General features: G+C 44.5%; 2 protein-coding genes, 2 long non-coding RNA genes and 1 other non-coding gene across 9 annotated transcripts; 3 read left to right on the forward strand and 2 right to left on the reverse strand.

The window, feature by feature from the left end:
• Positions 1 to 3676: 3676 nt before the first annotated feature.
• On the forward strand, positions 3677 to 5607 carry LOC115474159. Its single transcript, XR_003942820.1, has 2 exons — positions 3677 to 3763; positions 4751 to 5607. It is a non-coding gene; the product is annotated as an uncharacterized LOC115474159 (long non-coding RNA).
• Positions 5608 to 51199: 45592 nt separating this feature from the next.
• Positions 51200 to 535610, forward strand: CLASP1 (cytoplasmic linker associated protein 1). 5 transcript variants are annotated; one of them, XM_030210422.1, is made up of 40 exons: positions 51200 to 51305; positions 92733 to 93220; positions 135441 to 135519; positions 137648 to 137751; positions 141987 to 142078; positions 142178 to 142253; positions 161946 to 162043; positions 164845 to 164912; positions 233162 to 233317; positions 241636 to 241712; positions 244948 to 245040; positions 272540 to 272685; positions 285303 to 285438; positions 285631 to 285701; positions 287988 to 288047; positions 290555 to 290632; positions 297641 to 297808; positions 300123 to 300172; positions 302234 to 302404; positions 317440 to 317547; positions 320662 to 320829; positions 329015 to 329122; positions 334205 to 334267; positions 341496 to 341599; positions 347020 to 347043; positions 349568 to 349812; positions 357674 to 357737; positions 358980 to 358982; positions 367038 to 367201; positions 368464 to 368542; positions 377652 to 377795; positions 413262 to 413405; positions 419711 to 419817; positions 475939 to 476089; positions 487568 to 487814; positions 498387 to 498577; positions 501934 to 502062; positions 518811 to 519017; positions 524000 to 524116; positions 531063 to 535610. In XM_030210422.1, the coding sequence occupies exons 2-40, from the start codon at positions 93026 to 93028 to the stop codon at positions 531147 to 531149; spliced, it is 4572 nt and encodes a 1523-aa protein (XP_030066282.1). In that variant the 5' UTR covers positions 51200 to 51305; positions 92733 to 93025; the 3' UTR covers positions 531150 to 535610. The 5 variants fall into 5 exon arrangements, with proteins under 5 accessions (XP_030066282.1, XP_030066278.1, XP_030066280.1 ...); XM_030210418.1 differs by lacking the exons at positions 329015 to 329122; positions 334205 to 334267 and adding an exon at positions 410256 to 410351; XM_030210420.1 differs by lacking the exons at positions 329015 to 329122; positions 334205 to 334267.
• Positions 133464 to 133589, reverse strand: LOC115475184. Its single transcript, XR_003942968.1, has one exon. It is a non-coding gene; the product is annotated as a U4atac minor spliceosomal RNA (small nuclear RNA).
• A 37939-nt stretch (positions 535611 to 573549) lies between the features above and the next one.
• TFCP2L1 (transcription factor CP2 like 1) lies at positions 573550 to 727097 on the forward strand. Its single transcript, XM_030209603.1, has 15 exons — positions 573550 to 573774; positions 591245 to 591396; positions 645806 to 645882; positions 648774 to 648879; positions 649178 to 649284; positions 652799 to 652951; positions 655573 to 655683; positions 682807 to 682898; positions 689984 to 690032; positions 690132 to 690225; positions 695138 to 695228; positions 697104 to 697204; positions 704141 to 704283; positions 714159 to 714210; positions 726379 to 727097. Exons 1-15 carry the CDS (start codon positions 573713 to 573715, stop codon positions 726414 to 726416), a joined length of 1428 nt encoding a protein of 475 aa, XP_030065463.1. The 5' UTR covers positions 573550 to 573712; the 3' UTR covers positions 726417 to 727097.
• Positions 727098 to 1096504: 369407 nt separating this feature from the next.
• On the reverse strand, positions 1096505 to 1099497 carry LOC115474922. Its single transcript, XR_003942937.1, has 3 exons — positions 1099485 to 1099497; positions 1097894 to 1097898; positions 1096505 to 1096587 (listed from the first exon to the last, which is right to left on the reverse strand). It is a non-coding gene; the product is annotated as an uncharacterized LOC115474922 (long non-coding RNA).
• Positions 1099498 to 1129569: the final 30072 nt, after the last annotated feature.

Genomic DNA, 1129569 nt, shown 5'->3' on the forward strand with positions numbered 1-1129569 from the left:
GCCTGCACCCTACCCTAGCCACTCCTCCACTATGCAGATCTCTTTCATGCATGTTCATTGTGGATATCCTGAAAACCTGACTGACAAGGGGTACTCCAGGACCGGACTTGGGAAACACTGGGGTAGAGGGTAAGAGATGGAATAGCCTCCTGGGGGCAAGGGAAGGAAAATGACCAGGGATGGGGCTAGACTGGTGAAGAGATGAGGCAGTGGAGGGTAGGTGAGAGTTGAGAGGATGAGTACCGAGCATGGAAATGGAGTACTAGGGAGTGAGTGAAAGATGGGGGGGGGGGGGGAGATAAGAAATTGGGGAAGGAGAGGGACAGAGGGGGGGCAATGGGAGTACTGTAAAGGGAGATGGGAGGGAGGTGGGAAAAGCTGGTAGGTAGATGAGCTGAAAAGGAGGAGATGAATAAAAGGGTGAGAGAAAGGGAGAATGAGGGTAAAATCAAATAGGCAGATATAAACGCTGAAAGAGGAAATGGAGAAAAATAAAACCCATAAAAAGAAAGTTCAGTGGCAGACAGATGTAAAGAAGACAACAGGAGAGAGAAAAAATGGAAAGGCAAACGTGGAATATTTATAGCACTGTCATTTCATAGGCGGATTAGGGCTTTTATGGTTTGGTAAGTTTGCTATATAGGTTTTGAATGTGTCATTTTGAAAAGTGTATTCGCCCTTTCCTCTTGAACACACCACCCGAACTCTCGTCCACGCTCTCATTACCTCTCGCCTGGACTACTGCACTTACTCTCACCGGCCTCCCACTTAGCCATCTATCCCCCCTTCAATCTGTTCAGAACTCTACTGCACGTCTCATATTCCGCCAGAACCGATATACTCATATCACCCCTCTCCTCAGGTCACTTCACTGGCTTCCGATCAGATACCGCATTCAATTCAAGCTTCTCCTTCTTACTTACAAATGCACTCAGTATTGCCCCTCACTATCTTTCTACCCTCATCTCCCCTTACGTTCCCGCCCGTAACCTCCGTTCACAGGATAAATCCCTCCTCTCAGTACCCTTCTCCACCACCGCCAACTCCAGGCTCCGCTCATTCTGCCTCGCCTCACCCTATGCTTGGAACAAACTTCCTGAGCCCTTACGCCAAGCCCCCTCCCTGCCCGTCTTCAAGTCTTTGCTTAAAGCCCACCTCTTCAATGCTGCGTTCGGCACCTAACCCTTACCGTTCAGTGAATCCAGACTGCCCCAATTTGACTGCCCCTATCGGACCGACCGTTCACTTGTCTATTAGATTGTAAGCTCTTTGAGCAGGGACTGTCTCTCTTTGTTAAATTGTACAGCGCTGCGTAACCCTAGTAGCGCGCTAGAAATGTTAAGTAGTAGTAGTATTTGTAGAAGAAAGGATAGTGGGAAATCGACCATGAACTCAAGAGACTCCGATCAATAAAACCAACTTCAGAAATGTAAGATCATGTCCCTGTCTCTTGAGTTCATGGTCGATATCCCACTGTCCTTTCTCCTTGGGTACCTCTCGTGGGAATTCAGCGTTCTTCCACCTTGGATTTCCTGGCCCTATTTGAAAGTGGGCCCTTGGCTCCAAATAAAAAAATGTGCAAGACTGATGGTCTCCACATCCTGTAGAGTCACCACACAAACAAGCAGTGGAGGGAGCTTCTGAGGTGATGATCACAATCTGAATATGTTTTGTGTAGCGTGATATAAGAGGGATAGCTCCATTGTTGGGGAACATGGAGTTTGTGATACGGAACTGGAGGTGCAGAGTTTATATTGAGTCCTGTAGAGAATCCAGACTTCATGCCACTCAGAATTTATTGAATGATGCTATCAATTATAATGGTCCTTTTACCTGATAGCTGAAACTAGATGAGGTAAAGGGTTTCTTTATGCATAGAAGACTATGGTGGCCTCTTTTGCTATTTTAAAAATGTGGATGGAGGGTGGTGTTATGTGGAGGGCATGATGTACAGAAATGTTGCTTTGGATTGCCCCCCCCTCCATACTTAGCTTGCCCCTCCCGTTGCCACTCTTAAATATTTGTCTTGAGACGCCACTACTCTGAACCAGAAAAATCGGGAGTTCAAATCCTCTCTCACACTCCTTATGAACCAAGACCAGTCTCTTCTTTCTGTGTTACATTAGGTGTAGACCTTCTCTAGGACTTGGAAACATCTATAGTGCTTTAATGTAAATTTTCTTGAGCTTGAATATAGAAAAGTGACTACAATTGGGTATTCCAGAATCAGTGCACTCCTAAATTGTGGCTTCTGGGATGCTCTATACATGCCTGCATTCTTAAAGACTTCTTTAAGCACCTGCTGCTGAATAGACAAACCTTTAGTGTGACCTGGTTTGGGTGTTCCAGTTCTGACATGTTAACCTGCTAAGGGAAATGGGACTTGATATACCACCTTTCTGAGGTTTTTGCAACTACATTCAAAGCGGTTAACATATATTCAGGTACTTATTTTGTACCAGGGGCAATGGAGGGTTAAGTGACTTGGCCAGAGTCACATGGAGCTGCAGTGGGAATTGAACTGAGTTCCCCAGGATAAAAGTCCACTGCACTAACCACTAGGGCTACTCCTCCACTCCTAAGGTTAAAGGATCTGTACATTTAAATACTATTTGTCTCCACAGCATCTTAAGGAAATGAGTTCCCAAATGAAATCCTGTTTTGTGAAGCATTGTTTACTTTAAAGCTTCTATAGTTTTGTTAGATGTCCCTTGAGTCTTATAAGCCCCATGTGATTAATAGATATGGAGAAAGTATACAAAGGGACTTTCAAGGTCTTATACACTGACATCTCACCAGGAGTGCAGTAACCCAGAAAGATGCCCTGAAGTGCTCCCACCCCTTCCACCTTGTCACAGCCAAGCAAGGGAAGTCTATGGATGAGGTGCCTTCCTTGCACCCTGTGCAGCCACACATAGCTCATTACAGCCCTGCATCTCGCCTTGGTTATATCTTCCAAGCTGAAGAGTCTTAGGGGCCATTTTACAGAAGGGCGGTAGGGCTTCCGCTGGCTTAGTCGCATAACTGGCGTAAATATGTTTTTGATACACTTATGCTCTATAAAGTGCTGCATCTGAAGGCTTTACCTTTGGTAGGCTCCAAGGTCTTTCCTGAGCTGTAACAGCCAAACTAGAGCCATACTGCGTATGAGAGGCTTGGATTTAGTTTCACATATATGGGGGAAACAGTGGCAAGCACAGGGGTTAGACCTTTTTAACATCTCTATATAAAAGGCACCACCAATGTTCTAAATGAAGCATCCAGCCGGAAGTGTGAAGGGGGAGAGATATCCGGTTTCCCCATGAGTGTCTGCCCCGCCCTCGCTCTCTCTGTAACACGAACAGTGAAGGGAAACACAGCAAAGCACGAAATCAAATCGCTCTCTCTGTAACAGTGAAGGACTCAGAGGGGGGAGGGGAGGAGGGCAGAAGCCCTCTCTATCTCTGTAACACAAACACAGCACAGCAGGAAACTTAACACTGAAGGACTCAACTCCGAGGGGGGGAGGGGACAGACAGCACAGGGGAAGGGAGAGAGGGCAGGGACACACACACTCCCACATGCACACAGAAGAAAACCTTGCTAGCCCCCGTTTCATTTGCATCACAAACGGGCTTTTTTACTAGTCTGTGAATAATGGGAGAGTAGCACTCCTTATGATTTGGGTCTCCTTTTTCTTAAGGCTGCACAGATAACTGGGAAGAGAAAGAGGAAGAAACATACAGTACCTGCAACAGACCTTAGTGAATCTGTAAACAGTCAGGTAAGGTTACATTGCGCCTTGCAGTTTGCTGGGTTAGACAGTAAGACTGTGTTGCTTAATATGTGTGGGGGGGGGGGGGGCTTTGCTATCCAAGTTGTAGTGTTGTTTGTGACATTTGCATTTAGCTTCTGGTTCTTGGTTACACTGGGACTGTAAATGCTGCTGAGGAATAGTTACAGACCCTCGCTCAATGCAAAGCCCTAGTTCCAATTATGGCCCCTGTGGACCTCTTGTGTGGTCTCCAGTCCCCTGGTTATCATGCTGAAATGCCCTGGTCAGTCCTCTGATTCTGGCCTGGACATGCCCCTGAGCATCCCTCCACCCGCTTCTAAAGGGAGGAGCAAAGTCTGATCACGCCTGTCTCTGGTGCTGTCGTCTTTTTAACATGGCGTTGCCTGACCCTGGCATTGCCTGCTGTTCTGCTTTCATATCTGATTGGCAAGTGAGAAGGTGGAATTCTTTATTTGAAAATACAAAGTAAGCAGGAAAGAAAGCGGAAGGCTTGTTCATGCATGGGGTTTTTGTAATGCTTTTCAACTTTTACCCCATTCAAGATGACCTCTCTTTATTGGGTCAAGGTCATTTTCAGTAGGGTAGATACAAAGCCTATTTTGCACCTTCCCACTCAGTCGTCCAACCCTGGACATACTTAGTGAATTTTATCAGAAATTATTGTGCTGTTGTATAGCTGAATTGTACCATACCTTAAACACCTTTTTTGCACAACTTGAAAAATGCTATTACAATATATAAAAATATAAAAAAAAGCATGAACTAAGGCTGTGTAGATAAGGGATGCTTGATCTTGTATGCCATTTACAACTGTCCATCTTATGTCCTGTAGTCATGATTATTGGGCGTGTTTCTTGTTCACCAGACCCGAGAGACAATTAAATCTCTTGCTATCTTTGTAATTTTCATAATATGTGGGTTATGTGTAAGCATTTGTTGCATTACAGGATGGTCTGACTGTTGCTTTTCCTGTAGGATCCTACCCCTGTCTGCACACCTTCCGTGATTGAACGGCGGAAATCTCTACAGACGGGCAAAGATGATGATGAGGAGGAGGATAAAGAGATAATACTGAAACTTCCAGGAAATGAAGCAGACTCTCTGAAAAAGGCCAAAAAGGCTACACAAGGACAGAAAAGAATCAAATCAAAAACACAGAATGTGCAGGCAGAGTAAATTAGATTCCTAAAGCTACAGTGGGGACAATATGCGAGGTTTGATTTGAAGTCTTCTCAGAATTTCTCTGGGCTAGACTCGTATCTAGAACTTCGGTTGCTCCTTTGACAGCTGTTATCCACATCTCAAGAAAATTTCAGGGTACAGTAGAAAGACAGCCCGGACAATGATGTATCCAACATGTCAAAGCTCTGAAAGAGTGAAACAGCTTGTTTGATAGACAGGCAAGATTGGCTGAAAGATAGATAGATTCAAGTTGTTTTCAGGTGCAGTCTTGGCCACTGGACTGCCATAAAGCAAGAGTTCAGAGTGGGGCTTTCCACCTGCTCTGTGCTAGTTTTGAAAAACCCTGTATGCTCATAGATCTTATCTGTCACTTTGCTGCAAGGCTCCTGAGGGTATACTGTACCCAGGTATTACAACAAATTGTACCATAACCTACCCTGCGTGGAATTAAAACAGTCTTTTCTAAATGTCACTGTTTCAGACATCCACATTTCCAGAAATGTACATGTAATTGTTTTGAGGAAGGTACAGTATTTAATTTTAATGTAATGTCTTACAGTTCCTATTTTGGACTTTGAACTTGTCTGTACCTTCTCCTTTTCCCAGGAGTAGATGGTGGGTGGACCAGCAAATATAACCTCTATATTGGTTGTGGGGTATTATCTCTTGAATATTTTTTTAATACACTCTAACACCCACATCTGTAGGATATATCAAATTATTTCATCATGACACGTTACAGCCTCCCCACCCCACCCCCCATGAAAACAGAAGAGAGTACTGACTTCAAGGTGAGCTTTTGCAGAGATCATCACAGCCACAGTGATCTTGGCTTTACTAGAAAATTCAGGAATTTGTATAGTAGGAGAGTCACTTCAGCTGAGCCAAGGGGCACTTTTACCACAGCTGCAAAAAAATGACCTATTTGTATTAATGGCCATGTGCCAATGTTGCCATTAGTGTGTGGCCAGTTGCAAAAATTTACCTAATGGGCACTTATTCTATCAAACATATAAATGGCAAGAGGCGTACTCACTCGCAAATGCGCAGTAGAGACCCTCTTTGTCCCGCCCCCGCATCAATACGTGATGACGGGGGCGTGACAGAGAGGGAACCTGCGCACCGAGTGAGGGAACCGCCATCGCTTCCCCCCCCCCCACCTGCTCCCACCCACCTGGAGTCGCTGCCGCCACCCACCCTCCACCCGGCCCGGCTACCTGGCTTCACTATTCAAACCGCCGGAACGCAGCACACAGCTCATCTGAGCTGCCGTTGGCCTTCCTTACCTGCCTGTGTCCCGCCCTCGCAGACGTTACGTCACACGAGGGCGGAACACACACAGAGAAGAAGGAAGGCCGACGGCAGCTCAGATGAGCTGTGTGCTGCGTTCTGGCGGTTTGAATAGTGAACCCAGGTACCTGGCCCGGGTGGAGGGGTGGCGAAGGGGATTCCGGGAGGGGAGGGGTGGCGGTGACCTATCCGGGGGGGGGGGGGGGGGGCTTTCAACCCCCCCCCCTTCCTTTACTAGCCCGTTTTTACAGGCTCAACGGCTAGTCCATTGTATAGATGATAATAGCAGTTTGCTAACCAGTTAGCATGTGGCATATAGCTGCACTAACTGATTAGTGCAGAAATGTCAACTCTCCGCCCTATGACATGCCTCCTCCAAAAAAAAAAATTAGCAGACGATTGGCATGCACAGATTTGGCAGTTACTGCAGGATTCAAGATCCTGCTGTACGCCATTTTAAGCTGCATTAGGTATGTGTGTTGGTGCCTAATGCAGCTTAGTAAAAGGGCCCCTAAGACATTATTTTCCAAACTGGAGGGGAATAGGGCTCTTTTGACGCAACTCCCAATCCTGGTCACTATCCTGAGATTAAAAGAACAAAATGTGGTTCTGTCCTCAGCTGCAGAAAAGCTGCAATCCATTGTTCAAGATCTTTGGAAGCAATACAATCAGGGAAATTAAATCACTTGCATTTAACTTTTAATTACTTAGTTTTCCAAAGCCAAGCTCAAGGTGAGCTATATTTCAGATAAAATGAAGTATTTTGCTATAGCAGTGGGATAACAATCTTAAGTAACAGCCACCATATGCTGAAACACATAAATGCACATTATTTACAACAGAAATGTGAGCTTTTGTTTTATTAAGATGCTGTTTTTACTACATTACTGTGCAGAACCACACTTTAATAAGTTTTAAGATAATGGAGAGACAAGACCAGTCCCAAACTGGCACTGGGAGAAGCAGCATTTGAATCCTGGTAACCATGGTACTCAGCCTGCTCTTGTCACTTCCATTTCTTTTGGCAAATGCACTTTTTCTGTGAGACAATGCCTCATCGAGTCCATAGGTTAAACTGTCCCTTGATGGACCATAGGTCAGACTAATGGTGCAGCTTAACCTATGGACTCGATGAGGCATTGGCTGACAGTGCCAGTGATAAAGAGTGACCAACTTCTCAGCCTTTCATGTGACTAGCCCAGCACCTTCCTTGTGCGCCAACCCCTCCCCTCCACCATGACCCACAAGGAATCTCCTGGAATCGCCTCTTTTGGAACCTCAAATCCCTGGTGATCCCCAGTTTCTCTTACTTTGAAAGTGTGTTGCTGATCCCTAGCAGTAGTTTCACAGTACTATCACTAGGGGTTAAAGCTGCCATACAAGGGCTTTTTTCTTCCCTTTTATGGCAGCTTGAACCTGTAGTAGTACTACCTCAAAACTACCGTCGGGGGCCATTTTGAAAAAAAAAAAAAAAAAAACAGCTACTGGGGTAGGAGCGACTAGGGATGGGGTATGCAGGTGGGCTAAGCAGCAGGCTGGCTTTCTGGAAAGAAGCTGTGGGGAACACCAGAAAGTTGGCTTAGGGTTCCACAATCCCTTGCCCCAGCCCCAAGTCCATCAAGTCTGATATGCTGTACCTCGGTTGCCAACCCAGGTCAGTAGCAAATACCTAGCAGATGCTAAGGAGGAAATACCATTTCTTATGCGCCCAGTGTCCTCTGGAGTAATTCCCAAGTCCACCCCAAACCACTAGGCAGCTGTCCTTTGAGGCTACACTCCTTCCAGTCACCTGCCATGTGCTGGGGAAGCTTTGCAGCCCATCTGCCTGTTCCACCATCTGCTGGGGTGATTCCCAGATTCTCCCTGAAACACTAGGGCCTCTGCTTCTACAAGCTGGGTGACACGCCATCATATTTTACCTCCACAGGCTTGTATTTCCCCTTTTGTTTCTATGGCTCCCAACACTTTCTGTTCCTGATGCTTTTTCCAATATTATCACAAATCCACGGGAGAAGAAGATCACCAGTTCCTTGCTAACATACACCACCCCCTATGAACATTTGAGCTAAGTGATCATGTTAGGAATTTTTTCTGGCGTATAAAGGTTTTCAAGGAAGTTGAACAGTTTCATCTATATAATAATTGATATACAGAAAACAACAGTAAGAAAATCACAGAAAAGATAGGAGGTAGGGGTTGGTGCAGTGATGGTGAATTAACAGTGCAGTAAAGGTGATTGCACCTCATGTGGCATGCACTTTATGCTGAGCACCACAAAATTTAAAAATAACATTAATTTTAAAGAGTAGAGACAGCATGAATAGTTTCACACTGGTGATAAGTTAGAAGTATTTAGATTAAATGTTAAACTGCCAGACCCTTGACCATTTTTCTAATGCTTGGATACCCTTTTCATAGTTTCTACTTCCTCCAGGGTATCCACTCTATTGGTTATCGTTATGTCATCCACAAAAAGGCAAACCTTCCCTTCTAACTCTTCAGCAATATCTCTCACAAATATAAAGAGTATCGGCCCCAGCACCGACACCTAAGGCACTCCACTACTCGCCATCCTTTCCTCAGAGTGAATTCTGTTCACCACCACCCTCTGTTCATTTATTTTATTTCTTGGGATTTATTAACCACCTTTATGAAGAGATTCACCCAAGGTGGTGTACAACAGGTACAGTTTAACATAAAACAATTTTGTTAACAGCCTAACAATAGTAAAATAACCAAGAATAAACTAAATACAATAAATGAGATAAACTTGAAAACAGTAAATTGAAACCTAATCATAGAACTACCTTGAAACAGTATCAAAAATATACACATTTAACAGCACGATCGGTCAACCAGTTTCCTAGTCAGTTCACCACTTTGGGTCCTATGTTCATCTCTCTCAGCTTATTCACAAGTCTTCTGTGAAGGACAGTATCAAAGGCTTTGCTGAAATCCAAGTAGATTACATCTAGAACATCCTTCATCCAGTTCTTGGTCACCTAAAGAAGTCAATGAGATTTGTTTGGCAGAATTTTCCTTTGGTAAAGCCGTGTTGCCTTGGATCCTGTAACCCATTGGCTTCTAGAAAGTTAATGATCCTTTCAGCAGCGACTCCATTATTTTTCGTACCACCGACTTGAGACTTACGAGCCTGCAGTTTCCCCACTTCTTCCCTGTCTCTGCTTTTGTGAAGAGGGACCACTTCCGCTCATCTCCAATCTTGCAGAACCTCTTCCATCTCTCTTTAAGAGGTCCCACCAGTACTTCTCTAAGCTCCTCAGTATCCTGGATAGCTTTTGTCTTCCTTCAGAGTCCTCGAGCTGGTTTATAAATGTTTTCCTCCATTGACTACTACTACTTAGCATTTCTATAGCGTGCAGGGTTACGCAGTGCTGTATAACGGCGCAATATCCACTCCATTCTCGGATATTCTTTTAGCAGCCGACCGTGGTCCTCCAGGATTTTCTTCCATGAACAACTGAAGAGAAGTAATTGTTTTTAGCATGTTCGCTTTATCCTCATCACTTTCCACATAGCCATTCTCAGTATCTTTCAGTCTTGCAATTCCATTTCTATCTTTTCTCCTTTCCCAATATATCTGAAAAAGGTCTTGTCCACCAGCCATTTTTTCTTCCACCCGTGCTTTCACTAGTCATATTTCCCTCTTCGCTTTGAGTTTAATTTGATAATCTTTTCTGTGATCCTCTCATGTTCTTCGTATTTCTTGAACAAAGCCTCTTTACCGCAAGGCAAGTAAACAAAAACGAGAAACAGGAAGCCTATATGGTTCTCCAAACAAGTGTCTGAAAAAATAAGGCAAAAGAGGCTTTTCAAGTTCAGTTGCCATATTATAGCAGTTTCAGCTTGGACCACTGATTTTCCACTTCACCTTCATCTACTCATGCCCTCAGTTTCCTTCTTCAGGTATGCCCCCATTTATACCAAAATCAGAACATCTGAAATCCAGTACTTTGAGTTTTATGCATCCACACTCCGCCTTTGCCCTTAGTGTTGTCATAGTCATGACCCTACCAGCTGAATTGCCCATATTTCTTATTTATGGGCAAAATTAAGAATTTTAGATCACTATGCAGCTGGCGTTATTGTCTGGTGGCTGGGCCCAGTTGATGAGCTCACTGTATCCTCAAAGGGCCTGGATGTGAGGGATAACTTCAGGAGTTTGCGGGAGCCAATGTTCCAGAAGGCCCCGAGCTCTACTTCTTCAATGGACTTCCCGGCAGCCCCACCAAAAAGAGATTGGCCTTACGAGACCTATTTTTTAGGTCAATAATTTTTGCCTTCAGTTTAGCAAGTGTAGTTTGCATAGCTTGCTGCTAGTCTCTTGCATGTGCAGGAAGTCCTCCACATTTGATAAATGCTGCTGATAAGTACAAAAGTCCTTATTCCAATCTAGTGTCAACAGACTACTACTAATCATTTCTATAGCACTACTAGATGTACACATTATAAGCAGGTACTTTCTTGTCCCTAGAGGGCTCACATAACGTTTGTACCCGAGGCAATGGAGGATTAACTGATTTGCCCAAGGTCACAAGGAGCTGCAGTGGGAATTGAACCCAGGTCACCAGGATCAAAGCCCACTGCACTAGCCATTAGTCTATTCCTCCACTCCAATTTATCAGCGATTGTCTACAGCTTCTGATCAAAGGAGCTCTCCAAGAGGGCCCACATTTTGAAGGATACCTCTGCCACCCAGGTGGAGCTGGCTGTAGAAAGTCCCACCAAGACCCTGTCTGCCATCTTAGATTCCACCTGCCTGTGGTTCTAATCCTGTCGAAGGGTTTTTGAGGCCATAACAGCGCCTGAAACAAGATCACAAATGGACTGTGCAAAACGCAAGATAAATTCCCCCAGTCGCATGTGCAAAATTTAAGCAAGTATGTAAACTTGGAGGGGAGGGTTAGCTAGAGGGGTGCAGGAGCTCACTCCACCAAACACCCGCTTCCTAGCTTAGCATCAATGGACCCAATCATATTTTTATGATATGATTGTTCTGCTGTGGTGTTAATTGTGCATATTTCTGAACTATATCATGCTTACATTTCTATGATCAATTTGCCTTCTTCAAATTTACCTCACTGATACATTTATGCATATGTTTTATTTTTCCCTATTAAGTTTTAGCCAAGCTGTACCTGCTGTACACTGCCTACGGTGAAACTCTTCATACAAGTGATTAATAAATCCTAATAAATAAATAGATATAGTAGCATAACATAGTAAATGACGGCAGATAGACCTGAACGGTCCATCCAGTCTGCCCAACAGTCACACTCGTTATCAATTCATGATTAAATCAGCAATTAATGTGATATTATACTTTAGCACAAGTCTTTCTTTGGCATTTCTGGGTCATAGACCTAGAAGTCCGCCTGGCTCTGTCATAGGTTTCACCTACTAGAGTTGCCGTCAAAGCTCACTCCAGCCTATCCAAATCCGTCTTGTCATTTGAAAGACCCAGACTATATAAAGTCTGCCCAGCAGTGACCTCAGTTCCAGCTACTGAAGTTGCCATCAAAGCCCTTCCAGACAATCCTAAACTGGATTGCCATATACAGACACAGACCTACAAAGTCTGCCTGGCACCGTAAGTACATAAGTATTGCCATACTGGGAAAGACCAAAGGTCCATCGAGCCCAGCATCCTGTTTCCAACAGTGGCCAATCCAGGTCACAAATACCCAGTAAGATCCCAAAAATGTACAAAACATTTTATATTACTTATTCCAGAAACAGTGGATTTTCCCCAAGTCCATTTAATAATGGTCTATGGACTTTTCTTTTAGGAAGCTGTCCAAACCTTTTTTAAACTCCGCTAAGCTAACCGCCTTTACCATGTTCTCTGGCAACGAATTCCAGAGTTTAATTACACATTGAGTGAAGAAACTTTTTCTCAGATTAGTTTTAAATTTACTACATTGTAGCTTCATCGCATGCCCCCTAGTCCTAGTATTTTTGGGAAAGCGTGAACAGATGCTTCACATCTGTCCATTCAACTCCACTCATTTTATAGACCTCTATCATATGTCCCCTCAGCCGCCTTTTCTCCAAGCTGAAGAGCCCTAGCCGCTTTAGCCTTTCCTCATAGGGAAGTGTCCCATCCCACTTTATCATTTTGTCGCCCTTCTCTGCACCTTTTCTAATTCCACTATATCTTTTTTTGAGATGTGGCGACCAGAATTGAACGCAATATTCAAGGTGTGGTCGAACCATGGAGCGATACAAAGGCATTATAACATCCTCATTTTTGTTTTCCATTCCTTTAATAATAATACCTAACATTCTATTGCTTTCTTAGCCGCAGCAGCACACTGAGCAGAAAGGTTTCAACTTATCAATCAACGACGACACCTAGATCCCTTTCTTGGTCCGTGACTCCTAAAGTGGAACCTTGCATGATGTAGCTATCATTCGGGTCCTCTTTCCCACGTGCATCACTTTGCACTCACATTAAATGTCATCTGCCATTTAGACGTCCAGTCTCCCAGTCTTGTAAGGTCCTTTTGTAATTTTCACAATCCTCCCGCAATTTAACGACTTTGAATAACTTTGTGTCATCAGCAAATTTAATTATCTCACTAGTTACTCCATCTCTAGGTCATTTATAAATATGTTAAAAAGACCATTTAACCCTACTCTCTGTTTTCTATCGTTTAACCAGTTTTTAATCCACAATAGAACACTACCTCCTATTCCATGACTCTCCAATTTTCCTCTGGAGTCTTTCATGAGGTACTTGTCAAACACCTTCTGAAAATCCAGATACACAATATCAACCGGCTCACCTTGTTTGTTCACCCCTTCAAAGAAATGTAGTCGATTGGTGAGGTAAGATTTCCCTTCACTAAATCCATGTTGACTTTGTCGCATTAATCTGTGCTTTTGCATATGCGCTGTAATTTTGTTCTTAATAATAGTCTACCATTTTGCCCAGTACCAACGTCCGACTCACCGGTCTATAATTTCCTGGATCTCCTCTGGAACCTTTTTAAAAAATCAATGTTACATTGGCCACCCTCCAATCTTCTGGTACCACGTTCGATTTTAAGGATAAATTACATATTTCTAACAATAGCTCCGCAAGCTCATTTTTCAGTTCTATCAGTACTCTGGGATGAATACCATCCGGTCCAGGAGATTTGCTACTCTTCAGTTTGTAGAACTGCCCCATTACATCCTCCAGCCTTAGTTCTTCACAGCTGGAGTAGCCGTACAAGTGTCACTCAACCATCCACCCCTGCAGCCATTTAAGGGTTTTGTTTTTAATTTATTTTGTCTTCTACCATCTATTTTCTAAAAAGGGTTCCTCTGTGTTCATCCCATGACTTTTTAAATTCCATCACTGTTTTTGTCTCTACCAACTCCCTCGGGAGGGCATCCAGGCCATCGACCATTCTCTCCGTGAAAAAGAATTTCCTGACAATTACTGCTAAATCTACTACCCCACAACCTCAGCTCATGTTCTTTGGTTTTACCATTTCCCCTTCTCTGGAAGAGATTTGTTTCTATATTAATACCTTTCAAGTATTTAAATGTCTGTATCATATCTCCCCTGTCCCTTCTTTCCTCTAGGCTATACAGATTCAGGTCTTCCAGTCTCTTCCCATATGTCTTATAGCGCAGGCCCCATATAATTTTTGTCGCTTTCCTCTGGACTGCTTCTAGTCTTTTTATATCCTTAGCAAGATACGGCCTCCAAAACAGAACATAATACTTCAGGTGGGGCCTCACCAGCGACTTGTACAGGGTCATTAACACCTCCTGCTGGTTACTCTTCTCTTGATGCAACCTAGCATCCTTTCTGGCTAAGGTCAATGCTTTGTCACAGTTTTGTTTTGTTTCGCTTTAAGGCCCTTGGGCACCATCACCCCAAGGTCCGTCTCCATGTCTGTGCGTATTGTATATTTCTTCCTCTGCTTGGTCTGCAAGCACTCAGATCAGCTGTCATGAGCATAAGTTTAATTTCTCCCTATTGCCTGTACATTGAGTGCATACGTTTTATTTTCCAGTAAGTAGCAAATATTATTGTGCACTTCTGGTAAATCACATGACAAGGAGATACACATGAGGAACTGAAGCTATGCAGCCCATAAATGGCAGACAAAAAAAAAAATTGTATAACCTTAATGGTGAGTGAGACTGAGGACCCTCCAAAAAAGGAGACATTCCTCCACAAATATGTGTTTAGGGAAAAGAAATGTCAGGTGCTTTATTCAACTTGTTTGTTTGCTGTTGCTGTATGGTGGGATCATGCTTTACTGATACGGGATTAGCCAATGAGCACAATGTGTGCATGTGAACAGAAGCAGGAGAGAATAGTAGAATAAAGGAAATGGCCATTTTTGTAAAATGAGAAACCGTAACAGAATATAACCATATATGTATACTGAAAGAAAACAGGAAAATCCTTATATGAACAATAAGTTAGAATAGGAGAAACATCACATGACTTAGAAGAAATTAAATTTATAACAGTATATAAGTGCAGAATGAAAAAGCAAAACTGAGCAGAATTTGCTATTCAGTCTGAGGGTCTGGCTTTCTGGTCCAGAGGGATCAATCACTTTTGTATTGACTTAGAGAAATACCAATAAAGATTTTACTTGGTTGCCCACCTAAACTAAGTCTGACTGTCTGTATTCCAGCCAAGGAGTTTATCTCCGAGGGCTGAAGTGTCTCCCTCCCAAGGGGCCTGGAATTACAATATCAGCCTCTCACCTCCTAGGTCATAATCAGGCTTATTTTCGAAAGAGAAGGACGCCCATCTTTCGACACAAATTGCAAGATGGGTGTCCTCACAGGGTCGCCCAAATCGGTATAATGGAAAGCCGATTTGGGGCGTCCCCGACTGCTTCCCGTCGCGGAGACGACCAAAGTTCCTGAGGGTGTGTCGGAGGCATAGCGAAGGCGGGACTTGGGTGTGCCTAACACATGGGCGTCCTTGACCCATAATGGAAAAAAAAGGGCATCCCTGATGACCACTTGGATGACTACCTGATCCTTTTTTTCTTACGACCAAGCCACAAAAAGGTGCTCGAACTGACCAGATGACCACCAGAGGGAATCGGGGATGACCTCCCCTCCCACCCTAAAAAAAACAAATTTAAAAAATATTTTTTGCCAGCCTCAGATATCATACTCAACTCCATGACAGCAGTAAGCAGGTCCCTGGAGCAGTTTTAGTGGGTGCAGTGCACTTCAGGCAGGCGAACCCAGGCCCATCCCCCCCTACCTGTTACACTTGTGGTGGTAAATGTGAGCCCTTCAAAACCCACCGTACCCACATGTAGGTGCCCCCCTTCACCCATAAGGGCTATGGTAGTGGTGTACAGTTGTGGGGAGTGGGTTTTGGGGGGCTCAGCACACAGGGTAAGGGAGCTATGTACTTGGGAACCTTTTCTGAAGTCCACTGCAGTGCCCCCTAGGATGCCTGGTTGGTGTCCTGGCATGTAGGGAGGACAAGTGCACTATGAATGCTGGCTCCTCCTACTACCAAACGGCTTGCATTTGATTGTTTCTGAGATGGGTGTCCTTAGTTTCCATTATCGCCGAAAATCAGAAACGATCAAATCTAAGGATGACTATCTGTAGGGACGACCTAAATGTTAAGATTTGGGCGTCCTCAACCATATTATCAAAACAAAAGATGGACACCCATCTTGTTTCCATAATACGGGTTTCCCCGCCCCTTCGCCAGGACGTCCTGCGAGGACGTCCTCAGGAAAACTTGGGCGCCCCTTTCGATTATGCCCCTCGTATCCTTTACATCTGTGTGACAAACCGTAAGTACTCATATTGCTTGCACATATAAACCTCATTCTTTTTAAATTTGCTTACTGACATTCTAGAACATCCCCTTTAGGTAATTTCCCACTGTAACATCTCTTGATAGCTACTGTGATGACTTATCCCATGGCTGTTCTCCATATTGGGCCCTGCTAGGATGAGTTCCATTGGATGCTTAGCATTGAATTTTAGGCTTCCAGGATTTTTCTAGCCCTATTAGGGATGATAGTAGTTGTACACCACCTTGGGTGAATCTCTTCATAAAGACAGTTATAAATCCCAATAAATAAATTTTATTTATTTTAGTTACATTTGTACCCCACACTTTCCCACTCATGGCAGGCTCAATGCAGCTTACATGGGGCAATGGAGGGTTAAGTGACTTGCCCAGAGTCACAAGGAGCTGTGCCTGAAGTGGGAATTGAACTCAGTTCCTAAGGACCAGAGTCCACCACCCTAACCACTAGGCCACTCCTTCAGCAGAGTGGCTGACAACCAGGGGAGCCCAGTTCAAATCCCACTACTGCTCCTTGTGATCTTGGGCAAGTTACTTAGGGCTCATTTTACAAATCCGCACTAGCGATTCCTGCACAGCAAATATGGACGAAGCTCATAGGAATTTAATGGGCTTTGTTGCATTTGCCATGCCAGAATCACTAGTGCAGCTTTATAAAAGGAGCCCTTAACCCCGTATTACCTAAGATGCTAAAATTAGATTGTGAGCCCTTAGGGACAGGTAGATACCTAGAGTACCTGACTGTAACTGACCTTGAGTTACTACTGAAAAAGGTGTGAGCAAAATCCAAACATTTAAAAAAAAAGTGTTATTATTATAGAGTTGTTAGCTAAGTTACGTAGGTCAAGACAGGGCACTATGAATCAGGGATGCATGTTCAAATTCTCTCATAATATATTTTCTCCATGGGGCCATAGGCCAGATGACAAGGCGGTGGCCATAGCTAGAAGGTTGTTAGGCTGTATAGAGAGAGGTGTGACCAGCAGAAGAAAGGGGGTGTTGATGCCCCTGTATAAATCGTTGATGAGGCCCCACTTGGAGTATTGTGTTCAGTTTTGGAGGCCGTATCTTGCTAAGGATGTAAAAAGAATTGAAGCAGTGCAAAGAAAAGCTACGACAATGGTATGGGATTTGCGTTACAAGATGTATGAGGAGAGACTTGCTGACCTAAACATGTATACTATGGAGGAAAGGAGAAACGGGTGATATGATACAGGTATTAATCCGCAAACGAACCTTTTCCGGAGATGGGAAGGTGGTAGAACGAGAGGACATGAAATGAGATTGAAGGGGGGCAGACTCAAGAAAAATGTCAGGAAGTATTTTTTCACGGATAGAGTGGTGGATGCTTGGAATGCCCTCCCGCGGGAGGTGGTGGAAATAAAAACGGTAACGGAATTCAAACATGCGTGGGATAAACATAAAGGAATCCTTTTCAGAAAGAATGGATCCTCAGGAGCTTAGCCGAGATTGGGTGCCAGAGCTGGTGGTTAGGAGGCGGGGATAGTGCTGGGCAGACTTATAAGGTCTGTGTCAGAGCCGGTGGTGGGAGGCGGGACTGGTGGTTGGGAGGCGGGGATAGTGCTGGGCAGACTTATACGGTCTGTGCCCTGAAGTGGACAGTACAAATCAAGGTAGGGTATACACAAAAAGTAGCACATAAGAGTATATCTTGTTGGGCAGACTGGATGGACCGTGCAGGTCTTTTTCTGCCGTCATCTACTATGTTACTATTTCAAAACATTTATGACATAACATATAAAAAATAGATATCAAAATATGAATTAATTAATATTCCTTAAGAGCCTACATAAAATAGCTGTTACTTTTGTCTTAAAATTCTAGGAGATTATTTTGTAATCTGATCTCAAAGGGTAGATGATTCCAGATAATTGGCCCAGTTATCAACAGCTTCCTAGTTTGGATTACTGCCCCGTTAACATAATGCAAATCAGGAACAGAGAAACTCTTTTGGTTCCGAGACCTTAATGGTTGAACCACGCAAGTACTAAGGCAAAGAGACAAGTAATGGCAAGGGTCTTTCTGGCCTTAATGATTTAAAGATTAGAATCAAAACTTTGAAGTATAGATAGCCTTCAAATATCAGCCAATGCAATTAATTTAGCACAGGGGGTATATGATTATACAGTGGATTCCAGTTAATTGAGACACATCAGAACTATACTTTGCCCCAAATAAATTAAATTGTAAGGGTATATAGTGCTAAATGAGTACAGTACAAGCAGAAGATAAAAATAAAATTTCTCAATTATTCTGTAACACAGATGAGCAGAAGCAAAAAGTTGCAAACCATAGATAAATTCTCCTTGAAAACACTATTAATAGAGAAATCAATCGAGTATATCCTGAAGAGCTCTGTGCATTAACTGCAGCTGAACAAATTTGGCACAGGATTCTAGAACTGTCTTCATTGCTTCCTGCATGAAATAAAGTTGTAATCCAGAAATAAATTTCCCGGCATCCTGGTTTGTCTCTTGATCACTCGGTAGTATCATCCTCTTTGGTTTCCCGATCTTGTGATGTCTTCTGATGTTTGGCTGAAATTTGCTCAACAATTTCATCCTCCCAACCTTAAATTTCAAAATAAACATTGAAGATTATTGTTGATGCATGAAAATTCTGCATAGTTTCATATGTGGTGCACTTCCAAACAACAACATTTTCACTTCAGCTGTATCCTGGGTATCCTGGATTGGCCACTGTTGGAAACAGGATGCAGGGCTTGATGAACCTTTGGTCTGTTCCAGTATGACAATACTTATGTACAAATGTGGATGTTTAAACCCACAGTGGCAAAACAATGCTGAATGGTTGCAATGCTAATATTTCACCAGTTATTATCAATAAACGGCACTGCTTGTAAAAGATCAATGTTTGTGCTGATCTTCTTTGCTGTTGAAGATGACGTAAGTAGATTTTCTTTGCTTCAAGGATGTAAACTTTGTATCTCAGGTTTTAGGTTTCAACTGTTTTATTGATGACAAAGCATACAAACACAGGCAAACACAAAACAAGTAATAACCAAAGTGGAATACAACAACCAAACAACTGAGCCTCAACAGCAGAAACTAATCATCAATATTTTAACCCCCCCCCCCCCCACTCCTCATAAATCCCAAACATTGGCCACAAATGGGATCTGTGGGCCCGTACTCTTGTAGCCCCAGACCCCTAAGAAACAGAGCATTAAATGAATCCCTGCCCCCCCCCCAAACCTACCCCATCATACCCACAGATACTAATCCCCATCCTTGGCAGTAGTTCCCCCCCCCCCCCCAACCTACACACAGGTAGTAGTGAAATTCCTGTTAGTTACAAATGTCTCAGCAATAAACTATAGTAGACAATAGTAAGAGGATTACCATACAGGACTCCAAGATGTAAGATCACCGAACATATAAAGAGAAATCCAATAAAATTTATATGGAAATATAATGTTTGATTTTAACAAAATATTTCTAAAAAGCAAGGAAAAGACCTCAAAATGCCCGACCACTTACTTTCAGTTTTCAGCGGCTTTAACTGGGGGCGTGGTGTTCATCACTGGTCATAAAAACCTTGCTTGGAAAGAATTATTTTAACTTTTAATTTATTTCCAAATAGATTTTTAACAATTTTGCTCTTTTTACGAGAATTTTTTTTTTTAAATATATTGACAATATCAATGCTAACTTCAAATTTTCTTTGGTTCATGAAAACCTTCACTGATTCTCATGAAGTGCTCTAAAGCAGCTTTACAAAGATAAAGTAAAGTCGAGCACTTATCTGTTGCCCTATATAGTAGATGACGGCAGAAAAAGACCTGCACGGTCCATCCAGTCTGCCCAACAAGATATACTGTGTTGTGCTACTTTTTGTGTATACCCTACCTTGATAAGTGCTCGACTTTACTTTATCTTTGTAAAGCTGCTTTAGAGCACTTCATGAGAATCAGTGAAGGTTTTTATGAACCAAAGAAAATTTGAAGTTAGCATTGATATTGTCAATATATTAAAAAAACATTTCTTGTAAAAACAGCAAAATTGTTAAAATCTATTTGGAAATAACTTAAAAGTTAAAATAATTCTTTCCAAGCAAGGTTTTTATGACCAGTGATGAACACCATGCCCCCAGTTAAAGCCGCTGAAAACTGAAAGTAAGCGGTCGGGCGTTTTGAGGTCTTTTCCTTGCTTTTTAGAAATATTTTGTTAAAATCAAACATTATATTTCCTTATAAATGTTATTGGATTCCTCTTTATATGTTCAGCAATAAACTATGCCCCCCCCCCCCCCCAGGACTCAATGTATGCAGATATGCAGTCCACACCAGGAGAAACAATTTCTTCCACTTCACCAATCCTCTGGCCACTCTCGCCTCCCACATGGCCAATACCATACTAAAGGGGCTTCCACTGAAGTCCAAGATTGAAGAATAAATTTACAGGCAACAAGACTCAACTTCTGAAACAACAAAACTTGGGCCTTGGTCCCCACCCAATAAGCCCCTTTTATGTCCAAGAGTAACTGTTCCATTGAACCAAGAACAACCCCACCTAGACCAGAGACCATGTATGGCACTACAGAGGACCAAAATTGTTGAATCTTAGGACAATCCCCCCCCCCCCCCCCATATACCTCAAAGTACCAGCAGCCCTGCCATATTTCATACAAAGCAGCAACTGAACTCTACCTGTGTGGAACAGCTGCACCTGGGAGAAATAAGCATGGTAGAACACTCTAAAATGACATTCCTGAAGCTAGGCCCCAGATAGCAATTGAGGAATAGCCCCAATAGCCCCCCTCCGTACCTCCCGTAATAGTTACAGAAGACTGAATGAATCCCTTATAACAAGAAGGAAGTTTGGCAGTTGGACAATGCAACAAAGTAAGAAAATCATAAGGAACAAAAAATGCACTTTGTTTTGTTACATTTGTACCCCGCACTTTCCCACTCATGGCAGGCTCAATGCAGCTTACATGGGGCAATGGAGGGTTAAGTGACTTGCCCAGCGTCACAAGGAGCTGCCTGTGCCTGAAGTGGGACTTGAACTCAGTTCCTCAGGTCCAAAGTCCACCACCCTAACCACTAGGCCACTCCAATTTCAAAGGTGTAAAACTGGGCCCTATGAAAAACCAGTCCCCTAAGTGATGGAGTAAGCAAGCCTGACTGTACAATTTGTAAATCGGGTAAACCTAAACCATCCTGACTTCAGTTCCCAACCAAATAATGCCAGCGCTCTTTCGACTTTCTGCCCACCCAACAAAACCTATTGAAAAGGCCATAGAGCTTATGAAGATCCCACTGCAACACCCAGAGCGGCAAAGTCTGTAACAAGTAGAGTCACCTGGGGAAAATGACTATACAGAGCAAACTAATATGCCCCATCAAAGACCAAGGAAGATCCCACCAACCTTCTAACAACTATCGGCCTCCTCAAGCAATGGAGGAACATTAATAGCATGGAGTCATAGGATGCATGGCTAACTGAATTCCCAGATATCGAAACGATTGAGTTGCCCTCTTAGGAAGGTGGAGCCCCAGATCACTTTCAGAACTGCAGAGGAAGGTAACACCTCTGACTTGTGAAAGTTTAACTTAAAAACAGCAAAATTCCCATATTCTGTAAACAAGTTTAAAAGCACCAGGACCAATCAATCACGCTGGGTGATATGCACTAAGATGTCATCAGCAAAGGCCACTGCTTTAAAACACAAGGGACCCATCAGAATACCATGAATGTCCGGAGTCTAATATCTTGCATTAGTGGGTCCAGGGTAAGGATGAAAAATAACTGACAATGGACAGCCCTATCAGGTACCCTGCTGAATCAGGAAGCTAACAGACACTGTACCATTAACCATAACCTGAGCTTGAGGAGACGAATAAAGTGCTTTGACCATAGACAGTAACCTCCCATCAATACCATACTTTAGCAAGATGTCAAAAAGGAAGTCCCAGCAGACACGGTTAAATGCCAAGTTCACTGCTTCAGAGCCACCAAGATGTGCCACAAGTTATTTGCAATTGACCAACCCCATATAAGCCCCACTTGGGCTTTGTGAATTAACAAAGGTAGATACTGAGCAAGCGTATTGGCCATAACCTTAGCCAAAAGTTTAATCTCAAAATTGAGTAAGGAAATAGGTCAATAGGATTCAGGTAGTGTGGGATCCCATCTTGGCTTGGGAAGTACTATAATCTGGCTAGTATTAAGCTCCTGAGGGATGGCCTCCACATACACCATCACACTGAACATTTGGGCAAGAGGCAGCACAAAAGCCTCCCCCATTAACTGCTCTTACCCATCTGGGCCAGGAGCCTTCATCAAAGGACTTTGCCTAATCGCCAACCACACCTCATCCAGACTCAAAGGTTGGTTCAACACGCTTGCTCAGCTGGAGTAAGTTTGGGCACTAGAATGTTATCCAGATACTGAGACACCTGCAGACCCTTTTCAGGGAGGAGGAGGGGGGTGCTGCATAGTGCTTGATAATGTTGCAAGATAATGTCCTGTATAGCTGTATCAGCAGTAACCTGGCTGCACCCCCACATTGAAAGATCAATCACGCCAACAACTGACCATATTTGTTACCCTGAGTATAAGAATTAAACTTATAGTGCACAAGGGATTTCTGTGTTCTCTCCTGCAGGGGCACATTTAAAGCTACCTGGGTTTCCAATAATTGTTGTTTATGGACCGGGACATGGGTACACTCAAAATGCTGCCTATGAAACCACAGCAGGGCTTCCAATTGTAAGATCTCCTGATCCCTCACCTTCTTAACATACCCGTAGTAACTGTTAATCTCAGTGCGAAGTACCACCTTAACTGCTTCCCAATAAAGCATGGGATCTGCCTCATGATTAGCATTATGAGTCTTGTAATCGTTCCATCAGCGGTGAACCCGGTCCCAGAACTCCACATCAGCATATAAGGCCAGTGGAAAAACCCAATGTACCCCACACCCCCAGGAGGCCGCTAGTCAGGCCAGACCCAAGAATGGTTGAAAATAGCATAAGGACCAATCTCCAACTGCTGGGGAGACCAAGAGATAGTCAATGTACAACTGTGTCGAATGGGATCGTGATAAGTGCTTATAATCCTTATCAGTAGGCCGCAGAACCTGTCAGACATCAACCAAATCCAATACAGGACAGAAATTGGGCAATGCCTGAGTAGGGTTTATGGTTTCCGAGCAAGGGTTGTAGAACTTATCCATAGCAGAGTCCCAAGCCATATTTCTCACTCCCCATGACAAGAGACACAGGATGGAAAGGTAACAGCAACTGTGTCAGGTTTTTTTTTTAAAGGTGATTATATAAAATTAGGCTCCAAACTCAGCTCCAAAGGGCACAATGTCCCACTGACAATGCCACACAGCCTGTGTGGCCAGGTCCGACTGGTAGCCCCAGTCCTGGTCCTGCCACACAAAACCAATCAGGTCACTGGAGGGGCTACAGCAGAAAGACACAATCCGAATGTGGAACAACAAAACTGCTCAGGCACCCGCAGTAGGATCTCCACTCCCCAGGTGTCCTCAGCGGCCACTCCCAGGAGATACCACAGCAGTGTCCCCAGATGAGAAAGTCTCCACATAACTCCAGGCAGCTCAACGGTGTCAGACTTGTGTCTATCCATCATGGATAATGCGGAATCTGCCTGGACACAATACAGCAAACTTAATTTTCCGCTCAAACAGTTGCAAGCAAAGGGGTGCAAAGCTGTACCACTTGGCGGACACACCTGGCAAGTACTCCTGGAAGCAAAGGATCTTTATTCCTGAAGGACAGGGTCTTCCCAGCTCGTGGGGCATGCAGTATCACCACCTTGTAAGCATAATTTAACAGTTTAAGAATGACGACCTGGGGTCTGCCATTTGCCAGCTGCTGGAAGCCCAGACAATGTGCTCGCTCAACATGGAGGGGTCCCATTTGATTTGATAATTCCAAGTTCTGTGGGAATCAGCTCTCCAAGAAGTCAAGCAACTCGGGCTCTGTAACAGACTCCTCCAGGCCCACCAGGTGCAGATTACTTTGCATAGAGTGATTCTCTAGGTCTTTTAGCTTGGCCCAACACAATTCCTGTTCTTTCAGTAAGCAGGCATGGTCTAATTACACCATGGTAACTCACATCTCAAGCTCCCCAGTGCATTGATGGCTAGCAGTAAGTTCCCTGCTTAGGTCCTCCAGCTTGTCTTGCAGGCGGCCAAGCTCATATTTCAGGGGCTGAAACCACTTGTCAAGCATCCCTTCCATCAGCGAGGCAACCTTGGCCACCCATGTGGAACTTAAAGATAGGTCCATGGGGGCTGATAGGAGCTGCTATCTTGTCTTTCAGGCAGCGAGCCATGGTTCACTTCCCTCTGGACCCTTTTAGAGGTCATTCATTGCAAGCAAGTGGGTGCTCTGTGGTGTAAACCCAGAAAATCTGGTAAACACTGCTCCAAAGGTCAATTTGGATGAGAGATGGCAGGAGAGCTCACTATCAACGTCTTCTCCTTATTGAGGTATCACGTGACCTTCAGTATCTTAGGTTTTAAATCCAGCCACCCATCGTAATCACCATGAGTGCCTCTACAGCATTCTCAGCCAAGTCAGGGTGCAGAAGACCTGATCCACAAATTGAACTGGGGACTTGCCACATGGTAACTTGCAATGTTGCCACTGAGCTAGCAGGCCAGCCCAGTTGATCAGTGTTGATGATGTGTACTTTAAGAAATGGGTTCTACGTGGTTTGAGGTTCCCTCCTTTCAGGTCTCTATAGCTGCTGGTCTTCCTTTCTGAGCTGTCAGGGAGCATGACATTTTATAACAATACTACTGTAGTTTTCTTCTAAGCTCCTGTTCTAGCTTTGATTACATCAAGTTACACATTTTAACCTTAAATTTTAATGTTCATAATATTTTTAAATTATTTTGGCTGAAGCAGATGTGATCAATTCTATAAACTTTTGTGTTTTTTGTTGTTGTTGAAAGCCTTTAAAACTGGTTCTTTGAGATTAAATCTATGTTTGGGTTCTCTCTCATCACCGTAGACAAGATCTGAACTATGAACTGCAACTGTATTAGCTACAACCCCACACAAAGAATTACAGCTGTACCAAATAGCGTATTCTACTATTCATCCGAATACAAATAATAGGTATTGAGCTTTAACATAAATAATAAAAGAAGCAATGTGAAATCAGTGATCAAATGTTATTTCAGTAGGATTTAACACAGTGGAGCCCCGGATTATTCGTAATCAAATTTAAATCACTATTTGGCCGAATACGAATAATGTATTCTGACCACTATGCGGGACTGAATCGAATACAAATTGTTACAGCCCTACAAAGAATGTACTTCTGTGAAAGTACTGGTGAACTTTATACTGATGACGGATTTACTAACTACTACCAGTGGCGTAGCCACAGGTGGGCCTGGATGGGCCAGGGCCCACCCACTTAGGGCTCAGGCCCACCCAACAGTAGCACACGTTTGGTGGTAGCTGGTGGGGATTCCAAGCTCTGTCAGCTGAAGACTTCCCCTTGATGGTAACGAAAACAGTACTCTCCACAATACCGGCACCTGCTCATGTTCAGTTTTCCGCACATGCCTGCTGCAGCCTGAAAAGGTAGAAATGAGCGTTTTCTCACCTGCTGAGATATTTTTTGGGTGGTGGCGACGGGGGGTGGGGGTGGGGGTGGGAAGAGAGTACTTGGTGCCCACCCACTTCTTGCCCTAGGCCCACCCAAAATCTGTAGTCTGGCTACGCCCCTGACTACTATTCTACTAGACCCAACTTAGCTTAGAAACTTTAACACCAAATATTTCCTAGGGCTGTACTGAATATTCGTATTCGGCCGAATAGTGATTTAAATTCAAATATGAATTATCTGGTGCTCTACTGTGCTAAATTCTACTGAAATAAACACTTGCTCTCTGACTTCACGTTGCTTCTTTCTTATGTTAAAGCTCAATGCCCATTATTTGTATTTGTCCAACTAATATTTTTCATTATTTGTATTCGACTGAATAGTAAAATATGCTATTTCGGTACAGCTCTAATCATTCTGGGAAAAAAATGTAGAACCTCTTATTTCCATAATCTGAAAAAGTATTTGATCCCTAAGCTCCATGCTATCGTACAGTATAAAATGCTTTCTTTTGCTTCTTGTCACAGTGAGAGGCTCTGCACAGAAGGAGGAATGGGGACATTCGATACCTGCCAATAATAGCATCCACACAACAAATGGAAGTGCTGCCCTAGGAAATAAGTTTCTGCCCTTCTAAGGCAGACTTCATGGTGTGATGCACTTGAAGCTGATAAATGTAAAGCACCCTCTTTTCAAATCCGTCAGAAAGCAGCTGTTCTCATTAAGAAGGGCGTTTTATATCCCTGGCTCTATGAAGAGAATTTCCTTGAACCTTTCATCCCAAACAGAGAGAGGGAAGCTAACAGATTTTTGAGACATCTAACCAGGAAGTTGCTATGGTTGTTGCAACTTTTTGTCATTTTGTACTTAAGGATTTAGTCTTTGGGGACCATTTTTTTTGTTACATTTGTACCCCGCGCTTTCCCACTCATGGCAGGCTCAATGCGGCTTACATGGGGCAATGGAGGGTTAAGTGACTTGCCCAGAGTCACAAGGAGCTGCCTGTGCCTGAAGTGGGAATCTAACTCAGTTCCCCAGGACCAAAGTTCACCACCCTAACCACTAGGCCACTCCTCCACTGTTGCTACTATTTGAGATTCTACATGGAATGTTGCTATTCCACTAGCAACATTCCATGTAGAAGTCGGCCCTTGCAGATCACCAATGTGGCCGCGCAGGCTTCTGCTTCTGCGAGTCTGATGTCCTGCACATACGTGCAGGACGTCAGACTCACAGAAACAGAAGCCTACGCAGCCTTCTACATGGAATGTTGCTAGTGGAATAGCAACATTCCATGTAGAATCTCCAATAGTAGCAACATTCCATGTAGAATCTCCAATAGTATCTATTTTATTTTTGTTACATTTGTACCCCGCGCTTTCCCATTCATGGCAGGCTCAATGCGGCTTACATGGGGCAATGGAGGGTTAAGTGACTTGCCCAGAGTCACAAGGAGCTGCCTGTGCCTGAAGTGGGAATCGAACTCAGTTCCTCAGTTCCCCAGGACCAAAGTCCACCACCCTAACCACTAGGCCACTCCTCCCCATTTAACTTATTTTCTCTCTCTTCAGATATATGTATGTACTACTACTACTATTAAACATTTCTATAGCGCTACTAGACTTACGCAGCACTGTACAAATCACCATGAAAAAGACAGTCGTACTGATATTTCTACTTTGACACAAGAGCTGAGAAGATTCCTCCAGCTTCGTTGACAGCCTAGTGGTTAGTACAACAGACCTTGATCCTGGGGAACTGGGTTCGATTCCCACTGCAGGCACAGGCAGCTACTTGTGACTCTGGGCAAGTCATTTAACTCTCCATTGCCACAGGTACAAATAAGTACCTGTATATACTATGTAAACTGCTTTGAATGTAGTTGCAAAAAACACAGAATGGTAGTATATCAAGTCCCATTTCTATTTCCCTGGAAGATCCTACTACTACTACTACTACTTAGCATTTCTATAGCGCTGCCAGGGTTATGCAGCGCTGTACAAGTTTAACATGGGGAAGGGCAGTCCCTGCTCAAAAGAGCTTACAATCTAAAGGTTACAAACTATGTAGTCAGTGTAGGTATCATGACTGGGGAAGGTGGTTAGGTGCCAAAAGCAAGGGAGAAGAGATGGGCTTTGAGTAAGGACTTGAAAATGGGCAGGGAGGGCGCATGGCGTATGGACTCAGGAAGTCTGTTCCAGGCATAAGGTGATGTGAGGCAGAAGGGGTGGAGTCTGGAGTTAGCGGTGGTGGAGAAGGGTACATTAGTCCACAAGATCATTAACGGCGAAGCCCCAGCCTACATGTCCGAGCTGATAGACCTACCACCCAGAAATGCTAAAAGATCAACCCGAACATACCTCAACCTCCACTTCCCTAATTGCAAGGGCGTGAAATACAAGACGCTACACGCGTCAACCTTTTCTCATATGAGCACACAGCTTTGGAATACACTGCCGCGCAACCTAAGAACGATTCACGAACAAGCTTCCTTCCGCAAATCATTGAAGACCCACCTGTTTGAAACAATCTACGGAAAGAGCCAAAACACATAGAGTCCACACTCACTATTCATCAATGTATCACCCCCCTTAATTCCACATCACCCATACATATACTCACAGAAATATGTACACCCAACATATGTCTTTGTGCTTTACTACTGCCCTTAAGCTTCCCATTGTCTCCTTCCAATGTTTCAATGTTGATGTCCCATTGTAATATTCCTAACGATAGTTCGATTCTCGCATAACCTGTACAATGTAACCCATAACCAAGCTGTACAACTGTATTTCCACTATTCATATCTTATTGTAAGCCACACTGAACCCGCAAAGAGGTGGGAAAATGTGGGATACAAATGCAATAAATAAATAAATACAGATAGGAGTGATTTGTCCTGAGAGCGGAGGTTACGGGTGGGAACATACAAGGAGAGGAGGGTAGAGAGGTAATGGGGGGCTGCAGATTGAGTGCACTTGAAGGTCAATAGGAGGAGCTTGAACTGTATACGGTAGCGGACTGGGAGCCAGTGAAGCGGGAGGGGGGTGATATGAGAGTAACGGTTCATGCGGTAGATAAGACGTGCGGCGGAATTTTGGACAGATTGAAGGGGGGATAGATGGCTAAGTGGGAGGCCAGCGAGAAGAAGGTTGCAATAGTCAAGACGAGAGGTGACGAGCGAGTGCACGAGGGTTCGGGTGGTCTGATCAGAGAGGAATGGGCGGATTTTGCTAATATTATAGAGGAAGAAGCGACAGGTCTTAGCTGTCTGCTGGATATGGGCAGAGAAGGAGAGGGAGGAGTCAAAGATGACTCCGAGATTGCGGGCTGAAGAGACGGGGAGGATGAGGGCGTTGTCAACAGAGACGGAAAGTGGGGGAAGAGGAGAAGAGGGTTTGGGTGGAAAGACAAGGAGCTCAGTCTTTGCCATGTTCAGTTTCAGATGCCGGTTGGACATCCAGGCAGCGATGTCTGAAAGGCAGGCCGAAACTTTGGCCTGGGTTTCGACCGTGATGTCAGGAGTGGAGAGATAAAGCTGAGTGTCATCAGCATAGAGATGGTACTGGAAACCATGTGATGAGATCAGCGAGCCCAGGGAAGAGGTGTAGATCGAGAAAAGAAGCGTCCAAGGACAGATCCTTGAGGAACCCCAACAGAGAGTGGGATGGGGGTGGAAGAAGAGCCATTAGAAAATACTCTGAAGGTGCGTTGGGAAAGATACGAAGAGAACCAGGAGAGGACGGAGCCCTGGAACCCGAATGAGGACAGTGTGTCAAGAAGTAAATTATGATTGATGGTGTCAAAGGCGGCAGATAGGTCGAGGAGGATGAGGATGGAATAGTGACCTTTGGATTTGGCAAGGAACAGGTCATTGCAGACTTTAGAGAGTGCAATTTCTGTCGAGTGAAGTGGGTGAAAGCCGGATTGAAGCGGATTGAGGACGGCCTGAGAGGAGAGAAAATCAAGGCAGTGGCTGTGGACGGCGCGTTCAAGTAGTTTGGAGAGGAAGGGTAGAAGAGAGATGGGGCGTTAGTTGGAGGGACAGGTGGGGTCAAGTGATGGTTTTTTGAGAAGTGGTGTGACTACAGCGTGCTTGAAGGTGTCGGGGACAGTAGCAGTGGAGAGAGAGAGGTTGAGGATGTGATAGATTGAGGGGTTAACTGTAGGAGAGATGCTGTTAAGCAGATTGGTGGGAATGGGATCAGAGGAACAGGTCATGCACTTAGAGGAAGAAAGAAGGCGAGCAGTTTCCTCTTCGGTGATCACAGGGAAGGAGAAGAAGGAGGCCAGGTTAGGTTGGTGGAGGGAGTGTGTTAAGAAGTCACTGGGAGGCGAAGGCTTGGAAGTGAATTCAAGGTTTATCTTCTGCACTTTATCGCGGAAGTAGTCAGCTAGTGTTTGAGGAGAGAGTGAGGGGGGAGTGGGAGCGGAGGGCACTTTAAGTAGGGAGTTGAGAGTGGCGAAGAGGCGACGAGGGTTGGAGCCAAGAGAATTGGTTAGTTGAGAATAATATTCCTGTTTGGCAAGGAATAGGGAGGACCGGAAGGAGGATAGCATGAATTTGTAATGGGTGAAGTCTGACAGGGTGTGAGATTTCCTCCAGAGTCGTTCAGCAGATCGGGTGCAGGAGCGAAGTTAACGGATGCAAGGGGTTAACCAGGACTGAGGATTAATGCGCTTAGTGGGGCGAGGGACAGATGGTGCTAGGGTATCCAGAGCAGTGGAGAGAATTTCATTATAGGATCCTAGAAGGTGTTTGATTAGATTTTTATGTTGTAATGAATACATATTCACAGAACAGAGTTAGAGCCTTTGATATTTCAACAAGGATCTGTTCAGCTCAGTTCAGTAGGCCAGAATGATTGCGACCTCACGTGTCGGTGTATCGTAGGACATTAAGGTTGATGTGACCCTGGTTAGTATATTTTCAACTGGATTTCTTTATTTGTATTAACTCAACAGATGCTTGCTTCCCATTTTCCATTGCTTTATTTAGTTGTGAATTAGCAGATCTATTTTGCTAAATGGATTGAATTCTCATATTTATTTCCTAACTCACTGCTTTTCCTGTTTTGACTGAGTCATATTTTGATTGTTATATTTTGGAAAATGTAAATAAATGTACAATTAAACAATACAAACCCCCCCAGCTCTCCTGAGCCATTACCACAGCACTTGCAACCCTATTTTGCGCTGTCACACAATCAGTTATGAACACGATTTTGGCCTGAGGAGTTTTCCATTTTGTGATCAGGAAACCTATGCATGGAACAAAGATATGTTTTTGTGAAAAGCAGCAGATGTTGCTGCCAGTTTTGGATGTAATGGAGACCTTATTCCCCTGTCACTTGTAAGTTGATAAGTAGAGAGCACAGGCTTCTAGAAGCAGCTAGCTGAGATCTTGTCCAGCACCAGGTCTCAATCAGGTGTGCTGTTCTGTGCAACTACAAACCCTCACTTTGATTCAAAAGTTGGACCTAGGGTGGGATTGTGATGGTGCTACTTTCAGTCCCTAGTGCAAATAACAGTTGTTGATATATTTTCAAATGTTTTTTAAAAACAAAGAATTTTTGTCCACTTACTGATTGCAAGGAGTCTTTCTTTCTTTCTTTCCCCTGTGCATATTTACATTGCATGTTTGATAGTGACCATAACAAGGGTTTATTTTACATAGTAGATGAAGGCAGAAAAAGACCTGCACGGTCCATCCAGTCTGCCCAACAAGATAACTCATATTTGCTGCTTTTTGTGTATACCCTACTTTGATTTGTACCTGTGCTCTTCAGGGCACAGACCATATAAGTCTGCCCAGCACTATCCCCGCCTCCCAACCACCTGCCCCTCCTCCCAACCACCGGCTCTGGCACAGACCGTATAAGTCTGCCCAGCACTATCCTCACCTCCCCACCACCAGCCCTGCCTCCCAACCACCAGCCCCACCTCCCAACCACCGGCTCTGGCACAGACCGTATAAGTCTGCCCAGCACTATCCTCACCTCCCCACCACCAGCCCTGCCTCCCAACCACCGGCTCTGGCACAGACCGTATAAGTCTGCCCAGCACTATCCCCGCCTCTGGCACAGACCGTAAATTATAAAACAAATACATACCAACTACAGAACAAAACAGATTGTCATCCATTTTATCTATAAACTAATGCTGTAGTTAAGTGATCAAACCAAATTACTAGATTGTTTTACATTTATTTTTCATTTTACCTCCACTATTACTGAGAAGTCAGGTGTTGTTAATTGTAAGAAGGACACAGTGAGCACAATGAAGAACTTGTAGTTTCAATTAATGTACATTATACATGTACTGGAAAACACCTTCTCCAGAAATCAATGACAACTTTAACATGAGCTGTCAAATATATCACTTTCAATACTTGCAAGTAAAATTCAAAAAGATGAAAAACCGAAAAGTAGAAAAGTGCAAGAAATGAGAACAAGTGAAGAATGAAGAGAGACTAACTAGCAAGGCTACATTTTTACCACCTTAAAAAGTGGTAAAAATCACAAAAAGGCAGATTTTAAAAAGTTACATATATATTAAATTCTTTCTAACAAACTTACTAGAAAGTTACATTTCTTGAAAAGCTCATTTTCTATATTTAGTGCAAAAAAAAATTAAAAAATTGAAGGAATTCAAATGTTTTTGCTTTTAAACCATGGGAAAGCTGCTAGTACCTGAAATTAATTTACTCCAGGCTCTTCATGATATGAATAATACTAGAACAAGATAAGTGAGCAGATTGTTTCCTTGAAATTCTTCCTACTGTCAAGGCAAAAGCAAAGAAACTCACCCAAACAGAAGTGACTAATGAAGGAGAAGGAATACAGAGGCGGTCAAGTGTGATCACGGGATTAATTGCTATTTCACTTCCCAAATGGTAGCTGTGGTGACTCCAGTCTCTCACTGTGGATATCATTTATGTCTCTGCTTTATTATCATAAAGTAATGCCATTATACTAAAATATTTGACTCAGGGGCGTAGCCAGAAACCCAATTTTGGGTGGGCCTGGGCCCAAGATGGGTGGGCAGAAGAACCTCGCCCCGTCCCACAGGTGATTTGGTCTCTCCTCTCGCCTGCATGCCATATGGTCTCTCAAACATCCCCCCTCTCCCGTATACCTTTTAAATAGCAGATTTTCACCAGCAGCAAGCAGCAACTAATACACACTGCTCATGTTGGCCCCACACCCTTCCCTCTGATGCAATTTCCTGTTTCTGCCTAGGCAGAAATACATCAGAGGGAAGGCTGTGGGGCCGGTGCAAGCAGTATGTATGTCACTGCTCACTGCAGGCGAAGATCTGCTACTTACAAGGTATGCAGGAGGGACACTTGTTGGGAGTTTTCGGCTGGTGGGGCTTGGGGATCCCTGCCAGCCACTTCATAGGTATGCTGTTACTGGGTGGGCCACTGATTTGACTCATAAGAACATAAGCATTGCCATACTGAGTCAGACCAAAGGTCCACCAAGCCCAGTATCCTGTTTCCAACAGTGGCCAATCCAGGTCAGAAGTACCTGGCAAGATCCCAAAAGAGTACAAACAGATCTTATGCTGCTTATCCTAGGAATAAAAACTAAGCCAGCACTCTGTCGAGTGTAAAATATCACAAAATATTCAAACAAATATGAATGCAGGTTTTTTGTATATAAAGTGGAGTGAAGTCTCATATATATAACACGAAGAGAGTAATTTTCTCACTCAATGACTGAATGTGTAATTCGTGTATATGATCTAATCATTGACTTGACCTCCACCAACCTTTGCTATTAACCAACTTGTAACTTGTATTAGTACATCTCTCACAATCTAATCATAATCAACAAAATATATGCAGCACTTAACTTAGGCAGCTCCTCCCCTCTCCCCTCTGCTGGCCAATCTGGTGTCACTTTTCCTTCATAGCCTCCCTCTGATCCTTTTCTATTGGCCCAGATGAGTTCATTTCCTTCCTTGCGCCCTATGGCTGTTCTTCCTTCAGCACTTTATCTACAGATCTCTCCTCCTGCACTCTGCTTCTACCTCAGTAGGTGTTTGTTTTGCCCTGTTACTTGCTCTTTATCTGCTTGACTCCTCGTTGCTGAACTCTGCCTGGCTTTCTGACTACTCTTTGTGCCTGCTGCCTGCCTGTTGACCCAGCATGTACTCTGAGTACTGTGAACTCGTAGCGCCCGTGCTTGAGACGCGTCGCGGTTTCCCAGGTACTCTGGATATTTCTCTGTCCCAGGAGGGCTCACAATCTAAGTTTGTACCTGAGGCAATGGAGGGTTAAGTGACTTGCCCAAGATCACAAGGAGCATCAGTGGGATTTGAACCAGCCACCTCTGGATTGCAAGACCAGTGCTGTAACCACTAGGCCACTCCTCCGTTGTGGTTTTGTTAACAATGTCTCAGTAAAGGCTAGTTTTGGACCTTTGGTATCAGTTGTACCACTGAAGTTATATTAAGCAAACCCTCACATTCCGTCAAAAAGGCCAGTCCACTGACTCATTGGCATTGCTGTGCATCACCATGAAGTTAGGTCCTTCAATGCCTTAGGAAAAAGGAAATCAGAGTCATTATGAAACAGCGACAACTCATAGTTGAGCTTAAGACCCACAAATATAGGGTCCCCAAAGAATTCTGTTGCATAGTTCATGGCTGAGGGCTGTAGCTGTGATGGGGTCTACAATAAAAAAATTATAGATATTATGAATGTATATATTGTTGAATAAAGATATGTTTTTTAAAATTTACGTCAAAACAAATTAACTATAGAAACAACAGAACAATAAAACAAATTATAAATGGAAGTGCTCCATGTCAGCAGTTCAAAGAACACACAAGCACATCTTTGACTCCTCTCTCTCCTTCTCTGCGCATATCCAGCAGATAGCCAACACCTGTCGCTTCTTCCTCTTTAACATCAGCAAAATTCACCCTTTCCTCTCTGAACACACCACCCGAACTCTCGTCCACGCTCTCATTACCTCTTACCTGGACTACTGCAACTTACTCCTCACCGGCCTCCCACTTAGCCATCTATCCCCCCTTCAGTCTGTTCAGAACTCTGCTGCACGTCTCATATTCCGCCAGAACCGATATACTCATATCACCCCTCTCCTCAGGTCACTTCACTGGCTTCCGATCAGATACCGCATTCAATTCAAGCTTCTCCTTCTTACCTACAAATGCACTCAGTCTGCTGCCCCTCACTATCTTTCTACCCTCATCTCCCCTTACGTTCCCGCCCGTAACCTCCGTTCACAGGATAAATCCCTCCTTTCAGTACCCTTCTCCACCACCGCCAACTCCAGGCTCCGCTCATTCTGCCTCGCCTCACCCTATGCTTGGAACAACCTTCCTGAGCCCTTACGCCAAGCCCCCTCCCTGCCCGTCTTCAAGTCTTTGCTTAAAGCCCACCTCTTCAATGCTGCGTTCGGCACCTAACCCTTACTGTTCAGTGAATCCAGACTGCCCCAATTTGACCGCCCCTATCGGACCGACCGTTCACTTGTCTATTAGATTGTAAGCTCTTTGAGCAGGGACTGTCTCTCTTTTGTTAAATTGTACAGCGCTGCGTAACCCTAGTAGCGCTCTAGAAATGTTAAGTAGTAGTAGTAGTAGACTGCAAAGGGGCTTAGTATGCCTGCAGCAACATGTAAGTACATTTCACTTTATACACATGACCTGAACATGTATACCCTGGAGGAAAGGAGAAACAGGGGTGATATGATACAGACGTTCAAATATTTGAAAGGTATTAATCCGCAAACAAACCTTTTCCGTAGATGGAAAGGCAGTAGAATGAGAGGACATGAAATGAGATTGAAGGGGGGCAGACTCAAGAAAAATGTCAGGAAGTATTTTTTCATGGAGAGAGTGGTGGATACTTGGAATGCCCTCCCGTGGGAGGTGGTGGAGATGAAAACGGTAATAGAATTAAAAAATGCGTGGGATAAACATAAAGGAATCCTGTTCAGAAGAAATGGATCCTCAGAAGCTTAGCGGAGATTGGGTGGCAGAGCCGGTGGTTGGGAGGCGGGGCTAGTGCTGGGCAGACTTCTACGGTCTGTGCCCTGTAAATGGCAGATACAAATCAAGGTCAGGTATACACATAAAGTAGCACATATGAGTTTATCTTGTTGGGCAGACTGGATGGACTGTACAGGTTTTTCTCTGCCGTCATCTACTATGTTACTATGGGTGAGGGTGGGCTCTTCACTTTCTATGGCAAAAAAGAAAGATATTTAATTATTAAATATACCTTTTTTATCCTAGGCAGTGAAGTGTTTATCCCACCCAGAAGCCCACCACCACCAGCAGCCAGCATTTTGAGTACAAATACAATTGGTACATGACACATTAAAAATAAAAAAAAAATGTATATGTATTTACTACCTGGCTCCTGTAGCTGTATGGGGCCATGGGGGAGTGTTACTGCTGCTACTGTGATCAACTGACTCCCCAAGAGAACTGACTGAAAATCATAGACCCGGCCGGCAGGGCACCATGTACAGGTAGGCACAGTATGGACTTGAAGCTGCACACGCGACATTGTGCCATGTGGGCCCTAGACGGGCCTAGGGGGAGAGACAGCAGTGTGATGGTGTGGTGGCACACGCGTGGCGCGTGCAGCTGAGGTTGCTTGCTGTACATCATGAATAACAGTGGCCGCAACTCCGCGAGACTGTGTTTAGCGCGAGATTACGAGGCCTGGCATCGCAAACTGGCTGAAGAGGAGCTGCCTGTGAGTGCCGACTGATGAGAAAAGCATGTGGGAGGTGGCTGAGCGGGCCGCTGCTGCGAGGGAAGAAACTAAGGTTGTGGCAACAGTGTGGCTGCTCAGCTGCTGTAAAACTGGGTGGGCCTGAGCTGAGATTGGGTGGGCCTGGGCCCACTCGTAGCTACGCCCCTGGAATGGACATGTTTAGCTGCCAGCTCTGTCAATGTCTCTTTAGAGTTTTGCATGTCCTATTCTGCCTGATGGATTGCATACCATTGAAAGTGGATGGACCATTGGGATCAGAGACTATTAGAAGATGGGGGTGGGGGGGGGGGGGAGGGGTTTCTAGCTTGTAGGGTTATGTTGATGGAATGTAAAGAGCCTCCAATCTACATTTTGATGCAGAAGTTGTATTCTTTGGTTTTAGTATTGTATTCTTTGTAGAGATTGGAAATGTTTCTGAGATAATTTGAAAATAATAAAAATATAAAAAAGAAGATTGGGGGGGGGGGGGGGGAGTCAGCTGGTTAAAAATAAAACAAAATGTGATTGCTAGATCTCCTTAACTACTTTCACTGTAAAAGAACGATAAATCTGTTCCATACGTAACATTACAAAGCTGATAATTATTTCTTGGGGTTTTAGTATGCAAAATATGTTTTGTCCCATCACGGTTCCTGTTAGCAAAATAAAGCAGCCTGGCTCATGGTCAATCTGGCTAGGGCAAACTGAGCATTAGAAGCTGTGAACATGGCCAGGCCAGCATTTTCATACCAATTTAATTTTCTCAGAAATGTTATTTTTCTCTCTCTGGCAAAAAGATACAGATGATGATCTTCTGCCCATGAATTACTGTTATTTCTACTGTACATGAATGAGAACTTAAGCTAGCTCATGCTTTTTATTTTTGTCTGGTCTTTCAAACCTATAAAGGTCACGTGTGGGTTCTTTGCATGTTTTATATGTAATCCTACCCCTCCCTGGCACACATACAGAGGGGTTAATTTTTCAAATCCCGGGGTAAATTTTCCACTTATGAGGCCTACAAATGACAAATCCAAAGTGTTCCAAAATAATTTTTTTTTTTATTAAAGTTTCAAATATAACATAAGAAACATTAAAAGGAAGCAGACAAGGTTGGTACATACATCTCTGCTGGTCATATTGCAAAATAGTGTGCCCTTGTGCCTAAATAGTGCACACTTCTGCCAACACAGATAAAACCTTGTATTTGTTTGATTTTTTTTCTTTCGGTCATTTTGAGTTAAAAAAAATGACATGAAACGATCTGGGAAATGTCATTTCAAATGAATGAGCATACGGGTAATGCACAAGGATTGAGATGGGGTCATCCTGCTTCTTCAGATCTGGCTGAAAGATTCCCAGTATTTTCTGATGGCAAATGAAAAAGCTCTGAGAACCTGCTGAGGTATACATATGTGTTGACATTTTAATGTAGCATACTATGCCATACTTTGTATTGTTGTCTGAATATTTTTTCTGCTGTAGTTATCTATTGCTTGTGTACACCGCCTTGAGTGAATTCCTTCAAAAAGTCAGTAAACAAATCCTATATAATAATTCTCACCTCCAACATTCTGAGGCTGCCTTGAACCGTGGATCATGTTGGAGTAGATAATAGTGATGTCACACAACCCACACCAGATTGGCCAGTAGAAGGGAGAGGGGCGGAGCCACGATACAGGGAGCAGTGAATCAGCACAACACCAGTGTTGCCAGGTGGGCGGTTTTCCGCAACCCGCCGCAGGAAATTTTTGCCTGCGGTGGGTTGCAGTTTTTTGGGCTTGTTTTGGGGGTCTTTTGGCGGTTTTTCGGGCCGCGGGGGGGCGGGGCTAGTGACGTTTTGGGCGGGGTTAGTGACGTTCTAGGCGGGGGTGATGACGGGGAGGCGGGGCCAGAAGAGGCGGGGCCGATGACGGCAGAGGTGGGGTTGATGACGGCGGGGGTGGGGTGTCAGGGGCGGGGTTTGACTTTGGGCGGGTTTTGGGCTGGTTTGGGTGGGGAAAAGATTTTCCACCTGGCAACCCTGCACAACACTGGGAATGCACAGCAGCAGGAACAGAAGCCTCTCTCACACAGTCACTCTCTCAAACATACACACTCAGAGGAAAACCTTGCTAGCGCCCGTTTCCTTTCAAACAGAAACGGGCCTTTTTTACTAGTAAATAATAAATAGTTTGTTCTCCTGCATTAAGGTCCTTCCAGCATTTTTAAATGTTAAATGTGCCCAAGTCCACACTAGCTCCTTTTCTTTGCCACCGACTGCTCTCAGTACTCCTACCTATAATTCTGTTTCCTAGGGGCTGAGTTAGCTTGCAATTTTCTCTGTGATTCATGGGGAGGTACTTGGGCTTTTTCAGAGCATGGGTTTTAAGCGGCTATATCGGGCAGTGACATTACTGGACATCTTCATCATCTCTGAATCTGACTACATCGGTGTACCATGATCTCCTGAACCTACTGAGAACCACTGGAATGACCAACCTCGGCCACACAATGCACTGCAATATTCACACTTGGAGTAGTCATGGAGTGAAAGTGGACAGGACTCTGATGGCCATCCACCACCGAGTCAGTGCAACCAAGCCCTATTCTCTCCGCCAACTGAAGAAGTGCGGAACCTTAATGGTCTTCTTTATTGCCATTAAAAACCATGATCAGCTTGCCCCACCTCATCTCAATGAACAAGGCCTTCTTCAAGAATCCCCAATCTCCAGTATCCAAGGAGGGGTGGCTCAGAAAGTCTGGTCTTTAACTGTGCCTACAATGTGATCTGCTCAGAGTGCCTGAATGTGGGACTCTGCCCATCAAAAAAGTGGCTTCCTCTGTCACCTGAAAACTGATCACCCTCCTGTTTGTTTGCTACTGCTATGGCATTGTCGAAAACATCCCAACAGCCTGCTTGGAGACAAAGGGCTGGAAAGCCAGCAGAGCCCTCCAAATTCCCCTTGTCTCTAGTTAATTTATCAACCCCTTGGCCTTAGCTGTCATCTAACATAGTAACATAGTAGATGATGGCAGAAAAAGACCTGCACGGTCCATCCAGTCTGCCCAACAAGATAAACTCATATGTGCTACTTTTTGTGTATACATTACCTTGATTTGTACCTGTCCTTTTCAGGGCACAGACCGTATAAGTCTGCCCAGCACTATCCCCGCCTCCCAACCACCAGTCCTGGCACAGACCGTATAAGTCTGCCCAGCACCATCTCCACCTTCCGCCACCGGTTCTGCCACCCAATCTTGGCTAAGCTCCTTAGGATCCATTCCTTCTGAACAGGATTCCTTTATGTTTATCCCACGCATGTTTGAATTCCGTTACCGTTTTTGTTTCCACCACCTCCCGCGGGAGGGCATTCCAAGCATCCACTACTCTCTCCGTGAAAAAATACTTCCTGACATTTTTCTTGAGTCTGCCCCCCTTTAATCTCATTTCATGTCCTCTCGTTCTACTGCCTTCGCATCTCCGGAAAAGGTTCGTTTGCAGATTAATACCTTTCAAATATTTGAACATCTGTATCATATCACCCCTGTTTCTCCTTTCCTCCAGAGTATACATGTTCAGGTCCGCAAGTCTCTTCTCATACGTCTTGTAACGCAAATCCCATACCATTCTCGTAGCTTTTCTTTGCACCGCTTCAATTCTTTTTACATCCTTAACAAGATACGGCCTCCAAAACTGAACACAATACTCTAGGTGGGGCCTCACCGAGTTATACAGGGGCATCAACACCCCCTTTCTTCTGCTGGTCACACTTCTCTCTATACAGCCTAACAACCTTCTAGCTATGGCCACCGCCTTGTCACACTGTTTCGTCGCCTTCAAATCCTCAGATACTATCACCCCAAGATCCCTCTCTCCATCCGTACCTATCAGAATCTCCCCGCCTAACACATACGTCTCCTGTGGATTTCTACTCCCTAAGTGCATCACTTTGAATTTCTTCGCATTGAATTTTAATTGCCAAACCTTAGACCATTCTTCTAGCTTCCTATCTATTGTCTCTGTGCTGTCTGGTCCTGCCAATGTGCTCTTCAACTGAGAAGGCTGGCATCCACTGTGACTACTACCCACTGCAGCACTTCCAGATCCATGCCTTTTGCCAAGCTGAAGGGACAAGTTACCTTCGGACAGATAATTCTCTGTCCTCAAAGGACTCGCAAGCTAAGTCTGTACCTGAGGCAATGGAGGATTAAGCAACTTATAACTCTTTACACACAGGGGGTGTAGTTTACCAAGTGATAACAACCTAAGAACACAAGGAACCTCAGTGGGATTTGAATCCTGGCTTCCCTACTTCTTATCATGCTGCTCTAACCGTTAGGCTACTTCTGCACTCCAAGTTGCATGAATCCAGCCACCACATTAGCCTAGACCTCAAGTATGGTGGTAGTGGTAATCTGACCTCATACCCCTGCATCAGTGCCACCAGTGTCCCCAGAGACACCTCTGCAATGGCTTCATATGGGATTCGGACCATGGGACTAACTTGAGCATCGCTGCACAGAGCAAAGCACACGAAAATAATGAGGCACCAGAAGGTTTGAGGTGCTGTCACTAGTCCAAATGGAAGCGAATGGAATTGTTAACGCTGTCCCAGAACTCTATAGCTCAGGTATCTCGGATGTTCTTTTCTGAATGGGATATGAAGGTAGGCCTCCTTGAAATCCAAGACTGTGAAGAAACCTCCATGATGAATCACAACAACGAGAGAATGTAGAGTCTCAATCTTCAAGTGAAGAATTCACAAGGCCTTGATTTCCTTCTTCAAATCCAATATTGGGTAGAAAAGATGACCCTCTTTCAGTAGATGGAGGACCTATTTCAATCAACATATAAAAAAGGGAAACAGAATTGATAAATCAATCCCAACAAATAAAAAAGTCTGTAATGTCCCTGCAACTGGTGATTGTAGCTTAGAACAATAAATAACATGGCCTCAAAGTCTGCTTAAGTTCTGCAGGAAGCTTTTTCAAAGGCGTGGCTGGGGGAGGTGTCAGAAGGTGGAGGGGGGTGTAACGGCCTCTGCAGAAGGGTCGGGGGGACTTATGTTTAGGGGGTGAGGCTAGAAGTAGAGGCAGGATTTACACCTAAGGGAGCGGGAGCCTAACAGAGAGTTGGGGAGAGGGTGATTGAGTGCTTATTCTGTGTCGGAGGGCTCAGGGGCAGGCTGATTGCATACTTGTTCTGTGTTGGGGGGGGGGGTCGGGGAAGGGGGGGGATTGGGTTCTTGTTCTGCATCAGGGGCAGGGAATCAGATATGCTGGGGGGGGGGGGGGGATGTGTGTGCTTGGGTGCACCATTGTGGCAAATTAATCTATGACGAGGAAGAATTGGTGTGTAGAGTCTGAGCTCTTTCATTAAAACTTGGGGTCCATGGGTCAATTTTAGCAGAAAATGGAAATGGTGCTGGCAGTAAGTACCCCCTCAAAAAAAGACTTGTGTTATATATATAACAATCTACCAGGACTTTTTTTGAGGGGGTACTTAGTACCGGCACCATTTCCATTGTCTGCTAAAATTGACCCATGGACCCCAAGTTTTAATGAAAGAGCTCAGGCTCTACACACCAATTCTAACTCGTCATAGATTCTGTGACTGGTTGCAGGGGGCCTGGCTATTGTGGGGTGGGTCCCTCAGTGATCCATACCTGAAGGGTGGCCTAGCATTTGAGTACTGGCACCTTTTTTGCTAGAAAAAAACCCCACACTGTATATACATATACATGGTGCCTGATAGCAGCGGCGTAGCGAGGCCGGCTGACACCCGGGGTGGGTTGCTGCTGCGCACCCCCCCTCCCGGTGCAGCGCGGCGCCCCCCTCGGCGCGCACAACCCCCCACTGGAGTGCATCATTACTGCTAGCACTCCGCCCCGCCGAGTGCACGTCGTCTCTGGGAGCTGCGTCGGCTCCGTTGGTTCCCTGCTTTCTCTGCCCCGGAACAGGAAGTAACCTGTTCCGGGGCAGAGAGAGCAGGTAAGCAGCGGCGCCGACACCCCCCCCAGCGCGTGCACCCGGGGCGGACCGCCCCACCGGGGCCCCCCCCCCTTCCTACGCCACTGCCTGATAGCATGAGAAATGTGGTGTCTGTGCTGCACAATAAACGGACAGCAGATGCCAGGCATGCTCCCTGCATTTACCACATAGCTTTTGTGTTAAACACGTGGTAAGTACAAAACTTACTGCAGTTTAGGAAATCACTGAAAGATACGGCTGAGGTGACTATTCATAAAACATAACGTATATAAGAACCTGACAAAGCCACATTTCAGCAACTGTCTGCATCTGATGACTTTGAAATGAGTCACTTAAAAAGTGGATAAAACAACAGTGTCTAACACAGTGTAATCAGGTAACCTGAATCAAAATGATGTTGTCAGTCCCCTGATGCAGGCAGTTGCTGAAACATAGCTGCATCAGGTTCTTGTATATGATATGTTTTATTAATAAAGTCACCTTAGCCATACCGGTGCGTCATCTTTTTGTAGCCTGCTATTCACTATTTTGATCACTCCTGGTGACATCTGCCTCTTTTGTTTTTCCAAAGAGAGATTTTTCAGGCCTGGTGTCCAGAAAATAATCTAGGAGGAGTTAAAATGTCATACTTCTTTGTCAAATGGGAAAAAAAACCCACACCATAAAATAATACATGCTTTCTTTTGCAGCCTCTGAAATGATATAGGCAGAATGGAGGCAAAAGATGGACTTGGGAAAATCCACTGCTTATTTCTAGCATAAGCAGTATAAAATCTGTTTTACTGTTCTGGGATCTTCCCAGGTACTTGTGCCCTGGATTGGCCACTGCTGGAAACAGGATACTGAGCTTGATGGACCTTTGGTCTGTCCCAGTATGGCAACGCTTGTTTTCTTATGCACTTCAGACTTAATCACTCTAATGCACTCTACAGTGGTCTCACCACAAAGAGTTTACAGTTGCACCAACTGATTGAGAATGCAGCAGCAAGACTGATAGGAGGCTATAAGTTACTGGTACAATACAGGGCTAAATTTAAAACTATGTCTAATCTTCAAGGCCCTTAAAGAAAATGGGCCGGAGTACTTGGAAAACCAGGATCTCCCTCTGCGCGCCACCAAGTTCGCTAAGGTCCTCCAAAGGAGTTAACCACACTCTCTTAAAAGTGGGGGCAATGATTGCAAATCTCTCTCATGAATATTCATTGTGGGTACCCTGAAAACCGGAATGACTGGTGTGCCTCCAGGATCAGGTTTGAAAACCACTGGCGCAGTGAGATATTGGGGCTCTAATGGTGTTTCCCCGAGTCCGGTCCTGGAGTACCCCTTTTTCAGTCAGGTTTTCAGGATATCCACAATAAGTATGCATGAAAGAGATTTGCATGTAATGAAGGCAGCGTGTGCAAATCAAGTTCATGAATATTCATTGTGGATATCCTGGCAAGGGGTACTCCAGGACTGTACTTGTGAAACACTGCTCTAATGTATAAGAGAGAAGAAAGATGACATCTTTGTAACAAGATAACATTAATAGGAACATTTGCTAGCATTGGGTGCAAATGCTGTTAATGGATGTTATTTGCGGCAGGTTAACTGTTAGTAAATGATCTCTAAATTGTTTACAAAGAAGCAATGCAGAAAGCTACCGCAGAAGCGAGCCATTAATGACCAGTTTCTGCAATCTCATGGTAGATATAAGTCCACATCATATTAGAATGCATGGTAAAGAGCTGATCAGCTATCCCGCAGAATGTAAGGCTTTGTGCTGATGTCTACCACAAGACCTCAAGACCAGAAACTTACCACCAGATCCGAGGCTGGCGTAGAAACCCTGCCACTGGCATCGGCCCCGTCCCTATCTCGTCTGCCCTACTTCGTCACTGTCCCATCTCCCAATCCAGGGGCAGATGGTCAAAAATCACCGTTCAATACAGTATGTGTTTATAGCCTCGGTTGAAGGTCAAATTATGTATCATACCTGATAATTTTCTTTCCATTAATCATAGCAGATCAATCCATAGACTGGTGGGTTGTGTCCATCTACCAGCAGGTGGAGATAGAGAGCAATCCTTTGCCTCCCTATATGTGGTCATGTGCTGCCAGAGAGGGATGGGCGCCTAAGACGGGAAAACCCGCCGCACTGAAGGAAAAATCGGGGAACTCTCCCGACTCCGAAAAGGGGCCCAAAAAAGGCGACTCTGCCTTCGAACCCCCCGCTTCCCCGCTAGACGCGCGCACGCGGTCCGGGGAGCGTCTTTTCGCGCCCTTGCCCTCCGACGCCATAAGCCACGAGGAGACGGTTCGGGAAACCCCCCTGCCCGCTATAAAAAGTAAAATTACCTGCTGCTCGCTCTGAGCTGCAATGAATTGGTGTCCCAGTGAGCAGCTGAAATAAACGCCCTTTTTGGACGTTTAAAAAAAAGACTTTTTTTTTTTTTACGGAGCCAGCGGGAGGGGGGAGAAAAGGAGGGACCTGGCACCACCAGGTTTGCACTTGCTCAGGAAGAGCCCTCAACCCCAGGTACTCAACAAAACCTAAATGAATAGGCTTGGAGACCTAGCCAGAGCTGCTGCTGTGTGTGACCACCACCTGCTGAGACAGAGAACATACTGGGGAGTTTCCAGCAGCACATGACCACATATAGGGAGGCAAAGGATTGCTCTCTATCTCCACTTGCTGGTAGATGGACACAACCCACCAGTCTATGGATTGATCTGCTTGATGAAATGGAAGTTACTGATTTCCAAACAGCGACTGATGGTCAAAGAAAATCACATGCAAATGAGATACACGTAAATTCTGCAAGCGGCTTGGAAGGGAAAGCACCTAGCACATGCGCATAACAGTCTCTCGCTACGTGTCCATGTTCTGGGGATGCCCGCTCACAGGACTCCTCTCTTACGTTGACTCGCCTCTCACCCAGGTGCACTGGTGCTCACGCTGCGGCTACCTCGGACTGCTGATCACTTCTAGGCACTCTCCTGACATGGCTTAGCTGCTCTGGGTTTGTACTTGCTTTCCCTCAGGCTGCCCTTCCCCCGCCTTTGCCCATGTGCTTGGAATCTCTTTTTATTTTTCTGCCACTTTGAAGCTAAACTCCGCCTCTTCGCTGATGACATAGGCTGACATCATAGGGGCTTTCCCCAGTTGACTGGCTGTTTGCTTTTGTTTCTCTGCCCCTTGTGTGAGAGATTTCTGACATCATAGGGGCTTTCCCCAGCCAAATTTTAGCAAGAGCTGCAGGAAAAAAAAAAAATTCCCATGCACACGGGAGGTGCTCTTGTTTGGGTAATAAACACACTACACTGGTCTTCAGGGAATCCGGGCATGACAGCTTCCACAGTTCAGGGTTTGAAAACTTTCAGGAGTTGGTCTCTGCTCTCCAATACTGGCTGATCAGCTGTTTTGCTCCTCTCTCTATTCCAATGCTACACACATGCAGATACTGTACTATTAAGAAATTAAAGCAGGCTGCTCCTCCAAGAAGTCACCCTCATGCAATCCAGACCTGCCAGAAAATTGTGTACATTAAAACGTAGGTAATTCCTTTCTGTGCATTGCATGGAATGCTCAATTCATTTGCATTAGATTATTGGTAGCTGCTACAGCGAACGGTTAAAGCTACGCAGAACCCCTTTGTGCATTAGATGCTAAATAACATTTGCTTTAGACTGGTTACAACCGGTCTAAAGCAAATGTTGCAACAAGCCCCCAGTTCCCTCCCACATCCCCCCTGCAATATTACAAATAAATTAAAAATTACCCTGTACCCCCCCCCCCCCACATGACTGTCCCCGTCCCAATAAAATCTTTTTCCTTGGTGTCTTGTGGCACATACCTTACCCCCACCCCGGACCAAAGTATTTTTAAGGAGTCAGCTCCTGCCTCTGGGCTGTTATCTCCAAAATGGCTGATGCACCAGGTGGGCCAGTTTGCCATATAAGGGAGAAATTTCCTTATATGGTCCCACCCTATGCATCCCAGGATGCACCACGTGGGGCAGAGGCTGCCATTTTGGAGATTACAACTCAGAGGCATGAGCGAGTGGGCATCGCTCCTGCTGCCTTCAAGTTAATTAGGTCTGGGGGGTGGATGGAAAGTTAGACAGCTTTTTAGGGAAGAGGGAGCTGATTGGTTCGGCTGGGAGGGAGGCTGGTTGGTGGGCTGGAGCAAGTCCTGGTCCTAGTTCCATTAGGGGTGGGAGGGCCACTAGATACCATTATTTAATATTGGGGAGGCAGCCAGGTTGGGGCTGGTGCAGACCGCTGGTACCTGTATTTAATTATTTTTTATGTCATTCTTCCTGTTAGTGCCTGAAATGTGACTGGCTCAGGCACTAACAGGAACAGTGACATTCTGAAATGATCTGCAGATTATTGCTGTGATTTTAATGTGGCAGTAATTTGCATGCTCGTTCACTGATTACTGTATCCTGTGGCAATTTTTTTGCAGGAACCCCATGTGCGGCCAATGTTGCTTTCCTAGTATATGCTGGTCATCTGATGACCAGCATGTATTAGGAAAGTTTCAAGTTGATTTAAACTTGATATACCACATAATGAGAACATCTATGCGGTGTACAATTAAATGTATAATTATAAAGTAGAGAAAGGACCACCATAAATCAGATACAAAATTGGAAGAGATACAATCAGTTTTGCATTCTGCACTGCAGGCCAAGTGTCACTATCAGTCACCTATTTGGTCACATGACCAAAAATAGTTTTTATTCTTTCCAGGGCTGTGGATTTGGTACACCAAAGCTTTGACGCCAACTTCTCTATTTTTCTACTGTCTGACTTCTACCGATATTAGGCTTTAAATATTTTGTCCTGGATTTAAGGTACTGGTAAACATATAACTTACGTTTACTTTAGATCCAGTACAAAGGGATATACATTATCATACATCGTTGTAAGTTATTATTTTGAAGCTGGAGTCTGTATATTTTTATCAACTTCGACTGACTCCACCCACAATTGCTTCTGATTCCATCTCCACAGGCCTGTTTCTTTCCAGCATAACAGAAGTTGGAAAGAATGTCTGTCTGTCCATCTGTCTGGGGACAAAATAACTCTCTGAAAATTAACAAAATGGGATGAAACCTGGCATGAGAGAAAAACAGGAAAAAAAGACACAGTTCAAAGATGGACCAAATCAGACAGGGTGTTCAAAAGATCGGGGCAGGATTAAGGCATAGGCAACTTAGGCACATGACTAGGGCTCAAATGTTTAGGAGGGGGTCCTCTCAGATGTGCTAATTGAATGGCAGGTTTTTGCTTTGGGAAATTAACTGCTGGCAAAAAGAATTGTGCGTTTGTGTGTATGTGTGTGTGGGGAGGTCAGAGCCTTTGCTCCTACCTCTTGTAAAAAATTCTCTTTTCAGCAACAGAAGTTGGCAAACAGTATTCTGTTACTTTTCATCTGCTCACAGAACCACAGGACACCCCATTTGTGGAAGCTTTAAAATGTACTTATATTATGGTGGAGGCCCAATGCATTTGTTTGCCTAGGGCCCACTAAAAGGTTAATCCTGCCCAGAAAAAGATATAGGCCCACCCCCCCACCCCTAAAAAAGAGAGACTCAATGCATTTGTATGAAGAAGGATTTCTAGCTTCTGCAGCATACAGAAATGATCGTAATAGGATGAAACTTGATATGTTGGAAAATAAAAACACTGAGCTTGAAAATTAGCCAAATCAGACCAGAGGTTCTAAATAAACAGGCCCATCAGAATATGGCCCAATGCATTTCTATGGGAAAAGGCGTTCCAGCTCCTGTGGCATAGAAACCTAGATAGAGTGAAAATATAGTGATTAGAGAACAGCATACGGCAATTTAAAAGGTGGAATTCCTTACTCTTCCAAATTTTAAAACTGCCCCACCCCTCCAAAACTTACACCCCTTGCAAATCCCCACTCTCCCAAACTGCCCCTACAGCCCAAAAACTATTCTCCACATCTGCCACACTCCTCTCTCTCTCTCTGAAACTACCACCCTGCAACTGCAACACCACATTATCGCCCCACCAACCCACAAACTGATGCCACCCACAAAAACTACCAGAACAACTAACCCACCACCCTGCAAGCTGCCTACCCCCGAAATTACCCCAATAGTACTGCCCCAAACCCAACTGCTCTTGTCCCTAATAATACCCCTCTGCAACTGTCCCTCCCCTAGAAATTACCCTCGCAACTACCCCACTCCAAAAAATACCCTCTGAAACTTACCCCAAACCCTGCAAACTGATCCTTGCAACTTTACTACTATCCTGCAAATTGCCCCCACTAATGCCATGTCACCTGCAAACTGCCCCCCCACATCAAAAAATTCCCCTACAAAGCCTTATCAACCCAGTGCCCCACACCTCTCGCCCCAAAAAAACCCATGCAACTGCTCTACCCCCAAAACTACCCCCTACAATTACATCACGTCTCAAAAATGCTGCCCTAGTCTTCTAAACCCCCAAACTCCTCCATGAAAACATTAAGAGAAAAATACCCGTAAACATAGAAGCCAGCTTTTCAAAATGATTTTGAGGGCTGGCTCCAATGTCTGCAAATAAATGCAATACAAAATAGGTTAAAATTATGACAAAACACAAGTCTCTCCTAAATGTCCCATCCACTCATAGGAACTAACTACTGGGGGTGCTATCTCGATGAAGATGATCCCTCCCTCGACACTGAGTGTGCTCAAGTACCCCTAGAGCTGGCTCCTATGGCCCCCACACCAAATATTACTCACAACCAACCCCAGCTACCCCAACACAAATACTTAAAATGCACTCACAAGAGATACATTAATGTGCACACGCACATAGAGATGGAAAGAATGAACCATGCCTGAATCAGCATGCTTCCCCCGCTTATTAATTAATGCACACAAATAGTCATTTCCAGGATACATCCTACAAATCAATTAGAGATATAAAGAAAAGGAGGACATAAACATTTCCATTGAGCAACCAGAAACTGATAAGGGACAAGAATTGTAAAAAGAATTGAAGCGGTGCAAAGAAAAGCTACGAGAATGGTATGGGATTTGCATTACAAGACGTATGAGGAGAGACTTGATGACCTGAACATGTATACTCTGGAAGAAAGGAGAAACAGGGGTGATATGATACAGACGTTCAAATATTTGAAAGGTATTAATCTGCAAACGAACCTTTTCCGGAGAGGGGAAGGTGGTAGAACGAGAGGACGTGAAATGAGATTGAAGGGGGGGCAGACTCAAGAAAAATGTCAGGATGTATTTTTTCACGGAGAGAGTAGTGGATGCTTGGAATGCCCTCCTGCGGGAGGTGGTGGAAATGAAAACGGTAACAGAATTCAAACACGCGTGGGATAAACATAAAGGAATCCTGTTCAGAAGGAATGGATCCTAAGGAGCTTAGCCGAGATTGGGTGGCAGAGCCAGCCGGTGGTGGGAGGCGAGGATAGTGCTGGGCAGACTTATACGGTCTGTGCCCTGAAGAGGACAGGTACAAATCAAAGTAGGGTATACACAAAAAGTAGCACATATGAGTTTGTCTTGTTGAGCAGACTGGATGGACCATGCAGGTCTTTTTCTGCCGTCATTTACTACGTTACTATGTAAGGCTCTTTTCAAGTATATCTTATCCCAAGAGCATCACTGCATCCGTATTTAACTGAGAGATTATGGTTTGCTGTGTTATTTACAATTTCAATTAACTGCAAAAGATTTGCAGGCTTGCGCTATACTCACAGGTGGCTTTTGGCCAAGCAGCTTCTCCGACGTGTATGGAAAGGGACCCATTTTTCGATGCATTTTTATATGTCCAACATGCTGTGCAAATGCTTCCGAGTTAATATTTCAAAACATCCTTCAACCCTAACCGTAGATTGTCTCTTTTTTTTAATTTCGTACCCCGCGCTTTCCCACTCAGCAGGTTCAATGCAGCTTACATATTGTATACAGGTACTTATTTGTACCTGGGGCAATTGAGGGTTAAGTGACTTGCCCAGAGTCACAAGGAGCTGCAATGGCAATTGAACTCAGTTCCCCAGGATCAAAGTCCACCACCCTAACCACTAGGCCACTCCTCCACTGTTGCTACTATTTGAGATTCTACATGGAATGTTGCTATTCCACTAGCAACATTCCATGTAGAAGTCGGCCCTTGCAGATCACCAATGTGGCCGCGCAGGCTTCTGAGAGTCTGACGCAGGACGTCAGACTCACAGAAACAGAAGCCTGCGCAGCCTTATACATGGAATGTTGCTAGTGGAATAGCAACATTCCATGTAGAATCTCCAATAGTAGCAACATTCCATGTAGAATCTCCAATAGTATCTATTTTATTTTTGTTAGATTTGTACCCTGCGCTTTCCCACTCATGGCAGGCTCAATGCGGCTTACATGGGGCAATGGAGGGTTAAGTGACTTGCCCAGAGTCACAAGGAGCTGCAGCGGGACCAAAGTCCACCACTCTAACCACTAGTAGGCCACTCCGTGTGAAAAAGCTCATAAAAAGAAGCCTAGTCCGTCAACAAGTGTCCCACAGCCTCCAAAACGCGCTCTTTTCCCTCGCAAGATGGCGTACTGGCGGTTACCCTAGAAACGAGCCTTTCCGTCCCGCTCCCTCCGTCTCTATGGTTGGGACGCAGGAAGCCGAAGGGGGCGTGGAGGGAGAGGCGAGACGAACACTGCGCATGCGCCTTTCACGCAGCCTGAGAAGAGAGCCTCCGGGTTGGAGAGAATTTATATACAGTACTGCCTGGTGGTACGGCAGCAGCAGCAGGAGCGGGGCAGACGGGATTGACTACTAACGCCTCTCGCGCTCACCTGCGTGTCGCGGAGGCCCATCCGCTGTAGCGCTCACTCCTCTGTGTACTGGCGACCGCTGGAGGTAAAAGAAGGGGGGGGGGGGGGGGGGAACTGCGGTGTCGGACGAGCGGGCGCGGCGCCTGGGGGGGGGAGGAGGGAGGGAGGTTGGTTATTGTTCGCTTGCGCTTGGCAGAGCCGGTTGGGAATGTGTAAAGCGGCTTCGTCAGGGCCCTGCTGCTGCTTCTCCTCCTCCCTCCAGGGCCCCTGCTAATGAGGTGTTTATTTTCTCCTGGTACTTTGGGCGCTTCCTGCTCTGCACGCATCTCCCTCAGGTGAGGAGGAGAGAGTTGGAGGGCACCAGCTGCTGGTGTAGTGAAGGCAGTGTGCAGGCGGGGGGAGATGGGCATTGCTGACACAAGCCTCTGGGTACAGATCAGGAGGAACACTGCGATTAATATGATCGTTGTTATTACATTTCTGTTGGTGACTGCATGGCTGAGCTACAGAGTTTTCACATCGCTGTAGAAACTTGGATTTATAAAAAAAAGTATAGCACTGTATTCCTGCTATTTAAAGATCCCGTTCACTAATAACTGTTGGTACACACACAAAAAAAAGGAAGGACAAAGCTACCCTACCAAGGCAGAAAAAGTAGGGATGGATAAATAGCCTTCCAGTGAGAGGCCTACGGAAATTAGTGGGTATATTTTTATTACTGTACTGGTAGCATCAACTGTGTAAGGACTGAATATGCGTCAAAGTATTACCATGGAGAGGATCTTTTCTGAAAAAAGGAAAAAAAAAAAGCCGGAACCTGACCAACATAGGGGCTGGAGACTTCCCCATCCCACACCTGGCCAAGAAGCTTCCCCCCTCAACCCAAACAAGCTACCTGACATACCTCCAGCCCCCTGTACCCCAAGGAGACAGAAGAGGAAGTAGCACTCCCTCCTCCTTCCAATGCTGCCTACAAAATGCTGGTGCCCTACCCTGCCCAGTGCATCCCTATACTCTTCAATACTCTGCAAATCCTAATACTAATTCTGAGTTTGCTGCCCCCCGAGGCAGCAGTTGAACCCTTGTTTGGCGCACTGCCCACTGAGCATTGGGGAGGAATATATAATGCCCGGTTTAGCATACATTTGTATGCTACTTGCTCGCCAACTCTGATCATGGCACAGGAGTAATGCGGGCACTAATAGCCTCTAGCGCCTGTGTTTGCTTCTGATCATCGGGGCCTTTGGCTGCGGAGAACTGTATCTTCATCTTTATAGACCAGTGATTCCTAAACCTGTCCTGGGGGAATGCTCAGCCAGGTTTTCCAGATATCCACAATAAATATTCATGAGAGAGATTCGCATGCAAAAGTTCTCCTGAATATTCATTATGGAGATCTTGAAAACCTGACAGTACAGGTTTGGGAACCACTATTGTAGACAGTGAGTGGGAAAGGGTGAAAAAAAGACAACACTGTTCATTAGGTTTATCACTTTAGTCACTGGGTGTGTTATGCTGAGAGCTGGAAAGCATAACCAAAATGATTGTAGATAGGTAGGTGGGAGTGAGTTTTGCAAGAGGATTAAAAATTAAAATGTTTCATCAATAATGGAACTATTGTGGATTAAAAACTGGTTGAAGGATAGGAAACAGAGAGTGGGGTTAAATGGAATTGTGAATAGAGAAGGGTAGTTAGTGGGGTTCCTCAGGGGTCTGTGCTAGGACCGCTGCTTTTTAATATATTTATAAATGATTTAGAGATGGGAGTAACTAGCGAGGTAATTAAATTTGCTGATGACACAAAGTTATTCAAAGTTGTTAAATCGCGACAGGATTGTGAAAAATTACAAGAGGACCTTACGAGACTGGGAGACTGGGCGGCTAAATGGCAGATGATGTTTAATGTGAGCAAGTGCAAGGTGATGCATGTGGGAAAAAAGAACCCGAATTATAGCTACGTCATGCAAGGTTCCACGTTAGGAGTTATGGACCAAGAAAGGGATCTGGGTGTCGTCGTCGATAACACACTGAAACCTTCTGCTCAGTGTGCTGCTGCGGCTAAGAAAGCGAATAGAATGTTGGGTATTATTAGGAAAGGTATGGAAAACAGGTGTGAGGATGTTATAATGCCGTTGTATCGCTCCATGGTGCGACCGCACCTTGAGTATTGTGTTCAATTCTGGTCGCCGCATCTCAAGAAAGATATAGTAGAATTGGAAAAGGTGCAGCGAAGGGCGACTAAAATGATAGCGGGGATGGGACGACTTCCCTATGAAGAAAGACTAAGGAGGCTAGGGCTATACAGCTTGGAGAAGAGACGGCTCAGGGGAGACATGATAGAGGTATATAAAATGAGTGGAGTGGAACAGGTGGATGTGAAGCGTCTGTTCACGCTTTCCAAAAATACTAGGACTAGGGGGCATGTGATGAAACTACAGTGTAGTAAATTTAAAACAAATCGGAGAAAATTTTTCTTCACCCAACGTGTAATTAAACTCTGGAATTCGTTGCCGGAGAAAGTGGTGAAGGCGGTTAGCTTAGCAGAGTTTAAAAAGGGGTTGGATGGTTTCCTAAAGGACAAGTCCATAAACCGCTACTAAACGGACTTGGAAAAATCCACAATTCCGGGAATAACATGTATAGAATGTTTGTACGTTTGGGAAGCTTGCCAGGTGCCCTTGGCCTGGATTGGCTGCTGTCGTGGACAGGATGCTGTCTTGGTCTTTTCCCAGTATGGCATTACTTATGTACTTATGTAGTTAAGAGAAATCCATCAGCCCTTGGGAGGCCACCATGTACAGGCCTCATAATAGGTCACAAAACAAATGGTATTTACTAACTTAGTAGAATAGCTGCAAGAAAAACTATTTCTTTCACCTTAGTTTTATGGACAGGCTGTAAGTGTTGCTGCAGTAAAGTTAACTTACGTAGGTCCTTTCACTTGGACTGACTTTGGATGTGGAAAACTAGGACAGGATATACAGATGTAAGCAGAGAGGAAGCATTTCATGTACCTTGCTCCATGTTGCCCCACAGACTTGGGCAGTCAGTTGTAGTCTGGAATATTTTTATTATTTATTGCATTTGTATCCCACATTCCCCCACCTACTTGCAGGCTCAATGTGGCTTACATAGATTTGATAACATTGTCATATTAGATACAGTTAGTAATGTGTGGCGATTAGGAAGGAAGGAGAGAGTGAGGTGACTTAGTGAGGTTATAGGTTCTCATTGTAGGCCTTGTTGAAGAAGAATGTTTTCAGAGATTTTCGAAAGATAGTTGTTTCATTGATTGCTTTCAAGTCTGTAGGTAATGCATTCCATAGCTGCGTGCTCATGTAAGAGAAGGTGGTGGCATGCATCAGTTTGTATTTAAGTCCTTTGCAGCTGGGGTAATGCAGGTTGAGAAATTTGCGGGATGATCTTGTGGCGTTTCTGGGAGGTAGGTCCACAAGGTTTAGCATGTAGATTGTACACAAAATCATTCATGCAGACGCCCCAATCGTGCAGATCTTGAACGCAATGCGTTCCTTAAGAGGGAGCCAGTGAAGTTTCTCTCTTAGGGGTTTTGCGCTTTCATATTAAGTTTTTCCAAATATGAGTCTGGCGGCTGTGTTCTGGGCAGTTTGGAGTTTTTTGATTGTCTGTTCTTTGCAACCGGCATATAGTGCATTGCAGTAGTCCAGATGACTTATTACCATTGACTGTACCAGGGTACGGAAGATGTATCTCGGGAAGAAAGGTTTTACTCTTTTAAGTTTCCACATGGTATAGAACATCTTTTTCGTCGTGTTTTTCATGTGGGCGTCAAGAGTGAGGTTTTGATCAATGGTGACTCCAAGAATTTTCAAGTTTTGTGAGATCGGAAGGGAACAGTATGGTTTGATTATGTTGTGAGGTGAGTACAAGACATTGTGCCTTTTCTGCGTTAAGTTTTAGTTGGAATGCATCTGCCCAGGTGTGCATTATTTGGAGGCTTTTGTTGATCTCGTTGGTGATTTCGTTTAGCTCATGTTTGAATGGGATGTAAATTGTGACGTTATCTGCATAAATGTAGGGGTTGAGGTTTTGATTGGCTACTAGTTTGGCTAGAGGTATCATCATTAGGTTGAATAATGTTGGTGAGAGAGGAGATCCCTTGGGGACTCCACACTCAGGTATCCACGGTGGCGATCTGTCCTCGTTCGTTGTTATTTGGTATGATCTTGTGGTCAGGAATCCTTTGACCCATTTGAGAATAGTGCTTCCTATTCCGAAGTATTCTAGTATATATATTAGTATATCATGGTTAACCATGTCAAAGGCACTGGACATGTCGAATTGCAGGAGGAGGATGTTGTTACCAGTCGTAATTGCTTGTTTGAATGAGTTCATTGCGGACACTAGTACAGTTTCGGTGCTGTGATTCGTCCTAAATCCTGATTGGGATTCGTGCAGAATTGAGTGTTTATCTAGGTATTCAGTAAGTTGTTTCGTCACTATGCCTTCCATGAGTGCAATAGATGCTACTGGTCGATAGTTGGTTAGGTCCGTTGTGCTTTTTTTCGCATCTTTCGGTAACGGAGTGAGTAGGATGTTTCCTTTATCCGTGGGAAAGAGTCCATTTTAAAGCCTGTAATTTATGTGGTTCGTGAGGTCTGTTTTGAATTGTTTGGGTGCGGATCTTATTAGACTGTTAGAGCAGATATCTAATTTGCATTGTGATTTGGCGTATTTTCCTAGCCAATATGAGATTTCTTTTGGTGAGAGCGTGTTAAAGTCGGTCCATGATTGATCTGCTGGGCATTTTCCGGGTTTTGGGTCTAGACGATCAAGGATATTTGCGTAGTCCGTTGTGTTCGTGGGTATCATGAGTCGGAGTTTTATGATTTTTTTCATTGAAGTAGTTCGCAAGGTTGGTTGCTGATGGGGTGTCTGCGTTGTTGGAGGTGACCTTAGTAGTATTTAGAAGGTTGTTTACAAGTGAGAAGAGTTTGTGTGTATCCTTGTAGTTTGGTCCTATTTTGGTTTTGTAATAGGTCCTTTTAGTTTGTCTGATCGTGTATTTGTATTTTCTTTGTAGTTGTCATGTCCTTTGTCATGGGTGGGTTGTGTATTTGGCCAGTGGAGTTCCCATAGTTGAAGGAAGTCTTTGCAATCGCGTACATTGCTTGAGTTATTATCTTCGAGGTGAAGATTGATGTCTCTAGCTATGAGGAGGTTCTGGGTGGTAACACAGGTGTTTGATATAAAATCCATAAAGTGCGTTTGTGAGTTTTGCCAATTGCCCGGGGGTCTGTAGAATAAGATTAGGTTTAGGTGATCATGTAGGTTGGAGTGGTTGATTCTGACAGGCTATTTCGAGTTGGGGAAATATAGACTCTGCTGTTGTTGTGTCTGTGAATATCAAACGCTTTAATCTTTCACAGAATATGCTCAGCTAAGGCAGTTCCATTATTTCCTGTAGTTGAAGTAATCTAGGTAAGGCAAATGTCGAGTTGATTTGTTCTTATAATTTGTTTTTCTGTGAAAGATTAAAGCGTTTGATATTGTGACTTTTCCTTTCACCCAAATGAAGTGTGTATGTGTGTGGTGGTGGGGGGTTACATGCAACTGAATTCTTCCACATCCGATCTTTCCTGTAGGATTTTCCCTATCACTCAACTAGTATCCACAGTGTGGACATTCCTCTTAAGGACTCGGGCCCAGATTGCCAAAGGTCCCATTAAATATCTATTATTTCCAAATCGGTAAAAATTTAAAGATTCGGAAACACAGAGGAAATCACAAAGAGAATCGCATGCAGATGAGCTGCTTGTTGCTTTTGTGACCCAGCTCATTTGCATGCGATATAGGGAAAGCCAGTTGGTGAGCTGAGCATGCGTAGAACAGTCAATCGCTATGCGTGGCTGCTCTGCGCATACTACAGACGTTTCTCATACATGAAAGCAGTAGATGTACCCCCCTTTTTATTTTTTTTTGCAAGCACAAAAGCGCTTTTTTTTAGAGGAGCAAACCTGTGTTGGGGCTCCCTGTCTCCCCGCTGCTGGGAAAAAGTGGGAAAAGCCTCTCTGCTGCTCTCGGCTCTCATTTTCTGTGAGGAATCAGCTGGTTCCACCTCCAGCTGTTCCTTCTGTTGGCCGGCTGACATCCTAGAACACCCATCTCCCTAAAGATGGACTCTTGGCTGCTGTCCCAACTCCTCCTCCCTCAGGGCTTCCCTGATGACATCACTCTAGAGCTGTGCACTGATTGGATCCGAACTTCCTGGTGACCCCCTCCAGTAGTGAGTGGGCAGGACATCCCAGGCTGACACTGCCCAATTGGTTTAACCCCTCTGTTGTGCTTCTAGCATGGGGAATGCTGTTTCCCACAGACGCTGTTTGATGGACCCTTGTCTTCCTTGCATTTTTGGTAAGTCACCATTACTTTTATGCTTTACATTTCGGTACTGCCCCCCCCCCCCCCCCCCAATTTCTTGCCAGTAAAATGTCATTTGAAAAAAAAGCATGGCACGGCTTTTGTACACGCAAATAGCTGCGTGTAAGCGGGTGTACTTTTTATTTTTGTACTCCGTCTTCCTTGCCTTGTTTCTCCCCTTCTCCTACTTGTGACAATGAAGAACGACAGGTCCAGACCTCCCGTTAAAATTTCCACGATAAAGGTAGGGACTGATTTTGTGCACAGGGTCGGAAACGGCTGTGCATCGCCTTGCATGCACATTATAACAGTAATTAGCTCATTATAATAGCTTTGCATTCCGTTTGTTAGCTTCTACCGTGACAGGAAAATGACTCTGAGAACCCCTTTTGTGCATGTCTCGTTTTACTACTTGCTTGCTAAACCGGCTAGAACTAGTTTAAAAACCACGTTGCTGGCTTGTTAGGTTTAGTGCATCTGGCCCATAGTAAAAATACCAGGAGTGATCTTTGACAATACCCTTGATAGAGGTCTATAAAATAATGAGTGGAGTTGAACGGGTAGATGTGAAGCGTCTGTTTACGCTTTCCAAAAATACTAGGACTAGGGGGCATGCGATGAAGCTAAAAGTAGTAAATTTAAAACGAATCTGAGAATTTTTCTTCACTCAGCATGTAATTAAACTCTGGAATTCGTTGCCAGAGAATGTGGTAAAGGCGGTTAGCGTAGCGGAGTTTAAAAAAAAAGGTTTGAACTGCTTCCTAAAGGAAAAGTCCATAGACCATTATTAAATGGACTTGGGGGAAAATCTACTATTTCTGGGATAAGCAGTATAAAATGTTTTGTACTTTTTAGGGGTCTTGCCAGGTATTTGTGACCTGGACTGGCCATTGTTGGAAACAGGATACTGGGCTTGATGGAACTTTGGTCTTTCCCATTATGGCAATACTTATGTACATCTTCTTACTGCTCCTTCCCATCACCTTAATCTGGTTTGATGTCTTTAGATTGTGGCTTGTGGCATAACCGAGATATTGCTAAATGACTTCCATAAAATGAAAACAAAAAAACTCTGGGCTGCAGAATGCTGTAGTATCAAGACTCAGCATAAGAGACTCATTTCCTCTTTTGCCTGCCTCTTAGGCTGCAGCCTGGAGGCCTTCCCCGGCTGTCTCCCCCGTTCCTTGTCTGCACACTCACTTTCCTGGGACCTGTGTGACATGGCAGGGGTTCCGCCGTCATCTGCACTCGCTCTGGGCATCCTCCGGTCCACGGGGCTCCTCTCTCTCCTCCCCGGAGCAGTGCTGGGCTGGGAGCTGCTCCTCCAGGTCATCTGGTGTTTGGGCCTGGTAGGCCCCATAGCCTGGGGATTGCCTGATGAATGCTCCCCAGGAACCCCTCTCCGGGCTGGGGAAGGGGCCAGGCCTAGCTCCCTTCCCTCCTGGAACCGACAGAGCCTCTGGCAGCACTTCCTCCTCTGTCAGAGTCTGGTCTGCAACTGAGCTGGAATGCCCTCCCATGGGAGGTGGTGGAGATGAAAACGGTAACGGAATTCAAACATGCGTGGGATATGCATAAAGGAATCCTGTGCAGAAGGAATGGATCCTCAGAAGCTTAGCCGAAATTGGGTGGCGGAGCAGGTGGGGGGAAGAGGGGTTGGTGGTTGGGAGGCGAGGATAGTGGAGGGCAGACTTATACGGTCTGTGCTAGAGCCGGTGATGGGAGGCGGGACTGGTGGTTGGGGGGTGGGAAATACTGCTGGGCAGACTTGTACGGTCTGTGCCCTGAATAAGGCAGGTACAAATCAAGGTAAGGTATACACATATGAGTTTGTCTTGTGGGGCAGACTTGATGGACCGTGGAGGTCTTTTTCTGCTGTCATCTACTACATTACTATGATGCAGGCTTGTGCGCCGAAACATGGCCGTGTCGGGCCATTTTTAAGCTATTCGTATTAAAGACTTCCTGATATCCTTTTTGAGCTGTCCTCACTTTTTTTGTCCATTGCTTTTGTTGTACGTGAGTATTCTTCTCCCTTTTTGTTTTCTTGATGTCCTTTAGACACACCTGTTTTGACTTCATTGTTCCAAAGTGGTGTAGCAATCTTCCATTTTATCTTAAGATAGAACCTTCATTTCAAAAATTCCCTCAAGTTCCATTTTTTTTCCACTCAGGCCTTTGTGACTGGCATAGTCCACAATACAAGTGTCTTGTTTGTAGCAGACGGCACAGCTCCCCTTGTTCTCTCCAGTGCCCCCTGCCCCCTTAACTATTATTGATCTGCAATTTTATTTTTTTGTGTTCTCCCTTTTGTCTTGTTTGTCTGTTTTTGTTTGTATTCCCCCATTGTATTACATTCAGGCATATTTTCAAAGCACTTAGCCTTCCAAAGTTCCATAGAAACCTATGGAACTTTGGAAGGCTAAGTGCTTTGAAAATATGCCTCATTGTAAACTACTGACAGCTTGAAATTACCTTGTAGTATATCAAAATAAAATTGAATGTGAAGAAAAAGGGAAACAATTTAGTAAAAATCTTTAGTAGAGAGCGTTATTGCTGATTCTGATGTTTGCTTGCATTAATTTCCTATTTACTAGAATATAATGCTGTAAATGCAAAACTGTTCAAATAGAGGTTCGATCTTTGCACTTGGTCCTAAGTGTATGTTAGATATGAGTCCAGACACAGGTAAGTGGGGTGTATGAGAGAAGAGTATAAGAAAGAGAATACGCATCCTGAAAATGGCAAGTCAGTAAAGTTCATACCAGATGAATTATCTGTAACTTAAAAACATTTATCCTTGAAAAAAATTATTTTAAGATTACAAGCAGTTCTCTGACTAGATAAGAGAAGCTAAAAATACCACCGCGTTGTCCAGACTTTACTGCTACTGTTTCTTTAGATGGGGAAATAAAAATAGTTCTAAGGGGGATGTGAAGTAAATGACATTTCTACCCCACATTTTCCCAAGAAAGCTCGGGTTCAATGTGGCTTACGTAACAAATTATGAAGAAGCATTACAAGACAATATTAATACAAGAATACAACTAGTAAAAAAATAATGTTCATATTAGCTGAACACATCTATTTAACACAAGAGAAACGTGTGGCTCTCCCTACCCTGCCATAAAGCTTCTGACCAACTGTTAGAACTTCAGAGCATTTCTTAGAAACTAAACAGTGGAGGGACTCTTGCAGCACGTGAATGGTGGCTCTGGAGCCAAGGGAATAAATTAAATACATATGCTTTATGTACTGTATACTGTGCTTGGAAAAAAAAATTAAAGCCCTATCTTTCCATTTGGCTTATCCTGTTGTCCTAAAATAGTACAATACTCTGGTCACTTGAGCTGCAAAAGGTTAGGGTAGCAGCATAAGAGCATGCCATGAGAGGAATAAACATCGTGCAAAGGTTTGTTGGGATGATCGTAGCCTCGGGTGCACTGCTAATGCTCATGTCAGCAGTTGCATTGTTCCAGAGAGAGCTTCCTTCTGGAAATCTGGGATAAGCAGCATGGGAATCCCGTGAGTTACTTGGGACCTGGATTGGGTCCCTGTTGGAAACAGGATACTGGGCTTGAGGGAACTTGGGCTGTCCCAGTATGTTACTTAAGCAGATAGTAGTGTTCAATATATACCCTAGTGTTTTATGTGTTTTATATCTGACTTCTTAAGCTGAATGTCAGCTGATTTAGTTTAAGTTATACCAATTTGAGGTTCCATATTTATAGCAGTTTTCAGCTTGGACCACTGCACTTTCACGTTACCTATACCCATCCATTCCATCAGCTCCTTCTTCAGGTATTCTCCCATTTTACCAAAATCAGTACAGCTGACATCCAGTACTTTGGTGTTTTATGCATCAACACTCTGCTTTTGCTCTTATATCAAACCATATTGTGTGATGATCACTTACTCACACGGACATTGGAAACACTTCCTCCATTTTTGTGAGCACTAGATCCAGTATTGACCCTTGCCTTGTGGGTTCGTTACCATTTGTCTGAGAAAAACACAAACAGGCATCCACCATCTCTCTACTTCTTTCTGATTCTGCTGACGGGACGTTCCAATCCACATCAGGCAAGTTGAAATCTCCCAACAATTGTTTCATACCAAGCTTATGAATATCTTCTAATCAGATCCTTGTCCAGCTTCTTCATTTGTGCTTGGAGGTATGTAGATAACACCCATGCGGATACAGGTTCTATCTTCTCTTTCCAGGACAATCCATATAGTTTCTTCCTTTCCTCAGGTTCCCTGCATTTCAGCTGTTCTAATATTGTTTTTCACATATTGTGCCTCTCCTCCACCTCTTCGGCTTTCCCTGTCCTTCCTAAAAATATTATACCCTGAATGCTTGTATCTTATTCATGGGAATCATTGAACTATGTCTGTGCAAAAGCAACGATATCCAAGTTTTCCTCAAACATCAGGGCTTGCAAATCTTGAACCTTTTTACTTAACTGCAAGCATTTGTGCTCATTGCTTTCCATGTGCTAAGTGAGTTTGGATGGTTGCAAGTGTACAGTGCTTTGTACATCCAGCAGCGCTATAGTAATGATAAGCAATAGTTAGTAGTAGTATGGTTTTCTACATTTACATGATCTTTCCCTCTACCATCATGTTTTTTTTCTGGGGTGACTTTCTGAATTCCCATGTTTCCTTTTGTGACCACCACCTTCTACTTTAAATGACTAGAAACATACTGTCTGAATTTGTCCCTAAGGATCCTTTTTCTTCTCACAAATTCTGCTATGTATTTAAAGCCGCCTTCTTTATACCAAGATTCGAGCCACTTATTGAATTCCTCTGTTTTACATAGTCTTTCCTTTCCATCCCCACATGTAGGAATGACTTCATAAAAAGTTGCAGTCTGAACCAAAGACTTCAGTCCCTCCCAAAGCATCTGGAACGCTTGCTATTGTTGGCCAGGTCATTTGTCCCCAGATGGATTACAACATCAGTATTAGAAACCTTACTCTCCTCTTGGACAAGTTCAGTAGTTGGTTGGTAATTGCACCAGACTGGCCCAGGCGGCAGTGGTACGCCAATCTCAAGGAAAATCCTGCCAAACGATTTATTGACTTCTTTGACTGGGTGACCAAAGAACTGGAAGAAGGACATATGCTAGATGTAATCTACTTCGATTTCAGCAAAGCCTTTGATAATGGTCCCTCACAGAAGACTCATAAATAAGCTGAGAGGACTGAACTTGGGACCCAAAGAGGTGAACTGGATAGGAAACTGGTTGACTGACAGGCAGCAGAGGTGGTGTAAATGGAATCCACTCAAAGGAAAGGAAGCAAGTAGTGGAGTGCCTCAGGGATCGGTGCTTGTACAAATTCTGTTTGTTACATTTGTACCCCACATTTTCTCACCTATTTGCAGGCTCAATGTGGCTTACATAGTACCGTGAGGTGATGGCCACCTCCAGTGGAAAACAAATACAGAGTGATGTTATTGTCAATGAAATAAATATGCACAGACATATCAGGGAATCGTAGAGAGGGAAAAGTTTGCCTTTTTGTGGATGACATGAAGATAGCCAATAGAGTGGATACCCTTGAGGGAGTAGAAACCATAAGAAGGGATCTCCAAATGTTAGAAGAATGGTCGAGGGTCTGGCAGTTTAACACTGAATGCCAAGAAGTGCAGAAATCCAAAAGAGAATGTACCAGATATGAGGGGAGAGATTGGTAAGCTCGGCTCAGGAGAGGGACCTTCGGGTGATGATGTCTGAGGATCTGAAGGTTATGAAACAAGGCTTTGGTCAGAAGGATACTAGGCTGCATAGAGAGGGGTATAACCAGTAGTAGAAAGAAGATGGTGATGCCCCTCTACAAGTCATTGGTGAGGCCCCCTTGAAGTATTGTGTTCAGTTTTGGAGCTTGTAGCTTATTAAAGAAGTAAAAAGACTTGAAGCAGTTCAAAGAAACTGGGATTTGCATTGCAAAACGTACGAGGAGAGACCTACTGACCGGGACATGTATATCCTGGAGGAAACAAGAAACAGGGGTGATAATGATACAGATGTTCAAATATCTGAAAGGTATTAATCCACAAACAAACCTTTTCCAGAGACAGGAAGGTGCAAGAACTAGAGGACATGAATTGAGGTTGAAAGGGGGCAGGCTCAGGAAAAATGTCAGGAAGTATTTTTTTTTTCACTTAGAGGATGGTAGATACCTGGAATGCCCTCCTGAGGGAGGTGGTGGAGATGAAAACAGTAACAATTCAAAAATGTGTGGGATAAACAAAGGAATCCTGTTTAGAAGGAATAGATCTAAAGAAGCTTAGCAGAGATTCAGAAGCAACACTGGTAATTGAGAAGAAAAGCCAGTACTGGTCAAACCTCTGCGTCTGTGCTCAGGTCGTGGCTGGACAGCTTCAGAAGTTGGAGAACAAGGCCAGTGCTGAGCAGACCTCTAAGGTCTGTGCCCTGATCATGGCAGAATAGATTTGGATGGGCTGGAGTGGAGCTTTTCAGGTGCTTTGATGTTCAGAAACTTTAGAACAAGGACCGTGCTTTTTTTACTGTTGGACAATTTTGTGTATTATCCTTTTTACTGACTTCTGCATGTTATGATTCTACAGTTTCGTTGCACAATAAAGACTTCTTGCAAATAAAAAAAAAAGAACAAGGACCGTGCTGGGCAGACATATGTAGTGATTTTGTCTTGTTAGGCAGACTGGATTGACCATACAGAGGTCTTTATCTGCTGCCATCTACAATGTTTTTATGGTAGACTTGCTGTTTCAGCTTCCGGTTCGTCCAGATCTCACTTGGGGAGTTTCTCCCTTTATATGGTAGGGATGCGCAGGGCGCTTGACGAGGAGGGTGTGTGCTACTCCCTTCTGCATCATGGAGGTACAGGGGGAGGGGGCCGGTAGACCAGGACAGGGGGCACTAGTTCACTAGGGTCGAAGCAGTGGTGGGGGTCTGGGGGTCCAGTGGACCCCCAGGACATGGTGGCAGCCCAGGCTGCCTGACGGGGCAGGAACAGAGCCTTAACCGTAACACCAGCTCTGAGCTGGCATAGGGTTAAGGCACTATTCCGCCCCTACGATCAGAGCGCTGTTGGTGCTGTTTGCCCGATGATTATGTGTGCGAAGGTAAACACGGGCACTAGTGGCCTCTAGCACTCGCATTTACCTTTGATCATTGGGCTGCAGGAGCGTTACCATCCTATATGGATGAGTTAAGTTCTGTACTCTATCTCTACTTGCTGGTAGATGGGCATAAGTCATCAGTTTCTGGATTCATCTGCTATGACTAAAAGAAATACAATTATCAGGTAAGACATAATTTTACCTTTGTTATGCTCTTGCTTTAGAAGGAAGTACTGATGAGTATGGGCTCTCCTATTCTGAGTGATACAGTTGATTTATGGGGGGGGGGGGGGGGGGGGGGACGGGCAAGGTGTGCAGCCAAAGGACCATTTCCCTTAGGGAGCCCCATTGGGTGTTTGTGGGTTGATTATTAATAAAACAATACTACTATAATGGTTAAGAGGAACGGAAAACAAAGTATCTCTGGAGGCTCAGCCCTTGTCCGCACACCCATCCCACTCCAGCCCTGATTGACTCATCACTATTGGGAATAGACAGGTGGCTATTAGTTCTGTTTCCTCCAGTGAAGGAACATTGAGACCCTATTTTGGGCCTGTAGTCTCCTATTGGGAGTCATTCTTCTCGAGGCTTCCGCTCTTTGATAACTTTTACATCTCTAGAACAATTTATGGAGATTCTTCTCTGCTAAAGTCATTGCAGAAAGGGGGGTATATTCTGGGAAAGCTGTGAGAGGGAAGGGGGTTACCACTGTACTCCCAAGAAGTTCCTAATCAGCTGTAGCAGTAACCTTACCTGGTTTGTTCCAGCTTTGTAAGTTCTCCATGGGGTTGGGGGGAGTTTATAGCACAGAACAGTATTATTGAAGTTTATAGAGCTGGTGTGCAAGAAATGGAAGCCGCTAATCAAGTTGTTGATGAGGCAGCCTCACAGGATCTTTTATCTCCTGGAACATCTGGCTGAATGTTATTTATTGAAGATTTATACTGAGTTTCTTTTAGTAACCTTATTTTTTATTTTTTGTTACATTTGTACCCCGCACTTTTTCCCACTCATGGCAGGCTCAATGTGGCAGGCAATGGAGGGTTAAGTGACTTGCCCAGAGTCACAAGGAGCTGCCTGTGCCGGGAATCGAACTCAGTTCCTCAGTTCCCCAGGACCAAAGTCCACCACCCTAACCACTAGGCCACTCCTCCTCCACTGTTGCTACTATTTGAGATTCTACATGGAATGTTGCTATTCCAACATTCCATGTAGAAGTCGGCCCTTGCAGATCACCAATGTGGTCGCGCAGGCTTCTGCTTCTGTGAGTCTGACGTGCTGCACGTACGTGCAGGACATCAGACTCACAGAAACAGAAGCCTGCGCAGCCTTCTACATGGAATGTTGCTAGTGGAATAGCAACATTCCATGTAGAATCTCCAATAGTATCTATTTTATTTTTGTTACATTTGTACCCCGCGCTTTTTCCCACTCATGGCAGGCTCAATGCGGCAGGCAATGGAGGGTTAAGTGACTTGCCCAGAGTCACAAGGAGCTGCCTGTGCCGGGAATCGAACTCAGTTCCTCAGTTCCCCAGGACCAAAGTTCACCACCCTAACCACTAGGCCACTCCTCACTCCGTATAAGGTTGCATTTTCTTTCTTTGTCATAAAAATTTCTGTAGATTTTGGGGACTTGTGTATGTGTGTGTCATATTTATGGTGGTTTAATAGTGTAGGAATGATGCCTTTTTCAAATTTTGTGATGTATATTCTTTAATTAAATGTTTCAAACAAAACAGCCAGTGTAGCTCTCTGCACTACAGGATGTCTTTCAGGTACCATGCTGTTGTGCATACCTTTTGGCTTAATTTGGAAGCTGTTCTGTTAACCTCCTGCTTTATACATAAAAAGATTTTAATTCACCTTCTTTGGGGAACTTTTAGCCCCTATTGTTATACTGAAGTATAGAAAGAGAGCATTCATACCTAGAGAGTGACATGGGGACAAAGTTTGTCCCTATAGGCTCTGTCTGATCCCATCCGGTCAAGCCTCAAACAGTTAGGATTTTATATTTAAATCATTGTTTGTTCCGTAACTCCAGACTCCCTTCCTTTTATCTTGCTGCATCATAGGCCTGGAATAGACTTCCTGACCCGGTACGTCAAGCTCCATCTCTGGCTGTTTTCAAATCTAAGCTAAAAGCCCACCTTTTTGATGCTGCTTTTAACTGCTAACCCTTATTCACTTGTTCAGAACCCTTATTTTATCATCCTCACTTTAATATTCCCTTATCTCTTGTTTGTTCTGTTTGTCCTAATTAGATTGTAAGCTCTGTCGAACAGGGACTGTCTCTTCATGTTCAAGTGTACAGCGCTGCAGAAATTATAAGTAGTAGTAGTAAAGTAGAAAAAGAAATTTATAAAATCACAAACAATACAGAACATAAACAAAAGCTCTCTCGCCCCTCCTCCCTCACAAATATCCCCTCCATAATCAAGATTACTGAACAAGCTAAATTACTACAGAATACTACATAGAAAATTAATGCTAACAGAATACCTTGGTCACACACACAGAACACAAATGCTAAATACATAATAGCTGACCAAAAATGATATACATAAACCAAAATTCCAAGAAGCCACACCAAGAAATAGAAAGATGCATTTCTTCCTATACTGTACAAAATTATAAAGATCACACATACCAGGGATGGTGTTAGGGAAGTGCAACTAGGAAAGCTGCCCCCTGGCCAGCGAGAGGCCTAGGCCTGCTGGAACTGAAGAAGGCACGGTCTGGGCTTTGGTGTTCTGCTCCCATATTTCAGGCCTGGCCCCCAGCCATGTCAGGATACACATTTCAAATCGGACGACATCTAATTATAAAATTATTTTTTCAACTTTTCATTGTCTGGCCATGTTATTTTTCAAATCATTAGGGTCCCAGACTCTGGTTTATATTTCCCTGTCTTCTTTTAAATCACTTGCCAGGGCCTCCTACCCATTTGACATTTCTTTTCTCTCTCTCTCTCTTGCGGTCTGGCCCTTTGGCTTCTTCTCCCCCCCTATCATGGTATTTACCTTATGGAGCCAGCAGCCACCAACAGGTTCCCCAGAAGCCTGCTCCTGGGCCTTCCCTCTGCCTGGTCCCACCTTCTGAAGCAACTTCCTGTTTTCACAGGTCTATTGCAGAAAGATTGATTAGTTTTTTTTTTTTTTTTTTTGCAGAGGATACTGATATATGCAACAAAGTTGTCACTGCTCAAATCTTAAATCACTATTCATTTCTACTATGTGAAGTGGTCAAGAGCTTGGCAACTAAGATTTAGATTTAAAAAAAAGTGTAGGGATACAGAAATATCAGAAAACAGGATACGATGGGGCATGAGGTACAGACGTGTGCCAAACAGAAGAGGGATTGCAGGGTGATTGTAGCTGGAGAGGTGAAGGGAAAGAAAAAACAAGATAGAAAAGAAAACCAAAACAAGTAAGTGTGTGTGGGGGGGATGTACACATGACAAAAACCCAAACTAGAGCCAAAACATTTTGGCTGGCATTCAGATTGGTTCTGCAGTGCAGCAGGAATGAACAGAGTAAGTGGTTCTTACCTACTGTCATGTTCTGTGTTTTGTCTTCTCCAAATCTAAGTGCGCACTGAGTAGAATATTACTTGTATTGGGATTAGTATATTAAAGCATCATTGCAATACAGCAATGGTTAGTATATTAAAGCATCATTGCAATACAGCAATGGCATAGCCAGACCTGACATTTTGGTTAGGCACTATGTATATAGGTATGAGTAGTGTTACTTGGAATACTACTAAATAATGCCATAGAGTGCACTTGATGACGGATAAGTAAATAATCTGCCCAATAACCATCCTGCATCAACAGACCCCACACTTACTTTATGGAAGTGCCGACATTTTAAAATATAGTTACCTTATCCCATATCTTAAACTTGACCGGGCGTAAGCTTACTATAATGGCAAACATTTCAACACATCATAGTATCCTTCAAGCTTTGCTTTATAACAGATGTAAATGTCTGATTAAGCTATAGTCATAAAACAGGTAAATACCTTTTGATGTCTTTTCCCTTCTGCTGTAGCTAGCATCAGCCCTTCTCTATCCCCCTCTCCATAGCCAGGTATCAGCCCTGCCATTTCCCAATTTCCCTCCTCCCCCCCTGGGCACTGTAGGGCCACCCTCACCCAGAAACCCATCCTAGAAGTCTGCTGCCCCCCCGGAAGGTACTGCAAATGATACAGAGTGCTGGTGGCTCAAGCTGGCTCCTTGCAGTGCCCATTGTGGGAGTGGGGTCTGATGAACGGTGCTGGAGAAATCTGGGCACTCAACTCCCCAACTTTGCTGCATGTTTCTGAGTCCGGGTGCTAGGAGCACAAGCCTCACACACACTTCGTCTGGTGCAGTAAGGTTATGGCAGAGGAGACCAGAGCTGTGCAGGCCATGTGAGCAGGGCAGGCTAGAGATGCCTGCATGCAATATCAGCAGCAGTCGCAGGGCTACAGATGCAGGAGAGGTATGTCAGTAGCAAGCAGGTTCTCTGAGTCCCAAGCGGAAACAAGACAAGCATGAAGGCAGCGTAACTAAAAAGACTGGCACCAATTGGTGTAGTTTCGCCCCTGCAATGCAGCCAGTTTTAATGTTTGATTTCAACTGATATATAACATTGTGTAATTGGTGGTTTAGATACTAGTTATTACAAAGCATGGTTGGTTAATAAATGTGGGGATTAAAGCGGAGTCCTGTATATGGTGTTTTTCCTCTCTATTTGGAATTATTGCCCAGGCAGAGAATGTTGCACTAAGCTCCAATGCACAGCATTCTAATGTCTGAGCTAAAAATTTAGCTTCATTAAAAAGTGTGATAAGTCAGAAGAAAAGGTACACATCGCTATAATATGCAGACATTTGGTGCTTAGTGAATAAAATGTTTACCTTCCTTTCAGTGTGTGAGCAGAGTTTGGCTCAAGCACTGACCAGAGGGGAGATGGACTTCCTGACTTCAGACCCCTATTCCTACCCTCCAAAATGCCCTGGTGGCCCAGTAGGACTCGGACCATCCCCTGACATTTCAAATACCTTCCCTGAAACTCTCGACCAAACAATTTCTCTGGTGTCCCATAGCCCTTTGCAGACCCTTCCCCCCCTCAAAAAAATTGACTGAGAGCTCAAGACCAACTCCTTCCAGGACCCCTTCCTCACGTACCTTCAACAGCTGGGAGGCAGGAAAGATATTCACTTATTCTGGCCTTTGTGGTGCTATCTTGAATAATGGCAGCACCTGACCCAATGCACTGTGGAGTCTGGCTGCAAAATAAGGCAATTAATTAAAATTTAAAAGAAGACATTTTCCAATTACAAGACATCTAACTTGGCCCAGCATATGTTAGCATCAGAGGCAACAAATAAACATGTTGAATCAAAATCTGTATTTCCAAGCAAGTTTAAAAAGATGAAATACAATTTACAATTAATTGAAAAAAGCAGCACATGTGTATGTATTGTGTGCATTTAGCTCTACAATTTACCTCCATCCAGAGGAACCTACCTTCACTTTTTATAAGAGGAAGGCTCTAAACCCCTGTAAGTAACATACAAAACAAAAACAGTGCTTTATATTATAGCATAGACTAGTACATGAACCAGTATGATGGGCCAAACAAGAAACAAACACTAGTAAGGAAAACATAATAAAGTAACTATAGTGTAAAAAAACTGAAAGGGCAAATAGACTGCTTATAAAACTAGAGGGACTGACCACTCTCTCTTAAATATAATGTAATCGCTGGAAGAGGCTGCTGATAAGATTGTCAAACTGGGGGTCACTCACCTCAGACATATTTGTCAGATGCTGAGAACACTTAGAAATGTGCCAAAGACCTGCACTTTAAATTAGCTGTCAAAGAAGTCTAATGAAACTGAAGCTGATTGACAACAGGTGCTGGCACCAACAAACTGAAACAGACAGTAGAACTTTAGAGGGGAATCTGAGCTGAATAGGTAGGAATTCAGGAACCTGAACAAGGCAATTTCATACAAGAAAGAGTGTAAGAAAACTAGATTTGGTTTGATGAACTGTCAACAAAGTGGCTATCTGAAGGAAGAAACCACACTCTTGCAAACTGGAGGCTGGAAATATATATCTCCTAGACAGGAAACAAGATGACTGCTAGCAGGAAGTGTGGACCACAGAGCTTGGAGGACTAACAGCTAGTCCAAGAGCTCCACAGCAGCCCTTGCTGGCTGGGGTGAGAACTGCCTATCAGGACCTTACACATCCTAGCACGGGGCTTGACAAATTTTCTTTGACTTAGAGCCAGCAAGTAGGACTTCCATTGCCACTCCTTATTTCCCACCCTTGCTGCTTTTGAGGAAGAATGGGATGGGGTGTTTCCTCTGAGGTTTGCTGCAGTTCTTTAGGGCCTATTTTACCAAGGCTGTTTTCTCATTCTCTGTCCTTGTGCACCTGGGAGCCAACTTTTTCAAAATGGTTATGGGTGCACAATTCAGCACACATTCTGTAAGGAACCACCTAGTTTTAGGCAGCAGGAATGTATGTAAAGCACCTTTGCTAGAATACAACTAGCAGAAAATTATGCAGCATGTTTTGATGGCCTGTATTTTCCCAGGTGTTGTGGCATGTGTAGAGCATATAAATATGCATGTAAACAAACTTTTCCGAGGACAAGTAGGCCTTCATATTCTCATAGATTGGTGATGTCATCCGATGGAGCCTGGGTCGGACTCTTGACTAGCGAGACTAAGAACTTTCTAGTAGTGTCCCACTGCACATGTACTGTGTCTTTCTGCCTGCCCCATGAGCGCAGGTCCCTCAGTCTTGTTTTTTCCGCAGAGCAGGGAGGACACGTTTTGTGTTCTCCTTTCAGTGAGTGTATCTCTTTTGCAGTGCCTTATCTTATTTAATTCAGAAGAAATGTGGGTGTTATTTAGCGCCATACTAACGCTGGCGTTTGCTCCCATCCCCTGATCAGAGCCGGCTCTGACTTTGTAGCAAGCAAAAGCATTCTAAACAGGGCATTAACTGTTCCTTCCCAATGCTCAGCAGGCAGCGGGCTAAACAAGGGTGCTGCTGTGGCAAACGCTATGCCAGCTCAGAGCTGGCGTTAGGGTTTGCAGAGGAATGGGGAGCCCTGTCTAGCATGCATCTGCATGCTTGCAGGCCCCCATCCCACCCCAGATACAAGGGGCTGGAGGTCCAGTGGACCTCCAACCCCCCCCCCCCCCGGATAGAGAGGGCTAGAGGTCCGGTGGACCTCCAGCACCCCCTGGTGGTCTAGAGCTCCCTCCAACCCCACCCAGACAGAAACCTTATCCTAGGCTATAAAAGGAGGCCGGAGCAGTAGGTGGAATACAGGATTCACAAATTTTTATTATTATATTTAAGTGTCTGGAAAGTGCTTTGATTTTTGAATGCCATATAAACACTAAAATCATGGCAGGATTTCTATTCAGCTGGTGGACAGGGCTATAAGAGTCCAAGCATTGTGCTGCCCCACAGTTCTACATTGACTGATACTTTGTGGAAGGTATGTGTGTGGGGGTGTTATTTGGGGTATGCTATGCAAGAATTTGGTTTTCTTGTTTGTTCTTGTTCATTATGCATTGTTCTAATACAGTAACACAGATTGGAATATTTAAAAAAAAGCACTAATTTCAACTGAAAGCCTGCCCTAGGTTATTACAAGAGACTTGGCCAGTGAATGATTAAGAATGGCAAAGTGTTTACAGCATACTTAGTGGTCATAGAAAAGTATGTTAAGCATTTCAGTAGTGGTTTTGAGTTTCACCCCTCAAGGCTTTCACTGTAGCGTATTCTTTATTATATGCAGCAATAACAGGTTTATTAATTACTAGTAAAAAAAAGGCCCGTTTCTGACACAAATGAAACGGGCGCTAGCAAGGTTTTCCTCGGAGTGTGTGTGTTTGAGAGAGCGTATGTGAGAGTGACTGTGTGTGAGAGAGAGAGTGAATGTGCGAGTGTGTGTGAGAGAGAGTGAGTCTGGGTGCAAGTGTGTCTGTGAGAGAGAGAGAGTGTGTGTGTGAGAATGAGAGTGTGTGCAAGTGCGTATGTGAGACAGTGTGTGATAGTGTGTTTCACACAGATACAATGTGTGCGAGAGAGAGAGTGTGTGTGAGACACAGACTCTCTGTGAGACTGAGTGTATGAGACCAAGAGAGTGTGTGAGTGACTTTGTGACACAGAGAGAGTGAATGTGATAGTGTGAGACATAGAGTGTGTGAGAGACAGTGTGACTGACTGTGAGAGAGAGTGTGTGTGTGACAGAGATGCCCCCCTCCTTCCCTCTCTCTGGTGTCATGCCCCCCCCCCTCTCTCTCTCTCTGGTGTCTGAGCGTTACTGTGCAGGATGCTGAGCTCTGGCTGTGTTTCAAGGAACTGACCAATCCTATTTAATAGAATGCACCTCCAACATTCTGAAGCCGAGAAACCTCGTGTGGTTGGTTACTTCTGCTTGTGATGAACCCGGAAGTACTCGAGGGCGGAGCTTACAGAGATGGAGCCTGAATTTCAGAAGCTTCAAACCCTTCACTGAAGCCACGGAGTCAGCTTCAGAATTTTGAGGGTGCTTTTTATTATATAGGATAGGATTGTATTGATAGCTTTGACCTGATAAAGGGAGCAGTGCTTTTGAAACCTAGACCTTTTTTTTTTTTTTTTACTGGACTTAGAGGTGATACAAATGCACTAACTTGTTTGACCTTTGTTTGTATATATTGACAGTTTTGGCACTAAAGTGTTCAAATTGGTAGGCAGGGAACATGGTAAGAGATATGAATGACTTCACAATGAGGTTTATTAAGTCAGAGAAAATGTCAGCTTTATCTAGGTCTTCAGTTCTTCCCTCTTTTTAAGCTGCTCCCTCTTTGGGATAAGTTACTTCAGCATCATCACTCTGATCTATAACCCCACATTATCTGTATGCAACAAATTGATTTTTCTGCACTGTTTCTCTTGCATTCTGAAATTGTCAGCACAGTGCACCTGTTTTGTGCTGTTTGGGGAACTTGATGGTATACATTTAAAAATAGGATCAATAGCAAAACCTCACCCGTTTTTTGTCTTGGATAATTGAATCTTATCTTGTAAAATTTCTGCTACGTTATCATTTTATCCGGTTCTGGATTTCTGACAACTGCCTCTTGATGCATTATATGACTCGCAGCACTGATTTCAATAGGTAAAATCAGAGACTACAAATACCAAACAGCTTTGGGAAATAAATTCCAAACCTGGTCTGACTGAAAAGTTCCCTTCAGGAACTAGATAACTTGACTGTTCTGTATAAGTGAAATGCTGTAACCTTTCAAAAGAAATATTTTTGAAAAAGAAAGGTCTTCACAAAGAACATTCAGGGGTCCTTTTACTAAGGCGCACTAAATAAGACACCCATAGGAATATAATGGTTATCTTATCATTTAGTGTGCCTTTAGTAAAAGGACCCCTTAGTTTCTATTTTATTTTTATTATTATTTTTTGGTCGAATAGTTTCCTACAGCTTATTTTCAAGGCTTACAGCTATATCAGCCCTTCCTTCTTAGGGCTAAAACACCCTGAGCCTTTGTCTGCATTTGTGCAGCTTCCCTGATTTCTTTTTTTTCCTGTGCTATTTTAACCTTCTTAACCCACCCCCCTCCTTTTACAAAGCTGCACAGCAGTGCCGACACAACCCATTCACTTTGAATGAGCTGTGTTGGCATTACCGCACCAGCAGCTGCTAGCGTGGCTTTGTAAAGGAGGGGGGGGGGGGTTGCCAAGCTATCAAAGAAACAGTCCTTGGTTGAGCATGGACTACAGCTCTCTTTGGAGCCGTTACAATTTTTCTCTTTTTTTTTTTTTTTTTTTTAAGTTAGAAATTTAGAAATATTATCCTATATAATAATTCTCACCTCCGACGTTCTAAAGTAGCTGCCTGTGTCTGTGGCTCCTGGGGTTGCTGAGCTAGGCTCCGTAGCCAGGCTGACTTCACTCACACCTGATTCCCAGGCAGGGGGAGGAGTAGGGAAACACGCGGAGCAACTTGCTTCGCGTGTTTCCCTACTCCTCCCCATGCCTGGGAATCAGCTGTGAGTGCGCTGCTCAAACACCCCCTCCGCGCATCACCCAAGCCCCCACCCCTGGCACATCAAACACCCCCCCTCCCAAGCACATCAACCCCCTCGCCACCTGCAGCTGCCACTGGTAACGCTGTCCAGCCACTGCTGCTGCTTCTGTTGAGCAGCAGCGGTCGCTACAAAAAGAAAAAAAAGCCACAAATGTTTTTAAACCTGAAACGCGGCACCGTAGACAGCCATCAGGCATTGGCTGTTGGTTCTGCAGCCGCTCCTCCTCTCGCCTCCACGTCACTGCCCCTGGAGTAAGACCCCGGAGGAGCGCAGCGATGTGAGAGGCGAGAGGAGGAGCAGCTGCAGATCCGACAGCCAATGCCTGATGGCTGTCTACGGTGCCGCGTTTCAGGTTTAAAAACATTTATTGCTTTTTTTTTTTTTTTTGTAGCGGCCGCTGCTGCTCAACAGGAGAAGCAGCAGTGGCCGGACAGCGTTACCAGTGGCAGCTGGGGGTGGCGAGGGGGTTTGATAGGCCGGGGGGGGGGGGGGTCGCTGGACATGGGTGGCTGCAGGGGGGGCAGGGGGAGAGGAGGGTCGCTGGACATCGATGGCTGGAGGGGGTCCTGAGACCAGAGAGGTGGGGGTGGGGAGGGGGACCCTGCGAGAGGGGGGTGGGGGCACACACTCTCTCTGATACACTCTCTGTCTATCACACTCTCTCTCTCTGTCACACATACACACAGTCTCTGTCTCTCTTTCATTCTCTCTCTGACACAGACACTCCGTCTCTCACACACACTCTCTCTCAAACATACACACTCCGAGGAAAACCTTGCTAGTGCCCGTTTCATTTGTGTCAGAAACAGGCCTTTTTTACTAGTATTCAATAATACAGAAGCGAGTCTGTTACTCGTTAACTTTTCTGTTACTTGGGAAATATTATATTCCAAATAAAATCAAAAGATAGCAAGAACATAAAAAATGGCAAAGTGCAAAGCATGCTAAGAAAGAAAAAAACATTTAAGGGGCCCTTTTACCAAACTGTGGTAAAAAGTGATCTTAGTGTGTGCTTACAGGGTCATTCCTGCACACTGAGTCCATTTATACTGCATAGGTAAAATGGCCGAGTTTTATATTTTTTGAATTAATGGCCATGAACTAATTTTCCCATTAGTGCGAAAGCACTTATCGACATACGTTTCGTAGGTGGTAAGGGCTTATAAGCTAATCCCGTGCTAATCGGTGAGCATGTGGCTATGTAACTGTGCTAACCACTTAACGCAAAACATGCCAAAATTACTGCGGGACTCAGCGCACCCCACGGTAAGGCACTTTAAGCTGTGATATGCTCTGTTACGCGCAGATAATGAGGAGAGACTAGAGAGCCCTGTCAAATAGAATAGATAAACCCATACCCACATAATTCACTAACAACACCCTCACTATACTGCCCCAAACTGTTTACATGAAGAAAAGCAAATAATAGACCTAGGCTTTTTTTTTTTTACTTGAAGAAACTTCTCTAACTGCACAGGATCTTGAAAAACAGACTGATTTCACTAAAAGCTTATCAAACATAGGGGAATCTCAAGTAAAAAGCGGGGGGGGGGGGGAAGCACCCAAAGCAAGAATCTGGGCTGAAGCTGTGTAGAATGAGCTATGCCAGGAAATATCAGAATTTTCTGCCTGTAAAATTTTCACCTAAAGCAGGAGTTCCCAAACTTTTTTGGTTCGTTGCAGCCCCATCCTCTTACACCAGCACACCTTCCCCAAATCTAGCATCACTCCTACCTTCATTCAGATCCAGGATCCTCCCCTGCCAAATAGATCTCCCTTTTACACCAGCACACCTTCCCCACTACCTTCCTTCCTGCAGGTCCAGGATCGCTGCTGCTTCCTTCTCCTTCCCCACTGCCGCTGCAGTGCTTGCAGCTTACGTTTTCAGGCAGTCCGCAATTCACACACGCACTCCGGTGCCTTCTCAGTCTGCCACGTCTTGCCCTTTCTGATGCAACTTCTTGTTGCGAGGGCTGGACACAGCAGAGGGAAGTTCTTGCAGTGCCTGTGTGACTTGCCAGCACCCGAAAATGTAAGCTACAAGTACTGCAGCGGCGGTGGGGGGGAAAGAAGCAGGAAGTGGCAGATGCCAGACTTGCGGGAGGAGAAAGTAGGGAGCGATGCGCCACGGCACCCCTGAGAGTTCTCTGCAGCGCACCGGTGTGTCGTGGCACACAGTTTGGGAACCGCTGACCTAAAGTAAGACTTTAACCACAAGCAATTTATCTTGCTCAGGAAGAAAAAGAGACCAGGAGGGTAGATCTTTCTGCAGTGTAGTTCTGTGAAGTTTCCAAAAACCCAGGAAGGTCAAAATTTCCAGGATCCTCTGTCAGCCTGACATTAAAGAAAATGTTTAGAGACATGTTTGGAAATCCCAATATCTTTCACACTGGACATGTTAACTATCCTCCCTGTTTACAAAGCCATGCTAGCGGCTGCTGGTGCAGTAATGCTGACACTGAATGGGCTGTGTCAGCATTGTCGTGCGGCTTTGTAAACAGGGGGGATATAATTTTCAATAAGATATCCGGAAAAAGCAGTTGCATTATAGAAAAATGAAGGAAGAACAGACTTTTTTTTTTTTTTTTTGCTCTAGCAGAATTTTCAGTAGCTTCCAATTTTTTATGATGCATCAAAAGATTATCTCTAATTTCTGAAAGCTGTGTAGCTTGCAAAGTACAAGTCTGAGAGTCTAAAAAAAAAAAAAGAATAGCGATTCGGTCGTATCAGTTCTATTGTCCTTTTTCTTCAGGTTTACCTATGTGTGTATAGTGAAGTCACACAGTTGGTCAGTAGAAATCCTTCCCCCCCCCCCCTCCCAAGTAACTCTGCAGTTTTCATAAATCAGTCAAAGAAATGTCTCCAAGGGGTCCATTTACCAAACTCCGGTAAAAAGGGCCCTGCGGTAGCGGCAGGGACCATTTTTGCCACACACCAGGGCCCTTTTTACTGCAGTGGGTAAAAAGGTTGTAAAAAGATACACCATTCAGTACGATTATTCTTACCGTGTGGCCATGCAAGGGGGATTACTTACCGCTACCCATGAGGTGGCGGTAAGGGCTAGAAATAACGGAATTATTTTCCGTAGTGCCGGAAATGGCGAGTGCTCGAGGCGGAACTACTGCCGGCGGCCATGCGGTAGTTCCAGGTTGTTTCATGGCAACCCTTTAGTAAAAGGGCCCCTAAGTTTTTAGCTTGAGGAATATCCATGCTTTCTTGGGGGCGGGAAGGGAGCACAATGAGTAATTAGGATTTTAATACCAACTGAAGCAGAGGTCTCTTGACCAGTTGTTGGCCTCGCTACAGAACCTGCTGGCTCTCTAGAAATATCCACGTCTCTGGTATTAACTGGGGTAACAATAGGTGGAATTAGAGGGGATCTTCTGCTGAACTTGTGGGGCAATCCTAACTCAACTGAGGGAGGATATGATAGTGGTCTATAAAATACTGAGTGGAACGGAACAGGCAAATGCGAATCGATTATACTTTTTGAAACAGTAAACAAAGACTAGGGGACACTCCAACTCCATTGCCCCAGGTACAAATAAGTACCTGTATACAATATGTAAGCCGCATTGAGCCTGCCATGAGTGGGAAAGCGCGGGGTACAAATAAGTTGCATTTAAAACAAATAGGAGAAAATATTTTTTTTCGCTCAGTGAATAGTTAAGCTCTGGAACTTGTTGCTCGAGCAAGTGGTTAAAAATGTTAATGTAGCTGGGTTTAAAAAAGGTGTTTGAACAAATTCCTGGAGGAAAAGTACATAAACCGTTATTAAGGTAGCCTAGGTAGAGCCGCTGCTTATCCCTAGGGTTAAGTAGCATGGAACCTTGATGCTTTTTGGGAGTCTTTTGCTAATATGTGGTATATCAAATGAACTATGAACTACTGGTGACCTGGATTTGCCACTGTTAGGAAAAGGATACTGGTCTAAATAGACCATTGGTCTGACACAGGGCTGATGCACAGAATGCCGGCGCTGTAAGGAACAGTGCTAGAAAAGCACCGGCTGATTAACAAGTCAGAATTACAAAACAATGCTCAACACTAACAGCATGCAAATTATATGCATGCTGTTAGTGTTGTGCATCGGTCGGTAAAGGGGTCTGAGCATGCAGTAAGCACAGCTCTTGTGCATGTGGCCAGTGACTTAGACCCCTCCTGACCTCCCCAAAACAAAAAAAATCCCCAGAGTCCAGTGGACCCCCTCCCAACACCTAAAAACATCTCCAGTGGTCCAGTGGATCCCTTCCCGACCCCCCCCCCCCCCCTTACATACCTTAAAAAGTCCCTGGTGGTCTGGTGGACCTCCTGCCTCCAAAAAAGAAATCACCCGGTGGTCCCCTACCCCCTAGGATCTCCTAGTCACCCCTAAAAGCCCTGGTGGTTTAGTGAAAAGCCCCTCCACCCCCCCCCGACCCCACCTCATACCTTAGCATTGGAGGCAGGAGGGCCGCCTACTCCCTCCTGCCTCTGGGCCCGCCCACTTCAAAATGGCAGTGCCATGCCCCTGCCTGATGCCTTATATGATGCTTAGGCCCCTCCCAGTGCATCCTAGAATGCACTGGGCGGGGACTGGGTGCTGCCATTTTGAAATAGGCAGACCCAGAGGCAGGAGGGAGTAGGCAGTCCTCCTGCCTCTGATGCTAAGGTGTGTGCAGAGGTCTGAGGGTGTGTGGAGGGGAATTCCGCTAGACCACCAGGACTTTGTGATAACTAGGGGGTCCGGCCTGGTCTCACCGGTGGCTGCTTGGTTGGGTTGATAGGCCCACTGGGCCACCAGGTGATTTCTTTTTGGGGGTAGGGGGGTCCACTGGACCACCAGGGATTTTTTAAGGGGTGTGTGTGTGTGTGTGTGGGGGTGGGGGGGGGGGTTGAGAGGGTGTCCACCGGACCACCGGGGATGTTTTTAGGTGTTGGGGGTTGGAAGGGGTCTGCTGATTTCTTTTTGGGGGGCAGGGGGATCCACTGGACCACCAGGGATGTTTTACGGGTATATGTGGGGGGTTGGGAGCGGTCCGCTGGACCACCAGGTTGGATGGGGGAGGCTTAGGCTCAGAAAACCGGCGTATTGCTGACTTTCCTATCAGTGTCTGAGCTAATCAGCACTCAGGCACTAACAGGAAAGCAGTGTTGTGTAGTAGCTAAGTAAATGTAACTAGTTACTACATACTCAAGTAATAATTTTGCCAATCTTTATTACTTTTTACTCAGTTGCATTTGATGCTGGCAGTTAAAAATAAAAGTGGAAGGAAGATGTAAGTGACAATTATTTAGTAAATCAAATGAAATAACAAAACTAGGAACATGATTTTGCTATTGCAAACCCTGTCATGCAAACAGTGAGACCCCGATGCACAAAGCTTACCATGCCAGCAATGTGAATTTTCAACCAGTTCCAGCTGGTCTAGTGAGCAAGATATTTAGCGGGAGATGCACAAAGGGGTACAGTGAGCTGCTTTCTATTCGTGGCAGCATACAGTGAGCATCGTATACTAATGCCAATGAGCCAATTAGTATTGAAATGAGCATTACGATGGATGCATAGCCATTACTAAGTGATGCATAGACTGCCGAGGCAGACCATAGGGCCGAAACACGACCGTGTCGAGTCTTTATTGATGTGTAATAAACTCTCAAGACTATACAGCATTATCGTATCGTCTTCTAGAGTCACCTTTGCTGTTTCCTGAGTGTCTTTATCCCTGTGGAGTTTTGGTTCTTCTGATCTTTAGTCTGCTTCTCTGAAGAACAACAGTGTCCTTCGAACCTTGGGGAAATGTGTTGAGCTTTAATGAAGAAAGTCTCCAAAGACTTTTGCAAGAAACCATTCCTTCGGAAGAAGATGCTGGCAATACAGATAGTTTGGAGGATAAATGGTTTGAAGTTATACAACTTAATAAGAATGTGATACAAAGTGAGTTACATTTTGCTACTATCATACAATATTTACATAACAAACGCATCCCCAGAGGGTTACGCATTATGAAAGAGCCTTGGCTCTTTCAAGATGATGCGGATTTCCTCAACACTTTCTCTGATATAATAAAGACTGTTGGACTCACGTCTCCAGTGGTGAATCGTCTATTAGTCTCTACTTTTGCCTTCTGCAGATTTCCTCAACCAGTCTGTTCCCTCCTCACAACTGTCCATCCATCTGATCCAACAAACACTCATACCCACTCAACCCAACTGACACCTCCCTTTGCCCACCCACCCCTAAAAGGAAGAAAGAGAACTTGTTATGAGCACCCATCTCTGACATGCTGCTTCAAAAACTGCTTCCACAGTGCTACATATCGTTTGGGCCATTGTAGATCTTCCCAGCCTGTTCTGAGTTTTCTTTTGCATGGCAAAACTGTTGCCTTCCCTCCTCTCCTACTCCTTGAATTTCGTTCTCCGCAGTGAATTTTATTTTTTTCTTGGGTTGGGTGGGGGGAGAAGAGAGTTGGGGAATCTCTTCCCGGATCAGCAGTATACCTTTGAGAAACTGATTTACTAAGGCTGTTTTCTTATTCTATATCCCTGGGCAAAGAAACTTTAGTAAATCAGTACCTCAAGGTGCCTTTGCAAGTCGCTGGCAGAGCCAGCAATCTCCCTTTCCAAAGCATGCTGTCAGCTGTGTGACAGCACTTCTTTGATAGGTAAAACAACTGCCTCTTTTTTTCACATATCATCATGGCCTGGGTCCCCATCAATCTCTCACGCCCCTCTCCAGCCTTAACCCAGTCTCTCTTATGCACCCCCCTCCCAACCTTCCCCAGGTCACTCTCTCTCTCACATACCCCTCCTTTCAATCTTACCCTTGCTCAGTCTCTCTCATGCCCCCCCCCCCCAGCCTTCAGCTAGTCACACTCGTGCCCCCTTCCCCCTCTCATAGTCACCAGCATTATCTCCTTATTCGCAGCACTGCCTCTGAAATGGCTTTCCTGGCTCTGCACAGCAATCGGGCTTTCCAAATACTTGAGCCACGCTGTGCAGGAAGTCCAGGAAGTCTTGCAGTTTCAAGTCCCACAAGACTTCCTGATCTTCCTGCCTCTCTCTGTAGTGTCCCGCCTCCTCTGTTTCCAGGCGGGACACTACAGAGAGGCTTGGGCGGGTGAGAGAACATAAGAATAGCCATATTGGGTCGGACCAATGGTCCATCTAACCCAGTATCCTGTTTCCAACAGTGGCCAATCCAGGTCTGTAAGTACCTTACAGAAACCCAATTAATAGCAACATTCCATTCTACCAATCCCAAGGCAAATAGCGGCTTCCCCCATATCCATCTCAATAACTGACTATGGACTTTTCCTCCAGGAACTTGTCCAAACCTTGTTTAAACCCAGATACGGAAACTGCTGTTACCACATCCTTCGGCAGCGAGTTCCAGAGCTGAACTATTCTTTGAGTGAAAAAATATTTCCTCCTATTTGTTTTAAAAGTATTTCCATGTAATTTCATTGAGCATCCCCTGGTCCTCGTACTTTTTGAAAGAGTGAAAAATCAATTCACTTCTATATTTTTATAAAATAATGCGCCAAGTCATTAGTGAACTGGCATTACGTGTGTCAGTAAATAGTAGAGCTGTACCGAATAGCATATTTCACTATTATCTCTTGTTTGTCCTAATTAGATTGTAAGCTCTGTCGAGCAGGGACTGTCTCTTCATGTTCAAGTACAGCGCTGCGTACGTCTAGTAGCGCTATAGAAATGTAGTAGTAGTACCCGTTCTACACCACTCAGGGTTTTATAGACTTCAGTCATATCCTCCTTCAGCTGTCTTTTTTCCTTTTCCAAGCTGAAGATCCCTAACCTCTTTAGTCTTTCCTCATACGAGAGGAGTTCCATCCCCTTTTATCATTTTGGTAGTTCTTCTTTGAACCTTTTCTAATTCCATGCTACCAATCCTGGGGCAAACGGCGGCTTCCCCTGAGAGTGAGAGGATGCAGACTGCAGAGAGAGGGAGGAAGTGTAGACCATTTCTTCTGACCATTTGAGAGCTATAACCGAGGACTTGGGGCCGCATGTTGGAGACCACAGCCCTAGGTGAGCCTTCAGCTGTGCGCGCTCCCCTACTTCCTCCTGTGATGGCCCAAACTTAAAAAAGAGGGCGCGCTTCATGGGCCCTGTAAGTACATTATAGTCAAGAGTCAGAGGACAGGCAGTGGTGTGGTGACATGCAGCAGTAGTAGTAAAAGGGCTGTTAGTACCTGGTTCCTCACTTATTAGCTGGTGGACTTGGAGAACTCTTTCAGCCAGTTTGTTTCAGCTGCCTGTGCATTCGTATGATTGGTTTGTCCTCCGGCACCACTAGTCTCCACGTGTGGAGAAACCAATTACTTAAGGGCTGTTAATAGAAATCAAACAAAATTGATAACCTTAAGAGTGGACTAACACGGCTACCACACTCCTCTACTTAAGGGCTGTTTAAAGGGACTGATACGTGATGTTTAGCACTCGTTCCTAGGTAAAAGCTGTGAATAATACGTCAAGCATTCCTCATCCTGTTTGGCTGAGGATCACAGCAGCAGTGGGGATGTAAATATTAAATGAGTGAATGGTAAGTAAATTCTTACTGTTCAGTCATTTAACTGTTTTGAACATTCTTAGCACTGTTGCGGGCAGCTAGGGTAGAGTCTGCTTTTAGGCAGAGATGCTGTCATCCAGTTCAAGGTTGGAGATTTTGGGACAGTCCTGGCTTTGAACTTACATTTTATTTATTTGTTTATTCATTGTTGTATCCCACTATTATCCAAAAGCAATTTTTTGTTCAAAGTGCCTTATAATTTGCAATTGATTGAATTTATAGCAATGGATGTGGCTTACCATTTACAATTAGGCGATGTTACATAGGTGCGGTATAATTACAAAGTAGTTTAGAACATCAGTATGGCGAATAGTTAACCATAGAATTTCTTGAAGAGGTAGGTCTTTCGTTCTTTCCTGAACTGGAGATAATTTGTAATGCTTCTTGTGACCTTGGGTATTGAGTTCCACCATTTAGATTCCAGATAACTAAATCCAGCCATATAGATGGATTTGTATATTCCATATCATCATGCTGATCAATCCATAGACTGGTGGGTTGTGTCCATCTACCAGCAGGTGGAGATAGAGAGCAATCCTTTTGCCTCCCTATATGTGGTCATGTGCTGCCGGAAACTCCTCAGTATGTTCTCTATCTCAGCAGGTGGTGGTCACACACAGCAGCAGCTCTGGCTAGGCCTCCAAGCCTAATTTTTAGGTTTTGTTGAGTGCCTGGGGTTGAGGGCTCTTCTTGAGCAAGTGCAAACCTGGTGGCGCCAGGTCCCTCCTTTTCTCCCCCCTCCCGCTGGCTCCGTTAAAAAAAAAAAAATTTGAACGTCCTTAAGGGCGTTTATTTCGACGTTTATTGCAGCTACTCACTGGGACACCAGGTCGTTACAGCTCGGAGCGAGAAGCAGGTAATTTTTACCTTTTTATAGCGGGCAGGGGGTTCCCCGATTGATCTCCACGTGGCCTATGGCGTCTGAGGGCGAGGGCGCGAAGAATCGCTCCCCGGACCGCGTGTGCGCTTCTAGCGGGGATGCGGGGGTTTTAAAGTCTGATTCGCCCTTGTTAGGTGTCAGTTTGGAGGCCGGTCAGTGTCCCGGGTCTTCCTCCGGCGCGGCGGTTTTTCCCGCCATAAACGCCCATCCCCCGCTGCTCGCCTCCGCCATCTTGGCCGGCCACTCTGCTCGGACGGCTTCTTCTTGGGCCGCCCTTGAGCTGGGAGACGTTCATGCCATGGCTGCCCTTGATTTGGGCGACGGCAAAAAAGCGGCTAAAGTTAAGCGCCGTTCTTCCCGCGCGGCTCCTTCGTGGAGTGTCGCGCCGGACGCCATCTTGGATGCGCAGCATGGTTCTCCCCCGCTCTTGCGAGCGCCGGTTGAGGGAGCGTCTAGGGCTGTGGCCCAGGCTGCTGAATTGCACAGTTTGGGGGGTTTCTCCCCCGAGTTTATTTTGCTGCTGCATCAGGCCTTCCTTATGCAGAACGCTGCCCTTTCTCCCTTGTCAGATAAAGGGGTTGAGGCCCCCGGAAGTAAATGCCCTCTGGTGGATGCCCAGGCCTTAGAGGACGCTGTTTCCTCTGATGTAGATGAGGGCAGCGTATCTGAGTTCTCCAAACGGTCCTTTGGGGATTCCTTGGAGGAGACGGATTCCCGCTCGGATGGAGCGGATGACCCCTCTGCAGCACGGATCTTTCGCTCAGAGGATTTGCCCAACCTGTTAATGCAGGCCATGAGCATTTTGAAGATTTCCTCTCCGGAGGACGTCTCTCCCTCAGCCCCTGTTGGCTCCGCCATTATGCTGGGGACGAAGCGCCCGCCTAGAACCTTCCACGTGCATGATGCCATGCACACCTTAATTTCGGCTCAATGGGATGTCCCGGAAGCGAGCCTCAAAGTGGCTAGGGCTATGTCCCGCCTCTATCCTTTGCCTGAATGTGAGCGTGAGGCCTTTGTTTGGCCTACCGTGGATTCTTTAATCACTGCGGTGACTAAGAAAACGGCGTTGCCGGTGGAAGGTGGCACGGCACTAAAGGACGCCCAAGACAGAAGATTGGAAGCGGCTTTAAGGTCGTCCTTCGAGGCGGCTGCCTTAAGTTTGCAGGCCTCAGTTTGCGGCTCTTATGTGGCCAGGGCGTGCCTGACGTTGGTGCAGCGGGCTTCCCCCTCGGATCCTTCCTTGAGGGCTGACTGGCCGGCCCTGGAATCGGGCTTGGCTTATTTGGCAGACTTACTGTATGATGTCTTGAGAGCCTCGGCTAAAGGCATGGCTCAGACAGTCTCTGTGCGGTGCTGGCTTTGGCTGAAACATTGGTCTGCGGACCACGCCTCTAAGTCCCGCCTGGCTAAGTTGCCTTTTAAAGGCAAGCTGCTCTTTGGGGTCGAGCTGGACAAAATCGTGACCGATCTCGGCACGTCTAAGGGCAAGAGGTTACCAGAGGTCAGGGCTCGGGCTAGTGCTCGCCCCGGTATCTCCAGAGGACGGTTTCAGGAAGCCCGTCGGTACCGTCCGGGCAAGTCGGGCTCCTCTGCCCCCTCTTCCTTCAAAAGGAACTTCTCCCCCAAGCAGCATTCCTTTCGCAGAGACCGCCGTCCCAGAGGTACGCCCTCCGGTCCTCCCCCAGGGTCTCGTACCCAATGACGGGGTCCTGGTCCATGGCCCAGTGCAGATTGGAGGACGCCTGTCCTCGTTTCTGGGCGAGTGGACCAGAGTAACTTCAGACGCTTGGGTGCTGGAAGTCATCAGAGACGGCTACAAGTTAGAGTTCTGCCGACCCTTAAGAGACGGGTTTGTACTCTCTCCCTGCAAGTCTCCGGTCAAAGCTGTGGCAGTGCAGCAGACCTTGGACAACCTGATACGCCTGGGTGCGGTCATTCCGGTGCCAGAAAATCAGATTGGCAAGGGATGTTACTCCATTTACTTTGTGGTACCAAAGAAAGGAGGTTCTGTCCGGCCTATCATCGACCTCAAAGGGGTCATTCGGGCCTTGAAAGTGCGGCACTTTCGCATGGAGACTCTCCGCTCTGTTATAGCGGCAGTGAAGGCAGGAGAGTTCTTGGCTTCCTTGGACATCAAGGAAGCGTACCTGCATATTCCCATCTGGCCTCCTCATCAACGCTTTCTGCGTTTTGCAGTCCTGGGCCGACACTTCCAGTTCAGAGCCCTCCCTTTCGGGTTGGCTACTGCTCCGCGGACCTTCTCCAAAGTAATGGTGGTCATCGCGGCCTTCCTGCGAAAGGAAGGAGTACAAGTCCATCCTTATCTGGACGACTGGTTGATCCGAGCCCCCTCTTATGCAGAGTGCGGCAAAGCTGTGGACCGGGTAGTTGCTCTTTTGAGCTCCCTGGGGTGGATCATCAACTGGGAGAAGAGCCAGCTGCGCCCGACTCAGTCCCTGGAGTATCTGGGAGTTCGATTCGACACCCAAGTGGGCAGAGTGTTCCTGCCAGACAATCGGATTGTCAAACTTCAGGCTCAGGTGGACCAGTTCCGAGTAGCCTCTCCTCTTTGGGCTTGGGACTATGTGCAGCTGTTGGGCTCTATGACGGCCACGATGGAAGTAGTGCCCTGGGCCAGGGCTCATATGAGACCACTACAACACTCTGTGCTGCAGCGCTGGACTCCGATGTCGGAGGATTATGCTGTGCGCCTTCCCTTGGACCCAGCAGTGCGCAAGGCGCTGAGCTGGTGGATGCAGACAGACAAGTTGTCTGCAGGAATGCCTCTGGTGACCCCGGAGTGGATTGTCGTCACGAAGGACGCCTCTTTGTCGGACTGGGGAGCCCACTGCTTGGGAAGGACAGCGCAGGGGCTCTGGTCTCCTGCAGAGGCAAAGTGGTCTATCAACCTCCTGGAACTCAGAGCCATTCGGTTGGCGCTTTTGGAGTTCATCCCGGTACTGGCGTTGAAGCCAGTACGGGTCCTGTCGGACAATGCCACGGCTGTGGCCTATGTCAACCGCCAGGGAGGTACCAAGAGCGCCCCTCTAGCCAAGGAGGCCATGAATCTATGCCAGTGGGCGGAAGCGAACCTGGAACAGCTGTCAGCAGCCCACATTGCCGGAGTCATGAATGTCAAGGCGGACTTTCTCAGTCGCCATACCTTGGAGCCCGGAGAGTGGCAGCTATCTGCTCAGGCGTTCTTGGACATCACGAAGCGCTGGGGCCAGCCGAGCCTAGATCTGATGGCGTCATCGGCCAATTGCCAAGTGCCGCGCTTTTTCAGCAGAGGACGGGACCCTCGATCCCTGGGAGTAGATGTTCTTCTCCAACAGTGGCCGACACAAGAGCTTCTCTATGTGTTCCCGCCCTGGCCCATGTTGGGCAGGGTGCTAGACCGGGTGGCAAAGCATCCGGGCCGGATAATCCTGGTGGGTCCGGACTGGCCCAGACGTCCCTGGTATGCAGACTTGATCAGGCTCTCAGTCGACGATCCTCTGCGGCTGCCAGTGGAGCAGGGCCTGTTACATCAGGGTCCCGTGGTGATGGAGGATCCCTCCCCCTTTGGTCTTACGGCCTGGTTATTGAGCGGCAGCGTCTGAGATAGAAGGGCTTCTCAGACAAGGTCATCGCCACTATGCTGAGAGCGAGGAAGCGCTCTACTTCTACTGCTTACGCCAGGGTTTGGCGTATCTTTGCAGCGTGGTGTGAAGCAGGCTCACTTTCTCCCTTCACTGCTCCAATTTCTTCAGTGTTGGCGTTCCTGCAAGAAGGTCTGGAGAAAGGCCTGTCGCTCAGTTCCCTTAAAGTCCAGGTAGCGGCTCTGGCTTGCTTCAGGGGCCGCCTGAAGGGTGCTTCCCTGGCTTCGCAGCCAGATGTGGTGCGCTTTCTCAAGGGAGTTAATCACCTGCGCCCTCCTCTGCACTCAGTGGTGCCTGCGTGGAATCTCAACCTGGTGCTAAGAGCCTTGCAGAAGCCGCCTTTTGAACCCTTGTCGAGGGCATCTCTGAAAGACCTGACGTTGAAAGCAGTCTTTTTGGTGGCTATCACTTCAGCCAGAAGAGTTTCCGAGCTCCAGGCGCTCTCATGTAGAGAGCCTTTTCTGCAGTTCACTGAGGCAGGAGTGACTATTCGCACAGTGCCTTCCTTCCTGCCCAAGATTGTTTCTCGCTTCCATGTGAATCAGCAGCTCTGTCTCCCTTCCTTTCGTAGGGAGGACTACCCAGAGGAATACTCTGCTCTCAAATATCTGGATGTGAGACGTGTCATCATCAGATACTTGGAAGTGACCAATGATTTCCGGAAATCGGATCATCTGTTTGTCCTGTTTGCATGTCCTCGTAAGGGTCTGCAGGCTGCTAAGCCTACAGTGGCAAGATGGGTCAAGGAAGCCATTGCAGCGGCTTATGTGGCCACGGGGAAGGTGCCGCCTATCCAGCTGAAGGCTCACTCCACTAGAGCTCAGGCGGCCTTGATAGCAGAGGCCGGGTCCGTCTCCTTGGAAGAGATTTTTGCAAGGCGGCAACTTGGGCATCGGCCCATACCTTCTCCAGGCATTACCGCTTGACTGTGGCTGCTCGGGCGGAGGCCCGGTTTGGAGCTTCAGTGTTGCGGTCAGGGATTTCAATGTCCCGCCCTGGGTGAGTACTGCTTCGGTACATCCCACCAGTCTATGGATTGATCAGCATGATGATATGGAAGGTAAAATTATGTATCATACCTGATAATTTTCTTTCCATTAATCATAGCTGATCAATCCATAGTCCCTCCCAGATATCTGTATTGGTTATATTCTGGTTGCATTTCAGGTTCAAGTTTAGTCTTCAGTTCCTGTTCAGGAGGACTTCGTGTTCAAGTTTTTTCAATGGATTCTTCAAGAGTTGAGACGAATTTGTGTTACAGTGAGCTGCTGCATTCCTCTCCCCTCCGTTTTACGGGGCTGGATTGAGACTTAAATTCTGCCGGCGCTCCCTCCCGCTTCGTGCGGCAGTAGGGCAGCTTTGTACTTCTCCCGCTTCGGCGGTGTTAGGGTCAGTCAGCTCCTCCCGCGGTTGCGGTTGCAGGATAAGCCAGATCCCCCCCGCATCGGCGGGTGTGGTGTCCCTCCCCCGCTCCGCGGGGATGAGCTGGACGGATTCCCCTCCCCCACTTGTGTGGGGATGAGCTGGGTTAATTCCCCTCCCCCGTTTCGGCGGTGGTGAGCTGGGCAGAGTGTCCCTTTGTGGGTGTAATTCTCTAAGTGCTGAGTCCTGCGGATGGAGCTTGGACATCGACATACTGAGGAGTTTCCGGCAGCACATGACCACATATAGGGAGGCAAAAGGATTGCTCTCTATCTCCACCTGCTGGTAGATGGACACAACCCACCAGTCTATGGATTGATCAGCTATGATTAATGGAAAGAAAATTATCAGGTATGATACATAATTTTACCTTATGTAGGATTTGTAGTCTCTGATTTTGCACATTGAAATTTGGTGTTGCAAGTCCCATAATGCACCAGGTGATCAGAAATCCAGGACTATCCCAAAATCTATATCCTTGTGCTGGGTAACTTGGCATCTCTGTGTAGATTCCAGATTTCTTTTTTTTTTTTTGGTGTGCTGTGTGGTGCTTCGCATTGTGGCAAGCTTGGGCCTTTGTCGGTGTGCCTGGAGGCACATCAGATCAAAATGGGAGAATGCGGGTACGTTGGGGGGGGGGGGGGATGTGAGGGCCCTACCTGCAGCTGGCTTTATCTGTATGTATCATTGTATTATTTAAATAGTTAACATTTTAAACAGTAATTACATCCCTGAGATGCAAACAGCCATAGCGCTGACCTTTTCCTCCTACTTTAGTAATGGTAAGTCATTGTGGGGCCCTTTTACTAAACTGTGGTAAAAAGTGACCTTAGTGCGTGCTTACACAGGTTATTTTTGCATGCTACGGCTATTACTGCATGGGTAAAATGGTTGTTTTCTATTTTTTTAATTAATGGCCATGTGCTACTTTCCCATTTTGGCCATGTGTTACCTTCCCATTTTGTAGGCGGTAAGGGCTCACACGCTAACGATTGCTAATCGGTTAGTGTGCGCCGATGTAGCTGCGCTAACCGATTAGAACAGTACATGCCTGCTTCCCCTTGACCAGTGCTAAAAAATAAAATCTATTACCATGAGATGCCTGAGTGCACCCCATGGTAAGGCATTTTAAGCTGCAGTAAACGCATGTCAGTTCTTACTGCGGTTTAGTAAAAGGACACCTGTGTCTTTTTGCCACTGGTGCTGACTCCCGACTTTGATACGTATCACTGGGTAGCTCTTGCAAAGACATTCACGAATCTGAAACATGCGGTGATGTAACTAGCATCTGGAAACCACCTGCATCCGCTGCATGCTAGAAAGCACAGTTACCTGATCGTAGCTCTTGAGCTGAAGCTAGGTGAGTAATTCCATTATTGTAATGTTTGATCTTCATTGTTCATCACAGATGGTTTCCAGGATGTTGTCTAGCTCTTTTTCTGGCTTTTAACTGCATGGTTACATTTAGCTGGTCACAGCTAGGTTCTGGAAGTAGAGGGAAATCGTGACTTGCCTAATTAGCCAAAGAGCTGAGAAATTCCAGAAAATTTTGATTTTTAAAATGTTCCTCATGCAAACTTTTTTTCTTCTCATTTTCATAATTTTTCTCAGACAGTCTTACAATACTAATTTTTCTGAGACCTCAGGCAGATTTGTGACCTGATTTGGCATGTGGAGGAGTGGCCTAGTGGTTAGGGTGGTGAACTTTGGTCCTGGGGAACTGAGTTAGATTCCCACTTCAGGCACAGGCAGCTCCTTGTGACTCTGGGCAAGTCACTTAACCCTCCATTGCCCCATGTAAGCCGCATTGAGCCTGCCATGAGTGGGAAAGCGCGGGGTACAAATGTAACAAAAATAAAATAGATACTATTGGAGATTCTACATGGAATGTTGCTACTATTGGAGATTCTACATGGAATATTGCTATTCCACTAGCAACATTCCATGTAGAAGGCTGCGCAGGCTTCTGCTTCTGTGAGTCTGACGTCCTGCACATACGTGCAGGATGTCAGACTCGCAGAAGCCTGCGCGGCCACATTGGTGATCTGCAAGGGCCGACTTCTAGTGGAATAGCAACATTCCATGTAGAATCTCCAATAGTAGCAACAGTGGAGGAGTGGCCTAGTGGTTAGGGTGGTGGACTTTGGTCCTGAGGAACTGAGTTTGATTCCCACTTCAGGCACAGGCAGCTCCTTGTGACTCTGGGCAAGTCACTTAACCCTCCATTGCCCCACGTAAGCCGCATTGAGCCTGCCATGAGTGGGAAAGCGCAGGGTACAAATGTAACAAAAATAAAATAGATACTATTGGAGATTCTACATGGAATGTTGCTGCTATTGGAGATTCTACATGGAATGTTGCTATTCCACTAGCAACATTCCATGTAGAAGGCTGCGCAGGCTTCTGTTTCTGTGAGTCTGCGTGCAGGACGTCAGACTCATAGAAGCAGAAGCCTGTGCGGCCACATTGGTGATCTGCAAGGGCCGACTTCTAGTGGAATAGCAACATTCCATGTAGAATCTCAAATAGTAGCAACAGTGGAGGAGTGGCCTAGTGGTTAGGGTGGTGGACTTTGGTCCTGGGGAACTGAGTTAGATTCCCACTTCAGGCACAGGCAGCTCCTTGTGACTCTGGGCAAGTCACTTAACCCTCCATTGCCCCATGTAAGCCGCATTGAGCCTGCCATGAGTGGCAAAGCGTGGGGTACAAATGTAACAAAAATAAATGTTACTTGACTTAGGCCTCCTTTTACAAACCTGTGCTAGTGGCTGCCGTGTGAATGAGCTGTGTTGGCATTACCACACCTGCAGCTGCTAGTTTGGCTTTGTAGAAGGAGGTCGTAGGTATCTAACTAAAAATGATCATAGTCCTCCCCACCATATTAATTTTCCAGGTTGCATCTTACATTTTTCAAGTAACCAGGTAATTGTACTGAAATCTTTGATGGAACATGGGCTATTTTACTGTTGACTCTGGTTATTAGTAACTAGGGGCCCTGTTTTCTAAGGTGCGTTATGTTCGTATAGGTGTCTCGAGCAATAGTGCGCCTATAGCGCAGCTTATAAACAGGGCCCTCGATGTCGTTGCATAAAACTGGACCTGTGCTAAAGTAGCATGAGTTGGTAATAAAATAAACATCTTAATGGTAACCCACGTTGATAATTCCTTTCCCTTCAAAGCTTGAAATGGACAAGTTTTGGCTAATATTTTATCTATTTAATTTTATAGACGATTAAAGTATAGGAAGTCTTGTTTGCACATTTGTCTGTAACAGAAAGAAATCTCAAATTTATGTTCTTTTAAAGTTAAATTTTGTTTGTGATGTTCTTAACATGGGATTACATGCTGTTTTCTTCTTTTTTTATTATTTCAGAATGGGCTATTGAATTATGAAGTATTTTGGACCCAGTGATATTGCATTGCAGTGGCATTCAGAACTCCATCCCTTGCTAGTTATTTGAATTTGACTTTTAATATCCTACCAGCTGCTCCTCCCACACACATGGTGAATTGTTGTCATTCCTTGGATTACATCTTGGAAACACAGACTCACCATAACCTTCATCGAACAAAGAGGCAACCTCAAGGATACTTACTTAGTGGGATTGTCAGGCCTCTTGGCCCCTGGCTTTGCTTTTGCCGGTGCTGTATTGTTACTAGAAAACCATGGAGCCTGGCATGGATCACTGGTTAACACAGATACAACAGAAAGATGTTGGAAAGCGGCTTCAGGTTGGCCAAGAACTTATAGATTATGTCTTGGATAAACAGAAGTCTCCAGAACTTGATCATGACCAGACAATACTGGACAAAATGGTGGATGGGCTAGCTACTTCTTGGGTAAACTCTAGCAATTTTAAGGTAACGTCCAGATTTATTTTGGAAGACTCTGTGTGTAAATAGAGTTTGAAATGATTTTGTTCCTAAGTGGTGTATTTTCATGCAGTTTTAAAACAGCAGTACTATCATAGACCTATTTAAACCAGTCAGAAAATCAGATTGATTCAGATTTGGCCATTTAGCACTTTAGCTGTGCAGACAAATGAGAGGAATTGTTCTAAGGACTTGCAAGGTTTATCCATTCTTATTACTATAAATTTTAGGTAATGTATCTGAATTCAGCTGTGCTGTTCACAATATTACATACACAGTAATAAATTGTTCATGAATGACCTTGGGGAAGAAGATTCTTAAGAAAAGGTAACTTCACTATAACTAAAGCAGCCCAGGCTGCTGTCCTTTTTTTTTACCCATTTTTGGGTGTAGATAGCTGATCATAGCCTTTACTCTTCCTTTCTGCAGCAACCAGTCTTCCCTGGTGTCATTCCATCCAGCAACTAGCAAGGCCTGAGCTTGCTTGACTTCTGAGATTTGAAAGCTTGGGCTCTTCCAGGCCATTATTATTGGAAGAGCATAACTGCAATTCTTCATAGGGGGGAACCATTTGCAAATAGTTATGGAGTGCTAATGTTTTTAGTGTGTACGAGCTATTTATTAGTAAATGACACCTAGAATGTACATGCATGAAAAAAAGAAAACATTAGAGGGAAAGTAAAGCTTGGAAGTGGGATGGGAACGGGAGAAGCCTGTTATGCAATTGTTGTTGTTGTTGGTTTTTTTTTTTTTATAAGTATGATGATGATAAATTAACCCCCCCTGTTTACTAAGCTGCACAGCAATGCCAGCACAGCCCATTCAAAGTGAATGAGCTGTGTCAGCAGTAGCACACGGCAGCCGCTAGTGTGGCTTAGTGAACTAAGCCACACTAGCGGCTGCCGTGTGCTACTGCTGACATAGCTCATTCACTTTGAATGGGCTGTGCTGGCATTGCTGTGCAGCTTAGTAAACGGGGTGGGGGTAAATGTGAAAAACAAAGGAAAGTTTGGAGGTAAACCCAACATAAGGGTTAGTCTTAAGATACTAAGGGCCCTGTTTACTAAGCTGCGCTGAGGTGTGGTAGCATTTGTAGCGCATGGTAAAAACACTAGCGCACCTTAAAAAACAGAGCTCTAAGTCTGGCTTGCAGGCAGTATTTTTGGTTTAAAATAACCTTTGTCAGGACTATTCTCAGGTTATGGTTCTTTGTAATTTATTTATTTGGAAGAGATTCACCCAAGGTGGTGGTCATCAAATATAACCTGGATATAGACAATGAATAATTACACATTATAGTATAGTATGTTGCTTGTCAACACAATACACATCTTAATAGAGGGCAAAGGGGACAAGTGAAAGTGGAACAGGAGTTTAGATAAGGGTGACTAACCTTAAGAAAAATTGCAGGAAAATGATGTCAGCTAGATTACTTGTGTAATCAAAGTCCTGCTGCAGTGTATACAACAGATGCTAGTCATTGGGTGCAATGAAGCTGTACTTTTTTTTTTTTTTTTCCTCTGTGCAAGTTATTCTATAGATCTACTCTTCAAATTACAGTGGGAAGTATTTAGTAACTGTTGAGTAATTAAATTTGTGTGTGGCGTTCTCTGAGAATGGAACAGGTAATGTACTTATTTTTGGTTGGATATTGCTAATGGCCTGCCTGTGATGTTAGTTTTACAATGTCGGTGTTTTAGATCACAAAGTGCACCTTTCATAGTTGAAGGGTTGAAGAGAATGGAATTCACGCTTATGGATTTTTACATTCAAGGGTTGTTCACTCTATTTTTACCTGTTTCCTCTTTCCTATTAGATTTGATGGAACTCCTTTCCTTTTTTTTTCTTTTTCCTTTGGTTTATTGTAAACCACCCTGATATCCTTTGAAAGGTGGTATATCAAGTCTCTATTAAACTAAATTAAACTATTTACCCCATTGCTCACATATAGACCTGTACCAGTATGTTCCAGGTTCATTTGCCAGAAAGGTCATTTCTGATTTGTTTGTGAATATTTGATGTCTGGTGACATTAAATAGTCCTGTGGGTTCTTCACTTATTTTCAAATTTTTTTTATTCTGCATTATGTCTACAGTTCTAGGCAAATTACAATTCAACAGTCATAGTTTAAAACATATCAAACAAAAGTTAAAATTAAAATAGGACAAATAACATCCATATCATCTGAAATGAAGCCTTATATAAAGTCTAGGTGGCCTTTATAGTTTGATAACAGCATAGATTCTGCTTGGTTATGTGTCTGTATCTTTACAGCATAAAAATACATCAGCTGAACTCCGTAGGAACAAAAGTCATTGAATGCTTCTCTAGCTCAAGAAGCTAAGCATTGAGACACTAGCTAACACCTGGTGAAATTCAGTAGAGTTCACACTCTCCTTGTCTCTGCTAAATGATAAGGGTAAAGGGTAATGGATTTTATATACTGCCTTTCTGTGGTACAGCCATCATGGTTTACATTTGTTATGTACAGGTACGTTCTCACCAGTCTGATTTCATTCCTTCTGACCTGAACGTTTGACCTCCTGCCCATCCCCTATCCTCAGCAATCCACTATTATTATTACATTACATTTGTACCCCGAGCTTTCCCCACACATAGCAGGTTCAATGCTGTTTACGTAGTAACTAGAATTACAAAGTCTTATAAGGAGAATTTTACAACTGTAGAAAACATAGTAATAAAAAAGGCCTTGATAATATGTAAATTTAGCATGGAAAGGTGTAACAAAGATAGGGTAGGCTGAAGGGAAAGAGATAGGGAGGGGTGTGGTATAGGGAAGAAAGATAAGGGGATAAGCATGAAGGAGATAGGAAGACATGGTTTAGGATATAATTCTTCGCAGGAGAGGAGACATGAGGGTGGGTTTCAATTCAACAATCCTAGTTTAAAACATATAAAACAAAAGACATCTCTTTCAAACCCTTTCCTTCTTTTCCCTAGCATTTGCTGAGGCCGACCCACTGAAAATACTGCCTACTTCACTGAGTAGATGAAGACTGGGCTTTTTTTCTGGAGGGCTGCAAAGCCTCCCTTCTGCATGTCCCATCCGAGACCATGTCTTCTTTCTTTGTGGGTCCTCTGTCATGGGCTGCATATTCCCACAATGCCTCCATCCCATCCTTAGCACCTGCAGCAGATAAATCCAGCACATGGAGGTGAAGAGCACTGAACTTTGCCTTACAGGAACGGTATTCTCCTTGGTCAGTATATCTCTATCTTCAGCAGGCGGTCGACGGTCTGTCGCAAGCTCCTGGTTTCATCTGTGTTGTGGCTCCTGTTCTGGCGTTTTCTTGTTCAGTAGAGCCTGGGGGTGCTTAGGCTAAGCAGTGCTGGCTTTAGGGATTACACCTGGTGGTTCCAGGTCCCTCCCCCACCCCATCCCTATCCAGCCACTTTCTCCTTCCTCACAAGGTTAAAAAAAAAAAGGGGGAGAGGAAAGAGAGGATTACCTCAGCTTAGCCTTCTTATGTGACTACTAGTAAAAAAGGCCCGTTTCTGACACAAATGAAACAGGCGCTAGCAAGGTTTTCCTCGGAGTGTGTATGTTTGGGAGAGTGTATGTGAGAGTGACTGTTTGAGAGTCAGAGTGAAAGTGTGAGTGTGTGTGTGTGAGAGAGAGAGAGTGAGTCTGGGTGCGAGTGTGTTTGTGAGAGAGTGTGTGTGTGAGAATGAGAGTGTGTGCAAGTGTGTATGTGAGACACAGTGTGAGAGAGAGTGTGTGTGTGTGGGCGAGAGAGAGAGTGTGTGTGAGACACAGATTCTCTGTGAGAGTGAGTGTATGAGACCAAGCGAGTGTGTGAGTGACTGTGTGGCACATAGAGAGTGAATGTGATACAGTGTGAGACAGAGTGTGTGAGAGTGAGAGTCAGAAAAACATTGTATATGAGAGAGAGAGTGTGAGCCCTGCCCTCCCAATCCATGGCCATCTGTCCCCTGCCCCCTCCATTCATCCTTTTCCAGCAATTCCCCTCTCTCCCTGAGCCCTGCCCCCTCCATTCATCCCTATCCAGCAATTCCCCTCTCTGCCTGAGCCCTGCCCTGCAATCCATATCCATCCATGCCCATCTGTCCCCTCCATTCATCCCTATCCAGCAATTTCCCTCTCCCTGAGTCCTGCCCTTCCAATCCATGCCCATCCATGCTCCTCTGTCACCTGGCCCCTCCATTCATCCCTATCCAGCAATTCCCCTCTCTCCCTGAGGCCTGCTCTGCAATCCATAGCCATCCATGCCCATCTGTCCCCTCTATTCATCCCTATCCAGCAATTTCCCTCTCTCCCTGAGTCCTGCCCTCCCAATCCATGCTCCTCTGTCCCCTGCCCCCTCCATTCATCCCTTTCCAGCAATTCCCCTCTCTCCCTGAGCCCTGCCCTCCCAATCCATGCCCATCCATGCTCCTCTGTCCCCTGCCGCCTCCATTCATCCTTTTCCAGCAAGTCCCCTCTCTCCCTTCCATGACCCCCCCTCGCATCCATGCTCCTCTCTCTCCCATGTCCCAGCTTGGCCCGCCCTCTTCTCCCCCCCCCCTTCGCATCCATGCCCCCCCCCCCTTCGCATCCATGCTGTCGCATCCATGCATCCCTTTTTGTTTTTTTTCTTCTTTTTAAATTTACCTCCGTGGTGGTTCCGGCAGCGAAGCGTCAGGGAAGGAGGCGGCGCTCCCGACGTCTAGCTTTCCCTTCGCTGTGTTCCGCCTTCTTTTGACGTCATCCTTGACGTCAGAAGAAGGCGGAACACAGCGAAGGGAAGGCTAGACGTCGGGAGCGCCGCCTCCTTCCCTGACGCTTCGCTGCCGGATTTGTTTTTTTTTTTTTTTTTTCCGCCCTCGACGTCATGACGTTTGACGCGAGGGCGGGGCAGAGACGGCTGGCTGGCTTGAAGGCTTCACACCACGAATCCACGAACCCTTCAGCCTGGGAGTGACGTCAGATGGCTTCATGGCTTCAGAACGTTGTCCTCAGAACGTTGAGGGTGCGTTTTATTATATTAGATTTGGATGTTGAATGGGGTTGTCTCTGCTGCTACTAGTCTATCTTGTGCCAGAATGGTGAGTTAGAACTTGTTCCTGGAGATTTGGTGAGTTTCCTTTACATTTTTCTTCCTCTTTGGGTTTACTTGCGGCTTCAGTTTTTCCTTTCAATGGCTGTTCTCGCTATGCTAAGCAGAGAGCAGCGTCGGGGAAATGACGGGGTGTTCTGAGGGCACCAGTGGAGCAGCCTTTTTGGCAGGTGAACCGTTGACTTTCTGCACTGTTCAATCGTGGTCTCTCTCTCCTCATTTGATGTGCTCTGACACGGTTTTTCAGGCTCCCGCTGCCATTTTAAATCAGCATGATTTGTTCCCGCAGTTGTGGTGGAATCCATGCTGTCTCTTCAAGCTGGGCATATTTCTGGATCGTATACATGTGTTGGTAAGGTTTCTGACTGTATTATAACTCCTGGGTCTCTGGTGCATTTTTTCCCAGCATTTGTTTTTTTTCTGTGTATGAAGCCTATATTTTGCTGATTTGGCAGGACTCGACGGAGTGGTGCCCCCCCCCCCCCCCCCCCGAGAGTGTGCTTTCCCATCCAGAGCCTGGCGATTCTCGCGCCATTTTGCGATCGGTCACGGAGCCGGCTCCTGTAGCGGTTTTGGGCAAAGCTTCTTGTCCGCTGGTAGGGGATTCGGGGGGGGGGGGGGGGGCGCCAGGCACTGTGGGCAGTGGTGCAGGTGCCATGGCTGCGACCTCCTCCGTTGCGGGGGAGGGGTTTCGCCAGAGTTTATTTTGCTACTCCATCAGGCGATTTTGTTGAAAAGGTCCTTGCCCCCCCCCCCCCTTCACGTGGCTGCGACAGCTTTGGCCTTTGATTCTCTCAGGGGGCCAAGAGATTTTGTTTTTTTTCCCTAGAGGATTTCTCCTCGCTTACAAAGCCTAGGCTTTCTTTGGGGTCTGAGGAGGGGTCCTGCATACGGTCGCCTGCAGCTTCCTCCGTGGTGGCTCTCTCAGAGCAGACAGGGGTAGAGGAAGTGGAGGATGGTGTCCTCACTGACCAACCGGAGGACTCTTCCACCGTGAGGATTTTCTGTAAGGAGGAGTTGTCCTCCTTTATCTCTCAGGCGCTGGAAGCCCTGAATATAGAGGACCCAGAGGTTGCAGCTTCTCAGGCGGTCAACCCCAAGATGGCTAGTACCAGATGACCTTCTAAGGCCTTTCTGGTACATGAAGCTATTGCATAGTTGATTTTGGCCCAGTGGAAGGATCCGGATGGGGGGCTTAAAGTATCCAGGGCTATGGCCAGGCTGTATCCGGTTTTGCCCTTGGATTAAAGCCACAATGGAACATGCATGTACATTTCTAACCACAGAGTAGTCCCAGAAGGTCTCTGGGTGCATTCAACTAGATTACAAGTGGCTTTCTGGGTGAAAGCCAAGCAGTTTCTCCAGAAGATATTTGAAAGGCAGCAGGATTGATAGGTTGGCACAGAAAGATAGTGCCTTTGGCAGGGTGGTTATGGAGAGGGCTTTGTTTTTCTCATGGCCTGAGGGATAGAGCTTTGGTACATCCCATTAGGCTGGACTGATTTAGCAGGATGATAAAAGAATGATAAATTATTCTTACCTGTTAAGTTCTTTTCCATGAACCCTGCTAGACCAGTCCAGTGCCCCTCCCAGAAAGACTGTGTTTCGTTCTGAGCATTCCTTAGCTCGCTCATCTTGCTGTGTATATAATTGTATATTTAAGAGAGTGGTTCTTGCCAGAGAGTTCCTTGGTGGGTTCCTAGGTTTGACTGTTTGCCTTCTGGTTTCATTTAATTTTGACTTTGACATTGACATACTGAAATGTTTCAGGCCTCAACACTCTGTATATTAGTGATGTCACTGGAATATTTAAATTTCTCTGCCTCCTATTTGCTGGTGTGGTGACACAACCCATTGGTCTGGACTGGTCTTACAGGGCTTAGGGAAAGGAAATTAACAGGTGAGAATAATTTCACCTTGTATAAAAGTTTGATTATTAAATACTATACAGAAACTAATTTGCACAGTGTTTCTTTTTTTTTTTTTTAAATTGACAAGATTTATTGTAGAGAGAGAACATAACAAGCATGTATTAAAGACAGGAACTAAGAGTTAGTTTTTCACTTATCTATTGGTGTCCAGGTTTCTGAAACCTGGTGGATTATGATAATTCTAGTTCTTGCCTCTTCTTTTATTTTCATACTAGCCGTTGAGCCCGTAAAAACGGGCTAGTATAGGACGGGGGTGTGTGTGTGTGTGTGTGTTGAAAGGCCCCCCCCCCCCGCCGCTGCCCCTCCGAGGTCACCGCTACGCCCCCCCCCCCCCGGAGTCGCCGCCACCCCTCCACCCGGGCCGGGCCCTCGCTTCACTATTGAAACAGCGCGGGAACGCAGCACACAGCTCAGATGAGCTGCCGTCCTTCTTCTCTGCCTGTGTCCCGCCCTCGTGGGCGAAGGCGGGACACAGGCAGGGAAGGAAGGCCGACGGCAGCTCAGCTGAGCTGCGTGCTCCGTTCCCGCGCTGTTTCTATAGCGGAGCGAATGCCCGGCCCGGGTGGAGAGTGGGTGGCGGCGGTGACCTTGGGGGGGGGGGGGGGAGAAGCGGTAGCGACAGCGGTTTCGTCCCTCCCCTTGCGCAGTAGAGACCCTCTCTGTCCCGGCCCCGTCATCACGTATTGACGCGGGGGCGGGACAGAGAGGGTCTTTACTGCGCATTTGCGAGTGAGTTCGGTCACTCGCCGTTTATATGTTTGATGATTTCCTTGATTTTGTACTACTTAAATGCTAGTGCTGCCATTACATTTTTTCAGGATTACAAATCCTTGGGAGTGGCACGGAGGCAGCAATCCAGTCATTAAAAAATGCAGCAGCTTTTATCTGATCATATTTAATATTGGCTTCACACTTCATGATTATTAAAGTACAGTATGCTTTGAATGCTTAGAGTACTTTAGAAACAGAGGCTATAAAATGGATCTTAATTGATCTTAATAACTCAGCCTAGCCCAACAGCAAATATCTTATTCCACCCATAAAGCCTTATTTTGAGACACTGGATATAAAAAGTGTTGGTCTGTAATTAGTGGTCCTTCTTTAATTTTTGCAGGGTGATTTCATGCAGGTGTGCCTTTTTCATGGCCGTGTACGTCTTTGTATATAACTGATATAATAAAAAAAAAGATTATATCTTCCATTTCTCTATTTTAGAATGGTTTCTTTCTTTTGTCAGTTTACTATTCAGTGCTTGTACTCTCTTTTCTTCAGTTATTGCCTTTGTTATCGCAGATCCTTCAGCCTTCCGGAATTTTTCTGGAATATATTTTCAGCTTGTAAAGTACTCACTTCCTGTTTGTCTACCCCCTTTTGCTGCCTTTCTGTAAGTGTGCCTTCCTTGACACATTAGCCTGATAGTGGGCCCAATGTAGAAAGCCTCAAGGAAGAGCTGGCTTAGAGCATGGCTTCCATCATGAAATTAGCGACGCAAAAACAGTGCTGAACGCTGTAAGCAATAAGCATTCAAATTACTGCCGTGTTAAAAATGTGGCAGTAATCTGCAGCTCATTGTGAAATGTCATCCCTTCTATCTCCCAGAGTGGCAAGTGGCAGTTTGGCTCAGACACTGACAGAGGTGTCCCCCCCCCTTTTATTTTTGTTTAAATAGTTGCTGGCAGTGTACATGGACCCCGATGTCCCTCCCCCCCTCCTGGCCCGTCTCGGCTCAGCTTGATCTGAATGGCCTTTACTTAAACACTTCCCTAGTGTCTAGCAACATCCCCACTCCCCTGACATGGCTGCCCCTCCCCCTGACCTAAAAAAGAAATCTCTGGTGTCAAGTGGCCCCCACTTAACCTTATCTTGAGTCCCCTCCTGACCCCGTACCTGAGCTCCTTCCTCCAGCGCCGCCCACCATCTTGAAAAATAGTGGCACCAAGCCCTATGTGTTGCTTTACTAGGCATATAAGGGATTTTTTCCCCCTTATTTAGTAGTCTCCACCCAACTACCTAGATTCCGTTAAAGAGGTCTGCTGGGCAGACTTCTACGGTCTGTATCCTGATTGTGGCTGGACAGATGTAGCTTCCATAACTGGAGAACGTGGGCAGTGACTTGCAGACTTCTGCGGTCTGTGCCCTGAAAATGGCAAGGACAAATCAAGACCAAGTATGTGTATCATACCTTATACTATGAGTTTGTCTTGTTCAGACTAGATGGACTGTATAGGTCTTTATGTGCCGTCATCTACTATGTTAGAATACTAGCGTAACCTGGCATTGGTGCGCCTTATTTTTAGGCTCTAGCAGTTAGACTAGCCCTTGAGCTGACATAACATGCATAACCGGGAGCCCTGCCTTTGTCCTGCCTATGCTCTGCCCATGTCTACGCCTCCATTGTATTTTATAGCACTTATGTGCCCTTATAGAATAGCACTTAGGGTGCTTATACACATAAGTGCTACTTTTTTGGCACATATACACATGCAAAGGGACACCTAACTTCAGGCCCCTAGTAATAGCCAGGTGAGGTGACAGATAAAGGTTATTTGTCCTACCTAGTCCGCCCATCCATACCAGCTGCTAATTTCTATTATATCTTCCTCTCCCTTAGGAATCCTTTTTGCTTGTCCTATGTCGCCTTGAGTTCAGATTCTGTTGGACCTCCTTTGAAGCTTGTCTTGTAGACTTGGAAACTTTCTGTACTCACACTGCATTAGTTAGGGAAAAGAGTCTGCAGCAGCATGATCTTTCAAAGGGAACTGCATTGCAGAGCATTTTCACCTGCTGTTTTTGCTACTGCATGTTCCTCTTGTTCTCTTATCTTTAAGTCTTGAAATATATTTGACAACCCCATGAGGCTCATATGGTACCTTCTGTATCTGAGCTGTGTGTGAGGGAGACACGGGATCAAGGACATGCAATAAACCAGGGAAGTGGGTAATTTTACTATTAATATTGCAGGACTTTATCTACAGGGTGAGGCAAAAAAAAAAAAAGTTTTTTTTGCTGTTTTCTCAGCAGGGTGCCTCCAGGTGTCGATGCTGGCACTCCCCGAGGATGCTCAGTATATACAAATTGAGCATGCTTGGGCAGTGCAAGCATTGGTGACTGGAGGCACCCCGTTGTCTTTCTTGCTCCTAAGGCTATATGAGGAGGAAGGGGGTGACTCAGGCAGCAGATTTCTTAGGCTGGCGAGGCTTCAGCTGCCCCACCATCCATTAAAAATGTACTACAGGTTTAGAAGGGGCCTGAGCCCAAAGTGGAGGACCCAGGTCTCCAAGGCCCCCCTCCCCTGTGGTGGCTGTGCCACTGCCACTGATTAAAGGCCCAGTATCTTCCTTTCTCCCGCCTCCAGGTCCAATTCTCTCTCCCTTCCTTCCCTCTACCCCCAGGTCCATTATCTCTATCTGTCTTCCCTCTTTCCGAACCCCAGGTCCATGTTCTTTGTCTGTCTTCCTCTCTCTCCTTCTCTCCCTCAATTGGCATTTCACCCTTCCCCCCCCCACCCCCTGAGGTTCTCAATTCCCTCCCTCTCTTGCTTGTCTGAGGTTCTCGTTCCCCGCCAAGGATTCTCTCTGAATTCCCCACTCCCCTCTAACCCATGGTTCTCTCTCAACTCCTCCCTACCTGCCTCCCACCCAAGGTTCTCTTTCAATTTCCTCCCCATCTCCCGCCAAGGGTTCTCTCTCAATTTCCCTCTCCCCTTCGTGCCTCTTCTTGTATGAGGAAAGGCTTAAGAGGTTAGGGCTCTTCAGCTTAGAAAAGAGATGGCAGAAGGGTGGGTGGGAATATGATAGAGGACTACAAAATCCTGAGTGGAGTAGAACTAGTGAATGTGAATAGATGCTTTACTTTTTCAGAAAGTACAAAGACTAGAGGACACTCCATGAAGTTACATGGTAATACTTTTAAAACAGGACAAATATTTTTTTATTCAACAAATAGTTAAGTTCTGGAACTGATAGTAACAGCAGTTAGTGTATCTGGGTTTAAAAAGGTTTGGACAAATTTTTGGTGGAAAATTCTATCAACTGCTGTTGAGATAGTCATGGGGAAAGTCACTACTTTATCACTGGGATTGGCAGAATTACATTTTGCTACTCTTTGGTATTTTGCCAGATACATTTGACCCACTAGATGGTGGTTGGATGCATGCATTCTAGTGAACAGCATGGATCTGGAGGCTCCCAGGTGGACAGTGCTGATGCCAGTCTAGCCATAGTGAGTTCACTGTCAGGAGCAGGTAGATCAGGGGCATTGGTCAATGATAGAATCATCTTGGTCCATCTACTCTCTGGTTCAGCATAGAACAGTCAGTATTCTGTGACAATGCAACAGTGGTGGCCTATGTCAGCAGACAAGGAAGCCCCGCTTCAGCTCTCCTGGGCCCATCTGTGGTATTGCTGGTGGTCCACATTGTCAGGACTGGAACTGTTTAGGTAACTTTTTGGGCAGGTATTCCAAGGATCCAGGGGAATGGGAGTTCTCTGTGGAGGCCTTCACTCTGATCAGGAGTCATTGGAATGTTAATTAATTTGATGGCTACCAGGAGGAAAGCAAAGGTGCCTTGATTTTTTTTTTCAGCAGGTTGAAGGTGTAGGGATTGGAAGGGATAGATGCTTTTTTTCAGCCTTGGCCCTAGTCTGAGATGCTTTATTCATTTCCACCTTGGCCCTTTCTGGGGCAGATGTTGCAAAGAGTTGCTGTTCATCCTGGTGGTGTGAGATTGCTCAGAAGACCTTGGTGCATGGACTTTGTGTGGTTCTAGGAGGGGGCAAGCTTGTAGCTTGGAACTGGTTCAAATGGAAGACCTGTATCCCTTTGATGGCTTGACCCCTGAGAGGTTGTATCTAAGGCAAAAGGATTATAAGGAAGAAGTTGTTATGATCTTCCTGCAGGCCTGTAAGAAGAGATCTACTTCTTTTGGTGTATACCAGAGTCTGGATGATTTTTGAGTCATGGTGTGTAGAGTGGGCATATTTTCTATTTTGGTCTTCAGTTTCTTACATTCTGTCTTTTTTTGCAAGAAGGGCATGGCTGTAGGATCTTTGAAATTCCAGGTGGTAGCATTAGCATGTTTTAGGGTCCTCACCCATCCAGATGTAGTTCGCTTCTTGAAAGAGGTGTTGCATTTGAAACCTCCAGTTCATGTGGGCTTTCTGGCTTGGAACTTCAATTTAATTTTTAATGCCTTGATTTTCTTGCTGTCATGTGTTACTTAGAGGTAGCAGACACTTTCCAAAACTTAGTTTGTTTGTCCTATTTGGGAAGCAGAAGAATTCTGTTTTGAAGGCTGCCATTGTGCCTTGGCTTAAAGAAATGATTTATTCTCCGAGTTCGGGTACCACCTAAGATCTTCAAAACACATTTGACCAGGGGCATGGCAGCCTCATGGTTGGAGTCCTATGTAGTTTCTTTGGCTGAGATTTATAGAGTAGCAACTTGGTCGTATATTTTCTCTAATAACTATAGGCTTGAAGACTTTTTGTGAGGGAAGACATGGCTTTTGGTGCAGGAGCTTTTAGAGCAGGTGCTTCGCAGTCTCTTCCAGTCTAGGAATTTCTTTTGGCCAGATGGATGATGAGGAAGGAAATATTTGATCTTGCCTACTAATTTTCTTTTCATAAGTCACACCAATCCAGAGTTCTGCCCTTTGTTTGCTGCTGATGGTTTTAGCCAGAGTGCAGAGCAGAGGTAGTTCTGGCAAATCTGCCATAATTCTCTTCAATTTCTGGTTGTTATGGTTAGTTACCATGGTCTTTATTTCTTCCTAAGGGTTAGGGGTTTTGCCTACCTTGCTTTGTTAGAGAAATACCGGTGAGCACTGGCTGCATGGTGGTCAGGGCTCACAAGACATTGTTTTCTGTCTCCATCTGCTGATTGACAGAGAACTCACTAACTTTGGATTGGATTCCAAAAAGAAAGAAAATTAGCAGGTAAGGCCAATTATTTGCTTTTAGATTCGATTAATCATGTTTCATAAGTGCAAGCTTAGTAACATACAGGTACGTTTTGGTATTTTCCTGCCCAATAAGTTTGTAAAAGAAAAGTAATAGGTGGTGGTTATATTCTGTCATTTTGTATACATTTCTATAACTCTGAGCGGTACTTAAACTGAGTATATCAGGTTGTCTGTAACCGCCATCAATCAGTATAAATTGCAAAAGGGATGTATGTGAACGAAGGGACTGGGGCAATCTATTCCATTGTTCCGGGCCTTGCACCAGAAAAATGTGCCTCCTGATATGCTCATGGATAATGTCTTGAAATGAGGGCACCGTAAGGTTATTATGAAAAGGTGAGTGAAGAGTTTGTGGAATAAGGAATCAGCAAATGAAAAAGATGTGGAGGGGCATTTTCTACATGATGTCTAAGTCCGACTTTGGATGTTTTGCAAAAAAAACATCCAAAATCGAATAGGAAAGAAGGTTATTTTCAAAAAAGGAAAAAGTCTATCTTTTTTTTTTTTTTTTTCTTTTCGAAAATACTGTTTTGAACAACATTTTGTGATTTGGACTTTTTGTTTTTTAGTCCATTTAAAAACAAAACCGTCCAAGTGCAAAATGTACAAAATCAAGCCATTAGGATGTAGGAGGAGCCAGCATTTTTAGTAGACTGGTCCCCCTGACATCTCAGGGAACCAATAAGGCACCCTAGGGGCAGTGCAGTGGACTTCATATAAATGCTCCCAGGTACACATCTCACCATTGCTCCCTTACCTTGTCTGCTGAGCCCCCCCCCCCCCCCCCCCCCAAAACCCACTACCCCCAACTGTACACCACTACCATAGCCCTTACGGGTGAAGGGGGCACAAATACGTGGGTACAGTGAGTTTCTGGTGAGTTGTGGAGGGCTCGCAGTTTCCTCCACAAGTGTTACAGGTAGAGGGAGGTAGGGGTTTGGGTCTACCTCCCTGCAGTGCACTGCACTGCACTAACACTAGACTACTCCAGGGACCTGCATGCTATTTTAATGGACCCGAATATAATATCTGAGGCTGGCAAGTAATGTTTTTAATCACATTTTGGTGTGGGGGGGGGGGGGGTAAGAGGGGGTTAGTGACCACTGGGGGAGTAAGGGGAGGTCCTCCCTGATTCCCTCCAGTGGTCATCTGGTCATTTAGGGCACCTTTTTGTGCCTTATTCGTTATAAAAACAGGTCTAGCTCAAAACATCTTCGTTTTAGTCCTGGACGGTTTTGTTTGGTTCCATTATGGCTAAAAAATGTCCAAGTGTTAGGAACGTCCAGATCCCACTCTCGACATGCTCCTGACACACACCCTTGTGATTTGAATGCACTTCTGACGGACTTCATAGAAAAACGGTCTAAAAATTGGTTTTGAAAATAACAATTTGGACATTTTTGAGAGGAAAACATCCAAATGCAGATTCATGCCACTTTTTGGATGTTGTTTCTCCTTTGAAAATGAGCTCCATAGTGGCTCACTTGAAAGACGAACTTAAACACAGGTCGATCTTGTAAATCATACGGTAAGTTAATTCGAGCCAGTGCGCTTCCTTAAAGGGGGTGACGTGATCATATTTCTTTTCCCCTGTAATCAGTTTGATGGCAGTGTTCTGAACTATTTGCAAACGTCGGATGCTAGTTGATCTGAGACCTCGATATAAAGAGTTTCAATAATCAAGTTTGCTGTTGACAAAAGAATGGATGAGAATATTTATAGCAGAAGAATCCAGAAGAGAGGGAATTTGTTGTAATCTGCAAAAACAGCTGAAAGTTGTTGCTGAAAAGTTAGGGAACTATCTAAAATGACTTCCAAAATCTTTCTGGTTTTTGAGTAATAGCAGCAGAGTCAAGAATAATAGGCTGTGTTAGGAAAATTTGTGGCTTTTGTTGAGGAGGGTCCCCAGACCAATATCAGTAATATATACATTTTTTAGGGGATGCGATCCCATGACATTTGGTTTTCAGGGGGCTTGGGAGGAAGATGTAAAATGCCGTTTTTCTGATCAGGAGTGGGAAGTTATTTGTGGGGAGGTGCAGAAAGCCTCGGTATGTGTTTTGGTGCAGGAAAATGCATATAAAGTCTTATCCAGATGGTATTACACACCTGAGAGATTGAAGCGGAGGTACCCTGGTACATCAGACTTTTATGTTGGAGATGTAAATCACAAAGGGGTTCCTTTATACACATATGATGGGCATGACCCAGGGTGGTGCCCTTTTGGCAAGCTGTTATGAAAGCATTAGTAAAGTTGACTGGGTCCTCTTTGGTGTGCAGACCTTTGGTGTGTGTCTTGGGTTTATATAATGAGAGGGACTCTTGGGAGGAGCGGAAATGGTTGCGCTGGGGGTTGGCAGTAGCTAAGTGTCTCATAGCACAGTATTGGAAGAGGGCAGACCCCCCCGACATTGGGTGACTGGACATGTAAATTGGGTCAGTTAATACAAATGGAGTGACTAACGGCATACCGCAGGGAGGGGCCATTGAGATATAAGGGTGGATGGGATCGATTACAACAGCGATTGACAAGTATTTAAGATCGTGGAGTATTATAGGGAGGGGGAGGGATGGGGGGATGGGAAGGGGGAGGGGAAGGGGAGAGAGAGTGTCCCAAAGTACCAGGGGGCACTCTCAAGTTGAGTTGGGGTAGGAGATGGTTAGAGGGTGGGGAAGGGGTATATTAGGGATGTGCAGTTTAGTTGGGAAGCGTATGTTGTTTTATTTATTTATTTATTATTTATTTATTGAATTTGTATCCCACCTCTTTGCAGGCTCAATGTGGCTTACAATAAATCGTTCTTGGTGGTGATAGATTAGAACGTAATCACTTATTGTTACATAGAGATGTTGAATAACGTATTAGAGTTTAAAGCAAGCAGATATTATAAAAATGGATCTGAGTAAAGATGTGGGAGATGTATACATTTATAATTGTTGTTCTATATGGTATGCCTTTTTAAAAAGATGGGTCTTCAGTGATGTTCGAAAGTTTGTTAGTTCGTAGATCCCTCTCAGGTTGTGCGGCAGTGCGTTCCATGTTAAAGGGATTATTTTGATTACATGAATTTGTAACAGTAGATAAGTTAGTGGATAAGTTAGTTCTAGATGTAGTTCAGTATCTATGAGCCCCTGCGTGGGCAAATGTGAGCAGAGTGTGCTCTTTGCGAAACTGCCTGTTGCAGAATTATTATAATAAAAATTTAAAGTGGAAAAAAAAAAGAATAATAGGCTGAGCGAGAGTAGCACCTGAGATATTGGTGAAAAGAACACAATCAGATTTTACATAGTAACTTAGTAAATGACTGCAGATAAAGACCTGTATAGTCCATCCAGTCTGCCCAACAAGATTCTGTTTAATATATTTGTGAGAGATATTGCTGAAGGGTTGGAAGGAAAGGTTTGCCTTTTTGCAGATGACATGAAGGTGGCCAATAGAGTGGATACTGTGGAGGGAGTAGAAACAATGAGAAGGGATCTCCAAAAGTTAGAAGAATGGTCGGGGTCTGGCAGTTAAAAATTAATCAACTATAGAAAAGGAAGGGAGTGTGGAATTAAACCAGTTCAACAAGCCAAATCAAAAAATGTAATCCACAGGTATAGTTATGAAATCACACAAAATAAAAAATGTTTTGGAAGGAAAAGCCTTAAAGTCGTTCAAACGTAGTTAGGTAATACAGAGTGATATTGATCTAAAAAGATCTTGACTTCATCGGCAAAAACCTCCCAGCACTATTGAATTACGTGCACTACAAAACCTAAAGCTTCAAGTGCTCAAAAGAATAAAATATCAAAAGAGCAACTTATCTTGAAAGTAACCGACTTAAACAGCCTGAAAACTACTTCAAATGGGTCAATTGTGATGATAACTTGCCCCCGGGCCAATGATGCCCAGCATTTCGTGGAAACTGCGTCATGGTTCAGTTGGCAAGTATGTTTGACATCAAGATAACAACTACAAGGTCATGCACAGATACTTTATATGTATACCCAAGTTTGATTTTAACATATCACATCCCAATAGGACAAATCAAACTTGGGTTTACATGTAAAGTATCACATATCGTGTAAAATGAGTTTATCTTGTTGCGCATACTGGATGGACCACTCAGGTCTTTGCTGTCATTTACTATGTTACTATGTAAGATAAACTCATTTTACATTGTATGCGATACTTTATATGTATACCAGAGTTTGATTTGTCCTTGCCATTCTCAGGGCACAGACCGTAGAAGTTTGCCCAGCACTGTTCTTGTACTAAACGTTCTGAAACTGGATTAAGAACCAGTCAGTTAACTGCCACAGATCAGAGTTAATACCGGATAATGATTGAGTATCAGTTGGATCTACAGTACATAGTAGTTTAATATTGCCCACATAAACATAAGCGGTGAAGCCCAAAGGGTTGGCCAGGGTCAAGAGCGGTGCCAGAAAGATGTTAAACAACATAGGCGACAAGATGAACTCTGCGATACCCCAGAGGCAAGAGAAAATGGGGCTGACGTGCTATCAACTTCATATGATCAGTTGGAAAGGAATGATGTAAACTAAGCCAAAGCCAGGTTGTGGAGTCCTATATGATAAAGACTATGCAAAAGTAAAGTATGATCAACTAAATCAAATGCTGAAGTGTGTGAGAGGGTAGGTGAAAGGGGATCCGGGAAGGCACGCAGAAGGGGGGGTGCAGGCAGCCGGGGAACCCCAACGGGGCAGACTTCATGTGCACAACACTCACATTCAGAAAGCTGCGCTACCGGAGGCAGAGAGGTTGGCCGGGTTAAGGAAGAAGAGGAGGAACTACCAGTCCCAGAATCCCTCTCTTCCCCACCTGGCTGTGCAAGAATTAGGGGAGGAGATAGAAGATTGGGAAATGGTCTCTGAGGGGGGTGATGAGGGCCAGCTGGAGAGGTTGGGGGCGGGGGAAGTTGAAGAGGAGGATAAAATGGAGGTTACTGAAGGACTAGAGGAGGAACAGATGGAGATTGGAGCTCTGGCTCAAACCCGAAAAGCTGCTGTAAGAGGGTGGCTAGCTGTGCCTTGGAGAGACTGGTGGAAGACCAGAGGAGAGAGACTGAGGCGCTGGGGGAGATCTCTCTTAAAGAGGAAAAAGGTGCAGCCCCTGGGAGAGAAAGAGGGCTGGGCACAATTGAAACCCCAGTCTGAACCAGGTGGGACCAAAGCTGTATAGCTGTGCTGTAAGAAAGACTGTGTAAACTGTTTCATACTGGAAAGGTCTGGGCCTGCAACCTACCAAGCTATGGTGTTTTCTTTCTGATCATGTACTGTTCCCTAAAAGAAGTAATTTTGGCTAAAGTGAAGTTATATGGACTGTTTAAACCCTGAATGAGACTTTGGCAGCAAACCTTAACAATCTGGGAGTAAGGTGTTTTCCTTTTGTGTCTATGCTGAATGGAAGCAAGAAAATAACGTTTTTTTTCTATAAATGTTTTGCCTTGATTGAGTCGCTGTGGAAACAATAGAGAGATGAGGAAGTTTCTGCAAGCTGTCAGGGGGTCTGGCGCTGAGTTCCCAGAACAGGCCAAGGTGGGTGGTACGAGGCAACAGTCGGGTGAAGAAAGAAGCTAAGCAGGGTCGAGCCCGGCTGGGTCCTGAAAGGGGGACCCAGCTACAAGTGAGATCTAATGATAAAAGCAGAACCAAAACTTTATGATCTAAGTGGTGACGTATATATGTAGTGACACCCAGCAACATTGTCTCTGTGCTGTGATATTGTCTAAACCCCGCCTGATTGGGATGCAGTGCACTAGTCTCCACCAAAAAAAAAAACCTGGAGGAGGGAGTGAGTAATAGTCTCCACTATCTTACTAAGAAAAGGTAAAGGTAAATTAGCAGTTGGACGGTAATTAGTGACATCTGAAAAAGAGGTTAGCTTTGAAAAAGTAGGTTTTGCGTTGGTACAGGAAAATTTAATGATCCATTGTACTGTGCTTACAGGATGTCTTCATTCAAAGAACATTTGCAGGCGATGTGGGTTTCTTCCATCGGGTTTTTATCCTAGGTTTCTTCTGGCAGTGTGTGTTGTCATGATTTGGGTTCCATATGAGAGGGGCTCAGAACAGCTGGTGGGTATTTTGTATATATATAGTTTGGTCTTATCAGAGGTACTTTGAGTCCCAGACTGCAGTGAGTTACCACGAATGCTTCGTTGAGCTGTTTGAGGGAAGGCCTGAATGGTTTTTGCCTTAATTTATAACAGGCCTGAACCAGTATGTGCTTCTTTTTATGTTATAAAGTTCCAGGACAGTAGGCTTGGGAATGGCATCAGAAATATTTCTTCACCAAATAGAATGGTGGGATTAATTTTTTTTATTTTTGTTACATTTGTACCCCACGCTTTCCCACTCGTGGCAGGCTCAATGCGGCTTACATGGGGCAATGGAGGGTTAAGTGACTTGCCCAGAGTCACAAGGAGCTGCCTGTGCCTGAAGTGGGAATCGAACTCAGTTCCTCAGTTCCCCAGGACCAAAGTCCACCACACTAACCACTAGGATGGAGATAAAAAAAAATGATAGTAGAATTCAAAAAAAGCATGGGATAAGCACAGAAGATCACTAGTTATAGAGAGAATGGTTAAAGAAACATTGGGTACCTTGCACAGAGTGACAGAATCAGCTTGAGACAACAGCAGCCATAGAATTTACTTGGTAATCTGTTCAGAAAGGCACAAACCAATAGGGGTATGGTAAAACTTTGGCTTTGGGGGTAACCTGGAATGCAACAGAATGGCATTCCAGGATATAAGAAAATGCGAGGTTGGTCCTGATTCTGCTGGCAGAAACCCCACAAATATGGTGTGGAAGGGGGGAAGAAGGGGCCTTGGCTTCTGATTAAATATTGACCTAAAAAATAAAGATGAGGTCTGAAACACCCTGCAAGCAAAAGTTGATAGATGCCTGCCCTTTGGTCCTAATCATGCCCAAAATCAAATGTTGCGAGTAGGTGAAAGATGAGATTGGTTGGGGGAGCTGATGTTGAATTGCATATGGAAATTTGTATGCTCATGTCCCCAAAGTGGGATAATTTCAAGTAGGCAGACTGGATGGACTAATTTGGTGTGTTAATGAATACTATTGCTGGTCACTTCTATAATGCTACTAGATGTACAAATGACTATTTTCCTTATTACCCTTCTAATTGTCACTGAAAGTAGAATCTTTCAACGATTATTGTGGCTATAGAATATTGTAGTTGTCTAACTAAAGATGATTGTTGGGTGATGCAAGTTTCTTTACATTAGAAGTGTCACACTGGAATAACTGGGGAATTCAGAGTTCAGATCCTGCTGATGTTTCTTGTGTGTCCTTGAGCAAGTTGGTTTAACCTTCTGCCTCAGGTACAAACTTTGATTTTAGCTCCCTGGAGTAGGGAACTACCCAGGGGCATAGCTACGTGGGGCTACGGGGGCATGGGCCCTGACAGATTACGCCCTGGCCCCCTCTACATTTGATCCCCCCCCCACCGCTGCCCGCCCCGCTGCCGCATCATCATCATTAGGTACCTTGTTTGCTGGCGGGGGTCCCCAATCCCCACCAGCCGAAGAGTCTTCTTCAGCACCGGTCGACTCCGGCGCCTTCATTTTGTGATCATCTGTTTCTGACGCCTTACGTCCTGCACGGGGCTACATGCACGGTGCAGGATGTAAGGTGTCAGAAACATATGATCAAAAAACGAAGGCGCCAGAGTCGACCGGCGCTGAAGAAGACTCTTCGTCTGGCGGGGATTGGGGACCCCCGCCAGCAAACAAGGTACCTGATGCGGCGGCGGGGGTGGGGTTTGCAGTTGCGGTGGCGGGGAGGGGAGGTCGGCAGCTAAACAGTGCCCCCCCACCTTGGGCTCTGCCCCCCCCCCCTCTCGCCGAGGTCTGGCTACGCCCCTGGAACTACCTTCTTCACTGGAATGTAATTTTCTTTGAACTACCATTAAAAAGGCATAAACTAAATTAAAAATGAATAAATGAGATAAAACAACAACAAAAAAATGTTCTTTTAGTGCTTAAAACCCATATCCATTAATACTGATTTACCCAGATGTATGCATGTGTTATTTGATTCCAGGAACTCTCCGACTGTAATAATAATCTGTGCTTGCTTAAGTTTGGCATAAGTCCATGGTGGAGTGCTGCCAGTCCTGTCTAGCTTCTATTTTTTCTGTGTGGGAGTGATTTTGACACCCTTTCAAAATATTTTTATGCTTTGAGACAGACAGGAAATATTATGGTTCATTATAATATTTAACTTATTCACTGAATTTCTTTGCACTTTTTATTTCTGTTGTTCTCTATTTTTAAAGATTCAGTGGTTTCCTATGCAACAATTGCTTTTGAAGGACCCCTGCAGAGCTTCCAAGTTACCAAATTCCAGGAGGGAGATTTTAGGCCAGTTCTTGTTATCTGACAACTCCATCCTTATTGCATTGGCCTGCAGCACTGTCTTCTATGGAAAAATCAAGGATTTGCAAATACCACACTGCTTTAGGATGTAGGTTTTTAAAACACTGACTAAAAATTCTCCCTCCTGGCACAGAGTAACTTGGTAGCTCAGTCACTGCCACATTACTTGACCAGGTTTGTTTGTTGCATTAGCATTTTACCATAACAGGTGTGTCTATTCTAGACTGATTTTTTTTCTTCTCTTGACATGTGTTCCCCCATCCCCCAGAGACATTCATTCACATCTCTTAACTTGTATTTAGCTTGTGTTATGTGGATACAAACCCATATTTTTGTAGCCGCCTCTCTCAAAACTGCAACAAATACATTAGTATAAATACTTTAGCAAGTTGCAATTTCACTCTCTAAACCAGTGGTTCTCAACCCAGTCATCGGGACACACCTAGCCAGTCAGGTTTTCAGGATATCCGCAATGAATATGTGTTAGATTAAATTTGAATACTGTGGAGGTAGTGTATGCAAATTTATCTCATGCATATTCATTGTGGATCTTTTCGGAAAACCTGACTGACTAGGTGTTTTGCAAGGACAGGCTTGAGAACCTGTGCTCTGTAAGTAGTACCATGAAACAAAGGGCAAGGACAAATTAAAATCAAGTATGCGTATGATGTATCGTATCATACCTTAATGCTATGAGTTTATCTTGTTGTGCAGACTGGATGGACCGTATAGGTTTTTATCTGCCATCATCTACCAAATTACTGTTGAGTGTCTGGTGTACATATACCAGCTACTACCCTCTAGTATCTCTTATTACTGCTGGTATAATGCACACTGATACACTGCAGAGAATTGTGCAAATAAAAATTCAAAATAATGGATAGCATAATATCTCTATATAAGGCACCACCAATGTTCTATGAAGCCTCCAGCCGGAAGTGTGAAGCGCCAGAGATATCCGGTTTCCCCATGAGTGAAGGAAAACAGCACAGCACGAAATCCCTCTCTCTGTAACAGTGAAGGACTCCGAGGGGGGAGGGGAGAGAGATGCCCTCACTCTCTCTGTAACACAAACACAGAACAGCAGGAAACTTAACACTGAAGGACTGGACTGGGAGGGGGGAGGGGGAGGGAGAGAGGGCAGAGGGCAGGGACACACACTCCCACATGCACACTCTGAAGAAAACCTTGCTAGCCCCCGTTTCATTTGCATCAGAAACGGGGCTTTTTTTACTAGTAACATATTAATGCACATACTTTAGCACTTGGCTCCCAGTCAGCCCTTGCTCCCCAGTCCATCATCATCCTTTTTGTCCATGTGAACAGTGGTGTTAGCAGCATTGTACTATAAATCCTGTGCTTGCTGGCATCTATAAAATGATTTTTGTTAGGTACCAAATGGCCATCAGGCTTCAGATCTTCTGGCCTTTGGTTTACTGTTGAGTTACCAAACATGTTTGGAATATTTGCTTATGTATTAACAGTACTTAATGGTTAGACGTTAGAGCAATGAACTAAGAACCAGGGAAGCCAGGGTTCAAATTTTACTAATGCTCCTTGAGATCTTGGGTATGTCAACTAATTCTCCATTGCCTCGGGTACAAACTTGACTGTAAACTCTCCAGGGACAGGAAATTACCTACTGTATCTGAATGTAACTTGCCTTGAGCTACTACTGCAATAGGTATGAGCTAAAGCCAAATCCAAAATCCAGTACCAGGCATAACAAGAAGTAATGCAAAACTCTACAAAATTCACTCACAATACCAGAGAAATAAAAACCGTTCTGTGTTCCCCTGCACTGTGGAAAACAAAAATAGCAGTTATAAATGTCAAAAACTGCCATTTTCCAATCACTATATTAAAAATGAACATCAAGGCCAAAACCAACTTTCTCGAGTCAGCGTAATATAATGCTTTTATGGTATACTTACCTGATCTGAAGAAGGCGGTTTGGGCTTCTTTAAGGTGGTCAAAATGTATTAAAGTTGGTCTAAAATAAAAAAAGGTATCACTGACTTTTTTCCATTTTTTTTGTTTTTATTTATTAATCTTAGAGTGTATTAACATGGCTACCGCACTACTTTATCCTGAATTAAAAATAAGTTTTTTTTTCTGCCTTTGTTGTCTGGCCATTTAATGCTTATGATCATGTTGGTCCCAGTCTCTGGTTTCTTCTTTTTTTTTCTGTCTTCTCTTAACTCTCTTGCCAAGGTTTGTGGTCCATTTGTTATTTTTCTCTTTCCTTCTGTCTTTTTCACTTCCTCCACTTTGTTGCCAACATTGATCTTGTTGCTAACATTCATTCTGGTTTCGGCCTATTTAGGTTTCATTTATTTTTACTATTCAGTCTTCAATTTCATCTTTTTCACTGCACCTACCCTACACTGCATCTTTTTCCCTCATCCCAGCCCTCCCATTCCCCTTCCTTTTATTCCCCAATCTTTCACTAAGTTTATCCTCGCATAAGAACATAAGAATAGCCATACTGGGTCAGATCGATGGTTCATCTAACTCAGTATCCTGCTTCTAACAGTTGCCAATCCAGGACACAAGTACCTGGCAGAAACCCAATTAGAGCTCCATGCTCTCTGTCTCTCTCTCTCTTATTCTTCCTCACTAGCCGTTAAGCCCGTAAAAACGGGTGAGATTTCCAGCTACCCTCCTCGCCGCCACTCCCTCCCCCCTCCGTGCCGGGTCCCCAGCACTGACCTGACAGCGCCTCTCACCTCCGTGTGAAAGCGCCGTAGGCAGCAGCAGATCGCTCTGCTGCTGCTTGCAGCACTTCCACACGGAGGTGAGAGGCGCTGTCAGGTCAGTGCAGGGGGCCCGATGCAGAGGAGGGCGGGAGCGGGGATGGGGGGGAGGGTGGAGGTTGGTGCGCACGATGTTCGTTTCCAAGCGGCAGCGTCCGACAGTGACTCCGACTCCGCTTCCCTCTCTGTTCCGCCCTCTGACGTCATCACTTCTTGACGCGAGTGCAGGACAGAGAGGGAAGTCTCTACAGCGCATTTGCAGGTGAGTCGGTCACTTGCCGTTTATATGTTTGATGTCCACTATCCTCCCTTGCTCACACTACTCTCCCCCTTTTTGCACCCCAAGCCAAGCCATCATAATCTGTTCTTCCTCAGCATCCCCTCCGACTGCTACTCCCCCTTCCCAGAAGCAGCAGCAAAAAAGCAGAAAAGAGGCATATAGCTACTTTTGTATGCGCGTCTCAACTGGCTGCTGCTTTTGCTGGTCTGCCCCCTCAAAAACAGGAAGTCTGTCAGAGGGGTGGGGCCGGCAGAGTCCTCAGCAGCTTGCATACAGGAAGTGGCTCCATGCTGCTTTTCTTTTTGTTTATCACTGCTACAGTTGTATCAGGAAGCGGCAGCAGCGGTAGAGATAGAGTAGGTCATGGTTTGGGCTGGTTCAGCTTAGCCTCCTGAAGCCTCTTATACTGGGTGCCTGTGTACCTGAGGCAGTGCAGGATGAAGTGAACATTAGTAGGAGAAGCATGATTTTGAAATCTGGCTGTCAGCCTGCAGCTCTTACCACTATCCTTCTTAGTGAGGGTTTTGTTTTAAGAATTAATAAGGTGCTCATTTTCCTAATGAATATTCCTCTTGTTTTCAAATGTTTCTTTTTTTTTTTTTTTTTTTTTTTTTTTTTTTTGGAGTCCACGTTTCAATTGGTTGTACTCCATGGTTCAGTTGCATCATTTAATGCATATGTGGCACTTTGATAAGGATCTATATAGCAATACTCCAATTATTGAGATTTATGAAGTTGAAACTTTCCAGAGCTTTATAAAGTTAACATTCATATTTCCTTGGAAATTCAACAAAATTTGAAATGATAAAATGAAGCCACTGATCAGAAAACAGTTTAAAAACAATTATTTAACAAGGTTTTTCTTTATATGGATCTATTTCCATAATACGTACAAACAAAACTTTTTTGCATCATAGTTTATTCAAAGGAAACTTTGACTACTGATTACTAATTTAGCACTTTTTCTGGAAATGTTGGTCGCTGTATCTAAAACAAGAGGTGAAGTGTAATAGGAAGGCTTTTTATATCAGCTCATTTGATGTATGAGTGTGTTGACTACAAGAAAGAATGTTCTTTGTGTTTAATCAGTAACTAGTATTTTTTAATGCAAGTTTCCTGGCCTCCATTAATTAACAGTTTTCCTGTTTGGACCTGTTATTTCCAGAGCCAGACTGAATTGTTCAAAACAGTTCCTGTTCTGAAGCTGATAATATAGTTAATTTTATTTGAAGTTCAAGTTTTCAGACAAAAAGTTCAAAGTATGGTTATGTTTATGGCATGGTGTAAGTGCAGAAACTGGTGTGTATGCTTCTCCCTGGCTAAGAATGAGCTAAAATACTCTCAAAGTTAGATTAGGGGTGAAGTGGATACAGGCAAGACTCTCCATTGGTCCCCTGAGCTTTCCCTCCACTCATCTGCTGGATAGGGAGTAGTTGGAATAGAGAGAATTCACATGTGCATTTCATTTTCATTGTTGTAAATTCTATTGACTAAAATGTATAGCTTTTTTAATGGTTGCTATGTGTACTACAGTTAAGAATTGTTCCTTTCAAATGATCTCTCCCCTTTTCTCTACACTGCTGGTCAAATAAACTTAGAGTGCACACACAGTCTCTCTCTCTCTCTCACACGCACACACACTCACACGCACACACACTCTCATACACTCACACATATACTCACACTCGCACGCACTCACACACACATTCACACTGTCACACACACACTCATACATTCACGCACACACTCATACATTCACACACACACACACACTCACTCACTCTGTGAGGATGCTCCATATGATGCCATACCCCTAATCCTGATGAGTTGCCTCTAAGCCAGTGTTCCTTAATGCAAGGCCTGTGAACTAGTGGCAGCCCTGGAGCCTTCTAAGGCAGCCTCTGTTATCATTCTGTTTTGTTTTTTTTTCTTTCTTGTAATCAGTGCATTCCTTAGTACAGGACAGAGTGCTCTAAACTCCTTTGCGTTGGAGTCTTGGTGGGAGTATCAGCATCACCTAAATGCAATAGCATTGAGCCATTATCTTACCTTTCAGGAAGAAAGGACTTGGGAGGAGTTACATATGAACTGTTAGAAGCTTTAGGTAATCACTCCAAGCCAGCCTGTTTTACAGGTCGTGTGGGCTGCAGAACTCCAGTAAATAATATAGTACACATGGACTCATCTGGACCAGGCCTTGCTGTCCCATTGCTTTCTGGGGGACAGGGCATGGACACTGAGGGACAGATGTGAACTTGGTGTAGTATGAATGTTCCTTGCTCACTCCTTGGGTCATTCCCTTGCTACATAGGAGCTATGCTCTGGGAGTGATTTTCTGCATTGGGCCCAGTATAGGTCTGTAGGCAGATATGGGGGAGACCAATAGTAGGGCCTAGGTATTAGGATGGGAGGGAGATAGTGAGGAGCCATAAATTCAGAGATGGGGTGTTAGTGTGACTAAGGTAAGTAATTATCAAAATACAGTAAAAGTTGGGCTGTTCTTTAGAGTCTGGGCCATACCTTCCTTGACAAAGCAAGTGTTATCCCTTCCTGCCAGCAGATGGAGAGAGGGAGAAACTGATCTTTCCCAGTGACATTACTGGTATAACCTGCTGGAGCTCATTGGAAAACTCCAGCATTTCGCTGTCTTTAGCACATGGTAGAGTGTTCAGGCTGGTGCTCCTAGTCCCTGGCCTAGCTCCCATCAGTGCAGGCTTTTGTCTCACAGCTTGGTTGAGCCTAATGGCTTGCTCCCAGGTTCCCAGATCCAGGGACTGGACCTGGTTGAGCATGGAGCACTGTTCCTTTGCCCTCAGTCTCTCTTTATAGTGACCACTGGCAAAGTGCTCGGCTCGGCTCCACAGGGCCCTGCCAGAAGGGGCGTGGTTCCCCATCCTCTCCTTTTGGTGCCCATTCACCCTGTTTGGGTGCTCTCCCCCGCAGCTCCTAGGTACAAAAGGAAAAAATAGCCTTGCCTGAGTTGGCTTTATTCCCTTGCAGAGGGAATAAATGTAATTGACAAAAAAAAAAAAAAGATTAAACCCACAGAGGGATGGTGGGGATGCTGGAGTCCCAGACTGAGGTTAGCCTGAGCTAACCAGCAGGTCTGTGCACTGGCCACATGGCAGGGCATGCCTGCTGGCCAGCATTGCAGTACCTGCAGGAGCTAAAAGCTGAGCACAGCAGCCATTTTGGATGCCATAGTTTTTTTTTCCTGCTACATCTTGTCTGCAGTAGGTTTCTCAGCCCCATCGGGGCTTGGAGTGGATGGGGATGGTTTCTCCCATTTCACCCCTGCAGGAAGACTTTATGTAATTGGAAGAATGGGCTTCCAAATGGCAGATGAAATTTAATGTAGACAAATGTAAAGTGATGCACATTGGGAGGAATAATCCAAATCATAGTTACCTGATGCTAGGGTCCACCTTGGGGGTCAGCACCCAAGAAAAAGATCTAGGTGTCATTGTAGACATTACTCTGAAATCTTCTGTCCAGTGTGCGGTGGTGGCCAAGAAAGTAAATAGGATGCTAGGAATTATTAGGAAAGGGATAGTAAATAAGACCAAGAATGCTATAATTCCTCTGTATCACTCCATGGTGCGACCTCATCTTGAGTATTGCATTCATTTCTGGTCACCGTATCTCAAAAAAGATATAGCAAACTTGGAGAAAGTTCAAAGAAGAGTGATCATAATGATAAAGGGGATGATGGTACTCCTCTCATGAGGAAAGGCTAAAGAGGTTAGGGCTCTTCAGCTTGGAAAAGAGACAGCTGAAGGGAGATATGATTGAGGTCTACAAAATCCTGTGTAGAATGAGCAGAAGTGAATCAAATTTTTACTCTTTCAAAAAGAACAAGGACTAGGGGACACTCAATGATGTTAGATGAAAATACTTTTAAAAGAAATAGGAGGAAAATGTTTTTTCACTCAACAAATATTTAAGCTCTGGAACTCATTGCTCGAGGATGTGTGTTACGATTGTGGTCGTGACCCCTCCCAAACTTACCTTATTTCTGGTGGTCAGCTTCTTAGCTGGCTTCTGTCTGTTCTTCCTGAGTCAGCTCTGTCTCTGTGTGCTGGATGCTTCCAGCATGGCTCTAATTACTCCACTATACTGCACCTGTGTGTGCTAAGCCTCTCTGTGCTTCAGTATGCTTCCTGCCTGCGTCCAGTAGTTGTGACATCATCAGTCGGGGCCTTGATAAGGAAGTGGTGTTCTTCCATTCAGGGCCTTTGCAAATGCAAAAGGTCCAGGTTAGTGTTGGTGCAGTTTGCACTTCTGCGTTGTCTTGCTTAGCCTTGCTTTATAGTTTATGTTCCTAGTAGGTATTCCTTGTTTGTTTGTCTCCTGATTCTGTTCTGGAATCCAGTTCTGTTGGTTCCCTTTCCTTCCTGTCTGAGAACCCTGAACCCTTGTGCAGTTAGCACTTCAGCCCTGCTTTTGCCTAGGTGCCTGTGGGCACTTCTGAACCCTGTCTGCTTTTGGCTTCCTTTCCCTTCTGTCTGAGAACCTGATTCCCCAGTGCAGTTTGCACTTCAGCCTTGCTTTTGTCTGGGTGCCTGTGGGCACTTCTGTATCCTGGTTCCCTGTTCACCTTGGGCTTCTACCCTACCCTGGTTAGTCAAGCTTGTCTGGAAGTCCTTCTCCCTGTATAGTATCTGTACTTCCTCCGTTCGTGGCTGTCTGTCTTCAGCTTCAGTTCCCCTCCTGCTTGTGTCTGCCCTGCTTGCTTTCAGTTTCCTTCCAGTCTGGTCTGTTTGGGAATCCTGAATCCTGATTCCTATCCTGAACCCTGTTTTGGCCAAGCTTGTTTAGTGTTCCTTCTAGTGTGAGTTTCCTGGTGTTCCAGTACCAGTTTTCCTCCAAGTCCTGCTAGCTGCCTGCACCCAGGGGCTCAACCCCTGAGGAACGGCGGCCAAGTGTAGGTGAAGCCTGGTTCCAGTCCCGTGTGTTCCTGTCCAGTGCGTACCAGTCCGGTGCATTCCAGTCCAGTGTGTTCCTGTCCCATGCATTCCAGTCTGTGTGTTCCGGCTCGCTTGTCTGCGTCTGCAGTCCTTGCCTTTGCCGGTGTGCTAGCCCAGTGTTGGTTGGTGGGTTTTGCCTGTTGCTGCCGCTCCTCGTCAACAGCCCAAGGGCTCACGATTGCTCCAGAGTCCGAACCTGAGAACCTGACAATATGGTAACAGCAGTTAGCATATCTGGTTTTAAAAAAGGTTTGGACAAGTTTATGGAAGAAAAGTTCATAGCCTGTTGAGATAAACATGGGGAAGCCACTGCGTGCCCTGGGATTGGTAGTATGGAATGTTGCTAATATTTGGTTTTCTGCCAGGTACTTGTGACCTGGATTGGCCACTGTTGGAAACAGAATACTGGGCTAGATGGATCATTGGTCTGACCCAGTATGGCTGTTCTTATGTAAGTACTTCATGGTGTTTAATTTATTAGGTCTACCATCTCTGTTGCGCAGCGGAGCCATGGGCTTTCCACCAGCCTGGAAGGAACTGCATATCCCCTCTAGATCCTTAATTACCCCAACCTGGTATCTGCTCATGATCGTGTTACACAGTCAAGGCAGTATAAACCCTTGTAATTAGAAAGGAACCCAGTATCTAGTAGATAAAGAAGTATAGTTTATTAGCATTGGTATCTTACCCAAAGATAATACAAGCAGTTCAGTCACTCATATGGTAGAGCAGCAGTTCAGGATACGTCTGTCACCCGCCTTCCCTGGTAGCCTTCCTTCTCTTTTCTTGTCTGATTTAATACCCCTCAGACTGGTCCTTATATACCATTTTGACTCCATTGGTTCCAGTGGACCCTAATCTTATTTATTTATTGCATTTGTATCCCACATTTTCCCACCTTTTTGTGGGTTCAGTGTGGCTTACAATATGAGATGAATGATGGAAATACAGTTTGTTACAAATTGGTTATGGATTACATTGTGCAGAGTTATGCGAGACAATCGAAGTGTCGTTAAGGAATGTAACAATGGAACACAGACATTGAAACGTTGGAAGGAGACAATGGGAGCTTAAAGGGTGATAATAAGGCATAAAGACATATGGTATGCATATTTCTGTGAGTAAAGGTATGAGTGATGTGAGAGTTCAGAAGTGGGATGTATGATGCATTAATGAACAGTGAGTGTGGACTTACGTGTTTTGGTTCTTTCCGTAGATTTTTTCAAAAAGATGGGTCTTCAATAATTTGCGGAAGGAAGCTTGCTCGTGGATTGTTCTTAAGTTGCGCGGCAGTGTATTCCAAAACTGCGTGCTCATGTGAGAAAAGGTTGACGCGTGTAGCGTCTTGTATTTCAAGCCCTTGCAATTGGGGAAGTGGAGGTTGAGGAAGGTTCGGGATGATCTTTTGGCGTTTCTGGGTGGTAAGTCTATTAACTCAGACATGTAGGCTGGGGCTTCGCCGTGAATGATTTTGTGGACTAATGTGCATACTTTAAAAGTGACGCGTTCTTTGAGTGGAAGCCAGTGCAGTTTCTCTCGTAGTGGTTTTGCACTTTCATATTTTTTTTTTCTTTCTCACCAGGGCTCTTGGCCCTTATCAGTTGATAAGGATGACTTCACAAGTTCTCAAGCTCTAACTATAAACAAGATATGTTCACAGCGCATCTCGTGAGATGACTTGACAGGTCATTTTGCTCTCTTCAGCTCCCCCCTCCCCTTGGGTATGCTGGTCCTACGTACATCTAACCCTCTATCAACTTCTATTAGCCTAAACATCTTTCTCATGACTTCTCACAGGTGCCAGTCCCAGTGATTGTTTACAAGAGCAAATGCCCCCTCCCTTGCCAGCTCTCTGGGAACTCACTTCAGCTTGTGCTGCAGAAACATGTACTTTGTATCAGAGATGACTTTTGATTTCTAAGAGAGGCCTAGCTCCTTAGCCTGAGCCATTGGCCTGTATTTTACTGAGAGCAAGGACTAGCAAGGCTAACATATTTCTTCAATGGATAGCTCAGTCCTGATTCCTACGTTATTTTTGATTAACTGAACCACCTCATTCCAGAAAATTTGGACTCTTCGGCACTCCTACCAAATATGTTGAAAAGTGCCTTGTTGACCACATTCATGCCAACATAATCCTGCATTTGTAGCCGCTATATAGAGGAATAGCCTAATAGTTAATTCTTTATTCTCATTTGCTATACTGTTCAAATCTGACACACAATGCTAAGTGGTGTACAAGCTAAAACATATAATGTAAAGGAACTATAATATCATAGATAAGTTATGCAAACATCCAGATGGAGACTTTAAAGAAACTGGAAGGAAAGTGGTAACAGAAGGGGAGGAAGGAGAGTAAAATGCAAGGAGCATGTCAGACTCAAACCATATCAAAGGAGGGCATCGAAAGCTTGAGAGAAAAGCCAAGTTTTAATGAAGAGCTTAAATCTGGGTAGGGATAAGGTAAGATATGGAGGGTACAAGGATGTTTGGTCTTGAAGTATGGAAGGAAACTCATGTGCTTATTATTCCAGGATCACAGAGATTCAAAAAAAGGAAGATGACAAAAACTGACTTGGATAAGAAGTGCTATCGTATAAGTAGTTAAGTTTCTGCAGCTGGGATATATATTTTAGCAGTGTAGATCAGAATAACTGGGCAGACAGGTCTTTTATCTGCTGTCATCTACTATGTTATGAACATAAGCAAAACAGAATAAATCTTAGCACAGGGAAAACAAGAGCACCATAATTGTCAACGTAGGCGTACTTTTGAGTTCTGCAGCCCACCACTAATCCAACATATTTGCTTGTAAAGCAGTACAAATCTGTCACTTTCTGGGAATGACCTGAAAGGTACTATAAAATGCCAGAGAAGTCATTTTACCTTACCTGGGCATCACCTCTCTCTCATATATAGATATGAAAATTTATTTACATATAATATTGGGGGGCGGGGGATCTGGCAATTTCCTTTAACTCCTGCTGTTTTTCAGTTGACTCGGAGCTAGGTCGTAGTGGCGGAGCCTTCTTTTCTAACTATCTGTGGGGTGTCGTCTATCTTCCAACACCTCTTTCATCTAGTGTAGACATTGCAGTGACAGTCCTTGGCAAGGACCACAGATTGCAGTTCATTCTAGAATCTGGTATGCATGGCTGCTAGATGCTAATGCTATGTGATGCCAAAAGACTTTGTGCCTTCAGGGACCATGAATCTAGTCCAGAGAATAGAATCCAGGTCTGTCAAAGCATTACTAATGATCCACTAGATTACTCTTCAGATTATAAAGAGCCAAAGAAACAACTGAAGTGATTCAATTATTTACTAAGTTTGAGTGCATCCCATATCGTCACTTACAGCATGGATGGGCAACTTTTATACACAGAGGGATGCATGAATCTCAGTACCGTGGCCACACACAGAAAATTGACAAGCCAATAAAACTCAACAGTTGCTAACGAGTCTTGTCCCATTGTTGTGTCCTTCAGTGGTTCCACTGACAACAAAACTCTGCTTAATGATGTTTATGTGGGCTGTTTTCTGTGTATACGTCCAATGGTCTCACGGGCTGCGTAAAATTCAGTGGCAGGCTACAGGTTTCCCACACCTGACTTATGGCCTGTAAAGTCACTTTGTAGAGTGAGTCATAACGTCTGCCAAATGTTCATCCTCGAGGAAAGGTATATAATTAAATGATACACATAGAGGTGTGGATTTTCATGACATACCACCACACCTGGGAGAGTACCATTGTCTTCCTGGGTGTACACCTCCAGATTCTTATTAATAAATTTACTTCACTGTTGATTTTTCACTTGTTCTCTTGCCTTAATAAGACAAATTTAGCAAAGTATTTTTCTTTCTTTTTTGCTGTTAGCAGAGTGGATTTGATTTCAGTTAAATAACTGATTCCTTACCAGTGATTTAAGTTTATTTTGGCATAATTAGACTTTTTTTGTTCTTAATTTTGACTTTCACATCAGATAACACTGAACAAAAAAAGCATCCAATAGATGCCTCTGGATTGAAAACCTGAGTGACTGGATGGATGTTAATTTACAGGTGGCTGCTTTGACTAAATCATCATATTGGAAGATCAGGATCACTCAGCAGCTTTGGCCATATTTGTCAACTACAGATCTGGTAACACTGACTCAAGCCCTTGTACTTTCACTGTTAAATTACTGCAGTTTGGTATACATGAGCTTGCCCTAGAAGACCTTATGCTAGGTGTAACGAATCTAGGGTAGTGACTGTGCCACCCATCCCAATCATGTCATGCCACTCCTCTGCTTGCTTCACTGGCCACTGATTGAGGTTAGGGTATACTCAAGATTGATGGTTGATGGTCTTTAAGATGTTATGGGGTTTCTTCAGGAGAGGTTTCATGAATGTGCCTCAGGCTATACTTTCTACTCTGTGAGGGCTTGTGAGGTTGCCAAGTATGCAGGAAACACATTTAGATATGTGCCGTGCTTTTCTCTGTGGCTGCTCCATTAGGATAGAGTGCTTTACATGAGATGGTTTGCATGTGTACTGATCTGATGTACTTTGTACAAAGTTGAAAACCTGTTTTTTCTTTGGGGGGGTGGGGGGGGGGAGTCTTTCAAAGTTTGGAAGAGTGAAAATGTCTGTTGAAGTAGGTTAACATTAAGATGGAATGGAAGAGGTTCTTATAGGGTTGGTTGAGTGGGTTGCAAGTTTATTGTTGGTTAAATGTATTTTTCCTTATCATCCTGCTAGACCAGCCCAGACTTATGGGTTTTGTCTGCTTACCAGCAGATAGATTTAGAGAATATTGAGGGAGCTCAGAGAGGTTCTGGCGGGTCCTCTTAAAGATTTGTTTAATAAATCCTTGGAGATGGGAGAGGTTCCGAGGGACTGGAGAACAGCAGAGGTGGTCCCTCTTCACAAAAGTGTGATAGGGAAGAAGCTGGAAACTACAGGCCAGTAAGCCTCACTTCGGTTATTGGAAAAGTAATGGAAGCCATGCTGAAGGAAAGGATAGTGAATTTCCTAGAAGCCAATAAGTTGCAAGATCCGAGACCACATGGTTTTACCAGAGGGAAATCGTGCCAAAGGAATCTCATTGAATTCTTTGATTGGGTAACTGGAGAATTGAATCATCGACGTGCTATAGACGTAATCTACTTAGATTTCAGCAAAGCTTTTGACACTGTTCCCCACAGGAGGCTCTTAAATAAACTAGATGGGCTGAAGATAGGTCCCGAAGTGGTGAACTGGATTAGGAACTGGTTGACGGACAGACGACAGAGGGTGGTGGTAAATGGAGTTCGCTCGGAGGAGGGAAAGGTGAGTAGTGGAGTGCCTCAGGGATCGGTGCTGGGGCCGATTCTGTTCAATATATTTGTGAGTGACATTGCCGAAGGGTTAGAAGGTAAAGTTTGCCTATTTGCGGATGATACTAAGATTTGCAACAGAGTGGACACCCGGGAGGGAGTGGAAAGCGTGAAAAGGGATCTGAGGAAGCTAGAAGAATGGTCTAAGGTTTGGCAATTAAAATTCAATGCGAAGAAATGCAAAGTGATGCATTTAGGGAGTAGAAACCCACGAGAGACTTATGTGTTAGGCGGGGAGAGTCTGATAGGTACTGAGGGGGAGAGGGATCTTGGGGTGATAGTATCCGAGGATCTGAAGGCGACGAAACAGTGTGACAAGGCGGTGGCCGTAGCGAGAAGGTTGCTAGGCTGTATAGAGAGAGGTGTGATCAGCAGAAGAAAGGAAGTGTTGATGCCCCTGTACAAGTCGTTGGTGAGGCCCCACCTAGAGTATTGTGTTCAGTTTTGGAGGCCGTACCTTGCGAAGGATGTTAAAAAAAAATGGAAGCGGTGCAAAGAAAAGCTACGAGAATGGTATGGGATTTGCGTTCCAAGACGTGTGAGCAAAGACTTGCTGACCTGAACATGTATACCCTGGAGGAAAGAAGGAACAGGGGCGATATGATACAGACATTCAAATACTTGAAAGGTATTAATCCGCAAAAGAATCTTTTCCGGAGATGGGAAGGTGGTAGAACGAGAGGACATGAAATGAGATTGAAGGGGGGCAGACTCAAAAAAGATGTCAGGAAGTATTTTTTCACGGAGAGGGTGGTGGATGCTTGGAATGCCCTCCCGCGGGAATTCAAACATGTGTGGGATATGCATAAAGGAATCCTGTGCAGTAGGAATGGATCCTCAGAAGCTTAGCCAAAATTGGGTGGCGGAGCCGGTGATGGGAGGCGGGACTGGTGGTTGGGAGGCGGGAAATACTGCTGGGCAGACTTGTATGGTCTGTGCCCTGAAAAAGGCAGGTACAAATCAAGGTAAGGTATACACATATGAGTTTATCTTGTTGGGCAGACTGGATGGACCATGCAGGTCTTTTTCTGCCGTCATCTACTATGTAACTTGAAGATTCTGATAGCACCATCATTATAAAGAGTGGTGCAGCCAGGCATTTTCCAATATTTCTCTGTCTCCAGCAGATGGTGCAAGCAGACTCTTGCAGTAGGATCTTTTATTTATTTGTATTTTTCTGGTAGTCTGGATTCCCAGGCCTTGTGCTACAGCTCTTGGCTGGTGGTTGAGGTTTAGCTGTGGAACCTTCTCCTAGGGTCTTGCCATGGCCAGATTCCTGGTTGAGGTGTACAAGATTTTTTTTTGTCTGTCTTAATCAGTCTGGAGCCTCAACTCATGGGTCTTTGCTCTAGGGGCTGTGCTGCTTCAGTAGCCTAGGAGTAGGAGTAGTTCCTCCTCTCTTTTTTCTCTCCCACCCCCACTTAAAAATGAATAATTTGGTTGAGAGAGAGCCTGCTTTTAGTAGCTTGTGGTCATAGTCATGCAGGCTGAGGCAATACAAGCCTACTCAGCTGTATCCAGGCCAGTGTTAGGCCATTTTTGTCTCTCCCTAAGACTCTTTTCTTCATTTCTAGGGATTGAGGGAGGTTTGCATTGCTGTGGTGCTGCTTGTACTGCAGTGGGATGACAATGTTGTATTGCTGGCTGGCGCAATCTTTTGAGCCCGTTGGCAGTGGCGGCCCTACCAATAGGCCACCTGAGGCGGGAGCCTTGGGTGGTACGCTTCAAGAACGGCACTCTCCCCTCCCTCTTTAGCCTTTATCTTATTTTTTTTTCCTGAAAGGCGGCAGTGACAGCGATTCGCATAGGCTGCCCTGCTGCTGACATTGGCCTCTTCTTCCAAAGTGGCCCGTCTCTTGATGTCACTTCCTGTTTTCTCAGAGGCAGGACACAGTAGCGAAGAGGCCAGTGCCTGCAGCAGGTCAGCCTATGGGAATCGCTGCTGCCATTTTGGAAAACAAATAAGGTAAACGCGGATAAGGGGGTGATGCTAGACTCGGTGAGGGTGGATGGCAGATTGCCTTGGGCCACCACTGCCCATTGGCACAAGTACCGTGGCAGGCCTTGATCAGTTTCTGTTCAGCAGTATATAAAATTTATGAATAAACATATTCTGCCTGGTTTGTGGTGAGGTCTTCCTGTGGATCACAGAAGCTCTCGGAGCAGGTGATCCTGTTCTCCTGAGGTTGGATTTGTTTTCTGTTGAAGTTTCTATTCTCACCACGGCTGAGTGTGTTTCAGCAGGATCAGTGGCCATTTTAGCCTCAGACTGTGTTTTTGACTTGTGGTTTGAGATGGAAGCTTTTCTCCTAACTGGCTTGGAAGAAGGTTCCCCTCCCTGTGATGTAGGTTCATGGGGGAGGGGGGGCAGGTGTGTTGGAGCCACAGCTGCCATCCTTTTCTTTGTCGAAGGGTCTTAAACAGGCACTCTCGAGTTTCCAAGGGGCCAGTCTGTTGCTGTCTGGCCAGGTGGTAGGGTCTCAGGGGATCCTGGGGACTGTTCCAAGTGCCCTTGTTCCTCAGAGACCCCCAGGCCTTCTAAAGTGGCCCTTTACTTTCTCTTGTAGGATCTTGGGGGGGATTGTGAGTGTGCTCACAATGGAGGTGGGTATATCTTCAAAAGGCTTGTCTCTAGAATCGGGTGAGATTTTATCCGATGGACATTGCAAGTTCTCCACACATACGCTTATTTTACTGGGAGGAGCTTCCCTGCCTCATTGATCAGGTTCTGGCAGATCTCTCTTTCCCTTGACAGTTTCTGAGTCATATTTGGAGGCTAATCCTATTTTGGATGGTTTGAGAGCCCCCTAGAGCTCTCCTTCTCCACGCCAGCTCTCTTGTCCTTTCTGAATGGGAAGTCCCAGGCCTCATTCTCTGGGTTCAAGGTTGATGGGAAAGCTCACCCTCTGTTTTACAAAAAAATAAGGCTGTGGAGCACCAATAAATCCCCAAAGCAAAACCCCACTCTGCAGTAAGTACACTTCTTATCAGCAATAAGCAGTCAATTAAACAAGCTCTGCAAAAGACATCTGCACAGAAAAAGAGGAGGAAAAAGTCCCAGATCCCTGCCTAGAGTGGTAATTTGTAGCTCTAACACTAGAAAAGGTATTTACTGCACTGATTGAAAGAACCTCCTACTTCTGCAGAACAATACATCTTGAATTATATTACTTTAAATATGTTTTTTCTAGGATCGCACATTTAACGTGTGAACGTTATTAATGCATTAAATGTTTTAACTTGTGTTAAAAATTTTAACGTAGTGAACGCATTGCTCTCTCCCCCTTCCCGTATCCAGCTTTGTCCCATCTCTTCCCTCCTCCACTTTACTCTACATTGCCCCTTCTTGTCTTCGTGTCCTCTCCTCCTCCCGGTGACTCGCTCATTTTAGGTGATCCACTGCTTCTTTTCACCACAGTTGCGGCAGCAGCAGCAAGCAAAAGACAGACATAGGGACATTCCCCTCTGGGTGCTGCTGCTGGTTCTACAGGGCCCAGAAACAGGAAGTTACATCAGGCTTGGTGTAATCTTGTTTCTGGGTCCGGCAGAGCCAGCGGCAGTGCACAGAGTGGAATGTCCCTTCGCCTGCCTTTTGCTTGCTGCCATAGCCAAGGTGAAGAGAAGCAGCAGACCAGTGCAAGAACTTCAGACCACCTAAAATGAGTGAGCCACTGGGAGGAGGAGAGAACAGGGAGACAAGAAGGGTCAATGCAGAGTACGGGGGAGGTGGGAAGAGATGGGGCAGTGTAGAGTACAGGGGCGGAGGGAAGAGATGAGGTAAAGCTGGATATGGGGGTGGGGAGAGACAGAGTAGTGCAGGCTATGGGGAGGGTAAAAGATGGGGCAATGCAGGATATGGAGGGTGCAAAGAGATGGAGCAGTGTAGAACGTGGGGGGGGGAAGAGATGGGACAATGTAGAATATGGAGGTAGGGAAAGAGAACAATGCATGAGAAGAGAGATGGCAATGCAGAATATGGGGAGTGAGGACAGACAATGCAATCCTTCCTCAGCGTCAGCTCAACCGGTCTGCACGAATGGTTGTTATCCCTTCCTATCAGCAGGTGGAGGTAGAGAAAAGACTGAATTCTACCAGTGACATCACCAGTAATAAGCTGTAGAAAGGCGGTAGAACGAGAGGACGTGAAATGAGATTGAAGGGGGGCAGACTCAAAAAAGATGTCAGGAAGTATTTTTTCATAGAGAGGGTGGTGGATGCTTGGAATGCCCTCCCGTGGGAGGTGGTGGAGATGAAAACAGTAACGGAATTCAAACATGCGTGGGATATGCATAAAGGAATCCTGTGCAGTAGGAATGGATCCTCAGAAGCTTAGCCAAAATTGGGTGGCGGAGCAGGTGGGGGAAGAGAGGTTGGTGGGTGGGAGGCGAGGATAGTGGAGGGCAGACTTATACGGTCTGTGCCAGAGCCGGTGATGGGAGGTGGGACTGGTGGTTGGGAGGCGGGAAATACTGCTGGGCAGACTTGTACGGTCTGTGCCCTGAAAAAGGCAGGTACAAATCAAGGTAAGGTATACACATATGAGTTTATCTTGGATGGACCATGTAGGTCTTTTTCTGCCGTCATCTACTAAGTTACTATGTAGTGCCCCCTGGAAGATTCCAGTATTTTTCTTTGCTTGCAGCAGGCAGTTAGTTGCTGTTCTGTGCCTCTGAGTCTCTGGCCTAGCTCCCTGCTTTGCTGGTCATGGCTGCAAAGTGTGGTTGAGCCAAAGGGCTGCTCCTAAGCTTACAAATTTGTTCCGTGCCTGGTTGAGCATGAAGTTTGGCTCCGCAACCCCCAGTTCACACTTAATAGTGCTTTTGGCTGTGGCTTTGGGCTCGGTCCCCCCACCCCTGCTTTAACTTTCATTTCAGTTTCCCCCCTCCAATACACACAATTAATTTCCCAGATATTCATTTATTCTATCATTTATGACCTTTAATGCATTACCATTTTGTATTTCTTAATCTGTCAATAGCGATCGCCATTACGGCATATTGTAAGCCACATTGAGCCTGCAAATAGGTGGAAAAATGTGGGATAGAAATGCAACAAATAAATAAGATCCTTGAAATATGCATACATACTCTATTGCATGCAATGTGTGTACAGAAGCACCATTCACAGATCTTCCCAACCCCCAAAGCTGGCAACTGGCTCCAGGTCAACCAGGCTGATCCAGTTCTGGTTTTGCAGCATTGATTTCAAGCTGTGATTAAAATAAAATTAATGGGACAATGAGAACTTCAACTCCATATATGCAGTAGGGCAAAACTACCTGTTTTGTTTGGCCCCAATTCAAAAATTCCTCCAGAGAATAATTACAGCCCAACTTTACACACCTTCCAACAACAATTTCTACATTACGTGGCTCCTAACATGCATAATAAAACTATTTAAAGTCTTCTACTGCCATCTAGCTACTAAAAAGAATATAGCAGCAATTCTTATCAAAAACAGTCACTGTTTTTAATACTATATATAGAAGGTTCCAAAAATTGTACCTTTCTAATGCTAATGCACTAGTGGCACTTGTGTGTTGTTCAGGTGTTAGCAGTGCTATTCTCACTATACGTTCATTGAATAACAGCGCAACCCCAAGACAAGGATGGTTGAAAAGAAAGTGTTTTGGAGATCCTTATGGGAAAACAAATCTCCTTCTAGATTGTGGTGACATGCTGGACAAATTATTTGTAGAACAATTGCCAGTGGATTCCAAACATTTGTGAAATATTGTAGGCAATGGAAACTGATTGCAAATACTTTTTCCATTTGGTTATGTTGGTTTTTTGTGTGTTACTCTACAAATACCCATAGTGCTTTGCGCCATCTAGCTGTGGATATTTGCATATGATTTTATACAGTGTAGTTACTCTGTTTATAATCCTGTAGAGACGTTCATCCATCTTCTAGATATATTATTAAATTTAAATTTGTTTTAAATGTCAAACATATAAAAGTGATTTTACAATAGTACATGTATCTCAGTTTGGGAGGGGAAAAAAATCTTGTCTTGTGGATGGGTGGTGTTGGCCATATTCAAGGAGGGATTTTTTTCCCTTAAAATGCACTCAAGACAAGTAACCATAATTATATAAAAATGCAGTTTCAATATAATAAAATAAAATGATGTTCATAGGCTAAGTTTCTGTTTTTCTATAAAATACCTCTCATTTATAGCTAATCTGGTAGACTGGGACAGTACTGTTATATACTTGTCTGTTTCTGATGAAATTCTCTTTATTAAATTTATCATATTTTGGTGTGGCATCTGTTTTCATATTAAAGTGAGCACTGGCCATATTGTGTTTGAGAAAAGAGTAATGCATTTGATGTCAAAGGTATGCAGAGAGTGCTCTGAATCTGAAATAATTTTTGCACACCTCAGGTTATCAATAGAAATCAAACAAAATAAGATGATACCTTTTTTATTGGACATAACTTAATACATTTCTTGATTAGCTTTCGAAGGTTGCCCTTCTTCATCAGATCGGAAATAAGCAAATGTGCTAGCTGACAGTGTATATAAGTGAAAACATTCAAGCATTACTATGACAGTAAAATAGATACCATTGGAGATTCTACATGGAATGTTGCTATTCCACTACTAGCAACATTTCATGTAAAAGGCTGCGAAGGCTTCTGTTTCTGTGAGTCTGTACGTGCAGGACGTCAGACTCACAGAAGCAGAAGCCTGCGCGGCCACATTGGTGATCTACAAGGGCCGACTTCTACATGGAATGTTGCTAGTGGAATAGCAACATTCCATGTAGAATCTATAGAAATCAAACAAAATAAAACATGGAAAAGAAAATAAGATGATACCTTTTTTTATTGGACATAACTTAATACATTTCTTGATTAGCTTTCGAAGGTTGCCCTTCTTCGTCAGATCGGAAATAAGCAAATGTGGTAGCAGATAGTATATATAAGTGAAAACATTCAAGCATTACTATGACAGTCTGACAGGGTGGGAGGATGGGGTGGGTAGGAGGTATGTATGGGGACATCAAAGCATATCATTGATATTCTAACAGGATGGGTGTGGATAGGTGAGGGGAGGGTGATCAACAGAGACATACAGCTTTATGGTTTATAATGGGCTAGGAACCCCAGATCCTTGTTAAGTCCTTTCTGTTGGGTGTTAAAATATTCAATCATTCTGACTTCAAAGGTAAAGTGCACACCTCAGTAAACTGTTTTTGTACTTTGTCCATGATTTGTTTTAAATGTAAGAAACTGTATTACTGCACTTGTGGAAGGGGTTATGCAGCTGAATAATTAGTCTGTTATTTGGCAAGCTGATGCGTTTGGCCCATATATAGAACACAACTGCTTACAGATAGCTGGGAAGCATGCAGAGTCTGTACAGTATATGGGTTTTTGTTGAAATGGGCTGAATGCATAGATTCCTTGCATGCCTTTCTCACTGACTTACAACTGGACTTTTTTTTTTATTTACAGGTGGCTTTGTTAGGAATGGATATACTGTCTGCCTTAGTAACACGTTTACAAGATCATTTTAAACCTCAGATTGGTACAGGTAAGATACTGAATTGCGCTTCTTGATTTTTTTTTTGATTTTTTTTTAAAGAACTTGAGAGATCCTTAGAGGTGCTCCCTCTAGAGTAGAGGTTCTCAACCTGGTCCTTGGAAAACATCTAGCCAGTAAGATTTACAGAATATTTACAATGAATATGCATGAGATAGATTGGCATGCACTACCTCCACTGAAAGTAAATCTATCTCATGCATATTATGGGTCTTCTGCAAACCTGATTAAGTGTGTCCTGAGGAGTGGGTTGAGAACAACTGTTCTAGAGTGACAGCTTGTACCACACCTGTTCTGTAGTTAACTTAAAGATTTTGATCCCATTGTTTTCAGTCAGGTACCTCACAAATGCTAGATTTACTTGACAACCTGCTCCCAAAGCAACCCAACAAAAACCCTCCTGATTTCTGGAATATTACATTCATGCTCTTTCTGTTCAGGAATGGAAGATGCAAGACTCTGGTGCTCACACCTAGTGGTCTTCTCACCTTTGAGGAGACAGTGCTTTCCTTGTTGCATCAGTAGTAAACAATGAGAAGGAAGGAATTTCAGACCTGCCAGGCGCCTTTTGTCTTACTTTTGGTAGTAATTTAAATTAGGCAAGAAAAGAAAGGGAAACTGTGCCACATAAGTCTGGGGGCATTGCATATGTAAGTTCCACTTGTTTGCGTATTTGCACTATGTGCTGTTCTGTAAGCGAATGTATTACTGTTATAGAGCGTACATATGAGCAGCACATGGGTGTGTCTCCAACATACACGTGCAGCCTCTAGAATACTATAAGTTATATGTTTTGGTGCACTTGGGTGTACCTTTTTATGCCTGCCATTCACCTGGTGTAAATGGTTACACCTAAATTTAGGTGCACCAGTTTGGGTTTCTGCTAATATTCTGTAAAGGCATCTTAGTGCACAAATGCTGTTCTAGGATTGGTGCCCAGTGTGTGGCATCAGCGTGCCTAACTGGAAATGCCAAGTTATAGATTTGCCCCTCTTAGATGCAGTTTGATGGGCTTTGTATCTTATTTTCAACTCTGCTTAAACTTGCAGATAACCACTAATCCATTCCTTAAAAGGAGGGCTTCCATAGATAGCAATTATTTTTCACTGCATTTTTCTTCATCTTAAGTAAATAAGCTTTTCTCTTACTTTGAATAACCTGGGTTTTTTTTTTTTTTTTTGAAAATTCACAGCTTGGGTAGCCTAGTGGTTAGTGCAGTGGACTTTGATCCCTGGGGAACTGAGTTCAAGTCCCACTGCAGCTCCTTGTGACTCTGGGCAAGTCACTTAACCCTCCATTGCCCCTGGTACAAAATAAGTACCTGAATATATGTAAACCGCTTTGAATGTAGTTGCAAAAACCTCAGAAAGGCGGTGTATCAAGTCCCATTTCCCTTCCCCTTCCCATCATTTGGTGAGAACGGAGAGGAATTTGCAGAGTTTGCTTTTTTACTGTTTATGTTCATGACTACTTGGGGAATTATGTGCAAGTGCACAACATACATTTTCCATAGAACCTCCCCTGTTCTCCCCTGTATTGTACTAGACTCAAGGGACTGAGACAGAGAACCAGTTGAAGAGTACAGGCACCACATGGCTTAAACTCACTGAGAGCCATATAGTTTTGGAAGGCATTGGGTGTAAAGAATGGGGGTTAGAAGAGACAGTGAGCAGCGTGGCAAGGGGAAAGTGACACTAGCTGCCCAATTAACTGCCATTTGCCACATACGAATCGGCTGTTCCTGCAAAAGGATGAACTGGAACTGCAGCTCTGGTCTTTGGAGCATTTTTTTTTTTTGGCATAGAATTCCCTCTGGAATAATGATGAAGTAATTGCTAGGAAAGTGACAGCTCTGCAAAGAGTGCTTGTGCTGTTGTATAATAGGGGAATGAGTGGCAGGGTGCTGATGGTTTTTGGTAGATGGAGCAGGGAGTTGAGAGGTCTGCAGATCCCAGTTGACCTCTCAAGGTTACACGATGAGTGACACAGAGGCTATTAGCCCTCTCAGTGCTTTGACTTGGATATGAAATTGGTGGCAGCTGTGTGATCGATTTTATACAATTCCAGGTACACACAAATAGTGCTGTTGAAAATAATTAATATTTTCCTTTGTCCCCAGTACTACCAAGCCTACTTGATAGATTGGGAGATTCAAAGGATTCGGTTCGAGAGCAAGATCAGACTCTGCTGCTAAAAATTATGGAACTATCTGCGCCACCTCAGGTATGCAAAAAAGGCTTTTCTTCAGCTCTGCAATGGAATCCACACCTGAAAACTGATTTAATGCAGTAATTAATGAGCATGACAGTGTATGGCCCCCCCTGATTTTCAGTCTGTAGCATATTCTGTAGCAGAACAAGAGTGGAAGAGTGGCCTAGTGGTTAGGGTGGTGGACTTTGGTCCTGGGGAACTGAGGAACGGAGTTCGATTCCCGGCATAGGCAGATCCTTGTGACTCGAAGAAATTGCCGTGCTGCAGTATTTGTCTAGAGTCTAAAGCTTGTAGTGTAATACAAAATATACTGTGACCCTAGACTATAAATTTTACAAAAATGTGCTTAAAAGTGGAGAAAAACCCTCAGAAACCTGGGACAAACTGTCGCAGGTTTGGAGCAGGGTTACTGACAACGCTGGTAACACACGCCCAGATTCTATCATGGGGTATAAAAAACTCCACTATATATTGAATGTGTTTTTGTTTTAGAGTTATATCAAAACGTGTATGCTTGTTCTTTCAAAGTTTTATCAAGCAAAAATATGGTCCTAAATAATTGCACTAATCAGCATTGCTTTGCTTAATAAAGAAAAAGAAAAACACTCTTATCTTTTGTGTTCAACGGGGGCCACTTCCGTTTCACCCTAACATCAAGGCTTCCTCAGGAACAGAGCGTTAAATCGCGATGCTGTAGTTCTGCAGAGATAAAAAGGTATTACTTAAGCAGAAAAGGACCAAACATATAATAAATGCACATAAGCGCAGACACTTGGAACCGCTTACAGCTTGACGGAGTGCCATGCATTTCAAAAATGGCGTCTCAGCGTCATCAGTGTGTCATCTGACGTTTTTATAAAAATCCAGATGGCTTAGATTGACTGAAAAGAAGCTAATAAAAGACATGCCAGTCAATAGAGCTGTTAAGGCCATTAGGCTCTAATGAATCTAAATCAAATATCCACTGAGCTTCACGTCTCTGTAATTTGAGCTTGCGATCTCCACCTCTGCTTGATGCCTCAATTCTGTCAATTGCATAGCATTGAAGATCTTCGAATCTGTGATTTTTCTCAATACAGTGTTCTACCATAGGCTCTTTGATGACTTGTCTGCGAATATTTGATCGATGTTCCAATATTCTTACTTTTAACGTTCTTGTGGTCATTCCCACATATGATTTCTTGCAGGGACAGTTGATTACGTAAACAACATGATCTGACAAGCAATTGGTGAAGTGACGAAAAACATATGATTTATTAGTTTTAGGGATATGTGTTGATTTGACTTGTTTTGTAATGGAGCAAATAGGGCAAAGGCCACATTTAAAGTGGCCACATAATCGTTTTTTGTCATATTTTCTTGCAGTTCTGAGGTCTGCTGGACTGATCATTTCTTTAATGTTGGTGCACCTTGCATATGCAATCCGTAAGTTAACGTTCTTAAAAGCAGGGATCGATTGTATGATTTCCCATCTGGCCAAAGCAGGACTGGCCTCGTTGTATTGCATAACCATAGTGCACATATCTTCATTATCCTTGTCTTTGCTAGTGGTAGTCAAAAGTAATTCCCTATTGTTGAATTTGGCTCTATGGTAGGCTTTTTTAAGTGTAGTTCTAGAATAGCCTCTCTCAGTCAAATCATCAATTAGTTTTTTTGCTTGTTGTTTAAAAGTAGAAAGATCTGTGCAGATGCGTCTTAGTCTCAACATTTGGGATAAAGGTAAACTGTTCTTCAATTGTGTTGGATGGCAGCTAGAGTTATGAAGAAATGTATTTCTATCAGTGCTCTTCTTGTGAACTCTTGTGACAAAGTGATCGCACAAGGATAATGAAGATATGTGCACTATGGTTATGCAATACAACGAGGCCAGTCCTGCTTTGGCCAGACTCATCAAAAATAGATGGGAAATCATACAATCGATCCCTGCTTTTAAGAACGTTAACTTACGGATTGCATATGCAAGGTGCACCAACATTAAAGAAATGATCAGTCCAGCAGACCTCAGAACTGCAAGAAAATATGACAAAAAACGATTATGTGGCCACTTTAAATGTGGCCTTTGCCCTATTTGCTCCATTACAAAACAAGTCAAATCAACACATATCCCTAAAACTAATAAATCATATGTTTTTCGTCACTTCACCAATTGCTTGTCAGATCATGTTGTTTACGTAATCAACTGTCCCTGCAAGAAATCATATGTGGGAATGACCACAAGAACGTTAAAAGTAAGAATATTGGAACATCGATCAAATATTCGCAGACAAGTCATCAAAGAGCCTATGGTAGAACACTGTATTGAGAAAAATCACAGATTCGAAGATCTTCAATGCTATGCAATTGACAGAATTGAGGCATCAAGCAGAGGTGGAGATCGCAAGCTCAAATTACAGAGACGTGAAGCTCAGTGGATATTTGATTTAGATTCATTAGAGCCTAATGGCCTTAACAGCTCTATTGACTGGCATGTCTTTTATTAGCTTCTTTTCAGTCAATCTAAGCCATCTGGATTTTTATAAAAACGTCAGATGACACACTGATGACGCTGAGACGCCATTTTTGAAATGCATGGCACTCCGTCAAGCTGTAAGCGGTTCCAAGTGTCTGCGCTTATGTGCATTTATTATATGTTTGGTCCTTTTCTGCTTAAGTAATACCTTTTTATCTCTGCAGAACTACAGCATCGCGATTTAACGCTCTGTTCCTGAGGAAGCCTTGATGTTAGGGTGAAACGGAAGTGGCCCCCGTTGAACACAAAAGATAAGAGTGTTTTTCTTTTTCTTTATTAAGCAAAGCAATGCTGATTAGTGCAATTATTTAGGACCATATTTTTGCTTGATAAAACTTTGAAAGAACAAGCATACACGTTTTGATATAACTCTAAAACAAAAACACATTCAATATATAGTGGAGTTTTTTATACCCCATGATAGAATCTGGGCGTGTGTTACCAGCGTTGTCAGTAACCCTGCTCCAAACCTGCGACAGTTTGTCCCAGGTTTCTGAGGGTTTTTCTCCACTTTTAAGCACATTTTTGTAAAATTTATAGTCTAGGGTCACAGTATATTTTGTAGATCCTTGTGACTCTGGGCAAGTCGCTTAACCCTCCGTTGCCCCATGTAAGCCGCATTGAGCCTGCCATGAGTGGGAAAGCGCAGGGTACAAATGTAACAAAAATAAAATAGATACTATTGGAGATTCTACATGGAATGTTGCTAGTCCACTAGCAACATTCCATGTAGAAGGCTGCGCAGGCTTCTGTTTCTGTGAGTCTGACTTCCTGCACGTACGTGCAGGACATCAGACTCACAGAAGCACAAGCCTGCGCGGCCACATTGGTGATCTGCAAGGGCCGACTTCTACATGGAATGTTGCTAGTGGAATAGCAACATTCCATGTAGAATCTCAAATAGTAGCAACAGTGGAGGAGTGGCCTAGTGGTTAGGGTGGTGGACTTTGGTCCTGGGGAACTGAGGAATGGAGTTCGATTCCCGGCACAGGCAGCTCCTTGTGACTCTGGGCAAGTCACTTAACCCTCCATTGCCTACCGCATTGAGCCTGCCATGAGTGGGAAAGCGCGGGGTACAAATGTAACAAAAATAAAACAAAAAATAAAAATCCTGCCAGTGGTCTTTTCAGCAGCAGATTAACTGCAACAGCAGTCCTATGGCTAGGTGCTTGCTGGTCATCACAAAAAGTTTGAGACTATGCAGTGAGGGCTGGTCTGACCACTAGGTGGACTATTTACGTGCCTAGGATGGCACAGTTTAGAGGGTGGCACTGGTACAGCATTCAGGGTCTCTAAACAAGACAGTACAGATGGCATAGGGTCTTGATGACTTATGCAGTTCAAGGCCTGCTGTGTCCAGCCCTCTCCAGAACCGGAAGTCTGGTCTTCGTGGAGTTTGAGTTTAAATTTTTTAAATAGATATTTCTGTTTTTAGCATGTGGAAATTGGGCTGCCCCCGGAGAGGGAAGGGAAGGGCTGGGCACCTCAGCGAAGGTAGGGAAGGGGAAAGGTTGGACGCTTTGGGGGGAGGGGGTAATGAAGGGAAGATGATAGACATGAGGGGTGGGGCCTTGACTTGCTCTGAGGGGGTGGTGGAAGGGAGAGGGGAATGCACTGTTGAAGATTTGCCTAGAGTGTCAGATACCCTTAAACTGGCCCTATGTGCAGGGACTGTTAGAAGCTGAAATCCTTATGTATGTTATTGGGCTCAACCCGGTTTTTGTTTTTACTTTTGCAGTATGTGTGGGATAGAATACTAGGAGGATTCAAACACAAAAATTTCCGAACGAGAGAAGGAGTCTGCCTCTGTCTTGTTGCAACTCTCAATATGTAAGTTTTTTTTTTTTTTCCCTAGCATATATTTGTTCTTGAGCTCAGAATGCTGTATTATGCGCCGGGATCTTACCTCATATTTCTTTTCTTTCTCAGACATGGTGCCCATAGTCTAACGCTAAGCAAGATTGTGCCACATATATGTAACCTACTTGGAGATCCAAATAGCCAGGTATGTTATTTCTTTCAGTTAATAAGGATAAATAGAACTTGAATTTTAAAGGATTGTTTCACATTGTTGGAGCTTATTTTTTCCTGGACTGGAAAAGTTGGATGTTAACTATATGCTATTGAAAATAACTGCAAATTGATATTTGTATGTTTATGTTCAAAGGTTTATGTTATGTGTGTATAATACCCCCAGTGCCCTGGCTGACGTGTAGTGCTGTGCACATAGGCAGGACAGTTTTCAAAAGCCATTTATCTGGGAAGTAAAAGCAAACATACTTTTCACCTGGGTAAAAAGCAGACTCACATGGGATTCGGTTGAGACAGAGGCAACAGTGTGCATAGTATTTATTTTAAGCATTTATATACCACCTAGACCTAAGCAGTTTACAATTTCTTACAGGAACTGGCACTGTCCCAGTTTGTTTCTCGAGCAATGGAGGAATAGCTGCACAAAAAACGGGTGCAAATTTGTCTGAGGTGATTTTTTCCAGAAGGAGAGTGTATTCATACCTTTCTGTGGACTTTGCCTGGGCAGGTTTGAAAATTTCCCATGCAGTTCAGAGTGCTCCATTCAGGGCATACTTGGCCCAATATTCAGAAAACAGTTGGCACAGCACTGATAATTTAAGTGCTTTCTTTTCCCTTTCTTTCTTTTTTATGTGCTAGAGCAGAAGACAGATATGGTGCCAGCTATATGTATAGGTGCTGATATGTGTAGCTTAAAAGTTTGGAATGGATACAGAAAACCTAAATATAACCGGGGGTACCTGAGCCAAGTACATAAGCTAATATGTATTGTGCAAAATATCATAGAAACAGAGAAAGATGTAGGTAGATAAAGACCGTATGGCCTATCAGTCTGCCCATCCATGCCATCTGCTTTCCCTATTACTCCCTTAGAGATCCTGAGTACTTGTCCCAAACTCTCTTGAATTCAGATACTGTTTTCCATCTCCACCACTTCCACCGGGAAGGCCGTTCCATGAATTCACCACCCTTTCCATGAAGAAGTATTTCCTCAGGTTACTTCCAAGTCTGTCCCCTTCCACCTTCATCCTATGCCCCCTCGTTCCAGAGCTTCCTTTCAATTGAAAGAGACTCGCCAACTGTGCATTTATGCGGCATAGGTATTTAAACATCTCTGTCATATCTCTCCTCTCCCGCCTTACGTCCAAAGTATACATATTGAGATCTTTAATTTTGTTCCCATACGCTTTATGACGAAGATTACCGTCCATTTTAGTAGCTGCCCTCTGGACCGACTCCATCCTGTGTATATCTTTTTGAAGGTGTGGTCTTCAGAATTGTACACAGTATTCTAAATAGGTCACACCAGAGTCTTATAAGGGAAATCATCGCCTCATTTTTCCTACTGGCTGTTCCTCTCCCTATGCACCCAAGCATCCTTCTATCTTTTTGCTGTCACCTTTTCTATCTGTTTGGCCACCTTAAGATCATCACGTTTGATCACACCCAATTCTCACTTCTCTTTAGTGTATAAAAGTTCTTCTCCCCCTAAACCATTCCCTCAGGTTTTTGCAGCCCAAAAGCATGACCCTGCATTTTTTAGCATTAAATCTTAGCTGACAAATTCCAGGTCCTTCCTCATGTTATCCACACCATCAGGAGTGCCTACCCTATTGCAGATTTTCATAGTATCTGCAAAGAGCAAACCTTACCAGAGAACCCTTTGGCAATATTGCTTACAAAAATGTTAAAAAGAACTAGTCCAAGAACCGAACCTTGCAGAACACCACTGGTAACATCCTTTTCCTCAGAGTGAGCTCCATATACCGCTACCCGCTGTCGCCTTCCTCTCAACCACTTTAGTCACTTTAGAGCCCATACCGAGGGTACTCAGTTTATTTATTAGTTGCTTATGCGGGACTGTGTTGAAGGCTTTGATAAAATGTAAATACACCACATCTGGCACTCTCCCCGATCCAACTTTCTGGTCACCCAGTCAAAGAAATTAACTAGATTTGTCTGACAAGACCTGCCTGTAGTGAAACCATTTTGCAGCAGGTCCTGTAATCCATTGTATTCCAAAAACGTTATTATTCTCTGTTTTAAAAGTGTTTCCATTAGAAATCAGACTTACTGGCCTATATAGTTCTCAGCCTCTTCCTTACTTCCACTTTTGTGGAGAGGGACCACTTCTGCTCTTCTCCAATCCTCCGGGACCTCTCCCGACTCTATAAGCATTGAAAAGGTCAGCCAGCAGAGCTGCTAGAACTTCTCTAAGTTCCTTCATTATCCTTGGATGTATGCCATGCCCCATTTTTTTTTTTACCCACCTTTAGTTTAGCCAGATCCTCATAAAACAGTCCTCTGTTAATAGTTCAGGGACTACTACTCCTCCATTCCTATTTGTGTTTGTCTTCTGTGGACCTGCTCCTGGCCCTTCTGCTGTGAACACAGAACAGAAATATTTGTTAAGCAATTCCACTTTATCAGCTTCTACATATTCCACCCCTTCATCTTTGAGTCTCACAATGCCGCTTTTGCATTTCCTCTGGTCACTAACATATCTTTAAAAAAAATGTCTTGTCCCCCTATTTTACTGTAGTGGCTATTTTTTCTTCCATTTGCATGTTTGCTTTCCTGACTACTCTACCAGCTTCTTTTAGCTTTTCCAGATATTGTCACCTGTCATCCTCTTTCTGCGAGCTCTTTTGGTGTATAAAGGCTAACCTCTTTTTCCTTACCTTTTCAGCTACTACTTTTGAGAACCAAAGTGGCCTTCATTTCTTCTTACTTTTATTTGCTTTCCTTACAAAAAAGGTTTACTGCCCTTAGAATAGCTCCTTTCAGTTTTGCACACAGCTTTCTAACTTCTTCCAGATGTTCCCATCCAGGTAACAACTCCTTGAGGTAATACCCCATCTCCACAAAGTTAGTTTTTATGACGTCCAGAACCTTTACTTTTGAATGAGCCCTGTCCACAGCTATCTTAATATTAAACCACACCGTCTGGTGATCACTGGATGCCAGATGATCACCTACTATAACATTAGAAATGCTCTTTCCATTAGTAAGCATGAAGTCTAGTATGGTCCCTATCCTGCATGGGTTCTACCAACTGCTAGTACATTTCACTCTTTAGAGAATCCCGGTCATCCTGCTTCTAAAAGACCACACAGTAGGGATACCCCTATAAACATCTGGCTTATTAAAGTCACCTATTTGTAGTACTTCCCCTTTCACAGCTATATTTTGAATGGCTTAAATTAAATCTCTGTCCATTCTTCTTTCTGTGAAGGAGGTCTATATATCACACCAATGTAAATACATTTGCCATTCCTTCTTTCCAGATTGACCCACTGTGCCTCTTCCTTAGCCTGTAGGTCCTGCAATGGTGTGGCTTTAGTATTATCTTTAATATATAATGCCACTCCACTTTCCTGTCTTCCCATCTTGTCTTTCCCGAGCAGGTTATAGCCCTGTAAAACTATATCCCAGTTATGGTTCTTTGTGAACCACGTCTATGTGATCGCCACTATATCCCAATCAGCCTCTTCCATTACAGCCTCAAGATCTAAAACCTTATTTCACATACTTCGGGCATTAGTATATACTGCTTTCCAGATGTTGCCCCTTTTCCCATTTGTGTAGCATTATTTAATGCTTCATTTACCCGAGGGCTTATGCTTACTTTGGGGCTTTGATCATTCTGCCTCAATGATTCTAGCTTAAAGCCCTCTTCAGTAGGTTAGCCAGTCTGCTGCTGAAGACACTTCTTCCCTTCTTTGATACATGGACACCATCTCTGCTCAGCAGCTTTTGGCGAGGAAGCCAAAATGCTATTGACGACACCATCTGCGCAATCACATAATCACCTCCAGCAGTCACATATTAATCTCCAGGGTGTGAGCTACTCAGCCTTGACCTTCACCCTGTGATAAACACAGTGACTGCCCTACCCTAAGGAGGCCACCAGAGGGCGCTGTCCTACAGAAAGTCTGGAAAATGCCCTGATCTGGTCACTAGAGGGAGCCAAAAGGGGTACACCAGTGTAATGACCGGAAGGGACAGCTAGGGGGTGCTCATGGTATAGGACCTGCCCTTCCCTGAAGAGACCACCAGGGGGACCTCTCAGGAGATGAAAAGTTGGAGAGAGTTCTGGGCCTGGACCTTTCTGGAACCAGGGGGAGGATAATTAACCACCCTATAAAGAGCACCCTCCAAGACAAGAGAGGGAGATAAGAGGGGGAACCTGAAGCCAGAGGAGGGAGGGGGGAGACCTGTAATAAAGGGAGCCTGAGGTCAGAGTGAGAAAGGGAAGGAAGAGACCTGCTGGAGGAGAACTCCTGGAAGCGGAGAGAGACGGTTCCCTCAAAAACCCAGGAGGTACTTACCTGACTGTGGCCGTGTTATTAATGATACTGTGTATTGTGTGAAGTTGACTAACAGCCGTGGGATAGAGGATAGGACTGTAGAGTAGTGAAGAAAGTCCTATCCAGGGGTGGTGGATGTTTTATACTGAGACCCAGGTCTCCCAAATAAGTGGGCTCAGTGGAGCAGAAACAAGTTGAAGGATAAGCTTGAAAGAACTTGTTCCCCACAAGACTGGAACTAAAAGTGGATTTGCATTCAATGTAGAGTGAATTTGCATATTTGTGAAAGCAGAGGAAGCAGGGCTATATTCCCCAAAGAAGGTGGCAAGGGGCCCTGCTGGAGTACCAGAAGTGTGACCGGTTACCAGAGGGTATAGCAGGGAAGGATTCACAGAAGCGGTGATAACTGGGGGGGGAACAGTCACCCTGAGTGAAGGAGGAGCCCCAGTCCTTGAGGCTAGGTGTACAAGCAGCCATAGAGGAGACCTGTTGGAGTCCTCCTCTGAAAGCCAAGTTCTGGTAAGCTCTGGTGAAGAGTATGTGAGTCTGGACAAGAGCCACTAGAGGGTCTCAGCACACATGAGAGACCCCTGGGGGTTTACAATCCTCAACAGGAAAGATTGACAAGAACACCATCTGTGCACTGTCTGCTTCACTCTCTTTTCTAGAGCAATGAAATCACTTTTGATGTGTTGGGAGGGTACCTAGTAAGTAGAGTCTTGGCAAGCTTTCTGTAACATCTTGACTTTCTGCACCTGGCATGTCTGGTTTGCAGATGGTCAGCTCTGTACCCCTCAGAAGAGAATCACCAATCACCACTACCTTTCACCTGTTAGCGGTTCCTGATCCAGGAGTTTTGTGGATTTCGAGCTCCAATTCCTTCTCTCTCTGGGATGTTCTTACCTCCATTTCCTTCCAGGGCTGCATATTATCGGTTCTTCAGTTTGAGGGCAGGTGGAGTCATGATATTGATCCTGCAGTCTCTTGTGATCTGAGTCCACTTGTCCTCTTTCAGCAAAGCTTCTTCCCTACTGCTTCATGAACATGTCATTGATGTAATTCTCATTTTCACAGATGCTTCTCAACCTTGCCACCTCCTCTCAGCTCTTTCACTTCTTTCATGAGGGATTCAAGCTGATGACATCTTGCACATGAAACTAGCCCCCTCTCCTGGGATCACATTTTATGTTTGTACAGAGGCAGACGCTGTAACTGGGGCAACAGTTTTGGTGACATGATGTTTCCCAGCCCTACAGCAGTTGCAGAAGTATTTGCACTTGTAGAAAGAAAACAGAAAAAAGCCCTAGCAGTGTCCCTAAGTTTTCCTCAGCTGTCCTGTTGGCTAAAAGTAGCAGCTGACTTCTTTTGTGTAAGGTCTAACCCTCAGAAGTGCGGGTACTTCAGAAGAGAGTTAGGTCACCTCTCCTTTTGAAATGAAGAAGATAAAAAAGAAATCCTGGAGCAATCGAGGAAAGAAGCTCCTTAAAGAGAAAATTAAACTAAATCCTATCTAAGTTAGGAAAACTGTTGCTTTTTTTGTTTTTTTTTTATCAATATAAAATTAGAATTTAAATAAACCCTTTCTTAAAATTAGGTACAGCACTTGTTGGGGAAAAAAAAAAGGCTTCTAGGTGTAATTTTTCTCCGAGGACAAGCAGGCTGCTTGTTCTCACATGTGGGTCGATGTCTGTGTTGGCCCAGGAAACGGAGCAAATTTTTGAAGCAAAAATAAAACGTTTTTGCCCAGAGTCTTCTGGCATGTGAATCACGTGCACAACTTCCCACCTGTCGCGTGAGCGTGCCCTTTAGTTTTTCTTTTCTCCGCGTTGAGGTGCGGTAGTTTTTTTTCTACGTTCCTCTCAGGCCCAGGAAAGAGTCTTTGCGACTATTCGCCTTCTTATTATTTTTTCTTTATTTTATTTTATTATAAAAAAAACAATCCCTGTAATGTATGTTTAGTTTTGTCCCTTTTAAAGTTTCCTTTGTTTTTTTCGACGCGGTTGGGTTATTCCCTTATTTTTTTGTGCCCCTTTTTCTTTTAGCAGACACAATCGCGTCTTTTAATTTCGCCAAAGCCGTTTTTCCTTCCATGTCATCAGACACCCAGCAGCTTCAAACGCTGTACTCGGTGCAACCGGACCATCTCAGGTACCGATACCCACGCCTGGTGTATCCAGTGCCTTGGGCCCGACCATAGCCCAGCTGCTTGTAGTTTGTGTCTTCGTATGAAGAAACGGACCCAAGCGTCTCGAGAAGCCCAATGAGAAAAGCTTTTTGGGGCTCAGTCCGGTCCTTTGACATCGACATCGATACTGAGGTAGGCGGTGGCAGCGTCGACATTGAAAGGAGCATCGATGTCGGGAGCAGAGGTAATGGCTGCTGAGAGACCAATTCATGGTAGGAGCAGTGAGGTGTCGAGTGGGTCTCCACCTGCCTCGAGGCCTCCTGTTATGCAGGCCCCCCGGGACCAACCTTTGTCGGACCTGGCCCCGAGGAGACGTGAGGATTCCACGTCCTCTTCGTTGGTACTGACGAGTCTCGATGATGGGTGTCAAGTGAAGGCAAAGAAGCACAGTCATCATTCTCCTTTGACGCACGGTACTGGGAGCTCCGGGGTGTCGAGAGAGTTGGCACCCAAGAATCGTCGGCGCCGAGAGGATTGCTCCCCCTTAATACAGGAGGTGCCGATGAGTCGGTCTCCTAGCAGCTCGATACCTGCTCCTCAGCCTCCATGGATTCTGACACGGCCTGTTCCACCGACCCCACAGCCTTCTCCGATGGTGGCTCTTGACGAGCGCATCCGGGCCTTGTTTCCAAAACTTCTGGAGGGACTGCTACGCCAGTCAGCTTCGGTGTTGAGGGTGCTTGCGCCTTCTGTATCGTCTGCTGCAGCGGTGTCTGGCCCTTCTCCTGCGGTGAGGTCCCTGACTGTGGTGCTGCCTGCCACCCAGGTCGACTCCCCTTCGACATCGGTGGAGGGAGCTTCGCCGCAGTCAGACCGGGCGTCGGCCTCTCAACATCGTGGACATCATTCGGCGTCGAGGCAGGTTCAGTGTCGGAGTACCTTAACAGAGGTCTTATCCGATATTGAGCAGGAGCGTTAGTGGTAGTCTGAGGAAGATCCCAGGTACTTTTCTTCTGATGAGTCCTATGGGATTCCCTCTGAACCTTCCCCTCCACCAGAGAGGAGACTATCTCCACTGGAGAGTCTTTCCTTTCCTTTTCCTCTTTTGTCCGGGAAATGGCTATGGCTATTCCTTTTCCTGTGGAGGTTGAGGATGAGCCCAGGACTGAGATGCTCGAAGTCTTGGACTATTCTTCTCCACCTAAAGAGGCTGTGACAGTCCCTCTGCATAAGGTACTGAAGGAAGTTCTTATGCGAAACTGGTCGGCCCCTCTGTCTGGCCCTGTGGTCTCAAAGAAAGCTGAATCCCAGTATCAGATCCACGGTGAACCTGGATTGATGAGGGCTCAGTTACCCCACAATTCTATGGTGGTGGATTCCGCCCTCAGGAGAGCCAGAAGTACTAGGGACTATGCTTCGTTGCCCTCAGGCAGAGAAGCTAGGACTCTTGATTCTTTTGCCAAGATCCAATCATACCAGCTTTTCATGAGCGTCCACTTGCAGGACTTGATAAGGCAACTGTCTAGCTTGGGTGATGCACTCCCTCTGGAGCAAGCCGAGCCTTTTCGCCAGGTGGTCAGGCAGCAGAAGGCGTTTCGAAAATTCCTGGCCAGGGGTACGTTCAACACTTCTGATGTAGCATCCAGGATCGCTGCTCAAGGTATAGTGATGTTTTAAGAATTATTTCCCAACTGACACATTTTTCATTTTGTTTTGTTTTATTTGTTTTATTTATTCTCTCATACATATCAACATTCTTAATTGTTAAGCATGTATTATTATTATTTTGCTGTTGTTCTGATCATTTGATATATATTTTGCATTTTTATTAATATTCCACATATTATTATAATGTTTTTTCTCCGAGGACAAGCAGGCTGCTTGTTCTCACTGATGGGTGACGTCCACGGCAGCCCCTCCAATCGGAAACTTCACTAGCAAAGTCTTTTGCTAGCCCTCGCGCGCCCGCGCGCACCGCGCATGCGCGGCCGTCTTCCCGCCCGAAACCGGCTCGAGCCGGCCAGTCTTCTTTTGTCCGCACTCGGTACGGTCGTGTTTTCGCCGTGTCGAGCCCCGGAAAGTCGACCTCGCGCGTCCAATTTGTTTTGAACGTGTTTTTTTCCTTCGGGAAAGCTTTGTCCTAGTCGGGAAGTGCTCCGGAAACCCCCCGCCGGGTTTCGTGTAAATCCTCCCCGTACTTCCAGCTTTTTTGCCCCGGTAAGTTTTCTTTCGTCGTCGGGGTAGGCCTCTTTTCGGCCTCGGTCGAGATTTTTTCTCCCTCTAAATTTGGTGCTTCAAATTTCGCCATTTCGGCTTTTGATTTCGCCGGCGTGATTTTTCCGCCCATGACATCGAAGCCTTCCAGCGGCTTCAAGAAGTGCACCCAGTGCGCCCGGGTTATCTCGCTCACTGATCGACACTCGTCGTGTCTTCAGTGTCTGGGGGCCGAGCACCGCCCTCAGAACTGCAGTCTGTGTTCCCTGCTTCAAAGGCGGACTCAGGTAGCGAGACTAGCCCAGTGGAACGTGTTGTTCTCGGGCTCTTCGTCGGCATCGGCACCGGGATCTTCGAGTGCATCGACGTCGTCAGCGTCCAGACCATCTTCCTCGGCCGCCCCTGCATCGAGTGCATCGAGGCATCGGGCCTCTGCATCGGCGCCGAGACATCGGATAGCTGCATCGACGTCGGTGGTACCAGGACCTCGTCTGCTGATGTCGTCGGACGGTGGTGCATCGGGTGGAGTGCAGGTGAGGGCTGTCCATTCCCCTGCTGGTGGCGGTGAGCCCTCGGGTGGGTCTCCGCCTACCCTGAGGGCTCCTGCGGTACAGCCCCCCCGAGATCGACCTTCTTCAGTCTCGGCCCCGAGGAAGCGACGGATGGATTCGACGTCCTCCTCGTCGGTGCCGGGGAGCTCCGGTGACATGCTTCGGAAGAAATCGAAGAAGCATCGACACCGGTCTCCTCCCCGTGTCGGCACCGAGAGCTCTGGGTCGCCGAGGGATTCGGCACCCAGCAGGCATCGGCACCGAGAGGACCGCTCACCCTCTGTTCAGGAGGTGTCGATGCGCTCCGCTCTGGACAGCCCGGAACAGCCTCCACGCCCGGAACAGGTACTGACGTCGACGCCTGCATCGACCTCTCAGCCTTTCTCTGCAGCCGCTCTAAACGAGAGCCTCCGGGCCGTTCTCCCAGAGATTCTGGGAGAGCTGTTGCGCCCTACCCCTCCGGTACCGGCGGTGCTTGCGCCACCGGTACCGTCGAGCGTGGCGCCGGCTGGCCCATCGCCCAGGTTGAGGTCCCCGACGTCGGTACCGCGTGCGGTACCGACCGCGGCCACCTCCCAGGAAGGCTCCCCGACTACGTCGGCGGAGGGAGCTTCGCCGATGCGGGCGAGGGAGTCTACCTCTCGACGCCCCCATCGTGGACGGGGTTCCACGGAGTCGAGCAGGGCGAGGTTGCAGACACAGGTCCGTGAACTTGTGTCTGACACCGAGGGTGAGGCCTCGTGGGAGGAAGAGGAAGATCCCAGATATTTCTCTGACGAGGAGTCTGAGGGTCTTCCGTCTGATCCCACTCCCTCTCCTGAGAGACAGCTTTCTCCTCCCGAGAGTCTGTCTTTTGCCTCCTTTGTCCGGGAGATGTCTACGGCCATCCCCTTCCCGGTGGTTGTGGAGGACGAGCCCAGGGCTGAAATGTTTGAGCTCCTGGACTATCCTTCTCCACCTAAGGAAGCGTCCACTGTTCCCTTGCACCATGTCCTGAAGAAGACATTGCTTGCGAACTGGACCAAGCCATTAACTAATCCCCACATTCCCAAGAAGATCGAGTCCCAGTACCGGATCCATGGGGACCCAGAGCTGATGCGCACTCAGTTGCCTCATGACTCTGGAGTTGTGGATTTGGCCCTAAAGAAGGCTAAGAGTTCTAGGGAACATGCTTCGGCGCCCCCGGGCAAGGACGCTAGAACCTTAGACTCCTTTGGGAGGAAGGCCTACCATTCCTCTATGCTCGTGTCCAAGATCCAGTCTTACCAGCTCTACACGAGCATACACATGCGGAATAATGTGCGGCAGTTGGCGGGCTTGGTTGATGCTCTTCCCCTGAGCAAGCCAAGCCTTTTCAGGAGGTGGTCAGGCAGCTGAAGGCGTGCAGAAAATTCCTGGCCAGAGGAGTTTATGACACTTTTGATGTTGCGTCCAGGGCCGCTGCTCAAGGTGTGGTGATGCGCAGGCTCTCATGGCTGCGTGCCGCCGACCTGGAGAATAGAATCCAGCAGCGGATTACGGACTTGCCTTGCCGTGCGGATAACATTTTTGGCGAAAAAGTCGAGCAGGTGGTAGAGTCTCTCCACCAGCGGGACACCGCATTCGACAAGTTCGCCCGCCGGCAGCCTTCAGCTTCTACCTCTACAGGTAGACGATTTTTCGGGGGAAGGAAGACTGTTCCCTATACTTCTGGCAAGCGTAGGTACAATCCTCCTTCCCGACAGCCTGCGGCCCAGGCTAAGCCCCAGCGCGCTCGCTCTCGTCAGCAGCGTGCGAATCAGCAAGGCCCCGCGGCTCCCCAGCAAAAGCAAGGGGCGAGCTTTTGACTGGCTCCAGCAGAGCATAGCCGACATCCAAGTGTCAGTGCCGGGCGACCTGCCTGTCGGAGGGAGGTTGAAAGCTTTTCACCAAAGGTGGCCTCTTATAACCTCCGATCAGTGGGTTCTCCAAATAGTCCGGCAAGGATACACCCTCAATTTGGCCTCTCAACCTCCAAATTGTCCACCGGGAGCTCAGTCCTACAGCTTCCAGCACAAGCAGGTACTTGCAGAGGAACTCTCCGCCCTTCTCAGCGCCAATGCGGTCGAGCCCGTGCCATCCGGGCAAGAAGGGCTGGGGTTCTATTCCAGGTACTTCCTTGTGGAAAAGAAAACAGGGGGGATGCGTCCCATCCTAGATCTAAGGGCCCTGAACAAATATCTCGTAAAAGAAAAGTTCAGGATGCTTTCCCTGGGCACCCTTCTCCCCATGATTCAGCAAAACGATTGGCTATGCTCTCTGGACTTGAAGGATGCCTACACACACATCCCGATACTGCCAGCTCACAGACAGTATCTGCGATTTCAGCTGGGCGCACGCCACTTCCAGTACTGTGTGCTACCCTTTGGACTCGCCTCTGCGCCCAGGGTGTTCACAAAGTGCCTAGCTGTGGTAGCAGCGGCGCTTCGCAGGCTGGGGGTGCACGTGTTCCCATATCTCGACGATTGGCTGGTGAAGAACACATCCGAGGCAGGAGCCCTGCAGTCCATGCAGATGACTATTCGCCTCCTGGGGCTACTGGGGTTTGTGATAAATTACCCAAAGTCCCATCTTCTCCCAGTGCAGAAACTCGAATTCATCGGAGCCCTGCTGGATTCTCGGACGGCTCGCGCCTATCTCCCAGAGGCGAGGGCCAACAACTTGTTGTCCCTCGTCTCGCGGGTGCGAGCGTCCCAGCAGATCACAGCTCGGCAGATGTTGAGATTGCTGGGCCACATGGCTTCCACAGTTCATGTGACTCCCATGGCCCGCCTTCACATGAGATCTGCTCAATGGACCCTAGCCTCCCAGTGGTATCAGGCCGCCGGGGGTCTAGAGGACGTGATCCACCTGTCCACGAGTTTTCTCGAATCCCTGTATTGGTGGACGATTTGCTCCAATTTGACTCTGGGACGTCCCTTCCAAATTCCTCAGCCTCAAAAAGTGCTGACCACGGATGCGTCTCTCCTGGGATGGGGAGCTCATGTCGATGGGCTTCACACCCAAGGAAGGTGGTCCCTCCAAGAAAGCGATCTACAGATCAATCTTCTGGAGTTGCGAGCGATCTGGAACGCTCTGAAGGCTTTCAGAGATCGGCTGTCCCACCAAATTATCCAAATTCAGACAGACAATCAGGTTGCCATGTACTATGTCAACAAGCAGGGGGCACCGGATCTCGCCCCCTGTGTCAGGAAGCCGTCAGCATGTGGCTCTGGGCTCGCCGTCAAGGCATGGTGCTCCAAGCCACATATCTGGCATGCGTAAACAACAGTCTGGCCGACAGGTTGAGCAGGATTATGCAACCTCACGAGTGGTCGCTCAATTCCCGTGTGGTGCGACAGATCTTCCAGGCGTGGGGCACCCCCCTGGTGGATCTCTTCGCATCTCAAGTGAACCACAAGGTCCCTCAGTTCTGTTCCAGGCTTCAGGCCCACGGCAGACTGGCGTCGGATGCCTTCCTCCTGGATTGGGGGGAAGGTCTGCTGTATGCTTATCCTCCCATTCCTCTGGTGGGGAAGACTTTGTTGAAACTCAAGCAAGACCGAGGCACCATGATTCTGATTGCTCCCTTTTGGCCGCGTCAGATCTGGTTCCCTCTTCTTCTGGAGTTATCCTCCGAAGAACCGTGGAGATTGGAGTGTTTTCCGACCCTCATCACGCAGGACGAAGGGGCTCTGCTGCATCCCAACCTCCAGTCCCTGGCTCTCACGGCCTGGATGTTGAGGGCGTAGACTTTGCCTCTTTGGGTCTGCCAGAGGGTGTCTCCCGCATCTTGCTTGCTTCCAGGAAAGACTCCACTAAGAGAAGTTACTTCTTTCATTGGAGGAGGTTTGCCGTCTGGTGTGACAGCAAGGCCCTAGATCCTCGCTCTTGTCCTACACAGACCCTGCTTGAATACCTTCTCCACTTGTCTGAGTCTGGTCTGAAGACCAACTCCGTAAGGGTTCACCTTAGTGCAATCAGTGCATACCATTACCAAGTGGAAGGTAAGCCGATCTCAGGACAGCCTTTAGTTGTTCGCTTCATGAGAGGTTTGCTTTTGTCAAAGCCCCCTGTCAAGCCTCCTACAGTGTCATGGGATCTCAATGTCGTTCTCACCCAGCTGATGAAACCTCCTTTCGAGCCACTGAATTCCTGCCATCCGAAGTACTTGACCTGGAAGGTCATTTTCTTGGTGGCAGTTACCTCGGCTCGTAGAGTCAGTGAGCTTCAGGCCCTGGTAGCCCAGGCCCCTTACACCAAATTTCATCACAACAGAGTAGTCCTCCGCACTCACCCTAAGTTTCTGCCAAAGGTTGTGTCGGAGTTCCATCTGAACCAGTCAATTGTCTTGCCAACATTCTTTCCCCGTCCTCATTCCTGCCCTGCTGAACGTCAGCTGCACACATTGGACTGCAAGAGAGCATTGGCCTTCTATCTGGAGCGGACACAGCCCCACAGACAGTCCGCCCAATTGTTTGTTTCTTTTGATCCCAACAAGAGGGGAGTGGCTGTAGGGAAACGCACCATATCCAATTGGCTAGCAGATTGCATTTCCTTCACTTACGCCCAGGCTGGGCTGGCTCTTGAGGGTCATGTCACGGCTCATAATGTTAGAGCCATGGCAGCGTCGGTAGCCCACTTGAAGTCAGCCACCATGGAGGAAATTTGCAAAGCTGCGACGTGGTCATCTGTCCACACATTCACATCTCATTACTGCCTGCAGCAGGATACCCGACGTGACAGTCGGTTCGGGCAGTCAGTTCTTCAGAACCTGTTTGGGCTTTAGGATCCAACTCCACCCCCCGAGGGCCCTGTTTGTTCTGTTCCAGGCTACACTCTCAGTTAGTTGGTAAATTTTTTAGGTCAATCTCAGTTATGTCCTCGCCGTTGCGAGGCCCAATTGACCAATGTTGTTGTTTTGAGTGAGCCTGGGGGCTAGGGATACCCCATCAGTGAGAACAAGCAGCCTGCTTGTCCTCGGAGAAAGCGAATGCTACATACCTGTAGAAGGTATTCTCCGAGGACAGCAGGCTGATTGTTCTCACCAACCCGCCCGCCTCCCCTTTGGAGTTGTGTCTTCCCTTGAAGTGTATTGTCTTGCTACATACTGGACTGGCCGGCTCGAGCCGGTTTCGGGCGGGAAGACGGCCGCGCATGCGCGGTGCGCGCGGGCGCGCGAGGGCTAGCAAAGGACTTTGCTAGTGAAGTTTCCGATTGGAGGGGCTGCCGTGGACGTCACCCATCAGTGAGAACAATCAGCCTGCTGTCCTCGGAGAATACCTTCTACAGGTATGTAGCATTCGCTTTATGTTTTATATACATTTTTATGTTATGTTAAATTATTTTTACTGTTTTTATTTGTAGACTCCTGATGCAGGCCTTTTGGCCGAAACACAACGGTTATGTCGAGTCAAATATACTAATTAATAAAATTTGGTTTTAGCTTTATTGTGATCCAGTCTCTGGGACTCCTGGTTTTGTGCCCACTTTTCTGTTTGTTTTACAAAGTATCCATGGGTCTTCTTTGAGTTCTCCACGCTTTGTGGATTCTCTAATTACATTATACCCCATACATTTTACTCTGAATTGACCCACTTTGTAGAGTTTTTTTTTTAAATGTGTTATTGTAAACTGCTTTAAAACTTGTGTGTAAGGCTGTATATCAAATAATTAAATCAAAGTATGAGTTGAAAAGTAAATCATAAGGCAAGCAGATTCATCACCCTGACTGAATTAGCACTTGATATCCAGTAGCAATCCTGCATCAGTGCTAATAACAGGCATGGAAGCAAACCTGGAACTTTATGCTAGGAGGAGGGTTGACATTTATATGAACAGAGGAGGGACTCTTCATGACCTGACAGTGTCAATCATGTTTGCTTGCAATAGTCTGAAAAGGGAAAGGGGGAAAGGACTTGATATACCACCTTTCTGTGGTTACAGTCAAAGTGGTATACATATTATATATAGGTACTTATTTTGTGCCTGGGGCATAGAGGGTTAAGTGACTTGCCCAGAGTCACAAGGAGCTGCAGTGGGAATCAAACCCAGTTCCCCAGGATCAAAGTCCAATGCAGTAACTATTAGGCTACTCCCTAGAGTAGTGAAACTGAGTTCCTTGCAGTCTTCCACCTTGTTTCTGATGCTGACTTCTCAGGTACCACTGTATGCCCTGCCTCCTCTCTGGCAGGTGATTCAGGGAAAAGTTGTTATTCTGGATAGGGCAGAGTGCCACTGTCACATTGGGGAGCTCATTCTTCAGCAGGATCCAGATCCGTTCCTACACTATTACCAAAACAAGGTAAAGCTCATGTATTTGGTAGGAGCAGTTTCAAAGCCAGAGCTTCCAAAAATGTCTTTGAATTGCCAAAGGTATGCTTTTTTTTTTTTTTTTTTAATTTCCAGCAGCTTTAAATTATCACATTACCAGGTTTTCTTTATATATTTTAAAAAATTTTTTGTTTAAAATATTTAAGTTGTACAGGTTTTGTTTATATTTTTTTTTTTAATTTTTTTGTTTAAAATACTGAAGTTGTATTAGATTTATTGTTCCTGTAGGTTATCAATAGAAATCAAACAAAATAAAACATGGAAAAGAAAATAAGATGATACCTTTTTTATTGGACATAACTTAATACATTTCTTGATTAGCTTTCGAAGAAATCAAGAAATGTATTAAGTTATGTCCAATAAAAAAGGTATCATCTTATTTTCTTTTCCATGTTTTATTTTGTTTGATTTCTATTGATAACCTTAAGAGTGGACTAACACGGCTACCACACTCCTCTACTTGTTCCTGTAGAAAACTGAAATCTTAGGGGGCAAGTTATCAACATGGGCTACTGTCAAGTCAGATTATTTTACCACAGGTTTCATTGTATGCAATGAGACCCTGTGCTAAAATAACCCGACTAAATAGTAGCCCACTTTGATAATTTTCCCCCTTGGGTTGCTGTTCCTTTTAAAGATCTAACATGATTAATGTCTGAGTTTATTCTGTTGTTCCTGTGAAAGGCATGACAGCCTCAGAGTCCAGTTTTCTTTTTTGTTTTTTGCTTTTTAATTATTTTTTTAGCTTAACAAACTGAAGTCAACAAGTTAAGGGAAATGCTAGAAGTTTTAATTTTTAGCTGATAATTGTTCCCTTCTTTATTTATATGGTGAGCTAGTTTGTGTTATATAGCAAAGAGAGGGAGCAAAGTACAAACAAAAAGTCCAAACAGCAAAACAAAAAGTACCAGGAGCCTTCAAAAAAGGGGATAAGAATTTTAATCAAATGAATAGATGAAACAATCCTAGAATGGACCCGACACGGTCCGTGTTTCGGCGCACAGTGCCTGCGTCAGGAGTCGCGAAGTGTAGCAGAAAGTGTACGGCTGTGGGCTGGAAGCAATATGCTGTGCCACCGTGTTATCCCTTGAAAAAACATGTCAAAACTTGTCGGGAAAAGTGTGGCTTCCTTCAGCATCCTCAGAGGGATAACACAGTAGCGCAGCATATTGCTTCCAGCCCACAGCCGTACGCTTTCTGCTACACTTCGTGACCCCTGACGCAGGTGCTGTGCGCCGAAACACGGACCGTGTCGGGTCCATTCTAGGATTGTTTCATCTATACATTTGATTAAAATTCTTATCCCCTTTTTTGAAGGCTCCTGGTACTTTTTGTTTTGCTGTTTGAGCTAGTTTGTGTTAAAATACCAGGATTCAAATAGCTAAATATGTCAGAGCCACCTATTGGTGAATTGTAGAAATGCAATGATTAAACTTCGGGTTAGCTTGCTTTGATTGGTAAACCAGTTTTCATAAACAGAGATCTGTAGAGAGAAACTGTAAAGAAAGGTACTAATATTAGAAATAGCTATATGTTATTTTAACTTTGTTTTGCTTTATAAAATTGTGTGTGTGTGGGGGGGGGGGGGGGGGGGGGTTAGTTCCTTCTTTTTTTCTCTCAGTTGGAACCACAGTGCTGGGATTCTGGCTATATATTTTTTTTTTTTGTTACATTTGTACCCCACGCTTTCCCACTCATGGCAGGCTCAATGCGGCTTACATGGGGCAACGGAGGGTTAAGTGATTTGTCCAGAGTCACAAGGAGCTGCCTGAGGTGGGAATTGAACTCAGTTCCTCAGTTCCCCAGGACCAAAGTCCACCACCCTAACCACTAGGCCACTCCATATGAGCCTCCATGCACAATTACTAGGAGAATTTTCTCCTTTTGCAATAGATCCATCCTCCCACAGTTTTATAATGGTATTGTTAATATGAAAAAGTGACATCACCTGCCCAAGTTTGCAGATTATACATAGCAGGGGCATAGCTACAGGGGGGTCTCGGGGTCCTAGGCCCCCTCAGTCGGAAGCACAGGTATACGGCGCGATATCTCTCTCCCTCTACCGTCTCTCCACCTGTCCACAGTCTGGCATATTCCCCTTATCTCCTGCTCCCCCCGGTGCTGCAGTCTTCTGACCTTCCAGCAGCTTTGCAGATCAAGGCAGTCTAATTGGCTGCAGGCCTGGAAGTCTTTCTTCTGTACCACTTCCTATTCCTGCATAGGTGGGATGATGCAGAGGGAAAGCTTCCAGGGCAAGCAGGTGACATGGTTGCCTTGATCTACGAAGCTGCTGGAATTCTTGGAAGACTGCAGCGCCGTGGGAGAGGGAGAGAAGAGGAAGACGCCAGACTGGGGGCGGGTGGAGGGAAGGAAGAAAGATGCCGGGCTGTGTATGTGGGGTGGGTGGGAGGGAAGAGAATGCACCCATAGGGGTTGGGGAGAGAGAGGTCCAATGCACCCATGGAGGAGGGAGAGAGATGGATAATGAACCTGGGGGGGGGGGGGGGGGGAGATTGCAGGGAGTGGGGGTGGGAAGAGAGAGCTGGAATGAGGGCATGGGGAAGAAAGGTGGGGAAAGATGTTGAACCCACAGGGGGGGAGAGAGAGAGAGAGGGAAAGAGAAGATGGACCTGCAGAGGGAGGGGGAGAGAGAGAGATATGGGGAGGGGGTGGGGAGAGATGTAGGATTGCAGAAGACAGAGAAGGGGAATTGTATATAGCCACATGCTTTTTATTTACGTTGACTATATTTCAAATCATTTTACAGAACTGTTTTCATTTGTTCTACCTATTATTTTGCCTATAGCTTCCACCAATCTGCAGTTTCTCTCTCTTGTTACCTTTTGGTAGTTAACAGATTTATTATTAATGTCTGCAATGACTTGGGGCCAGGATTATTCTGCATCTGCTCTGCCCCTAATCATTTGGCTTCCCATCAAAGCTTGCATTTTATGAGTCTGAAACAAAATGATTAAAATCAAAAAGATAAACCCAAGCAAGTTTTTAAAGGGTGAAATACTTCTGTGCATGAAAAAAAAAAAAAAGAGTTGGACCCGGTGGTGATTGTATCCAGTGAGTTTAAGTTGACCAAACAGCAAAATAAGGCCACAAAAAAAAAAAATTTCAGAAGGATGCTTGGATGCATAGAGAGAGGAATGGCCAGCAGGAAATGGAGCTGATAGTGCCTCTGTACGAGGAGACCTTATTTGGGGCCCTTTTTAGTAAGCTGCACTATAGGTGCGCTAACGCTAGAGACACCCATAGGAATATATAGGTGTCTCTAGCGCTTGCGTTCTCTTATTTTTAGTGTGCGCTAAAAATGCTAGTACACCTTAGTAAACAGGGCCCTTGGATTATTGTGTGCAATTCCAGAGGCTTCATCTTTAAAGAGATATAAACAGGATGGAGTTGGTCCAGAGGACAGATACAAAAATAGTCAGTGGTGGTAGTCATAAATTGTATGAGCACAGGCTTAAAAGTCATTTTTGGGGAAAAAGTGAGAGAGGAGGGATATTTAAATACCTTCATGGTATAATTGCACAGAAGGTGGGCTAATTTCAGTGAAATGGAAACTCTGGAATTAGGAGTTATAGAATGAAGATGAAAGGGAGACTCAGGAGTAATCTTAGGAAATATTTCTTTAAGGAAGCAGTTGTGAATGCATGATGCAGCCTTCCAGTGGAGGTGGTAGAGATGAGGGTGGTACCTGAATTTAAGAATGCATGGGACAAAGTACATAAGATCTCTGAGGGAGATGAAGGGATGTAGAGTTAGTAGTTGGTATAAATGGGCGACTGGATAGGTCATGTGAATCTCTGTTTTCTGAGTAATTGGCCTTTAATTCTACTGCTCTGGGAGTAGACATCTTAGCAAGAAAGTCACAAATACCTCACACTCGAATCCGTCTGGTCTGTTGGCCTTAATGTTTCAGATGACATCACACAGCCTATGGAAGTTAATCTTATTATGTTTCATGTGTGATGATACGGGAGAACCCATGGTTGTAAGAATGTCACCAAACATTGAAAGGGGGTGTAGCATTTTAAAACTAAAGATCAGTATCTAGTGGGTACTTTCTTCTACTAGAACCTGGGAAGTGCTGCTGTTTTGAAATAACTGGTTTGTTTTGTACCCAGGTTCGAGACGCAGCAATGAACAGTTTAGTGGACATCTACAGACATGTTGGTGAACGAGTACGGGCGGATCTCAGTAAGAAAGGATTGCCGCAGTCACGGTAGGTGAAAAGCCTGTGCATTTTCCTGGTCTGCCTTTGCTATTTATGGGGCCTGTTTCAACACAAGTACTGATGATTTTGTTTTGCGGAAATTAATTTGGTGATAGTGTTTGCTAGTTGGAATGCACAATTCAGTTTTAGCTCCGGTTTTCCAATGAAAGCATTCCCTACTTGATTAGATTGTAAGCTCTGCCGAGCAGAGACTGTCTCTTCATGTTCAAGTGTGCAGTGCTGTGTATGTCCAGTAGTGCTATAGAAATGATTAGTAATAGTAGTAGTACTTGGTGGCATTAATCATACAGCAGGTTTTGAGAGGGTCAGAAGTGGTTAACTGACTCTTATTATAGTAGTGTTCTACAGATGTCCATGCTAAGTAGTAAAGTACAATCTCCAATCCAATTGTTGTTGTTTTTTCATATTTTACTTCTTTAAATATAAGCTAGATGCTTCAAAATATCAAATTGCCCATGTGTTGACTCTTCTTTTGGTGTTAATTCCTAGACTTTTTTTTTTTTTTTTACCCCGCGCTTTCCCACTCATGGCAGGCTCAATGCGGCTTACGTAACCACTAGGCCACTCCACCACTGTTGCTACTATTTGAGATTCTACATGGAATGTTGCTATTCCAACATTCCATGTAGAAGTCGGCCCTTGCAGATCACCAATGTGGCCGCACAGGCTTCTGCTTCTGCGAGTCTGACGTCCTGTCAGACTCACAGAAACGGAAGCCTGCGCAGCCTTCTACATGGAATGGAATGTTGCTAGTGGAATAGCAACATTCCATGTAGAATCTCCAATAGTAGCAACATTCCATGTAGAATCTCCAATAGTAATTTTATTTTTGTTACATTTGTACCCTGTGCTTTCCCACTCATGGCAGGCTCAATGCGGCTTACATGGGGCAATGGAGGGTTAAGTGACTTGCCCAGAGTCACAAGGAGCTGCTTGTGCCTGAAGTGGGAATCAAACTCAGTTCCTCAGTTCCCCAGGACCAAAGTCCACCACCCTAACCACTAGGCCACTCCTCCTGAGTTAAAAAAAAAGTCGCATTTTTATTATCATAGTAACATAGTAGATGACGGCAAAAAAGACCTGCACGGTCCTTCCAGTCTGCCCAAGAAGATAAATTCATATGTGCTACTTTTTTATTTGTACTGTCCTCTTCAGTGCACAGACCGTATAAGTCTGGCCAGCCCTATCTCCGCCTCCCAACCACCAGTCCCGCCTCCCACCACCAGCTCTGGCACAGACCGTATAAGTCTGCCCAGCACTATCCCCGCCTCCCACCACCAGCTCTGGCACAGACCGTATAAGTCTGCCCAGCACTATCCCCGCCTCCCACCACCGGCTCTGGCACAGACCGTATAAGTCTGCCCAGCACTATCCCCGCCGCCCAACCACCAGCCCCGGCACAGACCGTATAAGTCTGCCCAGCACTAGCCCCGCCTCCCAACCACCAGCTCTGCCACCCATTCTAGGTTAAGCTCCTGAGGATCATATTTGATTTATTTCCCTCTGTATTTTTTTTGTTTAATCTCCTTTATGCTAGTTTTACTTGTAGCTACAGTTTGATGTTTGTACTGTTTTGTACTCTGCTTTGTACATCTTTTGATTGTAAAAGTGGACTGTAAATGATGCAATTAAATGAAACTTTGAAGTCATAAGTGACATCAGACACAATTTGAACTAATTGGCTACTGTTCAGTGTGATGCTATCTGTAACACCTCTATCTTTGAAGAATTCAGGGGAATTGGATTAAAATCAGAGTTAGTAGCTTACTATGGAAAGGGGATGGGACTTGATATACTGCCTTTCTGTAGTTACAAAGTGGTTTACAGTACATATTATATACGGGCACCTTATTCTGTGCCTGGGGCAATAGAGGATCAGGTGACACTTGTCCAGAGTCACAAAGAGCTGCAGTGGGAACTGGACCTCTGGTTCTCAGGTCACTGCACTAACTGTTAGGCGGCTACTCCTCCACTCAACTATGGGTTCGTTTTACTAAGGTGCAGTAATTGATTTAGCACGTGTTAACTGCCACGCAGCCCATTGTATACATGTGGGCTGCATGGCACCTAACACACACTAATTTGTTAGTGTGTGCTAAATCCGTTAGTGCTCCTTAGTGAAAGGACCCCTATGTTCATTAGGGGGTTATTTTACCAAGCTGTGATAAAAGGGGGCCTGCGCTAGTGTCAGCCTGTGTTTTCAATGAGCGCTGAGACCCCCTTTTACCACAGTGAGTAAAAGGTTGTCTGTCTTTTTTTTTAAAAGAAATGGCCTTATGTGGCAAGTGAATCACTTGCCGCGCGGTCATTTTGGGAGGAGCACTTACTGCCACCCATTGAGGTGGCGGCAAGGGTTCCCACTCTAACCCAACGGTAACCAGGCAGCGTGTGGTAGTGCCCGATACCGCCGGGTAAACAAAGGTGCTAGAAAAATGAAAATATTTTTGTAGCGCCGGAAGTGGTGTGCGCTGGGGGTGGGAACTACCGCCGTGCTGCTGCGGTAGTTCCGAATTAGCGAGCGGTAAGCCCACATTGGGTTTACAGCCACTTCGTAAAAGACCCCCTAGATGCAGGGTGTATAGTGCCACGGGTTACATGAGCTGATCACACTTTACTGCCTGGTGATTGAATGACCTTTTTGATTATGCAAACAGTTAAATCATGTCTTGTTATATACAAGGTTACTGTACTGCCAGTTTTGTTTATATCTGATTAATCTACATCAAAATTTGCAGATTTCATTATAAATTGCTTAAGCACTGTACATTGTTTTTTGTACTTTCCAACAGGCTGAATGTAATCTTTACAAAGTTCGATGAAGTTCAGAAATCAGGAACCATGATACAATCTTCAGCTGGTGAGCAGCAGTAATCTTCATATGTCTTTATGAGGTAGTTTGTGCTCTGTGGGGCCCTTTTACTAAGCAGCGGTAAGCCCACTGCGGGTTTACCATGTGCCCGATCTGTAACTACCGCCGGATTTCCGCAGGATCCTAGCGGTAGTTCCCACCCCTAGCGTGTGCCATTTCTGGCATTACAAAAGGTCTTATTTTTGTGGCACCGAAACTTAACTGGCAGTAAGCTGCGCTGCTCAGTTACCACCGGGTTAGCACGGAAGCCCTTACCACCACCTCAGTGGGTGATGGTAAGGGCCCTCTCCCCCTTCGAAATGGTCGCACGGTAAATGTTTCACTTACTGCATGGCCATTTCGTTTTGTCAGAAAAAGACAGCCTTTTACCCGCTGCAGTAAAAAGGGGCCTCAGCATGTGTCAAAAACACACCCTGACGCTAGCGCCCTTTTTTACTACAGCTTAGTGAAAGGACCCCTGAATTTTCTAGATGCTGATGTCTGAGTGCTTGTGACCGTCACTTATGACGTGATCTGCTTTAATGAATCGCTAATTAATGAATTGTTTTATTATGCAATCTAAATCGCAGTAGATATTAGAGCTGCCTATGTATCTCCATTTGCCATTTTTTAACATTCTCAATTATTTTGTGCTGTACTGTCCTTGTGGAAAGACCTGTCTAAAATTGTCCTCCTTGAAAACGTTGTTGTGCCTGTTACTGTTTCTGCCTACATTACATAGGGCTTCTAAAGTTTTTGATGGCTTATTTTTGATTAGCTGAGAGTCTCTATGATTGTGCATTTGGATTATTAGCCTGTATTTGATACTTAATAATTTTATTATGTTATATTATTTATTATGTATTTTTGTTATTTTATTGTGTTTGTACACCATTTTTGGCCCTTTAGGAGGGTAATGTAATTAACGTGTGATAGATTCTTAGTTGGTGCTATTTCATTGCAACTTGGATAATCTTGTATTCACACTGAATAATATTGAAAGTGTTGGGTGTGGGAGGAACTTTTCTGGTTCAGTAGAAAGGTTCCCTCAGGAGTTAGAGATGATCAATTATTTACAATTTTTTAAAGCCCTTAAAAATATAACTTGTTTATGTAATAGGAGGCAGAGTATGGAAATTAAAGGATGGTTGGAAAGTGGATTAGTTCTTTTTTTTTTTCTCCTATAAATTCTTGTAATTTTAATGTTTGTTTTTGTTTTGTTTTATTTGTCATGCATTTGTAATTTCACTTTATGCATTACTATTGAAGCAAAAAGATGGAAAATTACTATCATAATAGAACATGTAACCAATACCTGTAGCTGAGAGAAAGCTGCCAGAGGCAGGGCCACAAGAAAAGGTGTGGGGAGGGGGCAGGATTCCATGGACTTGGCCTCCAAAGGTGGGGGTGTGGCAGGGTGGCACAGGCAAGGTTTCGAGGGAGCAGAAGCTTCTTCCTGCCTGCCTGCTTCCGGGTCTGTCTCTGTCCTGCTCCTGTGTGTCAGGACCCAGATGATTTGCATTAATGCAATAACCTGAATGCTGGCAGACAGGAGCAGGAGATGACAGACCGAGGGAGAAGCAGACACTAGAAGTTAAGGGGGCGGTGGCTTGATTTGGGGGGGGGGGGGGTAGTGCGGCAGTGGCCCAGGTGGTGGTGGGGAACTGTGTGTCTTGGCGGCCCTGGTCAGAGATAAGTTGCCAGTTCCATCTCTTTTGTTAAGCCTGGACAGTAAGTAACAAGCCAAAGCAAAAGGGTTATGTGATGTTTTCAGTTTTATTCAATATTTCCTGTGTTTTTATATTCATTTCATTTTATTTTATTGTAAAATAAAAGACAATATCTGATGACTCGGAAATAGAGCAGGCAATCCTAAACACCACTCCTACCCTATTCAATCACCTTTCTCACCTCATGTGCAACTTTCTGAAATTAGTCCCCTTATTTTCTTACTCCTGTTACTCTATCTTATCTATCTATCCCCCCTGTTTACTAACCCGCATGGCAATGCCGACACAGCCCATTAAAATTGAATGGGCTGTGTCGGCATTAGTACATGGTCGCTTAGTAAACAGGGGGTATGTTCTATCTTTACTTACACCCTATACTGTGTATTAAAATGTTTTATTATGTATTGTGTTGACATTGTAAGTCATGATTTGTACTGTTTGAATATTTTTACTGCTATAATTGTTTTTTGTTTAGTTTTTATTTATTCTTGCTGCTGCCTTGAGTGAATTCCTTCAAAAAGGCAGTAAATAATGTTAATAAAAAAATAAATAAACAATAGTAATAAATCAAGTATACATCATAGAGAAAAATAAAAACACATCAGGAAATCTTCCTAATTAGTTCACTAATAAGGAAAAGAGCCCTAATTCAAATAAGCCATAAGGCCATGGGCGTAGACTTGGGGGGGGCAAACGACGAAGACTGTAACAGTCTGTAAGTAAGGAAGCCATTTCCACTCCCCTGCGCAACTGTCGCCGTTCACAAACACAGCAAGCAAACCTGTGTGAGCTGCTGCTGCTGCTGCATCCACGTTGTCGTTCTTGGGAGATGCTTTGAAGTGGGAGGGAGACGCTGGATAGATTGGGGAGGGGAAGAAAAGGGGATGGAAAGAAACAGGATGGGCAGGGGAGAGAGAAGAATTGTTGGACAACAGGGATTGATGGAGGGGACAGGGGAGAGAGGAAATTTGCTGGAGATGGATGGAAGAGAAGGCAGGGGAGAATGGAAAGTTGCTGGACATGGAGCGGAGGGCAGGGGAAGGAGGAGAATTGCTGGACATGGATGGAGGGGAAAGGGGAGAGAGGAAATTTGCTGGAGATGGATGGATGGAGGAGAGGGCAGCAGGGGAGAATGGAGAGTTGCTGGACGGATGGATGGAGGGAGGGGAGAGAAGTCAGGGAGGAGATGCACTTGGTTGGAGGGGGGGGAAGAGAGGAGAAATGCTGGACATGGATGGAGTGGAGGGCGGGGAAGAAATGAGAAATGTTGGACAAGGATGGAGGGAAGGAAAGACAAATATCAAATGGAAAGAAGACACTGCTTAAAACAGAAGACACTTGGGACCAAAGCGAATAGAAAAACTAAATGATCAGACAACAAAGGTAGAAAAAAGTATTTTATTCAGAATTTATTACCGTATTTTTCGGACTATAAGACGCACTTTTTTCCCCCAAAATTTGGGAGGAAAATGGGGGGTGCGTCTTATAGTCCGAAGGTAGCGTTTTTTGACCTCCGTCCCGTACTTACAGGATTCCATGTTCCCTGGTGGTCTAGTGACGTCGGGGCAGGAAAGAGCCCCCTCTTTCCTGCCCATCGCGCTGCTCTCCGTGCTTCTCAATGCTTTCCGACGGTCTCGGCGAGATTCAAAATGGCCGAGCGGCCATTTTGAATCTCGCCGAGACCGTCGGAAAGCATTGAGAAGCACGGAGAGCAGCGCGATGGGCAGGAAAGAAGGGGCTCTTTCCTGCCCCGACGTCACTAGACCACCAGGGAACACGGAATCCTGTAAGTACGGGACGGAGGTCCAAAACCCGGACAAGACGCACCGGAGCACCTAGGTTTTAGAGGAGGGAAAGAGGAAAATTTTTTTTTTTCCTATTTCCCTCCTCTAAAACCTAGGTGCGTCTTATGGTCCGGTGCGTCTTATAGTCCGAAAAATACGGTAATTGGAATATGTCAGCTTTTTGAAATGTGCATCTGTAATATTTTGCATGCAAGTTTCAATTTTTCTGGTATTGCTGCATGCTGAGTCTGACTTCTTGAGTTAACTTTCCAGTATTTTGCCTTCATATTTTTTGATTTCTAGTTCCTTGTGTCATGTGTTTTTCATGTGTGATATAGGTGCAGTATTCTGCTAGCATGTAGTATTTGCAGCCCTTTTTGTTTTGCTTTGTTTTTTTCACGAGGTAGTGTATTGGTGTTTTAGAGCCTGCCTGGTGTAATTACAGTTCTGCCTTTTCACGCATAAGGTTGCAGCTCGTCCTGTCCTTGGAATTAGTGCTGTTATGGTTTAGTAAGGATATGAGTGTGTTTTTGCACAAGTTTGTGTATTGCATTTTGCAGTGGAGAGATTGTGTGTTGTCCTTACTGAGGTGGCACGAAAACATCAGAAAGGCTGTGGAGCCTAAATCATGACACACTACCTCTTGAAGGATCTACATATAGAGCCTATGCATTTCTAAGGTCAACACTGGCATGGTATGGGAAAGGGGGTGGGGAAATACTACTGGAGAGGAAGAGGGAGTGCTGGGTAAGGAGGAAGGAAGGAAGGGTGAAAGAGCTGGCTTGATATCTCATACATATTCATTATGGTTATTCCCCAAAAAAGCCAGCTCTTTTTCCCTTCCTTCCTTCCTCCATATTAGCATATTCATTCGAAAAAAAAAATATATATGCAAATAAATATGCTAATATGCTCCGCCCCATCCTTTGCCCCCCCCAAATGAAACAGTCAAACTACGCCCATGCATAAGGCATTTTTAAGAATTCATAGAACAACTGAATGGCAAACAACTTCAGCATCGGTATTTGAATTTTATAGTGACTCAATATTAGGTTCCTTTATGATGTTTGGTGGAAGCTCACCAGTAACTAATTTTACTGCTCCAAGAAAACCCCAATCCCCCCCCCCCCCCCCCCCCGATAACCAAGATGATCAAAAAGTATATACCCCCCTGTTTACGCGCAGTAATGCCAACACAGTCCATTCACTTTGAATGGACTGTGTTGGCAGTGTTGCGTGGCAGCTGCTAGTATGGCTTTTTAAACAGGGGGGGGGGAGGGGGTAATATACAGTGCAATCCACTTAAGTGCAAGGGTCTGGGACCAAAGAAATGTATGCAGTTAACCAGAGCGTGCACTTAACCATTGTGATCCAAAGAAGCTTGACATCTGAGAAACGTATGTACAGTACTGTTTATTATTATACGTACAGTATACAGTCTCAGTTAACTGACATTAGGCTTTACTTGAAGTAATCAGTTATAGTCCTCTGTACACTCTTGGTTCTGTGAGTTCCATAGACTATATCTGCCAGATGGTAAAAACAGTCATAGCACGCACGGTGTTGAGACTCTCCAGCGCTCTTGCAAAAGTGACAGGAGGAGGTTGTTGAATTTCATCAGCATGTGCCTCGGTGCTCATTTCTTCATCTGTTCCATCATCAACTGTTGTTGCTGGCGTGTAGGCGCATATCTCGACATTAGTGCTGTCTTCAGCTGTGTGTAGATCATAATCAACAGCTACGTAGCGATGGAACTCCTCGTCAGTAACACCGGCTGGTATGTCAATAACCTCTTCATCTGACACGTTTGCAACAGCTGCATCCCCCTCCACATCCTTAACAAAGCTTTCCCGCTTGTAGCAGTTCACAATGGTTGCCTGTGTAACATGATTCCAGGCTTCTTTCTGCATATGTAGGGAATCCAACAGTGATAGATTACGAGCCAGTTCAGCAGCACGTTTATCCTTGCAAATCTGGTCATCCATAACACTCAAAAGACGACGTAGCACAAGAGCCCGATAATGTTTGAAATGGGCTATTTTGCCCTGATCCATAGGTTGGATCAGAGAGGTAGTGTTTGGTGGCAGGAAGACCAGTTGACGTTAGACAGCCTGACATCATCCCTGTGTGCAGCACAAACATCACAAAGCAACAAAATCTGACGCTTTTGTGCCCGCATTCTAGTGTCTAACTTCTTTAGCCACTGCTTCCAAATTTCCTCCGTCATCCATGAATTTGCGTTAGCCTCATATGACACAGGAAGTCGCTTAACTTTTTTGAAGCAACAGGGGTTGTTTGTTCTTTCCAATGATGAGGGGTTCCAACTTCTCACGCCCATCCATATTGCAGCAAAGGAGGATTGTCAGTTGGTCTTTCGATGTTTTACCTCCAGTAGTTTTGGCATGTTTGAATGCAAGTGTGCCATCGGGAATCACTCGCCAGTAGAGACCATTTTTGTCAGCATTGAAAATGTCACGAGGTGCAAACTCGTTCAAGATGGTAGGAAGAACTGAAACAACCCAATTTTCAGCACCAAAGTCATCAGTGTCTTGTTTCTCACCATGCTGTTTCTTGAATTTTATGCTGTTTCTTTCCTTCCATCTTTCCAACCATCCAACAGTGGCTTTGAATTCAGTTAGTCCAAGACTTTCAGCTAGCTGGTTAGCTTTCTCCATAAGCAGTGGACCACTGACAAGAAACTGTCTGCTCCTGACTCGAGAAAACCACCGAAGAAGAGCATCTTCTTCCTCCTCAGCTTTTCCTGCCCGTTTTTGTTTCCGTTGTGGATTTGTATTGTTTTGCCAGTCTTCCAGAAGCTGGTCTTTCTGCTTCAAGACACGTGAAATTTGACTGGGATTGACACCATATTCTTTAGCAATAGATGCTTGACTTTGTTTTCTAATTTTTTAAGAACTTCTATTCGTTCAGCCAGTGTTAAAGTCTTACAGTTCCGCCACGATGACGACGATGACCCCGGTGCACGCTCCAACAGCATTCTTTCGCTTATTCTGCCTGTGGCAGTTAGAGGCAGTAAATTTGAAATCTTGGTTGTCACACACCAATTGGCTTCCATATGCCATGTGCGCGCTTATGCGGAGTCTTTCCTGCAGAGGAGCGGTCTTGAACCATGCATATAAGCGAATCTTGCACTTATCAGTGGTGCGCTAAACTGAAGTTTGTCCCCATAGAAATTGATGGTGCCAAAACGGGACTGAAGTACAGCATGCAGTTAAACAGCGCAAAGTACGGCATTCGGTTAAACAGAGCATGCGCTTATCCGACGTGCACTTAAATGGAGTGCACTGTACTCGATCAAAAAAGTGTATAATGTACTCTGAAACTTTACAATGCATTTACATGGAAAATAAAGAATAAATGAGGCCTCCATTTGTAATAGGTTAGGTCTCAGAAATAAAAATTACTTTCTTTTGTGTGCTACAGACTACATCTGAAAACATAAAATGTTTAATTTTAGAAAAGTAGACTCTCTAAATATATAAAAAAAATTAGGCAATCAGTTCCTATCAGAATTCAGGGCAAGCTGCAGAGTTAATTTGGCAGATGATACAGCTTCTGAATCAAACTTCTACCAGTTAAATCAAAGGGGATGTGATGACTTCCCTATAAGGAAAAGGCTAAAGCAGCTAGGGCTCTTCAGTTTGGAGAAAAGATGGCTGAGGGGGGATATGATAGAGGTATATAAAATAATGAGTGGAGTGGAACGGGTAGACGTCAATTGCTTGTTTACTCTTTCCAAAAATACTAGGTCTACGGGACATGCAATGAAGCTGTTAAGTAGGAATTTTAAAACAAATTGGAGTAAATATTTCTTCACTCAACGTGTAATTAAACTCTGAATTCGTTGCCAGAGAATGTGTAAAAGTAGTTGTCCAAACTTTTTTAAAACCCCATTAAGCTATCTTCCTAAAATAAAAGCCTATAAGCTATTATTAAGATGGACTTGGGGGAAATCCACTGCTTATTTGTAGGATAAGCAGCATAAAATGTACTATTTTGGGATCTTGCCAGGTATCTATCTGAGGGACAGATACACAAATCTTACCATGCTAGGAACATCCAGTTTTGACTGGTTCTGTCCAGTATAACATGCATGTTATTTAATGAGCAATGCACAAAGGGTTTCATCTTACCCATTGAGGTAGCAGACATCGATAATCCTATGCAAATGTTTTACAGTGAGCTGGCATTCTGAGCAATGCACAGAAAGGAACACCTACCTTTTAACATGCAAAATTTGCATGAGGTCTGGGCTGGAGCTGTCATTGTATGAGGGCAACTTCTGTGAGAAGCATTCTGCTTGCATTTTTCAGTAGCAAAACTTGTCTGAGAGCGGAGAACAGAGGGATGGAGAAACAAACATGGGGGGCTTTCAGCAAAGAGATTTTTTTCAATAGCAAATTGCTCTGATGCTGGCTTTCCCTCAGCCAATTGGCTGTCTGCTTGTTTCTCCGCACCCTCCCAGTTGATATCATAGGGGCAGACAGCCATTCGGCTGGGGAAAGCCTCTATGATTTCACTTAGGGGGGGGGGGGATGGAGAAACAGACAACCATTCAGCTGGGGAAAGCCCTTATGATGTCAGCCGGGGGGGGGGGGGGGGGGGGGTTCAGCAAGGAGGAGATTCCCAAGTGGAAATCTTTGGGGCACCCTGAGGAAAGGCATGTAAGCTGCAGGAGGAAGGTGGAGCCAGAATCAGAGCACTGCAGGGCAAAAGAAACAAGGGGACAGTGGAGCCATCAAGTACTGCAGGGGAAAGGAGAAAGTACAGCAGCAGGATTCCTGTGCATATGCAGAACATGGACTCTTGCTGAGAGACTGTTCTGCGCATGTGCTAGGTGCTTTCTCTAGCTGCTTGCTAAATTTATGTGAATCTCATTTGCATGTGATTTCCTTTGAACATTGCTCGCTCAGGGCTGGTCTTAGGCAGGAGCAACCGATGCGGACGCATAGGGCCTCGCTCTCCAAGGGGCCCCACACTGCCGACTAGAGACCTGCATGGGAACGGGGTTTGTGGATTTTTTTTCCCCCTTTGTTTCTTCTTCCGAGGCAGATCCATCACTGATCCCTTCCCTTCCTTTCCTGTGAGTCCAGTGTCCTCCCCCAGTCCACAAAAACCTGATTTTTCTTTGCTGGTGCTGGCAGTGGTAATGGGAACAAGCTGTATGAGCCGACCCCGGTCCTTCCCTCTTTAGCGTCCCACCTGCACATAATCAGGAAGTTATATCAGAGGGGAGGATCGCTACAGAAAGAAGGACTGGTCAGCCCAGACAGCCTATTTCCGTTGCCCCTGCTGGCACCAGTAAAGAAACCAGGTTTTTGTGGACTGGGGGGGGGGGGGGGTCAAGGCGGTGCAAGACTCAGGTGTGGGGAACAGGGGATAGGTGCTGGATCCACAGCAGGAGCGGAAATGGGTGGAGGTGAAGGGAGAGGGGTCAAGTAAATGCTGGATCATAAGGGAGAAGGGTTGGGAGAAGGGACAGGGAGTTGATGGATCATTGGGGTGGAGGGGAATGGGGAGGGGAGAAGGAGTTGCTGGACCTTAGGAGGGGAAGGGAGAGGGGAGAAAGAATTGCTGGACCTTAGGGATGAAGGAGAGAGGAAAGGAAATTGATGGATCATAGGAACAGAGGGGAAGGGAGAGGGGGCAGGGAGTTGCTGGACCATAGGTGTGGAGGGGAAAGGATAGGGGAGAGGGAATTGCTGAACCTTCAGGGTGAAGGAGAGTGAAGAGGGAATTGTTGGATTATAGGGGAGGGGAAGGGAGCGGGGACAGTAGTTGCTGGACCAATTTGGCGCTGAATATCTGTGCCTAACCAGCTATGTTACGCAATTTCTGCAGTTAGGCGCTTAAGCCTACTGGCTGGTTAAATAGCTATGAATATCGGGGGGTATGAATGCTGCCTGGGTAGCAGACACATATATCCACAATCTCACATGACTTGCATGTTCATTGAGTGATATGATTTTCTATTCCTATAGATGTCCTTGTATTCCCAGTGGGGGGAGGTCTGAGTGCCGTAGAACTAATCCACATTTTTCTGGAGTGCCTGGGAAGTAGTGGGGAAGGTAATATAATGTGAGGTGTTGGTGAGGAAGGTATCAAGGAACTGGGCAAGACATTTGGAGACAGCGAGCTGGGTGAGGCCTTCATTGACTGCTAGAAGTGACTGGAAATTACCAGTGGCTAGAAAGGCAAGGGAGGCAGTGACCTTCAGTTGGACTGGCATGGGATTATTCCTGTGTGTCCTAGACTGGAGAAGGGGCTGTAACTGGTCTCTGACTCTGATCCTCCGGGACCTCCCCTCCAAACTCTCATCCATCTCCAGCAAGGCTTGAGCCACCAAAGCATTCTGCGCATCCATGATTGATGTGCAGATATCCCATCACCACAGGTGCAACCCACTGACCCCAGAGACACCACTGTGCACACCTCCACCTACTGCACTTCATGAGACCCAGACCCGCACCAGCTCACAGTCATGAGACACACACCAGCTGCTCAAAATCTCACTTTCGCCACCAGCAAACAGTCAACACACACACAACCGCAGCAAAGAGCACAGTGAGAAACTGGGAGTGGCAAACAGAGGAACAATGAGAGACAGAGGAAGAGCAGGTAGGGAGGTATAATAGTAGGTGTGGGATTTGTAGACAGTGAGGATTTGTTGAGGGGACCAGATACAGAGGAAGGGATGAGTGTGGCTGGGGGTTTAGCAGGTGTGGGCAAGAAGTTGAGAAGGCAAGGCAGGAAATGTGAGAGTGAAAAGGTTCATGCTGGGGCAAACACACAAAGGTTACAAAGCACTCAGCAACTCTCCACTATTTCTCTCAAAGGACCACTTCATCTTTCCACTCTACAACTCAGCAAAATCACACATGGCTCTAAAGAAAGGCTTAGCCTTACCCTAGATGCTTTTAAAACAGATCTAATTCCAGATGTTTTTCTTTCTACCCAGAGGAAGTCGTTTTTTTCTATCCGTTATTGGCAAAACATGTTCATTACTTAACACTGCCCATGTCACACCCACGAAATGCCCCCTCTGGGAACATCTTCTTTTCGAAGACTATCTGTGTTTTGATTATGCACTTCAGACGTTTTTCTGCAAGAAATCGATTTTGAAAATGGACCCCATTATATTCATGCTTTGAGTAGCTAAATAGAATATTTCAAGAGCAGTACATTTTCCTGTCTCCTTAGGAGTGAGGAAAAGGGAGTACCGATTTTAATTGTCACTTCTGCAATACTGCTTAAATTAATTGGCTTTAAATGTAAAAAGCATATTAATAGGCCTAGTAATTTGATTTGGTTTCAGTTTGATGGTGTGCAGGGATCCAGGTTCACTTCTCAGGCTTGGTTGCTGTTTCCTGGGCCGGCTGTGGCTGGACATGATGCTCTGCAGCACAGTTCACGTGTCTCTGGAGAGCTCAGTAAAAAGATATAAGTCCTAGACATTGGCTGCCTGTTCAGCAAAGGATCATTTACAAGATCCTAATGAGTACTTTTATGGCTCTCAAGTTAGGTTTACCAGTTACCTTGCTGCTCCTACAATTTCATATACATTATCATGTGTTCTTTCTTCCATAAATGATTATTGGTTAGTTCTTTCAGACTCTAAACAAACGTGACATGAAACTACTGTATTGTCCTTTTACTTTTTAGCTTCTTCTACCTGGAATAAATTACCGCTACACATTCATAATATTGCCTCTTTGAAGGAGTTTAAAATAGCTATAAAACCTTGGCTTTATGGCCAAGCATTTGAGTTCGATTCCCGGCACAGGCAGCTCCTTGTGACTCTGGGCAAGTCACTTAACCCTCCATTGCCCCATGTAAGCCGCATTGAGCCTGCCATGAGTGGGAAAGCGCGGGGTACAAATGTAACAAAAATAAAATAGATACTATTGGAGATTCTACATGGAATGTTGCTATTCCACTAGCAACATTCCATGTAGAAGGCTGCGCAGGCTTCTGTTTCTGTGAGTCTGACGTCCTGCACGTATGTGCAGGACGTCAGACTCACAGAAGCAGAAGCCTGCGCGGCCACATTGGTGATCTGCAAGGGCCGACTTCTACATGGAATGTTGCTAGTGGAATAGCAACATTCCATGTAGAATCTCAAATAGTAGCAACAGTGGAGGAGTGACCTAGTGGTTAGGGTGGTGGACTTTGGTCCTGGGGAACTGAGGAACTGAGTTTGATTCCCACTTCAGGCACAGGCAGCTCCTTGTGACTCTGGGCAAGTCACTTAACCCTCCATTGCTCCATGTAAGCCGCATTGAGCCTGCCATGAGTGGGAAAGCGCGGGGTACAAATGTAACAAAAATAAATAAATAAAATATTTGATTTTTTTTTTGTATCAGTTTAGTCTCGCCCTCTGATGTTATATCACTGTCAGATGTTTACTTTTTTTTTTTTTTTTACTAATTACGTTTTTTTTCTTAACATTGGAATGTAATTCTAGTTGATGATTGAGTCTGTCTCCTTATGTGACTGTATCTTGCCCTTTCATGAATTTGTAGTTCTTTTCTGTTTCTAAATTTTAGATCGTACACTGCTCAGTTCTGCGTGTCAGTATGGGCGGTATAGAAAGTTTTAATAAACTGAAAGTGTAAACTCCAAAGACCCTCCTGCTGGGAGACTGAATTTAAATAACTGGGCTAAATGGAGTTGGTTTACAGAGCAGAAGAGGGTGATGGTGACTGAATCTGTAGTAGTTGAGAATGAAGGCTTTTGTGATGCTGTAACCTTACTAGAAACCAGCACTTCTGATCTGGAAACCCCAAGGATCAGAGGAAGCTGCTTGGCCATTTCTGAAACATGGCTTGTTGCTAGGTAACAAGAGGGATTTCCAGCCCCAGAAAAGGGTTGCTGAAGCGGAGTGTGGCATTTCTAGTGATTTCAGTGTTTTTCCTTTCACATGTAATTATTAAACATCTTGAAATAAGAAAAGTAATTTATGCCTTTTGTCAGGCGTTGGAAATATTTTAGCTGTGTGCATATGTTCATTGCTCCTAATTTTGCAGCTGTTAGGATTTTCAGCACTTATTGTACAATCGTGCCTTTTGTTCCCCTGCAATCTCTGCTCATCTTTGATGGTTTCTGATGTGGCTTTTTAGGGTCTGAGTGGGCAGAACAGTCCCTTTCATTTACTCCTTGGACACACGCATGCTTCCACTCTTCTTAAGTGACACAGATTTATCCTACTGCAGATAATCAAATCTGACTGTAATGAATGTTGAACACATGTTAAATCTGTGAAGAATAAGATTGTCTCTAGTTCTCTGGTTTTTAATGGGTGCGTCCCAAAGACTTATTTTGGGGAGTTTCTTTGTTTGCTTAGTGTTTTCAGATTCTGAATAAAAGGTTTTGCTGTTAAATAAAATACCATGTTACATAGCAGTAGTTAACTATGCCAAATCCATTAATCATGTACATAAAAAGTGAGAAATTTGGGGGTAGATTTCTTTTGTACTGTTCATAAAACAGAATAAAGCAACAGAAGAAAGATTGTGGTGAACCTTGCTGCATGCAGTTGGTACAGCTGTCCTTGATGTCACCTCTGAAGATTAGTTTTGCCATCCTCACAGATGGGGACCCCTAGGGTCATTCAGGCAAGTCTGAACATCATAACCCTTGCCTTCTCCAGATTCTGACTCTAGCCTTGGGTACTGGGCTCACTGCATCAAACCTGTTGTATAGTTGTTAAAAATTGATGCTTTTGACTCGTGTACCATGTATGTAATTATAGGCAGGCTGTAGGCATTATGATTGCAGTTAAATTTTCTCTAGTACATTTCTTTTTATCTGGATTAAGCACAATTCAACCAACCATTACTGCTCCACTGTATTTGCCATCGCTGTTAGGAAGAAAATATTGGTTTAGAAGAAGAAATGTAAGCAGTTTCTATTGCCCATCCTCCAGCCTAACATCTAGCCATGTATACCCACTGTCCAAATGTAGTCTGTACTTAGCCTTTACATAAATAAATGTACCTTTGTGTAATGCTTTTAGCATTACCATGTACTTCTCCACTTTTTACTCTCTGCAAGATTTTTTTAAGTTGATGCTCTTTATTTGGCTATTTTCTGCAGTTTAAATTTTTAGGCGCATTGGACTACATTCTTTCTCCGAGGACAAGCAGGCTGCTTGTTCTCACTGATGGGTGACGTCCTCGGCAGCCCCTCCAATCGGAATCTTCCTAGCAAAGACCTTTGCTAGCTCTCGCGCGCACCGCGCATGCGCGGCCGTCTTCCCGCCCGAAACCGGCTCGAGCCAGCCAGTCTTCTTTCGTCCACACTCGGTACGGCTGTGTTTTTTGCCGTGGTGAGCCCCGGAGAGTCGACCTCGCGCGTCCGTTCTTTAATCGACGTGTTTTTTCTTCGGAAAAGTTCTTTTCGTTCGGAAGGTGCTCCGGAAACCCTCCTGGGTTTCGTTTGCCTCTTCCCGTATTTCCAGTTTTTGCCCCGGTAAGTTTTCTTTCGTTGTCGGGGTAGGCCTCTTTTCGGCCTCGGTCGAGATTTTTCTCCCTTAAAGTTTTGGTGCTCCAAATTCGTCATTTCGGATTTTGACTTCGCCGGCGTGATTTTTCCGCCCATGACATCGAAGCCTTCCAGCGGCTTCAAGAAGTGCACCCAGTGTGCCCGGGTAATCTCGCTCACTGATAGGCACTCTTCGTGTCTTCAGTGTCTGGGGGCCGAGCACCGTCCCCAGAACTGTAGTCTGTGTTCCCTCTTACAAAGGCGGACTCAAGTAGCGAGATTGGCCCAGTGGAACGTTTTGTTCTCGGGCTCTTCGTCGGCATCGGCACCGGGGTCATCGTGTGCATCGACGTCATCAGCGTCCAGACCTTCTTCCTTGGCTGCCAGTGCATCGAGTGCATCGAGGCATCGGCCCTCTGCATCGGCGCCGAGACATCGGATAGCTGCATCGACGTCGGTGGTACCGGGACCTCGTCTCCTGATGTCGTCGGACGGCGGTGCATCGTGTGGAGTGCAGGTGAGGGCTGTCCATTCCCCTGCTGGTGGCGGTGAGCCCTCGGGTGGGTCTCCTCCTACCCTGAGGGCTCCTGCGGTACAGCCCCCCCGAGACCGACCTCCTTCGGCCTCGGCCCCGAGGAAGCGACGGCTGGATTCTACGTCCTCCTCGTCGGTGCCGGGGAGCTCCGGTGACATGCTTCGGAAGAAGTCGAAGAAGCATCGACACCGGTCCCCTCCCCGCGTCGGCACCGAGAGCTCTGGGTCGCCGAGGGAGTCGGCACCCAGCGGGCATCGGCACCGAGAGGACCGCTCACCCTCTGTTCAGGAGGTGTCGATGCGCTCCACTCTGGACAGCCCGGAACAGCCTCCACGCCCGGAACAGGTTCTGACGTCGACGCCTGCATCGACCTCCATGCCTTTCTCTGCAGCCGCTCTGAACGAGAGCCTCCGGGCCGTTCTCCCAGAGATTCTGGGAGAGCTGTTGCGCCCCACCCCTCCGGTACCGGCGGTGCTTGCGCCTCCGGTACCGTCGAGCGTGGCGCCGGCTGGCCCATCGCCTGGGGTGAGGTCCCCGAAGTCGGTACCACGTGCGGTGCCGACTGCGGCCACCTCCCAGGAGGGCTCCCCGACTACGTCGGCGGAGGGAGCTTCGCCGATGCGGGCGAGGGAGTCTACCTCTCGACGCCCCCATCGTGGACGTGGCTCCACGGAGTCGAGCCGGGCACGGTTGCAGACGCAGGTCCGTGAACTTGTGTCTGACACCGAGGGTGAGGCCTCGTGGGAGGAAGAAGAATACCCCAGATATTTCTCTGACGAGGAGTCTGAGGGTCTACCTTCTGATCCCACTCCCTCTCCTGAAAGACAGCTTTCTCCTCCCGAGAGTCTGTCTTTTGCTTCCTTTGTCCGGGAGATGTCTACGGCCATCCCCTTCCCGGTGGTTGTGGAGGACGAGCCCAGGGCTGAAATGTTTGAGCTCCTGGACTATCCTTCTCCACCTAAGGAAGCGTCCACTGTTCCCCTGCACCATGTCCTCAAAAAGACATTGCTGGCGAACTGGACCAAGCCTTTAACTTATCCCCTCATCCCCAAGAAGATCGAGTCCCAGTACCGGATCCATGGGGACCCAGAGCTGATGCGCACTCAGTTGCCTCACGACTCTGGAGTTGTGGATCTGGCCCTAAAGAAGGCTAAGAGTTCTAGGGAGCATGCTTCGGCGCCCCCGGGCAAAGACTCTAGAACCTTAGACTCCTTTGGGAGGAAGGCCTACCATTCCTCTATGCTCGTGGCCAAAATTCAGTCTTACCAGCTCTACACGAGCATACACATGCGGAATAATGTGCGACAGTTGGCGGGCTTGGTTGATGCTCTTCCCCCTGAGCAAGCCAAGCCTTTTCAGGAGGTGGTCAGGCAGCTGAAGGCGTGCAGAAAATTCCTGGCCAGAGGAGTTTATGACACTTTTGATGTTGCGTCCAGGGCCGCTGCTCAAGGTGTGGTGATGCGCAGGCTCTCATGGCTGCGTGCCGCCGACCTGGAGAATAGAATCCAGCAGCGGATTGCGGACTCGCCTTGCCGTGCGGACAACATTTTTGGAGAAAAAGTCGAGCAGGTGGTAGAGTCTCTCCACCAGCGGGACACCGCATTCGACAAGTTCTCCCGCCGGCAGCCTTCAGCTTCTACCTCTACAGGTAGACTATTTTTCGGGGGAAGGAAGACTGTTCCTTATACTTCTGGTAAGCGTAGGTACAATCCTCCTTCCCGACAGCCTGCGGCCCAGGCTAAGCCCCAGCGCGCTCGCTCTCGTCAGCAGCGTGCGCCTCAGCAAGGCCCCGCGGCTCCCCAGCAAAAGCAAGGGGCGAGCTTTTGACTGGCTCCAGCAGAGCATAGCCGACATCCAAGTGTCAGTGTCGGGCGACCTGCCAGTCGGAGGGAGGTTGAAAGCTTTTCACCAAAGGTGGCCTCTCATAACCTCCGATCAGTGGGTTCTGCAAATAGTCCGGCAAGGATACACCCTCAATTTGGCCTCCAAACCTCCAAATTGTCCACCGGGAGCTCAGTCTTACAGCTTCCAGCACAAGCAGGTACTTGCAGAGGAACTCTCCGCCCTTCTCAGCGCCAATGCGGTCGAGCCCGTGCCATCCGGGCAAGAAGGGCTGGGATTCTATTCCAGGTACTTCCTTGTGGAAAAGAAAACAGGGGGGATGCGTCCCATCCTAGACCTAAGGGCCCTGAACAAATATCTCGTAAAAGAAAAGTTCAGGATGCTTTCCCTGGGCACCCTTCTCCCCATGATTCAGCAAAACGATTGGCTATGCTCTCTGGACTTGAAGGATGCCTACACACACATCCCGATACTGCCAGCTCACAGACAGTATCTGCGATTTCAGTTGGGCACACGCCACTTCCAGTACTGTGTGCTACCCTTTGGGCTCGCCTCTGCGCCCAGGGTGTTCACAAAGTGCCTAGCTGTGGTAGCAGCGGCGCTTCGCAGGCTGGGGGTGCACGTGTTCCCATATCTCGACGATTGGCTGGTGAAGAACACATCCGAGGCAGGAGCCCTGCAGTCCATGCAGATGACTATTCGCCTCCTGGAGCTACTGGGGTTTGTGATAAATTACCCAAAGTCCCATCTTCTCCCAGTGCAGAAACTCGAATTCATAGGAGCTCTGCTGGATTCTCGGACGGCTCACGCCTATCTCCCAGAGGCGAGAGCCAACAACTTGTTGTCCCTCGTCTCGCGGGTGCGAGCGTCCCAGCAGATCACAGCTCGGCAGATGTTGAGATTGCTGGGCCACATGGCCTCCACAGTTCATGTGACTCCCATGGCCCGTCTTCACATGAGATCTGCTCAATGGACCCTAGCCTCCCAGTGGTATCAGGCTGCTGGGGGTCTAGAAGACGTGATCCACCTGTCCACGAGTTTTCTCGAATCCCTGTATTGGTGGACAATCTGGTCCAATTTGACTCTGGGACGTCCTTTCCAAATTCCTCAGCCACAAAAAGTGCTGACAATGGATGCGTCTCTCCTGGGATGGGGAGCTCATGTCGATGGGCTTCACACCCAAGGAAGCTGGTCCCTCCAGGAACGCGGTCTACAGATCAATCTCCTGGAGTTGCGAGCGATCTGGAACGCTCTGAAGGCTTTCAGAGATCGGCTGTCCCATCAAATTATCCAAATTCAGACAGACAACCAGGTTGCCATGTACTATGTCAACAAGCAGGGGGGCACCGGATCTCGCCCCCTGTGTCAGGAAGCCGTCAGCATGTGGCTTTGGGCTCGCCGTCTCGGCATGGTACTCCAAGCCACATATCTGGCAGGCGTAAACAACAGTCTGGCCGACAGACTGAGCCGGATTATGCAACCGCACGAGTGGTCGCTCAACTCCAGAGTGGTGCGCCAGATCTTCCAAGCGTGGGGCACCCCCTTGGTGGATCTCTTCGCATCTCGAGTGAACCACAAAGTCCCTCAGTTCTGTTCCAGGCTTCAGGCCCCCGGCAGACTAGCATCGGATGCCTTCCTCCTGGATTGGGGGGAGGGCCTGCTGTATGCTTATCCTCCCATTCCTCTGGTGGGGAAGACTTTGTTGAAACTCAAGCAAGACCGAGGCACCATGATTCTGATTGCTCCTTTTTGGCCGCGTCAGATCTGGTTCCCTCTTCTTCTGGAGTTATCCTCCGAAGAACCGTGGAGATTGGAGTGTTTTCCGACCCTCATCACGCAGGACGAAGGGGCTCTTCTGCATCCCAGCCTCCGGTCCCTGGCTCTCACGGCCTGGATGTTGAGAGCGTAGACTTTGCCTCTTTGGGTCTGTCAGAGGGTGTCTCCCGCGTCTTGCTTGCTTCCAGGAAAGATTCCACTAAGAGGAGTTACTTCTTTCTGTGGAGGAGGTTTGTCGTCTGGTGTGACAGCAAGGCCCTAGCTCCTCGCTCTTGTCCTACACAGACCCTGCTTGAATACCTTCTGCACTTGTCTGAGTCTGGTCTCAAGACCAACTCTGTAAGAGTTCACCTTAGCGCAATCAGTGCATACCATTACCATGTGGAAGGTAAGCCGATCTCAGGACAGCCTTTAGTTGTTCGCTTCATGAGAGGTTTGCTTTTGTCAAAGCCCCCTGTCAAGCCTCCTACAGTGTCGTGGGATCTCAATGTCGTTCTCACCCAGCTGATGAAACCTCCTTTTGAGCCACTGAATTCCTGCCATCTGAAGTACTTGACCTGGAAGGTCATTTTCTTGGTGGCAGTTACTTCAGCTCGTAGAGTCAGTGAGCTTCAGGCCCTGGTAGCCCAGGCCCCTTACACCAAATTTCATCATAACAGAGTAGTCCTCCGCACTCACCCTAAGTTCTTGCCAAAGGTCGTGTCGGAGTTCCATCTGAACCAGTCAATTGTCTTGCCAACATTCTTTCCCCGTCCTCATTCCTGCCCTGCTGAACGTCAGCTGCACACATTGGACTGCAAGAGAGCATTGGCCTTCTATCTGGAGCGGACACAGCCCCCACAGACAGTCCGCCCAATTGTTTGTTTCTTTTGACCCCAATAGGAGGGGAGTGGCTGTAGGGAAACGCACCATATCCAATTGGCTAGCAGATTGCATTTCCTTCACTTACGCCCAGGTGGGGCTGGCTCTTGAGGGTCATGTCACGGCTCATAATGTCAGAGCCATGGCTGTGTCGGTAGCCCACTTGAAGTCAGCCTCCATTGAAGAAATTTGCAAAGCTGCGACGTGGTCATCTGTCCACACATTCACATCTCATTACTGCCTGCAGCAGGATACCCGACGCGACAGTCGGTTCGGGCAGTCAGTTCTTCAGAACCTGTTTGGGCTTTAGGATCCAACTCCACCCCCCGAGGGCCCTGTTTGTTCTGTTCCAGGCTGCACTCTCAGTTAGTTGGTAAATTTTTTAGGTCAATCTCAGTTATGTCCTCGCCGTTGCGAGGCCCAATTGACCTTGGTTGTTGTTTTGAGTGAGCCTGGGGGCTAGGGATACCCCATCAGTGAGAACAAGCAGCCTGCTTGTCCTCGGAGAAAGCGAATGCTACATACCTGTAGAAGGTATTCTCCGAGGACAGCAGGCTGATTGTTCTCACAAACCCGCCCGCCTCCCCTTTGGAGTTGTGTCTTCCCTTGAAATGTATTGTCTTGCTACATACTGGACTGGCCGGCTCGAGCCGGTTTCGGGCGGGAAGACGGCCGCGCATGCGCGGTGTGCGCGGGCGCGCGAGAGCTAGCAAAGGTCTTTGCTAGGAAGATTCCGATTGGAGGGGCTGCCGAGGACGTCACCCATCAGTGAGAACAATCAGCCTGCTGTCCTCGGAGAATACCTTCTACAGGTATGTAGCATTCGCTATATTCCGTGCCTGAAAAATCTGCGTGGAAAAAAAAATATGCCTAGGCATCCTATATAATAATTTGCACCTCCGTCTGGATGGCTGGATTCATAACACACTTCCCATTGGTCCGCCCTGGCGATGACGTCAGAGGGCGGATCAGTGAGAGGCAAGGGAAGCCAGCATCAGCCAGCGGAGGTGAGTAGAGAATCGCCCCCCTCTTCTACGAGTTGCAGGCCCCCCTCTCCTAAGAGTTCCAGCTCCTCCCCTCAGAGTTCCATGCTCCCCTACCTCCTTCCCTCCCCTCCGAGTTGCAGGATGCCCCTCCCCCCTTCGAATTGCAGGACGTCCTCCCTCCCCTTCGAGTTGCAGGATGTCCCTCCCTTCCGAGTTCCACGCCCCCCTCTCCTCCGAGTTCCATGGCCCCGCACCTCCCTCCCTCTCTCTGTCTCACTCCTCCGAGTGCAAGCACGACCTGTCCTCCGGCAGCCCCTCGCCTTCCTGCGTGCCGGCTGTAATTTAAAAATTCTTACCTCGGGGTCCGGTGTCTGCAGTGAAGGCAAGCGGTGCTTCAGACTGCCTTCCCATGTGTCTCAGCTCTGCCTCTGGTCCTGCCCTCATTTCCTGTTTCCGGAAGGGCGGGACCAGAGGCAGAGCTGAGACATGTGGGAAGGCAGTCTGAAGCGCCGCTCGCCTTCACTGCAGATGCCGGACCTAGAGGTAAGAATTTTCAAATTACAGCCGGCACGCAGGAAGGCGAGGGGCTGCTGGACCTGTGGAGGACAGGTCGTGCTTGCACTCAGAGGGGACAGAGAGAGAGGGAGGGAGGCGCGGGGGTGTGGAACTCGGAGGGGAGGGAGGGGGGTTTTGGAACTCGAAGGGGAGGGGGGTCCTGGAACTCGTAGGGGAGGGGGCAGGGGGGTCCTGGAACTCGAAGGGGAGGGGTGCCTAGAACTCAGAGGAGAGGGAGGTAGGGGGGCATGGAACTGGGAGGGGAGGGGGGGGCTGGAACTCGGAGGAGAGGGAGGTAGGGGGGCATGGAACTGGGAGGGGAGTGGGGGCTGGAACTCGGAGGAGAGAGAGAAAGGTAGGGAGGGGGGGCGTGGAACCTTGCTAGCACCCGCTTCATTTCTTTCGGAAACGGGCCTCTTTTACTAGTATTCTATAAAGTACACCTAAAGTTAGGCATACTTTATAGAATAGGCCTAAATTTCCATGTGTTTTATAGAATGCACCGAGCGCCTATGCGCGCAACTGAATTTATTCTCATAATTGTTAACAAAAGTATCTGCATGTATTTGCAAGCCAGTTTATGTAAAATTTCTTGTAGCTTTCTCCACTGTCCAAGGAACATTCAAAGCAGTTAGCAATAGTCGGTAAAATAGTGCAGTTCCAAATCTATTGTGTGAAAAATAGTTTTTTTTTTTTTGCATAATTTAGACTTTTTTGGTGTATAATTTTGAATATCTTTGGTACATTTCTTGGGTATGTAAACAGTGCAGGTCTGAAACTCATGAGCAATAGTTTCAAATCAAGACTCAAACTCTGCTTGTGGTCATTCACTCTCTTCACTGATAATGTGGTGCTGTTCCTTTTAATCTATGATTGATATACATTTGATTTCATGGGTCTTGCTAGGAGTTAACTTTGGCTGCATTGTGGGCCGGTCAAAGTACCATCTTAATAGTGCAAAAGAATGGAAGTTGTGTAAAGGGCATTATATATGTTTACAACATGTTGTGCTTTCTGCCAAGTCTGTCCATGTTTTACACCAGATTTCTTTACACTTATTTGCAAGTTGATATAGAGCATTTGTTTTCTTGGTACTCTGTGGTTTTATTATCAACACACAAAACTGCTGCTGTTTCTTATTTTGCTGACTGTGATTGCTCCGTTGCAGACTTTGGGCTCTGACAGCGCAACATCATGCTACTTCTGGGGGAAACTATAGATTTATAAGAGCACTTGCTCTTAATGTCTCCAGTAGTTCATTTATGTCGAGCATTTCTGTTATCTTAATCTGGCATAAGAATGTGTGCTGTTTAACTGTGGTCAGGGCCAGTCTTAGCAATTGCGGGGCCCTTGGCAGACCAGTTTAGTGGGGCCCCTCGCCTGTACCCCCCCCATCCATGCCCCCACCCTGCCACCATAAGCCATAATTTATCAGAGTTTAAAAGGAAGTTTAGAGCTCTCGGAACCCCACCTCACCCTGTACCTTGATGTGCATCCACCATGTTTCAGTAGAGAGTGGCAGACAGTGGCAACGATTTTCATATCCCATCAGTGCCTCCTTGCTGCTACATCCTGCTCTTGCGGAAGCAGAAGTGACATCAAAAGGGGGCGGGACACAGTAGCGAGGAGGCTCTGGGCTCAGCAGCTGAGGGGTTTTGCAAATCGCTGCCGCTGCCTGATGCTCTCTACTGAAATGTGGATGCACATTAAGGTACGGAGCAGGGAGGTGTTCCGAGACAGGAGGACAGACATGCCAGAGATGCGGGGCCCTGTGCGACCGCCCCTGTCGCTCCTGCCTAAGACCAGCCCTGACTGTGGTTTCTTTGGTTGGCAAGAGTATGCACAGTGATTTGACTGGAATTAAATTATTTTTTAAGATAACTTGTGGTGCATCTAAAAAAAAACAACAAACTGTACAGAGGAAGGAGCTGAGTTAGGATCACTGCACCATATGGAGTAGGCTTTTATTTTGGAGGAAGTGACAGCAGTTCCCTATATTGTGTCGCAGGGAGAGAAGTCATTTAAGGGTTAGGGGGAGAAGAACAAGCAAGCAGGGAGTTTAATGATGCTTAAGTTACTGAGGCGTTTGCAGTGCTGCTTCTAGAGCTTCCTGTGTTTATTTGCACATCAGGATCTCTGCAGATTATGACTACTGGCAAAGGTAAGTGTCATTTATATTTATTTTGGAACAGCTGGGATTAAAATCTGTTTCCATTTGACGTATTGTAATCTGCAGTTGCTGCAGATTTCTCCCTTAAATTCTTAACATAATGGGCTAAAAAGCATACCATTTTGACTGGAATTGGGGGGTGGTGGGATAAGATTACTGGAGATCTTGAAATTTAACCTTTAAAATGATTAGTGCTGATAGAGAGAGGAATAAAATGCTTATATTAAGTGGGCAATTATGCATAGATAGTGATGTCGTCATGGTGCCTGCTTTGCTTTCTGTTCAGTGCCTCACGGGTTTGATATGCAGTTTTTATTTCTAAACTTTTCTGTACGGCTAAGGGGTTCACTGTGAAAGTGGATCAAAATTGGGGGTGATCTGCTAAAGACCAATGTTTGCATAGCTTTTAGGTGCTTGCTTCTGTCCAGAAAAGAAAAATACATTTGGTGAGAATAGCCCTTGTTTCTCTATAGCCTTTATTTTTTATGCCTTTTAGTGAGAGAGAGTGAGCAATAATGATAGAATGGTTACTGGGAAAGATGGTGGTGTTATCATGAAAGCATATATTGATTTCTTGTACAGAATTTCCTCCACAGGGTATTATCTTATTACGTTAAACTTCTGCCTGTGTAGACAAAATAAAGATGTCAGAGCTTGAAATACATCTTGACCTAGATTGCAGTATTTTCATCAAATTGTTTTGTGGGATTGGAACACGGTTTTTTTTTTTAAAAGAACAGTAGTGGCATTTTACAGGTAGAACAGTAACATGAATTTATAGATAAGAGTTTACAATGAAAAAGATTAATGCCAAAATTCATCAGTGCTTTGATGCCTTTTCTTATCTGATTTGTTTTTCTTCATCTGCTTCCTTCGTAGTCTTAGACAGAGACATAAAGTAAGCTTTGGACTTTATTCTGTGGCACAAAGAAAATGCTTAAACTCTTGTCATAGAGATATAAATTAACATAATAAAATGTTGTCTCACCCATCTCTATTAACAGATGGCTCAATAATCGCAACTTAAAAGGGTTTCTAACACGCTACACAATTGTAATAATTTTTGTCTCAGCAGTTTGTGTTTATCAGATACCGCATGAAATTGCATCGAGTATAAAAACAGATCAGTATTAAAAAGTATTATCAGCCTGTTTATTAGAGAATACATGGAAACAGATGGCAGCATGCTGTCAAATTCACAGTGCCTTCCTTGAAGAAAATGACAACCTAAAATAATTTACAACAAAGAATATTGCATAATAAATCAAGTAATATATATCATAGTAATAACTAAAATACAACAATACACTAATAAAATACAAAGAATATTAATGTGACAGGTTGTGATTATTATCATTTGCATTTTCTAGACTGCCTTTAACTGACATGCAGGTCAAAGCAGTTTACATCCTAATATAGAACGGTTATTATTCACAATTTACAAATAGTGTATCACAGCCACTGTTGGCTGGTTCCCTTCAGTATGATTTGAGCCCCATCCAGAGGCTTGAAAATCATGAAGGCAGTGCTGCTGTCTGTAGTTGGGCTTTTGTAATTTGTTCCAGTTTTAGACAGTCCAGATTTCTATCGAGTCCTAGTGGTATTACACCTAGTGCCCCAGTGCCAGTATGGTACCACCATTAATTTCTTTTTCCAAATTTTCACAGTTTCTGTTTGCAAATCGTGGCATTTTGTGACCTTTTTGAATTCCTTGTTATTATTATTATTAACATTTGTATAGCGCTACCAGACGCACACAGCGCTGAACACATGACATAGAGAGAGACAGTCCCTGCTCAACAGAGCTTACAATCTAAAAATACATACAGACAAGACAATTAAAGGCGAGGGAAATACTGGGTGAGAAGGAACAAGGGGAGACAATTGAGTAGTAGTTAGGAGCTAAAAGCAGTGGTGAAAAGGTGGGTCTTCCACATTACTGTTTTTCAGAATGGCTATATTAGTAAATCATAGTTCTTTTCAGTGACAGTAATGTCTAGGGTTTTATGTTCTAGGTGTCATTCACTCTGGCGTTTAAGTCCCATAAAGTTTTTGCTTGATTATTTCCAATAACTTTATCCATAATTTCATTCTTACAGTAGTTCTTATGAACTAGGAGTCCATAGTTTTTGCATGAAAACCAATGTAATATTTTGCCCACTTGATCTGTCTGGATTTGTATTCAGTCTGTGCAGTTTTGCTGCATCTAGTTAGTATCTCCCAGATTATATAAACTTGTATGTGCAAATGAAAGCTTAGAGAGTGAATATTTGCATGCAAGTTAGAGAATAAAGATTGTTACATGTGTAGTTCAGTTATTAGATGCTAATTGGCCTTACTAACCAACAATGGGCTAGTGGCAATAATAGTTCCAGTTAGTAGCTATGGGCCTCTTTTATAAAACTGCGCTACTGATTCCCGGTGCGGCAAATGAGAGGAAGCCCATTCAGTTCCTGTGGACTTTCTCATATTTGCTGTGCGGGAATTGCTAGCGCAGCTTTGTAAAAGAAGCCCTATCTGCGTAACTGCCCTTAGTTGGTATTCTGCAAACAGTGCACGGAAAATCTACAGTGCACAACTGTGAAGGGGGCATGGGCGGATCAGGGGTGTGCCCAAGAGTATTGCACGCAGGTTTTAGAATGCTGCCAGTTATGAATATAACTAGCATCAGTTAGGTATGCGCATTTAAACCAGCCATTGAACTGGTGTAAGGGCTTATGTATAAAATTGCACATGTAAATGACGATGTACACTAGTATTCTATAACGGCAAATACGTAATTGCGGTTATACGATAGGTGCTTGATGCACACTACCCCAGTGCCTAACTTTAGGCATCCTTTTGAGAATTACCCTTTGATCAACTGTTTCATCTTTTTGCATAATCATCATTTACTGTAATTGCTGGTCTTTTCTATTTTTGCCTTGATGACATTTGTTTATAGTGCTTGTTATTAGGCAGCAAAAATCAATCCTGTTTCCTTCGTTAGGGAAAAATATCTATGTTAAGTCAGATACAAGTATAATCGGCAAGCCAAATATTACAGAATTGTGCGCCATATATCAAACAACAATAAACTAAACAATATAGAACCCATTTAAATTTGTTGAATGTATTAAATCACTAGCCTACCCTCCTAACCCCATCCCCCAAAGCAAAATTCAATCTCTCCCTCTTGGGAGACTACTCAAGATTCTGTCTCAGTTTCTCAAAAGAATGAGCAATACATGTATCTCCAAATCATTTTACATTGAACGCATTTGCATCAAAAAGGTACTGAAATAAGGATCCCAGAGCTTCAAACCCCCCCCCCCCCCCCCAAAAAACGTTTTTTTGGAATGTACACTTGTCCTGTCCACAGAATGTTTCTCCATGCGTAACAGTTCCTGCATTTGTATATGCCATTGCCATAAAGTTGAGGGGAGAGACCTTTATCCACTGCAACAAAATTCAACGCGTAGCCATTAGGCAGGCTTTATGGAGGAATAAGGAGGACACCTGGACGACCACTACAGCATCATCTGTTATATGTAACAAACTTTGTCGGGTTGAAGCTGCAAAGGCTTGGTCATACATATGACCTAAGTGTAACCGTAAAGCTTCTAAAAGTTTTGGATCATCGAATGTTCCCATATGCAATGTTTCTGGGTGCCCTCCGCTTTCTTACATTTAGGACAGTATCCATCAGTGTGGTACCCCATTTTTTTGCTCTAGAAGGATGGCATTGCCTCTGTGCCTGCTGCTAGCGCTGCTGGTCTGACTCCCTCTAAAATAGGAAGTTTACATTGGAGGGGGTGGGATTGGTAGAGCTAGTAGCATCCCGTACAGAGGCAGCAGCCCCAGATTTTCTTCCCCCCCCCCCTTTTTTTTGTTGTCATTGCTGCTGGTCCTGGGAAGTGGTGGCAGCAGGGGGGAACTGGGGAAGGTTGTAGTTGGGGCCGGAGAGACAGCCTCTCCAAGTCTCCTAGATCAAGTGCCTATGTGTAGCCTGTTAGCTAGTCAAAATGATGAATTTATTTTTTATTTTTTTTAAAGCAGCAATTCAAAAGTAGTCCAGAAAAATGGGCCCAGCAGCTGTAACATATAATACCTTCAGTTCTCACCCCACATTCTAGTCTTCTCTCTCTTTCCCCTCTCCTTATTGTATAGCAGTAGCTTAACCTTGAAACTGTTTCTCAGGCTGCTTGTTGACCAGGCCAAAAATAGTTGCTCTTTCTACCATATAGTCTGACCTCTGTTTTTGGTGCTGAACTTTGGATGCACTTTCAGGGCACAGGGAAGTCACAAGGTATGAATATAAAGCAGTGATGGTTTCAGGACTCTTGGCAGAGAAGGCTTGAAGGAGGTTAGGCTGCATGTATTGGCCCTCATCCCACGGCAGAGAAGGCTTGAAGGAGGTTAGGCTGCATGTATTGGCCCTCATCCCACGGCAGAGAAGGCTTGAAGGAGGTTAGGCTGCATGTATTGGCCCTCATCCCACTGCAGAGAAGGCTTGAAGGAGGTTAGGCTGCATGTATTGGCCCTCATCCCACGGCAGAGAAGGCTTGAAGGAGGTTAGGCTGCATGTATTGGCCCTCATCCCACGGCAGAGAAGGCTTGAAGGAGGTTAGGCTGCATGTATTGGCCCTCATCCCACTGCAGAGAAGGCTTGAAGGAGGTTAGGCTGCATGTATTGGCCCTCATCCCACTGCAGAGAAGGCTTGAAGGAGGTTAGGCTGCATGTATTGGCCCTCATCCCACGGCAGAGAAGGCTTGAAGGAGGTTAGGCTGCATGTATTGGCCCTCATCCCACGGCAGAAGAGGTTAGGCTGCATGTATTGTCCCTCATCCCACGCTTTCAACTTCTGTGCCTCCTGTTTAAGGCTGCTTCCTGAGCAATGGCAAACAGAAAAGGCTCAGACTGGTGACGCAGCAATGCAGTATGCACTGATTGAGCATGGTTCAGTGAGTGGAACTACGTATGCTCAGTATTCCTACAAATCATGCCTGGTTCAAACGTGTCATTGAGCTGCATCAGAAGAGGAAATGCCAGTCATATTCCAGGAAGAAGACCTAGTACTAGATCAGGAAAGAAAGGAGAGGCAAAAGTCTTAGACAGGATTCACTTTAAGCTCAGACCAGCTGTATTTTGTCTGTGGGTTGCATGCCGGATGCTTCTTCCAAAGCCATTTTACAGCCCTCATTAAAATTGCTAGAGTACTTTTATTTGATAGCACAATTCTTCTATATGAAAGTGAAGGGTGGAGTCTATTAATATAAAGCTATATAGAAAGGGACAGTATCTCATTAGAACCCTATACCTCCTAGTTCTGAAAACAAACATTCTGTATCTATATTAGTTAACCCAACAGGGGGTATATAGCTCCCCATAAAGAAGGGAATTTTTAAAATAGAGTACCTTTTATCAAAAAAAAAAGTTGGGACCATAGTTCTGGACTATTGATATTTATAGATAATTGAAGTTTCCACATATTAGAAAAGAAACAGCAAAACAATGACTGTACGGTTTTTATTGAGAGCTGTGTAATAACTTTCAACTTGCACATAATATACAGTATGGTGGTGATATTATGTATTCAGGCATCATCTAAGATAGAAGAAGCTGTTGCATCAGTGGATAGAAGAGAGATTCAGAAATGGTATCTGAAGTGTCAGGATCACTGACAGATGGAATATAAATTTTGGTAGATTGCCCTCTCCATCCTAGCTGGCTGACTGTTTAGGCTGTCATTTATTTGAGCCTGGGACTTGCCAGATTGACTTCAGAGGCAGCAGCAGCAGCCACAGCCACAACCACTGTTTTGTCTTTCTGTGCCTTTAAATCAAACATTTTTCATTCCCCATCATTTGTACCAAGTGTTACACAACATGTGAAGAACATTAGCGTCTTCTTAGTTACTTCACTTCACATACAAATTTCTTATCACTACAAGTGAGAGCATTGTACAAATAGAGAACTATAATAGACGTCTGAACCTTCGAATATTAAATTTCCCTAAAGTTCCTGGGATTTCACCGATTGATATGTTTAAAAGATATCTTCTGGAAAACTTGAAAATTCCCCAAGAAGCATTTCCCCCTATATCCAAGATTTACTATTTGCCTAAAAGACCGATGACTGCGGGAGGTAATGGAGGAGGTCCGGACTTGAATATTGATGTGAATAATATCTCAGACATTTTAGAACAATCGTTAGAAAATTGTTTAGAGAGAACTACTCTTTTGGTGATATTTGTTTTTGAACAGGACCTCAATACAATTTTAAGATTATACTTCAAACAATCAAAAATTCCTTTTGGAGGAAATAGGATCTGGATATATCCAGATGTCACAAAGTCCACTCAAGAGAGGAGGAAAAATTTTTTGATTATGAAAAAGGAGGTTTTGGACTTGGGGGGCACTTTCTTCTTAGCCTATCCGTGTAAATGTTTGATAAGATATTTGGATGTAAAGTACATATTTTATTCACCTGAACAGTTAAGGGCATTTTTGGATTTGAAAAAGTTGTAATTTTGTTGGGTTAAAGATTGATAATACTGGGGAGGGTAATCACATGTAAGCCTTTTGTTGAATTGTTTAGATTATACCTAAATGACTCCTTTTAATCCTGCTGCGTCCCCTCAACATTAGTGGTCTAAGGAAGCTGATCTTTTTTCCTCGTATATGTCAAATATCATTTTGTTTTTCTTTATCTTAAGCTGTGTTTTCTTTCACAAGTGTTTAACTTGTAATAAAATGTTAAATTAAAAAAAAAAAAAAAAGTGAGAGCATTGTGTGGCAAATGCTGATAATCTAGTTTGTCAGCATTGTAGTTTTATTTACCTCTCACCTAGTACTACAGCACTCCAGGCAAGTAACACAGATAACGCAGAACATATAACACATTAACAAACTTATTTTTTTCCTATTCTATCCAATCTAAAATCCTGGGGCCCGATGCTCAAAACTCTGGCACTAGATAGAGGCAAGAGCACATATCCCATAGCACAAGAACAGTGCTGCGCAAGAGGGAGGAATGTGACTGATGCATTTGCACAAGAACTGCGCTTACTGCGAAACTCCTATGCGCATGCACCAGGCAAAACAGGAAGTGCAAGAGCATATTGGTACCCTTCCCTTGCACCATGAAATATAAGCCCCCCCCCCCCCATTTTTGCAGTTTAAATCCCCTAAGATGCTCACCCCAAAGTGCAGGAAAAAAGCCACCAGTGCAAACACTCACCTTCGACTTTGCTTGGACTTAGACTTCTTTCTTTCACTATCAACAATAAAGGCTACAGGGGTTTATTTCTCCTTTTAAAGAAACCAAAACCTGGCAATTTAACGTGAAAAATGCAGAAATCCTCTCCTTAAAACCCGAACTCCATCCCCAGCCTGGTGGTGTGTTATCAGTGTTAAGGCCAGCATTAATTTCTGCGCTGTCTTCTGAGCATTCGGAGTGAATATATCTGATCTGAATTTATTTCAGTGCATTTAAATATAATTTACGCTGATCTTCAGCATATAGATTAGCACGTACACTACAGGGTTTTGTGTAGTACCAGCACTAATTGCTCCTAGCACTGGCATTAGGTTTTAAGCATCTGGGCCGTGGTTAACAATCTAAAACCTGGAGAAGATCTATCCAGAGTAACCCACTGAACCCATGGTAAAAATGACCTGCTTCTTCCTATAATATAAACTGGTTGACCAGTATAAAAAAAACAACAACCCTAAAGCACCCTAAGTACATGATTTGAAAGCATACCAAAACAGCCATTCCATCGATTTCTTATGAGAACTTAATTCTTTGATCTCAGAACCCCTTTTGTCAAAGTTCTGATCTGGTACACATGGTAAAACTGTAGGTGCTCCCTTTAAATAACATAAGAGTAGCCATACTGGGTCAGACCAACAGTCCGTCCAGCCCAGTATCCTGCTTCCAACGGTGGCCAATCCAGATCACAGGTACCTGGCACAAACCCAAATTGTGGTAACATTCCATGCTACAAATCCCAGTGCAAGCGGTTATTTCCCCATGTCTATCTCAATGGCAGACTATGGACGTTTCCTCCAGGAACTTGTTCAAACAATTTTTAAACTCAGATATGTGAACTGCTGTTACCATAACCTTTGGCAAAAAGTTCCAGAGTGAAAAAATATTTCCTTTTATTTTTTTTTTAAGTATTTCCATGTTACTTCCTTGAGTGTCCCCTATACCACTCAGAATTTTGTAACCCTCAATATCATCTCCCCTCATCTGTCTCTTTTCCAAGTTGAAGAAAGGAGTAGACTGTTCCGAAAGAATGGGCCCCAAATTAACCAGGATGGATCCAGGCTGCTGGCCCTAATTTTTAAAAAGGAGATAGAGCAGCTTTTAAACTGGGGGGGGGGGGGGGGGGGGGGGGGAAGCAGACAATCGCCCAGGAGCGCATGGTTCAGTGTTGATATCCCCTTCAACTTCTACAATTTGAAGTGCCTGTATACAAATGCTAGAAGCCTAAAAAAATAAGATGGGAGAGTTAAAATATATAGCACTAAATGATGAAGTAGATATAATAGGCATCTCAGAGACTAGGTAGAAAGAGGACAATCAATGGGACACTGTGTTAACAGGGTACAAATTGTATCGCAATGACAGAGAGGATTAAATTGTTAAATACGAGACTCAAACGTTTGGACCAAAACATATATACACCTCACCTTAATTTAGTTGATTTGAACTTTGTAGCATTTCAAGCGAAAGTTATAACAATTTTGTTCATTGATGTCTAGGTAATTACCAGTATCTTATGCAATGTTGCACTGAGTTCTGTGAGTCAGGAGATGGTCTTCTGAGTCAACACACGTTCATGAATGTGATCAATGTTTGCAACTGTGCAAGAATACGTGGCTGGCCACTACCCTTTGATTTTCTCATAAGAGACATCTGTTTTATAAAGGCAACATGTGTAGCTATGTGCCTTTATATAATAGGTTCACAGAATTAGCCCTAAAAGTCTATAAACGGTTGAGCACACATTCATATCTGCCAAAACAGGTGTAAATGTATTTATATACTGATGTATTTTATAAAATACATATATATATCAACACTCCGCCCTTGCTGTTCCAGGAGTACCTGCATGTTGTGTGCACGCTATCTTGTCAGCATGTTTATTTGGCCACATGGCTTTTACAAAACTCTTTTCTGTTTGTAAAACAGGCTTTACACATAGAAAGTGCTTATAATTTTACCCGCCCCCCCCCCCCCCCCCCCCCCCATATGTTTAGTACCACAATAGCAGCCATGCAAATGATCAGAAAACTAGAAAAGTTACAGCGCAAACAATTTTTCCCAGCACAAAAATTAAATGGTTTCAAAGGTATGTCAGCATGTGATAACACAGTTTTGGCTCATTCTGCACCTAAGCCTGCTAACTGATTGAAAAAAAAAAAAAGACATTTTATGTATGAATTATTTTTGTGTGTGTGTGTGTGTATATGTATACATATACACCACACACAAATAACATTTCTTCAGATATTATGTTTGATGATATGTGCTTTGCAAATTTCTTCCCTTTACTGCAGATTTCTTTCCAGCAAATACAGAATGAAAAAAATGCAATAAAAGTTGAGATTATTTTAATGTCTGGCAACATTATGATGATTGACTCTTCATCTTTTTTATGGAAAACTCCATGTTGCGTAACTTAAAAATACAACGAAATTAAGATTTGAAATATTGAAATTGATGTCCATTCATTCAATACATGGTCATACAATCTAAGGTGTTCCCATGAGGTTCAGTCAATCAAAGACTTGCTAACAGATGTCTCCTTGGCAACTGGGCCTCCTTATTACCACTTAAATAATAAATCAGCAGTTTTAGATTGTAGACTCTGATGAGAATAAATCTGTGTATGAATGAATCGCAGTTTAGTGTCATTACTCGGCAGCAGTGTGTGCTGGAGACCAGGGCTGAGCATCTGATTTGGGAAGGGTAATTTTTTTTTTATTTTTGTTACATTTGTACCCTGTGCTTTCCCACTCATGGCAGGCTCAATGCGGCTTACATGGGGCAATGGAGGGTTAAGTGACTTGCCCAGAGTCACAAGGAGCTGCCTGTGCCGGGAATCAAACTCAGTTCCTCAGGACCAAAGTCCACCACCCTAACCACTAGGCCACTCCTCCACTGTTGCTACTATTTGAGATTCTACATGGAATGTTGCTATTCCACTAGCAACATTCCATGTAGAGGTCGGCCCTTGCAGATCACCAATGTGGCCGCGCAGGCTTCTGCTTCTGTGAGTCTGACGTCCTGCACGTACGTGCAGGACGTCAGACTTACAGAAACAGAAGCCTGCACAGCCTTCTACATGGAATGTTGCTAGTGGAATAGCAACATTCCATGTAGAATCTCCAATAGTAGCAACATTCCATGTAGAATCTCCAATAGTATCTATTTTATTTTTGTTACATTTGTACCCTGCACTTTCCCACTCATGGCAGGCTCAATGCGGCTTACATGGGGCAATGGAGGGTTAAGTGACTTGCCCAGAGTCACAAGGAGCTGCCTGTGCCTGAAGTGAGAATCGAACTCAGTTCCTCAGGACCAAAGTCCACCACCCTAACCACTAGGCCACTCCTCCATAACTGAAGTTATGCTTGAATTTGAACACACAGTAAGTTTCTCTTACCATCTTGGCCATGAAAGGTTTTGATGTTGCCTGGTGGTGGTACATAAATGACAGGCAGCTTTGCATTGAGGGTATCCATAATTTATTTATACCAGTGTACTTCACCAGTGCGTTCTGAAAAATTCCTGTCTTTTTTTTTTTTTTGTGTGTATGATCTAAAAATATTCATAAAAATTTTGAATTAGAGCCCCTTCCTTAGTAATTTCTGCCCCCCTCCCTGTTATTGAGGACTTGGACTGGAAGCTTTTAAGTACTATTTCCTAATAGTGTATTGGTGAATTAACCTGTAATTTTGTGGGGTTTTTTCAAAATGTTGTCTTTTGTTTGCTTCCTTTTTCTGTACAATAGTTTTTCTTTAATTGTTGTTTTTAAATGTGCTATAAATAAAATATAAAAGAAAAAAAAATCTTAAACATACAGTGGTGGAAATAAGTATTTGATCCCTTGCTGATTTTGTAAGTTTGCCCACTGACAAAGACATGAGCAGCCCATAATTGAAGGGTAGGTTATTGGTAACAGTGAGAGATAGCACATCACAAATTAAATCCGGAAAATCACATTGTGGAAAGTATATGAATTTATTTGCATTCTGCAGAGGGAAATAAGTATTTAATCCCTCTGGCAAACAAGACCTAATACTTGGTGGCAAAACCCTTGTTGGCAAGCACAGCGGTCAGACGTCTTCTGTAGTTGATGATGAGGTTTGCACACATGTCAGGAGGAATTTTGGTCCACTCCTCTTTGCAGATCATCTCTAAATCATTAAGAGCTCTGGGCTGTCGCTTGGCAACTCGCAGCTTCAGCTCCCTCCATAAGTTTTCAATGGGATTAAGGTCTGATGACTGGCTAGGCCACTCCATGACCCTAATGTGCTTCTTCCTGAGCCACTCCTTTGTTGCCTTGGCTGTATGTTTTGGGTCATTGTCGTGCTGGAAGACCCAGCCACGACCCATTTTTAAGGCCCTGGCGGAGGGAAGGAGGTTGTCACTCAGAATTGTACGGTACATGGCCCCATCCATTCTCCCATTGATGCGGTGAAGTAGTCCTGTGCCCTTAGCAGAGAAACACCCCCAAAACATAACATTTCCACCTCCATGCTTGACAGTGGGGACGGTGTTCTTTGGGTCATAGGCAGCATTTCTCTTCCTCCAAACACGGCGAGTTGAGTTCATGCCAAAGAGCTCAATTTTTGTCTCATCTGACCACAGCACCTTCTCCCAATCACTCTCGGCATCATCCAGGTGTTCACTGGCAAACTTCAGACGGGCCGTCACATGTGCCTTCCGGAGCAGGGGGACCTTGCGGGCACTGCAGGATTGCAATCCGTTATGTCGTAATGTGTTACCAATGGTTTTCGTGGTGACAGTGGTCCCAGCTGCCTTGAGATCATTGACAAGTTCCCCCCTTGTAGTTGTAGGCTGATTTCTAACCTTCCTCATGATCAAGGATACCCCACGAGGTGAGATTTTGCGTGGAGCCCCAGATCTTTGTCGATTGACAGTCATTTTGTACTTCTTCCATTTTCTTACTATGGCACCAACAGCTGTCTCCTTCTCGCCCAGCGTCTTACTGATGGTTTTGTAGCCCATTCCAGCCTTGTGCAGGTGTATGATCTTGTCCCTGACATCCTTAGACAGCTCCTTGCTCTTGGCCATTTTGTAGAGGTTAGAGTCTGACTGATTCACTGAGTCTGTGGACAGGTGTCTTTCATACAGGTGACCATTGCTGACAGCTGTCTGTCATGCAGGTAACGAGTTGATTTGGAGCATCTACCTGGTCTGTAGGGGCCAGATCTCTTACTGGTTGGTGGGGGATCAAATACTTATTTCCCTCTGCAGAATGCAAATAAATTCATATACTTTCCACAATGTGATTTTCCGGATTTAATTTGTGATGTGCTATCTCTCACTGTTACCAATAACCTACCCTTCAATTATGGGCTGCTCATGTCTTTGTCAGTGGGCAAACTTACAAAATCAGCAAGGGATCAAATACTTATTTCCACCACTGTAGCTCTTACCATTATCTGGAGCCAGTATAATCCAGCCAGGTAAGTTGTGGCTCAATATGCTTTCCTACCCCCCCCAAAATGAACTTTGCTGTCACATTTTGAAGAATCTGCAGTCTACTTGTCTTTCTGAAAGGCCCAGTAATGTAATTTACATTCTCCGAGGACAAGCAGGCTGCTTGTTCTCACTGATGGGTGACGTCCACGGCAGCCCCTCCAATCGGAAACTTCACTAGCAAAGTCCTTTGCTAGCCCTCGCGCGCCCGCGCGCACCGCGCATGCGCGGCCGTCTTCCCGCCCGAAACCGGCTCGAGCCGGCCAGTCTTCTTTTGTCCGCACTCGGTACGGTCGTGTTTCGCCGTGTCGGGCCCCGGAAAGTTGACCTCGCGCGTCCAAATTGTTTTTTGAGCGTGTTTTTTCTTCGGAAAAGCTTTTCTAAAGTCGGGAAGTGCTCCGGAAACCCTCCACCGGGTTTCGTGTCAATCCTCCCCGTACTTCCAGCTTTTTGCCCCGGTAAGTTTTCTTTCGTCGTCGGGGTAGGCCTCTTTTTGGCCTCGGTCGAGATTTTTCTCCCTCTAAATTTTGGTGCTTCAAGTTTCGCCATTTCGGCTTTTGATTTCGCCGGCGTGATTTTTCCGCCCATGACATCGAAGCCTTCCAGCGGCTTCAAGAAGTGCACCCAGTGCGCCCGGGTTATCTCGCTCACTGATCGACACTCGTCGTGTCTTCAGTGTCTGGGGGCCGAGCACCGCCCTCAGAACTGCAGTCTGTGTTCCCTGCTTCAAAGGCGGACTCAGGTAGCGAGACTAGCCCAGTGGAACGTGTTGTTTTCGGGCTCTTCGTCGGCATCGGCACCGGGATCTTCGAGTGCATCGACGTCGTCAGCGTCCAGACCATCTTCCTCGGCCGCCCTTGCATCGAGCGCATCGAGGCATCGGGCCTCTGCATCGGCGCCGAGACATCGGATAGCTGCATCGACGTCGGTGGTACCGGGACCTCGTCTGCTGATGTCGTCGGACGGTGGTGCATCGGGTGGAGTGCAGGTGAGGACTGTCCATTCCCCTGCTGGTGGCGGTGAGCCCTCGGGTGGGTCTCCTCCTACCCTGAGGGCTCCTGCGGTACAGCCCCCCCGAGATCGACCCTCTTCGGTCTCGGCCCCGAGGAAGCGACGGGTGGATTCGACGTCCTCCTCGTCGGTGCCGGGGAGCTCCGGTGACATGCTTCGGAAGAAGTCGAAGAAGCATCGACACCGGTCCCCTCCCCGCGTCGGCACCGAGAGCTCTGGGTCGCCGAGGGAGTCGGCACCCAGCAGGCATCGGCACCGAGAGGACCGCTCACCCTCTGTTCAGGAGGTGTCGATGCGCTCCGCTCTGGACAGCCCGGAACAGCCTCCACGCCCGGAACAGGTACTGACGTCGACGCCTGCATCGACCTCCACGCCTTTCTCTGCAGCCGCTCTGAACGAGAGCCTCCGGGCCATTCTCCCAGAGATTCTGGGGGAGCTGTTGCGCCCTACCCCTCCGGTACCGGCGGTGCTTGCGCCTCCGGTACCGTCGAGCGTGGTGCCGGCTGGCCCATCGCCCGGGGTGAGGTCCCCGACGTCGGTACCGCGTGCGGTGCCGACTGCGGCCACCTCCCAGGAGGGCTCCCCGACTACGTCGGCGGAGGGAGCTTCGCCGATGCGGGCGAGGGAGTCTACCTCTCGACGCCCCCATCGTGGACGTGGCTCCACGGAGTCGAGCCGGGCCCGGTTGCAGACGCAGGTCCGTGAACTTGTGTCTGACACCGAGGGTGAGGCCTCGTGGGAGGAAGAGGAAGACCCCAGATATTTCTCTGACGAGGAGTCTGAGGGTCTACCTTCTGATCCCACTTCCTCTCCTGAAAGGCAGCTTTCTCCTCCCGAGAGTCTGTCTTTTGCTTCCTTTGTCCGGGAGATGTCTACGGCCATCCCCTTCCCGGTGGTTGTGGAGGACGAGCCCAGGGCTGAAATGTTTGAGCTCCTGGACTATCCTTCTCCACCTAAGGAAGCGTCCACTGTTCCCCTGCACCATGTCCTCAAAAAGACATTGCTGGCGAACTGGACCAAGCCTTTAACTAATCCCCACATCCCCAAGAAGATCGAGTCCCAGTACCGGATCCATGGGGACCCAGAGCTGATGCGCACCCAGTTGCCTCACGACTCTGGAGTTGTGGATCTGGCCCTAAAGAAGGCTAAGAGTTCTAGAGAGCATGCTTCGGCGCCCCCGGGCAAAGACTCTAGAACCTTAGACTCCTTTGGGAGGAAGGCCTACCATTCCTCTATGCTCGTGTCCAAGATCCAGTCTTACCAGCTCTACACGAGCATCCACATGAACAATGTGCGGCAGTTGGCGGGCTTGGTTGATGCTCTTCCCCCTGAGCAAGCCAAGCCTTTTCAGGAGGTGGTCAGGCAGCTGAAGGCGTGCAGAAAATTCCTGGCCAGAGGAGTTTATGACACTTTTGATGTTGCGTCCAAGGCCGCTGCTCAAGGTGTGGTGATGCGCAGACTCTCATGGCTGCGTGCCGCCGACCTGGAGAATAGAATCCAGCAGCGGATTGCGGACTCGCCTTGCCGTGCGGATAACATTTTTGGCGAAAAAGTCGAACAGGTGGTAGAGTCTCTCCACCAGCGGGACACCGCATTCGACAAATTCGCCCGCCGGCAGCCTTCAGCCTCTACCTCTACAGGTAGACGATTTTTCGGGGGAAGGAAGACTGTTCCCTACACTTCTGGCAAGCGTAGGTACAATCCTCCTTCCCGACAGCCTGCGGCCCAGGCTAAGCCCCAGCGCGCTCGCTCTCGTCAGCAGCGTGCGCCTCAGCAAGGCCCCGCGGCTCCCCAGCAAAAGCAAGGGGCGAGCTTTTGACTGGCTCCAGCAGAGCATAGCCGACATCCAAGTGTCAGTGCCGGGCGACCTGCCAGTCGGGGGGAGGTTGAAAGCTTTTCACCAAAGGTGGCCTCTCATAACCTCCGATCAGTGGGTTCTCCAAATAGTCCGGCAAGGATACACCCTCAATTTGGCCTCAAAACCTCCAAATTGTCCACCGGGAGCTCAGTCTTACAGCTTCCAGCACAAGCAGGTACTTGCAGAGGAACTCTCCGCCCTTCTCAGCGCCAATGCGGTCGAGCCCGTGCCATCCGGGCAAGAAGGGCTGGGATTCTATTCCAGGTACTTCCTTGTGGAAAAGAAAACAGGGGGGATGCGTCCCATCCTAGACCTAAGGGCCCTGAACAAGTATCTCGTAAACGAAAAGTTCAGGATGCTTTCCCTGGGCACCCTTCTCCCCATGATTCAGCAAAACGATTGGCTATGCTCTCTGGACTTGAAGGATGCCTATACACACATCCCGATACTGCCAGCTCACAGACAGTATCTGCGATTTCAGCTGGGCACACGCCACTTCCAGTACTGTGTGCTACCCTTTGGGCTCGCCTCTGCACCCAGGGTGTTCACAAAGTGCCTAGCTGTGGTAGCAGCGGCGCTTCGCAGGCTGGAGGTGCACGTGTTCCCATATCTCGACGATTGGCTGGTGAAGAACACATCCGAGGCAGGAGCCCTGCAGTCCATGCAGATGACTATTCGCCTCCTGGAGCTACTGGGGTTTGTGATAAATTACCCAAAGTCCCATCTTCTCCCAGTGCAGAAACTCGAATTCATCGGAGCCCTGCTGGATTCTCGGACGGCTCGCGCCTATCTCCCAGAGACGAGAGCCAACAACTTGTTGTCCCTCGTCTCGCGGGTGCGAGCGTCCCAGCAGATCACAGCTCGGCAGATGTTGAGATTGCTGGGCCATATGGCCTCCACAGTTCATGTGACTCCCATGGCCCGCCTTCACATGAGATCTGCTCAATGGACCCTAGCCTCCCAGTGGTATCAGGCCGCTGGAGGTCTAGAGGACGTGATCCACCTGTCCACGAGTTTTCTCGAATCCCTGTATTGGTGGACGATTTGGACCAATTTGACTCTGGGACGTCCCTTCCAAATTCCTCAGCCACAAAAAGTGCTGACCACGGATGCGTCTCTCCTGGGATGGGGAGCTCATGTCGATGGGCTTCACACCCAAGGAAGTTGGTCCCTCCAAGAACGCGATCTACAGATCAATCTTCTGGAGTTGCGAGCGATCTGGAACGCTCTGAAGGCTTTCAGAGATCGGCTGTCCCACCAAATTATCCAAATTCAGACAGACAACCAGGTTGCCATGTACTATGTCAACAAGCAGGGGGGCACCGGATCTCGCCCCCTGTGTCAGGAAGCCGTCAGCATGTGGCTCTGGGCTCGCCGTCAGGGCATGGTGCTCCAAGCCACATATCTGGCAGGCGTAAACAACAGTCTGGCCGACAGGTTGAGCAGGATTATGCAACCTCACGAGTGGTCGCTCAATTCCCGTGTGGTGCGACAGATCTTCCAGGCGTGGGGCACCCCCCTGGTGGATCTCTTCGCATCTCAAGTGAACCACAAGGTCCCTCAGTTCTGTTCCAGGCTTCAGGCCCACGGCAGACTGGCGTCGGATGCCTTCCTCCTGGATTGGGGGGAAGGTCTGCTGTATGCTTATCCTCCCATACCTCTGGTGGGGAAGACTTTGTTGAAACTCAAGCAAGACCGAGGCACCATGATTCTGATTGCTCCCTTTTGGCCGCGTCAGATCTGGTTCCCTCTTCTTCTGGAGTTATCCTCCGAAGAACCGTGGAGATTGGAGTGTTTTCCGACCCTCATCACGCAGGACGACGGGGCTCTTCTGCATCCCAACCTCCAGTCCCTGGCTCTCACGGCCTGGATGTTGAGGGCGTAGACTTTGCCTCTTTGGGTCTGCCAGAGGGTGTCTCCCGCATCTTGCTTGCTTCCAGGAAAGACTCCACTAAGAGAAGTTACTTCTTTCATTGGAGGAGGTTTGCCGTCTGGTGTGACAGCAAGGCCCTAGATCCTCGCTCTTGTCCTACACAGACCCTGCTTGAATACCTTCTGCACTTGTCTGAGTCTGGTCTCAAGACCAACTCCGTAAGGGTTCACCTTAGTGCAATCAGTGCATACCATTACCAAGTGGAAGGTAAGCCGATCTCAGGACAGCCTTTAGTTGTTCGCTTCATGAGAGGTTTGCTTTTGTCAAAGCCCCCTGTCAAGCCTCCTACAGTGTCATGGGATCTCAATGTCGTTCTCACCCAGCTGATGAAACCTCCTTTTGAGCCACTGAATTCCTGCCATCCGAAGTACTTGACCTGGAAGGTCATTTTCTTGGTGGCAGTTACTTCGGCTCGTAGAGTCAGTGAGCTTCAGGCCCTGGTAGCCCAGGCCCCTTACACCAAATTTCATCACAACAGAGTAGTCCTCCGCACTCACCCTAAGTTTCTGCCAAAGGTCGTGTCGGAGTTCCATCTAAACCAGTCAATTGTCTTGCCAACATTCTTTCCCCGTCCTCATTCCTGCCCTGCTGAACGTCAGCTGCACACATTGGACTGCAAAAGAGCATTGGCCTTCTACCTGGAGCGGACACAGCCCACCAGACAGTCCGCCCAATTGTTTGTTTCTTTTGACCCCAATAGGAGGGGAGTGGCTGTAGGGAAACGCACCATATCCAATTGGCTAGCAGATTGCATTTCCTTCACTTACGCCCAGGCGGGGCTGGCTCTTGAGGGTCATGTCACGGCTCATAATGTTAGAGCCATGGCTGCGTCGGTAGCCCACTTGAAGTCAGCCTCCATTGAAGAAATTTGCAAAGCTGCGACGTGGTCTTCTGTCCACACATTCACATCTCATTACTGCCTGCAGCAGGATACCCGACGCGACAGTCGGTTCGGGCAGTCAGTTCTTCAGAACCTGTTTGGGCTTTAGGATCCAACTCCACCCCCCGAGGGCCCTGTTTGTTCTGTTCCAGGCTGCACTCTCAGTTAGTTGGTAAATTTTTTAGGTCAATCTCAGTTATGTCCTCGCCGTTGCGAGGCCCAATTGACCATGGTTGTTGTTTTGAGTGAGCCTGGGGGCTAGGGATACCCCATCAGTGAGAACAAGCAGCCTGCTTGTCCTCGGAGAAAGCGAATGCTACATACCTGTAGAAGGTATTCTCCGAGGACAGCAGGCTGATTGTTCTCACAACCCGCCCGCCTCCCCTTTGGAGTTGTGTCTTCCCTTGAAGTGTATTGTCTTGCTACATACTGGACTGGCCGGCTCGAGCCGGTTTCGGGCGGGAAGACGGCCGCGCATGCGCGGTGCGCGCGGGCGCGCGAGGGCTAGCAAAGGACTTTGCTAGTGAAGTTTCCGATTGGAGGGGCTGCCGTGGACGTCACCCATCAGTGAGAACAATCAGCCTGCTGTCCTCGGAGAATACCTTCTACAGGTATGTAGCATTCGCTATAGTCTAAGGGGCTCTTTTACTAAAGCTTAGCGTGTGCTAACAGAATTAGTGCTTGCTAAATGCTAGGATGCCCATAGGTATAAAATGGGTGTCTTATTTAGCGTGCACTCATTCTGTTAATGCAAGCTAAGCTTTAGTAAAAAGGCCCTTAAATGAGTTAATATAATTGATTGCACTACCAACTGCAGATGTGTAAGCTATTGGGGCCCTGTTTACTAAGCAGTGTTATAGGCGTGTTAACCATGTACGTGCCTACGATATCCCTATAGATGCCTACATGGTTAGCGCTCGTGCTAAGTGTAGGTGCGCTAAAAACACTAATGCACCTTAGTAAACAGAGCCCTAAGTATGGTCTAATATGACAAATTTTAGTTTTAAATTAAAAAAAGAGAAACAAAAAAAAAACCAAAAGAAAAAGAACACCTTGATCAACATACCCCTTGTGGCTTCCGTATCCCATACAGGATGAGTTGGATATTTGTGTATAGATCAGGGCTGTCAAACTTATGCCCCAGTTTTGCCACTGCTGCAGTCAGATCCACTGATTTCTTTTGTTGTCACTGAGTGTGAACTGTGTTGTGTCCAAAGGCCTATGCCATTTTTGGGGCACCATGCAACTACGCTCTCTCTGAGAGCCATTTGGTGCTGGTCTCTTTCTCCTCTGTTTTCCCCAAGTTGAGAAGAAAAATGTACAGTTGCTAAGTACACCATATTGACCAGTGGACCATATGAGAGGGATGGTGTTGGAGGAAGTGGTGGTGGCTGGACTGGAGAAGTATGAGCAGTGCTGCTGGCCAGGTGATATCTACCAACTGTTTAGATTTGTGTGAATGGTGCAGGAAGCAACCATTGGGATCGAAATGTGTGGCAGCCTCTTATTAATATTTATATTCTGCTCTTATCTGGAGAGGAGTACAAAACAGTTGCTGTAGTCATGGGATCTCACACAGTTGTACTTATGAAAAAACACTTTAATTCTTTTCATTTTCGTTCAAAATCAACTCTTTTCTTTGTTTGCTGATTGAAGACCTTAGTATTTGTTCTGGTGCCCATGGCAGTACCTGCAAGGTGAGGGGGGACTTAATCTGTGTTTCATAGGAGGGACTGAGAGACACAGCCAGATCAATACTAACCTGTTGGTAGGATTGAGACTCCTAGATAGGGAAGGGAGATTTAGGACCTATGGAACTGAGTCACTGGGGAAGGATGTGAGAGGGAAAAGAGACCTTAGGTGCATTGGCGAGAATTGGAATTTGGAGATGGTAGGAAGATTAAATGTAGTTGATGGGGTGTAGAGGCTCAGGGAGGTGAAAGCAGAGATTTAGAGTTTGAGTGGAAGAATGGCATCCTGGCGTTGGAGGTAGCAAATGAGAATGGGGAATTGAGTAGAGGAGAGAGACTCTGTAGGTGTTTATGGAAGAATGGATTAATGGATTGAGTGGGCAGAAGTGGGTGGAGGAATTCAGTGGAGAAGTGGAAGAGCATGGATCATGGCATTTAGTGGAGGATATAGGAACTTGTAAAATTGGATGGGAATCCCCAACTCCCCCTTCAGTTAGCATAGCTCAAGTAAAATGTTTCTCCATCCCGGTCCAACATACGTATGAGTTTGCCACCTGTGGTAGGTTTCTGCAGTAGTGGCTCAGAAGTCCAAAGGAGTCATTGATATGTTGCAGTAGGTTTTTGTGATGCATCTAGAGGAGGGCCTAGCCTTTCACAGTGATACTGCTTGGAGCTTAAGCATATTTCTTTATAACACTTCATTGATCATTAAAGATTCTCCTCAGCTGTGTCATGCAGAATAGATTTGTCTCTTTTATTGATCATTATTACCATTTAGACTGCTGCCAGGAATTCAAAGTGGGTAATAAAGATGTATGCTAATGTGAATGCTGAATTAAATATTGTGATGTTAGAACATTTTCTAATTTAGTACTTGCAAGAGATGAATTTTGATACTAGTATTTTAGGGATTTGGAAACCTTACTAAAAGGTATGATTCTTTTTCTTTTCTCTAATCCTGTGCACAGTCTGGTGAAAATCCTTGTGGGATTGATTCACACAATGCTTATGGTTGTTAAACAAGAAATGATTTTGTGTATTTCTTATTAAGGGAACAGTTTTCTTTAAATTCATTAGTTACCATTAATAGTAAACTTTCACAGATTTTATTTTATTTATTTATTTATTGCATTTGTATCCCACATTTTCCCACCTATTTGCGGGCTCAGTGTGGCTTACAATACATTGTAAATGATGGAAATACGATTTGTTACAACTCAGTTATGGATTACATTGTGAGAAGTTATGCAAAGACAAAGTCAAAGTATCGTTAGGGAATAGGACAAAGGAAAAGAACAGTGGAAAGAGACAACGGGAAACTGATAGGGTAATAGAACATTAGCAAGAGAACATTCGGTATAACATTTTTCTGTGAGTAAAGGTATAAATGTGATAAAATTACGGGGGATGAGAATTCAGAAGAGAATGTATTGGTGTATTTCTGAACAGTGAGTGTGGACTTCATGTGTTTTGATCCTTACAGTAAATTTTATCAAAGAGATGAGTCTTCAATAGTTTGCGGGTCTTCAATAGTTTGCGGATGCAGGATGAGTTGTTTTTTTCCTATTTGTCAAAGGAAAAATAAACAAATAAACGATTTTGGAATTTCATATTATGACATGCCCTGTGTTGAATATACAAAACATGAATGCTGGGCGCATCTGTACGCGTCAGACAGGAGCAGCATCTGCTTGTAGTCTAGTGTTTGATTCCTTCTGAGATGATCTGTTTGTTTATTTTTATACATAGGGGCCCTTTACTAAGATTTGTTAAGAAATTGGCTTAGTGCGTTAACAGGAGACTTTCCTGTGTGCTAAACCCATTTCTAACATGTCCCTAAATTAGGATTTTTTTTTCTTTTTACAGAACCTGCTCTAATTTTTTCCATTAGCATCAGGGCCGTGCCGATGCGGTAAGCGAGGTAAGCGCCGCAGGGGGGCGCCCACCTCTGGAGGGCGCCGCCGCGGTGCTTACCCTCACCCCGCGCCGCAAAGGCCTTTAAATATTTCACCTGGGTCGCAGCAGCGTCAGTGAAAGCGCTGCCGACCAGCAAGGGCGGGGCGGTGGGGGCGGTCCGCCCCGAGTGTCATAAAAAAGGGGGGTGCCGCCGCTCCCGCTGCTCTTCTTCCTGGCAGCCCCTCCCCCGCACCAGCCCTTTAAAAATAAATTGCCGACGCGAATAGCGAGCGCAGCACCTCGTGTGCAAGTAAAAGAAGCGGATCCGATCATCTCATTGGGCCTTCCCTCACTGTCCCGCCCTCCTCTGACGCAACTTCCTATTTCCTCTAGGGCGGGACAGTGAAGGAAGGCCCAATGAGATGATCGGATCCTCTTCTTTTACTTGCACACGAGGTTCTGCGCTCCCTATCGCGTCGGCAATTTATTTTTAAAGACCGGGTGGCAGGGAGAAGACGAGGCAGGGTGAGGGTGGGGGACAGATGGGGTGAAGGTGGGGGGGACTCGGACAGCAGAAGGGACTGGGTGGGAGACAGATGGGGTGAGGGGGACTCGGATGGGCAGAAGGGACTGGGTGGGAGACAGATGGGGTGAGGGTGGGGGGCACTTGGATAGCAGAAGGGACTGGGTGGGAGCCAGATGGGGTGAGGGGGACTCGGATGGGCAGAAGGGACTGGGTGGGAGACAGATGGGGTGAGGGTGGGGGGCACTTGGATAGCAGAAGGGACTGGGTGGGAGACAGATGGGGTGAGGGTGGGGGGCACTTGGATAGCAGAAGGGACGGTGGGAGAAAGATGGGGTGAGGGGGACTCGGATGGGCAGAAGGGACTGGGTGGGAGACAGATGGGGTGAGGGTGGGGGGCACTTGGATAGCAGAAGGGACTGGGTGGGAGCCAGATGGGGTGAGGGGGACTCGGATGGGCAGAAGGGACTGGGTGGGAGACAGATGATAGGGTGAGGGTGGGGGGCACTTGGATAGCAGAAGGGACTGGGTGGGACACAGATGGGGTGAGGGGGACTCGGATGGGCAGAAGGGACTGGGTGGGAGACAGATGGGGTGAGAGTGAGGGGCACTTGGATAGCAGAAGGGACTGGGTGGGAGCCAGATGGGGTGAGGGGGACTCGGATGGGCAGAAGGGACTGGGTGGGAGACAGATGGGGTGAGGGTGGGGGGCACTTGGATAGCAGAAGGGACTAGGTGGGAGACAGATGGGGTGAGGGTGGGGGGCACTTGGATAGCAGAAGGGACTGGGTGGGAGCCAGATGGGGTGAGGGGGACTCGGATGGGCAGAAGGGACTGGGTGGGAGACAGATGGGGTGAGGGTGGGGGGCATTTGGATAGCAGAAGGGACTGGGTGGGAGACAGATGAGGTGAGGGGGACTCGGATGGGCAGAAGGGACTGGGTGGGAGACAGGGTGAGGGTGGGGGGCACTTGGATAGCAGAAGGGACTGGGTGGGAGCCAGATGGGGTGAGGGGGACTCGGATGGGCAGAAGGGACTGGGTGGGAGACAGATGGGGTGAGGGTGGGGGTGGGGGTGAGGGTGGGGGGCACATGGATAGCAGAAGGGACTGGGTGGGAGACAGATGGGGTGAGGGGGACTCAGATGGGCAGAAGGGACTGGGTGGGAGACAGATGGGGTGAGGGTGGGGGCACTTGGATAGCAGAAGGGACTGGGTGGGAGACAGATGGGGTGAGGGGGACTTGGATGGGCAGAAGGGACTGGGTGGGAGACAGATGGGAGAAGGGGCATGGATCTGGAACTGGGGTCTGAAAAGTGAGCAGGAGGGAGAATGGGGTCATGCCTGGGGCAGAGGTGGATGGGAGAATCAATGGATCTGGAACTAGGGGCAGCCGCAGGTGGGAACTGGGAGCCGAAAAGAGGGGGCATTGAGAGAGGGGGGATAGATCCTGGATGGAATGGGGAGTGAGAGGGAGGGCAGACCCTGAATGGATGGGAGGGGGAAAGAGAGAGGGCAAATGGTGAATCGAAGGAGCAGAGAGAAAGGGCAGACAGTGGATAGAAGGGAGTGAAAGAGCAGACAGTGGATGGAAGGGGCAGAGATAGAGGGCAAATGCTGGAGGGAAAGGAGAGAGAGAGGGCAGATGGTGGATGGAAGGGGGAGAGAGAGATGGCAGACTGGGGCAGATGGTGGATGGAAGGGGCAGAAATAGAGGGCAGATGTGGATGGAAGGCACATTAGAGAGGGCAGACACTGGATGGCAGAGAGAGAGCGAAGACAGATGCTGGATGGAAGGAAGACGGTGAAAAGAAGATGAGGAAAGCAGAAACCAAAGACAACAAACTGTAAATATATATTTTTATTATTTTGCTTTAGGATATAGTATTTTAGCTGTGTTAATAAATGTTTATAAATAGAACATGTAAATAAGGTAATCTTTTTATTGGACTAATTTTAATACATTTTGACTTAACTTTCAGAGAACAAAACCCCCTTCCTCAGATCAGGATAGGATACTGTAACAGCACTATACTGTATTGACCTGAGGAAGGAGATTTTGGCCTCTGGAAGTTAAATGTATTAGTCCAATAAAATGGTATTATTTTATTTTCTGTATTTGTTTTATTTCTATTTGTTAATTTGTAAAGTGGTGATTGGTATTTGTTAGTTTTTTCAAATTTACATCTGCTGTCTTTATATTTTGCACAGTACTAGGAGACATTTTCTGTTTCTGTGGCGTTGCATTGTATGCAGAGTCTGGCATTGGGGGTTCAGTTTAATTTTTGTCTAAATAGAAAGTTTATGATTACTTATTCTATAGTGGATTAGGGTGTATCTGTGTTTGTGAAAAAGACATGGCTTTCAGTTGGCATTGACTGTGCAGGATCGACGATCTGTACTATTCTGTCGGGTTTCGTTTTACAATAGGTAAATTGATGTTCTAGTGCTCACTGTAGTGCTTAAGATGCTTTCCTTTTCCTTGTGTGACTCATAGAAACGACTGCTTATGGTATGGTAAAATTGCTCTATAGGTCGTGTTTTGTATTCTCGGTATGCCTAGTACTGGATTTGGGGGGGGGGGGGGGGGGTGTTAAAAAAATGACCGGCCCCGGGTGTCAACTACCCTAGCTACGCCACTGCTGCCGACGTCTCCCTTCCCTTGCACTCGTTGGTTCCCTCAGTGTCCCGCCTTCTTCTGACGTCAGAAGAAGGCGGACACTGAGGGAACCAAGAGCGCAAAGGGAAGGGAGATGTCGGCAGCGCTCCGCTTTCACTGACGCTGCTGCGACCAGAAGTAAAAGATTTAAAGGCCCCAGGGCGCGGAGGGAAGGGCAGAGAGGCATGGATGGGAGGGCAGAGAGGCATCGATGGGAGGGCAGGGCCCAGGGAGAGGACAAATTGCTGGAAGGGGAGGGGAGAGAGGATTGCTGGCTATGGATGGAGGAGGAAGGGCAGAGAGGGACAAGGATGGACATGGATGGGAGGGCAGGACCCAGGGAGAGAGGAGAAATTGCTGGAAATGGATATAGAGCAAGAAATGAAGAAGAAAGGAGAAAAGTAAAGAAATAAATGGAAAGGAAGCCCTGGAAATGGAGTTAAGAGGACAGATAGCAGCAGAATCAGATACTGGACCAGCATGATTGAAAAAAGAAAGTCACCAGACAACAAAGGTAGAAAAAAAATCATTTTATTTTCATTTTAGCATTTGGAATATGTCCACTTTGAGAATTTACATCTGCTATCTTATTTTGCAATGTATACCAATTTGTTTCTAAGAATATTGCTGACAATTCCTTTCAGTGTGGCAAGTGGTGAGCGATCATTTTCATGGGGGGGGGGGGCGTGATCATTTTCACGGGGGGGGGGGCGCCAATTGATAGTCTGCAGGGGGGCGCCAGAGACCCTAGGCACGGCCCTGATTAGCATGCAAAAGCTGTATAAATCTACCACTTCCTGTTTAGAAGGTGCTAAATGCTCCCATGTTAACTCCACGTTAACCAGTTAGCATGCACTAATGTGAGCGTGCTAGCTGGAAAATGCTTCCAGCCCATTTACTGTATTACAAACTCCCTCCCAAAATATTAACCGGAAAAAAACAAAAAGCACACAGTGAGCACATGCTGACAGGCCAATTAATACAAAACACTTTAGTGTGTTTTGTATTAATTGGCCTGTCAGCATGTGCTCACTGTGTGCTTTTTGTTTTTTCCGGTTAATATTTTGGGAGGGAGTTTGTAATACAGTAAATGTGTTTTGTGGTAAGCCTTTTCTTGCATGCTGAGCCCGCATTAGGGCATAGCTTACTTTAGTAAAAGAGCTCTTTAATTAGCTAATAAAAAAGCCAAAGACTAAACATAGACTAAGGGTAACAGAAAAAGCAAGAAAATCAGAAACCAAGAACATTACTTAGTCCACGTGAAGTCCACATCACAGGGGAAAGAGAGAGTGGGATTAATAATGAGGAAAGAATGAAAAGGAATCAAGACACAAAGCAACCCACATATTGCTACCTGTTGAAAACAAAACTCACAATCCAAGCTTGTTGGTTTTGAGATAGGGGCACTAGATTCCAAACTTTAGAGCTGTGTTGTTTCTCCAGGACAGAAAATATTTTACTGTTGGAAATTAAAGTCAAACTTTCATTCTTTTGGTCAGATTTTTATGTAGGCAGAATGAACTAGTTTTATTGTTTGACTAGGACTTGTGCTACCACTTTCCAGATTGAAAAATCCTGAGCATAGGACATGGTGTAATCAGTTTGTGATGTGCGTTGTTAGCATTTAGGGCTTCTTTTACAAAGCTACACTAGCAATTCCCATGTGGCAGTTGAGAGGAAGCCCATAGTAATTGAACGGGCTTCCTCTCACTTGCCGCACAAGAGTTGCTACTGTGGCTTTGTAAAAGAAGCCCTTAGTTATCTAGCATTAAGATGAATATTCAAAATTTTAATAAATTCATCTCCAAACAAGTTGCAGAAAAAATAAAGGCGGTGGCATTTATGAAATACAAAAAAAAACACAAGAAAAAGAACATAGAAAAGAATACTGGATAAAACTCAAAAGAAGTGAAGAGAGAAATGTGGCTGGCTAAAGCACAGGCAGAAAAGAGATGACAAAACTTTTTTCAGGTATATTAGTGAAAGATGGAAGGCTAGAAGTAGAAGTGTAAGAGTGAAAGATACTGAGAACCAGTAGGTGGAGAGTGATGAGGAAAAAATGGACTTACTAAACAAAGACTTCTGTGTTCTTGGAAGAAAATTCTAGAGAAGGACCTTGATCGGCTGACAAAGGTACCTGTACTTATGAAATAGGGTAGATATCGCACCATTCATGGAAGAAAGTGTTTCTGAACAACCTGAGTAGAGGAGTGTGGTAGCCGTGTTAGTCCACTCTTAAGGTTATCAATAGAAATCAAACAAAATAAAGCATGGAAAAGAAAATAAGATGATACCTTTTTTATTGGACATAACTTAATACATTTCTTGATTAGCTTTCGAAGGTTGCCCTTCTTCCTCAGATCGGAAATAAGCAAATGTGCTAGCTGACAGTGTATATAAGTGAAAACATTCAAGCATTACTATGACAGTCTGACAGGGTGGGAGGATGGGGGTGGGTAGGAGGTATGCATAGGGACATCAAAGCATATCATTGATATTCTAACAGGCCAGATGCTTAAGACAAGATTCAGTTTACATAGACATCACATGAACAATACTGGTGCCAGTAGGGCTCCCACCCCTGTTGGTCAGCATTTTACAGGACCAGGACACTGTACCAGTGACTTCACAGTGAGAATCCTGAAAGGTAACTTTAAAACCATACAAGAACGTAAGACCTTTGAAGTCAGAATGATTGAATATTTTAACACCCAACAGAAAGGACTTAACAAGGATCTGGGGTTCCTAGCCCATTATAAACCATAAAGCTGTATTTCTCTGTTGATCATCCCACCCCTCACCTATCCACACCCATCCTGTTAGAATATCAATGATATGCTTTGATGTCCCCATGCATACCTCCTACCCACCCCCATCCTCCCACCCTGTCAGACAGTCATAGTAATGTTCGAATGTTTTCACTTATATACACTGTCAGCTAGCACATTTGCTTATTTCCGATCTGACGAAAAAGGGCAACCTTCGAAAGCTAATCAAGAAATGTATTAAGATATGTCCAATAAAAAAGGTATCATCTTATTTTCTTTTCCATGTTTTATTTTGTTTGATTTCTATTGAACAACCTGAAAAACTGAAACTGGACAAAGCCATGGGACCAGATGGGATCCATCCAGGATATTGAGGGAGCTTGGGGAGGTTCTGGCAGGTTTTCTTAAAAATTTATTTAATAGATCCTTGGAGATGGATGATACGTGGGATTGGAGAAAAGTGGATATCATCCCCTCTTTTCAAGAAATGGGAAACTACATCAGTGGTTGGAAAAGTAATGGAAGTGCTGCTGTCATCTTCCTGGAATCCAGTGGGTTACAAGATCCAATGCAACATGGTTTTTACCAAAGAAAAGTCATGTCGAATGAATCTGGTGGATTCCTTTGACTGAGTGACTAGAGAGTTGGATCAAGAACATGTACTAGATGTAGTCTACTTGAATTTCAACAAAGCATTTGACAGTTCCTCATAGGAGGCTCATGAATAAATTCAACAGGCTGAAGTTAGCACCCAAAAGAAAGGTGAGTAGTGATCGGTGTTGGGGCCTATTCTACTCGGTATATTTGTGAGCGACATTGCCAAAGGGTTAGAAGGAAAAGTTTTCTTTTTTGCAGACAACACAAAGATTTGTAACGAGTAGACACTCCGGAGGGAGTGGATAACATGAGAAGTGATCTGCAAAAATTAGAGGAGTGATCTAATGCTCAACAGTTAAATTTTAATGCAAAGAAGTGCAAAGTGTAGAAATCCAAAGGAGCTATATGAACTTAGGACAAGAGGCTGATAGAAACAATATAGGAAGGGACCTTGGGGTGATAGTGACTGATCTCAAGGTGGCAAAACAATATGATAAGGTGGTGACTATATTAAGAAGGATACTAGTCTGCATAGAGAGAGGCAGGAGAGAGATGGTTTTAGTGACCCTGTACAAGTCATTTGTGAGGCCCTGTTGGAGTATTTTATTCAGTTTTGGAAGCTATATCTCAATAAGGATATAAGACTTGAAGAGGTTCAAGGAAGGTGAGAAAAATGGTTTGGAATTTGCAGCAAAAGACATGTAAGAAGAGACATGAAGACCAGAATATTGTGATGAGGCCCCAGACCTTTGGCGCTTAAGGTCAGTTTTGAATCCTGCCTCCCCTTTGATTCAGCCTTCAGCATCAGCAGTCTTTGTTTCCAGCACATAATCCACTCAGGGTGAATTCCTTTCAGCACTCCTGTGGCCTCTCCTGCCAGCAAATACTGCCTCTTCTTAGGGAATAATCACAATCCTGTCCTTAACCCCTGGCTGTTAGTTTCAGTTCAACAAACTTCCAAGTCCATGACTAATAGTCTTAAAGGTACCGTATTTTTCGGACTGTAAGACGCACCGGACCATAAGACACACCTAGGTTTTAGAGGAGGGAAATAGGAAAATTTTTTTTTCCTTTTTCCCTCCTCTAAAACCTAGGTGCTCCGGTGCGTCTTGTCCGAATCCCTCCCTCCGAGTTCGGGATCGCCCTCCCCCCGGCCCTGTCACCACTTCTCCCTACTCACGTCACGCGATCTTCCCTGGTGGTCTAGTGACGTCGGGGCAGGAAAGAGCCCCCTCTTTCCTGCCCAGCGCGCTGCTCTCCATCCTCCTGTATGCAGCCTGACGGTCTCGGCGAGATTCAAAATGGCCGCCGAGACTTCAATTCTCTGCGGCCATTTTGAATCTCGCCGAGACCGTCAGGCTGCATACAGGAGAATGGAGAGCAGCGTGCTGGGCAGGAAAGAGGGGGCTCTTTCCTGCCCCGACGTCACTAGACCACCAGGGAAGATCGCGTGACGTGAGTAGGGAGAAGTGGTGACAGGGCCGGGGGGAGGGCGATCCCGAACTCGGAGGGCGGGCGGCCAGCCAGCCAGCCAAATCTACCTTCGAATTATAAGACGCACCACCCATTTTCCTCCCAAATTTTGGGGGAAAAAAGTGCGTCTTATAGTCCGAAAAATACGATAGGTACCTTTTCCTCTCGTGTACCTCCTGCATCTATTTCCATGCTCTCTTGGTCAGGCTTTCTTTCCTCAGCAGGCTGTGGGTCTCTTTTTGTTTTTTTTGGGGAGAGCTTTTAAAGGGGCCTCAAGGAATTAACCCTTCTCTTCTCCTTAGTGCTTATCCTATCAGAGGGCCAATCTCCTTTCCTTTCCTTCCCCAATTAGGATCTTCTTGGGCTTTTCCCCAGCTTTTCCCAGTATAGGCACTGTTTCCCATGGAGGGTTTGCTTCTCTGCCTTCCCCCACACCCCCACTTTTTGAACACTCCTCCTATTCGGCTTCCAATTAGGCTAGAACTTTCCTAGCTGGCCCTTCCCTTTTTGGGCTCTGGAAATCCCTACTCTAGCCTAGGCTTCCTGGGAGTTAGTTTCCCTTCGTTTAAAGGGAGACTACCATTTCCTTTAACCAGTACTCAGGGAGCAAGAGCTCCTCCCCTGTGGCAACTCTGCAACAGGGCACCACCTATGCCTGTCACAATAACTATACCCTTGAAAAAGGAGGGATAGGGGAGATACAATGCAGATGTTTAAATACTTGAAAGGTGCTCATAAACCAGCAAATCATTTCCAGAGGCGTAGAAGTGGTAGAACTAGAGGACATAAATTTAACTGCAGGATGGTAGACCTAGGAGTAATATCGGGAAATACTTTTTTACAGACAAAGTGATAGATGCCATGAATGCCCTCCTGGTGGAGATGATAGTGACAAATCTCAAAAGTATGTGGGATAAACGCAGAATATCCCTAAATAGAAAGAGGATGGATTCATAGCAAAATTTAAATGACTTTATGGTTGCTGTTGTGTTTTAATGGGCAGGAGTGGTGCTTCGATGGCAACTCCAGTAGTTGGGAAGTAAGGCCAATGCAGGGCAGATTTTTACAGTCTGTCTCCTGAAAATGCCAAAGACAGATAAGGATCAAATATGAATATTTTATATCACATATCATATACCTTGAACGCAGTTGCTGGGTACCTCATTAGGGGAGAGGAAGATGTGTTAAGGTTGAAATTATCAAGTAAAATGTTGTTAGTTAACAATAATGTTGGATTGTTTAATCATATATTGGATAATGAATGTGAATCTGATACAGCCATAACAATAAAACCATTTTTCAGACTATTTGCACGCCGTTCTGGTATTGTGTATATAATTGCCTATATGTGGTTAGCACACTGGTAAATTGCTGACTGTCCTGTTTTGCAATACCAGTGTTTAATTATGAAACATTGTAACCTGCAAGGAGTGGGGGTTGAGGCTCTCTGGCTATCTTGTTGGGCAGACTGGATGGACCATGCAGGTCCTCATCTGGCATCATTTACTATGTTACGATCTGCCAAACAGGTAGCACTGTATAAAATGATAACCATTCAGTTTTGGGTTCCACTTTCCTTCCTGTTCATGGCAGGTCATGAGGTGGAATTTTTATGAGTAGAATATATAAGAACTAGTAAAGAAGGCCCGTTTCTGAGAGCAATGAAACGGGGGCTAGCAAGGTTCCCGGCTCCCTGCCTCCCTCTGCCACGTTGAAGCTGCCTGCCTCCCTCCCTCCGTCGTGCACGCTGCCTGCCTCCGTCCCTACCTCTGTCGTTGAGGCTTGCTCACAGTCTCCCCCATTGTCCCCTTCAGGCTGGCTTGCATCTTCGATTTCAGTCTCCCTCATTGTCCCCTTCAGGCTGGCTTGCATCTTTGATTTCTCCCTAGTGTCACTTTTGTTTTGTGACGTGGGGGCGGGCCGATGTAACTACTCCGGGTGCTGCAGGTTTTTCGCGTTTGCGTTGTTTGTGATGTGATGTTGTTTTGGGCGTCACGATTTGTTGATTGTATTTGCTCCGCCCTTGATGTCATCATGTTGGACACGAGGACGGGGCCAACCGCTCATGGGCAAATTCTGGTTTCACCACCATGCATTAGAACGTTGGGACTTGTGGAGGCTTCATTAGAACGTTGGGGTTGCGAATTATGTGTGGAAGGGGCGTGGCTGAGGGCGGGTCTATGAGTGAGAGTGAGTAGTGCATGAGTGACAGTGAGTGGTAGTGCAGGGCTTCAGTGTTTCCCTGCCACAGAGTGAGCTTCAGAATGTTGGAGGTGAGAATTATTTATATAGATAGTCCTCTCTGATTTGATTCTTCTTGGAGGAGTTCTTGATTGGCATCAGAGGAAATGAGGGCATAGTGATGCATTCTTGCTCATTTGATTCACAGATTTATTTTTTTGCTATTTCTGATTTTGATCCTGAAATGTAAATCAAAGCAGCCACATACCTTTAGCAAAGCCCATACTTATTGCCATGCGTGTTCACATTAAATCTGTAGTGAGGATGTGAGATTGCTGGTTCAATTGTGACCTTAGGAGGTTTTCAGTTTTTTAATAGTCTACCTTTATAATTGAAACTTCTGACTTATTAAAGTGGGTGTTCTTATGAATAAGGGTGAGTTATAAATTAACATGTAAAAATGAGTGATACCTGCTTAAAGCACTTCAGCAAATATTAAAATGGGGACGTGGTAATCTGATACTATTTTCAGCTTGGCTGTAGCAACAAAACAGGGCTGTTAATTCATCCTGCCATGATGTGTCTGCTGATGCTTTTGCCTCATTTTGCTTTTCAAGGATGCAGCATCACATTTAAAACAAATTTCAGCTCTTTTGGTGTGGCAGTTCATGGCCTAGAATCTTTTAAGATTTTAATTGATTCCCCTTCTCCCAACAGCTGAAATGCAACCTATGACTAAATGCATAAAAATACATGATATATGGATAGGTTGATTTAAAAAAAATATGTTCAGATTCTCATTTTACCAGCCCTGACAGCCCCTTTAAATCGTCTGCAGTACTGATAGAGCTACATTTTATACCAAGTGATGACTACATTTATTTGTCATGGAGAAATGATGACAGTTGCCGAGATGCTTCGGTCCTAGCCTCCCTGGGGAACAGGCTAAGGCTGGTTCTTGCTGCTGGCTAAGACAATCAAAGGGCTTGGCTTCTACCTTCAGCGAACATCTGCAGTTCAGTTGCATATTGTGCCAGACAGTTTCTCTACTGTTAAGCAAAGCACATGTCCTGAAGGAAAGAAATACTATTTCCTGGCCAATAAAGTTGCCTGCATTGAATTGAAGAGCAGCCATTCAAATCTAGGTGGATGGACAGCACGCATGAGATCTTTTGGAAAACCCGGGATAGTGACTGAGCATCCTTGGAGCTGAGATCACGGACAAGGTCTGGGAAACACAGGATTTGGCTGTGCCATGGAAATTATGAAGGAATGTTAAGGAAGCTTATTTGCAAAAGGATATGCACTCGTAAGCACCTATTTTTTTCCAGTTTTTTTTTTTTTGAAGAGCTAAAGGTATTGGCTTAGATAAACTGTTTACACTGATTGATTAGATGGCGTAAAAATGTGTCTGGCGTCGCAAGAGTTAGGCATGTCGAATCCTGCTGTACATTAGTTATAAATGAGCTCTGGTGTTAGAGGGAGGCAGGAGGAAGTATCGCTTAAATATTAATCTTCCTCTTTTGAAAACTGAATAATAAAAATGGCTTTTTTGTTTTCTAGAAATGTAACATTTTTTTTTTTTACACAAAAATGCTGGTTTGTCTTCAGATCAGTTTTTCTTTGTTTCATAGTCTTTCTTCCTGCTGAAAATGCACATGAGCCTCAGCATGTGCCGTGTGCAGTCATTAATGCCTTACCTTTTGTGTTTTGACTCCCGTAAATTATTATTTCTGTAGGTTTCAGACTCTTTCAGAAACAAATATCATAGAATAAGCTCTTGCTTTGCCTGTTGGCATGTAAGGGGAAATAAATAACGCATTTGTTGTTCTTTGTTTTCCTTTCCTCAGATGACAGTAATGATTACTTCCCATCTGGCATTGATTCAGCAGGTCTCAAGGTTTTGCACAGCTAGCTGTTCACAGCAGCTCAAATTGAAAAATGTTAGTGAAACCCATGATGCTAAAATTGTATTTTGACCCCCAAAGAAGAAATTGCTTGTGTTACAAACAGGCACATGGCATAATATACTAATTTTTGCTATTCCTGCCTTTTCTCAGTCACTCCACCATAGCAGTGACTGCAGTGTTCTTGGCAAGGGAGTGGGATAGAAAAGGGTAAAGTATTTAAAGGTTGAACCTGTTACAATAACCTTATGTTTCAAATGAGTATCTTCGCTCCATGAACCAGGGACACCAAGTGAGTAAGTTCCTGTCTTGCTAAAACTTGGTGGGCTCATGTTAACAGGTGACACACTGTCTGGGCAGGCATTGGTTCACCTTTGGGGGGGGGTGTTTTTATTTTTTTTTTGCTTTTCTTTGGAAGCATGATGCTAGTGAACATATAGTTCTAAATTGTTTAAATTTAATGAAACTTCTACTGCTTGTGTAGTTTAAAATCTTGTTTCTCTAGTCCTAATACTAGTGACTTTATAATTATTTGAAATGTATGGAATTTTTTTTTTTTTTAAGTGAAATCGCATACAAAAAACTGGGTTGTTTTAGATCTGATATTTCAGTATTTGAATTTATATTGCACTTTACATCGAGACAGATTCTTAACATGTTTTATAACTTAAGGGTTAATTTTATAACAGCCCATATTTAAGTGAAAAGTATACATGTACTTTTCACCTAATGTGTTCTTTTGGATTTTCAAGGCATAGTAGCAGTATTATATTTTCTGAGGTTGAAATAGTTTGTATTTTATACTAGTAACGAAGGCCCGTTTCAAATCGCAATGAAACGGGCGCTAGCAAGGCTCCCCTCCATCCCTTTGTGTCTCCGTGTGTTGCCGGCCCCCCTGCAGCCTCCGTGCGAGAGCTACAGTGCAGTACAACGTTGGAGCTGAGAATGTGCTCCTCCCTCAACGTCATAATGTTTGACGCGAGGGTGGGGCCCACAGACTGTGATTTTTGTGTGGCTTCAGAGCTTCGAACTTACGAACCTGGCTTCAGTGACGTCAGTGGCAAATAGAACGTTGAGGGTGAGTTTTATATATATAGATATTATTTTGTATTAAGAATTAGTATCTTATTTAGGCTTTCTATTTTATTGTAAATATTGTATATAGGACACGAGCATTGAGGCCTGGAACATCTTCCTACCAAAAAGAGTCCAAGGTCCTAGCTTCTCTGTCTGGGGGCACCAAGGCATAGTCTCTAGAACTCCTGGTTGGACGTCTTCATTCATGGTTGTTATTGTTTTGTTGTCAAGTAGGTTGTTTACAAGCTTGTATAGTTTCCTCGTGTCTTTATAATTGTGTCCTATTTGTTCTTTGTAGAATTTTCTTTTTGCTTATTTTATATTTGTACCTCTTTTGTGTTTCCCTCCATGTGGTTATTGTAGATTCATTTTTATTTTTTCTCCATGTTCTCTCTCTTGATTTCTACATTGGCCTCGTTGTACCATTGGATTATGTTGTGTTTTTGTGAAGTTTTGGTTCGCAAGGGTGCAATTTAGTCTAGGATGGAAATACATCTTTTATCCCACTCTTCCTTGTCACTTGCAGCAGATGAATCCAGAAACTAGTGGGTTAAGTCTGCCTACCAGCAGGTGGAGATAGAGAGAAACAAACTAAAGGCAGTGATGCCAGATGGCCAGCTCCTTCCTCAGTTAGTATGTATCTATCTCAGCAGGTGGTGGATGACTTTTTCTCCAGCTCCTGGGCCCAAAGCCTCTGAGGGTGCTCCTGGGCCGGTGGCCAGTTTGAGCCGGGGGTGGCGGACTGGTGGTGCCCCCTTTGGCAGCATACACAGTTGCTGGGTCCCTGCTGCACATCAAATTCCCTCTGAACAGGCTTTTGCTATTCCTTTCCTTCCATGTTTGTTTCTGCCTCCTCACTAAAAAAAAAAAAAAAAAAAAAAAGAGAACCATAGAATTTATTTAAAAGAGAAACAGAGAAGCACAGGGAAGTGTGTTTTTGCTGAGAGCAGGTTTGTGTTACTGCTGTCCGAGTCCTGTTTTCTGTTGCCTTGTCTGAGCCTGCCTCGAAGTGGAGTCGTTAGAGTTTTTTTTTTTTTTCTTTGGCTCAGCTGCCAGTTCCCGTGCTTTCCCGGTCCGGGGTAAGTCCTGCTAGGTTCCTGTTTGGGGACGGGCGATGGCAGCGGAGGCGGTAAAATGCTGTTCCCAATGCGGGAAACGGCGTTCAGCAGCGGACCTTTGCAGAGTGGGGTGTGCTGATTTGGCGGGATTCGACGGAGCAGTGCCTCCCCCCCCCCCCGAGAGCGTGCTTTCCCGCCCAGAGCCTGGTGATTCTCGCGCCATTTTGCGATCGGCCTCTAAGAAACGGCTCATTAAATTGCCTTTCCGAGGGAAATTGCCTTTTGGGGAAGACCTAGAAAAGATTGTTAAAGATTTGGGGGATTCCAAATCCCAGCGTCTTCCGGAGGATAGACCCAAGTCTACTTCCAGGCAGGGAGCCTCGAGGTCACGTTTCTGAGAGACGCGACGGTATCGCCCGGGGCACGGTCCAACGTAGCCTTTCAGCGTCCTCGTTTTGGGCACCGTTCTTCCTTTCGCAATAAGAAGCATCCGGCTGGACCCCCCTCTCATCATGGGGCTCCTTCTCAGGCCTCCCAATGATGGGGCGCAGGTCCACTCGGGAGGAGAGCAGATCGGTGGTCGGCTTTCTCTGTTTCTTCCAGAGTGGGCCAGAATTATTTCAGACCAGTGGGTCCTCGATGTGGTGCGAGAAGGTTACAAGCTAGAATTCTTCTCTCCCGTTACAGACTTTTTTCTGGAGTCCCACTGTGTATCGCGGGCCAAGAGGACAGCGGTTCTGCAGTGTTTGTGAGACCTGCTATGGATAGGGGCTATCGTGCCTGTTCCTCCTCTCGAAAGGCGTACAGGTCGGTACTCCATCTTCTTTGTGGTTTCAAAGAAGGGAGGGACTTTTCGGCCTATTCTCGATCTCAGAAAAGTAAACCAGTTTTTGCGGGTTTGTCAATTCTGGATGGAGACATTAAGGGCAGTTATTGCTGCTGTTGAACCAGGCAAGTTTTTGACGGCTCTCGATTTGAGGGAAGCTTACTTGCACATTCCCATTTGGCAGCCCCATCGGAGATTTCTCAGATTTGCGGTGCTGGGTCAGCACTTCCAGTTTCGAGCCCTTCCTTTCGGAATGGCCACTGCCCCATGCACTTTTTCCAAGGTTATGGTGGTGGTGGCGGCGTTCCTGCGGAAGGAGGGGATTTGAGTGCATCCATATCTCGACGACTGGCTGATTCGGGCGACGACAGCAGAGGAGAGTCGAGTGGTCACCGACCAAGTGATTGCGGTGTTGCAATCCTTAGGTTGGGTGGTCAATATGGACAAGAGTCATCTGGTTTGTACTCGGAGTCTGGAATATCTCGGAGTGCAATTCAATACAAAGCAGGGGAAGGTGTTTCTCCCCGAGGGGCGAAGGATCAAATTGCTTTCTCAGGTACGGACCTTATTGAGTCATCGCACTCCCCGAGTGTGGGACTGTTCAGCTCCTCGGTTCCTTGACGGCGACCTTGGAGGTCATTCCATGGGCAAGGGCTCACATTCGGCCTCTTCAGAATTTCGTTTTGAGCAGATGGTCGCTGATGTCGCTGGATTATCAACGACACCTTCCTTGGTCGAGCCAGGCCAGGGACAGTCTTGTGTTGTGGCTCCGGTCAGCCGATTTGCAGAAGGGTGTGTTTTCTGGCGTCTCCCAATTGGGTGGTAGTCGTGACGGATGCCAGCCTTGCAGGCTGGGGAGCCCATTGTTTTCATCGAGTAGCCCAGGGATCATGGACTTCTCTCGAAGCAACTTTGCCGATAAATCGTCCGGAGTTGCGAGCAGTTGTGAATGCGCTGTGGAGTTTTCAGGACCTTCTGCAGAGGCAGGCAGTTCATTCGAGCACTCTGAGCCACCATTGCGACTTCCGGTGACTCCCGATCTGCTGCATCAAGGGCCAGTTCAGATGGAAAATCCCTCCCACTTTGGTCTTTCGGCCTGGTTATTAAGAGGCGGCAGCTGAGGAAAAAGGGATTTTCAGGACCAGTCATTTCCACTCTTTTGGAGGCACGGAAGCAGTCTGCTTCAGCAGCGTACGGGCGAGTGTGGAAAGCGTTTTCACGTGGTGTGCTTTGCGTTCTGAATCACCTTTTCGGGCGGACATTCCGGTTATTCTGGAGTTCCTTCAGGATGGTCTTCAAAAGGGATTGGCATATAATTCCCTTTGAGTGCAGGTGGCTGCGCTAGCTTGTTTTAGGGGCAAACTGGATGGTTCCTCTTTAGCAGCTCACTCTGTGGTCCGTTTCCTACGCGGGGCTCTTCGACTTTGGCCTCCTCTGCAGCAGCCTTGCCCGGCATGGCATTTGAATGTGGTACTGCAAGCCCTCCAGGCCCCACCGTTTGAACCATTGAATAAGGTTTCTGAGAAGGATCTAACACTTAACAGTGTTTTTGGTAGCCATGGCTTTGGCTAGGAGGATTTCTGAAATTCAGGCTTTGTCTTCCAGAGATCCTTTTTTGCAGTTTTCTGGAGCAGGGGTGTCAATCCGGACGGTGCCGTCGTTTCTACCTAAAGTGGTTTCAGCTTTCCATGTCAATCAGGCGGTTTATCTTCCGTCTTTTCGAAGAGAGGACTATCCGGGGGAGTTTGCCTCACTACATTTCCTGGATGTGCGGAGAGCCTTGTTTTGGTACTTCCAGATCTCTAACGAGTTTCAACGCTCGGATCATCTCTTTGTGCTCTTGTCGGGATCGAAAAGAGGTGAGGTGGCTTCTAAGGCTTCCATTGCTCGCTGGATTAGGAAAGCCATTGGAGCGGTGTATCTGCTACAAGGGCGGGCGTCTCCAGTGGCCCTGAAGGCGCATTCTACTCATGCACAGGCGGCTTCTTGGGCGGAGGCGTCGGCCTTATCTCTGGAAGAGATTTGTCGGTCGGCTACTTGGGCATCCCGTACTTTTGCGAAGCATTACAGGCTAGACGTGTCTGCTCGGGAGGATGCGAGTTTTGGGGCGGGAGTGTTGGCGCAGGGAGCGTCGTCTTCCCACCCTACTTAAGGAATGGTTTGGTACATCCCACTAGTTCCTGGTCATCTGCTGCAAGTGACAAGGAAGGTAAAATTATGTCTTCCCTGATAATTTTCTGTCCTTTAATGCAGCAGATGAATCCAGGATCCCTCCCTAGTTCAGCCGACGTTTTTTTCATTTTCCGCGGTGTGGCTATTTTTTTCTTCCGGGTTCTCTTTTGCAGAGTTCAGACAGATATGGGAACACGGAAAGGATTCCGATTTCTGGATCAAGTTGCAGTTATTTCGAAGTTCTTATTTGGTTCTCTGTTTTTCATAGTGAGGATGGTTTCTGGTTGTTATTGCTTTCATATTTTTGGCCTTGGCAAATGCTTACGAATGACATACTAACTGAGAAAGGAGCTGGCCGTCTGGCATCACTGCCTTTAGTTTGTTTATCTCTATCTCCACCTGCTGGTAGGCGGACTTAACCCACTAGTTCCTGGATTCATCTGCTGCGTTAAAGGAAAGAAAATTATCGGGTAAGACATAATTTTACCTTTGAGGAATTTGGTGGAGTCTGTTGGTGTCGACCATTGATTTTCATATATGGAATGCCAGAATGTTATGCCAACTTTCCCTCTTGTTTGTGGTTCACATTTTGTTTTAAAAGTTCCAAGTTCTTTCCAGTAGAGGGTCATTTCTAGTTTGAAGTGGTCAGACCAAGGTATTTCCTATCATCTCTGGTTTTGGATAGAGAAGTTCTGGTCTGTGGGGAATCTGTATGCTAGGAGGTCTAGTGCTTGGCCTTTTATGTGGGTTGAGTCCACTGGTGGTCATTGGAATTCCCATATTTGAAGAAATTCGATGCACTCTCTACTACTACTACTACTACTTATCATTTCTATAGCGCTACTAGATGTGCGCAGCGCTGTACACTTGAACATGAAGAGACAGTCCCTGCTCGACAGAGCTTACAATCTAATTAGGACAGACAAACGGGACAAACAAGAGATAAGGGAATATTAAGGCGAGGATGATAAAATAAGGGTTCTGAACAAGTGAATAAGGGTTAGGAGTTAAAAGCAGCATCAAAAAGGTGGGCTTTTAGCTTAGATTTGAAGATGGCCAGAGATGGAGCTTGACGTACCGGCTCAGGAAGTCTATTCCAGGCGTATGGTGCAACAAGATAAAAGGAATGGAGTCTGGAGTTAGCGGTGGAGGAGAAGGGTGCAGATAAGCTCTGGTCTTCTAGGTGTAAGTTAATGTCTCCTATTAGTATCACATTTGGTTGAGCTACATATGCGCTTGAGATGAAGTCCATAAGTTTTGTCTGAGCTGCTCTCCAGTTTCCTGGGGGTCTGTAGAATGGGATGCAGCACAGGTGGTTCAACAGGGATTTGTCCTTTATCCTGATGGAGGCGATTTCTAGTTGTGGGGTCATGGATTCAGCTATGGTTTCCGTTTCGAAGAAGGATCTGTATATTAGTGCGATGCCTCCTCCTTTTTTTCCCATTTCTGGTCCAGTGCAAAATTTTATAGCCTGGCATCCGAGATTATAGGATCTTTGGTTGTGGATCCATGTTTCATTGACGAAAACTAGTCTGAGGTCGTCATCCATTATCCAGTCCTTATAGTTTCTGTTTTGTTTACTGCTGATCTAGCATTTATGCATCCCACTGGTATTGGTATGTGGTGCTCCTCTGTTGTCGTGATTTTGGGAATTTTCACTAGTTGTCGCCTGCTTGTTATGTTACACCGATTTGGTCCCTTTTTATTCATCTGTTGTGTTCGGTGCATGGATGAATTTCCTCTTATGTTTGATTGATTTTTATCTTGATGGGAGGTGGTGAGTCTAGTAGGTTGGGGGATGTTAGTATGGGTATGATGTTTTGGTCATCTTGGGTTAAAGCTCCTGTGGTAGTAACTTGTGTTGGGATGTAAAGTGATTATATTAATTCAACTGTGGTTTATTTTTTTTATTTTTTTTTAATATTTAACTGTTTTCTTTTTTTTTCCCAGTTATGGTTGATTAAACCAGGCAGTAGTGTGAACTGTGTGATTCATTTTTCATAGAGAGTGGTGTTATCAGTCGAGTAGATAGATAAATAAATTTCAAAGTGCACTAGATAGGCAGATTATTTTACACAGCTGTTATATACAACTTTGCATACAGTCATCCTTCCAGCACATCAATTTTGCAAGTTAATGTCTAGGAGATTTCTATAATGTATCATACATCATACAGTGCAGTAGATAGATTAATAGTTTTGAAGGTGCCCTGGTTAAGCAAATTAATTTCAGCAGCTATTGTATACAACCTTGCATAAATTTAGCACATTAATGTGTAGGTGATTTCTACAGTTCTATCATACAGTCTGGTAGATAGATTAATAATTTTTAAGGTGTATTGGTTAGTCAGATTAATTTCAGTAGCTGTTACATACACCTTTGTATACAGCTTCCTTCCAGCACATCAATTCAGTAAAGTATTTTCTAAAGTAATTTCTACAACTGTAGTATACAGTGTGCACTAGTTAAGCAAGTTAGTTTCAGCATACAACCTTCCTTCCATTGCATCAGTTTAAAAGAGTAATTTCTTTAAAATAGTTTCTACAATTATAGCATACACACTTACTTGTTAGTCCATTTTGTTCACGCCAAGGTCTGGCCGATGTGGTATATGGAACTGTGTTTTGTCTTTGGGTATCCTGCGGCTGATTCTGCTTGGTTCTGTTCTGGTGGGCTTTGTCTTGGGGCAGTGTTGCATGTCGAAGTAACCTGTTTCCTTGCCCTTCGGTCGACAGAAAGTGATGATTTCACCTGATACCAGTTCAAGGCAAATTCTGGTCTGGACAGCAGCCTGAGGAGATTCAGATCTCCCTCTCCACTCCTTTTTCCCTAGTTGCACCAGGCAGCCAGCTATCTGCATCCGAGGCGACTTGCACTGGGTCTGCAAAGGTCCAGCTGGCCGCACCCATGGGGGCCTGCAGAATAGCAGCGTGCCGTCAGAAGTCCTGCAGCCGACCACGCTGTTCTCCAGTTCACAGGCTTGTGCTTGGGGTTAGTGCTTTGTGGCCATGAACTTCGTCACCCTCTCCATTGCTGTCGGCGCAGGGAGATGCTGCTGCACTGGTTTGGCAGGTTAGTAGGGAATCTTGAGATCGGACTCGTGTATTTGGACGTCCCCCAATTGGTCCCACTGATCCCATACTGACGGGCTGTGTCTGGGGGTAGTGCTGTGTGGCTTTGATATCTGTCTCCCCTGTTTCTGTTACTGGTTCTGGGAGATAAGCACTGCACCGTTACCAGCAGATCGATGGGAGATCTTGGTCAGTAGTGGTAGGTGGCTCCGCCAGTTCTGTTCACTCCTGGGGTCTACTTGTGTGGAGATGCCACTGCTGGTATCCATGTGTGCTGTTCGTTGTTCACTGGCCTATTGTTTGTGCAGGGGGATGATGTTGTACCGTCACTTACAGATCAGGGGGATCTGGGTCAGAAGTGACGAGTGGCGCCGCTGGCTCTACTCGCTCCTAAGGACTTCCAGTGAAGGTGTGCTGTTGTTGGTGACCACATGTGCTGGCCTTTGTTTGCTTTCCTTGTCCGGTTCAGTGAGGCGATATGGGCTGCTGTCTCTTTTCTGGGTTGCCAGTTGGACACCTCCCGCTGGTTCACCATCCATCGGTTGCCCTCGGTCTGGGCACTTGACTGTGGCCGGGGTGCCCAAGACCCACCAGGGATCCAGGAGCTCGATTTGGAGCTGCCTGCTATGTGGCCATCTTAGTTGTATATATCAACACAGGTGGTAATATATACAAATTTTCCGGAAAATTTTAAAAAGTACAAACCTAATTTGGTATGAAAGCACTTAGAACAGTAATCGCTTACCAGTCTAAGAGGAGCATTTTCGATATGACGTCCAAAGCTGATTCTGGATGTTTTGCAAAAAAAGTCCAAAACTCCAGTCCCAAGCATGACCATTTTTGAACCAGAAAAACATCCATCTTTTTGGTTTGAAATTGTCCTATTTTAGATGTTTTTGTGCTCAGTGCCCCTTTCTTTAAGGGCCATTTTCAAACAAAAAAAATAGGGAAAAATGCACAAAAACAAGCCATTGGGATGTCTAGGAGCCAGCAGTCTGATTGGCCACACAGACATCTCAGCAGAGCAGTGGGGCGTCCTAGGGGGCTCTGCAGTGAACTTCACATAAAAGGTTCCAGGTACACATCACATAACCCCCTATTGTATGGTGAGCCCTCCACAAATAGCAAAAAATGCACTCTACCCAGCCGAACACCACTACAATAGCCAATTATGCCTGCAGGTGTCACCTATATGTGGGTTCAGTAGGTATTTTGTGTTTTTTGGGGCACTGATACTTTTCACCACAAGTGTGCCAGTTAGAGTGAGATATGGACCTGAGTCCCCTTCTCTACAGTCTACAGCACTGAACACTAGGCTACTCCAGAGACCTACGTGCTGTTGTAAGATAAATGGCCATTATATCTGCAGCTGTCATAGAGCCTGGTATGTCCTGTCACTTTCACCGCTTAGGAGGGTGGGAGGGGATCAGTGACCACTAGGGGATTAAGGACAGGATCATGCCTTTATCCCTCCAGTGGTCTTCAGGTCAGTTTGGGCACCTTTTTGGCACTTAGTCATTATTTGAATGGGTCTAGCCAAAAACGTTTTTTGCCCTGGACATTTTTACAGTGTTCCATTATTGCAGAAAAGTATCCAAATTGTAAGCCCGCCCTAGGCCTACCCAAAACACACCTCCACCATGCCCCCTTGAGATTTAGGTTAACTGCATAGAAAAATGTCTTAAAAATTAGTTTCAAAAACAATGATTTGGACATTTTTGCAAAAATAACATCCATTTGCACTTTGTGCTGTTTTTTTTTTTTTTTTTGGACATTTTTTCATTTTGAAAGTGAACCCCTTTCTTTATACATCTTTTACAAAAGCTATTAGTTTTAAATCACCATATTCTCAAGTAGTAAAAGCCATACTGATTTCAAAGCTAATGGCCATTGAAGTTATAAAACCTTTCTCTACGACTCAGCACATGTGTGTTAAACCTTATCGAGAGCTTTTAAAATTGAAAATGGCATTCCTTGTTAGTACAGAGATGTGGTTTAAACTGAGAGCTTTTCCAAGCAGTATTTTTGTGCCTTCATCCATTTGCAAAATGCTTTTTTAAGCATTTTTCAAGGTGTTTCAAAAGTGCTTATGCACCGGTTCAATCCATCAGCCCTTGTCTGGAGTCACAGTAACATCTGCAAAACTGCAGTAATCCGGTCCAGACAGTGGGAGAATCTTATATGGTTAGGACTTTGCATTAGTTGGCTATAAATAAAAACATTTAGTGATTACAGATATACTACACTAAAGTTAACAGCCCTGTTTTTGTTGGTCCCTGCTTCTTCCTCAGCTACTCAGGTAATATTTATAATTTGAGTAGCAGAATACGTAGTCATCAAGATTAAATTATCTGTTAGTAGAAGGGCAATGGCACAATGTTAAAACTTAAAACTTTTGCTCACATACTTGTTTTCCTTCAGGGTGGAATGCAAAGGAGCCAAACCAAGGATGGGAGAGATGCTCTTTAAATAATTTTCCGCATTACTTTATCCAAGCATTTTGTTGGTTCAGAGCTCAGGCTATTATTGTATTTTATTTTTAAACTAGTAAGAAATGCCCGTTTCGGAAACAAATGAAACGAGCGCTAGCAAGGTATTTCCACCCCCCTCCGTCCCTCCCTTCCGAGTTCCACACCCCCCTGTCCCTCTCTCCCTCACTTCCTTGTGAGTTTCAGCTGCCGTCCGCGTACCTGATGCGAAGGGGAGCGTGTGAAACGGTGGAGGGCGGCGGAACGGCAGGCGTAATTCTGTACTCCTGCCCCTGCGTGGCTTTTGTTGAACTCGTGCCTTCCCCGGGCCGCCCTCGACGTCATGGCGTTTTGAGACGAGGGCGGAGCTACACTGCAGGCCAGCCAAACCGGATATCTCTGGCGCCTCAAGTTTCCGGCTTGAGGCTTCATTGGAACGTTGGAGGTGCCTTTTATATGTAGAGATGGGTTTAACTTTGATTTATTGTGTTTTGAATGTTTTTTTTTTTTTATTGTGTGCTGCTATTGTTATGCTTTTCTTATACAGTACTTTATGTTCTTATGCTTATAAGCTGCTGTCAGCCTTTGTGAGAAGAGTGGGGTATAAATTGAAAATAGATATAGAAACTATAGAAGAAAATGTAGCTGTAATACTTTTGTGGAACTTGATCTTCCGAAACATAAATAATCCTTGCCTTAATTTACTGTCTCAATTACTGGTTTATTGCCAATGCTTTTTCTCCCACAGATAAAAATTTTGATGATGAAGACTCTGTGGATGGGAACAGGCCTTCATCAGCAAGCTCGTCCACATCTTCTAAGGCCCCACCAAGCTCCCGAAAAGGAATCAACATGGGGACTGCTCGCAGACCAGCAACTACAACACCTGGAACAAAGTTGGCAGGCAAGTTAGCTATTAAAATTTGTGTGATGAGACTGAGAAGGGGCAGCATCAGTTATCTTCACATACCATTTCCATTATAGTAAATTAAGGCTAGGTCAGCTGGTGGAATTGGAGAATATTATTATTAAGAGGACTATTTAGTAAGCCGTGTTAGATGTTAACACGACAGTTTACATACACAAGCAATTAAGGTAACTCTTTAGTAGCATGTGCTGATTTCAGTGTTAACTGCCTAACAAAGAGGGGAAAAGAGAATGCACTTTACAGTTAATGTGCACATAAGAACATAAGTATTGCCGTACTGGGACAGACCGAAGGTCCATCAAGCCCAGCATCCTGTTTCCAGCAGTGACCGATCCAGGTTTACAAGTACCTGGCAAGATCCCAAAAAGTACAATACATTTTATGCTGCTTATCCTAGAAATACCTTCAATTTAGATACAACACGATACTGCACTATCGTCAAAACGTTTCTCAATGATCAATAAAGACTTCTTAAAATAATAAAAAAAAAAGTATAATACTCAAACACCAGTGATAGTCAGGAGTTCACTTTTGTACGTCACAATATTAACATACATTTAGTCTGGCTGGTTGCAGGTTGGTTTGATTAATTTTATTGCCACCATAAGTTATGAACAGAGGAGGAGGGCTTTAAGACAACCCATAGACAAAAAAAAAATTACACGTAAACTTAGAAAAATTGAAACATTTGGTTGGAGGGGGATTAGTCAGTGATTACAAACAGATATCATTGGGCCAATATCCCAATTTATGGGACAAAAAGCCCTTGAGTATTTATGAGACTTACTTTTCCCCTTAAACTAAATGTATGTTAATATTATGACGTACAAAAGTGAACTCCTGACTAACACTGGTGTTTGAGTATCCTAGAAATAAGCAGTGGATTTTCCCCAAGTTCATTTTAATAATGGCTTATGGACTTTTTTTTTAAAAGAAGCTACCCAAACCTTTTTTAAACCCCGCTAAGCTAACTGCTTTACTACGTTATCTACTACTACTACTACTACTACTTAACATTTCTAGAGCGCTACTAGGGTTACGCAGCGCTGTACAAAATAAAATAAACAAAGAAGGACGGTCCCTGCTCAAAGGAGCTTACAATCTAAATAACGAAATGTCAAGTTGGGCAGTCTAGATTTCCTGGGTAGAGGTGTAGAGGTTAGGTGCCAAAGGCGACGTTGAAGAGGTGGGCTTTAAGCAGAGATTTGAAGATGGGCAGGGAGGGGGCCTGGCGTATGGGCTCTGGGAGTTTGTTCCACACGTGGGGTGAGGCGAGGCAGAAAGGGCGGAGCCTGGAGTTGGCGGTGGTGGAGAAGGGTACTGAAAGGAGGGATTTGTCTTGAGAGCGGAGGTTACGGGTAGGAATGTAAGGGGAGATGAGGGTTGAGAGGTAAGGAGGGGCTGCAGATCGAGTACATTTGTAGGTTAGTAGTAGAAGCTTGAATTGAATGCGGTACCTGATCGGAAGCCAATGAAGTGACTTGAGGAGAGGGGTGATATGAGTGTATCGGTTCAGGCGGAAGATAAGACGTGCAGCAGAGTTCTGAATGGACTGAAGGGGGGCTAGGTGGCTAAGTGGGAGAACAGTGAGGAGTATGTTGCAGTAGTCAAGGCGAGAGGCAACGAATATCAGAGTTTAATTACACGTTGAGTAAAGAAATATTTTCTCCAATTCATTTTAAATTTACTGTTTTGTAGCTTCATTGCATGCCCCCTAGTCCTAGAATATTTGGAAAGGGTAAACAAGCGATTCACGTCTACCCGTTCCACTCCACTCATTATTTTATAGACTTCTATCATATCTCCCCTCTTTTCTGCAAGCTGAAGAGCCCTAGTCACTTTAGTTGTCATGTGTTAAGCATTAAAATGGCAGGTAGTATAGCACAGTTTGGGTCACCTAAATAGGTTAACTGGATTGCAAAATGTTGGAAATGCCTGCAGACAGTTAATATTGAGGCATTATTTTTGGGCGTTAACACAAGATAACTGTGAAAACTTACTAATTACTAAGCTATTTGTTTAAATTTGTTAGGGCTGAGCACGGCATATCTACATACGAGTCTGGATTCAGTAAATGGCCCCCAAATTTGGGCACTGAAAAAAATGAGTGCTGAGCGCTATTCTATAAACAGCATTCTGAGTTGAGCGCTATTTATAGAATAACACTTAGTGCCAGGATCTGCACCTACTTTTGGCCACGAGGATTTACACCATCTGAAACCTGGTTTAAATCCTCACTCCTAACTTAGGTGCGGATCCCCTGTATTCTATAATACTGCACATATTTTAAGTGAACACCCCGGACTTGTCCATGCCCCTCCCATGACCATGCCCCTTTTCAGGTGCATACTAGAAAATTTATATGCACATCTTTACAGAATAGTGTCTAGCAAGATCAGTCAGTAATGCTTTCATATTGAAATTGAATTAAAAATTTTTGTAGGAGTAGTGTAGCCTCAAGATTGCCGGTTTAAAAGGTCTTTCAGCTTCCACCAAAAACATAAGGTCATTTGTGGCTGAAACTGAAAACCTGGCCAAAAATTAAAATAACCTTTCGGCCAAAACAGAAACTGGGCAGAACAGGGATTTTGGGCCAGGATTGGCGCCAAAACCAAACTTTGGTTGGCCTCTACATACGAGTAAATTTCTTAATTATATACAATAACAAAAATATAAATAATTTATTAATTTTAATTTTTATTAGAATGAACATCTAAAAGGCACCATCCAAAAAGTGTAAGTGTTAGAATATCTTTATTTATTTATTATCTTACTATATAGAGCATAAGCAATCATAATAGTTGTATTATTTAAAAAACAAACAAACATATAATCAATCAAATCAATGTGTAAATGACATCAATTCTACATATCCAAAATGGTGTGGTAGTTAGGATTTACCACCAAGGTAAAACTGAAAGAATTATGCACCATCAATAATGGATTTTGTCAGTATAACATGTTAAGTACATAAGTATTGCCATACTGGGAAAGACCAAAAGTCCATCAAGCCCAGTATCCTGTTTCCAACAGTGGCCAATCCAGGTCACAAATACCTGGCAAGATCCCCAAAAAGTACAAAACATTTTATACTGCTTATCCCAGAAATAGTGGATTTTCCCCAAGTCCATTTAATAGTAGTCTATGGACCTTTCCTTTAGGAAGCCGTCCAAACCTTTTTTTAAAACCCCGCTAAGCTAACCACCTTTACCACGTTGAGTGAAGAAATATTTTCTTCGATTCGTTTTAAATTTACTACATTGTAGCTTCATCGCGTGCCTCCTAGTCCTAGCATTTTTGGAAAGCGTAAACAGACGCTTCACATCTACCCGTTCAACTCCACTCAGTATTTTATAGACCTCTATCATATCTCCCCTCAGCTGCCAGTACTGGATTAAAACAATAAAAAAAAGTGGGGTGGGGAATAAGAACTCACCAAGGGGCCCTTTTACTGAATTAATGTCTATTGCTTATTTCTAGGATATGCAGCATAAAATCTGTTTTACTCTTTTGGGTTCTTGCCAGGTACTTGGACCTGGATTGGCCACTGTTGGAAACAGGATCGTGGGGTTGATGGACCTTCGATCTGTCCCACTATGGCAGTGCTTATGTTCTTATGAAAAAGGGTCCCCAAGTGATATAGGAGAAGGCAAGCTTTTATGTGTGTAAAGAAGTCATGTGACTTGTTAAAAAATACCGCCTTTTAGTAAGAATTTGTTTCAAACACCTGACTCATAGATTTGTAGATTTAAAAATAATAATAAAACAACATAGCAATTTTGATATTGAAACAAATTAATTGTACCCCATACATTTCTTTTCAATAACCAGTACTGCCTTTGTTAAAAAAAACACTAAAAATGGCAAATGTCAAGTGTGACTTCTTGACACACATAAAAGCTTTCCTATCATCTAAAAATGGCAAGTTATTAAACTCATATCTAAAAACTATTGGAATCAGTCAAGGATGGATCAACTAGCAGAATCGCATTGCATTCAAACCATGAAACAATGCTAAAAAAAACTCAAAGTGCTATGTGCTCAATGATATCTCTTGGCTGGTATAGGCATCCAATAGAAAATCAAGTAATCATCAGCATTTAGGGCCCTGTTTACTAAGGTGTGCTAGGGTTTTTAGGGCACGCTAATGCTAGAGACACCCACAGGAATATTTGGGTGTCTCTAGCACTAGTGTGCGCTACTTTTTAATGCACGCTAAAAACACTAGCGCGCCTATAGCTTGGCTTAGTAAACAGGGCCCTTAATAACTTCTTCAAAACACTCATTTTTGCATAGAAACAAAAATCTTTTATCTAGAGCCCCTTTTAGAAAGCAGTGGAAAGCACCAACCTGGGGTTACTGCTTGTTAAAAAGATTACCACGTGACGTGTGTCCTGCAGTAGTTCAGGGATTGATGTGCGCCAATCCTATGCTAAAATAATATTAAATATTTTTTAGCACAGGGGCATGTTTGGAAGCAGAGAGTAGGCGTGCCCTGTGCTGATTGGGTAGCACTGGTAAATTGCCATGTGCTGCACGATTAGCGTGGGAGCCCTTACCTCCTAGTAAATAAATGGCGCTGAGGGCTCAAATGCTAATGGCCACGTGCTAATTGGGAAATTAGTGTGTGACCATTAATGGAAAAATGGAAATTACGGCCATTTTACGGCGAGCAGGAAATCCGTGCTCTAAAAGTAGTGCAGGCCACGTTTTAGTGCAGCTTTGTCAAAGAGCCCCCCAAAAATGTTCTCAGAATAACTATCCCATTTACACAATACCACTACACAGAAAAATTGTTAACTATGCCATTAAAATATGCCTGTATATGCCCCTATCTCCATCATTCACCTAGATTCTCTCATGTCCCCATCCCCAGCCTTCACCCAGATTCTCTCATGCCCCCTTCCTCAGCCTTCACCTACATAACATAGCACAACATACTTATGTAACATAACATAAGCCATACTGAGTCAGACCAATGGTCCATCTAGCCCAGTATCCTGTTTTCCAAACAGTGGCTAAGCCAGGTCACAAGTACCTGGCAGAAACCCAGATCGTGCCAACACTCCATTCTACAAATGCCAGAGCAAGCAGCTGCTTCCCATGTCTGTCTCAATAGCAGACTATGGACTTTTCCTCCAGGAATTTGTCCAAACCTTTTTTGAACCGAGATACGCTAACTGCTGTTGCCACCAATTATAACAGCCACTTGGGTACCTTGACCCTGAGGGAGAAGATGCAGCAAATCAATTATTCGTGTTATTCAGATGGTTTCTGAAAGCACATTTACAACATAACTTGACCCTTTTTGGAACCTCTATTATGTCTGTAAAGTGTAGAGGTAAAATATAAAAAAAAATGACTTGCCTGTAATTTTCTTCAGGTGGCATTCAGTAATTGAAAAAAATAATAGTCACATTAAAAATGAATTTTTTTTTTACTTTTTTTGGGGGGTGGGGGGTGGGGGAATGGTATCTATTGCCAAATGACTGGGTATATACATGCACATCATAGTGATGTGCCCTTCCCAGTACGGATCAATAAAACCCTTCCCCTGCATAACAGAAGTACGCATTCAAACCCTGGTGTAGATGCTCTTCGTTCCCAGTTCAGATCAATAGTTTTCTCACACATGTGCACATCTTCTAATAAGCCTGCATGTGTGGCCCCTGAGCATTCTGGTCATTTGACTGGCTTGAATATTATGCATGGTAAGTATTAGGCAGCAGACAGAAAGGTAGGATAGTGATGAAGTCAGGCTGAGAAGGGGGCGGGGTGCCAGAGCTGGGGTGTAGGAGAGAGGGACAGAAGGCTTGGGTTTGGTTAGAAGAGGGATCAAGGGCCGAAGTCATGGGGTCATTGAGGAAGAACAAATGAGCAAAGCAGGGAGGGAGGATTTAGAAGAGAGAAACATATATAGGAAAGGAGATGGGACTTCATATAACCGCCTTTCTGTATTTATAATCAAAGCAGTTTCCATGTTAAAACCGAGTATGTCCGTGAGGGAGGGAGAAGCAGGGCAGGCAGCATGGCAGCAAATATTGCCACAAAAAACCTTCTGTTGGCAGGGCTTGGGGATCCCCCCGCCAGCCAAACCAGCAAATTTTGGGGCCTAGGCCCCCAAGAACCCCTGTGACTATGCAGCTGGTCCCTATTCTCCCCCCCATGTTCAGCATCTGCCCTCTCAGTGCCCTCAGCTCCTTCTTTTCCAACATTGCCCATCTCCTCTTTTTCCAGTATTGCCCCTTCCTGTGCCCCCATCTCTTCCTTTTCCAGTATTGTCTTCCTGTGCCCCATCTCCCTGTTTCTATCTTTACACCTCTGTCTTCCACTGTTCCAATCTCCTCCTGGTCCAGCATTGCCATTTTGCATCCCTGTGGTCCTTTCCTACCCAGTATCTCTTCTCTATGTCTGATTCTCTCTGTATTCAGCTTCTCCCTTCTCTTTCTTCCCCCCACCCTATCTCTCAGGCCAATATTTCTCCTTCTGTCTCCCCCCCCCCCCAGTCTGGGGTTTCTCCTCCTACTTCTCCAATCCGCTCTCTCCCCCACCCTTCCACTTCCTCCATGGACCCTGAATCTCTCCCTTGCCCTAACTCTTCCTCCCTCTTTACTACCTCTCTTCCATTGTGGCAACATTGGTGATTAGGACAGGCTGCTTCCGGCTGGTGTCAGAGCTCTCTTTCTACCGGGTCTCACCTACTGTGATGCAGGGGGAGAGGGGGAAGAGTTAGAGAGAGATATCATACTTGAGACTAAATTTACTGGGCAGATGGTCCCTCTTTATGTAGGGGCTTGGGGCAGCTGCAACTTTTGCCCACTGGTGAAAGTGGTCTTGCTTACCCCATCCCCCAGAATAGCACAGATATTTTCTTTTGTCAAATGCTCTCAACCTATGTGACTCTCTCTCTGGGAAAAGGTGTCTAAAATAGCAGATTCAAAATGTTGAATGGCCTTTTTTTTCATGTCATGGGTCCATAAGCAGTCTGCAAAAGTTACATGCTTTAACTTCTGTAACTTTTTTTTATTGTATTCACATAAAAGAATGGAGTTTGGACTGTTACGTTACTAACTGTTTGCCCGTAAGAATTCATTATAACCTCATTTTTTTTGTTTTGTGACTTTAGTCATCTTTTCCCACGGATATTTGCATATTCTTAGTTGGTAAATTTGAAACAGTAAGTTGTATTAATTTCTGCAAACAGTTTCTTCTCATCTGTTTACTGTTAGCATATATATTTATTTATTGATTAATTTACTGGTAAAAATTCAAACTCCTGTACAGATGAGCTTGGCTGTGATTTCAGCAATTACAACAGTCATAAATGTAGTATAAAGATTTAGAGGCCGATATTCAGAGCAATTTAAGTGGGCTGGAGAGGCTCTGGCTTGCTTAAATCGCCTGTCCCCACCTAACTGCCGATATGCAGCGGCATTAAACTGGGCAGTCCTGTTGAATATTGCCTCTGACTGGCCTCCAAAAAAGTAGGCCAGTCAGGGGTGGGCCAGGGGGCATGTTGGGGAGTAGCTGGTGCTTATGCAGGTGCCAGCGATATTCAACTGTGGCCTGCATAAGTTTTCATCCGAGCCCCTGATGCATTGCATCCCTTCTTCTCTTTCTCCCAACCCGTGTCTACAAGCCACTCCCCCCCCCAGAGTCCATGCAGGGTCCCCCGGGCCTACCTTAATCCCTGGTAGTCATTGGGGGCAGGAGCATAGCTCCCTTGCTCCTGCCCCTTGTGATACCTTTGCAAAATGGCTGCTGCTACTGCAAGCTGCCCATGAGAGGTCACGACAGCCATTTTGCAACGGTGCTGCAAGGGGTAGGAGCGAGGGGGCTCTGCTCCTGCCCCCAACGACCACCACTGGACCATCAGGGATTAAGGTAGGCCTGGGGGGACCCTGCATGGACTCTGGGGGGGGGGTGCCATTTGCGGGTGAGGAGGGGCTTGTGATCGCAGATTCGGGGAGGGAGAGGAAGGGATGCAACATGTCGGGGGCTCGGAAGGATTTAATTTAAAAAGAAAAAAATTTAAAAAACTTATGCGGTCTTGGCTGAATATTGGCCAGGCCCACATAAGCTGCAGCAGCCCGCCCGCCCGCCCCAAATTGGCCCCCAATATTTAGTGCCAGTGCTCAGACATAGCCCTGCATTGAATATCGGGGGATAATTTAGCCGGCGATGATTAGTGTTTAAAAAAAAACGCTGACTGCCGCTGGCTGAATATTGGGGGGTTAAATTTTTGTTTTGCTATTGAGTAGAAAATGTTCTAATGAATGTTTTGCTTTGTTAAGGAGGTGCTAAGGAAGGAGCAGGCGCACTTGATGAGGAAGACTTCGTTAAGGCATTTGTTGATGTCCCAGCAGTTCAGGTAAACTGGAATAGCCGAAGAAGGTTATCACTAAATAGGAAAGTCTGATTCATTAAAATGCTCTTACAAGTTGCATTAAGAGCCTGGACATTATAGGTTTGCACTCACGTATTTTGCCTCTGGTTGCATACTACTCAACAAATTAGCTATGACAATTTCTAATTAGGTATCACAGGTGAGTTACAAATAAATTATACTCTTCACCTTAGATTATTTTATCCCACCAACCTCCTGAGAAATATATTTTCTTTTTGAAGAGATTGTGAGATTTTTCTCTGGGTTCAGTTTATCATAGGCTTGTTCTCATTTTGTTACTGTAAAGTAATAAAGCTAATTCCATAGCATCCCACAGATCAATCCAGAGATTTGTGGGTTATGTCCCTTTACCAGCAGATGAAGCTAGAGAACTTCAGAGATAGCTATATATGTTAATTTTTCTCTCTATCTAGCAGGTGGAGGGTCATAACTGTGCAGCTCTGGATTGATCCAGCTCCTAGCCCATCCCACGGACCTTGTTGAGCCTGGGTAGGGGTTGAGGTCCCATCTGGGTATTTTCTAGGGTATACCTGGTGGTGCCAAGTCCCTCCCCCAAGCGGCCCTTCCGTGTTCCTGGGATTCTGTGCCCTGATTGGCTGGCTGCCACTGTTCTCTCCTGCCTTCTACAAAAACAACAATAAAAAAGTTGTCACAGAACGCAAGGTAGGAGCTGCAAGAGCAGTGTTGACAACTGCAAGGAAGGGAACTGGACGGAGGAGTGCCTCGCAGCACGAGTAACTCTGTTGGGGGGGCCATGCTCTGCTTGCCCCGTCTCGTCCTGCTTGGAACGTTCGATGTCGGCATCTGAAGCTGCAAAGCGCTGCTCCCGATTTGGAAACTAGAGAGCGGTGGCCAAGAGAGCACAGCCAGAATCTTGTCGCCTTGCTATGTCTGGAGGCGGTACGTCCCATTCCACCGGAGGAGGTTCATCTTGGTCAGTTTTCCATTTACTGTGTTGTACCCAAGAAGGGTGGAGCTTTCCGTCCGGTGTTGGACCTCAAGGCTGTAAACAAGGCCTTAAGGGTTTCGGCACTTCAGAATGGAAAGCGTGTGCTCAGTCCTTGCAGTAGTGCAACCGGGGGAATTCTTGACAGCCCTCGACCTAAAAGAGGCTTATCTGCACATTCCCATTTGGCCTCCTCATCAGCTTTTCCTGCGGTTTGTGGTGCTCAGTCAGCACTTACAGTTTCAGGCACTTCCCTTCGGGCTCGCAATGGCACCTTGGATGTTTTCTGCTTTCAAAGATTATGGTGGTCATTGCAGCTGCGCTCCGGAAGGAGGGGGATTCAAGTACACCCTGCCTGGACAACTGGCATATTCGGGAACCATCCCATGAAGAGAGCCTGAAGGCAACGGACAGGGTGATCACTCTTCTGCAGTCTTTGGGCTGGGTGATCAATCTTCCAAAATGCCATCTCTCACCGTCACAGTTGCTGGAGTACCTGGGCATAATCAACACATGGGCCGGGACAATGTCACTGTGGCAGCATACAGACTTTGGCTCCAGAGCCAACTGGAGAGCCTCCTGCCACATTGGACATGGTGTTGTGGGCCAGGATTCATATGCACCCACTCCAGTTCTTGCTGCTCAGCCGGTGGTCACTCCTCTCGGGAGACTATCAAGTTAGGATGCCATGGTCGCCACAAGTGCAATCGGCAATGCAGTGGTGGATGTCTCCAGCGAATTTGCAATGGGGCTTCCCCTTGGCATCACCAGACTGGGTGGTAGTTACCATGGATGCCTGTCTGTCCAGTTGGGGAGCTCTCTGCCTCAGTCGGAGGGCCCAGGTGACCTGGTCCTTGGTGGAAGCGCCCTGGTCCATCAACCGGCTGGAACTCCGAGCGATTCGCTTAGTGCTCTGGGAATTTCTGAGCATCCTGTGGGGGTGTCCCGTGCGGGTCCTCTCGGACAATGCTAGAGCGGTCGCTTACGTGAAACAGACAAGAAGGAACAAAAAGTGCGTTCATGGCAAGGGAAGTGGAGCTACTATGCAGTTGGGTGGAAATGCACCTGGCTCTTCTATCAGTGGTGCACATTACAGGGTCGGCAAATGTGCAGGCAGTCTTACCCAGCCGAAACATTCTAAACACAGGTGAACTAGCCACAAGTATTCGAATTGATCACGGACCGCTGGGGGAAGCTAGAGATGGGCTTCATGGTCAGCAGGGCCAACGTAAAGGTCCCCCGCTTCTACAGCAGAGGGCGAGAGTTCGGTTCAGAGGAGATCGATGCCCTGATCCAGCAGTGGCCCTTGGGCCTTCTTTATGTTTTCCCACCATGACCCATGGTGGCATGGGTAGTGGGCCGGATTGCAAGTCATCCCGGGCCAGTGATACTAGTGGCACCGAATTGGTCCTGACACCCGTGGTATGCGTAGCTGATCCGTCTGCTGACAGATCAGCTGCTGTGCCTGGGCAATCCCGTACGGTCTCCTGATTCAGGGTCCTGTTCAAATGGAGGATCCCTCCCCCTTTGGTCTTACGGCCTGGCCCTCTTGTCCCCTTCCCTGCCTCTGCCCAGTCTCTCTTGTGCTCCCTCCTCAGCATTCACCCAGTTTCTCTTATGCCCCTTCTCCAGCCGCTGTTGTGCCTCCTCCTCAGCCTTCACGCAGCCTCTTTCATGCCCCCCTCCTGAACCTTCACCCAGCCTCTTTTATGCCCCCCTCCTGAACCTTCTCCCAGCCTCTTTCATGCCCCCCTCCTGAACCTTCTCCCAGCCTCTTTCATGCCCCCCTCCTGAACCTTCTCCCAGCCTCTTTCATGCCCTCCCTCCCCAGCTTTTACCCAGGCTCTCTCATGCTCCCCTCCAGCTATTGCTCACAGTGCTGCCTCCGACTCCTTCCCCCTGCACAGCGATCAGGCTCTGCAGATTCTTGAGCTGTGCAATATAGAAAGTTGGGGAAGTTGCGCGGTTTCAAGTCCCACGAGACTTCCCGAACCCCCTGCACTGCACAGCTCAAGTATATGCAGAGCCTGATCGTCGTGCAGGGGGAGAAGGAGGAGTTTGAGGTAGTGCTGACTCTGCTGAGGAGTGAGAAAACCCCCAGAGGTATGAAATCCCAGGTGCCAGGATGAAATTTCTAGGCTTTGTCGAGCCCTGATCTAGACACACACACATAATACTGTGCTTGTTAGAGAGTAGTTTGGTTTGATTTGTAAAATATTTTCATGTTAAAATCTCTTTTTAAAATTTTCACAGATTTATTCCAGTCGAGACCTAGAAGAATCCATCAATAAAATTAGAGAAATTTTATCCGATGATAAACATGATTGGGAGCAAAGAATAACTGCTGTAAGTATTTTAACCTGGATAAGAAAAATGTTTAATTTTGAATTGTGGATAGTTTAATCTTTATCAAATATTCCTTGCAGAAAATGAGAGAATACTGGGCCATAAATATTTTGCATACTTCCTGTTCAACTGCTTTTAAGTATATTAAAGTAGTCTGCTGTTTGAACTAGTCATTAGGATTATAGGTTTGTTTTTAACCTAGATTTTATTTCCAAGGGGTCTGATTCAAACACCAAGATTGACTCATGAGATGAACCAGTGGATTAGCTATTTTGAGGTACACGTGTTGGTATGGAAAAATGTATAGACCAATATTTCTGCGATGAACTACATTCAGAAAAACCTTTCATATAAGTTTTTCTTTTACATAGGAACACAGAAAAATAGAAAATGACATTATGATCTATCTAGCCTGACCATCCACACCAACTACTTCAGCCCTACAATTGCTTCTTCTTACTTTCTTGAAATCAGATTCAATCATCATCCTCATCACCTCTACTGGGAGGTGGTTCCATATATCCACCATCCTTTAGATTAAGAAATTTATCTATAGATTACTCCTGAGTCTCTCCCTTTTCATCTTCATCCTGTGCTCCTTCATTCCACAGCTTCTTTTCAGTTGAAAGTGACTTGCCTCCTATGCGTATATGTCACGGAGGTATTTAAATGTCTGTGTCTTCTCCTGTCTTTCTTCCAAAGTATACATTTTGAGAACTTTCAGCCTAGCACCAATAATGCGTTTAAACATGATAAAGTATTTGTGAGCATATAGCTCTCATGGTGCTTAAAGTGAGAACTAGAAAGAGCATGATTCAGTCTTTACGCCTGGTGCATATCCTCTTCATGATGGTTTGCCCTTTTCTGGGATGCAGGGGTTTTGCAAGAAATTTAAGGAACATAATAAATGTATGTAATTCATTTACCAATTAAGAAGCACTTGTAGTCTGATGTTTATTTTGCATTCATGACCTTATGAGGTTTATGCCATATAAACATAACCTTTAGTTTGTGAAGACTTATTAAAGGACTAGTAAAAAAAGGCCCGTTTCTGAGAGCAATGAAACGGGCGCTAGCAAGGTATTTGTTTTGTGCAATGAATGTGTTGAAGAGGATTTTGTGCCAGGGTGGCCCCCCTCCCTCCCTCCCTCCCAGGTGGAAGTGTGTGTTTGTGAGAGAGAGAGAGTGTGTGTGTGTGAATGAGAGTGTGTGGCAGGGTGTCGCTTCTCCCCCCCCTTCCCTCCCTGGTTCCTTGCCTGCCTGCCTGCGCGCGAGTGAAGGGGAGTGATGTCAGTCGTGCTCAGCATGTCATCTGTTGTGTCTGAAGTGGTGGGGGAAGGAGTCCACCTTGTTTACCTTCCGCCGCTGCATTTTGTTCGCTGTCGCCATCGTCGTCCTCTGAGGCGCAGATGAAGGCTGTGGAAGTCCTCTCGCGCCGTCGATGTGTAAACGCGAGGGCGGGGCGGGCGCCAATGGTGTTTGCAGGGGGTTGAATAGCGGCATTCGCGGCGGCATTTGTAGTGTGTGTTATGTTCAGCCGCCCTCGACGTGTTGACGCGAGGGCGGGGTGGGGCGGCGATGGTGTTTGGACGTCATGGGGACGTCACGACGTTCGGATGCGAGGGCGGGCGGACACTTGTGGGGACACATTCCGATCTATGCCGCCTCACATTCCGGAAGTGCAGCTTCACTTAGAACGTTCACCTTGCGAATTATGTGCGGAAGAGGCGTGGCTGGGGGGCGTGACTGGGGGGCGGGTGAGTGACAGTGAGGGGTGAGGGGCAGGGAGTGGTGACAGTGAGGGGTGAGGGGCAGGGAGTGGTGGAGTGACAGTGAGTGGTGCTAAGAATTACTGAGTGAGAATTATTTATATAGGTAATAGATAAGTGCTAGCTTACTTGAGAGAAGATGATTTTTTTTAACTTTTAATTTACCATTTGGATAACCGTATTAATCAAATGGTTTCTTCAGTCCAGTCTAAGTGAGCTAAACAGTGGTGAATATTGAGAACATGAGTCATATAGTACAAAACCAACATAATAGCAATAATACAGAGGAAGGGGAAGTTTTCTTACTTGCTAGCAACTTGTATTTATGCTTATGTTTATTAAAATTTTCTGTTCCGCCTTATTTGAGACACAAGTCAAGGCGGTTCACAGATAAATAAAACTCAGTATGAAAGGAATTCCGTAAGGAAAAAGAACAGATATCAGTCGTTCAGGTAGTAGGTACACATTCATACAATAGTCCTCCAATGCATCATCTCTCTCTCTGTTTCCGTAGTATTCTGGTACTCTTTTGTTAGAAGGATACAGCTTTGCTTGCTGGTTTGACAAAAGCAAGAATGAGTTTCCATGATGCTTAGCCCCTGTATTCCTTTTGCTGTTCCTGCTCTCTCAATCCAAATGCTTTCCAGGCAGTAGTAGAGACATAAGAATACCAAGAAAAGATAAAGAAAGAAGCTAGAATATTGACCTGCCCTCTTCTGTGACAAAGGTGTTTAATGGTCTTATCTGGCTGTGAGCCAAACAGATGTTTGTTTTCAAAGGGTCACCCTATCAAGTGGCACAAATTTGTGGGCGCATAGCCTGGGTGTACTGGACATGGTGTTCTGCAGCATCCATTTTTCTGCATGCGGGATTGGATTGTGCAGTGTATGTTGGCATGTGCCATTCTTTCAAACTCCAGGGGTGTGGCTGCGGTGTTGAATCTTTTGGCGTGTTTTCAGTGGAGGATCTCACATGGGAGTTGTCGCATCTTCTTTGTGTCTTCTGGAGGAACCAACCCACCCTACTCTTTGGTCTGCGTGACAGACTTACAGATCTGAATATGTATACTCTGGAAGAAAGGTGGGAGAGAGAGGATATGATAGAGATGTTTAAATACCTCCATGGCATTAATGTACAGGAGGTAAGCCTTTTTCAATGAAAGAAAACTCTGGTATGAGAGGGCATAGGATGAAGTTAAGAGGGTATAGACTCAGGAGTAATCTAAGAAAATACTTTTTCACAGAAAGGGTGGTGGTTGTGTGGAATAGTCTTCTGATGGAAATAAGGACTGTGAGTTTAAGAAAGTATGGGACAGGCATGTGGGATCTCTTCAGGAAAGGAGGAGATAGTGGTTACTGAGGATGAGCAGACTGGATGGGCCATTTGGCCCTTATCTGCTGTCGTGTTTCTAAATATACTTGTCTTGGGGGAAGCGACAAGTGGTTTAGCTTCTCCATGCTATTGCTTTAGCTGAGGTTACTATAGAATTGTAGACCGTATCTGTAGGAACTTGTTTGCCAGGATTATCGTACCATGGGAGGCATCAGCCCATGCCTGTCTTTCTGCTAGCAGCTGCTGAGTCTGTTTTACAGTTATTCTGGATATATATGTGGAGGACTCTGGAGCCTGTGATATGGTTATGTTAAACTAATCTGTGAGTCCATACTGCTGACAACCTTATGATACTGTTTTGATAAGTTTTGAATTGTAGTATTTTAAAATTGATAATAAACATGCATTATGGAACATGTGGCCTGAGTTTCTTTGGGTAGAATCGGGGACTAAAAATCCCACACTGATTTGGGGAGTAAGTTCAAAACCAGGATTGGACAAAAAGTTTTCCTTCTGGAACTAGGTACCTTGGCATCTTCATTAGAGAGCAGTGGTGTAGCCAGACAGCCAGTTTCGGGTGGGCCTGAGCCTAAAGTGGGTGGGCATAATATTTTCTCTGCTCCGCCTTACCCCCCACATCAAAATACAAATACTTTAGCTAATGAGGATCCCCATGCTCTGTCAGCTGAAGACTTTCTCTGAAGGTGGCCAGAACTCCCTTTTACCAAGCTTGGCAGGCAGCAGCAATGTCACGAAGCCACTAATGCCGCCACCCCATGAGCCACTGACAACCCCATACGTGGTTGTCAGTGGCATATGGATGCTGTCGCTGACTGCAGAGCTTGGTAGAAGAGAGTTCTGGCCGTGTTTGGAGGAGGTCCTCAGCTGGGGATCCCCAGCAGTTATAAAGCAAGGGTCAGGACCAGTGTTAGACATGCTAGGGCCCAGCTCAGAATATAAAAAATAAAGGAGGGCCCCCATCCCCTATCCCCTCTTCTCCATGCCTCCCCTCCAATTTCCCCACCTGCCATTACCGTCACATCGACAGACACTCACCAAATATAGAACAAGGAATCATAAATTAGAAATAAAAATATTTAGACACAAAACAGAAATGCATTTCCATTTCTACTGAACACAATACAAAGACATTTGCTATAGACATTTCCCAAAGCTAACATTTTCCATTTAAAATATTAAAAATAAAGTGCTTTTTTTCTACCTTTGTGGTCTGGACATTCTATTTTTCCATCATGTTGGTTCCAGTTTTCCATTTTTGCTTTCCTGTCTGTTGTCTGCTAGTTCTCTTTCCTGTCTGTTGTCCATTTGTTTGTTTTTTTTTCTCCTCTCTCTTGTCTATTACTTCACTACACCTGCCTCTGATATATTGATGGTTGCTTTTTAGCTCTTTCCTCTCTTTTTGTTTTTTCTTCTCTGCCTGTCAGCTCAAATCTCACCCTCTTTCTCACTCTTCTCCTCCTTTTTACTTTTCAGCTACCTATCAAATTTACATCTTCTTCTCTCACCCACTAGCTGTCCCATTCCACATCTCGCTCCTTCCTCAGCCCTCCATTACCATATTTTTATACTCCGTAAAGACTATCCTCTCATTCATTTCCTTGCTACCCCCCTCCTGGCCTGTCCCACATGGTTCCACCATTCCCAGCGTCATCCTCCATCCAACCTTCTATCCCAGCATCTGCTCCCTATTTCTTCTCTCCTCATCCTAATACCTTCTGCTCTCTCCCCCATGGTCCAGTATTTCTCCCTCCCTTCTTTCACTCTCATTGTGTGGCATCTCTCCATCACTCCCTTCTGCTCCTGGACCCAACAGCTCCCTCTTTCTCCCCTCTCCACCTTGTGTACATCCTCTTCCCCCCCCCCCCCCTCCAGTCCAACATCCTTCCCTCTCCCATTGTCCACCACCTCTCTCTCGCCCTCCTTTGTATCCCGGGTCCAACATCTCTCCCTTCCTCCCCTCCATCATCCTGCCCAATATTTCTCCCTCTCTCCTCCATGCTCTATTCCCCCGGTCCAACATCCTTCTCTCTCTCCCTCCCTCCTTTGTATCCCGGGTCCAACATCTCTCCCTTCCTCCCCTCCACCATCATGTCCAATATTTCTCCCTCTCTCCTCCATGCTCCATCTCTCCCTCCCCCCACCCCTATGTCAGACATTTCTCCCTCTCTTGCCCCTCCCCCTTCATGCAGTATCTCTCCCTCCCTTTCTTGCCCCTCTCCAACCCTTTGCTGCATCTCTCCCTTTCTCTCCTCCTCCCCAAAGCCAACAATTCTCCCCCTCTCACCCCCCCCCCCCCCGTGCATCATCTCTCCTTTGTTCCTTCCCTCACCTCACCTTACAACTCTTCCTCTCTCTTCAACAGGTCCCCAGCAACGTCAGTTATTCCCACATGCTGCCTGCTGCTAATCTGGAATGCCTCTCTTCTGTCGCGTTCCACCCAGGCAGAGAAACAGTTGCAACAGACAGAGGAGGGCAAAACGTGGCAGAGGGGAGGCTTCCAGGTTAGTGGCAGGCAGCCTATAGGAATCGCTGCTGCTGCTCGGAACTCATTGAAGAGAGTGACTTAGGACTGTGGAAGCCCAGCCTGTTCCCTCCACACTGGCGCTGTCAAGGTACACTTGCTACTGGGTGGGCCTGATCCCAAACTGGGTGGGCTTGGGCCCACCTGTCGCTATGTGCCCCTGTCAGAGAGTTTACTAATATAGTTACATAGTAGATGATGGCAGAAAAAGCCATCCATCTGCCCAACATATGCATACTTAGTGTTGAGCTGTCCTTGCCATTTTCAGGGCACAGACCATAGAAGTTTGCCTGGCACTGGCTTAACTTTCAACTACTGGAGTTGCTGTTGAAGCCCACTGCAGCCCAACTAGATCTGTATAACCATAGTTGGGCACAGACGATAGAAATATGCCCATCACTAGGCTTAATTCTCGACTTGATTTCATTCTCTTTCCATTTAGGAATCCTTTGCGCTTAACCCACACATTCTTGAGTTCCATTACCATTTTCACCTCCACCACCTCCCGTGGGAGGGATTCCAGGCATCCATCACCCTCTCCATGAAAAAGTACTTCCTAACATTGCTTCTAAGTTGACTCTCCTGTAACCGCAATTCATGACCTCTAGTTCTTCTGCTAGAGGACATGAAAGGTTTTTTTTTTTTAATTTATATTTTGCTCACACCTTTTTCAGTAGTAGCTCAAGGTGAGTTACATTCAGGTACTCTGGATATTTCTCTGTCCCAGGAGAGCTCACAATCTAAGTTTGTACCTGAGGCAATGGAGGGTTAAGTGACTTGGCCAAGATCACAAGGAGCAGCAGTGGGATTTGAACCGGCCACCTCTGTTTGTTTGCATATTAATATCTTTCAAATATGTAAACATCTGTATCATATCACCCCCTGTCCCTTCTTTCCTCTAGGGCAAGGGTTCTCAACCCAGTCCTCAGGGCACACCTAGCCAGTCAGGTTTTCAGGATATCCACGATAAAAATGCTTGAGAGAAATTTTGTATTAAATGGAGGTAGGGCATGCGGATCTATCTCATGCATATACATTGTGGGTATCCTGGAAACTTGACTGGCTAGGTGTGTCCCGAGGACTGGGTTGATAATCCCTGCTCTAGGGTACACATATTCAGATCCTCAAGTCTCTCCTGGTACTTCTTTTGGCGCAAACCCCGTATCATTTTTGTCGCTCGTCTCTGAATTGCTTCAAGTCTTTTTCATGCCCTTAGCCAGATACGGCCTCCAAAACTGAATATAATACTCCAAAGTGACCTCACTAATGACTTGTACAAGGGGCATCAACACTTCTTCTGCTGGTTAGACCTCTCTCAATGCATCTAGCCTCCTTCTGGCTACAGCTACTTCCTTATCACATTGAATGGCTTCTAGTGATTTCTGGTACACCCACAGGAGTTTCTTACACAAGGGGCCCAGGTGGGCTTTATTGCTGTCTCTTCAAAGGAAAAGCCTTAAGAACCATTTGTGTGTGTGTGTGTGTGTGTTTGTAGTAACGCATATGGGTAATCATTGGGGATTCAAGTTGTGATTAGGGGTTTGGGGTGGTTTGCCACAAGCAGGTTTTTCTTTTGTGTGTGGGCTACAGCTGCAGCTATCTCTTAATTAGCAAAATTGCCCTGAAATAAAAATGTATAAAAACAAAACAAAATGGGAAAAAAAACAGCAAATGACAGAGGAAACTAAACAAAATGACATTTTTTTTGCCTCCACACCCCTAACTCTTGGTTTCTGCTCTGATTTACTGTTTGTGTATGCATCTGACTATGCATATACTGATAACTATGTTCTGCATAGACTAACAATCTGATATAGCCTCAGCAACATGTACCTTTGCTTTATAGGAAACTAGTAAAAAAGCCCCGTTTCTGATGCAAATGAAACGGGGGCTAGCAAGGATTTCTTCAGAGTGTGCATGTGGGAGTGTCCCTGCCCTCTGCCCTCTCTCCCTCCCCCTCCCCCCTCGGAGTCCAGCCCTTCAGTGTTAAGTTTCCTGCTGTGCTGTATTTGTGTTACAGAGAGAGTGAGGACATCTCTCTCTCCTCCCCCCTCTGAGTCCTTCACTGTTACAGAGAGAGGGATTTCATGCTGTGCTGTTTTCCTTCACTCATGGGGAAACCGGATATCTCTGGCGCTTCACACTTCCGGCTGGAGGCTTCATAGAACGTTGGGGTTGCCTTATATATATATATATATATATATATATATATATATATATATAGATGTGCTTAAATTGTCAAGGGATGGGAGGCAGTGTCTAACTGTGGATTGATAACTGGTTAAAAGATAAGAAACAAAAGGAAAGAGGTAAATGTTGGCATGCCACAGGTATCTGTGCTGTGACCTATTGAAGAACAATTATAGAAACATTGAAAAAGTAATTTAAGAATAATTTTGGAATTTGCCAGGTACTTGTAAACTGGATTGACAACTGTTGGAAGCAGGATACATGGCTAGATGAACCATCATTTTGACCCAGTATGAACTATTCTTATGTTCTTAAGTCTTGATTGCATAAGAAAACATTTTTTTCGACAGCAAAATCCTTTTGCATCTCTTGCTTCCCATGTCATTAAAAGATGCACCTGGTTACGCCAGTGCCAATATTCAGGGGGTTTATCCAACGTCCAGTATTGCAAAATGCATTTTTTTGCCACAAACCACAGCTTGCGACATAGCAATATCTCATCTGCCGTAAGGCCTCGGAATACCCCTGGGCAATCTAATAGTAATTGCAGGGAGGTGCCCACTATTTTACGTGATGTGATTGAGTTCATAAAGGCCACTATCTTTCTCCAAAAAGACTGTACCTTTGTACTGTTCAGAATTAAGGGGTCCCCAAGAAGGCTTAAATGACCTTAATCTGACTCCATCTCTAAATAGCCCTAGAACTGGGGCAATCAGGGGGGGTTGTGAAGTTCTAAGAGGAGTTGCCACTGAGAGAGACGTTAGACCTAAGAGACCCGCATTAGTCCGCCTCTCAGCACTGGCAAGGAACAGATACCAGCCTTATGACAAACTGGATTTAGGTTACAAGTTATATAATGCAGCGAGTGATAGCCTGATACAGCAGAAGCATTTATACTTACAGCCTTTCATCATTAAGTTAAGCCCACAAATCATCATTTCGAATAAGGATTTTATTTGCACATCAGACTTTAATCAGGTACATTCAGCAGACAGATTCTGGATACAACCGGACAGAGCTTCGCCGTCTGACGGAAGCGTTGGGGAAAATTCCAAAGCTATGGCAATTTGTCCCCTCTTTTATACACAAACCTCTCCATAGAAGTCAATGGTGAGATACCTAGCTCTCAATTTCTGAGATGATACTTTCCCACGCAGTCTTATCAGCATGTTTTGGGAAGCGTTGAGATAACAGTTCCACATCTGTCTGTGTCGCAATACTTTTCACACCATCTTAAGAACTCTGTATAACCTCTGTAGCCTTCTATACAAAACTAATAGACTCCATTTTGTTCATCTGATTTAAAGTGACAGTTGTACCAGTTTGTGTCAGGACTCATTGTTCAGACCTGCTTTTTGCAGATTCTCAAATATTAAATCACTTTCTTGTTGTTTGGCCTAATCAGTACTTTTTCAGTTGTTTTAGCTATTTAAGGTATGTAAATTGACCCACCACTATTCCAGTGGATGGATCCCAAGCGGGGACACATATTAACTTACAGGAAAAGCAAGTCCTTGCTCAGCCAGTCATAGATTTTTAAACCTAGCTGGTATTTTTACAGCCTGAGTCCTAAAATCTGGCCTTCCACCCTTCCGGTGGATCCAGTGAGGGTCTCTTGCTGTAGTATAATTATACATTCCCCACTTGTCACCCCCTCTGGAGAGGGGTGACACAAAACTCGTCAAGCGTGTCATCATCTATTCCAGAAGGTGGCAAGCTATTAAACGAGAGGGGGAGTTTTGCTCTTATGGGTTGCTAGCAGATATTATGCCAGACAGAAAACTTCATTTTTAGGTGGTATATTTCTGGGCATATGGAATTCCCTTTATATTACCCAACCCCTTGGGCCTTAATCTTGATGTTACCCCTCTTGAGGCGTACTCAAACCTGTAGTGAGAGAGGTTTTATGAATGGGACAAAACCATGAGTTCATCTATACGGGTAATAGCAATTTCAGGTGGATCATACTAATAAATACTTTCAGGTCTTGTTATGACTTAGTACATGGGGAGATAATCTAATGTATCTATCTCAGTGGTTTCGATTAAGCATTGTTATGGGCTCAACAAATATATGGCTAGTATTCAGATTGTAGGCTGTTTAAGGTTTGTAGGTATTCAGAATCCTTAAATAGGTCGGGATTCCTGGACCTTACTAGTACTCATCATTGGCATCCAACCATGAGCACTAATAAGTGGATAGTAAGCATGAGGTTGCCTCATACAGCAAAAAGAGTCAATCCTAGAAAAATTCATATCACCAGAGGTCATGCATGGATCTTGACATATGCATAATGACCTGGAAGTATGGGAAGCAATTTATATATCCATTACCCCACTTGGAGCTTAGTCAAACCTACAGAAAGACATGCAACGTAAGTAAGCCTACACCAGAGTTAAACAATTGCATAGCTGGTTGATATTAACAGAGTTTACATCTACATTATGATATCTTAGCCCGTACTAGGGTTTGATGTTACCCTTGTATCTGAGCAAGATCAACTTCAATTTTAAATTACCTAAACAGAAATAACAGGGAAACTCTTAGAAAAACAATTAGAACAATAAAGGAAATAATAGGAAAATAAAATAAAACCTTTTCAATATCTAGATAGGATTACTGCTAAACTGAAAATAGAACAAAATATGAATTTATAATGTCCATAAATAGCAACAGTAATTCTCAAATTAAGTATCAGTTCTAAATTCTCTTTCATCGATCATGGTTGAGGCGGTGGAAGCGCTGAAGAATCTGGACGGAGATCTGGAAGATCTAACAGGGCTGGGTTTTCAGGCTGGCCTGTTGAAGGAAGTGGTTGGTCTTGAGATGGTTAGGCTGGTAACATCTGGTTCTGCGGCTGAGTAAACACGTATATCTTAATAACAATGGTAAAGTATATGGAACAAAAGAGAAGATTACAAAAAACAATTAAAATTTAGAGATGATGGTAAATGTTCAATTATTGATATATGGAGGGCAATGCGTCGCAATCTATCGCCAATAGATATGGAATCTTCACCTACGATGACTACCATTCACCAAGGGTTGAGCCCTCAGCTGCAGGAGGCCAGCAGGACTTACGAGCTAGATGATTCAGAAGGAAGGGTAGAGGCCAAATTTTCTTGCAACTCCAGTAAGTGCTGTCTCTTTTGCTCATGGACCAATTGATGCATCTGTTGAAACTCACGCTGAATAATGTCTCGTTTCTCACACCAGGTAATGTTGGTGTCTGTGCATCTGTCTTTTAATGTAGCGATTCTTTGCTGCAACATAGCCTTCAGATCAGATACATTATCGGGTATCTCTTGTTTGCTGGCAGTCGTCTCCTTGGTAAGGGACGTCATCTGGGGAAAGGCAAAACGTAAACAGACCAGTAGTGCAATTTATGTGGTTAAATTATTGAAAGAAGTCAGAATACTAGGAGGCGGGTTGTGGGTATAAATGGGGGCCATGAAAGAGGCTTGATAAAAAAACAAAGCATCGAAAATGAAAAATTATAAAAATCCAAAAAAAAAAATGAAATATATAAAAATAAAACAAAATATTATACATCTGAATTGCAGCAAGGCATATTCAGATGGCAATGCAAGAAGAAGGTTTCTTGAAAAAGGCAAATGGAAGGAAAAAAAACATTAAAAAGTGCAGCCACTTGATTGACCTTCACATAGAGTTTAAGTAACCCTTTTCAATCAGTCAAAGAAGCAGGGAGAAGCATATCGCTTTAAGATAAAGCCACCACATGGTAAGAGTTAGTTGAAGCAAGGTGTTAGTTAAATACACAAAGCATAAATTCCAGGACCGCTGCACACAAATAATGTACACTAGTTCTTTTCACAATCACTCAGTGAAAGACAGAGAGCTAAAAAGAGTAATAGTTGCTGTTTTGAATAGAAAGGAATCAGAAAGTGGAGTGTATAATTTACCCAATTTATGTCTGAAAGCTTCACCAATTCTCAGTCCAAGAATATTACAGAATCTATGATCAGCGCAAAATGCTCCCCTAAATGGCCAGTTCAAGGGAATATTTTTCGCATTTATTCCATAGAATGGATAATGGCTATTAAATATTTCTTCTGTCTTAGACAAGGAAATAATGAAAGGCTCTCAGATATCACACATATCATAGAGAGATTTCAAAAATGAAAGCTTTATATTCATGAAAAAACTAAGGAAGTGAATGTCACATCAATTTAAACAGCGTAACAGTTAAAGCAGAAAACATTTTGACAATGAGCAATACACAGTTTTTATTTAAAAGGGATCCCGTATAAAGTAAAATGGCATAAATAAGTCAGTTCAGGCATAAAAAAAACATAAAATGAATCTCTTCTGGGGATCGCTTATCCCTGCAGTTGATAAGAACTCCCCAGGGAAGGTATGCTGAGAAGCAAATAAATAACTTGCTGACTTAGTTAGGTCATTTGTATGGTACCATAAATATACACTTGCAATTAAACTAGGAGACATATAAAATAAAAACATGTTACCTGTAATAGAAACAGAAACATCACACCAATATATATACAGAGAAATGGTTTCTGGATACTAAATGAGGAGCTGAGTATAATGTAGAGGGCAACAAAATCAAATCGGGTAACGTCTAGTCATTATGGGGCGGTTAATATTGATCTCTAGGTCTGTGGTCTGTGGTCAATGCGGACTACGTTGGTCCGGGTTCCACAAAGGGAAGGATTGGCGTTCTGGAGGATTTTGGCGGGCTTGACGGTTTTGACGGCGGATTTGATTCATAAGGGTATTTTGTGGTGGTAGTGGACATTCCCTTGCATAATGACCGTATTGCTGACAACGATAACACAGAACATTTATATAACGATCTGGACTAGGCCGGGAACGATAGCCTCTGGGTTGTCTATTAGTGATGGGTGGGCCTTTTTCAGGGTAATCATTCCTGCAGTCTTGGCGATGTGGGTTATCTAGCGAGGGGAGGTCACTTGGTCGCCTGCGGTCTCTTTGTGGCGATGGGGAATCTGAAGGAGGTTGACGGTATTGACTATGAGGAGAGTGCCGGCATGGACATTCCGTGGCGTAATGTTCTAATTGGAAACAACAGTTGCACTGTACTTCAGCTCGGTGGCTGGGAGTAGGCTGAGAGCGATAGTCCCGGCACCGATGGTTAGTACTAGGACCATTGAATTTATGTGGAATGGGTGAATGGGCTCTTGCAGGGGGCCGTCTACTAGGCTTCGAATTAAGACTGGCCTCACCAGGTATCAATAACGATGTCAGATCGACAGTGTCTGGGATCACATAATCAGTGATAGTCGATACCCATCTACTGAGAATCTGATAGTGGAGATGACGGGTGGAATCGGGTGTGTATGTGTAAATAAAGTTTAATAACCTTTGCAGAGTTTTGGTCTTAAAGGTGCCCTTACGGGGCCACGAGAGTCCAGGCTGAAACTTATTCCAGGAATGCCATATTTGGCAAAACTGTATAAGATGTATGTGGTCTCCTGGGAAGTGATTTATCACTCTCTCAAGAGGCAGCATAATGAATTGGGTACCAGAACTCTGGTATGGTAGAACACCGATATCTGGGTTGTGTCAAATTGTATTAGCAAATCTAGTCTTATAAAACACCTATATCACTACAATCTGTTACTATTATCTCCAAAAAAAATTCGAATATACAATGGCAAGCTTCATAGCAGCACATGCAATAAATGAAAATATACTCACGTGCAATGTAATCTCCAGGGCAGAAAATTAATAGAGAAAGAGGACAATTGGCGGGATCACTACGCCCGTCCGAAATCTCAGTGGCATACCGCAAAATAGAAAGGTTTTGTTTCGGACGGAAAGTCCTTACCAGGGTTCTGAATAGATGTCAGATCACCAGTATTACTATAGGCATGGTGAGCATACACAACAAAAGGGCTAGGCACTTCATGTTGGTAGTTTCCATAGTTAAATGTAAGATCTGGACTGTACCAAAGGCAATTGGCGGTTAATGAAAATGAGTAATAAAAGTAATCCTAGGGTCTTAACCAGAGGTAGTGAACAACATCACCCAATATGTATAATGTGTAATAAGCAAGTGGTCTACAAATAAGCTTCAGACCTGCAATTACCTATAGAGGAAAAAAAAAGAACTAAATTAGTAATATATATATTAACCAGATCTAGAACCCGGTACAAGGTCAGTGGTTCAAAAGGCAGCTTCAGAGACAGTAAGGAGACCTAGAAATGATAATGTCAGTTTACAAAAACATGCAAAAACTCCAACATAGGGACCCAAAATAAAAATTACTAATTAGCGGAAAGCTCAACGCTTTGACCGCAAGTGACATTAGGAGAAAGCAAGACAAAAACTGTAAACAGAAATATGCCTAGAGAGACAGTACAAAAGTAAATAAATACGTAGTGTCAGCTATTATATATTTATACTACTCTATCCCAAATTAATAAATATTACTCCCCAGAGTGTGCTTCTAAAGGCGTAAAGAAACCCGGTTTCCCAGCCTACCAGGAACTATCCCGTATACATGGCAGAGCCCCCAAAAAGGGACATTGCAAACACTCCCAAAAAGGACTCAAGAAACCAGCGAATAAGGTGTCATGAGTCGAAGAGCAGCGGTCCAATGAGTTTCCGCTGATTAGAGAACTTCTCGTGTACGATTGAACTTCTCGTGTGCGACTAATCACCCCAAAGGACCTGTAGTTTGAGAACTTCTCGTGTACAACAACCCACTCAGAAATTTGTGGTTAGGGAACATCGCGTATACAACTAACCATGCTAAAAATTTGAAAAGTTAGGGAACATCCCGTATACGACTAACTATCCAATAATATTGAATGCCCAAGTCAACCTGTATACAATCGCAACGAAAGTCGTTAGACGTCTCTTTATTAACCCCGCGGTCATCTATACAAGTAACTCCTGGGTGGGCAATAATGCCAAATCCGCAGGCCACTCCGAAAATGGAATGGAAGTCTGCTCCTACTAATTTGAGATACCGTCATCCCTCGATGGATGTGAGTCCCAGACATCGGTATCAAAGTTATAGCATGACACTAGTAGAAGGAAATTAAATAAATAAAAAATTAAGAAATAAAGAGAAAAAGGAAAAAGGAAATAAGAAATATGGCGTGTTCCTAGAAAAAACCTCAGAAATCTAATCCAGTGAAAGGAAAAACAAAAGGCAAGAAAGGCATTATAACATGTGTAGTGTGGAGCTATACCCCTAGAATAAATGGAATAAAGTTAAATACATATTAATTGCTTTTGGTTGGAAGTAGCATCTAAACATGAAAATATAAGAGAAGCATATATTATAATAAATTGTGAAACAGGACACAGTGGTGTAAATATGACAAGTTAAATACCCATAAATATGACAAATTAATACTCATACATTCAGAAAAGGAACATAGTAAATAAAATAAACCCGAATGCGATGGCAGGAAGCTTTTGTGTCTAAACAGGTAAAAGGGGAAAAAGAACAAATTAAAACATTTGATTCTTACAAGAACTTCCAATGATACGGCATAGAACATACATACTAGTCAGTGACTGAAATGATATGTCTAAATGATGACAAACAGAACAGCTGCAGCATTAGAAGGAAAGAGAAGGTGGGTTGGGTTATAAAGAACCTAATTCACAATGCTGTCGAGTAAAAACAGAAAACTTATTATAAAGGCTTACACAATTTAATTCTTTATAGGATCATATTATTTAAAAGTGATTGTCATTCTCAGGACGTGGAAACAACATAACTCATTTTTACAAGTGTTTAAAATAAGTCAGGCTGTATGCAGTCGGAGGACGAAAACCACAATGCAAGCGAGGAAGTGCAGTATTTCCTGTAGATAACGTTATAATATAGCAAACAGTACAAAAGCAATCATGCAAGACAAACAAAGCTGAAAAAAAGTCTGTAGAACAGTTTTGGTATACGTAGCTAGACTGAAAATCTAGAGATGGGGAATCATAAATCTCATTGGCGCTAAGGGAAGGACCCTTGCATAAGTCCACCGTCGAGAATATGTTGGAAAAAAGTTCTACCAGTTTCGAGATGAAACCGGAATTGAAAGATATGAAAAAGATATGAGAGGAGTTAGTTAGATGGATTTAGGAGCAATACAGTTGACAGAGGATAGACAGTGAGAGGTTAAAAAGAATACCTGTGCAAATGACTGTTTAACTTGTACCACTTCAGCATAGAACAGGGAAAAAAAACGAATGGAACAGGGAGGGAAAAAAAAGTCACTTTCTGAGCTTTTAAAAGTGAACTGTAGAGCCTCCTCTGCCAAAGCAGTGCTGGACTGATAAGGCAGCTAAAGTGGGCAAGCTTCCCAGATTCTCGTGTCCTTGAGATAGTGAACTACAGCACTTGTTAGAGAAAACCTTTAAAAGCTACAGAAAGAAAAAATGGCAGTTTCGGAAGCCTAGATAAGGATATTAAAAAAATGTGAGAAAAGGGGTTTAGAACTTACACCTCTTCGAGCGAATTTAAATAGATTTACAAAGGCAGAATCGAAGCCCAAGAGGGAGTATATATGAAATATGACAGTTACTAGTAATGTAATAAGCTTTGATCCGGAAAGAGAATCAAACCTCACACCACATGGGACTAAGAAGGAAAAAGAAAAGTTTTCTAGGAAATCAAAAAATAAAAAAAATGATTTCTGGTTTGCACCAGAAGCCAAAAAGGTGTATGTAAGGTGTTAAGTTACCCCAATTGGTATCGTGCGGGCCACATGCTTATAAATTTTAGGAGTCGGCAAAGCATCAGAGAAGAGGGCAGGGAGGATTGATATGGCAGAAAAAGTGGGAGAAGAACAAAATGTTGTGGAGGAGGGAAATCAGATTGGACTTAAGGGAAAAAGAAATGGCTATAGGGGTGGGGTGAGAGTACAGGACTGAGCAGCTGTGAAAAAGAGCAATCAGTTGAACTACGCTGCAAATAATAAAGACCAGGAAATGGGAGCATAAGATAGAAACTATATATCTGTAAGGAGAAACGGAAATCAAAGGTTCTAATGCTGCACTATGAAAGAGAGCCGAGAAAAGTACAGGAAGAAGGGGGGGCCGTGGGCTGTTAGAGGGAAGGCATTGTTCAGAGAACTAAAAGAACTGAATAGGGTCTTATGGGAAGTGTAGTGCACAAAGATTTGGATACGGCTTGCATTTGTTCAAAGTCATGGGAGGCAGAGAAGTTTAGAGATAAGGGGAAAACAGCAGTTGAACAGCGGTAAGCAGCTACAAAGCGGAGCCCCGTAATTAGTGTTTGCAGCTGAAAAGAGAAGAGAGTTGTAGGAAGTAGGAGGGACAGTCCCGAGGCAATAATAAAAAAAAAATCTCGAGGATAACTGTGTCAGCACAAGCAAAAGTATGTGCCGCACACACAGAGTAAAGGCAATAGCAGATGTAGAAAGGTGGGGGCTGTCAGGTATAGGAACAGAGAAACCAGAAGGATTTTAGAAGGGAGCCATCTGAAAACGTGCTGTTCTCCTAGGGTAAAGAAAATTCCCCCGATCCGGGAGTATACAGAGAAGAACGGAGCAGGATTAGACCCAGGGGATTAATAGGAAGAGGTAGGCAGAGGAAGTTAGGATGAAGGAGAGCAGGGAAAGGGATTGGGGGGGGCGACAGAAGAAGAAAGAACAGAATACATAGTAAGAACAGGGGGACAGGGATTTGAAAAGGAGGGATTAAGACAGAACACAGGGTGGGATTGGAAGTAGAAAATGCGCAATCTCTGAGGATTGTTAAGCGAGACTTGCTAGCATAAAGACCAATCCAAAGATTTTGAACATTGAAATAAACTTACAGCAAACTCCAAATCGCAGTCGCCTGGATTCGTTGTTATGCACCATTCACACAACAAGCACAGTCTTGCGCACATCTCGCAAATCAAAGGGATGGACAGGATAGGAGAAAGAAAAGAGGGTGAGAAAAACAGAACAGAATATAGAAAAACAGAAATGAAAGTTTGAACGCAAATAGAGATCAGCATAGACAAGGGCAGAGAACCAGGTGTGTTAGTTCAGCGCAAGGCATGCAGATAGAAGAGTATGTAAGATAGGTGTCAGAAAAAGTGTGCAAGTAGGGAGAAGGAGAAAAACGATAGGTGCAGTGAGAGGAGGACAGAGAATAAAGAAAGACAGAGATGGGGCATCATAGAACCCTTACAGGCAAAAAAAAGGACAGCAATCAATTGGAAGATAAAACAACAGAATTTTAGTCAAGAGCTAGAATCAATCCCCACTTTGACAAAAATTCTAATGGCGTGTTCAAATCGAACGCTGGGTCACCAATGCTCAGAATTAAGGGAAATATGCCCATCACTAGGCTTAATTCTCGACTTGATTTCATTCTCTTTCCATTTAGGAATCCTTTGCGCTTAACCCACACATTCTTGAGTTCCATTACCATTTTCACCTCCACCACCTCCCGTGGGAGGGATTCCAGGCATCCATCACCCTCTCCATGAAAAAGTACTTCCTAACATTGCTTCTAAGTTGACTCTCCTGTAACCGCAATTCATGACCTCTAGTTCTTCTGCTAGAGGACATGAAAGGTTTTTTTTTTTTAATTTATATTTTGCTCACACCTTTTTCAGTAGTAGCTCAAGGTGAGTTACATTCAGGTACTCTGGATATTTCTCTGTCCCAGGAGAGCTCACAATCTAAGTTTGTACCTGAGGCAATGGAGGGTTAAGTGACTTGGCCAAGATCACAAGGAGCAGCAGTGGGATTTGAACCGGCCACCTCTGTTTGTTTGCATATTAATATCTTTCAAATATGTAAACATCTGTATCATATCACCCCCTGTCCCTTCTTTCCTCTAGGGCAAGGGTTCTCAACCCAGTCCTCAGGGCACACCTAGCCAGTCAGGTTTTCAGGATATCCACGATAAAAATGCTTGAGAGAAATTTTGTATTAAATGGAGGTAGGGCATGCGGATCTATCTCATGCATATACATTGTGGGTATCCTGGAAACTTGACTGGCTAGGTGTGTCCCGAGGACTGGGTTGATAATCCCTGCTCTAGGGTACACATATTCAGATCCTCAAGTCTCTCCTGGTACTTCTTTTGGCGCAAACCCCGTATCATTTTTGTCGCTCGTCTCTGAATTGCTTCAAGTCTTTTTCATGCCCTTAGCCAGATACGGCCTCCAAAACTGAATATAATACTCCAAAGTGACCTCACTAATGACTTGTACAAGGGGCATCAACACTTCTTCTGCTGGTTAGACCTCTCTCAATGCATCTAGCCTCCTTCTGGCTACAGCTACTTCCTTATCACATTGAATGGCTTCTAGTGATTTCTGGTACACCCACAGGAGTTTCTTACACAAGGGGCCCAGGTGGGCTTTATTGCTGTCTCTTCAAAGGAAAAGCCTTAAGAACCATTTGTGTGTGTGTGTGTGTGTGTTTGTAGTAACGCATATGGGTAATCATTGGGGATTCAAGTTGTGATTAGGGGTTTGGGGTGGTTTGCCACAAGCAGGTTTTTCTTTTGTGTGTGGGCTACAGCTGCAGCTATCTCTTAATTAGCAAAATTGCCCTGAAATAAAAATGTATAAAAACAAAACAAAATGGGAAAAAAAACAGCAAATGACAGAGGAAACTAAACAAAATGACATTTTTTTTGCCTCCACACCCCTAACTCTTGGTTTCTGCTCTGATTTACTGTTTGTGTATGCATCTGACTATGCATATACTGATAACTATGTTCTGCATAGACTAACAATCTGATATAGCCTCAGCAACATGTACCTTTGCTTTATAGGAAACTAGTAAAAAAGCCCCGTTTCTGATGCAAATGAAACGGGGGCTAGCAAGGATTTCTTCAGAGTGTGCATGTGGGAGTGTCCCTGCCCTCTGCCCTCTCTCCCTCCCCCTCCCCCCTCGGAGTCCAGCCCTTCAGTGTTAAGTTTCCTGCTGTGCTGTATTTGTGTTACAGAGAGAGTGAGGACATCTCTCTCTCCTCCCCCCTCTGAGTCCTTCACTGTTACAGAGAGAGGGATTTCATGCTGTGCTGTTTTCCTTCACTCATGGGGAAACCGGATATCTCTGGCGCTTCACACTTCCGGCTGGAGGCTTCATAGAACGTTGGGGTTGCCTTATATATATATATATATATATATATATATATATATATATATAGATGTGCTTAAATTGTCAAGGGATGGGAGGCAGTGTCTAACTGTGGATTGATAACTGGTTAAAAGATAAGAAACAAAAGGAAAGAGGTAAATGTTGGCATGCCACAGGTATCTGTGCTGTGACCTATTGAAGAACAATTATAGAAACATTGAAAAAGTAATTTAAGAATAATTTTGGAATTTGCCAGGTACTTGTAAACTGGATTGACAACTGTTGGAAGCAGGATACATGGCTAGATGAACCATCATTTTGACCCAGTATGAACTATTCTTATGTTCTTAAGTCTTGATTGCATAAGAAAACATTTTTTTCGACAGCAAAATCCTTTTGCATCTCTTGCTTCCCATGTCATTAAAAGATGCACCTGGTTACGCCAGTGCCAATATTCAGGGGGTTTATCCAACGTCCAGTATTGCAAAATGCATTTTTTTGCCACAAACCACAGCTTGCGACATAGCAATATCTCATCTGCCGTAAGGCCTCGGAATACCCCTGGGCAATCTAATAGTAATTGCAGGGAGGTGCCCACTATTTTACGTGATGTGATTGAGTTCATAAAGGCCACTATCTTTCTCCAAAAAGACTGTACCTTTGTACTGTTCAGAATTAAGGGGTCCCCAAGAAGGCTTAAATGACCTTAATCTGACTCCATCTCTAAATAGCCCTAGAACTGGGGCAATCAGGGGGGGTTGTGAAGTTCTAAGAGGAGTTGCCACTGAGAGAGACGTTAGACCTAAGAGACCCGCATTAGTCCGCCTCTCAGCACTGGCAAGGAACAGATACCAGCCTTATGACAAACTGGATTTAGGTTACAAGTTATATAATGCAGCGAGTGATAGCCTGATACAGCAGAAGCATTTATACTTACAGCCTTTCATCATTAAGTTAAGCCCACAAATCATCATTTCGAATAAGGATTTTATTTGCACATCAGACTTTAATCAGGTACATTCAGCAGACAGATTCTGGATACAACCGGACAGAGCTTCGCCGTCTGACGGAAGCGTTGGGGAAAATTCCAAAGCTATGGCAATTTGTCCCCTCTTTTATACACAAACCTCTCCATAGAAGTCAATGGTGAGATACCTAGCTCTCAATTTCTGAGATGATACTTTCCCACGCAGTCTTATCAGCATGTTTTGGGAAGCGTTGAGATAACAGTTCCACATCTGTCTGTGTCGCAATACTTTTCACACCATCTTAAGAACTCTGTATAACCTCTGTAGCCTTCTATACAAAACTAATAGACTCCATTTTGTTCATCTGATTTAAAGTGACAGTTGTACCAGTTTGTGTCAGGACTCATTGTTCAGACCTGCTTTTTGCAGATTCTCAAATATTAAATCACTTTCTTGTTGTTTGGCCTAATCAGTACTTTTTCAGTTGTTTTAGCTATTTAAGGTATGTAAATTGACCCACCACTATTCCAGTGGATGGATCCCAAGCGGGGACACATATTAACTTACAGGAAAAGCAAGTCCTTGCTCAGCCAGTCATAGATTTTTAAACCTAGCTGGTATTTTTACAGCCTGAGTCCTAAAATCTGGCCTTCCACCCTTCCGGTGGATCCAGTGAGGGTCTCTTGCTGTAGTATAATTATACAGTACATTCCCAAAATGCATGGTAAAATGAGTTTTCCTCCAGCGTGCATTTCAAACAGGTTGGTGTGTTAATCCCTCCCATTCTAAAGAGCTGGTGCTGTGTAAAGTATGCTCTGTGTGCCACCCGAAATGCACATTACTACTACTACTACTACTATTTAGCATTTCTATAGCGCTACAAAGCATACGCAGCGCTGCACAAACATAGAAGAAAGACAGTCCCTGCTCAAAGAGCTTACAATCTAATAGACAAAAAATAAATTACTACTACTTGATTGCATAAATCTGTACACCCTTTGTCATAGCAAACCCAGATTAGCTCTGTGTGTAAAAATTGCCTTAATACAGCTCATAATAAGTTGTTAATTAATCTCATGAAATACTTCTGGATTAATACTCAAGCTGTTTCTGTTGGATGATGTAAATTTGAAGCAAAGATCTAGATATGACAAATACAGAGTTGCTGAAATAACTCTAGGCTAAAGTTATTCAAAGGTACACGTCGGTGAATGGCTGTAAGAAAAATTGTATGTTTTACTATTCTTTGGGCAGTGTTAAGTCCACCTAAAATGTAGAGTGAAAACAGTTTGGCAGTCCCTCTAAAGTCAGAAGCTATGATCTAAGGAAACTGCCAAGGATGTTTGTTCTTTGGCTCGATTACTTTACAGAACTGCAAAAGTCTCTGGCTGAAATTGGGGAATATGTTAACGGTTCTACAATTTTAAGATTACAAAACATGACCTGTGTGGAAGGTTGCAAGAAGGAAGTGCTGTGTAGCACTTGCAAGGAAACCCTTGGGGGACATCATACATGTGGGAAAAGGTTTTGTAGTCTGATGATAAAATGGAACTTTTTGATCTCATTGCTAAGGGATCTGTGTGATAGGAAGCAATTACAGCACATCACAATGCGAGTACCATCCCTTTAATAAAAGATGGTGGTGGTAGCATTATGTCGTGGGCAAATCCAGAGGGAAAACCTGTGTTCCTCTTCCGTAGAACTGAAATTGGGTTCACTTTTCAGCTGGACAGTGATCCCAAGTACAAAGTAAAATCAATGATGGAGTGGCTAAGTGAGAAAATAAAGAATGTTCTCATGTGGCCCACCGAAAGCCCAAACTTCAAACCTGAATCCAATAGAAAATCTGTGGCAAGACTTAAATTCTGCTCTCCACAGATGTCTGCACTCCACAGATGATACCCAGCCAGTCTGAAAGAGCTGGAAGAATACTGGCAAAGAAGAATGGGCAAAAACTGGTAAACACTTATTTAAATGACTCATGATTGTCACTGCTGCATAAGGAGCTTCCACCAAGTATTGAGTCAAGGAGTGTGAAGTTTTATGTAGGAAAGACTAGTTTTTGAATATTTTTATAATTTTTCTTCACATTGAAACTGTAGTATGTGCTGTGTGTATACCAATAAAACAAATTTCTACTTCAATGAATTTTGAATTCTATTTTTTAGAATGCAGAATATGAAAAATATTCAGAATAGTTACAATGCTTCTTATGCCATCTGTCATCTCCTTTTTTGATTGTTTATCAGGGTATACATTCTGTGTTCTATTGATCACGTAGTTGTACTATGTGACATGTCTTGATTTTGATATAGTACACATCAGTTTCCTGATTTTTCAGTTTTCGCGCCATTGGTGACAGAGACGCTGTTCAGGCTAATTGGTTTCTCCACTGTTTTCAGTGATATATCCGGAATCTTTTTGGTTAGCGTACATAAGCCTTGAGTACTTCTTATTAGGACCCCTAAAGAAGGCAATTATTTTGCCGAAACACTGCAGTGTTGGGTCATCTTTATTTAGAAGTACCTATGTACACTACATTTGTGCACTTTTTGGAATATTATATATACAAATTTGATATTGAAGACTTTTTAATAAATTGAGCCATTGTATGACATCCTGACTTGTGGTGTTTGGCTCCTTCTGTTCTTTTTCCTTACTCCTTTTTTCTCGTGTCTATGTTCAGTAAATTGAAACCTATGATTTTTTTCTGAAGTTCTGGTGATGGTTATGCAAAGTTTAGTCCTTTCCCATTTGGACTATTGCAATGCTTTGTATCTTGGTCACCTACAGTTGAGGTTGAGAGCCTTGCAAGTAGTCCAGAACTCTGGCTCTTGTATTATCACTGGTCTTCCTAGACATTTTCATATTACACCACAATTGCATGATTTTACATTGGCTGTCAGTTGCATATCATATGAGTTTCAAATTTTTCATGCTTATTCAGCCGACACTTCAACGTGATGTTCCAATGTTAAAAATTTATTGTCCATGTTCACTTAGGTGTGAAGGGTCATTTCAGTTTTCTGCCTCATCAATAAAAATACATTTTATGGAATTCAGAGAGGCTACATATTCCATTGCAGGACCTATAGAATAGAATAAACTGCCTATGACATTGAGACAGATTAAAGATATTGCAAGAAGCTAAAAACTTAAGGGCTAACTCCTGCGGACAGCGCTAAACCCGGATATTCAATGCTGGGCTGTTTCCGGTGACCGGCATTGAATATCCGGTTTATTTTTGGCTGGTTTGAAGATAACCGGCAAAGTTGATATTCAGGCTTAGCTGCTTCAAACTGGCCAAAGATATCCCATGTATTTACACACCCAAATATAGCCACTAAAGTGGGGCTGAAAATCGGTGGATAGTTGCTAACCAGCGATATTCAGTGGGAGATAGCTGGCTGTCCTCCACTGAATATTGCCAGATAGCCAGTTATAAGGCATTTAACTAGCCAGGTGCCAATTCTGGCCAATTAAATGCTTTTGAATATCGGGTGGGGGGGTTACTTTTTAGTCAAGCATATGGAAGGTAGTGATAATTTTATAAAAGCTTTGTGGGATATGTATTGTCTGTTGTAATATAATTTTAAAGAGTAATGTTTTTTATTCTTTTTGAAATGTTTGTTTTGATTTGTATTTGTGTATTTTTTATGTTTTATATTGCATAGTTTTTTGTGTATATGATTTGTGATCTGCTAGTTTTTAGGTGGAATAGAAATAGCAAACACATTCCACCCATCCATCCTTCCATACAAGGCTACTGAAGAACTGCAGAATGAGTTTACCAGACTGAGAAACTGGAAATCTACCATAAATGGCAAATTAAATTTAGGTGGGTGTTTACTAACAGCATGCTCTAATGCCATTAGTGCACATTGGTGCTCATTTTCAAAGCACATAACTTTGTTAGTCTATATGCTTTGAGAATGAGCCTCATTATTTACTTTAGGGTCTTTTATATGAAATGGGCCTTGTGGTAGATAATGTGCAATAACTGCATTAAATCATGCTGTTAATAAATGATGATGTTAATGGGGAAACAAGTGCAAAATAATATTTTTAGGGAAAATGAGCCAAGCTATAGATGCATAATGCTGGGTTCCAAGTTAGGGGTCATAACTTGAAAAGATCTAGGAATCAGTGTGGCCATTAACATTGAAATCCTCAGTTCATTTTGTGGTAGTGAGCTAGAAAGTAAAGAAAATGGTAGGAATTATTCAGAAACAAATGGACAATTAAACAGAATATTCTAGTGCCTCTATAGATGTGATGTGATGTCATCCCTTGCATATTTTGTTCAATTCTTTTTACCTTATTTCTAAAGAGAGAATGGCAACAAAAATGATAAAAAGGCAGTAGAGGCTTCCTTTATGAAGAAAGGCTAAACCGGTTGTAGCTCTTCAGGTTGGAGAAGAGATGATTGTGGGGGGGAGGGGGGAGGAGGGGATTTGGATTTAGCACACATCCTTTTCGTACTAGCGTAAGACGCATTACATTCAGGTACAGTAGGAATTTTCCTATTCCCAGAGGCTTACACTCTGTCTATACCTATGTAACATAGTAACATACATAGTAGATGACGGCAGAAAAAGACCTGCACGGTCCATCCAGTCTGCCCAACAAGATAACTCATATTTGCTGCTTTTTGTGTATACCCTACTTTGATTTGTACCTGTGCTCTTCAGGGCACAGACCGTATAAGTCTGCCCAGCACTATCCCCGCCTCCCAACCACCCGCCCCTCCTCCCAACCACCGGCTCCGGCACAGACCGCACAAGTCTGCCCAGCACCATCCCCACCTCCCAACCACCAGCCCCGCCTCCCAGCTCCGGCACAGACCGTACAAGTCTGTCCAGCACTATCCCCGCCTCCCAACCACCAGCCCCGCCTCCCGATCCTGACTAAGCTCCTGAGGATCCATTCCTTCGGCACAGGATTCCTTTATGCTTATCCCACGCATGTTTGAATTCCGTTACCGTTTTCATTTCCACCACCTCCCGCGGGAGGGCATTCTATGGCAGCGGAAGATTAAGTGACTTGCTGAAGATCACAAGAAGTTTCATTGGGATTTCGAGCCTCTGCTTTCCTGGTTCTCAGCCCACTACTCTAATCATTAGTTTATGCAAGAGTGATTTATAAAATCATGAGTGGCGTGAAACAAATAAGTAGGTAATGGTAAAACTAGATGCCACTCCATGAAAGTAATAGATTTAAACACAATTGGAGAGAGAATACATTGACTGAAGAAAAATGACCTCACTATGGAATTTACTGCAGGAGGATGTGGTCAAGGCACCTAGTTTAATTAGGTTTAAAAGGGGTTTAGACAAATTCCTGGAGGAAAAGTCCATAAGCAACAATAATATACATAAATAACAAATTCAGAGGCAAAAAAATATGCTCAAGGTGAATACAATTCATTAAGGGGCTCCCTTTATTAAGGTGCGCTAAAAGATAAGCAATTTAATTACTAGGTCAGCTTGGGAAAAGCTATCACTTGTACTTGGGATTGAAGAACTAGAAATAGATCTACTGTTTGGGATCTGCCACGTATTTCCTAGCGACTGGTATTGGCCATCATCTGAGACGGGATGCGCTTCTTATGTTCTTTGGTAAACAGATGCTTACTTGTTTAAAACGGTTGTCTGAAACCTGCCCCCTCCCCTGATCCCTGTGCAAGTAAAAGTAATTGTGCTTGTTATAATGGGTAAAAACGGGCAGATTACGACAAGGGAGAGAAAATCAAATACATACCTGCATTTTCCCTTCAGCCCAAATTTTCAAAGAGAAATGTTGCAGGAAGTTTAAGTTTTGAAAATTAGTGTGCAGTGCAGCAGGTAGTCTCAAAACCGCTTGGTATCAGACTGTTAGATCATAGTAACTTTCCTTTAATAAAGCACATTTTATGTAATCTGTTGCATTTTTATTTATGTTGCATTAATATTTAATAATTGTTTTATTGAAGTTAGTGTTTCATTGATGTGTTTGTTTATATTCATTTATTAGTGTTTATTGTAGTATGCTTTTGTATTCATTGTAACTTGTATTGTGTATTGCTGTGTCCAGTAGAAAGATGTAACCAAAATTCAATGCATTACATTTTATGTGTATCGTTGACATCATTTATCAGGTAAATGTTGCATCATCAAAGCTAAGCAAAAAGCATAACAAAGACCTTCAGAAGCAGGGCAATGGGAGATTCTTTATTATAAGGACCCGACACAGTCCATGTTTCAGTGATTCTTCACCTGCCTCAGGGGTCTGATAAAATAAGAAAATGCTATAATAAATGATAGTGTGTCGGGTCCTTATAATAAAGAATCTCCCATTGTCCTGTTCCTGAAGGTCTTTGTTGTGCTTTTTGCTTCACTTTGTCTTATTGGTGTACTTTGGACCCTCTCATTTCCACTGCAAAGCTACCTAGATGTTTAATGAGTAATCATTATCTTAATATTTTTAAGTAACATTGGTGAAAAATTATGTTTTTATGTTTTTTTTTAATTTGCTTTAAAACCTGTGCATTTTGCTCTGTTGAAAGTACTGTTATTTACTTGGAAAGATTCTGTGTACTGTGCTGCTGTCTTTTATCGTACGTAAACTTATAAATTGTATGTTGCTGACAGCTGAAGAAAATCCGTTCTCTATTGTTGGCTGGAGCTGCTGAGCATGACTCCTTCTTTCAACATCTCCGCCTGCTGGATGGAGCATTTAAGCTATCTGCTAAAGACTTGCGTTCTCAGGTGGTACGAGAGGCGTGTATTACCTTAGGGTAAGGAATCTCGTCATACATTGCTAAATGGCATGCAAAGAAATGTATTTATTTAATTTATGTATTGAGATTTGTTAACCACCTTTATGAAGAGATTCACCCAATGCTGGGATGGAACACAATGGTAGTAAAGCATTTTGCACAATTTCTTTTTTTTTTTTTTGGAGGGGGGGGGGGGCAGTATGTGTCTCAGTGCGCTATAGAGCCCAGTTAATATAGTTACATTTTATCTATAGGACAGAATTAGAAAGTAAAAAGTGGATAGAGTTCATTTGCTGTAGTTTAGGGAAGGGATTAGAAAAACACCATGCCTCCTGAATTTGCATAAACAGATATTGTAAATCAGTCCTTTTTGTAAAACCTTTTATTGTGTTAGATATTTATAATAATATCACAGCCCAAAAATAAAACCTGTGGAATGATATTTTGATGTGAAAATCATCATTTTATGAGACTGCACTATGATCTATATGGGGATTGATTTATAAATACTATATATGACTAGAAGTAATTTTTCAAAGCATTTCAAAGGTAACTCTGAAAATAGGCTTTTGTCAAATAACTCCAAACCCCCCACCCCACACACACATGTGGGTAAAATTATATGCATGTAGCTTGTGCACAATTAAGTTACTTGAACTGAGTTCGGGTGGAAGTATGCATATACTTGTGTTTGGAAAATACATTGAAGCATACACAGGGAAATGTATATGAATAATTTTAGGCTCATTTTGCTTAAACAGTAGTGCCTTTTCAGGACTGTCCATCCATATACATCTATTTGCCATGTGCAACCAGATGTCTACGGCTTCAGTTAAGAATTGCCTGTTAGCTGCAGGTGGCAGGGAGGTAACGCCTTACTGCAGGAAAACGTGAACCAGCAGAAGGAGGAAGCCATGGTAGGTGAGGCCTTGCTGCTAGAAAGAAGAGCTGCAGTGGCAGGGAGGCCAGACCCAGAGGCTAGAAAGAAGCAAGCCAGAATAATGTGAGGAGGAAAGAGCATGTGGGCAGGTTAGAGCCCTCCGCTGCATGAGAAGGAGAGCTGAGCATTTAAAGCAGCAGCATGCTGACTGGACCTGAGCCCCATTGTGGCCACAGAGAGAATAAAAGGAGCAAGGTGAAGAAACGTTGAAGGGGGCATAAGGGAGAGGGAAGAATAAAACAGATGGAGGGAAATTGGGAGAGTTCAGGTTAGTAAGGTGGGGAATTTGTTTCTAAATGATAAATCAGCTTACAGACAATTTTTGTAATGTATAGTGAAATAATTTCTTTTGGGCATTATTTTGGGTTTAGGTGTGTGTGACTTATTGAATCAATATGATATATAAATAGGTGTGTATATACATTTATGTAGGCAATTATATTACAACTATACCCAAAATGAAACCCAGTTTAAATTGAGTTTCTCCGAGGACAAGCAGGCTGCTTGTTCTCACTGATGGGTGACGTCCACGGCAGCCCCTCCAATCGGAAACTTCACTAGCAAAGTCCTTTGCTAGCCCTCGCGCACCGCGCATGCGCGGCCGTCTTCCCGCCCGAAACCGGCTCGAGCCGGCCAGTCTTCTTTTGTCCGCACTCGGTACGGTCGTGTTTTCGCTGTGTCGAGCCCCGGAAAGTCGACCTCGCGCGTCCAATTTGTTTTGAACGTGTTTTTTTCCTTCGGGAAAGCCCGGGATCTTCGAGTGCATCGACGTCGTCAGCGTCCAGACCTTCTTCCTCGGCCGCCCCTGCATCGAGTGCATCGAGGCATCGGGCCTCTGCATCGGCGCCGAGACATCGGATAGCTGCATCGACGTCGGTGGTACCAGGACCTCGTCTGCTGATGTCGTCGGACGGTGGTGCATCGGGTGGAGTGCAGGTGAGGGCTGTCCATTCCCCTGCTGGTGGCGGTGAGCCCTCGGGTGGGTCTCCGCCTACCCTGAGGGCTCCTGCGGTACAGCCCCCCCGAGATCGACCTTCTTCAGTCTCGGCCCCGAGGAAGCGACGGATGGATTCGACGTCCTCCTCGTCGGTGCCGGGGAGCTCCGGTGACATGCTTCGGAAGAAATCGAAGAAGCATCGACACCGGTCTCCTCCCCGTGTCGGCACCGAGAGCTCTGGGTCGCCGAGGGATTCGGCACCCAGCAGGCATCGGCACCGAGAGGACCGCTCACCCTCTGTTCAGGAGGTGTCGATGCGCTCCGCTCTGGACAGCCCGGAACAGCCTCCACGCCCGGAACAGGTACTGACGTCGACGCCTGCATCGACCTCTCAGCCTTTCTCTGCAGCCGCTCTTAACGAGAGCCTCCGGGCCGTTCTCCCAGAGATTCTGGGAGAGCTGTTGCGCCCTACCCCTCCGGTACTGGCGGTGCTTGCGCCACCGGTACCGTCGAGCGTGGCGCCGGCTGGCCCATCGCCCAGGTTGAGGTCCCCGACGTCGGTACCGCGTGCGGTACCGACCGCGGCCACCTCCCAGGAAGGCTCCCCGACTACGTCGGCGGAGGGAGCTTCGCCGATGCGGGCGAGGGAGTCTACCTCTCGACGCCCCCATCGTGGACGGGGTTCCACGGAGTCGAGCAGGGCGAGGTTGCAGACACAGGTCCGTGAACTTGTGTCTGACACCGAGGGTGAGGCCTCGTGGGAGGAAGAGGAAGATCCCAGATATTTCTCTGACGAGGAGTCTGAGGGTCTTCCGTCTGATCCCACTCCCTCTCCTGAGAGACAGCTTTCTCCTCCCGAGAGTCTGTCTTTTGCCTCCTTTGTCCGGGAGATGTCTACGGCCATCCCCTTCCCGGTGGTTGTGGAGGACGAGCCCAGGGCTGAAATGTTTGAGCTCCTGGACTATCCTTCTCCACCTAAGGAAGCGTCCACTGTTCCCTTGCACCATGTCCTGAAGAAGACATTGCTTGCGAACTGGACCAAGCCATTAACTAATCCCCACATTCCCAAGAAGATCGAGTCCCAGTACCGGATCCATGGGGACCCAGAGCTGATGCGCACTCAGTTGCCTCATGACTCTGGAGTTGTGGATTTGGCCCTAAAGAAGGCTAAGAGTTCTAGGGAACATGCTTCGGCGCCCCCGGGCAAGGACGCTAGAACCTTAGACTCCTTTGGGAGGAAGGCCTACCATTCCTCTATGCTCGTGTCCAAGATCCAGTCTTACCAGCTCTACACGAGCATACACATGCGGAATAATGTGCGGCAGTTGGCGGGCTTGGTTGATGCTCTTCCCCCTGAGCAAGCCAAGCCTTTTCAGGAGGTGGTCAGGCAGCTGAAGGCGTGCAGAAAATTCCTGGCCAGAGGAGTTTATGACACTTTTGATGTTGCGTCCAGGGCCGCTGCTCAAGGTGTGGTGATGCGCAGGCTCTCATGGCTGCGTGCCGCCGACCTGGAGAATAGAATCCAGCAGCGGATTGCGGACTCGCCTTGCCGTGCGGATAACATTTTTGGCGAAAAAGTCGAACAGGTGGTAGAGTCTCTCCACCAGCGGGACACCGCATTCGACAAGTTCGCCCGCCGGCAGCCTTCAGCTTCTACCTCTACAGGTAGACGATTTTTCGGGGGAAGGAAGACTGTTCCCTATACTTCTGGCAAGCGTAGGTACAATCCTCCTTCCCGACAGCCTGCGGCCCAGGCTAAGCCCCAGCGCGCTCGCTCTCGTCAGCAGCGTGCGAATCAGCAAGGCCCCGCGGCTCCCCAGCAAAAGCAAGGGGCGAGCTTTTGACTGGCTCCAGCAGAGCATAGCCGACATCCAAGTGTCAGTGCCGGGCGACCTGCCTGTCGGAGGGAGGTTGAAAGCTTTTCACCAAAGGTGGCCTCTCATAACCTCCGATCAGTGGGTTCTCCAAATAGTCCGGCAAGGATACACCCTCAATTTGGCCTCACAACCTCCAAATTGTCCACCGGGAGCTCAGTCCTACAGCTTCCAGCACAAGCAGGTACTTGCAGAGGAACTCTCCGCCCTTCTCAGCGCCAATGCGGTCGAGCCCGTGCCATCCGGGCAAGAAGGGCTGGGGTTCTATTCCAGGTACTTCCTTGTGGAAAAGAAAACAGGGGGGATGCGTCCCATCCTAGACCTAAGGGCCCTGAACAAATATCTCGTAAAAGAAAAGTTCAGGATGCTTTCCCTGGGCACCCTTCTCCCCATGATTCAGCAAAACGATTGGCTATGCTCTCTGGACTTGAAGGATGCCTACACACACATCCCGATACTGCCAGCTCACAGACAGTATCTGCGATTTCAGCTGGGCGCACGCCACTTCCAGTACTGTGTGCTACCCTTTGGGCTCGCCTCTGCGCCCAGGGTGTTCACAAAGTGCCTAGCTGTGGTAGCAGCGGCGCTTCGCAGGCTGGGGGTGCACGTGTTCCCATATCTCGACGATTGGCTGGTGAAGAACACATCCGAGGCAGGAGCCCTGCAGTCCATGCAGATGACTATTCGCCTCCTGGAGCTACTGGGGTTTGTGATAAATTACCCAAAGTCCCATCTTCTCCCAGTGCAGAAACTCGAATTCATCGGAGCCCTGCTGGATTCTCGGACGGCTCGCGCCTATCTCCCAGAGGCGAGGGCCAACAACTTGTTGTCCCTCGTCTCGCGGGTGCGAGCGTCCCAGCAGATCACAGCTCGGCAGATGTTGAGATTGCTGGGCCACATGGCTTCCACAGTTCATGTGACTCCCATGGCCCGCCTTCACATGAGATCTGCTCAATGGACCCTAGCCTCCCAGTGGTATCAGGCCGCCGGGGGTCTAGAGGACGTGATCCACCTGTCCACGAGTTTTCTCGAATCCCTGTATTGGTGGACGATTTGCTCCAATTTGACTCTGGGACGTCCCTTCCAAATTCCTCAGCCTCAAAAAGTGCTGACCACGGATGCGTCTCTCCTGGGATGGGGAGCTCATGTCGATGGGCTTCACACCCAAGGAAGGTGGTCCCTCCAAGAAAGCGATCTACAGATCAATCTTCTGGAGTTGCGAGCGATCTGGAACGCTCTGAAGGCTTTCAGAGATCGGCTGTCCCACCAAATTATCCAAATTCAGACAGACAATCAGGTTGCCATGTACTATGTCAACAAGCAGGGGGGCACCGGATCTCGCCCCCTGTGTCAGGAAGCCGTCAGCATGTGGCTCTGGGCTCGCCGTCAAGGCATGGTGCTCCAAGCCACATATCTGGCAGGCGTAAACAACAGTCTGGCCGACAGGTTGAGCAGGATTATGCAACCTCACGAGTGGTCGCTCAATTCCCGTGTGGTGCGACAGATCTTCCAGGCGTGGGGCACCCCCCTGGTGGATCTCTTCGCATCTCAAGTGAACCACAAGGTCCCTCAGTTCTGTTCCAGGCTTCAGGCCCACGGCAGACTGGCGTCGGATGCCTTCCTCCTGGATTGGGGGGAAGGTCTGCTGTATGCTTATCCTCCCATTCCTCTGGTGGGGAAGACTTTGTTGAAACTCAAGCAAGACCGAGGCACCATGATTCTGATTGCTCCCTTTTGGCCGCGTCAGATCTGGTTCCCTCTTCTTCTGGAGTTATCCTCCGAAGAACCGTGGAGATTGGAGTGTTTTCCGACCCTCATCACGCAGGACGAAGGGGCTCTTCTGCATCCCAACCTCCAGTCCCTGGCTCTCACGGCCTGGATGTTGAGGGCGTAGACTTTGCCTCTTTGGGTCTGCCAGAGGGTGTCTCCCGCATCTTGCTTGCTTCCAGGAAAGACTCCACTAAGAGAAGTTACTTCTTTCATTGGAGGAGGTTTGCCGTCTGGTGTGACAGCAAGGCCCTAGATCCTCGCTCTTGTCCTACACAGACCCTGCTTGAATACCTTCTCCACTTGTCTGAGTCTGGTCTGAAGACCAACTCCGTAAGGGTTCACCTTAGTGCAATCAGTGCATACCATTACCAAGTGGAAGGTAAGCCGATCTCAGGACAGCCTTTAGTTGTTCGCTTCATGAGAGGTTTGCTTTTGTCAAAGCCCCCTGTCAAGCCTCCTACAGTGTCATGGGATCTCAATGTCGTTCTCACCCAGCTGATGAAACCTCCTTTCGAGCCACTGAATTCCTGCCATCCGAAGTACTTGACCTGGAAGGTCATTTTCTTGGTGGCAGTTACCTCGGCTCGTAGAGTCAGTGAGCTTCAGGCCCTGGTAGCCCAGGCCCCTTACACCAAATTTCATCACAACAGAGTAGTCCTCCGCACTCACCCTAAGTTTCTGCCAAAGGTTGTGTCGGAGTTCCATCTGAACCAGTCAATTGTCTTGCCAACATTCTTTCCCCGTCCTCATTCCTGCCCTGCTGAACGTCAGCTGCACACATTGGACTGCAAGAGAGCATTGGCCTTCTATCTGGAGCGGACACAGCCCCACAGACAGTCCGCCCAATTGTTTGTTTCTTTTGATCCCAACAAGAGGGGAGTGGCTGTAGGGAAACGCACCATATCCAATTGGCTAGCAGATTGCATTTCCTTCACTTACGCCCAGGCTGGGCTGGCTCTTGAGGGTCATGTCACGGCTCATAATGTTAGAGCCATGGCAGCGTCGGTAGCCCACTTGAAGTCAGCCACCATGGAGGAAATTTGCAAAGCTGCGACGTGGTCATCTGTCCACACATTCACATCTCATTACTGCCTGCAGCAGGATACCCGACGTGACAGTCGGTTCGGGCAGTCAGTTCTTCAGAACCTGTTTGGGCTTTAGGATCCAACTCCACCCCCCGAGGGCCCTGTTTGTTCTGTTCCAGGCTACACTCTCAGTTAGTTGGTAATTTTTTAGGTCAATCTCAGTTATGTCCTCGCCGTTGCGAGGCCCAATTGACCAATGTTGTTGTTTTGAGTGAGCCTGGGGGCTAGGGATACCCCATCAGTGAGAACAAGCAGCCTGCTTGTCCTCGGAGAAAGCGAATGCTACATACCTGTAGAAGGTATTCTCCGAGGACAGCAGGCTGATTGTTCTCACAAACCCGCCCGCCTCCCCTTTGGAGTTGTGTCTTCCCTTGAAGTGTATTGTCTTGCTACATACTGGACTGGCCGGCTCGAGCCGGTTTCGGGCGGGAAGACGGCCGCGCATGCGCGGTGCGCGCGGGCGCGCGAGGGCTAGCAAAGGACTTTGCTAGTGAAGTTTCCGATTGGAGGGGCTGCCGTGGACGTCACCCATCAGTGAGAACAATCAGCCTGCTGTCCTCGGAGAATACCTTCTACAGGTATGTAGCATTCGCTATACCGTTCATTACATAGTGATGATTTTGTACAAAGTTAACAAGCAATTTAGGTTTGTTAGGTGCTGTCAGTGTTGCTCATAGTTGGAGAAATTTGGTCATGTTTTTTCATCAGTTGGTAAACAAACTGCCCATTAAGCTTCAATATTGAGAAACTAGTAAAAAAGGCCCGTTTCTGGCTGAAATTAAACGGGCGCTAGCAAGGTTTTGCGTGGAGTGTGTATGTTTGTGTGAGTGACTGTGTGAGAGTGAGAATGTGCAAGTGTGTGTGTGTGTGTGTGACAGAGAGTGGGTGTGAGTGTGTCTGTGAGAGAGCGTGTGTGAATGTGAGAATGAGTGTGCGCGAGTGCTTATGTGAGATACTGTATTAAGAAAGTACTGTTATTGGTAGAAGTATTTGCTTAAAAATGAGGATGCAGCTACTTGTATTTCTAATATAAAATGATGATTTCATTGTAGCAAGACCAGTCCAGATGCATGTGTTATGCTCCTCTACAAGCAGATGGAAGAGGAGAATATAAGAACATAAACATTTTTCATACTGGAACAGACCAAAGGTCCATCAAGCCCAGTATCCTGTTTCCAACAGTGGCCAACCCAGGTCACAAGTACCTGGCAAGATCCCAAAACATTTTATGGTGCTTATACTAGAAATAAGCGGTGGATCTTCCCCATGGTCATGTTAATAATGGCTTTTATGGACTTTTCTTTTAAGAAGTTATCCAAACCTTTTTTAATCCCTGCTAAGTTAACTGCTTCTACAACATTCTCTGGCAACAAATTCCAGAGTTTAATTACACATTGAGTGAAGAAATATTTTCTCCTATTTGTTTTAAAATTACTACTTTGTAGCTTCATTGTATGCCTCCTAGTCCTAGTTTTTTTGGAAAGAGTAAACAAGCAATTCACGTCTACCTGTTCCACTCCACTCATTATTTTGTAGACCTCTATCATATCTCACCTCAGCCGTCTTTTCTCCAAGCTGACGAGCCCTAGCCGCTTTAGTCTTTCCTTATAGGGAAGTCGTCCCATCCTCTTTATCATTTTTGTTGCCCTTCTCTGTACCTTTTCTATTCCAATATATCTTTTTTGAGATTCGGTGACCAGAATTGCAGTTTCACTATGGAGCGATATAAAGGCATTATAACATCCTCATTTTTGTTTTCCATTCCTTTCCTAATAATACCTAACATTCTATTTGCTTTCTTAGCCGCCACTACACACTGAGCAGAGGGTTTCAACCTATCATCAACGATGACACCTAGGATCCTTTTCCTGATCAGTGACTCCTAATAGGGAGCCTTGCATCACGTAGCTATAGTTTGGGTTCCTCTTTCCCACATGCATCACTTTGCTCTTGCTCACATTAAATGTCATCTGCCATTTGGATGCCCAATCTCCCAGTGTCGTAAGGTCCTCTTGCAATTTTTCACAATCTTCTGCAATTTAACAACTTTGAATAATTATGTGTGATCAGAAAATTTAATTACCTCACTAGTTATTCCCATCTCTAGATCATTTATAAATATGTTAAAAAGCAATGGTCCTAGTACAGACCCCTGCAGGACCCCACTATCTACCCTTCTCCATTGAGAATACTGAGCATTTAGCCCTACTCTCTGTTTTCTATCTTTTAACCAGTTTTTAATCCATGATAGAACACTACCTCCTATCCCATGACTTTCCAATTTCCTCTGGAGCCTTTCATGAAGTACTTTGTCAAATGCCTTTTGAAAATCCAGATACAAATATCAACTGGCTCACCTTTATCCACATATTTGTTCACCCCTTCAAAGAAATGTAATAGATTGGTGAGGCAAGATTTCCCTTCACTAAATCCATGTTGGCTTTGTCTTATTGATCCATGCTTATGTACATGCTCTGTAATTTTGTTCTTTTTAATAGTCTTACCATTTTGCCCAGCACCAATTTCAGGCTCACTGGTCTATAATTTCTGGGATCGGTGTTATATTGGCCACCCTCCAATCTTCTGGTACCATTCTTGATGTTAAAGATAAATTACATATTATTAACAATAGTTCTGCAAGTTAATTTTTCAATTCTATCAGTACTCTGGAAGTATACCATCCGGTCCAGGTGATTTTCTACTGTTCAGTTTGTCAAATTGCTCCATTACATCTACCAGGTTTACAGAGATTTGATTCAGTTTCTCTGACTTCTCTGCATTGAATACCATTTCTGTCACCGGTATCTCTCCCACATTTTCCTCGGTGAAGACTGAAGCAAAGAATTCATGTAATCTCGTATGCTATGGCCTTGTCTTCCCTGAGTGCCTCTTTTACCCCTCGTTCATCTAGCTGCTCATGGCACACTGTGGACTAGATTCTATATAAGGTGCCTGAAAAATCAGAGCTGAAAATATTTCTGTCTAATTCTGTAAACTGCACCTATATTTAGGCACAGTTTAAAGAATATGCCTAGTGGGTTTATAGAATACAGTGGGGGAAATAAGTATTTGATCCCTTGCTGATTTTGTAAGTTTGCCCACTGACAAAGACATGAGCAGCCCATAATTGAAGGGTAGGTTATTGGTAACAGTGAGAGATAGCACATCACAAATTAAATCCGGAAAATCACATTGTGGAAAGTATATGAATTTATTTGCATTCTGCAGAGGGAAATAAGTATTTGATCCCCCACCAACCAGTAAGAGATCTGGCCCCTACAGACCAGGTAGATGCTCCAAATCAACTCGTTACCTGCATGACAGACAGCTGTCGGCAATGGTCACCTGTATGAAAGACACCTGTCCACAGACTCAGTGAATCAGTCAGACTCTAACCTCTACAAAATGGCCAAGAGCAAGGAGCTGTCTAAGGATGTCAGGGACAAGATCATACACCTGCACAAGGCTGGAATGGGCTACAAAACCATCAGTAAGACGCTGGGCGAGAAGGAGACAACTGTTGGTGCCATAGTAAGAAAATGGAAGAAGTACAAAATGACTGTCAATCGACAAAGATCTGGGGCTCCACGCAAAATCTCACCTCGTGGGGTATCCTTGATCATGAGGAAGGTTAGAAATCAGCCTACAACTACAAGGGGGGAACTTGTCAATGATCTCAAGGCAGCTGGGACCACTGTCACCACGAAAACCATTGGTAACACATTATGACATAACGGATTGCAATCCTGCAGTGCCCGCAAGGTCCCCCTGCTCCGGAAGGCACATGTGACGGCCCGTCTGAAGTTTGCCAGTGAACACCTGGATGATGCCGAGAGTGATTGGGAGAAGGTGCTGTGGTCAGATGAGACAAAAATTGAGCTCTTTGGCATGAACTCAACTCGCCGTGTTTGGAGGAAGAGAAATGCTGCCTATGACCCAAAGAACACCGTCCCCACTGTCAAGCATGGAGGTGGAAATGTTATGTTTTGGGGGTGTTTCTCTGCTAAGGGCACAGGACTACTTCACCGCATCAATGGGAGAATGGATGGGGCCATGTACCGTACAATTCTGAGTGACAACCTCCTTCCCTCCGCCAGGGCCTTAAAAATGGGTCGTGGCTGGGTCTTCCAGCACGACAATGACCCAAAACATACAGCCAAGGCAACAAAGGAGTGGCTCAGGAAGAAGCACATTAGGGTCATGGAGTGGCCTAGCCAGTCACCAGACCTTAATCCCATTGAAAACTTATGGAGGGAGCTGAAGCTGCGAGTTGCCAAGCGACAGCTCAGAACTCTTAATGATTTAGAGATGATCTGCAAAGAGGAGTGGACCAAAATTCCTCCTGACATGTGTGCAAACCTCATCATCAACTACAGAAGACGTCTGACCGCTGTGCTTGCCAACAAGGGTTTTGCCACCAAGTATTAGGTCTTGTTTGCCAGAGGGATTAAATACTTATTTCCCTCTGCAGAATGCAAATAAATTCATATACTTTCCACAATGTGATTTTCCGGATTTAATTTGTGATGTGCTATCTCTCACTGTTACCAATAACCTACCCTTCAATTATGGGCTGCTCATGTCTTTGTCAGTGGGCAAACTTACAAAATCAGCAAGGGATCAAATACTTATTTCCCCCACTGTACATCTAGTGGCCATGCCTGCACCTAGCTCTATGCGCGGCCATTTATGCCAAGTAAGACTTGGTGTAAATACCGGTGCCTAAGTTAGTCATGGAGCAGGAGTATTCTATAGCTTATGCTTTGAATGTGAAAGATTAAGTATGCATACATCTCTCCCTGCTAATTTTGGGGCATAGATTGTAGAAGTCTGCTCTGCACTGGTTCTGTTTGCCAACTACTGAGTTGCTGTCAAAGTCCACTCGAGCCTTGATCTTGATCTGACTTTGCCATTCATGGGCCATGGGGCTGCAGGCCTCTGCAATGGAATCTGTCAGGGAATGAAAACAGAGATCTGGTTATGTTCCTGGTATTTGTTAGCTTTGTGACAAGAATGCTGGAGTTCTGGTTCTGCATGGGTACTATATATGGGGTGACATTAGCACTTTGGTGTTCTCTGCTTCCATTTGATAATAGAGGAGCATAACTCACACATTTGACTGGTATGACTGGACTTGAGGAAAGGCAACTACCAGGTAAGTAATTATTCATTTCCCCTTCTTGACTTTATTAGAAGACAAGACAAACATTTAAGACTATAGGAAATAGCACTTTTTTTTAAACAATCTTATTTTCAAGTAATTGTATAAAGATGGATGATGTTTACTAGTGGCACCCGTTGAATTCTGCAGTAACAGTACAGTGTCTAGTGAAAGTGAGAGATTTTTTACACATAGTAACATATTAACCTAGTAGATGATGGCAGATAAAGCCCTGTATGGTCCATCCAGTCTGCCCAACAAGATAAACTCATAGCAAAAGGTATAATGTGATATTATATATGTATACTTGCTCTTTATCTGTCCTTGCCATTTCAGGGCACAGACTGTAGAAGTCTGTCCGTGACTGGCCTTGTTCTTCAACTACTAAAGTTGTCATAAAAACCCCATTCCAACCCATCTAAATCTGTCGAACCACGATCAGAGCACAGACTGTAGAAGTCTGCCCGGCACTGGCCTTGTTCTCTGGCTACTGAAGCTGAATCTTATATTGTTAAGATCAGGGCTTTTTTTTGAGGGGGTACTTGGGGGTACTGAGTACCGGCACCTTTTCCATTGTCTGCTAAAATTGACCTCTGGTCCCCAAGTTTTAATGAAAAACCTCAGGCTCTACACACCAATTCTGCCTTGTCATAGATTCTGTGAGTGGTTGCAGGGGACCTGGCTATTGTGGGAAGGGTCCCTCAGTGATCACCCCACCTCTGAAGGGTGGCCTGGCATTTGAGTACCAGCACCTTTTTCACTAGATAAAATGCACTGGTTAAGATTAGAAGAGACTGAGTTTTGATCAAACTTATTAACATGCACATACACCTTTAGTTTTATAAGCATTATTTTAATTGTTTTACAGGCATCTCTCATCTGTCTTGGGAAATAAATTTGACCATGGTGCCGAAGCCATTATGCCAACTCTATTCAATCTAGTCCCCAATAGTGCCAAAATCATGGCCACATCTGGTGTTGTAGCCATTAGGTTAATTATTCGAGTAAGTATACCATTTTTTGGATCCCATCAGATTCTGGGTCTTTAAATTGTTTGTAAATGAACATGAAGCTTTCACATTCTATACAGTAATCTTTAATATTGTTTAAAAAGAGTACAAATAAGAGAAGCAAATACTGTAGAGTTGATACAATTCTGCATTTCATTTTCTATTTTGTGTATTATTTCTTTCCAGCATACACATATCCCCAGGCTAATACCCATCATAACTAGTAATTGTACCTCAAAGTCTGTTGCGGTAAGAAGGTAAGCATCTGCTTTTCTGCTTTTGTACAATAATTATGCCTCTGTCCCCACTGATTTCTAGATAGTTTAAATAGTCACATATCCAAAATGTTGCATTGCTTGGATAGTGCAGGTCACTATTATTGAGACAGGGTCACCCTCATACTGAATTTTCTTCATTGGCTGCCACTCAAATTGAGAATTAGTTTAGAGATGCTTGTGCTGGCCAGGGAAGTAGGCCATTCAGTGTTTTGATCGCAGTGGTATGCTCTAAATTGGCAGCTTATGTCCAGTCAGGATGCCTGCCTAAGAATTTCATCAGTGAAGAATAAAAAGCTGATGAGTGCTAAGGATATGTTTTTCTCAGTGCTCCCTAAACTGTGGAATTGAATGTCTCTGAAATAAAGCCTAAAAATTGGGATCTTGATTTATATTTGAATCTTCCTCCTCCTCCCCCTCTCTGTGCTCTTACCTTTTTCTATAGCTGACACTGACGCCAGTGCAATGGCTGTGCCGTTGTGGGGCTTGATCATCTTTGCATGCTCAAGGCCAGCCCGACTCCTGCCCTCAGAGAGTCTCAGCGAAGGCGGGAGCTCCAGGCCTTCATCATGTGTAGATGTTCAAGGCTCCATACTGGCACAGCGCATAGCTGCTTCGCCCATTTCTGTGCATGTTTGCTAATCGCATTTATGTAGCCGCCTCAAAATCCATGGCACCTGCAAGTGCTACAGCACCTCTTGTCCTGCTTCAACTATCCAGACTACCGGCGGATCTGGAGGACAACTCGTGTCTTCTTTTCATTTCCAAGTCCACAGTTTCTGCTCCTCCTCCTGACAGCCCTCTTTCCCTAGCTGCCAGGCACAGACAACAGGGTTCAAACATCTGGGAGCACTACAGGGCTGGTGTTAGACATTCAGGGGCCAAGGGCAGAAACTGTGGAGGGGGCCCAAAAGCTGGTCTTCTGCCTGTGCTTCCTTTAGCTTGAGGCAGGTTTGGCGCCCCATTTGGTATGGGGGCCAGGGGCAATTGCCTTGTTTGTCACCCCCTTATGCCAGCCCGGAAAACATGCACCTCACCTCTCCTGCACTCCACTCAGAGCTTTGTCACCCGTTACAACCCAGCCAGCCTTGGTTAAGTTTTTAAGTTTTGTTTTTCAGTCTCCTATTTCCACTATTCCAGAACCTGTGGGATAGTTGTGTCCATCAACCAGCAGGTAGAGATAGAGAACTGAGAGCTGAGCTGAGATATATCTGTCTTGGCATCCAGTCCAGTTTCTCAGTATTTACTATCTCCAGCAGGTGGATGGACACATTTTTCAGTGGTTTTGAGTGATTTGCTCCTGGTCCAGTTGGTCAACTGGTGGCTTGAGTCTGCAGAATCATATTTGCTGGTCTTCAGATTCCTGTCTGTGGTGCCCTATGAATTTACTTCTTCCTCTTCCCTGCTTCCTGTGGAGCTCTCCTTTTCCAGTACAACAACCTTAAAAAAAAAAAAAAAGGAGAAGGAAAGAGGTTTGCTGGAGAGCATGGGTCAGAGTATCAGTCCTGATCCGTTCTTATTTGGGGTAAGACTTGTGGAGACATTGAGCTTGGGGGAGCAGCCGGCAGAGACTAAAGTTTGACTCAGAATTGCTTGGAGGTCTGCAGGGTCTACTTGGAGCAGGGGAAGGATCTTGACTTGGGACACACTGTGCTGGTGACAGTTGGAGTGAATGGTTACTCCTGCAGAGGCAGTTAAGCGATGTTTCCGATTTGGAATCTGCTGGCTGGTGTTGGGGGTGTTGCAGTGCGTTCAAGCTGGGAATCCTGTGGGACACAGAGGAAATGGTCAGCAGCAGCACAGCTTCTGAATATGCCGGGGTCTTCAGGGCTCTACAGCAGGGCTGCAGTTTGATGCAGGAGAGTATCTACTTTCATTCCGCTTTCTTCCCTTTCCCCATCAGTCCCAGCCTGAGCTTGATTCTGAGCCCCCATCTCCTGTATACCCCTGAAATTGTTCATACAGTTGTACGCAATGCTATTACTGAAAATATGCCAAACAGGTATTTGTTTAAAACTTATATCCTCATCTTCCAATGTTTGTTCCATTGTCTGAAATGATTTTATTAGATCGGTCTTGCTTATCTATATATGATTATACTTTTTTTCAGAGATAATGGATTTTAATTTTTATGAAGAAGTGTAGGATACTGTACCATTTTAGAGGAGTTTGGAAACACTTGTTCTCACCCTCTTGGTACTCCTGTTCAAGCTAACCAAACCAGGTACACATCTGATCTGATCATAATTTTGTTTTCTTCATTTGCAGGCGCTGCTATGAATTTTTAGACTTGCTATTGCTGGAATGGCAGACATACTCCTTGGAAAGGTAGGAACCAAGCTTTCATTTATGCAAAGATTAGTGCCTGAAACGTAATTGCATTTGTGATACATTAAAAAGTGATGTAAGCTCCATAGTTCCTTCTCTATGATCTATTCTCTGATTTTATTCAGGAGCTAAAAAGCATCCCATGCAAGACTTTATATATCTATAGCTATAAGCTGCCCTCTCTTCACCTCTCTAAAGCATTGTCATCAATTGTCTTCATCCTGTTTGGGTCACCTGTACCACATTAGCAGCATTTTTCATGGGACAGTAGCCATGGTGGGAGATTAGTTAGTGCAGGAAGTGGTTAAGAAAGTGAAGTATTCTTTTTTTTTTTTTTTTTCTTGTAATGGATGCTTTGGTGTTTTCTGCAGACCACGAAGGCACCTTTATGCTCCCCTTTGTCCTAAAAAGAGTTCACATCTTTTTCAGATGTGCATATGGAAGTCATGGCCAAAACTATTACTGTGAATTGCTACACAAATATATTTAACAGTTTTTGTCAATATCAGCAGTGGATGTACTGACACCATGAAGAGAGATTTTGCTGCCAAATAGCAAAAAAGCCCCATTCTGATATGGTGACATTGCATCTTGATTTGACACTATCCCCCCTGTTTACTATGCCGTGCGGCAATGCCGACACAGCCCATTCAAAGTGAATAAGTTCATTTGCATGTAGCCAGTGCTTCTTTATCATCCCAGCTGACTATTGTAAACTTCATAAAGATTCTTCTCACCTTTTTATAGCTTGGCATTATTAGAGCCTTTAACACCCTGGTAATGGAAAGTTAATTTCAAAGGCAAAATCACAGGTAGAAAATTAAACCTTTAAAAACTCTGCAGAGAAAACGAGAGCAGGGATGTTTCAGAGCTTGTGTAGCATCTGATTCCCTTTTAAAATCTAAAAGATCTTGGGGCACGTTCTCGAAACAAAAAAAAGGTCCAAAAAAAGTTATTAGGTGGCAGAAGGACGTATTTATCTCAAAACGTCCAAGTTGCGATTTTTGACACCCTGGTTTTAGATGTTTTGCTCCACAGTTCGTCCAAATTTCAAGGGGGCATGTTTTGGGCGGAACGTTGGCGATACCAAAAGATAGACATTTTTCTGCAATAATGGAAGAAAATGAAAATATCTAGGGTCAAAATTAGGATGTTTTTGGCAAGACCTGTTTCAATAACAATTAAGTGATCAAAAGGTGTCCTAAATGACCAGATGACCACTGGAGGGATTAAGGCATAACTTCCTTACTCCCCCAGTTTTCACTGACCTCCTCCCAGCCCCCTATGATGTGACAGTGACAGTACTTGCCAGGCTCTATGACAGCTTCAGATATGATGGCCAGTCTTATTAGAGGCCCAGGAGTAGCCTAGTTTTCATTGCAGAAGGGGACCTAGGCCCATATCCCACTCTAACTGATATACTTGTGGTGGAACATGTGAGCCCTCCGAAAAGCACTAAATACCTACAGTACCTACATATAGATGACACCTGCAGGCATAAGGGCTATTGTAGTGGTGTACATTTGGGTACAGTAGGTTTTTGGTGGGGTTTGGAGGTCTTACCATACAATATAAAGGGGTAACAGTGAGTTTTGTACCTGGAACCTTCTATATGAAGTCCATTGCAGTGCCTCTTAGGGTGTCCCACTGTTCTCTGTATGGCTAGTCTAATAAGTATACTGCCCCCCCCCCCCTTCCCATATATCCCAAGGGCTTGTTTTTGTGCATTTTTTCCCTTGGAATTTTATTTTTTCAAAAATAGTCCAAAAAGATAGACGCACTGAACACAAAAGCATCTAGCAAATGGCCATTTTCGAAGTAAAAATATTGGACGTTTTTCTGGTTTGAAAATGGCCGTGCTATAATTGATTTAGACGTCATATGAAAATGCCCCTCCACATGTATCATCTTTTTCTTATCAAGTTGCAAGCTGTTGGAATGCCTTTCCTCTTAGGATTAGGTCTGAAGTTTGTTATATGAGATTTAGAAAATTACTTAAAGCTTACTTGCTTAAGAAATTCTTTGAGTAATTATTTTTGGCTAATATTTCATTTTTCTGTGTGTTATTTGACTAGATATAGTTAGTCCTCTCGATCGATTGTAATCCACACTGAGCTATTTTTCGTTTGCAGCAGAATATAAGCATTTATTGCATTGTGTTGTATTGTGTCTATGCACAGAAAAGCCATTGGAATAATAGTCACAAGGCTATGTAAGGATACTTTCTGAGAGACTAATTACGTGCAGCACTATAGGTACCATAGAGACAGAGATGACATTGGGAGAATGTCAAAACACAGCCCAAGTCACAAGGTCATTGAGAGAAGAAAGACACCAGGGTTTGAACCACAAAGTAAGAACTGAGAGGAGGAGAACTTGAAGTACGTTTCCTTGTGTTGGCCAGATGAGCAGATCTCTTCTACACTGCAGAACTCTCTCTCTCTTGGCTGCAGAGTCTCTTGTTGCTAATGTTCTTACAAGTTCAAAATATATTCTCCTTATTCCAGGCACATATCAATATTGGCTGAAACGCTAAAGAAGGGCATTCATGACGCAGATTCTGAAGCCAGAATAGAAGCTAGAAAGTAAGTTTTAATACAGAAGTGATGTGGCCTTCTGCAGAACTAACATGTGACTTTTCTGCAAAGATTTAAAATTTCTTTTTAAGAAATGCTTTCTTCGTACTTGAAACTTTCTGTAGTTACTTTTTTTCCCCTTTGTTTAAGCTTTTTATTCAACGAGGCACAGGTACATTTTCAGCAGTATTCGTAGTGGTGGTGTTGCTTTGTTTCAAATTTGAAGTGAATGTTAAAAGCCAGTGCTGTTGATTTATCTCTAACATGCAATTAATGTACAAATGTTAACGGCAATTTAAAAAATAATGCATTAACACATGCAACCGCAGTGTTCAGGTGTTCATTTTTTTTAAAGCGCTAACTGCCACTAGCTGCATTGAGCATCTGCACCTGTAGACCCCTCTACCAAAGAACCCCCAAGTGCATCCATCCCCCTTCTGAAAACCCCCTCAGAAAGAACCCCTCCCAAAGACTCCCCACCCTGAAGAACATCCACCTCCATCCCAAGGATGCCATGGTGGCCTAGGGTAGGGCGGGCAGCAGCATTCCTCAGTTGCTGCTGTCTGTGCTTCGGGTTCAAAATGCTGGCCATGACATTTTAGCAGTAGTATCGTGAGACTATTGTTAGAGTCCTGGCCAACATTTTGAACCCCAGTGTGGATGAACTGACTGTTTCCCACTGCAGCTCCTTTTGACTCTGGGCAAGTCACAACCCTTCATTGCCCCTGGTACAAAATAAGTACCTGAATATATGTAAACTGCTTTGAATGTAGTTGCAAAAACCTCAGAAAGGCGGTATATCAAGTCCCATTTCCTTTTAAAACATGGTTTTCTCATGCTGTGGGTAGATTACCCCTCATGCTCTGTGCAGGTTACCCCTCCCCATCCTGTGCCAGTCTGTTTGCCGCATCAGGCTATATATCAAGCCTTGTATTAAATTAAACATAATACCGCTTTGGTTTTCTTTTAAGAAAGGCGGTATATCGTGCCTTGTATTAAACATTAACTCTTCTCCCTTCTCTATGCCATGTAACTGCCACTGTACGGATAATCAGTATTCTGCAATAGAAATTTTTCAATGGCCCAGGGACTGCCGTATTTGTTGGTTAATGAGTTTCATTTAATGGTTCTTTGTTGGATAAATAGTGCTGTATTGTAGGGCATAATTGTTTTTTCTTCTGCTTGGACAAACTTTGGGGCTTACTAGTAGGATTTAACAATACTGTTTAAATGCCCCCCCTTTTAGACCCCTTCTTGACCCCTCTACACGGAGGGGTAATGAGCGTTAGTTCATCCAAAAGGGTTTGAATTGTTTCCCTGACCTCAAGGGTTACCCAGTCCCATGGGGGTCTGTTCTGGGGAGGCATCAGAAGGCGGAGTTCAAAGCTTATTCCCATGACCACAGCTTTCTGTCTAATAGGGTCTAAGGAGATCTTTGGCCATTTATGTTCCCACATATATTCTATTAAACTTCAACACTAATTTGTGCAGGGAGTGAGTGTCATTTGTATGTGTCTTAGTTTGTAGAATACATGACAAGTAAAGAATAGATAGAAATAAAGACAAACATACTTGTAGAAGAAAAATAATCTTTTATTCTTACCCAAAGACAAGTCTTCAAGTTGGTACATTCATCAGACAGGTTGTAGGTTCAATTACACAGAGCTTCGCCCTTAGAGAAGTTGGAGAAAACTGTGTCCTGTATCTGCCAACTCTCATCCCTTTTATAGGCCGAGATCTTAATACAAGTCAATGACAAGACTGTGTTTTTTTTTTTCTTAATATTTCACAACCTCTGAACATTTTTTTCCCTTTTCCGGCAGGTGTACATCTGTACTATCTGTACCATCTCTTTTCCGGTTCTAGCTATTTCAAAACATTTCCGTTCTTATAAACATGTTTTTCTTGATACCAAAATATCTATTTCAGTTATTGCAAATGATTTTGACACTTCCGTCTTCGTAAACATCTTATTTTTCTCTTTCACAAAAACATCTTAATAATAGCATACCAGTTTCACAACCTTATAGAAAGACAAACTTCATTTTACAAACCATTTTATCCATTATTCAACCATCCTATGTGCCACATTCAATTTGACTGTTGTACCATAAATTGCAGGTTCTCATCCATAAGCCCATTTGTGGGTTATCAGGCCTAGTTAGGGCTTCTCAGCTGCTTAGGGCCATGTAACCTGGCCCACCACCATTCCAGTGGATATGCCTCAAGCTAGAACACATATTAACATTCCCCTCTTCACCCTATCTCATAGGGTGACACCAGGGTTAATATACCATGGTACCATCCATTCCAGAAGGTATTCTATAAGACTATCAGTTTTTGAGAGTCTAAATGTAAACTAACCTGGTACAGTCAGATTTGTTTGGTTTGAGATTACCATGTTGGCACCACTTCAAGTACGTCAATTCTTCTTATCCATATCAGTGGTTTAACAATATGCTATATTAAACTAATAATATTTTTCTACCCATTAATATGCAGGTACAACCTTATTCTTACCTATATACGTATATATTGTTAACAATCATTAGTTCTTTGGTTATATGCTGATTATATCTTGAGTATATATTTGCATAGATTAAATAATCATATTGAATATTGATTGCATTGTTCCATAAAGCATTACGTTATTATATTGTATCCCTGTGTGCTATTACTTGATTATACAGTTGCAGACATTTCTATAGTGTCTCTAGCGTTTGCATAGCGATTGGTCCGTCTCAAAGGGAGATAGTCCAATGTGTTATCTCCAGTGGTGTTGGGAAGGAGATTTTCATACAGGACATATTGTCCTGCTGTTGTCTTTTTTGTTATTGCAGTTTCAATCAAGCGTTCTACTAAGCCTCGAGCACAAGGGATTATGCAGCATCCTACTAGTACAAAAATTGCTACCACTATGATTATGGTAGTGGCTGCAGAAATGATAAATGTCTTCCATTTACCAAAAGCTCTATCCATCCAACCAGTCCAGGATGTGTCGACACCAGAGTTCTCTGCCAATTCTTGTGACAGTGAGGTTAAGCCTTGCAACGCTCTGGTGATCGATCCATCTGGAGCAGTATTATTGGGGATAAAGGTGCAGCACTGTGTACCTATCTTACGGCACACTCCGCCGTCCGCTGCCAAAATCTGGTCAAGCACTAATCTATTTTCTAACGTCATTCTGCTGGTGGCATCTAATTGTGTTGCGATTCCTTGAACCGCGTCTCTAGTGTAGTTCACAAATCTCTGCTGGTTGTAATATATATAGTTGATCCAGTCTAAATTTTTGTTTATAGTAGCCCACCAAAAGAAAACTGATTCGAACCCTGCAGCAATCTGGTTCCTGGCTTTGAACTCATCAGGGACCCCTCTTGGAACTCCAATTGCATCTATATATACCCGATCGTCAAAGGATCCAGGCATTGCATCTCTCTTCACTCGTGAGGAAGAGCTGCTATGAGGAGGGAGCAAGGATGCTATAATGATTGGAATTACCAATTTGACTAGGGCACATCTGCCTGTCCAACTCCTGTGGAGTGTATGGTAGATAGTGTGGGTTCCACAGTACCACCATATATCTGCTCTAGCCTGTGAAAAATCTGTGAGATTTAGATTTCGCAGAGTTCCTTTTTCCAGAGTAGTATTACAATTAGTCAAATTTCCTAGAAACCGTGTATTTCTCACCCCATATCGTTCCAGACATGTATGATATCTGGTGGCAGGATCTGGAATCCTGAATGCGGGTGGAACCCTCATCCGAGGGGGTAAGTAGGGGTGGTGCTCGTCAAGATGTTGACAAGACTGATTGATTTCTTCTTTTACCTGTAATAACTCTAACATACACCAAAACCCATCAGGATCATTGCGGAGATCTAAAGGAAAAGGAACTACTGTTGGTTCTGCCCTTGCATGGGAACAAAAATAACAATTAGAAACATTCAAACTCTTGGTAGTATAATGCGCCCATTCGAGCCATAGGTTTGTCTCTCCAAATCCCGTTTCTAGTGCCACTAAATCTTTGGAATTATTGATTGGTACAATCTAAACTAGAACAGCTTCAGTGTCTGACCAGCCACTTCCCTGAATTAAAGCTGTGTGACTTCAGTAGAAGGACTTGAGTTAGCTAACTTAGGACCTCTTTTATTAAACCGTGCTAGCGATTCCTGGTTCAACAGTGCCTACAAATCCCATTCACATGGGAAATTCTATGTATGGTGCTTTAGAAATTGGTGCCATCAGTGGCGTAGCCAAGGGTGGGCCTGGGTGGGCCCATCCACTTTGGGTTCAGGCCCAGCTAGTAGCAGAACACCTATGATGTGGCTGGCAGAGATTCCCAAGCCCCACCAGCTGAAAACTCCCAACAACTTTCCCTCCTGCATACCTCGAAAAAATAGTGAGCAGTGACTGATACATAGTACTTGCACCGGCCCCATAGCCTTCCCTCTGACGTATTCCCACCTATGCGGAAACAGGAAGTTGTGTCAGTGGGAATGCTGTGGGGCCAACATGAGCAGTGTGTATTAGTTGTTGCATGCTGCTGGTGAAAATCTGCTATTTAAAAGGTATGCGGGAAAGGGGGGATGTTTGAGAGACTGTATGGCATGCAGGTGAGAGGAGAGACCAAATCAGCTGTGGGATGGGGCGGGGTTCTTCTGCCCACCCATCTTGGGCCCAGGCCCACCCAAAATTGGGTGTCTGGCTACGCCCCTGGGTGCCATAAAACCATGTGGTTAGCGTGATTCTATAAAGAATGCCTAAAGTTAGGAGGCGTAATTTATAGAATACGCTCGCATGCCATTCTTGTGCCTAAAATTTAGACACACCCATTTAGTCCACCTGAAACCAGGCCTAAATACCTGCGCCTAAGTTAGGTGCAGATTGGGTGTATTCTATAATAGTGCACATAGATTTTTTGAAATGCCCACAACCTACCCATTCCATATCCATGACCACGCCCCTTTTTCAACTGTGCACATTAGAATTTATGCGCACCGTGTTATACAACAGAAAAAAAACCAGTATTTTATCAATTTTCTTAGTAATTTGGGTATTGAAGTAGGGGAGAACTCTTGATCCAATAATAGTAATAAAAATAATAATCATTTCTTATATTCTGCATTAACCTTGCAGTTCTATGTGGATTACATTTTAAAGAAGCTACTACTACTACTACAAATCATTTCTACAGCGCTGATCATTATCAGGAAATACAACAATAACAGGAAATACAATAATCATAAAAAAGTAATTATGATACACTGAAAGAGAATAAAAATATAATAATCAAAATTAGATAAAAACAGCAGGCCCCTTCCAATGACAACACTATTATCTATCTCCCTAATATACATTTTCTAAATAAATGAGTTTTAATCAAACGTCTAAACTGCATATAAATCATTTGCAGTAGGTAAAAAATTAGTAATAGTTTTATCCAATCCTGGGCAGGTTTACGGTGGTAGTGAGGCATATGATGTATTAGTAAGATCTGGCACAAGGCTTGGATGAATGTGGGGGTGTGAATGTGGGTGTATCTGATTTATTGCCTTTACGGTACTATGTAAGCCACATTGAGCCTGCAAATAGGTGGGAAAATGTGGGATACAAATGTAACAAGTAAATAAAATAAATGTTTTTATGTATTTGATATTTTTGGTGGAAAATGAACAGAGCAGATCGTTAAAAGTCAAACTTAATTTATTGTTAAGAACCAATTAAAAAAAAAAAAAAAAATATATATATATATATACACATAAACAGCCCGACACAGGCCGTGTTTCGCCCAACGTATTATCGAAACGAAAGATGGACGTCCATCTTGTTTCGATAATACGGGTTTCCCCGCCCCTCCACCAGGACGTTTTGCGAGGACGTCCTTACAAAACTTGGGCGTCCCTTTCGATTATGCCCCTCACTGTGTCCTAACCAAACTGACGGCAAAAGCTAGAAGCATGCTTGGGTGCATAGGAAGAGCGAATGGTCAGTAGGAAAAAGGAGGTGATGATGATGACTCTGGTAAGACCTCATTTAGAATATTGTGTACAGTTCTGGAGATCTCACCTTCTAAAAGATATAAACAGGATGGAGTCAGTTCAGAGGGCAGACTTCTATGGTCTGTGCCCTGAAAATGGCAAGTACAAGTCAAGATCAAATATATCACATTGTACTTTCTACTGTGAGTTTATGTTGTTGGGCAGACTGGATGGATCGTTCAGGTCTTTATCTGCCATCATCTACTTTGTTACTAAAATGATCACTGGTCTTTGTCATAAAGCGTATGGGGACAGACTTAAAGATCTCAATATGTATACTTTGGAAGAAAGGTGGGAGAGGGGAGATATGATAGCGAAATTTAAATACCTGTGCGACATAAATGCACAGGAGGCAAGTCTCTTTCAATTGAAAGGAAGCTCTGGAATGAGGGGCCATAGGATGAAAGTGAAAGGGGATAGACTTAGAAATAACTTGAGGAAATGCTTCTTTATGGAAAGGGTGGCGAATTCATGGAATGGTCTCCCAGTGGAAGTGGTGGAGATGAAAACAGTGTCTGAATTCAAGAGTGTTTGGGGCAAGTACATAGGATCTCTAAGGGAGTGATAGAGAGAGGAAGATGGCATGGATGGGCAGGCTGGACAGGCCATATGGTCTTTATCTGCTTACATCTATATAATAAAACTCACCCTCAACGTTCTGAAGACACTGACGTCACTGAAGCCAAGCCACTGACGTCACTTCCTTCATGAAGGGTTCGTGGTGGTGAAGCCAACGAAATCACCAAGTCTCTGGGCCCCGCCCTCACGTCAAAGGTGATGACGTCGAGGGCGGAGCAATGGCGTCAGTGGCTTCACAACGATGAAGGTGCGTTGATGAGGTGCGGAGCAATGGCGTCATTGGCTTCACAACGACGAAGGGGTGGGGGGGGGGGGTTTGGGAGGAAAACCTTGCTAGCGCCCGTTTCATTTGCTCCAGAAACGGGCCTTTTTTACTAGTTTTTCTATATTTCTGTCTTTGCAGGTGTTATTGGGGCTTTCACAGCCACTTTAGCAAAGAAGCAGAACACTTGTACCATAATCTGGAATCATCCTATCAAAAAGCCCTGCAGTCACATCTGAAGAATTCAGACAGCATTATATCTCTACCTCAATCAGACCGTTCCTCCTCCAGCTCTCAGGAAAGCTTGAAGTAGGTTTCTGCACCTTTCCAGAATGATTTCAGTAAAATAAATTCTGTACATGGCATGCAGAGAAGTAATTGTCTGATTTAGTGGCATAAACCTTAGTAAACATGAAATGAAGTTGTGAACTTGCAGATCTAGAGTTCTGTACCTGCTTCCAAGAAATTAAATATTATCAAAGAAATGCAGTCTGCTTTTCCAGTGATATGTAATAAAATGACAAGCTAATGTTCTGGCATCAGTTATCATTTGACCACATTTTTTTCCCAATGTAAATAAATAAATTGAGCTGAATTCTCAGTCTGCCCAATATTCAAAGGACTCTTGCTGGCTCATTTTCAAAGCACTTAGCCTTCCAAAGTTCCATAGAAACCTATGGAACTTTGGAAGGCTAAGTGCTTTGAAAATATGCGCATTCGTCATTTAAATGGCTTGCTTGTGGCTCTGTGGGGATATTCAACGACACTTAACCGGTTAGTGCTGCTGAATATTCCTGCTAACTGGCTAGGTGGGGGGCGAGGCATGGGCAGAGTGCGAATTTAGCCGGTTAGGATTAGATTCTATATATCACACCTAAAAAATTATAGTATAATCCTAAATTTCCATGCGGTTTATGGAATTCGCTGAGCATCCGTCCGTGTGACTAAATTTAGCCGAAGGCAGTTACAGCAAGTGTAAATGCTGACACCTAAATTAGGAGCGGACTGGGTGTATCCTATAACAATTCACATAGATTTTAGAAAAGCCCACGTCCTGCCCATTCCACGCCCCCTTTTCAAACTATGCGACTCAGAATTTACACGCATCGTGTTATAGAATACTCTTAGTTCACGTAAATTCTAATTAATGCCAATTAGTGTCAATAATTGCTTAAGTGGCAATTATGGGCGCTGATTGGCTTGTTAAGTAATTAAGCTGTGTATGCAAATCCAGAATACGACTGGATTTGTGCGCACATCTTAAGTTGCGCTTTGTAGAATCTAGGGGTTAGCAGCTAAGTAACCACATAAAGTTAGGACAGCAAAAGGGCTGTCCTAACTTTATGCGGTGAAGTTAACCCAATGCCGGTCTGAGAACTGGGCAGCACCCGGTTAATTTCCGGGTGACTGCTGAAATCCAGATATTCAGTGCTGGGAACCGCGCATGCCTTGGCGTTGAATATCCAGGGTCAGCTTACTGCTGTGGTTTGAGTATCAGGCAGTGTGTATAAAAGTTTTGACCTAAGTACTCTGTCCACTTCACTTCATTTCTTTCAGGGGTACTTTACTAAGGTGCGCTGAAATCTGGCCTGCGCTGGTGTAGACTCGTGTATTGGGCGCATGCAGGTTCATTTTTCAGCATACCTGCAAAAAAAGGCCTTTCTATTTTTGGCCGAAAATTGGCACGTGTCCATTTTGGGCCTGAGACCTTACTGCCACCCATTAACCTAGCGGTAAGGTCTCGCGCATTAACCAGGTGGTAATCATCAGTGCTCATATAATGCCGATTACCGCTCGGTTAGTGTCGCGCGCCAGAAAAAAAAAAAATTTTCCGGCACACACAGACGTGCGTCAAAAATGAAATTACCGCCCAGGCCACGCGGTAGTTCAGAATTGACACGCGTACATGACTTAGTAAAAGGGCCCCTCAGAGCCCAACACATTCAGGCATTAAAATAGTTCATAAATAAAGCAAACAAATATATTGTTATTTGTCCCTGACTGCTTTTTTCCCCCTTTTTCTTGTCTCAGTAGTTCCCTAGTTTTGTTTTATTTGTTCCATTTCAGTTGGGAAAGGTTTGGAGATTCTTATGCCAAGGATCTTCATTCACAGCTATATGGGGTTCTCTTCCCTGCTGCCACGCACAGTATTTTCATAGAACCCCCCCCCCCCCCCCCCCCCCCCCCCCCCCCCCCGCCACCGCTGTAGTCTGATCATGTCAAGAATGGTCTTGATGCAGGGAGCCATGTATCCTGTATCATGGTCTTTAATTATGACAATTAACTGTTGCTTTTCATGATGACCATGGCTCCCTCTTCCCTTTTTCCCAGCTGGTGCTGTGAATTCTGCTTGTACCCTAGCTGATATGGGCTGCAAAATGCACAGTTTGTGGGTCAAACCAGAGATCACCTTCGTATGGGCCGCTGACATACCTCACTGACCCAGAAATTCCCTGTCATTAAAAAAGTATCACTTCTACCCAGTTTGTTAAATATTAGCTAGATATTGTAACTGGTTGCTGTTCTAAAGCATTTTTTTAGAGGTGTGTGTTATTTTTTGTTTTTTTAATTCCATAAACTTTGAACTTTCAGTGATATGTTTGTTTATGCATTTTCTTTAAAGTCGTCCACTCTCTGCTAAAAGAAGTCCCACTGGAAGCACTGCATCCAGAGGTAGGTACAAAATATATTATTTAGGTCTGTGTGACCTGTGATGATTTGGCTTGGTTTGTGGCAGCTCCTGCACATTCTGCTCAAAATGTGTGGGATTGATATAAGCAAACACCTCTGACTAAATATTCTTGAGAGAGAAATAAAGGATTGAAGAAAAGTCAGAGGAGCCACTGTTGTGAAAAATGGAAAAAAAATCTGTAACGAGGAAAATCAAATATTTGTAGCATGGAAAGTAAAGTTCAATAAGTAGAACTAAAACAATCCTCGCTTTTGCTCAGTGTCAATTTTTAAAAAAATAAACTTTCTTTAATTACCTTCCAGATGCATCACTCTGGGCAAGTCACTTAATTCTCCTTTGCCCCGGGTACAAACTAAGAATCTGTATATTATATGTAAACTGTTTTGACTGTAACCACAGAAAGGCGGTATATCAAATCTCATCCCCCGTCTCTTCCCTGGTAATAACCCTTGATACATTATGCTCTCTGACAAACATACCTTTTCTGTAAGCGAAGTGTGACTCAGGGGGCCAGTTGCACTAAACTTAACAAGCCAGCAACGTGGTTTTTAAACTGGTTCTAGCTAGTTTAGCACGCAAGTAGTAAACCGGGACATGCACAAAAGGGTTCTCCGAGCCATTTTCCTGTTACGGTAGCAGCTAACGAAAACGGAATGCAAATGAGCTAATTACTATTATAATGTGAATGTGATGCGATGCACTACCGTTTCCAACCCCATGCACAAAAGCAGTCCCTACCTTTTACCGTGGAAATTTTAACGGGAGGTGTGGAACTGCCGGTTCTCTATTATCGCAAGTAGGGGAAGGGGCAGGGAAGATGGAGCACACAAAAAAAAAGTATATCAGCTTACACGCAGCTTCTTTTGTGTGAATGAAAGCCGTGCTATATGTTTATTTTTCAAATGACATTTTACTGGAAAGAAATTGGGGAGGGGGGTGCAGTACCGAAATGTAACGCATAAAAGTAATGGTGACTTACCAAAAATGCAAGGAAGACAAGGGTCCATCAAAGAAACAGCGTCTGTGGGAAAGGGGCTTGGTTTCACCCCCAGCTGTTCTTGCTGCTTCCTTCTATTGGCCGGCTGAGATCCTAGAATGCCCATCTCCCTGAAGATGGACTCTCATTGGCTGGCTGCTGTCCCAACTCCTCCTCCCTGCAGGGCTTTCCTGATGACATCACTTTAGAGCTGTGAACTGATTGGATCCGAACTTCCTGGTGTCCCCCTCCACAGAGAGGGGCTAAACCAATTGGACACCATCAGCCTGGGATGTCCCATCCACTCATTACTGGAGGGGGACACCAGGAAGTTCGGATCCAATCAGTTCACAGCTCTAAAGTGATGTTATCAGGGAAGTTCTACAGGGAGGAGGAGTTGGGACAACAGCCAGCCAATGAGAGTCCATATTCAGAGAGATGGGCGTTCTAGGATGTCAGCCAGCCAATAGAAGGTAGCAGCAGGAACAGCTGGGGGTGGAACCAAGCCCTGATGCTGCTGATTGCTCACAGAAGAGCGGAAAGCAGCAGAAAGGTTTTTCTCACTTTTTCCCAGCATTGGGAGGCAGGGAGCTGCAATACGGGTATGCCCATCCAAAAAAAAAAAAAGCGCTTTTGTGTTTGCCAACAACAAAAAAAAAGGGTAAATCTACTGCTATCATACACGCAGCTTGTCTGCGTGTATGAGAGCCGTCTGTAGCATGCGCAGAGCAGCCACGCATAGCGATTGACTGTTCTGTGCATGCTCAGCTCACTGACTTGCTTCCCCCATATTGCATGCAAATGAGCTGGTTCGCAAAAGCAATGAGCAGCTCATTTGCATGCAATTTTCTTTGTGAATCCCTCTGTGTTTCTAAATCGGTACATTTTTACCGATTTGGAAACGCAGACGGATCGGGACCTTTGTGCATCTGGCTCAGGGTTAGTGCCTGCCACATGGAAATGGTTGCATATATTTTCTCTCTGAGAATCTTGGCATAAAGGGATTTTTGGAATGTTTTAACACTGAAACCAAGCAACAGTGTCATTTTTGTTGTCTTATTTTAAGCTTCTACTGTTAGTGCAAAGTCTGTGTCAACCTCGGGGACTCTTCAGCGATCACGCAGTGACATAGATGTGAACGCAGCTGCCAATGCTAAGTCGAAAGCATCAGGTTCTTCAGCCTCTGCTCCCTTCAGCTCTGCTGCAGCCTTACCTCCAGGATCTTACGCTTCACTAGGTAAACCCATTTACTGTCTGAATATTCCTTGGAAGGATGCCATATGTTGAACACATGCCTTTTCATGTATACTGGTCCTTTTTTAGGGTTAGGAGTAATAGTAATTAAAAAAGAAAAGATAATTTCATGTCATTTTGTACTTTTATCCAGCTCTGTTATGTCCTCATGGGGAGAGTAAGAATTTGCTCCACTGTTTGTAAACATGTATGTAGCATGAGGCTGAGTTTTTTTTTTCTACAGCTACATTAAGGGTATGAAGAGTTGTGCAGAAGGAAAAAGAAAAGGCACTTTGCTTTTGTCTGGTGCCCTTGACTTTGGTACACATTATTTTACTATGCTTAAGCCGTTGGCCAAAGAAGAAAATGATTTCCGTTTTCATTTTGTTAGTAGAACATACAGTTTTTACTGAGAGGCTTCCCTCAATAGAAATCCTGATCTCCCACCAGCAGATGCTTCTCATTTACCTGTTTCCAGTCTGTAGCCCTTGAATACTTACATTTTGATGCAGGTCCCATGCTTTTTACTTTGCTTTGCTCAAACCTTTGCTGTTGTATAAATGCAACACTGTGTGTTACAAGTTGGAGCGAGAGCATGTTTTTATATTATTCCTGGAGAAACGTGATGGGATCTATAGAAGCAAGCTGGAGTGTTTTGCCAGTTGAGAAAATGGCTGAACAGGGATTTGTTATGCAGCTGTGAATGTTAAATATGGGCCGGTCTAGTTATATTCAGAATATGAATGAATAAACCAAATCAACATGCTTTTAAGTTTTAATTTGCCTTTAAATCATGTTTTGTTTTTAATGAAATACATAGCTCTGTGCTTTCTGTAGTGTACGAAGCAAGAACCCTCACCTGATGATGTTACTAACTGTTCCCTGTTAATCCCTTCCTTTATTTTTTTTTTAATTTGCTTAAAGATGGTACTGCCACTAAATCTGAGGGTAAGCAGTTTGTTTCTGTCACAAAAATCTGTCTTCAGATGTGCACTCACTCGTGGTCTCTGTGCCCACCAGTTGTCTTTAGAAAGTCCTGTTCCTGGTTTTCATCTGTGTTCTCTGGTCACTTGCATGAATTGTTGCATGGCTGCTGTCATTCCAGTACCTCTGGTTCTCATGTTTGTATAAAAAAATGTTCACTGAGGTTCAGTGGTTTTTAGCAATTATGCTGTTTCATTTTATCCTTGTTTCCCCCCTGGCTGTCACCAGCAGCTCAGGATAACACCACCACCCCAGTGAGTGTTCTTTCTCTTCTCCCCCCCCCCCCCCCCCCCCCCCCCCCCCGCAAGTAAAATGAGTTTAACGTGAATGCACAGACATAGCACAGCTGACCGTGATTTTTACAGGCTTGTGGAGGATGTGAGACTTAGATATACTGCATTACACTCTTGATGTATTCTTTGTTTCCTTACTTGCTTTCACCCTTCAGACTGTTCGTGCCCTGTGTCTTTTGATGGCCAAATGGGCAAACTGTCTCCTCTGTGCATAGTATTGCTCATCAGCATGATATCTTTCTGACACCTGCTGCTGTCCTCTTGTTGTCTTGGAATAGTGGAAGGATGCTATTTTGAGCCTCAGTTGTGAAATGCTCCTCCTTTTAGCTGGTCCAAATTTGTATTTGAAATTAGTTATGGATTCAGACAGTGCTCTGTTGCTCATCCTGTATCCATTACTGATTGTGAACCTTTCAATGGATTCTTCCACCAGAGACAGCCTATATATCTCTCACCCTTGAGGGCTGTGAGCACTGTTTTTATAGTATACGAAAGCTTTTACTGGACTCATAACTTATTCTTGTCCTACTAGTCTAGTTCAGGCAGAAACTTGAAGATCTCAATGATGACATCATTATAAGAGGTGATGCAGCCAGAAACATTACAGTATTTCTCTGCCTCCAGCAGATGGTACAGGTTGACTGGAGCAACAGGATTTCTTCTGAAAATGCCTTTGTCCTCAGTATGCAGTCCACAGCCTGCAGCCCTTGAGGTTCAGCCTTGACCTAGGCATTGCTCCCAGGGACCGGTCCACAGATCTTGCTCTGGTTGAGCACAGAAATATCTTTCCCTGTGGAGCCTTGAGCTCTAGCCCACAGGCTTTGTTTGTGAAGCCAGTCAATGGTGACCCTAAAGAGTCTTGTCCAGTGGGGATTAGTAGTATTCCTCTCCACTCACAGGCTTAAATAAAAAAATAGAATGAAAAAGAGATGAGGAAAACAGAATTCTGGTAATTGGATATTGCTTGTTATTTAAATCAAAAGACAGTTTGTGCTAGGCTCCCAGGCTATTTTTTATGATTTCTTTTCCTCTGTGAGGCTGCTTTGTTAGACATCTGAGGCATTGTTCATGCTAAGAGGCAGACGGTGCAGGTGTGCAGAAGCTGATATGTTAGTAGTGTGTCTGACTCCTACTGCTCTGTATGTGATGGGGGATAGCCAATTTCTTCAACAGGTGCCCCCAAGTCCTCCTGGATGCAGCAGGACTGCTTGTGGAGGTTCAGTAGCAAGCTCCTGTTGTTCCCTTCTGAGGAGACAGTTTTTGAGGCAATAGTGCCTACTTTGTCCCTGAATAACCAGAATCAGGCCTGAGACCTGCAAGGCTCTATTCTCCCCCTGCAGGGTGGGGAGAACTCGGGGGAGGGCATAATATATATATAGAGACCTGGGGCCATATATTAAAGGCCCTGACCAATTATTTTAGAAGGGTTCTAGAGGAGTTTAAGGGTTTTCCTCCATGGCCTCAAGTCCAGCCCGGAATTTGCAAGTGGACCAGGGGACTCAGTGAGGGCTATGATCATAAATGGGGGTTAATCCTGACTCTGTCCTCGATGGAAGATGTGTGGTGTGGTGTGGTGTAGATGACACAGAGGACAGTGGTTCCCATTCCCAGAGTGGAGCTGTTCCCAGAGGAGGATGAGGACTTAAACCAAATTTGAGCAGGTTTCTTCGACTCTCTGCATTTCTGTGTCTGCCTTGGAGGAGATTATGGATGGGGATTCCATTCCTAAAGCTCTTTGCAAAATTTCTAGGGCCTTCCCATTTCATTGTGTCCTCTCCCAGATAGTGTTGGCAGAGTGGGAGTTGCTGGATGGGTTCTCTGGGGCACTAAACTCATGGGCAGGCTCTGTCCCCTTCTGCAGGAGGAACTCGACAGGCTTCTCTGTTTCCCCAAAGTGGATGGTCTGGTGCTGGTGGTCACCAAAAGATTACTAACCTAGTGGAGAGCAGCTCAGCCTTAAAGGATGCTCATGATTGCAAGGTGAGCTGTTTCTCAAGTAAGCCTTTAACATTTTAGCTTTTGCTATATAGGCTTCTGACTGTGGCATTTATGTGGCCAGGGCTCTTCTGTGGTGGATGCATAATTTCACACCTCACTGGTGGCAGCCATATTGGAGTCGGGGGTGGTCTTTCTGGCAGCTAATTTTTATGACCTCATGCATACTTCTTGCCCAGTGGCAGCTGTTATGGTGACTTGTAGATAGCTATGGCTGTGCCATTAGTCAGCAGATACAACCTCCAAGTCTTGCTTGAGTAAGTCAGCCTTCTGAGGTTGCTTGTTTGGTGAGTATTTGATAAGATTGAGGACCTGGGTGAGGCATGCGCACAGTTCCTTCCTGAAGACAGGACCAAGTCTGGATTTAGAGGCCCTGCCTTTTTGGGGCCATTCTAAGAATTGGGCTCAGTATTGGCACAGTAGCAAGGCAGTGCTTCAGCATTCCCTTTTGAGGGGCCTGGAGGGCAAGAGATAGGACCTTCTCCCCATTTCCGCTTCCAGAAGTCCCATTGAGGTTCAGTTGGGGAGTCATCTCAATCTCAACTTGTTCTACCAGGAGTGAGCCTCATCACCTCAGACCAGTAGGTTCTGTAGGTGGTCTGTCTTGTCTGTGGTTCTTCCCTCAAGGCATGAACAGTCGACTCCTCTACATTATGATTGGTCAGTTTGGAGTGATGGAGCCTGTTCCAAGTCAAGACATAGGCAGGGGTCTGTTTATTTCATAGTGCCCATGTAGGGAAGTTTTTTCAGCCTTTGCTTGATTTTGAAGTGTGTTCCACTGTCACAAGGAAACTTTATGATCAATTGTTGCAGTGGTCAGACCAGAAGAGTTCCTGATGTCTCAGGACTTCTCAGAGGCTTACTTCCATATTGTCATTAGAGCCAATCACAAAACAGTGTCTCTATTTTTGTGTTATGGGTCAGCTCTTCCAGTTTTCAGCACTCCCATTTGGGTTGGCAATGGCCCAGGAACCTTTTCCAGGGTCATGGTAGTAATGGCAGCCCACCTACACAAGCAGACTTTCTATCCATACTTGGATGTTAGGTTGATCAGAGCTGATTCTGGATATTTTTTTTCTTTGGCTGATTCTTTTATGCATAAAGAGCAACAATTTTACACACCAGTGCTACAAAAACAAAGTGATTTTTTAAAATTAAAATTTACTTCTTTGAAGACCTGTTCCTTTAAAAGGAGGTCTGGGTTCTATGGGAAATTGTGATGGTGGTGGCATACCTCAACAAGTAAGGCGGGACTAGAAGTGCGGCGGGAGATAGGTTGGATTTGTTCTTGGGTGGCATGCCATCTAGTGGCTGTCTAGACTACTCATATAGTGGGAGTAGACAATGTTCAAGTGGACTTGCAGACTCTTTCTGGATCTGGGGGAGTAGTAGTTGAGCCCCTCAGCTTTTCAGATCCTAGTAGATCACTGAGGCATTCCTCACTTCAACCTCATGGCATCCAGCCAGAATGTGAAGTGTTCATGTATTGATAGCTGCAAGAATCAATAATCTCCTCCTGCTTTGGCCATAGGTAGGGCCTCTTTTTGTATTCCCTCCATGGCTCCTTATGGGGCGAGTTCTTCGGAAAGTGATGAAACATCTTTGTCTGAAGATCATGATAGTTCTGGATTGGCCCTTCCAGCCTCATTTGGTTAACGTTGGGGTCCCCCATTTCTACTTTCAAGGGGACCTGGAGTCCTCATGGAGGATCCATATCCTTTCTGGCTTAAGCTTGGCCCTTCTCTCATAGCGACCTTGCTCTGGGCTCATTGGTTTTCCACTCTGTGGTATGTCCATCTGTGGCAAGCTTTTGAAGTTTGGTGTACAGAGCTGACCTGCAGAAGAGTGTAGTCAGCTAGAAATTTATGTCCCTACAATAATCATGCTCAAGTTGAGTGGTTCCTGATGAAGCCCTGAAGTGGGTGAAACGATTTGGGCCCCGTTGAAAATGAGAATGTGGGGTATCAAGCCAGCTTTGAGAAAGCTAAGTTCATTTACTTAAGCTATGCTGTTGCTTGGAAAGTTTTTTGTACTTAGTAATGTTTTGAGACATAGTGAGGGGCATAATCGAACGAAAACGTCTATCTCCATGGGCGTTTATCTCCAAGAACGGGTCCGTGAAGGGGCGGACCGAACCGTATTTTTGCAAAAAATAGAAGTCCATGTTTTATTCGACAATTTGTGAGCTGGGCGTTTTGGTTTTTCAGCGATAATGGAAAATGAAAGCGCCCAGCTCAAAAACGAATAAATCCAAGGCATTTGTTCGTGGGAGGGGCCAGGATTCGTAGTGCACTGGTCCCCCTCACATGCCAGGACATCAACCGGGCACCCTAGGGGGCACTTTTACAAAAACAAAAAAAAAAGGTAAAAGAGCTCCCAGGTGCATAGCACCCTTCCCTTGTGTGTTGAGCCCCCCAGATCCCCCTCAAAACCCACTGCCCACAAGTCTACACCATTATTATAGCCCTAAGGGGTGAAGGGGGGCACCTACATATGGGTACAGTGGGTTTGGGGGGGTTGGACGACTAATAAGCATTAAGCAGCACAATTGTAACAGGTAGGGGGGGATGGGCCTGGGTCCACCTGCCTGAAGTCCACTGCACCCCCTAACAACTGCTCCAGTGACCTGCATACTGCTGCCAGGGAGGTGGGTATGACATTTGATGGTGAAAATAAAAAGTTGTGAAACATCATTTTTTTTGTGGTGGGAGGGGGTTAATGACCACTGGGGGAGTCAGGGGAGGTCATCCCCGATTCCCTCTGATGGTCATCTGGTCATTTAGAGCACTTTTTTGGGACCTGTTCGTGTGAAAAAAGGGTCCAACAAAAGTGTCCTAAATGTTCGCTAAAAACGCCTTTATTTTTTTCGATTATCGCCCTAACACGTACATCTCTCCTCGGCCGATAACCACGCCCCAGTTCCACCTTCGACACGCCCCCGTCAACTTTGTACGCTTCCGCGATGGAGTGCAGTTGAAAACGTCCAAAATCGGCTTTCCATTATAACGATTTATTCGTTTTTGTGAGATAAACGTCTATCTCCCGATTTGGGTCGAAATCTAGGCGTTTTTCTCTTTCGATTATAAGGTGGATAGTGTTATAAGAGTGACCAGCTATATTTGAAAACTGGGGGAAAGTATACCCTATGAAAGAGACAAGATCACAGGCACAAAAATCTTATATAGATATCAGTGCTTTGATGATCAGACCTTGGTAAAGACCTTGGTTTCTGAGGGTGTTTCCCAATTGCTATTCATTACTGACATTTATCCTTTGCATGACCCTTTGAGATTGTGTTTGGCTGCTTTTCAGTCTTTATAATAGGTAGAGAGTTCCATATTTTGACTCCCAAGTACAAGGAATAGAGAGCTGAAATTCTTCTGATTTCAAATTCTTTTGAAATGGTGATGCTGTCATTAGTTGTTATTTCAGTCTGTTAGACTGAACCAAATATAGCGAAGCGGTCTAAGTCAGCAATTCAGAGGTGAAGCCCTGTAAGATTTGAAAAACTAAACAAGCAGCTTTGAACCTGAGTCTTTCTGCAATGGGAAACCAGTGCAGTTTGTTTAGATGAGGTGAAACACTAGTATAGCTATTCAATTTGTATATTAATCTTGCAGTTGTATTCTGTATGATTGCACTTTTTTTCTGATATTGACACTTAATACCAAGAAATAGAACGTTACAGTAATCCAAGTGAGGTAGGACTAATATTTGGACTAGGAGTACGAACGCTTTTTGGTCAAAGAATGATCTGACTAGACATAGCTGTCTCATTTGAATAGTGTTTTCTTCCATAGCTGATTAATATGGGACGAGAAGGTGAGTGAAGAATCAAGCAAGACCCCTAATACTCTGGTTTCAGATTCGACTATAAAGCTTAGACCATTGGACAAAGATATTGATGATGGGACCTCAACTTCCTGATTTCGGAACCACAGGACCTTGTTTTTTTGCACATTCAGTTTCAGTGTATTGGTCAGGGCCCAGGTGCTAACAGCAGTCATACCATTCGCTACAAACTGAGTTGGATCTTTGTTTGATGCTGTTACTGTTAAGAGAAGCAGGATGTCATCTGTGTAGGATAATAGTAGTTTGTCCCGGGTGTATCAAGGCAAGGGATGATGTAAAGAGGTTGAACAGGATCGGTGAGAGGGAAGATTCCTGCGGGACCCTGCAGTTAGTAGACCGATAGTTGGAAAGTTGGTTGTTTTACTTGGCAGAATAGCTTCGATTTGAAAGGAATTCACTGAACCATTTGAGCACAGTCCCTGTTAGTCCTGTCTGATCCAGGCATTCGAGTTGTAATGTGTGGTTAACCGCATCAAATGCTACCAATATATCGAGTTGGAGAAGAATTACTTGGTCGCCTTTGCATAGGTGTTGTTTGACATATGTATTTAGAACTAGCAGTAATGTTTCCATATTATGTGATGATCTGAAGCCAAATTGTGACCACACCCGAGTAAAATAGAAAAATTTTCCAGATAAAAAGAGAGTTGTTTACTAATGCTTTAGTAAAAAGGAGCATGCTTGCCACTGGACGGTAGTTTGCAGGCAATGTTAGGTCTAGCCCAGATCCCTTCAGTAGTGGAGCGACAACAATTTTTCCCATATCAGGAGGAAGAGAGCCAGTTTTTAACAGCTTATTGAGATCGAATGACCAGTTTACTGTTTCCGTAGGGATGGATTTGAGTAGGTGTTTTGGGCATTGATCCAGGGAGCAGTTGGCTAGGGAGCATTTCAACAGTATTGATCTTATATCCTCAGCTGTTAGTGGTTGAAAAGATTCCCAGTTTTGGTCAGTTTTTGAGTCCTTAGGTTGTAGGATCTCCAGCGATTAAAGCTGAACTACGAGTTCAGCCTTAATCACTGGAGATCCTTTGTAGGAAAACTTTGGAAAATAAATAAGCCCTAAGGTTTTAAACCTCATGAGGGATGCCTCTAAACGTAGAAGAAGAGAGGGAGAATTCCAAAGAGAAGATGCTGCCACAGTAAAACATGAGGTGTGTGCGAGACAAGAACAGATATGGAAGTGAGATGGTATGACAAGTAAATGTTGCTGAGATGGGCGTGAGGTTCTTGATGAGGAATAAGGAATGAAGCAACAATGGCAAAACTGTGACAAACCCAGATGAAGAATTTGAAAAGTGAGGAGAATAATCTTATATTGAATTCAACAGGTAATTGGAAGCCAGTGCTCATTCTCAGGAAGAAGAATAACACTGTGAAATTTAGAGACATCATTAATTTCACCTCGGTATTCTGAACCAATTGAAGACTGAGAATTTGGTACCGGGGAAATCCTAACAAACAGTTACGGTAGTCAGTGCGTGTAAACCCAGAGAGTGAACCAGTAGATGAAGAGAGGTGGTATCAAATAAAGGATGTGCTAAATGAATCTGCCTCAAAGTAAAAAAGGATTTCTTAACTAGTAAGGAGATGTAAGTCACAAAGGTTAAGTGATTGTCAATAGTTACTGCAATAATTTTCCCTCCATCTGTCCACTAGATTAAGTGTCTTTATAAACTTATGAAATTGTTTTCCTCTCCTGCCTCACATAGGACTCTCCATCATGAGTATTATCCAATTTTGGAGTCAAGGTAAGGTTTGTCACCCCCCACAATAAGAGCCCTCTCTTGATGCTGGAGAATATGGGCCAAACAGTGATTGAGAGAGTCCCCTTGACCCATGTTAGAGGCATACATATACACCATGGTTCTCCCATTGATTATCCCTACAAAGACTGGCCTCCATCATCTCTCTGTGCTTATTTAATTTCCATTATAATTGTTTCCCAAATAAAACAGCCACTCCTCTTTTTTTTTTCCTTTCCCTATAATTTGATGCCCAAAGTCGGGTAGGATAAAACGAGTCCACCACAAACTTCTTGCATATATAACAAGTGGATCTCTTCTAAAAAACAGATAGTCCACATCAGTCTTTTTAACTCCTGAAACTTCATTTTCCTCTTTAATGGAAAATTAAGCCCATGCACATTATATGATATAACTTTTATTTTAGGCCGCTGCTTGCCCTGGGATTGGTAGCATAGAATGGTGCTACTATTTGGGTTTCTGCCGGGTACTTGTGACCTGGATTGGCCCCTGCTGGAAGCAGGATACTGGGCTAGATGAACCATTGGTTTGACCCAGTATGGCTATTCTAATGTTCTTATGTTCTTATATGCCTTAACCCCTTTCCAAAAATTTAGTCAGTTTCTTTCATGGGGAAGCTTATTTCACAAAAAATGGTGCAGCCATAGAAAAAGCTGTAATCCTTGCAAATTGCAAGTGAAGCACCTTGATAGATGTTAATAAGGCACTAGCTGAGGAAAAGAGAGTGCGTCCTGGTGTGTAGGGTATTATCAAGTCTCTAAGATACCGCGGTCCCATGTCATTCCTCACCTTGAGTAAGAACATCAAAATGAAATGTTCATTCACTGCAGTCCTAGCCCAATTTAAAACAAAAAAGAAAAAAAAAACACTTTCTATTTGTGCTTCCTTTAGAACCACAAATATGTTTATTTTGCTGCAGGAGGGGAAAAAAAAAACATTGTTTTTCAGTAAGCTTGTAGTTAAGTGAGAGGTGGCAATATGTCATTGCTAAAATCATTGTTCAGCATGAAGCGGACCACCTATACCTATGTGTTAGATTGGGAACTGAAATATTGCATATAATCAGGAATATTGAAGAATGTTCTGTTTGATTTCAAAGTTCTACTGCTGTTGTTTTCCACAGTCTACATTATTATAGCCTGTAATCATGTCTGGTTTGCTTTTAAAAGAAAACTGTTCTCACCTTGTACTGTGTATCTCTCAGATGTTCACCGTCTCATTGCAGAATGCTAGTTCTTGGGCTATCACAAGCTTCAAAACCCCACTATCTTTTCTGATAGAAATTGTTGTACAGACTAAAAATGTCAGGAAGTATTTTTTCACGGAGAGAGTAGTGGATGCTTGGAATGCCCTCCCGTGGGAGGTGGTGTAAATGAAAACGGTAACAGAATTCAAACACGCGTGGGATAAACATAAAGGAATCCTTTTCAGAAGGAATGGATCCTAAGGAGCTTAGCCGAGATTGGCAGAGCCGGCGGTGGCGGGAGGCGGGGATAGTGCTGGGCAGACTTACACGGTCTGTACCCTGAAAAGGACAGGTGCAAATCAAGGTAAGGTATACAGAAAAAGTAGCACATATGAGTTTATCTTGTAGGTCAGACTGGATGGACCATGCAGGTCTTTTTCTGCCGTCATTTACTATGTTAAATGGGTTCTCCAAGTATAAAAAAGGTATTCTATAAGAAAACATAGAGCATTAAACAAGTTTAAAGAATGTGTACATGCAGGATGAAAGTATAATTCTTTAGTCCTTTTATTTTAATGTGAGGGTTGTTAAACTGACACATTCTCCTGAGTGGCATTATCACCATACCTAGCCTTCAAAAGAAAAGTGAATCTGTTCCTGAACTCAAAGAACAATTGAGGGATGATGACAGTAGTGTGCTAAATTATGAAAGATTCATAGTCTTCCACTAGATATGTAAAATCTGCAGATGCTAGCTGCCTGCCAATTAGTTGTATTTTCTGTAATTTTGCAATTAAACTTTTCTGATTGGACAAGCGTCATCTCCATGATGAGTAAAGAGAGTTAGTCTGTTGGCTTGTTTTGCTGACTCACTTAATTTAGTATGGTAATGGGTGTTTATTGAGCATCACAAGAGGGCATATAAAACCAGAACACAGCTTTATGGAGCAGCTGGTGCAGGAGCCGACGAGAGAAGGAAAAATTCTAGACTTGGTCCTTAGTGGAGCGCATGATCTGGTGAGGGACGTTATGGTACTGGGGCCGCTTGATAACAGTGATCATAATATGATCAGTTTTGATATCAACCTTGAAGTAACTATACACAGGAAGTTAAATACGTTAGCGTTTGACTTTAAAAAAAGGAGACTATGATAAAATGAGAAGAACGGTGGAAAAAAAACTTAGGGGGACAACTGAGAGGGTAAAAACTGTACAACAGGCATGGACGCTGTTCAAAAATACCATCGTGGAGGCCCAGGCCAAACATATTCCACTAATTAGAAAAGAAAGATGGAACTCCAAAAGACAGCCAGCCTGGTTGAAAAGTGAGGTGAAGGAAGCTATTAGGGCTATAAGAAATGCCTTCAGAAAATTGAAGAAGGAACCGTCTGAAACTAACAAGAAGCAGCATAAGGAGTGTCAAAGCAAATGCAAGGCACAGATAAAGAAGGCCAAGAGGGATTACGAAAAAAAGATAGCATTAGAGGCAAAAAAACATAGTAAAAGGTTTTTGCGGTATATTAAAAGCAGGAAGCCGGCAAAAGAATCGGTTGGGCCGCTGGATGACCGAGGGGTAAAAGGGGCGATCAAGGAAGACAAAGACGTAGCGGAGAGATTGAATTAATTCTTTGCTTCGGTCTTCACCGAGAAAGATTTGGGTGGGATACTGGTGTCGGAAATGATATTTCAAGCGGACGAGTCGAAGAAACTTACTGACTTCACGGTAAACCTGGAGGACGTAATGGGGCAGTTCGGCAAACTGAAGAGTAGGAAATCTCCTGGACCGGATGGTATTCATCCTAGAGTACTGATAGAACTGAAAAATGAGATTGCGGAGCTACTGCTAGTGATATGCAATTTATCCTTAAAATCAAGCGTGGTACCGGAAGATTTAAGGGTGGCCAATATAACGCCCATTTTTAAAAAAGGTTCCAGGGGAGATCCGGGAAATTATAGACCAGTGAGTCTGACGTCGGTGCCGGGGAAAATGGTAGAGGCTATTATTAAAAACAAAATTACAGAGCACATCCGAGGACATGGATTACTGAGCCCGAGTTAGCACGGCTTTTGTGTGGGGAAATCTTGCCTGACCAATTTACTTCAATTCTTTGAAGGAGTAAACAAACATGGACAAAGGGGAGCCGGTTGATATTGTGTATCTGGATTTTCAAAAGGCGTTTGACAAGGTACCTCATGAAAGGTTACAGAGGAAATTGGAGGGTCATGGGATAGGAGGAAATGTCCTATTGTGGATTAAAAACTGATTGAAGGATAGGAAACAGAGAGTGGGGTTAAATGGGCAGTATTCACAATGGAGAAGGGTAGTTAGTGGGGTTCCTCAGGGGACCGCTGCTTTTTAATATATTTATAAATGATTTAGAGATGGGAGTAACTAGCAAGGTAATTAAATTTGCTGATGACACAAAGTTATTCAAAGTCGTTAACTCGCGACAGGATTGTGAAAAATTACAGAAGGACCTTACAAGACTGGGAGACTGGGCAGCTAAATGGCAGATGACGTTTAATGTGAGCAAGTGCAAGGTGATGCATGTGGGAAAAAAGAACCCGGATTATAGCTACGTCATGCAAGGTTCCGCGTTAGGAGTCACGGACCAAGAAAGGGATCTGGGTGTCGTCGTCAATAATACACTGAAACCTTCTGCTCAGTGTGCTGCTGCGGCTCGGAAAGCGAATAGAATGTTGGGTATCATTAGGAAAGGTATGGAAAACAGGTGTGAGGATGTTATAATGCCGTTATATCGCTCCATGGTGCGACCGCACCTTGAGTATTGTGTTCAATTCTGGTCGCCGCATCTCAAGAAAGATATAGTGGAACTGGAAAAGGTGCAGCAAAGGGTGACTAAAATGATAGTGGGGATGGAACGACTTCCTTATGAAGAAGGACTAAGGAGGCTAGGGCTTTTCAGCTTGGAGAAGAGACAGCTGAGGGGAGACATGATAGAGGTATATAAAATAATGAGTGGCGTGGAACAGGTGGATGTGAAGCGTCTGTTCATGCTTTCCAAAAATACTAGGACTAGGGGGCATGCGATGAAACTACAGTGTAGTAAATTTAAAACAAATCAGAGAAAATGTTTCTTCACCCAACGCGTAATTAAACTCTGCAATTTGTTGCCGGAGAACGTGGTGAAGGTGGTTAGCTTGGCAGAGTTTAAAAAGGGGCTAGACAGTTTCCTAAAGGACAAGTCCATAAACCACTACTAAATGGACTTGGGAAAAATCCACAGTTCCAGGAATAACATGTATAGAATGTTTGTACGTTTGGGAAGCTTGCCATGTGCCCTAGGCCTGGATTGGCCGCCACCCTGGATAGGATGCTGGGCTCGATGGACCCTTGGTCTTTTCCCAGTGTGGCATTACTTATGTACTTACGTACACTTACCTGGGTACTAAAAGGGCAGTTCGGTATAGGACGCCCCTGCAGTTACACAGGTCTGGTTCGTGTAATTGTACAATAAGCATGCACTTCTGCGTAAAGTTCTGTTCTGTAAGATCAAGCATATGTGGCATAGTGCGCAATTGTGAAGGGACATATATGTGGGAAGAGCCTGGATAGGGCATATAGTTGTCAACCATCATCCTTGGCAGATTATAGAATACTGTAGATTGGGCTCTTTGATTGACACATCTAGGCGTGCCCAATTACAACTACCATTGACTTTGCGTAAGCAGGCATACTTTCTTTGTAGCATTTAAGTGGGGGGTTTGCAAGTGTTCTATATTGAAATCAGGGTGCCCTAGAAACATAGAAACATGACAGCAGATAATCCAGTCTTGCCATCCTCAGTAACCACTAACTTTTCCTTTCCTAAGGGATCCCACATGCCTGTCCCACGCTTTCTTAAATTCTGACACAGTCCTCGTCTCCACAACCTCCACCAGGAGGCCGTTCCACACATCCACTACCCTTTTGGTGAAAGAGTATTTTCTTAGATTCCTCCTAAATCTATTTCCTCTTAACTTTATCGTATGCCCCTTCATTCCAGAGTTTTCCTTCATTTGAAAAAGGCTCTCCTCCTGTATATTGACGCCACTGAGATATTTAAACGTCTCTCTCGTGTCCCCCTCTCTCTCTCGCCCTGATGCCATTATAGAATTGTTACTCTCTGTTGCATTGGGTTGCCAAAAAGGAGGTGCAATTTATAGAATTATCCTCTAAGACTTTTCACTGTTTGGAACTAGTCATAATACAAAAAAAAAGTGAACAGATGTCATAATTTAATTTGCCTTGGAGACAGAAATAAGTTGGTTCATGTTTTCTATATTTGACTGTTTCTACTTTATTTTTTTTTTTTTTTACAAACTTGATTATCCATAATTCACACAAAAAACCATCAATTCTAAATCTTTTATATAGCTTCTTTATCTGTAAGCTGCTCTGTTTTAATAATAAAAAAAAAGAGAGAGCACCAGAATAGGGTTGGCAAACAGGGCAATTCCTCTGGGCCGCCATGCTTGCCTCAAGCTGAAGGATGTATAGCCTGCAGGTGGGCTGTGACATACCCCCTTCCCAGTTGCTGCCCTGGTCCCCTGAATGTTTTAACAGCACTGCAGAACTGTTTTATAGGGCCAGAATTTGGAACCCATAGTATATATCAAACGTTTTCCCATTTCTTTACTATGAAGTTTTGCTTAAAATTTACTGTCATGTTAATGGATGTCTCTTTTGAAGGAAATGTTAAAAAAAAAAAAAAAAATGTAAATCAAATTGTGACCTGATATAGAAGACATTCTGCCTCTTTTCCTCAGTCCATTTAATAGAAGATGGAACCTACCCTGAGGTACTTCACCAATAGTAAAACGACATAGCTGGGAGATATAATTTTATTTTCACTTTAGGTGTTCCAATGATAATATGTTTTGTAAAACAATATTACTTTTCTTCATTTTTGCTATGTTTCTCTGTGTACAGGTCATTTAATTTTCTGTTTGTCTCCCACAGGTCGTATTCGCACAAGACGGCAGAGCTCTGGAAGTGCCACCAGTGTGACCTCATCTCCTGTTGATACCCGGGGTCGCAGTCGAGCTAAAGTGGTTTCACAATCCCAACGTGAGACAGTTTCTGCAATTATTTTGTTGGTTCTTTTTTTTTTTTTGCATGTGTTCTAAATCTAATTCTTCTGTGCAATTTATATCTAATGAACATTTTAGAAGTGTTTATTGTTACTCTGTGCTGCATTTTAAATTACTCTTCTGGTGTAACATCTGTTACATGTCTGTATCCTGATGCTGTCCTTTTTGATGTTTTTGGCTCTTACCATGCTATGCATTTCTTTGAGTTTTCATTGTAGGCTAAATACTAACTAGTGTATACAACTGTACAGCACTGCGTAACCCTAGTAGCGCTCTAGAAATGTTAAGTAGTAGTAGTTTTCTTTTAAAAAGTATTTGCTAGTGATTGCAGGCCCTTGCCACCATACCATCTGAGACTAGGATCTCGTAAGTAAAACAGAGTTAGACCAGGGTAGCACTGGGTCGGGGAAGCCTCAGCAAAGGACAGAAGTTAGTGGCTAAAGAGAGCAGACCTCTCTGTCAGTATAGAACTAACACTCGAATATAGTTTAAGGAAGTGGAATTCTGCTGATTTCAAGCTTTTGAGATGAGGTCCTGTTTATTTTGAGAACATTAAGGTTTTCAAAAGATATGCATGTTCAAAAATCACATTCATCTAGTTTCCATACGTTTTTTGGAAGTAGCTTCTTCCAAGTGCTGCAGCTTTCCCAAATCCTATTGTATCTCCTGTGGGAATTTTTGTAACAGTGCAGTTGTAGCTGTTTCAGTGTAGGGAGATGAGGGTTTATTCCAGTCAGGTTAAGATGCAAGCCTCTGAGGATGTCATCACCCTTTCCCCACCCCAAACCCTGATGCTGTTGCATTCCTCAAGATATTGCACTTTGGGTGTTAACACAAAAACTGTGTGTTAACTGTCAAGGTGCTGTGATTTGGCAGTATAAGGGTAAATACAGGTCAGCTACAGTCATGTGAAGACTTACACTAGCAAAATATATGTTGTAGATGATCATTACATTGCATGCTGAGCTGCTTTAATGCATCTTTTAATTCACCTTTTGCCTGTCCTTTGGCTGCTTTCACATTCAAGGATCCAGATCAGCTAATCCTGCTGGTGGTAAGAGACTCCTGTTCCTCATCTATCTTTTTCACTTTTGCACCTGTTTGATAGTGTTTAGTTTTGTGTGATTTTATTTGTGTGTTCTGTGTAACTGTACTGTATCTTATGTCCTAGAATTAATTTAGGAGCATGAGAATATATTACTCATGCAAAGAATATTGTTAAAATAATGTTCTTAGACTTTTTTATTTTTAAACAGATACAGTTTATTCAATTCAAAATTTAAAATTTGTGTTCTGTTTTTAAACAGATTCCTGGTTGCTACAGACTTTAGTCTGGGTTTCTTACTACCACTGAATAATTTTGAGCAACTATTTAAATAAATGCCTTGAAAATATTGTCTAGAAATCTTTAAATACAGCTGTTGGATTGGGATACAGAGTAGCCCATTCAAGCAGTAATGATTAGTCTTGTACGGTCCCGAACCGTATTATCAAAAAGATGGCCGGCCATCTTTCCTTTCGATAATACGGTTGGGGCCAGCCAAATCTCAGAGATGGCCGGCATCAGTTTTCACCGATAATGGAAACCAAGGCCGGCCATCTCAAACCCGGCCAAATCCAAGGCATTTGGTCGTGGGAGGAGCCAGCATTTGTAGTGCACTGGTCTCCCTGACATGCCAGGACACCAACCGGGCACCCTAGGGGGCACTTCTAAAAATAAATAAAATAAAAAAATGGCCCCCAGCTGCATACCTCCCTTACCTTGGGTGCTGAGCCCCCCAAATCCCCTCAAAACCCACTACCTACAATCGTACACCACTTAGGAGTGCAGGGGGGCACCTACATGTGGATACAGTGGGTTTGGGGGGGGGGGGTTTGGAGGGCTCAACACTTACCACCACAAGTGTTAACAGGTAGGGGGGGATGGACCTGGGTCCGCCTGGCTGAAGTGCACTGCACCCACTAAAACTGCTCCAGGGACCTGCATACTGCTGTGATGGAGCTGGGTATGGCATTTGAGACTGGCATAGAGGCTGGCAAAAAAATGTTTTTAATTTGGTTTTTTTTTTTTTTTTTGGGGTGGGAGGGGGGTTGGTGACCACTAGGGGAGTAAGGGGAGGTCATCTGGTCAGTTGGGGCACCTTTTCAAGGCTTGGTCGTGAAACAAAAGGGACCAAGTAAAGTCGGCCAAATGCTCGTCAGGGCCGGCTTTCTTTTTCCATTATCAGGCGAAACCGGCCATCTCTTAAGCACACCTCCGTCCCGCCTTCTGTACCCTGCCGACACACTCCCTTGATGTTTGGCCAGCTCTGCGAAGGACTGCAGTTGAGGCTGGCCAAAATCGGCTTTCAATTATGCCAATTTGGACGGACTTGAGAGATGGCCGGCCATCTCCCGATTTGTGTCGGAAGATGGCCGGCCTTCTCTTTCGAAAATAAGCTGGTTGGGCATCTAAATCAGCTTCAAAATTAATTGGTGATGGTCTAAAAATGTTTCATAGTTAATCACACTAAAGCAGGCTTAAGCAATCACAATAAATTGCGCTACATTTCTAAACTAAATACCACGTTGCCCATGGGGTTTGTTTTCCTTGAGAAAGGAGGTGGCTTTGCTACTCATGATGGTACAAGTGTCCCATGTCACTCAGAATTGATGAGAATAAAGCTTTAGCTTAGCTGTAATTTTCATTCAGTTTTCAGATTTCTTTCTCTCATACATATATGTATATGTGTTTTTAATTTTGTAACATTCATCCCCATTTATGATATTCTCTATTGTTTGATGATAGTTGAGGAAGCCTCTTCCAAATCTTGAATTCTCTAGCTTTCAGGGTTCACCTGCACTTCAAGAAGTGATTAACTCCCCCTTCTTTAACCTAGTGCTCGAATACATCCCATTCATACTTGTCTAGAATGAACTGATTCTGAAATTAGCCTCTCTCCTTGTCTAATATTAGCTGCTTCCAAGCCTAATGCCAGTTCCAACAGCATTTTAAAAATAAAAAGTTTAATCAGAATTAGAATCCACACAATATTTTATTGTAAACATTTTCTAAAATCTCCAGGAGTAATCTTTGAACTCTCTTTTTTAGCCGGCAGTCGATCCAGTTCACCCGGCAAGCTTCTGGGAAGCACATATGGAGGATTGCCAAGTGGGGCTCAGCGAGTCCCACTGGTGGCACAATCTTCAGAAAAACGCAGCAAGATTCCCCGCAGTCAAGGATGCAGTCGTGAGACAAGCCCAAACAGAATAGGACTTGGTAAGATTGCTTTGCAGGGGATTCCTGGAGCTCAGCTGCTTTCACTGGAATGTATGACTTGTTGGAAAAGTATCTCAAACATGTCCTAAAATTTTGACATGGTGCCCACATGGTGACTGACAGTTTGTTGAATTTGAGAAACAGTAAACAAATCTTGTGCAAGTCACTCTTTATTCTGAGCCTTATTATTTCAAAGAAATATAAACCTTTAACTTCCTGATCCGCTATGAGGAAAGAGAAGTTCTCTAAGCCCACTACAGATTTAAATTCTGCATGTCATCTTTAACCAGAAAACACTCTTACCGTCCTTTTAGAGACATCTTGTAAGTTGTTAAATTAGCAACTTGATAATTTGACTTAATTTAATTTAGAAATATCATGGAGTTGTTTGAATGCTGGGTTTCAGTTGAACTACAGCTTTTATTTAACTTGTGTGGAACTACTGTGTGTGGTTAGTGATATAAAGTAGCCATCACCTGTCTTGAAGAATAAAAGTCGATTGGGTAGCCAACTTGATCCTGGGGAAAAAGCCAAAACAAAAAAAAGAAAGATATTGTAGTAATAAGCTTTAGAGACCACTCAGGTCCCTTTTTCAAAGCATCCTACAATAGTGTTGAATAAAAAAGACCAATGTTTTACTATTTTTCACAGTTCAATGTGTTTTTACAGTCTTCATAGTATGTCAGTCTTTTTGATGCAAATGTATTATCTCCCTTCCTCATCCAACTTCATTGTAATCATGCTTCCCATTGCCCCATCTCTTTAGAGCATTCAGAGAGTTTGAGTTTTGGAGACCGTGTTGTTGTACTAATTGTTGACTTTCTTCCAATCATGTGCCTTAGAACATAGTTCAGTCACTGGAACATTAATTCATGCAACAAATTTCCTGAGCCAAGATGTCACCATGCATAGGGAAGAAGTTAAAATGTCCCCCTTATAATTTTACCTGACTTTAATTAAAGTAAGGTTTTGCACTTAAGGCCTCTTCTACAAAGCCGCGCTACCGATTCTTGGTTCAGCAAATAAGAGGAAGCCCATTTAGTTCCTGTGTGCTTCCTCTCATTTGCCACATGGGAATTGCTAGCGTAGCTTTGTAAAAGAAGCCCTTACTGCGTGTTAAGAGCCCAAATTAATTTATGGTAAGTGCAAAAGCTGTATGGTAACTGTTGGGGGGTACGTGTAGCATTTCTCGTGCAGTTTCCACACAGATAAATTCTCTACGACATGTTAATGCCAAGTGTTAATAGCATAGATCAGGGTTGTCCAACCTCGGTCCTTGAGGGCTGCAATCCAGTTGGGTTTTCAGGCCCTTCGCTAGCGGTGACGGCTGTTTTTGCCGTGCCCTGAGGCCTTCTTTACTGAGGTGGCGGTAAGGGCTTCTGCGCTAACCCGGTAGCCAGGTTACCCCCTGTGGTAATATTTTTCTGGAATTTCTGGTAGCGCGAGAAATGCTGCGTACTTGGGGGCAGAACTACCACCGGAGGTCGCGTTAGGCCTACGGTAGTTCCGATTTGCCACGCAGCAGCCCTCTAATAAAAGAGCCACTTAGTGCGTGCTATTTACCAGGTACTAACAGCCCAATCTCCAATCATACTCTGCATAATCCTTGTCCCATCATGTGATAAGCAGGTAGTACAGGATTTTTATCATACTGGCTGTTTTAGTGCATGGTATCAATTAGTTCACCTTAGTAAAAGAGCCTTTTTTATGTACATGGCAAGATGACACTATTTAAACTGTATTAATCCTGACAGCCATTCTGAACAGTGAGCAAAAGATTGACATGCTTTGTGCTCTTTCAGGTTCCTCTTTGAACCTTTTGCTTGCCACTGTTGATACAATGTTAAGCCAGATAGACTTATTGTCCTTTCCTCTTTCCTGTTATTTCCAAATTGTTAAGTTGCATATTTATTGGGCTTCTGATTGAGCATGGTCAAGCTTTTTCTGGAAAGCTCTCCACATGGTGTAGGTCACCTGACCCCCGTGCGTATGACTCAGTTGAGTGTCTTGTCACCAGAGAATGAGCATTGCTGGTTTTCACTTTTTCTTCATGATATTAATAAACTTTTAAGTTATATTTATGCTTGAGTAAAAGTTTAAACTAAGCAACAATTTAGTATATTTGATCTTTTTTTTTTTTTTTTTACCACATTTTAACCTTCTGTCTGTATATGTTAATACTGGTCATTCTGATTGTGAAGTCTGAGTTAAATACGGTTTTAAAAATTGAAATAATACTACCCACTTGACATTACTGGGGAACATTTCAAAGAGAGTGCCTTTGTGGGTAAAAGGAGGGGGATAGAATTAGGGGGGGGGGGGGGGTCCAGTCAAGTATGTGCAAGTATTTTGAGATCCATATATAGTTTGCAATTTCACTGAAGCACTCTTCAGGGAAGTTTCCTTTTGAAAACAACCACCCCATATTTATTTATTGGATTTTATTAACCACCTTTATGAAGAGATTCACCCAAGGTGCGGTGTACAGCAGGTACATCTTGACATAAAACTTACAATTTTGTTAACAACATAACAATAGTAAAATGACCAAATGTAAGCATAAATATAATCAACGAGGTCAACTTGGAGATATTGCATTGAATCCTAGTATCCTAAATATAAATATTTAACAGCACTCTAAAACAAATTTAGGGAATATTCATAGAGAGAGCGAGCTTCCTTTCAATTTTATTCCAGTGCATCTCAAAGATTCATATATCAAAACATGTAATAAACTTACAAAGTAACTGCCGTGTGTCTGTCCATCCAGATCACACAGTGAAAATATCTCAGGCTTATCACCAACATTTTTTCTATAAAATAATATTTTCTAGCATTTTTTCTTTTCAGCAGTACTTGATCTTTTGATTCTTCTATTCCACAATTATTCCAAAGGTTGAATGTGGATGATATAATAAAGAAGTCCTCTAGTCAAAGAGAATAACAACAGTTCATACAAATCAGTAAACAAAATCAGGTTTCAGCTTTAAATAGATTTCAAGGCCTTCCTGAACAGAGACTATGAATCAGTTTGCCTTATTTGAAGAGATAGCCGAAACTGATGTGCCCTGATAGGCTCTAAGAAAAGTTTATGACAAATATTTTTCATTGATGGAAAATTAAGTTTCCTATGATGAGTCAGCCAAGTAGATGTAAAAGGTCTTGGAATATTCAAACTATACACCAGTTTCTCAGAGGCCAGATTGCACATTTGTCTTGCTAAATGGGCTTATGAAGGAGAATCCGATATTCTTACTTTAGACGTTTCCTGGATAAAGCCTGTTATTTCATGTAACCTTGTTTCTCCAAGGACAAGCAGGTCATAGTTTCTCACGTATGGGTGCCGTCATCTACGGAGCCTGTGTGCAGGCACTGCCTAGTGTACTGATCATTCCAGAAGCCTTTGGAAGGCCTGACCGACATGTGCGTGTTATTTCTCGCCCTTCCAACTTGTGCGGGACCCCCAGGTTTTTTTCATCTGTGGTGACATGTTGAGCTGTTCTCTCTGAGAGATTTTTTGTTGTTTGCCTTCTGCTCATTCTTGTGAGTGGTCCAGGACCATTTTCATTTATTTTTTTTCTTCTATTTTTTCTTGTTTGCCTTCCTTGTATTTCTTTATTTTTACATCTGTTTTAAAGTTTTCTTCATTTTTCTGTGGCTCATGACCTCCTTAAGCCTTAGCTCCCAGCCAGGTTTTGTTTTTCAAAAAAAAAAAAAAAAAAACCCCCCAAAACAAAACTGATATTGACAGTTGAGCCATTTGAGTTTGCTACAGCTGGTTTCCCCATCATGTGTCAGAAACTTTGCAGTGGTTTCAAGCAGTGCACAAACTGTTCAAGGACCAGTTCTGTGTCTGACTTAACACCATGTGTGCCTAACTTGTCTGGCCCTGATCATAAGTATTCTTTTTTTCTCTTTGTGCCCAAATGCAGAAGAGAACACAGAAAAATTGAGAGGTTCTGCATGAGAAACTTTTTGGCATATTGAAGTCCAGTCCATTGACATCAGCATTGAAGGCATTGGTCTCCATGGCTTCTGGAGCTACACTGGAAATGTATTGACATCAAGGAGGTCTCCCCCTGCTTTGATGCTGGGCGCATTAGCACCCACTTGGGCTGAGTATCATTGGACTCGACACAGAGGACTCACATAGAATTCCGCATTGTCCTTGCCCTCATCAGTACCGAAGGACTCTGATGCTGGTTATTGAGTGAAGGCAAAGAAACATCAGCACCGGTCCTCTTTGAAGCGCAGTGCCAGTAGCTCCAGCACACCGGCCTTTCTGATACTCGAGAAGCGTTGGTGCTGTGAGGACTGCTCCCCATCTGTGGAAGCAGTCCTGATATGCCAGTCTCCCCGAAGATAGGACTCCACCTCCAATTCAGTACCTTCCCTGTTTTTACCAATGCCTGCCCTCGAGTAACGCTTCCGGGTCATGTTACAGGAGAAGCTGGAGTGCATCCTAGCTTGGTGTGACACCAAGGCATTGAAGGCATTGGCACCAACTATGGTGCTGCACCATCGCATTCTGGAGACTCATGCTCTGCTTGTCTACCCTTCGTTGACACAGGTTGCCTGCCAGGCATTGGAGCTGGCACTGACCAATGTGGTGCTCCTTTTCAGCTCGTTGGGGGAGGAAGCGACCCTGGCATCCAGGAGAGGACCCGTACTTTGGTGCTCTTACCCAGAGCCTGGCCGTGAGCCCAGTAGGCTCATTTTCTGCATCCAGTCTTACCAACTCCATCCAGTCTTACCAAATGCATCCAGTCTTACCAAATGCTTACCAACAAGCATTTACTTAAAGAACTTGGTAGGCACTTGGGAGGGAGGAGTGGCGTAATGGTTAGTGCAGCGGGCTTTGATCTACAAAATTTCTGCCCATTCCATTGATGTATTCAGACCAACAGGTTCTAAAGAATGTAACTTAAATATCCAGCATTGTTCACATCTTAACAGTCTTTTAGCTCTATCTCCCCCACGAACCATGGGAGGGACCATGTTAATCACCTGACAATGAAACTGCTCAAAAGCTTGTTTATATGTTGTACAATGTGCTACCAGCGGTGCCCCTACTTTCATATTGGACATACACGATTGATGTTCATTCATTCTAGTACTCAATCGTCTTGTCGTTTTCCCAACATAGATCCTATTACATGGACATGCCATGACAAAATCTGAACAACATTTTGTTTTCTACCTCAATTTGAAATTATCACCATTGGCAAGATTTGTAAATTCTTGACACTCAGGTCACACGATAGATGCCTTTCTCCTAGATTGGGGGAAAGGCTTCCTGTACGCGTATCTTCCCATTCCTCTGGTCAGGAAGACTTTGTTGAAACTCGAGCAGGACTGAGGCACCGTGATCTTGATAGCGCCTTATTGACTGAGGCAGATATGGTTCCCTTTTCTTATGGCATTTATCTTCTGAAGATCCTTGAAGATTGGAGTGCTCTCTGACGCTCATCGTGCAGAATGAGTCCTCTCTTCTGCACCCTAACCTCCAGTCTCTGACCCTCACAACTTGGATATTGAGAGCATAGAATTTGCATCTCTTTAACTCTCCGTGATGTCTCCAGAATCCTGCTGGCTCCCAGGAAAGATTCCACCAAGTGGTGCTATACTTTTAAGTGGCGGAGGTTTTCCATCTGGTATGAGGGCAGGGCCCTAGATTCACTATCTTGTCTACACAAAAACTGCATGAGTACCTTCTACACCTTTCTGAGTCTTAGTGTGCGTAGTGCTTACCAATCCCATGTAGAAGGTAAGCCCATCTCCGTACAGCCTCTAGTTCGCTTAATGAGAGGGTTGCTTTTGACAAAGCTTCCCGTCAAACCTCCAACTGGGCCATGAGATCTCAATGTCCTCACCCAACTGAAGAAAGCTCCTTTTGAGCCACTTCATTCTTGTCATCTTAAGTACCTGACCTAGAAGGCCTTTTTTTTTTTGGCAGTCACTTCAGCTTGCATAGTCAGTGTGCTTCAGGCCCTAGTAGGTGATCCAACTTACGCAACGTTTCATCATAATAGAGTAGTTCTCCACATGCATCCTAAGTTTCTTCCTAAGGTAGTGTCAACGTTCCACCTTAACCAGTCAATTGTTCTTCCAACATTTTTTCCAAAACCTCATGCCCATCCTGGCAAAAGTGCACTGCACACCTTAGATTGCAAACGAGCCTTAGCCTTCTATTTGGATCAGACTAAAGCCCACAGTCCATCAAGCTTTCTGTTTCTTTAGATCCAAACAGGGTGGGGGCAGCCGTTGGTAAACACACTTTATCTATAACTGGCTAGCAGACTATATCTCTTTCACTTATTTCCAGACTGGGCTGACTTTGCAGGGTCATGTCACAGCTCACAATGTCGAACCATGGCTGTATCAGTGGCCCACTTGCGGTCAGCCTCAGTTGACGAGATTTGCAGAGCTCAGTACACACACTCGCATCTCACTATTGCCTTGACCAGAACACCTGGCATGATAGCCAGCTTGGTCAGACAGTACTGCAGAATTTGTTTGGCATCTAGAATCCAACTCCACCCTCCTAAGTCTATTCTTTTGTGTTCCAGGCTGCACCTTCACAACAGCACTGTTTTTGTTGTTAACGTTATTGGTTCTGGTTGGCCTTGCCGTTGCAAGTCCCTGTTGACTGTTTGTTTTCGGTGGGCCTGGTAGCTAGGGTTTCCCCCATGAGAGAAACTGTCTTGCTTGTCCTTGGAGAAAGGGAAGTTACTCACTTACAGCAGGTGTTCTCTGAGGACATCGGGACAAGTATTCTCACATAACCTCCCATCTCCCCTAGGAGTTGAATTCTTATGCTCTATGCTTTTACCTAACTGCGGATCCCACGCGAGTTGAGTGAGTGGGAAGGCGTGCACATGTGCGGTTGGGCCTGCCAAAGGCTTCTGAAAAGATCAATATGCTGGGCAGTGTCTGCACTGGGGCTCTGTAGATGACAGCACCTACATGTGAGAATACTTGTCCTGCTGTACTCAGAGAACATCTGCTATAAGGTGAATAACTTTGCTTTTCAAATAATGTTTCCGTTTTGTTAACTGTATTCAACTCACAGCTTTCATAAAAGTGATTTTTATATATGGCCTTTCTCTACTTTTTTGGCTATGTGCATATTAGTAGTTTCTTCATTGGGAAAAAATATATTCATCTGAATTAGTAGTTTTCAACCCTGTCCTCAGGACATACCTGGCCACTTGTGTTTTAAGTATAGCTTCATTTGAATATTCATAAGTTTATATTTGCATGCACTGCCTCCAGTGTATGCAAATCTCATGAATATTTATTGAGGATAGCTTGAAAACTCGACTAACTGGATGTGTCCCTAGGAGATCCACTGATCTAGATCATTTGAAAACATTTGTAATACTTCATTTACATCTTTCTTTATATCCTGTAGCTTTCCACCCCACTAATGACAGATCAGGCCATTGTGCGCAGGCCCAGTGACAGGCACCTGTTGGGGGGAAGAGGAGATGGGCTCAGAGTGCAGCTGGAAGGAAAGAGGGTTGAGTGTGGGTGCTGCTTCTGTTAGTTACTATGAAAGAAAAATTTTGAACTGTTTTCTATTTTAAAACATACATTGCAAGGGTGAGATGTAACTTAAGTGAAAATGCTGAGATTGGATAGAACTTCAGTTTTAGTGTAAATTTCTTGTCTTGTCAAATGTTAGTTTAATTTGGATAAACTTAACATACAATGAGCCTGAAGCACAGAATGAGAAAACCCTTAAACATCTGTGCTTCAAAGTGCTAAAGGTGATTAAAATTTTTTGTTTGGAAGTTTTTACTTGAAAATACATGTTATTCATTAGCGTACTCATGTGCTCTGCCTTCTAAATGGTATCTGTAAGAAAGCATTTTATGAAAGGGAAATTTGTACTGTGAAGCTAGAAACTTAATTGCTTTATCTAAAATTTTGATCTGAATATTCTGCTGGAACCAAATACATTTTCCTAGTTAAAATCAAGTTTGCCAAACATGCTTTTTAGATAGATCCTCCAGCTCCTGGCCCTCACCTTCTTTTCTTCTTTGAAAAACCTGAATTGGTTGATGCAAATGAGAACTAACAATGTGATTGATTAAGCTGTCATGTGACTTGCTTGGAAATCTTTCTGTCCTTTTAATAAACTTGTTCGCCTTCTCTGACAATCCTCCATGCTGCATGCTAGCACGGAGCAGCCGTATCCCTCGACCCAGCATGAGTCAGGGGTGCAGTCGCGACACCAGCCGCGAGAGCAGTCGAGATACAAGTCCTGCTCGGGGCTTTCCTCCGCTTGGTGAGTACACACAGGCATCAGAACTTTAACGGTGAGCTTGCCTTTGCCCCTTTCTGATTGCCTGTTCAGGACACAGTGCAAGGTGGAATGATCTTGCTTGCTCCCTTTGCTTTATTTTTTCTTTTCTCCTGTTGGCTCTCCCTCCAAGTCAGTTCTGCTATTGCGCATGTTTCAGCAGTGGGTGAAATATTTATTTTGGTACCGAAACCCTTAAATGTGAAATGTGATGATTCAATTAATTGAACTCTTCCTCTCATTATTTTGATCTCTGATCCTTCAATAGATAATGAAAAAAAATTGGACATGGATGTAAATGATCGTATTTTGAAGATGTACAGTTTATAAACTTTTAACAACATAGCTTAATTAATCATGGATTAATTTTTGGAATGCAGAGGTGACACTGATATTGGTGAAATGTGTGATACAGAAGAATGGCAATTGCTTGGAATCAATCATAGAATAGTTATTTTTAAAATATTAATTTTTATGTCATTGGTCAGTATTAACGAGCAAAGTATTTGATAGTATGCAATATTGCATGTACAGCTCTCCCCGATCTCCTCTCCCACTTCCTCACAGGTCCAGCAGCTCTTCCTGATCTCCTCTCCCACTTCCTCACAGGTCCAGCAGCTCTTCCCAATGTCCTCCTGGGTTCAGCAGCCCTCCCCAATCTCCTCTATTCTCCTGGGTCCAGCATCCTCTTTCCCCTTCCATCTCTCCCTGTATCCAACACATGCACTCACCTCCCTTTCCATCCTGCCATCACAAGAATAGAAAATGGCTGCACAGGGCCTTGGAACCTAAGCATATGCTCAATGTCTTCCAGTCTCAGCCACTCTAACATGATGTAATAACAGCGGTTAGTGTATCTGGGTTTAAAAAAGGTTTGCACAAGTTCCTGTAGAAAAAGTCCATAGTGTGCTATTGAGACAGACATGGGGAAGCAATTGCATGCCCTGGGATTGGTAGCATGGAATGTTGCCATGATTTGGGTTTCTGCCAGGTACTTGTGACCTGGCTTGGCCACTGTTGGAAACAGGATACTGGGCTAGATGGACCATTGGTCTGAACCAGTATGGCTACTCTTATGTTCTTATGATTTCATAGTTCAGAGAAGGCAGGACTGACAGATGGTGAACAGTACATGGGCCACAATGCTCCTCACTGCTGTTTTCATATTGACTCCTCTCTGTCCTTTTGGCTTGGTGGTCTGGTTTTCAACCATTTCAAGTCTCTTAGCACACTGATAAACTCTCCGTGACACGTTGGTGTTCCATGGCACACTGGTTGAGAAGAAGTACTGCTTTAAGTTTCCTCAGAGTATCTTACTAGTCTCGGGAGTTATTTTAGACATTTTTAGAGGAAAACTTGGTTTCCAGACACTGTTTTTCTACCTTTGAATCAGATTTTTTAACTCCCAAGTAGGAAAAGAAGTGTAATACAGCAGTAAGATCGTCAGTCTGGACAGCAACAGAGAAAGAAAGTGTCCCAGGATAGCTTGGACAGAGTGGTATGTTGAACAGTTCTCAAAAGCAAACTGAAGACTAGGAAGACGTTTCCAATTGGGCTACTTTATTGATGTTTTTTGTTTTTGTTCAAGATAAGGAACCATGTATTGCACCCATACTTTAGGAAACAAGGGGGTCTTTTACTAAAGCTTAGCTCGAGTTATCTGCCATAGGGCCCATAGGAATCAAATGGACCCTGCTGCAGATAACTCGAGCTAAGCTTTAGTAAAAGACACCCCCCAGCTGGCTGGTATTCAAAGTGATTTCAGTGGACAGGAGACTACCACTAGGGTCACCATTTTGAGGACAGTGCCGGACTTGGCAGGAGCAACCCGGTATTGCACCTTCCCACAGACTCCTGGACCACCAGTGTTTCATATGGTAGGCCCTGTAGAGGGTCTAGGCCCCTTTGGGGGTGAGGAGTGGGGAGGGGGGTTGGCCCATTTGGAGGGAGGGTGGGAGTGTCCCACCCATCTTCAAATCCTTGCTCAAAGCCCACCTCTTCAAGGTTGCTTTCGGCACCTAACCTTTATACCTATTCAGGAAATCTAGACTGCCCCTATTTGACTGACTGTACATTTGTCCTTTAGATTGTAAGCTCCTTTGAGCAGGGACTGTCCTTCTATGTTAAATTGTACAGCGCTGCGTAACCCTAGTAGCGCTTTAGAAATGTCAAGTAGTAGTAGAGTGGGGAGTCTGGAGCCAGGAGTAGGGAAGGAGGCCTGCTCTGCTGGCCCAGTAGCATCAGACCAATTCTCCTAGGCCACTGGAATAATGCAGCTTGCGAGGTGTCTTGCAAGCAACTTTACCTTTTGTTACCACGGGTTAGCAACCTGTGGGACTGAAATACTGCAGGTTGTTGAATCCTGTGGTAAAAGGTTTCATTTTACTGCACCTTGATAACTCCACCCCCCCCCCCCCCCCCCCAGTTTCATTTGGTGGAGGTATTCCTATGGGGGTCTTTATTTCATGGCAGGTACCATTTTATGCCATGGGACTTAGTTACCACTAATGCACATTAACAGCTTTAACATGCAATAGTAACTCTATGCATTAATTTCTTTGAAAATTCTCCTCCACACAAAACTGAAACAAAGTATATGTGACAGTTTCAAAGAGGAAATTCATGTACTGTCCCTTTGAAATTGAGTATAAAATCAAGATGTAAACATGTATGAATTTTGCACACAAGTGGATGGTTTGACTATTAAAAAAAAATAATAAGATGTAAGAAAAGGGGAATGAAATAATATATTTTGGGGGAATTACATTAACCTGCACTGTAAGGTTTAAGGACATGTGCTCAGAACACAAAGACCAGATATTTAACTTTAAAAAGGTTTATTTACAATACAGGTAATGCAATGATGTTAAAAAGAGAGGCAGTTTTTAGGGATCTTATACAAGGGAAATGTGCTACAAGATTAGAAAGTCTGAATTATAAATTAGGCTGAATTAATGGTAACTCACTTTGATGGAGGCTGCTGGTTGGAGTGATGAAGGAGATCCTTGCTGGAAAAGAAGTCTTTTTGTTGCAGAGTTGTTGCTGGAGCCTGGAGAAAGTCTTATCTTGTATGTGTGTGAAGTCCAGCAAAGCCCAGGGATTCAATGAAGGTGCAGATCAGGAGTAGCAGAGAGGAAAGAGGCAGAGAGAGTGAACTGAAAATGTTCCAGGCTTTTTATATTTTCTTGTTGGACCATAGGCTGAAGTCAGGTGTGGTGTGTTTGATCCAATGAAAACTCAGGGGTAACTGAAAGCTAGTTCCATCTAGTTTTGAGATAGAGCATGCTAACTAGTCATATGTTTAATGATGTCATAAGAGTTTCTGTCTGGACATCTGCTGGTAGATAGACAGGTATCTGACAGGATTAAAAGAGTCATTGTCTGAGAGTAGGTGGACTTCTTTTGTCAGGTTAGGTGAAGTTTCGCTATCTTTTGTTAACTCCAGTCTCTGTTATTGCTGTCAATATGCAGATTTTGTTCTTTGGAGATGTGGTGATTGACTGTAAGTATCCACCCAACTAGCTTTTGTTATCCGTAGTCTCCGGGGGGGGGGGGGGGGGGGGGAAGTGAAAATCAGACCAGTTTATCTGATACTGTTCCAATAGGTCTTTGCAGCTGGATATTTTATATATACATTTGTACCTGATTCCAGCAAAATCAATAATACTGAAAAATCCTTGTATCATGGTAAATGACAATTACTCCCTGAATTTGCATGTTTATTTTGCATTTTATTACTTGATCCAATGTTGATTAACTCATGGAAGCATGCAGCCTGCATCTTGAGCTCACTGCTGAAACAGTAAAAAAACAACAACATATTTTATGTAGGTTTTAAGAAGGATTTTATGGTTTACTGCCCTAAGAAATTCTGGGCCTGATTTATCAACTTTTCAAACATTTATCTGCATAAATAATGCAGGAACAAATGTGAATTAGTTGTGGCCTAATCAAGGGTTTTACACAAATAGCACTAGTGGATCTTTCACTGCTCCCTCTTTGAAATATCACTATCTTATACTGGGGTTAACAGTTGATAAATCAGATGTGTTATGTTTGCAAGCTTGAGTATGCTTTCTGCATGCTAACACATAAAAGATAACCTGTTAATAAAGCCACAGTGTCTAGTATAAAAAGAAATGCATGTGAGTCTATTTTCAAAAGGATTTATTCTGGTACAGCTGCTGGTGTAAGTTTCCCATCTATAAGTTTTCAAGATCTATAAGGCAGAAGCTTAGCCAGGTTGAGGGCGCGGGGAGAGCGGACTGCCGGGGGCGCCAGCGTGTATTTTAAACATGACAGATCACGTAAAAAATAGGCGCTGGTGCCATCGGAAGTCCATTTGGGGAAGTGGCCGCTCCCCTGGCGACCCACCTAGCTACTCAGGGCCAGGACTGGGGCAGGACTAAAATTTATCCAGGTTGCAGCGATATTCAGCCGCTGTCCAGAAAATGGATAATGGTTTAAATAAAGTGAACCATTAGCACTGAAAATTCCACCCCCTCCCCATACTTTTTATATACGGTGTCACCAGATTTGAAATATTGTCTGAAAAGTTTGATTCTATGAAATCCTGAGATGTGAATGTTACTTATTTTTTTTAACTGCTTGTTTGAATCCCAGCTAAGCTGACATTTGTGAAATGAGACAGTGATCTCAGTCAAGCTGCAGGGCAATAGCAGAAGCCTCATTCACTATGAGGCTTCTGCCTGTACCAGCCTCCTTAGAGGACAAAAAGTGCCTTACTTTTCCAGTAATCATGCTAAGTGTTTCAACAATTGCAGTATAACTTGAACTGACATTTTTGAGCTGCACTGAGTGCTTGGAATACTTAAAAACAACTTCCGAAAGTTTCCACACCTCATGTTTTTTCTCGGTGAGAAAAATGTTCTAAGGTTACTGATGGAGTTTGTGCCCTGCTTCCTGTCCATTCATAGTTGGTATATCTGCTCACAGTGTTCCTGCTAGGTCATGTCTGTTTCTTCCATCTACCTTTATGGATCATGGCACTGTTTGCTGGATTTCTGTGTGTTAACCTTGTGGGTGTTGCCATTCCTTTACTTACAGCCTCTCGACGTCATTCCCGGTCCACTAGTGCTCTCTCCACTGCTGAGTCTGTTGGGCAGTCAGGTGAACAAGTGCTTAACTGCATGAATGTGCTTTGAAAGTTCTCATTTTATTACCATTTTAATATTCACTGTTACAATATCAAACAATGGCTAGCATGGCTTTTTTGTTTTTCTTTTTGTACATGCTTTAAGTTAAAGAATTTTTAAAAACCGCATTAACAGTACACATTTACAAACTATGTGGGCAATGCCATTGAAAAAAAAAAAAGCACGTTCTAATTAAATTTTTGAAGAAGTAGGAAAAATAAAATAAGCATTTCAGAGGCTACATTAACTTTTATGCATAGATGTAACTGAATTGTCCACAAGTTAGTAATTTCATATGTGTGCAGAAATGCCACATATGCTTTTTTTTTATTTCTTAAAATTAGCTTTGAATCTTAATTTATTAATATAAAATCATTCTGATTAGATAATCAATCACTGATGGATAGAATGTTAACAGTTAATACACTGACTGGTATATTAACTGACAATATACTTCCTGGGGTGTTATTGATTATTGCTATTATAAACCAAAACTTAAGGATTCTCACACAGATTTATTTCCTCCCTGTTTTTCCCATGGCAATTTTTTTGTCAGTCCTATGCATGAACCTTGAGACATCTGTCTTACAGCAGGTTGTATTTTAAGAATTTCAGGACTGTCCATCTAACATTTTGGGTGGTTTTACAAATTATGTATACGGTAATAAACCAGAGATGTGCACATTAGATTAATAGCCCTGTATTTTCCAATGAAAAAATTTAGTACCCTAACATCTCACAGTACTTGGATAGCTCTGACCTGTGTCTCAGAAGGAGCAAATGATAAAACAACATATGAATTGGAAGTGGATCACCTGGTACCCTTGGAGCCATCTGATCCTGCTGATGAGAGAAGACTTTACATACAAGGTGTTTCATGGGGTTTTACATGACCCATGACAGCTTCCAGTTTGGTGCCATCAGCAGTAGCAAGCATTCTGTTTTGGTTTATAATATACATGTTGTTTTTGTTACATTATTTGCAGAATTGTGGTTTTTTTCTTTTTGTTTGTTTGTTTTTTTTACAGATGTTACTGTATGTTGACTGTTTTGTCACCCATATTTTGGTTGAGGAAGATTGCAATGCCTTTTAAACCCTTTTAGGTTTAATTTGTGTTATACCAATTGTTCACATATAGTCCTAGATGTGTGTTTCTTAAAATATTTACATAACTGGCTCTTACATAAACCCAAATCTTGCCGGATACCTATTTTTGCTGTTGTTTAATTTGACATTTGAAAGGTACATTGATAAGAACATGGGACTAAACTATAATTTGTTACTATTACCATACTCCTGTGATTATCGTAAAATAATATTGAAAGTGTCCCTTGGTGATCAGTTAATTTGTAGAACCTAGGAGTAAGTGGCTTTTCTTCAGCTTCTCTTACCTTTATAGATTGTTTAGTTTCACTGGTTGTAAATACACCTATTTTGCACTTAGGAAAATACAAAACGGGAAGAGAACAAAGTGATAAGACATTTATTTTCTGTGCACCAACTCCACTAGAAAATGGTGTCAAGTCAAAAAGAGCAAAGAGATAGGCATATATTTTGTTTTCTGTGTACCAACTTTATCAGGAAAGAATGACAAGTCAGCAGGAACTGAAGCTGCTTGTAGCTGCTTCGAGTTAGTTGCCTACAAGGAGGAATTGTCTAGGAGGGGACATTAGTTGATGCTAGGGGTATGGATGGCAGACATTTTAGTTTTGTTTAGTTTCCCATGTTGATTTTAGAACTCTTTTTAAATGTTCATTTGGGAGAGGGGAACAACATCTTCAATAGTGCACCCCCCCCCCCCCCGAGGTTTCCTATCATTTTGAGCTAGAAACAACATGAGAAATATACTTTCAAACTAATGCAGTAATGCTTGTAGAGTCATGGTGATTTTAGCCAGGCTGCAGATGAAGTAGGTGTAATGGGGAGGTGTTTTTAAATATGTATTTTATAGTAGGTTTTATGGTATAGACTAGATTAGAGTGGATTAGAAATCAATCACAAAAATCAACCTCCTAAAGAGAGAGTTTGTTTTTTTTTTTTTTTTTCATTAACATGGCTGTATTTACTTTTGGGTATTTTAATATGCATTATTTTTCTGTGTGCTAGTAGGTAAATGAGCATAGGTTTTGCATTAAATTGTTCTAAACTAATTAACACATAAACCAGAGCAGGGTTTCTGGTTTTCAAGATACCCGTAATAAATAAGCATGAGCTAGATTTGCATATCATGAAGGTAGTGCATGGAAATCTGGCTCACGCATATTCACTGAAGATATTCTGAAAACCTGACTCAATAGATGTGTTCCAAGAACTGGGTTCTCTCTATCCTGAAAACCTGACTCGCTAGGTGTGTCCTGAAATCTAGAGTGAGTTCACTGACTGCTCTTTTAACATGTGTTAATGCTTCTGAAAATAGCACACTTTAGTACATCAGGTTATGTCATGTTTTCAACCGAGTGCTCGGGGCACACTCAGATTTTCAGGAAATCCACAATCAATATGCATGAGAGAGACACATGCACTGCCTCCTTGATATAAAGCTCATACTGGACATAACCTCCTTCTTATGATTCCCCAATGTGCCTGTCACACATTAACTTTTACTCTACTACTATATCACCTTCTATTTGTTCTACCAAAACTGGTGATCGCCATTAAGGCACTATGTAGGCCACATTGAGCCTGCAAATAGGTGGGCAAATGTGGGATACAAATGTAACAAATAAATATTCAAACCTTTCTTTTACATATTCATTGTGGATATCCTGAACATCTGACTGGCTTGGGTGTGCCTTGAGGACTGGGTGAAGAACCACTGAGCTAGAATATTCTTGATTGATAAGAAAGGCTAAGAAGGACTTTGAAAGAAAGATAACGGTAGAGGCTAAAACACATAGTAAAACGTTTTTCAGGTATATTAAAAGCAGGAAACTGGCAAAAGAATCGGTTGGGCCACTGGATGACCGGGGAGTAAAATGGGGCACTCAGGGAAGATAAAGAAATAGCAGAAAGACTAAATGAGTTCTTTTCCTCTGTCTTCACCGAGGAAGATTTGGTTGGGATACCGGTGCCGGACAGGGTATTCGAGGCTGACGAGTCGGAGAAACTTAATCAAATCACTGTAAACCTGGAGGATCTAATGGGACAGTTCTGCAAACTAAAGAGTAGCAAATCTCCTGGGCCAGATGGCATTCATCCCAGGGTACTGATGAAACTAAAAAATGAGCTTGCGGAGCTACTGTTGTTGATATGTAATTTATCCTTAAAATCGAGCTTGGTACCGGAAGATTGGAGGGTCGCTAATGTAACACTGATTTTTAAGAAAGGCTCCAGGGGAGATCTGGGGAATTATAGACAGGTGAGTCTGATGGTGCCGGGCAAAATGGTAGAGACTATCATTAAGAACAAAATAACAGAGCACATTCTAAAACATGAACTGAAGAGACAAAGTCAGCATGGATTTAGTGAAGGGAAGTCTTGCCTCACCAATCTACTGCATTTCTTTGAAGGGGTAAACAAACATGTTGACAAAGGCGAGCCAGTGGATATTGTGTAGCTGGATTTTCAGAAAACGTTGACAAAATCCCTCATGAAAGGCTCCAGAGGAAATTGGAGAGTCATGAGATCGGAGGTAGTTTATTGTTATGGATTAAAAACTGGTTGAAAGATAGGAAACAGAGAGTAGGGTTAAATGGTCACTATTCGCAATGGAGAAGGGTAGTTAGTGGGGTCTCTCAGGGATCTGTGCTGGGACCGGTGCTTTTTAACATTTTCATAAATGACCTGGAGGTGGGGGTAACTAGCAAGGTTATCGAATTTGCTGATGACACAAAGTTGTTTAAGGTTGTCAAATCGCGGGAAGATTATGAAAAGTTGTAGGAAGATCTTGTGAGACTAGGAGACTGGGCGTCTAAATGACAAATGACGTTTAATGTGAACAAGTGCAAAGTGATGCATGTGGGAAAGAGGAACCCAAATTATAGCTAAGTCATGCAAGGTTCAGCGTTAGGAGTTATGGAATGAGAAAGGGACCTGGGAGTCATCATTGATGATACGTTGAAATCTTCTGCTCAGTGTGCTGCTGCGGCTAAGAAAGCAAATAGAATGTTAGATATTATTAGGAAAGGGATGGAAAACAAAAATGAGGATATTATAATGCCATTGTATCGGTCCATGGTGTGACCGCACCTAGGATATTGTGTTCAATTCTGGTCGCCGCACCTCAAAAAAGATATAGTGAAATTAGAAAAGGTGCAGAGAAGGGCGACGAAGATGATTAAGGGGATGGGATGACTTTCCTATGAGAGAGGCTAAAGCGGCTGGGGCTCTTCAGCTTGGAGAAAAGGCGGCTGAAGTGTGATATGATAGAGGTATATAAAATAATGAGTGGAGTGGAACAGATAGATGTGGAGCGTCTGTTTACGCTTTCCAAAAATACTAGGACAAGGGGGCATGCGATGAAGCTGGAGTGCAGGAAGTTTAAAACAAGAGGAAAATTTTCTTTACTCAGCATGTAATTCGACTCTGGAATTTGTTGCCGGAGAATATGTTTAAAACGATTAGCTTAGCAGAGTTTAAGAAAGGTTTGGACGGCTTCCTGAAGGAAAAGGCCGTATAATGTTATAAATCGACGTAGGGAAAATCCACTATTCCTGGGACAAGCAGTACAAAGTGCTTTGCTCCATGGATCTTGTCGGGTGATTGTGACCTGGATGGGCCACTGTCGGAGACAGGGTGCTGGGCTAGATGGACCTTTGGTCTGTCCCAGTGTGGCGATCGCTTAAGTCTTATGTCTTAAGTGTCTAGTGGTAGTTGTAGCATGTTTGTGCAGACTTGGAAGTATATTTGTTTCCCTATCTGGACAATTGGCTAATCAAGAGCACATCGCAGGAGGGAGCAACAGAGTCAGTGCACCTAATGGTGTTGGAGCTACTAGGGTTCATTATCACCTACCCCAAGTCCCACCTTCTCCCAGTTTAAATAGGAACTCTGTTTGATACATTTCATTTTTGGGCTCTTCTTTCCCAAGTGAGAGCAGATGCCTTGATAACATTCACCTCACGAGTCCGAAGCAACAAGCTGGTCACAACGTGGCAAATGTTGAGATAAACGACCTCAGTGCATATCACTCCCATGGCACATCTCCATTTGAGAGAGGCCCAGTGGAACTTGTTTCCCAGTGGTCTCAGGCAGCTGGGAATCTAGCGGATGTAATCCAGATTCCTCCAGAGTTGACTCTTCCCCTTCTCTGGTAGACAATTCGATCAAATTTGACTGTGGGACGGCCATTCCAAATTCCACCTTCTCAGAAGGTGTTCACAATGGATGCATCCAACTTTGGGGAGCTCATGTAGATGGGCTTTCCACACAGGATACTTGGTGTACTCAGGAAACAGCTTACCATTTTAACTTCTCAAGCTCAGGACCATTTGGAACACTCTAAAGGCTTTCAGAAATTGGCTACAGAACCAAATTATTCTCATTCAAATGGACCACCAGGTTGAAATGTTCTCTGTGAACAAGCAGGGGTACTGTATCCTACCACTTCTGTCTGGAGGCAGTCGGGATGTGGCAGTGGGTCCCTACTTCATGGAATGGTCCTCTGAGCTATGTACCTACCAGGAAAGGACAACTGCCTGGCGGACAGACTAAGCAGGGTTTTGCAACCGCATGAGTGGTCTCTCAACTTGGGTGTAGCCCACAAGATCTTCCAAGAGTGCAGCACCCCCTTGGTGGATCTTTTTGCCACTCATCTCAACAACAAAGTCCCTCAATTCTGTACCAGGCTCAAATCACACAGCAGACTAGAGTCCATTGCCTTTCTCCTCCACTGGGGGAAAGGTCTTCTGTATGCTTATCTTCCAATACTTCTCATAATGAAGACTTTGCTGAAACTCAAAACCAGGGAGCTATGATCGTAATCTCCCCTTATTGGCTGATGCAGATCTGATGTCCTCTTCTTCTAGAGTTGTCCTTCGAAGATCCATGATTGGAATATTTTTTGACCCTCATCATGCAGAGCTAGGGATCCCTTCTGTATCCCAACCTCCAATCCCTGGCCTCACAGCTTGTATGTTGAGAGCTGGAGGGTGACTCTCACATCTTGCTGGCTTTGAGGAAAGACTCCACTAAGAGGTGCTACTCATTTTAGTGGAGGATGTTTGCCGTGGAGGATGATCCCCTCACTTATCCTACACAAAAACTGCTTGAATACCTCCTGCACTTCTTTGAGTCTGGTTTGAAAACCAACTCTGTAAGAGTTCATCTCTTTGCAATTTGTACTTATCTGCTTGTAGGAGGTAAGCCCATCTCAGTACAGCCTCTAATTGTTTGCTTCATGAGAGATTTGATGTTAGCAAAATAGACTGAAACTTTCTATGATAAGCAGTCATATCTCATCATGTTATGTTGTAGGCCCATTATATTGTGAATTTCAATAACTATTTCAATATGAGTTACCGTAACATATTTTTAACAGTTACTGTCAACAGGCAGTTGTGTCCATTTAAAGAGAAGAACACAGCCAGCTTTTATTTGCTTAAAAACATTATTTCTGATGACTTTATTTCTGTTATTAATTTCTCTTTATTCATACAGATAGATGTGTTGATATTGGTTGATATTTTTTTTGAAGTAGTGTTTTCTACATGGAGAAAGCTTGCTATCCTAAAATTTGGAGTAAATATTTGTCTTCGTTGGGAAACATTTGTTGAGTTTTATGTGAAATGTTTTCTCTTTCTAGTTAGACATAATTAATCTTCAGCTATATGAGAGAGAAGGAAACAAGTATTAACCTTCAATTGATAACTTAGGGCCCTGTATACTGAGGTGCGCTAGCGTTTTTAGCATGCACTAACGCTAGAAACACCCATAGGAATATATGGGTGTCCCTAGCACTAGCGTGCGCTAATTTTTAACACATGCTAAAAATGCTAGCTTGCCTACAGAGCAGCTTAATGAACAGAACCCGTAATATTTAAATTTCCTTTTTAGATGTAAAATAAATGAATATATTATGAGAAGAGTTCTAAGTAAGTTTACTGGGTTGTAGTGTTGGAGAGCATGTGCAAATCTTTATGGGTTTGGTTAAATTATACCAGCGCTGATGGAACTTATTTCTTACTTCTTTAGATTGGCAGTGGGCATTGTTGTTACTGTTCCAACAAAGTATGAATTAATTGATTTCTATCCTTTGCTGTAGACCGCTTTGGGCTGGGGCAGTCTGGCAGAATTCCTGGCTCTGTGAATGCCATGAGGGTCCTCAGTACAAGCACAGACTTGGAAGCTGCTGTGGCCGATGCACTGGTAAGAGGGAATGTCCAATCACTACATGCAGTGCAGCAAGTCATTGATAGGAAGTACTGCACAAAATTGGTTTACTTCCTTGCCATAAATTCTCAGGTGAAAGTTACAGGACTTTTGTTTCAGAAAATGGTGCCTTATACTCTTGAGAAAAGTGGGCTTACTGCCAGTCTGCAGCTTTTCAATCACTACTGAAAAAGTACTTTAAGTGAACTGAAGACCGTGTAGTAAAAACTTCCTGAACTCTCCCATAGTTTTAGTCATCTAGATGAAGTTTGAACAATCTGGAAACTGGTTTGCCTGATGAAAGGTATACAGATCCATGATAACATTATTTTGAATCTTCAGATCTTCAAAATTAGTTTCAAGCTGTTAAGGTCTCTAGTAATTGCTTTTAAAGATTCTACAAAGAATTAAAAGACAGTGGGAACAGTGGGATATCTGTAATCTCTTCGAGGACAAACAGGGCTTATAATTCTCACAAGTGGGTGACGCCGATCCGCAACACCCGGTCCGGAATTTACCAAAGCTAAATGAGAGCTTTGTGGAGTGCGAGACGCGCTCTACAGCGCATGCGAGGGTGTCTTTCTTGCCGCTGCGAGAATGCGGTCTCCTCAGTTCTTCTTTTTTCACGTGAGGTGAGGGTGTATTTTATTACCGTCTCCTCATGTCGCTCGGTCCTTGAGATATTTTTCGCTTATTTTTCACCTTTTATTATGTTCCTGTTGTTGGAACCTTCGTCCTTTAATTTTTAATGATTTTGTCCGGTTTTAAATTTTATTTTTCTGTCGTCATCAGGCTGCTTTTAGCCGTTGACTTCGGTCGGGAGCTTTCCCTTTCTTTTTCCGTTGCCTCACAATTCTATGGTGGTGAAATCCGCTTTCAAAGAGGCAGGAGTTCCAGGGATTATGCCTCGGCACCCCGAGGCAGAGAAACTAGAACTCTGGATTCTTTTGGGAGGAGGATGTACCAGGCTTCAATGCTTATTTCCCATATACAATCTTATCAGCTGTTTATGAACGTCTACTTGTGAAACTCGGTGCGTAAGCTGTCGGACTTGGTTGAGACGGTCCCTCCGGAGCAGACCGAGTCACTTCGCAAGTTGATCAAGCAGCAGAAGGTGTATCGAAAGTTCTTGGCCAGGGGCTCTTTCGACACTTCTGACGTGGCATCCAGGATCTCTGCTCAAAGTATAGCTATGCACAGATTCTCTTGGCTGCATGTTTCTGAATTGGAACATTCTGTTCAGCAGAGGTTGACGGATGCCTTATGCCGGGGGGATAACCTTTTTGGAGAGAAGGTTGAAGAGGTCGCTGACCAAATCAAAGCCATCTCTTCTCTCTCTCACCAGGCGCCTTCTGCATCAACCTCCTCAGCTAGGAGGACTTTTGGCAAACCAAGGAGGAGTTCCTATTACTATCCTAGGCATAGAAGCAACCCTTCGGCTTGCTAGCCTACTCAGGCTCAACCCCAGCACACTCATTCACGTCAGCAGCGTGTAACTAAGGTCCTTGCTGCGCCCCAGGCAAAGCAAGGGATGAGCTTTTGACTGGCTCCAGCAGAGCATAGCTGCAGTAAAAGTGTCCTTCCTGGACGACTTGCCAGTCGTGGGGGGGGGGGGGGGGGGGGAGTGGGAGACTTAAAATGTTTTCACCAAAGGCGATCTCTTCTAACCTCCGACCAGTGGGTTCTTCAAATAGTCCATCTCAGGTAGGCCCTCAGTTGGCATCTCAATCCTCCATATTGCCCACCGAGAGCTCATTTATTCAGCTCTCAGCACAGGCAAGTACTTGCAGAGGAGCTGTCCAACCTTCTGAAGGCCCATGTGGTCGAACCCGTTCCACCAGGGGAAGATGGGCAGAGATTGTATTCCAGGTATTTCCTTGTGCAGAAGAAAATGGGGGATGCATCCCATCCTAGACCTAAGGGCCCTGAACAAATTCCTAGTCCGAGAGAAGTTCAGGATGGTTTCCCTGGGCATCCTTTTCCTAATGATTCAGGAAAATGATTGGCAATGCTCTCTGGACTTAAAGGATGCATATACTCACATCCCAATACTTCCAGCCCACCAGAAGTATCTTCGACTTCGAGTGGGAACATATTACTTTCAGTACCGCGGTTTGCCTTTTGGCCTTGCTTTCCCGCTCCCAGAGTCTTCACCAAGTGTCTAGTGGTAGTTGCAGCATTGCTACGCAGACTGGAAGTCCACATGTTTCCGTATCTCGACAATTGGCTGGTGAAGAGCACCTCGGAGGAGGGTGCTCAGGAATCCATGCAGATGACTATTCGGGTGCTTGAGCTTAATAGGGTTCGTTTTAAACTACCTCAAGTCCCATCTCCATCCTGTCCAGTAATTCCAGTTTATAGGAGCCCTTCTCGACACATGGAAGGATCGAGCCTATCTCCCAGAGACGAGAGCGGACAATTTTGTCTCATTCGCGTCCAAGGTTCGTGCCTCTCAGCAGCTTGGCAGATGTTGAGATTGTTGGGCCACGTCTTCCACAGTGCACATTACACCTATGGCACATCTTCAGATGAGATCAGCTCAATGGACTCTTGCTTCTTAGCTGTATAAACCACAGGGAGTCTAGAGATTGTCATCCAAGTGTCCCCAGAGCTCGTACACTCTCTTCAGTGATGGACAGTTTGATCCAATTTGACTCTGAGACTTCCATTTCAAATTCCTCAGCCACAAAAAGTGGTGACGATGTGCTTATGTACTTATGATGCATCTCTCCTGGGATGGGGAGCTCATGTAGATGGGCTTCACACTCAAGGAGCTTGGTCCTCCCAGGAAACAAATCTTCAGATCAATCTCCTGGAGCTTCGGGCGATCTGGAACGCTCTGAAGGCTTTCACAGTTCGGCTGTCTCACTAAATTGTTCTCATCCAAACATACAAGCAGGTTTCAATATATTACACCAACAAGAAGGGGGCACCGGATCATGCTCTCTTTGTCAGGAGGCCGTCTGGATGTGGCATTAAGCTCGCCAACATGGCCTGCAAGATCTGAGCGTGGGGCACCCCATCTGTGGATCTTTTTTGCCACTCAAATCAACTAAAAGGTCTCTTGGTTCTGTTCCAGGTTTTAGGCTCATGACAGACTAGCATCAGATGCCTTCCCCCTCAATTGGGGGACAGGTCGTCTGTATGTGTATCCTCCCATACCTCTAGTGGGGAAGACTTTGTTGAAACTCGAGCAAGACCGTGGAACCATGATTCTGATCGAACTGTACTGACTGTGGTAGATATGGTTTCCTCTACTTCTGGAGTTATCCTCTGAAGAACCATGGATATTCAAGTGTTTTCTGACCCTCATCACGCAGAATGAGGGGTCTCTTCTACATCCCATCCTTTAGTCTGTGGCTCTCACAGCTTGGATGCTGAGAGTCTAGAATTTGCTTCCTTGGGTATTTGGGAGGGTGTCTCCCGGGTCTTGCTGGCTTCCAGGAAAGATTCCACTAAGAGGTGTTACTCTTTTTAAATGGAGGAGGTTTGCCATCTGGGGTGAGAGTAAGGCCCTAGAACCCCTTACTTGCCCTACACAGACCGTGCTTGAAAACCTTCTATAGTTATCAGAGTCTGGTCTCAAGACCAACTCCGTAGGGGTTCACCTTAGTGCAACTAGTGCTTATCATCAACATGTAGAAAATAAGCCCATGTCTGGACGGCCTCTAGTTGTTCGCTTCATGAGAGGTTTGCTTTTGTCAAAGTCCTCTGTCAAATCTCCACCAGTGTCGTGGGATTTCAACGTCATTCTTACTCCTTTTGAGCCACTGAATTCCTGCCATCTGACGTACTTGACGTGGAAGGTCATTTTCTTGGTGGCTGTTACTTCAGCTTGTAGAGTCAGTGAGCTTCAGGCTTTTAGTAGAGGATGCATCTTATACCAAGTTTCTTCACAACAGAGTAGTTCTCAGCAAGCAGTTCTTACCGAAAGTGGTGTCGGAATTCCATCTGAACCAGTCGATTGTCTTGCCAACATTCTTCCCCTGACCTCATGCCCATCCTGGTGAAAGCAGCTTGCACACCTTGGATTGCAAGAGAGAATTGGCATATTACATGGAGCGGACAAGGCCCCACAGACAGTCCGCCCAGCTTTTTGTTTCTTTTGATTCCAACAGGATGGAGGTCACTATTGGGAAATGCACTATATCCTGTTTGTTGGCAGATTGCATTTCCTTCACTTATGCCCATGCTGGGCTGGCCTTGGAGGGTCATATCATGGCTCATAATGTACACTACTGCCTTGAGCAGGATACCCGACGTGACAGTCGGTTCTAGTAGACAGTGTTACAGAATCTGTTTGGGGTCCATTAACCAACTCCACCCTCTAAGGCCCATTTTATTCTCTTCCAGGCTGCACTCTTATTCAGATTGTATATAGTTTCAGGTTAATCTCTGTTATGTCCTCGCCGTTGCGAGGCCCAGTTGATCAGTGTTTGTTGTTTTTAGTGAGCCTGGATGCTATGGATTCCCTACTTGTGAGAATTATAAGCGTGCTTGTCCTCGGAGAAAGAGCAGGTACTTACTTGTAGCAGGTGTTGTCTGAGGACAGCAGGCTTTATATTCTCACAGTCCCTCCCACCTCCCCTTGGAGTTGTCTCCTTTGTTATTTTTACTTAATTTTTTCTATAGTATTAAACTGAGGAGACCGTGTTCTCATGGTGGGCCGGAAGGCACTCTCGCATGCGCAGTGGAGTGTGTCTCTTGCTCCAGAAAGCTGTCATTTAGCTTTGGTAAATTCTGGACCGGGCGGCGCAGATTGGTGTCACCCATGTGAGAATAAAAGCCTGCTGTCCTCGGAGAACACCTGCTACAGGTAAGTATCTGCGCTGCCCATAAATAGGTTCTTAGGCACACTTTGGGATGCCAGTCAGGCATATTTTCAAAGCACTTTGGGAGGCTAAGTTCCATAGGTTTCTATGGAACTTTGGGAGGCTAAGTGCTTTGAAAATGAGCCTGAGTGTTTTCTTTATCTCTTGATCTAAGATAAACTGACTTATTGTCAGCACAGGTAATTTGGGAAGACATAATATGGCTTGTGATGGGAAGAACTGAAATAATGAAGTAGACAGAACATTATTGCTTGGAATCTGCACGCTTTTGCACATTTGGGTCCTGTATCCGCACAAGTGATTTTTTTCCAGGAGATGACACATTCCGTTAAGTTTGTTCCTGGATATAAGTTTAGCAGAGGAGTTCAGACAGTATAACACTGTGGGAAAGGAGAAAAAATTCTCTTAAAAGACTGCCATTATGCTTTGCTTTATTTAAAGAAAGAGATCTGTTGAAGTCGTTGTCTTCTTTTTTTTTTGTTTTAAGTTGCTGTTTTTCTGTTGTGGGAAAACCCCCCACTTCAGCTTCTGACACCACTCTCTGTGCTTTTTTCCCCCCATCCTTCATTATTTTCCTGACTTCAGCTCTTAGGAGACCCCAGGAGCAAGGTACTGGAGCCTTCTTTACTTTTATTTCTGCTTCTTGCCTTTATTCCTGTTTCAGACTGTTAATTAATTTCTGTGTGTCTAATTTTGTTATGCTGAGGGAAGAACGAAAAAGAATTTAGGATTTCTGAATAGCAACTTTGTTTATAACAGAGCAGCATGTTTGCTAACGTTTAATTTCTGCGCATAAGTACATAAGTACATAAGTACATAAGTAGTGCCATACTGGGAAAGACCAAAGGTCCATCTAGCCTAGCATCCTGTCACCGACAGTGGCCAATCCAGGTCAAGGGCACCTGGCACGCTCCCCAAACGTAAAAACATTCCAGATAAGTTATACCTAAAAATGAGGAATTTTTCCAGTCCATACGTTTTTATAAAATATTTTTATGGAGTAGTCTATAAAAATGTCATTCATTTAACTTTAATCAAACCAATTTTTTTCTGGTTTGGTGGATGTGCTTTAGCATCAGTACTAATTACATCATTCAAAATATCTGTTTGGCTGCTTGCTGGCCTATTGCTGTTTTAAAATTATTTATTTATCTATTGTTTGTTTTTTTTTGCCTTATGCATAAGCCTCCTCCTTTTATTTATTTATGCTTTTTTTTTTGTTTTTTTTTGTTACCTGGTATATTCTTCCTTTCTTTCTTCCTTTTCTTTTTCTTCAGATCACTCATAACCATGAGCTTTCATTTGCAACTACCAGGGGATTTTCTCCTTGTTTTAGTAGACCCCAAAGCCAGACATCATGAACCCTACACCCCAGGCTCTAAATCCATACACCAGAAATAACCCTTACTAGTTATCATGACTTCCTTCCCTCCCTCTTAGGGGCTGTCAGTGCAGCATCCTCACCCTCTGCCAATCTGAGCTACAGAACACCAACTCTGAGAAATAAACTGGGAGGACAGCTTGATGGTTCACAGCACTGTCACTGAGCCACTTAGCTGGTTTCCTCATATTTCATGCATGTTTATATGCATATTGATAAAATCAATAAGAAGAAAAGGTATTTTGCACTCATAAAACTTGCCTAAAAAGCAGAGTGAAAAAAAGTTCCTTCATTATTTTAACTGCAAGTGGAAATATCTGAATATAGTTTTGCTTGCACTACAGCAGCCTACATGAACAGGAATATTTCTCAACATGCATGAACTGTTGTCCTTATTTGTAAAAATGTATACTTCTCAGTTCAGTTGGAGTACCCCAAGCTGTGTACAAATTCGTAGTGTGTATTTCAAGCTGCCTCAAGTTGCCCACTTTGAGGCAAAGTCCACGGGTATGTTCTATCCATGAACTTTACATCATCTTCAAAGAGGAATGTATACATATGGTTTCCTCTTTGAAACTTGTTGTAGATACAAAGTACCTGTGTATTTCTGCACTTGCTTTTTGTGCGGGTACTTTTTTTTTTCATGGATAGTAACGTGCATAAATTTGAAAATGTATTTGATTACGATTGAAACTTTGTGAGACTTAAAAGGAGGCTTCTGTTAGTGGTTCCACTTTTTCTTAAAACAATGGTAGGAAAGGGCAATCCATATGCATTTTTTGCCTCCCCCAAACTAAAATTTCTAGCTCTGTGGATTTTTTATACATTTAATTGTTTTGAGTTTGTAACCATTTTTAATATGAAGATCATTTTTTTTGAAATGCAAATCTGAAAATTGTCTGAAAAAAATAAAATCCCACTGAGTATCCAGTTAAAGATAAGTGGATGCAAATGTAATTGAAAGATGGGGCACTTTTCATTAGCATTTTCCAACTTTGTGGAAATTTGATCCTGAACAACTCCTTTATGACCAGAGGGTCAGTTAAAAAAAAATGTAACATAACAAAATCAGTTTGTTTGTTTCTCATAGTCAATTCATTTAAACAAAAATAAATCTCCTTGCTTCTAGAAATTAAAATCTATCTCTACAATTTTACCCTTTAAGCAGAATAAACACGGCAGACAAGCCAGAAGTATAGCAGGGTGTTGATGGGTAAGACGTAAGTTAGATAAGTAAACATCAGAGTTTATTAAAGTGTGTTTCCTGGGCAATTGATTCTCTTGTGACATTGATAGTTGCTGATCTTTAGCCTTTTGGGCCAGACAGCTGTACAGGCCATCAGTAGCCCACGTTAATAGTATTTTTCAAATTTTAGAAATGTTATAAAAATAAAAAAGGAAATAGTGATGAGTAGATTACTTAGATTCAATGGATGGTAGTGATATGAAGGAAGAATTTAAAAGCATATGGGATAGTCTTCAACTGAATTGTAGAGGTGTACCAGATGAATTGTCTGTGAATTGATGTACTGCTAAAGTTTCTAACATGTACTATTGCATTAGCATGCCCTAGCACAGAAAGTGCATGTTTCTTTCCTGCAGGCCCTATTTTCTGCCATGGAATGTAGTTGCTGATAGTGTGTGTTAACAGTGTTAGTGCGCACATGAGTATCTCCAGCTAATAGCTTTTATATGAAAACTTGTTAAAACTATATTAACAGAATTTGCCAATTGCATTTTTTTTTTCTCCAGAAGAAGCCAGTGAGGAGGAGATACGAACCATATGGAATGTACTCTGATGACGATGCCAACAGTGATGCGTCAAGTGCCTGCTCAGAACGGTCCTACGGTTCTAGAAATGGGAGCATCCCACATTACTTGCGGCAGACTGAAGATGTGGCAGAAGTTCTGAATCACTGTGCTAGTTCAAACTGGTCTGAGCGCAAAGAAGGGCTCATAGGTCTACAGAATTTATTGAAGAGCCAAAGGACACTCAGGTAAATATTATATACATAATCTGTTGGAATATGATTATATATATATATATATATATATATATATATATATACACTAGTAAAAAAGCCCCGTTTCTGATGCAAATGAAACGGGGGCTAGCAAGGTTTTCTTCTGTGTGCATGTGGGAGTGTGTGTGTCCCTGCCCTCTGCCCTCTCTCCCCTCCCCCCTCTGAGTCCTTCACTGTTACAGAGAGAGCGATTTCATTCCGTGCTTTGCTGTGTTTTCCTTCACTGTGTTACAGAGAGAGAGAGGGCGGGGCAGACACTCAAGGGGAAACCGGACATCTCTCCCCCTTCACACTTCCGGCTGGAGGCTTCATTTAGAACGTTGGTGGTGCCTTTTATATATATATATATATATATATATATATACATACTTCAAAATAGCAAACAGGCATAGCAATACACCTCACACAAAAATGTACACATTCAAGCTCATTTTCAAAGCACTTAGCCTCCCAAAGTTCCATAGAAACCTATGGAACTTAGCCTCCCAAAGTGCTTTGAAAATATGCCTCAATGAGTACTAAAAATATAAATCAGCTTAATGAGTTCCAACAATTCTTAAAATTTATTTTTAATTACTTACTGTGTTTATAATACACCTTATATCCAAAATGAAGCACAACAAATACGTACATAAGTTAAAATTCAACATAGACAAAAGAAGACATATAACAGATTAAGGTTCTTGGCAGAAGAGATGATTTTCACAGTAATTTGAAGCCAACTGGCATGGTTAAAAAGTGAGGTGAAGGAAGCTATTAGAGCTAAAAGAAAATCCTTCAGAAAATGGAAGAAGGAACCGACTGAAAAATAATAAGAAACATCATAAGGAATGTCAAGTCAAATACAAAGCACTGATAAGGAAGGCAAAGAGAGACTTTGAAGCATTGGAAGCAAAAACGCATAGTAACATTTTTTTTTTTGCTATATTAAAAGCAAGAAGCCAGTGAAAGAATCGGTTGAACCGCTAGATGACTGAGGGGTAAAAGGGACAATCGGGGAAGACAAAACCATAGCGGAGAGATTAAATGAATTCTTTGCGTTGGTCTTCACCGAGGAAGGTTTGGGAGAGATACCGGTTCCAGAAATAGTACTCAAATCTGACGAGTCAGAGAAGCTGAATGAAATCTCTATAAACTTAGAGGATGTAATGGCATAGTTTGACAAATTGATGCACTGTACAGTCTGTTCCCAGTACAGTGGTGGCCAGATCTTGTTTGCATTGGGCTGAACATGCTTTGGCAACAGAGGACTGTTGATCAGGAGCTGACTGAAATAGAGATGGACTCTTTCTTCCTTTCTTATGCTATGTATGACTTGCTTCGTTCTTTGACCAAGTCCATAGTGCTCAACATAGCAGCCAGAAGGTCCTTGTGGCTTCAAGACTGTTCTGCCAGTGTGGTATCCAAAGCTAAGCTCAGTAGAATTCTCTTTCGTGGATCCTTGTTTGGTGAGGAGCTGGATAAATTGGTGGTGAGTCTCGGTGAGAACAAAGTTCCCAGACTTCCGGAGGAAAAGCCTAAACCGGGAAGTAATTGTTTTTTGGCCAGGGGCTATTTCTGTGAGGTGTGTCACTATAGGCCTGGCAGGTCAGGCTGTGCTTCGCTCCGCTTGGTCATTATTTCCAACAGACCCAATCCTTTCGGAGGAACCGCAGAGGAAGCTGTGTCTCTGGCCTTGCCACGGCAGGGCCTAGTTGTTTACTAATGAAGATGTTTGGGTCCACCCACCGGTTTCAGTAGGAACAAGGTTGCAGTTGCTTTATTGGGGGTGGGTCCAGATTACTTCAGACCAGTGGGTTCTGGAGGTAGTTTGCAACGGTTACACGTTGGAGTTCACTTGACCTTCTGGAATCCCCTCGCCGGGCCCCATGGAAAATAAAAGCAGTCTGGGAGACGCTGCAGAGTTTGCTCAACTTCAGGGTTCCATGTGATGAGATGGGCATGGGCCGCTATTCCATTTATTTTGTAGTTCCCGAGGGCTCCTTTCGCCCCATTTTAGTCCTGAAGGGGGAAAATCTGGCCCTTCGTGTGCCTTCTTTCGCAGTGGAGTTGCTCTTTTGTATTTCAATTTTCTGAATATTAGTCTTGCCGTCATATTTTGGATGGTTTGCAACAATTTTAGTGTAGTTTCCTTGCACCCTACATATGCTGCGTTGCAGTAGTCTAGTTGTGATAGTATTGTCAATTGTACTATTATCTGCAATGATTGTCTGGGAAAATATTGTCTTATCCTCCTTAGTTTCCATAGTGTTTTGAAGCATTTTGATGTTACTGCTGATATTTGACTGTCCAGTGATGTTTATCGAGAATAATTCCTAATATTTTTAGTTGTGCTTTGATTCGGTATGTTTGATGATTTATCGTGAAGTTTTGGTAAGATGTGGAGTTGTGTGGGCTGGTTAGAAGCAGGAATTTGGTTTTGTCTCTATTTAGTTTTAGTTTGAAAGTTGTTGCCCAGTTTTCCAGAAGGTCCATGCCTTTTTTTGATTTTCTCCATTATTTCTGTGATACTGTTATGAAAAGGTATGTAGATGGTGACGTATATGAATGAGTTGAAGCCCATTGATTCTAGTTTTTTTCCAAGTGGCACCATCATTATATTGAACAGTATCTGTGAAATTGGACATTTTTACTATGTAGGATCTGGTCCTTAAGAATCCATTGAACCATGCTGCTACTGCACCGTTGATTCCCATGTTGTTGAGTAGGGTCATTAGTGTTGTGTGATCTACTAGGCCGAACACACTTGACATGTTGAATTGTAATAATAATATGTTTTGTCCTTGGCATATGAAGTATCTGAATTTCGTTATCAAGGTGGTTATGACTGTCTCTGTGCTGTGTTGTGGTCTGAAGCATGATTGGGGAGTTGTTAAGGGTTGAAAATTTTGCCATGTTTTCCGTTAGTTGCTGTGCTACAAGGCCTTCCATCGTTTTTGTTAGTAGTGGTATTGAGGCCACTGGTCTGTAGTTTGTGATGTCGCTGATTTTGGTTTTTGAGTTTTGGGGGATTGGTCTTAGTAGTCTCCTTTATCTGTTGAGAATTGTCCTTTTGCAAACATATATGTGATGTGTTTGGTGAAGCGTTTGATGAACCATTCCGGTGGATATTTCATCATGTAGTTAGGGCATTTGTCTAGCATGCAGTATGCTTGTGCATATGTTGTCAGTAGTTTATTGTGGTTAGCTCAGGTGATCTAAATGTGGACCAGGTTCTGTCTGCTACGGTGTGGATGCCATTTGTATTGCAATCTTGTAGGAAGTCTGTGATGGATGTTTGTGAATTTGCTAGGTTTGATCTTGTGTTTGCTATTTTGTTTTTGAAGTGCTTGGCAAGCTCATCTGCAGTTGGTGGTGTTTTGCTTGAGCCAATAAGTCTTGGTTTTCAGTAGTTTGTTCATGAGTTCGAATTTTTTTCTTTTTTTTGTCTGTTCAAGATTTGCATATGTGCTGTAGTGTTCTGCTGTCACCTTTTTTATGTTATTCGTATACTTTCTTATAGCTTTTCTCCATATGGTTTTATTTCTGTCTGTTTTGTTTTTGGCTCATGTTCTTTCAAGTTTCCTGCACAGTTTTTTCATGAATAGTAACTCATCATTAAACCAGGGGCGTGATTGTTTTTTATTTCTTGTTTTCATTGTGAGTGGTGCTGTTTAGTATATTTTTGCTGGCTTTGTCCCAGTTTCTCATGAAATGTATATCCTTGGGTGTTACGTTTCTGTTTTCCTTTTTCATTGTTGTCCAGAAGGTGTGTGTGTCTACCTTCCTCTGGTTGTGAATGTGTGTGGTGTTATTGGTTCTCAGTAGACCAGTGTGATACATAGTTGGTCAGCTAGTGTTGTGTCAGTGATTTCAAACGGTGAGGATGCATGTTTGCTGACAGGTTCTACTGTGAAAGAGGATTTATATATTGCAACTCCTGCTCCCCTTTTTTTTTTGTTCTATTGATATGAATTGTTTTATATCTTGGTGGACTTGGGTCTAGTAGTGCACGGTCATCTTCGAGGCGTAACCAGTTTTCCGTTATGAGCAGTAATCTGAGTTGTTCTGTTCTATCCAGTCTCTTAGTAGTGCTGACTTATTAACTACCGATCTCGTGTTTATATATCCTATGGGTAGCTGGGTGTATGTTTCATGGTCTGTGTGGCTTGCTTGTTTTCAGATTGTGGTCTTGTTGGCTGTTTTTCAGGTTTGTTTTTATGTTATTGGTTGTTGATTTGGTCTCTGTTTTGTTGTTGGAGTTGTGATAGGTCTCTTCCAGTTGTTGGAGTGAGTGTCATCTCCCCGCGATGCGTACCAGAATTTTGTTCCAGTCTGGGTGTTGCAGCTGGTATTCTCATTTTCCCTATTATCCATATTGTTATTATGTAATAGAGGACCCATGTACTTAGGTTGGCCATTTCGGGAGATGCTTATGGTTCGGGAGAGAGACTCTCTGTTCTTGTTCTTCATCTCTACTTTCTCTTTTTGTGTGTGTGTGAGTTGTGTGTGTTTGAGTTCTGAAGTGTTTCTGTCTGTGTGTGTGGGATTGGATGGTCTTTGTTGTTCTACCTGTACTACAGGTTTACGTTTTCTCTGTCTCCTCGCCCGTGCTGTAGGAATTTGCTTGGTGTTGTGATTGAGTGGCATCTTCGGTTTTCGTTTTGTGGCTCCGGCCTCGGAGACTCTCCTGCCTGCTGTCATCGTCCTGGCTACGTCACTGAGGTCAACTTTTATCTGCTTCACTGATGGGGAGCTGGTTGTCTCACCTGGTTCCTTATATAATCTTGCCTGGTACCCTTTTATCCCTAGGGGTTGTCTTCCTTGGCTATGCCTCAGCTCCAGTTCTTTCCCAGGTAGTGATTCCCCTTCAGAGGAGTGGATGATTGATGTGAGCCATGCTGTGCTGGAGACCTGATCCTCCAGTTCAAATCTTAGTGGTCTGGATTCTGATGTCGGGCCGTGGAGTGCAGCGAGGTGGTGTCGTGCGACCATGGGGTGCAGCAAGGTGGAGTCGTTTGTCCATGTGGGAACTCTCCGCTAGTGGGGATCTGCTCCTTCTTCAAGGTCTCTTTTCTGTGTATCAGCGCTCCAATGCGGGAAGTGCCGTGGAGACTGGGGAACGTAGTTGAAGGGGCCCCGCTGTTGTCTGGGTGCTGACTTTTGCCCACGTGGTGCTCCCTCGGCCTGGAGCGGTCTCAGTGCTCACTCTTACTGGGCTGATGGGGCGTCTTTTCTTGGGAGCTTTGGCTCTAGTTACAGCCCAGTGTCGCTGTCCTCTGGTTTCTTCACGGCCTACACTTTTAGCTCTCTGGGCCTGTGAATGAACCAGATGGGGTAATGGTGCTGAGCTGGGAACTCTGCTTGGCCCTTTTCTGAGGTGAGGCTCCAACAGTAACCCCTTTGCCTTGTTATATTTGATTCTCTCTTACTGGGTTCCTGTTTTGGGTTCATGTCCTCCAGCCTCCCTTATGGGACTTGGGTATCCGAGTGTGGCTAGTGAGTTGCGGTCCCGCATCCTCCAGCCTCCCTTGCAAGCTCAGGTATCTGGTCCTGGCTTGTGAACGGCGGTTCCACATGCCCTCTCGGCTTCTCCACTTACCCTCTTGGGCCTCTGATTCATGTGGGCCTGTCGCGGCTTGTGTTGAAGGGCGCCGCCTTCTCCAACACTTTTCTACAGATCAGTTGCCCTCTTCTCCTCGTAGGTGGCTTGTGGGTGTTGGCGCAGTGTGCGCTTGCAGTTGTGGTCCTGCAGCTTTCTTTTCTGGAGCTGCCAGTTCCACTTGGGCGGTTTCCAGTTTGGGGTGGAAGAGTGCTGTCTCCTCCAGTGCTAACCTCTCGGATTGGTAGTCCTTCGTTTTATTTCCTGTGCTCCATCTTCAATTTGAGCATTTTTGCTGATCTCACTTCCTCCAGACGCGGCATCTGACCCTGGGAATGGGTTGGGACCGGGAGCGCTCTGTGGAACTGCCTCTCTAGTCGGCCATCTTTCCTGGTGGTGTCAGGTTATCTTTTAAAGAAGAGGTCACTTTCTGCATTCCTCAAGGCTCATTCCACAATGGATATAAAGCATCACATACCATATAAAATGAGTTTATCTTGTTGGGCAGACTGGATGGATTGAACAGGTCTTGATCTGCTGTCATTTACTATGTTACTATGCTACTATGTTATGAAGAGGCTGCCTCTTGGGCTGAATACTCCATGGTTCCACCTCAGGATATTTGTAAGGTGGCAGTGTGGTCCTCTTTGCATACCTTTGTGCATCACTATTGATGTACAGGGAAGGGGAAATGGGACTTGATATACCGCCTTTCTGTGGTATTTTGCAACTACATTCAAAGTGGTTTACATATATTCAGGTACTTATTTTGTACCAGGGGCAACGGAGGGTTAAGTGACTTGCCCAGAGTCACAAGGAGCTGCAGTGGGAATCGAACCCAGTTCCCCAGGATCAAAGTCCGCTGCACTAACCACTAGGCTACTCCTCCACCTCAGGATGTGCCCTTTGGGGCGTGTGTGCTGCAGAAGGGACTCGCAAGGTCCCACCCATAATAGTCACTGATTTGGTACTTCTCATTTGTCTGTGCTGGTCTGGAGAGACACTATAGAAATAGATATTAGGTCTTACCTGCTAATTTTCTTTATTTTAGTCTCTCCAGACCAGCACAGAACCCACCCTTTGATGATGAATTCTTCTGTGTTGTCAGTTTTGGACTGAAATATTCTAGGTTGTCTGGAGCTCTCCCCGCAGTTGCGGCTGCAAGGTGTGGATGATGTTTGGTTGTGATGCAAGAACCTTACACAACAACAACAAAAACAATCTTTTTAAAACTATGGGGAGTTCATGTATTTTGGCACATGCAGCAGCATGTGATACCCTGGATATCTGCTTGTTTATTTGAAGACTATCTCTAGAGGGACTGCACAGCCCACTTATAGGTTACTTAGATGTCAGTGGTTCTCAGTCTCTACCTGCTAGTAGAGGTGCATAACCTATTCGTCTGTGCCGGACTGGAGGGACTAAAAGACAGAAAATTAGCAGGTAAGACCTAATTTCTCCTTATTCAAATACCACTGGAGTGACTAACCTGGGATATTAAGGTCTAGTAAAAACCTGATTTCTACTGCACCTTAATAAAAAGACCCTTGAATATGCCACATTGAGGCTGTATGTGTGTGTGTGTGGGGGGGGGGGGGGGGGGGGGGCACAAGTTCAGTCCTCAAGAGCTGCAGACAGGTCAAGTGTTCAGGATATCTCTAAAGAATATGGGTGAGAGAAATCTGCATGTGTACTGCGATCATTGAATGCAATCCTATCTCATGCTTATTCGTTAGGAATATCCTGAAAATCTGACCTGTTTTTGTGGCCCTTGGCCTTTGAACACTGACCACGTGCATCTCTGCTCTATATGCTATAGGTCGACCCTGTGGTGTGAGATGGGTTTTCAGTTACAAGTCACTTTATTCCCCATTTTTGGCAGCTAATAGAATTGTATGAGGCCTGTATGATCCATCCCTAAACTTTTATACCAAAGTATATAGATAATAGGACCTTTTGACTTTAAGAGCAATGTATGTCCTTAGGTTCAGTAGTTCTACTGTGGAACGATTTTAAAAAATGACTCTGGTGCTTCTAGCTCTCTGACTTAATGCAGTTGATTTTAAAAGGTTTGAGAGATTAAAGAAGGTAAATTGACGTAGAAACGTTAATATATTTTTCTTTACAAGCTCTATTTCCCTTTCCTTCCCTTGACTGTTTTCTCACAACTCTAAACATCAGACATAACTTCTGTCTTACCTTGGTAGGCAATCTCCTTCAGGTTACTAATATTCTTTAATATGTGTTTCTTAGTCGAGTTGAATTGAAAAGGCTTTGTGAAATCTTCACCCGGATGTTTGCAGACCCCCACAGCAAGGTGAGCCAATCTGGTGTTTTTCTTCTATTGCACTTTGTTTTGCTGTATGCATGTCATTTTCCTGACTGCATTTAACTAAAATCCACATTCAGAATCTGAGTGGGGAGGTGATGATTAAAAAAAAACAAAAAAAAAAAACCCTACCAGTAAATACTAGCATGCACAGAAATTTCTGAAATAAAGTGGTAGAGTGCTGTGTAAAGCATTCTTATGATCAAGTACTCACAGAAAATGAAAGGTGGTACGTTTTACCTTAAATTCCCTTGTGAATGTATAATAATCTACTAGTCTGCTAAATAAGATTTTTAAAAATATTTTCTTATTTATCTGCTTTTTTTGGCTGCAAGACAAGTTGTTGGACAACACCCCCCCCCCCTCCCCTTAGAGTTGTCGAATAGACAATATGGTATTACGTCTGACCTTTTTTTTTTCTTTAAGGGAGAGAGGGGTTTTTTTTCCCTCCTCTTTTCCTTTCTAGCTCCTAAATTGTATTGGATCCTATTACTTTGTGGACTTCTGTGGATACTTGAAAATTAAAAATTGTTTCATTACCTTCATAATTTCACACATGGATTTTTTTGTTGGTTTTGATTAATGTGGTGTTTATACTGAACACTCTATTCCTTTATTTATCAGCTTTCTGTACAAGTGGTAATTTTGCTTGTTTTTTTTTGTTATTAATAATGCATGTAAATAAAATATTGTAAAAAAGAAATTGAAAGGTGTCATCAAGAGTGAGATATGACGTATTACTTTTTCTTGTGCTTCAGAATGCAGTAATAGAAAAGTAATTCTTCCAAAAAAGAGCTAGGGAAATGCACGTAGCTTGAGGAAAGAGGATGATAGCGATGAGAAAAGAAGAGTATCCTAGATTGAGAGCAGTCAAGGAAGGCAGGGTATTTGATAACCAAAGTACTCTAGTTGAGGGACCAAACATGAAAGGCAACAAGAAGTTAGAGAAATGAGAGATACGAACTGAGAGGCCACAAGAGGCAGCTTGAAAGTCAAGGGGATCCATGGCCAGTCAGTTCAGCAGCATTAGTGCTGAGGGTGTAGTAAATTTTACAAACGTTAAGAAGTTGGAAGGTCTAGGCCTCGTCAAGCTGAGAAGGGTGGGAAAGAAAAGAGAGCATGCTTCCTTTCACTACTGAAAATCTATACTTGTGTGTATCAAGTCACCATAGCTACTAACAAATGGTTTGTTTTGTTGCATGGTCTGCTGTGTGGTGGAATTCTCAACAGAGAGTAAGTGTTTTCGCCTTTTTTCTACCTAATTTGATTTTTACATTATGATATGTACAACACTGAGGGAAAAAAATCTCTGATCAGTGATTGTCCTTATAAGAAGTCTCTAATGTCCTTGACAGTTGATGAATTCATTTTGTTAAAAATTGGACATTTATATAAACTTGATTCCATATCATCAAGCTGATCAATCCATAGACTGGTGGGTTGTGTCCATCTACCAGCAGGTGGAGATAGAGAGCAAACTTTTGCCTCCCTATATGTGGTCATGTGCTGCCGGAAACTCCCCAGTATGTTCTCTATCTCAGCAGGTGGTGGTCACACACAGCAGCAGCTCTGGCTAGGCCTCCAAGCCTAATCCTTAGGTTTTGTTGAGGCCTGGGGTTGAGGGCTCTTTTGAGCAAGTGCAAACCTGGTGGTGCCAGGTCCCTCCTTTTCTCCCCCCTCCCGCTGGCTCCGTTTAAAAAAAAAAAAAAAAAAAAAAAAATTTTAAACGTCTTTAAAGGCGTTTAATTCGACGTTTCTTTAAACGTTCATTGCAGCTACTCACTGGGACACCAGTTCGTTACAGCTCGGAGCGGCAAGCAGGTAATTTTACCTTTTTATAGCGGGCAGGGGGTTCCTCGATTCTTCTCCTCGTGGCAATGGCGTCGGAGGGCGAGGGCGCAAAGGGTCGCTCCCCGGATCGCTGGAGCGCTTCTAGAGGGGATGCGGGGGTTTTACAACCTGATTCGCCCTTGATGGGTGACAGTTTAGTGACCGATGAATGTCCCGGTCGTTCCTCCGGCGTGGCGGTTTTTTCCCGCCATAATCGCCCATCCCCCGCTCCTCGCCTCCGCCATCTTGGCCGGCCACGCGACTCGGACGGCTTCTTCGTGGGCCGCCCTTGAGGTTGGAGACATTAATGCCATGAACGCCCTTAATTTGGGCGACGGCACAAAAGCGGCTAAAGTTAAGCGCCGTTCTTCCCGCGCGGCTCCTTCGCGGAGTTTCGCGCCGGACGCCATTTTGGATGCGCAGCATGTCTCTCCCCCGCTATTGCGAGCGCCGGTTGAGAGTGCGTCTAGGGCTGTTGCCCAGGCTGCGGAAGTGCACAGTCTGGGGGGTTTCTCCCCCGAGTTTGTTTTGCTGCTGCATCAGGCTTTCCTCATGCAAAACGCTGCCCCTGCTCCCTCTTCTGATAAAGAGGTTGAGGTTCCCAGAGGTAAACGCCCTCGGGTTGATTTCCAGGCCTTGGAGGACTTTGTCTCTTCCGATGTAGATGAGGGCAGCGTGTCTGAGGTCTCCCAACGATCCTTTGCGGATTCCTTGGAGGAGATAGATCCCCGCTCGGAGGAGCGGATGACCCCTCTGCAGCGCGGCTTTTTAGCCCAGAGGTTTTGCCCAACCTGTTGTTACAGGCCATGGACACTTTGAAGATTTCCTCTCCGGAGGACGTCTCTCCCTCAGCCCCTGTTGGCTCTGCCATTATGCTGGGGACGAAGCGCCCGCCTAGAACCTTCCACGTGCATGATGCCATGCACACCTTAATTGCGGCTCAATGGGATGTCCCGGAAACGAGCCTTAAAGTGGCTAGGGCTATGTCCCGCCTCTATCCTTTGGCTGTGAGTGAACGTGAGGCCTATCTGTGGCCTACCGTGGATTCTTTAATCACTGCGGTGACTAAGAAACGGCGTTGCCGGTGGAAGGTGGCACGGCCCTAAAGGACGCCCAAGACAGTAGATTGGAGGCGGCCTTAAGGTCGTCCTTTGAGGCAGCTGCTTTAAGTTTGCAGGCCTCAGTTTGCGGCTCCTATGTGGCCAGGGCGTGCCGGACTATGGTGCAGCGGGCTTCCCCCTCGGATCATTCCTTGAGGGCTGATTGGCCGGCCCTGGAATCGGGCTTAGCCTATTTGGCAGACTTGCTGTATGATGTCTGGAGAGCCTCAGCTAAAGGCATGGCTCAGACAGTCTCTGCGCGGCGGTGGCTTTGGCTGAAACATTGGTCTGCTGACCACGCCTCTAATTCCCGCCTGGCTAGATTGCCTTTTAAAGGCAAGCTGCTCTTTGGGGTCGAGCTGGACAAAATCGTGACCGATCTCGGCACGTCTAAGGGCAAGAAATTACCAGAGGTCAGGGCTCGGGTTAGTACTCGTCCCGGTACCTCCAGAGGACGGTTGCAGGAAGCCCGTCGGTACCGCCCGGGCAAGTCGGGTTCCTCTGCCCCCTCTTCCTTCAAGAGGAATTTCTCCCCCAAGCAGCATTCCTTTCGCAGAGACCGCCGTCCCGGAGGTGCTCCCTCCGGTCCTCCCCCAGGGTCTCGTACCCAATGACGGGGCCTTGGTCCACGCCCCAGTGCAGATTGGAGGACGGCTGTCCTCGTTTCTGGGCGAGTGGATCACTATAACTTCAGACGCGTGGGTGCTGGAAGTCATCAGAGACGGCTACAAGCTAGAGTTCTGCCAACCCTTAAGAGACGGGTTTGTACTCTCTCCCTGCAAGTCTCCGGTCAAGCTGTGGTAGTGCAGCAGACCTTGGACAACCTGATCCGCCTGGGTGCGGTCGTTCCGGTGCCAAAAAATCAGATTGGCAAGGGACGTTACTCCATTTACTTTGTGGTTCCAAAGAAAGGAGGTTCTGTCCGGCCTATCCTCGACCTCAAAGGGGTCAATCGGGCCTGGAAAGTGAGGCACTTTCGCATGGAGACTCTCCGCTCTGTTATAGCGGCAGTGAAGGCAGGAGAGTTCTTGGCTTTCTTGGACATCAAGGAAGCGTACCTGCATATTCCCATCTGGCCTCCTCTCCAACGCTTTCTGCGTTTTACAGTCCTGAGACGACACTTCCAGTTCAGAGCCCTCCCTTTCGGGTTGGCTACTGCTCCGCGGACCTTTTCCAAAGTAATGGGGGTCATAGCGGCCTTCCTGCTAAAGGAAGGAGTACAAGTCCATCCTTATCTGGACGACTGGTTGATCCAAGCCCCCTCTTATGCAGAGTGCGGCAAAGCTATGGACCGGGTAGTTGCTCTTTTGAGCTCCCTGGGATGGATCATCAACTGGAAGAAGAGCCAGCTGCGCCCGACTCAGTCCCTGGAGTATCTGGGAGTTCGATTCGACACCCAAGTGGGCAGAGTGTTCCTGCCAGACAATCGGATTGTCAAGCTTCAGGCTCAGGTGGACTAGTTCCTAGTAGCCTCTCCTATTCGGGATTGGGACTACGTGCAGCTGTTGGGCTCTATGACGGCCACGATGGAAGTAGTGCCCTGGGCCAGGGCTCATATGAGACCACTACAGCTTTCTCTGCTGCTGCGCTGGACTCCGATGTCGGAGGATTTTGCTGTGCGCCTTCCCGTGGACCCAGCAGTGCGCAAGGCGCTGAGCTGGTGGACGCAGGCAGACAAGTTGTCGGCAGGATTGCCTCTGGTGACCCCGGAGTGGATTGTCGTCACGACAGACGCCTCTTTGATGGGCTGGGGAGCCCACTGCTTGGGAAGGACAGCGCAGGGGCTCTAGTCTCCTGCAGAGGCAAGTGGTCTATCAACCTCCTGGAACTCAGAGCCATTCGGTTGGTGTTATTGGAGTTCATCCCGGTACTGGTGTTGAAGCCTGTACGGGTCCTGTCGGACAATGCCACGGCTGTGGCCTATATCAACCGCCAGGGAGGTACCAAGAGCGCCCCTCTAGCCAAGGAGGCTATGAGTCTTTGCCAGTGGGCGGAAGCGAACCTGGAGCAGCTTTCAGCGGCCCACATTGCCGGAGTCATGAATGTCAAGGCGGACTTTCTCAGTCGCCATACCTTGGAGCCCGGAGAGTGGCAACTATCTGCTCAGGCGTTCTTGGACATCACGAAGCGCTGGGGCCAGCCGAGCCTAGATCTGATGGCGTCATCGGCCAATTACCAAGTGCCGTGCTTTTTCAGCAGAGGACGGGACCCTCGATCCCTGGGAGTAGATGCTCTTCTCCAACAGTGGCCGACACCACAGCTCCTCTATGTGTTCCCGCCCTGGCCCATGTTGGGCAGGGTGCTAGACCGGGTGGCAAAGCATCCCGGCAGGGTAATCCTGGTGGGTCCGGATTGGCCCAGACGTCCCTGGTATGCGGACTTGATCAGGCTCTCAGTCGACGATCCTCTGCGGCTGTCAGTGGAGCAGGGCCTGTTACATCAGGGTCCCGTGGTGATGGAGGATCCCTCTCCCTTTGGTCTTACGGCCTGGCTATTGAGCGGCAGCGTCTGAGGAAGAAGGGCTTCTCAGACAAGGTCATCGCCACTATGCTGAGAGCGAGGAAGCGCTCTACTTCTACTGCTTACGCCAGGGTTTGGCGTATCTTTGCAGCATGGTGTGAAGCAGGCTCACTTTCTCCCTTCACTGCTCCAATTTCTTCAGTGTTGGCGTTCCTGCAAGAAGGTCTGGAGAAAGGCCTGTCGCTCAGTTCCCTTAAAGTCCAGGTAGCGGCTCTGGCTTGCTTCAGGGGCCGCCTGAAGGGTGCTTCCTTGGCTTCGCAGCCAGATGTGGTGCGCTTTCTCAAGGGAGTTAATCACCTGCGCCCTCCTCTGCACTCAGTGGTGCCTGCGTGGAATCTCAACCTGGTGCTAAGAGCATTGCAGAAGCCGCCTTTGGAACCCTTGTCGAGGGCATCTCTGAAAGACCTGACGTTGAAAGCAGTCTTTTTGGTGGCTATCACTTCAGCCAGAAGAGTTTCCGAGCTCCAGGCGCTCTCATGTCGAGAGCCTTTTCTGCAGTTCACTGAGGCAGGAGTGACTATTCGCACAGTGCCTTCCTTCCTGCCCGAGATTGGTTCTCGCTTCCATGTGAATCAGCAGCTCTGTCTCCCTTCCTTTCGTAGGGAGGACTACCCAGAGGAGTACTCCGCTCTTGAATATCTGGATGTGAGACGAGTCATCATCAGATACTTGGAAGTGACCAATGATTTCCGGAAATCGGATCATCTGTTTGTCCTGTTTGCAGGTCCTCGTAAGGGTCTGCAGGCTGCTAAGCCTACAGTGGCAAGATGGGTCAAGGAAGCCATTGCAGCGGCTTTTGTGGCCGCAAGGAAGGTGCCGCCTATCCAGCTGAAGGCTCACTCCACGAGAGCTCAGGCGGCCTCGAGGGCAGAGGCCGGATCCGTCTCCTTGGAAGAGATATGCAAGGCGGCAACTTGGGCTTCGGCTCATACATTCTCCAAGCATTACCGTTTGACGGTGGCTGCACGGGCGGAGGCCCGGTTTGGAGCTTCAGTGTTGAGGTCAGGGATTTCAATGTCCCGCCCTGGGTGAGTACTGCTTCGGTACATCCCACCAGTCTATGGATTGATCAGCTTGATGATATGGAAGGTAAAATTATGTATAATCATACCTGATAATTTTCTTTCCATTAATCATAGCTGATCAATCCATAGCCCCTCCCAGATATCTGTACTGTTTTTATTCTGGTTGCATTTCAGGTTCAAGTTTAGTCTTCAGTTACTTCAGAAAGACTTCGTGTTCAAGTTTTTTCACTTGGATTCTTCAAGAGTTAAGACGAGTTTGTGTTACAGTGAGCTGCTGCATTCCTCTCCCCTCCGTTTTACGGGGCTGGATTGAGACTTAAAATTCTGCCGGCACTCCCTCCCGCTTCGTGCGGCTGTAGGGCAGTTTTGTACCCCTCCCGCTTCGGCGGGGTTAGGGTCAGTCAGCTCCTCCCGCGGTTGCGGTTGCAGGATAAGCCAGATCCCCCCGCATCGGCGGGTGTGGTGTCCCTCCCCCGCTCCGCGGGGATGAGCTGGACGGATTCCCCTCCCCCACTTGTGTGGGGATGAGCTGGGTTAATTCCCCTCCCCCGTTTCGGCGGTGGTGAGCTGGGCAGAGTGTCCCTTCGTGGGTGTAATTCTCTAAGTGCTGAGTCCTGCGGATGGAGCTTTGATATCGACATACTGAGGAGTTTCCGGCAGCACATGACCACATATAGGGAGGCAAAAGTTTGCTCTCTATCTCCACCTGCTGGTAGATGGACACAACCCACCAGTCTATGGATTGATCAGCTATGATTAATGGAAAGAAAATTATCAGGTATGATTATACATAATTTTACCTTCTTCTTAGGGGGTCCTTTTACTAAACTGCAATAAAAAATGGCCTTAGTGTGCTCTTACGCGGGTTTTTCCTGCGTGCTAAGGCCATTTTTACCACAGCCAGAAAATGGCTGTTTTCTATTTTTTTTTTTTAATTAATGGCCATGTGCTAATGTTGATAATGCTAGATCCAATTTTCAGCAAATCAAAAGGTAAAGTACTAATAATGAGCTGAAAAGTACTTAACTATCGCAGTTAAGCAATTGCCTAACATCACGTGTTGAACATATCATTCTCTAATGGGATAAATATAACCCCCATTTAGAGCCCTTACTTACACGCAAGTGGAGTTTTCAGACCGGTGATAAGAACGGAGTCAATTTTACAGTGCTGCCAAGCCTTGATTACTGAGGTTGTTTTCTCCACTTTAAATAAGAAAAAAGTGTAGTTTATTTCCTGATATCGTATACTTTGAATAAGACTGCGATAGTTAAGTACTTTTCAGCTCATTATTAGCATGTGCTAATGTTGCCATTAGTGCATAGCCATTAAAACAAATTACCACGCGAGCACTTACTGCCGCCTGTTTTGTAGGCAGTAAGGGCGCTCATGCAGTAATCCTACGCTAACCAGTTAGTGCACATTAATGTAGCTGCACTGATTAGCACAGGAGCACTCGCTCTCTGCCCCCGACATGTCCCCTCCAACAAAAACACTTAACAAAGAGAACCCGAGTGTGTCCCAGGGTAAGCCATTTAAACTGAAGCAGGTGCGCTCTAGCACTTTCTGCAGCTTAGTGAAAGGACCCCTTAGTTTGTGATATTTTATTGCACCAGCATAAGAACAGTCCAAAACTCAAATGGAATGTAAGCTTTTGAGATCTTCAAATGTGGCAGCAAAGATCTATGTGGTTTTGAAAGCTCTGATAATATCTCCAGATGATATTCTGTTGACATAAGTTTCTCCAGGATCGACATGATGACTAGAACCCCGCACTCATAAGTACATAAGTAATGCCACACTGGGAAAAGACCAAAGGTCCATCGAGCCCAGCGTCCTGTCCACGACAGCGGCCAATCCAGGCCAAGGGCACCTGGCAAGCTTCCCAAACGTACAAACATTTTATACATGTTATTCCTGGAATTGTGGATTTTTCCCAAGTCCATTTAATAGTGGTTTATGGACTTGTCCTTTAGGAAACCGTCCAACCTCCCTTTTAAACTCTGCTAAGCTAACCGCCTTCACCACTTTCTCCGGCAACAAATTCCAGAGTTTAATTATACGTTGGGTGAAGAAAGGTTTTCTCCGATTTGTTTTAAATTTACTACACTGTAGTTTCATCGCATGCCCCCTAGTCCTAGTATTTTTGGAAAGCACGCTTCACATCCACCTGTTCCACTCCACTCAATATTTTATATACCTCTATCATGTCTAATTGTATTAATTGTATTGGCATATTCACTAGTTGTCTGATAAGGTTTATGGGGCATCAGAATGTAAGAAATATATCAACAGGGTAGTAAACACTGACAAAATCCTATCAGAACTATGTGTAGTGTTTTCTTAGAGCTAACTACTAGTGATTCCTGCACCACTATAAAAAGAAGCCTCATAGCTCCAGGATGTAAGTATATATCACATTTACCATCTTTAGTGGAGTCCCAGTATCATCACAGGTTTCAGCCTGAAAAAAGGAACACTGGAAAAAAACTCCCTGGCTTTAACCCTTTAGTGTCCAATGTTCGCGTAATAAGCTGTATGGGAACAGATTGATGGGAACATTGGACACTAAAGGGTTTTAACATTGCACTTCGAGGGAGAAAACTCATTGTTCGCAGTTAAGTCGATATTCAGAATTTAAGCGGCTGTGGGTTACCGCATAAAGAGTGGTCACACATGTTCACCACTTTACTGATGTTGTAATTTTATGGATCTGTAGAAGCTAGGTTTAGCACTGCTAAAGATAATTAATAAAGGAGCGTGCACTTTAACGTGAAATTAAATAAGCATTTGTTGTTCCACCTTGATTCTAGGTGTTTAGTATGTTCCTGGAAACTCTGGTCGACTTTATCATAATACACAAGGAAGACTTGCAAGATTGGCTCTTTGTGTTACTCACTCAGTTGCTGAAGAAGATGGGAGCAGACTTGCTGGGCTCTGTACAATTAAAAGTCCAAAAGGCTTTGGATGTGACTAGGTATCAGTTAAAGGAAATGATAAAATGGCAGCTTTATAAAATTACACATCCCATCTGTCTGGATGCTTAAATGAATTGTGTTTCAAACTTCAGTGTGTGTTAAATTATTTTCGTTGCGCTCATTAGTTTCAACAGGGACTCGCATAGACTGCTCAGGTCTTATAGTGTCCACTTGTTTCTAATCATCACACATTTTTTTCATTATTTTTATTTATTTATTTACGGTTCATTTCTACCCCACATTTTCCCACAAATGCAGACACAATGTGGCTTCCATGATATTATTAATAATTATCATTATTTATATATGCCCTAAAGTCTCCCGGCTCAAAACCCCATCTATAAATGGTTATACAACATAATATGTTAGCTATGAGACCTCAGCTGTCAACATGACTTGCCTTATTCTCTTGCACCAATTTTCATTTTCTCCCCTCCCCTTCCCCCCCCCCCCCCCCCCCCCGAAAATCAATCTGCTGATAGTACCACCTCTTCCTTGGTTGTAATCTGCAACAACAGCCCATAATTTCACTTTTTTTTGTTTTGTTAACATGTACTGTAAAATAGCGTCCTAACACTTTACCATAGAGCAGAGGTTCTTAACCAGTGCTGCTTGAACCTCCAAGGAGTGTGGTAATAGGTCAAAAGAAGTTCGGAGAAGTGTCTTGAAATCATTTGTGAACAACAACTAAACAAAACACATTCTTGTTTACATGAAAAAAAAGAAAGAAAGTCGTTGTTTACATGAGGACATTATCTTCTTTTGTATACAGGTAGCATTGTAACTTTAAGTGTGACTTCTTTGGTAATATACCACAGATGATGGGACCTGTGTTGTCCAAAATGTTCCACTTTTGACTTGTTTGTCCATGGAACATTATCCCAGCTGTGTACTACTGTGATTTTAGTGACGTGTTAGCAGTTAGCACTTTTAACATCTGTCAGTAACACATGTAGCTGTCAGTAATCATTAGTGGACATGTGGTTTAGGAAGGAGGTGCAAGGATTTCATTGTTAAATGGGTGTGGGAACCAGAAGAGGTTAAGAACTCCTGCATAAGGGACTAGAGCTTTCACTTCGCTTTCATTTCCCATTCTAACATCGAAAGCAATGTGAAAAACAGGGGAATTTACAAAACCCAAGCTTTCTTTTTACTATGAGATTGTACAGGGCCATGTGTTTATTGGGCACCTGCTGAGTTTTTTCGTTAGATCATCAGGCTGCTTTTCTGCTACCAAATAATGTATGTTTACTTTCTCTAGGGATTCCTTTCCATTTGACCAACAGTTTAACATTCTCATGAGGTTTATTGTGGATCAGACACAAACTCCAAATCTAAAGGTCAGTGAAAAAAGATATTATCACAAAAAAACCAAAATCTTGATCATTGCAGGGTTAACCTTTCACAGCCAGGACTTTCAGAATGAATGTTTTTGCTATTTGTAAACATCTACAGCTGTGTGTGTGTGCGTGTGAAATTTTAAGCACAGATATTGCAATGGGAATGCAGGCTTCACAGATACGCAATTATTTCAGTAATTACATTAGTCTCCCCCAATTGTTTTTCTTATTCTTTAATGGTATTTTCTCTATTTAGCTTTGATTTTAGGATTTTTTTCCGAATTCATCTAATATATTCTGCCTTAGTTTTGTTTTTAATTTGTTCATGTAGAGTTTCTTAAGTTTCAAGAATTCCCAAATATTTGTAACTTCCTGCAAGTGGCAGTCTTTTAACAATACTGGCATTTGATAGCTTAGGGCCTCATTCACAAAGGCACGCTAGCGTTTTTAGAGTACGCTAAAAATCAGCACGTGCTAAATGCTAAGACACCCATAGGAATATAATGGCCATCTTAGCATACGCTAATTTTTAGTGCGCGCTAAAAATGCTAGCGCACCTTTACCCATTAAATTTTTCCTTTAATTCTAACCAGGGGAAACAATTTATTGATAATACTAAAAATATGTAAGATTCAAAGGCTGATATGTCCAAAATATCGGGAAGACTGAATGGATTTGACACAGTCCTGCATTTCGCCACGGCAAGTGCCTGCCTCAGGAGTTGTAGATATTCCTACAATACAAACACATGTTCCTTCTATTCTAATTAATTTTCTTGTATTTGTATTTATTTAATGCATTGTAAGCCACTTTGAGCCTGCACAACAGTGGGAAAAACGTGGGGTATAAATGTACAATAAATAAATACAAATATTTAAAAAAGTACATAATAAGATAAAAACCAAGAACACGAGTCTAGTTGACAGTCATGTACTTGATGCTTTCCCTGCTGAGCTGCTTGCTGAAATTGCATGCAGCTCATTGGCATGCGATTTCCTTTCAGCGTCGCTCACTATTTAGAAATCAGTAACTTCTACTGAGGTTCTAAACGCACATGTTTTTTTTACAGGGACTTTTGTACATCGCGCCTTAGACCAAAAACCTAAGAAATTGATAACAATGCGCCATGCCCTCAATCTATGTAGTAAGGTGCATAGGATTTCTTATAGATAAAACAAACCATTGAAGAGGAAAAGAGGGGCCTGCATGAAAAAAAATAAACCCCATAGGCTGTAATTTTTGCAGTGCAAGAACAAGCCATACAAACAAAAATAGATAAGATTAGTGAAAATGCTAAATGCTTGCTCGCTATGCGAAGAAAAAAATGAGAAACAGTGGATCATTTATTTAGTGGTTGTAGTAAAATTGCTCAAAATGAGTTTAGGAAGTGTCATGATGTTGCTTGAATAATACCCTGGCACTTAAGCAAAAAATGTGGCTTTCAAGTCAGGAATTTTTCAAACCCTTGGACTCCACCATGTGGTGTGCCTCAGAGTTCCCCTGTTTCTCCTTTATTGTACAACATTTACGTGATTGCTCTGAGACAGATTTCCTTAAAACCTGAGAAACAACTAATGTCGTATGCTGCTATTTTTCTTTTAATTTCAGTTGCGCAGAATATTGATTCTGTGTCTTCTGCTGTTCATACATGTATTAAGAAAATAGTAGACTGGTCTAGCTCAAATTGAATGCCGAAAAAAAAGAGAGGTTTTACGATCCAGTATGCAGCCTTCTAATATTCCTCACTCTGTTGCTATGGAAGACGGAAGCACTCTGAAAGTGTGAAAAGAGTCCAGGGCCTTGGGTGTGATCCTGGGTTCTTCTCTGTCTTTGGAAACTCAGATAAACAATGTAGTAAGGAAGGCATAGTTCAAACTCAAACAACTTTGTCTGTTGCACTCCTACCTTTTGCAAGAACACTTTAGGGTTATTGTCCACCTGGTTATTCCAGCAGTACTTGATCACAATAACTGTTTATATCTGGGTGTAGCAGGATAGTATGTTGCCAAGCTTCAATTGGTCCAGAACTCCACAGCAAAATTGATCGTTCACAAATCTAAGTATGATGTTTCCCCTTTACTTAAAAGTCTGCATTGGCTGCCAGTTCAGGCAAGAATTTGTTTCAAAGTGTTCTGCTTGGTTTTTAAGTTTTTATTTGGTGTCTGTCCTGAGGACTTATTGCAAAAGCTTAAGATCTTCAATAACTGTTTTACTTCTCAGTCATGTCAACATTTAAGTTTAGCGTTTCCATCTGTTAAGTGTGTTAGATTCAAATCAGTTCTTGCGCATTCTTTCTGTTTCTTAGTTGTTTGTCTCTGGAATAGTCTTCCTGTCCAGATTTGTCGTTTGAAGGACTGTATAATTTTTTGGATGATTTTAAAGACGCATTTGTTCTGTCATCATCATTGCTAGTACTGTCTTTGCAGTTTTCATCTTTTGATGGTATTTGTTTACTATAATTCCTGATGAATGTTCAGCTGTTTTTTAAAATTGTTACCGCACCTTGAACCTCGTATAGGAGAGTTGGCAGGTTATAAATACCTTATAACATAACATAAAAATTATTGGAAAGTCATAGAAAATGAGAGCTTAAAATTCAGACAAACCAGAATGTGGAATATAGTATATCAGATGCAAAATATGTATGGTTTTTAGAGGTGCCTATATCAGAAGACGTGTGCAAGAGAGAGAACTGGAAAAAGTCACAATATATAGGAATCTGCAGATTGAAACTGAAAGGTAATAGAGGAAAAAAATCAAAAGTTACACCAGCTATAATAAGGGCCGTAGAAGCCATACCAAATACATTGAAAAAACAGTTGGAATTACTTAAATTGAAGAGATAACAGCTTGCCGGTTGCAAAAGGCAGCTTTATTTGGAGCTGTATTGATACTTAGGTGCTATTTCTATAATGCCTAAGGCTTTGGGTAGGACTCAGATTGCCAGTGCATAAAACAAAGACTGAAACAAGCAACTCAAACTTTGATGATAAGGATATATATATAAAATGTGTGTGTGTGTACATGTATATTTGTTTATTTATTAATTTACCATCTTTTTGAAGGAATTCACTCAAGGCGGGTGTACAGCAAGAATAGGTCAACATAAGCAATAGATAATTATAGCAGAAAAATATTCAAATAAGAATACAAAGTATGGCATAGTATACTACTTACAATGTAAACACAATATGTAATAAAACATTTTAATAGCATAAGGTATAAGCAAAGATGGAACATATAGATAGATAAGATAGAGTAACATGAGTAAGAAAATAAGGTGATTAATTTAAGAAAGTTGCACAAGAGGTCAGAAAGGTGCTTGAATATTAGCTAGGGTAGGAGTGGATAAACTAGACCCTCGCGTTTGCCTTGATTTCTTTGTAACACCAATTGTACTCTTTACCTTTATAAGGTGATGCCATAACAGGTCTTTGTAAGCCACATTGAGCCTGCAAATAGGTGGGAAAATGTGGGATACAAGTGCAATAAATAAATAAACATGTCTTGCTAGATTATGTGCAGCTGATATCACTTCTTATATGTGTGTGTGACTAGCAAGTTAGTACTATATATATATATATATATATATATAGTACTAACTTGCTAGTCACACACACACATAGAGAGAGAGAGTGTGAAGTGAAACTATAGGTAAGATAAACCCCTTGGTGGAAGAAGACCCTCCTTTCTCAAGAGAAGCGTGGAAATGGCAGGACTGGTACTCCTAGGAAAGGTAAAACTCATTGTACTCACCTTTAGAAGAACCAGGTAGAAAGTAGGATGTTTCTCTGCTAGACAGGTAGAGGCCCAGCTGTCAAGCAGGGAGCCCAAGCTCCAGAGGTAAAAAGGAAGAGGGCATGCTTCCCTGAGGCGGGAGGAAAGAAAGGAAGGGTTTCCCTGAGAAGAAGCTGCAGAGCCCAGCTTTCAAGAATAGAGAGGATTCCCCCCCACAGATGTTTTAAAGGCAGGGAGGTCCTGCATAAGGACAGATCTTGAATAGCTGCAGAGATTCTGGGAGGAAGCAACTCTGCATGGAAATGGAGCCTTATGTTTCTGCTGGGTTACTGCAGTGTGGATCACACCAGACCAAGAAATCAGGTACCAAAGGGCAGAATAGAAATATTTAGTCCCTTTGCTTTGGGTTGTGCAGCAGGTTGAAAGAACTTTTCATTGTCAGCCAGGGCTTTAAGGAAACTGAATAAAGTGGGAATTCAGCAGCTGAGGGGGATAGGAATCAGCCTTAACTCGCAAATATCCTACATATGCGAAGTAAACAAAACCTTGTTAAAGACCTTATAATTCTAGGGTCTCAGCTTGCCAGCATCCTGACTCTTTGATTTGCTGGTAAAGCTTGTCAGCACAGTATGAGACTAGGGGCCCAGCTTGCAAATGCCTTGCCTGTGTGAGGTGCATCAAAAGCTGGGAAAACAGTATGAGGCTATTGCTTACCTGCTTAAGTTGAAGGAAACCCTTCTTTCCATTACGTAGCTTCCCATTATTTCAGAACCTGTGGAATAGTTGTGTCCATCAGCCTGCAGGTAGAGACAGAGAACTGAAAACTGAGCTGAAACATTTCTCTCTTGGCATCCATCCAGTTCAGCTCCTTAGTATTTCTATCTCCAGCAGGTGGATGAACACATTTTTTAGCCTCTGGTTCTGAGTGATTTGCTTCTGGTCCAGTTGGTCATCTAGTCCCCAGTTGAGCTTTGTGGATGGCTTGAGTCTGCTAAGTCATATCTGGAGGTCTTTAAATTCCTGTCTCTGGTGTCCCACAAATTTACTTCTTCCCTCCCTTCATCTCTTCCCCTGTTTCCTGTGGAACTCTCCTTTCCAGCCCAACAACCTTGGAAAGAAAAAAGAGAGATAGGAGAAGAGTATTAATCTTGATTCTGTCTCATCTGTGGTAGGACATGTGGAGAAGTGAGGTTGGGGGGAGCAGCCGGCAGTGATAAGTCGAACTAAAGTTTGACACAAAACTACTTTGAGGGCTGCAAGTTCTTCTTGGGACCGTGTGGTGCGGTGCTTGTGACAGTTGGGATGAATAGCAACTCCTGAGGAGGTAGTTAAGCAGTGTTCTTGCTGTGGGACCTTCTGGCTGGCGTCAGGACATTGCAGTGTGTGCAAGCCATGAATCCCATGGGACACAGAGGAAACAGTTGGCAGTAGCACTTCAGATTTGGCACAGCATCCAAATATGCCAAGACTTCAGGCTGTCTGGCATGGCCAGTGCACAGGTTGATCCAGGAGAGCTTGGGAATGGGTGTCATTTTGTCGGGGCCGACCAGTGAAAAGCAGCCTCTGACCAAAATATGGACCACAGCCACCATTTTACAACCTCAGGGCCCGTCAGAGTATTCAGCTGCAGTAGGATCTTTGTTTTCTCCAGAGTTTATATTGCTCTTACACCAGGCCTATTGACTGAAGCAGTGACAGGTTTAGTTGCTGGAAGATGGTTCAGTTTCTCGCACCACTGCCCCTTCGGTTCCTAAGAGATCTGTTTAGACATGGGCAGGTGAGGCTATCTCTATTTCTCCCTCCTTCGTAGCAAGAGCATGCCTGAATTGGCATCAGTAGTCTGCCACAGAAAACTGGTGCCATAATGCCCAGCTGGAAGTGGAGTTGGCCTACTTGGTGGATACTATTTATGACATGTTAAAGGTTATGACCCGTAGTATGTTTTTAGCTGTCACAAAACAATGGCAGCACTGGTTGCGTCATTGGGCAGCGGGTGCAGCATAAAGTCACTAGTTAGACTTCCCTTCCAGGGCAAGTGATTATTTGGAGAAGATCTTAGTAACTTGGTGAAATAATTGGGGAAAACTAAGTTACAGTGACTGCCGGAGGATAAGCCAAAAAACCTCTGATCATCCATCTTCAGGGGGCTTTCGATTTTGAGACAGCAGATGGAACCGGCCTGGTCATCAGCAATATGGTCAGAAGTCCCGATTTAAGGCATGCATATCTTCCTTTCTTGTAGACAGGAAGTCCTCCTCTCAGCTAGAGCGCCTCAGTGCCTCCTGTGCTTCACAGTGATGCAAGGCTGGTCCACTCTTCTCTTCCTTTGGTGGGAGGACATCTTCAGGAATTTTGGGGACGAGTGGACCAAAATCACATCAGACCAGTGGGTTTGGGATATTCTTACAGAAGATTACAAGTTGGAGCAAAGCGGGACCTGCAGCTGTCCAGTGGTGATGGAGGCAGCCTCCCTTATTTATTTATTTATTTATGGGTTGCTTATATCCCACATTTTCCCACTCATGCAGGCGCAATGTGGCTTACAGAAAGTTATGTAAAAATTACAAAGGTAAAAGCACAGAAAAGCATACAAGATGCAAAAAGGGGGAGGTGAATCTAACAGTATGAGCTAGGCAGGGAAGGGACAAGGGGGTGCATCAATCAACAGTGGAAATTAGGGAGTAAGTCTTGGCAAAGAAGTAGGTCTTCAACAGCTTCTTGAAGAGGGTATGGTCCTCTTGAGTTTTAAGGTGGCGAGGTAGAGCGTTCCAGTGTTTGGGACTCCTGTAGCGGAAAGACGAGGTGAAGATCTTCTTGTACTTGACACCCTTACAGCTCGGGAAGTGGAGGTGGAGATAGGACCGAGCAGCAGAGTTGGCATTTCTAGGCAGAAGATAGATCAAGGGGAGCATGTAATCCGGGGCAGCCCCATAGATGATTTTGTGTGTCAGGGAGCAAAGTTTAAAGGCAATGCGCTCCTGTACTGGCAGCCAGTGGAGTTTAAAGCGCAATGGTTCGGCGTGAGCAAAGCGTCGTTCTCTAAGGATGAGTCTCGCCGCAGTATTTTGAGCTGTTTGGAACTTTTTCAACAAAGAGGTCTGGCCGCCCGCATAAATTCCACTGCAATAATCCAGATGGGAGAGGACGAGCCAGTGAACAAGGGTACGGAACAAATCTCTGGTAAGGAGGTGTCTTATGCGCCGAAGCCTCCACATTGCCTGAAACATTTTTTTTGAGAGGAGAAAATCTTCTCTGCTTGTCTGCAGCTCACATCTCTAGGTCCTTGAATGTGAAAGCAGACTTAGCAGGCACTCCTTGGACCCAGGAGAATGGGTACTACCCTGCCAAGGTTTTCAGCTGATAGCGGACCAATGGGGTTCTCTGCTTCTGCACTCGATGATGACAAAATGTAATACCAAAGTGTCCAAGTTCTTCAGCAGTTGGAAAGAACCGGGCTTGATGGGGATTGGTCCCTACTGCTGCCCTGGCTGGAGACACATCTATTGTATATCTTCCCTCCTTGGCCCATGGTACGCCATGTGTTGAAAAGAATTGCATTGCACCAGGGTCAGCTAATTCTCATAGCCCCAAATTGGCTGTGGAGGGCCATGGTAAGCAGACCTGATTCAACTGCTGGACAAGGATTCTCTCCTTTCACAGGTACATGGCCTACTGAAGCAAGGTCCGGTTGATCCGTGCCCTTTTGGTCTTACGGCTGGGCCATTGAAAGGGCTTGGTTGAGATGAGAAGGTTATTCTGATTCGTTCATTTCTTGCTTCAGGCTTGGAAATGCTCTACATCCATGGCATATGTAAAGATTGGCATTGGGTTCTCTAAAAGTTCAGGTTGCAGCTTTGGTCTGTTTCAGGAGCCAACTACAGAAGACATCTTTTGTGGCTCACCTGGATATTGTTCGATTCTTGCAGGGAGTGGACCACTTCCAGCTTCCCTTTTGCATGCTGTGTCCAGAGCAATCCTTCAGGCTCTGTAGAAGCCTCCTTTTGAGCCACTCTGGAAGGCCTCCTTGAAAAATCATATGCTAAAGACTACATTCTTGGTGGCTGTTGCGTCTGCACATAGGGTTTGGAGTTTCAGGCTCTCTCTTTTCCGGGATCCCTTTCTCTGCTTTTTGGAGGTGGGAGGTCTTCCTGCACACAGTTCCTTCCTTTCTTCCAAAAGTGGTATCAGCATTGCATCTCAACCAATCTGTGGAGTTTTCGTCATTTCGCAGAGAGGACAAAGAGGGTCATTATTCTTCCTTGGAGCTTCTCAATGTACGTTGAGTCCTCATTAGATATCTGGAATCACGAATGAATTTCACAAATCGAACAGAGTGTTTGTGCTTTTTAATAAACAGAGGCTTGGCCTCATGGCTTCCAAGCCCACAATTGCTAGATGGCTAAAGGAGACTATTGCTTCAGCTTATTTGCTTGTGGGGAAGCAGGCTTCTCAGGCCTTGTGGGCTCATTTTATGAGGCATACAGTGACATCCTGAGTGGAGACTGCTTTACTGTCTCCAGTGGATATTTGCACGGCGGTGACATGGTCGACCCTGCATAGCTTTGCCAAGCACTATAGGGTGGATGTTATGGCGTGCTCAGAAGCTAGTTTTGGAGCTTTGGTCGTCAGGGTAGCGGTGCCAGGATCCCACTCACTCTGGGGTTGCTTTTATAAATCCCACAGATTCTGGAATAGTGGGAAACTATGTAATGGAAGGAGAAATTAGGTCTTGCCTGATAATTTTCTTTCCATTAGTCTTTCCCACTATTCCAGAGGCCTGTCAGGATTCTGAGATGTTTAGGCGGTGCGAAGTAATGGGCCAAATAACGACTGTCACCTTGCATGGGTGCTTCCTGCATGTTTCTTGTTCTCTACAAGGTGTGTAGAGATGAGAGGTCCACACATGTTTGCTTGTCTGTCAGGTTAGTGAGGTGTTTAAGGTTGTTGTGTTATTCCATACCTAAATTCTGAGGAGCTAGACTGGATGCAAAAAGAGAGAGCTCAGTTTTCAGTTTTCTTTCTCCATCTGCTGGTTGATCGATACAGCTATCCCACAGGTTCTGGATTAGGGGGAAGGACTCATGGAAAGAAAATGATCAGGTAAGACCTAATTTTTCTATAAAAGAAAATCAAAGGCTACCATGTTTGGCATCATTCCTGAACCGTGATGAATAAAAGACTTTTTGAAGCGCTTTCTGGAAGAATTGTGTTTAATAAATTCTGTATAAAATAGAGTTGGATGTAAAAGGTAGACAGTCCATCACTGCCATGCTTACAATGTATGTGTGTGTACATATGTTCAACTGACTTGAACAGTTTCAAGTTATTTTAGTAGGTGCATCTGAAGTTTTCTAATCCTTCTGACTCTTAGGTAAAAGTTGCAATTCTGAAGTACATAGAATCTCTGGCCAGACAGATGGATCCAACGGACTTTGTAAACTCCAGTGAAACCAGGCTTGCTGTTTCTCGAATAATAACATGGACAACAGAACCAAAGAGCTCTGATGTGAGAAAGGTGAGTTAGCACAGTTGGATAGAACACAGCTAGCATCGTGGAAATGGACTGTGAAAAACCTACTGTAGTCTAACTGTGTCCTAAACTATTTATAAGCTAACTTTGCGCACTTCTAACTGGCAAAAGATGGAAGTAAAATATGGGGGTAGCCTGGTGGAGCAGCAGTTTATTAATCAGATTTCACATGGAGTATCTAACATCTAACAAGGTATTTATCAAGTGAAAATGATCTACGAGTCTTCCTCTTCAAAGCACTCTAGTAGGTCTTTTAAATTTTTTTTTTAATGTGTTGTGTTGTGTTGATGCCTATTTTGTAAACTACTTTGGTTTCTCTTTTTGGGAAAGGTTGCAGTATATCAGTATATAAGCCAAAATAGAACAGGGAAAAATCTCTGCCTTGTCATTAAATTCGAGTGGATTTGAGGACTTTGTACAGAATACACATGTAGGTAGATATATGTCGTACATATTTAACTTGGGAATTACTTAGGGCCAGATTCTATTTATGGTGCCAAAAAAAATGCACATAGCGTGATTCTATCAGGGTTTTGCATCCTTCATAGCATTTTCGTTGCATTTTAAGTTGCTTAGTGGTTCTTTACATTTTCCACCCATGTAGAGGTCTTTTCTACACAAAATTAGATTCTTTTTTTAATCAAATCATTTTTTGTTTTTAACATTCCATTTTTGTTTTAAAAGTTTTAATTTTGAAATTCTTATTGATAAGCAATGAGATTTTTACAATATTGCATTCCCATTGCTTCTTATAAGGCAATTTTAGCCTTTTTTAAAAACCAGATCTGCATAATTACCTTTGACACCTGTGAGTGTGTATTTAAACTTGTTTGTAGCACTAGCATGTTAGATTGCTGCAACGTTGTGTGTGGTGACGATATACTGTCTGGTAGCCCCTGTGCTACGTTGGAGGAGGGAGGTCTCCTAGAAGGAGAGCATCACCCTGGTGAAGTAGGAAGTACTCCTGTAACCAGGACATGCCCACCAGGGGATATACTATCCTCTTGCACCGAGGATATGTCTACAAGTGCTTACTGGGAGGGAAAGGTTAGGACAGCTGTTGTAGATGGTGATTCGATCATTAGGCATATAGATAGCTGGGTGGCTGGTGGACGTCAGGATCCCCTGGTGACTTGCCTGCCTGGTGCGAAGGTGGCGGACCTCACGCGTCACTTAGGATTTTAGATAGTGCTGGGGAGGGGCCAGCTGTCTTGGTACATGTGGGTACCAATGACATAGGAAAATGTGGGAGAGAGGTTCTGGAAGCCAAATTTAGGCTCTTAGGTAGAAAGCTCAAATCCAGATCCTCTAGGGTAGCATTTTCTGAAATGTTACCTGTTCCACGCGCAGGACCCAAGAGACAGGCAGAGCTCCGGAGTCTCAATGCGTGGATGAGACGATGGTGCAGGGAGGAGGGTTTTAGATTTGTTAGGAACTGGGCAACATTCTGGGGAAGGGGGAGCCTATTCCGAAAGGATGGGATTCACCTTAACCAGGATGGGACCAGGCTGCTGGCATTGGCATTTAAAAAGGAGATAGAGCAGCTTTTAAACTAGAAACGGGGGGAAGGCCGACAGTCGTTCAAAAGCGCATGGTTCGGGATAAGGTATTTTTCAAAGATATCACCAAAACAGGGAAGATAGGGTATCCTGATAGTGAGGTTGCAAAAGAGACCGTAGTAGATCAGGTGTCCTTAAATAAAAATAAAAATCAGACAAAAGATTGCAAATTAATACTGTCAAGTACTGAGCATGATGTAAATTGGAACAACAAACATAGTTTGAAATGTCTATATGCGAATGCCAGGAGCCTAAGAAATAAGATGGGAGAGTTAGAATATATTGCACTAATTGAAAAATTAGATATAATAGGCATCTCTGAGACATGGTGGAAGGAGGATAACCAGTGGGACACTGTCATACTGAGGTACAAATTATATCGTAGTGATAGGATGGATCGAATTGGTGGAGGGGTAGCATTGTATATTAACGAGAGCCTTGAATCAAATTCTGCAGGAAACAAAACACTTCTTGGAATCACTGTGGATTGAAATTCCATGTGTAAAGGGGAAAAGGATAGTGATAGGAGTGTACTACCGTCCGCCTGGCCAGGATGAACAGACGGATGCAGAAATGTTAAAGGAAATTAGGGACGCAAACAAACTGGGCAACACGATATTAATGGGTGATTTCAATTACCCTGATATTGACTGGGTAAATGTAACATCGGGTCATGCTAGGGAGGTAAAATTCCTTGATGAAATCAAGGACAGCTTTATGGAGCAGCTGGTACAGGAGCAGATGAGAGAAGTAAAAATTCTAGACCTAGTTCTTAGTGAAGCGCATGATCTGGTGCGGGATGTTATGGTGCTGGGGCCGCTTGATAATAATGATCATAATATGATTAGCTTTGAAGTAAGTTTACATAGGAAATCAAATACATTAGCGTTTAACTTTAAAAAAGGAGACTATGATAAAATGAGAAGAACGGTGAAAAAAAAACTTAGAGGAGTGACTGCGAGGAACAAAATTTTACATCAGGCGTGGATGCTGTTCAAAAACACCATCCTGGAAGCCCAGGCCAAATATATTCCGTGTATTAAAAAAGGAGGATGGAAGACCAAATGACAGCCGGTGTGGTTAAAAGAGTGAAGGAAGCTATTAAAGCTAAAAGAAAATCCTTCAGAAAATGGAAGAAGAAGCTGACTAAAAATAATAAGAAACAGCATAAGGAATGTCAAGTCAAATGCAAAGCGCTGATAAGGAAGGCTAAGAGGGACTTCGAAAAAAAAGATTGCACTGGAGGCAAAAACACATAGTAACATTTTTTTAGGTATATTAAAGCAGGAAGCCGGCAAAAGAATCGGTTGGGACTGCTAGATGACCGAAGAGTAAAAGGGGCGATCAGGGAAGACAAGCCGTAGCAGAGAGATTAAATGAATTCTTTTCTTCGGTCTTTACCGAGGAATATTTGGGCGGGATACCGGTCCTGGAAATGGTATTCGAAGCTGATGAGTCGGAGAAACGTAATGAATTCTCTGTAAACCTGGAGGATGTAACGAGGCAGTTCTACAAACTGAAGCGTAGCAAATCTCCTGGAGCGGATGGTATTCATCCCAGAGTACTGATAGAACTGAAAAATGAGCTTGGTACTGGAAGATTGGAGGGTGGCCAATGTAACGCCGATTTTTTAAAAAAGGTTCCAGAGGACATTTGGGAAATTATAGACCGGTGAGTCTGACGTCGGTGCCGGGCAAAATGGTAGAGACTATTATTAAGAACAAAATTACAGAGCATATTCAAAAGCATGGATTAATGAGACAAAGTCAACATGGATTTAGTGAAGAGAAATCTTGCCTTACTAATCTACTTCATTTCTTTGAAGGGGTGAACAAACATGTGGATAAAGGTGAGCCTGTTGATATTATGTATGTGGATTTTCAGTAGGCGTTTGACAAAGTACCTCATGAAAGACTCCAGAGGAAATTGGAGAGTCATGGGATGGGATATAGTGTTCTATTGTCGATTAAAAACTGGTTAAAAGATAGAAAACAGAGAGTAGGGTTAAATGGTCAGTATTCTCAATGGAGAAGGGTAGTTAGTGGGGTTCCCTGGGGGGTCTGTGCTGGGACCGCTGCTTTTTAACATATTTATAAATGACCTAGAGATGGGAGTAACTAGCGAGGTAATTAAATTTGCTGATGACAAAGTTATTCAAAGTCGTTAAATCGCGGGAGGATTGTGAAAAATTACAAAAGGACCTTACGAGACTGGGAGACTGGGCGTCTAAATGGCAGATGACCTTTAATGTGAGCAAGTGCAAAGTGTTGCATGTGGGAAAGAGGAACCCGAATTATAGCAACATCATGCAAGGTTCCACCTTAGGAGTCACAGACCAAGAAAGGGATCTAGGTGTCGTTGATGATGATACGTTGAAACCTTCTGCTCAATGTGCTCCTGCGGCTAAGAAAGCAAATAGAATGTTAGGTATTGTTAGGAAAGGAATGGAAAACAAAAATGAGAATGTTATAATGCCTTTGTATCGCTCCATGGTGTGGCGGCACCTCGAATATTGTGTTCAATTCTGGTCACCGCATCTCAAAAAAGATATAGTGGAATTATAAACGGTGCAGAGAAGGGCGACGAAAATGATAAAGGGGATGGGACGACTTTCCTATGAGGAAAGGCTAAAGCGGCTAGGGCTCTTCAGCTTGGAGAAAAGGCGGCTGAGGAGAGATATGATAGAAGTCTATAAAATAATGAGTGGAGTTGAACAGGTAGATGTGAAGAGTCTGCGCTTTTCAAAAATACTAGGACTAGGGGCATGCAATGAAGCTACAATGTAGTAAATTTAAAACAAATTGGAGAAACGTTTTCTTCACTCAACGTGTAATTGTCTGGAATTCGTTGCCAGAGTATTGGTAAAGTTAGTTAGCTTAGCGGGGTTTAAAAAAGGTTTGGATGGCTTCCTAAAGGAAAAGTCCATAGACCATTATTAAATGGACTTGGGGAAAATCTACTATTTCTGGGATAAGCTGTATAAAATGTTTTATACTTTTTTGGGATCTCGCCAGGTATTTGTGACCTGGATTGGCCACTGTTGGAAACAGGATGCTGGGCTTGTTGGAACTTTGGTCTGTCCCAGTATGGCAATACTTATGTACTTATATAAAAAGTGGCCTTATAGCCTAATTTATTTTATTGATATTAGTAGTTTGTGTTTTATTCATCAATTATGATTTAATTTAAATAATCTTTCTGGTATTATCATATTAATTTATTATTAGTTCTTATGGTTTGAATAACTCTTGCATTTTATTATTGCTGTTGGAATTATATTTCCTTAAGGTTTGATATCAATGTTTTAATTTTTTTTATTGTTATTTATTTGATAATAAAACCCTTGATGCAGCCTTTAAGAGGACGAAATGTGGCCTCTGTTGGGTAATTGTATTTTTAGCATTCCAAGAGTTGCAGCAAATAAAGACTGGGCTATTTTTATTTTATTTGTACTCCTATTGGTCTGCTTTGTGTCTTCCATCTTCTGGTTTCTTCAGACCTTAGCCTCTCTTTTTGCTTTGTTTGTCAAATCAGCAGGCTCCATAGTCTATACTATCCTGCCAGGCCGGTTCTCCCCTTTACCTGCAGCCCCAAAGTGCACATTTGATTTACATCCGCCTTCCTTTTTGGACATTCTTACAGGAACTAAAAGCTTTTCCTTTGCACATCCCAGACTTCCCCATTATAAACATGATTGACCTGTGCAGCACATTTTCCCCAAAGCTGCATGATGCTATAGCTGCCACATGCCAGCTGGGCCATCACAATTACAGACAATAGGTTCAGTGTGTGTGGCTGCCATGCTCTGTCCTACTTGAGCCATTTCTGTCTTCTTGTCATCATCATTTTCCCCACATTTCTTCTGTGGTGGACTTTGGATTCAGGCAATTTTGGGGAAGGCTTAGCTTCTCCAAACATGTTGTAGAGGCCATGTACGATTATGGACCAGATGTGGTGGATTGTGATAAGAGAATTCTAGGTGAAATGCTTAAAGAATTTCAGAAATAATATATAATTGTTGCCATACTGGGCCAGACCAAAGGCCCATCAAGCCCAGTATCCTAAAAAGTTAGTTCTGATCTATTCAGCATATTTTTCTAGCTATTCACATTTTTAAATGAAGCGTACAGCTTTATTTTCAGTCATTACATGACAAAGGGCTCCTTTTACTAAGCTGCACTAACGGATTTAGCGTATGCTAAATACTGAGAATCCCATTTTACTCCTGTGGGCTTTTTAGCATTTCGTGCACCTTAGTAAAACGACCCCAAAGTAACTCAAAATGTTTTTAAAAAAAATGTTTTAATGTTGCTGAAGATTTTTAAGTGAGGTATTGTTTTTAAAGTAGGTAATAAAAAGTAATGGAAATAGTATCTGGAAAAAAACCCCTAGCAATTTGTTGAAATTAACTTGTCTGCCTTTAGGTGTCGCCTCTGCTGCATTTAAAATATTGACCTGTAAGTCTATGACATTTAGAAATTTGCATCTACACATTGATGTCCCATTGTGCTTCCAAGTCATTGATAAAATAAATTGCCATGCACAAAGTGTTAAGTCTTATGTAATGTATCAATCACACAGATATGTCAGGGACAGATTAGAGAGCCAAGATTTTTGACCTCTTTCTGACCAGTTCTACTTTTAGCATTGTCAGATTTCCTAGAACTTTTCTTTCTAGAGCATAATCTTCTGCCCTGTGTTTGTTTGTTTGTTTCTTTCATTTAGGCTCATAAAGAACACAAATATACAAAAAAAAAATACTAGTAAAACAGTAGCACTGTACTCAGATAAATTTAAGTTAATGCAAGGTGACATAGTAGATGACAGCAGATAAAGACCTGTACGTGCCATCCAGTCTGCCCTGCATACTTGAACTTGATTTGTCCTTGCCATTTTCAGGGCACAGACCGTAGAAGTGTGCCTGACATTGGTCTTGTTCCCCAGCTACTGGAGGTGCCATCAAAAACCTAGTCTAGCCCATCCAGATCTGTTGAGTGATGATCAGAACACAGCTCATAGTAGTCTGCCTGACACTGGCTTTATTTCCTAATTACTGGAGTTATCATCTAAACACTTCTGAGTTTTTTGGTTCCATTCTGTTTCCGTACAAAATTCCTTGTTGTTTATCCCACACATTTTTGAATTCCACTACTGTTTTCATCTGCATCACCTCCTGCAGGAGGGCATTCCAGGTATCTACCATCCTCTCCATGAAAAAGTATTCCTTGACGTCAGACAACATCAACCTAAGGTCCTTTTCCTGAGCTGTGCTTATTGATATTTCACCTCCTATCTTGTAGATCTCATTTGGATTTGGATTTCTGCACCACTCTGCACTTCTTCACATTAAAGTTTAACTGCCAGAACTTTGAGCATTCTAATTTTTGGAGATCTCTTTTCATGGGTTCTACTACATCCTGGGTGTCTACTCTGTTGGTGATCTTTGTGTCATCTACAAAAAGGCGAACTTTTCTTTCTAACCATTCAGCAGTGTCTCTCACAAATATATATTGAACAGAATAGGTCTCAGTATTGATCCCTAAGGCACTCCACTATTCACCTTTCTTTCGTCTGAGCGAATTGTGTTTACCACCACCCTCGTGTCTGTCGGTCAACCAGTTTCCAATCCAGTTCACCACTTTGTGTCGTAAGTTCAGCCCTCTTAGCTTATTCATGAGTCTTCTGTGAGGAACTGTATCAAAGGCTTTGCTGAAATCCAAGTAGATTATATCTAATGCATGTCCTTTAGCCAGTCCTTTGGTCATTCAGTCAAAAAAAAATCAGATTCCTTTGGCAGGATTTTAGTTTGGAAGACATACAGTGAAAACAGGGCCGTGCCTAGGGTCTCTGGCGCCCCCCTGCAGACTATCAGTTGGTCCGCCCAGTCTGCGTGCAATCCACAGCTCCAACCGGTTGAAAACCGGGAAAACAACCAGGTCTCTTTTTTTCCTGGTCTGTGGCAAGTGCATTTCTTTTGGCCAGCTTTACACTCGCAGGGCTACTCCAGCTGGATGTTCCTGACCAGATGGCGACCAGAAGCAACCCTCTTCTCCTGCCCCTCGCTTCTGCCCTGCAGCTGCTTGTAAAAGAAACAAATTTCCTTCTCCTCGTCGTCTTCGTCGGGCCTTGCTTCTCTCACTATGTCCCGCCCTCGCGGAAAGAGGAAGTTACCTCAGAGGAGGGCGGGACATAGTGAGAGAAGCAAGGCCCGACGAAGACGACGAGGAGAAGGAAATTTGTTTCTTTTACAAGCAGCTGCAGGGCAGAAGCGAGGCGCTGCCTGCGACGCTGTTTCACCGATTTTTCTTTAACAGCAGGGTGGTGGCAGGAGACGAGCAGCGGGAGCGGAGCACAGCACCCCCCCCCCCCCCCCCCCAGTGACACCCGGGGCGGACCGCTCCGCCCTTGGTATGCCACTGAAGGCACGGCTGCTGTCGGGGTCCGGAGGTAAACGGCGAGGGTAAGCATGGCACGGCGGCGCCCTCCAGAGGTCGGCGCCCTCCTGCCATGCTTACCTCGCTTACTGGGTTGGCACGGCCCTGAGTGAAAAGAATGTGTGTTTCTCTGAAGATGAACGTGAACCAAAGTTGTGCACACAGTTGATTGTGTACATCATGGGACAAATCTTGTAGAGCTTTCTGGAAATCCCTAAAAGTGTGTTGCTGCCTGTGCATTCTAGTTGTCACATTGCTGTAGCCCTGTATCATCCTTTAGTTCTATCTGCTGAGTCTGGAATGTGCTCTTTCTTCTGCAGACCTTTTTTAATTTTTTTCCTTGAGGCTCTTTTGCTTAAAAAGATTTTGATTGTCCTAGTTATTATTTTTTTCGCTTCTGAATGTTTATTTTTTCTGTGGCAATTTTTTTTTTTTTTTGGTGTGGCCAGACAACCAAGCCACTCAACCAGATTTTCATCTCTTCGGATCATCTCCATGATGAGAAATATTTCTTCATTTGGTTTGAGGTTTCACGATGTGCCCAACAGTGGCAATCACACATTTTGCTACAAGTGTCTGGGGTAAGGCCATAAAAGCTGGGCTGTGGCATCAGTACAAGGTTTCATGTTCTTAATTACGTTTTGAATATTTTTATAATTGTTCTTTATGTTGAAAGTGTGAATGTTGTGCGTGTCGGTGCCTTTAAGAAATGCTATTCAAAATGTGAAAAATGAACAAGGACTGTATATTTTTCATGGCTTCTTTTTGACCAGCACAAATTTGTTTCCGCTTTTTCAAGAACTATCCCTGAGTCAAGTTGGAAATGTCTCCAACTCTAACCACGCTGAATCAAGCAATGTTGCTTCATCCCATGATGCAGTCTAAGCTTGGATGATAAGGTGTAAAACTATGTTATCTTTTAGTTTCTCAGAGGTGTCTAAATTCTTTGATCATTTAGAAAGTCATGTACCAGGAAGTTTGCCCTAGTTCTCTTCCCTTGTTCCATATAAAAACTTTTTGAATACTTCCTGCAACATTCTGTGTATAGCCTAAAAAGCAACTCTGATAGGATTCACCTCAGTGCAATTGGTTCTTATCACAAGAATATAGGAATAAATTCCACTTATATACTGCTTGTAGTTGTCAGATTCGTGCAGGACAGACTTTAGTTGCTATCTAGTGAGTTCACATTGAACCCAAACTTTTTTGGCATATTGCGGCACATAAATGCCATAAATAAATAAATACATGTCCTGGTAGATTGTACTTTTTGGTGGCAGTTACTTCAGCCTTCAGTCACTAAGCTCCTTTGAGGGAGAAAGCAGTCTAATGGTTAGAGCAGCAAACTGAGATCCAGGGAAGCCAGGATGAAATCCTACTATTGCTTCTTGTGATCTTGGCCAAGTCACTTAACCCTCCATTGCCTCAAGTACAAACTTAGAATGTGAGCCTTCTAAGGACAGGAAAATTTCCTACTGTAGATGGATGTAACTCACCTTGAATTACAGCTGAAAAAGGCTGGACTCTTGAATGGCCACGTCTCAATAAATTGGTTAGTTTAGAAGTTGCCATCTGCTTCTGTCAATTTTGTTACAGCAGCAGAATAACATGTCTGCCCCTTTTAGACTGAAAAATGTGTGAGCTAAAGCCAAAATCCTTTCTCTTCCTTCCAGTTCTTAGTGACTTATCTAACCTAGATTTTATAATAAAAGCTGGTACATAAGTACATAAGTAATGCCATACTGGGAAAAGACCAAGGGTCCATCGAGCCCAGCATCCTGTCCACGACAGCGGCCAATCCAGGCCAAGGGCACCTGGCAAGCTTCCCAAACGTACAAACATTCTATACATGTTATTCCTGGAATTTTGGATTTTTCCAAGTCCGTTTAGTAGCGGTTTATGGACTTGTCCTTTAGGAATCCGTCCAACCCCTTTTTAAACTCTGCTAAGCTAACCGCCTTCACCACTTTCTCCGGCAACGAATTCCAGAGTTTAATTACACGTTGGGTGAAGAAAAAGTTTCTCCGATTTGTTTTAAATTTACTACACTGTAGTTTCATCGCTTGCCCCCTAGTCCTAGTATTTTTGGAAAGCGTGAACAGACGCTTCACATCCACCTGTTCCACTCCACTCATTATTTTATATACCTCTATCATGTCTCCCCTCAGCCGTCTCTTCTCCAAGCTGTATAGCCCTAGCCTCCTTAGTCTTTCTTCATAGGGAAGTCGTCCCATCCCCGCTATCATTTTAGTCGCCCTTCGCTGCACCTTTTCCAATTCCACTATATCTTTCTTGAGATGCGCCGACCAGAATTGAACACAATACTCAAGGTGCGGTCGCACCATGGAGCGATACAACGGCATTATAACATCCTCACACCTGTTTTCCATACCTTTCCTAATAATACCCAACATTCTATTCGCTTTCTTAGCCGCAGCAGCACACTGAGCAGAAGGTTTCAGTGTGTTATCGACGACGACACCCAGATCCCTTTCTTGGTCCGTAACTCCTAACGTGGAACCTTGCATGACGTAGCTATAATTCGGGTTCTTTTTTCCCACATGCATCACCTTGCACTTGCTCACATTAAACGTCATCTGCCATTTAGCCGCCCAGTCTCGTAAGGTACTCTTGTAATTTTTCACAATCCTGTCGCGATTTAACGACTTTGAATAACTTTGTGTCATCAGCAAATTTAATTACCTCGCATACATAAGCCAATATTTTGCCTAAGGTGGTGTCTGATGTTCTCCTTAAGTCATTTTGCCAATATTTTTCTCTGGACCACATTTCCATAAAGTTGAAAGGCTTTCCCTGGACTACAGAAGAACTGTTGCCTTTCACCTAAAGCACACTCAAACCCTAGAAAGTCCACCTAATTTTTTAATTTCCAATGACTCTTACAAACCTAGGAGTGTGGTGACAAAGCACACCATTTTAAATTAGAAGGCAGATTGCATTATCTTAAACCTTAAAGCAGTATATTAGGGCTTTGACTGAATGGTTATCCATTTAGGAGGTTTGCAGTGTTATGATGTCAATTTCAGTCCCTATTTTCATCTTGTTACTGTCTAAATATTGTTTCTGGGTGGGATAATAGATTTGAACCATTCATTCTCCCTGGTTTCTTGGAGGGCTAAACCTAATCTCTATTCTTCTACATACCAGTTTATAATTTCAAGTTGCCAGGAGGGGTCTGTGTTGGGACTGTTACTTTTTAACATACTGATATAAATGATACAGAGATGTGAATAACTAGTGAGATAATTAAATTTGCTGATGACACATTTGTTCAAAGTTGTTAAATCGCAAGAGGATTGTAAAAAATTGCAAGAGGACCTTACGAGACCTGGAGACTGGACATCCAAATGGCAGATGACATTTAAATTGAGCAAGTGCAAAGAGATGCATGTGGAAAAGAGGAACCCAAACTATAGCTATGTGATGCAAGATTCCACATTAGGAGTCACCGCCCAGAAAAGGATCTAGGTGTCATTGTTGATGATATGTTGAATCCCTCTGCTCAGTGTGCAGTGACTGCTAAAAAAGCAAATAGAATATTAGGAATTATTAGGAAAGGAATGGAAAGTAAAAATGAGAATGTTATAATGCCTTTGTATCACTCCATAGTGCAACCGCACCTCAAATACTGTGTGCAATTCTGGTCACCACATCTCAAAAAATATATAGCAGAATTGGAAAAAGTACAGAGAAGGGTGATGAAAATGATAAAGGAGATTGGGTGACTTCCCTTTGATGAAAAGCTAAAGCGGCTAGGGCTCTTCAGCTTGGAGAAAAGATGGCTGAGGAGAGATATAATAGAGGTCTCCTAACAGAGACAGATGGAACACTTTTAACCTAATGACAGAGGAGAGCCTTGACAAACTCCTAAGAGACCTTCGACCAACTACCTGCTTCCTTGATCCCTGCCCATCAAAGATAGTGCAGCAGGCAAGTATGGGCCTTATAGAAGGCGCCACAAAAATTGTGAGCACCTCTGTTTATAATGGGCAACTACCAACAGCATTAAAAAGGGCAGTGGTTCGCCCTCTTCTGAAGAAAACAACCTTGACCAGGACAAACTTAAAAGTTGCAGGCCAGTATCCAACATCCCGTTTCTAGGGAAACTTATAGAACAAACAGTCTGTGTTCACTTAATGAATGGCTAGAAAAGAGTAACTGGCTAGATCCATGTCAATCTGGATTCAGACCTGGTTATGGAACAGAAACGTTCCTCGTATTCCTGCTAGATGATCTTCACAGAAACCGAGACAAGGGATTTGCCTTGATGTTAGTACTGCTAGATTTCTCAGCAGCTTTTGACACTGTGGATCATGATATCTTGCTAGCATGACTGACAGAAACAGGTATCAATGGAACAGTACTTGCCTGGTTCAGATCCTATCTATCAGACAGGCAACAATCCATAATGATTGGCAGCAACTTATCACCACCATGGACACTGACCTATGGGGTACCTCAAGGATCGATACTGTCATCTATTCTGTTCAATATCTACCTCAAGCCACTAGCTGAGCTGATTCGGTCAATGGACACTCAGTTCTACATCTATGCGGATGATGTGCAGCTACTCATACCCATTGAACCTGACTTACCTACAGCCTTGAATAAACTGATCACTTGTCTAACATCAATTCAAGAATGGGCTAAACACAACAAACTTTGCCTGAACCCAAGTAAAACCGAGCTTCTCTAGGTCCCTAACACAAGTGGATACATACCTGACATCAAAATCCCTTTTGGGAAGTATGAACTCCCCCTCAAATCACAAGTCAGGAACCTTGGAATACAGTTAGATTCAACACTTACTCTGAGTCCCCAAATCCAAGCAACCCTCAAGAGCTGCTTCTACTATTTGCGACAGCTACGCTGCCTCTCTCCTTACATTGAGAAGGTAAATATTATCTCAGTTGTGCATGCCACAGTAACATCAAGACTGTATTCCTGCAATGCACTATACAATGGTCTGACTACAAAGGGCCTGCACCATCTCCAGTTGATTCAGAATGCAGCAGCAAGAATCATAGAAGGTTGCAAGCAACGTGACCACATCACACCATTTTTGCAAAAACTTCATTGGCTACCTGTACAATACAGGGCTAAATTTAAAATTCTATGTCTGATCTTCAAGGCCCTGAAAGGAAATGGCCCCGAGAATCTGAAGAATATGATGATCCTCCACACACCGCCAAAGACACTAAGGTCCTCCCAAGGACTTTCACTAACTACACCCACTCCAAAAGACATTAGACGATGTGATACCCGCAAGCGAGCCTTCTCTGTAGTAGCCCCCACACTCTGGAATGTATTGCCTGAAAGGCTCCGCTTAACACAAGACTACCTGTACTTCAGGAAGCAGGTGAAAGCTGGGCTCTTCAACCAAGCCTTTAATGGAAGAAGTAACTAACTTGTTTGTCTCACTCACACACACAAAGATTGACTCGGGCTGCACAGACTGCAGCGGGACATGTTTGTCCACTCCTACCCTAGCTGAGATAATATTTAACCATCTCTCTGACCTCACATGCAATTTCTTCAAATCAATCACCTTACTTTCTAATTCTTCCTATTTTCTTACTCATCTATATGTTACAACTTTGCCTTACCCTTCACTACCAATTATAATGTTCTAGTACATATTGTGTTGTCATTGCAAGCAGTATACCATGCCATACTTTGTGTTGTTGTTCGAATATTTTTACTGCGGTAATTGCCTGTTGCTTATGTTTGATCTATTCTTACTGTACACCGCCTTGAGTGAATTCCTTCGAAAAGGCGGTAAATAAATCCAAATAAATAAATAATAGAGGTGTATAAAATAATGAGTGGAGTGGAATGGGTAGACGTGAATCGCTTGTTTACTCTTTCCAAAAATACTAGGACTAGGGGGCACGCAATGAAGCTAAGTAGTAAATTTAAAACAAACCAGAGAAAATATTTCTTCATTCAACGTGTAATTAAACTCTGGAATTTATTGCCAGAGAATCTGGAAAAAGAAGTTAGCAGAAAAGTCTATAAGCCATTATTAAGATGGACTTGGGAAAATCCACTGCTTATTTCTAGGATACACAACCTAAGTCAGACAAAGCACATTTACTGCAACAAGTGTATATTGATTATTGAAGGTGTCTCATAACGTCACAAAGACATATTAATGTCAAATTGCTTTTAAGCTCGCCAGCTAGTGACTTAGTGTAATCATAGACCACCTCCTACCAACCAATAGTGCACATAAACTGCGTCTTGTGCAAACCTAAATATCTACGTGTCCATCTGTATACTCAACAACATATATTTTTTTCAAAAAAGATTTTTGGTGTGCACTACTGTCCAAAAATTAGATATTGTTGCAATAAATTTACTGGTAATGCAAAATCCACTTAACTTGATAGCTCTGGGCATTACTCGCCGTCATCCTGGACTAGAGCTTATCACATAGGGGCTGGAACCTGTCACATTTCCAGAGTCCAATATATCCCATGTACATAGAGTCTCCGGTATCACTGTGTGCCCAAAACGTCAATGGCCCAAACGTCAGGAGCATGTTTTCCTTCTAGTGTCTTGTCTTAAACACAAGATCCATTCATAAAACAGTCCTCTTAGTCAAACTATAGCACGTTTAGGATTTTGTATGTAAGATATGCAGTCTTTAAGATAGTAAAAATAGTCGTTCTGTAAGTCAAGATACCTGCACATAAATATATATGTGGGATTACCTGCAGTTGACATTGTAGCATGTATTTAAATGCATTGATGAGCAATCTTTTGTTTTGTCTCTCTGCTGTTCGCTTTTTATTCTGTGATGTCTACGGCAATTGTCTATTTATTTGTTAAACATTTCTAAACTGCACTATCCAGTTGTCCTAGGTGTTGTACATCTGGAACATACACAGTGAAAGACAGAAACACAAAAAAACATAGCAGAATACACACACCTACAACAAAGAATCACTAACTGAACACATCTTTATTTATTTTTTTTGAAGCATTTCTTATTTAAATCACAAGCAAACTTGCTACAGAAAAGAAGTTTTAGAATATACCATTCATATAAAGAAGAAAAGATTTTGACATTCCTACATTAAATTCTTCTAAAACTATGCACGTTTTGACAGACTTCCGTAAACTACTAAAGACTAAATTGTTCAAAGAGACGTATGTAAAAGATCCTTCATAATGACCAGACATCAAAACCTTACCAATTCAAGTTAACACTGAACTCTTTTTATTTGTTTACTTATTCACATGACTACTGTTGAATGTTTTTACATTTACCCTTGATCTTTAATCCCTGAAGTGAACTGTATATCTACTTCTTATAACTTATCCTATATTTTCTGTACTTAAATGCAACAATACTCTGTATTTCTCATTCCGGAATGGCAATCGCCATTACGGCATAATGTCAGCCACATTGAGCCTGCAAATAGGTGGGAAAATGTGGGATGCAAATGCTGCAAATAAATAAATAAATAAATAAATAAATAAAATAAATAAATAAATTTCACTAGTCCTCAATTAAGGGGAGATCCATTTCACAATTTACAGGACAATTGAATAAAGAAAATGATTATAATCTTAATCAGCAGATCAAATAATACCTGAATACGGTTTACTAGCAACCTAACATTAAGGTAAGTTAGCTGCAGAAATTCCAGCAGGAGAAGCCAACTACTTGCAGCTCCAGAGATTTTGAGGACACTAAAGGCTGACGAATGTTGGGGCTCATAAAAGATATAACGCTTTCCCTGAAATTTAATCTGAGATTTCTCAATTTTCCACGTGTGCCTACAATATCTGCCTTAGATATGTATAAGAAATTTGTGCTAAGTATTTTGAAGGTGCCTGTTGAATCCGTTCCACCAGTTACTAGAGTATATTACTCACCACAGGCGAAGAGACAAGCGGGGGCAGAAATTGCTCCCTCTTTAGAAGCTGACAGTTTGGACATGACGGATTTTTTGCAGAAGTCTGAATCGGACCGTTTGGTATCAACTACTACTACTTCTTATCATTTCTAAAGCGCTACTAGACGTACGCAGGTCTGTACACTTGAACGTGAAGAGACAGTCACTGCTGGACAGAGCTTACAATCTAATTAGGACAGACAAACAGGACAAACAAGAGATATATTATATATCTTATATTTGACTGTTTAATTTTATTATGTCATCCATATTCTTTATGTAACACCATCTTCGAATCTGGAATGGCGAATGCCATAATGGTACATTGTAAGCCACATTGAGCCTGCATATAGGTGGGAAAATGTGGGATACAAATGCAGCAAATAAATAAATAAGGGAATATTAAAGGGAGGATGATAAAATAAGGGTTCTGAACAAGTGAATAAAGGTTAGGAGTTAAAAGCAGCATCAAAAAGGTGGGCTTTTAGCTTAGGTTTGAAGACGGCCAGAGATGGAGCTTGACGTACCGGCTCAGGAAGTCTATTCCAGGCATATGGTGCATCAAGATAAAAGATCTTGACTTTTTCCCACCCAATTTGGGACACGTAAGTGACGAACATGGAGAGAGGTTCCATAAAGACATTTCTACAATGGAGAACAGATATCAAGGCCGTTGGAATCCCAACATGATGGGGGACTACTGCTGGTTTTTGCAACGGGAAAATATGACCGGTCACAAAAGCAAAAGCAGATGCCTGAAGCACTTTTAGCAGTACCGGGCCTTGCTGAAGTAAGATTTTTAAACTGGAATACGAGACGTTTTTGAAATGTTGTTATTCCATTACATTTTCATATACTGTTTACTACGAAAACTTTGATGTAGATCAGGTAATTGTTGGAGTAAAACTCGTTCTGTAAAAAATTATTCGATGCTTTCCAAGTGCTTAATTCATTTGGGCAAACTTATGCATAACAAAATCTCCTGACGTGTTACAACAATTCTGACATCGGATTTGGAATACGCACACTGAATTTAGTATAGGACAAATGGTTTTTGCCCAGTAGCACACGAAAAATTGTTTTTTGTTGTGCTATAGTGGGGCAGTATCACAGCAGAGCAAGAAATATCAGCTTGCAGGTGTTGCCTCTTACTTCAGTTTTTGTCTCTACTGCTATAGACATTTGCAAACAGAAGTGGTGCTACAACACAGGCATGTATTGGGGAGGTGTTTCTGAGATTGAGGTTTTAGGCAGAGTTTGAAATTTCAACCATACACACACACAAGGTTTCACAGAAAAAGTATCCACGTAATAGTAGGTGCAGCAGATTTGTAAATTTTACTATGCGTTTTTACCTCCAACGTAATCTTTTTTTCAACGTCCCTCTTTGCCTTCCTTAGCGCTTTGCATTTGACTTGACATTCCTTATGCTGTTTCTTCTTCTTCTTCTTATTATTATTAATAAGCGTCCTTGCACCTAAGTCTATTTTCCACTCTGTATATATTCCTGGAGTTGGTACTCTCCTCTCCAGAACCTGTAAGCCACATTGAGCCTACTGTTATGCGGGAAAATGTGGGATACAAATGTAATAAATATATTTAAAAATTAATAAAATAAATATGTGTATATTTCCCAACATAACTGATGGAAACTCTGTGGGTAAAAACCACCCACAGACTTTACAGATAGAGAGTAATTCTTTATACATTACCTAAAGTTAGGTGCCAGGATACTGAATGCCAAGCATGAATGCTATATCAGCAATTGCGTCCTTGGTCTACTGATTTGTCCTTATAATATGTTTCCCTGGTCGATCCTCTACTGATTTGTCCATATAAGGCAGTGTTTCCCTTGTAAATCCTGGCGTACTCCCTTTCTAGTCGGGTTTTCAGGATATCCACCATGAATATGCGTGAGATCGAATTGCATATTGGAGGCAGTGTATGCAAATCGATGTCATGCATATTATGGATATCCTGAAAACCCGGCTGGCAAGGAGGTACTGCAGGACCAACTTGGGAGATACTGTAATAAGGCATCAATTTCATGAGATGATTACCACAGACCACACCAGTAAGAGCTTAGAAGTAGTCCACTCGATTAAAGCACAGGAGTCTTGTAGGCAAAATTTGAATTATCTTTCCAAAGGATGTTGACAAGTCAATGCACTTGCCTCCATTGCATCCCTACTCTAAATGTCTGAGCATGGATATTGGAGTCCTGAGGGCTATCATGACGTCCCCCTGTCCAGTCTGTGTTGAGCTTGGGTGCATCCCAATCATCTGGAGTGGTCTGGCATGGGTAATAAAGAAGGTGAAATTGGCCAAATTGGACTTCCTTTCTGGAGTATCAATAAAGGTTTTAACCTTTTTAATATGAAGTCTTCTGCTTCTTGGCTTCGTCTTCACTGTTTTGATGGTGGTTCGGGTAACTAAAGCGGTTTATTAGGACTGCTTGTGTAGCACTGAATTTCGCTGCTAGATACAGGATATAACCTTCTGCAGTCACTGTCCTGCATTTTTGTTTAGCACCTGTGAATATATATATATATATCTAATTCCTTTCTTAGTTTTGTACTTACTAGCAGCTTCAGCCACTCGTTTGATCACGCCACCTCACCACATAATGGCAAATTCTACCCTCTAAAATTGTGTATGACTGTTGTCTAAGACCATGTATGTGACAAGTAGTTAAAACTTTGTATGTGAATATTGTTAACCGCCTTGGATAAAGGCAGGCTACAAATGAAGTAAATAAATAAAATACATTTTTTGAATGCTGCACCATTGATTTAAATGTGGTTAGTAATGTTTTTCTCTGAGGCCAGTGGATTAAGCAGCTGTTTAACCACATAGTTTGAAATAGTTATTGCTGGGAATGGATTGTCACAGCGCATTAGTTTTAAAACCAGATGGATGGGATTGAAAGGTTTATCCTAAAATAGAAGCTAAGGAAATGTTGGGGCAGCACTGGGACACGAAGTCAGCTTGTTGCAGCAACAGTATAAATATGAAAAGGATTTGTAGTACTGTTCTGTGACCTCAGCCCTGAACAAAGGGGAACACTGCAGGTAGGTGAAAGGTGATAACCTCTGTGGTGAGCAGAGATGATCTTTAACAGTAGACAACGCTGATTATTGGTTCTTTTCACCTAGTCATCACCTTTTCCTGAAAAATACCTCGTGTGCTGTGAACTGTGACCTTTGGGGAGTTTTGACTCACTTGCTATGGGAGAGTTGGAAAGTTGCAATCGCTTTTGAAATTGTACAGTTAGCTATCAGAAGTAAGAGTCACACTGATGAGCAGAGGAGTGGCCTAATGGGTTAGAGCACTGGTCTTGAAATCCAGAAGTGGCCGGTTCAAATCCCACCACTGCTCCTTGTGATCTTGGGCAAGTCACTTAACCCTCCATTGCTCCAGAGCCGGTGGTGGGAGGCGGGGATAGTGCTGAGCAGACTTATACGGTCTGTGCCAGAGCCGGTGGTTGGGAGGCGGGGCTGGTGGTTGGGAGGCGGGGATAGTGCTGGGCAGACTTATACAGTCTGTGCCCTGAAGAGCATAGGTACAAATCAAAGTAGGGTATACACAAAAAGTAGCACACATGAGTTGTCTTGTTGGGCAGACTGGATGGACCGTGCAGGTGTTTTTCTGCTGTCATCTACTATGTTACTATGTTACTATGTATGTTACTTAGATTGTGAACCCTCCTGGGACAGAGAAATACCCAGTGTACCTGAACATAACTCACCTTGAGCTACTACTGAAAAAGGTGTGAGCAAAAAAATAAAAAATCTAAATATTATTTGTTGTCGGTCTGTTTCAGAGGAAGTCAGTAACCAGTGTAAACTAAAATGACTAGACCTGGCCGTTCAGAAAGTTCCCTGTTCAATTCCCAGATTAGGTCTTCTGCGTTCAGGTTGGTCAGGGTTGGGAATGCTGCATAGGCAGTGTTCACAGCCCTGGATGTTAAACACGTGATATGCTACCTTTCAATGAATAATCAAACTGGTTTTTACAAATAAGCAAAGGATCAAGATGGAAAGGAACTAATTAAAAGACAGGACAGAAGAAAACAAAGTTGAGGCAGAAAAGGAGGATAGGAGTCATGGCTACCAACAAGAGCGATACAGCATGGCTGGACTTAGAAGACATGGTACATGGTCTATTTAAAGTAGGACGAAATTCCCTGAGTGGTTGCAAATGGAGGTTCATGGCATTAGGATCCCAGCACTGATTCAGACTGAGCTGAGAGAAAAGGAGGAACTACTAAACCTAGCAAATAAACCACTAAACCATGTGTAGTGAAGAATAGCCAACCTGACTTTCATTCACATGGGCATTGAGCTCTTGATGCTGAAAATTAGTAACAATTTGGACTGAGAACATCAGGAGTACAGCATGCGGTTTGGAGAGATATATAAACCCAAAATTGTGTCTCCGCACTGACTGAACGGTTGAAACTTATACTTTTCTGAGACTGAGCTGAAAGCAAAAGGTTTGTTTTGCTGCAAACCAAAATTAAGCTGTCCTCCACTCTGGCCTGTTCTTCGTGCTTCTCACATGTGTGGTCTAGGCCCTCCAGGATTGCAGCAGAAGTTAATGTGTCCTCCAGGGATTTATTTGGCAAGAGGTAAGGATAAAAGGCACAACCTCATAAGATTTTGATGACTCATTTAAGTTACGTGACAGGTGAGTTTTGTTTAATTCTAGTCACATGTCTATGCATGGTGATCCTCTGGTATTCTCTTGCTAAATGAAAGATTAGAAGAAAGTATGCAGAAGGAAGATTCATGGTCTTTAATTCCCTATTTCTGATATTAACTGTTCATTATCAAGCATATTTCCAGACAGGAGTGCTGTAAAGTCCAGCCCAAATACAAAATTACAAAACTTACTGTCTAGAAAAAGATGTTTTTAGGAACATGTTAAGGGCTGCCAAAGGAGGAATCACTTCTAGTTTATAGGATTTCTGCCACAGATCATGCTAAGGCATTTAGAAATCAGTAGCAGATGGCAAAGTCCCCAGTTGTATTGGGAAATGTAACCTCCTGTCTCAGCAGGTTTCCAGGGCTGGTGGTAGCATTATTATGATTCAGAAAACCCTGACTAATCTGCATAATGATAACTTGCTGTCAGAAGATCTGACGAGAGAACAGTAAATTCACCAAAGCCATTGGGTTCAAGGGGGGAGGGAGACTTAAGTCACAAAACGTATTGCCCTGCTACTTTAGGGGTACTTGTTAGATAATTCAAGGTTTGATTTAGAAAGGCTTTACTCCCATACTTGGTCTATAGGACAAAAACTTATTAAACACGTTTTCGAAAGTTCTTCCTCCTGTGTATGTTGATGACTTCACATCAGGGGCTTAAGTTGATACATTTATCGACACTGGGGAAAAGACACGTCTGTGTAAATAATTACATGTTGGTAAGTGCCCTGAACATGGCCTATCTCTGCTGCCTTGAGTTCAGGTTCTGTGAGGCGCTTGTGTCTGAGAAATGGGAACTGTGTGTCAGTGCATAAGTGGGAGAATCTTGACATATTGGGGGGTTAATTTTATAAAGATTTTTTTCACATACCAAACTGGTTTTATGCATAGAAAAGACCAATTATAAAATTCCACGGTCTTTCACATATGCCTACAAGATCGTGTCTACTTTTATATGCTCTGTCAGGAGGTGTTCCAGTTACGTATTTCTGACAGAGTGGAAGCAGAATTGCTGTGCACATGCGTAGTTTAAAAAGTCTTTGGGTATCTACTCTGAACTTGGTGTAAATGTGTACATCAGCATTTGCATGCTATTGGGGCTTGGTTCTGGGAACCTATTTTACCGATATGTAGGTACCCAGAGGCCGATTTTCAGACCAGAAAAGTTACACTGGCTAACCCCCTTGGTTGTCATTAACCTGGATATTCAATGTTGGGCTGTTTCCAGTGGCGTTGAATATCCAATTTATTTTTGGCCAGTTTAAAGATAACTGGCTAAGCTAATATTCAGCACTAGCTGGTTATCTTTAGACCGACCAAAAATATCCCATGTTTTAATGCAGCCAAAAATGATTGCTAAATCTGCTTTAAAAATCAGCGGATAGACGATTATAATGGGAAATATAACCGACTATCTGCTAGCCACAAACTGGCAATATTCAGCAAGAGATCTGGTTATGCCCTGCTAAATATCACCAGATAGCCAGTTTCCTGGCATTTAACTGGCCAGGTGCTGATCTTGGCCAGTCAAATGCCGCTGCATATTTTAGGCAGTAACTAATGTAGACAGGAAGTGCCATTATCAAATAAACAGCTTTTATTTATTTATTTATTGGGCTTTATTAACTACCTTTATGAAGAGATTCAACCAAAGCGGTATACAGCGGGTACATTTTAACATAAAACTTACAATTTTGTTAATAGCATAACAATAGTAAAATAACCAAGAGTAAACATAAATACAATAAATGAGATAAACTTGAAAACAGTAAATTGAAACCTAATAATAGAACTATCGTGAAACAGTATAAAAAAAATATACACATTTAACAACACTGGAATTTTAGTAGCAAATATAATAGTGTTAGCATAATACTAATAATACACCTAATAAGCCTGCATTAGAACATTCAAGTAACAGGTATGATGCTAAACATTTTCTGCAATACAGCTTACCATATAGTTGAGGGATCAAGAGCAGATACAAGATGGGAACAAGATGCGTGGTACAGAGTCAGTTGGGATAATTTTATGGTTAGCTGAACTCAAGGCGCTTTCTTTGTGTAGTTAAGCAAGAGATAAGAAACTTACCTAAGTTAGTGTGTGTAGCAAGTTATTCAGGTGCGGAATGAGTCTGTAGTCAGTCACCCTGTGGACTTAGCATGAGTGCACTTAACCTGTACTCAAGAGGATGCAGTGAGTGCATCTATGCTAATTATGAATGAGCTTTAACCCATGGTAAGGACCTTTTCTAGACATTCCCTCAATGATTCCTACAAAGCCTTTGGGCTTACCATGTTTTAACAGGAAAAATTGATGTCTGATAGTGCAAAACTTACCACACTTTAGGAAACAGTCCCCTTAATGTGCACTTATGCAGGGTTCGAAAGGGAGTTGTGATCTGTTGCCCCTAGTCAAGAACTGTGACTATAAAGACTAAGCTAGCTTTTGAGGGAAAGATTCCAAGGGAAGGAAAAAAACTTAACAAAGCTGCAAATAAAGGCTTATTGGCGCTGTAGCCCACTAGAGCCTAGTTCTGATTTGAGCTGGAAGCCAAAAGAAGTGGAATGTAAATGACAGATCAAAAAGTTGATGGTTAACAAAAAAATGCTACTGGGCTGATTTGTCTCAGTATGGCTCATGGTTCAGTTTACTTTTGATGTACTACTATTACTACTATTTAGCATTTCTATAGCGCTACAAGGATCTCTCTCAATTCAGATATCTCATATATATGTATGTGTGTCTGTCTATCTGTATATGGTACGTTTGATATAAACGTTGCACACTGTTCAGTTCAAAATGATCGAAACTATAAATAAGAAGACATTAGGACAGAAAGTAGAGGAACCTAAGAGTAAGATCATAGAAAAAATAATAGCGCTAACAAGGATGACATTTGGGACTGCCTTGCTGGTTTTGTTCATTTAGTATGACCCAATTGTGTGTTGTAGTGGGTATTATCACTCATTCTAAATATAATAAAATACAGTTCATGTGTAAAAATTTTAGAAACATCTTTTTCAAACTGGTGGCTTGATTGAATTGAGCAGTGTTTATTTGGTTTAATGCCATTAGAACAAAATGATCTTGATGTCCTCAAATTTGTTTCCTAAACAGTTACCATTTGTTTGTTTTGAGATTTGGAAATATAAGACTGAAAGTTTAATAGAAATATTTATAATGTTCTCTGAAAAGTACAGGGAAATATAGGACTCTAGAAGAAGCAGTTTGCCAAGATGGCCATGAGAATGTAATTTGTTTGTTAAAATATTTCTTGTTAATGTGATGCCTCTCTCAATTGCTTACTCTTAATCACAGATATCTTTTGTATACCTTATGTTAAATTCTGCTGCTGGATGTTTGGCATGGGGGGATGAATGCCTGGAGCCGTTAAAATATATTATAACACATTCAAATGCAATAATCTGGAACCAACATGATGGCTCAAATAGCAAATGCCATTCAAAAACACCACAGGAGTTAACCTTAAAAATGATTTGAGCAATTGACTTTGGAGTTAACTGTATAAATCATTCCATGTGAGAATTTGAGGATGCCAGCATCTCAATGTGTGGCCAAAAGTTGAACGAGATGCTGGCATCCTCAAATTCTCACATGGGGAGCGTGCCAACATATTAAGGAGATAGTGCCAGCCTTTAGCCTTTCGGTGATCAACTTGGACAAATAAAATGCTGTCCTAAAAGAGCTGAGTAACTTACCTGGTTTATTTTAGGACCTCATTCAATGGTCCAACTTAATCATATGTTAGTTGAAAATCCTCCTGAAGCTAAACAGGTAGGTCATCCAGGGGTGTAGCCAGACAACAGATTTTGGGTGGACATAGGCAAGAAGTGGGTGGGCACCAAGTGTTCTCCCCCCCCCCCCCCCCCCCAAAAAAAAAAAAAAAACAACCCACCACTAAAAAATATCTCAGCTGGCAGGAAAATGCTTCTTTCCATCTTGGCAGTCTGCAGCAGGCATGCGCTTGAAACTGAGCATGCGCAGGTGCCCGTACCGTGAAGTGTAGTGTCTCCGTTACCATCAGGGGGAAGTCTTCAGCTGGCAGAGCTTGGGATCTCCACCAGCTACTGCTAAACGTGTGCTACTGTTGGGTGGGCCTGAGCCCTAAGTGGGTGGGCCCTGGCCCACCCAGGCCCACCTGTGGCTACGCCACTGAGGTTATCTAGTTGTCTTTAAGCCAGGGGTTCTCAGAATGCATCCAGCCAGTAAGGTTTTCAAGACAGCCACAATGAATATGCATGAGATTAATTTTTGTTTACACTACCATTGTATGCCGATCTCATTCATATACATTATGGGTGGCAGCCACATTTTAAAGTGGTTATAGAGGAGGGCCAAAGAGATACCCATTGAAATTCTATGAGGTCATTCAAAAAATCATTCCTAGTAACAAAAAGAAATTGTAGTTAATTCACATAAAATTCAGTAGAGATGTCACGTCCCAATCGATTAGCCAATGGGCCTATACTATATTTCCATCCTGATGAATTTGACTATAAAATGAAGCTATATCCATGCTCACTAAAATTAAGGATGAGCTCTCACATCTGTTAACATAATTAGTAAGTGAGAAGTATATTGAATGAGTGATCACACAGAAGATGCCCAAATTTGCAGCGAGGTTCAAGAATAGAATCCCTGGCAGAAACAATTGGTCTACCAGGGAGATTGTTAAATCTTTATGAACCTTAGGAAGCAAAGAAATTACTGGTATTATAAGGGGTTTTCATCATCAAAAATTTAGCTCCCTTTTATGTTACCTTTTAACCTAAAATGTTTTCAAACTATTTAGAACCCAGCAGCTCATATTATCTGTCGAGCTTCAAAATATGATAGGGCCACTCTTCTTTTACGACATCTTCACTAGATTCCAATAGATTTCAGAGTGAAATTTAACGTTCTCATTATGACACATAAGTTGCTTTATACTGCAACCCCATCTTATCTTGCAACCCTAACTATTCCGTACACACCGATGTGAACACTACATTCACTAACAGACAATAGATTAGTTATACCCCCACCTTCAAGGGCTAGATGGGAATCGACCCGTACATCAGCATTCTTCTCTACCACAGTCAATTAGATTAGAACAGTTATACTCTGTTTTCCGTATAGCTTTGAAAACTCATTTTTACCAAACAGCCATAAGTACATAAGTAATGCCACACTGGGAAAAGACCAAAGGTCCATCGAGCCCAGCATCCTGTCCACGACAGCGGCCAATCCAGGCCAAGGGCACCTGGCGAGCGTCCCAAGCGTGCAAACATTCTATACATGTTGTTCCTGGAATTGTGGATTTTTCCCAAGTCCATTTAGTAGTGGTTTATGGACTTGTCCTTTAGGAAACCGTCTAACCCCTTTTTAAACTCTGCTAAGCTAACCGCCTTCATCACGTTCTCCAGCAACGAATTCCAGAGTTTAATTATGCGTTGGGTGAAGAAATATTTTCTCCGATTTGTTTTAAATTTACTACACTGTAGTTTCATCGCATGCCCCCTAGTCGTAGTATTTTTGGAAAGCGTGAACAGACGCTTCACATCCACCTGTTCCACTCCACTCATTATTTTATATACCTCTATCATGTCTCCCCTCAGCCGTCTCTTCTCCAAGCTGTATAGCCCTAGCCTCCTTAGTCTTTCTTCATAGGGAAGTCGTCCCATCCCCGCTATCATTTTAGTCGCCCTTCACTGCACCTTTTCCAATTCTACTATATCTTTCTTGAGATGCGGCGACCAGAATTGAACACAGTACTCAAGGTGCGGTGGCACCATGGAGCGATACAACGGCATTATAACATCCTCACACCGTTGCTATTTAACACTACATTTTAGTAGGAAGTCCACACTAGTGCTGTCCAATTCAGTCAAAAAAGTTTCAATTCAGTACGATTCGATTCTTAAAAAAAATTGTTTTTTCGATTCAATTTGATTTAACTTGATTGAAATAGTGAGGCCCACTTGCTAATATTATAACACACAGGGTAAAAAATAACAGGCAGCAGCAATTGAACAAAGGCAAACTTTAGTGTGAGCCATGCGTGCAGTGTTACATCATGTGAAAAGTGAAGTTTGGTCAAGTCCTGCATTTTCCAGTTTTTATTAATAAAAATCATTTTGTCCACTTTGGCTGGCTTCAGCCAACTGCGTCTTGCAGCTATAATTTGTCCAGAAGCAGAACAAATTCCTTCTGAGGGCACAGAGGTGGCTGGTGTACACAGAAACATACAGTTCTTCAGATGCAATTGTTGTGGCTTCCTCAAAAGCCTGCAAAACATAAACGTGTTTTTGGGCAAGATCATAGTCACGTTCGGCAGGTGCACCTTTCTTTGTGATTTTGTTGGTACTGCTCAAAGCTGAACCAGGGGTTGCTTTCCCCTGAAACATGTTCAAAACAAAATAATCCATTTGTGTATCTAAAAGGCAAACTTCTACAAAACAGATGAAGATGTGATTCCATGTGCCCCAATGAAAGGAGAGTTTAATTCTACTTCCATTTAATTTCAGTATATTCCATCATCTTTATAACACCAGGCTTCCCAAGGCAGATTACAACAACAGTTAATATGAACCCATCAGGAAACAGGATCTCCTCACTGAAATCTGGCCATCTGTATTGTATAGAACAGTGCAGAAAAATGAGCACAAACGACAGCGTTTATAATTGCTGCTTCTACCAGCTACAATAATTTTTGAATCTGTTTTAGTGATATTCAATTGTTATTTCTTTTCTCCTCCACCTAAGGCACTGCCTATCCAACTGAAACATCTTTAAGACTTGTTACAGATGTGAACCAACAATAAAGAACGATAACGTGGAAGCAACAGCTCATAGGTTTGCTTGCTTTGTTTTAAGCAATGACGGCTGCGCGGGGGAATGGACACACAGATTAACCAAATTGCCTTACTTGCTTACTGTGGAGTAACATACATAGGTGGCTCACTTCCACTCCTGTCTATTAAACCTCCTTACTTGGCTTGCTTGGCTCAGCTGCCGGTCCCGCCCCCTGGTGTCAGTTCCAGTTCTAGCTGCGTGCCAACAGAAAGACTTTCTTGCCTGCGCTAACAGAGAGACCTTGGGCAGCTGCAGTGGCTTGGATGACAGCGTGAAGGAAAAAGGAATGGAAGCAGCAACAGCAGTTTGGGTGCCAGCATGTGGGAGGGAGGGAGAGAGGTGGGAAATCCCGGATTGGAACTCACAATTTATTTCCAAAACGAATCGATTCATCCAAAACGAATTGACGAATCGATTTGAATCGTGAATTGGACAGCACTAGTCCACACAAGTGCCTAGAGTGCTTTAGACGTCTGCAAGGAGATGTTAAAATTAGGCAATTATGTATGACTGTTACGAGAGTTGAGTGTTTGTTATTATCTTCGGTATGAAAGTTTTGTTCTTTCCTATCATTCAATGGAATTCCCAGTTTAAACTGGTTTGTGTGTTATTGTACAATTTTGCCTTGTAAAGTGCTCTGACTTGCTATGCAATAAGTGACGGTATAGTAAATAAATAAACGATCTGCTGAGAAAATAAAGCTTCAGTAATTTTCTCACAAATTAAAGTACAAAGAGATACAGTAGGATCTCATGAAACAGTTCAGTCTGATATTGTGCTCAAGAGCACACAGTCACACTACCCTTTTCTCAACCCTCTTAACTTAAGTTAGAGTTTTGCTGTAATTGAGTTAAAGCTTGCCTTTGCTGAGAAATCATATTATCCACAAACAGGGATGGCTCGAGGGAATATGGTACTAGAGACTGACTGAAACTGCTTTTTTCAATTTTGGCTGAAACCAAAACTACCACTGCAACTGTCTGAAAGCTTTCGGCTGAAACTGAAACTACAGCCAAAACTTATCACCTGATTTTGGTCAAAACCGAAAACTCAAGTTAATGTGAACCAGTGAGGGCTGACAGGGATTGTCAGGGTTTGCAGTCTGCATCCCTCTGCTAAACCCACAGTATCTAAGCCAGAATATAATTTAAATAATGGAAGACTGTATTTTACCTCCATGCAGAATAGCCTCCACACACATGAACCGCAGCTAATGAAAACTGAAAGTAAAATCCTGAGTGGTGTAGAACAGGTAGAAGTTAATCGATTTTTCATGCTTTCAAAGAGAACAGTTTCAGTGCCATAACTGAAACTGAAAATCGGTCTACGTGGTGCCCTGGGCCAACGTTTGCATTCGCATCCTCCCCTCCCTGCACATTGGTATCTCTCCCTCCACTGCCCCTGCCCCCCCCCCCAGCCTGTGATCCAGTATCTCCCCTTCTCTCTCAAGTGCCCCCCCTCCTGCTGCACCTGGTGAGGCGCGGGTTCAGGGTACTGGTAATAAAGTGTGCCAAAATCTCAGTCCAGCATCTATCCGTTTAGGAGTTTGAAGGTAGACCAAACTGGGATTTTGGTACCCTTTATTACACTGGCGCCCTGAGCCAGTGCCTCACCTGGTCCATAGGTTGAGCTGGCCCTGTCCACAAACTTGGCACAATATTTATTAGCCACCTGAACTGAGGAGTCTTGCAGAGCAAGGCCACAAAGGCAGTCATTTTACAAGCACTCTTCACACTATAAATGTCTCAGCCTCAGCACTTGTAATTTTTGTGGTCAAAACATATAAGCCAGTATTAACAAAAAAGAAAAAAAGGCAGGACAAAACATTTAAGCCACTAAAATGCATAGGACTGGTGGAGGCTTGTCAGGGGGCAGTATGGGAAAGTGTCAAGGGTGGCACTGTATGAGCGATGTCTGCCCCCAATTCTGGATAGTAAGCCGATATACATCCAATTCCAGATGAGCATTGGGACTTCTTGTCCATTGTTTCAAAATACCTAATGTACCTAAATGTAACACACCTTGATCTACTATTGAAAAAGGTATGAGCAAAATATAACTACAAAATTTGGCACACCAGGGTGGTGCAAAACATATTGCACATCAGAGCCCAGTTCAAATCCCATTGCTGCTCTTTGTGATCTCCAGCATGTCACTTAACCCTCCATATTAGATTGTAAGCCCGACGGGTCGAGCTACTGTTGAAAAAGGTGTGATCAAAAAAAATAAATAAAACTTACACTCAAGGCAGTGCTAAATGTTTTGCTCACACTCAATGCCGTAGCGAGGGCTAATGGCACCCGGGGCGGGTCGCCGCTGCGCACCCCCCACGGGTGCAGCACGGTGCGACCCCCCCCCCCCCCTCTGCGGCGCACCCCCCCCCAGACCGCATTATTACCTGCGGGAGGGCCGATCCGCCCCGAGTGCACGTCACTCAGAGCTGCGTCGGCCCCGCTGGTTCCCTGCTCTCTCTGCTCCGGAACAGGAAGTAACCTGTTCCAGAGCAGAGAGAGCAGGGAACCAGCTGGGCCGGCACCCCCCGAGCACGTGCACCCGGGGCGGACTGCCCCTCCCGCCACCCCCTTCCTACGCTACTGCTCACACTATACATTTTGTACTTCTACCACAGACGATGCTAAACATTTTCCCCTGCAGGCACCAAATGGACACCAGGGGTGTGGCAGGTACCTTGCAGATGCTATGTACTTGTACTGTGAGGGCAGGGCATGATGTTGTGAACCCGGGTAGACCATCTTAAAATTTCTGCATACTGAGATTTGGTTTTGAAGTTGTATTATCGATTTAGACACTGGCATTTTATGGGTGCTCAGATATGGATTTTCACTGTCGTATCGAGAGCTACATAAAGAAGAAGAAAGTTTTTGTTGCGTAGACCAAGGGCCCAACAAATAGGGGCCCATTTCCTACTGTCTTTTCCTTGTAGGTGCAACATTTGATTTAATAATTTCAAGTACATATTTTTGAACCGTCACAAATGATTGCATTTTTCAGTGACAAGGCTACTCTTCCTTTTCCTGAGAAGGCACAGACTGGAGTTTCCCCCCTGTTTAGTGGAACCCTGATCCTGCAATATATTGTAGGCTGAAGTTTGTCACCTTAGTATCCTCCTTTTTCCTTTATTTCTCTTGTTTAGAAATTTTTTTCCTTAAAATTGTCTCCATATTTCTGTTCGCCCTCCTTATTGTAGACTTTGTAATTAGTGCAGTGATGTTATTTTCTCTGTACCTTTTTGTGTTTTATATTTTCTTTTTGCACTGATGATTCATTTTTCATTATTAAGCTTGATTTAGTATTGCAAATTGCTTAAAAATAAAAAAAATTAATTTTGAATTTATTCCCACTCTTCATATATGGAAGACACTATTTGACATCAGATGACTAAATGATATATATAAACATTAAACTGAGCTAATTACCTTTTCAGGCTCACTTAGGATAAATTTATCAGTGCATACACAAAATATCTCGTAAGTGAACTTTTACCCCTCGACATTTAAGTAACCTGAATCTATCAGTTTGTTATTGATAAAGATAGTACTAAAATGGAGTCAATCAGGCTCATTTTCAAAGCAGTTAGCCTCCCAAAGTTCCATAGAAACCTATGGAACTTAGCCTCCCAAAGTGCTTTGAAAATATGCCTCATTAATGTCACTTTATTTTTCTTTGTTGTTTTTTGTTATATATATATATATTTTTTTTTAACCTGACAGTTTCCTTTTTTTTCCTTTGGGTTTCCAGCTTATTCAGAATCATAGTTGAAGATCTAATGGGCCTTTATTTGTAACTACACAGAAATATTTTCTTCCTTATTTTGTATCCCTTAACTTATTTTTGTCTGGTCATTGTGGTGATAACTCTCGGCCTGGAATTTTGTTCTGTTCTTACCTGCAGAACTGTGTAATCATGGACTCTGTATCTGGCTTTTAGTTCTTACCATTGCACAATGACTCTTATTTTCTTCCGTCCCTCTTCTCCCACCACTCGGGGGCCCTTTTACAAAGGCGCGCTGAAAAATGGCCTGCGGTAGTGTAGATGTGTTTTGGTCACGTGCAGAATCATTTTTCAGCTGACCTGTTAAAAATGCCTTTTTAAAAACTTTTGCCGAAAATGGATGTGCGGAAAATGAAAATTGCTGCATGTCCATTTTGGGTCCGAGGCCTTACTGCCAGCCATTGACCTAGCGGTAAGGCCTCACGCGCTAACCAGGTGGTAATGGGCTACAAGTGTAAAATGCCGATTACCGCCAGAGCGCCAGAAAATAAAAATGCTTTCCGGCACGTAGCGGACACACGTCAAAATGAAATTTTCGCAAGGACCATGCAGTAACTCAAAATTGACGCGTGTTGGGCGCACATAGGCACCTATGCAGCCTAGTAAAAGGGCCCCCTCAATGACCTGTGAACTCTGTCTCTGTGCTTCTCCAGTTCTGATCAACCAGGAAACTTAATACCTAAAGCGTAGATTGAGCCCCCACATCCTTGTGCGTGGTGATACGCAACATTGCTGCTAGCCTCTGGACCAGCTCTAGTGTGGATTTTAATGGACAAGTACCATGGTTCACTTTTCATGATATGATCCTCTATCCAACATGAAGTACGTAGGAGAAAGACAAAAAGATTGTCCTGGATAAGTAGAATTTTAGGAAGGCAGGCATCCTTTGTGACTGACAGCTGAGAAGTATTCTTAGTAGTAGGGACATCAATAACCGGGTAAACTGGATGGGTCAGATGGACTTTTTACAATGTTCCCATGATAACCTGGTTTATTATACATCACGATAACCCACATTATTTGTGAAGTCCAAGGCTAAGTAAGTGTCTTAGTGCTCCCAGGAAACAAATACTCCACAAATCTCACAGCATGCATCTTTACATTATTCAGTAATAACTGAGCACTGCTCTTATTTAATGCTACCTTTCCTGTTTATCAAAACCAGACTCTGCAAAATTGGGTATGTGATGATTTACCAGCCAGGCCCACTACAACCTCTTCTGGGCCTGGTGAAGGAAACGTGGAGGAAAAATGTAAACAGGTAGATGCCTGAAAGCTGTGTGCACTAATTACAGAGCCCTCTGTTTGCTGTGAAGACTCCTAATTCAGTTTATCTTTGTAAGGAAAGATGGCCTGAGTGCCTGCATAAAATGATTTGTTTGTGTGTGAAAAACAATAGTGTGATCTTTTATTTACTGTGTGCTGTGCTAACCGCTGTCATCTAAACAGTGAACAATAGCTAGCCAAATAACAGAAAGCCTGCTCTCACTGAATGCAGCTTACCAAATCTTTGGAGGTGCGTTTCAAATCTTTTCAGGTCTCTCTTATGGAACGCAGATGTATGCTTTGGAGATTGTTCTAAAGGGTTTTGCTTGCAGACTTATAGGATTTGAATCAGAGTGCCTAAGATAAACAGAAAAATCTAGCTGGTATTCAGCTAGTCGTACGACTGAATATCCAGCTAAATCTACCTGTTCAAGCTGTTTGCACAGCTGGGATTACATGACTAAATTTAGCTGGTAACGCAGAATAACATTGGAATTGGATGAATTTGTGTGCCTCTCCAAAAATACCTCTGACTGAGGCCCCTTTTCTCACCCAGCTTAAATTGTACAACTTGTGATTTTAATGGAGTAAATTTAACTGGCTAAATTTAATCTATGTATCAGGGGCGTAGCCAGACAACAGATTTTGGGCGGGCCTAGGCAAGAATTGGGTGGGCACAAGTGTTCTCCCCCCCCCCCCCCCCCCCCCCCAAAAAAAAATCTCAGCTAATGGGAAAACGCTTCTTTCCACCTTGGCAGCAGGAATGCACTGAAAACTGAGCATGCGCAGGTGCCGGTGTTGTGGAAAGTAGCGTTTTCGTTACCATCAAGGGGAAATCTTCAGCAGGCGGAGCTTGGGATTCCCACCAGTTACCACCAAACATGTGCTACTGTTGGGTGGGCCTGAGCCATAAATGGGTGGGCCCGGCCTACCCCAAGCCCACCTGTGGCTACGCCACTGCTATGTACACTTCAATTTGATCCATGGCCTGAACATCAATCCTTATGTGTTCGTATACAGAAAGACTCTTCTTTCCAGGCAGCTCAGTTCTCTATATCAGGTATATATTGGTTAGGTCTCTTAACTGGTTGTCGTTTGCTGTGCCAAGATATCACTAAGGTTCTCATGTCACTTAATTTTATAGATGCACTGCACAGATTACTCGTTATTGTGTTAGAGTGGAGGAGTGGCCTAGTGGTTAGGGTGGTGGACTTTGGTCCTGGGGAACTGAGGAACTGACTTTGTCCAGGGAGGGGTAACATCTTTTGGGTTAAAGACCCCAATAATTTTGAAAAGTTGGCTCCTTTCACATGCAGAATTGTGGTACATATCATCTTCTTATCCTGCCTTTTGTCAAGAAACATCACTTCAGGCACAGGCAGCTCCTTATGACTCTGGGCAAGTCACATAACCCTCCATTGCCCCGTGTAAGCCGCATTGAGCCTGCCATGAGTGGGAAAGCGCGGGGTACAAATGTAACAAAAATAAAATAGTATTGGAGATTCTACATGGAATGTTGCTACTATTGGAGATTCTACATGGAATGGTGCTATTGCGCTAGCAACATTCCATGTAGAAGGCTGCCTGCACGTACGTGCAGGACGTCAGACTCACAGAAACAGAAGCCTGCGCAGCCTTGTACATGGAATGTTGCTAGTGGAATAGCAACATTCCATGTAGAATCTCCAATAGTATCTATTTTATTTTTGTTACATTTGTACCCTGCGCTTTCCCACTCATGGCAGGCTCAATGCTCTACATGGAATGTTGCTACTATTGGAGATTCTACATGGAATGTTGCTATTCCACTAGCAACATTCCATGTACAAGGCTGCGCAGGCTTCTGTTTCTGTGAGTCTGACGTCCTGCACGTACGTGCAGGCAGCCTTCTACATGGAATGTTGCTATTCCACTAGCAACATTCCATGTAGAAGGCTGCGCAGGCTTCTGTTTCTGTGAGTCTGACGTCCTGCACGTACGTGCAGGCAGCCTTCTACATGGAATGTTGCTATTCCACTAGCAACATTCCATGTAGAAGGCTGCGCAGGCTTCTGTTTCTGTGAGTCTGACGTCCTGCACGTACGTGCAGGACGTCAGACTCACAGAAGCAGAAGCCTGCGCGGCCACATTGGTGATCTGCAAGGGCCGACTTCTACATGGAATGTTGCTAGTGGAATAGCAACATTCCATGTAGAATCTCAAATAGTAGCAACAGTGGAGGAGTGGCCTAGTGGTTATGGTGGTGGGCTTTGGTCCTGAGGAACTGAGTTCGATTCCCGGCACAGGCAGCTCCTTATGACTCTGGGCAAGTCACTTAACCCTCCATTGCCCCATGTAAGCCGCATTGAGCCTGCCATGAGTGGGAAAGCGCAGGGTACAAATGTAACAAAAAAAAAAATGCAGCTTAAAAAGGCTTACAGTGGGATGTGCTCAGACGTCCTGCTGCAAGTTCCTAATCGGTGTGCGCTACCCATGTGCTAAAATATATTTTTAACTTTTGCACAGAGGAGTGCGTGTCTGAGGGTGGAGAGTGGGTGTTTCAGTACTATTCAGTGTGTCCTCATTACTGATTAGCACGGGATTACCACGTGAACTCTTTATCGCCTGCAAAATAAGTATCGGTAAGTGGTCCTGCGGTGATTTTTTTTTTTTATTGGCCATGCACTAACGGCAACTTTAGCATATGGCCATTAATGCAAAAAAAGGGAAAATCAGCCATCTTGACTGCTATGGTAAAAATGACCTTAGCGTGCAGAACCCCCCCCCCCCCCCCCCCCCCCCCACGTAAGATTGTGCTAAGGCCACTTTCTACTGCAGCTTAGTAAAAGAATCCCTTAATGAAATCTGTACCTACCCCTAAGAAAGGAAGCAACTAATTTTTGCATTTGTTTTTTTTTTTTAATAGGCAGCACAGATAGTCCTGATTTCATTGTTTGAACTGAACACGCCTGAGTTTACCATGTTACTTGGTGCCTTGCCAAAAACGTTCCAGGATGGTGCAACTAAACTCCTGCATAACCACCTCAAGAACTCCAGCAACTCTAGTGTGGTAAGTGCAGCTTCACAACTATAATCTCAGCAGTTTCTGTGAGAACTGCAGAGGGAACAGCAGCTGATAGGTGAAGCAACTGTACCTGGCTAGTAATGTGGATGCACTGCTTTATGCCTGTGTACGTTTGTTGAGGGATGATTGACATTCTTATTTACTACAAAATGAGAAGCTGGAATGAGAACCAATTTCTGACAACAGTAAGACTGTACATACAAGCAGGGCCGCCGAGAGACTAGGCGGGGCCCAGGGACAAGGCCGCCCCGCCGCCCCCCCTGTCGTTCCCCCCGCCGCTGCAGTCCGCGGTTTCCCCTGCCTGCCTGCTTCCACGGCTCCGGGCCCCCTTCATTCAACGTGGCAGTCGCAGATCGCGTCTCCTCTGGCCTTCCCTCCCTGTGTCCCGCCCTCATCTGATGTAACTTCTGGTTTCCGCGAGGGCGGGACACAGGGAGGGAAGGCCAGAAGAGAGGCGATCTGCGACTGCCACTTTGAATGCAGGGGGCCCGGAGCCGAGGAGGCAGGCAGGTGAGACCAAGGACTGCAGCGCCGGCAGCCTGACCCTGGCTCGGCCCGGGGAATTTTGCCCCCCCTGCCCCCCCCCCCCTTGGGGGCCCTGCATACAAGTTCTCATAAAGAAAAGTAAGCGTCAAAAAGCAAGGGAGGAAAAAGCCTCAAGAAGCTCCCAGCGATAAAAATCAGCTGGTTGAGCAGGACTTCATCGTTGGCATAAAAAAAACCTCCCGATGCAAAATGTACTTTTATTCAATTTCAGTAGGTAGCAAAACTTAGAAATACTTAGCTGGATTTGGAGACAGACATTTTGCACCTAGGTATTTCCAAGTTTTGCTACTTATTGAAACTGAATAAAAGTGCATTTTGCATCGGGAGGTTTTTTTATGCCAGTGATGAAGTCCTGCTTGACCGGCTTACTGTTTATCACTGGGAGCTTCTTGAGGCTTTTTCCTCCCTTGCTTTTTGACGCTTACTTTTCTTTATGAGAACTTGTATGTATAGTCTTACTGTTGACAATCTTATTCAAGCAGAATAGGACCACCTTCTGCAAAGTAGCAGTTCATCAGTTTTGAGGTTTTTTTTTTTATTTTTAGCAATGTTACACTTTCTGCAAAAGTTTAGATGTGATGTAGTCAGTAGCATGCTAAGGGCAGGGCGGTGGGGGCGGTCCGCCCCAGGTACAGGCAGCAAGGGGGTGCACGAAGCAGGTTCGCGGCTGTCGGCTCTGCCAGTCTCCTACCTCCTCTAACATTACTTCCTGTTCCAGGGCAGGGGACCGACAGAGCTGACAGCCGCACGCCTGCTCTGCACACCCCCTTGCTGGAAGGAAAGGTCTGGTGATGTGCTTTGGGGGGGGGGGGGGGTTACATCCCAGGGGGTTGTGATGTGCTTCTGGAGAGGGTGTGAGTGCCAGGGGGGTGCAGCGGCAACCCTCCCTAGGTGGCGAACAGGCTAAGAACGCCACTGGATGTAGTACCGCATAGGCCAGTTGAGAAAGAGGGAACCTGAAATGTAATATGCAAAGGATGTTAGCAGATCTGCCCTAGATCCATTATGGTGCATTCCAGAAGCTTTAAAGCACACTCCATAGTGGCACTCCATAAGGGCAGTTCTCAGTGTCCTTCTTTCTGACTGAGTACAGCAAAGGGTTGAGAATCAGTTTAGAGCAGAGACCCTCACAAGATTATTGTTGCCTTTTTAAAAATACCTGGCTAAGTTTGAGGGCAGTTTCATAACCCCCACAGGCCTACACGTTGATTTCCAAAGAGAAATTCTTTGCAGATTTTCCTTGAAAACTGTACAACAGGCTGGTGCCATGCAGATTTATTACTCTGCTTACTTTGCAGGGGCAATATACACAGGGTAAAGAGAATGTGGGATTTAAGAATATAATCTTTCCAGTCAATATTCAGCCTTCGGCACGCTGACCACTGCAGGCAGAATTAGCCCCATATATTCAGTGCTGGAGCTTGTCTGGGAACCTGCATTGATTATCCAGGGCTCATTCAGCATATGGCAGACAACGGAGCTTATGCGGGCCCTGGCTGAATATCGGCTGGGACCTACATAAGTACAAGCAGTTTCCCTCATTCGCTGTTTAATTGTAGAGTTCCTGAGGTCTGTTTGTCTGTTTTAGGAGAAATAAAAGAAAACAGGTTGCTTGTATGCACTGATGCAACAATTGCGGCATAATTAACTTAAAAAAAAAAAAGTAATTGGATCTCTTTAAGGGAAATTAGTACTGCCTTTTAGCATTATTGCAGCCATGATAAAACATTCTGTTTAGCTGGTTGTTTGCTTGTGGATGCAGAGATAACTGTTTTAAGTGATCTTTATGAGATCCCATAATGAGACATGTTAAATTTATTTTTTTTGTTATTTCAATAGGTTTTTATTGAAATATTCACCAATACATGGAGTCACTCAATAATACATTGCCCGACTCGCACATCGGATAAGCGACACAAAATAACCACCTCCATAACCATAAGCTTTCAATAAAGCAACACAATCTCGTTTTTAGTTTTTTATCCCTCCCAACCAATACTTCCCCAATCCGAACAATAAGGCTTTAACCCCAAACACATATGCAAAGAAACCGCTCAACAACTTATTCACACCCTTCTGACCAGTTACATTACACCTCACCCCCCTTGCCCTTTAAGCCAAAGAAAACAACTTGCCCTCCAACAGATCAACTTCTATTATGAGAGATATTAGATATATATTCTGAAAATAGAAAATTCCTGTCTATCTTTCCGTATATCCATTATTTAAGTGGAGGAGTAGCCTAACAGTTAGAGCAGCAGCCTGAAAACCAGGGGAGCCAGGTTCAAGTCCCAGTGCAGCTCCTCATGATCTTTGGCAAGTTGCTTAGCTTTCCATTGTCTCAGCTACAAGCTTATATTGTAAACTCTCCAGGGTCAGAAAAATACCTGTTTATCTGCCGTACACCGATTTGGATGAATCGCTTCATAAAGGTGGTTAATAAATCCAATAAATAAATAAAATCTGTTTGTGCTTTCATAAACAGATGTGTATATCATGTTTGCCTGTTGGCAAGGATGTTTCCTGAAACCCTCCCCCCTCCCAAGGAGCCTCTGGTCTCTGATGGGTGACAAGCCAGAAGGGCCCCACCCCTCCTTGTGATAGTCAATGCAGGGCATAGAAATCTGAAATCTGCCTCTTAATATAGTTAATCTAATGGTCTGTCCTAGCCCTGGCCTTCACACCCTCCCCGACCCCCTGACTGACTCCAGTGGATCTGGGGGTAAGGGGGGTATTGGGGTCAGGAGCAATCACCACTTGTCACTGCTCCAGTGACTGTCTCTTCAAAAATGGTGCCAGTGACCCCTAGTGGTACCTTCACAGTGCTACCACTAGGGGTCAGTATGCCAAATAAGGGTTCACATGCTCTTTGTCTGCAGGGAAATGTTGCACTGTGTCACTCTAAAAACAAACTTATTCTGTTTAGCATTCCAGAACTGAGAACTTTTGGAAAATGTTCTTCAGTCTGTGGTGGTTGATGTTATTTTGGAGAAGATGGAATGTTTTATTGTGTTTAATGTAATTTATATGTTTTTGTATTATTTTTGTTTTGGATTTTATATGTTTCTCTATAATCCGCATAGTTATATGAGGAATATAAATGAATAAACTAAACAATAAATATGCATGTTGGAACTTGTTTCTTAGTTTCCTGTACCATAGTGCTTTCAGTTCAGTAGGAACCAAGTTTTACTGGGCTATAGTGCCATGACCCTTCATGTGCAAGTACTTGGGCTTTCGTCCCATTTTATTAGATTCCTTTTTACTCCCTTCCCTCCCCCCCCCCCCCCACCTATTACTACTACTATTTATCATTTCTATAGCGCTACAAGGCATACGCAGCACTGTACACCATACACAAAAAAGGCAGTACCTGCTCAAAGAGCTTACAATCTAGATAAGACAGGTAAACAGAACAATTAAGGGTAAGGGAATAATAGGTGAGGTTGAAGGACAGGGCAAGTGAGTAGTGGTTAGGAGTCAAAAGCAGTGGTAAAGAGATGGGCTTTAAGTTTGGACTTGAAAATCTCCATCTAGCTTTCTTATTGCAGCAACATGTTTCGTTTAGGAGTTTAGTACACATGCATCCTAAGTCTGCATACTAGGTGTCACCATGAGGGATAGCATTCATTGGCACCCTCTTACTTATGGTCTATGAAACACTGTCTCTATAATCATCCTAAGTACCAGCCATCCAGTGAAGCAGAAACCATGTTCAGAAATTGAACCTCTAGCTCCAGCAGGGTGCATTCTTTTTGCTTGATTGTCTTCTAGATTTCACAGTTCTGGCATAAAACAAGTCATTTAAAATCAGGCTTATTGTTCAAAGAGTTCTTATAACCATTAATAGGATATAGATTGTAGAGATGTGAAGAGACGGAACCTGTATTTTAATGAATAGGTAGCTGTTGAAGCAAATGAGCGTATTTGCCTGGTACCCTGACTGCTAGTAAGCTGAACATATTCATGTTGAATGCATTATTTATCTTCGTTTCATTCTGTCCTTTTCTTGTCCTCCTACCTTCCCATCCTCATTACCAGCTGATTTGTGTGAAAGTTTTATATCAAGATTAAATCACAGAAATATAGAAAATGATGATGACAGATAAGGCCCATAATGCCCATTTTTAATGCAGTGCCATAAAGCCTAACTGTTTTTAGGCTTTACTTTCTGATCCTTATTTCTAGGCATGAAGCACACAACCTCTGAGCTCATGCCTATACTCAAGGTATATAGATGGGTTCAGACACCCATATACTTCCTACTTGATAGCTATAGCCTGTAGATCTGTGGTCTGGTAGTCTGCTGAGGGGAGAAAAGCAGTATCAGGGGCAGGGGGGATGGTGGGATGAGAGGGGAAATGCTGTGAGGGGTGAAAGAGGGAAGATGGAAAGATGCTACAGGGAAGGAAAGGAGCAGAGTAGGGAGATTCTGGATGGTGGAAAGTTGATGTACGGCTAGGGAATGAGTCTGGGAAAGGATGATGGAAAGGGAAGGCTGGAAGCAGGATGAGAGAGTGGTGAAGATGCTGAATATTGGAAAGTTGGTGAATAGCTGGGGAATAAGAAAGAGAAAGGAGGCAAAGATGATGAAAGGGAAAGCTTGGGGCAGGGTGAGAGAGTGGGGTAATTGGCTGAGAAGGGGAGAGAAAAAGATGGAAATTTGTAGGCAGGTGCAATAAAAAAATAGAGATTGAGGACTGGATGGTGAGGAGGAAGGATGAAATCTGAGTGGTTAGAAAGGCATAAAAATAGAAAAATGTTGAAATGAAAACATACAGATGTAGGAAAGAAAGTGAAGAAGACAGGAAGAAAGAAAATGGCAAAAGGAGACTTTGGAAACAGAGTAAAGAGAAAATAGAGAAAAGCAGAAGGTAGAAACTGGGACCACACGATTAGAAAAATAAAATGTATAGACCACTAAGATAGAAAAAAGCTTTTTGATTTGAATTCATTAATTGGATAATGGCCAGCTCAGGAGAGGGACCTTGGAGTGATAGGTGTCTGAGGATCACAGAATGTCGCTACCACACTTCTTGAGGGCACATCTACTGAATATACATGCGATATTCCATTCTATGCAAATATCTTATACATATTTAATTAGAGATGACAGTGAGACAACAGACCAGTTTGTGAGACAGGACCAGAGCTGGACTCCCGTGTGAAACAATGAATTTTGTAAACTTGCATCTTATTACTCCTCATTTCTGAACTACAAACACTTGAGACCCTCATAACTTGAAATCCCATATCAGCTCCTGTCAGTTTATGACACAAGCAAAATAAATTGATCTCTAGGTATTCAACTGGCTTATTTTTGTGTAAGAAGAGGATTGGTTGTTTTACTTTGGTTTGCAAATTTTGTATGCTGTACACTTTGAGTAAAATTAGCTAAAAATTAAATATTTTAAACATTTTTATAGTGCATGGTAATTGCCATGCTACGAATTTTATTCTTGGCACAAGACACCAGTTGGTGTTCATTTTCTTAAAAATTTTCAGAGAAGACTATGATGTTGTTAGTCTTTCCCTTCACTTTAGATTTCACATTTTCCATGAGAACAGTGGGTACAAATGGTTATTTGTTATTCTGCTGTGACCCTTTGCTGCTTGGTTAATTGCACAGTACCTGTTGTAACATTCAGTATTTTTCATGTGCAGTGTTGCATAATTGCTTTGTTGGTGTACCATACAAGTTTAAGTTCCCTCAAGCACTTTTATCATCCTGCCTTACATTTTAGGGATCTCCCAGTAATACTATTGGTCGAACTCCCTCCCGACACTCCAGCAGCAGAACCAGCCCTTTAACATCCCCTACCAACTGCTCCCATGGTGGACTGTCTCCAAGGTAAGATTGCTGTTTTATTGACCTGCTAAAATTATAAGCATGATAAATGTCAGGTTTTGTTACAGTGACAGCTCTAACAAAATGATGATTTTTAGATTCATGCTACACTACTGGTTATAGCCTCTGCATTCATAGGTAAATACGGTGGTTGAGTACTTCAGAAAAATAAGTATACTTGGCACATCCATTTTTGCTAATCTGTTAAAAATACGGGTTTCTTTTCAGATGTATATAGTCCAGAAAACATTTCATCTCTAGTCTCTACTATACTTGTGTGAGGTAGTGCTGTAGACAGCAAGTACTAATCATGTTTAACTTGTGTTCTAATTGTTTAGTTTTATACATTTCAAAATCATTTCATTTGTTTTCCTCAAAGTTTGTTAGGAAAATGTGGGTCTTTGTTTCAGTGTAATGAAGTTGGAAAAGCACATTGAGATTATGTTGGTCTAAAGGCTATGTATAAATCTGTGTTATAAATGAGTCCTGAGTTTGTGACAATATGATTCTTATATGTTCCAGCATCTGGTGAATACTAGATGGGAAGTTTTGAAAGGTATTTATTATCAATGGGAACTCTGCTTTTTCTAGTCTATGAATGGGTTTTACTTTACTCCCAGTGGGAAAAAAAACCCTCCAAAAAGTATGTCTTTCTGCGAGATTTAGCTGAGATTAGAGTGGAATTGCAACCATTAATCTTTCTGAGCAGATTTTGTTACCATTGACAAAGAATTTGACCCATAACTTGGACTGTCAATCGTTTATTTTCCAAATTAAGTAAAAATGATCTCTGCCTTAATCCTGGTGGGCAAAATTGTCCCTTGGAAACACTTTTAAGCTTAGGTTTAAGGACTGGGCAAGAAGGCGTTCCAAGATGATGAATGAGTAGGATGTGTATACTAGAGCTCTGTATTTCGATTTATACCTGCCTCAAAGTTGTTTTTTTTTTCCTTTTCTTGTGCCAAGCATTCCAAACCTGAAGGTTTTTCTCCCCCAAAACTGGAGGTTGCTCCTTTCCAGCAAATCAGCATTACCTCCTTTGCACAATATTTACTGTCAGCGGACAGTTCTGCTATGCTTGGGATAGGAAAAAGCCCCAAGATGAAGGGTAAGGCATTACTTAGCCCACAAAACCCTGAGACTCCTCTGGGTCCACAGAGTATGGCCGAGTCTGCACAAGAGGGTGGAGCAGGAGGGCCCGATGCCGGTCTTCCAATGGAGATCGGAGCAACTCTCCAGTCTGGAGACGTTGGTGGAGACCACGAGGAGAACGGGCAAGCTAAAGTAGCCTGTGTCCACAAATGAGGACAAGCTTGTGACGACCTCGGAGCTTGTGCGTTCCTACAGGCCTCTTTAAAGGACCAGGCACAGAAAATTGAATAATTTGAAAACAGATCACGCTGTAACAACCTTTGTAGGTCTACTGGAGTCATTGATGGAGCGGAGTTTGGGGCCTTTTCTGGAGGACTGGCTCAAGAAAGAATTCACTGTCCCAGAAGGCCTTGGTCCAGTATGTCTAGAACATGCGTACGCCCCAGAGTGATAATTGTTAAATTGCATAACTACCGGCATGAAGTGGCTATTCTGTGGCAGTTTCGGAACATGAGAGAGACTTTGGAATATGAGGGGTTCAAAATCAAAATTTTTCAAGACAATTCCCAGGTCCTTATGGAGAAGAGATGTTGCTTTACGCCCCTTTGTGAACAGCTCAATCTTAATGCCTACTTTATCCTGCTAGGTTGAAGATCTATGTTGGAGGGGGGGAATGATGTGTTTATTGTACCCAAACCATGTATTCTTTTTATATAGTAGATAATGCTATTTCTTTGATTGCTTGCAGGTCATTTCTTCTTGTTGATTTTCCCATTGAAATACTGGAAGTGGGAGTGTAGGAGGGCCATGCAGCACAAACATATGTATCCTGCCAACTGACACATTATGTATTGGTTGGCTGTTATAGGGGTATAAGGAGGTTAGGGGATTTTTTGTTGGGAGATTGTAGGGGAAATAGTTGATCCTGGTTTACTCAATGATTCTGTCCAGGTGTCTTGTTTTTGTGGTCGATCCTGGGGCAGAGGCTGGGCATCCTGGGTGCTTTGATAGTATTTTGCCTTCATGCATTTTGGATCTTTTCTAGACACTGTATGGAACCTTTAGGCACAAAAAAGGTGATTTTTTTTTTGTTTGTACCCCGCACTTTCCCACTCATGGCAGGCTCAATGCGGCTTAGGTACTTATTTGTACCTGGGGCAATGGAGGGTTAAGTGACTTGCCCATAGTCACAAGGAGCTGCCTGTGCCTGCAGTGGGAATCGAACCCAGTTCCCCAGGACCAAAGTCCACCACTCTAACCACTAGGCCACTCCTCCACTCTTGGATTGTGTGAGGAATCACATCTCCTGTTAATCATTCAAAAATTTTAGCGGCATTATGCTGCAAGGAAGCTTAGGTGGCATGTCTCCAAGAAACAAGACTTTCGTGGAGCATGAGAAGTTAAAACATTAATGGGTGAATCAGGTTTATTATTTCTCAGCAACTGGACATCAGGGAGAGGTTGCAGTACTTATACATGAAAACCTGCTTCTGATGTTACCCCTCTTTACAAGGATGATCATGGGAGGTTATTGCTACTGAAAATGGTCATTCAGGGAACTGCTTTTGTTTTTTTAGTGGTATATGGCTCTAATTTACATCATTCTGCCTTCTATAGGCAAATTATGAACCTCTTGTTTGCCTTTTGCTGACCAAGCTCTACTTGTGGTTATCCTTGGTGGCCCCAGTAGTTCAGCGGAAGGAAACCCCCTTGCAGAATATCTGTGAAACACTGCAGTTGGTGGATCCCTGGCATCTACTTCACCCCATTGAGGTGAACTACACTCGTGTCTAGGGCACATGACACAATGTCCAGATTGGATTATATTTTGGTGGTTGAGACCATCTTTTCTAGTCCAGTCTGCTGATATTGTTCCCCTAGAGATCTCAGACCATAATACGATCTGGATTTTCTTGGAAACAGACTCTTTTTCTATCAGTGTTCTGGCTGGTGTTTTCCAGCTTATCTGTATAAGGATGTGGCGTTCAAAAAATATTTACAGTCTAAATGGGAAGAGTTTTTACTGTCTAACGGGCAACATTTTTCCTCCCCATCCCTGTTTTGGCCCACAACGAAAGCAGTGTTACAAGGCGATATTATCACCTATACTAATGCCAGGAATAGGCAGATTGCTGAAGAGGTTTAATTGCAAAAGCAGCTATGTAAAGCTAAATCGGTTTATATCAAAACCCCTACCCTTGCCACCCATGACACCTTTTATTCTATGCAAGTGGCCCTTAACATGCTTCTCCATGAGCGCACTACCCACATGCTGGTTTATCGAAAATACTGTTTTCATATTTTTGGTAATAAGCCGGGAAGAATACTTGCAAGAGTGACTAAACTTATGGGTGGTAATAGACATATTCTGACCTTAAAAAAGAGAGATGGCACATTGACAACTAAGGGGGCCGAGATAGCTGAGGTAATGGCTGATCTTTTTACAAACATGTATGTGGGGGGATGATATCCTGCGATCAAGGGAGCCTTCTAAGGTATCTAGAACGCGCTGGAATGCCACGACTCGTAGAAGACCAGGTGGCTGAGGTGAATAAGCCTCTTCTGGCAAAAGAGCTTCAGAGAGTCATCAAAGCCTCACCCCTTTGCAAAGGTCCAGGCCCTAATGGTTATACCAGTGAGTTTTATAAGCTGCTATCCTTACAATTGATGGGCCCTTTACTTGCATACTATAATACTGCGGTAGAGGAGGGTTCTTTTCCTGTTCATGAGAGTACAGCACTTATTAGCCTGTTCCTAAACCAGGAAGGTCCCCCGAACTGCCAGATTCTTACCAGCCTATCTCCTTCATAAATGTTGATCTGAAATACCTCATGAAAGACTCAAGAGGAAATTGGAAAGCCATGGGATAGGAGGTAGTGTTGTATTGTGGATAGCTTTCTAAAAGAAAAGTCCATAAGCCATTATTAAAATGTCTCTGGTTCCCACCTTGCTTACGGACTGCTTTGCCACATCCCACAAGTCTCTGGATTCGCGTGCTGCTGATGACAAGGAAGGAAAAAAGAATGTCTTACCTGATAATTTTCTTTCCTTCAGTCACTGCAGGTGAATCCAGAGTCTCACCCTTTCATGAGGTTGACACTATCAGTTCAGTCTGTTTCTCTGCTTAGGTTTCTTGCTGTGGTTGCCTGTGCATAGTTCTGCTAGTTGACAGATTTATACCTCATTTCTGTGAGGGAAATATTTGCCTTATTAGTCCTTTTGTTTTGTTACGAAAAATACTGTCTGACCAAGGGGCTCATTTTCAGAGCAGTTAGAATTACAAAGTTCCATAGGTTACTATGCAACTTTGTACGTCTTAGTGCTTTGAAAATACACCTCCGTGGAGCATACTGTCCTCTGTGGCACAGTTCAGTTTGGTATTCTCTATCTCCATCTTGCTGGTAGATGGCCATAACCCACAAGTCTCTGAATTTGTCTGCTTTGACTAAAGGGAAGAAAATGATCAGATAAGACATAATTGTTCGTTATAATAGTTTCTACCATAATACAGCTTCTATCAAGGAACTGAAAGCACGACTGGGGTCTCAGGCTTCCAAGAAAGATGTTGGAGCTGGAGAATTCAGTTTCTCAGCTTAAGGGGCACTCAGTCTCAAATTGACAGGATAGACAAGTACTGCATTGGGAAAATGGAAAATCTGGAGTATTCCGTGAGGATTTTGAACTTAAGAATATTGAGTTTTCCATGCTCTAAATCTTTGCCTCCAAGTGATGTGTTTATATATTTTTGAAAGAAGTGCTTAAATATCCAGATACTGGTTCACCTCCATTGCAGGAGCTCTGTTGTACACTCTCGGAAGGCTGGTGATCAGGTGGCAATGGAGGCATCTCTGGATCGCTTTAATCTTTTGGAGATACCTGAAAAAAAGATAACTTCTAGGACAACATTGCTTGTGGTGTTTGTGTTGCTTCAAGGAGACATTATTGCACTTATATTTTAAACTATCTCTTAGTACTTTAATGGGGGAGAAAATTAAATGAGTAAAATCTTCTGTATTTCTCCCATTGACCTCAGGAAAGGAGGAACAACTTTCTAGCGGTGTGTCAAAAAGCCATATCTCTGGGTGTTCATTTCCAACTTCTCTTTCCTTGTAAATGTTTTATTAATTTAACCAAGAAAAAATACCACCTTTTTCATCCGATTCAATTATTTAGTTCTTTTGAATGGTAAGGGTTCTGCTGGGCTTGAACATGTTTTAAGTTCTAGGGGTATTGTAATAATGTAAAGGTTTATTGCTCTACTCTTTCTTTGGAGATTTTGTTCCATTTTTTGGATCCAGCTTCGTCTGCTTGGAGTATCTTGGAACCTTCCTGTGTGTGAACTGTTGTGTCCAAGTTATATCATAAGTGGTTATTTCTCTATTATTTTTGTCTTCATGAATATATGTTCTGAGTAAATGTTCTGTGCAAAGAATTTTTTTCTTTGTGTATTTTGTTTATATGCTATAAAATAAAGAAAAAAAAGATTTGGCAAATAACTTATAGATGCTTTTTGCACGTATTTTAAATTGTGCAATTCTTTTCTCACCAGTCCTAAATTTGATACCACCAAAATATTTGTTGCTCCTGAACTCAATCTTGCCAGATTTCTTGTGATGTTCTGCCTTGTCTTTTAAACTGGGCCTTCATAATGATCCTGATTTTAATATGATTATTTCCCAGATTGGCACACATTGTTTTATCATCAGACTATCCCCTTATATCTAGCTCAAGAGCTTCTTGTTCTGTGGCTATCTCCTTAACAAGATTTTTGACAACGATTCTGGCTCAAGAGCTTAATTTTGTGTCCAATACAGAATTTAAGTGTCACCAGGGTCCAGTTGGAGAATGTATTGTTAGCTTTGATGTGATCTTTTCCTTCTCTGCTTTGAAATAAAAACTACTGGTAAGTGTGGAAAATTGTTTGGCGGAGAAGCCTAGTGGTTATAGCCATGAGCTGAGATATGGGAAAGCCAGAGTTCAAATACCACTGCTGCTGTCTGATCTGGGAGAAGCCACTTAACCCTCCACTGCCTCAAGTAGAAACTTAGAGCCCTGTTTACTAAGTTGTGGTAAGGGCGTGCTAGCATCTTTAGCACACGCTAAACATGCTAGCACGCCTTAAGGGCCCTTAGATTGTGAGCCCTCCAGGGACAGGGAAATACCTAAAGTACCTGAACGTAACTTGTACTCGCGGGAGAATTCTGTACTACTGAACATTTCAGAATTTGCTCAGAATTCCCCTTCTGTGCAGTAGACTGCACTTGCACTCAGAATTCTGGACGGGGACCAAGGAGGCATGATCTGTTATTTGTTTTTTTTACAGGATCCATTCCTCCCCACACTCCCACCAAGTCCAGACTGTTTCAAATACTTTCCTTAGCCCGGAGCCAAATCTTTTAATAGCAGAGCAGGAGAAGGAAAGCAGCTTCATGTCATGCTGCATCCTGCGCGTTCTACAAGTATCAGTTTGTGTTTGAGTATTGCTAACCTGGCCTAATAAAGCTTTGAATATAGGTAGTCAAATATTGACTAACTTATTCCTTCGTAGTCTTGAGTTATGTCAACTCAAAGAGCACTGTTATGCTGTACTTAAGCTACTCTGTAATCATGGACTCTTTCAGTATAAGAAAATTAGGGCCATGTTTACTAAGCAGCGTTATAGGCGCATTAACATTTTTAACTAGTGTTAACCATGTACATGCCTACAATATTTCTATAGGCGCCTACATGGTTAGCATGCACGCTAAGTGTAGGTGAGCTAAAAACACTAACACACTTTAGTAAACAGGGCCCTTAGTTTGTTGTCCTCTGCTCTTATAAATGGCCAGCACGTGTCTAAATTCAGTGCTGAAAATCCATTCAGTTTTCATAAGTAGTAGTAAGCAAAGTGATTATACCACATGGAAAGTTTGCTTATGTAGAAAGCAGTAAGTACATTGAATAGGAACATTTAGCCTTCTGACCACCATTTTCATCCTTTTTTTGGAACTTTAGGGGCAAATGAAATTACCTTGGTCACATTTTTTTTTTATAAAGTCCATATTGACAAGCACCACAGCACTAGCTAGTATAGCACATTCCAGATTTCCAAGTTTATTTAGAGTTTACTACCCCTCCCTATGGCAGCTTTCAGGGTGGTTTATAATCTAACACATAGAACAAATAAATGAATAGTCATAAAACAGACACACAGATTTTAAGGAAGGGAGTAGAACCACAATAATAATAGGAAAGAAACAGAGAGAGACAAAAGGGAAGGGGAGGCTCTGTAAGTTAGGTGGATATCCTGGACAGAATGTAAACATGTCAGGAGAAAGCATCATCAAAAAGATAAGTTTTAAGATCTACCTTGATTGTGGTCTTAAGGAGCCTGGAAGAGCATTCCAGAGTTATGGTCCTAGAACAGAGAAAGTAGAATCCCTGATGTGTTCATGAACTATAACATGATAAGAAGGGATTACAAGCTGGTTTTGTTGAGCTGACCAGAGAGTTCTTGAAGGACTGTACGGAATTAAGTTGTTGGAGAGATACAATGGTTCTCAAGTGGCCAAGATCTTGGGAACTAAAAGAAAGATTTTATAAGTTATACAGTGATTGATCGATAGCCAATGAGCGTTCCACAATGCTAAGCTAATTTTGCCCATAACAGTAATATGGTTAATCTGTAATAGGTTGTTGCAGGTGATCACGAATAATAACAAACCAATAACCATTGTTTTAACATATATATGGAACCTTGGACTGTTCATTTTATGTCATATATTGAACTTACAGACAACTATGAATCAGATAAGGAGTTTGCATGTTGAGAATTTTGCATAGAAGTTATATGAAGACAGTGTAATTATAGTATGCACTTTATTTCTCTGAAGTTCTCTGCATAAGTTCTCTACACGGTTGACCATAATACTCGATACTAATACCGTTGCTTAGTACATGGAAGCTGTTCATTTCATTTTGTCAAGAAATAGGACTCTTACAGGCGGAAGAGGGGAGATGATATGGATGTTTAAATACCTACGTGGCATAAATGCATAGGAAGCGAGTCTCTTTCAGTTGAAAGGAAGCTCTGGAACAAGGGGGCGTAGGATGAAGGTGAAAGGGGATAGACTCAGAAGTAACCTGAGGCTCTAGCGTACCAAGGGCAGGGCAGTGGGTGCAGTCTGTCCCGGGAGCAGGCAGCAAGGAGTACAACGAGCAGTCGTCCGGATATTGGCTCTGCTGATCCCCTGTCCTGGAACAAGAAGTTCACATCAGAGGGGGCAAGGGACTGGCAGAACCATCAGCCGCATGACTGCTCAGCGCACCTCTTTGGATGAGGGTGCTCTGCTCCGGTTGCCAACTACAGTAGGTATGCCAGTGACCTGAGGAAATACTTCTTTACAGAAAAGGTGGTGAATTCGTGGAACGGCCTCCCAGTGGAAGTGGTGGAATAAAAAACAGCATCTGAGTTCAAGACAGCTTGGGATAAGTATATAGGGTATCTAAGGGAATGATAGGGGGAGTAGATGGCATGGATGGGCAGACTGGATAGGCCATATGGTCCTTCACAAATAGTGTTTTGCAAGTCTTCACACCCTTGTACATTTTTCATATTCTAAAAGCAATATGCATTAAAGTAGGAGTTTGTTTCACTGATCTGCACAACATATTTTACACTTTAAACATGAAAGAACAATTATAGAAATATTTTTAAAAAGTAATTGGGGTAAAAAACAAAAGTCTTGATTTGCATTACTAGGCTCAGTGCTTGGTGGAAGTCTCTTTTGGAGCAGTAAGCTCCTTTTGAGTTGTTTCAGATAAGAGTCTACCAACTTTGCACAGCAAGATGGTGGTTTTGCATGTTCTTGGCAGAATAGCTCAAGCTCTTTCAGATTGGCCAGGGATTGATTGTGGAATGTACTTTTCAACTCTTGCCATAGATTGTCTGTTGGATTCGGAGCGGGGCTTTGATTGGATTGTTCAGGGACTTTTCAGTTGCTGGATCACTTCATTGTTGCTTTTGCTTGGTGCTGAGGATCATTGTTGTACTAAAGAGTGAATCTCCTGTACAGTCACAGATCTGTGGTAGATGGTAACAGGTTTTCCTCCAGAATCTGCCTGTCCTCTGCACCATCCTTCTATCGCTCGATCTTCACAAGCCTCTCTGTTCCTGGTACTGCTAAGCATCTCCGCAACATAAAGCCATCACCACCCGTTCTTTACTGTAGGGATGGTGTTAGCAGGGAGATATGCTATCTTTGCTTTATGCCACATATTGCTTGGTGTTGAGACCAGAAAGTCTCACTTTAGATTCATCGGATCAAAAGCATTTATTTATTTATTTATTACATTTGTACCCTGCACTTTCCCATTCATAGCAGGTTCAATGCGGCTTACATAGTAGTAAGATTACAAAGTATAGTGGAGAGAATACAGGCTAAGCTTAACAGAGTAATGGAGATGTATAGAGAGGTAATGTTATAAGGGAGAAGGGTAGAGGAGGTAGGAGGAGGTGCCAGTTTTAGGCTAGATTGAGATAATCTGGGGATAGGGTCTGTGTAAGCATAGGGAAATTGGAGAAGGCGTGGTCTGAGTCATCGTTGTCACAGGATCGGGTGATGAATAGATGGGTTCGTATAGTTAGGTCGTGGTATTTGGATAAGCTTCCTTAATTAGATGGGTTTTCAACGATTTTCTAAAGGGTAGGTAGTCTTTGATAGAGTGAATGGGTCTAGGTAGGGCGTTCCAGAGTTGACTACCTTTGAAGGAGAAGTTGGAATCATACAAGGATTTGTACTTGAGTCCTTTGCAGTTGGGGTAGTGCAGGTTGAGGTAATTTCGAGAGGATTTTGAAGTCTTTCTGGTGGGTAGGTCGATCATTTGGTCTTGTAGCTTGGGGATTCTCCATGGATGATCCTGTGAATCAATGTGTGGACCTTGAAGATTATTCGTTCTCTTATAGGGAGCCAGTGAAGCTTTACACGAAGGGGTGTTGCACTCTCAAATCGTGGTTTACCAAAAATGAGTCTGGCTGCTGTGTTATGGGGCAGTCTGAAGACTTTTCAGGATTTGGACTTTACAGCCTAAGAAAATGCTATTGCAGTAGTCCACGTGGATGAGTACGGTGGATTGTACCAAGTTGCGGAATGCTTTCAGGGGGAGATACTGTTTAACACATTTCAGTATCCACATCTTGTTGAACATTTTCTTCGTAATGGATTTTGCGTGAGTTTCAAATGATAGATGCTTATCTAGTGTCACTCCAAGAATTTTCAGGTTGTTGGATATGGGGATTGTGACATCAGGGGTGTTAATAGTTGTTGGGAGGAATGTGGAGTGTTGGGATGAGAGGATTAGGCATTGCGTTTTCTCTTTGTTAAGTTTCATCATAAAGGCGTTGGCCCAGGAGGTTATGTTCATGCCAGTTGTTATTTTGTTGGAAATTTCTGATAGATTGGATTTGAAGGAGATGAATATGGTGACGTCATCAGCGTAGATGAAAGGGTTGAGACCATGTCTGGATAAGGATTTAGCTAGGGGGATCATCATAAGATTGAAGAGGATTGGGGATAGAGGAGATCCTTGGGATACTCCGCAAACTGATGACCAAGGAGAAGAGATTGTTGACGTTGATTTAACTTGATAAGATCTAGTTGTAATAAAGCCTTTTACCTATTTGATGATATCTCCGCCAATACCTATTTTATGTAGTAGTTTTGTTAGAATGTGATGATTTACCATATCAAATGCACTGGATAGGTCAAATTGTAGAAGAAAAATGTTATTTCCAAATGATATTGCTTTTTTGAATATAGATATTAAAGTGAGTAGCACAGTTTCTGTGCTATGGGCAGGACGGAATCCTGATTGCGACTTATGCAGAGTGGAGAGTTTATTTATGTAGTCATTGATCCTCCAGCACACATACGGTGTCCCCTAAATGTTTCTTTGCATGGGCTATAGAGCACATCATATAGCTTTTCTTCAGCAGTGGCTTCCTTCCATACAGGTTATGTAGGTGGAATAATCTTGAACAGTTAATATTTCCCCCAATCTTAACCAGAGACTTTTTTAGTTCCTTTAGAGTAATTATAGGCTTCCTCATGACCTTCCTTGGTAGTGTCTTTAAGTCATAGCTGCTGAATGCGGAGGGACGGCCTGATTGAGGTAGTGTCTTGGTGGTGCCAAACTGTCAAGTGATGAACCTAAAAGTGCCCCAGGGCTTTTTGAAATGCACTGAAATTTTCTTGGTCTTCCTGCAATCTGTACTTCTGAATTATCCTGGAGTTATTTTGGCAGCTCTATGCATGGCATGCTGGATTATTTAACCAGGAGTATTTAGATCAGCTCAATTATTGTAATTGAATACAGGTGATCTCTATTTAAATTGTTATGGGCCTTTTTAAGGCAGTTTTGGGAGCAGAACTAATTTGGATTTGCTGTAATGAAGGGTGTGAAGACTTACACAATGGAAGACTTTTTGATTTCCTTAATTTTTTTTTTTTTTAATATTTCTATAATTCTTCTTTCACTTTAAAAGTATAGAGTAGGTTGTGTAAATCAGTGAAACAAACTCCTACTTAAATGCATTTAGATTTGTATTTTTTAGAGAGCAGAATATGAAAAATGTGCAAGCGTGTGAAGACTTTTGCAAGGAACTGTACAAGTCTCAGGGTGAGTTCAAGGCTAGCTTCATTTTCTTCTCCCCTTACCTCCCCACACAAACATGTGACCTTTGCCAAACCACTTATCTCCCTCTTCCTCTCGTGTTCCCAAAACAGTTATTTTGAAGCATATTGGAATTCCTTTTGTAGATGAAAGATAACTATATAAATAAACTATAGTGTTTGAACGTAATCTGTTAGATGTCACATTGAGAAACAAGTGGGTAAAACATGCAAAGCATGGCTTATACAATTCTTTCCAAACTCTCTGCGTGAAGATACATTTGGGGGGGGGGGGGGGGGGGGGGGACACACTAGGAACTAGGGAACTTGCAGATAAAGGTTTTAAACTCTGAAAAATGTACAGACAAATTCCCCATCCTTCTCTCTTGTAAAATTCTTCTGAAGCCAGACTGTTGGCAATCCTAACCTCCTGAGTCCAGAGCACATCTTACAGGGTCTCCCTAAACATGTGGACACAAAGTATGTGCAGAGTTTGCCAGTGGCTTAATTTGACCTTGCCCATGGCAAACATGGTATTTGGCAATACACATAGCATCCAATAAGAAAACTGAAGAGAATGAAAATTATAGGAAATTTTCATTCCCTGTTTGCTTATCTGTGAGGTCTGTATGTGTTTGTGTGTGTATATATCTGTTTTGTGTTGTGTGTATGCTGGGCATGTGTTTTGTCTGTGAGAGAAGGAGCAGGAGGTGGGGGTACTTGCTGGGTGGCAAGTTTTACAGGTTGGGGCAGTTTGGATCATGCAGAAGTAGTCGTGGGGGATTATTTTTTGTTGTGGGGCAGTTGCAGGGGGAGGTAGATTTTGGGGTTGGGGCAGTGTTTGAGATGTCTCAGCTGCAGGTAGGGTAATTTGCGGGGGTTAGTTTTGAGGGGCTGGATCAGTTTGCAGAGTGGGGCAGGTGGAAGGTTGTTTTATGGGTTGGTCAATATGGGAGTGGTGTGGCACTTTGGGGGGCTATTTTTAAACTGCTTTATCTTATTCTCTTACTGCTACATTTCACTCTTAAGTTTCTATGCCACAGAAGTTGGAAAAACTTCTCCCATAGAAATGCATGGAGCAGTTTTTTTTTTTTTTTTTTTTGGGGGGGGGGGCGTTATTTCTCTGGATCCCCCATTCTGATTTGGCCAATTCTCAAACTAATCGTGACTTTCTACCATTTTCCCCCTTATGCCAAGTTTCATCCCATTCCATTAAATTTGCAGAGAGTTATTTTGATCCCAGATAGATAGACAGGCGGATTGGAAAGATTTAAAAAGAGGCAAAAGACAGATTGAGCAAAAAAGAGCAGAATTTGGCTTAACTGTGTCCAGGCAATGTAAAACATACCAGGAGACCCCATCGGGTGATTTTCTACAAGCATTCAAGGCTGTACATATTCTTTTTTTTTTTTTTTTTTTCTTTGTTTCCTTGGTGTTTTTTTTTTTTTTTTTTTTTTTTTTAATTTTAGGATTAGCAACCAGCTACAGCCAGAAAAGTATAAATGCTTACACAAATGTGATGGGCTTCCTGAAGTTTCATTGGCTGCTTGCAGTCCTTGCTTGCATAGGCTGCAGTAATAAGGCTCTGACCTGGTTTCCATGACCTGTCTACAGACACAATGTTGTGCAAGAACCAAGACCATTGATAAGTGGCACAGAGCACTCCCACCCTCCCCAAGCCGCAGCTATAAATATTTCTTTGGAAGAAGTTTCCAATCTTTAAATCAAACAGCAGTTTCCTTTGCTCTCTTGAGAACAGCATCTAACCACTGTAACTTTCAAGAGCTGCAAAAGTTCCAATTCCCTAAGGAAATGAATTATGGGAATAAATATCCTTATTACAAATACTCCTAAATTGAGTCTCTAGTGCAGTAATCTCCTAGGTTATGGTATTAGAAGAACACTACAAGTTAGAGCTTAAACAGAAATAATACAGGATAGGAATGGAACTGATATGACATTTCATATTTCAAAGAGAAAAAAAAGCCCTTGGTGTTCTCTCTTTTCTTTTTTTTTTTTATTTCTTTATTTATACATTTCACATATACAGTACCAAGAACACCTCTTGTACAATTTAGGAGAACTGTAAGTACATCTTTACACAGGAAATCTCTACCCCCCAACACACTCTCCCGCCTCCCCTGTTAGTCCACAACTGAAGCCAGTGACCAAGCCACTATTCTGGGAAAAATTGAAACTAGAACAATCCAACTCAAAAAAGAGACACTGAAGGGAGACGTGGAAGGCAATTATAACTGAGGTGGAGATGCATTCGCCGCCCCAGGTGCCAGAGAAGGAGCCCCCCTGTCCCCCCAGGAATCCAGGAATGCTTTCAACTGCACAGGGTCAAAAAACACATACTTTACAGCATTCAACTTCACCACACATTTGCAGGGATAATTGAGCCAGAAAAGGCCCCCCAACTGAAACACAGTGGGGCGCAACTTAAGAAAAGCTTGTCGCCTCCTCTGCGTTACCTTGGTCACATCAGGATACATCCGTACTTGTACATTCAAAAATTTTTCTTTCCGAAATTTAAAGAATAACTTCAAAATCCTATCTCTATCTAACTGTGAAACAAATGTCACTATAAGAGTAGCTCGCTCCCGCCGCTCCTCTTCACCCTCCAACTCCCGAATAAAGTCCAAAGTGTCAAACCGCCCAGCAGACTCCTCACTAGCAGCCTGCTCGCCCTGAGCCCCTCGCTTAAAAGGTTGCAAATAATAAATCTGCGAGATAGGCGGGCACGCCGGCTCAGACACCTTTAACACTTCAAAGAGATATTTTTTAAAAGTCAATATCGGTGCAGTCAGCTGTTGTTTAGGAAAATTTATCACTCGCAGAGTATTAGCCCTCTGCCGATTTTCAAGCGCCTCAATCTTCCTATGCAACCATTTATTTTCAGTAATCATGGTTGTTTGTACCGCCTGAACCGATTTAATGGCCAAATCATGGGCCTCAGCTCTTTCTCCCACTGTCGTTATTTGCAGTCCCAATTGGGTAACAGTCTCAGTTGGAAGCTGAGAGGCCTGCGACAGTAATAACATTTTCTTGGACAATGAAGTTTCCAAAGTAAGCAAAGCATCCCAGATAGTTTCCAAGGTAAAGTTTGGAGGTTTAGGCAAAAGTGAAGACTTACTCAAAACTTCAGCACTCCTCTTGGATCCCAAAGAGAAACCGGCCCCCTCCTCCAGATGGTGTCCCCCTGGAGCACCGCCGCCCTGCACGCTGAAAATCCCCCCTTCCGGAGTATGCTGCGCGCTCCTGCCCGAAGCAGGTCCTGGCACAGGGCCGCCCGCCCCCTCCTCGGAAGCCAGGAAGCCCTGTCCGCTCTCAGCTCGCACCGACGCAGGCATGGGAGGCGGTTCCCTCACCTCCTGGCTGAGCTCCGTCTCAGGCAGCAGGGACGCTTCACCTCTCTCCGCCCCTCCCGACAGCAAGACTCCCGAACTCAGCTGGCTGCCTCCCACCACAACAAAGCGGTCCATCGTGCCCGAAGCGGGTCCCGCGAGTGCCCCAGGACCAGGCACCCGCTTACCCTTCCGCTTCGGCATTCTGCAGGTAAACGGGACTCAGGAAAACAAACACCACCGAGCAACCTCGCCGCACTCCCTTCAGGCCGCCATCTTGGTCCCGCCGCCATCTTGGTCCCTCTCTTTTCAGTATGTTTCATTACACTAGGATTTCTTCAAGACTGAGGAGAGTGCTGCAGAGACCATGCCTGGAAACATTTCTAAAGTAACTTGCTTATCACTAATGGAGTAGAGAGGGTGGTCAGGGAGAAAGGGTAGGAGAATGACAAAAGGAACCAGTAGGCAAAGGGGGGGGGGGGGGGGGCTACAGTCAGTGGAGGAGTGGCCTAGTGGTTAGGGTGGTGGACTTTGGTCCTGGGGAACTGAGGAACTGAGTTCGAGTCCCACTTCAGGCACAGGCAGCTCCTTGTGACTCTGGGCAAGTCACTTAACCCTCCATTGCCCCATGTAAGCCGCATTGAGCCTGCCATGAGTGGGAAAGCGCAGGGTACAAATGTATCAAAAATAAAATAGATACTATTGGAGATTCTACATGGAATGTTGCTACTATTGGACATTCTACATGGAATGTTGCTATTCCACTAGCAACATTCCATGTAGAAGGCTGCGCAGGCTTCTGTTTCTGTGAGTCTGACGTCCTGCACGTACGTGCAGGACGTCAGACTCACAGAAGCAGAAGCCTGCGCAGCCACATTGGTGATCTGCAAGGGCCGACTTCTACATGGAATGTTGCTAGTGGGACTCTGGGCAAGTCGCTTAACCCTCCATTGCCCCATGTAAGCCGGATTGAGCCTGCCATGAGTGGGAAAGCACGGGGTACAAATGTAACAAAAAAAAAAAAAAATGGGATCCTGGTGTGTGTGTGTGTATATATATATATATATATATATATATATATATATATATATATATATATATATATGGCTTAAACAATCCTGGGAAGAGAGGGGGCTCTTTAATGAGCTTCAAAGGAATCAGTGGAGGATCACTATGCTTCAGGAAACACATTTGAGATGGAAGGATGAACATTTTCTGAAGCATAGGATCTACAATCAAATATTTTGCAGCTCTAAGGAAGGGGGTTCTAAAACAGCAGGCGTAGCTATCATAGTGCATAAGGATGTCAATTTTTCTGTGCTAAGGGAATATAGGGATAGAGAAGGTAGGGGGTCCTTTTACTAAGGTGCGCTGAACAATGGGCTGCGCGGGTCGTGCGCAGATCCATTTTTTAGCGCACCTGTAAAAAAGGCCTTTTAAATTTTTGCCAAAAATGGACGTGCGGCAAAATAAAAATTGGTGAGTGTCCATTTTGGGTCTGAGACCTTACTGCCAGCCATTGACTTAGCAGTGTGGCCTACGCACGTCAAGTCGGAGTTACCGCCCGATTTTCACCACACGCCAGAAAAAAATATATTTTCTGGTGCGCGTAGCGGATGTGCGTCAAGAATGAAATTACCACACGGGCCATGCGGTAGCCGGGCGGTAACTCCAAATTGACGCACATTGGGCATGCGTTGGCACCTACATGGCTTAGTAAAAGGGCCCTTAGGTGTCAGGATCAGATTGTAACATTTATTAATATCTATGCACCAAATCAGGGACAGGATGAACCTTACAAATCACTAGAAAAAAAACTCCGTTTTTATTTGTAGAAGGAATGGTAATAATGGGGGATAATTTCAGTTTGGCGATGGATGCATCATTCGGCAGGAGGGAAAGATAGGAGTCATTCTTGTAGGATCCATATATACCAGAGGTTTTCAACCCAGTCCTCGGGGCACACGAAACCAGTCGAGGTTTCAGGATATCCCCATTGAATTCAATGGGGATATCCTGAAAACCCCGACTGGCTGGGTGTGTCCAGAGGACTGAGTTGTACTGAGTTGAAAACCCCTGACCTACACCAACTAATGAAGGGACTGAATTTGGTGGATATTTGGAGACTAGATCATGCAGTACAGATGAACTATACCCACTACTCGCCCAACATCCCAGTGCCAGGATAGTCATAAATTGGGGCAGTAGGAGTCGTTTTAAATGTGTGGAGGAGTCAGAATTGAACCAAATTTATCTATCTGATCATGAACCAGGCTGGGACACTTTTAGTAAACTGAGGGGAAACCAAGGGGTTGTGTGTCTGAAATTACAGGATAATTTGCTTCAGTATGTAGAGGCAGACTTGGAAGTTGAGAGACACAGTGAAAATGATATATGGAACATGTTAAAAGCAGTGTTATGGGGAGTTTCTTAGTGTGAGGGGGGGGGGGGGTGCAAAAACGGTCACAAGATAGGGCTGGAATTGAAGGAACATAAAGGGCACAAACAATCCAAAGAATAAAAATGAAGGGTGACAAAATGGTATGTACTGATAAAGAAATGAATAATATAGATTTATAAACAATGAAGCCTCAAAAATGAAATAGAAAACGAAGTGTTGGAGTTTGACAGTAGAATTATTATTTCCTATTTCTTCTCCAGTCACCTATTTATTTGTGTGAATGTAAAGAGATATGTTCTCTGTCAGAAAAGGGTAGGAAGATGTTAATGGTGGTACAGTGAGCTTGTTACAACACGCTGAAAAACAAAGGGGCCTTTTTACTAAGCCGAGTAAGCGTCTACAAGTGCCCAATGCGCGCCAAAATGGAGTTACCGCCAGAATCTTGCGGTTATTTAATTTTTGGCGCACATCCGATACGCATGTCTGAAAAATATTACTGCCCAGTTACCACGTGAGTCTTTACTGCCAGGTCAATGGCTGGCGGTAAGGTCTCAGACCCAAAATGAACGTGCGGCAATTTTCATTTTGCTGCACGTCCGTTTTCAGCAAAAAAAAAAATAGGGTCTTTTTTACAGGCGCGCTAAAAAATGGATTGGCACATGGCCAAAACCCACGCCTACACTACCGCAAGCCATTTTTCAGGGCACCTTAGTAAAAGGACCTCAAAATGCAGCAGGAGCCTGAAATGGGACTTGAAGCAGTGAGTAGTTTTTCTATAGAAAAGATCAGTAAGAAAAATAATTAGGCATACAGAAGGGCCATAAAAGAGGACATTTGTTCCCCTCTTGCTTTGAACCCCTAAAACACAGACACCGAGTGACCTTACAATAAATTGCAGTCTCTAAATTAAGGATGTTGTATATTTGAACAAATACAATGTGAATTTTGTTGAAGGATTATACCATTAGTCTTTACTGAAATGCTCTTTAATTGAGGTTAAAGGGATGATAGTTTTAAAAATGTTGGAACAATCTTTCGCTTATCAGGCATTGTCCACCTGGAACTATCTTCCTTATGAAATTAGGTTTCAAACCAATTATCTTTCTTTTCACATAAAAATAGACATCTGTTTTGGAAATTTTTGGGTAGTGAATAATAATTTTATTTTTAATATTATGTTATATATTTGACAACTGTATATCCTAGTAATATCTAGTTTAACTCTTTTGTAATCCCCATTACATGTAGGGGTAACTTGCAAAATATAAATTTGATTTGTATTTTATTTTATTTGTCTCAAGCAGGTATAATTTGCAAGTACAATGCAAGTTACTGCAAAGCCGCAATTGGGTCTTTCTGGATTTATAGGTTGTAAAATTACAAACATTAATGAGCCATAGAGTTAGTTGACCCTTTGATTCATTTATTTATTTTGACGTTTCTACCCCACATTATCCCGAAGATACTCGGGTTCAATGTGGGTTACAATAAATAAAACAACAAGTAAGGTTTACAATGCCATAAACAAAATATCAAGTAAGACAGAGTAGCACAAATAAGAACTAAACAATAAATAATTGATGGTCAGTTACACTCTAACACTCTCTATCAGTGGGAATCCCTGAAAACATTCCTCTTCAACAAGGCCTACAATGAACACCTATAACCTCACTAAGTCACCTCACCAACCCACTCATTCATGAAAGATCACCTTTTACAACTATCCTAAGTACTCTCTTCCTTCTTCCCTCTTCCCTTCCTTGATCGATACACATTACTAACTGTAACAGATATCCTGATATGACAATGTCAATAAATTTATGTAAGCCACATTGAGCCTGCAAATAGGTGGGGGAATGTGGGATACAAATGCAATAAATAAAATAAAAATAAATAAACCTGTCAAACAGGAAGGTTTTCAGATGAAAACTACACATGTGGACTGGGATATGTTGCACTTCTCAGTATTCAGCCTGTTTTCCAGGTTTCATGAATCTGAATGCACTTTCTTCTGAAATCTAGAACGTAAGTGCCATGCTGGGTCAGACCAAAGGTCTGTCGAGTCCAGCATCCAGTCTCCGATAGTGGCCAATTCAAGTCACAAGTAGATCCATCCCACTAATTTAAATATATAGCACTTGCATTTGGGATAACTGAACACCTATAAAGCTCAGTTATCATTTGCAGACCTCTCATTGCCAGGCTATTTACCATCTACTTTCACAGTGACATCATTCATCTCTGTATACTTCAGTGACATCATCCTCTGGAGTATCATAATCACAGAAATCTGTCAGCACCTCAGAGATATGTTACTGCCTCCATTCTTATGTCGTACTGTTATACTCTAGTGGTCTGTTAATAAACTCATGCACGGTCCTTTTCTGTTGCTTGAGCACCGTTGTGCCTGAAGGTTTGAAGATTCCACCTTGTTTCAGCAACTGAAAGATTTTATATATAAAGATAAGTTTTTACTGATGAATCTCCATTAGTCTGTAAAGAGCCAGCTGGTATGTCTTAACACCTAATATCTTGTGCACGGATGCTTATTTATCAAAAGCTCTATTTGGGTGGTAATAATTCATTTTGCTCTTAATTTGGTAAATGTATTAGCATAGCTTTTGCATTTAACACATGCTCTATATAGTACCATTTTTTTTAACCTTTAGTACTAGTTCTGTCACACAGTATATTTTTTACTTGCTTATCTGAAGAAGAGGGGTTAATTTACTTTTATGAATGTTCATGTTAACCTGTGGATCACTGAGGTGTTTGAGAATTTGGAGGAAGTCTAAATATTGAATAATTGTTTGATCTGTGCCTGTAGTGGCCCTTAATTTAACAGTTGCCTTTTATTTACTTTTATTGTTCGCAACTTAAACACTTAAAAAAACAGAATTCATCATGGCTAAGTCTGGTGTGAAATTTCTAGCCAACAGTGCAAAAATAATTTAATTATACTGATGCTTAATTCCTAGGGTGTAAGTTCTTCTCAACTGTAGGTTTTAGAGTACAATTAAGTAGAGAGAAACTTTATAAAGAAAATCAACTGGAAATCATTACTAGTTCCTTGAGTCTCCACTTTTGTAGTGTTTTTTGCCCCTTCCCCTACACATGCAGAGGACCAATGAGAAAAAGGAGATCACGAAGGGCAGGATCATTGACTCCTGAAAGTGAGGAGGCTTTCAGAGAGCAACTATGGACATATGGTGACATCTGGTTATAGTAGAGCTCATAAGTGCTAACAACAATAAAAATCTATAATTTGCAAATTCAGATTATTTGTATTGAATATATTTGTTTTAAAGGTACTTAACTTATTATTAATCTGTAACATTTTAGGACCAGGAGGATATTCATAACACAACTTGCTAAGTAGTGTCTACCTGCTGATGCTGTACGTCAAATGTTGAATTGTTGACAAAATGAAATGACATGTTGTTGCCTAATTTTATTGAAATTATCTTCTTACAACATATTCCAAGAAAACATGGAAACACTACCACTCCGATTATAGAATTTGTTTCTCTCTTTTCTTCTTTCTCTTGTTTTTTTTTCCTTTACTTAACCACTGCAGTCGGTACTGGGGTTGGAGTGCAGATGGGCTGTCGAAGCACCCTCCTCCTTTTTCTCAGTCTCACTCCATCCCCAACGCTCCTTCCCACAAGGCTTTCAGGCGCTCTTACTCTCCCAGGTAACAAAGCTACCTGTTCAACTTGTTTGAGGTGTCACAATATTATTACTACTTCTGCAATTACATTTCAAAAGACAGTGAATTAATTGTGAGGTAATAGATACCTTGTTTAGATTTGGCATACAGCTTCTTAATTTTTTTGGGGGAGGGGGAGAAGGAAAAGCTCTAGATATTTTGGTAGTTTGATAACAATTCCTACCTTTGAGGGTTCAGGCAAGTCTGTTTTTCAGGATATCAGCCATAAATATCCGTGAAGTCCATCAGCCTCCTATAAAAGTTAACTTGGAGATCCAGACCTTCAGGGGCCAGTGTCGAACATCTTATCTATAGTTGTAGGGGCACGAACTCACTGCTTTAACATTTTTTTTTTTTGCAATGCATAAAGGAATTTTTCATTAATGTATATAAATTTAGGGCCCCTTTTACAAAGCGGCAGTAAGCCCAACGCAGGCTTACCACTCGCTAAATAGGAGGTACTGTCGGGCTATCGCAACAGCCCTGCAGTGGTTCCCACTCCCAGTGCGTCGTCATATCTGGCGCTACAGAAAATATTTATTTTTGTAGTGCTGAGGTGTACCCAGCGGTAATCGGGCAGTGCCGCGCTTAGCCCAGTTACCGCCAGGTTAGCATGAGAGCCCTTACAGCCACCTCGAATGGGTGGCAGTAAGGGCTCTCCCCCCCCCCCCCCCCGAAATGGATTTGCGGGAAGTGCTTTACTTGCCGCAAGGCCATTTCCTGCAGAAAAGAAAGACTACCCTTTTACCAACTGCAGTAAAAGGGGGGCCTTGGCGTGTGTCAAAAACGCGCCAATGCCAGCGCAGGTCCCCTTTTGCCGCAGCTTGGTAAAAGGGGCCCTTAGTTCTGAAAGAGTAGTTGAGACTATATAGAAATACAAGCAATGCATCGTCCCTTTCATTTTCTAATCTTACAGTAGGAGAACATTTTTATGCTCAAATATATTCAAAAACATAAACTATACATCAGTATACCAGCTTATGGTTGTTTGTTCCACTTACCAGCCCTTAGTCTGGATGCAGTATGCTAAAAAGATTTAACCTTTAAACATTCCTCCTAAATCTTTAACTCCCCCATGCTTCAACCCAGTATAGCTGCACACTAAACACCTACACTTGACTCCCTAATTCCAGACATCAGTCAACCCCACTTGCCTGCTAGGCTGTAAAAATGGATATTTGGTATTTAAATGGCTGCCGTTTCTTACAAAGATCCAAACACTGATCTTCTCACTTCTCCTTGCCCTTCTGACTTCCTCTGGTGCTTATTTTTAATTTTCTCTGTAGTCTTCCAAAATTCTAGAATTTTTGGCTACCATACATCTAGAGTAAATAAATTTGGATTTGGAGATTAAATATAATTCCTCGTCTTTGCAAATCTGAGCTCTGAGCGTACTACATTCAGATGCAGTAGATGTTTCCCTGACCCCAGAGGACTTACATTCTAAGGGCAAAATTTACTATTGTGCATTAATGTGATTTATTCTCATTATTTGTAAACTGGCCCCGTTGCCTCAATGCTACCTGTTTGCATTACCAAGGTGGAATAATGCGCATTAGTAAACATAGCCCTAAATTTTTACCTGAGGTACTAGAGGGTGACGTGATTTGTCCAAGGTCACGGGGAGCATGAATAGGAGAAATGGAATTTGAACTCTGGCTTTGCTGGTTCAAAGACTGCTGCTCTAGTCAGTCATCTTTTTAAAGCAAGAATACTGCCTGGGAGCTTTTGATTTAGGTGCTGCAGAGTGGCATCCTTCTAGCCCTCTGTCACCACTGGCACAAGCAGTTTGTATTTTTCAAAAAAGGACACCATTATATTGTACATTAACATTTTTTAAAAATATTTTATTGATAATACAACAATATACAAACATAACAAGATAATATCAGATATCGTCAACCTGTGTCTATTCTATAGTCCCGCTCCCTCCCTCTCTCAGTCAGTGGTGTTGATTCCCGCTCTTGAAATTGTTCATATGCTGACCAGATGTTCGTGAAAGTTCTCATGGTGCCTTTCCTCTTGGCGGTCAATTTCGACATCTGGTATAGAAAGTCTACTTTATGAGTTATCATTTGCAATGTAGGTGTTTCTGCTTGTTTCCAGGCTCGAGCTAAGGCTATCTTAGCCGCTACAAAATATTGAGTAGCCAATCTGTGTTGTCCACTGGAGAATGAGCGGGGCCGGAAATGGAGGAGGCAGTGTTCTGCCCTCTTTGGGTATGATTGGAGCAGCACTGTGTTTACCAACTTCATCACTTCCTCCCAAAACAATTCTACTTTCGGACATGTCCACCAAATATGGTAAAATGTGCCCTGAAGGCCACATCCCCGTCAACATTGTCCCGAGGTTCCCGGATATATCTTTTGCAATTTATCTGGGGTGTAATACCACCAGTATAGTAGTTTATGCCCATTTTCATTGATAGATTGTGCTGGGGATGCTTTGAGTAAGTATTTATAACTGCTCATCCATGTTGTTCTAGGGTGAGCGAATTGCAACACCCTCTCCCACCTCTTATGATAGTTAGCTTGAGGGTCTGTCCTACCCAATAATGCAAGATATATCCGGGATATACTACCTCTGCCCCCTCCCCTGCGCATTGCTAGTTCGAGGGTTGTTTCTTCTAAATCTAACTCATCTTGCGCTTGTCTTCTAATAAAGTTACGTAAACAGCAATAGTAAACAAGGTCTCTCTCCGTCAATCCATATTCTTCCTGAAGTTCCCTAAAACTAATCCTATTTCCCTCTGACCATACTTGCCCTAGTGTGTATAGGCCTGCTTTAGCCCAAGTGTCAAATATCTTATACATTAACATTTTTGAATGAGTCCCCCAACAGAATTCCAGAAAGAATCTTTAGCACAGCACTGAGAGAAAAGGACTATCCATAACTAGCTAGACCATCTGTCAGGTTGGTTATATAGTAAGTTCAGAAGAGCGTAGAGTTTTCAAAAGAGCATCTTGCAGTAATTCTTTAGGATTTTTATTAGTTGCTATTCACTATAGGCGGCTTTAAACTAATATGTAATTGTTTTCTGACTGAACTTTCACATCTGTTACTCATTAGAGAAATAGTGATCTTTCCCTGTGGTTAGTTTCATAGAAAAATATTTTATTCCTTAGATGAATATTTTTCATTCTGCTTCCCAAAATAGCGTTGCATATTTTATGGTTATATCTGTTTAACTCCACTTCAAATAATTGTATGTTAAGGAGGTGCATATGGATGTGTAAGGGCCTACTTTCAAACATTTCTCTGGCAAAAAAAAAAAGAATAACATTTGCTATACATTTTACCGACACAGCACTTTTTTCCTTAGAAGTTAAAATAGGCTTGACATGGCATCCTGTATTTTCATATCCAAATGCAACAATTGCCACTGTGGCTGAAACAGTTGTTTGTTTCTACTCAGTACTGTGTGGCTATCAAACTGAGCCACATGATGCCTGAATACCCATGCTGCTCTTTCAGACTCATGGCAGTTTGTGTATTGTGGAGCTCAAACTCGTTGAGAGCTTCGTGATAGCCATCTGAAGGGAACAGGTGTTGTAACTAGAAAGTGGTGAGGAGGGTTAACTAGCTAGAGACTGAGGATACTGCTGGGGAGAGGGCGACTACCGCTGAGTAGTTGAAGTGGAGGGGTAGATAGCTGGCTGGAAAGGGGAATGGTGCCTTGGTGGATGGGAAACAGTTGACTGCTGAGTTGAAGGAGAAGGAGGGTCGTAGGAGCCAACTTTTCAAAATGATTGTGGTTGCTAAACCCAATGAAAATTACTCTTCCATGGACACAGTTAAGAGTTACTTAGAAACATAGAAAAATGTAGGCAGATAAAGACCATATGGCTTATCCAATCCACCCATCTACTCTCCCTATCATTCCCTTAGAGATTCTATGTACTTGTCCCATGCTGTCTTGAATTCAGACACTGTTTTCATCTCCATCACTTCCATCAGGAGGCCGTTCCATGAATTCACCTCCTTTTCCTTGAGGAAGTATTTCCTTAGGTTACTTTTGAGTCTCTCTACTTTCACCTTCATCCTATGGCCCCTCATTCCAGACCTTCCTTTCAGTTGTAAGAGATTCGCCTCCTGTGCATTCATGCTTCGTAGGTATTTAAATGTCTCTGTCATATCTCCCCTCTCCTGTCTTTCTTCCAAAGTATACATAATAAGATATTTAAGTCTGTTCCTATACGTTTTATGATGAAGACCAATGACCATTTAGTAGTCTCCCTCTGGACCGACTCTATCCTGTTTATATATGAGGTCTCACCAGTCTTATACAGGGGCATCATCACCTCCTTTTTCTACTAGCCATTCCTCTCCCTATGCACCCAAGCATCCTTCTAGCTTTCACCATCACCTTTTCTCCCTGTTTGGCCATCTTAAGATCATCGCTTACGATCACATCCAAGTTCCGATCCTCTTTAATTCTCAAAAGTTCTTCACCACCTAAACTGTACCGTTCCCTCAGGTTTTTACAGCCCAAATGCATGACCCTGCATTTTTTAGCATTAAATCTTAGCTGTCAAATTCCAGACCATTCCTCTAGCTTCGATAAGTCCTTTCTTACATTATCCACACCATCATGGGTGTCTATCCTGTTGCAGATTTTGGTATCATCTGGAAAGAGGTAAACTTTACCAGAGAGCCCTTCAGCAATATCGCTTACAAAAATGTTAAAAAGAACCAGCCCAAGAACCGAACCTTGTGGCATACCACTTGTAACATTCTTATCCTCAGAATGAGCTCCATTTACTACTACCCTCTGTCGCCCTCTCCAATTGGTTCAAAACTCTGCTGCCCGTCTTGTCTTCCGCCAGGGTCGCTTTACTCATACTACCCCTCTCCTCAAGTCGTTTCACTGGCTCCCTATCCGTTTTCGCATCCTGTTCAAACTTCTTCTACTAACCTATAAATGTACTCACTCTGCTGCTCCCCAGTATCTCTCCACACCCGTCCTTCCCTACACCCCTTCCCGTGCACTCCCCTCCATGGATAAATCCTTCTTATCTGTTCCCTTCTCCACTACTGCCAACTCCAGACTTCGAGCCTTCTGTCTCGCTGCACCCTATGCCTGGAATAAACTTCCTGAGCCCCTGCGTCATGCCCCATCCTTGGCCACCTTTAAATCTAGACTGAAAGCCCACCTCTTTAACATTGCTTTTGACTCGTAACCACTCGCCTCCACCTACTCTCCTCTCCTCCTTCCTGTACACATTAATTGATTTGATTTGCTTACTTTATTTTTTGTCTATTAGATTGTAATTTCTTTGAGCAGGGACTGTCTTTCTTCTATGTTTGTGCAGTTCTGCGTACGCCTTGTAGCGCTATAGAAATGCTAAATAGTAGTAGTAGTAGTAGCCTTCCACTCAACCAGTTCCCAACCCAGTCAGTCACTTTAGGGCTCATAACTGAGGGCACTCATTTTATTTATTAGTCTTCTGTGGAACTGTGTCAGAAGTTTAGCAAAAATCTAAATACACCACATCTAGCTCTCTCCTTCAATCCAGCTCTCTGGTTACCCAGTCAAATAAATTAATCAGATTTGTCTGACAAGACCTGCCTCTAGTGGAACCATGTTGCCTCTTGTCCTGTAATCCATTGGATTCTAAAAACTGTACTATTCTCTGTTTTAAAAGCGTTTCCATTAATTTTCTTACCACAGAAGTCAGACTTACTGGCCTGTAGTTCCCAACCTCTTCCTTCCGCTTTTGTGGAGAGGGAACACATCTGGCTCTTCTCCAGTCTAGAGAAGCATTGAAAAGGTCTGCCAGTGGAGCCACTAGAACTTCCCTAAGTTCCTTCAGTACCATTGGATGTACTGATATTGCTTGATATTGTGGGTGCTCAAGCACCCACAGAGCTGGCTCCTATGAGGGAGGTTGCTAGCTGGAGAGGGATTAGGTAGGGATATCTGGGAGGAAGAGTAGCTGGCAGGAGAGAATAGAGGAAAATGCAGATGGCTAGCTGAGAGATAAGGATAGGGGATGGGGTTAGAGAGAGGGATACTGCTAGTGGTGGGAGGGGGGACTGAGAGAGAATGAGACTTGAGAAGGGGATGTTAAGAGCGGAGGAAACTGGTGGAAGCCAAGGGATTGAGAGAGATTGGTGGGATCAAGGGAGATGAGAAAAAGAGCAAAACTGGCGACCTACATTACTGGCCTGAAATAGTAGACTTTTTTTTCCGATACACATATAGGGGGGATACTTTTATAAGTGGATTGAGCATATAGAACTTGCTCAAGTAAGTGCTTATAAAATTGTCCAATGTCTACGTATGTAAAAAGTTGGCTGTGATAAGTTATAGTGCCTACTTTTGCATGATATACCTGTAAGTGTTTGGAGGAGTGGGGTAGAGAATGGGCAGACTAGGGGCAGGATTGACGTGTGTATTTATAAAATATGCCCATTCTTACCAGCACATACCAGCTTCAGAGTAGATGTAAATATGTGCCCCTCCGTTCCCTAGAGCAATTTTATAAAGGTGCTTATGTTGCCTTTTTAAATGAGGCTGAAAATGAAAATTCAGACCTTAGGTAAGCTGTGGCAGACCTCGAAGGCGATAACACTTCCCCTTTTTTTTCCACTCCAAGCTGCTGGCTCCAGACCTTTTGGGGTGTCTCCTAGATTGAATGAAAGCTTGTCACAGCCTGATTTAATGCCTCTTTGTAGGAGATGCGAGTTCAAGGCTGTATTCATGAAAATACCTTGCTCTTCAGGGAAGATATTATTTCCTTCTGATCTTCCAACTATCAAGGTTCAAGGTTATGTTTATTTGATGAATCGCCTAAGGTAATGCCATCAAAACGATTCACATATGATAAAAGCATTATCACATTGTATAATACATTGAGGGGCATAATCGAACGGGGTGCCCAAGTTTTCCTGAGGGCGTCCTCGCAGGACGTCCTCAGGAAGGGGCAGGGAAACCCGTATTATCGAAACAAGATGGGCGTCCATCTTTCATTTCGATAATACGGTCGGGGACGCCCAAATCTTAACATTTAGGTCGACCTTAGAGATGGTCGACTTTAGAGATGGTCGTCCCCGGTTTTCAGCGATAGAAACCGAGGACGCCCAATCTCAGAAACGACCAAATCCAAGCCATTTGGTCGTGGGAGGAGCCAGCATTCGTAGTGCACTGGTCCCCCTGACATACCAGGACACCAACCGGGCACCCTAGAGGGCACTGCAGTGGGCTTCATAAATTGCTCCCAGTTGCATAGCTCCCTTACCTTGGGTGCTGAGCCCCCCAAACCCCCCCCCAACCCACTACCTACAATTATACAACACTACCTTAGCCCTAAGGGGTGAAAGGAGGCACCTACATGTGGGTACAGTGGGTTTGTGGTGGGTTTTGAAGGTCTCACATTTACCACCACAAGTGTAACAGGTAGGGGGGGATGTGCCTGGATCCGCCTGTCTGAAGTGCGCTACACCCACTAAAACTGCTCCAGGGACCTGCATACTGCTGTCAGGGAGCTGGGTATGTCATTTAAGACTGGCAAAAAATATTTTTAAAGTTTTTTTTTTTTAGGGTGGGAGGGGGTTAGTGACCACTGGGGGAGTAAGGGGATGTCATCCCCGATTCCCTCCGGTGATCATCTGGTCAGTTTGGGCACCTTTTTGAGGCTTGGTCGCAAGAAAAAATGGACCAAGTAAAGTCGGCCAAGTGCTCTTCAGGGACGCTCTTCTTTTTTCCATTATCGGCTGAGGACGCCCATCTGTTAAGCACGCCCCAGTCCCGCCTTCGCTATGCTTCCGACACCCCCCCCCCCCCCCCCCGTGAACTCTGGTCGTTCCCGTGACGGAAAGCAGTTGAGGATGCCCAAAATCGGCTTTTGGTTATGCCAATTTGGACGACCCTGGGAGAAGAACGCCCATCTCCCGATTTGTGTCAAAAGATGGGCGCCCTTCTCTTTCAAAAATAAGCCTGATTATGTCTTACAATTTTACAGTAGAAGCAAATAAGCAGAAAACAATAAGAATAGAACAATAAAAGGAATAGACAGCATGACTAAACAGAGCTCAAACAAGCACTGCTTCTGGAAAAAAAAGAGGGGGGGTTGGGCCGGGAAAGAGACGTGTGGCAAAATGCAGGTAGCCCTGTATGAAAAATTTTGAACACCAAAAGCAAGTCGAAAGGCACTGAGCCAGTAATTCCATTCTTCTATCTTTTGTTCCATCTGCGTTGACCAAAAGGGCCTGCATGTTAATAAACTAAACTTGTGCTATATTATTACTACAGTACAGTCTTCATTATGTGACCTTCAGTAATCCAACCATCTGGCATATCCAACAGGACCCCCCCTCCCCATGACATCATCTCTGCTTAGCATTCTTTCCCGTTTGCTCTGTCCCTTCTTCACCCTCTTATTCTGGCACTGGTTATTTCACATCTGTACTGTAATTGCCTCTATGCTGGTCTTCTCCTTCACTCTTTAAGACGTCTTCAGCTTGTTCAATCAACAGCTGTAAAACTACTTCACAATGCTCGTCCGTTTGATCATGTAACCCCACTACCCTGTATAGAATACTGGCTCCCAGTCTCATCACGCATTACATTCAAAATTCTTGTGTTAGTCTACAAATCCAGATTCCCCTCGGCTCCTGCCTACCTCAACAATCTCCTGATTCCCTACACTCTTCTTCATTTCCTGTGCTCTGCAGATCAGAATCTCCTCGCTCTCCCTGTTTCATCCTGCATTTGACTGTTCTCCACCTGTGAATCTGCTTTCTGTTACCTTGGTCTTAAACTACGGAATGAATTACCACGTTCCATCAGAAACCAGCCCTCTCTTCCCAAATTCAAACAAACCCTCAAAACCCATCTTTTTCCCATTTCTTTTCCTGCTTCTAACTAGTATTTTTTCTGTTGCTTCTTCTCTATTATGTTAGATTTTGAACACTGTATTTTATTCCGAAACCACATGAAAGCCCACTTCTTCAGAAAAGTTTTCTCCGACAGAACCTGAACAAAGGCAGTATCTATTCCAAACAGAAGTGTAACAAATCGAACCAAATTAATTGTAAGCCACATTGAACCAACAATGTGATTGGAAAATGTGGGGTACAAATGCAGAAATAAAAAAAAATAAAAATAAATTGTATATTTCTTTTGTCTTTTAAAAAAATGTTATTGTAAACCACTTTTTGCCTATATCCCAGGCCTTAGCGGTATATCAAGCTTGTGTAAATAAATAAAATTAAAAATTGTGTTTATCTCTATTTAAAAATCTTTGTTTTTGAAAATCAGGAACTCAATGCCTTTGTTTATTAATTGTTTGAGGGGTTTATGCAGTGTTTTTCGTATTATCCAACTTTTCAGTTCCATATCATCAAGCTGATCAATCCATAGACTGGTGGGTTGTGTCCATCTACCAGCAGGTGGAGATAGAGAGCAAACTTTTGCCTCCCTATATGTGGTCATGTGCTGCCGGAAACTCCTCAGTATGTTCTCTATCTCAGCAGGTGGTGGTCACACACAGCAGCAGCTCTGGCTAGGCCTCCAAGCCTAATCCTTAGGTTTTGTTGAGGCCTGGGGTTGAGGGCTCTTTTGAGCAAGTGCAAACCTGGTGGTGCCAGGTCCCTCCTTTTCTCCCCCCTCCCGCTGGCTCCGTTTAAAAAAAAAAAAAAAAAAAAAATTTTAAACGTCTTTAAAGGCGTTTATTTTGGCGTTTATTTAAACGTTCATTGCAGCTACTCACTGGGACACCAGTTCGTTACAGCTCGGAGCGGCAAGCAGGTAATTTTACCTTTTTATAGCGGGCAGGGGGTTCCCCGATTCTTCTCCTCGTGGCATATGGCGTCGGAGGGCGAGGGCGCAAAGGGTCGCTCCCCGGATCACTGGAGCGCTTCTAGAGGGGATGCGGGGGTTTTACAGCCTGGTTCGCCCTTGATGGGTGACAGTTTAGTGACCGATGAATGTCCCGGTCCTTCCTCCGGTGTGGCGGTTTTTCCCGCCATAAATGCTCATCCCCCGCTCCTCGCCTCCGCCATCTTGGCCGGCCACGCGGCTCGGACGGCTTCTTCGGGGGCCGCCCTTGAGGTTGGAGACATTAATGCCATGAACGCCCTTAATTTGGGCGACGGCACAAAACCGGCTAATGTTAAGAGCCGTTCTTCCCGCGCGGCTCCTTCGCGGAGTTTCGCGCCGGACGCCATTTTGGATGCGCAGCATGTCTCTCCCCCGCTATTTCGAGCGCCGGTTGAGAGTGCGTCTAGGGCTGTTGCCCAGGCTGCGGAAGTGCACAGTCTGGGGGGTTTCTCCCCCGAGTTTGTTTTGCTGCTGCATCAGGCCTTCCTCATGCACAACGCTGCCCCTGCTCCCTCGTCTGGTAAAGAGGTTGAGGTTCCCAGAGGCAAACGCCCTCGGGTTGATTCCCAGGCCTTGGAGGAATTTGTCTCCTCCGATGTAGATGAGGGCAGCGTGTCTGAGGTCTCCCAACGGTCCTTTGCGGATTCCTTGGAGGAGACGGATCCCCGCTCGGTTGGAGCGGATGACCCCTCTGCAGCGCGGCTTTTTAGCCCAGAGGATTTGCCCAACCTGTTGTTACAGGCCATGGACACTTTGAAGATTTCCTCTCCGGAGGACGTCTCTCCCTCAGCCCCTGTTGGCTCTGCCATTATGCTGGGGACGAAGCGCCCGCCTAGAACCTTCCACGTGCATGATGCCATGCACACCTTAATTTCGGCTCAATGGGATGCCCTAGAAGCGAGCCTTAAAGTGGCTAGGGCTATGTCCCGCCTCTATCCTTTGGCTGTGAGTGAGCGTGAGGCCTATCTGTGGCCTACCGTGGATTCTTTAATCACTGCGGTGACTAAGAAAACGGCGTAGCCGGTGGAAGGTGGCACGGCCCTAAAGGACGCCCAAGACAGAAGATTGGAGGCGGCCTTAAGGTCGTCCTTTGAGGCGGCTGCTTTAAGTTTGCAGGCCTCAGTTTGCGGCTCCTATGTGGCCAGGGCGTGCCTGACTATGGTGCAGCGGGCTTCCCCCTCGGATCTTTCCTTGAGGGCTGATTGGCCGGCCCTGGAATCGGGCTTAGCCTATTTGGCAGACTTGCTGTATGATGTCTTGAGAGCCTCAGCTAAAGGCATGGCTCAGACAGTCTCTGCGCGGCGGTGGCTTTGGCTGAAACATTGGTCTGCTGACCACGCCTCTAAATCCCGCCTGGCTAGATTGCCTTTTAAAGGCAAGCTGCTCTTTGGGGTCGAGCTGGACAAAATCGTGACCGATCTCGGCACGTCTAAGGGCAAGAAGTTACCAGAGGTCAGGGCTCGGGCTAGTGCTCGTCCCGGTACCTGCAGAGGACGGTTTCAGGAAGCCCGTCGGTACCGCCCGGGCAGGTCGGGTTCTTCTGCCCCCTCTTCCTTTAAGAGGAATTTCTCCCCCAAGCAGCATTCCTTTCGCAGAGACCGCCGTCCCGGAGGTGCTCCCTCCGGTCCTCCCCCAGGGTCTCGTACCCAATGACGGGGTCTTGGTCCACGCCCCAGTGCAGATTGGAGGACGGCTGTCCTCGTTTCTGGGCGAGTGGACCACAATAACTTCAGACGCTTGGGTGCTGGAAGTCATCAGAGACGGCTACAAGCTAGAGTTCTGCCGACCCTTAAGAGACGGGTTTGTACTCTCTCCCTGCAAGTCTCCGGTCAAAGCTGTGGCAGTGCAGCAGACTTTGGACAATCTGATCCGCCTGGGTGCGGTCGTTCCGGTGCCAGAAAGTCAGCTTGGCAAGGGGCGTTACTCCATTTACTTTGTGGTACCAAAGAAAGGAGGTTCTGTCCGGCCTATCCTCGACCTCAAAGGGGTCAATCGGGCCTTGAAAGTGCGGCACTTTCGCATGGAGACTCTCCGCTCTGTTATAGCGGCAGTGAAGGCAGGGGAGTACCTGGCATCCTTGGACATCAAGGAAGCATACTTGCATATTCCCATCTGGCCTCCTCATCAACGCTTTCTGCGTTTTGCAGTCCTGGGCCGACACTTCCAGTTCAGAGCCCTCCCGTTCGGGTTGGCTACTGCTCCGCGGACCTTTTCCAAAGTAATGGTGGTCATAGCGGCCTTCCTGCGAAAGGAAGGAGTACAAGTCCATCCTTATCTGGATGACTGGTTGATCCGAGCCCCCTCTTATGCAGAGTGCGGCAAAGCTGTGGACCGGGTAGTTGCTCTTTTGAGCTCCCTGGGATGGATCATCAACTGGGAGAAGAGCCAGCTGCGCCCGACTCAGTCCCTGGAGTATCTGGGAGTTCGATTCGACACCCAAGTGGGCAGAGTGTTCCTGCCAGACAATCGGATTGTCAAACTTCAGGCTCAGGTGGACCAGTTCCTAGTAGCCTCTCCTCTTCGGGCTTGGGACTATGTGCAGCTGTTGGGCTCTGTGACGGCCACGATGGAAGTAGTGCCCTGGGCCAGGGCTCATATGAGACCACTTCAACACTCTCTGCTGCAGCGCTGGGCTCCGATGTCGGAGGATTATGCTGTGCGCCTTCCCTTGGATCCAGCAGTGCGCAAGGCGCTGAGCTGGTGGATGCAGACAGACAAGTTGTCTGCGGGAATGCCTCTGGTGACCCCAGAGTGGATTGTCGTCACGACGGACGCCTCTTTGTCGGGCTGGGGAGCCCACTGTTTGGGAAGGACAGCGCAGGGGCTCTGGTCTCCTGCAGAGGCAAAGTGGTCTATCAACCTCCTGGAACTCAGAGCCATTCGGTTGGCGCTTTTGGAGTTCATCCCGGTACTGGTGTTGAAGCCTGTACGGGTCCTGTCGGACAATGCCACGGCTGTGGCCTATGTCAACCGCCAGGGAGGTACCAAGAGCGCCCCTCTAGCCAAGGAGGCTATGAGTCTATGCCAGTGGGCAGAAGCGAACCTGGAACAGCTGTCAGCGGCCCACATTGCCGGAGTCATGAATGTCAAGGCGGACTTTCTCAGTCGCCATACCTTGGAGCCCGGAGAGTGGCAGCTATCTGCTCAGGCTTTCTTGGACATCACGAAGCGCTGGGGCCAGCCGAGCCTAGATCTGATGGCGTCATCGGCCAATTGCCAAGTGCCGCGCTTTTTCAGCAGAGGACGGGACCCTCGATCCCTGGGAGTAGATGCTCTTCTCCAACAGTGGCCGACACAAGAGCTTCTCTATGTGTTCCCGCCCTGGCCCATGTTGGGCAGGGTGCTAGACCGGGTGGCAAAGCATCCCGGCAGGGTAATCCTGGTGGGTCCGGATTGGCCCAGACGTCCCTGGTATGCTGACTTGATCAGGCTCTCAGTCGACGATCCTCTGCGGCTGCCAGTGGAGCAGGGCCTGTTACATCAGGGTCCCGTGGTGATGGAGGATCCCTCCCCCTTTGGTCTTACGGCCTGGCTATTGAGCGGCAGCGTCTGAGGAAGAAGGGCTTCTCAGACAAGGTCATCGCCACTATGCTGAGAGCGAGGAAGCGCTCTACTTCTACTGCTTACGCCAGGGTTTGGCGTATCTTTGCAGCGTGGTGTGAAGCAGGCTCACTTTCTCCTTTCACTGCTCCAATTTCTTCAGTGTTGGCGTTCCTGCAAGAAGGTCTGGACAAAGGCCTGTCGCTCAGTTCCCTTAAAGTCCAGGTAGCGGCTCTGGCTTGCTTCAGGGGCCGCCTGAAGGGTGCTTCCCTGGCTTCGCAGCCAGATGTGGTGCGCTTTCTCAAGGGAGTTAATCACCTGCGCCCTCCTCTGCACTCAGTGGTGCCTGCGTGGAATCTCAACCTGGTGCTAAGAGCATTGCAGAAGCCGCCGTTTGAACCCTTGTCAAGGGCATCTCTGAAAGACCTGACGTTGAAAGCAGTCTTTTTGGTGGCTATCACTTCAGCCAGAAGAGTTTCCGAGCTCCAGGCGCTCTCATGTCGAGAGCCTTTTCTGCAGTTCACTGAGGCAGGAGTGACTATTCGCACAGTGCCTTCCTTTCTGCCCAAGATTGTTTCTCGCTTCCATGTGAATCAGCAGCTCTGTCTCCCTTCCTTTCGTAGGGAGGACTACCCAGAGGAGTACTCTGCTCTTAAATATCTGGATGTGAGACGAGTCATCATCAGATACTTGGAAGTGACCAATGATTTCCGGAAATCGGATCATCTGTTTGTCCTGTATGCAGGTCCTCGTAGGGGTCTGCAGGCTGCTAAGCCTACAGTGGCAAGATGGGTCAAGGAAGCCATTGCAGCGGCTTATGTGGCCGCGGGGAAGGTGCCGCCTATCCAGCTGAAGGCTCACTCCACAAGAGCTCAGGCGGCCTCGATGGCAGAGGCCGGTTCCGTCTCCTTGGAAGAGATATGCAAGGCGGCAACTTGGGCTTCGGCCCATACATTCTCCAAGCATTACCGCTTGACTGTGGCTGCTCGGGCGGAGGCCCGGTTTGGAGCTTCAGTGTTGCGGTCAGGGATTTCTATGTCCCGCCCTGGGTGAGTACTGCTTCGGTACATCCCACCAGTCTATGGATTGATCAGCTTGATGATATGGAAGGTAAAATTATGTATAATCATACCTGATAATTTTCTTTCCATTAATCATAGCTGATCAATCCATAGCCCCTCCCAGATATCTGTACTGTTTTTATTCTGGTTGCATTTCAGGTTCAAGTTCAGTCTTCAGTTACTTCAGAAAGACTTCGTGTTCAAGTTTTTTCACTTGGATTCTTCAAGAGTTAAGACGAGTTTGTGTTACAGTGAGCTGCTGCATTCCTCTCCCCTCCGTTTTACGGGGCTGGATTGAGACTTAAAATTCTGCCGGCACTCCCTCCCGCTTCGTGCGGCTGTAGGGCAGTTTTGTACCCCTCCCGCTTCGGCGGTGTTAGGGTCAGTCAGCTCCTCCCGCGGTTGCGGTTGCAGGATAAGCCAGATCCCCCCGCATCGGCGGGTGTGGTGTCCCTCCCCCGCTCCGCGGGGATGAGCTGGACGGATTCCCCTCCCCCACTTGTGTGGGGATGAGCTGGGTTAATTCCCCTCCCCCGTTTCGGCGGTGGTGAGCTGGGCAGAGTGTCCCTTCGGGGGTGTAATTCTCTAAGTGCTGAGTCCTGCGGATGGAGCTTTGATATCGACATACTGAGGAGTTTCCGGCAGCACATGACCACATATAGGGAGGCAAAAGTTTGCTCTCTATCTCCACCTGCTGGTAGATGGACACAACCCACCAGTCTATGGATTGATCAGCTATGATTAATGGAAAGAAAATTATCAGGTATGATTATACATAATTTTACCTTATCCGACAACAGGTCAGTCCCATTTAGGTTGGATAATCAAAACTGTACTGTATTATATTTAAAAGAAGCATTACTTTCTTGAACATTCAGAGTAGCTAAATTTTGCAAATGGGATGTTTTCAAGGAAAAGAAGCCAGTGGTCCAATCTCGATGTTTTGGAACATATATTTTTAAGTGAGAATCATAAATGGGAGCATTAGATTGAGTAGGCCTTTCCAGTCTTTCCTCCCTTGCCACTAAAAAAGCAGTTTTTTTATTTATAATTGCATTGTTTTATTTTGATTTACCTTTTCATATTTATTCCATATCTTTTCACCGCCCTCACTCTGGTGGCTGTCTTTTATGCTGTCTTTCTGGTTTTCTTCCTCGCATGTTACATTTTTTTATTTCTGTCCTTGCTTTCTCTCACAACTCGGGCATTCGGCACACACTCAGACGTATCAACCCCCGCCCCCTTCAATACCACACTACAAGCCGTATCTTCGATAGAATTGGATTTATTTTGGCCGCAGCCAGGAACATCAAAATTGTTACAACTTAAACAAATTACATTACATCTTCTACTAATCATTATGCCAGCATGCATTTCTACCCGGGTACACAGCTTCTACACGTAGTTGCATATTCTGGGCCACAGGCCAAGCCGTATCAAGCCCCTGTGGCCCCCTGTGCTGTTTTCCAAGCACCCGATGTCACTTGGTGTCTCCCGTTGAAGGAGGCACCTACCACATTTACAAAATGACGTTCTAGGCCTCCCGGCCGCCCAAGCCAGGAGACAAGCTGTATGCACGTTGTTTCCCGTTGAAGGAGGCACCTACCACATTTACAAAATGACGTTCTAGGCCTCCCGGCCGCCCAAGCCAGGAGACAAGCTGTATACACGTTGTTTCCTTATAACAAGGCTGCTCACATGCAAGCCTACCATTTGCATCAACTTGATAATTTTCCACACAACTCTTTCTGCAGCAGTAGTTACCCCAAACTTGTAACTGTTATGTGTCAAGCTGCTGTGTACCCATTGCTGGCTGTGCGTAAACATTGTAGTCTAACGCCACAGGCCACGGCAACGACACCTCGTTTGCCGTGGTCCCCCACCCCTCCTGGCTGCGGTAATGCCCTAACGCTATGGCTTGTATCTATTCGCAAGTCATGTGGGATCGTATGACTTTTAATGCACACAAGAATGCCTGAAGCCTCCCTCCCTTACCTATACCCTGTTATGGCTACTCTATCGCCCTGGCTCCTCTATCGCTCTGACAATCCAGGCTCTCACTGTTCAGTCTCACTGCTGCCCTTCTATGCGCCCACCGCCTTTCCCTGTGCCCAATGTACATACAAGTGATGAGTGACCGCATATCCAAATCCGCTGCAGCTCATTCTGGATATGGATACCTGTAACAGAATATAATCGGAAGCAACATGTTAGCACAGTGCAAGCAACCATTATCACTTTGCTGTGGATGCCTTAATGGGTCCAATGTACCGCTTGTATACACTAGATGGGTCTGATGTAGCGCTTATATACATTAGGTCGCCATCGGCCCAGTCTTTTGATGGCCTCTATGGACACTCCTAGCGCTGCCACTGCCGTAGCTGCCCTAATCCTAAATGAGTGGGTACTGTACATAGTGTATGAATCAGCAGGCTGGTCTTTGGTCTTTGTTTTAAGTCGGCTTAAAGGTTCAGGACAGGGCATGTCCGTTCCGATCCATTTTGATTTGTGAATAAGTAGGTCAGTTGCCGCGGCTGTAATGGCCGCGTCACGTATTAAGAGGGACATGCCATGGTGGGCATGCTTGTACGTAGCCACCAACTCACTGACTCGCAGAGCACCATGCAAAGCTAATGAGAATGCGCATTTGACTCGACGGCCCTCAAACTCAGTGTCACTTATCTCCTCTAATGATGCAAAGAGACGGCCCATTTCCCTGCCGGTACTGGGTTTTCTTTTACCTGGGTAGGGTACTCCCGGCCTGCCCCATCCTTTCATCAGTCTCGTGACAACAAATGACCTAGATGGATTTTGGACAGCCACCACCGCTTTGGCGAGAAAACTGATGGCTGCGAACATGATTGAGACCTGGTTTCTGCTAATTCCCTTCATACATGCCGGGGGCCGGGAATATATCAGTACCACCCTTCTCTTCTAAGTGTTGACTATATGTGCGGTTGTGTATCTTGTCCGCGAGATATCTGTTAACTATCGCAGCATCGGGTCCCATTTCCGGGTCTGCGCTCTAAAAACGAGAAAGAGCATCCACTATAACCATTCTCCCTGCCTGGTATATGTTTAGCTGTAATCACTGCGGAACTATCTGTCTGCACACATAACTTGTGGGAAGTGCATGGCGGACAACTACTGCCATATTGTCTGAGGGAATTACAATTAACTTGTGAGATATGCCAGGTCCCCCCAGGAAACATGATATCCTACGTGGTCCCTGCTGAAACCCGAGCTTGCTGCGCACCACGCTCCCTGGAAGTAAATCTGCCGCATCTGTAAAGAAAATGCAGGGTTTCCGTGAGAGTGGGTGAATCGTGCCAAAATGAAATCCCATGGGCCAAGAACCTGCTAAATCTCGCTTGATGTCCTGTGTACGTCTGAGATGAAAATGCGCTTTGTTTGTTCCCGATGTTGCTAAAGCTATTGGGAATCACCCTTATTGCGAAGCCTACTGGACCCAGGAGTTCCTGTACCTGCTTCAGCCTTGCTTTTTTACAGTGCCACCTCGTATTCGCCGCTCTGGCAAGCTTATCAATTTTGTCAGCCGGCAGTCTGGAACATCTAGTTCCAATTCAATACCTATAATGTAAGGATTCGCCGTGGGTCTACTGTTTTTTCAACGGCTAATGGGATGTCCAATTTCTGTGCCAAGTGGATAAAGACCTGTAACACATCCGTCCACTCTTGTGATTCCCGGTCTTTGAACAGGAAGTCCTCCAGATGAGGACCAGAGACCTAGCGGGGGCTAGTTGCTCCACTACCCCGTGCACAAACATGCTAAGCTCTTTGAAGTATGCGCACTAGATGTGGCCACACATGGGGACATATTTATCGCAATAAAACCTCTCCTGGAACCTGACACCTAACAAGGGAAAGGGCTGTGGGTGTAAAGGCAAGGTGCGAAAAGCCGAATCTCCGTCCACCTTAGCCCAATGTGCCTAGTTGCCTTGCCGCCAAATTATTTGAATGGCATTGTCTACAGATGCATATTGTACTGTACAGCTGCTATGGTCAATGTAGTCATTTACTGATGTTCCTATGTGGCGGGACAAATTACGACTGGGCCTACCTTTCCCCAGCTCCTTCCTTGGTATTATGCCTAGCGGAGACACTGTTGTTGCCTTGAAGGGCGGGTCCTCAAACAGCCCCGCTATGCAGCCTAGCAATAGTTCTTTGGTAATCTTGCCTGCAGCTATCTGTCGATGCATGTGAATCGAGGATGCATTGTTGGGGTAGTGTTGTCACTGTGGTGTTGTCCTCTAATATGGAATCATGCAACCTGATTGGAAACCTGTGGTGATGCACCCGTTCTGTCAGGGTAACGGGCTAACCTTGAAGCTTGATGGCTTCCGGACCCTGTCCTGAGTTAATAGGTTGCTTTCTCCTGTCTCATAAGCTTGATGGGGGGAGCGCTAGCTCCCTCAGTACCCTGTCCCGTGTTACTAGATTGCTGTTCCCTGTCTCTGGGGAGCCTGCCTTGCCCTGCAGCATGCCTGCCCGCACGGGCGTGTCAGGTGCTAGGTGCAATGTCCGCTGCCTCCGTCCTGCCTTTGTCCTGACGGCATTGCCTGACAGGACTACCACTGGTGCTGACCCGATATGAATGGATTGTCTGCACTGCTTTCTTGTAAATTTAATATCTTAGTTAAGCCATGCCCGTCCCCTAAATATCTCATGCGCTTTTAAAAGTATATTCCATATCCCACACCAAGTCCGGGCCCCTTTCCGTTTCCTTCACTATAGTGAGTGTCCTGAGTATGTGAACAGCTGAGTGTCCTAAGTATGTGAACAGCCTCCGACCAGCCCATGAAGGACCCAAATATCTTGGGCTTCTTATCTGTTACGCTATCCCTGCCTACGGTACCCTCCTCATGCAACTCCCACACAAGGAGGGAGAAGATATCGATCCACCTGTATTGTGAGAACGGTACCTAATGCATCGCTCCTGTGATTAAGTACTCCCACATCCTGACTGGTCCCCTGTGCACCGACCGGTGCCACAACCGCATTCTGTCCTGCCATATTGGGCTCCGTTACCCGTTCTTATCGTCCCATACTGCATATCTAGTTATGTCATGCGTCTGCGCTGGAAGGAGTGTGGTGCTGTCATTAGACTTACCCCTTGCCGGTACTGGCGGTAGCCCCGCAACTATGGAGGTGGAATCTGCGGTGCTGCTACCTCCCTTGCAGGCCCCCGCACCGTCTGTGCTTGTGGTGTAGGTCCACTGTGACTTCTAAGGTCTGGGGCCACAGCACTCCGCGTCTTAGCTGGCGGAGTTTTGGTGGGCCGCTTGGCTGGCCTTGCTGGTGCATATGTCTCCTTCGCACACTACAATGACATTACTGCAATGGAGAGACTAAAAGTATAGACAATTTAAAGCAAAATGACCTCATAATAACTGATTGTGGTGACGCCGGCTTCCTCAATCGCTGCATGCATCCTATGGTGCCTGTGTAAACTGTACCCTCCTTGCTCACAGCTACATATCTGACTGCGTGCTGTCTGCGCAGTGCGCCCTTCCTTAAATGGCTGGCCTAAAGCCCCACGGGCGATGGCTGTTACATTCAAATTTGGCCTGGTAGTCAAAACGGCTGCCGTATGCAAAATGGGCCGCTAAAATTAAAATGGCCAGGCCCCTGTAAATCCGGCAGATAAATCAGTAAGACTGGTGGTCCTTCTATCAAAATGGCCACCTTTTCAAATTAGCTGCTTTAGTCCACGTGGCCGCTCTAGTAAAAATGGCCGCTAAGTGCACATGGCCCTCTAGGACTAACACTGTTGTACCAACCCTTCCCCCCGTGGACATGGTCCTAACGGCAGCTGAGAGTAGCATACTGTAACCGATATGTTTGTCTGATGCCCCTAAGTACTGTGTCCCGCTATGCTGGCACCAAACGGTATGATATCAATTGTTCCAGCCTATGCCGTGTGTCAAAGACACAAATGCGTGCGGTATCCAAGGTGGCCGCTGCGGTTAAATTTGTATTTGGAATGTCCATTCTAGTGAATTTTAGCGCCATAAAACTGGCTGCCTTTTCCAAATTTTACTGCTAGTCAGAATGGGCGGTGTATTGAAAGTGGCCACCGTTTTTACAATCGGCACTCATGCAAATGGCCACCCTATCGAAATTCACCGCTGCCGTACGTGCCTCTGTAGGTTAATGGCCGACTGTATGGGCGGGCAATTACAACGCGTAGCGAAGCGCATGTCCTGCCAATTTGGGACTCCCCCTAAGTGGCCCGCAAGAGAAGACCCTGACTAGCGAGGATCGCAATGTGGACGTTTCTGCAAAAACCCGCATCTCAAATATCGCATGGCAGACCAATCATACAGACATGGCGCCGGTAAGTAACGTTTAGGATGAAGCGTAGTCGACCGAGTAGAAAACACAGCATGGCCGTAGTGCTGCGTGACATGGGCAGCTTATACAACATGGGCAACTTATACCGCACTAAATTTTACCGAATTAGATAACACGGCGTGGCAGACCACAATGGGGCTTGTATAGCTCTGCGTGGCCTGGGCGGCTTATACAGCATGAGCGATTTATACTGCACTCATTTTTGCCGCATTACATCGAAAATCTGGTGTGGCCGGCCATAACGGGGCTTAAGGTCCGTCGCCGTAATGGCATGGACGGCTTATACCGCATTTATTTTTCAAATTAGATAACACGGCATGGCCAGCCACAACGGGGCTCGAAGGTCCGTTGCTGTATAGTGCGTAACTTTCGGCCAATTATTAGTGGCCGGCCATCACCGCATCTTAACGTGCGGTGTGCCGCTGAGGCAGGAGAAGAGCAAAAATGACGTACCATTAAAGGTGTTTTCGTCTCCCTGAGATAGTTTGCGCCTCGGTTCAGTACTGTGCACAAGGTCTTCCTAGTCGTGCCTCAGTGCCGTGCTATGCACTGCAGATTGTGAGCACTGCATGGCCGGCCAAAAATGGCAACCGCGCTGTGGCAAACCCATCTGCCATGCGCCATGGGCAGCGTATGTGGGACTCTAGCCTAGTGCACGTCATGCCGTGAGATAGGCAGCTAACCCGAGATGGCCGGCCATCCTGGAAAAACTAAATGGGGGTCGGCAGGAGAAAGCTAAAATGCCTTGCACAAAGTTTTAAATGTCTACATACCATAAAATTTGTTCTCAATTTGCTGGAATATCGTGCTCTGCTGTAAGAGCTTCTTTGGCTGTACTCTGCACAAGCTCTGCCCAGGGCAGACACAAAACATGTGCCTGTAAAAATTTCAGGAGCTGCTGCCCAGGGTTGCTCTTCTCCTGCTTCCAAATTCAAAAGGACTTCCTGTGCAGTTCAAATTCCTCTCTCCTCCTCCCTTGCTCCTCCCCTTTTTTCCTGCCCCCTCCCCTTGCTACCCCTTGTTTCCCTCCCACTACTACCTCTGCTCTCTAGCTGGGCCCTCCCTGTACCCTCCCCCACACTTCTGTCTTTGCTGGCCTTCAGCCCGGTTGTGGTCGGCCCCCCTTTAATGGGTGTGCCTGGTTCTTTCACCCCATTTTCTCTCACGGTAACTTCTCTTTATGATTGCCCCTTTTTCTCAATGTTTTCCTGTTTCTCTTTCCCAGCACGCCATCATTTTTCCATAACCTTATGGTCTGTTTGTTTCCTGGCTGTGTATCATCCAGTTGTCCCTTAGAATGGACATGGAGGGGGAAGTTTTATAAGGGGGTCTTTTACAAAGGCACGCTAGTGTTTTTAGTCTGTGCTAAACGCTAAGACACTCATAGGAATATAGTGGGCTTCTTAGCGTTTAGCACGCGCTAAAAACGCTAGCGTGCCTTTGTAAAAGGGGACTTAACCCTTTTTTATGTAAAAGTGTTTCCCAAGCATAAATAGATGTTTATAAAATTGTGCAGGGGTGCACATGTAAAAGTATGTACTACCAATGCAGTGTGTACTTCTATTCCACATGGTACATACATAGGTCTTCCCAGGAGCAGAGACTTGGGGACTTGCGAGATATGTGCGTATTTAATAAAAAGAAAATGTGGGTAATTTCATAAGGCATTTTCTGCGTGTAAAGCATATTCTATACGTGGAAAATGTCTTATTTAAAAATTTTGTGGCTGAATATGCACAAATTAGTATGTATGCCAACAAGAGTTCATGTACTTACATTGTCTGCTCATAGGTGTTACCAGTATGACGTTATGACGTACACATATAATTTAAAAAATAATTGCATACATGCACATAGATGTGCCTGCCCTGGAGCAGGTGTAAATCTGTGTGCTACTGGGGATTATTGTAGGATAAATGATAAATTTGGGCCCCTCAAACTGCTCAGGTGGAGAACTTGGCATTCAACCCTTTTATCTGAGTCAAACCCAGAGAGCCTATTTAAAATGCTCTATTTAAAATGTATAGTTTACAACAGCCAGAATTTACTGCTTTGAGTAAAAGCTTGGGCGGATGGCATCTAATCTTATAAAACTAATTATTGCTACTGGTTGTAATTGTATAGCAATTTATTTAAATGTTGGCGCTGAAGAAATACAATTTTAAAACAAATACTTTACACAGGCTTCAGGTCTGCTTCCCACTTTTCAATGTGAAATGCTGTTTGTGTAGCGTTTGCTTTCTAAACGTTCAAAACAATTTTTAGTCCGTGTCAGTTGAGCTTTTCTGCTCTATGAAAAAAGGAGTGTCTACTGTAGTAGAATTCTGTTTAGTAGAAATGCTCGGTGAGCCATTTTTGTCATTGTTTTTCAGTTAGGATTAGATTTTATCCTTGGTTTTCACATAGCTGTTATAGGTAGGTTTTCTCTGATCAGTCTCTTGACAGCTAGATGATCTGTGTCAGTGTTGTGTTCTGTCTAGATTGCAGATTTTGGAGCTGCACAACTGTGAGGGCCTTTTGCTTCTAAGCTGGTGGAAAGAACTAGCATGAACTTAAAAATGGAGGTGCTGCAAAAACCGTATATGCATGGATACTGGAATGCGGAGTTCCTCAAGGATCCCCCCTCTCACCAACTATCTTCAACCTAATGATGATACCATTAGCCAAACTCCTAGCCAACCAAAACCTTAACCCCTACATATATGCCGATGACGTTACGATCCATATCCCGTTCAAAAGTGACTTAAACGAAATAACCAACGAGATCAACCAGAGCTTCCAGATCATGCACTCTTGGGCGGACTCATTCAAGTTAAAACTCAATGCAGAAAAAACTTAATGTCTAGTTCTCACCTCCCAATACAACACAAACAACTACCCTACTATAACCACACCCTACTGCACACTTCCTATCTCAGAAAACCTGAAAATTCTTGGAGTCACCATTGATCGAAACCTCACTCTCGACACCCACGCGAAGAACACAACGAAAAAAATGTTCCAATCAATGTGGAAACTCAAAAGAATAAAACCTTTTTTCCCAAGAAACATCTTCCGCACCCTAGTACAGTCATTAGTAATAAGCCACTTGGACTACTATAACGCTCTGTATGCAGGCTGTAAAGAACAGACCATCAAAAAAACCCAAACAGCCCAGAACACCGCAGCCAGACTCATTTTTGGAACACCTAAATACGAAAGTGCGAAACCCCTAAGAGAGAAACTGCACTGGCTCCCGCTCAAGGAACGAATTGAGTTCAAGATCTGCACGACTGTACACAAAATCATTCACGCAGATGCCCCACTCTATATGTTAAACCTAGTGGACTTTCCGCCCAGAAATGCCAAAAGATCGGCCCGCAAATTCCTCAATCTGAACTTCCCCAGCTGTAAAGGAATGAAATACAAACAGGCTTATGCTACTACCTTTGCGTACACAGTCTTGGAACGCACTACCCATGGCCCTGAAAACCATGACCAATCTAACCAGCTTTTGCAAAGCTTTGAAAACACATCTCTTCAACAAAGCCTACAAAAGTCACCCTCAATGAAACAAATCATTTCTTAAACCACCCAAGTACACCAAAAAACACCTCTCACACGACCTTACCTAACACCTTCCATCTAAATCCTCTTTCACCTCTGCTTATGATCGACTGTTTTTAAATCATGTAACGACGTTATCATATCTATACTCTGTAAGCCACATTGAGCCTGCAAAAAGGTGGGAAAATGTGGGGTACAAATACAATAAGTAAAAATTTATAAGTCCAAGGCAACCTCTGCAGTAAGAGGTAATTCTCAAACTCCCCATGGTGTTTGTTTCTATGAAGTTTCCCTTTCAGAATTCAGGGACGCACATATTTGCGCACCTCACTTTTTGGCATAGATAAAAGTTAGGGCTAATACATTGATTAAAACTTTTAATTGTGCAATTATCGCATAGAGCGGCCCCCTCACATTTCCTCCTATACTGTACAATATATTTATTTGTAACATTTATATCCCATATTTTCCCACCCATTAGCAGGCTCAATGTGGCTTACATAATACCGTAAAGGCAATCGCCAAGTCCGGTAGATGTTAAATACAATTTAAAATAAGGGTTAGATAAGGTTAGAGTAAACAGGTGCAAAAAGGAGCAAGGAAATAAAGGAATATATAATGTCCAATGCGATGTAAGGAATTGATGCATTGCAGAGTTGAGGCATTTAAGTAGGGCCGGTAGGGTAGGCCTTGCAAAACAGATAGGTATTTAATGATCGCCTAAAGTTTTGATGGTCGTGAATCGCTTTCACACTCTTTGGTAATACGGTGTACTTAAGTAAGAAAAATTGGATGCATAGGTTGATTTGTATCTGAGTCCAATGCAGCTTGGATAGTGGAGGTTCAAATAAGTACGTGACGCTCTGGTTCTGTTTCTGGTCGGAAGATCTGTCAAGTCAATCATATATCCTGGGGCATCATCGTAGACAGTCTTGTGGACCAAAGAGCAGATTTTGAAGGTAATGCGTTCCTTGATTGGGAGCCAGTGCAGTTTTAATCGGAGAGGTTTAGTGCTATCGAATCGTGTTTTATCGAATATCAGCGCCTAAATCTATGCGCATCCATTTACACCAACAATAACGTGGCATAAATCCTAGCATGTAGATTTAGGCGCACTGGGCCATATTCTATAACTAGGTGCGTAAATTTTGGAACGCCCATGAAATGCCCATTTCCCTGCCTATTATTATTACTAGCATTTGTATAGCGCTACCAGACGCACGCAGCACTGAACACCTGACACAAAGAGACAGTCCCTGCTCAAAAGAGCTGCGTATAACCACACCCCTTTTTGCCTGCGTGCATTAGAAGTTTGGCGCACATCGTTACAGAATATGCTTAGAGAGTCGTGTGCCTAAATTCTAATCGGTGCCAATTAGTGCTCATTATTGCTTGTTAAGTGTTATCAGCGTTCATTAGCTTTTTAAGCTTGTTAAATTACGCACATTGTTATAGAATCCGTGCTGATTTCAGCGATGATCTCTAGGAGCACTATATAGAATCTGGGGGCATGTGCGTAAGTCTGCCACTGAATATCTCCAGTTAAGTAATGCACATAACTTTATCTGCCTAACTTGAGTACAGCTATTCAGACTTAGTTACATAACTGTATCTGCCATTGCGGAAGATTAGTGTTGAATACATAAAGTTTAACTACACCTCAGGAGTGCCTCCAGCCTCTTCTCTTTTAATATGCTAACTTTTTTGTGTACACAGTGAATTAGGAGCCCAAATTTTACTCAATGAGCAGGGGAAAGGGGATTTTCAACTCCAAAGATTTATCTAACCAACTTCTAAAGTTAACTGGACAGATCTTCAACCCCTGTGTGTTTAAAGTGAGAGATTTAAACCTGGTAACTCAAGAGAGGCAAAATTGAAATGCCTTTTTAAATTACTGTTTTCACGGGCCAGTCCATCTAGGTCAGCTGTCTGGGTCAGGAACTCAGCAATGTCTTTCCTCTTTTTAGGGTCTGGCATTTTTGACAATGAAGCCTATTTGCATCCAACTATGTTTCTGGTATCTGTTTTCCTGCTTCTGCAAACAACCTACAGCAGCTTTCCCTGGAGCCAGGTGCTCGGCTACCTTCACTTATTTTCTGAACCCCTGCTGCTTCCTCACTGCTCCCAAATTGCTCTTCTCCAGTAAATGTTTACTACCTGCTAGTTCAGAATCCTCAAGCACTACATTTCCCAGGACCCCTATGAGCCTTCTGTATTTTGGAGCTCTCACAAGCTCTCTTGAACTCCCTATGTCAGGCTGCCCAGTGCATCATGCTACTTGCTGTTCCTGTTCCTCTTCCTCCAGTTATGAGTTATCAAATTGCCTTTTTAGAGAGTATTTGATCATACCTTGGTTAATTAAATGGAGAGAAGGAGACAGCACTTGGTTTAAAGGTCTTCTTTCATAAAACAGTTGTTTTTTTTTAAATATTTTGGGGTCCTTTTACCAAGGTGCGCTGAAAAATGGCTTGCGGTAGTGTAGGCACATGTTTTGGGCGCCCGCAGAATCATTTTTCAGCGCACCTGTAAAAAATGCTTTTTTTAAAAAAAATTTGTGCTGAAAATGGACGTGCGGCAAAATGAAAATTGCCATGCGTCCGTTTTGGGTCGGAGACCATTAACCTATGGCAGGGGTAGGCAACGCCGGTCCTCGAGAGCCGCAGGCAGGTCAGGTTTTCAGGATATCCACAATGAATATGCAGGAGATAGATTTGCATACCATGGAGGCAGTGTATGCAAATCAAGTTCATGCATATTCACTGTGGATATCCTGAAAACCTGACCTGCCTGCGGCTCTTGAGGACCGGAGTTGCCTACCCCTGACCTATGGTAAAGTCTCACGTGGTAACTGGGTGGTAATGACCTATGAGCGTCAAATGCCACTTGGTGCGTGTCCGATCCATGCGTCTGAAAATAAAAATTATTTTTTGGACGTGTGTATTGCACGCACGCCAAAATGAAATTACCACAAGAGCCACACAGTAGCCGAGCGGTAACTCCATTTTGGCACGCATTGGGCGCGCGTAGACGCTTACGCGGCTTAGTAAAAGGGCCCTTTTGTAATTCAGAGGTTGAGTAGGCATGGCAATTCATATCAGAATCTTTTTTGGTTTCGTACTTGCTGCAGTTTGGGTTTTGCAGTAAGTATATTCAATTTTAGTTTTTAAAATAATGGAAAAAGTTGAAAAGATGTTAATTATTGCACTCACAAAAAATTCTAAATAGCTGTCAAAGTTCAGGAAAGATAAATCAAGGGACAAAAGCTAGTGTGACACGCACAATCTTTGTGTCTATTTTTAAAGAAATGTGATTTTGAGCAAAAACTGCATGAAGTTTGTTGCAGTTATGTTTTTTTTTTTTTTAAAGAAAATAATATTGTGACATCACTTTAAAGCCACTCATCTCGTCAGCTCTCCTGGGTCATCCAATGCCGTTCCGGTTTTTTGCATGTATTATTTTGTCTTGCGAATGACATTTTGTAATATCATTTTTTCTTCACCTTGTATATACAATACACATAGAAAGCTGTGCATAGGTATGTGTATTGACCATCATTGTCATCTCAACATTTCTGATAATCTGCTTCTCATGCGTTGTATAAATTTACCGTTTGACTCTGTAATCAAGGCAACTGCTGGTGCCTACAAATACAGTCCCCCAGGTTCTGTATAGGTTGCCCAAAGTTGGGCACCAAAATTTGGGTGTGGAGCCCAGATGTGTGCACAAACTAATTAGACAATTGGGTGCTAACAACCAATTATTGGCATTAATTAAAGTTAATTAGCATCTAATTGGCACTAATGTGCATTTACACATGCATTTGCCTACGCGCTAGTCTGTAATGCTGTGTGCCCAAAGTATTTCGCACCCAACTTAAAAGGGGGCAGGCCATGGGAGAGGCATTCCAAATCTTTAGGTGCAATGCTATAGAATACTAGGGTTGTGCATCCAACTTGCAAGCCAGGATTTGCACCAGGTTTCAGCAAGCTAAGTCCTCGCACCATGTGCTATTTTATAAAAGGCACTCAGCCCAGAGTGTTTTTTATAGACTAGTGGTTGGCAAGGATTTTTCCTAGTACCTATTTCTGAGCACCATTTATAGCACCTGTATATTTAAAAGAGAAAGCACAAGTATGTAGGCCTTGGAGTGCTCAGCCCCCATTAATTAAACTGCTGTAGTCAGCGATCCAGCTTACCATAAAGGATGTTGGATGTGATGGTCCCAAATCACTCCTAAAATTGAGACAGCAGTAGAAACAACATTCAAAGAAGGACAATTCATACTTGTATAGCTCATTCACACTGTATCTCTACCCAGCATAAACACCAGAGAACAGAAAAGAAAAGGTCCAGCAACAAAATTACTTCCTTTGCCTCACACCGAAAAGAAGTTTCTTTTCAGAAAAAGTTCAAATAGCTTGTTATGGTTCAAACAGACAGTTAAACAACTAAATACAAAAAAGCAGTTAAAAGTTGTCCATATCACAACTTTGTAAAAGTGAAAACGTGCTTTCTCTGATGACAAGCAGGCCATTAGTATTCTCAGATCTGTGTGATGTCATCTGACGGAGCTCGGTGCGGACGCTGCCTAGCATATACTGCAAGTAAAAAATTCTAGCAGCGTACTAACGCACATAGGCAGGTACCTTCCCACCCCACGCCTTGGGTGGGGTGAGCTCATGTTCCTCAGTCTGTTTTTTCCCACAGAGCTGAGAGATCGCTGCTTCGTGGTCTCTCTTCAGCACACACTAACATATTTTTTCAGTGCCTTCCCATGTGGGTTTTTCCTTCATTTCTCTCATTTTCTTCATAGTTTTTATTTTCAGTACCTTTTCCTTTATTTTATTAGATTTTCCGCTTTTCAAGTTTTCTTTCTTTTTCACATGGCTCTTTAGGCTCCTTAGGCTCCTTTTAGGCCTGATCACCAACCTCAGTTTGAGCCTTGCCTTTTTTGATGCTCAAGATTGAGGAATTTAATTTAGCTGCAATTCTTTTCTTGATGACTAAGAAGACCCCCAGTGGCTTCAAAAGGGTTGCCTAATGTAATCGGGTGGTTTCTGCCACGGATTTACATAGTTGGTACATTGGGTGTCTTGGGCCTGACCACCACCATGATTCTTGTTCTCTCTATTTACAAATGCATCTGAGGACACAGAAGGCACATCAGGTCTAGCAGAAAAAATGTTTTGACTCGGCCGGTCCATCAGCTTGGGCACCAGAAGCATCGACCTGGATGGCTGCCCAGACTTCATGTACCACTGGGAGTGCACTGGCATCAAGGAGGTCTCACCCTTCCTGGACATTGGGCGTTGATAGTAGACCCTGGGACCAGAGGATGCTTATGGGTTCGATGTCCTCATCGGCACCGAGAGACCATGATGCTGAGTGTTGAGGGAAGCCAAAGAAGCACAAGCATTGATCTTCTTTGAAGCACAGTACCAGGGCATTGGCATCACTGGTACCCAAGAAGTGCCAGCACCGAGAGAATAGCTTCCCCTCCTTGGTGGAGGTACCAGTGCTGGTATGCCAGTCTTTGAGCAGTGTTAGCGCCTCCTACAACACCAGCCAGGTTCTCGCTTCCGGTTCGACACCAGCTCTTTCTCAAGTTGTCTCTGAACCAGTTCCCCAGCCTTTGCTGATGACTGCCCTTGATGAGCAGTACTGGGCCATGCTCAGAAAGGAGCTGGCACAGATGTTTCAGCTACATGCTTTTCAGACATCATGGATGCTTGCGCCAGCTGCAGCTCATTTTCAACTCCCTAGTCTGCCCATAGAGCGGTCTTCGACACCAATGCCTCAACATCGACCCATTGGGGGAAGAAGCTTCCCCAGAGTCTGAGAGCAAGGCTATACCTCTGTGCCCTTCAGGGTTTGGACATGATTCCACTGAGCTGGGGTGGGCAAAGACTCACTCTGCCCATCTGGAGTAGATGAGGAGTTGGACTTGGACTGCTCATGGGAGTCAGAAAAAGATCCACATTACTTCTCAGAGGAGGAGTCATATAGAGTTTCTTCTGACCCCCTCCCCTCCCTCCTCAAGAGAGGCATAAATCTCCACCTTAGAGTGTCTCATTCACAGTTTATTTTTTTTGAAGGAAATGATTTCAGCCATTCCATTTAAGTTGCAGACAGAGAAAGAGCCTAGAGCAGAGATTTTATCTGTCCTGGACTATGAATCTCCTCCTAAGGAAGGGGTCACAGTTCTGTTACACCCTATCCTTAAAGATATACTGACGAAAAATTAAAAAATCTTCCCTCTCAGTGCATGTTGTACTGAAGAAGGTGGATACTCAGTATTGTATCAAGAAGGCTCCCAGATTTTTTTTTTTTTTGGGGGGGGGGGGGGGGATGCAAATTGCCTCACCACTCTCTGGTGATAGAATCCTCTTTCAAATGAGCCAGAAGTTCTGGGACTCATGCCTTGGCTGCCCCCAAGTAGAGAGGCTCAGACTCTGGATTTGTTTGGGAGAAAGGTTTTTTAGGCCTCGATGCTCATTAACCACATCCAGTCCTACCAGCTCTACATGAGCATATACTTGAAGTCTTTGGTGCGCAGTGTGCTCAATCTTGACAACTCGCTCCCTGAGGAGCAGGTTGCAGAACTTCACTAGTTGAACAGCAAACAACTGGAGTACAGGAAATATCTGGTCAGGAGCACTTATGACACCTTTGATATTACATCCAGACTCTCTGCTATGGGAGTGGGGATATGCAGGCTCTCATGGCTGAGTGTCTCTGACCTGGAACCAATAGTTCAGGAAAGGTCAGTGGATGTACTGTGCCAAGGAGATAATCTTTTTGGGGACAAGGTGGAGGAGGTTGCAGATCTCATTAAGAAACATACTGACACCAGTCAATGCCTCTCTCAGTAGCCTCCAGCTTTGTCCTCCTCTAATAGGAGGTTTTCGACTGGACCTAAGCAGCAGACCTATTACTGTCAAAGGTGTTAGGTTTCCACCACCTTCCCGCTGTACCCGGCAGCTCCAGCCCCAATGCTCCCGACCACATCAGTCTCCCGTCCACAGAAGACCCGGCCAGCTCCCCAGTTAAAGCAAGGGACAAGTTTTTGACTGACTCTAGAATAGCATAGCCACCATCCAGTAGCCACCCCAGACGACCTACCGGTGGGAGGGAGGCTGAATTTTTACCATCAAAGGTGGCCCCTTATAACCATCGACCAGTGGGTTCTTCAAATTGTCTGCCTCGGTTATGCACTTATCTATGTCAGAAACCACTAAATTGCCCAACAAGAGCATCATACTCATCTCGCAGCACAAGCAGGTACTTGTAGAGGAAATCTCTGCCCTTTCTGCAGGCCAGTGAGGTTGAACCCATGCCACTCAGGGAAGAAGAGAAGGGATTCTTTTCCAGGTACTTTCTTTTGGACAAAAAGACTGGGGAATTTGGTCCCATCATAGACCTAGGGTCCCTGAAAAAATTTCTGGTTAAAGAAAAGTTCAGGATGATTTCTCTACATGATTCAGGAACAAGATTGACTATGTTCTCTTGTCTTGAAGGATATCTATATCCACATTTTGATACTTCCAAGCACAGAAAGTATCTCGGACTTTGAGTAGGGAAACACCACTATCAATATTGCGCTCTGCCTTTTTGCCTTACGTCAGCTTCCAGGGTCTTCACCAAATGTTTAGCAGTAGTTGCAGCATCGCTATGCATACTGGAAGTTGATGTGTTTCCTTACCTTGATGATTGGTTGGTCAAGAACACATCGCAGGAAGGAGCGCAAGAGTCAGTGTGGAGAACTATTCAGGTGCAGGTGTAGTTCGTCATAAATTATCCCAAGTCCCACCTTCTCCCAACTCAGCGACTGGAATACATAGGAGCCCTGCTTGATTCAGTGCAAGCTCGGTCTTTTCTGCCTCTGGCGAGGAGCAGATACCTTGATGGTGCTCGCCTCGCAGGTTTGGAACAGGAAGTAGGTCACTGCTTGGCAGATGTTGAGATTGTTAGACCATATGGCCTCCACAGTGCATGTCATTCCCATGGCTCGCCTTCATTTGAGGGGTCCTCATGGATTCTGGCTTCCCAGTGGTCTCAAGTCACTGAGAACGTAATGGATGTCATCCGAGTTCCTCCAGAGCTTGTTCAAATCCTCCTCTGGTGGACAATTCGGTCCAATTTGACTGTGGGACTCAACTTCCAAATTCCACTTTCCCAAAGGTGTTGACAACGGATGCATTCAACTTGGGATGGGGGGGGGGGTTCATGTGGACAGGTTCACACCCAGGGAGTGTGGTCTGCTCAAGAGACAGATCTCCACATCAACCTCCTGGAGCTAAGTGCTATTTGGAATGCTCTAAAGGCTTTCAGAGATCAGCTACAGAACCAAATTGTTCTCATCCAAACCTACAATCAGGGTGCAATGCATCATGTGAACAAGCAGAGGGGTATTGGATCTTACCCCTTGTGTCAGAAGGTGGTACAGATGTGGCCGTTGGTTCTACTTCACAGGATGGTACTATGAGCAATGTGCCTGGCTGACAAGGGCAACAGCCTGGCAGACAGACTGAGCAGGGTGATGCAACCTCACGAGCGGTCTCTTAATATGGATTTTTCCAACATTCATGTCAACAACAAGGTCCCTCAGATCACATGGGAGACTAGCATCAGATATCTTTCTGCTTCGATGGAGAGAGGGTCTTTTGTATGCATATCGCAGAATCAGTGAGCTTCAGGCCCTAGTAGCTGATCCACCTTACATGAAGTTTCATAACAACAGGGTAGTTCTTTGCACACACTCTAAGTTCCTTTCTAAGGTAGTGTAGGAGTTCCATCTTAACCAGTCAATTGTTCTGGCAACATTTTTCCCAAAGTCGCATGTCCATCCTGGCAAATGTGTACTGCATACCTTGGATTACAAGCGAGCCTTAGTCTTTTGTCTGGAGCGGACCAAAACCCAATGACTGTCCACCCTGCTTTTTGTTTCTTTTGACCCATCGTCAAACACACTATTTCCAATTGGCTAGCAGATTGCATCTCCTTCATTTATGCCCAGGCTGGGCTGACTCTAGAGAGTTTTGTCAAGGCTGATAATGTTAGAGCCATGGTTACATTAGCCCACTTGAGGTCAGCCTCCATTGAGGAGATTTGCAAGTCTGCAACGTGGTCCACACATTCACATCTTACTACTGCCTTGAGCAGGATACCCGACGTGACAGCTGGTTCAGTCAGACAGTTCTGCAGAATTTGTTTAGGGTTTAGAATTCAACTCCACCCTCCTAGTCCAAGTTCTGTTCTGTCTCAGGCTGCATCTTCCCAGCTAGATTGTATATAGTTTAAGGTTGATTGACTTCAAGGCCTTGACGTTTTGAGTCCCTATTGTCCTAGCAGTGTTGATTTTGGTGAGCCTGGTAGCTAGGGATTCCCAGATGTGAGAATACTAATGGCCTGCTTGACCTTGGAGAAAGTGAAGTTAGTGTAGCAGGTGTTCTCTGAGCACAGCAGGCCAAGCATTCTCATATACCTGCCCACCTTCCCTAGGAATTGTATTCCTTCATCTATATTATTCTACTGAGGAACCTGTGCTCACACGTCTGGCACATTTTGCAGTGTGAAGCAATGGAAGTCTGATTGTAATGTATATGCAGATTTTTGGAATTATGAATAAATAGTGCAGGACCAACTTGAAAAAGGGGCACTTGACTGCTCATGTTTGTGCTGTCAGATTCTGGGGCACCATTAACAAACGCCACAAGCCAAGGTGTCCCTCCCATCATGCAAAAATGATGTCTGCTGGCTAGTTGAAGATCACACATAACATGGAGCATTGACAGGAGCCACAGATTGTGCCTCTCTGCCAGAGACTGGGCTAGATAGTGGGAAAAGAGAGCATGAAAATGGGGATGAACCCCAGGTAACTGTTAATGAATGCTTAGAGTGCCATACCTCAAGTTAGCCCAGGTTGTGCTTCACCTGGAAATCCAAAGGAAGAAGTGGAGACTGCCCAGAAAAACACCTAGATCATCAGTGAAACATTTGCGGTTTTGGTTAATAATTGCATTAAATCACTAGTTGTTCTAATTTTTGGTTATCATTGTCTTCATTTCACTATGCTGTTATACCTTTATTTGAAGTACCACTGGCTCCATCATTGTTTCTAGCTATAAGATTCACAGTGCTTGAAAACCTGTGTACAAAGAAGGAATGATTTGATTACATTCAGATCTGGCTAAATCGTTGTAAAATGAATTTTTCTCAGCTTGTGTAAAAAAAAAAAAACAACTCAAAAAACAACCATGAAATTACAAATGCTATTTCTACACTGGAAAATGGTTTAGCCATTTGTGTTTTCATCTGTATGAGAGGTGTACACACCCCTACAGTAGAAATACCAATTATGAATTATCCAGTTCTGACTGTATCTTGGAATATAACCAAACCAAGTTTGCTTGGATACCATCTGTGTTTATTACAGCTTTAATCATGAATACAAGTGGAAAATTTCTGCTTTCTGCACCTTTGTAATATAACTGTGCATGAATCATGGTTTAAAACTCTGCTCTGCATTAGAACATGCTTGTGCTCTATGTATTCTTTAACCTACACTTTGGTCTTTAGCATGCTGGACTACGATACAGAGAACCTGAATTCAGATGAAATCTACAGCTCTCTTCGTGGAGTCACAGAAGCCATTGAGAAGTTTAGTTTCCGTAGCCAAGAAGATCTCAATGAACCAATTAAGCGTGATGGCAAGAAGGACTGCGATATTGTAAGTATCTGAACTGGATCTGTTGCTTGATTGCTGTCTATTTTGAAGCAACATTTCAAAATAACCAGTTTCACAGTTGATGAATCTCTGCCTCTGGTATATATTGATGAATCATAGTGCTTACATTACTTACAGTTGTAGTTGTAGGCTGGTCACATTAGCCACTTTCATGTTTCTTGCCCTAACTTAACCTGGGATGATAAGGGTGATGTGGCATATTGGTACACATGAAGGACTATTTTGCACAGAATGTTGAGATTGAAATTCATGCAAATAACAAAGATGGAAAACAATTGCACTACAGTTCTAACCATAGTAACATAGTAAATGATGGCAGATAAAGACCTGAGGTCCATCTAGCCTGCCCAACAGTCAAACTCATTATCAGGTCATGATTAAACCAAAAATGAATGTGATAGAAAATACTTGATCATTGTCTCTCTTTGGCATTTGTGGGACATAGACTGTTGAAGTCCGCCTGCCTTGTCCTTAGTTTCCAACTACTGAACTTGCTGTTGAAGCCCACTCCAGCCTATCCAAATCAGTCTCATCGATTCCGGGACACAGATCGTAAAAGTCTGCCCAGCACTGTCCTCACGTTCCAAATTACTGGAGTTAGTCGAAGCCCTCTGCAACCCATCCTAAACCAGACTGCCATATACAGGACTCAGACCGTATAAGCCTGCCCAGCTCCGGCCTTAGTTCGTCACAGCCAGAGTCGCCATCTAAAGTGCCACTCAACATGCAAACACACATGCAACCATTTGAGGTTTTTTTTTTGTTTTTTTTATACAATTCATTTTCTAATTAGAGATCCTGTGTGTTCATCTCATGCCTTTTTTTCTCCACCATCTCCCTTGGGAGAGCATTTCAGGCATCACCCACCCTCCAGGGGCATAGCCACAGGTGGGCCCAGGCCCACCTACCTTTGCCCGAGGCCTACCCAGAGGTGGTGCACCCCAGCCACCCTCAATCCACCATCACTCACTGCCTTCTCTCCTGCAGATCCGGGACTGCCACCGCTCCCCCCCCCCCCCCCCCCTGTCACTGCCGCTGCAGTGCTCGCAGCCCGCACCCTTAGGCAATCTGCAACATACACAGGCACCAATATATATGGAATAAATAGAAACCTTATGATATCTATAAGATAGGAGAAAAGGACCTCATATGGCTGAGCGCATTGACTTACGTAGCCAAAACAGCGTCAATCAAGTCTGCATATAGTCTTCTTTATAATCACAGGTGATCATAAGGAGGCCTATATTCAGACTTTATTAAAGCTGTTTTGGCTATTCATGTCAACACACTTGGCCATATGAGGTCCTTTTCTTCTATCTTATAGTTATCTTCAGATTGGAATTCAGGTATCTAGGTGCTCAATTCTGGCAATATTTTTTAAAAGATTGCTGAACCTAGAAGGATATGCAGGAATACATGTGTATTTGCCAGCATGCACAGCTGGAGCAACCAATAGACGTGTGGAAAAAATAAGCATCACAAATTTGGAAGCCTCCACAGTTTTGTAATTTCCATGTGTAATTGTTGCCACTTCAGTGTGTAGCTTTATTTAGTTTATTCATGCATTTGCTATACTGCCCTTTGTCTAGGAACTTCAGAGCAGTTCACAGATATACATTTATTTATTTAAAATACTTATTATCCACACTATCTTTCCATTCTAGGTGGGGTACAAAGTTAAAACATACATAATATCAAATAGACACAACAAACAGTCAAAAAGAAACATACAAGCTGTGAAGAAACAGTGTGTTTTAAATCTGTGAAGTGTATTGGATATTTTCCTGCTTGGATTATGTTCTGAAGTGTATTTCTCCTATTTGGCCAGCAGGTGGTATTTCTTTGCTTTAAAGCTGTTACAGAGAGCCGAGGGGCCCTTATACCAAGCTGTGGCAAAAGGGGACCGGCGCTGGCATCGACGTGTGTTTTACAAGCACGCCGAGGCCCTCTTTTACCGCAGCTGATAAAAGGGAATGTCTCGCTTTCCTTCAGGAAATGGCCGGACGGCTAATAAAGCACTTGCTGCGTGGCCATTTTGGGGGGAGCCCTTACCGCCACCCATTTAGGTAGCGGTAAGGGCTCCCGCGGTAACCTTTGCATGAACAGCTTGCCTCAATAATTTTCCCACAACATTTCTGTAAGATTTAAGCAGGGATTTTGACTTGACCAATCCAAAAAATGAAATCTCTTCTTCAGCTATTTTGTAGTAGATTTATGAAGAACGAAAGAGTCCTGATATCGTATGCAGTTTGAAATTTTCCAATCTCTCCAAAGATATCAAAACACTACTACTACTACTACTACTTAACACTTCTAAAGTGCTACCAGGGTTACGCAGCGCTGTACAGTTTAACAAAGGACAGTCCCTGCTCATAGGAGCTTACAATCTAATGGACAAAATGTGCATACAATCAAATTGGGGCAGTCTAGATTCCCTGAATAGAGGTATAATGGTTAGGTGCCGAAGGCGACATTGAAGAGGTGGGCTTTGAGCAAGGATTTGAAGATGGACAGGTAGGGTTCTTGGCGTATGGGCTCAGGAAGTTTATTCCAAACATAGGGAGAGGCGAGGCAGAAAGGGCGGAGCCTGGAATTGGCGGTGGTGGAGAAGGGTACAGAGAGGAGGGATTTGTCCTGTGAGCGGAGGTTACGGGTAGGAGTGTAAGGGGAGATAAGGGTAGCGAGGTAATGAGGGGCTGCAGATTGAGTGCATTTGTAGGTTAGTAGGAGAAGCTTGAACTGAATGTGGTACCTGATCGGAAGCCAGTGAAGTGACTTGAGGAGAGGGGTGATATGAGCATAACAGTCGAGGCGGAAGATAAGACGTGCAGCAAACACTGGCACATCCTTGAGGGACACCACTGCTTTCGGAACAAATGGTTTACTGTGGCTAACATGCGTAGCAAAAATGTTAAAGAAATTATAGCCCCTTCGGCACTCCCTGTCACACCATCTATAGCACCTTCATTCACTGGACATAAACCGTATGGTTCCTGCTCTGTATGTCCATCCTCTATGACCATTTCAGTGTTTACTCACCTGCAAACAGGGAAGGAATACCCTCTCAAACACTCCTCTAATTGTAATATGGAAGGGGTGGTTTACCTGATTCTTTGCCCCTGTGATCATCTATGTGGGCAAAACTATCAGAAAAATGAAGACAAGAATAATCGAGCACAGAAGCAACATCAGGAAGAACAATGTAACAGCACCTTTACTTCAACATTGTATCGACTGCTCACATAATTTCTCTGACCTTCGCTATTTAGTGTTTAAGATTATCAAGCCTTCTTCAAGAGGAAGTAACACGGATAGGATACTTCCGCAACAGGAACAAAGATCCATTTTTGAATTAAACACTGTCTCCACTGCTGGTCGTAACACGGAGATAGATCTTTCTGTGTTTTTATAAACACCATCCCTCATGAGTATGATACATATTTGTAGATCATCCCTCAATGAATATGATGCATGATTTTACTTATGCTGCCTTCCATAAAGCTCCCACAGTGCTTATTCAGTTTTATTAATTATCTCTTATCATGTTATTATGTTTTACACTTTTCTATTTATGTAAGTATATGATTTTACAAAGGATCATAAGTTCTTATCATTTACTTATTTATGTTTTATCAGGTTATGTTGTTCAATACTTTCAAGTGTTTATGTGAGCATAAGATTGTACAAGGGATTATTACAAGCTCTTTTCACTACTCATCTGGTATTACCAAAAATGTCTTAGGAACACTTGAATATAGGATCATTAATGATCAAGCTATTATTGTTCTATCGTCACTTTATTTGTTGACAAAGCTCATATGCTTATCCTGTTTCTCTCTTGTATACAGAAATTTAGCATTGATTCGATATTGAATCTTTGCACTGAATTTAAGAAACTGTCTGGATCGTTTTATTGTAACCTTTATATTATAGAGACCTAGTTCAGCCCTTAGTCAGCAAACAGGACCTTGGTATGCAGCTCACAGGACCTTGAAGGTACGATCATGACGCGGTCTTTCCACCTTCTTATCTCAATATAAGCACATAGCGCATGCCCCATTGTTTGGCAGTTTTCACACCAACAGCGTCTGGTTCAACTACACAAACATTTAGCAGGCTCTGGGTAAGTTTGCTTGATATTATGTCTTAGATATATTAAGCGATGCCCCGATCGGATTTTGAGAATGCCGATACCAGCCGTTGTAGTTGTAAATGTTTGGGTTCGTTAACAGGAGTCAATATACTTTAAATATAAACAAACGACTGTATTTTATGGACGTCCGTATTCGGATTGATCTGGCCACATATTGTAGTGTAAAAATGAAACGCGAGGTCTTGTACACAAGATAATAGTGCGTATGGCTCACGGATAGGGAGTAAAGTCTCACTTTGATGCAGATAGGTGGTATTATGCAACTGTCATATCTAGTGATTTTAAAGATTTTTTTTTCCTTAACTGTGGATCTGTTATCATGATGTGAACCTCACTAAGTTGTAACATATGGTGATTTTTCAAGGAGTTTTTTCAGACATTGTAAGATGTTGCCTTGCTTCAGTAGCATACATACAATTAGAAATGCTGTCTGTCATTTTAAGACCACTCAAATATGTTCACAATGTAAATAGCATTGTTGCTAATATCGGGGTATTAAAGGTGTTGTTTCTACCTCTTCAAATAATATTAAAATTCACCTTCCCTGCTTTAAATTAGGTAATATACCTGAACTGCTTGAATATCTTCATCTATGTAGATTTTGAATAATCATTCTGGTAAGCCCTCCCCATTTTTTTACAGAGAGATATACAGTGCACTCCATTTAAGTGCACGTTAGATAAGCGCATGCTCTGTTTAACTGCATGCCGTACTTCGGTCCCGTTTTTGGCTCCATCAATTTCTATGGGGACAAACTTTGGTTTAGCACACCACTGATAAGTGCAAGATTCGCTTATAGGCATGGTTTAAGCCCGCTCCTCTGCAGGAAAGACTCCGCATAAGTGTGCGCACGGAATATGGAAGCCGATTGGCGCATGACAACCAACGAGATTTCAAATTAACTTCCACAGGCAAAATAAGTGAAAGAATGTTGTTAGAGTGTACACTGTGTCACAGTTGTGACTGTGCCTACACTCACCTCACCTCTGGGTGACCAGGCCCTATGACTGCTGTGGACTGTCTTCTTCTTGTTTCCCAGACATGTTCCAGAGTTCATTCGAGTCCTGGTGTTCCAGCACTCCAGACTTGCCCTGGTGTTCCTGCTGCCAAGCCTCACCTGTGACCTCATCTGTAATTGCCTTTATTGAGCACCTGGGAACTTTCAGGCTTGCCTTTGCAACAGAGGTCTTCCAATGAGCTTTCGTCTGTGTGTGCGTGTGTGTTGCAGTTCCAGTCCTGCTAGTTCTTGTCTTGTTTTCTTCAGCCTCAGTTCCCTTCCTGCTTGTGTCTGCCCTGCCAGCCTTCAGTTTTAGTTCTGACCCTGCTTATATCCTGTTTGGGAATCCAGAATCCTGTTCTAGCCAAGCTTGTGTGAGAATCCTGAATCCTGTTTGTTTGAGAATCCTGAATCCTGTTCCAGCCAAGCTTGTAATCCTGAATCCTGTTCCAGCCAAGCTTGTGTGAGAATCCTGTTTGTTTGAGGATCCTGTCGTGCCAAGCTTGTAATCCTGAGTCCTGTTCCAGCCAAGCTTGTGTGAGAATCCTGAATCCTGTTTGTTTGAGAATCCTGAATCCTGTTCCAGACAAGCTTGTTTGAGAATCATGAACCCTGCTTGAGAATCCAACATCTGGTTAGAGCCAAGCCAAATCCATTCCAGCATCCGGATCCAGCCAAGCCTGTTTGAGAATCATGAATCCTATTCCAGTCCTGCTTATTCCAGCCCTGCCTACCAACAGCTTCAGTTCCATTCTTGCTAGTTCCGGTCCTCCTTGTACCAGTCTGTCTGTGTTCAGCCTCGCTCCCTGTTTGGGTGGTTCACCTGCTGCTGCCGGTCACTGGCAGTGGTCCAAGGGCTCACTACTCCGGACTTCCTGACAGTTGTGACACACTGGAGTCGTCGTCGTCATCGCGCAACTGTAAGACTTTAACACTGGCTGAACGAATAGAAGTTCTTAAAAAATTAGAAAACAAACAAAGTCAAACATCTATTGCTAATGAATATGGTGTCAATCCCAGTCAAATTTCACGTATCTTGAAGTAGAAAGACCAGCTTCTGGAAGACTGGCAAAACAATACAAATCCACACTGGAAACGAAAATGGGCGGGAAAAGCTGAGGAGGTAAAAGATGCCGTTCTTCGGTGGTTTTCTCAAGTCAGGAGCAGACAGTTTCCTGTCAGTGGTCCACTGCTTTTGGAGAAAGCTAATCAGCTAGCTTGAAAGTCTTGGACTAACTGAATTCAAAGCCACTGTTGGATGGTTAGAAAGATGGAAGGAGAGGAACATAAAATTCAAGAAACAGCATGGTGAAAAACAAGACGCTGATGACTTTGGTGATGAAAATTGGGTTGTTTTTCTTCCTACCATCTTGAATGAATTTGCACCTCGTGACATTTTCAATGCTGACGAAAACGGTATCTACTGGTGAGCGATTCCTGATGGAACACTTGCATTCAAACAAGCCGAAACTACAGGAGGTAAAATGTCGAAGGACTGACTGACGATATGTACCTACACGCAGGCAACGGCTGATGATGAAACAGATGATGAAATAAGCAGTGAGGCACATACTGAAAAAATTCAACAACCTCCTGTCACTTTTGCAAGAGCGCTGGAGAGTCTCAACACCGTGCGGGCCTATCTGGAGGCCACTGGATGCCAGTGCTTTGACAGTTTTTACTGTCTGGCAGACGTAGTCTATGGAACACACAGACACAAGAGTGTACAGATGACTATGACTGATTACTTCAAGTAAGCCTAACGTCAGTTAACGCAGACTGTATATTGTACGTATAATAAACAGTACTGTACATATGTTTATCAGATGCCAAGCTTCTTTGGGTCACAACGGTTAAGTGCACGCTCTGGTTAACTGCATGTATTTCTTTGGTCCCAGACCCTTGCACTTAAGTGGGTTGCACTTTATATACATTACAATTTTTAAACATAATATTTTGATATATCATAATACTGATGACACTGTAAATTTTTTTATATAGAAATTTAACATAATATATATTTTTTATATTCTTATATGGCAGCTATTAATATTTCTATAATTGTATAGAAATATTAATAATATATTGATTTTTATGGCAGTTGTTCGCTGGTTTTGTTTCACTATGATCTCTTTGTGATGATGAAGGTGGCATTCTCGTATCATGTTTGGTCCTCATTGGCTCAGTTTTTATTTTTCATTTTTATTTTTTAATCTTTAACTTCCAGTATTTGTTTTTAACAACTATTTTGTATTAAAGTTTTGTGCATTTATATTTTAATTGTCATTTTTATTGCTCACACTTTTATTGTTATAATTTGTTTAACTGGATGATGTTTTCAAACTATTTAAAGTATGTGAATTTTTGAAATATATGTGTAGTGTTTATTTATGATTATATTTTTGTTTTTATGTCAGACCCCTGAGGCAGGCGTTTGTACGCCGAAACACAGCCCGTGTCGGGTCATTTTCACATTAAAGGACGACTTTTATCTCAATCCTGAAGGCCCAGTGTTGCTTTTTTGTTTCTGTTCAATATTAAGACACATGATGAGAGGGCTTATTCACGATTGAAGGTTCTAGAGTTCAAAAGAACTGACTTTACCAAGATGGGGGAATATCTCAAGGAAGAGTTAGTTGAATGGGAACAGCTGAAGGAAGTAGAACAGCAGTGGGCAAAACTAAAAGAAGCTCTTTTAAGGCGACAAACCATGTTAGAAAAGTAAGAGGAAAAGACAGCCGTTTTGGCTCTCAAATGTAGTAGCTGAAAAGATAAGAGAAAAAAGGTTAGTCTTCATAAGTTACAAGATGACGCAGAAAGAGGAAGACAGGCAAAAATGCCTAGAAAAGCTTAAGAGAAGCTAGAGAAGCTGTCAGGAAAGATACAAATGGAAGAAAAGATAGCCAGTACGGTAAAACTGGGGGACAAGACATTTTTTAGATATGTAAGCAATAGGCAGAAGGTCCAAAATGGCATAGTAATGCTCAAGGGTGAAGCTGATAAGGATAAAGCTGAACTACTTAATAGTTATTTCTGTCCACGGATGAAAGACTGGGACAGGCCCGCAGAAAACAGTTGCTAATGGAAATGGATGTTTGGTAGACCGGGACTGATCTTCAGAAGACTCTGTTAGGGAGGAGCTCTTTTCCGGGCTAATTACCCTGTTCTCCTTAAGGAATTGGTTCAGGATTTGGAGCAGTAGACACCTATGGAGTTTTCTTGGTTTAGTAGAATTGTTATCATTAAAATGAATACTGTTCCGCATTTGATATACTTATTTCATGTGCTCCTGTTGTGTATCCCACGTACCTTTTTGTCTGGTTTGCAGAATCGCCTTACTCGCTCTGTGTGGCATAAGCGTCCCCTGCTTCCTCAGACCTTTTGACATTAAGTAGTATGCCATACTTTTTATTGTTATTTGAATATTTTTACTGCTGTAATTGCCTATTGCACATGTTTAATCTATTCTTACTGTACACCGCCTTGAGTGAATTCCTTCAAAAAGGCGTTAAATAAATCCTAATAAATTAATAAAATAGGGGTAAGCGTCTCAGGGGGGCTGGGTGTACTTAATCTGTTTTGCTACTATCGGGCAGCAAAGGCCTACACTGCGATTGAGTGGTTTTAAGCTTCCCCTTCCAAGCTGTGGGTTCATCTTGAACAGACTACGGTGGGGTCTTGCCTGTTGAAACACCTTATTTGGCTCCCTCACAAGTTCAGACACCTGCCAGTGGAATTGTGTCCCACAATTTTAGCCACTTTTTATGCCTGGGGGCAATTATTTCACGATGACAAGTTTGTTTCCTTTGCATCCTTCTCTGCAGCCTATCAGCTCCGCCCTCGGATAATTATGCATATATACAACTGAAATATTTCTTGACTACTCCCTCTGTTAAGAATTGTATTGTACGGAAAAATTCCTATTTGGAGGAGTTGTGTGAAGACTCCAGGGGTACTATGAGGCTTATTACATGTTTGTGTTCCCATATATTTCATCAGGTCAATTGGGAGAGGGAGTTGGGTGTCTATCTCAGAGGATGACTGACTTGTTATGGAAAAGGCTCTATTGAAGTCCTCTACAGCAGTGTCAAAGAAAGAAAATGTTGTTAAGGTCATGTACTGCTGGTATCTTACGCCTGTTCGACTGCACCATATATTTCCAGGAATGTCTTCCTATTGTTGGTGGGGGGTGTCCTGAGCCGGGCACATTGGGTTATATCTGGTGGTCATATCCCAAGGCCAAAGCCTACTGGAGGGCAGTGCAGGCTTGGTTGCAAACCTGGATTGGCCGCTCTGTGTAGTGGCATCTTGCAATATTTCTTTTTGGCAAAAACCTCAGGGACTTACCAACAATCTTTGTAGGCATGCCACGCCTTTCATGCTACTCATCTTAACCTGGCATGGCATTGGAAGCACAGAGCAGTACTGTCCTGGGTGCAATGGATCATCAAATTGTGGTCTATTTGTGACATGGAGCTTCTGGTTGCAGTCAGGCGGCAGACTCTTCCGGTGGGAGGGTATTTGGGCCCCATTTTTGAGAACTTCTTCTGTTTGAGGGTTGTAGGGGGTTTTGCTCATGTTTTGAACCTGTTTCTGTTCCTGGGCCTCTGAGGAGCTAAGATATGATCGTGTGGTATATTCGGATTCGTGTTACTGCAGGGTGCGTTATATCAGGGTTCCACTGTACTAATATTCTTTCTCTCTTTGCCCCACTGTTTAGGTGCCAGAAATTTAGTGTTAGGCAATGTGCCCAGGGGTGGCTATGGGGCTCATTTTCAAAGCACTTAGATTTACAAACATGTATAGGTTTCTGTGGAACTTTGTAAGTCTAAAGTGCTTTGACAATACACCTCTAAGTGTATTAAAACTGTGAAGTTTGTTGGACAAAAGGTACTGCACAAGTCCAAATTATTATTTTGTTTAAAGGCTATGAGTACATAATTTCTTTATTGTAATTTTTTTTAGATGTACACTGCTTTGGACTGTCATTTTACAGTAGATGTTTAGTCAGTAAAATAAAATGAAATATCTTCTGTCAATCATTGTGTGAAGTAGGAGTGGAGGAATAGCTTAGGGGCCCTTTTACTAAGTTGCGGTAAGTACTAAAAACCACTACTGTGGGGCAGGGGCGTATCTGGACTCTGGCGGTAGGGGGGGCCAGAGCCAGAGGGAGGGGGCACATTTTAGCCCCCCCCCCCGCCATTTCCGGACCCCCCCCCTCGCCACCAATGACACTCTCCACCCCCTCCCGCCGCCGCCAACCCTCCCCCGCTGCTGTCACCTTTGCTGGCGGGGGACCCCAACCCCCCCGCCAGCCGAGGTCCTCTCTTCCATGCAGGCTGCAAGTTGCAATGCTTCCTGTTCGTCAGACTCAGAAGAACCGGAAGCGTTGCAACTTGCATCCTGCACGGAAGAGAGGACTTCGGCTGGCGGGGGCTTGGGGTCCCCCGCCAGCAAAGATCGGCGACGGGTTGGTGGCGGGCGGGAGGGGGAGGTGGAGAGGGTCTGTGGTAGGGGAGTCCAGGGCGAAATCTGCGGGGGCCCAGGCCCCTGTGGCCCCACGCAGATATGCCCCTGCTGTGGGGAGCGCTCTGGCGTCCTGAGGTAATTTTGGGATGGCATGCATTTCCCATGTGCTAAAAATAGATTTTATTTTTTTAGCGCTGGGGCATGTCTCGGGAGGAGGGGGAGAGTAGGCATGTACTGTGCTGATCAGTTAGCGCAGTTAATATCGCTGTATGCTAACCAATTAGCATGTGGTTAGCACAAGAGCCCTTACTGCCTAGAAAATAGCGGTCAGTAAGTGCTCACACGCTAATGGCCATGCATTAGCACATGCCCATTAATAGGAATTATGGAAAATCAGTCATTTTACTGCTGTGCTAAAAGTGGCCTGGGGATAGTGTAGACCACTTTTTAGCGCAGCTTAGTAAAAGGGCCCCTTAGTGTTCAGAGCAGGGAGCCAACAACCAGGGAAACACGGTTCAAATCCCAAGGCTGCTTCTTGTAATCTTGGGCAAGCTACTTAACCTTCCGTTGTCCCAGGTTCAAACTTAGATTGTAAGTCCTCTGGGGACAGGAAATTCCTAGTGTACCTGAATGTAACTCACCTTGAGCTACTACTGAAAAAGGTGTGACTATATGCAAATAAATAAAATAGTCGTCTTTGCAGTAAAATAGCAGCCAGTATTATTTGAAATTGTAACAATATACTGCATATGGTAAAATCTAAGATAGTACAACTTTGTTCTATGAATTCTAAGATGATAGCCCACATTACAATTCTAATGCAGTTTTGTCTGTTATCTAGGTTTCTCGAGATGGTGGTATTGCTGCACCTACAACTGATATTCGTGGTGGAAGTGACGTTGTGGAAGGAGGAAGAATGGCTTTAGATAACAAGACATCTTTGTTGAACACCCAGCCTCCGCGTCCTTTCTCAGGGCCACGAACACGCGAGTACAATCCCTTTCCTTATTCAGACACTATCAGTGCATACGACAAGACTGCCCTGAAGGAGGCTGTGTTCGATGATGATATGGATCAGCTTCGGGAAGGTTGGTAACTTCTGTTCTAGTCTGTGTAAGGTCACAAAGCTTCAACAGCCTGCTAAAGCATTCCCAAGCAAAAACTTTACCAGTAGTCTCTCAATTCTTACTCAACACCCTCACTTATCACCCCTACCACTGCAATTTCCCCACCCCTAGCTGTCTGTTCGTCTGTCCAATTTAGATTGTAAGCTCTGTTGAGCAAGGACTGTCTTTTCATGTTCATTTGTACAGCGCTGCGTAAGTCTAGTAGCGCTATAGAAATATTTAATAGTAGTAGTAGTAGTAATTCTTAATCCAACTCTTCTTTAATGTAGCAATCATAGCAAACAAAGAAAATCAACTTACAGTTCAGTTGTTTGGAAGAATTGTTGCTTTCTGCAAAACAGAGTCTGTGTCCATCCACTTCAGAGGCAAGGAGATGGCCAGAAACTTAACCTAGCTGAGAGGAAAGGCTGTAATATTCAAAGGGGAAAGTGTGGGAATCAATTGGGGGAAAATGCCTTGGGAATATGGTGAAAAGGTTTGATGGAATCATAGTAGATTCATGAGGGATCATACCCTAGAACAGCTGCTGATCACAAAGGCATGCTAGGAAGACTGACACAATCTTACACAGCCGCAAAAACTACAAACTATAAGGGGGGGGGGGGAGCCCCAGGACATAGTGCTATCTATTACACAGACAGTGCAATTGAATACAAATAATACTTATACTAAATATACTTAACATTGGACTCTGCCTTTATGAATATGGAGGTGGACACTCCCTGCCTGGTATCAGTAGATACCACTATTTAACTTCTTGAACTATAAACATGCACAAGTCCATTTATATCTGGATCTTAAAACTTGACAAAGACTGCTTGTCTCTGGTTCACTATTGCTCTAGCAACTTCTCTCTTGCAGGCTCGCAGGAGCTGAAACAAGAGACAGACAGCACAAACAACACAAAAAAGAGAGAAGTCTTTGAATCTTTGACATGGACAACAGTCCATGATGTCCTCATCTCTAAGTGGTATGAATCAGTGGCTCAGTGATGGCTTTGCTGAAGATGTTCCTTGTCTTCCAGGGAAGTCTTGTGTCGAAGTTCCTAGGTGGTGCCAAATTGTCATTGATGATCTTTAGTTCTGCATCTGTAATGGCACTTTGGTGGTACGTGTCTGGTCTTTCATCAACTGGTTGATGAGATTAAGATGCAATCTCTTTGTGACAGGCAGTACTGTGCAGAAATGTAAGTGCATGGGATGTGCAGTTAGGAATCTCAAAGAATCTTTCCATTTCTCCCATTCTTGTCACATTTCTGGGGTAGTGGAACATCTCACTTATCAGCACTTTGGGAAAGCTCCCTCAGTAGGGATCTTCCTTGAATGGTGACTGGAGCCACAAACCCCAGTGGATCGTACACATTATTGACTATGGACAAGACACCTTTGCGTGTATATGGCTTCTCCCGGGTGGAGACTTGAAAGGTAAAAATGTCTCTCTTTAAATCCCAATGTAATCTAAGGCTTCTCTGAAGTAGAGGGGTGTCAACTCTTAGATCCAGATTCTTTAAATCTTTGTTGTGATCCTATGCAGGAAATGCTCTCATTACTTCTGGAGGCGATTTTATGAAGTCTCAGATTGGCCTCTGTCAGCGTTGCTTGTATTCTCTTTAGCAAGTAAGCGACTTCTCCTACGGTAGCTAAGGACTTCAACATAAATGTTTCTCTCAATGAAGCATCTGTGCCATATTCTCTTTCACCTTCTTGGGCTGTCCTTCTAAGCCTGTAGGTTGCTACTGCAGGTGAAGAACTGTTACCAAAGACATGACCTGTCATTCTGTATTCCACAGTGTCCTGGTTGATGTCATTGTCAAGGTACTGCAGGAATCTCAGGTAGTTTCTGTAGTCTGGGCATACAACAAAGCAATAGAACATTTGCTGAATATCTGATTTTATGGTGATGGGTTCCTTTCTGAAGCGAATCAAGACTCCTAGTAGGCTGTTGATCATGTCAGGCCCAGAAAACAGCACATTGAGTGGGATTCCGTGAAATTGAGCACTGAAATAGAACCTGATCTGGCCTGGGTTTTGTGGGTGATATAACTCAAAGGTAGGTAAGTACTAACATTCTTCATTTTCTTTTAATGGTGGAGCTGGCTCTGCATGGCTATTATCCAGCATGCTCTGCATGAATGTTGTTGCTGTTTTGTATCTCATTTCCTTCTTAGAGTCTTTTGCAATGAATTGAGATGAGAAAGAGCTTGCTCTCTGTTGTTAGGGAGTCATGTTCTGAGAGTCTGGAATGCTAGAGGAGCCATCCAGCTATTTGACTCATCCTTGTATGATTCTTTATCCATAATTTTCAAGAACTCTGTTTTCTGTTGAAAGAGTTGGTTTATCATTATCCTTGGTGACTTGGAGCACCGAGTTCCCCAGATGTTCTCCTAAGTCTGGTGGAGAGGTGTTCTGACAGATAGCTGAGCCAGGGTCTGGTTCTTCCCAGCTGAAAACCTCTTTCATGTGCAAATCATTATGACAAAGTTTGAACAAGGTGATGCGCCTGTTCTCCAAGACGTACGTTTTGTAGATATCTACACTTGGTCTTCTCAATCTATTAGGTTTCCTTTATTTTTTGGTGGCTCATGGCCCCTTCAGGATTGAACCCCTGGCTGGGTTCTTATTCTTTCTCAAAAATTTTTTTTTACAATTCAACTGTTTGAGTTCGCTGCAGCTATTTTTCCTGTTATGGCCTAGAAGCCTCCCAGTGGGTTTGAGGTGCTCAGACTGTGGTAGGACCATGTTTGTGAAAGATCTTTACAACGTGTGCCTAGCCTCTCTTGGCTCTAGCCATAAGCCCTCTCATAGTTCTCTTTGTGTTCAAATGCAGAAGATAACACACAAAAGTCAGGAGGCCCTGCATGAGAAGCTTTGGCATGCCAAAGTCTGGTCCATCGGCATCAGCATTGAAGGCATCGGTCTCCATGGCTTCAGGATCTGCACCAGACACTGGGATGCATTGACTTCTAAGAGGACTTCCCATGCCTCAACATCGGGGTTCGGTAGTGCCCATTAATGACTGGACACTATTCTGTGCAGCTCATCAATGTTGGCACAAATGATACTGCTAGGTATTCTACTAAACATATCAAACGTGACTTCATGGCTGTGGATCAGCGGGTAAAGCACCTAGATGCTCAGGCAATGTTCTCATCGATCCTTCCTGTTGAAGGAAAAGACCGATTGAGGGAAGCTTGCATCCTGGAGCTAAATGTGTGGCTACGTGGATGGTGCCAACATGAGCACTTCGGTTTCCTAGACCACAGGATGATTTTCCAAGGCTACTGAGCGTTGGTGGTTTCCATCTTTCAAGGAAGGGACGATGTGTCTTCAGTAACAGACTGGCTAAAGTACTTAACAGGGCTTTAAACTAAATTTGCTGGGGATGGGTGAGAAAAGCCACAAAGTAATTAATAACCCTCAGGAAGGTAAGACATCAAATACCCTTATAGAAAAGGGAAAAAAAGTAACATCTGGAGAGCTTTGTATACTAATGCCTCTAGTATGGGAAACAAATTTCTAGATCTAGAGGCTGCAATGATAGAAGCTGACTTGGATTTAGTGGCGGTCACGGAGATGGGGTTCACAGAGAGCCATGACTGGGATATAGTTACACTTGGCTATAATCTATTCAGGAAGGACAGGGTAGGAAAAAAAGGGTGGAGGAGTGGCATATGTTAAGAATAATATTAACGTGACAGAACTGCAGGACGTATGGGGTAAGGAAGAAGCTGGTAAGAGGAAAGGAAAATCTATTTACATTGGTGTAATATACAGGTCACCTTCACAGTCAGAAGAAATGGACAGAGACTTAATTGAAGACATCCACAAAATAGCTAGGAAAGGGGAAGGTACTACTGATAGGTAAATTTAACCTGCTGGATGTCATTTGGGGCATTCTTGCTGCTCAATCATCTAGAAGCAAAGAGATCTTGGATTCTCTACAGGAAGAATTGTTACAGCAGTGGGTAACGGAACCGATGGGGGATGGAGCTATCCTAGACCTGGTGCTCACAAACGGGGAGAATGTTTCTGATGTTATGGTGGGAGATCATTTGGCATTTAGTGATCATCGATTGGTGTGGTTCAATATTAAGACAAAGGAGGAGAGAGGGTTTATTCAAGATTGAAGGTCCTAGATTTCAAAAGAACTAGCTTTACTGAGTTAGGGGAATTTCTCAGGAAAGATTTGGTTGGATGAGAACAGCTGGAGGAAGTAGAACAGCAGTGGGCAAAACTGAAAGGAGCTATTTTAAGAGTGACAAACCTTAATGTTAAAAAAATTACATAAAAGTAAGAGGAAAACAAGGCCGTCCTGGTTCTCGAAAATAGTAGCTGAAAAAGTAAGGGAAAGAAGGTTAACCTTCATATGTTACAAGAGGACTCAGAAAGAGGAGGATAGGCAAAAATACTTCGAAAAGCTAAGATAAGCTGGAAAAGCTGTCAGAAATGTGAAGTGGCAAATGGAAGAAAGGAAGCCGATACAGTAAAACTGGGAGACAAGACATCTTTCAGATATATAAATGACAGGAGGAAGTGCCATAATAGCATTGTGAGGCTCAAAGCTGAGGAGGAGGAATATTGAGAAGCTGATAGGATAAAACTGAACTGCTTAACAATTACTTCTGTTCTATGTTCATAGATGAAAGGCCCAGTAGTAGGACCACAGAAAACAAATTCAAATGGGGATGGATATATGGTAGACCGAGACTGATTCTCAGAAGACTCTGTTCATGAGGAACTAGCTAAACTAAAACTAGACAAAGCAATGGGGCTTCATGGGATACATCCGAGGGTGCTCAAGTAGCTCGGAGAGGTTCTGGTGGCTCTGCTGTCTGACTTCTTCAATGCTTCATTAGAGTCTGGAGTGGTCCCGGAAGACCTGGAGAAGGATGGATGCGGTCCCTCTGCACAAGAGCAGAAGTAAGGAGGGGGTTGGAAATTACAGACCTGACAGTCTGACCTCAGTGGTGAGCAAACTAATGGAAACGCTTCTAAAGTGGAGGATTCTGAGGTTTCTCAAATCGAACGGACTGCAGGACCCAAGGCAGCATGGCTTCACTAGAGACAGGTCATGTTAGACAAATCTGATTGATTCTTTGACTGGGTGACCAAACAGTTGGACTTTGGAGGTGTGCTAGGTGTGGTGTACTTGGATTTTAGCAAAGCTTGTGACACGGTTCCGCATAGGTGACTGATAAATAAACTGAGTGCCCTCAATATGGAACCTAAAATGACTAACTGGGTTAAAAGTTGGTTAAATGGAAGGAGACAGAGGGAAGTGGTAAATGGAGTTTGCTCTGAGGAAAGGGGTGTTATCAGTGGTGTACCACAGAAGACCAGCTCTTTTTTACATCTTTGTGAGTGATATTGCGGAATGGCTGTCTGGTAAGGTTTGTCTCGTTGTGGATGATATCAAACTCTGTAATAGAGTGGACACCCCAGAGGTTGTGGATGGCACGAGGAAGGATCTAGGGAAGCTTGAAGAATGCTCCATTAATTGGCAACTAAGATTTAATGCTAAGAAATGCAGGGTCATGCACTTGGATTACAAAAATCCAGGGAAGCGGTACAATATATTGGGTGATTGTTTGGAGGCTTTAAGGTCATCAAACATAGGTAGAAAGCGATGGTCAAAGCCAGAAGGATGCTTGGCTGCCTGAGGAGAGGGATGATCAGCAGGAAGAGGTGATAGTGCCCTTATATGTCTCTGGTGAGGCCCCATTTAGAGTACTGTGTGCAGTTCTGGAGACCACTCCTACAGAAGTATATAAACAGGATAGACTTGGTCCACACATACCATGCTACCTATATTCTATATCCTCCCCAACATTCTTGAAATAAAATTCCATCTGGTTGGCGAGTGAGGTCTGCTATGATTGCACCAGAAAGGCAAGTCACCAGGCTGTCTTCACACTTTTCTGAATGATTGAATCACCAACTACCACAGCAATCCTAATCTTTTCCTTGTGTGCACATTCCCCCTTGTGAGACCTTGCTGCATCACTCGGAGAACAAGTCTTAACTACAGGATTACTTTCTGCCATACCAAAAAAAGTGATGCTTTTCTTCTAAGTATCCTTGCTGCAAGGGGCAATTCTATAACTGGGTGCCAAGATCAAGCAGGTAGTGTGCCAGTTCCATAATCAAGCAGGTAGTGTGCCAGTTCCATACTGCCAATTACTCACAAAGGGGTATATTCTATAAGTAGCGCCTAAAAATCGACGCCAAAAATTTAACATATTTAGCACGATTCTATAAAGAGTATGCATCCTTTGTAGAATCGTGCTTAGGCATAAACTGCACCTAGCTGCAATTAGGCCTGCTATGAGTAGGCTTAAATGCTGGCAGTTAGGTGCAGTTTAGCCATATTCTATATCAACACTCATGACATTTGAAAATGCCCCCAGAAATGCCCTATCCCTGCCCCCAAATATGTACGCGCATTAGGATTTATGCGCACACCATTATAGAATACGACATATTATAGAATACGATATGCGCATAAATCCTAATTATTGCCAGTTAGTGCTGATAATTTATCACCCAATTATCAGCGCTGATTGGCTCGTTACTTAATAAAGTTACACATGTTAAAGTGGGCGCGTGCCCAATTTAACGCACATAACTTGTAGCACCATATATGAAATCTGGCCCATAATGTTCACTATCAAAGATCGTATTGGACATTGACAAACTCTTTTACCTCAACCCAACTTGATTGAATCTTATCTTCCCTATCCCAATACAACATTTTGTACTAGTCCCGTATCGGAATTGGCGAATGCCTTCACGGTATTATGTAAGCCACATTGAGCCTGGGAAAATGTGGGATACAAATGTAACAAATAAATAAATGAATTATAGAATACTAGCATAAATCGGCAACAACATGCCTACACTTGGACGTGCCCATGTATGTCAGGTCTATGTCTAGCATAAATGTTAGGCATATACAGTCACAAAAGAGAGGGAAAACAGCATACAAATACAATAAGGCAAACAAAAAAAAAGCAAACACTGGGCCTTCAGGATTGAGAAAAATGTAGTCCTTTAATATCACAAATACCCGACACGGGCCGTGTTTCGGCGTACAACCGCCTGCATCAGGGGTCAATAAACTCCTATTGGTCAACTTGCAAACTGTGGCGCAAGAGGTAAGTGAAACAATCGGGGTAAAACTCCCGTTGTTTGAACAGCTCGTCTGTATTCAGAAAGACGCCTCCAATACTGAAAACCGCGCCACAGTTTGCAAGTTGACCGATAGGAGTTTATTGACCCCTGATGCAGGCGGTTGTACGCCGAAACACGGCCCGTGTCGGGTATTTGTGATATTAAAGGACTACATTTTTCTCAATCCTGAAGGCCCAGTGTTTGCTTTTTTTGTTAGCATAAATGTTAGCAACTAAATGCGGCACCGAAGTAAGTATCTTACAGTATTGTATAAGTTATGTGTGTAAATGTTGGCCCTGTCCATGCCCCACCCATGCTACTCCACCATGAACGCTCCCCTAGCGTTTACACGCTAAGGCCATTGTCCGCATATATTATAGAATACCACTGAGTGCACAGCTGCTCCCCAGTATCTCTCCACACTCGTCCTTCCCTACACCCCTTCCCGTGCACTCCGCTCCATGGATAAATCCTTCTTATCTGTTCCCTTCTCCACTACTGCCTTCTGTCTCGCTGCACCCTACGCCTGGAATAAACTTCCTGAGCCCCTACATCTTGCCCCATCCTTGGCCACCTTTAAATCTAGACTGAAAGCCCACCTCTTTAACATTGCTTTTGACTCGTAACCACTTGTAACCACTCGCCTCCACCTACCCTCCTCTCTTCCTTCCCGTTCACATTAATTGATTTGCTTACTTTATTTATTTTTTGTCTATTAGATTGTAAGCTCTTTGAGCAGGGACTGTCTTTCTTCTATGTTTGTGCAGCGCTGCGTACGCCTTGTAGCGCTATAGAAATGCTAAATAGTAGTAGTAGTAGTGTACATGAGTGTGCACATATGCGCGTGTATTCTATAAACATATGTTCATAATTGGTGCCTAACTTTAGACATCCTGTTATTGAATGAAGGGGCACGTTCACATGTAGAGTATCTCACTAACAGGTAGATACTGTAATCATGTGACATTTGGTGCACAACTGAAAAGCTCCCATCCTTCTCTTGAACTGCTGACTACGTGTTAATGTTGTTGAGTAGTTCAAGTTATTTAAAGTTGTTTAAGGGATGGGAATATTTAATGCAGTTTAAAGTCCCTTAAATGTGTTTTGGTATATGTTGTACAGTATTAGTATGACAGTGACCTGCAATAGCACTACAGTTAATCTATTATTAAGGTTGGGATTAATTTCATACTTGCTGAGGCAAATCCCTAATTAACTCTTCTTGTGAAAAATGTTCCCCCTAACCTAATAGAGGAAGGAGGGTGCAAAAAAAAAAAAAATTCAAACATCACTGATCAGTATCCAGCACCTTTTTGTAAAATCTGTCCTTGAAACACAATGAGGGGCATAATCGAAAGAGAAGGGCGCCCATCTTTCGACACAAGTCAGGAGATGGGCATCCTTCTCTGAGGGTCGCCCAAATCGGCATAATCGAAAGCCGATTTTGGGCGTCCCCAACTGCTTTCCATCGCAGGGACGACCAAAGTTCACGGGGGGGCATGTTGGCACCATAGCGAAGGCGGGACTGGGGCGTGATTAAGAGATGGGCGTCCTCGGCCGATAATGGAAAAAAGAAGGGCGTCCCTGACGAGCACTTGGCCAACTTTACTTGGTCCATTTTTTTTCACAACCAAGCCTCAAAAAAGTGCCCGAACTGATGAGATGACCACCGGAGGGAATTGGGGATTACCTCCCCTTACTCCTCCAGTGGTCACTAAAACCCTGCCACCCTCAAAAATGTTATACTCAGGTCCATCGCAGCAGTATGCAGGTCCCTGGAGCAGTTTTAGTGGATGCAGTGCCCATTCCCCCCCCCCCGCCTGTTACACTTGTGGTGGTAAATGTTGAGCCCTCCAAAACCCACCATACCCACATGTAGGTGCCCCCCTTCACCCATAAGGGCTATGGTAGTGGTGTACAGTTGTGGGGAGTGGCTTTTGGTGAGCTCAGCACCCAAGGTAAGGGAGCTATGCACTTGGGACCAATTTGTGAAGTCCTAAAGGAAAAGTCCATAGACCATTATTAAATGGACAGGGGAAATCCACTATTTCTGGGATAAACAGTATAAAATGTTTTGTACTTTTTTGGGGATCTTGCCAGGTATTTGTGACCTGGATTGGCCACTGTTGGTGTGGAGGAGTGGCCTAGTGGTTAGAGTGGTGGACTTTGGTCCTGGGGAACTGGGTTCAATTCCCACTTCAGGCACAGGCAGCTTCTTGTGACTCTGGGCAAGTCACTTAACGCTCCGTTGCCCCAGGTATAAATAAGTACCTAAGCCGCATTGAGCCTGCCATGAGTGGGAAAGAGTGGGGTACAAAAAAAAAACAGGATGCTGGGCTTGATGGACCTTTGGTCTTTCCCAGTATGGCAGTACTTATGTACTGCAGTGCCCCCTAGGGTGCCCGGTTGGTGTCCTGGCATGTGAGGGGGACCAGTGCACTACAAATGCTGGCTCCTCCCATGACCATATGACTTGGATTTGGTCATTTTTGAGATGGGCGTCCTCGGTTTCCATTATGGCTGAAAACCGGGACGACCATCTCTAAGGTCGACCATCTCTAAAGTCAACCTAAATGTTGAGATTTGGGCGTCCCCGACCGTATTATCGAAACGAAAGATGGACGCCCATCTTGTTTCGATAATACGAGTTTCCCCGCCCCTTCGCGGCGCCGTCCTTACAGATGGGCGCCCTTAGAGATGGTCGTCCCCGTTCGATTATGCCCCTCATTATTTCACCCGTCAACACTTTATTATTCTATACACACAATTTAAGTCAGAAAAGTTCTTTTCATGCAGGCTTGGCTCTAAAAAGCATGTTTCCCCAGAAAACCGGTACTCTTAAAATTCTTCCCATCCACCAGCAGCTTCTGATATCAGCACTCCCTCAGGATTGAGAATTGCAGATCTCCTGCCTTCATATATATCTGTGCTTCTAAGACAATACTTCTGACAAAAGTCCCGTGATTCACATTACAAACAGTTTGATCAGTTGTCCTGTACCCTGTCCTGGAGTTCAAACTTGTATATGCCAAGATCACACATGCACTATTTTTGGTTGATACTGTTATAAGAATGTTAACTTTGGGCTTGAAGTTTCTTTTTTTATCGAGAGTGCTGTCAGCTAGCTCCTTTCACGTAGAGGATTATAGCTTTTACCCAGATCCTAGAACCAAATAGCCTACTCATGCCACCTGGATATATTTTCACACCATACCTCTTTTGTCATTTAAAAATAGTCCACAGCCTTATCTTTTGAAAATGATTTCTCTGCAGTATATATTTTTTCCTTTGAGTTACTGGATTGTGTTGTACCTAAAGACCCCTGAACATTAATTTAATTTTCATTCCGTTGCCTTTATCCAAGGTTCTATTGATCATTCTGATCTGGTAGCTGACCTTTTGAAAGAACTGTCAAATCACAATGAGCGTGTTGAAGAAAGGAAATCTGCCCTCTGTGAATTGCTCAAGATCACAAGGGAAGATAACCTGGGAGTTTGGGACGAGCACTTCAAAACCATTCTGCTCCTGCTGCTGGAAACACTGGGTGATAAGGATGTAGGTAGAACTGGCTTACCTTTTTATACTGGTGCTTGTTAATGCTAATTTGTGCTGTCTTTGGATATTTTCTGCCTTATTGATAGGCGCTGTAGTTCTGACTTCCTGGCTACCTTGAGTTCTTTACGTGTTGTGATGCCTCTATTGGCCGTACGTAAGACTGACATAGTGATAATATGGCAGGTGTACTTCTGGTTCTTTCTTCAGATGTGACCACATCATATTTATTCTGGTCAGTAAAATTTGTCACAACCTGTAAAGAATTCTTCTTATTTTCAATGAACTACACTGCTGTTCTAGATTTCTATATGATCTGTCTTGATGTGTATATTTAACCTTTCCCCTTGGCTTTAGCACATTTCAAGCATTTTAAAAAAATTAGTTTTTTTTTTTTTTTAAACTAGGAGGAGTGGCCTAGTGGTTAGAGTGGTGGACTTTGGTCCTGGGGAACTGGGTTCGATTCCCACTGCAGGCACAGGCAGCTCCTTGTGACCCTGGGCAAGTCACTTAACCCTCCATTGCCCCATGTAAGCCGCATTGAGCCTGCCATGAGTGGGAAAGCACGGGGTACAAATGTAACAAAAATAAAATAGATACTATTGGAGATTCTACATGGAATGTTGCTACTATTGGAGATTCTACATGGAATGTTGCTATTCCACTAGCAACATTCCATGTAGAAGGCTGCGCAGGCTTCTGTTTCTGTGAGTCTGTCAGACTCACAGAAGCAGAAGCCTGCGCGGCCACATTGGTGATCTGCAAGGGCCGACTTCTACATGGAATGTTGCTAGTGGAATAGCAACATTCCATGTAGAATCTCAAATAGTAGCAACAGTGGAGGAGTGGCCTAGTGGTTAGGGTGGTAGACTTTGGTCCTGAGTTCAATTCCCACTTCAGGCACAGGCAGCTCCTTGTGACTCTGGGCAAGTCACTTAACCCTCCATTGCCCCATGTAAGCCGCATTGAGCCTGCCATGAGTGGGAAAGCACGGGGTACAAATGTAACAAAAATAAAATAGATACTATTGGAGATTCTACATGGAATGTTGCTACTATTGGAGATTCTACATGGAATGTTGCTATTCCACTAGCAACATTCCATGTAGAAGGCTGCGCAGGCTTCTGTTTCTGTGAGTCTGACGTCCTGACTCACAGAAGCAGAAGCCTGCGCGGCCACATTGGTGATCTGCAAGGGCCGACTTCTACATGGAATGTTGCTAGTGGAATACCAACATTCCATGTAGAATCTCAAATAGTAGCAACAGTGGAGGAGTGGTCTAGTGGTAAGGGTCGTGGACTTTGGTCCGGGGAACTGAGGAACTGAGTTTGATTCCCACTTCAGGCACAGGCAGCTCCTTGTGACTCTGGGCAAGTCACTTAACCCTCCATTGCCCCAGGTACAAGTAAGTACCTGTATATAAAATGTAAGCCGCATTGAACCTGCTATGAGTGGGAAAGCGCGGGGTACAAATATAAGAAAAATTAAAAAAAATAATAGAGCATCTCAGTCCTGTGTTCTGAGACCATCTAGCCAGTCTGGTTTTCAGTTTCTATCAAAGAATAAACGTGCATTTTCTTCATTGTAAGCGGATATATATTGTGTATATGTTGAATACTGACTGGCCAGGTGGTCTTTAGCATTGATTGAGAACCACTGTTAGAGAAATTGTTTCAATTCATTCTAATACCTTCATTCACCCATTCAACACAAGCATTTTCCTTTCTTTCCATTCTGAACTGTGTTTTCTGAAGAAGGGATTATTTTTTGGATGTTGCTGTATATCTTTTCTTTTTGAGCAGTTTTCCTTAGATCCATGACTATTGTACATCTTTTTCTGTTTCTCCCTGGCAAACCTGCATTAGCGCTTGGCTCTACTAGTTTAGCCACCGGAACGTACCATCTTCCTTTATTGATGTACTTCTTTTCGGTGGTACAACCAAAGCAGTTTATACATTTATTATATGCTGGTACTTTCTCTGTCCCTAGTGGGATCACAATCTAAGTTTTTGTACCTGGGGCACAGGGAGCCAAGGTGGGAATTGAACCCAGTTCCCCAGGTTCTCAGCCCACTGTGCTACTCCTCTACCAAATCATGAAATAACACATGGTAGAATTAACTCAGATTCAAGTACTGTTTCACAGTATTTTGAAGTACAGTTGCTGACCAGCCCCATGCTCAGGCTTTAAAACTGTGGCACAGGGAGCTTGTGTTAAAGTCATCTGTACACAAGGGCTGGCAGAACTCAGAGTGAACAGCTTTAGAAGAGAGAGTGGAGGAGTGGCCTAGTGGTTAGGGTGGTGGACTTTGGTCCTGGGGAATTGAGGAACTGAGTTCGATTCCCGGCACAGGCAGCTCCTTGTGACTCTGGGCAAGTCACTTAACCCTCCATTGCCCCATGTAAGCCACATTGAGCCTGCCATGAGTGGGAAAGTGCAGGGTACAAATGTAACCAAAATAAAATAGATACTACTGGAGATTCTACATGGAATGTTGCTACTATTGGAGATTCTGCATGGAATGTTGCTACTATTGGAGATTCTACATGAAATGTTGTTATTCCACTAGCAACATTCCATGTAAAAGGCTGCGCAGGCTTCTGTTTCTGTGAGTCTGACGTCCTGCACATACATGCAGGACGTCAGACTCACAGAAGCAGAAACCTGCGCGGCCACATTGGTGATCTGCAAGGGCCGAATTCTAGTGGAATAGCAACATTCCATGTAGAATCTCAAATAGTAGCAACAGTGGAGGAGTGGCCTAGTGATTAGGGTGGTGGACTTTGGTCCTGAGGAACTGAGGGACTGAGTTCGATTCCCACTTCAGGCACAGGCAGCTCCTTGTGACTCTGGGCAAGTCACTTAACCCTCCATTGCCCCATGTAAGCCGCATTGAGCCTGCCATGAGGGAAAGCGCGGGGTACAAATGTAACAAAATATAAATAAAATAAATTCTCCTCAACCCTTGGTCAGTGAGCGTATCTGTGCTAACGAGGGTGAGGGCTTTAAAAAAAAAATGAAAGATAAAAAGAGGAGAACTTGTTGCAAAAGGAACAGAGTGTGATGTGACAACACATCTCTAAGAACACCTTGAGTAGGTGATCCAGAGACCACGATACAAGGCTGCAGCATCTCTCTGGCTTTTGCTCTCTCATAATGAGTCTTAGGGGAATTGTGGAATTCTGCAGGAAGGGACAAATCTTGCAGCCCTTCTTGTTGTTGAGGAAGCACAGGAGATTGAAGACTCTAGTATTAATCTGAGGTGAGAAGAATAGATCTCAAGGGGAAGTTGATGGGTTTGTAGTGTGTGCAGTAAAACTGACCGACTGTTTAAATAATAGTTTCCACTTTTTTGTCAGTATTCAATCAGAGCTCTGGCATTGCGGGTACTACGGGAAATTCTGAGGAACCAACCAGCAAGGTTTAAAAATTATGCTGAACTGACTATCATGAAAACTCTGGAAGCTCATAAGGATTCTCACAAAGAGGTAAATGCATTGTGTTTTGTTTCGTCATGCTTCGGTTTTGAAATGGATAGAAAGTCGAATCATTTTTGTTGGTCTTTTACCATATTAGTCATCCATCTTTGACACCCTTTTCACTTCCAAACCTGGGTGGCTAGAAGAAGTGGTGTTGGCCTGAGAGTGGTGTTGACCTTTGGCACCACTCAGTGGCCAACAGGGGCCACTCTTGCATCAGTAGCTGTCCTCCTTTTCCAGCCCTGACAGTTGGAGGCTACAAACTTGGATTTCCTACATGACAGCCATGGGACTATTCCAAAGTAATTCATTTTTATGTAATTGTCAGCGCATGCACAGATCAAAATAAATTTTTTCTGGGTAGACTGCCATTTTATTGTCCAAACACCTTTGGCCTCTTACTGGTGTAACCACTAAAGGGAGTTCAAAAATTGTAACACTGTACTCTATAAGTAACTCCCATTCCTTAATTTATCCATCCACAATATACATTCATCCAAACTTGAATAATTTCTTCTAATAATTTAGTGACCTCAGCTGTGCACATTGCCAACTGACTCTCATGACAATGGAACTTGCACCCACTTCTTCATTGGCTCACTATAATGCCTAATTATTTTCTATATGTTTTTTAAATATTTTCAATATTTTTCTATTGGCTTTATATTTGAATACTCATCTTCTTTTACATATATTGGACCCAGGGGTTGTTGTTACTGTCCAACATGCATGTTTCGCCCATACCTAGGGCTGTCTCAAGGATTGACCCCTAAAAAAAATAAAAACATATATAAAGATCCACCCCAAACTTTCACGGAACATCAATAGAGTTAGTATTTGCTTAATACTCATACCGGCCCTCCATTTAATATTTCACTTCTGACTCACCCTTTGCCGTCTTAGCGTCAGCTCTGCTTAAATAGTTACAGGGTTATTCCCTTGCAAAGATGGCGGCGGCGTGTTCATAGCTACCCTTAATACTCTAGTAGATATGACGCCCCCAACAATTGACAAGGTATTTTTTATTCCAAACAATATAATTCATTTTGGTAGGGTACAAATACATCCCATCCCCCAAAGTAACTTTCAGAATTGATTATTCAGTTACAGATACTACCTGCTGACACATGCATATTTCAGTATTTCCTTTCCTCCCCTCTACTCTAAGGGCAAGTTTAAAATATCCCTGACATTTCTGATATAAGAAATGAATATCAGTGTTGTATAGTAAGTAAGTAAATGTAACTAGTTACTGTACTTAAGTAAAAGTTGTGACTTTTACTTGTAAAGAAGTACAGGATAACATTTGTTTCTTTTACTGAAGTAATAATTTCACCAATTTTTACTACTTTTACTCAGTTATACCTGATGCTTGCAGTTAAAAGGAAAAGCGTAAGTGATATGTAAATGATGATTCCTCGGTAAACCAAATGAAAGAGCAAAACCGGGAATAGGATTTTACTATTGCAAACCTCATCACACAAACAGTGGATCGTCTCATTTTAAATTTTTCTGTTCCGTGAATATAGCCTGTAAGAACAGTGGAGCTGCCTGTGTTTGTTGAACTGATTACTGATCTCCAGCCAAACAGAACAGAGATGAGTGTAAAGATGAAGCTGGTAGCAATTCTTGATGATCGGACCATGTCTCTACCACAACAGACTGCTGGTCATCCAATGGAAAATTTTACATTGGGGTGACTATCCACAGGATTGATGGTCTGTGGAAAGGGAAGTCTGCTTGTCTGTTCTTAAGACTGATGGGTTCTCACACGTGTGGAAGTGCTTGAAGATTTATTTATTTACAAAGCTTTTATACCGCAATATCTACTACAAGACTAGTAAAAAAGGCCCGTTTCTGAAGGCAAGGAAACGGGCCCTAGGCGGGCAATTTGGTGTCCCCCCCCCCCCCCCCCCGGACCGCCGAAAACTGATCCCCGCCGCCGTTGTGTACTACCTGTGCTGACTGGGGACCCAAACCCCCGACAGCCGAAGTGTTGTTGTGCCCTTCGCGTTCCTTCCTCATCTTCTCTGGAAGTTCCTCTGCGTGCGTCTGACTGCGTGCATCTGACGTCAGACGCACGCAGAGGAACTTCCAGAGAAGATGAGAAAGGAACGCGAAGGGCACAACAACACTTCGGCTGTCGGGGGTTTGGGTCCCCCGTCAGCACAGGTAGTACACAATGGCGGCCGGGGGGGGGGGGGGGGCAACAGGTTCACGGAGGGGGGGTCGAGGGGGCCGTAGCGCAGGGGTTGACAGCTGATTCCGAGGCCTACTCCTCCCCTTGCCTTGGAATCAGCTGTCGTGACGTCAGTGCGTGTCTGCCTAGCAGACCACCTCCAGCCTAGGGAGCTACGGTCCCAGGCACAGAACGTTGGAGGTGAGAATTATTATATAGGATTCCATGCGGTGTACAAATTCACATACAAGTTGTCATAAACACACATAGAACAATAATCATCATGGACAAAACTTTGTCTCCTAGTTAATTCTTCCAATTTATATTTAGCTTGATACTGTTATTCATCCCAGTCCTGGTTTCAATTGGAATTAAAAGCACTCCGAAAAAAAGATGTTTTTTAAAACATTTTCCTAAACTGAGTCAATGTAGGTACCATGATATAAAAAAATGGCATTTCTATGTTGTTTAATACGTAGTACTCAAAACAGTGGAATAGCAAACAAATTTTCATCTGATGGCAAACTGTTTGAATAACAACAGACAATGATTCCAATTTTGTGAAAGCCTTCTTTGTAATTGCACAGCATGATGATGATCATGAAGATAAAGATGGAGATGGAAGTGATGAATTAGACAGCACTACTTCTAATGCAGATGATAAAATATTCTTTTTGATACGGACGTCAAGTGTTTCAGACTAAAATTCCCTTGATCAAAACCTACAGACCTAGTCAGAAGACATCAGTAATATTGCAACCTGGCCTAATTTGAAGGAACTTTTTATCAGACTGAACAATCTACTTTCTGCTAGTGTGGTTATTGCACAGCTTTTTAGTTGTGCTTAGTCAAGATCGGGAGGCGGGGCTGGTGGTTGGGAGGCAGGGATAGTGCTGGCCAGACTTATACGGTCTGTGCCAGAGCCGGTGGTTGGGAGGCGGGGACTGGTGGTTGGGAGGCAGGGATAGTGCTGGGCAGACTTACACGGTCTGTGCCAGAGCCGGTGGTTGGGAGGCGGGGATAGTGCTGGGCAGACTTATACGATCTGTGCCAGAGCCGGTGGTGGGAAGCTGGACTGGTGGTTGGGAGGCAGGGATAGTGCTGGGCAGACTTATACGGTCTGTGCCAGAGCTGGTGGTGGGAGGCAGGGATAGTGCTGGGCAGACCTATACGGTCTGTGCCAGAGCCAGTGGTTGGGAGGTGGGGATAGTGCTGGGCAGACTTATACGGTCTGTGCCAGAGCCGGTGGTTGGGAGGCGGGGATAGTGCTGGGCAGACTTATACGATCTGTGCCAGAGCCGGTGGTGGGAAGCGGGACTGGTGGTTGGGAGGCAGGGATAGTGCTGGGCAGACTTATACGGTCTGTGCCAGAGCTGGTGGTGGGAGGCAGGGATAGTGCTGGGCAGACCTATACGGTCTGTGCCAGAGCCAGTGGTTGGGAGGTGGGGACTGGTGGTTGGGAGGCAGGGATAGTGCTGGGCAGACTTACACGGTCTGTGCCAGAGCCGGTGGTTGGGAGGCGGGGATAGTGCTGGGCAGACTTATACGATCTGTGCCAGAGCCGGTGGTGGGAAGCGGGACTGGTGGTTAGGAGGCAGGGATAGTGCTGGGCAGACTTATACGGTCTGTGCCAGAGCTGGTGGTGGGAGGCAGGGATAGTGCTGGGCAGACCTATACGGTCTGTGCCAGAGCCAGTGGTTGGGAGGTGGGGATAGTGCTGGGCAGACTTATACGGTCTGTGCCAGAGCCGGTGGTTGGGAGGCGGGGATAGTGCTGGGCAGACTTATACGGTCTGTGCCCTGAAGAGCACAGGTACAAATTGAAGTAGGGTATACACAAAAAGTAGCACATATGAGTTATCTTGTTGGGCAGACTGGATGGACCGTGCAGGTCTTTTTCTGCCGTCATCTACTATGTTACTATGTTAAGTGTACTCACGTGAGTGACAGTCATTTCCAAAAATTTAGATTTGTTGAAAGCAAAGTAGATTGAATTGAAGAGCAATAAAGTTGGGATAAAAATGTTAGCAATGGTTACATTCATTGCAATTGCGGTACTTTTACTTTTTACTCAAAAAGTATTAGGCAATAACTTTTTTTTTTAACTTAAGTACATTTTTAAATGTGTTCTTCACTGTACTTTTACTTGAAGTAGCAAAATACACATTTATTTTTACTTTTACTTAAGTACTTTGACTTAGTACTTTGAACAGCACTGATGAATATGATTGCAGTGGATGAATGGGCCATTTCATGTTAGAACTGAAGGTGTATAATTTGCTTATCCCTGTTTCACTGTTGGGTCAGCATGAAAAAAATCAGCAACATAATTTGTTCCAAGATATCTGCTGTTTACAGTATATAACCCAATAAGAAAGCAGCATCAGGGCCACAGAGAAGGGATCTTTTCAAGGGAATTTGTTCATTTGAAGTATGATGGAAAGCAGCATACACTCTGCATGAAAAAGTAATTATCCTTTTGGCTCTTTGGAATTCATAACTCATTTATGGTGTATTTACCTATCCCCTGTTATGAGAGTTAAGAGCATATTAAGTAGTATTATGTGGTTTCTTTCTCTGTGTGCATGTGGATATATAGAGATAGTTGGAACCACTATTTTTTGTCTGATCGGCAAAGGAGTTCAAGAGGGCTACATTCTCTCTCCCTATTTGTTCATTTTGTGTGCAGAACACATAATGAGTGAGGATTAGAAGATGATGATATTCCTTCTTTCAGTTCTGAAACCTCTTTCAAGAACTTCCGATGTGCTGCTGACACTACAGTAATAGCTGGAAGTGAAGAAGATTTAGAGGTCCTTATTGATAAAGTTAAGACACAAGGAGGGGCATAATCGAAAGGGACGCCCAAGTTCTGCTGAGGACGTTCTCGCAAAACGTCCCGGCGAAGGGGCGGGGAAACCCGTACTTTCAAAACAAGATGAACGTCCATCTTTCGTTTCGATAATATGGTTGGGGACGCCCAAATCTTGACATTTAGGTCGTCCTTAGAGATGGTCTGATTTTCGGTGATAATGGAAACCAAGGACGCCCATCTCAGAAATGACCAAATGCAAACCCTTTGGTTGTGGGAGGAGCCAGCATTCGTAGTGCACTGGTCCCCCTGACATGCCAGGACACCAACCGGGCACCCTAGTGGACTTCATAAATTGCTCCCAGGTACATAGCTCCCTTACCTTGTGTGCTGAGCCTCCAACCCCCCCCCCCCCCAAAAACCCACTGCCCACAACTGTACACCACTACCATAGCTCTTACGGGTGAAGGGGGGCACCTAGATGTGGGTTCAGTGGGTTTGTGGTGGGTTTTGGAGGGCTCACATTTACCACCACAAGTGTAACAGGTGTGGGGTGGGTGGGCCTGGGTCCGTCTGCCTGAAGTGCACTGCACCCACTAAAACTGCTCCAGGTACCTGCATACTGCTGCGATGGACCTGAGTATGGCATTTAAGGCTGGCATAGAGGCTGGCACAAAAGATTTTTAAAGATGTTTTTTGAGGGTGGGAGGGGGTTAGTGACCCCTGGGGGAGTTAGTGACCCCTGGGGGAGTAAGGGGAGGTCCTCCCCGATTCTCTCCGGTGGTCATCTGGTCAGTTCGGGCACCTTTTTGTGTTTTGGTTATAAGAAAAACAGGACCAGGCAAAGTCGTTCAAGTGCTCGTCAGGGACACCCTTTTTTTTCCATTATGGGTCGAGGACGCCCATGTGTTAGGCACGCCTCAGTCCCGCCTTCGCCACGCCTCCGACACACCCCCATGAACTTTGGTCATCCCCGCGACGGAAAGCAGTTGGGGATGCCCAAAATCGGCTTTCAATTATGTCGATTTGGGTGACCTTGTGAGAAGGACACCCATCTTCCGATTTGTGTTGAAAGATGGGCATCCTTCTCTTTCGGAAATGAGCCTGAAAGTGAAAAAATTGAAGTAAAACGGAATCTAAAAAGACAAAATTGATGACAACAGGAGCAAAAACAAGCTTCAGAATTGATAGTGAAAATATTGAAGTCATAGACAGTGTCTGCCTTTTAGGATCAATTATCAACAGCAAAGGCTCCAGTAGTCAGGAGGTGCAAGATAGCACTTTGTAGAGCTGCAGTGAAGGGTTTGGAAAAGGTTTTCAAGTCAGATGATGTTTCATTACCAGCAAAAATTCAAATTATACAGATTGTGTTTTTTTTCTATTACATTGTATAGATGCGAAAGTTGCACCATAAGAAAGCAGAATAGAAAGAGTATTGAGGCATTTGAGTTGTGGCGCTGGAGACGACTATTGTGAATATCATGGACAGTCAAGAAATCAAATAGATGGGTCCTTGACCAATCCTAAAGTGAGGAAATCACATCACTGAAAAAGTAACAGAATCCATAAGAAACATCTTCCAAAGCTTTGAATAACTTCAACACAGTGCTGAGTTTCACCCACAAGGGCTTCTTCAGGGAACTTTACAGGGTTAAATCAAGCATAACTGTGCCTTTTTCTGCTATCTTCTACTTACCATATTCTACTTCTCATCACCAGAAATTCCTCTCCTGGCCCAACTGGGAGCCAGTTTGTAGTGGACTCAGTACATGGCACTCAAAATTCGGCACCAAAAAATTGACACTAAACGGTATTCTATAACGGGTGTTCCGAGATTGGCACCTTCTTTGGACCCAAGGAGTTATACCAGCTGAGATCAGGTGTCAATCCTGGTGCGCAAGTTGGGCTCAAATCTGCAATATTCTACAACACTGCACATTTTAATGGAGCACTCCTTATCTGCCCCTCCCATCGTCACGCTCCCTTTGCAGATCCATACGGAAACACTTAGGTGCTATTCTATAAATGGGTGCATATGTTTTTACATGAATCTGCTATTTTTGCCCTGTTTTGGTACCTTGTATACATTAGAACGCTTTTCCATACTGAATTTTTGGTGTGGACGTAGCACCTAATGTTCGGCGCCATATACAGAATTCCCTTGTTTGTTTCTTTCCCCTGGCCTCTGATAGGCAGGATGCTACTGTGGGGGGTCTCCCCTCCCTTTCTGGTGATCATGCTGGTTCTGAACTGACCCCATCGCCTGCATTTGAGGATGCAGTGTTATCTGCATGAATTGCAGTCCATCAGCTCTACATGAAGCAATATATACACACAGTCTTCCAGATAAGTACATAAGTAATGCCACACTGGGAAAAGACCCAAGGGTCCATCGAGCCCAGCATCCTGTCCATGACAGCGGCCAATCCAGGCCAAGGGCACCTGGCAAGCTTCCCAAACGTACAAACATTCTATACATGTTATTCCTGGAATTGTGGATTTTTCCCATTTAGTAGCGGTTTATGGACTTGTCCTTTAGGAAACCGTCTAACCCCTTTTTAAACTCTGCTAAGCTAACCGCCTTCACCTTCGCCGGGGGGGGGGGGGGGTTGCGCTGCACGAGGGGGGCGCTGCATGGGGGGGGGCGGGGCGCATCGGTGATCTGCCCCGGGTGTCAGCGCCCCTCGGAAGGCCACTGGTTTCATCGCATGCCCCCTTGTCCTAGTATTTTTGGAAAGCGTGAACAGACACTTCACATTCACCTGTTCCACTATTTTATATACCTCTATCATGATATTTAAGGCTTTTCTTCCTGTCTGTCTCCGTACTCAGGTTTAACTGGCAGCAGTTTTTGCAGAGGTAGATGAATGTGGAGCACATCTTACATGCTCAGCATATGCCCCCTCATTCTATAAGTTAATGCCTAAATTTAAGTGCCATTTGCGTGCTTATATGATAGAATACTAGCTGTTTTGTAAATGATGCATTCAACTCACTTAGCATGTGAATGCATGGTGAGCAATAATAAGAAAGGAGCTTGGGTGAGGCATGGGCGAAACCAAAATTTACGTGTAGTAGAATATTGTAAATTAGACACACGTGGCCGAAAATAAAGATTATTTTTCGGCCATGTACCAAAACTGAAATTACCATAAGAGCCACGCGGTAGCCATGCAGTAACTCCATTTTCCATATCATCAAGCTGATCAATCCATAGACTGGTGGGTTGTGTCCATCTACCAGCAGGTGGAGATAGAGAGCAAACTTTTGCCTCCCTATATGTGGTCATGTGCTGCCGGAAACTCCTCAGTATGTTCTCTATCTCAGCAGGTGGTGGTCACACACAGCAGCAGCTCTGGCTAGGCCTCCAAGCCTAATTTTTAGGTTTTGTTGAGTGCCTGGGGTTGAGGGCTCTTTTGAGCAAGTGCAAACCTGGTGGTGCCAGGTCCCTCCTTTTCTCCCCCCTCCCGCTGGCTCCGTTAAAAAAAAAAAAAAAAATTTTGAACGTCCTTAAAGGCGTTTATTTCGACGTTTATTTAAGCGTCTATTGCAGCTACTCACTGGGACACCAGGTCGTTACAACTCGGAGCGGACAGCAGGTAATTTTTACCTTTTTATAGCGGGCAGGGGGTTCCCCGATTCTTCTCCTCGTGGCATATGGCGTCGGAGGGCGAGGGCGCAAAGGGTCGCTCCCCGGGTCGCTTGAGCGCTTCTAGAGGGGATGCGGGGGTCTTCAAGCCTGATTCGCCCTTGTTGGGTGACAGTTTTGTGACCGATGAATGTCCCGGTCCTTCCTCCGGCGTGGCGGTTTTTCCCGCCATAAACGCCCATCCCCCGCTCCTCGCCTCCGCCATCTTGGCCGGCCACGCGGCTCGGACGGCTTCTTCTTGGGCCGCCCTTGAGGTTGGAGACATTAATGCCATGAACGCTCTTAATTTGGGCGACGGCACAGAAGCGGCTAAAGTTAAGAGCCGTTCTTCCCGCGCGGCTCCTTCGCGGAGTTTCGCGCCGGATGCCATTTTGGATGCGCAGCATGTCTCTCCCCCGCTGTTGCGAGCGCCGGTTGAGGGTGCGTCTAGGGCTATTGCCCAGACTGCGGAAGTGCACAGTCTGGGGGGTTTCTCCCCCGAGTTTGTTTTGCTGCTGCATCAGGCCTTCCTCATGCACAACGCTGCCCCTGCTCCCTCGTCTGGTAAAGAGGTTGAGGTTCCCAGAGGTAAACGCCCTCGGGTTGATTCCCAGGCCTTGGAGGAATTTGTCTCCTCCGATGTAGATGAGGGCAGCGTGTCTGAGGTCTCCCAACGGTCCTTTGCGGATTCCTTGGTGGAGACGGATCCCCGCTCGGATGGAGCGGATGACCCCTCTGCAGCGCGGCTTTTTAGCCCAGAGGATTTGCCCAACCTGTTGTTACAGGCCATGGACACTTTGAAGATTTCCTCTCCGGAGGACGTCTCTCCCTCAGCCCCTGTTGGCTCTGCCATTATGCTGGGGACGAAGCGCCCGCCTAGAACCTTCCACGTGCATGATGCCATGCACACCTTAATTTCGGCTCAATGGGATGTCCCAGAAGCGAGCCTTATAGTGGCTAGGGCTATGTCCCGCCTCTATCCTTTGGCTGTGAGTGAACGTGAGGCCTATCTGTGGCCTACCGTGGATTCTTTAATCACTGTGGTGACTAAGAAAACGGCGTTGCCGGTGGAAGGTGGCACGGCCCTAAAGGACGCCCAAGACAGAAGATTGGAGGCGGCCTTAAGGTCGTCCTTTGAGGCGGCTGCTTTAAGTTTGCAGGCCTCAGTTTGCGGCTCCTATGTGGCCAGGGCGTGCCTGACTATGGTGCAGCGGGCTTCCCCCTCGGATCATTCCTTGAGGGCTGATTGGCCGGCCCTGGAATCGGGCTTAGCCTATTTGGCAGACTTGCTGTATGATGTCTTGAGGGCCTCAGCGAAAGGCATGGCTCAGACAATCTCTGCGCGGCGGTGGCTTTGGCTGAAACATTGGTCTGCTGACCACGCCTCTAAATCCCGCCTGGCTAGGTTGCCTTTTAAAGGCAAGCTGCTCTTTGGGGTCGAGCTGGACAAAATCGTGACCGATCTCGGCACGTCTAAGGGCAAGAAATTACCAGAGGTCAGGGCTCGGGCTAGTACTCGTCCCGGTACCTCCAGAGGACGGTTGCAGGAAGCCCGTCGGTACCGCCCGGGCAAGTCGGGTTCCTCTGCCCCCTCTTCCTTCAAGAGGAATTTCTCCCCCAAGCAGCATTCCTTTCGCAGAGACCGCCGTCCCGGAGGTGCTCCCTCCGGTCCTCCCCCAGGGTCTCGTACCCAATGACGGGGTCTTGGTCCACGCCCCAGTGCAGATTGGAGGACGGCTGTCCTCGTTTCTGGGCGAGTGGACCACAATAACTTCAGACGCGTGGGTGCTGGAAGTCATCAGAGACGGCTACAAACTAGAGTTCTGCCGACCCTTAAAAGACGGGTTTGTACTCTCTCCCTGCAAGTCTCCGGTCAAAGCTGTGGCAGTGCAGCAGACCTTGGACAATCTGATCCGCCTGGGCGCGGTCGTTCCGGTGCCAGAAAGTCAGCTTGGCAAGGGACGTTACTCCATTTACTTTGTGGTACCAAAGAAAGGAGGTTCTGTCCGGCCTATCCTCGACCTCAAAGGGGTCAATCGGGCCTTGAAAGTGCGGCACTTTCGCATGGAGACTCTCCGCTCTGTTATAGCGGCAGTGAAGGCAGGAGAGTTCCTGGCATCCTTGGACATCAAGGAAGCGTACCTGCATATTCCCATCTGGCCTCCTCATCAACGCTTTCTGCGTTTTGCAGTCCTGGGACGACACTTCCAGTTCAGAGCCCTCCCTTTCGGGTTGGCTACTGCTCCGCGGACCTTTTCCAAAGTAATGGTGGTCATCGCGGCCTTCCTACGAAAGGAAGGGGTACAAGTCCATCCTTATCTGGACGACTGGTTGATCCGAGCCCCCTCTTATGCAGAGTGCGGCAAAGCTGTGGACCGGGTAGTTGCTCTTTTGAGCTCCCTGGGATGGATCATCAACTGGGAGAAAAGCCAGCTGCGCCCGACTCAGTCCCTGGAGTACCTGGGAGTTCGATTCGACACCCAAGTGGGCAGAGTGTTCCTGCCAGACAATCGGATTGTCAAACTTCAGGCTCAGGTGGACCAGTTCCTAGTAGCCTCTCCCCTTCGGGCTTGGGACTATGTGCAGCTGTTGGGCTCTATGACGGCCACGATGGAAGTTGTGCCCTGGGCCAGGGCTCATATGAGACCGCTTCAACACTCTTTGCTGCAGCGCTGGACTCCGATGTCGGAGGATTATGCTGTGCGCCTTCCCTTGGACCCAGCAGTGCGCAAGGCGCTGAGCTGGTGGATGCAGACAGACAAGTTGTCTGCGGGAATGCCTCTGGTGACCCCAGAGTGGATTGTCGTCACGACGGACACCTCGTTGTCGGGCTGGGGAGCCCACTGCTTGGGAAGGACAGCGCAGGGGCTCTGGTCTCCTGCAGAGGCAAAGTGGTCTATCAACCTCCTGGAACTCAGAGCCATTCGGTTGGCGCTTTTGGAGTTCATCCCAGTACTGATGTTGAAGCCTGTACGGGTCCTGTCGGACAATGCCACGGCTGTGGCCTATGTCAACCGCCAGGGAGGTACCAAGAGCGCCCCTCTAGCCAAGGAGGCTATGAATCTTTGCCAGTGGGCGGAAGTGAACCTGGAGCAGCTTTCAGCGGCCCACATTGCCGGAGTCATGAATGTCAAGGCGGACTTTCTCAGTCGCCATACCTTGGAGCCCGGAGAGTGGCAGCTATCTGCTCAGGCGTTCTTGGACATCACGAAGCGCTGGGGCCAGCCGAGCCTAGATCTGATGGCGTCATCGGCCAATTGCCAAGTGCCGCGCTTTTTCAGCAGAGGACGGGACCCTCGATCCCTGGGAGTAGATGCTCTTCTCCAACAGTGGCCGACACAAGAGCTTCTCTATGTGTTCCCGCCCTGGCCCATGTTGGGCAGGGTGCTAGACCGGGTGGCAAAGCATCCCGGCAGGGTAATCCTGGTGGGTCCGGATTGGCCCAGGCGTCCCTGGTATGCGGACTTGATCAGGCTCTCAGTCGACGATCCTCTGCGGCTGTCAGTGGAGCAGGGCCTGTTACATCAGGGTCCCGTGGTGATGGAGGATCCCTCCCCCTTTGGTCTTACGGCCTGGCTATTGAGCGGCAGCGTCTGAGGAAGAAGGGCTTCTCAGACAAGGTCATCGCCACTATGCTGAGAGCGAGGAAGCGCTCTACTTCTACTGCTTACGCCAGGGTTTGGCGTATCTTTGCAGCGTGGTGTGAAGCAGGCTCACTTTCTCCCTTCACTGCTCCAATTTCTTCAGTGTTGGCGTTCCTGCAAGAAGATCTGGAGAAAGGCCTGTCGCTCAGTTCCCTTAAAGTCCAGGTAGCGGCTCTGGCTTGCTTCAGGGGCCGCCTGAAGGGTGCTTCCCTGGCTTCGCAGCCAGATGTGGTGCGCTTTCTCAAGGGAGTTAGTCACCTGCGCCCTCCTCTGCACTCAGTGGTGCCTGCGTGGAATCTCAACCTGGTACTAAGAGCATTGCAGAAGCCGCCTTTTGAACCCTTGTCAAGGGCATCTCTGAAAGACCTGACGTTGAAAGCAGTCTTTTTGGTGGCTATCACTTCAGCCAGAAGAGTTTCCGAGCTCCAGGCGCTCTCATGTCGAGAGCCTTTTCTGCAGTTCACTGAGGCAGGAGTGACTATCCGCACAGTGCCTTCCTTCCTGCCCAAGATTGTTTCTCGCTTCCATGTGAATCAGCAGCTCTGTCTCCCTTCCTTTCGTAGGGAGGACTACCCAGAGGAGTACTCTGCTCTTAAATATCTGGATGTGAGACGAGTCATCATCAGATACTTGGAAGTGACCAATGATTTCCGGAAATCGGATCATCTGTTTGTCCTGTTTGCAGGTCCTCGTAAGGGTCTGCAGGCTGCTAAGCCTACAGTGGCAAGATGGGTCAAGGAAGCCATTGCAGCGGCTTATGTGGCCGCGGGGAAGGTGCCGCCTATCCAGCTGAAGGCTCACTCCACGAGAGCTCAGGCGGCCTCGATGGCAGAGGCCGGATCCGTCTCCTTGGAAGAGATATGCAAGGCGGCAACTTGGGCTTCGGCTCATACATTCTCCAAGCATTACCGTTTGACTGTGGTTGCACGGGCGGAGGCCCGGTTTGGAGCTTCAGTGTTGAGGTCAGGGATTTCAATGTCCCGCCCTGGGTGAGTACTGCTTCGGTACATCCCACCAGTCTATGGATTGATCAGCTTGATGATATGGAAGGTAAAATTATGTATAATCATACCTGATAATTTTCTTTCCATTAATCATAGCTGATCAATCCATAGCCCCTCCCAGATATCTGTACTGTTTTTATTCTGGTTGCATTTCAGGTTCAAGTTTAGTCTTCAGTTACTTCAGAAAGACTTCGTGTTCAAGTTTTTTTCACTTGGATTCTTCAAGAGTTAAGACGAGTTTGTGTTACAGTGAGCTGCTGCATTCCTCTCCCCTCCGTTTTACGGGGCTGGATTGAGACTTAAATTCTGCCGGCACTCCCTCCCGCTTCGTGCGGCTGTAGGGCAGCTTTGTACCCCTCCCGCTTCGGCGGTGTTAGGGTCAGTCAGCTCCTCCCGCGGTTGCGGTTGCAGGATAAGCCAGATCCCCCCGCATCGGCGGGTGTGGTGTCCCTCCCCCGCTCCGCGGGGATGAGCTGGACGGATTCCCCTCCCCCACTTGTGTGGGGATGAGCTGGGTTAATTCCCCTCCCCCGTTTCGGCGGTGGTGAGCTGGGCAGAGTGTCCCTTCGTGGGTGTAATTCTCTAAGTGCTGAGTCCTGCGGATGGAGCTTTGATATCGACATACTGAGGAGTTTCCGGCAGCACATGACCACATATAGGGAGGCAAAAGTTTGCTCTCTATCTCCACCTGCTGGTAGATGGACACAACCCACCAGTCTATGGATTGATCAGCTATGATTAATGGAAAGAAAATTATCAGGTATGATTATACATAATTTTACCTTGGCGTGCGTAGAGCCATGCACAGCGTAGTAAAAGTGCCCCTGAGATACTAGCGTGGGAGTTGGCTGCATTTGCTCAGAGTCTTTAAAGTTAGCTCTCTCTCTCTCGCTCTCTTTCTCTCTCTCCCCCCTTTTGGATGACATTTATACTCTGTCTACAAACAACCCCCATCACAGGTAAGCAACTTTGTTTTACTTTGAATTACGAAGGTGACATATGTGAGCACAAACACAGTTTAAAAATTTGTCTGCTTTGGATGAATTCTTTGGTGCTCAGCTATTCTTCATGTTAAAATAACTTGCCAAGAATCTGTTCCTGCAGTGCAAGAGCAGTCTGTTCCCAATAATAATTCATTCTTGGGCGTCTTTTGAATGAAGTATTTAAGTTAATTTTTTTCTTTATTGAACACTGTCTCCGTGTCCCAGACTGCCATTCTTGTAATTTGGACTTAATTGTGTAAAATCAATTATTGTACTAATCCTTGCTTCTTTCCTTTTGACTTTTTTTCTGGTCTGTTTTTTTGTCCCAGTTGTGGATTTCTGATTACAGCATTTTGAGATTGTTAGAACAGTTGCATGCACTGTGCTTGGACATAAATTGGCATCATTTAAAAATTATTTATTACTTTAGTCTTCTATTTATCTGCAAAAGATTAACAGTTGTGAACACCACTAATGCTTGCTTCCCACACTCTTCCACTAGTATAACTCAGCCCTGTTCATGTAGCCTGATTCTAGGGATGGTGGGATATTTATTTCTATCTCCAGGATGGTGGGCACACTAGCTTGGCCAAATCGGCATAATCGAAAGCTGATTTTGGGCGTCCTCAACTGCTTCCTGTCGCGGGGACGACCAAAGTTCATGGGGGCATGTCGGCACCGTAGCGAAGGCGGGACTGGGGCGTGATTAGGAGATGGGCGTCCTCGGCCGATAATGGAAAAAAGAAGGGCGTCCCTGACGAGCACTTGGCCGACTTTACTTGGTCCATTTTTTCTTGCCACCAAGCTGTGAAAAAGTGCCTGAACTGACCAGATGACCACCGGAGGGAATCGGGGATCACCTCCCCTTACTCCCCCGGTGGTCATCAACCCCCTCCCACCCTAAAAAAAAAAAAAACTTAAAAAAAATTTTTTGCCTGCCTCTATGCCAGCCTGAAATGTCATACCCAGCTCCTTGACAGCAGTATGCAGATCCCTGGAGCACCTCAGCCAGGGGGACCAAGCCCACCCCCTCCCCACCTGTTACACTTGTGGTGGTAAATGTGAGCCCTCCAAAACCCACCCGAAACCCACTGTACCCACATGTAGGTGCCCCCTTCACCCCTTAGGGCTATGGTAGTGGTGTACAGTTGTGGGGAGTGGGTTTTGGGGGGGGGGGCTCAGCACACAAGGTAAGGGAGCTATGCATCTGGGAGCAATTTGTGAAGTCCACTGCAGTGCCCCCTAGGATGCCCGGTTGGGGTCCTGGCATGTCAGGGGGACCAGTGCACTACAAATTCTGGCTCCTTCCACGACCAAAGGGCTTGGATTTGGTCGTTTTTGAGATGGGCGTCCTCGTTTTCCATTATGGCCGAAAACCGGGGAAGACCATCTCTAAGGTCAACATTTAGGTCGACCATCTCTAAGGTCGACCTAAATGTTGAGATTTGGGCATCCCCGACTGTATTATCGAAACAAAAGATGGACGCCCATCTTGTTTCGATAATAACAGGTTTCCCCGCCCCTTCGCCTGGATGTCCTTAGAGATGGTCGTCCCCATTCGATTATGCCCCTCTAGGTAAACCTTCAGTCAACACCCCCTCACCCTCTATTACTTTTCAAGTCCTTAGCCCATTAGCTCCCAAGATTTTGATAACCTTTACAATCTTGTGCTCACCCTACAACAATTCTATAAAAACACATAATTGGAAATCATGCTTTTAAATGTTAAATTTGCATGTTAGACTGTGCAGTAGTCTACACGCCAGGTTATTACTGGACTGTGCACTCATGACATTTGTTATGGAATGAACTGATGGTTCTTTGAGTTTGTGAGGCTGTCAAGACTTACTGTTTAGCTTTGACTTCAGCTACTTTCTTGCTGCCCCACTAGAAGCTATTTCCTTGACCACCCGGTCTTGCCTAATGGTTGGGCTGACCTGTCTATTTCCTTTCTTATATTACTTTTGATGCACTTGTAGAGATGATGGTTTGATTTTTTGTGTATTATTATTTTATGTTTTTGATTATGAATGTAATATTATGAGCTGCAGAGAATGGTGGATTTGTTCTGATTATACATTTTTGAAATAAATAGGAAGTGGATATCCCTAGATGCTAGTGGTAGCTATTCGGTACCATTTTGGCTCAGATTTGAATAGTTAGCCTAGTAACACAGAGCAAGATGGAAATCTGGGGTTTTTTTGTTATTATCTTCCGTAACTAAAACAGTATGGTTTATGGTTTATTTCACATCTGATATACTGTCATTCTAAAACAGTTTAAGGTGGTTTACAAACATAAAAACAAAGAAGTGTAGAACCACAATAAAAATAGGAAAGTGTACATACACACGTCACAAAACCTACAAAGGATCAATTAAAAACAGCCTTCAAATTTTACAGTGGATGGCTATGGATTAAGCTGTCCTTCCATAATTCTTCAGTGTAATCTTTTATTCATTTGAACTGCACCTTAGTGGATATAAATATTTTTTTCTCTCTTTTCTAGGTTGTTAGAGCAGCTGAGGAAGCAGCTTCCACTTTGGCCAGTTCCATACACCCTGAACAGTGCATCAAAGTATTGTGCCCAATCATTCAGACAGCAGACTACCCTATTAACCTAGCTGCTATTAAAATGCAGACAAAGGTTATTGAGAGGATTTCCAAAGAATCCTTACATCAGCTACTTCCTGATATCATCCCTGGATTATTACAGGTACAGTGGATATACAAATTATATCATCCCTTTATCATAAACAGAACTAGGAATGTATGCTTAATGTGAGAATATAGAAAAGTGAGTCAATTAAACTTAAAAATAAAATGACCTGTAACATTTAGGGGGTAATTTTGAAAATGTAGATGCTAGGATGTTGCATGCTAAGCGCAAATTCTGTATTGGAGGCTAGGGCTTTTCAGCTTGGAGAAGAGACGGCTGAGGGGAGACATGATAGAGGTATATAAAATAATGAGTGGAGTGGAACAGGTGGATGTGAAGCATCTGTTCACGCGTTCCAAAAATACTAGGACTAGGGGGGCAGGCGAGGAAACTACAGTGTAGTACATTTAAAACAAATCGGAGAAAATGTTTCTTCACCCAACGCGTAATTAAACTCTGGAATTCGTTGCCGGAGAACGTAGTGAAGGCGGTTAGCTTGGCAGAGTTTTAAAAGGGTTTGGACGGTTTCCTAAAGGACAAGTCCATAGACCGCTACTAAATGGACTTGGGAAAAATCCACAATTTCGGGAATAACATGTTTGTACGTTTGGGAAGCTTGCCAGGTGCCCTTGACCTGGATTGGCCGCTGTCAGGGACAGGATGCTGGGCTTGGGCCTTTGGTCTTTCCCCAGTATGGCATTACTTATGTTATTATGTGCTTAATTGCAGTTATAGAATACTAGAGTAAGTCAGCATTAATGCGCCATGTCAATGGCTGGTATAAATAACGACATCTAAATGTAGTTGCATAAGTGAAAGTATTCTAGAATCTTTGGGTGTAAGTGCTAGGCACGCCCCTGATCCCCATGCCCATCGCACATGTGTGCCCCCTTGAAGTTACATGCTATAGCATTTGCGCGCTAAGGGGTCCTTTTATTGAGCTGAGGTAAAAGGGGGCCTGCACTAGCGTTAGCACATGTTTTTGGCGCGTGCTGACACGCAGGTAAAAGGCTGTCTTTTATTCTCAAGAAGAAATGGCCAGGTGGCAAGTGAACCACTTGCTGTGCGGCCATTTTGAGGGGAGAAGCAATTACCGCCACCCATTGAGGTGTGGTGATAAGGGCTCCTGCGCTAACCAGGCAGCGATTACTGCCGGGTAAGCACTGGCGCTACAAAAATAGAAAATAATTTGAAGCGCCGGAATTGACATTCGCTGGGGGTGTGAACTACTGCCGGGCGCCAGCGGCAGTTCCAGATTGGCGTGTGGCAAGCCTGTTCCTGCGTGCCAACCCTTTAGTAAAAGGGCCCCGAGTTTCTAAAATAGCAACTAAATGAACTTAAGTGCATAACTGCAAATTTGTGCCAGTTAGCAGTGATTAACTCCAATTATCTCCAGTTTTTGGTTGTTAGGTAACAGTTACGTGCATAGGAATATTATGGGAATCTACATGGTTAGCGCATGCTAATTTTTATCATTCGCTAAAAACACTATTGCTTCTTTGTAAAAGACCCCCTAAGTTAATTGGCAAATTACGTGCTAACTGGTCGATTTCTATAGCCCAGGGGTTGGCAACCACAGTCGTCGAGGGCCACAACCCAGTCATGTTTTCATACAAATCAAACTTAGATTGCGAGCCCTCCTTGGACAGAGAAATATCCAGTGTACCTGAATGTAACTCACCTTGAGCTACTACTGAAAAAGTTGTGAGCAAAATCTAAATTAATAATAATATTCTTTGTGAAAATCATCTGGATGGTGGCACTCAAGTACCATGGTTGCCCACCCCTGCTGTGACCTACATGGGGGGGGGGGGGGGGGGAGGGAATAGGACTAGATATACCGCCTTTCTGTGGTTTTTGCAACTACATTGGAAGCGATTTACATAGTATATACAGGGTTAAGTGACTTGCCCAGAGTCACAGGGAGCTGCAGTGGGAATCAAACCCAGTTCCGCAGGATCAAAGTCCACTGCACTAACCACTAGGCTACTCCTCCACTAGCAACATTCCATGTAGAAGCCTGCCCTTGCAGATCAGCAATGTGGCCGCGCAGGCTTCTGTTTCTGTGAGTCTGACGTCCTGCACATACATGTGGCCACATTGATGCTGCTTTACGCTTCTATTCTGTAATGGAATTTTGGTACCCAGATGCTGTTATAGAATTGATGTTCAACGTATTAAATCTAGGTGCCTAAATTGTGGCACCCAGTTATAGAATTGCTCCTTTGGTGTTTGTTTCCTTTTTTTCCATATTAAATCATCAATCACCACCAGGGTCAGCCCAAGGGTATCCAATGTCCTAGGCAAACCTTCAGTCATGGGCCCTGCCCCTCCCTAGCCCCAGAGGTGGCTCGGGCCCCTACTCTTCTCCTTAGTTCAGCATCCCCCTTCCCCTTCTACCCTCTACTCCAGGTGGCCAGAATGTCCCCTTCCCCTCCCTAACCCTGTCCTTGGATCCAGCCTCCCCTTCCCCTTTCTACTTCACCCTCGGGTCCAGGATCTTCCCTTGCCTACCTGGGCCTCATGTCCAGCATCTCCCCCTTCCCTTTTCCTTGCCACCACCACCCAACCTCTTCCAAGCTACTACAAAGGCACACTTGGCACCAGGACAGGACCTTTCAAGAGAGGCCTGTGGTTCAGTGTTGCCACGTCCCACCCTCTCCTAATGCATTTGCTGTCTAGAAGGGCATTATTAACCCTTTAGTGTCCAATGTTCCCCTCAATCTGTTCCCATATGGCTTATTACGGGAACATTGGACACTAAAGGTGAACTAATCTCCAAAATGTTGGCTTTCTTCCAAATTTCTTTAAACCATTCAGAAGAGGAGATTGTGTTTGTGCATTTGTTATAGATTTTTTTTTTAATGATCCAGAAAAAGCTCTGTAACTAAAAATGGATAGCACCGTTGCACTGATGTAGCTCTGCATGAAATTATACAGGTCACAGTGCCAACATATTCTATCCTCAAACTGATGTCAAATAACAGGACAGGAGATTAGTACTACTATACACTTGCAGTGGCGTTCCTTGCCTGGATGGCACCCGGGGCGGAGCGCCGATGTGCCCCCCCCCCCGGGTGCACGCCGCTGGGGGGGGTTGCCGCGGCGCGCGCCTGCTCCGAGTTCGCTAAACTTCTTTGCTCGTTTGCTACAGCTCCCTCTACCCCGGAACAGGAAGTAACCTGTTCCGAGGCAGAGGGAGCTGCAGCGAACGAGCAAAGAAGTTTAGCAAACTCAGAGCAGGCGCGCGCCGCGGCACCCCCCAACGGCGTGCACCCGGGGTGGACTGCCCCCCCCTTGGTACGCCACTGTACACTTCTATAGCGCTACCAGTCGAATGCAGCGCTTTACAATTGAACATGAAGAAGAAAGACAAAATTGAATGGTGGATTACTCCGAAAACATAGCTATCAAAGTCCTTTTTAACTGAAAAATTAAACATTCTAAAAAATAAAAAAAAGCCCTTTTTTCTACCAACTGGTAACCAAGCGGATTAACATTTAAAGCCAGCTTAGTATGGTAGTCTGCAGTTCTAAACAGTGAACTACATAGTAACATAGTAAATGACGGCAGAAAAAGACCTGCACGGTCCATCCAGTCTGCCCAACAAGATAAACTCATATGTGCTACTTTTTGTGAATACCTTACCTTGATTTGTACCTGTCCTTTTCAAGGCACAGACCGTGTAAGTCTGCCCAGCACTATCCCCGCCCCCCAACCACCAGCCCCGCCTTCCGCCACCAGCTCTGGCACAGACTGTATAACTTTGTCCAGCACTATCCCCACCCCCAACCACCAGCCCCGCCTCCCGCCACCAGCTCTGCCACCCAATCTCGGCTAGAAGCTAAGGGAGATGATCTAAAGTCTCAAAGAAGAGTTCATAGATGGGGTATAATTGAGGACATGGACCACTTTAATTGGGCAAAACTTCACGAAGTTTGGTGGTTGGGTCACACAGCAGTCTTTTAGGCCAGTGTGTACTGACTTTTTGTGCACTAGGAATACTTTCCTTGTAGCAAGGGTTTTAATGTACAAACATGTCTGTGTTAATCAGGAAGTAGCTCTATGCTAGTCTAAGCACAATACGCATGCAAAATGAGCTGCATAAGAATTATTTCTCATGCTAAAAACTGCTGAAGTTTAGTGCAGAGTTTTTTTTTTTACTTCCTCAGTATTACTAAGCCCTTACTTCACCTATAGAGGTACAGTTTAATTTCTCAGTTACATTTGTGAACAGACACAAATTAACTTAACCTCTGAGCTACAAGAATGGGTAGTGGATGCTTAAGAATGACTTGTTCTTCTCTCACAGCTTGACAGGTTTTGTAAAGAGCCAGCTCTATCCCCTCTTCTCTTTGTAACTGGTAGTTTTATAAAGCATAGAAAATTTTGTTGAAGTAAGTTGACTTAAAAATAATTATTCTCCCAGCTGGTTTCATGATGAGCTCCAAACTGGCTTTATGATACCATTTATGTAACCGTATATAGCACAGACTAAATCATGATGCTCTGTTTCTTAATAGTAACCAGTTAGATTTATATAAGTCCTTTCATTCATAAATGCATACCTGGCATCCTTCAATTTTGAATATGAAGTTCCCTTTAATGTTGATTAGCCCATTAAGAAAATAATAGTGTTAATTCCATAAAATAAAATATGGACCAAATACAGCGAATGGAGATCTCAAGCAGGGATTGAGCTGGACGCTCCTCGATTGGTGATCCCACGATTATGAACACTTTCAAGAATATAAAAAGACAGTGGTAAATAACAAAGACGAATATAGAGACACTGGTATCAGAAACCACATCTGGTAATGAAGAAGGGGAGGGAAGGGGAGAGGAGAGGGTGGGAGGGTGTGGGGGTTGTGAGGGAGGGAAAGGAGGGGATGCATAGGGAATATGTAATGTTGTTTGCAGAGTTATAATATTGTAATACAGGTATAATGAATAAATAAAGTTTATAAATAAAATAATAGTGTTTTATCTTGTGTACCTGATGTACAGATGTACAACCTTCTTTTTCTCTCTCATTTTAGGGGTATGATAACACAGAAAGCAGTGTTCGTAAAGCTAGTGTGTTTTGCCTGGTAGCAATTTATTCAGTGATTGGAGAAGAACTGAAACCTCACCTCGCACAGCTTACAGGGAGCAAGGTATGGTTTATAGTAGAAATCACATTGAATATTGTATGTTTGTATGATTATACATTCTGCAGACACCCATTTTATTTATTATTTATTTATTTATTGGGATTTATTAACTGCCTTTTTGAAGAGATTCACCCAAGGCGGTGTACAGCAGGTATAGTTTTAACATAAAACTTACAATTTTGTTAACAGCATAACCGTAATAAAATGACCAAGAATAAACACAAATACAATAAATGATATAAACTTGAAAACAGAAAATTGAAACCTAATAATAGAAGTACCGTGAAACAGTATCAAAGATATACACACATTTAGCAGCACTGGAATTCAAATACCAGTGATATAGTACAATGTTAGCATAATACTAATGATACACCTAATAAGCATACATTAGAATATTCAACTAACATAGATATGATGCTAAAGATTTTCTACAATACGGCTTACCGTATTGAGCAGATATATGATGGGAACAAGATGTATGGTACAGAGTCAGTTGGGATAATTTGATGGCTTGCTAAAATCAAGGCAGGTTCTTTGTGTAATTAAGCAAGAGATAAGGAACTGATCTAAGTTACACTGTGTGTAGCAAAGTAGTCCAGGTGCAGAATGGATGTATAGTTAGTCACCCTATGTATTAAAGGCTTGGGAGAAGAGCCAGGCTTTCACCTGCTTCGTGAAGTAGAGGTAGTCTCGAGTTATATGTAGCTCCTCTGGGAGTAAATTCCAGAGCATGGGGGCCATTCCTGAGAAGGCTCAATGGTGGGTATCACATCGTACAATTTCTTTTGATGAGGGTACAGATAGTGATAATCCTTGAGAGGACCTTAGAGGTCTTAAAGGTGTGTCAATGGCTAACTTTTATTCTTTAAGTACACTGGCCCATTTTGTCTGAGGACCTTGAAAATCAGACATAGTTTTAAATTTAGCTCTATAAGGTACTGGTAGCCAGTGCAGCTTTTGCAGGAAGGGTGTGATGTGGTCAGACATGATGTATACCCTGCAGGGGCATAGCAATGGATAGCCGTAGGTGGGAACAGGTGAACCCAGTTTGTCTCAGGCAGCCAATCAGGTGCTACTTTTTTCCTTAGGCACTTGTCCCTTTCCACACCGTGCAGGTCTGTCATCTCTTTATCCCTTTCTCTCCCCCCCCCCCCCCTTTTCCATCCAGGTTCAGTATCTCTCCCTTGCCCTTCAAATTTGCATGTTTTTCATCATCAGGGAAAAGATGCCAGACCTGCACTCAGAGTGGGGATGGGGGGGGGGGGGGGGTGGAGGGAGAAAGAGATGCCAGACTTGCACGCAGAGGGGAGCTGGTGGAGAAAAAGATGCCAGACCTGTCCCCCCCCAAAGGGGGAACGAGGGAGGAAAGAGAAGCCAGACCTGTCTGCAGCAAAGGGGGAGGAGGAAGAAAGAGATATGCTTAATGCCCACTCAAGTAAATTCGCAGCCCACCCAAAATGTCAGATCTGGCTATGTCACTTATACCCCGTAAGCATGTTGATTCACTAAAGAACAAGATTTTAAATATTTTTAGTAGTCATAACAAACTTTGCTTGCATCCATGTGGGAGAAAAACCACCTACACTGTGTCTACAAAATCCTGAATGATGTAGAATGGGTAAAAGTGAATCGATTTTTTACTCTTCAAAAAGTACAAAGATTAGGGGGGGACACATAATAAAGTTACACAGAAATACTTTTAAAACAAATAGGAGGAAAGCTCTGCAACTCTTTGCCAGAGGATGTGGTTACAGCAGTTAGCATATCTGGGTTTAAAAAAAGGTTGAATACTACTCCCAAAAACCATATAAACTTTTTCAAATTAAAATAAAAAAAACTAAATAAAAAGCAAACCAAAAAATCATGTGAAAAATATGTAAACACAAAAACCTTTTGTATATATTTTTCTTATGCTATCCCATATTGCAACGGCTGACCATCCACTGATAGGGTATAACCCTTAATCACATCATTGCACTCCCTACCGCCTACCCGTGGTATTTCATTAAGGTATTTTTCATTAAATGCACATCAATATCTAGCTGGTATAAATAATATAATTCCAACACCACAGTGCGTGGGGTACTTATCAAACTCCCGAATGGGTGGTACAGCATGGAGCCGTGGTGTTGGAATTATATTATGAGGGGCATTTTTGATATGACGTCTAAATCCAACTTTGGACGTTTTGCTGAAAATGTCCAAAAATCAAATGATAAATACGGCTGTTTTTGAACTTGAAAATGTCTGCCTTTTTCTTTTGAAAATGGCCCATTTCCTAGACTTTTCTAGACTTTTTTTTTTTGGGGGGGGGGGGGGAGGGTGACCATTTTTGAAGAAAAAAAAAAAGTCCAAGGGAAAAACACACAGAAACAAGCGATTGAGATGTCGGGGGGGGGGGGGGGGGGCAGCATTCTTAGTAGACTGGCACCACAGACATCCCAGCAGAGCAGTGGTCCACCCTAGGGGTCACTAAAGGTCCCAGGTACACATCGCACCCCCTTATATTTTATGAGCCCTCCAAAACCCACCAAAACCGTACTCTACCCAGCTGTACACCACTACAATAGGAGACCAAAGCTGCTTTATTGCAGCCCATCTCTGCAAAGACAGTGCAGAAGTCCACCATGCTTTGGCCAACTGTATGGCTTTCATGTTTCATTTGGAGGAGCTTGAAGGAGGCAGATACCAGGCAGCCTGAATTAAAAAAAAAAAACAAACAAACAAATTTAAAAAAAAACTTGAGGGCATGAATAAAAGTGTCCTAATTCGCATTAGTTGGGTCTGAAACCCAGGCCAGTGCTTTCCCATCTATACTAAAATAATGTAGGACACTCTAGACTTGGGATCTGAGAAACCTATAATGTGAATGCAGTGGAACATTGATTCAGGAATCCACAACAGGTTTTAGGCTCACCAGAAAAATATAGGTTCCTTATGATGCAGGATTAGACCTGCTTCAGAAGAGGGAGTCAGCGGGCAAGGCTTTGCAGTCCATACCTATATTAATTGAATTTGTTCTTGCAGCTGAGACAAGTACTAGTTCTGTTCTCCTGAAAGCTTCCCTTAGACAGTTAAGACCTTAGCTTGGTAGGGTCCATACTGGCCAGCGTTTGATGCAACTGTTCTCATCAGTAGAGGAGACCCAGTGGTAGTGAGCAGGCTAGATCCACGAACAGGTTCCCCACAGAGCATGCACCTCCTCCCTCTTATCAAAAGGAAGATAGAGAAGGGTCTTCTGCCTGTAGTGACCACCTTCCCTTTGGATTGAGCCCTCTGGTGCTGGTGGCTGCCAGGTCTTTGCTACCCGAATCCATAACCTGAGGAGAGAACCAGAAGCAGAGGAACTCTGATGGAGACACAAGCACAGGACTCCACTGACAAGAAGCAAAGCAGGAATAAGGCCAAGGTCCAGCAGCAGAGACTGGAGCAGAATCCTGTTCTGAAATACATGAAAAATGGATGTCCATATGTGACATACAGACTTGGACGTCTACATATACCACGTTGGAACTCTCTTGATATATGAGTAGTATTGTGAAAAAATCTGCTATAAGGTGAGTGAAAGGAGAAGAAAGGAGAGTAAGAGATACTGAAACAATGAGTTGACCCATGTTGTGTGAGGGCTACAGAAGAGAATGCTTGACTGGGGGTGGAGAATATGCTTAGAAAGTTGTGGAAGTGCTGAACCATAGGTGAATTTGAAAATGATTATTAAAGCTGACATGGAGCCAGTGAAGGAAGAACACAAGAGACAAGAAATGAGAAAAGTGTAGTTGATGATAAAACTTTGGCAGCTAGGAGTGAGAAAAGGACACCAGGAAGGATCAGGGAAACCAGATGAGTTGCGTTCATCTGGGCGAGACAGAAAAGAGTATGGTGCCGAAGGTTACAGGTGTAAAGATGAGCAAGGAATGAATTTTATAAACATTGTAGAGTTTGAAAAGAAAAAAAAACAAGTGAGAGAGATCACAAGGACAGGAGAATTTTTAGTATTCTATCCCACATTATCAGTGACATCAGAAAAGATAGTGGTAGAAAAATCATACCACAGTTTAGAGAGAGAAAGTCTAGCCAGTTAGATATGGTGAATATAAAGGAGGTGCCTTGTTGATACTGAGGAAGATCTCAGTTCCATCAGGTTGTAAGGAATTGCAGGAAGGCATTGTGTTACTGGGGAATTAGGCATCTAAGTGACCGATAGAATTTAATATAAACAAGTGCAAATAATTTTAAATTGGGTAAACAATGCTGGGTTCTACATTAGGAGTTACCACCCAGGTAACTCCTCAGCTTCATGTTCAAGTGGAAAGGCAACTAAACGGTCATCAACTTGTTCTCCCTAGCCCTAAGCAAGCCACCCTTGAGTCTACTAGAGCTTCCCCAGCCCTCCTTATTCAAACCGAAACATCTTTGAAAAAATGTAAATCATCCCTCAAGACTTGGCTCTTTTGACAATCCTTCCCCTTTCCCTTGTTGAGTGCACTGTGATCAGGCTTCTTTTAACCTTAGTTTCCCTTCCCCCACCTCTAAATTGTTCTTATCCTGCTTTTCCTTTTGTCGAATGCAGGTTTACTCTATTTTTTCCTATCACTTATTGTAGTTCTGTTTCTATGTGCTTTATGTCTATTTGTTTTGGTTTTACTATACCGCTTTGAACTTCTGGTTAGCAAAAGCGGTATAGCAAGTCCAAATAAATAAACAGAAATGTTAGGGATTATTCTTTGAAATCAAAGCTGGGAGTAATAGACAATTCCTCTCTATTGATTCATGGTGTTAAACGGCTCAAAAAAGATACAGCAGAACTAGAAAAGGTGCAGAAAAGAACAAAAAAAAAACCCCAACAAGATTATTGGGAAGGAATATTTCCCTTATGAAGGGAGACTGCATAGGTTAGGGCTTTTCTGTTTGGGGAAATTATGAGTTAAGAGGGGTTTACGATGGAGGTTTATAAAATAATGTATGGCATAGAATAAATTTTAACAGTAAACTAGGGAACACTTCATGACACTAACTAGAAAGAAATTAAAAGAAATTTAAGAGGTTTTTTTTCAGTCAATGCGCAGTGAAACTATGCGGTTTATTGACAGAAAATGGAATGAAGACTGGTAGTTTAGCTGAGTTTAACAAACGTTTCAACAAGTTTCTGTAGGACAAGCCCACTTGTTGTTGTTCACCTGGTAGACATGGGTGTCTTCACTCTTATTTCTGAGAATGTACCATATTGCTCAGTCTTCCCTCTAGGTATCTGCTGGGTACGTCCAGGTTACCTGGACTGTCCACTGGCAGGGCTCAATGGACTATTGGTCTTTTGTTCAACAATAATAATGGGAGTGGAGGAGTGGCCTAGTGGTTAGAGTGGTGGACTTTGGTCCTGGGGAACTGGGTTCGATTCCCACTTCAGGCACAGGCAGCTCCTTGTGACTCTGCGCAAGTCACTTAACCCTCCATTGCCCCAGGTAAGCCGCATTGAGCCAAACAAAAATAAAATAGATACTATTGGAGATTCTACATGGAATGTTGCTACTATTGGAGATTCTACATGGAATGTTGCTATTCCACTAGCAGCATTCCATGTAGAAGGCTGCACAGGCTTCTGTTTCTGTGAGTCTGACGTCCTGCACGTACGTGCAGGACGTCAGACTCGCAGAAGCAGAAGCCTGCGCAGCCACATTGGTGATCTGCAAGGGCCAACTTCTACATGGAATGTTGCTACTATTGGAGATTCTACATGGAATGTTGCTATTGCAACATTCCATGTAGAAGCCTGCGTGGCCACATTGGTGATCTGCAAGGGCCTACTTCTACATGGAATGTTGCTACTATTGGAGATTTTACATGGAATGTTGCTATTGCAACATTCCATGTAGAAGCCTGCGTGGCCACATTGGTGATCTGCAAGGGCCGACTTCTACATGGAATGTTGCTAGTGGAATAGCAACATTCCATGTAGAATCTCAAATAGTAGCAACAGTGGAGGAGTGGCCTAGTGGTTAGGGTAGCAGACTTTGGTCCTGAGGAACTGAGTTCGATTCCCACTTCAGGCACAGGCAGCTCCTTGTGACTCTGGGCAAGTCACTTAACCCTCCATTGCCCCATGTAAGCCGCATTGAGCCTGCCATGAGTGGGAAAGCGCAGGGTACAAATGTAACAAAAATAAAATAGATACTATTGGAGATTCTACATGGAATGTTGCTACTATTGGAGATTCTACATGGAATGTTGCTATTCCACTAGCAGCATTCCATGTAGAAGGCTGCGCAGGCTTCTGTTTCTGTGAGTCTGACGTCCTGCACATACGTGCAGGACGTCAGACTCACAGAAGCAGAAGCCTGCGCAGCCACATTGGTGATCTGCAAGGGCCAACTTCTACATGGAATGTTGCTACTATTGGAGATTCTACATGGAATGTTGCTATTGCAACATTCCATGTAGAAGCCTGCGCGGCCACATTGGTGATCTGCAAGGGCCGACTTCTACATGGAATGTTGCTAGTGGAATAGCAACATTCCATGTAGAATCTCAAATAGTAGCAACAGTGGAGGAGTGGCCTAGTGGTTAGGGTGGTGGACTTTGGTCCTGAGGAACTGGGTTTGATTCCCACTACAGGCACAGGCAGCTCCTTGTGACTCTGGGCAAGCCACTTAACCTTCCATTGCCCCATGTAAGCCGCATTGAGCCTGCCATGAGTGGGAAAGCACGGGGTATTAAAAAAAAAACAGCCATAAGAGGAAATCAGAGGACCAGACATGAAGGTGTTTTATTGAATAGTAGGCACAGTTTTAAAAAATCTCTCTCTCTCTCTCTCTGTATAGATAGAGAGAGAGAACGTAGCAAAAAATTGATGTATTTGGAATGAAAGCAATACAAATATATTTCTGCAGATTTTTCATTGTTATTAACTCAACAGCAGCACAAACCTAGTTAATTCCATTTTCTCTTTCAGATGAAGTTACTAAACCTGTACATTAAGAGGGCCCAGACAACCAATAGCAACAGCAGTTCGTCATCAGATGTTTCAACTCACAGCTAGTGGAAGCATGTGGACAGACGTTCTAGGTGTTGAAGCTCTCTCAGCGGTGCACCTCCGAGACCTTTCTGCCGCCCCTTCCCTTCGCTGGCACACTCCACCGAGAAGAGACCACGCCAAGACTTTGTCGCAATCAGTATTCTAGTCCCACGGGAGCTTTCATGTGAAATCCTCTTTGGCATTGAATGTAAAGGAAGCAAGGCCTGTGTTGCAGTCTTGAAAAGAGAAAGACAAAAAGCCATAATTAAACTTGTTTGTATGACCTGCTGAAATCTTGATTAGTGTTTGAAAGACAACTCCTATTATGCTGTAGTGACTTTGAAAAAAAAGAAGTCAAATGATTTTACTTCAGCTTGTATATTTTTTTTTTCTTAGTTGAATTGATACGCAGTTTTGATTTGAAACTGTTTGTAACCTAATATTTATTTATATATTTTTTTGGGTCTGTTTTGGGTATAGCAGGTAATGGCTGGATTCTCCCAATTTCACAGTTTGACATAGGTGTGTATATGTTCAGGTTATATTCTACCCCTTAAACCTACTTAAAATGTGAAATGTTTGTTATGCTATCATAAATGTACATACTGAGAGCGCAGTCATCCCTTAACTCTTTTGATAAGAGATATGATTGGTGACAGCAGATCTGGTATCTCCAGCCTGGATTGATGGCTGACATTTTGCCCAGAAATTTAGACAGAGAAAAGAAATTCAGATTTTGGAATGAGAACTGTATTGGGGGAGGGGAGAAAATTAACATAATACTCAGCGTATCTTGTTCAGAATGGCCAACACTATCAGCGTATGTATATCATCTTCATCCTTTATAGGGATAGAAATACTATCACTAGAAAATTTCTGCCATAATGATTTTAACTGAAAAGCTTCAGAATCTTATGGGTAAAAGGAGTTTGTTTTAATAAAATGGAACAGTGAGTGGATCAGAGTTAGTTCTTGACTGTGTTCACTGTTGTATAATGGCAGGGCAAGACTCTGAGCATCTCTTCCAGTGCCGGCAACTGGTTGTCCCACCAGCAAGCAAGTATGTTTTGTGAGAACGCACCTTGACAGTAGAGAGCATCCACACTTTAACTGAAATGCATCCTTTTTTTCAAGTGGCCACTGGTACTTACCAGTCCATGTGCAGCGTTCTCTTGTTGAAATTGATCCTGAAGAGAGAGCTGGATTATTTGTGGGTTGTCATACCTTTCATTGGATCAGCATAAGTTTGATCCTGAGATGTCATACCGAAACTTCTTGAGACCATGTTGGTCTTGTTGCATCTGAGGAAAGGAGTTGTGTGGTATACGGAGCTCATTTAGTACAGCATCTTCATGTATTTTATACTTTGGTCTGGTACGACAAGGCTTCAAAGACGCAAGTTAATCAAGGAAGGGGAGGGGTGGGGGACTGAAGGCATGAATACAGCAACTGCTCAGCAGCACTCGGTCTTGAATTATGTGGGGTGCTTGCAAACAAATGCATCAAGGCAGGGTTGGATTTCCATTTCATCTTCAATGCACCCCCCACTCCCTTTACCGGTCAGAGAGGATTGTGCCAGGATGGGGACGCCCATGGTATCCTGCGCAACAGAGATGTTTGTGGGTGCGTGCCTAGTGAGAAATAAGGCCTGCAAGAAGGAACTCGTGGGCCACGATGTTTTTCCATTGGATTGGACCGTTCTTGAGTGAAATGTCTCTTAGGTCTTTTTAATTCCTGCTTATCCCTTGTCTGCAGGAAGCATTTGAATAAGACAGTTTAAATGTTTGAATTCTCTCGTTGGATGACTTGTGAGACGCAGGACACAACAAGGGCAAACATATAGGCTCAGTTTTTACTTTTTTTATGGTTTTAGTCTTTTACTTTGACTTAATTAAATTTTATTTTCTGTTAATGGATTTTTTTTGTGTGTCTGTGGAAATAAGAGGCAGGACAAATCCTTTTATAGTGGGATTTTTAAAAGTATTTAACTCTTTTCTCGAGATTCAGTATTTGAAGTGTCCCAGTTTTTATTGGTATGTGACTTTAAAAGATTAACATGCTACTTTTAACAAATAATTCGTTTCCCTTACATTGTAGTACATTCTTTGGAGAACACGGTTTACCCCCACCCCATCCTCACGAGTTTTCTTTCTGATTGTTACCAGTAGACTAAATCTTGCCGATGGATTGAATTGGTCATAAAATATTTTTTTCTCTTTTACCTCACAGTTCTGCACTGAGAATAAATTCACTGTAATGTGTAAGAATTGAGCTACTCAGTATGCTGACACTACAGTATTAATGTGTAACCTGTATATAAACACGTGAAAATCCTGTACAGTGCTGCTGCCTTTGTCTCGCACGGACTTTTGCTGAATGGTATTGGCATACTCTAGACTGCAAAACATAGGACCAGGCCTTACTTTCTTTATGAAAAAAAACAGTTTTGTCTGTACTATAAAAACGTGCTACACCACATGAAAATGAAAAAAATATTGTTGGCTTATTTATGTATTTATCTAGACACTAAGGGCCAGATTCTATATATGGCATCAAACAAAACTGCGCTTAGCACTATTCTGTAAGCCTCGCCTAAAGTTAGGCACAGTTTATCGAATGCTCATAGCAGCTGTCCCACAACTAAGGTTCAACCATTTACCCCAAATAAACCTGGTATAAATGCCCATGTCTTATTTAGGGCATATTCCGGAACAGTGCGTGCAATTTTCAGGAAGGCTCATGCCCTGCCCATGCCCCTCCCATGGCCACTCTCCTTTTGTGAGCCGCACATTAGTATTTACAAGCACCATTTTACAGACTACGCTTTGAAAGTTGTGCACGTAAATTCTAATTAGCCTGTTAATTAAGTTGCATGCACAAATCGGGTACGCATACAGATTTGCATGTGCAACTTTAGTCACCATTTATCGAATCTGGCCCTATGGGTGTTATTCTATAACAGGGCGCTGTAACTCAAGCACCAGGAGGGCATGCAGTAGGAGCCCATTCTGTAAAGTAGTTTAGATGCCCACATTCCCATTGTCCTTTCTAGAATACTAACTCGCTTGTCTATTTATGTGCCTAGCATTTAGGCTGCTGGAAGTGAAAGCACATTAGTGCAACAGCACCCTATATGATCTACAGTATTCCCTAAAGTTATGGACGTAAGTAGGAGCCCCGCTTATGACCTGCCCATGCGCAGTCCTTGCAAATGGAAGTTAAGGGGGGGGTGTTTGCAAAGTAGTACTTCACACATGTAGATGTGAACTTTACGTGTGTAAGTACTAGTATTCTAAACATTTATGCGCATAGCGTGTGTGCTTAAGTGTTGGCACCTGACTTATAGAATTAATACCAATTGTGTTTTAGGAAGCTTATTTCCTCTTCGTAGAACTGAAGTGTTTTGAACCTTCACATCTACATTTTTGTGCTCCAAAGGCTTAACTCCAAATGTTGGTTGTTTAATCTGAACCTTTCCTTTGTATAAAAGTTGTACAATCACTTTTAGCCAGCATCAAGGTCTCCCTGGCTCTCCATATTACTATCTCGTGCGCCTCGGCAGAGAGGGTGGTCTGCATACTTCAGTGCACTTTCATCGATTATTTGCAGAAATTGAACTACAGATATTTCAGCAGTAAAGCTTGAACACTGAGCTACCTTGTCCTATTGCACTTGCTACAGGGCTTTTATGATCTGTGTCTTAGAAGGACAAAATGATTTGCCCATCATGCGTTAAGAATCTGAATTTCAGTCACCCAGACTGCCCTCCTCTGGCTGGCTGCTGCTGGGTTCCATAAATCTTCAGTGCTCTAATGTCCATTTTTTTTTTTGGAGGCTGCATTACTGAAGTCAAGGACACAGCTTGAATAAACCAATACTTACCACACACCCAAATACACACAGTTCTCAGTTCTGTAGTTTCCACGTAGTGCAGAATTATTGCAGCATGTGGCTTTCTTAAGGTACACTATGTGTGCTTGCCTGGATTATGAATTACTACGATACAAAAACTTTTTTTCTATTGTGTATTCACAGCTTATTACTAAAAGCATAAATATAATGCACATCTTAAAACATCCATCTTATTTTTCTCATTATTTATCAAGCAAAATACTCCATTGTATGGAACCCCAAACAGCAATTTTGTAGACTATTACAGAATTTTATTAACAATGTTTTAAATGCAAAGTACTCCTAATGTGACTGCCATTTAACATGGCATTACTGGCCAGAGGGTTCATTGTGCATGTACTATGTTTTAATTCTTTGGTTTTTAATTTTTCTTTTGTTTGTTTTGGTTTTGTCATGTTACCTCCATATTTGTATTTATATCTTATTTGCTTCACTTTTGAGTGTATCATGGCAATTGTACAGATTCTTTTGGGAGTGGGCGGGGTTAGAATTTAATGTGATAGAATTTGCTTTTAAAAAAATCCTGATATAAAATTTTGAGCTTGCCCTAGAATAAATGAAACTTCTGTTTAAGTTCTTGTTGAGTTTTTTTTTAATTATTATTATTTTTAGGTAACTTACCAAAGCCTACCTCTTTTTTCAGTGCGTTGATGATAAGGCTGTAGTACTGTCTCTTTCCCCAAAACACTATTCCTTGGCCTCTTTTCAGTTATGCTTCTATTTTGGCTGTTAATTTACCTTGCTTGCATATGTTTGTTTTTTTTGTTTAATTATTCTCACCTTTCAGTTCTAATAGTGTGGAAGGGAACTCAAAATCTAATAATATACCTTTCCAGCATTTTTACACATTTTTAAGTAGGTCTTCATTTTTGAGCTCGCCCATTAGGTAATTAATCTTCTGAGATCATTTTCCCCTGTTCTGTGTTCTGCCTCTGCTGGTGGTTACCCTGTGCAAACCAAAACTAGGGCTGATCATAAAATTCTGTGAATTATACATTATTTTGCGATTGCTTCCTGGTCTTGGGCTTGTTATCCTTCATTTTCAAGGACCAGCCATGTGAAATACCCACCATAATAAGGCCAGCAAGGCATTGGTCAATAACCATTCAAGAGAGAGGATTTAGTCATAGGAAAAAAACAAACACACATTTTCCCCTCATTAAAACAAAGAGGGTTATACATTGAGCCTGCAGTGATTAGCGTTTTTTTTGTAAATGCCAGCTGCTATAAGAAAACAAAATCTGGATATTCAGCAGTAGTATCTAAATAGTGGCTGCCACTCAATATCTAGTCTCAGGATAGCCAGTCCACATACACTTAGGACAGCTTTTATCCTAAGTTATGCATATATTTATCCAGCCAGATAGCAGTGCTAAAAAAATGTCACTATCCAGACCAATTCTGGCTCCTCCCCAATACTAACAGTCTATGACTTTTGGCACAGAAATAAGAAACAGTAAATGGATCTTTCCTTGATGTAAGAACTCAATTGCATAGCTCAAAACTGACCCCCCCCCCCCCCCCCCCCCCCATGGACTGAGCAAGTTTTAGAGAGGTGTTCATCAATTATATGAATCATTTCAGTCCATTAATATTAAACGGTCAATTTGCACGCCATAAGGTTTCATCCATTTGTAACCAGGCTTTCTTAAAGCTTGCTTCAGGCAATCTGCCACAGAAGCAACACCAGTCCAAGATATCAAGAGTTGCATGAAGGCTGCAGAGCACCAAAAAGGGGGCAACGGGCACTAACCATACCATAAAGACTCCAAGCCACTGTGAGGGGCAAAGTGGCATGAAATGACTCACCAAGGCACAGGGTGAAGGGTAAAGTAGCACCAGCAGTGGCAGAAGGATCCCAACGCACTAGGAAAGGGGCAAAGCAGCACCAGTGTTTGCATGAAGACACCAAATCCTCTAGGTATGGGGCAAAGAACTACCAAGGAGGTTGAGGGCAGGGTTTTGTGAGGCCCTTTGAGGGGTACATGAAGGAGTATCCAAAATTAAAATTGGCACAAGAACAAAAGCAGTTCAAGTGTTAAAATGGATGCAATAATGGATCCGCATAGTAATATGTAGAATATAAAGCCATGAATAAACACAGTCGACTCTTGATAAGTCGGACTCTGATTTTGGAAACAATGGACCAAAAACATTACACCATTTTAACATTTATTTTACATTCAAATCATTTACACACAGTAATTTTATCATTCTTACACTAATTTATCAGTTTTTCTTATGATTTTTGTATTTATTAATATTATTTAGATGTCCCCTGTTACTACGGACAATTAGCAGTTGTGAACACCCTTTTCCCCTAATTAGTCCATTGAATTGAGGTTTGACTGTTATGGCAAAGAATCCCAAAAGAAAGTGTCAAACAAAAAGCACTGTTTTTAAATTAAACCTTTGCAGTAACAGGTACCTCTTCTACTTCTCTCGAGGTCCTATCCTGGGTCTTTTGGGGGGCTTCCCAGTCTTTTTTCCTTTGAAAAAATACTCAAAAGGAATACTGTACAACACCACAGTCTCCCCATGCTTTGCACTGTAGCCTGGACTTCTTGGCAGAAATCCACAAAATACAATCTCTTCTCAGATCATTCTCTTTTGGGGATACCATGTAGGGGTAGGCAAAAATTCTGAAATGGTAATACAGATACACCAGAGTTAAGTCCCTCCTCAGCCAGGTGGAACATCCAAGGTGATTTAGAAGGATGCTCTTTCTAGGTCTTCCAAACATTCTCAGGAATTTTCAAAACACCCAAATAGCTGCTTATATTTAGATAGGACCAGGACAAGTTCTTCCAGACATCTAGCAGCATACAATTGTACAGTGGCGAAATTGACTTAATGGGTTGGGCACTGGTCTGAGAACCAGAGAAAAACTCAGCAAGTCACAACCCATTTATTGAAGCAGTGGCGTAGCCACAGGTGGGCTGGGGCCCACCCACTTTGTACTCAGGCCCACACAAAATTGTGACATTCTTGCTGTGGCAGGTGGGGAACCCCAAACCTTGCCAGCTGAAGATTTTCTCTCCTTGAGCAACCAGCGCTCTTGCAAATGTCAGCCAACAGCACTTGCCTTGAGCTGATGCTGAGACCAGCCCTTCTGCACATGCTCAGTTTTCACACATGCAAAAGCACTGAGCATGCACAGCCTGGACAGCAGTATCAGTTTGAGGAAAGTGGTGCTGGCTGCCATTTGGAAGAGTGCTGGCTACTCGAGGAGGAGGAGGAAATCTTCAGCTGGCAGGGTTTGGGATCCCCGCCAGCTCAAGTATTTACTATTTGGGGTTTGTGGACAGGGAGGGGTGGAGAGAGGAGCGAACTGGAGGGGGACTGGGTGAATTCCAAGCCCACCCACCTTGGACTCAGGCCCACCCAGAATTGGCCATCTGGCTAAACCCCTGTATTGAAGTTGAGGAGTCACCTTATGGTTAATGCAGCAACTTGAGAACCAGGGGAATCAGGGTTCAGTTCCCACTGCAGCTCCTTGTGATTCCAGGCAAGTTACTTAACCCTCCAGTGCCTGAGGTGCAACATAAGTAACTTTATATATTATGTAAACTGCTTTTCAAATCCCATTTCCCATTGTCCTAGTTACCAACTTAGGGATCCTTTTACTAAGCTAACGTGTGCTTACAGCAGGTTAAAATGCACTGATGCAGGGTGCACGGGCATCCCGCAGTAATTTCAGAATCAGCGCATGCTACCCACGTGCTAAAAAAATACAATTTATTTTTTAGGGCTGGTGGTGGAGAGTGGGCAAAGCTATGCTAATCAGCGCAGGGGCATTGCCACATGCTAACTGATTAGCGCAGAATTAGCATGTGAGCCCTTACCGCCTACAAAATTGGTGGTGGTAAGGCCTCACACGCTCAAGGGGAAATTAGTGCATGGCCATTATTGGAAAAATGTTTAAACCAGCCTTTTACCAGCAGCACTAAAAGTGGCCTCAGCATGCAGGAAAGACCCACATTGGGGCTACCGCAGGCCACATTTTAGCACTGCTTGGTAAAAGGGCCTCCTAGATTGTAAGGGAAATGGGACAATATACTGCCTTTCTGAGGTTTTTGCAACTACATTCAAAGTGGTTTACATATATTCAGGTACTTATTTTGTACCAGGGGCAATGGAGGGTTAAGTGACTTGCCCAGAGTCACAAGGAGCTGCAGTGGGAATCAAACTCAGTTCCCCAGGATCAAAGTCATCTGCACTAACCACTAGGCTACTCCTCCACTCCTACGCCCTCTAAGGACAGGAAAATTCCTAGTTGAGCTGAATATAACGCAGAGTTATTAATGAAAAACCATGTGCTAAACCGAAGTGTTGAAACAGCTGAATGTCTCTCAAAATCTCTCCAGACCCCTCCAATGTCTGTTCATGTCTCAAATCCTACTTTAATGGTTGAACCAAACTGGCCTGGGGGACGTCTTCTTCTTTTTGATCAAGGCCCTTTGCTAAAAATAGCCCCCAGACCCTGAGTAACAGGGTCAGCTACAGTTCCCTCCAAAAACTGAATGACAGGCATATGCCTTAGCCCATCCCCCATTCCAAATCATGATCAGGCCTCCAGAAAGTTCATCACTCTAAAGCGAGGGTTCTTAACCCAGACTTCAGAGCACACCTAGCCAGTTTAGTGTTCAGGATGCCACAATGATTATACGTGAGATGTTTATTTTTGTTTGGATTTTGCTCACACCTTTTTCAGTAGTAGCTCAAGGTGAGTTATATTCAGGGACAGTGGGTACGCCTCTGTTCCTGGAGGGCTCACAATCTAATTTTGTACCTGAGGCAATGGAGGGTTAAGTGACTTGCCCAAGATCACAAGGAGCAACAGTGGGATTTGAGGCAGCCAACTCTAGATGTCAAGACTGGTGCTCTAACCACTAGTTCACTCCTCCACTTCACTTACATATCATTTTTTTTTTTTGGTTACATTTGTACCCCGCGCTTTCCCACTCATGGCAGGCTCAATGTGGCTTACATGGGGCAACGGAGGGTTAAGTGACTTGCCCAGAGTCACAAGGAGCTGCCTGTGCCTGAAGTGGGAACCGAACTCAGTTCCTCAGGACCAAAGTCCACCACCCTAACCACTAGGCCACTCCTCCACTGTTGCCACTATTTGAGATTCTATATGAAATGTTGCTATTCCACTAGCAACATTCCACGTAGAAGTCGGCCCTTGCAGATCACCAATGTGGCCGCGCAGGCTTCTGCTTCTGTGAGTCTGACATCCTGCACGTACATTCCATGTAGAATCTCCAATAGTAGCAACATTCCATGTAGAATGTCCAATAGTATCTATTTTATTTTTGTTACATTTGTACCCTGTGCTTTCCCACTCATGGCAGGCTCAATGCGGCTTACATGGGGCAATGGAGGGTTAAGTGACTTGCCCAGAGTCACAAGGAGCTGCCTGTGCCTGAAGTGGGAATCGAACTCAGTTCCTCAGGACCAAAGTCCACCACCCTAACCACTAGGCCCTTGCAAATCACCAATGTGGCCGCGCAGGCTTCTGCTTCTGTGAGTCTGACGTCCTGCACGTACTCAGACTCACAGAAACAGAAGCCTGCGCAGCCTTCTACATGGAATGTTGCTAGTGGAATAGCAACATTCCATGTAGAATCTCCAATAGTAGCAACATTCCATCTAGAATCTCCAATAGTATCTATTTAAGTTTTGTTACATTTGTACCCTGCGCTTTCCCACTCATGGCAGGCTCAATGCGGCTTACATGGGGCAATGGAGGGTTAAGTGACTTGCCCAGAGTCACACAAGGAGCTGCCTGTGCCTGAAGTGGGAATCCAACTCAGTTCCTTAGGACCAACGTCCACCACCCTAACCACTAGGCCACTCCTCCGCTTCCATAATGAAGCCTGTGCATACTAATCTAGCTCTTGCATATTCATTGGGGATATCCTGAAAAACAGACTATCCAGGTGTGTCCCAAGGACTGGATTGAGAACCCCTGCTCTAAAGATAGACCATTTTGGGACCCTGCTACATGGGTACTGAGCGTCTATGACTTGGGTTGTTATCGGGGAAAACTCGGAGCTTGACCTCTTCTTGGTAAAGGTGCTTCAATATTCAGTTTTCCAATAAAAGTTCTAAAGTTTAGAATTTGCAGCTGATTAAATAACTGCAAGATTTCATCTTCATCTTTTCTAAAATCCGCAGTCTGAGTCTCTTCAAACTCCAAGACTCTGGCTGAGTACTTTTATGATCAGGTTCACAAGATTAACTTTAAGTTCTCAACCAAGCCTCTCCTTCCCCCAGTCCATTCTCTCAACACTCCTTCAACCCCTGCCTCCTTTTCTGAAACCACTGAAGAGGAAACTGCACATTTCCATTCCTCTTCCAAACTGAATGCCTGTTCCTTTGATCCTATTCCCACCCATCTACTCAGCACTATCTCTCCTACGGTTATCCCGTCATATCCTCAATCTTTCACCTTCGACTGCAACTGTTCCTGATGCCTTCAAACACGCCGTAGTTACACCACACCTAAAAAATCTTCATTGGACCCTACCTGCCCTTCCAACTATCATCCCATCTCCCTCCTCCATTTCCTATTAAAGATACTTGACCGTGCTGTTCACCACTGTTGTCTTCAAATTTTTTCATCTCAAGATATTCTTGATCCACTTCAATCTGGCTTTTGCCCTCTACATTCAACTGAAACAGTCCTTACTAAAGTCTTCAATGACCTGTTTCTGGCCAGATCCTAAGGTCTCTATTCTATCCTCATCCTTCTCGATCTGTTAATCACCACCTACTCCGTTATAAGCTGTCCTCACTTGGATTTTAGGGCTCTGTTCTTTCCTGGCTTTCTTCTTATCTCTCCCATCGCACTTTTAGTGTATACTCTGGTGGATCTACCTCCACTTCTATCCCACCATCGGTTGGTGTACCTCAGGGCTCTGACTTGGGACCTCTTCTTTTCTCCATTTATACTTCTTCCCTTGGCGCTCTGATCTCATCCCATGGTTTTTAGTATCACTCCCAGATCCACCTCTCCACACCAGAAGTTTCAGCAGGATTCCAGGCTCAAGCCTGCCTGTCTGACATTGCTGCCTGGATGTCTCACCACCATCTGAAACTAAACATAACCAAGATTGAGCTTCTTATCATTCTCCCTAAACCCACCTCTCCTCTTCCCTCATTCTCTATCTCTATGGATAACACTCTCAAGCTCCCTGTCTCATCAGCTCGTAAACTTGGGGTCATCTTTGACTCCTCTCTCTCTCTTTCTCTGCACATGTCCAACAGACTGCTAAAACCTGTCATTCCTTTCTATATAATATCACCAAAATTTGTTCCTTCCTTTCTGAGCACATTACCAAAACCCTTATCCACAATCTTATCATCTCTTGCTTAGACTATTGCAACTTGTTTCTCACAGGTCTCCCACTAAGCCATATCTCTCCCCTTCAATCTGTTCAACGTTCTGCTGCATGACTTATATTCCACCAGTGCTATGCTCATATTAGCCTTCTCCTCAAGTCACTTCATTTGCTCCCTATCTGTTTCCGCATACAGTTCAAACTCCTCTTATTAACTTACAAGTGCATTCTCTCTGTAGCTCCTCAGTACCTTTCTACTCTTATCTCTCCCTATACTCCTCCCTGGGAAGTCCGTTCATTGGGTAAATCTCTCTTATTTGGACCCTTCTCCTCCACTGCCAACTCCAGACTCCGTTCCTTTTATCTTGCTGCACCTTATGCCTGGAATAGACTTCCTGAGCCAGTACGTCAAACTCCCTCTCTGGCCGTCTTCAAATGTAGGCTAAAAGCCCACATTTTTGAGCCTGCTTTTAATTCCTAACTCCTATTCACTTGTTCAGTACCCATGTCTGTTTTATCATTCCTACCTTAAGTAATTCCTTTATCCCTTATTTGTCCTGGTTGTCTGTCCTAATTAGATTGTAAGCTCTGTCGAGCAGGGACTGTCTCTTCATCTTCAAGTGTACAGCACTGCATACGTCTAGTAGCGCTATAGAAATGATAAACTTTAGCAGTAGTAGTCTTTGGGATTCCGGAATCTTGCTGCTCTTTGTCCTTATCCCTTATTTGTCCTGTTTGTCTTGATTAGCTAGTCCTTGCTCGACAGAGCTTACAGTCTCTTCATGTTCAAGTGTACAACGCTGTGCACATCTAGTAGCGCTATAGATATGATAAGTAGTAATAAGAAACTCCACAAGGCATATACTCTGTCTTCTAATGTGACAGTTTATGTTCCACAGAGAATATGGGCTACAAGACCCATTTAGTTGCACACTTTCCCTATCTTCTGGGAGCCACAGATTAGAAAGACAAGAAAGCAATCTATGCTCTTAACTCCGGTATAGAGATGAGCCATGGAAACTCCTTATCTATTGGTAAACAAGGCTAATATAGAATTGGTTAAAATTCACACTGGATCAGTCTGAAAGGCTGCGCATCTTATCTTCAAAGATACAGCATTAAATGCAATCAGTACTGCAATGGACAGGTGCAAATGACCAATAAGCAATGCTCCTTTCCAGCCACTCTTCTTTTGTTTAATAAGAAGTTACATACAAACACCTCTTCGGCCCGTGTTTGATCTTTCATTGTTTTCATAGTCTCTGGCGTCAGCTACATGTTGAACATGTAAATGTACTGCTGTGAGCAGGGCACTGTATAGTAAACCTGGTGTATTCCCCTAACAGGCTCTTCCACTGTTTGTTTTGTACACACGGACTGCATTCATGTGCCATATAGTATACGTGCTAAGTTATGAAAGGTTTTTACCCAGAGGCTTCAATAGGAAGACAATCCCTTGATAAATTAATCCCTTATTATTATCACTGTACCACAGAATTTTTGTTTTTTTTTTTTTTTTACTGACATGCTAGAAGTATATTATTTTCAAAGCAGTCATGTTGTGGATTTATTTTTTTCAGTTTAGTTTTATCCCTTCCCTTTCACTTATATGGTATATTCTCATCTTTTTTTTTCCCATCTAGTTTAAGCACATATCATGCAAACAGAATCAAAGAGCAGCAGCTCCCTGCTAGAGATTGAACCGGGGCTGTCTTTCATGTCCCTGGCTGGTCTGGGACACAATGTCTTTAAGGAGGATGATTTAATCTGTCCATGTCTAAATATAATAACTATCCATTGATCTCTGATGTATATATTAATTTAAATAGAGGAAAAGCCTCAAAATCTAGAGAAGCACTCTATCGTTGATAACATAGTAACATAGTAAATGACGGCAGAAAAAGACCTGCATGGTCCATCCAGTCTGCCCAACAAGACAAACTCATATGTGCTACTTTTTGTGTATACCTTGATTTGTACCTGTCCTCTTCAGGGCACAGACCGTCTAAGTCTGCCCAGCACTATCCCCGCCTCCCAACCACCAGCCCCGCCTCCCACCACTGGCTCTGGCACAGACCGTATAAGTCTGCCCAGCTCTATCCCCGCCTCCCAACCACCAGCCCGCCTCCCACCACTGGCTCTGGCACAGACCGTATAAGTCTGCCCAGCACTATCGCCGCCTCCCAACCACCAGCCCCGCCTCCCACCACCGGTTCTGGCACAGACCATATAAGTCTGCCCAGCACTATCGCCGCCTCCCAACCACCAGTCCCGCCTCCCACCACCGGCTCTGGCACAGACCATATAAGTCTGCCCAGCACCATCTCCGCCTCCCGCCACCGGCTCTGCCACCCAATCTCGGCTAAGCTCCTTAGGATCCATTCCTTCTGAACAGGATTCCTTTATGTTTATCCCAACATACAGGAGGTCCTCTAAATCATCATAGGCAAAAACCTCTTTTTTATTAGTATGGCTGACCTGCTCAAATACCTCAAAAAAAAAAACACGTGTGAATATTCACTAATCGGTTAATTATCTTTTCTTTTATGTTCAGCAGTCAAAGGAACACCAGCCACGGCCCAAGTTTTGAAATACTGCCTCAGGGTCTGTGATGTATGACTGAAAAAGATCTAGAAAGGAAAGAAAATCATACATCAGTATTGTTTCCGAGCTTTCAGAGCTATTAAAGCACTTGTTATTCAGCTCTTACAAAGCGGTTTCTCTGTCCTACTGAGACCGGAACAACGCTGGATCTTCCGCTTGCATACTCTACATCCTTTGAACATATCCTTTTGAATGATTTGACAAGTCTTTTCTTTGTCTTTAAGATGATGCATACAGATTCTACATGTTTTAGGGGTGGAGTTAATAAAGGCGTCTGACGTCAGTATATATAAACTGCAGCCATTGTGTGATCAGTTGGCGAATGAACTCGGACAGAGAAACCGCTTTGTAAGAGCTGAATAACAAGTGCTTTAATAGCTCTGAAAGCTCGGAAACAATACTGATGTATGATTTTCTTTCCTTTCTAGATCTTTTTCAGTCATACACCACAGACCCTGAGGCAGTATTTAGAAACTTGGGCCGAAGTTGGGCCGTGGCTGGTGTTCCTTTGACTGCTGAACATAAAAGAAAAGATAAGTAACCGATTAGTGAATATTCACACGGGGTTTTTTTTTAGGTATTTGAGCAGGTCAGCCATACTAATAAAAAAGAGGTTTTTGCCTATGATGATTTAGAGGACCTCCTGTATGTTGGGATAAACATAAAGGAATCCTGTTCAGAAGGAATGGATCCTAAGGAGCTTAGCCGAGATTGGGTGGCAGAGCCGGTGGCGGGAGGCGGGGATGGTGCTGGGCAGACTTATATGGTCTATGCCAGAGCCGGTGGTGGGAGGCGGGACTGGTGGTTGGGAGGCGGGGATAGTGCTGGGCAGACTTATACGGTCTGTGCCCTGAAGAGGACAGGTACAAATCAAAGTAGGGTATACACAAAAAGTAGCACATATGAGTTTGTCTTGTTGGGCAGACTGGATGGATCATGCAGGTCTTTTTCTGCTGTCATTTACTATGTTACTGTTATCAACGACAGAGTGCTTCTCTAGATTTTGAGGCTTTTCCTCTATTTAAATTAATATATACATCAGAGATCAATGGATAGTTATTATATTTAGATGTTAGCTCTGTTTTTGTATATCCTTGTTTGCTCTTTGTGGTGGTTTAGATTAATCTGTCCATGCTCAGAACAGAAGAAAGTGCCAGTCTATATTTTACAGCTTACATATATTTTTAGGGGATGGCATGGAAGACTGAACTTTTTGAAATTCCACCCACCCCTTCACTTTTGTACATTAAACAGAGTGTGGTAATGAATTCTCTTCCTAGAAGAGCAGATGGTAGGGGTTAGAGTCTTCATGGGGTTGCTATAAAGTATCTGAACTGTACATATATCCTTTCATGGATCAACCCATCGGAGATCTAAATGTAGCCTTGTCTGCTCCTCAGTCTCCTGAAGTTTGCACACATTATAGCGCCGTGTATTACTGGGGAAAAACAAACAAAAACATGAAAAATAACCCCAGGACAATTGCACATGGCTTATTTATAGATAAGCAGCCAACGGTGCTCACAATGTTTTTAGACAAACAGCTAACAGTGCTCACAAACTTCACAGATTACTAGAATCATGGCCTCTAGGGAAACAAAAACATGCAATTAAAAAAAAATCTGACTGAAATAAGTCTGGCTTGTTTGAGTTTCAACTTTCTACTATTAAGGGTCGTTCACTTATCTGACCAGTCTTAGTTCCTCCAACAGGACACATTAGATAAGCTGTTTTATGTCCACAGATCTGTGAACTTTTCCTGGAGTATTTTTGTTTTGGTTTTTTGGCCCCTAATGCCTTGGGTACTTTCTTTTCAGTGGATTCCTAGAGCCGAAGGACGAATGGGCCTCATGGAGACTGGACTATACCTATAGGGTTACCATTAACAGTAACAACAGTGCTGAAATATGAGTATGTTTGAGAGAACAATATTGGCTATATGAATTTAACTCTGTTATTTCAACTGGGTTGAAAGGGAATGGGATTTTCTGTGGTTTTTTCCAACTACATTCAAAGCGGTTTACATATTATATACAGGTACTTATTTGTACCTGGGACAATGGAGGGTTAACAAATTTATTAAAGGGAATGTCACTGTCTAATGCCGTCTGGTTCAGAAAATTGTTTGACATTGCTCACATCATTACACTGACCGATGTGATTTTTCTAGCAAAAAAGGTGCCGGTACTCAAAGGCTAGGCCATGCTTCAGGAGTGGGGTTATCACTGAGGGACCCACCCCATAATACCCAGGCCCCCTGCAACCAGTCACAGAATCTATGACAAGACAGAATTGGTGTGTAGAGCCTGAACTCTTATCAGTAAAACTTGGGTTCCATGGGTCAATTTTTAGCAGACAATAGAAAAGATGCCGGTACTCAGTACCCCCAAGTACCCTCTCAAAAAAAGCCCTGACGCTGACAGACGTTTGCATGTATTAGGTTCACTGACTGATACGTGTTGAGGATTTGACTGCAGTTGGGGAGAAGAAACACGATGTTCGGTCTTTGAGTTTGGATTCTTTTAGCACCCCACATCTCCGAAGGAGTTTTTGAAACAGGGATCTCTTGTCGGATGTTACTTTACAGTGGAAATTCAAATATGTTGTTAATGCTGCTGTTGACTTTGATGTTGCGGGGTGCTGTATAGAGACTGTACACAATTTTCACTGTAGAAGTTTATTACTATGTTTAATGATAGCATTCTCAAAAATTCTTTAGAGACTTTAGTACATCCTATATAATAAAACACATCTCCAACATTCTGAAGCTGACTGCATGGCTGAGGCATTCCTGCTCTGTATCCATCTCCTGAATTGACATCACGTACTTCCGGGTTCGTCACAAGCAGAAGTGACCAACCACACGAGGTTTCTCGGCTTCAGAATGTTGGAGGTGCATTCTATTAAATAGGATTGGTCAGTTCCTTGAAGCACAGCCAGAACTCAGCGTCCTGCACAGTAACGCTCAGACACCAGAGAGAGAGAGGGGGGGGGGGGAGGTATCTATCACACACACACTCTCTCTCTCTCTCTCTCTCTCTCACAGTCAACGTCTTTCTCACTCTCACACACTGTCTCACACTGTATCACATTTACTCTCTATGTGTCACACAGTCACTCACAGACTCTCTTGGTCTCATACACTCAGTCTCACAAGAGAGTCTGTGTGAAACACACACTCTCTCACACACTGTGTCTCACATACGCACTTGCACACACTCTCATTCTCTCACACACACACTCTCTCTCACAGACACACTTGCACCCAGACTCACTCTCTCTCTCTCACAGACACACTCGCACCCAGACTCTCTCTCTCTCACACACACACACTCGCCAGGGGCGTAGCCACGGGTGGGCCTGGGTGGGCCAAGGCCCACCCAGCAACGGTGCAGAGAGAGATGCCGCGGCCAAAATAATTGATCTGCTGCTGGCACCCTGCAGGCCTTCTTTCCTCCACCTCCTTCCCCCTCCCCTCGGACAGCGCAGTGTGTAACACTACAGCAAAGCTGCACCGGGTCCGTCCTTCCTACCGCTACGCTGCTGCCCTCCGGCTCCATCTTTGTCTGTTCTTCTGCTGCTTATCTGCAGCGGATCCGCGCGCTACCAGGCTGTCTGTATGCTGCCTGCGTCTGCTTGCTCTGCGCTGGCCCCGTAGAAAAGGAAATGCGCTTTTGTTTTGGGTTTTTTTTTCTCCAGTGTTGCAGTACATGCTGAGGTTCCCAGTTCAATTTTGTCTATATATTTTTATTTCTAATTTGTGATCCCTTGTTCTGTAATTTGTGACAGTCTGTCAGTGTAACTTTAAGGGCAGATGAGGAGAGGGAATTGGGGGAGGGTCTTTATTTTCTGCCCTGGTCACCAGCATGGCTAACGGCAGCCCTGACCGTTGCTGTAGCTAGTGGGGATTCCCAAGCCCTACTAGCTGGGGTCTCTTCTGAAGCTGGCCAGAGATGCCTTCTATTGAGCTTGGCAGATGGGGGCAGCATCCTGGAGCCACTGACAACTAAGCATGTATGGGGTGCTGGCATCAGTGGCTCGAGGAGTTGCTGCTGCCTACTGGGCTTGGTGGAGAGGAGTTCTGGCCATCTTTACTGGAGGCCTTCAGCTGACAGAGCTTGGGGATCCTCATCTGCTAATGTATTTATATTTTGAATTGGGAAGTGCTGGAGGGGGAGAGAAAATTTTGTGCCCACCCACTTTGTGCTCAGGCCCACCCAAAATTGGCTGTCTGGCTACGCCACTGACACTCGCACATTCACTGTCACTCTCACATACACTCTCTCAAACATACACACTCCGAGGAAAACCTTGCTAGTGCCCGTTTCATTTGTGTCAGAAACAGGCCTTTTTTTACTAGTAAGTACATAAGTGTTGACATACTGGGACAGACTGAGGGTCCATAAAGCCCAGCATCCTGTTTCCAACAGTGGCTAATCCACGTCACAAGTACCTGGCAAGATCCCAAAAAAGTACAATACATTTTATGCTGCTTATTCTAGAAATAAGCAGTGGATGTTTCCAAAGTCCATCTTAATAATGGCTTATGGACTTTTCTTTTAGGAAGCTAGCGAAACCTTTTTTTAAACCTCGCTAAGCTAACAGCTTTTACCACATTCTCTGGCAATGAATCTCAGAGTTTAATTACACGCTGAGTGAAGAAATATTTTCTCCAATTCATTTTAAATTTACTGCTTTGTAGCTTCATTGCATGCCCTCTCGTCCTAGGCTTTTTGGAAAGAGTAAACAAGTGATTCATGTCTACCTGTTCCACTCCTCTCATTATTTTATAGACCTCCATCACATCTCCCCTCAGCCATCTTTTCTCCAAGCTGAAAAGCCCAAGCCATTTCAGCCTTTCCTCATAGGGAAGTCATCCCATTCCCTTTATCATTTTCTTTGCCCTTCTCTGTACCTTTTCTAATTCCACTATATCTTTTTTGAGATGCGGTGACCAGGATGTACAGAGGAGGTCATGTGAGACGTTTACTGGCTTGGTTCATTGATAACAGAGCTCTGCTGCGGATACCTATACTGAATTCTCCCTTGTCTCTTAAAAATGTAAACTACACATATAACAAATATTCTACAAAAACCCTCATATCAGACTTTATACGCAGTAGGTTTATTTTGCAGTACTACAAGCTTTATGTTTAAATCATTTTTATTTGGATCATAGCAACAACCAAATCCACAGCATGTGTTTACAGATTTGTTAAAATACAACTTCAATTCTTAACAAGCTCATATACCTTGAGTTATTTCGTTTTATTCCCATGCCTCCCTCCCTTTTCTCCTATTCAATGTTTCGTCAACTGAGACAACATAACAATCAACAAATAATAACATATCACATTTTCTGTCTCCATTCCTAAATCTTCATACCTTCCCTTCCCCCGCCCTTCCAACCCCAGCCCAACTTCTTCTATCCTCTCCCACAATGCAAAAGGTTTCAAAAGTTTAACAGATAACTACGTGCTGCTGGTGTCATAGTGTCCCAAAAAGGATGCCATCTCTGTTAAAATTTTTTTCCAATCTCTGAGTCAAAATCTTTGATGGCCATTCGTTCTATACGCAACAAGGATATCTTACGAGTCCGCCACTGTTGCCATGTAGGATACTGATATGACATCCATTCAGATAATATTGTCTGCTTGCCAACAATTATTGCTCGCAATGCAAATGCTGTATATCCTTTTCTGGGCCTTGTCCCCAGCTTAGGTTGTCCAAAGAGCAAAGAAAACTCATAGTGCCACCGTTGACCCCATATCCTGTTCACATTAAGTATGATTTGCTTCCAAAACTTCTGGATACCCACACAGGACCAGTACATGTGACCCAAAGTTGCTCCATCAGCGCCACACTTTGGACATTCTCCCCAGGGTGATAATCCCATATAAAATGCTCTCTTCGGTGGGATGTGCAGACGTAAAGCCATCTTATACTGTAACTCCCAGTGTACCGCTAAGTCTGTGACTCGTCGTATCTGCAAGATATGGGTTTTCAGCTGCTGTGTCGTAACCACAACTTGCAAATCTGCTGACCACTGTTGTGCCAGTCTGTGGTATTCTAATTCCGGGGCCGTGTCTCGTATATGTCTATGGTGATATGACATAGGCACCCTCTGTTGGGACTCCAGCGAAAAAGCCGCCGATAGCTCCTCCTGTACGTTCTCTGTCAATGATGTCCATGGCAGGGATGATATATAGTGCTTTAACTGTCCATAGTAAAAGTAATCCCTGTCTGGCAGGGCATATTCTTCTTGTAGATCAGAGAATGTCCTGATTTTGCCCTCTCTAGTCACCACCTGGAGCAGGTACACCATGCCTTTATCTTTCCACCTCTGAAAAACAGTGTATAATTGTCCTGGGGCAAAGGCGGGATTATCACATATAGTTAGATAAGGTGTTATTTTTGTCGAGAAATGATGCAAACGGCACACCCACCCCCACACCGCCTTTGCAGTCTTCATAATCCCAGAATATTTCAGGGTATTTGGCATGGGTGCGCCAGTGCTATGCAAATAATAGCTAAAATGAATTTCCGGGGTTAAGCCCAGCTCCGTGGATGTATTAGTGTGGTCACTTGTATGCCTATACCAGTCATTTATTTGCCTCATGCCACTAGCGATATTCAAAAATTGTATATTTAGAAGTCCCAGCCCCCCGTATTCCACTGGTATACTTAAAGAAGAAATTGGGAGGCGAACTTTTTTCCCTTTCCAAAGGAACTGTTGTAAATGCTGGTTCAAAAGTCGCTCATCCCTCCCTCTCAAGTATAATGGGACTGTTTGGAATATATAGATCCATCGTGGGGCAATGACCATGTTAAACAGTGCAATCCTCCCCAGCAAAGACACCGGGAGTGCGCTCCAAGCCTGTAGCTTCAGTTTAGTTTCACTAAGTAACTTTTGCATGTTAAGTTCGTATAATTGGGTAAGGTCTGCAGGGATGCGCACTCCCAAATATTTAATGAAATTCGTTTCCCAAGTGAGGGGGAATTTGGTTTTCCATCCCTGGTGTTCTCCCTGCACCACCTCCAGAGCGGACGACTTGGATAAATTTAACTTAAAGCCCGAAATCCCGCCAAATTTCTCTATTTCTTTTAACAATGTTTCCATGGAGCTAGGCGGATCCGTTATTGTTAACAGCAGGTCGTCAGCAAAGGCCAATACCTTTACAGTCTGGCCCGCCACCGACACCCCTGCGATACTTTCGTGGTTCATTAATGTACGCAACAGTGGTTCTAGGGACATCACAAATAAGGCGGGGGAGAGGGGACAGCCCTGCCTAGTTCCCCTCAGTACTACAAGCTTTAATAATACTGGTTAAGATTGGTTCTTGTTATTTTGAAGTATGAGAGCAAGCATTCGAGGATCTAGTTCCATCATTAAACTTGGGCGGACATTCTGACAAGCAGAAGGCATGAGTGAGAATCCACTTATACGTACAGAAATGGAACCAGCAGAATATGTATGTTTAATCTTTTTTATTGAATAAAGAGAACGTTGTAAATACAGAAACATAATGACCAAAACTTATTTCGATTAATACCCTCCCAACCTTCCTCCTCCCTCCCATCCCCCCTTCCCTTCCCCCCCTGAGAAATCTCCCCCCCCCCCCCCTCCAATCTCCTCCCCCCTTCCAGTCATTCTGAGTCCAGCCATATAGGTCCCATTAGAAGTTCAACAGTCTGCTCCTAGCATTCGGGGTCAGCGTATTAAGAAATGGGCTCCAGATGTTCTGAAATTGTAATCCTATTTTAGATTTAAAATCTGCAACTTCCATCCTTTCAACTCGCACAAGTGTGATCATGCGGGTTCTCCAGCGGGAGCATGTAGGGTAATGTCGGGAAAGCCACTCAGAGAGGATCACCTGTTTAGCCACTATAATAGACTTATTTACAAAAGCTGTTAGTCCTGTCGGGATGGGGGTGGACTAATATCGGATGTCCCAATAGCAAACCTGGATCATATTTCCACCCTGATATACTGTGTTATATCCTTCCAATATTGCATTATACCTCTACAAGTCCAAAACATATGTCCCAAGGTGGCCCCAGGCTCCCGACATTTAGGGCACTCCCCCCAACAGAATATTTATTTATTTATTTTACAGCATTTATACCCCACAATTTCCCACCGCTGGCAGGCTCAATGTGGCTTACAACAGTTCAATAACAAATAGGCGAGTACATTAAATTGAGAGGGATTAGCGGGGTGGGGAGGTAAAGATAAGAAATGGGTTAGTTTGTAAGAGCACTAAAGGGGTTCAGTGTCCTGGGGTCAGTGAGATAGGACAGTATCTTTAGGGTAAGCTTGCCCAAATAAGCAGGTCTTGAGTGACTTCCTGAAAGCCAGATGATCCTGCACTGTTTTCACTGATTTGGGTAGTGCATTCTCCACAAGTGAGTACTGACATAGGAAAAGGTGGAAGCATATGTAGTCCAGAACACGCAGGGTAATGAAGGTTTAAGTAAGAGCGGGCAGTTCTGAGTGAATTTCTTGGTGGTAGGTTGACAAGGGCATATCCATGTACGCTGGGGCTGCTCCATAGAGAATCTTGTGGACAAGGGTTCAGATTTTAAAAGTTATGCGTAGTAAATTTAAAACAAATTGGAGAAAATGTGTCTTCACCCAATGTGTAATTAAATTCTGGAATTCATTGCCAGAGAATATGCAAAACAAGAGAAACAGCTCTCTGAAGAAGCAGATCAGAAAAAAAAAATAAGAGACAAATGCAGTGGAAAATATAAACTGTGACTCTAAAAACCATACGTGGATCAAGTCCGGACACTTGAATGGTTAAGAAGACGAGAACTGAAACCTAAGAAGAAGAGATTAATAGCTGCAGCTCAGAACAGCGGATTATGGACAAGATGGATCACAATGAGCATAACCACAAGCTAGACAGTTGGAATGGAAAAGGCTCAAGCCCAAGACATCAACTTGTTGTGATCTTATTCGACACTTATCCTACCCCCTAACCACGAAGCATGTAAGCCACACGGAATCCACTAAGGTCTTCACCTAATCCAATGCTTCCGTGAGAGACTTCTACAGACTCTCGCTGTCTCCATTGAATCACTAACACTACACGATACATCGTAACCGCCACATTGTTCCATAAGCCACATTGAACCTACGAATAGGTGGGAAAATGTGGGATAGAAATGCAATAAACAAATAATAAAATAGAAAAAATTGGTGCAACAGACGTGTAGAATGTGTAAGAAAGCTAGAAACAGCTATCTTGTAGCTGGCTGCGAAGTGCTGATTGCAGAAATATTTTATATGGAAAGGTACAACAAGGTGGTATGTCTCATTCATTTGAAACTCTGTAAACATTACAACATGAGTATGCCGAAAAAGCATTGGGATCTTGACCCTAGGAGAATTGTGGAAAATGAAGATGTTATGATCCCTTGGGACATCCCCATCCTGACAGATAAAAAGCTGGATGCCAAAAAAACGGATATAGTGGTAAACGTGAAAAAATCCAGAATGATTATTTTGTGAATTGTGTGGAGAGGGAGAAGATCCTGAAGTACCAGGAAAGTCAGTCTGAGACACACAAAATGTGGTGGAAAGATACAGATAATGAGTGGAGTGGAACGGATAGACGTGAGTCATTTGTTTACTCTTTCCAAAAATACTAGGACTAGGGGGCATGCGATGAAGCTACAAAGTAGAACATTTAAAACAAATTGGAGAAAATGAGTCTTCACCCAATGTGTAATTAAATTCTGGAATTCATTGCCAGAGAATGTGGTAAAGGCGGTTAGCGGGGTTTTAAAAAGGTTTGGACAGCTTCCTAAAAGAAAAGTCCATAGACCATTATTAAATTGACTTAGGGAAAATCCACTGCTTATTTCTGGGATGAGCAGCATAAAATGTATTGAACATTTTCAGGATCTTGCCAGGTATTTGTGACCTGGATTGGCCACTGTTGGAAACAGGATGCTGGGCTTGATGGACCTTTGATCTGTCCCAGTGTGGCAATTCTTATGTACTTGGATGCCACAGGCCTGACCTTGGATAAGTTGCCTATACACGTTACATTTTATGAACTCCAGAGGGAATTTCTCTTTGGAACAATTCAAGGTTTACAATGAGCGTTAGCAATAAATTTGAGAGACTCCACATACCCTGGCTTAGGAGTGGAGTTCGTTCCTGTCGTGGTATGCGCAAAACTATCCCATTTGGAGAAATTGCCCCAGTTGCGTGTTGAAGCCTGTCAGCAATTGCACCCTACTTCTCTGAATACTAACCACGTGTTCACCCTTGGTGCTGCTGGAACAAACACTAAGGGGTCCTTTTAATAAGGTGCGCCAAAACGTGGCCTGCGCTGGTGTAGATGCATGTATTGGGCGCACGCAGGTCCATTTTTCAGCGCAACTGCAAAAAAGGCCAAAAATGGGCGTGCGGCAAAAATGAAAATTGGGGCGCATCCATTTTGGGCCTGAGACCTTACCGCCACCCATTCACCTGTTAACCGGGCGGAAATTGTCAGTGCGCATACAATGCTGATTACTGTCCGGTTAGCGCCACCTGCTGGAAATTTTCTGGCACGCATTACCGCCTGGGCCAGGCGGTAGTTCTGAATTGGCACACGTTGGGTGCGCAGGCACCTACGTGGCTTAGTAAAAGGGCCCCTGTGTAACAACTGATAGCTCCCCCCTGGCTGCCAACTATATGCCAATTTGGCAATTAACCTTTGCCAGCCCATGAGTCCATTTTCTGATCTCCGCATGGCGTGGTCTGCCGATTAATATCTGACCAGACAATCCATGAGGATGTGAACCAACCGATGACCAGTCGCAGATCCTCCCTGACTTTATCAATCAGCCGCCTTCCGGGCCTTTCATCCCCCTCATTTCCACCGAGATGTATGATAAGGACATTTGGGTGCCATGGCTTGGATCTCAAATTATAGAGGTGTGGGCTCAACTGGCACTACTGCATTCCCCTCTCACCCAGCCAGGAAATCCTCACTCCCCTCAGAGCCAGTCCAAGGTGAATTACTCCGGGCCTAGTCACTGCCCGATGACTGGCCCAGTGCATGAATGAGTGCCCAGTTATCCAAACGGATGGTTCTGCCAAACCGCATCTGCAGAACAGCAGCTGGTCAGCTGGGATAAGATAAAGCCCACCTGTACCCCATTAGTGCTTCCTCACTAGAGCTGCTTCGCCCCTGCCCCATCCAGCTGCCACTATTGTGTCATCAGGAAAAGGTGGAGTTCTGGATGATCCAGATGTCACTTGGAAAATGGATGCTATTCTCTTTTGCCTTGGCCAGCTATGCCTCCATCTGGACATAGCACTGTGGAAAGGATGAGGATCATACATCTTCTAAATGTTCAGGAGGGCCCTTGTTTTGGGGTTAACTGTTGTATCTGCGGGAGTACTTACCACTAGATTTAGTAAATGGCATGTAAATGCGATTGCCAAAAATGCATGCCAAGTGCTGTTCTATAAATGGCGCTCCGAGTTGGGTACCATTTCCAGAATAGCGCATAGCACTGGATCCGTGCCCAAGTCTGGGAGCGAGGATTTACAGCAACTAAAACCTGGTGAAATCCTCACACTTAAATTAGGCAAGGATTCCCTGAATTCTATAATTCTGCCCGCATATATAAGAACATAAGAGTAGCCACACTGGGTAAGACCAATGGTCTATCTAGCCCATTATGCTGTTTGCCAAGCCACATCACAAGTACCTGGCAGAAACCCAAATCATTGCAACAATCCATGTTACCAACCCCAGGGCAAGCAGTTGCTTCCCCATGTCTGTCTCAATAGCAGACTATGGACTTTTCTTCCAGGAACCTGGCCAAAGCTTTTTTTAAACCCAGATACGCTAACCACTGCTACTGCATCCTCTGCCAAAGAGTTCCAGAGCTTAACTATTCATTGAGTGAAAAAATATTTCCTCCTTTTTTTGTTTTAAAAATATTTCCATGTAACTTTTACAGAGCGGCGGTTAAGCCCAACACCAGCTTACCACTCGCACTTCCGGGACTACCGCTGGCCCAATGCGGCCACTGGCAGCAGTCCTACCCCGAGCATGTGCCATTTATGGGGGAAAAAGAAAACCACCAGAAATGGCTTGCACAATGTTAACCCCAGCTGTAATCGGGAATCACCACACACTGCCCAGTTACCGCCGGGTTAGCACGAGAGCCCTTATCGCCACCTCAGTGGGTAGGTGGTAAGGGCTCCCCGCCGCATGGCCATGTGTCTGAGGGCTTTTTACCTGCTGCGGTGAAAAAAGGGCCCTTGCGCGCGGAAAAAACAGCCCCTAGTGCAGGGCCCTTTTTCCAGCAGCTTGGTAAAAGGAGCCCTGAGTGTCTCCTAGTTTTTGTCCTTCTGGAACGAGAACAAAATCGATTCACTTCTACCCATTCTACGCCACTCAGGATTTTGTAGACCTCACAGAAGCTTAGCCAGGTTCAGCCATGTTGACGGCGCAGGGGGAGCGAGAGCAGACTTCCGCCGGCGCACATTTTCAGTGCTGCACAACAAAAGAAATAGGCGCCGACAGAACTCCGTTTGGGGGAGCGGTCGCTCCCCTGGCGCCCCACCTAGCTACGCCACTGAGACCTCAATCATGTCCCCCTTCGGTCGTCTCTTTTCCAAGCATCCTTAGTGAATGCCCCTCCCATGGCCACGCCCATTTTTATTATGTGCTAAAACATTTGCACACACCTTTATAGAAGAGTACATAGTAAGATGCACATGCAAATCCTAACTGGAGCCAATTAACTACAGCAATTGGTTGCTAGCGTCCAATTATTGCTAGTTATTGGCTCATTACTCAAGGGGTCCTTTTACTAAGGTGCGCTGCGAAAAATGGCCTGCGCTAGTCTAGGTGTGTCTTTTGGACGCATGCAGATCCATTTTTCAGTGCGCCTGTAAAAAAGGCCTTTTTTGGGGCCAAAAATGGACGCATGGCTGGCAAAATAAAAATTGATGCGTGTCCATTTTGGGTCTGAGACCTTACCACCACCCATTGCTTTGGCAGTAAGGTCTCACGCGTTAACCAGGCGGTAATTGTCAGTGCGCGCACAATGCCGATTACTGCCCAGTTAGCGCCGCGTGTTAGAAAATAAAAAAAATATTTTCAAGTGTGTGTAGTGGATGCGCGTAAATATGAAATTACCACCCAGGCCATGCGGTAGTTCCAAATTGACCTGCGTTGTGCGCACGTAAGGCACCTACGCGGCTTAGTAAAAGGGCCCCTAAATTTGCACGTGCATCTTTATTGAACAGTATGAAGCAAGATGTGCATGTGAATTGAAATTGTTCCCAATTAACACCAATAATTATCACCCAATTAGTGGCGCTAATTGGCTCATTACTCAATTACATTGTATGCGCAAATTGGGCGTAATTTTTTGCACATAGCTGTGGGCACCATATACAGAATCCAGAGATTAGTGCCTTCTAAATGGGGGATGGTAAGTGCTTATATTCCCAGGAATCTGAAGAATTCAATATCTTATATCCACAATCAATTTCTACCTTAGAACATCTTCTGTATCTTTAGGGATGTCATTAATTTTCTCAAAAGAGTCAATAACAATGTGTATAAAGTGGAGAAAAAAAAAACTGCAACCGGGGTTCCCTGTTTCACCTTAACAGGCTGCTTCAGGGGGAAAAAGTGAATAATTCAGACCATCCAAGAATTAACAAAAGGCTTCTCAGCTGGCGACACTTTTTTGATAGTTGCTCCTGTTGAAGTCTTTTTTCCTCCACTTTATACACATTGTTATTGATATATACTCTTCTGAGTAGAGAGGTGTGGTAGCCGTGTTAGTCCACTTTAAAAGGTAATCAATAGAAATCAAACAAAATAAAACATGGAAAAGAAAATAAGATGATACCTTTTATATTGGACATAACTTAATACATTTCTTGATTAGCTTTCGAAAATTAATGACATCCCTAAAGATACAGAAGCTGTTCTAAGAGAGAAATTGATTGTGGATGGAAAGTGCTCCCATGTTATTATTATTATTTTGTTTGCAAATCCCACATGCTAAAGGAAAGATTAGTGTGGTGAGACCAGTCTTAAACAATCCTTTCTATATTGCCATGGTAAAGCTGGGTTTAGCAAACGGGAAAGATTTTGCCATGGCTTAGTAAAATTGCCCCTTAGTCATATCTGGAACGCCTTACCTAGATCTATTCGAATAGTCAGTGACCACTTACCCTTCTGGAAGCTTCTAAAAACTTACCTCTTCAAGCAAGCCTATACAAATGACTTGACTTAAATTAGGAGTCCCATCTGCGCTACCCGGATCAGACTATATGACAGAACCTGAAATATGCTTCAATACCTAATCCTTTCTGAATTCATCCCTCTTCCAACCCTCATTATACATTATTCCTTAATCAACAACACACTATCCCAATATACACCCCCTTCCCACTCCCTACCTCTACCATCTTACTCATCCACATTTTGTTGTCCACCACTTCATACACTGTATTACAGCTGTTATCCAATCTGTGTTATCTTATAAACCTGTTATAAGCCGCATTGAACCTGCTAATAAGTGGGAAAGCGCGGGGTATAAGTGTTACAAATAAATAAATATCATTTTCTTGTTCTTTTTTTTTGACATAAGTACATAAGTAATGCCACACTGGGAAAAGACCAAGGGTCCATCGAGCCCAGCATCCTGTCCACGACAGCGGCCAATCCAGGCCAAGGGCACCTGGCAAGCTTCCCAAACGTACAAACATTCTATACATGTTATTCCTGGAATTGTGGATGTTTCCCAAGTCCATTTAGTAGCGGTTTATGGACTTGTCCTTTAGGAAACCGTCCAACCCCTTTTTAAACTCTGCTATGCTAACCACCTTCACCACTTTCTCCGGCAACGAATTCCAGAGTTTAATTATACGTTGGGTGAAGAAAAGTTTTCTCCGATTTGTTTTGAATTTACTACACTGTAGTTTCATCGCATGCCCCCTAGTCCTAGTATTTTTGGAAAGCGTGAACAGACGCTTCACATCCACCTGTTCCACTCCACTCATTATTTTATATACCTCTATCATGTCTCCCCTCAGCCGTCTCTTCTCCAAGCTGTATAGCCCTAGCCTCCTTAGTCTTTCTTCATAGGGAAGTCGTCCCATCCCCGCTATCATTTTAGTCGCCCTTCTCTGCACCTTTTCCAATTCTACTATATCTTTCTTGAGATGCGGCGACCAGAATTGAACACAACCTTTTTTTAAAACATGATTTTAGTTTCTTTGGTTACATTTGCCTTGGATTTATGGTTGATGGAAATGTCATGAGAGATTCAATTTAAAAAGTTGTCCGTATTACCACATGACTCAAAGACAACAGTGGTGGACATGTTATATTAACAGTCACATGTTATACATGCAAAACACCAACAGGCAAGATTTGTCTCTGAAGAGGATGGATTCCTGGGGCCAACCCTGTATTGAGAGTTTTCACTGGTTTGTTTTTCCCATTTGGAAATCTCTTGATAATCTTAATCTACTGAGTGAGAAAAAGGTTTCCAGCACTGCCATAAACAGACGAAAAAAAAAGAAGCCTCTTTTGTGGCTAATCAGTGCCTGGGTCAGTTGTCAGTTTCCATGTGAAACAAAATGTCTACAAGGCTTGTCTGATCAGGTGCCCTTAAGTCTGAGGTGAACGACCCTTGGATTGTTTGGTAAGCAATAAAAAATGTTTGCAGATACTCCACCATTGTTCCACAGCCACAAAATCATTGTCCCAGCATTAGGTTTGTAGTAGCTCAATAGACATCTTGCATTTTTCTAGGACAATTAAGCTGCCATTGATGCAGAATCCAACCACTCAGAAGTGACCGTGTTTCATTCCAGTACCTAGAACAGCCTGTCCTAAAAGGGAAAGGGAGGTGGCAAGTGGAAATATGCTGACATTGCTGGAGCTCAGAAATGTAATGCCTGGAGGCTGTATTACAAAAAAAAAAACAAACCCAGCAGGATTGGTCATGAAAGTACATATCATGATGGAATTATAGCCCCTTCAGAGCCCTTCCGGTACTGCAGATCACCTGGACCTGAAGGTCTCTGAACTTTAGCCACAAAAGGCTTCCAGCCATTTCTATGCTAGATTTTAAGCAATAAGCTCTTTGGGGAAGGGTCTCTAACATTGTGAAATGTCTTCTGCATCTCTGTATGTACTATCCTTTTCTACCTCTGTCTAAATACACATATCTACATGGAGTCCAGAAAAAAAACGGGGCCTCAACATGGTTCCAAATAACCCAATAACAAATGTACTGTTAGTAAAACATTATTACTGTTCTTCCACAGGTGTCACTGCAAGATTTCGTAAAAACTGGATGATCCCTATTTTCAAAATGACGTCATTCAGGAAGTAACCATTAAGATCCATTTTAGCACAAATGGCGTTTAGCAAAGAAGATAAAGCTGCAATTACATTTTTGTGGCAAAATAAGGCGCACAGCACAAAATGTTTGCTAAGGGAGTTTCTTAATGAAGGTAATCAATAGAAATCAAGCAAAATAAAACATGGAAAAGAAAATAAGATGATACCTTTTTTATTGGACATAACTTAAGTTATGTCCAATAAAAAAGGTATCATCTTATTTTCTTTTCCATGTTTTATTTTGTTTGATTTCTATTGATAACCTTAAGAGTGGACTAACACGGCTACCACACTCCTCTACTTAATGAAGGTAGGATTAATATATTTTCAAAGGTCCTATTAAATGTCTAAACAATTGCAAAGTATTTTGAAACTGGTCCCGTTTTTCCCGGACATAGTGTGTATCGTATCTATACCTGTCTATCTGTCAGTAAATTATGGAGAATGGACTGAGACCTTGCATGGTGCTATAAATCACATTAGGGAGAAACATACTCTTAAAGGGGAAGTGCTGTCAAATTCTTTTATTTATTGCATTTGTACCCCACATTTTCCCACCTTTTTGCAGGCTCAATGTGGCTTACAGTGTTGTTATGATAGTCATTACATGATCTTAAATACAATCGATAATAAGCTGAAGGTAGATGAGGATTTAGATGGAAAGGTGTTAGGTAAGGTCGCGTGAGAGGTGTTTTTTTTTTATGCACTTGAGTGGTTTAAGGAATGACTTGTTTCATTAAGGATGTCTTTTGTAGGCTTTGTTGAAGAGATGTGTCTTCAAAGATTTGCGAAAGCTGGTTAGATTGTCCATGGTTTTCAGGGCCATGGGTAGTGCGTTCCATAACTGTGGGCTTTTGTACGCAAAGGTAGTAGCATATGACTGTTTGTATTTAATTCCTTTACAGCTGGGGAAGTTCAGATTGAGGAATTTGCGGGCCGATCTTTTTTTACACTGTCAACATAGTTATTCCTTTATTTCAGGGGTTCCCAAACCAGGTCCCGGAGGCACCCCAGCCAGTCCGGTTTTTGGGATGTCCACAATGAATATTCATGAGAGGTATTTGCAAACACTGCTTCCACTGCATGCAAATCTCTCTTATGAATATTCATTTTGGATATCCCAAAAACCGGACTGGCTGGGGTGCCTCCGGGACCTGGTTTGGGAACCACTGCTTGCTTTATTTATTTATTTATTGGGATTCATTAAGTGCCTTTATGAAGAGATTCTTCTGGCTTATTGGCAGAGTGGTTTATAACCTCTTGCCATTTTCTCTGTGCGTCCTGTTGCAAAAGCTTTTGGGTAAAAGCGACACTTCAGTGGAATACTTCATCACGCCCAACCCTGACCTGCTTCCCCTGCCTTCTCCGCGCGAATTTGGGGCAGGAACAAAACTGCATCTTCCTCTCCCCGCTGGCGCCCTCCCCCCACTTTGTGCAGAGCACCCTTTACAGGATAGTGGAGGAGTGGCCTAGTGGTTAGGGTGGTGGACTGAGTTCGATTCCCACTTCAGGCACAGGCAGCTCCTTGTGACTTTGGGCAAGTCACTTAACCCTCCATTGCCCCATGTAAGCCGCATTGAGCCTGCCATGAGTGGGAAAGCGGGGGGTACAAATGTAACAAAAATAAAATAGATACTATTGGAGATTCTACATGGAATGTTGCTATTCCACTAGCAACATTCCATGTAGAAGGCTGCGCAGGCTTCTGTTTCTGTGAGTCTGACGTCCTGCACGTCAGACTCGCAGAAGCCTGCGCGGCCACATTGGTGATCTGCAAGGGCCGACTTCTACATGGAATGTTGGAATAGCAACATTCCATGTAGAATCTCAAATAGTAGCAACAGTGGAGGAGTGGCCTAGTGGTTAGGGTGGTGGACTTTGGTCCTGAGTTCAATTCCCACTTCAGGCACAGGCAGCTCCTTGTGACTCTAGGGCAAGTCACTTAACCCTCCATTGCCCCATGTAAGCTGCATTGAGCCTGCCATGAGTGGGAAAGCGCAGGGTACAAATGTAACAAAAAAAAAATAGTAACTTTGTGTGCAATCACTTAACACTAGCCAAAACCTGGTGTGAATGCTTGTGCCTATCTGATAGCAGTTGGGTGTGCAAATGCAGGGTATTCTATAATTTCTGGGAACTTACAAGTGCCTTCGCTCTGCAGCTCCTCAGTACCTCTCCACTCTTATGCCTCCCTACACTCCTCCCTGGGAATTCCTTTCATCTAGTAAATCTCGCTTATCTGCACTCTTTTCCTCCAGACTCTCTGTTCCTTTTATCTTGCTGCACCATATGCCTGGAATAGACTTCCTGAATCAGTATGTCCAGCTCTGGCCATCTTCAAATCTAGGCTAAAAGCCCACCTTTTTGATGCTGCTTTTAACTCCTAACCCTTACTCACGTGTTTAGTACCCTTATTTTATCATCCCCACCTTAGTAATTCCCTTATCTCTTTTTTGTCCTGTTTGTGCGTCCTAATTAAATTGTAAGCTCTTTGAGCAGGGACTGTCTTTATGTGTATGGTGTACAGCGCTGCATATGCCTTGTAGCGCTATAGAAGTGATTAGTAGTAGTAGTAGTCTTTGGGATTCCAGAATCTTGCTACTCTTTGTCCTTATCTCTTGTTTGTCCTGTTTGTCTGTCCTAATTAGATTGTAAGCTCTGTCGAGCAGGGACTGTCTCTTCATGTTCAAATGTACAGCGCTGCGTACGTCTAGTAGAGCTATAGAAATGATAAGTAGTAGTAGTAATAGCCTTTCGGATTCCATATTCTTGCTACTCTTTGGGATTCCGGAATCTTGCTACTCTTTGTCCTTATCCCATATTTGTCCTGTCGATTAGATTGTCCTAATTAGAATGTAAGCTCTGTCGAGCAGGGACTGTCTCTTCATGTTCAAGTGTACAATGCTGCGTACCTCTAGTAGTACTGTAGAAATAAGAAGTAGTAGTAGTCTTTGGGATTCTGCACAGACTCTTGCTACTCTTTGGATTCCAGAATCTTGAAACTCGTTGGGTTTCTGGAATCTTGCTACTCTGTCCTTATCCCTTATTTGTCCTGTTTGTCTGTCCTTAGATTGTAAGCTCTATCGAGCAGGGACTGGCTCTTCATGTCCAGTGTACAGTGCTGTGTACACTAGAAATGATAAGTAGTAGTAGTAGTAGTAGTAGTGGCAGCCCTACCATTTAGGCCACCCGATGTGGGGGGGGGGGGGGTCCCTCAGGCGGCACTCTTCTGAGGCGTCATCTCCCCCTTCCGTTCCTTCCCCAACCCCCTTCCTCAAACTTACCTTTTTAAATTATTTTTTTAAAAGGTGGCGGCGACAGCGGAAGTGTTGATTTGCATAGGCTGCCCTGCCGCTGATCCCGGCTCCTACTACGGCCCGCCTATGAGCAATCAGGAAGTTACTTGAGAGAGACGAGCCACAATAGAGAGATAGAGCTGGGACCAGTGGCAGGACAGCCTATAGGAATCACTGCTGCTGCTGTCACCGCCTCCTTTTAAAAAACAAACAAAAAAAGATAAGTTCGAGGAAGGGGGTTGGGGAAGGAACGGAAGGGGGGAAATGTCAGATCGTGGCCGGGGCGGCAGCTCATTGCTCGCCTCAGGCGGTATATGGTCTTGGGCCGCCACTGATCCACCCATGCCCTTCTCATGGCCACACCCCCTTTGCAGTTGTGTGCAAGAGAAGTTAGGCGCTCAGTTTACAGAATAGTGGGTGCAAGTCAATTATGTGCTCAACTGCTAATATTATCTCCAATTAAGTGCCAATTTAGCACCAATTAAGTTGCGTGCATAACTATTCTATAACTGGCATGCATTTTAATGCCCAACTTTAGGCGCCATAAATAGAATTTAGAGGCTAACATGCAAATTAGCGCGTTACGGTAACTGTTACTGTGATGGCACGTGCTAATTTTCAGATTAACTTCATGCTGTGTTGGGGGGGGGGGTGGGATGTGGGCAGAGAATTGGGCTCCTGCGCTAACGGGGCAGCACGTGGCACTGCCCGATTGCCGCCGGTTAAGTTCTGGCACTACAAAAATCCAAAATACTTTTGTAGCACCGGAAATGGTGCACGCTGGGGGAGGGGGGGTGGAAACTACCCAAGGGCTCCTATGGTAATTTTGCATTGCCACGCACCAACAATTTAGTAAAAGGACTCCGGTTCATGCTGATTGTGAATAATCATAACGCATGGTATGAAATGCTTGTGTGGTAATTGCAGGGGACATGGTTGTTCATGCCCCATCGGTCACCACACAGCCGTTGCACATACCAGTGGTGCAGCTACGTGGGGCCACGGGGGCCTAGGCCCCAGTAGATTTGGCCCTGGACCTCCCTGCCGACGACCCTCTCGACCCCCCCTTCCGCCGCCAACCCGCCGTCGCCTACCTTTGCTGGCGGGGGACCCCAACCCCCGCCAGCCGAGGTCCTCTTCTTCTGGCGCAAGGCTTCGTCCTGCACGTCAGACTCAGAAACAGAACGAAGCCTTGTGCCGGAAGAAGAGGACCTCGGCTGGCGAGGGTTGGGGTCCCCCACCAGCAAAGGTAGGTGGGGGAGGGTTGATGGCAGGAGGGGGGTCACCGGCAGGGGAGGGTCAAAGTTGGTGGTGGTGGCAGCGGGGGGGGGGGGCTAAAATGTGCCCCCTCACATCGGGCTCTGGACCCCCCTCCCACCGGTCTGGCTATGTCCCTGGCACATATAGCACATTAAGGGCCCCGTCTACTAAGCCACACTAGAGCATGTTAGTGCTTTTAGCGTGCCCTAACTGTGTAGGCACCCACAATATTCCTATGGGCACTTACACAGTTAGCGTGTTCTAATTTTGTGCACGCGCTAAAAATGTTAGTGCACCTTAGTAAACAGAGCCCTAAGTTTTGCTGTTAACCTAAGAGATTAATAGCTGCAGCTCAGAACAGCGGATTAGGGACAAGATGGATCACAATGAGCATAACCACAAGCTAGACAGTTGGAATGGAAAAGGCTCAAGCCCAAGACTTCAACTTGTTGTGATCTTATTCGACACTTATCCTACCCCTAACCACGAAGCATGTAAGCCACACGGAATCCACTAAGGTCTTCACCTAATTCAATAGTTCCGTGAGAGACTTCTACAGACTCTCGCCATCTCCATTGAATCGCTAACCCACATGATACATCATAACCACCCCATTGTTCCATAAGCCACATTGAACCTATGAATAGGTGGGAAAATGTGGGATAGAAATGCAATAAACAAACAAAGTGAGATGGGAAGGCGGTAAAACTGGAGGACATGATCTGAGGTTGAGGGGGGTCAGACTCAGGAAAAATGTTGGGAAGTATTTTTTCACAGAGAGGCTGGTGGATACTTGGAATGCCCTCCTGCGGAAGGTGGTGGAGATGAAAATGGTAACGGAATTCAAAAATGCGGGATAAACACAAAGGAATCCTGTTCAGAAGGAATGGATCCACAGAAGCTTAGGGGCAATTGGGAGGCAACACTGTTAGTTGGGAAGCAAAGCTAGTGCTGGGCAGACTTCTACGGTCTGTGCCCTGAAAATGGGAAGGACAAATCAAGGATCAATTCTACGTATATTGCAGTGGCTACCAGGAAGATTGAATGAACACAACAAAACGCCGATATCTCCCTTGAGAAATCCAGTGGGCACAACGGGTCCCCGTCGGGAGTATCAATAGCCTGATAAGTTCCAGAATGCACGTTGAGTTTTTTGAAGATGTTTTGAATTAGCAAGCGGATAAAATTTTTTAAAAATGTTTGCTTCAATAAAAATAGCAAAGGTAAGGAGGAGGCTTTTGGCCAATTATGAGCATAGGTTCAGTGAGTGCTTTGAAGATATTGGCCATGAAGTAAGCCCCAGCACCCGGGCGGTTTGAGGTCTTTTCCACCTCTTTGTTCCTTTTAGCTCCTCTTAGCTTTGAAGGACAAATCAAGGTCAGGTATACATATAAAGTAGCACATACAATGAGTTTATCTTGTTGGGCAGACTGGATGGACCCGTACAGGTCTTTATCTGCCGTCATCTACTATGTTACCATGGGTCTCATTTTCAAAGGGGGGTTGGAACTATGGAACTTTGTAAGTGTAAGTGCTTTGAAAATACGCCTCTATGTTTGTTACTTTCTTAAAGGGTCTCTTTTTTAAAGAGTTGTAAAACATATTTCATCTTCCTTTAAAACTAGTGATAAAGACTCCTTCCTTTCTTAGCCCCCCCCCCCCCCCCCCCCCCCCCCCCCCCCCCCCAGAAGACCTTTCTGGGAGCCTGGATATATTTTAGATCAGTGGTTGATACTGGGATAGCCCTTTAGAGTGCAGTGTCCTTCACATTCGTCCTTTTGACAGAGGTAAATATATCTGTTCAATGCCAGTTTATTGTACTCAAGGCCTGGAATCTGGCAGCTTCTAGTTGATACAAAACACTGTGCAGTATCCATTGTTGGCTGTGTCGCTTTGATTCACAGTTTATGGTAAAATGCAACTGTTACCACTTTGGTTGCAGAAAAAGCCCAACTTACAATGAACAGAGAGCTAGATCATTTCTGGGGCCAATACCGAGCCATGATGGTTGGCGTTTGATTCAAATGCTGGCCGCTGGTTTCGTGTACCCAGAAATTGATTACCAGGATACAGGCTGGACTGAATATCCTGGCACTTATCCAGATACTGGTGATATTCAGACCGGTATTTATATATATATAGATAAGATTTAGTTCAAAGGGGGCATAAGATGTGCTTCACATTAGATACTTTTGGTGGGGATATTCAATGATAGAGCAGGGCCAGCCCAGGCAAGATGCCACCTGAGGCGGAGCTTGCATGCCGCCACACCCAAAATCTGTTTTCTGGCTACGCCCCTGGGTGTAGCCAGAGTTAGTATTTTGGATGGGCCCTTCCACGCGTACGTACCCCCTCCCCCTCAACCACACACCACAAATATCTTCCTGGAGATATTTTTTTAAGAACATAAGAGGGGGTTTTTTTCCCCCACCTACCCCACATCTTTTCCCTCTCCCCTGCAGCGTCCCGGCATCTGCGCTCCTGTCTCTGAACTCCGTCCCTCCCCGATGTTAGTACAGGCGTCCTCGGCGATTCATTCTTGCTGCTTGAGCCGGCCACACAAGCTTCCATCTGCCATGTCCCGCCCTTGCTGACATCATTGCCTGTTTCCTGCCTGGCGGAATGCAACAGATGGAAGCCTGCGGGGCCGGCAGAAGCAGCAAGAATGAATCGCTGCAGGCGCCGAGGACACCTGTACTGACACCGGGGAAGGAAGGGGTTCAGACTAGAGAGCAGATGGCAGGATGTGGTAGAGGAGAGGGAAGAAGAGAGCAGTGTAGCGCTAAAGCTGGGTGGGCTTGAGTCAAGATTGAATGGGCCTGTGCCCAACTATAGCTACGCCACTGCAGCTTGGTAAAATGGACCCAAAGTTCCCTGTGCACAACACAGCAGAAAAATACTTTATGACTGCAGGATAGCTTAAGACCACATTAACACGCATTTTAATTCACATTAATACATATGGTCTGTGGTAAGGGTTTCCATGTGAGCTAACACCTGCCTAAAACCTTTTCTGCATAGCTATCCTGCTGTAAAACCGTTTCACCAGCATTAACCATATGGGAAATTTGCCGCATGGGCTCATGATTTCCTGTGAAACTCCCATCGGCAGTGCACACAGCTGCACCAGCCCTACCAGTGAGTGGGGAAATTGTTATTTACTATTTTGTTATTCTTAAAATTAATAAAAATATTTGAACTTAAAAAAAAGTTAGGCTTTCAGACGCTCACTCCACTCCTGCATGCCTGCTGATTTAATCCTACTCTCCTCCCCCCCATCGGAGCTGCTGTCTCTCAAATCGTAGACTGCCTCTGCTGCCCACAGCTTGGTCGTGATGCTAGTAACATAGTGACATAGTAGATGACGGCAGAAAAAGACCTGCATGGTCCATCTAGTCTGCCCAAGATAAACTCATATCTTGAATTTGTACCTGTCTTTTTCAGGGCACAGACCGTATAAGTCTGCCCAGCAGTATTTCCCGCCTCCCAACCACCAGTCCCGTCTCCCATCACCGGCTCTGGTACAGACCGTATAAGTCTGCCCTCCCCTATCCTAGCCTCCCAACCACCAACCCCTCTTCCCCCCACCTGCTCCGCCACCCAATTTCAGCTAAGCTTCTGAGGATCCATTCCTGCTGCACAGGATTCCTTTATGCATATCCCATGCATGTTTGAATTCCGTTACCGTTTTCATCTCCACCACCTCCCGTGGGAGGGCATTCCAAGCGTCCACCACCCTCTCCGTGATGCTAGTGCTATAGGAGCCGACTCTGTGGGTGCTGTGGGTGCTTGAGAAAATCCCTTGTATGTGTCCAGGGATGGGGTTATTTCCACTGGGCTTAGCACCCCCAATAATTTTGAAAAGTTGGCTCCTATCATACCAGATCTTCCATCTCAGGATGCACAGGACCCTGGCCCTAGGACAGCAGTGTCCAGGAACCACCCCCCTCCCCATACATAGGCGGGTTGCTGCTGTCCCAAAAGCCATGGGATACTTAAGATCAGCATACAGGAAACGTCAGCCTGTCGCTTTTGAATGAATTTGCAGGGCAGTGGAACTGGCTCACACGGACCCTTTTGACTGCTACACTGCTGTGCACGTGCACGTGCACACACCTTATAGAGCACAGCGCCGGCAGCCCCTTGACACGTGGCGGAGGGGGAGGGGCTTGAAAGCCCTTTAACTGTTGAGCACTTTCACTTTGACATTTGCTGGGCTTTCAAATTGCTGCCAGATTTTTCCACCTTCTTTTCCTGTGGGTACTTTTACGATATGCAACCGTTTCAGTATACTTTATATTGGTCTAAGCCATTGCAGTTTTTTCCCCCATTCTAATAACAGTTTTATACCCGTGTATCTCTCGCTGTAGCTTCCTTCTGCTTGCTATGGAGCCAGCCACAAACAAATAAGAGGGAACTTTAATGAAAGTAAGTTGACCAATGATGTTATATCGCACTCGACTGTGCACTTTCTCTGACCAATTTCAGATGCGGTTGATATCAACTGAGCAAATTTGCGCGTCTAACAATAATCCTCTTTATTCATCATACTGTAATGCTGGGGAGCGTGCAGGTGGGTTTAAAAGCCGATGGGCATGTGGGATTATTGGGGGGGGGGGGGGGACGGGGGACGGATTGTCATGCAGTAAACCCGCGGTGGGTTTACCGCGGCTTTGTAAAAGGGCCCTTTAGTTTCTCGTGTTAGCACATTTTATCATCATCCCAGCGCAAGCGTGATGAGAACTCGTTTATTTTCACAAGTCTCCACCAAGGCAAAAAATAAATCTTTTGCTGTTCGGACAAACTGATAAAATATGGTACTGGTAAAAATGTTTCTCTAATTCTGGAAAAAAAAAAAAAGAGGCATTTTATCTTCCAAAGCACTAAAAGCAATATTCTGCTGTCCAAAATTTACCTTTCTTTTTCCCAAATATTAGCATTCAACGCATCCGAGAAGGATGTTTAGGAAAAATATATAATTTAATAATAAAAAAAACCCAAAATCAAACCCCAGCCTCACTAACAAGTTCTCGATTTAAAACATACACTTCTCCTCCCCCTCACCAAGAAAACAGAAGAATCAGATAATGGGGGAAAAAAAGTACTAACCTTACAAAAATAGCTACTGTATGAGATTCCAAGACCCACTTTTCTCCATCCTCTCCTCAGCCCCATCCTTTACTCCCTCCAATCTATGTCCTGTTCCTTTCCTTTTACCAGTTCATTCCTCTCTCTCCACTCTCACTCGTTTCCCTCTTCCCCATTCATTTCCTGAACCCATGATTCCTTCTTCCTTGCCTGCAGTCTCCCTATCGGTATCCATCTCCCCTCTCCCTTTCTCTTTCTTGCAGTCCATCTACTCTCCCCCACTCTGTTCCTTTTAGCAGCCTCTTCTCCATTCACTTTCATTCCTTGCCCAATCTTTCCCTCCTTATTTCCAAATCCTCTCCCAGCACCAGCCTCCTTCCTCCCTCACCACAATCCCTTGTCTCTCACTTTTTCTTTCCGGGTCTCCCTTCCTTACATAAGTACAGCCATACTGAGACAGCCCAAAGGTCCATAGCCCAGCATTCTGTTTCCAACAGTGGCCAATCCACGTCCAAATACCTGGCAAGATCCCAAAAAGTACAAAACATTTATGCTGCTTATCCCAGAAATAAGCAATGGAGTTTCCCCAAGTCCATTTTAATAATGGTCTATGGACTTTTGCTTTAGGAAGCCCTCCAAACCTTTTTAAAACCCCGCTAAGCTAACCACCTTTACCACATTCTCTGGCAATGAATTCCAGAGTTTAATTACACGTTGAGTGAAGAAACATTTTCTCCGATTCGTTTTAAATGTACTACTTTGTAGCTTCATCGAATGCCCCCCTTCTCTCCGAATCTAGTCCCTCTCCTCTCTGGCAGGCTTCCCTCTACCGCCACATGAGAAAGAGGAGAGGATAGGAAGAAGGGCACCAGGAACTGGCCCCAACCAGGCCAGGGACAAGGCCGCCCCCACCCACCCCCACCCGAGGTCGCTGGGCCCTCTCTCCACCCCCGGGCCCTCTGCACTGACCTTAAGTGCCTCACCTTGGAAGGTGCAGCAAGCAGCGGCAGACCACTCCGTTCTGTGTCCCGCCCTTGCGGAAGTTACATCAGGCGGGACATGGAAGGAAGGAGTGGTCTGCCGCTGCTTGCAGTGCTTTCGAAGGTGAGGCGCTTAAGTTCAATGCCAGGGAGCGACGGAGGGCGGGCAGGCCGGACTGCAGCGGCGGTGCCAGCCCCCCCCCCCCGGAGGCCCGGGCCTGGGGAATTTTGTCCCCCCTGTCCCCCCCTCTCGGCGGCCCTGGCCCCAACACAGGCGTCAGTGGGGAAGAGAGAAGGGGGGGGGGGAAAGACAGGGGAATTGGGAGGTCACGGTAGAGGAGCCAACTTTTCAAAATTATTGGGGGGGGGGGGGTGCTAAGCCCAGTGGAAATAATAACCCCTCCCTGGACACATACAAGGAATTTTCTCAATATTGGGGGTACTCAAGCATCCACAGAGTCGGCTCCTACTGGACAATACTCGGTTCACCGTCCCTCGTCCCTTCACCGTCGCTGTTCTATTTTACTCTTGCAACTCTTGGGCTATAGGATCGGCTTTAAAAAACGGGAATTCTCATTGTATTTCCGATCTGAGGAAGAAGGGCAACCTTCGAAAGCTAATCAAGAAATGTATTAAGTTATGTCCAATAAAAAAGGTATCATCTTATTTTCTTTTCCATGTTTTATTTTGTTTGATTTCTATAGATTCTACATGGAATGTTGCTATTCCACTAGCAACATTCCATGTAGAAGTCGGCCCTTGCAGATCACCAATGTGGCTGCGCAGGCTTCTGCTTCTGTGAGTCTGATGTCCTGCACATGCAGGACGTCAGACTCACAGAAACAGAAGCCTGCGCAGCCTTCTACATGGATTGTTGCTAGTGGAATAGCAACATTCCATGTAGAATCTCCAGTAGTAGCAACATTCCATGTAGAATCTCCAATGGTATCTATTTTACTGTCATAGTAATGCTTGAATGTTTTCACTTATATACACTGTCATCTACCACATTTGCTTATTTCCGATCTGAGGAAGAAGGGCAACCTTCGAAAGCTAATCAAGAAATGTATTAAGTTATGTCCAATAAAAAAGGTATCATCTTATTTTCTTTTCCATGTTTTATTTTGTTTGATTTCTATTGATAACCTTAAGAGTGGACTAACACGGCTACCACACTCCTCTACTCGTCGTTCCTCCAAAACCCTCAGCTTTTCCGGGAGAAGCCTGAGATACCCTTGACCCCTATGCAAGCTGCCTTTGCTTTGCAAAGTGTTTATTTATTTTTAAATGAATGGAGCGTAAGACAGTGCCCGGCAGCCCCCACCCCCCACCTTCACCGTCCTATAGCACTTCTTCGCCCCGCCACCCTTCTACTGGCGGGAAGGAGACGCCTGTCCCGCCCCCTAGTCTCCCGTCTGGGGGTGGAGTCGAAGACTAGGCCGGCCCCCTTTGGTGATGTCAAGCGAAGCCACCAACCAGGCTGCGAAGCGTGCGGTAAATAAAAAGCGCGTGCCGCGGCTTTAGCAACCTGTGATCCCGGGCAGCGTGGGCGTGCGTCAGCACCGACCTGTCTTGCAGGTGCACCTGCGCCCGAGCAGGTGGCGGAGGGCGCGCGCTGCCTCTCTTTCTCCTTGCGGGAATTCCTTGTTTTTAAAAAGCGGAGCCCTCTCTGTGGCATTTCCTTTCCTCGTCTGGTGCACGAAAATGCTTTTTTGGCACACTCAGCCGGAACATTACAATCAGCATTCTAGTGGCAGTTACCTGCGGTAAGTGCTGGAGCTGAAAGAAGCTGTCTGCAAAGCGGGGGAGGGGAGGCTCACTGTGCTTTCGGGGTGACCTGTGAACCCCCTCATTTCAGCTGGATCTGGAGTAGACGCGTCGGTATCCCTGCAGATGTCAGCAATGCATGCATGTTGCAAGTTAAAAGTCAGATAACGAGCAGAGAAGTCTAGTATTGGTACTGGATACAGTTTTATTCCTCAAGTAGGTCCCCCCTCCCATTAATAGCAATACCCGTATCAAAGGTTGGCATTATATTCATATCTAAGGTTTTTTTTGGGGGGTGGATAGTGAATCAAAAAGGTGGTTCAACTAATCCAGAGACTTTAATTGTATGCTTTCACTTGATCTGGAGGATCTGCTCTTAAAATCACATGTTAAGTGACAGATTGTTAGTGGCGTAATAGGTAGGAAGGAAAGTAGCCTGCTCGGAGTATCCCTGCTAGACTTAATATAATTTTTTTTGAAGACTGAATTATTTGGATCGTATTTAAGGATGGGGAAGTTTCCCAGAACTCTGATCTGTGTGTAAGATGATAATGCCACCCTGATCTTCTTTTCTCAGGGATAGGTCCTGCCTGGCCCGGAAAATTAGAAGATTTTTAAACGGGTCCGCGGTGTTCCAAACAGAACTCATTTACATGAAATGGAACACATCTGAAAGATAAAAAGAACAAGAGGCAGACAAAATTCCCAGTGCTGGTGAAGAGTGGAGGATGCTTGGAAGAAAGCACTGGGGCACCGTGCGCTGCTGCCCCCCCCCCCCCCGATTCACTTACGTTAATGCATCTTTCCAGTTCCTCTTCATTTCCTCCTGTGGGTTGCTTTGGTTTCTCCTTTATTATTTTATTATTTATTGCATTTGTATCCCACGTTTTCCCACCTCTTTGCAGGCTCAATTTGGCTTACAATACATCATGAATAGTGGAAATATCCTCCTGACATCAATGCCCCTCCTGTGGCTTCTCCTCTTTTATCTATATCTATCTATCTATCTAGTTCCCAACCATGGTGGACATTTCTCTCCCCTGCCTCCGTTTTGTCCCCTCTTTAGCCACGTCATAAGCGATCCCGTCTGTGTTAGAATCATACAAACATCACCTATGCGTTTACTTCCATTCAGTAATGTTATGATAAAAAAATAATTCTGGGGAGCAGAGCACAGTGGCTGACTGGCTGTAGGTTGAATATTTTTGTTTTAGAGTGAGAGGGACATAGTGATTTTCCCACCAGTGCCCCAGTACTGCTGTGATGAGCAGTAGACTGGCTGCCTTCAGGTGACATGGCCCAGAATAGGGGAGATGGGACCCCGGCTGCTTTGTGTCCAAAGATCCTTAAAGCCTGCAGAGGCTTAATTGCCAGTTTTTAAAGTTAGTGATGGAGGCAGTTTAACTGTACCTGAGCACTGTGGTGGTGATTCACCTGTGCTCTTTTTCATAGTGAAATCTGATTTTCATATTTTGGCTAGACAAATCTTTTAAGGCAAGAATTTGTGTAAGCCATTTTATTTTAAAGGTATGGATGTGGAGCAAAGTTGCAACCAGACTTTGGAAATACTTTTTCATGACCTGCATGCCGGATTCAGTTTACTGAGCAAAGGATCTTTAGTTTTGTGGTGTTCCTAATACACTTTACCCATGGGATCCTGTTAAGAAAGGCACTAGAGAATTGAAGTAAGGTCATTGGTAAACTGGTAAAATACCACTGATTGTTAATAGTTATCATTTGAAAATATTCTTTCACTTGCTACAAACATGTTTTCAGGAAATACAGTTTTTCTTTTTGTGGGACGCTGTTGCAGGAAGATGGTTGCATGTATCCACTCTTAATCAAGTGCATCACCTGGATTTTATACTTTTAGAACTTACTCAGAGATCGGTGTTCCCAATATTGTATTGGTTCTCTACCAGGGTTTCTCTGTTACGAGCTCAGTCCAGCCAATTTTTTGGCCAAAGTAGAGGAGTGTGGTAGCCGTGTTAGTCCACTCTTAAGGTTATTAATAGAAATCAAACAAAATAAAACATGGAAAAGAAAATAAGATGATACCTTTTTTATTGGACATAACTTAATTATTTATTATTTATTGCACTTGTATCCCACATTTTCCCACCTTTTTGCGGGTTCAGTGTGGCTTACAATATGAGTTAAATGATGGAAATACAATTTGTTACAGATTGGTTATGGATTACATTGTGCAGAGTTATGCGAGACAATCGAGGTGTCGTTAAGGAATGTAACAATGGAACATAAACATTGAAACGTTGGAAGGAGACAATGGGAGCTTAGAGGGCGATAATAAGGCATGAAGACATATGGTATATAATACATTTCTTGATTAGCTTTCGAAGGTTGCCCTTCGTCAGATCGGAAATAAGCAAATGTCAAAGTAGATGCTGTGGCCAAAGTAGATACTGTGTGTATGTTGGACCCAAGTGGTGAGATAGAAGGCAAATAAAAAAGCCAGAAGGATTACATTAAATTACATTATGTTAAGTGATTTTATTTTGTAAATGCCTGTTCATTGCAGATTACAATAAGAGGTAGGCCATTCCTAAGAACTTGCAAGTTCAACTGTGAAGCGCTGCGTACGACTGGTAGTGCTATAGAAATGATTTGTAGTAGTAAATAGCGTATCACCTAAATTAACAGTTCAGTGTCTACAATTTTTCTAAAACAAATTTCCTAAAAAAAAAGGCTCCTTTTTTTCAAAGTGGCACTACCGATTAGCAGATGCTGAATGTGCAGAAGCCCATGGGAATTGCCTGGACATCTTCGCGTTCGGTTGCACCGCTAATCGCCAACGCCGCTTTGTAAAAGGAGTCCTAAGGGCCCCTTTTACTAAAGGGTTGCCGTGCGGTAACCCGGAACTACCGCAAGCCCAACGTGGTTGCCGGCAGTAGTCCCATCCCCAGCGGGTGCCATTTCGGACACTAGTGGAAATAATTTTAAAAACTATTTCTGCAGGGGGTTACCCGGCGGTAATCAGGCAGCGTCGCACGCTGCCCAGTTATTGCTAGGTTAGCGTGAGAGCCCTTACCCCACCACCTCAATGAGACAAGGTGGGCCTGTTTCATTTCATTGAAGGGAAGCTCTAGAACAAGGGTGGGGTGGTTAAAGTTGAAGGAGGGTAGACTTGGAAGTAATTTTAAGGAAATATTTCTTCATGGAAAGGGTGGTGGATGCATGGAACAGCCTCCCAGCGGAGGTGGTGGAGAGGAGGAAGTTTTATCTGAATTCAAGAAGGCATGGGACAAACATCCAAAAAACCCCACTGTGATAGTAAAATCAACCATAGAGTCCTTTGGAGTATATTGCGCTTTCTTCTTGGGAAGGAAAAGCCTCGGGTCCTAGCACTGAAGAGTGTGAGCAGTGATGTGATCTAACAAAATTTCAGCCCCTTAAACCTTGAAGCAGCTTTCTTTGGCGAAAGGCTGGCCACCGTCAGTGGGTCCCTTTTCTTACATGCTCTCGTCAATAATTTTTGTTATGTACTATTATGGAAAAATGTAAAAATAAAAGTGTATATAGAGGTATAAATGTTGGGGAGGTTTTTCTGCCTATGAGGAGCCCTGTTCGTGGTCTGTAAGAACACTGCTGGTTCCGGACTAAGGTCTGAGGCTTTTCCTTCCTATTTAATGTTTATTTTTAGAAGAATGTTCAATGTATTCCAAAGGACTCTGGGGTTGATTTTCCATCACAGTTTCTGTTATTGGTTTGAAGTACAAACACGGGATCCCTGAGGTGGAGGAAGGGATTGTAGAGCCGATCAATTGGTGTTGGTGGGCAGACCTGGATATAAGCCGTGTGGTCATTTTCTCTGAAGTGTTCTGAAACAATTGAAGTGCGTCATTTTGCCTTAGTCCCAGCCTTTATAAAGATAGACTTTTGATCTATTCTTACTGTACACCGCCTTGAGTGAATTCCTTCAAAAAGGTGGTAAATAAATAAAACCACTCTTTATTACTATCAGGCCTTTTCTCTGTAAGGACCCAAAATAAAGGCTCCCCCCCCCCCCCCCAATTTTGCATCTATGGGTTAAAATGTCTAGTACATCTGATGCTTACTCTTTTTTTTTTTTTTTTTAAATCTTATGGCCTGATTTACCAATAGTTTTGTCCTCATTCCTTGAATATGGGGTTTGGGGTGGGGGGAAGCTTTGTACATGCTGGAAATAATATTATCTATCAGTAATTCAGAAGGGGTGCCCTTGCTTTTACTGAAGATTTTGCAGTGACCTGTTCAAAACATTCTCTTAAATTGGGTGGGTTGTTGTGTTTAGATTTAAGTGCTTCATTGTTCTGTCTGCCTCCGCTGTGTTTTTGGAACCCAGTTGTAAAGGCTCAGGAAGAGAGTCCTGCATATTTTTGCTGACTTCTTTCCATTGGTGAGATTTTTTTTAAATATCTTTCACTGATTTTTCATTTGGTCTTGTTGCTTGGGTATTGTAGGGTTAATTTAATGAGCCGCCTTTCTATCATGTTGGCTATATAAATCTGCAGTTTGATGGAAAGAGCATTCCCAGTAATAAGTAATACAATACTCAATGTATTTGACTGCAGGTATATTGAATCTTTGTCTTGATTTTCTACCGTTTATATTTTCGACTTTACGCCTTTACTAATTGTAATTTGTTTTCAAACTCAAAAGGCAGGTGTCATGAGCAGAATTTTCTAATCCACTATGGGTTACAGATATGAATTTCACTTTATGAATTTCACTTGCCAGGCTTGCTTGAACCAGCTTTAGCCTGTCTTATTCCCATCCTGGTCACATTTCACCTAATGGGTTCAGTTTCGACAGAGACCTCTGACACCAGTCAGCTTGTGATATAAAGAAAAGTGTGTAGACATTGATTGATTCTTAGAAGGAGGCTACGAAAGCCAGTGTTAAAACCGTAAGGTTTCTTTGAAGTTTTCTAAACTAACTGAAAGCTCATAACTTGTACAAACCCAAGGCTGCATGTATGAGAGAAGCTGCTGGCTATGCTAACTGTAATCCAGATTTAACTGGTGTGGTACTAGAGAATTAATTTATAATTTCTGTAGTGGTTCTCTCTCTCCACTGTCTTTTATGTATTATAGTATTTAGAACAATTCTGCGTCAGACAAATTATGGATACACTTTTTTTTTTTCTCTAAACATTCACCCATTCCCAATGTGGTGCCTCCTCCTGGGGCTTGGGGGGAAGGGAGCGCTCATTTCATGCGTACTGTTTTTCTGCTTCCAGGAATTCAGGAAGGAACCCCTTAGCTCTGTACTTTCTCTTACCAAACTGGTTCCAGATTTGGCTGATAGGTTTATTCAGGTTGGGATGTACCCCACTGCATGATGGGACTTGTAGTGCTGATTTTCCTGTCGCATTCCCTAAGAAACACAAGACTGGAATGCCCTCCCCATGGAGGTGGTTGGGACCAAAACAGTGACGGAATTCAAAAGGACATTGGGTTAAGATAGAGGATGGGATGGCAGTCAAGGAAAACAAAAATATAGAGTGTTAACTTGCATGTGGGCCGATGCTCAAAATGTAAAGCTGGCGCTAGAGGCAGTTAGCGCTGGATTAGCGCTAGCGTTAGTGAGCCGATGTCTGGTTATGCCCCAGTTCTGCAGATAAGAACAAAGTCCACGGGGATGGAGATGGGACCTGTGGGGATGGGTACAGATTTTATTCCCGCGCCATTCTCTAGTCTGTACTAAAGAAATGTGCATGAATTTGAGCAAACCCGAAGGTGAAAGCACACATTGGCACCTGTTCTTATAAGCCATCCATGTAAAAAAAAAAAAAAGGAAAAAGCTTATATTTAAAGGCACAGAAAATAGATGCCACCGTGTGCTTCCCATTTTGGTTTGGAGCTGGGCTTACCGCAAAACTCTTCTGAGCATGCGCCAAGCACATTCTCCCTCTTTGCTTTCACTTTTACAGCTCGCATATATTTTGCATACCATTTCTTGTGAGTATTGGTGAGCTACTTTTCTGCACTGTTCCAGTGATATGGGTTCTGCGCTGTTGGCTTTGCCGTGGGAGTTCTGAGCATTGGTCCAATGGAGAGGCAGTTACAGCTCTAAACCAAGGCACAGAGGAGATAACTGCTTCTCCTGCACAGAGTGGCTATATGACTCTAGCCACCATTCTGGTCAGACCAGATGGACCATCTGCTGTCTGTTGCTATGTTACTATGTTATAAGTCCATGTCTGCAGTGGGGTGAATCCAGGACTTGATTCACTTGGGCAAATCTGGAACCTGTTAAGCAAATTTACAAAGCGGAATGATCCCCAGCTCTATATTCGCTTTCTCTGTGCTCCCTGGGGTGTGGGGAAAGGGGTTTAATGACCTGTACTGACTGTCTCTATCCTGTTGGAACTCAGACAGGAGATCTTTGTTTCCCTCTCACCACATAACAGAAAAACCTATGTTCAGGTACAAAAAGTGTAAGCCCTCTGGGGACAGGGAAACACAGGCTTATTTTCAAAAAAGGACGCCCATCTTTCGACACAAATCAGAAGATTGGTGTCCTTCTTACAAGGTTGCCCAAATTGGCATAATCAAAAGCCGATTTTGGGCATCCCCAACTGCTTTCCGTCGCAGGGATCACCAAAGTTCCCAGGGGCGTGTCGGAGGAATAGGCAAGGCAGGACTTGGGCGTGCCTAACACATGGACGTCCTTGACCCATAATCGAAAAAAGAAGGGCGTCCCTGACGAGCACTTGGACGACTTGGTCCTTTTTTGTTACGACCAAGCCACGAAGAGGTGCCTGAACTGACCAGATGATCATTGGAGGGAATCGGGGATGACCTCCCCTTACTCCCCCAGTGGTCACTAACCCCCTCCCACCCTCAAAAATTCTTTAAAAATATTTTATGCCAGCCTCAAATGTCATACTCGGGTCCATCGTAGCAGTATGCAGGTCCCTGGAGCAGTTTAAATGGGTGCAGTGCACTTCAGGCAGGTGGACCCAGGCCCACCCCACCCCCCCCCACCTGTTACACTTGTGGTGGTAAATGTGAGCCCTCCAAAACAGAACAGAAACCCGCTGTACCCACATCTAGATGCCCCCCTTCACCCATAAGGGCTATGGTAGTGGTGTACAGTTGTGGGTTTTGGGGGGGGGGGTTGAGGGGCTCAGCACACAAGGTAAGGGAGCTATGCACCTAGGAGCAATTTCTGAAGTCCACTGCAGTGCCCCCTAGGGTGCCCTGGAATGTGAGGGGGACCAGTGCACTACGAATGCTGGCTCTTCCCACGACCAAGAGGCTTGGATTTGGTTGTTTCTGAGAGGGGCGTCCTCTGTTTCCATTATAGCTGAAAATCAGAAATGACCAAGTCTAGGGACGACCATCTATAAGGTCAACCTAAATTTCCAGATTTGGGCGTCCCCGACCGTATTATGAAAACGAAAGATGCATGTCCATCTTGTTTCGATTAATACGGGTTTCCCCGCCCCTTCACGGGGACGTCCTGCAAGGATATCCTCAGCAAAACCTGGGCGTCCCTTTCGATTATGCCCCTCTTAATGTACCTGTATATAACTTGCCTTCAGCTACTAGTGCTAAAGCCAACTAGTGCTAAAGCCAACTAAATCAAATTGTTCTCCATTTATCTGTCATTTCTACAGTGGTGCTGGAACTGCCATTACACAGACTGCTTTTGTGTTCGGTTCCATTTATGTGCTGCCTTCTTGAGAATTCAACCCAACTTGTGTTACCTTGTCTTGAAAATGTAGTAGGGGGCTGATATTCCAAGGCACATATCTGTAAGAGGTGCTTGCCAGTCTTTTTGTTGCTGTGGCCCCAATAGAGGTCAAAATTAAACGTGTACGACCCCCTGGGTAGTGCAGAATAATGATGCACCTATGGAAATAACACCCAGGTCATTTAACTCTGGGATAAATACTGGTAAGAGGGTTATTTACTGTCACTGAATATTTCGTCTGACCACTTCAGCAGAGATGCCAAGATACCAGGTACTAGGCTGCAGATTTTGGGACAGTCCTGGATTTCTGACCACCTCATCCCAGTGCATTATAGGACTTGCAGAACTGAATTCAATGGGCAGGATTCAGGCACTACAAATCCCACACTGCTTTGCGATGTATGTTCAAAGTCTTCAGCCTGGGACTGGGTAACTTTGGCATCTCTGCCTGAACACTATCTGGACAGTGCCAGGGTGGTCCATATGTGGAGCTTGGGCAGAGCTGGAGCTTATCAGGTTAGTGGCGATATTCAGACTTCTAACTGTATAGCTAACCAGATAAAGTTTGGACAACAAAAGGCTTTAACCGGTTAGTGTCTGGATATCGCCACTAACTGGATAGTGGCTGAATAACTGTGTTTAAAAAACAAACTGCAGTAGTCAGCGTTTAAAGCTTTACAGCTGCTGTCTGAATATCAGGGGGATACTCTTTAAAGATACCCGACTGTGTGTAGAGAAAGTACTCTATCCCTAACAATTCCTTATTGTACAGTATTAATAGTTCAGGCTATTTTTTTATTTTGTCTCTTATAGTAACTCCCCCCCCCCCCCCCCGGTGCGTCTGCCATTTTTCTGTGGATTAATAAAGGGTTTATTTCTTCCTTGCATAAAGGTGCAACCCTGGACTAATACCTTCCAGTCATAAGCGCGTGGTTTAAACCCACTTAGTTTAATGGTCTGGTGAGGTCTCCAAGGTTGCAGGTGCTGAAAATGCAGTGTGAGAAAGTTATTAACGGAGATGGGAAGGGCTAACAAACCTGGTCTTAAATTCAGAACGTTAACCCTTTATTGATATTCTTAAATCGATTTTGGTGTTTGTCAGTATAAGGAGTGGTGCACAGTTGTGGGTAGTGGAGTGGAGGAGTGGCCTAATGGTTAGAGCACCGGCCTTGCAATCCAGAGGTGGCCGGTTCAAATCCCACTGCTGCTCCTTGTGATCTTGGGCAAGTCACTTAACCCTCCATTGCCCCAGGTACAAACTTAGATTGTGAGCCCTCCTGGGACAGAGAAATATCCAGTGTACCTGAATGGTACTACTGAAAAAGGTGTGAGCAAAATAAAAAAAAAAAAAAAGGGTTATTGAAAAGTGTGAGATCATTTGTTTGCCCTAAAACTTGAAGGTTCAAGCTTCCAGTTTTGGTCTGACATGTTAGATGTTTTGTTCCTCTGTATAAGGACTGGGGGCCAGTGGTTGCTTCTCCTAGACCTTGTGCCTTAATTCACCTTTCCAGAGGATTTCTGTTGGTGCTGACTTTGGAGTAACAGTTATGTTTTCTTCTGGCATCATGCAGCCGTTGATGGGTTTGGCATGCACTGCCCAAACTTCTAAACAGGCGATGTATGGCTGCCACTCACTGAGTGATATGATACCAGAAAAAAAAACAGGACAGCTGCTCCATAGGGCATATGAGCAACAAGCCTCTGGAGAAGGTGAGTAGAGGATTGTCAAATGAGAGAGAGAGGGAATGGGCTGGGGACAGGATGCTGGAGGCCAACAGGAATGGGGAGAGAAGGGCGGTGGATGAGGCTGGCTGAGACGAATGTGGGGAAGAGAGAAATGGAGAGCATGGGTGCATTTTTATACCAGTCGCTGTGAGTGTGCTTGAGTAGCAGATGGGGCAGATCCCTGAAGTGGTCTCATTGCCCAGCTGCATCAGCAGAGGGGGCATTCCGGCTGCATTGTCCAAAGACAGTTCTAGCTCATTATTGGGCTTTTTTTTTTTCCTGCCAAAGTAACCCCCACCTTGAAAAATAGCGGAGATCACTGTAAAAGAGAGGGTAGTTGTAACTGCCTTTTATTGCTCTTTGTAATGAAAGATGTGTGCAAGCAATTAATAATTTTAAGAGCACAAAGGGGGGTGGGAACAGAGGGAGAAAAATGATGCATTGTTGCTAGGAGTCATTGAGGGGCATAATCGAAAGACGTCTAAGTTTTGATGAGGACGTCCTCGCAAAACATCCCGATGCAAGGGTGGGGACACCTGTATTATCAAAACAAGATGGACGTCCATATTTCGTTTCGATAATGTGGTCATGGACGACGTCCAAATCTTGAAATTTTGGTCATCCCTAGACTTGGTCGTTTCTGATTTTCGGCGGTAATGGAAACCAAGGACGTCCATCTCAGAAATGACTAAATGCAAGCCATTTGGTCGTGGGAGGAGCCAGCATTTGTAGTGCACTGGTCCCCCTGACATGCCAGGACACCAACCGGGCACCATAGGGGGCACTGCAGTGGACTTCAGAAATTGCTCCCAGGTACATAGCGCCCTTACCTTATGTGCTGAGCCCCCCCAAAAACCCACTACCCACAACTGTACACCACTACTATAGCCCTTATGGGTGAAGGAGGGCACCTAGATGTGGGTACAGTGGGTTTTGGAGGGCTCACTGTTTGTTTCCTCCACAAACATAACAGGTAGGGGGGAGGGAAGGGCCTGGGTCCACCTGCCTGAAGTGCACTGCACCCACTAAAAATGCTCCAGGGACCTGAGTATGACATCCGAGGCTGACCACTGTGGGAGTAATGGGACGTCATCCCTGATTTCCTCTGGTGGTCATCTGGTCATTTCGGGCACCTTTTTGTGCCTTGGTTGTGGGAAAAACACGACCAGGTAAAGTCGTCCAAGTGCTCGTCAGTGACGTCCTTTTTTTTTTTTCTTTTTTTTTTTCTCATTATGGGTCGAGGACATTCTAGTGTTAGGCACGCCGAAGTCCCGCCTTCGCTATGCCTCTGATACGTCCCCTTGAACTTTGGCCATCCCTGTGATGGAAAGCAGTTGGGGACGTCCAAAATCAGCTTTTGATTATACTGATATGGATAACCATGTGAGAAGGATGCCCATCTTCCGATTTATGTCGAAAGATGGGCGTCCTTCTCTTTCGAAAATGAGCCCAATTGTGTCTGTAGGGAGATATTTGAGCAGTCCTATTTAAAAAAAATATATATTTGCTTCCCAACATATTTTGGATTCTTCTCTCACTTTCTTTTGTCACCACTGCTTCCCCCCCCCCCCCCCACTCTCCCCAGAACCTTTTGGTATCTTTGGTTTGCTTGCTCGTTTCTAAGCCTGTGTTAAAACGACATGATCCAGTTCCAACTCCTGTCTGCCATCCCAGGTTTTGGGAAAGCTTCCATCCTTAAATTTCCTACGGGAGGTGCTTCTGTCTCAGCCCAATTGACTCAGTTCCAGGCTGGAGATTTTGGGACAGTCCAGATTTCTGATCAATCCGTCCTGGTGCATTATGGGACTTGTAGCACATTGGGCAGGATCAAGCACTACAAATTCCAGCTGCCCTGGGATGTAAGTTCAAAACCAGGAAAACCCAAAACATTTCCAGCCTGGAACTGGGTTACTTGGCAGTTCTGTTGTGTGTCTCTCTACCAAAACTGTCACTAGGCAGCTATGCAGGGAACAAGGAAGTGGTGTTTGGAGAGGCAAAACTTAGTTGTATAAGATTGAGTGCTGATATTATCTTTCTCTGTAACTTTGTTCCATTGTGTATTAAACTGGACTTTTTTTTATTTTTTTTTTCTGTTGCTGAGAGACTCAGATCTTGGTGGCTTTGCAGATTGTTGCAGGGCTTGGTAGTGGAGAATGAAATGGGTACAGGTCTACAGGATTTATTTTATTTATTGCATTTGTATCTCACATTTTCCCACCTATTTGCGGGCTCAGTGTGGCTTACAATACATTGTGAATGATGGAAATACAATTTGTTGCATTACGATTATGGGTTACATAGTGAAGAGTTATGGGAACACAAAGTCAAAATATCATTTGGGAATGGAACAGTGGAATATAACAATGGGGAATTGATAGAGCGATAATACTCTACCCTCTTGCTATTGTTTTAAGTGTGATGAAAATGTGGGGGAAGAGAACTCAGAAGAGAGTGTACTGATGCATTTCTATTAGTGTGTGTGGGCTTCATGTGTTTTGGTCCTTGCAGTATATTTTCTCAAAGAGATGGGTCTTCAATAGTTTGCGGAAGTCGGTAGCTAAGTTCGTAGATCGTTTTCAGGTTGCGTGGTAGTGTTAAATTTGTGTCTGGTCTTAAGGAATTCAAACTGAAAGATGGCAAGGCTTGAGCTGGTTGGTCAGTTATGTGGAAGACATTGGTGGGAAAACACCAAGCAGAAAAAAGTAGAGCGATGGAACCTCTTGCAGATGGTGCTCAGAATAAAGTTTGTTAATTCTTCTAAAATAATGAGGAAGATCCGACACGACTCGTGTTCTGGCCTAACCAGCCTGCATCAGGGGTCTATAAAGTTTAAAAATCATACACATTAATAGGAAAAAATATAAAATCATACATAAACATAAAAATACATGAATGAGTTAAAAAATGACATACCTAGGAATTTGTTATTCAATACGTATTCCTGGATTAGTCGTCAAAGGGTTAAACTTCCTGTTAACAATATAAAGACAAATATGAGATACAGAAAGAGACACAACTAATATACATTACGAGAAAAGGGAACGTGTATTATGTAAAAGAGGTACTTCAAAGGCAAAAAGCTAATGTAATCACACAATTGAAAATGTGTAGCAAATATGTAAAAGAATCTACATAAATGATATGAATGCTTAGAACTATATACGTTAATGTATAAACACGTGTGTATTGATACATCCTATCAATGATACAGATCATATAAAATGTTAGTGTGAATGACACGTAAACAAAGTAAGACACATTTTCAAGTGGAGGAGTGGCCTAGTGGTTAGGGTGGTGGACTCTGCCTTGTGACTCTGGGCAAGTCACTTAACCCTCCATTGCCCCATGTAAGCCGCATTAAGCCTGCCATGAGTGGGAAAGCGCGGGGTACAAATGTAACAAAAATAAAATAGATACTATTGGAGATTCTACATGGAATGTTGCTATTCCACTAGCAACATTCCATGTAGAAGGCTGCGCAGGCTTCTGTTTCTGTGAGTCTGACGTGCATGACGTCAGACTCACAGAAGCAGAAGCCTGCGTGGCCACATTGGTGATCTGCAAGGGCTGACTTCTACATGGAATGTTGCTAGTGGAATAGCAACATTCCATGTAGAATCTCAAATAGTAGCAACAGTGGAGGAGTGGCCTAGTGGTTAGGGTGGTGGACTTTGGTCCTGGGGAACTGAGTTCAATTCCCACTTCAGGCACAGGCAGCTCCTTGTGACTCTGGGCAAGTCACTTAACCCTCCATTGCCCCATGTAAGCCGCATTGAGCTTGCCATGAGTGGGAAAGCACGGGGTACAAATGTAACAAAAAAATAAAAGGACTTATAAAGCATATGTGTATGATCATATATACAAGTACCAGACAATGAGGTGTGAAAATAAAAAAAAAAGAGCCTTCAAAAATTAAAAGTATTTCTCCAGAAGACACTTGGTGAAACAAGGGAGGCAATATCGTAAAATGTATGATCAGGAACAAGGATTGGACATGAGGAACTCAAGATGAAAGTAAACCACAAAAAAAGATAAAATATTCAGGGAATCATTGGAAATGAATCGTGGCGACGGCGTGAGGAAAACTAATTTGCATGAAGTAGAAAAACAAAAAAAAACTAAAAAAAGGGGACTTTAATATCATTTTTGGCAGGAAACGTATATACAATAAGGGAGACTGTTGGACCGTGGAAGACATTGGTGGGATACAGAGGGGGGGGGGGGGGGGGGGGGTAACAGACCTGGATAGATTTTCTATAAATCTAGGTGCCAACCTAAAAACTTAGGAGGCAGCAGCTAAGAGCGCTAAACCACCTGAGGCTGAAGAATTTGGCAGTGAGGAAGAAGAGTACCGTACTGGATGGTTCAGAATTTTCCAGATACTCAGGTTTTTGAGGTTCCCCTTTCAAAGTCTACTGTAGATCATTTAGGGGGAGAATTCATCAAGCAGCGTCAGGGCCTTAACGTGTGCTAAAGGCTAAGGAACCCCTAGGTGTAACATGACTGTTGCTACCCCTTTGCTCTCAGTTCCCTTACCCTGTCCCTTCCCTTGTTCTCTCACTCTATTCTCCAGGGAATTATGGATCAGAAATTAGAGAATTATGCAATTTATATATTTTACACAATATATTAAATAAATCACTTTGAGGGTTGCAGTGTGGGTGTTGTAGCATCGTGCCAGGGTGTGGCGCGGTCTGCATAACCAGGTCTGCACGCTCGAGTTCAAATCTTCTTTATTAATTTTTTTTCATTAACAAAGCATGTATACAAAATGATGTTAGAAATACTTTACATTCTCAAATGAATAGAACTTTAAAATAATAATTATGGAAAAAACTGTACACCGCCTTGAGCGAATTCTTTCAAATAGGCAGTAAATAAATTATAACTTTTTTACATCTTTATTAGGAAAGACATTGATTCTGCACATTTGATATCAACCTTGCGAGTATAACTCTACTAACCAGGACTACCAACGGGAGGGGGGGGGGGGGGGGGTCTGGTGCTGCTGCCGCCACCTGCTTCTCACTATGGTTCGTTATAGGTCTGATCCCATTTCCCTTTCCCGCTGCCAGCCTCTGAGGGTCCGGGCCCTCCTCCCCCCAGCAGTAATCGAACAGTACTAGGCACAGTGCCAGCGCTAACCTCAGCGGTGAGGAGCCTTTGAGCCTATCCGCTCCTGGAGGCCCTGTTGGTACTGTTCTTCTGACACGTACTTGGTCAGAGAGGGTGAAACCAACGGGGCCTCTTCCAGCGAGTGGCACGAAGGCTCATTGCTGAAGATAGTCCTGGTGCTTGCGCTATGCCTAGTACCGTCTGATTACTGCCAGGGGCCCCAGGCTCTCAGAGATAGGCAGTGGGAGATGGAGGAAGGTTCGAGGAGAAATACTGGGTGGGGGAGGGGGCGATGTTGGCCTGAGGGAGGTGAAGAAATAGAGAAACTGGGTGAGGTTGGGTGAGAGGGAGGGAGGTAAGAAAGGACAAATGCAGGACATGGATGGAGGGGAGGGAAGAGAGAGGAAGGAGATGCATGTGGATGGAAGGAATGAGAGGGTGGATATCCAAATGGATGGAGAGGAGGTACAGGGAAGAGAGGGAAAAAACTGCACATAGATCGAGAAAATAGGCAAAAGCTGGATCCATGCTATATCTCCTCCAGGCAAGTCCACAGAGGAGCCGGCTTTTTACTTATGGATGTAGGTTATGAAGTGGAGAAGAAAGGAGGAGAGTAAAGATATAAATGGACAGAAGACCCTGACAATGGAGTTAAGAGAACAGATAGCAGCAGAACCAGAGACTGGGACAAACATATCAGAAAAACAAAGTAACCAGACAAAGGTAGAAAAAAATCATTTTATTTTCATTTTAGTGTTTGGAATATGTCCAATTTGAGAATTAACACCTGTCTTATTTTGATTATACAGGAGGAAATGTGTTTCTTTCTGTTTTCCTAGTATTGTGCTGCCTGCAGAGTCTGGCTTTTTGGGATTTCAAGTTAATTATTGCCTGTATTTGAAGAGGGGCTATGGCTATCTCTCTGCTCTGCATGTGTGACTGCAAGATCAGTGTCTGGAAAGGGATCTTTTTGTTCGGTTCTGAGATTTTGATAACACATTGAGCCGGTACCTTTTTTCCTATTAAAAAAAAAAAAGCACTGGCTGTCTTCTGTATTGGCAAAGCTTCCGGTGGCAAGGAGTCGGAAGGCTCAGACTGCATTGGTCTCATCTGCACCTCGTGTGTGCCGGCTGGGACCCGAGTTAACGCAGTTAGTTTTCTCTGCCACCTCAGGTCCTTCTTCCTGCCTCGTCCTACCTTCTGTGTGACGTACTTCCTGTTTCTAGTTTGGGAGGGATCGTGACAGGAAGAGGATATGCGGCAGCAGAGAAGAGTTTACACGTTTACTCTGGTCTAAGCTGGCGAGTACGAGCGCAGAAGAGAAGACAAGACGCCGAGGAAGGAGCAGATACTGAGGATTAAGCAGGAATTGAGTTGTAGGTGGCTCGTTAAGTTTAGTGCATCTGGCCATGAATGCCCACAACTAAGGAGGTGACTCAAAACCTCACAGCCCGGGGAGCGGGGGCCCTTCAGATTGTTTGCCCCAGGCCCGGCTTCTGGCTGTTTAAATCACTTTCCCGGGTTAACTGGACCTATTTAGGAGCACTTAACCCGGACAATTCCACTGAAAATGCCTAGTTAGTGCCTGTCGAAACTGGTTATTTTGTGGATGTTTTCAGGCCGGAGTCGGCATTTAGCTGGTTAGGTGCTGATTATTCAGTGGCTAAGATAACCACTGACTATCTTTTATTCAGTTCTCCATAGCCACTTAAGTACTGAATATCGTACTTAACTGGCTATGTTTTCGCCAGCTCCATATACCCGTAAATTCAGTGCTGGAGACCAGATATGACCCACCATTGAATTTCTGGGGATAACGCTGACGGCAGTCAGTAAAACACAATATCTATCCTGAGGATCAAAGGTATCAACAGACATTTAGGGGTAATTTTTATAAAGAGCAAAGGACTTAAATACAAGCTGATGCATGCCACTACCTTCTCTTACATGAGCACGAAGTTATGGAATGCATTACCTACAGACTTGAAAGCAATCAACGAAACAACTTTCGAAAATCTCTGAAAACATTCTTCTTCAACAAGGCCTATAATGAGAACCCATAGCCTCACTAAGTCACCTCACCAACCCACTCAATCATGAACGCCCAACTCTATAACTACCCTAATCACTCTTCCTTCCTTTCCTTGATCGCTACACATTACTAACTGTATCTGATATCCTGAAAGACAATGTTAACAAATCTGTGTAAGCCACATTGAGCCTGCAAATAGGTGGGGGAATGTGGGATACAAATGCAATAAATAATAATTGCACGGCTGTTTTATTTGCGTATAAATATGGGTGCCTTGCGCTCCCTGAGGTGTAGTTTGCAGAGGGTGGAGGGGACGTTCTGACGCAGGCATGTACTTTATTAAATACATGTGTATGCGCATATTAGCAGGCGTAAAAGTTGTACTTTCCAATTTTCGCGTTGTTGTAGTTCTAACCACCTGTTTTTATAAATGCACAGAAATGCTTATGTTGCATTCTTCAAATGGGCAGCTTTTTAGACTTTAATAACATTATGCCTATGTTTTAATTTACCCCCTTAGTGCTTATCCTGCACTGTAACCATTAAGAAGGATGAGGCAGGCTCACTGTCGATCACTTTCATGTTGGCAAACCCAGCGTCATAAGACTAATGTTCCGTCATAGAGATGGAATAAATTGCTCCGAGAGGAGAAGAATCCTGTAGAAAGACTTACATCCACAAACAAAATCTCAGCCTCAACACTTACCTTGAATATTTGTCATGTGCAGTACTTATGTTGGGTATGAACAACATATTATTTATTTGACCCACATTTTTTAACAGAACTTTCTTGCGCACGCAAGCGGCAGAAGTTTGTCTTGTTGTTCTTTGTTTGGTTTTTAAGAAAATTTTTTTAGCTAAAGGAAACTAACAGCCCGCTAACTGTGTAATTTCAGTGATGTCCTTGCGCTGCCGATCTTTAAGCATGAGGAGCCCCAGCTGTCTCCAGAGAATGATGCCAAACTGCCTCCCTTTCAGTATGTTCTCTGCACAGCTACGTCACCTGCTGTCAAGCTACACGAGGAGACGCTGACTTATCTTAATCAAGGTAGGACCTGTGCAGCGGCCATAGCAGGCAAATTCCCCTTCGCACCCTCCCTGTCCCTCAACTGTTCTGAGACCGTTGGTTTGAGCTCTTTGCCTTTGGGTCTGCTTTCATCGAATAGAGAACGTATATTTTGGGACTGTGCCACAATTCTTTGAATGTATGCATCGCATTCAGACTGCCAGGCGCTTTAACTCTTTGTAACTGCATTTCATTGGCTATAACTTCTTACAAGATGGGACTATTTTACGTTGAAGAGGTTCAGAATTCCTTTTTCCCTCATACTTGATAGTGGTCTCGGAGCTAAAATGATGCATCTGAAATTTTATTGAAGATCACTCACACAGTGAAATGGATTTTATAGCCTACCAAAAACAAGAACAGGTGATCTGTAACATAGAAGATCACGCCAGAGAAGGCCACATGGCCATGCCTGTCCAAACCCAATGGCCCGATCTCTACAACTCCTTCTTCCTCTGAGATCCTCAGGGGTTTTGTCACATGGTTTCTTGAATTTGGATACAGTCCTTGTTACCTCCACTGGGAAGTTATTCCATACAGCCACTATTCTTTATGTAAAGAGATATTTCTTAGATTACTCTAGAGCAGTGGTTCTCAAACCTGGTCCTGGAGGAACCCTAGCCAGTCAGGTCTTCAGGATATCCACAATGAATATTCATGAAACTCGTGAAGATTCATTGTGGGTGTCCTGAAAACCTGACTGGCTGGAGTGCCTCCAGGACCAGGTTTGGGAACCACTGCTATAAGGTATAATGGTTTAGATCTTCAGTTCCCTTGTCTTTATGATAAAGACCATTTTAGTAGCTGCCTATGAATTGATAAAAAAAGAGGTAATATTAATATATAAGGGAGGAAAATGAATTCATACCATAAAGCAAATCCCCATCAAAATAATATAACCTGGGTCTTATTCATCTGATTACATCAATTGCTGTTTATCAAAACCAACGTTTTTGATTATTATATATATAGTTTGATAGGCATACATTTTTAGAAAATTCTTTTCAAAAATGATGTTGCAATGATGATACTATAACTATAAAGAGATGTAACAGTTCAGGCATCTTGGTGCTGGTGCGATCTCAGTTGGTATGAGCACAATCATTATAAATATTTATTTGAGTTGGTGATCTATTATTGTGGTGGGGATTGCTTTTTTATGGTAAGAATTGACTTCAGCAGGTTTCTCCTTTTTGAAGGTGTGCTTTCAGCCTGCACATAGTACTCTAGATGAGGTCTCAACCTTCTTTTTCCTACTTGCCGTTTCTCTGCCTGTTCATCCAAGCGTCCTTCTAGCTTTTGCCTCTTGCCTTTATCTACATGTTCAGCCACTTTAAGATTATCAAGTTATGATCACCTCCAGATTCTGCTCTTCTTTCATGCACAGAAGAACTTTACCCCCTGTGTTATTTAGTAACATAGTAGATGACGGCAGATAAAGACCTGTATGGTCCATCCAGTCTGCCCAACAAGAGAAACTCATTACATATGGTATGATGCGATTATTTCATATGTATACCTGATCTTGATTTTTGACCTTGTCATTTTCAGGGCACAAATCGTAGAAGTCTGCCCGACACTGTCCTTGTTCTAAATTTCTGAAGTTGTCGAAGTCCCTGAAAAGCTGTACTGCAGCCCATCCAAATCTATTCAGCCACGATCAGGGCACAGACCGTAGAAGTATTGCCCAGCACTGGCTTTGCTTCCCAGTTAGCGGTGTTGCTACCTAATCTCCGCTAAGCTTCTTCGGATCCATTCCTTCCAAACAGGATTCCTTTGTGTTTATCCAGCGCATTTTTGAATTCCGTTCCGGTACCTACCACCCTCGGTGAAAAAATACTTCTTGACGTTATTCATGAGTTGGCCCCCTTTCAACCTCAATTCATGTCCTCTAGTTCTACCACCTTCACGTCTTTGCAAAATGTCTGCAGATTTATACCTTTCAAATATTTGAACGTCTGTATCATTTCTCCTTTCCTTCAGGGTACACCATGTTCAGGTCAGCAAGTCTCTCCTCATACATCTTGCTACGCAAACTCCATACCATTTTTGTCACTTTTCTCTAAACCACTTCAAGTCTTTTTACATCCTTAGCAAGATACGGCCTCCAAAACTGAACACAATATTCTAAGTGGGGCCTCACCAATGACTTGTAGAGGGGCATCAACAACTGCTTTCTTCTGCTGGTTATACCCCTCTATTCAGCCTAGCATCCTTCTGGCTGCAGCCACCACCTTGTCGCTTTGTTTTGCCACCTTGAGATCCATGGACACCATCACCCCCAGGTCCCTCTCCTGAGCCGAGCTTACCAATCTCTCCCCTCCTATCTGGTACATCTCTTTTGGATTTCTGCACCCCAAGTGCATCACTCTGCGCTGCATTAAAATTTACCTGCCAGATCCTTGACCGTTCTTCCAACATTTGGAGGTCTCTTCTCATGGTTTCTACTCCCTCCAGGGGATTCACTCTATTGGCTATCTTTCTTAAAAAGACAAACTTTTTCTTCTAACCCTTCAGCAATGTCTTTCACAAATATATGAAACAGAATCAGTCCCAGCACTGACCCCTGAGGCACTCCACTACTCACTCTTCTTTCCTCTGAGTGGATTCCATTTACCACCACCCTCTGTCGCCTGTCGGTCAACCAGTTTCCAGTCCAGTTCACCACTTTGGGTCCTAAGTTCGGCCCTCTCAGCTTATTCATCAGTCTTCTGTGAAGGACTGTATCAAAGAAATCCATGTCCTTAATCCAGTTCTTTGGTCACCCATTCAAAGAAGTCAATCAGATTTCGTTTGGCAGGATTTTCCTTTGGCAAAGCCATGTTGTCTCAGATCCTGCAACCTGTTGGCTTCTAGAAAGTCAACTATCCTTTCCTTCAGTAGGGACTTCATTTTTTTTTCCTGCCACTGACCTGAGGCTTACTACTACTACTACTTAACATTTCTAAAGCGCTACTAGGGTTATGCAGCGCTGTACAATTACCCGCCTGTAGTTTCCCACTTCTTCCCTGTCTCCGCTTTTGTTAAGAGGGACCACATCAATTCGTCTCCAGTCCCGCAGAATCTCTCCCGTCTCTAAACATCTATTGAATAAATCCTTAAGAGGTCCTGCCAGGACTTCTCTGAGCTCCCTCAGTACTCTGTGGGATGAATCTCATCCAGCCCCATAGCTTTGTCCACTTTCAGATTTTCAAGCTGTTTATAAAAGCTTTCTTCCATGGACAGTGTAATATCCACTCCATTCCCAGATATTCCCTCAGCAGCATACTGTGGTCCTTCTCCAGGATTTTCTTTCGTTAACACCGAGGAAAAGTATTTTGCTTTATCCTCATCACTTGCCGCATAATTCAGTCTTACAATTCCATTCCTATCTTTTCTCCTTTCCCCAATATATCTGAAAAGGTCTTGTTACCTCTGTAGTCACTTTTTCCTTCTGCTTCCAGTTTCGCTAGCCGTATTTCCCTCTTTCGCTTCTTTGAGTTTAATCCGGTAATCTTTTCTATGCTCCTGTTGTGTTTTTCTGTATTTCTTGAATGAAGCCTCTTTTGCCCTTTTTTTAATCAGGATATAATTGTGGTTTTGGTGTACTTGTTAATTGATCTCTGCCTATGGCAGATGGATGTTCTATCTCAGTAGGATAGTTTGATCTTGAAAAGCTGGCTATGCTGAAGCAGAGAACAGGGCTGGAGGAAGGCTTCTACTGGCAGGTCTTGGGGACCCCCGACAGCCAAACCAGGGGCCCCAATTTAGAATCCTGTCCCCTCCTCCCTGACCTCTTAAGGGGGGTCCGGCGCCGGGGGTCGGTCTCTCTCCTGCTCCTGTCGGGACCCGGGTGATTGTGTTAACACGATCACCCGGGTCCTATCAGGAGCGGGAGAGAAGACAGATCCCAGTGTTGGGGCCCCCCCTCGGTTGCCCTGCAGTGTTCCCTTTGCCCCTCTCCCTCTACAGCTATTGCATTATTGGGGTCATAGCTGCTGAAGGTTTTTGAATCTCAGGTTGTTGCTGTCACTCCGGATTCCACCCCAACCCTGCAGGCAGAGGTGCAAGTTACCCAGTTCCAGGCTGGAAATTTAGGGAAAGTCCTGGATTTGAGCACCCCATCCTGGTGCATTATCCCTCAGAGTCTATCTATGATGCACGTAAATTTGGGTGCACTCCCAATTTGCACATACAATTTAACAAACCAGTTAGTGTTTAATTGAGCACTAACAATCAATTATAGGTGCTAATGGGTAACTAGAATTTACGTGCACATCTTGCTAGGGCTATTCTGTAAAGATGCATGTGTAAATTGTTGTTCATGGATCCAAAAAAGCGGATGTGGCCATGGGAGAAGCATGGTGCGGGTCATGGGCTTTCCAAAAACTTGCACGCAGTATTACAGTATATGGCAGGTCCTTGCCTAATTTAGGCAGTGGGGGATTTCCACCAGGTTTGTGTGTGGTGTAAATCCTCGTGCCTGAAAGTTAGGCGTGGATCCTGGCACTAGGTTCTATTTTATAATCAGCGCCTAACTCAGTGGCGTGGGCCGGGGCCCACCCACTTTGGACTCAGGCCCTCCCAAAATTGTGACACTCTTGCTGCGGCTGGTGGGGATCCCCAAACCTTGCCAGCTGAAGATTTTCTGTCCTTGGGCAGTCCCCACTCTTCCAAATGTTGGCCACCAGCACTTGCCTTGAACTGAGGCTGAGACTGGCCTTTCTGCACATGCTCAGTTTTCGCAAAAGCACTGAGCATGCATGGCCTGCCAGTAGCAGCAACAATCTGAAGCATGTGCTGCTGGCTGCCATTTGGAAGAGTGCTGGCTGCTTGAGGAGGAAATCTTCAGCTGGCAGGGTTTGGGAATCCCCGCCAGTTCAAGCATTTTAATATTTGGGGTTTGTGGAGAGAGGAGCAAACGGGGCGGGGGGGGGGGGGGGGGGATGAATTCCATGCCCTCTCACCTTAGGCTCAGGCCCACCCAATATTGGCCATTTGGCTACACCCCTGGCCCTAACTTGGAATGCTGTTTAAAGAATCGCATTTAGCTCTTTTTTTTCTGTGCTGATTTTTTTCAGCACCATACATAGAACTTGGTCGTATAGGACTTGGCAGCACTGATTTCTGTTCAGGCACTACAAATCCCACACTGCTTAGGGATACAAAAACCAGGATTGGCCAAAAAGTCTCCAGTGGAGTGGAGGAGGAGTAGCCTAGTGGTTAGTTCGGTGGGCTTTGATCCTGGGGAACTGAGTTCCATTCCCACTGCAGCTCCTTGTGACTCTGGGTAAGTCACTTAACCCTCCATTGCCCCTGGTACAAAATAAGTACCTGAATATATGTAAACCGCTTTGAATGTAGTTGCAAAAACCTCAGAAAGGCGGTATATCAAGTCCCATTTCCCTTCCCCCTTTTCCCTTATGACATCACAATATCAGAAGTGAGCCAAGTATCGGGCCATTGTGACATCACTGATGAGGTTGGCTCTTATTGGTGGAATGAGTGGAGGAATAGCCTAGTGGTTAGTGCAGTGGACTTTGATCCTGGGGAACTGAGTTCCATTCCCACTGCAGCTCCTTGTGACTCTGGGCAAGTCACTTAACCCTCTGTTGCCCCTGGTACAAAATAAGTACCTGAATATATGTAAACCGCTTTGAGTGTAGTTGCAAAAAAAAAACCTCAGAAAGGCGGTATATAAGGTCCCATCATTTCCCTTTCCCAATCTGGAACTATATAATTTGGCACCTCTATGCAGGGCTGCTATTGATGGGGCCACCATAGTTTCGGCTTCTGTTCTGACCATTGTGGGCCCCAGTGGCCTGATAACTGCTGTAACCACTTCCTCTTTCTACTTATGCAGCCTGATGTTGTCGTATTCCCCCTTCTAGCCCTTGAAGACTAATGATTTGGCCACTGCCTGTGGTCGAGGAACAGCTAGGAATAGCAGGCCAGATGCACAGCCATATTTTGTATACAGAATTGAAATTCTTTGGGACAAAGGAAGTCTGTGCCAGTTTTCTAGTCTGTAGTTTGCAGAATTCACCCTGGGAGTAAAAGAAACCCTTTGATACCTTTTGAACTAGATGCAAATTCCCCCCTGCTCTGTTTTGTTTTTATTTAAACAGTTTACAGTAGACTGGGTCCAGTTTAATGTTTTTGTCCCTGCAAGGATTATTGACCAGTCTAGTAGAATGAAGGGGGAGCCTACACCTTGTATTGCTTACCCCAGTTTCCTGGAAATACTCTCTCCCCTGCCGCAAGGGGGTATATATATAGGATCTTGCTAGCTGTTACTCCGTATCATCTGATGGTAGACCTGAAAGCTGCCCGAGTTGGAAAGTTAATGCAGCCTCTCTTCTGGATTGTACAGACCTTGCTGATGCCTCTGCACCAACAGTAGAACTAGCCAGCCCTCCTGCTTCCGCCAGTCTGGGAGCCAAGAGCTCCACAAGGTTATTCTCAAACGCGGGGTTTTGATGTGACAGAACTGTGCACTGCCCGAGGCAGGACAGAACTGCTTTTCCGACCAAGGCCACAAGCGACCTTACATCCGTCCTGTCTGCATATATTTTGTTTTTCTTACTGCCTGTTCCTTTGGCATTGTTACCAGTGAAATTAAGCCATGTGCATCGCTTAAAAATCTCTTTAATGAAGCCCCTATTTACCAGAACTCTCTGAAGCGTGCTTCCTATTTCATGCTCATCAGGATAAAAAAAAAAAGAAATCTCAAAGTTGTTTGGCTAATTAGAACAGTGAGATATATTCTCTGCTTCCGTTAAGATGTCCCTCTCGTCCAAATGAACGTCGGATCTGTGATACAGTAACCGTGTTTCTCATGTTTCCAACTCATTTCGTAAACATCAGTGCACTATATATATATATTTTTTTCCTTTCCAAGATGCCTCTGCTTGGTTACATTTTAAAAGACCATTTTTGTCACCTCACCCCTTGTTTGTAGAGTTGTTTTAGGGAAGACTGTTGTAAATACTTGCCTTATGTTCATGCTAATTGTTTGTCAAAGAGATGCCAGTACATTGCTTCGATATGCAGGGGGCGTAGCTACGTGGGGGCCTGGGCCCGTGTAGATTTGGCCCTGGACCCCCCTGCCGATGACCCTCTCGACCCTCCCGCCACCAACCCGCCGTTGCCTACCTTTGCTGGCAGGGGACCCCAACCCCTGCCAGCCGAGGTTCTGTTTCTGAGTCTTAGGACGTCAGACTCACAGAAACAGAACGAAGCCTTGTGATCTGAAGGATTATATAAACTTAGGGTGCACGACTAGAGAAACAAACCACTTATTTATTCAATATCACAATTCATCATGTCCTACCACAAAACAACCTTTTAGGGTGGATAGTGTTCACAATGAGCTCCTTTTATTATCAGCCAGATAGAGCTAAGAGTTTTCAGTTTTGGCACAGTATAAGTTATCACAAGAACAAAATATAAGAAAACCAATGGGCTGCATTAGGGGCTTATAGCCCATTTATGTTTAAACAAAAGAGATCTGCTTGAAACAAAATATTTATTTTTATTTTGACTTATAAAACCACTTGCCCCTGAAACATGTTCAAAACAGAATAATCCATTTGTGTATCTAAAAGGTAAACTTCTACAAAACAGATGAAGGTGTAATTCTACATGCCCCAATGAAAGAGTTTAATTCTACTTCCATTTAATTTCAATATATTCCATCATCTTTATAACACCAGGCTTCCCAAGGAAGATTACAACAGCAGTTAAGATGAACCCATCAGGAAAAAGGATCTCCTCACTGAAATTTGGCCATCTGTATTGTATACAGTGTATTTATTGATTTAGTGTAGAAAAATGAGCACAAAATACGGAGTTTAAAATTGCTGTTTCTATCGGCTATAATAATTTTTCAATGTTTTAGTGATTGTCAATTGTTTCATGGTATTTATATCTACATATGGGAGCCCCTACGTCTTGCCCCATCCTTGGCCACCTTTAAATCTAGACTGAAAGCCCACCTCTTTAACATTTGCTTTTGACTCGTAACCACTCGCCTCCACCTACCCTCCTCTCTTCCTTCCCGTTCACATTAATTGATTTGATTTGCTTACTTTATTTATTTTTTGTCTATTAGATTGTAAGCTCTTTGAGAAGGGACTGTCTTTCTTCTATGTTTGTGCAGCGCTGCGTACGCCTTGTAGCACTATAGAAATGCTAAATAGTAGTAGTAGTAGTAGTAGTACCCCTCTCCTCAAGTCCCTTCACTGGCTCCCTATCCGTTTTCGCATCCTGTTCAAACTTCTTCTACTAACCTATAAATGTACTCACTCTGCTGCTCCCCAGTATCTCTCCACACTCGTCCTTCCCTACACCCCTTCCCGTGCACTCCGCTCCATGGATAAATCCTTCTTATCTGTTCCCTTCTCCACTACTGCCAACTCCAGACTTCGCGCCTTCTGTCTCGCTGCACCCTACGCCTGGAATAAACTTCCTGAGCCCCTACGTCTTGCCCCATCCTTGGCCACCTTTAAATCTAGACTGAAAGCCCACCTCTTTAACATTGCTTTTGACTCGTAACCACTTGCCTCCACCTACCCTCCTCTCTTCCTTCCCGTTCACATTAATTGATTTGATTTGCTTACTTTATTTATTTTTTGTCTATTAGATTGTAAGCTCTTTGAGCAGGGACCGTCTTTCTTCTATGTTTGTGCAGCGCTGCGTACGCCTTGTAGCGCTATAGAAATGCTAAATAGTAGTAGTAGTAGGAAGCTTTAATATAAATTAAAAAGCTATCCAGTAAGACAAAAAATCTTTTGTCCTCCACCTTTTAAGGCACTGCCTATCCAATTGAAACAGCTTTAGACTTGTTACAGATGGCTCAACAATAATGACAATGTGGATGCAGCATAGGTTTGCTTGCTTTGCTTTGAGTGTACTAGAGGTGACGGCTGCGTGGGGGAGTGGAAACAGAGATTAACCAAATGGGTTTCCATGCTTACAGTGGACTAGATAGTCTATCAAACCTTGCTATAACCACACCAAATCCGCCCCCCCCTTTTTTTTTTTTTAAATTTGAGGATAAATTAAATACACTAGACTATGGAAAACAATTTCGGTACACAACCAATGTCCCATCTCCCCAATAATATATTTTCTCTTGAAAGTGTGGGGTGATTAGCAGTCTGCAAAGCGTTACTAACCAGTTAATTACTGGCTCTACCCATGGACTACCGTTGAATATTAGCCGAAGACAACTACAAGCCATTACCGGGTAGAAGGCTCTTCCGCCCAGTTCATTCATTTGAATATTGACCTCTTTATGTTTGAAGTGCTGGATGACTTTTGATAAGCCATTCTGATTTTTTTTATATTTTTTCCCACCCAATGGAATTTATTTATTTGGATTTATTTACCGCCTTTTTGAAGGAATTCACTCAAGGCGGTGTACAGTAAGAATAAATCAAACGTGAGCAATAGGCAATTACAGCAGTAAAAATATTCAAACAATACAAAGTATAGCATGGTATACTACTTGCAATGACAACACAATATGTACTAGAACATTATAATTGGTAGTGAAGGGTAAGGCAAAGTTGTATCATACAGATGAGTAAGAAAGTAGGAAGAATTAGAAAGTAAGGTGATTGATTTGAAGAAAGCTGCACGTGAGGTCAGAGAGATGGTTAAATATTATCTCAGCTAGGGTAGGATTGGAGAAACATGTCCCGCTGCAGTATGTGCAGCCCAAGTCAATCCTTGTGTGTGTGAGTGAGACTAACAAGTTAGTTACTCCTTCCATTAAAGGCCTGGTTGAAGAGCCAAGCTTTCACCTGTTTCCTGAAGTAGAGATAGTCTTGTGTTAGGTGAAGCCTTTCAGGCAGTGCATTCCAGAGTGTGGGGGCTACTCCGGAGAAGGCAGGTATCGCATCGTATAATGTCTTTTAGAGAGGGTGTAGTTAGTGAAAGTCCTTGGGGAGAACCTTAGTGTCCTTGGCGGTGTGTGGCGGATCATCCTATTCTTAAGATACACGGGGCCATTTCCTTTCAGGGCCTTGAAGATCAGACCAGACATAGAGTTTTAAATTTAGCCCTGCATTGTACTGGTAGCCAATGAAGTTTTTGCAAAAATGGTGTGATGTGGTCACGTCGTTTGCAACCTTCTATGAGTCTTGCTGCTGTATTCTGAATCAACTGGAGCTGGTGCAGGCCCTTTGTAGTCAGACCATTGTATAGTGCATTTCAGTAATCCAGTCTTGATGTTACCATGGCATGCACAATCCCCTTTATAGTAAAGGGGCTGAGAATGTCTGTCTGTCTAGAATAAAAATAACTCTCTGAAAATATTAACAGAATGGGATGAAGGCATATGAGAAAAGCTGGTGAAAACAACTAAAATGTTTGTTTTGCAAAAAAAAAAACCTCCTGATTGTATCCAACATCTCTAGTTCTGTATTCCCAGAAGACTGTTCTGGCTTCTTACTCCCCTTCACTTTTGGTGCCCAAGAAAGATGGCTCCTTCTGACTTAAACTGGATCTAAATTGGCTCTAACTTTCCCTACCTCAGATCCCAACTCTGGAATGCTCTACCCAGATACATTTGGTCAATTAGTGAATACCTTCCCTTTAGAAAAATATTGAAAAGCCATCTATTCAAACAGGTTTACCCGAACGACTTGACCTACCATAAGCAAACATAAGGAACCCATCTATTTACCGGTTTATCTTATCATTAACAACATGACTCAGAAATATCTCCTGCCAATCCTTCTTACCCTCCATGCTCTTCCCAACTTCTCCTTTATCGCTCCACCTTCTTACCTATCCATATCCTTTCTCTCATACCTCTTTTATCCCATTTACTCCTTGCTCATTTGTCCTATCACGTACCTCCTTTGTTGATTCTGATACTACAGATTGTATTCTCTTGTTACTATGTAAGCCGCATTGAGGCTGCGATGAGCGGGAAAGCGTGGGGTACAAATGTAATAAATTAGTGTTACCCGCTTACAAGTAAAAGGTATTAGCGGGATACTAGATTATCATTATCATTTAATTGAAAATTGTTTGAGGCTACAGGGGAGGATGGCTAGATACATAGGTGGGTAAAAATCATAGAGGTCCCAAAAAGTGATCTTTGAGTAATCTTGATATCCTGGAATATTACATGTACCTGGTTTCCTATCAAAAGAAGGCAAGTTTTAGCTGCTATCAGATGTATAAAGGTTAGGATTTTAATGGTACAGGAAACTCACCTGGATACAGTGGTGTACGTTAAACTATTTTTTTTGTTGTTACATTTGTACCCTGTGTTTTCCCACTCATGGCAGGCTCAATGCAGCTTACATGGGGCAATGGAGGGTTAAGTGACTTGCCCAGAGTCACAAGGAGCTGCCTGTGCCTGAAGTGGGAATCAAACTCAGTTCCTCAGGACCAACGTCCACCACCCTAACCACCAGGTCACTCCTCCATGGTTACTACTATTTGAGATTCTACATGGAATGTTGCTATTCCACTAGCAACATTCCATGTAGAATCTCCAATAGTATCGTATCTATTTTATTTTTGTTACATTTGTACCCCGTGCTTTCCCACTCATGGCAGGCTCAATGCGGCTGACATGGGGCAATGGAGGGTTAAGTGACTTGCCCAGAGTCACAAGGAGCTGCCTGTGCCTGAAGTGGGAATTGAATTCAGTTCCCCAGGACCAGAGTCCACCACCCTAACCACTAGGCCACTCCTGCACTAGCAACATTCCATGTAGAAGTCGGCCCTTGCAGATCACCAATGTGGCCGCGCAGGCTTCTGCTTCTGTGAGTCTGACGTCCTGCACGTACGTGCAGGACGTCAGACTCACAGAAACAGAGGCCTGCGCAGCCTTCTACATGGAATGTTGCTAGTGGAATAGCAACATTCCATGTAGAATCTCCAATAGTATCTATTTTATTTTTGTTACATTTGTACCCTGTGCTTTCCCACTCATGGCAGGCTCAATGCGGCTGACATGGGGCAATGGAGGGTTAAGTGACTTACCCAGAGTCACAAGGAGCTGCCTGTGCCAGGAATCGAACTCAGTTCCCCAGGACCAAAGTCCACCACCCTAACCACTAGGCCACTCCTCCTTTGATCTATCTAAATCAAAGCAATGGGTTGAGGAAGAAGTACTCTAAATCACCAACTACAAGTATTACTTTCCCCATAGATATCAAACAGCATATAATAGAGCTGTTCTTGAGGTGGAAGGAAAAGCCCCAAAAGAGCACCAGGCAAAAATGCCCTCAGAGCTAGAAAACTCTTCAGCATTGGCAGAAAAACCTCGCCGCCTCCTTTTTTTTTTTTTTTTTTTAAATCTTTCAGAATATTTCAGAAGTTGTTCACATCAAGTAGTGCTTTTAGATAAACTGTACTGCAATTAAACACTCAGTGCGTTCAAAAATCTATTAATTGTAACATAGTAGATGACGGCAGAAAAAGACCTGCAAGGTCCATCAAGTCTGCCCAACAAGATAACTCATATTTGCTGCTTTTTGTGTATACCCTACTTTGATTTGTACCTTTGCTCTTCAGGGCACAGACCGTATAAGTCTGCCCAGCACTATCCCCGCCTCCCAACCACCAGTCCCGCCTCCCACCACTGGCTCTGGCACAGACCTTATAAGTCTGCCCCGCCTCCCACCACCAGCTCTGGCACAGACCCTATAAGTCTGCCCAGCACTATCCCCGCCTCCCAACCACAAACCCCGCCTCCCACCACCGGCTCTGGCACAGACCCTATAAGTCTGCCCAGCACTATCCCCGCCTCCCAACCACCAGCCCCGCCTCCCACCACCGGCTCTGGCACAGACCGTATAAGTCTGCCCAGCACTATCCCCGCCTCCCAACCACCAGCCCCGCCTCCCACCACTGGCTCTGGCACAGACCGTATAAGTCTGCCCAGCACTATCCCAACCACCAGTCCCGCCTCCCACCACCGGCTCTGGCACAGACCGTATAAGTCTGCCCAGCACTATCCCCGCCTCCCAACCACCAGCCTCGCCTCCCACCACCGGCTCTGGCACAGACCGTATAAGTCTGCCCAGCACTATCCCCGCCTCCCAACCACCAGCCCCGCCTCCCACCACCGGCTCTGGCACAGACCCTATAAGTCTGCCCAGCACTATCCCCGCCTCCCAACCACAAACCCCGCCTCCCACCACCAGCTCTGGCACAGACCCTATAAGTCTGCCCAGCACTATCCCCGCCTCCCAACCACAAACCCCGCCTCCCACCACCGGCTCTGGCACAGACCCTATAAGTCTGCCCAGCACTATCCCCGCCTCCCAACCACCAGCCCCGCCTCCCAACCACCAGTCCCGCCTCCCACCACTGGCTCTGGCACAGACCTTATAAGTCTGCCCCGCCTCCCACCACCAGCTCTGGCACAGACCCTATAAGTCTGCCCAGCACTATCCCCGCCTCCCAACCACAAACCCCGCCTCCCACCACCGGCTCTGGCACAGACCCTATAAGTCTGCCCAGCACTATCCCCGCCTCCCAACCACCAGCCCCGCCTCCCACCACCGGCTCTGGCACAGACCGTATAAGTCTGCCCAGCACTATCCCCGCCTCCCAACCACCAGCCCCGCCTCCCACCACTGGCTCTGGCACAGACCGTATAAGTCTGCCCAGCACTATCCCAACCACCAGTCCCGCCTCCCACCACCGGCTCTGGCACAGACCGTATAAGTCTGCCCAGCACTATCCCTGCCTCCCAACCACCAGCCCCGCCTCCCACCACCGGCTCTGGCACAGACCCTATAAGTCTGCCCAGCACTATCCCCGCCTCCCAACCACAAACCCCGCCTCCCACCACCAGCTCTGGCACAGACCCTATAAGTCTGCCCAGCACTATCCCCGCCTCCCAACCACAAACCCCGCCTCCCACCACCGGCTCTGGCACAGACCCTATAAGTCTGCCCAGCACTATCCCCGCCTCCCAACCACCAGCCCCGCCTCCCACCACTGGCTCTGGCACAGACCTTATAAGTCTGCCCCGCCTCCCACCACCAGCTCTGGCACAGACCCTATAAGTCTGCCAGCACTATCCCCGCCTCCCAACCACCAGCCCCGCCTCCCACCACCGGCTCTGGCTCAGACCCTATAAGTCTGCCCAGCACTATCCCCGCCTCCCTACCACCAGCCCCGCCTCCCACCACCGGCTCTGGCACAGACCCTATAAGTCTGCCCAGCACTATCCCATCCCCGCCTCCCAACCACAAACCCCGCCTCCCACCACCGGCTCTGGCACAGACCCTATAAGTCTGCCCAGCACTATCCCCGCCTCCCAACCACCAGCCCCGCCTCCCACCACTGGCTCTGGCACAGACTTTATAAGTCTGCCCCGCCTCCCACCACCAGCTCTGGCACAGACCCTATAAGTCTGCCCAGCACTATCCCCGCCTCCCAACCACCAGCCCCGCCTCCCACCACCGGCTCTGGCACAGACCGTATAAGTCTGCCCAGCACTATCCCCGCCTCCCAACCACCAGCCCCGCCTCCCACCACTGGCTCTGGCACAGACCTTATAAGTCTGCCCCGCCTCCCACCACCAGCTCTGGCACAGACCCTATAAGTCTGCCCAGCACTATCCCCGCCTCCCAACCACCAGCCCCGCCTCCCACCACTGGCTCTGGCACAGACCTTATAAGTCTGCCCCGCCTCCCACCACCAGCTCTGGCACAGACCCTATAAGTCTGCCCAGCACTATCCCCGCCTCCCAACCACCAGCCCCGCCTCCCACCACCGGCTCTGGCACAGACCCTATAAGTCTGCCCAGCACTATCCCCGCCTCCCAACCACCAGCCCCGCCTCCCACCACCGGCTCTGGCACAGACCCTATAAGTCTGCCCAGCACTATCCCCGCCTCCCAACCACCAGCCCCGCCTCCCACCATTGGCTCTGGCACAGACCTTATAAGTCTGCCCTGCCTCCCACCACCAGCTCTGGCACAGACCCTATAAGTCTGCCCAGCACTATCCCCGCCTCCCAACCACCAGCCCCGCCTCCCACCACCGGCTCTGGCACAGACCGTATAAGTCTGCCCAGCACTATCCCCGCCTCCCAACCACCAGCCCCGCCTCCCACCACTGGCTCTGGCACAGACCTTATAAGTCTGCCCCGCCTCCCACCACCAGCTCTGGCACAGACCCTATAAGTCTGCCCAGCACTATCCCCGCCTCCCAACCACCAGCCCCGCCTCCCACCACTGGCTCTGGCACAGACCTTAAGTCTGCCCCGCCTCCCACCACCAGCTCTGGCACAGACCCTATAAGTCTGCCCAGCACTATCCCCGCCTCCCAACCACCAGCCCCGCCTCCCACCACCAGCTCTGGCACAGACCCTATAAGTCTGCCCAGCACTATCCCCGCCTCCCAACCACCAGCCCCGCCTCCCAACCACCAGCCCCGCCTCCCACCACCGGCTCTGGCACACTAATACGCTTATCTCATTCTCTTTTTGCTGTTACATTTTTTCCCCAGACTGGCATTGGCCAGCATTTCACTTCTGCCATTTCAAGATTGGGGTATTTTTTTTTTAATTTTTTTTTTTAACCAAATGTAGTAAGCAAAATGTTAGCACGTTAAACTATCAGACTGGGTAGGCACCAGTTTTGCAGCTTCTGCAAAAGAAGAAAGGTTGGGTGGTTGCTATTTTAATTCATAATTCCATACTGTTTTGCATGGATGAAATTACCAAACACGCATTAGGTTTTTAAGCATTGCCATTTGTAATCAGGAGAAGTAGAGGACCGCAAGGCTAGGGAAGCCTTTTTAAAATGATATTAATTTTCCTACAGTTTTGAATTGGGTGTCGCCATACTGAATTCTCCCTTTTTTTGGTAGACTAAATTGAACTGATTATATAGCAAAGGTAAAATGGCTGACTTAGCTCTGAGGGGCCCTTTTACTAAGCTGTGGTTAAGTGGCCTGCGCTAGTTCGGACTCATGAAATTAGCACGCGCTGGGGCATTTTTTTTTTTTTACCACAGCGGGTAAAAAGGCCTTTATTTAATGGAGTGGTAAATGGTCGTGCGCTAATATTTAAAAGTAGTTCGCGGCTATTTACTGCCTGAGCCCTTAATGCTACCTATTTACTTGGCTGTAAGGGCTCACACGCTACTCCTGCGGTAATCAGTGCGTGTTAATGTGGCCGCGCTGCCAATTACTGCCATGAACGTGACTTCCTCTCCCCCCCCCCCCCCCCCCCCGTGGTAGAAAATAGAAAATTATTTTCTAGTGCGGAAAACAGCGTGTGCTAACTTCAAAACTACCACAAGGCGACCACGTTACCCTGGCGGTATGGTCGATTTAGCGTGTGCTACCTGTGCGTTAGCCACACTGCGGCTTATTAAAAGGGCTCCTGAGTTCTTTAAGAAAAATTTTTTTACTAGCACTTATTGGGGCCCTGCTAAGTAATATAGTCAAGTGAAATTCCATAAACTGGAACATCCTTCAATCTTTAAACAATGAAATTTATTAATATTTAATTCCTAGGAAGGGCAGAGACCTGGAAGACTTAGCATTATACTGTCTTAACTCACTCCTTAATCAGGATGTGAAAATATCTACTAAGGCAATCATCTCATAAAACTCCCTGATTTAATTTCCAAAAGCAAAAGGTTTTGTGCCAGGTAATTATGCCGAAGTTGCTGTAAGCAAAATTGTAGGTGTGTTAGAATTTTCTAGTGAACAAAGCAGGAAACGTTATTAAGAGCTGAAACCAAGAACATGCTTAAGTTTTATGGAGATACCTGACTTTTTATGCTTGAACAAACAGTCTGCAAGTCTTATGGTGCAAAACATTAAGGCCCAGATGCACAAAACCTAACGAGCCCACAACTTGCATTTTAAACTGGTTCCAGCCAGTTTAAAACGCAAGTAGTTCACCCCGGGCATGCACTAAGGGCATTTTCCCTGCCACGGTAGCAGGCAACGAAAACGGAATGCAAATGTTTGAAAAGCTATTATAATGAGCTGCAGTACCGTTGCAGCCCATTATAATGAGATGCACTACCGTTTTTCCGATTCCCTTACTGTAGGAACCCTAATGAGATGTCTGACCTCTTGTTAGGGCTCCTGTGAGGGAATTGGAAAGGAAAAGGGCCCCCAAAAAAGGTAAAGAAAAAAAAAAAAGCAGGGAGCGCAAGTGAGGGGCGTCCTTTAAGGACGTACTCTCCCTGCGCTTCTGAGACGTCTTTTTTTTTTTTTTTTTAATGCAGTTTTTTGTTCTGCCGGCGCTCGTGTTTTTTTTTCCCCCTTCTGAGTCTTCGCTGCGCCACTTACCCCTCCAACAGCGAAATTTTTCTATTTTCCTGGTTGCCGGAGAATCGGGACATCCCTTTAGATTAGGCTCCTCTTCCTGGTCTTTTCAGCCAATCAGAGCGCGTTTCGCTGACAACAGCCAGCTAAGCCCGCTTTGATTGGCTGAAGAGACCAGGAAGAGGAGCCTAATCTAAAGGGACGTCCCGATTCTCCGACTCAGGTACCGAAGGACTAGAGAATGCAAGTGAGCTACAACGAGTAGCTCATTTGCATTCCCTATCGTTGATGCATTCCCGTTCCCTACCGATTCGCTATGGAATCGGTAGGGAATGGGAATTACCAATGTCTTTCATGCATCTGGGCCTAAGGCTCTTCCTGCTAATCCACTAACATAGTACTCAATGAGACCCAGGTACCAGTTGCCCTGGTGCCTAGGGTTTCTGCAGACAGATCTCCAGCTGAAAGAGGGGGAAGAGATGGGTAGGCGGTAGGCCAGTAGGTGGGGATGCCTGCTGACATTAGCATTACAAGAAAGGAGGGAACAGCAGTAGGCTTGTGATTCTATAAAAGAGGGAAGTGGATTCACCCTAATGAGGACAGTCTGCACTGGCTGAGGAAGAAGATACCTTGGCCTAGATGCACTAAACATTTTTCATCGTTAAATGAGCCCTCAAGGAAGAATTTCCTATCCTTTCCATGCACTAAAGCCTATTTTCCGACGACAGTAGCAGCTAACGAAAACTGAATGCAGATGAGCAATTCTTCTACAAATCCCATTGAAATGACATGCACTAACCTTTTCCGATTCGTTTAACACAGGAGAACACCGTGAAATCTAACGAGAGTCTGTACCTCTTGTTAGGGCTGTCTGTCTGCTAGAAGTTAACAAAATCCAATAAAAAAAATAACTGGGGGGGGGGGGGGGTGAAAACGCGTCAGGGGCGTCCTTTATTGACGCTCCAGGTCGCCGCTGCTCCCCTCTCCCTCAGCACCAAAAAAGAAAAAAAAAAAAAAAAAAAGGATCGGGAGGGGGCAAAGGCACTTGTCATGAGCGTCCTGTATGGACGCCTTGCCTCCCCCCCCCCCGGCACGAAAAATCTCCAATTTTAGCAGCCCCAGGCCAGCCCTCCTCCCTTCCTGTGTCTTCTCCCACACTAGCTCCGCCCCCCTTTGGTCGTGGCTGCCCCCCCCCCCCCTTTGCCTTGCCGGCCCGTGCAGCGCCTCTCACCTCTGCTGCACGGGCAAGAACAGCTGATCGGCGAGTCAGAAGGCCTCCTCAGACGTCCCTTCTTTCTTCCTGGGCCCGCCCTCCTCTGACGTAGTTTACCTACCTCAGAGGAGGGCGGGCCCAGGAAGAAAGAAGGGACGTCTGAGGAGGCCTTCTGACTCGCCGATCAGCTGTTCTTGCCCGTGCAGCAGAGGTGAGAGGCGCTGCACGGGCCGGTAAGGCAAAGGGGGGGTCGTTGGACGGGGGGAGCGGCAGCCATGACCAAAGGGGGGGCGGGGCACGGGACCGGAGCATGGCAGGAGGCGGAGCTAGTGTGGGAGAATACAGGAAGGGAGGAGGGCTGGCCCGGGGCTGCTAAAATTGGAGATTTTTCGTGCGGGGGAGGGGGGGGGGGGGGGCAAGGCGTCCATACAGGACGCTCATGACGAGTGCCTTTGCCCCCTCCCGAAACACACGTGTTTGTGGGGTTTTTTTTTGTTTTGACAGCTGGGCCTTTGTGGCATGCGCAGAGCAGCCGGCATAACGCTTGGGCTGCTCTGCGCATGCTTTAGGCGCTGATTAACGACGGGTTTAACGATTCTGTGATACATCCTACTTTGCAATACCGATCCGAACATTTCTGGAGTGTTTTTGTAGTGCATGCCTCGTTTTTTAAAAATCATTAAGCACTTTTACGATTCTTATTTTTTAACGTTTGGTTGATGCATCTGGGCCCTTGTCAGGGAAGCAGTGTTGAGCTGGAGGAGGTGGAGAATTGCTGTTGAGAGGGGGAGGGGGAAAATGGGGAAGCTGCTTGCTGAGGTGAGGTTCAGAGAGAGGGAGACTGATTGTGGGGGGGAGGGGTTGAGAAGGAGTGGGAGACTACTTAAGGCAGGTAGGAAGGGAGATTCAGATAAGAAAACTGCATGAAGGTGGGTGGGCGGATCAAAAGATAGAGAGGATGATGGGATTAAGAGGGAGACTGGTAGACCAGGGCCTTGGCAGTAGATTACATGGCATGACATTTGTATCCCACACATACCTCCAGAGTTTAGTGTGGCTCACAGAGCAAGAGGCTGGGCATACCCAGGAACATTATACACACACTATGAAATAGGACAAAAAACAATGACAGTGATAGAAATGTAAATTCAACATAAAAATTAAATCTAAGAGACAATGAGGAGCATTTCCGAAAGAAACGTCTAAGTTGGGATTTGGACGTCTTTGTAAAACGTCCAAATCCGAAGGCAAGGAAAAGCGTATTTTCGAAAAAAGATGGACGTACATTTTTCGTCTCAAAAATACCAAGGATGTCCTTAGATTTGGACGTCTTTGAGTTTCGTCGATTTTCGAAACCAAAGACGTCCAAGTCAAAAACGTCCAAATGCAAGCCATTTGGATGTGGGAGGAGCCAGCATTTCTAGTGCACTGGTCCCCCTGACATGCCAGGACAGCAATTGGGCGCCCTAGGGGGCACTGCAGTGGACTTCATAAAATGCTCCCAGGTACACAGCTCCCTTACCTTTGTGTGTTGAGCCCCCCAAACCCCCAACTGTACACCACTACCATAGCCCTTACGGGTGAAGGGGGCACCTATATGTGGGTACAGAGGGTTTGTGGTGGTTTTGGAGGGCTCACTGTTTCCTCCACAAATTTAACAGGTAGAGGGTATGGGCCTGGGTCCACCTGTCTGAAGTGCACTGCACTCACTAAAACTGCTCCAGGGACCTGCATGCGCTGTCATGGATGTGAGTATGACATCTGACGCTGGCATAGAGGCTGGCACGTAATATTTTTAATGATGTGTTTTGAGGGTGGGAGGGGGTTAGTGACCACTGAGGGAGTAATGGGAGGTCATTCCAGATTCACTCCAGTGGTCATCTGGTCATTTCGGGCACCTTTTTGTGCCTTCGTAATAAAAACATGTCCAGGTGAAAATGTCCAAGTGTTAGTCATGGAGGTCTGTGCTTTTTTTCCATTATGGTTCAAAGTCGTCCAAGTCTTAAGAATGCCCAAGTCCCGCCTTCACCACGCCTCCGATACGCCCCCTTGAGATTTGGATGTCCTTGCGACGGACTTCAGTTAGAGATGTCCAAAATCGGGTTTCGATTATACTGATTTGGCTGTTTCTGAGAGATGGACATTCAAGTGCCGATTTATGTCAAAAGATGGACGTCCATCTCTTTTGAAAATGTGCCTAAATGTCTTGGGCACAGCTATCAGAAGGGGTGCCAGGATGCTTCTAATGGTGTTTTGGGGAGTGTGTGTGTTGTGGGCATTGACTGCTGGTTGTATGTTCTGCTGGGGCCACATAATAGTGTTTCCTTATCCTTCTGCTAGGAGTCCAGACTTATTAGCAGATAACGACTAGAAGATTCTGATGACATCAATACAGCAGGCAGTGAAGCCAGAAATGTTTCAGACACTTCATACACTGGATGCTCATAGAATACTTCATTGGAGGTCACATCTTCTTGGGATGTCAGATCTTCTTCTTTTTGTTCTTGATGTTCCTTGCACCTAGCCGTGAAGGCCTTGATTGCGAGCGTTAACTACTGAGTTGGCCTCCATTCTTCAGATAAAGGGGGGTTCCTTGGGGATTTCAGGCCCAGTGTACCAGGTTTCAGGCCGCAGCTTGGGTTGAAGTAGGGGCTAATGCCTTGGAAGATATTTGCAGGGACACAACATGATCCTCCCTCCATTCTTTTGTCAAACATTATAAGCACGATGTTTGGAGTGACTGGGGCAGTCTTGAGTGTTGTGATTTCCTCCTACCCTGTGAGATAAAAGCTCTGGTATATCCCATAGGCCTAGACTGGTCTAGCAGGATGATAAGGAAGTTGAAATGTATTTTTACCTGCTAATTTCCTTTTGAGTCCTGCTAGACCAGTTCAGGACCCACCCTGGGATTCCTGGGTCCTAGGTCTCTCAACTGTCTGTAGATAGAGCCTTCCAGAGACAGGGAATAACCTACTACCCTGTTTCCCCGAAAGTAAGACATCCCCTGAAAATAAGACCTAGTAGAGGTTTTCCTGAATTGGTAGATATAAGGCCTCCCCCAAAAGTAAGACCTAGCAAATTTTTGTTTGAAAGCAGGGCTGCCGAGAGCCGGACAAGGCCCCCCCTCCACCCACCCTTCTTTACTCCCGGAACTAACCTTAAACGCCTCCTTTCACCTTCGCAGCAAGCAGCAGCAGGGCAGACCTCTCCTTCCTTCCGTGTCCCGCCCTCGCGGACGTTACATCAGGCGAGGGCGGGACACGGAAGGAAGGAGTGGCCTGCCCTGCTGCTGCTTGCTGCGAAGGTGAAAGGAGGCGTTTAAGGTTAGTTCCGGGAGCGGTGGAGGGTGGGCGGGCCAACCCCGATCCATCCCCGATGTTTCCCCGAAAAATAAGACAGCCCCTGAAAATAAGGCCTAGCGCATTTTGGGGGCAAAAATTAATATAAGACAGTCTTATTTTCGGGGAAACACGGTATACCTGAATGTAACTCGCCTTGAAACAACTGAAAAAGATGTGAGCCAAAAATCCAAATAAAGAAACAAATTAAATAAATCAGTTTTGCAAAGGTAGCCCTATGGGGGCCTGTATGTTGGGTTCAGTTTGGTTGTTTTGGTGTCTGAGTGGCTTTGTTATTAGCATACTGGAATGTACCTGGCTGCACCACCTGTTACACTGATATCATCAGAATCTTAACTCTCTGCCTCCTTCCTCTGATAGAGGACATAACCCACAGGTATGAAGTGTTCTAACAGGACTGAAGGAAAGGAAATTTAATAGGTAAAATCAAAGTTCACCTTTAAAAGAATGGCATAATATCTTGGAGGGAGAACTTAACGACAGAGGTGTTCTTTCCACCAGTTCACAGGTTCCTAAATTTTGGGGCTGGCTCCTAGATCCAATGAAAATATGTTGAGGCCTGTGGTTGTTGCAGTCTTACCATCCAACAACTTCCTAAACCTCCACTTCCCCAACTGCAAAGGCGTGAAATACAAAGCGCTACATGCATCTACCTTTTCTCACATGAGCACGCAGTATTGGAATACACTGCCACGCAACTTAAGAACAATCAACGAGCAAGCTTCCTTCCGCAGATCATTGAAGACCCAACTTTTCGAAAAGATTTACGGAATGAACCAAAACACATAAAGTCCACACCTACTGTTCACGAATGCGTCACACATTCACCTCTGAACTCTCATTCCTGTAACATCACATCATTCATACCTTCAATCACAGAAAGATATACTGTATATCATATGTCTTTATGCCTTTTTATCGCCCTCTAAGCTCCCATTGTTTCCTTCCAATGTTTCAATGTTTATGCTCCAGTGTTACATTCCTTAACGACACTTCAATTGTTTCGCATAATTCTGCAAAATGTAATCCATAACCAATCTGTAACAAATTGTATTTCCAACATTTAACTCATATTGTAAGCCACACTGAACCTGCAAAAAGGTGGGAAAATGTGGGATACAAATGCAATAAATAAAAAATATTTTACAGTTTCAATTCAGGCGTAAGAACCAAACAGGTTGTCTTTTCTCTCACATTTTAGTTTGCCTTTTGTGTTGTAAAAATCAAAATTTCTGTAACGGCTATTATGGTATGTCATAATACCATAATATCTTGTGACTATTTCAGTAAATTTTTTTTGGATTCAAAGTAGAGTTTTTGTTCTCACCTTTTTCAGTAGTAGCTCTGGAGTCTTGTCTATGGAGTCCAGATCTTAAGCGCAACTGGAGGGGATCCTTTCCCCTTGAATGATAACATTTTTAGACCTGTTTTCTGGGTTACATTGTTTCATTTAAATAACTTACGTTACCCTGTTAAATGTAACATAATTGTAGCTTACTTGTTTCTCCTCATTTTGGTATGTGAGGGAAGATTTTGGTGAGATGGCATAGCCCTGCCTTCCCATAGTTGCTTTTCTAATGGCTGCTTATATTCCTTTTGTGGACGCATTTCCTTTTTTTGGTGGAGTTGTACTTCTCTATAGATTTAAAAAAATATGATCATATTACTCCACTTTTTGACTCTTCTCTCTCCTTCTCTGCTCATATCCAGCAGATTGCCAAGACCTGTCATTTCTTTCTTTACAACATCCGTAAAATCCGCCCCTTTCTTTCCGAACACTCTACCAAAACCCTCATCCACACCCTTGTCACCTCTCGTTTAGACTACTGCAATCTGCTTCTTGCTGGCCTCCCACTTAGTCACCTCTCCCCTCTCCAGTCGGTTCAAAACTCTGCTGCCCGTCTCGTCTTCCGCCAGGGTCGCTTTACTCTTACTACCCCTCTCCTCAAGACCCTTCACTGGCTCCCTATCCGTTTTCGTATCCTGTTCACTTCTTCTACTAACCTGTAAATGTACTCACTCTGCTGCTCCCCAGTATCTCTCCACACTTGTCCTTCCCTACACCCCTTCCCGTGCACTCCGCTCCATGGATAAATCCTTCTTTTCTGTTCCCTTCTCCACTACTGCCAACTCCAGACTTCGCGCCTTCTGTCTCGCTGCACCCTACACCTGGAATAAACTTCCTGAGCCCCTACGTCTTGCCCATCCTTGGCCACCTTTAAATCTAGACTGAAAGCCCACCTCTTTAACATTGCTTTTGACTCGTAACCACTCGCCTCCACCTACCCTCCTCTCTTCCTTCCCGTTCACATTAATTGATTTGATTTGCTTACTTTATTTATTTTTTGTCTATTAGATTGTAAGCTCTTTGAGCAGGGACTGTCTTTCTTCTATGTTTGTGCAGCGCTGTGTACGCCTTGTAGCGCTATAGAAATGCTAAATAGTAGTAGTAGTAGTTTATCAAATTTTAAAATATTGTGTATGTCTCACAGGGCCTACTATGTAGCATTACGATTGCTTCCTCACTGTTTAGTTCTTCCAAGGCCCAAACTGACCCATTATGAATCTACAAGTCTTTTGGCGTTTTATTTTCTAGGCTAAAGAGTTGGCGTTCATGAAAGACAGAAAAACTCAAGAAGAAGAACACGGAGAGGAATACCAGATGAAACTGAAAGAAGCTAAGAGAGATACGTCTGGCGCAAGTGGAAGAAAAAATGGCTAGACATGTAAAGAGGGGTGACAAAAATTTCTTCAGTTATGTTAGTAAAAGGAGGAAGACTAAAAATGGAATTGTGAGACTGATAGATGCTGCGAACCGCTATGTGGATAATGATGAAGGAAAAGCAAATTTGCTAAACAAATACTTCTGTTTTCACTGAAGAAAATCCTGGAGAAGGACCATTATTGACTGGCAAAAGTACATATGAGAATGGAACTCATATAGCACCGTTCACGGAAGAGAGTGTGTATGAACAACTTGAAAATCTAAAGGTGGACAAAGCCATGGGACCGGACGGGATCCACCCCAGGATATTGAGGGAGTTCAGAGAGGTTCTGGTGGGTCCTCTTAAAGATTTGTTTAATAAATCCTTGGAGATGGGAGAAGTTCCGTGGGATTGGAGAACAGCGGATGTGGTCCCTCTTCTCAAAAGTGGTGATAAGGAAGAAGCTGGAAACTACAGGCTGGTAAACCTCACTTCAGTTATTGGAAAAGTAATGGAAGCAATGCTGAAGGAAAGGATAGTGAATTTCCTGGAAGCCAATAAGTTGCAAGATCCGAGACAATATGGTTTCACCAAAGGTAAATCATGCCGAGCTAATCTCATTGAGTTCTTTGACTGGGTGACCAGAGAATTGAATCAGGAAGGTACTATAGATGTAATCTACTTGGATTTCAGCAAAGCTTTTGAAAACTGTTCCCCACAGGAGGCTCTTGAATAAACTTGACAGACTGAAGATAGGACCCAACATGGTGAAATGGATTAGGAACTGGTTGACAGACAGATGCCAGAGGGTGGTGGTAAATGGAATTCACTCGGATGAGGGAAAGGTGAGTAGTGGAGTGCCTCAGGGATCGGTGCTGGGACCAATTCTATTCAGTGTATTTGTGAGTGACATTGCCGAAGGGTTACAAGGTTACGTTTGCCTTTTTGCGGATGACACCAAGATTTGTAACAGAGTGGACACCCCGGAGGGAGTGGAAAACATGAAAAAAGATCTGCAGAAGCTAGAAGAATGGTCTAATGTTTGGCAATTAAAATTCAATGCGAAGAAATGCAAAGCTTTTTGACGTGATTGCGGCAACTTGGCCTTCAAGGGTCAGATATTTGTCTAGAATGATTCCTAGTATTTTTATTTCGACTGTATAAGATTGTTGAATCTATTATGATTTGGTAAGTGGTGGGATTGTGCTGGCTGGATAGAACCAGAAGTTTGGTTTTGTCTCTGTTCAGTTTGAGCTTGACAGTTGTGGCCCACTTTTCTACTATCTTTGCAAGAAAGCAAAAGAGTCCTATGTGCCCTTGATGTAAAACAGAGAAAACGAGAAGCGTGGAGGGACATTTTCGACATGTTTAAATCAGATTTTGGCAAATGATTAACACGGCGATATAAGCTTTGACCTGAAATAGCTGTGCGCTATAAGAGGTCTTGCAGCTTTGTTTTCTGTTAAATTTTGATGCCATCGTGTCTTTAAAAAGAAAAATGAAGACGACGTGGAATCTACCACTTTTCTTTCATTTCTCCCTATTTCCTATATTGCTACCAGTCTGAATGTTGGCTGGTGCCCGGTTAACTTCTGGGTGACCTCTGATACCCAGATATTCAATGCTGTGGCATGTGTGACTCTTAGCATTTAATATCCAGGGTCAGTGCAGCCCGCAGCTGTGAGCGGCTCCAGTGCTGCTTACACTGCTGCAGGCTGAATATCGGATGGTTGTGTCCACATGGGCAAACAATACAGAACTGTCCAAAGAGTATCATGATGACAAAGAGCAGACTTGACAAGTCTCTATCCACTTGGTACTTGCCAGAGCTGAGTGCAGTCTCCTATTTACCAGGGCCTCTGAGAGACCTAGCCGGGCCCAGGGCAGGACCTGGACTACTGTGCCCCCCCCCCCCCCACCACACACAGACACTCGGGCCACCACATCACCCCCACACTCAGACCGCCACCGTGCCACCCGCCCCCTTACCGACTGCTGTCCTGTCCTGGGCGGCACACGACAGGAGCAGGAGAGAGACATGTCTTGGAAGCAGGAGCAAAGAAGCTTGCCTATACCGAGGCTGGGCCCGGGAAATTTTGCCCCCCCTCTTTCAGCAGCCCTGCTATTTAGATCAGAAAGGTGCTTGAATATTATCTTAGCGAGGGTAGGATTGGATAAACATATCCTGCTGTAGCAGCCGGTGTCATTCCTTGGGTGTGTGTGACTAGCAAGTTAGTTAATTCTTCCATTAAAGGCCTGGTTGAAGAACCAAGCTTTTGCCTGCTTCTTGAAGTAGTGGTAGTCTTGTGTTAAGCAAACCTTTTAGGGAGCGCATTCCAGAGTGTGGGGGCTACTCTGGAGAAGGCTCATGTGCAGGTATCACATCATGTGATGTCCTTTGGAGAGGGTGTGGCTAGGGATACTCCTTGGGAGGACCTTAGTGACATTGGAGGTGTGTAGAGGGAGAGCCTGTTCTTCAAGTACTCTGGGCAATTTCCTTTAAGGAACATGACGATCAGACATAGAGTTTTAAATTTAGCCTTGTATTGTAGCCAGTGAGGTTTTTGCAAAAAATGGAGTGATGTGGTCACGTCGCTTACAGTCTATTAGTCATTCTACCAGCATTCTGAATCAGTTGTAGCTGGTGAAGATCAGTATAAAGTGCATTACAGTAATCCAGTCTTGATGCTATCATGGCATGCACGACTGAGACGAGACTTGCCTTCTCAATGTAAGAAGAGAGGCAGTGTAGTTGTCGCAAATGATAGAAGCAGCTCTTGAAGGTTGCTTGGATTTGGGGGATCAGAGTAAGTGTTGAATCTAGCTATATTTCATTGTTCCTGACTTGTGATTTTGAGGGGGAGCTCGTATTTCCCAAAAGAGATTTTGATGTCGGGTCTTCTTTTTGTTCTTGATGTTCCTTGCACCCAACCATGAAGTCCTCTATTGTGTGCATTGACTACTGAGTTGGCCTACACTCTTCAGATAAAGGGGCTTCCTTGGGGATTTCAGGCTCACTGTACCAGGTTTCAGGCCGCAGCTTGGGTTGAAGTAGGGGCCAATGCCTTAGAAGATATTTGCAGGGACACGTGATCCTCCCTCCATTCTTTTGTCAAACATTATAAGCACGATGTTTGGAGTGATTGGGGCAGTGCTTGTATTAGGAAAAAATAGTTTATTCTTGAAAATACCCAACACATCACCACGTGTCGGCAAAGTGCCTGCTTCAGGGGTTTAAAATCAAACAACATATAAATTATAGAAATATAAAACACACATAAAACCAACTAAAATATAATGTTGAGGGTAGTCATAAATCGCGTAATGAGAAAAATTATAAATTGAATGCATACAAGAAGTAAAAAAGAGAGGTAGGAAAGAAATGAGGATTAAAAAGGGGACTTGAGTACTGAATAGTCAAGTGTATGTATATACATGTATACCACAAATTAATAAATTGTAAATTAAAACATTTGTGGAGGACTGGAGCTAAATAAAAATTGGGCCTATATTTACTAAGGTGCGCAATGGTTGCGTTAGCATTTTTAACACGTGTAAATGGTTTACACGCGTTAAACGCTAACGTGCCCATAGAAATGTATAGGTGCGTTAGCGTTTAACGCGCCTTAATTTTAAAAGTGCCTTAGAAACGCACCTTAGTAAACATACCCCTTGATAGGTAAATACTACTACAACTACTACTACTTAACATTTCTAAAGCGCTACTAGGGTTACGCAGTGCTGTACAATTTAACATAGAGGGACGGTCCCTGCTCAAGGAGCTTACAATCTAAAAGACAAGTGAACGGACAGTCCGATAGGGGCGGTCAAATTGAGGCAGTCTGGATTTAGTGAATGGTAAGAGTTAGGTGCCGAATACAGCATTGAAGAGGTGGGCTTTAAGCAAAGACTTGAAGACGGGCAGGGAGGGGGCTTGGCGTAAGGGCTCAGGAAGGTTGTTCCAAGCATAGGGTGAGGCGAGGCAGAATGAGCGGAGCCTGGAGTTGGCGGTGGTGGAGAAGGGTACTGAGAGGAGGGATTTGTCCTGTGAACGGAGGTTACGGGCGGGAACATAGGGGGAGATGAGGGAGTTAAAATGTCTATGAAAGGAAAAAAAAAAAAATTTTGTAGAGCAAAAAAAACCGCACCTTGATTTTGGTTGGTCAGTTTCATTAAGCTAATGTGAATAAAACACACGCTGTCTGTGAAAGAGAGAAAAAAAGCTTGTACAGAGGATATGTGTTAAAAAGAGCCTATGTGTAATGCAGATTATGAAGCCACCATAAAAAAGGGTGAGATTAGAGATGGAGAGTTAATGAAGTGAGGAGAATGATAAAGTACACAGAACAGAAAAATAAAAATAATGTATTTGGGCAGCCAGCTGGCACTACAATCCACGGCTTTTGTTTGGGCATCCAATCCTGGGACCCCCCCCGGTACCTCAGGGATTTCGTGAATTTGTAACACGAGCTTCAATCATTGCCCAAAAAAACTATTTTATTAGAGTGGCTTTCTGCAAGAAACCCCATCACTGCATCAATGGCACACTCGTATGCTGCTGTTAATGTGACTGGAGAGATCAGGAGTGGAGAACATTTCATCCACTAAAGGTCTGCAATTCCAATATAGATGGTCTCCATTCTTGTAGACATTAATTCCTGCTGCACGAGGACATTTGTTGAATATATAACTGTTGCCCAGGGATATTTAGAGGAAGTAAATATGGTTCATCCAGAGTCTGTTAAATCTGTTAGGGGGGAAGGGGGGTTTCGGGAATATTGTTGTAATCAGAAATTTGATTGTTGAAGTCTTTGTGTATAACCTTGCTGTATTTGCTCTAATAAAAATGACTTGAAACGTAAAAATAATAAGGTGCCAAAAGACTAAGGACAAACAGAAAAGATACATTAACATATCCTAAATAAAAGTAATACTGTTTACTAAGAGGAAGAGCCCCCTTGCTGGCTATACTACTCTTGTGGTGAGCTACAGTCTTCCGCTTGTTGCGGATTTCCCCCTCACCCCTTGTCATTTGTGATCGGAACCCATAGAGGTTCGGTTTTAGTTAGGTTCAGGCAAAGTTTGTTGTTTTTTAGCCCATTCTTGAATTGATGTTAGACAGGTAATCAGTTTATTCAGGTCTGTAGGTAAGTCAGGTTCAATGGGTATGACTAGCTGCACATCATGTGTGTAGATGTGAAACTGAGTGTCCATTGACCGAATCAGCTCAGCTAGTGGCTTGAGGTAGATATTGAACAGAAAAGGTGACGGTATCCCACAGGTCAGTGCCCATGGTGGTGATGAGGTGCTGTCGAACAGTATGGACTGTTGCCCGTCTGATAGGAACAGTACTTTGCCTGGTTCAGATCCTATCTGTCAGTCGTGCTAATACGATATCATGATGCACAGCGTCTAAAGCTGCTGAGAAATCTAGCAGTACTATCACTGAGGCAAATCCCCCCCCCCCCCCCGCCTCCGTTTCTGTGAAGATCTGGTAAGTATATAAGGACCGTTTCTGATCCATAACCAGGTCTGAATCCAGATTCACATGGATCTAGCCAGTTTCTCTCTTCTACTCACACTGAGTTGAACACAGATTGTTTTAAAAGCTTTCCTAGAAATAGGATATTCGATACTGGGTCAATATTTATTTATATAAAAAAAATGTATAGACCACCTATATAAACTAGGCGGTTTCCAGTTATGAAGATACACATTAAAATACCGTCAAAATTCCAGAGAGATTACAGACTTAACATACATCACATGACTGAGTTTTGAAAATAGTGATTTTTGACTGTTTTGGGAAAAGAAAGTCTATTTGTCACTTTATGCTGGTTTTTTTTTTGTTTTTTTTTGTTTTTCTGCTTCGAGAAATGAGCCCCATTGTGTTGCTACCTATATCTGTTTATCATGAAATGTTGGTCTATTCCTATTTGGTTTTCAAGTTTGTCATGGTTGTTCTTTAGTAAAGGACACACCATTGCCCTTTTGCAATGCTGTTGGTAAGTTGCCCATTAGAAAAAGAAGTTCACAATTTTTGTGGTGTCTTCCGAGGTCCCTGCTTCCCTGCTGCATTTATCTTTGATGGGCAGGTGTCGAAGGAGCAGGTAACTGGTCGATAAGTCTCTTAGGATTTTGACAAGGCCCTCCAAAGAATGGGCGGAGCATATTAGCATATCATTTGCATATATACATATGCAAATGAATATGCTAATATGGAGGAAGGAATTGAAATTTACAGGCAAAATATCACAGATGCACATTTCAAAAAGCTGACACATTTCGATTAATAAATTATGAATAAAATACTTTTATCTACCTTTGTTGTCTGATCATTTAGTTTTTCTATTCGCTTTGGTCCCAGTGTCTCGTTTTATGCAGTGTCTTCTTTCCAGTAGGCTTCCCTCTGCTCCCCACCCCTCCCAGTCCCATCCATCTCTTGCTCCTTCCCTCTGCTCCCCACCCCTCCCAGTTCTATCCATCTTCTGTTCCTTCCCTCTGCTGTGTCTGACCTCGCCCAGTCCCATCCATCTTCTGTTCCTTCCCTCTGCTCACCATCCCTCCGTCCCATCCATCTTCTGCTCCTTCCCTCTGCTGTGCCTGACCTCTCCCAATCCCATCCATCTCCTGGTCCATCCCTCTGCTCCCCACCCCTCCCAGTACCATCCATCTTCCCTCTGCTCCCCACCCCTCCCAGTTCCATCCATCTTCCTTCTACTGCCCCCCCCCCCCCCGCGAAGTCCAAGATCGTGACTCCGTTTACCCCCTCTCTTCCTCCCTCCCTCCGGCGCAGGCAACAGTCTTCAGCTTTTTCAGCGTTCCTGGCAGCGGTAGCGATGTACACGCTGCCTTCGGTCTGCCCCGGAAGCCTTCTCTTCAAGTTCCTGTTCCCACCTATGCGGGAACAGGAACTTGAAGAGAAGGCTTTGGGGCAGAGCCGAAGGCAGCGTGTACATCGCTACCGCTGCTAGGAACGCTGAAAAAGACTGCTGCCTGCGCCGGAGGGAGGGAGGAAGAGAGAGGGGTAGACTGACACGCTCCTCTCCGTCCGCTTGGCTTCCCTGCCCTCTGTCTGCGTCCCGCCTTCCTCTGACGTCAGAGGAAGGTGGGACGCAGACAGAGAGGGCAGGGAAGCCAAGCGGATGGAGAGGAGCGCATGCCTGCATGTGTTTTTTTAAACTAATGGCGCGGCGGCGCCTCGTCGTCTGGGGGGCATTGCCCCCCCTCGCCCCCCCCAGTCTACGCCTATGATTAAAGCATATTGCAGTAAGCCTTTTTTCCTGTGTTAAGCATGTGTTAGCATGTAACGTGGTTTAGTAAAAGGTGCCCCCGTGTGATTAAAGTGGAAATGAGGGGGGGGATCATGAACTTGATATACTGTCTTTTTGGGGTACAACCAAAGTGGTTTACTTTTTCTATATAGGTACTTTGTCCCCTGTGGGCTCAAATCTTTTTTTTTTTTTTTTTTTTTGTACCTGGGGCAATTGAGGTTAAGTGACTTGCCCAAGGTCACAAGCTGCTGCAGTAGGAACTGAAGCCAGCTCCCCAGGTTCTCAACCCTCTGCACTAACCATTGGACTACTCCTCCACTGAGATGCTCCAAATCTTGGCCTTGTGAAGCAGTCTTAGCTGTGCAGTTGTATGTGAATTTATGGGTCCCTTTCATTCATCGATCTGGTGACTGATTCTCTGAGGGTGGTGGGGGTTTACATGCAAGTTTTCGAGTCTGGCATTATTGACTATAATCATAGTGGGTAGAGAAGGTGTAACAGGAGCTTACCTCGCACTGATTTGGCAGACCTGTGAACACTGAAATTACAGCGCTTAGCCAGCACTTCCATTCAAGAGAGATTATGTTGAGAGCTAAGCTGCTCAGCGGCATTTCAGCGTTGACACATGCACAAATATCTTGGACAAAGGCCACTGTAATAGTTTTTGTAGCTTGTGACCAAACTTTCACTCTAGGTGTCTGGTGGTGAAAGATCAGTATGCACTTTTCTTTCATTCCATCTGCCAGCTTTTGACTTTGTGAGATTTCACTCATTTGCTCTGCCCATTTGTGTGTTACATACTTTTAACCATTCTCTAAGTTCCTTGTAGTAACCCTAGTTAACATCTTCTAAAATATGTGTTTTTTTATTTTTTCCCAATTTTTCCTTTTATTTATTTATTTGTTACATTTGTATCCCACGTTTTCCCACCTATTTGCAGGCTCAATGTGGCTTACATAGTACCGTAAAGGCGTTCGCCAATTCCGGTATGAACAAATACAGTAATGTTGTGGTAGAATAAGGTTCGTGTGTACAGACACATTAGGGAATCGTAGAGGGGAAAAGTTCTTATATGTCCACTATGAGCTTTGGTTTGGTTGTGTTGCAGGGTACAGGCATTTAAGTTGGGTCGGTGGGGTATGCGTTTTTGAACAGGTTGGTTTTTAATGATTTCCAGAAGTTTAGGTGTTCATATGTTGTTTTCACGGCTTTTGGTAGTGTGTTCCATAGTTGTGTGCCTATGTAGGAAAAGCTGTGTGCATAAGTTGATTTGTATTTGAGTCCTTTGCAGCTTGGGTAGTGGAGATTTAGGTACGTTCATGTTGATCCTGTTGTGTTTCTGGTTGGTAGGTCTATGAGGTCTGTCATGTATCCCGGGGCTTCGCCGTAGATAATTTCATGAACCAGGGTGCAGATTTTGAAAGCAATACGTTCTTTGATTGGGAGCCAGTGCAGCTTTTCTCGGAGGGGTTTGGCGTTTCCCGTCCCCCTCTTCTCATTGATCGCTATAAAGTTAGGGTTATATAAGTGGATTTCACCATGTTAAAATGAGGTAATGTGATTGGAACACTGAGCACACTTTCTTTTGTGACATCACGTTGAACAATCTTTGTTGCATTTCTACCACCGAGTGCCACAGACTAGTGACTTCCAGAGGGCATCTCTACGTATTCGGAAACGGATAATAAAAGCCATGAGTATTGCAAGAGTGTAAATGTTGTCCTGTACATACAGGATCTCCAAGTCAAATTTCCTTGACATAGCATGTGATCACTTTTTCCATTTTACTTGGCACGAGCTATTTGTGAATCACAAATCTAGGTGTTTCAACCCTTGTGGATTCTGTAGATGAGAACTTTTTCTCTTCTGCTTCAGTTCTCTTTCAAATGTGCTTCTTCACTATCGCACCCTTCTGACTCTAGCCCTTATAGGCTACCACTGCTCCAAAAACATATCTGCTGGGTGACACGCATGGTGTGACCCAGGGAGTGATGTAAGGAAGTAGTATGTAATTCCTGGAGTATTGTCTCCAAATGGGTTAGTTTTGTACATCATAAGAAAACCCAATCTGTAAATCATGAATGAATTAAAGTCCTCCTGTAAGGAAATGGAGAAAAGGCCTCTGTGATGTTTTTTTTAAGTAAAAAAAAAAGCTGGCACATGGAGTAGAAAAATCAAACACTGTAGGGCTGTCATCTCTGTTCATTAACTTCAAAGATTGGCCAATTCTTCATCTCTTTCTTACCTCTGGTTCCTCTTATTTTGTTCTCGTCTTTGGATGCCTCTTTTCTTGGAATATGTAACACACAATCCCTGTTCTTCTCCTCTTTCTACCTAGGGAACTGCTTCTCACAGGTAAAAATTCAGCCCAGTCATTCTTCACTATGGAGTCCAGGGACCCTCCTTTAGCCCTGGTTGCTCACTTGCAGGGTGAGGACTCCTTTGCAGAACTTCCAGTGTCAGGCAGGGGCGTAGCCAGACTTCGGCGGGAGGGGGGTCCAGAGCCCAGGTGAGGGGGCACATTTTAGCCCCCCCCCCCACTGCCGTAGTCGCCTACCTTTTGCTGGTGAGGGACCCCAATCCCCGCCAGCCGAAGTCCTCTTGCTTCCCGCGCAAGGCTTAGTTCTGTTTCTGACGTCCCGCATGTTGTACGTGCGGGACGTCAGACTCACTGAAACGGAACGAAGCCTTGATCTGCAAGGCTTTGTTCTGTTTCAGTGAGTCCGACGTGTACGTGCAGGATGTCGGAAACAAAATGAAGCCTTGCGCGGGAAGCAAGAGGAGCTCGGCTGGCGGGGGCTAGGGTCCCCCACCAGCAAAGGTAGCTCATGGTGACGGCGGGGGAGGGTTGGCAGGGGGTCCAGGACCAAAGCTATGGGGGCCCAGGCCCCTGTGGCCCCACATAGCTACGCCCCTGGTGTCAGGCACACCCAGCTTATGGTTCCTCACTGTGAGCTCCAAGCATCCCCTCCTTGGGTCCTGGTTGCCTAATAACAGGGTGGAGAATGAAAAGGAGTCACTAAGGGGCCTTTTTACTAAGCTGCAGTAAAAAGTGGGCTGCGTTAAGTTTGGACGCGTGAAATTGGCGTGCACTGGGCCACGTTTTACTGTGGCAGATAAAAAAGGCGTTTTTTTTTTTTTTAATGGGGCCGTAAATGGCTGTGCGCTAATATTAAAAGTAGAGCATGGTTATTTACTGCCACCTATTTACTTGGCGAAAAGGGCTCGCGCTACTCGTGATGCAATCGGGCAGCACGCGCCAATTGTGGCCAATCCGCCAATTACCGTTCAATACCCCCCTGTGGTAGAAAACAGAAACGGCGTGCGCCAACTTTTGGAATTACAGCTGGGTGCCCACCTACCCCAGCAGTAATGTCAATTTTGGCATGCCCTACCGCGGCTTAGTAAAAGGTCTCCTAAGCTTTTCCTACTGGAAGGAGACTCTCTTTGGACCAACGAGCATTGAGATCAGCATTTGTAGAAGGCATTACAGCCTGCTGAGATTCCATTTCAGAGCAGGTGTAAATGTTTCACATGTAAAGTATATACAAGATTGGACAAACATTATGAAGTACAAGTGTAAATCGCAACTCCACCTAAAATCTGCCCCCAAGCAAGCCTACACCCGAGTCACGTAAAAGTACACACGTTCTTGTTATCGCTCGCAGTTTTGTTCAGGGTTAATTTTATAAGTGGCGTTTTATGTATAATTTATGCAAGAAGACGCCTTTATAAAATGACCCCCTGGAGGGCAATTTATAACAGCGTGCCTAAAGTAAATTTTAAAAAGTGCCTATTTTTAAAATTTTAATAAAAGCAATATCCAGCAAGTTTACCCTCCCCTCCCGCGACACCCTCTCGCCCTCCCGCATACTCCTCATTTACTCACTTCCTGCTCTGTCCTTTCCTTTGGCCTGATGCTGCTTCCTTCCTCCCCCTCTTCCCCTCCCCCCCCCCCCTAGTGCACTAATCATGGGGTGAAAATGATACCACTGGCAAATTCCTACTCCAGTTTCCACTGATCAAAAATATACACTTTCCCTAGGTGAGTGGGTGAGTGCATTTTCAAAGCCTTGTATGGTTGAGGTTGCGGTAGCTTTTCTGAGAGCGATGGTAGTCGGGAGATCAATAAGGGCTCAGTAATTTTATTGGTCTTTCTATGTTTTAGTAGGGATCTGTGACTCAGCGCGTATGTTTTTAGAAGAAGCCTATAAGTGGTAGATACGGAAGGGTGTGATCTCCCGTCTCATCTGTGGAACATTGTACCAGTGTAGGTGTCCACAATTTTAATTGTGTGCTTTTATTAATTACTAGAAACAATGCACGTAAGAAGTCAGCCACCTATAATTCAGTTTGTAGAAGATGGGCGGAATAGATTTGTCATGTGTAGCTTGGTACATTTTGAACCTGAGGCAATGTTTGTCTGTTTCTGGTGTGGAGTAACTACTTGATGAGAGGAAGCCAACCACTACCTAGTCACAAGGTTGAACCAACGCTCATTTTCTGAGGGCCAGGCATATTTTATACCTGCATCCAGCTTTGCATTAGGAATGGAAATGAACCTTCCCTAGGAACGTGTGGCGTGAATCTGTCGTGCTCTGGGTTCTAAGCCCATTAGTGACCTAGAAGTGTTCCAACTTGTCTGACAGTAACTGAGAATCAGGGATCTTGGATAAGTTTTTTTTTTTATTTTAATTTTTAAGCTTTGATATACCTCAAAGGGCAATGGAGCGGAACTGGGTTACCCTTAAAGCTTAACAAGCAGGATTTCTTTTTAAGGTTTACTAGTCACAACATGCTACACGGGGCTTCTGCAGCTCATCATAGACGGCTTTTCTGAAACAGAAAAGAGAAAGAGCTTGAATTTGAGAACCATTTAAAATAATGTCTTGTACAGCATTTGTGGCTGTGTTGTTACTTATTTCCAGTGGACAGAACAGGTCCTTTGAGGTATCTGCTCCCTATTCATTGCAGACTATCCTGTATGTTGATAGAGCATTGTGGGCTTGATGTTATAACAGGATGTCTATGTGAGAAGTCCAGAAAGGTGCCTATACAATCTCCCTTGAACTGAACAATATCAGTACCACAAAAACTTATAAAGAGACCGTTAATATTAGCCAAAATAAATAACATTCCCCCTGCCGTTAATATAGCCTGACACTTCGGGTTTCGTTTCTGAAACTGCTTTAGGGGCCTGGGAAGTAGCTATGATACGTTGGTAGCAGCGGGAGCTTGGTTGAGCTGGAAAAAGAGACCATCTTCATGCTGGCATTGAAGTTGATTCATCGAGGGGCCCTTTTACTAAGGCGCTCCTAAAAGTGGCTTGCGCTGATGTAGGCATGTGTTTTGGACGCACGCAGGTTGATTGTATATATATTTTTTTTCAGCGCGCCTAGAAAAGACTTTTTTTGTGGCCGAAATTGGACGTGTGGCAAAATTAAAACCAGCGCGTGTCCATTTTTGACCTGAGACATTACCGCCACCCATTGACTTAGCAGTAAGGTCTCGCATTCTAACTGGGCATTAAGCAGCCAGCACGTGTAAACTGCCGATTACCGCTGGGTTAGTGCCACGCAGTAGAAAACAGACGTGTTTTAGTTGCGGTGGTTTCAATTTGGTACACGTTGGATGTGCATAGGCGCCTGTGTGCCTTAGTAAAAGGGTCCCCAAGTTTGTTTGTTTTTATGTTTATTAGAGGAGTGGCCTAGTGGTTAGAGCACTGGTCTTGCAATCCAGAGATGGCCGGTTCAAATCCCACTGCTCCTTGTGAACTTGGGCAAGTCACTTAACTCTCCTTTGCCTCAGGTACAAACTTAGATTGTGAGCCCTCCTGGGACAGAGAAATGTCCAGAGTACCTGAATGTAACACCTTGTGCTACTACTGAAAAAGGTGTGAGCAAAATCTAAATAAATAAATAAAATTTAAAACTTGATAGCCCACCATATTCCAAACTGGGTCAAAGTGGTTTACAGTAAATAAAACAGTTTAAAACAAAATTAACAAGGAACTCCCAAGTTCCACCTCCAGTATCTGCCCTTTCCCTTTCCTACTTTGTTATAGACCCCCTCCCCCACCATGGTGGCCAACATTTCTTTCTTCCTCTTCTTTTCTTCTTACTGCCCCTCACCCCCAGTGCTGTCCAGCAGTTCTTTCCTTTCCTCGCTCACAAACCCCTCCCACCCCTTGTGATGCCAAGCATTTCTCTTCTCTCCTCCACCCCTTCTTCTCCAGCACTTCTTTCCTTCCCTACCCCCCCCCCCCCCCAGGCTGGGAACCAGAGAAGCCATGGCTCAAATCCCATTGCTGCTCCTTGAGATCTTAGACAAGTAATTTAACCCTTCATTGCCTCAAGTGCAAAATTTAAATTGTAATCTCTCCAGGGACAGGAAAAAAAACCTACTGTACCTGAATGTTGCCTTGAGCTGTTACTGAAGGCGTGATCTAAATCCAAAATCCTGTACCAGGCATACTGTGAAGTAATTCGAAACGCTAAATGTCACTCAGGACCTACAGAGCAATTCTGCCGTACCATAATAGCAATTACTCCCACGAGTAACACAACAAGGACCTGGACAGGAAAAGGCAGCACTATAAACACTGTAGTGGGCACTAGAACATCAGTAAATCTATTAGACTAAGCAGATCGATCTTGCACAGTCAATACTAACAGAAAAACATGTATCTTTCACACAAATAGAACTCAAATAGACCAGCACCCAGTATAGAATAAGCAACCACAAATTAAAAACAGAAATGTGTAGATAAACATTAAACTGAACCCCAAGAATCCACAGTGCAACACCAGAGAGAGAGAAAAAGTGATGCATGTCCCTCTGCACTGTGCAAAATATAAAGACAGCAAATGTAAATTTCAAAAACTGACACATATTCTAATTACCTCATTACAAATTAACAAATACAAATAGAACAAAAAATGGAAAATACATTTTTTTCAATTAGCTTTTCAGAGGCTAAAACCTCCTTCCTCAGGTCAAGACAGTATACGGCTGTTATACTGAATGAGGAAAGGGGGAAGGGAAATGGGACTACTTGATATATCGCCTTTCTGAGGTTTTTGCAACTACATTCAAAGCGGTTTACATATATTCAGGTACTTATTTTGCAGGACGTCAGACTCGCAGAAACAGAAGCCTGTGCTGCTGATTTGCAAGGGTAGGCTTCTACATGGAATGTTCCTAGTGGAATAGCAGCACAGAGAGAGTGGGAAGTGGACCAATGACTCCAGGAGAACGGGAGATAAGATTTCAAAGAACCACTTTATTCAATGACTCGACACAGAAACTGTGTTTCGGCCAAAAGGCCTGCCTCAGGAGTCTTTGGTGATCCTTGTATTCCCAAAAAAACAACCTTAAGGTCGAATGGTCTTGATAAAGACCTTTATGATGTCTTGCTGGCGCAGCGTCTCGATATAATCTTTGTAATGACTGATTATATCGAGACACTGCGCCAGCAAGATATCATAAAGGTCTTTATCAAGACCATTCGACCTTAAGGTTGTGTTTTTTTGGGAATACAAGGATCTCCCGTTCTCCTGGAGTCATTGGTCCACTTCCCACTCTCTCTGTGCTGTTATATTTACGTGGGAGTTAGTGTTCATCCACTTAGGTGGATTACTCTCTCCTAGTGGAATAGCAACATTAACATTCCATCTAGAATCTCAATTAGGGAAAGGGAAATGGGACTTGATATACCGCCTTTCTGAGGATTTTGCAACTACATTCAAAGCGGTTTACATATATTCAGGTACTTATTTTGTACCAGGGGCAATGGAGGGTTAAGTGACTTGCCCAGAGTCACAGGAGGGTTTGGCCTCTAACAGCGAGTCAAAAAGGTAGATAAAATTAGTCTATTTAAAAGAACACCTTTTTTCCATTTGCTATTTGAGGACATTTTACTAAGCTGTGATAACTTCTCGTGCGAGCTTATAGGTCCTTTTATTAAGCTGCGGGGAAAAAGGGCCCTGCGCTGGCGATGGGGGCCGGTTTTCCCATGCACCAGGGGCCTTTTTCCTGCAGCCAGTAAACTCGAAAAAAAAAAATGGCCACGCAGTGAGAACTCTCACCACGTGGCCATGCGGCAGGGAGCCCTTACCACACTTTCACTGAAAATCTAAGTAAATTTATAGCATAATATAACTTTAAAGAATGGAAAAAAAATAAAATTATAAGAAAAAAGGGGAAAAAAAAAGAATTTTCTAAAAACTTGGTTTCATTACAAACACGAGCACATTAAAGGGCCCAGTGATGAGTCGAGTGTCTTTAAACATTCACCGTAAATAATTGGTGTGCTTGAAACCCCAAACTGAGGCCCAGATGATCAAAAGTCCCGCGCTGTTCCAAACAGCGCCCTAAAAATAGCGCTGGGACAGCGCAGGGCTTTTCTGCATCGATGAGCACTAACTACTACTAACTAACATTTCTAAAGCGCTACTAGGGTTACGCAGCGCTGTACAATTTAAACATAGAAGGACAGTCCCTGCTCAAAGAGCTTACAATCTAAAAGACAAGAGAACAATTTAAAGACAAGTGAACAATCTAGAGGATGAGTGAAAAGTTAATCTGATAGGGTGGATAGATTGGGCCATTTCATATTTCTAGAGCGGTTAGGCGCTTTTCAGATCAAAGATAATGCATGCAAATCTAAGCAGTGCTATTATCTTTGATTATCATGTTGAAGTGCAGGAGAATTGTGCCTGAGCATGCGCTCAGCACAATCCTCCCGCACTTGTTTGACAGGTCTGGGCTGTCAAAAGCCCAAACCTGTCAAACAGCCTGCTGAGGCCCAAACAACGGGGGCTGGAGGTCCGGTGGGTCTCCAGCCCCCCCCCCCCCCGAAACCCCCACAAAATGTCGTTGCCGCCGGCCAAACCAAACCCTCTCCCATCCTCCCACCCAGCGATGGGGGGGGGGGGGGTGGGTGCTGGAGGTCCGGTGGACCTCCAGCCCACCCCAACTCCTGCCCCCCAGCGTTCTTTCAATCCCTGGTGGTCCGTGGTGGGTGACAACCCCCCTCCCGGCCCCCCTACCTTTCGTTGGAGGAGGGATGCAGCCTGCCTCCCTTCTCTTCCAGTCGACGCTGCCACAAAATGGCGGCGCCCAGCCCCGCCCATTGCATCCTGGGATGCGCTGGGCGGGCCTACAGACATGCGCTGGGGGGCAGGAGTTGGGGTGGGCTGGAGGTCCACCGGACCTCCAGCATCCCGCCCCCCCCTGTCGCTGGGTGGGAGGGTGGGAGAGGGTTTGGTTTGGCCGGCGGCCACGACATTTTGTGGGGGTTTGGGGGGGGGCTGGAGACCCTCCGGATCTCCAGCCCCCTGCTCACGTTAGCTTTGCGGGGGAATGGGGGCCTGCCAGCATGCTGGACAGGGCTCACCATTCCTTCCCAATGATCCGCAAAGTCTAACGCCAGCTCGGAGCTGGCGTTGATTTTGCTGCGGCCAGCGACCCAATCTTTGGCATGCTGGACGATGATCATTGGGGATGAATGCGTTAAGCGCTGATTAGCATGCATTTGCAAGCTAATTGCGCTAAGAGCCCTCGAGTGGGTTGTTTCAGGCGCTCGAGGGCTCTGATCATGGGTCGGCTGCAAACTCCGGCGCTAGTATGGCGTTAATAGCCTCTAGCACCGGAGTTTGCTTTTGATCATGAGGGCCTGAGGTCTCAGACAAAAAATAAGCAACACAGACACCCTGTTTTACTTGTACAAATTAATCAGTTTGGTTGCAAACAAAAATTTTAGGTCTAACTCATTGTGGTATCTTTTTTGACATAAAAAGATTTGTTTTGTAATATGAAACCATGTTTGTTTCTTGCTGTTGCCAAAGTTACTCAGGCTTGGAAGATATTTTTACTTTTTAGATCTGGGGTGTTAGAGTTAGGGGCCCTTTTCTGACTTTATGTTCCATTCAAGCTTATTTTTAAATATCAGAGTGTGATCCTGAGCAATTAATCAGATTCTTGTCTGATAAAGTCTCTGTAAAGGCAGCAGGAGTGGTTCCCTCATTTACTATCTCTCCAGGTTGAAGCAAAAAACAAAAAAGTTACCCCCTAGAGTTATCAGCAATCGCTTTGAATTTCAATGAGAAATTTTACATACTTAGTGATCACACTTATGTGTTACCATAAAATAAGGCTGCACGTTAATCGCGATTAACACCGTAATTAACAGGATATTAATGAAGCACAATTAAAAATGTTATTCACAGTTAATAAAACTAATCTCCCCGAATTATCTTGTCTTTTCCCCACGTGACCATCATTACTTTCTCCTCCTCTTCTCATTGCAGCCCGGTGTTCCTTTCATTGGCTGTTTGGCCTGGGAGCACCTGATGGCTCTTTGCCCAGGGAGCCAATGAGGAGCGCTGCTATTTGGGCGTGTGATCCCTACAGGAACCCCCTCTGCTGCTGCCTGCCCATCCATCCGCCCGCTGATGCCTGCCTGTTGCCTTCTGCCCGCCTCCACTGGTAACTACTAGGCCTTTGGGCTCCCTGCAGTCCGCCATCCTCCCCCCCCCGCCCAAAATGGTCTGGCATTCTCTCTGGGCCCCCTCCCCCAATGTGGTCTGGAATCATTTCAGGGTGTTCCCCACCCCCACCCCGGACTGCTAGACCAAAATGACCAACCGTTAGCCCTGGACATTTTTGCTTTGTTCAATTATGGCAGAAAAATGTCCCAAGTCTTGGGAACACCCATATCCCACCCCCAATGTGCCCCCTTCTGATTTGGATTCACTTCATTCGAACTGCATAGAAAACCATCTTTAAAAGATAGCAATTTGGACATTTTGGCAAAAAAAAGCCCATCTGCTGCTTTGTACCACTTTTTGGACGTTTTTCTGTTTCGAAAATAAACCCCATATTGGGTTACCTAGTGTAAGACCAGTGGAATCTTAAAGTATAGATACCTACAGAGGTTTCCCGAGTCTCTACTTGTAAGCAGTATGAGTTTTCCTTATGTCTGACATCGGTGGTTGCTAGCCAGTCTTTCTAGCCCCTTCCAGAAGGCGGGAGTAATGTCTTAACATTACTGGTGAATACCCTTCTCGGTCCTAGTCCCAACTAAATAAATACTGTTCATGTAGGAGTTCCCAGTCGTTATCGGGGCATACACAAGGATGCATGCTGCACTAGGTTATCTATTTTTGTAATTTTTGAACATACGGTAGTGGTTTGCTGTTGAAGATTGGTTTTTTTTTTTAAATTTTTTTTAAACTAGAAGAAATATAAAAAAAAATTATTATTCTATAACTTTGCTAGCCCTACATCCATAATCTCCAAAGCTAGTTGTTTGTTATTGGGCCACTAATTTAATCTGGGAAAGAAATGATGTGGCAGAGAAACATTAACCTTGAACGTGCAGAGAACGAGATTTTCTGGTGAAGAGCTCCTTTTATTTAACTTACAGCAAAATTGTTAGGTCCATTCAGTTGGATACAGTTCAGAGAACTCTATTTTGTGTCGCAGCTGCAACATGATGGAATATCCTTCCTCACTATGTCTGGTTGGAGCATTCATTCCTGACATTTTAGAATTGGTTTGAAAATGTTCCTTTTTCAGGACACTTTTGGCCCATAGTTCCTCGTTCTCTCTCTCTCTGTCCCTCTCCCAATCCCTTTGGTTGCCTCGATTGAGGTTATTTTGGAGTTGAAGTGCCTGTCTGACTAAATCACATGAGTATTACTATCTCTGTTATCTACTACTTAAATATTGTAATTTCCTTTCCTTTCTTATTTTTTTTTCCATGTAATATAATTTTTCTCAGAAGGTCTTCCCATTAGGTGGTATGTCAAATATTATTATTAAATTTGAAACTTGATTTGGGGTAGAGGCAGTTTGTAGGATGGTGGGGCAGCTGTGGATAGTAACTTTTGTGGGTGGGAGTAGTTTGTGGGGTGGTGAAGCAGTTGCTGGGGGGGGGGGCTAGTTCTTGGGGGTTCAGCAGTTTGAGGAGAGGATGAAGAGTTGTTGGGGGGTAGCTTTTAGGGTGGGGTAGTTTTGTGAGGAGGTAGGAGAGTTGGGGTGGGGTAGTTTGCAGGGTGGTGGAGCAATTTTAAGGGGTAGATTTTGGGAGTGGGGCAGTTGGTTGAGGGTTTTTGTGGTTGAGAGCAGTTTGGGGGATTGAGAGAGTAGAGAACAGGGAGAGGCAGTTTGAAAGCACTTGACACACCCCTGTCCGCAAAGCTCTGGCCTCTGAAATTGTGCCATGGGAACCTTGGAGCTACTACAATATTCATTTCAAAATCTAGGAGGTTTGTGGTGCTCAAGGCTCAAAGAAATGTGAAAGTCCAAGTGAAAAGTCAGCTCATCTTCTGTTCCATGCCCAGTTGGAGACTCACCTGAGCCATTCCAGGAACTCAACACCACCTTGCTGAATTTCACTGTCCTGTAAGAAGTGGGGGTCTCCTTCTCCCATAGAAAGTATTGGGCCATTTTTGTATGTGTGTGGGGAGGGGTGGGGGACAGCCTTATTTCTATGGAACCGCTAGTCCAATTTGGCCTATTTTTGTTGTCTTTTTTTTTTTTTTTTTTTTTACCATTTTTTCCCACATTTCAATTTGTCCCCTTCTGTTAAATTTTCTGAGAGTTATTTTTGCCCTCAGACAGACCAACAGAAAGACAGACACAGATTCTCAACCCCTTTTGTGTAATTCTTTCCAATTTCTGTTGGGTTGGAAAGAACTTACACAAGTAGGGAAAGCATGCAAAGCATGGCTCATGGAATTCTTTCTAATGCCTGTGTGTGTGTGTGTATGTGTGTTTTGTTTGCTTGTGAGTGCGTGTATGTCTGTGTTCCATCCTCACAAGGCTGAGCACACAAGATATGTCAAAACCATTTACACAATAGGTAAATGAATGCAGATTTATGCAAATGTAACAGAGGCCAATTCTACAACAATGTGTATGTATGTGTGTATATATATATATGTATGTAGGTCTAGAGGGTGTCCGTGTGATGTTTATTCTATAAAGCAAAGTAGGCACCTATTTTCCATTATCGAATACTTGTATGACAGGTTAGATACGCTTGTATAATTTAGGCATGAGCTCTTATGCCAGCCATAGAGCTGGTGTAAATGTTTGTGATTAAAAGCCCCTTTTATGAAGCTGCGGCAAAAGGGGGCCTGCGCTGGGGTCAGCGCGTTGTTTTGACTTGCGCCGAGGCCCACTTTTCAGGAAATGGCCATTCGGCAAGTTGGGCCCATTTCATGGGGCTGTACTGCACGATTTAACACCGGGTACACACCGGTGCAACAAAAATAAAAAATATTTTTGTAGCACCAGATATGATGCGTGCTGGGGGAGGGGAACTACCACTGGGCTATTGCGGTAGCCTGGCAGTACTTCCCTTTTAGTGAACTGTAAGCTCGCCTTGGGCTTACCACTACTTTGTAAAAGGACCCCTAAATGCTGCACATGCGTAGCTTATAGTATGGTGCATAACTGAGAGTCCCACCCATTCGTACACCTACCTTTAAAATACACACTGTAGAAGATAAGCACTATTCTGGAAGTATATGCTTATGCAGAATTTTGTCATTTATGCGAATAAATCATTTATTTTTGTCCAGGCTGTTTCAGTTTAGCTTGACTATTAGGCTTGCAGCCAGAAATTTCTAGTCGTGGTAAGGGGAATTCATTTGGTGATTCTTTGTTATAGTTTTTGTGTATTCTGCTGTGCTTTTTTAGGGGAAACTCTATATATGGCACCTTTTTAAAAAATTGGTGCAGTAAAACCACGCGGTTAGCGTGATCCTATAAATTACGCCTAAAGTTAGGCGTAGTTTATAGAATACGCTCCCACAGTGTTCTTGCAACTTTGCCCCCTTTTTGACTATGTGCATTAAGAATTTACATGCACCACGTTATAGAATACGCCTAGAAAGTTGTATGTGTAAATTAAAGCTTATTACTTCCGCTAATTGGTTAAGTACCAGTTATCTGCACTGATTGCCTTGTTTGTTCGCGTAGGCCAAATTAGTGCACACAACTTAAGGTGCGATTTGTACATAAGTACATAAGTATTGCCATACTGGGAAAGACCAAGCTCCATCTCTGGCCATCTTCAAATCTAAGCTAAAAGCCCACCTTTTTGATGCTGCTTTTAACTCCTAACCCTTATTCACTTGTTCAGAACCCTTATTTTATCATCCTCACTTTAATATTTCCTTTTCTCTTGTTTGTCCTGTTTGTCTGTCCTAATTAGATTGTAAGCTCTGTGCAGCAGGGACTGTCTCTTCATGTTCAAGTGTACAGCGCTGCGTACGTCTAGTAGCGCTTTAGAAATAAGTAGTAGTAGTAAAGACCAAAGGTCCATCAAGCCCAGCATCCTGTTCCCAACAGTGGCCAATCCAGGTCACAAATACCTGGCAAGATCCCAAAAAAGTACAAAACATTTTATACTGCTTATCCCAGAAATAGTGAATTTTCCCCAAGTCCATTTTAATAATGGTCTATGGACTTTTCCTTTAGGAAGCCGTCCAAACCTTTTTTTTTTTAAACTGTAGTGCCTAGGATTAATGGATAGTTCATTTAGAAATCTTTAAAATAAGCGTATGAATACGTAGGTATGTGCCACTGTTCCTATTATTTACATGTGTAATTGGCGTCTAAATGTTAATTGGAAACCTAGAAACAGTGAAAAATACATGCAGATAAAGACCATATGGCCTATCCATTCTGTCTACTCTCCCTATTACTTCCTTCGAGATCCTGTGTACTTGTCCCAACCTCTCTTGAATTCAGATACTGTTTTCATCTCCACCACTTCCATTGGGAGGTAGTTCCACGAATTCACCACCCTCTATTTTTTTTTGTTTTGTTACATTTGTACCCCCCTCTTTCCCACTCATGGCAGGCTCAATGCGGCTTACATATTGTATACAGGTACTTATTTGTACCTGGGGCAATGGAGGGTTAAGTGACTTGCCCGGAGTCACAAGGAGCTGCCTGTGCCTGCAGTGGGAATTGAACTCCAGTTCCTCAGCTCCCCAGGATCAAAGTCCACCACCCTAACCACTAGGCCACTCCTCCACTAGCAAAATTCCATGTTCCACTGCACTAACCACTGGGCTACTCTTCCATTAGCAGCATTCAATGTAGAAGCCTTCCCTTGCAGATCAGCAACACGGCTGCGTAGGCTTCTGTTTCTGTGAGTCTGAGACATCAGACTCACAGAAGCAGAAGCCTGCGCGGCTGATCTACAAGGGCAGGCTTCTACATGGAATGTTGCTAGTGGAATAGCAACATTAACATTCCATGTAGAATCTCAAATAGTAGCAACAGAATCTCAATAGTAGCAACATTCCATTTAGAATCTCCAGTAGTAGCAAAATTCCATGTTGTTGTTACATTTGTCCCCCCCCGCGCTTTCCCTCTCATGGCAGGCTCAATGCAGCTTACATATTATATACAGGTACTTATTTGTACCTGGGGCAATGGAGGGTTAAGTGACTTGTCCGGAGTCACAAGGAGCTGCCTGTGCCTGCAGTGGGAATTGAACTCAGTTCCCCAGGACCAAAGTCCACCACCCTAACCACTAGGCCACTCCTATCCATGAAGAAGTATTTCCTTAGGTTTCTTTTGTGTCTATCCCCTTTCACCTTCATCCTATCCCCCCCTCATTCCAGAGCTTCCTTTCAATTCCTGCTTTATAGAATTTACCCAGAATGTTCTGACTCTTGATGAAGAATCTATCCTTGAATTGTTGCTGTTTTTCTTAGCTGTGGTGATTAGATTAGATGGCTGTTACCCTTGACAGTTTCAAGTAATTTTTTTTTTTTTTTTCCATTTTGCTCAGACTGAGGGGGGTTCTGCTTCCCTCCACCATTTTGAATACTTCAGTGCAACAGCTTAAAATAAACCAGCAGTTGTACATTGCTTTTTATCGGAGGGTTTCCATCTGAAGCCTGGAAAGGCATTATTCCCCCGGATTCTAAATAGTATTACCGAAATTACGAGTGAAAATTCGGTCGTGTTATTGATTTGCATGCACAATCTAATTAACAAGCCGATCAATGCTTATAATTGTCACTGAACAGACAATTATTGACACTAATTGGCGTTAATTAGAAATTACATGCATAACTCGCAAAGTGTATTCTTTAAAGTGGTGCGCATAAATTCTAATGTGTGGTGACAAAAAGGGGGCATGGGCGTGGATTGGGCAGGCGGTGGGCATTCTGAAAATCTACACATGGTTATAGAATGGAGGCGTGGCCTAGTGGTTAGAACACTGGTCTTGCAATCCAGAGGTGGCCAGTTCAAATCCCGCTGCTGCTCCTTGTGATCATGGGCAACTCACTTAACCCTCCATTGCCTCCAAGGACAGAGAAATACACATTGTACCTGAATGTAACTCACCTTGAGTTACTACTGAAAAAGGTGTGAGCAAAATCCAAATAAATAAATAGGCCCAGTGTGGACATATTCCTATCTTTGGCACCGTTATGTGCAACAAGATGTACTTGGTGTAAATTGAGGCGCCTAGAGCAGAGATTTTCAACCTTTTTCGTCTCACGGCACACTTACATGGCACTAAAATTGTCAAGGGGGGAGGAAGGGAGTAGGGATGGGCTGTTTGGGGGGGGGGGGGGAAGTAAAATAAATAACTGACGGTAGAAAGAAACTAGGTAGTTGTTTGATGTATAGCACTGTTAGTTGTTGCAAATTTGTGAATGTACTTTTTCTTCTGAATATCTGTCAATAAAAAGTTTCAAAATAAAATTGTCAAGGCACACCCCCACAAAAAGAGTCCAGCATTTACCTTCTCTTCCCCCCCCCCACAAAATAATCCAGCATCTCTTCCTCCTATCCCCTCTCCAGCCAGCAAGCAGGCATCTCCCCTTCTCTCTCTGGACCCCCCCCCCCCGTGTAACTTTTAAACGTTTTCTTGTCTCTTGCGGTCAGTGGCAGGGAGCAATGATTCATACAGCCTGCTCGTGCCAATGCCGGAGCCTTCTCTCTGATGTAACTTCCTCCTTCCACATAGGCAGGAAGTGTTAGATAGAAAGCACCAAGGTTGGCATAACCAGGCTGTATGAATCACTGCTCACTGCCACCGACTGCTAAACAAACAAAAAAAAAATGTGCTCCATTCTGGCACAAATTAAGCTGGCCCAATTCCCGCAGCACACCTGGAGATCAGCAGCGGCCACAGCACATTGGTTGAAAAATTCATGGCTATAAATCCGCTAGGCATCTATATAATAAAACTCACCCTCAACGTTCTGAAGACACTGACGTCACTGAAGCCAAGCTACTGACGTCACTTCCTTCATGAAGGGTTCGTGGTGGTGAAGCCGCCGAAATCACCAAGTCTCTGGGCCCCGCCCTCAAGTCAAACGTGATGATGTTGAGGGCGGAGCAATGGCGTCACACATCGAGGGCGGAGCAATGGCGTCAGTGGCTTCAGAACGAAGAAGGGGTAGGGAGGGGGGGGGTTGGGGAGGAAAACCTTGCTAGCACCCGTTTCATTTGCTCCAGAAACGGGCCTTTTTTTACTAGTATTCTATAAACCGCGCCTAAACCTAGACGCGGTTTACAGAATATGCCTAGGTGGAAATATTTTTGGTTCCAATTTTTCAGGCATCATGTCCTATTCTACTATGTTTCCTTTTTAAAAAAAAAAAAAAAATTCTTTACCTGTATCTGAGAGCAGCCACTTAGAGAAAAATACCTGCACTAACCTGTTCTGAAGGTCAGTACTCTGATACCACATAGGTGAACACAGTCATTTGGAGGAAAATGCTGTTAACCTGCCTGCAGTGTTACAAAACTGTTCTGCATTCTTGGGAGTGTTGATAGGAAAGAACAAGAAATACTGGTTTCAACGCATCTATCCTTGTTGAACTGGTGAAGTTAACTTGTACTTTTATTTCTTGGAAAAATCAGCTGCTACTCGGAAAGATAAACTGATCACAGTTTAATTGCACGTATTCATCCTACTGAAGAGCAGTTCTTAGAGTCCATGGTCCCAGAACGGGCTCAGCAGCAGTGTGCTAGATTGATAAACGGATGGGGGTACATAGCACCGTCTCGGGAATAACTGCAAGCATCGAAGGGCCTAAGGAAGTTTAATTTTTAAAAACTGTTTTTTTTCTGCGTAAAAATGATAAACTTCTGCATAAAAACTATAAACTTAGGTAGCACCTAAAAATGTGTGTGGTGCAAGTAGCCATGAATTTATTTATTTTACATACAAAGGCTTGATATGCCGCCACATGCCAAAGAAATGGTTTCAAAGCGGTGTATAATAATAAAACCTACAAGGGGAAAACCAGAGTTCAGCGGGGAGTGGAGTAAGCAAGGGTGAAGAGGTGAGTTTTTTTTTTTTTTTTTTTCAAGGCAGATTTTAATTGCAGGGCAGGAGGGTTCTGAGCCAAGATGAGAAGACAGTGTGTTTGGGTTTATTTTTAGATGGATAACAGAGGAAGAAGGTAATTTTAGGAAACCACAGCGTTGGTAGAGCAGAATGTATGGCAGAGGATGTAGGTTATCAGAAGATGGGAGTCAGAATCTCTGAATTAGACATGATCAGAGGAGAAGTTTGAGTGGAGTGTGGGCGGAGTCAGAATCTCTGAATTAGACATGATCAGAGGAGAAGTTTGAGTGGAGTGTGGGCGGAGTCAGAATCTCTGAATTAGACATGATCAGAGGAGAAGTTTGAGTGGAGTGTGGGCGGAGTCAGAATCTCTGAATTAGACATGATCAGGGGAGAAGTTTGAGTGGAGTGTGGGCGGAGTCATGGTTTACAAGCATATACTAGAAAATGTGCACATACTTTATATGTTAACATTTTATACCTGCTCCTGAAGAGACATAAATGTCTGGTTGGGGCAGCGACCTAGATTTGAGGAGCCCAAGAGGGGGCTTACGGCTTGGGAAGGGCACTCTGGCCACCAATATAACTTAAGTGCTGGCCCCTTTAACATGTGACCCAGGAACATCGGACTATGGCTAGGCACTGGCCACATTATTGCATTTTTACAATTAACTAGACTATACCCAAATTTACAAAACAATGAGCTACTGTATATAAAAATTATTAAAAATACAGACCCATGCGACGTGTGTCAAAACTGTTCTAAATAAAATATCTGATAGTCCACAACTGACTTTTTTGTTAAAGAAAAGTTTATAACAGCCAATGAAGCCACTGGTTGGTTCTTTTGGCTGCTTCTTTTCTGACACTTGGTTTCAGGGCATTCCAAGAGTATTACTACTCGGTCTGAAAGAGGATAAGAGCTCGGACAGGGAAAGAGATTTGACTTCTCAGTGGTTCTAAGGAGAGTTAGGGTCTCACAGAATAGGTCTTTCCCTGTCCCCAGAGAAGGGGCTTACAATCTGTTTATACCTGAGACAATGGAGGGTTAAGGGACCTGCCCAGGATCACATGGAGTAGCAGTGGGGTTTGAACTGGGCTTCCTAGATGTCTTCCTCTTCCACTCCACGTGTGCTCAGCTCCTGTAAACATTTGTCATTTGCAGTTTTGAGAGACAGGTTGCCGAGCTAGATAACCTTTTGTCTTAGTGTAATAGTTTTCATAAGTAAATTTTAATTTTGAAAGGCATATAAAATGACATCAACCTCTATAAGGAAAACTACCACACATGCACAAACTTGGGAAAATGTGCACCAACATGGGCTTACCCGCTCTCTTTTCTGGGACTAGTTGCCCAATGTGGCCACCGGCAGTAGTCCCACCCCGAGTGCGCATCATTTCCAGGGGAAGAAGAAAACCCCTGAAAATGGCTTGTGCGGCGGTAAACCGGTGGTAATTGTGCATCACTGCACGCTACCTGGTTACCGCTGGGTTAACGCGGGAGCCCTTATTGCCACCTCAATGGGTGCTGGTAAGGGCTCCCCGCCACATGGTAAGAGTTCTCTTACTGCATGGCCATGTGTGTCTGGGGGCTTTTACTCGCTGTGGTAAAAAGGGCCCTGGCGTGTGGGAGAAACGGCCCCCCCCCCCCGCCGCTAGTTCAGGGCCCATTTTCCGGCAGCTTGGTAAAAGGACCCCAGTGTGCACTGTTTCCAAAGACTTTTTATTATAAAATGGCTACATAGACATCAACGTGAAGCGGAGCAGTTGCATAATGGTTAGACCAGAGGGGGCTGATAGTTCAAATCCCACTGTAGCTCTTTGTGATTTTTTTTTTTTTTTTTTTTTAAATTGAGCCCTCCAGCTACAAAAAAATTACCTACCTGGGCTTGCAGATTTCTTATATACCTTCTATAATACTGGAGGCTATTGAAGGGGCGTAAATTCAGGTACAGTAGGTATCTTTCTGTTCCTGGAGGGCCCACAATTTAAAAAAACAAAAATAAAAAATGTCACAGAGCTGAAGTGGGAACTGAACCAGGGTTCTCTAGGTTTTAACCCACTGCCCTAACCATTAGGATACTTCCTCTCCATATTGCGGTCTATTAAGAATAAAAAAAAATTTTAATATTCTAAATGTCCATAATTATTGAAGCTGTCAGTAAGCCTGATATCCCTTGCCAGGAGGTGACTCCAGTAGAGAGGTGCTGAATTGGCGACTTGGATGTGCCAGGTACCAGTCCTAAATAATAACATCCATCTTTTTGGCCTCTCCCTAGTCCTGTGTAAAACAAGCCCTTGCCATAAGGACGTACTTCAGTTTTAGACGTCCATATCCCGGCTTCATAAAATCAGGATTTGGACATCCATGCAGTATGGAAGTCCTAAAAGCCAGTTTTCAGACATCTAAGTAGAGCTCCTAAGACATAGACTATGAAGACTGTTCTACCCTTAAACTGGGTGTGAGATTGGCTGCAGCTTAAATCGGAGTAGAGAACATCATATGAGAAGACTCGGAACTCTTGACCCCAAATCTTCTTTAATGCAGTAATCAAGCAAAGAAAAATAACTTCAGTTCAGATGTGCTGGACAAGAGTTTTTACCGAGTCTGTTGTCTACCAACTCTCTCTCCATGCAAGAGAGAAGCTGGGAGAGATTCAACAACGCTGAGTAGAGATGCTGTTTATACTTTTACATTGGTAAAATCTTGATGGCATCACGACAGCTTGAAGGGGGGTCATACAGCTTACACGGTTTCAGTTCACAGAGGATATATGCTGCCAGGGCTGTGCCTAGGGTCTCCGGTGCCCCCCTGCAGTTGGCCCAGCCCCCCCCCCCCGAAAAAGATCGCTACACTACCCACCCTCTTCTCCCCAGATCCTTTTCCTTTTTAAAAAATTTTTTTTATTTACCTCTGTCCGGCGGCAGCGTAGCGTTAGTGAGAAGGAGGCGGCGCTCCCCCGCCCCGACGTGTCAGTCTTCCCTTCGCTCAGTGTCCCGCCTTCTTCTGATGTCATTTCTGATGTCAGAAGAAGGCGGAACTGAGCGAAGGGAAGACTGACAACATCGGGGCGGGGGAGCGCCGCCTCCTCACTAACGCTACGCTGCCGCCGGACAGAGGTAAATTTAAACAAAAAAAAAAAAAGGAAAAGGATCTGGGGAGAAGAGGGCGAGGTAAGCATGGTGCGGCGGGGCCCCCAGAGAATGGCGCCCTCCTGCCATGCTTACCTCGCTTACCGTGGCACGGCCCTGTATGCTGCAGGCTAGCTCTTACAGACCCGATGGAAAGGGGGGGGGGGACAACTTGCAAGCCAATACAGGGATCTGGGACATGTGCTCTGAAAGAGCCTATTACAGAGAACTACAGAGATTTGTAGTTCAAGGGCACAACCTTAATTAAAGATACAGGCAATATAATCTGTAATAGACGATGCTAATATACATAAACAACAAGTAGCCTGCCTCCATGCAAAAGGGGGCAGAACAAAGATGGATAAGATTCTTTTAGCTCATCAAATGTGTCCAGTTTATTGCATACATCATTAAGTACATAAGTATTGTCATACTGGGGCAGACTGAAGGTCCATCAAGTCCAGCATCCTGTTTCCAACAGTGGCCAATCCCGGTCACAAGTACCTGGCAAGATCCCAAAATAGTACAATACAATCCTAGAAATAAGCAGCGGATTTTCCCCCAAGTCCATTTTAATAATAGATTATGGACTGCTTTTACTACATTCTCTGGCAACGAATTCGAGTTTAATTTACATGTTGAGTGAATATAACTTAATACATTTCTTGATTAGCTTTCGAAGGTTGCCCTTCTTCGTCAGATCGGAAGAAGGGCAACCTTCGAAAGCTAATCAAGAAATGTATTAAGTTATGTCCAAAAAAAAGGGTATCATCTTATTTTCTTTTCCATGTTTTATTTTGTTTGATTTCTATTGATAACCTTTAAGAGTGGACTAACACGGCTACCACACCTCTCTACATGTTGAGTGAAGAAATAGTTTTTCCAATTTGTTTTAAATTTACAACTTTGTAGCTTAATTGTGTGGCTCCTAGTCCTAGTATTTCTAAGCCCTCCTTAAATAATGTTACTATTCTACTGCAAGAGCTTTTTACCCCATGTTAAGTTTTTAGGGTTATAAGTGCCATGGTATGTTTTTTGTTTTTAATTACAATCAGTCAAAGGAAAGTTGATCAGGTTAAAGAATGCTGACAATTTGCCATTCCAACATTTTAGGTCAGTCTTATGAAATCCGGCTGCATGACAATAGGAAACAGGGAGACTATCAAGATTTCAGCACAAAGTATGTGAAGGTAAGGAGGGACTGGAGGTTTTCTTTTCTTTTTTTCTTGTTGATAACTGTTCCTTTCTTGATGATGGAACACAACCTCATATTTGGGGTGAATGTGTGTTTGGGAGAGGAGGAAATTCTTACACAGAAAAACAAACTTTTCTATAAACTCAAATTGCAGTGAGGCTGAAGAAGGGCCCTCTGCAACACTGATTCATAGCTAACATTTTACTTTAGGGGCTGATGCACAAAAGTCCCCATAAAGCACCGCTCGCTGTTTCCACCAAATAGCAAGCGAAGAGTTGCATGCAGATGAGCTGCATGGACTTTTACCGTGTAGCTCGGGCCAGGGCATGTGCATAGCAATTGCTAAGCGTGGCTGCTATGTTCATGCCCTGAATGGCTAAGCATGGCTCCATGGCGACTTTTTTCAGGACAGCAAAGCCACTGCTACACACGGCTTTCATATATGGGTTTATTGTGCATGTATGAAAGCCGTGTGTACCTTTTTTTCTAAACCACGGGACACAGCAGCAGGATCGAGGGCGAAGACCGACTGCTGGGGGCTACCCAGGTTCATTGTACTTTTGCCGGGTGAGTCCATGCCCGCCCACCCTCTGGCCAGCTCTGCAGCAAGCCGGGATTGATGGTGGTGGGTATGGGACAGCAGACAATGGGGCGTCCAGTCCTGCTGGCCTGAGGGGGTGCTCGGAGTTCCTGCATGGGTCATAAGTGGGCTTGACCTTCCACCCTACCCCATTTCCCAGCCCCGCACACAAAGCTCTCGTGGCTGACAGCTTCAGGGACACTTCAGGGAACCACTACCGACAGCTCCTGACCTCCCATTAAAATTTCTTCGGACAAGGCATTGGTCAGGAATGCACACTGAATAGTAATCAGCTCATTTATTTATTTGTTGCATTTGTACCCCACATTTTCCCACCTCTTTGCAGGCTCTGTGTGGCTTACATAGTACCGTGAGGTGTTAGCCACCTCCGGTGATGAAACAAATACAGAATGATGTTACAGAACATTGGAGAATCAAGAGAAGAAGAGTGTGATATATTGTTCATTGCAGGTTATGGCTTCGTTGTGTTGCTGAGTTCAGTTACTTAAGGTTTACTTAACGATTTTCGTTGGCTGCCACCACGAACGGAAAGGAGCCCGCTGAACCCTTTTATGCATGTTTTGCAGAATACCGTCCTCACTAAACCGGCTTGAACCGGTCTAAATCACACATTGCTGCCCTGGTAAAGAAAAACACTTGTACCCAGGAAACTGTGCGGTTTTCAGGTGGCTTCTGTTGCTGCTTGGAGTGCCAACGAACATTTCAGAACAAGATATATTAGAACCCAGCTATGTCGGGGTTGTGGAGTTAGAGGCACAATGGGGCATGTATGGTGGACAGGTGTGAAAATTAGGGCTTTTTGGAAATCGATCCGTAGCAGGTTGCAGCGGTGGTCGGGAGGCCTGATACCATGGAAACCTGCCTTTTTTTTCTATTCTCTGCTAAAGCGGAGGGCTTCACCCCCGATCAGCAAACTCTGTTGCGGTATGCTACTTGCGCAGCAAGAGTTGTAGTAGCCTCATGTTGGAAACAGCCCTTGACTCCGCCGATAGAGAGGTGGCTTCAAACATTGAGGCATGTAAGCGAGATGGAGAGGCTACTAGCAGAGAGGCGCAATCTGTTAAACAAGTGGCGTATGATCTGGGAACCTGTTGTCCTCCATGTATAAATTCCAATGTCACCAAAGCAGTGGCGTAGCCAAGGGTGGGCCCGGGTGGGCCCAGGCCCACATAGTAGCAGTACACCTTTGATGTAGCTGGCAGGGATCCCCAAGCCCCACCAGCCGAAAACTCCCAACAGTTGTCTCTCCTGCATACCTTGTAAACAGCAGATCTTCACCTGCAGCGGCTCCACAGCCTTCCCTCTGATGTATTCCTGCCTATGCAGAAACAGAAAGTTGCATCAGAGGGAAGGATGTGGAGCCAACATGAGCAGTGTGTATTAGTTGCTGCTCGCCACCAGGGAAAATCTGCTATTTAAAAGGTATGTGGGGGAGGGGGATGTTCGAGAGACCATATGGCATGCAGGCGGGAGAGGGAGAGACCAAATCACTTGTAGGACAGGGCAGAGTTCTTCTGCCCACCCGTCTTGGGACCAGGCCCACCCAAAATTGGGTGTCTGGCTACGCCCCTGCACCAAAGGTACCAACAGCACAAGTCCTGGGAGGGAGGGGTTAGGGAGGGGGGAGGGTGGGAGTAGGAGGGAGGGAAAAGGACCAAAATAAGTTTATAAAATATTGAAGTCCACACTGAACAGTTAGAGAAATAACGTTGTGTATTATGTTGTGATGAGTGCATTGTAATGGGTGGTTTGTTGTCTCTTGATATTTTGTATTAACTGTTAATAAAGACTTCATTCAAATAATAATTAAAAAAAAAGATATATTAGAACAGAAGACCTCCATACTGGGTCACACCCAAGGTTCATCGAGCCCAATATACTGTTTCCAGCAGTGACCGATCTAGGCCACAAGTTCTTGGTAGGATCCCAAAAAGTATCAAGATTCCATGTTGCTTACCTCCCCCCCCCCCCCCTCCCCCGGCAAAAGCAGGTGCTTTCTCCCAAGTTTACTGTAATAGCAAGTTAGAAACGTTTTCTCCATGAACTTTTCAAAACTTTTTTTTTAAGCCCATCTATGCCACCTGCTTTACCACATCCTCTGGCAATGAATTCCAGAGCTTAATTATGTGATGAGTAAAATATTTGCTCAGATTGGTTTTAAATGTTCTTAGTCATGGTAATATCCCCTAGTTTTATTACTTTTGTAAGAGTAAACAATTCATGATACCAGACACTGAATAAATCTACATTTCCTGCCTTCCTTTTAATAATGCTTGGCTGTTCAGAGTATCATCCGTGTAGTCTTCCATGACCGGCGTTTACAGTACACAGAGCATCAGCAACTGGAAGGCTGGAGATGGAGCCGGCCTGGGGATCGGATCCTTGACATAGGTGAGTCTGTTTATCTCTCCTTTTCAACTTTCTTCTGAAAATTTGCTGAAGCCCCTTCTTGAGCTGGATTGCAGTGCACTTGCCAAAATTAATCTCCATGTATCTGACCAGTCGAAAGCTACCCCCGCCATTTAATTCACTTTGCTGTTAAGACTGAGTCTGTGTGATGATATGTTCAGTTTTTTTTTTGTTTTTTTTTTAAGTGAGTCTGGGGTCTGGTAAATGGTTTGTGTGTGGCAACCTTCTGTCCCTGCTTCAATGTAATCTTTTTTAAAATTTTAGGGGTTTTCTTCTACAGATATCCCATTATCAGTCGGTATCTTAGACCCCAGGGCCAGCCCGACTCAGTTAAACACTGTGGAATTTCTGTGGGATCCCTCAAAGAGAGCTTCAGCATTTATTCAGGTAATGTGGGCACCTGTAGTGGAAGGATGACACTAGAAATAGTGTGCATGTACCTTGTCATTCTTAGAAGGGGATTTCATCATTCATAACCTACTGTAGAAAATGCTTACATTTATAGGTTTATATCAGCAAAACTGAACAAATGCAAATAAATAGAAAGAGCTTAAGAAGCAGGGGTGGCCCAAGGCGAGATTCCGCCCCCTCCCCCAGGGCAAGTTTTAGCATCTCCCCCTTCCTTCCTCAATCGTGTTCACTGAATTTACCTTCTTTCTTCATGTTCTAAACACTGCCGGGAGCAGCCTCTTTTTCTACTGCGGCCATCTCTGAGGAAACAGGAAGTTACATCATGAGAGGCGGCTGCAGTAAAGAGAAGAGGCAGGTGCCAGCGGCAGGGCAGTGTATTGGAATTGTGCCTGCTGCCGCCGGCTTATGGAGCATGAAGAAAGAAGGTAAATTCGGAACAGGGTGGAGGAAGGAAGGGGGAGATGCCGCTCCCGAAAGGGTGCCACCTGAGGCCCCCGCCTCAAGTGGCCTAATGGTCTGGTTGCCCCTACGCTAAACAGTATTCTGTAAATGGTGCTTAAAGTTAGGCGTCATTTATAGAAAAGCATTTAGCGCAGGGAACCAACTGGTGTAAATCCTCGCACCTAAATTAGGCGCAGATCTACCTTATTCTGTAACAGTGCACATTTAATTGCAGGAACACCCCCGATCTGCCCCCTCACCCTCCTATAGTTACGCCTCCTTTTTGGAACCACGTAAAATTTGTGCGCAGTTCCCGACACCTAAAAATGCTGCATAAATTTTAATAAATGCCTATTAGCGCCAATAATTAGTAGTCAATGATCGGTGCCAATTGGTTGGTTTGTTCAATTAAATTGTGCGTGAAAATTGGGCACACATTCTGTTTTCTGTTTCTAAATTTTAGCGCTGTTTACCACATGGTAATTGAGTTACAGGGTTTTGTGGTAATTTAGCAGTTATCGTGCTGTAAACCACACGTTAAAAGCTTTTTGTGTCTTTGGGGGCGTGGCATGGACAGAGTGGGTGAGAAGGGATTTGGCAGTGAACATGCTGCACTTATCACGTTCTGGAGTCCTTTTACTAAGCCGTGGTAAAAAGTGGCCTGAGGTAGTGCGAATGCCAAAAACGTGCCCATTGGTCCATTTTTTACCACAGCTGGGAAAAAAAGGCTTTTTGTTTTTTTTTTTTAATGAGGCAGTAAATGGCTGCGCGCTAGAATTAAAAGTAGTACATGGCTATTTACTGCCTGAGCCCTTAACGCCATCCATTGATCTAGTAGTATGGGCTCATATGCTACACGCGTGGTACTCATATGGCAGGTGCCAATGTGGCCACGCTGCCGAATACCGCTGGGAATGCCGCCCCCCCCCCCCCCCCATGGTAGAAAATAGAAAAATATTTTCTACCTCAGGAAACCGTGCACTCCAACTTTGAAATTACCAGTGGGTGGGGTATTCTAACCGGGCGTTAGTATCAGTTTGGCACCGTCTACACGTGCAGTAACCCTACCACCTCTTTGTAAAATGGCCTCTCTAATTGCCTAACTTGGAGTTAACGAGGGATCACTTACTACCACCTAAATAGGAGGTACTAAGCAGGGGCGTAGCCAGACTTCGGCGGGAGGGGGGGGTCCAGAGCCCGAGGTGAGGGGGCACATTTTAGCCCCTCCTGGCGGCGCTGCCACCACCACCAACTTTGACCCCCCCCCTGCAGATGACCCTCTCGACCCCCCCCTCCCGCCGGCAACGCTCCCCTGCCGCCGTCGCCTACCTTTGCTGGCGGGGTGCCCCAACCCCCGCCAGCCGAGGTCCTCTTCTTCTGGCGCAGGGCTTCATTCTGTTTCTGAGTCTGACGTCCTGCACATACAACGTGCAGGACATCAGACTCAGAAACAGAACGAAGCCCTGCGCCGGAAGAAGAGGACCTCGGCTGGCGGGGGTTAGGGTCCCCCTCCAGCAAAGGTAGCCTATGGTGACAACGGGGGAGGGTTGCCGGCGGGAGGTGGGGAGGGTTGGTGGAGGAAGGGGGGGGGTCGAGAGGGCCGTCAGGAGGGGGTCCAGGGGCAAATCTATGGGGGCCCAGGCCCCCATTGCCCCACATAGCTACGCCTCTGGTACTAAGTACTTCTGTGTTAACCAGGAGCAGGTACCTCTCCTTTTAATGTGAATGTTAATGCATGACCTGCAAAAGAAAATTAGTGGTAAAACCCTCAACAGATGCTACCACATGGTAAAATCCTGCGTTAAGTCACTGTAACTGCAAATTTTTACAGCAGTTTAGTAAAAGAGCCACAACGGGAAGCATGTTTTCAAAGCACTTAGACCTACAAAGTCCCTTAGTATCCTATGGAACTTTAGTGCTTTGAAAATGAGCCCCATTAAAATGCCTCTTAAATCTTTTGGCAATAAGTGAAATAGTCAAAAGCAATTGCCTGTGATACTTGTCTGCCTTGTCTTCCTCCTACCCCCACTGAGGAGCAGTATAAAGAGAGGGGATGTAAAATGGTGTCTGCAGTAAATGACAGCCCTCCTATCACTGCTGTATCATTCCCCTGCTGTCTGTTGACAATGAGTGTCAATGTGTTATGTATGGGACTTTTTAAGCTGATATGGCACTGGGGGTTTTGCAGACTGCCAATGGTACAATTTAATTATGCAAAATCAGGTTTCAAGTTAGAGTGTTACTCTTTTGTATGTTTTTAAAGTTTGGGTTTTTCATGAATTTAAATACCAAAGAAATTTCAGGAGGTGTAATAATCTGTTCGATAGTGTCCCTTTTAAGTCACAATTCATGGGTTGCATTGACTAACAGTGAAGCCCATGAAAATTCACCCTTGTGGTTTAGGTAATCCAGACAGATCTTTAATTGTATTATTTTTTTTCTAGTAACTTAAAACAGGAAATTGTAGGATTCATTGTAGGCAGCTCCTTGTGACTCTGGACAAGTCACTTAACCCTCCATTGCCCCATGTAAGCTGCATTGAGCCTGCCATGAGTGGGAAAGCGCAGGGTACAAATGTAACAGAAATAAAATAGATACTATTGGTGATTCTACATGGAATGTTGCTACTATTTGAGGTTCTGTTGCTACTATTGGAGATTCTACATGGAATGTTGCTATTCCACTAGCAACATTCCATGTAGAAGGCTGTGCAGGCTTCTGTTTCTGTGAGTCTGACGTCCTGCACGTATGTGCAGGACGTCAGACTCACAGAAGCAGAAGCCTGCACGGCCACATTGGTGATCTGCAAGGGCCGACTTCTACATGGAATGTTGCTAGTGGGACTCTGGGCAAGTCACTTAACCCTCCATTGCCCCATGTAAGCCGCATTGAGCCTGAGTGGGAAAGAGCGGGGTACAAATGTAACAAAAAAAAAAAAATCCACGTTAAGTATGGGGGAGGAGGGAGGAAAAGGGAAAGTATTATAAAAAGGGGTTTTGGGTTCACATAGGTTTCCATGTCAAAACAATTGATTGATGTTTCTTTTTAGGTTCATTGTATCAGCACAGAATTTACACCAAGGAAACATGGAGGAGAGAAAGGAGTCCCCTTTCGGATCCAAATTGACACTTTCAAACAGAATGAGAATGGGGAATACACGGAGCACTTGCATTCTGGTAGCTGCCAGATCAAAGTGTTCAAGGTATGGAAGTGATTGGCTTTCTCAGACATGTTAACAATAGTGGGTGTGTTCATCCTTCCCACTTGATTTGCAAGGACAGGAATTTGCAAAACTTGGAACTGACAAAAGTTACTAATGCTGTATCATGAGTAGAGAATGACATGGGGACAGGGACTGAGCCTGAGGGGACGGGGTGGGGTTGGGGACAGAGTCTGTGGGGACAGGGACAAGCTTTGTCCCTGTGTCATTCTCTACTTCGAAGGCTGTTAATGAATTGGACAGTTATTTATGTTCGAGTCATGCAGGCGATGATTTCATTTTTTGGAAAACAAGCAAAATTCCTGGCCACAACTGGCAAAATTTCCATGGGGGATCCTGTACATTCCTGCTACCTGCACATCATCCGAGAAGACATTTTCTGTTGCAGGAAGGACTGTGGAAGACAGGCGAGCTAGTCTGAATCCTGAGATGGTTGATGACTTATTCATCCTTAGATTAAAAAATCATAACGGTGCTTCATAGGTCATATTTCTCCCCCACTAGGGCATACAGAATGAGTTGTATTTTGTACCCCTGCGCATTTTAACAGGGTGGATTAGGGTTCCTTGGGGTAGTAGAAGTCAGCTATTGTTGGAGTTGGTAGAGGGTGGTGGTGGTGAGGGGGGGGGGTTATTATAGTTGCTCGTTGTTATTGTTTTCTATTTGTGATTTATAAACAACAGTTGCACAGTATATATTCCTTTTTATACTTTAATAAAAATATTTAAATATAAAATCATAAGTGTTCGAGGCTTCTTCAGATGAGGACAAAGCCCGCGAGGACGGGGATAGAATCTGCAGGGATAGGGACAAAACCTGTGGGGACAGAGACAGAACCCATGGGGATAGGGTGGGGATGAGGACAAACTTTGTCCCCATGTCATTCTCTAAATGAGGGGGTGTCAAGGAAGCACAAAGGCAGACTGTCTGCGAAACCCAAGATGGAAAAAACAGAGCAGATCGTAGGCAAACAAAACGTGATTTATTAATATAAACAATTGTAATATATGTATACACACACAAAAGCATTTTCAGAGGTACGTGACTGTCGGATTGACTCTAAGTCAGCATTCTACTTTGTGGCATCTCTGATCCAGATGTTTTTTTGAATCAAGATGATCTTCTTTATATTGATTACAGTATATTGAGCACGTATCTATTACCCTTGACAGCAAAGGATTACTGTGTAGCCCCTGAAGCAGCCCTGTTGGGCGAAACACGGCCTGTGTCGGGCTGTTTTTGTGCGTGTATACATATATTACAATTGTTTATATTAATAAATCACGTTTTCTTTGCCTACGATCTGCTCCGTTTTTTCCATTCTCTAAATGAGAACTGTATCCTCATTCTGGTGGTGATGGGCTCACTGTAGCCGTAATTTAAAATAATTTAATCTATAGACTGGGATAATGCAGATTACGGAATAATCCAGATTATGCTCTAACCGATTGATTTGTATATAATGCAGATAATGTCAAATGCCTTGCTTTCAGCTGGGTCCTGGAGGTACAGGGAGGTAGCACTTGCCAAGGTCATACAGAGTGGTAGGGCTAGAGACCATTTTTGAACTCATGTCCCAGGATTTCTCTGATGTGTGGTCTACTGTTCTAACCACTCTTTTTCAGCCTGTTGAAATTTTAGGCTGAACGAGTATTTTCTTTTCATAGCAGCATCACCGCTAACATTGCTTAAAAGCTAGGACAGATCCTGAGACTTTGTTGTAGCCTGGCAGACTACTTTAGGGGCCACTTCATTCTTGCATGCCTGGTTCCTATTTATTTCCATCTAAAGTACTGGGTGGCAAGACCAATAGTGGAAGTACAGGAAGAGAGCCTTTTTCAATTGAAGGAGAGCTCTGGATGAGGGGGCATACGATGAAGTTAAGAGGGAATAGATTTAGGAGCAATCTAAAAGTATTATTTCACAGAAAGGGTGGTGGAAGCGTGGAATGGCCTCCCGGTGGAGGTTGTGGAGTTGAGGACTGTTCCAGAATTTAAAAAGGCGTGGGATAAGCATGTGGGATCGCTTAGGAAAAGGAAGAGTTAGGGGTTACAGAGAATGGGCAGACTGGATGGGTCATATGACCTTTATCAACCGTCATGTTTCTATGTTTCGACTGATTGAAGCACCACCAACAAAGGTCAAAGTGAGGAGAGTTCCAAATGACCAAGGCAAACAAGGAGTAAGAGCTTCCAAGAGCACCTAGTGGTCATGCCTTATAGCGTGTATTATTCCAGTGCTCTTAGGGTTTTTTTCCCATGTAAAGACTCTGCGAAGCTGACTTTATCTGCACTGCTACGACCCCTGAGGAAGGCTTTGTGTTGAACATGGCCCGTGTAGGGTCTTTGTGTCAGTTTATTTTGGCAAATAAACTCTTAGATGCTCTTACACTTTGTTTGCCTTGGTCATTTGGAACTCTCCTCGCTTTCACCCTTGTTGGTGCACCTTGACTGTTTGTGGAAATTGTGAGGACCCCTCCTCTTTTCTTGCTTTGAGAGTATTGATGGAAGACCAGTAGTGCTGATGGATGAGGTAAGCCAATACAGTGAGCAACATCTACGGAAAGTGTGCGTTATGTGACGTGCTTTGTTTTCTGCTTACAGCCAAAGGGGGCGGATCGAAAACAGAAGACTGACAGAGAGAAGATGGAAAAGAGGACCGCACAGGAGAAGGAGAAGTACCAACCTTCTTACGAAACAACGATTCTTACAGAGGTAAGAAAAAAAATTTTCTGTCTTCAGAGTTCTGCCCTGGCACTGGATTTTTTTTTTTTTAAAGGCATGTTTTGCATCAGGCAACATCACCTTTTGTCTGTCTGTCCGTTTGTCTGCACTCATCTGTTTGCTTGTGCGTGCTCAAACATGTGGAGGAGTGGCCTAGTGGTTAGGGTGGTGGACTTTGGTCCTGAGGAACTGAGTTCGATTCCCACTTCAGGCACAGGCAGCTCCTTGTGACTCTGGGCAAGTCACTTAACCCTCCATTACCCCATGTAAGCCGCATTGAGCCTGCCATAAGTAGGAGAGCGCAGGGTACAAATGTAACAAAAATAAAATAGATACTATTGGAGATTCTACATGGAATGTTGCTACTATTGGAGATTCTACATGGAATGTTGCTATTCCACTAGCAACATTCCATGTAGAAGGCTGCACAGGCTTCTGTTTCTGTGAGTCTGACGTCCTGCATATACGTGCAGGACGTCAGACTCACAGAAGCAGAAGCCTGCGCGGCCACATTGGTGATCTGCAAGGGCCAACTTCTACGTGGAATGTTGCTAGTGGAATAGCAACATTTCATATAGAATCTCAAATAGTGGCAACAGTGGAGGAGTGGCCTAGTGGTTAGGGTGGTGGACTTTGGTCCTGAGGAACTGAGTTTGATTCCCACTTCAGGCACAGGCAGCTCCTTGTGACTCTGGGCAAGTCACTTAACCCTCCATTGCCCCATGTAAGCTGCATTGAGCCTGCCATGAGTGGGAAAGCGCAGGGTACAAATGTAACAACAAAAAAAAAACACATGCATTCCAAGTATATTAGGATGAAGTGCCAGTGGTAATACCCAGCTCCCACCAGCATAGATCAAGGTAGAGCTGGCACAACAACAGCAGAAAATTAAAGGGCTCACTAGCCTGAATTAGAGGTCCTCTGGATCCCTCTCCTGGGGGGACCTCCGATTCCTTGTGGTCCAGTGAGCTTCCCCTCCTCTCCCTCCATTCCTGGGACCCAGACTCACCTGTAGGAGTTTGGGGGGGGGGGGGGGGCGATGGGGGCTAAGAGTGATCACCACTTGCTTCTGCCCCAGTAGCTTTCTATTAAAATATGGCACTGGTTGACCCCCCCGAGCAGTAGTCAGGGTCTATTGGGGAGGGGGGCGTTCAACAAGGCCACTTCGCCTAGACCTCACAAAGAAAAGGAGCCTCCATTTGGAAGATGTCTATTTGTTTAATAATATTTTTAAAACTGGAAATGAAATTAACTCAGCTACTGGATTTTTCTTAATTGTGAACAACTTTGCATATTTCTACAGCGTTATGCTTTTCAGGATGAAAAATTATAGTCAATAGCCAGAGTTGTGACGATTATATATCTTCCTATCTAGTATAGAAAAAAAGTAAAAAAGAAATAAAGAAAAGTTATACTAGGCAGTTCACCTTCCTTAAGGTCAAGTTTAAAGCGTGGGGTTCCCTGATGGTTTGAAGTTATAGTTATGCTTCATTGATTTGAGTTTTTCAAGTCCTGATTAAGAGATATAGTTTAGATTGGCGCACTTGAATCATTAAATTGGTATAAATTATTATCCCCTTTTTTTTGACAACAGACTTTTTCTTCCATGAGTGAAGGTCTCTGGAAGTTTTTACTCTGTTTTTTTTTCGGAAGGTGGAGGAGCCTAAGATGCCAGCCAATACAGTGGTGTCCTATTTTAAAGGTACCCTAGGCTTCTGAGGCTAATTTTATAAAAAGATTCATATATGCATTTACGAGTGATTATAGTGCTTAATCTACTATAACATTGTAGAGTGTTTTTGCCTTATAGTTTCTATATTTCTACAGCTAAAAATTGTGAGCCCCATTTAGCCCTGGGCCAGACCTCTTTGGTTCTCTTAAAGTTCTGGCAGTAATCTCATGGTACTATTGCTGCTAGGGGTTCTGTTTCTAAATTTTTTATTTTTTATTTCAATTTATATACCGTATCTTATTGCAACTGCAAAACAGAACGGTTTACATGTGTAAAAAATACAACTCATATGTACAAACAAATAGAACTCCAGTCATGACATAAGTACATAAGTAATGCCATACTGGGAAAAGACCAAGGGTCCATCGAGCCCAGCATCCTGTCCACGACAGCGGCCAATCCAGGCCAAGGGCACCTGGCAAGTTTCCCAAACGTACAAACATTCTATACATGTTATTCCTGGGATTTTGGATTTTTCCAAGTCCATTTAGTAGCGGTTTATGGACTTGTCCTTTAGGAAACCGTCCAACCCCTTTTTAAACTCTGCTAAGCTAACTGCCTTCACCACATTTTCCGGCAATGAATTCCAGAGTTTAATTACACGTTGGGTGAAGAAAAATTTTCTCCGATTTGTTTTAAATTTACTACACTGTAGTTTCATCGCATGCCCCCTAGTCCTAGTATTTTTGGAAAGCGTGAACAGACGCTTCACATCCACCTGTTCCACTCCACTCATTATTTTATATACCTCTATCATGTCTCCCCTCAGCCGTCTCTTCTCCAAGCTGAATAGCCCTAGCTTCCTTAGTCTTTCTTCATAGGGAAGTCGTCCCATCCCTGTTATCATTTTAGTCGCCCTTCGCTGCACCTTTTCCAATTCTACTATATCTTTCTTGAGATGCGGCGACCAGAATTGAACACAATACTCAAGGTGCGGTCGCACCATGGAGCGATACAACGGCATTATAACATCCTCAGGAAAGCACAGCAAGCCAGAAGTAACAACAACAGCACAAAACATGTACTTATTTGTAAATGTAATCCTTATTGGTGGTCCTGTGAGACTACCGCGAAGGATCAGCTTGTGCCATAGTTGTATAGAGGCAGCTGCTATGACAGGGGTGAGTGGGTTTTTCCGCTGCCCCCATTGCCTCTCTCCAGGCTATTAATGATGAGTCAAGGTCCTGGGGAGAGGAAAAAGCCAAGCCAATTTGACCCAACCCTATATAAAGGAGGAGAGGGGGAGGTGGGGCAGGTGGAATCTGGGCAGGCTCACTGGACTACCAAGGATTAGAGGTCCATTTGGGGGGGGGGGAGGGGTGTGCTGTTGCCACCAATCACACCTTTGTGCAATTTTTAGAGCCTAGAGATATCTTTAATTTAATTTGTTTTAGGAAGTTTGCTTAGCACTTACAAAAACAAAATTATCCAGTTTTTTCCCCCTGTTTTCTTTTTCTTCACCAGATACGGGCATTTCAATATATACAGTGGGGGAAATAAGTATTTGATCCCTTGCTGATTTTGTAAGTTTGCCCACTGACAAAGACATGAGCAGCCCATAATTGAAGGGTAGGTTATTGGTAACAGTGAGAGATAGCACATCACAAATTAAATCCGGAAAATCACATTGTGGAAAGTATATGAATTTATTTGCATTCTGCAGAGGGAAATAAGTATTTGATCCCCCACCAACCAGTAAGAGATCTGGCCCCTACAGACCAGGTAGATGCTCCAAATCAACTCGTTACCTGCATGACAGACAGCTGTCGGCAATGGTCACCTGTATGAAAGACACCTGTCCACAGACTCAGTGAATCAGTCAGACTCTAACCTCTACAAAATGGCCAAGAGCAAGGAGCTGTCTAAGGATGTCAGGGCAAGATCATACACCTGCACAAGGCTGGAATGGGCTACAAAACCATCAGTAAGACGCTGGGCGAGAAGGAGACAACTGTTGGTGCCATAGTAAGAAAATGGAAGAAGTACAAAATGACTGTCAATCGACAAAGATCTGGGGCTCCACGCAAAATCTCACCTCGTGGGGTATCCTTGATCATGAGGAAGGTTAGAAATCAGCCTACAACTACAAGGGGGGAACTTGTCAATGATCTCAAGGCAGCTGGGACCACTGTCACCACGAAAACCATTGGTAACACATTACGACATAACGGATTGCAATCCTGCAGTGCCCGCAAGGTCCCCCTGCTCCGGAAGGCACATGTGACGGCCCGTCTGAAGTTTGCCAGTGAACACCTGGATGATGCCGAGAGTGATTGGGAGAAGGTGCTGTGGTCAGATGAGACAAAAATTGAGCTCTTTGGCATGAACTCAACTCGCCGTGTTTGGAGGAAGAGAAATGCTGCCTATGACCCAAAGAACACCGTCCCCACTGTCAAGCATGGAGGTGGAAATGTTATGTTTTGGGGGTGTTTCTCTGCTAAGGGCACAGGACTACTTCACCGCATCAATGGGAGAATGGATGGGGCCATGTACCGTACAATTCTGAGTGACAACCTCCTTCCCTCCGCCAGGGCCTTAAAAATGGGTCGTGGCTGGGTCTTCCAGCACGACAATGACCCAAAACATACAGCCAAGGCAACAAAGGAGTGGCTCAGGAAGAAGCACATTAGGGTCATGGAGTGGCCTAGCCAGTCACCAGACCTTAATCCCATTGAAAACTTATGGAGGGAGCTGAAGCTGCGAGTTGCCAAGCGACAGCCCAGAACTCTTAATGATTTAGAGATGATCTGCAAAGAGGAGTGGACCAAAATTCCTCCTGACATGTGTGCAAACCTCATCATCAACTACAGAAGACGTCTGACCGCTGTGCTTGCCAACAAGGGTTTTGCCACCAAGTATTAGGTCTTGTTTGCCAGAGGGATCAAATACTTATTTCCCTCTGCAGAATGCAAATAAATTCATATACTTTCCACAATGTGATTTTCCGGATTTAATTTGTGATGTGCTATCTCTCACTGTTACCAATAACCTACCCTTCAATTATGGGCTGCTCATGTCTTTGTCAGTGGGCAAACTTACAAAATCAGCAAGGGATCAAATACTTATTTCCCCCACTGTATATACTAGGAAAAAAGGCCCGTTTCTGACACAAATGAAACGGGCGCTAGCAAGGTTTTCCTCAGAGTGTGTGTGAGAGTGAGTGTGTGATACAGAGAGAGAGTGAATGTGTGAGTGTGTGTGACAGTGAGTGTGTGATACAGAGAGAGAGTGAATGTGTGAGTGTGTGTGACAGAGAGTGTGTGATACAGAGAGAGAGTGAATGTGTGAGTGTGTGTGACAGAGAGAGTGAGATTGTGTGCGAGAGTGTGTGTGTGAGAATGAGTGTGTGCCAGGGGCCCCCTCCCTCGCTCCCAGTTTCAGGGTTGGCCCCCCCTCTAAGTTCCAGGGTCACCCCCTCTCCCACCCAGTTTCAGGATCACCCCCCCTTCCTCCATCCCAGTTTCTGGTTCCGCCTGCCCCCCTCCAAGTTCCAGGGTCGTTGCCCCCCCACTCTGTCCTTCCCAGTTCCAAGGTACTTGCCCCTTCTCTTTCCCTCCCCTCCCCTCCCCTCCAGCCACCCACTTGCAACGTTGTGAAGCTGACTCTGTGGCTTCATTGAAGTGAAGGGTTCGTAAGTTTCGTCAGGTTCGTCGCTCTGTAACTATCTGTCTCGGCCCCGCCCTCATGCCTCTGATAGGTCCGCCGCCCTCGACGTCAAAGTGTGATGACGTCGAGGATGTCAAAACATGAAGACGAGGGCGGCGGACCTATCGGAGGCGCGAGGGCGGGACAGAAAGAGATGGTTACAGAGCGACGAACCTAACGATCCTTCGAACCCTTCACTTCAGTGAAGCCACGAAGTCAGCTTCAGAACGTTGAAGGTGCCTTTTAGATATGTATGTGTGTGTGTATGTATGTATAAATATGTATATGTGAGTGTATATATATATATATATATACTATAATTTTTTTTTCTTTTTCTGGAGTGCCTCTTTTATTTAGCTTCTTCCATCACAGTTTAATTTTAAAGCCACTTCTGTGCATAACGCAGAGACTTTTGTGGGCAGAAAAAAATTGCTGATGAAATTGTGCGTAACTGGAAAGAGGAGTTACTGGGGGTGGGGTTAAGAAGGACCTTGCATTTATGTGTATACTTTTGAAAACAAGTGTGTAAATTTAACCTAGATAATTTGTGCATGGTCAGGAATAGATGTAAACGTCGGTGTACACAACCCCTGAGGTAATTTTCAAAGCGTTAGTACATGGCATTTTTTCATTTTTGAGAATTCGCTGGTACCGAGACAGAGAAGAGTATGAGCATAGTGTTTCCACATGTACTTGGGAGTAACTTCAGTACTGAATCAGTCCACTCCTGTGCCAACCCTCACTGCGCCCTGTGCAAACATTGTCACACTAATGTATGCAAAGTATAATTACAGCACTGCTTCCATATAATCATGATGTGGAAGTGGTATTTATGCTTAGCATTCATCGTCTCACCTTCTATAGAATCCAAAACACACAACAATCAGACCGTACAGGTCTTTATCTGCTGTCATCTACAATGTTACTATGTTATGTTAACACATCATTCCCTGGACAGTAAACTGTGGGGTGTTGCAGGGATCCATATTGTCTCCCATTTTATTCAATATCTACCTCAAGCCTCTGGTTGAGGTGCTTCGATTTGATGGCTACAAAATTCTACATCTATGCTGATGATGTGCAGCTACTCATAACCATTGAACCAGTTCTACTCACAGCTCTGCCTAACCACAAATCAAGAATGGGCAAACAAACCACAAACTCTGCCTGAACCAGTGGTGTGCTGGAGCAGGCTCTCACAGGCTCGCAAGAGCCGGTTGTTAAGTTTTTAAGAATTTTGGGAGCCGGTTGTTAAAGTAGGGCCCTCCATGGCTACTTTAACAACTGGCTCCCAAAATGTGGGCTTGGGCCCCCTGCTGAATTCTCTTTTACTTTGCTGGTGGAGATGCTGAGCTCTGCCAGCCAAGTAAATAGACTACTGCTGCTCCCCGCTCCTTGTTTCCAGCTCCGGGCAGCAGGCTGGGACTTCTCGAGCATGTGAGAGAAGTTCCAGCATGCTGCTCAGAGCAAGACATTGGGAGTGGTGGTAGTTCATTTATTGGCTGCCAGCAAAGGTATGCCTAGCATGCCCGCACGAAGGGAGGGAGGAGAGAGAGGCAAGTGTTGCTCTCCCACCCCACCCCCCCCCCCCCGGCCACCCTTGGCCCTTCCAACTGCAGAGCTGTCTACGTCCGGAGAAAGAGCCTGTTAAAAATTTACCAGCACACCCCTGGCCTGAACCCACGCAAAACAGATTCTTTGGGTAGGTACTTAACACAAGTGGACAAATACCTGACTTCAAAATACCTTTTGGGAAGTATGAACTCCCCCTAAAATCACAGGTTGAGAATCTTGGGGTACTGGCTAGATTCATCACTCACTCTGATCCCACAAATTCAAACAACCTTTAAACATTGTCTGTCACCTTCGGCAGCTACAAAATCTCTGCATATAGTGGTCCATGCCATGATAACAGCAGCACGACTGATAGAAGGCTGCAAGTGGCGAGGCCACATCACACCCTTCCTGCAAAAACTACACTGGCTACCGATACCTTACAGGGCTAAAATTTAAAATGCTGTGTTTGACTTTCAAGGTCTTCGCACAAAATGGGCCACAGTACTTAAAGAATACGTTAGCCCTTTGCACACCTTTGAGACCTGCACCCTTGTCAAAAGAAATTGTACGATATGATACCCGCCAGTGAGCCTTCTCAGGAGTATCCCCCCACGCTCTGGAATTTACTCCCAGACGGATTAGGTATAACTCAAGATGACCTCTACATCTCCCAAGCCTTTAATACATAGGGTGACTGACTATACATCCATTCTGCACCTGGACTAGTTTGCTACATACACTGTAACTTAGATCAGTTCCTTATCTCTTGCTTAATTACACAAAGAACTTGCCTTGAGTTTTTTGCCAACCATCAAATTATCCCAGCTGACTCTGTACCACACCATCCATATATGGCTACATACTATAACTGTATTGTAGAAAAACATTAGCATCATATCTGTTAGTTGAATGTTCTAATGTTTTTATTGGATATTCCATCACCATTATGCTGACATCGTATTATATTTCAGTGCTGTTAAATGCGTATATTTTTGATCACGTTTCATGGTAGTTCTATTATTATGTTTTAATTTATTGTTTTCTAGTTTACTTCATTTACTGGATTTATGCCTATATTACATTTTACCATTGTTATGCTGTTAACAAAATTGTAAGTTGTATGTTAAACTGTACCTGCTGTACACCACCTTGGGTGAATCTCTTCATAAAGGCAGTTAATAAATTCCATTAAATAAGTAAATATCATAATCGTCAACTTACATAAAACCTACACATACAGTGGGGGAAATAAGTATTTGATCCCTTGCTGATTTTGTAAGTTTGCCCACTGACAAAGACATGAGCAGCCCATAATTGAAGGGTAGGTTATTGGTAACAGTGAGAGATAGCACATCACAAATTAAATCCGGAAAATCACATTGTGGAAAGTATATGAATTTATTTGCATTCTGCAGAGGGAAATAAGTATTTGATCCCCCACCAACCAGTAAGAGATCTGGCCCCTACAGACCAGGTAGATGCTCCAAATCAACTCGTTACCTGCATGACAGACAGCTGTCGGCAATGGTCACCTGTATGAAAGACACCTGTCCACAGACTCAGTGAATCAGTCAGACTCTAACCTCTACAAAATGGCCAAGAGCAAGGAGCTGTCTAAGGATGTCAGGGACAAGATCATACACCTGCACAAGGCTGGAATGGGCTACAAAACCATCAGTAAGACGCTGGGCGAGAAGGAGACAACTGTTGGTGCCATAGTAAGAAAATGGAACAAGTACAAAATGACTGTCAATCGACAAAGATCTGGGGCTCCACGCAAAATCTCACCTCGTGGGGTATCCTTGATCATGAGGAAGGTTAGAAATCAGCCTACAACTACAAGGGGGGAACTTGTCAATGATCTCAAGGCAGCTGGGACCACTGTCACCACGAAAACCATTGGTAACACATTACGACATAACGGATTGCAATCCTGCAGTGCCCGCATGGTCCCCCTGCTCCGGAAGGCACATGTGACGGCCCGTCTGAAGTTTGCCAGTGAACACCTGGATGATGCCGAGAGTGATTGGGAGAAGGTGCTGTGGTCAGATGAGACAAAAATTGAGCTCTTTGGCATGAACTCAACTCGCCGTGTTTGGAGGAAGAGAAATGCTGCCTATGACCCAAAGAACACCGTCCCCACTGTCAAGCATGGAGGTGGAAATGTTATGTTTTGGGGGTGTTTCTCTGCTAAGGGCACAGGACTACTTCACCGCATCAATGGGAGAATGGATGGGGCCATGTACCGTACAATTCTGAGTGACAACCTCCTTCCCTCCGCCAGGGCCTTAAAAATGGGTCGTGGCTGGGTCTTCCAGCACGACAATGACCCAAAACATACAGCCAAGGCAACAAAGGAGTGGCTCAGGAAGAAGCACATTAGGGTCATGGAGTGGCCTAGCCAGTCACCAGACCTTAATCCCATTGAAAACTTATGGAGGGAGCTGAAGCTGCGAGTTGCCAAGCGACAGCCCAGAACTCTTAATGATTTAGAGATGATCTGCAAAGAGGAGTGGACCAAAATTCCTCCTGACATGTGTGCAAACCTCATCATCAACTACAGAAGACGTCTGACCGCTGTGCTTGCCAACAAGGGTTTTGCCACCAAGTATTAGGTCTTGTTTGCCAGAGGGATCAAATACTTATTTCCCTCTGCAGAATGCAAATAAATTCATATACTTTCCACAATCTGATTTTCCGGATTTAATTTGTGATGTGCTATCTCTCACTGTTACCAATAACCTACCCTTCAATTATGGGCTGCTCATGTCTTTGTCAGTGGGCAAACTTACAAAATCAGCAAGGGATCAAATACTTATTTCCCCCACTGTATAAACATAATACGAAAACCCAAAAAGCTTGCAAACCACAAGATCAGGGAAGCATTGAGCTGACCCATGAATTGGCTTTTCAATTGCTGAAAAGTGCTAAAGCGCACACACACAAAATACAAAATAAAATGTTAAATCATGGGAGTCCCCCAATTTTTGCTAACCTTCTTTCCATGTGGAAAGTGTCCTTTAACACATATGGGAATCTCTGGAATTGGCTATTGGATTTTGAGATCCTATGAAAACACAAAAAAGGGGGGGGGGGGGGAAACCCCCCCCACCCACTTCCAAATAGATCTATACAGGAAAAAAGGGGAAGGGAAAAACAAGTACATGTGGCAATGAACGTGATATTGAAAATAGATGCCGAGGAACTTTGAGGCAAGTGATCGCTGTATGAAAAGAGGAGCTAGGATCTCAAATAGCTGGGACTATATAAGAGATCCAATAGCCCGTTAATTGAGCTACTACTGAAAAAGGTGTGAGCAAAATCTAAATAGATTAGTTACATTCAGGTACACTGGATACTTCTTGGTCCCAGGAGGGCTCACAATCTAAGTTTGTACCTGAGGCAATGGAGGGTTAAGTGACTTGGCCAAGATCACAAGGAGCAGCAGTGGGATTTGAACCGGCCACCTCTGGATTGCAAGACCAGTGCTCTAACCACTAGGCCACTCCTCCACTAGCAACATTCCATTTAGAAGCCTGCCCTTGCAGATCAGCAATGCGGCCATGCAGGCTTCTGTTTCTGTGAGTCTGACATCCTGCATTCCATGTAGAATCCCACATAGTAGCAACATTCCATGTGGAATCTCAAATATTTATTTATTTAGATTTTGCTCACACTTTTTTCAGTAGTAGTTCAAGGTGAGTTAACATTCAGGTACTCTGGATACTTCTTGGTCCCAGGAGGGCTCACAATCTAAGTTTGTACCTGAGGCAATGGAGGGTTAAGTGACTTGCCCAAGATCACAAGGAGCAGCAGCGGGATTTGAACCTGCCACCTCTGGATTGCAAGACCGGTGCTCTAACCACTAGACCACTCCTCCACTTATACTTATCTGATGCCTCTTTGTTCTTTAGTATGTTTTTGTAAGAATATTTATTTTATCGCATTCATGTTCATTACCACTTGTACTTGTTTTCCCCTTCCACTTTTTTTCTGTATGGATTTTGAGATCCTGGCATACACATATCCTCTACTTCAGCACCATTTTTATGCCTGTATTCAGGGCCCCTTTTACAAGAGTGGCAGTGAGCCCAACGTGGGCTTACCGCTTGTTTAAAAAGGAAGTACCGCCGGGCTACAGCAGCCTGGCAGTAGTTCCCACCCCCAGTGCGCTGTCATATCCAGTGTGCACCTGGCCACTCGCTACCCAGTTCCCACTGAGTTAGCATACAGTTCAAGCTTCTCCTATTGACCTTCAAGTGCACTCAATCTGCAGGCCCCCATTACCTCTCTACCCTCCTCTCCCCCTATGTTCCCACCCGTAACCTCTGCTCTCAGGACAAATCACTCCTATCTGTACCCTTCTCCACCACCGCTAACTCCAGACTCCGCCCCTTCTGCCTCGCATCACCTTATGCCTGGAGCAGACTTCCCGAGCCCATACGCCATGCGCCCTCCCTGCCCATTTTCAAGTCCTTACTCAAAGCCCATCTCTTCTCCCTTGCTTTTGGCGCCTAACCACCTTCCCCATTCATGATACCTACACTGACTACATAGTTTGTTACCTTTAGATTGTAAGCTCTCTTGAGCAGGGACTGTCCTGCCCCATGTTTAAACTTGTACAGCGCTGCGTAACCCTGGCAGCGCTATAGAAATGCTAAGTAGTAGTTAGAGTGGGAGCCCTTACCGCCACCTCAGTGGGTGGCAGTAAGGGCTCCTCCCCAAAATGTCCGTGGCTGGCCATTTTCTCAAAAAAAGAAAGACCTACGTTTTACCCGCTGCGGTAAAAGGGGGGGGCCTTGTGCCGACGCCAGCGCAAGCCCCTTTTTTTGCTGCAGCTTGGTAAAAGGGGCCCTCAATTAGTTTGTGTTCTGAGCTCCAAGCATATCAAAGGGAGTGCAGTGAGGGAGGGACTTTTCTGAAGCATCTCTGCAAGGACTATCTTATATAATAAAACACACCTCTAATGTTCTGAAGCTGACTCCGTGGCAGTAAAGCCTGAAGCATTCGTGCTCTCAGAAAGGATGCATCCATCTCATGAATTGACGTCACGTACTTCCGGGTACGTCACACGCAAAACCTGACCAACCAGAGGTGGGAGGGCGGGCGCAAATGCTGACCAACCAGAGGTGGGAGGGTGGGCGCACAGCGGTGCATGGATTGATCGTTCAGTGGGCCGGCATGCTGAGCTGTGCATGGTAGTGCAGGTTGGCTGGTTGGTGGAGGGCCAGAGATTTGGCCAGTATCGTTAGGGGCAGGGGAGAAAGGAGAATCGCTGGGTGGCTAGAGGGGGGGCAGAGCAGAGAGAAGAATCACTGGGTGGCTGGAAGGGGGGGGGGCAGGGGAGAGAGGAGCATCAGTGGGTGGCTGGAAGGGGGTCAAGGGAAAATGGAGAACCGCTAGGTGGTTGGAGGCGCTGGGTGGCTGGAGGGGAGCAGGGGACAGAGGAGACTCGCTGGGTGGCGGGAGGGGGGCAGGGGAGAGAAGAGCATCCCTGGGTGGATACGGGGGGGGGGGGCAAGGAAAAAGGATAATCGCTGGGTGACTGGAGGGGGAGCAGGGGAGAGAGGAGAATCGCTGGGTGGCTAGAGGGGGGGCAGAGCAGAGAAGAGAATCACTGGGTGGCTGGAAGGGGGGGGGCAGGGGAGACAAGAGATTAGCTGGGTGGCTGGAAGGGGGGGTAGGGGAGAGAGGAGCATCGGTGGGTGGCTGGAAGGGGGTCAAGGGAAAATGGAGAACCGCTGGGTGGCTGGAGGGGGAGCAGGGGACAGAGGAGACTCGCTGGGGGGCAAAGGAGAGAAGAGCATCACTGGGTGGATACGGGGGGGGGGGCAAGGAAAAAGGATAATCGCTGGGTGACTGGAGGGGGGAGCAGGAGAGAGAGGAGAATCGCTGGGGGGCAAGGGAGAGAAGAGCATCACTGGGTGGATACGGGGGGGGGGCAAGGAAAAAGGATAATCGCTGGGTGACTGGAGGGGGAGCAGGGGAGAGAGGAGAATCGCTGGGTGGCTGGAGGGGGGTGGACAGGGGACAGAGTAGACACGCTCGCACCCAGCTGTCTCACTCTCTCTCTGACACACACTCTCTCAAACATACACACTCCGACAGAAACCTTGATAGCGCCCGTTTCATTTATGTCAGAAACAGGCCTGACTTACTAGTTTGAGTATAAAGGCTCTGGCTCTGTTTTCTATAAACACCTCAAGGAACTTCACATGTTGCTTTTTAGAGCTGAAGCACAATAACCTGTGATAACCCACCACTGGCTAAGCAGATAGAGGAACTATGAGGAGAGAGACTGGGTAAAGATGGAAATTGCCTTAGCACAGTGGTTCCCAAACCTGGTCCTGGAGGCGTCCCAGCCAGTCAGATTTTCAGAATACGCACAGTGAATATTAATGTGAGATTTGCAGGCACTGCCTCCACTGCATGCAGATCTCTCTCATGGATATTCATTGTGGGTATCCTGAAAACCTGACTGGCTGGGATGCCTCCAGGACCAGATTGGGAAAAAAAAAAATCAAAGAAAATGACATTAAAATTTATGTATGGTTGATACGTTACTCCTGCACGGTCAGTTGTTTTCCAACGGTATTGCCGGGGACAGGGAGGGAAAGTGTGGGGCATGTTTTGAAGGCTCTGTTCAAAAACCCGAGCTTATCAGATGTCAATCCAATATAAAATTCACAGGCTTGCAGTCCCCAGGAATCCTTGTATCTTACTCAAAGGCCTGGCCTGGAACTGACCATGGTGCTAAATATTTGTCTCCAATAGTACTTGATTGCTACCATGATTCTGGTGCAATTTTGGAAGAAAAGAACCTCCCCCACTTCAGGTTTAGTTTTCTAGATTGCGGTATGTTTAAGATACAGAATGCAATAAGTCCCTTTGTAAATAACAAAAACTGTGGGGTCCCATTGCTGGTTTCCTATATTTGATCCATAGTTTTATTTTTCAGATGCCTCACAACCCCTTTTCTAGGACAATCTAGTCCTGGATTACTTTACTTTTTAGGGACTAATTTGATTAGGCAATGGGGGTGTGAAAAAACAGTGTGTTTTAAGCCTGTAAAACATATTGGATATTTTCGTGTTTTAATTATGTCTGAAGCGTATTTCTCCTGTTTATCAGCAGATAGTGCATGTTTATGCTTAAAGCTGTTACAGAGGACTGACTTTTTTTTTTTTTTTTTAGTTTGCACACAGATAATAGGAAGTACCTGTAGTGATGTAACTAGTTTTTATTTTAAAACTTGTTGACTGGACTCTGATTGGGCTGGAGTTTGAAATTACCCAGCAGTTGTTGCTGGCTGTTGCTTCAGTCTTAGCCTGGAAGAAGAGAGAGAGAGATCTCTTTGCTTAGGCTCTGTGAGCAAATGTATTTCCAGATCTTCCCAGGTATTGTTTAGACAGTATACAGATGTTTAGTTTTCTAATTGATTCATTTTTCAGTTACTTGTTACTGTTTGCTATTTGCATATATATTTTTTCTCCACTGTTCCCAGTTCTGAGAATAAACACATTTGTTTGTTCTTCCTGTCTGGACTGATAAAGAATCCTGGTGGTTTGTGTGTTGGGTCTGTGAGTGCTTTCTGGGAACTGTGGGACCACTGGGAGTGTGTCTCTAGTAACCTAGAAATCATTGGGGATAATTTCAGAGCGGGAGACTTGCTCAGAGGCGGTTGCGACCCAGTCGGTGGAAGGAGGGTGCTAGTGTAGAGCTTGAGCGGCAGGTGCAGGCAGACCTGAGCTGTGCTGGGGATAGACCCTCTAAGTGGCTGCGGGGTAACCCCAGGCAGGTGGCTAAGTGTTTCATGACAGAGACCCCAATGTTCCCTTCTTAACTGATTTGTTTTGCCCTGTTTTGTTGAGTTTAGAATTGGCCCATTTCTGGTTTTTCTTTTTATTCTGGGATAAATTGAAAACTTTGAAATGAAAATAGAGGTTATACTGAAAGGCAGCAGGGTTACCATTTGCTGGTTGTTTTGGGTTGTTCTTTATGTGGCATCTGTGACAGTTATGGTTTTTATTGTCAGTTGTTGTACTTTTGTGATTTATTTAATTTAAAAGACCTCTTTAAAAAGAACCATGTGGGTCCCATATGCTGAGATTATATTCATGCCCCTTTCTGACTTCACATGAAACGTCCTTTAAATTAGTCCTCTTACTTTCTAATGCTTATTACTCTGTCTTATTTGTCTCTGTATTCCACCTTTGCTTCCATCTTATGATGTATATTCAAGTGTTTTATTGCATATTGTGTTGACAATTTAAGTAGCATGCTATGTCATGCATGTACTGTTGTTTGAATATTTTTACTGCTGTAATTGTCTGTTGCCTACATTCAACTTATTCTTGCTGAATCTTTCTGAAAGGCAGTATATAAATCCTATATAATAATTCTCACCACCATCGTTCTAATCGGGAACTGCCTGTGTCCGTGCCTCCTTCTTGAGGTAGGCTCTGTAGCCAGGCTGACGTCACTAACAGCTGATTCCAAGTGGCAGGGAGCAGAGCATCAAACAACGACCCTCCCCCCCCCCCCCTCCAGCCACCCATGTCCAGTGACCCTGATCTCTCACTTGCCCCTCCTTCGTCCACCCATGTTGTGTAACGAATTCTTCCGGGCAGGCAGGAAAGATCTTCGGTCCTGTCTGCCCGCTGCTGGCGCTGACACTCCCCCACTGCCGGATCGCTGTTCAAAATGGTTGCCGATACTTACAAGGGCGGCCTCCTAGGCTTCAGCAGAAGTCTTGTGAGACTGCCATTGGAAGTCTCAGCGGCCATTTTAAACAGCGATCCGGCAGCGGGGGAGCGCCAGCAGCGGGCAGGCAGTAATGTGGATCTTTCCTGCCTGCCCCGAAGATTTCATTACACAACCTGGGTGGATGAAGGAGGGGCAGGTGAGAGAGCAGGGTCACTGGACATGGGTGGCTGGAGGGGGGCAGGGGGAGAGCAGGGTCGGTGGACATGGGTGGCTGCAGGGGGGCAGGGGAGAGGAGGGTCGGTGGACATGGGTGGCTGCGGGGGGGCAGGGGGAGAGGAGGGTCAGTGGACATGGGTGGCTGCAGGGGGACAGGAGGGCCGCTGGACAGGGATGGCTGGAGGGAGGGGGTGAGGGGGGTCCTAAGACCAGAAAGGTAGGGGTGGAAGGGGGGCCTCAGTCCATAAAGGGAGGGGGAGGGGGCGCACACACACTCACACTCACTCTCTATCACTAACACTCTCTGACACACTCTCTGTCTGACACACTCTCTGTCTCTCACACACACTCTCTCTCAAACATACACTCTGAGGAACACCTTGCTAGCGCCCGTTTCATTTGTCAAAAACGGGCCTTTTTTACTAGTAAATAAATAAATATGCAGTAATCAGCAAGCCTTTTTTTTTTCCTTTTTATAATACTAGCTGTGATGTTAAACCCCCACCCCCACCTATATCCAGTGTCACTATCCAGATAGTCAGTGGTGCTCACAATCAGTAGCTATACATGTAACAATGATATTCGTCCTGCACAGCTGTAGCCAACCAGTTTAATTCAGAACAGCTTTTTGTCAGGCCTAAATTTAAACTGCTTAAATGTTACAAATAATGGCTGTACCACTATACCTATAGTTGTCAGTCTAGCACTATCCAGACGTGAAGGACTGGCCTAGTGGTTAGAGCAGCAGGCTGTGAAATAGAGAGACCACTAGTACCCCTTGCAACCTTGGACAAGTCACTTACCTGTCCATTGCCCTAGGTACAAACTTAGATTATAAACCCTCTGGGGATAGAGAAGTATCTACTGCACCTGAATGTAACTCATCTTGAGCTACCACTGAAATACCAAGAAATGAATAGCAGCAGATTGTTTAGGAGTTTTTGGTAATTACAGTATCACCTAGATGTGAATTTTCTCCAGTACTATATGTTTAGCAGCAGGCTTACAATAGCTAACCCTCCCCCCCTCCCACACACACACACACACATACGGCAGCGATTTAGTGAATATGCTTTCTCATAAAGCAGTTCTTTACATAGCTAATGCAGTCTTTGAATGAGACTCAGTAAAGCCTTACACATGCCTGTGGGATGGATTTGTTCCCATTGTAGATACTTGAGTTGGAGATATCCATCTTTTTGTTTAAAAAAAACAAAATTGCTATCATTTGTGAAATGATTACCTTCTGGTTACTGACTCCCCTGCACTGTTGCTACTCCACATGACGAGCTTAACAAGTGCTTGTTTCTGAGAAACATTACTTCTTTGATTATAAAATCCTCTGTAGCAATGTTGGTATTTAAAGCCTAATCCTATTTCCTGTGATCTTGCACTTTCAGAGACAAGAGGGAATAAAAAAAATCAGTCAGCAGATCAAGAACAAACTTTCATAAATGGGGGGAAAAAAATCTTCTTTGGTGGATATCAGAAAAAAATTCACCTCCTTGCATGCATTAGGTCACTGCGGTTTTAAAAGAAGAGATTCCGGGGTTGTCTCACTCCATTTCAATCACTGATCTCTTCTCGTGGAGTGGTTCTAATTTCTGGGCAAAGCCCCAAATTCTTAAAATTCTTCTGATGCAGTGACTGGCGTTCAATTTACTGTGAGGTACTGTTAATAAATCCTAGCACGACTGTGTTTCAGTTTGAGGTTCAAGGCAGTTTACATCATAAAAAAACTCATGCAAAAGTAAGGACTTGCACAATTTACATCATAAAAAAACTCATGCAAAAGTAAGGACTTGCACAAACATAAATAAAAATCAGTAAAATTTAGTGGAGGAGTGGCCTAGTGGTTAGGGTGGTGGACTTTGGTCCTGGGGAACTGAGGCACAGGCAGCTCCTTGTGACTCTGGGCAAGTCACTTAACCTTCCATTGCCCCATGTAAGCCGCATTGAGCCTACCATGAGTGGGAAAGCGCAGGGTACAAATGTAACAAAAAATAAATAAAATAAACAAAGGTTTTAGCTTCTTATGAAGTTGCATATAGTTTACTTCCAGTCAGATGTACGGGAGAAATTCATTCCATATAGCAACTGTCCATATGGGAAACATTGCATCAAATTGGCGGTTCAGATGCATGCCATTAAAAGCAGGGAATTTCAACAGAAAATGATCTCTTACCCGGGAAGAAGTAAAAAAAAGGAGCGCAAAAAGAATTGAATAAGCAATTCGGATGTGCTACCGTAGAAAACATGAAAAATCACACGGACAACTTTAAAAGTAATACACGCTTTTAAAGGAAGCCAACGGAGCCTCGTATACTGAGAAATACTCTCGTATTTTTTTCAAATGGAAAAACCAATCGCAATGCTGTATTTTGTATTAATTGCAGTTTATTCAACAATTTAACACTCAATCCCTCGTAAAGAGAATGGCAATAATCCAGGTGGGACAACACCAACATCCGGACTAGTAATGCAAAATGAGTAAGACTGAATCAATTAGTGGAGGAGTGGCCTGGTGGTTAGGGTGGTGGACTTTGGTCCTGAGGAACTGAGTTCGATTCCCACTTCAGGCACAGGCAGCTCCTTGTGACTCTGGGCAAGTCACTTAACCCTCCATTGCCCCATGTAAGCCGCATTGAGCCTGCCATGAGTAGGAAAGCGCAGGGTACAAATGTAACAAAAATAAAATAGATACTATTGGAGATTCTACATGGAATGTTGCTACTATTGGAGATTCTACATGGAATGTTGCTATTCCACTAGCAACATTCCATGTAGAAGGCTGCGCAGGCTTCTGTTTCTGTGAGTCTGACGTCCTGCACGTACGTGCAGGACGTCAGACTCACAGAAGCAGAAGCCTGCGCGGCCACATTGGTGATCTGCAAGGGCCGACTTCTACATGGAATGTTGCTAGTGGAATAGCAACATTCCATGTAGAATCTCAAATAGTAGCAACAGTGGAGGAGGAGTGGCCTAGTGGTTAGGGTGGGGAACTGAGTTCAATTCCCACTTCAGGCACAGGCAGCTCCTTGTGACTCTGGGCAAGTCACTTAACCCTCCATTGCCCCAGGTACAAATAAGCATAGGAGCCAACTCTGTGGGTGCTTGAGCACCCCCAATATTGAAAGAATTCCTTGTATATATCCCAGGAGGGGTTATTTCCATTGGGCTTGGCACCCCCAATAATTCTGAAAAGTTGGCTCCTATGCAAATAAGTACCTGTATACAATATGTAAGCTGCATTGAACCTGCCATGAGTGGGAAAGCGCAGGGTACAAATGTAACAAAAATAAAATAGATACTATTGGAGATTCTACATGGAATGTTGCTACTATTTGAGATTCTACATGGAATGTTGCTATTCCACTAGCAATATTCCATGTAGAAGGCTGCGCAGAAGCCTGTGCGGCCACATTGGTGATCTGCAAGGGCCGACTTCTACATGGAATGTTGCTAGTGGAATAGCAACATTCCATGTAGAATCTCAAATAGTAGCAACAGTGGAGGAGTGGCCTAGTGGTTAGGGTGGTGGACTCTGGTCCTGAGGAACTGAGTTCGATTCCCACTTCAGGCACAGGCAGCTCCTTGTGACTCTGGGCAAGTCACTTAACCCTCCATTGCCCCATGTAAGCCGCATTGAGCCTGCCATGAGTGGGAAAGCGCGGGGTACAAATGTAACAAAAATAAAATAGATACTATTGGAGATTCTCCATGGAATGTTGCTACTATTGGAGATTCTACATGGAATGTTGCTATTCCACTAGCAACATTCCATGTAGAAGGCTGTGCAGGCTTCTGTTTCTGTGAGTCTGACGTCCTGCACGTACGTACGTAGAATCTCCAATAGTAGCAACATTCCATGTAGAATCTCCAATAGTATCTATTTTATTTTTGTTACATTTGTACCCTGCGCTTTCCCACTCATGGCAGGCTCAATGCGGCTTACATGGGGCAATGGAGGGTTAAGTGACTTGCCCAGAGTCACAAGGAGCTGCCTGTGCCTGAAGTGGGAATCGAACTCAGTTCCTCAGGACCAAAGTCCACCACCCTAACCACTAGGCCACTCCTCCACTCCAGATAGATATTACAGATAGATGAGTGTGATCTTTTACAAGATGGAACTGCTCTGTGAGAAAAGGTCTGTGATTTAAATCGAGAGGCTTTTTCCAGCATCTTTGCCGGTGTTTCTACTCTTTTTTTTAAAATACGAGACCTCTTATTTTATTTCATAATCCCAACAGCTTACTGCATGCAGTGAGACACTTTTGTGTTTTATGGCTGATGGACCAGATCTTTTTCTTCGTGATTGTGAATTTTGTTATCATCTCACGATATGATATTTAGGCTACTTCTGTGTCCCAAGGTCCATTAAACTAGGTCTTATTAAACGTGAGCCCAAGTTTTGCTTAGAGCCTTAAGCGGCTGCTTAATACTGTCCTTCCGCTGCCCCTTGTCTCTGTGAGAGAGAGTTCATGGGAAGGTGTGGAAGGAGGAAGGAGTAATAAAGGGCGATTGTCAAAAAGTTCAGACAATTAGGACTAGTAGGGAAGGGCTGGGAGGGATTTGAACAATGGTCAGGAACAGAAAATAGAACCAGTCACCCCACCCCTGATCCCAATTGTGGAAGGAAGCCTATGTGGTACATTTTTTTCTTTAAAAAAAAAAACTAAGTGAGGCCTTACTGGTTCTCCTAGATCATTTGAGCAGTAATGGGAGTAGAACTCAAGAAAGAGCCAGCCTCCATGCATTTCGTTGTAGCAGGGATGCTTGAAAGTGGTAAATGATAGGATAATTTAGAGATCACCTTTAGGGTAGATTTAAAAATGCAGGGATGAATGGCAAGCTTTCACCTGTACTGGGGAGGAGTGTAGTTTTTGTTTAGTAAAAAGTAATGACTTGTCTTTGCAACATAAATGGCCTATTGTTTGGTAGTAAGAATGAAAGGTTTTGATGGGGGAGAAGGAAGGGGAAGTTAATTGATTGGGAGGGACCGTGAAATTGAAGATGTAGCCGCGTGGCGGTGCCTGTGTTGGAAGAAATGCTGTGCTATTTCTACTCTGTGTTTGAGAACCAGGATAAAGTCCCTGGAGATGTCGCTTGCTTCTAACAGAATGCGACATCAGTTAATGTCATATATATCCCCGCAATCATTTTATTTTCCTTTCATTCAACCACATAAAAAAAAGCTCAGACAAATTAAAACTTACACATCGGTGGCGTAGCCAAGGGTGGGCTTGGGTGGGCCCAGGCCCACCAACTTTGAGCTCAGGCCCACCGGTAGCAGCACACCTATGATGTGGCCAACAGAGATTCCCAAGCTGAAAACTCCCAACTGTACCTCCTGTGTACCTTATAAATAGCAGATCGCCTGCAGGAAGCAGCGACTGATACATACTGCTTACACCGGCCCCACAGCCTTCCCACTGACGTATTCCCGCCTATGCGGAAACAGGAAGCTGCATCAGTGGGAAGGATGTGGGGCCTACAAGAGCAGTGTGTATTAGTTGCTCCTCACTGAGAATCTGAAATTTAAAAGGTGTGCAGGAGAGGAGGGATATTTGAGAGACCATATGGCATGCAGGCAAGAGGAGAGACCAAATTACCTATGGGATGGGGTGGGGTTCTTCTGCCCACCCATCTTGGGCCCAGGTCCACCCAAAATTGGGTGTCTGGCTACGCCCCTGTTACACATTTAGCACTCTAGCTGTCTGCTATTTCATTAATACTCTGAAGTGGTGATTCTCATAGTCCATAAATGTTGTTCAGTGTTCGCACGTGTCTGTGGAACCGCACTCGACGTCTCTGGGAATGTTTGCTATTTTCATTGATGTATTTGAGTTGGTTGCATAAGAAATATACAAATCCTCAAGTGTTTGCTAAGATTACGTAGTGCTTGTGTGCAAATGTTTTGTTACCTCTTTGAAGTCTTTAGTGCAAACATCTGAAGGTATTCTGTGCAGGCCAACATCGGCATACTTTTCCTATAGGATAACAGGGTATAATTTATTTATTTGTTGCATTTGTATCCCACATTTTCCCACCTTTTTGCAGGCTCAATGTGGCTTACATTATGCCGTAAAGGCGATCGCCATTTATGGAATAAGAAATACAGAGTAGTGTTACAATAAAGTTCATAGATGTTGAAGTACAATATAAAGTAAATTAGATAAACAGTTCATTTCAGCATAAGAGATAAGGGGCTAAATCGTTAATGTTCATTGGTGGCAAATTGAAACAATCAGGTGAAGGGAATACAATTTCATCTGGTTCTGATGGAGTTTAGATGTTAGGTCATTGGTGATGGGTCATTATGGTATGTCGTCTTAAACAGGTTGGTCTTTAGTAACTTCCGGAATGCTTTTAAGTCGTGCATTGCTTTTAAGGCCTTTGCTAGTATATTCCACAGTTGCGTGCTGATGTAGGAGAAGCTACCTGCATTTATTGATTTGTATTTAATTCCTTTGCAACTGGGGTACTGGAGGTTCAGGAATGTGCGAGTTGATTTTTTTTTGTGTTCCTGGTTGGCAGATCTATGAGGTCTGACATATATATCGGGGCCTCACCATGAATGATTTTATAAACCAGGGTACAGATTTTTGAACGCAGCTCATTCCTTCAGTGGAAGCCAGTGCAGTTTTTCTCTTAGGGGCTTAGCGCTTTCGTATTTCCCTTTTCCAAATATGAACAAGTTTAATAATAAGTTTAACAAAATAAGAAATCCTTCACAAAGTTAATATTGCAAATAACATAACTGTTTGTTTATTCTTGGTTATTAATAATAACTCACAGTTTTTATAGTTATATATAAAGCCATAGTGCGCCTATAGATCCGTGCCAAAGTCGTGTATTCTGTAATGACGCGTGCAACTTAATTAGCTTAACAAGCCAATCAGTGTTAACAGCACTTAGCAAGCAATAATGAGCACTAAATGGCAATAATTAGAATTTATGCACACAACTCACTAAGTGTGTTCTGTAATGCGCTGTGCCTAATTTCTAACGCGCGCAGCCAAAAAGGGGCGTGGTTATAGATGGAGAAATGGGAGTTTCGCGGGCATTCTAACATTTACGCATGTAGTTATAGATTATGGCCCAGTGTGCATAAATTTACATGTCTGGATTTACGCCATATTTTTTCATTGGCGTAAATGGATGCGATTAGTTTTAGGCACTGAGATAATCAACTAAGTGTATCCTATATACTGCGCCTGAACCTAGGCACCACTTATAGAATACACTTAGGCTAAAATGTTTTCCGCACGGATCTTTTAGGCACCATATATAGAGAATTCCCCCCTCCCCCCCCCAATTATACATAGGGGCTAAGTGGGGAAATGGATGCCCAGGTCAGGCATTCACATTTCCCCCAATATTTTTGCAAAAGGCTCTGCCGATTTGTGCGTAGTTGTAACTCTAGCCATGCTCTGCCCAAGCTATATCGACTCCAGGAACAGATTATGCAAAAGTATGTGTGCTGCTGCTGATTACATCTGCATTTGTTTGTTTATACACCCCCACCAGTTTACGTGTGCCAGTTTCCACGTAGAAAAACAAGCTGAGCGATAGCCTGTGCTGGTTTGTATTTTTTTTTAAACTCTGCTCACTGTGGGCTTTTAATACCCAATTATTCAGTGCCAGGCTGTCCCAAGATGTACTAGTCCTGAATGTTTGGGGATTGGGCGGTTGCCGGCATTTATTTCATTACCAGCAATATTCAGATCAGTACCAGGATTATGTTACTCCACTACTTATGCAGCTCCACTGGCTTCCGATTTACTGTTGTGTTCACTTTAAAATCCTGCTGTTGACTCATAAAGCCCTATTATCTGGGTGAACCACTATCCTTGTCTTCTGTGGTGTTCCCTTATACACCGACCTCTTCCGTAGGCTCTCTGGATGCTAATCGTTTAGTTGTACCAGGTCCCAAGGGAATCTACTAGAAATTCGGCCTTTCGTCCTCCCTCAAATTGTGGAATTTGTATTTATTTATTGGGATTTATTAACCACCTTTATGAAGAGATTCACACAAGACCGTGTACAGCAGGTACAGTTTAACATAAAACTTACAATTTTGTTAACAGTGTAACAATAGTAAAATAACCAAGAATAAACATACCTACAATAAAAGAGGTAAACCTGAAAACAGTAAAATTGAAACCTAATAATAGAACTACCATGAAACAGTATCAAAAATATACACATTTAACAGCAGTGAAATTCAAATACCAGAGATATATAATACAATGTTAGCTTAATACTAATGATATACCTAATAAACAGCATTGGATCATTCAACTAACATAGACTTGATGCTAAATAGTTTCTGTCTTTACATCTGTAGTGAAATGTCCCTATATAGATTTAAGAATCTCCTAAAAACTCATTATACATTGGCCTATCACTTCCCAAGTTGAATCTGCTCAGACACACCATTTTTTTTTTTTTGCCCTTCTGGATCGATGGATACACTGATTATATTGTAGAATTTGCTTGGATGAGTGTTCTTGAATGAATGTTGTTAACTTTCCTTTTTAACTGGATGGAGCTCTTTCTGTTTGTTTATACTTTTCTGGGGCAGGGGAATATCTTTTTGGTTGGAAGGGCCACACGAACCAATCTCCAGCCACATCTCCGAGTTCTGTAGTTGCTGAAGTAGTTTTGGGCAAAATATTGGTGAAGCCATGGCCTCGGTGGCCCACTCCGTTCTGTTGCCTGTGCTTTTACATTGTACAATGCTTAGATATGCATTGCCATTTACAGGCGGTGTAGCAAGTTTAATAAATATAACTGCCTGGAGAAAGTTAGGATAACTTTTTTGCTGTGTTAACTTTATCGAGGTAGTTATATGGTTAGTGGACTGGGAATCATTGCTAACAAGTAAATCCAGGTTTTGCCCAGACTGTGCCCCTGGATTGCACCGACATTAACCTCTGGATTCTATATATGGCGCCTTAATTTCCGTATGGAAATCGAAGCGTATTCCATAACAATGCGCATAACTTAATTGGTTAACTAGCTAATCAGCACTGTTAATTGGATGTTAACAAGCAATTAGCACTAAATGGCATTAATTACGATTTACACGCACAACTCGCTAAGTGTATTCTGTTAACGTGTGTAAATTCCAAGTTGCGTAGTTGAAAAAGGGGCATGGGCGGGTCATGGGCATTTCGAAAATCTATGTGCATTATTATTGAATACACCCGCTCTGCACCTAATTTAAGCATCGGGATTTACGCCAAGTAAAACGTGGCGTAAATGGATGTGACCCAATTTGGTCACGTGGAGAGGCGCTCGGCATATTCTATATATCGCGTGGAAATTTAAGCCGATTCTATACGATATAGGCATATTTTAGAGAATACGCCTAGGCGTGGTTTTTTTTTTTCTTTTAACTGCGCAGATTTTTCAGGCGCTATATATAGAATCTAGCTGTAAGTGGGATAGTGCTGCAGTGGCACTAGCAGGTTAAGTGTCGCTGATTATCTGGGCATTATCTGGTCAACGTGAGTTAACTGGGTATCAGCTACTTCCTGGTTAACTCGCACTGAATATCAACCTTATGCTTTACACACTGAAGATGCTTTTGTGAATTTACCTCCTTCATGTATCGCTGCAGATAGGATGTGATATGTTTTGAATGAGACTTCAATCCCACCACAGAATTTAGCAAACTTCCTCCAGATCTGGATTAGAAGTGTGTGTTTTGGGAGGGGGGATGGGTGGGAGCAGCTCATTCTTCTATTAAACACTGTAACTTATCTAGAGCCAAGACCTGTATTTTGGCAGAGAAGTGCGCATCTGTATGCCCAGGATGTATAAGAGCAGAGAATATCAGCACGTGTGCATAAACGCCCTAAGTAGTATTTTATATGGCCTCGTGTAAGTGCTATAGCAACCAACTGCAAGGGAAGTTTACATGTGGGAGGGCAGGGGGTGGGGGAGCATGGGCAAGACATGGTTGTGTCCAAAAATGCGTGCAACTTGTAGAATACTGTATGTTGCATGCTTTGTTTGCTGCTCTTAGGCATCCCATTTACACTGGCATAAACGGGCGAGCTTATATTTGGGTGTGAAGTCAGCCACTCAAGTGGAGGAACGAGGAACACTATGAGCGTAGAAAGGTAAACAGGGGAGTAGTGTGGACAAGAAGACGCTTCCAAAAACACAAGAGAGTTGGAGGTTGTCATACATGAGATTTATTCATGGAAAGCCACTAAACTACTATACACGGCACCGTGTTTTGGCAAAATTGCCTTCCTCAGGAGTCTTATTGTAAATATGAAACGCGAATTCATCAATAGTGCGTCAACACATCATAATGACGCTGAGACGGGGCAGTCTTGAAAGACTTGGGACACACCTCAGAGAGAGTATAGACAGCCGATGACTAGCACTACCGAAAGCTGCAGTAATTGCTACCAGTAGCGCTAGTCATCGGCTGACTCTATACTCTCTCTGAGGTGTGTCCCAAGTCTTTTTCAAGACTTTTCCATCTCGGCATGTATTGACGAGCTATTTGATAAATTTGTGTTTCATATTTACAATAAGAATCCTGAGGTAGGCAGTTTTGCCAAAACGCAGTGCTGTGTCAAGTCATTTAGTGGCTTTCCATGAATAAATCTTGTGTATAGAGAGGAAGGTAATCCACCGAAGTGAATGAACACAAACTGTTTGTCTTCTATAGACTACAAAGAGATGCTACACGCTTGATATTAATCTGTCAGTCTTTTTCAAGACTATCCACCAGTATATTCGTTTTCCAGACTACTTATCAGCATATCCATTCTCCAAGCCATGAGGATCTTTCAAGATAATTGGATAATAAATCCTTTTTTCAACCCATGTGGATCATTCAAGACTCCTGAGGCAGGCCTGTGGCCAAAACACAGTACTGTCGAGTCTGTGAATAAAGTTGTTTGCTTCATCACCATAGTCCCATCTTCCTGGAGTCATTGGTCCATTTCCCACTGCCTATTTGATGGTAAATCTTGTGTATGTCAGCCTCCAACTCCTTGTGTTTTTGGAAGTGTCTTGTCCTCACTACTCCCCTATATTTAGGTATACCAGTGTTAGGTTTATGATACATTTAGGTGACCCTATAGAATTATCACCTTAGCCCTTACAACTAGCATAGAAACAATCTCTAGATTCATTAGTCTATAGAAGTCTTGACTTGTATACTTACTAGGTTTCTTTGTCTGTTTATTGCCCATAATATCCCATTCTGTGTTCTTCTGTTTATTCAGTGCTCCCCGTGGCCAGAAGTACCTTATCAGGTGAACAACTCCCCATCTCCGGGCTACAATAGCTCACCAAACAGTTTCAGCATTGGAGAGGGGTAGGTAATTTTTATTGAAATTTTTGGAATGGTTGTGATTAGTTCTAATTCTTTTCTTGACAAATGGAAGTTTTGTATGCGTTTTCGTCTTTACAAAAGTGATGAATTGTATTATATGTGTATTTGAGTTCGGAGTGGTGGTGGGGGTCTTGATCTTTTTTGTAGCTTACTATCCGTGGGAAGTTCTGCAGTGGTGGGCTATGGATTGATAGCAGACAACCTGTATCAAGAGACATTTGGGAAATTCTGATCTATCGCATAAAATGTCACTAGCGCCATCTGCACACATTTCCAGAACTATTTGAAGAAACTTTTAAATAAAGTTGAACAAAAATGCATTTTGGAATTCTTGCAGGACGTGATTAGCTCCTCCTTGTTGTGCTGTATGGGCACTGTGATTTCCCGGCATGTATCCTGGGCATTCAGAACTGTCATATCCACCCAGGAGATCCCAGCACTTGGCTGTGCCTCGTGTGTTCACTTACTGGGTGTGTAGTTTCACAGTGTACGCCTGTTCTGTCTTAATTGCTAGACAAGCAATTTCATCTTTAAATCATGAAGATTTATTTTCTGGTAGGCACAAAATTAAAAGAAAAATGATCATTTCTTAAGGGATTCTTTTACTGTGGGCAGAAAGTAGACAACACCTTTTAGAAAATGGGTGTTTTAAAATTTTTTTTATTTTAATTCTTTTAACCTTGTGCTTTTGTATGGCCAATTATTGAACACCATGTCAAATAAGAGAAGAAATAACTGGTAGTTCTTTGGAATCTGAGGGCATTTCTATTAGAAACGAGGGACCAGATGTACTAAAGCATTTTTCCCATAGATGAAAAGAGGGTGAAAAAATCCTTCAGTGTTAGGGAGATTATAAATTTGAGGATTGATAAGAAACCAAAGACCTAGGCTAATCCAGGCAGACTGGATGGATCTTGCATTTGTTTTCTGTGTGTCAGATTCTCTGTTTCTGTTCTACGTTAGCACTTTGAGTCTGGCTAAGACGAAGGTAGGGTTATGAGCACCCTGAAATGCTGTGGGATCTGATCCTAGAATTCAGAGCAGAGATGACTCAATGGGGATTGCAATTTTAAGAGTGTGTACTGTCCATGCCGTTACCCCTCCCCCCCACCTCATCTACTACTTAGAGAAAACGCTAAAACAGAGTGATGAAATTGGGAACTGTTTTTGTTCAAGTTCTAATGGTTGACTGTGGGTGCATGTCTAGGATTATTAAGTTATTGATGCTCTACAGCTGTTGTGAATATTGTGTATCACTTTTAACACTGTATCCCTGATTATCTTGTCCACCACTTTCTATATTCTGTGCCCTTCACATTTCATTAAAAATTTTTTTTTGTGTGTGTGTGTTCAAGATACGATAATAAGTTCAGGACTGTCATGAGTAGATATGTTTATTCTTGCCAACCCAACAGATTAAAGAAAATATGCATAAGTGGTTGAGAATGTCTGTCTATCTGGGGGCAGAAGACTATTGGAGCAAGGCCAAATTTGGCATGGGGGAAAACCCAGTGAAGAGACACATGAAGGGCACTTCTGTAATAGAACGCCTGCAATTAGGCACCAAGAATGTGCCGGGTAGGAGCCCATTCTGTAAAGGAAAGTAGATGCCTAGTTTTCTTTATAGAACACAACTGTAACTAGATATATCGGACCCAATATTCAGCTTGCGGGAGGCAGGCCGGCTAAGTCCGGTGGTGGGTTCTGAGCCCGGGTATTCAATTCTGGGCCCTTTCCAGAGACTGGCATTGAATGTCTAGGTTTTTTTTTGGCCGTTATGAATTTAACCGGCTAAGTTAATATTCAGCGCTGGCCAGTAAGTTTATAGTGGCCAAAGATAATCCTGCTATTTAGGTGGTCTGACATGGCTGCTTAACTTAGTGAAGTGCTGAATATTCACGGCTAGCCGGTTAAGTGCTATTTTTAACCGGTCAGGAGCCGTTCCTAGCTGGTTAAATAGTGCTGAATATCGAACAGATAGGCAATAACATTTAGGTGCGAGCACTTATGCCAGTGTATACTAATACACTCGTATATACTTTTTTCAAAAGAGAAAAACGGCTAAAAAGTAGCATAAAGCAGCGTTTGGGCGTTTTTCTTACAAAAACGTCCAAATCAGTATTTTCAAAACCTATTTTTCAGATGTTTTTCTATGCGTCCAAATCTCAAGGGGGTGTGTTTAAGGGCGGGATTTGGGCGTTCCTTAGCTCTGTCTGGTTAAGTTGAAACTGACCAAAGATAGACCTGCAATTTCAGCTTCTGAATTTGGCCACCAAACTTAGCCAGCAATGTGCTGAATATTAGCAGATAGCCAGTTATATTGCATGATATAGAGCGGCATAATCGACCAGAAACGCCTATCTCCATGGGCGTTTATCTCCGAGAACGGGTCCGTGAAGGGGCGGAGTGAACCGTATTTTTAAAAAAAATAGACGCCCATGTGTTATTCGCCAAGGTGTGAGCTGGGCGTTTTTGCTTCTCAGCGATAATGGAAAATGAAATCGCCCAGCTCAAAAACGAATAAATCCAAGGCATTTGTTCGTGGGAGGGGCCAGGATTCATAGTGCACTGGTCCCCCTCACATGCCAGGACACCAACCGGGCACCCTAGGGGGCACTTTTACAAAAACAAAAAAAAAGGTAAAAGAGCTCCCAGGTGCATAGCACCCTTCCCTTGGGTGTTGAGCCCCCCAAATCCCCCTCAAAACCTACTGCCCACAAGTCTACACCATTACTATAGCCCTAAGAGGTGAAGGAGGGCACCTACATGTGGGTACAGTGAGTTTGGGGGGGTTGGACGACTAAGCATTAAGCAGCACAATTGTAACAGGTAGGGGGGGGATGGGCCTGGGTCCACCTGCCTGACGTCCACTGCACCCCCTAACAACTGCTCCAGGGACCTGCATACTGCTGCTTGGGAGGAGGGTATGACATTTGAGGGTGAAAGTAAAAAGTTGTGAAACATCATTTTTTTGTGGTGGGAGGGGGTTAGTGACCACTGGGGGAGTCAGGGGAGGTCATCCCCGACTCCCTCTGGGGGTCATCTGGTCATTTAGGGCACTTTTTGGGGCCTTATTCGTGAAAAAAACAGGGTCCAGGAAAAGTGCCCTAAATTCTAGCTACAAACGTATCCATTATCGGCGAAAGGCGCCCATCTCTGTTCGGGTGATAACCACGCCCCAGTTCCGCCTTCACCACGCCTCCGACACGCCCCCGTCAACTTTGTCCGCATCCGCGACGGAGTGCAGTTGAAAGCGTCCAAAGTTCGGCTTTCGATTATACCGCTTTATTTGTTTTTGTGAGAAAAACGCCCATCTCCCGATTTAGGTCGGAACTTGGGCGTTTTTCTCGTTCGATTATAAGCAGGATAATCAGTTATCTGCTAACCCCCAGATTATATATATCGCGTCTAGATTTCCACGCAGAAATCCAAGCGGATCCCCTAACAATGCATATAACCTAATTAGTTAACAAGCCAATCAACGCTATTGGATGTTAACAAGAAATTATCAGCACTCACTGGCATTAGAATTTACGCACAGAACTCGCTAAGCGTATTCTGCAACGTGGTCTGCTTAAATTCTAATGCGCATGGTCAAAAAGGGGGTGTGGCATAGGCGGGAGAATGGGCGTTCCCAAAATTTACACGCAGGATTATAGAATACACCCTCTCCGCACGTAACTTAGGTGTCAGTATTTACACCAAGTTTTACTTGGTGTAATAGCTCGTGACTACATATAGTCGCACAGACGGCCGATAACCATATTCTGTAAACACGGAAATGTGGGCCTATTCTATAAAGTTTAGGTGTACTTTATAGAATACGTTTAGGCAGAAATTTTTTCCACGCAGAATTTCCAGGCGCCGTATATAGAATCTACTCCTAAGTGCTAATTTGGCAATACTCAGTGGGAGAACCAACCATTCCTGGCTGGTTAAATGGATTTAAATATTGGGTGGCAAGTGGGTTTTTTTTTCCCAGTAGGATTTAACACAACGGAGCCCCAGATTATTCGTATTCGATCTAAATCACTATTCAGCTGGATACAAATAATGTATTTGGGGAACTGTTTGGGGCCGATTCGAATCAAATACAAATGTTCGGTACAGTCCTGGACTCACTTTGACATTAAACTGATGTTAACGTGAGCTGCGAACAGCTGTAGTAATTTCCTCAGCCCTGGATCTAAAACTGTGGTTATGACCTCAAGTCCATGGGACAGAAATACACACACACCAGTTTGATTTTCAGGCTAACTGTAATATATATGCATGAAGAAAGTGTTGCCTACAAGAATATCTTAATAATAATAGTAAAACTTTATTTATAACCCGCTATATCTATAAAAGTCTAAGTGGGGAACAAACCACATACAGAATCAATAAAACACATAACAAAAATTGTTTCTTTCCTCAAGACTATACAGTAATTTGCTGTATTACTCTTAAGTAGAGGAGTGTGGTAGCCGTGTTAGTCCACTCTTAAGGTTATCAATAGAAATCAAACAAAATAAAACATGGAAAAGAAAATATGATACCTTTTTTATTGGACATAACTTAATACATTTCTTGATTAGCTTTCGAAGGTTGCCCTTCTTCCTCAGATCGGAAATAAGCAAATGTGCTAGCTGACAGAGTATATAAGTGAAAACATTCAAGCATTACTATGACAGTAAAATAGATACCATTGGAGATTCTACGTGGAATGTTGCTATTCCACTAGCAACATTCCATGTAGAAGGCTGCGCAGGCTTCTGTTTCTGTGAGTCTGCGCGGCCACATTGGTGATCTACAAGGGCCGACTTCTACATGGAATGTTGCTAGTGGAATAGCAACATTCCATGTAGAATCTATAGAAATCAAACAAAATAAAACATGGAAAAGAAAATAAGATGATACCTTTTTTATTGGACATAACTTAATACATTTCTTGATTAGCTTTCGAAGGTTGCCCTTCTTCGTCAGATCGGAAATAAGCAAACGTGCTAGCTGACAGTGTATATAAGTGAAAACATTCAAGCATTACTATGACAGTCTGACAGGGTGGGAGGATGGGGGTGGGTAGGAGGTATGCATGGGGACATCAAAGCATATCATTGATATTCTAACAGGATGGGTGTGGATAGGTGAGGGGTGGGGTGATCAACAGAGACATACAGCTTTATGGTTTATAATGGGCTAGGAACCCCAGGTCCTTGTTAAGTCCTTTCTGTTGGGTGTTAAAATATTCAATCATTCTGACTTCAAAGGTCTTACGTTCTTGTATGGTTTTAAAGTTACAGAAGGGCACACGTCCCTGTAATTTATCCAGTTGCAAACTATGCCAAAATATTTCACAGGACCCCACAGTTACCCACAAAGGAAAGATATTCAACATAAAGGGATCTTTCACTTGCTCATCTTCCTATGTGGTATATATCATTCAGTGTAAAAAATGTAACGAAGGATGCTATATTGGAGAAACAGGCCAGATGCTTAAGACAAGATTCAATTTACCTAGACATCACATGAACAATACAGCCAGCAGGGCCCCCACCCCGGTGGGACAGCACTTCACAGAACCAGGACACTGTACCAGTGATTTCACAGTAAGAATACTGAAAGGTAACTTTAAAACCATACAAGAACGTAAGACCTTTGAAGTCAGAATGATTGAATATTTTAACACCCAACAGAAAGGACTTAACAAGGACCTGGGGTTCCTAGCCCATTATAAACCATAAAGCTGTATGTCTCTGTTGATCACCCTCCCCTCACCTATCCACACCCATCCTGTTAGAATATCAATGATATGCTTTGATGTCCCCATACATACCTCCTACCCACCCCATCCTCCCACCCTGTCAGACTGTCATAGTAATGCTTGAATGTTTTCACTTATATACACTGTCAGCACATTTGCTTATTTCTGATCTGAGGAAGAAGGGCAACCTTCGAAAGCTAATCAAGAAATGTATTAAGTTATGTCCAAAAAAGGTATCATCTTATTTTCTTTTCCATGTTTTATTTTGTTTGATTTCTATAGATTCTACATGGAATGTTGCTATTCCACTAGCAACATTCCATGTAGAAGTCGGCCCTTGCAGATCACCAATGTGGCCACGCAGGCTTCTGCTTCTGTGAGTCTAACGTCCTGCACGTACGTGCAGGACGTCAGACTCACAGAAACAGAAGCCTGCGCAGCCTTCTACATGGAATGTTGCTAGTGGAATAGCAACATTCCATGTAGAATCTCCAATAGTAGCAACATTCCATGTAGAATCTCCAATAGTATCTATTTTACTGTCATAGTAATGCTTGAATGTTTTCACTTATATACACTGTCAGCTAGCACATTTGCTTATTTCCGATCTGAGGAAGAAGGGCAACCTTCGAAAGCTAATCAAGAAATGTATTAAGTTATGTCCAATAAAAAAGGTATCATCTTATTTTCTTCTCCATGTTTTATTTTGTTTGATTTCTACTGATAAAATAAACTTGATGAAATGAAGGCACTTCGAGTAGCTGTTTCTGAGATGATCTTGGAGAGCGAGCAGGTTGCTAACACCTTAGAGTGGCCCTGAGTGTTGGGAAGATATTACCATTCAATATTTAAAAAACTAACAATAAAATTTTAAACTCAATACGGAATTTATAGGGGGCCAATGCAGTGATTTCAAAATTGAAGTTACGTGATCATTGGTGTGATCCCCCTTTAATCACTCTAGCTATGGAATTTTGAACAAATTGCAAGGCCTTCAACATATTACATGTAATTCCCATTAACAAACCGTTACAGTAATCTAACAGTGGACAAACTGCATATTCATTGTGAGTATCCTGAAAACCTGGCTGGCTGAGTGAGCCCTGAGAACTGGGGTCAGAACCCTTGAAATACAATTGCACCACTTTTTTCTTAGCTGAAAATAGCAATTGAACGCAGAGTGATCTAAGATCTCGATCACGTCATTGACTTGGCAGGAAAAAAGAAGCAACTTTAAAAAAAAAAATTGTACATTTTGCATCAGAGGAAAACAATTGCTGATCTTAATATAACTTTTTCTTTCCCAACTTTATATGATTTTTAGAAACTGTTCTCCGACACACCAAGTGGACCCACCACCTCCAAGCGGCGATGTAAGTATTTGGGAGATCATGTTAACTTGGTGCTTTTGTTTTTTTAGGAGACTGGTGAACAAATTCATTTCAAGACCTCTTATTCTTTTTGCAATGTAGCACCTCCTACCTTCTGCCTCCATTCAGGATGTCCAGCAGTGGCTCCAGCGTAACAGATTTTCTCAGTTCTGCCGACTCTTTTCAAATTTCTCCGGTAAGTTGAGAGGTTCTCTTTGGCCATGTCTTCACCTTCCTGGCAGTACCTCTGGTCATGAGAACTATGAGTTTCCGGTGACATGGAAACATGGTTTTACATCTCTGGTTAAATTCTAATGTTCACTATAGTCTATACTTTTTTTATATTATCACAATAGCATGCATTACATTTAAATGAACATTATTGTACTACATATTTTGCATACTTGTGTTTCAAAATGCTTTTTTAATGGGTTATTACTCGTTCCTTTACACTGTATTACATGGCATTATTTATGGTTTTCATTAATTTTTTATACACTTTGTACATTTATTATTTTTACCTCCTGTGTGTTTAAAAGTTATATGAGATTTAATTTATTTTTTTAGACTCCTGATGCAGGCCTTCTGGCCGAAACACAATGTTGTGTTAAGTCGCTTTCATTTTCAATAAACACTGTTTTACTAAAGACCAGTGGCGTAGCCAGACTTTGACGGGAGGGGGGTCCAGAGCCCGAGGTGAGGGGGCACATTTTAGCCCTCCCTGGTGCTGCCAACTTTCACCCCCGCTGCCGCAACCCTCTCGACCCCCCCCCCCCTTCCCGCCGCCAACCCTCTCCCGCCGCGTACCTTTGCTGGCGGGGGGCCCCAACCCCTGCCAGCCAAAGTCCTCTTCTCAGCCACGTGGCGTTGCCAAATGATCTGATCAAGTTTGAATCTGTTTCTGTGTGTGCGTCTGACGTCCTCAGACGCACGCACAGAAACGCAGGCAAAGTCAGTAGGCAGGCAGCAGGCAAGAGAGTAATCCAGGCACAGGTAAAGTAAATAGGTAGGCAGCAGGTCGAGAGTAATCCAGGTACAGGCAAAGTCAGTAGGCAGGCAGGCAGCAGGCAAGAGTACTTCAGGCACAGGTAAAGTCAATAGGCAGGCAGCAGGCAAGAGAGTAATCCAGGCACAGGTAAAGTCAATAGGTAGGCAGCCGGTCGAGAGTAATCCAGGTACAGGCAAAGTCAGCAACAAGGGATAAAGTAGAGAAGAAGCAAACTACTGAGCAAGTAACACCTACCAAAGTAGAAGCTGAAGCATGGAGTCCAGGAAGAGCTCAGCTGATAAAGTGCCGGCATCTGACATCAGCAGGGACCAGCAGGGAGAAGGAGCACAGTCATAGATCAAGAGCAGTGGAAGGAGGAACCAGAAGACCAATAGGAGAGAAGTAAGGGAAGCCAGGCAGAGGAAGAGCAGACCCAGGTGGGTGGAAGCAAAGCAATCAAGGAGCCTGGAAGCCAGGCAGAGAGAGAGCAGAGCCAGGTGCATGGAAGCAAAGCAATCAAGGAGCCTGCAGCCAGAGAAGAACTACACACACATGGCTCAGGGCAGTGCCAGTCAACTGTGCATGTCAATGGAACCCTGCGCAGCCCGAGGACGCCGCTTGCGTTGAGGTAGGGGACATGACATTTACAAGCATTGGTGGTGCAGTTGGAGTAAGAGCGATTCTCACTCTATCCTGTCCCTGCTGGCTCCTTTATCAGAATGGCTGCCATGATCTCAAGCGACAGTCTCGCGAGACCCCCACCAGAAGTAATGGGTAGGAGCAATTGCCTATGCATGCCAACTCCAGTCTCAAAATGGCTTCTGTGACTTCTGACAGCAGTTGTGGCAGCCATTTTGACAAGGGAGCCGGGAGAGGCAGGAGTGAGTGAGGATTGCTCCTGTTCCAACTGCACTTGCTGGATCACCAAAGCTTGTAAGGTAGGCCAGTGGTTCCCAAATGTTTTCGGTTCAAGGCACCCTTTGTATCTGAGCAATTGTTTTGCCCCCCATCCCCCCACGTCCACAGAGGCCTCCATCCCAACCCCGGCCACACAGGTCTCTATTTTTTTCTCTGCACAAATATAACAGACCATAATAGGGGTATCCCTATAACCAGCCCCTCCAAATGACACACTGATTACGATTTATAACAAATTACTACTCTGCTTATGAAAAGTTATTATACTTCCTCTGTGTACATCCGTATGCTGCACAAGCCAGCATGTCTGAAAATATAAGTGAGATTAAATCAAAAATGCTACCAACAATAAAGAAAGATGTGGATGTTGCAGCTCATGGGTTTGCTTGCTTTGTTTTAAATGGGAAGGGGAAACAGAGACTGACCTATTGGCTTCAACTTTTTGACTTCATCCCATCTTCTGTTTTCATCCAATCTCCGTGGCAGCAAAAGTGAGTCCTGAAGGCCATCTGCTCTGTGTTCTCAGTGGCTGCGACAAAAAAAAAAGCAAGCAAGCTCATGGCTGCAGCAGCCTTCAGGCATGTGCTGTCGGCTCTGCAGGTCCTCTGCCCCCGCTGATGTCAGCTTCCAGTTCCGGGGGCAGAACTGACAGCACGTGCTTTGAAGGCTGCTGCACTCCTGTGCTTGCTTTTTTTGTTGTTGTTGTTTTGCCACCTTCTGTTTTGCTGCGGTGCACCAGGGTGCCGCAGCACACAGTTTGGGAACCGCTGAGGGAGAAAGGGTCCTATGGGCGGTGGAAGGGGGCTGCTTTTGGTTTGGTGGAGGGACCTGGGAGGGGAGGTATTCCTATTTGGAGGGGGGAGGGGAAAAGCAGTGCTGATTCGAGATGGGCAGGCTTCTGTTACTCTTTCAGCCAAAACTGAGTGGCGAAATTGGTTCACAGCTTTAGTTTTGGCTGAAACTGAAAAAAAAATGATTTGGGGGCATCCTCTACTTCCGCCACACCAGCCACCAGTGAAACCTCCACTAGGAGCTCAGAGTGGGTTGGAGAGCGAAATTCGTGCCAAGGAGGGATAGGGGGAGGGAGATTGTTAGTAGATGTTTTACCCCACAGCTCCTTTGAGCGATAATGGGCTTGATTTGTGACCCACTCTCTGTATTACTGTAGCAGTAATTTCCAGTGTTCTTGGCAGCAGCAGCCCAGATTGGTGAGACTGAGTCACTTTTGCTTTCCTTTATGCAGCACTGTAAAATCACTGCTCCTGCTGGATGTGCCAGCAAATACTTGAGTCACTTTTCTCTGTAATTTACCAAAGGCTCAGCGTTTGGTGAGCCTTTTCTAAAATACAGGGAGAATTGAGTATACCCTGACCTAGGGTTACCATATTTTGTCCCCCCAAAAGGGAGGACACATGCCCTGCCCCCTGTCACACACCCCGTCACCCCCCTCCCCTTACCTTACTACTGCCCTGGTGGTCTAGTGACCCCTTTGGGGCAGGAAAGAGCCCCCCTCTTTCCTGCCCGGAGCGCTGCCCTGCATGCACCCTTCCTGTTGTTGATCTCTGCGCCGATTCAAAATGGCCGCCGAGAGATGAAGTCTCGCGAGGTCACGTCAACTCTCGGCGGCCATTTTGAATCAGCGCCAAGATCAGCAACAGGAAGGGTGCATGCAGGGCAGTGCTCCGGGCAGGAAAGAGGGGGCTCTTTCCTGCCCCGAAGCTGGAAGAGGTCACTAGACCACCAGGGCAGTAGTAAGGTAAGGGGAGGGGAGGCTAGCAATCTGCCCGTTTGTCCAGACATGTCCGGGTAAATCCAGACATATGGTAACCCTACCCTGACCTAGATGTTTTAATTCCCATCTCAATGACCTATCTAAAATGGGCCTTCATTTGTGCATAATTTTTACTTATCTATATCTGAGCAGTTACAAAAAAAGCCATTTCTCGTTATGGACAAACTTCCTTTTAAAATTACCCATGAAAGGCTGAATGTATTAAAGTTTTTCCTGAGACTGTGTTTACATAGGGAAAACCCTGTGTTTGTCTGGTCCTAATTTATTTATTTATTGGGATTTATTAACCACCTTTATGAAGAGATTCACCCAAGGCGGTGTTCAGCAGGTACAGTTCAGCATAAAACTTACAAGTTTGTTAACAGCATAGCAATACTAAAATAACCAAGAATAAATATAAATACAATAAATGACGTTAAATTGAAACCTAATAATAGAACTACCGTGAAACAGAATAAAAAATATATGCATTTAACCACACTGGAATTCAAATACGAGAGATATAATATAACGTTAGCATAATACTAATGATACACGTAATAATCATGCATTAGAACATTCAACTTGTTGACTTTTGCTACGTTTCTAGTTAATATGGGACAACTTCTGTAAGAAACACACCTTTCTTAACCGCCTTCATGCAAGGTGATGCACATTGGAAGGAATAATCCGAATCATAGTTACTCATGCTAGGTTCCACCTTGGGGGTCAGCATTCAAGAAAAAGATCTAAGTGTCATAGATAATTACGCTGAAATCTTCTGCTTAGTGTGCGGCAGTGGCCAAAAAAGCAAACAGGATGCTAGGAATTATTAGGAAAGGGATGCCTTTGTATCGCTCCATAGCGCGACCACACATTGAGTATTACGTTCAGTTCTGGTCGCTGTATCTCACAATAGCGGAATTAGAAAAAGTTCAAAGAAGAGCGACCAAATTGATAAAGGGGATGGAACTCCTCTCGTATGAGGAAAGGCTAAAGAGGTTAGGGCTCTTCAGCTTGGAAAAGACGGATGAGGGGAGATATAATTGAGTTGCACGAAATCCTGAGTGGTGTAGAACGAGTAGAAGTAAATAAAATTACAAAGACAGGGGACACTCAAGGAAGTGACATGGAAATACTTTTAAAACAGGAGGAAATATTTTTTCACTCAGTGAATAGTTAAACTCTGGAATAGTCTGCTATTGAGACTGACAGGGGGGATTTGTAGCATGGAATGTTGCCACGATTTGGGTTTCTGTCAGGTACTTGTGACCTGACTTAGCCACTGTTGGAAACAGGATACTGGGCTAGATGGACCATAGGTCTGACCCAGTATAGCTACTCTTATGTTCATGAAGTCTTGCCCCTAGGAAACCTGAAATTATCTATTGCTCTATTTGTAGATTTCTTTAAATACCTTGATTGTCATAGGTGCTGACTTACTGAAAATGTCTAAAGAAGATTTTGTCCAGGTCTGCGGCCCTGCTGATGGAATCCGCCTCTTTAATGCCATAAAGGGCAGGTTAGTAAGATTACAGTCTTTTATCTTGTAGTATTGGTTGCATGAAAAGTACACGTGAGCTGAGTGGTACAGTTCCAAAATTCCTTGCTATTAATCCCTAAACTCTCCTGTAATTTTTTTTTTTTTTTTATGGAACTGTTCTGGAATGTCCGAGTTAAACTCCAAGCACCTGAACCCCAAATCAACTACAACCAAAATGGCTGGGGGGGGGGGGGGGGGGGGAAAGTACAGCCTGTGAAATTAAGGGGTATCAAGTTTCACCACCTTGAAAAGGAGGTAGATTTTGCTCCCTGTAGCAGTAAAATACATGGAAAATGTAACGGTTCCGGCACTAATTTTATGTTCAAATGTAATTAGAAAAGCTTTGAGAAGCAAAAGAACTATCCAGTGGCATTCCTTGGTCGGCTGCCACCTGGGGCGGATTGCTTCTGCACCCCCCCCAGGTGCAGCGTTGTCCATCCTCCCCCCCCCCCCCCCCGGTGCATTTTTCCTACCTGCAGGGAGCAGCCGCGCGGCTGTCAGCTCCGCTGATTCCCTGCTCCCCCTGCCCCTAACAGAGGGAGCAGGGAACCAGCAGAGCCAACAGCCGCGCGGCTGTTCTCTGCACCCCTCCTGCCGCGTGCACCCGGGGCGGACCGCACCCACCGCTCTGCCCTAGGTACACCACTGGATCTGTCCTTGGTATGATAGTTATTTTCTAAGGAAAAGTCCTAACCCGAAAATTCGGAGCTGATGACCATTGAGAAGGAATTTCATGGTGTCCGGGGGTTAGTGTGACCTTCGAAAATACATTAGTATTTTTTTTTCTTCGTTAATTCATAGTTTGTGATTGTGTTCCCCTTCAACTTTAATACATTCACGAGGTCTTTGACACCACTGAGCTGTTGGCTCAGTGAATTCTGGGATTTCATTAATTAAGAGCTGAGCTATTTTCAAGCTCGATGCACTGGAGCTCCAAAATAAAGTACTTGGAAATGTGTCAAATTTTCAGGCAGAATTTTCTGCAGCAGTAGGACATTTTTGGGTTATTTTAGAAAAATGTTGGGGTCCCATTTTTTTTTTGCAGACACCTTGTATTTTCACTCTTGTAGAATTTGGCTACTGGTGCACAGTAGCTTTTGTCATCTTTGTGGTACATGCAATTTATGCTGTGCTTGCTGGTAGCAGGGGCATAGCCAGTATGGTGCCACGGGGGCCTGGGCCCCCATAGATTTGCCCCTGGACCCCCCCCCTCCCGCTGTCGCCAACCTTTGCTGGCGGGGGACCCCAACCCCCGCCAGCCGAGCCGAGGTCCTCTTCTTCCCAATCCCACGCAAAGCTGGACTTCAGACTAGAGCGAAGCCTTGCGCGGGATTAGGAAGAGGACCTCTGCTCGGCTGGCGGGGGTTGGGATCCCCCGCCAGCAAAGGTAGGTGACGGTGGGTTGGCGGCAGGAGGGGGGTCGTTGGGTCATCGTCGGGGGGGGGGTCAAAGTTGGTGGCGGGGGGGTTCGGCAGTGGCAGGCGGGGGGGGGGTCAAATTTGGTGATATGGGGGTTCAGCAATGGCGGGGGGGTTGGCGGCGCTGGGGGGGGGGCTAAATTTTGCCCCCTCACCTTGGGCTCTGGACCCCCCCTCCCGCCCCTGGCTGGTAGCCATCTCTTCTGGAACTTTACGTGGGCTGGAAGCAAGGGACTGTATGCATTCAGCAGTGGTGTGTGCAGTCCTGCAAAATTGGTCTCCAATTTAACATATTCTACCTTAGCTGCAATGAAAGCTGTTATGCTTTTACCTGTGGAAGATGTGAAAAGAGGCTGATGGGTTTCACTGGTACATAGTTCTTCCATGTACTTAAATCAAGGGATAAAAACAGGATTATTGTTTAATTGATCTGCAGGCATGTGCGTCCCAGGCTGATAATCTATGTCTGTCAAGAGTCAGAGCAGAGCAGGACTCATCAGTTGCAGAAGAGGGAAAGTGCAGATGGCAATATGTGTGGTAAGTTTCTCATGGTACAATAAGAAGTTGTCATGTGCAGATATCATGACAAGTGCTTACAGGCACGTCGTATGATATGGATGTAAAATTCACTAAACTTCAGCCAACAGTGTATTGATCATGCATTGCCTGGAGCAGAAACCCACACAAGGGTTGCATGATGATTAACAGCCAGGGCTGCCGAGAGAGGGGGGGGGGGGGGGGTAAAATTCCCTTTGCCTCCAAGGGGGGCCCGACGCCGGGGTCAGGCCGCCGGCGTTGCAGTCCGCGGTCTCACCTGCCTGCCTCCATGGCTCCGGGCCCCCTTCATTCAAAGTGGCAGTCACAGATTGCCTCTCTTCTGGCCTTCCCGCCCTGTGTCCCGCCCTCGCGGAAACCGGAAGTTACATCAGACGAGGGCGGGACACGGAGGGAAGGCCAGAAGAGACTCGATCTGCGACTGCCGCTTTGAATGAAGGGGGCCCGGAGCCGTGGAGGCAGGCAGGTGAGACCACGGACTGCGGGGGGGGGGGGGGGGGGCAGAGGTCGGGCGACCTTGCCCCGGGCCCGGCCTAGTCTCTTGGCGCCCTTGTTAACAGCGGTGAGGAGGTGGAAATGCATTTCTAGAGTATTATAACACCTCTTTTTTTTTTTTTTTTTTTTTTTTTTTTGTGTATCTGCAAATATAACTTCCTATACTCCAAATCACTGGCAAATGCAGAACTGCTGTACAACTCGTTAAGTAGCTGTCAAAAGTTGTCTCGTATCTGCAAACAGTTCCTTTTTTATTTATCTGTATTGTCAGATCCAAACTGGTGTGACAATTGAGAAGTTACAGTCTGTCAGGCTCGGCACAAACCAGCAATAACATTATGCTTGCCGATCTGTGCATACTTTAAGCATGTGCTAATAAGAAACCGGAATTTAGTTCCATTATGATCACCAGCACTGGCAGACCCAGATCTCTCTGTGTGGGATTAAATGTGGAGGGATCTAGTGAAGGCTGTCTTGGCAGGAAAACGGAGAGTGTGTGGTTGAACTAAGGGGTAAAGTCAAAGGAATGGAGCTGAAATTTAGCCAGTGAGATGATGCACAGTTCCTGCTGGATTCTATATATCGCGCCGAGATTTCCACATGGAAATTAAAGCGTATTCCATAACAATGTGCATAACTTAATTAGTTAATGAGCTAATCAGCGCTGATAATCGGATGTTAAGGAATTATCAGCAATAATTGGCATTAATTAGAATTTACGCGCGCTACTGTCTTAAGCGTATTCTGTAACATGGTGCACATAAATTCTGAGTCGCATAGTTGAAAAGTGGGTGTGGAATGGGTGGGTCATGGGCATTTATAAAATCTATGCGCGTTGTTATAGAATACACCTGTTCTGGAGGAGAGTCTATAGATGGCGCCCATTATAGAATATGCTTAGTTGATACTTCAGCGCCGATATCTGCACGCATCCATTTACACCAACGAAAACCTGGTGTAGATCTCCGCGCGTAGATTTAAGTGCACTGGGCAAACGAATCTTTTCCGGAGATGGGAAGGCGGTAGAACGAGAGGACATGAAATGAGATTGAAGGGGGGCAGACTCAGGAAAGATGTCAGGAAGTATTTTTTCACGGAGAGGGTGGTGGACGCTTGGAATGCCCTCCCGCGGGAGGTGGTGGAGATGAAAATGGTAACGGAGTTCAAACATGCGTGGGATATGCATAGAGGAATCCTGTGCAGAAGGAATGAATCCTCAGAAGCTTAGCTGAAATTGGGTGGCGGAGCAGGTGGGGGGAAGAGGGGTTGGTGGTTGGGAGGCTAGGATAGGGGAGGGCAGACTTATACGGTCTGTACCAGAGCCGATGATGGGAGGCGGGACTGGTGGTTGGGAGGCGGGAAATACTGCTGGGCAGACTTATATGGTCTGTGCCCTGAAAAGGACAGGTACAAATTCAAGGTAAGGTATACACATATGAGTTTGTCTTGGGCAGACTAGATGGACCATGCAGGTCTTTTTCTGCCGTCATCTACTATGTTACTATGTTACTATGTATGTTACTATGTTATGTTCTATAACCAAGGTGCCTAAATTTGGGAAGGCCCATGAAACGCCCATTTCCCTGCCCATAACCACGCCCTCTTTGCCTCCACACATTAGAAGTTTGGCACACATCGTTACAGAATACATTTAGTGAGTTGTGCACCTAAATTCTAATCAGTGCCAATTAGTACTCATTATTGCTTGTTAAGTGCTGTTATCAGCGCTCATTAGCTTGTTAAGCCAATTAAGTTACGTGCAGTGTTAATAGAATCCGCGCCATTTTGGCCTCTTCTGTCTATTGCGGCCCACCTCTGAGGAAACAGGAAGTTATGTCACAGGTGGGCCGCAGTAGAGAGAAGAGGCCGGTGCTGGCGGCAGGGCAGCCAATGGAAATCGCTGTCGCTTCCGCCTTTTATTCTTCTCTCATCTTCTCAATTCCCCTTGCTCCCTTCACTTGTCTTTATAGCCATGTTTTTTTTCCTTCTCCCCCTCCTCAAATCATTTTCCCCTCTTCTCTTCCCTTTTCCCTCCTCTCCCTGTCCCCAAGTCAGCTGCAAGCTTCAGTACTTCACCAATCAGGGGCAACGGCAAACTAATCCTTACTCCAAACTTGTTCCTTCATGCTTTGACTCCATATTGTTCCATATTCTTCGTTCCTGGGAAGTGTAAAGACAGGACCTAATGCTCCAAGGGTACATTTTTATTACTTCCCATGCATGAAAGGACCCAACATGTGTGCACACTACAACTCGCTTATGGGAAGCATATTGGCTCACATGCTCTCTACAATTATGTTTCTAGGTATGTTTTATTAATATACAGTGGGGGAAATAAGTATTTGATCCCTTGCTGATTTTGTAAGTTTGCCCACTGACAAAGACATGAGCAGCCCATAATTGAAGGGTAGGTTATTGGTAACAGTGAGAGATAGCACATCACAAATTAAATCCGGAAAATCACATTGTGGAAAGTATATGAATTTATTTGCATTCTGCAGAGGGAAATAAGTATTTAATCCCTCTGGCAAACAAGACCTAATACTTGGTGGCAAAACCCTTCTTGGCAAGCACAGCGGTCAGACGTCTTCTGTAGTTGATGATGAGGTTTGCACACATGTCAGGAGGAATTTTGGTCCACTCCTCTTTGCAGATCATCTCTAAATCATTAAGAGTTCTGGGCTGTCGCTTGGCAACTCGCATCTTCAGCTCCCTCCATAAGTTTTCAATGGGATTAAGGTCTGGTGACTGGCTAGGCCACTCCATGACCCTAATGTGCTTCTTCCTGAGCCACTCCTTTGTTGCCTTGGCTGTATGTTTTGGGTCATTGTCGTGCTGGAAGACCCAGCCACGACCCATTTTTAAGGCCCTGGCGGAGGGAAGGAGGTTGTCACTCAGAATTGTACGGTACATGGCCCCATCCATTCTCCCATTGATGCGGTGAAGTAGTCCTGTGCCCTTAGCAGAGAAACACCCCCAAAACATAACATTTCCACCTCCATGCTTGACAGTGGGGACGGTGTTCTTTGGGTCATAGGCAGCATTTCTCTTCCTCCAAACACGGCGAGTTGAGTTCATGCCAAAGAGCTCAATTTTTGTCTCATCTGACCACAGCACCTTCTCCCAATCACTCTCGGCATCATCCAGGTGTTCACTGGCAAACTTCAGACGGGCCGTCACATGTGCCTTCCGGAGCAGGGGGACCTTGCGGGCACTGCAGGATTGCAATCCGTTATGTCGTAATGTGTTACCAATGGTTTTCGTGGTGACAGTGGTCCCAGCTGCCTTGAGATCATTGACAAGTTCCCCCCTTGTAGTTGTAGGCTGATTTCTAACCTTCCTCATGATCAAGGATACCCCACGAGGTGAGATTTTGCGTGGAGCCCCAGATCTTTGTCGATTGACAGTCATTTTGTACTTGTTCCATTTTCTTACTATGGCACCAACAGTTGTCTCCTTCTCGCCCAGCGTCTTACTGATGGTTTTGTAGCCCATTCCAGCCTTGTGCAGGTGTATGATCTTGTCCCTGACATCCTTAGACAGCTCCTTGCTCTTGGCCATTTTGTAGAGGTTAGAGTCTGACTGATTCACTGAGTCTGTGGACAGGTGTCTTTCATACAGGTGACCATTGCCGACAGCTGTCTGTCATGCAGGTAACGAGTTGATTTGGAGCATCTACCTGGTCTGTAGGGGCCAGATCTCTTACTGGTTGGTGGGGGATCAAATACTTATTTCCCTCTGCAGAATGCAAATAAATTCATATACTTTCCACAATGTGATTTTCCGGATTTAATTTGTGATGTGCTATCTCTCACTGTTACCAATAACCTACCCTTCAATTATGGGCTGCTCATGTCTTTGTCAGTGGGCAAACTTACAAAATCAGCAAGGGATCAAATACTTATTTCCCCCACTGTACATATTGATATACCGCTTTTAACTTTTGACAGAACTCAGCAGTTTACATTAAAAATAAACAATTTAGTAGAAAAGAACTCCATTCCATATCCTGCATTATCAAGAAAATCTAAGCGGGGGTTCAACCTCACATACACATATAAAAAAAGAGACGGCTGAGGGGAGACATGATAGAAGTATATAAAATAATGAGTGGAGTGGAACAGGTGGATGTGAAGCGTCTGTTCACGTTTTCCAAAAATACTAGGACTAGGGGGCATGCGATGAAACTACAGTGTAGTAAATTTAAAACAAATCAGAGAATATTTTTCTTCACCCAATGCGTAATTAAACTCTGGAATTTGTTGCCAGAGAACGTGGTGAAGGCGGTTAGCTTAGCAGAGTTTAAAAAGGGGTTAGACGGTTTCCTAAAGGACAAGTCCATAAACCACTACTAAATGGACTTGGGAAAAATCCACAATTCCGGGAATAACATGTATAGAATGTTTGTACGTTTGGGAAGCTCGCCAGGTGCCCTTGGCCTGGATTGGCCGCTGTTGTGGACAGGACGCTGGGCTCGATGGACCCTTGGTCTTTTCCCAGTGTGGCATTACTTATGTACTTATCATAAAATTTTAAATAAACTATCAAACTAGCAATTTAGCCTCACATCATGGTAAAGCAAAATTCAGTATCTGTTAATAATCTGACATCAGTTTACAACTTGTTCCATTCTTGTGGACCTGCAAATGAAAAGTCTCCCAAGTCTGATCTCGGCCAAAAGAACTTTCAACAATGCTGGGATAGTTAAACATAAAAGTTCCTTCTGATCTCAGGGCCCTGTTAGGTCTGCACATCTGGCAGATAAAATGGTGCATTATTTGCTAAGCCTTGTAACATTTTAAATTTTGTGCAAAATTGGACAGGTAACCAGTGTAGATTTTCGTCAAACATGGTTTAATATGTTGGTTACTGATCTGAATAAAAATGGGGCTGACAAAATTCCTACTAGATACTGACTCTTGCAGTGCCGTAGCGAGGGCGGCTGACACCTGGGGTGGGTCGCCGCTGCGCACCCCCCACCCCCACCGGAGCGCACTTTTACTTACATTGAGAAGCGCGGGACGGGCAGGTGGGCCGATCGGCCCCCCGAGTGCACATTGCTGGGAGCTGCGTCGGCTCCGCTGGTTCCCTGCTCTCTCTGCCCCGGAACAGGAAGTAACCTGTTCTGGGGCAGAGGAAGCAGGGAACCAGCGGAGCTGACACCCCCCAGCGGCGTGCACCCGGGGCGGACCGCCCCACCGCCCCCCTCCCTTCTACGCCACTGGACTCTTGAGTTGTTAATGTTGGAACCGAGGGCCTTTCAGCCTCCCACATCTGAAACTGTTACAGATTATTTTTGGTTGTAAACATTAAAGTATTATATTTAAGGAATTGGGGGTTGGAGTAGTATCATGGGATATCACTAAATCGATAGCAAGAATACCCTTATTAGTATCGGATGCTCGCTTAAGAGAATGTGCCTATCGTTGTATTCACAGGGGATATGTAACTACAGCTCAACTAACCCATATGGGAGGGAATCGGAGCCCAGAGTGTCTCAAATGTGGGAAGGACCCTGGTACAATGCTACATATGTTTTGGAGTTGCCCCACCTTGAAAAGGTTTTGGACACAAGTTCGAGGCTTTTGGAAGGAGCGGTTGGGGCTTCGGATCTTAGGGTCAGCTGAACAATTGCTTTTAGATATCCCGGGGTCTTTCAGAGGGCAGAATAGATTTGAAACAATATTGCTCTGAAAGATGAGCTTACTGGCCAGGAAATGCATTTTACAGTACTGGACAATTAAAGATCCTCCAGCATATTGGCACTGGAGAAATCAATTGCACCAGTTGGCATCTTGGGAGGCCGGAGAATCCCAGCTCTCAAAGAACAAGAGAGTCACGTTTTTGGCTGTCTGGGGTCCTTATCTGAGAAGTCTAAGCCATAGAGGTCGAAGTTTACTCTTAAATGCAGGGTGAATCCATGGATTAATACTGAATAGCTCTCCAGGTCTGGGGAGGGGGGAGGGAGGGGGGTAGAGGAGGGGGTTGGGGGAGGGTGGGGGTAGGATAAGTACACCCTGACGGGAGTAAATAAATAAAAAAAGAATGTTGTATTTAAGGGAGGGGGGGGGGAGAAAGGGGGAAGAAAAACTCTAAAATGATACATGTTCATTGATCAATGGTTGAATAATTAGATTGAGGTTTGATGACTGTTATCAGCAGAGCCTTGTAAGTCAACGTTTATGTTACTGTAATTTCAATAAAAACTGTTTCAACATAAAAGCAGAGGGGAAGGAGGGAGGGTTAGGAGGGGATGGGAGAAATTGTTAAAAAGTTTTGATGATGGATTTTATCATTGTATTTCTATTTTGAAAGTTTGACGGTGGCAATTATGTTTATGCCAGATATTGGATGTAGTTATTTTGTTTCATCAATAAAAATGTTGAAATATATATAAAGTATTATATTTAACATTTATTGCAGTATACCATGCGATTTTCTTAGAGGAGCTGACCAGTCTGGAGCTAATAGAGAAGATAGCAAACTTGTACACAATTTCACCACAGCAAATAAATCAGATCTACAGGCAAGGACCAACAGGGATCCACGTAGTGGTGAGCACAGAGGTAAGAGATGTTCAAATGAACGGTTGTAGGTATGTTTTGCAGACATAGGCCTTCCCTTTCCAGAGCTCTTTGAGGGCATTTCAGGTTTGTGTTCTGCTTCCCTAGCCCTTTGCAGCGGAAACATTTGCCAGGCTATTTAAACTAACTTCCTTAGGAGCTCGTGATCATGAAACTGCAAGTGTCCTTGGCCCAGTGGCGTAGCTACGTGGGGCCTGGGGGGCCTGGGCCCCCGTAGATTTGGGCCCTGAACCCCCTGCCGCCGCCAACCCGCCTACCTTTGCTGGTGGGGGACCCTAACCCCCCGCCAGCCGAGGTCCTCCTCGCAAAAGGGTTCCTATTCCTTCTGTTTCTGACGTCCTGCATGTTGTACTTTGTACGTGCAGGACGTCAGACTCACAGAACAAAGCTGATCTGCAAGGCTTCGTTCTGTGAGTCTGACGTCCTGCACGTACAATGTGCAGGACGTCAGAAACAGAAGGAATAGGAAGCCTTTTGTGAGGAGGACCTCAGCTGGTGGGGGGTTGGGGTCCCCCACCAGCAAAGGTAGGCGGGTTGGTGGCAGGAGGGGGGTCGAGCAGGTCGTCGGGGAGGGGGGGGTCAACAATGGTGGGCAGGCGGTGTCGGCGGCAATGGGGGTGCAGGGGGGGAATTCGCGGTGCCGGGGAGGGGGGCTAAAATGTGCCTCCTCACCTCAGGCTCTGGACCCCCCTCCTGCCGAAGTCTGGCTATGCCCCTGCCTCAGCCAGCCGCAAGACTCTTCTAAACTGTAGCTCGGCCTATATAATCAGGTTAGGATTAAAGCACAGGCCTAGTTCGCCTATGCTTTAAACCAAGGCCCAAATATTTGAAAGAGGGCCTGTAAATTCAGTGACTCTCAAGGCAGGTTTTTGCTCTGGTAACTCAGCTGCTGACAGAAATCAGAATGCATGTGGGAGGGGGGGGGGGGTTGGAGTGTAAGCAAGCCACCGCTGCTCATGGAGACCTGTCTATTCTTGCCACCCCCCTGTGCATTGTCCTCAAGATGACAGAAGGAGCCAGTAGCTTCTTACCTGCTGTGTCCTCCTTGGCTGGTTTTCTTCTGGGCTTAGAACCATACAGAGCTCTATTTGTGGAAGTTTTAAAATACATTTTGTATTACAATGGGGGAGGGGGGAAGCACAACATACTTGTTTGCCTAGGGCCTACCATAGAGTTTAAGAACACAAGAATAGCCATACTGGCAGAAGCATAGCTAGGTGGAAATGCACCCCCAAATGGACTTCTGCCGATGCCTATTTTAAAATATGCCCCGGTGCCATCAGAAGTCCGCTTTCTGCTCCCCTAGCACCCTCACTTTGCATACACTTCTGTGTACTGGGTTAGACTAATGGTCCACCTAGTCCAGTATCCTGCTTCCAACAGTGGCCAGTGTAGGTCAAAAGTACCTGGCAGTATCCCAAAATAGCAGCAAGATTCATGCTGCTGATCCCAGGGTTCATCCTGCCCTGTGTATATCAGACAAAGTGTGGTGTTCACTCCTTCCACTGAAGAACTTCTAATCCAGTAAGACAAACGGGATGGTGGAAATCAAAATATGCTATGAAAGGAATTTTGATTGGTGAGGGTAACATTTATAGTGGGCGGGTTCTTCCATTGGCTTTGCAGGTCTTGAGCACTTTAGATTATTTTTCTATCATCACATTTGGAAAGTAGGTTGCCATGTTCTTGAGTCTTGTCATTCCTTCTTTGGGTCTTAGGTAGGCTTCCTTTCTCATGTCCCAGTGTAAATATTTTGTCTTCTAGTTCAGTGTTTTTCCCAAGTCAGTCCTGGAGTAACTTCTTGCCAGACAGGTTCTCGGGACATCCACAATGAATATGCATGAGATTGATTTACATACACTAACGCATGCGTCAACCTTTTCCTACTTGAGCACACAATTCTGGAATGCGCTGCCGCGAAATTTAAAAACGATCTATGAACTAACTGACTTCCGCAAATTACTGAAGACCCATCTCTTTAACAAGGCATACCACAAAGATCAACAAATGTGAAATCCTCCACACATACCTATAATTGCCTTATAATATCTGCTTGTTATATTACTATCATGCTTTATCACTCTCATGTTACCCAAGATCCTTCTGGAATACTAAATGTCTATTCTCTTATGTATTTCCACTATTCACGATGTATTGTAAGCCACATTGAGCCTGCAAAGAGGTGGAAAAATGTGGGATACAAATGCAATAAAATAAATAAATAAAATACATTATCTCCATTATATGCACATCTCTTTTTTAATGCGTATTCATTGGGAATATCCTGAATACCTGACTGGCAAGGAGGTTACTCCAGGACTGACTTGGGAAATACTGTTATAGTTGGTACCCATGAAAAGCTGATGATTGGCCTGCTGTTTTGTTGCTGTCAAGTTTGGCCTGCTGGAGTGGAGGAGTGGGTTAGTGGTTAGTGCAGTGGACTTTGATCCTGGGGAACTGGGTTCAATTCCCACTGCAGCTCCTTGTGACTCTGGACAAGTCACTTAACCCTCCATTGCCCCTGGTACAAAATAAGTACCTGAATATATGTAAACCGCTTTGAATGTAGTTGCAAAAACCTCAGAAAGGCGGTAGATCAAGTCCCATTTCCCTTCCCCTCCTTTATTGGCTAGGATGATGTATTCCAGGGCTGCGCAAGGAAAGTCCGTGGTATCATCGTCGTCTTGGCTGCCGCGTAAAAGTGTGCGCTTTTCAACTTGCTTCATTTGGACCAGCAGTTTTCTTACGCTTCTTTGGAATTCTAGCATTTATTGGGCTCCTGTGCCCATTATACAGACCGACCTTTAGTTCGGAAGAGCCTCACAGGTGGTTCGAGGTGACCTGCAGTTTCATGGATCATGAGCCCCTAAGGAACTTACTTTAAATAGCCAGTAAAAATGGCTCCAAAACTTGCATTGCAGAAGACAAATGAGGCAGAGCACAACATTGAAATGCATCCTACGGTTTTAAGTGCATGTTTAGTCTCCCAAAAGTCTCCTTTGCCATTTTACCCAGATTAAATCTAAGGCCCTCAACTTTTTAATTGCTGCAAAGTGCTTCCAGGCAACTTTAGGTAGAGAATTGCCTTTGCTAGCTCAGCCATCTGGGGAGTGTAATTAAATGCTTCAGTTACATATTAACCATGTGGATTGCTTTCTGCGTGGTTCTTCGTGTGCCCCTGGTAGAGCAGCTAAAGTGGGGGAGGGGGCACCGAGAAAATGTACTTCATGGGCCATTAACTATATTAAGTGTGTGCATAAACATGCAAAATAATAATAATTTAAGAAAAAGACGTGGAAGGGGGATAGAAGAAAAGAAATGCGCTTGAAGGTTGTACCACTTGAAGTTTATGATGTCCTGGCCGTGGCGTAGCCAAGGGTGGCCAGGCCCTCCCACTTTCAACTCAGGCCCACCCAGTAGCAGCACACCTATGATGTGGCCCAAAACTCCCAATGACTGTCCCTCCTGTATACCTTGTAAATAGCAGATCTTTGCCTGCACTGAGCAGCGACTGATACATACTGCTCGCACCAGTCCCACTGCCTTCCCTCTGATGTATTCTCGCCTATGCAGAAACAGGAAGTTGCATCAGAGGGAAGGCTGTGGTGCCAACATGAGCAGTGTGTATTAGTTGCTGCTCGCTGCTGGTGAAAATCTGCTATTTAAAAGGTATGCGGGGGAGGGGGGGGCTGTTTGAGAGACCATATGGCATGCAGGCGAGAGAGGGAGAGACCAAATCAATTGTGGGACAAATGAAGTTCTTCTGCCCACCCAAAATTGGGTGTCTGGCTCAGTGGCGTACCAAGGTGGGGGCGATCCGCCCAGGATGCACACCGCTGGGGGGGGGGGGGGGGTGCTGCGGCGCGTGCCTGCTGCGAGAGTTCGCTAACTTCTCTCGTTCGCTGCAGCTCCCTCTGCTCCGGAACAGGTTACTTCCTGTTCCGGGGCAGAGGGAACTGCAGCGAACGAGCAAAGTTAGTAAACTCGCAGCAGGCGTGCGCTGCGGCAGCCCCCCCCCAGCAGCATGCACCCGGGGGAGGGGTGTCTTTTGCCGGGGGGGGGGGCGCCGCCCCGGGTGTCCGCCCCCCTAGGAACACCACTGGTCTGGCTACGCCCCTGTGTCCTGGTCTTTTCTGTGGTTTTCTTCCTCTTCTGGCAGCTGCTTTTGACGTTGCTTAACAGGTACCAAAGTTCTGTTAGTTAGAAGCTGTAGTATTGTCCCTTTAAAAAGTAAGTAATGAAAGCATGAGAATCAGAGGCTTCAGGAATGCTTTCCAGTATAGACTGTAGAAGAATTGGATGGGCATGGTAGAGTCGGAGCTGTTTGGGGATCTCGGGAGGGTATAGAACAGGGGCGTCCTACCTCGGCCCTCTCCAGATCGGGTTGTCAGGATTTCCCCAACAAATATGCATAATATCTATTTGTATACAGTGAAGGCAGTGCTTGCAAATAGATCTCAAGCATATTGTTTGGGAAAAATCCTGAAAACCCGATCTGTATTGCGGCCCTCGAGGTTGGAAACCCTGGTATAGATGTTTATGGGGGTGTAGATGGGGTAAATTGAGAGTGTATTATATGTGGGGTGGGTTTGGAAGGACATGGATATAGTTTATTGTTAAACTTGAAAGTGTAAGAGTATGTAGGTTCTAGATTTGTGTGTGTTGATATAGTGAGTAGGGTGATGGGTAGGTAGATGTCTGGGGATGTGTGGATGCCGGGTGAGTGGAGGTGTACGATGTGAAGGATTTTAAATATTTCAGATGCAGTTGAATGGGTGTGTGGGTTGTGTGTTGTTTATAGATTGGTGTTGTGGTGGGGGTGGAGGGGAGTAACTTTGGAAATGTGGGGAACAAAGCCTTGAAAGTACTTTTTTGGTGTCCTCCTTCTCCAGCTGCTTCAAATATTTTTCCCTGTCTCTGTTACTCTGTGCTGCTGTTTGCCAAATTGCTGGTAGGTTGAGGAAGAGATTTTGGAATGGAGCAGGGATGAACAATCACAGTTTTGAACAGTTTTTCTCAAAGAAAGCCGTGGTGATCAAGGCTGAGTTTGCTGAAGAGATTAACTTGATTTTTCTGCTCTTTGAATTTGAGATAGTCAAACATTCTGCTTGCCAAATCTGGTGAATTTTTAGAAAGTAATTGTTTGTTTCATGGGGAAGAAGTGGAAAACGTTTTTAACTCTTAAGCAGATCCCTAACATCCAACAGCATCCTATTCCAGTGGTGCCTAAACCTGCCCCGAGGAATCTCCAACCAGCCAGGGTTTCAGGATATCCACAATGCATATTCATGCAGATGTTCTGAAAACCTGGCAGGCTGGGCAGATCCCCCCCGGGATAGGTTTGGGAATTACTACTCTATGCTATGCTTTTATTTTGTACAGTAGAAATCAAACAAAATAAAACATGGAAAAGAAAATAAGATGATACCTTTTTTTATTGGACTTAACTTAATACATTTCTTGATTAGCTTTCGAAGGTTGCCCTTCTTCGTCAGATAGGAAATAAGCAAAATGTGCTAGCTGACAGTGTATATAAGTGAAAACATTCAAGCATTACTATGACAGTCTGACAGGGTGGGAGGATGGGGGTGGGTAGGAGGTATGCATGGGGACATCAAAGCATATCATTGATATTCTAACAGGATGGGTGTGGATAGGTGAGGGGAGGGTGATCAACAGAGACATACAGCTTTATGGTTTATAATGGTCTAAGAACCCCAGGTCCTTGTTAAGTCCTTTCTGTTGGGTGTTAAAATATTCAATCATTCTGACTTCAAAGGTCTTACGTTCTTGTATGGTTTTAAAGTTACCTTTCAGGATTCTCACTGTGAAGTCACTGGTACAGTGTCCTGGTCCTGTAAAATGTTGACCAACAGGCGTGGGAACCCTGCTGGCACCAGTATTGTTCATATGATGTCTATGTAAATTGAATCTTGTCTTAAGCATCAGCCTGTTTCTCCAATATAGCATCCTTCGTTACATTTTTTACACTGAATATACAGTACAAATAGAGAGGGTAAAACAGCGTACAACCAAAGTATACAGACAAAAAAGAGCAACACTGGGCCTTCAAGACTAGGACAACAGGAGAACTTTATTAACAGGTGACCCGATTACCGGTGCACAGGAGAAGGCTTTTTCCTGGAGCTTGTTTTTTCGTGTTACAGCGGATATCCTAAATAACACTTTAATGTGTTGAGGCACTTGACCTACATTATTAATATACTTCAGTATCAATACTCTGACCCCTGAGGCAGGCGTCATTTGGCGCCGAAACACGGCCCCTGTCGGGTCACCTGTTAATAAAGTACTCCTGTTGTCCTAGTCTTGAAGGCCCAGTGTTGCTCTTTTATTGTCTGTATCCTTTTATTTTGAAAATGACCCGACACGGGCCGTGTTTTGGCATAACAAACGCCTGCCTCAGGGGACTGTGGTAATGGAGATTTACGTGACGTGTCCAGGGTCACAGAAAGTTGTAGTTGGAACCGAGCCAGTTGCTGTTTCACCTCGTTCTAAAGACCTGAAAATGAGGTGAAACAGCAGCTGGCTCGGTTCCAACTACAACTTTCTGTGACCCTGGACACGTCACATGTCGGGCCATTTTCAGAATAAAAGGATAACATTTTTCTCAATCCTGAAGGCCCAGTGTTTGCTTTTTTGTGTGTGTGTTTCTGGGGGTCCACAGGCCAGTCAGGCTTTTAGGATATCCCTAACGAATATGCATGTTCATATACTACAAATAACTATCATTCCTTATTTCATAATTATTCCATAATTCTTTATTTATTACAATACAATGCAAATATCAAGTATCCAAAATCATTCATTTAAAACCAATATCTCTCATCCCTCACTCTCTCTCTCTCTCTCCACATTCATACCATGCAAACTCAATCAAACCTCATTCCCATTTATCTAGCTATCAAACATATAAACGGCGAGTGACCGTACTCACTCGCAAATGCGCAGTAGAGACTTCCCTCTCTGCCCCGCCCCCGCTTCAATACGTGATGATGGGGGCGGGACAGAGAGGGAAGTCTCTACTGGCATGCTGCAGACGTCGGAACCGCTCCCCCTCCGCCCCTCCATCTGGCCCGAGCACTGTGAATTTACATCACCACGCAGCAGCAGGCACATCAGCAAAGCTGCCGTCAGGCTTCCTTCTCTGCCTTTGTCCCGCCCTCGCCGATGTTGCGTCACACGAGGGCGGGACACAGGCAGAGAAGGAAGCCCGCCCCGACGGCAGCTTTGCTGATGTGCCTGCTGCTGCGTGCTGATGTAAGTTTACAGTGCTGCTCGGGCCGGGTGGAGGGGCGGCGGCGGAGGCGACTCCGGGGTGGGGGCTCGGAACCCCCCCCATTCCAAAAGTAGCCCGTTTTCACGGGCTCAACGGCTAGTAATATATATAATATACTGTAAAACATTATTCCCTAAACCAAATCTCCCTCTATTATTACAAGCCTAAACATTTTGAGGGTTTTCTTTGTTTGTTGATATTAAAGTTGATTTTGCCCACACTGCTAAACCATTTCCCCAAATTCCAAAGCAAAAAAGTGCAAGAATCTCTTCTCTGAGCTAATGCTTTACTACATTATAAGTTACTACAAATCTTCCAATATGTCAGTGAATAGCTTATGGGCAAACGTTCCTGTGCAAAAAAACAGAGTTCTTACACTCTAACGAATATGCATGAGAGAGATTTGCATATCATGGAGGTGACCAGGTATGCAAATCTCTCTCATGCATATTACAATTATTAACAGAGATCACTTCTCTACCACCACCTCTTCATAATGGATCAACAGAGCCCACCCCTATCTCCACATTCTCAACTACTACACGCTCTTCTTTTAATATCCCAACAGAACAACATTTACATAACATCGTTAAAAATATTAAATCTACTACAGCTCCCCATGACTCTATCCCATCTATCTTCATTAAACAATCTGATAAAGAACTCAGCCCTTTTATTCGTCATATGATCTATCTCATCTTCCCACTCAGTAGGAACCATCCCAGCAGCTTGGAAACTAGCCATCGTGAAACCCAAACTTAAAGACCCTTCAAAATCCATCTGAAATAAAAATAACTAACTGTGCGCACCTAAATGTGAGAATGGACTTCTATATGTCCTGTAGAATTGTTTTGCCGTGTAGGAATTGTATTGGATTCCTGTCTTACTTTTTCCGCCCAGATTTCTAGTCTGTGCAAATCTAGTTTCTACATACGCCGTCAGTTGCGTTCAATTCATAGGTACTTCGATCTAGATACATTTCATTCTCTTGTGCTGTTGGTATTGATAACCGTCTTGATTATGGAGACATTAAGGCTCATTTTCAAAGCACTTAGCCTCCCAAAGTTCCATAGAAACCTATGGAACTTAGCCTCCCAAAGTGCTTTGAAAATATGCCTCATAGTCTACTTAGGATGCTCTCGCTTAAACCGAAAGAAGGTGCAATCAGTACGAAACGTGGCTATTAAACTGGTCTGTCATGCACGAAAGTTTGACCATGTTTCTCCCGTTTCGAAAACTTCATTGGCTTCCAACAGAACAATATATTTCATTTAAACTCCTTAAGCTCATTTTTAAGGCCCATAGAGTTGGTCTTCCTGATTACCTCTCTGCCTTTACAATTCCCTATTCACCAACATGACTCCTTCGCTCATGATCGTCTGGTTCTTCCACATCCTAAATCAGCTCAACTTGAAAGCACTCATCGTACATTCTTCTTTGCAGCTCCTGCTCACTGGAATTCCTTCCCACTATCTTTAAGGTCTGAACTTTCTTTTAAGAACTTTAAAAAAAGCTCTGAAAACCAGGTTGTTTAAGCAGGCTTTTATTTAACTAAAGGAGAGAGTTTGGTTGTCATACTGCATTGCTAAACCCCCCCTTTTCCCAGCCTTGCTCTTATACTATCCATCCACCCTTATGCATGGAGATAGGAGGGTGACAAAGCAGTACAATTTTATGGTTTATAATGGGCTAGAAAACCCAGATCTTTAAGTCCTGTCTGGTGGGTGTCAAAATATTTAATCATTCTGACTTCAAAGGTCTTGCGTTCCTATATTTCTTTTCTGAATGTTTGTTTTTAGCCTGTAAACCACCCAGAACTGCAAGTTAGCTTGGGCGGTATAGCAAGTATAAATAAACTATAAAGTACAGGGTTCTGTAAGTTTTATGGTATAAATGGGAGCCCTACCCATGCCCTCCATGCTCAGCCCACGTGTATGCCCACCCCTTGCTTTTGGGCATTATAGCGCTTAAGGCTCTTGCGTGCATGAGACACTTCTTCCGTTTATACACGTGTATAAAGGGGTGCTTAGTTATAAAATTGCCCTTTACATGACTATTTTATAAAATACACACATGTACCTAAACTGCACTCCTGGGATCATGTACAAGTAGATGCAATCATTCCCATCTTTGCACGTGTGTACCTGCAGGCTGTTTATACTTCTTCATGAACTATGGCTTGATTTGATTGTATTTTTAGATTATTTTATTTTATTGGTGCATATGTGTAGGTTTTGTTCTGTTTATAGACTCCTGATTCAGGCCTAACGACCAAAACATGACTCGTGTTGAGTCTTTGATACTCGGCAATAAAGATTTTGCACCACACCGTTTGTTTTGGGACTTTGTCACCTTTGCTGTTCATCTTGTGGAAAGGCTTGTTCTTCGTGCTTGGGCTGTTTATAACCGCCGTGTTCCACGTGTCAAACATACTTTACATATGCATATGGGTGGGTGGGGGGGTGGGGGATTCTATAAATGATGCTAAAATTAGACACCATAAAAAGGGCGCTGATCCACACCCTTCCTCCCAGGGCCTGATTGGTTTTTGTCTTTTCAGATGGTGCAAAATTTCCAGGATGAATCGTGTTTTCTAATCAGCACCTTAAAAGGTAAGTATTCTTTTTTTTTTTTTTTTTTTCCCCCTGGATTGTTGCCCATGTAAGAATTTTCACAAAAAATGAAATTAGATACTCTAAGGGGCCCTTTTACTAAAGGGTGTTAAGTCTTAGCATGTACTTAATGCGCAAAAAACAGCCTACCTGAAACTCATTAAAGTGTTATGTGGTATTTTGCCTGTTATCATGTGCTAACCCCCCCGCATGATAGATATTTTTCAGAAATGTGTTTTTGAGGGGGCTTGTCATGGGTGGAGAATGGGTGTGGAAGCATTACACAGCTAGTGTGTTCTGATTACCGCATTAATTTTTCACAGGTAATGCACATTAATGACATTAGCATGTGACCTGAAATAAAAACATTTTTTTAAATGCCCTAAAAAAATGCCATTTTGAATCTGGGCTTAGTGTTCAGGAAGGTCCCATGCTAAGATGCGCTAAGCCCAGATTCTAGTACACCTTAGCAAAAGGGCCCCTAAGTTCTAGCTGAATTTATTGATAAACATTTGTGGGACAGGCCTCAGCAGGATCAGAGGTAAGTCAATTTGTGTGCCAGCGTCAGGTGCTTTTGGGGAGAGGGGTGCTGCTTGTGGCTGTGCAGGGTGGGTCCCCTTCCAGTACAGGGCTGGGTTAGGTACCTTCCTTGCCTTCCTGTATAAAACTGATGCTACTCTACCTTGAATTTCAGGCAGTGTATGTGTTGGTACAGGGTCCTGGGTGGAGCAGTTTTGCACTCATTTATCTTCAGTCAGAGAAGAGAGCAGCTCTCTTGAAATGTTAAATGTTATGGTCATGATTGTGACTCTTTTTTATAACTTAATATTAATAAGGGAGAAAATTGAACCCAATTCAAATTACTGAATTAAAATCAAAAGGAAAAATATTCACAAATATGACCAGAAATGTGCAAACGTATAAATGCTGGCTATCTCAGAAATACATCATAACGTTCTCAAAAGGTGGGAGTTCGTGTGGAAGTGGTGGAAAACCATGCACTCAAAAATACTGAAGATGAAACCAAAAGATGGCACAGAACAAACCTGTGGTACATAAGTAATGCCACCCTGGGAAAAGACCAAGGGTCCATCGAGCCCAGCATCCTATCCAGGCCAAGGGCACCTGGCGAGCTTCCCAAACGTACAAACATTCTATACAATCAAGCCATTGTGACATCACTAATGAGGTTGGCTCTTATTGGTGGAATGAGCCACTATGACATCACAATAGGTTAAATCACTGCTCTATGTAATAAAAGTGTGCCAAGTAGAGGACATAAGTACATAAGTAATGTCACACTGGGAAAAGACCAAGGGTCCATCGAGCCCAGCATCCTGTCCACGACAGCGGCCAATCCAGGCCAAGGGCACCTGGCAAGCTTCCCAAACGTACAAACATTCTATACAATCAAGCCATTGTGACATCACTAATGAGGTTGGCTCTTATTGGTGGAATGAGCCACTATGACATCACAATAGGTTAAATCACTGCTCTATGTAATAAAAGTGAGCCAAGTAGAGGACATAAGTACATAAGTAATGCCACACTGGGAAAAGACCAAGGGTCCATCGAGCCCAGCATCCTGTCCACGACAGCGGCCAATCCAGGCCAAGAGCACCTGGCGAGCTTCCCAAACGTACAAACATTCTATACAATCAAGCCATTGTGACATCACTAATGAAGTTGGCTCTTATTGGTGGAATGAGCCACTATGACATCACAATAGGTTAAATCACTGCTCTATGTAATAAAAGTGAGCCAAGTAGAGGACATAAGTACATAAGTAATGCCACACTGGGAAAAGACCAAGGGTCCATCGAGCCCAGCATCCTATCCATGACAGCGGCCAATCCAGGCCAAGGGCACCTGGCAAGCTTCCCAAACGTACAAACATTCTATACAATCAAGCCATTGTGACATCACTAATGAAGTTGGCTCTTATTGGTGGAATGAGCCACTATGACATCACAATAGGTTAAATCACTGCTCTATGTAATAAAAGTGAGCCAAGTAGAGGACATAAGTACATAAGTAATGCCACACTGGGAAAAGACCAAGGGTCCATCGAGCCCAGCATCCTATCCATGACAGCGGCCAATCCAGGCCAAGGGCACCTGGCAAGCTTCCCAAACGTACAAACATTCTATACAATCAAGCCATTGTGACATCACTAATGAAGTTGGCTCTTATTGGTGGAATGAGCCACTATGACATCACAATAGGTTAAATCACTGCTCTATGTAATAAAAGTGAGCCAAGTAGAGGACATAAGTAATGCCACACTAGGAAAAGACCAAGGGTCCATCGAGCCCAGCATCCTGTCCACGACAGCGGCCAATCCAGGCCAAGAGCACCTGGCGAGCTTCCCAAACGTACAAACATTCTATATACAATCAAGCCATTGTGACATCACTAATGAGGTTGGCTCTTATTGGTGGAATGAGCCACTATGACATCACAATAGGTTAAATCACTGCTCTATGTAATAAAAGTGAGCCAAGTAGAGGACATAAGTACATAAGTAATGCCACACTGGGAAAAGACCAAGGGTCCATCGAGCCCAGCATCCTGTCCACGACAGCGGCCAATCCAGGCCAAGGGCACCTGGCGAGCTTCCCAAACGTACAAACATTCTGTACATGTTATTCCTGAAATTGTGGATTTTTCCCAAGTCCATTTAGTAGTGGTTTATGGACGTGTCCTTTAGGAAACCGTCTAACCCCTTTTTAAACTCTGCCAAGCTAACCACCTTCACCACGTTCTCCAGCAACGAATTCCAGAGTTTAATTATGCATTGGGGTAGAGAAATATTTGTTTTAAATTTACTACACTGTAGTTTCATTGCATGCCCCCTAGTCCTAGTATTTTTGGAAAGCGTGAACAGATGCTTCACATCCACCTGTTCCACTCCACTCGTTATTTTATATACCTCCATCATGTCTCCCCTCAGCCGTCTCTTCTCCAAGCTGATGAGGTTTTTGAAAAAAACGCCCCTCCCCCACTTCTGCAGGTGACAATAGGCTTAGGGTACCTTTACCCACAGTGTAAAACGGGTGCAGAGAGAGAGTCCATGTGGGGCAATCCTTTTCAGACATCCACATGTGCTTATCCCATGGGTATTAAATATCTGTTGTGCACCGCTGGCATGATTTTCAAAAATACTTTTTTTTTAATTAATGTATTCATACTTGCTTTTATGCCTCTTATTAAATTGTATCAAGGCATTTAACAGCGTAAAAATGAAATACAGTTCACAATGGAGTGGAGGAGTGGCCTAGTGGTTAGGGTGGTGGACTTTGGTCCTGGGGAACTGAGGAACTGAGTTCGATTCCCACTTCAGGCACAGGCAGCTCCTTGTGACTCTGGGCAAGTCACTTAACCCTCCATTGCCCCATGTAAGCCGCATTGAGCCTGCCATGAGTGGGAAAGCGCAGGGTACAAATGTAACAAAAATAAAATAGATACTATTGGAGATTCTACATGGAATGTTGCTACTATTGGAGATTCTACATGGAATGTTGCTATTCCACTAGCAACATTCCACGTAGAAGCCTGCGCGGCCACATTGGTGACCTGCAAGGGCCGACTTCTACATGGAATGTTGCTAGTGGAATAGCAACATTTCATGTAGAATCTCAAATAGTAGCAACAGTGAAGGAGTGGCCTAGTGGTTAGAGTGGTGGACTTTGGTCCTGGGGAACTGGGGAACTGAGTTCAATTCCCACTTCAGGCACAGGCAGCTCCTTGTGACTCTGGGCAAGTCACTTAACCCTCCATTGCCCCATGTAAGCCGCATTGAGCCTGCCATGAGTGGGAAAGCGCAGGGTACAAATGTAACAAAAATAAAATAGATACTATTGGAGATTCTACATGGAATGTTGCTACTATTGGAGATTCTACATGGAATGTTGCTATTCCACTAGCAACATTCCACGTAGAAGCCTGCGCGGCCACATTGGTGACCTGCAAGGGCCGACTTCTACATGGAATGTTGCTAGTGGAATAGCAACATTTCATGTAGAATCTCAAATAGTAGCAACAGTGAAGGAGTGGCCTAGTGGTTAGAGTGGTGGACTTTGGTCCTGGGGAACTGGGGAACTGAGTTCAATTCCCACTTCAGGCACAGGCAGCTCCTTGTGACTCTGGGCAAGTCACTTAACCCTCCATTGCCCCATGTAAGCCGCATTGAGCCTGCCATGAGTGGGAAAGCGCAGGGTACAAATGTAACAAAAATAAAATAGATACTATTGGAGATTCTACATGGAATGTTGCTACTATTGGAGATTCTACATGGAATGTTGCTATTCCACTAGCAACATTCCATGTAGAAGGCTGCGCAGGCTTCTGTTTCTGTGAGTCTGACGTCCTGCACGTACGTGCAGGACGTCAGACTCACAGAAGCAGAAGCCTGCGCGGCCACATTGGTGACCTGCAAGGGCCGACTTCTACATGGAATGTTGCTAGTGGAATAGCAACATTTCATGTAGAATCTCAAATAGTAGCAACAGTGAAGGAGTGGCCTAGTGGTTAGAGTGGTGGACTTTGGTCCTGGGGAACTGAGGAACTGAGTTCGATTCCCACGTCAGGCACAGGCAGCTCCTTGTGACTCTGGGCAAGTCACTTAACCCTCCATTGCCCCATGTAAGCCGCATTGAGCCTGCCATGAGTGGGAAAGCGCGGGGTACAAATGTAACAAAAAAAAAAAAAAGTGAAATCTTTACATGCAGTCCAAGACTCCCAGTTTATCTCAGCATAAAGCATACAAAAGCTGTGTGTTTTTTTTTTTTTTTTACTAATTTGCAGTACTTTAGTTTTGCTATAACCTTGTTTGCAGGCGCAATGGATCCCCCAGTTTAGGGCTGTAAAAACCAAAAGCTGGTTGTTTTCGTTCTCATTCATTTTATTTCTGTTGAGGGATAATTACTGTTGGGAAGAATCCCTGCAAAGGGTGTGTGTGTGGGGGGGGGGGGGGGAAAGTCCCTTTAAAAATGACCTTGCATGACACAAACTATGTACTCGCAAACCAGTAACTCCTGTGGTTATTCTGAAAACTGCCACCTCAATTTATAGCACCTCCTTAAGTGAAGCTGCTTCTGGGAGGAAAACATTGTCTCTGGAATACTGTGAAATCAACAGGCATAAAATTGCATGCTGTTTTGCTGGGTGCCTCTGAGCTATCTGGCTCTGTGCCATAGAGGGTCAGGGGTATGGAAAGATGCAGGACGGGCAGCACATGAATGTGGATGAAGCACATTGAATTAGCAGCCCTGTCAAGGTACAATAGGTGAAAAGGTCCCCTGCCTGGAGGGTGTTGAAGTAGGGGGACTGTTTTAAACTTTTCTGATAGTGACAGGTGCCAAAACAGAAGGTGAGCGTGTCTGTGTGTGCATGCGCATTCTTGCATAAATCTCTCTCTATATAAACTGTTTGGGGATTTTTGTTTTTGTAGAGTGGCCATGAGGGCTTCCAAGACAGGAGTAGCGCATTGCTGTGGTCTATTACTGTAAACCAGGCGTCCTCGAAGCCCACCACCCAGCCTGTTTTTCAGGATTTCCACGGTGAATATATACGAGATCTATTTTCATTCACTGCTTCCAGTGCATGCATGCAAAATAGTTCTTATACATATTCATTGTGGAAATCATGAAAACTGTGCTGGATTGTGGACCTCGAGGACTGGATTTGAGGACCACCCCCCCCCCCCCCCTATTGTAAACCATTTCTTGGAAGCTCTTCGCTGGCTTTTTTTACGCCAGTGTCCTGACATCCTCCAAACTGAGCTCGAGGTCTTCACGCATGTGCCAATGCATGATTTATTGAAATGGCAGCGTTCACAAAATACAAAATTCAACCGGGGCAGCTGAAGAGAAGAAAGTGGTTAGGGTTATTGTAAACAGGGCTGTGGACTTGGTACACAAAACCTTCAACTCTGACGCCTCTGTTTTTCTGCTGTTCAACCCCACCTCCTACTCATATTAGGCTTTTAAGGGGCCCTTTTATGAAAGAGTGGCAAGCCTACCGTGGGCTTGCTGTGAGGCAGTTTGGCTATACTGCCTGGGCTCCCAGGGGAAGCCCGGGGGCAGTTCCTGCCCCCACCATGTTCCACTTGTGCACATCAAAAAAACGTTTTTTTCTTTCAGCGGCAGGGGTGCTCCTGGTGGTAATCAGGCAGCGCCAAGATACAGCGGGAGCCCTCATCACCTCCTATCAACTTCTGTCTTCTGTGGCCAACACATTCAAAATTAAACTTCTCCCAGTGTGCACTGGGCTGATTGAAGATGCCAAAGGAACATACACACCTCCTTTTTATCCATAAATATAAAGAATCCCATAGTCCAAAAATGACAAATCAGGTCGAATCGCTATAGTCTGTGGTCATGTGGCAAAACAGCTGCATCATTCACAAAACTCTTTTCAATGTCTCTTGGGCTGACTTATTACTATTTTACTACTAACTTGCCAGAGTTCATCCTTATTTTCTTGGGTCTGCTTTCTATTTTCTGAAAGGTGCCCTTTTGGCTTTCACTGCCTCTTCCACCTCATCATTAGACAGTGTTGGCTGTTTGTCCTTTTTTCAATCTTTTTTTTTTTTTTTTATGTGTGGAATGCATTTTATCTGAACTTCCAAATTCTTTTTTTTTTTTTTTTTTTAATAATGATCATTCCTCATGAAAACTTTCGACCCTGGCAACCACTCCATTTATTTTATTTCTAATTAATTTCCTCATTTTATTATAGTATCTCTTTTAAAAATTAAGCTTTACACATGCTACTCAGTGTGCTAGCGATTAAAAAAAATATATATATACTTTTTAGAGGGGAGTGTCATGGGTGGAGACAGAAGCATAGCCAGGTTTGAGGGTGCAGGGGGAGCGGAGAGTGGACGGCGCCAGCATATATTTTAAACGAGACAGCTCGTGTCAAAAATAAGCACCGTCACCGTCAGAACCCCATTTGGGGGAGCGACCGCTCCCCTGGCGACCCACCTAGCTATGCCTCTGGGTGGAGAGTGGGTGTTCCCACATTATGCAGTTAGCGTGTTATTAGCGTGTGCACTGACTGGATAAGGCAGAGTTAATGGGGCAGAACCTAGCACCTGGCTAAATAGGAGGCGATAGGTACTTGCGTGTTAATTCTATGCAGGTGCTGCACATTAATGACAGCACACGACCTGCAATAACATATTTTTAAATTCTACTCTCCCTCATTAGTGCTGCATTAAGTCTGGGCTTAGCAAATGGGGAAAATCCTGCATTAAGCCCAGGTTTTACTGCAGTTTAGTACTACTACTACTACTTAACATTTCTAGAGCGCTACTAGGGTTACGCAGCGCTGTACAAAATTACAAATCAACAAAGAACGGTCCCTGCTCAAAGGAGCTTACAATCTAAAGGAAAAGGTCCCCTTAGTTTTCCTTGTGGAAAGATCAACTAATGGAATGATTTTTTTTTTCAGTGAAGCTACTAAAATAAAATAAAAAAATGGTTGGAGAAGTAAAATAGGATTACTGATATATAAACTGACAGATGCTATCCTGTAGTTCACGTGGACAGGGCCAGTTTTAGACATGGTGTGGCCCAGGGCAGAAATTAAGGAGGGGGCCCCTGACCCTGATTCCCTCTCCACTGATCTCCCCACCTGCATTGTTCCCATGTGGTCCAGGCCAGGGGCGTATCTGAAGTGCGGCGGTAGGGGGGGCCAGGGCCAGAGTGAGGGGGCACATTATAGCCTCCCCCCGCCGTTGCTGTCGCCTACCTTCGCTGGGGGGGGCCCCAACCCCCGCCAGCCGAGGTCCGCGTCCTCCTGCCGCTGCCGGCTGCCTGTAAAAGAATTCCGTCAGCTGGCGGGGGACCCCCAACCCCCGCCAGCCAAGCCGAGGTCCTTTCATTTCTTCTACTAAAGCTGGCGTCGAAAGTTTCTTCTGAGTCTGACGTCGCTGCACGTTGTACGTGCAGGACGTCAGACTCAGAAACAGAATGCCCCTGAGGCCCCACGCAGATACGCCCCTGGTACAGGCGTCTCTTCCATTTCTCCCCACCATCTCCCTCCCTTCCCCTCACCTTGTGGTCATCTTGAACATTTTTATTTCCCTTCTCAGAGGGGCCTCGGCACAGCAGCCATCCTCATAAACTTCCTTCGGCTGTCACGAATCTTTCTCTCTCTGCCATGATCCGCCCAGGTGGAAACAGGAAATTGCATCAGAGGGGGGCGGATCGCCTCAGAGAGGGAAAGCTTCACGGCAGCCGCAGACAGCTTGAGAGAATGGCTGCCGTGCCGGGCATCTCTGAGACGTTAAATACATTTTTAAAGAAGGTTGGGAAGGAGGACGAGACAGATTGTAGTGGGGACCATGGGACCCCTTGGAGCTGTGAGGCCCTGTTTGCCCCCCCCCCCCCCCCCCAACGCCTTCCTTGCACGTGGATGAGCGCTCCTTATTTCTAGATGTCATTTCTTTGCAACTTCTCTTTACATGTGAGTGAATTTTCTTTTTATGGCTTGTTAGTCTTCTGTTTTTTTTTTTTGTGATCACCTTAACTTAGTAACGGGACTCATTACATCATGTCTCCATGATAAGAACAACACCCAGCCCTGTCTCTGCCCTAAGGGCCATCAAGTCTGGGATTTTATTACCTAGACTATGAGCCTTTATGCTTTTGTAGCCTTTCAGATGCTGCTCTTGTCTTTCCCATTATATGTGTTCTCATAATCACATGTATCTTACCTGTTCTTTATAGGTCATATTTCTCCCCCGCTAGGGCATACAGAATGGCTTGTATTTTGTACCCCCAGACATTTTAATAGGGTGGATTGGGATTTCTTGGGGTAGTAGAAGTCAACTATTGTTGGGTTGGAAGGGTGGAGGGTTATTATAGTTGCTGATTATTTATTTTTTTAATTTGTGATTTATAAACAGTTGCACAGCATAATGTTCCTTTTTATACTTTGATTAAAGACATTTTAAATATAAAATCAAAAGCGCTTGAGGCTTCTGCAGATGAGGACAGAGCACACGGGGATGGGCCGGAGACAGAACCTGCGGGGATGAGGTAGGGGACAGAGACAGAACCTGCGGGGATGAGGTGGGGGACAGAGACAGAACCTGCGGGGATGAGGTGGGGGACAGAGACAGAACCTGCGGGGATGGGGTGGGGGACAGAGACAGAACCTGCGGGGATGAGGTGGGGGACAGAGACAGAACCTGCGGGGATGGGGTGGGGGACAGAGACAGAACCTGCGGGGATGAGGTGGGGGACAGAGACAGAACCTGCGGGGATGGGGTGGGGACAGAGACAGAACCTGCGGGGATGAGGGAGGGGACAGAGACAGAACCTGCGGGGATGAGGTAGGGGACAGAGACAGAACCTGCGGGGATGAGGTGGGGGACAGAGACAGAACCTGCGGGGATGGGGTGGGGACAGAGACAGAACCTGCGGGGATGAGGTGGGGGACAGAGACAGAACCTGCGGTGGGGACAGAGACAGAACCTGCGGGGATGGGGTGGGGGACAGAGACAGAACCTGCGGTGGGGACAGAGACAGAACCTGTGGGGATGAGGTGGGGGACAGAGACAGAACCTGCGGTGGGGACAGAGACAGAACCTGCGGGGATGGGGTGGGGACAAAGACAGAACCCACAGGGATGGGGACAAACTTTGTCCCGGTGTCATTCTCTAGTTAGTACTCTGTGAAAGAAAGGAGACACCACGAAGGCATTAAATGTAGATGCCCTGTTACAGAATTGTCCTTTCTGTGCATCTCCCTAAACTAGACGAGTCTACTAGGCAGACTGGGTGGCCTATTTTCCTTTATATACCACTGTTTACTATGCTGCCGTGTAGTAACTCTGTGAATCATGTTGGGCTATTGCTTATGCCAAGCAAGCTGGTATTACTTTATAGTCCTTCACAGTGTACTACCTTTGTACTGGGAATTTGGCAGCTATGAGTTCTTTACAGGGAACTGCATTTCTGCGGAGATTTCACTTTAGTTTAGTTGCCACACAGATTCTTTACCACTAGGTCCGTGGTTGGCAGGAAGGTCTCAGACCCAAAATGAACACGTGACAATTTTGATCTTGCCGCACGTCCATTTTCGGCGAAAAAAAGAGGCCTTTTTTTTTTTTTTTTTTTTTACAGGCGCTCTATAAAATGGATCAGCGCACGCCCAAAACGCGTGCCTACACTACTGCAAGCCATTTTTCAGCATACCTTTGTAAAAGGACCCCTTGGTTTCTGGTTTTCTACTTGGCCTTCAATGTTGCTACATGTTTTCTGTTCTTGAGTCAATATACGTTTGTTTTCTATTAATACTTGGAGGGTGGGGGGATGCCAAGGTTAAATCTTTGATGGCTTCTTTTCAATTGCTTTTTCTGTAAAGGTTGGGCTCTAATCATTTATGTTCCTTTGTATTTTTATTGACTGAATTCTTATATGTCATCAATAAACATGCTGTAATATAAAATAATGGGGTGGGGGTGGGGGAACTGTTGAAAGTTTGACAGATTGTATCATTTTGTTTTATTGTGTGCACTTTGATTATTTTCATCTTTATATACCCAGATTGTTGGATGAATTTACTTTGGTCATCAATAAAGAATGTTGAAATGTAAAAGAGCATCTATAGGATAATTTTATAAAGGTTTTTTTTTTTTCCATATGGAAGGGCCTCTTATAAAATTTGCCTGTGGTGTGCATGCACCAACAACAGGGGAATTCTCAACCCAGTCCTTGGGAGACACCTAGTCAGTTAGGTTTTCAAGATACCCTCAATGAATATGCATGTACTAGATTTGCATACAATGGAGATAATGCATGCAAATTTACCTCACTCATATTCATTGTGAATATATTAAAGCTGACGGGCTGGGTGTGCCTCAAAGACTGGATTGAGAACTCCTGGTCAGTAAGAGGGCTTGTATTTACACATGAATCATGGCTGCATAAGTAAATAAGTATTTCCATACCAGGAGAGACCAAAGGTGTCCAGCAAGCCCAGCATCCTGTTACCAACAGTGGCCAATCCGGGTCAAGATCCCAAAACAGTACAATACATTTTTTTGCTGCTTAACCTAGAAATAGGCAAGTCCATTTTAATAATGGCTTATGGACTTCTTTTAGGAAGGTAGCCAAACCTTTTTTAAGCCCCGCTAAGCTAACTGCTTTTACTACATTCTCTGGCATCGAATTTCAGAGTTTAATTACACATTGAGTGGAGAAATATTTTCTCTGATTTGTTTTAAATTTACTACTGGGTAAGCATTCCTGGGCATGTAGTTTGGTAAGAGCAGGGGCAGAGTTGCTCAGTGGCAACCTATTTTATGTGACTTATGTCTGGGGAACATTTTGAATAGAAGTTAAGTAGCACTTCTTTTTCTATAAAAATTGTGTTTGGAAGAATAATAGTATCCACTGGAGTGGCTTACATCTCTGAATATCCAGCGTAAGATGCAGTGGTGTAGCCAGACCCAGTATTTTGTATGGGCTCAGAGTTAATTTAGATGGGCCCTTCCTCACCCCCCCCCCCCCCCCAAGAAATATTTTTAAAAAATGATAGATTTTATTTCACATACCCCACATCAACGTCTCTCCTCTTCTGCGGCATCCCGGCAATTGCCTGCCCGTCACTGAACCCGTCCACTCCCAAGTGTACCGTACAGGCATCCCCAGTGCCTGCAGTGATTCATTATTGGTGTCTGCACCGGCCCTGCAGTCTTCTATTGGTTGGGTCCTGCCCTCACTGATGTCATTTCCTGTTTCCTGTCTGGTGGAACCCGGCCGATGGAAGCCTGCGGGGGCCAGTGCAGGCAGTAATAATGAATGACTGCAGGTGCTGGGGACGTCTCTAAGGTACACCAGGGAGGAACAGGGTTCAGTGATGGGTAGATGCTGGCCACGCTGCTGATTACTGCTGGGAATGCCCCAGTGGTAAAAAATAGAAAAATATTTTCTACTGCGGGATTTGGCGTGCGCCAAACTCAGAATTACTGCCGGGCGGATGTGCTACCCTGGCGGTAGTGCTGATCTGGCATGCGCTACCGGTGCGTTAGCCCTCCTGCAGCTTTGTAAAAGGGTCTCTTAGTGTATGATCCCTCCCAGCCCAAAATCTCACAGGTATATGGATGGGTTAATTTTTTTTAATGTTGTTTTTTTTTTTAATTTATTTCTAGCTGAGAGCAACAATGGCTATCACATCATCTTGAAGTGAAGGCTGCGAGAGAGCAGGGACCGGACAGGCTCCCCCTCCGATTCGCTGGGACAGTCACAGCAGAAACTGGAAATGTGAAGATGGCTTTGGATTAACAAGTGTTAAAAGGGCTGTTCTGAACAATCACCACCAACAAAACGCTACTAAAAAAACAAAAACAAAAAAAACCCATAAAAGCATCAAAAACATTCAAAAAGATGTTTTAAAGAATTTTAAAGGCCAACGCTTTATTTTTTTTCTAAATATGTTATAAATATTTGTTTTTATACAATCTCTTGGAGCATTTCTGCTCTTTGGTCACAAACATCCACCTTGTTGTAGAGGGGAATAAAACAGAGAAAGCATTTGGGGAGGGGTTGACATTAGTGCCTTATGCCCCAGCCATCCTTATGACCTGAAAGGAGGGGTGATTACAATTTGCTCTGTAGCTTTCAATGTGCCTTAGATGCTGGTCAGCTGAAATCTTGTCCATACAAACTCAGTAATAGTGTAAATCTTATGCCTATTTAATCCTCTTAAATTGTTTTCCTAGAGGGAATTGCATTTTTTTTTTTTCTTTCCTTCGCCTTGGATAGAACAAAATCAGACCCCTGGGGAGAGTTTTTTTTTTTTTTTTTAACTTTTTGAGTTATATGTTTTCTCTTTCTCTCCATTGGCCGCCCTCCCTTTACCCTGAAAAAGGAAAAAAAAACCCCAAACATACGCAACTGAAGACTCTACAAATTTTATTTTGTTTTGAATGTTGAAATGACACCCCCCCCCCCCCCCCCCCGCTAAGGGTTGCATGTTTTTAGCATTTTTGAGATTATTGACAACAAACCTCTCCTGTGTCTGAAGGACCCGAAACAAAATGATACATTGGACTTTGAAGGCCTGTTTGAAGAAATATCAGAAGATGCAGGTGTACATTGCATGACGATTAGTTTAGTATCTAAAGAGAATGATGTGTTTTGAGACAATATCTTACACGGTTGTCAAAGGATGGCTTTTATTAAAGAAAATATTTTTATACTTTTGACAATCTGTCTGGCTTTTAGATAGTCCGTAACATATCTTGGTGTCATCCACTGATGGGAAATGGTGATTTTGAGAAGCAATTTAGCATGGCACTGCATTGAAAAACTATTTTGATGAGCTTAATTTAACAATAATCCTATATAATAATTTTCACCTCCAATGTTCCATGGCTGCCTGGGTTCGTAACATCTGATGACGTCAGCTAGCCTCCAGCGTTCCGTTCCCCCTCACTGCCCCGCCCTCGCATCAAAACGTAATGACGTCAGATGGTGGAACAGTAAGAGAGAAGGGAACACTGGAGGCGAGCTGACGTCAAGAGGGGAGGGGAGAATTGATGGATGGGATGGGAGGACAGTAGAGGAGAGAATCGCGGGACATGGATGGGAGGGTAGGGGAAAGACAAAAAAATCACTTACAAGAAAGCCTTTCTAGGGCCCGTTTCATTGTTGAGGAAACGGGCTGGGTTCCACTAGTAATAATAATAAAAAGCGAAACCTAGCAATCTCGCACCATGCCCTGCTTAGGAGGAAGCAGAAAAATGTCATCAGGCATCATCATGTTGCTTGAGTGTGGTGGTCTGGTGTCCTTTAAACATGATATTCATGCTTTCCCTCAGTCTGTTCTAGAAAATATGATTTTGGTAAATGTGTACCGATATCTAACTTCAGGGAAAGATACGGTGATCATATTGCTTGTGTTCAAAAAGGGCAGTCTGAGCTTGCCCAGAGGATAACCCACATGTAACATAGTAGATGATGGCAGAAAAAGACCTGCACGGTCCATGCAGTCTGCCCAACAAGATAAACTCATATGTGCTACTTTTTGTGTATACCTTACCTTGATTTGTACCTGTCATTTTCAGGGCACAGACCGTATAAGTCTGCCCAGCACTATCCCCGCCTCCCAACCACCAGTCCCGCCTCCCACCACCGGCTGTGGCACAGACCGTATAAGTCTGCCCAGCACCATCTCCGCCTCCCACCACCGGTTCTGGCACAGACCATATAAGTCTGCCGAACACCATCCCCGCCTCCCAACCACCAGTCCTGGCTCTGGCACAGACCGTATAAGTCTGCCCAGCACCATCTCCGCCTCCCGCCACCAGCTCTGCCACCCAATCTTGGCTAAGCTCCTTAGGATCCATTCCTTGTAGTATTCTCAAGAAACCGAAGTCTGACCCGAGCATAACTAGTACCAACTTAAACTGGTGCATTGGTATGATTCCTGTCTCAGGTCATCTGCTCCTCAGCTGCATTCTCGGCTCCTGGGGGAGGGAAAAGAAAGGTGGGAGTCGGCCATCTTGTAATGGAGACTTCTAGGCCTCTCATTCCAGAACTTCGGTGTCTCGAGCCAAGCAGTGTTGGTGAAGTGACTGAACAAAGTTGTGAGGGGATGCAAACTAGGGGAAAAATTTCCTGGACGGATGCAAATAAACTCTCAAGCAGCAGAAAACTGCTTGGTCAACCTCTTTTTTTTTTCCCCCTCCACCGACCGAAAGCATAAAATAGGAGTGACTGAGCCTGTCCCTTTTTCAGTGCAGCGATATGATCACTGTAAATGATAACACCGTACAAGAGATATTGCTCTGTGTGTGCCTGCCAGCTCATAGAATTTTGCTGAACATTAAAAATTCAAAACGTTTTCATATTTTTATAATATCTTGCTTTTCTCTGTAGAATTTTATTTTTAAATTTATTGCCTTATATTTCCTAATTTTGGCAGTCAGGTATCTTATTGGAGATTTTCTCTGTTTTAAAGATGAGGGATTGCTTTTGCCGTTACACTTTAAAATATAGTGAAGATAACGTTCAAACCGCAGTCAAAAAGCGTACAAATAAGCAGTTGGTTTACGTGCTTAGCTTTATGCCGACATTCAGCAGCTTTGCTCATTAGTTTGGAACTCCTAAATTAAATACTGCAGATGATTTATCCATTTAAAGTTAGGGCTACCGTTCTCCTAACTGGATAAATTGATCTGGGCAGAGGCCGAGCGTTGCTGCCAGCTGCATACAGGGGCCCTTTTACTAAAGGATTGGCACAGTCTGGAAGTGCCGCAGAAGCCCGGTCGTAGTTCCCATCCCTAGCTTGTTCCATTTCTGGCACTACAAAAATATTTTGTGGCACCGGTGCTTACTCAGTGGAAATTGGCGCTGCCCGGTTACCACCGGGTTGGCGCGGGTGCCCTTACTAGGCATCTCAATGGGTGGCGGTAAGTACTCCCTCCCGAAATGGCGCTGAGAGGAGCCCCAAGTGCCTGACTGCCTCATAGCTTTTTATTTTTCTCTTTAAAATGTAAGCTGCTTCTGGAGCCCCACAAGCAGACTGAACATTTAAAACAAACAAAGAATCAAGTGTATGTTGCTGCGGTCCCTCCACCAATCCAGTTCTCTTAACTTTGCAAGTGGGAATGATTTCGGGGGTACAGAAATCTCTCTGGAATAAATTGTCCCCGATACTTTCAGGCCAAGTCTAAGAAAACCACATTCCTGCTGGTGGCACGCATAAGCAGATCTGGCCGTGAGGGTCAGCAGTGAACTTTTTACTGGCGGGTACTTGTTAGGAAGGTAGCCGCTCTGCTTTAAGGGGAAATGTGCAGCAGGAGGGAGAGAAAAAAAACAGGGGGAAGGAATGAGAATTGTGTACTCCTATCAATGTTCCTTTTAATTTGTGACAGGCTCTGTGTGCAAAAATTCTCTCTTATAGAACTTTTTATGAACCCGGTTCCCAAATTTGTATGGTATGAGCCAAGTGCACATCGGGAAATATAATCTAAGGAATATCAGGATTTCATCGGTGTTATGAAAGCAATTTTACATTAAAGGCCCTGTTTACAAAGCTGTGTTAGAGGCCCGCTAGCGTTTAGCTAATCACGTAGATGTCCATAATATTCCTATGGGCATTAAAAACGTTAGCGCACCTTAGAAAACAGGGCCCTAAGTTTATTTTAGCAAATTATTTGTTTTAAATAATTAGAAAACATCAGCCACTAAAATAAGGCAAATACGACTAGTTTCAGTTTCCCTGTTCTGCTTTAAAATTGTCACCACATTACATTTTCTTGTGTACAATGTTTTGCTGTGTGCACGGAGTTCATGACCTGTGTGCACATCGCACAGCATAGAGGGAACACAGCTTTCTATGGCTCTTCAGATATCATAAGTACAAATAATTCAATAGCTATCTTTTTTAATTTTTTTTTTATTGGGTCTTCAAACAAGAGGTCTGTGTGGTTTGAAAAGCTGATCTACTGTTCGATTAGCACAGCCTACATAGAATTCAGTCTCCTCCATTATCAGCACGGGCTGCTAGAACGCTGCTCTTCAGGGGTCCTTTTACTAAGCTGTGGGGGAAAGGGGCCCTGCAGTAGCGACTGCCATTTTTCCCACATGCCAGGGCCCTTTTTACTGCAGCAGGTAAAAAATCCCCCCCCCCCCAAAAAAAAAAATGGCCACCCATTGAGGTGGTGGTATGGGCTCCTGTGGTAACACAGCAGTAACCGGGCAGTGTGCAGCGATGTCCGATTACCACTGGGTTGGCGCCGCGCTATAAAAATTTTGTTTCCGGCATGATGCACACTCAAGCCAGAACGACCACCGATGACCGCGTTGGGCTGGTGGTAGTCCTGAGTTAGCGTGCAGTAAGCCCACATTGGGCTTACCGATGCTTTTATGTAAGGGCCCTCGAATGAATGCATTGCATTTCTATTAGCGTGTCTCAGATATAATTGCCAGTAGGAACCATCGCATAAATAATCACGCTTTTATTCAGGAACTGACAGATCGCTGTGTTAAAAACAGGGGGAACTTTATTAGCAAAGTGCATTAGGCTATTTAGGGACCCTTTTAGTAAGGCGTGCCGAAAAATAGCCTACGCTGGTGTAGGCACGTGCATTGGATGTGCGCAAGTCCATTTTTCAGCGTGCCTGCAAAAAAAAGGCCTTTTTTTGTGGCTGAAAATGAATGTACGGCCAAATTTAAACAAGCGCGTGTCTATTTTGGGCCTGAGACCTTACCGCTAACGTAACGGGTGACCCCCATACATGGCCGATTACCACCTGGTTAGCGCCACGTGGTAGAAAATAAGAAATGATTTTCTGCCGCCCGTTTTGGATGCACGTCAAAATTTAGAATTACCGCCCGGGGTACACAGTAGCCGGGCGCTAGTTCTAATTTGACATGGATTGTACACGCCTCGGCACCTACGTGTCTTAGTAAAAGAGCCCTTAATGCATGGTTTGGCACATGGTAATAGCTCAGGCACAAACACATTAATAGCTTACATGGCATTTGTACAGTTGGTGCTCGCTAAGTTGTGCACTAAAACTTTTTTTTGGGGAAGGGGAAGAACTGGATGGGGCATGGGTGGAGAATGGCCACGGAGAGTGTTTGGTACTTGCCACATAACAAGTGCAGTGCATTCTCATGCAGTCGGCCCGGGTCCACTTAACCGTCTCTTAAATAGGAGGCTGTAAGTGGATCTGAAGTAACGACTATTTCAGTACCGTGCACTAAGGGATGTTTTAATGCAGGATCTGCACACGAGATGCTGGGCAGTTGCTGCATTAGCCCCCTCGTTCTATAAAGGTTGCCAAAAATTTGCACATGCAAATTTATGTGCGTTCCTGATTTGTGCGTGCAATTTAATAGATTATTGAGCCAATTAGTGCCAATAATTGGCTTTTTAACAAGCAACTATTGGCACTAATTAGATTTAATTGGGACCAACATGCATAAAGGTGTCCTTTTACCAGGGGCGTAGTCAGACCTCAGTGGGAGGGGGGGCAGAACCCGAGGTGGGGGGGCACTTTAGCCGCCACCGCCACAACTGCCCCCCTCCCCCGCCGCCACATCAGGTACCTTGTTTGCTGGCGGGGGTCCCCAATCCCACCAGCCAAAGAGTCTTCTTCAGTGCCGGTCAACTCCGGCGCCTTCGTTGTGTGATCATCTGTTTCTGGCGCCTTACGTCCTGCACGGGGCTCTTCGGCTGGCGGGGATTGGGGACCCCCGCCAGCAAACAAGGTACCTCATGATGCGGCGGGCGGGGAGGTCAAATGTAGAGGGGGCCAGGGCGTAATCTGTGGGGGCCCGTGGCCCCACATAGCTACGCCCCTGCCTTTTACTAAGCTGTGGTAAAAAGTGGTGTGCAGTAGTGTAGGCACGTGTTTTGGGCGTGCACTGGGCCAGTTTTTACCGTGTCTGCAAAAAAGGGCTTTTTTTTAAATGGAATGGGAAAAGGGTATGCGGTAAAACTGAAACCAGTGCGCCCCTAAAACTGGCCTGAGCCCTTAACGCCACCCATTGATCTAACTAAGGGCTACACATGCTACACATGCTAAGACAGGTCGGCATGCGCCAACTGCCGGAAGTAAATACATCATCCAGGCGTTATAGGTGCGCACCAAATCTGAAGTTACCACCGGGGGGGGGGGGGGGGTACGGTAGCCTGGAGTTAGTCTCATTTTGGCTCACACTGTATGCATGTAGAGCCTACCTAATGCATCTTTGTAAAAGGGTCCCTAAGGTGCCGGATCCGCGCCTAAAATTTATCTGCAGTCCAAAAAAGGGGGTGCGGAAACGGGAGGGGTCGTAGGTGTTTTCACAGCAGAAAGGGGGTGTGGATTTAAGTTACACATAAGAATTGCAGAATATGGATGCTCGTGAAAATGTAGGCATGGGCATTTGCACCATGTTTTTTTCACTGGTGCAAATGGCCTTGCTTGAATTTACACGTAACCTCTGCTTGAGTGTTTATTCACTATACTGTGCCGAACTTTAAGGTGCGGCTTATAGAATACTGCTTAAGCAGGTATTTTTCAGCGCGGATTATTTTAGGTGCCATATTTAAAATCTAGCTCTACATTTGCACTTAATGCATGTTATTTCTTGTGTTAACAACATTTTGCAGTTAAGGCACTTCTAGCACACTTTTTAGTAAAAGGGCGCTATAGTTTCCTTATTAAACACCATTCTAGTTGTTATTGCATGGTAAATTGAAACCATTTTGGCTTGGTTCATGCCACTGGATGCTGAGTTGCTTCTTCTGGTTGAAGAAATACCTTGAAGTCTTGGTTGGCAAGATTACAAAGCTGAGCTCTGTTCTCCCAAGCAGCACAAAGTGCCTTAAAAGCATCATTTGTAGGCCTTAGAATTGCTTTATTGTGGAGCACATAACTATTTTCATATATTTAGGTGCCTTTCTAGTTGTGGGCAGTGGGTGCTTAACTTAGGGGAGAAAATGTTGCTTTCTTGTTTTATATTGCGGCATGATCCCCAGGGTCACACAGGCCAGTAAATGAGGCAGGGGCGCTGAACGCTCTTTCACCCTTGTGTCCTTTTTCCAATTCGTTTTGTCTAAGCTGTATAGTTCTTGATTTTTCAATCAGAATTTCGAACCTTTTGATCGCTGTGTTTAAATCTAAATGAGAAACAAAGACACGGATGGTGTCGTTCGTTTGTGCGTTTTCGTAAGCAGAGAGACTTTTCAGTACTTATTTATTACGCTTAATTTAACTGAACTTTCAACTTGAATGTGTCCAGTTGCCATGATTTTGTGGAGGTATTTGTACATACATGAGAACTCTTGAAAGCAGGGGGTGGAAAACATGTTCTCTTTGGAGCTGCAGACGCGTATCTGATACTCATGATACCTAAAATTTGCAAATGGATGTTAGTTTCTTTAAGTTGTATCGCACAAATATTCATTGTGGAAATCGTGATAATGTTTGCGGCACTAAGGGCTGGCAGGTGCCATTCCTGCTTCCAAGATTTTGTCTCTGACTTTCTCCTTTCTAGATCTAGCTTCTTGTTTTGAAAAGTAGGATGTTTTTAAGTTGTGGAAGGCTATGTCTACCCAGTTTGTTTTTTTGTTTTTTTTTTAAGCTGAAAAGAATATACAGGAAGGATAGACTTTAGGTCCTGCTGTGTCATTTGAATGTTTGTCTCCTCTTTACCGTACTAACAGCCTTGTTCATGCAAAAAAAAAACAAAAAAAAACAACAAAGTTTGCAAGATTCACTAATATATATTTGTGTACGTGTGCTTGTATATTAATTGTGCAAAACGTTAGGACAAATTTGGCAGCTCAGATTTCCTGCTGCCATGCAGTTGGTGTAGTAGATGAGGCTTCTTATGCAGATGGGGCATTTATTTGTATTTGTAGTAAAAATAAAGGTATGAGTAATATAGGATTCTCTTGCTAGTGATTAGCGCTATCTATCTTGTGGAGGGTGGGGAGGAATGTAGTCTTCCCGTGTTTCTCCTAAAGTGAAAAGAAGTAGCATATTAACCCGTCAAAAATAATGTAGCTCTTTTACTGAAGTGTGAGGAGGTGTCCATCCTTTCGCCGGGGGTGGGGGGGTCGCACTGCACCCAGGGTGGTGTCCTTTTGCTGGTGGAAGGTGTCGCGCTGCACCCGGGGGGGGGCGCATCGGCGATCCGCCCCGGGTGTCAGCCACCCTAGGAACGCCGCTGAGCAGATGTCAGGTTTAATGTATAATTCCTCCGAGAAGAAAGCAGTGGCTCCTGTGGAACCATTAAACGTGACATCTGCTCCCACGGAGCTCCCTACCTTGACTCTATACTTGGACCCCTGAGGCAGGCGTGTACGCCGAAACACAGCCCGTGTCAGGTCATTTACCAATAAAGGACTCCTGTTGTCCCAGTCTTGAAGGCCCAGTTGTGCTTTTTTTTCTGTTTGCTATTTTGTGTATACTGTTTGACCCTCTCTGGTTGCCAGGTCGTTTTTGCTAAGCAGGACATGGAGAATGCCCAGCACTTACAGTACTGAACTTACTGGATACTAACCGACTAAGTAAGTGCATTACTGGTAACTTTAACAAATGTGTTTGACACCTAAACAAGCTGAAAGAATTTTATTAATCTCTTGTATATTAATGATATCAATCTACTTAACGGAGGAAAAGACCTCAAAACCCTTCATTGGTGCATGATGTATATATATAAAGATAAGATAACAGAAATTTCTTTGGCAATTTTTATGACCGTTATTAAGATTTGGTGCACAATGTATATATAGAGGTATAATTGAAAAAGATAACAGAATAATTTAAGAAAAATTTCTTTGGAAGTTTTTTTGACCGATGATAAGAACGGAGTCCAACAATGAGCTGACATTGAAGATATTATACTTGCTGTCAAGCTGGGACTTTTAAAGTCTTTTCCTCCAAGTTAAGTAGATTGGTATCATTAATATACAAGTGATTAATAACATTCTTTCAGCTTGTTTAGGTGTCATACGCATTGGAGTTTGCTGAAATTAAGTCTATATTGAGTTTTGAACTTTAACAAATGGCCAGAATGTGAAAATGTTGGCAATGTCCCTTCTTGCTGCCAGACTAGTTTTGGGCATGTCGCACTTTAAAACCCTATGTTACAGCGCATAAAGCTCAAAACTTAGGACAACAGCCCCCAAATGAGTAAAAACCAACCAACAGAGGAGCTGTATAGAGATGCCTTAATTCTTTTCACTAAAATAGGCCAATGAATGTATAAAGATGCAAGTTTTGGATTGCAAAAGCTCCTCCAGCAATGTACCGTAACTTCCCTGAAATAGTTTTCCTGTAAAGTTTAAACACCTGTTTTTGTTTCTTTTTGTTTTAAAGTAATAAAGTCTCTCTGGAAAGTACATTGGCTGTGCTCAAGATAATATATTGTGTACAGAAATGTGCAGATATTTCTAGTGTTTGTTTAGTTATAATGACTTTGTGTACTCTCCCTTCACGTGGTGGTATGTGTGTGTTCTTTATGGTTATAGTTTAATGATGTGGTTTGATGTTCACTTTCTCAATAAGTACTAATCAGTCAGCAAATATGATCCCTGTGGTTTCTAGAAGAGAGATATGTACAATGCCTTGGTACTTGCAAAAAAAAAAAAAAATGTAACTAAAACTGTGCATTTGCCTTTCGAACAGTCGTTAAGAACTTCCTTTTTCATGAGGACGTATTTTCTTCCTGAGTAGGTACTAATGTATATTTTTTAAGGGTTTTATCTTTTATTTGAAACCTCCTCCAAGTTAGGTGTGCCCATCATTATGAACTTAGGTAAAAGTGAGGCTCAGTGTTAATTACTAACCAGGGGCATAGCCAGACACCCAATTTTGGGTGGGCATGGGCCCAAGATGGGTGGGCAGAAGAACCCCACCCCATCCCACAGGTGATTTGGTCTCTCCTTCTCTCACCTGCATGCCATACAGTCTCTCAAACATTCTCCCTTTCCCGCATACCTTTTAAATAGCAGATTTTCACCACCAGCAGCAAGCAGCAACTAATACACACTGCTCATGTTGGCCCCACGGCATTCCCACTGACACAACGCATAGGTGGGAATACGTCAGAGGGAAGGCTATGGGGCCGGTGCAAGTAGTATGTATCAGTCACTGCTTGCTATTTTTTCGAGGTATGCAGGAGGGAAAGTTGTTGGGAGTTTTTAGCTGGTGGGGCTTGGGAATCTCTGCCAGCCACATCATAGGTGTTCTGCTACTAGCTGGGCCTGAACCCAAAGTGGATGGGCCTGGGCCCACCCTTGGCTACGCCACTGTTACTAACAAACTTTTCTTTATTATTCCGGAAGAACTCGAATACAATGGTGGTGGCGGGAATAAGACAGGAGATCTTGGGAATAAAACCGAAGAGAAGGCGCAGCTAAGAAATGGTCCACTTGATACTTTCGGAGGATCCTAGCATGAATGCTTTTAAAGAGAGCTGTTCTCTGCTATTAATGCTTATGAGTCAGCTTGTAGCTCATGTCAAGGTTTTAGTCTGTACGGAGAATTGATGAAAATCTTGGTAGTCAACATGCGAACCCCAGCAGAGAAATGCATAACCTGACACGAAGTATTCTAAGCTATTGGGTGTGGGTTTTGCACTCCTTCTGTTAGGATGGTGGATTTCCTCCTAGTTTGATGTGGTTTTTACTTGTGCTTCTGATGTTTGTTTGCACTTCGGTTCTGCAAATGCTATTTTGGTTGGGATTTTGTGATAGGTGAGACCTTTTTGTAAGCTACAATTTTACTTTGGCTTGTTGTTTTTTTTATAATTGTATCTGAATTTTGTTTTTATCTTGCTTTCCATTCCTTGTAGCTGTTTCCCTGTTTTTTTGTTTGTTTTTTTTTGTTACTGGAATTGGATTATTTTAAGCTGCTTTTTGTTTTTCATACATTTTGTCTTGTGGGTAAAGTACATATTTTCTACAGGCTGTGAGAAATGCCCGTATTCAATGGTGATCGCATTACATGCTTTATACTTACTGACCAGTGAATCCATTTGGCATTTGGTTAATAAAGAGCAAATAGGTGTGGGTAGAACAGAGACTGAAATGTACCAGTTAGGAGTCATTACTGCCACTTTTTTGTACATGCAATGAGAAGCATATTTTGCACTGGCTAGTGTACAGGAAAACATTCTGTAACTGGAATTATCTAATAAAATGCAATAAATGTGTTTTTAATAAAAGTTTTTTTTTCAATTTCACAATTTTTTGTGTCATTCGTTTAATTCTCCCAGATTATTCTCTTGTCTTTCTGTAATACAGTGGCATAGGAAGGGGGGGCAGTGGGGCGGTCCGCCCCGGGTGCACGCCACTGGGGGGGGTGTCGGCTCGCTGGTTCCCTGCTCTTTCTGCCCCGGAACAGGTTACTTCCTGTTCCGGGGCAGAGAAAGCAGGGAAGCAGCAGAGCCGACGCAGCTCCCAGTGACGTGCACTGGGGGCGGATCAGCCCTCCCGCCTGCCCCCCGCTGCAAGGTAAGGGTGCATTTCGGGGGGGGGGGGTGCGCTCCGGAGGGGGGGTGCGCCATGCCCGTGCTGCACCCGGGGGGGGGGGGGGGGTGTGCACAGCGGCGACCCGCCCCGGGTGTCAGGCACCCTCGCTACGGCACTGCTCTAATATTGCACTCCTTCCTGTAGATCAATAACCACACTAGCTTATAGCAGAAAGTGATATTAGATTGTAAGCTCTTTGAGCAGGGACTGTCTTTCTTCTATGTTTGTGCAGCGCTGCATATGCCTTGTAGCGCTATAGAAATGCTAAATAGTAGTAGTAGTAGTAGGAAAGAGAGAAAACAGTTGCAACCTCAAAATGCTTAAAAGCAAAAGGTATCGTGCACTGCAAATTTTATCTAGCTAATAACAGAATGATGCTTTTTGCAGACCTGACTGAGACTTCCAGGACAGCAAACAGATAACTGTGAAAGAGCAGAGCTCCTGGATCTTTAAGAACCATACCCAGAGTGCTGGCAGCCTCGTGGACATGCCAACGGTTCTATTGTGTGATCTGGGAAGCTGAGAAAGATTCCAACCAATCAAACAGAGACACGTGGAGGGGCATAATCGAAAGGGGTGCCCAAGTTCTCTTGACGCAGGACGTCCTTCCAAAGGGGCGGGGAAACCCGTATTATTGAAACAAGATGGGTGTCCATCTTTCGTTTCGATAATACAATCGGGGACGCCCAAATCTCCACATTTAGGTTGACCTTAGAGATGGTCGTCTTTAGAGATGGTCGTCCCCGGTTTTCAGCGATAATGGAAACCGAGGACGTCCATCTCAGAAACGACCAAATCCAAGCCATTTGGTTGTGGGAGGAGCCAGCATTCGTAGTGCACTGGTCCCCCTGACATGCCAGGACACCAACCGGGCACCCTAGGGGGCACTGCAGTGGACTTCATAAATTGCTCCCAGGTGCATAGCTCCCTTACCTTGAGTGCTGAGCCACCCCAAAACCAACCCAAAACCCACTCCCCACAACTGTACACCACTACCATAGCCCTAAGGGATGAAGGGGGGCACCTACATGTGGGTACAGTGGGTTTCGGGTGGGTTTTGGAGGGCTCACATTTACCAGCACAAGTGTAACAGGTGGGGGGAATGGGCCTGGGTCTGCCTGCCTAAAGTGCACTGCACCCACTAAAACTGCTCCAGGGACCTGCATACTGCTGTCAGGGAGCTGGGTATGACATTTGGGGCTGGCATAGAGGCTGGCAAAAAATATTTGTAAAGGTTTTTTTTTGTGTGGGAGGAGGTTAGTGACCACTGGGGGGAGTAAGGGAAGGTCATCCCCGATTCCCTCTGGTGATCATCTGGTCAGTTGAGCACCTTTTTGAATCTTGGTCGCAAGAAAAAATGGACCAAGTAAAGTCGGCCAAGTGCTCTTCAGGGACGGCCTTCTTTTTTCCATTGTCGGCTGAGGATGCCCATGTCTTAAGCACGCCCCAGCCCTGCCTTCGCTATGCTTCCGACACGCCCCCAGGAACTTTGGTCATCCCCGTGACGGAAAGCAGTTGAGGATGCCCAAAATCGGCTTTCGATTATGCCGATTTGGGCGACCCTGGGAGAAGGACGCCCATCTCCCGATTTGGGCGCCCTTCTCTTTCGAAAATAAGCCTGAAAGCAACCCTAGGTAAAAAGTCGAGCAGAAACGTGAATAGTAGGGGCAGACGAATGGCCTTTCCAGCAAGCACAGAGGCAACTCCAGAGGTGAAGCCAGGGACCAAAGGTTTATTGAAGCACCAAACACTAAAACGGACTCAACACGGAGCCGTGTTTCGGCGTAGGATGCCTGATTCGGCAGTCACAAAATCTTTTGGATAGATTCTCTGTCTTTTGCAAATACAGATTTATATAAAGGAACAGTGGATGCTCCTTTGAGTATATCGTGCAGAACTTAAAACACCGTCTGACCAAATCAGCGGGGGAAAAGTAAAGCGTTTGCATTACGAGTTCTGAAATGAAAGAGTTAAAGTGGGAATTGAACCCAGTTCTTGATGTTTGCCGCATTGACCACTACTCCATCCACTTACTTGCTGCTTTCTTAAAATGTCCGTAATATCTGGATCCGTCATAGAACCAGCATCTACTGTCACTGTCACATCTTTGGGAGGTGGTAGATGGTCAGTAGACCACTGGGGAATTAAAGTGGGGGGGAGGGTCATGCCTTCATCCTTCCAGTGGCCAGCTGGTCAGTTTGGGCACCTTTTTATGACTTAGTCCTGATTGAAACAGGTCTAGATAAGAACATACATGTACTACTTTTCTGCCCTGGACCTTTTTTTTTTCTTTTCTTTTACCACAGACAAACAGCCAAATGGTAAGCCCACCCAAACATGCCTCCGACACACCCCCTTGCTATTTATTTTTGTTACATTTGTACCCTGCGCTTTCCCACTCATGGCAGGCTCAATGCGGCTTACATGGGGCAATGGAGGGTTAAGTGACTTGCCCAGAGTCACAAGGAGCTGCCTGTGCCTGAAGTGGGAATCCAACTCAGTTCCTCAGGACCAAAGTCCACCACCCTAACCACTAGGCCCTTGCAAATCACCAATGTGGCCGCGGGGGAGGTGGTTGGGAGGCGGGGCTAGTGCTGGTCAGACTTCTACGGTCTGTGCCCTGAAAATGTCAGATACAAATCAAGGTGAGGTATACACAAAAAGTAGCACATATGAGTTTATCTTGTTGGGCAGACTGGATGGACCGTGCAGGTCTTTTTCTGCCGTCATCTACTATGTTACTATGTTACATACATTCTTTTTAAAGATTGGATTGCACTGTTTTGCTTTGATGTTGTACACATCCGATACTGCATGATTTTAAAACTAGATGTTATTTGACCCCTGACGCAGGCCTATGAGCCGAAACGCGTTCCGTGTCGGGTCAGATTTGCTGTGAATACATTAAAGATCTGCCACCCATCGCTCTTCGTTGTGCGTTTGTGCTTTAGTATTTAGCGGAGTGCTTCTCCCTTGACTCTCGGTTATTACTGAGAGGATAAAATGTTTACATACTAGTAAACGTACCCATTGATAGATACGAAAAGAAAATTATACTGGTAGTTCAAGCTTCTCCTTCTGACCTACAAATGCACTCAGTCTGCAGCCCCGCATTACCTTTCTACCCTCATCTCCCCTTACGTTCCCACCCAAAACCTCCCCTCACAGGACAAATCCCTCCTCTCAGTACCCTTCTCCACCACCGCCAACTCCAGGCTCCGCCCTTTCTGCCTCGCCTCACCTCACCCTATGCTTGGAATAAACTTCCTGAGCCCTTACGCCAAGCCCCCTCCCTAACCATCTTCAAATCCTTGCTCAAAGCCCACCTCTTCAATGTTGCTTTTGGCACCTAACCTTTATACCTTTCAGGAAATCTAGACTGCCCCAATTTGACTGACTGTACATTTGTCCTTTAGATTGTAAGATCCTTGAGCAGGGACTGTCCTTCTATGTTAAACTATACAGCGCTGCGTAACCCTGGTAGCGCTTTAGAAATGTTAAGTAGTAGTAGTAAACTCTGGTTTTGCCTGACATAGATCAGTTCATAGTACAATTTAAGGAGGGTGCTAAAGGGTCCATTTGGGAAATAGATGCCTTGGGAGCCTTCTGATGGGATTATTACATGCCTGCGTTAGGCTTTAGAAACCAGTTTGACCGGTTGAACGGTGTAGTTTGCTGGCTGCTTGCAAAGATCAAATAGGACTTAACTTACAATTTCTAATTAAAAAAAGAGATAAGATGAAGTAAGATTATCAAACAAAGGCTCGGAAAGGTAGATACTTTCTCGCAATCTCTGGTGAAATCAAGGAAATTCTAGTAGAACAGGTTTGAGAAGTTATTTTGCTTATTTGCCCTCTAAAGGTGGTTTTCATCTACTTATTTTTAGATGTGTCCCCTCAGCGCCTGACTCAATTTTTAAGTCAATCTTGACTGGCAACATGGCTTCCAGTTATAATGTGCTAAATACATTTTCTTTTTCATATGTGGGAACATTTTTGAAATAAATTCACCTTTTCATCAGTGACTCCAGTTATCATAGGAATAGCTCATGGTATTGGGTGCTGATAAAAAAAAATAAATGATTTGGAGCCATTTTGATATTTATGGAAGTAGACCTTTGTGCATTGATTAATATGAAAACAAATTAAGTTTCAAATTTATTTGGTATACTGCCTTATAGACATACCATTCAGGTGGTTAAAATGTAAAGAAGATGTGGTAAAGGCAGTTAGCTTAGCGGAGTTTAAAAAAAGGTTTGGACGGCTTCCTAAAGGAAAAGTCCATAGACCATTATTAAATGGACTTGGGGAAATCCACTATTTCTGGGGTAAGCAGTATAAAATGTTTTGTACTTCTTTGGGATCTTGCCAGGTATTTGTGACCTGGATTGGCCACTGTTGGAAACGGGCTTCATGGACCTTTGGTCTTCCCCAGTATGGCAATACTTATGTACTTATGTAAGATACAAAAAGAGTGAACTACAATTCACATATAGGAAAGAAATAGGAAGGAGTCACTCTTGTAATGTATCTCTAAAAAATCGAAACATCTGGATCTTTACAGCAACTGTTCAAGAGTGAAAGGGGAGATGTGAATCGCTTGTTTACTCTTTCCAAAAATACTAGGACTAAGGGCACGCAATAAAACTAGAAAGTAGTAAATTTAAGACAAATCGGAGAAAATATTTCTTCACTCAACATGTAGTTAAACTCTGGAATTCATTGCCAGAGAATGTGGTAAAAGCAGTTAACTTAGCGAGGTTTAAAAAAGGTTTCGATAACTTCCTAAAGAAAAGTCCATAGTCCATTATTAAAATGGACTTGGGAAAATCCACTGCTTATTTCTGGGATAAGCAGCATAAAATGTACATTACTGTTTTGGGATCTTGCCAGGTACTTGTGACCTGGATTGGCCACCACTGGAAACAGGATGCTGGGCTTGATGGACCTTCGGTCTGTGTCAGTATGGCAACACTTATGTACTTATGTAATGCTCAAAAGCCTTTTGAAAAACAGACGTTTTGAACTTCTCAGTGAGATTTCTGAGTATAGGAATGAAGGAAGGTTATTCCATAAGGTAGGGCCCATGACACTAAAACTGGAGTGTCAGAAGGTGTTCAAATAAATGTGATGTGGTGGAATGAAGGACTGGCCAAGAGATTCTTCAGGGATGATTGGAATTGTGCGGGAGCAAGTATAGGGAACCAAGAGGTAGGAGGGGAATTGCTGAATAGGGATGAATGGAGGGGGCAGGTGACAGAGGAGCATGGATTGGGAGGGCAGGGCTCAGGGAGAGAGGGGAATTGCTGGATAGGGATGAATGGAGGGGACAGATGGGCATGGATGGATATGGATTGCAGGGCAGGGCTCAGGGAGAGAGGGGAATTGCTGGATAGGGATGGAGGGGGCAGGGGACAGAGGAGCATGGATGGGCATGGATTGGGAGGGCAGGGCTCAGGGAGAGAGGGGAATTGCTGGATAGGGATGAATGGAGGGGACAGATGGGCATGGATGGATATGGATTGCAGGGCAGGGCTCAGGGAGAGAGGGGAATTGCTGGATAGGGATGAATGGAGGGGACAGATGGGCATGGATGGATATGGATTGCAGGGCAGGGCTCAGGGAGAGAGGGGAATTGCTGGATAGGGATGAATGGAGGGGGCAGGTGACAGAGGAGCATGGATGGGCATGGATTGGGAGGGCAGGGCTCAGGGAGAGAGGGGAATTGCTGGAAAAGGATGAATGGAGGGGGCAGGGGACAGATGGGCATGGATTGGGAGGGCAGGGCTCACACTCTCTCTCTCATATACAATGTCTTTCTGACTCTCACTCTCACACACTCTGTCTCACACTGTATCACATTCACTCTCTATGTGCCACACAGTCACTCACACACTCGCTTGGTCTCATACACTCACTCTCACAGAGAATCTGTGTCTCACACACACTCTCTCTCTCGCACACACACACACACACTCTCACACTGTGTCTCACATACACACTTGCACACACTCTCATTCTCACACACACACTCTCTCACAAACACACTCACACCCAGACTCACTCTCTCTCTCTCACACACACACACTCACACTTTCACTCTGTCTCTCACACAGTCACTCTCACATACACTCTCCCAAACATACACACTCCGAGGAAACCTTGCTAGCGCCCGTTTCATTTGTGTCAGAAACGGGCCTTTTTTTACTAGTTATTAATGTTTTTATCCCAGCAACTTTATTGTTCTATAAATCAATCCACCTTGCTTTTAGTAAAATTACATTTTGAAAATGACTGCCACTCATTTGGGTGTGTTTGTGAGTGATTATTAATGCAGCACAGCTAAAATGGTGGCAGGAAGTGGAGTGTTCAGTCTGATGAAAAGTTCCTTCAAATGATGCCAGGCTGTAATACTAATGTCTTCTGACTGGGAGCCAGATGCACAAAACCTAACGAGCCCACAACTTGCGTTTTAAACTGGTTCCAGGCAGTTTAAAACGCAAGTAGTTTACCGGGGCATGCACCAAGGGCATTTTTCCTGTCACGGTAGCAGGCAACGAAAACAGAATGCAAATTATCCAAAGGCTATTATAATGAGCTGCAGTACCGTTGCAGCTCATTATAATGAGATGCACTACCGTTTTTCCGATTCCCTTACCGTGGAAACCCTAACGTGAGGTCTGCACCTCTCGTTAGGGCTCCTGTGAGGGAATCGGAAAGGAAAAGAGCCCCAAAAAAATTAAAAAAGGAAGAAAAAAAAGCAGCGAGCGCACGTGAGGGGCGTCCTTTATGGACGTACTCTGCCTGCGCTTGTGAGGGACGTCTTTTCACCGTTTTTTTTTTTTTTTTAGTTTTGTCTCCCCTGCACTGCTCACCTTCTGTAGCAGCGAGGAGAAGAGATTAGGGAATCGGGGACCTGCAACTCGAGTTGATCCAGAGTTCGGGACATCCCTTTCCATTATGCTCCTCTTCCAGGGCTCTTCAGCCAATCAGAGTGCGTGTAGCTGACACCAGCAAGCTAGATGCGCTTTGATTGGCTGAAGAGACCCAAGAAGAGGAGCATAACCGAAAGGGATGTCCCGATTCTCCGACTGGCTACTGAGGTAATGGAGAATGCAACGGAGCTACAACGAGTAGCTATTTGCATTCCCTTTCCTTAGTGAATTCTCGTTCCCTACCGATTCGCTATGGAATCGGTAGGGAATGGGAATTACCGATGACTTTAGTGCATCTTCCTCTCGGTCTGCAGATACCCATCATTGTCATCTGCATTAGAAGTACTGTTATCTAGTTCATCACCTCATGTTTATCTTTGTTATCATCGTCATAATGTTCAATTACAGAGAACTGATGCAAGAATGTCAAATATGTGGTAACTCTTCAGTCTTCTTAAGGCCATACGAGGAAACTTCCCCTCTAAAGATTCTATCAATCCTGTGGACAGTCACCCCAAAGGAAAATTTTCCATGGGAGGATCAGCAGTCTGTAGTGGTAGAGACACATATCTGCTTACAAAGAATTGTAACCAGCTTTAGCTTCATCTCCACTTCAAAGTCACTCTACTCATCACTGTTCTGTTTGGTTGGAGACTACTAACCAGTTCAACAAGCACAGGCAACTCTACTGTTTTCGAAATGTAACATGAGATGATCCACTATTTGCGTGACCAATGGTTTATATTAGCAAAATCCTGTTCCAGTTTTCTGCTTCATTTAGTTAACCAAGGAAGTGTCATTTATCTCTCTTCCACTCAGTGGCGTACCAAGGGGGTGGGGGCGGTCCGTCCTGGGTGCACGCCACTGGGGGGGTGCCGCGCGCCTGTCGGCTCCACTTGTTCCGTGCTCCCTCTGCCCCGGAACAGGTTATTTCCTGTTCCGGGGCAGAGGGAGCATGGAACGAGCGAAGCCGAGAGGTGCGCGGCACCCCCCCATCAGGTAGAAATGCACCCAGGGGGGGTCGCGCTGCACCCGGGGGGGGGTGCATCGGCGATCCTCCCCGGGTGTCAGCCACCCTAGGAACGCCACTGCTTCCACTTTTACTTTTAACTGCAAGCATCAGATATAATTGAGTAAAAGTAGTACAAATTGGCAAAATTATTACTTTGGTAAAAGTAACAAATTCTTTACAAGTAAAAAGACAAAACTTTTACTTAAATACAGTAACTTGTTATTTTTACTTAGTTACTATAAAACACTTTATTTCTGAGCACATTGTTGGACAATTCTATAACCTAGGTGGTAACATTTGTGTTCACGTTATCCATGAGATTCTATATATCTCGTCTTAATTTCCACACAGAATTTGAAGCATACTCTATAAAAATGCATGTAACTTAATTGTTTAACTCGCTAATCAGTGCTGTTAATTGGATGTCAACAAGCAGTTCTGTAACAGACCCTGGTTACCTCCATTCCTTTATAGAATATGCGCCAACTGCGCACCCTTGAGGTACCTAAATGGGAGTGTCCATACGTAGAATTGTCCCCCGAATTCTATGCTGTTGATGACTGTCCCAATTGTACAGCTAGAAGACTGATTTTGAAAGAAGATATCCTGGAAGAATGGGATCGAATTAACATTCCAATATAAACTACACGCATTTTCAAAAAAATGGCCTCTTATTAAATGCTGTCTTCTGGTATACGAAAGCTATCTGTTTGGGATAGTCAGTAGCTATGCTTGCTTCTTTCACGGGAAATGAGTTGTCTTGGGTTTGTTTTCTTCTTCATTTTGCTTTGTTCATGTAGCTCTCTTGTAAATGCTGATTTCTGGTAAGGACAGATGTCTGCATTTGAGAATTAAGGCAAAGACATGTGTACTCCAAAGAGACTCATGCAAAGAAATACCTGCCCTTTTCTGCTTGGGACAATGGGAGTTAATGATTTATGGTGCTAGAAATGTCATGATGTGTAAACTGAAAATACGCCTGGGTTGCTACGCCGTTTAAAGAACATGCTAAGCTCTAATGTATCACTTTAAAATATGAGAATTCATTTTCTGTGCCAGAAATCTGAGTAACATCAGATGATGACAGATAAGGATCAGTTGATCCACCCTGCCTACTGCTGTCCTTGCCTATGGTATCTCCTAGCTCTCAACCATACAAGCTTGGTCTCTTAAAGGATTTTGCTCCTGACTGGCAGCCAAACCACCGGGCTCCTGCGGTAGTTCCGGCTTGGCGCACAGCAAGCCCATTGCCAAATATCAGCTCTTTAGTAAAAAGGCCCCTAAGGGATTTTCTGTCTGTCCTTTTAAATATTGCAAACCCAATCATTCTTGGTTGTTGTTGGTAGTGTGGGTTTAAAAAAAATTTAATACCTTGCTAAGATTACCAGATTTCCGATCTGAGGAAGAAGGGCAACCTTCGAAAGCTAATCAAGAAATGTATTAAGTTATGTCCAATAAAAAAGGTATCATCTTATTTTCTTTTCCATGTTTTATTTTGTTTGATTTCTATTGATAACCAGAGGAAAAAGAAAAAGTACATAGATCGCCAATGGTAGAAATCTGCCAGTCAGGTGTTCCCGAGTATACATTTATTTTCTTACAAGGTACATACTGGGAAGTCTTCCTTGCCTGGCCCTTCAAGCTTAACAAAACAACAATAGCGTTTAGACCCTGTGAGGAACAGGTTCATCCTGCTGTGATATATATCAGCTGGAAATTCAAGCTGCAGGAGTCGGAGAAGCACTTTGCATCGTTCCAAAGTGTCTACAACCATCTATAGCCCCTGCAGGCATACCTTTCACCTCTTTGGGACTGATTAGTGCCACATAGATGTCAACTTATGTCTCATTCTGTGAACCAGGGCAGGGAGGGGAAACATATAAACACAGGAACTAGAAAAAAAAGGGGGAGGTAGTTTATTGCAGCTACAAAACCAAAGAAAAACAGAAAACAAAGCAATTTGCTGTAGTTAGAAATGAGCACTTTATATGAACTGAACTGCACAGGTGACTATGAATTTATCAACATGAGGGGCAGCAAAAAAAAACAGTGGAGAGGAGCAAGGACCAGTGCGGAGCCAAGACAATCTCTTAAAAATCTTAAATTGGTAAAAGTTAGAAGTGAAATGCCAAATATCAATTTTCAAAAATCTCAGAATTTTCATGAAAAAAGCAACTATTTTAGATATATGAAACAGTCTTCCAAATGTATATAGAAATATAACTATACAGAGAAAAGCACAAGTTGTTTCATCCTCATCTTATCCAGCCCAAAGATTTAATCCAAAGGATAAAAAAAAAATAATTGAACAACTTTTTTTTTTGTTACATTTGTACCCTGCGCTTCGCTTTCCCACTCATGGTAGGCTCAATGTGGCAATGGAGGGTTAAGTGACTTGCCCAGAATCACATGGAGCTGCCTGTGCCTGAAGTGGGAATTGAACTCAGTTCCTCAGGACCAAAGTCCCCCACCCTAACCACTAGGCCACTCCTCCACTGTTGCTACTATTTGAGATTCTACATGGAATGTTGCTATTCCACTAGAAGTCGGCCCTTGCAGATCAGCAATGTGGCCGTGCAGGCTTCTGCGAGTCTGACGTCCTGCACCTAGTGAGTCTGATGGACGTCAGACTCACAGAAACAGAAGCCTGCGCATTCTACATGGAATGTTGCTAGTGGAATAGCAACATTCCATGTAGAATCTCCAATAGTATCTATTTTATTTTTGTTACATTTGTACCCTGTGCTTTCCCACTCATGGCAGGCTCAATGCAGCTTACATGGGGCAATGGAGGGTTAAGTGACTTGCCCAGAGTCACATGGAGCTGCCTGTGCCGGGAATCAAACTCAGTTCCTCAGGACCAAAGTCCACCACCCTAACCACTAGGCCACTCCTCCACCCAACTTGTAGGAAACCTCTTGATCCCTATTTTCTTTGAAAAGGTAGAACGTAAAAAAGCTGTGGATATTGAACAATGGGAATTCTCTGGGATTTTCAATACTTAAAAAAAAAAAAATTAACAGTTGTGTGTCAACTTTCACTCTCAAAAGCTGCCCTCAGCAAGTCCAGGTTTTTTTTAAATCTAGTTCCTCTCTCCTTTTCTAGGGCAATCCGAACACACCACCCTTTCCCCCCCCAGAATGAACCGCACACACTCTTCCACAGAAAGACGATATTTGAAATCCCATAACCCTTTACCCTTTTACAGCAAGGAATACGCAAAGAGTCAACAAGAAATACTTTGGAGCATCCTGTTCAGGGGTCAAGGGGCAGCTGGAAGCAAAATTTTGCTTATTCATAAAACAAATATTCCTGACATAGGGTCCACATTTCGCCTATTTGGCTTCGTCAAGAGAATAAGCTAGAGTTTTAGGCAAGATGTCATCAATGTGGGCTACTGTTAAATCAGATTATTTTATCACAAGTAGGGTTATTTTAGCACAGGCCCCATTGTATAAAATTGGATCCTGTGCCAAAATAACCAGACTTATGATAAAATAACCTGCCTTAACAGTAGCCCATGTTGATAACTTCCTCCCTTAATTAATGTTACTAACACACAAGGAAGGGAACTGGACAACCCATTGATTCATAGCAAAGAAATACTAGTGCTACTGACCGCCTTGAGTTAAAAAATAAACAGAAAAGAAGAGTAGACATTAATCTTGCCTGAGAGGATGCAATTTTGCTCGTTGCTTTTCAGACTGAAGGGTATTAAAGGATTATGCAAAAGTTGCCTGAGGTTAGGTTTTTATCTACTAATGAGAAGGGTCATAATGATTTGTTTCAGAATATGATATAAATACTTCTTTAGCTTCAGGTATTTTTCCTCCACACCTTAAGAAAACGAGACTTCCACTTGTAGTGAAGAAAGGTTTAGATGTAGAGGGATCTTGCCAGGTACTTGTGACCTGGATTGACCACTGTTGGAAACAGGATACTGGGCTTGATGGACCTTCGATCTGACCCAGTATGGCAAAGCTTATATTCTTATGAGACTGGGTGCAGGCTGGAGGGGGAACAAGAGAGAGAGAAAGAGAGAGAGAGAAATTAGGTGTTCTCAGAGTGTGTGATTCTCAGAACGAGAGCATGAGTGCACGCGTGCATTCACATGTTTTGGCCCTCCGAATGTTGCAAAATATAAAATGTGACCCCTGATAGAAAAAGGTTGGACAAATCTGCCCTAGAGAAACGGAGGCATGGAGGATATGATACAGATGTTTAAATACTTAAAAGGTATACAAACTAAGCATTTCTAAAGATGAAAAATGGTAGACGTCATGAGTTGGGGTTGCAAGGTGGTAAACTTCGAAGCAACGTCAGGAAATACTTTTTCACAGAAAGGATGGTGGATGCCTGGGATGCCCTCCTAGGATAGATTTGAAGACAAAACCAGTGATGGAATTCAAGAATGCATGGGATAAACACAGAGGATCCCTATAGAGAAAATGGATGGAATCAATTAAAAGAAAACTTAAATTACCTCATAGCTGGCGTGAGCTTTGCTGGCAGCTTCAGAGGTTGGGAAGTAGGGCCAATGCTGGGCAGACTTCTACAGTCTGGGTCCTGTTAATGGCAAAGACAGATTAGGATCACGACTGGAATGGGTTTGACAGCAACTCCAGTAGTTGAGTAGTAAGACTGGTGCCAGGCAGTCTTCCATGAGCTGTTTCCCCAAATTGTGGAGGGATATTTTCGATATAATGTCTAAATCCGATTTTGGACGTTTTGCAGAAAACGTCCAAAAATCCAGTAGTGAACATGACCATTCAAACCAGAAAAATGTCTAACATTTTGTTTCAAAAATGACCATTTGCTAGATGTTTTTGTGCTCAGTGCCTCTATCTTTTAAGACCATTTTCGAAGAAAAAACATCCAAGGTAAAAATGCACAAAAACAAGCCATTGGGATTTAGGAAGAGCCAGCATTCGTAAACTGGCCACATGGACATCCGAGCAGAGCAGTGGGGCACCCCAGGAGGCACTGCAGTGGACTAGATGGGCCATGAGGTCTTAATCTGCTGACATTTACTATGTTACTATCGGCTAATTTTCGAAAGAGGACACCCATCTTTTGACAGAAATCGGAAGATGGACGTCCTTCTCCCAGGGTCATCCGAATCGGTATAATCGAAAGCCGATTTTGGACGTCCCCAACTGCTTTCTGTCGCAGGAATGGCCAAAGTTCATTGGGGCGTGTCGTAGGCATAGCGAAGGCGGGACTTAGGCGTGCCTAACACTTGGACGTCCTCGACCCATTATCGAAAGAAACAAGGACGTCCCTGATGAACACTTGGATGACTTTACCTGGTCGTGTTTTTCTTACGACCAAGCCACAAAAAGGTGCATGAACTGAGCAGATGACCACTGGAGAGAATCGGGGATGACCTCCCTTTACTTCCCCAGTGGTCACTAACTCCCTCCCACCCTCAAAAAGCATCTTTAAAAATATTTTGTCATACTCAGGTCCATGACAACAGTATGCAGGTCCCTGGAGCAGTTTTAGTGGGTGCAGTGCACTTCAGGCAGGCGGAACCAGCCCCATCCCCCCCCACCTGTTAAGTTTGTGGAGGAACCAGCGAGCCCTCCAAAACCCACCAAAAACCCACTGTACCCACATCTAGGTGCCCCCCTTTACCCGTAAGGGCTATGGTAGTGGTGTACAGTGTGGGTAGTGGGGTTTGGGGGGGGGGGTTGGGGGCTCAGCACACATGGTAAGGGAGCTATGTACCTGGGAGCAATTTCTGAAGTCCACTGTAGTGCCCCCTAGGGTGCCCGGTTGGTGTCCTGGCATATCAGGGGGACCAATGCACTATGAATGCTGGCTCCTCCCACGACCAAATGGCTTGCATTTGGTCATTTCTGAGATGGACGCCCTTGGTTTACATTATCGCCAAAAATCAGAAACGACCACGTCTAGGGATGACCAAATCTAGGGACAACCAAATTTAAGGATTTGGACCTCCCTGGCCGTATTATCGAAACAAAAGATGGACGTCCATCTTGTTTCAAAAATATGGGTTTCTCCGCCCATGGATCGGGATGTTCTGCGAGGACGTCCAAATCGAAACGAAGATGTCCCTTTCGATTATGCCCCTCCACGTAACCATGGACCAGGCTCAGGGAACATTTGGAGGATGGGACAACATAATGATTGGGCTATACATGAAGGTACTCAAGACACAGCCCACTGTAGAGGCTGGATCTGAGCTAGAAGCCTAAAGGAGTGGGAGGAAACTATAGGGTCTCCCTCTCCTCCTTCCAAAAAAGTGATCCCATTCTCCCCTCAAAAATTCTCTGCAGGAAGATACAGCAAGAGGGCAGGGATGGCAGATTACAAAAAAAATAATAATAACAGCGTGTAACCTCAGATCTGAACATTAAGAACAATGTCACTGTAGAACATTTCATTAGAGGAGGTCATTGGAAAGTGTACACCCCGTCAGCAGTGTCTACATTTGTAACATGCTCTGTAAGTGCGGTATTCTATAGGGGAAGCTGTCACACCAGTTTTTTGCCCTGGCTCTAGGCTCCTTAAGTGCTCTGAAAGAGCCCGAGGAAAAAGAACAGAAATTATGGGTCAGTTGAACTGGTATGGAGGAAATCTCATGCAAAGACTAGAATTTGCTTGGTGCTGGAAAGGAGAAACCTTGTGAAAGAGCATAAATAATTTTGTCTTACATTGCTCATTTAAATAATCACAATAACGAGGTAACAATTCTATTTATATATGTACTGTGAAAGATAGAGTCATGCATGCAGAACATAGTGTGAATACAAATGCTTTGCAGAAATAATACACAATTGTTACTCAAATCCAAATGGCCTTCATGTTTTCTGCCTTAGGCATGTGAAATGCTGTGTTGACTGTGCCTTAGGTACCTGAGTGATGGTCTGAGGCTTTGCCCAAAGACCTACAGAGTTAATAAAGGAATCAGAAGTAGGAGATAACCCATGTGTATTTAATTCCTGAGCCCCAAAACTCTCTCATATTGCGATTGGAGGAGTAGCCTAGTGGTTAGGGCAGTGGACTTTGATCCTGGGGAACTGAGTTCAATTCCCACTGCAGCTCCTTGTGACTCTGGGCAAGTCACTTAACCCTCCATTGCCCCTGGTACAAAATAAGTACCTGAATATATGTAAACTGCTTTGAAAGGCAGTATATCAAGTCCCATTTCCCTTCCCTTATTATAGCTATAGCTGCTTCTAAGACTACTCTGATCAGAACCATCAATACTACTACTACTACTTTTCTGACTACTACAAGTACCAATACAATTAGAAGTGCCACAAAACAAATTACTTCTGTACCAGCTACTGTTACTACAACCATTACTACTTCTTGTACTGTTCTGACTATTACTACAAGTAGTAGTATAATTAGTAGTGCCACAAAACAAATTACTTCTGTACCAGCTACTGTTAATAAAACCAACTACTTCCACTACTGTTCTGACTTTTACTACAAGTACTAATACAAGTAGTAATGCCACAAAGCAAATTACTTCTATATCAGTAATGTTTGTAGTAACAGTAGCTACTTCTAGTACTGTTCTGATTACTACTACAAGTACTAATACAATTAGTAGTGCCACAAAACAAATTACTTCTATGGCAGCTACTGTTAGTACAACACTTCTTTAAGATTTGTATGGCACATACTGGATGTGTACGGCACTTTACAGAGATATGTGGAGGTGCATTTTTGAAAGAATGTCCAGATCAGAATTTGGACGTCCTGCTCATAGGACTAAATTCTATAAATGGTGCCTAAATAATCAGTACAGAAAAGAACAATGCTTATCACAATTCTATAAATAGTGCTTATAGTTAGGCAAAGAACCCTTTATTCTATGACATTGAGCATAAATTAAAGGAACACCCCAGATCTGCCAATGACCCACCCATGGATGTGCTCCCTTTTTGGACCTGCGCATAAAATGTATGTGTATAAATTTTAATTAAATCTAATTAACACCAATAATTGCTTGTTAAAATCTCAGTTGGCACAAATTGGCTCATTATTCAATTAAATTGCGTGCACAATTTTAAGCAACTTTTATAGAATTCGGGGGCTAATGTCAAACCCCCCCCCCCCCCATCCATCTCACAGCTATTTTTGAACTGGAAAAACATCTGGATTTCCTCTTTGAAAATACGTGGCACAGATGTTCTCGCGCTGAAAATGTCCAAAATGAACAGCCATTTTCCAAAATGAAACATCCAAAACATGAACACCAAAAACCAGACACAAAAACAACTGTCTGTCATCATTTGGTCCCTGCAGAACAGAGGAGCAGCCTAGTGGTCAGTGCAGTGGACTTTAAGCAATAGGACCTGGGTATAAATCCCACCTTCATTCCTTTATATGTTATTGTGAGCCCTCCAGGAACAGATAATTACCTACTGTCTCTAAAGGTAGTACAATAATCCTCAACGCTTGCAGGTGTCTCATAAATTCAGGTACAGTAGGTATTTCTAAATTCTAGGAGGGCTTACATATTTGTATAGAAATAAGAGTTAAAATGGGAGTTACATCTGAGTCCCATTGTTCAAAGTCCACAGCACTGACCACTGGGCTACCCCTTACACTTGCTTGCTGCTGTGTTAGGAATGGCCATAATACCTGAAGCTGTGGAGCCTGGTATCCACCCTCACTGTCACTTCTTGTGGAGAGGGAGGGAGTCAGTAACCAGTAGGAGATTAAGAATGGCTAATGCCTTCATCCCTCCAGTGGCCAACTGCTCAATCAGGACACATTTTCATACCCTGGATGTGATTGAAACAGGTCTATAAAAAATAAATGTCCTTTTTTGCTTTGGATGTTTCTTACCATTCCATGATCGCTTAAAGACATCATAATTTTGGGCCCGCCCTAGTCCCACCCAAGACAAGCCTCCAACATGCACCCTTGCTATATGGATTTTTTTTTGTTACATTTGTACCCCGCGCTTTCCCACTCATAGCAGGTTCAATGCGGCTTATATATTATATACAGGTACTTGTTTGTACCTGGAGCAATGGAGGGTTAAGTGACTTGCCCAGAGTCAGAAGGAGCTGCCTGTGCCTGCAGTGGGAATTGATCCCCGTTCCCCAGGACCAACGTCCACCACTCTAACCACTAGCCCACTCCTCCACTAGTAACATTCCATGTAGAATCCTGCCCTTGCAGATCAGCAATGCGGCCGCGCAGGCTTCTGTTTCTGTGAGTGACGTCAGACTCACAGAAAAAGAAGCCTGCGTGGCTGCATTGCTGATCTGCAAGGGCAGGCTTCTACATGGAATGTTGCTAGTGGAATAGCAACATTAACATTCCATTTAGAATCTCAAATAGTAGCAACAGAATCTCAATAGTAGCAACATTCCATCTAGAATCTCCGAAAGGGAAATGGGACTTGATATACCACCTTTCTGAGGTTTTTGCAACTACATTCAAAGCGGTTTACATATTGTATACAGGTACTTATTTATACCTGGGGCAATGGGAGGGTTAAGTGACTTGCCCAGAGTCACAAGGCGCTGCCTATGCCTGCAGTGGGAATTGAACCCAGTTCCCCAGGACCAAAATCCACCACGCTAACCACTAGGCCACTGGATGACCTGCACTGTGAAACATCCAAATTCTGCCTTTTGAAATTTATGATTTGGATGCTTTCAGCAGATGGACATTTTTTGGCCATTTTGAGACATTCTCCTGTTTCGAAAATGAGTGCTGGGGGGGGGGGGGGGGGGGGATGTAATTCTATAAAGGAGGTGCTAACATTTATGTGCCAATTACACATGTGCCCTCCACCCTAGACAATCTGGATTTTGACCTCAATTCAGCACAGAAACATTTTTTACGGCAATCCTGAACAAAATCTATTCTCATTTAGACAAACACATGATTATTCTGGCAGTTTCACTTGACTTAGTAAATCACACTCTCTTAGTATCACACTTAACTTCTATGGACATTGCTGGGGAATGTCTTTCCTGGTTCACTTTGTTACTTTCCAACCATTCCTATAAAGTTATCACATCCTTTTCTAGTGCCTCACCTCAGTCATTGACTTGTGGTAACATAGGGGGGCATAATCAAACTGGGCACCCATCTTTAAGGGTGCCCCGGCGAAGGGGTGGGGCATCCGGTATTATCGAAACAAGATGGGCGTCCATCTTTCGTTTCGATAATACAGTCGGGGCCGCCCAAATCTCAACATTGAACCTGCATCCAGTGGGAAAATGTAGGATATAAATGCTTTAAATAAATAAATTTAAAAAAAATTAAATAAATTTAGGTCGATGTTTTGCGCATTCATACGGGTTTTGCACATACATGCCAAAATTTTGCCTAAACGTGCAATTCAATTCATGCATATGTTACATAGTGCTTTTTTGAGAGGAGGGCATGTGTATGGGCGGAGTTTGGTCAGGGCATGGGAATGACTTAAAGAATACTTAAGTTATACATATAGGTGTGAGCACTTACATCAGCTTTATGGCTGGAAGTAGGTGCTTACTTTCCTTTATAGAATTAGGTGCCACATAGGTTGCTCTGTTATAGAATTGCTCTTATAATAACTATTTCTTCAAAGGGCAGTTTTCAAATCCATTATAAGTACATAAGTACATAAATATTGCCACACTGGGACAGACCAAAGGTCCATCAAGTCCAGCATCCTGTTTACAACAGTGGCCAATCCAGGTCATAAATACTTGGCAGGATTCCAGAAAAACTCAATACATTTTATGCTGCTTATCCCAGAAATAATCAGTGGATTTTCCCAAGTCAATTTAATAATGGTCTATGGACTTTTCCTTTACGAAGCCGTCCAGACCCTTTTAAAACCCTGCTAAGGTAACTGCCTTTACTACATTCTCTGGCAACGAATTCCAGAGTTTAATTACCTGTTGAGTGAAGAAATATTTTCTCTGATTCGTATTAAATTTACTACTTTGTAGGTTCATCACATGCCCCCTAGTCCTAGTATTTTTGGAAAGGGTAAACAAACGATTTATGTTTACCCGTTCCACTCCACTCATTATTTTATAGACCTCTATCATATCTCCCCTCAGCCTTCTCTTCTCCAAGCTGCAGAGCCCTAGACACTTCAGCTTTTCCTCATAGGGAAGTCGTCCCATCCCCTTTATCATTTTTGTCTCCTTTCTCTGTGCCTTTTCTAATTCCACTGTATCTTTTTTGAGATTCAAGGTGCGGTTGCACCATGGACCTATACATAAGGCATTATAACAACCTCACTTTTGTTTTCCATTCCTTTGCTAATAATACCTAACATTCTATTTGCTTTCTTAGCCGCTGCAGCACACTGAGCAGAGCATTTCAACTTATCATCAACAACCACTCCGAGATCCCTTTTTTGGTTGGTGACTCCTAACGTGGAACCTTGCATGACGTAGCTATAATTCGGGTTCCTCTTTCCCACATGCATCACTTTGCACTTGCTCACATTAAATGTCATCTGCCATTTAGATGCCCAGTCTCCCAGTCTCGTAAGGTCCTCTTGTAATTTTTCACAATCCTCCCGCGATTTAATGACTTTGAATAACTTTGTGTCATCAGCAAATTTAATTACCTCACTAGTTACTCCCATCTTTAATCATTTATAAACTAGTAAAAAAGCCCCGTTTCTGATGCAAATGAAACGGGGGCTAGCAAGGTTTTCTTCTGTGTGCATGTGGGAGTGTGTGTGTCCCTGCCCTCTGCCCTCTCTCCCTTCCCCTGTGCTGTCTGTCCCCTCTGCTCTCTGTCCCCTCCCCTCTCGGAATCGAGTCCTTCAGTGTTAAGTTTCCTGCTGTGCTGTGTTTGTGTTACAGAGATAGCGAGGGCTTCTGCCCTCTCTCCCCTCCCCCCTCTGAGTCCTTCACTGTTACAGAGAGAGCGATTTGATTTCGTGCTTTGCAGTGTTTTCCTCCACTGTTTGTGTTACAGAGAGCGTGAGGGCGGGGCAGACACTCATGGGGAAACCGGATATCTCTCCCCCTTCACACTTCCGGCTGGAGGCTTCATTTAGAACGTTGGTGGTGCCTTTTATATATAGAGATATGTTAAAAAGCAGCAGTCCCAGCACAGACCCCTGGGGAACCCCACTAACTACCCTTCTCCATTGAGAATACTGATCATTTAACCCTACTCTCTGTTTTCTATCTTTTAACCAGTTTTTAATCCACAATAGGACACTACCTCCTATCCCATGACTCTCCAATTTCCTCTGGAGTCTTTCATGAGGTACTTTGTCAAACGCCTTCTGAAAATGCAGATACACAATATCAACCGGCTCACCTTTATCCACATGTTTATTCACCCCTTCAAAGAAATGTAATAGTATGTTATTCATGGAGACAGGCTCTGTGAAAATTGGCCACTCACATTTTGCATTGCATCAGCACGTATACGTTAGCATTTTCAAAATCACCTGTGTTGCTTTAGTTGGGAAATGTGCCTGCAGCAAATGTGTCTGTGGGAACTTTTCTAATCTAATCTAATTCATGATTTATAGACTGCACTGGTCCCAGCACGAGGTTCTAGGTGGTTTGCAATATAAGAGCCCACATAAAGGTGAGGAAAACTTCCCTATGAGGAAAGTCTAAAGCAGCTAGGGCTCTTCAGCTTGAAGAAAAAAGGCTGAGGGGAGATATGATAGATGTCTATGAAATACTGAGTGGAGTGGAACGTGTAGATGTGAATCGATTATTTACTGTTTCCAAAAATACCAGGACTAGGGGGCATGCAATGAAGCTACAAAGTAGTAAATTTAAAATGAATCAAAGAAAGTATTTCTTCACTCAATGTGTAATTAAACTCTGGAATTCATTGCCAGAGAATGTAGTAAAGGCAGTTAGCTTAGCGGGGGTTTAAAAAAGGTTTGGTTAAGCCATTATTAAAATGGACTTGGGGGAAAATCCACTTCTTGTTTCTAAGATAAGCAGCATAAAAAGTAATGTACTGTTTTGGGATCTTGCCAGGTACTTGTAACCTGGATTGGCCACTGTTGGAAACAGGATGCTGGACTTGATGGACCTTTGGTCTGTCCCAGTATGGCAATACTTATGTTCTTAATTATTGGCACTGATTAGATTTGATTGCTACACGTGTAAAGTTAGGTGCGAGATCCATGCTTAAAATTTACACGCAGTCTGAAAAAGAGGGTATGGAAAGGGGACAGTCATGGGTTTTTCAGGGCAGAACAGGGGCGTGGTTTTGAGGTACACGTGTAATTACAGAATAAGGGTGCTCCATGCTTCAATGTAGGTGTGGACATTTGTACATTGTGAATGAGCACCCATGCTATATCTCACACATTTGGAGTACTTTCTTTTGGATTTTTGATACCTTCGGTGGTCATATAGTGCATCAGTTCATGTATGCACAAGAGTGGAGGAATAGCCTAGTGGTTAATGCAGCAGACTTTGATCCTGGGGAACTAGGTTCAGTTCCCACTGCAGCTCCCTGTGACTCTGGGCTAGTCACTTAACCCTCCATTGCCCCAGGTACAAATAAGTATCTGTATATACTATGTAAACCACTTTGAATGTAGTTGAAAAACCACAGAAAGCTGGTATAGCAAGTCCCATTTCCCTTTTTAAAGACCCTTTTGTCCCCCGCCTCCCTCCGGCATTACCATTTGAAACTAATTACTCAATGCCAGCTCCTGAGGCAGGCACGTTATATGCCAAAACACGGTGCTGTGTCGAGTCTAGAGCACTGTATTTATTGTGAAATGCTGATTTTTAAGCACTGATATTATTTCATCGTGCATTGTTTTACATACGTTGAATTTTATGTGGTGATTTTATGTTTATTTTATTTATAAATACACCAGAGCATTAAATATTTAATTTTATTGATCCTGAGGTATTTCTAGGATGGGCGGGACAAATTGCTTGTTCTTTTGGCCGCTGTCGGTGACAGGGTGCTGGGCTCGATGGACCCTTGGTCTGTCCCAGCATGGCGATGCTTATGTGTAGCCTTCCTACGTTCCCACTTCCTTTGTGTGGTGCGGGCATTTGTACCATGTTTTTATTGGCGCCTAAATTTCCACGCGACCAAACTTTAGGCACAGCTCACAGAATAACAGTTAAGCGTTTTTTTTTTTTCAGCGCCGTATATAGAATCTAGCCCAGAATGGGAAAACAGCTTTAGTAACCAACCTTTGAATGAACAACAACTTTTGTGATGCTTGATGTGGTTGAGCAGGAACAGAAAACCGAGGAGAGAAAAGACAGTACATTTTGTTCTGTGTGGCTGGAGCTTGAGCTCTGAGTTATGGAATTTCTCTGTCTGCTGAGAGTTGGTCTCCTCTAAACAAAGGATAGAATTGAGATGGATATCTTGCTGCTGCTGTTCTAGGTATATGGATATTTATTTTATTTATTTATTAGGATTTCACTCAAGGCGGTGTCCACCAAGAACAGCTCAAACATAAGCAACAGACAATTACAACAGTAAAAATATTCAAATAACAGTACAAAGTATGGCATAGTATACAATGTCAACACAATACATAGTAAAACATTTTAATAGCGTAGGGTATAAACAAAGATGGAACATATAAGGCCAGAGAGATGATTAAATGTTATCTCAGCTAGGGTCGGAGTGGATAAACATGTCCCGCTGCAGTATGTGCAGCCCGTGTCACTCCTTGTGTGTGTGAGTGAGACTAACAAATTAGTTACTTCTTCCATTAAAGTCCTGGTTGAAGCAGTAGCGTAGCCAGAGTTGAATTTTTAGATGGGCCTGGAGGTGGACTGGGTGGGCACAGGCCTCGCATTTCCTCTCCACCCGCTACCACCACCGCCGCATTTCCTCTCCACCCACTACCTTCCCCCCCCCCCCCGCGACAGCCCCCTGCACATGGTCAGTTCTGGTCATTTTTACTGACCTGAAGCGCCGTTCTCCCTCCAGCACCGGCGATTCCCATAGCCAGCCTTCTGCCAGCGTGCGTCGTCGGAGCCTCTTCTCAGGCACATCCCGCCTACTCTGCAACTTCCTGTTTTCCGCAAAGGTGGGTCGCAGGAAGTTGCAGAGTAGGCGGGATGTGCCTGAGAAGAGGTCCCGACGACAAGCGCTGGCAGAAGGCTGGCTATGGGAATCGCAGGTGCTGGAGGGAGAACGGCGCTTCAGGGCAGTAAAAGTGAGCAGACCACGCGGACGGGGAGAGCGGGCAGAAGAGGCTGGGCGGGTCTGGAGCAAAAGTGGCTGGGCCTGGGCCCGTCCAGGCCCACCCATGGCTACGCCCCTGGGTTGAAGAGCCAAGTTTTCACCTGCTTCCTGAAGTAGAGATAGTCTTGTGTTAAGCGAAGCCTTTCAGGAAGTGTGGCGGCTACTCCGGAGAAGGCTCACTTGTGTTTATCGCATCGTGCGATGTCCTTCGGAGAGGATGTAGTTAGGGATATATAAACCACACGGTGAACACTTTCTAGTCTTTTCCTGCTGTCCTTTTCACATGGAAATAATATTATTGTCCCAGCCCTGGGGGTAATTCTATGATGGGTGCCAAAAATTAGGTGCCCAAAAAAATCTAGGCACTAAGTTAGTATTCTATCACAGCAAACTTGAGCGCCTAATTCATTATAGAATTCTAGCATAAGTCTGCGATTAGGTGCCTTAATTTAGGCTCCACAGAAAAAAGGGAAGAACTAGCCTTTGCCAGTTACCGCTGGGTTAGTGTGGGAGCCCCCTCCCAGAAATGGTCACACGACAAGTGCTTTACTTGCTCCATGGCCACTTCCTGCAGGAAAGAGAGACTTCCCTTTTACCCATAGCGGAAAAAGGGGGTCTTGGCGTGCATGAAAAACACACGCCGATGCCAGCACGGGCCTCCTTTTGCAGCAGCTTGGTAAAAAGGGCCCTTAGGCCTCAGTTATAGAATAGCTCCTAAGTGTACTTAGGCATCTAACTGATGTTTATCCCCACTTTGGCACTTAACTTCTCTTAACTGCCATTTGAGGTCTAAAAGTTAGGTGACTAATTGGCACCTATCTTTGGTGCACTATCAGTGGCACAAATCAGAGGCACAAATCGGGAGATGGGCGTCCTTCTCTCAGGGTCGTCCAAATCGGCATAATCGAAAGCCGATTTTGGGCGTCCTCAACTGCTTTCCGTCGCGGTGATGACCAAAGTTCACGGGGGCGTGTCGGCAGTGTACCGAAGGCGGGACGGGGCATGGTTAAGAGATGGGCATCCTCGGCCAATAATGGAAAAAAAGAAGGGCGTCCCTGACTAGCATTTGGCCAACTTTACTTGGTCCAATTTTTTTCACGACCAAGCCTCGAAAAGGTGCCCGAACTGACCAGATGACCACTGGAAGGAATGGGGGATGATACTGCCAACCTCAATGGGTGGCAGTACGGGCTCCCTACCACCTGGCCACGCAATAAGAGTTCTCTTACCGCATGGCCACGTTTATCTGGGGTCTCTTTACCGCTGTGGTAAAAAGGGCCCTGGTGCGTGGGAAAAACAGCCCCCACTGCTAGGACAGAGTGCTTTTTTCCCCCGCAGCTTGGTGAAAGGACCCCATTGTTAGAAAAGTTTCTTTCATAGAGTTATGAGGTCAAATGAGAAATAGCACAAGTATCTATTCTATCCCATTCATTGTTTAACCTATATTCAATGCTTCATGGGAGTTGTCTCCAAAATGTAGGTGTAAAGTATTATTACAGTGCCGATGACTTAGAGATCTGTTTCCTGGATGTTTCAGATGGGTTGGTAGAGTTGAATAAAGTGAATAAGACTTTAGGTGCTATTGATCTTTGACAACCAGAGAACAAGTAGAAGTTAAGGGCCACAAGCTTTGAGGTCTTCTGGTTAGGAAAGAGGGACTTATATCCATTATTCCAAATAGCATTGGAGGGCTTTGTTGTTCAGATGTCCCTCGTGATACATAATTTGGCTGGATTCAGGGTTGCCCGCGAGGACGCAAATCTTGTCAGCGCTTGATCAAGTTTTTGGTTTTCTTCGAATGTTGAGACATCCTGTAGTGTCAAGAAAGAAACAGGAGCCGGTGGTGATCTATTTCTTGATTATAGCCTAGTTAGGGGTCCTTTTACTAAGGTAAGCTAACAGATTTAGGGGTCCTGTTAGAGAGCGGTGGGAAACCCAGTGTGGCTGCTGGTGGTAGTCCCACCCCGAGCGCGGGCCATTGAAAAAAAAGAAAACCCGTGGAAATGGCTTGTGCGGTAATAACCCATTGCCATGCGCTGCCTGGTTACCACTGGGTTAGCGAGGGAGCCCTATTGCCACCTCAATGGGTGGCGGTAAGGGGAAGGGGAAATGGGACTTGATATACTGCCTTTCTGAGGTTTTTGCAACTACATTCAAAGCGGTTTACATATATTCAGGTACTTATTTTGTACCAGGGGCAATGGAGGGTTAAGTGACTTGCCCAGAGTCACAAGGAGCTGCAGTGGGAATTGAACCCAGTTCCCCAGGATCAAAGTCTGCTGCACTAACCACTAGGCTACTCCTCCACTAGCAACGTTCCATGTAGAAGCCTGCCCTTGCAGATCAGCAATGCAGTCGCGCAGGCTTCTGTTTCTGTGAGTCTGACATCCTGCACGTACGTGCAGGATGTCAGACTCACAGAAACAGAAGCCTGCGCGACTGCATTGCTGATCTGCAAGGGCAGGCTTCTACATGGAATGTTGCTAGTGGAATAGCAACATTAACATTCCATGTAGAATCTCAGATAGTAGCAACATTCCATGTAGAATCTCCAATAGTAGCAACATTCCATGTAGAATCTCAAATAGGGAAAGGGAAATGGGACTTGATATACTGTCTTTCTGAGGTTTTTGCAACTACATTCAAAGCGGTTTACATATATTCAGGTACTTATTTTGTACCAGGGGCAATGGAGGGTTAAGTGACTTGCCCAAGGAGCTGCAGTGGGAATTGAACTCAGTTCCCCAGGATCAAAGTCTACTGCACTAACCACTAGGCTTCTCCTCCACTCCAGGTAAGGGCTCCCTGCCGCATGGCCATGCGATAAGAGTTCTCTTGCCGCATGGCCATGCGATAAGAGTTCTCTTGCCGCATGGCCATGCGATAAGAGTTCTCTTGCCGCATGGCCATGCGATAAGAGTTCTCTTACCGCATGGCCATGTGTGTCTGGGAGCTTTTTTACCCACTGTGGTAAAAAGGGGAAAAAAGGACTCTAGCAAGCAGGAAAAACAGTCCCCATCGCTAGTGCAGGGCCCTTTTTCCCTGCAGCTTGGTAAAAGGACCCCTTAGCGCACAATAATGATAGCATGTTCTAAATCATAAGATGCCCATAGGAATAGAATGAGCTTCTTATCATTTAGTGCATGCCAATCATTTGCACATGCTAAATGCATTAGTGCCCCTTAGCAAAAAGGACTCCTTGGAGTACAGCAGTTCTGCTTACCTGAGCCTCACCCAGAAAGATCTATGTTAATTATAACTGCTACAGAATGCGACAGCCAGGATTGTGGCAGATTTAAACTATCAAGATCATGTAACCCCAGTTTTTACCCTGACTGACAATTGTGGTTTTGATGTCAATTTCTACAGTTTTTAAAGGCTGTACAAGGTATAGCCCCATGTTACCTGAGAGAAGATTTATTGGTTTATACATCTGAGCGGACCAGGAGCGTAGCCAGACTTCGGCGGGAGGGGGGGTCCAGAGCCAGAGGTAAGGGGGCACATTTTACCCCCCCCCCCCGCTACAGCCGCCAACCCCCCTGCCATTGCCGACCCCCCCCCCACACTGCCGCCGCCACCACCAACCTTGATCCCCCTACCGATGACCCTCTCGACCCTCCTCCTGCCACCAACAATCCCCCGCCGTCAGCGTCTGCTACCTTTGCTGGCAGGGGACCCCAACCCCCGCCAGCCGAGGTCCTCTTCTTCCTTCGTTCTGTTTCTGAGTCTGACGTCCTGCACGTACAACATGCAGGACGTCAGACTCAGAAACAGAACGAAGGAAGAAGAGGATCTCGGCTGGCGGGGGTTGGGGTCCCCCGCCAGCAAAGGTAGCAGACGGTGACGGCGGGTTGGTGGCGGGAGGGGGGCTCGAGAAGGTCGTCGGCAAAGGGGTCCAGGGCCAAATCTATGGGGGCCCAGGCCCCCGTGGCCCCACATAGCTACGCCCCTGGAGCGGACATTATATTTATAACAAGGGCATCAGTTAGCAGTTCTGTTGAATAATGAAGTGCGTTTACAGAAAACACAGGATTATACATTTGTCCTGTAGGCACTGTTATTGTGGAAAAAAACTTCCAGAGGGGTTGGGCGACTCCTCCCAGTTTCATAAAGCTGTCAAAATACACGGGGGCCCATCTACTATGCCGCGGTAGGCTCTACGCACGTGTAGTGCGCGCCCAAGTGAGACTACTGCCAGGCCAGCGTGCCCTCCTGGCGGTAATTTCAGATTTGGCACACACCTTTAATGCCTGGATGAATTATTTATTTATTTCCTCCTACGCAACGTATCGGCACTCGGCGCGTGCTGACCGGTCACCATATGTGTAGCGCTTGAGCCTTTACCGCTAGATCAATGGGTGGCGTTAAGGGCTCAGGCCGGTTTTGGGCATGCGCTGGCTTCATTTTTACCGCAGGCCCTTTTCCTGTCCTATTAAAAAAAAAGCCCTTTATTTGCAGACGTGGTAAAAACTGGCCCGGCACGCGCCCAATACATTTGCCTACTCTACCGCAGGCCACTTTTTACCGGGGTTTAGTAAAAGGACCCCCTGGATTTTAATTAAACCTTATTTCTGAATTGCGTGACGCAGGGGCGTAGCCAGACTACAGATTTTGGGTGGGCCTAGGCAAGAAGTGGGTGGGCACCAAATGTTCTCCCCCCACCACCACAAAAAGACATCTCAGCTGGCAGGAAAATGCTTCTTTCCACCTTGGCAGTCTGCAGCAGGGATGCGCTGTAAACTGAACGTGCGCAGGTGCCGGTATTGTAGACAGTAGCGTTTTCATTACAATCAGGGGAAAGTCTTCAGCTGGTAGAGCTTGGGGTCTCCACCGGCTACCACTAAATGTGTGCTGCTGTTGGGTGGGCCTGATCCCTAAGTGGATGGGCCCTGGCCCACCCAGGCCCACCTGTGGCTACCCCACACTGGCGTGACGTGAAAGAGTTTTCAATTGTTTTTTTCTTTATTGTAAAGTCTGCTTGTTTATTTGCTCTTGTAAATCATTATGGGCCATTGGCTAGGCGCTCTTGCTAAATATGAAATAAAAATATACTATTTACCTGTGGGTGTAGACTTTATACATATTTTGACTTATCATGCTCCGTTCTTGTGATGGAAAAATTAGAATGAATGGTGTTGAAAACAAACACCTTTGAAACCACCAAATCTGTTCTCAGCCTGAATTTGGGACCTATGGATCTGTATTACCTTCCCACAGCTTTCTCTGCTTATGTACTTAAAACTGTGCCCAGAAAAGAAATTGTTACCATCTCAGAGGATCTGGTCAGCAATGAAAACTTTATTTTGGGATGGTTCACTACACCGTCTCCTTGACCAGGATTAAGAATCCAGGGGCCCTATTAATGAGCCGCGTAGGCACATATGCGTGCCAATTCGGAACGACCGCCCGGCTGCCTCATGGCTCGTGCGGTAATTTCATTTTTTTACGTGCGCCGGAAAATGCATTTTATTTTCCGGGAAGCTGCGCTAACCGGGCAGTAATCGGCATTGTACACGCGCTGACGATTACCGCCCGGTTAATGCATGAGACCTTACCGCTAAGTGAATGGGTGGCGGTAAGGTCTCAGGCCCAAAATGGACGGGCGCCAATTTTCATTTTGCCGTAGGTCCATTTTCGGCCCCCAAAATAAAAAGTCCTTTATAACAGGTGCGTTGAAAAACGGACCTGCGCGCGTCAAGTACACGTGTCTACACCAGCGCAGGCCACTTCTCGGCACACCTTAGTAAAAGGACCCTCCAGTATCCAGGGTAGGGATTTGGATCCACCCATACAGTACTAGTTGCATGTAGAACAGGGGTGTATCTGCGTGGGGCCACAGGGGCCTGGGCCTCTGCAGATTTCGCCCTGGCCCCCCTCCCGCCGCCAGCCCTCCCCCGCTGCCATTTCTTACTTTTGCGTCCGCTTCCTCCTGCGCCTTTAAAAATATTTCTTCAGCTGGCGGGGGACCCCAACCCCCGCCAGCCAACCCGAGATGACAACTTGCAGGTTCTTCCTCCGCCGTGGCCAACATGCTGGAGTTGAGCGTCTGAATCCAGTTCAGACTCTGACGTCACAAGGAGCTGCAGTGGGAATTGAACTCAGTTCCCCAGAATCAGAGTCCACTGCACTAACCACTAAGCTACTCCTTCACTAGCAACGTTCCATGTAGAAGCCTGCCCTTGCAGATCAGCAACGCAGCCGCGCAGGCTTCTGTTTCTGTGAGTCTGACATCCTGCACGTACGTGCAGGATGTCAGACTCACAGAAACAGAAGCCTGCGCGGCTGCGTTGCTAATCTGCAAGGGCAGGCTTCTACATGGAATGTTGCTAGTGGAATAGCAACATTAACATTCCATGTAGAATCTCAGATAGTAGCAACATTCCATGTAGAATCTCCAATAGTAGCAACATTCCATGTAGAATCTCAAATAGGGAAAGGGAAATGGGACTTGATATACTGTCTTTCTGAGGTTTTTGCAACTACATTCAAAGCGGTTTACATATATTCAGGTACTTATTTTGTACCAGGGGCAATGGAGGGTTAAGTGACTTGCCCAAGGAGCTGCAGTGGGAATTGAACTCAGTTCCCCAGGATCAAAGTCTACTGCACTAACCACTAGGCTTCTCCTCCACTCCAGGTAAGGGCTCCCTGCCGCATGGCCATGCGATAAGAGTTCTCTTGCCGCATGGCCATGCGATAAGAGTTCTCTTGCCGCATGGCCATGCGATAAGAGTTCTCTTGCCGCATGGCCATGCGATAAGAGTTCTCTTACCGCATGGCCATGTGTGTCTGGGAGCTTTTTTACCCACTGTGGTAAAAAGGGGAAAAAAGGACTCTAGCAAGCAGGAAAAACAGTCCCCATCGCTAGTGCAGGGCCCTTTTTCCCTGCAGCTTGGTAAAAGGACCCCTTAGCGCACAATAATGATAGCATGTTCTAAATCATAAGATGCCCATAGGAATAGAATGAGCTTCTTATCATTTAGTGCATGCCAATCATTTGCACATGCTAAATGCATTAGTGCCCCTTAGCAAAAAGGACTCCTTGGAGTACAGCAGTTCTGCTTACCTGAGCCTCACCCAGAAAGATCTATGTTAATTATAACTGCTACAGAATGCGACAGCCAGGATTGTGGCAGATTTAAACTATCAAGATCATGTAACCCCAGTTTTTACCCTGACTGACAATTGTGGTTTTGATGTCAATTTCTACAGTTTTTAAAGGCTGTACAAGGTATAGCCCCATGTTACCTGAGAGAAGATTTATTGGTTTATACATCTGAGCGGACCAGGAGCGTAGCCAGACTTCGGCGGGAGGGGGGGTCCAGAGCCAGAGGTAAGGGGGCACATTTTACCCCCTCCCCCCGCTACAGCCGCCAACCCCCCTGCCATTGCCGACCCCCCCCCCACACTGCCGCCGCCACCACCAACCTTGATCCCCCTACCGATGACCCTCTCGACCCTCCTCCTGCCACCAACAATCCCCCGCCGTCAGCGTCTGCTACCTTTGCTGGCAGGGGACCCCAACCCCCGCCAGCCGAGGTCCTCTTCTTCCTTCGTTCTGTTTCTGAGTCTGACGTCCTGCACGTACAACATGCAGGACGTCAGACTCAGAAACAGAACGAAGGAAGAAGAGGATCTCGGCTGGCGGGGGTTGGGGTCCCCCGCCAGCAAAGGTAGCAGACGGTGACGGCGGGTTGGTGGCGGGAGGGGGGCTCGAGAAGGTCGTCGGCAAAGGGGTCCAGGGCCAAATCTATGGGGGCCCAGGCCCCCGTGGCCCCACATAGCTACGCCCCTGGAGCGGACATTATATTTATAACAAGGGCATCAGTTAGCAGTTCTGTTGAATAATGAAGTGCGTTTACAGAAAACACAGGATTATACATTTGTCCTGTAGGCACTGTTATTGTGGAAAAAAACTTCCAGAGGGGTTGGGCGACTCCTCCCAGTTTCATAAAGCTGTCAAAATACACGGGGGCCCATCTACTATGCCGCGGTAGGCTCTACGCACGTGTAGTGCGCGCCCAAGTGAGACTACTGCCAGGCCAGCGTGCCCTCCTGGCGGTAATTTCAGATTTGGCACACACCTTTAATGCCTGGATGAATTATTTATTTATTTCCTCCTACGCAACGTATCGGCACTCGGCGCGTGCTGACCGGTCACCATATGTGTAGCGCTTGAGCCTTTACCGCTAGATCAATGGGTGGCGTTAAGGGCTCAGGCCGGTTTTGGGCATGCGCTGGCTTCATTTTTACCGCAGGCCCTTTTCCTGTCCTATTAAAAAAAAGCCCTTTATTTGCAGACGTGGTAAAAACTGGCCCGGCACGCGCCCAATACATTTGCCTACTCTACCGCAGGCCACTTTTTACCGGGGTTTAGTAAAAGGACCCCCTGGATTTTAATTAAACCTTATTTCTGAATTGCGTGACGCAGGGGCGTAGCCAGACTACAGATTTTGGGTGGGCCTAGGCAAGAAGTGGGTGGGCACCAAATGTTCTCCCCCCACCACCACAAAAAGACATCTCAGCTGGCAGGAAAATGCTTCTTTCCACCTTGGCAGTCTGCAGCAGGGATGCGCTGTAAACTGAACGTGCGCAGGTGCCGGTATTGTAGACAGTAGCGTTTTCATTACAATCAGGGGAAAGTCTTCAGCTGGTAGAGCTTGGGGTCTCCACCGGCTACCACTAAATGTGTGCTGCTGTTGGGTGGGCCTGATCCCTAAGTGGATGGGCCCTGGCCCACCCAGGCCCACCTGTGGCTACCCCACACTGGCGTGACGTGAAAGAGTTTTCAATTGTTTTTTTCTTTATTGTAAAGTCTGCTTGTTTATTTGCTCTTGTAAATCATTATGGGCCATTGGCTAGGCGCTCTTGCTAAATATGAAATAAAAATATACTATTTACCTGTGGGTGTAGACTTTATACATATTTTGACTTATCATGCTCCGTTCTTGTGATGGAAAAATTAGAATGAATGGTGTTGAAAACAAACACCTTTGAAACCACCAAATCTGTTCTCAGCCTGAATTTGGGACCTATGGATCTGTATTACCTTCCCACAGCTTTCTCTGCTTATGTACTTAAAACTGTGCCCAGAAAAGAAATTGTTACCATCTCAGAGGATCTGGTCAGCAATGAAAACTTTATTTTGGGATGGTTCACTACACCGTCTCCTTGACCAGGATTAAGAATCCAGGGGCCCTATTAATGAGCCGCGTAGGCACATATGCGTGCCAATTCGGAACGACCGCCCGGCTGCCTCATGGCTCGTGCGGTAATTTCATTTTTTTACGTGCGCCGGAAAATGCATTTTATTTTCCGGGAAGCTGCGCTAACCGGGCAGTAATCGGCATTGTACACGCGCTGACGATTACCGCCCGGTTAATGCATGAGACCTTACCGCTAAGTGAATGGGTGGCGGTAAGGTCTCAGGCCCAAAATGGACGGGCGCCAATTTTCATTTTGCCGTAGGTCCATTTTCGGCCCCCAAAATAAAAAGTCCTTTATAACAGGTGCGTTGAAAAACGGACCTGCGCGCGTCAAGTACACGTGTCTACACCAGCGCAGGCCACTTCTCGGCACACCTTAGTAAAAGGACCCTCCAGTATCCAGGGTAGGGATTTGGATCCACCCATACAGTACTAGTTGCATGTAGAACAGGGGTGTATCTGCGTGGGGCCACAGGGGCCTGGGCCTCTGCAGATTTCGCCCTGGCCCCCCTCCCGCCGCCAGCCCTCCCCCGCTGCCATTTCTTACTTTTGCGTCCGCTTCCTCCTGCGCCTTTAAAAATATTTCTTCAGCTGGCGGGGGACCCCAACCCCCGCCAGCCAACCCGAGATGACAACTTGCAGGTTCTTCCTCCGCCGTGGCCAACATGCTGGAGTTGAGCGTCTGAATCCAGTTCAGACTCTGACGTCACAAGGAGCTGCAGTGGGAATTGAACTCAGTTCCCCAGAATCAGAGTCCACTGCACTAACCACTAAGCTACTCCTTCACTAGCAACGTTCCATGTAGAAGCCTGCCCTTGCAGATCAGCAATGCAGTCGCGCAGGCTTCTGTTTCTGTGAGTCTGACATCCTGCACGTACGTGCAGGATGTCAGACTCACAGAAACAGAAGCCTGCGCGGCTGCGTTGCTAATCTGCAAGGGCAGGCTTCTACATGGAATGTTGCTAGTGGAATAGCAACATTAACATTCCATGTAGAATCTCAGATAGTAGCAACATTCCATGTAGAATCTCCAATAGTAGCAACATTCCATGTAGAATCTCAAATAGGGAAAGGGAAATGGGACTTGATATACTGTCTTTCTGAGGTTTTTGCAACTACATTCAAAGCGGTTTACATATATTCAGGTACTTATTTTGTACCAGGGGCAATGGAGGGTTAAGTGACTTGCCCAAGGAGCTGCAGTGGGAATTGAACTCAGTTCCCCAGGATCAAAGTCTACTGCACTAACCACTAGGCTTCTCCTCCACTCCAGGTAAGGGCTCCCTGCCGCATGGCCATGCGATAAGAGTTCTCTTGCCGCATGGCCATGCGATAAGAGTTCTCTTGCCGCATGGCCATGCGATAAGAGTTCTCTTGCCGCATGGCCATGCGATAAGAGTTCTCTTACCGCATGGCCATGTGTGTCTGGGAGCTTTTTTACCCACTGTGGTAAAAAGGGGAAAAAAGGACTCTAGCAAGCAGGAAAAACAGTCCCCATCGCTAGTGCAGGGCCCTTTTTCCCTGCAGCTTGGTAAAAGGACCCCTTAGCGCACAATAATGATAGCATGTTCTAAATCATAAGATGCCCATAGGAATAGAATGAGCTTCTTATCATTTAGTGCATGCCAATCATTTGCACATGCTAAATGCATTAGTGCCCCTTAGCAAAAAGGACTCCTTGGAGTACAGCAGTTCTGCTTACCTGAGCCTCACCCAGAAAGATCTATGTTAATTATAACTGCTACAGAATGCGACAGCCAGGATTGTGGCAGATTTAAACTATCAAGATCATGTAACCCCAGTTTTTACCCTGACTGACAATTGTGGTTTTGATGTCAATTTCTACAGTTTTTAAAGGCTGTACAAGGTATAGCCCCATGTTACCTGAGAGAAGATTTATTGGTTTATACATCTGAGCGGACCAGGAGCGTAGCCAGACTTCGGCGGGAGGGGGGGTCCAGAGCCAGAGGTAAGGGGGCACATTTTACCCCCTCCCCCCGCTACAGCCGCCAACCCCCCTGCCATTGCCGACCCCCCCCCACACTGCCGCCGCCACCACCAACCTTGATCCCCCTACCGATGACCCTCTCGACCCTCCTCCTGCCACCAACAATCCCCCGCCGTCAGCGTCTGCTACCTTTGCTGGCAGGGGACCCCAACCCCCGCCAGCCGAGGTCCTCTTCTTCCTTCGTTCTGTTTCTGAGTCTGACGTCCTGCACGTACAACATGCAGGACGTCAGACTCAGAAACAGAACGAAGGAAGAAGAGGATCTCGGCTGGCGGGGGTTGGGGTCCCCCGCCAGCAAAGGTAGCAGACGGTGACGGCGGGTTGGTGGCGGGAGGGGGGCTCGAGAAGGTCGTCGGCAAAGGGGTCCAGGGCCAAATCTATGGGGGCCCAGGCCCCCGTGGCCCCACATAGCTACGCCCCTGGAGCGGACATTATATTTATAACAAGGGCATCAGTTAGCAGTTCTGTTGAATAATGAAGTGCGTTTACAGAAAACACAGGATTATACATTTGTCCTGTAGGCACTGTTATTGTGGAAAAAAACTTCCAGAGGGGTTGGGCGACTCCTCCCAGTTTCATAAAGCTGTCAAAATACACGGGGGCCCATCTACTATGCCGCGGTAGGCTCTACGCACGTGTAGTGCGCGCCCAAGTGAGACTACTGCCAGGCCAGCGTGCCCTCCTGGCGGTAATTTCAGATTTGGCACACACCTTTAATGCCTGGATGAATTATTTATTTATTTCCTCCTACGCAACGTATCGGCACTCGGCGCGTGCTGACCGGTCACCATATGTGTAGCGCTTGAGCCTTTACCGCTAGATCAATGGGTGGCGTTAAGGGCTCAGGCCGGTTTTGGGCATGCGCTGGCTTCATTTTTACCGCAGGCCCTTTTCCTGTCCTATTAAAAAAAAGCCCTTTATTTGCAGACGTGGTAAAAACTGGCCCGGCACGCGCCCAATACATTTGCCTACTCTACCGCAGGCCACTTTTTACCGGGGTTTAGTAAAAGGACCCCCTGGATTTTAATTAAACCTTATTTCTGAATTGCGTGACGCAGGGGCGTAGCCAGACTACAGATTTTGGGTGGGCCTAGGCAAGAAGTGGGTGGGCACCAAATGTTCTCCCCCCACCACCACAAAAAGACATCTCAGCTGGCAGGAAAATGCTTCTTTCCACCTTGGCAGTCTGCAGCAGGGATGCGCTGTAAACTGAACGTGCGCAGGTGCCGGTATTGTAGACAGTAGCGTTTTCATTACAATCAGGGGAAAGTCTTCAGCTGGTAGAGCTTGGGGTCTCCACCGGCTACCACTAAATGTGTGCTGCTGTTGGGTGGGCCTGATCCCTAAGTGGATGGGCCCTGGCCCACCCAGGCCCACCTGTGGCTACCCCACACTGGCGTGACGTGAAAGAGTTTCAATTGTTTTTTTCTTTATTGTAAAGTCTGCTTGTTTATTTGCTCTTGTAAATCATTATGGGCCATTGGCTAGGCGCTCTTGCTAAATATGAAATAAAAATATACTATTTACCTGTGGGTGTAGACTTTATACATATTTTGACTTATCATGCTCCGTTCTTGTGATGGAAAAATTAGAATGAATGGTGTTGAAAACAAACACCTTTGAAACCACCAAATCTGTTCTCAGCCTGAATTTGGGACCTATGGATCTGTATTACCTTCCCACAGCTTTCTCTGCTTATGTACTTAAAACTGTGCCCAGAAAAGAAATTGTTACCATCTCAGAGGATCTGGTCAGCAATGAAAACTTTATTTTGGGATGGTTCACTACACCGTCTCCTTGACCAGGATTAAGAATCCAGGGGCCCTATTAATGAGCCGCGTAGGCACATATGCGTGCCAATTCGGAACGACCGCCCGGCTGCCTCATGGCTCGTGCGGTAATTTCATTTTTTTACGTGCGCCGGAAAATGCATTTTATTTTCCGGGAAGCTGCGCTAACCGGGCAGTAATCGGCATTGTACACGCGCTGACGATTACCGCCCGGTTAATGCATGAGACCTTACCGCTAAGTGAATGGGTGGCGGTAAGGTCTCAGGCCCAAAATGGACGGGCGCCAATTTTCATTTTGCCGTAGGTCCATTTTCGGCCCCCAAAATAAAAAGTCCTTTATAACAGGTGCGTTGAAAAACGGACCTGCGCGCGTCAAGTACACGTGTCTACACCAGCGCAGGCCACTTCTCGGCACACCTTAGTAAAAGGACCCTCCAGTATCCAGGGTAGGGATTTGGATCCACCCATACAGTACTAGTTGCATGTAGAACAGGGGTGTATCTGCGTGGGGCCACAGGGGCCTGGGCCTCTGCAGATTTCGCCCTGGCCCCCCCCCCGCCGCCAGCCCTCCCCCGCTGCCATTTCTTACTTTTGCGTCCGCTTCCTCCTGCGCCTTTAAAATATTTCTTCAGCTGGCGGGGGACCCCAACCCCCGCCAGCCAACCCGAGATGACAACTTGCAGGTTCTTCCTCCGCCGTGGCCAACATGCTGGAGTTGAGCGTCTGAATCCAGTTCAGACTCTGACGTCACAAGGAGCTGCAGTGGGAATTGAACTCAGTTCCCCAGAATCAGAGTCCACTGCACTAACCACTAAGCTACTCCTTCACTAGCAACATTCCATGTAGAAGCCTGCCCTTGCAGATCAGCAACGCGGCCGCGTAGGCTTCTGATTCTGTGAGTCTGACGTCCTGCACGTATGTGCAGGACGTCAGACTCACGGAAACAGAAGCCTGCGTGGCCACGTTGCTGATCTGCAAGGGCAGGCTTCTACATGGAATGCTGCTAGTGGAATAGCAATATTAACATTCCATGTAGAATCTCAAACAATAGCAACAGAATCTCAATAGTAGCAACATTCCACCTAGAATATCCAATAGTAGCAACAGCAACACTCCATGTAGAATCTCAAATAGGGAAAGGGAAATGGGACTTGATCTACCACCTTTCTGAGGTTTTTGCAACTACATTCAAAGCGGTTTTACATATATTCAGGTACTTATTTTGTACCAGGGGCAATGGAGAGTTAAGTGACTTGCCCACAGTCACAAGGAGGTGCCTGTGCCTGCAGTGGGAATCAAACCCAGTTCCCCAGGACCAAAGTCCACCACTCTAACCACAGTTAGTTTTTAGGGTTTTAAATTATTGAGGCCTTTTAGAGTCGCTATCATTTTGCCATGCTCGTCCCAGTAAGATCATGACAAAAAACATGTTTTTTTTGAGAACTATAAGACAATGGACACCTGCAATGATTGTATTATGAGAGATGGTTATTTGTGACACACCATGGTGCCAATAACGTGTCCTATTTCTGACCACAAAAAGTGGATTAAAAATCTGATAAATAAATAAATAAATAGATAGATGAATAAGTCTAGAAACTAGCCAATGATTCATGGTTACGCAGTCCAAGCTTTTGTACAAGGGAATCTTTCATCATACTCAATATATTCTTTGAAAACATTTTGGCAAAAGTGGACAGGCTCTGAATCTTTCACTCCCTTGGGAACTCTCACAATGTGTTTATTGTTTTGATGGCAATAATTCTCAATACCTTCAGCTTTTACCATGGTTCAGGTGTTTAGAGATATGGGAGATGATTCTATAACTTGGCACCAACATTCAATTCAAAGAGAATCCACATGCATGGAGAACTCAAAAGATCCCACGAAGTAACTCGAGAAAAGGAGGAAAGCGGGAATAAAAGCCAGGGTTTCCAGAGCCAGGACCGCAGATGATCTTGAGTAAAAACAGTGTTTATTGGAAATCAAAGTGACTCAACACAGCGCTGTGTTTTGGCCAGAAGGCCTGCTTCAGGAGTCTGTGTGTTTGTGTCAGAGAGTAAAAGTTTAGGAGACACAACGGTTAGCTGTGATGGTCTTTAAAAAGACTGTGACGTACAGTTGCTACTGGATACTAAGACAAGAAGCCTTGTTAGAAAGATTTAGTTGCCACAGTGTAGGGTTACCATATTTTGTCCTCTGAAAAAGAGGACATGTGCTCCACCCTGTCCCACCCACGCCCACCCCTTTCGCATATTCCCCTCCCCCGGGTCACATATTCCCTTCCCCTGCCCCCTCGTCACCTCCCCTCCCCCAGGTCACCTCCCCTCCCCTTACTTACCATCTACTGCCCTGGTGGTCTAGTGACCTCTTCAGGGCAGGAAAGAGCCCCCTCTTTCCTGCCCGGAGCTCTGTCCTTGCCCTGCATCCTGTTGCTGTGGCGGTGTTGGGATTCAAGATGGCCGCCGAGAGTTGAAGTCTCGCGAGGCCGCTTCAACTCTCGGTGGCCATTTTGAATCCCGAGGCCGTCACAGCAATAGAATGCAGGGCAAGGGCAGCACTCTGGGCAGGAAAGAAGGGGCTCTTTCCTACCCCGAAGAGGTCACTAGACCACCAGGGCAGTAGATAGTAAGTAAGTAAGTAAGGGAAGGGCAGGGGAGGCTAGGATAGGCAGCCCGCCCGCTTGTCCAGAAATCCGGACAAACGGGCGGATTGGCAAAACCCGTCCGGACGCCCGGACATGTCCTCAAAAAGAGGACATGTCCGGGTAAATCTGGACATATGGTAACCCTACCACAGTGAGGCATGCTTAATGCCAATTCTACAATTTAGGTGCACCTAAACTTTTATACAATATAGTGCAAAACTACATTGGCACCAGGGGCGTAGCCAGACACCCAATTTTGGGTGGGCCTGGGCCCAAGATGAGTGGGCAGAAGAACTTCGTCTTGTCCTACAAGTGATTTGGTCTCTCCCTCTCTCACCTGCATGCCATATGGACTCTCAAACATCCCCTCCCCTTGCATACCTTTTAAATAGCAGATTTTCACCAGCAGTGAGCAGCAACTGATACACACTGCTCATGTTGGCCCCACAGCCTTCCCTCTGATGCAACTTCCTGTTTCCACATAGGCGGGAATAAGTCAGAGGGAAGGATGTGTGGCCTGTGCGAACAGTATGTATCAGTCGCTGCTCACTGCAGGCGAAGATCTGCTATTTACAAGGTAAGCAGAAGGGACAGTTGTTGGGAGTTTTCGGCTGGTGGGGCTTGGGAATCCCTGCCAGCCACATCATAGGTGCACTGCTACTGGGTGGGCCTGGGCCCACCCAGGCCCACCCTTGGCTACGCCACTGATTGGCACACCGAAATGTAGATGCACCTGCTTATGGCAGCTCATTGGCGGGTGTAAGTCGACACGCCTAAGGGTCCCTTTCACTAAGTTGCAGTAAAAGGGACCCTGCGCTAGCGGCGGTGGAAGTTTTTGACGCATTCTAGGACCCCTTTTACCAACAGCGGGTAAAAAGGCGGGAAAAAGAAATGGCCGTGTGGTAAATTCACACTTGCCACACGGCCGTTTCGGGGGGGAGGGGGAGCATTTACCACTACCCACTGAGGTGGCGGTAAGGGGGCTCCTGTGTTAACCTGGTGGTAGCTGGGCAGTGCATGGAGCGTCCCTGCGGTATTAATTTTTCAAAACTTCCAACAGAGCCGGAAATGCTGCGCGGTGAGTGTGGAACTACTGAAAAACAAAGTGGGAAGTGGATCAATGACTTCAGGACGCCGAGACTATAGTGATGTAAAGTAGAATAAACTTTATTGTAGACTCGACACAGTACCGTGTTTCGGCCACAGGCCTGCCTCAGGAGTCTTTAGCGATGTGAATAATTTTTTTGAATCACTGTCTCGTCTTGGACATTACAAAAAAAAAAAATTGTATCCAACGCTTGATAGTCTAATCAAAGACTTCCAAGATCGTAGAACAGCGGTGTAGCAGTACGAAAACGCTTGTAAACTTCAAAAGGAACTACCGCCAGCACCAGCGTTGGGCGGGCAAAATATTTCCAGACTGCCACGCAGCAAGCCCGCGGTGGGCTTACCGTCGTTTAGTAAAAGTGCTCCGTGCAATGCCTGCAACTGATGGCATTCATGGCTCACCCATGCGTATCTTCCCCTTGCATTGTGTGCGGTTTATAGAATAGCACATAGGGCGGCTAAACACGCCTACATTTAGGCATGGCCGTTTACACCACTGAAAACCTGGTGTAAATACCTGCATCTAAATTAGGAATGATTCCCCCGAATTCTATAGCCACGTGCGTAAATTTGAGGAATGCTCCAACATGCCCACACTTCTCACATGGCCACGTCCCCTTTTTAGCTACACGCATTAGAATTTAAATGTGCCTCTTTTTAGAATACACCTAAAAAGGTGAGCATATAAATTCTAATTATTGCCAATTAGTTATTAGCCAATTATCAGTGTTGATTGGCTCATCACTCAATTTAATGCATATAACTCACCACGCCTTGTATGGAACTCAGGGGTAAGTGGCTTTGGCAGTACTTTATAGAATAGTGCCTAACACTTAGACATATAAATGCTAATTATTGTCGTCACTGATGTAATAAATGCTACTGTTCTATAAACTACGGACACACATGGCTGATAAATTGAAGTAATAACATTGGAATAAATATAATCTGAACTTCCTGAGGTAGCAGTATATGAACCACAAAACATAAGTACATAAGTATTGGCATACTGGGATAGACCGAAGGTCCATCAAGCCCAGCATCCTGTTTCCAACAGTGGCCAGTCCAGGTCACAAGTACTACTACTACTACTTATCATTTCTATAGCGCTACAAGGCATATGCACCTGGCAAGATCCCAAAACAATACAATACATTTTATGCTGCTTATCCTAGAAATAAGCAATGGATTTTCCCCAAGTTCATCTTAATAATGGCTTATGGACTTTTCTTTTAGGAAGCTATCCATACCTTTTTTTAAACCCCGCTAAGCTAACTGCTTTTACTACATTCTCTGCCAATGAATTCCACTTTAATTAAAAATGCTGGCTATTGTCAGGTGGACCTCTGACTACAGCTAAGCAGCCTTTTTTCCTTGTTTGCTAAAATTTTAAATGTTTAAAAGTGATATTGAAAAATATAGACGATTAAAAACTGATCTCCAATTGAGGTTTTTTTTTAAAATTGCCAATGACTGGATGAAATAAGCAAAATTCAAATTGTAGTGCTTAGACGAGTTCTGAAGCTTTTTCCTCCTGAGAGAGTATTTGGCTTATCCAGAGAGAGTGAACTTTTGCATTTTATTCCTGGAGTGTTTTTGTGTTATGTTGCATATTGATGCCTCCATTTCTCTTTTGTTTATGAACTAACTAGGAAAAAAGGCCCGTTTCTGACACATATGAAACGGGCGCTAGCAAGGTTTTCCTCGGAGTGTGTGTGTTTTACGGAGTGTGTGTGAGAGTGAGTGTGTGATAGAGAGAGAGTGAATGTGTGAGTGTGTGTGACAGTGAGACTGGGTGCGAGAGTGTGTGTGTGAGAATGAGAGTGTGTGCCAGGGGCCCCTCCTTCCTCCCTCCCAGTTCCTGGGTCCGCCCACCCCCCCCCCTCCAAGTTTCAGGGTCCGCCCCCTCCCTCCCAGTTCCATGGTCGTTGCCCCCCTCTCTCCCTCCCTCCCAGTTCCAGGGTCATTGCCCCCCCTCTCTCTCCCCCCCCCTCCAGCCACCCTGCGATGTTTAACTGCAAAATTAGGGAGCTGTGTAGTGTAATAAAATGCACCTGCAACGTTGTGAAGCTGATTCCGAGGCTTCACTGAAGTGAAGGGTCCGTAAGGTTCATCAGATTCATCAGTCTGTCACCATCTCTCTTGGCCCCGCCCTCGCGCCTCTGATAGGTCCGCCGCCCTCGATGTCATCACGTTTTGATGTGAGGGCGGGGCCGAGAGAGATGGTGACAGACTGAGAAATCTGATGAACCACGGAGTCAGCTTTACAACGTTGCAGGTGCTTTTTTATTATAGTAGAGATAGTAATGCAAGTTATAGGAGGAGGGGATGGGATATTCCTTTTCCATTTTCTACCATTTGTCTGTAACTTTTCTAGTCCAGGGTGGTGTTACAAAGAAAAACATAAAAGGCAACAGTCTACTTGCTACATAAAAGTCTGTTATAAAAAGTAGACCGATACACATATATAAAAACAAAGAAATAATTTATTCAAACCAAGATAAAAGCAGTACCCGACGTGGCCACGTTTCGCCCTCAGGCTGCGTCAGGGGTAAAACTAAAAATCAGGGGTGATCAACATATCCCTTCAAAAAGAGCTGTGCTTCTTAACAGACACTGCTCTGGATCAAAGTGCAACAGCCTGAGGGTGAAACGTGGCCACGTCGGGTACTGCTTTTATCTTGTTTTTATATATTTGTATCGGTCTACTTTTTATAACAGACAGGGTGGTGTTACAGACATCTGCACTAAGGGCTAGATTCTATAAATGGTGCCAACCCCCCCCCTCCCAAAACCCCCCCATTGAACGGTATTCTATAAGCCATGCCTAAAGTTAAGTGTGGTTTATAGAATAGCGCTTAAGTGCCAGGGACTGTCCTTAAATTTAGGCATGTTCATGTTCACCAACGAAAACGTGGTACAAGTGCCCCTTGATTCTATAATTGCACATGTAAGCAAAAACCATGCCCACGATCCACCCCGAACTGCCAATGACCCTCCCATTTCCATCCCCCTTTTTCAGGGCACAAGAAAAATTTAAATGTACATGCGTACATCTTAATTGATTCCAATTAGTGCCAATAATAGCTCTGTTAAAACACGAATTATCGGGGTTAATTGGCTAATTGTTTACAAACTTAATTATGATTTAATCTTATCTCTCCATCTACCCTTAACAGTTGCATCCAGCTTCATTCACCACATAGGTTATATTTGTTTTCCAAAGCCAATGTTATAGCATTATTTATTGTACTTTATAATCTGTTTATATAATTTTTAATGTGTATCATTCATTTAATTGTTTGTTATGTAAGCCACATTGAACCTGAGTCATTCTTGGGCTACCGTGGGGTAAAAATGTCATAAATAAATAAATACATACATAATTTTTCAATTAAGATGTGCACGCAATGTGGGCATCAGGGGTGTAGCCAGACCTCGGCGGGAGGGGGTCCAGAGCCCAAAGTAGAGGGCACATTTTAGGCTGCCTCCCCCAGCTGCCCTTTCCCCACCGCTTCTGACCCCTCCCCCTCCCCCCGCCGGACTCCGCCACCTTTGCTGATGGGGGTTGGGATCGGGCACCCCCGCCAGCCAAACCGGGGGCCCAGAGACAATTTGGGGGGCCCAGGCCCCCGTGGCCCCCCATAGCTATGCCACTGGTGGGCATGCACCCAAATTTGCACATGCATCTCAAAGCGCTCTTTCTAGAGTTAGGGGGTAAATGGGCAATTCTACAATGAGTATCTCCATTTAGGTGCTGAAAGATTGTGTTGTAGGAGTCTATTTTATACCAAAACCTGGGTGCCCAGGTTCCATTATAGAATATTCATGAGATAGATTTGCATGCAGTGGAGGCAGTGCATGCAAATCCCTCTCATGAATATTCATTGTAGATATCCTGAAAACCTGACTGGCTGGGGTGCCTCCAGGACCAGGCTTGGGAACCACTGGCTTAGATACTCTTCTGGCATTTTGCAGGTAAGTGTACACAGTCAACATTGAGTTTATCTTCCAGAAGGGTTGATTTCTCCTTCTTGGGCCCTGTGGTGTGAACTGAAGAAATAAGGTGCTAATACTCACACTAGAAGCAGCAATGTCTGATTGCCCAGAATTTTGGGCTCACCTTCTCCTGCAACAGTTAAAAGCGAGTTTGATTCATCTGGCCAGTTAATAATACTGATACAAAGTAACATAGTAGATGACGGCAGAAAAAGACCTGCACCGTCCATCCAATCTGCCCAAGAAATGTGCCATTTTTTTGTGTATACCTTACCTTGATTTGTACTTGTCTTTTTCAGGGCACAGACCGTACAAGTCTGCCCAGCACTATCCCCGCCTCCCACCATTGGCTCTGGCACAGACCGTATAAGTCTGCCCGGCACTATCCCCGCCTCCCAACCACCAGCTCCGCGGCTCTGTTATCCAATCTCGGCTAAGCTCCTGAGGATCCATTTCTTCTGAACAGGCTTCCTTTATGTTTATCCCACGCATGTTTGAATTCCGTTACCGTTTTCATCTCCACCACCTCCCGCGGGAGAGCATTCCAAGCATCCACCACCCTCTCCGTGAAAAAATACTTCCTGACATCTTTCTCGAGTCTGCCCCCCTTCAATCTTATTTCATGTCCTCTCATTCTACTGCCTTCGCATCTCTGGAAAAGGTTCGTTTGCGGATTAATACCTTTCAAATATTTGAACGTCTGTATCATATCACCCGTTTCTCCTTTCTTCCAGAGTATACATGTTTAGTTCAGCAAGTCTCTCCTCATATGTCTTGTATCGCAAATCCCATACCATTCTCGTAGCTTTTCTTTGCACTGATACCCTGCAAAAAAGCTTGAATTGTTAGGTGGAGTTTGAGAAATCAGAATGAGGCAGCCATCTTAGATTAAGGACCTACTGTGCTTTGTGCTTTTCCGTTTCTTGCAGTTTCACAGTCTCCTCACCTTTGATACTACTTTCATTACCTCGTAACGTGCAACTGACCTTGGCTTCTGGTCCCTTCGTACTTTTATGAACAGTGCCAGTTCTAATTGTGTGCAGTGCTGGTTACACCTTCTGATTCTGAATACTCACCATTGTGCTAAGAATGGCCTGTGTTCTCTGGGTGGGGAGGTTCTTTGGCTTGTGACTTCTAGCACAGAGGAAGGGATGCAAGAAAAAAAGGCACAGAATTTTCTGGCTATATATAAAATATATGATAAGCCACTGATGAGTGGCTGGGAATTATTGCAGTCCTACCAGTTCGTAATGCTGGTTTATCTGTTGACTTTAATCACCGCTGAATAGATTGCGGTTGATGGCAATCCCATGAAGCTATCATAGTGCATGTGTAGTAATTAAGGATACCACACAAATATAATTCATACTGTCAGATTTGAAAGAATTTTATGTGTGACCTTTCTTATTGTTTTTAAATCAGCCGATATAACAAGTCCTGGGAAATCAATATTTGCAGATGGTTGGCTTTTGATCAGTAAGTTTTATGGCTTTGTGTCACAAATTAAAGTTAATTGACAATATTCTGCTTGACGTATAAAATACAATGTGATTGAAAAGCCTTTCTGGGCCTGTACAAGCCACAGGCATACCATAGTAAAGTGCCTTGTTCCTGGGCAAATAGGCTTTGTGATTTTGACATCAATGGTGACCTTCGGCGACCACCTCAGTTTCCCGCTTTCCACCCTTTCAATGGTTTGAGTCATTAAAGAGGAATTTCATTGGTGGGGCTCTAGGTTCATGGGGGGGGGGGGGGTGTCCTTTTACTAAGCTGCGGTAAAAAGTGGATTGCGGTAGTGTAGGCACACATATTGGGCGCGCGCACCGGGCCAGTTTTTACCGTATCTATAAGAATTGGGGTTTTTTTTAATGGGACGGGAAAAGGACCTGTGCTAAAAATGAAACCAGCATGCCCCCAAAACCTGCCTGAGCCCTTAATGCCACTCATTGATCTAGCAGTAAAGGCTCACGCACTACGCGTGTGACTGGTTTGCCTGTGCCAACTGATGTTTACCGCCAGAACCGATGCGTGTAGGAGAAAATAAATAAATAACGCATCCAGGCGTTATGGGCATGCGCCAAATCTGAAATTACCTCAAGGAGGGCACGCTGGCCTGGCGGTATTCTCATTTTGGCGCGCGCTACAAGCGTGCAGAGGCTACCGTGGCTTAGTAAGAGGACTCTAGAGACTTTTGATTGCCCTGTAGAATCACTTTCTGATCATAGTGTGTGGATACCTGAAAAACCCCAAAAGAAGCTGGTCAGTTCTTGGCTTTCCATACCACAGGCAGTGTTTTATATGCAGAGAAGGGCCAAGAAATGGGATCTTGAGTCATATGAAGTGTTTCCAGTTTGGCATCCTGACCACATAATACAACACTGAACAGAATGTTCTGTTTGCTCTGAATGCCTTCTAGCATTTAATTGCATAAGACAAACCGAGATTTTCCGCCTACGCTTTGGCTTCTGTAACAGAAAGAAGGGAATACTTTGTTTCCTCATAGGTGTAGACTCTGCTACCTTTTCACTTTAATCAGCTTGTGAAAAAAAAAAAAAATCCATGCAGGCAATTCAGCACACGAGGTTTCTAGTCAACATGCTTGTAATATTGTTCATTCTTACATTGATATCGGAATACATGCGACCTCTCTAAAGGGGACGCATGTGTTTAAAAATGTCATATCATTCAAGGGTGGATTTGTTTGTGTGTGTTTGGGTAGGTAGGGTTTTGTCTAAGTGTGTATGGGGTTATGGGGTGTACTATTAGGGAGGGGCAGTCCTTTCTTGTCATGAAACTGGGCAGGGTTTTGTTTGCCAATGACAGGTTTGGCAAGAACAGCCCCCCCCGCCCCCACCCCAGACTATCTCAATCCCTGGTTGTGGCAGGGGCAATGTCCACTCGCTGTTGCCCACGGCTGCGGGTGTAGGGCTGTAGGGGTGTGTGCACATTATGAGGTGATGTAGCGTATGGGGTTGTATGATTTGGAAGTATGGGGATGTGGCTTGGAAGGCACTTTTTAGTGTCATCTTTTGCTAATTTTCAGTTAATTGTTCTCGTTTCTGCTTGTGCAAATCTATGCCAAAGTAATGGAAGTGTTGTGTGGGGGGGGGGGGGGGGAGGGGGCTATTGGAACAAAACTCAATGCCTGATACTCACCTCCCAATACAACACAACAGAATTCAACGTGATAAACACACCAAACCTAAAACTTCCAATCTCAGAAACACTAAAAATCCTTGGAGTGACCATCGACCGCCACCTAACACTCGAAACTCACGCAAACAACATAACCAAGAAGATATTCTTCAGCATGTGGAAATTGAAAAGAATTAGACCATTCTTCCCAAGATTCGTCTTCCGCAGCCTAGTGCAATCCCTCGTCCTTAGCCACTTGGATTACTGCAACTCATTATACGCTGGCTGCAAAGAGCAAATACTAAGGAAACTTCAAACAGCCCAGAACACAGCAGCCAGGCTCATCTTCGGAAAACCGAAATATGAAAGGGCAAAACCACTACGAGAGAAACTACATTGGCTTCCACTCAAGGACCGCGTTACTTTTAAAACTTGCACACTAGTCCATAAGATCATTTACGGTGAAGCCCCAGCGTACATGTCTGATTTAATAAACCTACCACCTAGAAACGCCAAAAGATCATCCCGAACTCACCTCAACCTTCATTACCCGACCTGCAGGGGCTTGAAGTACAAGACGATACACGCGTCAACCTTTTCCTACAAGAGCACGAAATCTTGGAATACGTTACCACGCAACCTAAGAATGATCAACGAACAAGCCTCCTTCCGTAAACTACTGAAGACACACCTGTTCGAACAAACTTACGGAAAGAGCCAAAACACATAGAGACCACTCATTGTCCACAATGCAATACACATCCGCATCTGTTCCATCATCCCTTTATCCAGTCATCCATACATTCGTCCACGGAACTATGTACACTATATGTCTAGGCGCCTAATAACGCCTAATAATGCCCTTTTTTCCCATTGTTTCCTTCTAATGTTTCTATGTTTTGTCCCATTGTTATACTACCAACGATATTCGAATGCCTCGCACAACTCTGTTCAATGTAATCCATAACTTATTTGTAACAAATGTATTTCTATTATTCAAGTCTTATTGTAAGCCACACTGAGCCCGCAAATAGGTGGGAAAATGTGGGATACAAATGCAACAAATAAATAAAATAAATAAACATAGGATCAACATTTTGCAGCCTGTAACATTTTCCTATAGAAACAATGCGGCATGTTTCGGAAGTTTGGTTCCCTGAAAATACTGGCCTGATGCTTCTAGTTTTCAAACTCATCTGAGATATCCATATTTTCAGTGAATTGCTGGCCCTTTTTTGGAAATTATTAGGCCAAAATACAGACGGATGGACAGATATGGATTTCTTTTGCATCATTTTTGCCAACATTCCATATGTTGAAATATATAAAACTAATAAAAAAAGCCCATTTCCGAAACAGATGAAATGGGCGCTAGCAAGGTAATCCCCCCTCCCTCCCTCTTGAGTTCCAGAGCCCCCCCCTCAGCGCATCACCGAAGCCCCTACCCCCCCTCGGGCACATAAACCCCCTCGCCACCCGCAGCCGCCAATACTAACGCTGTCCACCCGCTGCTGCTTCTCCTGTTGAGCAGCAGCGGCCTGGACAGAAAGAAAAAAGCAAAAAAACATTTCAAACCTGAAACAGTGCTCCGTAGACAGCCAGCTGGCATTGGCTGTCGTCTCTGCAGCTGCTCCTCCTCTCCCCCGTGATGTCGCTGCGCTCCTCCGGGGTCTTCCTCCAGGGGCAGTGACGTGCAGGGGAGAGGAGGACGGGCTGCAGCCAATGCCAGCTGGCTGTCTACGGAGCACTGTTTCAGGTTTGAAATGTTTTTTTTGCTTTTTTCTTTCTGTCCAGGCCGCTGCTGCTCAACAGGAGAAGCAGCAGCGGGTGGACAGCGTTAGTATTGGCGGCTGCGGGTGGCGAGGGGGTTGGTGTGGCCGAGGGGGGGTATGGGCTTGGGTGTTGTGCCGAGGGGGGGGGGGCACTGAGAGCTGTTTCGTAGGCAGGGAAAGGAGTACTCCTCCCCCTGCCTGGCCGGGGTGTTGATGTTCGTCGGGTGGGGGGGGTGGTTTGGTGATGCGGCGAGGGGGGGTGTCTGTGTTGCCCCACTCCCTGCCACTTGCTCCGAAGTGGCAGGGAGCGGGGCACTGACAGCTGATTCCCAGGCAAGGGGAGGAGTAGGGATTAACATTTCTAAAGCGCTACTAGGGTTACGCAGCGCTGTACAATTTAACATAGAAGGACAATCCCTGCTCAAAGAGCTTACAATCTAAAGGACACGTGAACAGTCAGACCGATAGGGGCAGACAAATTGGGGCAGTCTGGAATTTCTGAGAGGAAGAGTTAGGTGCCGAACGCAGCATTGAAGAGGTGGGCTTTAAGCAAAGACTTGAAGATGGGCAGGGAGGGGGCTTGGCGTAAGGACTCGGGAAGGTTGTTCCAAGCATAGGGTGAGGCGAGGCAGAATGAGCGGAGCCTGGAGTTGGCGGTGGTGGAGAAGGGTAATGAGAGGAGGGATTTGTCCTGTGAACGGAGGTTTCGGGCGGGAACGTAAGGGGAGATGAGGGTAGAGAGGTAGTGAGGGGCAGCAGACTGAGTGCATTTGTAGGTAAGAAGGAGAAGCTTGAACTGAATGCGGTATCTGATTGGAAGCCAGTGAAGTGACCTGAGGAGAGGGGTGATATGAGTATATCAGTTCTGGCGGAATATAAGACGTGCAGCAGAGTTCTGAACAGATTGAAGGGGGGATACTCCTCCCCTTGCCTGGGAATCAGCTGTCACTGACGTCTCTGACGTCAGTGCATTCTAGCCTGCCTAGCAGACCACCTCCGAGGGAGCCACAGTCCCAGGCAGGTTAGAACGTTGGAGGTGTGTATTATTATATAGGATCAGGAAAGCATACTACAGTAGGGACTGCTTTATTCACAACCATGAAAATGGAAACATACTACTACTACTACTACTTATTTCTGTAGCGCTACTAGACGTACGCAGCGCTGTACATTTGAACATGAAGAGACAGTCCCTGCTCGACAGAGCTTACAATCTAATTAGGACAGACAAACAGGACAAACAAGAGATAAGGGAATATTAAAGTGAGGATGATAAAATAAGGGTTCTGAACAAGGGTTAGGAGTTAAAAGCTGCATCAAAAAGGTGGGGTTTTAGCTTAGATTTGAACTGCCAGAAGTTTTAAAATCTCACGTAATTAAAAAGATTATACAAATTGTGCAATAAATAACTATCACAAAAGGTGGACCCTGTGTGCAAATTCTCAGAGATATTGTTTGCGATTTGAGCAAATTTAGCCCTTTCCACTAATGCTTTTTCCTAGTCAGGAGGGCCTTGAGTCTTGGGGAGGTTGTTAGTTAATAAAATGTAATCATAAAGAGCTACATATATGGGGAAAGCCAATTTCAAAGTAAAATATAAAAAGTTAACCTGCATAAATCGTCAGTTTGAAAATTGACCTCCTCCATGTGCTACACAGGTACAAGTTGCAAAAAGCAGCAGCAGGAACCTTCAAAATCAGGACAACTTGAACATCAATCCCTCCTTAGTGACCCAACACAGGCTATGTTTCGGAGCACAGCTCTGCAACAGGGGGGTCACTAAATCCCAATTATTCTGTTCAAGCAACGTAATCGCTTCATCAATATTTTCGATACCAGTGCAAGACTGCTAGAAATGTCGCTCGCGAACCATGGTCTAGCTCCGGGATACATGACTGACTTGATCGACCTACCAACGAGAAACAGATCCGAATCAGCAAGAACATACCTAAATCTTCACTTCCCAAGATGCAAAGGACTCAAGTACAAATCAGCATACGCGTCCAGTTTTTCCTACGTTTGCACACAACTGTGGAATGCGTTACCAAAAGCCTTGAAAAACACGAACGACCACCTAAACTACCGGAAAAACCTAAAAACTCACCTGTTTAAAAAGGCATACCCCATCGATCCAACGTAAATGCCCGATCTCTGCAACACAACATAACTAAAGCACGGTACGGACAGGACACAAATCTTCCATTAAACGATCTCCTAATATGGCCACATTCGCTTTATCTAACTATTTAACCACAACATCATTTTGTATTTGGCTACACCGGAGTCCGCAAGCACTCTCCAGAGCCATGTAAGCCACATTGAGCCTACAAATAGGTGGGAAAATGTGGGATACAAATGTAACAAACAAACAAACAAACAAACAAACAAATAATGTACTGAGAGCTTGGTTACTTGCCCGGCAACCTTGTAAGCACAAACACAATGAAGTGGGACATTAATAGATTTGATTTGCTTACTTTATTTATTTTTTGTCTATTAGATTATAAGCTCTTTGAGCAGGGACTGTCTTTCTTCTATGTTTGTGCAGCGCTGCGTACGCCTTGTAGCGCTATAGAAATGCTAAATAGTAGTAGGAGTAGAGGAGTAGCCTATTGGTTAGTGCAGTGCAGCTCCTTGTGACTCTGGGTAAGTCACTAAACCCTCCATTGCCCCTGGTACAAAAATAAGTACCTGAATATATGTAAACCGCTTTGAATGTAGTTGCAAAAACCTCAGAAAGACGGTATATCAAGTCCCATTTCCCTTTCCCCCTTTCCCTTATGACATCACAATATCAGAAGTGAGCCAAGTATCAGGCAATCAAGCCATTGTGACATCACTGATGAGGTTGGCTCTTATTGGTGGACTGAGCCTCCACCTACCCTCCTCTCCTCCTTCCTGTACACATTAATTGATTTGATTTGCTTACTTTATTTTTTGTCTATTAGATTGTAAGCTCTTTGAGCAGGGACTGTCTTTCTTCTATGTTTGTGCAGCGCTGCATACGCCTTGTAGCGCTATAAAAATGCTAAATAATAGTAGTAGTAGTATTGGGACAGCAGCTTGTATCAGGCATATCTCAAGGGGGTCCGTAGCATTGTAACACCTTTACTGAAACAAGGTTGCTGTGCAAGTAACCAAGCTCTCAGTACATTATTTACCTGTTTCATGAGCGATATTTCCAGCACGCTTGTACTGGTATTGAAAATATTAATGAAGTGATTACGTTGCTTGAACAGAATAATTGGGATTTAGTGATCCCTGATGCAGGAGCTGTGTGCCGAAACACAGCCCGTGTCGGGTCACTAAGGAGAGATTGATGTTGAGAAGGGCGATGAAAATGATAAAGGGGATGGGACAACTTCCCTATGAGGAAAGGCTAAAGCGGCTAGGGCTCTTCAGCTTGGAGAAAGGGCAGCTGAGGGGAGATATGATAGAGGTCTATAACATAATGAGTGGAGTTGAACGGGTAGATGTGAAGCGTCTGTTCACGCTTTCCAAAAATACTAGGACTAGGGGGCATGCGATGAAGCTACAATGTAGTAAATTTAAAATGAATCGGAGAAAGTTTTTCTTCACTCAACGTGTAATTAAACTCCGGAATTTGTTGCCGGAGAATGTGGTAAAGGCGGTTAGCTTAGCGGAGTTTAAAAAAGGTTTGGACGGCTTCCTAAAGGAAAAGCCCATAGACCGTTATTAAATGGACTTGGGGAAAATTCACTATTTCTGGGATAAGCAGTATAAAATGTTTTGTACATTTTTGGGATCTTGCCGGGTATTTGTGACCTGGATTGGCCACTGTTGGAAACAGGATGCTGGGCTCGATGGACCTTTGGTCTTTCCCAGTATGACAATACTTATGTACTTATGATGTTCAAGTTCTACGATTAAAGGAACTGTGTTCCGATTTTGAAGGCTCCTGCTGCTTCTTCTTGCGATTTGGACTATGTTCTGTTCTTTGGACCCTCTCTGTGCTGTTTTGTGTTCTATACAGGTACAAGCACAGAGGGTAACCACTGGGGTAGAGGAACGCAGGTAAAGACCACAGGAGCGAAGCAAAAACTCCAAAAAGAGTGGGGAACTACAGATGGCTCTTCACAAACAGACCTTGGAATCACAGATTGGTACAATACAGTCTTTATTTGTTGTCGATGCACTCATATATAAGAAGACTCGACATGTTACTGTGTTTCGGCATGAAAGCCTGCCTCAGGAGTCTTTGAAGAAAGTGCACAGCGTAGAACGTATTGTTAAACCTGAACGGCCAAAGGCAAAGCAGTCTTTAAAAAGGCGCTGGGGCTGAAATAGCTCCGCAAAGAGCCACCCTTCTGGTCTCACTGGTATTTGAACAAGACCTCAATGCAATATTAAAATTATACTTTAAATTTTCAAAGATTCCTTTTTATGGAACAAAAATATGGATATTTCCAGATGTCACTAAAGTAACCCAAGAACGTAGAAAATTATTTCTGGCATTGAAACAGGATGTCCTTAAATTGGGTGGCTCATTTTTGATAGTCTATCCTTGCAAATGCCTGGTCAGGTTTAGTGGGATAAAGTATGTATTTTATGACTCAGAACAGCTAAAATCCTTTCTGGATATGAAACAGCTCAATGTAGAATTAGTTAAATGATACGTGACGAATTACACACATAAACCGCACTTTCTATATTTGTGTTAACATACCTGTATATAACTCCACTAAACTGTAATTCCCCCCTTAACTTGAGGTCTAAGGAAGCATGTATAACTTTTCCTTTTACTTAATTTTTTTATGCTTGTATTATGCTTTTTTTCTGTAACAAGTGATATGTTTGCAAGAAATTGAGAAATCTTATAAATAAATAAAAAAATAAAAAGGCGCTGGGGCGTCTCTTGAATGTGGCAAAACCTCTTGTGCAGTGCACTAAAGAGAAGAACCATATAGGTACAATGCACATACCCTTAGATGCATTTAGAAGAGACATTCCTGAGACGTTGTTTACCTCGGTGAGGAAAAGTACGTTTGTAGATACAGCAGAAAGCCTCAACTTTGTGCATGGTACAATAAAATAACATATCAAAGCATCAAACAACAAAAATCAAAGTAAACATTCCAGTTTCATCAACATACAATCTAAACATTGCAGTAGATACACGGCATTAAAAATGTATCTTAATATAAAAAAGGAAGGACCGGAGCAGACACTATCAAGTGCAGAGAATCTTTATTAGAATGCCCCCCCCCCCTACGTGGCCACGTTTCACCAATTGGGCTGCATCAGGGGTAAAAACTAAAACAGCTGACAGAAAAATACATATACAAACTATTAGAAACATACGGCTCATGTCGTTTACATCAAAATTGTATAAAATTCTTTAACGAAGGAATTTCATAACAGATGTGTGTGTGTATCTACGTATCTATCTATCTATCTATCTATAGATAGATAGATAGATATAAAGGCTCTATAAGAAGCACACATATATATAAAAAAAACTTAAAAACATATACATTGTTTAATGTACTTACAAAATCAAATAAATTATTGATAGAAACACTATGTGCAATGGAATTACATAAAAGCATGTGTGTGTAAAAGAAACATGGAAGAGAAAGACCTGGTTATTCTATCTTTTCCTGATGAAGAAGCGAAATAGAAGGATTCCTTGATCTGTCGAGAATTGTGACATTGAGGAAATACAGCGGATATGCGATAGTTCATAAAATTATTTACGGCAAGGCCCCAGGATACATGACAGACCTCATCGACCTGCCAACCAGAAACACCACAAAATCAGAACGATCATACCTAAACCTCCACTACCCAAGCACCAAAGGACTCAAATATAAATCCACTTATGCATCCAGCTTTGCCTACTTAAGCGCACAGCTATGGAACGCGCTGCCAAAAGTACTAGTACTAAAAACTACGCTCGACCACCTAAATTTCCGAAAAGCACTAAAAACAGACCTGTTCAGAAAAGCATACCCCACCGACCTAACATAAAAAAACCTGGATAGCTGCGACATAATGTAACCAAAGACCGTAATAACATAGTAACATAGTAGATGATGGCAGAAAAAGACCTGCACGGTCCATCCAGTCTGCCCAACAAGATAAACTCATATGTGCTAGTTTTTTGTGTATACCTTACCTTGATTTGTACCCGTCTTTTTCAGGGCACAGACCGTATAAGTCTGCCCAGTACTATCCCCGCCTCTCAACCACCAGCCCCGCCTCCCAACCACCAGCCCTGGCACAGACCGTATAAGTCTGCCCAGCACTAGCCCCGCCTCCCAACCGTCTCTGCCACCCATTCAAGGCTAAGCTCCTGAGGATCCCTTCCTTCTGAACAGGATTCCTTTATGTTTATCCCACGCATGTTTGAATTCCGTTACCGTTTTCCTCTCCACCACCTCCCGCGAGAGGGCATTCCAAGCATCCACCACCCTCTCTGTGAAAAAATACTTCCTGACATTTTTCTTAAGTCTGCCCCCCTTCAATCTCATTTCATGCCCTCTCGTTCTACCGCCTTCCCATCTCCGGAAAAGGTTCGTTTGCGGATTAATACCTTTCAAATATTTGAACGTCTGTATCATATCACACCTGTTTCTCCTTTCTTCCAGGGTATACATGTCCAGGTCAGCAAGTCTCTCCTCATACGTCTTGTAACGCAAATTCCATACCATCCTCGTAGCTTTTCTTTGCACCGCTTCAATTCTTTTTACATCCTTAGCAAGATACGGCCTCCAAAACTGAACACAATACTCCAGGTGGGGCCTCACCAACGACTTGTACAGGGGCATCAACACCTCTTTTCTTCTGCTGGTCACGCCTCTCCCTATACAGCCTAGCAACCTTCTAGCTACGGCCACCGCCTTGTCACACTGTTTCGACGCCTTCAGATCCTCAGATACTATCACCCCAAGATCCCTCTCCCCGTCCGTACCTAGCAGACTCTCCCCGCCTAACACATACGCCTCCCGTGGATTTCTACTCCCTATCACTTTGCATTTCTTCACATTGAATTTTAATTGCCAAATCTTAGACCATTCTTCTAGCTTTTTCAGATCCTTTTTCATGTTTTCCACTCCCTCCGGGGTGTCTACTGTGTTACAAATCTTAGTATCATCCGCAAATAGGCAAACTTTACCTTCTAACCCTTCGGCAATGTCACTCACAAATATATTGAACAGAATCGGCCCCAGCACCGATCCCTGAGGCACTCCACTACTCACCTTTCCCTCCTCCGAGCGAACTCCATTCACCACCACCCTCTGGCGTCTGTCCGTCAACCAGTTCCTAATCCAGTTCACCACTTTGGGTCCCATCTTCAGCCCATTCAGTTTATTTAAGAGCCTCCTGTGGGGAACCGTGTCAAAAGCCTTACTGAAATCTAAGTAGATTACGTCTATAGCACGTCCACGGTTCAATTCTCCTGTCACCCAATCAAAGAATTCAATGAGATTTGTTTGGCACAATTTCCCTTTGGTAAAACCATGTTGTCTCGGATCTTGCAGCTCATTTTCTTCCAGGAAATTCACTATCCTTTCCTTTAGCATCGCTTCCATTACTTTTCCAATAATCGAAGTGAGGCTTACCAGCCTGTAGTTTCCAGTTTCTTCTCTATCACCACTTTTGTGAAGAGGGACCACTTCTGCCATTCTCCAATCCCTCGGAACCTCTCCCGTTTCTAAGGATTTATTAAACAAATCTTTAAGAGGACCCGCCAGAACCTCTCTGAGCTCCCTCAATATCCTGGGGTGGATCCCATCCGGTCCCATGGCTTTGTTCACCTTTAGCTTTTCAAGTTGTTCATAGACACTCTCTTCTGTGAACGGTGCTCTATCCAAACTCTTTCTCTCCCTCTCTAAGTTCCCTCAATATATTTACCATACATGAACCTTATTCTACCACTATCCTGCTTATTTTCGAAGGAAAAGGGCGGCCATCTTCCGAGACAAATCGGGAGATGGCCGGCCTTCTCCTGGAGCGGGCCAAATCGGTATAATCGAAAGCCGATTTTGGCCGGCTTGAACTGCTTTCTGTCGCAGGGCCGGCCAAAGTTCAAGGGGGCGTGTCGGCAGTGTACCGAAGGCGGGACGGGGGCGTGCTTAACAGATAGATGGCCTCGGCCGATAATGGAAAAAAGAAGGCCGGCCCTGATGAGCATTTGACCGGCTTTACTTGGTCCCTTTTTGTTCACGACCAAGCCTCGAAAAGGTGCCCGAACTGACCAGATGACCACCGGAGGGAATCGGGGATGACCTCCCCTTACTCCCCCAGTGGTCACCAACCCCCTCCTACCCCCCAAAAAATTAAAAAACATTTTTTTTGCCAGCCTCTATGCCAGCCTCAAATGTCATATCCAGCTCCATCACAGCACTATGCAGGTCCCTGGAGCAGTTTTTAGTGGATGCAGTGCACTTCAGGCAGGCAGACCCAGGCCCATCCCCTCCACCTGTTACACTTGTGGTGGTAAATGGGAGCCCTCCAAAACCCACCCAAAACCCACTGCATCCACATGTAGGTGCCCCCCTTCATCCCTAAGGGCTATGGTAGTAGTGTACAGTTGTGGGGAGTAGGTTTTGGGGGGGGGGGGTTTGGGGGCTCAGCACCTAAGGTAATGGAGCTATGCACCTGGGAGCAATTTGTGAAGTCCACTGCAGTACCCCCTAGGGTGCCCGGTTGGTGTCCTGGCATGTGAGAGGGGACCAGTGCACTACAAATGCTGGCTCCTCCCATGACCATTATAGGCAAAAACCAATGGTGACCCTCTCTAAAGTTGGCCCAAATGTTGAGATTTGGTCGGCCCCGACCGTATTATCGAAACAAAAGATGGCCAGCCATCTTGTTTTGATAATACAGTCGGGTACGCCGCTTAACGGGGCCGTCATTAGAGATGGCCGCCCTTGTAGATGGCCGGCCCCGTTCGATTATGCCCCTCCACATCACCTTGTATTTGCTCATACCTGTATTTGTTCATACAGGAACCGGCTAACGCCATTTATGGTACTACTAGTAAAAAAAGCCCCGTTTCTGATGCAAATGAAACGGGGGCTAGCAATGTTTTCTTCTGTGTGCATGTGGGAGTGTGTGTGTCCCTGCCCTCTGGCCTCTCTCCCCTCCCCCCTCTGAGTCCTTCACTGTTACAGAGCCAGCGATTTGATTTCGTGCTCTGCTGTTTTCCTTCACTGACTGTGTTACAGAGAGGGCGGGGCAGACACTCATAGGGAAACCGGATATCTCGCCCCCTTCACACTTCCGGCTGGAGGCTTCATAGAACGTTGGTGTTGCCTTTTATATAGAGAGAAGTAAAAAAGCCCCGTTTCTGATGCAAATGAAACGGGGGCTAGCAGTGTTTTCTTCTGTGTGCATGTGGGAGTGTGTGTGTCCCTGCCCTCTGGCCTCTCTCCCCTCCCCCCTCTGAGTCCTTCACTGTTACAGAGCCAGCGATTTGATTTCGTGCTCTGCTGTTTTCCTTCACTGACTGTGTTACAGAGAGGGCGGGGCAGACACTCATAGGGAAACCGGATATCTCGCCCCCTTCACACTTCCGGCTGGAGGCTTCATAGAACGTTGGTGTTGCCTTTTATATAGAGAGAAGTAAAAAAGCCCCGTTTCTGATGCAAATGAAATGGGGGCTAGCAATGTTTTCTTCTGTGTGCATGTGGGAGTGTGTGTGTCCCTGCCCTCTGGCCTCTCTCCCCTCCCCCCTCTGAGTCCTTCACTGTTACAGAGCCAGCGATTTGATTTCGTGCTCTGCTGTTTTCCTTCACTGACTGTGTTACAGAGAGGGCGGGGCAGACACTCATAGGGAAACCGGATATCTCGCCCCCTTCACACTTCCGGCTGGAGGCTTCATAGAACGTTGGTGTTGCCTTTTATATAGAGAGATGTAAGCTGCATTGAGCCTGCAAAAAGGTGGGAAAATGTGGGATACAAATGAAACAAACAAACAAACAAACAAATAAATAAATAAATAAAATGTTCCCTGGATGTCGACAAAAGTTATTATCACCCGGGTGAAGCTAAGTACCCTGTTTTGTTCTCCTGTGCAAATATATGGTATTTGGAATTATTTCTTCCATTTTTTGTATATTAGAGTGTTTTGAGATATTATCTTTATACCTCTGGGACTGAACAATAACAGAAAGCTCCCTCTGTTTTTTTACTGCAGAACTTTTTTCTCCGAAGTGAGTTGTTTTGCTCTGCAGGTGTTTTCGGAGGAGGCTGGAGCTAATGAGGAGAGCCCATTAAGGGGTTGTCCAAATATTTGGTACCCCGGGCTTATGAGGCTTTATTTGTTTAAAGTATAATAACTTATATAGTGAAATATTGTCCTCAGAGGTGTGAGGCCAATATTGTGAGTTTGGAGCAAATACTGTGATTAGTTTCTTGATGAATCAGGGGCGTAGCCAGACAGCAGATTTTGGCTGGGCCCCACATCAAAAACAATATCTCAGCTGGTGGGAAAATGCTTCTCTCAAGTCTCCACCTTGGCAGTCTGCAGCAGGCATGCGCTGAAAACTGAGCATGCGAAGGTGCCAGTATTGTGGAGAGCAGCATTTTCATTACCATGTGCTACTGTTGGATGGGCCTGAGCCCTAAGTGGGTAGGCCCCGGCCCACCCAGGCCCACCTGTGGCTACGTCACTGTGATGAATTGCTCTTTAGCAGATTTTTGAATTTTTAAAAGTACTATATCTCATAAAACCAACATATAAATACCTACCTAGCTGGTTCTGTGTGGAGTATCCTTGAAGGATACTATTGAAACAGGACATTTAGGGAATCCCAGTAGAGAGGTTTTAACAATACTTTAAGTAAGCCAGGTGTGCTTAATGAGAGAGCAGGATAAAGGATGCACATTATCCCCGTCAACTTCTCAGCTTGTAGATCCAAGGAAAAAAACACAATTTGAAGTGCCTGTAGACAAATGCTAGAAGCCTAAAAAATAAGATGGGAGAATTAAAATATATAGCACTAAATGATGAGGTAGATATAATAGGCATCTCAGAGACTTGGTAGAAAGAGGACAATCAATGGGACACTGTGTTAACAGGGTACAAATTGTATCACAATTATAGAAAGGATCAAATTGCGGGGGGAGGGGGGGGTTGCGCTATATGTTAAAGAGGGAACTGAGTCAAATAAAATAAACATTTCACATGACACAGATAGCAGCGTGGAATCATTAGAAGTTTCATGTGTGAAGGGAAGGAGTATTCTTGTAGGGCTGTACTACCGTCTGCCGGAACAGAATGAACAGACAGATGAAGAAATGTTTACAGAGATTAGGAAAGCAGGCAAATTAGGCAACACTATAATAATGGGTGATTTCAATTAGCACAATATTGACTGGAGAAATGTTACATCAGGGAGTGCCAGGGAGATAAAATTTCTAGATGTAATAAACGACTGCTTCTTGGAGCAACATGAAGAGAAACTTACCGCAGAGGCTAAAACTCACAGTAACAACTTTATCAGGTACATCAGAAGCAAAAAGCCTGCTGCGAGGGAATCCGTGGGACCGTTAGATCATGAAGGAGCAAAAGGATCACAAGGCCCTAGCGGAGAAACTGAATGAATTCTTTGCTTTGGTCTTTACAGAAGAAGATTCAAGACATTTGCCTGTGCCGGAAATGGTTTTCAAGGGTGATGATGCAGAGGAACTGAAAGAAAGCTCTGAACCTGGAAGATGTACTGAGCCAAATCGACAAATTAAATAGTAGTAAATCACCTGGACTGGATGGTATACATCCAAGGCTACTCAAAGAACTCAAGCATGAAATTGCTGATCTGCTGTTAGTAATATGTAACCTGTCATTAAAATCATCTGTAGTACCTGAAGATTGGAGGGTGGCCAATGTTAACGGAACTTTTTAAAAAGGGTTCTAGGGATGATTCGGGAAATTATAGACCAGAAAGCCTGATGTTGGTGCTGGTCAAAATAGTGGAAACTATTATAGAGAATAAAATGACAGAACACATAGACAAACATGGTTTAATGGGAAAGAGTCAGCATGGGTTCAGCAGAGGGAAGTCTTGTTTCACCAATTTGCTTCATTTCTTTGAAGGCGTGAATAAGCATGTAGATAAAGGTGAGCCAGTTGATGTAGTGTATCTAGATTTTCAGAACGTTTTTGATAAAGTTCCTCATGAGAGACTCCTGAGAAAATTAGGGGCCCTTTTACTAAGTCGCATAAGTGTCTACGCGTGCCAAAATGGAGTTACCGTAGGGCTACCCTTTTGGTGCACATCCAATACGCGTGTCCGAAAAATAATTTTTATTTTCTGCCATGCGTATCAGATGCGTGCCAAGTGGCATTTGGAGCGCGTAGGTCATTACCGCCTGGTTACTGCATGAGACTTTACTGCTAGGTCAATGGCTGGCAGTAAGGTCTCAGACCCCAAATGGATGCGCCAATTTTCATTTTGGCGCACGTCCATTTTTGGCAAAAATAAAAAAAGGCCTTTTTTACTGGTGCGCTGAAAAATGATTTTGCATGCGCCCAAAAGATTTATAAAGGAAATATTAATTTTAGTCACCAATAGGTGGCTATCATAGAAATATTTCTTCAAGAATTCAGTAGCTGATATATAGGATATTATAGGTAAATTTATCATTCTCAAGTTTTTTCCCCTTAATTTGTTCTCCAGAAATTCCAATTTTTACAAGAAAGATAATTATTCTTCATTACCAAATTGTCTGATTTTCATAGAGAAGCCATTTCCATAATCAAAGTCTCTATTTTTATATCTTGGACTTCCACTTTGTTAGATAGGTATTAATATAAATTCTTTAACTCACATAGTGAAAAATTTTAAACATCTGAAGAAGAGAGTTATTCACATTCTGCTGCAGTTCCTATAGTACGTCCATTATGACATTATTGGCTTCACCAAGTCCAATTTCTCCACAGAAACCGCTCCAGATATCTTCGGGGGATAGAGCTCACTCTCCAATCCCCCAGTTGGTTTATTATCCGAGTCGATGCTGCGCCAGGACCTCCTCGGGTCACGTGAAAGTCCTAACCCACTTCGGGCGTTTCCATTATTGACCTCCGTAGCGAAGCAATACTGTTTCCGGGTCTTGGAAGGGTCGTGCCAACAGGGGGACTCAAAGTCACTCCCTCTCCACTGAGATTCGGCAATAAAGCTTTGCTGTTCCCCGAAGCAGGAACCGATATCCCCGATGTTATGACCCCGAATCTCTCCAAAATAGACTGAGAAGTGGTGGGAACCCCAGCCATGTTCGAGGAGGATAACACCATGGCTTTTCTCTTCCCCATTCTTTGGGGAGTGCGCCTTCTTCTTCAGGCATTCTGGTGTAAAACGGGAACTCAACTAGCGTACGTCCTCCCTCAACGCCATCTTGGATCTTCCAGGTTGGGACACTCTTTGTCTGGTTTCTCCTCAGAGGCCTGTCTGATATGGGTAACCCTACAGCATAGCCCTCTGAGTCATTGAAACACGGAAGCCCCTCCACCACTTACAAGGTGGTGTCCCTTCGGAGGGGGGGAATGGTGCTATCTAACATATTTATAAATGATATAGAGGGGCATAATCGAACGAGGCACCCAAGTTTTCATGAGGGCGTCCTCACAGGATGGCCCTGCGAAGGGGCGGGGAAACCCGTATTATTGAAACAAGGTGGGCGTCCATATTTCGTTTCGATAATATGGTCAGGAACGCCCAAATCTCAACATTTAGGTCGACCTTACGTCGACCTAAATGTTTAGATGGTCGACCTTAGAGATGGTCGTCCCTGGTTTTCAGCCATAATGGAAACCGAGGACGCCCATCTCAAAAACGACCAAATCCAAGCCCTTTGGTCGTGGGAGGAGCCAGAATTCATAGTGCACTGGTCCAGCTGACATGCTAGGACACCAACCGGGCACCCTAGGGGGCACTGCAGTGGACTTCACAAATTGCTCCCAGGTGCATAGCTCCCTTACCTTGGGTGCTGAGCCCCCCGAAACCCCCCCAAAACCCACTCCCCACAACTGTACACCACTACCATAGCCCTAAGGGATGAAGGGGGGCACCTACATGTGGGTACAGTGGGTTTCGGGTGGGTTTTGGAGGGCTCACATTTACCACCACAAGTGTAACAGGTGGGGGGGGGGGGGCCTGGGTCCGCCTGGCTGAAGTGCACTGCACCCACTAAAACTGCTCCAGGGACCTGCATAGTGCTGTCATGGAGCTGGATATGACATTTGAGGCTGGCATAGAGGCTGGCAAAAAAATGTTTTTTAAAGTTTTTCTTTTTAGGGTGGGAGGGTGTTGGTGACCACTGGGGGAGTAAGGGGAGGTCAACCCCAATTCCCTCCGGTGGTCATCTGGTCAGTTCGGGCACTTTTTTACAGCTTGGTCACAAGAAAATATGGACCAAGTAAAGTTGGCCAAGTGCTCGTCAGGGACGCCCTTCTTTTTTCCATTATCAGCCAAGGACGCCCATCTCTTAATCACGTCCCAGTCCCGCCTTCGCTACGGTGCCGACATGCCCCCGTAAACTTTGGTTGTCCCCACAATGGGAAGCAGTTGAGGACGCCCAAAATTGGCTTTCGATTATGCCGATTTGGGCGACCCTGAGAGATTTGTGTTGGATGATGGGTGCCCTTCTCTATCGAAAATAAGCCTGATAGTAATCAGAATGAGTGAGGTGATTACATTTGCAGATGATACAAAACTATTCAAGGTTCTTAAAACACGAGTGGACTGTGAAATATTGCAGGAAGATCTTAGGAAATTGAAGACTGGGTATCCAAATGGCAGATGAAATTTAATGTAGACAAATGCAAGGAGATGCACACTGGAAAGATTAATCTGAATCATCGTTACCTGATGCTAGAGTCCACCTTGGGCGTTGGCACTCAAGAAAAAGATCTAGGTGTTGTTGTAGATTATACGCTGAAATCTTCTGCTCAGTGTATGACAGCAGCCAAAAAAGCAAACAGGATGAAAGGAATTATTAGGAAAGGGATGGTGAATAAGATTGAAAATACTATAATGCTTCTGTATCGCTCCATGGTGCAACCTCACCTTGAGTATTGCGTTCAGTTCTGGTCATGACAGCCAACTTTTCAAAATTATTGGGGGTGCTAAGCCCAGAAGAAATAACCCCTCCCTAGACATATACAAGGAATTTTCTCAACATTGGGGGTGCTGAAGCACCTATAGCACCCACAGAGCTGGCTCCTATGTTTCTGGTCACCGTATCTCACAAAAGATATTGCGGAATTAGGTAAGGTTCAAGGAAGAGCAAACAAAATGATAAAGGAGATGGAACTCCTCTCATATGAGGAAAGAGGTTAGGGCTCTTCAGCTTGGAAAAGAGATGAATGAAGGGAGATATGATTGAGGTCTACAAAATCCATTGTGGTGTAGAATGAGTAGAAGTAAATCGATTTTTTTACTTGTTCCAAAAGTACAAAGACTAGGGGACACTCAAGGATGTTACATGGAAATACTTTTAAAACAAATAGGAAGAAATAATTTTTCACTCAATGAATAGTTAAGCTCTGGTACTCTTTGCCAGAGGATGTGGTAACAGCGGTTGGTGTGTCTGGGTTTAAAAAAGGTTTAGACAAGTTCCTGGAGGAAAAGTCCATAGTCTGCTATTGAGACAGACATGGGGAAGCAACTGCTTGCCCTGGGATTTGTAGCATGGAATGTTGCCATGATTTGGGTTTCTGCCAGGTACTTGTGACCTGGATTGACCACTGTTGGAAACAGGATACTGGGCTAGGTGGACGATTGGTATGACCCAGTATGGATACTCTTATGTTCTTATGAGTACTCTTACCATATGGCCATGCTGAGGGAGCACTTACCACCACCCAATGAGGTGTCAGTAAGGGCTTCCGTGGTAACCTGGTGATAACCGGGCAGCGTATGGTGTTGCATGATTACCACCGGGTTAGTGTCATTCTATTAAATTTAAAAATATTTTCTGGTGCACACTCGAGCCGGAAGTACCACCGGCAGTCACGTAATTCCGGAATAGCACGTAGTAAGCCTGTGTTGGGCTTACCGATGTTTTGTAAAAGGGCCCCTAAAAGATCATAGGCACTTATTTTCCTTTATAGAGTAGGCACTCTCTGAAAAGGGTGGAATGAAGTGGAATCAAGATGGCGTCAGAGTCGGTTGTGTCACTCTGAGTTCTAGCAAAAAAAAGAGCACAAAGGGCCTTTAAAAACAGAAGAGACACAGTTTTTTCATTTAAAAAATCCTTTAATAGTGAATTTGATTGAAGAAAGACCACGTCACTCTGAGTTCTGACATTTTCAGCAGCTTTTGCCTGTCTGGTGGATACTCTACCTTTCCTTGCTCCTGGAGTGACTTTTGAGTTAGGGCAATCGATGCTGAATAGCTATATTTTCGTAGGGCAAAAGGTTTGCCCACTGTTTCAACTAAGCACAGTATTGGCAGGGTTTTTCTTAGCCCCGTTCAAGGACCTGCTCCACCAATACTTGGAAGTGCTTCAAGCGGCAGTTGTGTGCTGGATGCTTTGGGAAGAGAAGAAGTTTTCACCCCAGAGTTCCCGTTTTTGGGGACCTCCTGCAGCAGTTTCCACGTCCCATGTAAAGGGACATTTCTCTGGTAATCAGCAGCTGACTTTGATGGGTGAAAGCAGAGCTCCACTGCACTTTGAGATTAGTGCCCCCGGAGGAGATCTTGGAGTTTTGGTAAGATCTGCAGTCGTAACATCAAGGGGCCCTTTTACTAAGCCATGTAGGCGACCTCAATGCAAGCCATTGACCTAGTGGAAAGTTCTCACGTGGTAACCGGGCGGTAATAGTCTGCGTGTGTCAAATGCAACTTGACGCAAGCCAGAAACTAAAAAATATTGAAATTACCGCAAGGGCCTCATGGTAACCGGGCGGTAACTCCAATTTGGTGCACGTTCGGCGCTTACACGGCTTAGTAAAAGGGGCCCTTATATTTGTGACATATGACATCACTTTTTTTGGAATCTATTATACAAGTTTTTTTTCTGTTTTTTCAAGGGATATGCGGAGGAGGTGTAAGGAATTGTTGGTTTTAAAACCTAGAATTCTTTATCTGGGTGCAGTATTTCTGTTATTTTATTTATTTGTACCCCATGCTTTCCCACTCATGGCAGGCTCAATACGGCTTACATGGGGCAATGGAGGGTTAAGAAACAGAAGCCTGCACAGCCTTCTACATGGAATGTTGCTAGTGGAATAGCAACATTCCATGTAGAATCTCCAATAGTATCTATTTTATTTTTGTTACATTTGTACCCTGCGGTTTCCCACTCATGGCAGGCTCAATGCGGCTTATATGGGGCAATGGAGGGTTAAGTGACTTGTCCAGAGTCACAAGGAGCTGCCTGTGCCTGAAGTGGGAATCGAACTCAGTTCCTCAGGACCAAAGTCCACCATCCTAACCACTAGGCCACTCCTCACCTTTCCTGCAGATGTTTTGTGACTTTAAATGGACATACCTATTTGTTTTTTTATCCAAACAGAAAATGTCTTGGTTGCAGAGAAAAGATGACTCTGTAGGCGTTAAAGATGTAACAGCTTAATACTGGTCCCTGGATATTTTACCTCCATCCGTATTTGTTAACAAACCTACATCTAAATGTATATCCTTACAGGGTCATTACCCGTATGGGAATTGTTCAGTGTGTTGTGTTAATAGATTTGCTAAATCCGTCTGACATCCGATGACTGGAAAAGAACATACATTGCAACATTTTTCTAATTGTAGAACGGGAAAAAGTTATTTATGCATGTTATTTGTCCTTGTAAACTTATGTACATTGGCAAGACCAAGAAAGCTCTCAATAAAATACTAACAGAACATCGCAGTGCCCTTAATAGAAAGATTACAGAGAAACCCTTGGTTGAACATGCAAGAGGAATGAATCATAGCTTTGAAGAATTCAATTTCTTTGTGCTGTGAAGATTGAACATTCCTTGGAGAGGAGGGGATGTAGATAAATTATTAGTTAGGACTGAACAGAGAATGATATTTGAATTTGGGACTGTCATGCCAAATGGTTTGAATAAGGAATTAAACTATCTGGCTTGTTTATGAATTAAACTAAAAAGTTTCTTTAGCTTGTTTTTATCCATTACGTTAGGTTCTTAAGGGGCCCTTTTACAAAGGCGTGCTGAAAAATGGCCTGCGGTAGTGTAGACGCGTGTTTTGGGAGCGTGCAGAATCATTTTTCAGTGCACCTTTAAAAAATGTCTTTTTAAAACTTTTTGCCGAAAATGGACATGTGGCAAAATGAAAACTGCCACGCGTCCATTTTGGGTCTGAGACCTTACCGCCAGCCATCGATCTAGCGGAAAGGTCTCATGCGGTAACCAGGCGGTAATGGTCTAAGCGCATAAAATGCTGATTACCACCTAATTACCACCCACGTGCCAGAAAATACAAATATTTTCCAGCGCGCGTCCAATGCACGCCAAAAATGAAATTACCACAAGGGCCACGCAGTAGCCAGGCGGTAACTCAAAACTGATGTGCGTTGGATGCACGTAGGCGCCTATGCAGTTTAGTAAAAAGACCCCTTAGTTTTGTATGTCTTATTCTATTTTAATTTAGTAAGTTGAGTTGGATATATAATTATTACTAACCTAAATGCCTATATAGATGTTTTTCCAGATGAGATTGTAAGGGTTATACATATTTTAATTTCGGCTCTTTCATTTTTGTAGTCATATAGGACTAGATTCTATACATGGCACCTGAAAATTGCACGTAGAAAAAAATACGTCTAGGCGTAGTCTGTAAAGTACACCTATATTTTATAGAATAGGACTAGGGGGCATGCGATGAAGCTACAATGTAGTAAATTTAAAACGAATCAGAGAAAATGTTTCTTCACTCAACGTGTAATTAAACTCTGGAATTCGTTGCCAGAGAACGTGGTAAAGGCGGTTAGCTTAGCGGAGTTTAAAAAAGGTTTGGATTGCTTCCTAAAGGAAAAGTACTTACGTGCAGGACGTCAGACTCACAGAAACAGAAGCCTGCGTGGCCACGTTGCTGATCTGCAAGGGCAGGCTTCTAGATGGATTGTTGCTAGTGGAGGAGTAGCCTAGTGGTTAGTGCAGTGGACTTTGATCCCTGGGGAACTGAGTTCAAGTCCCACTGCAGGTCTTTGTGACTCTGGGCAAGTCACTTAACCCTCCATTGCCCCTGGTACAAAATAAGTACCTGTATATATGTAAACCGCTTTGAATGTAGTTGCAAAAACCTCAGAAAGGCAGTATATCAAGTCCCATTTCCCTATGACATCACAATATCAGAAGTGAGCCAAGTATCAGGCAATCAAGCCATTGTGACATCACTGATGAGGTTGGCTCTTATTGGTGGAATGAGTGGAGGAGTAGCCTAGTGGTTAGTGCAGTGGACTTTGATCCTGGGGAACTGGGTTCAATTCCCACTGCAGCTCCTTGTGACTCTGGGCAAGTCACTTAACCCTCTGTTCGCCCCAGGTACAAAATAAGTACCTGAATATATGTAGACCGCTTTGAATGTAGTTGCAAAAACCTCAGAAAGGCAGTATTTCAAGCAAAAAATAAGTGGTTTTTTTGGACATTTCATTTAGACACCCTGTTATGAAATTACTCCTAAGTGCTTTAGATTGTAAGCTCTCTTGAGCAGGGACTGTCCTTCCCCATGTTTAAACTTGTACAGCGCTGCGTAACCCTGGCAGCGCTATAGAAATGCTAAGTAGTAGTAGTAGTAGTGAAAGAATACATCTTTGACCGAGTAATATGCAAGCAAAAACCGTGTGCTATAAAAACTTTAAGAATTTGACTAGCTGGAAATGTGTCCCCTGGAGTGCTCAATGGTCTGCGATTTTTTTCAGAAGACAGTTTCCTGTAATATGTGGTTCATTTTCTTTAGATCACTTTCCTTTTTCTGATTAATCTCCTTTTTTCTTTTTTTTTTCCACACTTGTTCAAGAATTCAAGATAATGAAGGCATAACCAGTTTTACCCAGTTACAGTCAAAGCTCACATTTCTTGAACAGAGTGCAAATCATAGACCAGGATGTGGAATGCCGAGACTTTAACCCCCCCCCCCCCCCCACTACAGTATGTAAAATCATGTCCTTAAAAATGAGTAGATTAAGATTTCAGTGTGAGTAGCCCACAGCTTTATTAACTTGTCTTCGTACAATAGGACCCTACGAACGAGTGTCTGTTCTGCAGGCACAACATTCCCACCCTAGACCCAATATTTATCATTCTTTATTTTTGTTTTATTATATAACACCAGAGAAATGTCACCTCCAGCAGCTGAGGCTGGGGAGGTTGTTACTTTTCAATGCTCCACTGATCCTACATGTGCTTTCCAAGAAATTCTCGCTGCACGAAACTTTCCTAAGCTGGAAGTTTATGACTATTATTCATGACTAAACCGATGTCTGCCTGAAAACAGTGCAATGTTCTTGAAAGCTTACCTGTGTTTGTTCTGGATGGACTCTATTGCTTTGTCTAACTTATAAGATGCCCTGACATGAGACAGAATGTGAAATCAGCAAAAACAGGAGGTAGAAGACCTCATGCACTGTGAGATGTAGAAAAGTGAGGATGGACCAAGGAGGAATACCAAACAACTTTATTAAGGATTAAAAAAAAAACAACGACCCGACATGGCCGTGTTTCGGCCCTAAGGCCTGCCTCAGGGGTCTTGATTAATCTCAGGTGTGGCAGTGTGAAAATATTACACCGATGAGAGTATATGTTCGATTACTGAACAATGCAATGCCTCATTCAATCTCTATATCTCAATAAAAAGTGAAAAAATAAATTCAAAATATCTCTCCTCCATAGGAAATGGAGTATTGTCCGTTGAAAAACTATTATGGAGGAGAGATATTTTGAATTTATCTTTTCATTTTTTATTGAGATACTAGTAAAAAAGGCCTGTTTCTGACACAAATGAAACGGGCGCTAGCAAGGTTTTCTTCGGCTCCCCTGCAGCCACCCATGTCCAGCAACCCTCCTCTCCCCCTGCGCCCACTGCAGCCACCCATGTCCAGCGACCCTCCTCTCCCCCTGCGCCCACTGTAGCCACCCATGTCCAGCGAACCTCCTCTCTCCCCTGCCCCCCTCCTGTCACCCATGTCCATCGACCATCCTCTCTCCCCTGCCCCCTGCAGCCACCCATGTCCAGCGACCCCCTGCAGCCACCGATGTCCAGCGACCCTCCTCTCTCCCCTGCCCCCCCTGCAGCCACCCATGTCCAGCGACCCTCCTCTCTCCCCTGCCCCCCCTCCAGCCACCCATGACCAGCGACCCTCCTCTCTCCCCTGCCCCCCCTCCAGCCACCCATGTCCAGCGCCCCTCCTCTGGACATGGATCAGCTGTGAGACATGGTTTTTTTTCCCCGGGTTCTGAAGTTGACATCATAATGGCTACGGTGATGTCAGCCTGATCTACGGAGCCTAGCAGACCAACTCGGAAGGAGCCACGGTCCCAGGCAGCAAGACAGAATGTTGGAGGTGAGAATTATTATATAGGATAGAGATTGAAGGAGGCATTGCATTGTTCAGTAATCGAACATATACTCTCATCGGTGTAATAAAGTTGTTTGGTATTCCTCCTTGGTCCATCCTCACTTTTTTTCTACATGAGACAGAATGTGAACATATTGTAAACAGTGCTACAAAAACAGAAGTTGAAAAATAGATTCCCATCTAGGACAACTGCAAGAAAGGCAGGTTTAACACAGAGGGGACCTTTTACTAAGGTGGGCCAAAAAATGGCCTGCACTGGTGTAGGCGCGTGTATCGGATGCGCGCAGGTCCGTTTCTCAGCGTGCCTGCAAAAAAGGCCTCTTTTTTTGGCCGAAAATGGACTTGCGGTAAAATTTAAATTGGTGCACGTCCATTTTGGGCCTGAGACCTTACTGCCACCCATTGACTTAGTGGTAAGATTTCACGTGTTAAACGGACGGTAATCGTCAGTGTGTGTACACTGCCGATTACTGCTCGATAAGCGCCACGCGGCAGAAAATAGAAAATATTTTCTGCTGTGTGTTTTGGATGTGCATCAAAATTAGAATTACTGCCCAGGGCACGCAGTAGCCGGGCGGCAGTTCTAATTTGACGCATACTGTGCGCACGTAGGTGCCTACGCACCTTAGTAAAAGGGTCCCAGAGAAATCAATATTCAGCAGCTCTGCTGCTCTTTAACTTTAAAGGTATAACTTGGACACAACGGGCCCAGATTCTGTAAATGGCGCTCAAAATGAGGTGCCAGAAAAAATAAATCAGCGCTAAGGAAAAAAATATGCCTAGGCGTATTCTGTAAAGTACGCCTAAATTTCATAGAATAGGCTTAAATTTCCGCAATGTATATAGAATAACGCTGAACACCTCTCCAAGCGACCAAACGTAGTGTGGCCATTTACGCTATGTTTTCTTTGGCGTAAATTCCGACACCTAAATTAGGTGCCGAGGGCCCGATTCTATATATGGTGCCTACAATTAACGTGCGTTAGGCAATTACACCTAAGCATATTCTAAATACTGCACATAGATTTACACACGGTATTTAGAATATGCTTAGGCATAGTTCATGCGACTAAATCTACGCACGCCCATTTATCCTAACGAAAAGCTGGCGTAAATCCCTGGGCAGAGATTTACGCGCACTGGCTCATATTTTATAACAATGCGCATATATTTTGGAACACCCAGGAAACGCCCATTTCCATGCCCCTTTTCGCCTGCGCACATTAGAATTTAGGCACAGTACATTACAGAATACGCTTAGCGATGTACCCACGTAAATTCTAATTTTTGCCAATTAGTGCTCGTTATTGCTTGTTAAGAGCTGTTAAACGCTTAACAGCTTGTTAAAATAATTAATCTGCATGCGTAGTTATAGAATATGCCTAGATTTATGTACAGAACCGCACGGAACTCTAGGCGCGCTATATAGAATCCGGGGAGAGCAGATGAATTCTATAACAATGCGCAAAGGTTTTAGAAACGGCCATGGCCCTGCCCCCTTTTTAAATATGCAACTTAGAATTTAGGCGTACCACATTACAGAATACACTTAGTGAGTTGTGCGCGTAAATCTTAATTAATGCCAATTAGTGCTGATAATTCCTTGTTAACATCCAATTAACAGCATCAATTTCCATACAGAAGTTAAGTTGCCATATTTAGAATCCCGGGGTAAGCGCTGCTCTGTAAAGGGCATGTGCCCTTTATAGAATAGTGTTTAAGCGCAGATCTCACCCCTAACTTAGGGGTCCTTGTACCAAGCTGCGGGAAAAAAGACCCTGCGCTAGCAGTGGGGGCCAATTTTCCCACGCGCCAGAGTCCTTTTTACCGCAGCAGGTAAAAAAACCCCAGACACACATGGCCATGCGGTAAGAGAACTCTTACCGCATGGCTATGCGGCAGGAAGCCCTTACCACCACCCATTAAGGTGGTGATAAGGGCTTCCATGTTAACCTGGTGGTAACCGGGCAGCTCGCGGCAATGCCCAATTACTGCTGGGTTACCACCGCGTAAGGCATTTCCAGGGGTTTTCTTTTCCGATCTGACGAAGAAGGGCAACCTTTGAAAGCTAATCAAGAAATGTATTAAGTTATGTCCAATAAAAAAAGGTATCATCTTATTTTCTTTTCCATGTTTTATTTTGTTTGATTTCTATTGATAACCTTTTCCCCCCGGAAATGGCACATGCTCAAGGCGGGACTACTACTGGCAGCTGCATTGGGCCAGCCGTAGTGCCGGAAGAGTGAGTGGGAAGCTCGCTTTGGGTGCCAGACTTACACCTGCTGAAACTCAATATAAATGCTTGTGCCCGTGTTAAGCACACTGACCCACTATTCTATCATTATGCATGCAAATTTTCACAATGCCCATGCTCCTCCCATGGCCACGCCCCCTTTTGACATATGCACTATGGGAGTTAGGTGCACTGCTTCTAGAATAGTGCACAGCCAGATTGGCACACAAATATTAATGAGTGCCAATTAACATCAACCGCTTACTGTATAAATGTATTTGAAAAAAAATATCAGTCTCTGTCTTTAGGCAACAGTGAAACATGGAAACAGCAAGGAAACGAGAACTTTGAGAGTGAGAATATTCCATAGGTCAGGCAAAGGAAAGGAGAAAGCATGGAACCGCGCCAGGAAGAGTGCAAGGCCAGTGCGACTGGGTGTACGAGCTGGCCCATTGCACAGTGACAGCTGCTGTGGGGCATCAGAACAGCAAAGATTTAAAAAAGCAGGCTGCTGCTTCTCGCCTAACCTGCGGCTGCAGATGGGTTCATTCTGCTCAGGAGAACCAATCAGGGCGATGAAGCAGGTTTAAGCAACCAAATACTGGTAAAACTGCTGACATACGGAAGGAGAAGAGGGAGGTTAGCTGAGATTCGAGGAAAGGAAGAATGTAGAGAGAAGAGTGGAGAGACAGTGGTAAAGAGGAGAAAGGAAGGAAAGGGAGAACATTTGAAGGTATAGATAAGGATGGGTGAATGCCAAGGGCAGACGGACAGTGGTTTGCACCAGGCGTGTAGCCAGACCTCGGCGGGAGGAGGGTCCAGAGCCCAAAGTGTGTGTGGGGGCACATTTTAGCCCTTTTTTGTTAAACTGTACAGCGCTGCGTAACCCTAGTAGCGCTCTAGAAATGTTAAGTAGTAGTAGTAGTAGTAGCCTCCCCCAGCTGCCACCCCTCCTCTGCCACTTCCTACCCCCCCTTGCCGCCGCCACAGCAAGGTACCTTTGCTGGTGGGGGTACCCAACCCTCGCTAACTAAAGCGTTTATCTGTCCCAGGCTGGTCTCGCACTTGCTTCCTCTCCTGTTTTCAGCGTGCCGTGCACTGCGCGCTCGTTTTAATGAAACTGAGCACGCTTAAATATTGTGTTTTCAATGGCTAAGGATAGTGATGGTGAAACAGCAGCACCCACTGGCAGGATTGTAGGTGGAGGACTCCTGCTCAGTTTAGAGGGAACAGTGTTGAGAACTCTTGTACAACCAGGGGCGTAGCCAGACCTCATGGTGGGAGGGGGCCAGAGGCCGAGGTGGTGGGCCGCCCCGCCACTCTGCCCCCCCACCGCCTCACCCTCCCGCTGCCTTGCCGTTCACGCCGTCTCGCCCTCCCGCTGCCTCGCCATTCCCCCCCGCCGCCCTGCCGCTCCTCACCCACTGCTGCAGCAAATACCTTGGCTGGTGAGGGTCCCCGACCCCCACCAGCTGAAGCATTGTCCAGCGCCGGTCTCTGGCGCTGCTGCATTGCCTGCCCTGCTTTGTCTTCCCCTCACATCCTGCACACTCCTTTTAGTGAAATTGAGCATGCTTAGTTTCACTAAAAGGAGCGTGCTGGACGTGAGGGGAAGACAGAGCAGGGCAGGCAGCACAGTGGCATTGGAGATTGGCGCTGGACAACGCTTCAGCTATAGGGGGTTGGGGACCCCCACCAGCAAAACCAGGGGCCCAGAGGAAATTTGGGGGAGGGCTTAGGCCCCCGTGGCCCCACGTAGCTACGCCACTGTGTACAATTATACTGTTATCTGTTCAAGTGTCCAATCTTCCTTTTTGGGTGTCCTGTGGTGGTGTTCCCAGTGCACTGATGAAAACAAGGATTGTGTTGTAAACTACCTTTTTGTCAATGTCAAAAGGCAGTTAATAAAATCTATTAAACATTAGATTTGAAAATATAATCTTTGTGCTTTGTTTCTGGAGCAAAGGATCCCAGTAGCACTGTGGGGTTTTCAAAAGGAAAACTCCGTGAGGAGCTGCCCTTTGAAAAACTGCCTTGAAGACTCGTGGGTACAACCTACCTATGGGCCTGTAAGCCCCCTCCGTGCCTCATGATATGCAAATTTAAAATAACCAAGCATATTAGAATCTGAATGCCATAGAGTGGAACACTAAGGGATGGATTTGCGCAACCACGGTGATATTAACCTAGCCAGAAGCTGCGAGAACTGACATTTTCAAAAATGCACTGCTGGCACAGGGACTGAGTAGAACACTGGCTTGACAGAAAAAAATTGTTCCCACTCTCTCAAGACAGTTGAGTTAGAGCTGATGGCAGTGGTAGATGACGGAAGCCAAAGAGGCAGCATTAAGGGGGGCTTCCATCCTCCCTCCCAAGGAGGTAGAATTTAATGTCTCGTATGCCATTGCCAACGTCTCCTAAACAGTGGTTCCAGTTTCTTTGGCATTCTGTTGGAACACATTGCGCACACGAATTACATATGCAACCAATTATAAGTCAGTAGTTACTTTAACAGCCCTGTCTAACCGAGGTCTGCGAGTCATCTGATCTAAACTGCAAGTGTCATAGTATGTTTTATTCGCCTTGGAATAGTTTTGCACGTGGTCATACTAGGAAGTGAGCCGATCCACAGAAGGCAGCTTAGGAAGTTCCGAAATGTGACTTCATTAAAATTCTTCTATATGAACCTGAACATTTGCACTCATTCCTTGATATGAAGAAACTCCAGGGTTAAATCCAAATATTGAATTCCATTAATTACTACTACTTAACATTTCTAAAGCGCTACTAGGGTTACGCAGCGCTGTACAATTTAACATAGAAGGACAGTCCCTGCTCAAAGAGCTTACAATCAAGGGGAACCACTGCTTGTTTCTTTAAATTTTAATGTTTTGTAGCACCATCTTCCTTTGGTATAATACCACCTTGAATCTACTTTAATTGTGGACTATCGTAACCAGCTTAGAAGAATTTGTTTGTATAAGTTTAGTTTCTTAATTTGAAGTGTTTCTTAAAACTGGTGTCTCTTTTCAAAGAATTATCTTTGTATTACTATTTAAAATAATAAATAAAGTATTTTAAAAAAAAGTCTTCTATAAATCTAAATGCTGAAAAAAGACAACTTTAAAGTCACAGGGCTTTTTTTTGGTACTTTTTTCTCTAGGGGGTAACGTCTCCAAATGGATTCATCAAACATATAAATGGCAAGTGACCGACTCACCTGCAAATGCGCAGTACTACTACTACTTATCTTTTCTATAGAGCTACTAGACATACGCAGCGCTGTACACTTGAACATGAAGAGACAGTCCCTGCTCGACAGAGCTTACAATCTAATCAGGACAAACAAAGAGTAGCAAAATTCCATGCAGAATCCCAAAGAGTAACAAGATTCCGGAATCCCTAAGAGTAGCAAGATTCCATGCAGAATCCCAAAGAGTAACAAGATTCCGGAATCCCTAAGAGTAGCAAGATTCCAGAATCCCGAAGACTACTACTACTTATCATTTCTATAGCGCTACTAGACGTACGCAGCGCTGTAGAGACTTCCCTCTCTGTCCCGCCCTCGCGTCAAGATGTGATGATGTCAGAGGGTGGAACAGAGAGGGAAACGGAGTCGGACTGTCAGACTGCCAACCTCCACCCTCCCCCTCCCATCCCCGCCGCCGGTCCCGCTCCCCTCCGTATCGGGCCCTCTGCACTGACCTGACAGCGCCTCTCACCGTGAGAGGGGCTGTCAGGTCAGTGCAGGGGTCCCGGCATGGAGGGGGGAGGGAGTGGCGGCGAGGAGGGTAGCTGGAAATCGCGCCCGTTTTAATGGGCTTAACGGCTAGTTATACACATACCGTGACAGTAATGAACCTCACTCCAAATCCAGGGTATGCGGACTTATGATCTCAGTCTCTCAGATTTACTGCTAACTTATCGCAGTTCTAATGTTATTGCATTTCACAGCTTTTGGAATGATAACCTCCCCCCCCACCCCCCCCCCCCACCCCCCAAATACAACCTTCAGTTCAGAGACCAAACTTACCAATCCATCCAAAACAAATAGTACAAAATTCTGTTTACACTTTCAGGTGTAAAAAGTGATTATAGATCTATTAAAGTGCAGGTTAGAACATAAAGATTGACACCTGGGTTTACCTTTCAAAAAAAGATGTCGGGAGCCTTTGATTCCAGATTGGTGAATAGCGATACTGACTTCTGTGCCAAAATAAGAGATAAGTTACTTGTTTTATTCTACTGCAACAACTTGAATAAGGTGGCAATTTTATAAAGATTTTGCCCATGTATAAAGCCAATTTGTTAAAGTTTAGGACTACCTCTAGGAGATGCAATTATTACTACTACTACTATTTAGCATTTCTATAGCGCTACAAGGCGTACGCAGCGCTGCACAAACATAGAAGAAAGACAGTCCCTGCTCAAAGAGCTTACAATCTAATAGACAAAAAATAAAGTAAGCAAATCAAATAAATTAATGTGAACGGGAAGGAAGAGAGGAGGGTAGGTGGAGGCGAGTGGTTACAAGTGGTTACGAGTCAAAAGCAATGTTAAAGAGGTGGGCTTTCAGTCTAGATTTAAAGGTGGCCAAGGATGTGGCCAATTATCTGCTGTTAGCTTTTTCTCAATCCCTTTTCTTGCAGCAGTTCATTATTGGAACAATCTTCTTTCTAAACTGTTTGATGAGAAGTTATTTTTTATCTTGAAAAGCTTTGAAAACTTATTTGTCTGCTAGGCCCGGGGGGGGGGGGGGGGGGGGGGTTATGATGTTATTTTTATTATGTATTTTTATTCTACATGTAATTCCCGATAACTGTGTCTGGGTCAGTCTCTAGTTTCAATTGATGTAACTTGCCTTGAATCTTATTTTAAGAGAGTTGACGAGAAATAAATCCCACATAATATAACATAACATCTGTGGCGTACCAAGGGAGGGGGCGTTGGGGGGGGGGGGTTCACCCCGGGTGCATGCCGCTAGGAGGGTGCCGCGCACCTGTTGGCCGAGTCCGCTCTTTCCCTCCCTGCTGCTCCCTCTGCGCGGAGTCTACCCTGAAAAATGCCGCAACCAGAAGAAATCATGCCACTGGACAAGCTAGCTTTTCTTCCTCAATGCTGGGCATGGTATCACTACCATGACTGCCATGACTACCATGACTGCATCACTACCATCATCACCATCACCTCCTGCAGGAGGTGGTGGAGATGAAAACAGTAACGGAATTCAAACATGCGTGGGATATGCATAAAGGAATCCTGTGCAGTAGGAATGGATCCTCAGAAGCTTAGCCAAAATTGGGTGGTGGAGCAGGTGGGGGAAGAGAGGTTGGTGGTTGGGAGGCGAGGATAGTGGAGGGCAGACTTATACGGTCTGTACCAGAGCCGGTGATGGGAGGCGGGACTGGTGGTTGGGAGGCGGGAAATACTGCTGGGCAGACTTGTACGGTCTGTGCCCTGAAAAAGGCAGGTACAAATCAAGGTAAGGTATACACATATGAGTTTATCTTGTTGGGCAGACTGGATGGACCATGCAGGTCTTTTTCTGCCGTCATCTACTATGTTACTATGTTATCACTGTCTATTGCAATCTTCAATGTGGAAGCCTAAGAGAACATCTTCAATGCCATCAGCAGTGATATGAACATAAGTAGCTACACGAGGCACTGCTTTTGTCTTGGTTATATTTACTTTCTCCTCTCTCTTCTTGTAATGATAATTCTCCAATTGCACCTCCAGCTATAATAGTATCATGTTGCTCCCCAGTCTCAGAAATTCTAACTACTCCATGGGGTCCTCAAATCCAGTCCTCAAGGTCCACAACCCAGCCTGGTTTTCAAGACTTCCACAATGAATATGTATGAGGTCTATTTGCATTCACTGCTTCCACTGCAAGCAAATAGATCTTATATATATATTCATCGTGGAAATCCTGAAAATCAGGCTGGGTTGTGGCAGAGGTGTAGCTAGCTAGGGTGCAAGGGGAACAGCCGCTCTCCCAAACAGATTTTGAATGAAATGGTGCCTATGCAGATCGGCCCTTCAACCTAGCACTGGCGCCTAATTTACAACAGGTCCGCTCCCCCTGACATCAAAGCCTGGCTACGCTTCTGGGTTGTGGACCTTGAGGACTGGATCTGAGGACCCCTGGACTACTCCATTGCTTTTTTCAAACTCCAGATCAGTGGTTCCACATTTTGCACATACACAAAGAAGGCTCTTTTGCTCATGGAACAGAAGGACAACCGATTAGCCAAACAGTGGAACTCTACCATCTTTCCTTGTCCATAGTGATTTATTCACTGTGTAACTCTTTAGATGAAAGATTTATCTCTGTAGCGCTATAGAAATGATTTGTAGTAGTAGTTATGTAACTGCAGGAGGCGCTTTGTACAGGTCTCACCGGACAGTGATACGTTTTCAGAAAACATCCACATTTTCCTATTGAGGCATCTTGAAAACTTATATTTGGCTTGATGCTTTTATAAAAATCGAAAGAATGGTCAAGCCTTTTCTCCCCAAAAGATTCCCCCTCATCTCTGTCAAATGCTGAGCAGACTGGGTTTCTGTAGACAGGTCATGACGTTGGTGCCCTTGTTGTGTACATTTAAGGAACTGTGCAAGACTGGATTTATATTTTGGACACAAGTAGGGCAAGCCAAGAGCAAAATGGTTATTTAGAAGACCAATTTACAATTTGCATGAGTAAACACAAGGATTGATAGGTGCATATTGAATAAATAAAGGCAAGCTGATTTTAGAAAGACAGAATTTACAAATGAGAATCTTGAGGGTGTGGTCTGGGCATGGTTTGGGTGGGACTAAGGTGGGGCCAGAATATACACATTTATTCTCCATTTCAGGAAGGGAATGAACGCTTATATACACCCAGATCAACTTCAGAATTTATATTTATTTATTTATTTATTTGTAACACTTGTATCCCACATTTTCCCACCTATTTGCAGGCTCAATGTGGCTTACATAGTACCGTAGAGGCGATCGCCAATATCGGTATGAACAAATACAGAGTGAGGTTGTGGTAGAGTAAAGTTTGTGCGTGACAGACAGATTTAGAGGTAGTTTATGTCCAAACAAGCTTTGATTTTGTTGTGTTGCAGAGTTGAGGCATTTAAGTTGGGTTGATCAGGTATGCCTTTTTGAACAGGCAAGTTTTTAGTAGTTTCCGGAAGTTTAGGTGGTCATATGTTGTTTTCACAGCGTTCCATAGTTTTGTGCTTATATAGGAGAAGCCGGATATCTAAACCTGTCTATATTTCAGCAAAGAGTTCGTTTTGGGCAGCACTCCACAAAGGGGATTCGCAGGGTGTTTTCCCTTTATCACCCTATATTTCTCCCTCTAATTGTGACCTTGCTGAATGATTGCAGGCTTTGTACATAATAGGGTGCAGATAGACATGTAGGTTTCTAAAATAGCAACCATACATACCTATGTGTCAGCACTTCCAGGCATATATTCTTGAGTAGAGAGATGTGGTAACAGGGTTAGTCCACTTTTAAAGGTAATCAATAGAAATAGAATAAAATAAAGACGATGCCTTTTTTATTGGACTAACTTAAAACATTTTTTTTATTAGCTTTCGAAGGTTGCCCTTCTTCATCATATCCGAAATAAGCAAATGTTGATAGATGACAGTATATATAAGTGAAACATCAAAGCATTTCAGTGACAGTCTAACAGGGTGAGGTGGGATGGGTTAGTTGAGGGACAGGGAGGGCCCGGTGGATGAGGGACAGGGAGATATGCATGGTGATAAAAAGGTGATAAAGCAGTAGAATTTTATGATTTATAATGGGCTAGAAAACCCAGATCTTTGTTAAGTCCTGTCTGGTGGGTGTCTGAAATTACCAACATGCAACATATCAAATTCAAGATCCTTGTGTTGGTATAGAAATCAAGACTCCCATCTTCTCCTGCTTACCTCAAGAAGCTGTTCATTCCCAACACTGCCCTACACTCAGCTGAAAATAACCTTCTTCCACCGCCCTCCTGCATCCTCCACCTGTGACTCCGCCTTCTGTTACCTAGGTCTCAAACTGTAGAATGACCTACCAGTGTTTATCAGAAACCAGACTTCCCTCCCTAAATCCAAACAGGCTCTCAAAACTCACCTCTTTTCTATTTCCTTCTCTAGGTCTACTTAGAATGTCCCCTATCACTCCCTCAGACCTCTACCTCCCCCTTTTTCCTCTTTTGCATCTTATTTGGTAAACCGCTTTCATGCTTGCGTTCTTGGCAGTATATCGTGCCTGTGTAATTAAATTTGAAAAATGTACGTTGCAAGGTGCAGCTGTTGATGTTTTAGGCGTTGAGAGTTATAAATAGATGCTCCTGCCACACTTACACATCAATTCCTGCACGTGTTTTTATAAAAGGCTCTACGTTATCAGACCCTTTTCTGAAATATTACTGGAATTCGACGTGTCCCAACTTGGACGTCAATTCCAGTTTGCATGCTCTTTCAAAAATCTTTCTTCACTTGTTTGCTCGCACAGTTTTTTTGAATTATTGTATATTTTGTCCAATGATTTAATTTTCTTCCAGTCTAGGGAGGGTCAAATTGTGCCACCTGAACCATCTGCAAAATGCATCGACGAAGGTTTAAATCCCAAACTAGGACTGCGGTGCATAGGATGCTAAAGTCCCTCCTAACATGATCAGTGACAGCCAGAGGAAGAGGGCAGACTCTGTGTGTGAGCTCATTCAGCAAGAGTAGCCAATTTGAGACAAAAGGCAGATGTGAAGATGGATATCTAATGAACAATCATTCTAGCAAGTTTGATAATTACCTCTGTAGATCCACTGTTTACTTCCTGAGCTTTCAGCTTCTTGCATAATTTTTTCAGGCAAGCTTGTTAAACCCCTGGTGAAATAGCCTGAATATAAAAGTTGTTTATTGCCTAGCAAGTAGAGAAAAGACATAATTTGTGCATTTTAATAACTTCACTGGTTTTATTTTTTTTGTGCACTATTCAGAAATTAGGTTAGTTCAGCAGAACCAGGAGATAGGTACATAGGCCCCCAAGCATGCTCAGTTCAACCAGCATCCCCCCCCCTCCATTCACGTATACACGGGGGGGGGGGGGGGGGGAGGCAATTGAACTGAGCATACGTGAGAGGGGAAAGTGCCAGTGTCGGCAGCTGGAAATACGCTGTTGATTGCCCGGGGGATTAGACTGCTCTGGAAGACTCCTGAGAGGGCTCTTCAGCTGGAAGGGCTCGGGGATCTCCACCAGCTACACTAACGATGTACGCCACCTCTGAGTGGCCCTGAAGCAAAACTGAGTGGTCCCAGGCCCACCCAGGCCCACCTGTGGCTACGCCACTGATTTAGGCAACCTTTGTGCTTAAGCTGTATTTCTGAATTCCTTCACTGTTTTTGACTCCAGCACCTCTACTGGAAGGGCGTCCACCACCCGATCTGTGAATGTCCACCTGGCATTATCTCTACGTCTACCAAGCTGCAAGCTCCATTCATGTCCTCTCGCTGGGCTAGATGGGGGTAATGAAGCAATGGAAGACCCTGGAAAGTTGAGAGTGAAGGTCCCATGATGACACAACCCACTTCTGACTGATCTACTTCAATTTATCAGCTTATATGCCTCGTTGCTAGTAGACTGAGGAACAGGAGGATAATAGTTGTATAAAAAGCAGTGCTAAATTTAGAAGTACAGTTAGCCATTAAAATGGAATTAATATATAATCCACTAGTGGATAGCTAGGACAACTTATGTCCAATTTCCTCTGAAGTGATAAGGAACAGAAGAAACCTACAACGGAAATAGTAGGCTGGCTTATTTTGACTTGGCTCTTGAATTGTTCACCTACGTTGCCGTAGGATTTTCAGGCAGAGAACGTGCCAATAACCGCTCAGATTGCTCAGAGTCACGCTCTTCTCCTTGCAGCCATCACTGGGAAATAATCACATAATACGGGATGGGGGGGTGAGGATAGGGGTTGGGACTTGATATACCACCTTGCTTTGGTTACAATCAAAGCGGTTTACATATTATGCACAGGTACATAATGTACCAGCTGATAAAACATCTCGTAAATCTCTTTGAAGAACATCTGGGCAATATAAATCCCAGGTCCTGGAGAGAACAAGGTGTGAAATTGGAGCTTTTATGAGGTGCTATTAGATAAGAACCAAATGAGATGGCCAACAGCATGAGGAGAGACCTAGCAGAACCTGAGAAGGAATGTCTCAACCATTACACTGTTTCACAGCTCTTATAAAGATAATTGTTTAAAACAGCCCCACAACCTCTCTTCCTGAAGAACACCAGCTTGGCTTTCTCTTTCTCGAGTCTTAGGTAGTGATTCTTGGCTCATAGGTTAATTTTTTACAGATGGTAAATAGCAGATGGGTGAATGGACAGTGGCTATGACGGAAGCTTGAAAATGATTCCTACTTACTGCTCATAGGTTTCAAACTTGGCCAAATTCAACCCCTTTTGTTTTTGTGTCTGTTCCAAATTTTAATTATCTTAGCATTTTTCAAAAACGTATTTTGGAACGATTGGATTAGACTGGATTTATTAATTTTATATCCCGCTTTGTACTAAAGTGTTAAAACGGTTTACGTGACTCCAAAAAGACAAGCAATTAGTACTGAATGCAATATAACAAAACCATACCAAACAATTAAAATCAAAAAAATATCTCAGCTGGCAGGAAAACACTTCTTTCCACCTTGGCAGTCTGGAGCAGGCTTACGCTGAAAACTGAGCATGTGCAGGTGCCAGTATCATGGAGAGCAGCGTTTTCGTTACCATCAGGGGGAAGTCTTCAGCTGACGGAGCTTGGGATCCCCACCAGCTACTGCTAAACATGTGCTATTGATGGGTGGGCCTGAGCCCTAAATTGGTAGGCCCCGGCCCAACCAGGCCCACCTGTGGCTACGCCACTGGCTTTAGTAAACAAATACGTTTTTAACAGTTTTTTTACAAGTTTGAGGATCCGATGACTCTTTCAAGAGTCTCAGCAAAGCATTCCAGGTTCGTGGGCTGATGAACGAGAAGGAAGAAGCTTAGAGCACCATGCCTACATTTTGGGAATGCCCCTGACCCACCCATGCCCCCCCATGGCCACACCCCCTTTGGAATTGCATGCTATAAAAATTAGGTACGCATGTCATAGCATAGGATGTAGGGCAGATCTGTGCACAAATCCTAATCACTGCCAATTCTGTGCTTGTTAACGCCAATTATTAATTGCCATCACCAATTAAGCCAATTACTTTGTGCACGGATCTTGGATCCATGTGCAAAATAGAGCCCCCAACTTTGGGCAACCTATACAGAATTTCCCCTGCAAGTGTGAATTCTTAATTGCCGCTATAGAGTCCTCAGTTAGGTGCAAATGCTTACATGGGAGTGGAGGAGTAGCCTAGTGGTTAGTGTGGTGGACTTTGATCCTGGGGAACTGAGTTCAATTCCCACTACAGATCCTTGTGTCTCTGGGCAAGTCACTTAACCCTCCGTTGATTCTGGTACAAAATAAGTACCTGAACATATGCAAACCACTTTGAATGTAGTTGCAAAATACCACAGAAAGGCAATATATCAAGTCCCATTTCCCTTTTCCTATTTGAGATTCTACATAGAATGTTGCTATTCTACTAGCAACATTCCATGTAGAAACCTGCCCTTGCAGATCAGCAACATGGCCGTGCAGGCTTCTGTTTCTGTGAGTCTGACATCCTGCACATACGTGCAGAACGTCAGACTCACAGAAACAGAAGCCTGCACGGCCGCATTGCTGATCTGCAAGGACAGGCTTCTACATGGAATGTTGCTAGTGGAGGAGTAGCCTAGTGGTTAGTGCAGTGGACTCTGATCTGGGGAACTGGGTTCAATTCTCACTGCAGCTCCTTGTGACTCTGGGCAAGTCACTTAACCTTTCATTTCCCCTGGTACAAAATAAGTACCTGAATATATGTAAACCGCTTTGAATGTAGTTGCAAAAACCTCATAGAGGCAATATATCAAGTCCCATTTCCCTTTCCCCCTTTCCCTTATGACATCACAATACCAGAAGTGAGCCAAGTATCGGGCAATCAAGCCATTGTGACATCACTGATGAGGTTGGCTCTTATTGGTGGAATGAGTGGAGGACTAGCCTAGTGGTTAGTGCGGTGGACTTTGATCCTGGGGAACTGGGTTCAATTCCCACTGCAGCTCCTTGTGACTCTGGGCAAGTCACTTAACCCTCCATTGCCCCTGGTACAAAATAAGTACCTGAATATATGTAAACCGCTTTGAACGTAGTTGCAAAAACCTCAGAAAGGCGGTATATCAAGTGCCATTTCCCTTTCCCTTACATTAGCTCTACAGCAGGCATAAATGCTTGGGTCTAAATGTAGCAGTTTTGTGCAAAAGCTTAACATGCAAGTGCTTGGCACACCCCTGCCTCTCCCTGGTCCTTGCCCTTCTCACAGTTACATAATATAGAATTTAGGTGCTAAGATTACAGAATAGTGGAAATTAGGGCCAATTAGTGCTAATTAACCTGACACTATTCTATAACCAGCATTGCCTAATTTTGTGAACTACTGCATGCTATATTCTCACTAACCTGGAAAATGAACATAATTGAAGTGCACTGAGTGGCACTAGAGACTCTGTAACTTACAATCTTAGTAGACAGTAAGTCTGCAAGCCCTTCAGGGGCTCTCTCCCTCAGAGTCTCTTTCGGTCACTCTGCAACACACCACAGATTCCAGTGGCTCTGTTACAGTTACTATCTGTCTTGTTTTCCCAGAGATGATCTACTACTACTACTACTTATCATTTCTAAAGCGCTACTAGACGTACGCAGCGCTGTACACTTGAGCATGAAGAGACAGTCCCTGCTCGACAGAGCTTACAATCTAATCAGGACAAAGAGTAGCAAAATTCTATGCAAAGAGTAGCAAGGTTCCGGAATCTCTAAGAGTAGCAAGATTCCATGCAGAATCCCTAAGAGTAGCAAGATTTCCAGAATCATGAAGACTACTACTACTACTACTTATCATTTCTATAGCGCTACTAGACGTACGCAGCGCTGTACACTTAAACATGAAGAGACAGTCCCTGCTCGACAGAGCTTACAATCTAATTAGGACAGACAAACAGGACAAACAAGAGATAAGGGAATATTAAAGTGAGGATGATAAAATAAGGGTTCTGAACAAGTGAACAAGGGTTAGGAGTTAAAAGCAGCATCAAAAAGGTGGGCTTTTAGCTTAGATTTGAAGACGGCCAGAGATGGAGCTTGACGTATCGGCTCAGGAAGTCTATTCCAGGGATATGGTGCAGCAAGCTAAAAGGAACGGAGTCTGGAGTTAACGGTAGAGGAGAAGGGTGCAGGTAAGAGAGATTCACCCAGTGAACGGAGTTCCCGGGGAGGAATGTAGGGAGAGATGAGAGTGGAGAGGTACTGAGGAGCTGCAGAGAGGAGATCTCGCCCGCATGTAGAGATCTCTCCTTTCAGCTGACAAGCTCCCTTTTACTCTTCTGTCATTCTCTTCTTCTTTCTCTTCTCTCTTAAGCAGTTTCCGCTACCTCTTTTCTTCAGAGACTAACTCTGGGGCAGGGCCGCCGAGAGACTGAACCAGGCCCGGGGCAGGGCCTCTGCCCCTCCCGGATTGCATCCGCTGCCACCCCCCCCCCTCCAATCATCGCCGCTGCCCAATTTAAATACCTTGTTGGCTGGTGGGGATCCCGAGGCCCCGCCAGCAGAAGACGTCTTCCTCCAGAGCTGTTCTTCTGCCGATTGCCTGCCCCTGCGGCTGCTTTTCTTCTCAGGGCGTGCATGCCTGAGAGGAAAAGCAGCCACTCAGCTGGGCAGAAGAGCAGCACTGGAGGTGCTCCTCCGGCTCCTCCCCAGCCTCCAAGGGAAGCTCGGCCACAGCACCAGAGTTTTCTCTGTCCTGCTCCTGTCGGGACGCGCTCACTCAGGTCCCATCCGGAGCAGGAGAGAGAGAGAGAGAGAGACCCCGGCGCTGGGCCCGCCTTGGAGACCCAGGCCCGGGGAATTTGGTCCCCCCCCCCCTCAGCTGTCCTGCTCTAGGGTCTCTCTCTCTCTCTCTCTCTCTCTTTCTGCTGCTATGTTCCTCAACAGCATCTCTCTCCAGATCCTCTATTCTGGCGTCTTTTATCCATCTTATGTTGGTATCTGCATGACTCATTTTCCGCCAGAGTCGCTATGCTCACATTAGCCCTCTCCTCAAGTCACTTCACTGGCTCCCTATCCATTTCCGCATTCAATTCAAACTTCTCTTACTGACCTATAAGTGCGTTCACTCTGCCGCTCCCCAGTACCTTTCCACTCTTGTCTCTCCCTATGCCCCCCCTCGGGTACTCCGTTCTGTGGATAAATCTCTCTTGTCTGTCCCCTTCTCCTCTACTGCTAATTCCAGACTCTGTTCCTTTTATCTCGCTGCACCTCACGCCTGGAATAGACTTCCCGAGCCTGTACGTCTAGCCCCGTCTTTGGCCGTTTTCAAATCCAGGCTAAAAGCCCACCTCTTTAACGCTGCTTTTGTCTCCTAACCATTACTCACTTGCCCTGTACCCTTTATCCCCACCTCTTTAATTCTCTTACCTCTTAGTTGTTCTGTCTGTTTGCCTGTCCTATTTAGATTGTGAGCTCTTTGAGCAGGGACTATCTTTTCGTGTATGGTGTACAGCGCTGCGTATGCCTTGTAGCGCTATAGAAGTGATAAGTAGTAGTAGTAGTAGTAGGTACCTGTAGTTGTCAGCACCTCTCATGGTTCCAGTCTCGAGTCTTCACACCTGTTGAATTTGCGTCACTGCTGCGTTTCTTCTTTGGGTCTCTCCACAGCTTATCGCTCTGTCCAAGCTGGATTCCCAGACTGTGCTGCTTCTCACTCTTTCTTCTGGCAGGATAGCCCCAATCAGTGGCATCTCTAGACAGAAATACTTGGGGTGTCAACAGGGGGGCATATTAGGTATGAGGGTGGCAAGCCAAAGTGACATTTTTGCGCATTCTTTCTCCCACTTTTAGCAATTATAAAACACCATGGCCGGCTATGCATAAGAAAACTCTCACCCCTCCATCCAGTTTCAATGTCCCAGTAAAACCGCCATTATAATTGAAACCATCATTCAACAAATACTTCTATGTGGGATTGGAGTCTGGATTCTGTAGGACTGGACAGAATCTCAGTATAAACTCGGCGCCTCCAGTTCTGCATCATAAACTCCATATTCCCCACCAATAGAGCGAGTCTCACCTGTTCAAGAAGACATACCCCACAGAACTAACATTTTAGTTTTTATTTTATTTCTTACATTTGTATCCCACATTTTCCCACCTAATTGCAGGCTCAATGTGGCTTACATAGTACCGTAAAGGCGATCGCCAATTCCTGTATGAACAAATACAAAGTAATGTAGTGGTAGAATAAAGTTCATGTGTGACAGACGCATTAGGGAATCATAAAGGGGAAGAGTTAATTTATGTCCAGTACTAGCTTTGGTTTTGTTGTGTTGCAGTTTTTCAAGCATTTAAGTTGGGTTGGTGGAGTATGCCTTTTTGAACAGGTTGGTTTTTTAGTAATTTCTGGAAGTTTAGGTGGTCATAAGTTGTTTTTTCGGCGTTAGGTAATGCGTTTCGTAGTTGTGTGCTTATGTAGGAGAAGCTGGATGCATAAGTTGATTTGTAGTTGAGTCCTTTGCAGCTTGGGTAGTGGAGATTTAGGTATGTTCATGTTGATCCTGTTGTGTTTCTAGGTGGAAGGTCTATGAGGTCTGTCATGTATCCCGGGGCTGCGCCGTAGATAATTTTATGAACCACAGTGCAGATTTTGAACGCGATTCGTTCTTTGATTGGGAGCCAGTGCAGTTGTTCTCGGAGGGGTTTGGCGCTTTCGAACCACGTTTTTCCAAATATATGCCTAGCTGCCGTGTTTTGGGCAGTTTGAAGTTTCTTTATGATTTGTTCTTTGCATCTCGCATAGATTCCATTGCAGTAGTCTACATGGCTTAGTACCATAGTTTGTATCAGGTTACGAAATGTTTCCCTCGGGAAGAAAGGTTTCACACGTTTGAGTTTCCACAGTGAGTGGAACATTTTCTTTGTTGTAGACTTCACTTGGCTCTCTAGCGTTAGGTTTCGGTCGATTGTAACTCCGAGAATTTTCAAGCTGCCTGAGATTGGGAGGGTGTAATCTGGGATATTTAAGTTGGTGGGTTTGTACGTGTTATATTGGGATTTAAGCATTCAAACTAAAAAACCCCCAAAATTAAAACACTTATATTTAGGCCACAGAAAACAGACGCCAATGTGTGCTTCACGTTCGGGTTTTATCAGGCGCATGCGCACAGGAGCCAAGCTTACCGCAGAACTCTTCTCTGCATGCGCCAGCACGATCCTCCCCCCTATATTTGCATCTCATTAGCGTTGAGCATTAGGGCATTGTTCCTCTGTACTGTTCTGGCGGTATTTTTACAGTGCTATTCAGAACAGCGCCGGAATTTTGAGCATCAGGGCCAGAGGGTATATTGAAAACGATGCTGGCAGTCTGCAGGCAGTGCCATTGACTTGTATGGCAACAATAAACAATAATGCTGGCCTCAGTCTAGTTGTGCACAATACACAGACGTTATGACATCCTTCATTTTCTTCTCCATTCCTTTCCAAATAATTTCTAGCATTCCGTTTGGGGTTTTGGAAGTCTGCCACACAGTGAACTGATGATTTCAACTTATAGACTACAATGACTCCTTGATCCTTTTCCTGGGTGATGATTTATAATATGGAACAGGGGGGGCAAGGAGGGCAAGATTCCCTGGGGCCTGGTCTCCAAGGGGGGCCCAGCACCCCTGCCACATCAAAAAGGCTTCTGGTGGCATGCGGGCAGAAGAAGGCTCAGGCTGCATTGGTCTCCCGCTCGTCATATGTGCTGGCCAGGACCTGGGTTATCGCATTAACTTGTTAAGTCTTCTCTACCGCTGTAGGTCCTTCTTCCTGCCTCATCCCGCCTCCCCCTGTGTGATGTACTTCCTGTTTCTGCCATAGGAGGGGATGCGACAGGAAACAGATGCCAATGTGTGCTTTCGCTTGGGTCTGCTGTTTCTCACAGCCAGCGCTTAATGGCTTGCACAGGCTCCCTTCTGCTTCCAAAAGCAATCGAAACTGGCAGATTTTGCAGAAAGAATCATGAGAAATCCTCTCTTCCAATCAGGGGCGTAGCTACGTGGGGCCACGGGGGCCTGGGCCCCTGTAGATTTGGCCCTGGACCCCCCTGCCGACGACCCTCTCGACCCCCCCCTCCTGCCGTCAACCTGCCGTCGCTTTCTGCTATCTTTGCTGGCGGGGGACCCCAACCCCTGCCAGCTGAGGTCCTGTTCTTCCTTCGTTCTGTTTCTGAGTCCGACATCCTGCACGTACAGGACGTCAGACTCAGAAACAGAACGAAGGAAGAAGAGGACCTCGGCCTGGGGGGGGTTGGGGTCCCCCCCCAGCAAAGGTAGGCGACGGCGACGGCGGGGGAGGGTTGGTGGCGGGAGAGGGGGTCGAGAGGGTCATCGGCGGGGGGGGGTCAAAGTTGGTGGTGGCGGCGGTGGGGGGGTCAGCAATGGTGGGGGGTGTCAGCACCACCGGGGGAGGGGCTAAAATGTGCCCCCTCACCTCAGGCTCTGGACCCCCCTCCCGCTGAAGTCTGGCTACGCCCCTGCTTCCAACACCCTAACACCTGCTCAGACCTGGCGCTATTTTTTTGCAGCGGTAAGGCAGTTTTGTTTCGGGCGCTCTTTTCTGAGCATTGGGGAGGAATATAAAATGACCTCATTTACATGAGCTTGCCTATATTTGTATGTTATCTGTGCTAGTGCCTGGCACATTCATTGTTTCCCACGCTAGACCCCTCTGAATATTCTGCGCAGGTAAAACTAGCGCCCGCATTTACTTTTGAGCATTGGCGCCTCTGTGGTCACTCCTAGTTAAAAGAGAACAGTGGGTAAGAAGGACTTGGTAGGGGGGGGAAGGAATCAGGGGAAGGGCTGTGTTGGTTTTTAGGTTTTCTGGGGGGGGGGGGTGATAGTGTCAAGATGACATTTGTTTTGATTTTTGTTTCTTCTTTAATATTTAATTTCTTTTTTTTTTTTAACATTTGAAATAAATAAAAAGAAGAAAACAATAACAATTTAAGGGGTCCTTTTACTAAGGTGCGCTGAAAAATGACCTGCGCTGGTGTAGATGCGTATACTGGATGCACACAGGTCCGTTTTCAGCGCACCTGCAAAAAAGGCCTTTTTTTGCCGAAAATGGTCGTGCGGCAAAATTAAAATCAGTGCGTGTCCATTTTGGGCCTGAGACCTTACCGCCATCCGTTGACTTCATGGTAAGGTCTCACGCGTTAACTGGGTGGTAATCATCAGCGCGTACACTGCCGATTACTGCTCAGTTAGTGCCACACAGTACAAAAAATAGAAATTATTTTCTGCCGGGCATATTGGACACACGTAGAAATTAGAATTACCGCCAAAGGCAAGCGGTAGCTGGGTGGTACTTCTAATTTGACGCACGTTGTACGCGCATAGGCGTCTACGCATCTTAGTAAAAGGGCCCCTCAGTAAAAGGTGAATCAAAAGTGAAATAAAAACAATGTCTATGGCCACTCTTACCAAGAAGCCCATGGGAGCCTAGGATGCTAAACGCCTTGCTGGTTGAGGTAGCTGTTTAGACTATTACAAAGCTTAATGGTCACACATGGGCTTGAGGGGGAGGGGAGATGGCTGAGTGCTGGATTAAGTGTAGAATTTTGTATACTTATCTGCTTAGGATGTTAGAGAAGCTCTGGGGTGACCTGTGTAGGGTTACAACCCTATACAGTAGTGTTGCAACAGATTTCCAAGAAGCTTAAGAATACCTGTAGAGAGTCAACATAGTTAACTTAGATCCTGAGCTAAATATGCACGAGCATGTCAGATATTTTGGAAGACTTATCTCATAAAATGTATTTACTTATTTGTGTGTGTGTGTGGACTGGAGAAGAGGATAAGGTGCAAAATGGCTTTTACCAGTGAAAAACCAGCACTGGAAACCAGCACTGAAGAACATTTTGGGCATGCTTGGGACAGATGTGGTGACAGAGGGTGGAGAGGTCAGGTGGATGAAATGGTGGGCGGGGGAAGCTAGCGTGCTTTGCATATGGAAATATGTGCATTCATCTGCCCAGAGAGATAGACACCAGAGGAAGCTGGGCAGACTGGATGCTCCAACTGGTCTTCATCGTCAAACCCGTTCTGCTTATTATGTCTCTCCAGTTTTGAAATGTGTTCACTGGTTCCCTGTTAAATGTGGAATTCAGTTTAAAATCTTGACTCTTATCGCCAACACTGTTAGCCTTTTCCCTGTTTTGAACTCTTTCACCACTCCACCAGCTTAGGCGGAATGAGTACAGACCTTCGATCTTTTCTGTTGCTGGCCCTTTTGTGGAATACTTTACCATAGGACTTACATAGTATGACTCATAGGAGCCAACTTCTCAAAATTATTGGGGATGCTAAGCCCAATGAAAATAACCCTGCCCTGGACACATACAAGAAAATTTCTCAATAGTGGGGGTGCTCAAGCACCCACAGCACCCACAGAGCCGGATCCAATGGTATGACTTCTTTCCTACGTTGACGGAAATGCTTGAAAGCGTTATCTATTCAGTCAAGTGTTTTAGTTGTATTTTTTTAAAGTATGTTGAAGTTTATTTTGGCTTATTTCTTTTGCTCATATTAATTTCATTGTGTTGTCTGCTTTCCTCCACCTGATTGTGCATGTTATTTTGTGTAGATGGAGCGGATTATACAGTACATAGTTAAAAGAAAACAAATCATTTACGATATTGCAATGTAAAATCCATTGTGGAGAAGAATCTCTTGCAGAAGGAAGAGGTCCTCCCATTTCAGGCATTTGTTTTAAAGACGTGAGTGTGCAACTTATGATACCATGCAATTGATCCACACTTGTGCCATCAGCTGAAATACTTCTTAGATTATTTCACCTTTCAACACTGCCCCCTACAAACCTTGATCTGGGGTATAAATTAAATGTATTAGGCTCCTGAAGGAACCATGGTTTGTTGCTGCATTTGCTGGGGAGATGGGGAAAGTAAATGTGGGAAAAAATCCCCAGATAGTTACCAATCAAGGCTCGGACCAAGGTGGCCTCAGTCAAGGACTCTTTCCAATTGAGCTGGAAGCTCAAATGGGACAGGAGAACAGCTGGCCAAATAAATACATAAATTATTTAACGCAAGCCTTACAACTATATGCACCTCAGAAACTGTCATTTGTGGTATAAAGCGCTTTTGTGAAATATGTTTATGGATAACCTTATCTTCTTTTAAAAGCCATACGCCATAAAATTATGATGTTTTAACAGACCTCAGAACATCTAGGTTACTCACGTTATACGACTGTCCTGTTCTTTAGAAGTATTTTTTTTTTATACACTGTTTATAGCACATCGAAAGTACATGATACATCAGGTTTACCCTTGACCATCCCTTTGCTATGGGTGAGCGAGCGAGTTCTTTCTGAGAACAGTGACTTTGTCATACTAACGCTCAAAATATTTACTGGTGTACGTTCCAATGTGCAAACAAATATAGATAGACAAGCAATGTCTTTATAAAACACAAGGTGGATGGGGTCGTTCCTAGCTGGCATTCAACAGTGAAGCAGTGGCATGAAAAGGCGTCTGCTTTGGGTCATTAGGACATAAGCTATTCCATTTCCCACTTTGCTTTTTTTTTTTTTTTTTTGTCCTCACCATTCTTGCATGGCAACATGCCTCAACCATCATAACAGACACCGTTGTGCAATCGTCTCTCCCTCCCTGTAATCATTAGCTGGAACATTCTGTCTACTCTCTCTTTTTTTTTTTAATAGAGAATCAGTGATGTGCCTCAAACAAAGATATATTTTGACAACACGCAGTCTATCACGGTTTGATGAATTAGGCACAGCTCGCAAGGGAGCATGTGCGAACCTGTTGAAATGAATTTTTCAAGTAAAGCTGCTGAACTTCTGCCTGATTCACACAGGTCTTGGGGCTTCCAGTACTTGGGAACCCAACGCACCTCATAAACGGAATGAGAGGAAGAGTTTCAGGAAGAGCCAGTGCATTTTGTCTAGCAAAAAAGGTGCGGGCACTCAGATGCCAGGCTACCCTTCAGGGGTGGAGTGATCATTGAGGGACCCACCCTACAATAGCCAGGACCCCTGCAACCAGTCATAGAATCTATGACGAGGCAGAATTTGTATGTAGAACCTGAGCTCTTTCATTAAAATACGAGAACCATGGGTCAAGTTTAGCAGACAGTGGGAAAGGTGCCGGTACTCAGTACCCCCAAGTACCCCCTCAAAAAAAGCCCTGGGAAGAGCAATGGTAATATTTGCTTGAATGTTTTGAAATCAAGGTTCATTCAGTCCCAATACAATACAATACAAACAACTTCCCTACAATAACCACACCCTACTGCACACTTCCTATCTCAGAAAATCTGAAAATCCTTGGAGTTACCATTGACCAAAACCTCACTCTCGCCACCCACGTGAAGAACACAACGAAAAAATGTTCCAATCGATGTGGAAACTCAAGAAACATCTTCCGCACCCTAGTACAGTCATTAGTAATAAGCCACTTGGACTACTGTAACGCTCTGTACGCAGGCTGCAAAGAACAGACCATCAAAAAACTCCAGACAGCCCAGAACACCGCAGCCAGACTCATTTTTGGAACACCTAAATACGAAAGTGCGAAACCCCTCAGAGAGAAACTGCACTGGCTCCCGCTCAAGGAACGAATTGAGTTCAAGATCTGCACGACTGTACACAAAATCATTCATGCAGATGCCCCACTCTATATGCTAAACCTAGTGGACCTACCGCCCAGGAATGCCAAAAGATCGGCCCGCAGATTCCTCAACCTGAACTTTCCCAGCTGTAAAGGAATGAAATACAAACAGGCTTATGCTACTACCTTTGCGTACAAAAGCACACAGTCTTGGAACGCACTACCCATGGCCCTAAAAACCATGACCAATCTAACAAGCTTTCGCAAAGCTCGGAAAACACATCTCTTCAACAGAGCCTACAAAAGTCACCCTCAATGAAACAAATCATTCCTTAAACTACCCAAGTACACCTTAAACACCTCTCACATGACCTTACCTAACACCTTTCCATCTGAATTCCTCTTTCACCTCAGCTTATGATTGACTGTTTTTGTTTTTTTTCCAAATCATGTAACGACGTTTTCATTTCCCTACTCTGTAAGCCACATTGAGCCTGCAAAAAGGTGGGAAAATGTGGGGTACAAATACAATAAATAAATAAATAAATAAATTTTTATAAGTGTGAAGAGTACAGAAGAGTGAGGGTAAAGCACTGTGATAAATCTCATGACAAAGAAGCTTAAACAGAGGGCTTCACCATCCTTAGTCGTAATTATATTGTTTAATTTGCAATGCAAAACCTTTCTGCAACGCTGCCCAGAATACTAGAATGTGACATTAGGTCTGACTCGCTGAACTTTTATCCCTGTAGGCAGACGCTGGGGGAAAAAAAGCCCCAAATAATCAGACCCAATATTGCCTCCATACAGAGATGCCAAGGGTGGCCCATCCCAAAGCTAGAGATTTACCAAGACTATGCTGGAGAATGAAAGGCCAATGAGTGAGGTTTTTCCTCATGGTTTCAGCCACGTCTAGCACCAGTTCTAGCAGATGTACATTCCAAATATAAAATAAAATTCCTTTTCCTATCTTTGTTCTCTGGACATTTCCCTCCGATAGTCGAAGCTATTTAATTGGCCAGACACAGCCACTGACAGGTTAAATATCATAGCGGCGCCTAACCACAGATACGTAGTGGGAGTTAACCGGTTACCTCTTGCTAAATATCCTCAGTTAGCGGCTATCCACTAACTGATTATATTGCGTGACATAGAGGGGCATAATCGAACGCGAACACCCATCTCCATGGACGTTTATCTCCGAGGACGGGCACGCGAAGGGGCGGGCCAGACCGTATTTTCGAAAAAGATGGGCGTCCATATTTTGTTTCAATAATATGGATTGTGCTGGGCAAATGCATCGCATTTGGGTGGATTTGAGCTGGGCGGTATCAGTTTTCAGCGATAATGGAAACCGAAGGCACCCAGCTCAAAAATGAACAAATTCAAGGCATTTGGTCGTGGGAGGGGCCAGGATTCGTAGTGCACTGGTCCCCCTCACATGCCAGGACACCAACCGGGCACCCTAGGGGCACTTGTAACAATATAAAAATTTTTTTAAATACCTCCCAAGTCCATAGCTCCCTTACCTTGAGTGCTGAGCCCCCCAAATCCCCCCAAAACCCACTCCCCAGAACTCTACACCATTACCATAGCACTTATGGCTGAAGGGGGGCACCTAGATGTGAGCACAGTGGGTTTTGGGGGCGGTTTGGAGTGCTCCCATTTACCAGCACAAGTGTAACAGGTATGGGGGGATGGGCCTGGGTCCACCTGGCTGAAGTCCACTGCACCCACTAACAACTGCTCCAGGGACCTGCATACTACTGTGATGGAGCTGGGTATGACATTTGAGGCTGGCATACAGGCTGGAAAAAAAGTTTTAAAGTTCTTTTTTTTTTGGTGGGAGGGGGTTAGTGACCACTGGGGGAGTCAGGGGATGTCATCCCCGATTCCCTCCGGTGGTCATCTGGGCAGTTAGGGCACTTTTGGGGGACTTGTTCGTGAAAAAAAAGGGTCCAAAAAAAGTGACCCAAATTTTCGCTTCTGGCGCTCTTCTTTTTTCCATTATCAGCCGAGCGCGCCCATCTCTCCTCGGCTGATAAACACGCCCCAGTCCTGCCTTCACCACGCCTCCAACACGCCCCCATCTACTTTGTCCGTTCCCGCGACAGACTGCAGTTGGAGGCGCCCAAAATCGGCTTTCGATTATACTGATTTGGGCGCCCATGAGAGAAAGGCGCCCATCTCCCAATCTGGGTCGAAATATGGGCGTCTTTCTCTTTCTAAAATAAGCTGACTAGCCCATTAGGTGTAGATATTCAGCGCTTAACCAGCTATGTTCAGTGATTAAAATAGGCCGCATAAATAGCAGGCCGATCTTTAACTGCTAAAAGGTTAACCGTTTAGCACTGAATACCGGCTTAACTGGTTAACTTTTTAGCAGTTTAAAAACACTAGATATTCAATTAGCGTTGGGCTTACCGCCGCTTAGTAAAAGGAGATCTTAATGTGTGTGACCATCAACTTGTTTACATGTAGCGTCTCACTGAACGGAGCTATCAACTGTCTGAATATCATCAACCTGTCCTGAGTAGCCTTAACATTCAAGAAGTATGAGCAGGGGAAACTCCAGGCTCCGCCCTTTCTGCCTCGCCTCACCCCATGCCTGGAATAAACTCCCTGAGCCCATATGCCAGGCCCCCTCCCTGCCCATCTTCAAAGCCTTGCTCAAAGCCCACCTCTTCAATGTCGCCTTCGACACCTAACCATCATACCTATATTCAGGATACCTGGACTGCCCCTACTTGACATTTCGCCCTTTAGATTGTAAGCTCCTTGGAGCAGGGACTGTCCTTTATGTTCAATTTATGTTAATCTGTACAGCGCTGCGTAACCCTGGTAGCGCTCTAGAAATGTTAATTAGTAGTAGTAGTAGTAGGAAATGGATATCTGCTGTAAATAAGTTGGTGTTTGACTTGACAATGTCCCTGTGCTTCATCAATTGACAGTATAGTCGAGGTTCCATTTTAAGTTACCTCACGGCATAGGATCCAACTCTGTGGGCGCTTGAGCATCCCCAATATTGAGAAAATTCCTTATATGTGTCCAGGGAGGGGTTATTTCCACTGGGCTTAGCACCCCCCCAATAATTTTGAAAAGTTGGCTCCTATGCCTCACGGTGTGGTCTGGAGTTTTATGTGGATGGACAGTCTGGTGCCTTGAACGCTCGACCCTCCAGCCTTCGGGTTGACCACGGCCCTGGTCCCACCAAATAAATAACTTACGTGCCCCTTCTTCCACCTACCGGACTGTTACTACTACTACTACTTGACATTTCTAGAGAGCTACTAGGGTTACGCAGCGCTGTACAGTTTAACAAAGAAGGACAGTCCCTGCTCAAAGGAGCTTACAATCTAAAGGACGAAATGTCAAGTTTGGGCAGTCTAGATTTTCTGAATAGTGGTGGTTAGGTGCCGAAGGCGACATTGAAGAGGTGGGCTCCCTTCTAAAAGGGGGCTTACACATAAATGTATATAAAAAATAAAGTTCTACTTAGCTTTGGTTCATTTAGAAAGCAACTCAACTTGGACTGTATGTGCAGTCTCACTCATAACTCCAACATGGCCAGCGTTTCACGGCTCCCTGGCTGCTGCACCAAAGATGGTGAGCTGAACACTACGCTGGACTGTACATACTGGAATTTTGGCCTAACGTTCGGTGCCATTTACTAAATCTACCCCATGATTACTGGAGCTTATATGTAGAAAGAACAAAAAAAAAAATCAAAATTTTACACATAAGTATTGCCATACTGGGAGAGACCGAAGGTCCATCAAGCCCAGCATCCTGTTTCTAACAGTGGCCAATCCAGGTCACAAGAATCTAGCAAGATCCCAAAAAAGTACAATACATTTTATGCTGCTTATCCTAGAAATAAGCTGTGATTTTTCCCTAAGTCCATTTTAATAAATGTCTATGGACTTTTCCTTTAGGAAGCCATCCAAACCTTTTTAAACCCTGCTAAGCTAACTGCTTTTACTAATTCTCTCGCAATGAATTCCAGAGTTTAATTACAGATTGAGTGAAGAAACATTTCCTCTGATTCATTTTAAATTTACTACTTTGTAGCTTCATCGCTTGCCCCCTAGTTCTAGTATTTATGGAAAGAGTAAACAAGTGATTCACATCTACCTATTCCACTCCACTCATTATTTTATAGACCTCTATCATATCTCTCCTCAGCCCTCTTTTCTCCAAGCTGAAGAGCCCTAGCCGCTTTAGCCTTTCCTCATAGGGAAATCTTCCCAACCCCTTTATCATTTTCGTCGCCCTTCTCTGTACCATTTCTAATTCCACTATATCTTTTCTGAGATGCGGTAACCAGAGTGGTTGCACTATGGAGCAATACAAAGGCATTATAACGTCCTCAATTTTGTTTTCCATTACGTTTCTAATAATACCTAACATTGTATTTGCTTTCTTAACTGTCACCACAAACTGAGCAGAGGGTTTCAATGTATCATCAATGATGACATCTAGATCCCTTTCCTGGTTGGTGACTTGCAACTTGGAACCTTGCATTACGTAGCTATAATTCGGGTTCCTCTTTCCCACATGCATCACTTTGCACTTGCTCACATTAAATGTCATCTGCCATTTAGATGCCCAGTCTCGTAAGGTCCTCTTGTAATTTTTCACAATCCTCTCGCAGTTTAACAACTTTGAATAACTTTGTTTCGTCAGCAGATTTAATTACCTCGCTAGTTACTCCCATCTCTAGGTCACTTACAAATATATTAAAAAGCAGCATTGGCAGTCATACAGAGAAGATGCTGAGTGATGCCTCTCTTTTTAGGGATGTGTAGATTCATGTAACCCAGTGGCGTTCCTAGGCTGCCTGACACCTGGGGCGGATCGCTGATGTGGCCCCCCCCCGGGTGCAGCGCGGCTCCCCCGGCGAAATTACCCCCCCCCCCCACCGGCGAAATTACACCCCCCCCCACCAGGTGCATTTTTACCTGCTGGGGGAGTGCCGCGTGCCTGTTGGCCGAGTCCGCTCGTTCCCTCCCTGCTGCTCCCTCTGCCCCGGAACAGGAAGTAACCTGTTCCGCGCAGAGGGAGCAGCAGGGAGGGAATGAGCGGACTCAGCCAACAGGCGCGCGGCACCCCCCCAGCGGCGTGCACCCGGGGCGGACCGCCCCCCTGTCCCCCCCTTGGTATGCCACTGATGAAACCACTGTTCCCTGCTACGTGCTGACCAATTCACATACATTTGCTGGAGGCAGGAGGGCACTGTGAATATCCCAACCTGGACATCCCAATTCCTACCTGAATTTCTCATGCAAAATGGGGTTTATAATTTCAACAACTATAATAGAAATGATACCCCCTCCCCCACCCCACACACACAGTGCAGCATACCAGGTAGGACTGTACATCTTAAGAAGAGTATCACTGGTTTACTGGTGCAGGAGAAAACTGGATTCTATGTCCTCATTACAGAGGATATGGATAATGTCCCAAAGTTGTATTATTCTATATTATAATGAATACCATGCTCCCTATAATATTTAAACTTAGTGTTTGTAAGCTCATGAACTGGTACCTTTGATAGAGGTTAAAAGGCTAAGGGTCAGTTTGGGATTTGCATAACCCATGATATCTAAAATAGACTCCATTAGAAGAAAAACCTGAAATGGAATTCAAATCCTTACTCACTTTCCCTTACTCACACAAATGGCCTATAGCTTCATCTGAACTGTTTTGCAGGCTCTTTTTAGACTTTAATAAGCTTCTTACCTTTCTCGTACAATTGCCTTCCTTCAGGTACCTTCTGTGCAGTTTGCACAGACTGGCTTAGACAAGTTCTCGGGTGATAGCACAGTTGCTCTCTCAGGTCACACCTGTGCAGTAGGTCATGTTAGGGATAAACTTAGAAGCTGTTTCAGTTTTCTTCAAGGCTGCATTCCTATGCTAATTGTTCAAACTCGCTCTTTACATGGCCCCCTTCGTACAGTAACACCACTTGAGGTTGGCTACTAGAAAAATGGTCCGGGATCTTTTTATTAGCTCACCCCATATTCTCTCTCTCTCTTTTACAGAGGAATATAAAGAATTCAACTGTGTGAATCGTGCTGTGATTCCTGAGTCTTCAGCCCTTCCAATCTGACTGACATATGACACCGGGCTGGCCAGGAACATCAGAACCGTGCACCCGGCTTTCTTCTGTAACCCCACAATCATTGACTCTAAATTCAGCCATTAGGTGTCACCATTATGGACAAATGCAAAGTGATGCACATTGGGAAGATTAATCGGAATCATAGTTACCTGATGCTAGGGTCCACCTTGGGAGTCAGCACCCAAGAAAAAGATCTAGGTGTCATTATAGATAATGCGCTACGATCTTCTGCCCCGTGTACAGCGGTGGCCAAAAAAGCAAAGAGGGTGCTAGGAATGATTTGGAAAGGGATGGTAAATAAGACCAAGTATACTATAATGCCTCTGTATTACTCCATGGTGAAGAAACCTCACCTTGAGTATTGAGTTCAATTCTGGTTGCCGTATCTCAAACAAGATATAACAGAATTAGAAAAGAAGAAGTGACCAAAATGATAAAGGGCACGGTGAATCTCTTCATAAAGGCAGTTAATAAATCCCAATAAATAAAATAAATATGAGGAAAGGCTAGGGCTCTTCAGCTTGGAAGAGAGAGGGCTGTGAGGAGATATGATTGAGGTCTACAGAATCCTGAGTGGTGTAAAGGTGAACTGATTTTTTTTTACTTTTTCAAAAAGTACAAAGACCAGGGGACACTCAATGAAGTTACCCGGAAATATTTAAAATAATAGGAGGAAATAGTTTTCCACTCAACCAATAGTTAAGCTCTGGAACTCGTTGCTGGAGGATGTGGTTACAGCAGTTAGCATATCTGGGTTTACAAAAGGTTTGGACAAGTTCTTGAGAAAAAGTTCATTGCCTGCTATTGAGACAGACATGGGAGAAGCCACTGCTTGCCCTGGGATTGGTAGCATGGAATGTTGCTACTCTTTGGGATTCTGGAATCTTTTACTCTTTGTGGTTCTGGAATGTTGCTACTCTTTGGGATTCTGGAATCTTGTTACTCTTTGGGGTCTTGGAATGTTGCTACTATTTGGGACTCTGGAATCTTTTACTCTTTGTGGTTCTGGAATGTTGCTACTATTTGGGACTCTGGAATCTTTTACTCTTTGTGGTTCTGGAATGTTGCTACTCTTTGGGATTCTGGAATCTTGTTACTCTTTGGGGTCTTGGAATGTTGCTACTATTTGGGTTTCTGCCAGGTACCTGTGACCTGGCTTGGCCACTGTTTGAAACATGATACTAGGTTAGATGGACCATCGGTCTGATCCATTATGGGTATTCTTATGTTTTTTTTAGTGTGAGTACTGACTCCACAGTATCCCTATCCAAGGCCAGATTTAAGATTTCGGTGACCATAGATAGTTGCAGAGTCCAGGGAAGGGAACGGACTACAACAGTTCATGGTCCTAAAGTAAGCAGAAACCCCACTTCTTTGGCAATTTAAAAATATGGCACCATATCTGAAGAGGTAACTTCCTCTTGGCCCACCATTATGGTCACTCTCTCTTTAGAATGAGATAAGTATTAAAGGGATATTTTCCTAAGAAAGATGTGAATCATTATGGTCAATTTGTATGTGTTACCCGGGTCTCACTCCCATACCAGTGTCCTTGGGCATGCACTAGCTCAGGGTCTGGCACCCTTGATCTGGGCCACAAGCATACGGTTTTATTCAACACTCTGAGCTGAGCGTAGGCCGGGGCCGAATAAAATCCAGTAGGCCATAGGGTATTAAGCCAGGTTCTGCTTTACTTTTCTTTTCCTTGACAGTCCAGGAGCAAATGAACTTCACTCTCATGCAAAGAAACCACTCCCGTCCAGGTTTTATGAAACAAACAGGAACTTTCCTGAAAACTCTGCAACAAGCAGTTCATGCAGATTTCAGGTATTCTGGAGGAAAACAAATCTTTTTTTTCGGTATCAATGAATCAATTTGTACTCCAACAGTTAAGTTGATCAAAGTTGTGGTTAAATGGCAGCTTCAAACTTTGGTGTCAGTTCAGTCATCGATGTGTAAATCCTGACTCAACTTCGATGGATTATTTTCAGTTTAGAAAAGTTTTGTCCTCAACATCCAAGTTGAGCTCACCTATAGGTTTATCATCTTATGGTCCGCTGCTTTGCCTCATTTGTTCCGGAAGGGTGAGGCCAAGCTGCATGTTGTGGACAACTGGGCCACATACTGGAAACAAGACAAATATCTGCCCTTGCAAATTAATCTGAACACCAACATACCAGCCCTCTTAGAGCCAGATGCACTAAACTTAACGAGCCCTTAACGAGCAAGTAGTAAGCCCTGGCATGCACTAAATACTTTTTTCCGACGATTGTAGCAGCTAACGAAAACGGAATGCAGATGAGCAAATTCTGTAGAAACCCTATTGTAATGAGATGCACTAACCTTTTCCGATTGCCTTAACACTGGAAAATCTAACGAGAGGTCTGTACCTCTCGTTGGGGCTGCGCGGGATTGGAAAACTTCATAAAATGTAAAAAAAAAAAAATCAGGGGAGGGGGGGGGGGGGCAAAAACAGCCAAGTGCTCGTCATGGACGGCCATTACGGGCGTTCTTCACCCGAAAAACTGCCCAAGTGCTTGTCAGGGGCATCCTTATGGATGGTCTTCGCTATATTAAAAAAACACAAACAAAACCCACCCTTTATTAAATATTATTTGCCCTCCGCTTCAAAAAAAGACGTCCATTCTGGGCGCCCCCCCCCCCCCCCCGCAATAATAAAAACTTCTTTTTTGGCTGTCCTTCACTCAGCTGAGAGACCCAGAAGTCTCCGAGCCAATCACAACGTGTTTAGCTCAGCTAAACGCGCTGTGATTGGCTCAGAGACTTCCGGGTCTCTCAGCTGAGTGAAGCACGGCCAAAAAGGAAGTTTTTATTATTGTGGGGGTGAATAACGGCCAAAAAAGACATCTTTTTTCGATGGACTTCCTCAACTGCAGTGTCCTCTGGATCGAGCCACATCAGAGGGGGTGAGCGGCGCTGCGTCTTCGGGCGGCACAGGCATATTTGGCATGCGCAGAGCAGCCAGCATAACACTTGGCTGCTCTGCGCATGCTCGTCCGGACGATTGGCCGACTGTTTAATGATGAAATAGAGAATGCAAGTGAGCTACAACGAGAAGCTCATTTGCATTCCCTTTCCTTAATGCATGCCCGTTCCTTACCGATTCGCTAAGGGAATCGGTAAGGGAAGGGCTCTAACGATTAATTAGTGCATCTGGCCCTGAGTCCTTAAATAACAGCTTGGTCTGGCAAGCCAAGGATTTTCTAATCAACACTACCACACCGCCGAGGCACGGGAGCAGTAGACATCCCCCACCCGGTGATATCGCAACTTAAGATGTGCCTCTATAGATAAGCAGGTCTCCTGGAGACAAGCAATTTTCGCTTTGTGGTGCTTTAAGGCAGTTAAAAGTTTAAAGGGGTCTTTTACAAAGGCGTGCTAGCATTTTTAGCGCACGCTAAAAATAGGCATATGCTAAACGCTAGAGATGGGCATCTCTAGCATTTAACGCGTACTAAAAACACTACCGCACCTTTGTAAAAGACCGCCTGAATTTTGAAAGGATTCTAATTTCATTAAAAAACCAACAACAGTTCTTCTATCCCTTCTGTAAAACGTGAATAAGGAAGTGCAGGGGTGTGTGTATAGAGTATCCAGTAAAAGCAGTAGTTTTAGACAGGAAAACACTGAAGAAAGAGAGTCCCCATATCATACCTTTGTATTGTTGCAGCTTGAAACATTGCATGTTCTTGGCTGCAGCAAGGGTGATAGAGATTAGGTACATAAGTACATAAATATTGCCATATTGGGACAGACCAAAGGTCCATCAAGCCCAGCATCCTGTTTCCAACAGTGGCCGATCCAGGTTGCAGGTACCTGGCAAGATTCTAAAACAGTACAATGCATTTTATGCTGCTTATCCTAGAAATAAGTTGTGGATTTACCCCTAGTCCATTTTAATAACGGCTTATGGACTTTTCTTTTAGGAAGATATCCCTTTTTTAAACCCCGCTAAGCTAACTGCTTTTACTACATTCTCTGGTAACGAATTCCAGAGTTTAATTACACGTTGAGTGAAGAAATATTTTCTCTGATTTGTTTTAAATTTGCTACTTTGAAGTTTCATTGTGTGACCCCCCTAGTCCTAGTATTTTTGGAAAGAGTAAACAAGCGATTCACGTCTACCTGTTTCACTCCATTCATCAAGCTCCATCTCTGGCCGTCTTCAAATCTAAGCTAAAAGACCACCTTTTTGATGCTGCTTTTAACTCCTAACCCTTATTCACTTGTTCAGAACCCTTATTTCATCATCCTCACTTTAATATTCCCTTATCTCTTGTTTGTCCTGTTTGTCTGTCCTAATTAAAATTGTAAGCTCTGTCGAGCAGGGACTTTCTCTTCATGTTCAGGTGTACAGCGCTGCATATGTCTAGTAGCGCTATAGAAATGAGTAGTAGTAGTAGTAGTATTGTATAGACCTCTGTCATATCTCCCTTCATCCATCTTTTCTCCAAGCTGAAGAGCCTTAGCCGCTTTAGTGTTTCCTCATAGGGAAGTTGTCCCATCCCCTTTATCATTTTCGTCACCCTTCTCTGTACCTTTTCTAATTCCACCACATATTTTTTGAGATACGGTGATGAGAATTGCACACAATATTTGAGGTGTGGTCGCACCATGGAGCAATACAAAGGCATTATAACGTCCTCATTTTTGTTTTCCATTCCTTTCCCAATAATACCTAACATTCTATTTGCTTTCTTAGCTGCTGCCGCACACTGAGCAGAGGGTTTCAACATATCGTCAACGATAATGCTTAGATCCCTTTCCTGGTCGGTGACTCCTAATGTGGAACTTTGCATTACGTAGCTATAGTTCGGGTTCCTCTTTCCCACATGCATCGCTTTGCACTTGCTCACATTAAACGTCATCTGCCATTTGGATGCTCAGTCTTCCAGTCTCGTAAGGTCCTCTTGTAAGGTCTGCTATCTATTAAAGGGGCTAGTGGTACGATCATGTTCCTCACCCCCCCTGGAACCCCAGAACTCCCTAATATCCTTTTTCTGCTATTACTCTATCCCAGTGGTGTACCAAGGGGGGGGGGGGGGGCGGTCCACCCCGGGTGCACGCCGCTGGGGGGTGCTGCGGCGCGCGCCTGTCGGCTGCGAGTTCGAATCGCTACGCTAAATTCTCTCGTTCGCTGCAGCTCCCTCCCTCTGCCCCGGAACAGGTTACTTTCTGTTCCGGGGCAGAGGGAGGGAGCTGCAGCGAATGAGAGAATTTAGCGTAGCGATTCGAACTCGCAGCCGACAGGCGCGCGCCGCGGCACCCCCCCCTAGCGGCATGCACCCGGGGGGGGGGGGGGGGTCATTTCACCAGGGGGGGCGCATTGGCGATCTGCCCCGGGTGTCATCGAGGCTAGGAACGCCACTGCTCTATCCTCCCTAATTTACCCCTTGGAGTAAAAATACAGTGGCCATCCTTGTATGAGAGGCAAATACTTAAGTACTATTGTGTCCTCTGTAACTCTAGACTGCTGACTAAGTTATCATTTATTTATTTATTTGCATTTGTATCCCACATTTTCCCACCTATTTGCGGGCTCAGTGTGGCTTACAATACTTTGAGAATGATGGAAGTACAATTGGTTACAGTACGATTATGGATTACATTATGATGAGTTATAGAAGACAGAGTAAATACAGGATATCATTTGGGAACAGAACATCAGAAGATAACAGTGGTGAGTTGAGAGGGGGACAAACAATATCGAGGGAACATAAAGGTCTAAAATTTTTATTTGAGGGTAGGGTTTTAAGGGTGGTGAGGATACGGGAGAAGAGACTTCAGGATAGAGTGTTTTGGTGCGTATCTATTAGTTTGTATGGACTTCATGTGTTTTGATCCTCGCCGTAGATTTTCTCAAAGAGATACGTTTTCAGTAGTTTGCGGAAGTCGGTCAGTTTATAGATCGTTTTCAGATTGCGTGGTAGTGTATTCCAGACTTGTGTGCTCATGTATGTATGTATGTATGTATGTATGTATGGAGAAGGTCCATATCTGTAGGAAAAGCAGGCAGATGTGTTTTTAGCTATTAAGAGATTACAATCTGTACTATAGCTGGGGATAAACAACAAGGAATTATGCTATTAAAATATAATGGTTCATTTCTTAGAAGAAGAAAGGAAATATTTGGCCGTAAACAAGATGCCCTGTGCTTGCCAGGTCTGATAAAACAAATTTAAGAAAGATGGTAGCCTTCCCATGCCAAGCTTTCCTTTTATGCTGATATTATAGTTCCTTTCATTTCTACTGATTTATGTTGAAAGATAGACGTCCATCTCTTTCGAAAATGAGCCTGATAGAGAGCTAGACAGAAACCCCCCAATATTCAAAGGTATTTAACTAGTCAGAAATGGCTGCTGACCAGTTAAATTGTGTTTTGGTGTCTAATCATGAATATTCCTCATAAGATATCCATTTATCTCCGCTGAATATTTGTGGTCAGTGCCAAAAATTTAACCAGGTATATCACACAATAACCGGCAATATTCAGCGCTGATCAGCTAAGCTTAGGAAGCAAATCGGAATACGTAAATAGTGGTCCTATCTTTGCCCTCTACTAACTTAACCAACCAGCACTGAATATTCACTTAGGGGTCCTTTTACAAAGGCATGCTAGTATTTTTAGTGTGCGCTAATGATTAGTGTGCTCTAAATGCTTGCGATGCCCATAGGAATATATGGGCACCTCTAGTATTTAGCGTGTGTTTATTTTTAGCACATGCTAAAAATGCTAGCGTGCCTTTGTAAAAAGACCCCTTGGCTAGTTAAGTTAGCGCTGGCCAAAAAAGCCTCTGGATATTCAGTGGCAGTCACTGGAAATGACCTGGCATTGAAATCCGGGGTCAGGACCAACCGCGCCACGTATGCAGGTTGCCTCCCACCCAGCAGCATACCGAGGGTAGGGTGGTGGGGGCGGTCCTCCCTGGGTGCATTCTGCAGGAGGGGTGCAGGGAGCAGCCATGTGGCTGTCAGCCCTGCCGGTTCCCTGCTTCCTCTGATGTTACTTCCTGTTCCGGGGCAGAGGGAGCAGGGAACCGGCAAAGCCAATAGCCATGTGGCTGCTCCCAGCACCCCATGAGGTAAGAGCAATGTGTGTGTGTGTGTGGGGGGGGGGGGGGGGGGGGGTTGGAGGTGATGTACCAGTGGGGATGACGCTGCACCCGGGGGAGGGGGGTGTGCAGCAGTGATCCACCCTGGGTGGCAGCCAACCAAGGAACACTACCCAAGCTGCAAAGGACTCAAATACAAATCAACCTATGCATCCAGCTTTTCCCACATAAGCACACAACTATGGAACACATTACCAAAAGCCGTGAAAACAACTTATGGTCACCTAAACTTCCGGAAATCATTAAAAACTAACCTGTTCAAAAAGGCATACCCTACCGACCCAACTTAAATGCCTGAACCCTGCAACACAACCAAACCAAAGCTCGTAATGGACATATAATAACTCATTCTCTCTACGATTCCCTAATGTGTCTGTACACACGAACCTTATTCTACCACAACATTACTGTATTTGTTCATACCGGAATTGGCGAACGCCTTTACGGTACTATGTAAGCCACATTGAGCCTGCAAATAGGTGGGAAAATGTGGGATACAAATGTAATAAATAAATAAATAAACACCACTGCTCCCACCTGCTGAATATCAGTTCCAAAATCTTTATTCAAGAAACAGGTCACTACATAGAAGATAATAAGGATGGCAGATTATTAGTCCAATATCATAAAGGAAAGAGAAAAAGACAAAAAGAAATACTTCATCTATACAAGAGAAGAACTCAAATATGTTAGCAATCAGAAAGACAAAGGGCCCCATATGAATATCAGGCCTTTCTTTGGCTGCTTCAAACATAACCGGCCAGCGCTGAATATCAGCAAAATAAACCAGGTATTCAATGCTGCTGACCAGAGCTGTTGGTGGCCCATGAGGACTGTGCACTTAGCCTCGATATTCAATGCTGGGCCATTTCCGATGACCGGCATTGAATATCTGGTTTATTTTTGGCTGGTTCAAACTTAATTGGTGAAGCTGATATTCAGCGCCTGGCCAGTTAAGTTTGAACCGGCCAAAAATGGGTCTGGTATTCACGCAGCCTCATACGGCCACCAAGCCAGTGCTGAAAACCAGCGGATAGCCAGTTATAGGGCATTCAACCGACCAGGTGCCCATCCTGGCTGGTTAAATGCTTTTGAATAATGGGGGGGGGGGGGGGGGGGGGGGGGGATAGAGAAAACATTCTCAAATTTCTTTGGCACTTTATTCAACTTGAAATATAAAAATAAGGACTCACAATCTGAGGATTTTTAGAAAGATTTACCCCATCTTCCACTTTCACATAAACAACCAACTGCTTTCGGTGATACCATTTCAGATAGAGAAATCCTATAAATTATTAATTCACTTTCTGTTAATAAACACCCAGGACCTGACAGACTAATTTCAGAATTCTACAAATCTTTCAAAAATATTGTATCTCACTTTTCTATTTACCTTCACCATAACCTTACGAAACAGGATAACTTCACAGGGACACAACAATCGCTGCCACTGCCTGATGTTGTGGATGCCCACATTAAGGTACAGAGCAGGGAGGTGTTCCGAGACAGGAGGACAGACGTGCCACAGATGTGGGGCCCTGTGCGAGTGCCCCTGTCTAAGACTGGCCCTGGAGAGGAAGATGAGCAGGCAAAGGGAACAAAAACTCCAAAGGGACAGGGAGTGGAGGAGGAGTGGCCTAGTGGTTAGGGTGGTGGACTCTGGTCTTGAGGAACTGAGTTCAATTCCCGCTTCAGGCACAGCTCCTTGTGACTCTGGGCAAGTCACTTAACCCTCCATTGCCTCAGGTACCAAAAACTTAGATTGTGAGCCCTCTAGGGACAGAGAAGGTACCTGCATATAATGTGTACAGTGCTGCATATGTCTAGTAGCGCTATAGAAATGATTAGAAAAATAAAAGAAATGGGACGTGATATACCACCTTTCTGTGTTTTTTTGCGACTACATTCAAAGTAATTTATATAGCATATATAGGTACTTATTTGTACCCGGGACAATGAAGGGTTAAGTGACTTGCGCTGAGTCACAAGGAGCTGCAGTGGGAATCAAACCCAGTCCCCCAGGATCAAAGTCCACTGTGCTAACCACTAGCTACTCTTCCATTAGCAACATTCCATGTAGAATCTCAAAAGAATCTCAAATAGTAGCAATATTCCATGTAGAATCTCAAGAAGTAGCAACATTCCATGTAGAATCTCAACTAGGGAAAGGGAAATGGGACTTGATATACTGCCTTTCTGTGGTTTCTGCAACTGCATTCAAAGTGGTTTATATAGTATATACAGATCCTTATTTGTACCTGGGGCAATGGAGGCTTAAGTGACTTGCCCAGAGTCACAAGGAGCTGCAGAAGGAATCAAAACCAGCTCCCCAGGAAGAAAACCTGCTACACTAACTACTAGGCTACTCCTTTTCTCCAAAAGGATTGGGATTGTGAAAAGAGGGTCAGAGAGAAAGTTGCAAGGAAAAGGGAGCTCTTGGTGGAGAGAACAGGCATGAAGGTGAGAAAAGAGCAAGAAGTGGAATGAGAGGGCGAGACCAGATGAGAGAGTGTAAGAGAGAGGCTATGAAGAGACAAAAACATAGAGGAACATTCACAAGTTAGCCGTTTCTGAGTTTGGTGCTAACCGGTCATTTTCAATGAAAATAACTGGTTAAGTGCTGCTGAAAATGACCAGATAACCGTGAACAAGTGATTTAACCGGCCGGCGACCATTTCCGGTCGGTTAAATCATTTCGAATATCAGCTGGTATATTCTTAACGGTATTAGTTTTGATTGCTCTGCGTTGCGCCCTTGAATAAATGCAAAATATCAAGTATTCAAGGGTCACGCAGGTCAAAATAATCTCAAACAGCAAACAATAATAATGACGTGTAGACAAGAAATAGGCCTCGATGTTAGGATCACTTCACACAAATAGTGAGCTTTGAGGTTATTGCTTCATCACTACCCATTACCCAATGCTTAGTGTCCAAATTAATTTCCCCACAAATCGTGTACTTATCCTATAAAATGAGTCCACTTGTCTTGTGCTGATGGTGGTAGAGGGAACTGGGTTCAAGTAGTGGTGGTTCCTGAGTATTGCTGGTGGAAGCATTTATTAAACATGACCCCCATGCACAGTATTTTTCTTCTCCCCCTCCTCCCCGCGGGGCCTTAGTGTGATAGTGTATCTTACGGCAATGCCACGGGATACATGACAGACCTCATAGACCTACCAAAAGGAAACACAACAAGATCAACACGAACATACCTAAATCTCCACCACCCAAGCTGCAAAGGACTCAAATACAAATCAACCTATGCATCCAGCTTCTCTTATATAAGCACGCAACTATGGAACGCACTACCAATAGCCATGAAAACAACATACAACCACCTAAACTTCCGGAAACTCCTAAAAGACTAACCTATTCGAAAAGGCATACCCTAATGACCCAACCTAAATGCCTCAACCCTGCTACACTACAAGATAAAAGTTCATATTAGACATAACCTAACCCTTCTTCCTTACAACCCCCAATATGCCTATCACACTTGATCATTACTTTATCATAACCCCACTTTGTATTTGTTCATACCGGTATTGGCGATTGCCTCTACTGTACTATGTAAGCCACATTGAACCTGCAAATAGGTGGGAAAATGTGGGATACAAATGTAACAAATAAATATGTATGATTATGTGAATAGGTGTGTATAGTGCCTTCATGATACCCACCCTCCCTGTGCCCTGTGTGAACTCTTGATAACCTCTCCCATGCCCTATTTCCTCCTTCTGTCATGGTCACGCATTGGGGAAGGAACATGCAGATACATACTGTGGTGCAAAAATTGCTGAGGTGATGAGGGGTAAGATCTGGGGGTCTGGGTGAGGGTGGATCAGCGAGGAAAGGAGAGGAGGGACCTAGGCAATACAGCCACACCCACACACAGACTTAATAAAAGAAACTTGGAGGGGCTTACAGCTACTACCGTGGCAGTCGAGAGTGAAGGGGTTTAAAGGGTTGTGAAAGACATTAAATTACTGGTTCTGAAGATCGGAGTTGATAGATATTTCATATACTGGCTTATTAGGTTAAGTAACAAGGGTTTGTTTATACTAACTGTGTTATTGTGATAAGAAATTCTAATTTCTTAGGAGTATAAGATGGTATATACAGGGCCGCCTGGGACAAGGCCGCCCCCTGGGCCCCACCCCCACTGCCACCCCCCCCAGGTTGTCGTCGTCACCCCCCCCCCCCCCGAGGGGGGCCCGGCGCCACAGTCCCACCCGCCTCCGCCACCGGGCCAGGCCCCTTCCACCCAAACCCCCACCAGCAGAAGTGCTGTCTTCTGACTCCGGCGTGCGCGGCCCACACAGACGCGCTCCTCTCAGCTGATCTTCACTGTACTCTGCAGGGCTTCTGTGCGTCTGTGTGGGCCGTGCATGCCGGAGTCAGAACAGAAGACAGCACTTCTGCTGGCGGAGGTTCGGGTGGAAGGGGCCCGGTGGCGGTGGCGGGTGGGACTGCGGTGCCGGGCCCCCTTGGAGGCCTGCGCCCCGGGAATTTTGTCACCCCTGTCCCCCCCTCTCGGCGGCCCAGGGTATATACAGAAACCTACGTCAATAGTTTAAGAAAACCTATGTAATGTATTAGCCAGCCTGGTTTTATTCCCTGGGGGGAGAAGAGGGTAAACCCATCCACTAACACTTTTCTTCCCCAGGTTGAGGCACCGAGTGCCAAGTGAGCAAAAGGACCAATGGAGACTGCCCTCAGGAGGCTCCAGATAGGCTGGGCCCCAGATCCAGCAGTGCCCTGAAGGGGGCGCTACATGTATTTCACAGAGGATTAATTGTTCCCTACAAATCAGCAGCAGTTGTCTTACCCCTCTTCGCTTATTTCAGTCTAATCCGATAATCTTCTCCGTAATTCTCTCGTTGCATTCTTTTGTATTTCTAGAACAAAGCTGCTTGTTTTGAGAACCATAGAGGATTCCAGCTTCTCTTGTTTTTGTTTACTTTCCTCAGAAAAAGATCAGTCGCCATATTTAGAGCAGCCTTTAGCTTGGACTACTGTTTTTCCACTTCTCCTACGCCTTCCCACGCCAACAGCTCCTTCTTCAGGTATTCCCCCATTTTATCAAAATCAGTACGTCTGAAATCCAGTACTTTGAGTTTTGTGCGTCTGCACTCCGCCTTCGCCCTTATATCAAACCATACGGTGTGATGATCACTATTACATAGGTGGGCACCCACTCGGATATCGGAAACACTACCTCCATTAGTGAGCACTAGATCCAGCATCGACCCTTCCCTCGTGGGTTCCGTCACCATTTGTCTGAGCAAGGCACTTTGACAGGCATCCACAATCTCCCTACTTCTTTCCGATTCCGCAGACGGCACGTTCCAATCCACGTCAGACAAATTAAAATCTCCCAACAGTAGCACCTCCCCTTTCATACCAATCTTTTGAATATCTTCTATCAGATCCTTGTCTAACTTCTCCGTTTGCGCAGGAGGTCTGTAGATAACTCAAGTGTGGATACAGGTTCCGTCTTCTCTTTCAAGGACGATCCATAAAGCTTCTTCTGTTCCCCAGGTTCCCTGCATTTCAGCCGCTCTGATATTCTCTCTCACATACAGAGCCACTCCTCCACCTCTTCGGCCCTCTCTATCCTTCCTAGAAAGATTATATAGCCCAGTACGGTCACATCCCATTCATGGGAATCGTTGAACCACATCTCCGTAATAGCAACAATATCCAAGTTTTCTTCAAACATCAGGGCTTACAAGTCTTGAACCTTTTTACTTAGACTACGAGCATTTGTGCACATAGCTTTCCATGTGCTTAGTGAGTTTGGATGGTTTTTTATATTTACATGACCTTTCCCTCTGCCATCATGTTTATTCTGGGGATGACTTTCTGAAATCCCTTGTTTCCTTTTGTCACCCCCATCCTCTAGTTTAAATGTCTAGAAACATATTGTCTAAATTTCTCCCCAAGGATCCTTTTTCCCATCACAGAAAGATGTAGTCCATCATTACAGTACAGCCTGTTATTTTTCCACGTATTACCCCATTCTTCTATGTATCTAAAACCTTCTTCTTTACACCAAGACTCAAGCCACTTATTGAATTCCTCTGTTTTGCGTAGTCTTTCCTCTCCCCTCCCCAACGTAGGAATTACTTCAGAAAAAGCCACAGTCCGAACCAAAGATTTCAGTCCCTCCCCAAGCTTCTGGAACGCTCTCTGTGCTGTAAACTTGCCATTGTTGGCCAGGTCATTTGTCCCCAGGTGAATTACAACATCAGCGTTTGAAGCCTCGCTCTCTTCTCGGATCACTTTCAGTATTTGGTCTGTACATCTTGTAGCTGAAGATCCTGGAAGACATTTCACTACGTTGGAACCCCTGAACTGTGCTCCTAAGTTAATGCCTCTGATAATGGAGTCTCCGAGCAGTAAGAATGTTCTGCTTTTCACAATTCTGTCATTAGTTGAGGGATGTTTCTGGGGTTGTGCTATTTTCATTGCCTCTGGTTCTACCACAACACTTCTTTTTTCGCCATCATAATGATGCAACGCTGCAAAAGAATTTGACAGGGGCAAAGCTTGGACGGGCAGAGACATGAGTCTCTTTCAATGGAAAGGAAGCTCTGTAAACGAGGAGGCATAGGATGAAGGTGAAAGGGGACAAGTAAGCTGTGGAAATACTTCTTCATGGAAAGGGTGGTGAATTCGTGGAACGGCCTCTCGGTGGAAGTGGTGGTGACGAAAACAGCATCTGAATTCAAGAGAAGTTGGGACAAATACATAGGATCTGTAAGGGAGTGATAGGGAGAGTAGATGGCATAGATGGGCAGACTGGATAGGCCATATGGTCTTTATCTACCTACATTTTTCTATGTTTCTATACTTGTACCTGAATGTAACTCACTACTACTATTTTGCATTTCTATAGCGCTACAAAGTGTACGCAGCGCTGCACAAACATAGAAGAAAGACAGTCCCTGCTCAAAGAGCTTACAATCTAATAGACAAAAAATAAATAAAGTAAGCAAATCAAATCAATTAATGTGAACGGGAAGGAAGAGAGGAGGGTAGGTGGAGGCTCAGTCCACCAATAAGAGCCAACCTCATCAGTGATGTCACAATGGCTTGATTGACTGATACTTGGCTCACTTCTGATATTGTGATGTCATAAGGGAAAGGGGGAAAGGGAATGGGACGATATACCGTCTTTCTGAGGTTTTTGCAACTACATTCAAAGCGGTTTACATATATTCAGGTACTTATTTTGTACCAGGGGCAATGGAGGGTTTAGTGACTTACCCAGAGTCACAAGAAGCTGCACTGCACTAACCAATAGGCTACTCCTCTACTACTACTACTATTTAGCATTTCTTTAGTGCTACAAGGCATACGCAGCGCTGCACAAACGTAGAAGAAAGACAGTCCCTGCTCAAAGAGCTTACAATCTAATAGACAAAGAATAAAGCAAGCAAATCAATTAATGTGTAGAGGAAAGAGGAGAGGAGGGTAGGTGGTGGTGAGTGGTTACAAGTCAAAAGCAATGTTAAAGAGGTGGGCTTTCAGTCTAGATTTAAAGGTGGCCAAGGATGGGGCAAGACGTAGGGGCTCAGGAAGTTTATTCCAGGCGTAGGGTGCAGCGAGACAGAAGGCGCGAAGTCTGGAGTTGGCAGTAGTGGAGAAGGGAACAGATAAGAAGGATTTATCCATGGATCGGAGTACATGGGAAGGGGAGTAGGGAGCTACTACTGAAAAAGGTGTGAGCAAATTCCAAATAAATATTGCCAATTACACATGCAATTACTCTTATAGAATTCTAGCCTGTCGCATTGTAGCACCTAACTTTAGTTGCAAGCAGTTATGCCATATCAAAGGCTAGTGTAAATTCTCATGCATAACTGACCCCCGACCAGCCCATGCCCCTTCCAAGTCCGCATCCCTTGCGGGTGCACTCTATAGAATTGCGCACTAAGGATATAAAATGTTGACTAACTGTAGTGATGCATGCAACTGCAAATGATGCCAATTAACTCCAATTGTCACTGATAGTTGGTTTTAGTGCCAAATAGCAGCTAATTTGTCAATTAATTTAGGTGTGTAGTTGCAGGTATTCTATAACCTGTGCATGAAATTTTGCACGCTAAATGTAAACTTGTGCACGCAAGATTATAGAATGAAGGGATAAGTGTCTCAACATGCTCTAGGACCCAGGAGCAGCCACTGGTGTGGTGCTGTGCACTTGGGAAACGGGGCAGTGGTCAGATACTCCTGCCGTTTTTAATCAACACCCAACAGCAAAACGGGGCAGAAATTCATCAACCATCAACGTACAAAATTCTTGCAAGCAGAAAGGAACAAAAGTACCTGAAACTTCTGCCAGCTGCAAATGTTTATGTAGCAAGTCCTGAGCCATTGTCCTCATAACTGACATGATGGCAAATGTGACAGGAAGAACCTGATCTAAAAATAACATCTACTGTATTTCACATCATCAAACTGATCCTCACCTCATTATCTGAGGTTGCTTCAAGGTAAAGTGCATCACATTTATTTCCAGGAAAATAATGAGCTGAAACAAAAGGCTGCCTTTAAGCTCAGTTTATTGGCACTGTACAGGAAACTCATGATACCATGTGCTCAAGGTACTTGGATGGCTACATCTGTGGTGTGAGGCTTGAAGAAGTTTCATAGAGGTGCAGAGAGGGACTTGCAGTGAAGGATACACAAGGCTAGCCTAAGAGTATCTGTCATCCCATGCACCCCCCCCCCCCACTACCCCAGAGGCATCTCATGGCCTTATACCACATGTTCCCTACAGTCCAGCATCTCTCCTTCCTTTCTGTACCCCCCACAGTCTAGCATCTCCCGTCCTCTCCTTATCCTCCACAGTCCAGCATCTCCCCTTCCCCTCCATACCACTTATTCAGGAAGGCATCTCCCGTCCTCTGTATCAAGCAGTCACCATCTCCCTCTTTTCCCTTCTTCCTACTGGGCCTTTTTTTTCTCCTGCTGCTGCCGCAACCCTCCCTCTTCTGGCGCTGAAGAGGCAAGAGGATTCAGCACAGACACGGGGCCAGGCCTGTGCTCAAGCACTGCTGTGTCCCACTCTCCTCTGATATAGGACTTTCTCTCGGAGGGGGTGGAGTGTGATCATAGGAGTCAACTTTTCAAAATTAGTGGGGGTGCTAAGCCCAGTGTAAATAACCCCTCCCTGGACACATACAAGGAATTTTCTCAATATTGAGGGTGCTCAAGCACCCAAAGCACCAACAGAGTCGGCTCCTATGAGTGTGATGAGATGACATTTGAGCACAGGCTGGTGCTTCAAGGCCCTGAGCTGTTGCTGAATCCTCTTGCCTTTTCAGTGCCAGAAGAGGGAGGGTTGCGGCAGCAACAGGAGAAAAAAAAGGCCCAGTAGGAAGAAGGGAAAAGAGGGAGAGATGAAATGCTGCACTTCTGTCCTTCTACTGCCCCTCAACTTCTGCTTCCCTAGGTGGATGCCTAGTCCGTCCTAGGCAGAAAAGTTCTTTTCTGGTGAAAGTTGCTGCCGGCTAAATGATATACTAACACGTATACTATTACAGATTTATTCAAATACGTTTTTTGAGTGTGAAAATCAAGTAAATAGAAAACTAAAAAGAAAAAAATTTTGTGAATCAATGATGATTTGCACTACACTGCTATTGAAAAGAAACAAAGATTTCTAGCGGTGTAAGCTACAGGATATTCTGATGATCCCCTTTACAAAAATGTAAAAATGTCTAAGTGGTACTGAGTATGACATCAAAGAAAATTTCTAACATGATGAGAAAGGCTTTGCTTGTTGATATGTAACATTTAAGAAGTGAACTCCGTTGAAACCTTCTGCTCAGTGTGCTGCTGCGGCTAAGAAAGCAAATAGAATGTTAGGTATTAGGAAAGGAATGGAAAACAAAAATGAGGATGTTATAATGCCTTTGTATTGCTCCATGGTGCGACCGCACCTCGAATATTGTGTTCAATTCTGGTCGCCGCATCTCAAAAAAGATATAGAGGAATTAGAAAAGGTGCAGAGAAGGGTGATGGAAATGATAAAGAGGATGGGACGACTTCCCCATGAGGAAAGGCTAAAGCGGCTAGGGCTCTTCAGCTTGGAGAAAAGGCACTGAGAGGAGTGGAGTTGAACGGGTAGATGTGAAGCATCTGTTTACGCTTTCCAAAAATACTAGGTCTAGGGGGCATGCGATGAAGCTACAAAGTAGTAAATTTAAAACGAATCGGAGAAATTTTTTCTTCACTCAACGTGTAATTAAACTCTGGAATTTGTTGCCAGAGAATGTGGTAAAGGCGGTTAGCTTAGTGGAGTTTTAAAAAGGTTTGGACGGCTTCCTAAAGGAAAAGTCCATAGACCATTATTAAATTGGACTTGGGGAAAATCCACTATTTCTGGGATAAGCAGTATAGAATGTTTTGTACTTTTTTGGGATCTTGCCAGGTATTTGTGACCTGGATTGGCCACTGTTGGAAACAGGATGTTGGGGTATATTTATTTATTGCATTTGTACCCCACATTATCCCACCTTTTTGCAGGCTCAATGTGGCTTACAGAGTGTTGTAATGGTATAATCGTTACGTGGTTTGAAATACAGTCGGTAGTTCAATGACTTCAATGGGAGTTCTCAAGCAGACACTGCAGTACCTTTCTCCCCCTCAGCCCTACTCCATGATGGCCGATGTCTGAGGTGCACCAGCTCCTCTTAAGTGTAGACTATAGCACTGGCAGGAGCGGACACAGAATGAGGGGCTAATGGGGAGAAGGGTACTGCCATGTCTGCTTGAGAACTCCCATTGAAGTCATTGAACTACCGACTGTATTTCAAACCACGTAACGATTATATCATTACAACACTCTGTAAGCCACATTGAGCCTGCAAAAAGGTGGGATAATGTGGGGTACAAATGCAATAAATAAATATACCCCATACTTTTGAACCCACTAAAAATTCCCTAACCCCCTGCAGCCTGACTTAGAACTGACTACAACAACAGGTAGGGGGAGCTAATAGGAATTTGTACAGCCAAGCTTGTGGACTAAACTGACTGGGGTGGGGGGGAGAGACAGGGGCAAGAAGGCGCAGAGAAAAAATGTTGAGGTGGAAACAGGGGAGGACCTTGAGCACTGTGGAAAGAGGACAAAGGTATTCACTGCTGGTAGAAGGGGCAGAGAGAGAGAGAGAGAGAGGAAATGGAAACAAGAGTGAAGAGGTGGGATTGTGAGGAAAGGACAGGAAGAGAAAGAGTTGTGAGGAGAGGGGAAATGTGAGGTGAAGGGATGGGATGCTTACAGCGAGGGGAGGAGGACATAAGGGAAAGAGAAGGGGTAGAGGGCAGGAAGGAAAGGGAAGAGAGATGACTGTGTGTGGCTATGGGGTGGGGCAAAGAGGGGTATTGGTGGGGAAGAAAAGGGGTGAGGCAACACGAGGTGAAGAGAAAGGGCAGGCAGGGAGAAAGGCGGGCTAGGACAGAAGCACAAGTACACTAAGCTCTGGGAAGGGGTAGCGGGGACTATTTGGAAGAACACTGAATTTGTGATATGACAAAAGATTAAGAATGCCCATATTTGGAGAGGGAGTGTGAGTAGGAGTGTGGGGGGAAACAGGAACTCCTAGACTAGCTGGAGGGGGGGGGGGGAGAGTGTGGACTTGGGGGTTAGGTACAGACCAGGGACTCAGAAGGACCAATGCCAAAAGCTACCACGGGCAGCAGCACACAGTTAACGAAAGGAATGTACACATTAGTGGGCAAATATACAGAAAAGGGTTCAGTAAGTGAGTTTGCTTCAGTGCTAGAGAGTTGTGCACAACATATTAAAATAAATAGTAACTAGGCTATTAGCTATTCTGCCCCGATGCAGAGAAATTTTTAAGGGAGCACAATGTGAGAAGTTTATTTCTAGATCCAAGGCAGCGTAGAAGAATTAGCTCACCCTCTTCATCAGGGCATAAAAGCTAATAGCTCCCCTGAACACCCCACGATGACCACTAATCCTCTAATCACACACCCTTGACCAGTCAATGCCCCCATAAAATAGTCCTGGTGTCTAGCAGCACTTCCCACCCTGATCCCCAAGTCTAGTGGCCCCTCCTGTCTCCTGCACCCCAAGCCACTGCTCCACACCATTAAAAAAAATTCCCTAGTGGTCTAATGGCTCCCTTCCTCCCTTCACCCTGACCCCCTGCCCTAGACATTAAAAAACATTTTTTTAAAAAGAGCCCTAGAGTAGTCTAGTGTACCCCCTCCTTTCCCCTCCCTGAAACTCCAAGGCCTCCCCATCCAGTATAACTTCAAGAAACAGCAGTAATGAACACTCAATCCTACCTCTATGCTACTATCTTGTAAAATGGCTGCATCTGACCCCACATGGTGCATCCTGGGAGATATCGTGTGGGGTCAGACTATGGGTCAAGAGAATAGGGTCATAGAAAATAAGCAATAAAACTGTGTCCGAATGTAAGAGTCATGAACCAGGGCTGTAGTGCTGCTGAAAAATCAGGGTTAACAAGCTAGGCCAGTGTCAAGCATTCCTGCTCTTCCAGGAAGGAGTAGGGTTACCATACATCCTCTTTTAAGAGGACATGTCCTCCAGGTTTTTTTAATTTTTAGGAAAATGTCCTCTTTTTCTTTTATGTGCCTATGACCTACACACACACCTACCCACATAATGAGAGAAACCATCTCTGGCCTATTAGTCAGTCTGGACACATGGGGGTGCTAAAGAGAGAGAGAAAGGCATTACTGATCTCCTCTCTGTTTCCCTGCTGGTTGAATGTGTCAAAGGAATTGTGGAGCACGATTTTAAGCATATGTCTTGCAGAGACTTTCACATGTATCTCAGAAGCCAGCCAAAGTTGTTGAGGGGGTATCCAGACTCAGTCAAACTCAAATCCGGAAGTTTTTGAAAAGTAGATTGTCTACTGCTGTACTCTAAGGCAGTCACTGTTTGATGTATGTTTATTAACTAAAAGCCATTTACACATTTGTTATCTATATAAATAATTCTCACCTCCAACGTTCTGAACCTCACTGTGTGGCAGGGAAACACTGAAGCCCTGTAGTCTTCTAGGCTGTCAGCACCACTCACTCTCACTCTCACTCATAGACCCGCCCTCAGCCACGCCCCATCCACACATAATTCACAACCCCAACATTCTAAATGTAAATTTGTAGTTGCAAGATCCCATGAGTGTCTGCCCTGCCCTCGCGTCACAACGTGATGACGTGGAGGGCGGGGCTATGACACAGCCAATCGCCAGTTCCACCGCCCTCCGACGCTACCCCCCCCCACCAACGCACTGCGAGAAACAGCGGCCTACACAGGGCCTCCACCCCCCCGACGCACAGCGACAAACACCGAGCTACGCAGGGGGAGGAGTGCTGTCCGAACACCTGATCCGCCCCGACGCACTGTGAGAAACAGCGGCCTACGCAGGGCCTCCACCCCCCCGACGCACAGCGACAAACACCGAGCTATGCAGGGGGAGGAGTGCCGTCCGAACACCTGATCCGCCGGGACCCCGAAGCTGCCGCCCTCCAAAAAAAAATACCCACCTGCACCCTCCCGACGCTGCCGTCCTGTGCCCTCCTGACGCTGCCGCAGGTAAACCTTGCTAGTGCCCGTTTCATTGCTCAGAGAAATGGGCCTTTTTTACTAGTGATTAAATATTTCTTTAGCAAAGGTAGCAACTATTTTTATTTTTTGCATCCTCTTTTTTTGTCTCCGCAAATATGGTAACCCTAGAAAGGAGGAGCATGTGCCCATACTGCCTGGTTCCTGGTGGCAGTTGCAGGCTGTCCAATGGGCCAATGATCAGAACCTAATGCTGGTGCTACAGCTGATAAGTGCTGGACTAACACCTGTGTTGATCTGCGCATAATGTTCAGAGGGATCTAGCGTAATAAACAACATACGTACCAAAGATCAAAGATTAGTGCAAATAGTATTTAAATGTAGTCAAATATTTATCTATGTATCTATATACATATCATCCGTGGATTTTATAATTGTTTGGATTTTATGTTGATTTTATGTTTTATTAATCAATATAGTATCCTTAACACTTAATTTATGTATTATGATTAGTTTATGTTTTATCGGTTCAAAACTCTGTTGTCCGTCTCGTCTTCCGCCAGGGTCGCTTTACTCATACTACCCCTCTCCTCAAGTCGCTTCACTGGCTCCCTATCTGTTTTTGCATCCTGTTCAAACTTCTTCTACTAACCTATAAATGTACTCACTCTGCTGCTCCCCAGTATCTCTCCACACTCGTCCTTCCCTACACCCCTTCCCGTGCATTCCGCTCCATGGATAAATCCTTCTTATCTGTTCCCTTCTCCACTACTGCCAACTCCAGACTTTGCGCCTTCTGTCTCGCTGCACCCTACGCCTGGAATAAACTTCCTGAGCCCCTACATCTTGCCCCATCCTTGGCCACCTTTAAATCTAGACTGAAAGCCCACCTCTTTAACATTGCTTTTGACTCGTAACCACTTGTAACCACTCGCCTCCACCTACCCTCCTCTCCTCCTTCCTGCACACATTAATTGATTTGATTTGCTTACTTTATATTTGTCTATTAGATTGTAAGCTCTTTGAGCAGGGACTGTCTTTCTTCTATGTTTGTGCAGCGCTGCGTACGCCTTGTAGCGCTATAGAAATGCTAAATAGTAGTAGTAGTAGAGGAGTAGCCTATTGGTTAGTGCAGTGCAGCTCCTTGTGACTCTGGGTAAGTCACTAAACCCTCCATTGCCCCTGGTACAAAATAAGTACCTGAATATATGTAAACCGCTTTGAATGTAGTTTCGAAAACCTCAGAAAGACGGTATATCAAGTCCCATTTCCCTTTCCCCCTTTCCCCCTTTCCCTTATGACATCACAATATCAGAAGTGAGCCAAGTATCAGGCAATCAAGCCATTGTGACATCACTGATGAGGTTGGCTCTTATTGGTGGACTGAGCCTCCACCTACCCTCCTCTCTTCCTTCTCGTTCACATTAATTGATTTGATTTGCTTACTTTATTTTTTATTTTTTGTCTATTAGATTGTAAGCTCTTTGAGCAGGGACTGTCTTTCTTCTATGTTTGTGCAGCGCTGCGTACGCCTTGTAGCGCTATAGAAATGCTAAATAGTAGTAGTAGTAGTTAATGTGTATGTCTATATCTACATTAACTTCTGTTTTTATATGTTTAGTAGAACTAATATAATCCCTGAAGCAGCCCTGTGGGTGAAACACGGCCGTGTCGGGCACCTTTTTATATGACTTTCTACAATGAAAGTTATTAACTGAATTTCATCATGTCTGCTTCTTCATCTTCCATTCAACAGTGGCATTTATACAAGGAGATCACATCCCATTTACATGTGGAGGTCCATTCCAAGCAGAGATTTTAAGGGGCTGTGATAGTGGTGGAAGTTGGTTGTGACTTGGGCAGGACAAAAATCTACACATGTACTATGGTAACATATATATATGGGAAAAAAATTTCCCTGTTGGGTTTACACCAGCTTAAAGGTAAGAACAGATAATAGTGTTTATTCTGGCCAGGGCTTTACACGGAGGATTAAGAGAGTAATTCTCCTTAATTCCTCATTGTTTATATCCACCTCTGAAATAAAAAATTGCATTCACAATATTTAATTAGTGTAACCTGGTCCTGCTATCCCAGGTTAGAAGGTGCTCGAGAGGCACTCCATGTTTTTATCACTTACTCACTCTGGTCCCATCAGTTCATCCACTCAAGAACCACACGACAATCAGAGGATTAAAAGAACTGGAACATTTATTAACTTCTTAACTGGTGGTTTCACTGCATTGGTCTTCATACAGTCAATTATACTTCATATTGCTTTCCAGGTGATCATCCTATATAATAAAACGCACCTCCAGCATTCTGAAGCTGACTGCATGGCTGAGGCATTCCTGCTCTCTGTATCCATCTCCTGAATTGACATCACGCACTTCCGGGTTCATCACAAACAGAAGTGACCAACCACACGAGGTTTCTCGGCTTCAGAATGTTGGAGGTGCATTCTATTAAATAGGATTGGTCAGTTCCTTGAAGCACAGCCAGAGCTCAGCATCCTGCACAGTAACGCTCAGACACCAGAGAGAGAAGGGGGGGGGGGGGGGGGGCTGACACCAGACAGATAGAGGGAGGGGGGCTGACACCAGAGAGTGGGGGAGGTATCTCTGTCACACACACACTCTCTCTATCACACACTCTCTCTCACAGTCAATGTCTTTCTCTCTCTCACTCTCACACACTCTATGTCTCACACTGTATCACATTCACTCTCTATGTGTCACACAGTCACTCACACACAGTGGTGTGCTGGTAAATTTTTAACAACAGGCTCTCTCCCCGGTCCACCTCGGCGCCCCCCCCCCCGTCCACCACTGCACCCCCCCCCCGTCCACCTCTGCACCCCCCGTCCACCTCTGCGCCCCCCCCCCCCGTCCAACTCTGCGCCCCCCAAAATTGCAGAGCTGGCTATAGCCAGTGGAGGGGGGGGGGGGGGGGGGGGGCAATGCATTACTCTCTCCAGGAAAAAAAAAATTAAATGATCCCAGGTTCCAATCTAATTCATGTTTAATGTGGGATAAAATGCCATAAATAAGTAAATAAATATAAACTTTTAATGTTGAGCACCTGATTCTCAAAGTGAACATATTCCAAACACTATAATGAAAATAAAATGATTTTTTCTACCTTTGTTGTCTGGTGACTGTTTTTCTGATCATGCTGGCCCAGTATCCAATTCTGCTGCTATCTGTCCTCCTAACTCCGTTTCCAGGGCTTCCTTTCCATTTATTTCTTTTACTTTCCTCCTTTCTTCTTCATTTCTGGTCCTCAGCTTCTACCTATTTTCTTCATCCATGCGCAGTTTTTCTCCTTTCTTCCTTTTCCCTTATCTTATCTCCTTCCTCACTCTTCCCTCCCCTCCATCTATGTCCAGCATTTATTCTCTCTCCCCTCCTCTCCCCCTGCCCTCCATTCACCCATGGCCAGCGACCCTTCTCTCCCCTGCCCTCCATCCACCCATGGCCAGCAGCTCCCTTCTCTCCCCTGCCACCCCCTCCCGACTTGTTCCGCAAATTCTCCTGCTTCCTCCCTCCCTCCCGATCAGGTCCCTCACCGACCCTACCTTGGCCATCAAATTCTTTGGGGCAGGCAGTGTTGCCTGCCCGCTGCCATCGCTGACTTTCCTCCGCTGCCCGATCGCGCTTCAAAATGGCCGCAGAGACTTACAGAAGTCTCACGAGGCCGCCTCTGGAAGTCTCGGCGGCCATTTTTAAAGCGCAAACAGGCGGCGGAGGAAAGCCAGCGATAGCAGCAGGCAGGCAACACTGCCTGCCCCGAAGAATTCGATAGTCAAGGTAGGATCGGTGAGGGACCGGATCCGGAGGGCGGAGGGAAGGAGAGCCGGCTCGCCCTTTCCAACAACCGGCTCGCAAGTCCGGCCAAAATTTAACAACCGGATCTTGCGAGCCGGAGCGAGCCGGCTCCAGCACACCACTGCTCACACACTCTCTTGGTCTCATACACTCAGTCTCACAGAGAGTCTGTGTCTCACACACACTCTATCTCTCTCGCACACACTGTATCTGTGTGAAACACTCTCTCTCTCTCTCTCTCTCTCTCACACTGAGTCTCACATACGGTCTTGCACAAACTCTCATTATCACACACACACTCTCTCTCACAGACACACTCGCACCCAGACTCACTCTCTCTCTCTAACACACACACACTCGCACATTCATTCTCTCTCTCACACACAGTCACTCTCACATACACTCAAACATACACATGCCGAGGAAAACCTTGCTAGCGCCTGTTTCATTTGTGTCAGAAACGGGCCTTTTTTACTAGTAAGCAATAATAAATTTCTGGGTTAATAAACATGCTTAACTTTCATGCCTGTCCTGCAGCTCAGTCAGAACCCAGAGCGTTTTTCACGCTCCTGATGTACTTCAATACCATCTGGGCTGGACTTCCAGATACATACTCCCTTTGGGCTGCCACCCCGAAGGTCTCGCTATTAGCCAGGGGTAGACTGCAATTCCACCCAAGCTGGACTCCCCAGTGGTGTTCCTAGGGGGGGCTGACACCTGGGGTGGATCGCCGATGCGCCCCGGCCCCCGGGTGCAGCGCCCCCCCCGGTGCAGCGCGACCCCCCCCCGGTGAAAGGACACCCCCCCACCCCGGCGAAAGAACGCCCCCCGGGTGCATGCCGCTGGGGGGGGGGGGGGGGGTGCCGCGTGCCGGACAGCTTTGTTAGTTTCCATGCTCCCTCTGCCCCGAAACAGGTTATTTCCTGTTCCGGGGCAGAGGGAGCATGGAAACGAATGAAGCTGACGGTGCACGGCACCCCCCCAGCGGCGTGCACCCGGGGCGGACTGCCCCCACCGCCCCCCCTTGGTACGCCACTGGGACTCCCAAATCCACTGAGTTTCTGGCTCCTTTAATGGCTGACGCAATATAACAGCTTGCTGTCCAGATAATCAATCCACTGGTTACAAATGCTACAGGAATTCCCCTTCTTTTGCAATGGGTCATCTGGCAGGGGGACTAATAGTAACACCTAACTCCCAGACCCAGAGCTGGTTACTTTATCAGGAGGCAGAACCAGATACAAAATCCTTTCCACAGGGTTTCCCTTTTAGATCCTCTGAGCGCCTCCTGGGTCCTCAAGTCAATCCCCTGATGACCTGATACCCGGGGGTAGGGTTACCATATGTCCGGATTTACCCGGACATGTCCTATTTCTGAGGACATGTCTGGGCAACCGGGCGGGTTTTGCCAATCTGCCCATATGTCCGGACAAATCCGGACAAACGGGCAGACTGCTAGCCTCCCCTCCCCTTACTTACTACTGCCCTGGTGGTCTAGTGACCTCTTCCGCCTTCGGGGCAGGAAAGAGCCCCTTCTTTCCTGCCCGGAGCGCTGCCCTTCATGCATTCTTCCTGTTCATGATCTCGGCACCGATTAAAATGGCCGTCGAGAGTTGACGTGACCTTGCGAGACTTCAACTCTCGGAGGCCATTTTGAATTGGCGCCGAGATCACCAACAGGAAGTATGCATGCAGGGCAGCGCTCCGGGCAGGAAAGAGGGGGCTCTTTCCTGCCCCGAAGAGGTCACTAGACCACCAGGTAAGGTAAGGGGAGGGGGGTGACGGGGAGGGGGGGTGATGGGGTGTGTGACAGGGGGAGGGGAAAATGTGACAGGGGCGGAGCAATGGCGTGAAAGGGGGCAGGGAGGGGTGTGAAAGGGGGAGGGGCATGTGGTGGGGCAGGGCATGTGTCCTCCTTTTTGGGGGACAAAATATGGTAACCCTACCCAGGGGCCCACTCTATCATGTTCTTAAACAAACCATGGATTCCATTAGCAGTGCTTAATCATACAGATTTGTGAAGGTACCATGAGAGAGAAAGCAGGCCCACAGCCCAGGATCTTACCAGGTATTTGTGACCTGGATTGGCCACTGTTGGTAACAGGATGCTGGGCTTGATGGACCTTTAGTCTGTCCCAGTATGGCAATACTTATGTAAGACAGACCACACAGCAGTTGCAGGTAAAGGCAAATAATATTTATTGAAGGTGTTGGGCAAGGGTCCTGTTTAATTTACAGGGAGGAAGAAGGCAAACTCAAAACAAAATCCTGGCATGTGATAATGTCCTGGGGTAGACTGCTCCTGCAGGGTCACAGTGTACATTCCTGTCTCTTGGCATAACAGCACATTCTACTTATCTTTGGCCTGACGCTCTAGTTATCAGTGCTGTCTCTAGATCAGCATACAAAGTCTGTGAGGTTCCAAGTTAGTCACTGACCAGGAAAGGGATCTAGGTGTCATCATTGACGATATGTTGAAACCCTCTGCTCAGTGTGCAGCAGAGGCTAAGAAAGCAAATACAATCTTAGGCATTATTAGGAAAGCAATGGAAATAAAAAATGAGAACCTTTTAATGCCTTTGTATTGCTCCATGGTGCTACTGTACCTTGAATATTGTGTGCATTCTGGTCACCGCATCTCAAAAAAGGTATAGTGGAATTAGAAAACGTACAGAGAAGGGCGATAAAAATGATAAAGGGGATGGAACGACTTTGCTATGAGGAAAGGCTAAAGCGGCTAGGGCTCTTCAGCTTGGAGAAACGATGGCTGAGGGGAGACATGATAGAGGTCTATAAAATAATGAGTGTAATGGAACGGGTAGACATGAATTGCTTGTTTACACTTTCCAAAAATACTAGGACTAGGGTAGGGGGCATGCAATGAAACTACAAAGTAAAACGAATCAGAGAAAATATTTCTTCCCTGAACGAGTAATCAAACTCTAGCATTCGTTGCCAGAGAATGTAGTAAAAGCAGTTAGCTAAGTGGGGTTTATAAAAGATTTGGATAGCTTCCTAAAAGAAAAGTCCATAAGCTGTTAATAAAATGATAAGCAGCATAAAATGTATTGTACTGTTTTGGGATCTTGCCAGGTTCTTGTAACCTAGATTGACCACTGTTGGAAACAGGATGCTGGACTTGATGGACCTTCGGTCTGTCCCAGTATGGCAATACTTATATACTTATGTCCCTGACTATAATTGTTTTAGTTTACACATAGGTGGTGGAGTCGTATGCCATGTGGCATCGCTGCTTCCTTCTGGGTCTGTTTAACCCAACTCTGGCCCTGCCTTTTATACTTCCTGGCAGCTGTCGTCCTGCTTCTACCCCTCCTGTGTCACTTCCTCTTTGACATAGGCGCCCCGTATAAGAGGCTTGGGGAGGCTAAGCCTCCCCAGCCCAACCGCTGCCCCCACTCCATAGGTGTAGACTGAAGGGGGCGAAACGACTTACAACTTTCATTTCACCCGGTTGTAGTAAAAGCACCAACAAACAGGCAGGCTCGACTCCGTCCTTTGCTTCCCTGCCCTCTCTGCGTCCCGCCTTCCTCTGACGTCATTTCCTTTCGGGCGAGCGGGACGCTGAGAGGGCAGGGAAGTGAAGGACGGAGTTGAGCCTGCCTGTTTGTTGGTGCTTTTACTGGTGCTAGTTTGCCGTTGCAAGCCTTGTCCGTAGTGGAAGTGAAGTGACTGAGCCTGAGCATCCTGAGTCCACAGAAGGAAGAAGACGTCATTTGGTAAATCTCATTTTTTTTCTACTCCCCTGTGCAGCCGTCGCCATTCACTCAAAACAAAGCAAGCAAACCTGTGAGGAATTTGTTTTCATAGTGCAGCATAATAGAGTACAGGCTTATAGTGTTATTTTTTATTGATCTTCCTTGGATTTTTTTTCTATCACAGCAAATTAAAAGAAGGTTTCACCCAATGGATTTCTAGTGTTCCTTAAACCCAACTAGCCATTGAAATGTAACAGTTCTAACTGCCCTACATGGTAAAATAGTTTAAACTGAGAGAATAATTATTATAAGTGCTATACAAATGCTAATAATAATATTGTAGGCAGTGCCTTACAAGATGGAGGAGAAAATAAATCAATTCAGATGTTGGGTAGGCAGTGCCAGCTCTTTTTCCCTTCCTTCCTTCCTTCCTTCCTCGATATTAGCATATTCATTTGTGTATATATATATATATATATGCAAATGAATATGCTAATATGCTCAGCCCCATCCTTTGCCCCCCCCCCCCCAAATGAAACAGTCAAACTACGCCCATGCCCCAGCCAGGTTACAACGCCAATCATCTCCCGTCTGCCCTCAGCTGCCCGATAGCCCTCATTTCCTTCCTGCCCTCGCCCTACCTTTAAATATTGTATTTTTCCTCGAGCGGGCGGCGCCGGCATTGCAAGCATTAGCAGGCTCCAGCCTTCCCTCGCATGGCTCCGCCCTCTTCTGATGTATTTCCTGATTCCGCGAGGGCAGAACCATGCGAGGGAAGGCTAATATCTAAATTTAATAAAAGTTGGTAATCGTGACTTATTTTTATTTATTTTTTTCTGTGTGTTATCAGACAATTATGGATTTAAGCTCCACCCCAACCCCGCCCCCAACCCGCCCCCTTTAGCCTCCCCAAACAGTTGGGCCACTGACCGCCTATGTGTCATGGTAATTTCATCAACAAGTGCCAGACAAAAGCAAATATTCAGCAATGTTCAGCAAAACTTGTAACACATATCTGGAATGTAGGAGGAGCAATAATGGTCCCACCGACGGTGGCCAACATTTTGCTTATCAAAGCTGCTTCAGTCATTTTGGGGACCAAAAAACACTAAAGGAACAGAATACAGCACCCATTCTGTTCAACGTCTTCCTTGCACCTCTCCTCACCCTTACTCAATCTAATGGTTGTACACTTTCTGCTACGCTGATGACATACAAATCCTTTACTGCCTCTCTCCTGATCTAACTAACCTTGCTATGCTTAACCTTTGCTTTGACTGTGTTTCCAGTTGACTTAAAGACCTCCTTCTTTTCTTCACAATGTCAAAGTGTGAGACCATCCACTTCCCCAACTTCTACATCACCCCCTCTCCCCCCGCTCCCCCCTTCCATAAAGATCCGTGGTGTTACTTTTGACTCCTACCTCATGTTCGAGCCACAAAAAGACTTGGTTCTTCGGGTATCATTCTTTGCTCTTTATTATATTTTGCCCTGTCAGATCCTTACTTCCTTTACCTACAATTCGCTCTGTTATCCTGAGTCTTGTGGTGCCTCATCTCTACTATTACAACTCCCTTTAAACCAGTATTCTTGTGTACTCCATGAAACACCTCCAACTCATCCAATCCATTATTGTACGACTATTACACAGCACACACCCATTTGACCACATCACTCCTCTCCTGCAAGCAGAGCATTATCTTCTAATCTCATCCTGCATTACGTTTTAAACCTCCTCTTTAAGGGACACCTTCCTTCTGCCCCCAATGATATTAAATAGATACTCATTCCCTATGTCCCCTCCAGGATCTTACGCGCTGCTCATATAGGCCAACTCGCTCTTCTGTTCCCTTCTGTCCTCTGCCTTGATGTAACTCATACCACCAACCTTAGCTACATTGGCTACAAACTTTGGAAATCCCTACTCCCCACCTTCACTTTGAGCTATCCTACCCCAAATTCAAATGTGCCCTCAAAATTCTTATTTTCACTGAAATGTTTGGTAAAGCTGCCTAGACTGTGGCTATCTATCTGTCCCACCCTCCTCTCCTACCCCTTCTCCTCTATCTTGATTTCTTTTACCATTGTAAACCTTACCAAAGTCAGCACTGGCCCACTGTGGTATATCAAGACACGGTAAATAAATAAATATCTTGGAGAAAAGAGCCCATATAGGAAAAAGCAGTGTTCGGAGTGGAGGAGTGGCCTAGTGGTTAGGGTGGTGGACTTTGGTCCTGAGGAACTGAGTTCAATTCCCACTTCAGGCACAGGCAGCTCCTTGTGACTCTGGGCAAGTCACTTAACCCTCCATTGCCCCATGTAAGCCGCATTGAGCCTGCCATGAGTGGGAAAGCGCAGGGTACAAATGTAACAAAAATAAAATAGATACTATTGGAGATTCTACATGGAATGTTGCTACTATTGGAGATTCTACATGGAATGTTGCTATTCCACTAGCAACATTCCATGTAGAAGCCTGCGCGGCCACATTGGTGATCTGCAAGGGCCGACTTCTACATGGAATGTTGCTAGTGGAATAGCTTTTTGGTAAACACAACCAAATAAACTACAAAAACAAAAATAAGAACTAACTATCTGCAAATAGCAATACCTTAGGTTTTCTCGTTACACATTGGTTTATTATACATGTTCATGATGTGATATAATCTTATACTAGTATCAGGGAACCCTCGGAAGATACCACTTAAAAAGACAATGTCATGAAATCTTTTGCCTAGTGGCGCAATCAGGGGAGGCCCAAGTGGATTTTAGCATTAAGAGACATGGACACGGCTTCAAAGATAAGATAAGCTTATTATTTAGAGCACATATAGTTTGAGCACTCTTATGTGTTTGCAATAGCACTTACAAAAAAATGAATTAAGGGATAGCCCAATGAAGAGATGCTATGCCACTAGGCAAAAGATTTCATGACATTGTCTTTTTAAGTGGTATCTTCCGAGGGTTCCCTGATACTAGTATAAGATTATATCACATCATGAACATGTATAATAAACCAATGTGTAACGAGAAAACCTAAGGTATTGCTATTTGCAGACAGTTAGTTCTTATTTTTGGTTTTGTAGTTTATTTGGTTGTGTTTACCAAAAAACATTCCATTAGGGAGATTTTGTGTGGTTGCTAGTGGAATAGCAACATTCCATGTAGAATCTCAAATACTGTAGTAGCAACAGTGGAGGAGTGGCCTAGTGGTTAGGGTGGTGGACTTTGGTCCTGGGGAACTGAGGAACAGAGTTCGATTCCCACTTCAGGCACAGGCAGCTCCTTGTGACTCTGGGCAAGTCACTTAACCCTCCATTGCCCCATGTAAGCCGCATTGAGCCTGCCATGAGTGGGAAAGCGCAGGGTACAAATGTAACAAAAGTAAAATAGATTGGAGATTCTACATGGAATGTTGCTACTATTGGAGATTCTACATGGAATGTTGCTATTCCACTAGCAACATTCCATGTAGAAGGCTGCACAGGCTTCTTTTTCTGTGAGTCTGATGTCCTGCACGTACGTGCAGACGTCAGACTCACAGAAGCAGAAGCCTGCGCGGCCACATTGGTGATCTGCAAGGGCCGACTTCTACATGGAATGTTGCTAGTGGAGTAGCAACATTCCATGTAGAATCTCAAATAGTAGCAACAGTGGAGGAGTGGCCTTGTGGTTAGGATGGTGGACTTTGGTCCTGGGGAACTGAGTTTGATTCCCACTTCAGGCACAGGCAGCTCCTTGTGACTCTGGGCAAGTCACTTAACCCTCCATTGCCCCATGTAAGCCGCATTGAGCCTGCCATGAGTGGGAAAGTGCGGGGTACAAATGTAACAATAAATAAATATCAAGATGCTCACAGAAGGGTGGGAGAAAACAAAGTGGGGCAGATAACGGGAGAGAGAGTATTAGGAGGAAAGCGAGTGTGCTGGGAGAAGAGTTTAAAGAAGTGTATGTCGGGAGAGAAGGCATGGAGGAGAAGAAAGTGAGTGTGAGGGGAGAGATGGACTGAGACTGTGAGGGAGTGTTACATCAGTTACTCTGAGCACGCCTGAGCAGCCTAGCCAGTTGCATCATTGGAGAATGATCCTCCCTTGCTGAGGGCATTGGCTGCTTCGTAAACCAATGGCCCTGGCTCTCACATTGAAGTTTCATTGACAAAGTAGGCTCTGATTAAAAAATAATGAAGACTGGAGTAGAGCAGGGGCATCTTACAGCCCACTGAATTCCTTTGCCGACCTTCAGTAGTTTTTCAATCATAGAAGCAGCTGATCTTGTATTTTTCCTCCTTCTCACCCCACTCAGGTCCATCTTGGCTTCTTAGAAGGAGGAGGAAGACTTCAGAGTTTGGGCTGTGTCCTCCTTCCCCACTCTGCAGACCTTGTTGTGTTATGAACTGCATGGGATGTCGTAGTGCTGTACAGTTGAAAGCATGACATGATGGGTCTGGATAGCATAGGAGGAGGAAAAGGTTCAAGGTGCTGCACCACTGTTGTTCTCTTGATTTTCCTCTTCCTATCAAGCCAAGATGGGTTGGTGCAGGGTGGGAAAGAAGAAGAGCTGCCACTACTGCTATTGCTGCCTTGGTCCCACCTCTGCCAGTACAGTTTCTTCACTGCTGTAATCCAGGGGCGTAGCCAGACAACAGATTTTGGGTGGGCCTAGGCAAGAATTGGGTGGGCACCAAGTATTCTCCCCCTCCCCCCCCAAAAAAATCTCAGCTGGTGGGAAAACGCTTCTTTCCACCTTGGCAGCAGGAATGCACTGAAAACTGAGCATACGCAGGTGCCGGTGTCGTGGAGAGTAGCATTTTCGTTACCATCAGGGGGAAATCTTCAGCTGGCGGAGCTTGGGATTCCCACCAGTTACCACTAAACATGTGCTACTGTTGGGTGGGCCTGAGCCATAAATGGGTGGGCCCTGGCCCACCCAAGCCCACCTGTGGCTATGCCACTGCTGTAATCAATGTCATAAAATGGGGCCAAGAGAGCGTGATGGAATTGGAGGGCTTGTGGGTTGCGTGGCGGAAGGGGGCAAGAGAGTGAGGTGAATATTTTAGAGGGCAAGAGATTGAGGAGAGCTGTGAAAGGACAAAGTGAATCAAGAAGAGAGGCTGGGGGAGGGCTAGAATGAGTGAGGGTCTATGGGGGGGTGGGGAGAGTAAAGGGATCTGAGGCTCCACCCTGCATAGTGAGAGAAAGTGGCTAGAAGGTGATGATGGGAGAACATAAAGGGATTGGAAGGGGTGCAGCAGGGTAGAGAAAGAGTAACAGAATCAGAGGTACAATGGGGTGTGGGGGATCAACCCTCCACTTTCCTGATTCAAGATTCCTTTCTCTAATTCAGGGTCCCCTTCTCTTATCCATGATCTAAAGATGCCAGATTTCTGGTACTCCAGTATACCCAATATTGAGCAAAGTCCAGAAAGAGGGAATTAGTGTGTCCCTCCTGCATACCTTGTAAATAGCAGATCTTTGCCTGCATCGAGCAGCGACTGATACATACTGTGCACTGGCCCCACAGTCTTCCCTCTGATGTATTCCCACCTTTACAGAAACAGGAAGTTGCATCAGAAGGAAGGCTATGGGGCCAGCATGAGCAGTGTGTATTAGTTGCTGCTCGCTCCGGTGAAGATCTGCTATTTAAAAGGTATGCGGGGGAGGAGGGATATTTGAGAGACCATATGGCATGCAGGCAAGAGAGGTAGAGACCAAATCACTGTGAGATAGGGTGGAGTTCTTCTGCCCATCCATCTTGGGCCCAGGCCCATCCAAAATTCAGTGTCTGGCTACGCCCCTGCATCAGTGTGGACCAGGGCTTGAAGGGTTCCTGTGGTCTGGAAGGGAAGCATGGACCAGGGCTTGAAGGGGGCTTGTGGTCTGGAAAACAGGCCGTCTACCTCGCTGCACCCCATCAAGGACTTGTACAGTTAATTGTGCCTGGATATATGCCAATGTCATCTCATTTGGTCTCTGAGCATTTTGGACCAGAGAAATCTGTCCTGGATTAGTAAATCCCTTTGGAATCTGAAATGATGGAGTCCTTCCTTTGTCTTGGGCTGCGCTGAGATAGAAGAGCCGCTTTGCCATCTGCTGAATCAGTAACAGTTTCCTCTGAAAATCAAACCACTAATATTGTTTCTCTGCACTACGTAAAGAATCATCTTTGGAACAACTCTCTGTCGGCCACTGTTGGTGGAGATGAAAACAGTAACGGAATTCAAACATGCGTGGGATATGCATAAAGGAATCCTGTGCAGCAGGAATGGATCCTCAGAAGCTTAGCCGAAATTGGGTGGTGGAGCCGGTGGGGGGGAAGAGGGGTTGGTGGTTGGGAGGCGAGGATAGTGGAGGGCAGACTTATACGGTCTGTGCCAGAGCCGGTGATGGGAGGCGGGACTGGTGGTTGGGAGGCGGGAAATACTGCTGGGCAGACTTATACGGTCTGTGCCCTGAAAAGACAGGTACAAATCAAGGTAAGGTATACACATATGTTTGTCTTGTTGGACAGACTGGATGGACCGTGCAGGTCTTTTTCTGCCGTCATCTATTATGTTACTATGAATTTTGAAAAGTTGGTCCCATATCAGGATCTCCTCTTACATAAGTACATAAGTATTGCCATACTGGGACAGACTAAAGGTCCATCAAGCCCAGCATCCTGTTTCCAACTGTGGCCAATCCAGGTCACAAATACCTGGCAAGATCCCAAAAGAGTACAAAACATTTTATACTGCTTATCCCAGAAATAGTGGATTTTCCCCAAGTCCAATTTAATAATGGTCTATGGACTTTTCCATTAGGAAGCCGTCCAAACCTTTTAAAAACTCTGCTAAGCTAACCGCCTTTACCACATTCACCGGAAACGAATTCTAGAGTTTAATTACACGTTGAGTGAAGAAACATTTTCTCCGATTCGTTTTAAATTTACTACATTGTAGCTTCATCGCATGCCCCCTAGTCTTAGTATTTTTGGAAAGCGTGAACAGACGCTTCACTTCTACCCGTTCAACTCCATTCATTATTTTATAGACCTCTATCATATCTCCCCTCAGTCGCCTTTTCTCCAAGCTGAAGAGCCCTAGCCGCTTTAGACTTTCCTCATAGGGAAGTCGTCTCATCCCCTTTCTCATCGCCCTTCTCTGCACCTTTTCTAATTCCACTATATCTTTTTTGAGATGCGGCGACCAGAATTGAACACAATATTCGAGGTGGGGTCGCACCATGGAGCGATACAAAGGCATTATAACATCCTCATTTTTGCTTTCCATTCCTTTCCTAATAATACCTAACATTCTATTTGCTTTCTTAGCCGCAGCAGCACACTGAGCAGAAGGTTTCAACGTATCATCAACGACGAGACCTAGATCTTCTCCACCTCTATCCTTCCTTTACTCCCTGATTTTCACTGTAATCCCCCATTATAATGGGGATTACTAAAGCTCATGAGAACTCTCCAAAATTACTGAAGGGAGGGTTCTGAGGTTGTGGGTGGTAAAGGATCCAGCCCAAGGGGGTGGGTTCCTGGGTAAGTTGCAGAGGAAAATGTTTCTGGTTGTTCAATGCCAGTAGGGGAGGAGTTAGAGTTAATAACTAATGTTGATTGGGAGGGCATGAGGTCTTTGGTCGCCTGTACCCTCACTGGGACCCTTGGAGGAGAGGGGGAGTCCTGGATGGGTTCAAGAACGTAAGGCTGACCAAAGAAGTGGTTTTTCCACATTCGAGAATTAACTGTGAGGTGGAGGGTTTAGATCTGCTCATAACACTGAAAACTCTTTTGCTCGTGTTAACTTCATATGTAAAAGAACAACTAACTGCGGGTAACAGTTGTTACTGCTTCGGTTCGACATATCTGCTGCCTTTGATGCAGTTAATGATGTTCTGTTGCTGGTGCGACTGGATGAAAATGGTATTTCAGGCAGTGTTTTTAAGTGGTTTCAGGAACTTCTTGGTAACCATAGTTATCGAGTAAGGCAAAATAAGTTACTTTGCAACCCTTGGTTCACGGGCTGTAGGGTCCAAAAGGGTCCCCTTTGTCTCCTGTTCTTTTTAATTTTTTTATGTCTTCTCTGGGAGAAGTTCATTTGGGTTTAGGGGAATTACTTCTTCCTTCACCAATGATATTTTGTTGTTCTTACCGGTTCCTGCTAGGTCTTCAGATCTTATTAACAGTGTATTCCCTGGTATGAATAGGATTCAGGACTGGGCTTTGAAAAGTAAGTTAAAATTGAACCCTAATAGAACGAAGATGCTCTGGTTTAAGAATTCTGGAGTGGTTATACTTCCCACATTAATCCTGTCTAGTGATAGAGATTTACCCATTGATGGGGTCTTTTACTAAAGCTTACCTCAAGTTATCTGCAGTAGGGTGTATTATATTCCTATGAGCCCTGCTGCAGATAACTCGAGCTAAACTCTAGTAAAAGACTCCCTGAGTCTGAATCCAGAGTCCTGGGAGTGATTTTAGACTCATTTCTGATGTATGGGCCTCAAATAAATCAATTATGGTGGAAAACACTTTTTAGATCAAAACAATTAAGGTTAATTAGATCATTTTTTGATCAAGAAACAGTTGCTCTTTTGGTCCAAATTCTATTTCTCCCACATCTGGACTATTGCAATGTTCTTGACTTAGGATTATCCTCTAAAGATTTACGAAAGCTCCAACTTATCCAAAATACTTCTGCCAGGCTAATTTTCAAATTGAAAAAACATTGCAGTATATCCGGTCATATTGCTAAACTTCAGTAGCTTCCCGTTAATTAACAAATTGTATTCAAGGTTGCCTGTTTGTTTTATCAAATTCTTTATATTATTATTTCTGAATTGTTGATTAACAATTCGCAGGGGTGATATGATACAGACGTTCAAATATTTGAAAGGTATTAATCCGCAAACAAATCTTTTCCGGAGATGGGAAGGCGGTAGAACGAGAGGACATGAAATGAGGTTGAAGGGGGGCAGACTCAGGAAAGATGTCAGGAAGTATTTTTTCACGGAGAGGGTGGTAGACGCTTGGAATGCCCTCCCGCGGGAGGTGGTGGAGATGAAAACGGTAACGGAGTTCAAACATGTGTGGGATATGCATAGAGGAATCCTGTGCAGAAGGAATGGATCCTCAGAAGCTTAGCTGAAATTGGGTGGCGGAGCAGGTGGGGGGAAGAGGGGGTGGTGGTTGGGAGGCGAGGATAGGGGAGGGCAGACTTATATGGTCTGTACCAGAGCCGGTGATGGGAGGCGGGACTGGTGGTTGGGAGGCGGGAAATACTGCTGGGCAGACTTATATGGTCTGTGCCCTGAAAAGGACAGGTACAAATTCAAGGTAAGGTATATACATATGAGTTTGTCTTGGGCAGACTGGATGGAGTTTGTCTTGGGCAGACTGGATGGACCATGCAGGTCTTTTTCTGCCGTCATCTACTATGTTACTATGTTACTATGTAACATCATTGTAGTCCAATTACATTAGATTTTCATTGCGTGATAAATTAATTCTCCGTCCTTCGTCTCTTAGAAATGTACGCTTTTGTAGTATGGAAAATACACTATTATTCTCTTTGGAATTCTTTCCCTCTTTCTCGAAGATTAGAACAAAAGCTATTTGAAATTTTGTAAAAAAGGTTAAAACTTTTTTGTTTAATAGATTGTAATTATTGATTTTTATGCATTTTATATTGTGGTAACAGCGGTTAATATATCTGGGTTTAAAAAAGGTTTGGACAAGTTCCTGGAGGAAAAGTCCATAGTCTGTTATTGAGGTGGACATGGAGAAGCCCCTGTTTGCCCTGGGATTGGTAGCATGGAATGTTGCTACTCTTTGGGATTCTGAATGGAATCTTGTTACTCTTTGGGGTTCCGGAATGTTGCTACTGTTTGGGTTTCTGCCAGGTACTTGTGACCTGGATTGGCCACCGTTGGAAGCAGGATACTGGGCTAGATGGACCATTGGTCTGACTTCTTATTTGTACACTGCGTTGAACCCAATAGAGGAAATGGCAGTTAACAAGAATTATATTGATATTGAGGAACCCGAGGACCACCACAGCTGAGTATCCTGCAATCAGTACCTATCAACTTTCTATCCAGTTGGGCTCAACAAACTAGAAAGTAATCATCTAAGGGGAAATACATTACACTCATAATTGGAAACAGGCTGTTACTAACTGACTACATCAAATCAACCACAAAATTTGCGTCTACATGATCTATTCAGGCACTGGAAATCCAGCGAGGAATTATTATCTACCAAAGACGTTACCTCTTTTTGCTTCTCAGCCAACTTTTTTTTTTTTACCAAGAACATTTTGCATCCCTAAATCAAGATAATCACATTTCATGTCATTTAAGACTGTCTCGGCTGAGTAGAAAACAAAGCAGACAGATCCATTCCCAAACCAGCATCAACTTGGAACAGGGCCATCAATTTCTTAACATATAATTTTTGGGTGGCCCTACAAAAATCTCGAAAGATATCTGTGCACAATAGCTTTCAAGTACAAGAATATCCTTCTTTACCAAAGTCACAGCAAATCTTGGCACAGACTGTTACATTTAAAGTTGAATCAACTTTGTGCTTGTTGTGCTTGCATGGAGCAGCAGGTACAACCCTGGCCGCCTTCCTGGGCAGACCGGATGAACATGCTGGTCTTTATCTGTTGTCAATCATGATATTGTTATGTTACTTTGTAAATTCATTCCTGGTTCTAAGAAGTTGAACAGAAATCAAGACCAGTTCAAGGATATTTGTTGCTCTAGGGAAGCCTTTAATCTTGCACCACCCTCCCTGTATGTCTCCTTCCCTTGTGTCCCCTTCACCTGCCTGCGCCCACACCCCCAGCTCCAGCCCCTACCTGTTCAGCACGGTTTTCATGGAGGCCCCAAACCCAGCACTTCCCCTGACTGCTCAGTTCCTGTGGCCCACAGGGGGAAGAGTGCTTAATACAGTGCCAGCTTCCTTTGCTGCATGGAGCCAGTATGAACTGTGAGGTTATGTGGTCTCATGGCTCGTACTGTGAGGCTGACTGTGCATAGAAGAGGAAACTATTAAGTACCCTCCTTCTTATCAGCCATAGGACAGAGCTGTTGGGGTAAGGTCTCAGTGAGGGTGGGAATTAGGAACCACAGCATTTAATTTATCTGCCCACTGCCTTTTGCTGCTCCCAGAATCTCAGTATTTCTAGGTAACGTGGAGGGGCATAATTGAACGAAAACGTCTATGTCCATGGGCGTTTATCTCCGAGAACGGGTCCGTGAAGGGGCGGACCGAACCGTATTTTCGCAAAAAATAGACGTCCATGTTTTATTTGACAATTTGTGAGCTGGGCGTTTTTGTTGTTCAGTGATAATGGAAAATGAAAGCGCCCAGCTCAAAAACGAATAAATCCAAGGCATTTGTTCGTGGGAGGGGCCAGGATTCGTAGTGCACTGGTCCCCCTCACATGCCAGGACACCAACCGGGCACCCTAGGGGGCACTTTTACAAAACAAATAAAAAGGTAAAAGAGCTCCCAGGTGCATAGCACCCTTCCCTTGTGTGGTGAGCCCCCCAAATCCCCCTCAAAACCCACTGCCCACAAGTCTACACCATTACTATAGCCCTAAGGGGGGCACCTACATGTGGGTACAGTGGGTTTGGGGGGGTTGGACGACTAAGCATTAAGCAGCACAATTGTAACAGGTAGGGGGGGGGGTGGGTCCACCTGCCTGAAGTCCACTGCACCCCCTAACAACTGCTCCAGGGACCTGCATACTGCTGCCAGGGAGGTGGGTATGACATTTGAGGGTGAAAATAAAAAGTTGTGAAACATCATATTTTATGGTGGGAGGGGTTTAGTGACCACTGGGGGAGTCAGGGGAGGTCAACCCCGATTCCCTCTGGTGGTCATCTGGTCATTTAGGGCACTTTTTGGGGCCTTATTCGTGAAAAAACAGGGTCCAGGAAAAGTGCCCTAAATTCTAGCTACAAACACATACTTTTTTTCCATTATCGGCGAAAGGCACCCATCTCTCCTTGGCCGATAACCACGCCCCAGTTCCACCTTCGCCACGCCTCCGACACACCCCCGTCAACTTTGTACGCTTCCGCGATGGAGTGCAGTTGAAAACGTCCAAAATCGGCTTTCCATTATACCGCTTTATTCGTTTTTGTGAGATAAACGTCTATCTCCCGATTTGGGTCACAATATAGGCGTTTTTCTCTTTCAATTATAAGGTGGATAGTAACATAAGTAACATAGTAGATGTCGGCAGAAAAAGACCTGCACGGTCCATCCAGTCTGCCCAACAAGATAAACTCATATGTGCTACTTTTTGAGTATACCTTACCTTGATTTGTATCTGTCATTTTCAGGGCACAGACCGTATAAGTCTGCCCAGCACTATCCCCGCCTCCCAACCACCGGCTCTGGGACAGACCGTATAAGTCTGCCCAGCATTATCCTCGCCTCCCAACCACCAGCCCCCGCCTCCCACCACCGGCTCTGCCACAAAGGATTCTGACGTCAGGTATTATGGACCCATAAGAGTTCAGTTTTACTTGAGTTCAGGCAACGTTTGTTGTTTTTAGCCCATTCTTAGATTGCTATGAGGCTGCCAGTTTATTCAAGGCTGTGTGTTTTAGTCTGGTTCAGAGAGTGTGAGTGACTGCACATCATCCATGTAGATACAGATCCACCAATCACATCAGCTTGGCTAGTGGTTTGAGGTTGACAGTAAACAAAATAGGTGACAATATGGATCCCTGTGGTACCCTACAAGCCAGTGCCCAAGGTGGCGATAAGGTGCTGCCCAGCAGTATGGACTGTTGCCTATCTGGTCGATAGGATCTGAACCAGGTTAAGTACTATCCCATTGTTACCTGTTTCTGCCAGTCGTGCTAGCACAGGTGTGGGCAACCACAGCCCACGAGGGCCACAACCCTTTGGGTCCTCAAGATTTCCACAATGAACATGTACGAGATCTATCTGCATTCAATGGAAGCAGTATATGCAAATCAAATCTCATGCATATTCACGGTGGTGAAACCCTTCTGTAAAGAGGTGTTCAATAGGACATGTTTTATGTGTTAAACAGACTGGCATTTTGGTTTGATGAGGAATGTCTATATGCTGAAGACAGGCAGTCAGTGAAAAGTATCTTTTTCTCTTCTCTATTGCAACTTATGATTGGGAGGAAGAGGAGGAGCTTTCCTGCGGAGAGAGTAAAGAATGAAGGAAGGATATTTCTGCTCAGAAGGAGACCTTCTGTGAAACCTGTCATGAGTGCAGGTCACGTATGACTAAGGAGTGGAAAATCTTAAGAGAGTTAAATTCACAGAAGTGTTTGTTGGAGTTTTCCTGGGGAAAAGGGAGGAAAATCTTACCTGCTAAAACCCTTTTACCTTAGGTGGAGGTACCAGGCATCTTACATCTAAGACACTGATGGAGCTGGCCCAGCTCATGTAGGTTTCTTGTCTTGAGGAGAATCTGCCAAAGCAGAGAACTAGAATGTGAACGTCCCACAAGAAACCACAAAGTTGTGAAGAGAAAAAAAGAAAAAGTGGGAGGTTGACCATGGGTACCAAAGAATGGAGAGATGAACTTGGAAGTAAAAAATCATTTATTTAAAAAAGACTTGACACAAACATTGTGTTTTGGCCGCTAGGCCTGCATCAGGAGTCTGTATAGACAGAAAACATCCAATACCCTGATGTGGTGAAATACAGAATAATCTGTATACATAGAGTAACATCCAATCTCTTGACGTGGTGAGTTGGATAATGGTCTTTAAAAAAGACCTTTAGTTGAAAAAGATTGTGTCAGTGAAGATGGACTCTGAGCGTTTTCTGTCTCTACAGACTCCTGATGCAGGCCTAGCGGCCAAAACACAACGTTTGTGTCGAGTCTTTTTTTAAATAAACGATTTTTTACTTCCAAGTTCATCTCTCCAGTCTTTGGCACCCGTGGTCAACCTCCCACTTTTTCTGTTCACGGCTTCTTGGTCTTGAGACAGTATTTCAGCTGGAGAGCTCTACAAAATGATGTGTGAATTAAAATAATAAATCTCGCCTGCTATGGTAATGTAGTAAATGTCGGCAGATAAAGACCTGTACGGTTCACACAGTCTGCCCAAGAAGGTGGCCAGAGTTGAATCTGACATTCTGCACAGGTTCCACTTCTTACTACTTACTACTACTACTTAACATTTCTAGAGCGCTACTAGGGTTACGCAGCGCTGTACAGTTTAGCAAAGAAGGACAGTCCCTGCTCAAAGGAGCTTACAATCTAATAGATAAGAGTGAGACAAATATAGGACAATCAAGCCATTGTGACATCACTGATGAGGTTGGCTCTTAGGCATTGGTGGAATGAGGCATTATGACATCACAATCTCAGCTCTGGTTAAATCACTGCTATATGTAATACTACTACTACTACTTAACATTTCTAGAGCGCTACTAGGGTTACGCAGCGCTGTACAGTTTAGCAAAGAAGGACAGTCCCTGCTCAAAGGAGCTTACAATCTAATAGATAAGAGTGAGACAAATATAGGACAATCAAGCCATTGTGACATCACTGATGAGGTTGGCTCTTAGGCATTGGTGGAATGAGGCATTATGACATCACAATCTCAGCTCTGGTTAAATCACTGCTATATGTAATACTACTACTACTACTTAACATTTCTAGGGTTACGCAGCGCTGTACAGTTTAGCAAAGAAGGACAGTCCCTGCTCAAAGGAGCTTACAATCTAAAGAACGAAATGTCAAGTTGGGGCAGTCTAGATTTCCTGATTAAACTTCTTCATGATTAAACACTGGTATAATTAATGTCTGTCTCTCTCTCTGCCAATTTGAGGGCTCAGACTGTAGAGGTCTGCGGTACTGGTTCTACTTTGCAACTACTGGAGTTGCTGTCGAAGCCCATTCCAGCCTTGATCCTGATCTGCTTATGCCATTTATGGGACCCAGGCTGTAGAAGTCTGCCCAGCATTGGTCATACTTCCCAACCTCTAAAGCTGATGTCAAAGCTCACTTCAGTTATGAGGCCATTTAAGTTTTGCTTTAGCTGTAGAGTGATCCTCTGTGTTTATCCCATGCATTCTTCAATTCCATTACTGTTTTTGTCTTCACAATCTCCCACGGGAGGGAATTCCAGGCATCCACCATCCTTTCCATGAAAAAGTATTTCCTGACATTGCTTCTAAGTCTACCACCCTGCAACTCATGATCTCTAGTTCTACCACTTCCCTGATACCTTTTTAGTATTTAAATGTCTGTATCATATCTCCTGTTCCCTCTAAGCTGAGCGGAGATCCTACTACTACTCACACACACATCATTTCTATAGCGCTACTAGACCTACGCAGCGCTGTACACTTGAACATGAAGAGACAGTCCCTGCTCGACAGAGCTTACAATCTAATTAGGACAGACAAACAGGACAAATAAGAGATAAGGGAATATTAAAGTGAGGATGATAAAATAAGGGTTCTGAACAAGTGAATAAGGGTTAGAAGTTAAAAGCAGCATTAAAAAGGTGGGCTTTTATCTGAGATTTGAAGGCGGCCAGAGATGGAGCTTGACGTACCGGCTCAGGAAGTCTATTCCAGGCATATGGTGCAGCAAGATAAAAGGAACGGAGTCTGGAGTTAGCAGTGGAGGAGAAGGGTGCCGATGAGAGATTTACCCAGTGAATGGAGTTCCCGGGGAGGAATGTAGGGAGAGATGAGAGTGGAGAGGTACTGAGGAGCTGCAGAGTGAATGCACTTATAGGTCAATAAGAGGAGTTTGAACTATATGCGGAAACGGATAGGAAGCCGGTGAAGTGACTTGAGGAGAGGGCTAAAATGAGCATAGTGACATTGGCGAAATATTAGTCGTACAGCAGAATTTTGAACAGATTGAAGAGGAGGGAGATGGCTAAGTGGGAGACCTGTGAGAAGCAAGTTGCAATAGTCTATGCGAGAGGTGATAAGAGTGTGGATGAGGGTTCTGGTAGTGTGCTCAAAAAGGAAAGAGAGAATTTTGGTCATATTATAGAGAAAGAAACGACAGGTTTTAGCAGTCTGTTGAATATGTGCAGAAAAGGAGAGGGAGGAGTCGAAGATGACCCCAAGGTTACGAGCCAATGAGACAGGAAGGATGAGAGTATTATCCACAGAAATAGAGAATGGGGGAAGAGGAGAGGTTGGTTTAGGGGGAAAGATAAGAAGTTCAGTCTTGGTCATGTTTAGTTTCAGATGGCGGTGAGACATCCAGGCAGCAATGTCAGACAGGCAGGCAGATACTTTGGCCTGGATACCTGCTGAGATTTCTGGTGTGGAGAGGTAGATCTGGGAGTTGTCAGCGTAAAGATGATACTGAAAACCATGGGATGAGATCAGAGCACCAAGGGAAGAAGTATAGATGGAGAAAAGCAGAGGTCCCAGGACAAATCCCTGAGGTACACTAACTAACAGTGGGATAGAAGTACAGGAGGATCCACCAGAGTATACACTAAAAGTACACTGGTAGAGATAAGAAGAAAACCAGGAAAGAACAGAGCCCTGAAATCCTCCAACTGCTTTACTGCCAGTGGGGGTGGGGGTGGTATTTCAATATTGTGTTTTCAAACACTAGGAACAAGCAGGCTCTCTGGAGTCCTGCAGAGCTTGTCTGTTCCTCACTATTGAAAATGTGATAATGAAACAGCACCACTCACTGGCAGGACTGTAGGTGGAGGACTCTCGCTCAGCTTAGAGGGAATAATGATCATATTCCTTCCTTTCCTCTAGGGTATTGAGGTCTTCAAGTCTTTTCTCATACATCTTTTGACACAAGCCCCATATCATTACTGTAGTCTTCCTCTGAACTTGTCTTTTGATGTCTTAGCGAGACACAGTCTCCAACATTGAGCATAATACTTCAAATGGGGCCTCACCAATGAGTTGTACAGAGGCATTAACACTTCCTTTCTTCTACTGGATGTTATTATTATTATTAGCATTTGTATAGCAATACCAGACGCACACAGCGCTGAACACCTGATACAAAGAGACAGTCCCTGCTCTAAAGAGCTTACAATCTAAATAATACAGACAGACATGACTGTTACGGGTGAGGGAAGTAATGGGAGCTAAAAAGCAGCAGTGAAAAGGTGGGTTTTCAGCATAGATTTGAAAACAGGTAGAGATGGAGATAGACGTATAGGTCCAGGAAGTCTATTCCAGGCATAAGGTGCCGCGAGAGAAGAGGAGCGAAGCCTGGAATTAGCAGTGGAGGAGAAGGAGGACGACAAGAGAGATTTGTCCAGTGAGCGGAGTTCATGGGGAGGAATGTAGGGAGAGATGAGAGTGGAGAGGTAATGGGGGGCTGCAGAGTGGATGCATTTAAAGGTCAGTACGAGAAGTTTAAACTGAATGTGGAAGCGGACAGGGAGCCAGTAAAGTGACTTGAGGAGTGGGCTAGTGTGGGTATAAAGATTCTGGCGGAAAATAAGTCATGCCGCAGAATTTTGGACAGATTGGAGAGGAGAGAGATGGCTGAGCGGAAGACCAGTGAGAAGTAAATTGCAATAGTCCAAGCGAGAGGTGACAAGGGTGTGGATAAGGGTTCTGGTAGCGTAATCTCAGGAGCTTAGCGGAGATTGGATGGCAGAGGCGGGGCTGGTGGTTGGGAGGCGGGGTTAGTGCTGGGCAGACTTATATGGTCTGTGCCCTGAAAAAGACAGATACAAATCAAGGGGCTGGTGGTTGGGAGGCGGGGTTAGTGCTGGGCAGACTTATACGGTCTGTGCCCTGAAAAAGACAGATACAAATCAAGGGGCTGATGGTTGGGAGGCGGGGCTAGTGCTGGGCAGACTTATATGGTCTGTGCCCTGAAAATGACAGATACAAATCAAGGGGCTGGTGGTTGGGAGGTGGGGCTAGTGCTGGGCAGACTTCTACGGTCTGTGCCCTGAAAAAGACAGATACAAATCAAGGTAAGGTATACACAAAAAGTAGCACATATGAGTTATCTTGTTGGGCAGACTGGATGGACCGTGCAGGTCTTTTTCTGCCGTCACCTACTATGTTACTCACGTTACTATGTATTCAGAAAGTAAGGGGCGAATTTTGCTAATATTGTAGATAAAGAAACGACAGGTTTTGGATATGTCTCTCTCTCCAAGCAGCCTAGCATCCTTCTGGCTACAGCCATCGTCTTGTCACATTGTGTCACTTCCACCGACGGAATATCAACCCCATCGTGCAGATGTTTTGCAGTACCTACTTTTTCATTTGACTGCAATTACTGTGTGATATCTTACTGCAGCCTAGTATTTGAAGCCTCAACTGTAAACGTTATTAAATCCAGTCCTAGATGCATCACAGAAATGACATCACAACCAGAAGCATGATTAGGGGCAAGATGTACGAATTTTTTCCCCATTACCACAAAAGAGAAACACTTTAGTATATCAGCACCTAAGTCTTTTCAGCGCAGCAGTGTCTGAATCCGCTCCAAGTCTTGCTTGTGTTCAGGCAGTGGTTTAATGGGTTCCTTTGTTATTATTTTAATTGGGGAAACCTTAAAAGAGCCTAAGGCCTGAAATGTACTGAACTGCTAATTAAACAATGACCTAGTTACGTTTTAACTTGCCCCTGAAATGGTGTCAAAAGTTAAAGATCAGCATGAGATTTCTAGGTGGAACACAAGGCTTGAGTTGGCACTGCACAGAAAGGCGAAATGATTAGAAGTGCTCAGAATTTGATTTGGGCTTTATTCGTTTTTTTCTGTAGAGCGTTTTTTGTTCAAAATTTTACATTGTTATCACAATATACAATATTTAAGGAACTCCAGCATGAAACAAAAGGTAATATTCACATCAGAAAGAGTTTAGACAGCATTTTCAACGCCAGTTTGAAAAGCTTTATTGTGTCGGTGAAATCCACCCCTCGGTATTTCCTGCCGCTGGATTGATTGGGCTGAACTTTATTTCTTGGCGAGGGTTAAGCATGAATTTGGTGGCATCATCTTGTCAATGACCTTGGTTTAAGAAGGATGAGGTAATTTGTAGCGTAGAACCGAAGATGAAAAATATTCCACGTACATACATTTGACCGCCCCTATCGGACTGTCTGTTCACTTGTCTCTTAGATTGTAAGCTCCTTGAGCAGGGACCGTCCCTCTATGTTAAATTGTACAGCGCCTCTAGAAATGTTAAGTAGTAGTATTACATATAGCAGTGATTTAACCAGAGCTGAGATTGTGATGTCATAATGCCTCATTCCACCAATGCCTGAGAGCCAGCCTCATCAGTGATGTCACAATGGCTTGATTGTCCTATATTTGTCTCACTCTTATCTATTAGATTGTAAGCTCTTTGAGCAGGGACCGTCCCTCTATGTTAAATTGTACAGCGCTGCGTAACCCTAGTAGCGCTCTAGAAATGTTAAGTAGTAGTAGTAGTTGTTTATTACTGAAAGAAGTGCAAGTCACTGCATGTGGCAGTTTATTTAGGATGAGTTTGGTGATAGACATACTGCAGTTTTTTTTCAGAAGAACGGAACCAACATCTGCCAAGTGTATTTGCATGAAATCTCACAAAAAAGTCCAGCCTTTATATGAAAAACTCTGCAAAGGATGGAGCATCAAACAGGGACCCCAGTTCAAGTACTAATTTCAACATTTAAAAAAGAGATAGAGCAGCTTTTAAACTAGGAACGGGGGGGGGGGGGGGGGGGGGGGGGGGGGAAGGCCGACAGTTGCACAAAAGCGTATGGTTTTCTCCGATTTGTTTTAAATTTACTACACTGTAGTTTCATCGCATGCCCCCTAGTCCTAGTATTTTTGGAAAGCGTGAACAGACGCTTCACATCCACCTGCTCCACTCCACTCATTATTTTATATGCCTCTATCATGTCTCCCCTCAGCCGTCTCTTCTCCAAGCTGAAAAGCCCTAGCCTCCTTAGTCTTTCTTCATAGGGAAGTCGTCCCATCCCCGCTATCATTTTAGTCGCCCTTCGCGGCACCTTTTCCAATTCTACTATATCTTTCTTGAGATGCGGCGACCAGAATTGAACACAATACTCAAGGTGCGGTCGCACCATGGAGCGATACAACGGCATTATAACATCCTCACACCTGTTTTCCATACCTTTCCTAATAATACCCAACATTCTATTCGCTTTCCTAGCCGCAGCAGCACACTGAGCAGAAGGTTTCAGTGTGTTATCGACGACGACACCCAGATCCCTTTCTTGGTCCGTAACTCCTAACGTGGAACCTTGCATGACGTAGCTATAATTCGGGTTCTTTTTTCCCACATGCATCACCTTGCGCTTGCTCACATTAAACGTCATCTGCCATTTAGCCGCCCAGTCTTCCAGTCTCGCGAGGTCCTTCTGTAATTTTTCACAATCCTGTCGCGAGTTAACGACTTTGAATAACTTTGTGTCATCAGCAAATTTAATTACCTCACTAGTTACTCCATCACCTTATACATTCTTGACCTTTATTTCAGTCTAAAACAATAGAAAGTCGTCCTTCTAAAGAGGGAGAGAGGGCAGGGCTGAATGCAGGTGATTATATACTCCTCCTGATGTAACTGTACTTTGTGGCTTCTGATGAAACTATGCAAGAATCTGTCACTGATTAATTTTCCAAAGTAATATCAATGAACAGGTATCCCTAGAAGATAAAAAAAACAACAACCAATGTCCAATATACCTGTAATATAAAGACACAGTAAAAATGAAGTACCTGATAGGTGTGGTGTAAACATACCTCGTTATTACACACGCCTACCTGCTCCCACACACATACAATATCTAAATATTCGGTTCTTAAAAATGTTAAAAAGTCTTTTGATATAGGAAAACTGTGTAGAAAGCACAAGTATACAACCTGATAAAGTATAATGGGCAGAAGGTAAATAAATACCTTTATTTTCTAATGCTTTTTTTAATAAATCATGTTACATGTTTACAGACTGTTCTTTTCTTATACAAAAAGTGTTTACAATTTTTTTTTCAGGAGCAATGATCTTACCTATGGGGTAAATTTTGTAACCAACTTGAACGTTTATAATTTTAAGGACTCTACTAGGATCCTACAAAATTGCTCCAGCATACACACACATAAAAGTTGGCAGCAGGACAATGTGGAGAGGCAGTTTTGAAAACGTCCTGCCCACAATGCCAAATTGAGGTGTCCTGCCCATCAGAGGCGTAGCCAGACTTCGGCGGGCGGGGGGTCCAGAGCCCGAGGTGAGGGGGCACATTTTAGTCCCCCCCCCCGGTGCCGCCGACCCCCCTGACGCCGCTGCCACCACCACCACCAACTTTGACCCCCTCCGCCAACGCCCCTCTCGACCCCCTCCTGCCGCCGTCGCTGTATGTGCAGGACGTCAGACTCAGAAACAGAACGAAGCCTTGCGCTGGAAGAAGAGGACCTCGGCTGGCAGGGGTTGGGGTCCCCCGCCAGCAAAGGTAGGCGACAGCGGGTTGGCGGTGGGAGGGGGGGTCAAGAGGGTTGTCGGCAAGGAGGTCCAGGGCCAAATCTATGGGGGCCCAGGCCCCTGTGGCCCCACGTAGCTATGCCACTGCTTCCCATAATGCAAAAAAAAAAAACCCCCGTTCATCTCCCAGCTATTCTCAAGCAGGAAATATGTCTAGATTTTCTGTTCGAAAATACACGAGAAGGACACTCTTACGCTGGAGATATCCATCCTGAACAACCATTTTACAAACTGAAACATTTAAATTATAAATAGGGGAAAACAAGGCACAGAGACGTTTGTCTGTCAGCAATCTTAGAAAACTGAAATACAGATCTCCTTGTAGAACAGAGGAGTAGCCTAGTGGTTAGTACAGTTGCCTATAAACCAAGGGACCCAGGTTCAAACCCCACTACAACTCTTTTCTTTCGATCCCTCCAAGACCTAAAAAATACCTACTGTACCGGAATATACACCACCTCAATAGCCTTCAGGTTTGCAGGTGTCATATCTTTAGGTACAGTAAGTATTTTACGTTCCTGGAAGGAGCCCCAGAAAGAAAAAGAGTTACATGGGATTTGAATCGGTGTCCCTTGGTTTACAATCCACTGCACTACCCACTAGGCTACTCCTATGATCTGCTTGCTATTTGGTTCAGAATGGTATAATCAGGGCTTTTTTTAGGGGTACTTGGGGGTACTGAGTACCAGCACCTTTTCCATTGTATGCTAAAATTGACCCATGATCCCCAAGTTTTAATGAAAGAGCTTAGGTTCTACACACCAATTCTGCCTTGCCATAGGTTCTGTGACTGGTTGCAGGGGGCCTGGCTATTGTGGGCTGGATCCCTCAGTGATCACCTCACTCCTGAAGGGTGGCCTAGCATTTGAGTACCGGCACCTTTTTTGCTAGTAAAAACGTACTGGGTATAATACCTGCAGCTGACATTGTCACTCATACCTCCACTCAGAGAAATATGTATACCATATGTCTTCATGCCTTAATATTGCCCTTTAAGCCTCCCATTGTCCCCTTCCAATGTTTCAATGTCTGTGTTCCATTGTTATACTCCTTAACGTTACTTGACTGTCTCGCTTAAATCTACACAATGTAATCCATAACCAAGTTGTAACAAATTGTATTTCCATCATTTATATCATATTGTAAGTAAGCCACACTGAACCCGCAAAAAGGTGGGAAAATGTGGGATACAAATGCAATAAATAAATAAATAAAATTGAGGCTGGTTTTCTTTTCCGATTTCACTTTCAGGGGAGAAGGAGGGAGACAGCAACCACTGGGGGATTAAGGAGGGGCCATGGCTTAATCCTTCTAGTGGTCAGCTGCTCAATCAGAGCACCTTTTGTAACTTGGGCATGACTAAAGCAGTTCTAGATAAAAACATTCTTCTTTTTTAGACATGGACGTTTCTTCCCTTTCGAGAATCACTGTTGGGATGTCCTAATTTTGGGCCCTCCCTATTCCTGTCCAAAAACACATCCACATCGCAACCCCTTCCTATTTGGACAACCTGTAGAGTGAAACATCCAAAATCTGACATTCCAAAGTTGGGATTTGAATGTTTTTAGCAGGGATTTGGACATTTTTAAGGCATTTTGAGATGTCCATCTACTTTGAAAACGATCACCATAGTGTCTACTGTATGCAATATGGAGGCCATTTTGATTAGGATGTGGGAAAGGGGACATCCAACTCAGGATATTCACATGTTCCTGTGTATTTTACAAAAGATTCTGCTGAATGTGGAACCTTTTGTGAAACACATGTAAGGAAACAGGTGAATGACTTCACTCCTCTCAAGAACATCTCTTGCAAGTCCCCCCTCTCTTCGTCATATCCATCTTTCTTCAGTCTACTCCCATATATTCAGTGTAATGGGCCCCTTTTTATGGAACGCTGCACCTCTAGCCTTTCTATTGGAGACTACTCTGCCTACTTTCAAATCTCAACTGAAAGCCCACTTGTTTACTTTGGCCTTTGGTTCTCGCCATGCTCCGTTGCCCGCCCACATCGTAGCGTTCCTCCTTGCTGTAATTGGCGACTCCTGTTCCAAGCTTACTATCTTTTTTATTTCCTGTCGTTATTGTAGTTTCTTATCCCTTGTCACTATTAATTGTTGATTTGTGCTATAAATCACCTTGATAGAATTTCTCTTAGGTGGTATATGAAGCTTGTAAACAAACTTGAAACTTGAAATTTGACATATCTAGTGGGAACGGCATAAGTCAGAAACACGTTGAAAAAATGGGCAGCATCACTTGGATTGTTGCCTATTATCCCCCAGATTCTATATAGCGTGACAGAAATTGAGCACGCAAATCCGGTCGTATTACTACTACTACTACTTAACATTTCTAGAGCGCTACTAGGGTTACGCAGCGCTGTACAGATTAACAAAAAGGACAGTCCCTGCTCCAAGGAGCTTACAATCTAATGGGCGAAATGTCAAGTTGGGGCAGTCTAGATTTCTTGAATAGAGGTATGGTGGTTAGGTGCCGAAGGTGACATTGAAGAGGTGGGCTTTGAGCAAGGCTTTGAAGATGGGCAGGGAGGGGGCCTGGCGTATGGGCTCAGGGAGTTTATTCCAGGCATGGGGTGAGGCGAGGCAGAAAGGGCGGAGCCTGGAGTTGGCGGTGGTGGAGAAGGGTACTGAAAGGAGGGATTTGTCTTGAGAACGGAGGTTACAGGTAGGAATGTAAGGGGAGATGAGGGTAGAGAGGTAGGGAGGGGCTGTAGATCGAGTGCATTTGTAGGTTAATAGGAGAAGCGTAAGCTGTATGCGGTACCTGATCGGAAGCCAGTGAAGTGACCTGAGGAGAGGGGTGATATGAGTGTACCGGTCCAGGCGGAAGATAAGACGTCCACACAATTTAATTACTTAAGCCAATCAGCGCTGACAATTGCCACTTATAACAATCAATTGTTGAACTAATTGGTATTAATTAGAATTTACACGCACAATTTACTAGGCATATTCTGTAAAGTGTCGCCTAAATTCTAATGCATGCTGCTAAAAAAGGGGTGTGGCCATGGGTATGGAATGGGCAGGCTGTGGACATTCCAAAAATCTATGCGCAGGGTTAGAGAATACACTTGCTCCGTGCCTAACTTAAGCACTGGTATTTACACCAAGATTTACTTGGCGTAAATGGATGCACCTAGAGTTAATTAGAGCTGTGTCTTACCTTCTGCATTAACAACTTGTTCTCACACAATCAAAGTTAAACAATCATTTTTAAACAGAATTACTTCTAATCAACAATACAGACCCTGAGTGCACTGGTTGGTCAAGACAGAGTCGAAAAACAATCTTTAAAATTCACTTTTATTACAGCCGGTTAGCGGGACTATTCAGCAGCACTAATCAGTTAAGTGCCACTGAATGTCCCCAGATAGCCTCGGGCAAACCAATTAAACAGCTAGAAGCAACTCCTGGGCATTTAAAAGGTTTTGAATATCGGGCAGTCTGTGGCTAGGATCCAGAATTGCAACATACACCTGTAAACGCCAACACTTAGGAGCCCTTTTAGAAAGTCGTATAAGGGCCTATGCGTGTCCAGTGTGCGCCAAATTGGCATTACCGCCAGGCTACCTTGTGCCCCTGGTGGTAATTCTGAATTTGGCTGGTGCCGAAAACATGCGGTAGAAAAATATTTTCTATTTTCTACTGTGTGGCGCTTACCCAGCAGTAAATGGTAATGGGTGAGCGCGCTGCGTGCATACTGCCTGGGTAGTGCTTGAGTCCTTACCGCTAAGTCGATGGGTGGCGGTAAGGTCTCAGGCCGAAAATGGACGCGCGCTGGGTTTTTTTGTTGCTGCACATCCATTTTCCGGCCCCTTCAAAAAAGGCCCTTTTTCCAGAACACGGTAAACTGGCCTGGCGCATGTCCAAAAGACATGCTTGCACTGCTGCAGGCCACTTTTTGCCGCGGTTTACTAGAAAGGCCCCGTGGAGGGGCATAATCAAATGGGGGCGCCCATCTCTAAGGACAGCCCCGTAAAGGGGCGTTCCCGACCGTATTATTGAAACAAGATGGGCGTCCATTTTTCGTTTCGATAATACAATTGGGGATGGCCAAATCTCAACATTTGGGCCGACCTTAGAGATGGCCGACCTTGGTTTTCGCTGATAATGGAAACCAAAGACGTCCATCTCAAAAACGGCCAAATCCAAGCCATTTGGTCGTGGGAGGAGCTAGCATTTGTAGTGCACTGGTCCCCCTGACATGCCAGGACACCAACCGGGCACCCTAGGGGGCGCTGCAGTGGACTTCAGAAATTGCTCCCAGGTGCATAGCTCCCTTACCTCGGGTGCTGAGCCCCCCCCCCCCCCCCCCCCAGGTCCACCTGCCTGAAGTACACTGCACCTACTACAGCTGCTCCAGGGACCTGTATACTGCTGTGATGGAACTGAGTATGGCATTTGAGGCTGGCAAAAAAGTATTTTTAACCTTTTTTTATGACGGGAGGGGGTTAGTGACCACTGGGGGAGTAAGAGGAGGTCATCCCCGATTCCCTCCGGTGGTCATCTGCTCAGTTCGGGCATCTTTTCACGGCTTGGTCATGAAAAAAACGGACCAAGTAAAGTCAGCCAAGTGCTCGTCAGGGACGCCCTTCTTTTTTCCATTATCGGCCGAGGACGCCCATCTACTAATCACGCCCCAGTCCCGCCTTCACTACCCTGGCAACATGCCCCTGTGAACTTTGGTCGTCCCCGCGACGGAAAGCCGGCGAGGGTGTCAAAAAAATCGGCTTTCGATTATGTCGACTTGGGCGGCCTTGCGAGAAGGGCGCCCATCTCCCGATTTGGGTCGAAAGATGGGCGCCCTTCTCTTTCGAAAATAAGCGTGTTAGTCAAGTATGTTGCTGTGTTGCGACTATTGCTATTTTAAATGTGAACAGTTGTAAAATGGCTGCTTCTGTCACATGCACATTCATTCATGTACACATGGCCCTAACTCCGCAGATCGTTTTGTAAAATAATACTAGAATTTGACATTTCATCTCTGATTTATATGTTCTATCTAAAATCTGCCTTTATATGTGAAAAAGGACCCCTAAGTTTTTTCAGTCAATACAATGCACTCTGGGGTCCTTTTACTAAGCTGTGGTAAAGGGGGACCTCTGCTAGTGTCAACACGTGTTTTCAATATGCACTGAAGCCCCCTTTTACCGCAGCGAGTAAAAGGCTGTCCATTTTTGGGAAAAAGAAATGGCCATTTCGGTGGGGAGCCCTTACCATTGAGATGATCCCGTGCTCATCAGGCAGTAACCAGGCAGCAATTACTGCAGGTGAAGTTCCAGCGCATAATATTTCTAGTGCCAGAAATGGCACACACTAGGGCTGGAAACTTCCACTGGGCTTCTGCAGTAGTTCTGGATTGGGAAGGGAAATGGGACTTGATATACTGCCTTTCTGTGGTATTTTGCAACTACATTCAAAGCGGTTTACATATATTCAGGTACTTATTTTGTACCAGGGGCAATGGAGGTTAAGTGACTTGCCCAGAGTCACAAGGAGCTGGAGTGGGAATTGAACTCAGTTTCCCAGGATCAAAGTCCACTGCACTAACCACTAGGCTACTCCTCCACTCATTCCACCAATAAGAGCCAACCTCATCAGTGATGTCACAATGGCTTGATTGCCTGATACTTGGCTCACTTCTGATATTGTGATGTCATAAGGGAAAGGGGGAAAGGGAAATGGCACTTGATATACCGCCTTTCTGAGGTTTTTGCAACTACATTCAAAGCGGTTTACATATATTCAGGTACTTATTTTGTACCAGGGGCAATGGAGGGTTAAGTGACTTGCCCAGAGTCACAAGGAGCTGCAGTGGGAATCGAACTCAGCTCCCCAGGATCAAAGTCCACTGCACTAACCACTGGGCTACTCCTCCACTCCAAGCCTGCAGTGGGCTTACTGATGCTTAGTGAAAGGATCCCTCTATGCAGAAGGAGATGCGATAAATAAAACTGAATCTACTACTACTACTTGACATTTCTAAAGCGCTACTAGGGTTATGCAGCGCTGTACAATTTAACATAGAAGGACAGTCCCTGCTCAAAGGAGCTTACAATCTAAAGGACAAATGTACAGTCAGTCAAATAGGGGCAGTCTAGATTTCCTGAAAGGTATAAAGGTTAGGTGCCGAAAGCAACATTGAAGAGGTGGGCTTTGAGCAAAGATTTGAAGATGGGTAGGGAGGGGGCTTGGCGTAAGGGCTCAGGAAGTTTATTCCAAGCATAGGGTGAGGCGAGGCAGAATGAGCGGAGCCTGGAGTTGGCGGTGGTGGAGAAGGGTACTGAGAGGAGGGATTTGTCCTGTGAGCGGAGGTTACGGGCGGGAACGTAAGGGGAAATGAGGGTGGTGAAGGCGTGGAATGGCCTCCCAGTGGAGGTGGTGGAGTCGAGGACTGTTCCAGAATTTAAAAAGGCATGGGATAAGCATGTGGGATCGCTTAGGAACAGGTAGAATTGGGGGTTACAGAGGATGGGCAGACTGGATGGGTCATATGGCCTTTATCTGCCGTCATGTTTCTCTGTTTCTATATGGTTAACCCATTTTTGCATTTTCTGATATGTGGGCCCCTCCATGTAAGTGATACATGCTAATGAAAGAGACGCCTAGCAGGGCAGAATGTATTTCAGGGGGTCCGTCTTCACTTCTCATTTTATACCTCTCTATCCATGCACCAAAAGTATTGTCATGCCAAGCCTTTTGCAACACCCTGTTTTCTGGGGGGTGTGGTAGGAAAATGAAAACACTACCTAATCACCATAATTAGTTCTAGGAATGGAAGGAGCTGGGAGTCCTGCCAGCCAATGTTTTCAGTCATGAACTGGTTTCCTAATCCAACTTAATGTAGTTCAGATTGGAGGCTTTTCTTTATACTGAAATTAACTCAGGTTGTCTTGACACTTTCTTGACTGATTGTTCAGAGCCCCCGAATCCCCGTCGTAACATGTTGTTGGGGGAAAATGTTCTCTTGCATTGCCACGTTTAAGTCACTCTTTTATAGACTGTATGTATTGTTAAATCCTCAATTTTTGTTTGTAAATAGCTTTTTTTGTTGGGGGATGGGGTTCATTTGTGTGTGGTATCATTCAAAAGCTGAGTGGTCAGGTGCTTGACAGGTATCATTCAATGCAAACAAGCCATGCATTTGGGGAGAAATCCAGGGGCATAGTGTTCGAGGGTTGATATGCAGACATGTACCACCCAGGGAAGACATCTTGGGGTGAGTGTGCCACGCGATTGCAAGGTAGCAAAACAGCATGATGCGGTGATGGTGAGAACCAAAGCAGTGCATGGAAGGGAGGTATAAGCAGTAGAAGAAAGGAGGAGATCACGTCATTGTTCAGGGCACTCCTGAGAAATCAGGTTCAAATCCCACCGCTGCTTCTTGCAACCTTGGGCAAGTGACGTAACCCTCCATTGTCTCTGGTACATACGTAGAGAACAGTTCTTTAACTGGGCGCCCTGAGGTAGGTGTGCTGATGCCAAGCACTGAGCATTAATTCTATAATGGCAGCTGTGTGCCAAGGTCCTGTTATAGAGTCAGAAGTCAGCATTGACACACCTAGAGTTAGGTGCAAACAGTTACATCAAGTCAGTATTCCATGGTCTGCATTTAAGTTAGAATATTCTATAATGTATGCACATAATTAGGAGCCATGCCCATGCCATTCCCATGCTCTGCCCATGTGTATACCCCTTCCAGTTGTGCACTGATGCTCCTATGACCTCTCTTACTCCATATATGTCGCCTAAAAAATCCACACGGAAAACATTTCCACCTAAGCGTATTCTATAAACGGCGTAAACCCTGGCACATAGATTTAGGCACAGAGGGCCTTGCAAAGGACTCAAGTACAAGACCTATCATGGATCCAACTTCTCCTTCTTAGGCAGCCAACTCTGGAATGCCCTCCCCAGACCTATCCGTTCTGGAAATCACTAAAAACCCACCTGTTCAAGCAAGCCTGCCCAAATACTAACCCTATGAACCCGTCTTCCTAACACATATCCAGGAGACAAAAACAATGAACCAGACTACATCTCCCACCAAAATTCCCTATGTTTGCCCCGTATCCCATCTCCCTTCTCTTTCATTATTCTAATACTAGACTTTGAGCCCGTAAAAACGGGCTATTATAGGAAGGGGGGGTTGAAAGGCCCGCCCCCACCACCGAGTTCGCCGCTGCCCCTCCCCCTCCGAGTTCGCGCCCCCCCCCCACCGAGCCGTCACCACCCACCTTCCACCCGGCCGGGCCCTCGCTCCGCTACTGAAACAGCGAGGGTCCGGGAACGCAGCACTGAGCTCTGCTGAGCTGCCGACGTCGGCCTTCGTTCTTCTTCTCTGCCTGTCCCGCCCTCGTGTGACGTAACGTCGTCGAGGGCGGGACAGAGGCAGAGAAGAAGAAGGAAGGCCGACGTCGGCAGCTCAGCAGAGCTCAGTGCTGCGTTCCCGGACCCTCGCTGTTTCAATAGTGGAGCGAGGGCCCGACCGGGTAGAAGGTGGGTGGCGGCGGCGACTCGGGTGGGGGGAGCGTTAGACGGCGGTGTCCCTCCCTCAGCAATGCGCAGTACAGACCCTCTGTGTTCCGCGCCCCGTCATCACGTATTGACGTGGGGGCGGGGCAGAGAAGGTCTCTACTGCGCATTTGCGAGTGAGTACGGTCACTCGCCATTTATATGTTTGATACTTCACGTATATATTTTCTCTAGCAACACTCTGTAACCCCTATTACTATGTAAGCCTCATTGAACCTGCTTTGAGTGGGAAAGCGTGGGGTACAAATGTAATAAATAAATTAATTAATTAATTAATTAATTATATAACAGTGCATGTAAATTTTGGACCGCCCATGAAACACTCATTTCCCTGTCCATCACCATGCCCCTTTTTGCCTGCGCGCATTAGAATGTAGGCGCAGTGCTTTGCAGAGTTGAGTGAGTTGGTGGTCAATAAGTCTTTTATAACATAACAGTAATACTAATTTGGAGACCTCTTATCCCGGCAAGACATTTACTGCTGGATTCTATTTAGCGCGCCTAGAAATCCATGCTGAAATCCAGGTGTATTCTATAACAATGCGTATCACTTAATTGGCTTAACAAGCTAATCAGCATTGATAACAGCACTTGACAAGCAATAATGAGCACTAACTGGCAATAATTAGAATTTATGTGCACAACTCGCTAAGCGTATTCTGTAATAAACTGTGGCTAAATTCTGATGTGCGCAGTTCAAAAGCAGTGTGGCTATGGGCGGGGAAATGGGCATTTCATGGGCATTCAAAAATTTACGTGCGTAGTTATAGAATATGGGCCAATGCGTGTAAATCTACGTGCAGGGATTTACGCCACATTTTCGTTGCTGTAAATGGAGGCGTGTAGTTTTAGGCGTTGGGATACCAACTAAGCGAATTCTACATACCGTGCCTAAATCTAGGCTCCGCTTATAGAGTGCACTTAGGCGGAAATGTTCACCGTGTGGATTTTTTAGGTGCCTGATATAGAATCTGGCACTTAGGGGCAATTCTATAAGTGGGTGCTTCCATTTAGGCACCCCATTTCTGCGTGGTGAGATCTTGTTCTACAACAGTTATCTTGACACCTAGATTCCGTTATAAAATAGTAGTGTAACCCAGCATCAGCTCACAATTATACCAGCCATAGATCGGAGGTAAATGAGGCAGGGATGTTTTATGGAGGAGTAGCCTAGTGGTTAGTGCAGCGGACTTTGATCCTGGGGAACTGAGTTCAATTCCCACTGCAGCTCCTTGTCACTTAACCCTCCATTAACCCAGGTACAAATAAGTACCTGAATATACGTAACCCGCTTTGAATATAGTTGCAAAAACCTCAGAAAGGCAGTATATCAAGTCCCATTTCCCTTTCCCTTATGACATCACAATATCAGAAGTGAGCCAAGTACCGGGCAATCAAGCCATTGTGACATCACTGATGAGGTTGGCTCTTATTGGTGGAATGAGTGGAGGAGTGCCTAGTGGTTAGTGCAGTGGACTTTGATCCTGGGGAACTGAGTTCAATTCCCACTGCAGCTCCTTGTGACTCTGGGCAAGTCACTTAACCCTCCGTTGCCCCTGGTACAAAATAAGTACCTGAATATATGTAAAACCGCTTTGAAAGTAGTTGCAAAAACCTCAGAAAGGCAGTATATCAAGTCCCATTTCCCTTTCCATTCCCCCTTAGTTTTGTCCTGATACACCACCGTTGCTGATAAGCAGATCAAAGTGGTTACTAAATAAAACATCATGGTATAGAAAGGAGTGCCAAATTATTAAAATAGGAAAGAAGTTCACACAGATCCATTGTAGCTTATACACTAATCCCCGGATTCTATATATGGTGTCCAATTTGGGCGTGCAATTTAATTAACAAGCTGATAATGAGCAATAATTGGGCACTAGCAACTAATTCTTGCAGTTAATTGGCTCCAGTGAGGATTTGTGCACATGTTGTTAAATGCTATTCTATAAATATGTGCATGCAAATCTTTTAGCATGCAGCTGAAAAGGGGGCGTGGCCACAGGAGGGACATGGGTGGGACAGGGGCATTCACTAAAGATGCATGCAGTATTATAGAATTCAGGGAATCCGCGCCTAATTTACACACGAGGATTTATACCAGGTGACAGTTGGTGTAAGTCCCTCACGCTCAAAGTTGGGTGCAGATTATGGCGCTACGCACTGTTCTATAAATGGCACCCAACTCGAATAGCGTTCAGCGTGCAATTTTCGGTGCCCAAATTTGGACACCATGTACTGATTCTAGTCCTAAGAATAAACAAACGCCGGATCAGATCGGCCACCTCAATGGTCACTCTCAGGTATTCTGTAAGTTATGTGTATAAGTGGGAGCTCTACCCATATCCCACCCATGTACATGCCCTCCTTTACATTTATATGCTACGCCCTTAGAGAAAAGCAATTAGTCGCCAACAAATAGTTAAACTCTGGAACTTGTTGCCAGAGGATATGGTAACAGCTGTTGGCATATCTGGGTTTAAAAAAAGGTTTGGATGAGTTCCCAGAGGAAAAGTCCATTGTCTGCTATTGAGACAAACGTGGGGAAGCCACTTCTGGCCCTGGGTTTGGTAGCATGGAATGCTGGTACTCTTTGGGATTCCGGAATGTTGGGATTCTGGAATGTTTCTACTCTTCGTGATTCCGGAATCTTGCTACTCTTTGGGATTCCAGAATTGTGACTGGAATGTTGCTACTCTTTGGGGTTCTGGAATGTTGCTACTCTTTGAGATTCTGCCAGGTACTTGTGACCTGGATTGGTCCCTGTTGGAAACAGGATACTGGGCTAGATGGACCATTGGTCTGATACAATATGGCTATTCTTACGTTCTTAAGTGCCAGTATTCTGTACATTTACATGCTGTGTGTAAATGTGTGTGCCTTGTTATAGAATTGCCCTTTTATAACAGTGCACAAAGCATAGGAGATACTTCAAAAAAAAAAAAAAAAAAGGAAGAAAAGAAAAGTTCCTAGTGAGGTAAATTCCAACATGTTTCAACCTGCAAGAGTCTGTGTCAAAGGATAATTTATGAGCCTGCAGCTAGGACATTCCATTCCACACGGTAGACTCAGTCGGTGGTTCGTGGCAACTACTTCAGTCATCAGCTACTCAATTAAAAAGCTTTCTAATAAAGTCATTAGAAATAAGTGTCAGAAAACTGCCACCTAAACATAGATTTCTGAAAGAAATTATGATATTTGATATAAACTGGAATATTTCCATTCAAGATCTACGCAAGCTGAAATAACACTGGGTAGGAGACCTAGGTGTTAGTCTGGGTAATGATCTTGTGCAGGGGGTGTGCTGGTAAATTTTTAACAAACGGGCTCTCTCTCCAGGCGTAGCCAGCCCTGCAATTGGGGGGGGGGGCTTAGGGGTGGACTGGTGGGGGAAATGCATGCCTCTCTCTCCCCCCTCCCTTGTGCAGGCACACTAGGCATACCTTTGCTTGCGGGGATGCCGAGCCCCACCAATCCCCCCTACCTGTTTCTGGCTATGAGTATCATGCTGGGACTTCTCTCACATGCACCAGAAGCCCCAGCCTGCTGCTCGGAGCTGGAAACAAGGAGTGGGGAGCAGCAGAAGTCTATTTACTTGGCTGGCAGGGCTCAGCATCCCTGCCAGCAAAGTAAAAGAGAATTCAGAAGGAGGGCGGAGCCCACATTTTGGGAGCCAGTTGTTAATGTAGTCATGGAGGTGGGGGAGGGGCTACTTTAACAACAGGCTCCCCAAATCCTTAAAAACTTAAATGGCTTGCGTGAGACTGTGAGAGCTCGCTCCAGCACACCACTGTGGCTTTCTTATCATCTAACTATACATTTTATTGTATGCTTTGCTGCTTTTTCACACTCATCCATGGATGCCCCTCATAAACCAGACGCATGCAAAACCTTTCATCTACATACTCGTTTAGGGGTAGATATTCAGCTGCGGCAGTGAGTGGTTTTTTAGCTTCTGGATATTCAATGTCGAGCCATGTCCGAGCAGTGGCATTGAATATCTGGGTTTATGCAGCTGGCTATCTCTTACGCGATTAAGTGTGATATGCTGGCTGAATAGGCCATGTGGTCATAAGTACATAAATATTGCCATACTGGGAAAGACCAAAGGTCCATCGAGCCCAGTATCCTGTTTCCAACAGTGGCAAAATCCAGGTCACAAATACCTGGCAAGATCCCAAAATGTACAAAACATTTTATACTGCTTATCCCAGAAATAGTGGATTTTCCCCAAGTCCATTTAATAACGGTCTACGGACTTTTCCGTTAGGAAGCCGTCCAAACTTTTTAAAACTCCGCTAAGCTAACCGCCTTTACCACATTCTCTTGCAACGAATTCCAGAGTTTAATTGCACGTTGAGTAAAGAAACATTTTCTCCGATTCGTTTTAAATTTACTACATTGTAACTTCATCGCATGCCCCCTAGTCCTAGTATTTTTGGAAAGCGTGAACAGACGCTTCACATCTACCCGTTCAACTCCACTCATTATTTTATAGACTGCTATCATATCTCCCCTCAGCCGCCTTTTCTCCAAGCTGAAGAGCCCTAGCCGCTTTAGCCTTTCCCTCATAGGGAAGTCATTCCATCCCCTTTATCATTTTTGTCGCCCTTCTCTACACCTTTCCTAATTCCACTATATCTTTTTTGAGATGTGGCGACCAGAATTGAACACAATATTCGAGGTAAAAAATGTAATTATCGCCCGGGACAAGTGTAGTTCCAAATTGACGTGCGTTAGATGCACGTAGGTGCTTACGCGCCTTAGTAAAAGGGCACCTAAGGCACGCTAGAGGTGCACTAGATTATTTTAGTGTGTGTTAATGCTAGAGACAACCATAGGAATATATGGGTGTCTCTAGCGTTTAGCGTGCGCTAAAAACACTAGCACATCTTAGTAAACAGGGCCCTACGTCTTTTCAATCATATATAAAAATGCTGGTGTAGCGTAGATTAAATGACTTGTTTTCTAGTTTGAATTTTAGAACTATACTTCAATCGTTGGCGACTCCTCTATTTGATTATTGTAACTCACTCTTTTCGGGTTTGCCCTTGTATCTGTCGAGCCCATTCCAGAATTCACAAAATGTTGCAGAAATTTCAGAGGTTTCTAGGTTTGAGCATATTAGTCCAGTTTTGCAGAAACTCCGTTGGCTACCATTGAAATGGAGGGTGCAGTTTCAGCTTTTGAAGTTGATTTATAGGACTATGAATGATGAAGTTCTGATCCCTTTAGCTTCTGCTTTATGGTCCACCTCATCCTCTAAGACCTGCTGATAAAATGTTATTAAATGTGCCTTCTTATAAACACGATTGGGTTGGAAGATATTAGATCAATAATTGTCTATGCGGAAGGTGTAAATTTGTGGAACAGTCTTCTTGTGGAGCTACACAGGATTAAGAGTTACTATCAATTCAGGAAATTACTTAAAGGTTATTATCTCTCTCAGGGCCTTTGCTTAATGAGCTGTTTAGACCTTTATTATTGATTGCTTGTGATTTCTAAATTGAATTTTAGATTTGTTTTATGTTAGTATTGTTTTTTATTGGATTATTAATGTTTTTTTGTACACCGCCTAGAATTTTGGATAGTGTGGTTTATAAATTGTATGGAATGCATTTAGAAGATTAGATCCAACTTTTTGTATTCTCCTGGAATGTGTAGTATTACCGTGCCAGATTATTACAAGGAAATCATTATATTCTCTAGTAAAAATCTATATGTTTGTATGGTCTGCTAAAGATTATTCAGTGCTTAAAGTACGCACAGTGTTGGTTGAAATAAATGGCTGGATAGAAAGTTTTCTTCTTCAAAGGCAATAGCACTTACACTCGTGATTAAGAGTTCGCCCTATGAAAGATGTGCTATGTCACCGGGCAAAACTAATGACATTGCCTTAAAACAGGTGGACTTTTCTGAGGGTACTCTTTCAAAAAATTGTATAAAAGCATTAAGAGATTAAAAATCTATAGCATGAGTGCTGTGGTATAAGTTTTTTTTTTTTTTTTTAAAGATTGGGATTTCTGCTGTTAGTTTGTTCCATACAGCATTGATCTTTGGTTTTTTGTATTAGATATATAATTTTCACCAAGGATAGTGGGGTGTTTTTGTACTTAAATAAAGCAACACACTAAAATGGTGGACATAACATTTTCAAAGACTTCTTATTTTACTCTCTGAGTGCCTTCTCGTTGTGCTTTTGTTTTTTTGTTACTCCATAAATTGTTGCAGACTCTAATATTTAAGTTATGTATTAATTCAGGGCTCATTAAGTACCTCATTACCCTAAGGCAACAGATTACTTATAAATAGTAGAACATTCAATGGTCTTTCCATTCCTGTCTTCCAGACAGACGTCCTTAATGGCCCATGACGCTGAGGCCAGGAACAAAGCTCATTTTTAAAAAAAAGAGGTTAATTGAAATATCTCTTTAAATTTCGAACATGAACATTAGCGTCAGAATCTTGTCTACCATAAGCTTAAAAAGTGCAAGTGCCAGAAGAGTGGACCCATTCCACTGTCAGGTGTGAAGATGTAACTTTGTTCCAGACTACCAAAGTTATTCGATTCTATGTCACAGGTTCATTATTTCTTTCACAGGTTCCTTTTCCCAGAATTCTTGGTGAGTTTGCCAGTATTTTGTTTTTTTTCCTAAAGTTCGGAATCAGTGCTTTTGTTTCTGGTGGTAGCTAACATTTACATTAGCATTAACAATAGAACTTATATTCCGCAATATACCTTCTGATTCAATGCAGATCGCATTAGCAAAGAAGCTGGATATTTCCAGGAAATGCAAACACTTATCAATATACTAAAGTAAAAATATGTAAGATGCAGACAATAATAACAGTTGTGCTAACCATTGTTGTCTAGAACAAATTTCCTAAATAAATACTTTTTTTATTTGCTTTCGAAACTGACTATAATTAGTTACAGAAAGCAACAAATCTTGAACATAGTTATCCAAACAAGCTGCTTGAAATGAAAAAAAGAATATCTAATAACCTTGTTCTTTTAAAATTCTTTAGGGGTGGAAAAGTGAACAAAACCGCTGGTCTTGTAACTTGTAGGGAGTTTGGGGGAATGCTTATTAATGCTGTTGGGTGGTTTGGGGGTGGTACAGTATAGTGCTTTCTACATGCACTATAGAAGTGGATCAGGGTGTGTAATGGTAGCTGTCATCAGGAGTTTCTAAAACCCCGTCCAACAAATGATATGAATCCGTGTTCTATCACTCCTGGAACTGACAAGCATGCAAACAGGCCAATTGTTAAAAGCAATTGGTATGCGATGAAGCTACAATGTAGTAAATTTAAAACGAATCGGAGAAAAGTTTTCTTCACTCAACGTGTAATTAAACTTTGGAATTCGTTGCCAGAGAATGTGGTAAAGGCGGTTAGCTTAGCGGAGTTTAAAAAAGGTTTGGACGGCTTCCTAAAGGAAAAGTCCATGGACCGTTATTAAATGGACTTGGGGAAAATCCACTATTTCTGGGATAAGCAGTATAAAATGTTTTGCACATTTTGGGGATCTTACTGGATATTTGTGACCTGGATTGGCCACTGTTGGAAACAGGATGCTGGACTTGATGCACCTTCGGTCTGTCCCAGTATGGCAATACTTATGTACTTAAGCAAATAAAGTATCTAAATATCAACACGAGCAACTAAGAATTTTATGCAAATGCAAGATGGCTCCAAAAAGTAAAAGACAAATGTTCTTATCAGAGCATTGGTCAGTGAACACACACTAAACTCTGGACCAGGCCCTGAAGTCAGGCCTGCTATTAGTACCCTTCAGCAATAAAAGAGCTGGCATACAACCTGGATGTAGATGAGGGTAGCAGGTGATGACAGCAAAGGACACCAGACAAACAGCTGGACACAGACTTTACCTTGCAGGTCCCAGAGAGGATGACAGGTAGACATCTGAAACAATGATTATCTGCAGTACACATGTATGAAGTTGCAAATGACCTATGGGGGCTGCCACTTGGGTGATGGTTTCATTATTTATTTATTTAGATTTTGTTCACACCTTTTTCAGTAGTAGCTCAGGGTGAGTTACATTCAGGTACACTGGATATTTCTCTGTCCCAGGAGGGCTCACAATCTAAGTTTGTACTTGAGACAATGGAGGGTTAAGTGACTTGCCCAAGATCACAAGGAGCAGCAGTGGGATTTGAACCGGCCACCTCTGGATTCCAAGACCAGTGCTCTAACCACTAGGCCACTCCTCTACTAGCAACATCCCATGCAGAATCTCAATATTTATTTATTTAGATTTTGCTCACACCTATTTCAGTAGTAGCTCAAGGTGAGTTACATTCAGGTACTCTGGATATTTCTCTGTCCCAGGAGGGCTCACAATCTAAGTTTGTACCTGAGGCAATGGAGGGTTAAGTGACTTGCCCAGGATCACAAGGAGCAGCAGTGGAATCTCAAATAGTAGCAACAGAATCTCAAATAATATCAACATTCCATATAGAATCTCAAATAGTAGCTCAAGGTGAGTTACATTCAGGTACACTGGGTATTTCTATGTTCCAGGAGGGCTCACAATCTATTATTTATTTATTGCATTTGTATCCCACATTCCCCCACCTATTTGCAGGCTCAATGTGGCTTAAGTTTGTACCTGAGGCAATGGAGGGTTAAGTGACTTGCCCAAGATCACAAGGAGCAGCAGCAGGATTTGAACTGGTCACCTCGGGATTGCACGACCGGTGCTCTAACCACTAGGCCACTCCTCCACTCATGGCAGCAGGGTGGGTTGCCATTCTCTTTCCCAGTTATCTGGGGGTGCTTATTAATGCTTTGGGGGGGGGGGGGGTTGGAGGAGGAAGATGCTTATTAATACTGTTGGGGGGCAGTTCATGGGAGGGAGCTTCTGTTAGCCCCTGCCCCAGGGCAGAAAAATTTAGTTTTCCACATATATTCTCTTTGTAAAATGGTGAATATAGCCCAAATCATGGCCCCTTAAAATCTCTACATGGTATAGGTCTCCGTGTATGAATAGCGGCCTTCTAAAATATGTATAAAAGCTTGTATTTACAAGTGGAAATACTTCTAAAATATCACCTTACGTTCTGGTCGAAAAGATTACTACCTTACAATTCATCAAATAAGTTTGTTTTTTTTAGTTACATTTGTACCCCGCGCTTTCCCACTTATGGCAGGCTCAATGCGGCTTACAGGTACTTATTTGTACCTGGGGCAATGGAGGGATAAGTGACTTGCCCACAGTCGTTAGCTGATTACGTTTAGGTCCCAATTTTTATCAGCATAACTTACATTCTTTGAAAATATGATTAAAGATAATAGGATAACTTATTTGGTTTCCTGTAATTGGATATCCCGCAGTTGAATATATGAAATCATTATTACGTATTATGTAAATTGCTGTTATACACTCTTGGGTCATGCTCTATGTGGTCTTTTGCTTTATCACATGCAGGACAGGGGTGGACCTATACTGGAGATTTCCCAGCTTTCGATCTGTTACTTCTTTGGCCAACTTTACTTTGTCGTAATGGAAAATGGAAGACTCGAGTCTACACACAGGCCAGCATCAGTCAACCGGTAGCCTACATACTACAATAACTTTAAACTCTTGCCACAGGTAGCCACAAGAGCTCATAAGTGCCAATCATTGGGAGTAATGATTAACCGGCTCTCTAAACCTTTCCAGGAACCTGGTTGGGATTACTTGGGATCTCAACAAATAAACTGAGATTTCTGAAATATTTTTACTGTACAGGTTTCACTCAGAGGACTGGAATGTTTAATTTATGCATTTATATAAGATTTATCGACCACCTTGATGATGAGATCGATTCAGCATGGTGCATAACTACAGTAAAATAGCCAAATGCCAGGCTGATACACAATTAAGCTCCACCCCTGGCCGCCTTCAAATCCGGGCTAAAGACCTACCTGTTTGATGCTGCTTTTGACTCCTAACTTGTCACTTGCTCGTAACCTTTATCTTGTCTTCCTCTCTTCAACAGTCCCTTTCCCTATGTATCCTATCTGTCTGACCTACCCTTATCCCTTATTGGTCCTGTCTGTCTGTCCTGATTTAGATTGTAAGCTCTTTTGAGCAGGGACTGTCTTTTCTTCATGTTCAATTGTGAAGCGCTGCGTACGACTGGTAGCGCTATAGAAATGATTTATAGTAGTAGTAGAAGCCTGCCCTTGCAGATCAGCAACACGGCCGCGCAGGCTTCTGTTTCTGTGAGTCTGATGTCCTGCACGTACGTGCAGGATGTCAGACTCACAGAAACAGAAGCCTGCGCGGCCGTGTTGCTGATCTGCAAGGGCAGGCTTCTACATGGAATGCTGCTAGCGGAATAGCAACATTAACATTCCATCTAGAATCTCCAATAGTAGCAACATTCCATTTAGAATCATTCCTATGTGTCCTTCTACCCTTATCCTTATTGGTCCTGTCAATCAGTCCTGATTTAGATTGTAAGCTCTTTTGAGCAGGGACTGTCTTTTCTTCATGTTCAATTGTGAAGCGCTGCATACGACTGGTAGCGCTATAGAAATGATTTATAGTAGTAGTAGAAGCCTGCCCTTGCAGATCAGCAACACGGCCGCGCAGGCTTCTGTTTCTGTGAGTCTGATGTCCTGCACGTACGTGCAGGATGTCAGACTCACAGAAACAGAAGCCTGCGCGGCCGTGTTGCTGATCTGCAAGGGCAGGCTTCTACATGGAATGCTGCTAGCGGAATAGCAACATTAACATTCCATGTAGAATCTCCAATAGTAGCAACATTCCATTTAGAATCATTCCTATGTGTCCTTCTACCCTTATCCCTATTGGTCCTGTCTGTCTGTCCTGATCTAGATTGTAAGCTCTTTTGAGCAGGGACTGTCTTTTCTTCATGTTAACTTGTGAAGCGCTGCGTACGACTAGTAGCGCTATAGAAATGATTTATAGTAGTAGTAGAAGCCTGCCCTTGCAGATCAGCCGCACGGCCGCGTGGCTGATCTGCAAGGGCAGGCTTCTACATGGAATGCTGCTAGCGGAATAGCAACATTAACATTCCATGTAGAATCTCTAATAGTAGCAACAGAATCTCCAATAGTAGCAACATTCCATTTAGAATCATTCCTATGTGTCCTTCTACCCTTATCCTTATTGGTCCTGTCTGTTCGTCCTGATCTAGATTGTAAGCTCTTTTGAGCAGGGACTGTCTTTTCTTCATGTTCAATTGTGAATTGCTGCATACGACTGGTAGCACTATAGAAATGATTTATAGTAGTAGTAGTAATTAGTACAATGAAGTAAACTTGAAATTAGCAAATTAAACTACAGTAATTAGGGATGAGCAGCCCCCAAATTTATATTTTGTTTTGTTTCCCCATTCCATTTGCAACAAAGTTCATTTTATTTCGAGGGTGATGTCATTAAGAGTGCGCCCTCTTTTCAGAGTGTGAGTTGTTTGCACCGATGGCGCACTCTTTCACAAAGATGATGTATTCTCTCTCAATCGTGGAAATGAACACGGCAGATCAATGAATGGTCCAAAAGTAAAATGCCCGACACAGGCCGTGTTTCGCCCAAAAAGGGCTTCGTCAGGGGCTATGTGTTAACCTTCAAAAGCGAGTCAACTGTATGGGGTGTGATAATGACCATGCGAGCGTGAGGAGAAAAGTCCCTCAGTTGTGCACCTGCAGAACTTGGGCTTGATGTCGAAGCGAAGACGTATGTGCTGTTTCTGCAAGCTTTTTGGTTCTCATTATCACACCCCATACCGTTGACTCGCTTTTCAAGGTTAACATATAGCCCCTGAGGCAGCCCTTTTTAGGCGAAACACGGCCTGTGTCGGGCATTTTACTTTTGAAATTCTGCATTAAAGAACATTTTGGACTGTTCGTTGATCTGCTGTGTTCGTTGCCACATTGGCATTTGCAGATGGTTTGCCTTGTTGCTTTCTGGGACCATTCTTTCTCAATAGTTCCACACATCTGCACACTGGGAGAATGGGTGGCTAGATGGCAGGTGACGTTTAATGTGAGCAAGTGCAAGGTGATGCATGTGGGAAAAAAGAACCCAAATTATAGCTACGTCATGCAAGGTTCCACGTTAGGAGTTACGGACCAAGAAAGGGATCTGGGTGTCGTCGTTGATAATACACTGAAACCTTCTGCTCAGTGTGCTGCTGCGGCTAGGAAAGCGAATAGAATGTTGGGTATTATTAGGAAAGGTATGGAAAACAGGTGTGAGGATGTTATAATGCCATTATATCGCTCCATGGTGCGACCGCACCTTGAGTATTGTGTCCAATTCTGGTCAAGAAAGATATAGTAGAATTGGAAAAGGTGCAGTGAAGGGCGACTAAAATGATAGCGGGGATGGGACGACTTCCCTATGAAGAAAGACTAAGGAGGCTAGGGCTTTTCAGCTTGGAGAAGAGACGGCTGAGGGGAGACATGATAGAGGTATATAAAATAATGAGTGGAGTGGAACAGGTGGATGTGAAGCGTCTGTTCACGCTTTCCAAAAATACTAGGACTAGGGGGCATGCGATGAAACTACAGTGTAGTAAATTTAAAACAAATCGGAGAAAATGTTTCTTCACCCAACGCGTAATTAAACTCTGGAATTCGTTGCCGGAGAACATGGTGAAGGCGGTTAGCTTGGCAGAGTTTAAAAAGGGGTTAGATGGTTTCCTAAAGGACAAGTCCATAAACCACTACTAAATGGACTTGGGAAAAATCCACAATTCCGGGAATAACATGTATAGAATGTTTGTACATTTGGGAAGCTTGCCAGGTGCCCTTGGCCTGGATTGGCCGCTGTCGTGGACAGGATGCTGGGCTCGATGGACCCTTGGTCTTTTCCCAGTTTGGCATTACTTATGTACTTATGTCAGGAAAAAGTGGACACTAATATTGGTGAATTTTTTTCTGCTTGCCCATCCCTAATAATAATAGTCCTAATAATGGAGAGGGGGGAGGAGCCCAACGATAAGAGCAGCTGGCATTTGTCCACATTTGGTTGCCCAGTCCTTCTGCTCCCCAACTTCCTCCTGAAATTTCTCACAGTCTACATGCAATTTAACAGCTTTGAATAGTTTTGTGTCATCTGCAAATTTGATCATCTCACTCGTCATTCCCATTTCCAGGTAATGTATAAATACTGTATGTTAAAAAGCAAAATTCCCCAGGCCCAGGACTCCAAGGAGGGCCCGGCGCCGGGGTCTCTCACCCTCTTCTGCTCCCAGGCCCCCAGCTCCGCAGTCCCCAGTCTCCACCTGCCTATCCTCAGCTCCCTTCTGTCTGCCACCCGGTCCCCTGCATTTAATAAAAAACCTCGACATCGGCAGATTGCCTCTGGCAGGCCTTCCCTCACTGTGTCCCGCCCTCCTCTGATGTAACTTCCTATTTCCGCGGGGGCTGGACACAGTGAGGGAAGGCCCGCCCGAGGCGATCTGCCGCTTTCACACAGAACGCGCTGCCAATGTCGAGATTTTTTTTTTTAATGAAGGGGGTCGAATGGTAGGTGGAGACTGGGGACTGTGGTGCCGGCAGCCTGGGAGCAGGAGAGGGAGGTGACAGATTGGGGGGAGGGAAGGTGGCGACGGGGTGGCGGCAATCCTTGGGGGGGGGGCTGGGCCCAGCTCAGTCTCTGGGCGGCCCTGCCAGTATCTGTACACATCACTGTGGCACTCCACTATTCACCTTCCTCCATTTAGAGAACTGACCATTTAATCATACTCTGTTTTTTTAATCTTTTAACCAGTTCCCAAAACAGAACAATGCTTTCTATCTCATGGCTATTCAATTTGCTCAGGAACCTCTGATGCGGTACTTTGTCAAAAGCTTTCTGAGAAGCTAGATATGCTATATCAACAAGTTTATTCACATTGTCAAAACAATGAGGCAAATTGCTGAGGCAAGATTCCCCTTGGCTGAATCCATGTTGACTCTGTCCCATTAAACCATGCTTGTCAATGTGCTTCAGTAATTTTGTTCTTTATAATAGTTTCTATCATTTTGCTCAGTACTGAAGTCAGGCTTACTGGTCTGCAATTTCCTGGATCAACCCTGGAACCCTTTTTTTAAAACTAGCTTTTAATCATCAGGTACCATGGACAATTGTAACAGCAGGTTACAGATTACTAATAGTAGATTCACAATTAGATTCTTGAGTGCTTTCAGTATGTTTGGGTGTGTACCGTCTGGTTCAGGTGATTTACTGATCTTTAATTTGTCAGTTTGACTTATTATATCTTCCAGGTTCACCAAGATTTGTTTAAATTCATCCATATCGTCACCTTTAAATACAAATTCTGGCACAGGTTACTCCCTTACATCTTCCTCGGTAAAGACTGAAATAAAGAATTTGTTTAGGCTCTCGGCTGTGGCCTTAGGGCCAAATTCTATAAATAGCGCCTTAAAAATTGGCACCAAAAAACCACGCACTTAGCAAGATTCTATAAATTACACCTAAAGTTAGGCATATAGTTTATAGAATTCTAAAATTTAGGTGCACCCATTTAGGTCCACCTAAAGCCAGGCCTAAGAACCTGCACCTAACTTAGATCAGGTGTATTCCAAAATGGTGCACACAGTTATTTGAAATATATATATATGCAGGGAAGGAATAACCACAATATATAATGTATCCCAGAAAAATGTCTTCTTTTAAGGGAACAATATTACATGTCAAAGCTTAATAACGAACATGCAACTCACAAAACTAATTGCCCGTAGGAAAGGACTAATATTTTTATGGACCGTCAGAGGCAGCGATATTTCCAAACTGCTAATCAATGAAAGAAGTCAGACACTTCAGATCACTGGTCCTAATTTTCATTTTTTGTAAAACATTTTTGTTTATATATTCATTGTTAATTCAAGCTTAAGTTTCCAACAATCAAGATTTATTACATTTCATAAGCTTCTTATCGAACTTAATTAAGGCACTTAGCTTTTGGAAAATTACTTCAATGCCATCGCTTAGCTTTTCAAATGGACTCACTGCCAACATGGCCAGTGTTTTGAAGACTTTGTCGGGGAAGTGATCAGTTTACAACTTCTTATCAGACTATGCTGATGGAGGCACATTATCCCCCCGGATTCTATATACTGTGCTGAGATTTCCGCGTGGAACTCGAAGAATATTCCATAACAACGCACATAACTTAGGGTTCCTTTCAGTAAGCGACGGTAAGCCCAACACAGTCTTATCGCTCACAAGTCCATAGACCGCTATTAAATGGACTTGGAAAAATTCCGCATTTTTAGGTATAACTTGTCTGGAATGTTTTTACGTTTGGGGAGCGTGCCAGGTGCCCTTGACCTGGATTGGCCACTGTCGGTGACAGGATGCTGGGCTAGATGGACCTTTGGTCTTTCCCAGTATGGCACTACTTATGTACTTATGTACTTATGTACACAATAACGGAAGTACCACAGAGCTACCGCAGCAGCCCGGCAGTACTTCCCACCCCTGCCGCGCTGTCATTTCTGGTGCTACAAAAATTTGTAATGCCAGACAGTATCCAGCGGTAATTGGGCAGTCCCACACGCTGCCTGGTTAGCACGGGAGCCCTAACTGCCACTTCAATAGGTGGCGGTAAGGGCTCCCTCCGAAACGGCTGCGCAGCAAGTGCTTTACTTGCCGCCTGGCCATTTACTGCAGGAAAGCAAGACCGGCCATTTTACCATCTGCAGTAAAAGGGGGCCTCAGCACATGTGTAAAACACACGCCCACGCCAACGCCGGCCCCCTCTTGCTGCAGCTTGGTAAAAGGGGGCCTTAATTTGTTAACAAGTTTAATCATTGCTGATAATTGAATGTTAACAAGCAATTATCAGCACTAATTGGCATTAATTAGAATGTACACGCACTGCCTGCTAAATGTATTCTGCAAAGTGTTGCATGCAAATTCTACTGCGCACAGCCGAAAAGGAGGCATGGCCTCCGGCGTGGAATGGGTGGGTCGTGGGCATTCTAGGAAACTATGCACAGGGTTACATAAGTACATAAGCACTGCCATACTGGGAAAAGACCAATGGTCCATCAAGTCCAGCATCCTGTCTCCGACAGCGGCCAATCCAGGCTTCAAGATTCTGGCAACCCCCCCCCCCCCAAAAAAAAAAGAATTTAATAATGTTCAATGGACTTTTCCCTCAGGAATCTGTCCAAACCCCCTTTAAATTCCGTGAGGCCAGCTGCTGTCACTACATTCTCCGGCAACGAGTTCCAGAGTCCAACTACAGGCTGAGTAAAGAAAAACTTTCTCCTGTTTGTTTTAAATCTACCATATTTTATTTATTTTTTGTATTTTTTTGTATTTGTATCCCACATTTTCCCACCTTTTTGCAGGCTGAATGTGGCTTACAGAGTATGGAAATGAGAACGTCATTACATGATTTAAAAAAAACAGTCGATCATAAGCTGAGGTGAAAGAGGAATTTAGGTAGAAAGGTGTTAGGTAAGGTCGTGTGAGAGGTGTTTTGGTGTACTTCAGTGGCGTAGCCAAGGGTGGGCCCGGGTGGGCCCAGGTCCACCCACTTTGGGTTCAGGCCCACCCAGTAGCAGTACACCTATGATGTGGCTGGCAGGGATCCCCAAGCCCCACCAGCTAAAAACTCCCAACAACTGTCCCTCCTGCATACCTTGTAAATAGTAGATCTTCACCTGCAGCAAGCAGCGACTGATATATACTGTTCACACTGGCCCCACAGCCTTCCCTCTGATGTATTCCCGTCTATGTGGAAACACATCAGAGGGAAGGCTGTGGGGCCAACATGAGCAGTGTGTATTAGTTGCTTCTGGTGAAAATCTGCTATTTAAAAGGTGTGCGGGGGAGGGGGTATGTTTGAGAGACCATATGGTATGCAGGCAAGAGAGAGAAGACCAAATCACTTGTGGGACAGGGCGGAGTTCTTCTGCCCACCCATCTTGGGCCCAGGCCCACCCACAATTGGGTGTCTGGCTACGCCCCTGGTGTACTTGGGTGGTTTAAGGAATGAATTGTTTCATTGAGGGTGACTTTTGTAGGCTCTGTTGAAGAGATGTGTTTTCAAAGCTTTGCGAAAGCTGGTTGGATTTGTCATGGTTTTCAGGGCCATGGGTAGTGCGTTCCAAGACTGTGTGCTTTTGTACGCAAAGGTAGTAGCATAAGCCTGTTTGTATTTCATTCCTTTACAGCTGGGGAAGTTCAGGTTGAGGAATTTGCGGGCCGATCTTTTGGCATTCCTGGGCGGTAAGTCCACTAGGTTTAACATATAGAGTGGGGCATCTGCGTGAATGATTTTGTGTACAGTCGTGCAGATTTTGAACTCGATTCGTTCCTTGAGCGGGAGCCAGTGAAGTTTCTCTGTCCCCTGGTTCTATTGTTGTTTGAAAGTGTAAACCAACACTTCACATCTGTCCGCTCTACTCCGCTCATTATCTTGTAGACTTCTACCATATCATCCCTCAGCCGCCTTTTCTCCAAGCTGAAGAGCCCTAACCTTCTCAGCCTTTCCTCATAGGGAAGTCGTTCCATCCCTTTTATCATTTTCATCGCCCTTCTCTGCACCTTCTCCAATTCCTTTATATCTTTTTTGAGATGCGGCGACCAGAATTGGACACAATATCTGAGGTGCGATTGCACCATGGAGCGATACAACAGCATTATAACATCCTCGTGTTTGTTTTCCATCCCTTTCCTAATAATACACCTCCTCTGTGCCTAACTTAGATGCCGGTATTTACACTAGTTTTACTTGGTGCAAATTGTCGCACCTAGAGATAGATGCTGTCATGGCTGCTCGACATATTCTATATACCATATGGAAATGTAGGCTTATTCTATAAAGCAGACCTAAATTAAGGTGTCCTGTATAGAGTGCACTTGTGTGAATTTCATTTAGTTGCCAAATTTTAGGCATGATATATAGAATCTAGTCCTATACGTCTGATGAGATGTTGTAAACGGACTGCTTTCCTGAAGAAGTCTTCAAATCACTGGCCATGTTGGCAGTGAGTCCGTCTGAAAAGCTAAGTGATGGCGTCTTCTGGTGATAATTAGGCAGATGGAGACCCTGGAAAAAGAAAGAAGATGGAAGAAAACAGAAATTGGAACCAATACGATTAGGGAAAAAAAACCTGACAGACAACAAAGGTAGGAAAAGGAATTTTATTTTCAATTTAGTGATTGGAATATGTCAGTTTTTCGAATTTCCATCTGTTGTCTTTATATTTTTAACATTACAGAAGTGAAATGCTGTTTCTATTATTCTGGTTTGCACTGGATTCTTGGGGTTTCAGTGTCATTTTTGTCTACATCAGGGGTGTAGGCAGATGGCTAATTTTGGGTGGGCCTGAGCCCAAGGTGGGTGGGCATGGAATTTGCCCCGCCCCGGCCCCTCCTCCGGATTGCTATTGCCCCTTTCTCCACCCTTCCCTGCCCACATACCCCAAATATTAAATACTTGAGCTGGCGGGGATCCCCAAACCCTGCCAGCTGAAGATTTCCTCCTCGAGCAGCCAGCACACTTCTCTCACACTGATGCTGCTGTCCAGGCTGTGCATGCTCAGTGCTTTTGCATGTGTGAAAACTGAGCATGTGCAGAAGGGCCGGTCTCAGTGTCAGCTCAATGCAAGTGCTGCTGGCTGACATTTGGAAGAGCGCTGGCTGCCCAAGGAGGGAAAATTTTCAGCTGACAAGGTTTGAGGATCCCCACCAGCCACAGCAAGAGTGTCACAATTTTGGGTGGGCCTGAGTCCAAAGTGGGTGGGCCCTGGCCCACCCAGGCCCACCTGTGGCTACGCCACTGGTCTACATATTTCTATTTATAGTTTGTGGTCATTTCTTTTGTACTTGGAGAGGGTTTATCTATGTTCTGAAGCCTGTTAGTCTGTTAGCAGAGTTTATATCCTTTTCCTCAGCTGTTCTCTTCCTGTTTTCATAAGCTATTGCCCCTTCCACCTCTCCATCTCTCTTGACCCTTCTCACCTCCTCTATCCAGACAGGTTACTCCTTTATAACCCCTCCCTCCTCAATATTACACTTTTCTCATACCCTCCCTCTAAAGCAGTCCTTTCTTCCTAATGTTCTTCCCTCCTGCTCATACACTTCCTCCTTCCAAATTCTCTTCCCCTCTTCTAACTCTTGAGTTGTCCTTTCTGAGCTCATTCCCATAACTACATTTACAGTTACAATAGTTATAGTCCGCTATTACCAAATATAGTTCTACTACTTTAGAATCTCAAGTAGTAGCAACAGAATCTCAAATAGTAGCAACATTCCATGTAGATTCTCAAATATGTATTTATTTAGATTTTGCTCACACCTTTTTCAGTAGTACATAAGTACATAAGTAGTGCCATACTGGGAAAGACCAAAGGTCCATCTAGCCCAGCATCCTGTCACCGACAGTGGCCAATCCAGGTCAAGGGCACCTGGCACGCTCCCCAAACGTAAAAACATTCCAGACAAGTTATACCTAAAAATGAGGAATTTTTCTAGTCTATGGACTTGTCCTTTAGGAATCTATCTAACCCCTTTTTAAACTCCGTCAAGCTAACCGCCCATACCACGTTCTCCGGCAATGAATTCCAGAGTCTAATTACACGTTGGGTGAAGAAAAATTTTCTCCGATTCGTTTTAAATTTACCACACTGTAGCTTCAACTCATGCCCTCTAGTCCTAGTATTTTTGGATAGCGTGAACAGTCGCTTCACATCCACCCGATCCATTCCACTCATTATTTTATACACTTCTATCATATCTCCCCTCAGCCGTCTCTTCTCCAAGCTGAAAAGCCCTAGCCTTCTCAGCCTCTCTTCATAGGAAAGTCGTCCCATCCCCACTATCATTTTCGTCGCCCTTCGCTGTACCTTTTCCAATTCTACTATATCTTTTTTGAGATACGGAGACCAGTACTGAACACAATACTCCAGGTGCGGTCGCACCATGGAGCGATACAACGGCATTATAACATCCGCACACCTGGACTCCATACCCTTCCTAATAACACCCAACATTCTATTCGCTTTCCTAGCCGCAGCAGCACACTGAGCAGAAGGTTTCAGCGTATCATCGACGACGACACCCAGATCCCTTTCTTGATCCGTAACTCCTAACGCGGAACCTTGCAAGACGTAGCTATAATTCGGGTTCCTCTTACCCACATGCATCACTTTGCACTTGTCAACATTGAACTTCATCTGCCACTTGCACGCCCATTCTCCCAGTCTCGCAAGGTCCTCCTGTAATCGTTCACATTCCTCCTGCGACTTGACGACCCTGAATAATTTTGTGTCATCGGCGAATTTAATTACCTCACTAGTTATTCCCATCTCTAGGTCATTTATAAATACATTAAAAAGCAACGGACCCAGCACAGACCCCTGCGGGACCCCACTAACTACCCTCCTCCACTGAGAATACTGGCCACGCAATCCTACTCTCTGCTTCCTATCTTTCAACCAGTTCTTAATCCATAATAATACCCTACCTCCGATTCCATGACTCTGCAATTTCTTCAGGAGTCTTTCGTGCGGCACTTTGTCAAACGCCTTCTGAAAATCCAGATATACAATATCAACCGGCTCCCCATTGTCCACATGTTTGCTTACCCCCTCAAAAAAATGCATTAGATTGGTGAGGCAAGACTTCCCTTCACTAAATCCGTGCTGACTTTGTCTCATCAGTCCATGTTTTTGTATATGCTCTGCAATTTTATTCTTAATAATAGCCTCCACCATCTTGCCCGGCACCGACGTCAGACTCACCGGTCTATAATTTCCCGGATCTCCTCTGGAACCTTTCTTAAAAATCGGAGTAACATTGGCTACCCTCCAGTCTTCCGGTATTACACTCGATTTTAGGGACAGATTGCATATTTCTAACAGTAGCTCCGCAAGTTCATTTTTTAGTTCTATTAATACTCTGGGATGAATACCATCAGGTCCCGGTGATTTACTACTCTTCAGCTTGCTGAACTGACCCATTACATCCTCCAAGGTTACAGAGAATTTGTTTAGTTTCTCCGACTCCCCCGCTTCAAATATTCTTTCCGGCACCGGTGTCCCCCCCAAATCCTCCTCGGTGAAGACCGAAGCAAAGAATTCATTTAATTTCTCCGCTACGGCTTTGTCCTCCTTGATCGCCCCTTTAACACCATTTTCGTCCAGCGGCCCAACCGACTCTTTGGCCGGTTTCCTGCTTTTAATGTATCTAAAAAAGTTTTTACTATGTATTTTTGCTTCCAACGCTAATTTCTTCTCAAAGTCCTTTTTTGCCCTCCTTATCTCCGCTTTGCATTTGGCTTGGCATTCCTTATGATCTATCCTGTTACTTTCAGTTGGTTCTCTTCTCCACTTTCTGAAGGATTGTTTTTTGGCTCTAATGATTTCCTTTATCTTACTGTTTAGCCACGCCGGCTGACGTTTAGTCTTTTTTCCCTTTTTTCTAATACGTGGAATATATTTGTCCTGAACCTCCAGGATGGTGTTTTTAAACAGCATCCACGCCTGATGCAAGTTTTTTACTCTGCGAGCTGCTCCTTTCAGTCTTTTTTTCACCATTTTTCTCATTTTGTCGTAATCACCTTTTCTATAGTTAAACGCTAGCGTACTTGATTTCCTAGTTTCACTTCCTTCAATGCCAATATCAAAACCGATCATATTATGATCACTGTTATCAAGCGGCCCTCGTATCGTTACCCCCTGCACTAGATCATGAGCACCACTAAGGACTAAGTCTAGTATTTTTCCTTCTCTTGTCGGCTCCTGAACTAGCTGTTCCATGAAGCTGTCCTTGATTTCATCAAGAAATCTTATGTCCCTTGCGTGTACAGATGTTACATTAACCCAGTCTATATGCGGGTAATTGAAATCCCCCATTATTATTGTGTTGCCCAGTTTGTTTGCGTCCCTGATTTCCTTTAACATTTCCGCATCCGTCTGTTCGTCCTGGCCAGGCGGACGGTAGTACACTCCTATCACTATCCTTTTCCCCTTTGCACATGGAATTTCAATCCACAGTGATTCCAAGGAGTGTTTTGCTTCCTGCAAAATTTTCAATCTATTTGATTCAAGGCTCTCGTTAATATACAATGCTACCCCTCCACCAATCCGATTCACCCTATCACTACGATATAATTTGTACCCCGGTATGACAGTGTCCCACTGGTTATCCTCCTTCCACCAGGTCTCAGAGATGCCTATTATATCTAATTTTTCATTTAGTGCAATATATTCTAACTCCCCCATCTTATTTCTTAGGCTCCTGGCATTCGCATATAGACATTTCAAACTATGTTTGTTGTTCCTAAGTACATCATGCTTAGTACTTGACAGTATTAATTGGCAATCTTTTGTCTGATTTTTATTGTTATTTAAAGATACCCGATCTACTACAATCTCTTTTGCAACCTCACTATCAGGATACTCTATCTTCCCTGTTATGGTGATATCTTTGAAAGATACCTTATCCCGAACCATGCTCTTTTGAGCGACTGTCGGCCTTCCCCCCATTTCTAGTTTAAAAGCTGCTCTATCTCCTTCAAGGTGAGTTACATTCAGGTACTCTGGATATTTCTCTGTCCCAGGAGGGCTCACAATCTAAGTTTGTACCTGAGGCAATGGAGGGTTAAGTGACTTGCCCAAGATCACAAGGAGCAACAGTGGGATTTGAACTGGCCACCTCTGGATTGCAAGACTGGTGCTGTAACCATTAGGCCACTCCTCCACTAGCAACATTCCATCTAGTAGCAACATTCCAGAATCCCAAAAAGTGGCAACATTCCATGTAGAATCTTCAATAGTAGCAACATTCCATAAATTTATTTATTTAGATTTTGCTCACACCTTTTTCAGTAGTAGCTCAAGGTGAGTTACATTCAGGTACACTGGATATTTCTCTGTCCCCAGGAGGGCTCACAATCTAAGTTTGTACCTGAGGCAATGGAGGGTTAAGTGACTTGCCCAGGATCACAAGGAGCAGCAGTGGAATCTCAAATAGTAGCAACAGAATCTCAAATAATATCAACATTCCATATAGAATCTCAAATAGTAGCTCAAGGTGAGTTACATTCAGGTACACTGGGTATTTCTATGTTCCAGGAGGGCTCACAATCTATTATTTATTTATTGCATTTGTATCCCGCATTCCCCCACCTATTTGCAGGCTCAATGTGGCTTAAGTTTGTACCTGAGGCAATGGAGGGTTAAGTGACTTGCCCAAGATCACAAGGAGCAGCAGTGGGATTTAAACCAGCCACCTCTGGACTGCAAGACCGGTGCTCTAACCTCTAGGCCACTCCTCCACTCAGCAACATTCCATGTAGAATCACCAATAATAGCAACATTCCATGTTGAATCTTCAATATTTATTTAGATTTTTCTCACACCTTTTTCAGTAGTAGCTCAAGATAAGTTACATTTAGGTACACTAGGTAGTTCCCTGTCCCAGGAGGGCTCACAATCTAAGTTTGTACCTGAGGCAATGGAGGCTTAAGTGACTTGCCCAAGATCACAAGGAGCAGCAGCAGGATTTGAACCAGTCACTTCTGGATTGCAAGACCAGTGCTTTAACCACTAGGGCACTCTGCCACTCCTCTTGGGATGCCGCTTTACGGGGCCGGCCATATAGATGGCCGGCCCTGTTCGATTATGCCCCTCTCTGTCTCTTAGTTGCTGACCAGCAACTTATCACAAGTTAGCATAGGCCAAATGTTAAACCACAAATTTCTACTGCCTTAGAAGGGTAGTCACCAGAATTTATACAGTTTTATAGCTGTCTTGCAACTTCATGTCTGCTCCAAGCTAGAAAATCAGAACTGGGAAGAGGTACCACTCACATTTACACTTCAATGGAAAGAGAAAGGCAAGATTAGAGAACCACCAACACCACAGGCTTTTAAAACCAGAGGAAAGGAAGATAATCAGACTTTCAGAATGACAGCAATGAATGAACAAAGAAACATATCACCCGATAACATCCACTTCAAGAGAAACTAGGATAAACTAAGTGAAAGCACACTAAACAAAGTAGCGCCACTCAAAAAGAAAAAAAGAAGTAAAAAAAACAACCACGTCCCTGGCTTAATGATGAGCTACTAGAGAGGAAATTAGAAAGAAAATGGACGAAAAACAAAACAGACATAAACAAAACAATATGGAGGAAAGCTATAAGAGCATATAAACACAACACAAAGAGAGCTAAAGCAGAACACACATATGTGAACCCAGAACAAATTAACACGAAACAAATATTTGAACTTATGAATAGTATATCAAACACCCCAGCAGTATTAGCATCAAATGAAACACCACCAACTGCGGGTGAGCTTGCACAATATTTCGAACAAAAAGTAATAAAAACAAGATCAAATCTTGCGACAACACAAACATCACTCACAGACTTCTTACATGAATGTGAAACCAACAAGGCAGACAGAAACTGGTCCTCCTTTGTAACACCCACAACCAGCACAGTTAAGACATCACTGACAAAATACGTACATGAAAACTGTCTTAACTATACGATGACAAATCCACATCGAATGCTTTACCGAACACATAGAATACATGTTTTCGAATGGTCTCTTCCCATCTGACAAGGGCGACATTGTACTTACCCCAAACCCTAAAAACACCACTAGTAAGATCAACGAACTCACAACCTACAGACCAGTGGCTTCAATCGCATTGTTGACCAAAACGATGGAGGGTCTAGTAGCACAACAGCTAATGGAATCCTTCATAACTCTCATTACATAGCACTGCGATGGTCATAACCACTCTGATGACAACGTTCAGAAGACTAATATGCCAAGGACAGAAAATCTTACTACTACAATTCGATATGTCAAGTGCTTTCGACCTAGTAGACCACACAACACTAATGACCCTGCTCGACAACATGGGAATCAGTGGTGCAGTGGCAGCATGGTTCAGTGGTTTTTAAAGGACTAGATCCTATATTGTAAAGATGTCTGATCAATTCTCAGCCTCCTGGATCTCTGAGTGTAGGTTGCCACAGGGTTATCCAATTTCACCTATATTGTTCAATGTTATGATGGCTCAACTCGGCAAAAAACTGGAACAAATGGGTTTGAACCCATTCATATATGCTGGTGACGTCACCATTTACATAACTTTTAATAACAATATCACAGAAATATTGAATAAGGTTAAAAAAAGGTCTGAACCTTCTGGAAAATTGGGCCACAATTTTCAAACTTACCAAAACTTCACAATCAATCAACAAACATACCAAATTGAAACACAACTTAAAATACTAGGAATTATTCTTGATAAACAACTATCTCTGGAAAGTCAAGTATCAGCAGCCACATCAAAATGTTTCAGAACACTATGGAATCAGAGAAGGATTAGAGATTACTTTCCTAGACAAGCATTCTGGCTAACAGTGCAATCGTTGATACTATCACAACTAGACTACTGTAATGAAGCAAATCTAGGGTGCAAAGAAAACATACTAAAATCATAGCAAACCGTTCAGAACACAGCAGAAAGACTGATATTCAAAAAGTCGAAATACGAAAGATCAACCCCGCTGCTTGAAATGCTACACTGGCTTCCAATCAAGGCGAGATTATTTTTCAAGACTAGCACCCTCATTTTCAAAATACTGTTTGGCAAGTCTCCTGAATATATGCTAGATCTGATTGAACTATCCCCAAGAAATGCAAGTCCAGAAACCAGAGGTTACTTACTTCTTCGTTTACCCAACTATAGAAATACAATTTACAAAACCATCTACATGGCTGGATTTAGTTATCTGGGCTCCAAATGGTGGAACTCAATACCCAAGGCAACAAGAAGCATTACTAACTATCTTCAATTCAGAAAAGAACTGAAGACCTACCTTTTCAAGAAATTCTATAGGTAACTTCATATGGTAACGGTGTTCCACACCACTTTGTAACTGTAATAAATCAACGTAACTTCACATAACTGTAAATTGTAAGCCACATTGAACTGAAACTTGTTTTTGGATAATAGTGGGATACAAGAATGAATAAATAAATAAATAAATAACGCTAAGCAAGTGGAGAAGTTCATAAAATACCAGGCTTCCAAGGGTAGAAGTGGATTTTCAACTTGGCATTGGAACCCTATGTGTAGACCAATTTCCCCTAGAAGGCGGAGTGATGTGATGAACTTCCCATGAAGGGTATTAAAGCTACTACTACTACTACTTATCATTTCTAAAGCGCTAGTAGACGTATGCAGCGCTGTACACTTGAACATGAAGAGACAGTCCCTGCTCGACAGAGCTTACAATCTAATTAGGACAGACAAACAGAACAAACAAGAGAAGACAGGAAAGAGGGTGTGGGAGAAAGGGATATTAGATAAGGGGAAATATGACTGGAGGCCCTTGGGATTTGTTTGTGTTTGGGCAGGGTATGTTAAAGAAATATGGCCCTCCTGGTTTGGTGGATGGTGATACAAGGGACTTTCACATACTTTATGGAAGGCGCCTTGGTGTGTGTTTAGACCTACTGTTGGTTGAGAGGGGGATTAGTCAAGAGGCTGTTGAAACAAGACCAACCCATGCATAGAAAGCGGAGCTGGGTGCTGGGGAGTGGGGTGAAAATATAAAACAGGTATTTGTGTTGGCAGTTGCAGAACTATTGTTAGAAATATCTAATTTATCTTTAAAATCAAGCATGGTACTGGAAGATTGGAGGGTGGCCAACGTAACACCGATTTTTTTTTAAAGGTTCCAGAGGTTATCCGAGAAATTATAGACTAATGAGCCTGACTTCGGTGCCAGGCAAAATGGTAGAGACTATTATGAACAACAAAATTACAGAGCATATTCAAAAGCATGGATTAATGAGACAAAGCCAACATGGATTTAGTGAAGGGAAATCTTGCCTCACCAATGTATTACATTTCTTTGAAGGGGTGAAAAAACATGTGGATAAAGGTGAGCCGGTTGATATTGTGTATCTGGATTTTCAAAAGGCGTTTGACAAAGTACCTCATGAAAGACTCCAGAGGAAATTGGAGAGTCACGGGATAGGAGGTAGTGTTCTATGAGGATTAAAAACTTGTTAAAAGATAGAAAACAGAGAGTAGGGTTAAATGGTCAGTATTCTCAATGGAGAAGGATTGATAGTGGGGTTCCCCAGGGGTCTGTGCAGGGACCGTTGCTTTTTAACATATTTATAAATGATCTAGAGATGGGAGTAACTAGTGAGGTAATTAAATTTGCTGACGACACAAAGCTATTCAAAGTTGTTAAATCGCAAGCGGATAGTGAAATATTATAAGAGGACCATACAAGACTAGGAGACTGGGCGTCCAAATGGCAAATGACGTTTAATGTAAGCAAGTGCAAAGTGATGCATGTGGGAAAGAGGAACCCAAACTATAGCTACGTGATGCAAGGTTCCACATTAGGAGTCACCAACCAGGAAAGCGATCTAGGTGTCATCGTTGATGATACATTGAAACCCTCTACTCAGTGTGCGGTGGCAGCTAAGGAAACAAATAGAATGTTGGGTATTACTAGGAAAGGAATGGAAAACAAAAATAAGCACTTTATAATGCCTTTGTATCGCTCCATGGTGTACCCGCAACTTGAATATTATGTACAATTCTGGTCACCACATCTAAAAAAATATATAGTGGAATTAGAAAAGGTACAGAGAAGGGCAATGAAAATGATAAAGGGGATGGGAAGACTTCCTTATGAGGAAAGGCTAAAGCGGCTAGGGCTCTTCAGCTTGGAGAAAAGACAGCTGAGGGAAGATATGATAGAGGTCTATAAAATAATGAGAGGAGTGGAACGGGTAGACATGAATCACTTGTTTACTCTTTCCAAAAATATTATGACTAGGGGGGGCATGCAATGACGCTACAAAGTAGTAAATTTAAAATAAATTGGAGAAAATGTTTCTTCACTCAGTGTGTAATTAAACTCTGGAATTCATTGCCACAGAATATAGTCAAAGCAGTTAGCTTAGCGGGGTTTAAAATAGGTTTAGATAGCTTCCTAAAAGAAAGTCCATAAGCCATTATTAAAATGGACTTGGGAAAATCCACTGCTTACTTGTAGGATAAGCAGCATAAAATGTATTGTACTATTTTGGGATCTTTCCAGGTACTTGTAACCTAGATTGGCCACTGTTGGAAACAGGATTCTGGGCTTGATGGACCTTTGTTCTGTCCCAATATGGGAATACTTACATTCTTATGATACAAGAGGCTAAGAACCAAGCAATGGTGTTTCTAATGTTTGCAATCCCAATATAAATGATTTAACTAAAGTTGATGCAAGCTGGCCACATGGCAACCAACGTTCTTTTATACTTCCCTCTTTTGTGGTCAGTTTCTCCTCCACCACAATCAATCTTTCTTCTCTTAGTTTCCTCCTCCCCTCTTCCCAATAGCAGCTTCTCCCTTCAACATATTTCTGTCTTCTTCCATGTGTAATGGGAAGGCTTAGCCAACAGTGAAGGAGTGGCCTAGTGGTTAGCGCATCGGTCTTGATATCTAGAGGTGGCCGGTTCAAATCCCGCAACTACTCCTTGTGAGCTTGGGCAAGTCACTTAACCCTCCATTTCCTCAGGTACAAAGTTAGATTGTGCGATCCTCCAGAGACAGAGAAATATCCAGTGTACCTAAATGTAACTCACCTTGAGCTACTACTGAAAAGGTGTGAGCAAAATCCAAATAAATAAAATAAACACATCTTCCAGGGCACCTACTCTCTCCTCCCCCCCCCCCCCCCCCACAAAGAATGTCTACAATCCCAAGGCTACCTATAGGCACTTCCATTGCTTCATGTGAGTAAGGGGAGATTTCCTCAGGTCCATACACACTTCTCCTGCTGCAAGGAGAAATACCAGTAGACAAGGTCTGAACTGGAGGGGTTACTCGCACACATTCACTCTTGTGATGGGAGAGATTCCATGGAGCATGAATACATTATTTTCTCCTTGTAGAGGGAGGGGTTGCTCCAGGCTCGAAAACACACTTCAGGAATGAGGGGAGAGGTTCCCCTGAGCCTGCAAGTTGGGGGTAGAAGTAAGCATAGAGTGAAGATAGGGACTCTTGAAAGGAGTCCACGTGTGATCCAGCAATTGTAATCTGCAGTCATAGATCAGATCTTGACTGGGTGATTGAAAAAAAACTAAATGAATATCAATTTCATGGATTACCAATCTGCTCTCAATATATTGTGAGAGGAACACTCTGTTATTTAAAGACTCCTGCAAAACCCACAGACTTTACTTTCCTACTGTTTGGAATAGTGAGTTTCCTGTAGCTTCTGCAGTACCAGTGTTACTATTCTTGGTGATACAGCAAATTAGAATGACCTGAATCATATCTTGGAAAACTATAGTTTCTGGACGTTTTCCACGGATTTATTCCATAAAAGAAATGGATGCTGCTCACAATGATACCTCGACAAGTACCACTTATTCCTATAGCAGTATTACTACTACTTAACATTTGTAGAGCGCTACTACAGTTACGCAGCACTGTACAGTTTAACAAAGAAGGACAGTCCCTGCTCAAAGGAGCTTACAATCTAATAGATAAGAGTGAGACAAATATAGGGCAATCAAGCCATTGTGACATCACTGATGAGGTTGGCTCTTAGGCATTGGTGGAATGAGGCATTATGACATCACAATCTCAGCTCTGGATACCAGAGACTGAAACTGTTCACACTAAGGGGGGAAGTGGGCCAAGTATAGGACAGTCGAGCCATTGTGACATCACTGATGAGGTTGGTTCTTAGGCATTGGTGGAATGAGGCATTATGACATCACAATCTCAGCTCTGGTTAAATCACTGCTATATGTAATACTACTACTACTACTTAACATTTCTAGAGCGCTACTAGGGTTACGCAGCGCTGTACAGTTTAACAAAGAAGGACAGTCCCTGCTCAAAGGAGCTTACAATCTAAAGGACGAAATGTCAAATTGGGGCAGTCTAGATTTCCTGTATAGTGGTTAGGTGCCGAAGGCGACATTGAAGAGGTGGGCTTTGAACAAGGATTTGAAGATGGGCAGGGAGGGGGCCTGGCATATGGGCTCAGGGAGTTTATTCCAAGCATGGGGTGAGGCGAGGCAGAAAGGGCGGAGCCTGGAGTCGGCGGTGGTGGAGAAGGGTACTAAAAGGAGGGATTTGTCTTGAGAGTGGAGGTTACGGGTAGGAAAGTAAGGGGAGATGAGGCTAGAGAGGTAAGGAGGGGCTGCAGATCGAGTGCATTTGTAGGTTAGTAGGAGAAGCTTGAACTGTATGCGGTACCTGATCGGAAGCCAGTGAAGTGATTTGAGGAGAGGGGTGATGTGAGTATATCGGTCCAGGTGGAAGATAAGACGCGCAGCAGAGTTCTGAACGGATTGGATAGATGGTTAAGTGGGAGGCCAGTGAGGAGTAGGTTGCAGTAGTCAAGGCGAGAGGTAATGAGAGAGTGGATGAGAGTTCGGGTGGTGTGCTCAGAGAGGAATTAGACATACATAGTACTCTACAGATAACCATGGAAGTCCTTGTCCTGAACAGCTTACAGTCTAGTCACAACACCGGGAAGACAAATGAAATATGTCATGAATTTTATTTGTTATAAAACATGGTTAAAATCAAACAGACCAGGGTTAGGGAGTGACAGGATAAAAAAAAAGCCATCTTAAAAAGCTGATGATCAATATTCAAAAGCACTTACCCCCCGGATTCTCTATAGTTTTTTTTATTTATGAATTCCAAGGGGGTCCGTTACTGGAAACTATTTCAGACAAGTTTTATTCATCAGGCAGCAACATTTTGGTCACTGCTTCAAAATGGGATTAAAGATTTGCCTAATTTTGTCAGCTTTAGGAAAAACGTTTTGAATACAGTGAATTAGCTCACTTTCTTTTTAGTAACTGGATGTATGATTTCAGATGTCTGGTCTAGTTCATCTTGCTGTTATCTGCTTTGAAATTTATTTAGTAACAGCGGACTATAAATTCTGTAACTGTAACTGCATAAATTAGTTATCTGTTTAAAATTATAGACAGGATTAATCTAAGGAAAGTGAGTGCGAGGCAGGAGTGTGCAAGGTTTTCCTAATTCTCTTTTTACCTACAGTGTAATTATATTTTCTAAGTTAACACAAACCAATGTGTTTCAGTCATATTCACAGGTTGTCGCACAAAACAGATTTGAAACCATCCCTCAGATCCAGGCTCAGAATTCTCAGTCCTCTACTGCCCTCTGCTGGTATGAAGTCGTCTTGCAAATTGAAAAAAATGAACAATTAGGGGAAATATTGAAGAGGGCAATTTTAAAAAGGAGTTTGGTCTGGATAGAGTGGCTAAAAATAAGCCAGTGGTGAGCAGTTTTATAAATGCTGACCACCATGGGTGGAAATAGGCCCTGGGCTGTATCTCGGCAGTTGCATTGACTATGTGGGTTTCACTGGCCAAGAGCTTGCTGCTTGGATTTATGCAGATCTCAACTGATATTCAGTCAGGATCAGCATAAGAACCCCACCCCATCCCCTGTAGACCCTCATGGACCTACCTTAATAATCCCTTGGTTGTGGCAGGAGCGGACTGACAGTGATCTGGGGCCCCCCTGGCCACTGCCCCCCCTCCCGCTGCCGTGTTACCACCGCCACCTCCCCTCCCACACACACACTATAGTCCCCTAAGCTTCAGTGGGCCCTTTCTGGTCCTACCTTGAAGGGTCCTGGTAGTTTTGTGGCTTCTTCGGGGGTAGGAGAGAACCCCACTCTTTCTTTCCCACTACTGCTATTCTGCCTGCTGCCGCCGTGTTTTCAAAATGGCTGCTGAGACTTCCCATGGTAGTCTTGCGGGTCTCGGCAGCCATTTTAAAAACACATTCAAAAAGGGGCGGGGAAATGGGCATTTCGTGGGTGTTCCCAAATTTACACGCATTGTTATAGATTATGGCCCAATCCGCATAAATCTATGCACAGGGATTTTCGCCGCATTTTCGTTGGTCTAAATGGATGCGCTCAGTTTTAGGCGCTGGGATACCAGCTAAGTGCATTCTATATACCGCACCTAAATCTAATAGAGTACGCTCGGGTGAAACTGATTTCCTCCAGCCACCCAGCGATTCTCCTCTCTCCCCTGCCCCCCCCCTCCAGCCACTCAGTGATTCTCCTCACTCCCTTGATTACCTCCGTCGAAGCAGCCATGTTATTGAAAGCCCTGCACATTCGAGTTTGCTCCCTTAGAGTCCCGCCCTCGCGGAAAAAGGAAATGACATCAGAAGGCAGGACTCTGAGGGATTGAACTTGAAGGGAAGGCTAGAGACGGGCAGGGCTTTCAATAACGCAGCCACTTCGACGGAGGTAATCAGGGGAGCGAGGAGAATTGCTGGGTGGCTGGAGTGGGCAGGGGAGCGAGGAGAATCACTGGGTAGCTGGAGGAGGGGGGCAGGGGAGGGAGGAGAATCGCTGGGTAGCTGGAGGGGGCAGGGGAGAGAGGAGAATCACTGGGTAGCTGGAGGAGGGGGGCAGGGGAGGGAGGGAGGAGAATCGCTGGCTGGCTCGGGAGAGACCTGTGAAGTGATGCATGCGCAGAACAGATGTGCTGTTCTGTGCATGCGTGGCACGTCGGTCACAGCTCGTTTATATAGTAGGAATAGTGTCACTCGGTGTCATTGTGCTTAACATTCAGGCTCCCACAGTCGCAGAGCAAGTATGTATGACTTCCACTATTCCTTAAATTATGTGATTAAGAGGGAGCCCCTCCGAGGTCCCGCCGATACTCTGCCCATGTGTACACCCCCTTACAAATACAATCTATGTATCTTAGGGGCTGTTTTACAGAATGGCCCAACGTGGGCTTACCGCTCACTCTTCCAGGACTACCGCCGGCCCAACATGGCTGCCGGCGGTAATCCCACCCTGCGCACATGTGCCATTTCCCAGAGAAAAAGAAAACCCTAGAAATAGCTTGCATGGTGATAACCCGGTGATAACTGGGCATTGCTGCACGCTGACCGGTTACCGCCTAGTTAGCGCGGGAGCCCTTATTGCCTGCTACATGGCCATGTGGAAAGAGTTCTCTTACTGAATGGCTATCCAGCTTATAATCAAAAGAGAAAAATGCCTATATTGCGACCCAAATCGGGAGATAGACGTTTATCTCCCAAAAACGAATAAATCGGTATAAGCGAAAGCCGATTTTGGACGTTTTCAACTGCACTCCGTCGCGGATGCGGACAAAGTTGATGGGGGCATGTCAGAGGTGTGGCGAAGGCGGAACTGGGGCGTGGTTATCGGCCGAACAGAGATGGGCGCATTTCACCGATAATGGAAAAAAAGTATGCGTTTGTAGCTAGAATTTAGGGCACTTTTCCTGGACCCTGTTTTTTCACGAATAAGGCCCCAAAAAGTGCCCTAAATGATCAGATGACCACCGGAAGGAATCGGGGATGACCTCCCCTGACTCCCCCAGTGGTCACTAACCCCCTCCCACCACAAAAAATGATGTTTCACAACTTTTTATTTTCACCCTCAAATGTCATACCCACCTCCCTGGCAGCAGTATGCAGGTCCCTGGAGCAGTTGTTAGGGGGTGCAGTGGACTTCAGGCAGGTGGACCCAGGCCCATCCCCCCCCCTACCTGTTACAATTGTGCTGCTTAATGCTTAGTCGTCCAACCCCCCCAAACCCACTGTACCCACATGTAGGTGCACCCCTTCACCCCTTAGGGCTATAGTAATGGTGTAGACTTGTGGGCAGTGGGTTTTGAGGGGGATTTGGGGGGCTCAAGGGAAGGGTGCTATGCACCTGGGAACTCTTTTACCTTTTTTTTTGTTTTTGTAAAAGTGCCCCCTAGGGTGCCCGGTTGGTGTCCTGGCATGTGAGGGGGACCAGTGCACTACGACTCCTGGCCCCTCCCACGAACAAATGCCTTGGATTTATTCGTTTTTGAGCTGGGCGCTTTCATTTTCCATTATCGCTGAAAAACAAAAACGCCCAGCTCACAAATTGTCGAATAAAACATGGACGTCTATTTTTTTCGAAAATACGGTTCGGTCCGCCCCTTCACGGACCCGTTCTCGGAGATAAACGCCCATGGAGATAGACGTTTTCGTTCAATTATGCCCCTCCACGTGTGCTGGGGGCTTTTTTTTACCTGCTGTGGTAATAGGGCCCCTGCCGCTACCGCAGGACCCTTTTTCCCACAGCTTGGTAAAAGGATTCCTCTGGCAGATATTTGCAGAATAGCACTAAAGCGCCCTCTAGTATCTACACAGAGAAATGCACACATAAGTGCTAATATTAATTCAGGCACCTAGATTATAGCATTGCCTTTCACGAGGGTAAATGTATAAAGGCACCACAGATCACACTTATTTGCAGCCTATTCTATAAGCAAAAGTAGGCACCTTCTTTCCTTTATAGACAACTAGTGTAACGGGTTATATTTATATTTTTTAGTTGAACGTCATGTAACAAAAACAATAAACCATTTGAAATTGTACTTAATCTACCTTCCTTTAAACATATTAGGTTGGACATTCTCTTGAGATACAATATGTAGAAGGAGCCCGTCTGAGGAACACTTTGTCTTTTGATTTACAGATTATCCCTTTGCTATCACAGTTCGGGAAAGTAACAATTGAAGACTTTTATTTTTTTATCTGCAAGCTTTCACAACATGTGTATTTTTTTGGACTTGCAGTTTGAATCAGTCAAGAACGTCATCAGTATTTGTCACATTTAGGCAACGGAGGATAACGGTCCCTATATTTTAAATATTTATTGTTTTGTCTAGTTTGTCTAATTTTATTATTTCATTCCATATGTTTTGTTTTTGTACCCTACCTAGAACGGTTGGATATTGCAGATAAGAAATATTTAAATCAATCAATCAATTAATAAAATAAAGAAAATGAAAAGAGAGAGAGAGAGAGAAACTGAGTATACATCCAAAGGAAAGAACTATGACTGTCACACAGCCCATTCGTTTACACCTAGTACATAAGTACATAAGTACATAAGTAGTGCCATACTGGGAAAGACCAAAGGTCCATCTAGCCCAGCATCCTGTCACCGACAGTGGCCAATCCAGGTCAAGGGCACCTGGCACGCTCCCCAAACGTAAAAACATTCCAGACAAGTTATACCTAAAAATGCAGAATTTTTCCAAGTCCATTTAATAGCGGTCTATGGACTTGTCCTTTAGGAATCTATCTAACCCCTTTTTAAACTCCGTCAAGCTAACCGCCCGTACCACGTTCTCCGGCAACGAATTCCAGAGTCTAATTACACGTTGGGTGAAGAAAAATTTTCTCCGATTCGTTTTAAATTTACCACACTGTAGCTTCAACTCATGCCCTCTAGCCCTAGTATTTTTGGATAGCGTGAACAGTCGCTTCACATCCACCCGATCCATTCCACTCATTATTTTATACACTTCTATCATATCTCCCCTCAGCCGTCTCTTCTCCAAGCTGAAAAGCCCTAGCCTTCTCAGCCTCTCTTCGTAGGAAAGTCGTCCCATCCCCACTGGTAAAGAATTAGGGTTACCATATTTTGTCCCCCCAAAAAGGGGGACACATGCCCCGCCCCCTTTCACACCCCGCCCACCCCCCTGCCACATTTTCCCCTCCCCCCTGTCACATACCCCGTCACTCCCCCTCCCCTTACCTTACTACTGCCCTGGTGGTCTAGTGACCTCTTCAGGGCAGGAAAGAGCTTCCTATGTAAGCCACATTGAGCCTGCAAATAGGTGGGGGAACGTGGGATACAAATGCAATAAATAAATAAATAAATATCACTTCCTGTTTCTGGGAGCAGCAGAGCCAGCGGTGGCACACACAAGGCAACATCCCCGCATCTGCCTATGTTCTGCTCTTGCTTCCAACCTGCCATTGTGCAGACCGGAAGAAGCAGCGGCCCTGCGGGTGAACAAGGACGGGTGGAGAGGAAAGGCAGACAGATGCAGCAGTACAGGATGGTGCTGGTGGGTGGGAGAGAAGGGCCATGTTGTATGGTGATGGTAGGGAGAGGGGGAGAGATGGGGCCATGCTGGATGGTGGTGATGATGAGAGAAGAGCAGATGGAGCGACGCTGGATGAAGTGAGAGAGAGACAGAGACAGAGAGGTGGGGTGATTCATGATAATGATGGTGTGTGGCCGTGGGGTGGGGGGGGGGGAAGAAATGGAGTGATACTGGATGGTGTAGGGGGGAGAGAGAGGAGGTGATACTGGATGGTAACGGGTAAGAAAGAGAGATGGGTCAATGTTGGATGATGGAAAGAAGGGAGCAATACTGGAAGGTGAGGGATGAGAGAGAGAGAGAGAAAAAGAGGTGAGGTCATCAATGCATACTATGATTATAATTGCAATTAATCATGCAATTGTATTTTTTAATTGTACGATTAATTTTGATTAAAAGTTTTCATCATTGCCCACCTCTAAATATTTTATAATCTATGTGTGTAAATATACACAACAGCCCTGCTCCCCCTAAATTCCACCCATGTGAATGCTCACCTGCAAAGTACTCGGCAATGCACCCTGGCATTTACTTATAGAACACCGCTTCGATGGAAAATACAAAAACACAAGTAGACGGTTCTCTGAGTTTATGTGACTGTCGGGGGCTTTTTTGCTTTGATTGCAGCTGCTCTTTGACCCCCCTCACTCCCAGAAGGTGCTGCCGTAGGTGACCATCTGGTTTACCCAATGGTTTAACCAGCCTTGAGTCATAGGTATCTTTTAAAAGCAACACTATGGACAAAGATACAGCGTCATCGCAAAGCAGGAAATAACTAGATCCCTGAATACAGTAAAGAAATTGCCTGAAGAATATTTCTTTATTTATTAATTTGTTACATTTGTACCCCACATTTTCCCACCTATTTGCAGGCTCAATGTGGCTTACATAGTACCGTAAAAGCGATCGCCAAGTCCGGTAGGGGAACAAATACAATGTGATGTTAAGGTCGGATAGGGTAGGTATGATATAGGCACATTAGGGGTCAAAGATAGGGGAGGTTATATAGTGTCCAATACAATCTATGGTTTTGCTCATGTTGCAGAGTTGAGGCATTTATGTTGGGTCGGTATGGTACGCCTTATTGAACAGGTAGGTTTTTTTGTGATTTCCTGAAGTTTAAATGGTCGTAGATTGTTTTCACACCTTTTGGCAGTGCGTTCCATAGTTCTGTGCTAATACAGGAGAAGTTGGATGCATAGGTAGCTTTGTACTGGAGTCCTTTGCAGTTAGGGTAATGAAGGTTTAAATATGTTCGTGATGATCCAGTTCTGTTCCTGGTTGGTAGGTCTATGAGGTCTGTCATGTATCCCTGGGACTACACCGTAGATAATCTTGTGAATCTTGTGTGGTTAGGGTGGTGGACTTTGGTCCTGAGGAACTGAGTTCGATTCCCGGCACAGGCAGCTCCTTGTGACTCTGGGCAAGTCACTTAACCCTTCATTGCCCCATGTAAGCCGCATTGAGCCTGCCATGAGTGGGAAAAAGTGTGGGGTACAAATGTAACAAAAAAAAAAAACCCAGGGTGCAGATTTTGAAGGTGATACGTTCTTTGATTGGGAGCCAGTGCAGTTTTTATCGGATTGTGATTAAAGTTATATGTGAACAGCCTGTGAGCATTTTAAATGGTGAGTGCAAAAAGCTGTGTTTTTAAACTTGGACATTCACACCACGCAGTTTATAGAATAGCACTTAAGTGTTATCATTTTACATAAATTCAAGCATCACCAGTTGCACCAACAAAAACATGGAACAAATGCCCGCACCTAAATTTACACGCTGAGCATCCTTATTCTGTAATTAGGTGGGTAACTCAAAACCACGCCTCTCTTTCCACCTCAAAACGCCCATGACGGTCCGCTTTCCACGTCCCCTTTTTTAGGTAGCATGTAAATGTTAGGCACGGTTCTTGCACCTAACTTTATGTGCATAACACCCAATTAAATGTACTTAGTGGCAATAATTAATTTTTAAAGAGCCAGGTATTGGCGCTAATTGACTCGTTATTCAATTAAATTACGTGTGAAAATCAGAACCGCGCCTAAATTTGCAAGCGCAATTTTGGCGACCTTTCAGGGGGTCAGTACTTACTTTACTACCACATGCCCTCAGGAAACATTTCAGTATCAATAACGTTTGAGTTGATAAGGCAAAGAGATCCCCTCAGCCTTTAGATCTTAACCCAAGGGTTTGGATGATTCGTCTACTTGGATAATGAGAAATTGTTTACGACATTTAGTATAAAATATTGATAAGACTATCTACACTGCTTCATTGGCCATGCTGACCACCCTGCTTAGGCTGCAATACTACTGGGGATGTTCATTTTGGATACATTTTAGTACTTGGGTGGTTCTTATTACTGACTGCTGTCTCCTGTTTGAGAATATTGTCTCTGGTGTGGTAAAAAAGGTTTTGGTTTTTTTTTGTTTGTTTGTTTGTATTCCATCGCTTGTTTTTTGATGAAGCGCATTGACATACAGTGCTAGATGCATTACTGATCTCTCGTCTGGATAATGGAAATATGACTTATGCCGGTATATCTGTTTCTAACTTGACACACGTACAACACATTGCAAATTGCAACAATGTGTCTATTAGGTAATGCTTGAAAATATGACCATGTAACGTCACTGTTTACACAGTATCATTGGATACCCGTTCATTATCGGATTAAGTTCAAGCTGTTGGTTCTGGAACAGAAAGCATTTTATGAAATTATGTCTTCATACTTGGGATCTCTGATCATTCCTTACACTCCAGTTAGGGCGTAACTTCAGACAAAAAAAGTCACAACACAAGAGAGTTAATCCTTATCCTGCGAATGCTCGCTGGAAGTCCGCCTGTGAAGGTGCCTTCTTTCAACTGGTGCCCGCTCTCTGGAATCAGCTGCTTGGCGACATTCATGCAGAGGAATCACTAAAAAAGTTCAAAAGATTGTTAAAAACGTATTTTTTTTATCCAGGTATTTGTTTTATCCAATGTTGGGAGGGGTGGAGGGAGACTTGCTCCTGTTCTGTCTGTCCTTTGCAGGTCCAGCATGTCTCCCTCTTCCTTCTTTCTCTGCAGGTCCTGGTATTTCTTCCTGTCCCCCCCCCCCCTATCCTGGAAGCTCTTCCTTCTTCCCACCCCATCTTCCCATCTCTTCCTCTTCTCCCCTACCATCCTGGCAGGTCTTTTCTCCCCCCCATTTTGGCATCTCTTCTTTTGCCCCCCCCAAGTCTTGGCAGTCATCCTGGCATCTCTTCCTCTCCCCCTCCCCATCCCCACCATCCATTTTGGCATCTCTTTCTCTCCCCCACCATCTTGGCATAGTCCACCTACCTCCACCTACCCTCCTCTCCTCCTTCCTGTACACATTAATTGATTTGATTTGCTTACTTTATTTTTTGTCTATTAGATTGTAAGCTCTTTGAGCAGGGACTGTCTTTCTTCTATGTTTGTGCAGCGCTGCGTATGCCTTGTAGCACTATAGAAATGCTAAATAGTAGTAGGAGTAGAGGAGTAGCCTATTGATTAGTGCAGTGCAGCTCCTTGTGACTCTGGGTAAGTCACTAAACCCTCCATTGCCCCTGGTACAAAATAAGTACCTGAATATATGTAAACCGCTTTGAATGTAGTTGCAAAAACCTCAGAAAGACGGTATATCAAGTCCCATTTCCCTTTCCCCCTTTCCCTTATGACATCACAATATCAGAAGTGAGCCAAGTATCAGGCAATCAAGCCATTGTGACATCACTGATGAGGTTGGCTCTTATTGGTGGACTGAGCCTTCACCTACCCTCCTCTCTTCCTTCCTGTTCACATTAATTGATTTGATTTGCTTACTTTATTTTTTTGTCTATTAGATTGTAAGCTATTTGAGCAGGGACTGTCTCTCTTCTATGTTTGTGCAGCGCTGCGTACGCCTTGTAGCGCTATAGAAATGCTAAATAGTAGTAGTAGTAGATTGTCAATGCAATTAATAGACTAGAGTAAGTTAGGTGACAATATAAAATAGGCAATAAACAAAAATGGGCTTGGATAGTTGTGATTGAAGACCTAAGGTAGCTAAATTCTATTGTCAAGAAGTCTTTTTACTGTGTTTTATAAATTTTCCGCGACAACCACTTATCTCCCCTCGGGAGATGCTAAAAAAATTACCTCAGAGAAATTCTAGAGATAGAAGGTAAAGATATGCCACCCTTTTCACAGGTTTTTTATATACCTGTGAAGGGTTTGGATCCTTTACAAAGGAATAATATTCAGAATGTGCAACCATTGGATGTTTCTGCCCTTCTTGAAATGTCGGATTCAGAACAGATGACACCAACTACTATGTTGGCCACAGTAGCGTCACCTTCGGACAAGATCTGGATTTTAAAGAAGTTTTTTTCAGAATAAAGAAAAAAACCTTTCGTGGTTTGCAAACTCGTGTTTTTCCAGATCTAGCGAGGGAAACGCAAAGGCGACGACAAAAGATTTTACAGATGAGACAGGAGACACTTCAACTTGGCGCAACTTTTTACCTTAAATATCCTTGCAAATGTTTAATCTCCTATCAAGCCGTGAAATATGTTTATTTTGATCCTGATCAATTGTCATCTTTTTTAACATCTAAGAGAGCTCCTAGTTAAGTAAAGTTGAATAGAGACTCGTCTGTATCTCAAAATTTGATTTATAAAGTTTATTACCTGTTTTCTCCTATTCTCAACTGGAATCTCCTCCATTCCTGCCCATCCCCACTGGAATATCCTCCATCCCTGCCCACCTCTACAAGTAGTCTCTTCCATCCCCTGTGCTAAAATAACACAAATTGTGGTAAAATAACCCAACTTAACAGTAGCCCATGTTGATAACTTCTTCTCGTAGTGCTTATGGGGATTTCAATGCTATCAACCATATCCATTAATTTTTTTTAGTGCTATTATAATTGCCATAGCACAAGGAAAGGATAGGTAGGTAGGCTGACCTGGTATTACACTTCTACTGGAATCCCGCAGGACCTGCGTCCATCCCTGTGGGATCCCCCCGGACCTGCAGAGGATCCCCATGGGAATCCCATGGACCTAGAGGGAATCTCCACGGGAACCGCAGGATTCCTGCTAACCCCGTTTCTGTAGCTCTCTAGTTCACACCCTGTTGTAGTTGTGTGCAATAGATTCTAAGTGTGCAATTTATGGAATACCAACTAATGCTGTTACATATGTAACAGCTAATTAGTGCCAATTAGCACCACTCGACACCAATTATAGCCAATAATTGGTTGTTAATGCCAATTAGCAGGCTAATTAAAGAATTAATTTGCATGTGCAACTGAGACTATTCTATAATTTGCTTGCACAACTTTACATACCCTGTGAAAAATTGCACACCCAACATTATCGAAGTAGGGGATAGTGCACCTTATTTTCAAATACTGCGTACTATTATTGGCAAATGAAAAAAACACAAAGGGGCCCTTTTACTAAGCCACGCTAAAAAGTGGCTGGCACTGGTTTTAGCTCATGGGTTTTCTGTGCGCTGTGGCCATTTTTAGCATGGCTTTAAAATGGTCACAATTTAATTTGTGACATTAATGGCCATGTGCTAATTTTCCAACTGGCAAGTGGCCATTCCCGGGTGAGCCCTTACCGTCACCTATTTTGCAGGTGTTAAGGGCTTCTGCGCTAACCCCCAAGCTAATTGGGCAGCATATGGCAATTTGCCCGTGCTACCCAATTAGCGCAGGGCATGCCTATTCTCCACCTCCAAACACGCCTCCCACGGGATTGGCACGTGGTGACCCAAGAATTAGAGTGTGACGCATGTATTGCATTAATGTTTTTTTACCATGTGGTAAGCATGCACATTAGTGCTTCCCACCGCTTAGTAAAAGGCCCCTAAATATGTTGTTCTGGCCAGTTTTGTTTGTTAACGACATGCAACGACACGGGGTAGCTCACTGACATTTCCTATGTCATTGCAAGTGACACTGTCTCTCTGTCTCTCTCTCTAATTTATTTTGAGCAAAGGCACTACAGTTACACCTAAAATGCCCAACCAGAAATACTCAGCCTGGTCCCTGTTCTTCAGCCTCTATTTTCGAGCAGATCCTGAGTGCCCGGAATCAAGATGTGGGTTGATTAATTGAGTTAAGCTAGGGCACCGGTGGCCATTACATCACAAGAATCTCCCAAGGGCACAAAACACAGCTTAGAATCAATAACTACTATGAGATGAACATATGTTAAATCAGCTGTGGAAGGGCAAATATTTAGACTAAGGGAAGTGACAGCATTCTGCATTTTCAGGCAGACCTTCAGCATGAATGAGAGCCAGTTTTGATGGTTCTAAGCCTGTCACTTTGCTACATTTGGCATTGGGTATGCCATGGAGGTGATGAAACTCTACACTGTGATGTACGTTGGCACCTAGAAGCCCATGCTTCTGGTTTATTTTGTGTGTTCTCTGATTAATAATGGACCCCCTCTGCAGTATCGCAGAGAGGAGGGGGCAGGGGGACAAAATTCCCCAGGCCCAGGCCTCCAAGGGGGGCCCAGGGCCATGGTCAGGCCACTGGCGCTGCAGTTCCTGGTCTCACCTGCCTGCCTTCTCGGCTCCGGACCCCCTGCATTCGAAGCGGCAGTCACAGACCGCCTGTCTTCGGGCCTTCCCTCTCTGTGTCCCGCCCTTGTGGAAACCGGAAGTTACATCAGACGAGGGTGGGACACAGGGAGGGAAGGCCAGAAGAGAGGCGATCTGCGACTGCCGCCTTGAATGCAGGGGGCCCGGAGCCGTGGAGGCAGGCAGGTGAGACTGCGGACCGCAGCGGCGGGAGGAGTGATGGAGGGCGGCAGTGGCGTGGGGAGCGATAGGTATAGCTGCCTTCAGTTAGACATGAGCATTTATACCAGCCATTGAGCTAACGTGGTTATGTTTATTTAGGAAGCCAGTCAAACCTTTTTTAAACCCCGCTAAACTAACTGCTTTTACTACATTCTCTGGCATCTTATTCCACAGTTTAATTACAAATTGAGTGAAGAAAAATGTTCTCTGATTCATTTTAAATTTACTACTTTGTAGCTTCATTGTGTGCTGCCTAGTCCTAGAATTTTTTGAAAGAGTAGACAAGCGATTCACGTCTACCCGTTCCACTCCACTCGTTATTTTATAGACCTCTATCTGTCTTTCCTCCATGCTGAAGAGCCCTAGCTGCTTCAGCCTTTCCTCAGAGAAAAGTCATCATTTTCGTCATCATTCTCTGTGCCTTTTCTAATTCCACTATATTTTTTTTGAGACACGGTGACCAGAATTGAACACAATATTCGAGATGTGGTCGCACCATGGAGCGATACAAAGGCATTATAACGTCCTCATTTATGGTTACGATTCCTTTCCTAATAATATCCAACGTTCTATTTGCTTTCTTGGCTGCCGCCACACACTTAGCAGAGGGTTTCAATGTATCATCAACGATGACGCCTAGATCACTTTCCTGGTCGGTGACTCCTAAAGTGGAACCTTGCATTACATAGCTATAATTTGGGTTCCTCTTTCCCACATGCATCACTTTGCACTTGCATACATTAAATGTCATCTGCCATTTAGATGCCCAGTCTCATAAGGTCCTCTTGTAATTTTTCACAATCCTCTTGCAATTGAACAACTTTGAATAACTTTGTGTTGTCAGCAAATTTAATGACCTCACTAGTTACTCCCATCTCTAGGTCATTTATAGATATGTTAAAAAGCAGTGGTCCCAGCACAGACCCCTGAGGAACCCCACTATCTGCCCTTCTCCACTGCGAATACTGACCATTTAACCCTACTCTCTGTTTTCTCTTTTAACCAGTTTTTAATCCACAATAGAACACTACCTCCTATCCCATGACTTTCCAATTTCCTCTGGAGTCTTTCATTAGGTACTATTACGCTTAAATCATATTATGTCTCTGGGCAAGATGCATCAACAAAACGTAAAACAACCAAAAATGTAAAAATCATTACCGTTTTAGAAAAAACGAAGGATGCACACAAAAAAAAGACGCACATGTTCGGCGCGGTATTCAAACGTCGGATGCATGAAAGTATCGTTAATCTGGTGTAATCTCCGCCAGCGGTATAGGAAATGCATGCGCACAATCGCCAAACTTATGATATCACCTTGCCCGAAGACGCCGCGCCGCTCACCCCCGTTTCAATCAGCTGATATCGGAGAGTGCAGTTGAAAGCGTCCATCAGAAAAATAGCCTTCCATTTTGGCCAAATAATAAAAACGTCTTTTTTGGCCGTGCTTCACAGTCAGCTAAGAGATCTGGAAGTCTCTGAGCCAATCACAGCACGTTTAGCTCAGCTAAATGCACTGTGATTGGCTCAGAGACTTCCAGGTCTCTCAGCTGAGTGAAGCAGGGCCAAAAAGGAAGTTTTTATTATTTGGCCAAAATGGAAGGCTATTTTTCTGATGGACGCTTTCAACTGCACTCTCCGATATCAGCTGATTGAAAAACGGGGAGGTGAGCGGCACGGCATCTTCGGGCGGCGTATATGACATACGTTTTTGACAATTTTTCGATCTAGCGCAGCCCCAAGGAGAGGTACAACCTCTGGTTAAATTTTCCGGCGATTTCCACCGTTAAGGCAATCGGAAAAGGTTAGTGCATCTCATTACAATAGGGTTTCTGCACAATTTGCTCATCTGCAGTCTGTTTTCGTTAGCTGCTACCGCCATCGGAAAATGGCCTTTAGTGCATGCCACGGTTTAAAACTTGTTAGTTAAAGGCTCGTTTAGTTTAGTGCATCTTGCCCTCTGTTATTTGAGTTTCACTGCTGTTAAATGTGCATATTTTTGATCCTGTTTCACGGTAGTCTTATTATTACGTTTCAGTTTGCTGCATCTCTTCATAAAGACAGTTAATAAATCCCAATGAATGCGGATGATGTGCAGCTCCTCATCCCCATTGAACCTGACTTACCTACAGCCCTGAATAACTTGATTACCCGTCTAACATCAAATCAAGAATGGGCTAAATACAAGAAACATTGCCTGAAGCCAAGTAAAACCAAGCTTCTCTGGGTCCCTAACACACCTGATATCAAAATCTCTTTTGGAAAGAACGAACTCCGCCTGAAATCACAAGTCAGGAACCTTGGAATACAGTTAAATTCAACACTAACTCTGATTCCCCAAATCCAAGCAACCTTCAAGAGCTGCTTCTACTATTTGCAACAGCTACGCTTCCTCTCTCCTTACATCGAGCAAGGACTGTCGCTTCATATCCAGTGTACAGCGCTGCGTACATCTTTTTTCACGGAGAGGGTGGTGGATATGTGGAATGCCCTCCCGCGGGAGGTGGTGCAGATGAAAATGGTAATGGAATTCAAAGATGCTTGGGATAAACACAAAGGAATCCTGTTTAGAAGGAATGGATCCAAGGAATCTTAGCAGAGATTAGGTGGTGACGCTGGTAACTGGGAAGTAAAACTGATGCTGGACAGACTTCTACAGTCTACGCCCTGATCGTGACTGAATAGATAGGGATGGACTTGAGTGTAAATTTTAAGGGGTTTCGATGTTAGCTTCAGAACTTAGTACAAGAACAGTGCTGGGCAGACTTCTACGGTCTGTGACCTGAGAAAGGCAAGGACAAATCACACTCGGGTATACAAATAAAAGTATCGCATACCATTTAAATGAGTTTATTTTGTTGGGTAGACTGTATGGACCGTACAGGTCTTTATCTGCCATCATTTACTATGTTACTCTTTGGGGTTCTACATGGAATGTTGCTACTAATTGGGATTCCAGAATCTTGTATCTCTTTAAGATTCCAGAATCTTCAGAACTTTTAGTATAAGAACAGTGCTGGGCAGACTTTTACAGTCTGTGCCCTGAGAAAGGCAGGGACAAATCAAACTCGGGTATACATATAAAGTATCACATACCTTGTAAAAAGAGTTTATCTTGTTGGGCAGACTGGATGGACTGTACAGGTCTTTATCTGCCCTCATTTACTATGTTACTATGTATAGAAATGATAAGTAGTAGTAGTAGTAGTAAAGTAAATCTTATCCCAGTTGTGCATGCCATGATAACTTCAAGACTTGATTATTGTAATGCACTCTACAACGGCCTGACTACAAAGGGCCTGCATCAACTCCAGTTGATTCAGGATGCTGCAGCAAGACTAATAGAAGGTTACAGGCCACATCACACCATTTTTGCAAAACCTTCACTGGCTACCAGTACAATACAGGGCTTAATTTAAAACTCTATGTCTTATCTTCAAGGCCCTTAAAGGAAATGACCCTGAGTACCTGAAGAATAGCATGATCCTCTACACACCGTCAAGTTCACTAAGGTCCTGTCAAGGATTATCATTAACCACACCCTCTCCAAAAGACATTATACGATGTGATACCTGCAAGCGAGCCTTCTCCAGAGTAGCCCCCACATTCTGTAATGCACTGCCTGAAAGGCTCCGCTTAACACAAGACTATCTCTACTTCAGGAAGCAGGTGAAAGCTTGGGTCTTCAACCAAGCCTTTAACGGAAGAAGAAACTAACTTCTTAGCCATCTATCCCCCCTTCAATCCGTTCAGAACGCTGCCGCACGTCTTATATTCTGCCAGAACCGATATACTCATATCACCCCTCTCCTCAAGTCACTTCACTGGCTTCCGATCAGATACTGCATACAATTCAAGCTTCTCCTCCTTACCTACAAATGCACCCGGTCTGCGGCTCCTCACTACCTCTCTACCCTCATCTCCCCCTATGTTCCCGCCCGTAACCTCCGCTCAGAGGACAAATCCCTCCTTTCAGTTCCCTTCTCCACCACTGCCAACTCCAGGCTCCGCTCATTCTGCCTTGCCTCACCCTATGCCTGGAACAATCTTCCTCAACCACTACGCCAAGCCCCCTCCCTACCCATCTTCAAATCTCTGCTTAAAACTCACCTCTTCAATGCTGCTTTCGGCACCAAACCTTTCGAGAAATATAGTATGCCCCATCAGATCGACTCTACACTTGTCTTTTAGATTGTACACTTGTCTCTAGATTTACACCTGTCTTTTAGATTGTACACTTGTCTTTACATTGTACACCCGTCTTTTAGATTGTAAGCTCCTTGAGCAGGGACTGTCCTTCCATGTTACATTGTACAGCGCTGCGTAACCCTAGTAGCGCTTTAGAAACGTTAACTAGTAGTAGTAGTAGCAGTAGTCTCACTCACACACACAAGGAGTGACACAGGCTGCATATACTGCAGCAGGACATGTTTACCCACTCCTACCCTAGCTGAAATAATATTTAACAATCTTTCTGACCTCATGTGCAACTTTCTTTAAATTAGGCACCTTGCTTTCTAACTCCTCTTACTCTCTTACCTATCTACATGTTCCATCTTTGCTTATACCCTACCCTGTCAATTAAAATGTTCTATTATGTATTGTGTTGACATTGAAAGTACTATACTATGCCATACATTTTGTATTGTTTTTGAATATTTTTACTGCTGTAATTGCCTCCTGCTCATGTTTGATCTATTCTTACTGTACACCACCTTGAGTGAATTCCTTCAAAAAGGGGGTAAATAAATCCTAATAAATAAATATAAATATAGAAAGGCCTAGTCCTCATTCACAATAACATATAATAATCCTACCAACATAAGCGTATATTTATATAATACAAATATGTAAGTCCCCAATAAAGGGATCTAGAAAACATAAGTGGAGGAGTGGCCTAGTGGTTAGGGTGGTGGACTTTGGTCCTGGGGAACTGAGGAACTGAGTTTGATTCCCACTTCAGACACAGGCAGCTCCTTGTGACTCTGGGCAAGTCACTTAACCCTCCATTGCCCCATGTAAGCCGCATTGAGCCTGCCATGAGTGGGAAAGCGCAGGGTACAAATGTAACAAAAATAAAATAGATACTATTGGAGATTCTACATGGAATGTTGCTACTATTGGAGATTCTGTTGCTACTATTGGAGATTCTACATGGAATGTTGCTACTATTGGAGATTCTGTTGCTACTATTTGAGATTCTACATGGAATGTTGCTACTATTGGAGATTCTACATGGAATGTTGCTATTGCACTAGCAACATTCCATGTAGAAGGCTGCGCAGGCTTCTGTTTCTGTGAGTCTGACGTCAGACTCACAGAAGCAGAAGCCTGCGCGGCCACATTGGTGATCTGCAAGGGCTGACTTCTACATAGAATGTTGGAATAGCAACATTCCATGTAGAATCTCAAATAGTAGCAACAGTGGAGGAGTGGCCTAGTGGTTAGGGTGGTGGACTTTGGTCCTGGGGAACTGAGGAACTGAGTTGGATTCCCACTTCAGGCACAGGCAGCTCCTTGTGACTCTGGGCAAGTCACTTAACCCTCCATTGCCCCATGTAAGCCGCATTGAGCCTGCCATGAGTGGGAAAGCGCGGGGTACAAATGTAACAAAAATAAAATAAGTAAAAAAGTTAGCATTATATCAACAATACAATCTGAGGTAGTCACTCCGATCTTTGTCTGACAGTAATGTTTTTCACTCGCAACACTCCCAGTGTATGCCCATACAAAAGCCAGGTTTAAATTCTTGTGTGTTCCTCCGAGAAATGCTTGCTTTCTGTACCCCAAAGACTTCTGAGACTTTTAGCAATTAAACTGTAACAATCTGAAAGTCAGTTTATCCTCATCAACTTATAGGTAACTCACTTGACAACTTAATTAACTATGCATAGCACAACTATTAAAGAAACCCTTAATCTGTCTTTTCAACCACATCAAAGAACCAGAAGCTGAATATAGTCAGATCGTTCACAGATAAAATTCTTTGCATTAATTCCAATATAATTAAAATGACATGGGACCCCTGGCAATTATGCAGTTACCAGTTCAAAGTTAATGCTGTACCTGCTTGTCAGCTATGTTCTATGGGACCCTTTCACTAAACTGCGTCAGGCACTAATGTACGTCTAACACAGGCTAAAATGGCGTACCACGGGACGCACTCAGGCGTCCTGTGGTAACTGCCAATGTGCATGCACTAAGGGGCATATTTTATACTAGTAAAAAAAGCCTGTTTCTCATTGAAATGAAACGGGCGCTAGCAAGGTAACGGCCTTCTGCCACTAATGTTCTCCCCCCTCCAGTGGCGTAGCGAGGGTGGCTGACACCTGGGGTGGGTCGCCGCTGCACCCCCCCGGGTGCAGCACGGCGCCCCCCCCCCTCGGCGCGCACCCCCCCCCCGGAGCGCATTCTTACCACTGGCGCTCTGCCCCGAGTGCACGTCCTTGCTGGGTGCTGCGTCGGCTCCACTGGTTCCCTGCTCTCTCTGCCCTGGAACAGGAAGTAACCTGTTCCGGGGCAGAGAGAGCAGTGAACCAGCGAAGTCGACACCCCCCCCAGCGGCGTGCACCCGGGGCGGACCGCCCCACCGCCCCCTTCCTACGCCACTGCCCCCCTCCTCGCCCCCTCCCCCCTCGTCTCAGGACCCCCCTGTCGTTTCAGGACCCCCCTCCCCCCTGTCGTCGCAGCACCCCCTCCCCCTCTCTTCTCAGGACCCCCCTCGTCTCAGGACCCCCCTCTATCCGGGCCCCCCTCTCCTCCGATGTCCGCGCCCCCCCTCCTCCCATTTCTGTCAGCCAGCGCCTCCCTCCCTCTATCTCTGTGGCCTCCGACAGCAAGGAGGACGTGTGTGGGTGCCCCAGCCCTTCGTACGTGGCAGCTGCTGTTTAAGCAGTTTTACCTCCTGCTCGTCCGGCAACACTGAAGTGCAGCAAGTACAGACGCCGCTTCTTTCAGCTGTTCCTCTGGTCCCGCCCTCATTTCCTGTTTGCAGAAGGGCGGGACCACAGGAACTGCAGAAAGAAGCGGCGTCTGTACTTGCTGCACTTCAGTGTTGCCGGACGAGCAGGAGGTAAAACTGTTTAAACAGCAGGGGCAGTGATCGGGAGTGCGATTACGAGCCCTACGAACACTACATGGCTTCACTGCCACGCTGCCACGGAGTCAGCTTCAGAACGTTGGAGGTGCGAATTATTATATTAGATGTGGTGCCTTAAAAATTGGTGCCAAGAAACCATGCAGTTAGCATGATTCTATAAACTATGCCTAAAGTTACAGGTACTTTATAGAATATGCGCACGCGCCATTCTTGCGACTAAAATTTAGATGCTCCCATTTAGGGCACCTAAAACCAAGCCTAAAGTTAGGTGCAGATCGAGTGTATTCCCTAACTATGCATAATTTTTTGAAATGCCTACAACCCACCTTTGCAGGCCCATGGCCATGCCCCCTTTTTCAACTGCATGCATGAGAATTTACGCACACCGCGTAGATTGCGCAGAAATTCAAATTAAAGCCAATTGATGCAGCTAATTGGTTATTAAGTACCAATTATCGTCGCTGATTGGCTTGTTAATCAATTAAGTTTTGTTCGCAGTTTGGTCGTGTGGCCAAATTAGCACACATAACTTAAGCCGCCATATATAGAATTTGGGGGTAACTGCGCAAATGATGGGAAACTGGTTTTGTTACATCCTTGTGACTGATGCAAGGGCATAGCCAGACAGCAGATTTTGGGTGGGCCTAGGCAAGAAGTGGGTGGGCACCAAATGTTCTCTCCCCCACCCTCACATCAAAACAATATCTCAGCTGGTGGGAAAATGCTTCTCTCTAGTCTCCACCTTGGTAGTCTGCAGCAGGCATGCGCTGAAAACTGAGCATGCGAAGGTGCCAGTATTGTGGAGAGCAGCATTTTCATTACCATGTGCTACTGTTGGATGGGCCTGAGCCCTAAGTGGGTGGGCCCCGGCCCACCCAGGCCCACCTGTGGCTATGCCACTGGACTGATGACAAAAATAACCAACAAATCTAGGCAGGGGTGTGCTGGTAAATTTTTAACAACAGGCTCTTTCTCCGGACGTAGCCAGCTCTGCAGTTGGAAGGGCCAGGGGTGGCCGGGGGGGGGGGGGAGGGGAGCAACACTTGCCTCTTTCTCCTCCCTCCCTTCGTGCAGGCACGCTAGGCATACCTTTGTTGGCAGCCAATAAATGGACTGCCACCACTCCCAACGTCTTGCTCTGAGCAGCATGCTGGAACTTCTCTCACATGCTCCAGAAGTCCCAGCCTGCTGCTCAGAGCTGGAAACAAGGAGTGGGGAGCAGCAGCAGTCTATTTACTTGGCTGGCAGGGCTCAGCATCCCCACCAGCAAAGTAAAAGAGAATTCAGCAGGGGGCCCAAGCCCACATTTTGGGAGCCAGTTCTTAAAGTAGCCATGGAGGGCCCTACTTTAACAACCGGCTCCCAAAATTCTTAAAAACTTAACAACCGGCTCTTGCGAGCCTGTGAGAGCCTGCTCCAGCACACCACTGCATCTAGGACAATTCTGTAATGTATATTTGCCACGTTACCTGCTCAGTCCAAGACAGATGATAGATGACATGAAAAAATGTGTTCACTGCAATGGCTCTGATAGCAGTTCTGTTTCTTATCTGTGTGTCACAACCAGCGTACGCAGAGTGGTGTATGAAACGTTTGACACGTACTGTGTCTCTGACCCAAAAAGCTTGCAATCTAAGTTGAAGTGCTGGGAGATCGTGCGGTCAAGGTCACACAGTGAGTGCTGGAGGCACAGCCGGCCATCGTGTTGGTTTACAGCTTTGCGCTCCAGCCACTCCACTAAGTGGTCAGCCTATCGACTCCTGTGTTCCTCAAATATCAATCTTCATGTCTTCAGATGTATCACACATCATCCAAAGGTCATATGTCCTTATTTTTCAGTTTTATACAGATGTTACATCAGACGGGGCTGAGCATTGAAGTGGTTGACCTGAGAAGAATAATATATGGTGAATCAAATTCAGAAGACGTTTGGAAGAGTGGGAAGCAGAGGTTTTGTTAGGTATGTAAGACCCGGAGCACAGCCCATAGGTCCCCCCCCCCCTCACCAAATTATAGCTACAGGTTCCACTTAGGAGTCATCACCCTGGAAAAATATCTCGGTGTTGCCGTGGACAATACATTGAAATCTTCTGTTTAGTGTGTTGCAGCAGCCAAAACAGCAAACAGAAGGTTAGGAATTATTAGGAAAGGAACAGAGAATACAATAAATAATACTTTAATGCCTCTGTATTGCTCCATGAGTATTATATGCAATTCTGGTCACCACATCTCAAAAGAATGCATAACGGAATCAGAAAAGGTAAAAAGAAAAGTGACCAAAATGATTAAGGGGATGGAACGACTCTCATATGAAGAAATGCTTAAGAGGTTAGCAGTGCCGTAGCGAGGGTGCCTGACACCCGGGGCGGGTCGCTGCTGCGCAGCCCCCCCAGGTGTAGGGCACGGTGCCCCCCCTCCGGAGCGCACCCCCCCCCGAAACGCACCCTACCTTTCAGCGGGGGCAGGCGGGAGGGCCGATCCGCCCCAGTGCACGTCACTGGGAGCTGCGTCGGCTCTGCTGCTTCCCTGCTTTCTCTGCCCCGGAACAGGAAGTAACCTGTTCCGGGGCAGAAAGAGCAGGGAACCAGCGAGCCGACACCCCCCAGCGTATGCACCCGGGGCAGACCACCCCCCCCCTTCCTAAGCCACTGGAGGTTAGGGCTGTTCAGATTGGAGAAGAGGTGGCTGAGATGGGATATGATGACAAACGTCTACAATATCCTGAGTGGAGTGGAACAGGTAAACACAAATCGATTGTTTCCTCTTTCGAAAAGTACAAAGACAAAGGGATACGCCATGAAATCACATAGCAGAGTAATGTTTTATAACAAATTGAAAAAAATATTTTTTCACTTAATGCATAGTTAAGCTCTGGAACTCATTGCCATAGGATACGGTAACCTCACTTAATGTAGTTGTATTTAAAAAAGGTTTGGACAAATTCCTGGAGATAAAGTCCACAAACCATTATTAAGGTAGACCTGGGGAAAGCCACTGCTTATCCCTGGGGGTAACTAGCATGGCATCTTGCTGCTTTTTAGGATTCTGCACCTAAGCTGCACGTGAGCGTTCATACCTGGTAAAAGCCGGAGTAAATGCTGACACCCAACTAATGGCAGTTAGGGGCACAAATGTAACTATTCTACAATATGCCTCTGATCCATCCATGCCCCTCCCATGGCCCCACCCCCTTTGGGGTTATGTGCCATGAAAATTAGGCATGCATGTTATAGAATAGGGCACAGGGCAGATGCACGTCTAAGTTCATTACTGCCAATTAACACCAATAATTGATTGTTACCTCCTAATTAGGTAATTAATCAAATTTGCAAGCCCAGCTTTGGGTGCCATTTACTGAATTCCCTCCTTTATTGCTTCTGGCAGCAGATTCTCCTCCTCCCAAGAGTCCCTTCTAGTGTCAGAATCTGAGGACTATAAGAAGTAGAGACAGGTGGCGCAAGTCCATCTGCCACCTGAGGCAGGGATGAGATGCCGCACTTGCCCAGCAGGGCCGCCGAGAGACTGAGCTGGGCCTGGGGCAGGGCCACTGCCCCCCCAGGATCGCTGCCGCTGCTGCCAACCTGCACACCCGCTGGAACTGCAAATACCTTGGCTGGTGGGGATCCCAAGGCCCCGCCAGCAGAAGAGATCCTCCTCCAGCGCTGCCTGGGCTGACTGGATGGACCATTCAGGTCTTTATCTGCCGTCATTTACTATGTTACTGTGTTGCTGTTTCCTCTGCCGCATTGTCTGCCCCTGCGGCTGCTTTTTCTCTCATGTCGCGCATGCTCGGTTGGCAGGCAATGCGGCAGAGTGAAGAGCAGCACTGGAGGAAGATCTCTTCTGCTGGCGGGGCCTGGGGGGACTCCCGCCAACCAAACCAGAGATCCTGCTGTTTCTGCTCCCCTGGACCCTCCCCAGCCTCCAAGGGGGGGCACAGCGCCGGAGTTTTCTCTCTCCTTTTCCTGTCGGGATGCGATCACCCGGGTCCCATCGGGTGCAGGAGAGAGAGAGAGAGAGAGACCCCAGCACCGGGCCCCCTTTGGAGGCCTGGGCCCAGGGAATTTTGCTGCTGCCCGGCCACTAGCATCTTCCCCCTTTCCTCCTAAATCCTCTTCCCCACGTTTCTTTTCTTTTTTTTCTTTTCCAAAAGTCTGCAGTGACAGTGATTCCCATAGGCTGCCCTGCCGCTGGCACCAGTCTCTTTGCTCTACTGTCTCCCGCCTCTGAGGAAACAGGAAGTTGAATCAAGTTGAATCAAGAAGCGGGCTGCAGTAGAGAGAAGAGGCTGGTGCTGGTAGCAGGGCAGCCTATGGAAATTGTTGCCACTGCTGCCTTTTGGAAAAGTGAAAAAGAAGGTAAACATAGTAACATAGTAACATAGTAACATAGTAACATAGTAACATAGTAGATGACGGCAGATAAAGACCTGCATGGTCCATCCAGTCTGCCCATGACAAACTCATATGTGTATACCTTACCTTGAATTTGTACCTGTCCTTTTCAGGGCACAGACCATATAAGTCTGCCCAGCAGTATTTCCCGCCTCCCAGCCACCAGTCCCGCCTCCCATCACCGGCTCTGGTACAGACCGTATAAGTCTGCCCACCCCTATCCTCGCCTCCCAACCACCACCCCCTCTTCCCCTCAACTGCTCCGCCACCCAATTTCAGCTAAGCTTCTGAGGATATATTCCCTCTGCACAGGATTCCTCTATGCAGAGGGAATATATCCTCAGAAGGTAAATGCAGGGAAGAGGGTTGAGGAGTGAAGGGGGGAGATGCCGTGCCATGGAGAGTGGCGCCTGAGGCAGGCCTAATGGTTGGGCCACCACTGAGTAGAAATGTACATTTGTTTAAAACACTATGGGAAATGCCAATGGAAGAAACCCAAAAAAGTGAGCCCATTTTGCAAGAGAGGGTGCATGCTTTCTGAAACAGCACATAATATCAACAATATGTGCCTATAATGACATATTTTAAAACATAAAACAAAAGTTTCCACAAATAAGTGGAGTGGAACAGGTGGATGTGAAGCGTCTGTTCACGCTTTCCAAAAATACTAGGACTAGGGGGCATGGGATGAAACTACAGTGTAGTAAATTTAAAACAAATCGGAGAAAATGTTTCTTCACCCAACGCTAGAGCTTTGTTAGCCAGGCTAGAGACGAGCCCCATGTTGAAAATTCCCGGCTACGCCACTGATCCCCCTGACGCGTTGGTCAGATCCGTGCACAACTTCCAACTAAGTAGTTGTTAACACCAAGTATCGATTGTTATCACCAATTTAGCCAAGATCTGCACACATAATTAAGCACCTATCATTGGGTGACCTATACAGAATCTCCCCCCCCCCCCCATGCCACATACATGTGCCATAGTAGAAAAGCACTTAGGCAGCCCACTGACACTTTCACGGGTAAGCGCAAGTATTCTAGCTATTTACTCCTGCAAGGGGTGTGTAAATGTGGATGTCTAGGTTATATCGGCACCCGGTCAAAAGAAACCAGACAAAAAAGCTTCAAACAAAAACAGTTCCCGACATAAAAGTCCCTGACAAAATAGACTCCTGACAAAAGGGCCTGATGAAATAGATTTATTTTTGAATGGTACGAATTTGAAGGGTACAAAGAAGTGGAGGAGCCATAAATTACTGAGAAAGTCCATGGCTTCTCACTTGAAAGTCCTGACACCTGCCTAGGGCTTGACTTCACTATCCACACTTGGTATCTAGTGAGAATCATAAATCTGTTTGAAAACATAATCCAGCTTGATTAAGAGTCTATTTTGTCTTGGGTTGTTTTGTTGTGGGGTTTTTTTGGGAGGCTTTTTTTGTCGTGGTCTGTTTTGGTTTTAGTCTGTTTTGTTGGGGGTTTTTTTGTCGTTTTTTTTTGTATGGTCTATTATGTTGGGGTGCCGTTATATCACATATCCTCAGGTTCGGAGATGCTAAAGAGTCAGGAGAAGCAATTGGCGCTTTCTAAACAGAGACCAGCTTGCGTTTCTGAGAATATTTTGTGCTTGATAGAATTTCAAGTGTGGAGCTGATAAAGAGGCCCTTTTATTAAGCTGCATTAAGCAGCTTTACCACAGATTAAATGTTAATGCATTGCAGACCCACACTAACATCTTTTAAAAAGCTAGTATTGTACAAAACCAAGCTAGCTGCTTAATGCGGGAATGGGCGGTGCTTAAGTGTGACCGGGGCAGTGCGGAGAAGTGGCCAGCTGTGACAGGAGATGGTAGGTGTGCAGTGTTTTCGGGAGTCCGGTAGTGCAGCTGTTGTCAGAAGAAGCTTTCTGGGATCCGAAATGGTTTCTCTGACCCCTAGTGGTTGTCTGATAGTACTACCGCTAGGGCACCTCTTGCTGTATATGGAAGAATGCCCCCTTGCAGTAGCATTGTAAGATTACTGCTAGGGCTGATCAGTGCCATTTTGGACCCCGGTGTAGTTCCAGGCAAAAACAGGGGGGCATTACACCTGCCTAGGACCACTGAACTACGAAATCACGACCTTGGGGCAGGGTTTGAGCCTGGGAGATCGAATTGTTTAGTGGTTTTTCGAGTTATGATGTTATCATGTGTTTTGACATGTGGAGGGGCATAATCGAACGCGAACGCCCATCTCCATGGGCGTCTATGTCCGAAAACAGGTATGTGAAGAGGCAGGACAGACCGCATTATCGAAAAAGATGGGCGTCCATCTTTCGTTTCGAAAATACGGTTTGGACGGACCAAATGCCATGGATGTGGTCCCTTTTGAGATGGGCGGGTTTTTTTTAGCGATAATGGAAACTAAAAACGCCCAGCTCAGAAACGTCTCAATCCAAGCCATTTGGTCGTGGGAGGGACAAATGTACAACACTACCATAGCTCTTAGGGGTGAAGGGGGCAACTACATGTGGGTTTTAGAGGCCTCCCATTTACCACCACAAGTGTTACGGGTGGGGGGGATGGGCCTGGGTCTGCCTGCCTGAAGTGCACTGCAGTACCCACTAAAAGTGCTCCAGGGACAGGACTTGTTGCTGGTGTATAACCTTGGCACAGCAGTTGACACCTGAAGACTAATCTCGCTGAAAACGTCCTTTATTTGAATAAGCACCTTTACTCACAGTTAACTGCAGATCAGAGGTTGTGCCCCACTGGCAAAGAGTCTCGCTGGTACTGAGATTAGCAGTAGGTCCGAGCTGCCAGAATGGTGTACAATGCCCTCTTTCAGCAACATTCAAGGTAAGAACTAAGTGCTGTAACGTGGCTAACACATGAAAGGGATCTAAAAGTGTCTTACACAAATGGTCACTACCTCATGGACTACCGGAAACAAAACAGGGCACACTCTGACCCAGTAAGCAGAGGGAAAAGCACCATGGGAGTGGAGCCTACCAACTACCAACATTGTGAGCATTTAACACAAGCTAGTGGAATCACGGAGCCCAATACCCTACACCCACCACAATGCATTGCTGATGTGACTCTGCAGTGCCCTTAACAGAAAAGGTGTCACACTCACCTGAGACCCACATCAGAACCAGGGAAAGGCTGTCAGAGGATAGAACACATTCTGCTGTCATGGAGGTGGGTACGACATATGAGGCTGGCATACAGGCTGGGAAAAAAAGTTTGTAAAGTGGATTTTTGTTGGTGGGAGGGGGTTAGTGACCACTGGGGGAGTCAGGGGAGGTCATCCCCGATTCCCTCCGGTGGTCATCTGGTCAGTTGGGGCACTTTTTTGGGACTTGGACCTGAAAAAAAGGGTCCAAATAAAGCGGACCAAATTCTCGTCAAAAACGCCCTTCTTGTTTCGATTATCAGCTAAAGACGCCCATCTCTCCTCGGCCAATAACCACACCCCAGTCCTGCCTTCATCATGCCTCCGCCATACCCCGTGATCTTTGTTCATCTCCGTGATGGACTGCAGTTGAGGACGCCAAAAATCGGGTTTCGATTATACCGATTTGGGCGCCCATGGAAAACGGACGCCCATCTCCCGATTTGGGTCGAAATATGGACATCTTTCTCTTTCAAAAATAAGCTGGTTGGGTTCCTTCTTATAGGTTCACTTTAAGAAGGTGCCTTTCCTCGGATGTCGGAGCAGCGAAACGTTTCCTGATGTCAAAAAGGGGCACCTTGTTGGACTATTGCGGCTCAGCAACTGATATTCCCGCATAGCAGATAAGTTATATTGTGCTTTTTTTTGTGGTCACAGCACTGCTTATGTATTTTGTGGGCACATAGAATTTGAACATTATTTAATGCAACAGAAGTTGATGGATATAGCAGCGTTTGTTAAATATCATTGATACTACTGTTCACGCTTTCCAAAAATACTAGGACTAGGGGGCATGCGATGAAGCTACAATGTAGTAAATTTAAAACCAATCGGAGAAAATTTTTCTTCACTCAACGTGTAATTAAACTCTAGAATTAGTTGCCAGAGAATGTGGTAAAGCGGTTAGCTTAGTGGAGTTTTAAAAAGGTTTGGACGGCTTCCTAAAGGAAAAGTCCATAGACCGTTATTAAATGGACTGGGGAAAATCCACTATTTCTGGGATAAGCAGTATAAAATGTCTTGTACATTTTTGGGATCTTGCCGGGTATTTGTGACCTGGATTGGCCACTGTTGGAAAATGAATGCTGGGCTTGATGGGCCTTTGGTCTGTCCCAGTGTGGCAATACTTATGTAGTTATGTGTTTTGGCGGGACAAACCTGCCTGCCTCAGGGGTCATAGAGACACTGATTGATGTTGGAAATTAGTACAGTCAAATATCTGGAGTGAGTACCATATATAAATGTAGACAGACCCTGCTGTCAGGGAATGGTAAGACAAAATGGTGCTGAACAGGATCTCAACAGGAATCTCAACAGGATGCCACATCAAAAAGCTCCCCGGGCCTATCTTAGGAACCCTGGTGGTCTAGTGGCCTATTCGGGGGCAGGAATGCTCCAAAGGAAATGGCTGCGGAGACTTCCCATGGCAGACTTGCAAGACTGACGCAGGAGGTTCCTGCGGCCATTTTGTAGTTGGAACCAGCTCAGGCAGGAGTTGTCCTTTTCGCTGTCCCAACTTTATGGGGTTAATTAGCTGGTTAGCGAACTGAAAATTGATGCTGACCAGCTAAGTAGGCACTTTGCCCACACTCTGCACCTATCCCGCCCCTAATCTAACTGGTGTGGAGCTGGCCGGTTAGCAGTAAGATTCAGTGGTACTAACCCGTTAAGTGACGCTGAATATTGTGTGCCGGGTCACTCAGTGGGGTTTAACCAGATAGGAGATTCTCTTATCTGGTTAAACTCTTTTGAATAGCAGGTAGATAATATATTGGAGATTGAAAGATAGTGTCTGGATCAGGTAAGAACAATTGATGGAGATGGGTGCCAACCTGAAATCCACATAGCAGATGATTTGGAAGGGGTTAATTTGAGCTTATGATCAATAAGTACATAAGTATTGCCATACTGGGACAGACCGAAGGTCCATCAAGCCCAGCATCCTGTTTTTAATAATGGTCTATGGACTTTTTCTTTAGGAAGCCAGCCAAACCTTTTTTTTAAACCCTGGTAAGCTAACCACTTTTACTACATTCCCTGGCAACGAATTCCAGAGTTTAATTACACATTGAATGAAGAAATATTCTCTCTGATTCATTTCAAATTTACTAGTTTCTAGCTTCATTGCGTGCACCTTAGTCCTAGTATTTTTGTAAAGAGTAAACAAGCGATTCACGTCTACCCATTCCACTCCACTCATTATTTTATACACCTCTATCATGTCTCCCCTCAGCCGTCTTTTCTCCAAGCTGAAGAGCCCTAGGTGCTTTAGCCTTTCCTCATAGGGAAGTTGTCCCATCCCCTTTGAAGTCGGCCAGACAATGAATATGCATGATGTTTTTCTTTCATAGAAACAATTGGCAATCTAAATTCTGGGCCTTTCCCATTTATCTGGTATACTGAAATATAAGGGCATGGTAGAAGACTCTATGAGAAGATGTTAACCCCTTCAGAACCATTCAAAATGAGTCTGAACCTGAGTCTCAGGGTGGAAAACGGCGAGATCCTTAGATCTCTTTATTAACAAGAAGGTGATATTCCCCAATGATCCCACAGTGTTTTGACCAGACATGAAAACCTTTCTATAGTTAAAAATACATTACAGAAAGTCATCAGGAGAAGCATATCTTGGAATATCATATAAGCATCAGAAAAGACCAAGCGAGAAGTACTTGTAGTAACTCATTTACATTTCAAACAGCCAACCTGTTTTATCTCACAATTAGCATATACCCTTGGTAGAAAATGTGTCCATTACAGGCCCCAGCTCTGAGCCAAACTCCCTTTTAAATATTTTTAAGTGCATGATTAATATACGTTTCCCAGCCCAGGCTGGGACTGGGCAGGAAGGTCAGGGGGGGCAGGTAAATGAAAGAAAATGACTTCACTCCACGTTGACTGGGCTATTAATCATTGCCCGTTTTATATAAATCACAGCAGATGGCAGAAACAGGCAGGCACACATGGGGAATGACACACTCTGCGCTTGGTGGCAATGGTAATGTTTTAGAAAACGTCGGAGAAGGAAGAGGTCATTTCACCAAGGAGCAGAACCAGTGAAGGAATGCCACTTAAGCTGCACCTTGAGATGACAGTTATGTTTCCACCAGATAGGCCTGTTCGGCTTATGTAGAAAGCTGACCTTTCAAAATTCCTTTCTTCCATCTGTTACGGGGCTCTGACTTTCCATGACTGTTCCTATCAACTGAAGATGACAGCTCTCATTAATGTGGGCAGCATGTGTTGGTAAAGTTTTCCAGTAAACAGCATGAGCATCAGATGGATCAGATAACCAGATTATCTGCTAATCACTTTTATAATACATACAGACTGCATGGGAACAAACTGCCTTAGATCCGGTTAGATTATTAAATAGCTGAAATGGCTATAGGAAAGGTGACATCTAATATGAACATTTGTGGTTTTGCTACATGAGAACCTTCATGTGCCCTCCTAATCTTTTTAAATGACTGAAACACCTTGAAAAGAGAGAGAGAGAGAGGTTGTGTGTCCTAATTAGATTGTAAGCTCCGTCGAGCAGGGACTGTCTCTTCATGTTCAAGTGTACAGCGCTGCGTACATCTAGTAGCGCTATAGAAATGATAAGTAGTAGTAGTAGTAGTCTTGAATCTTGCTATTCTTTGGGATTCCGGAATCTTCCTACTTTTTGTCCTTATCCCTTATTTGTCCTGTTTGTCTGTCTTGATTAGGTTGTAAACTCTGTCAAGCAGGGACTGTCTCTTCATGTTCATGTGTACAGCGCTGCATATGTCTAGTAGCGCTATAGAAATGATAAATAGTAGTAGTAGTTTTTGGGATTCTGCACGGAATCTTGCTATTCTTTGGGATTCCGGAATCTTCCTACTTTTTGTCCTTATCCCTTATTTGTCCTGTTTGTCTGTCCTAATTAGATTGTAAGTTCTGTTGAGCAGGGACTGTCTCTTCATGTTCAAGTGTACAGCACTGTGTATATCTAGTATCACTATAGAAATGATAAGTAGTAGTAGTAGTCTTGAATCTTGCTATTCTTTAGGATTCCGGAATCTTGCTACTCTTTGGGATTCCGCACAGAATCTTGCTATTCTTTGGGATTCTGGAATCTTGCTATTCTTTGGGATTCCAGAATCTTGCTACTCTTTGTCCTTATCTCTTATTTGTCCTGTTTGTCTGTGTCTTCGTGTTCAAGTGTACAGCGCTGTGACCATCTAGTAGCGCTATAGAAATGATAAATAGTAGTAGTAGTCTTTGGGATTCTGCACGGAATCTTGCTATTCTTTGGGATTCCGGAATCTTCCTACTTTTTGTCCTTATCCCTTATTTGTCCTGTTTGTCTGTCCTAATTAGATTGTAAGTTCTGTCGAGCAGGGACTGTCTCTTCATGTTCAAGTGTACAGCACTGTGTATATCTAGTATCACTATAGAAATGATAAGTAGTAGTAGTAGTCTTGAATCTTGCTATTCTTTGGGATTCCGGAATCTTGCTACTCTTTGGGATTCCGCACAGAATCTTGCTATTCTTTGGGATTCTGGAATCTTGCTATTCTTTGGGATTCCAGAATCTTGCTACTCTTTGTCCTTATCTCTTATTTGTCCTGTTTGTCTGTGTCTTCGTGTTCAAGTGTACAGCGCTGTGACCATCTAGTAAAGCTATAGAAATGATAAGTAGTAGTAGCAGTAGTATGGGGCCCTTTTACTAAGGTGCACCTAAAAGTGGCCTGCACAGGTATAGGCGCATGTTTTGGACGCGCTCAGGTCCATTGGCTCAGCGCGCCTGGAAAAAAGGCATTTGTTTTGTGCAGGAAAATGGACCTGTGGAAAAATTAAATCCAGTGCGCATCCATTTTCGGGCTCAGACCTTACTGCCACCCATTGACTTAGCAGTAAGGTCTCACGTACTAGCCAGGCGGTAAGTGGCCAGCGTGCGTAAACTGCTGATTACTGCCGGGTAAGCTCCACGCTTTTCTACAGCGTGTTCTGAGCATGCGTTAAAAATGGAATTACTGCCCGGGGCGCGTGGTAGCCGGGCGGCAGTGCCAATTTGACGTGCGTTGGGCGCTCATAGGTGTCTGCGTGCATTAGTAAAAGGGGCCCTCAGTTACTCAAATTCAGTCACAAACTGATACATTTTTCTTCTTTCCTCCTTTAGAAAGAGAAACGAGTAAAAATGACTAAAATTCACCACTGAGTGCTTTCTGGAATTCTTATGACAGAATATCACATCACACGTTGAGTCCACGAACAGCAATTATTCTGCTTTAACCAGCACTCCCAAGCTGATTATCCAAGCAAAGAGTGTAAATTATGTAATATGATTGCTCCAATAACAATGTCAGAACAGAGGAGTGAAATAGCAGAATGAAAAGCAACGGCTTAGATTTTATATGTCATTGTGTAAATCTCCTGACAAATTCCCCGCCACACTGTAATAAGCATAGTTTTTCATCCAGGAAACGGAGCTTTTTTTTTAAACGATCCACACTAGTTTTCTTTCCTTCAAGGAACTTCCCATAAGCAAATCTGTCATGCTAATATGTTCAGTGAAAGACCACCGGTATTATCTACTACACCGCCTACGTCGTAAAATATGTGAGTACAGCTTCAGAGTAGATATAAATGTGTAACTCAGTATTTGCACACTGCAATGGCTGATCACGCAGTTCTTTCATGAGATGTAAGTAGGCACCTAAGTTTCTTTTTTAAAATAGGATAAAATAAACCTGTTTTTTTGACTTCTCGTGTAGGTGTCTCGTTATAAAATCAGGTTGATAAAGCAACAGACAAGATGATAACACGATAGATCTGATTTATCATCTACTGTTTATTTATTTCTATTTTTTAGGATTCCCAAAGGGGTTTCTTGCCCAGTTAGCCGTTAATCAATGAATAGCCCAGGACAATCCTGAAAGGCAGTGGGAACCCTGCTGTTTGGACCTGACACCACTTAGCTTCTGAGATCTAGCAGTGAAACTGGCTGTGAACAATCTACAGTACTATGCTTCAGAGGTATTCGATAACCGGGTGCCTCCATTTAGCTGCCCGAGGCTGTGTGCCAGGATCCTATTTTACATAACATAAGGACATAAGAGTAGACATACTGGGTCAGACCAATGGTCCATCTAGCCCAGTATCCTGTTTTCCAAAAGTGGCCAAGTCAGGTGACAAGTACCTGGCAGAAACCCAAATCGTGGCAACACTCCATACTACAAATCCCAGGGCAAGCAGTTGCTTCCCATGTCTGTCTCAATAGCAGACTATGGACTTTTCCTCCAGGAATTTGTCCAAACCTTTTTTTTAAACCCAGATGCACTGTGGAACAACAACAACAACAACAAAAAGCACCAAGGGCTGTCAAGTATGGGATAATCAACAGTCCTTTATTAATTAACCCAACATGGGCCGTGTTTCGGCATCAATACTGCTGCTTCAGGGGACAAATGAATAGGACTCTTGAGAAATGTTCAAAAGGAATAAAAGCACAGCTTTCAAATCTGAAACGTGAACGTAAACAGCATAATGCCACAAACCAGTGTCCTCACAATGGTTCTATAACAGAACCGAGGCAGCTAGGTTCCATTATAGAATACAGATGTAATCCGGCACCGGTACACAAAACACATAGGTGCCCATACTTATGCCAGTGATAGAGCTGGTGTAATGGTGGGTACCTAAATGCAGCAGGGATGCATATAACTTATTGTACAGTATTCTGCAAGTTACCCCTGTATCCCCAACCAGGCTGCTCCCCTGGGCAGTGGCGTACCAAGGGCGGGGCGGTGGGGGCAGTCCGCCCCGGGTGCACGCCGCTGGAGGGGTGCAGAGAGCAGCCACGTGCCTGTCGGCTCTGCTGGTTCCCTGCTCCCTCTGCCCCGGAACAAGTTAATTCCTGTTCCAGGGCAGGGGGAACAGGGAGCCAGCGGAGGCGAGAGCCCCGCGGCTGCTCCCAGCAGCCAAGAATGCACCCGGTGGGGGGTTGTGCTGCACCCGGGGGGGGGGGGGTGCGCATCGGCAATCCGCCCCGGGTGGCAGCCGACCTAAGATCGTCACTACCCCTGTGTATGCCCCTCTTGCAATATAAGTTAAGTATTTGCAGACCAAGTGCCATTCATTCAGTTGTTTCGATGAGGTCACACCCTTTTCAGTAGTAGCTCAAGGTGAGCTACGTTCAGGTACGCTAGGTACTTCCCTAAGATGTAAGTTTGTTTCTGAGGCATTGGAGGGTTAGGTCACTTGGAGGAGCAGCAAGATTTGAGCAGAACCTTCCTGATTGACAGCACGAGGCTCCTCCTCCACTCCATTATTCTGAACATTTACATGGCCGTGCCCCTCCCCGCAACTAAAAATGCATGAATAAATTTCAATTAATGCCAATTAGTGTGGATAAATGATTATTAGCACCCAATCATTGGTGCTAATTGGCTTGTTATTCAATTAAATTGCGAACACAAATTGGGTGTGCGCGCAATTTTAAGCACCATTTATAGAATTTCGGGAATACTGTAGAACATTTTATTAACAGCAAAGGAGTGAAGGAGTAGCTTAGTGGTTAGTGCAGTGGACTTTGATCCTAGGGAACTTGGTTCAATTCCCACTGCAATTCCTTGTGACTCTGGGCTAGTCACTTAACTCTCCATTGCCTCTGGTACAAAATAAGTACCTGAATATATGTAAACCGCTTTGAATGTAGTTGCAAAAACCACAGAAAGGCGGTATATCAAGTCCCAGTTCCCTTTCCCTATTTGAGATTCTAGATGGAATGTTGCTACTACTGAGATTCTGTTGCTACTATTTGAGATTCTACATGGAATGTTAATGTTGCTATTCCACTAGCAACATTCCATGTAGAAGCCTGCCCTTGCAGATCAGCAATGCGGCAGGACGTCAGATTCACAGAAACAGAAGCCTGCGCGGCCGCATTGGTGATCTGCAAGGGCAGGCTTCTACATGGAATGTTGCTAGTGGAGGAGTAGCCTAGTGGTTAGTGCAGTGGACTTTAATCCTGGGGAACTGAGTTTGATTCCCACTGCAGCTTCTTGTGACTCTGGGCAAGTCATTTTCCATTGCCCCAGGTACAACTAAGCACCTGTATATACTATGTAAAGTGCTTTGAATGTAGTTGCAAAAACCACAGAAAGGTGGTACATCAAGTCCCCTTTTCCCCTATGCAGCCATGTTTATGCTCATAACTTCATCAGGGGTAACAGACATTCTTTAATAACAGGGACACAATGCTCTCATTAGGATTTCTAATTTAATGTGTTCTCTTCCCCACTATACTGGTCTTCTCCACAGTCATAATTACTACTTCTACTTATCATTTCTATAGCGCTACTAGACATACGCAACGCTGTACACTTGAACATGAAGAGACTGTCCCTGCTCGACAGAGCTTACAATCTAATTAGGACAGACAAACAGGACAAACGAGATATGGGAATATTAAAGTGAGGATGATAAAATAAGGGTTAAGGGTTAGGAGTTAAAAGCAGCATCAAAAAGGTGGGCTTTTAGCTTAGATTTGAAGACGGCCAGAGATGGAGCTTGACGTAGTCTATAATTCTTTATTCAACTTCCATAAAACAGATTGTATATATATTCTTCTTGCCAAAACATGTCCAACACAAAAACTGACAGTTATAAATTGAAGGGAAACTGCCATTTGTAGTTGAAAAACATCCTGCGTTAAGCATAAGGGGCCAGATTCTATATAAGGCACCTAAAAACTCCATGCGGAATAAATTTTTGCATAAGCGTATTCTGTACCTATATTTAGGCACGGTATATAGAATATACTTAGTTATATTCACAGCACATAAAACTATGTGCATCCATTTACACCAAGGGAAACATGGCATAAATACCGGCAAGTAGATTTACGCACATGGGAGCATATTCTATAACAGTGCACGTGAATTTTGGAACGCCCATGGAACACCCATTTCCCCATCCATAAAACATGCCCTTGACGTGTGTTACAGAATATGCTTAGCGAGTTGTGTGCGTAAATTCTAATTATTACCAATTAGTGCTCTGTTATGAATGCTGATTAGCTTGTTAAGCCAATTATTTATTTTATTTTATTTAACACATTTATACCCCACATTTCCCCACTAGTTGTAGGCTCAATGTGGCTTACACAAAACCGTAGGGCAGGTTACAATTCAGAAAATAGAATTAGACAATGGAATGGATGATAATAATCGTATAGATATCGTAAAAACAACAAAGATAATAAGAGAAAAAAAAAGATAGTAAGGTCCATGAATTTTGCTGTAGCAAAGAAGAAGTAAGTTAGGTTGGATCTGGAAGGTAAGCCTTCTTGAACAGGGTGGTCTCCAGTAGTTTTCTGACATTTAGATGGTTCTAAGTTAATTTTAAGATTTTGGGTAATGTTCGGAAGGAAGGGATCCTCAGGAACTTAGCGGAGATTGGATGGCAGAGGCGGGGCTGGTGGTTGGGAGGCGGGGCTAGTGCTGGGCAGACTTATACGGTCTGTGCCCTGAAAATGATAGATACAAATCAAGGGGCTGGTGGTTTGGAGGCGGGGCTAGTGCTGGGCAGACTTATATGGTCTGTGCCCTGAAAAAGACAGATACAAATCAAGGGGCTGGTGGATGGGACACGGGGCTAGTGCTGGGAAGACTTATATGGTCTGTGCCCTGAAAAAGACAGATACAAATCAAGGGGCTGGTGGTGGGAGGCAGGGCTGGTGGTGGGCAGACTTATACGGTCTGTGCCAGAGCCGGTGGTGGGAGGCGGGACTGGTGGTTGGGAGGCGGGGATAGTGCTGGGCAGACTTATACGGTCTGTGCCCTGAAAATGATAGATACAAATCAAGGAGCTGGTGGTTGGGAGGCGGGGCTAGTGCTGGGCAGACTTATAAGGTCTGTACCCTAAAAAAGACAGATACAAATCAAGGGGCTGGTGGATGGGACGCGGGGCTAGTGCTGGGAAGACTTATATGGTCTGTGCCCTGAAAAAGACAGATACAAATCAAGGGGCTGGTGGTGGGAGGCGGGGCTGGTGGTGGGCAGACTTAAACGGTCTGTGCCAGAGCCGGTGGTGGGAGGCAGGGCTGGTGGTTGGGAGGCGAGGATAGAGCTGGGCAGACTTATACGGTCTGTGCCAGAGCCGGTGGTTGGGAGGCGGGGCTGGTGGTTGGGAGGCGGGGATAGTGCTGGGCAGACTTATACGGTCTTTGCCCTGAAGAGGACAGGTACAAATCAAAGTAGGGTATACACAAAAAGTAGCACATATGAGTTATCTTGTTGGGCAGACTGGATGGACCATGCAGGTCTTTTTCTGCCATCATCTACTATGTTACTGTTACTATGTTATTCCATAGCCTTGTGCCTATGAAGGAGAAGCTGGATGCGCAGGTAGAGCTGTATTTAAGGCCATTGCAAACTGGATAATGTAAATTTAAGTAGGATCAGGAGAAACTGGAACTGTTTCTGGGTGGTAGATCAATTAGATTTAGCATGTATCCAGGAACTTCTCCATAAATAATCCTATGAATCAAGGTGCAGACCTTAAAGGCAATATGTTCCTTAATGGGAAGCCAGTGTAATTTTTCACGAAGGGGCTTGGCAGATTCGAATTATGTTATGCACGTTTTTATAGAATACGCTTGGATTTCAGCTTGGACTACTAAGCGCCATATAATAGAGTCCGGAGGAAGGTCAATAAATACAGGATTTCTATTTTACTTCATTTTATAAAATTAAAAAAAAACAATTATAATTTTTCTATGTTCTTCTGTCCGTCCATCAATGACACTGATGAAACAGCCAGAGAATAATAGCAAGCAGAAAAGTGAAGTTCTAAGTGCTGGAACAGTAAGACTGAAAAAAAGGAAGGAACACCAAAGAAGGAACCAAAGAGATGAAAACGGTAACGGAATTCAAACATGAGTGGGATAAACATAAAGGAATCCTGTGCAGAAGGAAGGGATCCTCAGGAGCTTAGCCTAGAATGGGTGGCAGAGCTGGTGGTTGGGAGGCGGGGCTAGTGCTGGGCAGACTTATACGGTCTGTGCCGGGGCTGGTGGTTGGGCGGCGGGGATAGTGCTGGGCAGACCTATACGGTCTGTGCCAGAGCCGGTGGTGGGAGGCAGGGATAGTGCTGGGCAGACTTATACGGTCTGTGCCAGAGCTGGTGGTGGGAGGCGGGACTGGTAGTTGGGAGGTGAGGATAGTGCTGGGCAGACTTATAGGGTCTGTGCCAGAGCTGGTGGTGGGAGGCGGGGTTGGTGGTTGGGAGGCGGGGATAGTGCTGGGCAGACTTATAGGGTCTGTGCCAGAGCTGGTGGTGGGAGGCGGGGTTGGTGGTTGGGAGGCGAGGATAGTGCTGGGCAGACTTATACAGTCTGTGCCAGAGCTGGTGGTTGGGAGGCGGGGTTGGTGGCTGGGAGGCGGGGATAGGGCTGGCCAGACTTATACGGTCTGTGCACTGAAGAGGACAGTACAAATAAAAAAGTAGCACATATGAATTTATCTTCTTGGGCAGACTGGATGGACCGTGCAGGTCTTTTTCTGCCGTCATCTACTATGTTACTATGTAAACTACACTCACAGAGAGGAGTGAAGAAACAAAAGCATGAGGAGCTTTCAAGATAGGGGGTGTCACCTTAAATTTATTGGACAGACCCGACATGGTCCGTGTTTCGGCAAAACTGCCTGCGTCAGGGGTCTTGAGATAAGTGCACGAAATTGCAATGAGACAGTGCTCAATCTGAAGATACTGAAATATGCCACAAGTAATCACAAAAACAGCTGGGTTCTATGATACTCCACATAAATACAGAGTAACATTTAGAAAAGTGAAAACAGTAAGGCCGGCATGACTCCACCAGCTCAAGAGAGAGGATCCAGTACTGGGAGCAGTATGGCTGGTGAGGAACCCCAGACCCCCTCCTTCTATGGAGGGCACAGGAACATGCCTGACCCTGAATAAAGGGCCTTTTATTCTTTTCTCCCAGAGCAATGGGGGCATGCCCTGTTAATGACTGAAAAGCGAGCCCATCCCTCATCACTTCACAGTGCGGACAGGTCAGAACAGAAGCAGGAACTCCAGAATGAGCCTGTATCTGAAAACAAAGTGCATAAGTATATAAACATCACCATATTGGGACATTCCAAAGCTCCATCAAGTCCTGTATCCTGTTTCCAACAGTGGCAAATCCTGGTTGCAAGTATCTGGCAAAACCAAAAAGTAAAGTAGCTAAGCAGCTGATTTTCCTCAAGTCCACCTTAACAATGGCTTATGGACTTTTAGGAACTTGTTCAAAGCTTTTTTAAACCCTGCTATTCTAACTACTTTTACCACATTTTCTGACAACAAATTTCAGAGCTTAATTGTGGTTTATTTCAATTTGCTATACCGCCCTTCCTGCAAATATCATAGGACGGTGATAAAAGTACATGCTGAGTGAAGAAATATTTTGTCCAATTTATTCTAAATGTACTACTACTTAGTAACTTTATTGCGTGCCCCCTGGTCCTTGTACTTGAAAGAGTAAGCAAGCTATTCACTTCTACCTGTTCCACTCCACACAGTATTTTATAGCCCTCTACCATATCCCCCTTCAGCTGTCTCTTCTCCAAGCTGAAGAGCATTTGCTTTCATAATCTTTCCTCATAGGAGACTTGTTGTATCGCCTTTATCATTTTGGTCGCCCTTCTCTGTACCTTTTCTAATTCAGCTATATCTTTTTTGAGATACAGTGACAATATTTGAGGTGCAGTTGCATCATGGTAACATAGTAGCATAGTAAATGACGGCAGAAAAAGACCTGCATGGGCCATCCAGTCTGCCCAACAAGACAAACTCATATGTGCTACTTTTTGTGTATACCCTACTTTGATTTGTACCTGTCCTCTTCAGGGCACAGACCGTATAAGTCTGCCCTATCCCCGCCTCCCAACCACCGGCTCTGGCACAGACCGTATAAGTCTGCCCAGCACTATCCCCGCCTCCCAACCACCGGCTCTGGCACAGACCGTATAAGTCTGCCCAGCACTATCCCCGCCTCCCACCACCGGCTCTGGCACAGACCGTATAAGTCTGCCCAGCACTATCCCTGCCTCCCACCACCGGCTCTGGCACAGACTGTATAAGTATGCCCAGCACTATCCCTGCCTCCCACCACCGGCTCTGGCACAGACCGTGTAAGTCTGCCGAGCACTATCCCTGCCTCCCACCACCGGCTCTGGCACAGACTGTATAAGTATGCCCAGCACTATCCCTGCCTCCCACCACCGGCTCTGGCACAGACCGTGTAAGTCTGCCCAGCACTATCCCCGCCTCCCAACCACCAGCCCCACCTCCCACCACCGGCTCTGGCACAGAACGTATAAGTCTGCCCAGCACTATCCCCGCCTCCCAACCACCAGACCCGCCTCCCACCACCGGCTCTGGCACAGACCATATAAGTCTGCCCAGCACTATCCCTGCCTCCCACCACCGGCTCTGGCATAGACCGTATAAGTCTGCCCAGCACTATCCCTGCCTCCCACCACCGGCTCTGGCACAGACAGTGTAAGTCTGCCCAGCACTATCCCCGCCTCCCAACCACCAGCCCCGCCTCCCACCACCGGCTCTGGCACAGAATGTATAAGTCTGCCCAGCACTATCCCCACCTCCCAACCACCAACCCCGCCTCCCACCACCGGCTCTGGCACAGAACGTATAAGTCTGCCCAGCACTATCCCCGCCTCCCAACCACCAGCCCCGCCTCCCACCACCGGCTCTGGCACAGACCGTATAAGTCTGCCCAGTACTATCCCCGCCTTCCAACCACCAGCCCCGCCTCCCGCCACCGGCTCTGCCACCCAATCTCGGCTATGGTGATACATAGGGCACATTTAGGTGATCACGTTATCTCAGAAAAGGTAAAAACCTGAGCTTCTTTAGTCCCTTTGCATATGTGCTATCAATGCTATTATTTCAGGTACATGAACGTTACTTTTCAGTCTCTGCTTTGCAAAATCTGTTCTCCCACTAGATGGCAGGGACAAGCTTTTATTCTCTTTCTTCCGTCCTTTGCTGTTTGTTTTGCCTAATACTACTCTTATGGTCTCCTATCATGCGATTAAGGGACGTAAGAACATAAGCTTTGCCATACTGGGCCAGACCAAAGGTCTATAAAGCCCAATATCCTGTTTCCAACAGTGGCCAATCCAGGTCACAAGTTCCTGGCAAGATTCCAGAATAGCAAAATAAGAAATAAGCATAGGATTTTCTCCAAGTCCATCTCAATAATGGCTTATGGACTTTTCTTTTTTTTAGGAAATTATCCAAACGTGTTTTAAACCCTGCTAAGCTAATTGCTTTTACCACATTCTCTGGCAACAAATTCCAGCGTTTAATTACATGCCCCCCCCCCGTTTACTAAGCCATGCTAGTGGCTGACATGCGCTAATGCTGACACAACCCATTCATTATTCAGCGCTGGCCAGTAAAGTTTATAGTAACCAAAGATAGGGCTGCTATTTAGGTGGTCTGATTTGGCTGCTAAACTTAGCCGGCCAGCATTTGAATACTCACAGCTATCACGTGATTCTGCCCTCCCCAGTGATTGTCCTGTGCCCTGCCCTCCCATCTGTGTCCCGCGATTCTCTCCTTTCCTCCCATCCCATCCATGTCCATTGATTCTCCTCTGCCCTCCCCTCGATATCCTGTGATTCTGTCCTCCCCTCCAGCGCAGCGTTCCGTTGCCTATTTGCCTTCAGTTGCTTTCGTTCGGAACATCCTGACGTCATCTCGCCTCCAGCGTTCCTTTCCCTGTCACTGTTCTGCCCTCTGACGTCATTACATCTTTACGCGAGGGCGGGACAGTGAGAGGGAAGAGAACGCTGGAGGATTGCTGAAGTCAGGATGTTACAAACCCAGCCAGCCAGCCAGAGAACGTTGGAGGTACAAATTATATAGATTAGCTTAGCGCCAAAAGTTTAGCACCTAAATTTTAGCATCCTGTTCTTCAATAGGACTGTGAGGGAGTGAGCGGTATAGCGGCAGATGTCCCTAAGAGCACTCCCTCACTGAGGCTGCTAAAGGAATGCACATCCCTAGGCTACAATTCGCCTCCAGGCTGCCTGTTTTAACTTCCTGCTGCAGTACCAAAAACGTTATCCCATCTTTGGCTTTATCTCTGGCCTACATGACAGACCTCATAGACCTACCTGCTAGGAACACTAAATGATCAGCACGTACATTCCTCAACCTCCATTACCCCAACTGCAAAGGAATAAAATATAAGTCCATTTACGCAACCAGCTTCTCCTACATTTGCTCACAGCTATGGAACGCGCTCCCGAAGACCATAAAGACAACGCAAAATTTAACCATCTTTCGTAAACTACTGAAAACGGACTTATTCAAAAAAGCATACAACAAACAATCGTCCTAACTTCTAAACAACAACAAAGAATAAGATTGAAACGACATAATCACTGCCCAACACTATTACTCTCACCATAATACCGTCACCTGAGCAACTACAAAAAGCCAACACCTACACAAGACCACAATGTATTCTTCTACCACATACATACGCACTTGATTGTAAAACCACGTGTTAACAAGTACGCAAGTACACAATGCATTCTTCCACCATGTACATACGCACTTGATTGCAAAATCATGTGCATATCTGAAGTCCGGAAATGGCAATCGTCATAACGGCAAATGTAAGCCACATTGAGCCTGCAAATAGGTGGGAAAATGTGGGATACAAATGCTACAAATAATAATAATAATAATAATCTTTAATTCATCAGCAAAAGAATGATGCATTATGAAAGCTTGTGAGTTTTAAAAATATTTTACATTGATTGATTTTATTTTGTTATTTGATTATTATTTATTATTATTATTACATTAGGATTTATTTACCACCTTTTTGAAGGAATTCACTCAAGGTGGTGTACAATAAGAATAAACCAAACATGAGCAATAGACAATTTATGTGAGTTAGTTTTGTTATTTTATGTTGGTGTGAAGAAATGTATATTGATTTTTTGTGTGCATAATTTGTAAACCGCTAAGGACTTTTGGATTGTGCGGTATAAAAACATTTCAATAAATAACTAAATAAAAGAAATACATTTGTCAATAGACAGGTGATTGCAGCTAGTTCAACCCTTTGGGGTACTAATGAGCAAAGACAATAATGTGGAATTGAATTTGTCCTCAGAATGCATAAGAAAATTAGAAAGGAATAAAACAGTGCCTGCAACACAGAATTCACCCACTGCAGTTGCAAGAGAAGATTAATCATTAGACACTCATAAAATATTACACACTAGATCTTCATTGAATATTAATCATTAGACCCACCTAGAAAAAAGAGAAACAAATGAGGTGTGTAATTGTGTCTCACAAGCTAATGCAATAGCCCCCCCTCCCCCCCGCAGAAAGGCTTTGATTAACGCAAGACTCTCTACTTCAGGAAGCAGTCAAAAAGCTTGACTTTTCTCCCAAATCTTTAATGGAAGAGCAACTAAGTAGCTTGTCCCCCACACAAGGACTAACATTGTCTGTGAGGGACTTGTCTACTACACATAAATGATGCCGAGATTTTGGTGCCAGACAAAATCAGCGGTTAGCGTACCTGGGTTTAAAAATGTTTGGACAAATTCCTGGAGGAAAAGTCCATAGTCTGCTATTGAGACAGACATGGGAAAAAAACTGCTTGCCCTGGGATTTGTAGTATGGAATGTTGCTACTCTGAAATTCTGCATGGAATCTTGTCACTCTTTAGGATTCCAGAATCTTGCTATTCTTTGGGGTTCTACATGGAATGTTGCTACTCTTTGAGATTCTGCATGGAATCTTGTCACTCTTTAGGATTCCAGAATCTTGCTATTCTTTGGGGTTCTATATGGAATGGTGCCACGATTTGGGTTTCTGCCAGGTACTTGTGATCTGGCTTGGCCACTGTTTGGAAAACAGGATACTCGGCTAGATGGACATTGGTCTGACCCAGTATGGCTACTCTTATGTTCTATATTCAGCATTGAGCACTGTGTAATCCCCTGTTAGGTTGGGAATTACCGAGAGAGTAAGTCCTGCCCAAGGGGAGTGGTTTTGAAATAAAATGCAGAGAGATAGTGCCCTGGGACTGAAGAGTGACAGGGGGCGGAAACTGGAAGGAGATAAGGAGGAGTGTATTCCCTTTAGAGGGGTCTTTGGTTGCCTGATGGTCCCCTGCCACTTACCTAGAGGAGAGAAAGGGGAATGCCAACTGGGAGAGGTGTGATCATTGTCTTTAAAGGAGAGCTGTGGCTCAGCAAAGAGGCAACTGAAGAGGAGTGAGGCTACAGGTATGCCCATCCCAAGAGCAGATTTGGGTGTGGGGAGATGAATGTGCAAATTTCAATTGTTGCCAATTAACTGCAATAATGGACTGTCAACATCAATTAATTACAATTAATTGGCTCATAACCCACATATAGAGTCTGGGGGATGCTCTGTATGCACCTTTTCTGACTGCACGGACAATGTTTCCTTAAATTGGCCACCCTCATCATCTTCTGTTACTTTACCTTATCTGTCTATGTGTCATACCTCCAATGACTCCCTATGCCAGGCCAGTTTCCTTAACTGTGACCCAATATGGGGTTGCAAGAATCGACATTTAAGGTTGCAATGTGGGTGAGCTGAAAAAACCCTCATCAGCCCGTGTCCCCCAATGATAATAAGGGCCTGTGCAGGCTCCATGGGAGGTGGAGGATGGTAGCAGCATCAGCTGCGATGCTGACGGAGGGCCAGGAGCAGCAGCATGGATGGAAGGTAGGCCTCCGAAGGTTGCGTGCTTTCAGCGACATCGCAGCCACTGAAAGTTTATTGCCATCAAGATTATCCTAAGTAGCTTAATCCCCCTCATTCTATAATTTCACATGCAAATGTATGCATCTCGGGTTCGCATTTGAACACGTAGGTTATAGAATCGTAGCACTTAGGCTCACAAGTTAACTACCTAATAAGGTGCAAATTAACAACCAAGAATTGGAGTTAATTGGCATTAATTGGCCTAATTTGCAGTTAAGCGCATAACTGCACTGAGGCACCTGACCATTCTCTAATATTACTGCGTAAATAACTGTGAGAAGGGGGTGAACATAGAAGGGGCATGAGCAGGACATGGGCACGCCACGTGCTAAGCTTTGAGAATGTGCAGTTCTGAGTTTAAGTGATGCATTTACATGCGATCGTTTATGTCTGCCACGGAGCCAGTGTCATTGCTTCTACTGAACGTTATGCGCAGAACTGCAGACTTTCACTAGTATTTCTATAACAGTAATTAAATGTTTAATTGTCATTATAGAATTTATGATTAGCGCACACACTGAAGGTGCCCACTTTTAGGCAGTCTGTGGAGAATTATACCCAGCGTGTATTGTTATTTATTTTTACTTTTTATCCTCTATATCTGTATTATACTGCTGTATATCGCCTTCAAACATATAGTAAATGAACATATAGTAACATGTGGAGGGGCATAATCGAAAGAGACGCCCAAGTTTTGCTGAGGACGTCCTCGCAAAACATCCCGGTGGAGGGGCAGGGAAACCCGTATTATCGAAACAAGATGGACGTCCATCTTTCGTTTCGATAATACGGTCAGGGACACCCAAATCTTGACATTTAGGTCGTCCTTAGAGATGGTCATCCCTAGACTTGGTCATTTCTGATTTTCGGTGATAATGGAAACTAAGGACACCCATCTCAGAAACAACCAAATGCAAGCCCTTTGGTCATGGGAGGAGCCAGCATTCGTAGTGCGCTGGTCCCCCTGACATGCCAGGACACCAACCGGGCACCCTAGGGAGCACTGCAGTGGACTTCAGAAATTGCTCCCAAGTACACAGCTCCCTTACCTTGTGTGCTGAGCCCTCAACCCTCCCACAAAACTCACTACCCACAACTGTACACCACTACCATAGCCCTTACGGGTGAAGGGGGCACAGTGGGTACAGTGGGTTTTAGAGAGCTCACATTTACCACCAAAAGTGTAACAGGTAGGGGGGAATGGCCCTGGGTCTGCCTGCCTGAAGTGCACTGCACCCACTAAAACTGCTCCAGCATACTGCTGTGATGGACCTGAGTATGACATTTGAGGCTGGCACAAAATATTTTTAAATATGTTTTTTTTGAGGGTGGGAAGGGGTTAGTGACCACTGGGGGAGTAAGGGGAAGTGATCCCCAATTCTCTCCGGTGGTCATCTGGTCAGTTCAGGCACCTTTTTGTGGCTTGGCTGTAAGAAAAACAGGACCAGGTAAAGTTGTCCAAGTGCTCATCAGGGACGCCCTTTTTTTTCCATTATGGGTCGAGGACGCCCATGTCTTAGGCATGCCCAAGTCCCACCTTCGCTACGCCTCTGACACGCCCCCGTGAACTTTGGTCGTCCCTGCGATGGAAAGCAGTTGGGGATGCCCAAAATCGGCTTTCAATTATGCCGATTTGGGTGACCCTGTGAGAAGGACGCCCAACTTCCGATTTGTGTCGGAAGATGGGCGTCCTTCTCTTTCGAAAATGAGCCTGATAGTAACATAGTAAATGACGGCAGATAAAGACCTGAATGATCCAGCCAGTCTGCCCAACAAGATAAACTCATTTTACATGGTATGTGATACTGTATATGCATACCCGAGTTTGATTTGTCCTTGCCATTCTCAGGGCACAGACCATAGAAGTCTGCCCAGCACTCTTCTTGTACTATAAGTTCTGAAGATAACATCGAAGCCCCTTAAAATTTGCACTCCAGTCCATCCATATTTATTCAGTTTCGATCAGGGCGTTAACCTTCACTTGTACACCAGAATTCCTCGCCCCTATGTATTCTGCCTTCTCTGCTAAATTGTGTCTGGGGAGCAGGCAGATGCTTGCAGTAATAATAATAATAGTAATTTGCCACTAGATGGCAGCATGAAACCTACAGGTAAACTTTGACAGGCTGAGCCAGTAGAGGTGCTAAGTGACCCACTCCCAGGAGAGGCCCCATCCGCCAGGCCTAGGTTTCAGACTTGCATCCCACTACCTTGAGGGATTTGTAGTGAAATCCCACTGCTGCTCCTTGTGATCTTGGGCAAGTCACTTAACCCTCCATTGCCTCGGGTACAAACTTAGATTGTGAGCCCTCCTGGGACAGAGAAATATCTAGTGTACCTGAATGTAACTCACCTTGAGCTACTACTGAAAAAGGTGTGAGCAAAATGGAAATATAATAATAATAATATAGAGTCCACGGGACCTCAGGAGGTCATCTCCATGAGTCCAAACTGGTCTACTACTACTACTTAACATTTCTAAAGTGCTACTAGGGTTATGCAGCGCTGTACAGTTTAACGAAGAAGGACAGTCCCTGCTCAAAGGAGCTTACAATCTAAAGGACGAAATGTCAAGTTGGGGCAGTCTAGAATTCTTGAATAGAGGTAAATGGTTAGGTGCCAAATGCGACATTGAAGAGGTGTGCTTTGAGCAAGGATTTGAAGATGGGCAAGGAGGGGGCTTGACGTATGGACTCGGGAAGTTTATTCCAAGCGTAGGGTGAGGCAAGGCAGAAAGGGCGGAGCCTGGAGTTGGCGGTGGAGGAGAAGGGTACACAGGTTAAGCAAAATGAATCTGCGACATAAAGAGACATCAGGCACAGTTGTATAGGTGAAACATAACTCGTTGATTCTACTTTCTGGATTAGGCTCCCTTTACATTTACAAAGTCAAAAAGATTGCCTTCTTTTCTGTCATTTATTAAAAACGCATTTGTTTGGTAAATTACTTTAGAAATCTGGAATCATGAACTTGATGTTTTACTGGGACGTATTTAAATCTTTCCTCTTGTGAATGTTGGAATTCCTAGTATTGTTTAGCTGAAATATATGTAATCTGCTTTGAATTAATGATGGATTCAGCAGAATATAAAAAACTTGGATTAGATTAGATTATGTGTCTACTTTAAAGTAATTACGCTTAGCACACAATAGTACTTTGTAGGGTTACCATATTTTGTCCCCCAAAAAGGAGGACACATGCCCCGCCCCCACCACACACCCTGCCCCCTTTCACGCCCTCACTTTGCCCCCTGTCACATTTTCCCCTCCCCATCACACACCCTGTCACCCCCCTCCCCTTACCTTACTACTATCCTGGTGGTCTAGTGACCTCTTCGGGGCAGGAAAGAGCCCCCTCTTTCCTGCCCGGAGCGCTGCCCTGCATGCATCCTTCCTGTTCGTGATCTCGGCGCCGATTCAAAATGGCTGCCGAGAGTTGAAGTCTCGCGAGGTCACTTCAACTCTCGGTGGCCATTTTGAATCGGCACCGAGATCACGAACAGGAAGGATGCATACAGGGCAGCGCTCCGGGCAGGAAAGAGGGGGATCTTTCCTGCCCCGAAGGCGGAAGAGGTCACTAGAGTAAGGGGAGGGGAGGCTAGCAATCTGCCCGTTTGTCCGGATTTCTGGTTAAATGGGCAGATTGGCAAAATCCGCCCTGTTGCCCGGACATGCCCTCAACAAGAGGACATGTCCGGGTAAATCCGGACATATGGTAACCCTAGTTTGAGCACATAACACTGGCATCGGTACCGTTCTACTGGCTGTGGGTAGAATATAGGAAAAGATATAAGCAGAGGCCAACCGAATTTCGGTTTCGGTTACAGTGACAAAACAGGCACCAAATCCATTTTCTGCCTGGCTTTGGTTTCAGCCAAAACTGACTGTGCGTTTTTGGTGTAAGCTGAAAATGTATGCTTTGTCCTGGTGGTCTCCCTCCCACCCTCCCCTCCGAAGAGGAGTTGTCTTTCTCCCCATCCACCTGTAGGTGTCCCCCTCAGGTCTATTTTACAATCTCTGGTAGTCTAGGGGTGTAGTCAGGGCAGGAGTGATCCCCAGGCACTCCCGCCCATGCTGGCTCTGCTCTCAAAATGGCTGCCGTGACCTCTAGTGGCAATCTCATGAGACTACTGCAAGAGGTCACGGCAGCCATTTTGAGAGTAGAACTGACGTGGGCAAGAGTGACTGGGGATCACTCCTGCCCTGAATACATCACTATACCACAAGGGATTGTAAGGTGGTCTGGGGGGAGGGGGGCTACTCTTCGTATTGTTTTGTGTGTGTGTGTGTGTAATGCGGTTTGGATACTATTTAGGTTATTCTAAAGAATTTCCAGGCTCTGTTGGATATGATGAAGATACAGCGTTTTAATCAAACTTGTGGCGGGGAGAAGCTAGATTCTACGAGAAAGGAACCTGCAGTGATTGTTTTCAAGAACAAGTACTGGCCAGCTTATAATGTTAGTAGGAAAATCATATTACAATGAAATTAAGTTTATATACAGTATTATAAAATAAGTTGAGAAATGTATTACTCTTGATTGTAATTTTCAGAACATATAGTTCTCGTATCCAGTAACGTGTTTTTTTTATTCTGGATTGTGCATCTCAAAAGGGGTGTGTCCATGGGAGGGGTGTAGGTAGATCAGGGAACGTTCCTAAAAGTTAGGCGTGATGTTATAGAATACTGTGATTTGCGTGCCAAACTCCCCAAAATTAGGCGCCAGCATTTACGCCAAGTTTCAGCAGGCTTAAATGCTGGTGACTAAAGTTGGGTCGCAGGAACCCGTTCTAAGCGTTATTCGATAAAGGGTGATCTATGCTGAGAGCCTTTTATAGAATGCTACATGGATGGGCCTTTTATAGAATACTAGTTGAGTGCAGATTTTTCCGGTGCCCTAGGCGTCAAGGTTCCCTTATAGAATAGGATCCTACCACTCACCCTTGGGATGCCCAAATAGAGGTGCCCTCCTAAAGGATTCCCCCCTCATTGCTCTAAAACAGGAGATAAACTGGGCCAATTCCAACCCAGGCACTAGTTCAGGGCTCTCGCTGTTGTGATAATTGTATGTCTAAAAAGGGAAACATCAAAGAGGAATGGATGTGCAAAATATTTATATTAGAGCTGAAGAAATGCAGAGGAAGCCAAGGACAACAGACCGAACAGCCAGAAGCTAGGAGCAAAGGCTTAAGATGCCTGAAAGGAAGGCCTGCTTCCCCGCCTGGAGCTTCAGTTCAAGGTCAGCCTGTCTCTAAAAGCAGAGATCTCATTCCAGTTGTTTTTATTCTGTTGGAAAATTTAGAAAACAACTTTGGCAAAGCCTCTGATTTATTCAAACAGACGAGTGGCAAATGGTTTCACCAAGACCAGGATAGCCAAGTTCTACCAGTCCACGGGCTGAGCTGCTGTGCCGTAAAACTTCAGCGAGTGGCGAGGCCTACAGTGGTGACACTAAGCAGACACGCCGAGGATAATTTTGTATAGCTCATCTAGGTTAGAAAATACACGTTTAGGTCTGTGCATTCTAACATTATCCTTGGCTGATGGTTAGAGAAGCAGGCTAAGAACCAGGGAAGACTGTTTTAAATCCACTTGCTCCTCCATTGATTCAGGTACAAACTTAGGGGATCTTTTCTTAACGATTAGCTCATATTATCTGCCACAGGACCCATTTTATTCCTATGGGCTCTGCTGCAGATAACATGCACTTATATTTACTAAAATGTTCCCTTAGACTGTAAGCCCTCTGGGGACAGGAAAATACGCAATGTACCCAAAAGTAACTCAGAGCTACAACTGAAAATAAAGAACTTAGTAACATAGTAAATGACGGCAGATAAAGACCTGTACGGTCCATCCAGTCTGCCCAACAAGATAAACTCATTTTACATGGTATGTGATACTTTATATGTATACCCGAGTTTGATTTGTCCTCGTCATTCTCAGGGCACAGACCGTAAAAGTCTGCCCAGCACTGTTCTTGTACTAAAAGTTCTGAAGATTGTGGAATCCTAAAGAGTTACAAGATTCTGGAATCCCAATTAGTAGCAACATTCCATGTAGAACCCCAAAGAGTAACATAGTAAATGACGGCAGATAAAGACCTGTCTGGTCCATCCAGTCTGCCCAACAAGATAAACTCATTTTACATGGTGTGTGATACTTTATATGTATACCCAAGTTTGATTTGTCCTTGCCATTCTCAGGGCACAGTCCATAGAAGTCATACATAAGAACACAAGAGTAGCCATACTGGGTCAGACCAATGGTCCATCTAGCCCAGCATCCTGTTTTCCACACAGTGGCCAAGCCAGGTCACAAGTACCTGACAGAAACCCAAATCATGGCAGCACGCCATACTACAAATCCCAGGGCAAGCAGTTGCTTCCCGCAGGGGCGTAGCCACGGGCGGGCCCAGGTGGGCCTGGGCCCACCCAATTTCAGGTCAGGCCCGCCCAGCAGCAAAGTTCCTGACGGCGATTCCAGTCGCAGCGATTCCCACACGCTGCCTGCCAGTGCCGGCTGCCGCTCAATCTCCTCGCGCTACTAAGCGCTAACCCGGAAGTCTCTCCTCTGCAGGAGAGACTTCCGGGTTAGCGCTTAGTAGCGCGAGGAGATTGTTGAGCGGCAGCCGGCAGGCAGCATGTGGGAATCGCTGTGACTGGAATCGCCGTCAGGAGCTTTGCTGCTGGGCGGGCCTGCAAGGAGGGTGAGATGCTGCAGCTGCACGGGGAGGGGGGGGGGAAGATGTCGCATGGGGGAGGGAAGACGGGAGGACACAGCAGCTGCACAGGGGGAAGGGAAGATGGAAAGAAAGATGCTGCACAGGGGGGAGGGAAGATGGAAAGATGAGGCTTGGTTGGTGGGTGAGGGAGATGCAGCAAAGGGGTGGAGGGGTGAGGAAGGGAGAAGTCTTGGCTGTGTATGAGGTGGAGGGGAGGGACACATGTTGCATACAGAGGGGATAGGTGGGGAGGGGGGGAAATGGTGGGTATAGTGGTGGAGGGAGGGCGCAGCAGAGAAAATTTTGTGCCCACCCACTTTGGGCTCAGGCCCACCCAAAACTGGCTGTCTGGCTACGCCACTGGCTTCCCGTGTCTGTCTCAAAAGCAGACTATGGACTTTTCCTTCAGGAATTTGTCCAAACCTTTTTAAAACCCAGATACAGTAATCGCTGTTACCACCACCTCCTCCAGCAAAGTGTTCCACAGCTTAACTATTCATTGAGTGAAAAAGTATTTCATCCTGTTTGTTTTAAAGTATTGCCCAGCACTGTTCTTGTACTAAAAGTTCTGAAGCTAACATCAAAGCCCCTTAAAATTTACACTACAACCCATCCATATTTATTCAGTCACGATCAGGACGTAGACCGTAGAAGTCTGCCCAGCACCGGTTTTGCTTCCCAATTACCAGTGTTGCCACCCAATCTCCGCTAAGATTCCATGGATCCATTCCTTCTAAACAGGATTCCTTTGTGTTTATCCCACGTATGTTTGAATTGTATTACCGTTTTCAACTCCACCACCTCCCACGGGACGGCATTCCATGTATCCACCACCCTTTCCGTGAAAAAATACTTCCTGACATAACTCTTAAGTCTGCCCCCCCCCTCCCCCCTTCAACCTCAATTCATGTCCTACCGCCTTCCTGTCTCTGGAAAAGGTTTGTTTGCAGATTAATACAATGTAACATAGTAGCATAGTAGATGACGGCAGAGAAAGACCTGTACGGTCCATCCAGTCTGCTCAACAAGATAAACTCATATGTGCTACTTTATGTGTGTACCTGACTTTGATTTGTATCTGCCATTTTCAGGGCACAGGCCGTTGAAGTCTGCCCAGCACTAGCCCCGCCTCCTACCCACTAGCCACGCCTCCGGCTCTGCCACCCAATCTCCGCTAAGCTTCTGAGGAACCATTCCTTCTGAACAGGATTCTTTAATGTTTATCCCATGCATTTTTGAATTCCGTTATCGTTTTCATCTCCACCACCTCCCAAGGGAGGACATTCAGCTAAATCCAACAAAATAAATATTTAACAGGCTTGGCAAATATGGAGCTTTTTCTAAAACACGGTTCTAACGGAGCTAGAAAAGAAAAAGGAACAGAAAAGAGCAGCCAGCTGAATCTGCCCTCAAAAAAACTAAAAACTGTGAAATCACCCCGGAATCCACATTTGGCCCCAGGAGTTGAATTCAAAAGACCTGTAAGAAGAGTCTGTTATGTAACCTTTCTTTCCATGCCCTGTATGTCTTAAAACAATAGACAAACATTATGGGTCTGATTCCTCATGCCTTTTCTCATTCTGTCACTGGGAAATGGTGATGAATGCTGAATCAGCTCCTCTGGATTGAAACCAGTCCTGTATATTGGAAGCAATCCTTAAGAAAACTCATCACCTCCCTTTTTCCTTCTACTCATTCACTTTTCAGCTGTATCATCTCACTTATTCCAGAAATATTTCAGCATTTTTCATTCCCTGTCCTGTAAACATCCATCCTTTCATTTAATCCCATTCACTGACGTCTACTATAAACACGAACCTTTTCCCATATCCACTTCTCAGAATCAGTGTTGCTCCATTCTCCTGAGCGAAAGTGTGTTATGAGCTTTTCATTACAACTAATCCAGTGGTAAAGGCGGTTAGCTTAGCAGAGTTTAAAAAAAAGGTTTGGATGGCTTCCTAAAGGAAAAGTCCATAGACCGTTATTAAAAGGACTGGGGAAAATCCACCATTTCTGGGATAAGCAGTATAAAATGTTTTGTACATTTTTGGGATCTTGCCAGGTATTTGTGACCTGGATTGGCCACTGTTGCAAACAGGATGCTGGCCTTGATGGACCTTTGGTCTTTCCCAGTATGGCAATACTTATGTAGTTATGTACTTATGTAGTGTCCTCTTGGTTTCAAGACCCTAACAGTAGAAAACCCCTGTTTACACACACCCTGAAATTCTATAAATGGCACTTAAAATTGCACATGCAGCTTTGGCCATGTACCCAATTTGCATGCGCAATGTAATTAAATAATGAGCTAATTAGTGCTGATAATTGGGTACTAATAATCAATTATCTGCACTAATTGGCCTTAATTAAAATTTATGCCTGCATTTTTAGTTGTGGAGATCTGTTCATAAATTTTACGCGGGGCTACGAAAAGGAGGTGCAGCCATAGGAGGGTCATGGGCAGATGGGGATGTTCCTAAAATTTATGCACACTGTTATAGAATAAGGGGAATCTGTGCCTAATTTAGATGTGAGGATTTATACCAGGGTTTACTTGGCGTAAATCCTTGCGTCTAAAGTTAGGCGCTAAGGGCTAGATTCTATATATGGCGCCTAAAGAATCCATGCAGTATTAAGCGTATTCTATCAAATTTAGGCACAGTATATAGAATACGCTTAGTCGATACCGTAGCGCCTAAATTTATGTGCATGCATTTATGCCAATAAAAACCTGGTGTAAATCCATATGCATAGATTTAGGTGCACTGACCCATATTCTTTAATTATGCGTGGAAATTTTGGAATGGCCACAAAACAACAATAAATATGTCCATAAACATGCCCCTTTTAAGCTAAGTGTCTTTATTTTTAACTGTGCGCTTTGTAATTTAGGCGGATTCTTTATAGAATACGGTTAGCAATTTCCACACATAAGTTGTAATTATTGCCAATTAGTGCTCGTTATTGCTTGTTAAGTGCTGTTCAAAATGCTAATTACCTTGTCAAGCTAATTAGATTACACGCATATCTCTGTGTGGAATCTAGGCGCCATAAATAGAATCCAGGGGTAAGGGCTGGATTCTATATAAGGCGCTAAAGTAGCACATATCAAATTGTGTGTGTGACCAATTGAGTAATGAGTCAATCAGAGATGATAACTGGCTGATAATAACCAATTATCATCACTAATTGGCAATAGTTGGAATTTATGCGTGCTTCTTTTTAGGTGTAATATAAAAAGAGGTGCGTGTAAATTCCAAAGTACATAGCTAAAAGGGGGACATGGCCATGGGAGAAGTGTAGGCATGTCAGGGACGTTACTTGAATTCATGCATGTTGTTATAGAATTTAAGGGAAGGGCACAGCGAAGGCCCTTCTCTTGGATTTTCCATTGTGGAGGTCCGCTTTCTTCTGTGTTTGACATTCTAGTACATAAGTACATAAGTAGTGCCATACTGGGAAAGACCAAAGGTCCATCTAGCCCAGCATCCTGTCACCGACAGTGGCCAATCCAGGTCAAGGGCACCTGGCACGCTCCCCAAACGTAAAAACATTCCAGACAAGTTATACCTAAAAATGCGGAATTTTTCCAAGTCCATTTAATAGCGGTCTATGGACTTGTCCTTTAGGAATCTATCTAACCCCTTTTTAAACTCCGTCAAGCTAACCGCCCGTACCACGTTCTCCGGCAACGAATTCCAGAGTCTAATTACACGTTGGGTGAAGAAAAATTTTCTCCAATTCGTTTTAAATTTACCACACTGTAGCTTCAACTCATGCCCTCTAGTCCTAGTATTTTTGGATAGCGTGAACAGTCGCTTCACATCCACCCGATCCATTCCACTCATTATTTTATACACTTCTATCATATCTCCCCTCAGCCGTCTCTTCTCCAAGCTGAAAAGCCCTAGCCTTCTCAGCCTCTCTTCATAGGAAAGTCGTCCCATCCCCACTATCATTTTCGTCGCCCTTCGCTGTACCTTTTCCAATTCTACTATATCTTTTTTGAGATACGGAGACCAGTACTGAACACAATACTCCAGGTGCGGTCGCACCATGAAGCGATACAACGGCATTATAACATCCGCACACCTGGACTCCATACCCTTCCTAATAACACCCAACATTCTATTCGCTTTCCTAGCCGCAGCAGCACACTGAGCAGAAGGTTTCAGCGTATCATCGACGACGACACCCAGATCCCTTTCTTGATCCGTAACTCCTAACGCGGAACCTTGCAAGACGTAGCTATAATTCGGGTTCCTCTTACCCAACTGCATCACTTTGCACTTGTCAACATTGAACTTCATCTGCCACTTGCACGCCCATTCTCCCAGTCTCGCAAGGTCCTCCTGTAATCGTTCACATTCCTCCTGCGACTTGACGACCCTGAATAATTTTGTGTCATCGGCGAATTTAATTACCTCACTAGTTATTCCCATCTCTAGGTCATTTATAAATACATTAAAAAGCAACGGACCCAGCACAGACCCCTGCGGGACCCCACTAACTACCCTCCTCCACTGAGAATACTGGCCACGCAATCCTACTCTCTGCTTCCTATCTTTCAACCAGTTCTTAATCCATAATAATACCCTACCTCCGATTCCATGACTCTGCAATTTCTTCAGGAGTCTTTCGTGCGGCACTTTGTCAAACGCCTTCTGAAAATCCAGATATACAATATCAACCGGCTCCCCATTGTCCACATGTTTGCTTACCCCCTCAAAAAAATGCATTAGATTGGTGAGGCAAGACTTCCCTTCACTAAATCCGTGCTGACTTTGTCTCATCAGTCCATGTTTTTGTATATGCTCTGCAATTTTATTCTTAATAATAGCCTCCACCATCTTGCCCGGCACCGACGTCAGACTCACCGGTCTATAATTTCCCGGATCTCCTCTGGAACCCTTCTTAAAAATCGGAGTAACATTGGCTACCCTCCAGTCTTCCGGTACTACACTCGATTTTAGGGACAGATTGCATATTTCTAACAGTAGCTCCGCAAGTTCATTTTTTAGTTCTATTAATACTCTGGGATGAATACCATCAGGTCCCGGTGATTTACTACTCTTCAGCTTGCTGAACTGACCCATTACATCCTCCAAGGTTACAGAGAATTTGTTTAGTTTCTCCGACTCCCCCGCTTCAAATATTCTTTCCGGCACCGGTGTCCCCCCCAAATCCTCCTCGGTGAAGACCGAAGCAAAGAATTCATTTAATTTCTCCGCTACGGCTTTGTCCTCCTTGATCGCCCCTTTAACACCATTTCGTCCAGCGGCCCAACCGACTCTTTGGCCGGTTTCCTGCTTTTAATGTATCTAAAAAAATTTTTACTATGTATTTTTGCTTCCAACGCTAATTTCTTCTCAAAGTCCTTTTTTGCCCTCCTTATCTCTGCTTTGCATTTGGCTTGGCATTCCTTATGATCTATCCTGTTACTTTCAGTTGGTTCTCTTCTCCACTTTCTGAAGGATTGTTTTTTGGCTCTAATGATTTCCTTTATCTTACTGTTTAGCCACGCCGGCTGACGTTTAGTCTTTTTTCCCTTTTTTCTAATACGTGGAATATATTTGTCCTGAACCTCCAGGATGGTGTTTTTAAACAGCATCCACGCCTGATGCAAGTTTTTTACTCTGCGAGCTGCTCCTTTCAGTCTTTTTTTCACCATTTTTCTCATTTTGTCGTAATCACCTTTTCTATAGTTAAACGCTAGCGTACTTGATTTCCTAGTTTCACTTCCTTCAATGCCAATATCAAAACCGATCATATTATGATCACTGTTATCAAGCGGCCCTCGTATCGTTACCCCCTGCACTAGATCATGAGCACCACTAAGGACTAAGTCTAGTATTTTTCCTTCTCTTGTCGGCTCCTGAACTAGCTGTTCCATGAAGCTGTCCTTGATTTCATCAAGAAATCTTATGTCCCTTGCGTGTACAGATGTTACATTAACCCAGTCTATATGCGGGTAATTGAAATCCCCCATTATTATTGTGTTGCCCAGTTTGTTTGCGTCCCTGATTTCCTTTAACATTTCCGCATCCGTCTGTTCGTCCTGGCCAGGCGGACGGTAGTACACTCCTATCACTATCCTTTTCCCCTTTGCACATGGAATTTCAATCCACAGTGATTCCAAGGAGTGTTTTGTTTCCTGCAGAATTTTCAATCTATTTGATTCAAGGCTCTCGTTAATATACAATGCTACCCCTCCACCAATCCGATTCACCCTATCACTACGATATAATTTGTACCCCGGTATGACAGTGTCCCACTGGTTATCCTCCTTCCACCAGGTCTCAGAGATGCCTATTATATCTAATTTTTCATTTAGTGCAATATATTCCAACTCCCCCATCTTATTTCTTAGGCTCCTGGCATTCGCATATAGACATTTCAAACTATGTTTGTTGTTCCTAAGTACATCATGCTTAGTACTTGACAGTATTAATTGGCAATCTTTTGTCTGATTTTTATTGTTATTTAAAGATACCCGATCTACTACAATCTCTTTTGCAACCTCACTATCAGGATACTCTATCTTCCCTGTTATGGTGATATCTTTGAAAGATACCTTATCCCGAACCATGCTCTTTTGAGCGACTGTCGGCCTTCCCCCCATTTCTAGTTTAAAAGCTGCTCTATCTCCTTCTTAAACGCCGATGCCAGCAGCCTGGTCCCACTCTGGTTAAGATGGAGCCCATCCTTTCGGAATAGGCTCCCCCTTCCCCAGAATGTTGCCCAGTTCCTAACAAATCTAAAGCCCTCCTCCCTGCACCATCGTCTCATCCACGCATTGAGACTCTGGAGCTCTGCCTGTCTCTTGGGTCCTGCGCGTGGCACAGGTAGCATTTCAGAAAATGCTACCCTGGAGGATCTGGATTTCAGCTTTCTACCTAAGAGCCTAAATTTTGCTTCCAGAACCTCTCTCCCACATTTTCCTATGTCATTAGTACCCACATGTACCAAGACAGCCGTCTCCTCCCCAGCACTATATAAATTCTATAGAATTTAAGGGAACACGTAGTGCTCGATTTCTGTGGTGTTTCAGAAAAAGATCTCCCAGTCTAGAGCTTTTTCTAAAATATCTGCAAGAGTTAGTTATTTGGATTTTGCTCACACCTTTTTCAGTAGTAGCTCAAGGTGAGTTACATTCAGGTATACTAGGTATTTCCCTGTCCCTGGAGACCTCACAGTTTGATTTTGTACCTGAGGCAATGGAGGGTCAGGTGACTTGCCCAAGATCACAAGGAGTCCACAAAAAGCAGAACACAAGTCTTCTAATAGAGGAGAACTTTTATTCCAATCAACTCTAGGATATGCCATGTCTGACGTGGCCATGTTTCATCTTTCTAAAGGCTGCATCAGGGGCAACTAAAAATGCATAATTAATACATAATTAGTCAGCTAGTCTGAAATGATCTTCAACATTACACTTGAAAGGAGATGATTTTGGACCAGCAGATTGATTATAGGTGGGAGAGAGGGGATATGATAGAGACGTTTAAATACCTCTGTGGCATTAATGTACAGGAGGTGAGCCTCTTTCAAATGAAGAAAAACTCATGAATGAGGGGGCATATGATGAACTTAAGAGGTTAAAGGCTCAGGAGTAATCTAAGGAAGTACTTTTTCAAGGAAAGGGTGGGGGATGCGTAGAATCGCCTCCCGGTGGAAGAGATGGAGTCGAGGACTGTGTCTGAATTGAAGAAAGCATGGGACAGGCACGTGGGATCTCTTAGGGAGAGGAGGAGATAGTGGTTGCTGTGGATGGGTAGACTAGATGGGCCATTTGGCCCTTATCTGCCGACATGTTTCTATGGTTCCACAATTAAATATTTAGTATGGACTCTTAGCGGTGCTATTCCCAAGTTGACTCAAGGGAATTCATAGTACACCAAAATCTTCATCAGCCCTATTGATCAATCTTATCTTCACTCATTTTATTTTCCATAACTCATTTTAATCTTCCATAATGTAGAAATCTTTTTATAACTAATTTTCTTTTTATATAAAAGTATTAATTCACTTAGCAGGGATACTCATAGGGGAATCCACTGCTAAGATAAGTGAATTAATACTTTTATATAAAGAGAAAATTAATTATACAAAGATGTCTACATTATGGAAGAATAAAATGAGTGAAGATAAGATTGATCAATAGGGCCGATGAAGATTTTGGTGCACTATGGATTCCGTTGAGTCAACCGCTGACGGACCATACCTAATATTTATTATAATTTGAGATTTTGAGGTTTGTGGGATCACCACTATCAATACATACATGTGATGTCATGATTTACAAGTGGATCGATAGATATATGTCCGTGGAGGTGTGAAGCTTCCTGATAATGCATCCCGTGCCAAAATGGCAGGAATGGTTCTTTCCTGGACCCATATAAACCAGAGACACATAGGGTAAGGTGTACAAGGCTGAGCGGATTTACTTTGTGGTAGTTGTTTTGTGGACTTCCTTCAATGTGTGTTTAAGTCTACTACTACTACTATTTAACATTTCTAGAGCGCTACTAGGGTTACGCAGCGCTGTACAAAAAACAAAGAAGGACAGTCTCTGCTCAAAGGAGCTTACAATCTAAAGGACAAGAAGGACAAGGAGTGCAGACAATCAAAAATTGGAACAGTCTAGATTACCTGGGTAGAGGTACAGTGGTTAGGTTCCAAAAGCGACATTGAAGAGGTGGGCTTTGAGTAAGGCTTTGAAGATGGATAGGGAGAGTGCTTGGCGTATGGTCCAACCCTTGGGCCTATTTAGTTTGTCTAGTGTGAAGTTTCCTTGAGTTGTAGTTAATGTCTCGGAGTGAAGAAACTCTGCCTAACTGTGAATGCAAAGAGTGACCCTGATAGCTTGAACTCCAAGTCACCAAAGGAGAGAAAGAAGCTTCAGCCTGGAGCTTAACCACGGGAGAAGATATTGTGGGAAAAGATTACTGGTCAGAGAGTCTGGTGGAAGAGGACGTGATGGAGGAGAGAAGAACCATTTGGAATTCAGTGAGAATGGAGAAGGTTGCCCAGTATCCCCCAGATTCTACAAACGGCAACTAAGGTTGCATGTGTAGCCAATTTGTGTGCGCAACTTAATTGCTTAAAAAGCTAATTGGCACTGATAATTGGCCAATAACAAGTAATACAGTAGGATTGGATCCTCAGCAGCTTAGCCGAAATTGGGTGGTGGAGCAGGTGGGGGAAGAGGGGTTGGTGGTTGGGAGGTGAGGACAGTGGAGGCAGACTTATACGGTCTTTGCCAGAGCCGGTGATGGGAGGCGGGACTGGTGGTTGGGAGGCGGGAAATACTGCTGGGCAGACTTGTACGGTCTATGCCCTGAAAAAGGCAGGTACAAATCAAGGTAAGGATACACATATGAGTTTATCTTGTTGGGCAGAATGGATGGACTGTGCAGGTCTTTTCTGCCATCATCTACTATGTTACTATGTAATTATCAGCACTAATTAGAATTTATGCACGTAAATTTCTAAGCGTATTCTGTAAAGTAGTGCATGTAAATTCTAAGGGGCAGATCTTAAAAGGGGCAGATCTTAAAAGGGGCAGGGGTGTGGCCATGAGAGGGGTATGGGTAGGTCATGGACATTCCTGAAAATGATGTGCACTGTTGAAGAATATCCCCGATCCATGCCTAAATAAGATGTGGGCACTTCCCCCGGGTTATAGTTGGCATAAATGGCTGCACCTAAATTTTAGTCGCAGGATGGCCGCTATGCACATTTTATAAACTGTGTCTAACCAGGCAGTGCCTGAGGGCCCAGAGACTCTAGGGGGCGCAGAGGCTCCCCGTCCCCCGCTGTCACTACTTCTGCACACTACAGCCCCCCGAGCCTCAGTGGGCCCTCCCCGGTCCCACCTTGAAGAGCCCTGGTGGTCTAGTCGCCTTTGCGGGGGCATAAAAGAACAACCCTCTTTCCTGCCTGCTGCCGCTGTTCCACCCAGCACCTCCATGTTTTCAAAATGGCTGCCGAGACTCCCTGCGGCAGTCTTGCAAGACTGTTGAGACCCATAAGACTACCATGGGAAGTCTCGGCACCCGTTTTGAAAACGAGGTGGCGCCGGGCAGAATAGTGGTAGTAGTGGGGTTCTTTCCTGCCCCCGAAGAAGCCACTTTACCACCAGGGCCCTTGAAGATAGGACCTGGAAGGAACCACTGAGGCTTGGGAGACTGTGGTGTGCGAGAGGGGAGGCGGCAGCTGCGGTGGTAGGGGAGGCTGTAGTGTGTGGGAGGGGGCGGCGGGGGCAGCAGGCAGCGGCCGGGGGGGGGCCCAATGACCTTTACCGCCTGGGACGCAGGTCACCGTCAGTCCGCCCCTGGCACTAAGCATGGCTTTTTTCATTGCTGATTTTTTTTTTTTGGTGTTATATTTAGAATCTAGCCCTATGTGGGGAACCCCAAGCCAAAGCAAACAGCGGAGATGACCAAAAACCGAAAAAGGACATTCCACACCAAGGGTGCTGCAAAGTTTATTTAGTCTTCAAAAGACTCAGCAAGGAGTCTGAAGAACAGTAAGCGATCTGTATGTCAACACACGGCATTTTAATATCACAAAGTGATGAAATCGCAGCTACAAAAAATTCATTCGCAGGAGATCATAAGGTCAGAGCATTTAGTACAGAGAGGATCGCTGCTCGTTCTCAGCATATGTTGAGTCTTTTGAACATTAAACAAACTTTGCAGCACCCTTGGTGTGGAATGTCCTTTTTTTTTTGGTTTTTGGTCACCTCCACTGTTTGTTTTGAACTTTGTGTTTCCCATGGAGGGTTGTTCTTCTACTACTACTACTACTACTTAACATTTCTAGAGCGCTACTAGGGTTACGCAGCGCTGTACAAATTAACGAATAAGGATGGTCCCTGCTCAGAAGAGCTTACAATCTAAAGGACGAAATGTCAAGTTGGGGTAGATGAGATTTCCTGAGAAGAGATGTAGTGATTAGGTGCCGAAGGCGACATTGAAGAGGTGGGCTTTGAGCAATGATTTGAAGATGGGTAGGAAGGGGGCCCGGCGTATGGGCTCAGGGAGTTTGTTCCAAGCATGGGGAGAGGCGAGGCAGAAGGGGCGAAGCCTAGAGTTGGCGGTGGTGGAGAAGGGTACTGAAAGGAGGGATTTGTCTTGAGAGCGGAGGTTACGGGTAGGGACGTAAGGGGAGATGAGGGTAGAGAGGTAAGGAGGGGCTGCAGATCGAGTGCATTTGTAGGTGAGTAGGAGAAGCTTGAACTGTATTCGGTATCTGATCGGAAGCCAGTGAAGTGACTTGAGGAGAGGGGTGATATGAGTATATCGGTTAAGGCGGAAGATAAGACGTGCGGCAGAGTTCTGAATGGACTGAAGGGGGGATAGATGGCTAAGTGGGAGGCCGGTGAGGAGTAGGTTGCAGTAGTCAAGGCGAGAGGTAATGAGAGAGTGGATGAGAGTTCGGGTGGTGTGCTCGGACAGGAAGGGGCGAATTTTGCTAATGTTATAGAGGAAGAAGCGACAGGTCTTGGCTATCTGCTGGATATGCGCAGAGAAGGAGAGGGAGGAGTCGAAGATGACACCGAGGTTGCGGGCAGGTGAGACGGGGACGATGAGGGTGTTATCAACTGAGATAGAGAGTGAAGGGAGAGGAGAAGTGGGTTTGGGTGGGAAAACAATAAGTTCAGTCTTGGCCATGTTCAGTTTCAGGTGGCGGTTGGACATCCAGGCAGCAATGTCGGATAAGCAGGCCGATACCTTGGCCTGGGTTTCCGCAGTGATTTCTGGTGTGGAGGGTTGTTCTTCTATTTCTTTGCTGAACCCCAATCCAATCCAGAACTGAATTACCACAAAAGGGACCACAGACACAAGTAAAAGAGTCTAAAGAGATGAGTGAATATACAGTGTTTACTTCAGTCTGTAGAACCCCAGGAAAAAAGAATGTCTCTGGGGTCCTTTTACTAAGGTGCGCTGAAAAATGGCTTGCGGTAGTGTAGGCACAATGGAGTGGTACAGAAGCATTATAATATCCCTAACAGTCTGCTTGCTTTTGTGGCTGCTACTGCACAATGAGCAGAAGATTTCAACGTATTGTCCACGATGACACCAAGACTCCCAATTTGGAACTTAGCATCATGTAGCTACAATTTGGATTATTCTTCCCAATATGCATCACGTTGCACTTTTCCATGTTAAATTTCATCTGCTATTTTCATGCCCGGTCCTCCTGCATTTTCTCATAGTTTACATGAGATTTAACAGCTTGAAACAGTTTAGTGTCATCTGCAAATTTAATCGCCTCACTCGTCATTCCCATTTCCAGATCATTTATAAATATATTAAAAAGCACTGGTCCTTGTGGCACTCCACCTTCCTCCATTGACAGAACTGGCCATTTAACCCTGGATTCCACATTAGGAGTCACCACCAAGGAAAAGTATCTAGGTGTTGTCATGGACCGTACTTGGAAAATTATAACGCCTCTGTATTGCTCCATGGCATGAGCTCACCTTGAGGATTGTGTGCAATTCTGGTCACCACATCTCAAAAAAGTTGCAGCGGAATTCGAAAATGTACAAAGAGGGTCACTAAAATGATTAAGAGAATGAAACTCCTCTCATAAGAGGAAAGGCTGGCGAGGTTGGGGCTCTTCAGTTTGGAGAAGAGACAGCTGATACAGGATATCATAGAGGTCTACAAAACCATGAGTTAGAAACATAGACACATGATGGCACATAAAGGCCAAAAGACCCATTCAGTCTGCCAATCCACTATCTCCTCCTCTTCCTAAGAGATACCACATGCTTGCCCCATGCTTTCTTGAATTCAGATACAGTTTTTGTCTCCACCACCTCCACTGGGAGGCCGTTCCACATATCCACCATGCTTCTCTATGTAATTCCGTATTAGATAGGAAGTACTAGAAGGCTAGAAACCCTGGTTTAGAGTCACTGGGGAGGGGGGGGGGGGAGTGGATGGGAGGTCCCTGGGTGGGAGGAAGCCCATCCCAAGGGGAGTCTGTTTTGAATATAAGAGTTGAGTGGAATAGGTAGATGCAAATTAATTGTTTACTCTTTCAAAAAATACACAGGCAGGGGACACTTCATAGGCCCTTGACCTGGATTGGCCGCTGTCGGCAACAGGATGCTGGGCTTGATGGTCTTTTCCCAGTATGGCATTACTTATGTACTTATGTACATTTCTTCTCTCTCTGATATACATTATTAATGCTGAGGCATGCATAATAAGCAGGTAGGTAAGGAACTTGGTTGGCGGAACTCATCGACTGTGTTTCTTAATTGCAACCTTCCACTTCCAGGGTCAAACTAGCAATTTTTATTTCACACCTTTGTTGCTGTGATCAACCTAAGAAAACTTCCCTTAACTACTTCTCACATGGGAAGCTGCCGTATACAGAAAACAGAGGCTTACTACTGTGATAAATTAGTCCAGCTAAAAGTTATTCCCTACAACTTGTGTGTTGGCCGGTATTTCTACACATCGGACTAAGATGAAGATGGAAATTCAGCAATCTAACGCAATATGGGTTTGCTATTCATTTTAGACATCATATGTGTACTGTTATAAGATCATCTGTATAAACTCTTAAACCCCTTGAGGAAAGCGTCTTTCCTGCTTCTTATATTGTAAGTCTTGTTCAATGTGCTTGTGCTTGTGTATCTTCCTCCCACAGTTTACTGTCAGTGCTGCAGAATTGTGACCTCTTCTGTGTTGGAGGCAGCGCATTCTTTTCTAGCAAAAAAAGGGTGCCGGTACTCAAACTTCAGGCAGCTCCTTGTGACTCTGGGCAAGTCACTTAACCCTCCATTGCCCCATGTAAGCTGCATTGAGCCTGCCATGAGTGGGAAAGCGCAGGGTACAAATGTAACAAAAATAAAATAGATACTATTGGAGATTCTACATGGAATGTTGCTACTATTGGAGATTCTACATGGAATGTTGCTGTTCCACTAGCAACATTCCATGTAGAAGGCTGCACAGGCTTCTGTTTCTGTGAGTCTGACGTCCTGCACGTACGTGCAGGACGTCAGACTCACAGAAGCAGAGGCCTGCGTGGCCACATTGGTGATCTGCAAGGGCCGGTGGTGAACCTTGGTCCTGAGGAACTGAGTTCCATTCCCACTTCAGGCACAGGCAGCTCCTTGTGACTCTGGGCAAGTCACTTAACCCTCCATTGCCCCATGTAAGCTGCATTGAGCCTGCCATGAGTGGGAAAGCGCAGGGTACAAATGTAACAAAAATAAAATAGATACTATTGGAGATTCTACATGGAATGTTGCTACTATTGGAGATTCTACATGGAATGTTGCTGTTCCACTAGCAACATTCCATGTAGAAGGCTGCACAGGCTTCTGTTTCTGTGAGTCTGACGTCCTGCACGTACGTGCAGGACGTCAGACTCACAGAAGCAGAGGCCTGCGTGGCCACATTGGTGATCTGCAAGGGCCGGTGGTGGACCTTGGTCCTGAGGAACTGAGTTCCATTCCCACTTCAGGCACAGGCAGCTCCTTGTGACTCTGGGCAAGTCACTTAACCCTCCATTGCCCCATGTAAGCCGCATTGAGCTTGCCATGAGTGGGAAAGCGCAGGGTACAAATGTAACAAAAATAAAATAGATACTATTGGAGATTCTACATGGAATGTTGCTATTCCACTAGCAACATTCCATGTAGAAGGCTGTGCAGGCTTCTGTTTCTGTGAGTCTGACGTCCTGCACGTACGTGCAGGATGTCAGACTCACAGAAGCAGAAGTCTGCGTGGCCACATTGGTGATCTGCAAGGGCCGACATCTACATGGAACGTTGCGCTAGTGGAATAGCAACATTCTATGTAGAATCTCAAATAGTAGCAATAGTGGAGGTGTAGCCTAGTGGTTAGGGTGGTGGACTTTGGTCCTGAGGAACTGAGTTCAATTCCCACTTCAGGCACAGGCAGCTCCTTGTGACTCTGTGCAAGTCACTTAACCCTCCATTGCCGCATTGAGCCTGCCATGAGAGGGAAAGCGCAGGGTACAAATGTAACAAAAAAAAAAAAAATGCTAGGCCACCCTTCAGAGGTGGGGTGATCACTGAGGAACCCACCCCACAATAGCCAGGCCCCCTGCAACCAGTCACAGAATCTATGGCAAGGCTGAATTGGTGTGTAGTACCTGAGCGCTTTCATTTAAAACTTATTTTGTTTGATTTCTATTGATAACCTTAAGAGTGGACTAACACGGCTACCACACTCCTCTATTTAAAACTTGGAGACCATGGGTCAATTTTAGCAGATGATGGAAAAGGTGCGGGTGCGCAGTACCCCCAAGTACCCCCTCAAAACAAGCCCTGCAGAGGAGAGAATATGGCCACAGAGTACCAGGGACTACACTTAACCAGTTTCCACCTGTTTTCACACCTTCATCTCTGTTGCTCCTCTTTTGGTGGAATACCTGCCTCTCTTCATTTTTCTTGTGCTCTTTTCCAAAAGTTCTTTTCTTGTCTGACTGTCCTGTGTTTACAATTTAGTTATATTAATTAGGCGAGCAGGGACTGTCTCTTCATGTTCATGTAACATAGTAACATAGTAGATGACGGCAGAAAAAGACCTGCATGGTCCATCCAGTCTGCCCAACAAGATAAACTCATATGTGCTACTTTTTGTGTATACCTTACCTTGATTTGTACCTGTCCTTTTCAGGGCACAGACCGTATAAGTCTGCCCAGCACTATCCCCGCCTCCCAACCACCAGCCCCGCCTCCCACCACCGGCTCTGCCACCCAATCTTGGCTAAGCTTCTGAGGATCCATTCCCTTGGAACAGGATTCCTTTATGTTTATCCCACGCGTGTTTGAATTCTGTTACTGTTTTCATTTCCACCACCTCCTGCGGGAGGGCATTCCAAGCATCCACTACTCTCTCCGTGAAAAAATACTTCCTGACATTTTTCTTGAGTCTGCCCCCCTTCAATCTCATTTCATGTCCTCTCGTTCTACCACCTTCCCATCTCCGGAAAAGGTTCGTTTGCGGATTAATACCTTTCAAATATTTGAACGTCTGTATCATATCACCCCTGTTTCTCCTTTCCTCCAGAGTATACATGTTTAGTTCAGCAAGTCTCTCCTCATACGTCTTGTAACGCAAATCCCATACCATTCTCGTAGCTTTTCTTTGCACCGCTTCAATTCTTTTTACATCCTTAACAAGATACGGCCTCCAAAACTGAACACAATACTCCAGGTGGGGCCTCACCAACGACTTATACAGGGGCATCAACACCCCCTTTCTTCTGCTGGTCACACCTCTCTCTATACAGCCTAACAACCTTCTAGCTACGGCCACCGCCTTGTCACTCTGTTTCGTCTCCTTCAAATCCTCAGATACTATCACCCCAAGATCCCTCTCTCCGCCCGTACCTATCAGACTCTCCCCGCCTAACACATACATCTCCCGTGGATTTCTATTCCCTAAGTGCATCACTTTGCATTTCTTCGCATTGAATTTTAGTTGCCAAACCTTAGACCATTCTTCTAGCTTCCTCAGATCCTTTTTCATGTTTTCCACTCTGTTACAAATCTTTGTAAGCGCTGCATACGTCTAGTAGCGCTTTAAAAATGATAAGTAGTAGTAGGGTTCTGCCCCTAAGGGTTTGGATATGAGGTACAGTGTATAGTTGGATTCAGTGTGATGGACTTAACTCTAAAAGCTTTCACAAATTTTAAATGCTAATATCTCTCCAGAATACAATAGAAATCAGAATGATCAATGTTAAACACACTGGCTGCTTTCTTAACCCTCTATATTAAAAATGTGTGCGTGTATTTCACGAAACGATTTTCATATTAATGATGTGTTTTCATACCTGGCCTGAGACACTGTTCTTAACTGTTTGGAGGGTGGTGGGGAGGTCTGGACAGTTATTCGACGCTATAACCAAAACCAAACCTCTGTCTAATTAAAGTCTCAGCTTCACAGAAACAAACCGGACGCTGAGCCCTTTTGAGGGGGGTCTTGAGGGTTGAGGCAAGGTACCAGCAGCCTCTCCAGTGGGTACTCATCACGATTACCTTCCTGGAGGAGTTTTACTTTTGTTTTAAAGATGTCTCAGACTCTGCTCCATTTCGCCCACCTTCAAGTTTCCTCCTCCTCTGTTTTCAGTTTCTTCTTTTGTGAATCAAGCATGCCGTCCTCAAACATCAGTATTGATAACAGCCTGAATTCATTTCTAATATTTTGCATGGCAAGAAAGCTGTCCCTCTGTCGCTTCACAGTAAAACTCGGTTCTAATCTCCTTCACGGTCGCAAATGACGCAGCTTTTGCCTGCTTTATAACAGTCCTCTCTATATTTCAATACATCTTCGGGATTCCCGGGCCCTATACAGATAACCAAAATCCATACAAGCAACAGAGAGAGAATTCGGTCATACATAGACTGCACTCTCCCTAGTTGATCATTTTCCTTCAGGAGATTATTTTCGAATGCAAGTTTGAAGAAAAAAAATGTTTTGTTCGCATATAGACCGGAAGCATTTTGGAAAAAACAAGTATTTTTATTGGAAAATGCTAAATTGTTTTCTTCAAAAGTCAGACTGTGAGAACTAGTATCCTGACCTGGATTTAGCTATAAAATATTCCTCATTATATATATAAAATGAGAAACGAGAAGTTTGACGTTTAATTCCAAGAAACGAATTTAGAGGGTTTTTTTTATTTTTTTGTTTCTGATATCATAACAATGTTTGTTATCAATTAAACTATAGAGTTGAAATGGGAAGCTATTTACAATAGTTACAGGACATACACAGCTCCTATCGTCTGTCAGTGTGATACCTTCCTATCTAGGGAAACTCATGGGACTGTTCTTTATCAAACCCAGAAAAACCAGGGTAACATTCCAAACGTCCTTTCTCCCCCCCGTTTTCAGGATCAGATGTTTCAGAAACCCTCCCAAAAGAATTCTTCTCTCTGTGTTTAGTAAGCAGCTTATAAAACATGATCCTTTACCTATGAAGGGTGAAGCGGCTTTGGGGGGGGGGGGGGGGGCACCTGTGCAAGCAGACTGATGTGTATTTTATTTTGCAATTGAAATTACATCAATTTGCTTAACAGAGGAGTCTATTTACGACCCGATAACCGCTTTGAACGCGGGAATCTTGCTTTGCAAAACTCGGATGCGTTTGGAAAGCCCAGGTCAGATGTATTTTTGCCTTGGAAAAGAACATGAAACAGAGAAGGGGCCAAGTCTAAGCGTAAGGAAATTATTTGCAAACGAAAGCTATGCATCGGGAGCGGAACTGCATTTAAGCTCTCTGCACCCCACCGAGATCACAAATCCACGACTATTTCAAATGATTTTCAGGTGCCTCAGAAGAACCAGCCCGATTCTTCAAGGAGACTTGTGTGTGTTTTAACATCCCAAGCATCAAGTGAGATGATCAACTGAGTTAGGATCAACAACCTGGGATGTAGGGGTGGGGGTGTCCCCATGAAGAGGACGGCGCATAAGTGAGACCCTTTGAAAATTGTACGGAAAGCCCGCAGAACTGTGACCTAACAGCAAGCTGGTAAAGCTGAGCCGAGTTTGCCTCCATCCCGCGTCGTCTCTGTGACTTTCTCCCCCCCCTACCAACCCCCCTCCCCTTCTTCCCTCCAGCCCCAGTATTTGAGAAAGGCCAGCTCAGCTGGAACAGCAAATGGTTCAACTCACTAGAGGGAGGCGGTGGTGGGGGGAAGCGCAGGAGGAGGAGGAGGATTAGATTGAAAGCAGATCAATCAATTGTCCCCCCCCCCCCCCACCACCCCCGGCTCTGTAGATCATCTGATTTCAGTTAAGGACCCAAACCAAACTTTGTAGGTGGAAAAAAAAAGTGCGCGTGGGAGAATGAAATAGAAGTTTACTCTCTGCTTAAACTTGAAGTGCTGCTGAGGGAGTGGAGGCGAGGGCTGTGCATGCAGCGCCGAAACTTCGTTCCCAGCACCGATCCAGGCTCTTCAGGGCTCGAGACGGGTCCGGGATCCGGAGGATGGACGGGAGGAAAGGGGGCGAAGCGGTGAACGAGCTCCAGCGACGCCGGCTGCCTTTCCTTCCCTAGAGGGGGGGACGGGACGCGAATCGAGCTGCAGCCCGCGATCGGGGAGGCATGGGAGCCCCCAGGAGCAGCCCCCGATCCTCCTGAGAGCTCCTTCCCAACCCCCCGGCCCTTACTTTTGTTTCATGCTGGGGATTTGTGGCTACTCTTCTGAGTCTCGGTTAAAGTTGCAGAGCGCAGCAGATCGTCCCGTGGCCGGATCGGAACCTCCAGCAGGTAAATAATGTTGCTTTATTTTGGTTTATGATTGTTTGTTTGTGTGTGTGGCTGGGTAGTTTATTGCTGTTGGGGACGTGTTACTTTATTGCGTTCTTTTTCTGCTGGAAGATTTGAATTAAGCCCACGGATTCGAGCGCCGAGAGCTCAGCGGTGCCGCCCGGTTTGTCTCCGCTTGGTGGCGCTATCCCCGCAGGGCATTTTCCCCCGAATGTGGATAACTGTCTAAAATAAAGAGCCCCGAGGGCCGAGGAAGGACTGTTCACGGTCAGTCTCTGAGTGACTAACGCTGACGATGCTGATGTGCCAATGAATTGGGAGCCCTAGGTAAATCTTCAGTTTTGCCCTCACTCCGCCATCATCAGTTAACTTTCTGGCCCCTAGTCCCCCCCTCCCCTTCCCTGATATTTTGATAATTGGGCTTAAAAAAATCCTGACCATCCCAACCCCATCCTTCACAAAATAATCTTGCAAAAATGCATAAAAGTTTCAAAAGTCATTCACTCCAATAAAAAGGGGTGTTTGTAACCTGCCCCCTTCTGTGCAGAGAAAAGTATGAATTGGTTCGTCTTTGAGTTTGTGGCTGTAAAGTCTAGTGCTTAGGAACTGGCCTTCTTTGTTAAACTGTACAGCGCTGCGTAACCCTAGTAGCGCTTTAGAAGTGTTTAGTAGTAGGGCAGTGGACTTTGATCCTAGGGAACTGGGTTCGATTCCCACTGCAGCTCCTTGGGCAAGTCACTTAACCCTCCACTGCCCCTGGTACAAAATAAGTATCTCTATGTTTGTAAACCGCTTTGAATGTAGTTGCAAAATACCATTTAAAGGCGGTATATCAAGTCCCAGTTCCCTTTGCTCCCTCCTATTAAATGACTGCCTTAGACCACAGCCTAACCTGCCTGCAGTTGGAGCAGCGCTGGCCCTGAATGGTGTTCAATGCTCTGCAGGGTACTCCAGATTATGTGATGCTGCTGAGGCAGGTGCCTAGAGAGTTCCCTAATCTCTGGGTGATAGTGATTCGGTTGAACGGCTGTGGATGGCAATGCTCGACCTGCAGGAGCCCTAAATTCGGGTGCTAAGGCTTGTGCCTACCAGAACAAAGGGAAATGGGACTTGACATACCGCCTTTCTGAGGTTTTTGCAACTACATTCAAAGCGGTTTACATATATTCAGGTACTTATTTTGTACCAGGGGCAATGGAGGGTTAAGTGACTTGCCCAGAGTCACAAGGAGCTGCAGTGGGAATTGAACTCAGTTCCCTAGGATCAAAGTCCGCTACACTAACCATTAGGCTACTCCTCCACTAGCAACATTCCATTTAGAATTTCAAATAGTAGCAACCACTAGGCTACTCTTCCACTCCTTGGGATTCCGGAATCTTGCTATTCTTTGGGGTTCTACATGGAATGTTGCTACTCTTTGAGATTGTGCATGGAATCTTGTTAATGGCACTTGATATACCGCCTTGCTGAGGTTTTTGCAACTACATTCAAAGCGGTTTACATATATTCAGGTACTTATTTTGTACCAGGGGCAATGGAGGGTTAAGTGACTTGCCCAGAGTCACAAGGAGCTGCAGTGGGAATTAAACTCAGTTCCCCAGGATCAAAGTCCACCACCCAAACTCTAGCTGACCATGAGGTGTTTCCACTGAGGCCACGGACCCTGGATGATAGTGGTGACCCTAAAGAGGTTCCCCCAGGCTTTGGGTGACGTCCGTTTGGCTATTATGTAATGTAATGTGGCTTTCAAAATGCAAGAAACACGTTCCCCATTCTTGGCACCAAGTTACCAGGGATGGAGTTGAGTTTATTTCCATAATCTATTAGGCAGTGGATTTTACTTAGAAATTATAATCGTGGAAGTGAATGCCTCGCTGCTTTGATGACTTCTAAAAAAAAAAAAAAAAATGGGAATATCACGTTTAGTGCCCAGATCGGAGACGATTTCTCCTCTCCGTGGGTCCTGGAGGGCACTGGGGAAGGCCGCCCTCAACCCAGCAGGTTCATCTGTGCAGAAACAACAAGTACGGCCAAAGTTGCCGTATTCATGGAGCAAGGAGAGCCAGGACCAGGAATCCGATCCAGCCACCTCAAGTGGCCACTTTCACCCCACTTGCTGCTTCTTGCTGGGCCTTCTCTTTCCAACAGTCAGTCGGAATAAAAGTAATAAAACTTTTCAGACTCCGGTTCCTTCCTAATCTTCTGTTTTGCTTTGCTTTTTCGTCGTGCTTGTGCGACTTACTTGGTCATTTTGTCCGTGTATATGGGGGGGGGGGAGGGGGGTCTAGGGTCTTTCAACGAGCAAATTTGCTCCGGAATGCGAATAATGTGCCGCCGCAACTCGATCCAGGGAGCAGAGACCCGGGCTCCGAGTCTCTTAAAGGTTTTTAGAAAGAGCAAACGGGAGTTTCCCGGGACTCGGTGACTTTGAAAATAATCCGGCTATTTCTGTTAATCCCTAGGAAACTTGGGTTTTTTCAAGTGAAGGAGATTATTATTGCACAGGACTTTGCAATGTTGCATTAAACCTTATTTTGCAATAAAGAGGTGCCTCCCCCCCCCCCCCCTCATTTTGTGTCTGTAGGAAAACCGCTTAGGACAAAAAAACTAGTTGGTTATAAAAGAGCAGAACCGCGCTCTTCACGATGCGTGCCAGGACATTTTGGGATTTTTAATTTTCCTATTTTTTTTAAAACGACCTTAAGAATTACATCTCCACTTTTCCTAGATAGCTGAGAATGGTCGATATAACCCTCGCATCTGGAGAGACGGAAGTGTATTTTGAAAGCGCGGGCAAAGCCTGACCGCGCCTTGTTCTGCGCGATATTCGGACCGAATGGAAGCGCGTATCTTTACGGACTGGTCGCCGAGTTTGTAGCCAGCCTCCGGGGATGCTGAGGAATTTGCAAGCGAACGTCGCAGGAGCATGCATGCCTCAAGGAGAGCGTTTAAATAAACAGCGTGCTGGCATGCGCCGAAGGGGTTGTGCCAAAAACCGAAGTAAATAAACCATGAAATCCAAAATATACAACAGTGAAAAGCGCTGGAATAGATTGATTTGTTATAAGGCTTTACTGATTGGATCTGTTTGCTTTAGCTTCCTTATGTGAAGGGCCTTGGTTTTTTTTTTCTTTCTATTTACCGAAACCGATTTGTTTAACAATAAAGGGGGGGGGGGTGGAGGGTCTGTACACACACAGAAGATTCAGCTGCAGATGAAAACTGAATGGCACTTGGGCAGTCTTAGGGTCTGATTCAGCCATGGAGAGTACACGTGTCGTGTGGCAGAGGCTGCGGAGAGCCCTGAGTGGGAGGGGGGGGGGGGGGGGGGTTCTGAAGGATCTCTTGTCATGTTTAGGTGCTTAAGGCTGCTCTTGCTGTTTAAAGTATTGGTGAGTGGCTTCCATGGGGAAAGAATTCTTTCAGGCAGGGAGAAGAAAGAGTTTGTCCTCTCCTCTGTTTCTCCATTAAATCTATTGCCAATCTGACCTGGGTTCCTCCCCCCCCCCCCCCCCCCCCCAGTAGCAGCTTCAGGACCTCTCAGGCTTCCCAGGTCAGTTGCTATTACTTTTTTTTATTGTTTTACATTTGTACCCCACGCTTTCCCACTCATGACAGGCTCTATGCGGCTTACATGGGGCAATGGAGGGTTAAGTGACTTCTACAGAGTCACAAGGAGCTGCCTGTGCCTGAAGTGGGAATTGAACTCAGGACCAAAGTCCACCACCCTAACCACTAGGCCACTCCTCCACTGTTGCTACTATTTGAGATTCTACATGGAATGTTGCTATTCCACTATCAACATTCCATGTAGAAGTCGGCCCTTGCAGATCACCAATGTGGCCGCGCAGGCTTCTACATGGAATAGCAACATTCCATGTAGAATCTCCAATAGTAGCAACATTCCATGTAGAATCTCCAATAGTATCAATTTTATTTTTGTTACATTTGTACCCTGCGCTTTCCCACTCATGGCAGGCTCAATGCGGCTTACATGGGGCAATGGAGGGTTAAGTGACTTGCCCAGAGTCAGAAGGAGCTGCCTGTGCCTGAAGTGGGAATTGAACTCAGTTCCTCAGTTCCCCAGGACCAAAGTCCACCACCCTAACCACTAGGCCACTCCTCCCAGACGTGCTTGGGATTAAGGGATGCTTGGTGGAACTGACATCTGGGTTCATAGGAGCCAACTTTTCAAAATGGTTGGGGCGCTAAGACCAGTGGCAATAACCCCTCCCTGGACACGTGCAAGGGATTTTCTCAATATAGGGGGTGCTCAAGCACCCCCCCCCCCCCCCCCAGAGCTGGCTCCTATGCCTGGGTTCACGTTCCAGCATTGTGGTCATTGAGTCTTGTCCCCCAAATATTAAAACTGCTAAGATATCGATTTGAAGAAGATGGCTTCCTCTTCTTCCTTCTGACTATCTCATATATATCTTCTTTTGAAGTGCGTACGAATAGTCCTGGAAGTCTCTTGGGCCTGCCTCTCCCTGTGTCTGTCAGATGAATTCCCCTCTGCTGTGACATTAAGTCTGAGAATTCAAGCCCAGTCTTCTGTGGAACACAGTCTAGGAAAGAGACCAGCACCCTGATCCCACATCATTCACAATAGCCCACCAGACAGTTTTTAAAGGTTCAATCTGAAAAGCAAGGGGCTCATCTAAGTATCTTCCACGGATTAAGCTGCAGGAATAGCTTGTTGAATGGAATCTGGCTTAACTTTTTTGGCATTCCGTGGGTTGTAAGACACAGGGTGACCTATTTTGAGATCTTTAAATGCCGGTCCAAGTTTCTGTTGCGTTTCATTTCTTTCTCACCACTTTCCTAAAATATGTCATCTTGATCTTTTTTTTTTTTTCCCCCTGCTGCTGTTCAGAATTTGTGTAAAAAGTTATCCTCAAAAGTCTCTCTTCTGCTTGAACAAATCAAGCAAATAAATTTAGTTCGCTGACCTAGTTAAGGCCAAAGAGTATTGGGGACATCCCTCCAAAGGTTTGTTAACACGAGGTCACTTATTCTTGGGAAGTTTTCTCTACTTCTAATTTTCTCTCATTTTTAGAGCACTTTTATATCTCTTGCTCTAGATCCATGGCTTCAGTGTTCCTACCCTACTATCATCTCTATCCTTTCTATCCTACCCTAACCTTTCGAACATATAGGTTGCCCCAATCTGTCTGACCTATCAGATTAACTGTACATTTGTCTTTTAGATTGTAAGCTCTTCGAGCAGGGACTGTCCTTCCATGTTAAATTGTACAGCGCTGCGTAACCCTAGTAGCGCTTTAGAAATGTTAAGTAGTAGTAGTAGTTTTTAAAGTCGGCAGGAACTTACTTTCCAACTTGCAGAAAGAGCAGTGTCGGAGAGTTTCAACAAAAGGTGGCAGGCCAGCTTTAAAGTGGATTGCAAAAAAATGTTCTTCCATTACTTAGAACAAGAACGCATCTGTTCCAATGATCCAAAGAAATCATGGCAGCTAATCGTATCCTCTTAATTATGCATTCAGGGCCTGAGTTAGACATAGGAGGGACCCAGAAGGGGGCCCCAAAGTCTGCCTTCAGGCTATGCTTCTTTCAGCAGGTTTGGTGCCCCCTCTGGCATGAAGGCCCAGGGCAATTGCCCTAGTTGCCACCCCCCTAAGAATGACCCTGTCGGCGTGTCATAGCAAAGAAATGATCCCTAGGGGAGAAAATTTATTTCTTAAAAAAAATGTTATGTACTTCTTTTTCGGCTCCATAAAGCACTGCTCAAAAGTGGAATAATTAAAAAAAAAAAAAAACCCAAAACAAATATAAACACAGTAAAATTTATAAGTACATTTCTAACAGATGAACAACAATTGTTGGAAACCTGCCTCATATTTTAGGTTTGGAATGGGCATGTGGCACCTCTCCCCTCTCCAATCGGTTCAAAACTCTGCTGCCCGTCTCGTCTTCCGCCAGGGTCGCTTTACTCATACTACCGCTCTCCTCAAGACCCTTCACTGGCTCCCTATCCGTTTTCGCATCCTGTTCAAACTTCTTCTACTAACCTATAAATGTACTCACTCTGCTGCTCCCCAGTATCTCTCCACACTCGTCCTTCCCTACACCCCTTCCCGTGCACTCCGCTCCATGGATAAATCCTTCTTATCTGTTCCCTTCTCCACTACTGCCAACTCCAGACTTCGCGCCTTCTGTCTCGCTGCACCCTACGCCTGGAATAAACTTCCTGAGCCCCTACGTCTTGCCCCATCCTTGGCCACCTTTAAATCTAGACTGAAAGCCCACCTCTTTAACATTGCTTTTGACTCGTAACCACTTGTAACCACTCGCCTCCACCTACCCTCCTCTCTTCCTTCCCGTTCACATTAATTGATTTGATTTGCTTACTTTATTTATTTTTTGTCTATTAGATTGTAAGCTCTTTGAGCAGGGACTGTCTTTCTTCTATGTTTGTGCAGCGCTGCGTATGCCTTGTAGCGCTATATAAATGCTAAATAGTAGTAGTAGTAGTGATGCTTTATGGGGTTGTCTTCAGCCCCCTGCGCATGACGGGCTGAAAATGACCCCAGACCACCGTATGAAATGTAAGATCACCCTGCCTAACTGGATGGGTACAAAGGTCACAGTTTTACAACCGAGAACACCTTTTCAACCATGTATAACACTGATGCCCATTCTCAATAGTTCAAGGGCACTCAGATCTTGAAAGGATTGTTATTACTAAAATGCAAAGTGGAATGATTAATGCAATGAGATTGGGGGGGGGGGGGGGGGTGGGACTTGATAAACCTTTCTGTGGTTTTTGCAACTACATTCAAAGTGGTTTACATATTATATACAGGTACTTATTTGTACCAGGGGCGAACAGAAGGTTAAGTGACTTGCCCAGAGTCACAAGGAGCTGCAGTGGGAATTGATCCCAGTTCCCCAGGATCAAAGTCCACTGCACTAACCACTAGACTACTCCTCCACTAGCAACTCACAGAAACAGAAGCCTGCACGGCCGCGTTGCTGATCTGCAAGGACAGGCTTCTACATGGAATGCTGCTAGTGGAATAGCAACATTCCATGTAGAATCTCCAATAGTGGCAACATTCCATGTAGAATCTCAAACAGGGAAAGGGATAATGGGTTTACATATATTCAGGTACTTATTTTGTACCAGGAGCAATGGAGGGTTAAGTGATTTGCCCAGAGTCACAAGGAGCTGCAGTGGGAATCGAACCCAGTTCCCCAGAATCAAAGTCCGCTGCACTAACCACTAGGCTACTCTTCCACTGGGTTCAACGCCCACTGCTGCTGCTCCTTACGTTTCTGTGCAAATCACTTAACCCTTCATCGCCCCAGGTACAAAAACCTTTGCTTGTGAGCCCACTAGGGACAGAGAAAGTACCTGCACAGAATATATGTAAACTGAGTTGATTGTACCACGCTGGTATCAAATTCATGACCTTTTTACCACCTCTCCAACATTGCAGATGTTCCTATAGAGCCTTGTTTACTAAGGTGCGCTAGTGTTTTTAGTGCACGCTATGCGCTAAACACGAGACACCCGTGTATTCCTAGCGTTTAGTCTCTAGCATTAGTGCGTGCTAAAACCACTAGTGCACCTGTAGTTCGGCTTAGTTTGTAGCGTCTTTTTTTTTTTTCCCAGAAATATCTGGCCCTTTTCAGTAAGAATTTTCTGCAGTGGGATTACAGTGAACGCTAGAACTCTCTTACATGGTCCCCAATGTTTGTTTCAGTTGAAATTTCAGGCTGTGGGGGGAGGGGAGCTTAGCACATCTGGCCTTTTGAAGTTAGTTAGTTGACAGCTTACTGTAAGGCAATCATTTGCGTTACAGTCTGAAAAATACACAGGGCACTTTAAACTTTTTGTATTTGATAAGTTGCTGGCATGCTGTGATGTGTTTAGCACAGATTAGTGGATTCAGTAGGTTTATGGTAGAATAGAGAGAATTTATGTTCATGTGCATTAGGTCATACTCTTCCCTGCACGATGTGAGTTACCTAGTTCGTGCTGGTATAGGGCATCCGAACAGTGCAGGTTTGCTGTTGTACATTTATGTTACATTCTTAATGGTAAAACCACTAAATCCCTACCTGAACTTCCGAAAGCACCTAAAGGCCCACCTATTAAAAAAAACCAAACACATCTCCGTCGACCCATCCGAACTTACTAGAGAACTACTTGGTCCTACCGGAAACTAAATCTGGAACGGAAAAAGCGCAAACCCAAACTGAAATCCTACCTTGACTTGTTCTGATCTCAGTGACCCTCATCCCATCCCTCGCCTCGAAGCGTGTTTATCCGCTCGGAACCCACCGAAGTCTTAACCAATTCAGTACCCCAGTGGGAGATCTCTACAGACTGTAGCTGTTCCCATCGAATGGCTAACCCCATGTGCTACATTGCACCCGCCCATTGTTCCGTGTAAGCCACATTGAACCTACCAAAAGGTAGGAAAATGTGGGATAGAAATGCAATAAATAAATAAAAGGAATGTCAAAGGGTCTCTCATGTAGCCATGTATGAACCGTTCCAGGTTGAACTCAAACCAGGTGGATTTTGGCCGGGTTTGAAATTTTAAGCATGCCAGGAAAAGTTTTTTTTTTTTTTTGCTGAAATTTGATGTGGCTCTGACAATTTGTTGCAAAAATAAATACCACAAAAAGTGGAAGGAACACAAAAGTCCCACAGAATGAAATAGATCAAACCCCCCCCCCCCCAAGGGGTGGAAACTGGATCAGGCTCTTCAAAACCAGACACAGGACTCCCGAATATAAAAATGAAGCTGTTTATTGAAGGTTCATTTGAAATGACTCGACACGGTACCACGTTTCGGTACATACGTGCCTGCCTCGGGAGTCTTGATGTGTAAATCTAACAATTACATCAATCCTTGGCAATACGTCTTGTAAAAAAAAAAAATGAGCTGGTCTGTTGCTGAAAAAAAAAGTATGATGTGAAAACATATAGTAACATAGTAGATGACGGCAGAAAAAGACCTGCACGGTCCATCCAGTCTGCCCAACAAGACAACTCATGTGTGCTACTTTTGTGTATACCCTACTTTGATTTGTACCTGTGCTCTTCAGGGCACAGACCGTATAAGTCTGCCCAGCACTAGCCCCGCCTCCCAACCACCGGCTCTGGCACAGACCGTATAAGTCTGCCCAGCACTAGCCCCGCCTCCCACCACCGGCTCTGGCACAGACCGTATAAGTCTGCCCAGCACTAGCCCCCCCTCCCAACCACCGGCTCTGGCATAGACCGTATAAGTCTGCCCAGCACTATCCCCGCCTCCCACCACCGGCTCTGGCACAGACCGTATAAGTCTGCCCAGCTCTATCCTCGCCTCCCAACCACCAGCCCCGCCTCCCAACCACTGGCTCTGGCACAGACCGTATAAGTCTGCCCAGCACTATCCCCGCCTCCCACCACCGGCTCTGGCACAGACTGTATAAGTCTGCCCAGCACTAGCCCTGCCTCCCAACCACCGGCTCTGGCATAGACCGTATAAGTCTGCCCAGCACTATCCCCGCCTCCCACCACCGGCTCTGGCACAGACCGTATAAGTCTGCCCAGCACTATCCCCGCCTCCCACCACCGGCTCTGGCACAGACCGTATAAGTCTGCCCAGCTCTATCCCCGCCTCCCAACCTCCAGCCATGCCGCCATATTGCAATATACATCAAGACTCCCGAGGCAGGCACGTACGTATGTGTCGAAACACGGGGCTGTGTTGAGTCATTCCAAATGAACCTTAACAGTTTCATTTTTTATATTCGGGAGTCCTGCGTCTGATTTTGAAGAGCCTGATCCCGTTTCCACTCCTTGGGTTTTTTTTGGATCCATTTCGTTCTGTGGGACTTCTTTCCACTTTTTGTGGTATTCATTTTTGCAACAGCTTCATTTTATATTCGGGAGTCCACGGTCTATTTTTGAACAGCCTGATCCAGTTCTTATGAGATATTTACATAAGGAAATGCTGACAAACTAATTGGGATTTTTTTTTTTCTTGTGCAAGTTTTACCATCCAGTAGCCATTAGCGCGGACCTGTGCTAACGGCTACTATATGCTAAAACCAGCTAGTGCGATTAAAAATCCCGCACTTGCTGCTTAACAGAGGTAGGGGAGGGCCATGGGTGGAAGAGGGGCAGAGAAGAGGAATGGGTGTGGTGACAGCTAGCATGTGGGTTGTTGCAACATTGGGTTCTACATGTTTTGTTTTGTTTTTTTAATCCTCTCATTCCACTTCTGCCCCTCTGAAGTCCCTACTTCAGTGTTTCCCCTGGCGGTTCGGCCAGCAGGAAGGAGGACACATCAATAACTTTGCAGCTCATGCTTCTTGCGGCAGAGGAAACAGGCGTACCATGAAATGCTCTTCCTCCTTGCAAACTAAGGGGGCAGCACTGGGGTAAACTTTTTGGTGGAGCCAGGGACAAGCCAGTTTTAAAGTAAGTAGATTGCAAGGGAGCTGGGGGGAGAGGACACTAGAGTACAAGTTTACCTAGGGTGCCTCATATCTTTGTGCTTTTATGAGTTAAGTTCATGCATCTGTCCTGTACCATTAACAATGGCACAAATATACCTATCACGTGTGATCCCTAGCTTCATCCTCACCTATCCAGCAAGTATTGTCTGCTCGTCTCGTACTTTGCTTCTTTGTGTTTAACTGTCTTGATTGTTGGGTTGCCAACTGGCTCCAGATTTGCCCAGCAGGGTTGACACTGTCCTGGGTTTATCTCGCTGCATGCAGGGACTTGTGTTGGCATTTTTGATGCGTAGTTCCTAAGACGGAAAGGCCCTAATTGTGATTTACACATGTAAATATCAGCATTGTTGCATATACACGTAGAACCCGACTTTAGACAGCTGGTATTCACAGGTGCATGTGCACTATGGGCAGGTTGCAAGGGGACGTGGTTTGGGCCTGATGTGGGCGGAGCTTGTAGAGGTCTAAAATCTACATGCGTATTTTCCTTTTTTACACCGCCTTGAGTGACTTTTTCAAAAAGGCGGTAAATAAATCCAAATAAATGTGTTTGTGGGCCAGTTCACATGGAAATTAAGCTCTTTGAGCAGGGACTGTCTTTCTTCTGTTTGTGCAGCACTGCGTACGCCTTGTAGTGCTATAGAAATGCTAAATAGTAGTAGTAGTAGTCTCTTGTAACCAGAGCTAATATTGTGATGTCATAATGCCTCAGGCCACCAATAAGAGCCAACCTCATCAGTGATGTCACAATGGCTTGATTGTCCTATACTTGGCTTACTTTTATTACATAGCTCTTTGAGCAGGGACTGTCTTTCTTCTATGTTTGTGCAGCGCTGCGTACTTGTAGCGCTATAGAAATGCTAAATAGTAGCAGTAGTAGTAGTAAATTAATATCTGCTCTTTCGCACGTCCCAAGTTTTTAAAAAGTGCACATTTAGGCTGGCTGTTTATTAAGGACTGTATTCTCCATAGTTGAGTGCTTTTCCTACGTAAGCACTCAACTAAGGAACACATTACCAAAAGTCGTGAAAATAACGTATAACCACCTAAACTTCGGGAAATCACTGAAAACTTACCTGTTCAAAAAGGCATACCCGAGCCCTGCAACACTACGAAACCAAAGCACGTAATGGACATAACATAACTCTTCCTCTGTACGATTCCCTAATATGTCTGTTCCACATGAACCTCATTCTACCACAACATCACTGTGAAACTGTTTATACCGGAATTGGTGAACGCCTTTATGGTACTATGTAAGCCACATTGAGCCTGCAAATAGGTGGGAAAATGTGGGATACAAATGTAACCAGGGGACGACGTTCGGTTGTAAAAAAATGCGTGTAAAACTTGTCTGTCCGATGCCTTAGCACCAGCAGTCTGTGCAAATGCATTTACACAGACTGCTGGTGCTAAGGCATCGGACAGACACAAGTTTTACACACTTTTTTTTACAACCGAACCTCGACCCCTGAGGCAGGCGTTATCTAACGCCGAAACACGGCTCGTGTCGGGTCATTTATCAATAAAATACTCCTGTTGTCTCAATCTTGAAGGCCCAGTGTTGCTTTTTTTTGTTTGTGTACTTTGTGTATGCCGATTACCCTCTCTGTTTGGCAGATACAAGTGTAACAAATAATTAATATCACTTTATTTCCCCCTCCAAATTAGAATTAAATGACAATTGCAGACTCCGTGTCACACTTGTAGGTTTGCAAAATGACTGACATACACACGCATGTGCCAAAACTTACATAGGTATTTCAAAACTTACATGTGTAAATAGTTATGTATCTTCTGTTTTATTTTTTGGTCTATGTTTAAATTGGTAAAGTGGATGCCTCTGCTGTACATGCTACCTCATCCTATATAATAAAAGGCACCTCCAACATTCTGAAGCTGACTGCATGGCTGAGGCATTCCTGCTCTCTGTATCCATCTCCTGAATTGACATCACGTACTTCCGGGTTCGTCACAAGCAGAAGTGACCAACCACTCGAGGTTTCTCGGCTTCAGAATGTTGGAGGTGCATTCTATTACATAGTAACGTAGTAGATGACGGTAGAAAAAGACCTGCACGGTCCATCCAGTCTGCCCAACAAGATAAACTCACATGTGTATACCTTACCTTGATTTGTACCTGTCCTTTTCAGGGCACAGACAGTATAAGTCTGCCCAGCACTATCCCCGCCTCCCAACCACCAGCCCCGCCTCCAGTTTCTTGAAGCACAGCAGGAGCTCAGCGTCCTGCACAGTAACGCTCAGACACCAGAGAGAGAGAGGGGGGGGGGGGGGAGGTATCTCTGTCACACACACACTCTCTCTCTCACAGTCAATGTCTTTCTCTCTCTCAATCTCACACACTGTCTCTCTCACACAGTCAATGTCTTTCTCTCTCTCAATCTCACACACTGTCTCTCTCACACACTCTATGTCTCACACTGTATCACATTCACTCTCTATGTGTCACACAGTCACTCAGGCACTCTCTTGGTCTCATACACTCAGTCTCACAGAGAGTCTGTGTCTCACACACACTCTCTCTCTCGCACACACTGTATCTGTGTGAAACACACACTCTCTCACACTGTGTCTCACACACGCACTTGCACACACTCTCATTCTCACACACACACTCTCTCTCACAGACACACTCGCACCCAGACTCACTCTCTCTCACACACACACACACACACACACACACACACACACACACACACACACTCGCACATTCAGTTTCTCTCTCACACACAGTCACTCTCACATACACTCTCTCAAACATACACACTCCGAGGAAAACCTTGCTAGCGCCAGTTTTTTATTTGTGTCAGAAACGGGCCTTTTTTACTAGTATGTACATAATACATATCTAAAGCATAGATCAAGGTTTGGTAAAGCTGGAAAATAAGTTATTTAATTTTATTTATTTATTGGGATTTATTAACTACCTTTTATGAAGAGATTCACCCGAGGCGGTGTACTCATAATTTTGTTAACAGCATAACAATAGTAAAATAACCAAGAATAAACATAAATAGAACAAACGAGGTAAACTTGAAAAGAGTAAATTGAAACCTAATAATAGAACTACCGTGAAACAGTATCAACAATATACACATTTGACAGCACTGGAATTTTAAATACCAGAGATATAATATAATGTTAGCATAATACTAATGATACACCTAATAAAGCTGCTGTCAGTTGAATCAGGTTTTGGTTTTCTCTGTGTTTGATTAAGTACTGCGTGTTCTTTTGCACGATTGTACTTTTTCCTATCATATTTTTGGAGTTCCTTAAGTTTTTTTTTTGACTCTGTATACTGCTCTGCTCAGGCAGTTTAGAGCGGTGTAGCAAACCTTAAATAAACATAAGCCTGCATTAGAACATTCAACTATGATACAGGTAAAAAGTGGGATGTTTGACCACAGAAATACAAATCCTGGAGACAATATCATAAAAACTTCTTTATTGAAGAAAATACTCGACACAACTGTTGTGTTTCGGCCTACAGGCCTGCATCAGGAGTCTACCGCTATGACGTAGCGTATGTGAATCTGAAATGCCTGAAACACGATTTGGTCCGTGTGACGAACCAAACGTAAAGTGATTGTCTATATTACAAAAGTGGTCTTGGAAAAAGACCTTTCGTGGTAAGCTTGTCCGTAGCGGGTCACTGGGAGCGCAGCATGGAACGTCATAGCGGTAGACTCCTGATGCAGGCCTGTAGGCCGAAACACAACAGTTGTGTCGAGTCTTTTCTTCAATAAAGACGTTTTTATGATATTGTCTCCAGGATTTGTATTTCCGTGGTCAAACATCCCACTTTTTACCTATATCTGTGTTTTCCCCGTGGGGCGTTCGAGTTCTCCGCTTGATTGCGGATTTTTTTAGAACATTCAACTAACATAGATATGATGCTAAAGATTTTCTACAATACGGCTTACCATCTAGCTGAGGGACCAAGAGCAGATATATGATGGGAACGAGATGCGTGGTACAGAGTCAGTTGGGATAATTTGATGACTAGCTAAAATCAAGACAATTTCTTTGTATAATTAAGCAAGAGATAAGGAACTGATCTGAGTTAGTGTGTGTAGCAAACTAGTCCAGGTGTACATTTAATTTGCTTGTTTTGTCAAGTTCTTATGTATGTGAACTTTGTAAGGTCCCAAGATCCTTTTTTGGATTCTGTGGGTTAGTAAGTGATGTATGCAAATACATGCAGGAATGCACATATGTATTTATTTTAGAACAAGGTCTATGTCAGACCCTGTTCTAAAACACTCAAGGGCTCCGTTTACTAAGCTTCGCTAGCGTTTTTAGCGCGTGCACAAAATGAGCGCAATCCTAACTGTAGGCGCCCCTAGGAATATTGGGGGCGCCTACTTAGCGTGCGCTAAAAGCACTAACGCGTCTCTAGCGCAGCTTAGTAAACGGGGTCCCTGACGGAACTGTACGTGTTCTGACCTGGACGCATCAATTCTGATTTCTACTTAACTATTTAAAATGGGGCTACACACCTACGAGTCCCTGTGTGCAATGGATTAGACCCTGGGCTGGATCAATCAAGTCAAGTGAATCCGGAGTTCATTGGCAATCCTATAATCATATCTCTTCTTCCTTCCTTTGTTGCAGTATATTTGCTTTTAACTGTACTTTTCCCTTCGACGTTTTTTTTTAACTCCCTATGATAAAAATAAGGAACAATGTTTTTGCTTTCCTTTCCTTATGGCTGCGATACAATCCCGGTCCCTTACAGGCTCGCAGACGCTAGAGTAACACAGATCTAAAACGTCTCATGTTTTGACAGGAAGTTTTCATTTATGGCTTAGGGACCTGGGGCAAGCATTGACAGAACAAGTTTGAGCACTGCTCCTAGATCCCCCTGTTGGCAAAGAAAATAGGATGATTGTTTTGGAAAATTACCCAACAAGTCAGTGAATATTATTTAAAGGATTTGAGTTAAATCTGCTAGTACTGACTGTACTGCATAGTACAAAAGAAATGTTAAACTATTGGAAGTAAACACGTAGTGACTGAACACCAGAGTCCCACAATGAGAACGACGGAGTGGGAAACGGAAGAAGGCTCAGCAAAGTACAACAATACTTTATTGGTCAAACTACTCCTCTTGCAGAAGCCGTAAAAGCAACGTACAACCACCTTAACTTCCGGAAATCACTACACCAACCTGTTCGAAAAGGCATACCCTGCTGACCCAACTTAAGTGCCTGAACCCAGCAACACAACGAATCCAAAGCCCGTAAAGAACGCCATGTAACTCATTCTCTACAATTTCCTAATGTGTCTGTAACACATGAACCTCTTTCGACGACAACATCACTTTGTATTTGTTTCATCACCGGAGGTGGCTAACGCCTCACGGTACTATGTAAGCCACATTGAGCCTGCAAATAGGTGGGAAAATGTGGGGCACAAATGTAACAAATAAATTGCATACAGGACTGTATAATACAACTTTCGTAATGGCATAACAAACTTATAAAAGATTATACTTACGAAAATGTTTGTTCCAAATTTACCCCAGAGCCGTAATATTTGGGTTCTTATATAATGTTAATCATTTTGCAAAGGTGTGTAGGCACCTATGCACGTCCACCGTGCGTCAAATTGGCGCTTCCGCAAGCCTCTGGCGCTAATTCCATTTTTTGATGCGTGCCCAAAACCCACAGTAGAAAAGATTTTCTATTTTCCCTTTTTGAAACCCTTGCTCCTTCTGATCATAAGGGGGACTTGGCTGGAGGAGGGGTGGGGTGGGTGCCTTATAGCACAGAACCTTTCTAAGGGTCCTGTTTACTAAGGTGCACTAGTGTGCGTTAATGCTACACCCATAGGAATACATGGGTATCTCTAGCGTTAGTGCTAGAGATTGACATGGGGACAAAGATTGTCCCCATCCTGTCTCTGTGGGTTCTGTCTCCATCCCCACCTGTCCCTGCAGGTTCTGTCCCCATCCTCTTGGGCTCTGTCCTCATCTGCAGAAGCCTCGAACACTGATTTTATAGTTACATCTTTTTATTAAAGTATAAAAAGGAACAATATGCTGTGCAACTGTTTATAAATCAAAAATGGAAAATAATAACAATGAGCAACTATAATAACCCCACCACTACCACCCTCTACCCTTCCAACCCCAACAATAACTGGCTTCTACTACCCCAAAGAATCCTAATCCACCCTGTTAAAATGTCCAAAATACAACCCGTTCTGTATGCCCTAGCGGGGGAGAAATATGCCCTATGATGCACTGTTATGATTTTTTTAATGAGTCATCGTCAATCTCAGGATTCAGTCTAGCTCTCCTGTCTTCCACAGTCCTTCCTGCAATAGAAGATGTCCTGGTAGCAGGAATGTACAGGATCATCCCCCCCCCCCCCCCCATGCAAATCTTACTAGTTGTGGCCAGCACGTTTGCTTGTTTTTCCAAAAAAATCAAAATACGGTCATCTGCATCAGTCAAATATAAATAATAGTCCAGTTCATTAACAGGCTTCAAAGTAGAAAATGACACAGGGACAAAGTTTGTTCCCATCCCCTCAGGCTCTGTCTCTGCCCTGCCCTGCAGGCTCCGTCCCCATCCCCGTGTTTACCACAAGTCCCTATCCCCATGTCATTCTCTAGTTAGAGCACGCTAATTTTAGCACACGCTAAAAATGCTAACACTGCTACAGCACAGCTTAGTAAACCAGCGCCCTAAATGAGAGGTTAAATTAGAAGCTTACTTCCAGTTTTTATTGCTTTGAAATTTACTTTTTAACAGTTTTATTTTTACTTTGGGGTCCTTTTTACAAAGGCGTGCTGAAAAATAGCTTGCGCTAGTGTAGGTGCGGATTTTGGGTACGCGCCGATTCATTTTTTTTAGCGTGCCTGTAAAAGGGGCCTTTTCTTTTTGCCGAAAATAGACGTGCGACAAAATCAAAATTGCCGCGAGTCCATTTTGGGTCCGAGACCTTATCGCCAGCCATTGACCTAGCGGTAAATAATCTGGGTGGTAACAACCTATGTGCGTCAAATGCCACTTGGCGTGCATCCGTTACGTGTGCCAGAAAATAAAAAAATATATATATTTTTTAGACGCGCGTAGCGGACACGCGCCAAAATTGAAATTATCACAAGGGCCGCGCAGTAACTGGGCGGTAACTCCAATTTGGCGCAGATTCGGCACATGTAGGTTGCCTATGCAGCGTAGTAAAAGGGCACCTAAGTGTATTTCCAACATTTCTACACCACATTTTCTAACTAGTGTTGTTTCAATGTGGCTTACATGGAACTAAGAAATACAATAAGGGGGAAAGGGAAATGGGACTTGATATACCGCCTTTCTGAAGTTTTTGCAACTACATTCAAAGCGGTTTTACAGATATTCATGTACTTATTTTGTACCAGGGGCAATGGAGGGTTAAGTGACTTGCCCAGAGTCACAAGGAGCTGCAGTGGGAATCGAACTCAGTTCCCCAGGATCAAAGTCCACTGCACTAAACTAGGCTACTCCTCCACTAGTAGCATTCCACGTAGAAGCCTGCCCTTGCAGATCAGCAACGTGGCTGCGCAGGCTTCTGTTTCTGTGAGTCACATATGTGCAGGACATCAGACTCGCAGAAATAGAAGCCTGTGCGGCCGTGTTGCTGATCTGCAAGGGCAGGCTTCTACATGGAATGTTGCTAGTGGAATAGCAACATTAACATTCCATGTAGAATCTCAAATAGGGAAAGGGAAATGGGACTTGATATACCGCCTTTCTGAGGTTTTTGCAACTGCATTCAAAGCGGTTTACATATATTCAGGAACTTATTTTGTACCGGGGCAATGGAGAGTTAAGTGACTTGCCCAGAGTCACAAGGAATTGCAGTGGCAATTGAAGTCAGTTCCCCAGGATCAAAGTCCGCTGCACTAACCACTAGGCTATAGTATTCCTCCACTCCGATTGGGGTTCTGAATTACATAGAATCAAAGTTGGAAGTAAACTGAAAAAATGGTGTAGAAGTGAAAAAAAAAAACCTGTGTTAAAAATCTAACTGATTTGTTTAAAGTTTACTACATGAGTCTGTCTAACAGGTAATTGTGTATTGCATAAGTTTAACACCCTGAAAAGGCAGCTTATGTCTTTTATTGTACTACACGTGTGTGTCTGCTCAGAAAATTGAAATATTGTCAAAAATGTGTGCAGCAGTTCACTGGCAAGATAGCAAAGGAAACAAACTATAAAACCCCAGATAAGAGAACTAGCAACAATTTTCAAATACTTGCTTGCTCTTTGATATTGTAACGTTGGGTATGTCTTTTTTTTTTTTTTTTTTTTAATTTACAATTTTGACTTGTTCTTTTGACTATTTGGGGGTGGGGGGGAACAATTTTTGTTTTTACAATTGTGTGTGTGTGTGTGTGTGTGTGGGGGGGTTGTTAAGATTTTAGCAGGCTGGCATCCTGCTTTGGTTTGAACAGATTAACTTTCTCTTTAAAAGAAACAGAGTGAATCAATACTTTCACTCCCAAGTCCCCTGTGCTCCCAGCCATTAGCATGAGAATAGGGGTTAGTGCATTGGGCTTTGGTGCCAAAAGAGAAGTCCCAGCCCAAGCGGAAAGAGAAGTGAAAGGAAGGGGCACCCCAGAGCCACTGAAATGTGTGTCAGGGTTTCTTCTTGGCTATGTTATTTAGATGTCTTTGCCATTCTATGCAAAACTTACAGAACTAAGGGGGTCTTTTACTAAAGCTTAGCTCCAGTTATCTGCAGCAGGGCCAATTTTATTCCATTTAGCACATGGCCATCAAACATATAAATGGCAAGAGGCGTACTCACTCGCAAATGCGTAGTAGAGACCCTCTCTGTCCCGCCCCCGCGTCAATACGTGATGACGGGGGCGTGACAGAGAGGGAGCCTTCGACCTGCGAGTGAGGGAACCGCCGTCACTGCTGCTCCCGCTCCCGCCACCCACCCTCCACCCGGCCCGGGTACCTGGCTTCACTGTTCAAACCGCTGGAACGCAGCACACAGCTCATCTGAGCTGCCTTTGGCCTTCCTTACCTGCCTGTGTCCCGCCCTCGCTGATGTTACGTCACACGAGGGCGGAACACACGCAGAGAAGAACGAAGGAAGGCTGACGGCAGCTCAGATGAGCTGTGTGCTGCGTTCCGGCGGTTTGAATACTGAAGCCACGTACCCGGCCTGGGTGGAGGGGTGGCGGAGGGGACTCCGGGGGGGGGAGGGGAGGTGGCGACCTATCCAGGGGGGGGCTTTCAACCCCCCCTTGCTTTACTAGCCCGTTTTTACGGGCTCAACGGTTAGTTAAATCAGAAAACGGAAAAATCAGATATTTTCTGTCCATGGCAGAAAGTGGCCTTAGAGCGCGGAAAAGACTCGGGTAAGAGTGCGCTAAGGCCTCTCTTTGTTGCAGTTTAGTGAAACGACTCCTACAGATGGCAACTATCACATAACTGCCGTCAAAGATGTCACACTTGGCGTAAGATATATATATTTTTTTTATTTGTTGCATTTGTACCCCACATTTTCCCACCTATTTGCAGGCTCAGTGTGGCTTACACAGTACCATAACGGCGTTTGCCAAGTCTGGTAAAGCACAGATACAAGGTTATGTTGTGTTCGAATAGGTAGGTGTATTCCAGGCTCCTTTAAGGTGGAAAGGAGAAAGAGGTTGTATATTGTCCAGTACGATCATTGGTTTAGTTGTATAGCCGGATGTGGGGATTTACGTTGGATCTGTAGGGTAGGCGATTTTGAAGAGGTTGGTTTTTAGCGATTTTTCTGAAGTTTAAGTGGTCGTGAATTGTTTTCACAACTTTTGAGGAGTGCATTCCATATTTGTGCGCTTATGTAGGAGAAACTTGATGCATAGGTTGTTTTGTATTTGAGTCCTTTGCAGGTTGGGTAGTGGAGGTTTAGGTATGTACGAGATGATCTGAATCTGTTTCTGGTTGGTAGGTCAATAAGGTCTGTCATGTATCCTGGGACTACACCGTAGATAATTTTGTGGACCAGGGTGGAGATTTTGAAGGTGATCCGTCCTTTGATTGGAAGCCAGTGTAGCTTTTCTCGGAGGGGGTTTGGCACTTTCGAAACGTGTTTTTACCAAATAGTCTAGCCGCTGTGTTTTGGGCGGTCTGGAGTTTTTTGTGAGTTGCTCTTTACAACTGGCGCCTATCTTTAGGTGTCTTTTCTTGAATTGACTCATGTATAAAAGCCAGGCTCTGCGTTTGTCTAAGTGCTGGAAAATCAAAGCAAAATGTTTACAGATTACAGATCAGGCCCTGGTATTGGCAGCTTTGGAGATTGTCCTACAATCACTTGAAGGTTTTTGGTTTTTTTTTTGTCTTTTTGAGTTTTTAAACCGTACGGTCCAAGTTTTCTACTTTTCTTTATAAATAGCCTCCGTGCCTAGACATCACCCCCAGAAGCGTTTGCACGAGAGACAGTTTAATGTGTCCTTTCCTTCAAACTTCTCCTAAATCCTGTAATTATGCGCATCTCCCAGCATGATTAATTTTTGTGAGCCTTCCACGTTTAGACTCTTCTGCCTGGGGCCCAGATGCATTAAAGACATTGGTAATTCCCGTTCCCTACCGATTCCATAGCGAATCAGTAGGGAACGGGAATGCATCAACGATAGGGAATGCAAATGAGCTACTCGTTGTAGCTCACTTGCATTCTCTAGTCCTTCGGTACCTGAGTCGGAGAATCGGGACGTCCCTTTAGATTAGGCTCCTCTTCCTGGTCTCTTCAGCCAATCAAAGCGGGCTTAGCTGGCTGTTGTCAGCGAAACGCGCTCTGATTGGCTGAAGAGACCAGGAAGAGGAGCCTAATCTAAAGGGACGTCCCGATTCTCCGGCAACCAGGAAAACATAAAAGTTTTGCTGTGGAGGGGCGGCGAAGACAAAATAGAAGGGGGGAAAAAACACCAGCGCCGGCAGAGCTAAAAAAAAAATGCGAAAAAAAGACGTCTCTCAGAAGCGCAGGGAGAGTACGTCCTTAAAGGACGCCCCTCACATGCGCGCCCTGCTTTTTTTTTTCTTTTTTACCTTTTTTGGGGGCCCTTTTCCTTTCTGATTCCCTCACAAGAGCCCTAACAAGAGGTTAGACATCTCGTTAGGGTTCCTACGGTAAGGGAATCGGAAAAACGGTAGTGCATCTCATTATAATAGCTTTTCAATCATTTGCATTCCGTTTTCGTTGCCTGCTACCGTGGCAGGGAAAATGCCCTTAGTGCATGCCCGGGGTGAACTACTTGCGTTTTAAACTGGCTGGAACCAGTTTAAAACGCAAGTTGTGGGCTCGTTAGGTTTTGTGCATCTGGGCCTGGGTGCAATGGGTTGTCCCGGTGCTTCTCCACTGCTCCAGGTACTAATTAGACGGGGACTGGGTAGGTTTGGGCAAATCCAGAAAAATTCCTCTTCCTAGTCTGACAACTTCCAGTTGTGGGATATTGATTTCATACTTTAAGTAGGGAAACCCTATCCATGTCATAACAATAAAAAGTTTTGTAACGCTCGCCTAAGATGTAAATTGTAAGCCAGTTTGAACTGAAACTTGTTTTGGGGATACAAGAATGCAGAAATAAAAAAAAAATAAAATAAAACCCAGCTCTCGGAACTTTTCCATGACTTAATGAGTAAATTAAATGACTTGTTCTGTTAATAGGATAGCCCTTGATTTACAAAGCGAGCAGAGCGAGTTTCCATCGTATAACAAAAATACAATTCTCAAATGTTTCTTGCAACAGTTTGTAAAATGAATTACACGCTGAACTGAAAACAGGCCACTTTGTAATTTGAAACTGGCTTCAAAAGCATTTGGATGTGTGATTGATGAAATGTCTAGTAGGGCAGGCCAGGACATAGATAACTTAAGGCCCGATAATCAACATGGTTTAAATGGCCATGAGAGGCTCCTGTTCGTTTAAATTGATTTGTCTGGGGCTAACCAGGCATTTTCAGTGGTATTTAACCAGAGAGTTCCACTGAAAAAGCCCAGTTAGTGCTCGAGCCAAAAGTGGCTACTTTGGGAGCATTCCAGGGGTGGAGTCGGCACTTGTTAAATTAACAGCATAAGTAGGACCATATAAAAGTCAGCCCTGTTTTTATGCAGTTCTTTATATCTGGTTTAAGTGCTGAATATTGTACTTAACTAATTGTAGTTTGGCCGGAGCCTGGACATTGCTGGGGGCAGTGGTGTAGCGAGGCCAGCTCTGCCACCCGGGGCGGTTCGCTGCTGTGCGTTCCCCCCCCCTGAGTGCATTCTTGCCTGTGCCGTGTGCACGCCGCTGGGGGTGGTGTTGGTTCCGCTGGTTCCCTGCTCCCTCTACCCCGGAACACCCCCCCCCAGCGGCGTGGACCGCCCCCACCGCCCCACCCTTGCTACGCCACTGGGGGGGCGGGGGGGGGGGGGGAGGGGGTCAGCAAAGCGCTGATCACCGCTGGATGAATATTGGACCTTTTAGTGTACTGGCATAAGACACAGAGCCTTTCGCAGGGCTAATCCAAGCTATATTTATGACCTGTGTGACTCGTCCACTGGTTCCCTCTGCCCCACCTGCTTCACCTTTGTGAATTAGAGGAGACGGTGGGCTGGGAACAATTTTTGTGCCGCTCTATATTTGCTCCCTCTGTGGCTGAATTTCTTGTTCAGCCCTTGGTATGACACCGCTTTCACCTCTAGGTTGCTGGTTCTATTTTACCTCAGGTGCTCCTTGACCAAAATTAGTACCATCTAAAAGTCCAAGGAAAGAGCAAGCTATTTGGCTACACTGCATTTCTGTGCTATAAGAATCTGTGAGAACTATTTTTATTTGAAATCCCTGACCGTTCAACTACAGTGGGCGGAAGAAACTCAAAAACTACTACTACTACTATTTAGCATTTCTATAGCGCTACAAGGCGTACGCAGCGCTGGTGCTACAAGGCGTGCCAGAGTCCATCAGCTACTTGCAAAGAACCAGAGTATAACCTTAAGGAGACAAAACAGTGAAAGGATTGATCCAGTTAACATGTAAAGAAAATTTTTGTGAATAAAGAAATTCTCAAGAGTGTTAACTCATCCAAGCGGGTCAGCACTACAAGGTAGGTTACGCCTCTAAGGGTGGACAAGTTTCTCGACCATAGAACTTCCCCACAAGATTTTTAATTTTTATGTGAGCAAATACACACCAGTGCTCTTCTGTAAATAATAATAAACTTTACACCTACAAGAAATATTAATGTTCACTTAATTGCTAGGTCAATCCTGTCGCTTTCTCCATTAACCTCATGCGCACAATTCACCTTATCTAGCAACTTTCGATGGAAGTTGCAGATATACAACTCTCATACGCTCTTGATCACACTTGTGTGCTAACGCTATATCAAGTCAACCTTTCATCTCAGTAATTTCAACTATAGACAATAATAACTGTAGGCGCACTTAATTCTATCGGGTGTGTGCACACACCCGGATGATTTCCACTCTATGTCCGCGTCTTTCTACTTCATGCAGCAGCACACCGGTACTGCATTCTTCCGACATTGAGCAATACCAATTTTCTCTGTGTCTCAGCATCCCAACATCCCTACGCTACTCGGCTCGATGTGTTGGCTTCTTTAGCAGAACCATAGCGAGTCCGACTCTGCAGGGTTTCGATAAAACTTCTTCAGGAACTCGAGATGTAAATTGCTAAAGTTTCACTAACAAAAGAAAAGAGAAAAGTGCCCCTATTCTAATGGTGCCTATCAACCAGCATCACTTCTGGACCTCCAGGAATAGACAAGCATCATCTGTCAGTCTAATGCAAATTCTGTTCTTCCTCATACAGAAGATGTCATGCTGGATGCATAGGGTGGGTTTGCTAGCAAGGGCAAACTGCTGGTATTGTGGTCAGGCAAAGGGGACTAGAGCCGTATGCTCTGTTCTGGAGTGGATTTTTGGTTGGCAGTTTGGGAATCGATTAAAAAAAGTTCATCCTGGCCATCCCTAGCCCTATTTTGTCTGTCCTCGTTTTTTTGCTCCTGTCTAAAACCATTAAACCTTAGACCTCTGCAAGCAATTAACTGGATATTTTATGTTTGAAAATATTAAGTCATTAACCAAAAAAAGCAAACCTAGTACAGTTACATAGTAACATAGTAGATGACGGCAGAAAAAGACCTGCACGGTCCATCTAGTCTGCCCACGATAAACTCATATGTGTATACCTTACCTTGATTTGTACCTGTCTTTTTCAGGGCACAGACCGTATAAGTCTGTCCAGCAGTATTTCCCGCCTCCCAACACCATTCCAACAAATGCAAAATCAAAATTGGTACATCAAGACACGATGACTCCAAATTTACTGAAATCCCCCCCCCCCCTTCCTTACGTATCCCTTCTATAACCATCTGAAATGCACAGCTTTAAAATCCGTGTGCCTCACTAACATTCAACATTCCAGTCATTGAAATAGCCTCTCACCCTGCCCTAACAGACAAAGATGACGACAGGTTAAATCTCTAATACCCCTTGCTGTCCAACATATGAGCAACTGGAAGAACCCTTTGGTGGATCTTGGTATGAAAGGGCTATGGCTTGTAAATTCAACCAACTATCTAAGGCTGAAAAAGATTAGAAACCTTTATCGGAATTGTTGGACATCAGCTGATTTTTTACTCTGGGTCACTTATCAAGATATCTTTTCTCTTTATTTAGCCTTTTCTGGTCGCTGGTTCAGATCCAGTTTGGAACCACGTGTCATTTCTTTCTTATTTCTGTTATATCATTGTGAAGGTTTGCTTGCCTTCTTCATGACTCCCTGATGTTTTATTTGGTAGTTTGATGTTTATTTCTCTTGTTTTTTTTGTATTGTTGTTGTTTATGGAAATTTAATAAAAGGCTGGAACTAAATAAAAAGGTAGCATCCAAAATTGTGTGGTGGCTTTTTTTTTTTTTTTTAAGGCCAGCTCAGTGGTAATAAACACTGCCATGCAGAGGAACCTAGATTCAGTTCCTAGCTTATCTCTTCTCAGTGCGTTTTTTCTAGCAAAAAAGGTGCCGGTACTCAAATGCTAGGCCATCCTTCAGAAGTGGGGTGATCACTGAAGGACTCATCCCGCAATAGCCAGGCCCCCTGCAACCAGAGGCAGAATTGGTGTGTAGAGCCAGAGCTCTTTCATTAAAACTTGGGGTCCATGGATCAATTTTAGCAGACAATTGAAAAGGTGCTGGTACTCAGTACCCCCTCAAAAAAGAGCTCTGTCTCTTCTGCTATCTGGGCTGGCCAGGGTGGGCTGCTGGAGATGAAGTGACAAAAGCTTTTGGAGGCGAGAATGTCCTAGTCGTCTGCAACAGTGACATCCTAATGCCCAAACTCAGAGCCTAAGATGACAGATTCTAGACAGGAGTACCTATGGTACACCCGTAGAGAGAGCAGGCATGTCGATGTGTTCCCCTACCCCCTCCACCCCATGGCATGCTGGTGACCTGAACCCTTGGGAAAGAGCACAGTCTGTGTGGCTTCTGGTTTGCATGTGCTCAAGGTGGGTTGAGTTGGCAGGAGGCCATGCAGTGCTCCTGGATTCTATATGCTTTTGAGCTCCAAGTGGTGCCTTTGTACCCTGGACAATTGTACTGTCCACCCTATCCTAAATCCAGCTCTGGACCCCAGTCTTGGTTCTGATTAAGTTGGAAGAGAGGCGCAACTGTCCAGGTCAACAGAACAGAGAATCCTTTTTCTTTTGGCATGTTCGAAATGTTAGTGATCTTGGCCCAGTTTGCTGATGAAAAGGTTGATGCCTCATGAAGGAAACGGCTCTCTTTGGCACAATGCAAGTACTCCAGTGAGCGTTAGGAGTAAATGTGAGAGACCAGGATCATACGGCACCGGTTTAGGAGTGAGGTTCATTGCTATAAGGTTATGTGCAGAACTAACTCATTTGGTGATGTTGCCCCCATAAGAAACCCTGCAGTTACCAAAGCAGTCGGTAAGGTTGTTCAGCAGCACTCTTCAGATAAATGATTTTGAATATTGGGTCCTACCGTTTCTCTGTTTATGCACACAACGGGGCCAACACAGTTGTGATAGTGCAAGATTCTTCAGCACAGCTTTGTCAAACTTCTTCAACCCTGCTGTGGGGAGCAGAGAAGTAACTGAATCTCCATGCCCCTTACCGACTGCTTTGGTACTATCCGGATACTGCTGAGGTGGTACGGGGTGGTATAGCATGAGCGGAGCAGGAAATCAGGTTAGCAGTGATAGTGAGCCTGCTACCTGGATACATTTCATTTCCGTATTTATATACCACTTAGACCAAAGCAGTTTATAGCTTCATTGTACAGGTACTGGGTCTGTCCCTAGTGGGCTCACAATCTGTTGTACCCGGGGCAATGGAGGGTTAAGTGACTTGCCCCGAGTTACACGGAGCTGCAGAGGGAATTGAACCTGGTTCCCCAGGATCTCAACCCACTGCCAATGGAGAGCCAGTTTCATTGATTCCATACAGTCTTCTGTTTTGTAAAGTTGAGTGGCAACCCAAGTGTCAGATGAGAACACTTGTAACCTTTTGAGGTTATGGGCTATTGAGACTTCATTTTTATTCAAAATCCTCTTGAGAGCCTTTTTAAGGGCTTGAAAAGAAGTGATGCGACCAACAGTGCTGTGCCTCCAACCCCCTCCTCTCTGCCTACTGACTGGCAATGCACTATATCAGTCCCCTTTGTCCGTAGAAAGACTTGTTGATTACTGTGATGTTAAGAGGATGCGACCCAGTGACTGCGATACAGCCCTCCTTTCAGAAGGACCCTCTGTAATGCCTCTTTGTGGGGCAGACAAAGCACTAAGTCAGACAGGACTCTAAACCACATCTACAAGGAAGTGGTAAGAGCCACTGAAGTAGGCTCGTACTGGTTGAATTGATTGAAATTTAGTGGCTATGAATGGTAATGGTTTTCTCGAGTGTCTTCCAAAGGCTTGACTGTTACTACTTAAGAGAGAAAAATCTCTGTGTATGTGAGTGCCTTTGCATGTCTTTGCAAAATTGGATGTAGATGACTCTTTCAGGAATTTGATTTGATTTATTTTCACAGATGTGTATTCCCAGTTCTCCACACTCCCTTTGTCCATAATTCAGTTGTCTTGATGCTTAAGGGAAAAAACAATCCTTACTATAAAGCACATTCATCATGTCGTAATAATTTTGTACTTGGGAAGTCTGTCTAGGTTTCTTTCCTATAACTCGGTTTCCAGCACATTGGACATGATGTGTTTGGTTTCGATGTCCTTATCGATGTCAATTCTATAACTGGATGCACGAATTTATGCGCCACTTGTGCGCATTAATATACAGAATACTAGCACTTTTGTGGCGGTGTACACTTCTGCGCATAAGTGGCAACAAAATGACTGATCACTATTCTGTAATGAGGATGCGTACATGGCATAGCGCATGAATGCAAGGGGGTGGGACCTGGGCTTAAAACAAATGCCCCTGAATTCTGCATAACGCACAGTGAGTTGCACACATTATATTGGGCGCATGTCCAATTTACACTCGCAACTCAATTGAGTAACGAGCTAATTAGTGTTTGGCCTATAATGACCCAATTATCACCACTAATTGGCAATAATTGGCATTTATGCGCACTTTTTAGGCATATTCTAAAAAGAGGCTTGTGTAAATTTAAATGTGTGTAGCTGAAAAGGAGCATGCCATGGGACAAGTGTGGGCATGTTCGGGCATTACTCAGATTTATGTGCGTTAATTATTGAATTCAGGGGAACACGTCTACGTTTAGGCACAGGTATTTTACACCAGGTTTTCAGAGAGTAACATCCTATGCCCCTGAAGCAGATGCAAACCGAAATGTGGTCAGATTGGGCAGGTGATTATATGAGCAAATGAACTAAAAATTATTACAGACTTTTTACCGTACTGCTTTGCTTTCTTGATTTTCTTCCAGCTCTTGTCTCCTGTTGATTTTTTTTTGCCTCTTTGACTTTTTTGCGCCCCTGAGTGGCACTTTAATTGGCAGTTATGGATACAAGTGCGCTATGCACTGTTCTATACTGTAGCACGTAAGTGGCTTAGCTTGTAACTGCAAGAGGCTGTATGCATGGGTGTGTGTCCATATCATGCACATAACTTATAGAATCAGCTATGTGCATTGGGGGGATTCTGTATATGGCGCCTAAAAAAATTAGCATAGTCTACAATAGGCACCTAGATTTGAGCACCGATTTATAGAATATGCTTAGTTGATACTTCAGCACCTAAATCTGCGTGCATCCATTTACACCAACTAAAATATGGCGTAAATCCCGGTGTGTAGATTTAGTGTGGTGGATACATGGAATGGCCTCCCAGTGGAGCAAATTATTACAGACTTTTTACCGTACTGCTTTGCTTTCTTGATTTTCTTCCAGCTCTTTTTTTCTCAAGTAGACTATACTGAGAGAGCTTTGATGAATGGAGCCTCGAGTTGCTAAATTCATTGAAGGTTACGGACTCGCTGGATTGCTGCCCAGTTCATGCTAAAGGGCTGTCATCTTGATTTTGCTCAATGGGACAAACGTTTTTGGTTTCTTAAAATAATTAAGCATAAGTTCCCTAATCACCTCACTAATTGAGGAACGACATTTATTTTCATTTATTTTATTGCATTTGTATCCCACATTTTCCCACCTATTTGCAGGCTCAATGTGGCTTACATAGTTTTAATAGCATTGTCATTTCAGGATATCAGATAGTTAGTTAGCATTGTGTAAAGATTAAGTAGGGAAGAGAGCGGAACGAAGGGATTGATTAGGGTAGTTATAGAAGGTGGACTTTCATAACTGAGTAGGTTGGTGCAGTGGTTTAGCGATGTTATCGATTATCGGTTCTCATTATAGGTTTTGTTGAAGAAGTGTGTCTTCAGAGCTTTGCGAAAGGTGGTTATTTCGTTGATTGTTTTCAGGTCTGTAGGTAATGCATTCCATAGCTGCGTGCTCATGTAAGAGAAGGTAGTGGCATGCACCAGCTTGTATTTTAGTCCTTTACAGCTGGAGGGGGGGGGGGGGCGTAGGTTGATAAATTTGCGGGATGATCTTGTGACGTTTCTGGGAGGTAGGTCCACGAGGTTTAGCATGTAGATTGGGGCGTCTGCATGAATGATTTTGTGTACAATCGTGCAGATCTTGAATGCAATGCGTTCCTTGAGTGGGAGCCAGTGGAGTTTCTCTCTTAAGGGTTTTCCACTTTCATATTTGGTTTTTCCAAATATGAGTCTGGCGGCAGTGTTCTGGGCAGTTTGGAGTTTTTTGTTAGTCTGTTCTTTACAGCCAGCGTACAGTGCGTTGTAGTAGTCCAGATGACTTATTACCATTGACTGTACCAGGGTACATAAAGCTCATCAAAAGATGGTGGTGTACACGAGCATACAAAACAACACCGACCCATGCGTGGTTTGGAAAGCATCTTCAGACAATTCTTGTGCACATCTAAGGAAACATATTTAATTTTTATTTTAAATTAATTTGGCATTATAACCCTATTTACCAACAAGTTCTAAGCACTTTACATTTAACAGTTGTCAATAAAATTAATACTAATTGATATTAAAACAATATTAATATCTTACAGAGGAACCGGTCAATATACAGCAAACATGATTACATTACATCTTATAGTACAACTAAATCTAGCTAACATGGTTAAATTATTAGGATTAACCAAGAGTATGGAGTGGAGGAGTGCCCTAGTGGTTAGGGTGGTGGACTTTGGTCCTGAGGAACTGAGTTCAATTCCCACTTCAGGCACAGGCAGCTCCTTCTGACTCTGGGCAAGTCACTTAACCCTCCATTGCCCCATGTAAGCCGCATTGAGCCTGCCATGAGTGGGAAAGCGCAGGGTACAAATGTAACAAAAATAAAATAGATACTATTGGAGATTCTACATGGAATGTTGCTACTATTGGAGATTCTACATGGACTGTTGCTATTCCACTAGCAACATTCCATGTAGAAGGCTGCGCAGGCTTCTGTTTCTGTGAGTCTGACGTCCTCACAGAAGCAGAAGCCTGCGCGGCCACATTGGTGATCTGCAAGGGCCGACTTCTAGTGGAATAGCACCACATATAGAATCTCAAATAGTAGCAACAGTGGAGGAGTGGCCTAGTGGTTAGGGTGGTGGACTTTGGTCCTGAGGAACTGAGTTCAATTCCCACTTCAGGCAAAGGCAGCTCCTTGTGACTCTGGGCAAGTCACTTAACCCTCCATTGCCCCATGTATTTATTTATTTATTGTTCACTTATATCCCACATTTTCCCACTCATGCAGGCACAATGTGGCTTACAAACATTAAATAAAATACAGAATAGGAAAACTTAGAAGAGCATACAAGGAGTATGCAGGGGGAGAAGCATCTAACAGGGTGAACTAGCAGGGTAGGAGCCAGGGAGGGTGCATCAAGCAGCAGTATAAAGTGAGGAGTAGGTCTTGGCAAAGAAGTAGGTCTTCAACAACTTCTTGAAGAGGGCGTGGTCCGCTTGAGTTTTAAGGTGTTGGGGGAGAGAATTCCAGTGCTTAGGACTCCAACAGCGGTTTGGGAAGTGAATGTGGAGGAAGGAACGAGCAGCAGGGTTGGCATTCCTGGGCGGGAGGTCGATCAAGGGGTGCATATACTCCGGGGCAAACCCATAGATAAAACAATCAGGCTCCGCAGGAATGTAACATGCAAGAGAGGAGCAGAAACAGCCAGGTAAGCCGCATTGAGCCTGCCATGAGTGGGAAAGCGCAGGGTACAAATGTAACAAAAAATAAATAAATATGGTTAACCCTATAAGGATGACCTGTTTATATAGGCAAACATAGTGTGAATCACATTTTGATATGTAAACCTGATAATCTTTTTATTAGTCTCTCAACCGTTTTGTATCGGGCCAGGTTAAGGTTCTGTTTTGTGAGTAGTCTGTCAGGGTTCACATTTTTCTTTGGGTCTAATTGTGTCTTCCTAAATTACTACTGATAAACTCCAAACAAACACTCTTAACGTTTCAGGTTGAAATGATTCGACATGTGCTATTGTTTTAGTGCGATGGGAAAATGGCTGGCTGAAATTCAAAAGGTACTTAAACAGTTAACAAGTGTCCATTGCTGGATAAGTGCCAACAATTGGAATAAACAGTGGCACTAATCAAGATAACCCCTAATTGTATAAATTTACATGCACGACTTTATGCTGAGCGTGCAAAGCTGCGTGCAAATGTTTTGGAATAGTGCCAGTTACGTGAGTAATAATTGGCCTTAACCAGTGTGCTTCTTCTAGCAAAAAAGGTGCCGGTACTCAAATTCTAGGCCACCCTTCAGGAGTGGGATGATCACTGAGGGACCCACCCCGTAATAGCCAGGTCCCCTGCAACCAGTCACAGAATCTATTACAAGACAGAATTGGTGCATAAAGCCTGACCTGCATCATTAAAACCTGGGGTTCATGGGTCAATTTTAGCAGGCAATGGAAGAGGTGCCGTACTCAGTACCCCCTCAAAATAAGCCCTGGCATTAACAGTCGATTAGCAAACAAAAAGCGAAGCGGAAAATCCTCACGCAGATTAAAGCCGATAAAAACAAAAAAGTGAGGACAAATGTGGAGGAAATCCAAAGAACTTTATTGAGAAGCATAAAACGACCCGACACGGCTGTGTTTCGGCATCTAAGCCTACATCAGGGGTCAAACAAATCTCCTTTGGTTGTTACGTGATTAGAAACCAAGAGAAAATCTGGTAATATAGTAATGGACTTCCCGCAAATTCAGAAATTTAAGAGCTCGACTGTAATACGCCTCAGCGGCAGTACACAGAAGTGATGTCAATAGGGCACAAAATTCACAGGGGCCCTTTTACAAAAGTGCATGAGGGCCTATGCGTGTGCAGTGTGCATCAAATCGCCATTACTGCCTGGCTAGCGCATGTACCTGGCAGTAATTCCGAGTTTAGCATATGCCGAAAACCCACGGTAAAAAAATAATCTTCTATTTTCTACCTCGGGGGCGTTCTCGGCGGTAATCGGCAGTTGGCGCGCGCTCTGGACGGTTACCACATGAGTTGACGTGTGAGCCCTTACTGCTAAGTCAATGGGTGGTCTTAAGGGCTCAGGCCGTAAATAGACGCGCGCTGGTTTTAATTTTGCCACATGTCTATTTCCCGCCCCCGCCCCCCAAAAAAAACCTTTTTTCCAGATGCGGTAGAGAGATGGTCCAGCACGTGTCCAATACTCACACCCACACTACCACAGGCCACTTTTTGGCATGCTGCTGCAAGAGGGCCCCACAATTTCGAGGGGGTGTGGACCTTGGAGGGGCATGAGCAGGTCAGGGATGATACCAGCACTTACATGCACGTGTTAGATAATACTAGTAGTAACGACAGTTCGATACAAGCATTTAGACCAGCCATTGAGCTGACTCCATCCTTGGAACACTGCCAAAACAGCTGGTTTAAAATTTGGTGCTAAACGGTTATTTTCAGCTGCACTAACTGCTTAAGTCCCAAAAAGCACATAGGCAAACAGTCTGCAAGATCCAGAACAGCAGAAAAGCATCTGCGAATGTTTGGGGGTCACAAAATATGGCCGCAAGCTCCGCCCAGTGGCTTCAGCCTACAGAATGGGCGAGAGAGGCTCATGCTGACTCCTGTTTGCTTGGTACCAGGGGTCTAGCCAGACTTTGGCTGGAGGGGGGTCCAGAGCCTGGGGTGAGGGGGCACATTTTAGCCGCCCCTCCTCCATCCCTTTTGACCCCCCCCCTCTTGCCGCTGCCAGGTACCATTGCTGGCGGGGGTCTCCAAGCCCCGCCAGCTGAAGTCCCCTTCAGCGCCGGTCTCAGAGTCCGGCGCGTTCACTGATCTGGATTCTGTTTCTGTGAGTCGTGACGTCCTGCACATTCCTACGTGCAGGACGTCAGGACTCACAGAAACAGAATCCAGATCAGCAATGTGTTGGAGACTGGCACTGAAGAGGACTTCGGCTGGCGGGGGTTGGGGACCCCCAGCAGCAAAGGTACCTGATATTGGTGGCAGGAGGGTCGGCAGCGGGGGGGAGGGTGAAAGCGGGGGGGGGGGGGGCAGGGCTAAATCTGCGGGGGCCCATGCCCCAGTGGCCCCACCTAGCTATGCCCCTAGGGATCCCCGCCAGCAAAGGTACCTGACAGTGGCGGCGGGAGGGTCGGCAGTGGGGGTGGGGGGGTGAAAGCAGGGGGAGCCAGGGCTAAATCTGCGGGAGCCCATGCCCCCATGGCCTCACCTAGCTACGCCCCTGCTTGGTAACCTTTTTCATCATTATTACTGTGGCTGTTTTATTAGCTCTGCAATTCTACGCAGTTATGTAATTCTGTTAAAATATATTTTTGTGAGTGGCCATTATATAATAATAATTTTTAAAAAAGAAGAAAAAAAAAAGCAGTCTGATTCTGTAGTGAGTGGTTCAGAGGTGATGAGGGTTGTGTTGCTCCGAATGGTTCAGGTACCTGTGATGTCGCTGCCTTCAAGTATTCAGCAGAATTAATTTCATATAGAATTTGAACGTTGTCACCTTGAATTCAGTTCTCATTTTAATTACTTTGCAGAAGAAGAAGAAAGTGCTTAACTTATCACAGAGTGGCACTAAGACATATTTCTTCACAGGATGCGTGGACTGGTTTTCCAGTGCAGGTGCTGGAGATGAGAACAGTGTGAGAATTCCCAAAGGCCTCGGATAAGCATAGGAGATCTTTTTTAGCTGAGAGGAAGTGAGCGGAAAGCTAGAAATCAAGTGGAATTTGATTTATGGCATTTGCAAAATTCAGCAGCTTAGGCAGGCTAGATGGGCTTTATGCTATATTTGCAAATAAATTGCATTTTGCAGGTCATTTAAAGAAAACCAGTGCACACAAATGCAGCAGGTGTTCAACTGGACAGACTTTCATGGGATCTTTGTTTTCTAACTGGCTTTCACACTTTATTTATTATATGTGTATCCCGCACTTTCCCACTAAAAGCAAGCTCAATGCGGCTTACATAGTAATAGGTAACACAGAATTTTGTTATGTAAAGTAGGAAATTAAGTATAACATAATAGAAGGATGGATGGGTAGTAACTGGATGGGTGGGTAGGTAGGTATAGACAGGTGATAGAGAGAGAAGGGTAAGGTGGGAGATAGATTCTGGGTCAATGTCGTTTTCTCTTCAGTATATCTAAGGTAGATGGGTTCATGAGATTAATCTGGGTCTTTTGGGTAGGCTTGTTTGAATAGATGGGTTTTTAGTGCTTTTCTGAATGGTAGGTGGTCATGGATTGCTCGGATAGGTCTAGGGAGAGTGTTCCATAGACGGCTGCCCAGGAAGGAGAAATTAGAGAGCTTATGTACAAACTGTGGTCTAGTTTGCAACCAGGTGAAGACCTGATCTAAAATCTAGGGCTTGATGTTGAAGAAAACGGAAGTCTTAAATGTATGCTCCTAAGAGGCTCCTAAATTAGTTCCCCATTTTCAGCCAAACTTAGAGGAGTCTAAGGCGTAGCCAGACCTCGAGATGGGAGGGGGCTAGAGCCCAATGTGAGGGGGCACATTTTGGTCTGCCTCTCCACTGCTGCCCTGCCGCCCCCCACCCACCGCCGCTGCTGCTGCCGCTCATACCTTGGGTGGCGGGGGTCACCAGCCCCCATCAGCTGAAGCAACGCCACTGCTATTGCTGCTGCTGAACGTACCTTGGCTGGCGAGGGTCCCCAACTCCTGCCAGCTTAAGTACGTTTTCCAGCGCTGGTCTCTTGAGCTGCAGTATTTCCTGCCCTGCTCTCTCTTCCCCTCATGTCCATGGGCGTAGTTTGTTTCATTTGGGGGGTGGGGCATATTAGCATATTCATTTGCATATATATATATATATATATATATATATATATATATATATATATATATATATATATATATATATACACACACACACACTGGATATGCTAATATGGAGGAAGGGAGAAAGAGCTGGCTTTTTTGGGAATAACCATAATGAATATGTATGAGATATCTCATACATATACATTATGGTTATTCCCAAAAAAGCCAGCTCTTTCTCCCTTCCTTCCTTCCTTCTTATCCAGAACTCCCTCTTCCCCACCCCCTTTCTCATACCACGCCAGTGTAGACCATAGAAATGCATAATATCTATATGTAGATCCTTCAAGAGGTAGTGTGTCATGATTTAGGTTCTAAAACTATTTCGGATGTTTTGGTGCCACCTCAGTAAGGCCAACACACGATCTCTCCACTGCAAAACACTATACACAAACTTGTGCAAAAACACACTCACAACCTTACCAAACCATAACAGCACTAATTCCAAGGACAGGACAAGCTACAACCTTATGCATGGAAAGGCAGCACTGTAACTACACTGGGCTCTAAAACACCAATACACTACCTAGTGAAAAAAACAAAAAGGGCTGCAAATACTACACGCTAGCAGAATACTGCACCTTGATCACACATGAAAAACACATGACACAACAGATATGATACAAGGAACTAGAAATAAAAAACATATGAAATCAAAATACTGAACTGGAAAGTTTCCTCAAGAAGTCAATACTAGAAAAATATACTTGCATGCAAAATATCACAGATGCACATTTCCAAAAGCTGACATATTCCAGTTAATAAATTCTGAATAAAATACTTTTTTCTACCTTTGTTGTCTGAGCATTTAGTTTTTCTATTCGCTTTGGTCCCAGTGTCTTCTTTCCATTTCATATTTTTTCACTCACCATCATGTCCACCATCCTCCTGTGTCCTTATGCGTCCTGTCTACCATCTGTAGCCCTATCCTTCCTCGAGTTTCAGTATCTGCCCTCAAAGTGTTCCAATCCAGCCCTTAAGTTCAGCAGTTTCCCCTCCATCCATGTCCAGCATTTCTCCTCTCTTCCCTGCCCTCCCCTCCCATCCATGTCCAGCGATTCTCCTTTGACTCCCCGACAGCCCTCCTCTTCGTTCGTTCCTGCCCCCCCCCCACACATTTAAACCTTTTATTTCAGTTGCAGCGACGGCAGTGAAGAAAACTGCACAGCAAGCAGGCTAGTCTCCAGCCTTTCACTTCCCTCACAAACAGTGTCTTGCCTTCCTATGATGACGCATTTCCTGTTTCCGCGAGGGCGGGACACTTTGTGAGGGAAGGGAAAGGCTGGAGACTAGCCTGCTTGCTGTGCAGTTTTCTTCACTGCCGTCGTTGTGACTGAAATAAAAGGTTTAAGCACACTGGGGGGGGGGGGCAGGAAAGAATGAAGAGGAGGGCTGTCGGGGAGCTGAGGGCAGGAAGGAGGGACCAGAGCTGCTTGCAGCGTTGTGCCGGCCCTGCATTTGAGGGGGCAATGCCACCCTCACCCCCCCAAACTACGCCTATGCTCATGTCATATCCGACATATTTATTTTAATGAAATTGAGTGTGCACATCAGACTCACAGAAACAGAAGCCTGCCCTTGCAGATCAGCAACATGGCCGCGCCGGAGAAGAGGACTTCGGCTGGCAGGGGTTGGGGCACGCTATACAGAATCTGGGGATGAATGGCTGAATATCAGCACTTAAGTGTCCAAGGGTTGGCTCACCCCCAGAACGCTCCCAATATAGCCATCTTAGACACTAACCACGGATTTCAGCAACTCTTAACTGGTTTAAGTGCCACTACTGAAAGTTAGCGGCTAGCCCTGACAAAGCGATTTAACCACTCAGCAGCTGGCTAAATCATTTTGAATATCGGCCAGTAGGTTTTCAGCCAAAATTCATCTTAATTTAGGAGCTCAAAAGCTATGCTCAAAAATTTAGACCTGTCAGGCCCGATATGTAGGCAGTGGCCTAGCATTAAACATGGAAATTCAATGCTAGGGCTTTGTCAGGCACTAGCATTGAATTTCCGGGTTACCAGAGCCAGCTAGCGCAGAGCTAGTTAAGTGTGATATTCAGCGCTTAACTGCTATGGGTTACCGCATAAAGATAGGACTAACTTTTATGTGGAACTATTTATTCTTGGAGTAATTCTCGGAGTAATAATCGACCGTAATCTTATCACTAGAGACCCAAGCGAAATCCACCATAAAGAAAATGTTCGCCGCAATGTGGAAACTCAAACACCTGAAACCATTCTTTCCGAGGGAAATATTCCGGAACCTGATACAGTCAATGGTACTAAGCCACGTAGTCTACGGTAATGGAATCTATGCGGGATGCAAAGACCAAATCATAAAAGAGACTTCAGACTGCTCAAAACACAGCAGCCAGGCTAATATATGGAAAACCGCGTTTTGACAGTGCCAAACCACTCCGAGAAAAACTGCATTGGCTACCAATCAAAGAACGTATCACTTTCAAAATCTGCACAACCGTTCATAAAAATCTTCACGGTGAAGCACCGGGATACATGACAGACCTCATCGACCTGCCAACCAGAAACACTACAAAATCCACATGATCATACCTAAACCTCCACTACCCAAGCAACAAGGGACTCAAGTACAAATCCACCTATGCATCCAGCTTTTCCTACCGAAGCGCACCAATATGGAACGCATTGCCAAAAGAAGTAAAAACTACGTTCGACCATCTAAACTTCTGGAAAGCGCTAAAGACGGAACTGTTCAGAAGAGCATACCCCACCAACCCAACATAAAAAACCTGGACACTTGTGACACAATGTAACCAAAGACCGCAATGAACGCGCACAAATATGGAACGCATTGCCAAAAGAAGTAAAAACTACGTTCGACCATCTAAACTTCCGGAAAGCACTAAAGACGGAACTGTTCAGAAGAGCATACTCCACCAACCCAACATAAAAAATCTGGTCACTTGCGACACAATTTAACCAAAGACCTCAATGAACACTACTCATTCCATCACATTATCACTTTGTATTCATTCATACCATGTATTTGTTCAGACTGGAATCGGCTAACGCCGCTAACGGTAATATGTAAGCTACATTGAACTTGCAAATGGGTGGGAAAATGTGGGATACAAAAGCAACAAATAAAACTTTAGTTAACCGAATATCGGCACTAAGTGCCGACTCTGTCCGTGGAATGCCCCCCAAATAGCTGGTTTTCATTTTGGTACTAAACGGTTATTTTCAGCTCTCTAACTGGTTAAGTGCCACAGAAAATTAGTGGTTAGCCCCGAGCAGGCGACATAACAGGCCAGGAGCCATTTCTGGTTAAATCGCTTTGAATATTGACCCTGTCATTCAGTTGTCTAGATTTATGATAACACCTTTTTCTGAACATCTTGACTGCATTGTTGTTTTTTTCATTGAGCGTGGAAGCGTCTTGATGCATACCTTACTCCTTTGTTTTCTCTAGATTTATGATAGTAATTTATGAACCTAGTGCTGAAAATCCAGTGCTGAGCTCCTAACTTTTCCCTGCCCTAAATCTGCCTTGTTGCCACCCACTTTATATACTCCTAAATTTTGGTGTTTAGTGGAATTTGAAGTACAAATTTAGGCACTCGGCCCTAGCCAGTTTTCAAGGAAGCTAATTTAGGAGCCTAACTGTCAAAGGGACCCTTCTACTAAAATCCATTCAGTGGTGGGAAAGTAAAGCAAAATTTACAGGATCACAAATATTATTATTATTAGCATTTGTATAGCGCTACCAGACGCACGCAGCGCTGAACACCTGACACAAAGAGACTGCTGATTATCCGGATGTCCAATTATCTGGTTTGCTTCTGTTCCTGATCTTTTCCACTTTTTTAAATCATAATCTCTGTATCATAGTTACCACATTATTCCCGATTATACAGTAAAAAAAATATCACAAATAGCTTGATATTTTTCCCCGTTTACATTTGAAAACAAAAAATAATGCTCCCCATGTAACTCTCAAAGTATATTCTCTTTTTAAAAAGGAATGTCCAATTATCCGGATTTATGATTATCCGGAACACCCTTTGCAGATGATAGTCCGGATAATTGGAGTTCTACTGTATCTATCCGAACTCCAGTTACCCCAGATGTATCCGGATTGCTTCTGTTCCTTATCGTTTCTATTTTTTTTAATCATAATCTCTGTAGGAAAGCGAATAGAATGTTGGGTGTTATTAGGAAGGGTATGGAGTCCAGGTGTGCGGATGTTATAATGCCGTTGTATCGCTCCATGGTGCGACCGCACCTGGAGTATTGTGTTCAGTACTGGTCTCCGTATCTCAAAAAAGATATAGTAGAATTGGAAAAGGTACAGCGAAGGGCGACGAAAATGATAGTGGGGATGGGACGACTTTCCTATGAAGAGAGGCTGAGAAGGCTAGGGCTTTTCAGCTTGGAGAAGAGACGGCTGAGGGGAGATATGATAGAAGTGTATAAAATAATGAGTGGAATGGATCGGGTGGATGTGAAGCGACTGTTCACGCTATCCAAAAATACTAGGACTAGAGGGCATGAGTTGAAGCTACAGTGTGGTAAATTTAAAACGAATCGGAGAAAATTTTTCTTCACCCAACGTGTAATTAGACTCTGGAATTCGTTGCCGGAGAACGTGGTACGGGCGGTTAGCTTGACGGAGTTTAAAAAGGGGTTAGATAGATTCCTAAAGGACAAGTCCATAGACCGCTATTAAATGGACTTGGAAAAATTCCGCATTTTTAGGTATAACTTGTCTGGAATGTTTTTACGTTTGGGGAGCGTGCCAGGTGCCCTTGACCTGGATTGGCCACTGTCGGTGACAGGATGCTGGGCTAGATGGACCTTTGGTCTTTCCCAGTATGGCACTACTTATGTACTTATGTACTTATCACATTATGCCTGATATACAGGAAACAAAATGTTGTAACATCACAAATAGCTTGACATTTTTTCCCCATTTATAATTGAAAACAAAAAAAATAATGCTCAACGTGTAACTCCCATAGTATATTCAGGAATGTCCGATTATCCGGATTTATGATTATCTGGACCACCCTTTGCCGAGGATAGTCCAGATAATTGGAGTCCTACTCTATCCAGTGAAACTCAATGTTCCCTCTAGCTTGTGTAGGGTTCAGAGCGCTCATTTCACTCTGGCGAATTAGGGCTGTTGTAGTTTGTTTGCTATTTAGGTTCCAGGGTTGCCGAGAGACTGAACCGGGCCCAAGGCAGGGCCAGCGTCCCCCCCCCCCCCCAATCGTTGCCGCTGCTGCAACTGCAATTGAAATACCTTGGCTGGCGGGGATTCTGAGGCCCCGTCAGCAGAAGAGGTCTTCCTCCAGCGCTGCTCTTCACTCTGCCGATTGCCTGCCCCTGCGGCTGCTTTTTCTCTCGGGGCATGGTCGGTTTCAAAACCGAGCATGTGCAGCTGAGAGGAAAAGGAGCCGCTTAGCAAGCAATGGGCAGAGTGAAGAGCAGCGCTGGACAGGGCCGCCGAGAGGGGAAGGGGCCCCGGCGCTGGGGTCAGGCCGCCGGCGCTGCAGTTCCTGGTCTCACCTGCCTGCCTCCTCGGCTCCGGGCCCCCTGCATTCGAAGCGGCAGTCACAGATCGCCTCCCTTCGGGCCTTCCCTCCCTGTGTCCCACCCTTGCGGAAACCGGAAGTTACATCAGACGAGGGCGGGACACAGGGAAGGAAGGCCAGAAGAGAGGCCATCTGCGACTGGAGCCATGGAGGCAGGCAGGTAAGGCCGCGGACTGCAGCGACCGGGGGGTGGGGGGAGGGGGCGGAGGCGGGGCAGCCTTGCCCCAGGCCCGGCCTAGTCTCTCGGCGGCCCTGGCACTGGAGGAAGACCTGCAGTGTCTGCTCCTCCAGGTCCTCCCCAGCCTCCAAGGGGGGCCCGGCGCCGGAGTTTTCTCTCTCTTGCTCCTGTCGGGACATGATCACCCAGGTCCCATCAGGAGCAGGAGAGAGAGTCTCTGGTGCCAAGCCCCCCTTGGAGGCTCGGGCCCAGGGAATTGTGCCCTCCTGTCCCCCCTCTCGGCGGCCCTGATAGGTCCTGATTCTCTTTTTGTAGGGTTTTGTGTTATTTTACAAAGTGTCTGAGATTATACCACAATTTGAGCAATAATTTTGTATGGAAAAAAGTCTTAGCTCCACTGTTGGGGAATGTGGAGTATGTTACAAACTTGGAGGTTCAGGGTTTTTCAACTGAGATTCTCAGAGCTGCCAAGTTACCCAGTTCCAACTGGGAGATTTTAGATTGGTTCTGACAGCTCTATCAGGATGCATTATGGGACCTGCAGCATGGGTTCCAATGGGTAGGATCAGGGACTATACCTCTCGCACTGCTCTGGGATGCAAGTTCAAAACCAGGATTGGGCAAAAAGTCTTGTTTCCCTCCTGGAACTGGGTAACTTGGCAGCTCTGGATTCTGTATACCTGCATGTAATATATGTAAACTGCTTTAGTTGTACCATTGAAAGGCAGAATATCAAATTTGTGACCCTACTACTGTCATTAGCAGCTGGAGGAGTGGCTGAATAGGGATTTTGATGGTGTGCTTATGTTTTATGTGTTGAAATTAATTATGTATGTTTTTTTTTTTTTTGTTACCATGTACGATGGGATTGAGCAGGATATAAATGCTGTAAATAAATATGGAAGACCTAATGAAATAAATCAGTTACAAGGGTAGTGTTCGAGTGGAGAAGTAGCCTAGTGGTTAGTGCAGTGGACTTTGATCCTGGGGAGCTGAGTTCGATTCCCACTGCAGTTCCTTGTGACTCTGGGCAAGTCACTTAACCCTCCGTTGCCCCTGGTACAAAATAAGTACCTGAATATATGTAAACCGCTTTGAATGTAGTTGCAAGAACCTCAGACAGGCGGTATATCAAGTCCCATTTCCCTTCCCCTTATGACATCACAATATCAGAAGTGAGCCAAGTATCAGGCAATCAAGCCATTGTGACATCACTGATGAGGTTGGCTCTTATTGGTGGAATGAGTGGAGGAGTAGCCTAGTGGTTAGTGCAGTGGACTTTGATCCTGGGGAACTGAGTTTGATTCCCACTGTAGCTCCTTGTGACTCTGGGCAAGTCACTTAACCCTCCATTGCCCCTGGTACAAAATAAGTACCTGAATATATGTAAACCGCTTTGAATGTAGTTGCAAGAACCTCAGACAGGCGGTATATCAAGTCCCATTTCCCTTCCCCTTATGACATCACAATATCAGAAGTGAGCCAAGTATCAGGCAATCAAGCCATTGTGACATCACTGATGAGGTTGGCTCTTATTGGTGGAATGAGTGGAGGAGTAGCCTAGTGGTTAGTGCAGTGGACTTTGATCCTGGGGAACTGAGTTTGATTCCCACTGTAGCTCCTTGTGACTCTGGGCAAGTCACTTAACCCTCCATTGCCCCTGGTACAAAATAAGTACCTGAATATATGTAAAACGCTTTGAATGTAGTTGCAAGAACCTCAGACAGGCGGTATATCAAGTCCCATTTCCCTTCCCCTTATGACATCACAATATCAGAAGTGAGCCAAGTATCAGGCAATCAAGCCATTGTGACATCACTGATGAGGTTGACTCTTATTGGTGGAATGATTGGAGGAGTAGCCTAGTGGTTAGTGCAGTGGACTTTGATCCTGGGGAACTGGGTTCAATTCCTACTGCAGCTCCTTGTGACTCTGGGCAAGTCACTTAACCCTCCATTGCCCCTGGTACAAAATAAGTACCTGAATATATGTAAACCGCTTTGAATGTAGTTGCAAGAACCTCAGACAGGCGGTATATCAAGTCCCATTTCCCTTCCCCTTATGACATCACAATATCAGAAGTGAGCCAAGTATCAGGCAATCAAGCCATTGTGACATCACTGATGAGGTTGGCTCTTATTGGTGGAATGAGTGGAGGAGTAGCCTAGTGGTTAGTGCAGTGGACTTTGATCCTGGGGAACTGAGTTTGATTCCCACTGTAGCTCCTTGTGACTCTGGGCAAGTCACTTAACCCTCCATTGCCCCTGGTACAAAATAAGTACCTGAATATATGTAAAACGCTTTGAATGTAGTTGCAAGAACCTCAGACAGGCGGTATATCAAGTCCCATTTCCCTTCCCCTTATGACATCACAATATCAGAAGTGAGCCAAGTATCAGGCAATCAAGCCATTGTGACATCACTGATGAGGTTGACTCTTATTGGTGGAATGATTGGAGGAGTAGCCTAGTGGTTAGTGCAGTGGACTTTGATCCTGGGGAACTGGGTTCAATTCCTACTGCAGCTCCTTGTGACTCTGGGCAAGTCACTTAACCCTCCATTGCCCCTGGTACAAAATAAGTACCTGAATATATGTAAACCGCTTTGAATGTAGTTGCAAGAACCTCAGACAGGCGGTATATCAAGTCCCATTTCCCTTTCCCTTATGACATCACAATATCAGAAGTGAGCCAAGTATCAGGCAATCAAGCCATTGTGACATCACTGATGAGGTTGACTCTTATTGGTGGAATGAGTGGAGGAGTAGCCTAGTGGTTAGTGCAGTGGACTTTGATCCTGGGGAACTGGGTTCAATTCCTACTGCAGCTCCTTGTGACTCTGGGCAAGTCACTTAACCCTCTGTTCGCCCCAGGTACAAATAAGGACCTGTATATAAACTGCTTTGAATGTAGTTGCAAAAACCACAGAAAGGCGGTATATCAACTCCCATTCCCTTTCTAGTTGGCTAACACTGGCTGGGGGGATTCTTTATTTATTTGGATTTTAAGTATAGAAGACCCTTGGGACTTTCATATAGTGTCTTTTATAGGTTATATAGAGGTGTATGAGTTGTAGGGGTGGGGGGGGGGGGTGAGGTGAGGAATGATGATGTATGTAAATGCAGTGCGTTTTTTCTAACAAAAAAGGTGCTGGTACTCAAATGCCAGGCCACTCTTCAGGGGTGGAGTGATCTCTGAGGGACCCAACCCACAATAGCCAGGCCCCCTGCAACCAGTCACAGAATCTATGACAAGGCAGAATCAGGGTTGCCAGATGGGCGGTTTTCCGCAACCCGCCGCGTGAAATGTTTGCCTGCAGCGGGTTGCGATTTTTTGGGCTGGTTTTGTTTTTTTTGTGTGAGTTTTGGGGCGGTTTTTTGGCCAGCAGGGGGTGGGGCTAATGGTGACAGAGGGTCTGTGGCGTTTTGGGGTGGGGTTTGCCGACATATTGGGCGGGGCGATGACGGCGGGGCTGATGATGGCGGGGGCAGGGGCGGGGCTGATGACGGAAGGGGCGGGGCTGATGACGGCGGGGGCGGAGGTGATGACGGCGGGGGCGGGGATGATGACGGCGGGGGTGGGGTGTGTGCGGTTTTTGGGTGGGAATTTTTTTTTTTATATGGCAACCCTGGGCAGAATTGGTGTGTAGAGCCTGAGCTCTTTCATTAAAACTTGGAGACCATGGGTCAATTTTAGTAGACAATGGAAAAGGTGCCGGTACTCAGTACCCCCAAGTACCCCCTCAAAAAAAGCCCTATGTAAATTGTCTCTTTGGCTTGCCTCCCTCCCTGTTGTCACCCCAAATATTTCTGTCTAGAGATGCCACTGTTAAGAGAGACTGTAGTTCCTGCTTGTATTGGGAATATCAGAACTATATCTCCCAGCATGCAGTGGGGCAGAATCAGACCCAGGTCAGTCTGTCCTAGGCAGCTTGTGTTGTCTTAACAATCCTGTACCAGAATACAGCGGGGTGAGAGATGATGAGGAATAGTGTCTTACAAAGTAAGAAAATCACATATCCCAGGACATGGAAAAGACAGTTTTTCTCATCGCTGAGGGACTCGCAATACAAAAGCACTCTGCAAAGAAAAATAAGGTCGTTTCCATGTACTTGGGTACGTGCTTTTCCTTTTTAGGTGAAAGCTGTACTTTCAGTTAGCTGAAGATCATCCCTTCTGGGCCTACTAAATCATCTCCTTCCTTAAGAATTGCATAATTTATAGTTTCGACTGTACAGATTAACCAGGGGGCCTGAAGTTCATGCAGGGTGCAGAGCTGCAGGTGGTGACGGAGAATTGGGAAATGGTTTCTCCTCTCTTACCCTTTCTAACTAGCAGCAGTCTGGCACAGATGCACAGAGCCAGGGAGGCCTGACACGTCCTGCTTCTTCCCTGGAGGTTGTGAGCATCACTCACCCTCCATGCCGCATGTTTGAAAGGTTGCCTCTGGCATTCTTGGGTTAAACAGCACAGAGTGCTGCATCCCCAGACAGAGAGGATGCTAATGGCATGAGTAAGCGGTTAGCATACTACCACTGCCCTTTCATCCTTCGCCGCAGCTGGGTTTGGTATTGGAAGTGATTTGAAATACATTGTTTATGGAAAAACATGAATTTCAAAGTTACCACAATCAGTGGTCTGCTGTGCCATAGAATGTAGAGTCTGTCTCGACTTTCTGCCTCCTAGTCTGTCTCCACTGCTCCTAGAATCCCTGTGCTTGGGTCCCTCCCCCCCCCCCCCTTTTATTTAAGGTCCTGCACTTCTCTCTCCTCTGTTCTCTTGTATGGTTGTGTATACATAACATAACATAGTAGATGACGGCAGAAAAAGACCTGCACGGTCCATCCAGTCTGCCCAACAAGATAACTCATATGTGCTACTTTTTGTGTATACCCTGCTTTGATTTGTACCTGTGCTCTTCAGGGCACTATACCCAGGAGGGCAAGGCTGCCTTCAGAACCATCACCGACAGACAGACATACAAGGTCAGGCAGAGGGACTGGAAGGAATTCTATGAGCCATGCTGCACATGCTTTCCCCACTTGATTTTTGTTTAAGGTCCTGGTCGCCTCTTCTTTCCTTTATTCGCCTATGTTTGTGACTGCCCAGGAGGGCAAAACTACTGTGAGTGCAATAACTGTCTGAATGGGCCCTGGGCAGAAGAATTGAGATGGGCCCCCTATAATACTATTGCTCCCATTGCAGCCGACGCTGTGGGTGCTTGAGCACCCCCAATACTGAGAAAATTCATTGTATGTGTCCAGGGAGGGATTATTTCCATTGGGCTTAGCACCCCCAATAATTTTGAAAAGTTGGCTCCTATGATAGTTTGTTTTTTTTTTTTTTTTTGGGGGGGGGGGGGGGGGGGGGAAGGATGCACATTTCCCAAAACTGACATATTACAATTAATAAATTCAGGAAAAAATACTGTTCTTTTTTACCTTTGTTGTCTGAGCATTGCTTTGGTCATAATGTCTCTTCTGCTGTTTTTCAGGGTCACCTGTTCTTTTGACATTTCATCTCTCTATGTTTGGCATTTATCTTTTCTGTGTGTCCTTATCTATCTTGTCCAGCATCATCTCTCTATATCTCTGACCCTGTTCTCTCCCCATGTTCAGTAGTTCATCCCTGTGTCCCTGCCCCTCCCTTTGTGTCCAGTGTTGCCCCATCCCTCCTTCCAACCAACATTTCTCTCCATCTCTCTTTGTTGGTCCAGCATCTGTCCCCCTCTCTCCCCTGGTCCAGTCTCTTGTTCTCTGCTCTCATCCTCCACCCTCACGCATCTGTCCCTTCTCTTCCCCCTCCCGTTTGCTCCCGGTCTCTCTCTGCCCCACCCCCAATAGCCATCTCTCCATCCCTGCCCTCCCCCTTGCCCAGGTCCAGCATATTTCTCTTGCTGTTCCCCTCTCCTTCTGCCCATGGCTGCGTGGGTCTAGTATTGCACCAGCTCTCCTCTGCCGCAGGTCCTTCACACGTGGCAAAGAGCACTGAAACCTGGCCTTCCCTGTGTGTGAACCCATCTCTCGGATGCAACTTCCTGTGGGCGGGATGCACACAGGAAAGGCCCTGCTGGTCAGAAAGGCAGGTTTCACTGCTCTATCTGCCTTGTGTGGAGGACCAGCAGCAGGGGAGAGCTGGTATGATGTTGAACCTGAGCGTGGGGTGGGGGCAACCTCAGGTGGCCCTACCATTGGGCGGCCCTGGTCATTTTCCCAGTGTCGCTCAATGATAGCTATGCCTCTGGCAATGTTTTGCAATACTGAGTTAGTAATTAGTACTCATCCTGGGTTAGATCACACCAATAATGAGGTCATTAATGAAAAGATAATATAACAATGGCCAGGGGCCAGTGTTGTGCTAGTTACACTTCAACAGTAATTAATTATAGTTACTAGTTCTCAGCTTAAAATAATTAGTTACAGTAATTAAATTATTTAGGAAAGTAATTGATTACTTATTAGTTACCTGCTTAAGATAGTTCACAGGAGATGGTAATACTTTTTTTTCCAAAATGTAATATTGAAAAATGGACACTGTGGGAAGGGGAAAGATGGTAAGACTTTAGTGAGAGGAAACAGCCCAGGTAGTGGTGAATGATCATTCCTGGTGCCTGCGTTTTTGGAGCCCCACTTTCCCACTCACTTTGTAATAGCTTCTTGGAAAGTAGGTTGGATGAGCTTGAAAGTTCATGTTTTCCACTTCTAGCATCTGGTATTTATTTATTTATTGCATTTGTACCCCACATTTTCCCACCTATTTGCAGACTCAATGTGGCTTACAGAGTGTTGTTATGACAGTCATGACAGGATCTTCGATACAATCAAAAAGCAGAAGATGGATGAAGAATTATAGAAGATGGTGTTAGGATAGTTTAGGAGGTGTGTTTTGATGATTGGTTGGGTTGATGTGGTGTGGTTTATTTAATACATATGTACCCTACATTTCCCACCCATTTGCAGGCTCTATGTGGCCAACAGAGTGTTGTTATGACATTATCAAGAGAGGATCTTAGATACATTCGGTAATAGGACGAAGATATTTGAAGATAGAGAAGGGGTGTTAACTTAGGGTGGTGTAGGAGGGGTATTAAGCTGTTTGGGTGAGTTGTGTGGTGGTTTGTGTCTTTAAGGGTTCTTTTTGTAGGCTGTATTGAAGAGAGGCTGCTCGATATTCAAAGCAATTTAAACAGCTTGTGTCGCCCAATATCTGCGGTTAGCACCTAAGCCAAAACCGGTTAATTTGTGAGCGGTCCAGGGGCGGAGTCAGCACTTAACCTCATAAGATAACCCGCATAAATAGCAGTCCTTATCTTATGCAGCTCATGCTGAATGCTGGCACTTAACCGCAAAAGTGTTATCCAGTCACATACGTCTGGCATTGAATATCCAGGAATAAAGCTAGCAGTGGTCAAAAAAATACTGACCACCACCGGCTAAATATCAGCTGGAGGCTCTTTTAGAAGTAATAGTCATGCAGCGAAGCGGCTGCCCTGGACACTGCGAACATGTGCTCTTCTCTCTACCCTGTTCATTCTTCATCTTTCCTGGCGTGTCTTCCAACGGATGCGCTGGGAGAAGGGATTCAAGATAGTTGGTCTGCAAGAGATACAGCAGTACTCCATTTCTGTGCCACTGTTTAAAGTACTGCTCGTTCTCAACTCTCTTTATTAAATAAGGGGAGGGGAATGAATTGAGTTCCTTTAGCCTCAATGACGGCTGGGTATAGCCCTGTAGTCCATATGCTCATGGTTTCTCTTACTCCTAGGTTTTTCTTTTTTTCTCCCTAAATTTTAATTAGGTGAAAACTGAGCCGAGAGTCTGGAGATGACAAGAAACAATCACTGGTTTAGCAGGCCCTATGTAAATGCGGATTTAAGGTCATTACATTCGTGAAGCCATGTGGGTTTTAAGTTCAAATGCTTGTGATGATTTTGAGAAATGGAAAGCAGAAAGCCCGTGAAGCTGCCAGACCGCAGGCTCCTTCCAGCCAGACGGGCAAGATGCAGTCTCACAAGCTGCTGGGAATGTTGAAAGTACAGCACATGGGTTTACTTTAGACTTTCCAGCCCCCCAGCCACTTAAAAACCCCTCCCCAGACAATCCACCAGATTAGCTTTAATGAAATAAACTCTTTTATTCCGCTCATGTGGTATAGCAGGATATTAGCATAAATTACAGTCTTCTCTACCTGTCGCCAAATCTTAAGCTATTTACTTAGGGTAATTTATTTAAAAAGTTGCCAGAGGTTTTGGTGTAGTCTAATAAGATACATCTTCTGTTTTAAATTAAGCCCAGTTGTTTTTGGGGCCAGCTTTAGATTTGAGTTGAGTTGAATGTGGTATGTTTGGCAGTTTGCTATCCCTGTTCAGTAAATGATGGTGCTGTTGTGTACAAACATTTTCTTACCCCTGGCTCAATTGTACGTTTGAATGAAACACAGAGCCAGATGCACAAAACCTAACGAGCCCACAACTTGCGTTTTAAACTGGTTCCAGGCAGTTTAAAACGCAAGTAGTTTACCGGGGCATGCACCAAGGGCATTTTTCCTGTCACGGTAGCAGGCAACGAAAACGGAATGCAAATTGTCTAAAGGCTATTATAATGAGATGCACTACCGTTTTTCTGATTCCCTTACCGTGGGAACCCTAACGGGAGGTCTGCACCTCTCGTTAGGGCTCCTGTGAGGGAATCGGAAAGAAAAAGGCACCAAAAAAGGTAAAAAAAAAAAAAAGCAGCGAGCGCACGTGAGGGGCGTCCTTTATGGACGTACTCTCCCTGTGCTTAGTCTTTTATTTGTTTTTTCGCCGTCTTGCTCACAGCGGATCTCCATCCCCTACCGTCTGCCCTCACTTTTGCATTCCTTCTTTGCTGCTGTCGCGGGCAGATCTCCCCCCCCCCCCCCCCCCCCGCGCTCCTCCGGACTCTCTGATCCCCTCTCCTGCTCTCATGATGGCAACATGGCTGACCCGACAGAAAAGGAAAAAAAAAAGACTACCCCAAATTATTTGCGCTAGAAGTAAAAAAGTTCTTTTATGCTCCTCTTCCAGGTCTCTTCAGCCAATCGGAGTGCGTTTTGCTGGCACCTGCAAGCTAGACGCGCTTTGACTGGCTGAAGAGACCTGGAAGAGGAGCATAATCAAAAGGGACGTCCTGATTCTCCGACTCAGGTACCGAAGGAATAGAGAATGCAAATGAGCTACAACGAGTAGCTCATTTGCATTCCCTTTCCTTAGTGAATTCCCGTTCCCTATCGATTCGCTATGAAATCGGTAGGGAACGGGAATTACCGACGACTTTGATGCATCTAGCCCTCAGAGTGCTCTATGCTAAGATGAGTTAGAGATGTTTATTACACACTAATAGTTATCACAGTGTTTAACTGTTAGAAACGTGTTAATTGCCATGTTAAACAAACATGAAAATGCCATTTTGAAGCAGGGAATAGGTGGGGGGTGGGCAGGAACTGGGCCTTACTATTAACTCGGAGGTCGTTACCGGGCATTAAAGGGGAAATTCTATACATGGTGCTGAACGTTTGCCAAATTTTCAGCGTGAAAAAGCGTTCTAACGTGCAAGGTGCCGAAATGGGACAGAAATGGCAGATCCGTGTGAAAATATACTTGCGTGCCCATTCATAGAATAGCAGCTAAGAGTTTCCATGTAGATCTGTAAAGAGGGGGGGGAGGGGCGTGACCATTGAAGGCGCATGCGTGGGCCAGGAGTGTTCCTTTAAAATGTGCACAGTGTGTTAGACTTCGGGGGATGTGCACTCGACTTCTGCGTCAGGATTTACCCTGGTTTCGGTTGATGGTAACGCCTTGCGCCCAAAGTTGAGTGCAAACCCTGTTGCTATGTGTTGTTCCATAAAGGACACCAGTTGCAGAATGCGCATTATAGAATTCCGTTCAGCGCCAAGTTTTGTTTTTGGTGCCGAAGTTTGAGCATCATTTATAGAATTTTCCCTTAACTGTTAGCATCGCCTCCAAAGGTGTAGCCCCCCCTGTGTTACGTGTTATCGGTAGTGCCACTCGTGCTCAGTAGAAACTTTTTCTCTGCATTAATTGCATCAGTGGCGATGGGAACCCCCCCCCCCCCCCCCCCCCGATAGCCACTACAAAACCTCAACACATCTCAGTAAATCAGAGCCTTAAGTGAGCAGAAGTTGACAAATCCTTGACATGGTACGATGTTAAGCATCTACAAACCAAAACAAAAAACAGGAGAAGTATTTTTATAACGTTTGCTGGACTTTTTTCACACTTCACTTGAATTCTTGTCACATTTAAGTCAGGCGTTCGCAATAAATCATGGAAGCTGCTCAGTTGTGCAAAATCATTGGCAAACAACCTTCCACTGTACTTTTATCAATCAGTTCTGAGACTTAATCTGTTTTAAATTGACCTCTTTTAGACCCCTTCTGGACTTTTCCAAATGGGGAGGGGAACATCTTAAGTTCATCCAGAAGATTCTTTATAGTTTCCCTCCAATCCCAGGGTGGTTGGTTCTGGGGAGGCATCAGAAGGCGTAATTCAAAACTGATCCCCATGACCTCTGCTTTCTGCCTTTCTGGATCTAGGTGTATTCTGGGCCATTTATGTTCCCACATATAGTCTATTTGAATCTATCAGTATTTTGTGCACAAAATGAGTGTCTGGTGTGGGTTTAGTTTAGTTTGTAAAATAAGTGACAGGTAAGGAATACTTGAAAATGAAGACAGAGATAGGTTTCAGATAGAAGGCATTTATTCTTACCAAAGTTTCAAAGTAGTACAGACATCGGACAGATTCTGGGTTCAATGGCACAGCGCTCTGCCGTCTGAGAAGTGTTGGGGACGACTCCGAAATTAAGCCCAAATCACCCTTCTTTTATACTCTCTTCTCTCAATAGAAGTCTATGGCTGGACCTATTTTGGGACCTGTTTTTTTTTCAACTATTTCTCAATTTCTGTGGTTAAACTGTCGTGTCCTGCCATCTGTTGTTCTGTACCCAACTCTTTCCGTTCCAGCTATTGCAAGTTATTTCGCAATTTCCTCTTTTGTCAACATGTTTTTCTCTTCTGCCAGAACATCTTATTCTTAGCATATCAGTTTCACTTCCCCTTTTTCTATTATCTTATGATCTAAGTTTCATCTTATAGAAAGACAAACTCCATTTTAATAAGTGCTACATTCAATTTGTACCTGATTTTGTTCTATAAGGCCATTAGTAGGTTATCAGGCCTAGGCAGTGCTTTTCAGCTGTACAAAGCTATGTAGTTTGGCCTGCCACTATTCCAGTGGATAGATCTTAGGGTAGAACACATATTAACTTGCAGGAAAAGCAAGTCCATGCTCAGCCAGTCATAGATTTTTAAACCTAGCTGGTATTTTTACAGCCTGAGTCCTAAAATCTGGCCTTCCACCCTTTCGGTGGGCATCCAGTGAGGGCCTCTTGCTGTAGTATAATTATACATTCCCCACTTGTCACCCCCTCTGGAGAGGGGTGACACAAAGCTCGTCAAGCTCGTCATCATCCATTCCAGAAGGTGGCAAGCTATCAAACGAGAGGAGGAGTTTTGGTCTTACAAATTGCTAGAAGGTATGGTGCAAGATAGGAAACTTCATTCTTAGGTGGTATATTTTTGGGCATATGGAATTCCCTTTATATTACCCAATCCCTTGGGCCTTAATCTTGATGTTACCCCTCTTGAGGCTAATTCAAACCTGTAGTGAGAGAGGTTTTATGAATGGGACAAATCCATGAGTTCATCTGCAAAATCTCATGAAGTATAGGTATGTGGGTAATAGCAATTTCAGGTGGATCATACTAATAAATACTTTCAGGTCTTGCTATGACTTCTATTGCATCTGTAGCATAGTGCATGGGGAGATAATCTAATGTATCTTTCTCAGTGGTCTTGAGAAGGAATAGTGGTTTTGATTAAGCATTGTTATGGTGGCTCAACAAATATATGGTTAGTATTCAGATTGCAGGCTGTTTAAGGTTGTAGATATTCAGAATCCTCAAACAGGTATGAGGTTGTCTTATACAGCAAAAAGGGTCAATCCTAGGAAAATTTATATTAACAAAGGTCATGCATGGATATTGACATATGCATAATGACCTGGAAGTATGGGAAGCATTTTATATATCCGTTACCCCACTTGGAGCTTAGTCAAACCTACAGAAAGACATGCAGCTTAAGTAAGCCTATACCAAAGTTAAACAATTGCATAACAGGTTGATACAAGCAGGGTTTACACCTGCATTACATAAACAGAAATAACGGGGAAACTCTTAGAAAAACAATTAGAACAATAAAGGAAATAATAGGAAAATAAAAATAAAACCTTTTCAATATATATAGACAGGATTGCTGCTAAACTGGAAAATAAAACAAAATATGAATCTATAATGTCCATAAACAGCAACAGTTAATCTCAAATGAAGTATCAGTTCTGAACTCTCTTTCATCGATCATGGTTGAGGCGGTGGAAGCGCTGAAGAATCTGGAAGATCTAACAGGGCTGGATTTTCAGGCTGGCTTGCTGAAGGAAGTGACTGGTCTTGAGATGGTTAGGCTGGTTCTGCGTATATCTTTCACATGGACCCAAAACTTATGGTCCAATAGTTTGCAAGGTGTAAAGATTATTGCCACAACCTTGGGGGATCTAACATCATTTGGATAGATCTTGAAGACGTACTTGTGGTGTATAAAATGGGATCTTTCCATGTCTTTATTCTAGGCATATACCATCAAGTCCATCAAGAGTCAGAGGCTGGCAAAGGAATAAGCAAAATAACTGTATGCCTGAATGATACATTGCTATATCTTGGTGGGCATAATCAGTGTGAATTGAATAAGCAAAAATAATATATAAATGTCAAGAGAAATGAAAGACAATGTAAACATGGAGAAATCAGTGCTAATTAAGTGCAAAAACAAAAGGGAAACCATAAGGGTTAAATAATGAAAAGCCAATTTTCATAAATAGCAATAGTATATATAAAATTATATCTCCTGTTTGGTAGGGGTCAATTGCAACCCTCTTAATACTAGAAATTGGGATGTGCATAATATATCCCCACTTCTGGCTTGCATAACGTGCGAGACAGATTGGTAATTTTAACGAACACATGATCAAAATAACAATGGTTAAGTATATGGAACAAAAAAAGTACAAAAACTAACAATAAAAATTTAGAGATGATGGTAAATGTTCATGTTATTGATGTATGGAGGGCAATGTGTTGCCATCTATCGCCAATAGATATGGAATCTTCACCTGCGATGACTAACATTCACCAAGGGTTGAGCCCTCAGCTGCAGGAGGCCAGCAGGACTTACGAGCTAGACGATTCAGAAAGAAGGGTAGAGGCCAAAGCTTCTTGCAACTCCAGTAAGTGGAGAGCCTATCTCTTTCGCTCATGGACCAATCGATGTATCTGTTGAAACTCACACTCAATAATGTCTCGTATCTCACACCGGGTAATGTTGGGGTCTGTGCATCTGTCCTTTATGCTAGCGATTCTTTGCTGCAATATAGCCTTCAGATCAGATATATTATCGGGTAGCTCTTGTTTGCTAGCAGTCGTCTCCTCGGTGAGGGACGTCAACGGAATTCCTGTATCCATCTGGGGAAAGGCAAAACTTAAACAGTGCAATTTATGTGCTTAATTTATTGGAAGTAATCATAATGGTAGCGGGAGTCATGAAGAACTATTGCGTAAATACAAGAATTAGACAAGGGGTTAGGAGGCGGGTCGTGGGTATAAATGGGGGCCAGGAAGGAGGCATGGTAAGAAACAAAGCATCGAGAATGAAAAAATTAAAAAAAAATTAAAAAAAAAATTAAAAAAAAAATTAAAAAAAAAAATTAAAAAAAAAATTAAAAAAAAAATTAAAAAAAAAATTAAAAAAAAGATTAAAATATTTAAAAAAAAGCACCCTGAAGGGTGTAAGATAAAAATAGGCTTAAAAGAAAAATAAAAATAAAACAAAATATGATATATCTGAATTGTAACAAGGCATATTCAGATGGCAATGCAAGAAAAAGGTTCCTTGAAAAAGACAAATGAAAAAAACATTCAAAAGTTATTGACCTTCACATAGAGTTTAAGTAACCCTTTTTCAATCAGACAAAGAAGTAGGAAGAAGCATATCGCTTCAAGACAAAATCACCACGTGGCAAGAGTTAGTTGAAGCAAGGTGTTAGTTAAATACACAAAGCATACTGTTTTAAATAGAAAGGAATCAGAAAGTTGAATGCATAATTTTCCTTATTTATGACTGAAAGCTTCACCAATTCTCAATTCAAGAATACTACAAAATCTATGATCAGCGCAAAATGTTCCCCCAAATGGCCAGTTCAAGGGAATATTTCTCGCATTTATTCCATAAAACGGATAATGGTTATTAAATATTGCTTCTTTCTTAGACAAGGAAATAATGAAAAGCTTTCAGATATCACACATACCATAGAGAGATTTCAAAAATGAAGGCTTTATATTCATGAAAAAACTAAAGAAGTGAATGTAACAGCGTAACAGTTAAAGCAGAAAACATTTTAACAATGAGCAATACACAGCTTTTATTTAAAAGGGATCCCGTATAAAGTAAAATGGCATAAATAAGTCAGTACAGGTATATATATAAAATGAACATCCTTCGGGGATCGCTCATCCCTGCAGTTGATAAGAACTCCCCAGGGAAGGTATGCATAAAAGCAAATAAATAAATAAATAACTTGCTGACTTAGTTAGGTCATTTGTATGGTACCATAAATATACACTTGCTATTAAACCTAGAGGAATATAAAATAAAGACATGTTACCTGTAATGGAAACAGAAACATCAAACCAACACATATACAGAGAAATGGTTACCGGATACTAAATGAGGAGCCGAGTAGTTTTGAGTAACTGAGAGCAACAAAATCAAATCGTGTTCGGATTACGCCTAGTCATTATGGGGTGGGTAATATTGATCCCTAAATCTGTGGTCACTGCGGACGGTGTTGATCCGGGTTCCATAAAGGGAATGACTGCCGTTCAGGGGGATTTTGACGGATCTGCGATTTTCTAAATCTATATGGCTGTGTCTGAAGACATTCAGCAGCATAATGACCGTATTGTTGGCAGCGATAACAGAGCACATCAGGATAGCGATCAGGGCTAGGCCAGGAACGATAGTCTCGTTGTCGCCTAGTATCTCCAAGAGGGCCCCTTGGGGGACCTCGCTGGGGTTGAGAGCGACGACCTCTTTCTTCAGGGTAATCAATTCTACGGTCTGGGCGGTAGGGCCGTGGGCCCTGATTTCGGGTGTTATTGTCATAGCGTTGATCAGCATACATAACAATAACAGGGGGAGAAGTGTTAGGAGTATTGGTATTGGTGTCAGAGCTCTTAGAGGCTCTTTTCTCTTTGAGATCTTCAGTCTGTAGCACCTCCAAGTTAGTGTGTACTGTCTTACGATGTTGGGCTTCATTTTGCTTGCTTTTAATAAGTCGTCTGCAATGATGAAGGATGTGTTCACGAATTTTAGGCCATTTTTCTAATTGGAGACCCACGGTGTTCTCTAACTTAAGTTTAATTTCTGAAGGTAAGGTTCCCTTCAGTAAATGGTAGAATACTGGGAGGGCATTATCAGAGTCAAATTTTTCCTCTGTTTCTTCCTTATAGAGGTCTTGGAGTCTGAGTAAATAGGCCTCAATAGGCTCTGAATCCATTTCCCATCTTTGGGAAGTGATAACCGAAAAGTCTTTAAGGGTCGGATACATGGTCCGGATTTCCTGGAATACTTTGGTCTGAATTTCTGTCAAAGGGTTGCCATCATACTGAGTATCGGTGGCAAATTTTGCATAGCCCGATTGAGTGAATATGTCAGTGATACTAGCGTGTGGGGTTCTGCCCAGGAGCGCTTTCATATCACCTACTGATAGAGTAGTCCCCAGGGTTATGTCCTGTAATTTCTTTAACCAGCGGTTACCTCCCTGTGCAATATCCGGGAGCTGTAGTATGAGGCTATTCAATTCAACAGCTGAAAGTGGGGTGTATTCCGTATGAGGGACACCACCTGACATTTTATTCAGCAGGGGAAAAAGTTTCACTGATTTAAGGAGATCAATCGAGGTGGTTGGGGGAAACTGATTCTCATACTTTTTCCAAACCTGAAGACCTTGGATTAGATAGAGGGTTGTTTTCTGATCCCAATGGGGGTCGGGGTGGTCATAAATTAGATCTCTTACAAGTGAAAGCTTGTCAGAACGTAAGGATCCTTCACGTGGGAAGAGAGCGGACTGGGGCTGGAGCGCCTCAGACCATCCTGCGAGATTATCAACCCATGGGTGAACGTAATGCCATGAATTCTCATGCAAAGCCACATATTGGGCAGGTGTGCTAGGCGGACTAGATAAGATAGGGTCTGTACTGATATTCAAACTTGTAGGGTGTGGGGAATTGTCAATAACCGCAAGGCAGCGGCTAGATCCTTCATCAGTAAGATAACTGTGAGGATGGCGCTGTCTAGTATGATGAGAAATAACATCATGTTGTTGAGGAAACTCAGATTTTGGTGCAACAGATACCACGGTGTCCGGGTGCGGTTGCGTTGTCAGGGACTTGTGTAAGGAACGAAGTCCTTCTGAAACAAACGCGAGGCCATCTCCCATACTAGCCAATGTGTGATCGTATTGTTCTTCCGAGGGGACTGGGGTATTAGGTAACGTGAAACGAGGTGAATCGTCTGCAAGGGAAGGGATTACTTCACTATCTGAAAAAGAGGAGAAATGGAACATCGGAGGAGGCTCGTTTCGAATATCCTCTATGTCCGATTTTGTGGGGAGTTGTTGTTTTAAAACTTCCCATGCTTCGTCTAATGGGGAGAGTCTAACCTTCGGTCGCTCCTTATTAGCTGGTTTGGCTGGGAGTACCAAGGGACGCATTGGCCGTGCACCTAACGTGTCCCATCTAGGAGGAATAGAACACTGAGGTTCTAGAATGGGCATTGAAGGGTTCACTGGAGCAGGGGGTGGTTTAATGAAACCCCGATCATAGAGTTCCTGACAAATAGCCCGTGTCTGTGTAGCAGGACTACATGGAATGAAACCCATCTGTCGTAATTGAGACAGGATAGACTGTAGGGATTCAGCTGGCAAGGGACCAGTTTGGACAGAAGAGTCCAAAGGTAGTGGTGGAGGTGATGTCTGAGTTGTGTGTCCCATATGTGGGTAGGTAGTCGTTTGGGTGGTCATGTGTGAAGTCAACCCGGATCCTAGGCTAGGGTAGGTGGAGGTCTGGGCAGCTACGTCAATTTGACTGATAGCAGGGTACTGGACGGTGGCCGGAACTGATGGGTTCGGGACACAAGGATATTGCTCAATAATGGGAGGGGGTATCTCCATCTCATAGCCTCCAAGAGTACGATATACATGAGGCGGTGGTGGGGTTAGCGTCTGGGTTGTTGCTTGCATCGTTGGAGCAGAGGTAACAGTGGGTAATTGGGCCAAAATCAGGGCTACTGGTTGGGCCACTGGGATTGTTGAAGGGGTTAAAGGCGTCTGAGTTTGTACTGACCCCTGAGATATTGGAATTGAGTTTTTTTGTGATGAGGGAAGAGATAGATCAACAACACCGGCGATGTGCACGGTAGTAGGTGGGTCAAATATCATAGGAGCAGGAGATACTGCAGGCAGCGGGGGTGTCACTGTCTGAGATCCCTGAGAAATCTGTAGCTGAGGATTTGTGTCAGGTTTATCACAATATCCTGGGGGTATTGGGGTATATCCCACTGCACATGGTAACAACTTGGTAGTACTTGCAGCAGTAGCAGCATCATAAGGTGGTGGAGCTGTAGGTGCTACAGGATCTTGATAGGGGGCTTGATCGGTATCTGACTTACCCAGAGCTCTATCGTGCTGGTTTCGTGCAATAAGTATGAATTTGTTAATGGCAGCTAAATGTTTATCCCTAGATTTTCCCGTTTTGTTGGACTCATTGTAGCAGACCAAGGCTTGGAGTTTGCCCTGATCAAATGAGCCCCTTGATGGCCATTCCAGTCCTTGATCCTTAGCGGACCAAGCGGTATGCCAGGTTTGACATAACCGGGTAAGTTCTTTTCTATCAGCGGGAAAGAAATTAAGGACTCTTTCCAAGGGAGTAGGGGACGAGGAAGTGGGCATAGTGGGATCAGAAATAGTTGAAGACAATTCACATAGGAACTCATAGAAGAGTGTATTCAATATAATGCAATATCTACAAGTGAGATGGTTCAAATCAAAATGCTGAGGTCTATAACAGGGGCAACTAAACAAAACCATGCACGGGAAAATTATCTAAACAAAAGAACATGCATCATGCGTATAACAAAAACACTTATACTCACGCGTCTTCAAGAGCGTCCCATTGGCGGAACCTAAAACATAAATTACTAATTGGCGGAAAGCTCAATGCTTTTGCCGCAGGTTATATTAACAAAGAAATGATAGCCATGAACATGAGAATAGTGCAGGAGTCAGTTGTGTCACTTACTATATATAACCTACTCTAAAAATACTGCCCTCCAGAGTATGCTTCTATAGAAATTGACCATGGGATAACACTCGCCATGAATTTTGACATGGGATAACACTCGCCATGTGATGGGACTACACTCGCCTGGGATCGCACATGGGATAACACTCGCCATGAATTTGGATATGGGATAACACTCGCCATATTGAAAACCCCAAAAGTGGGGGAAGCAAAAACTCCAAAAAAAGATTTTAGCGAACAGCGAAAATAAGTTCTCTAAAATTAAAGGGCAGCGATCTAATTGGTTTTCGCCGGTTAGAAATATGGGAATACACTCGCCATATATGGGAATACACTCGCCATTTTGTCGCTAACCCCCAATAGATGCTTAAATATTCGTCTAGAAGAGAACAAAAATTTAGGGCCCCAGTCAACCTGTCTAAATTTGCAACTAAAGGATTTTAGACGTCTCTGTATATCCCCAGCGCGCATCTGTACCGGTAACTTCTATATGGGCAATAGTCCAATTCAGTGAATGCAGGCCATTCCAAAAATAGAATGGGGTTCTGCTTAAAATCTAATAATTGCGATACCGTCATCCACCTTCGATGGATGTAAGCCCCAGGCATCGATATCAAACCCAATAGTTATAGCGTGACACTGGTATATAAGAAAGTATAGTATGTTCCAGGGAAAAGCCCCTGAAAATTACTATAGAAGTGGTAGAAAAATAGAGAGAAAGACGAAATATTCCAAGGCAAAACAAAACAAATGTAAGCTCTTCGGGGAAGGCACAGTCACAAAAAAGTCATTAGTTGGAACACATTAGCCAGAACTAAAAATGCCAAAGACATCACTTGTCATGCAGCAATGGAAAATAGAATTTTCCATCCAACAAGCCAGTGAAAGGAAACACCGATTTCAACAAAAGGCAAGAAAATGTATATTAACAAAGACATATTAAATATAAGAGAAGCATATAAATCAATAAATTTTGAAACAGGACACCAGAATCGTGGTGTAAAGATGACAAGCTCATACCCATAAATTATAGTATAAAGTACTGACAGTACATGAAGGAGAAGAGCATGCTTCTGAAGTCCAGATAGCTTAGAAAAACAAGTCACAGAGACAGGGGACAGGAGAATGCTGTATAATGGACAAGAGACCTTTTGCAAGGAGAAAGTATAGGTGGAAGTGAGATAAGTTTAACAGTCTTACAGCCAAAGCTGTGACAGGAGTGAGGGGGTACAGAAAAAGTGACAAATTCACTCTGAGAAGCAGTAACAACGGCAGCTTACTGTCAGGATCGGTGCAGGACTTTTAGGACTTTTAGCAAAGACAAAATACAAAGGTAGAAGACTTAGAGCGTAGTAATAGTTACATATATAGTGAGTATGACAGAAAGGTGTCGAAAGTGGCAGAGACGGGATTAATGCAGAGAAAAGTAAACCCGGAAGTGTAGCTAAAAGTGGCTACGGGGAAACTATGCACTTATATTCAAAGTCAGATAAATTATCTGTGGTTTCCTGTAGTTTCCGGTAGCTATAGAATTATTTAGAGTCAGATCAAGACTAGCAATCATTTGGAAAAAGCACATAAGTTATTGTTCTGTCCGTTTCCAGCTGTACGGCCCTTGTACTGAAATGCTTTTACAGCTCTGAATATGGTTCCTTAATAAGGCTGTGTTATAAAAACAGTTTTAGTTACTAATAGAAACTTGCATGTTCCTGTTTGACAGAAAGGGTGTTGCAAAGCAGGTTAGAAAAGCAAATTAAAACGTGTCATTCTGTCATCATAAACTTCAAGTTTACAGTATATAACATATTGAATCAAGCAGTCCAAATACAATGCTTAATGATGACGAACAGAACAGGCTTAGCATTTGAGGGAAGGGGGGGTGAAAAGTTACCGTTCTATCCATAGGCAGAAAACACATATCTGTGAATAAGATTCCGTTTCAGCATGGCTAGGAAGTCAGCACAGTCTGAGGAGACATTGTGGTTAAGATATATACGGGTTTACAGAAAATTGTTAAAAGGATTTAATGTTGATGCAGATGTTAAAGGAAAAGGAAAATAAAAACCAGAAGGGAAGTGTGCTTCCTGTGCTTAATTTGAGTTTAGTGCTCACTGCAAGCATCGGACATTACGGCTACTGAAAATAGGACTAAACAGCACATAAAAACTTTATGCTGGTATAATTTTGAAGCAGGGAATAGGTGGGGGGTGGGCAGGAACTGGGCCTTACTATTAACTCGGAGGTCGTTACCGGGCATTAAAGGGGAAATTCTATACATGGTGCTGAACGTTTGCCAAATTTTCAGCGTGAAAAAGCGTTCTAACGTGCAAGGTGCCGAAATGGGACAGAAATGGCAGATCCGTGTGAAAATATACTTGCGTGCCCATTCATAGAATAGCAGCTAAGAGTTTCCATGTAGATCTGTAAAGAGGGGGGGGAGGGGCGTGACCATTGAAGGCGCATGCGTGGGCCAGGAGTGTTCCTTTAAAATGTGCACAGTGTGTTAGACTTCGGGGGATGTGCACTCGACTTCTGCGTCAGGATTTACCCTGGTTTCGGTTGATGGTAACGCCTTGCGCCCAAAGTTGAGTGCAAACCCTGTTGCTATGTGTTGTTCCATAAAGGACACCAGTTGCAGAATGCGCATTATAGAATTCCGTTCAGCGCCAAGTTTTGTTTTTGGTGCCGAAGTTTGAGCATCATTTATAGAATTTTCCCTTAACTGTTAGCATCGCCTCCAAAGGTGTAGCCCCCCCTGTGTTACGTGTTATCGGTAGTGCCACTCGTGCTCAGTAGAAACTTTTTCTCTGCATTAATTGCATCAGTGGCGATGGGAACCCCCCCCCCCCCCCCCCGATAGCCACTACAAAACCTCAACACATCTCAGTAAATCAGAGCCTTAAGTGAGCAGAAGTTGACAAATCCTTGACATGGTACGATGTTAAGCATCTACAAACCAAAACAAAAAACAGGAGAAGTATTTTTATAACGTTTGCTGGACTTTTTTCACACTTCACTTGAATTCTTGTCACATTTAAGTCAGGCGTTCGCAATAAATCATGGAAGCTGCTCAGTTGTGCAAAATCATTGGCAAACAACCTTCCACTGTACTTTTATCAATCAGTTCTGAGACTTAATCTTATATACAGTACTTTTACTTTGTGTGCTATTTTCATCGGTCCGTCTCTGACCACGGCCGCCAAACGTTTTGCAGTAAAAAGAAAAACGCTGCTTCAGGGAGTAACGGCAATCTACAAAACAGAATCCCAAGAATTTATCCAGAAAAAAAATATATTCATGAATTTAGACCTTTCGCCTATTAGTTACTCAAGTATCAAAATGGTGCCGTGGCTCTAAAAAGACCCTGCCATTGATTGTAGACATGCGTTTGAAGATTTGTTATGTTTTGTGATTGATCAGAGACCTCCTTCAATTAGGAGTGGTGGCTGGAAGCGGTTGTTAATACAAAGGGAGTAACGTTGAATATATATCTTGAGTTCCCTGATACTGTGAGGTTGAAAATTTTTCATCACATGGCATCACATTTTTTGGATGATTGTTAGTTTGTTTGCAGAAACAAACAGGAGACGGTGTCCTGCAGAAACAACAGACAACCAATGAGCAGTAGCGATCCACTTGCTGGTTATTTATTTTTGGAATTGGACCAGAGCATTTTCTGTGCAGGTATTGCAGTACTTGCATTGAATCTGTGAATGTTTTGTGGAAACCTACGTAACCCCTAACGAAGGTTTTTCCGAAACTTGGCCAGGTTGGGCCCTGTTTCCTTGAAAGTAAACCCTTGCTGTGTTTGCCCTTTCTTGGATCACTGCTGCTGTTTGGTTGTCTGTTAGTTTGCTTCAGGGGCATAGCCAGACACCCAATTTTGGGTGGGCCTTGGTCTAAGATGGGTGGGCAGAAGAACTCTGCCTTGTCCCACAAGTGATTTGGTCTCTCCCTCTCTCGCCTGCATGCCATATGGTCTCTCAAACATCCCCCCTCCACTGCATACCTTTTAAATAGCGGATTTTCACTGGCAGTGAGCAGCAACTAATACACACTGCTCATGTTGACCCCAAAGCCTTCCCTCTGATCAGTGGCGTACCAATGTGGGGGTGGTCCGCACCGGGTGAACGCTGCTGGGGGGTGCCGCGGCGCGCGCCTGCTCAGAGTTCCCTGACTTCGCGCTTTCACTGCTCCCTCTGCCCTGGAACAGGTTACTTCCTGGTTCCGGGTCAGAGGGAGCTGCAGCGAACGCGCGAAGTCAGGGAACTCTGAGCAGGCGTGCGCTGCGGCACCCCCCCCAGCTGCGTGCACCGGGGGGGGGGGGGTCCGCACTGCATCGGGGGGGGGGGGGTGCTGCACCCTGGGGGGGCGGGGCACCGCCCCGGGTGTCCGCCCCCTAGGAATGCCACTGCCTCTGATGCATCTTCCTGTTTCCGCATAGGTGGGAATACATCAGAGGGAAGGCTGTGGGGCCAGAGTAAGCAGTATGTATCAGTTGCGTCTCACTGCAGGCGAAGATCTGCTGTTTACAAGGTATGCAGGAGGGACAGTTGTTGGGAGTTTTCAGCTGGTGGGGCTTGGGGATCCCTGACAGTCACATCATAGGTGTGCTGCTACACCCGAGCCCACCCTTGGCTACGCCACTGGTTTGCTCGACCAATGAGTTGTTTTGTAAAACTCTGGCTGAGTTAACCGTGCCAGCATATTTCTAGAGGAACACCACAAAAGACCAGGAATATAGTGGAAAACAATCTTTATTCTTCAGGACCCTTGTTCTGCTGTTTTTTTTTTTTTTTTTAATGGAAGAACCCTGCTGATCACACTACTACCTATTCCAGCATCTTTATAGAGTCACGGCACCATTTTGACACTTGCCACATTTGAGATGAGCACCTAATATGTGAAAGGTATGAATCGATGAATATATATCTATATTTTTTTCTGAATAAGTTGCTGGGATTCTGTTATGTTAGGAAGTATTTTTTCACGGAGAGAGTAGTGGATGCTTGGAATGCTCTCCCACGGGAGGTGGTGGAAATGAAAACGGTAACGGAATTCAAACATGCGTGGGATAAGCATAAAGGAATCCTGTGCAGAAGGAATGGATCCTCAGGAGCTTAGTCAAGATCGGGAGGTGGGGCTGGTGGTTGGGAGGCGGGGATAGTGCTGGGCAGACTTATACAGTCTGTGCCAGAGCCGGTGGTGGGAGGCGGGACTGGTGGTTGGGAGGCAGGAATAGTGCTGGGCAGACTTATACGGTCTGTGCCAGAGCCGGTGGTGGGAGGCGGGACTGGTGGTTTGGAGGCGGGGATAGTGCTGGGCAGACATACGGTCTGTGCCAGAGCCGGTGGTGGGAGGCAGGGATAGTGCTGGGCAGACTTATACGGTCTATGCCAGAGCCGGTGGTTGGGAGGCGGGGCTGGTGGTTGAGAGGCGGGGATAGTGCTGGGCAGACTTATACGGTCTGTGCCCTGAAGAGCACAGGTACAAATAAAGTAGGGTATACACAAAATTAGCACATATGAGTTATCTTGTTGGGCAGACTGGATGGACCGTGCAGGTCTTTTTCTGCCGTCATCTACTATGTTACTACGTTACTATGTTTCTGTAGATTATCTGGTTTGGAGGCCGTCGTGAGAGGTGGTCTGTAGAAAATAGCACACAAAGTTTAAGTGCTATATATAAGATTAAATTTCACAACTGATTGATCAAAGTAATATGTATTGGTACAGTGGAAGGGTTTTTTTTTTTTGCCTACGATTATGTAGAAGTGAGCTGCTGACTAGCCTGTTATGGCCTATTATGCTCCATGAGGCCTTTTCCTTCCATTATTTATGAGTGCCTGACTTAAATGCGACAAGAATTCAAGTGAAGTATTTTTATTATATTTGTTGGAAAATGTTAAGCTTGACATCTTTCTGCAATTAGGTAAAATTTACTATTGATTTACTGATTTTTGACAGAAAATTAATAAAAATAGAGTATGACGTGCAAAGTTTGGATGCTCTTTCAGTCAGTACTTTAACACCTCTTTTGGCAGAAATAAGTTCCCAAGTGTTTAGCCATCTTTTTTTTCCTACTTTTCCGTTCAACACTAGCTCAGAAATATCTTAGGTCTCCTTTCGTGCACTGCGTGTCTCAGATCCTCTTGAATTTCTCCTTTTCTCTCCAAATGTATCTTGTAGGATTGCAGCCAACCGGTTGAATGTTTCATTTCATCAGTTCAAAGCGCTTTCTTCTGGATTCTATATACGGGACGTTGAGGTGCACGTATAGATTTCTGCATGCGCCTTAATTGTATAATGATTCGCTTAGTCATAAGTGGCAGATAATGACCACTTATCACTAATTGGACTTAAGTGGAATTTACCCGCGTGTCTTGCTAGACGTAGTCTATAAAGCAGTGCGTGTAAATTCTCACGTGCGCAGCCAAGAGGGGGTGCAGTGATGGGAGGCGAGTGGGCATACTGGGCCTATCGATCCCATTTATGCACAAGGTTATAGGCCAGCTCACGTAGATGTACGCACATGCATTTACACCAGCTTTTCACTGCCATAAATGTGCCTAAATGTAGGTGTGTCCAATCTGCCCGGTCGTGCCTAGATTCTAGGTGCCATATATAGAATCTAGCTCTTTGGGGCAAATCTATACAGTGAATGCCGACATTTACTCATATAGTGGTACATGACCCTTCTCCTTCTCTTCCCTTACCTTCATGCATAAATGCTTAGCAGGGCCGCAGAGAGACTGGGCCGGACCACCTGCCCCCCTCCATCCGTCACCCCTGCGTTGAAATCATAGCGCCTGTCACCTCCGTGTGAAAGCGCTACAGGCAGCAGCAGATCGCCTCCCTTTGGGCCTCCTTCCCTCCCTGTGTCCCGCCCTCGTCTGACGTAACTTCCGTGAGGGCGGGACACAAGGAGGGAAGGAGGCCCAAAGGGAGATAATCTGCTGCCCTGCTGCCTGCAGCACTTTCACACGGAGGTGAGAGGCGCTGTGATTTCAACGCAGGGGGCCCGGCCTGGTGGCAGACAGTCGACGACAGAGGATGGATAGGACTGTGGCGCCGGGCCTGGGGAATTTTGTCCCCCCTGCCCCCCCCCTCTCGGCGGCTATGACGCTGTGATTTCAATGCATGGGGCCCGGCCCGGTGGCAGACGGTCGACGAGAGAGAGTGGGTGGGACTGTGGCGCCCGGGGAATTTTGTCCCCCCTGCCCCCCTCTCAGTGGCTATGATTTTACACATTAATCCCTGGATTCTATATAGCTTGCCTAGAGATCCGTGCCAAAATCGGTGTGGATTCTATAACCATGTCTGCAACTTGATTGGCTTAACAAGATAATGAGCGCTGATGACAGCACTTAACAAGCAATAATGATTGGCACTAATTAAAGTTTAGGAGCACAACTCACTAAGCATATCCTGTAACAAAGTGTGCCAAATTTCTAATGCACACTGGCAAAAAGGTTATACGCATTTCGTAGGTGTTCTGAAAATTACGTGCACAGTGTGCGTAAATCTATGCACTGGGACTTACACCACGTTTTCATTGGTGTAAATGGATGTGTGTAGATTTAGGCGCTGAGATATGAACTGTGTGTTTTCTATAATTGGCACCTAAATCTAGGCGCCGATTATAGAATACGCTTAGTCGGCACTGATTTCAGCGCCAATTAATTTTTTGTTAGGCGCCATATATAGTATCTCCTCCTAAGGGGGGAATTCTATATAAAAAAAATCGGTGCCGAGAAAAACCGCACTTAATGCTAGTCAATAAACTTCATCATAAAGTTTGGTGCGGTTTATAGAATATGCTTAGCGCCCATCCCTGTGACTAAACTTAGGCATGCTATCACAGATACTCTACAATCAATACAGATAATCTCAATGTGTATAAAGCAGAGTTGTTTGTCTATGAGGGAAAAGTCTCAACCGCTACAGCTATATTGTATACACCTAAGTGTTCATTTTATAGCCTGTAGAAAAAGTCATCATAGACTTGAAAAAACCCTCAATTTTTTACTTATATAGAATTTTTATTTGCTTTGTTTTATCAAAAAAGTAAAATCATCACTTATCTTGCCAAATGTTTCTTTTGAAAAGGCGCTTAGTCCGATTAAATAATGAAAATGCAATGGTTCCTACGGTCCCGTTTCGAGTGTCTTCGTCAGGGAACCTCCTTGCACCTAAAAATATTGCGCCAAAATAATTAAGTCAAAAAGCAGAAAAAATTCAAATTCAAACAGTGTAAACTAATATTATAGTAATAATACCTCACAGACAAATCATGTCATCGTACCTTTGTTCAAAATCTTTGTTCAACATCTGAATTAGTTTTTCTCTAAGGAAGATCGTGTCTTCTGTGAAGAAATTTGTTGGCGTCCTCACCTGACTTGGTTGGGCAATTAAAAGAGAGTTTTACCCAATCGAGCGTTAGAACGTCATATGCTGCACTGCTGACTCAGTCCAATCACGGACTGACGCGTCACAGCTTAACCAAATAGTTTTAATTGGTCAATTTGTCAATTTAAAGGGCGCCTGTTTTCATCCTTTACAGCTTGTGTGTAACAAAATATATATATATTTCCGTGATTACCGCTGTTCACGGAATTGTAAAATAAAGATGTAGAATTATAAAAAAGCTGTAGAATTATAGAAAAGCTCCCCAATGTACGTTCATATTTAACCCTCGGGGTTCCAAAGTATTTAATCTATAGATCCATCGTTGTTCGGCTTGTAATAGCTGTCTGCTACGATCTCCGCCTCTGATATGTTCTGTCACATGGTCTATCACTGAACATTGAAGATGTCCAAAATTGTGTTTAAACTCTTTACAATGGGAGACTAAAGGAGCTCCTAATTTTAAAGAGTTAATGCATGACTTATGTTCACTCAATCTTATTTTTAGACTCCTGTCTGTCTTACCAATGTATATTTTATTGCACGGACACTTCAAAAAATATATCACATGATCAGTCCTACATGTGGTCAAATGTCTTCGTTTATATACTTTGTTGTCTGATGGATTGCAAAAATCGTCGCCTTCTATCATCATATCACAAAACGGACAAGATCCACATTTTGTGTGAAATCCATTCTGGATTTTAGTTCTCAAGACAATGTCAGCTGGACATAATATTTCTTTTAAATTGCGTTCTCTTGAAAAAGCTATTTGTAGTTCCGATTTATTGAACATAGAATGTTGCTGTACAATGTCCCAATTTTTTCTAACTAGATTAGCCACCTCTTCCCCACCCTTCTGATATTTTATAACAAACGTCTGTTTACAATTTCTGTCATCTTCCTTTGATCTTGTGTTGTTGGATAATAATAACGATCTATTATTGTATTTCGCTCTAGTGAATGATCTCTTCAGTACATGTGAAGGATAACCTCTCTGATGAAGCGTGTGGGCCAATCCCTTAGCCTGCTGTTTGAAGAGGTTGTCATCTGAACAAATTCTTTTGTACCTCAAAAACTGTGAAAACGGTAGACTGTCCTTTAGTGATCTAGGGTGACAGCTGTTGTACTGTAACATAGTGTTTTTGTCTGTAGGTTTTTTAAAGACAATAGTTTGAAAAACACCTGCTATTAATTTAATATCCACATCCAGAAAATGGATGTTGCAGGTTGAGCTCTCGCTTGTAAACTGTAAAGCCGGATTTAAAGAATTCAACCAAGTGACAAATTGTTTCAAGGTGTTGTCATCACCTCTCCAAAGGAGGAAAATGTCGTCAATAAATCGTTTCCAGATTAGTAAAGAATCTGTCCACACGTGATTCTGGAGATATTTGTTCTCAAAACGTGCCATATATAAATTGGCTACCGACGGGGCAAATGAAGCCCCCATCGCTACTCCTGCAGTTTGTTGAAAAAATTCATGTTGAAACAGAAAAAAATTTTTTTGTAATGCTAATTCAGCTAATTCTAGCAAAAATTCTGTAGGCACATCATGGGGTCGTGGACGATCTTCTAAAACCTCTCTGATGACTTCCAATGCTTCAACTTGGGGTATTGAAGTATATAACGACTTTACGTCTAAAGTTACCATAATAACTTGGGAATCTGGTTCCAAAACCACTCCACCCAGAATGTTCAAGAAATGAGTTGTATCCTTCAAAAATGCCGGTGTTAATACAACAAAAGGTTTCAAAAAAGAATCCACAAACACTGAGAGAGGTTCTAATACTGAACCTCTCAGTGACAAAATAGGACGGCCTGGCGGCTTTTCTGCATTCTTGTGAATTTTGGGTAACATGTACAAAATTGGAGTTCTTGGGTGTTTAGAATTTAAAAATCGGAACTCTTTTTTTGTAATAAACCCGCTCACTAAGCCCTCCATGGTAACCACTTTGATGATATCTTGAAGTTCCTTAGTGGGGTCTTGATTTATCTTTAAATATGTGTCCGTAACTGACAATTGCGTGAATGCTTCCTCTAGATAGTTGTCTTTGTCTAGCACGACGATGGCACCTCCTTTATCTGCTTTTTTGATAACTATTGATTCATCAGATATCAAATTTTGTATAGATTTTCTTTCTTCTTTCGATAAATTGTCTTTAACCCACCCCTGGGTTTGTCAATAAATGGAATATGATTCTAAACAAATGCTCCTTGGACTTGATGGTGTTAATTATTGAAAAAAGTAAAGAAGTTCTAGAAGTTGAAAAAATCGCTTTGGATGCGGACCTCAAAAAACTTAAAGAAAATAGTCAGACAGTTGACTTTGATCATCAACATGATAAATTAAAAGAAAGTTTAAAAACATTTAGGGAGAACATAAGAGCTCAGAAAATCAAGAAATTTGAAAGGGATGCTAAAGATTATTCCAACAACAATGTATATATATGGATGCGTAAAGATGTCCACACAATCAATAGAAGGGATGATATACAAGCTGAATCTTTAGATAACATCCTAAGTGACAGTTCATCTTCAGGAAATGAATATGGTGATTTTTTAGGAGGGCGCCAATACAGAGGGAGAGGAAGAAGCGCCCGAAGAAGAAGGGGTGGAAGCGAAATGTCTCGCCCACATACCAGATCTCAGAGACAATTCCATCAAGCTCCACAGTGGTGACAAATTTATCTAAACGCACTTTATCTGAGTCAGAACTGAGTTTATTACAAAAAGGGTTATCATTTGTACCCACGAGAAAATTTGACATGTTCCAATTCAGAATAGATCTAGAAAGGTTTCTTCGACAGCTACAATTGAGGATACATTTTGGGAATTCTGAAAAATATTCTGACAATTCCAGAATACAGACAAAATCCTCCTGGACTCCCCCTGGACCTTTAGATCCAATTGTGAAAATATTTAAAGATGTCCTTTTAAGGGACATCATGAATTATTCAGAAACCCAGGGGTGGGTTAAAGACAATTTATCGAAAGAAGAAAGAAAATCTATACAAAATTTGATATCTGATGAATCAATAGTTATCAAAAAAGCAGATAAAGGAGGTGCCATCGTCGTGCTAGACAAAGACAACTATCTAGAGGAAGCATTCACGCAATTGTCAGTTACGGACACATATTTAAAGATAAATCAAGACCCCACTAAGGAACTTCAAGATATCATCAAAGTGGTTACCATGGAGGGCTTAGTGAGCGGGTTTATTACAAAAAAAGAGTTCCGATTTTTAAATTCTAAACACCCAAGAACTCCAGTTTTGTACATGTTACCCAAAATTCACAAGAATGCAGAAAAGCCGCCAGGCCGTCCTATTTTGTCACTGAGAGGTTCAGTATTAGAACCTCTCTCAGTGTTTGTGGATTCTTTTTTGAAACCTTTTGTTGTATTAACACCGGCATTTTTGAAGGATACAACTCATTTCTTGAACATTCTGGGTGGAGTGGTTTTGGAACCAGATTCCCAAGTTGTTATGGTAACTTTAGACGTAAAGTCGTTATATACTTCAATACCCCAAGTTGAAACATTGGAAGTCATCAGAGAGGTTTTAGAAGATCGTCCACGACCCCATGATGTGCCTACAGAATTTTTGCTAGAATTAGCTGAATTAGCATTACAAAAAAATTTTTTTCTGTTTCAACATGAATTTTTTCAACAAACTGCAGGAGTAGCGATGGGGGCTTCATTTGCCCCGTCGGTAGCCAATTTATATATGGCACGTTTTGAGAACAAATATCTCCAGAATCACGTGTGGACAGATTCTTTACTAATCTGGAAACGATTTATTGACGACATTTTCCTCCTTTGGAGAGGTGATGACAACACCTTGAAACAATTTGTCACTTGGTTGAATTCTTTAAATCCGGCTTTACAGTTTACAAGCGAGAGCTCAACCTGCAACATCCATTTTCTGGATGTGGATATTAAATTAATAGCAGGTGTTTTTCAAACTATTGTCTTTAAAAAACCTACAGACAAAAACACTATGTTACAGTACAACAGCTGTCACCCTAGATCACTAAAGGACAGTCTACCGTTTTCACAGTTTTTGAGGTACAAAAGAATTTGTTCAGATGACAACCTCTTCAAACAGCAGGCTAAGGGATTGGCCCACACGCTTCATCAGAGAGGTTATCCTTCACATGTACTGAAGAGATCATTCACTAGAGCGAAATACAATAATAGATCGTTATTATTATCCAACAACACAAGATCAAAGGAAGATGACAGAAATTGTAAACAGACGTTTGTTATAAAATATCAGAAGGGTGGGGAAGAGGTGGCTAATCTAGTTAGAAAAAATTGGGACATTGTACAGCAACATTCTATGTTCAATAAATCGGAACTACAAATAGCTTTTTCAAGAGAACGCAATTTAAAAGAAATATTATGTCCAGCTGACATTGTCTTGAGAACTAAAATCCAGAATGGATTTCACACAAAATGTGGATCTTGTCCGTTTTGTGATATGATGATAGAAGGCGACGATTTTTGCAATCCATCAGACAACAAAGTATATAAACGAAGACATTTGACCACATGTAGGACTGATCATGTGATATATTTTTTGAAGTGTCCGTGCAATAAAATATACATTGGTAAGACAGACAGGAGTCTAAAAATAAGATTGAGTGAACATAAGTCATGCATTAACTCTTTAAAATTAGGAGCTCCTTTAGTCTCCCATTGTAAAGAGTTTAAACACAATTTTGGACATCTTCAATGTTCAGTGATAGACCATGTGACAGAACATATCAGAGGCGGAGATCGTAGCAGACAGCTATTACAAGCCGAACAACGATGGATCTATAGATTAAATACTTTGGAACCCCGAGGGTTAAATATGAACGTACATTGGGGAGCTTTTCTATAATTCTACAGCTTTTTTATAATTCTACATCTTTATTTTACAATTCCGTGAACAGCGGTAATCACGGAAATATATATATATTTTGTTACACACAAGCTGTAAAGGATGAAAACAGGCGCCCTTTAAATTGACAAATTGACCAATTAAAACTATTTGGTTAAGCTGTGACGCGTCAGTCCGTGATTGGACTGAGTCAGCAGTGCAGCATATGACGTTCTAACGCTCGATTGGGTAAAACTCTCTTTTAATTGCCCAACCAAGTCAGGTGAGGACGCCAACAAATTTCTTCACAGAAGACACGATCTTCCTTAGAGAAAAACTAATTCAGATGTTGAACAAAGATTTTGAACAAAGGTACGATGACATGATTTGTCTGTGAGGTATTATTACTATAATATTAGTTTACACTGTTTGAATTTGAATTTTTTCTGCTTTTTGACTTAATTATTTTGGCGCAATATTTTTAGGTGCAAGGAGGTTCCCTGACGAAGACACTCGAAACGGGACCGTAGGAACCATTGCATTTTCATTATTTAATCGGACTAAGCGCCTTTTCAAAAGAAACATTTGGCAAGATAAGTGATGATTTTACTTTTTTGATAAAACAAAGCAAATAAAAATTCTATATAAGTAAAAAATTGAGGGTTTTTTCAAGTCTATGATGACTTTTTCTACAGGCTATAAAATGAACACTTAGGTGTATACAATATAGCTGTAGCGGTTGAGACTTTTCCCTCATAGACAAACAACTCTGCTTTATACACATTGAGATAAACTTAGGCATGACCATTTGCACCAACTAAAACCTGACTTGTAACCACTCGCCGCCACCTACCCTCCTCTCTTCCTTCCCGTTCACATTAATTGATTTGATTACTTTATTTTTTGTCTATTAGATTGTAAGCTCTTTGAGCAGGGACTGTCTTTCTTCTATGTTTGTGCAGCGCTGCGTACGCCTTGTAGCGCTATAGAAATGCTAAATAGTAGTAGTAGTAGTAGAGGAGTAGCCTATTGGTTAGTGCAGTGCAGCTCCTTGTGACTCTGGGTAAGTCACTAAACCCTCCATTGCCCCTGGTACAAAAATAAGTACCTGAATATATGTAAACCGCCTTGAATGTAGTTGCAAAAACCTCAGAAAGGCGGTGTATCAAGTCCCATTTCCCTTTCCCCCTTTCCCTTATGACATCACAATATCAGAAGTGAGCCAAGTATCAGGCAATCAAGCCATTGTGACATCACTGATGAGGTTGGCTCTTATTGGTGGACTGAGCCTCCACCTACCCTCCTTCCTGTACACATTAATTGATTTGATTTGCTTACTTTATTTTTATTTATTAGATTGTAAGCTCTTTGAGCAGGGACTGTCTTTCTTCTATGTTTGTGCAGCGCTGCGTATGCCTTGTAGCGCTATAGAAATGCTAAATAGTAGTAGTAGTAGTAGTGTAACGGCCCACGCCTATCTTAGGTGCGGATCGGCATATTCTGTAACAGTGTGTGTAAATTTTAGGAATGCCCACAACCCACCCACCCACCCATGCCTTGCCCCCCTTGAGATCTGCACGGTAGAATTTACACGCACTGCTTTATAGAATACGCTTAGCATATTGTGTGCGTAAATTGTAATTAGTGCTGATGATCACTTGTTAGTGGCCAATTATCGGCACCAATTCGCTTGTTAATTAAGTTACCCATGTAATTTGGATGCGTGGCCACAATCGTGTGCGTAACTTTAGTCGCCATATATAGAATCCGAGAGTACTCTTTGTTCTGTGTTTATCGCACACACCTGAATAATGAGGGCAGTTTCCAAAAGTCATTTACCCAGGTCGATGGAGTATTTGGAAACGAAAGGTAATAGAACTTTGATAGGTCTTAGTTTGTGGTTTTCAGATCTTTGCTTTGATTTGCAGTTGCCCTGAGCTACTCCCTAGTCATGACTAAAGGTTAGGCAGGCCCTGCTGATGTCGCAAGTGACACTGCGATAAAACTAATAGAGGAAATAAAGAAAAAAAGCTCGGACCAATCAATCTGACTTGTCGTCATGCTAAGCTAGCGCAGAGCTGGACCAGTTGAGCTTTGAATTCCATGGGTTGTGCTATAGGTTCCCAAAGCATAATGAAGGGGTAGAGGGATTATGTGCTAACCTATATGTGTGGAGTGATGGGAGAGGGGAATGAACCTCCTGTCTCAAACCTTACACCAGGTGTAAGCAGACACTTTGTTAAAGGGTAATTAAATATGTCATTGACAGAGCTAATTGCACCCTCACAAAGGCAGCTCTGGGGAATGCAGATTTAATAAAGTAATCAAAGCAGTGTGACCACCTTTTGTTGTATTTTCAAAGGCATCTTTTTAACACAGAGCCTAGGCATTTAGAGACCTTGATTCAGTTCCCAGCATTGCTCTTCTAATACCGTTCATCTGTTTTTCTCCCGCCTACCACCACTGTTGACTTTGTACAACCTCTGAATTATCATGCGTGTTGACGTCTTTCCTACAGACAGAAGAGGCCCTAGATTGTAAAGTCATGACCCTGGTCGGGGAGGGGGGGGGGGGGAATGGTACTTTCATTGGCTTTGTAGCAGGGAGGGATTTAGTCAGCGTGGCCCCTTGATCCAAATCCCGCAAGCTATGCCAGTCACCAGTGCTTATGGTACGCAAATCGCTTGTCCCTCCTTGGGACTATACTTAGAGGATTTTCCTTAAAGCTGTATTTATTAAATTATTTACCACCTTTGTGAAGAAATTCATCCTAGATGGTTTAAGGCAAGAATAAGCCAAACCTAAGCAATAGACAATTAACTGTGTTTTTCAATTTGGGCTGGAGACTTGGTGGCTACTGACTTTTGGAATTGGACCAGAGTTTTTTTTTTCTATGCATTCTTTCACTTTTGACATTGGACCTCATTTTTTTTTAGTTTAATTTCTTTTATTGATTTTCGATACATATACAATCAAGAGCTCACAACATAACAGCAAGTAACTGTTTACAAAGTATGGCAATACCGAAGCTCACATGTAAGAAGTAGCTATCCATATCTAGGTTTAAAATTAAGTTAAGAAAAGAGGCAGAAAACTACTACTACTACTTAACACTTCTAAAGCGCTACTAGGGTTACGCAGCGCTGTACAATTAACAAAGAAGGACAGTCCCTGCTCAAAGGAGCTTACAATCTAAAGGACAAAAAGTGCAGTCAGTCAAGATTGAGGCAGTCTAGATTTCCTGGATAGAGGTACAATGGTTAGGTGCCGAAAGTGACATTGAAGAGGTGGGCTTTGAGCAAGGATTTGAAGATGGGCAGGGAGGGGGCTTGGCGTATGGGCTCAAGAAGTTTATTCCAAGCATAAGGTGAGGCGAGGCAGAAAGGGCGGAGCCTGGAGTTGGCGTTGGTGGAGAAGGGTACTGAGAGGAGGGATTTGTCCTGTGAGCGGAGGTTATGGGTAGGAGCATAAGGGGAGATGAGGGTAGAGAGGTAGTGAGGGGCTGCAGATTGAGTGCATTTGTAGGTTAGTAGGAGAAGCTTGAACTGTATGCGATACCTGATCGGAAGCCAGTGAAGTGACCTGAGGAGAGGGGTGATATGAGCATATCGGTCCAGGCGGAAGATGACGTGCAGCAGAGTTCTGAACGGATTGAAGGGGGGATAGATGAGAGAAAAAGGAGGGAAGGGGGGGGGGCTGGAGGGTACAGATCAAAGTATAAAACATGCATAGGCCATAAAATACATCTAATTGAGTCATCTACCAACATTTGCTTATATCCGATCTGACGAAGAAGGGCAACCTTCGAAAGCTAATCAAGAAATGTATTAAGTTATGTCCAATAAAAAAAAGGAATCATCTTATTTTCTTTTCCATGTTTTATTTTGTTTTATTTCTACTGATTACCTTTAAAAGTGGATTAACATGGCTACCACACCTCTCTGCACAAACCATGGAAGAGGTAGATACGTGATGCACAAATGGAAAATTTGTGTACTTCGAGGCCAATTCCAATAAATGGGCGCCAAGATGAAAAACAGAAAAGCAGATCAGTAGTAGATTTTTGTAAACTTGATTGGTGATGTTTCATATACAAAGAAATCGCCCGACACAGGCCGTGTTTCGCCCAGTAGGGCTGCGTCAGGGGCTATTAGATGAACTGCATTATAAGATTGCTTGTGAAAAAGTTGTAATCCAGCAATTGATGCTTGCTTATAAACGGTGCGCCTGTACCCAAACGACAGTGTTATGCGTTGGTACAGTCGCGCCGTTTATAAGTAAGCATCAATTGCTGGATTACAACTTTTTCACAAGCATCTTCATAATGCAGTTCATCTCATAGCCCCTGACGCAGCCCTACTGGGCGAAACACGGCCTGTGTCGGGCGATTTCTTTGTATGAAGGGAAAGGGAAATAGGACTTGATCTACCGCCTTTCTGAGGTTTTTGCAACTACATTCAAAGCGGTTTACATATATTCAGGTACTTATTTTGTACCAGGGGCAATGGGTGACTTGCCCGGAGTCCAAAGGAGCTGCAGTGGGAATGGAACTCAGTTCCCCAGGCTCAAAGTCCACTTCACTAATCACTAGGCTACTCCTCCACTCATTCCACCAATAAGAGCCAACCACATCAGTGATGTCACAATGGCTTGATTGCCCGATACTTGGCTCACTTCTGATATTGTGATGTCATAAGGGAAAGGGGGAAAGGGAAATGGGACTTGATATGCTGCCTCTCTGAGGTTTTTGCAACTACATTCAAAGCGGTTTACATATATTCAGGTACTTACTTTGTACCAGGGGCAATGGAGGGTTAAATGACTTGCCCAGAGTCAGAGGAGCTGCAGTGGGAATCAAATTCGGTTCCCCAGGATCAAAGTCCACTGCACTAACCACTAGGCTACTCCTCCACCAATCAAGTTTACAAAAATCTACTACTGATCTGCTTTCTGTTTTCCATCTTGGAGTTTGCAGATCGTTTGCCTTGCTGTTTTTTTTGGGACCCAATAAATGGGCTCCTCCATTGGTGTACCAATGCCTTGCAGTAACATCCCAGTCTATAATGACGTCGGGGTCTCCAAATTCTATTATAGAATACTAGTGTAACCCGGTACCAGAATGCCTCACAATTACACTAGCCATAGATCTGACACAACTGCGATTGCATAAATACATCAGGAACGCATTTAACTGACAGTAAGTTACACATGTAAATGGGAGCCCCGCCTATGCATAAACCCTCTTGCATTTACATGCTATGCCACTTTAACACGTGATGTTACAGAATAGCGCTTATTAACAGTGGTGGTCCTTGGTTGGCTGACACCTGGGGTGGATCGCTGTTGCGCATCACCTCCAAACACCTCCCCCCCACCCCTGGGTGCATTGCTCTTACCCCCTGGGTTGCTGAGAGAAGCCGCACGGCTGTCGGCTCTGCTGGTTTCCTGCTCCCTCTGCCCTGGAACATGAAGTAACATCAGAGGGAGCAGGGAACCGGCAGCTGTGCGGCTGTTCCCTACAACCCCCCCCCGCAGCGTGCACCCTGCAGCTTGCATCTGGGGCGGACCGCCCCCTCCGCCACACCCTCTGTACACTGCTGCTTATCTGTTTTGTTGCTACTTCATGAGTCAGTGTACACTTATGCGTTAGGGATGGGCAGGCAGAAATGTTGGTTTCATGTTGTTTCCTATGTTTTGGGGGAATTTCTGTTTTTGTTTGGTTCCCGCCCTCCCCTTGTGTCGTCATGGGAGATGAGACAAAATGAAAATGTTGACTCCCTTTCTGTGGCCCTCTCTGCCCCCACAATGCAAGGTCCTTCCTTCTCATGGGACCCCCCTCCTATTCCTTGCTGGCCCCCCAGACCTATCTTAATCCCAGGTGGTTCAGTGAGGGATTGGGGCAAAAGCAACGCCCATTTGCTCCTGCCCAAAGCTGCAGCCACATTCAATATGGTGGCCATGACCTTTCCCTCTAGTCTTAACAATACACAAATCTAGAATGAAAGGTCACAACCACCATATTGAATGCAGTTGTGGCCATGTGCAGGAGTGAATGTGCATCGCCCCTTCTCCCACGATCCCCCAATGGAACACCACAGATTGAGAGAGGTTGCAGGGAGTGGAGGCCATGGGAAGGGGGGAATAGAATGGGTGAGGGGGGCCTTAGATTTGGGAGGGGGGTAGGTCAGTGTTCCCTCTAAGCTGTGCAGGAGGAGTCCTCTACATATTCCTGCCAGTGGGAGGGGTGGTGGTGGTGCTCTTTCACCATTGCAGTTTCAATAGTGAGGGACAGGCAAACTCTGCAGGACTCCAGGTAACTTGCTTGTCCCTAGCAACTGAAAACACGACACTGAACCAGCACCCCCCACTGGCAGAACTGCAGTTGGAGGACTCTTGCACAGCTTACAGGGAACATAGTAACATGACGGCAGAAAAAGACCTGCACGGTCCACCTAGTCTGCCCAACAAGATAAACTCACATGTGCCATTTTTTGTGTATACCTTACCTTGATTTGTACCTGTCCTTTTCAGGGCACAGACCGTATAAGTCTGCCCTGCCTCCCACCACCGGCTCTGGCCCAGACCGTATAAGTCTGCCCTGCCTCCCACCACCGGCTAAGCTTCTGGGGATTCCTTCAGTTTACATTGGGGTAAACTGAAATTGCAGAGAGGTTCTCATGCCAAACCTGTCCTGGCCATTTTCATTTGCCAACAACTGCCCATAACTGATCTGTTACGTGTGTAAATGACAATATTTGGCACATGTAAGTTCACAAGGGGTGCATAAATGTGGACACTCCGTTATAGAATTGCCCTTCCAGTGTGCAACTCTTGCTACCCAGAACAGACCATGTAACAACTCAATGCTCATTCCACAAACATGAATGGGACATCGCACCGATCCGCTCTGCAAAGCCTATTGTAATGGTCTGATTCAACCACCTAAACCCAGTAAACACCAAATGATAGTTGCTATGTCTATACTGGCCATACCAAAGACGAGTGTGAATCTCAATTTAGTCTAGAATAGAGCTGCGACTGATTTGAATATAAACAAAAAAAAATGTGTTAGCTTGCAGTGTGCACCTAACTTTATAAGATGTGAAATCCCCCCATGTCCCTTAATTATAGTTTTTCAGCTAACTAATAAACCAAAAGTAGAAGATGGATTTACAGGCCTACTTGTGCTGTCTTGTTAGGTAAAGGAAAACTGCGAGCCTAGAGCCGATAAAACTTCTTGTCCTGCTGCATTGCTGAATGGAAGGGATAATTCTGAAATTAAGAAAGGTGCCTGGTTGCGACGGATCTAAGACGGGACAAGTCTGAGCTGAAGACACCAAAAGAGGACTTTAGCAGGCTGGATTTTGCGAGGTGGTCTGTGCTCACTCACAACGGGGCCCTTTATTCAAGTAGAGAGGAGCGAAGAGTTTTGCCAAGGCCCAGAATGCTCCTCTTTGTCTTGATAAGCTCTTCTTACCTAATGATAACATCTAATCTTCTAATTACTCTTATTAGACATTTAGTGCTGTGAAAAATACTGTAACAAAGGTCTTAGTGAATAAAAATGTGTTTTCCATAACCCTCTTCCACTGGTATTGTCTTTTGGGGGAATATCTGCTTTTCCCTATTTTTCTCAGCATGCATCCCAGGTCTGCATGTACTCTGTTCCCTTAAATGTTTTGTAGGATGCATGTACATCTATATATATAAAACTCACCCTCAACGTTCTATTTGCACTGACGTCACTGAAGCCAGGTTCGTAAGTTCAAAGCTCTGAAGCCACACAAAATCACAGTCTGGGGGCCCCACCCTCGCGTCAAACGTTATGACGTTGAGGGCGGAGCACATTCTCAGCTCCAACGTTGTACTGCACTGTAGCTCTCGCACGGAGGCTGCAGGGGGGGCCGGCGACACACGGAGACACAAAGGGACGGAGGGGAGCCTTGCTAGCGCCCGTTTCATTGCGATTTGAAACGGGCCTTCGTTACTAGTAAATACATAAGTATTGCCATACTGGGACATTCCAAAGGTCCATCAAGTCCAGTATCCTGTTTCCAACAGTGGCCAATCCAGGTCACAAATACCTGGCAAGATCCTAGAAAACTCAATACATTTTATGCTTCTTATCCCAGAAATAAGCCGTGGATTTTCCTCAAGTCAATTTAATAATAGTCTATGGACTTTTCCTTTTGGAAACTGTCCAGACCCTTTTTAAACCCCGCTAAGCTAACCATCTTTACCATATTCTCTGGCAACTAATTCCAGAGTTTACTTACATGTTGAGTGAAGAAACATTTTCTCCAATTCATATTAAATTTAATACTTTGTAGCTTCATCACATGCCCTGTAGCCCTAGTATTTCTGGAAAGAGTAAACAGACGATTCACGCCTACCCGTTCCACTCCACTCATTATTTTATAGACCTCTATCATATCTCCCCTCAGCCATCTCTTGTCCAAGCTGAAGAGCCCTAGATGCTTCAGCCTTTCCTCATAGGGAAGTCATCCCATCCCCTTTATCATTTTTGTCACTCTTCTCTGCATCATCCATTCTGCTTACCAAGTGTGGTAGTGAATAATTGAAGGGCTTCCTAAATTAGCTCACTTTTTGCCTTTTCCACTATATATATATATATATATATATATATATATATATATATATATATATATATGTATCAACTGTTAAAATATAGAAAACAGAGATTATGGTTAAATGGCCAATTCTCTCAATGGAGGAAAGTGAATAGTGGATTGCCACAAGGATATTCTCTACTGCTTTTTATAAATAATCTTCCATCTTAAGTAGAGGAGTGTGGTAGCCGTGTTAGTCCACTCTTAAGGTTATCAATAGAAATCAAACAAAATAAAACATGGAAAAGAAATAAGATGATACCTTTTTTATTGGACATAACTTAATACATTTCTTGATTAGCTTTCGAAGGTTGCTCTTCTTCCTCAGATCGGAAATAAGCAAATGTGCTAGCTGACAGTGTATATAAGTGAAAACATTCAAGCATTACTATGACAGTAAAATAGATACCATTGGAGATTCTACATGGAATGTTGCTACTATTGGAGATTCTACATGGAATGTTGCTATTCCACTAGCAACATTCCATGTAGAAGGCTGCGCAGGCTTCTGTTTCTGTGAGTCTGACATCCTGCACGTACGTGCAGGACGTCAGACTCACAGAAGCAGAAGCCTGCGCGGCCACATAGGTGATCCGCAAGGGCCGACTTCTACATGGAATGTTGCTAGTGGAATAGCAACATTCCATGTAGAATCTATAGAAATCAAACAAAATAAAACATGGAAAGGAAAATAAGATGATACCTTTTTTATTGGACATAACTTAATACATTTCTTGATTAGCTTTCGAAGGTTGCCCTTCTTCGTCAGATTGGAAATCAAACAAAATAAAACATGGAAAAGAAAATATGATACCTTTTTTATTGGACATAACTTAATACATTTCTTGATTAGCTTTCGAAGGTTGCATGGAAAATAAAATAAGATGATACCTTTTTTATTGGACATAACAATACATTTCTTGATCAGGTTGCCCTTCTTCATCAGATCGGAAATAAGCAAATGTTGGTAAATGACAGTATATACAAGTGAAACATCAAAGCATTTCAGTGACAGTCTAACGTCTCTCACCTATCCACCCCCATCCTGTTAGATGCTGGGCTTGATGGACCTTTGGTCTGTCCCAGTATGGCAATACTTATGTACTTATATGGATGTGAGGATGGAAAGACTTTGAGTTGCCCTGGGATGGGGTGAGGGCGTACATTTGAAAGTTCACCTAGAGTGTCAGATCCCCTTTGCTGAATCTGTGGCTAGGGCACTTATTTGTATGGTGGCTGCTGGTATCTCTGTGGCATCCATGCACAGGAGGAGAGTCTGTCACATGAATGAGAGGGTGTAGGATGAAGTTAAAAGGTTTTACACTCGGGAGTGATCTAAGTGTAACCTGGGCCTCACCCATGCGTTAGGTCTGGCCCTGTCTCACTCTCAGGCCGCTCTTACCACACACCTCAAGTCCAGTCCACTTACAGATGAGCTGGGGTGGGTGAATAGTCCGGAAGAGCGATCTGGGGGTTTGGAAGGCGCTTTTTCGGGTTCTGGGTTCCACCCAGCTCTCCAGTCCAGGTACCACGCGCCAATCCAGAAGGCTTAATGACAAGCTCAACTTTATTGTAACTTCCGCAACAGGCAGATTTCAACTTCAATACTTCTTCACCGTAGCCAATTGTATAAACTTTTATTTAAATCAATCTGACTTCTGCTGTTCTGTGGTGTATTTACAGGGGATTTTTAGTCAGGGCTGTTTACATATGAACAAGTACTCCTATCAACGCCTCTGCCAGCCAGTTGTAACCTCAGGGGCTGTTCTTCCCCACGGAATCACTCCACTGTCACCAGGCACAGTCCCTTATGGCTGTCCTCCTTCCATGGGTGTACCTCACAGGGCTGCACCCTGGCCTTGAGCAGGCTTCTTTCCGGCCAAAACCCTGCTTACAGGCCGGACTGCCGAATCTGCCCGAAGTTCTGGCTCCTTCACCAGCTCTTGTGAGTGGGACAATAACTGCTCCTTAATTCCAGCCCAAGCTTAAGATGACACTTCAGGATCCTCCTTAGGGTTACCATATGGCTCCAGAAAAAGGAGGACACGTTGATCTAGTCCGGGTTTTGCTTCCATTGAAAGTAATGGAAGCAAAACCCAGACTGGCTCAATCTGTCCTCCTTTTTCTGGAGCCATATGGTAATCCTTCTCCTTTGGGTTACTTGTCAGGGTCTTGCAGGCAACCCGAGACCCCTTCCTGCTCAAATTCCTTCCCTTTGTTTCTTCTTAACTCCTCCTAGAACTGGGCATTTTATTCCAAACACACTCCCCTTGGGCTGGGCTTCCTCCCACCCCGGGATCTCCCAGCCACTGCCCCCAGGGACTCTAAACCAGGGATTCTATCCTTCTAGTAATTCCTATCTAATCGGGAATTCCCTAAGGAAATACCTTTTTACAGAGAAGCATGGTGGATATGTGGAACAGCCTCCCAGTGGAGGTGGTGGAGACAAAAACTGTATCTGAATTCAAGAAAGAATGGAGCAAGCATGCAGTATCTCTTAGGAAGAGGAGGAGATAGTGGATGGGCCTTTTGGCCTTTACCTGCCATCATACCTAATACAGTCAATGGTCCTAAGCCATGCAGATTACTGCAATGCAATCTATGCGGGATGTAAAGAACAACTCGCAAAAAAACTCCAGACCACCCAAAACACAGCTGCCAGGCTGATATTTGGTAAATCACGCTTCGATAGTGCTAAACCCCTCCGAGAAAAGTTGCACTGGCTCCCAATCAAAGAACGGATCATCTTCAAAATCTGCACCTTTGTCCACAAAATCATCTACAGCGTAGTCCCAGGATACATGACGGACCTCATCGACCTACCAACCAGAAACAGAATCGGATCTTCACGATCATACCTAAACTTACACTACCCAAATTGCAAAGGACTTAAATACAAAACAACTTACGCATCCAGCTTCTCCTACGTAAGTGCACAACTGTGGAACGGACTCCCAAAAGCTGTAAGAGCAATCCATAACCATCTAAACTTCAGAAAGTCACTAAAAACCAACCTCTTCAAAAAGGCATACCCCACTGATCCAACGTAAATCCCCACATCCAGCAACACAGCACAACCAATGATCGTACTGGACAATCCTCATTCCCTTCTACTTTCACGGTGCCTGACACACACCTACCTCATCTGACCACAATACAACCTTGTATTTATTATCAACCGACTGGTGAACGCCTTTACGGTATTTTGTAAGCCACATTGAGTCTGCAAATAGGTGGGAAAATGTGGGGTACAAATAAATCTTGTTTCTATGTTTCTAACTGCTTTTGAATATTGAACTGTAAGTTCTTAATTCTTCATATCGGGTCTAGATTTAGGTGGAATAATGACCTCAAGAGCACTGAGCAATGTAATATCATCCTCTTTAATGGTCTTCTAGCCTACCACCATCAGGTGAGAATTCAAGCTACAGGAAGTGGTCAGTCCTAGGAAGCAGGCCAAGCAGAAAGGCCATCAGCCAGCGTAACAGGCCTCTCCTGATTTCACAAAATACACCCTGGGCTTTAAAAGTTGTTATAATGTCTGAGTCTGTCTGGATTCTGTCTTATGAACTGGGAACCTCCCATCCGGGCTGGCTGGATTTCAGAGGGGGCGACTGTCTGTTCAGTTACCCAAGGGCATCTGTTAGTTGGGAGTTAAAATCTGGAGCTGAACGTGAAGGCTGCAAAACATCCCACACAATAACACTGGGAAAATTAGCCGTCCTTAACACTGCTAGTTGAATATATAAAATCCTCTGTGAGTGTCACTATGGATCTTCTATTTAGCAGTAAGCACTTACCAAGAAGCTGTCAGGCCTGGGCCTGTAATATTTAGAAATTGCTGTCAGCTAGGTTCAGAAGTTCACTGCTTAGATGAAAAAAGATGTCTAGGGCACGGTTAACTCCTCATGCATTTGTATCCCTCAGTTCCAGCTGTGTGTCTTCAAGGTTAACAAGAGACAGTTACTAAATTCAGGAAACAGCCAGGCGCAAATGTGAGTTCATCACTCCACAGTCACTCCTCCTCTGTGTTCCTAAGGGGATGTAAGGCCTCAACCCCCCCCCCCCAAATAATAATCTAGAAATTAAATAAAACAATCTCCTGACAGAGGCCGTCGGAGGAGTAGCCTAGTGGTTAGTGCAGTGGACTTTGATCCTGGGGAACAGAGTTTGATTCCCACTGCAGCTCCTTGTGACTCTGGGCGAGTCACTTAACCCTCCATTGCCCCTGGTACAAAATAAGTACCTGAATATATGTAAACCGCTTTGAATGTAGTTTCAAAAAAACCTCAGAAAGGCGGTATATCAAGTCCCTTTTCCCTATTTGTGTTTCTACATGGAATGTTGCTATTCCACTAGCAACATTCCATGTAGAAGCCTGCCCTTGCAGATCACCAATGCGGCCATGCAGGCTTCTGTTTCTGTGAGTCAGACGTCCTGCTAAGTGGAACAGCCTAAGGAAGTCCACAAAAATTGAGTTTTTCAAAACTGGAAATAGGCCTTAAGGAAAAAAAAAAAGTTAATCTTTGAGATTCTGCTTCAGCCATCCAGAAACTGAGACTTGTAATTTAAATTCTGTCTACCTCTGAGGGTGTGCAGCACTTTTCCCGCTGCACCTGGTTCAGCTGGTTTACAAGGCGGAGGCTGGCTAGGGAGTTCCTGAGCTCCTTATACCATGCTCCCCCTCCAGTTGGCATTCTTTGGATCTTCCTTATCTGCCTTCCTCAGTCCTTAGTCATCCTTTGAGAATGGGCTCTCCTTTAATTGGGCTGGTGTTACCCTGCCCTTTTCCCTTAGGTAATGGTATTTTGCAGAAATGAATTGGTAATTACAGCTAGGGCTAGTTATTTTCTGTTGAAGCTTCCTGACAATTCTGAACAGGTTTGCAAAACCTACTGACTTCCCTGAAGCCTGAGGGCACAATCAAAATTCCCTTTGTTTCTTGTTTTTTTGTTAAACTGCCCAGGAACATTGTAGGATATACACAAGGCTGGCCCAACAATATCTGATGCTTTAGATGAAACTTCAACAATGGGACCTCCTCTACCCACCCCCAGGAGTGGCTCAAGCCCTTGTCCCTCTCCCGTAGTTCAGCATCTCTCCTTGTCCCCCAACCATCTTTCCCCTCTCTTCCTCCAGGTGGCATATCCCCTTACCTTCCCTACCTGCCTTCCCTGGGTCCAGCATTTTCTTCCCCCTCCTTAACCCCCCCTCCCTCACGGTCAGCATCTCCTATTCCTCCCCCCCTCCTTCTCCTGCTGCCATCTCTGCTGTCCTACCTTTTTCTGGCTAGTCCAAAAGTGCATGGCTTATGTGTAGGACCTTCCAGAGGGATCCTCTGTGTCCCTCCCTTCACAATCTCTCCCTAGCAGGAAATGCATCTGGGAGGGTGGGATTCATGATTACCCTATCGGGGAAAATGGTGTGTAAGTAAGTAAATCAATAAAATAAATGCAACAGTACTTGTGTGGACCTCTTCCGAAATGTCCTATAGAGGTGCCACATTCCTTTGGCGCAGCCAGAAAGAGGTAGGATGCAAGGAGAAGGGGAGATGATACTGCTCTATTGCCATGCAGTGACCCTACCCAAATCTCGCAGCTCTAGGCAGACCCCCCCCCCCTAGATTGGCTAGTAGCTGGACCAGCCCTGGATGTACAGTATTGATTTATCAGGCACCACAAGGAACCAAATCAATCCCAGAAACAAAGCCAAGCAGCAACAGGAGGAGTGGAAAAGTCCACCCTAATGAACCAGGATGGCAAAACAAAGTCCTTGATTCAAAACATTAATGTGTAACCAAAAGCGTAGACCCAACACGAGCTGTGTTTTGGCTGCAAAGCCTTCCTCAGGAGCCTTTGTAATAGGCTGGTACGCATTGGGTGCAAAATCACATAGAGAACCAGAGCATATCTCTTCGAGCCGCAAAAGAACCTTGACGGTCAACTATCAAGAGTCGCTTCATTCTGTGGAAAACTCATCCAACCGTCAAGAGGGTAGTTGATCTATTACTTAACTCCTTGCAAGGCCATCGGCTATGTTTTTCAAGGACATTATATTTAGGATTTTCACTTACTGCGACTATACATTATAAAACTCATATGTGATAAATTATTTTTAGTCCAAGGATTTAGACTCTGGAATTTATTACCAATAAGTTTTGAAGAAAGTACAGTCACCTTTACAATTTCGGAAGCTTTTGAAAACTTTCCCCTTTGAGTTTTCTTAGTTAAGATTTATGAGTTTTAGATTTTTAGGAAATACTGTTTTATGATGTTGTTGATACAAATTTTTTTTGTTCTCTCTCGATGAGAAGAGCTTTTCTTACTGTGAACTGCCTAGAAGTCCATTTTTGGATAATTTGTGAAGTATATAAAACAGGATAGCATAGCATACCCATTTAGATAGCCTGAGGCTGTAAAATACAGGCCTTTCTAGAATCTTCCACAGGCTGAGGTGAACAAGACACTGCTTTACCCATTAATACAGTCTGTGTGTCGAGTTCTTCTCTTGCCTGTTGGCCTATGGCCATAGTAGTAGAGTTTGCTTGCACTGCTATCCCGAGAGGTGTGCCACAGCAAGTATTGTGCAGTGATGCAACTAGAACTTGAAGCGCCTAAGGGTCTGTTTACTGCAGCAATGCTCTGTCTAGCATCCACTCCAGTTTTGGCTTTTTCTCCTTGCTCTGGCCAGCCCTGGGATTGGAGCATTGTAGTGGTAGACGGTATCATGCCTGAACTGAGAGAGAAAAGGGAGGAATAAAGGTCCCCTTCTTTAACAAAAGAAAAACAAGTCAAAAAGTGCACACATGGTATGACACAATTGTGTACTTCCTCTCTTCACAGAAAGACAGACATATCCATCCCTCGTTCCTCGCCCTATCCACGTTCACTCCTTCTATTTACCTTTTTCATCATTCTCTCTCTTCCCGGCAGCCTTCTTTTCATATTTCCCTCCCCCTTGCACTCACATTCCATCTGTCCTTCCCTCCTCTCCTTGTACTATGGCCTTTAACGTTAGGGAGCTTACAGAGCCTTATAGGACCAGATTCTCTATATATGGCACTGAAAAAACCTACACTTAGTGATATTCTATAAACCTTGCCTAAAGTTAGGCGTGGTTACTTAAGAATATAAGAGTAGCCATACTGGGTCAGACCAATGGTCCATCTAGCCCAGTATCCTATTTTCCAAACAGTTGCCAAGCCAGGTCACAAGTACCTGGCAGAAACCCAAATCGTGGCAACACTCCATACTACAAATCTCAGGGCAAACAGTTGCGTCCCATGCCTGTCTCAATAGCAGACAATGGACTTTTCCTCCAAGAATTGGTCCAAACCGTTTTTAAACCCAGATACACTAACCGCTGTTACCACATCCTCCAGCAAAGAGTTCCAGAGCTTAACTATTCATTGAGTGAAAAAATATTTCCTTTTATTTCTTTTAAAAGTATTTCCATGTAACTTCCTTGAGTGTCCCCAAGTCTTTGTACTTTTGGAACGAGTAAAAAATCGATTTACTTCTACTTGTTCTACACCACGCAGGATTTTGTAGACCTCAATCATATCTCCCCTCATCCGTCTCTTTTCCAAGCTGAAGAACCCTAACCTCTTTAGCCTTTCCTCACATGAGAGGAATTCCATCCCCTTTATCATTTTGGTTGCTCTTCTTTGAACTTTTTCTAATTCTGCAATATCTTTTTTTTGAGATACGGTGACCAGAACTGAACGAAGTACTCTAGCTGTGAAGATTTCTTGGTCCACCCCTACTTCTTGGATTTCTGCTTGGACTATACATTGGGGTTTTTACCTTTACCTTTGAGTTTGTCTTTGGTGTACTAATATCGTTGTCTGCCACATTAATGCAGATAACGTGTTGTTAGTAAATGCCCCTCTTAGACTTGAAGTACCAGATTCGGTGCCCAAAGTTAGGAGCTGGAAAGATCCATACTAAAGTAGCATTCTATATAGGGCTGTCTGCACAGAGCGCCCTTTATTGACAGCGCTTTGAGCGGATTCCTGTGTCCAACTTTAGTCGCCAACATTTATGCCTGCTAAAAGCTGGTATGGCACCCAGTCATAAAAGCCCTGACAAAACAGCCTTGTAACAAATTAACCCTTGACATTTCACACCCTAACAAAATGGCCCCTCCCACAAAACAACCCTTGACAAAACAGCCCCCTAAGAAAAAAATAACACATCACAAAAAAATATAATAAACTACAACTGAAATCTTCACTGATAAAGACTCCTACCAGCATTCAATTGCATAAAGCATATATAAATAAACAAAATTCTATAGCTACAAACTGGTATTCATGATCTGTTCTGCTATTTAAAGAAAGTATTCTTCCATCAACATGCTAATTTAAAAAAAAATAAACAATATTGTCATGCAATAAATAAAATCATTTTCATAGTCTTACCAACCTTATCCTGTTTGGCAAGGTAAGATTATTAGGAAAAAATGCAGTGCCATATTCTGGACAGCCTGATTGGTCCCTTTTGTCGGGGGGGGGGGGGGGGGCTGACTTGTCCAGGGTTATACTGTGGGCAGGCCGTTTTGACAGTGGCTGTTATGTCAGGCACTATTATGTCGGGAGCTTTTTTGGCGGGGTTATTTTGTCAGGGTTATTTTGACCGGGTACCAGCTGGTATAAATACTGGCACCTAATTTTCTGACATGCGGCATGTCTCGCATCAGCTGTGTCAGGGACTGGTCCACAATCTCTGCAATGGTGTGCATAGATTGAGGACCAGTCCCTGACGCAGCTGATTTGAAACATGCCGTGTGTCGCTCCATGGTCCCTCAACTGATTAAGATAAGTTAACCTTCAGAGTAGGGCCGCTGAGAGACTGGGCTGGGCCCAGGGCAAGGCCGCCGGGCCCCCTGCATTGAAATCACAGTGCCTCTCACCTCCGTGTGAAAGCACTGCAGGCAGCTGCAGATCGCCTCCCTTACGGCCTCCTTCCCTCCCTGTGTCCCGCCCTCGTCTGATGTAGATGGTCGACGACGGAGGGTGGGTGGGACTGCGGCGCCGGGCCCCCCCCCCTCTCGGCAGCTTTGCTTAAGAGTTAATTTTTTTTCTAGTATATAATTTTTATTAGATTTTAATACTTATACAGATATTATAATACTGCAAAGTATAATACAGCCATTAAGTAATAAGATTTACAAATCAGGAAATCAAAGAAAAAATTCTCTTCTTATACAAACATAACATGGCTTCCTTAGACCTCAATATGAACGGGGGGGGGGGGGGGGGGGTAGGAATCTAGTGAAGTTTAACACAATATACATAAATCATTACAACCTTAATTATGGTTCCGTCATTCCTTACTTCTTTATTCTACTCTTCAGATTGTTTACTGTCTAGGAAGGTCTGAAGCTGATTAGGCAAATAGACATATTTTATCTGATTTAGTCTAATAATACATTTACAAGGATAGGCCAGGAGGAACGAAGCCCCCAATTCCAAAACTTTTGGTCTCATTGAGAGAAATTTTTTTCGTCTTTCTTGAGTGGACTTAGTCACGTCCGGGTAAAGCCAAATTTTTTGACCAGCAAACAAACGGTCAGTTGATTTAAAATAAAGACGCATTAGTGCATTTAAGTCCTGCTGAAATACAAATGAAACAATTAATGTCCCTCTTTCAGTTACATCTTCAATTGATTGATTGTTCCAAAATATCTGTGACATTTTGCAGGTCTATTGACTTCTCTGAGTCTATTTTTTTCATTGTAGATGGTATATAATAAATTTTATTCAACGGTGGAAACACTTCTTGAGGAAATTTCAAATTTTCTTTTAAGTACCTACAAAACATGTCATTCGGGGAAACTCCCAACAGTCTAGGAAAATTCAGTATTCGGAGATTTAATCTCCTATTATAGTTTTCCACTTGCTCTATCCTGAGAGTTAATTTTTATATATATAAAAAGTGGTGCTACACATACAAAAACGATAAAATAGTATGAAGTGAGTCAAATAGTAAAAATGTTAGTCTATACAGACCAGTGAGGAGGCAAGGCGAGCCAAGAGTGTGTCTGGCTCTTGTGAAACGAGTTATCACTGAGGTCTGTGACTTATAAATCTACTCGAAACAAACACTTGTACATTTTGAATTCTAGACGTTGGGTCTGATTTTTATTTTTCTGATTGACGTAGCCCCCCTCCCCCGTCTTCGAAGAAGTTTGAAAAAATTGGTGGGCTTTTTAATTGGCACCTAATTTTTGGAAGTTGGGCAAGCAAAATGACACCTAACTTTTAAGAACACCCCAGACCTGCCCTGCCCCTTTTGAATTACACGCTAGAAAAGTTAGGTGCGAATGTTATAGAATAGTGACTTGGGCAGAAGAGCATGCAAATCCAAATTATTGTCAATTATCGATTAATGCCTCATTAACTAATTAATCTGTGCGCATCTGCTCTGGGTGCCAAAATGTGCTTACCCAACTTTAAGTGATCTATGTAGAATCTGGGGGTAAATCTTTTCAGGACAGGGAAAGGTCTTCTGTACCTGAATGTAGCTTACCTTGATGGCCGCCGTGTAGTGGGATGGGGAATCGTTGGCTCCCGTGGTCCCTGGGTTTACCGCCGGTATTTGGCTTAGCATCGCTGGTCCTGCGCCTCTTTTGATCCGGGGTGCCGCGGGGAGCCTGTTAGGCTACGTCCGGCTGCTCGTGTCGGCAATTCACCGCCGTTTCTGTGTGCCTGCCGCCGGCCAACAGCGGCAGCCTCCGATGTAGGCGAACTAATGTCCCTACTCCTTTGTGTTGCGTTGCTGTTGCCGGGCTCGTCGGCATCTTGGGCCCTGCCTTCGTTGAGTGCGGTCAGCTGTGCGGCCGAGCGTTGACTTTCTCCAGCGTTGATCGTTGCGGCTGGGCCGTTGGGCCTTTTGGAACGGAGTCACCTGGCTGCTGCAGCCATCGTCTGAGGAGCTGGAGTGGACGGTTGATGAGCTGCTTTCGACGCCTTCTGCGGCCTGCTATTTCGACTCGGCCTGTCCGGCTGCTCTCATCACATCCTGCCTCACGTGGTCCTGCTCGTGGTATGCTTCTTCTTTTTCCTGGTCTGGCTTGGATATCGCATCTGCCCTCTTTTGGATTGCCTTGCTGGAAGCTGTTCTAGTCACTCAGCGCCGTCTCAGCACCTGGACTCCACCTTTGACCGGCCTGTTCTCGGATAGCCTACTTCTGCATCACCTCATCTTACTTTCCGTCTTTCTAGCTCTTTCCCCTTTCCTTCTTTCCTCTTCCGGCTATCCTTCTTTGAGATTTGTAATTCACCCAATGTAATTTGGCCTATTCTGCACATTGTAAGCCACTTTGAGTCCGCTCGACTGTGGAAAAAACTGGGGTATAAATGTTCATAATAAAAAGGCAGCATTAAATCCCAAAAGAGGTATTTTAAATGAATAAATAGACAAATAATACCACATGGTCCAGCGGGTCTCAAGAACTATCCCTCCATTCCCAACTCTACACCCAGAAAGGTTTAGATTTTAGGGTAATCGAGGTTTCACGTATTTTCTTTCTATTCTGCCCATAAATAAGTAAAACACATAAAAAAATAAGTCACTCTCTTTTCCACAACTCTGCTGAACTAGCCAAACATTTTTCCCCCTGTTTACTAAGCTGCGTGCTAACACCGACACAGTCCATTCAGTTTGTATGGGCTGTGTCGGCAACACCACACGCCTTAGTGAACAGGGGGATTTGTTTCTTCCTAAATTGTAGGAATTGTAAATCTGTCTTAATTCTGAGGGTCTTTTATTAAAGCTTAGCTCGAGTTATCTGCAGCAGGGCCCATAGGAATAAAATGGGCCCTGCTGCAGATAACTCGAGCTAAGCTTTAGTGAAAGACCCCCCCCCCCCCCCCCCCCACCTCTGTGAGCACTGGCTCCAAATCTGTGGTTTAGTTCAATGGGAGGGCGGTAGAACGAGAGGACATGATATGAGAGTGAAGGGGGGCAGACTCAAGAAAAATGTCAGGAAATATTTTTTCACGGAGAGAGTGGTAGATACTTGGAATGCCCTCCCGCGGGAGGTGGTGGAGATGAAAGCAGTAACGGAATTCAAGCATGCGTGGGATAAACATAAAGGATTCCTGTGCAGAAGGAATGGATCCTCAGAAGCTTAGCCGAGATTGGGAGGCGGGGCTGGTGTTTGGGTGGTGGGGCTAGTTCTGGGCAAGACTTCTACGGTCTGTGTCCTGAAAATGGCAGATACAAATCAAGGTAAGGTATACACAAGAATTAGCACATATGAGTTTATCTTGTTGGGCAGACTGGATGGACCGTGCAGGTCTTTTTCTGCCGTCATCTACTATGTTACTATGTTACTATATTAAGCCAGCGCATAGAGGAAATGCATGGCGGTTCACGGGCCAATTTATGGTGGATATCTGGAAGGCCAGACCTGAGGGGGAAGTTGTGAGGTCCACAATTTAACATGTGGTTAAAAGCATGCACTACAAGCTATGAGAACACCCTGTGATCTCAAATCCTTCTGTCTACATTTGGCATCAGGTTTGGCTGAAAGATGCTATAAACTATTAAAAAAAACGGATACATTCAATGTCGTTTTCCTTTTTTGTGGGTCTCCAAATGAGTGAGTACTACACACTCCATGACAGTAGTGAACCTCACTCCTAAGCTAGGAGTGCCTACCTGCATCCAATGCGCAGCAGTTCCAAGGTACCGCCCATTTACTGCATGGCTTGTGCGGTAATTTCATTTTTTTATGCGTGCCCACCACGTGCGCCAGAAAATTATTTTTATTTTCTGGGCACGCAGACGGTAATCGGCATTTTACGTGCATAGACCGGCTACCGTGCGAGACCTTACCGCTAGGACCATGGCTGGCGGTAAGGTCTCGGACCCAAAATGGACACGCGGCAATCTTCATTTTGCCGCACGGCCATTTTTGGCAAAAATTTTAAAAAGCCAATTTTCTTACAGGTGCCCTGAAAAATGATTCTGCGCATAGCCAAAACATGCGTCTACACTACCGCAGATCATTTTTCAGCACAACTTAGTAAAAGGACCCCTTAGAATTTACCTGCCATTGCGTTTCTGTCTGTGCTGCTCCTCTACAATGGAATACCCTTCCGTCAGCATTACGCACTGTGGAACTGTATTTTTTCACGGAGAGAGTGGTGGATGCTTGGAATGCCCTCCCGCGGGAGGTGGTGGAGATGAAAATGGTAACGGAATTCAAACATGCATTGGATAAACATAAAGGAATCCTGTTCAGAAGGAATGGATCCTCAGAAACTTAGCGGAGATTGGGTGGCAGAGCCGGTGGTGGGAGGCGGGGCTGGTGGTTGGGAGGCGGGGCTAGTGCTGGGCAGACTTCTACGGTCTGCCCTGAAAATGGCAGATACAAATCAAGGTCAGGTATACACAAAAAGTAGCACATATGAGTTTATCTTGTTGGGCAGACTGGATGGACCGTGCAGGTCTTTCTCTGCCGTCATCTACTATGTTACTATGTTTTCGCAAATTTAGGGCGTCTCTTACTAAGGCGCTGACGTTTTTAGCGCGCGCTAAAATTGTGGGCGCGTTAACTTTCCAGACACCCATAGGAATGCATTGGCGTCTCTTAACGTTTAGTGCGTCCACAATTTTAGCGTGCGCTAAAAACGTGAGCGCGCCTTAGTAAAAGACCCTCTTAAAGCGGCTTTAAAATCTTTTTTTTTTTTCAGCAAGCCTTTCATTCCCAGTCACCATAGATGTCGTGGGCATTTGCTACCTGTTTGATTTTTCCTTTCTACTTCTTTCTTATTTGATTAATGGCGTTCTTTCCTTAATTTTATAATGTATTATACTCTTCCTGTAAACCGCTTTGCTGTATACTTACGATGGGCGGTGTATTTAGTCAAATAAACCATAAAAACTGTTGTTTCCTTCACGCTGTCATTTTGGTGGAATTTCTTTCATTAGTCAAAATTTATGACAGAATCTCCAGGAAGAAGACGGAGGAAGCCATCCATCCCCGTGCTCCATAAGTTGTAATATCTTTAAAATACCTCACAGCCCAATATCACAAAAGACCATTATCTCCTCTTGGTGAGCAGCTGGTCTGCTCATTGCACTTCATGTTACAAATGGCCCAAGCAAAACAAAAATGCCTCTCATGCTTACAGAAGCCCATGAAATTTCTGGTAATGAATGAGACCTCTCATTTCACTGTTGGACAAAGGGCTGGCATTGAAGATGTCTTGTATTTCCCACGTGCAAGTCCCGGCACGGGCCTCACTCCTCTGTTCGACTTAACCCAGCTCTTCCTGCATTGGCAGGTGAGCCATTTCCTCCCTTTTTCTGTAACAGAGAATGGGTACAGTAAGATAAGTATTGCCATACTGGGAAAGACCAAAGGTCCATCTAGTCCAGCATCCTGTTTCCAACAGTGGCCAATCCAGGTCACAAATACAAACCACTTCTTCTGTTACCCTCTTGTTCTGCTTTTTTTCTTTTGGTTTGCTATTTCTGTGGCAGATCTTTGCCTTTTTTGTTTGTTTTTGTCTCTTTCATTTAAACACTATTCAACAATTTATTTTCAGTGTTCAAGTCCTTTGCTTTGGATCCATCTCCTTAACTCCCTGAGGCTGGAGTCCTACTACCTTTAAGACAAACCAGAAAGCTTATCTCTGTAGGGATACTTTTAACTGACCAGGGGCATAGCCACAGGGGATCCTTGGAGTTCTGAGCCCCCCTACTTTGGGATCAAGTCGCCTCCAAAATTGCAGCATTGGATGCATGGTTGGCAGGGATGCCCAAGTCCTGCCAGCCAAAGAGATTTGACGCCTGAGCCCCCCCCCCCCCCCCCCCCCCCGCACATGCTGCCTGAGTAGTAGGAAGTTGGTGGGATGCTGCACAGGGTTGCCAGATGGGAAAAAATTTCCAGCCCTAAACCCAAACTCAAACCTCGCCTCCCACGTCACCAACCCCGCTTCCCACATCAATAACCCCGCCCCTGAAATGCTTCTATTGGACCACATCGGACCAATAGAAGCGCCGGAAAAGCTTCTATTAGACCAAATTGGACCAATAGAAGCCCCGGAAAAAAGTGCCCAAACCCACACAGCGGCCAGGGGAAAACCGCCCAAAAACCCGCACCCTGCAGCCGCCGAAATTTTCCCGCAGCCGCTCGCGGAAACCCGCCCAATTGGGCGGGAAAACCGTAACCCTGGCAACAATGGGCTGCCACTACTTCTGCACATGCTCAGTTCATGCGTGGAAGTGCTGGCACCAGCAGCTGGACCACCCCACAGACTTCTCAAAGCTCAGGTTGCATGGGCGGGGACTCCAGCAAAGAATCACTTCGGCTGATAGGGCTTGTGCATCCCCATCATCAAAGGTATGATGTGGCAATGGGGGGAGAAGAATAGAGAGGAAAGGAAATGCATGGCTCCCAGTCCCATCTGAGCCCCCCAAAAATGGAGTTCTGGCTATACCCAGGGGATGGGACGACTTCCCTATGAAGAAAGACTAAGGAGGCTAGGGCTTTTCAGCTTGGAGAAGAGACGGCTGAGGGGAGACATGATAGAGGTATATAAAATAATGAGTGGAGTGGAACAGGTGGACGTGAAGCGTCTGTTCACGCTTTCCAAAAATACTAGGACTAGGGGGCATGCGATGAAACTACAGTGTAGTAAATTTAAAACAAATCGGAGAAACGTTTTCTTCACGCAACACATAATTAAACTCTGGAATTCGTTGCCACAGGACGTGGTGAAGGCGGTTAGCTTAGCAGAGTTTAAAAAGGGGTTGGACGGTTTCCTAAAGGACAAGTCCATAAACCGCTACTAAATGGACTTGGGAAAAATCCACAATTCCAGGAATAACATGTATAGAATGTTTGTACGTTTGGGAAGCTTGCCAGGTGCCCTTGGCCTGGATTGGCCGCTGTCGTGGACAGGATGCTGGGCTCGATGGACCCTTGGTCTTTTCCCAGTGTGGCATTACTTATGTACTTATGTACCCCTGTAACTGATATTGATAAAAAAAATTTATCATAGTATATGGATCAGATAGCTATGCCATGTTTGAACTAAGCTAACTTTGCAACATAAATTTGTTTTCCCCTAAAAAAAAAATATATTCTTTTCTATTTTTAATTATTTGGCTAGCGTAAACATCTCTGATGGTTCTTCAAACAACGATATATCAAATGTCAATAAACTTAAACTCCTCCCTGACATTTGTGTATTCAATTTTTTTTAACCCCTGCATCAGGAAGCTCAGCATTCCTGCCCCCGAAGATCAGCGCAGGTGTTAGGAAATACATCTGCTCTTATTCCTCAGGCTCTTAGCAGGATGGATTTGTGTGCCAGGCAGTCTCTGATGGCTTCTTGCTTTCTCTCCTGAAAGGTAAATGAGAGAAGGCAAAGTCTTTCTCTTTCTTCCCATGGGGTTTAAACTTAAAAAAAAAAATTGACTGCAAATATGCAGCTGTTAAAATATGGGGCCGTTGCTCACAGGACAAATGATATCACACTTTGCTTAATCAGCAATTCTCAGAAGGCTACTTTTTGAACTCCTGGGAGAGTAATACAGCAGTGCACACACACACAAATGTCCTCTTCTCCCCCCGCCCAAAAAAAGTAGCATGCTTATATTTCTCTCTCCCTCTCCATTTCAGAAGTCCAAAAAATGTCACATGTTTAAAAGGCATAAAATACAAATAATAAAAAGATGCTCAATATTCAGAGTAAATTATCTTTATGCATGTATTTATTGGAATTTATTTACCACCTTTTGAAAGAAAGTGGCAAATACCTATCCATTTACTTTTAACCCTTTAGTGTCCAATGTTCCCATCAATCTGTTCCCATATGGCTTATTACGAGAACATTGGCCACTAAAGGGTTAAACCTTCTATGGATAATATTGATTCATTCCAGTATTTATATACTGCTTAGACCTAAGTGGTTTACAGTTTCTTTTTACATGTATTGGGTCTGTCCCTGGTGGGCTCATAACCTAAGTAGTACGTTGTACTGCTGTTGTACCTGCAGAGGGAATTGAACCTGGTTCCCCAGAATCTCAACCCACTGCAGATCATCAGGCAGCAGTGGGAACTGAACCCAGTTCCCCAGGTCCCCAACCCGTTGCACTAATCATTAGGCCACTCCTCAACATACATGTAACATAGTAGATGACGGCAGAGAAAGACCTGCACGGGCCATCCAGTCTGCCCAACAAGATACTCATATGTGCTACTTTATGTGTATACCTGACCTTGATTTGTATCTGCCATTTTCAAGGAACAGACCGTAGAAGTCCGCCCCGCCTCCCACCACCGGCTCTGCCACCCAAACTCTGCTAAGCTTCGAGGATCCATTCCTTTGGAACAGGATTCCTTTGTTTATCCCACGCATTTTTGAATTCCATTACCGTTTTCATCTCCACCACCTCCCGCGGGAGGGCATTCCAAGTATCCACCACTCTCTCCGTGAAAAAAATACTTCCTGACATTTTTCTTGAGTCTGCCCCCCTTCAATCTCATTTCATGTCCTCTGGTTCTACCGCCTTCCCATCTACGGAAAAGGTTCGTTTGCGGGTTAATACCTTTTAAATATTTGAATGTCTGTATCATATCATCCCTGTTTCTCCTTTCCTCCATGGTATACGTGTTCAAGTCAATAAGTCTCTCCTCATATGTCTTGTAACGCAAATCCCATACCATTCTCGTAGCTTTTCTTTGCACCGCTTCAATTTTTTTTACATCCTTAGCAAGATACGGCCTCCAGAACTGAACACAATACTCCAGGTGGGGCCTCACCAACGACTTATACAGGGGCATCAACACCCCCCTTTCTTCTGCTGGTCACACCTCTCTCTATACAGCCTAACAACCTTCTAGCTAGGGTCACCGCCTTGTCACACTGTTTTGCCACACTGTCACAGGGCAGCTCTATGAGAGGGTATGTGATAGAAGTCTATTCTGCTTTCCTTTATAGGTTAACCTGGTAAATACATGTTTACTATTTAGGTCCGACCACTTATGCCAGCTATAGAGCTGGTGTGAATGCACCTGGATAACAAAGATATGTGCACAACTTATAGTATTTATGTTACAACTGTGGGCGAGAGCCATTCTCTTGCTTCACACCTGTGTGCACCCCTCTTCCAATGCCCTATGCATAATACACGTGTATTTACAGAATAGTGCTGTGACAGAATCTTGGCATACATAAATCTCCAAACTTTATAAAAAAGCGCAAAACGTTGTGCACGCAAATTTGAGCGCATGCCCAATTGGTGTGTGCAATTTAATTGAATCATGAGTTAATTAGTGCCAATAATTGGCTTTTAACAAGCAATTATTGGCACTAATTAGATTTAATTAAAATGTACGCGTGTAAATTTAGGCACAGGAATCTGTAAAAGTAAAAAAAAAAAAAAGGGGCATAGAAATGGGAGGATTATTGGTGGATCGCGGGCATTCCTTTAAGTTATAGATACTAGCCGTTGAGCCCGTGAAAACGGGCTACGTTTGGAATGGGGGGGGGGTTCTGAGCCCCCCCCCCCAGGAGTCACTGCCGCCGTCCCTCCACCCGGCCCGAGCAGCACTGTAAACTTACATCAGCAAAGCTGCCGTCGGGCTTTCTTCTCTGCCTTTTTTTTTTTTTTTGTTACATTTGATACCCCATAAGTACATAAGTAATGCCACATTGGGAAAAGACCAAGGGTCCATCGAGCCCAGCATCCTGTCCACGACAGCGGCCAATCCAGGCCAAGGGCACCTGGCAAGCTTCCCAAACGTACAAACATTCTATACATGTTATTCCTGGAATTTTGGATTTTTCCAAGTCCGTTTAGTAGCGGTTTATGGACTTGTCCTTTAGGAAACCGTCCAACCGCTTTTTAAACTCTGCTAAGCTAACCGCCTTCACCACTTTCTCCGGCAACGAATTCCAGAGTTTAATTACACGTTGGGTGAAGAAAAATTTTCTCCGATTTGTTTTAAATTTACTACACTGTAGTTTCATCGCATGCCCCCTAGTCCTAGTATTTTTGGAAAGCGTGAACAGAAGCTTCACATCCACCTGTTCCACTCCACTCATTATTTTATATACCTCTATCATGTCTCCCCTCAGCCGTCTCTTCTCCAAGCTGTATAGCCCTAGCCTCCTTAGTCTTTCTTCATAGGGAAGTCGTCCCATCCCCGCTATCATTTTAGTCGCCCTTCGCTGCACCTTTTCCAATTCTACTGTATCTTTCTTGAGATGCGGCGACCAGAATTGAACACAATACTCAAGGTGTGGTCGCACCATGGAGCGATACAACGGCATTATAACATCCTCACACCTGTTTTCCATACCTTTCCTAATAATACCCAACATTCTATTCGCTTTCTTAGCCGCAGCAGCACACTGAGCAGAAGGTTTCAGTGTGTTATCGACGACGACACCCAGATCCCTTTCTTGGTCCGTAACTCCTAACGTGGAACCTTGCATGACGTAGCTATAATTCAGGTTCTTTTTTCCCACATGCATCACCTTGCACTTGCTCACATTAAACATCATCTGCCATTTAGCCGCCCAGTCTCCCAGTCTCGTAAGGTCCTCTTGTAATTTTTCACAATCCTGTCGTGATTTAACGACTTTGAATAACTTTGTGTCATCAGAAAATTTAATTACCTCGCTAGTTACTCCCATCTCTAAATCATTTATAAATATATTAAAAAGCAGCGGTCCTAGCACGGACCCCTGAGGAACCCCACTAACTACCCTTCTCCATTGTGAATACTGCCCATTTAACCCCACTCTCTGTTTCCTATCCTTCAACCAGTTTTTAATCCACAATAGGACATTTCCTCCTATCCCATGACCCTCCAATTTCCTCTGTAGCCTTTCATGAGGTACCTTGTCAAACGCCTTTTGAAAATCCAGATACACAATATCAACCGACTCCCCTTTGTCCACATGTTTGTTCACTCCTTGAAAGAATTGAAGTAAATTGGTCAGGCAAGATTTCCCCACACAAAAGCCATGCTGACTTGGTCTCAGTAATCCATGTCCTTGGATGTGCTCTGTAATTTTGTTTTTAATAATAGCCTCTACCATTTTCCCAGGCACCGACGTCAGACTCACCGGTCTATAATTTCCCGGATCTCCCCTGGAGCCTTTTTTAAAAATGGGCGTTACATTGGCCACCCTCCAATCTTCCGGTACTATGCTCGATTTTAAGGATAAGTTGCATATCACTAGCAGTAGCTCCGTAAGCTCGTTTTTCAGTTCTATCAGTACTCTAGGATGAATACCATCTGGTCCAGGAGATTTGCTACTCTTCAGTTTGCCGAACTGCCCCATTACGTCCTCCAGGTTTACCGTGAAGTCAGTAAGTTTCTCCGACTCGTCCGCTTGAAATACCATTTCAGACACCGGTAACCCACCCAAATCTTCCTCGGTGAAGACCGAAGCAAAGAATTCATTCAGTCTCTCCGCTACGTCTTTGTCTTCCTTGATCGCCCCTTTTACCCCTCGGTCATCCAGCGGCCCAACCGATTCTTTTGCCGGCTTCCTGCTTTTAATATACCGAAAAAAATTTTTACTATGTTTTTTTGCCTCTAATGCTATCTTTTTTTCATACTCCCTCTTGGCCTTCTTAATCTGCGCCTTGCATTTGCTTTGACACTCCTTATGCTGTTTCTTGTTATTTTCAGATGGTTCCTTCTTCCATTTTCTGAAGGCGTTTCTTTTAGCCCTAATAGCTTCCTTCACCTCACTTTTCAACCAGGCCGGGTGTCTTTTGGACTTTCGTCTTTCTTTTCTAATTTGCGGAATATGTATGGCCTGGGCCTCCAGGATGGTATTTTTGAACAGCGTCCACGCCTGTTGTACAGTTTTTACTCTCTCAGTTGCCCCCCTAAGTTTTTTTTTTACCGTTCTTCTCATTTTATCATAGTCTCCTTTTTTAAAGTTAAACGCTAACGTATTTGACTTTCTGTGTACAGTTACTTCAAGGTCGATGTCAAAACTGATCATATTATGGTCACTGTTATCAAGCGCTTTCCCACTCATGGCAGGCTCAATGCGGTGGGCAATGGAGGGTTAAGTGACTTGCCCAGAGTCACAAGGAGCTGCCTGTGCCAGGAATCAAACTCAGTTCCTCAGTTCCCCAGGACCAAAGTCCACCACCCTAACCACTAGGCCACTCCTCCACTGTTGCTACTATTTGAGATTCTACATGGAATGTTGCTATTCCAACATTCCATGTAGAAGTTGGCCCTTGCAGATCACCAATGTGGCCGCGCAGGCTTCTGCTTCTGTGAGTCTGACGTCCTGCACGTACGTGCAGGACGTCAGACTCACAGAAACAGAAGCCTGTGCAGCCTTCTACATGGAATGTTGCTAGTGGAATAGCAACATTCCATGTAGAATCTCCAATAGTATCTATTTTATTTTTGTTACATTTGTACCCTGCGCTTTCCCACTCATGGCAGGCTCAATGTGGCTTACATAGGACAATGGAGGGTTAAGTGACTTGCCCAGAGTCACAAGGAGCTGCCTGTGCCGGGAATCGAACTCAGTTCCTCAGTTCCCCAGGACCAAAGTCCACCACCCTAACCACTAGGCCACTCCTCCTTTGTCCCGCCCTCGCCTGCTGCTGCGTGCTGATGTAAGTTTACAGTGCTGCTCGGGCTGGATGGAGGGGCGGCGGCGACTCCAGGGGAGGGGGAGCGGTTCCGACGTCTGCAGCATGCCAGTAGAGGCTTCCCTCTCTGTCCCGCCCCCATCATCACGTATTGAAGAGGGGGCGGGGCAGAGAGGGAAGTCTCTACTGCGCATTTGCGAGTGAGTACGGTCACTCGCCGTTTATATGTTTGATAGAGAATAAGGGCATCCATGTCTAAATTTACAAACGGGGATTTGCACCACATTTTAGTTGGTGCAAATGGTCGTGCCTAAGGTTAAGCTCTGTTCTATAAACCGCACCTAACTTTTAAGTGCAACAGGCAAAAACATCCTCCTACTACAGTTCGACATGTCGAGTGCATTTGACATGGCAGCAGTGGCATAGCTGCATGGGGCCACGGGGGCCTGGACCCCCATAGATTTGGCCCTGGACCCCCCCTGCCGCCGTCGCGGGCTACCTTTGCTGGCGGGGGACCCCAACCCTCGCCAGCCGAGATCCTCTTCTTCTGATGCAAGGCTTCGTTCTGTTTCTGTGAGTCTGACGTCCTGCACGTACAACGTTGAGGACATCAGACTCGGAAACAGAACGAAGCCTTGCGCCGGGAGAAGAGGACCTCGGCTGGCGGGGGTTGGGGTCCCCTGCCAGCAAAGGTAGGCAGCGGCGAGGGAGGGTTGGCATTGGAAGGGGGGTCGAGAGGGTCGTCGGCAGGGGGGTTGGCAATGGTGGGGGGGGGGGGAGCTAAAATGTGCCTCCTCACCTCGGGCTCTGGACCCCCCTCCCACCGAAGTCTGCCTACGCCCCTGCATGGTAGACCACCACATACTACTAAGAATACTCGATAAGAGAGGAATTGGAGGGAAAATACTTATGGACCCGGGGATTCCTGGCCACTAGGTCTTATCAAGTCTAATCCTTTTACCCCTACCTTACCTGACCCTTTTTCTAATTGTATTTGTTTAAAACTTGGCGTCCACCATTACGGCATTTTGTAAGCCACATTGAACCTGCTGATATGTGGGGAAATGCGGGATACAAACGTTACAAATAAATAAAAATAATCAAATTCAGAAATCTCCCAACCTTGGAAAGCAGAATATGGAGTACTACAGGGATCACCACTCTCGCCTATACTATTCAACCTAATGATGATCCCATTAGCCAGGTCCCTATCCAAACAAGGCCTTAACCCATTCTTATACGTGGGACGACGATACAATTTTCATCCCTTTCAAAAATAACCCATCAGAAATCACCTCCGAAATCACAAACAACATGAACACCATGGAATCCTGGGCATCAGCCTTCAAGTTGAAACTCAATAGAGAAAAAAAACCACACTGCCTCATTCTCTCATCCCAACTTAATACTGAATATTTCACAACCATCAGTGCCTTGGGCTCATCTCTCCCAATCTCAGACAACCTGAAAATCCTAGGCATCACCATAGACCATGACCTATCACTTGAAAACCAAGCCAAGGCCATTACAAAGAAAATGTTCTACACAATGTGGAAACTCAAACGCATAAAACAGTACTTCCCAAGGGATATTTTCCGCAATATGATCCAAACAATGGTTCTAGCCCACGTGGACTAGTGCACTGGAATCTAAGCAGGGTGCAAAGATCAAATTTTAAGGAAACTACAAACAGCACAAAACACGGCTACCAGGCTCATCTACAGAAAAACATAATTTGAAAGCGCAAAACCCTTTCTCCAAAAACTACACTGGCTACTGATCAAGGCATGTGTAGCCTTCAACATAGGCGCCGACTCCATGGGTGCAGTGGCTGCTCGAGCACCCCCAATATTTCACCCACCGGAAGTTCGTTCCCTCCCTCCCTTCGAGTTCCAAGCCCCCTCCCTCCGAATTTTAAAAGTCATCTATTTTACCTCGTCGGGGTTAGGGCGGCAGCAGTGGTAAAAAGCATGCAGGCTTGGCTTGGTGCTTAGCTCAGTTTTCTCTTCTCTCTCTCTCAGCTCTGGCCCCGCCCTTGCGGAAACAGGAAATGAGGGCGGGGCCAGAGCTGAGAGAGAGAAGAGAAAACTGAACTAAGCGCCGAGCCTGCATGCTTTTTACCGCTGCTGCTGCCCTAACCCCAACGAGGTAAAATAGATTACTTTTAAAATTCGGAGGGAGGGGGCTTGGAACTCGAAGGGAGGGATGACGACCCTGGAACTGGGAGGGAGGGGGGACCCGGGAACTCAGGGGGAGGGGGATGAGGGGGAGGGGGAATGCACCACCTGTAAAAAAAATAAATAAAAATTCAGCACCCCCCAATCATTTTGAAAAGTTGGCTCCTATGGCCTTCAAGATCTGCTGTCTAGTACACAGAAAACTCTTTGGCCTAGCATCGGGCTGCATGACCGAACTAATCGAGTTACCAATTAGGAATGCAAATAAATCAGCGAGATCATACCTAACCTTTCACTTCTCCAGATGTTGCATTCAGAATCTTCATTGCAAAAGTTTGAGCACTTTGAAAACCCATTTTTTTTTGCTTTGGCTTTTAGGGATCATTGGGACCTCAGGGTTCTGGATGGCAAAGTCTTATGAAAAGAAAAATTAATGCCCTTTCAGAAGACTTGCTGCTCTTTGTTTAGATGGTTATGAATGTTCTATTGTGTGATCGTTTCCCTGTCTAATTTTTAATAGAGTTCCTTTTCTGTTGAACACAGTCTCTCCTTTTTTTTTTTTTGTGCATCGCCGTGATTTACGTGTTAGAAAAGCAATTTATCAAGTGCTAATAAACATAAACGTTTTGGAGAGCTAAACTCTCTTCTCAGATCAGTGAAGAAAACAGTCCAGTTGCAGTGAGTTCAAATAGTACAAACTCATCTAGGTTTTAGGTTGTCTGCATATATTAGTATAGCTTAGCGAAATGGGGGTAGGGGAACAGACCCAGATGGTGAGACATCTGGGATGTGGCATCCATCACTGGCCCATGAATTACTTAGAAAAGGAACTTGACCTGTGCATAGAAGGGGATATTTTAAGGTTGTAATCTCCTGAATTTGCCTGAGCTTTTATAAAAAGACCCACCACAATTAAGGTAGGAAATTGGCTATTCATCATATATTCAAAAATTTGGCTTTTCAAGACAGTCGGTGTCACTGTACCGGCCTATGGGCAGAAGTGGCCTAGTGGTTAGGGTGGTGGACTTTGGTCCTGGGGAACAGAGGAACCTAGTTTGATTCCCACTTCAGGCACAGGCAGCTCCTTGTGACTCTGGGCAAGTCACTTAACCCTCCATTGCCCCATGTAAGCCGCATTGAGCTTGCCATGAGTGGGAAAGCGCAGGGTACAAATGTAACAAAAATAAAATAGATACTATTGGAGATTCTGGAATGTTGCTATTCCACTAGCAACATTCCATGCAGAAGCCTGCGCGGCCACATTGGTGATCTGCAAGGGCCGACTTCTACATGGAATGTTGCTAGTGGGACTCTGGGCAAGTCACTTAACCCTCCATTGCCCCATGTAAGCCACATTGAGCCTGCCATGAGTGGGAAAGCGCAGGGTACAAATGTAACAAAAGTAAAATAGATACTATTGGAGATTCTACATGGAATGTTGCTACTATTGGAGATTCCACATGGAATGTTGCTACTATTGGACATTCTACATGGAATGTTGCTATTCCACTAGCAACATTCCATGTAGAAGCCTGCGCGGCCACGTTGATGATCTGCAAGGGCCGACTTCTACATGGAATGTTGCTAGTGGGACTCTGGGCAAGTCACTTAACCCTCCATTGCCCCATGTAAGCCACATTGAGCCTGCCATGAGTGGGAAAGCGCAGGGTACAAATGTAACAAAAATAAAATAGATACTATTGGACATTCTACATGGAATGTTGCTATTCCACTAGCAACATTCCATGTAGAAGCCTGCGCGGCCACGTTGATGATCTGCAAGGGCCGACTTCTACATGGAATGTTGCTAGTGGAATCTCAAATAGTAGCAACAGTGGAGGAGTGGCCTAGTGGTTAGGGTGGTGGACTTTGGTCCTGAGGAACTGAGTTCGATTCCCACTTCAGGCACAGGCAGCTCCTTGTGACTCTGGGCAAGTCACTTAACCCTCCATTGCCCCATGTAAGCCGCATTGAGCCTGCCATGAGTGGGAAAGCGTGGGATACAAATGTAACAAAAAAAAAAAAAAAACACAGCTTGTGTCAGCATTATTAAAACAAGTAATCCTAAGAGATGGTGAATGGCCACTGGCTTGTAAATCTGATGGATCAAGAATTTTGTTTTAAGATAAAGGGTTCCTCCCCAGTGCTTCACTCCAGCATTTTTTTTTAACATACAGTGATAGGCAAGTGGGTGTTTTGGAGTGTATAATGGTTATAAAGAACTTTTTTAATAAACCACAAAAGGCAGGCATATTGACATATATAAATCCACTCTAAAATTTAGATTTTAAAGGTGATGGAGGTTGACATCAGGGTTTGTTAAAGGTATAAGCATAGCAGATGACATTATATTTTTCACCTAAGATTGACACCCCATTTTTTTCTTGAGTAGATGGGAGCGCTGTCCAATGTGTATGTAGATTCAGCACCGCTACGTAAACAGGTAGTGGGTACATAACAGGGGCGTATCTGACTTTCCCTGGTAGGGGGGGCCAGAGCCCGAAGTGCGGGGGCCGTTTTTCGCCCCCCCCCCATAGGCTTCCATTGGCGGCACGAGGGGGGGGGGGTTGGTGGTAGTAGCGGGGGCCAGGGCCAAATGCAGGGGGGCCAGGCACCCGTTGGCCCCATTACAGATACGCCCCTGGTACATAATATATGGATTGCGTTAAACACAGTTGCCAGCATCTAACTCAAGCTGAAGACCCCAGTGGCTGCATATTAACCCCCATATTATAAAATATGCATACAGGACTCATTTTAGCAACACTGGGTCATTGTTTTTTACCAGATATTTTTTTAAAGAGACCTTTATCAGAAACTACTTAGCTGAAGATTGGTACATTTATTTATTTAACACATTTATACCCCACATTTCCCCACTAGTTGTAGGCTCAATGTGGCTTACACAATACCATAGTGCAGGCTACAGTTAGTAAAATACAATTTAACAATGTAATAATAAGATAGTAATCGAATATGCAATGTATAAGATAACAAAGATAATTAAGGATGATAATGTCCATGAATTTTGCTGTAACAAAGAAAGAAGTAATTTAGGTTGAGTCTAGAAGGTAAGCCTTCTTGAACAGGGTGGTCTTCAGTAATTTCCTGAAATTTAGATGGTTCTGAATTGACCTTAAGATTTTGGGTAGTGCATTCCATAGCTGTGTGCCTATGAAGGAGAAGCTAGATGCGTAGGTAAATTTGTATTTAAGGCCGTTGCAGTCTGGATAATGTAAATTTAGGAAGGATCGGGAAGAGTAGAAACTGTTTCTGGGTGGTAGATCTATTAGACTTAACATGTATCTAGGAACATCTCCGTAAATAATCCTATGAATCAAGGTGCAAACCTTAAAGGCAATACGTTCCTTAATGGGAAGCCAGTGTAATTTTTCAAGAAGGGGCTTGGCAGATTCGAATTTTGATTTACCAAAGATCAGTCTCGCTGCTGTGTTCTGGGTGGTCTGAAGTTTCTTGATTAGTTGTTCTTTGCATCCTGCATAAATTATGTTGCAGTAATCTAAACGACTTAATACCATTGATTGTATTAAGTTGCAGAAGACATCTCAAGGAAAGAAAGGTTTTATACATTTAAGTTTCCACATAGAGTGGAACATTTTCTTTGTAGTGGAATTTACTTGACTTTCAAGTGTCAGATTGCGTCTGTTCACGCTTTCCAAAAATACTAGGACTAGGGGGCATGCGATGAAACTACAGTATAGTAAATTTAAAACAAATCGGAGAAAATTTGTCTTCACCCAACGTGTAATTAAACTCTGGAATTCGTTGCCGGAGAAAGTGGTGAAGGCGGTTAGCTTAGCAGAGTTTAAAAAGGGGTTGGACGGATTCCTAAAGGACAAGTCCATAAACCGCTACTAAACGGACGGAAAAATCCAAAATTCCAGGAATAACATGTATAGAATGTTTGTACGTTTGGGAAGCTCGCCAGGTGCCCTTGGCCTGGATCGGCTGCTGTCGTGGACAGGATGCTGGGCTCGATGGACCCTTGGTCTTTTCCCAGTGTGGCATTACTTATGTACTTATGTCCTCTACTTGGCTCACTTTTATTACATAGAGCAGTGATTTAACCTATTGTGATGTCATAGTGGCTCATTCCACCAATAAGAGCCAACCTAATTAGTGATGTCACAATGGCTTGATTGTATAGAATGTTTGTACGTTTGGGAAGCTCACCAGGTGCCCTTGGCCTGGATTGGCCGCTGTCGTGGACAGGATGCTGGGCTCGATGGACCCTTGGTCTTTTCCCAGTATGGCATTACTTATGTACCCCAGGTTTTATTTGGCTTAAATGGTTGCGCCTAAATTTAGTCACAGGTCCGGACGCTACATGTATTTTATAAATTGCGCCTAATGTTAGGCACAGTTTATAAATAGCTTTGTTTACCCATCCCCAATGATCTTAGTTTAATACCTTCTTCAGTAGGTTAGCCAGCCTGCTGTGGAAGACCCTTGGTCCCTTCTTCGTTAGGTGGATACTATTTCTGCTCAGCAGTCCTGTGTAATAACCGTAGCCTCACGTTTTTTCAAATAATTATACCTCTCCCTATGTACCTTTGCATTCCTTTGGCTTTGGCCAATTCTTCGTCACACTACTTTGCTGCTTTTGAGATCATTGGAAAACATCAGCCATGAGGGTCTCTCTCGTATTTGGTGCCCATCGAACTCTGTTCCCTTGGGTCTCTGCATGTCAAAAGGGTTGACTGGCTCTTGCTTTTCCTCTGTACTGTAAGTTGATCCAGTTAAGGTTTACCGCAAGCATTTACTGTCCTGCTTTTTATTCGAACTACAAGTCCATAAGTACGATAAGGAAATGCCGGCACTGACTCATCCGCCAATGAAAAATGGGGCCAGCTGGTATCACTATTTGGTAGCCCTTACAGACTGAAGTCAAGGGCTTTAGTTATCCTTGCAGTAGTCACTGCCATTTAATCAGAATGGAAGCAGAACTGTAATGCCTGAACCACCTCCGCTTCTGGAATCTACTAAGACCGGCATATTTCTGAATGCCATCGTCAGACTTTCCTCATATTCCCTACAGCCCTTCCTAATGATATGTCCATTGCCCTTTTACACTCTCTTACCATTTTCCTATTTTTTCTTCCTCTGTTCCTTCTATCCTATTTCATGAAATTGTATAATTGTATAACAACTGGTCTGGCTATAGCCTTATCAGTACATTGTAAGCCACTTTGAGTCCCGCATACCTGTGGAAAAAGTGGGATATAAATGTGCAAATAAATAAATAAAATAAAAATAAGACTATTTCAGAACCGTCCGGAACATACACTGTATTGTACGTATATAGATTATTGAAAGGTATAAAAAATTCAAGCGTTAGTAGATATAGTAGAATTGGAAAAGGTGCAGCGAAGGGCGACTAAAATGATAGCGGGGATGGGACGACTTCCTTATGAGGAAGGACTAAGGAGGCTAGGGCTTTTCAGCTTGGAGAAGAGACGGCTGAGGGGAGACATGATAGAGGTATATAAAATAATGAGTGGAGTGGAACAGGTGGATGTGAAGCGTCTGTTCACGCTTTCCAAAAATACTAGGACTAGGGGGCATGCGATGAAACTACAGTGTAGTACATTTAAAACAAATCAGAGAAAATTTTTCTTCACCCAATGTATAATTAAACTCTGGAATTCGTTGCCGGAGAAAGTTGTGAAGGCGGTTAGCTTAGCAGAGTTTAAAAAGGGGTTGGATGGTTTCCTAAAGGACAAGTCCATAAACCACTACTAAATGGACTTGGAAAAAATCCACAATTCCAGGAATAACCTGTATAGAATGTTTGTACGTTTGGGAAGCTTGCCAGGTGCCCTTGGCCTGGATTGGCCGCTGTCGTGGACAGGATGCTGGGCTTGATGGACCCTTGGTCTTTTCCCAGTATGGCATTACTTATGTACTTATGTAGTTAAGAAAACTTGAGAGGTGTAAAGTCTCTTTAAACAATGGACAGTTAGAGAAACAGATATGCCAAGTTATTCACTTCCAGGCTGGAGACTTTTTGGCCAGGCCTGGTTTTGAACTTACATCGCAAAGCAGTGTGAACTTTCTAGTGCCTGATCCCTGCCCACTGAAATCAGCGCCGCAAGTTCTCTAATATAGCAGGATAGGGTGGTCAGAAATCCAGGATGGTCCCAAAATCTCCAGCCTGGAATGGTGGGTCACTTGAGCATCTTTGTAGAAATTTGAAGAACCCCCATCCCCCTCCCCAAAAGGGAAAACATTGCATAGGAAGCTTTTTCTGACATTCTCCGCTTGAGTGCTTTGTATTTGTGAACAGAAACGGTTCACAGTAAGGGCCCTGTTGACTAAGGCGTGTTAGCATCTTCAACGCGCATTAACCATGTACGTGCCTACAAGATCCCTATAAGCGCCTATATGGTTAGCGCACACGGTAATTGTAGGTGCATTAAAAATGCTAATGTGCCGTGGAGGGGCATAATCAAATGGCGCCGGCGAAATCGCTGGCCGGCCATCTTCGGAGCCGGCTCCGCGAGAGGGCGGAGCCAAGCGTATTTTTGAAATACGCTTGGCGCCAGCCAAATAGCTCGTTGGGTTTAGAGTAGGATTGCCGGCGGATCGCTGGGTTGATATGAGCTATAATGGAAACCGGACCCGGCCATCTCAAACCCGGCGAAATGCAAGGCATTTGGGCGTAGGAGGAGCCAGCATTTGTAGTGCACTGGCCCTCCTCACATGGCAGGACACCAAACTGGCACCCTAGGGAGCACTTCAAAAAAGTAAAAAAAAACCAAAACCAAAATAGCTTCCAGGTGCATAGCACCCTTACCTTGGGTGCTGAGCCCCCCAAATCCCCCCAAAACCCACTCGCCACAACTCTACACCATTACCATAGCCCTAAGGGGTGAAGGGGGCACCTGCATTTGGGTAAAGTGGGTTTTGGGGTTTTTTGGAGGGCTCTACATTAACCACCACAAGTGTAACAGGTAAGGGGGGGATGAGCCTGGGTCTACCTACCTGAAGTGCACTGCACCCACCAAAAACTGCTCCAGGGACCTGCATGCTGTCAAGGAGCTGGGTTTGACATTTCAGGCTGGCATACAGGCTGGCAAAAAGTTTTCGGGGGTTTTTTTTTTTTGGTGGGAGGGGGTTGATGACCACTGGGGGAGTAAGGGGAGGTGATCCCCGCTTCCCTCCGGTGGTCATCTGGTCAGTTCGGGCACTTTTCCCAGACTTGGTCCTAAAAAAAAATTGACCAAGTCCGGCCGCCGAAATGCTCGTTTGAGCCGGCCTCTTTTTTACATTATAAGGCGAAGCTGGCCATCTCGTATCCATGCCCCCGCCCCGCCTCTCGTCTCGCCTTCACTACTCTACCAACACGCCCCCTTGAAGGTTGGTCGGCGCCGCGACGATAAAGCAGTTGGGGCCGGCCAAAATCGGGTTTCGATAATACCGATTTGGCCGGAATCAGGAGATCGCCGGCGATCTCCCGATCTGTGTCGGAAGATCGCCGGCGATCATGTTCGAAAATGAGCCTGATAGAAAACAGGGCCATAAGTGTAATGGTGCTGGATTTGAGAGAAACATGGACGAGAGGCAGGCTGGGTTTCACGCTTTTTATAGCAGTATCTTCACTGGGGAGGGGGAAGAGGACTGAGTCTATTTTTTTCCATGCTATTAGATTGTAAGCTCTTTGAGCAGGGACTGTCTCTCTTTGTTAAATTGTACAGCGCTGCGTAACCCTAGTAGCGCTCTAGAAATGTTAAGTAGTAGTAGTAGTATTACATATAGCAGTGATTTAACCAGAGCTGAGATTGTGATGTCATAATGCCTCATTCCACCAATGCCTAAGAGCCAACCTCATCAGTGATGTCACAATGGCTTGATTGTCCTATACTTGGCTCACTTTTATTACATAGCTTTTTGAGCAGGGACTGTCTTTCTTCTATGTTTGTGCAGCGCTGCGTACGCCTTGTAGCGCTATAGAAATGCTAAATAGTAGTAGTATTTTTTTTCCATGCTAAGCTCTGGGTTCTGTCCGGTGGTAAACCCACTACCCTAGAGGCCTCAGAGTGGAAAATAGAGCCCCTACGTTTCTCACAATGCAATGTGAGGTTCCAGGGAAATACAAAGAAATTTGGGAGTGAAAGTCTAGTGCCGGAATTTTGCAGACTCTTTGTTAACCCTGCTAATTGCTGTAATTTACGGATCTCGCTTGCCCGAGCAGATCTTCGTGTTTTTGGTTAGTTTAAAGGAAAGAACATAAGCTACCAAATGTGAAAACGTATATTTGGTGGGCTCATTGGAGACGTGCTCTGTACATTTTTGCTTCCACTTTTCAGATTTTTTTAAGCATTTTCTGATAAAGACAAAAGTTGGGCTTGGAAGAGCCTTCTGAAAATGGGGCCCTTTTTAAAAGGTATGTTAATTAAGTTTGAGTGACTTAGATTGTAAGCCATGTGGATCTTTGGAAGATGCAGGATATAAGTTACTTTAAATAATTAAAAAATAAACTTATAAATTCTCTGTGTCTTTACTTTTGGGCAGACTGTGTGCCCTAAGTTTATTTCCAAAAGAAAAAAATCTTTACAAATATTTAAAATGGTAAACGGAAACAGGTGGCACATAATCGATAATATTTTGGCAATCGTCAGTCAGAAAGATGTTTATGGATCCCTTTCTCTTACCATACTGTAAACATTATCACGGACCCATGCTAATATCTGCTCTTTAAAAAAAAAAAAAGCAGCCAGCATAGTAAAATTCCCACATTAGCTGCCTAAGTCAGGAGTGGGCGGAAGCTGGGCTTGACATGGGTGGGTGGAGGAGTGGTCAGCTGTGACAGCTCATACATGGGTCAGTACCACACACTAGCTGTCTTGATTGCCAATAGCGTACCCACAGTTACTGCCACCTCAAAAAGCAATGGAGTAGAGGAGTAGCCTAATGGTTAGTGCAGCGGGCTGAGAACCTGTAGGATTGGGTTTGATTCCCACAGCAGCTTCTTCTGACTCTGAGCAAATCACTTAACCTCCATCATCCCAAGTACAAAAACTTAGATTGTGAGCCCATTAGGAACAGAGAGAGAACCTGCATAGAATATATGTAAATTGTTTTAGTTGTATTCCCATTCATGACCCTGTAAATGCAGCTGTGCTCTGTTAGCAGTCTGGTAGCGTGGCCACAGAAACAATGGCGGAGGATTATGGCCTCCATTTGTCTTTCCTCTCACAGCCCCCAATCATACTCCCAATGCCCTTGATGAGATCCCCAGTCCTCGAAGATGACACAAGGATGAGCGGACAATAGTCTAATCAGTGAAAACAATTTATAGTAGATTATTCTGGACTCGACACAGCTGTGTTTCGGCTGGATAGGCCTGCATCAGGAGTCTCATATATTTCAAATAAGGTCATGCACTTGTTGGATTGTCAATCAAAATGTCAAAGGTCATCAGGTTTATGCTCCAGTCTTGGGAAAACCTTCATAAGCAGTAACCCGGAGAAAACACTAGGGCAAGAAGTGGCTTCCTTCCCTATGTCTATCTCAATAGCAGACTATGGGCTTTTCCTCCAGGAACTTGTTCAAACCTTTTTTTAAAAGGTTACCTCATCCTCCAGCAACAAATTCTAGAGTGAAAAAAATATTTCCTTATTTATTTCCATGTAATTTTCTTGAGTGTCCCCTAGTCTTTGCACTTTTTAAAAGAGCAAAACATCACTTCTACTCATTTTCCACCACACAGGATTTTGTAGACCTTGATCATATCTCCCCTCATCTGTCTCTTTTCCGAGCTGAAGAGCTCTAACCTCTGTAGCCTTTCCCCATAGGAGAGAAGTTCCATCCCCTTAATCATTTTGGTCGCTCTTCTTTGAACCTTTTCTAATTTCGCTATACCTACATAATGGGTGGTGGTAACTGCATGCACACTATTTTAATGGATAGACACTAATGGCAATATTAGCACATGGCTATTAATTTAAAACATAAAAACCTAGAAAAACTGTTTTTTATGACTGCGGTAAAAATGGCGTTGGCGAGCAGGACTAACCTGTGCAAGGGTTGGAGTGGAGGAGTAGCCTAGTGATTAGTGCAGTGGACTTTGATGCTGGGGAACTGAGTTCAATTCCCACTGCAGCTCCTTGTGACTGTGGGCAAGTCACTTAACCGTCCATTGCCCCTGGTACAAAATAAGTACCTGAATATATGTAAACCACTTTGAATGTAGTTGCAAAAACCTCAGAAAGGCGGTAGATCAAGTCCCATTTCCCTTTCCCTATTTGAGATTCTACATGGAATGTTGCTACTACTGAGATTCTGTTGCTACTATTTGAGATTCTACATGGAATGTTAATGTTGCTATTCCACTAGCCACGTTCCATGTACAAGCCTGCCCTTGCAGATCAGCAATGTGGCCACGCAAGCTTCTGTTTCTGTGAGTCTGACGTCCTGCACGTACCTGCAGGACGTCAGACTCACAGAAACAGAAGTCTGCGCGGCCGCATTGGTGATCTGCAAGGGCAGGCTTCCACATGGAATGTTGCTAGTGGAGGAGTAGCCTAGTGGTTAGTGCAGCAGACCTTGATCCTGGGGAACTGAGTTCAATTCCCACTGCAGCTCCTTGTGACTCTGGGCAAGTCACTTAACCCTCCATTGCGCTTGGTATAAAATAAGTACCTGAATATACGTAAACCGCTTTGAATGTAGTTGCACAAACCTCAGAAAGGCAGTATATCAAGTCCCATTTCCCTTTCCCTTTTACTGCAGCTTAGTGAAAGAGGCTCTTATATTTGTTTTGGGCAATAAATCAGGATATCTATGTTCAACTATTTTTTTGAACTGTAGCAATTAAAAAAAAAATGAATAAGAATGAATAAATACATTTAAAAATAACCAGAATTTTATTTTAAGCTAGCAGCTCAAAAACATGTAAATCCTAGTACATATGTTTTAAGATCGGTGGAATGCACTTTGATGTTACATACTTGATATTTGAGGGTCTTCTTTTCCTTTTCTTTCAGTTTGAGGAGCTGGGACATGAGTTTGTGAGATGGAAACCTCGGCTCCAGCTCCGGTCACCGACAGGAAGGAGGCAAGGAATGCGATTCTGGAGGGACATGGCTTTCCCGAAGTTGGGAAGAAGCCGCTGCCCTTGGTCAGAGGAGGTACTGTATACACTACACTTTTCTTTGCTCATTGATTTTCAAAAGCTTTTGTTGGGAAATGTTTCTGCATCAGTTCATGTGTGCCATAATGATAGGTGCTACAGGTTAGATAGCAAATTGCTTACACAGCCATAATGAGCAGTGAGAAAAGTCAGATCGTTAATTACTGACATCGGGAACCACACTTAGCTACAATCGTCATTCAACATATGTTCTAGCTGATAGTCTAAAGTATAATTTCCATACTTACAAATTCCTTTTCTGAGTTCTTCTGTCTTCTGAATATGATTTTTTATTGCTGATGATATGCCATTGACTAAAGTAAAGCACAGAAAGGCAAAGAAGTCATTTAAGAATGGTTCATCAAGTTGACTTGATCGAGAGAAATATTATTACTTAATAACGTTGCTGGATTGTTGGTTTAATCATGAATTGATCATGAATGGACTATGCAGGTCATCCGCCATCATCTTCTGTGTTGCTATCTGCTGCAGTGCCCCTGGGATAGAATGGACCCTGTGGCAGATAATGAATGATAATGGCATTAGCATGTGTTAACCATTAGCCAAATGACCCCCCAAAGTGTTACCAAGAGATGTAAAAGCTGAGCTTGTGTCCAAAGATTTCTCCTACCTTGAAGGTCAAGGTCTGTTCCCTAGACCTAACTGAGTTTGGTTACAAGACGAAAGGGGGCCATGATAAGCTACACTGGAGATTGTTTTCACTACAGTGTAATTTTTACTGTTTTAGCTGGAGCTTTGGTTGTGAGAGGGATAGATCAGGAGGTGTGAAATCAGACAAGACTCTGCTCTTACAGATAACAGGCAAGGAAATGTAAGTCAAATGAGGGAAGTGCAAGAAAAAAATAATTTGTCAACAGATTCATTGCATCTGTGTAAAATGCTCTCCTGACTGTACTGGTGTGTGTTGTTCACAGCCATGAAACATGATAATCCCATCTGGCAACTACATAGCTGGCCTGGCCGTATTTTCATAAAGGGCTTCTTTCAAGAACTGAGATTTGACGCAAGTTGATGGATTCAAATGTTAGCTTATAAATCTAAGGACCTGAATCATTTTGAGATCTTTATCCATGGATGTGGCATAGGAGAAAGCCTTGGTGAATGTATTGACTTTGTGTGAGCTGGTAATAGAAAGTAAATATCTTCACTGGGGGCGCTTCCCCCTAATTCTGTAATAGGTGGCCTAAATTTAAGCATCAATTATACACTTAAATTAATACTGGTCGGTATTCAGCCTGCAGTGGCCAGCATCTTTTTAAATGCTGATCGCCTCGGGTAGAATTAGCCACAGATATTCAGTGTCATGAGACTGCTACTAGAGGTCACAGTAGCCAAAATGGCTGGATTCGCAGTGGGTAGAAGCAAGTGGGATTCGCTTCTGTCCATAGGAGCCCCACTCCAGGAGAATCATGAAAGAGGGGGTTGGTTGGGCTTGGTGCTGGGTTTTTTTTGCTTCGGGTGGGGGGAGGGGGGGGGGGGGGGGGAAGGAGGGGGGTTTGGGAAGTCCCAATGCCACTATCGCTAGTTAAATGGGCACCGGCCAGTATTTTTATTTATTTGTAGCATTTGTATCCCACATTTTCCCACCTCTTTGCAGGCTCAATGTGGCTTACATTATGCCGCAATGGCAATCACCATTAACGGAATGAGGAGAACAGAGTATAATTACAATTAAGGTACATAAGATATCAGAAAAATTGGAAGTAAAGAAATAATTAATACATATTAGATATGTAAAATGAAGGATAAGTATAGCATTAAATAATAATATTGAAATTAAAGTAGCCAAATTAAGGAGTTCGATGTTGATTAGTTCTAATACAGATTTGATGGTAATTCTTTTATGAAGGATTCTTTTTATAAGTCTCGTTGAATGTTAGTTTCAGCGACTTGCGGAAAGTTGTCAGATCATATGTTGATTTAAGGCAATCGGTAGTGCATTCCAACGTTGCGTGCAAATGTATGAGAAGCTGGGTGCATATAATGATTTGGGGTAATGGAGGTTCAGAAAGTGCGTGAAGAACTTTTGTATTTCTTGCTGGTAGGTCTATAAGGTCTGACATGTATATCGGGTTTCTCCGTGGATGATTTTATGAGCCAGGGTGCAGATTTTGAATGTAATTCGGTCTGTTAGTGGAGCCAGTGTAAATTTTTCTCTAAGGGGTTTGGTGCTTTTCATATTTCGTTTTTCCAAATATGAGTCTGGCTGTATACGTATTCAGACTGTTGCCCAGTTAGCACATCAGCTAAAGTTTGGACAGCTTTTTTGCAGTCTGAATATGGCAGCTAATTGGTTAGTCCTGGCTCCTCCAAGGCATGGAATGTGTTATGGGCATGGCTGATATTTATGTAGGCAGCTTTCAGAATACTATCAGTTGTGCATTAAAGTTGCATTTTAGCATTCCCATTTACAGCAGTCATTGACCTGGTATGAATGAGTATACAGTAGTCTTGATTATCTGACCTAAACGGGACAGACCTGTTGTTGGATAAATGAAAAGTCAGATAATATGGAAAACAATGGTAATCCCTCAAATAATGCAGGGTCCCAGTTCACAATGGTGGTAAAAGTAGGGTCCCGGGTTTGGAAAACGGAAAAAGAAGCTACATGACGTCAACGGGGGTCTGTTGGATATGCCAGATGGTCGGATCAATGAAGGTCGGATCATCGAGACTGTACTGTGCGTACATTTAGGGCGTGTGTTAGAAAGACTCGTAGCCTATGGAAATATGGCACCTAAATGTTGATGCCCTGTTTTGGAATGAACTCCTTTAAGACTATTTGGGAGATAATCAGAGGACTGATCCACCGCCAGCAAAATCCACATTGTTTTGAAATAATTTATCTTCATTGCACTTAGCAAAATTGGGGTGTTTTATCATATATTTAGGTCATGTTGTTCTGCATTTGCTCTGTACAAATCTGCTAATGAGCTTCTCGCTTTGGTTCTAATCAGAAGGCTCTGGTTACTTAATCATCATGCTTTCAGGATGGCACAGTCTGAGACAGCTCCATTTTAATCCCGTCTAGGGCTGGCAGCTGAGTCTGTGTTTTTCTGGGAGGCCTCACCAGGTCTTGCATTGCCCCATTTCCCTGCATGGAGGAGTAGCTCTGTTTTCTTAGCCAAACTGAGGTCTCCCACACCACGGTATGCAGCTGGCCTGGATTTTTTAAAAATTATTTTAATTTGAACTAGACCGTGACTGTAATTTAGTTTACTTGGAACATTCAACATCTTTTAAAAAATCCTTGATTATATGGCCTTATGCACACAGTGTCTTTGCATCCTGTAAAAAGGCTGGTTCGACTGGCCGAGGTTGGAATTCCTTGTTGTGGGGGAAAATGATACTTTCTCTGGCTCAAACATGTTACCATTTTTCCACTGACTTGTCACCTAAAAATGCACTTTCTCCTATATACAAAACTATAAAGTGCTCCATGTCCTCGAAGGAGACCTTCCTCCACCTACGTCTCTCCTTCTCCCCTCCCCATCCCCCATCTTCCATTTTTTAGACCTCGATCCCTCTTTGCGTGGTAGACACAGATCTGGGATCGGTGCTGGAGCTTTTGCCCTGATTGAACTAGCCCTCTCCAGAAAGTGAGCTGAGACTAAATCCCCTTTGCCTGTCTCTTAGGAGACTTGTAACAGTGGCTATTAACATGTAACACAACTGTGCAGATTCAGGAAGCAATTGTGTAACTTGGCACCCTAATTATGTGCATCTGAGATGCCAAAATGGCAGGTGCATAAGTGTATTATCCCCCTAATGCTGTAAACATCTCCAAAATTGTGGGCTCAGATTTGGGCGTGTGCCCGATTTGTGCAATTTAATTAAGCACGCTAATTTGCACCAAAAATGGGCTTTTTAACAAGAAATTATTGGCACTAATTAAATTTAATTGAATTTTACACACAATTTGAAAAAGAGGATGCAGAATGGGAGGGGAATAGGTGGAACAGAGGCGTTCCTAAAAGTAACATGTGTTGTTCTATAGTAACGGGGATATGTACTTAATGTAGGTGTGTACATTCGCAGCAAGTTTCAGTTGGTGCAAATGGCCACACCTAAAGTTATCCAGCTCATATAAATATCAATAAATTCCATTTTAATCAAAGATATTTAAAGATATCTATTCGCAAATATGGAGAAAATAAGAATGATGAAAGAATGGGGAATTTTCTCCGTGAAAATCAGAGGAGATATGCCTTGATACAGCACTTATGTGCGAAACGTGAATTCATGTCGGTATGAGGATCTCCGAGATGAACAAATGAATAATATACTTCTTTAAAGTCTTTCATACAAAGAAAGTTCTTGAGTGATACCACGGATATAAGCTAAGTGCCTATGTTTTAAGCTATATAAGAGAGAGAATAGAAAGAAAAGTAAAAAGAAAAAAAGAAAAAAGTTTTTTGATTAAATTTATGGATCAAATGAGGAATACTAGCTCACCATAAAAGTGCCTGGCTCACGTTAATAAGCCTGTGTGGTGATGCTGGGGGGAATTCTGAAGGATCCTATATTTGCGAATAGATATCTTTAAATATCTTTGATTAAAATGGAATTTATTGATATTTATATGAGCTGGGTTATATGTATATGATGTTCTAATATACCCCCTCTACTGAAATATTATCACCATATTTAGGATCACACCTAAAGTTAGGCATGATTCACGGGTATAAGCCCTATTCTATAAACCTTGCCTAACCTGAAGCGCAGCTTATAGAATAGTGCTTTTTTGGTGGTGATTTTTATGACACCATATAGAATCTAGCCCTATGTGGCTTTCTATGAAGTCATACTCATATGTTATAACGTGGAATTGTGCTATATACCTGAGTAGAGTATGGGCGGGCTTTAGGCATGTCGCCAACTTACATGTATAACCTACAGAATGCTATAAGGAGCTAGGAGCTCTTTGCACCGAGTACACACATGCAACTTCTCACCAACTGGGAGATAATCAAACATTTGACACTCAGTACAAAATACTGGATAGCCCCTATCTCACTGCTGGACTGCTGCCTGCATCTTCTTATTGTTGATTTCTTAATTTAAGTTGCTAATGGAGTAGGAATATGTAAACTAAAGCCCTCTAAGATTGCTAGTTATATGCTGGCTATGCTAATTAGTTGTTATTAGTAGGTTCCCCTCTATGGATCTAAGTAGACTGTATTTCTAAGAGCTAATTACTGGCTGTTAGAGATGCCCTAATTAAATTTGTAGCCTTGTAGTAGGTTCAAGGGCCTATAAATCAGTATAAAGTGTTGGCTCATGCTACCCATACAACCAGAGACGTGAACTTTGGGGATAGCATGACTTTGCTTCTGTTGTATCTATTGTGCTGTAATTCCCTCCTGAGCTCTCTCACTCTAGTTGAATGCTTAAAAATCTTTTCTTCCTAGATAAGAACATATTTTATTTCTGTAAAATATAGAGGGGTGGGGGAAGGAGTTGTTTGAAATTTTCAGCAGAGGAGTGGTGAAAACCAGGATAACGGGCCTTCAATCCAAAATCTGTACCAGTGGCATAGCCACAGATGGGTCGGGGTGGGCCGGGGCCCACCCACTTAGGGCTCAGGCCCACCCAACAGTAGCACATGTTTAGCAGTAGTTGGTGGGGATCCCAAGCCCTGCCAGCTGAAGACTTCCCCCTGATGGTAATGAAAATGCTGCTCTCCACGATACTGGCACCTGTCAATGCTCAGTTTTCAGCGCATGCCTGCTGTAGACTACCAAGGTGGAGAGAAGCATTTTCCCACCAGCTGAAATATTCTTTTGGTGGGGAGGGGGGAGAACATTTGGTGCCCACCCGCTTCTTGCCTAGGCCCACCCAGTATCTGCAGTCTGGCTACGCCCCTGATCTGTACTGTTTAAAGAAGAGCTAATGAATTGCTTAAATCAACCAGCAAGGGAGCAGAGCCTCTCAGCATCCGACTCTTGAATAAGGTACCAGCTGATATTTTGGGGGCTTCTGATTTTAGATGTTAACTGATAGACAGCTCTGAGGTATAAATTTAAGGGTCTCTTTTCTCAAGACGCGCTAGCAGTTCCCAGTATGGTAATGCTGACAAAGCCTATTACTACTACTACTACTATTTAGCATTTCTATAGCGCTACAAGGCATACGCAGCGCTGCACAAACATAGAAGAAAGACAGTCCCTGCTCAAAGAGCTTACAATCTAATAGACAAAAAATAAAGTAAGCAAATCAAATCAATGAATGTGTACAGGAAGGAGGAGAGGAGGGTAGGTGGAGGCGAGTGGTTACAAGTGGTTACGAATCTTGCATGGAATCTTGTCACTCTTTACGATTCCAGAATCTTGCTATTCTTTGGGGTTCTACATGGAATGTTGCTACTCTTTGAGATTCTGCATGGAATCTTGTCACTCTTTAGGATTCCAGAATCTTGCTATTCTTTGGGGTTCTACATGGAATGTTGATGCTCCTTGAGATTACTACTACTACTATTTAGCATTTCCATAGCGCTAGAAGGCATACGCAGCGCTGCACAAACATAGAAGAAAGACAGTCCCTGCTCAAAGAGCTTACAATCTAATAGACAAAAAATAAAGTAATCAAATCAATTATTGTGTACAGGAAGGAGGAGGGTAGGTGGAGGCAGGTGGTTACAAGTGGTTACGAGTCAAAAGCAATGTTAAAGAGGTGGGCTTTCAGTCTAGATTTAAAGGTGGCCAAGGATGGGGCAAGACGTAGGGGCTCAGGAAGTTTATTCCAGGCGTAGGGTGCAGCGAGACAGAAGGCGCAAAGTCTGGAGTTGGCAGTAGTGGAGAAGGGAATAGATAAGAAGGATTTATCCGTGGAGTGGAGTGCATGGGAAGGGGTGTATGGAAGGACGAGTGTGGAGAGATACTGGGGAGCAGCAGAGTGAGTACATTTATAGGTTAGTAGAAGAAGTTTGAACAGGATGCGAAAATGGATAGGGAGCCAGTGAAGGGTCTTGAGGAGAGGGGTAGTATGAGTAAAGCGACCCTGGCGGAAGACGAGACGGGCAGCAGAGTTTTGAACCGATTGGAGAGGGGAGAGGTGACTAAGTGGGAGGCCAGCAAGAAGCAGATTGCAGTAGTCTAAACGAGAGGTGACAAGGGTGTGGATGAGGGTTTTGGTAGAGTGCTCGGAAAGAAAGGGGCGGATTTTACGGATGTTGTAAAGAAAGAAACGACAGGTCTTGGCGGTCTGCTGGATGTGAGCAGAGAAGGAGAGAGGAGAGTCTAAGATGACCCCAAGGTTTCGAGCCGAGGAGACAGGGAGAATGAGAGAGCCATCAACAGAAATAGAAAACGGGGGGAGTCAAAAACCTATTCACTTTGAATGGGCTCTGTTGGCGTTTGCCAAGCGGGAACCGCTAGTGTGGCTTGATAAGAGGCCCTAAATAGGTATTTCTCCAATAAACACCGGAAAAATTTCACCTCCCCTAGTGCTTTCCCACCCCTTCCCAGCTTATCCCTGATTTTTGTGCCTATTCTGCTCTGATTTATTTATTCATTTATTGCCATTTCTATTCCGCTCGATCTAAATAGCATTAACCTGCGCAGAGCAAAACATACATAAAAACATTCCGATGCAAAGGATGACAGACATGTACATATTTTATTCCATCAGAAAAATGACCCATCAATAATACCTGAGAAGTGAAAACCACAGATAAACACTGAAAGAAGCTGGAAAATAAACTCCTACATTTACAGTTTACACAGGTTCGGCTCTTTGGTTCTACAGCTGGTATTCCAGCGCATCTCTTTTGAATGGGGAGTGGTGCAACAAGAAAATCACAGGGATGCCTTTCAGTTACAAGCCTGGTGGCCTGATGAGGTGTAATCATAAATGCGTTATTAATGATGTGATTAGGAATGTTAATTATTTTTAATGTTGTATAATTCTTCCAGTAGAGTTGTGGTTTCACTCTCACTTAGACAATGGCATCTCATGGGTATTCTAGTGCCCGACGGCTAATGCTTTTACAATCTCATACACCCCCCCCCCCTCCCCGAGCACACACATGATATCACAAACACCTTGTACTTTTTGGTTTTTGACCCGCCAGGTAGGCATCCAGGTTCCACCATGGCCCCTCCTGATTTCCCCCCCCCCCCCCCCAATTGATAGACACAAACTTTGAAAGCAGTGGTATAACGTCTAATTTGCTGTTGAAAAGGGTTTACATTTCAACTATCTATGACGACTGAGTTCCTCAAATAGCTGGCAGATATTAGAGACTTTTCCCATACTTTTATGGCACAAAAAGATTGGTGTGCCACCCAGGCTTCTAAATGGAAGCTGAAATTTAATATGGACAAGTGCAAACCGAAGCATTTAAGGCAACATAATCCTAACTGTAAGTACACGCTGCTGAGTTGTATATTAGGAGGAAAAGAATGTAGGCGTCATTGTGGATAATATGTTTTAAGTCCTCAGTTCGGTGTATATCAGTGACCATGAAACAAACAGAATGTTAGCAATTATTAGGAAAGGAATGGAGAATAAAACATTACATAAGTACTGCCATACTGGGACAGACCAAAGGTCCATCAAGTACAGCATCCTGTTTCCAACAATGGCCAGTCCAGGTCACAAATACCTGGCAAGGTCCCAAAAAAGTACAAAACATTTTATGCTGCTTATCCCAGAAATAAGCAGTGGATTTTCCCCAAGTCCATTTTAATAATGGTCTATGGACTTTTCTTTAAGGAAGCCATCCAAACCTTATTTTAAACCCCGCTAAGCTAACCGCCTTTACCACGTTCTCTGGCAACAAATTCCAGTGTTTAATTACATGTTGAGTGAAGAAACATTTTCTCTAATTTGTTTTAAATTTACTACTTTGTAGCTTCATTGAATGCCCCCTAGTCCTAGTATTTTTGGAAAGAGTAAACAGATGCTTCACGTCTACCCTTTTCACTCCACTCAATATTTTATAGACCTCTATCATATCTCTCCTCATCCGTCTTTTCTCCAAGCTGAAGAGCCCTAGCCGCGTTAGCCTTTCCTCATAGGGTAGTCGTCCCATCCCCGTTATCATTTTCATCGCCCTTTTCTGCACCTTTTCTAATTCCACTATATCTTTTTTTCAGATGTGGTGACCAGAATTGCACACAATATTCGAGGTGCAGTCGCACCATGGAGCGATACAAAGGCATTATAACGTCCTCATTTATGTTTTCCATTCCTTTCCTAATAATACCTAACATTAAAACAGAGAGTATCACAATGTCTCTGTATCATTCCATGGTGTAGCTACACCTTAAGTATTTTGAGTAATTCTGATTGCTGTATCTGGGAAAAAATATACTACTACTTGACATTTCTATAGCGCTACTAGGGTTACGCAGCGCTGTACAGTTTAACAAAAAAGGACAGTCCCTGCTCAAAGGAGCTTACAATCTAACTAGAGGTTAGATAAAAGAGTGACTAAATTGCAAATGATAAAGGGGCTGAAATTTCTTTCCTTCTGAGAGAAGATAAGCAGGTTAGGACTCTTCATCTGAGAGAAGAGATGGTTGCAAGGGGATATCTTAGAGTTCTCCAAAATCATGAGTGGAGGAGTGGCCTAGTGGTTAGAGCACTGGTCTTGACATCCAGAGGTGGCTGGTTCAAATCCCACGGGTGCTTCTTGTGGTCTTGGGCAAGTCACACTTCTGGAGATAGGATAGTGGGCTCAATGGACACACTAATAAAACCCAATTTTATACAGAGAAAGTGTCTTATGCAAAATTTGCAGCCGTGTACACTGATAAGTATGTACTGGGCACGATCTCATATATGCTGTTATAAATGTGTAAAGTATGTGTTCTGAGGGCAGTTGAATGGAGTTTGGGCCTGATATTTAGCTGGCAGAGGTCCGTGACTATTATGTCGTGTTAAGCCTACTTTTGAGAATTATAGAGCAATTTCCAATATCTCATTTTTGAAAAATGGAAAAATACCCTAGGAATGTGCTGGTATACTAAGCTATAATTATATTGCTGGATGTGAAGATTTATATATTTTCGTTGTGATAATGAGATGGGGGCAGGAGATTGACAGTAAATCATATCTCATTTAATGTCAATAAATTTATTGGGAAAACAGTTAGCAGATTGCAATGCAACTCCATGGTGAAACCTTGGATAAATAGCAAATTAGAGCCCTGTTTACCAAGCCACGTAAATTCTAATTATTACCAATTAGTGCTCATTATTGCTTAAGTGCTGTTAATGCTGATTGGTTTGTTAAGCCAATTAGGTTATGCGCACTGTTATAGAATACGCTAAATAGAATCTGGGGCATTGTGGGCAGCTTTAAATGAAATCTGTAAGGGAGATTCTTGAATATATCGTGAACCATCCTATCCTATATAATTCTCACCTTCAACGTTCTGTCTTGCTGTCTGGGACCGTGGCTCCTTCCAAGTTGGTCTGCTAGGCTCCGTAGATCAGGCTGACATCACCGTAGCCATTATGATGTCAACTTCAGAACCGGGGGGGGGGGGGGGAAACATGCCTCACAGCTGATCCATGTCCAGAGGAGGGTCGCTGGACATGGGTGGCTGGAGGGGGGGGCAGGGGAGAGAGGAGGGTCATTGGACATGGGTGGCTGGAGGGGAGGCAGGGGAGAGAGGAGGGTCGCTGGACATGGGTGGCTGGAGGGGGGGCAGAGGAGATAGGAGGGTCGCTGGACATCGGTGGCTGCAGGGAGGGCAGGGAAGAGAGGAGGGTCACTGGACATGGGTGGCTGGAGTGGGGTTAGGGGAGAGAGGAGGGTTGCTGGACATGGATGGCAGGAAGGAGGCAGGAGAGAGAGGAGGTTTGCTGGACATGGGTGGCTGCGGTGGGCGCAGGGGGAGAGGAGGGTCGCTGGACATGGGTGGCTGCAGGGGAGAGAAGAGGTCGCTGAACATGGGTGGCAGGAGGGTGGGCAGGGGAGAGAGGAGGTTCGCTAGACATGGGTGGCTGCAGTGGGCGCAGGGGGAGAGGAGGGTCGCTGGACATGGGTGGCTGCAAGGGAGCCGAAGAAAACCTTGCTAGCGCCCTTTTCATTTGTGTCAGAAACGGGCCTTTTTTAACTAGTATTCATGATAACTGGAGAGGTTATCAGATTGATAATTAAGCACCAGGGACAATTTCTGGAAACCGGCTAGGAGGATCGGGTTTTATGAAGCACTTATTGGAGGAGGAGGAGAATATAGCCTGGTCAGAACGCTTTAGCAAAAGAAAGCTGCACTGCGCTGTGTGGTCTTTTCCCAATCCCATATAGAAAGAAGGGTGTGACTTGCCCTTTACAGTTACAGCTGTCCCTCCCCTCCCCCATATGGTCTGTTCTCAGATTCCTTCAGCAGCTCCCTTGCCAATCCCTCGAAACCCCTGGAAGCAGTTGCAATGGAAAACGGCAGAAAGTCTCTCTTTTGCAATTACTCTGTGAATTGTATGAAGAGAGAGGAAATGCAGTCTGAGACCAAGAAAATGTGACAGACAGATAACACAAGTATTTCCCATTGTTTTGGGTGCGACAGGCTGAATTAAAAAAGAATTTCCAAGCAAATCTTGATAGGTTGCTATACCTGTTATAGCCTGTGATCAGGTATTTAACCACAAGCCATTCCAAATTCTCGAACCCTGAAACACAAAAGAATGTTCCCATACAGTCTTCAATTTCATCTTCCTCTTAGAAGGGATATCAAGAAATTTTTTTTTAACTCCTCAAATAATCCCTTAATCCTGGATGATATTAAATTTCCTACCATAATAGAGTTTGTACCTTAAATACACTTATGAATTTGACAAACCATCTTAAATTGAATACGAGTTTCCAGACTTAACCAATGTAATTTGCTCAAAAAGGACTAATTTCCCTAAACCAAAAATCAGTCAGGCAACTGTATTTTGGAGAAGATGAAGCTGACGCATCTGTTTATTAATACTACAATACAATGAATTGCAGTAATCAAGTAATGGAAGTAATGGGTCCTTTAGGGCTGGATTCAGTAAATAGTACTCAAAATTCTATAACGGGCATTCCAGGATTGGTGCTCTTCATAGAATGGTATGTAGCGCTGGGATCCACGCTCAAAATGGCGCATGAGAAATTACACCAACTGGAACCAGGTGTAAATCCCGGCGTGCAAGCTAGGCATGGATCTGCCCTATTCTACAACACTAAGAACATTTTAAGAGAACGCCCATGGCTCGCCCCCTTTGCAGAGCTACGTGGAAACACATTCGTCACTATTTTATAAATAGAAACATGACGGCAGATAAGGGCCAAGTTGCCCATCCAGTCTGCCCATCTTCAGTAACCACTAACTCTTCCTTTCCTAAGGGATCCCACATGCTAGGCGTGTAAGTGTGTTTTTGCACATATCTGCCATTTCTACCCCATTTTGCTGCCTTGCATCCATTAGAATTTTTTTTTAATTTCGATTTTGCTCACACCTAGTAGTAGCTCAAGGTGAGTTACATTCAGGTACACTGGATATTTCTCTGTCCCAGGAGGGCTCACAATCTAAGTTTGTACCTGAGGCAATGGAGGGTTAAGTGACTTGCCCAAGATCACAAGGAGCAGCAGTGGGATTTGAACCGGCCACCTCTGGATTGCAAGACTGGTGCTCTAATCACTAGGCCACTCCTCCACTAGCAACATTCCATCTAGAATCTCATAGCAACATTCCAGAATCTCAAAAAATGGCAACATTCCATGTAGAATCTTCACTAGTAGCAACATTCCATATATTTATTTATTTAGATTTTGCTTACACCTTTTTCAGTAGTAGCTCAAGGTGAGTTACATTCAGGTACACTGGATGTTTCTCTGTCCCAAGAGGGCTCACAATCTAAGTTTGTACCTGAGGCAATGGAGGGTTAAGTGACTTCCCAAGATCACAAGGAGCAGCAATGGGATTTGAACCAGCCACCTCTGGATTGCAAGACCAGTGCTCTAACCACTAGGCCACTCCTTCACTAGCAACATTCTCTGTAGAATCTCAAATAGTAGCAACATTCCATGTTCCACTGCACTAACCACTAGGCCACTCCTCCACTCCAGAATGCTTTTCTGTGCCAAACATTTTGCATGGAATAGCACCTAATGTTGGGCTCCTTTACTAAGCAGCGTGCTTACCGCTCGCTATACAGGAAGTACCACCAGGCTACTGCAGCAGCCTGGCGGTACTTCCCACCCCTAGCACACCATCATTTCAGGACTACAAAAATGTATTTACTGCCAACTCAATGGGTGGAAATGGAAATGTGACTTGATATACCGCCTTTCTGTGGTTTTTGCAACTACATTCAAAGCGGTTTACATAGTATATACAGGTACTTATTTGTACCTGGGGCAATGGAGGGTTAAGTGACTTGCCCAGAGTCACAAGGAGCTGCAGTAGGAATCGAACTCAGTTCCCCAGGATCAAAGTCCACTGACAACCACTAGGCTACGCCTCGAAATGGTAAGGGCTCCCCTCGAAATGGCTGCTTGGCAAGTGCTTTACTTGCCGCATGGCCATTTCCTCTAGAAAAGTGAGACTTCCCTTTTACCAGCTGCGGTAAAAGGGGACCTCGGCGTGCGTGTAAAACATGCTCCGACGCCAGCCCCTGCCTCTTTTTGCCGCAGCTTGGTAAAAAGGGCCCATTCAGTGCCATATATAGAATTTTCCCATTAATGTCATATGTGGCCACAGCCTTTTTTGAAATGTATATGTATTGAATTTCCAATTATAACAAAGAGACAATCTTTGAAAAGATACAGCAATATGTAAGTAAAAGTTTCTTGAAAAAGGAATAAAATAATTAAGAAAGAAAAGCAAGAATAACCATTCTTTCTTATAACACAACCTAATTGGTTATTACAGTCCACAAAAGAGGGAAAGTATACCAAGGTTATTCCGTCAGACATATGGATTGTAATCTGGAATTCACAGAAGTAGAGGGTTATGGTCTGGCTGCGTTATATTTATGGAAGCTTTTGGTTGGGGGGTGTTTTTTATTCAGGTGATTATAGTTAGCGTTGTATTGTTTTATTTTCCTTATGTTTGTATGGGGTTTTATTATAGAGGATGAGGTTGGGTGTTTTTGTTTAAGGATATTCTACACCACCTTGGGTTCTTGGGAAGAAGGCACGAACTAAACTGACAAATATATAAATAAGAACCAAACAGATCGGCCAGCGAGAGGGAAATTTATAGTTGCCTTTCTCATGCAGCTGCTCCTAGAGGTGCAGGGAGGATTTGCTGGGGAAAGAGTTTAACCGAAAACATAACAAACTTAACTGCAACCTTTTGACCCATACAGGGCAAGTGTGGCTCCTTCACACTGCCTGTGTGTTTTCAGGCACTTTACAGTGTGCTTGCAGCTGTGATGAAAAGTAAAAAAAAACGCAAAGATAAAAGAAGTAGGCCACAGCTCTTCCCTCCCCCACCCCCCATGATCTGTGGAGATGTCCCCTGCCTGTCTCCTCCTTCCCTCCAAAAGCTGGAACAGATGCTTGAACTTTAGAAAATGCTTCTTTCTCTCCAGGGTTTCCTAAAGCATGCTTAAAGTTAGTGTTTAACCCGTAACCCATGTTGACCTGCGGAGGCTGATCTGTGCTTGCATATGTGGGCTTTTTTTTTTTTGTACAGGAAATTATAAGAAAATCTCCATGAACACAGTGTGGTGGGGGGTGGGGGAGAAAAACCAGGAGCGGATCATAATGTTAGGGTGACTTGGAAAGGTGATGAACTTGCTGTCTGCAGTGTGTACAGTACTGGGTTTCCACTGCAGCTGCTGCTCTCTGATTGAAGCAGGGGCGTAGCCAACGTCGGAGCGGGAGGGAGGGTCCAGAGCCCGAGGTGAGGGGGGCACATTTTAGCCCCCCCCCCCGGCATCGCCGACCCCCCCCATCGCCACCACCAACAACTTTGAC

The sequence above is a fragment of the Microcaecilia unicolor genome, chromosome 7 (genome assembly GCF_901765095.1).
Source record: "Microcaecilia unicolor chromosome 7, aMicUni1.1, whole genome shotgun sequence".
Lineage (NCBI taxonomy): Eukaryota > Metazoa > Chordata > Amphibia > Gymnophiona > Siphonopidae > Microcaecilia > Microcaecilia unicolor.

Coding starts and splice junctions, on each gene's coding strand:
- CLASP1 (XM_030210422.1), top strand. CDS start 93,026: ATGGAGCCTGGCATGGATCACTGGTTAACACAGATACAACAGAAAGAT. Junction 142,079..142,177: donor CTTGTTGCAACTCTCAATAT/GTAAGTTTTTTT, acceptor TTTCTTTCTCAG/ACATGGTGCCCATAGTCTAA. Junction 317,548..320,661: donor AGTGGTTTCACAATCCCAAC/GTGAGACAGTTT, acceptor TCTCTTTTTTAG/CCGGCAGTCGATCCAGTTCA.
- TFCP2L1 (XM_030209603.1), top strand. CDS start 573,713: ATGCTTTTTTGGCACACTCAGCCGGAACATTACAATCAGCATTCTAGT. Junction 591,397..645,805: donor GCTGACTTATCTTAATCAAG/GTAGGACCTGTG, acceptor CCAACATTTTAG/GTCAGTCTTATGAAATCCGG. Junction 655,684..682,806: donor AAACAACGATTCTTACAGAG/GTAAGAAAAAAA, acceptor CTGTTTATTCAG/TGCTCCCCGTGGCCAGAAGT.